Source organism: Sminthopsis crassicaudata, chromosome 1 (assembly GCF_048593235.1).
Source record: "Sminthopsis crassicaudata isolate SCR6 chromosome 1, ASM4859323v1, whole genome shotgun sequence".
In the NCBI taxonomy this organism is placed as follows: Eukaryota; Metazoa; Chordata; class Mammalia; order Dasyuromorphia; family Dasyuridae; genus Sminthopsis; species Sminthopsis crassicaudata.
This window is the reverse complement of record NC_133617.1, coordinates 38,365,599-39,238,098: the sequence shown is the minus strand read 5'-3', so window position 1 is coordinate 39,238,098 and position 872,500 is coordinate 38,365,599. Positions and strand designations below refer to the sequence as shown.

Below are 872,500 nucleotides of genomic sequence, written 5' to 3'. Positions count from 1 at the left end.
AAATGAAACTACTGCCTGGCAAATGCACTAAAGTGTTCAGACAGTGCCATAGCTTTCACTTGATGTTCAACTCCTAGTATTTTAGAAGAAAATATGGAAATTCTGAACCTGGAACTTTGGAATCTTTCTCTGATATAAAGAAATGAATACATTTCATGAAAAAAAGACAAACTTGTCAGGGCAGTTCTTCTCAGTCTCAGCTGCCCCGTTTATTGCAAGTTTATCTGACTTGATTGATTGATTGATTGACTGCCTTCTTCTTGGCTCAGCTATCATGGAGAATGGTGGATAGACCCACTGCCTGGTTCTAGAGGATCCCTTCACCACTATACCACCTGTCTGATCTTTACTAAGATATCTGACATCTTTCCCCTGTGGTTACATTACACTTCCTGAAACTCCCTTTTCTCCTCCTTCCCTAGAAATAGGCAAATTTAGATCACACTTCCTCTTCCCCTAATTTTCTAGTTATTGAACAGACTTTAGGAGGAAACTGTTAGTTACCTGTGTACTTATTATATCTCTTCAAGAAAATGTAAAGCCTCTTGAAGCCAGAACAGCTGCTCATTGTCTTTAGTACCTCTAACACTTAGCACAATGCTTTGCATATGTTTTGTGGTTGTTCAGACATTTCAATTATGTCCTACTTTTCATGTCCCCATCTGGGGGTTTCTTGGCAAAGATACTGGAGTGGTTTGTTATTTCCTTCTCTTGCTCATTTTACAGATGAGGAAACCAAGGCAACCAGTATGGTGTGACTTGCCCAGAGTCACACAGCTAATGAGTGTTGGAGACCACATTTGTAGTGAGGTCTTCATGACTCCAGGACCAGCACTCTGTTTCACTGTCCTAGGGAGAGGGCACAACGGCAAAGGCAAAAGGAGATACAAAAGTGAATCTGCACCCAGAGAGAGGACTGTGATGTGTGAGTGTAGATCACAACATTGTATTTTCATTCTTTTTGTGTTTTTTGCTTGTATTTTGTTTTCTTTCTCATTTTTGTTTTTGATCTGATTTTTCTTGTGCATATTTTCTTGTGCAATATTTTGTGATATTTGTAGGAATATGTGTAAAAGAATTGCACACGTTTAACATATATGGGTAACTTGCTGTCTAGGAGAGGGGATGGAGGAGGAGGTAAAAATTTGGAACACAAAGTTTTGCAAGGGTGAATGTTGAAAAATTATCCATGCGTATGTTTCAAAAATTAAAAAAAAGCTTTAATTAAAAAAAAGAGATACAAAAAATGAATGCTTCCAACCGTTTTTAAAGGGTGCATCCAAAATTGAAGCTGGAAACCGAGTCCTAGAGAAGTCAAACAAACTAACATTTGAATTATGTTGGCTGCTTAAGTGTCCTTGGAGGCCCTGCTTGAATGTCAAATTCTCCAGGAAGCATTCCTTATCTTTTCCTCTTTTTATAGGATCATTCACAGACTTGGATCTGAGAAGGACCTTAGAGGCCATCTTGTCCAACCCTTGAGAAAGGAAGCCATAGGCTTTATTTTAAAACTGAGGAAACTGAGGCACAGAGGGAAAAAGTAAGTCAATCCAACTAATGTAGGTATTTATTGGCAAAGCCAGGCTTTCAACCAGAGTCTTCTTTAGAAACCAAACTGATTGAAATCGAACATGACTGAAATGACTGAACAGCAGTCATTAATAATTGCAGGAGATCAAGAAAGGTGGTACTTTAGTTGCATCTTGAAGAAAGATAGAGATTTAATGAGGTAGAAGTAAGGAAGCATAATGTAGGTTGAAGAAAAATCAGAACAAAGGAAAGAAGATGAAAAATAGTGCATTGTATGTGAGGAACAAAGTTAAGCCCTATTTGGCCAATCTGCATTATCATAATGTAAAATAATCTGGTAGGGGTTTTTTAGGTTTTTTTTTTTTTTTTTTTTTTTTTGTATTCTCAGAATTTAGCACAATCTGTGGCACACATAACTTCTACCCAAAAAAAAAAATCTTCCCAAAAAGCAAAACTCAACCTCAAAACAAGCAAAAGTCCCTACAGTTAAGAATCTCCCACTACCATTGAATTTGTTCAGCAAAAATATTGTTGAGTCATTTCAAACTTTTTGTGACTCAACTTGGAGTTTTCTTATCAAGGACACTGAAGTCATCTGCCATTTCCTTTCTCCAACTCATTTTACAGATGAGGAAATCGAGACAAACAGGGTTTAAGTGATTTACCCAGGGTCAGACAGTCTATAAGTGTCTGAAGCCAAATTTGAACTCAGATAGAAAAGTCTTTCAGGCCCTTTGTTCTATCCATTGTGTCATCTAACTGCCTCTCACTTAAGTAGCTGGGGCTTACTAAAGACAAATTTGGTGAGAATCTTTGTCAAGAGTGCCTCTAAAAATAGAAGGAAAGGCTTTAACAAATACAAAACATGTGATGGGGTTCTCCTTTTTTCTGGTGTGCTCAGAATATCCATTTAATGAAGTTATGAGCTATTCCAGATAGTTATAGGTTTTCATGAATCATTTCTCCCAAAAAAAGGAAGTGCTAACTAAGAAAGAAATATTTATATGCCATAGGACATCAGGTGGAAAAAGATCATAATCTTTAAGAGCAAAGGATAACAGGAAGGTTGGGATTTATCAGAAAAGCAGTTTCAGAATTAGAAAGGACCTCAATGGCCATCTAGTTCAACCCATAACTCAACTAAGATTTCGTTCCCCAACATGTTCCACAAAAGTGATTATCCAGTCTTTGTTTGAAATCTTCCAATGAAGAGGAATTGACTACTTCTAAAGACAGCCTTTCCACTCGGGACAGCTTCATTAAAAAATTATCAAGTCTATTTTTTACTTTCTTTCTTCCTTTCTCCCTCCCTTCCTCCCTTTCTCTCTCTCTCTCTCTCTCTCTCTCTCTCTCTCTCTCTCTCTCTCTCTCTCTCTCTCTCTCTCTCTCTCTCTCTCTCTCTCCCTTTCATCTTTCCTTTCCTTTTTTCTTTCTTCCTTTCCTTTTATCTCCTTCTTTTGTTCTTTTTTTCTTTCTCTCTCTTTTTTCTTTATCACTTTCTTTTTTGTTTCTTTCTCTTTCTCTCTCTTTGTTTCTTTCTCTTATTTTCTTTATCTTTCTCTCTCTTTCTTTCTTCCTTCCTTCCTTCTTCCTTCCCATTCTTTTTTTTTCTTTGATTTTTTTTCTTATTTGAGTCTTCTTGTATGTATGAGATTCCTTACTAAAACCTGTATGAGATATCCTTTCTAAAACTCCCTAACAAGTGGTCATCTGGCCTTTGCCTGAAGACTTACAATGCAGTCTTTCATTGCCTCTAAGATAAAATCAAAATTCCTCTACTTGACAATCAGACTTAAATGAACACTTTTAAATGTCATGACAACTCACAACCAGAAGCAGCTTCTTACTCTTCTGTAAGGTTCAAAAGAAGTTCCTCCCAAATCAGATTATTTTTCTCTAGGACAGCTCGAATTGCTAGGAAGTTTTTCCTATTATCAGTCTAAATCTGGCACTTCTAAATTTCTACCCAGTGCTCTACCCTTTAGAGCCAAGCAGAACACAAATTAAAAAAAAAAAAAAACAATGACAATAAGCCTGTTTTCCACAACTGAACATATTACAGATATCATCTGACTAATAGGGAATAGAATGGGCCTTTCTGTGATCTGTGACTTAATTCTAAAGATTTTCTTTAGCAGCTTGGGTTTATGATCAGCTGAACCCCATCAGATATTTTTCACAAAAACTATCAAGTCAAATAATTCAGAAAGTTAAATCAGCAAGTTACCTAAACCACCAATCCTTGACTTTTTTTTACCACTTCTTTTTAAGTGTGACAGGTAAAATTAATCATTTTTTACAGTGGAAAGGGTGCTGGGTAGTCAAAACCTGGTTCTGCTATTTACTACCTGTGTTACTTTGTCAAGGCACTTAATTTCTCTAGTCTTCAATGTCTTATAAAATGAATGGGTTGGACTCAAGGTCTTTTCAAGCTCTAAATCTAAGATCCTATGAAGTAAAATTCTTTCCCCATATGATAGTCTTAGAACTAATTGAAAATATATAAAAATACCTGAAGGAAGAGTTCATGTCTCCTCTGAAACATCCTCTTTCCACCTTCATCTATTCTCTTATTGAGGCTAAATATCTTCAATTCTTTCAACCATCCCTCAAATATTATGATCTTAATACAATTCTTGACCTATAGAAAAAAAATCTAACAAATGTCTTTCATTTCATTTTACATATCCATTCATCTTCAGACTATTGACCAACTAATCCAACCATTCTGGAGAACAATTTGGAACTTTTCCCAAAGGGCTGTAAAACTGTGCAGTTTGACTCAGCAGTACTCTATATCCCAAGGAAATCATAAAGAGGGGAAAAGGACCCACGTGTGCAAAAATGTTTGCAGTAGCTTTTTTTGTGGTTGGCAAAGAATTAGAAAATGAATAGATACTCATCAATTGGGGAATGGGTGAATAAGTTGTGATGTATGTGAGTGATTAATAGAATATTATCATTTTATAAGAAATGGTGAACAACCAGATTTTAGAAAGGACTGGAAATATTTACTCGAATTGATGTTGAGTGACACAAGCAGAACCAAAAATACATTATATTTAGTAATAGTAAGATTGTGCCATGATCAACTAGGAAAGGTTTGGTTCTTCTCAGTGATTTAGTGATTGAAGGCAATTCCAATAAAATTTGGATAGAAAATGCTGTTTGTGGTCAGAAAGAGAACTATGGAGATTGAATGTAAACCAACACATGCTATGTTCATTTCTTTTTTTCTTTTTCTTCTTTTTTTTAATTCTCTCCTGTGTTTTTTTTCCCTTTTTTTCTGATTTTTCTCTCAAAACATGATTCATTAAAATTTTGTATTTAATAACTGTTTGGACATGTATACATATATTGTATTTTACTTATGCTTTAACATAATTACTATATATTGGTCAACCTGCCATCTGGGGGAAGGGGTCGGGGGGAAAGGAGGGGAAAAGTTGGAACAAAAGATTTTGCAATTATCAATGCTGGAAAAATTACCCATGCATACATCTTGTAAATAAAAAGCTATAATAAAAAATGCATTTAAAAAGTCAATATACATGTATAACCAGAAAAAAATAAATTAAAAAAAAAAGACTCCAGATGTTTCCACTATGTCTCCTCTTCCACATGAGAAATGGCTTATCAATTCATCATCACCATTATCCTCATAGCTATCATTTAAATTGCTCTCTAAGTTTTGCAAAGTATTTAATAAAATATCATTATTTTTTATTCTCTTAACAACCTTAAGAGGTAGGTGCTAATATTATTACTTTAGATTTGGAGATTAAGTGATTTGCCCAGGTAAGTTTAGGAAGCAGTATTTGAACATATTTTTCTGATTCCATGTTCAGTCCTTTATCCATTATGCCAGAAAGCATTTTCCCATAGAAAATGTTATAAATGTCGATGAGGGTCACGGCTAATCCACAAAAGCTCAAGCCAACTCAAGAAATATATATAAAGCATCTACTTTGTGTCACTCCCATAACAACTAATTGTGCCATAAGAAATAATAAACAGGAAGAATTCAGAAAACCTTTGGACGACATATGAATAGATGCAGAGAAAAGCATGCAGACCTCAGAGAACAATATGATCACCTGTTAAACTAGGAATTCCTTGAGATCAAAGATGGTTTTTAATTTTTCTTTGTGTCTCTGATCAGCCCTTAGCATAGTTCCTGGCATTTAATACATATATGCAGACTTAAATTGATGCCAATAATTTAAAAAGACAGTGAAAGATAGCAGAACTCTTAGCAACTCAGTGATCAAGTTTGACATCCAAGGATTTGACAGCAAAATATACTTTTCTCTTTTCAACAAAGCAGGATTGGCTTATAGGTGTAAAATGATGCATACCTTACTTGGTATGGCTAAGATGTTTGCTTATTATACTTAACTGCCCCTTGATATAGAAGAAGTTGCTAGGGGGAGGAGTGATATTGGGAAGCAATAATGATAGAATATAAAATATATCAATAAAACATCTTTTTAAATGTTACTGGGTCCAGGGGTAGCTAGATATGGCACAGTGGATTGAAAACAAGCTCTGGAGTCAGGCGGCTCTGAGTTCAAACTTGGCCCCAGACAGTTACTACTTACTTACTATTTGTGTGGCTCTGGGAAAGTTACTTAACCTCAATTGTTTCTCTGTATTATTCTCCCCAACCCTAAGTTACTGGGTTTGAAAAATTGTCTGATAACCAATATCAATGTGAGACTTGCTGATATTTAAATTCACTTCCAGGTCTAAACCTATGATTCTATGGTCTTCGCAAAGTTGAATTTGTCAGGTCCTTAAATAACAGACATGGTGCTTCTCTTGTTATACTTGAAGACTTTCTCACTTGGTAGGGTCTACTCATTCTTGTACTCTGCTGATATGATCCTTCCAGGATGATCTTGACACCACAAAAAGGCATCAAAAAAAGGAGTTTGGTGGCCAATTTCTTGCATGACAGCTCTAAAATGTGTATAAAGTAAAATTGGGTTTTTTGGGGGGAATCCCCTGTGAGTGGTACATATTTGTTTAGGATATTTCCCTTGTTTGAAGTTGCAGAGAAAAAAAATGGGACTTTTATTCTCTACTGTATAAAAAGGATGCTATTTGCTAGAGAGAGCAATGCAGCATATTGACTTTAGCATCATCTAGGTGATAAAATCCTATCCCGTGGCATCTTTCATCATCTATGGGTTTTATTTTTATAACATTAATAAGTGAAACACTGTACTCCTTTATTGCTATCACAGTTTTCAATCTCTGAATCATCAATCCTTCCCATAGTGCTGACTAAACAACAAATGTATTTGTGTGTGTGTGTGTGTGTGTGTGTGTGTGTGTGTGTGTGTGTGTGTGTGTGTGTGTGTGATAAGGAAAACTGAAAAACAAAAAAGATAAATACAGAATTGTACTTTATAGGTAAGGGTGTCCGCAGATTATTTTTTATCATAACTTGAATCCACATGACTAGAAACTGTAGTGTAGTGCCAAAATGTGGTGTCTGGACTAGCTTTCTGGAGGATCTCTGGACAAGTCTTGATCTTAAGTAGAGGAGAAATGAAGGCAGGAGAGCCACCCATGAGGATGATCAAAAATGGAGTCTGGAGTCTTCTTCCTTTCAAGTCCTTTCAGCCCTTAAATACCTTAGTACAATTACATCACTACAGCACACATGACTAGAAACAACAACTAGTGTAGAAATACTAGAATATTGAACATTTTCTTCCCTTTCTTATTTTGAGTAACTGGACAAAATAAGTGTGTCCATCTCATCTTCTACCTTCCAACATTTTGGATGGGTTGGATAATGGGGAGAGACTAAAGAAACCTAATCACAGAAAAAAATAGCAAGAGAGAAGAGGAATCTTGAGGCAGAGAGCTGGGGAGTTATGCTCTCATTTTATATCAGGGAAAAGAATTAGCAAGATTGATTAATTCTGGATGTCTCATGGAAGATTGAATAGATTTGATCTGAGTGTCCTTTGGAGAGAGCACTAGGAAAAAAAGAGTGGAATTTGCTAAGAGGCAAATATTTTAACTTCCTATTTGAGTTAGCCAAAAGTGGATGGGCTCCCTGGAAGGGGAGTGGAATCTTACTCATGGAAGGTCTTTAAGTGAATTCTCCAATTGTACATACCCTTTGATCCAGCAGTGTTACTGCTGGGCTTATATCCCAAAGAGATCTTAAAGAAGACAAGGGGCCCACATGTGCAAAAATGTTTGTGGCAGCCCTCTTTGTAGTGTCTAGAAACTGGAAATTGAATGGATGCCCATCGATTGGAGAATGGCTAAGTAAATTGTGGTATATGAATATTATGGATTATTATTGTTCTGTTAGAAATGGCCAGCTGGATGATTTCAGAGAGGCCTGGAGAGACTGATGTTGAGTGAAATGAGCAAGACCAGGAGATTGTTGTATGCTTCAACAACAATCCTATATGATGAACAAGTCTGATGGATGTGGCCCTCTCCAACAATGAGATGAACTAAATCAGTTCTAATTGTTCAGTAATGAAGAGAGCCATCTAAACCACAAAGAGAACTATGAGAAATGAGTGTGAAACACAACATAGCATTTTCACTCTTCTGTTATTGTCTGCTTGCATTTTTGTTTTCCTTCTCAGGTTTTTTTTTTTCTTTCTTTCTAGATCTGATTTTTCTTGCACAGAAAAATAACTGTATAAATATGTATACATACATTGGATTTAACATATACTTTAATATTTTTTTAAAAGAAACAGATGTGGGAAACCCCCACCCTTCAAGAAAGTTACATCCCCATGGTTGTATGACTAGAAAATAAGAGAAGTGGAATTTGAACATGGGCTATTTGAAACAGGATACCGAAATTCTTGCACGTCAAAGATGGAAGCAAGCACTCTTGTCAGAAAAGCCCTCCTCTAGTTTATAAGTTGTTTTTAAGCTTTGCTTATATCTTTGGGATTGACATAATAATTTAATTATTTCCATTTTGTTTTCTTTTCAAAGTAAAATGCTTTTTTAAAATTTTTATTTGTGGTTTTCTAAGTTAATACATGGGGGCAGCTAAATGGCACAGGGGAAAGAGTACCAGATCTAGAATGGAAAATAATTGTCTTTCTGAATTAAAATACAGTCTCAGACACTTATTCGTTATGGGCAAGTCACTTAACCCTGCTTTCCTCAGTTTCCTCATCTGTAAAATGAGCTGAGAGGGAAATGGCAAATCACTCCAGTATCCTTGCCAAGAATACCTTAAATAGAGCCACAAAGAATCAAACACAACTTAAAAAGAACTGAACAACAAATCAATATGTGACCCCTCAGGATCCTTTCTATTTGAATTTGAAATCACTAGACAATCCATAATATAAAAAATCAAGTCCTTATGTGTTGTGTTTGCAGATTTTTGAGGTGAAAATGCTCACAACCAAGTTGGAGCAAGTTTAAGGCCACTTCTGGTTCTATGTTTTTTTAAATTTTCTTTTTGCCCAAAAGATAGCAAAAATAGCAAAAAAAAAAAAGATTTATTTAAAATATTTTTTTTCATTTCTGTCTTTACTTTCCTTTGACAAGGTCAGTTCATTCTGAGTCTTAACACTCTTCACATAACTTTGAATGGTCTATGCCATATTCCTTATTTTTTTTTTTTTTTTTTTTTGGCTGAGGCAATTGGAGTTAAGTGACTTGCCCAGGACCACACAGCTAGGAAGTATTAAATGTCAGAGGTCAAATTTGAACTCAGGTCTTCCTGACTTCAGGACTGGTGCTCTATCTACTGCACCACCTAGCTGCCCACTACACCATATGCTTAGCATCATCTTTCATTATTTGTTTTTGCTTCCATATTTTATAGATTTCTTTATAACACATATGTCAGGCACGGAGTAAGCTTTATATATATATATATATATATATATATATATTAACTCATTACATAAATAATGCTAGTTATGTCATTGGGCAAATCATTTTTGAATTGCATTGGAAAGAGCACTGACTTTAGTAAAGCCAGAGCACCTGGATTCAAATCCTCATTCTATTACTTATAATTTATATGCCAAGTCAGCTTTTTGGGTCCTCAGTTTTCTCACACATATAATGAGAGGGATGGATGAGATGATCTAGATCAAAGCTTCTTAAGCTAAAGTTCACATCTTCAGATAGGGTCTCACAATTGAACATATGAGTCATAAAATTATGATTTATTATTGGTAAATGTTTGATTTGTATACCTATTTTATATACTTATATACCTGGGATCATGTAAAAACAAAAGTTAAGAGCGAAAAAAAAGTTTAGGAAGCCCTGATCCAGAAGATGCCTTCCAACTCTGAATCTATGATCCTTAGGAGAGATAAATGTTTAACACCAAATTTTCTAGCGAAAATAAGTCCTGTTAACATATTTTAAAATTTAATCTTCATTATTCATATTTTCTCCATTGTGATGACTGCGTTAGCACCCTGGACACTTCAGAATCAGCCGGAGTCAGAATAAGCAAAAGTCTTTATTCTTGGTCTCTAGTGGCAGAAGCCAAGGGGATGGACGCAGGATCTCTGGGACCTCACCTCCTTGTCTCCCATCCAGAGTGAGTCTGGCTAGTCTCACTGCACCTCCTAGTCCCTCCCACAATTCTCTGTATACACCAAACATTGGGCCAGCACAAGATAGTGGGAAAGGCCATTTTCCAAGTATATTCTTATAGAGTATTGTCCAATTGGTTATTAGCCTCAAGTGCTCGATTGTCGGACCTCAGTGTATTGACTCAAGAGTTTCAGTCCTTTACACTCTATCACCTTTTTAAATCTAGTGAACATAATAAATTAGGCTGTAATTTGTAGCCTTTTTTGACTTCTGAGTTCTTAGGAGCCAGCTCTAATATCCCCTAATATCCCCCGGCCCCTAACAACCTAGTTTTTCTGAGAATCATACTGTTATCTGTCAAATAGGAATAAGACTGTCCACATCCTCTTCTTTTCATACTCTGTGTTCCAGCCAAACTCACTTTCTGATTGTCCACTGGTTTTGTAATCTGATATCCAACTTCATTGACCTTGCAGAAGCTATTTTCCAGTGCCCAGAATTCATGAAGTTTCTCATTTTTGCCTTCCAAAATTCTAAGTTTTCTTCAAAATTCAGTTCAGGTGGCAATTCCTTCATGAATTTTTCCTTTATCTTTCCAATTGTTATCCCTATCCTAAAACACTCATAGGAATATTGTAAAGATAAAATGAGTTTGTCAATATAAAATGCTGCCTATTTGGAATTATGCTCAAAAGATTATCAAACTGTGCATACCCTTTGATCCAGCAGTGTTATTACTGGGCTTATATCCCAAAGAGATCTTAAAGAGGGCAAGGGGCCCACATGTGCAAAAATGTTTGTGGTGGCCCTTTTTGTAGTGGCAAGAAACTGGAAATTGAATGGATGTCCATCAATTGGAGAATGGCTGAGTAAATTGTGGTATATGAATGTTATGAAATATTATTGTTTTGTAAGAAATGACCAACGGGAGGAATAAAGAGAGGCTTGGAGAGACTTACATGAACTGATGCTGAATGAAATGAGCAGAACCAAGAAATCATTATATACTTCAACAACAATATTACATGATGCTCAATTCTGATGGATGTGGCCCTCTTCAACAATGAGATGATTCAAACCAGTTCCAATTGTTTAGTAATGAAGAGAATCAACTATACCCAGAGAGAGAAAAATTAGATCTAGAAAGAAAAAAAAAAACCCTGAGAAGGAAAATAAAAATGTAAGCAAACAATAACAGAGGGAGTAGAAATGCTATGTTGTGGTCCACACTCATTTCCCATAGCATCAGGAAACCCTTTTTATCCTATTTTTCTTGTGCATCAAGATAACTGTATAAATATGTATACATATATTGTGTTTAACATATACTTTAATATATTTAACATGTATTGAACTACCTGCCATCTGGGGGGGGCGAAGGAGGGGGAAAATTGGAACAGAAGGTTTTGCAAGGGTCAATGTTAAAAAATTGAGTTATTTTTTAACCATGCACATGTTTTGTAAATAAAAAGCTATAATAATAATAAAAATATGTAAAATGCTACCTGACCCTAAAATGTTGTTTGTTTATCTTGTTCGTTGTTTTTGTCCTTCATTCTCAAAGAGGACTGTGATATCAGAGATGTGATGCCATGACATGCAAGTCAATTGGATTTAAATGAGGGAGGGCTGTGCAAGATCACTTGCCTGGCCTCCTGAATGACCTGGGTTCAGTGGCAAGATATAGATTAAAATGACTGGGGATGGCCCAGCCAACCTCAGGCTTCTTGGCCAGAGCTCACAATAATAGTGGTGAGCAAGTTCCAGGTCTCTAAATCACTCAAGTACTTTTACCAAAAACCCTGAAAGGAAAGCTATGAAAGCCAGTCATTCTTAATAGCAACTAAAATAAAGATGAACATTATAAAACTTGCCCAGGTTTGAGGCATTTCATAAGTCAGCATCTTTTTATAGCTCTAATTCACAAGCCAACATCGAGTCTTTTAAAAAATTATTATTAAATTAACTAGAGGATACATTAGTTTAAATTTTAAAATTCAGTCAAATAACAGAAAAATGGCAAGAAATCTTTATAGAGTGGCAGTATATAGAGCCTCATTTCTGAAACTGATTTAATTATATATGGAGTCTTGAATGTGGGTTTTTAATTTATGATTTATTATCATTAAATGTTTGATTTGTATACCTATCTTATATATCTATACTTTTCTTGGTTGAAAAGGATTAGGAGTGGAAAAAATTTAAGAAACACTGTTATAAAGAACACTCACTAATTGGTACATACACAGAGAACATAAAGTAAAGATCAGTGGATAGAGCGGATCCTGAAATCAAGAAGAACTGAGTTCAAACACTTGCTTGCTGTGTGACCATGGAGAAGTCACTTTAACCTGTTTGCCTCAGTTTCCCCATCTGTAACATGAGCTGGAGAAGGAAATGGCAAAACCATTCCAGTATCTTTGCCAAGAAAACTCCAAGTGGGGTCACAAAGACTGGGACATGATTGAAAAAGAGCAACAAACATAGAATCAGGGGGCAACTATAGATTCAGATCTGCTAAAAAAAAGTCTTTATATTGCTGTTTGCTACAAGTCTCTATTCTGCCTGCAGGGATATCTCATCTGTTGAGCTGACATTGCTGAGACCAGTATCTCAGCTCTAAGAAGCTTATATCCCCAGGATAGTTTGGCTCTTTTTAGATGCAAGATTGAATTTTGTCTTTTGAATTGCCTCCTTTTCACTGCCCTTCTGCCCTTTAAATTAAGTCTTATTTGAAATGTTAGTTATAGAATTTATTTTAATTACTCTCATATCCCCATTTTTAGCAAATTATTCTCAGAGGTTCCATTTTTCACAGAGAAGATGGGTGAAGATATGGTAAAGAATTTGCCTCAAACCACCCTCCCTTCCTTCCTCCCTTCCCTATCTTGCCTCACAGGTTCTATGCAAATTTCTGGGACTTAATTGGGTAAAAAGGACTAAAAAGGGGCTCATGATCTTAGTTCTATTTTTCCCAGAAACAAAATTGTTCTGTTTTTACATGATTTTAGATGGTTCCAGAAGGTAGCAACTTTGGATTTAGAGCCAAGTGGTTAGATGTGATAGTTTACTGTTAATAAGCATCTTTTCACTCCTTTACATCAGAAAGAAACCATATCTCATATTATTTCTTTCCTTTTACTTTTTTTTTAACATCTTACATTAGCAGCTGGTTACTGGCTTTATAAACCACAAAAGAAAATTTTACAATAGAAATTGACATTCACATGACAGGCAAGTTTCAAATAAAATGGGAGTGGTTTAAAAAAAGTGACAGATCTAAAATAGACTTCCTGACCATCTTTCACATCCTCTATACAAATTAAAGGCTTATGTCTCAAAACATAAGAAGTGCTGTACTCCATTCAACCCAATGGTTTGTGTATTCAAGGGACTTTTTATGGGAGAGGAGTTAATAATTCTCAAGAATTAATACCGTATATTGAACTTTGATAACTTCCATGTAGTCATATAAATTTAAGGCTGGAAAAGCTTTTTGAGATCATTAAATCCAACTCCTTTTTTTTTTTTCAAAGGAGAAAACTGAGGGATAGGAAAATTAAATGTTTTTTTCAAGATGACATGGGGTCATAAAGAGCTGGGAAAGATCTCCTAGGCCTTTGGATCCAACTCTCTCCTTTTACATATGATCTAACTGAAGCTTGGTAGGTTAAGTGCTTTGCCCATAGTTGTTTAAATAGCATCACAAGTGGAAGTGGAACCCAGATCTTTTGACTTCTATTACCTCATATTTTTTCTATTAGGCTTAATCATAAATTGAATGCTTTCTTGGATGTTTCATTCTGATATGAAGGTGCTCCAGGGTTCTCAGGCGAGGTTGGGGGAGCCAAGAGCTAATGGGTGCCACTGAATTTCAAAGGCTATAGATACAAGCTTGGGACTGGTCCTCATGTCTGTCTTCTGAGAGTCTTCTCACTTGAGTGGGCTGGCTCTCAGAAGACAGTTAGCTACCAACCATTGAATGTTCTTGACCACAGTACCTAGGGAACACCATCTACTAAATTTTAAAAGGAATGTAATCTGGGTCAGTTGAGAGAGGGTATACACACTGATGTCTGGGGTATTGAAGAAAGCATGATTTGAATATGCCACTGTTTTGGAGAAGAAAGAATCAGATGATTCATGTAGAAGAACCTCCTAGAAGCCAACAACAGGGAAATAACTATAGGATCATCAATTTAGATCTGCAAAGAATTACAGATTGAACTTTCCCTCTTCCTCTGTGATCCCACTTTAAAGATGAGGAAACTGAAATAATAAATGTTTATGATGACATTTGAATCCAAGTTTTTTTGACTATCCACTAGTGGAATCTATCCACTAAACCAATCCTTTCTCCCAAGAAGGGGAAGTCAGGATTATTCTCTGCTCTATTTGGACTGAGTCAGGAATATTGTGTTTATTTCCAGATGTATGAAGATCAATGGAAGTAACTTGAATTGTTAAACCCAAAAAAGAGAAGAATCAGTGAGACATGGCAGTTGTTTTCAGGAATTTGGAAGGACTGGCCTGGGGACAAGAAGTGAGACTCATTTTGCTGCTCCAAAGGACAAAACCAGAGGCAATGGAATCACAAAAGGGCAAATTTAGGCTTGATGTGAAGAAAAATGTAAAAATGAATGGATTTATTTGAAATTGCATACAGTTGTTTTAGGAAGCTAGGGCTTCTGCTACTGCAGAAGGTCTTCAGACAAAGGCTGGCCGACCATTTCAGGTGCATGTTGTAAAGGGTACTCCTCCTCAGGTACAAATTGGGGTCTCTTTTACTTAGCTTGAGGTTCTAGGAACTCCTTTAGTCTCAAGTTTCTTACTGTAAAATGGCAGGAGAGGCTTAAAATTAGCTTATCTTATAATTATGATTTGAAGAATTGATTGGAATACTTGAAAAAGCTCCAGGTTTGGTTTTTGTTTGTTTGTTTGTTTTTGTTATCTGCCAAATTGGTTCTATTGTATTGATTAAAGAATGTTTCCCATCTTTTATGACAAATTGAGGAAAAATTGTAGGAAGGGGTCTAAGCTTTCAGCCCCAGAAAGCTTGCCTTGGGTTGACTTTTTTATGGTTAAAAGTATAAAGTCATTTGAAGGCTTATTGGCCTATTGTGTTATTGATTATAAATATAAAGAGAAAATATAAATAAATATATATTTATATATAAAGAGAAAAGGCAGATTAGGTTTCTGTAAGAGAGTTCAACCAGTCATTTATTAGTAAACATAATAAGTATCCACTTTATTCCAGACACTATGTTAAATGTTAAGGGAATAAAAAGAGGCAAAAGTCAGTCCCTGTTCTCAAAGGGGTGATAATCTAACAAGAGGAGGCAATGTGCAAACAAATATATACAAAAGAAGTTATATACAGAATAAGTAGGACATAATTAATAGAGGGAAGGCACTGGAATTAAGTGGGCTTGGGGAAAGCTTCCAGTAAAAGGTGGGATTTCAGTTGGGGCTTAAAGGAATCCAGGGAGGTCAATAGCTGAAGTATAGGAGATGGGATTTTCTAGGCATGAAGGTATAGCCAAAGAAACTGTCTAGATTTGAGAGAGAGAATGTCTTGTTTCCAGAACAGCCAAGAAGCCAGTATCACTGAATCAAAGTATGTATGTTGTATGTAAAAAGACAGGAAAGTTGAGTTATATATGAACTACAAGCTAATTATACTTAGGCTCAGCAATCTAAACTTGGAGCAGACTTAGATCATTTATTTCAACCCTCTCATTTTTTTATAGATTAGGACACTGAGGACCAGGGAATGATGTAACTTGCTCAGGCTCAAACAAATATTAACAGTCCAAGATGAGACTGAAAAGGATCTGTAGGACAGATAAGAAAAATAGAAGGGAATGGTATCATGAAAACTTAGAGAAGAGAGAATATAAAGTAATTGTTGTTTTTCAATCATTTAAGCTGTATCCAATTTTTTTGTGACCCCATTTAGAGTTTTCTTGGCAATGATACTGGAGTGGTTTGTTATTTCCTTCTCCAGGTCATTTTACAGATAAAGAAACTGAGGCAAATAGGGTTAAATGGCTTGCCCAAAGTCAAACATCTTGGAAGTGTCTGAGGCTAGATTTCAACTCTAGTCTTCCTGACTCCAGGCCCAGCATTCTATCTGCTGTGTCATTTAGCTGCCTTTTGTATAAGGTGACTAATGTCAAGGAAGTTTAGGAGGATCAAGCTGAAAAGCTAATTAGATTAATTAATTATAAGGTCATTGATAGTTTTGAAAATTGCAGTTTCAACTGAACATTGAGGACAGAAGCCAAACTGTGGAGTGTTTAAAATCAATTTGAGAACTGAAGGCATTGATTGGAGACAGCTCTCAAACAATTTAGCCACAAATGGGAGGAAAGGTAAAGGATAACTATAAGGGATGGTGAAATCAAGTGAGGTCTTTATAAAAATTGGGGAAGACATGGCTATGATTGTAAGTAGCAGGGAATAAACCAGTAACACAAAACACCAGAGAAGAGAGAGGATAATGGAGTCCTATATTGCTAAAGGCACAAATTACCTTGACTACATGTAATGTAGTCATACTTGTCTCTCTTGCTTCTCTACAAGTGTCTTTTATGCATTTTGCTACTTTTCCCACTGATACTGTGGGAAAAATGAGCTCCAGGTTTGTGGGTGTATGGGGGAAATGTTTTGTAGATAACATTCTTATGTGCCTAATAGTTCTACCTCAATGACAGCAATGATTCCATCTGGGAGTATATTGGTAAATATTTAACAAATGGCTTTCCAAACATCACTATACCAGTTTGAAAGGGGAAAGGCTTTGGAAGGAATACAATGAATTATATTTTATACATATTGAGTTTTATACATATTCGAAGTGTCTATGGGATATCTAGATTACCTTTCTCTCCCTCCCTCCCTTTCCCTCTCTCTCTTCTCTCTTTCCTTCTCTCCCTCTCCTTTTCCCTCTCCCTCTTTGTGTCTTTCCTTTCCTTCCTCTTTCCCTCTTCATACAGAATCTGTCATTAATGCTTTCTTTATAATTTTCTTCAGTTTAGATAATCAACAAGACAATAAACCAAGCCTAGATTTGTCTTGTTTGCTGATTTCTGAGGTATAAATGCTCACACTGAAATTTAACAATCAGCTCTTTGAAATAGTTCAGGTTGGTTCCAGCATACATATCATTATTAAATATCTGCATTAAATGTGGCTACTGGCTGACTATTAAAGGGAGGCATACTGGTGGGGATTTCTAAGATAGAGTTTTACTCATTGGTGTCAAATTCAAATAGAAATGATTTCTTTAGAACTATAAATCAATATCATCTATATTATATTGTATTTTTATTTATTTTTTCAAACATTTCCCAATTTCATTTTAATCAGCCATACTGGGTGGCTGACCTAGTTTCACACTTATAGACTATCTTGAACACAAGGTAGTTGTCTCTGGGGGACCCAGTCTCCAGTTGGGGAAGGAGGGACAAGTGAAAGTTGCTAGGGATACTGAAAAACAGAAGTATTGGAGGTCTAAAGTTGAAAGTCAGACTCTTGTCATTGTTTTGTTTTGTTTTGTTTTTTTTTGCTCCTGGAGAGATGGCATTAAGGGATTTCTACTCCTATTCCTTACTGTTATGACACCTAGAAGTTCAAGGGAGAGAAAGGGGGCGACTAGGGGGGAGGCAAATAGAGTGTAATCCTTTCATAAGCACAAGCTTTTGCTTTAAAAAATTAAATTAAAAAAGATTTACATCTTTATGTAAATCTTTAAAATTAAGAATATTTTACATAAAATTCAAATATGCTATTTTTAAAATACCATCAAAAATTTCCCCAGCATATCTTATCTTCCTTGATAGAGCAGATATCCATACAACAAATGAGGGCTGTTAATATTAACAATAGGGCCTATATTTGTAAATTGATGCAATTATCGGTTTTTCAGAATCAGTTCAATTTAACAAACATTTATCAAGGAATTATGCTAGGTGATAATAATATAAAGGTAAAAATAAAAAAAAATATTGACATCCTCCCCCAACCACCATCAAAGGACCTTCTACTTGAGGAGGAGGGCAGAGAACATAACATGAATGAATGGATTAAGAAGCATTTATTAAGAATTTACTCAGAACACTGTGCTAAGTATTACTGGATATTAAAATAGTAAGACCTTCCTCTCTTTCTATGATTCAGTTGCAAGTCAGATAGAAAGATCTAGTGGTCCTTAGGGCATAGCAACAATACAGATGGTAGTACATTTTATTTAATATCATTGCCACTAATAAACAATTTTCATTTCTGATGCAAGACATTTGACAATACCAAAGGATTTGAAGGGTGAAAACTTTCTGGGTCTTCTTTCTTTTTCTAGCTGTAGCTGCAGCATCTGTAGAGGTTGTTGCCTAATCAATTTTCCACAAAGCAGGGATAGGTGTGAGATGAAAGTGATCTGGCAGCAGTATTATTTCTGGGGTTCTATTGCTGGGTCTCAGTGGGAAGCTGAGCTGTCCTCACCTGGTTTGAGGGAAAGTGATAGCAAATCAAAGTAGTGGGGGTAGTTTCATTTACCTGGCTCTTATCTCTCCCTCATAATGCTTTGATGTTTCAGTTAGGCTTTGATATTCCAGCTAGGACCCAGCTATGGGAATGGAAAGATACAGGGATTCTTAGGGTGCAGCTATAAAATAGTATGTCTTTTTTTCTTTTTTTTCTTTTTTTATTATATATATTTTTATAATATTATCCCTTGTATTCATTTTTCCAAATTATCCCCCTTCTCCCTCTACTCCCTCCCCCCGATGACAGGCAATCCCATACATTTTACATGTGTTACAATATAACCTAGATACAATACATGTGTGTAAATACAATTTTCTTGTTGCACAATAAGCATTAGATTCCGAAGGTACATGTAACCTGGGCAGACAGATATTAGTGCTAACAATTTACATTCACTTCCCAGTGTTTCTTCTCTGGGTGTAGCTACCTCTGTCCATCATTGATCAACTGGAAGTGAGTTGGCTCTTCTTTATGTTGAAGATTTCCACTTCCATCAGAATACATCCTCATACAGTATTGTTGTTGAAGTGTATAGTGACCTTCTGGTTCTGCTCATTTCACTCAGCATCAGTTGATGTAAGTCTCTCCAAGCCTCTCTGTATTCCTCCTGCTGGTCATTTCTTACAGAGCAATAATATTCCATAACCTTCATATACCATAATTTACCCAACCATTCTCCAACTGATGGACATCCATTCATCTTCCAGTTTCTAGCCACAACAAAAAGAGCTGCCACAAACATTTTGGCACATATATGTCTCTTTCCGCTCTTTAGTATTTCTTTGGGATATAAGCCCAGTAGTAGCGCTGCTGGGTCAAAGGGTATGCACAGTTTGACAACTTTTTGGGCATAGTTCCAAATTGCTCTCCAGAATGGCTGGATTCTTTCACAACTCCACCAGCAATGTATTAGTGTCCCAGTTTTCCCACATCTCCTCCAACATTCATCATTATTTGTTCCTGTCATCTTAGCCAATCTGACAGGTGTGTAGTGGTATCTCAGAGTTGTCTTAATTTGCATTTCTCTGATCAGTAGTGATTTGGAACACTCTTTCATATGAGTGGATATAGTTTCAATTTCTTCATCTGAGAATTGTCTGTTCATATTCTTTGACCAAAAATAGTATGTCTTTTGATAAAATTATATTGATTTCTGATTTTGAACCATCTGATAGTGTCAAGGACTTGAGTGAGAAAAATGTCTTTTGTGTGTCTTGGGGCTGCTCATGAGAAAGGATTTCAGTACCTGCTCTTGGGGTAGGGATGGAAAAGATACATTGCTATTCCTGAGATTCTTGGATTCAGCATCCTGGCTATTACATACAAAGTAATTTCAAGAGAAGAAGATTGTTAATTCTTGGCAAATCAGGAAAAAAAAAAACTCATACAGAAGATAGGTACTTGTGCTATGCATGGGAGGAGCTTAGAAATTCTGTGAGGTAGAGATGGGGATATTCTGCATTTCAGGCATTGCAGTCTTCATGCCCCATCAATGAAAACATGGATCCATTGAAATATTAAGCCAATAGAGCTGAACTGCCTGCTCACATCTACATGGTATAAGTGCCACCAGATGTGATTCTAACATGTTTGGATCAATTGGTAATTGTAATTTAAATTGAATGTAATAAATTAGTGAATTAAATTTATGATGCTCACATGCATATAAATTTCTTGTTATGTGGTTCATTGCTGAAGAAATTCAGACATCCCTAGTCTGGTGAAAAACTTGCTAAACTGGAAGCTGAGCATCAGTGGGTTCAAAATTTAGTCTCTGCTATTTGCTATCTGTGGCCTGCTACTTTGGATAAATCATATCATCTCAATGGTCCTCAGTCCATCTATCTGCAAAATGGAGATGATCATACATTCTTTTAAAATTTTTTTAATAGTTTTTATTTACCAGATATAAGCATGGGTAATTTTACAACATTGACAATTGCCAAACCTTTTGTTCTAATTTTCCCCCTCCTCCCCTCCCCCCCAGATGGCAGGTTGACCAATACATGTTCAATATGTTAAAGTATAAATTAAATATAATATATGTACACTTGACCAAACAGTTGTTTTGCTGTACAAAAAGAATCGGACTTTGAAATAGTGTACAATTAGCCTGTGAAGGAAATCCAAAATGCAGGCAGACAAAAATAGAGGGATTGGGAATTCTATATAGTGGATCTCCCAGAGTTCTTTCGCTGGGTGTAGCTGGTTCAGTTCATTACTGCTCTATTGGAACTGATTTGGTTCATCTCATTGTTGAAAAGAGCCTCGTCCATCAGAATACATCCTCATACAGTATTGTTGTTGAAATATACAACGATCTCCTGGTCTTACTCATTTCACTCAGCATCAGTTTGATGATCATACATTCTAGTGCCTACCTCACAAAGCGGGTTGCTTTAAAGATTTCTTAGATGAATGAAATACTGTGTAAACTCTAAATTGGAGCTATTGTTATCATTTATTGTATCCAAACCCGAGAAAGTAGTGAAAAAGGTAGAGCACTTGCCCTGGAGTCAGGGATAAGTGGATTTCCGTCTTGCCTCTGACACAAACTGGCCACCTCTCTATCTACTTGAGATTCTCTCAGACAAGTTTTAGAGGAGCTGCTGATTTGAATTAGTAGAGGGAATTTTCACACCAGATCTTAATTCATGAAATCAGAGATCTGAACCATTCTCTTTTCCCTTCCTTTTCAACACACACACACACACACACACACACACACACACACACACACACACACACACACACACACACACACCAACTACTAAAGAGAGAAGACACAGGATTTTTTTGTGTTGGAAGTGAAAGTATAATTTATCTAAGTCTAGTAAATGCTCAATCCGTTCCTCCTTATCCTTTGCGGATAATTTATAAAATAATGTAGCACAACATTTGGAATTTTCTCAGCAACCACTAAAACAAGTGGCCCTCAAGCCTTCCTTTGGAAAAGTCTCTCAAGATAGCCCATTGCATGTCAGTATCTCCAATGGTAAATGAATTTCTTTAGCCCTAATATTCTCTGTCCTAGGGTCCCTACATTCTCTAAGGCCTCCCTTACCTTTAACATTCTCTGTTCTAAAGTTCTTCCCAGCTCTTATCTTATCTTGTTTGTATATGGTTGCTAAAAGGTTGACTTCACCTCTGGAGTTTAAGATCCTTCGCAATAGAGTTTTTGCTTTGTTTGTTTGTTTGTTTGTTTTTTTAATAGCACTTCGCTTAGTGCCTTGCATCTAGACGGTGCATAATAAATACTTTTGACAAGAGTTTCCTCGAAATTCGCTCTTCTGAGACCCTCTCCAAGTCTGATGTTTTCTGAGATCCATTTCAGCTCCGGATTCCATTCCCAGCCTTGTCACTTTCCAAACTGGCGCTGCCCATCAGACCTGAATTCTAATAAAATAACTACTAACGTTAATTAAGCACGTGTATGCATGTGTATCTATATCTATATCTCACGTCTGTGCACTAGACACTGTCCCAAGTGCTTTACGGTTACCTCACTTGGTCCTCACAATTACAGGGAAGTAGTCGACGTGGTCACCCCCAATATGCGGAAAGACGCTGGGACCTGTCCAGGGTGCTAAAGCTGACTAAGTGGATGAGGCTGGATTTGAACTGAGGCCTTTACGGCAGCCTCGGACACATCCTCTAGTAACTTAAATAATAATCTCTACCTCGGGTTTTCCCGGGATGCAATGGATTAACATTTGTAAAGCCCCCTGCTGACTCTTGTTATTTCTGCTCTCCTCGTTATTGAGAGTGCGGGTTTGCAATCAGGAGGACTAGATGAGGATGATTTGATTCATTGTGTTGTTGAGTTGCCCGTGGGAGGCCGGCTCTAGAGGGGTGGGCCATTTCCTTCTCGGGCTCATTTTACAGATGAGGAAACTGAGGCAGATGGGGTGACGAGACTTGCCCGACTTCAAGTGAGGCCCTTTATCCACAGCCAGCTGCGGGGCTGGGCCGGGCTCTCGGAAGGATTTCTCTCTCGCTCCAGCAACCCGGCGCTTCCCCTCCCACGCCCCCGGGTTTGTGTTCATCCCCACGTGCCTCCCCGGGAGGAGGAGGGAGGGTGAGGGGAGGAACCGGAACTGTAGCCCTTGGTTTTGAGCGAAAGCAAATTGGCCCAATCGGGACTCTCGGAGGGCGGGCCTGGGGCTGGAGGAGTCAGTCAGCTGAGGAGAGGGCGCGGGCGGCGGCAGAGGCGAGCCGGCCTGAGGAGCGAGCGGGGGTGGCGGCTGTCGGTGCGGGCCAGGCCCGCGGATGGAAGGCCGCGGCGGCGGCGGCGGCGGCGAGGATGGGGCGGGCGAGCGCAGCCCGCTGCTGGGCGGGAGCGGGAGCGGCCGGCCGTGGCGGCCCGGGGCGGCGGGCGCGGGGGCGGGCCCGGCGGCGTTCGCGGGGCGGCGCGCGGCCTGCGGGGCTGTGCTCGTAGCCGAGCTCTTGGAGCGCGCCGCCTTCTACGGCGTCACCTCCAATTTGGTGCTGTTCCTGAATGGCAACCCGTACAACTGGGAGGGCGCCCAGGCCAGCCAGGCGCTGCTGCTCTTCATGGGCATCTCGTACCTGGTGTCGCCCTTCGGGGGCTGGCTGGCCGACGCCCTGCTCGGCAAGTGCCGCGCCATCCTGCTCAGCCTCGCCCTTTACCTGCTCGGCATGCTCACCTTCCCGCTCGTGGCCGCGCCCGCCACCCGCGCCGGCCTCTGCGGGGAGCTCCGGCTCGTGCCGCTGGACAACAGCTCGGGACGCTTCCCCAATGGCAGCGACCCCGGCGGCGGCCCGAGGGGCGGCCGCTACTGCGCCCCGGCCCTCTACGCCGGCCTGGTCGTCGTCGGGCTCGGGGTGGGCACCGTGAAGGCCAACATCACCCCCTTCGGAGCCGATCAGGTAGGAGCCGCCCTGCCGCTGCTGTGACCTCCGCCCTCTCCCCCCGGGGTCGGGGTCCCGCAGCCGCTGACGGGACCCGAGAGAAGGCTCCCGCCACGAGCGACCTCCACGTTGCTTTAGAAGATCCCCAGAAGTCGTGTCAGTCGGCCCATCCTCTCCAGTTCGGGAGGCGCAAACGGCTCAGTGAGAGGGCCGAGGCATCCTAGGCTGGGAGCTGGAAGGGGCTTCATGGCCGACGGCTGATAGCACCGTTATTTTAGAAGTTAAAGGTCCGCAAAAGTCATCCGCCCAACTTTTCCATTTCTTGAGGAGCAACTGGGTCCATGGAGTCCATGGCACCCCAAACTAGAAGCATCTTTAGCACATCTTTTGTGTGGTCATCTAGATGAGCAAACAGGCTTCTAGAAGTTCATAGAGCCATAGATTGGGAACTGAGAGGACTAAAGTGATCAGTGGTCATACCGTCATCATTTTAGAGCTAGAAGGGACCTCTGACGTCATCTACTCAGTGCATCTTCTCCCTCTCTAGAGGTGCAAATAGCCTGGGAGCTCACTTTAGAACTTTAGAGCTCAGTTGAGTTTTAGATTTGGAACCTCAGCTCATCTAGTTACTGACATCTTAAATTTTTTTTTTTACTTTTTTAAAATTAATTTTATAATTATAACTTTTTTTTTTTTGACAGTACCTATGCATGGGTAATTTTTTACAACATTTTCCCTTGCACTCCCTTCTGTTCCGAATTTTCCCTCCTTCCCTCCACCCTCTCCCCTAGATGGCAGGCAGTCCCATACATGTTAGATATGTATATCCTAGATACAATATATGTGTGCAGAACCAAATTTCTTGTTGCACAGGAAGAATTGGATTCAGAAGGTAAAAGTAACCTGGGAAAAAAAACAAAAATGCTCACAGTTTACACTCATTTCCCAGTGTTCCTTCTCTGTCCATCATTGATCAGCTGGAACTGAATTAGCTCTTCTCTATGTTGAAGATATCCACTTCCATCAGAATACATCCTCATACACTATCATTGTTGCCGTGTATAATGATCCCCTAGTTCTGCTCATTTCACTCAGCATCAGTTCATGTCAGTCTCTCCAGGTCTCTCTGAATTCATCCTGCTGAAATGACATCTTAAATTTAGAGCTGGAAGGGTCTTTAGTGGTCATCTAGTAACCTAGTTAAGTATTGTAGATTTGGAGCAGGGATTATCCAGATGAGCAAATAGATCCATAGAAGTTCATAGGATCAACAATTTAGAACTGAAAAGGACCTCTGAGCTCGCTAATTATAGCATCTATTTGGAGCTTGCCTAAAGGGATTTCATTGGTCATTTAATCCACCTTTCCATTTCTAGAAGAGGAAACAGGCCTATAGATAAGTTCTTAGGCTTGGAGCTGGGAGGGACCTTATCTTATCTAGTCCAGAGCTTTCAAATGGCTGGCCCACAATACTCCCAAGAGCAGCTAGGAACACGTTAAAATGTAATTGGGGAATATTTAGCAAAATAAATAATACATATTAATATGTGGTTTTCCAAATCAGTCTGCAGCCTGGAAGGATCCTCATGTACAGTTTAGTGTCTACTCTTTCTTTTTGAGTTTGATGCCACTGATCTAGTCCATTTTTTTCTGTTTTTAAAGGAAAGAGGAAATAGGTCCCTAGAAGTCCATAGCATCCTAGAGTTGTAACTGGAAGGGACCCCTAACTCCAGGTAATCTAGCACCCAGCATATAGCTTCTTAGAGTTTGAATAGTTGATTACATATGTTATCTCTTACTTGATTTTTATAGTAACCATCAGCTATAAGTGCTATAATTATTATTATCCCCATTTAATAGATTATGAGACCAAGGCTTAGAGAAGTTCATCAGAAGTAAGTGGCACAGATAACTAGGAAGCCCTGAGTTCAAATCTTGTGTTAGACACTAGCTGTTTTGACTCTTGGGGAGTCACTCAACCTCTGTGAACCTGTTTCTTTATCTGAAAACAGGGATAATAGCATCTACTCTCAGGGTTATAAGATTATTGTAAGAAGCTCTTCGAATCTTAAAATTCTAGCTGTTTTAATTAAGTAGCTTACTCAGGAAATGTCAGTTGGTAAACAAGTGTTAAGCACTTATGACTGCCTGCCACTAGTGAGTATCAGCTTGCTAAGACAAGAGAAAGGCAGAAATAGTGCTTCCTTCCTCTTCCCTGGAGGATCTCACACTGACTCTGAAGCCAATGCTCTAGCTGCTAGGACAAAACTCTTGTTTTCAGAATTAACGTTATATTGTAGAAAAGGAAGTAACTTGCTGGAGTTTTCCAGAGACAGTCTATGTTGAGCTATGCTTTGAACTCCGATTCCCAAGTCATTTCTCAATCCTGCTTTCTCTCCTCATAACCCACTGATGTGAGTTCTTTGTGGTCATTGTGGGTGTTCTGCCATCCTGTCTGGCTAGCCTTATGACAATTCTGATATAATAATCTTAGTTTACACTGGTGTAGTATAATATGGTTTACAAAGCCTTATTGGTTCCCCCTTTTACAAAAAAAACAAAAACAAAAACTAAGTCTCAGATTAGTAACTCACATTATGTAACCCCCTTATATAAGGCCTACAGAGTACTTTTTCTCATATCATCATGGATAGTATAACATTCTAATAGGACAGAATCATCTCTGGTTTTGGCTTCAGGAACTGGGTTTAAATTCTGTTAAATTGAGGCAGCTAGGTAGTGCTGTGGATAGCTCCTGAAGTCTGGAGGACCAGAGTTCAAATGTGGCCTCAGGAACTTAACACTTCCTGGGCAAGTCATTTAACCCCAATTGCCTCAGCAAAAAAAGAAAAAAAAATTCTGTTAAATTGATAAATTTCAACATTAGAAGAAACCTTTGGGTATCCAGGACATTCCATAATTTTAAAGGGATTTCTGCTACACTATGAACATAGTGTTGCTTCCCTCCTGCCCCCACAATAGTCATTCTGCCTTAACTTGAATATCTTCATGGAGAGAACCCATTGTTTCCTGAATCAGCCTATATTCTTCTTTCATATAATTTTAAGTATTAAGAAAAAAATTTCCTGACATCAAGCCTATTGATAGTTTGACCATGTTGTAATGCTTACCCACTGTTTTCCCATCTAAGTAGTTAATTGTTAATACAACACGTTTGATATTAATAAATTGTTAAGAATTTTGCAGTAGACTGATACATATATAGAATTTGTTTTTCAGTAGTAACAGTGATGCAGCATGTTGCAAGAAAAAATGCATTTGGTCTAAAAACTTTCAAAGGATTAGTTGTAATAGAGCAGTAGGGCGTACTTACCTTCCTACTGTTAACAAAGTTACTTCTTTCTGCATTGATCTTTCATAATTAAGTTCTTGTGGTAGTAAATTAATTGCTATTTTGAATAGAATACCAATGTAAGTATTACATTGGGCAGAATATAGATTACAATCCTTTGCTCCCTCCTCCAAATCTGACTTGTGTAAAACCTAAACATAACTCTTACTTGATTATATGCGTCTCTCACTCTCTCTATATATATTTCATATCAGACATCTCATTTTGGGGACCTGGCCTGTCTTTTTTTCCAGTATGATTTTGGTTGAAGAGAAACAACTTAAAGAAATGAACTTTGATAAATTATTGCTAGAATAGGTGAGTCCTCATTATTGCTTGCATACTTTTATACAGAAATTAAGTAAAAAACCTTAGAAACATTTAAACATGAGTAAAGATACATTATATAAAATTTAAAAAAAAATTAAAATATTTATTTCATTAAATCTGAGATTTTAATTTTCACATATTTAGCAAACATTTATTGAGTACTACTAAGCACTAATTTCTGGAATGAGTATTGGTTGGTTCAGAGATAAGTAAAGGTAATTAAACATCACATAAACATACAAACATATGTTTATTTATTTTCAGCTTTTGCAAATCACTTTATCTATAACCTTTTTCCTTAATCTTTGGTGGGTTGGAGTGGAGGTGGAATAATCTCATGTGTTGCCAAATCCTTTTGATTTTGCTTTTGTAATATCTCTTTGTGAACATACTTTCTTCATTCCTCTGTCACTGAAGCTATCCTGGTGCAGCTCTCACTACCTCAGATTATTTTAATACTCTGTAAAATGGTCTGCTTGTTTCAGACCTTTCCCTACTCCACTCAGTCTTCTGCTTGGCAAATTAATCTTCCCAAAGCTCCGGTCTAAGCATGTCATCTCTTCTACTCATTCATTAAGTACTAGAAGCTCCCTCTCAACTCTTAAGATAATATATAAAATCCTCTATTTGTCATTCAAAGCCCTTCATCCTTTTCTCTCCCATCCACTGTGCAATCCAATGACACCTCCTTGCAGCTCCTTACACTCAAGACATTCTGTCTTTCTATTTTGGCATTCCCTGTACTTTTAATAATCTGTCTCTTCATCTTTAATTCCTAACTTCTCTGGAAATTCAAGTCCTAGCCAAAATTCCATGCACAAGGAACCTTTTCTGATCCCCCTTAATACAAAAATCTTCTCTCTATTGATTATCTCCAATTTATCCGATATAAATATTGTTTATATGTAGTTGTTTTTCATGTTGTTTCTTCCATTAGCTTGTGAATTCCTTGAGAACAGGGACTGTCTGTTGCCTTTCTTTGTAGTTCTAGTATTTAGCACAGTGCCAGGCACACAATAGTCACTTTATAAATGCTTACTGTTGACTAAATAAGACACATAATTAATTCATACAGCAGAATGGGGAAGTTGAGATAAAATACTCTGAGAAATTTACAAGCATAGAGGTCATATTTATAGTTGAGGGAATCAAGGAAGGTTTCATGAAGAAGGTTCTACCAGAATTGAGTTTTGAAGGAAAGTAAAAGACTCCATCATGAGAAGGTGATAATGTTGAGGAAAGAAACAACTTTGACCTGGGAGATAACTATAGTCAAGACACAGAGAGGTGAGAAAGAATGCAGTGTACTCAGAGACAGGGAAAGGATTTAAATCTGGCTAGATTGTAAACAAAAAGAATGGCAAAAGCAAGTTGCAAGAAGATTACAGAGGACACTAGTGAGATTTAAGCCAGTTTATAGAGACCCTTGTATGTCCAGGCCACAAATTTCAATTTCATTTGGAAAGTGATAGGGAGTCCGAGAAAGCTTGGGAATAAAGTGTCTGATTAAGGTTATCAGTGAAAACAGGCATTTTAAAAGTACTTTGTATGTGTCATGAACTGTGCTAAGTGAAATGGATACAAAGACAATATCCCTGGCCTCAGGGAATTTGTATTCTGATGGGGGAAGACAAGGTGTTATTAACTAGGTACATGTGAGATATATAAGGTAAGGAGAACAGAGAGTCCAAAATTAGGAAGACCCCAAGTTCTGTCTGGCTTCAGATTCTTACTAGCTGTGTGACTCTGGATAAGTCATTTCACCTTTGCCGGCCTCAGTTTCCTCATCTGTAAAGTGGAGATCATAGTATTACCAGCAATAATATAATGAAGTTTTTTCATTCGGTTTTATTTTTTTTTCTTAATATTTTATTTTTCCAATTGCGTGATATTTTCAACATTCATTTTTGTAAGATTTTGTATTCCAGATACTTTCTCTCTCCTTCTTTTATCTCCCACCCCCAAAGATAGTAAGCAATCTTACTATAAGTTAAACACATACAATCTTTTTAAACATTTAAACATTTTTAAGCATTTAAACATATTTCCATATTGTCATGTTATATAGGAAAAATCAGACCAAAAGGGGCAAAAAAACCCACAAGAAAGAAAAACAAACAAAAAAGGTGAAAATGTTATGCTTTGATCCACTTTCATACTTCCATAGTTATCTCTCTGCATGTAGATGGTAATTTCCATCCCAGATCTGTTGGAATTGTCTTCGATCACCACATTGCTGAGAAAAGCCAAGTCTATCATGATTGAGATATTATGTGTAAAGTGCTTCGAGAACTTTAAAAGTGATACATATATATATCTTATATGTATGTGTATATACATTTGTATGTATATGTATACATATAGAAAGCTAGATACGTTAGCTTTTGATACAGAATAGATGGAAAAATAACAGCATTATGGAAGATGAATGTATGTGGAGAATGGAATGTATGAAGTGAGGGATCAATTAGGAGGGTATTAACAGTAATCTAGGTGGGAAAGTTCACTAGCTAACCTTGGTTGAAAATAAGAGTCCTGCCTTAAAGGATCCTAGACTCTAATAGGGGAAAAGACACAAAGCAGAATGATGTTATAATAATAATTCCCATTCATGTGCTGCTTTAAGGTTTGCTCTGAGCTTTCCTTGTAGTCATCTAGAAAGTGGGTAGTGTAGGACTTAGTGTCTCCATTTTACAATTGAAGAAACAGGTTCTGAAAGAATAGATGGAAATAGAAAGGAAGAGAACAGATTCAAGAAAGATTGACGATAGAACATCAGCTAGACTTAGCAAGTGATTATGGAAACAGAATTAAGAATCAGATGATTTCAAAGTTTCTGCCATGAGTTATTTGCAGAATGATGTACAATTAAGAGAAATAGAGAAATTAGAAGTGACAAATTTCTAGGTGATGATTTCTGTTTTAGGCATCTGCTTCAAAAAACTGAAGAAAAGGAAGAGCTACTGGAGACATACTGAGTTTTAAGACCTCATTTTTGTCCCTTAATCAGTCAATTCATCCTTTCCCTGGATCTTAGTAGTTGACTTGTCTATAAAATTGATATCATATGTATACTGCCTACCTAATAGAATTGTTGTGAGAGTATTTTTTATATAAAGATTATTATCTACCATATGAAACATTATTAACTAGAGTATTGTGGAAGTGTGAGCTGCTATAATTAACAAAGTAATTTTTGTAGTAGGTTGGGTTTGGCCCTGCAATTTCTCTGATGTGGGGGCACTCCCCCACATGAAGAAGGGGGTACTTTCTTCACTTGCAGATCAGCAACTGTTTTGCAACTGACTGTCTTAGAGAGATGATTGGGCAGTGAGGGAATTGTTCAAATAGGTCACCCTGGGCTATGTTCTGAGCTTCAGTACTCTTCAGAAAACTTTATTCCTTTTCTTCCTTTTTCTTGTGAGTGTTGAATAGTCTTGAGTTGTTTGAATGTCTCTTCCTTCATATTTGAAGGTCTTTCTCCTGATGACTTGCAGAACTTAATTTTTCTAGATTGAATTGTTAAATTCAACCACTACTGCATATGTGTTAGAGTTTGAAATTTGGATTTGGTTTTTCTGTTTTGTTTCCTAGAATTGATATGTGAATTTGTTCTATTGGAGTTTCATTTCTGTTTTTCAGAAGTAAAGGGAAATTCTCTTCTATTATGTCCTTTATTATGGTATTAGGATTTTTAAATCCTGTTCTGTTTTTCTGGTAGAACTATGATCTGCAGATAGTCCTTCCGTATTTTATCTTCAGAATATTTTGCTTGTGTAGTGGGCATATTTTCTTTTAATTTTTTTTTGCTTTTATTCTTTTAGCATGTGACCTGGACATTTCTTAGAAGTAGTTCTGCAACACCTTAGAAAATTTTACAGAAACATTGAAGAATAAAAGAACATATGCTGTGAAGAACCTTTATCAATAATATGACTTATATTGCTTTTTCTGATCACCTTGTGAATACTTACCCTGTGTGAATTCTCCATAAAAGTGTTTGGCAAGCATGCATCTGGCATATGAACAATGTAGCTAGTCCAATGAGGTTATGCTCTTTGCAGGAGGGTTGGAATGTTTGGCAGTTTATTTCAAGGAAGACCTCAGTGCTTGGTACCTTATCCTGCCAGGTGATCTTCAGAGTCCTCCTAAGATATCTCAAAGGGAAATGATTCAGTTTCCTGGCATGGAGCTGATAGATTGTCTAGGTTTCACAGGCATACAACAATAAGGTAAGCACAACTTCTCTGTAGACCTTCAGTTTGCTAGTCAGTCCCCTTCTCTCTCACACTTTTCTTCAGAGCCTTCCAAACATTGAACTAGTTTTGGCAGTGCAGTTATCAATTTCATCAATGTTTAATATCCTTGGAAAATATATTGCCAAAGTAAGTGAATTTATACATAACATTCAAAACTTCTTTTTTTGCTATAATAGGTGATTCTACATATGGAGGGTGTGATGCTGGCTGATGGAGCCTTTTTTTTTTTTTTTTTTTGTGGTAAGGTTTTCTTGGTGTTAATTTTTAGGTCAGAATTAGCACAACAGCAGAGAATCAAGCATCTCATCTTCAGAGGCTGCATTGGGTGCACAATTATTTGCAAACAAAAATTATGGTCCAGCACTACTTCTACTTTAGTCTTAGCTTGTAGCCTTTTCAAGTTGAAAAATTTACCATCAGTGTGGTAGCTGACTTTAATACCATGTTTGTCCTCATTATAGGCATTTGACAACGTGACTGAAATCATCAGCTAAAAAAGCATGGGAGCAAGCACAGTCTAGTTTCCATTGGTGATTGGGAGCGCTCCAGAGCATTGTCTATTGTCCAGGACCTGATAAAGCTTGCCATCATGAAATTGATGTACTATAGCAATGAACTTTTCCAGGCAACCACATTTTTCCATAAGTTTCCTTAGATACTTGAAATTGACAGAATCAAAGGCTGTGATCAGTTATACAAATGTTATATACAGACCTCTGTTCTGTTCTCGGCATTTCTCCTGCATTGTCTGGCAAATGCCATAATGATCATTCCTCAGCCTTCTCTGAAGCCACACTGGCTCTAACTTGCAGGTGATGGATTAGCCTATTAAGGAGAACTCTGGCAAGAATCTGTGATTGTTACAAGACAGTATATTCCCTTTACTTTTATAGATATGAACAATGCCGGTGTCCTTGAGCTTCTGGGGCATAATCTCCTCTTGCCATATAACCTGGAAAATTTCAGCTTTTGTATGAGCAATGGACTCCCCCCCCCCCCCTATAATTTTCAGCTGAAATAGAATCAACACCAAGGAGTCTAATGGTATTCAAAATCTCTTCTTCAGTTGGAGCTTCAGCTAGAGGATTGACTTCAGCCTCAGATAAATAGTGGCTTCGGCATTGACTGATGATGGTCTGTTAAGAACATTGTGGAAGTATTTAATTCTCTCTGGGATCATGTCCTTATTACTAATCAATGTGGGTCCATCAACACACCATAGGTCTTTGGCCCACAAATAGCCTTCAGGGTTTCATAGAATGTTTTGGATTATACTATTACATTAAATTAAATTTCATCTGCCTTCTTACTGAGCCAAGATTCCTGAATCTCTCAGACTTCACTTGTACTTTACTTTTGATGGAATTAAATACTGCCTTCTTAGAGATGGATTAACTATCCTGCTTGGCGCACCCTGTTCTCACCTTCATTTACCAGGTTCTGAATTTCCCCATCATTTTTGTTTGACCAGTCTTGATGTTTGCTAGTGTTTGAACCCAGATGAGCATATGTAGTGCTGTAAACCAATTCTCTGAAAACTGCTCATTCCTTTTCTACTTCCATGTTGTCATCTGTATGTTGGCTCAACTTTTCCTCCAAGTTAGCAATAAATTGTTCCTGCTAGGAGAAATATTCGAATCCATTGACATTAATTTTTCTGGTAGTCAGTTTGCCTTGGGGCTGCTGCTTTTGTTGGATGTGAATATTTAACTTGGAGAGGATAAGTATATGATCAGTCCAGCACTTTGTACCACATAATGCCTTTATCACTCTCACATCCTGTCTTTTCTTCTCTTTAACTCACAGTTTATTAAATGCCAGTTAAATTGCTGTGAGAGTATACCATGAGGATGTGTGTGTGTGTGTGTGTGTGTGTTGATGAGATAGTGATAGTGATAGTGATGAGATAGTGTTGGTGATGAGAAGTCACGAGATGCACAAGTCTTTAGGAATAAGTGATCATTGCTCTTTCCAACTCCATTCCTTCCAAGGACTCCCTGCCATGTCTAGTAATCTGAGCCTATTCTAGTGTTAAAGTCACCAGGTCACCAGAATTATAAGCTTGGTCTCTTTTTGTTTGTTGATAATAATGGTTTCCAAGTCTTCGTGAAATTTTTCTTTGACCTCATTAGGATTTGTGATTGTGGGAACATAAGTACTGATGATGGTGGCATGGTGTTTTCTTGCAGATGGCAATTACATTGTCGTAAGCCTGTTGTTCATTCCTTTTGGTAGGCATCACAAGTTTGTTGACGAGATTAGTTTTGATTGCAAAACCTACACCAGCTTCATGATACTCCCCTCTACAGAAAGCTGGGCTTCATTTGCTAGCCATGTTACATTCAGGACTGCTATTTGGATGTGATAGCTGCTAAGTTTTCAGGTATACTGGATTTTGTGTTGTCTATGTGTTCACACATTCCTTGTACTGATGGTGAGTGGAATCATATTTTCCATCTTAGGTTTTGACTGCAGGGTGGGAATCCTGCCTGCTGCGGTAATCAGGTCAGGGTTGAATAAGCAGACAGTTTCTAAGGCACCTTTTCTAGTCCCTTCCTTATACTAGGAGGTAAATAGTATGATCCTTAAAAGGCTGCTTCAGACACTCTGGGGGCTTCTGACTCTCACTGCTGCCAGTGAAAAGACTATGGCCTGAGCTATCTGTATGCAGGGTTGTGACTGTATTTTCCAGCGTATAGTCACACTGTACTAAACTTGCTATACTTGATGCTTTATCATTTGCTTGTCATCCCAGGATTATGATAAAAGTAGCAGTGATAAAATGTGTGATATCTTTCTATTTGTGCATAATTGGATTTAAGTGAGGCAGAACTGATGAAGACGTCAGCCTCTTTCTTCCAGAGTCATCAAAGTCCAGTGGCAGGACAGAACTAAGATGATTGGTGATAGCTCAAGATGCTTTGGGTGACCTTGGCATCCTTGATGTCTGACTAAGCTATAAGCACACCATAGTGCCTGCTTCACCTGCCTTCATGGCCATTGGAACAAATTATTCTCATCTGCCCATTTCATCAGTGTGACCTATCCTGCAAAGCCAAGTTTAGCCATATGGGACCAAAAGGTAGACATTTACTAACAAAGAATTTGAAACATTTTAGAAAAAAAATCAGCAATGGGAAGATTATTTGCTTTTTGAATACTCCAAACAACAGAAATGCAGGAAGAATGAATAAACAAAGATAGCTCTGGCAACAGTGACAGCAGAAAGACTAGTAAAAGATTTCTTCCCAAATGTACATTAGAAGAAAGGGGAAAAGTTGGAAATTTGGTAGATGTAACAGTGAAGACGTAGATGAGGACATTATGGATACAACCTGGCAATACCTTGCCTATAGATGAATGTTTCTGTGGGATTACATTACATCATGGGAGGTTTCATGAAAAGGGGAAGCTAGTGAACAAAGGGGTAGAAAGGAGTAAAAGATGGTATAGGGGTCAAATCAAGAGATAACAGTGAGGGAAATGTGACATTGGGTCTGAGAAAGACCTGGGAAGTGATTGAAGAGGAAGGGGAAAGATTGGAAAAGAAAGGAAAAAGGCCTTACTTTGATGGGAGTAATGGCTGCTATGGGTGAAAGGAGATAAGGACTTTACACTGGATAAGACAGTGGGAGTTTAGTGCCTGAGCAGTGTATTTGTCTTGGGAGGATGGGATTTCCAACTTTGAGGGGGGGGGTGGGAAGTAACTGGCATCTGGAGGAGTGGGAGAACATGAACACAGGGAGGACATTATCAGAAAAATGTAGAAAAGAAGTCAACAAAAGAGGATATAGATCAATGGGGGTGAAATGGGGATGGATAGGGAGGTGTCTTAAGGTGGGGGCACCACCTGGACTATTCTGATTGTGAACCCAGAATGGAAAAGGAGAATACATGGGGTAAGACCTATAGGGCTGAACCTAAAATGGATAATCTTGGTAGCTTTGCATGAGAATACAAAGAAAAGAGGAAAAAACAGATGGTTATAGGGGTCATGAATCAGAGAATGAAAGTTTAGGATAAACAGAAAGAGAATATAGGAAATGAAGAGAGTAAAAATTGTTTTTGGAAAGGGACACAAAAAAATGAAGTTAAAAACTGAACTATTAATAGGATTAGCTAAAGGGAAGAAGTAGGAAAGGGGACTCTACCTGATTGAGGGGAAAAAAGGAGGAAGAAATATAACCAGAAAAAAAGCTATTTCTAAAAATTAAACCCTTGCCTTTTATGGCATATTAAGTACATATAAACCAATCAATTGCCATTGGTTTATTACCTCATTTTATATCTACATACTGAATATAAAGTGACTTTATCAGAGCTAATTTAACTGAAAGGAAAGCTCTTTGTATCACTGAAATTGCCTGCATATTTTCTTTCCCTCTTTCCCTCCTTCCCTCCCTTCCCTTCCTTCCCTTCTCTTCCCTTCCTTTTTTTCCCTCCCTTCCCTTCTCTCCCTTTCTTTCCCTTCCTTCTCTAAATCAGTTGGAATTAAATGACTTGCCCAAGGTTACACATCTAGGAATTGTTAAATGTCTGGGATCGAATTTGAACTTAGGTTCTCCTGATTTCAGGGCCAGTGCTCTATCCACTGTGCCTTCCAGCTGGCCTAAATTGCCTGTTCTTGTAGTTGCTTGTAACTTCCATACTATCTCTTGTCAGACATCACCTCTTGCAGAGTAACACCTTTGGCTTTGATGCCAGCACCTGGTATTAAAGTAGCCTCTTCTTGGACCACTTTTCTCCAAACCTCTGGTATCAGCAGGTGAGAAATCTTTTGAAAATTCTTTAAGAAGGGTTTTGGAGGAGAACTGTCCATCAAGCCAGTTCCTTGTTTAGGCTCATAGCATCCAATAATTTGAAACAAACCTGTCAGGATAATTGATATGTGCATGTGTTCTTGTTTCTAACTGTCCTCTGTGCTGGGCATTGTGAGCTGCATGTTTGTTATTTAGTAATTTTAAAAAATAAATTTGGAAGCCATCAACCTCTGGACTAGGACTAAACCAGTTTTAGCTACTTCAGACTCCTTATGAACCTTTAGACCTGATGACTGTCAAGTTCAGAAGGCTAGAGAAATTGGCTGAATTCCATAACCCAATGACAAGAACCTCTTCACTTTCTCTTTACTGTTAGTATTAAATAAATGCCTGACCTGGAAATATTATAACTGGCTAGTGATTAGGAATCTAACCATTCCTATCTCCTTCAGGTATCCTAGAAATCTAAATGCCATTACTCTAGGGTCTTAACTGGCAGGGAAGAAGAAAGGCTTCTTATGTTATTTATATTTGTAGACTTTATTTATTTGTTCTTGAACTTTAATGGGGATATAAACATGTCTTTGTGAAAGTGAGGAATGGAGAGTCTTAGAAATGCCTTTGGGAATAGACTGGTTGTAAGTTTATGATGTCTAGAGGAGAACATTAGCAGAATAGTAGTAGTTGCTAGAGAGTGTTACTGAGATTACTGTGATGACATTGTCTGAGAAAAGTGATCTCAGTGTATTAGGTTTGACTCTTATTCTACATGAGTGAACCCTATGTGATTATGAGGAAACAGAAATCGTGGTCATTTGGTAGAAAGAACAAATCCTTAGGAATTGAGGATTTAATTGAAAGATAAATGTTATTCAACTCTGAGGTGTTAACTGATGACTTTCAGATTGATTAAAATGACAGGAAAGGACAATGATAAATGTTGGATTGTGGGAAAACTGGGACACTACTGCGTTGTTAGTGGAGTTGTGAAATGATCCAACCATTCTGGAGAACAATTTGGAGTTATGCTGAAGGGGCTATCAAAGTGTGTATATTCTTTGATCTAGTGGTGCCATTATTGAATCTGTATCCCAAGGAAATCATAAAGGAGGCAAAAGGACTCACATGTGCAAAAATATTTGTAGCAGCTTTTTGTGATAAGAGAATTGGAAAATGAGTAGATGCTCATCAGTTGGGGACTGGCTGCATAAGTTGGGGTATATGAAGGCAATGGAATATTATTGTTTTATAAAGAATGATGAACAAATTGGTTATAGGAAAGCCTGGAAGGATTTACATGAACTGATGAACAAAATAGGCAGAACCAGTAATACTTTGTACATTATAACACTAAAGATTGCGCTGATCAACATCTATGAAGACTTGGTTCTTCTCGGTGCTTCAGTGATCCAAGGCAATCCCAATAAACTTTGGATAGAGAATACCATCTACATCCAGAAAAAAGAACTGTGGAGATTGGTTGTAAATAAATATATGTTATGTTCTCTTCTTTTTTCTATTTTTTTAATTCTCTCATTTTTCCCTTTTGTTCTGATTTTTCTCTACCAACATGATTCAGAAAGAAATGTGTATTTTTAAAAAGTTATAATGTACATATATAACCAGAAAGAAAAAAAAAAAACAATTAAAAGAAAGGAAAAAAAAAAGAAGGATAAAAAAAAGAAAGATAAATGTTATCTCTGGGACTGGGTAATATGGAATCTTAGGCATCTTAGAAATGAGACTTGCAGTTTTTTGGACGAATGATTTTAGTATACTAAAGAGTCTGGTTAAATCATTTCCCAAAGAAATATCCTTTGATCAAGATAAGACGGCACACTTAAAGGTATCCTTTGAGATAAGGCCAAAATTAGTTTGTTCAAAGAAAGTCCAGAACAGACAAAAAGACCTCTCTTCTCCCTTTTAAGAAAGAGAAAACTTAGATGGGGTATGGATATCATCAGAAAAGTTAACAAAGTATTTTGTTTTGTGTCACAAAATAACAGAATTTTAGAGTTGGAAGGGATCTTCCAATCCATATAAGTTTAATTCCTTAGATTTATTTAGTGTTAAAAAAATGACATTTATGATTCCACAAGAAAAATAAAACAAAATCCTTTAAAATAGGAATTTGCATATTATAATGAGAGTTATATACTATTAATGAGAAAGCATTTATTTTAGAAGGCATACTATATGACTGGCATTGTGCTAAGACCTGGAGATTCAAAGACAAAAATAAAATTATCCTTGCTTTTAGATAGAGCTTTTATTTTATTCAGGATGATCTTATCTTTGGATGCAGGTGTTCAAATTCCTTAATTCTTATTTTGTTTCTACGTGGAGAATTGGGGTTTGAATATGGCCAGCCCTTTTAATTGTAAATGGCATAAAAACAAAACAAAAAAACCCCAAATTCTACATTGATGAATCCAGACTTTGTTCTTTTGTCTATTGATGCACAATGACATTGTCAGGCCGCTCTATGAAGGGAAAGTTGTTAAAAACCTTCAAATGTCTTTTCATACTCAGATAATTCTTATGGTTATGGGAAATTGAAATTACCTGTAAGATGCTTTTGCTGAAAGATGTGACCTTTTCCTATCAAGTCAAATAATTTTTGCTTTTCCTTATTTCTCTCTAAGCTCTCCTGTCCAATTTAGATGACTGCGTTTTCTGAGGTTGGTCCTAGATCTTGAAAGGACCTTGGAGACTGACAAGAAGCTTTTTCTTCTAATCATCTTTGTTCCTTTCTCCATTGCTGTCTGACTTTTCATGCTATAAAATCTCATTTTGAAATTCCAACTTAGATTTGCCCCCTTGGCTACTATGTAATCTTGGCATATAATTAAAGTATTCATAACATTAGTATATTTTAGTTCCATTTACCTGCTTTAATAATCAGTATAGCATGTGCCTAAGTAATTCCAGCCAATAGGGTATTAATGTATTTTAATTTGTTTATTTAATTTAATTTATTAATTTGCTTATTGGTATATGTTATATAATTATTATATATTATTTGATTTGTTTAATTTATGTACCTGGCCTTAATGTTGAAGTGATCATCCTCTGTTGTGTTACTTTGACTGTTTTATGATTCTTAGGAGTATCATGCTGACCAGGGCACTAACTCAATGAGTACCACGAGACAGTTTGCCAGCTTTTTAGAATTTCTGTCAAGTCTTTACACCTACCATAGTGGCCTTAGAGATCATTCACTTTTCATATCTATGCAGTATCTCCTCATGACTATTAAGTCTCTCTTTGCCATTATCCCCATGTTCTGGCAAGGATATTGGTTTGGGCTTTGAGGGTGTTTTTGTTGTTGTTATTGTTACTTCTCCTCTTCCTTCTCCTCTTCTTCTTCATCTACTATTATATTTTCATAGAGAAGTAAATTAAGGTGTAAAGTGATTTGTTCAAGGGCCATATCAATTGGAGTCTCAGTTTATATGTGAGGATACATCCCACAGCAGTAATTTTGGTATAGTACTGAGCTCTATAAGATCTACCTAAGTTAAATGTAGAGGAAATTTATGGGCTCCTGGGATCACAGATTTTAAATAGAAAATGGACCATTTTGTCCAGCTTCTTCCCTTCATGAGGATTAGAAAATGAGGGCACCAGAATGGGATTGGGACTTGGACCTGCCTATAATCATATAAGGCAGTACGCTTTAGAGATGAGATTTGAGTCCAGGTTTCCTCATTCCAGAAGATATAATAGTATCTGTAAATAACTATGTGATTATTTTATATTTCTCATATGTAATTCAAAGTCTTTGACATAAAAAGTCATTATAGGAGCTTTTTTACCTGTTAGAAACTATGATGATACCGCTGTTTTTTGCTAATATCTTCCCCCCCCCCCCCCCCCCGTCTTTGTTTTAGGTTAAAGATCGAGGTCCAGAAGCCACCAGAAGATTTTTTAATTGGTTTTATTGGAGCATTAATTTGGGAGCAATTCTTTCATTGGGAGGCATTGCATATATTCAACAGAACATGAGCTTTGTGACTGGATACATCATCCCAACAGTTTGCATTGGAGTTGCATTCATGGTATTCCTCTGTGGTCAGAATTTTTTTATCACCAAACCTCCTGATGGCAGTGCTTTTACTGATATGTTCAGGATTTTGGCATATTCCTGCTGTTCACAGAAACAATTCAGGGAACGTAGGAGCAGCAGGTATGTAGTAACAAATTCAAAATTCAATGTTGGTGTGAAGTACACGGGCTGATATTTAAGCTATAAATCATTAATGTAGGATGTTTTTTTCTCTTATCTTGATTTTTGGATTTGGGTACTTTTAACAATAAATTTGAGAGAAAATGAAGTACACTGAATTAACATTTGCTTTTTCAGAGTACTGATTATATAAGCTTACTTTAGTAAATACCTTCCTTCTTTCCTAGTTCTAAGCTCTATCCTTTTTTCATTGTTTTACCCTAGCTCCAATTTGGGACAAAGAAACATCTATGCTTGTTGAGGTTTCTATAAATGTCTGTGATAATCCCCTAAGTGATCTGGTCCCAAACTATTGATGTAATTGGAATGAACAGGTAGAATGCTAGAATTAATATGGTTTGAAATCTGAGTGGAAATTTCCTGTCTGTTTAGGTATAAGATTTAGAATTTATAGGTCAAACATTCTTTTACTCACATCAATTCTAAAGATGTGAGTAAAAAAAAAAAGAAAGAAAGAAAATCTACAAAGAGCCATCAAGTAGCCTGACAAAATGTAAGCATGTGTAATGCATTATTTTCTGTGCACAGATGAGCAACTTGTGGAAAGTAGAATGGGTTTTGCTTAAAAGTAGCCAAATCAATCAGTTATTAAATAATTATTTATTAATTATTATAAAATAATTGAAGGATAAATATACTGCTCAATATAGAATGTAGGAGTTCTGTAAATTCAAGTAGAATTATGTAGTTTGAAATGCATATTATTTAAAACCAAGAACCTAAGAAAGCAGAAAGACAATTAAAATTACAAAATACCTTAGTATATAAGAGTTAGCATATAGTATATGTATATATATACATATATGTGTATGCAAATACACACACATACATATATAAGTTTGATTAGAAGCAGTTTGGACAGACTAGGTAGCTCTTTTCATTTAAACAGGCATTCCTACATTCCCATACATTTCCCAACAGGGAAGAAAATTAGTGCTTTTGTTTTTGGAAGATGGAGGAAAACAGAAAAAAAAGCATTGTATGTTCATCCTCTCATTAGATTTTAGAGGTAAGTAGGACCAGAAAGAAGATAGACCCTGGAAAGGCACAGTAATGTCTCTTTAGTGCAAAGAATGGGATACTCATGGTGTTTAGTACTGAAAAGGACTCGAGCAGTCGCCAATGTGATTCCTTGGCCTAGGGAAAGAGTCTCTTCCTGCCCATGTATTAGAGCAATTAGAAGAGCCTAGAGAGGGAGCAGCTTTTCAGGGAGAATTCTTTAAAAAAAAAATTTAATAAAACTAAAGAAATAATGTAAACCCATTCATTACACTATGAGAGAAAGAAAAAAAAAAAAACAATAATAACAACTTTTTGCTCTCCTTTGGTTCTCTTTATGCATTCTTTTGTCCTTTTCTTCCTCACTCTATATCCCTCCTACCACATATCTCTCCCATACTTTTGATTTAAAAAATGAAGTGTAGTTCCCTTTAGGCTACTGTTTTTATGGTAGCATTATTTCAGATATGATACCTTTCCAAAGTTAGATATGTTTCTCTGATTGATCATTTGTAATGGTGCTAACTACTGCATTTAGTTATATTAATATAGATCATCTTTAGTATAGTCATTTCCTGTTTCGGATATTTATTATTCATTACCTATAATCAGCAGACATTGAGAAGAGGAAAAAAAACAATAAGATAAAAATAAAAGGAAATATTTTCTGTTTTCAAGAAACTTATTTTCAAGTACATACAAACAAATATATGTATGTACGTATTTAATAATTTCTTTGAGAGAAATCATGAAGGATGATCTGGAAAGACTTCATATAGAAGATGATTGGGGATCCTCAGCTAAGTATAGCACTATTATGGGAGGCCCCTGTAAGCTGAGGGCTTGAGGAAAGGGGAGCTGACCAGGTGAAAGCTTTTGTGCTGATCTTGGTCAGGTGAGTGCTTTGTCCAAACTGCCATCCTGGGTGGATAGGGATCCTGGTTTCAAACAAATAAAGAACTACTTGAGCTGAGTTTTGAAGGAATCATGCGATTCTAGGAAGCAAGGGTAAAATTAGTACACTTAAGAGAGGAGTTGTACTTGGTGTAAAGGTGTGGAGTAGAAGGTAGAATATTGTATTTGTGAAATAACAGGAAGGTCAGATTGCTTGAACTATTATGTGTATGGGAGAGAGTATTGTGTAATAAGGCAGGAAAAATATATTGGGGTGATATGTGAAGGGGAAGCAGAAGAGTTTGTACTTTATTTTAGCGATAATAGTGAGCCAAGGGAGTTTGTTAATTCATTGAAACCTGTGGTTTAAGAACATCCCTTTGTCACCTGTGTTGATGCTGGATTGCAGTGAATAAAGACTTGAGATGGAAGACCATTTAGGAGGAGACTGTTGCATTTCATTTAGGGAAGTGATGCATGCATCAGGATGGTGACCATATATATAGAGAGGAAGACAGATTCAAGAGATGCTGCTGAAGTAGAAATAACATAATTGCCTATATGGGAGGAAGGAATTTGAGGGTGACTCTTAGATTGTGAACCCTGTTATAGAAAGGCTGATGGTGTGCTTGGTAGAAAGTGGGGCAAAAAAATGTATAGATTGGAGTGGATTGAGGGAGAGTATGAGAGAAGGATTTGAGTTGGATAGCTAGATCTAAGAATTATCTGTATAGAGATTATAATTGAAGCTGTGAGAGCTGATGGGGTCACTAAATGAAGAGAGAGAAAAAAAAAAGAATAAGAAAATCCTAATGTAATAATAGCTAGTATTATAATAGTAAATTGTAATAGTAAAGTGTTTTACTATTTGCCAAGTGCTTTTTGAATATTACCTCATTTTTATCTTCCCAACAACCCTATTAAGTGTTATTATTATCCCCATTTTACAGATTAAAAAAAAAAAATAGAACAGTTGGAGGCAAAGTCACTTGCCCAGGATCACAAAACTAGTAATTGTTTCAAGATCTTCCTGACTCTTTATCCTTCCTAATTCCAGAGGTCTTACTTAGGGATGTCTCTTCTATATGTTAACTCAGAAATATTGTCAGCTAAGCCTAAAAAATGAACATCGTTAGGTAAAAGAAGATAGACTGTCTTCCCTAATATACATAACTGTTGAAGCAGTCTTGGACTATTGTTATATAATGCACTTTTGCTACTGGGACCATTTCTTTGAAAGATGGTATAATATTTCCATACGTAGCCACAGAAAAGGAAAAAAGGGAATATAGGAAAGAAAAGTGGGGCTGTTAACTCTTAGTGGGCATAGTATAGTAAATATGAATGTGGAATCCATAAATGTGTATAGTACAATACAATCAAGAATATTTCATTCTCCAAACTTTTTTCTACATTCATTTAGCTACAAATTAATATTAAACTAATTCCTGTATTTTATTTCCCAAAGAGAAACCATTGGAGTATTTCAGCAGTCTCATAAACAAAGTCTATTTGATTCATGTAAAATGTCCCGTGGAGGGCCATTTACAGAAGATAAAGTGGAAGATGTAAAAGCCCTAGTCAAGATTATCCCGGTTTTCTTGGCTTTGATACCTTACTGGACAGTATATTTTCAAGTGAGTGGAAATAAGTAGAATAATTTGCTTCATTTCCCTGTGAAGGCCATCCTAGTCCTTTCCCTTGTCTATAAAATATTGTTTTGGATACAGCATAGGTAATGGACAGTAATTAACCAAAGAAACCAAAAAATACAAATCAGCTTGTTGGAATGGCTTTGTATGGAATACGCAGACTTAATCTGTAATGCCAGGGGACAGATACAATGTAGGCCAGGAGTTTTCTTGTTGGCTTATGCAAGAAGTGTTAAAGAGCTTTCTAGCCAATTGTAAAAACCCTAAAATTTACCTCTTCTGCTCATATGTGTGGCCTTGTATCTTTTCTTGGCCTGTCTCTTTCATCTGGAAATGGTAACCATTTAATACTTTTTCTAAACAATTTTCTTCTTTATATTTGCTTAATATGCCAGATTCACTTATTTCTCCTTCCTTTCATTCCCTGCCTGTTTTCTTTTTCATGGATCAGTGTTGAATCTCTCTATCTGTTTAGACTGATCCTGCTTTTTGTAGGGTATCTATGTGGCTATATATATTTGTAGAGGAGTCGTATTTGTATCTTTAAAAACCCATCATTCTTAATGTTACATTTCTTTATTATATCTAGATGCAGACAACATATGTTTTGCAGAGTCTTCATTTGAGAATCCCAGAAATTTCAAGTATCACAACCACTCCACATACGGTAAATAAAGCCATAACTATTTAGTTATGAAAATAGGCTTATTATGTAGAAAAAAATTTCTCCTTTCCCTCTATACCAATCCCTCCTAAAAGTAGTTGTGAGATAAATAGTAGAAAAGAGTAGTGGTAATTTGAATTTGAGGTGTTAAACATATCTATCACCTGGGTACTTCAGCTTGAAGAAAAACTGCCATTTTGCAAAAATGAATAGAAAATAATGTTACATGGAGTGAAAGCAATTTCATTTATCTAAGTAGTAGTAAATATTTGGCACGATGACACCTCCCTCACTGGAGAGTAAGAAGAAAACAATATTAATTTGCCTTATTTCTAATTTTTTTTCCAACTATGAGGCACTTGTTTCTCAACTATACAATTATACATAAATGATGATAGTAAGGGTCCTAAAAAATGAAATGTACCATATGCAAGGGTTTCTTCCTTACTTTTTAAAAAAGATAATTTAATTTAGACTTTGGTGATTTAGATCTCTTTGTCATGGGCAGATTATCTACTGTTTCCATTTTAATTGTCCAGTTTCCAGCAGCCTGGCTGACCATGTTCGATGCATTGCTGATCCTGTTCCTTATACCTGTAAAGGATAAACTAGTAGATCCTATTTTGAAGAGAAATGGTTTGCTGCCATCATCTTTAAGAAGGATTGCTGTTGGCATGTTCTTTGTCATGTGTTCAGCCTTAGCTGCAGGTAAGAATGTGTCAATGAGACACAGAAACTGACTCAACTTTCAGCCCCATAGGAACTTCTTACTACAAATATCCAGACCATGTAAGTATTGGTGGCAGGTGAGTGGCTTGACAGGTTTGTGCCCCCAGCGTATTCCCTAAAACCCAATGTAGAATATAGTAATTTAACTTTTAGGAAAGGGTGAGATAGGGTATATTAGGAAACTGCTTTTTTGTTTTTTGGGGTTTGTTTTTTTTTTGCTTGTTTTTTGCTTGCTTGGTTAAATAAGGCATAAAGAAGCAAGAAAGGGAAAAAAATAGGCACTATTCTAAGTACCTTACCATTATTATCTCATTTGATCCACACAACAACTTTGGAGGTAGGTGCTATTATTATCCCCATTTTACAGGGAAAACAGACAAATAGGGTCACACAGCTAGTTTGGTTCTAAGGACAGATTTGAATTAAAATCTCCCCGACTCCAGACCTAACATTCTGTTCACCGCACTACCTTCATTGTTTTTATTCTCTTTGGGGATAGGTATGATTTTTTGACAACAATAACAATTAACATTTATATAGATCTTTTAAGGTTTGCAAAGTGCTTTTCACATTACTTTATTTTGAGTTTTAATAGTCACAAAAAGTAGGTAGTACAGGTATGATTAGCCCCATTTTACAAATAGGAAACTCAGGTTCAGAGGTTGAGGGACTTTGCCTATGATCACAGATATCAGAGAAGTGGGATTTCACTCAGAGTCTTCTGAGCAAAGACTTTGGCTAATAGGGATAATTTGTACAGGGGTATTTAGTGAAAATCTATATTAATAAATCCTAAAAAAGTTCAGGAAGAAATGCAGATGATTGGGAGCTATGTTTGGTGCTTTGGGGGTTTCTACATTATTCTCTCAGAAGTCATTTCACAGGAGTTGTTGTTGTTTATCCTTGTTCTTGAAGAGGACCAGTGTCACCAGAAGTGTGATGTCTTGATTTGCAAGTGATTTGGATATATGTGAGGGAAAGGGCTCTGCAGTCATTAGCTTCACTAATTTTCCTCTTGAATCATTGGAGCCCAATGGCAAGACATAGGTCAGGGATGACTGGAGATGGCCCCAGATGCAGTGGAAGACTTTTTATTTCTTAAGGTAAGGACTTTCTTGGGTTTCAGTTTGTCTGAGGCAACATCCATTCAGTAATTTAATGCTAGATAAGAAATGAGACAAAAGATGGTCTAGTTTGCCAAGTTTAAAAAAAAAAAAATTCCCAGAGAAGTAGATCCTTCCCTGAAATCAGATTGATCTGAGTCCATAGCAAGCCTTTGACACTTAAAGAGTTGTGTTGGAGTACTAAAGAAAACATTCTCTTTGTTGACAGCAAATATAATTACTCCTGACCCTGATAAATAAGCTTATGGTTTTAATTAGCTTTCGTGTACTTTGAGTGACAATTGCTATCCTTATGTTTCTTTTCTTAAATTTCACTTTTTAAAGTTAATATTTTATTTTCTCACAATTACATGTAAAAACAATTTTCAACATACCTTTTTGAATGAGTTCCAAATTCTCTTCCTGCCTCCCCTTCTTCCTCATTGAAAAAGGCAAGCAATTTGACATGTTATACATGTGTAATCTTGCAAAATGTTTCTATATTAGTCATATTGTAAAAGAAAACACATCAAAATAAAAACTCAAGAAAAATAGTTTAAAAAATGTTCTTCAATATGTATTCAGATTGCATCATTTCTTTCTCTGAGAATGGATAGAATTTTCATTTATAAAATCTTCAGAGTTATATTGGGATTAATATATTGGTTAGAATAGCTAAGTCATTTACAGTTGATCATCTTACAGCAGGGGTGGGGAATCTTTTTTTTTTTTTTTTTTGCCAAGTACCATTTGGAAATTTATATCATTCAAGGATCATACAGAATTATAAACTTGTAGAACTCAAGCAGTGGGAGTTTGTTGTACCTAGCTTTCAGCTCATCATCACCTGTGGTTGCCTTACCAGATGATTTTGGGGGCCTTATATGACCATAGGCCAGATATTCTCCACCTATGTTTTACAGTATTGCTGTTACAATATTGTGTACACTGTTCTTTGGATTCTATTCATTTCATTCATTCATTTGCATCAATTCCTTTAAGTTTCCCCAGATTTTTCTGAGAGTACTTAGCTCATCATTTCTTATACCAGAGTAGTATTCCATCATAATGGTCTATACAAATTGCTCAACCATTTTCCAACTGATGGATATCCCCTCTGTTTCTAATTCTTTGCTACCAGAAAAGAGCTGCTATAAGTATTTGGGCACAGTTCCAAATTTCTTTTACAGAATGGTTGAATCAGTTCACAACTTCACCAATGGGGCATGTGTCTCAATTTTCCCACATTCTCTCCAATATTTATTATTCTCCTTTTCTGTTCCATTAAGCCTATCTGATAGCTGTGATGTTGTACCTCAGTATTGTTTTAATTTGTATATTTTTCAATCAATAGTGATTTAGGACTTTTTTTATATGTCTAGATAATTTTGATAATTTCATCTGAAAATTATTAATATTTAAAAATTATTCCTCAATTGGAGATTGGCTCTTGTACTTATAAATTTTACCTATTTCTCTATCTTATCCGAGAGATGAGGCCTTTATCAGAGAAACTTGCTTGCTTCAAAATTTTTTTCATGGTCAAACTTGCTAATTGTGTTTCCCTCCATCCTGTCTTCCCCTCGTTGGTTCTCTTTTTCTCTCTCCTTTCACCCTGTCCCTTCTCAACAATGTTTTTGCTTCTATTGTCTCCCCTAATCCACCCTCCCTTCTATGAGCACTCCCCGCCTTCCCTTCAGACTTTTCTTCTTATCCCCTTTCATTCTTACTGTCCTCTAGAGTAGGATATATTTCTTTCTTCTTTAAAAAATTATTATAGCTTTTTGACAGAACATATGCATGGGTAATTTTTCAACATTGACCCTTGCAAAAACTTCTGTTCCAGCTTTTCCCCTTCTTCCATCTACCTTTTCCCCTAGATGGCAGGCAGTCCCATACATGTTAAACATGTTAAAGTACTTGTTAAAATACTATCTATCTATCTATCTATCTATCTATCTATCTGTATGTATAGATAGATAGATAGATACACACACACACATATTTATACAGTTATCTTATTGTACAAGGAAAATAAGATTTAGAAAGAAGGTAAAAATAACCTGGGAAGAAAAACAAAAATGCAAGCAAACAACAACAGAAAGTGCAAATGCTATGTTGTGGTCCACACTCATTTCCCAGTGTTCTTTTGCTGGGTGTAGTTGGTTTTGTTGAACTCTGATCAATTGGAACTGATTTGGATCCTCTCATTGGCGAAGAGCCACTTCCGTCAGAATTGATCCTCATACAGTATTGTTGTTGAAGTGTATAAGATCTCCTGGGAGCTCTGGAATTTGGCTATTATATTTCTGGGATCTCTTTCCAGAGGTGTTTGGTAGATTCTTCCAATGTCTGTTTTACTTTTATGGTTCTGGAATATCGGGGTATTTTTTCTTAATAATTTCTTGAAAGATGATGTGTAGGCTCTTTTTTTGAGCATGGTTTTCAGGAAATCTAATAGTTTTTAAATTATCTCTCCTGGATCTGTTTTTTAAGTCAGTTGCTTTTCTAATAAGATATTTTACTTTTTTTAATGATTATTTTTTCTTTTCTGTTTTTTTTCTTTTTCTCTTTTTTCTTAGTTTTGCTTTATTTGTTCTTATTGTCTTACAGAATCATTAGCTTCCATTGACTCAATTCTACTTTTTAAAGAATTATTTTCTTCAGTGACCTTTTACCTCCTTTTCTGTTTGGCCAATTCTACTTTTCAAGGTATTCTTCTCATTGGCTTTTTGTATCTCTTTACTTTTCTTTTTTTTTAAAGTGTTATTTTCTTGTGTTTTTTTTTTTTTTTTTTTTGTGTGTGTGTGCATCCTTTATCAAACCATTGACCCTTTTCCCATGACTTTCTTAATCATTTTCCTTTCTCTTCCCAATTTTTCCTCTACGTTTTTCACTTAATTTTAAAAATCCCTTTTGACTTCTTCCATGGCTTGAGACTAATTCACATGTATCTTGGAGGCTTTGGATGTAGGAATTTTGACTTTGCTATCTTTTTCTAAGTGTTTTGTTCTTCCTGGGTACCATAGTAACTTTCTTTAGTCAGAATTATTTTCTGTTTTGCTTATTTCTTTGGTCTATGTCTTGGCTTTTAACTCTTTGCTAAAGTGGGGTTATTCTTCCAACATGGAAGGCAAACTGTTTCAAGCTTTAGGGGTTTTGTGCAGTTGTTTTCAGAGATACTTCTAGGGATGACCTGTAAGTTTTCTGTTTTTCCAAAGTGGTCTGAACTAAGACAAAATGTGTTTACCACTTTCCTAGCCTGTGCTCTGGTCTATAAGCAATCCTAAACCTCTTTTCTGCCCTAGAACTGTGAGAGGTGTTCCCTCTCCACTGGGGCTTCATACTCCTTCTCATCTTGAGACTGCCACTCAGGACTGCAACTTGCCTCTGAGTATGGGAAAACACAGTCCTGCTGCCACCGCCAGCAAAGAGACTTCTGCAATCTTCTCATCAGACCCTCTTATCATCTATGGCCTGAGAATTCCAGAGGCAGCCACTGCAGCTGCTGATTCATTTGCTTCCAAGGCCTGCTTTTGATTTGATGGGGCCTGGTCTGTGCTGGCATGGTCTGCACTAAACTGCATTCCAATCTCACTCCAGTGCAACAGACCTTTCCTGTCAAACTTGTAAGTTGTCTTGGGCTGGAAAATTGTTTCACCCCATCCTTTTGTGGGTCCTGCTGCTTCAGAATTTGTTTGGGGACATAATTTTAACTTTGGAGAGATTTTGGGGGAAGAGTTCAGGTGAGTCTTTTTTACCTTCTCTCTGTCATTTTGCCTCTGCCTCCAGCTGCCACTATCTTGTCTTGTATTTGTGTTTGGAATTTTATTATAGGAATGAATGTTGTCTAAAAATGCAAGGACATAAAAAATGAAAAGATAGTCCATTATAGCCAGTCCTTTTTGAAGGAATAATACACAAAAGTGTTGCTGATAGCGTGTTTGCCATCAGTTTGGAATAAAAAGTGAATATGCCTATGATAGCAATACATAGATGAACATAAAGGATTTATAATATTGTCAGCATTGGAAACTTCACTTATTCAGATCTCTTGACTTAGTAACTTCTAGGAAAGTGTCTGATGCACAGAGAAGATGAGGGGACCTGCCCAGGGTCACATAGAGAGTAAGTGTCAGGGGTGGGATTTTGAACACAGGTTTAAGAGAATCCAAGCATTTTATCTGCTATATCAAGTATTCTTAAGTTCAGGTTCTGTATTTTTATTTATAGTTTTTTTTTTGTTTTTTTTTTTTTTTGTTTTTTTTAATAATAAAAACATTTTGAGAAGGGTACCATTGGTTTCACTAGACTTCCGGAAGGTAGAAGAAGCCAGAAAGATTGAGATTTATTTATACTGCATTACAGGACATTTAATATGGATAGTGGATCAAATGGGGCAAACTTTTGTTGTTCTAATTCCTAGTCAGTTGTTAGGTTCTTACTAAGTGCTAATGAGATAATGAGATATTAGGTTCTTACTAAGTGCTAAGTCGGTACTTAACAATTCTCTAGTTCCGGCCTTTACTGGGAGTTTTACTTGTGAACTCCTAGGGAGGAGCTTTCATGCTTAGGAGGAGCAAGTTCATTGGTTGAAGTAATTTTTCCCAGAATCCCTTGCGTTATCCCACGCCCATTCTCTGGAGGATAAAAGAGGGCAGCACTCAAAAGATAGAGTATTGTTTGGACCAGACTTGAGGCGGCTCTCTGGAGGAAGAAGTCTCTCCTCTAGACCAGAGAGTGATTGGCAGTTTCTGGAGACAACAGCACATTACAGTCAGTGATAAAATTAATGTGAACATTAGCTAATATATTTATCCTAAAAAGTGTTTTTTTTTTTTTAATAAAAATGCCTTTCTACTTAAAATTAATTTCATTTGTGATATATGTGTATGATTATATTGTGTTTTAATTTTTTTGTGTGAAAAGAGATTTGATAAGTTCCTGGTGTATTAGGGTTATAGATATAGTCTTTTAGTTCCACAGAAATTAACTGTTCCATCACAAGGAACCCAGAGAAAATGAGAAGTTGAATAGTAAAAGCATGCCCTGGTATCTAATGGTTAGAACTGAGGAAACATTTCACAGAATCACCTTGATCTCAGACTCCAGCTAATCCAGTCCATATTAGGCTTGTTCATACCTGAACCAGAATCTTTTCCCTAACTCACCTCACAGGTGGTCATTTAGCCTGGGGAAGGCTGAAAATTTCTTATGATGGGAAACCCTCTGCTACTTGATATGGCCCTTTCTGCTTTTTTTGGTAGCTCTAGGGGTTAAGAACTTTTCCTTTATCAAGCATACATTTGCCTTTGATAAGTTTTATCCTCTGGGGCTAAGCAGGGCTAGTCTAATCTCTTTCCTACATGACAGCCCTTCAGATGTTTGAAGGGTTTAAAAAATATTTGGATAAGTAAAATCTTTAATTTTTTAGATATTTTAGGTCATCAATTTAGTTAGTGTAAGATATTTAACCTGGAAGACTGACCTAAGGCAAATATTATACACACAAGATCTAACATATTACTTGGAATTGTGTCTATTTAAAATACTTCCATCCCTCTTCGAAGAGTCTAATTTGGTGTCTGCCACAAAGCTTATCTGTATATACCAGAAGCTAATGAAAGACATGGAAAAGATGCAGGCTTCCTTTCTGAATTAGTAATGTAGTCACTATCGGTAAATAATATAGTCTAGGTTTGGTGACATCAACTTTGCAAGTTTTCATCCCAGACGTAGGGGGGGTTGCAAGGTTGGAACATTGATGGAGTTCTAGTGAAGCATCTTTGTTGCCAAAGAATTAGTGTCTTCTGTTTTCCAGTCTGAACTGAACTTGCTTTTGGTACCAGCTGTTTACAATATTATATCTAAAAAAGTTTTTCTTTTCTTTTAATATTTTGGTGATGAAAGAAGGCAGGGAGTAAAGAGGCTGGTGACTTTGTATAGCTCTTCCTCAATTCACTCCAGTTCATTCTTTAAGCATGATATTATCTCCCTGATGTTATGGTCCTCTTTGAGAATGAAGGACAAACAACAGCTTTCTTGATGTCCTAGTATTTCTGTGCATACTTAAAATGTAAGAGCTTCAGCTATATTACCTTTTACCATTTTCTCTACTTCCTTTATTTTTTAGCATCAATTTTCAACTAGATACCCCTTCCTAAACAGTAACTCATCTGCATGGATATATGTATATATTATGAAGTTCCTTCATTGAGTAAATCTTCTGATGTACTAACAAAATAAGTACCATTGACTTTTAAAACTTAGAAAAGATAACTTTTCTTTGGATCTCTGCTTCCCTGCCCATCGTAGAATGATGAGTAAGGAGAAGAGAGTGTTTTCTATTGAAAAAAATTTTTCAATTAAAATGATAATAAAGAAATAGTATGAAAAAAGTGGTGTAAGAGATAGAAAATAATTCCGGAAATGAACAGTATTATATGTTAAGAAGTCTAAATGCTACTGCATATGTACTTGTTATGATTTTAACATATAATCTAATGCTTGTATGAAATGAGAGGGTCTAAATAAAGATTATTAGTCACTTCTACAGCTTCTAAGTATTATATATTTAACAAACCAAAAAAAAAACCTTTACATTTTTAATTCTAGGAATTTTAGAGAGTAAAAGACTGGACATTGTGAAGGAGAAGACAATTAATCAGACAATTGGAAATGTCACTTACCATGCTGCTGATTTGCCAATATGGTGGCAGGTTCCACAGTATGTGTTGATTGGAATGAGTGAAATATTTGCAAGTATAGCAGGTAAGTGTTGTTATAAATTCAGCAGATGGGCTCAAAGTATTGTCACAGATTCAGCAATGGACTTTTCATTGCAAATCTATTAAGACCTATTGATATATACCTATTTGATACACTCAACAACCATATGTGCCTATGGATGGCTTCTTTTATAAAGATATAATTTTTTTTCAAATTTAATCACCACACTTTACCAACACTTGTTTGCAGGTTCTGCTTGATTAATGCCAATCTGTATTAATGTCAACTTGTAGCTGCTCTACAAGTAAGTCTTAGGAGTGACATTTTTCCCTTTTAGAATAGGTGGAGAGATTATGCTTGAAAAAGCTATTGATTTTCATTACTGAAGAAGATGGAATATTAATTAGCAAAACAAATAAAACAACAAACATTGAGGTTTTTTTTAATAATTGTGATGGTAATGACTTTATTTTTCTCTACTGTAGATTATAGTCCTAATTTACCTATGATATAAGAAAGGGCAAGAGATTGGGCTTTGAAAATTTCTGTTTGTCAAGATTCAACACTCTCTAAAAATGAGTTTCTAGCTGAATCCTGACACTAGTAAGAAGGTATAAGAATACTTTTAGATAGTATCTTTATTGATGATTCACTATACTATGCTTTGTTCTTCACCCTCCCAGAGACTATACCAGGGAAAGGCAGTTGGACTTCAGTCAATCAGATTTAATAACATTCAGTTACTCTTTTTTTCTGAATAATCTCATATGTATTTTTAATATTTTACTTTTTAAGGTATTAGAAGATACTGTGGTTAATTCTAACTTAATCTTTATGTAGATTTGCGTTTCTGAATATACTGTGAATGCACTGTGTTGCAAAACAAGTAATATGTAGTAATCTATAATCCTTACCACCATATCTGTGTAGAATAATTGGTGACCTATTTATCTCCAGGAAAGGAACTCTAATATTAATATGTGTATTATGGAAAACTGAATCTAGAGGGAAACTTGATTTTTATTTCTTATACACATTCAGAAATAATTTATCTGTGTAAAGTGTTAAAAACATCCATTTCTGGAAACATTATGTGTGATGACAGCATTATTACATGCTCATCAACTTATGATTATTAGCTTGTATCACACCAAAAAGGAAGAAGACTCTATAAAAAGGTCACTTTTTGTATCTTAACTCATGTCTAGTAAAGCTGAGTATTTGGAGGTGATGATTCTCAAAAATTTGTCATGGTTTACATTGAAACATTGATTAATGTTTATTAAATTTGCAGTTGATATATCCACTCATATGAAAGAGTGTTCCAAATCACTACTGATCAGAGAAATGCAAATTAAGACAACTCTGAGATACCACTACACACCTGTCAGATTGGCTAAGATGACAGGAACAAATAATGATGAATGTTGGAGGGGATGTGGGAAAACTGGGACACTGATGCATTGTTGGTGGAGCTGTGAAAGAATCCAACCATTCTGGAGAGCAATTTGGAACTATGCCCAAAAAGTTATCAAACTGTGCATACCCTTTGACCCAGCATTGCTGCTATTGGGCTTATATCCCAAAGAAATACTAAAGAGCGGAAAGGGACCTGTATGTGCCAAAATGTTTGTGGCAGCTCTTTTTGTTGTAGCTAGAAACTGGAAGATGAATGGATGTCCATCAATTGGAGAATGGTTGGGTAAATTATGGTATATGAAGGTTATGGAATATTATTGCTCTGTAAGAAATGACCAGCAGGAGGAATACAGAGAGGCTTGGAGAGACTTACATCAACTGATGCTGAGTGAAATGAATAGAACCAGCTGTACACTTCAATGCTGTATGAAGATGTATTCTGATGGAAGTGGATATCTTCAACATAAAGAAGATCCAACTCACTTCCAGCTGATCAATGATGGACAGAAACAACTACACCCAGAGAAGGAACACTGGGAAGTGAATGTAAATTGTTAGCACTACTGTCTATCTACCCAGGTTACTTATACCTTCGGAATCTAATACTTGATGTGCAACAAGAAAATGGTATTTACACACATATATTGTATCTAGGTTTTACTGTAACATATGTAAAATGTATGGGATTGCCTGTCATCGGGGGAAGGGAGCAGGGGGGGGGATAATTTGGAAAAATGAATACAAGGGATAATATTATAAAAAAAATTACTCATGCATATATACTGTGGAAAAAAATTCAAAATAAAAAATAATAAATAAAATAAATTTGCAGTTGACACATAGCAAGTCCTAGGTGACAAAGGGATCTAGCCAGCTCAGGGGCTAGGACTGAATCTGAGAAGTTGAAATTTAAGAGGCATAAATTTAAAGTCTTCTACTTGAATCAAAAATAAGAAAAAAAAAACTTTAAAAGTATCAAACAGCTTCAAATAGCTGTTTGGAGCAGGCCTAGAGGTTTTTAGTATATTCTCAGATTAGTCTGAGTTAATTGAATGATATGGTAACCAAGAAAGACAATGCGATCTTTTTTTCTCCTCAATTACAATTAAAAACAATATTTTTTTGGGGGGGGGGCAGTTATACATGTGCATTCATTTTCTTTTTAATATTTCCTTATGAATCTTGTTGGGAAGGAAAAAACAACAAAAGGGAAAAAATGAGGAAAAAAAACAGAAGGGGGGAAAAAAACATGAACATAGCATGTGTTGAGGTACATTCAATCTCCATAGCTCTTTCTCTGGATGTAGATAGCGTTTTCCATCCAAAGTTTATTAGGATTGCCTTGGACCACTAAACCACTGAGAAGAACCAAGTCTATCATAGTTGGTCATTGTACAATCTTGCTGTTCATGTGTATAATGTCTTTCCAGGCCTTTCTTAAATCAGCTTGTTCATTACTTTTTATAGAACAATAATATTTCATACTATATTTAGCCATTTCCTAATTGATGGCCATCTATTCATTTTCCAATTCTTTGCCATTACAAAAAAAAAGCTGCTCCAAACATTTTTGCACTTGTGGGTTCTTTTCCCTCCTTTGAGATCTCTTTGGGATATAGAATCAGTAGATATTCTGCTGGATCAAAGAATCATACACAGAATTTTATAGCTCTTTGGGCAGAGTTCCAAAAGTCTCTCCAGAATTGTTGGGTTCATTTCCCAGCTCCAACAAACATTAGAAGACAATGCATTCTTAATCTACCTGAGAAGAAACACAACAATAAAGAGAGATACCCCTCCCCTTTACTCTGTCCTGTTCAGACTATGTTTGGAATGTTGTATTGAGTTCAGAGTGCCGCAGGAGAGGAAAATACCAGTAAACTCATGAGAGAATCTTGGGGAAAACATCCAGAATGATGGGTGGCCTATTCCCATTCCCAAAGTAGAGAATGCTTTAGGAACTAAAAAAAAAAGCTGAGTTAAAAAGGAATATGGTTTATCTTCATGGATCATTTAAAGTAGTTGGATATGTTTATTATGGAGGAGAGGAGAGAAGATATTTTTCTTTTAAGTATATTTGAAGGACTGGTATTAAGAAGAACTAAATTAATTCTGCTTGGCTCCAGAGTACCAATGAATAAACATTGTAAAGAAGGTAAGTTTAGGCTCACTGACTAGAACATTCCCTATCTTTTAGAATCGTCCACAAACGTAAGGGGCTACCTTGAGAGGGAGTGCATTCCTCTTTGTTAAAGGTCTGATGATTAGACACTTTGTCAGTCATGTTCTAAGAGTTATTATTTTTTTGATTTGGGTTAAAACTTGATGGCTTTTAAGATTTCCCTCCAGTTCTGAAATTTTATGTAATACTGATCAATTTAGAACTTTTGAGGATAATGCAGTAGATTTAATAGTGAAAATGTCTTTAACTTCTGAACTTCCTAAGTATCAATTCTGTCATGCTAATGTTTTATTGCTTATGTTCTTTGTTCCTTCTCTATTTTTTAAAAAACAGGACTGGAATTTGCATATTCAGCTGCTCCAAAATCTATGCAGAGTGCCATAATGGGATTATTCTTTTTTTTCTCCGGAGTTGGGTCATTTTTTGGCTCAGGATTGTTGGCTTTAGTATCGGTGAAAGGCATTGGTTGGATGAGTAATCACACAGACTTTGGTAAGGACACTTTGATCAAGACTCTTAAGTAATCTGTTGCTAGCACTTAATGAAAAGTCAGTATTTCTTGTAATGTGACTTGCCTTGCAGAAGTTATCATGAACTTTGATTTCTTCATACCCAGAAGCTGTTTTCCCCACTGGTTATTGGTGGTGGATAAAGACATAAAGCATATAAATATAGATTTAATTACATATTACATAATTATACATTATATATTAATTACATATTTTCTGTGTAGGCAAACTGGTTTACTTAAAATCTTTACTTGTATTAGTAAGAAAGTTGGTTGGTCATATGATACACTTAATGCTGCAGAGTAGAATGGATAACATTGTTTATAATTGTAAATCAACTTGTTTTATTAAGCCAAGAATGGCTAGGCACTCATCTGTCAGAAATGGCAATCTTTGTAGTTTAAAAATGAAATGGTATCTTGATGACTGGTGCCTTAATCTTGTAATGCATTTGAATTTAGATGACTTCAGAAACTTTAGAATTCAGTTTAAGCTTAAACTGAAACACCTCTTAACTTTGTATTTTTACGGTGACCTCTGACCTTCATTAGGCAGAATCACAGAACTTCAGAGATAGAAAAGATATTTAGGGGTTATTTGGTGCATCTTGTACCTATATATATTGTACCTGATATATTATACCTCCAGAATGGTCCTGAAGCCTTTGGTTGAAATTTTCAAATGTGTGAGAATCTATTTCCTCCTGAGGCAGCCCATTCTATTTTGAGATAACTCTAATTATTATTTTTTTTACATCAGACCTAACTTTGCTTCTTTGTGATTTTCACTCATTGTTCCAATTTTTGCTTTGATCCAAGGAGAACAAGTCTTAACCCCTTTTCTGTGTGATAGCCCTTTAAATACAGATAAATATAAATATGCCTTTTCTGTAAATCTTTTCTTCAGTTTCTTCAGCTTCTTCAGCTAATCCTCATTTGACATGATTACCATTCTCATTGCCTTCAGAGGACTTTCTTTTTCTTTTTTCTTTTTCCTTCTATTATAATGACTTTTTATTTTTCAAAATACATGCAAAGATAGTTTTCAGCATTCATGCTCGCAAATCCTTATGTTCCAAATTTTCCTCCCCCACTTCTCTCCCCTAGACATCAAATAATTTCATATGTTAAACATGGGCAATTCTTTTATACATATTTCCACTTTTATAATGCTGCACAAGAAAAATTAAATTAAACAAAGGAAAAAAGAGAAAGAAAAAAAAAAGCAAGTAACAAAAAAAGTGAAAATATGTTGTGAGCCACATTCAGTTCCCATAGTCCTCTTTCTGGATGCAGATGGCTCCCTCCATCAAAATCTATTGGAATTGCCATTGAATCACGTGGAATTGCCATAACTATTAGGATCTTGTTGCTGTGTATGATGTTCTCTTGGTTCTGTTCACTTTACTTAGCATCGGTTCATGTGAATCTTTCTAGGTCTTCCTGAAATCATCCTGCTGATCGTTTCTTACAGAAAAATAATATTCCATAACATTCATATACTATAACTTATTCAGCCATTCTCCAACTGATGGGCATCCACTCAGTTTCCAATTCCTTACCACTATAAAAAGGGCTACAAACATTTTTTGCATGTGGGGGTCCTTTTCCTTTTTTTATGATCTCTTTGGGATACAGTGAGACTACTGGATCAAAGTGTATACAGTTTGATAGCCTTTTGGACAAAAATTCCACATTGCTCCTTTGGAGGACTTCCAAGCTTAGCAGTGTTCTTTCTAAAATGTGGTGTCTAGAACTGAGCACAATATTCTAGATGGGGTCTGACCAAGACAGAAGACAGCAGAACTATTATGGCTGCATTCCAGTTTGCAGTGTTTCCAGTGCTTTAATATTATTAAATATTTAATGATTGATTCTCTTTATGCAGCCTAAGACCACATTATCTTTTGGGCGACTCTTTGCTGTTGTTTCTTACCACTCTTTTGTCTCAGTAGACAAACCTGCTGTCTAATCATGACTGTCCCTTATAAAGTTGAGTTTAATCTAACTTAAGTCATCATTCAGGTTGTCAAAAAAAAGTTTATAATTTCTCAAATATTTAGTCAGCTACAGTATGTTAATATCATTTATTTTGATTACCAAATTTTATTCCCTATCCTTTGATGTGACCAACTCCCCAGTACCTGCAGTTGGCACTTCTTCCATAAACTTTTCTTAATATTGTCTTTTGGATTTAAGGGTTTTTTAATGACACTAGACACTGCCTGGTTGTTATATCCTGTGAATTCTTGTTTTAAAAACATTTTATAAGTGGTGAGATATATAATGATAATAGATGCATGCTATACTTTCCAGTGTATGCATGTTCGTGGTGGCAGTTAGGAGGGTTCTCACATCACTGTTTATATTTTATATTTACCTAATAATAATGAACTGATTGAAGATTGGGAGATATATGGAAATAGCTTAAATACAACATATATTTAATATAATTTTAATTAAACTTATCTTTTCCCCCCAGCAACCCTTTAGTTTTTATAAACTTGCCTATTTCCTTTAAAGGCATGGCAATTCTTCTGATCTCCAGGTTACCCTCGGCATTATATATTCATCTCTCTCTCCTTCACCTCACACATTCATTTAGTTGCCAGATCTTGCTCTTTTCTGCCTCATCTTCAGATCAAACTTTCTTCCACCGTAGTTCAGATACTCATGGTCTCTTGTCTAGGTTATTGGATCAGTTTCTAAATTGGCTTTTTTGCATCAAGTCTCTTCCCCTTCTAGTCTATCCTACATACTGGTGCCAAAACACTTTTCTTTAAATACCTGTCTCTTACTTTGTAACCTCCAGTGTCTTCCTCTTGTTTCTAGAATAAGCTTCTCTCTTTAGCTTTTAAAACCCTATATTTCCTGGCTCCAACCCATTCAGCTTCATTGGGCAATAACTCTCCTCACAGGCCATCTCTCTGTTTTATAAAAAACCATTAATATTCCTCCTTTCTCTCTTCCTTTATACTGACTGCCTCACGTGCTTGACATGTTCTTATTTCATAGAATCTTTCTTTAGGATGAAATTCAAGTTGTATCTTTGTATGAAGTCTGTCATGATCTTCTCAATTAAATCTAATGCCTTGTCTTTCATTTAGCTACTTTGTATATATTTGTATTTATTCACTTTATGTTGTATGTTTCTTTATATGTATGTTTTCTTCTTAATTTGAATGTAAACTCCTTCTGATGAATTCATGCTTTATACTAGTTTGACACATAATTGGCATTTAATAAGTGCCCATTGATTCAGTGATTTATTAGGCCTCCAAAACCAGAAACAATCAAATATTTTCTGTTTTTTTCTATTAAATTAAATAGATACAAACAAAAAAAGAGAAAGATAATCCCTTCTTTTCTTAAAAACAAATTGTTAGTCAAGTAATAAATAAAATACCCAGATATTGAAGTTTGTGCACCCATCTTTCAACTCTCAATTGAACTCTACTTTTGATCTATATAAAGAAGTAACTACTGGAAGTTATCCTATGTTAGGCTCTCCTGGACTCAGTTAAGACCATAATTTTCCTGATACAGTTGTTTGGGTAGCATATCAGTTATCTGCCTTTGGCTTCTTTGGTTATAGATGTCTTTATCTTCCCATCAAATAGCCTATAAACATGTTCTTTAGCATCTGCTAGGTGACAGGTATTATGCTAAGTACCGGAGATACAAACAAAAAAAAAAAAGAAAAAGATAATCCCTGTCCTCCAGGAGTTTATAATCTAATAGAGGAAAACATAAAAAGAAGCTGAAAAGGGATAGAAAATAGAGGGAAGGACAGGATTCCCCAAGGGAAATGAAGCAATGTTTTTACCGAGTACCTTTCTTAATGGAGGTTCTGCCCTCCAGTCATGAAGAGAGAGTAGGAGTAATAAAGCATGTGAAGACCAGGCAGCATGATGGGGTTTTTCTAGTGATGAATTTCTCTGGCTTTGGTGAAGAAGTCAGAAAAGTTCCCGAGGTGAGCAGCCAGTTGCAAACTAAGATGTCTGTGCTGAGCCCCCTCCTTAGATGGAAGTTTAAATGGAATTGTTATGTTAGAGGAATATTCCATTCCCCTCAGAACTTTACCACTGGAGTACATTTCTATTTTACTTATTGGAGCAAAAACTATTCTGGGAAAGGATTGATTTAGAATCAATGGAAGTGCTCTCAGATTTTTTTCTTTACCTGATTTCTCAACAGAATCATTCAATAGAAATTTACCACTATGTGAACTTTAGAGATCTTTTGAGAGATCCATTTTACAACCGATGAAACAGATCTAGCGTTATTAATACTTACCCAAAATCATACAGGTAATAAGTGGCAGAGTTACGGTTTTATCACAGGTTTTCTAACATCAGGTTTACCATTCTTTCCATTGCATTATATTGTTTTCCAATAGTAGTAAACACGCAGAATGATAGGAGATTTAGGCCTAAATTTTAAGTAGATCCAGTCTCAGTGAGATATGACAGATTGCTGTACCTTCATATAATAGATTTCTCATTTGTGGTTTTTATTAACTGAGCATGAGTATCATTTTTTCTCCCATTATTTGTATTGAAGTATTTTGGAAAAGAGCAGTTGTCTTATGAAAAGAAGCATTTTTCCCCTCCTCCCTTCCTTTTAAATCTATGGAATATTTTCTTCCTTCAATTCTTTGTTCCCTTATTCCCCACTTCAACATGTACGCTATCGTTATCAACAAGTTTAGAAAGAAATCATCATCCTGCAGCCAAACTAGTGGGGAGTTTCTCTCAGCTGACTGTAGTGACCATTCTTGCATTTCCTAGGACCATCTAAAATCTTTGCTCCAAGGGCATACTGTTAGCAATTATAGGGTTACTTTCACACCACAGTGAAGAACCAAAGCAGGGTTTTAATGAAAGGGCCATTATAAATGCATACAATTCATAAATGACCATTATGAAAGCTTATCCTTCTTAAATTTCATTTTTTTTACCTATTGTGATAGTAGCATTTTATTAAATATGGTTACTAAATTACTAAGTACTGATTGCTAAAACCAATCTTTGGTTAGTTCAGTGCTATATTAGATGTTTTTAAAAAACTGACTTATAAGTTTGTTTACTTAGTAAATTGTAAGTAAGCTTTGTCAGTTACCTATTCTGTCATGTTAATTGTTTTTCTTATAAAATCTATTTGTGACATTTCTGAAATGTCACTAAAATGACTTTTTAATAAATTAGTCAATCTACCAGCATTTATTAAGAGCTTACTCTAGATCAGGTGCTATGTTGAGTGCCAAGGATAAGGAGAAAGGCAACAAGAGCTTGTTGTCAGGAAACTTGGGATCTCCTACTTTTAGGCATAGAGTCAGTCACCTCTTGTGTGAAGTCTGCTGCAATCAGTCAACCCAGTCTGCTCTCTCTTTAGGGAACATTAATGGCTGCTACCTGAACTATTACTTTTTCCTGCTGGCTGCTATCCAAGGAGTGACCCTTCTGCTTTTCCTGATTGTCTCTGTGAAATATGACCGGCAACGATCTAGGGCCAATGGAATGCTCGCCAATGGCAAGTCCTGATGTTCCCTGACCTGTGTACACAATGAAACAACCTTGACCTTGCAGATTTTTATTATACTGCCAAGCTATGGATTGGACAAAGACCGCCATTAAATGCACAACAATTTATTCTACCTGTGTCTGTTGTACTTTCTTTTCTGGTGTACTGGGAAATGCTTTCATTCATATCCTTACACCTGGAATCTTTTGCAGGTTTCTTCTGTAAATTTATACATTATTCAGCAAGTTTAAAGTAAGTACTTTGAAAAGTCTTACTGTGTCTGGCCCGTTCCTTCCTCTGTTTCTAAAATCATCATTAGTCCACTGAAAATATTTAGTTTAAGAATTATATGAATTCCACAATACTCTGTGTATTACCTTTGTATCTTAATCTGAATCTTTTCTTTTTCAGACAGTATAAAATTGTTAAATGACTTCGGGATACCTAAGTATTTCAGTATAATTGGCCTAGCAAGAGGACTTTTTATTAAAGCTTTTTATTTTCAAAATATATGCATGGATAATTTTTCAACATTAACCCTTGCAAAACCTGTGTTCTAATTTTCCCTCCCCTTTCCACACCCCCTTCCCTTAGATGGCAAATAATTCAATATATGTTAAACATGATAGAAATATATGTTAAATCCAATATATGTATACATATTAATATAATTATCTTGCTGCACAAGAAAAATCAACTCAAACAGGAAAAAAAATGAGAAAAAATAAAATGCAAACAAAAGACAAAAAGAGTGAAAAATGCTATGTTGTGAATCACTCTCAGTTCTTACCTCTTCTCTCTGAGTATAGATGGCTACCTTCATCACAAGATCATTGGAACTGGCCCTAATCATCTCACTGTTGAAGAAAGCCATGTCCATCATAATTGATCATCATATAATCTTGTATTGCAGTGTACAGTGATCGCCTGGTTCTGCTCATTTCACTTAGCAGCAAGATGATTTTTAGATAAATTATAATGCTCAATAGCTCTAACATACATATTGTCTAGTCGTAGAGCAATTTTATATTAACCTGTATTGTTAATTCCAATAGGCCAGATTTGACTTCCCCAGCACTGAGCACCAGAACTGATAGAATTGCATGGAGATAGGGGTGTAGACAATCACAAGCATGCCTTGGCCTTGTGTATTTGAAACTTAAAAAATATCCTCTATCCCGACCCAGACCTAAGTCACCAGTAAAATTTTAATCCTTTGGGCGACTTGATAATTTTTCAATTTTGCAAATCTTGAAATTAAGCAGATAAAAATTTTGTTCTCCCGTCCCCAGCAATCTGTGTCTTAAGTCCATGTGTGGAACACTATTTTATCTGATAACTCATTTCCTCTCCATTCCTACTATCTGTCCTCTGTTCCATTAGTTTTTCCCTCACTTAATTTGTCCTTCAATCAGCAGAAAAATTTGTTTGACCAGTCCTTAGTTTTGTCAATGTCAAATCCTTCCCAAACTTTTCATTGTCTTTCCAGACAAAGATCAGATCTAACTTTTTTTTTTTTATTATAGCTTTTTTTTTTTAATAGCTTTTTATTTACAAGATATATGCATGGGTAGTTTTTACCTTGCAAAACCTTCTGTTCCAAATTTTCTCCTCCTTTTCCCCTCCCTCTCCTCTAGATGTCAGGTAGACCAGTACATGTTAAATATGTTAAAGTATATGTTAAACACAATATATGTATACATATCCATACAGTTATTTTGCTGCACAAGAAAAATAGGACTTAGAGAATAAGGTAAAAATAACCTGAGAAGGAAAACAAAAATGCAAGCAGACAAAAACAAAGTGTAAATGCTATCTTGTGGTCCACACACATGTCCCAGTGTTCTTTCACTGGGAGTAGCTGGTTCTGTTCATTACTGATCAATTGGAACTGGATCCTCTGATTATTGAAGATAGCCACTTCCATCAGAATTGATCCTCATATAGTATTGTTGTTGAAGTGTATAATACAGATCTAACTTTTAAACATACTCTGCATTGTTGCTAATCTCTTTGTTTTAACTCAGTATTTTCTTTCTCTGACAATTGAAATATTTGATTGAAGAGGAAGAGACAGCAATCAAATGAATTTGGGATCATGGTAGTAGTATTAATTGGTTTTTTGAAATAATAAGCAGATAGTAAATCATGGTAGTTCTCTCCTTTCCCCTTCTAAATTAATAGAAGAATATATGTGTATAAAAGGCTGTACGTGGAAGAAGTGACCTCTGTTGACATTCACCTTTTCCTTTTTCCTCCTTTCTAAAATGGAATTTGGCTTGTTTCTCTACAAATGAGGTTCTTTGTCCTGAGCAAGTTAAAAGGATGAGGTATATCTATTCCAGGACACAGATCCGGGTGTATAATTGATGCTAGTGACAGTACAGGGTTGTTATTTATGGCCTTTTGGCCTTATTACTGCAAAGAAGTATTTCTCATATGGATTTCAGTCTTATTCAGTCCTGTCTTGAGACCTTAAACTTATTTCCTACTAGACAAAGGAAAAAGCATCTATTAGGCTATTGTGCCAGGCATTGTATTAAACAATTTAAACATTGCATTTGATCTTCACAACAAGCCTGTAAGATAGGTGCTAGTAACCTATTTTACAGATGAAAAGACAGAGGTAGACAGGTTAAAAGATATCCTCATTTTACGTTAGTAGACTTGGGCAAACAAGTTAAATGTTTTGTCCAAGGTCACAAAACTAGTAAGTATCAGGCCAGATTTGAACTAAATAAAGTCTTCTTGACTCCAGACCCAGTGCTGTAACTATTGTACCATCAAGCTCCGACTGTTTCCTTGTCAATATCTTCATCCTGTAAGCAACCTTGCTCTCCACTGAATAAGGATCAATAAGGACATTTACTCACTTTTCCATCTGACCAAATGGAAGCATACCTGCAAAGGTATAGTATGAACTGCTCCTTGAAGAAATCCTTCTTATATGTTATTTCACATTACTGTTCCCTTCCTTCTATGTAGGATTGGTTTTCTTCTTAGAGGTTTCATTTATTGATACATTTTAAAAAATATATTATGTCCCAATGACTACTCTGCTTCTTCTTGTGTGCCTCTTCTCCCCTCTTTACCCTCAATAACTTCCAAATATACCATAATAATCCAATAAAGAAAATGAAGGAAACTGCTCAGCTCATAGAATTTTAAACTGGAAAAGGCCTTGGGAGGTCATCTTTGTCTTAACTCTTATCTCATAGGAAGGGAAACTGAGCCCCTTATATGGGAATGAAGGATGACCACATAATATAGGAGAAGCATCATCAGCTCTGATGTCAGAAAGTCTGGGTTCAAATGCTAGCTCTGATATGACTTCTTGGCTTTGGATAAATCAATTAGCCTCCTTGGGCCCCAGTTTCCTCATATATTACATGAAAAGATTCAACCAGCTAAACCACTGATGTCCCTTTTAGCTCTGTGTCTGTGGTACTAAGAGGTTTAGTGACTTGTCCAGTCACATAGGTAGCTTAAAGCCACAATTCAAATACAAGACTTTGACTTAAGATTCATTGTTTTTTCCTTCTCATTTTATGTCACTACTTTCTAAATCAAATTATTGCCTTTACTGTTTGATCAAATATCTCCTGCATTTGCTATCAGGAATGAGGAATTACCAATGTCTTAAAAATGAACTAAAAAATACTGGTCTTCATTTCTTGTCTTTATATGGGTATCTCTCTATATCCAAGGACATGGATAGGATTAAATCATAAATAGTCTAGGACAACTGAGCTGTTTTGGGAACTGAAGGAAAACTGTTGTCCTATGGAAGCTAACCACAGTTCTGAACTGTGATATCTAGAATAAGACTCAGTCAGTTCAAGCATCATGATCACTACATCTACAAACCATCTACTAAACGTCAGTCTCTTATGCCTAAAGTTTAATTAGAATTTTCTCACATGCACAGAGGAAAAAAAAATTCTTACCTTATTGATGTCTTTGTAGGTGGTACAATAGTAGCAGTAATAACGATAATTGACATGTATCTCTCCCTTTAAGGTTTTCAAAGAACTTCATATTTATTTTCATATAATCCTCATTACAATCCCATGAAGCAAGTACTGCAATTATTAGGATCCCATTTTACTTATGTAATTTTTACTTTTGTAAGTTAGTGATGGTCACAGAGCTTGTGAAAGTGGGCTATAAATCCAGAATCCAAGGTCAGCATTCAGGTCACTAAATCTTTGCTTTTGTACTTGCTATTGGTTTGATCCTGAGCAAGTTATTTTTTCTCTGGATCTCAGCTTCCTTATAGATAGAATTGAGGGAGTTAGGCTAGATGGCTGATGAGATATCTTCCAAGTAGACCCTACTAGATGTTTTAAAATTATATTGATAAAACTTTGGAAAAAAGGAAGTTTCTCTGGAGTCCCCTCTGTGGTAGGTGAGTTATTGAATTAGGACCTTGGAGTCCAGCATTGTTTCATAGTCTTTGATGCATTTTTATTTTGTTATGTACATTCTCTCCCCACCCCCCACTTAGCTAGCATACCTAACATAGTAGGCATAATTGGTAACCTAGGCCAGGAAAGGTACAATCAGCACCTGCCCTGCAAATGAGTGGAGAACTGGAGGCCTCCCTGAGAGACCCACACAGGTATTTATTGGAACTGGGAGTTCTTGGCTTTGAAGCAAGAATAATGACAAATACTTAGTTCCCATTTAAATAGTTCTTTATGGTGTGCAAAGGTGTTTGAAGAGGGAAACTGAAAAGAGCCTCAAAACCATTTTAGATGAATAGTCTTACATTTTAAAAATTAGGAAAGTGGTCTAGAGAGAAGTGATTTTTCTAGAACCCACTTTACTGCTCCCACCATGTTTGTTTGAATTGTTTGTTCTCACTCTCTAGGGATTCTTCCACATTTTTCTTTGAGGCTTCATTTGTAGCCTTTTTGACGCTATTGTCCTCTTCTAAATTTATGCCTTGATTTCCCCTGTCACCATAGTAATTTTCTATAGTTATTTTTTTTAATCATTTTTTCTGCCTTTTTTGTAATTTAGGATTTTTGTGTGAGAATTGGATTCTGATCCTGCACTGCTCTAAGGTTTTTTGCTGGGGCTTAGAGTTTTACTGCTGGTTCTGGCCTTCAAGGCTTTGTATTCACTGGATGGTAGGCTTCCCTTTTGACCTATATTGAGAGATGGGACTTTCCTGTTGGCCTCTCCTGGGTGTGGGTTTTAACTGCTGGCCTGCCCCAGGGATGGAGTCTTTTTATAAGTTACTATTATGATAGAGCTTTTCTGATTGCTGGTCTGCCTGGAGTTGGCGATGGATGGGGGTGGTCCTGCTGCTGGCTGCTATGCTGGCAGGCCCTAGGTCTTGGATCTTACTCTTGGCTGGCTCTGAGGCAGTGCTTTGCTATTGTTCATGGAGTCAATGGAGTCAAAGCCTCCCTTGGTGGCTTCTGCTGGAGGTGGGATCATTGAGATAGGACTTTGCTTCATGCCCCTTGCTGTGTGGCTGGCTGCTGCTGCTCTTAAACCTCCCTCTTTTCCTATCCCAGTGAGACAGAACTTTCCGGTTGGACTGGTAGCCTGCTTTCTTGATCCTATACCTTTTCTGGGGGTGGCTTTCTAGTTGTTAGGAGGGAAATTTGGGAGGCCTTCAGAAGCTTCCTTCCTTAACTCTGCTATCTTAGGACCAGAAGTTATGTTTAAAATAATTACATACTACATATATATATGTATATGTGTGTGTCTGTGTCTGTGTATGTGTGTGTTCATGTATCTATATAGATTCATGTATATGCATAACATACACATCCATATATAAACACATATAAATACACATATACACATACACATATACCCCTGAGTTAGAGGTTCAAGAGAAACTTTATATTAGATAAGGAAGCACCTAAGTTGAATCTTAAAAGAAACTTAAAAGAAAGTTTATCCCAGCCATGGAGGCCATATAGCCTGTGGAAAATGACAGAAATGGAAGAAGGGAGTGTTGTATTTGGGGAATGGCAAGCATTTGGTTAGCTACAATGAAGAATGCAGGAAGCCAAATACCATGCACTGAACCTGGAAAGGTGAACTGAACTGAAGCCAGATATGGAAGGGTTTCAGATGCCAAATGGAGGATTTATGTTTTAATCATAGAGACCGAAGGGAACAAGAGAGTCACATAAACTTGTACTTTAGGGATATCCATTTGGAAGCCATGTGAAGGAGAGATTACAAAGGAGAGATACTTGAGTCAGTGAGACCAATTGGAATGTCATTACAGTTGTCCAGGCAAGAGGTGAAGAGTATCTCAAGTGCCTATGTAAGTAGAGAGAAGGGGACAGATGGGAGAGTTGGCAGTTGATTGGCTGTGTTTGAGAAGCAGACTCAGCAAAGTTGATGGGGACATAGTCACTTCAAGGAAATCTTCAATAACAAAACATGCTTCTCGGCTCAAAAGGTAAGTATTTGAAAATACTTTTTCAAAGAATTGGGGGGGGGAATTAGAATTCTTTAAAGAAAAACTTTGGGTGAAGATATTTTAGTTATGTTTGGATCAATAATAAAAATAACGAAAAGAAAAAGTCCCATTTTTTTTAATGTGAGAATAACTAGAAAGAAAAAAAGGCACAGTCTTTACAACTTTAACACCAAATACAAAAAGGCTCAATAAAAAGACTCCTCATTAAAATGCAAAAGAAAAAGCCATAGAATAAATAGAAAAGCAGAATCCAGAAGTTTAGTTTACAGAAAACAGTTAATCCAGAAAGTTTTAAGTAGATTCAAAATGACAGCATGAATTACAATTTACCATGGTGCTGAATTTATCCTTCAACATTTATTGGCTGTGTGACCTGAGATAGGTCACTTTGTCTTTGCAGCCTCAGTTTTCTCACTTGTAGTATGAGAATTATGATTGCAATCTTTACCTCATAGGGCTATCCTGAAGAGAATGCTTCATGCTCTCAAATGCTTTATGAGAAATGTTTAATATTATGTAAGTGCCACAGCACAAAAAGATGGAATGGTACTAGTGATATTAGGGAAAATATTAACTATGCATACAAATGTTCATTATATGTACATTTAAGCTTCTACCATAAAACTCATGGAGAAAAATCTTCCACCAGAAGAAGAAATGAGTTAAAATTAGGTAGCTGTAAAGAAATGATACATATTTATTATGAAAAATACTTTCATCAGTGGAACCATAATCAAAGGACATGAATAGATAGTCTACAGAAGACAATTGGTAGACATTTATTAAATGCCAGGCAATGTGTTTAAACACTGAGGATTAAAAAAGAGACAAAAAACAGTCCCTATCCTCAAGGACCTTACAATTTAATGAGGGAGATTGCATGCAAACAAGTATATACAAAAAGAGACTGTGAAGCATAAATAGGAAATAATTGACAGAAAGAAGGTACTAGAACTACCTGGAATTAGGAAAGATTCTTAAAGGAAGGGTGTGTGTGTCAGGGAATGGGGCTGCAGTTGGCATTTGGAGAAGAGGCGGGACAGCATTCCTGGCATGGAGAAAGGCCAGAGAATGTCCAGAGAGTATGTGTTAGGGAATAAGGTGGAAGAAAACTGGGAATGTAAGAGGGGAGCATGCTCTGAAGAATCTTGAATGCTAAACAGAGCATTTTGTGTTTGTTCCTGGAAGCAGTAGGGAGTCACCAAAGTTTAGTGAGTAGGAGGGTTGATATGATTGAATTTTTTGGATGATGCATTCCTGTCAATAAAAATCATTTGAATACCAATACTATGTGTATATTTTACTTATTCATAAATTAAAATGCATTTCTGTACTAATAATGATGTTATAAAACAAAATATAAATAAAAATGACAAAGTTGAAATGGTGTTTAGAAACATTCAAATAGTACAGTGAGTAAAGCAATGAACTTGGATTCAAGAAGGTCAGAGTTCAATTCCTTTAACTATGGCAAGCCAGCTAATCTTAGTGAACCTCAGTTTGCTCACCAGTGAAGTAGAGAGAATAACAACCATCTCATGGAACTGCTGTGAGCACCAAATAAAGATAAGGAAAATCCTGACGTGCACTATATTGTTACCTATTATATTTTATTTTGGATTTGATAGGGAAACCCTGGAATTCATTAAATAGGGGAATAAGATCAACTTTAGATATTAAATTTCTTTGGCAGTTGTGGAATATGTGTAGAGTATGGATTGGAATGGGGAGGTACTATAATGGGAGACCAGTAAGAAAGGGTGAGGAAAGACTAAGCAAAGGAGAAGAGCCTGCATATACACTTTTTTTTTTTTTTTTTTTTTTTTTTTTTTTTGGTGAGAGGGCTGTTCATCCATCTCTGCTGAACACCTGTCCCCTAGCTCTCACTCCAAAAAATTATAGCTCGCTCAGGGGCCACAACCTGGTAAACTGGCAGATGGTCTAACCAGATTGTCCAACCTGGATTGAGGATAACCAAGGTGTCTCAAACCCATCAGTAAATTAGTGGAATGTTTACCCTAACATGTGAAGATTTCCCCTAAGTCAGGCTTCTTAATCTTTTTCCATTAGCAACTTGTTTTTGCCTAAGAAATTTTTATATGAGTCTGGATATAGATGTATATAATAGGTGTATAAATCAACTCTTTACTGGTAAGGTCACAATTTCACAACCCCGCATTGTTACAAGAGCCCACATGGAGTTGTTAATCACAGTTTAAGAAGCTGGGAGGGACCTAGAAGAATGGGTGGATGAGAGTAATTTGTTCGAATGGCCATGAAGTCAGCCGAAACAGGTGCCATGGAATGCTTAGAGCTTGCTCTGACGCTAAAGAAGCCAAGATCATTTGGTGCATCCTAAACTGCTGCATTTGTTTGATTTTGTCTTGCCACTGGTTTTCAGTGATTGGAAGATAGAGTGAGGCAGATAACTACCATTCACTTGCCCCAAGGTAATGGGATGGACAGATGGATAGCGAAGTTGATGCACACATTGCCAAAGCTAGCTCAGTATTTTGGAGGGTCTTAAGGAAAGTGTGGGAGAGAAGAAATATTAGACTGCCTATCAAACTGATTATCTACAGAGCCCTTATGCTGACCTCATTTGCCTGTGAAACCTGGACAGAATACCAGTGCCATGCCAGGAAATTGAATTGCTTCCATTTGAATTGTCAAGAGGATTCTGAAGCTCGTCTGGCAAGATAAAGTACTGGACACTGAAGTCCTTTCTTGAGCTGAACTGCAAATCATTCAAACTCCGCTGCAGAGAGAGGGAGCACAACTCTAATGGGCTGACCTTATTATTCAAATGCCAAACATATGTTTCCCTAAATGATTATTTTAAGTGAATTCATACAAGGCAAGTGTTTACTTGAAAGTCAGAAGAAATAATGCAAAGATACTCTCAAGATCTCTATGAAGAACTGTGGAATCATCTGTGGGACATGGAGACTTGGCTCAGGACCACCTAGCATGGAGTACCCTCATCAAAAAGGGCTGGGGCCACGAAGTCAGACACGACTGAAAATGGTTGAACAACATAAGTTGTATAATAAGTATTGATTGCCTACAGTGTGTCTGGTGCTGTGTTAAGTGCTGGGGATAGAAATAAGGAAAAAAAGTCAGTCTCTACCCTGAAGAAACAAAATCTAAAAGGAAAAGCACTATACAAAGGGAAACTGAAAAGAGAGGGAATTTGAGAGAGTACCCAGGGAGGCATGCTGATGAAGAAAGAACAGAAACCAAGCCGATAGCAGGAATTCTGAGCTCTCTATAAAGGGAAGCACCCTTAGAAGTAGCTTAGGGTACTGAGGAGATATTAGTTCTAAAGCTGAAGCAATCTCTATGATTATGAGTTTCTTGGTGATGAGCTTATCCTGGGGAATTGGGGTGAAAGGGTGAGGGGATGGGATGATCATGATGATTATGGGGATGGAGTCAAAACCAAGAAGAAGTTATTGATAAATTGATTTTGTGAAACTGTAATGATAAGACAGTCCCTGATTGGGTACTTAGAGTGAGTGTGAATGAAAAGTTGAAGATGACATAGGGGTTATAGAAGGATAATATGGAAGTGTAGGAAAGACTTCAAAAGTGTGGAAGAACTTCAAAAGTGGTCAAGAACAAAACTCGAACCTGAAAATTTTGGGGAAGAAGTTTTTTTTTAATTGTTATAGCTTTTTATTTACAAAACATGCATGGTAATTTTTCAACATTGACTCTTGCAAAATCTTCTGTTCCAAATTTTCCCCTCCTCCCCCCTCTAGATGGCAGGTAGTCCAATACATGTTAAATATCTTAAAATATAGGCTAAATCCAATATATGTATATATGCACAGTTATCTTGCTGCACAAGAAAAATCAGATCAAAAAGAAAAAAAAACCTGAGAAAGAAAACAAAAGTGCAAGCAAACAACAGAAAGAGTGAAAATGCTATGTTGGGATCCACACGCAATTCCCACAGGCCTCTCTTTGGGTGTATATGGCTTTCTTAATCACTGAACAATTGGAACTGGTTTGAATCATCTCATCGTTGAAGAGAGTCACATCCATCAGAATTGATCATTGTGTAGTCTTATTGTTGCTGTGTATAATGATCTCCTGGTTCTATTCACTTCACTTAGCATCAGTTCATGTCACTCTCTCCAGACTTCTCTGAAATCATCCTGTTGGTTGTTTCTTACAGAACAATAATATTCCATCACATTCATATATTATCATTTATTCAGCTATTCTCCAATTGATGGGCATCCATTCAATTTCCATTTTCTTGCCACTACAAAAAGGGCTGCCCAAACATTTTTGCACATGTGGGGGTCCCTTTCCCTCCTTTAAGATCTCATTGGGATACAGACCCAATAGAAACTCTGCTGGGTCAAAGGGTATGCACAGTTTGATAACTTTTTGAGCATAATTCCAGATTGCTCTCCAGAATGGCTGGATGTATTCACCATTCCACCAACAATGTATCAGTGCCCCAGTTTTCCCACATCCCTCCAACATTCATCATTATCTATTTCTGTCATCTTAGCTAGTCTGAGAGGTGTGCAGTGGTATCTCAGAGTTGTCTTTTTTTTAAATTTCTTTTAAAGTTTCATTAAACTCCATATGAAAATCTTTTTTTTTTCTTTTTCTTTTTTTTTATTGATTTTTATAATTATAACTTTTTTTGATAGTACATAAGCATAGGTAATTTTTTTTTACAACATTATCCCTTGTACTCCCTTCTGTTCCAAATTTTTCCCCTCCTTCCCTCCACCCTCTCCCCTAGATGGCAGGCATTCCCATACATATTAAATATCTTATAGTATATCCTAGGTACAATATATATGTGCAGAACCGAATGTTGTTGTTGTTGTTGTTGTTGTTGCAAAGGAAGGATTGTATTCGGAAAGTAAAAATAATCTGGGAAGAAAAACAAAAAAACAAACAAACAAAAAATGCTCACAGTTTACAATCATTTCCCAGTGTTCCTTTTCTGGGTGTAGCTGATTCTGTCCAACATTGATCAATTGGAATTGGATTAACTCTTCTCTATGTTGAAGATATCCACTTCCATCAGAATACATCCTCATACAGTATCATTGTTGAAGTGTATAATGATCTCCTGGTTCTGCTCGTTTCACTCAGCATCAGTTGATGTAAGTCTCTCCAAGCCTCTCTGTATTCCTTCTGTTGGTCATTTCTTATAGAACAATAATATTTCATAACATTTATATACCATAATTTACCCAACCATTCTCCAATTGATGGACATCCATTCATTTTCCAGTTTCTAGCCACTACAAAAAGAGCTGCCACAAACATTTTGGCACATACAGGTCCCTTTCCCTTCTTTAGTATTTCCTTGGGATATAAGCCCAGTAGTAGCACTGCTGGGTCAAAGGGTATGCACAGTTTGATAACTTTTTGGGCATAATTCCAGATTGCTCTCCAGAATGGTTGGATTCTTTCACAACTCCACCAACAATGTATCAGTGTCCCAGTTTTCCCACAGCCCCTCCAACATTCATCATTATTTGTTCCTGTCATCTTAGCCAATCTGACAGGTGTGTAATGATATCTCAGAGTTGTCTTAATTTGCATTTCTCTGATCAGAAGTGATTTGGAACACTTTTTCATATGACTAGAAATAGTTTTAATTTCTTCATCTGAAAATTGTTCATATCCTTTGACCATTTATCAGTTGGAGAATGGCTTGATTTCTTATAAATTTTAATCAATTCTCTATTGGAAATGAGGCCTTTATCAGAACCTTTGTAAAGATATTTTCCCAGTTTGTTTCTTGGGAAGTTTTAATAAGTCAGTAGGCAGAAGGGAGAGCCAGAAAAAGGTGTGACTCTCTTTGAAGCCTGTGGTTTAAACATGGATACAACCTGAGGAGTCTCATATATAGGCAGTTTCAAAAAAAAAAAAAAAAAAAAGCAATTTCTTGATGTTGCATAAGATATACGTCAGAAGGTAAGTACAAAGATTCTATACAACTTGAGCAAAGCTAAAACAAGCTTTTGGGGTGGAACTAAAATAAGACCTTGGTGGAGTTCAAGAACTGCATACAGCAATCTGGGGTTGCCATGACCCACAACTCACATTCTGGGTTAAAGAATATCCAGCCAAATAAATCTATGTTCCAACAATATGATTAAGTAATAAAGTATTTTCCCATAAAAGAGAAATGGATTTGAGGCACAAGAAGGATTATATGAGATCCAAAGATGTCATCCTAGCAGTTCTATGTCTGCTCATCCAGTGAACCTCACTCAGTCCCACTTTTAAGTGAAGATGGGAATCTGGTGGTGATGAGACCCTTAATATAGAGCTTACTTTCCTCCTCCTCTCCTTCAGCTTGTGGCCATCAGGCTATCTGGGGAACAGGGTGAGTGAAGTTACATCTCCAAGTTCAGTGCTATCCTCTGGGCCCAGTGGATTTGCACTTACCACCAAAGATTTGAACTAACGGCCATGGTGGAAGTCTCCAAAAGGCAGAGAACTTTGCTAACAAAGTTATACTGGAATGGATTATTTATCTCAAGAAGTAGCCAATTTCCTCTCTGTGGAAGCTTTTGAGCAAAGGCTTAATGGCCCACTAGTTAAGTTTGACTTATTCAGATGCATTTTTTCATTCTTTATTAGAGGCCACTAGGGGGCTCTATAATGTCCTGGAATCAGGAGCTCAAATTCAGCCTCAGATATTAGTAGTTGTGTCCTTCCGGACTTGATACTTAAGCTCTGTTTGCCTCAGGCTCCTTGTCTGTAAAATGGGAATTTTATCAGTACCTATTTCCCAAGGTGGTGGTGAAAATCAAATGAAGTCATATCTGGAAAGTGCTTGGCACATGGCATCTCAGTTTGTCCCTATACCTCAAGTATCTCCCCTCTAAAATTTCTCCACATCACTGCCAAATTATTATAAATGCTACATAAAATGCTTATTCTCTTCCCTTTCCCCTTATTTTTTTCTCTGTATCTTTGAACACAATCGAAAATCTCGCTTTCATTATTCTGTGCTCCCTTGGTTTTTGTGACATGGTTCTTTCTTAGGTCTCCTACCAGATCTCCTTCCTTATTATTTACAATCATCTACATCCCACTTCCCCTTTAGTATTTGTTGAAGATACCAACAGGTGGAGATCTCAGGGAGTCCTTTCTCTCCTTTCCCTTTAGGTTTCCTTCCTCAGTTCTCACTTAGATACAGATCCTCCTTCATCTCCACCCCTGCCCAGAATTAACTCAGAACCTGTCGGGCCTGACCCTAGGGCTCACTGTGCCATTCCAAACAGTCATTATTTGTTTATCTTCTCCCTTGCCATTGCTCCCCAAAGTCCACTGGACTTACCATCTGCTTCAACATTTTTGCCTCCAGACTCCTAGGCATATGACCTGGCATTGCACCTAAAGACCAGCTGTTCTTTCCATCTGTTCTCAAACAGAATGCTGCTATATGTATTGTCTTCCTTAATTAAAATGGGAGCTCCTTAAGAGGAGATACTCTCTCCCTTTTCCATTTGTGTCCTTTGTACTTATTATAGTTCTCAGAATACAGTAATTGCTTAATAAATGCTTTTCTATTCCATAAAGCTGTCACATACCCCATTCTCTCATTCTCCCCCCCTCCTTCCTTCCTACCTTCCTTCCTCTGTTTTATCCTCCCTCTCTCCCTCCCTCCCTCCCTTCCTCCCTTCCTCCCTCCCTCCCTTCCTCCCTCCCTCCCTCTCTTCCTTCCTTCCTTCCTTCCTTCCTTCCTTCCTTCCTTCCTTCCTTCCTTCCTTCCTCCTCTTCCTCCTTTTCCTCCTTCCCTCCCTCCCTCCCTCCTTCCTTCCTTCCCCTCCCTCTCTCACTCTCTTTTCTCTCTTTTTTTAACAGACAAAATTGACAAAAGGGACATTCTAGCCATGTTCTTCTGGGTACCTGCCACATAATTCAGTCCAATAAGGATTTTTAAATGCCATGTCTGTGCCAGTCACTACTATAGTAGTGACAAAAATGAAGGCTGCCCTGCCCTCAAGAAGCTTCCTTACTATTGGAGAGATAGAGAATGAACTTTAACATAAGCAAACACAAGGTAATTGAGGGAAAGAGAGTTGGGTGGCAGAAGCTAGAGTCTGGAAGGGCTTCTCCTACAGGATTTCCAAGATGAAAGCTTTAAAGGAAGATGATTCAGGACAACCAAGAACATGGAATCAGATCCAGAGCTGGAAGGTCTCTGAGAACTCATCTAGTCTAAGCCCTTTGTTTGACAGATGAGGAAATTGGAGCCTAGGGAGGTTATATGATGAAGAGGAAATGGACTTTCTGTTATGTTCGCCCAGCCTGTGTGAAGGCCATGGTGGGAAACAGGATGTTAGATAGGAGAGATGCTTAATGATCAAGTTTGCCTGGAATTAAGGAGCTAGACTGGGAAGAGCTTAAGAAAAATGCCAATTGATCAAATTCCTAGTTTATTTTGAAGGCAATAGGAAGCCATCAAGTGCAACAATATTTCCCTGAAAATTCACAAATAACATTTACAATTTATGTTTGCACCAATGTTTTCAAGTGGGACACATCAGTTTTGAGAATTTCCAAAAATTTGAGCAAAAATGATGAAAGTTCATGTATATTATTTTTAGTGCAGGAAGGCAGATATTATTGATTCATTTTACATATGTGGAAACTGAGGCCCTTCAAGGAAAAGTGATTTTAGCCAAATCAATCAATGAGCCTGTAGTAGAACTGGGTCTCCATTCAAGCTGTCCTAATTCTTAATCTTGTGATTTTTTTTTCATTGTACTGACAAAGAATGCCTGACTACAGAATGCTATTCAGCCTTTCCTGATCTATATACTTTTCTATTCAATTCAACAAACTTATCTCAAGTGCTTGTTCTGGGCTGTGCACTGGGGAGAGAAAGATGAAATGCCATATAAGCCCTGCCCTCAGTGGATATATATATATATATATATATATATATATATGTATGTATGTATGTATGTATGTATGTATATATATATACACATATATATATATGTATTATATATATGCACACACAAATATATATTATATACAAATATACTATATTATAATGTATAATATAATATATATATATAGGAGAGGTGGGTGTGTATGTTAGAATAAAATACATAAGGTCTTAAATGCATAAAAGGTATGAATTACAAAGAAGGAAGAAAAAAGCATTTATCAAGTGCCTATTATGTGCTAGGCATTGTGCGAAGTGCTTTACAAAAATCTCATTTGGTGAGGCAATTTGAGGAAGTGATCATTATTAGATAGATACAACTGTGGGAGGTAGGTACAAAAATTTCCCCCACTTTAAAGATGAAGAAAATGAGTTAGGCAGAGGTTAAGTGCCTTGCCCAGAGTCACTCAGCTAGTAAGTGTCAGAGGCCAGAGTGGAATTGAGGGATTCTGGACTTTAGGCCCAATGCTCTATCCACTGTGCCACTTTAGGGATTAGAAATCCCTCTATGAAGGACTGGAAAGAGGAGGGGAGGGAAAACTGAAGAAATCCAAGGTGATTTCATGGAGGAATGTAGGAGGTATCCCTTGGTTCTTGAAAGAAAGGAAGAATTCCATCAAGTAAAATGATGGATAAAGTCTGTTCTGGGAACAGGGTAGCCTAAATAGATGCAAAGTGTCAGGAGAGGGCAGGAGCAGAGCTCAGTAGAGTGTAGTATGAGGATAACGTGAGCTGGGATTAGAAAAGAAGGCAGGAAACAGGTCATATAGACTTCAAGTATTAAGATTAAAGCTCTTTTAAACTACTCTACAAAGTTGTAAGAAGAAAAAAACCAAAAAGCAAACTCAAATACCCATATCCTCCAAAAAGTTTTTTCTTCCTGTATGCTTTCAAAGGGACTTATAGCAAAACCTACTCCATGGGATAGGGCTAATTATCACTTAAGTGATATGCTTTTTGTTTTTCCCCTCCAAGGCAATTAGGGTTAAGTGACTTGCCCAGGGTTGCACAGCTACTGAGTATTAAGTATATGAGGTCACATTTGAATTCAGGTCCTCTTGACTCCAGGGCTGGTGTTCTATCTACTGTACTATCTATCAACCCAAAATGATATGCTCTTAATGCAAAACTATAACCACACTTTGCAGATTGCTAGCCATCACCACAAGTTATTTCAAAGGAACAGATTTTCCTGTGTTATCTTCTTGGTCATGGATGGCAAGCTCAATTTGTTCCAAATAGTCACTGTCAATCAACAAGCATTTATTAAGTGCCTACTATGTACTGGGCACTGGGCAAGGTGATGGGAATGGAAAGACAAAAATGAAAAAAAAATCCCTGTTCTCAGGGTCCTTGCATTCTATCAAGTAAATGTGCAAATGAACTAAATAAATGCAGGGTACATGAGAAGATGAGTAACTAGTGTAGGAGGGGTATTGAAAAAGGCTCTTTAGAGACTGGTGCTTCACTAGAAACTTGGAGGAAATGAGGAATTCTGTGAGATGGAGAGAAGAAGGAAATATATGTCATGTGTGGAAGAGGAGAGAGGGATCCTCATATATGAGGAACATAGAAATGGCTGGTTTGGCTGGATGGTGGTAGTTAGGAAAGGGAAAAACAAAGCAGGGAAGATTGGTTGGGGCTAAATTGTGAAGGGCTTTCAAAGCCAGAGTTTATGCTTTAATCTTAAGATACATTAAGGCAATTGTTTTCAATTCAAATGGAAATAGGGACACTCATGCATGAATAAGGTTTTCTGTAGGCTGAATATTAATTTGGCTTCTAAAATGTGGGGTTATTTATATTGTATATTTATTTATTTTGTTAAATATTTCTTAATTACATTTTTAACAGGTTCAGTTAATACTTATGAATGCTATGGGCTGCATGTAGCTTGTGAGAGTTGTGTTTGATGTCTACACTACAGGACCACTACAGTTTATTAAATTTATATAGATCAGGGGAATTTTTTAAGCAGGGCATTGACAGACATGATCATTGTCTTCAATGGCTAAGTGGGGCTAGATAGGAGCATGGAAGATTCAATTTTGGTCTCAGACACTTACTATTTGAACAAATCACTTAATCTCTTTTTGCCTCAGTTTCCTTACCTGTGAAATGGGAATAATAATAGCATCTATCTCCTTGGGTTGTTGTAAGAATCAAATGAGGTGATATTTGTAAAGTGCTAAGCAAGCACTTATAAAGTACTGGCATATAAGTAGGAAGCACTATATAAATGTTAACTATTATGGTTATTTGGAAAATATTTGTTAGCTTTATTCTATTTTGCCCTAACGGGGATAAATGAGTGGGAAGTTGCCAAGGATGTGTCTTAGTTGGATGTCAGAAGCTATCCCAAAGTGGACAACTATCAGAAGGCAGTGGGTTCCTCCCTTTTAGAGATTTTCAAAAAGAATCTGGATGACCACATGTACAGGTTGTTTGTATTGGCTATCTTTTCATTTATAAGAATTCTTCTAACTCTCAATTTCTGTGGTTCTGTAATAAGATCTGATCTTTGCTTAAGCAGTTGTATGAAGGATGGATTGAAGAAGGGAAATGCTTGAGTCAAGGCAACTATTTTAGGATAAAGTATGGTAAGGAGTCCAGTCTAGAGATGAAGTAAAATAATGGTTATGTGAATAGAGAAAAGGTATCTTATGAGAGAAATATCGTGAAGGTAGTAACAAGATTTGGCAAATCATTGGGTATTCCCCAAATGCATCAAAATGCCCTTACTCTCATCAAAAACCCCTTCAGTGCTGTTCCACCTTTGTTGAGAAAAATGTATTGCAACAGTGTTAGTGCTCACAGTGTGGTGTAGTGGAAAGAATGCTGGTTTGGGAATCATATGGCATGTGTTTGAATCCTTGCTCTGCTAGTTTTTACCTGGCTAGTTTTGAGCAGTAATAATAGTAATAATAATAGCTAACATGTAAAGTTTACAAAGTACTTTACAAGTATAATTCTCATTTAATCCTCACAACAAGCTTGGAAAGTAGGTGTTATAATTGAGTAAACTGAGGCAGACAGAGGTGTAATGAATTGCCAGGGGTCATACAGCTAGTATGTGACTGAGGCTCAGATCTAGGAAGTGCTCTATCCATTGCACCACCTAGTTGCAAGTTATTTGATTTTCTTGAGCCTCAGTTTCCTTATTGGTAAAATAATAGAGTTGGACTAGATGTGATCCTATGATCCTATAAAGATGACCTGCAAGGTTCCTGCCAGTCCTTGGTGTTGGATCCTTGAATCAATTTCATTGTTGAGACAAAGACTATTTATTACTCATGACATCTCTACTCCACATCTTACAAAAGGGTAGTTGAATTTAGATTATTTGTATATTCTTCCCTTCTACAAACCTAAAGATAACTTATGACTTTTCCTCCAGAGTGCCATGGCTGGGATTTCTCCCTTCTTATCTATATCTCTTAGAATTCATAGCTTCCTTTAAGGTTCAGTTCATATACCACCCTCTCTGGGACACCTCTCAGGATCTTTCAGGTTGCTAGTGTCCCCTCTCTACTTTTCAAATTAACAGAGAGGCTTTTCTATTTACACATTGTATCCTCCTGGGTAAAATCTAATTTTTCTGAGGACAGGAAGTCTTTCAATTTTGTCCTTTTGTCATCATGATCTAAGTGTCTGACATGTAGTGGGGGCTAAAGAAATGCTTTTTGTATCAGATTGGGTTCCCTGGGAAAAATGTTTAGATTTACTTTTTTTGATTAGTTGAAGTGTGAGAACTACCAGAGATGGGCGTGTGTAGCCAGGGTGAAAGTTTAGTTGTGATCTCCTTGCAGTCTAGTAGCTCTTCTTGCCTATTAAGCGGGTTCTAGGATTTCAGTTGGAATCTGTAGCAAACTTGTCTATTTTGACCATGGTCGATGTAAAGTATCCACCAGAGTCCAAACTTTGGAAGACCTTCTGACTAAGAATTGGTCTAATTATGTTTGGTGGGCATCTTTACTGAAGGCTCCATCTTTTTGGGATGACTTAGTTTATTTTATTATTTTTTTAATTATAGCTTTTTAATGACAGAACATATGCATGGGTAATTTTTCAACACTAATCCCTTGCACTCGCTTCTGTTCCAAGTTTTCCCTTCTTTCCCTCCACCCCCTCCCCTAGATGGCAGGCAGTCTCATACATATTAAACATGTTAAAGTATATCTTAAATACAATATATGTGTGCAGGACTATACAGTTCTCTTGTTGCACAAGAAAAATTGGATTGAGAAGGTAAAAATAACCTGGGAAGAAAAACAAAAATGCAAGTAATCCACATTCATTTCCTTCTCTGAGTGTAGCTGGTTCTGTCCATCATAGAACTGAATTGGATCTTCTTTTTGTCAAAGATATCCACTTCCATCAGAATATATCCTCATACAGTATTGTTGTTGCTGTGTATAATGATCTCCTGGTTCTGCTCATTTCACTCAGCATCAGTTCATGTCAGTCTCTCCAAGCCTCTATGTATTCTTCCTGCAGGTCATTTCTTACAGAGCAATAATATTCCATAACATTCATATACCCCAATTTATTCAACCATTCTCCAATTGATGGGCATCCACTCAGTTTCCGGTTTCTAGCCCCTACAAAAAGGGCTGCCACAAACATTTTGGCACATACAGGTCCCTTTCCCTTCTTTAATATCTCTTTGGGATATATGGGATGACATTTTAAAAGCCCAAACAAATAACAAAAACTATCTACTTTAGACTCTAGAGTTCATCAACTTATTCATTTTTATAGAAGAGGAAATTAGATCCCAGAAAAATGTCTTGCCCCAGGAGTTTAACCCAAGTTCTCTCAGAGATAAAATGGCAATAAAGTGGATAGAGTTCAATTGGTGTTAAAGAGTCCTGGATCTCCTTAGGGCAGCTAAGTGGTACCATAGTACATCGACTTACAGAGCCTGAATTAGGAAGGCTCATCTTCCTGAGTTCAAATCTACCCTCAGACATTTATTAGTTGTATGATCCTAGGCAAGTCATTTCACTCTGTTTGTCAATATTTCCTCATTTGTAAAATGAACCAGAGAAGGAAATGGCAAACCATTCCAATATCTCTATCAAAAAAAACCCCAAATGGGGTCACAAAGAGTTGGAAATGACTGAAAAAGACTGAAAAACAACAGATCTGGGTTCAAACCTCACTTCAGACACTAGCTATGTTTAGAGAAATAATTTCTCTTCACTGACCTTCAGTTCCCTCATCAATAAAATGAGAATTTTGCTTTATTTACTGCACATACGCTTTGCTGGATCTCATGAAATGATGCATATGAAGTGCTTGATACACCATAAAATATCATATCAGTGTTAGTTATTGTTAGTTCCACTTATCCATTCATTTATTCATTCATTCTGGTGCTTATTAAGGGCCTTAACTACTGTTTCCTCTCAAGCCACTATGCAACCACAAATCCTTGAGCCACGGCTCTTAGGGATGTCTTATTTTTCCTGAGGAGAAGGGTTGGGTTGCCATGGCCCCATAATTCATTTTCTAGCAGCCAGCCTCCTAGAGACAAGAATTTTCAGGCTTAGCTAGGCCAGTCCTGTGGTAACAGGCAGGGGAGGACTCCTGGGTCTCAAATCTAGCTTTGTCAGGCTTTTGGGAACTTGTGTACTTCTGAAGGGCCAGGGTCACCTCCATGGCACAGTGAGTAACTGGAGAAAGATGCTATTAAAAAGTTTATTGTCAGCATCATTTAGGGGGTATGTTGTGACCACTTTCCCCAAGTTCCTGAATGAGGCTTGGATAGGGGCCTGGGTGTGTTTTAGTTTCAAACTGGCAAGATCATAAAACTGCTGTGGCAATGCTTTTGCTCATTAAAACATAATCTCCTTCCTCTGATACATGCATCATCCTATCAGTCGCCTCCTTAAATCAGCCTCCACAGTGACTTGCTTTAATTACTGCTGTATCTCACTCACTGTGCATTTGCAGGAATCTATGCACGTCTTTGTCAAAATTCCATGGCGGTATTATAAAAGTTTTCTTGGGGCTAAAACTCATTAAAAATATTCCTTCTAGGGTGCAGACTTTGAATATCTCCATTGATTGCTTTAGAATGCCTCTTAGTTGTGCTGTAGGAGAAGACTGGATTCAGAGTCAGAGGGCCACTTTGACCTTGGGGTCCAGTTTCCTCCTTTAATAAATGTGAGTATGGATATGGCATAAATAGATAGAAAATTAGTCCTGAAGTCTATTCCCAACATTTATTCTAGGTATGATTCTAGGCAAGTCCTTCTGGAAAGATGAACCTCAATTTCTTCATCTGTAAAATGAGGGATGGGGTTGGATTTGGTGGCTTCCCAGGTCTCTACCAGCTCGGGATCTTCCATGCCATGATTCTTGGGTGCCCAAACATCTCTAAATCTAAAGTTATCACATCAAGGAAGTAATGGGTAGAATAATTACCTTAGTGGGGGAAATGATTATAGAAACCATTAAGTCTAACTCTGTTTTACCTAAGAAGAAACAGACTTGGAGAGGTGCCTGGCTGAAGTGAGATTTAGTAGTTTTTTTAGCTCTTGATAAAAGAAAGTAGACTTGAAGCATCTAAGATTTCAGTGTGAGCATTTATACCTCAGAAATGGGCAAATTTTACAAATCAGGCTTATTTTGTGAATTGTCTAGATTGAAGTAAGTGATGGGGCAAAATTTCTGCCTGCCTCCCTTCTTCCCTCCCTCCTTTCCTCCTTTCCTCCCTCCTTCTCTTCCTTCCTCTCTCCCTCCTTCCCTTCCCTTCCCTTCTCTTCCCTTCCCTTCCCTTCCCTCTTTCCCTCCCTCTATCCTTCCCTTCCCTTCCCTCTCTCTCTCCCTCTCCCTCCCTTCATCCCTCCCTCTCTCCCTCTCTCTCTCTTTCTCCCTCCCTCCTTTCCTCCCTCCCTCCCTCCCTCCCTCTCTTCCTCTCCCTCTTCCTCTCCCTCTGCCTCTCCCCCCTTTCTCTCTCTCTCTCTCTCTCTCTCTCTCTCTCTCTCTCTCTCTCTCTCTCTCTCTCTCTCTCTCACCCTTCCTTTTGTGTGTTGTCTTCCCCCATTGGAGTGCAACTTCTTCGAGGACTATAGCTATATATTTTACTTAATTTTATAGCACTTAGCACCATGCCTGGCACAGAGTAAGAGTTTAATAAATGCTTACTGTTTGCTTTCTAGCAAGTGTCAAGGGCCCAATTGTTGGCAAGCTCAACATAGTAAGATGTGATAATAGAATAGGGAAATTCAAAAGTAGATAAAGATTGTAGCACAGGATGAAAACCAGCCTCTCGTGATGTTCCATGATATTCTGTTTCTTCTACTTAAGAAAATGAGATGGACTTTTTAAAAGACTTAAAAAGTTAGTTAAAATCAATAAAGTCTTGGCTTTTAGGGCAGTAGCCATTAATTGTATGGGAATTTCACTTATAGGATCAAAGATTTAGAACTGGAAGTTACCTTGGAAGGAATCTATTCCAACACCCTTCTTTTACAAATATGGGAACTGAGGTATAGGGAGGAAAATTAGTTGCCCCAAATTACACCTGGCAGATTCAGTGTCTGAACTCATGCCCTCCAAGATTTATAAACCTGGGATAGTGTTGGGACCTCGGATCTCTTAGAATCAGCCGGAGTCAGGAGAAGCAAAAGTCTTTATTCTTGTTCTTTTGGGGTCACAGTCAGGGGATTAGATCTAGCAATCTCTACCCCACTTTCCTCTCTCTCCATCGCCAAAAATATGAATCCCCCTCCTCCTCCTACTCCACTCACTGATATCACTTCCCCTTCTTTGTCCATTGATAGAGCCAGCACAGAATAGTTGGGGAGGGTCATCCTCCAAACATGTGGTAATAGAGAATTGTCCAATTGGTGATTAGCCTCACGTGCCAGGTTACCTTGCATCTGCTCATTTGTAGCCCTTGACAGGGGACTCTCTAGTTGACCTTCTGTTGAATGCTTCATCTTCTTAAGTGATGGCACATAAATGAACACTTCCTCTGCTGTGGCACAGTTCTCAGACCCCACATTTCCAAGGTAGATGCTTATGCAATTGGAGATGTAGAGAAAAACTTTTCTGTTTTGTAGTGATTGTGGAAATTTACAGAAGTGAAAGCTTAAGACTCAAAATGAGATTCCTAAATATAGGAGAGGAAAGAAAAAGGGGAATTCAGTATTGAGATCTCCACAGGGGGATGCTGTTAAATGTTTAACATCTGGCTCTGAAAAAATGCATGCATAACACTTTAAAGCACTACGTTATTAACATTTTCTCCATCACTTTCTGAAGTCTAGAAAATCAATGAAACAAGAAATTAAGCCCTAATTTAGAACATTTGCTGATTTCCAAGAGGTAAAAGCTCACATTGGGGAGCAAGGGAATAAGCATTTTTAAAAGCATCTACTAATACCCAGCACTGTGCTAAGCACTTTACAAATATTCTCATTTGATCTCACAGCAACCCTGGGAAGTTGTTTATCTTTTATTTTAAAGAGGATCAATGATGTCACAGATGGTATCTTTACTTGACCATGAATTGGATTTAAGTGAGGGAGACTTGCACAAAGTCATCAGCTTCACTCTCTCTTCCAGAGGTATTGAAGTCCAATGGTAAGACAAAAATCAGGATGGCCCTGGATGCTGTGAATGGCCTTGACTTTTTTGATGTTTAGCCAAGCTCTAAGCACTTCATAGTGCCTGCTTTAAACGCCTTTACAGCCATTGGAGGAAATGATTCTCATGTGTCCACTCCCTCAAGGGTTGTTTCTATGCTTTGGGGTGGACACTCCTCTAATTCACCAATGGGTCTGAGCTTGTCAACTTCCCTCAATCTGGCTTAGCCTCCTGCTGAGACAGTTTTAGTAGGATGTGGCTACCATGAATGCTCCAAGAGTTAGGGACTATTTTATCATTGAGAAAACTGAGGCAAAGAGATGTCAGCTGATTTGCCCAGGATTACACAACTGATAAAGCTGAGGTCAAAATCAAAGCTTCTTGCCTTTGAGACTCTGTCCACCAAGCCACCTAGTTTTCTCACAATTTAACATGAAAAATTTAACAATCAGCTCTCGAGAGCTGGTATAAGCCAATTTCTGTACCATCCTGGGTCTTAGTCCATTGAAGAAAAGATACGTTTGTGTCACAGTCCCGAAAGGAAACAGGATTCATTATTACCTCAGTCACCAATCTCAAGGAGATACCTGTGATTCCCTCAGCTGGGAGGAGTCACCAAGTCTCTGGTATCATGAAGTTTGCACTTCAGCAAATGGGGAAAGGAGGTTGATGATCCTTGGATGACTTTGAAATCTTCCTTGACTTTTCCCTCTCTTTCACCAGCAACAGAAACTCCAATATCCCATCTTTTGCATTTTCTACAGAATTAAATAAGTCTATTCCATTTCAGATGTAGTGCCCTAAGTGAGAGATATCTAAAATGGTAGACATGGATTCATGAAGTTCCAAGTTCAAATCCTGCTTCGTTATTAACTGGGTGACCTTGGGCATACAACTCTCTTCCTCAGTTTACTTACAAAACAGAAATAATAATCAGTGTTTTCAGTCTCTCTTTTTTAGTCTTTGTGACCCATTTGGGGTTTTTTTCTGACAAAAATATTGGAACAGTTTGTCATTCCTTCTCTCTTATTTTACAGATGAGGAAACTGAAGCAAACAAGTGATATGCCAGGATTACACAACTAGGACTTTTCTGGGGCCAAGATGAGTCTTCCTGACGCCAGTCCTGGCACTCTGTGCAGTTTGGTGCCATCTGGTGGCCACAACACTTTTTCTTTTTCTTCTTCATCATCATCATCATCATTATCATCATCATCATCATCACATCTACCTTCAAAAACAGTCTCAAATGAGATAACACATGTAAAGCACATTGTAAACCTTAAAGATTAATTATGAAGAGCCTGTGTGCAATCTGGGGACTTTTTTATTCCCTGTTTGGGGGAACCTAGATATGAAATATATTCTTAATATATTAGGTTTTCCCTCTAGGTGTGAGGCAGTGAGTCAAAGGGTCGGCCCCAGCCTACGTGAACTTTAGAGCATCTGGGCTTAAAAAGTTTAAGGTCTGTAAATAAATCCTTCCCATTCACCCTATGAAATGGAAATGGGTACCAACCTACTCTCAGGGCTTAATTGGAGGAGTGCAAGAAGCAAAGGCAGTGTAGTAGAATGATCCTTGATCTGGGGCTTCTTTAATTCTTACCTGTATGACCTTATTTTTCAGGGCTTTTGATCCCCTTCTACATAAGGAGCAGCTTGGATTAGATAAGATTTGAGTTTCCTTTCAGTTCTAAACCTAAGATCCCACGAAGGCACCTTCCTTGCCATTTCAGGCTGAGCAAAACCAAATGTGTCAGGCTGAAATTATTTTGTTTTTCAACTTCATAATTATTTTCAAATTACATTGTACCCATCCAAAACCCTGATCACTTTTAAATTCTGCCTCATAAAAAGTTAATGATCTTCAATATTATTAAATTGCTCCACCTGGTACAAAATTATTCTATCACTTTTAAACCAAACCACTTATTAAAAAGAAAAAAATCATTGCAATAATTTGAAATTGCTAGGTGTGTTGCAGAGTGACTTAATTTTACTAGAATAGGTCATGTATGTATATATATATATAATATATAATATATAATATATTTTTAAAAAATAATTTCTAATGAGAATAGAACCAGATGGGATCAAGACACACACACACACATTCAGTAATTTCTGAATAAAAATGGAAGCAGAGAAGATCAAGAAACACACAAAAACACATATATTTGTGTGAACACATACACATACTCAACAAGGTCTGAAAGAAATGGAGCCAGATGAGACTGAATAACATTTAACATTCAATTTATTCTGTAAGGATGTTATTTGATAGGCAGTGTGGGACAGTATGGTCATGTCAAACTTAAATAAAAATAGGGAGGAGAATACTGAATTATACATAAGAATCCCTGTGGCCCAGAGATTGAATTAGAAAACCACATATTAACATTATCTATTTTGCATCATATTTTTATTTTGTTAAATATTTCCAAATTTCATTTTAATCTAGTTTGAGAACATTCAGAACTATTGGCTGCCAGGATGCACCTCTGCTGCTATGGTCTGAGTCTCAGATTTGACATTAAAAAAAGATCTCAGTTCAAATCCTACTTAAAATACTTGCTAACAATGTGGGTAGATCATTCCATAGCCTTTTTATCAGCAGCAGTGCTGAGTGGATCACTGAAGAACTTAACCTCGAAGCCCTCTGGAACTCCCACCCCAGGGAGATTGATTAATTCCTCCTATCACCCATTCTAGCTAGATAATCCCCAGGCATTCTTCACTTTATTCACTAGACATCTTTTTATCAGTGACTTTTCTCAGACCATAGACAATGTTTAAAACTTGACTGCTTCAAAAACAAATCCTTTGGAATCCAAATTAGTGATTGCCTCATAAAGCTTTATATTTTGGGATAACCTCAACCTTGCTTCAGGAAAGCCATGTGTGTAGTGGATAGAGTGTTGGACTTGGAGTCAGGAAGACCTGAATTTGAATACACTCCAGACACTCAGGGTCCATTAATTTTCTTTATGGATGTGATTGGCACTTTCCAAACTTCAGTACTCTTGATCACCCTCTTTTCTTTGAAATTCTCTTCTCTCAAAGGACCTATTGTGCAAAAATGTTTGTAGCAGCACTTTTTGTAGTGGCAGGAAACTAGAAGGTAAGTGGATGCCCATTAGCTGGAGAATAGGATATAGTATGTGAATGTTATGGAAAATTATTTTTCTTTAAAAGAAACAATTAGCAGGATGATTTTAGAGAGGCCTCAAGGGACTTATGTGAACTGATGCTAAGTGAAGTGAGTAGAACCAGAAGAACATTGTACACAGTAACAGCAAGATTATATGATGATCAATTCTGATGGACGTGGCTCTTTTGAAATGTGAGGTGATTTTGATGCATTGTTGGTGGAGTTGTGAAAGAATCCAACCATTCTGGAGAGCAATCTGGAATTATGCCCAAAAAGTTATCAAACTGTGCATATCCTTTGATCCAGCAGTGCTACTACTGGGCTTATATCCCAAAGAAATACTAAAGAAGGGAAAGGGACCTGTATGTGCCAAAATGTTTGTGGCAGCCCTTTTTATAGTGGCTAGAAGCTGGAAGATGAATGGATGTCCATCAATTGGAGAATGGTTGGGTAAATTATGGTATATTAATGTTATGGAATATTATTGCTCTGTAAGAAATGACCAACAGGAGGAATACAGAGAGGCTTGGAGAGACTTATATAAACTGATGCTGAGTGAAATGAGCAGAACCAGGAGATCATTATACACTTCAACAACAATACTGCATGAGGATATATTTTGATGGAAGTGGATATCTTCCACATAGAGAAGAGCTAATCCAATTTCAATTGATCAATGATGGACAGAATCAGCTACACCCAGAGAAGAAACACTGGGAAATGAGTGTAAACTGTTTGCATTTTTGTTTTTCTTCCCACGTTGTTACCTTTTGAATCCAATTCTTCCTGTGCAACAAAAAATTCAGTTCCACACACATATATTGTATCTAGGATATACTATAACATATTTAACATGTATGGGAATGCCTGCCATCGAGGGGAGGGGGTGGAGGGAAGGAGGGGAAAATTCGGAACAAAAGTGAGTGCAAGGGATAATGTTGTAAAAAATTACCCATGCATATGTACTGTCAAAAATGTTATAATTATAAATTAATTAAAAATAAAATATCAAAAAAAATAAAGAAAAGAAATGTGAGATGATTCAGGCCAGTTCCAATGGTCATGTGATAGGGAGAGCCATTTGCACCTAGATAGAGGACTGTGGGAACTGAGTGTGGATCACAACATAATATTTTCATTTTTTTGTTATTTTTTGCTTGCATTTTATTTTTTCTCATTTTTTCCTTTTTGATTTGATTTTTCTTGTGCAGCATAATAATTGTGGAAATATGTATAGAAGAATTGCACATGTTTAATATATATTAGATTGCTTGTCGTCTAGAGGAGGGAGTGAGGGAAAGGGAGGGAGAGAGAAAAGTTTTAGAACACGGGGTTTTGCAAGGGATGAATGCTGAAAATTGTCTATGAATGTGTTTTGAAAATTAAAAAAAGGTTTTAATGAAAAAAGAAATTAAAGCTAGAAAAAAGAAAGAAATTCTCTTCTCTCTGAGTTTTTATGAAACCATTCTCTGTTTATTATCATCCTACCTTCTGACTACTTCTTCTCAGGCTCCATTGCAAGATCTTCATCTAGTCCATTAAAAGTGTGTAGCTCTCAAGATTCTCTATTGGCCATTTTTCTTTATTCTTTTCTAATGGTGGATTCTTCAGCTCCTATGTATTCAATTATCATCTCTATGTAAATATTTCTCAGATCTATTTGTCTTGTCTTAACCTATCATTTGACTTCTAGTCTTGCAATTCTGATTGCTCATTGGACATCTTGAAGAGTATGTTTTTTGGGTCGTTTTCTGTTGTATCTAACTCTTTATGACCCTGTTTGGGATTTTCTTGCAAAGATAATGTCATTTTCTTCTTCAGTTCATTTTACAGGTGAGGAAACCAAAGCAGAGATGTCTCCTATATGTCTTAAACTCAACATGTTCAAAACATGTTCATCTTTATCTTCAATCTTTTCTCTCTTTCCACTGAGAGGGTTTCACCATATTTCCAGTTACTAGCCAGATGTCATATTCATCTTCTCTCTCTCTCTCTCTCTCTCTCTCTCTCTCTCTCTCTCTCTCTCTCTCTCTCTCTCTCTCTCTCTGTCTCTCTCTCTGTCTCTCTCTCTCTCTCTCTCTCTCTCTCTCTCTCTCTCTCCTTCTTCCTTCCCTCACTTTTTCTCTCTCCATTACTATATTGAACAAGAGAACTAAGTCCTATTATTTCTACCTTGTAACATTTCTCACATATCCCCTTGCCACCATCCTGAAACAGGCCTTTATTATTTCATGCCTGTATGATTGAAAGAGCCTGCTAGTTCTTGCCCTCAAGTCTCTTCCCTCTCTAGTCCATCCCCCACTCAGTGGTCAAAGTGTTCTCTATAAAGTGTAGATCTAACCATGTTACTTCTCTACTTGAAAAATTCCAATGTCTGACTTCTCATCTCCAGGATCCAAAGTAAAATCCTCTGCATTTAAAACTTTTCAAAATATGATCTCTTCCTAGCTTTTTAGTCTTTGTGTACCCCCATGTACCCTGTAATCCAGTGATTCTGGCTTCCTTGTCCTTCATAGAATATAACTCTCTCATTTTTCAACTTTGGCCATTTTTCACTGGCTGTCTGCCATTTTAGGAACTCTCTCCCTTACCTCCCCCTCTTAATTTATTTGGTTTCCTTCAGTCTCGGTTACCTTCAGCAAGAAGACTTTCCTTATTCTCTTAAATCTTAGTGTCTTCCCTCTGAGACTGCCCTCAATTTGTCCTACATATCTCTCTTTTTCCCAGATGTAACTGCTTATAAATTATCTCCCCCATTGCATCGCGAGTTTCTGGAGAATTGTAACTAGTTGTTTATTTTTTTATTTTGTTTTTCTTTGTGTCCTCAGTGCTTGGATCATAGCAGGTAGTTAAATAATTGTGGACTTGACTTTCATGCTCTCTCTATTCTTGGACATGACCTAATTTTCTTCTGACAATGGTTTTGCACAAATGGTCTTCCATGTCTAGGATCGGTCCCTTTACCTCTGTTTTATGGAATTCCTTTTGTAATTTGATGATTGAATTGGAAACCACCTCATGGATCAGGCATGAATGTAGTAATAACTAATATTTATACAGTACTTATGCCAGGTTCTCTGCTTAGCTATTTTTAATTATTATCTCATTTGATCCTCACAATAACCCTGGGACCTAGGTTTATTTATGATCCCCCATTTTACAGATAGTTACATTGAGGTAAATAGAAATTAATTTATTTACCTAGGGTCACAAAACTACTAAATGTTGGAGGCAAGATTTGAACTTAGGTCTTTTTTGACTCAAGATGTGGCAATCTGTCCACCATGCTACCTCTCGGCCTCTATTTTAAGTGTACATTAAAAAATCCTTTGTGTTTTAAACATGGATGATTTCTACCTGTTGTTTAGAAACCTAGGCTAGCTGACCAGAAATCTAGTTAGATCTGACGATTGATACAAGGAATTTTCTCAAAATTATAAACTTCAATCAACCCATATGCCTTATCTGAAAACTGGGTTCAATAAGTTACTGTTTCCTTGTTCCTTTGATTGATTGAATAAAGATACTTGGGGGGAGTGGGACTTTTCCTTTTCTGATTTCAGGGAATTAAGCTTGTTTAATCTCCCCTGCCCAACTTGGAAAGTCCCTAATCTTTCCTCCATTAAAAGTCAGATTTTATATTCTGCTTTATATTCCTTAATCATTTTATTTTAATGAATTTGTCTCCCCCTGTAGTTTCAGTGCAATGACAACCTGAAGAACCCTTACTCTGATTTGTTATATATTTGGCATGCATTGATTAATAAATTAATGTGCTGGGAAGCTCAAACCTTTGTTTCCTCAGTTATATCAGATTTTACCCATTAAAGGATCAATGTGAAAGTGTCCTTATTTTACTTAGATATTTATTCTTTAACTTAAATTTTAAATTAAGTTTAATTAAAAATTTAAATTTTATTTCAGCAAATATTTCTTCTAATAAAGGATAATAGTGAAACAAAAGCAAGTGACACTGTTTAAGCAGCATTCTGTACTCATTGTTCCCCACCTATGAAAAAAAAAAAAAAAAAAAGGTGAGTAATGTCCTTATTTATTCTCCTGGGGAAAGATTGACCAGTGTAATTACACAGCAGAGTAGTTCATGATTAAAGATGGTAAACTAAGTGGTAGAGTTTAATTGGAAGGCCAGGGAGTGACCTGTACCCAGGGCCAGCAATGTGAGGATAATGTAAGAAGAGAAACTAGGGCCCTCCAGTGCAGGAGGTATGCATTTCTTTGGCTATGTGAATAACACCAGGTATGTCCTTTATTTATTTTTTAATTAATTTTATAATTATAATAGGTATGTCCTTTATTAATATACTTTATGTGTATATCTGCTCTTTCCACTGATGGCGTGTTCTAGCTTCATTGATTTAAGAGACTTTGCTGGGATCACTTATGGATTGCTGTTTTTAGGAGCCTGTTCCACTTAGTAGGATGAGTGACTCCAAAGAAGACCCTGCTGGTGGCCAGCCCTACCTGGGGGCAGAGGGTGGAGGCTTTTTCCTCCTTTAGAATTGTTTCTCTTTCTATTGTCAGTATCTCATTCTAGAGAATTTCCCATCTCTCTTGGACTTCCGGCCTTGTTGAATTTTACTCCATGGGATTCTACTTATAATTTCATTCCATTCAAAATTTTTTTCTCTTCAGGTGTAGATTAGACTAGATGGCATCTAGGATCTTAGTGTTAAAAGCTTTTGAATCTAGTGAGGGTAAATAGGTCATCCCTGATTCCTGAAAATACTCTTATCAACACTGTTCCATAATTCTCTTATTCCTTCAAAGTTCAGATCATGTGACATCTCTTCTGTGAGTCCTTCCCTGATTCCCTTTTCCCCAAGCTATTCTTCTCTCCTTCCTCAAATTATTTTGTTTATACTGTATCTTTCCTTTCCTCCTTCCCTCAAGAACATAAGTTCTTTGAACTTAGATACTTTGTTATATTCAACTTGGAGAATACAATTTGTACACACAGAAGTTAATACAGAGCTTTCAAATACAAGGTTATTTGAGGAAAGAGTGAGAGGGAAGGAGAGAAAGAGACAGAGATAGATATAGACAAAAGAAAGAAGGGAGGGAACAACAAATAGAGGGGGGGAGAAAGAAAACGGCAAAGAAGGGAAAAGATATAGAGAGAGGCCAGAATATGGTATTCTGATGAGCGATAACCACAGCTGGTTACATTTTCTGGGTACATTTTGCTTCAAGAGGAAAACCAATAGATACCAGAATCAGTTCTGAATTACTTGTAAAGAAAGATTCCAAATGAAAAAATTTAAAGTATTTTGCTCAGCATTGGCCTTTTGGAAGCAGGACCAAGTCAAAATAAATTACAGCACTTTTTGCACATCCAGCAAGGATGTTGGATGTGTGCCTCTGGGACTTGGGATGATGCTAATAGCCAGAATAAAATAAAATTAAAATTTCATAACAGGTTCAGGCATGAGTCATAGATTCTCAGTGTTGGGAGGGGATTCAGAGATCTTTTCAATATAGAAATTCAATATAAAAACATAGAAGGAAACACTTTTGAAGGCAAAACTGGGATTTCTGACCTGGGTCAGGAATTTGGAGTTTGGAAGAATATACATAGAAGAGAAAGAGAAGAAGGGTCACTCCACATATGAAGTTAAGACACAGATAGAAGGTTCTTTCCCCCAACAGAGGAAACTGGCCTCTGAAGGAGAAAGCAGCTCCTCCTTTTTGGAATGATAATGTGTATTCCAAGATCTTAACAGCTGAAAAATCATCCAAAAACAGTTCAGAAAAAATATAAGACAAATAATGAAGTTTGATGAGTCTTGGGTAACCTAATTAATGAGGTGGTTAGGTATTTGTTGACTTGATAACAATTAAAGAAGTCTGCCAATTTCCCAAAGTATATAGTCAAGCCACAAGAATGTCCAAGGATATATCTGGTGAGTCATGTGGCCACAAACAGTAAAACCATTGATAACAATTACAAGGTCTTAGATAAGAAAGTGAAGACATTAGAAACACAGGTGGTGGTTTTTTTTTCACTATTGTCGACTTGAAGCAAGGATTTCAGAAGAGAAAACAGATTTGGAAAGTGAACATCTGGCTAAGAAGATGGTGTCTTAGAAGAGATTTTTAATTTCTGGATCACAACTAATTAAAAAAAAAAAGGACCACAACTCAGAACACCTTGTGTGCCCTTAATGTCTTTAGTTTCTTAAAATATGGCAATGACAGGCTCTTGGCCAAGAATGCAGTGTACCTAATAAGTCATGCTATGAATATTTTTGTTGGAGTCTTGCAAATCTAATCAACTTGTGTAAAGAGAATTATAAAATTGTAATAACGAAAATAAAGGAGGGCCTAATCAACTGAAGGAACATTCAATATTCATGGATGTGTCAGATTAATGTAGCAAAAATAATGTTTCTCTCCAAATTAATTTATGTATCTCATGCAATACCAATCAAAATATAAAGGGCCTTCTTTATGGAAATAGACAAATCATAATGAAATTTATTTGGAAAACAAGAGGGCAAGAATATTAATGGGCACACTGAATAGAAAAGCTGATAAAGGGGGTCTTGTACTCTCCTAGTTTAAAATATATTACTAAGTGGTTATTGCCAAATTGTCTGGTACTAGGCAAAAAATAGAGAGATTGATGGAATAGAATAGAGACATAAGCTATCCAACCAAATCTGTACAAAAAATTAGTGTTTGACAAATCTTTAGGAAAAAAAAATTGGGAAAAGATCACATTATTTAACAACTGTAATTAGTGAAATTATTTGTTGCTTTGTCAAGAAAATAATTTGAACCCTCATCTTTCACTATATCCCCCTGAGAATTACAGCTGAATAATACTTAAACATTTAAAAGCAATTAACTCTAGAAAATGTGGAAGAAAATTGAATGAAATATTTATTTTAGTTGTTAGATGGAAATGAATTTTTTAAGATGGAAGGTATTTGGGGGATTAAGGTAGAAAAACCAAAATATATTAAAATATTTAAAAGTACAATAAAAACAATATAATTAGAAGAAAAAAAGAAAACAACTGATCTGGAAAAAATATAGCAAATGAAACTGATAAAAACTTGACATCAGCCAAAGTGGGAAATCTTAAAGTGTAACAGATAAAACTCAAAAGATACAAAGAGAGAACTTTCATAAGAGAAAGGACAAATTGTTAATAATTACTTTAAATACTTAAAGACATGCAAATTAAGACAGCTTTGAGGTATCGTTCAAGATACATCTAACAAATTGTCAAAAGTAGCCAAATGCAACAAAATTCAATACTGGAAGAGTCGTGGTTGGGGGAAGAGGAGGCATATCCATTCATTACTGGTAGAACTGCAATCTTATAAAAATCTTTCTGGAGAGCAACTTGGCAGTACACAGTGCTCCCACCAATTGCAGCTGCTAGTTTGGTCCCAATCTGGTCTCAGCTGCATTTCTTGGCTTGACGACTCTCCATCTCCTTTGGCTGTCTCCAGCCTTCTCTTGGTCCTGCCAGCATCTCGAATATGCTCTTGGTATTCTTGGCTAATGCATTCTCTTCCTGCTACATGGCCAAATAAGAGTAGACTCCCAGAAAACAGTCTCCCTCCTTTTCCATCTCTCTACTTTAGCTCAGGTTCCAAACAAAAGGTCTTCAAGGTTAAAGGAACTAGAAACCCAATAACTCTAGTCTCCACCAGGGTTAAGTATTTGGCCACATCCACTCTAGTTTATTAAGTCTCTATGCCCTTGACATTCTGAATTTCTGAGTCTTAGCTATATTAGAACAGTAAGTTTTATTAGACATAATTACTGCTATCAATAACAATTATATAATTGATTCTATGATTAATATAACACAATGATAAATTGACATGCTAATAATATTGAAAATAATAATACCTTATGTAATAGAGGCTTGCCAATAAGTTCAATCCTTATATATCTTTGCATAATACATCAGGGCCCTTGGCTACTATATTCCATGTGGAAGAAGTTGGGGAATGTTCTTCTGGGGAGTCCTATAGTTGCAGTTCCAGAAGTGGGCATACCTTCCAAAGGCCTAAATCATCCTTGACTTTTTTCTCTTGGTTTGACCTCTTTTCTCTGGCTGACTTCTTCCTTGGCAGAAGCTATTTTATGAGAGTCAGTGATTGAAAGGGAGAGGCCTTTTTCTTATTTGAAGTTGGCATGTAGCCTTGTGAATTTAGATTTCAGTTCTTTGTCTGTATTGGTGTTTCTTCTTTCATTTTAGATGAAGGAAATTGGAGAGTAGAACTTTGTAAGCTTCATAAGAGTCAGGGGAACCAAGCCATCTTAGAATCTGGAGTTAATTCCATGTCAGATTTTTCATCTAGTCCAGTATCAGTGCCTAAGGACTGGGCTACTGGGGTCACTGAAATTCCCCTGTCTCTTTTCTTCCCATTGTTTCAATTATACTTTCTCTCTGTCTCTCTGTCTCTCTCTGTCTCTCTGTCTCTCTCTGTCTCTCTGTCTCTGTCTCTGTCTCTGTCTCTCTCTCTCTCTCTCTCTCTCTCTCTCTCTCTCTTTCTCTCTCTCTCTTTCTCTCTCTCTCTCTCCTCTCCTCTCCTCTCCTCTCCTCTCCTCTCCTCTCCTCTCCTCTCCTCTCCTCTCCTCTCCTCTCCTCTCCTCTCCTCTCCTCTCCTCTCCTCTCCTCTCCTCTCCTCTCCTCTCCTCTCCTCTCCTCTCCTCTCCTCTCCTCTCCTCTCCTCTCCTCTCCTCTCCTCTCCTCTCCTCTCCTCTCCTCTCCTCTCCTCTCCTCTCCTCTCCTCTCCTCTCCTCTCCTCTCCTCTCCTCTCCTCTTCTCTTCTCTTCTCTTCTCTTCTCTTCTCTTCTCTTCTCTTCTCTTCTCTTCTCTTCTCTTCTCTTCTCTTCTCCTTCTCTCTCTCTCTCTCTCTCTCTCTCTCTCTCTCTCTCTCTCTCTCTCTCTCTCTCTCTCTCTCTCTCTCTCTCTCTCTTTTCAAATGACTCCCAATTCTGTGGGACAGAGAGGTGGTTCAGTGGATAGAATGCTGGGCTTGGAATCAATAAAACCCATCTTCCTGAGTTCAAATCAAACACAGTAGCTGGGTAACTGGGCAAGTCACTTCACCCTGTTTGCCTCAGTTTCCTTATCTGGGGAAGGAAATGGCAAACTACTCTAGGATCTTTGCCAAAAAAATCCAAATGGTGTCATGGAGAGTCAAACATGACTAAAAAAATCAACCACAATCCAATTCTATACCTCCAGCTCTGGTATCTTTCCTGAACTTCAGTCCTACATTACCAGCTGATTACTGAACATATCCTTGTGTATATCTCATAAGTATCATTAAATCAATAAGTTCAAAATGAAATTCATATTTTTCTCCCATATCACCCCTATTTCTGTTAAACCTATCATTCTTTTAATAACTCAAATTCACCACCTCAGAATCATTCTTTTTTATATAATTTAAATTTTTTTTATTATAGCTTTTTATATACAAAAACATATGCATGGGTAATTTTTCAACATTGACCCTTGCAAAACCTTCTGTTTCAACTTTTTCCCTCTTTACCTCCCCTCCTCTAAATGACAGGTAGTCCCATACATGTTAAATATATTAAAGCATATATACACATATTTATACAGTTATCTTGGTGCACAGGAAAGACCGGATTTAGAAAGAAGGTAAAAATAACTTGAGAAGAAAAAAAACAAAAATGCAAGCAAACATTAACAGAAAGAGTGAAAATGTTATATTGTGGTCCATGCTCATTTCCCAGTGTTCTTTCTCTGGGTGTAGCTGGTTCTGTTCATTACAGATCAATTGGAACTGATTTGGATCCTCTTATTGTTGAAGAGAGCCACGTCCATCAGAATTGATCATCATGTAGTATTGTTGTTGAAGTGCATAATGATCTCCTGATTCTGCTCATTCTCAGAATCATTCTTAATTTTTACCTTTCACTCACTCTCTCATATCCAATCTTTTGCTGAGTTTTATCATACTACTGCCAAAACATTCTTTTTAACCACCACTTATCTCCCACTGAGCCACCTTCTACCTTAATCCAGAGTCTCACTACCTCTCAAATAACCTCCTAATTGGTCTCCTTACTTCTTATCTTCTTTTCCTAAAATCCGTCCTCCTCCTAAATTGATTTTCCCAAAACATAAGTCAGGGTACATCACTATCACTGACCTCCTTTTGCCTCTAGGATAAAATAAAAATTGTCTTGATATTTAGTGTCTTCTACAATCTGTTTCTTATTCCATTTTAAATTAATTTTTTTATTAATAAAAATGTATTTTCTCTCCCTCCCATCCTCTGCCCCATTGTGAAAAAAAGAGAAACAAATCCATTTCAACAAATATGCATAGGTAGGCAAAAAAAATCCATGATTGGACATGTTTTAGTCTCATTTTGCACCCAAAATCTCATCTTTACATCAGGAAGTGGATAGTATACTTTATCATTGATCTTCTGTAATCATGAATAGTCATTGCATCAATGTCATTGTAACTATTGATCATAGTTCTTACAGCTTTCAAGATTTGCTTTTACAGTGTTGTTATTGTTAAACAGTTGTTCTCCTGATTCTGCTCATTTCATTCTTCATCAGTTTATACAAGTCTTAATATTTTTAAAAAAAAGGATATTGATGTTATGATATTCAAGATTCTTTACTTAAGTGGTTCTACTCACTTCACTCAGCATCAGTTCATACAAGTCTTTACATGTCTCTTTGAAATCTATTTCTCTAATTTCTTACAGCACAATAATACTCTATAACATTTGTATTTAGTCACAATTATAAAGCTCTTCCTCAGTTGCTGGACTTCCCTTAATTTCCAATTTTTTATTCCTCTTCGACCCATTTTCAGTTCTAGTCAATAATTTCCTTCCATCTTCATGTCTATGTAAAAGCTGCCCCATTCCCATGTCTGAATCTATACTCTTCCTACTTCTATATCATAGATTACATTCCTTTTTTTTTTTGTTACTTTCAGTTTTATTGATGTTTTATTTTTAAATTATAGTTACAATTTACCTCCAAACTGTGAGGTTCTCTTATAACAAAATTAAACAATTAAATAAAACTAATGACAGTGACCTCATACATGAAAGTAATACAATATTCCCCATCACCACCATTCCCATTAAGATAATTAGAAGAAATCTATTTTTCTCTCCTTCCCACCCCATATTTCATGGGGAAAAGAAAAGAAAAACAAATTTCTCATAACAACTGCAAAGTCAAGCAAACTAAATCCCCCAATAACTATATATAAAAATGCACTGTTCTAATCCTGTATCATAAATCCATTATTTCAGTATGTTTTGTCAATCTAATTTTTGGAATCATGAATGGTTATTGTATGAATCATGACCTCTCACCATATTCATTTCTTAGTATTCCTTCCCTCCTCAAATTATTTTATATTTAATTCTTAAGAATAAGGATTAAAGGTATAATAAAGAATTTCATAATATGGAAAAAATGACAGGGTCATGTCAGTCAGATGATCCTTCAGTTATTATTTATTAAATGCTATGCTAAGTACCATACCAAATATAGAGGATGTAAATAAAGGCAAAAGACAATCCCCTTCTCTTCCTTTTCCCTCCCTTTCCCTTCCCTCCATTTTCTTTCCCTATCCTTCTCTTTCCCTCCTCTTTCCTTCCCTTCCCTTCACTCTCCTCTTCTCTCCTCTTCTCTCCTGTCCTCCCCTCCCCTTTCCCCCCTCTCTCAACAGCTACTACTTTTTTTTTTTTTTTACCATTAATGAAAAAAAAAAGAAGACAAGTCTCCAACTGCCAGGAGAGAACATATTGGCCTGAAAGCAAGCACTGATAGAGTCCTCTTAATTTCCTTTTCAATTTTTGGTCTTCTATACCCATTTTCCAACATCCTGAACAAGAAACTAATGTGTTTGTGAAGTTAATAAAATTACAGCTGGCCATTTTTGGTAATAGAAAGTTAAACATTTGCTCATCTTATTAGGGCATATTAAACAAGACTTTGTTCCTCACATTTCTGTAAGTCAAAGCACATCACCAGGAAGCTGCTGCTTTTTGTGGGCTCACAGCAATTTAATTAGAGAAAATGAAAAGAGGAAATTCAGGGATAGTCACTGAGGAGTGACAACTTTAAATGAGAACTACACTGCTACTACAGACAAATATACCTTTCAAGACTGTGGTTGATGTCAGTACACATCCTTGTTTTCGAATATAAATATCTGATCCTGCCACTGATTTCCAAGTGACCTTGATGAGGTAGTTAACCCAGGTGCCATCATTCAGGCATCCAATTGATGCTAGACTATGCCATGTGAAGTCCTGTGTTCATGCCTTTCCTCATATCATTCATTCTGTCCCAAATACCTGCTCTGCTATCTTTCTCTACACTTCCTTGAATTTTCTGTATCTTTTCCAAGTTTTTTGTGCTGTCCTTGAAATTATTTTAGCTAGGTGGCAGGCACCATAGTGGATACAAAGTTAGGTGCAGAGTCAGGAAGACTCATCTTTCTGAGTTCAAATCTGTCCTCAGACATTTGCTAGCTATGAAGCTATAGGACTCTGGGCAAGTCACTTAATCTTGTTTGCCTCAGTTTTCTCATATTAAAAATAGCAGCTGGAGGGGAAAAATGGCAAACCACTCCAACATTTTTGCAAAGAAAGCCCTCAAATGGGGTCAAGAAGAGTTGGACACAACTAGAAAATGACTGAATAAGAATAATGAATAGACAGCTGGCCTCAGAGTGAGGGAGTCCTTTGGGTTCAAGGCCCATCTTTAATACAGCCTGGCATTGAGAAACTGGATAAATATCCTAACCTCTCCATGGAGTAAGGCATAACTCTAGATCAATAATGCTTATTTCTATTGATGTAGAAAATTCTTCCCTCTTAAGGAAATCCCTTAGCTAATTTTTTAAAAAGTCTACTTTATGTTGCTTTGTATATATTTAACTACATGCATGTTGTATATATGTTCCTAAAGAGCTAATATATATATATATATATATATATATATATATATATATATATATATATACATGTATATATATATATATATATAATTTTATTTATTTATTTGCTTATTTATTCATTCATTCATTTATTTATACATACTCATATTCTATAGAACAGTATCTGGCAAAGGCTAGGAGATTAGTAAATATCTGTTGAACTGAATTGAAGGTCTACTTTATAGTTGGCTTCCTATAAGAAAAAATACCACATCTAAAGATTTGTAATACATGTTAACTCTTGTTAGAAGACTTAATGCTTAAAATAATGCCTGGCACATAGCAGAGATATGTTGAATATCTGTTGACTTGTTTTGGCTTATTTTAAAAATACTGAGTGACTCACCTTTGGATTCTGAAATCATTTATTGGAAACCTGAAGAAAAAACAGTACACCGAGATCATCTTAATGGACTCATAGGACATGAGCCTTTGTCTGATGTCAGAACCCCATGGAGAGTATGAGCATAGTCACTGATGTCTTGTTGAAAGATTGCACGCAGCCTCCAAGAGAGGACTGCACTTGCCTCTTTTAGGACTTTTTTTTTAAACTTTGTTGTTCTTAAGAAGAATAATATAGCTAGATTCAGAGGAAGAGAGACTGACAGCTCATGTAATAAGCTCATGAGACAGTTGCCTGGAGTACCAATAAAATGTAAGCTCTTTGAGGGCAGGGACTTTTTCCTCTTCTTTCTATCCCCAGCATCTGACCTAGTACCGGACACAGTAATAGGTACTTAATAAATGTTTATTGAATGGATGAAAGGTTGAGTCATGTGCCCATATTCACTCAGTTAAAATATATCAGAATAAACATAAAAACAGGTGTCCTTCACTTTAAGGCCAGCTGTCCCTGTATCATATTATTTTGTCAACTTGTTCCATTTTGTTCACTTGTTTCTGACTTTTGTGACATCATTTGAGGTTTTCTTGGCAAAGATTCTGTGGTGGTTTGCCATGTTCTTCTCCAGTTCATTTTACAGATGAGGAAACTGATGCCATACGGTTAAGTGACTTGACTAATATCACACGGCTAGTGAGTGTCTGAGGCTGAATTTGAACTCAGGAAGATGAGTCTTTCTGACTCTAGGCTTCTGCCGTCAGAAGGACCTCACATTCTATTGGAGTAGATGTAGCTTGTGAACATAATAGGAAACATGATATTTTGAAGAAGTTTGGAAGAAGGATTCCTTAACTAGTGAGAGGATTTAGTTCTATGTCATCTTGGACAGATATTTCTGTTCTCTTGCCTCTATTTCAACACCTATACAATGAGAGGGTTAGACTACTCAGATCAGACTTCAATTCTAAACTTGTACAGTAAAAGTTCATGAATTTGGAGTCAGAAGAACTAGTTTAGAATCTTGGCTTTTTCAGTTATTAGCTGGATGACCTTGGGCAAGACATTAATTTCTGGGCCTCAGTACCTCCTCTGAAGAAGACAGGGCTTGGGCTCTGTGATTCAGGGAAAGAACTTTATCTTGTCACAAGATCTGGCTTCAAATCCTGATAGTTAATTGTATGACAATGGTTGTCATATAAGGTTCCTATACCTCAGTTTCCACATCTGTATAATGGATTGGGATGAGAAGGTTTCTAAAAGACCTTTTTAGCTTTAAATAGAAGTGCTTCCATAACTAAAAAAACTCTGTCTCTCTTTCTCTCTCCCTCTTCTCTCTTTTTTTTCTTTATCCCTTTTCTCTTCCTTTCTCTTTCTTTCCCTTCTCTATTTCCTCTTCCTCCTCCTGTTTGTCTTCCTTCTTCTTTCTCCTTCTCTTCTCTTCCTCTTTCTCCTCCTTTCTCTTTCTCCTCTCCTTTTCTGTCTGTCTCAGTTTCTGGCTTTCTGTGTGTTTCCTTCCATCTCCATCTGTCATCCCATGAATTGTAGAGAACAAAGAATGAATACCAGGCTTAGTGATGCAGACTTGCCTGATCACTGGAATTCATTTTCTAAGTGAGGAGGAGTAGGGAAGAAATTCTGGGAAAGAAAGAAACATACAGGCCACAGGGAAGAGGGGGGACTGAGGCCAGACTTCAATTAGTTCATAACTTTGCCTTTCTCCTGGCTGCAGGTGGTGTGTGTCAGCCAGCTGGGCTCGGCTTGATTAGAAGTACAGTCTCACAGGCTAATCCTGGGCCATGCAGCTCAGCTTGGCCACACGCGGACACATATCTGGGCCTCTTGCTGCCCATCTCCCAGGGAAACCTTTCAGTCTACCCAAGCTGGGCCTATTCTCAGCCACCCCAAGTAGGGAGAGGGAGACTGTCTGGAGGGTCCTGCAGCAGGCCAAGCAGTGGCAGCTGTCAGAGACTTTAAAATAACTATGCCCTTTGTCTCTGGAGCAGGCCCCTAGGGCACAAGACCTGCCAGTCTCAGTACCTAGCAACCATCTTCCCCGAAAAAGGATTTTTCTGCAGCCAGTCATTTTGTTTGTGTGTGTGTTCTGGCTCCCCATGAACTGTCCTCTAACAGCTAAATCTTCAAAGGCTGAAAGAGCAGAGGAAGCTGGGGTCTTACCTCTTAAATTGCTTCCATTATCTTAGGATCAATTTGAAAGGAGAATGAACAATTAATGGAGTGAGAACATTCACTCTGGAGCTAAACTCTGGAGTGGGAGCTAAGGGGATGCCCCCCATGGTCACAGTGCCAGGACAATTACCCACCTCATTGTAGACAGCAATGTCTCATCTGGGTTTGGTTCTTGCCCATGCTTCTCAGTCAACTTGGGGCGTCCATGTGTACATGTCTGGTCAGACTGGATGCATGGAAAATTTGAGACTAATTTACAAATGGCGGAACTACCACAGAATACTGATCTCTAGCATGAGAAGAAATGTTAGAGGGGGAGGAGTTGGCGTTAGATTCACATATATTCCAACATTGACTTGCTGTATGACCCTAGGTGAGCAATTTTATATTTCTAACACTCTAATGTCTTCATTTATCAAATGAGAAAGTATTTCTGTTCCCTATCTCACAAGGGAATTCTGAAGAAGTTTCTTCTGGACACTCTGGTGCATCCCAAATAGGGAAATAAAGATGGTGAAGAGCTAGAGAATCATAAATACTGGTTGAAGGAACTGAGAATGTTTAGCTGGAAAATAGAAGACTCAGGAAGTAAGTGAGAACTATGCTCATGTATTTGAAAGGCTTTCATATGGATAAGGGATTCTACTTGTTTCATTGACTCTGGGGTCAACGTATCTTTCTCTGTTTCTGTCTTTCTGTCTGTCTGAATATAGATTCCTGTTTTTCTGTTTCTGTCTGGCTGTCTTCCTGTCTCCTTTTTTTATTTGATTATCACTTTTACACACACACACACACACACACACACACACACACACACACACACACACACACACACACACACACACAGACACATAGAGCTCCACAGAGACATCCTTGTGATACAATTTGGATCTTTTCCTTTCTTTCTCATTTTTTTTTTATGCTGTCTAAATATTGACTCTCTCTCAGAGCTGCAAATGGCTAAAACAACCTTCAGCATTTCTGTAATCACTCCAGGCTAAGGAGGCTCCTAGAAGAGTAAATATTTTGTTCAAGTGCTTTCATAAAAAGAGTGAGTGGGGAAGGGGGGTGTACTTCAAGTGAAGAGTTCTATTGTCAGGCTGTCAATCCTGAATGGTTTCCAAAGTCTAGGAGAAATGAGGCTGGAGGATTCCTGAACAAACAGTAAGGAATGAAGGCTGGAGATCTCCACATACCATTCTTTCTACCCACCCCTGTCCAACCCCCCAACTTATTAAGTCAATAGCCTAATGGATTCTATGTAGCAGGAAGAGTTCCCAGTGAATACTGGGAAGAAGTGAATACTAGGCTCCTCTCACAGAAAGCAAGGCTGTAGGAGGGGACATGACATGAACAATCACAAAATTTCAGAGTAGGAAGGGAATGTATACATGCGTGAATGAAATGGTATTTATTAAAAGCTTTCTATGGCAATAAAAAGGGAAAAAGTGAGCTTGTCCCTACCTTCATGGTACCTAATGGCCTAATGAAGATAGGGGCTAGATGTATGATTTCATTGATATGGTTAGTTTTGGATGAAGACATTTCCTTAAATGTAGTTTGGCCCTTTTCAAATGAAAGAGTTAGAGGTTGCCTAGAATACTTGACTTGCCCAGTTTCACACAGGGAGTATGTTTCATAGCCATTCAGTTCTTCCTAGTTTTAAGGCTACCTTTTAATCTTTTGTACCAGTGGTATCAAAACTCAGAAACTGGGGTCCCTAAATAGTACGCAAGGATCCTGGTGGGCTGTGTGTTTACAAAATCACATATTGATTTCATCTATTTTTCTTTTTTTTTTTGTATTTTTATTTCAGAGATTGGTCACTAGATGGTGAAGTTTTGGCCATGATAATAATAACTACAACCATAAGAAAGTGAGCAAGAGATATCTTCTTGCCTTCCTCTTTTTGTTATTACAAAAACTGTTAGGGGGGCAGCAAGGTGGGGCAGTGGATAGAGCACCAGCCTTGAATCCAGGAGGACCCGAGTTCAAATCTGGTCTCAGACACTTAACACTTTCTAGCTGTGTGACCCTGGGCAAGTCACTTAACCCCAGCCTCCAAAAAAAAAAAAAAACCTGTTAGGGATTTTCCTGTATTTCTTTTGAATCTTGCTCCATTTGACATATCTTGAAGCTCAGTCTCGAACTGCTTTCTTACCTTTTACCTTCTGTTGTATTTTAGCAGTACCCACAGATTGCCATAGTTCCCTTATCCATGGGTAAACATCTTATATATTAATTAGTTGTTAAACTATATTTTTCTTCTTTAAAAAATATTTATTATAAGGAATGACTGTGGGAAAAGGGAAGAGGAGGGATATAGAGGGAAAATCTAAGTTTTGTCAATATGAAATATATAAATAAAATGTTTTTTATTTAAAATATTTAATATTTTGAGTTATAAATTCTCACTCTCCCTCCCCTTCCCCTTCTGAGAGACAGCAAGTAATCTGATGAAATTTATACATTTGTAGTCACGAAAAACATTTCTGTATTAGCTATGTTGTGAAACAAAACACAGACCACAAAAAAGTCTCAAGGAAAAAAAAGTTTTAAAAAAGTATTGAGATCCTATCAAATCTTTTTCTGAAGGTTGATAGTATTTTTCACCATAAGACCTTAGCTAAGTCATTCACAGTTGATAATTGTACAATACTGTTCTTACTGTCTAAATTGTTCTCCTGGTTAGGCTTATTTCACTTTGCATCAGCTCATATAAGTCTTTCTAGGTTTTTCTGAAAGCATCCTGATCATCATTTGTTACAGTACAATAGTATTACATTAAAATCACATACAATAACTGATTTAGCCATTCTCCACTTGATGAATATCCCCTCAACTAATGGGCTAATTGGGGGGGCATCCCCTTGACCAATTCTTTGCCATCACTGAAAGAGCTTCTATTTTTTTTTTCTTTTTACATATAGATCTTTTTTCTTTTTCTTCTATCGCTTTGGGATACAAACCTTTCTGTGTTAAAGGGTATTGTATGGTTTTGTAACCCATGGGAACAATTCCAAATTGCTCTCCAGAATGTTTGAATTAGTTTGCAACTCCACTGACAGTACACTAGTGTCTCAATTTTCCCACCTAATCCAATGTTTTTCATTTTCATTTTTTTGTCACGTTAGCCACTCTGATAGGTTTGGCCTGGTACCCCAGAGTTGTTTTAATTTGCATTTGTCTAATCAATCATGAATTAGAAATTTTTTTCATATGACCATAAATAGCTTTGTTTACTTCATCTGAAAACTGCCTGTTCATATCCTTTGACCATTTATCAATTGGGGAATGGATTCAATAAAATTTTTTTATTAAAAAATGCATTGCCTTCAGTACAAATTTCATTTGCATGCAGTTGATGGGGCTCAGTTGCCTTTTCTGCCTTCATTTTCTTTTCTTTTTTTATTTATTTAATTTTAATTTTATTTTATAATTATAACTTTTTTTTTTGACAGTACATATGCATGGGTAATTTTTTATAACATTATCCCTTGCACTTACTTCTGTTCAGATTTTTTCCCTTCCTCCCCCAACCCCCTCCCCCAGATGGCAGGCAGTCTTATACATGTTAAATATATTACAATATATTCTAGATACAATATATGTGTGTAGAACCAAATTTCTTGTTGCACAGGAAGAATTGGATTCAGAAGGTAAAAATAACAGTTTACACTCATTTTCCAGTGTTCCTTTTTTGGATGTAGCTGATTCTGTCCATCATTAATCAATTGGAATTGGATTAGCTCTTCTCTATGTTGAAGATATCCACTTCCATCAGAATACATCCTCATACAGTATCATTGTTGAAGATCATTAATGATCTCCTAGTTCTGCTCGTTTCACTCAGCATCAGTTGATGTAAGTCTCTCCAGGCCTTTCTGAAATCATCCTGCTGGTCATTTCTCACAGAACAAGAATATTCCATAACATTCATATACCATAATTTACCCAACCATTCTCCAATTGATGGAGATCCATTCATTTTCCAGCTTCTAGCCACTATGAAAAGGGCTGCCACAAACATTTTGGCACATACAGGACCCTTTCCCTTCTTTAGTATTTCCTTGGGATATAAGCCCAGGAGTAGCACTGCTGGGTCAAAGGGTATGCACAGTTTGATAACTTTTTGGGCATAATTCCAGATTGCTCTCCAGAATGGTTGGATTCTTTCACAACTCCACCAACAATGCATCAGTGTCCCAGTTTTCCCACATCCCCTCCAACATTCATCGTTATTTGTTCCTGTCATCTTAGCCAATCTGACAGGTGTGTAGTGGTATCTCAGAGTTGTCTTAATTTGCATTTGTCTGATCAATAGTGATTTGGAACACTCTTTCATCTTCATTTTCTTTTCTGACAGTTTCATTGTCTTGTACAAAACTAGGGAGATCATAGTTCAAGTATCCATTGTCCTGATCAGACCACAGCTAGGGTATTATTTTTTTGTTCTAGAGACCAAAGTTTAGCAAAATGTGGATGAGCTATAATGAGCCCAGAGGAGGGCAACTGGGAGAGTTGTCATATGTGAGGGTTAGTTGAATGAACAGGTGAAAAGAGGAAACTCAAAATATATAAGAGCATGGTAACTGCCTTCAAAAATTGGAAAGGGATAAAGCTTGTTTTGTTTTGCTCTGGGAGCTGATCTAGGAATAGTGGGTAGAGTGGAAGTGATCTTGGTCTCTTGAAGACAAAACTAATGGTGTGTCCTTTTTAGGTGGATCTTCTTCCAAACAGAAACAACATCAAGGAGAGTCTGGTGCTTTACACCAGCTACGGAGCCTTAGAAGAACTCTAATGAAGGTTTAGAGCAATAGATTACTAGCTTGATTGTGGGGTAAAACATTTTCTACCTGGATCCATATTAAAAGATTAAAAAAAAGTTGATTAATATAAAGCTTGGGGCAGCTAGGTGGTGCAGTGGATAGAGCACCAACTCTGAAGTCAGGAGGACCCGAGTTCAAATGTGACCTCAGGCACTTAACACTTCCTAACTGTGTGAGCCTGGGTAGATCACTTCACCCCAATTGCCTCAGGGGGAAAGGTTAATATAAAGTTCTATATAAGGAGATCTATTTTACATTATAGAACTAATTTAGAAATCTATATTAATGAAGAGACAAACTTAGCAAATTTTAAAGAGTTGGAGAAGCTTTATAATGAACTATATCCTCATTTCTCATCCACTCCAGTGCTTTTGGATTTCTTTAGACTTTTCCAATCATATTTTCCTTTCCCAGGAAACCCATCATTGGGAGATCTCATTATCTTGTAAGATTGAATCTGCTTAGTCCTCTGAGCTCATCAATGCCCTCTGCCCTTCTGATTGAACCTTCTGATAGAGGGCAGGGCCACAAACTGTAAGGTTTCTATTGAACATAGTGTTCTCCCCATTGTCCCTCAGCTACATTGTTTTTGGACTTTTTCAGACTTCTCTATCAAACCTCCAATCAGATATCTTTCCTTTTATCTCCTCTTTTCAGCTTCCTTTTATTCAGCTTTTCTTGCTATGTAGTCTTCCTCCATTATACAGTAAACTCCTTGAGGGTAGGGATTTCCTTTTAAAAACAAAACAAAACAAAACTCATCATTTGTTTCTTTAGCCCTAGCACAGTGCTTGGCACATAGTAGGCACTTGTTAATGTTCATGGACTATTTTCTTTTTTTGGATGTCCATAGCTTATTTTAACATATCACGTTGGAGTTATTATCATGACTTATGGTTTCTTTCCATCTTTATCCCTTCTCTCAATTCACTATCAGGCAGGTGCTAAAATGGATAGACTGCCAGGCTTTGAGTCAAGAAGACTCACCCTTCTGGATTCAAATCCAACCTGAGACACTTCCTAGCTGGGTGACTCTGGGAAAGTCACTTAGCCCTGTTTGCTTCAGTTTCCTCATCTGTAAAATAAACTGGAGAAGGAAATGGCAAACTACTCCAGTATCTCTGCCAAGAAAACCCCCAATGGGGTCAAAAAGAATCAGACATGATTGAAGTACATACTGAACTGAATTTACTGTTAATCTGTACGTTGTTATGGCCCAGTGATTCTCCATGTACAGATAACTGACTTTGGAGTTCCTCCCTCAATAGTTACTAGTCATTTCCTGTTAGGTAAAATAAAAATGCCATGATGGAAAGCAGCCTGGCTTCATGATTTAAGAATCTGATTTGTAGTTGGGAAGATCAGAGTTCAAATCTTGCTTCTGTTTCATATTGTGTGACTCTAGGCAAGGCACTTTCAATGTCCCCAAGTGACTTTCTAAGATTTTAAGTTAAAGCACAGATACCCATTATGTATAAATAGGGGGAATTCCTATTCCAGTGTAATCACAGATTCAGTCCTAAATTTATACACACACACACACACACACACACACACACACACACACACACACACACACACACACATATATATCCAATTTCATTTTTGTGAGTTTGTGTGATACCTCCCATGGCTTATAATGCTCTGCAGCTCTCTTATTGATGGGATCATTGACTTAAACCTCTTTGACTTCCTTCTATTCTCATCCTGAAGGATATTTTACAACATAGCTTTTGCTTCCCTCACCTCCATTTCTCGGGGCACTGAAGTCACTGAATGTAACTGTTGACTAAATTTCAAGGATGCCATTAAGTTCTGCCAGATTAATCTTTTAAAAAATAAGTCCACCTGATCTTTGTTCATGTACTACTCATACAGAAATAGCCACCAAATGTCGACTATTGTTATTATGTTGGCTACAACTAAATGAGTGGCTATTATTTAGGTATTTAATTGCTGATTAGGGCAAAGGTGGGAAGCAAATGAACAAAAAAGTCATCAAGTAAACATTTATTAAGTACATTCTGTAGTGGGCAATAAAGATAGAAACACAGAGTTATTGCCCTCACAGAGTTTACAATCTAGTAAAAGTACAAAGACAGGATTTCTCTACTGAGAGATTTGGTTGGGGAGACAAATATAACCTCCATTACAGGGATGGCTCTGTGATGTCATTGAAATAGTAATTCCCATTTATCGGTGCAAGCAGATATTCTCTCTGTAAATTATAGTCACAGGGAGTTTTTCAGATTCCTGCAAGCTAAAGTGACTTGGTTAGAGTCACAAGACCAGTATATGGCAAGTCTTCCTTGCTTCAACACCAGCTAGGTGATTTAATGAATAGAGTACGGGCCCTGGAATCAGGGAGAACTGAGTTCAAATTTGCCTTTGGATTCTTACTAGCCGTGTGACCCTGGACAAGTCACTTAACTCCATGTATCTCCTCCTGATCCCCCACAAAACAAAATAAAAGAAACAGATTTTTGAGGGCTAATGCCACACAGACCCTTTAATTCTTAGGAATGATTGCAAATAAAATAATCTTCCCCACTGTGTTTCCCTTTCTCCATTACATTTTTATCATCTTGTCTTATATACCATTTCACTTTCTAATCTCTATGTCTTTGAACATACTCTTCTCTATGGATTGCTAGTACTTTCCCTCTTATATTAGCCTATACCTTGTTGTGCCTCCCGTTTGAATATAAGCTCATTAAAGCCAGGAGCCATATATTTAAAAAATATTTCCAGCACCTAAGGAGCATACAAAAATGTGTATTGATGACTCAAATATTCTCTTCTTGCATTCCTACCTGTCCTTCAAAGTCCCAATCTTTCCTGACCTCTCCTCAAAAGCTTATGAAGCACCTATTATGTATCAAGTATTAGGAATGCAAAGACAAAAGTGAAATAATCCCTACCCTCCAGGAACTTTCATTTTATTGAGGAAGCTAATATTTATATGTATAAGTACATAAAATATAAACAATGTAAATAAAAAGTTTTGAGAGGGAAATACTAGCAGCTAGAGGAATGGCGTAAGGGGCTGGTTCATCATTTACACTTCAGATATTTGCAAATGCTATAAATCAGGGTTTGATTTATTATTTTGTTGATTGTCTAGACTTCAGAAAATGTTAATATAAATAAAACTTTCAAGTGCGTTGCATGTGTATTTTTGTTTTTTTGGAAAACATTTATGAGCACATCTCTAGGAAGAAAATCAGAAAAGTCTTGAGCTAATTAGTGAAGAAAACATGGGATTTTAAGAGGTGGAAGAGATCAGGAGAGAGAGAATTCTAGTTATGGAAGATGATCAATGCATAGATTCAGAGAAAGAGTTTCATATGGGGAACATCAATAAGGCAAATTTGATGGATCACAGAATGTAAAAAAAAAACCAGAGTAATGTGTAATAAGGCTTGAAAGGTAAGTTGGGGTAAGGTAGAGAAGGGATTTAAATTTCAACTAAAGAACCTTTTATTTGATCCTATGCATTGATTGAACGGGCATTAGGTAATTTTATTTTGGGGAGTTGTTTATCAACTGGGTGGAAGCCAACTAGATTTTAGGGTAAACAGTCAATAAAAATCTAATAAGTCCCTATTATGTGCCAGACTCTGTGCTAGTGTGCTAGTGCTTAGGATAAAAATACAGTTTTTCTTTTTCTTTTTCTTTTTTTCTTTTCTTTTCTTTTTTTTTTTAAAGAACAGTGCCTTCCTTCAAGGAATTTGTAATTTCAAGGGAGAAAGATAATATAGACTAGGAAACTAAAAGAAGGGATAAAAGGAAAGGTTCCTAAATAGAGGCTTGATGGAGAAGTCTGAAAAAGTCCTAAAACAATATAGTGATGGAGAGGAAGAAGGCTAGGTTCAACAGAAATCTTAAAGAACATAGTCCTCCCTTAGTCAGAGGGTCAAATGAGAGAGTAGAGGGCGTTGATGAGATGGGAGTGTTGAAGAGAAGAATCAGTTCCAGCTCTCACCTGCAGCACTGGGAGTAAGGAAATGTAGCCTTCGAAAGTACAATATATTGTGTTTAAAGTCAGAAGACTAGACTGAGTTTCTAATTTATCATTTAACTCTGTGGCTTTTCAACTCTCTGGTTCTTGATTCCCATCTCTGTAAAATTAGGAGGTTGGACTAGCTTGCCTCTGAACTCTCTTTCTGCTCTAGACTGTGAACTGACATTGGAAACTTTAGAGGTGTCGGCAGAGGGCAGTTAATCTGTCCCATGTCACCATGGGAGCAAAACCTTTGCTACTTATGGCTCTGATTTCACATGGAGTCACAAAACTCCCTGGAAGATTCCAAATCATATTTAAACTCTAGAGAACAGTTTGAAATAGAGATATTTCTAAACCAGATTATTAAGGTTTGCTGTAAGCTAGAAACTGGCAAACTAGTTCAGCTAAAGTAAGAAATGATTGGAACCATCACTCAGATGTTAAATCAAAGCCCAGCTCTGCTCAGCAGTCCTCACTTAATCCCCTCTCCCTTAGCCCCATTTCCCTTCTTCCTGGACAGGTCTGGCTAGAAGCCCAATCTTGGACAAGAGGCTTCCTGCCTCCGAGTCTTAGTTTCCTGTTTAGTAAAAAGAAAAATAAACCTGTGATCCAATTGTCAGCTCTGCTATAAATCTATTCCTTCCCCCAATGGATTAGATTCCTTGAATGGATTGGATTTCCCTCCATGGATGATCCAATTTAATATTTATTTATTCCTCTTTTGGAAAGAAAATTAAGGTACTTTATTAATATTAATAATGATCACACCTCACATTTATATAAGGCCTTAAGGTTTACAAAGAACCTCATCTCATTTAAACCTCACAAAAACCTGGTCATCTGGTGCTATTATTATTTCCATTCTATAGATGAAGGGATAGAAACTTAAAGAAGTTGAGTGACTTGCCTGAAGCCAGACAGCTGCTAAATATCCAAGGTGAATTTTGAACCCAGGTCTTCTTGATTTAAAATCTAGTGATCAGTGCTTCTTGCCACATCAGAAGACAGAAAATCACACTGGTTCTGTTCATTCCATTTAGCATCAGTTCATGTAAGTCTCTCCAGGCCTTTCTGAAGTCATCCTGCTGATTATTTCTGATAGAACAATAATATTCCATAATTAATATATCATAATTTATTTAGCCATTCTCCAAATGATGGAATCCACTCAATTTCCAGTTCCTTACCACTTCAAAAAGGGCTGCTGCAAACACTTTTGCACATGTGAATCCTTTTCCTTTTTTATGATTTATTAGGATATAGGCCCAGTAGAGACACTGATGGATCAAAGGATATGCACACTGTGATAGCCCTTTGGGCATAATGAAATACAAAATCTTACAAAAATGAATGTTGAAAACTATCTTTACATGTATTTCAGAAAATAAAATACTACTGAGAAAAATGTTTGTAAGCTCCCTGAGTGCAGGGATTTTTTTTTGCTTCTTGTGTCTTCAGTGCTTGAATTGAACTGAATTTAAGTCCAACAATAATTAATTGAAGTCCAACTTCAATTACTCTCAACAAGTGATTTGTCATATGATGTCTGCTTGAAGATATTCAATAAAGATATCAAGGTAGGCCATTCTACTTAGGGATCATTCTGAACTTTTTTGACTATTTGACTTCTACTTTTTCCCTAGTTTTATTCTCTATAGCCTTAAATAAGTCTGGGTGCCTCCTTTGAGAATCAGCTCAAATTCTATCTTTTGCAGGAGACATTTTCTAGTCTCCTATCATGGTTGATTAATTCTTATACATTCAGGAAAACTGGGGACAGTTCCAATGATGCTCCTTATATGAATCCCCCATGAAAGAGACCAGATGGGATAGAATGTCAGTCTTGGAACCAGAAAGACCTAGATTGAAGTCCCTTCCATATCTTACGCCTACTGGCTGGGTGGCTCTGGGAAAATGATTGTGCCCTAGGAGTAAGAGCAGAAAATGGAGAGAAGACTCCAACCTGCATTGGGAGTTCTTTATGAAACCACAGGTCACATGCTTGTCCTAATCTCCTTTGACAAAGGTTGACCCCAAAGCTAAAGAGCTATAAGATGGGATCTGGTACTCTATTGTCTCAAACATGTACTCCACATTTTAAATAACTCATTAAAAATGAAACTGAACAATGTGTAATTATAATGTCTAAACTTGTTCTTGAACAACAGATGTGAGAATGGATCCCTTTCTTTTCTGCAGACTTGGGACCCTACGGGAACACTTCATAATGATACCAGACCTGAATGATTATTGTTTCCTCTTTTCTTTCTTTTCTTTCATTTGTTTTAAGGAATTGTAGGAAGGAGTAAGCTATATTGAGAAAACAAAAGAAAGAGATATAAATATAAATATTTGTCTTTTACGAGTGAACAGAAAATGTCTAAAAGACCCATTGGAAGCCTTCTCTCTATGGGAGAACAGGAGAATGTAACCCAGAGGATGAGAAATTTGAATGAGTTGAAGAGTTGGGTCTATATTCATATGGCCATGAACACACTGAAATAAAACAATATCTCAGAGAGATGAAGGGATTTGCCCAGGGTCATGCAGGTGGTGGTTACAAGAGCCAAGACCTGTCTCTAGGTTGAATGTTACTGTTCAGTCATTTTAATTATGCCCGACTCTTTGTGATCCTCTTTTTTTGGTTTGTTTTTAGCAAAGATAATGGAGTGGCTTGCCTTTTCCCTCTTGAACTCATTTTTACAGATGAGGAAACTGAGGCAAACAGGATTAAATTATTTGCCCAGTGTCATATAACTAGTAAGTATCTTAGGCCAGATTCATGAAGATGAATCTTTCTAACTCCAGGCCTGGACTCTATCCACTGTTCCACCCTGCTGCTCTTGCTGTACCACATACCCATGCCTCAGATGCAGAAAATGACTTTCTTTTCTCAGAACCAATCCCTTTCATTTATTTCTCCAATGTTTTTCTTCCTTTCCCTTCCCTCAAAGGCAAAAATTGGCTGTTTGTTTTCTGATGGATCATCAGGCAGTGGTCCCTTCCAAGATATCTATTATCTGGGTTTCTCTTCACCTTTGTAATTATTTCCCCAATAACGACATGATCTTTAATTACCTTGGAATCGATTTCTCTCCCTGTTGAGCCAGTAGCTGCTGCTAAGATTGTGCCAGCAGTAGCTGATTGAAAATTCAATTTGCTTCACACCTTGCTCCCCATTAAGGATCTCTGTGCCTAAATATCATCACTGTTTGGATACTTAAAGGAGACACTTAGAACCAATCTTGGAATCTGTGGGCAACTGATTAGCAGGATGGGATATAGAATATAGCCCCTTGTCAGAGCCCACTGCACATTTCACAATGGCTTCTTCCTCTGTCAGCTGCATATAAGAAGGCAGCTAAGTGGCACAGTGGATAGAACACTGGATCTGCAGTCAGAAAGACCCAGGTTCAAATCTGGCCCCAGACTGGAAAGGACATTTAACCTCTGTTTGCTTCAGTTTTCTCATCTGAAAAATGAAGATCATCATGGCATCTACCGCTCTGGATTGTTGGGAGGACCAAATGAGATGATAATTGTACTTAGTACGATGCTTGACACATAGTAGGGACTATATAAACGTCACTGTTGTTATTATTATAATTTACTTACCTGACAGAAAAACCGAATCTCAGAGCTAGAAAGGCCCTAAAAGGCCACAAGATTCATTGAATCTATTCCTGAAAGAGAGATCATTTTACGGCATCCCTTAAAAGTGATCAATCAACCTTTGTCTGAAGACCTCCAATAAGGGGGCCACCTGTTACCTTCCAAGACAACCCATTTCTCTTTTGGAGATCATTAACCCTTAGAAGATGTTTCCTTACATAGAATCTAAATTTGTCTCCTGTCAAGTTACATTCTTTAATTTAACAAATGAAAAAGTAGGTATTAAACATTTGCTCTGTCAGGCACTGTGCTAAGCCTCTGGGATACAAACTTAAAAAAAAATAATCCCTGCCTTTAAGGAGATTATGTTCTAAGGAGGCAAAACATTGAAAATAAGAAAGTGGCAATATGGCAGAGGTATTATATTCAGGGAAGTTACAAGCATAGTGAGCAGAGCCATGGATAAGTGATAGACATCCCTTTTTACTGGAATGTTAGTATATATTAATTATTCCTAGTTTTTCAATCAATCAATAAACATTTGTTAAATGCGCACTATATACCAGGTGCTGTGCCAAGTGCTGAGTATATGAATGAAACAAAATTCAGTCCCTGTCCTTACATGTAGAATAAGGCTAGAGTTATTAAGAGATTCCAAGGAGATAATTTTGCAATATAATTTATGATATTAATATCTTATACAAATATTCCCTCTTATCATATTCTTCATCAACAATAGAGGAAAAAACAATACTTTAAGACTTGTAAAACACTTCTTCACAATCCTGTAAATTGGCTCCTCAGAATCACAATGCTGTTTTTGGTTGTCTTTGCCTTCATTCAATTGCTGAGCTGGCCTCTAATGTCTTTTTTTTTTTTTTTTTTTTTTTTTTTTGACACCTTGAAGCTCATAGATTTGAAATCTGGCCCATTCCATCTCTGAATGACCATTCACCTAAGATCAGAAAAAAAGAAACTTAATAGATGACATCATGAGATACATGGTGGCCTGCTGGGGAGAAAAGGCAGCTTCAGTTAGTGCTACTCTTCCATGTCAGAGGCTGACAGCTGTCCTTCCTTGATTAAAAAACTCTGCAGAAGACACTGTCAGCTCTAATCTTTTGCATCTTCGATTCCAACTCAAGCCTCTCCTTATATTATCAATCCTTTTGACTTCTCAGTCAATCAGAAGTTTCCTTGACTTCACTCATAGCTGGAAGTTTCACCAAGCTACTATTTGTTGGAGCAGCAACTGACAGAGAATGTGCTCTGTACAATTCATCAAGGAGGACAAATAGATGCATATTCTAAGGCCTTTTCTTTCATTGGCCAGTCCTTCCGTTTCAGAAGTGGACATAAAATAAATACAAGATTTGGGTACACTCACTGCTGGAGGGAAGCGTACCAGGAAAACCTTGCTTTGAAAGAATTAAGAATTAGAAGAAGGCTAGGAAGGAGTCTTTTCTAGGTCTAGGGAACAAACATAGAGATGAGAGATGAAATCTATAATAGAACTAGTAGGAACCAGAGTTTAGATTCAAATTCATATCTCTTAATCTCAGGGTTCTTTCTATTATCCCTTAATACAGTGAGATCCTGTGCTACTAATGAGTTTAGGGTTTTTCCCACTATCCCTTACTAGATTAAAATTCTACAGATGGTCCTTATGCATTGTTCATTGGTTTACACCTAAAGTCATGGTTAAATGACTTGATTAAAATCCCTGCAGCTGAGATTAGAACTCAGATTTGATTGTGAGATGTGCTTCTTCCACAGCACTAGGTGGCTTTTCTCCATTGCACTTTCAACATTTTTTTCAAATGCTTATTTGATCTTACTTTTTGTTTTTTTCAATCACAGGTAATCTTCCTGCTTTTTTTGACCTTTTAAGTTTTGGTGCACTATCACACGGTTATTCTTTATAAATTTCTTCCACTAAAATGAGAAATAGGTTTACTCTTTTTAACTGTCATGTAATAATATAAACAAAAACATTTAGTATTATATCCAACTTTTCTTATATTCTATTAAGGTCAATTGATATTTTGCAATTTGCTGCATCTGTACTGTGTTCTTATTATTTCATTTTCTATTAAGCCATTTAAATCACATAATAATTTCCCTGATGAACCTTTTCTCATCTTATTTTTTTCTGTGGACAGATCTCAATCATTTTTTTCTTCCCCTGAGATATAATATATTATATTGATCGATCATTTCTTTAAGATAGCCAATATTTATATAATTTAAAAAAATTATCTTCAGTGACTCCAAACTCTCTTGATCAGACATACAATGACTTTGGTGTTTATGTAGTAATTACATCAAACACTTAGCTCATGATTTGAGGTATGAAGACAGGAATGTAGGTCATGATGACCCCACAGACTTTCCTGAAAATCTGGTAATTGCTGTAAGGAAGGTAAAGACTTTTCTCTTTGTTCCTTTGTTTGAATGATTTTGAGGCTGTCATTCTACTATCCTGATCTCAGAGTCTGAATTGTAAAAGTGTAATGAGACTACTGTCCTGATTTCGTCATATATTTGTTTTGAAGATCCAGTGTTTTTTTATGTAAAGCTCTTTGTAAATTAAATCTTACTGCTGGAGTGAGTTATTGGCATTTTCATTGACTGATTCTGCCTACTTAAGTTCGAAAATTCTTCTTTTTGACTGGAGATATAGAAGAAAAATCAATATCCTTCATGTTTGTCTATATTTGTTTGTTTCTTCAGATGCAGGGACCAGATCTGAAGTGAGTCAGACTACTGAGAAGTGAATCAGACTATTACTTGAACATTTCTGTGAAAGAATTTTTCCTCCTTAGATTCATGAGTGATAGTCCTTGTGATTTCAGTTTGTGAGAACTCTCAAACTCTGATATCAAGGTAGATAAAATCCAAAGAATTCCTGTGAATTTGATAAAGTTGGAAAGAACTTGACACAATATTCAGATTTAAATCGCTCAAAAAAAAAATGACCTCAAGAAATGACTGTTTTCAGTAAATATAGGGAATGCTTTATTGTATAGACAGAGTTTATTCAGTCCCATGAGAAGTCAACTGAAATGACAATTTATCAAGGTCATCAATAGGTAAAGACCTTCAACTTCAGTTTAGACTTCACTGGACATCAGAAAAGGTATACTGGCAAAAAGCATTACAAATGTGATAAAGGAAGAAATTCTATTAGAAAATTTGCTTTTGAAAGAAACCTTAAGTATGTAATGAAGGTGCAACTACATTATCATCTCTTCCTTATTATTCTAGATTTCATGCTTGGGGCCATTTCCAGCTTTTCACATCTAAGTCTTGCCAGAGGACCTAGATGGCTCTGGAGACAAAGTGAGGCTGTTGGCTTTGCCCATTCCTCTTTCACTTAAACCCAGTTTAAGAGCGTGTGCTCTGTCCAACATCTAGCTGCCCCCCAAATTACTTTAATTTTATCTCTATGTGGATTGTATCCCTTGATAAAATCTAACTCTTTGAGATTAGAGTCTATTTTCCATTATATCTTTATATTCCTAGTGCCTGGCATCTAGGAACTTAATAAATGCTTGAATTATTAATAATAAAATAATTATAAATAAAATTGAATTATAGTTAACATTTGTAAGGTACTTGAAAATGTATAAGATGCTTTACATATATTATCCCAATGGTTCTCCACCAATACTGGGAAATTGGCACTCTCATTTATCCCCATTTTAGAGTAGTGGAAAATGAGGCTGACACTTGACACTTGCCCAGGGTTATGCAACTGGTAGATATGAGGTCATATTTGAATTTCATTCTTCTGAACCTCCAAGTCCAACCCCTAGCAGTAGTGGTATAGTTACTAAATTAACTCAGAAAATCAAAGAAATTTGCAAATTGGAAAGCAAATAACAGGGCTCAGATTTGAGCTCAGGTGTTCTCCCTCCAAATCTAGCATTGGATTGTTGGGGATGAAACATGATTACTTGTTTTATTGAATGTACCATCAGAATCCTCCCTTGTGAAGGCATTACAGGTAATGATATCCTTTTCTCAGCGCTATTGAGAAAGAAGGGTCAAGGTGAGAAAAGGTCCATATGTGAATCCAGGGTGAAAGGTGAAGGAGAAATAAATCATTGATTTAGAGCAAGATTCTCACCAAGATCATTTAATTATACTCAATTCAGGCTTCATCTCGTCTTGCTTGGATTACTACAATAACCTGACTCCCTGTGTCCAAGCCACATTCTAAATTGTCAAATTGATGTTCCGTTCTTTTCAGCCTTCTGCTCAAGAGAATTCAATGACTCCCCATAGAGACTAATGAAAAGCTTGAGAGACAAAGTTTCTGGGTAATTAATAATCATTAATTAATTTCTTCATTAGGCTAGCAAATAATCAATAAATTGATAGTCAGTGGTAACCAAAGACAAAACCACTGATTGCTTAAATACCTCCCTGACACATGAAAATCAACTCTCATTGGTGAATAATTAATGTGGGGGTAGACAATATTAATGAAGTGTTGGGCAAAAAATCTTCAGCTCCTTCTTCTGAGAATTTGATTTGATCAAAAAATTTAGCAGCTTCCAGTAATCTGGACAAAGGAAAATTCTTTGTAGTCTGTCTCTAAAGGAAATGATTAATTTTGCCCAAATCCTCTAGTTTCTGTGATCTTGCATGAGACTCCACCCAACTACAAGATCTGACAAACAAGTAATCTAGGTAAATTCTTGCCTTTAGGAAATAAGTCTTTAATCATTTCTTACAATCCTCCATTAAAATTAAGAGTTAAGCCAGGTCTGGGCAGAGATGGATTCTTTACCCCGAATTGTTGCAACTGATGAACTATTTCCAACTACAGCTATCCATCAGTTCTTCTAGATAGGACCATTTTTTAAAACAGCATCTTATTTTTCCAAATATATGCAAAGATAGTTTTCAACATTCACTTTTGCAAAACCTTGTGTTCCAAATTTTTCTCCCTTTCCTCCCTCCTCTTCCCAAGGCAACAAACAATCTGATTTAGTTTAAACGTACAATTCTTCTAAACATATTTCCATATTTGTCATGCTATGCAAAAAAAAAAATACAGATCAAAAGGGAAAAACACAGGAGAGGGGAAAAAAAACCAAGCAAACAAAAAACGACAACAAAGGTGAAAATACAATTGTTTGATCCACATTCAGTTTCTATAGTTCTCTCTGGATGCAGATGGCTCTTTCTATCCCAAGTTTATTGGAATTGCCTTGAACCACCACATTGTTGAAAAGAGCTAAGCCCTAGATGGAAAGTTCTGAAAGTTCAGATTTTTTTATAAAGTAAGGTTTGAGAAGGAGCTTCCTTCAGCCCTCTAAATAATGGAGAAAAGCAACTGAAAGAACTGAGGTGTTTAAAGCCATTTTAATATTATAAGGTCAGCTAGTTAACACCATAGTTCATAGATCAGGAGGCCTTCAGTCAGGAAGATCTCAGTTCCAATTTGACTTTAGATACTAACTAGCTGTGTGATCCTGGAGAAGGATCAAACTTAGCTTTCTATTTGCCTCAGTTTTCTCATCTGTAAAATAAACTAGAAAAGGAAATAGCAAACCACTCCAGTATCTTTGTCACAGAAACTCCAAATGGGTTCATGAAGAGTTGGCTACAATTGAAAATGACTGAACAATAGCAATAAAATTTATAAAGGTGATATAATAAGAACAGATTATGCAAAATTTGTGACATACTGTCCCATAAGTAGATGCAGAGTCTAGGGCAAAGAGGTCTAATGCTCAGGAAATATGTTGGAAAGGATCTTGATTTCTTAAAATACCTTTTTTTTTTCTCCTTTATGGGGATCTTAAGAGCTTCCCTCAGGTATGGTATAGTTCTTTGTTGGCTTCTTATGGATTTGTTAATCTAAGCCCAGTCTATCCTTGACTCCCACCATACACAATGCCATAAGCTGTCTGGATATGGTGCTATCAATTTATCAATATTTATTAAGCACCTATTATCTGTCACACAAGCCAGCTAAGAGGCAAAGTGGATAGTCCTGGGCATGAGGTTTTCATATTCCAGAGTGTAAATCTGACCTCAGACACTATGACTTTGAGCTAGAAAAGGAAATGACAAAGTGCTCCAGAAACTTTGCCAAGAAAATTCCAAATGGAATCATAAAGAGTCATACATGACTGAAAATAACTGACAAGCAACAAATGTGCTAGGCATTATGTTAAGCACTGAACATACAAAAAGAAAGAAAGAAAGAAAAAGAAAAGAAAAAAAGTAGTCTCTGCCCTCAGGGAGCTTACAATCTAATGGGGGAGACAAATTGCAAACACACAATACAAATTAAAAGGTTGTATTGGTATACATATGGATGATGGGAAATCCAGAATCTCTTTCAAAGCTCACAAGGTCCTCCTCCAACTGAGACAAGTGAGAGAGAACAAAACCTAGGTTGAGGACAAAGCTGAGGTCTCTCTTATTTTCCCTCCTCCGAACTTTTGTTTCCAGAATTTTACTGGAATAATATACTTGTTCTAATTCCTGGATAAATTTGGTCCTCAACTAGCTCGATATTTTTATTTTATTTTATTTATTTATTTAATGAAAGCTTTTTATTTCCAAAACATAATTTTTCAACATTGACTCTTGCAAAAGCTTGTGTTCCAAATGTTGCCTTCCTTTCCCCCACCCCCTCCACTGGATGGCAAGTAATCCAATATATATTAAACATGTTAAAATATATGTTAAATTCAATATATGTATAAATATTTATATAATTATAGCTTGATATTTTTAAAGATAAGATTTAGGGTATGATTAAATTGCTTCAGTTAATGCAAACATGATTTCTCAGTTTAAAACTTATGATTGAAACTAAAGCTTATAATGGAGATGAATTGATATCTTCTCATGTCTTTAAGGTATCAAGATATCATTTACTTTAAGGGGAGGTGTATTGATGTGATTAATTTACTCAAACATCCCCTCCTTTATATGTAAATGAGGAAACTGAGGCTTCAGGAAATGAGTGACATACCCAGGTGGCAAATTTAACAGCTGGGATTTAAATTCCTATGGCTCCAAAGCCAGCATGTTTTCTGTGCTTGCTTCTCATTGGCCTTTTTAGTCCTGCTCAGTTTTAGTGATGACTGCAATAGAGAAACCTGTAGGGGGAAAAATATTCCCCCTTTTTAATAACAAGGAGTCTCTATCTCCCTAGGAAGTGAGAGGCTCTGGAAATGTGGAGTACTATTGATAAGAAAAAAAAAATTACTTCCTTTCTCCAGGACACTAGCCAGGTAATTGTGTAATCCTGGTTTTTATAAACTCTTCTCATAACCTTCCCAAGGGCTTTGGGGGTCTGCAACTTAGATTCTCTTCTAAGACCCCAAGGATATTTTCCCTGTCCTTGTTTCTCATGTCATCCATACCTCAGGTAAACCACCTAGGGAGATAGAGGCAAGAGCCAGGGGCTGCCTTCTTTTCTTAGCAGCAGCACAGGTGGGTGAGCTGAGAGGAAAAAGATAGGTTTCAGTAGGGGGCTATTCCTGAGACTTGGTAGTACTGAATACTGGGTAGGGAGGTCTTCTTTAAAGTTTACCTGTTTTCTTTGAAGGCTGCTCTGGTTAGCATCCCTGCTGTTTTAGGTTATTGAAATCATAAGCCAGCCTCATTTCTTCCTATAGTCCAAATGTTCTCCTATTCTCTCATTTTATATCTGAAAAGCAGTAACTTTCTACTTCAACCCAACAGGAGCCAATCCAGAAGGAAACATAAAAAGAATTACTAGAAACTATTTTCTGGGTGACATGGCCCTCTCCCTAAGTTGAATGAGATCATAATGGATGAATGGGGAAAGAGAATAAAGAAGAGTAATCATAGTTTTTAATTAATTACATCAAGAGGTTGCATCACTCCATCTCCCAAAATCACTTGTTCTGCTGGCTTTGTGGAATAGCTATGTTTGAAACCTGGGAACAGCTCATTGTCCCAATAGGTGCTTGTGATCACCCCTTGCCTTCCTGCCTCAACTGAATTCCTTTGTCCTTCAGAGATGGCAGAACCTCCAAAAAAAGCAGGAGTCTCAACCTATGGTCAATTCTCTGAGTGGTATGGCCCCGGGAACAGAGGGAAGAGAAGTAGAACAATTTGTCACTGCTGGGAGATTTGATTCAATTTAGGATTTTCATGGAAAAGGGTAAGTCTTTCTGTATTTGATCAATACAGAAACAGCAGAGGGTCCCAGAAAGCCAATACTGGCATTTTTAATTCTGCCATCTAATAATGGATCCCAACAGAGAGCTACCTTGGTGCCAAATGAAAGCATCTGTCTTCTCTGTGGGACTCTGAATATAGCATGGCTCATTGGAATAGGCTTAACCCCCAAATAGAATGTTCTCCTGACCCTTGTACAGGCCTAAGTGGCCTGTGTTTCCTGCAAAGGGGAATTGAAAAGTCTTTGCCTATTTCTCTGAGCAGAATCTTCTCCAGGAATTAAATAAATATATGACCTATCCAAGCAATTAGGGGACACAGTGGTTAGAGCGCTAAATCAGGAGTCAGAAAATCTTGAGTTCAAATTTGGCTTTAGACATTTATTAGCTCATCTTTTACAAATTATCTAATTTGTGTTTATTTCAATTTCCTCATCTGTAAAATGGATATAATAATAGCATTTAAGAGTCATATACACATATTCACACACACACATATATATACATATGTAGACATATATGTATAGATATATATATATATATCTATACATATATTTAACATCACTTCCACTATTCCTGTGGGATTTCCTATAAAAACTCCTTTTTAGCATGCCATAAATACTCATTAATCTTTTCTGGACCTCCTGCATGATACTCCTTCTCTTATCTCCAGGCCTTTGTATTAGTTGTCCTCCTTCCCTAAAATGCTTTCCCCTTTCACCTCTACTTCACAGAATCCCCACCCCCACTTCCTTCAAAACTCATCTACATCTTCTATATTAAGTCTATTCTGATCCTCCCAAATCTCTGTAACTGTTGGGAATTTAACTTAATTTAGCTTGACTTAATACAATTATTATTTAAGTAATTAATAATTGTTTAATTGATTTTAATATAAATATAAATTTAATTTAACATAACATATTTATTTGTGCATATACTTGTATTTTTTCTCATGATTTCTTGTTAGAATGTAAACTTCTTATAAGAAAGAAATATTTCTTTCTTCATATTTGAATTTTCTGTGTCTAATAGAGTGTTTGCCACATAATAGGTACTTAGAAATACTTATTGATTACTTGGACCCCTAAACTCTCTGGGAGCTTGACATTGACTGAAAGATCCTCCTCATTGCCTTTCTCCAAAAGTCTGAATATGCTTTTCGAAGACTAGGTAGTTGAGGGGATTTAATACTGTCTCTCACTTCCACCACTGAGAGACCATGTAACAGTCCTTCCTTTCTGCCCAATCCAGGTCTGTTCTTGGTTCTACCAACCTCAAATCTGTGATTAAATCTTTGATAGACCTATACACAAAGGGCAGTCTTTTTGAATGATTCCATTAAAAATAGGGACAATTCTTGCCTACAATATTCTGAAGCCCTCAATTTATCCCTAGTTGCTGGAATTAAAAGAGGTGTGTCTTCAGCCTTCTTCATGACCTGCCAATGGTCATCTTCCATGAAAGAATACTTGTAATAAAGACTCAGCTTCTATGACCTCATTAAGTGGACCAATTCTTTTCAATTAATGCCCTAAAACCCAAAGAAAGATGTGCATATAGATCTAAAGTCATTATCTTTTAATATCCCCTAATGCTGTAACAGTAAAATATGAGATCATCGTCCTGGCATTTAACGATTTCTACAGTCTGGCTCTCCCAATCTTTCTTTTTTCATGTTAGTCATTTCTCACAAATCTATGTTCCAGTCAAACTATCCTTCTACCTGAGCTCCATACATAACATTCTGCCTTCTAATTCCTTGTACCTAGAGGAATCTTGGTAATGGTTTGGATAGAGTGCTAAGTCTGGAGTCAAGGAGATTCGAGTTCCAATCCTTCCTTCTGTCTGTCTCAGCATTCTCCACTATAAAATGGAGATATTGAGAGCATCTGCCTTGCAGAGTTGTTATGAGGATCAAAGGAGATATTTGTGAAGTGCTTGACATAGTGTCAAGAATGTAATAAAAGCTTAATAAATATTTGTTCCTTTCAATCCTGTGCTTTTGTCCAAGCTGTTTCCCATGTTTGAAATGTACTCTCTCCTTACCTCTGATTCTTATAATCCCTACCTGTTTTCAAAACAGTTCAGCCACCCATCTACCCATCTATTATTATTATTATTATTATTGCTACTATTACTACTACTATGACTACCACTACTGCTGCATATTCTTCTTCTTCTACTATTACTGATTAGAACTCTATCCCTTTTAAAAACACTTTCTATAGCCTGGCATATGCTTTGTATTTACTTATTTGTGTAATGTTAATTCCCTCCAGTAGTATGTAAGTTCTTTGAGAGCTGGAGCTGTTTCATTTTTGTTTCAGCACCAAGGACAGTGCCTGGTAGATGATAAGTTATTAATAATCATTAAACAAATGGCATTGAATGCTCTCATATTTCATTTGCTTTTAGAAAACAAAATGCAGTGGTTTATAAGCCTTAAAAAGGAGAAATTATATGTTAGATCCAGCAATAAAAAGTAAGGTTTCTTCTTGAAGATGATTGAAGAGAATGCTTGGCTATTTTTCCTCTGGTCATTTCCTATTAAGGTTACTCATTCTCTAGCTAAGAAACACTGCTCAGTGGAAGAGGGAGTTCAGTTTCAGAAGAGAAATGGAATTCTTATTAAATTAGAGAGGAAGGTGACAAGAGAAGTGTCAGACAGTTGAATGAAACTGTTTTGTTGAGCTCTAAAACCTATACCTAGTTTGTATCCATGATATTTTCTCCTTCCCCTATATCTAATTTTTCACAATTTTCCTGAGTGGTCGGAAAAGAGAGAACTTTGAGCACAAGCCCTCTTATTTCAGAGCACAAGTAATAGAAGGGCCACAAGTCAAGGGCCTCTTTCCTCTGAAGGCCTGAGGAATGATAGAATACTGAATTCTCTAGGACTCAGGATATTCCAGTTCTACAACTAGCCTTGATCAAGATACTTAGCTTCTCTGGCCCCCAGTTTCCTTATCAGTTAAATAACAATAATAGTTGACATTGACTCCAAATAAATAGTATACTGGATAGAGGACTGGATCCAGAATTAAGAAAATTTGAGTTCAAATCTAACTTCAAACACTTATTAGCTGTGTGACCCTGGGTTAGCCATTTAATTGCTGTCTCAGTTTGCTTATCTGTAAAATGGGGATTAAAACAACATCTACCTTTTAGATTTTAATGAGGATAAAATGAAGTTTCATTGTAAAGTGATTTGCAAACCATAAAGTGCCATAAAAAACTTAGTCATTTAATTCTGTTTGCCTCAGTTTCCTCAATTGTAAAATGAGCTGGAGAAGCAAACCCTTGCCAAGAAAACCCTAGATGGTGTCCTAAAGAATTGATCATAACTGAACAACAAAGGACACACTTCTCATTGGGATGTGAGAAATGTTTTGCCTTAAATATTTTAAGGTTTACAAAACACTATAGATGTTATGTCCCCTGAACTTTCCAACAACCCAGAAAACATCCATTCCTAGTGTGTAATTTGATATATATAAACTTCTCAGTTTATCCCTTTCCCCTAGGTGATGCTCTATAACATGCCAGTCCACAATTGTAGTGGAGGATGTAGAAGGCAGTGGTGAATGAGAGAGAAGAATAGATCAAGTTAATCTTACCCCAAACAAACATTGCTTTAAAAGAAAGATTTTGTTCAGTTGATCTTTCTGGATCTTCATTATTGACCATGAAACTTTGGGCATTAAAGAGGATTGTTTAGAGGGCATTCATTAGAAGGCATTTTTTCAGGATTGTTTCCTTATCTTTAAAATGGGGATAATGATAACTAGAGAAAGATATTGCTAAATTGGAAAGTCTCCAGAGAAAGGCTGGCAGAATGGTGAAGAACCTTGAGTTCATGTCAAATGAAAGAAATGGGTGTTAAAGAGAAGACTCAGGAAGACATTGATAGCAGTTCAAATATTTAAAGGGCTGTGGAAAAATGGAAGAAGATTAGCTTGATTCTGCTTGGTCAACAGGAACAATGAGTGAAATATGATAAAGAAAAAAAGCTTCATAATTATTAAAGATCCCAGCATGGAATAGATTGCCTCAGGCTATTTGGAGGTTCTTTTAATCTTTTTGGATTTTGTGATTCTGTAACCGTAACACTCACTTTTCAGGATTCTTGAAAAGTTCAGGGGACTTAACATCTGTAAAGTGCTTTGCAAACACCTCAGGCAAAACTCTTTTTCCTTCTGGATGGGGAGTGTTTCCTTTGCTGTGGTCCATTTTCCTAAAAGCAACAAGTAACCTTTTGGTTTGTTTGAATCCTATTTCTAATTTGCCAGGAGACTTTGGAGGGGTGATTTGTTTTCTCTAAGCCTCAGTTTACAAATATGTAAATATTAAGTCATTATCATTATCATCATGATAGCTGCCATTTATACTTAGTGATTCAAAGTTTGCAGAAGGCTTTACAAACATTTTATCTTTTGACTGTCATATCATCTCATGGGTTGGGTAGTACAAGTCCTATTTTATAGTGGTCCAGAAAAGGGGAATATTTTGGTTGTCAAGATCACATAGCTACTGTCTTCTTAATGCTCAGTTCCTAGATTACAATTTCATGCTACCCCATGCTATAGATAACTCCTATGAGAAAATATGTTCTTTTTGATTGAGAGGAATTGTTTTATTCTTTCAACTTGTACCCCCACCCACCCTTGACAGTGCATGAGTAGATGATTAACAAATATTTGCTGATTGATTGATTCATAGTGTATTAATCTCCCCTTCAGGGAAAATGTCAACTTCCCATTTCCCCTGCCAAATTTGTCATGCTTCTGATTCTGTGCTCTGGGGAGGCAGGACTTTTCTTACTATTCAATAAACAAACAACAAGAAAAAGTATTTTTAAATTTATTTTTATTTTTTGCTTCTGGCAAAATTGACCAGAAAAAAATGGGGAATTTTTTTTTCCATCTAGTAATGAGAATAGTTTTGCCTCAGGTGCAAAATGTCGGCCCTAACTCCATTCATCACCCCTCAGATACCAGTGCATTAGGAAGGATGATGGGAGCACAGGCTTCGTGCCGGCTGCCCATCCATCGACTTTAATTCCAGGGCTCTGGGGGAAATGAATTGCTGGCTTATTTAAACCTGTTTCCCATAAACCTTGACAAAGTCTTTCATTTAAAGGAAAAGAATGTGCTTCATTTTCAAAACTTGCTGTTTGCTCTACTGAATACAGCATGCAATCTGTCTCTGATGAATCCTGTGCTTTCTCTCTCCCTGTGATTGGAGGAGGTTTTATTGGCATCATTTTATCTGGCTGGGGAAAGCAAGTGACTTTGTCTAAAATCACCTCTGTGAGTTCCTAGATTAAAGGGTGTAATTATTTATACCAGAATCTAAAGAATAAAGGAGATCTGGATTTAGGCCCCAAGCATCCCAGGAAATATTCAGAAGTTTTGCCCAGAGTTCAAATTCAACTTTTGTTCAAATCTCGATGATCATGAAGTGATTTGAACACTTAATAACCCCCTCCCTAACAGTTAGATTTAAAGCTTAAGAGACCTCAAGGACCATCTAGCCCAGCTGCCTAGGGAAATAAAATGACTTAAGTCACAAAGATAATAACTATCAGAGGCAGAATTGGAACCTAGCTCCCCTAAATCTAGAGCTAATACTCTCATGCTGGGACTATGTCATTTCAGTCTTTATATATGTACCCAGTGTTTAAAACAGTACCTTGTATTTAAGTACTTATTGAACTAGATGTTGAATCAATAGTGGGATTTCAGTAAAGTTTGAGAGACTTCTTGCCAGGATAGGTCAGAAGATGCTCAGGGTTAGATTAGATGCCTTCTTGGGTCACTTCTAGGTCTAAGATTCTATGATAAAGGGGGGAAACTAGTTGGTGATAGAATATTGGTTCTGGAGTCAGGAAAACGGGAGTTCATTTACTAGCTGTGTGACTCTGGGAAAGTCACTTAACTCTAATTTTTACACATTTTCCTAGTCCCCAAATAGATTCTGTGACAAACTTTTGGAGGGCAAACCCTTTTTGGTGAATATTAATTCTAATATTTAGTAATTAAGAGTTGGGCATGTGGGCAGATTCAATGTTTTCCATTTATAAGCATCTTGGCTCTGATGTGACACTTATATAGCAGTTATCCCAAAGAGTTGCTGTATAAGATATCTCATGCACTTGTAGGAGTGGCTCCTTAGGGACCAAGCACCAGCCTATCAAAAATGTATTGAGAGATAAGCAGAGTAGCAAGACAAGCCAATAAGCCTTGGACAATAAGAAGTATAAGAGTGAGACACATTAAAGATCATGTCTTTTGAGGAATAATGAGGAAACTGAGGCTGAGGAAGGACGAAGGACTCAACCATGATCAACCAGGCAGGAAGTAGTAGATAGTTTATCATTCAGTTATTCTGTCATGTCCAAATCTTTGTGATCCCATAGATTATATTATCCATGAGGTTTTCATGACAAAGATGCTGAAGTGGTTTTGCCATTTTTTTCTCAAATTGATTAAGGAAAACAGGATTAAGTGACTTGCTCAGAGTCACCTAGATAGTGTTTGAGGCTGGATTTGAACTCAGGTCTTCCTGACTCTAGGTCCAGTTCTGCATTCATCCACTGAGCCAGCTTAATAAGTCATTATGGTCCATTTTATTGTTGTTTAATTTTCATGATCCCATTTGTTTGTTTGGTTGGTTTTTTTTGCAGAGATACTGGTTTGCCATTTCCTTCTCCAGTTCATTTTACAGATAAGGAAACTGAGGCAAAGAGGGTTTTGGGACTTGTGCAGGGTAATACAGCTAGTGTTTGAGTCTGAATTTGAACTCAGATCTTTTTGATTCCAGTGACTTTACCAGGTTCATATAAGTGTCTGACGTCACATATGAACTGACACCAGGCCAGAAAGCACTTTATCCCCTGTTCTACCTAGTTGCACAATAATCAAGGTGATAAATGTTTATTAAGCACCACTATGGGCCAGGAACTGCACTAAGCAATAAGAATACAGGGAAAGTGAAAAGACAGTTCCTTATCTCAAGAAGTTTGTAGTTTAATGGGAGAACAACATACAAGTGACTATGTACAAACAAGATAAAGGATGGATAAATTGGAGATAATCATTGGAGGGAAGGCACTGGCATTAATGAGTATAGGGAAAGGCTTCCTGTAGAAGGTGGGATTTTATCTGGGATTTCAAAGAAGATTGAGAACCTAGAAAGTGAAGATGAGGAGGCAGAACTTTCCAGACTCGGGACAGCTAATGAAAATGCTCTGAGTTGAGGGATGTAGTTTCTTTTTGAGGAATTGGAAATAGACCAGTGGACTGGATCATAGAGAATGTGAAGGAGAGTGAAGTGTCAGAAGGTTGGAAAGGCAGCAAGGGACTGAGGTATAAAGGATTTTGGAGATCAAATAGAAGATTTGATATCAATCAGATCCTGAAGGTACTAGGGAGTTATTTGAATTTATTTAATAGGGGACTGACATGTCAGTCTGTGCTTTAGTAAGTTCAATTTGACAGGAAAAAAAAGAAAAAAAAGCAAGAAATGTGTCCATACCTTGGCAGCTTTATGAATTGCCTAGGCACATATACTGAATTACAAAATTTAAGTATTTAACTTATCCAGAACAACAGCATGAAATTACTAAATATGCGTTTCTTTTTTGCATGTGTGTGTGTGTGTGTGTGTGTGTGTGTGTGTATAAAGAGAGAGAGAGAGAGAGAGAGAGAGAGAGAGAGAGAGAGAGAGAGAGAGAGAAAGGAGAGAGAGAGAGAGAGAGAGAGAAAGGAGAGAGAGAGAGAGAGAGAGAGAGAGAGAGAGAGAGAGAGAGAGAGAGAAAGGAGAGAGAGAGAGAGAGAGAGAAAGGAGAGAGAGAGAGAGAGAGGAGAGAGAGAGAGAAGAGAGAGAGAGAGAGAGAGAGAGAGGAGAGAGAGAGAGAGAGAGAGAGAGAGAGAGGAGAGAGAGAGAGAGAGAGAGAGAGAGAGAGAGAGAGAGAGAGAGAGAGAAAGGAGAGAGAGAGAGAGAGAGAGAGAGAGAGAGAAAGGAGAGAGAGAGAGAGAGAGAGAGAGAGAGAGAGAGAGAGAGAGAGAGAGAGAGAGAGAGAGAGAGGTGGGGAGAAGGACTATAGCTAAGGCAGAATACAGGGTGCAAAAAAGAAGAGGGCCCATTTAACAATGAATAGATACACTAATTTTTACTAAAGTATAAATGACTTCTATCAAGAAAATTTTCTTTATGAGAGTACAATGTAGGAAAAAAAGCAAAGTTTGACATGGTAATCAATTGTTCCTTTTAGTATTTGAGACATCCCCTGGGGAGATTTTAAGAATTAATTGGGGTATGCCATCTTTAATCTGGGAGGATCAATTTCAATGTAATATAGATATACAATCCAAAAGTTAATTAAAGCAAAGCATTGCTCGTACAATTCATTCAGATTTAGATAAAAACACTGTGGGGTTCGTCAAACTGTTATGTAAAAGACATTATATTAACTTTTCCTTCTGTGAAACCATTAAAAAAACAAATTAAAGAGATATTGATTGAATTTCATGGCTATTCTGTACAGTAGGAAAGAGAAGGAGAACTTTTTTGTGAACCAACCAAGTGATGAACCACAGAATATTGGAGCTGGGAGATTTTTAGAGCAGGGAATGTCAGGGCTGGAGGCGACATAGAATAGTGGATGTCATAGTTGGGAGAAGCTTTCAAACAGAGGATGTCCTAGCTGACAGGGGCCTTAGAACACAGAATTTTAGAGCTGAGAGAAGACTTAGATTGTAGATAAAAATTATAAAGTTCATAATAACAATTTATAAGGGAAAATAACTATCAAAAAACTGAAGAAATTTGATCAAAACAATGATAAATCACAATTTCAGAGAACTAGTAATGAAACATGATCTCCCCACTTGACAGAGAGGTGATTGATTCAAGATGCAGAATGAGGCATACATTTTAACACACAGACAATATGGACATCTGTTTTGCTTGACCATGTATATTTGTTACAAGGTTGTTTCTTTTTAAATTCTTTTTCTTTCTTTTCTCAGAGGGAAAAAATGTTTACAAATTGAAAAAAAAACCTAAAGAATATAGAATGTCAGAGCTAGAAGAGGTCTAGACCTCAGAATATCAGAGGTAGGAGAATTAAAACACTGACTGTCAGAGCTAAGAGGGGCCATAGACATTATAGCATATATCCCCATTCATAGATGAGAAAACCTGTCCAGCTCACACAGCTAGGAAGAACCTAGGACTTCTAGTTTCCCTTGCCTCTCTCTACCTTTCTTTCTCCCCAATTCCACCCCCCAAAAAGGGATGGAGTGATAGCTTCTCCAATACATCATTTCACTGGATGGATGTTTTAAGCTTTCAGAAAGATCTGAGAGGAAAACTAAGAAATATCCGAGGAGGAGGGAATGTTTGGAGCCAAATGCCATTAGCATGTTGAAGCTTTGAATTGGTAAGTCCCAACCTTCACTCGTTATCGATTTTCTCTCTTGGCTCAGAGAGGTAATTTGTTCTCATGAAAGGCAAAAAGAACCATTACAAGAAATTTTCAGGAGCATCAAGGGGAGCACAGCCAGCTTACTCGGCCAGTTTGACAGCATCACAAGGTAGCAATGCTCAAAATTAGGTTTAATTATATAGGGATGATGCATGCTGGATGGAATTTTTGGAGTGCATGGCACACACACATTTTCTACAGCTGTGATTACCTCGTTCAGACACTTTCTGCCTATATTGGGGTGGGGAGAAGGAAGTAAAGAGAAGCAGAGAGGGTTGGAGAAAGATAAAGTGAAAAAAGAGACAAAGGCAGAAAAAGAGGAAAGTCAAAAACCCAGAGACACACAGAGACAAAGAGACAGAGAGATAAATAAAGAATGTAACAGAGACAAAAAAAGCAAAAACAAAGAAAGTTAGAAACACAGAGATGGAGAAACAGAGAATGACTGGGAAAAAGGCAAAGATAGAGACAAACATAGGAGTGATTTAATATCTTCTTGGAAACAAATCCCACAAATCATCAGAAATGCAAAAGCTTTTGGATAATCAATCTAATGATGACAAGAGAAGAAAAAGACACTGGCAAATGAAAAAGAAGAAAATCCAAGGTTTTGTACAGTTTATTTGCCATTCTCGTCCTTAATCAAATCAATGGAACAAATGTTTATTAAGTCTCTATTAGGTGCTTATGAGAGGCAGTGTGTCCAGTGGATAGAGTATCTTCAACTACCTAGATATTAATTTACTCTCTCCCTAACTAAAATATATGTTCCTTGAGGACAGGAACTGTATTTTGGTTGATTTGTTCATTTGTTTTACCTTTCTTTGTATACTCAGTGCCTGGCACATAGTTAATAATTAGCAAATGCTTGTTGACAAACTGATTCAAAGATGGGAACACCTGGATCAACATCTCACCTCTGACACATAATAATAGCTAATGTTTATAGAGTGTTTGCTATGTTGTTAGGCACTGTGTTAAGGTCTTTTAAAGTACCATCCCATTTGATCCTCACAACTACTCTGGGAGGTAGGTGGTATTGTTATTCCCATTGTACAGATAAAAGAAACAGAAGTTGTGATTTGGCTAGGGCACTCAACATGTCTAAGGCTGGATTTGAACTCAGGTTTTCCTGACTCTAGACCTAGCACTTTATGCTCTGCATCCCCTAGGTACTACATCCTGGCTGCCTGGTCCTAAGCCAGTCACTTGCTCTTGATAAATCTCTAAGACTGGACATTGCAGAGAAAGTACTGGCTTCAGTAAATTCCCAGATCTAGTCCTTTTCCCTTTCTTCATATATGCTTAGCATAGTAGTCAAGGGATAGAGAAAAGAGAAATAGCAGGGAGTCCCAGCCCACAAGTAACTGCCAGGATTATTGGGAAAAGGAAACTTTCTCAAAATTGGTGAGCATGACTGTATTAGAGCTACCCGATCACAAATCTAGAAATGCTTGTTCATCATTTTTTACATAAAAATATTTATTTTTATAAATATTTATAAATATAAATATTTTATAAAAAATAAAATTTATAAAAAATAATGGTATACTTTCATATACTATAACTTATTCAGCCATTCCCCAATTGATGGGTATCTACTCATTTTCCAATTCTTTGTTACCACAAAAAGAGCTGCTACAAATGTTTTTGCACATGTCGATATTTTCCCTTCTTTTATGATTTCCTTGGGCTACAGACCCACTAGAGACATTGCTGGATCAAAGAGTATGCACAGTTTAATAGCACTTTGGGCATAGTTCCAAATTGCTCTTCAGAAAGGAGGATCCTTTCACAACTCCACCAGCAATGTTTTAGTGTCCTTTTCCCATCTTGGCTCCAACATTTCTCATTATCTTTTCCTGTCATCTTAGACAATCTGAGAGATGTGAAGTGGTACCTCAGAGTTGTCTCAATGTGCATTTCTTTAATCAATAGTGATTTAGAGTATTTTTATATGACTATAGATGGCTTAAATTTCATCATCTGAAAATGTTCACATCCTATGTCCACTTATCAATTGGGAAATGACATGTGTTCTTGTAAATTTGACACAGTTCTTTATATATTTTAGAAATGAGGCCTTTATCAGAAACACTGGCTGTAATTTCCCCCCCCCCCAGATTTGTTCTTCTCTTTTAATCTTGTTTGTGTTGGTTTTGTTTGTGACAGATCCAGAAATTAAAGAGAGTTCATAAGCTAGCCAATCCAAACCCTCCTTTTCCCCATCTACAGAGAGGAAAATGGAAGCCCAAGGACTTATATGTCCAAGGACATTTAAGAGGGCAGAGCTGGAATTCAAATTAAGGACCTCTCCACTGATTTCAGAGCCAATGCTGTTTACCAACTAAGCTATATCTCTTATTCATAGTTTCTCAGAGTTAGAAGCCCCCCCCCCCCCGCCCTCGATCATCTAATACAATCCTTACCTGAATCCTTCTCCTTCTATAATGTCCCCAGAAAGTGGTCATCCAGCCTTTGCTTGAAGTCTTCCCAGAAAGGGAACCCACCAACCTTCCAGGCATCCCATCATCACCTTGGGACAACTTTTATTGTGAGCATATCATCCTTTAAGTTTCTCTTCACATCTCTAACAGTATCCTTTCTCTTACTCTCTCAGCAGAAGGTCATTTCTACTTTTATTCCAGTCTCTGATAATGAAATGGTTCTTCCCCTCCGCAAAGCCAACTCATCTATCTATCTATCTATCTATCATCTATCTATCTATCTATCTATCTATCTATCTATCTATCTATCATCCATCTATCATCTATCTATCTATCATCTATCTATCATTTATCTATCTATCTATCTATCTATCTATCTATCTATCTATCTATCTATCATCTATCATTTATCTATCTATCTATCTATCTATCTATCTATCTATCTATCTATCATCTATCTATCATTTATCTATCTATCTGTCTATCATCTATCTATCTATCTATCTATCTATCTATCTATCTATCTATCTACACACACACTCTTTAAAAAATGAACTTAAAATGCTTTGTCTGAGGCCAGATCTGGTCTCAGGTCCTTCTGATTACAGAACTGGTGTTCTATCCACATGTCACCTAACTACCCCTATATCTGCTCCTATCTCTTCCTGCTTTCTCCACAAGGCTGTCCCCATTATTCTTCATTCCCCCTAATCCTTAACCTTTCTCTACCTCTTAACTTTTTTCTTGATACTCAAATTTCTCCCAACTTTTAATACCTTTCCTCAAATCTCATCATCTCTGCTAATTATCGTAATTTATATCTTCTCTCCTTGGTCAACCTTGAAAAATCCCTCTACACTCAATGCCCCTCACCTTCTTCTCTCTGATTCTAATAGCTGCCAGGTTTTCCTAAAATTCATTCCCCTACACTACAAACTCCAATGATATCCTGTTATATCTAGGATAAAATGTAACCCCCTATCTCATGGCTATATTTAACATGAAGCTTTTCCCCTTGTTCCATTGATTGCAAGTGCCATCCCATCCACTGTCACCTTGGATTTACTTTGTTTATGTCACATATACTTTTCTGTTGTCTCACCCATTAGATGTGAGATCTCCAAGGACAGGGACTATTTGGCTTTTGTCTTTAGATTTCCAAAGTAGTGTACCTCCTTAACAAAATGCTTACTGACTGTATAATCTGTTCTCCTGTGCTGTTCTCCCCTTCTGCTCTCTTTATAACCCAAAAATATATGGAATCATAGAATTACAGAATCTCAGTATTGGAAGGGTCCTCAGATTATCTTGTCCATAGCATACATAAACAAAAACATTCCCTCTATATAATGCCTAACAACTTTTCTTTAAAAGCTTCCAGGAAGGGAGAAGTCCCTGTCCCCTAAGTAGCCCATTCCCCTTTCTGAACAGGTATACTTCTTAGGATGCTCATTCATTGTGCTGTCCACTTTCAGCCAACTGTGGCTTCAAGAAACTGTAATATATACAGTGACCACACTATAGCAAACCATTTCAACAGATGGGCTAAACCAGTTTGATGGTAACCAACAAGCTTCAAAATTGTGAGTTTGGGGGGGTGACTATTTCAGGCATGTGAACCCCCCCCAGGAAGAATGGGTGGATGAGAACAATTGTTTTGTTGGTCATGAAGACATCTGAAGCAGGTGCTGTGGAGCACTAAGAGCTTGGTTAGCCATTGAAGACATCAAGGACATCCACTGTGTTCCACGTTATCTCTACTCATTTTGTTCTGTCGCTGAACTTTGATGACTCAGAGAGTGAGGCTGACTCCTTGACACAACTTTGTCTCACTTCAATTCATGTGAAAAGCAAAATATCACACTGATATCATCATCCCCGTTTAAAAAAGGACAAACAACAATTCTTAGGAAGTTTTCAACTATATAGAACTGACATAATTTAAATTTCTATTTCAATTTCTATCCTTTGTTCTTTGTTCTGAACTCTGGGGCCAAAAAGAAATAATTTAATCCAGTTATATAACTTGACTTCCATAAATCAAAGAGTCCCAAATCAGTACTACATATCAATAGTTGACTGACTATTCCCCCCCCCCCCATTAGATAAACTCCTTGAAGGCAGACTCTTTTTCCCTTTCATTGTGGCCCAGGCACTTAGCACATATTGAGTGCATAATAAACACATGTTGACTGTATACACCAATAGTATTGCAGAGTTAGGTATAAACCTACAAGATTGTGCTTCTCTTCTCAGAGTCTCTCTTTTCCTTCCAGTTTTACCCTTTGCTCACATCTGTTCTAATCTGGCATTCTCCCTCTTCTCCCCTTTCCTACCTAATGCTTTTTCTTGGCCAGTTCTTCCCCACTGTAGGTATTTGCCTATCTTCAATTAACCTTGGACCTCCTAGTCATGCTATCATCATCTCATAATGGCCAAATTAGGCTTTTGTTTTACAACCATCATTAAAATGATGAAGATTCTGGAACGGTGCCCAGGACAGGCTGTGCCTGATCCAAAAGGTGTTGTTGAGGTTGCCAAATTATGCTTGTTCTCTTAACTCCAAATTATGTCCAGCCAGCCACATGATCCTCCTCCTGCTGAGGGGGCTGAGATTAAAGGGTCTATTAGATCTGTGAATAGGGCTTTTTTCTCTTTACCCAATTCGCTGAGCTTGAAGATTTTATCATTGAGTAGAATTTGGCTTTCTGGAGGAAGCATTACCTTCCCTCCTCTCTTTCTTGCCTGCTCTAAAGATGAAACAGACTTAATTACCTTGTCCTGGGCAAGGCTGAAGTTTTCTGTTATCAGTGAGCTGGTTTCATCATTAGTCGTGTGCCCTCACTCTTTACCTTGGTTGAAAAGGTTTTTCAGCAAAAGTTTCATTAACAATTCCAAAGTCAAGAGGTTAGAAAGAAAAGTTTAAGCTCATAGGATCTCAAAGTTGGAAGAGACTACAACAGCCATCTTATCCAATCCACATCTCCCAAAGAATTCTCTTTACAATATTCCTGAGGAGTTTCCATCCAGCCTTTCTTTTCTGGAAGTCAATATAGCCAGCAAGAGCCATTCCCTGACCTTCAGAAGCATCTCAGCCCACTTTGGGATAGCTCTAATTGTAAGGAAGTTTTTCCTTACAAATTTTTGATTCATTGAAATTTCCAACCATTACCTCTAGCTCTGACCTCTGGGGTCAAGTACAATCAGTTGAATTTATAAACCATGTTATAACCCTCCAAAAATGTGAAAACAGCTCCTATGTCCCCCTAAGTCTTTTCTCCTATGATCTAAACTTCTCCAGCTCTCTTTAAGCAGTCCTTATACTTTAGCAGCTAGATGATGCAATATATGGTGGTGGACCAGAATCCAGGAAGATCCTGAATTCATCTCCAACTTCAGATGCTTACAGCTGTGTGACTCTGAGCAATTTTTGTAACTTTTGTCTGCCTCAATTTCCTCATCTGGAATTATACCACCTCCCTACTGTGAAGATAAAATAAAATAATATTTTTAAAGATCTTTATAAACCTTGAAGTACTATGTAATTGCTAGCTATCATCATCATCATCATCATCATGTCATTGTCATCTGGCATGGTGTAGAGGCCTTTCCTTGTTCTGATTGCCATCCTCTGTATATTCTTCAGCTAAAATGGTTATGGGCTTGTAGAGATTCATGAACTGGAAGCTGTTGATTTTATTTATTTGTTTTGGGGCAGTTGTGCTTGGGTTATTTGCCTATGGTTGCACAGCTATTACCTGAGACCAAATTTGAACTCAGGTCCTCCTGACTCTGGAGAGTGCTCTAATCACTACACCACTAAGAGGCTCATATTGATTTGTTTTTTTTGTTTGTTTGTTTTTTTTGCAATATTTTGATAACTATTGTTTCAATATGTTTAGTTTCCTTTGTTATTTTATGTATAGTATTTACTATACTTAAAAATCTCATTCTGGAGCAGCAAGGTTGCACAATGGATAGAGCACCAGCCCTGAAGTCAGGAGGACCCGAGTGCAAATCTGGTCTCAGACATTTAACACTTCCTAGCTGTGTGATCCTGGATAACTCACTTAGCCCCAATTGCTTCAGCAAAAAAAAAAAAAAAATTATACATTTAATTTATAAATTATTTATTATATATATCATAAATATATATATATATAATTTATAAATTATAAATTTAAATAATCTTAGAGTCCATCCATTCTAACAGATGAGGAAATTGAGGCACATAGAGGTTGTGACAGAGAAGTCTTACAAACAATAAAGGGAAAAGGAAGAATTCAAGCCCAGCTTATGTAACTTCAGATTCAGCCCTCTTGCCTTATACCTCATTTAGAACCAAACGCAATACCTCAGTTGTGGTCCAACTGAAGTAGTAAAGAACAATCCCCTTCCCTAATGCTCTTTCACTTTACTTTTCCATGACTAAAGCCTGGGTAATGAATAAGTCAAAAAATGACCTAATTTTCCATCGCAAAAATATCAATCTGGAAATTTTGGCCAGAACAAAAAACAACTGCTATGTATACTCAATCTAAAACATAAGAACCTAAATGATGAGCCAGAGAGAGTTGAGTGTTGTGTCAGAAAAACTGAGACCTGGAAAAGACCTTAATTTGGAGAGGTCAAAGTTATCCACTTTCATCTTACTACTGGATTATAATGACTCTCAAGCTCAGAGTGAGGCTGAGGATTTCCCACAATTCTGTTTTACTTAAATCCAATTTAAAAGCTAGTCAAGATATCATCACACTCGTTATTGCATTGATCCTCTTCAAGAATGAAGGATAAAGACAGAGAACAGAACCAAAATAGAACATTAATTTTATTGGCTACATTATTACATTGTTTACCATATAGAACTTGTAGGCTACTATTACTACCAGATCTTCTTCTGACAAATTACTGCCTAACTATGCCTACCCATCTTGTATTTGTGAAGTTGATTTTTAACAATAATAATAGCCCTTATATAGCACTTTCTATATTTATAAATATAATCTCATGTGATCCTCATAACTGTCTTGGGGTAGGTTCTATTATTATCCTGATTTTATACTTGAGTAAACTGAGGCAAATGGAAGTTAAATTATTAAATACTAGTAAGTTTTTGAAGCTAAATTTTTAAAAATTAAATTTAAATTCTTCCCTAGCAACCACAGCTGGGGCATAAAGGATTATTAAAACTATTCCTATCATGCTCTTATTGTCCTCCAAATAATACAGACTGGCTCCTGGAGATGTCCCCTTATCCTGTTATTCCTCTTGGGAGAGATCTGGCCCTCCATTCCTGGGTCATTCTTTGGACAATGGGAACACATTCGTGGGAGACTTGTAATTATCCTTTGAGCTCAAATTGGGGACACAGTATTCTTTATTTGCAAATAAATTACGCAGTTGGCAGCTCCAAAATAATTAGGACACATTAAATTTTTAAATAAAAATCTGTTGTCGATGACCAGAAAAAAAAGATAAGAGGAGACAATAAACAAAAGAGGTTGCTGTGGTAACGTGGGTTACACTAATCACACTGGCTTCTGGTGATCACGAGGAGGTGGGATACTCTCTGCAGGCCTCCTGGATTGAAACCCCATTTTGTGCTGCCAGCCAGGCTGAGCAGGTAATCTCTAACTTGACTCTTTCAAGCTGGCCTTGAACAAATCAAGTTTGCTGTGTTCCTTCCCCCATCCCCAGCAAAGTGAGAAACAAAGAGCCAACTTTCTAAGGGAAGTAGTTTGTGAAAAAGTTTGACCAAATCTATCAGCCCATGACATTAACCATGCTATTGGGCCCATTAGACTGATATTGCATTTGTCCCAAGGATGGCAATGGGAGCGAATGAAATTTTGTATTTTTAAAAAATGATTCTATTGTAAAATCTTCCTATGTTATTTTAATTAACAAGAGATTTGTTGTTGTTGTTGTTCAGTCATTTTCAGTCATATCTGACTCTTCATGATCCCATTTGGGATTTTCTTAGCAAAGATACTGGAGTGATTTGCCTTCTCAAGGTCAAATTATAAATGTGGAAACTGAGGTAAACAGGATTAAGTGACTTGACCAGGGTTACACAGCCAGTGTCTGAGGATAGGTTTGAACTCCAGAAAAACAAATTTTTCTGACTCCAGACATGGCTCTCTAAGCACTGTGCTCCCTGGTACATAGTAAGCATTTAACAATTGCCACTTAATAAATGCTAGGCATTTAATAACAGTTACTTAATAAATGTTTATTGATTGATTTGTTGTTCAGTTAATTCAGTTGTGTCCAACTCTTATGGATCCCATTAGGGTTATTTTGGCCAAACATATTGGAGTGGTTTGTCAATTTCCTTCTTCAGATCATTTTACAGATGAGAAAACTAAGGCAAATAGGGTTAAGTATCTTGTCCAAAATCACATATTTTGTAAGTGTCTGAGGTGGATTTGAACTTAGATCTTCTTGATTCCAGGCCAGATACACTATCCCTGCACCATCCAGCCATTGTAAGAAGAGATTATTAAACACATATTATGTGCCAAGTATTGTGCTAGCCCTTTAGGAAAATGCAAGTCTTTGTCCTTGAGGGGTCATATTCTATCAGAGAAAATAACTATTTTGTGTGCCTGTTCATACATACATGTGTGCAGTCATGCATACAACCACACACAATGTACATGTGAGCAATACAAGGTCTATAAGGTAATCGTGCACATACATGTGAACATATATACATGCAATGTGTCATGTATGAGTATGCATGGATTTTTATAGGTTTACACATGCAAAACTATCTAAAACTAAAAGATAATTTTGGAGAGTTCAGGAAAGATCTCATGTAAGAGTCAGCGCTTTAGTTGAGCTTGGCAGGAAGCTCAGGATTCTAAGATAACTGTAGTCCCAGCATCTCAAAGGCCCAACAGAATATAAGCTTAGGCTAATAGCTGGAAGGGTCTTTTGAAGTTATCCAGTCCATTTTACAGATGAGAAAACAAAGGCTCAGGCTTAACCAAGATGATGAGTTTTGATCATCATTTGATTATCATCATGATTTGAAAATCAGAGATGGGATTTGAACCCAGGTCCTTTGATTCTGAAATCAGTGCTTTTCCCACTGCAATTGTTACTAAGCAAAGATTTAATTTTTGTGCCTTGGGAAAATTCCAACATCTGAAGCAAGCAGCGTGAATCTCGGTCTCAGAGTAAAGCAGTGGGGATATGTTGGAGGACCAGAGGGCAGCAGAGAAGACATTTATCCCAGCTAGACATCTATAACTTCTTATTATAGCCAATTATTCTTGTTAGCAGGGGCTAAACTCTGTTGTTTTTTTTTCTTGCTGAAGATCAGCTCCCCAGCTGGTACAAAACCTAGTTGTCCTATCCTAGTTACAGTTCTACTGATAGTGAAGAGGGAGGAAGAGATCTTCTTTGGAAAGCTCTCTGGATTGAAAGAAGACTTGGGTCCAAATTCTGTTTCTGGTACTTTGTTGTTGCTCAGTCATTTTTAAATGTTGTGACCCCATTTGAGGTTTTCTTGCCAAAGATAAGGAAGTGTTTTGCCAATTTCCATATCTAGCGCATTTATTTATTTATTTATTTATTTATTTTACAAATGAAGAAACTGAGGCAAACAGAGTGAAATGACTCGCCTATAGTCACACAGTTAGATGTTGGAGGTCAGATTTGAAAACGAGTCTCCCTGACTCAAGTCTTGGCCCTGTACAACCTAACAGGTCTTTGCTACATGTCTATCTTGAGAAAGTCATTTAATCTCTCTCTTCCTCAGTTTCCTTACCTGAAAAATGAAGAGGTTACATTGTTATTTTCCAGCTCTAAATCTATAATCTTTTATTTCTAATATGATCCTTTGAGCTGGAAAGCCTTTAAGAATGGACCCAGTGATACTCAAGAGCCAGTCTGGCTAAGCTTGGAGAGATTCATCAGCCCATTAGCTGTAGTATGTCTGTTTTTCTCCCTCTCCCTCTCCTTCTTCCTCTTCCTCTCCCTTTCTTTCCCTTAACCCCTCTTTCCCTCTGTCCCTCTCCCTCTCCCCCCTCTGTCTGTCTGCCTCTCTTTCTCCCTCTCTCTCTTTCTCCACCATCTCTATCAATCCCTCAATCCATTAACCAATTTATCTGTCTCTAGCTATCTCTATCTCTATCATAATTTTTATCCATATCCATATCTATCTATACTTTTCTATTAATATCTATGTATCTCAGTCTATTTGTCTACCTATATATCTCCATCAATTAATTTCTATCCATATCTATCATTTATCTCTATCCATATTATCATGTTATTCATAGCTATCTATTTATTATTTACCTATCCAATTATTGATCTGTCTCTGTCAATCCACCTGGCCATTAATTTATCTATTTCTATCCATATTAATTTATACTTTTTATTCATATATATGTATCTCTCTCTCTAGCTACCTATTTCCATCCATCCATCTATCTATCCATCCATCTCTCTATCTTTATCCATATATACCATGCTATTCGTATCTATTACTATATTGATTTATATCCAGCATCTTTCCCAAGAAAACCTTGAAGGGTCCCAAAAAGCATAATATCCTCCCAAAATGACTGAATACAACACATATCAATCTACCTCTTGTTGATCTGTCTTAGGCCATAGCAATGCTCAAAGGCTCTCCTGAGCCGGAGAAGATTTCCCATCTGTGCTGAGAGAAAGACTCACTGTACTGTTTCAGGAATTCTGGGTTCTTTTTCATGATCTCCGGAGTCAGTGTATTTGTTCATCTTCTGATTTTATATTGTTTTGTTTTGGATAGAACCTGTTATTTCATTGATGGGTGGGGAAATTTTGTCTTCTAATACAAATGAGCAGCTTTTCTGTATCTTAGTGGCTGGGGATATTTATAGGTTAAGTGATTTGCCTAGAATCTCAGAGATAAGTCTTAGACCCAAGTTTCATTGACTACAGGCCAACTCTCAAGGCACTTATCTGATTTAATTGTTCTTGATTGTCTCCAACTGCAAGTGCCTCCCTTCCCAAACTATTTCATTTACGTGCATGCTTACATACAACATACACAATACAACACACCACACATGTTACTATATGTGCAATGCATATATACAGTATATGATACACATTTAAATGTTTAATGCACATGATCATGTATACACATAAATATGAATTATGAGCATGTAGATGTAAATATATACATATGTGATAGAATATTAATTTTCCATTTATGTTATTTTTATATGTACTTCTCTCCCCAGTAAACTGTAAGCTTATTGTGAGTAAGAATTGCTTAATTCCTTATTCTTGTATTCTTAGAGTTTAACATAATTCCTCATATTTGGTATCAATTTAATAAATACTAATTGGTGGATTGATTTTGTTCCAGTCTTAACACTTTCAGGGATTCTAGATCTTTTTTTCATAGCTAACTCATTCTATTATTCTTTTCCAATCCCTCTGAGATCTTCTGTGGTCATTCCTAGGTCTCTATCTCACTGATTATCAGGGTAGCTTTGTCCTATAAACTACAAAGGTAACCTTCTTCATGGAATATGACATGAAGCATATTCATTCTCCATCATTAGAGAACATATTGCTTCATTAAGCAATTGGTCCCTGCTTCATGGACCAGCCCCGTTTCCATGAATCCTTTTTTCCTAAAGACATCTCTAGCCAATGAGAAGGAAAATCTGCCTGCCAGGACCATTGGCATCAGAGAGAAATATAAATTTCGAGCAGTTTGGGAGAGGGAAAGCAATGTCTTTTATTTTTTCTCCCTAAATTAAAGTCAGCAAACCATCATTTCAGACTGAATTGTTGCTCTCAGATGATCAAGAGGTAGAAAGTTCATCCTGTAATGGCCCAAGAGCATGCAGAATTGCTGTTGATTTTTCTGAGCCCCAGAAGGAGCCTCTTTTGATTATTAGTCAATACAAAACATTCTGCAAACAACAGGGGAAAAGTCAATTTCTTCTAATAGAAAGACCTGCAAAGTGAACTATGGAACAACAGGTGCTTATTTACCTCATCAGTATCAGGCCTTCCCCATCTTGGTTATGTAACATTGTCTAACACATCCCATAAGAGTTCAGTCTTCCTTTGCAGAAACAAAAACAATGACCAACTTTCCCTAATGAAAATCACTGTCTTTGGGCAAAACTGTATTCCTGGACTCCATTCCTCTCTAATGGTCAAAGCTGACATTTATAAAGTCCTTTATAATTCACAAGATGTTTTACATAGAGCATCTCATTTGATCCTCATGAGAATCCCTTTAGAAAGGTGCTGCTATCACTCCCTTTTACAAATGAGGAAACAGGCTCAGAGATTACTTAGGGTTACAAAATTATGTAAATTATTTAGGGTTATGCTGCTAGAAAATGTCCAAGGTAGGATTTGAAACCATGTCATTCTAACTTCAATTTCAATGTTCTGTCCATTCTGCCAGGGCACCTCCCAACTTATGTCTTAATTATTGATAAAATTTTCAAATAATTGACCATTCTATCAGGGAACAACTATTCTGATAGAGATAGATAGGTAGATAGGTATATATAAATAGATGGGCAAATACATAGATAGATAGATAGATATACAAACAGATGTATGTAGGTAAGTAGGTAAAGAGATAGACAGATAGGTAGATGGATAGATAGAAAGATAGATTCACAGGTAGGTAGAGAGATAGGTAGGTTAGCAAGTAGATAGACAGACAGGTAGGTAGATAGATAAATCAAGATAGATAGGTAAGTAAATAGATTGGTAGGATGAGATATAGGTGGATACATAGAGAGATAAGTTGGTAGGTAGATAGATAGGAAGAGAGAGAGAAGAGAGTGAGAGAGAGAGGAGAGAGAGAGCGAGAGAGAGCGCTAAGTGAATGGATAGGAAGTTAGCTATCTAGAAATAAATAAATAGGTAGTTAGATAGAGATAAAGATAGAGCTAGAAAGAACATTTTTTAGACACTTATTATGTGCTAGGTGGTGCGGTGGATAGAGTGATAAGCCTAGAGTCAGGAAGAGTTGAAATATGGCCTCAGATGCTTACTAGTGTGTGATCCTGGGCATGTCACTTAAGACTTTGCCTCAGGTTTCTCATCTGCCAGGGAAATGGCAAACCTCTCCAGTATCTTTGCCAAGGAAATCCTAAATGGGGTCGTGAAGAGTTGGACATAACTGAAAAACAACTAACCAATAAAAAGTACGCTAGATACTGGATTAATTACTGTGATATAAATATGAGCAATAGTCTCTCCCCTAAAGAAGCTGACATTCTATTGAAGAACGATATCATAAAAGAGTAGCTGAAAGTGTATGTGTATATGTGTGTGGGAAGAGTATCTTACACAGTATAGTTTGGAACCAGTGACCAGGAAGGGAGGGGAAGGTCCTGTTCACCTTGAGGAAGAGAAGGTGAGAGTGATCTTCACAGCACAGGGTGATTTCAGGGACAGGTCAAAATTTCATGAGGATGTAAATGATGGAGAGCACAGGTAGCACGGATTAGGAAGAGGAGCCTGGAAATGATGTGGACTTCTGATTCTGGACAAAATAAGACAAAAACTCACTGGTAAGAAACCAAGGTGTTTCCAGCATTAGAAACCAAGATTCTGGTGCAAATAAGGATGAGGATGAGACTATGGCTGGAGCACCGGATTCTCTAGTTCCTTAGTCTGAAGAATGACACATCTGTATATGTCATTTAGCTGACATTTATGTAGAGTTTTAAGGTCTGCCCTCTTCTTTTTGACATTTAGTTGACATTTATATGACACTTCTAGGTTTGCAAAGTACTTTATCATTTATTCATGATCTCATTTGATCCTCATAATAATAGAACTGTGGGGTGGGTTGTATTATCCCTCTTTTACGGAGAAGGAAAATGAGTCCCAGAGAGGTCAAGGGACCTAACCAAATACCCACAGATGATGTGTCAAAGGCTGAATTTTTACCCAGGTCTCTCCAGATTTCAGGTCTAGCACCCTTACCATTTATGCTGGGATGAGAAGGGCTTCTTTAACAAAGCAGCCTGCTTGAGGGAATGCATGCATTGATAATGATTAATGGAATCGTGGATATAGGAGGCACTTAATAACTGATGGTTGATTGACCTCCCTGTAACTCAGCTTCCTGATCTGTCAAAGGAGGGATTTGGACTAAGTGGCCTCTGAGCCTCTCCCAGGATTAAATCTATGAGCTCATAGTTCTGTGGGAACATGGGCAAATCCCATAATCAATCTAGGCTTCTGTTTCCTGATTTGTAAAGGCAGAGACTTGAACTAGATAGCCTCTGAGATCTCTCTTAAGTCTAGATTCGACGAGCTTAGGGTCTTGTAAGATTCAAATGTATATTAAGATTCAGCCTTCAAAGATTATAGAAATGTAACCTGTTCATATTATTGACTTGGTGAATTTAGCTATATCTCGGTTCCATTTTCCATTTTTATCAAGTGGGTGGCATGTAATAATAGATATCATAGAATTTAGCCCTTTCATTTTAGAGCTACAGAACCCAAGCCCATGGAAGTCATTATCACACAGGCGGTAAGCGAGGTAGAATTCAAATTCAGCTCTTTTTAACTCCAAAGTGATTAAATAATACTCCTGTCATCTCCTGTTTTGGATTATCGACAAGACTAAGCTAGATAATAAAAGTTAAGAAAGAATAGAGGGATATGGGTGTTTCATATCATTTGTGATAGCAAGATGGTTTTTTTCTGCAGAGATATTCAGGCTCACCTAAGTCTTCCCTATGAAGAGGAACAAGCGGTTGGAAGCCAGATAGCTGGCTGTCTCTCTGGCTGTCACTCCAGATGGAGAGACACTGAGTTACAAGTCACACAGATTCTATTTACAGGTTCCATTTTTTTTGGAGAGAATGACCAGCCTGCTTATGAGCCATAACGAGGTGACCAAGGCCACTGTCTGAAGGAACAGAAAGCTTTTTCCAATATTGGGGGCAAGATAGCAGTGAGGAAGAGTGAGAGCTGAGAGAATATGAATTTCTTGGGAAGAATCAGTCTAAGCCTTGACAGGTCCTCTCTGATCTGAGTACTTTGCCCCAACCCTCAGTTTACCCAATCCAGGCGTGTCACCCTTAGAAACAGGGAGGGGAGATAAGCTAGTTATGAGCTGAGGAAGAATGAAGACTATAAGGTACAAAGAAATGGGAAAACTCCCCCAAACTTCCATTAATAAGAAAAGTAGCCTTAGAGAATGAGAAAATTTCTTTAATGAGAAAAGTAAGAGAAAAGCAAACCCTCTTACTTTATTTTTTCCCATGGATATTCAAAATTTCTACTTGTTTCTTTTAAATATCAAGGGCAAGGAACTGATCAAGCATTAGGAAACAGCTTTGGGAGTGATGAATACAGCTCTTTTAATATTACAATATAAAATTTAATCAGAAAAAAAGAGCCTCCCTCTGCCCCATCTTGCCACTCCCTCTTATCCACCATTTGGAGATTCATGCAAAATTTCCAACTTGTCTGCTTTTGAGCCTAAAGGGATGAGCATGGGATGCCGTGATTTGGGTCAGCAGCAAAAGGAATATGACGGCAGACAGTGAATGATGCCTTTGTGTTCAGGAACTATTCTGGGTCCAGCCTTCCCTGCCAGAAAAGAGGGTCACACATGAGCTTGTTTCATTGTTCTTTTCTCCCTCCAGTGCTTCTTTTTATAGGATGTAAAGCCTGGTCCTGCTGTAGCCCGTGTAGGTGGTGGTGGTGGGAGAGGGAAGGTTTTTCACTGCACAACTTAAATGGACCCTTCTGATGGAAATAGGGTACATCTGAATGGGACACATGCTCATTAGTCTGGGGACAGCCCATCCTTTCTTGCCTCATCTCTTCTTCCTTAATAGAAAGATGAGAGATGAGGAGCAATGAGAAATAGAAAAAGTTGTTCCTCTTTCTAGAATTGGAAGAGAGAAGGCAGAATATAGGAACAGAAACTTAGACTTCAAAGGGATATTAGTGGTCACCTGCCAACCATTTTGTATGTGAAGAAGGTAAGAACTAGAGGGGTGAATTATTATTCAGGACCACACAGCCAGTAATGGGCATGACGAGAATTCACAGCAGGTGCATTTGCTGTAGAATGAGCATATAGTAGGTACATAATAAATGCTTGTTCACTATGTCACAGATGAGAAAATTAACTGGGCATTTAATAAGAACAATTGGCATTTACATAGCACTTATTGTGTGCTGATCATTTTATAATCCTTACCTCATTTTATCCTCACAACAACCTTGAGAGGCAGGTGCTATTATTATCCCCATTTCACAGCTGGGGAAACTGAAGCAAAAGTTTAAGGGACTTGCTCAGGGTCACACATTTAGTAATTTTCTGATACTGAATTTGAACTCAGATCTTCCTTTTCCCAGGCCAAACATTCTATTCACTATATCACCTAGCTGCTTAGCATATCTAGTGATATGAAATTTTACAACTTCATACATGTTATTTCATTTTTTTCTTTTTAATTTTTTAAAAAATGTTTATTTTGTTTTAAATTATTGAATAAAACAAGCATTTCCATAACATAGTATAATAAGAAAAAAAAAAGATGATTGTATTTGAAACTACAAATATATTATGTACAGCTTGCTATTCCTTCTAAATATCAAGAAATTATCATGTAAATTTTTTTCTTTCCCCACCCGAGAATTGGCTATTATATACACACACACACACACACACACACATGTGTATATGTACAAAACCATTCTATGCATACTTCTATCTATCAGTTCTTCCTCTAGATGCAGAAAGCTTCTTGTTTGATTTTTACAACTTTGTGAGATAGATGATATTGTTATTCAGCTCTTTTTCAGTCATGTTTGACTGTTTGTGACCCAGTTTGGTTTTTTTTGGCAAAGATACTGAAATTGTTGTCCATTTCCTTCTCCAGTTCATTTTACAGATGGGGAAACTTAGGTAAACAGGATTAAGTGACTTATCCAGGTCATAAAGCAAGTAAACATCTGAGGCCAGATTTGAACTCAGGAAGATGAGTCTTTCCAATTTCAAGCCCATTGCTCTATTCACTGTGCCACTAGTTGCCCTAGACACTATTCTCCATTTTACAGATTAAGAGACAGGTTTAGGGAGGGAAAGTGCCTTGCCCAAAGTAGAACTCAAACTCAGATCTTCATGATTAGTCATCTCATTGCATTACATTTTATTATCAGTTAACTTGGCCAGGACATAATGTGGGGGAAGATGAGATTTCTTGACATTCGGCAGCTCCTCTGGCATCCAAGCTGAGTCCTTGCCAGCTACTTCTCTTCCCTGGTTATGACATCTAGAGGGGACTGATGGACGGGGTAAACTTGAGTTCAACTCTGTCCTCTGACCTTACTTAATTGTGTGACATTAGGCAATCTACTTAACATCTGCCTCAGTCTCCTTGTCTGTAAAATGAGGATGATAATAGCAGCTACCACCAAGGTTATTGTGAGGATAAAATGAGTTAATATTTGTAAATTTTAAAGCACTGTGTAAACATTATTATCATGCCTCAGAAGTCCTTTCTAGCTTCATAAGAATCTTCTTTTTAATATCTCAGTATGTTACCATGGAAAAGCCACTGGCTCTGGAGGCAGAGAAATTGGACCCAAATCCCACCACTGATGAGTGCTTCCTCTATGACCGTGGGTAAGTAAAAGCCCAGGACTAAACTTCCTCAAATTTGTGTGTGTGTGTGTGTGTGTGTGTGTGTGTGTGTGTGAGAGAGAGAGAGAGAGAGAGAGAGAGAGAGAGAGAGAGAGAGAGAGAGAAAGAGAGAGACAGAGAGAGAGAGATTGCAGAAAAAGTCTTAGAGATTCCCCCCCCCGAGATATAATCCTACAACTTTTAGTAGGTGTTCAAGCAAATAAGCAAGAAATATTATTATTATTAACCACCAAGTGACAAACATTGTAGTAGCTTTTTGGGGAGAAAAAGATAAGAATCAATAGAATCCTTGTCTTGAATCTAGCTGGGAGATTCACACATACTTATCTATACAACTCATGTGTGTAATATGCACTCATACACTATATAACACACATGCACACATCATATGCATATGTGTATACCACGCATGTATATTACATATAATACATATTATATTAGGTTGTGCTACATTAATATATTATAATGCTATGTGATATCGTATTATAGCATGTTGTACTATATTGTGCTATATTATATAATGCTACATATCACATTATATTAATATTATACCTTAAATATATGTTTCATTACATTATGTTATATTGTATTATATTAAATCATATCATATTACATACTATATCATATCATGATGAGAGGCAGCTGGATGGCTCAGTGGTTAGAGACACAGACCAAGTCAGGAAGACATCTTCCAAATTCAAATCCAGTCTCAGACACATATTAGCTTTGAATCTGTGGATAAGTCACTTAACCATGTTTGCCTCAGTTTCCTCTTCTCTAAAAATGGTCTGGAGAAAGAAATGGTAAACCACTTTAGTATTTCTGCTAAGAGAACCCCAAATGGAGTTCAAGATATGGGCTATCTAAGTCATCAGATTTGGATATAATGGAAACAACAACAAAATATTATGACACAAAATGGGGCTTCATCAATAGGAGCTCAGTCTTTGGCTGATGTTTGGTGTCTTTTGCTTGTTGACAAGGTGTCTGATGAATCGATTTCCTGGAATATGGAATTGAAGCTCCTTCCCTCCTCTTCAGAGTATATAAAACACCCTATGATTGTTTCCTGTCTTTAACTATATAGCAGAAAAACTTTTTGATTGGATGCAGGAACTGAGTTTGCATACAAAAGGCTCCAATGGAGAAATCCTCCCTCTCTCTTTCTTGGTGGTGAAGGGACTGATAATCCAAGTAAGTCTTTGGGTGGGAAGAGAGGTAGATGAAAACATATGGTGTCTTCTTTTTATTTTATTCTTTTCTGGTCTTAGGTGAAGGAGGATTAGAAATTCAACTTAGAACTGAGTAATTAAACAGAATTAAATGGCTTGCCCAGAGTCACACAGCTAATAAGTGTATGAGGCCAGATTGAGCTCAGGGATATGAGTCTTCTTGACTCCTGGTTCTACATTATCCACTATGGCACCACCTAATGGATTGTTCTTGCTGTAACTCTTAATTAACTGTCACCTTGTAAAAGGTCTCTTAGGTAGCCCGGATCTTGAGACCTTTGGGAGAGATTGGGTAAAACACCAGAGATCAAGAAATCTGGAAGGAGCACACTAAGAGCAGCAAACCGCTTGGCCCATCACAGCCACCGATTGATCTAGCAGTAGACCAAATAAAGGGAGTGATTTATTCATTGACTTATATTATTTCTCAAAGTTAACTCAATGGTGGAATAGTTCTATCCTTAGAAACTGACTGGTGAGAATAGGGTAGAGAGCCCTTGTTTTCAGAACTTCTTGGTTCTTGTCTTTTGTCATCTAGTCATTTCAGTCATATATTGACTCTTTGTGACCCCATTTGGAGTGTTCTTGGGAAAAAATACTGGAGGGGTTTTCTGTTTCCTTCTTCAGCTCATACAGATCAGGAAACTGAGGCAAAGAGGGTTAAATGATGTGCTCAGGGTCCCAAAGCTAGTAAGTGTATTTGTCCAGATTGAACTCAGACATATCAATCTTTCTGACACTGTCCACTATGGCACCACCTAGCTTCTTGTTCTTGCTATAACTCTTAATTAACTATTCCCTTGTAAAAGGTCACTTGGGTAACAAGCATCAGTCAGAACTTGAACCCAACTCAGCTAATTTCAGAGCCAGGACTTTTTCCTTTGGCTACTATGCCTTATTACATATGGAATATCATTTATAAGGAGGAGGAAGAAGACCAGTGGGATTGGTTCCCATTGGTATGTTAAAGGAAATAATATTTAGTAAAGATGGAAATCTACATGGACACCCCTCTGTCTCTTGCCCATCTCCAGTATAGGAGACTGGAAATCCTCTGTGCTCTCAATCAACTGAAGGCAAAGCTACAGAAATATTTTCATCAGCATTTATATATCATGGGTTCTTAGATCTAGAGCCAGAAGGAATCTTATAGGCCCTCTATTACAACCCCTTCATTTTTACAGATTAGTAAACTGAGGCTCAAGAAGGTTAAGTGACTCCTCTGAAGTCACACAAAGGCACACAAGTGTCACAAATAGGATCTGAGCTCAGGTCCTCTGATTCCACAGGCAGTGCATGGAAAAACAGCCAATCTAATATATGATTATGTAAAATCTGGGTAAATTTGTATTTTTGCACACCTGCATAATAACACACTTACATTATATATGTGTATATATACTTCACCATCTAAAAAAGCTCTATGGGCTATAGAATTTGGAAAAAAATAATTAGAAAAAAATCATCCATAAGTTTAAGAAAAAGTCCTAGAAACGGCCTCCAGGAATATTTACAGGAAATCTAAATGAATCTTTTGCTCACTACTTGCTCACTTTCTAATGCAGATTCAGCTTTCTAGGTGGCAGTATCTCCCAGGTCCAGCCACTGTGGGCCCAGTGCAGCAGGGTCTCTCAGCAGTTTAATGCATGTGGAGGCTTCAGCTACTGGTTTGGCTGGGACTAATTATGTTCCTAGATAGTGGGGGGGGGAGACAACCTTTCATAAACCCCTGGAAATAGTAGTCCTATTTTCCTGAAGCCAGATTGCCTTTCATTAACAATCCAGAAAGGAGGAAGGGAAAAAAGGATCCATGTAAAATGCCAGCCATTGGGAAGGGAGGGGAGAGAAGGGAAGGAAAGAATACCCACAAGCTCCTCCTTTCAGCATTCAGGCAGGCAAGTGCTTGAGTTATTTGGGAATTTACATCATCATCAGGCTTTATTCCTGTGCAGCTGAATCTTTGTTGCTGACATCTTATTTTCAGAATTGCAATGATACTTAAGATCATTTCTAAATAACCAGAACAATTTTCCCTCATTTACATCCACAAATGCTAGACCTCCTCTGCCGACAAAGCCAAGCTTCTTTGGCTCCCATACTTGGTGTTCTTGCCAAGAGGATCTTATTTTCCAACCTGCAAGTGGGAAATCTGTCATGTCAGGAAAGGGAGAAGAGACAAAGAGCTATGAAAACCGATCCTCTCTGCTCTCATCTTTTCTGTTCCCCAGCAAAAGAAGGAGGTGGAACTGGACGCTGTCCAGAATATCCTCCATGGCTAAGTGATGGTGAAGAATTGTCATTGGGGTTTTCAAAGAATGGATCTGTATCAGAAGGGAGCATGTAAGGATCACTAGCTCTGGAGTCAGAGAAACCGAGGTCAGGTCCTTCTGTCTGATGCTTACTGGGCCACAAACTTTTTGCTCTTGTTTTCTCATCTGTTAAATGAGGAAGTTGAGCTGGGGAAATAGAAAGCTGGAAGGAATCTTATAGGCCTTTCAGAACAACCCCTTCAATTTTCAGAGGAGTAAACTGAGACCCAAGGAGGTCATGGGAGCCATAGATCTGGGGATGGAAGGGAGATCTCAGAGTATTAAATCACAACTCTGCTGATTAATGGCAAGTAAAAACACAAATATTTTTCTTTTTTGGTTTCTCTGTAAAGGAACATGGGTTTGACTATATAATTGGCTCTATACTTTTGAACCAATGAAAAACAAGTTACATACTTTACCAGGCTAAAGGCTCTCCTTAGTTATGATTTCATAGAAGGTCAAATTGATTCCTTTCAAACTGAAGTCTCATATCTGGGACCTCTTTTCTTTTCACTAAATAAAATTTCATTTAATGATGGTAGAAGCTCCCATGAGTTGGAACTATTGTTTCTATGCAGATCAATCCCCATTCTTGATATCCAGACCTATTCTCTCTTCTGAGCTGCAGTCCCATGTTATCAATTGCCTTTTGGATATTTTAAAGTGGATGGATTGTAGACATTTCAAACTCAACATGTCCTGAACAGAATTATTTTTCTTCCCAAACTCTATCCTCCTTTTTTTTCCTTTTTGAGGCAATATGGGTTAAGTGGCTTACCTAGAACCACATAGCTAGTAAGTGTCTGAGACCAGATTTGAACTCAGGTTCTCCTCACTGCATCACTCAACTACCTTTTCCTTCCTTTTTAAAAAGATCAACTTTTGTATTACTATCATGGGTCCTACTATCTTCCCAATTACCCAGACTGGCTGTAATTCTCAACTCTTCATTTTTATTCACTTCCCATGTTTAATCTGTTGTACCATCTCTCCCTTTCTCCCTCTCTCCTTCCTCTCTCTCTCACCTTCCTTCCTTCCTTCCTTCCTTCCTTCCTTCCTTCCTTCCTTCCTTCCTTCCTTCCTTCCTTCCTTCCTTCCTTCCTTCCTTCCTTCCTTCCTTCCTTCCTTCCTTCCTTCCTTCCTTCCTTCCTTCTTTCCTTCCTTCCTTTTTCCTTCCTTAATTCTTTCCTTCTCTCTCTCTTCCCTTCCTCTCTCCCTTTCTCCCTCCCTTTCCCTCTCCCCCTCTCCTTCTTCCTCTTCCTCCTCTCCCTCTCCCTCTTTCTCCCTCTCTCCCTCTCCTTCTTCCCCCTCTCTCCCTCTTTTCCCCTTCCCCCCTCATTCCCTCTCCACTCCTCTCTGTGTCTCTCTCTCTTTTCTCTCTCTATCCATCTCCCTTCTGTCTCTATGCCTACCCTTCTGAGATTACTTTTCACCTACTTTGTATATCTATATCTATATATTTAATTCTTTAAATATTGTCTCCCAATTCCATGAAGACAAGGACCATTGTTTTGCCTTTATTTGTATCCCAAGTATTTAATACAGTGTCTGGCACATGGAAAACACTTCCAAAATCCTTACTTACTGACTATGATTTCATTCTGCCACCTTAGACTCTGCACATTATACACTGGTCTTTTGCCTCTATCCCTCTCACATAATTGGTACCACTTTATTGTAAAGTATCTGGCCAATTAAATGGTAATGGTTTAAACACTACCTTGGATCAGAGTGATTCTAGTCCTTGTAATTGTACTTAATTGTAGGGTCTGCTGCAATTTGTGGCTTTTCTCAAAAAGTGGATTACAATAGGTTGTGGGCTCTGAGAAAATGGAGTTGTATTCCCAGAAGACAGAAAGCCCACAGGAGATGCTGGGAAATGAAGAAAAAGAAAGGAAGCATTGTAATGTTAGTTTAACTACTTTGAAAAATTTATTATCTCATTGATGTTGGCTCTCTTGCCAATCCATATAGAAGGAAACACATTTATGGGCCTCGGGTACGGCTCTTGCCTATGCTTTCCTATAGATCTTCCTCAAGGAGCTTGTCCAAGGTGCTGGGTACCTCCTTATAGCTCTTCTGACATTGCATGGGGCAACAGCACAGCACACAGGCTCATTGATTATCTCATTTCTTTGATATCTGAGTGTCTTATATCTTTTTTTCTGGTGCTTCCATATCTCTGACAATATCACTTTTAGGAACTCAGACAAAACAATCTGAAATCAAAGATAGTTCAAAATGTACATAAAAGAGTACCATTCCATGGAATTGCAGAATCTGAGTTCAAATCCCAGCTCTGTCATCTATTATTTGTATGACCTTGGACCATCCTTCCCTAGGTTTCTGTTAATTCCTCTAAAATTGAGGGGATTAGACTCAATGGGCTTTGAGAAGTCTTCAGAGATCTTCAAGCAGTGATCCTATATGACCTTACATTTCCATAGCTAAACCTCAAAACGAGATGAATTTAACCAAGAGTTTTCATGAACGTGCTATATCCCTTGTATTTTTTAAAATACAAACACTCAGAATGAGTTCATCTCCATTTTTTGACTCTTTCTTCACCTCTCATTTATTTCTCAATCCCTTGCTTCTGACTTAATCACTCAAATGAAAATGCTTTCTCTAAGATTATTAGTGATCTCTCAATTGGACTCAACTCAAGTGCTGGACATGGAGTCAGGAAGAATTGAGTTTATACCTCACCTCTGATACATAGTAGCTGTATGCCTGTAGGTGAGCCATTTTTACTTCTTTGATCTTTGGTTTTCTCACTTGTAAAATAAGGAAGGGGGGTTAGATGGATTAGGTAGATAGTCTCCAACTCTTAATTTTATGGTCTAATGACAAATCCAATGGTCTTTTATCTAATGATAATTCTTCTTCATTTTTACTGAAGGTTTGGACACTGTTGACCACATCCTTCACCTGGGCTCCATTCCTGGAACAGTGATCCCTCTGTTGGTCCTCCTCTTTTCTAACACTTTTCCATTTTTGTTGTTGTTGTTGTTTTGTACCATCCTCCTCCTATATGTTAAGTGAAGGCTTACCTACGTTCTGTCCTAGATCCTCTTCTTTTTTCTTTATCCATTGCTTTCTTTGGTGATTTCATCTACTCCTCTTTAAAGATGACTCCCAAATATATATACATCCACTCCCAATATCTGTCCAAAACTCCAGTCTCATGTTCTCAATTGCCTTCTAGTAATCATCACCTGGAAAGTATGTGGACATCTCAAACATCTTTTACAACACATCTCAAGTCTATAGCCTTTCTTTCATTAACCCAGACATCTTATTTCATTCTCTCATTTGACATATTGCATATGCCTCATTAATCTCTTTTTCTCTACCCCCTTTTCTCTTTGACCTCCCTTCCATACAGCTGTCAAATTGATATTCTTAAAACACAGATCTGAATCTATTATACCCCTTTGAGAAATTCTTCAATGGCTCTCTTTTGTTTTGATGACATTTTCTAGTCATTTTCCAAACAAAGTGACTGTACTCTGGTTATTCTCTTCCTCCTGTCAGATTCTGCCCTTGGGATTCTAGGCTCTGATTGACATCAGTTTTCATCTTGTTTTACCAATAATTAAGTCACCTGCTGCTTCCTAGCTATCTTCAGGAAAACCATGGAGTCCCTGAGGCAGAAGTAAGAAAGCTGGGGCACTCACATGTGAAGCATCGCTTGGGCAAGGCCACAGAGGAGAGAGATGGAACTTTATTTGAGGGCAACATCTGGCAGATTTTAACTAGAACATGCTTGAATCAGAGGAACATGAAACAAAATTACATAGTAAGATGGAGGGCTTTAAATACTGAGAAGAAAGGACAAAAGGAAGGAAAAAAGAAAGGAAGAGATGCTATAGGGTATGTATCTTCTGCTGTTCTTCTCTGAAGACCTTTGGTATTGATTGTGAGACATGGGAGACACTAGCAAAAGAACCACCCACCATAGCATACCCATGTCAAAGATGTTATGCTCTATGCAAAGGAGAATTGCAACAGCTAAAAGAACATGAGATGTATAAATCTAAAGACATCTCTGTCCTAAATGTTCATATGAACTATTTGTAGCTGACCTATGGTTGAACTTTTTGAGTTTGTATTGGTCCGTTCAGCCACAGTTGAACACACTGTACATTGACCCAAGATAATGATGTCATTTTGGTCCTCTTAGAGCATGAAGGACAACAACCAATGAACCAACCAATCCACTGCTTTTCAGTTCTATTCTCTCTCAATATATATTGTCTTTTACAGTTAGAAAGGAAAAATATAAGGGGAGGACTTTCTTACTTGCTTATTATTTTTACTGCCAATGCTTAACACAATATCTAGCACATAGTATTTAATGCTTTTTTTCATTCATTCATTCATTCATCTTCCTTCCTTCCTTCCTTCCTTCCTTCCTTCCTTCCTTCCTTCCTTCCTTCCTTCCTTCCTTCCTCCCTCCCTCCCTCCCTCCCTCCATCCCTCCTTTCTTTCCTCCCTCCCTCCTTTTCTCCCTTCCTCCCTCCCTTCTTTCCTTCCTCCCTCCTTTTTTTTGGTATTTAAAACCCTCCATGATATGGCTTCCATCCAACTTCACAATTTTTTTTCACATCTTCTGACTTAAGTATTCCCCAATCTAGTTAAAGTCTGCCAGATGTTGCCCTTAAATAAAGTTCCATCTCTCTCCCCTGTGCCTTGGTGCTCCATACTTGGCATGCCCCCAAGCTTCCTCACTTCTGCCTCATAGACTCTCAAGCTTCCTTCCAAGGATAATTCAAGTGCCATTTCCTAAATGAGACTTTTCTTACAACCCTCCCTCCCATTGTAAGTCCTGTCTTTCTTGAAATTTCTTCATATTATATTGTAAATAATGTTCTTTTTTTTTTACCTAAGCAAATATACTTACCATTTCCCTCCCACTTTTCTCTTTCCCTCATCCATGTAAACATCCTGTGGTCAAGGACTGTTATCTCCCTTGTCTTTTTATTCTCAGAACCTAGTACATAGCAGGTGTTTAATAATGCTCATTGAATTGGATAATTCCCTCAAGGTCATTTGGTGATAGACTTCATGCTCATTCTATTTTCTTTTATGTCTCTCTTCAGTCAGTTTCTTCTCATTTACCCATCCAGATCCTCAAGGTCATATGCATATTCCTCTAGCTCATTCCATTGGCTATCAAAACTCCAAGAGGCAGTGCAAATGGTGGAAAGAACACTGAATTGGGATCTGACTCTCCTCCTTGATATCTTTCTTACTTAGTAAGGTACTTTATTTCTCCTGGGCTGTCTTTCTTTCTTCCTTTGCAAAATTAGGGGGTTAGGGGCAGCTAGGTGTACAGTGGGTAGAGTACCAGCCTTGAAGTCAGAAGGACTATGAGTTCAAACACATCTCAGACACTTAACACTTCCCAGCTGTGTGACCCTGGGCAAGACACTTAAGCTCAATTGCCTCAGCAAAAAAAAAATGAGGAGGTTAAATGAGGTGACCTTCAAAGTTATCTTCCAGTTCCAAAGTTATGATCCTTTATTCCTTAGAAACAAGTTACATACTAAGAGACTGTCTTCCTCATAAAAATCGTATATATTCAATATCCTTGAGTATAGTAAAAAGAACTAAAAATGCAAATCTTGACCCTTCCCTTCTCATGGATTTCTTGAAATCAATGATATTTCATGGCCCAGCAATTTCTTTCTACCTAACTGCCCCCTCTGACTGAAAAAAGGTTTTTGAACAGAATGTTTTGGTCAGTGGAAGAAAAAAATTGGAAAAATGTCATCATTTGCCTCCTTCTTTGAGACCTAATCCAATGTTTCCTTGTAATGGGAAAGGTAACACTATAATCCAACTTTTTCTTCTTTCTCCTATTTCTATCCTATCAACTCTGCCCAGCTCACAAGTCTCAAACTGACACTTCTAGCTCTCACAGCTCTAAGAAAAACAATTCAATTATCTGGTCCCTCCTGCTGCGTGCGAGAGGCTCTACTCTAGTCATCAGAAACAAACTGGCTTGGAATCTCAGCTGGACTGGGATTGAGCTCAAGTCTTGTGAGTGATGACACTTGACTATCTTTATCCAAATGTTGAAATTGAGTGTAGTGGTGGTGAAAAGTACTCTTGTCTTCCTATGAAAACATACTCCTATGAAACCAGTTACATCCTCAAGAACTGTTCTCACCAAGCAAAGCAATTCAAGTGTTTATATCTCTGTCCCTAGATGGTTTGTCTGAAAAAGATTTGTGTGGGCAGGGGGACAGGAAGGTTAGTGGCCTATAAGCTCAATATATGTGATGTAGAACAACATGAAATGCGTTGCTTAAATATTTTGTTCCTCTCTGAAAGACTTGAAAATAGTATATTACATATGTGTACAATATTGCACTAAAACTTATTAACTTCCAAATCGTATATTGTCTTCTTCTGTTGTTTTAAAGGTCTGCTCTGATACCAACTTTTTTTTTCAAAAATTTCCCTGTACCCTGCTGCTATCAGTGACATTTCCCTTCAGACTTCATTTTTGTTTGTTATTTTTCTTTTTATTTTAAAATCTTTCAATCCTACTATCCCGTTGCATATTATAACCATCTGTGTTGGCATTTTAGCTCTTTACTTGATTGTTAGCTGCCTGAGGGCAGGAACCTAGATTTATATAAGCCCTGGATTCTCTCTAGGGCCTGGTATGATTGGCAAGTAGTAAGTGCTTAGGAAATTTTAAATGTATTTTGGGCCATTGTTAAACAATATCAAGGTCAACAGTTCCCTAATGTTTCCTATTTTCAAACACCTCAAAGATCAGAGTATCTGTAGGTAACCACCTTCATTTAGATGGTGTCAATAAAATCTCTTCAACATTTCCCGAGTTAGAAGGGGTCTGGCCATCTAGTACAAGCTGTGGCCTAACCATAATAAATGGTCATTCAGCTTTCTCTTGATGACTTTTAGGAAGGGGAAGACATCTGTTATACTTTTGGATGACTTAGCTAAGAACAAACACAGCCTAATAGTTGGATCCAGAATTCAAACTTAGATTTTCTAGTTTTCAAACCCAGGTCAGGCAGTTCTACATATTGAGCTTATAGCTACTTCTCTGCAATTTCCCCCTTGTTCCTTGTTTTAGGGATGAAAAGAATAAGCCTAATTTTTGCTTTCCTGAATAATCCTTCAAATGCTTGAACATATTCTATTCTCTTTAAGTTTTCTCTTCTCTTGACTCAGAAACCCTTATTTCCTCAATGGATTCATGTATGGCATGAATTTGAAGTTCTTAACCATTTTGGTTTCCTTCTATTGAACTCCTTCCTTTCTTCTTTCCTCCCTCTCTTCTTCCATCTTTTTCCTCTCTCCCTCCCCTCTTTTTCCCTCCCTCCCTCCCCTCTTCTTCCTTCCCTGCCTCTCCCCTCCTTACCTTCCCTCTCTCAATGGCTTCATGTATGGCATAAATTTGAGGTTCTTAACCATTTTGGTTCCCTTCTTTTGAGCTTCCTTCCTTCCTTCCTTCCTTCCTTCCTTCCTTCCTTCCTTCCTTCCTTCCTTCCTTCCTTCCTTCCTTCCTTCCTTCCTTCCTTCCTTCCTTCCTTCCTTCCTTCCTCCCAGAACTCTTCCCTAGTAGTGATGTGTGTGACTCTGTAAGTTACAACTGAATTCCCCAGGGAGGGAAATCCTGTTGGATTCTTAGTGCCATCTGGGAGAAAGTGTGAGTGTAAAAGTGCATTTTAGAGTCCCCAGAGAAGAAATCAAGAATGTTTCCAATGAATGAGGTTATATTGGAGGAGGGAAGATGCCTCCCCTCCACCCAATCCTGGAGATATGCCCAACTTCTTCCTCTTTTTCTTAGGATAAAGACAGCAGATCTGAAGCCAGAAGGGACCTTAAAGAACATCTAGTCTACTTGCCTCATTTTACACTTATTTTACACTGAGACTTAGGTCACACTGATCAGTAGCTGGGCTGGATTTGAACTCAAGCTTTATGACTTCATGCTCATTTCTCTGAGCTCTTGACTTAAAAGAGAGATAGTCTGAGTCGAGAATAGGCTCTTTTGTGGCTCACTCAATAGGATCCATAGAAATAGTTAAGTGTGTCAGAAAGAAGACTGGACAATGGATCTCAGTTCAAATTCTGATCCAGTCCCTTATTTTCTATGTGACTTTTGCTAAATCATTTTAATCCCTGGAAGTATTATCTAACTTATCTGTAAAATAGGGGAAATACTCAGCTTGATTTCATTGGTTTGTTGTGAAGATTAAATTTTTTTAAAAAATTAAAGCATTTTAAAGATAGTCAAGTCTCATACACGTATCCTCCAGTTCTCTGATGCATAATTATGGTGCCCTGAGTAACTGGAGAGTAGCCTATGGCAGCTAGGTAGTGCCATAGTGGATAGAGCCCTGGCCCAGAAGTCAGGAAGACTTATATTCTGTTTAAATCTGGCTTCATACACTTAGTAACTGTGACCCTGGGCAAGTCACTTAACCCTAATTGCCTCAATTTTCTCATTTGTAAAATAACCAGGAGAATAAAATGGGAATCCAGTCCACTATCCTTACCAGGAAAAACCCAAATGGGATACAAAGAATTGGACATGACTGGAATGATTAAACTATTAGAAGAAATGGTATCATATTAGAATGCTTGAACTAGAAGACATGAATTCTAATCCTGCTTCATTTACAGCTGTTTGACTCTGGGCAATTCACTTAACTTCTGCCTGCCTCAGTTTCTTCATCTGTAGAATGGGGATTTGGGATAGCAAGGTGGTGTAACAGAGAGAGGAGTAGACCTATAGTCAGGAAGATGTCAGTTCAGATCTGTGTAAACTCAGCTGTGTGGCAAATCAACCCAGTATCTTTGCTTAGGATACACATCACAAAGAGTTGAACAACAACAATAGTAAAGTGAGGATATAATAGCTTCTAGCTCCAAGGGTTGTTATGGGAATCAAATGAAATAATATTTATAAAGCACTTATCCCAGGCTTAGCACATAATAAGTGCTTTAAAATATTAGCTCTTATTATTATTATTAATCCTACCTGGGTGATTTTGGAAATGGCACTTAACTTCTGTCAGCCTCAGTTTTCTCATCTGTATTATGGAATTAGATATGATGGCATCCAAGGTCCCTTTTAGCTCTAAATATATATCTAATTGTCCAGCAGAGTTTGAGTCCAATAGGACTAACCAACTGAAATAGCTTAGGTATCATAGCTCTTGTTGGAGAGCTATCCTAGATAAGTTATTGGAAGCTTATCATTGGGTTGATCGCAGGGTAATGGATTTTTTTGGCCTTGGTAATTTTTAAAGGCCATAAACTCAAGTCATCGATGGGCTATTATCTGTGTGAGTTGAGGGCATGCCCACTCTAACAAAATCACTGATCCTGGAAGTCCAGACATAAACATACAGACTCCAGTTATTTATCATTGATGAAAATGAGTATTGCTGTTTTCATGTATAACTGTTATTAATAATGATGGTTTTATTAATCAATCAGGCTTCTGAATGTCATTTCCTAGATGTTGTTTTTGCCTTTCCCATAAAAATGGAAATTTGAGAGGAAAAGGCTCCAAACACATGGATAATTTGGCAACTTCTAATCAATACCATAAAAAATAAATGAACATTATTGGACTCAGTGTTACTTTTCAGTGTCTCAAATGACCTGTCATTTGGGGTAAGGTTGACTACACGGGAAGAGTCAATGTTCATTAAGAGAAGCTCACAGTTGTCCCTTGTAAAAGCAGGTGCTATGTCTGTTTCCCTGTACTCTGCCCTGCCAATAATTCCCAAGTCCAATGGCTCCCAACTTCTATTATCTCCCCAGGCCAAATGGCAAAGAAATTTGTCAAATGAATGTGCTAGGATGGGCAAAATCCATGAAAATGGCTTTGTTTTGGACCACAGAGCCAAGCCATGTTTGGTTTCTCCTAGCTTGATAGATAAAGGGCATCAAAACCTTATATTGGAAATTTCATAATGATCAGTGGAAGAAACTTCCCCTTTCTAGCTGCAGCTCAGAGACAGGACCAGATGTGTCTGGTTATCTGCAGGTTTATTCTCGAAATATAATCCAAATTTTAAGAGGCAGTCAGTGTGAAAATGTACCGCCTATATTGATGAAAAATATAACCTAGAGCAAGGAATGGAAGGAAAAAAATTCTCTTTTTTCTGTCCCAACTCTTCTAACAGATGGCCAAGAGCCTATCACAGGCCTTGCCAGTGTGAACATGAAGTGCCAACCTACCTATCCACAGCTGGGGAAGGGAGGATAAGATGAGAGAGACCAACTATCTCTCTCAGCGCAAAACAGGCACATGGCTAGGCTCTCATGACTTGAGTTACAGCCTCTTTCTCTGTCTCTGACTGTCTGTCATTTGTTCTTTCTCATTTCTTCCCTCCTTTTGCCTTCTTCTCCTTTTCCTCCCCTTCTTCTTCCCCTCTTCCTTTCCCTTCCCCTCTTCCTCCTTCTTTTCCTCCTTCTCTTGTTCTTTTTGTCCTTTTTCTTGTTCTCCTACTATTCCTCTTCCTCCTTTGTTCTTCCTTTTTTTCTCTTTCCTCCTTTCTTACTCTTCCTCTATCCTCTATCTTTCCTTTCCCTCTTTCAGTTTTTTCAAAAATCTATAATTTAAAATACTCATATATTTTTTAAAAAATCTAATAATTACTATATGACAGACATTGTATTAATTACTTCATAATTATTATTTCTTTTGGTATTCACAACTATCCTGGGAGACACTATTCTTATGCCCATTTTATAGATGAGGAAACTGAAAAATGAAGCAATGAAGTGGTTTGCTCAGGGTCACATAGCTAATATGGCTGGATTTGAACTCAGGTCACGCTAGCTAGGTAGTTAGATGGTTTAGTGCCTAGAGAATTGGTCTTAGGGTCAGGAAGACATGGAGTTCAAATATGACAGATAGTTACTAGTTATATGACCTTCACAAGTCACTTAACCTCTATTTGTCTTAATCTGCTGAAGAAAGAAATGGTCAACCACTCTAGTATCTACTCCAAGAAAATCAGAATCAGACATGATTGAATGACAACAACTTCCTGACTCCAGGCCCAGTATTCTAGACACTGAGCCACCTATTTCTCTTCCTCTTCTGTCCTTGCCTTGGCTTCATAGAGAGCAGAGAACTTTTTGTTTCATTTTCCATGGTGCATTGCAGTAGCACTAAAAGCATGATTCAGGGACTCATGAGCATCCTTGAAATCAGTTGAAGGAATCCAGAAGGTAAAAACTATTTTCATAACAATATTAAGATATTATTTCTAATATGCCAAATATTTATAGAGATAAAAGAAAATTATAAAATAATATATGTAATAAATGATAAAATAAAATATAAATAAAATTATATATAATACATCATAATAATATCTTTTTGTGGGGGTTGTCAATAATTTTTAAAAGAGGTCTTAAGACTAAAACTATGTGAAATTGCCAGTGCATAGTGATTAGGGATCTGGACTTAGAATCTGGAAGTGTTGGGTTCAAATACCAGCTGAGTCACATATGAGCTGTGTCATTTCTCTACTTCCTTCCGCTACCACCTAGTTTTCTTCTTGACTTATTTCAAATTCTGTTTGCTACTAGAGGCTTTTCCTAACAGTAATCCCCCACCACTCAATCCCACTAGTTCTTTCCCTGTGAGATCACTTCACATTTATCCACATGTTTTGGTTTACATAAAGTTGTTTGCACAGTGTCTCCCTTTTTTCATAGGATTTTTGCCCTTTTTTTGAATTCCCAGAGGTCAGCACAGTTCTTCACATACAGTAGGCACTTAATACAAACTTACTGGCTGATTGGATGAAAACATCTCTTGGTTTTCTCATATTATAAGGAGTAACAATATCATCCACCCCAGAAAGGAGCTGGGGGGGTCTCAAAAGAGAAGTGTCCCTAAAGCACTTTATAAGCCAAAGAGAAGACATTAGACCCATGATTTCATTACTTTAGAAAACTCCTAGGTGAGGAAGCTCTTACTGCTACAATTGATCAGCACCTTCTCTGCCACATTTGGAGAGCTGTCCTAACTCCAGAGCACTGAGATTTTGGTGATTTGGCAATCTAAGGTCAAATTCAGCTTCAGACACTTGTTAGCTGTGTGATCCTGAGCAAGTCATTTAACAGCCACCTGCCTCAGTTTCCTCACTTGTAAAATGGGGACCACAATAGAACTTTCAGGGTTGTTGGGAGGATCAAATGAGATATTAATAACAGGGCCAATATGGGTCAGTGATAGGATTTGAACTCCGCCTTTTCTAGTTCTGGATTGTTCTCCTATGTATCAGGCCATAGGATCACGGTTTAAAAAAGAAGCTCGGATTTGTAGTCAGAGTTTCTGGCTTAAAAGTCCACTTCTGTGTGAGTTACTAAACATCTGAAGACCTCAGTTTCCCCTTATGTAAATGAGAAGTGAGACTAGAGCGTCTTCAAGGCTTCTTCTACCTCTAAATCTATGGTCCTGTGAGCCTTTCATTCTCTCATTGATCAGGTAGATGACACAGATAATAATTTTTGCTCTGTTTCATCCTGTGTGTGAAAGGAAAAGATAGTAAAGATGCCCCTAGAATTGGTTAATATACTTCTCTTCCCCTCCCACTCAGCAGTCTGTTTATTTTTGCATCAATCCAACAATTCTCCTGGAGTTCAATGAAATGACAAAAACACCCTGTGAGAGGTTACCTTGTCAAGCCATGGAAAGCATTTTAATTACAGTTTGTATCACATGTATAAATAAATATTACATTCTTCCAGTCTACAATGCATTCTAGGAGTATCTTGTTAAAGGACCTGGCTAGCTTACAAAGTTCCAGGGCCCATTGTCATTGAAACTACTGATTTTTTTTTTTAAGCAATTAAAAAGTACCAGTGCCCATAGTCGTCTTGGGAGAATGTCTATTTGCTGGCAATTGACTCCCCCTTTGCCAGCTAGACAAGCCCCTTCTTCTCCCAGAGCAGGCTACACAGGAGGACGTAGATTTTGGAATTAGAAAAGGGTTTGTTCACTACTGGTCGGTCTTCTACAATCACCAGCAATACTGGACTTTGGATGAAGGCATCTTTGCAATGTGCTGCTAGATACAATGTGCTGTTAAAAAACACAGTCGATCAACAATCTAACATAGATTTTTTTTTCAGTTTGTGCTGGTACAAAAAAAGGAGATGAAAAACTAAACAAAATGATTTAAATATCCCAGTTTTTTTTCTTATTCTTTTTATAGCTCTTATCTATTTTCTCTAGCACCTGCCCCATCTCCTGGGGTATAAAGGAGAATGTGGAACTCCTATTCCAATTCTTGGGCATAACTTCTATCAAATGACCATTGAAATATCTTCTTCCCCAATCCATATATGGTTGGGAAAAATCACAGAACTCTCATAACAGTTAAGTGACCACTTATAAGATGGGGCTACTCTTACTAGTCATGGCAATACCTTGCTATCCTTACTGAGTGAGCATGCAAAGTAATTGTCCCTAACATTGGTGGCTGATGATCACTGACATCTCCTGCCCCAGGAGGAATGTAGGAGCTCTGATTGGGAGACACAAACACCTGCCAACAAGGTTGTTACTGCCCAGAAATGATGTAATCATATTCCACAGGAGGGCTTAGTTTAGACTACTTCAAGGAGCTCATCCATCAAGGAGGAATGTAATTTACAGTTCATTTTGTGAAACAAAACCACCTCAATTCTTAGAAACAGACATTGAAGAGGAATCAAAAGGAAAAAAAGAAAGGAAGGAAGATGATAAAGGGAGAAAACAAAACAAGAGAGAAATCCAATTCCAAGGAAAGATTTAGAAAGCATTCTCAATTCCATCAGAAGAAACAACTAAAATAGATGGAAGCCTTCTTCTGACCTCCATTCTCAGTACCACAGGCTGTCTTCAGAAGAAGAAATGCAGTTAAAATTTACAGTGTCTCTTAGCAGACCCTATTTTTATATTTTGCTGCTTTATTAGAAATATAAACAGATTATGTTTATGTCTTTTTTATTTGTCTTTTTGCTTTTTTTAACAAATAATTTTTGGTAACTTGTCTGTATTTTTTTTTTTTTTACTCATAAAATAATCTTCATATGTCCTCACCTTGCCCAGTTCATCACTTTCACTAGTTCGTTGCTTTCTCAAGTGTTCAGATTGCCCTAAAACCGCAATCAGCAGCTCCTGAAAAACCATATAGCAAAAGTGTCTTTCCCCAGCTACAGAAACTGCTATATTGTTTGTGGTGGATTCCCCTGCTTTCCCCCCTCCCATCTCCCCCCCCCCAACCCCTGCCCCACTCTAGCTTCATTGTCGGTACCAATATATAATGTAGAACTGAAGGCATCAAGGTGTGGTGGGTCCTTCAGCCAGAGGACCCTACACTTTGTCTTTGAATTTCTCCAAATAGTTTCTTAGTTCTTTGGAGTCTCCCAGATCCATGTCCTGGCACACCCATTTGATGTCATCGTCGTTGCTACTGAGAATGGAGTTGACGGTGGGGCAGCCATCATCTGGAGGTATTGTGGTGAAGGTGGTGAATTTTACGCGCTTCCTTTTGGAAGTGGGGGAGTGTAGAGGGTCTGCTTTTTGTTCTTTCTCTTGCTTCCCCCCTAAGTCAGCGGACCTGTGAATCTGGCTCTGAACATGCTTCTGTGTATTACCATTCAGGAGGAGGTGATTGCTTTCTTCGTAGCCAAGTCCCCGGTCTATAATTGTGGTGTGCTCATCCTGCTGGGGTGATGTATCCCCAGAATTCTCCAATAGTTCAGCCTCATTGCCCAGCCAGACCCAATCATGGGAGTGGGTCATGGTGGCTTGGCCTTCTATTGGAACTTGCTTGTGACGGTATTTCAGGGCAAATGTGGCACAGTTGATCAGAAAGACAAGGATGGCCAAACAGAAGACCCCCAGGAGTGCATACATTCCTATCTCAAGGTCACTTAACCCCCTGGTAGCTTGGACCAAGTCATTCTCTTCCAGCCCACCACTACTTTTCGGGAGGTCAACTTGGGCAGGGAAATTGGTAAAGTCAATGGGGATGTTCTGCAGCTGCCCATCACCAGACAGTCTGCCTCCATCCAGCTTACTGTTCTTCACCACTTTGTTGTTGATCAGTGATTTGACAGTGGTGGTGACTTTACGAAGAACACTCTCCTCTCGATCAATGGAAGAACCTCCAAAGTATCGTCCATCTTGGCCATAGTGCTCTTGGTCGGGGCCCTTTTGTCGGCGGTCACTGGCATGGTTCTCAATCTCATCCCCATCATAGTCCCCGCCAAGGCTAGAGATGGCGTCGTTCTGCCCAAACTTGACCTTGATGTTGCCCACACCCATGGCCAGCACACTCTTGCGCTTAGATTTCTGACAGGCTTCAGAGATCATCATGTCAACTTTGACGATCTGTCCTTGCCCTTCCCCTTCTGCCACCACGAGAGGCCATCTCAGCTCATGGCCCTGATGAACGGACACGATGGTCTCGTCCAACGATGTGGCTGAGAGGGAGAAATCCTTGGGATCATAGATGTCCAGCGGTGTCACTGAGCCGTCGTTGAACTGGATCCACATGCTGACCACAGCTTCCTGAAAGAAAACCGGGCAAATCATCATGATAGAATAACCCCTGCAACTTGCAAAGAGCTTTACCATTTTCAAAGCTATTGCACATTCGTACTCTCACTGATCCCCTGCAGCAAACCTATGAGTTAGGCAGGGTTGCTTTTATTTATTCATACACATATAAACATATATATTTATACATATACAACATATACTCACATATTTTATACATATATTTTTATGTGTATATATATATATATACATGTGCCTTATATTTACATATACATGTATAGGCCTTTTATACACATACATATATACAAAGATATATGTGTATATTTACGTATATGTATTATATATATTTATGCACATATATTTCTATTTATAGATGAGGAAGCTGAGTCCTTTTGCCCTACTGGAGGTAGCTGAAGGAGTGCTGGATCTGAAGGCTTGGAACTATAGAATCATTGCTCTATAGATGGAAAAGACCTTAGCAACCATTGTTTTCATTTTTCAGAAAAGGAAACTGAGATCAGATGCCCAGTCAGGATTTGAACCCAGAATGTCCTAATTCTAAGTCAAGTTATTATTCTGGCTCTATAATTTATCACCTGCGTGACCTTGAGTGAGGTACTTCTCTTCTCCAGGACTGCAAAATGATACAGTTGATCTAGATTTATTTATACACACACATACACACATATTTAAATATTTGTTGAGACTCAGTCTCTCTATCTTACTTCAGGCCAGAAGGGCAGAAGCTTCTTAGGCTTGGCCCTCTCAGGGGAGCTTTCTGTGTTCTAGCATGAAGGTGTCAAACTTTAGATCAAGCTACTTCTCCCTCCTTATCTTAGAAGACCATACATTGCATAGTTTGCATCTTGTTTTAGATACTTATCACTTATATCACCTCAGTCAAACAACTTTATTGGACCTTAATTTCCTCACCTACAAAAAGACTTATCAGTGATGTTTAAGTTCTATCTAAAACTATGATCCTACGAATCTCATTTCAGTTCTTTGATCTGTAAAATGAGGGGATTAGAATCGGCCTCTAAGGTCTCCTTTTTCAAATTTAAAATTTTGTGAGCCTCTCTGAACTCAGTTTCCTAATTTGTAAAATGAAAAGGTCCTTTTCTGTTCTAATCTATGATTCTATAGTCCTATAATATCACCCTACTTAGGCCCGCCCACCTTTCTTGAGAATTTAAATAAAGAAGCCACTTTGAAGAAAATATTTCCTTTCTTTGGGAAGTTGTGCTAACTTTAATCTTAAACCTAACACCAAATCTAAATCCTTTAAACTAGATATCAGGATCAGAAAACACCTTCCCTGCGGTCTGGAGGCAATTTCCTCTAGAACTGGGGTAGGAAATCTAACATGCTTTTCATTAAAGGCTTCACTTAAACAAGCACAAATGTAGATTTAATATAATTGCCATGGCCATAATCTTTAAAAAACCCTCTATCCATTAAACACTAATTTGTGTGATTTATAAAAGCCACTGCCTGAGCATGGAAAAATCTCCCCAGAAAACAACCAGCCCAATTGGACTGAACCCTTTATTTGCCAAATGCTGTCCCCTTCTCCTTCTTAGTCTGTGACATGGGGTTGGAGTAGTCAACTCACTGAGCTCATTCTTTAGAGGGAGAAGGAGGGAGGAAGATAGGAAGAAAAAGGAGGGGAGGGAGTACATCCCTCGTACACATTTCCAGAGACAAGTGTTAGAAAAGAAAATAATAACCCCCCCCACTTTTTTCCTCCCCTCTTCAAACTCCCTCAACCTCCTGGAAGATCCCTTTTTCCTTTGCTTGAGAAGCTAAAAAAACTAATGCATTTTCCTTTCAAGCCTGAAAACCTATTCCACCCTTGAAGTAGCTAGGAACGCCCATTCCATTTCCATGTCAGCAAGATGCTGGCCATGGGCTCTTTCCTCTAGGATAGCTCAGTTTAATTGTGTTCTTTGCTCTTAGTGGGCAGAAATCACCATTAGGGGCAAATCAAAAGCAAAGGATTGATATAGGTAGTCATCTAGTTTCATTTCAATGATGAGGTGACTATTTCTTAGGAGCAACACCTGATCTGGGAAATGAGATGATTTGTCCCAACTCATTCTCCTTATCCTTCAATTATGACTCTTAGGTTTGTGGGCCCTGAGCTTGTGAGAGGATGAGGGGTTCCCAATTCTTTGAGACGGCTTAAGGTGAACAGTAGCAGAGGGAGGGTCTTCTGTTTCTGAGATTCTGTATCTGGAAGCATCATGGGATCAGATCATAGAATAAAATTGGAGAAGACTTCATGGGCCTTCTACTGAGATCTCTTTTGACAGAGAAACTGAGGTCCAGGAATGGGACATAATAGAGCACTTAAAGAACTGATTTATGATTTATGGAGAAGGGATTAGAGTAGTTCTGTTTGATCCTAGAAGATAGAACTAGGAGCAGAGGGTAGAGGTTCTAGAAAAACCCACTGAAATTCAAAGTTAGGAAAAACTTCCCCATAGTTTCTGTCACGTGTTCTTTCAGTCATATCTATTTGTGTCCCTATTTGAGGTTTTCTTGGTAAAGATAATGGAGTGATTTGTCATTTCTTCTCCAAATCATTTGACAGATGAGGAAACTGAGGTAAACGGGATAAAGTGAATTGTCTGGGGTCACACAGCTAGTAAATGTTTGAGGCTGAATTTGGACTTGAGTTTCTCTGACTTGGTTCTATCCATTGTGCTACCAAGCTGCCTTCCCAACAATTAAAGCTATTCAGAAGCAGACGAGGCTGCTTTCAGCCATTTACTTTTCTTGGACGTCTCCATGTTGAGACTTGTTGGGCATTCCTTTCTGAATGGACTGGATTAAAGGGCCACTGAGCTCCCTTTCAGTGATCAGTTTCTTCAAGGCAACTTGTCCCAGGTAACAAGCTAGTAGGTGATGGCAGGGAGATTAGAACCTGCAGAATGAGAGCTCTTTTCACTGAATCCTACTGCTTCCTTCAGGGGCATTCTGGGTATCTGGAAGACTAATTGTCTTCACCTTAGATGATTACATAGACATAAAGCTAGTAGAAGCTCCTCCTTAAGTCACGCTGGATACATATAATGTAACAAGTCTGGGATTCAAAAGGAAGGGATTTTCCCAACATCACCTATGGTAGTATGATGTCAGATTAAATCTCTGAAGAAAAGGACTGTTTTTATTTGTTTGTTTTTTATCTTTGTCTCCCCAGTAGAGTGCCTGGCACAAAAGGCGGGTTTAATCACTGAGATGAAAGTTCAACTCAGGGCCTCTGTCTTTAAATCTAGCACTCTTTTCCTGAAATGAGAATATTTGTGAAGCCCACTATTAAAGTGGTATATAACAGCCCACTATGGCTATTGTTGTTATTATTTTCTTCCTCCTTCCTTTATAAAGAATGTGTATGGTAGCTTGACTGCCCATGCTACAGTGAAAAGAGCTGAGTTCAAATTCCACCTCTGCTATTTATTTTCTGCAGCTTTGGGTGAGCTATAGCACATGTCTGAGACTCAGTTTCTTCAATGGTAAATATGAGAGAATTATACTAGATAGTCTCCGTCTAAACTAGATGACTTCTCCATATCTGTTACCATTCTACGACACATGTTATTGCTGCTGGAATCTAAGGACTTGATCAAATTGGTCCAGCCTTTCCTCTTCCTTTTCCCTGCTGCCTTTTCCTATTTCCAATCTTTCTTTCTCTAGACTTAGGTTAAACCCCATTTTTATGCCCCTATACTCATAACCCTTCTGATGGTGGAAGCCCACAGCTGTTGGCATGTCTTTTAAAAATAGAGACATTGGTTAGATCTGTCCCGAGCCTTTTGATACAAATGGCCTCAATCAGCCTGCGTGGCAGTGCTTTGGAACAATCTGGATGAACATTACCTATGGAGAGCAACCTCCCATACTGCACAATCATCACACAAATTTACAGAATCATCCTGGTTTTCATTTGTTACACTCTGGTTATAAACAAAGGGAATTGCTAGGCTTCTGGCTAATTTAGACCATTTCTCTGAAAACAACGAGGGATGGTTAACTCAGCAATAGACTTGAGTGGGAAGAATATTTAATTTCCAAAGTGTGATCAGGAAAGGCTTTAGGGACTGGCAAAGGGAAAATCTGTAACAGCCTGGTAGGAGGAGAGGGCAGAGAACTTGGGGATTCATATTGGATTGGTAATTTGAAGTGAATTGGACTTGTGGTTATTCTCAAAGTGTAATGGGGCCACAATAGAAGGAGAAAATGGAAATGAGAGTACCAACATGGAGAATGCTGAAGAACAGTAGCCATGCTACAGGCTAAGGGATAATTTAAAATATTTCACATTCCTGTATTTTAATTTCCTTATATAAAATGAGGGGGTTGGACTGGCCCCTGCAGTGCTTTCTAGCTTGAGACCTATGAGCCTATGAAATAGGGACATTTAGAATAATCTTAAGTTTTTTTTTTTAATGTTGTGGTGGTCCCTTGGGCAATCTGGTGTCCACTTCTTAAGATTTTTTTTAATAACTGAGAGAAATGCTAATTTTCAATTAGAGGATAGTGAGCATAAAATTTTAATTATTTTTCTCATCTAAATTCACAGATCCCTGAAATCTATCCACGAGTCACTTGGGGGCCTGTGGACTCTAGATTCAGAACCCTAAATCTAGACAAATTCTTATTTTCAGAGGGTATCCCTTATTCTGTATCTTTTTCAGGACAGAGCCAGCCATTTTTGGTGAACATCTTGTTTTTCACACATTTAAAAAATGCCCAAATCTACTAAATTCTGAGGACTGAGAGACATGTTGAGTCACAGTTATCCAAATCTGTGGAGGCTAAGAAAGTCCATTTCAATCTCATTCTCATGGTGATTTCTCTTCAGAAATTCCATATAAAGAATGATATCAGCACAAAATAATGGCAGACAGTCCAAATTTTCAATAAAGCTGCAAACTGAAACTCTTGTGACCTGGTAAAAGTTTGGGTTAAGTTCTTTTAATCACCTCATGAAAGAGAAGTAGACCATGGGGTTTTCTTAGGAGAAGCCTGTGAATTTCCCCAAAGATTAGAAACTCTAAAAGGCTCAAAAAAAAAAAAAAACTTAACACCCACCCAGGCATGATTTAGGATGCTGTCCTTCTCAGAGGCATTTCTGCAAATCAGATGAACTGCATCAATAAATCCTCTTTGATTCCCATGACAAGGTCCTCCAATTACTATCAAGAGATGAAGATGGATTGGAGCCTTTTTATCTGTAAAAAGGCTGCCCTTCCCTGAGAACACTTCAAGAGCTGAGATGACAATTGCTCATGAAAGTCATTAATTATCTACTCCAAATAAACACTCCTCAGGTCTGGCCACTTGCTTTCCTTTCTTTTTCTTCCTCTCCCTTATCTAGCTCTTTTTTTTAAAGCCAGTCATCACAACTTCCCATTATTTAGTGTCACTGAGATGACTAGAGCAAATAATTTTCTCTGAATGGACTGTGAATCTCAAAATGGTCATTATTAGCTCATTCCTAATGAGAGAGTTGACAAAATTCAAGACCAGTAAATGATGGATTCCCAGAGTCATCAATGATTTCTAGATTGCATGCTGCCCAATTGAAGGTGGGAGAGGTATCGAAGAGACCCTCCACCTTTGTCTTCATCTTCTGGCTGTCCTTCAATTACTCTCCTGTTTCTTCTTCTCCTACCAACTTGGTGACAGAGCTTTTCATGGTTAATGCTGCTCCTTCTATCTACCAACCATTTGATTGTCAATCGGACAAGCTTGTACCAAGCTAAGTAATGGCTTCCATAGGTAGCTATGATTGATGAATGTCCTAAAATCTTCCCTCTCTTCAGAGTCATCAGTTCAATGCAAAACACTTATTAAATATCCTACTGTGTGCAAGGCACTGGGGTACAAAGGGAAAATAAATGAAAAAGGGAAAAAAAACACTTCCCTAAAAAGAACTTGCAATTTGTTGGAGAATAGAGGCTGTAAATACATAATAGTCTATTGGGAGGAGGTGAATTGTGCCAGTTATGTCTGATTCTTCATGATCCCATTTGGGATTTTCTTGGGAAAGATATTGGAGTGGTAGGATTGGAATCCAAGTCCCTAGACTTCACAATATGTACTTTCCCATCTCCTTGCTTTGGTATTAGCTGAACCCTTTGCCCGGAAGGCACTCTCTCCTCACCTCTATCTCTGAAATCTTTCAAAACTCAGACCAAATTCTGCCTGCCACGGGAGGCCTTTCCTGGTCTCTGCAGTGGCTAGTGTCTTCTTTTCTGAGATTAGTCTTCTGTTCTGTGTATATCTTATGTATGGTGGCACAGTGGATAGAGTACTGGACTTGGAATCAGAAAGACATTTTTCTGAGTTCAAATCTGGCTTCCATCATTTACTAGCTGGGTGACTCCGAGCAAGACACTTTACCTTCTTGCCTTAGTTTCCTAATCTCTAAAATGAGCTGGAGAAGGAAATGGTAAACCATTCCAGTATCTTTGCCAAGAAAAGCCAAATAGGGCCATGAAGAAACATTGTTCAGATACCACTGAACAATGACAACAATAACAAAATGTATATGTTGTCTCTCCCACTAGAATGAAACCCTGTGCATGAAGCTATTCCTGGTCTCCCCAGTGGCTAGTACTTTCATTATCTTCTATCTACTCTGAGTCTGTCTCACATGTATTTAGTAGTTTTGTTATGTGTTGTCTTTTCCATCAGCATGTGAATTTTTGGAAGATAGTGCTGTTTTTAATGTTTCTTTGTATCCTCATCATTTAATAAATGCTTTTTGGATAACCTGATTAGCAGAGAAGTGAATAGAAGATAATTTGGGAGGTGAGGGTATTAATAATATATATATATATATATATTATATATTATATATATATATATAATATATATATATTTGTGTGTGTATTATATCAATGTGTGTGTCAGTAAGTATGTGCATATGATTGTGTAAGTGTGAATGTGCATTTATAAGATCTAGAGGAGCTTCAGACAGGAAATGGCATACAACCTGAGCTTGAAGAACTTAAGGCTGATGTGAGAAGGATGTATATTCCTACAATAGAGGAATGACCTGTTTTGAACCAGGCAGATCCATGTTGGAATGTTCATGTTCTGGGAACAGCTGGTAATCCAGTTTAGTTAGAATGGAGTGAGCGAAGAGGGAGTCATGTATAAGATTGGAAAGATAGGGTGGAGTTAGATTGTGGAGGGACTGAAATATGAGGGCAAGGAATTTGTATTTTATCCTGGAGGCAACTGGGAACAGTTGAAGATTTTAATGGAAGGGAGTGATATATTCAGACTTTCCTGAATGGAGAAGAGAAAGATTGGTGGCAGGGATACTTTAAAAGTCCAGAGCAGAGGTAATAAAAGCCTGAAGTAGGAGAGTGTGCTTGTGAGGAAAGAAAAGAGGGCAGATGTGAAATATATATTTCCTTCAAATATATTTTAGATTTGGGGTTTCAACAGCTTTTATTTATACAGGATTTTATAGTTTGCAAGGTGTTTTCCATATGTAAATTCATTTGATCTTCCTAGCAACAACCCTGTGGAATAGATGCAGAAATTGAGGCAGAGGTGGAGTGACCTAGTTAATTAATAATGTCTGTCACAACACCCTTTGGAACAGATGCTAATTATTATTCTCATCTTATAGATAAAGAAATTGAGGCAGGCAGTGGTGAAGTGACTTTCCAGGGTTACACAGCTAATATGTATCTGAAGTTGGATTTAATGTAGGTTTTCCTGACTCCAGGTCTAGCATTGTATCCACTTTACCAACCAGCTGCTTGAATGTGCCTCTGGCTAAAACAGAGATGTATTCCTCTCAAAACTTGCTTAATGATCATATTGAGATGTAATGTTTTTTTTTTTAGTAAAACCCAATATATAGCAAGGATGCAGATAAGCTACTGTCCTTTGGACATAGTGAATACATGGAGTCTGTGAAAGAAAATACCTATTTTTGAATATGAGGAAATATAAGTGCTGTGGGGGCAAAGAAATGGAATTTAGAATATGGATTTAGAACAAGTGTTCTTTATTTTGAAAGAATCATCTATTTTGATTAGTATATTTCAATATATTTGGTTTTCTTTGGCTTCCTATGAATTTTATTTTGTGCTTTTAAAAATATTCTGAGAAAGGCTCCATAAGCTTCAACAAACAAAAAAAGAAGTCCACTCCAGAGAAAGGCCTCTATAGGGAGCCATGCATACTGAGGAACATCCCAGATCTATTCCTTTTGTGAGTCACACGGGTCCCATGAGAAGCTGGGAACCATTGAGAGAAGAAAATTGCTTGATGCTTTCTGGAAAATGGAACACGTTTTTTTGGTAGGTGAGACTGATAGCTTGATTATCAATCTATGCTATAATTACTTATTGCCTCTTACTATTTCTCTCTTTCTTTGCCCTTGTTTCTACCTCTCTCTCTCTCTCTCTCTCTCTCTCTCTCTCTCTCTCTCTCTCTCTCTCTCTCTCTCTCTCTCTCTCTTTGTTGTCACTGTCTCAGCCTTTCTATTTTTTGTCTCTGTCTCCTCTTTGTTCTGTCTGTCTCTATCTCTCTTTAAAGAGCTCTCTATAAGCAAAATGCCTTTGGTTAGCCTTCAATGAATTAAAAGGCTAGTCATTAAATCACTCCATAGATAAGATACTTCTCTCTATCATACTCTATAAATCTAGTGAAAGCCTGTGGGACACTTAACCTTCCTTTTCACTGGCATTGGTGATACTCATCATGGCCAACAGTTTGTATACTAAAACATCAGCATAATAGTTCTGACTCAGGAAATCACTTTTCAGTTCAACCACTTCAGGGTACCTGCTATGAGAAAGGCAGCATGTTGGACATCAACTATACAAAAGGATAAAATCATAGCTTCTGTTCTCTGGGGGCTGACACTCTTCTAGTAGTAGGGTACAGTATGAGGCAGGGGAATTTATGTTACAAGGCAGAGTATTATTGGGGCAAGAAAAGAGATTCAGGAGAATGAAGTTCTCTAGGAAAATGGGAGGAAAGAAACAAAGGCATCCACTGGGGAGGAGAGGTTTCAGAGGGAAATAGCCATTGATTGAGGCCATTTGGAAGGGAGAGAGAGAAAACTTGGAAATGAGGAAGATGAAGGGGAAACAATAATAATCTTCAAGTATGTGAAGGGTTATCCCTCAAAATGAAATGAGACTCAGAACAGAGTCAGAGGTTAGTGTAAGAAACAACAGGAAGCAATTTTAGGTAGGCAGATTTCATCTCTATAAGAAGAGAAATTTCCTTAACAATGAGTTGTTCCAAAGTGGAATTTTTTACCTTCTTAGGAAATGAGTTGCGCCTCACTGGGAGCCTTCAATCAGAAGCTAATCATTTGTCAGGGCATGCTTGAACTAGGTGCCATCCTTTCAACTCTGTAATTTTGCTGTATTATTATTTCATCCACATTTTCTCTCCTCAAATAGCCATTTCATTTATGGAACAAAATGGATCCAGTCCCCAAACTTGTAAGAGTTAACATCCTATTCAAGGAGTTACATAATGGAAACCAAGTATTGATGATATAAAGTTGAAAGTGATAGGTACAAAGGAAAGATCCACATAGAGTGTTATGTGAAAATCTGGAGAGAGAACATTGCAAGGATAAGGTAATGAGTAGTTTATAGAAAAAGTAGCATCTACACTGGCTTCAAAAGGGTGCTGAGAGGCAGCAAAAATTGAATTACTATACTCCAGGCCAGTGCGAATGCTTATAAGTGGAGTTGTAACTAGGACAAAGTGACTGAGGCTTTGTTCCAGGGCACTGAAATTTAGAAGTTGCAAAAATGTTAAATTGCACTTGTGAAATACTGAAATGTAAAATTATTCTCCACTTAAATGTTGGTAGAGTTTTCACTCTTTCAGCAGCACAGAAACTGGTTGGCAAGAATAATTAGTTAAATTGGGAAGCTACCAGATGGTATACTACCTCCATCTGTTACCATGTGTCTCCATAACAGGTTAGTTCTTTCATGGTCTATCCATTTTCTTCCCCAGACAGTAACCTATTTGAGATGTCTCAAGGTCTCTGTCTTTCCAGACAGTCGAAATTCTGAGGTCGCTTTCTCTTTGAGGATATCATCAGGATATTTCTATCCCCACAACTGATTTGAGGCCAGGATTAGTATTACTTTCCCTTGGTTTATGCTTCTTGCCTTGGGCACCAAAATGGCATTGTAAGAAATAGCATGCTTGTTTAGAGCATCACAAGACCACTGATTTAAAATAGTAAGAGACCTTAGAGACAACTGAGTCTAACAAGTTCATTTTACAGATGCAGAAATCAAGGTTCAGATAGATTAGATAGCATGCTCAGGGTTCAAGATCTTGTGAATACCTGAGGCAGGATTTCAATCCAAACTTTCATGATTTCAGGTTACTTTTCTGTTCATTATGCCACATGGCCCTTCTCTCATTATGTCATGCTGCCAAATTTGTGGAACAATTAGTAGTTTAGTTTGGATGGAAAATAGAGGGCTTGGATGGGAGTAAATAACATGAAGTAAAAGTATGAAGGAAAGCAAGAGTGGGTTTTCAATGGTAGTGGGTCTTAAATTCCAGGCTAAGGAACTGAAATTTATGCTAGAGGTAACAGGGAGTCACTGAAGATTTTAGAGCAGAGGAATTTGCAAATTTTCTTACCGTGCAAAAATGGTTATAGCAGCTCTCTTTGTGGTGTCAAAGAATTGGAAATCAATTGGGAAATGGATGAGCAAATTGTGGTATATGAATGTAATGGAATACTATTGTTCTATAAAAAGCTGTGAGCAGTTGAATTTCAGAAAAATCTCACATGACTTACATGAATTTATGCAGAATGAAAGTGAGCAAAACCAGCAGAACATTGAATACAGTAACAGCAACATTTTGTGGATAACCAATTTTGATAGATCATTGTATTTCTGAGGAGAGCAAAGTCTAAGACAATTCAAAAGACTCATAATAGAAAATGCTATCCACAGTCAGAGAAAGAACATGAAGTATAAGTGCAGACTAAGCACACTATTTTCACTTTTTTGTTGTTTTTTTTTTCTCACGGTTTTTCCTTTTTTTCTGATTCTTCTTTCACAACATGACTGATATGGAAATCTTTAATAGGATTGTACATATGTAACCTCTATCAAATTGGATTGTCATCATAGGGAGGAGGGAGAGGAAGAAGGAGGAAGAAAAAGTGAAAATCAAAGTATTATAAAAATAAATGTTTAAAATATAATATAACAATTACATTATATTACATAAATATATTATAATGAAATATAAAAATAAATGTTTAAACTAATAAATAAATTTAAAAACTGAAAAAACCCAAAAACTTAACTGATACAACAATAAAAAAGAACAGCTATATGAATGACTGGTGTGCCCTCTCATTTCCTAGCCACCAAATGGAATTGAAATCATTTTAACTAGATATCCCAAATCTTATAAAAAACAACCTCCTGTGGCTATTAGCAAATCTCGTTCCTTTTTCTTCCCCAAATTGGTACTTTTATTGCATAGCACTTGTTCAAAAATAGCAGTTCAGCCTCAAATGGGGACATACATTTTGGATGCCACCTCAGTTTACTCTGACTTCTGCTGTACCAGAGCCCTCTAATTTATTTAGTTACCTAATGTTCCTTCTAGGGTTAAACTAAGACACTGACCAATGCTCAATATCTTAATGTGGCAGAATGTTAAATGTGTTAGGTTTATAGGCAGGATATCCTAGATTCACAGATAGGAGAACAAGGATGGAAGTTTGGGCATTGTGGGTACATATAGGTAATGTATCATCCTTATCATCATTGGAAGGAGTATCTATTTCCATGGGATCACAGATCCATTGTGATTATTAGAATATTTTTTCCTGCTCTTTTGGAAATTCAGAAGCAGATTCCAATGATAGTTGAGCTAAGACATCATTTGCATTTTTAAAATGTTTAAGAGGTAAACTCAGGAAGGACTGGCCTCTTCACACAAGATTTTATTGAAGATGCTCCTGAAGGAAGGAAATAAATATTTATTAATCACGTACAGTGTGCCAGGTAGTGTGCTACACACTTCACAAATATTAACTAATTTGTTCCTCATAACAACTCTGGAAGGTAGATGCTCTTATTATTTCCATTTTACAAATGCAGAATTTGACATAGAGCTTAAGTGACATGTCTAAGATCACATAGCTACTGAATATCTGAAGCTGGATTTGAATCCATTCTTCCTGCTTTCAGTTGCAGCATCCTATTCATTTGCCCTTTCCAAAGAGAGGGAAATTATACAATTGAAAACCTGTATGTTCTTGTAATTTGTACCTCCACAGCTATGCTTTCCTCAAGGGCAAAGACTATGATTCCTGAACAAAATTATCCACCCTTTCTTCTCAAGTTTCCAAGTGACATCCATTAATGAATTACCCATATCTCTTGAGCATTTCAAGATTTAGAATACATCCTTCAGGATGACCCTGTGCCTAAATAGTATGATTTCCATTCTACACATAATGAAACTAGCCAAGTGGTTTGCCCAATGTCACTGAGTTAATAATTGGCAGAGGCAGAAATCATAAAGGTGAATTTGCTCACTGAAATTTCCTACCACTCTAGGCTGTAATACATTGGCAATACTTTATTTACTGACACCATTTTGTTGTCTATAAATATGTCTATAAAATGGAGATTCCCTTTGTATATGTTTAATTTCATGGCTCCTGCAGACCTTGCCAACTCTCAAATTTTGTGGTTCTGTGATTTTTCACAAAAATGCTTAGCTAATGCCTTTTTATTCATTCATTTGCATTTTCCAGTTAAGATAAATAATAATACCAGTGTGAAGTCACGATATTGCAGATTTAGAGAAAAAAAGGAATCTTAGAAGTTATTTAACCTAATATTCTTCATTTATAGGAGGGCAACTGAGGCTCAGAGATAGGAAGTAACTTCTCCTGTTCCATAAGCTAGTTTAAGAGGTAAACATGAACTCCCTAACCTCTGTGTCTAAATCCAAGGCTCTTTCTATGACCCCTACCTCCAGAAATAAGAAAGAGTGGAGTGGTCATTTCTCTGGCCTAAGACGGCTACATTGACTGCTCCAAGCTGGACAGAATAAGGACTGTTGCCAGTCAGCTTTACAAAGACCCTTCTGATTGCAGTGCACAGGAATACTGTGTGAGACTCCCTGAACTGGGCTCTATAACTAGGCAGGATTTGTGGGTTTGGCTCTGTCAGGCTCAATGTTGGCTCCACATCTGTCAAGATGAAAGATTCCCTACAGGAAGTACTGAAGGAGGAAGGCAGAAATGGGTTAATTACACAAGACAGGGATGATTCCGGCAGGAAATAAATTAAACAGATGGGCGGTCTGTCCCTCTTCCAGCTTGGATGTTGTCTTGCCACTAACCACTGTGTTATAAAACCCATCTGAATGGGTTTGCGCTCCAGAAAATTAGGTAGAGATAATCATGAAAACAAGCTATAAAACCAACGTGAGTTCTTTTCTGTTTTGTGGAATGAGGCAAAATAAATCTGGTGGTAACAGTGAATGAGCAGTAGCTTTATTTCTCAGCCTTAGACTTGGTTCAGCAGGGCCTGTATCTCACTGGGAGTTGGGACTAGAACTGCCACTTTTGCTAACTTTGCCACTCTCTATTTCTCTTTTCCAAGCTTGAAGACTCACTGCTCAGGACTGTCTTAAAGTAATATTTTTCCCTCAATGTGCAATGGTCTACTGGTATGCGTTGTATATTGCATTGTTATGACCTGCTTATTCCTAGAAGTGACTAAGTTGTGATAGTTAATAATTATTTGCTAGTGATTTAGTCAATCCAGTAGAGTAAGTTAGCAAACAAAAAATTATTATTTATGTCCCAAGCACTCTGCTAAATGCTGGGGATGCAAAAAAAGCCTAAAACATGTTGTTAATCTCAAGGAAATTCTATCAGAATGAGGGAAATTACATGTAAATAATCATGTTTGCATAACATATATACACATATAATATAACATCTATTTTTCAAATATAATACATATCCATTGTGCATATATGCTACTATATGTATATACATGCAACAGACATACATACATATATATTCATGTCATTAGTTATTAGCCTGTATGTATGCATGCACACAAAATATATAACATGCATGTTATTACATGCAAGCCATAAATTACATACAAATTATTCACACACAGTAACATAGGTAGTATATATATGTATATATATGTGTATATATACATACACACATATTTATATATACATATATATATACACACACAAATATATATACAAGAGATGGACATGACTTAAAAATGTCCATTGCTTTATGAACTCATTTGGGATTTTATTGGTTAAGATGGTTAAGTAGTTGACCATTCCCTTCGCCCAGATCATTTGACAGATGAAATAACTGAGGCAAACAAGGTTAAATGGCTTGCTCAAGGTCACAAGCTAGTCAGTGTCTGAGGTTATGTGAATTGTATATGTATAACAACATGTGTGAGAAATCACTATTTTTCTCCAGTATCAATAACTAATTACTTGATTAGGACCAAGGTTTCTGCTTTCTCATGTGGAAATCAATCAATGTGGGAAATCTTTCTAAAAGACATACTCAACAACAGAGGCTGAGATCTAATCAAAGACAGTAAAAGATAGTTCAAGTTTAGGCTAAAGGTTATATATGCTTTTGACATAGGGAGTATTCCAGAAGGTAGTAATCCATTCTGATTGGCTAACAACTAATGAAAGAATGAATATTATAATGAGCAGGTAGGCTAATAGGTACATTCCTGCTCATTGTATTTGCTCAGATAGGTCTGGAAAAATGGACATCCTCTATTTTATCATATAGATGATGTAGAAATTGATAAATCTCTTTGACCAAGAAGTGACTGATCCAAGTCACTTACCCCAGACATTGTTAGCCAATCAGAATGGATTACTACCTTCTGGAACACTCCCTATGTCAAAAGCATATATAACCTTTAAGCCCACCACCAAAAAAGGCTCTTTGGTCAAAGATGGCCAAATAACCATCCTTTTTAAAATAAATATGCTGACTTTGTTAATAATTTATTAAACTTATTCAATTATGTCTCTGGACTTTTTATATATCACACATATATGTGTGTATCTCTCTCTCTGTGTGTGTAAAATCCCAAATAATAAATCTCCTAAAAAGTCTTAGTGTAATTTTATATTTTAATAGAATAAAATTGCACTAAGATATGTAGGGTTCCCTATATATAGTGTAATTGGATCAGAGCATTGACAGTTGAGGAGGTCCAATTAAGCCCTGAAGATATCCAGTACCTTATGAGGAACGGGGAGGAGGCATTCTAGGCACTGGGAGAACCAGGAGAAAGACATGAAATCAGGGGATAGAGTGTTATGTTTATGGTTAATAACCAGAAGGCCAGTGTCATTGGGTTGAAGAGAATGTGTAGACCAGGGGTTCTCAAACTACAGCCTGTAGGCCAGATGCTCCCGCTGAGGATGCTTATGCAGCCCAGGTTATGGCAAATGGGCTGAGGGGCAGAGATAGAGTGTGAGGTTTTGTTTTTACTATAGTCTGGCCCTCCCACAGTCTGAGGGACAGTGAACTGGCCCCTATTTAAAAAGGTCCCTGGACTGTAGACAATAAGGTATTAGAAGACTAGAAAGGTAGGAGGGGGCTGGGTTATGATGGGCTTTCAAAACCAAAGAGAGTATTTTGTATTTTATCCTAGAAACCATAGGGAACCATTGGAGTTTATTGACTAGAAGGGATAACGTGGTATGCTTTGGGAAGCTCAATTTGACAGTTAAGTAGGAGGAGAGATTTGCAACAAAGAATCATGGAATAAGGAGGTGAAACATAGTATTGACAGATAAGGAAGTCATAGCTCCTCTTATTTAATGAGATCATATATTGTATCAAATTACTCCCTCCCTCCCTTATGTAAACCTCAGTACAAGCTTTGGGGAACGTGGCCCCCATACTAAGAACTGAGTCTCTCAATTGCCACCCTCTTATTCCCACCATACCTGCTTGGGAGTATGCAGCAGCTCCTCGGCCATGGCTGTGGCGGTGATAGCCTTGTTAACTTCAGGGCTGGGCTGGAGGAAGACTGACAATCCCGCCACCAGTTGGACCCCAAGGTCTGTCACCGCCACTTTGTCATCCAAGACCGTCACAGTCTTCTCAGCCAGGATGGAATCGGAAAGGGGTGACAGAACCTTTAGACACAAAACAAAGTCTTAGGTGACAGTATGGATTGAGTGATTGCTAGCAATATTTTCTGGCTCATTAAGGTCCTTCCCAGTCTAGTAAAATCTTTATACCTGGCAAAACATGATACCTTCCCTAGGAAGAAAACACATACTGTGAACTGCAATCTCATTCTGCTGCTAGTACCCACTCTTCCTGCACCCAATATTCCCCTTTTACTAGTTTGGCTATTGAGCTACAATTTTGCCTCATTTTATAAAAAAGGAGATAGTTCTGGAAAGTTTTGCATAAGACCTTTAAACAAAAATTCTCAAATCACATTTTATGGGCACTGGGGAAAATTAGCTATTCAGAGGAAATTGAAGGTCAGAAAAAGAGGTCAATTAAGATTCTTCTGTGGATTAGAGTCTTTTTTATCTTGTAAACAACTACTCTAAGGGAAATTATGGGATGGCACAGCAGAATAAAGCCTATCCCACTCAAACAGGAAGAAGAGCTCTGGTCCTAACCCTGGCACTTCATAGGAATCCAAGGGATATGTTTTCATTCTCTGCAACATGAAAAGATCAAGGATCTTTAAAGTCCTTTCCAGTTCTCTAGCAGTCTAAACTGTTTCCTTAAATTGGATTTTCAAATTTGGACTTGTGAATCCAAATGTATAAGAATAAAATTAATTTATTATTAATTTTATTTATATCTTATTATATATTTATTATATATGATATATAATATCATATATAACTAACATAATTTTTTAAGAATAAAATTAATTTTTAAAATATATAAAATATATTATATGGTAGTATAAAATTATTATAAGAATAAAATTAATTAATAAAAATTCTTCAATTGATAAATGGTGGAAGAGAGGAACAGTTTTCTAAGGAAGCAATCCAAGCTATCAATAGTCATATGAAAAAATCATCCAAATAATTAATAATTAAAGAAAAGCAATTTAATAGCAATGCTGAGGTTCTACCTCCTACTTCTCAGATTGGTCAAGTTGGCAAAAAAAGAAAGGAAAATGACAAATGTTTGCGGGGATTCGGGAAAACAGACACATTAATGCATTGTTGGTAAAGTTGTGTGTTTTTCCAGCCATTCCAGAAAGCAATTGGGAACTGTGCCCAAGAAGTTATTAAACCGTTTGCATACTCTGACTCAGCAATACAATTGCTCAAAGAAAGAGAAGAAAGACTCATATGTACAAAAATGTTTAGAGAAGCTCTTTATGTAGGGACAATGTGCTAGAAACGAAGAAAATACCTATTTGGGGAATGACTATACAAATTATGGCATATGAATATAAAGGGATATTATTGTTCTAAAAGAAATTATAAGAGGAATGTTTTTGGAGAAACTTATGAAGACTTGTATGACTGGATACAGAGTAAAGCAAGCAGAACTGACAGAACAATCTCTACAATTACAACAATATTGTAAAGACAGTTTTGAAGATTTTTAGGAACTCTGATTAACAAAAGAACCAACCATGATTCCAGTGGGCCAATAAAACCTACCTCCTGAATGAGAAGCATATATATATATTATAAGACGCATATTTTTAGACATGGTTAATTTGAAATTTATTTTGCTTGACCGTGTATATATGTTACAAAGTTTTTTTAAAAAATTTTTTTTCTTGGAGAGGTAGGAGAGAGAAAATAAATATTTGCTAATTTAAAGATACATTTAAAATATGAAAGAAGGAATCAGGCTCCTATCAATTGCAGTTTTCCAAGAGCAGAACAAGCAATCTCTAGATGGAATGGGCTCCCTATTACCAGAGATCTCAAGCAGAGGTTGGATGATCAATTGTTGGGGATGTTGTAAATAGGAATATTGCTCATATACAAGGTAGACTACAACAAGGCTTCTTAAATTTTTTTCCGTTTGTGACCTTCTTTTTACCCGAGAATTTTTGAAATAACGAGTAAAAAAAAAAACAACCAAACATATAATATATAAAAATAAAATGAATATATAATAAAAATACATAATATACAACACATATTATATAATAGTATATATATTTAATATAATATGATATAATATATAATAAAATAAATATAAATAAAAGTATTAAAATAAGTGTACAAATCAAACATTTACTGATAACAAATTATAATTTCAAGATTTCCACATTCAGTTATGAGAACCCACATAGCAATTGGACCACAGAGAATTCCTGAGGTCCTCTGAAGTTCTGAGTTCCTGTATTCTCTGGATAGATAGCTTTTTAAGGTAGTTCCTAGATCATTCCAATGAGCAAGAAAGCGTAAAGTAGGGATGTTTATTGATCCTTGAAACAATTCTTTATGGTAGGTGTTGTTATTACCTCCATTTTATAGATAAAGAAGCACATGCTTCTTACCTGTATTGTTGTCATGCCAACTTCTCTTCCAATCAAAACCCGCCCTTCCTGAAGCTTGGCAATGTGTGGTTCCTCCAATTTCATGAAGTCTGTTACCAGGTCAGTAATGTCAAACTGCCAGTCGGGGCTCAGTAAGTATCTCAACTGGCCCCAAGGATTGGCGTCCTCAGAAACAAACTGGGTGAGGACTCGGACCATTGCATGTTGGTATTGGAGGGCACAGCCCCTACCTCTTCTCTCCTCATCATCTTCGTCATCACTGTCTCTTGTGGGCCTGAAATGAAAGGTAAGAGTAGAATCAGAAGTATAGAGTAGAAAAGAACTTTAACATCAACTGGTTCAAACTCTTTACGTAGGATCTACATAAATCCAAATCAACAAATAATTAATAGGACCTCATTATGTGCAGGGCTGTGCTGAGCATTAAGGATATAGAGAAAGGCAAAAACTTCCCTCAAGGATCTTAATTTTAATGGGGGAAAACAGTGGGTATACACAAAGGAATATAATAAAAGCTAGGCTTGATACAGCATTTTAAAGGTTTGCAAAGTGCTTTATAACTGCTGTCCCATTTTATCTCCCAACAGGCCTGTGAGGCAGGTTCTATTATTATCCAAATTTTACAGATTAAGAAACTGAGGCAATCAGAAGTGTTAAAGGCCAGGTCAATTCTCCAGGAGCCTCCACAGCTGTGGATCATAATATCTGAAGGAGTTGCAGGGCAGCCTTTGCTGACACAGGTGTTGTGGACTGGGAATGAGATAAATTGGAGGTGGAGGGAAGAGGAGAGAGGTCTGACAAGGCAATGGCCTCTCAGTCAGAGAGATCAGAGAATAGCAACTGCTTCAGTCTCTTTGGATCTCCTCTTGTGAGAGGATGATACATTCTGGGTTGGACCTCCAGCAGCCACTATCAGGTGGCTCCTGTGTATTCCAATAGCTCTCCTGAATTACAACACAGAAGTAAAGTGATTTATCTAGAATTACATAGCTAGTAAGTGTCTGAAGCAGGATTTGAACTCAGATCTTGGTGCCAGGTCAACTCACTGTACCAATCAGCTGCTCTTTATACCATGTATAAACAGAATAGAAGCAAACAACCTTAGCAAGGAAAAGGAATTAGTTGGGATGAGTGAAAATGCTTCTTGTAGAAAAGGGATCTTTAAGGAATTATGAGAGGCAGGGGTAAAAAATCCTTTCAGGCATGGGTGACAGCCAATGCAAAGAGATGGAAAGTCAGTTGTAAGGAATTGTGAGTAGATCAGTATTATGAGTATATATTACTGAATATGAGAAGACTAGAAAGATAGGAAGATTCCATATTATATTTCTGACATGTGGCATGGCTACATAGACACTGGACTGGAAATAAGATAAGTTTTAGCCTTAGTTTTGATATGTACATTCTGGGTAATTCTGGGCAAATGATGGGACCTCTCTGAGATTCAGTTTACTAACTTGTAAATGAAGGTAACAATACCCACACACCACACCTACGTAACCAATTCATGGAGAGGCAATTACTCCATAAAGAGCAAGGCATGTGGGAAAACCTGGCTCCTACCACCTTTGGTTAAATATTTCTAGTATCCCATAGAGCATTCAATCTCTTATTGGACACCTCCAATTTTATTTTTTTTCCTCATTAGTATTTTATTTTTCTAAATATATTTAAAAGCAGTTTTCCACCTTTATTTTTGTAAGACTCTTATGTTCCAAATTTTCTCCCTCCCTTCCTTACCTCACCCATTCCCCAAACAGCAAATAATCTGATATAGATTAAGTATTGGCAGCTCCAATTTTAAAGAATCTTTTCCTTTAATTGGGAAAACTTACATGCATTGTTGTTCTTGCTGTTTTCAGAAACAACAAAGTACAAACCTTATTATATTTTTCTTCCTTGGCAGTCTTTGAAATATCTGAAGACAGTGAGCATGTCTCCTCTTAGTCTTTTCAATTACCAATTTCTTAAAAGTCTTTTTCATGTGACACATTTCTAGTCTTTTCCAGTACTTGGCACATAGCAAATGCTTAATAAATGCTCATTCATTCATGCATTTATTTACCATATTGGCAGACCTCCTCATTTGTCTCTTGAAATGAAAGGCATAGACTTAGCATTTACATGGCACTTTAAGGCTTGATATCTCCTGTATCATCAAGGATATAGTCCTAGAATTTGGGGATGGAGGAATTAGGGCAGGAAATTGGTTTTCAGATGCCTAGAAGCGAAGGGACAAGCAAGTGCCTACCAGTTATTTATTACCCAAGCTCTGTGGGGTTGTGGTGACTCATATCATGGTTATCTACTTTTTAGCAATAAAGATATATGAAAATCTGGATCAACATACACAGCAGGTGACAAATTTTCTTTAAAATAATTGATGTTGGGGGTGCTTTAAATAAGGTATACTTTATTGTATTAAAATATAATTTTTTTTATTTGTAAAATAGATTAGAAGTGACTTTTCAGGAGATCATATATTTTATAAAGCAGATTCATTTTGCTCATTTTGAGAGAATAAAATAAACTTTAAAAACATAAGGTAAAAATTAACTCCGAGTCATTTGGGAGAGTTACTTTTTAGGGTACAAGTAAAAGCATGTGATATAGTGAATTAAGTGTTAGGGCTCTGGGTTCAAATACTGCCTCCAACAAATAGTCACTTTGTGACTTAACTTCTGTCCCTCTTAGCTTCCTAATCCGTAAAATGGAGATAATGAAAGTAGCTCATAGAATGAGGATCAAATGAAGCCAATGCTAGCCAGTGTAGGACGTCGAGAAGACCTGATTCAGATCCCACCTGAGCCTCATATCAGTAAAATGGGGATAATAATTGTCTACTTGATTAGTTTGATGTGAGGACTAAATGAGATAATTTAGGTAAAGTGATTTACTGGGTGAATGTGAATAGATATAATAGCTAATGGTTATATAACACTTGGCTACTAGGTAGTATAGTGAATAGAGTAGGGCTTGGACTCAGGAAAACTAGAATTCCAGTTCTGCCTGTCAACTAATTGATTATATGAGCTTGGGCAAGTCATTTACGCTTAAGCCTCAATTTTCACCTCAAGAAATGGTGAGCCTCTCTAGTATCTTAGCCAAGAAAGCCCCAAGTGGAATCATGATAAGTTGGACAGGACCAAAATGAAAAAACACAACATGTAACTCTTACTATATGCCTGACATTGTGTTAAGCGCTTTAAATCATTATCTCATTTGATCCTGACAACTTTTCCAAGATAGAGGTGCTAATATTCCCCATTTACAAGGAAGGAAACTGAGGCAAACAGAGGGTGTTTTTTAAATGACTCATCCAGCATCACAAGGCTAGTAAATGTCTGAAGCTAGATTTGAATTCATGTCTTTAGACTTTACCCAATGCACCATCTAGCTGCCCATGGAGATGTTTATACCTATATTTCCTGAATCCTCAAATTGGGTCACTTGGATTGAGGAAAGATATTTCTTTAGTAGAGAAGAATTGTGATCTCATCCTGGCAACTCCTTAAGACCCTATACCAAGAAGTTAAAGGTAGCAGAATGGTACAGTGGATTCATCCCTCTACCTAAAGTCAGAATGATCTGAGTTCAAATCCAGTTTCAGACACTTAGTAGCTGTGTGTCTCTGGGCAAGTCATGCTTCTGTTGTCTGCCTCAGTTTCCTCATCTGTAAAATAGCCTTAACACTTTCCTCTCAGGGCTATTATAAAGATCAAATGGGATAATATTTGTGAAGTTCTTTGCAAATCTTGAAGTACTATATGAGTGTTATTAAGTAACTCATTTACATTAGTCAGTCAGTCATCAAGTGTTTATTAAACCCTTATAATGTGCTAAGCCCTGGGAAACTTCCATCCTGGGAGTTCCTTCCACTAATGAAATCATAAGTCTGTACCAAAATGTTTATGATTTTATTAAATTTTATTAAGCCCTCTGCATACCTTCTTTGCTTGAAATTGGAGCCATTATGGAAAATTATTCATTCTGACTCCAAACAGTGCCAAGGGCTGGAATGCTCCCCACTTTCATTTTAAAGGAAGGTGTAGGAATGAAGGCTCGACATAAACAATCGATAAAAACAATAGCTGGCATTTATTTGACACCTACTATGTGCCAAGAACTTTGCAGGTATTAATTCACTTGTTCCTCATAATAACTGGGAGGTAGATGGGTTTTATTTTTACAGTTGAAGGAAATGAAACAGTTTGCCAAGATTATGCTGCCAGTAAGTTCCAGCATCTTATTCAATCACCAGATATCGATTAAGCACGTTCTATATGGCAGGCATTGTGCTCCGAGCTGGAGATAATGAAGCAGGGAGAAGCCAGGAGCGGACATCGTCAGAGGGGAGACAAGAAGGTGTGTAAATACATATGATCTAACCTCTTATTGGAAACGATGGGCACTCTCCAGGCCTTGACTTGGCTCAGCTCTGTGTCGGAGATCTCGATTTGTAGAGGCAGGCGGGGTACCCAGACCGTGATCTGCAGCGGGGCGCTCAAATATTGATAGGTGAAATTCACAAGGGCGTCCACCTTCCCTTTGATTTCTTTGCCATTGACAAAAACATAGTCACATCGGTCTGACACCTAAAGAGAGAGAGAGAAAGTGGGAAAGGAAGACAAATGAGGGGGACCAGAATATTATCTTTCATCTTCCCTTAGTAGAACAGGTTAGGTGCTTCTCAAGAAAGAAATATCAAAATTACCCCAATCTACTACATGAACTGAAACTGAAGCTGTTAGGCCATGGGAACAGCTAAACTTGGTAGAGGGTCTCCAGCAAAAATCCCAAAAATTGGAATCTTCCACTGCCGCAGTATCAAGGTACTGTGTCCGGCTTGCATTTTGCTTTCTTTTCATCTAATTACACTTTATGTCCAAGTGGACTATTATATACTCCTGTGAAAGTATCACATTTTTTTCCTGCTTCTAGAAATCTTCATGAGATCATATCTGTAAAGGGCTTAGAATAGTGCCTGGGACATAGTCATCACTTAATTTTGTTCCTTTTCTCTTTTACTAGAAAGAACAATATCATGTTTCTACCTTTCAGATCCTGGATTGCCTCTTTGAGCATATTTTCTTTTCTTAAAAGTGTAAATTTTTGTTATAATTATTCATAATATTATATAAAGGTATTATGTTAACATAATGATCAATTATATTATTAATATATCAATATCACATATTAATATATTAAACAATAAAATATAATATATAATATAGTTATAGCATCAATAGTATTTTATAATTACAAGTAATTACAATATAATATCAATAACATTTTATAACTACAAGTAATTATAGCATCTATAGTATTTGATAATTACAATTATAACATAAAATTAGTAGTACATTATAATTACTTGTAGTTATAATATAACACCAATGCTATTTTATAATTACAAATAATTACATAACATCAAAATATTTTCATTATAATTACAAAATGGCATCAATAGCATTTTATGATTACAAGTAATCATAATATCTACTATAATTATTTTATAATTACAATTATAATAATATTAATAGTACATTAAGTTACTTGCAATTATAAAATAATATCAATGCTATTTTATAATTACAAGTAATTGTACAATATCAATAAAATTTCATTATTATAATTATAAAATAAAATCAATGATATATTAGTATTACAAATAATTATTAAAAAACATCAATAGTGCCTTATAATTACAAGTAATGATAATATAACAAATAGTATTTTATAGTTACAATTATAAGATAACATCATTAATATTTTATAATTACAAGTAATTTTAATATAACATCAATTGTACTTTATTATTATAGGTAATTTTAATATGACAGCAATAGTATTTTATAATTATAAATCATTAGACTATAACATCAATAGTATATTATGATTATAAATAATTATACTAATATAAAATATATATATATATATTAAATATAAATATTTATATAAATAAAATACATATTAAGTATATTAAATATAAAATATATATTAAAATAAAATATGAATATATTATTTTGTAAACATTTATAATGAATAACTTACATTGGAATACTATAATATTATTAATGTATAATCATTATATAATTATCTGATAATCATTTTATATTGTTATATTTAGGATAAATAATATTATGCAACATAATTATATAATAATATACATAATATTATACCATATTAAACATCAGCTAATTAAAGAAGTCACATGGCATAGTAGATAGAAAGATGCCCTTGGAACCAGGAGGATCTGCTACCTACCAGCTGTGTGACCCTGGACAGTGTGCCTAACCTCTCATTGTTTTTAGATTATGCGCTAAGACTATAAGTTTACTAAACTTGCATTGGTAAAACCAATTTTCTTATCCAGTAGGTCTTTATACCAATAAAATTATAGAGACCCTTTCCTTTATTTCCTACAATTTGCTTCAAAAGTAACAACTTAATAAAACTTTGATCTATTGATGAATTTAAAAACACCATAACTGCTTTTCAGAGTAAGCAATGTGGTACAAAAGAGAGGATGCTGATTTTTTGAGAAAGGGTATGGGTTTGAATTCTGGTCCAGATACTACCTTTGTGTCTTTCCAAAGTCATTCAGCATGATGAACCCCAGTTTCATCTTTCTGATCTATTAGAGAGAGAGCTGTTCTCAAAGCCCAGAAGACTAGAGTTCTAGTCCCACCTTGAGCCTTATTGCTTATGTGACTCTCTAACAGTGTTGTAGGAAAGCTTACGATGATGTTTCAGAAAGGATGCTGACCAGCATTATTACAGGGACTTTGCAAGGGTAATGATATTAGAGGTCCAGTCTCCATGCCCTGTCCATAAAATATCTGAATTTAACTGTACTCTTAAGCCTCTTCTAGACTTCATATCAGGACCCCTTTCTCCTCTGCCAGCAAGGCACAAAACAATGCATTCTACTCAGGTAACCACTGATTGATGAGCTGAAGGTGCTCCCCATCCTTTATATAATTTCTATCCAAATCGGCTCTTTCCTGGCTTTTATGAACTGGACATCGAGAACTGGAATGAACCATCTACTCTGTGGGCAGAGTTTTCACCTTGAATGCAGGGCAACAATTCTCTCTGCTACTGAGGGAGCACAGCTGGCTGTGGGCAGACGGGAAAATTTTCCAAGCTGTTTTGGGGACAAGGAGAATAGCCAGGGGCAGGGAAGAAGAGGGTGGGGGAAGAATAGATTAATTTCCTCCCCAATAAAGACAATCAGTTTTTAAAAATGTTTACATTTTGATTAAAGACATAAACTAATTTTAGACACCACAAGTAAATTTGTCATTAGCATGTAAATACTGTCCTGAAATCTAAGCAAGCATTAGCATAATAGCCGTGTAAGAGTTATATCAGTAATCACTTCTTTAATCAATGTTGTAATTTACAGATCATTGACTTTTCTCATTTATTACCTTTCTGAGCACTAGGGGGGAAGGAATCCAACCACTCCAGAATATATAAATAATTAAGAGCAATGCAGAGAGTATGAAGTAGCTGCGTGGGATAAAGTCATTGTCAGCGCTATTCCTAAAGGTGTCATAAACGTCTGGGGAGATCTAGGGGCACATTAATCATACAGTAAGTGGCTTGCAATGGGTGCTGTGGAATTACTAAATGAGCTGCCAGGTCTACAGACTCCAATAGAAAACCCTACAGACATTCCCACTCCCTTTATTTCATCCCTAGGAATCACTGTCTGGTTCTGCACAGTTAATGTTATTATTTGCCAGCCCAAGATTTGATCAACACCATCATTGGCTCCTCCCAGTAGCTGGCTTGAGTCTGCCAGTTGAATATTGCTCATTAAAAGGCAACAAGGTGACTTACTGGTCAACTGCCCCCAATAACCGGGATCTGGCCAGAGGTGTTAAACCCAAAGGCATGTGTCCATTTTGCATCTTCAGTTAACCTTTAACCATGAAATTTTGTTTTGTTTTGTTTTTGCTTTTTGGTAGAATCAGAGAATCTTAGGGTGAGAGGGAAACTCATTAGGGGTCTAGTTTAATTTACACTTGAATAAGAATCCTTATCATTAAGTCATTGGATGACTTGAAAGTCATCCATGACAGTTTTTGTAGAATCAGAGAATCTTAAGGTGAGAGGGAAGCTCATTAGTAGTCTAATTCAGTTTATTCTTGAACAAGAACCCTTATCCTTAAGCCACTGAATCTTTACCTGAAGATCTTCAGTGAGAAGGAGATCACTAGCTTTGGTCCATTGCAAAAAAAAAATGGCTCTAGAATCAAGGGAAATGGGATTCAAAGATCTTCTCTAATGCTTTATTTCCTATGACCTTAGAGCAAATCACAAAACCTTATTGGGCCTCAGTTTCCTCATTTGTAAAATGTGAGGACTCTACCAGAATGACCTCTTAAGTCCCTTCCAGCTCTCTATATCTATCATCATGTGAACCTCCACAGGTAATTCATTATACTTTGGGACTGTTCTGGTTATGAGAAAAGTTTCCTATTCCCCCACCCCGCCAGATTTGCCTTTTTTCCATTCATTGTTCCTTTGGAGCCAAAAAGAACAAGTCATGCAAACATAGATTTAGAACTGGGAGGGATCTTTAAATATCACCAAGTCCAACCCCATAATTTTGTAGGTGAAGAAGCCATGGTACATAGATTCTAAGGTTTTTACCTAGGATTGAGCTGCTAGTAAATACTTATTTGTGGCAGGATTGGAATTTAGAAGTTCCAAGACTTAGTATAGGACATATAGGATATGTCCTATCTGCTAAACCATGCTGGCTCTTCCAGTCTAATTCTACTTCCCAATCTTCTAAATATTAGAAGGCAATCCTCATGTCTTTCTGATCCTTTTCTTTTCCAGATTAATTTTTTTTCAAGGTATTCTCCTAATCAGATTCCAATATCCATTTGAAATAAACATCTCTGTTCTAGGTGTCCTAGGGAGGGCCTGAAACTGGTTCTCCAATAGTCTTAGATTGAATGAGATAATATGTGTGAATGAGATAATATGTGTATGTGTTTTTCTCTCCCTCCCCCACCCTTTCTCCTCAACTCTCCTTTCTACCAAAGGAACAATTTTTCACCAAATGAGAAGTAAAGAAAAACAATCACACTAATTTTTCTTCCTTTGCCCTCCTTGGGAGACAAGCTGCCTGGCTGGGCGAGTAAATTTTTTTATAGAAGGCTGGTGAATATTTGCTATTTATTTGCAAATTCATTTATAGAACTATAATTATGAAAATTATTCTATTGTGTAGCATGAGGTCTAAAGAAGGCTACTCATTCTCTATAGTTTTTCATTTCATTTTCATTTCATTCACTTAAATAGCTTTGCTGTTGTTCAGCATATCTGACTTTTTATGACCCCATTTAGGGTTTTCTTAGTAAAGATACTGGAATGCTTTTCCATTTTTTTTCTCCAGCTTATTTGACAGATGAGAACTCCCCCCCCCCTCCAAGTGTAAGTGACTTGAACAGGGTCACATAGCTAACAAGTATCCGAAGCTAGATTTGAATTTAGGTTTTCCTGACTCCAAGGCTGGAATTCTATCCACTGTGCCATCTAGCTGCTCCATTCAAATAATTAGACTAGTTTTTGTTGAGGCACATCCACACATAAATCCAATTCATATACAAGTCAAGACAACGCCCTTTGTCATTGGTTCTCCTTGAAATGAAGGATGAACCCCACAATTAGTGAGATACCTGGGGATTGTTTTTTTTTTTTTTTGACACTGAATCACTTTTTGTAGTCAATCTGTTACTGATTCATGTCAATTCTAACTCCATGACTTATCTTCCTCCTATTCTCCACTCCCACAAACACTTTCTTAATTCAGGCTTTTGTACCATAATCGCCTTCTAATTAGTCTCCCAGCTTTCTATTAATTAATTAAAAAACAAAACAAAACAATTACACTATACTAGGCACCCTGGTAAATCCTAAGGATAAAGAAAGATAAAAACACTACCTGTTCTCAAGAAATTCATTTTCCTTCCATCTCCAAATTATTGTCTAGACACTAGGGAAAATATTCTTCAGAAAGCATGTGGCCAGTCATATAACTTCTCTATTCAAAAGCAGGGAATTGCCTCTAGGAGAAAATGCAAACTTTGCTAAGGTCCTTCATAATTTGCTTCCTATTTCCTTTTCTTTGCTGTCTGCTTTTAAATCCTAGCTAAAATTCCACCTTCTGAATTTTCCCCCCCACATTAACTTAATTTACTTTCCTTCTGAGGCAACCTCCAATTTATCCTGTCTATATATTCTGTGTATTTGATTGATTACATATGGTCTACCCTTTCTATTATAATTTCCATGAGAGTTGGAACTATTTTTACCTTCTTACTTAACAGTACTTAACAATGCCTGGCACTTAATAAGTGCTTGTTGACTGACAGACTAAAGTCCTAGGGTTTATTTCACAGTGGCCTCAGGCACTTACTAGCTGAGTCCGTGGGCAAGCCATTTAATTCTGCTTGCCTCAGTTTCCTCATCTGTCAAATGAGCTGGAGAAGGAAATGGCCAACCAGTCCTGTATCTCTGCCAAGAAAACATCAGATGGGGTCACTAAGAGTTGAAAAATGACTGAACAAAAATTTCACAATACTTTCTTTTATACACACTATATTTCAGCCAAACTGTCCTATTTTTTTTTTTGTACAACCCTATTTTTCATCAATGCTCATTTGTTTAACCTTCCCCCCCCATGTTTGTCATGTGCTCCAGCTATGCGAATGGAGTCTAAAACCTCTTTTGTGGGTAACAGATAACTTTAAGCAATTATCTCAACTTTTTGTTTAAAAAGTCCATATCAATTAGAACTAGGGATAGCTTAGAGACATCTAATCCAATTTCCTCAATTTGCTAAGGAGGAAACTCAGGATAGTTAAATTACTTTTATATAAGGTCACTTGGGAAGGATAAAGAGCAGTGCTGGGTTTCAAACTCCCTTCTTCCTTCTTCAAATTCAGTGCCCTTTACATAATACCATGCTATCTCCCTCAGCCGAGAGGGAATAGAAAATCCCTGCTCTAAGTGATGAGTTCTCTAGTCCCAGGTCAGTTACTGTCGGTCAATCAATCAAGCATTTATTAAGCATCCATTATGTGCCAGATACTATACTAGGTGTTGGAGATAAAAAGAAAAAAAAAAAGAAAAAGAAAAAAAATATGCTCTTAATAAACTTGAATTCTTTAGGGGGATATATGTGTAAATATGACTATATATTGAACAAATGCAAAATTAATCCACTAAAACTGTATTAATTAAAATGAGGTAACTCAGAGAGGGAAAGTATCAGTAGTTGGAATCATCAGGAAATGCTTTGTATAGAAGACAGTTCCTTTAAGCTCTTTGGGAGTTGTATTTTCATTTCTATGTTCCCAGAACTCAACATAGTGCCTGCTTCATAGTAGTTTGATAACTTCTTGTGCATTTATTGACAGACAGTGGGTTGATAGCAAAAATGGGAACTTGATAGTGAAAGACAGGTAGAGAGGGAGTTAATTCCAGATATGCAAAAGATTAAGAGCAAAGGCACAGAGATGGAAAGAGAAGGGGAAGAGAAGGAAATAAGCATTTATTATGTACCTCAATGCCAAGCACTTTGCTAAACACTTTATAAATATTATTTCATTTGATAGGAGAGGGAATGTCCCCATATGAACAGAGAACCAAGTTTGAGTAGACATTCTATATTAGAATGTCTATTGACCTGAATGAAGTTAGAGAGGTTGTTGCCAAGTTTTTAAAGGGCTTCAAAAGTCAGAGGACTTTGTATTTTATTTTGTGTTTAATTTTAATTTGTATCTTTATTTTGTATTTGTATTTATTTTGTATTTTATTTTGACAGTAGGAAGCCATTAGAGCTCACTGAATTGGGAAGTTACCTTTTCAGAGCTAAACTTAAGGAAAATACCTAACTAGCTTTGTGACTTTGGATAATCTATTTCATTTCTCTTGCTTTTGGTTTTCTCATTTATAAAATGATGGCAACGTGATCACTAAACTTCTTTTTAAGTTTAAAAAAAAAGAACAAAAAACAACACAAAAATCCAGTTTTCCTCTATGACTAAATATTTCTACCACTACAAAAATCATTTAGTCATAAAGATAAATAAGATCTCTTACTTATAGCTGAGAAATTCTATAACCCTTTTGCCCCATGCCAACACACACCTGTAGGGCTACCCAATTATCTCCCACTCCCCAACCATCTTACATCATTTTGTAAGAACTATTAGTTTTTAAAATTATATCTAAATGGCTTTTATATATGTTTCTTTTTTTAATCTTTATTACCAACATGATAGCTTCAATGGGAAACAAAATAAAACAAAAAACAGACATCCATTAGGTAGAAGGCATTTTTAACTATGATAGTTAAATTGCCATTTTCCTTGAAGTAACACTAATTACTGTTGAATTGGTTGAATGGTAAGAAAGGCAGGAGTGGGTGGTTTTATTCTTCAGAATTTTTTTCTTTCTGCTACTTCAACAATTTAGATAGGGAATACAGATTGCCAATTGACTAAAAGTTTGAAAGAAACAGAAGGTACGGGCATCATGAGCCAATAACTGCTTTTCAAATTGAGCAGGAGCTAACAGGGACAAAGAGGAAAAGCACAATGAAGCCACTTTACACCTTCTCTATCAAGGACCAGGTCTGGCAGCTCAAGGCTCAGTTGCCATGGGATCCAGTTTGCAGCATCCTCAGGTTGGTTGGGGCTTTTTAGAAGATGTCACTGATGGTACTTTGATGCCATTAATAAGGAAAGAGAAGTGGCCTTATTGATTCTAACAAAGCCCAGTGATGGGTAGGACCCTTCAGTGCCAGTTTACTAGTTCCTCTCTGTTCTGTATTGCCTTCTGCAAAACACTGTTTTCATTAGAATATAGTCTGTTATATCCCAAGATCAGGTTAAAACTCAAACATATAAATACATACATGCCTTAATTTTGAAGATTAATACTGGTTATCTTGTGCTTGACTGTGTTACTCGCCTACTCTAGAAGCTTCAGAGGCTTCCTATTGCTTCTAGGATTACTTTCATTAGTAATAATAGAAGCATGCATTTATTTCTCAGGTTTGTAGAGTACTTTACATAACATTAAAGCATTTGATCTTTCCTATGATCCCAAGAGATAAGTACTATTATTATCATTTTCATTTTACAAAGGAAGAAATGGAGAGAAGTTATTCTCTCCAGGATCATTCCTTCTTCCCTAGATCTCATCTTTCCCTGTACAGAGATCTTGTCTCAAAGCTAGAAAGACCTGGGTTCAAGAATGGCCTTGGACATAAAGTGTAACTTAGCCAAGTCACTTAACCCCTTTAATTCACCCTTCTACTTCTCAGCCTTTCAAGATAATTCTCTTAGACTAGAAAGTATAGAGAAGGAGCAGACCTACATTTGGCAGAAGTTTCTAACTGGTTGTTTTTTATACCAATTAAATCACAAGTCTGATCTTAATCTATATTTGATATTTGCTTAAATGTGTATGTGTTATTTACCATAATAGAATGTCATAGTAAATGTTTCTTGAGTGCAAGGATTCTCATTTTTGCTTCTGTTCCAAGAGTTCAACACAATACCAGGCATATAAAAGTTGGGCAAATACTTGTCTATTGAATGAATAATGGGTTGAAGCAACTTTTGCTGCAAAATCCAGACATTGGAAGGACTATATAGATATTGATGAGATAATGGAGATTAGGGAACATGAGGTAGGTGATTGGCATGGTGGATAAAGCACCAGACAGAGTCGGAAAGACTTGAGTTCATAGCCAATCTCAAATATTTAATAGCTATGTGGCCTTGAACAAGTCACTTGATTCTATTTGCCTCAGTTTCCTTATATATCAAATGATTGGGGAAGAAAATGACAAGCCATTCCAGTATCTTTGCCAAGAAACTCCCCAGAAAGGTGATCACAAAGAGTCTGACATGATTGAAATGAATGAACAGCACAATAAATTCTCAAGGTTCTTGTGAGGATCAAATACCATATACATAAATTGCTTTAAAATGTTATAAAGCTATATGGATATTTGCTGTTAGTGCTTGTTGGCCAGCTAGTATTATTATCATCCCCGAGGTGTTTGCCTTGGAGTGTTTAAATGCTCCTGTTAAAGAGACCACTTTGAAGGGAAAAGACAGGTCAGTATGCTACTGCTATAATTGGTTTGGAAAGAAAAGTCCATAAATGACTGATATAAATAGCATGCCTGTCCTATTCCATCTTGCCTCCATCCATAGTGGAAAGACTAACAGTCTTTGATCTTGAAGACTTGAGTTGGAACACTGGATTATACTTATTATTTGTATGACTACTGAACCAGCCACTATACTTCTGATTCTCACTTTCCTGAATTGTAAAAAAGAACAAATTGATTCTGTGATTCAGTCATCTTCATGACTTGACATTTATCAAGTGCCTATTGTGTGTAGAATACTGTACTCTAGTACTGAGGGGAGATAAGACAGTTTGTACCCTCATGGATGGGTGATGGGCACAGAATTGATCTAAAGACAAAATAATACCTTATGATATCAGAGGAACATAGAGAACTGTAGTGTTTTCTATCGACATCTTCAGTGTTCAGCACACAGGGCTTGACACATAGGAAGCATTCAGCATATGCTTTTTTTATTCATTCATTCAAGAGAAGAGGGCAGAGCAAAGAACTTTGGGAAATACCTACTGTAAGGGAATAGAGAAAAGATGACTGTCATTAAAGAAGACAGAGAATGAATGGTCTAAGAGATAGAATGAATACTGGGAGAGAATGATATTTCTGAGCAAAAGAAAGAGAGATTATCTGTGAGGAGCGGGAGGTCTAAGTGTCAAATGCCTCAGAAAAATCAAGGAAGATGCGAGCTAAAGAAAAGCTATGTTGGCTTGTGGACTGGGATGGCTTTGGTGATATATAAGGGGACAATTTCCCGAGACATTTGTAAGATAGGTGTGGCAGATACCCATTTTTGCAGAAGAGGAAACTGATATTCAAAAGGGGTGACTTGGCCAGTGTTCAATGGCTATGAAACAGGGGCAGCTCAGTTGCATAATGGATTGATCACTGGTCATGGAGTCAGGAATACATGAATTCAAATATGGCCTCTAATACTTATTCGCTGTGTGTCCCTGGGGACAAGTCACTTAACCCCAATTGCCTCAAAAAAAAAAAAAAAAAAAAGGCTATGAAATATCAAAGCTAGGACTAAAATCCATGAGAGGCAACGCTACAGAATGGATAAGGCACTGACCTAGATTCTGTTCCTAGCTAGGTGACTCTGGGCAAGTACTATTCTATACTCAATCTAGAAGAAAAGGGTGGAACTCAATAGTTTCCTAGGTTCCTTTCAGCTCCAAATCTATTCAAATTTTCAGAAACCTAAATCTATCCATTTTCTCTCAATTTTTTTTTTTTTTTTTTTTTTTTTTTGCTAAAAATTTCCCTTCTGCCCATTGCCCATTTTTAAGCCATTTTGATGCTTTTTTTTGGGGGGGGGGAAGGGTCAGGTAAGAAGGGCAAACAGGAAAGTAAAGAAAGGCGACCGTCTATTCTCAAAGGCTTCATTGCTGCGCATGAAATTTAATGTCTAAAATGCTGTTTGGATGTGGGTAATCACATTTGATTAGAGTACAGGAGTAGAGCTGGAGCTATCTGGTTGTGAATGAGGAACAGGGACCCAGATTGGTTAAATGATTGGCGGAGAGCCCTGCAGGTACTAAGCACTTGAGATTAGATTAGCACTCAGGAATTTATGACTATGAAATCCTCACAACAATCCAGCTTGTTGTCTTCTTCCTTAGACTGGGAGTTCTTTGGGAGCAAGGACTGTTTCACTCCCTTTTTTTCCTCAGCCCTTAGTATGGTGCCTGGTACACAGGAGGGACCTGATAAATGCATATTGATTGATGATTTATAGAGGGCAATCCTATCCACTACACAGAAGTGTCCAAGTCAAATAGACATGGATCTCTACAAATTGCATATTGGCTTAGAAAGTTACAAATTAACATTATGTATATTATAATGTGTTTTTCTTTTTGTTAAACATTTCCCAATTAGATTTTAATCTGGTTCCTAAATTTTATGCCTTTGTATCCTACGGTATAGACCATTGACTCTTGTCCTTATTATCTCTCTATATAGGACTATGAACTTTAGAATAACACCTCCTTTAAGGTTTTCAAGCACGCTTTTCTGATTTTGGGGATATAGTTATTGAGATCTGGAATTGGCCCCGATGATTTCCAATCACTGATTTTAAAGAGAAGGAAAAAGAAAGGTCAGAGTTTCAGGCTTAAATGTCTGGAAGAATGATGATACAACAGATGGCTTGGGGGCAAAGCTAATGGATTGTGCTGTAACTATGGATTTCAATTGAATTTAACAAGCATTTATTAAGCTTGAGACAGTTAAATAGAGGATAGGGCATAAAAGCTGGAGTTAGGAAAGTATAAGGTGAATGCTAGTTTAGATAAATCTAGGCAAGTCACTTGGATTCTTTTATATTTAGTTTCCTCATCTGTAAAATGGGAATATTAAATGAACCTACCTCATAGCATTGGAGTGAGGATCATAGTATAAGATATAGGGATGACAGACCTCAGAGCCATCTAGTCCAGCTGATTTGCTGTCACATGAGAATGTAGAGATCATACTTTGCTAATCTTAACAGTTATATATTAATATTAGATTTTATGTGCCAGGAACTGATCAAGATGTTAAATGCAATAGGGAGAAAAATGAGCAGTCCCTGTCTTCAAAGATCTTACAATCTAATAACATTCCTTATCAGAGGAACTTAAAAGCTTAGATTACAAAGCAGTTCAGAGATTCCCAGATATGCCATCTTCCATGTGGAATTCATTCCATGCCATCTCATCGTATTCTGTGTTATTCCATTCCATCTTTCTGTTCTATTTTATTTCATCCCATTCCATTCCATCCAATCCCATTCTACTCCATCCTATCTATCCCTTCCATCCATTTCCATTCCATTCCATTCTATTTTATTGCTCTGCTTCTACATTTCCCATCTTCTCAGGTAATATCATTGGATCTTTAGCTACTGTTTTTGGCTTGTCCTACTTGGCAGAACATGAAGGCAACATTCTGTCTGGCTAGGTGCTGCCTCTCCCTCCACCCCCACTCACTCGCATAATTAAAAATGTAAGGTTTATTGGAGAAGGGATGGCATATTCTCCCTATGACTCCCCATACACCAGCAGGGAATCCCTACCTCTACAGAGGAAAGCATGGAGCATGGGAGGTATTCCATATATTATATTATTCTTTTAAAGAAGAGAAAAAATCCTAAACAATATCCAGAGTGCTCCATCTAGAATAAAAGTACCATTTAATGATCTCTTTAGCTCAAGGTGTGCTGAGGTCTGATGGGTAGTGTTGCCAAGGCAACTATGCTATATTCCAATGTGGTAAAATGATGCCCAAATAAACTGGGTCATTGATACTCTATTCTTCCCCCTTCCCTCATTACAAGTTTAAACGCAGCTTTGCCAGTCCTTTCTCTGAACAGCTGGTCTGGGAGCTAATACGGGAAATCCTCTCTGACTTTCTCCCTTATCATCCCTATGCCTATGCATATAGGCAGAACATAAGGCACTTGTATAGGGAAGAAAGAATTTCCTCCTAGCTGAGTCTGAAGGCAGATCCAGTAGATTTCTTTTATTTGGCTTTAAACTACTGAACATAAGCCATTGCTGCTCTTCTCTCACTTCTGGCCCATAGACTAAAACCATTTTTTACTCATATGTGGGAAGCAGTGTGGAGCTGCAGAAAGAACACTGGCCCTGGCATCGGAAGACAAGTCACATCTGACCTCTGGCACTTCTTCCCAGTGTGGGTAATTTACTCCTCTTCACTAGGGTTCAGTTTCCTTATTTATAATTGAGATTATTAGACTAGATGGCCCTTGTGCCTGATGCAGGCTAGAATATGACACCATTATATGACACTCTGAGAATTGATTGCAGATATTCGAATAAGAACAGAGTATGTTGTTGGGTACAAATAAATGAAAAAAGTGATTAAGTTTTTACCAAGTGGTAGGAGCTGTGCTATTCACTGGTAACATAAAGGTTTAAAAGAATATAGGTTTTTTTTACTCTTTTTGTTTTTTGTTTTTGTTTTTTTGTTTTTGTTTTTTTGGCTTTGGGAGATGTAAAGATGGAGAGGAAAGGAAGATAAATGGTAGTGTTTAAGGCTGGTCAGTAGATATAGTGGGCTGTCAACTGGGACCCTAAGGTGAAGGTACAAAAATGAATAGAGTGACTTTTCTAATAACTGGGTCCTAGATTCAAGAAAAATATGGTGATCCAGTCCTCTAGTGTGGCGAGTTCTGGTCCTGGTGAGAAGCAGCAGATAATCAAGCCAGTTAGATAATTATCATCATCATAAATGATAAGTTGATATTAAATTGTATATATGGCAGACACTATCCTAAATGCTTTATAATTATCATCATATCCGATCCTTACAACAATTCGGAGGCATAGATGTTCTTAGTTTCTCCATATTATATAAGAAAACTGGGACAAACCAGTTAAATGACTTGCCCAGGGTCATACAGTTACTGTCTGAAGTTGGATTTGAACTGAGATTTTCCATTTCAGTAATTAGCACAGTGCCTGGTGCACAGCAGGGCATAGGCTCATAGAATTTAGAACCGAAAGAGGCTTTGAGATGATCCCTTCCAACACATTCAAATGCACACAAGTATTTAATAAATGTTAATTGAATTGAACTATAGAAATTAAAGGAGAACTGAACCAAGGCCTTTTGAATCCAAATCCAGTGCTTCCTCCCAACTCCACCCCGCCATATCATGGAAATGAGGTAATTTCAGATCTTTAGAGAATTTTAATTTCAAAACTTGTCTCTGAAGATAAAAAACATTCCTAAAATTTCTCCCTTGTGCCTCATCTTGCTTCTACCTCATATCATTCCTCCTGACCTCTCAAACCCAGGGATAGAAAAAATCTAGAGGTGGTAAGGGTAAGAACAAAAAAAGACAGAGAATCCTTCATTTATTCTTTTTCTCACCCTGAATTCTATCTCAAAGCTATATTCAAGTAATAGTTGTTTCTTTTCCTCATATTCTCCATCAATCCTACTTCCTGACCCATGGATCATTTCAAGGTTCTGAAGGATGATTATGGATATTAAAAGCTTTTAAAGCTAAGATTTTCCAATCCTATAAAGGCATGCCCTCTTCTACAATGTAGTAATTCACACTTCAAATAACATTTCTCCTAGGGCATTTAAAGTCCTTCACAATCTGGCTTGAGCCCTATCTTTCCAGGCTCATTTCATAGGATCATTTCCTTTCCCGCATTCTGCGCTCCATTCTGTGAACTGTTTCAGTTCACACGATATGCCTTTTTCCTCTTTGCTTTGACATAGGCTAACTATTCATCAGTATTTAGAATATACTCTTGCCTTACCTTCATCTCTTAGAATTCTGAGATTTCTTTAAAGCTTGGGTTAAGTGCCCTGTTATCTATTAGTACTTTCTTCCTTATAGTGACTTATTTACATTGTTTATATTTTCATTTTAATTCTATTTATACATATTATTCCTATTAATAGAAGGCAAAATCCTTAAAGAAAGGAGCATTTTGTTTTTCTTTGTAACCTTAATACTTAGTGTAGTGCCTAGAACCCAATAAGTAATTAATAGGTGTTGGTGACTAAATGGGGGTATTAACCAATAATTTACAATTTCAATGTCCTGTTCTCATAGAAACATAGGAGGTAAATAGTACTTTGGAGATCATAATGTCCAATTCTTACCTGAAGCATGAATCCTTTCTATAGTGAGTATATGGGTAATTGAGGGGAGTTACCACACTCCAACCTCAATTATTATAACATAATCAATATAAGGAAGGGATGGAATTTTAAGATGTGTAAATAAGATGATCTGCTGAAATCTTCATTAGGTATGAATCTTTCCGATCAAGGTAAAAAAAAAAAAACAATGACATTAGTTCAGTGGATGTGTCATGCCCATTGGACTAGAAAATGAGACCCATCCAACATTTCAAACAGCCTATTTAAGAAGAACTCTAGGAATGGAACTGTTAGGCACCTATAATGGAATCCCCTTGAGGGAAAGAGTTTTTCTCCTCTTTTTCTCTTGCCTAACCCTCCCTAATGTTCAGTTATCAGAAACTGAATCAGTAGGATATAGTAGAAACATACCAAGGACCACCCTACCCTTTTCCTCCAAAGACAGAGATGGACACATAAAGATAGTTATTAAAGGAAATTACTTAAAGAGAGCATGATTGTGCACAGAAGAAAGTCATCTAATATATATACACACACACACACACACACACACACACACACACACACACACACAACTCCAATAACCAGGAGTTGTGCAATATCCCTTTGCCACATCTATGTACCACATGTATACCTCAGTACCATTCTCTTGATGCAAACAGTACATTTGGAAAGAGTGAAGTGCAGAATTCTGGAGAGGGGCTAGTTAGCGCCAACTGCTCTTATTATGCAATCAATAAATATCTTTGTTCAAAGCTAATTAAATCTAGATGATAGACTGTTAATGGGAGGCACATTAATGGGGGCTCATGGTCAACAATATTAGAAACTCAGTTAGTTCGATTTATTCCTGAGAGAAAATAGTATTCAACTTTCCTCTAGAAACCTGTAATGCAACTTCAAGCACTCCCAGAGGGAGTGTTAGATTTGACTTAAAGCTCAAATACTACCTCAATAGATCTTAAGTAATACAATTACATTATTGATTAAATTTGGAACCTTTTTCGGAATTATGGATGGCATATTTATCCTATTTGTAGCATCACGATTCCTATATCATTCTATATAGCTTGACTTTGTGTCCTGTTATGTTTTATTATTGACAGAAGTAAGACTTGCTGATTCATGAAGAAACCCATTTTTCCAAATTGGCTTCAGGTTGTTATATGTTTTCAGCATAGACATAACATGGGAAGATGGGCAGCTAAGTGGTACCATATTACACAGAAAGCTTAACCCAGAGTCAGGAAGACTCATTTTCCTGAGTTCAAATAGAGCCTCAGACACTTATTAGCTGTGTGCTCTTGGGAAAGTCATTTAATCCTGTTTGCCTCCATTTCCTCATCTGTAAAATGAGCTGGAGAAGGCAAACCATTCCAGTATTTTTGCCAAGAAAACTCCCAAATGGGATCAGACTCACCTGAAATGACAACAAAAACAAGACTTAGAGCTGGAGGAACCTCAGAGGTCATGGAGTCCAACCCTCTCCAGAGGAGGAAACTGAGATTCAAAGAGATTAAGTGAATTCCCTTTGGGAGTAGGGGAGCTGGATTTGAACCAAAATTTGAAATTCAGCTCTTGTCTTATTGTCCATGACTGGGGAGTAGGAGGAAAAGGATTAAATTCAAGGGAGAAAAAAACCCCAACAGTGACCAGAGAAAATAAAACAGTTGACAAGATGAGTCCATTTAGAGACTAACATGTCCTCTTGCTTGAACATCCAGTGGAGAATACAGAGGGAAAGAAGATGCTATATAATCCACAGACTAAGTCAGTAGAGACCTGGAGAGACGTTTCAACTTTTTTTTTCTTTCTATAAGCTCCCCTCTCAATCCTTTCAATCTCAAAGGAGTTCTGAGCATCTCCCCTTATGTACATATATATTCTCCTTCCCTCTTTCTCCTTCCCTCTCTGCAGATGATGGGTTAGAACTTTTAATTTCAAGGAGGAATCTGATGCTATTTCAGCAGTTCTTTGATTCTTAAAGTGCATTACAGCTACTTTCCTGACATCTTTGGAGAAAGGGTGAAGAGGGAGGATAGAGTGAGAGGAAAAAAAACAGGGCTAAGCAAAATTTGCAGTTCTCTCTTTCTTTTTTTCTCTTGCCCCTTGCATTGAAGGCCACGCGGGCTCCAAATGGTTGGATAGAATTCTGTTCTGTGATAAATCACACATTATCTAGCTGACAATGCAAAATGCTGCCTGGACTGGAAATGTCTCCTCGTGCTCAGCTTGGGACCCCAAATTGTTCTGAGATCTGGCAGCCCTGGGCTGGCAGCTTGGCATGGCTTTGGCAAGTGGGCAGGTGGTGATATTGGGGGCAAGGAGGGAGAGATTGCAGGGTGTCACAAAACCTTTGGTCTGGGAGTGGCAGGATTTCTCTTCAAATTCAATTGGTCATAAACTCAGAATAGCAAATTGGGAACGTCAGTTGGAAGTTCTGACTCTGAGGGCTAAACTGTGGGTGATCAAGAATACATGATATTTATTTAGTGTTTTATATACATTATTTCATTTGAGAATCAGGGCTCCAACAGGGCTAAAAACAAAATAAAGTTTTGAAAAAGCCTTTGAAAAACCAACCCATTTTACAGATGAGGAAAATGAAACTCAGAGAGTGCCTTGCAAGTAATTTGCTTCTGATCTTCCCCATAGTAAGGATCAGAGGCAGATTCTACATCTAGTATTTTTATGTGTGCAAGAGAGTTGCACTCCCTACTGCTCTCTTGAAAGAGTGAAAAATCTCTGTATTTGTGTCTTCTGGTATTTCTCTGATCCTGATTTAATACATTGCTTCCCACTTATTCAGGAGCTCCAATGACATGTGATAGAGGAGGAGGAGAGAAAGTCCACTCTTCCCCATGTCTTTCAAAGAGTCCTGATTCACAAAACACCTCAAGCGTGGATTACCCAATTTTCCTACTCAAAACATTGAAATTCATTTAGCTGTTTCAAGTCCCCCAAAATACGTGGCTAGCTTGCTTGTTCAGTCAATCTCAAAGGTCCTTTCTTGACCCAATCATTGAAATTCATGCCTCCTAAAGGGATCATAGGCCCTGACACTTTAAAGCTTTATCTTGTGTGACCACATTCAGTGAGTACATTTTATGGATGGGGAAGGGGACTTCTCTTATATGTTTCCCCAGTGGTAGCTGTCAGATTCAAATAAAAAACAGAGGCCACTAAATCATACCTAAAGATCCCTGTGGGTCATGTATTGACTTACTTTAAAATGTAATATTACCTCTATTTTATTGTATCTTTATTTCTTTTGCCAAATATTTCCCAATCACATTTTAATCCAGTTCAGGCCCCATTTGAGAGTGCTGGAGGCCACGTATAATGGGTAGCGTATTTGACATCTCTGATTTACAATGTGATGCCCACACTTTTAGTGTGGCAAACCTTTCTAAATCACTTCTCTCTGACAAAAATGGAAAATAGGATTAGGGAATAGTGAAGTGTGTTCACTATCACAGGGACCAATCACCTCTTGTTCTTTGTCTAAATTTTTGTTACAACAAAGAGAAGAGGCCAGAAAAATTTCCAATTTGACAACTATAATTAATCCACCTGTCTGTCTCTGTCTCTTTTTGACTTTGTCTCTGCTTGTGTCTCTCTTGGTCTTTGTCTCTGTGACTTTCTATCTCTCTGTCTGTCTCTCTATATCTGTCTCTCTGTTTTTTGGCTCTCTCTTGTATTCTGTTTCTGCCTCTCTATGTATCTAGCTGTCTCTATCTCTGCTTCTGTGTCTTTGCATCTCTGCCTCTGTCTCTTTGTCTCTCTGTTTGGGCCTCTATTGCTCTGTCTGTCTTTCTGTGTCTGTCTTTGTTTTTTACTTGCTTTCTCCCTGTCTCTGTCTCTATCTCTGTTGTTTCTGTCTCTGTCTCTGTTTTCATTTTTCTCTCTCTGTTTCTGTCTCTGCCTCTGTCTGTGTGTCCCTCTTTGTTTCTCTTGTTCTCTGTCTTCATCTCTCTGTATTTACCCATCTCTGTCTCTCTGAGTCTCTGTCTCTATCTCTGTGTCTCTTATCTTTTGCTTTCTCTGTTGCTGTCTCTTTTGCTTTCTCTGTCGCTGTCTCTTTTGCTTTCTCTGTCACTGTCTCTGTGTATCTCTTGGTTCCTCTCTGTGTCTCTCTTGGTTCCTCTCTGTGTCTCTCTTTGTCTTTCTGTTTCTCTCTCTCTTGTTCTCTGTCTTTGCTCTCTGTGAATCTGTCTATGACTTTCTATTTCCGTCTATCTATCTTCCTGAATCACTTTCTTTCCACACGTTGATCACATTCATTCCTGTCCCCTTCCCTTCACCCGGAGCATTCTCTTTTCTTTTACAAAAGTCTAACCACTTCTTCAGGGTCTAATGCAAGTTTCAACTCCTTGCCTAACTTCTTTCAACTCCTTCAGTCTCCTCTTTCTCCTCTGACATTCTATTTCTTTTGCAACATGAATCACACGGTTTTTTTTTTCCCTTTTAATTATATGACAGCACAATTACCTTGTGCTTTACCCATATTATGTATATTAGGTTAGTAGCAGCATCACATGATGGTGTGGCAGTTATAAGACCAGACACTATAGATCTTGACAGGATTTTAGAAGCTCATTTTACAAATGAGGAAACTGAGTCACAGAGAACTTCAGTGACCTTGCTCAGGATTATTCTACCATTAGGAAATATCTGAGGCAGGATCTGAAACAAGGTTTTCCTTATTGTACATTGTGACGCCGTGCTGTCAAGGGACTTGAGTTCTCATGCTATGCCCCTCACTAACTAGCTATTTAACCTTTCTAGATCTTAGTTTCCCCATCTGTAAAAATGAGGAGTTGGATTACAGGGGACTCTGAGGTCCCTTTTAGACCCAAGATGCTAGGAGCTTCCATGTCCTCCATATGCTAGCCCTAAAGAGGACATAATAAATAACTCCTTGATTGATTGAGTTCCATTTTGATGCCTTGATTCTGACTCACATGTAGCCCCAGTGGTATATGGGTAGGGAGACTTATAAGAGATAGAAGCCAGAGTGTGTATGCTAATACTTATTCTGATACCCCATATATTTCTCTCTGTTATGACCATTTTGATATATTTACACTGTTGGCTGTTGATGCTGCCATCTCACATATCCTTGTAATTTTGATTGGAAATTGAGAACGGTACTGATTTATGGCCAGTGGCATTATGGTGCTCAGGTGCTTTGGTTTCCTCTTTGGATGGCGAATTATACAAGTCGATACCTCCCCATAGGCAACCTCGATAAACTTTGTGCCAATGACCGGGGTCAGTCAAACCGATCACAGGATTTGGTGCTACTCTAAGGGAAGAGAGCAGGAAGCTGCTGAGAAACTGACTCTCAGTGGCTTCCTTAGGATGTCTCCTTGCTGATCGGAAATTGTTTTCTTCAGGCTAGGATGTAGGCAAGTTCTGTCTAAGAAAAATGCAGGGGGACCCTCTAATCTTGACTGGAAAGAGGATGTGTCATGTCACTTTCAACAAGATTAAAATTTTAGGTAGAACTCAAGGAAAGAAACTGAGACACAGGAAAGAAACAAGCACCTACTGTGTGCTTACTATATACTTTGTAAATGTTATCTCATTGAATTCTTGCAATAATCCTGGGAGATAAGCATTATTCTTAGTCCCATTTTCACTTTGTAAATTTGTATTCATAGAATTTTTCAGTTCTTAGCAGAGATAGGCTATAGGTATATTCCCTGTTTGCTGAGGTCCAGCCTCTGTCCTCTCTAATCACCTATTTGGTTTGGTCTCTCACTTTCCTAGCTAGAGACAGGTTAGTGCTATAGTGGACAGAGAGCGAGACCTGGAGAGATGCAGACTTGAGTTCAAATCTGGCCTCAGGTACTTATAACAGTGTGATCCTAGACAAGTCACCTAACCTCTGTTTTATAGTTTCTTTACCTGCAAATGGGATAATATTACATAATAGTAGCACTTAATTCACTAGATTATTGTGAGGATAAAATGAGATAATATCTTCTCTCTCTCTGTATACATATATACAAAATCATATAATATGTGTGAGGAATAACACATAATATACATGTAAACTATAACTATATATGATATATAAATAATATATAAATTTATATAAAATTTAATAAAAATGTGTGAGGTACTTTACAGTTTGCAAAGTAGTAGACATATATAAATATAGATATATATCCAAATTATCTTTATAGTGTATATATATATATACATATATATATATATTATAAATACAGATAAAGCATAGATTCACTTATATGGCTTGTCCATTTTCAAAGATGTCTAAAATGACATTATTATGTTAGAATCGAGTTACAGTGTGTTTGGTCAGACCAACATGAGCTTAGAATGCTCTACCACAGATCAGACACTAATAGTTCACATGAACATTTGGGGTGGCTTCTCTAGTTTTGTGTATTTCATGTTTTCTTTGGGCTAATCCGATTCTGCTTTGCTCATAGTGCCCAGCACTTTCTCTGAGGGCACGCCGTGCTGGGCAGTCTTGTGCCAGTGTCTCCCATGCCCCTTATATAGTAGGATAATAGTGTGTGTGCATACAAAACAAAAACATTTATACAACACTTTAAGATTCACAAAGTACTATGCATACATATAGAGATGCATATGATAACAATAATGACAATTGCTAATATTTATATAGCACTTTATGTGCCAGGCACTTTATTACATGCTTTTTACAACTATGATTTCATTTGATTTTTTTGACAACCCTGGACAGTAGGTGCTCCTATTATCCCCATTTTACAGGTGAGGAAACTGAGCTAAACATATATTAAGTGACTTTTTCAGGGTCACAGAGTTAGCAAGTGTCTGAAGTCAAATTTGAACTCAGATATTCCTGATTGCAAGAGTAATGCTCTATTCACTGTACTACCTAATTGTCCTTATACATGATATATGTGCATATATATAATAAATGTATTATTTATATGATACGTATATAATATATGCATATACTATGTATATACATGATATATGTATGTATAATTTGTATATTATATAAATGAGATATATACACATATAATATACATGATATATGTGTATCCACAAAAGTATATAATCCATATGTTAGCTATATGAGATATACACATATTATATATTATACATCATATATGTCAAGATGTAATCCATATATATGTATGCATGTATTTTGTGATTTGTGAAACTTAAAATGCCATATAAGTATTTCTTGTTATAATTATTATTATTCAAGTGCCAGTTACAATCCCTGTTCTGGACAGTGTGGGAGATAAAACATGAATAAGAGGCAGTCTCTGTCCTCATTGAACTTCGAGAAAAAGAACACAGCTTTGTTGGAGGCCTCAGAGATAATTCAGTTTGACACTGTCGTTTTATAGATGAAGGCACTGAGTCCCAGAGATAAAATGTGATTTGTTTAGGGTTGAAATCATGGGGCAAAAATGTCATCAACAGGCAGGAGAGAAAAGAGAACCATTAATGAGGGTAATTCTTCCAAATGCAGTCTGTCCCCATAGCAAACAAACAAACAGATGCCCAGATCCTGATCTGCCCTGTACCCCTATATATTTTATAGTGCAGAACAAAAGCCTTTCCTCCATCCCAAGTTCATTTGCTTTCAGCTATTAGAGCCACTGAGCTTTAAAAACACCATCCCCAGCTAACCAATTGCAGACAGCTCATTTGACTTAAGTTAAAACATGACTTATAAATCAATTGCATCGTCCCTTGTAAAAGCTCTTTATGAGAACATCGTGTTCTTTGCAACTGAAGATTCAGGGTCAGAATAACCTGCTCTTTCCTAGCTTGTTCTGTCCAGAGGTTTTGTTTTCTCCTATTAGCCTCTTACTCAATGGCTCTGAAGGATGCAGCTCCTTGAAGCTGAAGAAGGATTTTAAGCAAGCCAGCGCCTTGGAACACGTAATCCTCCAACCTGGCATTCCTGTGTTGTTCCAAGTCTCAAGCTTGAGTCATTGAAAATATGTCACCCACAATACAGTGCTGCCTTCTCCAGGGAATACTCATATAGATATAAACAGGCAAAGAGGAGAAAAAATGCTGGATCTTGGAGTCTGAACATCTGGATTCTAATCCTAATTCTCATTCCATGTTTAATCTTAGATGAGTCATTCAGCGTCTCTAAGGCAGAATTTCCCTCTCTCTGAATCTAGACTAAAGCATCTCAAAAGACTGTTAAATCTGTGATTCTTCTGTAGATTGGTGGCAGAGTTGGAAGGAGGAAGGTGATGGCTCAAAGGGTGAATGAAGGAATGGAAAAAATATTTAGTAGGGTTTATTCTGTACATACACAAAATGAATAAATATACAAATAGAAAATCAAAATAGTCTTTGATGTCAAGAAGATCAGTAGCAAATAGAAATAATAACCTTTGGCTCCATGATATAAGAGGTGGAGGCAATGTAGGCGGGAGAGAGCGCACTTGATGTGAGTGAGAAGTTCTGGATTCAAATTAAGTCTAAGCAACTTATTAGCTGAGTGGTATTGGGCAGCTATCGGGGAAATTATTCAACTCATCTATAAAATGAGGGGCTGAACTGCTTGATTTCAAAGGTCTATTCTAACACTAAACCAATGACACTATTAACCTGTGACATGGAAAGTCTTCTGTAAATGGAGCCTGGCTCTGCCTCCGTAGGCAATTAAGTTCTGAAATTGGATTTTCACTGCTAGACATTGCCATGAATATTTCCCTAATTTTACTGAGATCCATGAATTCATGTTGAGGGGAAATCATCTGATCTTAAAACAGGCTGTAGTCACCAGTACTAATCTGTAGGACCACTTTATGGGCTCTTCAGCTGGGTCTGGTTTTAGGTTTCAGAAGGTTGTGCTTTTTCAATCAAGTAAGGGAAAGTAAGCAAAATTGAAGGACAATGAAAAAATGCCCCCAAAGGAATTCTTCTGGAGACGAGAGATTCAAATCCTGCCTTTGATACTCTATTTGACACTGAGCTGTCATATTATCTCCATGAGTCTGTTTCCTCATTTGTAAAATGATGGGGTTTGATCTGGATGATTTCCAAGGTCACTTTCAGGTCTTGTTCTAAGGCCCTATGATCCAATGACGAAGTAGAATGGAAGTTTCTTGAAGTCAGGCCTGTTTCCCTTTTATCCCCAGCTCATAACACATCAAAGGATCAAAGCAAATGTTTCTTGACTTCAGCTGAATTATCTTTGCATCCACTTTGCACATAGTGGGCACATGATATGGGCTGTATTGAATTCAAAAAATGAAACCAAACAATCAGGTTAATCAACTTAAAATCTCCTGCAAAGTAAAAATAAATGCACTGAACTCTTTGGTTAAAATTTATGCATCAGCTAGTTTTGGGATTGGTGGGTCCATTCCAGTTGATTTTAAATGAACAAGATTCCTGCTGGACTGATTTCAGATATTCATTCAAAGATAAGCAACATTCAGTTTTTTTAGGTCTCTCTCGAAGCCCGTGTTCTTGTGGAAGATAGTCTCAAAGTGTCTCTTCGACATCCTTTGTAACTAATGCATCTAATTGGGCCCTGAATGCTGTGTATTTCCCATTGTCATTCTTATCACCATCATTTTTTTTAGCAGCTTTGACATTTGAAGTGTTCCCAACACTTCAACTGTTAACAACCCAGTTAGCAATGGAGCAGAAAAGTATGTTTGTATAATTTAGATTTTTGGCAAAGTGCATCATTGTGGGTAAGCCATGTGTCTCCTTCAAAAATAAACAAGTATATATGTATACAAAATGGAAGATCTTGGGCCAACTTTGGAAAAAACAAAACAAAACACTGAAATCATCCTGTCTGAGAGCACAATTAGCTTTCAGGTTAGAAATGATTCTTAAGTGAGAACATTGATTCTGACCTACACCAATTCCATTAGGCTAGAATGTATACTCCTTGTGCAAAGAGACTGTTAAATATGTTGAATTTGTATCTCCACTGCAATGCTTGGCATAGAGTAGGCACTCAACAAATGTTTGTTGATATGAGTGATAAAAGCAATGTTCTGCAATCTTAATCCCCTGCCTCTGCAAAGAAGAGAGGAAAATTAATTTTCTTATTTCAATATTTTACCATCATAATTGCATGGGATTCTTTAAAAAATTTTTGTTATATTTATACCATGTTTAAAATATATTGGACTATTTATCATCTAGGGGAGGGGTTGGGGGAAGGGGGGAATTGGAACACAGGGTTCTGCAAGAGTTAATGCATATGGTTTGAAAAGAAAAAGCATTAATATTTTTATGCTAATTATTTGCTAGTTGCTTCAGTTGTGGATTTATTCAGTTATTACTTCATCTATTTATTCATTAATCTATCTATATATCAATCCATTTATCATCTACCTACCTACATGTCCATCTCTCTTACTACTTATAAATCTATTTATCCATCCATCATTTTTCTCTCTCTCTCTCCTTCCCTTCCTTCCTCCCTCCCTTCTTCTCTCCTTCCTTCCCTCCCTCTTCTTTTCTCCCCACCCCTCCTCTCTCTTTCTCTCTTGTTCTCTCCTCTGTCTTTTCCTCAGTCTTGCTGTTGGTCCATACAAGTTTTCCAGTGCTTCTCTTAATTCTCCCTCTCCTTAATTTTTGATGGTTTGTCAAATTTCATTATACCCACATCCCACCATGTGCTTAGCTCTTCTGTAATTGTCACCAGCCTTTCTCCATTTTTCAGTAAAGAAACAGACTTGAGGCACAATTATTTGATCAAGGTCATTAGTGAAACCAAGATGCACACCCAAGCGCTTGCACCCCAAACAAGTTCTCTTTGACAGTTCCTGCTTTTTTAGCACAATGCAAATTTCTCCGGTTTACTTCAGAAGGTGAAGACCACTGCGCAAAGGTCTGAAGCTCTCAAGGTCTTTTATCGCTCATAAAATCAATAGTAAATTTGGTAGCAAAGAGGAGGCAATGCTGACAGGAGCTTAGGGAAAAAATCAGGAACAAGCCCAGATACTCTGCGTGCACTGAACTAACTGGAGGCACCTTTTGTCACTAGGGGAAAAGCGAGGCACACATATGCCTTATTTTTAGCTCTGCACTGGGACCCATTAGCTGGAATCACATCCCAAAAGCCTTGCGTACTGCACCATAAATTCAATAAATGAACTTTTTCTAATGAGGGTTTAAACCGCAGAACACAAGACTCCCTACAGAAAGGTGTTCTGCAAGCACAGCAACTGGTGATTTCCTTGCAGTACAGTGAATAATGACTACAGAAACAGCCCCTGAATACACAATTATCTCTGTTCTCCTAGGGTTGGAGTGGGTCTTTTTTTGGGGGGGGATTTCTTAGGATACTCTAAGTGTGGGCACTTATTTCAAGACTTCTTTAAGGACTTCTGTATACCTATTGTATCCTTAGGAAAGACCAGATCCTGCTGGCCCTTCCATCTGACCTTTTTAGAATGGCAAATTTCTTTTAGATTCTAATTAGAATTCTAATTAGAATGTAAGCTCCTTGAGAGCAGAAACCAATCCACTTTTTTCCTATTTGTAAATACAGGGCTTGCCACATAGTAAATACCAAATAAATACCATTTTATTGATTGATGCTACTATATAGGTTATCCCCAAAGTCTTGCTCCAGTTTTAAGTTATTAAAGGCACTTTACTACTTCTATTTCTACTACTATGCATTATATGTCCACATTACAAATACATTATATATCCACACAAAAACCACACACATACACACAATCTATGCTGAGCTCAGTTGAAGATTTTAGCTTAAAAAGGCCAAGATTTCCCATTGCACCCAGGGCCATCTCCAGTTGTCCTGATTTACATCTGGTCATTGGACCCAGATGGCTCTGGAGGGGAAAGTGAAGCAGGTGACCTTGAATAGCCCTCCCTCACGCAAATCCAATTCGCATGCATGTCATGGCATCCCCTTCCCTAATGTCATGGTTCTCTTCCAGAATGAAGGGCAAATAATAGAATACCATACATTAGACACACACACACACACATATATATATATATATATATATATATATATATATATATATATATATATATATATATATATACACATGTATATAAAATATATAACACATATATGTATATACATACATACTACACATACACACACATATAAATACAAAATAGAACCCAGTTTAGTTCAAATCAAATATTCATGGCACTGTACCAACCTCTTGAGTTATAAAAATAAGTCTCTGCCCTCAGAGAGCTTATATTTCACCTGAGTTATAGGATACCTAGTGTGGTATTGGAAGCTTGGTTTCCCACCCTGCCTTAGGCTCTCATTATCTGTGTGACCCTACATAATTTACATAATCTACCCGTTCCTGCATCTCCAAATATACATTGTGGATAGTAGGGTTCTCAAAAGTCCTTTGGAGTACTAAATCTATGACTTTATATGTAAAAAATATAAGATAAATTGAGAGGGAGAGAGTACCATAAATAGGAGTGATAAGGAAGAAGAAATACCTGAGCTGAGGTTTGAAGGAAGTCAAGAGTATAGAAAGGTAGAAGAAAGGAGTTCAGCACTCTGTAGAGGCATGGAGTTGACCTTTGGAATGGCAAATTTGGAGAGACCTCTGCCAAAAACTTTCTGAGCTGAGGGCTGCTTTTGTATTGTCCTGCACAGGTCTAACAGTGATTTGTTCAAGGTAGCTACTTAATAAATGTTTGTTGTACTTGTCATAAAAACAACGAATGTCTATATAGAGTTTTAAGACGTGCAAAGTCTTGGATGTATATTTGAACCTCATGACAACCTCAGGAGTTTTTACAGATAAGGAAATTAAGGCTGAGATACACTAAATAGCTACATAGGTTAAATGGTCATATGCCCAATACAAATTTGTCTAGCCCACCTCCTTTGATACCGAGTGATCTCCCTTAGAATCTTCCACCCTTCAAGGCTCAACTCAGAAATATTCAATTCAGTTCTTTCAGCAACTCTACTACCTTTCACTCCTATGGCACCTGAATGCCTTAGAGAATTATTAAAGCAGAAAGAATCAATAAGTCAATCTTTATTGAGCATCTAACCATGTTTCTAGTACTACGATAAGCACTAGGGATGCAATTTTTTTTGGCAAAAAGATCATCTTTGCCCTCAAAGAGATAGAAACCTAATTGGGAAAACAATACAAGGAAGGAAGCTGAAAAGGGGGAACAGTCACTAGATGGAGGGTATATTGAAGAGTTCTAAAGAAGTCTCAAAGTAGCAGCTGGCGGAAGATGGAGAACAAAGCTCTACCCCTCTTTAAATAGAGAACCTTAAGTCCATGACCTCCAATCAAAGGAGCCAAATAGAGGGGCAGAGAGGACTGATGGGAAATAGCCAATTTTGCTGCATGATGAGATTTCCCAATCATAAGTTTCCTAGGGAAGGCATGCTGGAGAGTTCTAGTGATGTTCCCCCAGCAATATGAGGGAAATGAATGGTAGCCTTAGAGAAATGTACCACAATTGTCATATTTTAGAGGGTAGGAAAATGAGGTACAGAGAGACTAGCTATATAGTGAGGAAATGTTAACATTGACTTTTAAAAAAAGCATATGCTGTTTCTCTTTCAGGAAACTTTCTTTGATTATCTCACTGATAATGAATGATCAGACCTTACATAGCAACTTGTTTTTTAAGTCTTTAAGGAACTTATCATGTAATATTTTAATTATACTTTTATTTTTGTTGTCTCAGATACTTATTAATGTGCAAACTCATAGATGAGGAAATGTCTTCTCAAAGCTTTGCATTTTCTTTGGCACTGAGAATAATGCTGTATATACAGGAAGCACTAAACTTTTTTTTTAACCAAGAAACTATATTTTTAAAAGTTGCATCAAAATTGTATCCATGCAGTTTAAAATGATCAACTACATTTGAGCCAATTGTTTTACTCATCTTTGCGTACCTTCAACTGATTCAGAAACACAGATGTTTCAATTTGTTAAGCCCCTGCTAAATACAAGGCAATGTGTTTGCTTCTGGGGATAGAAAGACAAGACAAAACAAAATAAAACAAAGTCTCTGCCCTCAAAGAGTTCATATTTTATCAGGGGAAGGGAAGGATACAACACATAAACAAAAAAGCACATACACAAAAATGTATATTACCCATCCATGTAATTATTTGAGGAGGGAAAGAGAAATCAGGGAAACATACTATTTAAATAAGGAGTCATATATGCAAAACTTTGAAAGGAGCCAAGATTTCTAAATAGTGAAAGTTAGGAAGGGAGTTTATTCTATTCAGGACATCATCTTAAGCAAAACTTGGAGAAATGAATTCAAGGAAAGACAAGGTTAATTGGTCACTTGGCCTAAAATGTAAAATATAAAATCTGTGAAGAGAATTAAATGGAGGACTTGGAAATGAAAGCTGGGGTAAGGTTATTTTTTAAGCTTTTTGTTTTGTTTTCTAATTTTTTTTAGTTTTGAATTCTCTCCTTCCCTCCATCCCTTCCCTATCCATTGAGAAGGCAAGAGATATATTAATTATTATATATATGAATTCATGAACAGACATTTTGGGATGGGGCTAAATGTCAAGTTAAGGACTTTGTATTTTAATCTAGAGAAAACAAGGGATTACCAACGGTTCTTGAGCCAAGAAAAGACACAGTCAAATGTTGATTTTAGGAAAATTAGCTTGGAAGCTGTGTAGAGAGAGAAAAGAGAATCCAGAAGCCTAATCATGAGATCCAATTATTAAACATTTAAAATATTCTCTCTCCTCTTATTTCCCAGGTCATTTATCTTCTTAACTTTCATGGGGTTACTTTCATTCTGCCTCATTCCCAAGCAAGTATTCTTCCCCATGATGCAGAATTTTGAAATTCATTTCTTTGACTTTAACTTTCTATAAGTGAAGAATGATAAGAGCCTAAATTAGGGAATGGTCAAGAATCCATTGAGGGGATAGATAGATTAAAAAACAAAAACAACAAGAACAATGGCATTTATAAGTGCTTTAATATTTTCAAAGTTCTTTACAAATACCTTCTCAATGATACCGTGAAATAGGTGCTATTATTAGTCCCATTTACAATTTTTTTATAGTTTTAAAAATTTTTTTTATTAATTTTTATAATTATAACATTTTCTTTGACAGTACATATGCATAGGTAATTTTTTACAACATTATCCCTTGTACTCCCTTCTGTTCCAAATTTTCCCCTCCTTCCCTCCACCCCCTCCCCTAGATGGCAGGCATTCCCATACATATTATAGTATATCCTAGGTACAATATATATGTGCAGAACCGAATTTTGTTGTTGTTGTTGTTGTTGTTGTTGCAAAGGAAGAATTGTATTCGGAAGCTAAAAATAATCTTATTCCCATTTACAATTAAGGAAATTTAGGCTGAGGTGAAGTGATTGACTCAGGAGGACACAGCTAGCAAGATCTGAATTCAGACAAAGGATTTATCTCTTTCTCCAGCCTATATTACAGATGAGGAAACTGAGGCAAACAGTTAAATGACTTGCCCAATGTCATACAACTAGTAAGTGTCTGAGGCTATATTTGAACACAGGAAGAAGAATCTTCCTCCCTCCAGGTTCATCTACTGTACCACTATCATTTTGCAGACAAAAAACAAAGGTAATTGAGAAACGCAAAGTGATTTGTTTAGTTTCACTCAGTTAGCAAGTATCTGAGACCTCTGAGAACCAAAGTTTTCTTCAGCTCAACTTCAGTATGCTTTATCCTCTATTGCCATACTAGCTCTTTGATGTTGCTGAGGTAAGACAGATGGGGGATTGGAAGGATAGTGGTTGACTCCATGGAAATAGAGAAGCCTAAAGGAGAGGTGACTCTATTATCTTCTATATGATTTTCATTTTAGACATGCTGAGTTTTAAATATCTATGCAATCCAGTGGAAGACACAGAAGCAGCAGGCAGTTAGTGATATGGGCATTGGGCCCAAAAAAGAATAAGGCTGATTTAATAAATCTGGAAATCATCCAGAGATAATAACTGAATTAAAGAAATAGAGTTTTGAGAAATGAAAAGATCCAGGACAAAGTCATGAGGGAACACTTATAATTAGGGATAGAACATGTATAATGACCCAGCAAAGAAAACTGAGAAAGCACAAATTGACAAGCAGAACCAAAAGTGATACAGAACAAAGAGTGCTATGGAAACCTGAAGCATGAGGAATATATCTAGCAGAAGGTAGTAGTCAACAGTATCAAATATGGCAGAGTGGTCAAAAAAGTATGAACAATGGGAAAATGATTTAGGAATTAGGGAATTCTTGGTACCTACAGAAGGAAGTTAGAAAATTGAGCCTTGACGTCAGAAGATAGAATGTAAGAAGTAGAAATGGAGACAATGGGAGGAATAACTTTTTTTCTAGGAGTCCAACTGTAGAAGAATGGAGAGATATAGCTTAATCGATTAAGTGATGCTAGAGTCAAGTGAGAGTTTTTGGAGCATAGAGGAGAACTGAGTATGATTATAGGCAGTAAGAAAGGAGCCAATATATTGAAAGATATTTAATAATATGGAGTGTGGGTGAGAATTAAAGGGGCAAGCTTCTTGAAGAGATGCAATCAAGAGCAATAAGAGTCTGGTTTCAGCAAGGATATAAACTACATTTTCATCAGATACTGGAGCAATGAAAGAGAATAAGAAATAATACCAAGGGTTTTGGACTTATTAGATATGGAAGATAGATGCCTTCTTCTTTTTTATAAAGTATGAAGCAAGGTACTTTGTTGAGTGGAAACCGAGGCTAGTGTAGGAAACTAGAGGAGAAATGGGAAGGTCTGGAACTATTGTTGTGAGGAGGATGGTATGACAGAGCCAACTAAGTATAAGTAAAATGTGGTGGCAGTCCAAATAGAGAGAAGATAACAAGTTTTTGCTGTAGCTAGTTGGCCTGTTTGCATGATTTCCTCAAGTAGCATCCAACAACCTGGATGTTGAAGCAGAGAACGTAATGATGGCTAATGGAAGTGGTATGGCTAGTCACAAGTGTCAATAAGACAAGGAAACTGAAGATATAAGATATTGTATCGTTAGTTATGGAGTCAAGACTGAAAATGGAGAAGAAAGTGTCTAGAACAGAAGGGAGGACTGGGTGAGAAGAGAGAAATGGGAGAGGTAAGAATTTGAGGTGAACATAAAGAATAGGTTTGGGGAGAATAAACACAAAGGGATATAAAAAACTGGGAGGTTGTGGTCCAAGAGAGAAATCTCCAAGTTCTGGATCATGGAAACTGAACATTTGTGAGTGAGGTGGAGGTCATGGCAGCTAAGGAGGTTAATGATAATGACTTGGGAAGTCAAAGTCTGCAAAGTTCTTTAGCCCAGAGGGCACTCCTGTGCTTTAAGACATGAGTCAAGGCATAGCTATGGAGAAGAGGGCATAAGTATTGAAGTAAGAAGGAGAGAGGGAAAGGGATAAAAGAAAGGAAGAACAGAATATTAGAAGGGGGAGGAAAAAGAGGAAAACAAAGGAAGCTTGTATTAGGGAGTGATGGCATGTTACCATCCACAGATTCTCAATCAGTAATGGTTCCTGGTAACTAGGCTGGTAGCAATAGGGTTTACTGCTTCAGTGACTCCTTATAAGCTGGGCATATTTGTGTACTAATCACGGTACGCAGTAATCATGTGGCTAAATTCAATTTGAGCTGCACTTTGTACTTTCTTGTTAACATTTAGGGGCACTCTGGGTTATTTCAGCAGGTAATTTTCTGTTCTAATCTACTTATTTCCCTGGAGGCAAAAAACTGAATATTTTTTTCTGAAAATAACAGTAATAACCTTTTTGTCTAAATCTTCCTGGAACAACATGTGTTATAAGCAAAGGAAAGAGGCCTGAAAAATCCACTCAATTAAAACCCAATGAAAATTTGCTTATTTCTTTCTGTCCTATCTTAGAGCTGTTTGACAGATGGATTCCAACAGCCTTCCTAAAAAATTCAGCCAACTCTGTCTGTCTCCTATAAAAGCTTAAACCACAATACACCAAGAGCCTCTGCCTTCAGAGAACACAAGGAGTCAATGATAAAAAACAAATAACCCTGTGGGCCTTGTGAGACACATGGGAGCTGTGAGTATGCTGGGGGTTGGGGGTCCATCAGTCGGGGTGGAAAGCAGCAGAATGGAAGTTGGAGCCAAGTGTCTCTTTCATTCATGTCAAATGCTTCCACAAAGGCAGCAGAAGGGCACTGCTGACATGCATGCCCATTTAGCTATTATTCTTAAAACAAAACAATGGTTCCTCTGTAGAATGAACTTTCTCCACACTTAACCAACAAGGCGGAGTTGCTCTCTCTTGAGGTCAAATCAAATCAAACCAACTAAATCAGAAACTAAATTTTGAGTGCCCTCTTTGTACCAGGCTAATATGTACTGTAGCTTTCTGCTGAGGATTCCCATATGCATTTCTTCTCAAGTCTCCATTTACCTTAATACACAGTAACTTTCAAGTCAATTAAAGGATGGACACTGTTGATATTTTCATAGAATCATTGGTTTTGATGGTTCTTGGGAGCTATCCCAAAGCTGATTCATGCAAGAAATGCAGAAATAGACCAACTGAAGCATAAAGAAGAGAAATGAAAGATTATAGAAGAGAATGAAGGAAAAAAACAACATTTTCTTGTTCCAATCTTAATTTACATTTAATAATCTCTCACTGAAGAACAAATGTGGTGTAGGACTATTGCTTGGTTGTAGATGGAAAATGATAATTGATGATAGAGAAGACCGAGCTGTTAAAAAGTGTTTTTGCAAAACAAAACTGTTCAAAACAGTTTCTGTGCTAAGGAGAATGACCTCCATACTAGACATCACAAAAATAGCTAAGGAGAGCTGATATTTGAGTTGACTAAAAAAGAAAAATAGTATCACATATCTGTTCTTGATGGATTAAAGTCACCTACCCCAGAGGAGCTATATATCAGGGTACTGAAAGGGCCAGTTGATGTAATTAATAAGACACTGTCAGTGTTATTTGAGAGTACATGAATGAATGAATGTCACAAGGAAGTGCTATCAAAAGATTTGAGAAAGGCAAATATTCCAATTTTCAGAAAAAGTATTAAGAGAACAGTCTATTAACTATAGGCCATTGGATTCAATTTCAATTCTAAGAAAAATTCTTAAAGGGATTGTTAAAGAGATGGTCGGTGGTCATTTGGAGAAGGAATGGGTGATTGCAAATGCCCAGTCCAACTTGGGCAAGGATGGGTCATGACAGAGAAATTTCATTTCCATTTTTTGACAGTCACTAAGCCAGAAGATTAAAGGAATTACATCTGGATTTTGGCAAAGTATTTGCTAAAGTATCTCATGCTATTCTAATTCTATTCTTGTAGAAGTCGCAATTCTTAGATTCATAGGATGAAAAAGGTTCTCCTTCTGGGAACACTGAGATCATTGTGAGCTCTATGAGGATAAGAACTGTGGGGTTTTCCCCCCCTTTCCTTGTACTTAGCACAGTGCCTTTACCTAGTCGGGGCTTACTAGAAGTTTAAGTTGAATTGACTTAAAGTCAATCCTTTATTCAATAGAAAAGGGACTAGGAAAAAAATAAAAAAGATGTCAACTAGATATAATACAATTAAATGGATTTGAAACTGGTTGAATGACTTACCTCAAAGATTAATCATTAGTAGTTCAATGTCAGTGGGGATGGAGATATCCAAGGAAGGATCTGAAGGATCTCTGCTTGATCCCACTCCTTTTTTGCTAGTGTTTATGCTTATGGCATTTTTATTGATGATTCACATAAGGGCATCAAATTTGCAGATGATCCCAAGTAGGAGACACAGTTAACAAAGAGAAAGACAAGAGTCAAGATTCAAAAGAATATCTTGATAGGCTATAGTTTGAGGCTGACTTTTAGGATAAAATTCAATAGGGACAAATGTAAAACTTTACTCTTGGGTTTAAAAATTTAATTCCACAAGTACAGGATGGAGGAGGCAAGGGAGAAAGCAGTTTGTCTGAAGAAGACTTAGGGTTTTCATGAGCTTCATTCTCAATGAATCAGGAGAAGGATGTGGCAGCTACAAAGTTCTGCATTTAGAGGGATGTAAATTCCAAGGAAAAGGGAGACAACAGTTGATTTGAAGACTGTCCTGTTGAATTAAATCTGGAGAGTCGTACTTAAAGAAGAACTTTATAAATGAGATAGCATCTAGAAGAGGATAATCAGGAGAGTTTAAGGGCCTATATTTCACAATATTTTATGATGGGTTGAAGGAATTGGGCATGTTTGGGTTGTGAAAGAGAAGATCCAGGAATGTTGGGTGGAAGAGGAGTGCTCAAATACATGGATAGTTGACTTTAGGAGGCAGAATATGACTTCTGTTTGATTTATCAGATCAGATTTAGGTATTATGGGTGGGAGCTGTGAAGAGGCAAAATCAACCTTAATGGCAAGAAAATCTTCTTATCAATTTGTTGTTATCGTTTGGTCATTTTCATTCATTTCTGACTCTATGTGACCCCATTTAGAGTTTTCTTGGCAAAGATAATGAAGCCATTTGCCATTTCCTTTTCTAGCTCATTTCACAGATGAAGAAACTGAGGTAAACAGGGTTAGGTGACTTGTCCAGGGTCATACAGCTAGTAAGTATTTGAACAGATTAGAACCCAGAAAGAAGAGATCTCCTGATTGGCACTCTATCTACAGTGCCATATAGGTACCCCAATTAGATCTGCCTCAAAGTAGAATGATCTTGCAGATCTGGTGGCTTCTACTACACTATAAGCCTTTGTGGGTATGTTATTACAGGAATTCTTTTGGGGTGTGGTTTAAACTTCATAGATCTCACATGCTAAAAAGCTAAGGTTTTATGTGATTCTCTGGTTTCCAATGTCCACATCACTGTATTGGGCTGTAATTCAGAAGAAGTGGAAATTCCAAAGAAAAATAAGAATGAAGTATATCACCAAGAAAATGTGTGATTGGGGAAAAAACATAGACTCATATTGTGAGGATGAGAGAGGGGACCAGTGAATAACCAGAGTGTTACAGTTGTGTTCTAGTGAAGTTGGGAGAAATCAATGTCCAGTATAATGGGATGAATTTAAGGAAGGACATGGAGAAAAGTTCCACAGCATGGACAGTGAACACTTTGGGATTAGGCATTATTAGAAGCAAAGAAAAGCAGCTGGGTGGTACAAAGTTTCAAATTTGAATTTTTTTTTCAACAGAACTGGTTTCTTCTAAATCTTGGATAAAATCTCAACTTCTGCAAGAAACCTTTCCCCATTCCCCTCAATACAATGCCTTTACTCTGTGGATAGTTTTCAATTCATACCATACAAAAATTGTTTGAATATAGTTGTTTCCATGTTGTCTTGCATTTCTTGAGAGCAAGAACTATGATTTTCCCTTGTTTTTATATCCTCAGTACTTAGCACAGTGCCAGTCATATAGGGAATGTTTGTTGACTTGACTAATGAGTTCTATACAAAACAATCAATTTTACAAAAATTTTATAGGGGAAGCACGGGAGCAATTTTTTTTTAATTCACTGAACCAAATGATGGCTTTTGGAATTGTGAAAGGTTCGCAGTAAAAAGGGCACTCAAGCAAAGTATCCTCTAGCTCCTTCTCCTAATAAGTCTAGCTTGCAAATGAAGGGCACTTACTTTGATGACATCTTCATCAGAGGACTTACACTCCACTGATTCTGAGATGTCCGTTACGGCGCTGTTCTCTTCTATGGAGACCACTCGGATGGGCACTGCTACTGTTTTCCCAGTGAGAATGGCGGTATTCAAAATTTCAGTATCCTGCCAACAGAAGCAAATACAAATGGGTGAAGCTCCATCTCGAAGGATGTCTGAGGGAATTAGGATTCCAGAGGATAGGTTCAAACTAAATTCATTCAAGTTGGGAGTGACATTTCATGGACAGCTAGCTGGCTCTCAGCGATTTCTTGTTGCCTTGTTCAGATGGTGTTCTGTTTAAAAAGACATCTCCGTAATGTACCTTCCTTAGAATGTAGCTTCCTGAGAAGTTCAATAAGAATTCTACTTTAGCTTTCTAACTGGTTTTGTTTTCTGTTCATTTCACAGACAACAGGCAGAGTACAATAAGCCAAATTATTTGACCTCAGAGGGCACAGATGGAGATTCAAACTACCAATCACACCATATCACTTACAAGATTCATAGACTCAGATCTAAAGCTAAAAAAAAAGACTCCAACAGGGGAAACTGAGGCTTAGGGAAATAATTTGTTCAAAAGGTTTGCTAGCTTTCATAGCTAGAGGTTTGGTATGGGAATAACACTGAACTCCTCTGTCTTCTACAGAAAGAGGTTTCATATCACCACCTCTTTTAAGATATTTTTCGTTTAAAAAAAAAACACAGAAGAAAACCAATTTTTCATACACTAACCCATTTTCATGATAGATGCATAGGGAAGTTGGGCTTATCCCATGTTCATTTCAATTTTTTAAAAGCTTTAAATTTAATAATATTTTTGGGTATCTTAACATTGGAGTAACTAAGCAGCATAATGGTTAGAGTAATGAGTTTGGAGCTGGGAAGAGCTGAATTGAAATCCACTGTCTAGTTGGGTGACCTAAGTCACTTCACTTCGGTTTCAATATCTGTAAAATGGGGATAAAAATAGTACCTACCTCTCAGAGTTGTTAAGAAGATTAAATGATTTAATAATTATAAAATGCTTAGTACAATGCCTGGCATTTAGTCGGTACTGTATAATTAAGATCCAGTGGTCTCGATTACCTTTAAGATTAAATATAAAATCCTCTATGTTTTAATGCTTTTTATATCCTTGAGTTCTTCCTATTTTTTGGTTAAACATGCATTTATTAAGTATGTTATTAAATAGGGACTGTTACATATATTATCTTATTTTCACAATAATCCTATGAGATGAGTGCTACTATTACCTCTATTTTATAAAGATATAAAAAAAAATTTGAGTCCAGATTTGAATTCGGGGTTTCATGATTCTAAGTCTAAAGCCATTGTACCACTTAGCTACTTCTCAACAACTGTTTTTGAAAGAAGACCTTTCTAGTCTTCTTTCTCACTTGACTTTCTTCCACATCTTCTGCAAGTCAGTGACAATGGCTTTTTTACTATTCTTTTGCACCTTTTCACTGACTGTCATTTATTCCTGGGATATCATCCCTTCTCCACTCAAGAGGGATGATCCCTTTTGCAAAAGGCTTCCCCCCCATCTTAACTTCTTGCATCAGACCTTCCTTTGAGATTATCATTCTATCTCTTGTTTGGTATAGTGGTTTGTATATTGTCTCCTATTCAATTGTAAGCTCTCTGAGCATTGGAACTGTCTTTTTTCTTTCTTTGTAACATCAGAACTTAGTACAGTACCTGGCAGAGAGCAAAATGCTTAATAAAATGCAAGTTGATTGACTAGGATGACTAAGTGTGTGCTGGAGCTATTCAAATTCATCCTCATGAGATTGTTAAATTTCCAGTGTGAGCTTTTGTACTTTGGAAATAAATAAACTCTACAAATTGTGAATTGAGTTATTCTTTTGTTGATAGTCTAGATCAGGGGTTCTCAAACTACAACCCATGGGCCAGATGCGCCCGTTGAGGATGTTTATGCTGCCTGCCAGGTTATGGCAAATGGGCTGAGGGCGGGGACAGAGTGTGAGCTTTTGTTTTTACTATAGTCCGGCCTCCAACAGTCTGAGGGACAGTGAACTGGCTCCCTATTTAAAAAGTTTGATCACCACTGGTCTAGATTTGAGAAAGTGATGGAGAAAATGTTGATAATGCAAACTAAACTTAAAAATGTTTCATGTGTATTCCCCGCTCACCCCTTCACTTATATATTACAGGATAAGACCCCTCCTTCCTCTCAAACCGATTAAAGACCAATAGAAGAATAGAATAAACATACATGGAGAAAAGGAAGGGAATAAGAATTTATATAGCATTTACTTTGTGACAAGTATTGTGCTAATGATATTACAAATATTATCTCATTTGATCATGACAAAAGTATCAGGTGCTAATATGCCCATTTCACAGATAAAGGAACTGAGGTAGGGTCACAGAGCTCGTATCTGAATCTGGATTTGAACTGTACTATGTATCTGTTCTAGCACAAAAAAACAATATATATATATATATATATATATATATATATATATATATATATATATATATATATATATATATAAGGTAATCTATCCACATTTCATTAAAAATGTGTTTTGTGGTGTCTCAAATAATGAACAGAGCATGTGATGTGGAGGTTTTAAGTTTATGTTTGGAAAATGCTACCTATCTCAATATTTTTTTTCTATGGTAGAAAGCAAGCACTTACATAAGTGCATTTGACTCAGAAATCCCAATCCTAGCTCAGATTTCACTACATCTATTCAAGAGTATGCTCCGTTTGCATATTCTGGATATTTTGGTCAATTTCTGCTTGAGGCTTCAGTGAAATAATGTTCTAACTGAAGGAAAGATAAACTCTATGGCTCATTCAGGGATAACATTGAAATAAAAACCATCTTTTCCTCTACAAGGACAACACACAGAAAAAGGATACATGAGAGAGCCAAGCTTTTCCCTTTCTTTGTTACAGAACACTACTCACTAGGCTCTGGTTAAATAACACAGCTTTTTCCTTCTCTACTGCCTTCCATTTTGCTGAATCTAGCCCTGAAATCACAGTCACTGTGACTATTATAGATCCAGAATTTCCCAGGACCATTCTAAGATAAGGTATTAGAAAAAAAAACCCAAGTATATTTATTGTTAATGTAGGCACCTGTATCTTCCAGAAACCACTAGTGGTCTCATTAAAACAACCAATTCCCTTAATATGACAGAGAAAATGATAAATGTTGGAAAGGATGTGGGAAAATTGGGACACTGATGCATTGTTGGTGGAGGTCTGAACTGATCCAATAGGAGGGGGAGCGGGAAGGGGAGAGAAGAGAGGGGAGAGAAGAGAGGGGAGAGAAGAGAGGGGAGAGAAGAGAGGGGAGAGAAGAGAGGGGAGAGAGAGGGGAGAGAGAGAGAGATCTTCTAAATTGAGAAAGAAAGAGAAGGCAAGGGGATAGGGTGGGGAGGAGAGGATAGGAGAGGGACTTTTAGAGGGAAGTATAGGTTAAGGAATAGGAAGGCAAGGTAGTGGGTAGAAGTTAAGCAGAGAAGTCAGGAAAGATAGAGAGAGAAGGATAACAAGGAAAAATAGGAAGGAGAAAAATATACAACTAATCATTACTTAGAATGTAAATGAGATGAATTTACCCATAAAACAGAAATGGACTTCAGATTAAAAATTTGAATTCAACAATATATTGCTTTCAGAAAACATTACAAAAATGAGAGATACACATAAAAATAAAATAAAGGACAGGAGTAGAATTTAGTATGTAAGAAAGCAGGTATAGCAATTATGCTCTCAGACAAAGTTAAAATAGATTTAATCAGGTGAAAAATAGAGAATTTACAACATCAGCAATATTATTTAACATTGTTGTAGACCATTTAAAAATACCTGGATCACATAAAGTACCTGAGTGTATACCTGCTACAATAGACACAGGAATTATATAAACATAAAACACTTTTTATGTAAATAAACTCAGATCTAAATAATTGAAGTACCATTCATGGGTGAGTAAAGCCAATACAATTTTTAAATGACAATTTTACCTAACTGATCTATTCAATGTCATCCCAATTAAATTATTAAAAATTATTTTACTGAGTCAGAAAAAAATAACAAAAAAGTTTGTTTGGAAGAACAAAAGGTCAGGAACTTCAAAAAACTCAGAAAAAAGATATAAAGGAAATAGATTAGTATGAGACCTTAAACTATGTTATAAGGGAGAGGATTGTTTTATATATATATATATATATATATATATATATATATATATATATAATATTGTTTATATATATATGTTTATATATATATAGTTTATAAAAAGGATAATTTTGACTATTTTAAACTAAATTTTGTCTAAATAAAAGCCATGTAGCCTAGAATAGAAGGAATGAAGAAAGTTGGGAGGGAAAAACTTTCACAGACAATCTCTCAGATAGGATGTGATTGTGTCGGAATACTACCGTGGTTTAGGAAATGATGAGCTAGTTGAATTAGGAAAACTTGGAAAGACTTGGACCTATGAAGGAAGATGCTATCCACATTCAGAAAAACAGATGCAGGTAGAAATAAGTATAGTACGATATTATATATATGTATGTATATATATATATATACATATATATATATATATATATATATATATATGTATATATATATATATACACACACACATACACATGAGTATATACCTGCATGTTTATAGATATCAATGTCTATATCTATATATCTATATCTATCAATATATCTATACGTATGTATATATAATCCATACTTAATTGCAGATTTCTTTAGGATGGAGGAGGATGGATAGGGAAAAAAAAAGTATAAATTCACAGCAGATAACAAAAAAAAAAAACCTACAAGGAAGTCAAGAAAAGCTGGGCAGCTTTGAAAACAATGTGCAGTATGTATTACATAGTTTTCATGAAATGGAAATGTTTTATAGTGAATCCTCTCTTATAGTTTGTTTTGTACATAATCATTTTTTTATTTTGCATTTAAAATTTAAATAAATTATAAAAAGTGAATATTGAAAACGATTTTATATGTAATTGGATAAACAAAATACTATTTGCCAAAAAATAATAGCCAAATTCCAAACAGATTAATTTTGATTAGTCAGTTTTAAGACTTTATCAGTTAAAAAAACAAATTGCAATAAATCATCATTGATTTCTGCATCTTTTTTTTTTTCCACTAACAGGTTTCAGTCTTATAAAAAGGCAATTCAGAAACAGATAGGGATCTAGTAGGTAACTGTTTGGCCCCAGGCAAGCTTCACCTCAAATCTATGGTCAATAGTAATAGATTAGAATTCTAAACATATAGAAAATATCCTCAACCAATATAAATTAGCAGATTCTCTGCAAATTGATACTTGAAAACAGCTATCTTCAATCAATTCTCATATACCATTGCCTCAAGGCCCTTCAATATCCTCATTGCTCTCCACTGGACACTGTAGTTTATCAGTATCCTTCTTAAATAGCAGTACACTATACTTCAAATGAGGTCCTGTGAGAGCGGAGAACAGTGGGGCTATCACTAATCTTAGAGCAGAGGATTCTACCCAAAGTCCACTGGCCATGAAGGGTTACATGGATATATTTCAGGGAATCCATTAATCTCTATCACAACTTTTAAAATTGGCGATTGCATTTTAACATAATTGTTTTTCTTTGCAATTCTATGTATTTTGTGTATTTAAAAACACATTTTGAGAATCAGTCAGTCACTAAACATTTAAGCACCTACTATGTCAGGTACGATATTAAACTCTGAGAATACTAAAGTTTTGGTAGATTTCACCAGGAAAAGAGGTGCAGGAAAAGATTAGAAAATTTTGTCTTGGAGAGTTCCTCGGAATGCTAAGAGGTTAAATTCAGAGTTACATGGCCAGTAAATGTCTGAGGCATACTTCATTAAACCCAGATCTTTCTGTGTTTAAGACAGCCTGTACCTACTATGCCTTACTGCTTCTCTGAATATTAATGTTATATTTAAAAATATACATTTGGAGGATAATAGTTTTTATTTTCCACCTTGAATGGCAACGTGGTGTGGTGGATTGTGAGTCAGAAGACCTGGATTCTAAATCCATCACTCCATTAACTTGCTATGTGACCTTAGGGAGAATACCAGAATCTAAATTGGAATCACCTCTATAGCGTATGTGAGAAGTGACCAGTTATTATTCACTAGAAGACCTTTAGGGAGAGGAGACCCATTACTTCTCATGGTAGCTCAATCCACTTAGTCTCTTTAACCCTCAGTTTACTCATTTGTTTAAGGAGGGAACAGTTTTCAACAAATGATCTCAAAGTAAAGATCAAAATCAAAGAATCTGAGAATTGAAAAGGATCTCAGTGGCCATCTAACTCAACCCATAACACCAAAGGAATTCCCATTATAAAATAAATGAGAAGTCATTATCTAGTCTCTTTTTAAAGATGTAAAGATCTCCAAAAAAAGGATAAGATGAGGAAGAGGGAGAAGGAGAAGAAGGGAGAGAGGGAGGTAGGAAAAGAGGGAAGGAGAGAGGGAGAGAGATATTTTTTTTTGTCTAAATAAACCTATCTAGCCAAGAATAGAAGGAATGCAGAAAGTTGGGGGAGGAACCTTCACAATCTCTTAGATAGGATGTGGTTGTAAAAGAAAGGCAGAGAGGGAAAGAGAGACAGAGACAGAAAGAATGTCTTCTAAATTCAGAACAACATAAGAGGGCAGCTATCATGTTCTCTCTGAGGCTTTTCTTCCCCACGCTAAAAATGTCCGATCCCTTCGACCAATTAACATATGTCATGGCTTCGAGGCCCTTCAACATCTTCATTGCTCTCCATTGGTCAGTGGTTTATCAGTGTCCTTAAACTATGATACCCCTGTGCTCCAGATGAATGAAGTCTAATGAGAGAAGAGGATGATGGGAGAAAAGGGGGTCAGTTGACTTTGATTAACTTTCTCCTACCTGTTGTGGTCCTACACACAGCATCACATATGACCCCTAGTTCTTAAACCAGAAGGCCTGTGCTCAGAGAGAAAATGAAGCACAGTTTACAATCCTTGCCCAAGATACTGTATAAAAATATAAGTAGATGCTGCAGGTGTAACAGTGGAAAGTAACTATAATATTTGAAAGCAATAGGGAAAAAGAAGTATGGCTGAAATGAGACAGTCTGCAGAGAGAGATTACAATATGTCTTGTAATGATTTTGTTTCCCAAAAAGCTTTGGCAGACTGCTAAGAGCCTGATGGAAAGGCAAAGGAATAATTGACAGATTCTATCCATTCTTGATTGTTTAAAGTTTGTAGACAAGCAAACTTTAAAAGTAGTTTACCATTAGAATGCAAAGACATTATACAAATACCCGTATTATGACTAACAACTGTAATTAATGATGACATAATGGCTTCAGGTTCGCAGAACATTTTACAACTGTTTCAGACAGTGCAGGTATTAAGATATTATCATCTTCTCATTAGGATAAAATTGAGCTTTAGAACTTTTAGCTTGAATTGATCAATCAATCATTCGATCCACAAATACTTAAGAGCTTAGCACTTACAAGGCATTGTGCTAAATATGAGACATAAAGAAAGGCAAAAACAATCCCTGACTTCTATACTATATTCTTAGATCTATTATATCTATTTATATTTATCTTATCTAATATTATATATTTATGTATATATATATATATACAGAGAGAGAGAGAGAGAGAGAGAGAGAGAGAGAGAGAGAGAGAGAGAGAGAGAGAGAGACAGAAAGAGAGATTGCTTTTATTCTAATGGGAGAGACAAACACACTGCTGTTAAAATTGTGTCCCTTCCTTTTCAAAGATCACTGGCTTCCATGCGGATTTAAGTGAGCTAAAGTTGCACAAAGTTGTTTTTCCAGAATCATCAAAGTCCAGTGGCAGGATAAAAGTCAAGAGACCTGGTGATGGCCCAGGATATAGTGGATGACCTCGGTATCTCCAATGTCTAACCAAGCTCTAAGTGCTCCACAGCACCTGCTTCAATCCCTTTCAGAGTCTTTGAAACAAATTGTCTCCATTTATCTTTTCTGCTGGGAAAGTTTTCATATGCTAGGGGTAGATGTCCTGTTGACTAACCTGTAGGTTACCTCATTCTGGTTTAGCAGTATGCTAAGATGGTTTACAATTTATCTGGATGTGGTCATAATGCATGCTATAGCTTCTTGAGGCCATAAGAGATAGTTGGGTGAATCAATTGGACACCAAAGATGGATGAGCCCTGAAAAGATTGGGAATTCTCCTCACATCAGAGGTGCTAGTCCACTTGTATTCTAGACAAATATGCAAATGACTAGGTACATATAAGATATATATGTATATATATAATATATATTATACACACACGTATATATATATATATACATATATACATATATATACAGAGAGAGAGAGAGAGAGAGAGAGAGAGAGAGAGAGAGAGAGAGAGAGAGAGAGAGAGAGAGAGAAAGAGAGACTGAATCTATGATAAGCCTAGAGAAAAGATGGCACTAATTGCTCAAATCCTTTGTGGCTGAAGAAAGAATGGTGCTACCCAATCTGTTTCTCAAACTTGAACCCAGGCTGACTGGCAATGTCCCACAACTTCTGAAAGATTATATAGCATGGTGGAATACGTGCGTATCATCTTGGCTACTTACTGTGTGTGTGTGAGACCCTGAGTATTAATTTCTCTGTAAAATGAGAGGGGTTAGATTAGGTGATTCATGAGGACCTTTCCAGTTCTAAATCTGTCATCTCATATTTTGAATAATTGAAATAGCCTCTTCACAATTTGCCCTGCTTTTCATCTCTCACCTCTCCACCTTTCTCCAATTTATTCTTTTGTTCTTTCTCTATGTTTTGTTTTTCCAATAAGAACATTTTATAAAACAAAAACATGAAAAAAAATTTTAACATTCATTTTTTTAAAATTGACTTCTAAATTGTCTCCCTCTCATGCCTGCCATCTAGGGGAGGGGGTAGAGGGAAGGAGGGGAAAATTTGGAACAGAAGGGAGTACAAGGGATAATGTTGTAAAAAAAATTACTTATGAATATGTACTGTCAAAGAAAATGTTATAATTATAAAAATTAATAAAAAAATTAAAAAAAATAAATTGTCTCCCTCTCTTCCCTGAGAAGGCAAACAATTTTATATAGGCTACACATTTGAAGTCACGTAAAATATATTTCCATATTGGCTATGTTGTAAAAGAAAACACAGCCACACACCCCCCCTCCCCCAAAAGCAGCCCTTAAGAAAATAAAGGCTGGTTTTTTTTTCTTCAAGCAGCTCCTTGGTCTGAACAATTATAGCTCTGCTCAAACATCTTCAGGGGTCCTTTACTTTCTACTGTGTTATATAGCTTCACATAAGTATTTTTTTTAACTTGCTGTCTGTCTTGTCCCCTATCCTTAGGGACAGGTTTAGGTGGCTGGAGAAAATTTTACTTTCAGGTGGGTAATAAAGTCTCTGAGAGGGCCTGATTTGAAGCACCTGTTTAACAATGAAGCTTTGGGAAATAGAATAGAAAGAATAAGGAGTAGAATGAAAAAAGCCCAGAATAGATAAGTGCCATTAGGGAGCATGGTCCCCATCTCATAAACAAACAAAAAACCCAGAATGTAAAATGTAAGCTCTTTAAGGATTGGATGTTTCATTTTTTTTAATTGTTGTTGTATATTCAGCTTTTAGCATAGCACTTGATATCCAGTAAGTGCTTAATAAATGCTTATTTAATTGAACTGGAAAAAGACATTAATTTTTAAAATTATAGATAGTAATTGTCAACAAAAACATAATTAAAATATGTAAATAACATGCATTTATTCTGTAACCCTCTTTAAAATCTCTGCAAAATCCTGCCACCCTCAGCCCAATTTTCCTCCCTTCCGTTTGTCATTTCACAATATATTTAAAGTGGATGTGTATATGGTAAATAGTTCTGGCTCTGCTGTATCCATACTGCCTCACCTCCTATAGGTCTGCCTTATTTCCTTGTCTGTTTCATATTTATCGTTCTAAGAATAGATGAAAAAAAAAGCCAAATGCCAGGCTCAAACTTTGACAGAGACACGGGAGGGTTGGCATTTTCCAGGGATTATCGGGGAGTAGAAGCTGTCACCCTCAATGACGCCAACTTGTACCTACCAGAGAGAAGCCTTAAATTGCAGGTTATACACCCTTCAGCCTTCATCCGCTCTATTATAAGTTGGAACATCCCAAAAGCAAGGCTGGCTCCAAGAACGTGATGCTATATAATTTACTTTCATTAGAGCAGATATTAAAATATTTATCAGAGATCTACAGAACATGAAAATGACATGATTGTTATTTGAAATCCCATCAGCTTACTAAAACTCTCCTTTTCTCTCCTCTTGCTCGTCCCCTCCCTCCTCATAACCTACAAGGACTGCTCTACTTTATAGGTGAAGAATCAATAAAAGAGGGGCGTTTAAATCACTGCCATTTTGAGTTATAAAAGGGCCAAAGGCATCTGAGAACACAAATGCTGCTGTTTTATCTGCCTTCATAAATTGAAACTGGTTTGACCACTTTCTGAGTAAATTTTATTTTTCCAAAAATAAATAAGGGCCCAAGAATTATTTCTGGTCCATTACCAAGAGGCAGAGGGCATGAATTGATTTTCTTGTACTAGGCAGGATGGAAAGACTGACTGGTGTTTCACATTCATACTGACAAGAGCTTTTTTCATTCCAAAAGGCACTAGGGGGCAGAGATGTCACAGAAACCCTTAAGTGTCAATAAGGACATAGGAAAATGGAAGCAGCCCCTGGCTCAGGGCTCTGTCTCTTTGCCATGAACTGACACAATGGGACTCATTTAATGGATTTAATGAATTTCAGAAATCTCTTGGGCCACCAAAGACAGCCTCATTAGCATTTATGTGGATTTAAGGAGCACATGGGAATCTGAAGGGCGAGTCTCCATTCTTGGTTCTTTAATGGCTCAGTAAGTGCACTGGGGTTGGAAGTCACTCAGATTCTTTGAAGAAGTGGGGTGCTATGGGTGAGGAATACTGCATATTATGCCAGACTTCCATATTTGGTTAGTTTTGTTGAACTGTTCTGTCTCTCCCCCCTTTTTTTTTTAGCTTTTAAAATAAGAGATGGCTCTTTGGAAAGGGGAAGGATGAGGAATACATTGCAAGGGGCAGCTAGATAGAGCACGAGCCCTGAAGTTAGGAGGATCTGAGTTCAAATGTGAGTTCAGACACTTCCTAGTTGTGTGACCCTGAGCAAGTCACATAACCCCGATTGTCTCAGAGGGGGGAAAGAATACATTGCAAGAAGCAGATTATCTTAAAAATGTAAGTTGTCAATAATTTTTTTTGGGTGAAAAAGTGTATTGACTTGGGGTGGCAATGGAATATAGGCTCATTGACTCTATAAGGGGATAGTATTATTTTTCCTAAAACTCATGAGGCATTCAATCGTAGATAAGCATTAAGCAACCACTATGTGCAAGACATTGTGCCAAATATTGAGAACAGATTAAAAATCCCCCAACAATGCTTAATATTATCCCTACCCTCCAGAAATTTATAATCTGATGGCAGTATTTAGTAGACGATAACCTATTGGAAGTCAGTTTAGGCCACACCACAAACACAATGGCCCAGGATGGTGATGGGCAGTAGTGGGCTTAGATGTCCATCTTTTCAACAACCCATCTTCCCATGGCAAATCCTTGCAACAGTGCTGTGAGGAAAAAGTAGCCATTATTATTCCAGAGGAAAGAATTCCAATGTGTGTATTAGAGTCAGGCTTTAGAATGAAGAGATGGGTCATGGTCGAGGAAATCCTGAGCGTAGGCTAGGAAAGAAAGACGGCAATATTTGACCTGACTGATTACTATGGATCATTAGGAATGACAGCAACAGCTAACCTGAACATCTAAGAACAAAGACTAGAGCTCAGGTTTCATTTCCATTTATTATCCCTTCTAGAAGACTACATTGCCTTTTTAGAGATATAATTTCCATAGGACTTGGCACAGTGGAGATCCAAATATTTGTTCAGAGTCATGAATGTTAAAGCATGATCCAACTCTCCTGGATATCCAAACTTCTCCTATCTTTCCGAGTGTTCCAAGAGTTCTGAAGGTGGGAAAGGGCAGAAACTTAAAGGGCTGACTGGATCAATCATTTCATTGACACGGATTTCTATGCTGATTTCTCCTTGGCCTGAGAATCTCTGTTCAAGTCTCTAAGTTCCTATTCCTTCTTTGGAGCTTGGAATCCCCAAGAGTCTCTATTTTATCACCTGGTCCATTTGTGGATTTGTACTCTCATTTGCACATTGATTTAGCCTCCCAAAGGAGAACTCTGACTCAGATCATTGCCCATGTAACTGAAACATGACAGCTCACTATAGAAGATGCTGAAAACAAAACTTTTTTTTTTTTTTTTTATTCTGGATCAAGAGTATAGATTATGGATTAAAAGGCCCTGAGTTCAAATTCCACTTCTGACATTTTACTACTTGTGTGACTTTGGGTCACAGTTTCCTTATTTGTGATGTTAAAAATACAGGACTAATGGATCTCTGAGGTTTTTTAGTTCTCCAGAAAAATGCTCTTCAATTTTGGCCCTCAGAATGAGGCTTCTTTTTAAACCATAGGCTCCACAAGCTTCTTTGTTAAAGTTGCTCTTAACTAAGATGTATAAGTAACTGAAGCAAATATATAGGAATAAGAGCTATTTCTTCATAAATAAACATGCAAAGGATATGAACAGATTGTTTTCAAAGGGAGGAATATAAGCTGTCAATAGCAGTTTTGAAAAATAAAGACTCCAAATCATTATTAGAGAAACACAATTTAAAAGAGCTTCAAGGTTCTATCTTATAATTCTCACATGTACAAGAATGATCAAAAGGAAAAAATAATAATTTTAGAGAGGCTGAAGGAGGCCTGGGATACTGGTTCATTGTTGGTGGAATTGTAAACCAGCTCTGACATTCTGGAAAGCAATTTGGAACAATGACAAAAAAAAATAACAAAATTCTACATTCTTTCTGACTCACTGATAACACTATCAAGCACATATCCATAGGAGGCCAAAAAAGAGGGAAAAATGCATATGAATATCAGTAACAAAAATAATAGCTAGATTTTCTACTGTGCTTTGATTACAAAAGGCTTTACATATATTATCACATTTGGTTCTCATAAAAACCTTGGGAATTAGGTTCTATTATTATCCTCATTTTATAGAAGAAGAGACTGAGGTAATCAGGGTTTAAGTGACTTGCCAAGAATCACACCGCTGGTAAGTATTTAAGTCAAGATTTGAAGTTAGGTCTTCCTGATCCCCAAATCCAATAGTTTTATCAATTGTGCAATGTTTTTGTTGTTGTTGTTTGGTCATTTTTAGTTATGTCAGATTCTTTATAATTCCATTTTGGGTTTTCTTGGCAGAGATATTGGATTGGTTTGCCATTTCCTTCTCCAGCTCCTTTTACAGATGTGGAAACAGAGGCAGATAGGGTTAAATGACTTACCAAGGATCACAGTGTTAATAAATGTCTGAAGCCAGATTTGAACTCAGAAAGATGAATCTTTTTGACTTCAGACCTGGCATTCTATCCCGTATACTACCTAACTATTGTTAAATGTAGCCACCTACAAAAAATATTTATAGCAACTCTTATTATTTTAATAAAGATCTGGAAACAAAGGGAGAGGGTTATCTATCAATTGGGGAATGGACGAATAAATTTTGGCATATGGGTGTAATGGAGCATTACTGAGTTATGAGTGATATTGAGTTATATATGAGGTGACAAAAAGGACTATTACAGACAAGCTTAGGAAGACTAGTATGAGTTGATGCAGGATGAGATGAACAGAAGCAGGAAAACAATTTATACATTAGCAACAACATTGTGAGGAAAAACAATCTTGAAAGATTCAACAACGCTCCATCAATATAAGGCAGATGAGGAAGTATGCTACTCCTCTCTGAAAAGAGAGCTGAATAGCTTGAGAAGCAGAATAAGACACGTATTTTAAAAATGGCCAAAGTGCTTTTCCTTGACTATCCTTATTAGTTACTAGGATTGTGTTTTTCTTTTTCTTATTTAGTGGGAATGGGGTGATGGAGTATGAAAGGGGGAGCTAGCAGTAGAAGCTTCCAAGAAACAAAGAAAATATGATTGCAGAAGGAGTTTGAAAATACACAGAAGGAAGTTCAGAAGAAAACATACACGCAGGATAACTTTGAATATAACATATTGAACATATAAATTTTTAAAGAAAGCAAGTTGTAACTAATAGAGACTTCCATTTTCATCTATCCACATATGGAAATTTCTTTTCTATTTTGTATTTGAGAATGTTTTTCTCTATTTCTTTATCTCTGTTTCTCTCTCTGTCTCTCCCCCCATATCCCCTTTCCTATTCTTATTTGTGTTTTTTCAATTCAGAATTAAAATAAAAATCATATAATATACCAGCCATAAGTGAGAAAATAAATATAAGAGAACACTTTCTTTTGATACTATGCATCTAAAAATGGCTTAGTTTTGACTGGTTGGTTTTGGAGTCTTGAGTAGAGAAATGGATCGAATAGGAGCATGATGCATAAAGAATCATGAAACAGAAAGCTAGAAAGCATCCTATAATTTCTTCTCCAATGTAATCTTCATATTTTATCTATAGAAAAATTAGACCCAGAAGTTAGGTTAAGTGACATGCTTAAGGTAATAGAGATGGCAAACAGTAAAATCAAAATTTAAAAACAGGTTATTGCTCCATGTCCAGTATTGTTTCTTCCTGTTTCTCTAATTCTCTTCAGAGAATTCTGTACCTAAGTACTTTGCGGGAGGTATTGAAAAGGTAGAAAATTATTAAATTTTTTGTTTATCTGTGAATACATGGTGGGGGTAGGGGTTGAGGAGATGGTGTGAATTAACATTTTCTCTCTCCTCTATTTCAACAATTGGGAGGAAGGCCAGAGGAAACCATAGACAGGCTAACAAGTCATATACATTAATTAAATGAAGGAGAAAGTAAGAGAGAATATAAATGTGAATACTGGAGTAAATGGTTGGCTTGTCCCCTAATAAGAGGCCTGTCACTTAAGGATCTGGCAGATAATTGAGAAGGCCAAGGATGGATTCAAAATTCAATTTGCAAATGGCTCCTAACAAAGCGAGTCTAAGAAAAGTCTTAATGTTTTAATTTCTTAGTAGATTGTTAAAAGATCATGGCTAATTATTCTCTCTCAGGATAAATTCAGTCTTATGTCTATTATCTGGCAAGAGGTCAGGAAAGACTCAATTCTTTTGCTCTTTGATAGAAGATCATATTGCTACCTTGTATTTGTAAAGATCAGGGGTTCTTAACTCATAAATAATTATTTTTTTTACTGAGGCAATTGGGGTTAAATGACTTGCCCAGGGTCACACAGCTAGGAAGTATTACGTGTCTGAGGCCAGATTTGAACTCAGGTCCTCCTGACTTCAGGGGTGGTGCTCTATTCACTGCACCACCTAGCTGCCCCAACTGATTTTTTTATGTCTTGATAACTATATTAAAATATAATTTCTTTTGTATTTTTCATATTTTATTATGTGCATTTAAAAACCCCATTCGAAGAAGGAATCTATAGGCTTCAGGAGACTGCCAAAAAGGGTCATGTGATATATATATATATATATATATTACAAATGTTAAGAACCAATGTTCTAGACAGACAACTAACTCATAGTATAATTATTAACTCATAGGATGATTAAGTGTCGAGAATTTAGATGTGTTTTTGTTTTGGGAAGTGACACATGGCTTAGAGGATGGAGAACTAGGGGGAAGAACTGGGTTTCAGTCCTACCTTTGACATAAACTGGTTGTGTGATCTTGGATAAGTCACCTAACCATTTTCAGGGGTCTGGACAACATTGCTGATCTGATTTGGAAGAGGAAGCTCCAACATCTGGAAGATCCCTATATTAATGAAGTCACAGATACCCAAGTCCCTCATCCCTATCTGTGTTGCTAAAGAATTGTTTTCGTGTTCAGCTAACCTCTCCATAGGAAAAGGAGGCAAGCATCCAACCATGACTAATTCAGGAGCTAATTCCACATTAAATCGTGGTGGAATGAGGGAGGCAAAGTGACAGCTGTTTAATTAAACTTTCACTTCGATTAGATGGAGCTACCAGGAGAAATCTGTGGAGCCTAAGGTCATGAGAATGGTCCTTTTTGTAGACAAATGCTTTGTATAGCCTGGCCTTGGACCCATTTGAGAGCTAATCGGTGACTACCTTTTGATAGAATTTGTGGAATATTCGTTTACTTATGTAAGACACATACTTAAGAAATCCACATTGATGTAGATACTAATTTTCTATAACTTATTGAAAATTATTTCAAAAATCTGTGTTTCTCTACATATTTTTAAAGACCTAACAATAAGTGTGAGGGCTCAGCCCAACACTTCAATGAGCTTGAGACACTGAAATCATTTGAAATAAGTAAGTAATAGTTTTATCTACACAGTAACAAGAATAGATACACTTATAAGGTACTTTGAGAAGCCAGGGTGGTAGGGAAATAGGCAGAGGGATGACAATGGAGACAGGGAAATGTGGGTGCAGCTCCTGACTCTGCCATATACTGGTTATATGAGATCCTAGGCTAGTCACTTAATTTCTCAGTGCACTAGGCAACTCTCTAAGATAGTAAGTGACAGATGGGTTGTTTATCTTCCTCAATGAAGAGTATATTGATGAAATCACAAGTATAAAGTAAAACAAATATATATATATATATACATATACATACATATATATATGTACATATAATAAATGTTGCATTATATGCCTATTTAAAGGATCCTAGATTTAGGGGTAGAAAAGATCTTAGAGATTATAGAGTCCAGATACTGTCATTTTATAGAAGAGGAAATTGAGAGCAAGCAAGACTAAATGATTGACCCAGTATTATCAAGTAAGTAAATATCTGGGGCAGGATATGAATTCAGGCAGCTTGATTCCAAGGCCAGCACTCTACATATTACCCAACAATGCTGATTTCTACATCAACCCTGTGAAGTAGACATTATAGATGTTATTATTATCATCACTTTGTGAATGAGGAAACTAATGAAAAGTCATTTCAGAGCTATTTAGGTGTTGAACATTGTCTAAAGTCCTTACCTGAGAGAGGAGAAATAGGGAGGAAGGGAGGGAGGGAAAGAAATGGGGGTCAAAAGGAGAGGTTTTTAGTTTAGTTTTAGCTTTTAGTTGAGAGGAAATCTTCAAAACAGCTGATTAGAGCCATTAGTGAGTAGATTGATATGTTCCCCCCCCCTCTCTGTCTCTCTCTCTCTCTCTCTGTCTCTCTGTCTCTCTGTCTCTCTGTCTGTCTCTCTCTCTCTCTCTCTCTCTCTCTCTCTCTCTCTCTCTCTCTCTGTCTCTCTCTCTCTCTTTGTCTCTGTCTCTGTCTCTCTCTCTCTTTGTCTCTCTCTCTGTCTGTCTGTCTCTCTCTCTTTCTCTCTCTCTCTCTCCCTTTCTTCCTTTTAAAATAGCTTTTTTTTGTTTTCAAAATATGTGCAAAAATAGCCTTCAACATTCATCCTTGCTAAACTTTGTATTCCAAATTTTCTCTCCCTCCATTCACCTCATCTCTCCCCCAGTAAGCTACCCACTATATGTTAAATATTTGCAATTCTTCTACACATATTTTCACAATTATCATGCTTCACAAGAAAAACCAGATCAAAAAGGAAAAAAAATGAGAAAGAAAACCAAATGCAAGTAAACAACAAAAATAGTGATAATATTATAATGTGATCCACATTCAGTTCCCATAGTCCTTTTACTGGCTGCAGATGGCTCTTTCACTTACCAGTCTATTGGAAATGGCCTGAATTACAATTGAAAAGAATCACATCCATCAGAGTTGATCATCACATAACCTTGTTGTTGCTGTAAGTGGGATCCCCTGGTTCCACTGCTTTCATTTAGTATCAGTTCATGTAAGTCTCTCCAAAGCTTCCTGAAATCATCTTGCTGGTCATTTCTTACAGAACAATAATATTCTATAATATTGATACATCATAATTTATTCAGCCATTTCCCAACTGATGGGCATCTACTCAATTTCCAGTTCCTTGCCACTACAAAAAGAGATGCCATAAAAATTTTTGCAAATGTGGGGCCCTTTCCCTTTTTTAAATCATCTCTTTGGCATACAGGCCCAGTAGAGACATTGCTAGACCAAAAGATATGCACAGTTTGATTGCTTTTTAGGCATAGTTCCAAGTTGCTCTCCTGAATGGTTGAATCAATTCACAATTCCACCAGCAATGTAATAGGGTCCCAGTTTTTCCACATCCCGTCCAACATTTATTATTATATTTTCCTGTCATTTTAGCCAATCTGATAAATGTGTAGTGGTACCTCAGTCTTAATTTGCATTTCTCTGACCAATAGTGATTTAAAGAAATTTTTCATATGATAGTAAATGGTCTTCATTTACTTCATCTTTTTCTGAAAATTGCCTATTCATATCCTTTGACTATTTATCAATTGGAGAATGGCTTGTATTCTTATGAATTTGAGTAAATTCTCCATGTATTTTAAAAACAAGAAATCCAAATGCTTGGATGTAAAATTTTCTCCCATTTTCTGTTTCTCTTCTAATCTTGTATGCATCGATTTTTATTTGTACAAAAACTTTTTAACTTAATATCATCAAATTATACATTTTGCACTTCACAATGTACTCTATTTTTCTCTGGCCATAGATGCCTTCTCTCTGAGAAGGTAGACTGAGAGGTAGACTATCTTTTGTTCTTTTAATTTGCTTATAGTCTAATACACTCTTTCCACTAGCAATGGTGGTATTGATTTGATTTGGTATTGGGAAATATGAGTTATTTGTGTCAGAAAGAGAAGTATAAAATCAATATAGTACATAGGGCTTGGAATCAGAAAGACTTGAATTTCACTCCTCTCTCAGACGCAGGATTTTTATGTGTAAAATGGGCATAATTTATGCACTTATCTCTCAGGGTTATTTGGGGGATCAAATGATATGCATATATATATATATTTATTTATACATACATCTACATATATGTATGTATATATGTGTATTTTGATCTAGATATCTATGTCTAGAAAGTACATAAAATACTTTTTTAAAATTTCACCATATAAAGCTATCTTTCAGTATATAATACTCTTGAAAGTTTGTGACAATTCACCTGTGTATTCAACTTTAAGGTTTCGAGCTTTCAAAACCACATGAGACGAGTGGCCCAAGTGTTATCGGGATGATTTATCTGATGAATCCGAAAGTTCAAGTGACATAGAGTTAAGAAATGTCCAAGACTGGACTGCAAACCCCATGGCTGCTGACTCCAAGGCTAGCACTTTACTTGCTACATTACAGCTATGTTTCAAAGAAAAGCCCTTCACTCTACAAAGGCATCAAGTTGCTGCCACTTGTAGAAAACGATGATGAGCTTTCCATCTAGCTAGTTTAGTTGTTGGGAAAGCATTCCCAATTGTGTGCCAGTTTGAGGGGGAAACAAAATACATCAATGGTGGAGAGTTGGTGGAACAATTTCTAAGGTTGAAAAAGGGATAGATGGCATTTTTTTGGAGCTGTGGTACAATTCTGCGATTACTCTATCATCAGGCACTGATTAGTAGGGCCATAACAGCCAAGCAGTTACAAGGGAAAAATGGGAGAAAGTGGAAACAGACACAGAGTCTGGGCTAATTTACAGTCACATATAAATGGCTCAGAGACAGCAGTCTCTGCATTGCTAGTTTTCAGGCATTTCTATTAAAATGATACACAGGAACTCACCAAGCCACAGCCGATTGTGAAGCTGATTGCTGAGGGTACTTGAAAAGATGGCTACAGATTTGAGGTATATTAAGCCTGGGGTAATGGCATCTGATTAACAAGCTTTGTTAGGTTGGATTCAGCTATCTGTATGATCCTGTGATTAAGAATAAATCACACACACGCACACATGAGGATGACAGAGTATTGCTGAAATTCCATATACTGATGCAATTTCAGCCGTAGCCAGGCCAAGTACAGAGATTCAGCTGTGTGCTTCCTAGCATGGCTTTTAATTCATTAGGAGAGTGGCAGAATCCCCTATATCAGGGCACTGCAGTGATCGGGTGCTCTATTTAACCACATAGAGCAGAATAGATGCAATGTATTATTTACCCTCCCTCCCTGTAAAGCCCTCTATTATTCTATCTCATAATTCATTCAAACTTTTTATTTTTAAAAAAAAATTAATTAAAGTAAATTAATTTTTCTCTCGCATTTTAAGTTTGAACTCTTTATTGCTTTTCCTTCCCTCCCTAAACTAGAGAGGTCCACCATTTCACACACACACACACACACACACACACATACAACACCATTCTATGTATATTTCTATAGTTTTTTCTCTGGAGGTAGATAGCATCTTCCTTCAAGGGAACTTCCTTTGTAGTTGATTTGAGTATAAATCATATTTAGTCATTCATAATTATTCTTCAAACAATACTGCTGTTACTCTATACAGAACTCTCTTGGTTCTGTTCATTTGACTTTTCATGATTTCATACAAATCTTTCCATGTTCTTTTCCCCTACCATTTTAAGCAATTAATGGGGAGAGAAATTGGTCATAATTTTGTAGCCTCCCTCTAGCATTTTCACGAACAGAACTGAAGAGCCTTCCAGCTCTTCGTTCCCCAGAAATATTCCCAAGAGCAGGGTGCAAGAAGGTTATATCATGACAGCTTTATGTCTTATCTACCAGAAAATAATGCTGGTCCCTTCCAGGACCTCAGAGCTCATTTACAGGCTAACAATCTCAATAGGAATATTTTCTAAAATATAAAATAGCTAACATTTATATAATGGTTTTTAAGTTTGTATAGATAATTATCTATCTCATTTGAATCTCATAACCCTGTGAAATTGGTGCAGTTTTTAATCCCCATTTTACAGATAGGAAATTCAGTGACTTGTCTGGAGCCATATAGCTCAGAGGTCATTTGTAGGCTAACAATCTCAACAGGAATCTTTTCTAAAATATAAAATAGCTAACATTTATATGGTTTTTAGATTTGTATAGATAATTATCTATCTCATTTGATCTTCACAACCCTGTGAAATTAGTGCAGTTTTTAATCCTCATTTTACAGATAGGAAATTTAGTGACTTGTCTGGGATCATATAACTAGTAAATATCTCAGGCACAATTTGAACCCAGGTTTTCTTGTTCCAAATTCAGTGTTTTATCTGTTGTGCCTCTTTTGATAACTTGTTATGCATCTTTTGCCTGAAGACTTATGCTAAGAAGCTTTATGCACCCAAGCAGTTTATTCTACTTCTGGCCACCCTTAATTGATAGGAAGTTTATCCTTATTTCAAGTCTAAATCTTCCTCCTATAATTTCCACCCACTGTTTTTGGTTCTGCTCTGTGAGGCCAAAAAAATAAATCTCATCATTTTGACAAATGACATGCCTTCAAATACTTAAAGCCAGCTGTCACCTAAATCTTTTCTTCCCCAGGTTAATGATCCTAGTTAACAGGATCTCAAAGAATTGGAGCTGTTTTCTTCAACCAACCTATCAACTGGCATTTATTAAGCATCCATTCTTTGTCAGGCCCTATGCCAGGCTCTGGGGAATAAAAAAATAACAACATAATCTCAGCAGATAAAAGGAGTTTACATTCTAAGAGAGGAGGCCACATTAAGATATATAGGTGTGTTAGTGGTATATGGAATATATATTCTATACAAAAGGAATACAGGGCTGTTTTGGAAGGGACTTCATCAGTAGGTGGGGAAGCAGGAATGGGAGAATTTTTTAGTCTCCATTGCTATCCTGGTTCATTTCATTCCTACAACAAGCCACCCAGCCCTGAACTCTAGCCTAACCAGAGTGGAACACAGTACAATGACTACTTCAATAATTTTGTACAGTTAGTCTAATTCACGACAAAAACAATAATACATTAGCTTTTTTAGTTGCCACATTGTACTGTTGGTATCTGAATACACTGTAGTTCTCTAAGGAGGGAAAGAAACAAGCATCATTAGGAGCCTACTATGTGAGGCACGATACTAAATTCTTTACAAAATATTATCTTATTTTGTCCTCACAACAGCCGTGGGATTATTATTATTACCCACATTTTATGGCTGAGGAAACTGAGGCTGAGTTTCAGTGACTTGTCACTTAGATACAAGTATCTAAGGTTGTATTTGAACTTAGGTTTCCCTGCCACCAAGCCCAACACTATAAAGATTTAGCTATTGAGACCCCATCACTTTTTTCACAACTTCAGTGTTAATGTTTGGAGTTGATTTTGAGGATAATATTAAGTATATACATTTCCCCAGTGAATTTATTTCTTCTCCCCCCTCCACTTCTCTGTGTCCATGAAGGAAAAAATGATTTGACCAGCATCACACAGGGAGGAAATTTGGGATTAGAACCCAGGTTCTCTGCCTCAATAGGCAGCAACTTGACATTAAGGTTGAAAATCATGTGCCTGAGATCAGCCATTGGTAAAAGAGAGGACTATTTGGACACAATCTGGGTCTCCTAACTCCTGGTAATATTCCCTTACCCCCAGCATTGACTATTAATCTTTTCCCCAACTTTTATGTTGTGTACAGAACTACCTGTGCCTGTGCATTTAGTTCTGAAGAAAGGACTCAATGTTCCTAGAACAGAATGCTCTTAGAGTACTCCTCATTAATTATAGTTCCAGTTTATCATATCCATTTTAATTAGTGACCTCCTCATTCCTGATCCTTTATTTAAAAAAGGAACTCTTTGTTTTAAATCCCTCACCCAGTTTTGAACACATAAAGCAAGGGAATGTTGTAATGATGACTTGCCCAGCTTCTCAGAGAGCTGTAGAAATCATCAACACAGGACAAGGGAGATTTTGGACATCTGTGCCAGCCACGCTGGCTGCTCCGTTTTCAGTGTCTTTGGTGTAAACACAATTTGCCCACATGTGCTGATGCAGGGACAACCCCATCAAGAAACTTCTCTGATGTATAAGGTCAAGATGGTGTTCAATTACCAGAAAGTTCAATTATCAGAAAGAAGGGAAGTGTCCTTCCTTTGCAATTGGAAGTTAATGGATATAACTTCCTTCTTTAAAAATAAAGAAAGAAGTATTTTCTATAGTTTGCACTGTGGGTGATCACTTGGAAATGCTAACTTCATTTCTAAGGAGGTGAAAAAACTTAAAAATTAGCATTCCTCATGATTTTACATCTCTCTATGTAAGCACAGAAAAAGCTGGGATGAAACATTTGTTTTACCCATGATACTTACCCTCTCTGTGCCTCAGTTTTTTTTTCCCCTGAGGAGTCCCTCACCTTTTAAAGGGGGCAATTGAAATCAATGACTGTTACATTCTTTTCAAGCTCTACATCTATGACCTAATGATTTTAAGTTTCTCTGAGCCTTAGTTTCCTCTTCTGTAAAATGGGGGATTTGGATAGTGGATAAAGAGCCAGGTATGGAGTCAAAAAACCTCATCTTCCTGAGTTCAAATCTGGCCCTAGATATTTACTAGCTGGGTGACCCCAGGCAAGTCATTTAACCCTTTTTGCCTCAGTTTTCTCATCTGTGAAACTGAGCTGGAGAAGAAAATGACAAACTACTTCAGTATTTTTTTCCAAAAAACACAAAACACAGATGGATAATAAAGAATCAGACATAATTGAAAATGCCTGTACAATTCAAAATCTGCAACCTTACGACTCTAAGTTTCTCTGGGCCTTAGTTTCCCCATCTGTAAGATGAGGGAATTAGATTCATTGACCTCAGAGGCCCTGCTCTATATCTATGACTGTATGGATCACGAAGGGCAAAGGGTGGTATTTTCAAGTTGCACAGAATCCTACCAATCATGTTAACAATCTAAGTGTAAGAAGAAGTCACATCATCCACAATTCGCAATTGGTGTTCATAGCCTCTGCCAACAGTTTCCATTGGAGAAATATGAACTAAATATAGGCAGATAAACAATTTAGCAGAGAAATACTGCAAAGCTGCAACTTACTGTCTCCAATGGCAGCTGAGCAAAATTTCCCTCTCTCTCTGAGGAGGTGGATGTCAGTTAGCTTAACAGCGAGGCAGGCTTATAGCAATACATCAATTACTCTTGGTTGTATTAGAGCAGAGATGCTCAACTCCCATCCCATTGATTTCCAATTCATTTGAAGAACAAACTTTGGGTGCAGCAGACAAACTCGACTTATGCTGTCAATTTCAAGAGATGGTGTTGCATAGTAGAAAGACCATCAGGCTTGGAGTCAGGATAAGAGCTAGGCTCAAAGTTTTCTGACTATGCGCAAGTTATTTTAGGCTTCTATCATCAATGTTTCCTCATCAATAAAATGAAGAAAATTAGACCTGCAGTATCTAACTCCTAAGGTTGTTGTGTAAAGATCAAATGTACATCAAATGCTTTGCAATATTTTAAAGTGCTGTGAAATCCTAGTTACTATTATTAATTTGCTTCTAATCCATTGCAAAGCAGGTTTTTTAAACCTCGGAGGAAGCAAAGAAAAACTGGGTAGCCTTGAAAAAAGTGTAGCATATATTACATAGGTTTTCTTGAAATGGAAATGTATTGTTTTATATAGAATCTTCTCATATTCTGCTGTTCACATGTAAACATTCTTTTCCCCCTTATTTTGTTTTTAAATTTAAAATGAATAAAAATTTACAGAAAAATATTTGCTTTTATTCTAAGCTATAGTTTCTATTAGATTGAAGAAGGAAAAAAACTGTTTAGGAAGATATCAGGACAATTAACTTTAAGGCAGCTGGATCGGGAGTTGGGAAGATCTGAGTTCAAATTCCGCCTCTGACATTTACTAGTTATGTGACCCTGGACAAATCATTTAACCTCTCAGTATCCCAATTCCATCAACTATAACATGGGGATAATAACAACACTTACTCTTCCTTTCCACCCCCATTTCTGTGAAGCTCAAATGAGATCATATTTGTAAAGTACATAGCATAATACTTGGCCAATAGTAGGTATTTAATATGTGCTTATTCTCTTCGTTTTCCTGTCTCTTTTTATAATGGGACCAATGGTAAACCAATGATAATCATTTTATGAAAGAGGGACTAGGCATATGATTTAATTGATAGAAGGAACTCCAATTGAGGAAACATTCTTTATCAATGAAGGTCAGCACCCTATGTTCTTGGACAGTTCCCTAGAGCATCCAGAGGTTAATTGACTTGCCCAGTATCACAAAGCCAGGATAGGTGAGAGATGGGAGATGAACCAAGAGCTCTGTGGCTCTATCCACTATATCATATTCACTCTCATTGGGCATGAGGAGTTTGGAAAACTGACCACCCTAACCAACTATCACAACAGACAATAGAGAAACAAAGACATCAATTTACAATTTTCTCTCTCTCAATTTTCTGTATATTTCCTCATTTTAAAATTTTGCAGAAATTTATTGATCTTAAGGGAATCCCACATAAGTGAAATTCCTCTACTAGTGAAGGTGGAAATCTTTTGTGCAACTTACATTCTCAGAAGTTTTCTTAAAGCATTGAAAGATTAAATGATTTACCTAAGATCACACAACCAGTATGTGTCAAAGGTAGGTCTTGCTGGTTCTAAACTTGGCTCTCTATCTCAGACCATGCTGTCTCATATATAAGTAAACAGAGTTCTAACTCTGGCAAGTAGTTAATATTTAAAACTAATCTTGCTCCCAGAAAAATTGTCCAAATAGAATCCCCTCTTCCCAGTGTCCCCTTTTTCTGTCCTTCCTTCTTCCCTATTGGAGAATCTTTCTCTTTCCTCCACATGCCCATGGACTGCCTTAATCTCTTATTCTTGGGGAAAGTGAGCAGTGTGGCAAACATTGCAGTGAGCAATGGATCTAATTAGAACAAGCAGCTTCAAGCACCAGATCTGAGACTTGTTAATGACACGATCTTGGGTCAATTAGCACATACAAGGCACATAGTGAGCATTTAAAATATTTTTGCACTCTTTTCATTCATTCATTCATTCTAGGAATGTCAATTTTCTCATCTGGGAAATGGGAACAGGTTATTTACTTTCCTTCATCAAATTCCTCTTCCAATGACTCATTGTTGTAGGGAGGTTGTCAAAGATTATATCAGTAGAATGGCCAGGCCTTCCAGTGTGGACCAGCTGAAGGATTTTATTTGAGGTATACTTCTATATCTTAAGCCAGACCCACACTAAAATCTGCTGTATTGATTACATATGAACCACTAGCAGTAGACACAAAGAAACTATAAGGATAATAATAGTAATATAATAATAAACCAGCACTTATATAAAGTGTTAAGTTTGTAGAACAGTACAAATATCATATAATATAATCTTCACATCATCCTTGGGAGGTAGGAACTTTTATTAAATTCATTTTATAGTTAAGGAAACTGAGGCAGAAAGAGGTTAAATGATTTGTTTGCTTGTTTTTTCTCTCTCATGTTTTTCCCTTTTTGAAATGATTTTTCTTGTATGACAAATATGGAAATATTTAGAAGAACTGCACATATTTAAGGGAAAAGGGAGACAATTTTGGAATACAAGGTTTTCCAAAGGCCAATGGTGAAAACTCTTTGTATGTATTTGGAAAAATAAAATACTATATAAAACAGTTCTATCTAGAACTACTGGTGGATAGCAGTGCTTGGGAATAGTATTCGCTACTTTGGAGGGGAGGGAGATGGGGCCTTCTTCAGATGCAACAATGCAAGGTAAAGAGACCTGAAGCATCTTTTGAATATATTACAACATCAAAAGTTTAGAGATGAAAGGGAAATAAAGAACTTCTTACTCAATTCCTTCACTTTTTTGATGAGCATCCTAAGAAATCTTGCCCAAATTAACTCAGATAGGATATACTTGATTTGGGATGTCCTCCGATTTAAAACAGATGTTCTATTCACTCTACCACCCTGACTAGATATGGATGAGCAAGCTAGAGAAAGATATATGTGAGGGTTAGCAGAATTCCTTTTGTGTCAGAAGAATACACACAGCTCATTCAAAGTTTTGCTGGCTATTTTCCCAGACATCTATCTCCCTCATTATTGGTGCCTGATCGTCACCCTTCATCCTTACCATCTCCCACTGGAAACTTGAATTACATCCCTTAGTTCTCTAGCTATGATCAATGAACTTTATCTTTCCAACAACTTTGTGAATCTAGCCAGTGAATTGTCTTTCCACCATCACCTCTCCCCAGGTAACTCCCTCTCTTTCCACCTCCCCTTCATGTGTTATCTTGTCCCATTAAAATATATGCTCCTAGAGGATAAGAATTGCCCTGCTTGCTTATTTTGTATCCCCAATACTTAGCCCAGTGCCTAGTACAGAATGAGTGATTAGAAAGTTACCAATCTTCATTATCTACCCATCTTTCTATCATCTATAATCTACCTTCATCGATCTTTATTCATCTGTTATCTACATTATCCATCCATCCACCTATTTGTTTCTATCATCTATTTACCTCATGCATTATTTATCCATCCATCTCTATTTCTTTCTTCATCTATCATCTACTTTATCTATCCATCCACCTATCTCTTTGTTTCTATCATCTATCCACCACCTACCCTTTTGTGTTTGTATCATTTATCTCCCCATCTCGTCATCTCTCTCTTTGCCATCTATCATGTATGTTATCTAGGCATCTACCCATCTTTTTGTTTTTTTTTACCCATATATCTAATCTACCTCTTTATATTTGTATTATGTATTCATTTTTATCTCCTTCCCTCTTTATCTATCATCTACATTATCCAGGTAGATTTTCTTATATTTCTATTCTCTCTCTCTCTCTCTGAGTGTGTGTGTCTGTGTCTCTCTCTTTTTCTACTCCTCTCCTCATCTCACCTCTCTATCTACCCCACTGTAGCCCTAATAATTGCTACAACTTTTCCTAGAAGAAGGAAAGACTCAATGTGGTTACCTGGCATCAATATTTTTGATGCTAGTTTAGATATCTTTGAAGAATTTGACCACTTGGTGATGAATATATAAAATAAATATCCATATATATGCATATTAATCTATAGAGATAGGTAAATAGATGAATAGATGAATGGATAGAAAGATAGATGCATCAATAGTTATGATGAATAGGAATAGACATATAAATAATGGAATAGATATAAAGATAACAGAGAAATATATAATGAAGCTAGAAATAGATATATAGATAATAGAGAGATATAGAGGGAAGATAAATAGAAATAATTTTTATTTATCTTCCCTCTATGTCTATTATCTACATATCTATTCACACATGCATATTTCTATCCACAGCAACTCGTGAAGACTATCTACTGAGACATTAAAATTTGTATTCTGCATTAGTGGAGGAGTTGCTTATGAAGAAAACAACACATCTTTAATGTGATAAAATAAGCAATATGCTTCTCACTTCAATGGACTTTCTATCTGCTCAATCCAACTGATACTTGGAAATGTGATTTCTAAACAGTGACTGTAAGTGCCTTTCATTTCTAACCTTTTTGTATTTTCCCACTTCTTATTTATTTTGTATTTTGTCTGTATACACTTATATGCTGTCTACGTGTTGTGTCCCAAGCATAAGATGTAGGCTACTTGAAGGCAGATTACATTTTTGTTACTGTAACTCCAGCACTCAGTACAGGGCTTAGTACATAGGGATGGTTTCTAGACCTTTGATTTCATTGGTGTAGGAAAGTTCCTGATAAAGAAACTCCCTTTACTAATGCAGATTGCTATCCTCTCGATTACTTATTACTTATAGTCTTAGAAAACAATGAGAAGCAGTACAGTAAAGTAAGCACCGACTCCAGAGCCAAAATCCTGGCTTCAATCCACATAGGCTATGTAACATTGGGTCAATCATTTAACAATTAGTGGTCTAGATGATTCTCTAAGGTTTGATTTAAAGTAAGTGCTCCATATTGTTGATTGATTGGATGGATCAGAAATGGTGGAGTTTGGGGCATCAATTAATGGATAATTAAGCAAGATATTTTAGGACTAATCACCCCTGGTGCCTGTCAAACCATACCCTTACGGCTTACCCATAATGCATAGAGAAGGATTCAAATCCTGATTGAACAAGAGTTCGGATTGAGTAAAAGAACTAGTACATTTAGCCAGGAGAAGAAAAAAACTCAAAGAGGACATGCTTGATATCTTCAAGTATTTGAAAGGCTGCCATATAGACTTATTCTGCCTGGTTTCAGAAGATAGAACTAGAAGCAATGAGCTTAAGTTACAAAGACAAAGTTTTAGATTTGCTATCCGTAGAGAGATTTTTAAATATTAGAGTTGTCCAAAAACAAAATGGGTCTCCTGGAGAGATGGTGAGTTACCCTTCCTTGGAGGTATTCAAGTAGAAGCTGGATGATCACTTGACATGCTATAACAGAGATTCCTTTGTGCTGTGGTTTGGATTTAAACTAGGCCATTAAATTCTGTGACACCTTTAAGAGTCTAGAATTTTGACAGTTTTCTCAAAGGATGGTGACTGCTTTCTCTCCAACACTGGCTTATTCTCCTGGAACCACAAGCCCATAGGTAAGGTGTTACCATTACTGTCTGATCCAACTCCTCCACAGTGAATCCATTCTCTCAAAAATGACTCAAGTCCTTCTCTTTCCCTCCCAAGTTATAGCAGACAAGATTACATAACTCAATCCCCCTCTGGTGATAGGACATGAAAATCCAAAAGGACATTAAACAGAGCCCATTTCCATGCCTGAATGTTCAACTTCTCTTCCCCTTGCTCTCTAAATTCTGTAAAAAGTGGTTTGTCTTTTTTTTTTTTTAATTTAAAGTTTTGCTCATTATCAGGGTATATTAGCAGTTGAATGAGCCTGAGGCACCCAAGTTCTCCCCTAGTATGAGAGCGATATCACCAAATGTAATTAGGCAAGCGTGGAAAAGAACATTGTTTTGCAGTTCCTACCACATTTCCCTGACTATAACTGATGCACCAGGAACCAATGGTCATGAGTTTTTCCTGCATGGGGGGAGGGGGTTACAAGGAGGCAAAGGCTCCAAAGAGACAAGCAAGGAAGCTGAAACAAGGAAGAGCAAACTCGGTAACAATTATATGTAGTACATCTATGGTGTATGGAGAACTGGTTAAAGAGTATGGTGGACTTGGAGTTAGGATGGATTCAAGTTTGATACATGAATTAGGTGTATGAATGCACATTTCCCCTATTCTAAGCTCATTTCTCTTTCAGTAAGACGGAAATAATAATGTCTGTTTTTAAGTTTTGTCATTTTGAATTATGTTTGACTCTTTTGTGACCTTATTTGGGGTTTTCTTGGCAAAGATACTGGGGTGGTTTGTCCTTTCCTTCTCCAGCTTATTTGATAAGTAAAATGAGGTTAACAGGGTTAAGTGACTTGTGAAGGGTCACACAGCCAGTAAGTATGAAAGGATAGATTTGAACTTGGATCTTCCTAACTTCAGCTCCTATATTCTTATCTATTATGTCACCTAGGTGCCCTAATAATGCCTGTAATTCTTACTGTACTGGGTTGTTGTGATGTTCAGAAAGGAAAATAATAGTTAATATTTAAATAGTATTTAAGCTATACAAAGTTCTGCACAAGTATTACCTCATTTGATCCTTACAGCAGCCCTAAAGTGGTATGATAATTATCCCAATGTGACAAATAATGACAAGGAGAAGGAGAGAGGTAAAATGACTTACCTAGGGTTATAGCACCTGAGGCAGGATTTGAAATCAGCCTTTCCTGACTTCTTAATTCCAGTGTACTATCTACCTAGCTCTTCTGTAAGAGGATAGATGTGAAGCCTGAAAACTTACCAGCTGCTTTCCTTACAACTATGTGAGGTAGGTAGTACTAATATTATGACTTTCTTGATATAAATAAGGAAACTCACTCCCTTAGATAGTCAATGATTGCCTGAGATTATTGTGATCCCATGTTGAGATCTGAGACCATCTAAGCTTGGAGGGGCTCATCATCACAGATTTGATGTGTGTATGTATGTGTGTGTGTGTGTGTGTGTGTGTGTGTGTGTTTGAGAGAGAGACTCTCTCTCTGTTTCTCTGTGTGTCCCTCTTATACCCCCTATACATGAGGTATATATATATACATACCTACACACACACACACACATATATATATGTATATATATATATATATATATTTGTATTTCTCTGCTTGTCTTTCTCTATCTCTGTCTCTCTTCAATATCTTTTCCAACTGGAATTACGACAAATTTATGTTATACAACCTTGATGGGCCCTTAGTGCTGTTAGATAATCCTATACCTCCTTTATCAGTTTACCATCCCCCTCTCCACAGCACATCTTCCGAATCTTGTCATCCCTCCTCAAACCTTTCATGGCTCTCCTTTCCCCCACACTCTCAGCCTAGAATCTTGTCTCATAATTTATAGAAAAATGGAGGTTATTCAGGATGAGCTTCTTCTTTGCCATTCTTCCTCATCTCCCATTTCTCAGGTACCTTCTTCTACTCTCCTCCTTCACCCTTGATTCATATGATATATGGGCTTTAGTTCTTACCAAGGCTAACCCCTCTTCCTGTTCAAATGATCCCATTCCATCCCATCTCCTCTAATAGATTGCCTCTTCTGTCATCCTATTCTTTCACTCATTTTTCATCTCTCCCTCTCTATCTGCTCATTTCCTACTACCTATAAACACGCTTCTGTCTTTTCCAGTGTGAAAAAATCCTCACTGATCCTTCTATCCCTGCTATCACTCTATGTCTTCTCTGCCTTTTTGCTAAACTACTTGAAATATGGTTTACAATGGAGGTCTTCACTTTCTTCTTACTATTTTCTTAACCCCTTACAATCCAGATTTCAACCACATCCTTCCACCATAACATTCCGAAGTTACTAATGAACTCTTAGTTGCCAAATCCAGTGCTGTTTTCCCAGTCCTCATTTTCCTTAACCTCTCTATAGCCTCTGATCTGTCTTTCATGCTGCATATTATCTTTTCCCCTAGATTTTTGGGAGATCACTTTCCTGGTTTTCTGCTTACCTAATTGACTATTCCTTCTCTATTTCCTTTCCTAGACCTCCTCTACATCATTTTTGGATGAGATCACTAGATCTAGATCTTTCTAACCTTGGCTGTCTTTCAGAGTTTTGTCCTGACCCTTTTCTCTTCTCTTTATAATCCACTTGATGATCTCATTAGCTCTCATGGATTTAATAACCATGTTATTGCTGACAATTTTCAAATCTACTCTTTCTGTCCCAATCTCTCTGGTCACTTTTACACTCCCATCTCAGACATCTTGGACTGGATGTCCAGTAGAGATCATAAACTTGAGAGTAGAACTTAGTACATTCTTTACCCTTAAACCCTCCCTGGCCCCGTACTTTTCCCATCACTGTGGAAGGAAACACCATCCTCCCAGTCCCTCAGATTCAATCCTAAGAGCCATGCTGAACTGAGGAATCCATATTCCTCCATATTCAGTATGGTGCTAAATCTGTCAATTTCACTTCTTCGACATCTCCCAAATTTATACCCTCTTCTCTCCTCTGACACTACAGGTCCACTGGTACAGGTCTTCAACATTTCACACCTGGATTATTGCAATAGCTGTTGGTGGGTCTGTTTGCCTCAAGTTTCTCCCCACTTCAATCTGGTTTCCTTTGAGGCACTAAAGTAATTTCTCTAAAATGCAGGTCTGACCATATCCTCTCTGTCCTCCTTTCTCTCTTCCCCATTCATAACATCCCTGTTCCTTTTTGCCTCCAGGATAAAATGAAAATGTTTTGTTCAGTCTTCAAAGTTAAAATCCAATCCTTCCTATCTTTCCAGTCTTCCTGCAGATTATTCGTTAGCATGTACTTTTTCAACCCAGTGACACTGGTTTCCTACCTGTTCCACAAACAAGATACTCCATTATCTCCATCTATCCCCCATGCTTGGAATTGCTGTCTCTTCTCTTCTCCCATTACTGATCTCCCTGGCTTCTTTTAAGTTCTAACTCAAATCTCACTATCTATAGGAAGTTATCTCTAACCCCTTTTAATTCTAATGCATTACTTTAAAAATATTTATTTATTCTATACATATATGTATGTATATATATATATATATATATATATATTTATATATATATATATATACACACATATGTGTTGGCAAGTTGTCTCCCCTATTAGATCACATGTTTCTTGAGGGCAAGGACTTGCCTCTTTTTCTATCCCCAATTTGGCACATAATAAGTACTTAATAAATGTTTCTTGTTTAGTTGATTTTGTATGTTCATACGTATATATACACACAAACATATATCCATGCATAAGTATTTTTGCCTATAAACCTCCTATATAGTATATACATGTGTATGTGTATATATATATGTATATATATATATATATGTATATATATATATATATATATATATATTTTTTTTTTTTTATCAGCTTTAGATTTCCTTGGTGTAGGGTACAATTTCATGAGGAAACTTGATTCATCACTGTAGATCTATACCTGTTTTGCAATTTGTACTCTTAGAGAGTTACTAAGGGAAGTGAGAATTTAAATGACTTTCTCAGGGTCCTAGACACAGACTTGAACCTTGATCTTTTTAACACCCAAAGCAGTAATCAACTCCACTTTGATTCTTCTTTTTCTATGATACATTTTATTTTTTAATCACAGCATCTCATCTGGTGCAGGCTGCTTATCAATTGTCCATGTGGAGGGAATAGCCATAACTATGGAATCACAGGTATCAGAATACCAGTAGGCTGATAGATTAGGGAAAAGTTACAGATAAAAGGCAGCTAGAAGTCAGTAAGGAGGTGTAATGGATAGAAATATAGAATTGGAATCAGGACGACAAGTTCAAATCTAACTTCAGATACTTACAAGCTGTGTGATTCTGGGAAAGTCACTTAACCCAGCTTGCCTCAATTTCCTCAATTGTACAATGAGGATGATAATAGTAACTCCCTTTTAGGGTTGTTGTGAAGATCAAATGAGATAATATTTATAAAGCTCATGGCACATAGGAAATGCTACATATTACTTTTTTCCTACTACTATTATTAAATGTTTTATTTCAAATCACTCAAAGAATAAGTGGCAGAGATGGGTTTAGAACTTAAGTTCTTTGAGCCCAAGTAAGTTAGACTTTATTAGGAGTAATTAAGAAAGTTTTTTTTTTCCTTCCCTAGGAAAAACAGAAAAGTACCTGCCGCTAAACTAACATTCTCACTGCTGGTTCTGATATTCAAATGTTACCTCTGGGAAATGCCCGCTAACTGTTCAGGCCACTGGCACTATAAAAAAGCTTGCTAAGCACTGGCCCCCAGTTGTATCTTTATGTGAAAGAGAATACTCAGAACATTAACTTTGTGGATCATAAATCTCAGAGGTCAGGTAGTTCAACCTACTCATTTCACAGATGAGGAAATTAAGGTGCAGAGAGATGAAGAGACATTACCAAGAAAAGATGATAATTGTGTAGCCAGATTCTCTGATGTCAGGGCTCTATTTGTTGTACCATTTGTCCCTATTAAATTTAACTTGGTACATTTGCCCATCGTGATTAGGTGAGATAAACCATAAAATGATAGCAGAATGAATTAGAAACAAGAATCCAACAATATGTGGTTACAAAAGATACAGTTAAAACAGAAAGACACACACAGAGTTAAAATAAAGGGTTGAAAAAGAATCTATTATGTATCAGCTGTTATTTTAAAAAAAGGGCTAGGTAATTATGATATCAGACAAAGCAAAAGTAAAACAGATCTAATTAAAAGAGATAATTAGGGAAATTACATTTGGCTAAAAGGTACTATAGATAATAAAGGAATATAAAATAATTTTACAGCAAGTCTCTGATAAAGGTCTAGTTTCTCAAATACATTGGGAACTGAGTTAAATTTACAAAAATAAGAGTTAGTTCCTAATTCATAGATGGTCAAAGGACATAAAAAGACAATTTTCAAATGAAAACATCAAAGCTATCTAAGTCCTATGAAAAAAATCTCTAAATCACTATTGATTAGAGAATACAAATTATACAACTCTGAGATTAAATTAATTTTTAATTATTAATTCTTTAACAATTAATTGAAAGCAAATTAAAGCAACTCACACCTATAAGAAATGACAAATACTAGAGGGGATGTAGAAAAATAAGGAAACCATTAATAAACTTGATTGAGCTGTGAACTGATCCAACCTTTCTAGAGAACTATTTGGAACTATGCCTGAAGAGCTATAAAACTGTATTATTATTCCTTTACCCAGAAATATCAATACTAAGTCTGTACCTTAAAGAGAACAGAAAAATGGGAAAAGGATCTATGTATATAAAAATATTTATATCAGTTCTTTTTGTGATGGCAAACAATTGGAAACTGAAGGAATGCTCATCAATTGGGGAAATGGCTGAAGGAACTGTGGCGTACATATGATGTGATGGAGTATGAGATAGAGAATTTTGCCATAAGAAATGACAAAAGAATGGTGCTTCAGAAAAATATAGTAAAACCTATGCAAACTGATAGAAAGTAAAGTGAAAAGAACCAAGAGGTCATTGTGCACAGTAATAGCAATGTTGTAATGATGACCAACTGTGAAAGACTTTTGTTACTTTGATCAGTACAATGATCCAAAAAACCCCAAGAAAAATATCAATATATTATATTACTTGCTTTCTCATTGGGTTAAGAAGATATGGGAAAAAAGAGAATTTGGAACTCAAATTTTTAAAAATATTTTAATAGTTTTTGTTTACCAGATATATCCATGGGTAATTTTACAACATTGACAATTGCCAAACCTTTTGTTCTAATTTTTCCCTTCCTTCCCCCCCTACCAGATGGCAGGTTGACCAATACATGTTAAGTACGTTAAAGTATACAATATATGTATACATGTCCAAACAGTTGTTTTGCTGTACAAAAAGAATCGGACTTTGAAATAGTGTACAATTAGCCTGTGAAGGAAATCCAAAATGCAGGTGGATAAATTAGAGGGATTGGGAATTCTATGTAGTGGGAACTCAAAATTTAAAAAGAAAAGAATGCTAAAATAAATAAAATTATTCAAAAGAAGAAAAAGCAAAAAAAAATTACAATAACAAAAATATTTCTCTTTGTATCAGTAAGGACATAGAGCACTTTGAGGGATTCTGAAATGGTCATATTCTGATCAGCATATTAAATGCCCATCATTTCTTTGTCTCATCTGTATATTTGGTGCTCGATAAACCACTATCTTCCTTTTGGGTATTCTTACACCTTACCTCCTACCATATACTCTTTGATTCAATGGCACTGGCTTCTGGTGGTTCCCCAAACATACTCCCATTTCTCAGCTCTGGGCATTTGCTCTGAATACTCCCTCTGCTTGTAATGTTCTCTCTCCTTCATTCTCACTATGGATCTCCCTAGCTTCATTTAGGTCCCAACTAAAATCCCACCTCTTATAGGAAGTCTTCCTGAACCCTTCCTAACCCTGAGGCCTCCCTTCTCTTAATTATTTCCTTTTTTTGTATAAATATTGCTTTATATATATTTGGTTGTATGCTAAAGGCTCCTTAAGGACAGGAACTATCTTTTGCCTCTTTTTTGTAGCCTCATTACTTAGTACAGTGCTTGATACATAGCAGGTGCTTAATAAATGTTTATTGAATTCATAGAAATCACTAAGGCTAAATTTGGACTCATAGATCTTTCTGACTCTGCGTCCAGCACTCTATTCTCTGTGCCAGTTGGTTGCTCCTAACTTAAGGTCTCTATGAACCTAAGTTCCCTCTAAGACTATTGGATGCCAAAAAAGGAGTTTCTTTACCTCTATCAGTGACAGACCCAATCCCAGTACTAACTGTGAGGTTTTAGAGGCAGTTGGAATCACCAAATCAGCAGAAGATATCCTTTATTATGCCCTAAAAATCTCAGAATATGGGCTATGACCTATAAGTCTGTTATCCAAAGCCTGGACTGGCTAAGTTCAGACTTGATCTATTTGCAACAGAGTGATAATTACACACAAAGACCATTTCTTAAAGTGTATAGAGGGATTACATGGACTGTTGCTGGAGTGTGTGCCCACTCAGATGGAATCACGGAACTTTTGAGGGACTTAAGACCTTCCCTAAAGCACTTTCCAGTGATATACTCCTTTGCACCTCAGCGAATCTTATAGCCTCTTCACTCCTATATTTCCCATCACATCTATTCAAACATCATAGGTATTGTTGAGAAAAATCAAAGGATGTACTATTTCCCTTGAAGGTCTCTGTTCTTCCACCACAGAAAAGTCCAACCTAATCTATGCCAGTTGGGAAAAGTCATAGCAGGAAGACCTAAGCAGCAATAATACTGCCTGCCCTGCCAGGACACTGTGGAGTTTGCTGAATGAACTGTGTCTTCCCTATCTTCTGCTCATTCTACCTTTCCATCTATTGCCAGGGATGAAGGTTAATCTCCCTCTCTCTGTTAGCTAGTGTCGGTCCTCTCCTGTCTCTTCTGGCTTTTTAGATCCAATTATTTGGGAATAAAAGCAACTCCCTTTAACTTGAGAGGATGCCATGTTGGTGGCTAGGGAGATGCTATCTCAGCAACTCCAAGTATGTAACTGTGCTGGGAGGAGTCAGAAACCAAAAATCCACGATTGGTGACAGTGGGATCTTGATTCTACTGAAGCAAAAATAGTTTGGGATAAAGGTTCAAAGGTACTTGAGGAGGACTTTTGTTTTATTTTTGGTGCCATGGCTCCCTTCTATAGTCTGGTGAAATCTGTGGGAATCTTCTCAGAATTAATTTTTAATGCATAAAATGAAATACATAGGGCTAAGAAGGAAACTAATTATATTGAAATAAAATTGGCTCTATATATATATGCATATATACTATATATATATCCATGTATGTATATTTATTACATGTATGGATGTTTTTGCATAGTATATGTACCTACACACACGTATGTGTATATATATGGCTATGGATGTGATGTTATGGACCCTAGGTAAAAATGCCTGAACTAATGTGACTAGCAACTCTTGGTATAGCCACGAAGACCTTAAGACATTTCTTTTGCTAAGGCAATTGTGCTTAAATGACTTGCCCACGGTCACACAACCAGGAAGTGTTGTGTCTGAGGGCAGATTTGAACTCAGGTCCTCCTGACTTCAGGGCTCTATCCACTGCGCTACTTAGCTGCCCCAACCTTAGACATTTATGAGCTAACTGATGCTTGGCCAATGATAACCTCTTTTAGTTACAATATCTTCATCTATGCAAAGGAAAGGTCCTTTCCAGCTCTGAATCTAGGACTGGTATAAATGTCTTGAACTAGATGCTGTTGGAGAGGTTTGGGATAAGAAGATGAAGAAGACAATTTCTATTCTTGGGAAGCTTAGCAGAGTTTCTTAAATGAGATTCATAATCTCTCAAAAGGGTTTGGACTAATTATCCATCCAAGAAAAAATAAGTGGATGAAATGTTTTTGTTCAGGTAATGATATGCATTTTGATGGACAACACTTATGTATCTATTAGTTTGTATATCTTAGAACTGACATAGTAAATGTCCAATGATTTGGATACAAAATTGAACAGAAGTGCTCATTGGATTACTTAGGGGATTCTACAATATATTTTTGGATGATTTTAAACTTCTCCTGAAGATTCATCCTTTTAATGACTATCAACCAGAGGAAAATGGAAGGACACTCCTTGGATATAAATAGTTTTCAATATTTTGAAAAAGGGAAATGATGCTGGAGAAGTAGAAGAAAGAATGTTATTTAAGTTAAGGTCATAATAGTTCTCCAAATTTGGGTCTTAATGTCTGTATTATGACTAAATGTACCAAGAAAGTCAGAAATAATGTTCAATATGGGATCTGTTATGATCTATCTTTCAGAAGAATAATGAGCGTGCTGAATATACTTGTTCATTCTGTAGAAAGGCCCAAATGAAAAGACAAGCAGTGTAGATCTGTCATTGTGGATCGTATATGAAAATAATCACTAGTGGTGCATGAACCTTTGGAGTCAATCAAATTTACCATCAGAAAAATGAAGGAATTGAAAGGAAAATAGGACCGTCATTTTAACAAATTCTATAATTCTTATTCAATGATGAGTTAATTTATGGAATTAAAAAAGAAACTTATAATATACACAGCTGGTCTCATAGCAAGAATAAGTGATGATTGATAGCTCACCTGCAAGGTACGTATTCTAATGATGTTAAGAGAACTTAGTTAAGTAAGGTTTTCTACATGATAAATGGGACTCCCTTGTGGTCAACTAAAGGAAGGGTAAAGATGAGAATCAGAGTTGTGATCTGCTTAGAAGAAGGGAATATATACAAAGATAAGATCACAGATCAACCAGTAGCTTATATTATTTAAAGAGCAAAATTGAGACAGCTATAGATAACATTGAAAGAGAAACAGATATGAGTATGCACATTCAATTTTAAATCATTAAATCTACTATGTGAAAACACCATTCCTCCACTCAAGGAATTTACATAAAATCAGGGTTGAGTGACTTGTCCAAGGTCACACAGCTAGCAAGAGTCTGAGGCCAGTTTTGAAGTCATGTTTTTATGACTTCAGGGCTGATTCTCTATCCAATAATAATTACTCTTTCTCTTACTAATTGGCCAACAATAGAAACCAGCTCAAGCCTCATTTGGCTGCTGTTTGGGTTCTAATGGCTCAGAGTGAGTGTAAATAGCAGTGGTTTGTATTTTGTTTTTTGGTCAAAAACTCCGAGGGCCTTCCCCTTCTAGAATTGATTTTTTTTTACTAGGGCTTTGCCCAGGGCCACACAGCTAAGAAGTATTAAGTGTTTGAACCCAGATTTGAACTCAGATCCTCTTGACTTCAGGGCCAGTGCTCTATCAACTATGCCATATATCTGTTCCTTGACTAGGTTTAAAAAAGGTCATTCTTTGCTTTATTCCTTACCTATCCTTAAACACTGAAGAGGCCTTGCCTTAGACAAACTAATGCCTGTGAAAGACCTTAGCTTAAAAAGGTTAAGGTTTCCCACTACATCCAGAGCCATTTCCTGTCATCTTGATCTATGTCTTGCTACTGCACTCAGATGATTCTAGAGGAGAGAGTGAAGCTAGTGACTATGTACAGCCCCTCCCTCACTTACAAGTTATGACATCACTTCCTCAACCTCCATGTCCAGATGGGGAACAAAACTTGGAGGGAATGAATATTTAAAAGTAGGGGAGGAAGGAAAAGACTTTACATAGGAGATGTTTCTTGAGTGAGTCTTGAAGGAAGCAAGAACTTCTAAGAGGTAGAGGTGATAAGGGCAAATGTTTCAGGGATAGACTGGGCAAAGGTGTGGGAGGTGGGAGAGAGAGCAGAGTTAGGGAAGTGGACTGAGGGTTGGAGTTGGAGTCAAAAAGATCTGATTTTAAACTCTGTCTCAAGCTCTCACAAGTTAAATGGCCCTTAATTTACCAAGTCAATTAAGTTTTGTCAGCTTTAATTTTCTTATTTGTAAAATGGGTAGAAAAATAATGCTTTTGTTGGGGAGGGGGACCAAATGAGAGCATATAAAGAACATGGCAAATTTAGAGGATTATATAATATTATATAATAATATATAATATTAGTAGTAGTAGTCATAGTAAATTCACATATTTAGGTACACAAATAAAGAGATACACTCAAGAATTAGTCTGTGAAGAAGTATGATTTTGTACGTAGTAAGTATCCAAGAAATATTTCTTGAGTGAATAAACGAATGAGTAAGGAGAGAATAGAATTGATTATCATTAATATTTAATGGGCTGCTAGGTAGTGCAGTAGGTATACCAGTCCACTGGTCCTGGAATCAGCAAGACCATCTTAATGACTTCAAATTCATTATAGATCCTTGGGCAAGTCATCTAACCATGTTTGCCTCAGTTTCCTCATCTGTAAAATGAGTTGGAGAAAGAAATGGCAAACCATTCCAATATCTCTTATAAGTAAACCCAAAATAAGGTCACAAAAAAATCAGACACAGCTGAAAAATGACTGAACAACAAAGTGCTTAATGGACTTAGTATCATGTGGGAGGCACTTCTGCTAGTAACTTTTAGTAACTCATCAAATTAGAATGTATTGAGCACCTGGTATTCGGGAGTCCTCACACTTGCCATAAGAAGATAAATAGATGAACTAAAAAGCCTTCCCTAACACCCATATCCCAGTTGATATTTTCTCCCTTCTCAAATTACTTTGTATTTATGTTTTTATATAAGTTGTATATACTTCCTTTCTCCAGCAGTAGAAATTTCTTGAGCACATGGAATGTTTGCTTTTTTGCCTTGCTATTCCCAGGACCTAAGACTATTTTGCATGTATTAAGTCCTTAATTCATGTTTGTTGAAGTGAATTATTTGATAACATATGACCTCTGTCCTCACAGACTTGTTGGGGAGAAAAATCATAGACTTACAGCTAAGAGAGGGAGGAGAGTATGATAAGAAACGTGGCATGGATAATAAAGGATGGAGGGATCAAAGAAGGAAAGGGAGGGAATAGGGAAGAAATGGGAAGGTGTCATTCATTTATTCAATATTGAGGAGGGAGCATATTTTACTTACAATGTTTGAAAATAGTTGGGGCCCAATAACTGTTGATTGAATACATGGGTAGATTTAATTTAGACATTCCCTTGGGGTGGCATCTAGCGAGCCATTTGTTCCAGGTAAACATCTATCCCTGCTACCTTCCTCTCTTGGTTCTGACAACCTAAAGCTCGAATTTTGCTTTTTTTTCCTCTGCTTTTAAAAGGCTTCATTGCTTAGTCTTTCACTCCACTGTTTTGGATCATCCCCAAATACAACCAAGAGACCCACAGAGGCTTTTTCCTGAGCTTGTGAAACTCTGCATGGGGCTTCTGGCTGTTTGGATGTTTTGGCCGAATGACTTAGTTCATAGCTGGAGGTTGTTCCTGCTGGATTTCAATAGTCGGCTGCATAGCCCCCAAGGCAAAGCTACTCAGTAAGCAGCAATTTTGGGACAATCATATGCTGCCTTATTACTGTATTAGCAAAGCATTTCTCCCCTGAATTTGCTGTGGTTCATTAGTAGGCGTCATTCTACTCATGGTTAGAAAGCTTCATTGATCATGGGTTTCATTATCTCCTTTTGTAAAACTAGTATGCCTTTTGGTAAGACTGAGAGGATTTGATCCAAGACTGTGGAATTCAATATCCCAACTCCAAACTGGAACAACAGCAATCCCTGCCTTTGGCCTTAGGTGGATGGATCTCTTAGCTTAATTTAGTAAATTGTTCACAAATTAGCAAGGAATTCTTCCAATTCCCTGTGCCTTGTTCCTGACTGATACCCCTGATTTTTGAAAAATCCATTTCCTTAGATGTTCTCATTACATATGAGGATACTAATGTATTAGACTAACAAAAGCCCATAGAGAAAAGAGGTCTGTTTTCTGTTTTTGCTCATTTGTTTTTTTCAAATGATCTTTAAAATAACATCATCAACAAATCTATTTAACTACGTGAATGGCAAATTCAAGAGAGGAGAGTTCACTGAAAGTGAAGGCAAAATTATTTCACTGATAAGAAGAAATATAGATGATTGTTCAGAGATGGAACGGGGCCGGGGGAGGAAGATGATGGAGGAGGGGAGCAGAGAAATGAGAAAGGAGGGAGGAGGGAGAGTGCAGGGAAGAGGGAAGTGGAAGGAAAAAGGAAAAATAAGAGAGATATGACAGAGGGGAAATGAATATTTTTGACAAGATGAAACATGTCTAAGAGGCTAATACCAAGTGAATTGGAAAGGTATTTCTTCATAGTTAGTGGGGAAAGAAATGTAAAGTTAAGAGCAAAGCTGCCTACTCACCTACTGTTCTCATGTAAATAATTTCAAGAACATATGCTTTCTCAAGTGTTATAAACTAGACACAGCACCAGCTTTTAAAAGGGATGTTCTTCTTCTTTCCTATTTTTCAGAGTTATCTGTTCAGGTACCTAAATGTGTCCTATTTCCCAATTCCCTTCTCCATTAGACTGAAAGCTCTTTGAGGGCAAGGCGAAATAAATTTTCCGATGAGAACAGTAGGGAAACCCAAAGATCTTGCTAACTAATTTAGCTTGATAAATAAAAAAAAACCTGATTAATAAAAAAAAATTATGTTTGCATTTTATCACATGTGAATAAATTGTATTGAAAATCAATCCTATACAATACAAAAAGTTTAATCAGATGTAAAAACAAAAAAAAAAAAGGAAAAAAAGGGACATACTGAAAATGAAGAAAAGAAAAGGACCAGAGAATGAAAAAAAAAGAAAGATAGACATACTATTTATGAGTTTTCCCATCAGAGTGGATGGGATGATAATAGCTAACAAAAAGAATGGATTCTGAATTCTTTGCCTGTATTTTCTTTGACAAAAAGAAAGGACAAGACAAAAGGCTTATGGGCAGTTGATATCCAATCGAAGTGAGCTGATGACAGATCAGCTTGTTGCCCTTGATGAATTAGTTTAAGAAACCTAGGGACTAGGTTGTTAAATCTTTGTTTTTGATATCTCTAGTGCTTAGAACAGCACTTGGTATATAGTAGGTGCTCAATTAAAGCCTGTGAATGGAATGAAGTATCCTTTTATACTGAAAGAACTGATTCTTGCTATTATTTATTTATTTATTTGCTGAGGAAATTGGGGTTCACTGACTTGCCTAGGGTCATAGAGCTAGGAAGTATTCCGTGTCTGAGATCGGATTTGAACTCAGGTCCTCCTGACTTCAGGGCTGGGGCTCTATCCATTGTGTCATTTAGCTGCCCCAATTCTTGCCATTATTGAGCCCATATAGAGAATGGGAGAGATACTAGAATACAAGAAAAAGGCAAATATTGTCACATTTGTTTTTTATCCTTAGTTAAAAAGAAAAAGAAAATTATGCAAATTCTAGTTCAGTAAATTTGATTTCTGGGAAAATTCTAGAATATATCATTAATGAGATGATTAATGAACATCTAGAAAAGGGAGTAATGATCACAAAGAACCAGCGTGGCTTCAACAAGAACAGATTAATTCAACAGAACAGATTAATCTTAATTACCATTTTTGACAGGGAAACTAATCTGGCTGTTCAGAGGAATGCTGTAGCTTAAATTCACCTAGAGTTTTGTCAAGCATTTGATCAAATCTTGTGCTACTCTTCTTGTAGAATAGTGGAAAGATGTGGGTTAGATAGCAGTGTAGATAAATGGATTTGGAACTGCTTGAATGACTAGACCCAAGAAATACTCATGAATCTTTTGATGCCATTTTGGCAAGACAGATCCAGTAGAGTGCCCCAGGGATCTGGGCTTGGATCTGTGTTTAATATTTTTATCAGTGACTTAAGAAAGGGCATAAATATCATCTCACTTTTCTTTTTATTCAGATAAAAATTGTTTAATATCTTCTGTTTTGTATTATTTCCAGGAATGATTGGTGATCCATGAAGAGTCCTTTTGTATTCTTATCTGACTTTATCTGGACTATCACTAAGAACATTGATAAGCTGAAGATGATCCAGAGAAGGATACCTAGAATACAGAAGGACCTCAAATTTGTGCCCTATAATTATTGGTACCATTGGTTTACAATGGTCCACATTGTAGGTCTACAAAATGGTTTAGAAGGATATTGATTTCAAGATGACAATATAATAAGATTTAATTCTTACTATGACCCTTAAGAAAGGTAAGTACTATTATTTTCTCCATTTTGTGGGGAGAAAAGTGTGGCTGATAAATGTAGTATGATTTGTCAAGGATTATAGAGATGGTTAGTGACTGAAGCAAGATTTGAACTAAAGTCTTCCTGAGGTCCAGCACTTTGTCATCTGTATCATTCAGTTTACTTCATTAAGTATCACCTTAAGAAACTTGGAATTCATATTGAATTCCCAGGTCAATAACAGCTAACAATTCTTTTGTTACTTTAAAATGGACAAAGCTCTTCCCATTGATTCCCACAAGCCTATGAAACAGGTTATGTTATCACCCCAGTTTTACTGATAAAGAAATCGCATGTTAAAACATAACTATCTTCCTGACTGTAACTCCAGCACATTATTCACTATGCTGCCTACCTGTCTATTCCAGAATATTAGGCTAAATCTAATAAGATGATATTTAATAAGACCCTGGGAAAGTCACTTGAACTCATTTTATTTCCTAATCTATAAAAATGACCTGGAGAGTTAAATGGCAAACTACTGCCCAAAATAACCCCAAATAGGGTCATGAATTGGCGAAAAATTACAAAACAATTGAAAAAATATACAACCTTATGTTTGAATCAAAACATTCACAAGGACTAGAAGTAGGAGACATGATTAGACAGAGGTTGGTCTAAGCAAAGGTCTCAAGAGTTTTGATGAGCTGAAAGATCAAAAAGAGAATATAGTGACTGTAGAGTCATTTTTGAAATTCCATGATCCCATTTGGGTTTTTCTTAGCAAAGACACTAGAGTGTTTTAACATTTCCTTCTCCAGTTCAATTATATATGAGGAAACTGAGGAAAATGACTAGCCCAGGGTCATACAACTAGTAATTGTCTGAGGGCAGATTTGAACTCAGAAATATGAATCTTCCTGATTATAAACCCAATGCTCAATGCACTGTGCCAACTAGCTGTCCTACTTATAGCAGGAAAAGAACCTAATATATGCAGAGGAGAATCAGTTCTGCCCTTGTTCTACTCAAGTTAACAAATATTTATTTGAGCACCTGCTAAATGATAGGCACTGTGATAGCAGCTGGGGATAAAGAGACAAAAATAAAACAGTCAACATCCTCGATGAACTTACATTGTACTTAGCAAATAAGATATACTCAGATTAAATATCCACAAAATGTGCTTTGGCAGTCTAGATCTTGTACCAATCAATCAGTCAATCAACAACCATATGTTTACAAGATCTAGAAGTAGACAAAAGTGAAACAATTCCTGCCCTTAAGGAGTTTATGTTCTAATGGAGGGACAATAAGCACATATGTAAGTGTGGATCAAAAGTAGATTAAAGGTAGTATAGGGATGAGTTGGGATTGGGAATGACACAAGTTGGAAAGACCAGAATTGCCAACATGGAGAATATGGCAGAACTTGAGCTGAATCTTGAAGGAAATCAGGAATTCCAAAAGGGGACAGAATTCCAGTCATGGAAGACAAGCAGGGCAAAAGCAGAGAGATTGGAAATGGAATCTTGTGCTTGTGGAGCATTAAGAATGTCAGTTTGTTTGGATCTTAGAGTTCATAGAGGGGAATAACAAAGTAGTAAAGTTGGAAAAGTACTGCAGGGCCAGCCAGATTGTAAAGAGTTAAAAGGAAAGAAATGTCAAGCAGGGGAGTATTTCCATTTGATTGAAGAGGTAATGGGGCAGGGGTTGGGGGCAGCCAGATGGTATACTGGATAAAGCACAAGTCCTGGAGTTAGGAGGACTTGAGTTCAAAATTGATCTCAAACACTTAACATTACTAGACATATGACCCTGGGCAAGTCTTTCCCAATTGGCTTGCACAAAACAAACAGGTAATAGGGAACCACTGGAATTTACTGAGTGGGGAAGTGACACGGTTAATACTTTGCTTCAGGAAAATTATTTTAGAGATTGTGTTGAGGAGAGATTTTAAACAAGTTAGGAGGCTATTATGATTTAAGTGAAACAGGATGAAAGCTTGAAATAGGGTGACATTTGTTCGAATAGAGAAAAGGGCACAGAATCATGTATGTATGCAATGTTGAGGAGTAATCACAAGTATTTGACAACCAATTGGGAGGAAAACATATCTTTGAGATTGTAAAAATGGTTGCTGGAGGATGGTGCTTCTACTTAATATAAAAAAGGGAACATTTGGAAGAGGCGAGGGTTTGGGGGGAAGGTAATAAGTTATGTTTTAGACATAATGAGCTTAAGATGACTGCTGGATATTTGGTTCAAAATGTCCAATGGGCAATTGTTGCTACATGAACTGAAGCCCAAAGCATATCTAGGTTCGTAAAGCTATCAGAATTCAGATTTGAGTTCTATATAGCATCTTATTGACCTCCCTTCACTATCAATCAAAGAGAAAGGGAAAACCAAGAAGTGAAATCTTTGGCCAAGAGTCGAACACAGTTTCCTCCTTCCTTTTTGGGAACTCACAGTGCCAGGGCATGGAACATTACCAGGACTTTCTCTGGTGACAGTTGCTGAATGAAAACACTTAAAAGACAACAATATCCTCTATTGGATTGGACTAAGTTTGAAGTCACAGAAAATACTGATCTAATGATGCCTCGCCTCCCATAGATCCAAAGAACACCCATCACTTTGACTTACTGGCCTAGTTTTAAAAACTGACATTCTACTTAAATGAGATAAAATGGGCTAGATTTTGAGACTCTTAACTGGAGGATTTGGGCTTCCCGACACCCTGGAAAATGAATGCATCCAAATGTTTCAGTGCAGTATTTTTTTAAAGGGCAATAAATTAATAAATAATCTCAATTAAAGCTGGCCCTTGAATCACTGGCGGCATTTTCTTTTGCTGACTCTGTATCTTCCATAGCCCACACCTGGTTAAAAAAGATAGCAAAAAGAAAATCAGGTCACACAAAGACAAATCTGTGTGGTAAATTTAAACTAAGTACGATGTTGCTCACAGCATCATTTTATTTGTCTTATCTTTCAGAAGCACTAACCACGCAAGCACATTTGGGCTGGAAAAATGGCTTATATTTTTTGATTCAAACTTTAATAGTTTAAAATTGAACCAAGACTTTTAAGATACCCTATATATGCGTCAAAAAACATATACACATACACACACATATATGTATATGTGCCTATATATATGCATGTATATGCAAATGTGTCTGTATACAAGTACAGTAGATATACTATGGGATCTGGAGTTGGGAGGTAATACGTAGCCTCAGACACTTACTAGGTGTGTGACCCTTGTTAAGCTACTTAACCTCTTTCTTCCTTAGTTTTCCCTTCTACAAAATAGAGATAATAATAGCCTATCCATAAGGCGGTTGTGAGGATAAAATGAGACAATATTTATAAAGTGCTTTGCAAAGTTTAAGATGTTATATAAATCCTAGCTATAATTAGGCTATTTTTATATAAATTATGCAGATTTGTTATGTATCTATATATCATCTATATATGTTAATATTTAGAAATATTTGTACCTTAAAATAATTGTTAAATAGAATAATATTTCCCTTATTGGTCTTGCATCTTCCAAGACACTCTATAGACCTAGCACAATGCATTGGACACAGTGACTGATCGACACATGTTTACTTATTTACTTACATGTTAATTAATTCATAACCTGATTTAAAAAAAAAAAAAACAACATAGCACAAATCTCTGTCACCATCTTCCATAGCTATTCACTACCCCTTGAAAGAAATCTCAAAATCCACAGTCTAGCCCTCAAGTTGCTCCAAGATCTGGCCCTAACATATTTCCAGGTTTTGGGTTTTTTTTGCTATTTTCTGAACATATTTCAATTCCTCCATCTTTCCAAGTTGGTTCATGCTAACTCCAGTACCTGAAATGCTCACCCAACCAATTCCTGCCTACGAAAGAGCCAACTTCTTTTTCAGAACCAGTTGAAATGCCATTCTGATCATTAAGACATGATTCTTTTTTGCCTCTGAACTTCTTTTGATGATCTTTGAAAATCTTTCATGGAAAATGTCACATATCTTCTGCACTCATCATTTCCCTGATTAGAATGTAAATTCCAGGAGGAGAGGATGGTGTCCTAGTCATTTCCCTTTTCTGTATTTTATAATCCTCATATATGACATTCTATTTCCTAGCCCTGGCTTGGTATGATTATGCCTTTGTATTCCCCAAGCCTGGAGATCTCTCCTTTTTTACTGTGGTCTTTTAGAACCTCTCATTTCTTTAACATTCAGCTCAGATATCAACTTTGTCAGGAGCTGCTCCCTTCTCCATACCCTCTCTTCATGTGCCAGTCTTTCCCTTTAAGGTTATCCTATATATACTCTTTGTGTCTTGTATGTTCCTATTTGTATACATGATGTCTCTCCCATTAGAGCATACGCTCCTTGAGGACTGGACTATGTTTGCTTTTTTTGTGTGTGTCTGATGCTTATTGCAATGCTTAATAGAGCTTAATAAATGCTTGTAGATTGTTTTTTTAAATAACAAAAAAAGAACAAAAGCTAAAAGAAGCCTCATTCATGTTTGTCGTAAATTCTTCCAAATGGAATATTGGATGAAGAGAACATTATACCAAATAACTTCACACAAAAAGTCAGATCTGTTTAAATTTTTACAGGAAGTCTTGTCAAAATTATTACTAAATGAGAGGACTAGGATATACAGATAACTCTGATAATAGAATTGATGAGCACAAGAGTTTATATAACTAGCTATAGGAGTTCAGAAGATAAGGGAAGTAGGAAAGGTTTATGGGAAGATATAATTTTGAAATGAATAGATTAATTCATAACTGGGAGCAAGTCACTTAAACCTATTTTCTCCAGTGTTCTTATCTATAAATTGAACTGGAAAAGAAAAGGGTATCTTTACTAAGGAAACCCCAAGTGGGATCATAGAAAGTTGGACCCATTTGAAACAACTCTATAACAATTACTATATACCTTTTGTTGACCTTTCAGGTCACCAAAAGTCTGAGATCTTTGCTTTTGCTTCTGTGTGATCATGTCTCCTCCTACTTGTTCTTGTGAAACTGAATTTTTTGATTCAGGCATAAGGTTGTGCCTTTTTCCAGTTGTCTTTTTCAGTCATGTCTATCTCTGTTTCAGAATACGGGGATAACTCTAATAAGATGGTATTTAATAGGACTCTGGAAAATTTGATTACTCTGTGGGACAGAGTTGGACGTGACTGAAAAATGATTAAATAATCCATACCTGAAAGATGCCTGAATTCCCTTCATAATTGGCTTGCTGTTGAATAGCTCCAGTTATATGGAACTCACTGCCTCACAAAGAAATCCATATACTTATTGCTTCTATGACCATGAGCAAGTCACTTAATTTCATTGGTCTTTAGTTCTCTCTTCTGTAAGATGATAGGATTGAATTAGATGACCTTTGAATTCCCCTTTCTCCCTAATTCTATGATATGTTTGTGATTCTAAAATCTCCCTCCCTCCTTCTCTCTCTCTCTCTCTCTCTCTCTCTCTCTCTCTCTCTCTCTCTCTCTCTCTCTCTCTCTCTCTCTCTCTTTGTCTCTCTGTCTCTGTCTCTCTCTCTCTTTGTCTCTCTGTTTCTGTCTCTGTCTCTCTCTCTCTCTGTCTCTCTGTCTCTCTCTCTCTGCCTCTCTGTCTCTGTCTCTGTCTCTCTCTTTTTCTTTTTAAATTCTGACAGGAACTCTTGTCATATTATTATTATTATTATTATTAAATGGGAGGACTAGGATATTCAGATAACTCTGATAGTAGAATTGATGAGCACAACAGTTTGTATTTCTTTCTTTCTTAGTCAATTAGGGTTAAATGACTTGCCCAAGGTCACACAGCCAGAAAGTATTAAGTGTCTGAGGCCAAATTTGAACTCAGCTCCTCCTGACTTCAGGACTGGTGCTCTATTCATTGTACCACCTACCTGTCCCTAGATGATCAAATTTAAAAGATTTAGTAATTGATTGAAAAGTGACCAAGAACTCATGATGGAATGTGCTAACCTCCATATAGAACACAGATTGAAACATATTTCCTTCTATTTTTTCTTTAAAAAACCATAACATGGCCAATGAGGAAATTTGTTTTTTACAACATGTTTTGCATATTTACAATGAGTTCTATTTTTTGTGCCTTCCAAAGAGAGGGGAATAAAGAAGTAGGAGGAAACCAAAAAATAAAATTGAATTAAAATTGATAATTATTTTAAAAAATTATAGCATCAGCTTTTAATATATCCATACATTCTCATCCTTATCCTCATTCAAATTGAGTTTTTAGTCCATTAAGACCTCTGGTGGTCCCTGTCTGTTATGATTCTAGAACAATAACAAGCCAACCACTTTTTATGTATACAAAGTAAATTTATCTACTCTGCCCCTTTCTCTGGGCTGATTGCTGTTAGTTTTCTATTTTCTAAGACTCTTAAAACAGACCATGAAAAATTCAGGAAGTTGTGCATTTTTGAACTCAGGCTTGTCTGTCTTGTGATCCTTTGTAAATGTCATACTGTGAGGAGTGGTGGTGAACTTTAAATCCTTTAGAAGTCTCCCTCCTCCCCCTAAGAGAAATGAGAATCATAAGAAACCTCAGCACTGTTTGAGTTTCCTCTTCAGTTCCATAAGTTGAGATTTCACTTTATTATGCATTTTGTTAGCGATTTTTTTTTGGGGGGGAGGGGATATGTAACCTGGTGGCAGCTGGTACCTGAAGAAAGAAAACTCAACTCTGCCCCACGCTTATTCAAAAGAAAAAGAAAGGCCTTTCAATAAAATAAATGAATGTGCTGATTTTGACCTTTTTAAACTCCATGACAAAATCCAGATAGAGGCAAAAAAAATCTCATTTCATCTAGCGGCTCACATATTAATTTATAAAGCAAAATACTGAGATTAATTCTCATTCAAATCTGTATTCACCTAAGGTCCTTAAAAAGGAAATTCCATTAACAATTCCCTTTCATTTTTACTTTCAATATTTTCTAAATTCAAAAGCCTTTGTGCCTTCATCCAATGCTGCTATCTTCTGCATTCATACAGAGTTCATATTCTTTGGTTGTTTGGGGAACTTTCAATTCTTTTGGTTTTTAAACAAACAATGTTTATTGGAAATCTTTCTCTATAACATGGAACATATGCTTGCGATAATGCCAAAAAACCCACAGATTTATTTTTTTTAAATTAAAATTATAAAAAATAAATGTGTTTATATGTAACATAAAATAAAATTTAAAAAATTAAAAAAAATTTCGACTCACCAGCAGGGAGTATATGAAAAATCACTACCCAGAGTAAATCTTTCACTCTGGATTTGGGAGTGTGGAGATCTGTGTACTTACATTGTCATGGCATTCTTCAGCAAGAACAATGTTTGCCGTGGCCTGCGACTGTTTGACAGTAATCCTTCACAAAGGAGTCATATGCCTCCCAGACAATCATTTTCTAATAAATCCCTCACTTTCTGGGCTCTTTTAAAAAGGAATGAAGGGCGAAAAGAAAGGCCACCATGAATCTTGAGCAGCCAGTGACAACTACCTTGTATTTCTTTACAATAACTCAAAACAGATGCTGGAGGGTCTTGCTTTTCTATAGCTGTCTAAAGACAGAAAGACACAGACTGTGAGGATGACTGAGGCATAAACAATTAGAATGATGAGGTGGAACCTATTCCTCTCCAACTAACAAAGTATATTTAACCATTTGCCCCCAAATTAATAATACGTTGGCAACTAATTAATCATAATGTTGACAAAGACTTTTATATTAGTATGGATCTTCACAATAGGCTTTGGTTCACAAGATTTTGATTCACCTTTTTGCCTCTGATGTGTAATCACTGAACCTTTCTAAAGCTCAATAATTTCACCTGTAAATTAAGGTAATTGAACTCTGAGTTCTAAATCTGATCCTTTGTTGTCTGTGGAGGCAGATAAGTGGCTCAGTGGATAGTGCACAGGACCGGGGGTCAGGAAGGCTTGAGCTCAAATTTGTCCTCAGAAACTTACTAGCTGTGTGACCATAGCCAAGTCACATAAACTCTGATTGCCATAACTCACTGTAGAAGGAAACGACGAATCAATTGTTTGGGGTACAGCTAGCTGGCACAATGGATAGAGTGCAGAACCTATAGCCAAGAAGAGTTATCTTTGAGTTCAGATCTGGCCTCAGACACTTGGTAGCTGTGTGACTCTGGGCAAATAACTTAACCCTGTTTGTTTCAGTTTCCTCATTTGTAAAATGAGAAGGAAATGGAAAACCACTCTAATATCTTTGCCAAGAAAAACCCAAGCAGGGTTAAAAAGAGTTGGGCATGATTGAACAACAAAAAAAATTGGTCCTTGTCATTTAAATTCCCTGAGCCTCAGTTTCCTTTTCTGTACAATAAAGGAATTCAAATAGAAAACCTTTGAGGTCTATTCTAGCTCCATATCTATGATCCTATGATTATAGATTCTTTGGAATAGAACACTGGAGCTGGATTCATGAAGATCTTGAGTTCGGATCTGATCTCATTCATTTATTAACTGTATGATTGCAGGTAAATCACCTAAATTTGGTCTCACTCAATTTTCTCATTTGCAAAATGTGGTTAATAAAAGCACCACTCTTCCTAGCTTATTGTAAGAATAAACTAAGATATTTGTTGTTACTGTTATCCAGGATGTGAACTCAGGTCATTCTGCTTCCACAACCTAGGTGCCCAGGATATTTATATGTAATATCTGCAATTTTGAAAACATTAAAGTGTAAAGGGCTGAAACTTTGATTAGGTGCACTGGATTCAGACAACAGAGCACTTAAGGCTAATTACCCATTGGACAAAATCTATTAGTTTATGCTTGGAAAATGGCCCTTCCCACTATTCTGTGCTGGCTCGATCTTTTAGTGTATACAGATAATTGTAGGAGGGATTAGGGGGTGGAGTAAGAGAAGCCAGGGTCACTTTGGTGGTAGACGAGGAAAAGGGAAGTCATGGAGATTCTGTGTCCATTCCCTTCATCTACCCCTAAAGACCAAGAATAAAGACCAAGGACTTTTGCTTATCCTGACTCCGGCTGATTCTAAGGCATCCAGGGTGCTAACTCGGCCTTCACATTAAAGTGCTATAGAAATATTAGTTATTATTGTAATGATGATGATGATGATGTACCATGGGTATTATCCCCCCGCTATTTTTACCAGATGGAATGAATAAGGATTAGAGGTTCATGGGATAACAGGACCACATAAGAAGAGCTAGAAAGAATATTAAAGATCACCTAGTACAACCTACTCATTGTATACAGAAGGAAACCAGCTAAGAGGGGTTAAGTGAGTTGCTTATAATTAAGCATCAGAGCGAGAATTCTCAGATGCAGAGGGAGAACAGTTTGAGGGACAGTCAGGGAAAATGCCTAGAACTGAGAGATAGACCATCTTTTCTAATGAAATAGCCAGGAGGCTGTTGTCAGTAGATCGAAAACTACATGTTGTGGAGTAAGGTATAAGAAGACTGAAAAGTTAGGAGGGCATTAGACTATGAAAGGCTTTGAATTCCAAAGGACATTTTGTATTTGATCCTGGAGGTAACACGGAACCATTAGAATTTATTGAGTGGAGAGGTGACATAGTTGGACCTGTGTTTTAGGAAAATCACCTTAGTAGATGAATGGAGAATGAATTGGAGTTGGGAAAGATTGGAGGAAAGTTGACCAAAAGTTATTGCAGTGATCCAGGTGTGATTTAATGACAGCCTGAACTAGAGTAGGGGGTAGTGTCTGAGGAGAGAACAAGGCATATATGAAACATGTTACAGAGGTGAAATGGCTAGAATTTGGCAGAAACTTGATTAGGGCAGGATGAGAGATAGCAAGGAGTCCAGGTTGACTCCTAGATTGCAAGTCTGGGGGATTAGAAAGATGGTGCTGACAATAGGAGTAGGGGGAAAGAGTTGGGATAAAAAGAAATGAGTTCAATTTGGGGCCTATTGAGTTTAAGATGTCTCCTGGACATTTAGATTAAAATGTTTAAAAGAGAGTTGGAGATGCGTAATTGGAGGTCAGCAGAGATTTGGGGACAAGATAGTTAGATATGAGAATCGTCACCATAAAGATAGAAATTAAATCTATGGGAAGTGATGAGATCATTAAGTGAAATGGTATGGAGTAAGGCTTCTTCATTTTTTCCTACTCAGAACTCCTTTATGCCTGACAAATTTTTACATAACCTCAGATATATAAGTTTATAAAATAGGTATACAAATCACACATTTACATACAAATCACAATTTTGTGTCCTCCATATTCAGTTACATTACTCTATATGGGATCTTGACTCACAGATTAAGAAGCTTTGGTATAGAGAGAGAAGAAAAGAGGGGTCAGGATGAATTCCAGGGGACATCTATGGTTTAATGGTTATATTTTGGATAAGGGTCTAGCAAAGTATACAGAGTAGTGATCAGATAGGTAGGAGGATAATCAGAAATGACTAGTTTACTGAAAACTAGAAAGAAGAGGATATTACAGGGCAGAGTGATCAACAGTGTTAAAGGCTGCAGAGAGGACAAGGCAAATGAGAATTGAGACAAGGCCACAGGATTTTTCAACTAGGGAATCATTGGTTTCTTTGGAGAATGTAGTTTCAGTGGAATGATACTCAGAGCCTGTAATATAAGGGGTTAGAAGAGAATGAGTGGGGGAAAACTGGAGGAATTTACTGTAGAGCGACCTTTCGAGGGGTTTATCCACAAAGGTCTAAAAAGATATAGGAAGGATCAATTGAGGGTTTTTTTTTTATCAGAATAGGGGAAACATGTAGGTATTAAAAAACTAGTAGAGAGGAAAAGAGTAAAAATCGGTGATAAAGTGAGGATGACAGAGAGGGAAATCTGGTGGAAGAGATGAGATATAAAGGGATCACTTGCATAAATAGAAAATTAGCCTTGGTAAATTCATCATGTGAGAGAGGAGTTAAGGAGGAGAGAAAGGCACTTCCATGAGAAGAGGAAACTCATGGCAAATGGCCCCATTTGTAAAATGTGTAGCAAGAGGATGAAAAGAGACACTGTAGAAAATGGGATAAAAGTTGATGATAAGAGAGGAATAGAAGAAAAAAATATATTTTTTATATATACACACATTATATATATACATATATATGTATATATATATATACATATATGTATATATATACATATATATGTATATATGTATGTATTGCCAGGAAGTAGTGAGAGCCCAGTCTTGAGAGGTAGTTTTTGTTATATGTTTATTTTATAGTTAGTGTAAATAGCAATGAAATAAATGCCATTCCTGCAAAAAACCCTGAGGGTCTTTCACTTCCAGATTAATTTTATTTTTGAGTAGGTAAAAGTCATCTTTTACTTCATTTCTCATCTATCTTTAATCACTGAATGGGTGTTGCTTCAGAGAGACTGAGACCTGGGAAATACCTTAGATCAAAACAAACAAACAAACAAAACAACAACAACAACAACAACAACAACAACAACAACAACAACAACAACAACAAAACAAGATCTCTCACTGAATCCAGGGCCATCTCCAGTCCTCCTGATCTATATGTTTCCACAGAACCCAGATGGCTCCGGAGGGGAGAGTGAGGCTGGTGACTTTGCACAGCCCTCTCCACTTTAAATCTAATTTATTTGCATGTCACAGAATTACCTCCCTGATGTCATTGGTCTTTTTTTTTTTTTTTTGGAGAATGAAACACAAACAATAATTTTACAGATGAGAAAACTAAAGCCAAGTGACTCATCCAGGATCACACAGCTAGTAAATATCTGAAGTCATATTTAAAGTTTGGTCAGTGCTCTATGCATTGTGCCATCTAGCTCCTCATTACTAAGTATTTACTGTTTGTTGATTCACTGAATGATGGCATATTAAATATAATATGGAACTTGCAGTCATGCATACAATCACCATATTTCAGAATTGGAAGGGACCTCAGATATCTTGTTCAACCTATATTGCTTTATATCCAATTTGCTGGTTGTTAAACTGAATCTCAGAGAGATATAGCGACTTGCCTTGCCTAGAGTCACATTAAGAGCATAAATAAGCCGCCAATCTCTGCTGGGAGAACCCTAAGTCAGGAATAACTGGACTTTAGCACATACTACCAGCATTCTATTTACCCTCTTGCTGGGATAAAGACACAACATCTGTAACAATTCTGCCATTCTATCAGGCCAGTGAATTTTTCTAGATGGGCTAGACATGTTTACCTGGAGTCAAGAGACTTGACTTTTAGACTGGGTTGTAAACAGGTGTGTGACCTTTGATGATTCAGTTCATTGCAGCTCACTATGCCTTAGCCACCACAACATTCAGTGATTTTTTTTGGCCCCTTTACCAATAGAGTATTCTATAATGAAACTTCTAATATTTCTAGAAGGACAAAGAAAACTATCATTTTAAGGTGTAGCAATGAAAATATTACATGGTTCTGCCCACTTATAAGCCATGGAATGCTTTTTACTGTAATGGAATATAAACCAGAGGCACTATTCTGCAGATGGGCCATTTTTAAAAAGTCATTTCTCCCCAACAAGCTCCTGTACACAACAGGATTTCGGCTCAGAGTACAGAACACTGCTTTCTACAGTCCATTGTCCAGCTCATTGCAATTTCAATGATTAGATTATTCAGGTTGAGTTCAAGTTCACTTCAGTGCAGCCTGAATTAATTATCTCCACTGGAAAGGGAAAGCAGGGCTGTTGACAAACTGAGTGGGAAAGGAAACTACTGCGTATCTTATAAGTAAAAGAAATAGTAGAGCAATGATGAAAACTGGACTCTGGGAAATGACCCATCTACAAAATAGCATTTTCTTTTGCTTTCTTGGCAAATTTTCATTTAGTACTGGTTGGTATTAGTCCTGGGCTTCTTTAGCAACCCCAGGAACTAGTATAATGAAGATGTACAATAAATATTGATTAATGGATTTATTTTCATCCTTATTACAGCATCCTAGAATTTTAGAGTTCTAAGGGATCGTGGCAAGCATCCAACTCAACTAGTACTCAAAAGAAATCCCCGTCTTTGACAGACCCAACAAATGGTCACTCAGTCTCTGATTGAAGGTCTTCAATGAATGAGGACCTACTCTTCCAGAGGCCCATTTTGCTTTGGAGACCTCTGATGTTTTCTTATATCCAACTTATTTTCCATTTCCAAATGGCCATATTCTAATTTATACCCATTGCTCTTGGTTCTGCCTTCTGGGGACCATATATAGCAAATCTAATCCTTCTTACACAAATAGCTTGCTGGTATTTGAACACTATGGGGTGTTCAAATATAGGTCCCTCCTGGATGATCTCTTTTTTTAAGGCTAGACTTTCTCAATTTGTTTAAGTATTCTTCATACTGTATAGATTCAAGGACCTTCACCATTTTGGATGCTCTTTTTTGGATACTCTCCTGTTTATCAAAGTACTTAAAATTATAGCTTCTAATAGTCTGACTATGGTAAAGCATCTTCTTATTTCTGGAAGCTATGAAGTTTTCTTTTCTCTTCTTTTTCTTTCTTTTTTTTTCTGAGGCAATTGGGGTTAAGTGACTTGCCCAGGTTCACACAACTATGAAGTGTTAAGTGTCTGAGGCCAGATTTGAACTCAGATTCTCTTGACTTCAGGACTAGTGCTGTGTCCACTGCACCATCCAACTGCCCCAAACTATGAGGTTTTCAATATATCCCAAGATTATATTAGCTTTTTTGGCTGCCACATCACAATGTTGACTCACATTGTGCATGCACTCCAGTGAAACATTCAGTTGTTTTTCAGACAAAAATAGCTGCTACGTCTCTCCCTAATATGTCTCTTTGAAGATTATCTTTTTAATCTTAGCATAAATCTTTCCACTTATCCTTTCTGAAATTCATATAATTAGATTCAGCTGAATGTTTTAGCCTGCCCCCCCCCCCATCTCTAGGAAAACACAATACAGGTTTCCTTGATTCTTCATCCAAAAAACCAGGGGAAAGGGGATAGAAAGTAGAATATGGGGACAAGTAGATGGATTTGGAGTTCAGAAGACCTGGGTTCAAAACCCTATACTTACTTATCTGTGTTTGAGGGTAAGTAATCACTTTTCTATTTTCATTGGGGTTGTATTCTGCAATGATGAATATATTACCTTCACTAATGAAATCACAGATTCTTGAATCATTGAAGAAAAGCAGAGTAGCACAGTGTGGTGGATACTTTTACCTCAACAGGTGTCAACCCAGGTGTTTCCTTTCTCATGACTCCTTCCTTGAACATCTCCCCATTCTCAGTGGAAAATCTATCTCTCCTCAAAATTTCCTAGAGGTTTCTTTGAGCTATTCCTTTGCATCCTGAGATCTCACTTGACCTTCTGGCATATTTATCTCTGTGCATAATTTTCACCCTCACAGTGCGCAGACCCAGATTGAAGCCTGATGTAAAGACTTTCTCACAATGAAAGCTCGTCCAAAGAGGAATGGGCTGTCCGTAGAGACGGTGAGTTATCTCTCAATGGAAATTTTTGAATAGAAGTTAGATAAGAAGAAGCAGAATTTGGTTCCCAGGCTGGTTCACTCCCCACTATTCTACAATGTCTTTTTGGTAAACCATAGATTAAAAAACAAATGAGAAGGAAAAAATAATAATTTTCACCCTCTTTGATTGGAATTCCCTTGGGGGCAGGTTCTGTTTTATTTTTCATCTTTGAATACCCAGTGTCTAATAGATTGCTTATCACATAGTTAAGTGATTAATAAATGCTGGTGGACTTGGAATATTTATTAAGTATTAATAATAAAAGAATGCAGTGGAACTTTTGAAATGAGTTAATGAAACTTGATGTAAAAGTGTTCTCAACACATTTGCACAAGTAAATAGAACCTCCATCTCATAATTTGCACAGCCATGGAGAGCCAAAAATTGACTTCACCAAGAAGACTAAAATTTTAGGTGAGATTTAATGATTAGGAAACAGGTTTCTAATTAACTTCTTCCATTACTATTAAATTCAATCCTTTCTTCTATCAACCTCCCCATCCTATTTTATTCTGTTATGTTTTTACAAAACATGTTGAATATATAGATTTTAATAAGGTGGGACACTAGAAAAGCCTATGTAAATGAGAATTTATTTTTGTAGAAAACTGAAAGAAAAGCTTGGTACCAATTAATGTTATTTGGACAAATGATAGACAGATGGGGGAATGGGATTTTCTGTCTTTTTTGAAATAGCTCATTGAACCAGCAAGGACTTTAGAGGTGCAGAAAATGTGTTTGCTACGTGCACTCAGCTCTTTCCCTTACAATAAAGTGGCTGCCCTGTTATCTGGTTACTTTCACTGTCTGGTAGAAAATGCTTCCATCCTCCATTCATCCTGTGCAATAATTAAAACACAATCCCACTGGGTGGATTACTGTGGAACTCTTCCTGATGTTTAATGAACTTGGAGAAGAACTTAGAGAAACACATTAATAAAATAAGCTTGGAGGAAAAAAATATAGATTTCCTCATTAAAAGTAAGTAGTGCATACATTTCTCCTAAAGTTTTCAGCATGAAATTAATTTATGGAACAGAACTGGACATGACAAAGAGACAAAAGGATGATGATGATGGTTACTATCATCCAGCTAGCACTTCACAGATCATAGATTTAGATCAGGAAGGGATCTTAGAATTATTAAAGCCTGATTTCCTTACTTTACAGATAAAGAAATGAAGATTCAATGAGATTAAGCATCTCAGATGTAGTGTGTCAAAAAGAGAATTTGAACCTAGGTCTTCCTAATTTCCAGTCTGAGTTTTTATCTGTTCCTCCATGTTGTCTTCCCACAATCTACTATATATATTTGGGAAAAATGTATTCAATTTCAGTTTCTGTATCTTTCAATGGTCTACTGCAATGTCCTGAAAGTCACTTGAGACAATATGACTTTAAAGTTCATAGGGGGCAGAACAAGGATCAATCAGAGTGTCAGATTTGGAGTAAAAATCTTGATACCGATTTATTACCAATTAAATTTCTGAATAATCTTGGATGGGGCAGCGAGGTAGCACGATGGAAAGAGCACCAAGTCAGGAGTCAGAGTCATTTTCATGAGTTCAAATCTGGCCTTAGACTTTGATTAGCTGTATGATCCTGGGAAAGCCAATTAAATCTAGTTGCCTTGGTTTCCTCATCTGTAAAATGAGCTGGAAAGGAAATGGCAAACCATTACAGTTTCATTGCCAAGAAAACCTCAAATGGGGTTACAAAGAGTTGGACACAGCTAAAACAACTGTACAACAACAACAACAACAACAAATGATTTTGGACATACTGTTTAACCATTCTGAGTGCTTATTTATCTGAAAAATTACGGAGTTGTACTAGATGATCTCTATGGTTACTTCTAGCTTGAAGTATAGGATTTATGAGATGCATTTATCTCTCTTATCAAAGACTCTTTAAAAGTTTTTGATAGTAGATTCACTATACCTAAGAAAGTCTTGTGAACTTAGATCATCCTCAGATAATGAATATATAAACATTACCTCCAACCCAGTGGGACTCAGGATCATCTCCAGGACATCATGAGGCACTGAGAGGAGAATTCAGGGAAGAAATAATACAATTGCAGATGGGAGATGTATCACTATGTGAGAAACAGTGAGAAGGATAGTATGGCTGGACTACAACCACGGTCCATTTTACTGTTATAGAGTGCATTGAGGTAGGTGATGTGCAAAAAGACTGGAAATATGGGAGGTGAGGGGGTCGAGTTGTATAAAGAACTCAGTGTCAAACAAAGTATTTCCCATTTGACCCTGAAGGTAAGAAAGAACTATTGGAGTTTATTTATGACATAGTAAGACCTGAGTTTAGGAAAATCACCTTGGTAGCTGACTAAGTGATGGATTGTTTGGGAGAGAATTTAAGGTAGAGAGAGCAATTAGGAGACTGCTGTAATTAGTCCAGACAAGATGTAATAGAGTTCAGTCTCATTCAATCATTGCATCAGAGATGCAATCTGGGTTGCCTCAGATTGGCTGATTTGGTTCTTAACAGAGAATAGTTTTGTTCCTTTTCTCTGTCATCACATCCTAGCCACCCTGCCCTCCCACCAAACTGCCACCTCCATTTTTCTTCCAGATATCAAACACAGCACACCAAATGGAAGAATGAAAATACAAATACACAAATTACTAGTTGGTTGCCTTCCCATCCTAAGTACTTTGGGGAAGGCAGTTAGTATTTTGAGAAGGATTTATGAAATGTTTAGATCCTGTGTTGAAAACCCTGAGGATATAAGAAAAGGCAAAGACATTTGATACTCTTTGGGAAATCACATGCTAATGGTGGAGACAAAATGTGAATAACTATGTACATACATGATCTATAATGTAAATGGGAGGGAATCCTAATTTTAGAAGGAAGGCACTATCAGTGGGCTGATGTTTGCATAGTCATAGACCAAGAAAGCCAGAGAAAGAGGTAAAGAGGGCAAGAATTCTGAATATGGTGGAAAGTCAGTAACAAGGAACCAAATCAAAAAATGAAATGTTGTGTTTGAGGAACATGTAGAAAGCAGTTATCACTGGATCAAAGAAGGGAGTAAACCATAAGAACAAAAGGAAGGGACTGGGTTGTAAAGGGTCTTTAAAACAAACATACACATACTCCCATTGGGAACACGGTTTAGGAATCTCTTCTGAACCCGAGAGGTGGCTACAAACAGAGGTATGGCTTCAAATAATCCCTGGTGCTTTTAGACACCAAGACACCACTAGCTTAATTATAGCAAGGAATGTCTTTTTTGCATCAATTGATGCTATTTATTTTATTTAATTTTTTATTTTTAAAACACACGCAAAGATAGCTTTCAACATTCACCCTTTGGAACTTTTGTTTCCAAATTTTTTCTTCCTCTCTTCCTCCTACCCCTTTCCCTAGACAACAAGCAATCCAATATATGTTAAATATGTGCAATTCTTCTATACACATCTCCACAATCATTATGCTGCATAAGAAAAATCAGATCAAAAAGAAAAAAAAATGAGAAAGAAAACAAAAAGCAAGCAAACAACAAAAAAGATGAAAACACCATGTTGTGATCTACACTCAGTACCCACAGTTCCCTCTCTGGATATAGATGGCTCTCTGCATCACAAGTCCATTATAATTCTTACAATCTAATATTTGTATGGGACAAAGAAATGGCTCCAGAGCTTTCCTTTCTGCAAATGAGACATTTCACTTCTCCCAATGGATTCCTCTTTCTGTGGGATCATTTAAAATGAATTCATTCATAGATTCATACTCTAATATATTTCAAATTAGCAACATAATTGGGATAAATTAGAAAAATCAGAAAAGTAAGGCTCTGACTCTCATTTATGATCTCATCACTCTCCACCAAAATTGATCAAATCAGAAATTTGGCAGTGAACTTCACATATTATTTTATAGAATTATTGAGTATTGAAGTGGACAGAACTTCAGAGATAATCTACTCCAAAAGCTGATGTTTTATACGTAAGGAAATTGAAGTTCAGGAAGGGGAAAGTAGCTTTCCTAATAAGTAGTAGATTTGAAACTCATACCTAGGTCTTTTGGCCCTGAACCCATTGAAATTTCCATTATACCATTTTACTACCTCTATCAGTAGGGCAATATTGTGTGTAAAGGAGGATTTTTAACTAAGTCTTTATTTCTTTTATTTTTAACCACTTGCCTATGTCCCATCTTTGACACTTACCACCCATGACGCCACGGGTATGTCTCTTGACTTTTCAGAAGCTGACAAAGTAGAAAGAGCATTGGCTTAGAATTTAGAGGATTCACATTCAAACCCTAGATTTTCCACTAATTGCTATATGATCTTGGGTAAGGTACTTTCCTTTCCTTGGCCTTAGTTTCCCCAGCTGTAAAATGAGGGGGCCGAATTCATTGCCTTTTATGATATTTTTTGGCTCCCAGTTGATGATGTCTCATCTATAAAATGAGAATCATAACATGGGTACTGCTGACCTCACAGAGCTGAAGTGAGGAAAATGTTTTGCCAGCTTTAAATCCTATGTCAGTGTGAGTTATGATTATTGTTATTAGCAGTATTATTTTCCCCATGTCACTTCAGAGGGCTGTATTTATACCCTCATAAAAATACAGAGGCATTAAATTCAATAAAAATGGAACAAATACAATTCAGGCTTCAGGAAAACTTGGTATTATGGCTATGTAGGGAGGCACTTGATATTATTCCTTATTCCTGGGTATTCAGTTCAGCTCTAGGCACAAAAGCCAGACTTTATAAAGCTGTTCAGTGTCTGGACTAACTAGAATTCTGAAACAGACCCGAGGGCTACAGACTTAGTTATTTAAAATCTTCCTAGGGCATAGCCAGTTTTCAGTGAGACAAACCTAACTTCCCCTTTCAATTCAGTGAAACATTTTTCATATGTCACAAGGGAATCCCGGGCATATACCATTTTTTTCTAGTTAGTTTACTGTTTCATTAATATATTAATACCTCATGTCCTCTGTGATTTGCCCTTCTGTGGCTACATGTGGGGGAAGGTATCGAGGATACACTACCCTCATCCTACAACTTTGTTATGAATGCCAAATGCTGCTTTTGATATCTCTAATGCTTTAATCTTTAACCAGACAAGCAGTGAAGAATGGGATATAACTTTAATCTTCTTTTGTTCTTCATGCTAGTACCAACCATGTGAGTGGGACAGAGGTGCATTGTGAACGCAGAGCAACAAAGAAACCCCTGAATATTTCTTCATACCATGATGAGGACACAGTGTGATGACATCAAAGACCAAGCACCATACTTCATGCCCTGCACCTACACTTCTAATTGTCCTTAATTCCTAAAAATGTCACCAACCACTCTCTACACAACCAAACACACCAGGTTGCAATCAATCTTAGCAGCCCAAGTAGTACTTGGGTTGGAATCCCCATTATAATATACTCAACAAAGGATCAACCAATCAATACCTGAAGACCACCAATGAGTGAGAAGCCATCATCTCCCAAGAAAATCAATTCCACAGTTGGACAGCTCTAATTGTTAGGAAGTTAATTTTTATTTAAATTCACCTCTTTGTAACTGCTACCTGTTTCTTCCTGGTTCCTCTCTCTGGGGCCCAAAGGAGCAAATTTAATCCCATTTACCAGTGACAATTCTTCAAATATTTGACTAGTTATCATGTTTTCCCTGAGTCTTCTCCAGGATGAACAATCTGTTCTCCCTCCCTAGCAAATCCTCAAATGATCTGGAAGCACCACCTAGATGCTCTCTTCTAAGAGCATTCCAACTTGTTTATGTCTTTTCAAAATTATGGTAACAGGAATGAAATGTAATAGTCCAAATGTGGTCTGGCCAGGGCTAAGTACAGTGTTACTATCGACTATATTCTTGGAGGCTATTCCTTTTTCAAAGCAGCCCAAACTCTCACAGGACTTTCTGGCTGCTCTATCATATTATTTACTTATTCATATTGAGCTTGTAGGCAATTAAAATACATGATATATCAAATTGTTCTAAGACTTTTTTTTTTTGATATTGTGTATATTTTCCATTCATTCATCTTTATCTATACAGATAATGGTTGGTCTCCACAAGTACTAACCAGATGGCTGTAAATACCCTTCCTCATAATTTTTTTTGATATCCTAATATTCATAATCATCTTTGTGGATATTCTGTTACAATAAACTTCCTAACACTATCCATGGCAGGGAGAGTTGCTAAGAAGACATCTTATCTTCTCTGTGATGCTATTGCCTTCAAGCTCCTTAGCTTCCCAGTCTCCTGACCCTTATAGACCTTAGCAATCCAGTCACCATCATTTTTGGTGCACCAGTCCAAACTCTTAACTTAGAAATTTTGATTTTAGATAGAAATGGAAAAAAAGATCTTTTTGATTAAATATAATCACCAGTCTTTGGACTTTTCCAGTTACCCTTCTTCCAACTCTTTACTTCAGTTGTGAATACCTACTTTCCCTAATTACCTTATATTTATTTTATTTATATTAGTTTGTAATTATTCTGTACTTATTTATATCCTTATCTCCCTTCTTAGAAAGTGAACTCCTTGAAAGCAGATGATGTGGTGAAAGCAGATTATTTATTTATTTATTTTTATTTAGCATTACTTCTGTGTTTATTATAGTGTCTAGCACATAGTAAGCGTTTAATAAATGTTGCCTGACAAAGTAAATTGCTTGAAAGTAGTGATTATTTCATTCTTTAGTACTGTACCTAGTGCACAACAGGTATTTAATAAATGCTTGTTGATTGCCGCTATTGAACTATATTCTTTGTTTAAAGGTAATCTCTAGTATCTCTTTCTTTCTCTCTTTCTCTCTTTCTCTCGTTCTTTCTTTCTTTCTTTTTCTGAGGCTGGGGTTAAGTGACTTGCCCAGGGTCACACAGCTAGGAAGTGTTAAGTGTCTGAGACCACATTTGAACTCAGGTCCTCCTGAATTCAAGGCTGGTGCTCTGTCCACTGCGCTACCTAGCTGCCCCTCTAGTATTTCTTTTGAGAGTCTTGGTACTTTTGAATAGAAACTCTTGGGTTATTGGAGACTATTTAGGGAATAGCCTATCTATATTCCTTTATACAATGCAAAAGATGTTCTTTTTCTAGCACTTTAATATAATTATTAAAAAGAAATGACATTGATGTAGTACTTTATAGCTTATAATGTATCTTCTGTTCATTTATCCATCCTTTTACCCATCCACCCAGTCATTCAAAAAGCATTTATTTAGTAGCTACCTTTAGATTTAGAAAGACCCATATTCAGGTCCTGAACTTGAACCATCTCGATTTTGTGGCCAAGCAGACCATTTGACTTCTCAATGTTCTAGGCAGCTCTCTAGGATTATAAATTGTGATGAAGTTACCAATACCAAATTTACATTGACAGAAGAGGTTTCTGGAATTCACTTGATGACTTCTAAAGTCCCTTACAATTCTAAATCTATGGTCCTTTGATTTTATACCAATAAAATCCTAGATTCAGTTCTTCTCCTTATCCCTATTCTGCTTTATGGTCAAGTGCTATCTTAGGTTCTGGAGATATAATGGCAAAAGGCATAATAATTCCTACCCACAATTTAGTTGAGCAAAAATGACCTATACATAAGAAATATTCTCTCCCTCCCTTTTTATTTTCTCCCTCTCTCCCTTACTCCATTTCTTTTTGTCTCTATCTCTGTGTATCTCTCTTGTCTCTGTCTCTCTTTATCTCTTTTGGAATCTCTCTCTTTCTCTCCCCCCTCTCTCTTATCCATCCTTTCCACCATATATCAAAGAAAAAACCAAAGAGCTCAAATTTACAGATGAGGAATGGAAGCCCTAAAAGGGTAAGTAACCTTCCCATGACCACACAGCTGATATAGCTGATACTGAATCTGAACTCAGATCTGCAAATTCCAGTATTGGCATACTATCCATTATGTCACAATGCATCTTGGGAGGAACTGCAGTTTCATAAGTCTTGTTGAAAACTTGTGAACAATACTGTTGAATTCAGCCCCTAAGGGCTAATGAAGGAAAAATGAATTTCTTACAGTCTATTTTCTCTAGGGAAATCCAGGCTGGAAGCTTTCAATGACCTTGCCTTGGCTCCTAGTGATCTCAAAGTCACCTAGTCAATAAAAAATAGAAGTGGGAGGGGGAAAGGAACCACACAAACTACTGGACTGACAGAAGATACTCCACAGTCTAAAACAATGGAGACATGAATTTCAATCCCTGGAGAGTTTTATTGATCCAGACTCATTTTCTGAATAAAGGAAGAGTCACTAAGAAAATGACAAAGAGGAAGTAAATACACAAAAAAAATATTGTGTCAATTTATTCCCCCGTGGAGCCAATCACCATTCCTGTGCCCAGTGAACCTGAAGATTTTTTCCTCAATTTCATAAAACACAAAAGAGACATTAAAATGATAGGATCATAGATATTAAAGGGATCTCAGAAGCCATCCACTCAAAACCCCTCATTTTATAGTTGCGGAAACCGTGGCCCAGGAAATGGTATCACATAGGTAATTAAGGAACAGAGCTGGAATTTAAAACTAGGTAATCCTGGATCCAATCCTATGCTCCTTTCACAGCATATCACACTACTTATAATTCATTCTGGAAAGTTTTTGATTGATAGGGATTTTTTTTTCATGTTCTTCATTTATAAAGGTAGTTTCAAATGCCTGACAATAGGGATCCCATCTGGATTTTCTTTAACCCTTCTGTCTTCTCTTTTCCCTATGATATATGATAGTGTTCCAATGCCCTCTACCTTGATAACTAAACAAGGACTTAAGTCATCCATCACACAATGTAGATTGACAATCAAATTCAATATGGATCTCTCTAGGTATTGCCAGAGACTCTTGGGTAACAAAAACCCATTCTCTTTCAAATGCCTGGTGCTCTGAGTTGAGCAGATACTACTGGAGGAAAATAAAGAAAAAAACAAGGAATTGAGGTGGGTAATGATGGAGCCAAACAAACTTTAGCATCTTTCCAGTACCTTTTCTATATAATATTTATTTTTAGTGATGAAAGCGGGGACAGTTAACCTTAGAAAATCTTCTGAAGCATGTGTTTTTGTTATTGCTGTTGCTGCTGCTGTTGTTTTGAGTGTTATTTAGTTCTGAGTCAAGGAATAATATAGTCTTCAAAGTATTAAAAATGAATATTGCTCGGAATGGGAAAGAGAGGAGCATGGTGGATGAGAGTAGATTGTGAATTAAATTGTAAATAAATAAATGTGAAGAAGAAACAGTATAGAAGATAATCATCCAAAAAATGTACCAAAAAAAGCAATGGTTAGCTGTCAGAGTAGATATAGAGTGTTTGTCTCAGAGCCAGGAAGATACTAGTTCAAATCCTGATTTACATACTTAATAGGTGTGTGATGCTGGGTAAGTCATCTAACCTCTGTCAATATTAGTTTTTTTAATCTCTAAAATGAGGGGGCTGGAAAATGTGGCCTCCAATAACTTTTCCAGTTCGAAATTTATGACAGTCTGATGATGGGCTCAAAAGGGGAAAATAAAAGCTAATCAGCAAACTGTTGGTGCATTCCACTGGTATTTTCATGATGTCAAGAGAAATCAAAGAAGACAGTGAACAGTATTCATTGATAGCTTGTTATTGAGGGGCATTGCAGTGGACACTCAATCATAATGGACAAAAATGTGTTTCTTTGTCTTTTTTAATTAATTCAAATTTGTGGTCTCATGAAGGTTAGTCATGGTTCAACAGTACAATAAATAAGTAAAAGGAAAAAAGGAAATGGTAGTTTTGAGAGTGGGCATTTTTCAAATAAAACTAGTTCAAGGGGAAAGTGTCATTTGGAAAGCTCCTGCAGCTATATGTTTATTTCCTAAGATAATTTAGGATATTTCATCCTCTTTATTTCTTTTCATGGGACTAGGAAGCTGATAGAGGAATGGGGAATCAGGGCCACCGATGAATTGTCTAATTCATTTCTAACTCTTTATATGTGTCTAACCCCAGTAGTGCTTGCAGAATCTTCTGATTAGGGGAGAGAATTTTCCCACTGGGGTAAATTTCTTGTCTAGAAGTATTTCATGTTGCTTCATTTTAAAAATTCTAAAAATTTTTGGGAGCATGGGAACAATTGCAGCCACTAACTCCCATGACTCACTGGATGACTCCCATCTCACTTTTTAATGACATTAACCTAATTGTTTAGAGAAATCCAACTACCCAGTTTACTGCTCCAGTCTGACACCATGAGGCTGATGTTTTGGGGTTCCTACTTTGAGCTCTGGGAGTTTTTCAATGCCCCTTATTCTAATTTAGAATCCATTATTTCAATCTCAAGAAATTTACTATAGGGGGTAGACCTTGGTTTCAGAATAGAAGAAAAAGCCTTGGACTAGAAGTCAGGAGATCTGTTTTGCCTAGTCCTTACCGTGCTCCTAACTCATTGTGTGACATGGTCAAAACACTTCATCTTCTTGACCATCAGTGTCCTCAATTATAGAATAAGGAGGCTGTCCTCCATTAGAGAGGGTTTTTTTAAAATGAGATTAAATTCATTCAAATAGTACCAAAAAATTAAGTTCAAAATCACACTATTTTTTATTTAGACAATTTAATTCAATCATTCATTGAATATTTTAACTGTATACTGAACATTGACCTTAGTACCAGGCATGTGTGTTTATGTGTGAGCATGTGTGTGTGTGAACTCCAGCATGTGTATATATGAATATGTATATCTACATGTACATATGTGTGTATGTATATATATACTGTGTGCAGTGGGGAATGATAACTTCCTTTAAATATTTAAAGGATGGTTAGGTAGAGAAGGGATTATACTTGTTTCATTTGAGCCCAGAGGCCATTATCAGAAGCAATTTAAGTTACAGAGGCAAGTTTATATTTGAGGTTAAAAAAAAAAAAGAACAAAAAAAAAATACTACTCCTGTGAATAATCTGCCTTGAGAGGTGATCAGCTTCCTGTTTAAAGGGGGGACCATATGGGAGCTTTCCAATTCTGTTACAGAAGGTGTGTATTTTGTGCATGCATTGAAATTCTATAATTCTATGACTTTTGGGATGTGTAAATTATAGAGAAAAACCTAGATTTGATCATGAAGCAAATAAAACTTAACAAAAGATTTATACCAATTAACAATGAGTACTATGCCAAAGAGGAATGGGCTAATGATGGGCTCCCAACTTCACTAGTGGTATTGGGGCCAACCTTAGATGACCATGTTAAGGAGGGGATTTTTGGTCAGTTGGACCAGATGATCTCTGAAGTTCATTCCAAACATGATGTTCTATGATTCTGTGATCCTTGACATTACTTCTGGTGTTACTTTTGGATTCCATAAGATCATATAACAGGACAATGTCATATCTCAAGCAAGCATCAAGTATGTATTAAGGATCTACTATATATCATGCTTTGTACTAGGTACTCAGTTACTCCCACCATCTGCCTCCTCCACTTCTATTAATTATCTTGCTGCTCAGAGCTGAAGGAAATTATGTAACTGAGCCAACTGGGGCAACTACAAATTTGTTATCTAATCTCATTTGGGCTTTAGTAATCCTTTTATTCTTCCCTCATCACCTCCAGGAGTCCTTTTAATCCTCTTTAATCGAATCTTTATCCCCCTCCCCAACTGAAACTGCTTTTAAACCTTTACTTTTCTCATCAAGCATCCCCTACCATCCTTACTCCTGATTCTCTAATCTAAGGACCTTGCCTTAGAAATTACTGAGAAAATAGAGGGCATTTGCTGTGACCATCCTTTCTCTTCTTCAAACCCCTTGACATAATCCCTTGAACAGAAAATATAGAGAAGGAATAAAAGACAGCCAAGGATAGAGCTTTGGGGAACACCTGCCATTGGGGGTGATCCAACTATTTCTTAACCTACTGTTCTTCCTTTTCTAATGTATATTTTTTTTCTGTTTGAACCTGCTCTCTGTTCATCACTCCAATATAGAATCAAAACATTGGGATCTCCCCAATTTGAAAAAGAAACTCTGCAGGCAGTAGAATGGTATTTGAATTACACTGTAGTAGAAGATGCTTTTGCAAATATTCTAAAATAAACTCAAGTCAAAATTTATTTACAAGTGATCTTAACATAGTGAATGAATAAAGCTGTGTATGAATAATCCCTACATAAATGTGAGTTTCAACAATGCATCTTGAATTCCTTTTACTCTTTAATGTAGCCTGCTGCTGAGCAGGAGACCTTTTAGGTCAAAACACTGAATTATCCTTCTTTACTTCTGAGATGGTATACACTGCCTGACTTAGCTCAGCTTGGTTCTTTATATCTGAGGGGCAATGTTGTCTATTGTCTATTAGAGGTATAGAGTAGGAGGAACAGGAGGAAGGAGAAGGAAGGTGAGTATCGCTCTACCTTCATTTTTTTTTTAAGTCCTGCATTCAAGTTCTGGTTCAGTCATTTACTCTCTGTGTGGTCTTGGGCAATTAATATAACCTTTCCCAACCTCAATTCCTTCATTTAAAAAATGAGGAGCTTGGATTAGATTACCTTAAGGTTCCTTCTAGTGTTAAATCTATTTTTTGGTTTTGTGTTGAAAAACCTCCAAACCTCATTCAAATATATAATAGCCCCTAAATCCCAATAAATTCCATAACCTCTAGAAATGACTTCAAATGGCATCATATACAGTATGTTTATTTTCATGGATAATTGTTAAGCATTCTAAGGTACATTACAACTTAAATACTGTGTATAAATTGTATACTATGTGTATACTATATAATGTATATTATCATACATTAATATATTCTAAGGCATCCAAGTTTCTATTTTGCTCAAAGTTTTTCAATGGCTCTTTTTGGCCTTTAGGATAAAATAGGAATTTTCAGTCTGTGATTTAAAGCTCTTAATAAGCAAACTTTAATTTATACTTTGAAATACATTTCACATTTTTTTATCTTTTTACACAATCTCTCTCCCACTATCATTAATCCAGTCAATAGCTATTTACCAAATTTGACATAGCACCTCCTGTCTCCTGTGCCTTTCCAAAAACTTCAGCCATTTCTAGATTGTCCTTCTTTTTCATCTCCTCGAATACTTCAAATCTTTCAAAGTTCAGCCCAGGTGCCTCTAAATGTGAAATCTTTCTAGGTTGTAATGCTTGCTCCCTTTTAAATTCTCTCATATTTTTTCTCTCCTTATATAATGTAGCAATCCAGTAGAATGTATGCTTTTTGAGGGTAGCAACTATTATCCTTAGCCTTTGTATTTCTCTAGCACTTAACATAGTATCTGGCATATAGAAGACATTCAATAACATTTATTTTTTTTTTCTAATTGAACTAATAGTAACCAAATGTTATTGTTCATTTGTTACAGTTGTGTCCAAATTTCTGTGGCCTCATTTGGGGATTTCTTGGGAAAGATACTGGAGTAGTTTGCCATTTCCTTCTCCAGATCATTTTACAGATGAAGAAACTGAGGTAAACAGGATTAAGTAAGTGACTTGCCTAGAGTCACACAGCTAGTATCTGAAGTCAAATTAGAACTCAAAGAGGATGAATTTTCCTGAATCTGGGTCCAGTGCTCTAATCACTGAGCCACCTAGCTGCTCATACTAGATATTAGACTTTGTGTATCTGACTTCTTAAAAATATATGTACATGTAGAGATTCAATCAGTTTTACATTGTTGTGAGCCATGTTCTGTCCAAAGGAAGGGCTTCATTTGGAAGAGTGCTTCAGTATGTGATTGATATAATGATGGCATCTAAATTTCTACTGGACAAGTTTGCTTGTTTATTCATCCTATGCTATTTTATATATAATGAGTTTCTATGTCACAGTTCAGTCAGAGAGTATTGTTTAAATTCAGAAAGCAACTTGGCTCTCTTTGTGGCATTAATCATCAAAAATACATTTTTTAAGAAAATTCATTTTTGTTTATTACTATTCAACAAGCAAAATCAGTCTGAATGGCCTCTGTTTAAGTGGATTTTAGTTACATAGTACATTATGGCTTCTGCCAACTAGTGCCCAGGGAGAGGAAAACAAAACGCTGAAAAACTTTATTAAAAGAGCAGGAGTTGATTGTGGAGGCAGCTAGGTAGCATGGCGGAAAGAGTGCTACTAGATTTGGAGGTAAGATCTGAATTCAAATTCAGCCTCAGACACAGTAACTATGTGACTCTGGCCAAAGTCATTTAGTCTCTTCTTACCTCGGCCTCCTCTCTGTAACATGAGAATGATAACACTTATCTACCAAGTTTTTTGTGAAGATAAAATGAAGTAAATTTGTAAAGTATTACATAAATATTCATTATTATTATTATTGGTAGTTAGTTGGTGCAGTATATAAAGTGCTGGTCTGTAGTAAGGAAGACAAATTCATATCTGATCTCAGACATTTCTTAACTATTAGATAGATGTTGGGAAAGTTGCTTAATCTTGTTTGCCTTAGTTTCCTCATCTGTAAAATGAGCTGAAGAAGGAAATAGCAAACTACTATAGCATCTTCGTCAAGAAAATCCCAAATGGGTTGATGAAGTGTCAGACATAACTGAAAAATGACTGAACAACATTATTATTATTAATAATAATTTTCAGAGAATCTTAGGATCGAAAGAGATCTTGAAAATCATACAGTCCAACCTCTGACTGAACAAGACTTCACTTTATCAAAAACATCAAACTGCAGCCATGTAAAAGTCTAGAATGCTTCTCAAATAAAATTAAAATGTAATTGATAAATACTTAACAAAATACAAAATAAACAAAAATACAATTCAACTTAGAAGTTAATATGTGATTTTTAAAGTTAATATTTGAATTTGACACTATAGCACTAGATGATATTCTGGACAAACGGTGAGCCAGTGTTTGCTTGAAGACTTCCAATAAGGGGGAATCCTCCATAGCATTTTGATGGAAAAATATCTTGAGATTTTCAGGGCCTGCAAACTCAATATAATTCAATATGAGTCAACAGTGTTAGATTATTAAAACTCCAAAAGTGAATGGGATCTTGGGCTTCACTCAGAAAGGTTCAATTTCCAGGAATAAGAAGCAAGTTAATCCTCTATATACTGGAAGTTAGGCGGTGCATGGACAAAGCGATGAGCCAGTAGTCAGGAAAACCTGAATTCAAATCCAACCTCAGGCATTTACTAGCTGTGTAACCCTAGGCGAGTCACTTAACCCATGTGCCTCAGTTTCTTCACTTGTAAAATGAGCTGGAGGAGGAAATAGCAAACCATTCCTGCATTTTTGCCAACCTGCATGACTGAACTGAACATCAATTCTGTCCTGGTCAGAGCAGATCCCAAATCTTTTGATCTGGATCATTCTCGACCTCAGAATGAAGGAACAGACCCAGGATTGACAAAAGACCTGGAATCCTTGGCATATTTACGATCAGTTAAAGAAACTGGGTATATTTGGAGAATAAAAACTCAAGAGAGATTTTTACTATTTTCCTTAGAATATTTTAGTGGCCATCTTGTTAGAGAGAAAGTATGCTTGCTTTTTTGGCTCCAGAAGGTAGATCAATCAATCAATCAATCAACATTTATTAAGTACTTATTATATGTCAGACATCAGGGGTATAAAAAGAAGAAAAGACAGACCATATTTTTGAAGAACTTGCAATCTAAACAAGAACCAAAATGTAGAAGCCATTGGGAAGCAAATTGAAGTAAATTAAGGCTTAGTATTACAAATAAACAAACTTCCTAATGAGTGAAACTATCCCTAGGTGAAACAGGCTATCTTGGGAGGTTATCCATTTTTATAATGAGAATAGATGATCATTTCTGAGAACATTGTAGTGAGGATTCTTTTTCCCCCCAGTACGGATTGCACTCAGTGACTGCTGAGATCTCTTTCAACTAAAATTCTGTTATTCTCTCATTCAAAAAGGTACAACATCCTAACAAACTTCTTATCATTAGGACAAGACAAAAATAGAGATTACTGGAGTGGGAATGAAATTGTATTGAACCATCCATACTTTTACCCAGTCCTCACCATGGCTACTAGGACCACTCACACATAGTGACTGGTGGGGGTTGAGTATGATATAATACAATAAGCATACATTAAGGAAATCACTTAATGTTAATATTGTAAGATGTTAATATTGTTAATATTGTGTTAATATTTTAAGATGTGTTAATATTGTAAGATGATCAACTATGAATGACTTAGCTATTCCCAGTGATATAATGATCCAAGATAACTCTGAAGGACTTAACTTGAAAAATGACATCCATTCCCAGAGAATCAAAACTGATGGTGTCCAAATATAGATTGAAGCATATTTTATAAACTTCATATTTCTTGGCTTTTTATTTTGGTCTATGTTTTCTTTTATAACATGACTTATATAGAACTATGTATTGCATGAGTGAACATGTACAACCTATATTGAATTGCTTGTCTTCTCAATGGGATAGAGAAACATAGAATTTGGAATTAAATTTTTAAAATAAATATTTTAAAAATTGTTTTTACTTTAATGGGGGAAAATAAAAAGGGAGAAAAGAAACAAAAAAGGAGTCCTAGGTTTAGCTGACATGAGCTGACATGATTTCTGATCACAAGGAATTTATAGTTTAGCAGGTAGTGAAAATGCCAACATATAGTTATAATAATAATTAGAATTAACATTTACAGTTTTAAATTCCATTTACATTTATGTCCTTTAATATGTAATACTATATGGTAAGGATATGAGAGGTACACAACAGAATGTGAGGAAAGGGTAACAACCAGTGGCCAAACTAGGTGATGCATATAGTGACATAATTTTTGACTTGGCTCCCATGCTATATGGATGAACTAACAGATCTCAGACAGCTGTACAAGAACACTTGAAGAAGGTCAAATAGGAAGTCAAATAGCTATGTCATCCACTGACAAATTACAACAAATTCTGGGTTGGAGACAGGGTGATCATTTGGACAGGAAGTATCCAAAAGGAACACAAATTACATTGAGGCAAAGGGATAGGGAAAAGAGAGTGGTCAAATAAAAGGAGAACTGGTGAAAATAAAGTCCATTTGAATAAAGGTCTTACCATGGCCAAGGGAACAATTCCCACGAGGTCCTTCTGGCTGATGAAAATTTCAGAGATGGCGATGTCTGTAGTCCCCTTACGGGGATACTCTACTTGCCAGGTGATGGGCTGGGTCCCCGAAAGACTGCTGAAACTGGCAATTTCAAAGTTCATCTGTACAACCTCACTGAATAAACTACTGCTCCTGAAATTAAAGTGGAAAAAAATGCAATCAGATTGATTGTCTACCTTGGGACCATAGATTCTTCAGAGCACTGCCATGGCAAGACAAGCTTGAGCCAGTAGCCACTAAGCTAGAAAGACTAAATCCAGATGAACTCTCAACAGAGGGACAACCTTGTTCAGTTGGAGTGCTCATAATTAGAAAATGAATTTTATTACATTTTAACAATATTTTTGGCCAAAGCTATTATGAAATAACCTGGTAAGGATTGTGAACCTACATTGGTAGCAATAGTATTCACAATATTTAAATTCTAGAACTTTTGAATTCACTAGAATGGTTATAACAATCATAAGATACAAGAAAGGTCAAAGGCTGGTCCTTTTCTTGATGGATTTTACATTTCTGTTGAGGGGAAAATTAAATCTAAGGATGACAGAATAATAGATCTATCATTGTTTAATACTTATAGGCATCTCTGACTTCTGTAGAAGCTATTTGGGATTTTCTTGGCAAAGATGCTGGTGTAATTTGCCATTTCTTTCTCTACAAATTTGACAGATGAGGAAACTGAGCCAAATAGAAGGAAGTGACATAATTAGAATCTTGCCCAGTTAGGAAGTGTTTGAGGCTGGATTTGAACTCACGAAGATGAATCCCAATACTCTATGTACTATGGTACCATCTAGTTATCCAAACCCATCACTTAAAGGGCTCTAAAGACCTCTGGGTACCACTTTCACATTTTAGAGCTGAGGAAACTTGAGCTTAAAATAGTGAACTGATGCCCCTTTATCACAGCCCTTAAGTAGCAAAAACAGAATTTGAGTCCAGGTATTTCACCTCCACATCCAACACACTGTACACTCTATGTACTGTATATCAAAGGGCCATGGAAGCCTCAGCAATATCCCTCTCTTTTCACCAGAAGAAATAAGGAGGATTATGGGACTTTGGTACCAGATATAGGCCTGTGGTAGCCAAAGGCTTCTGATGCTTACCTGAAAGTAACCTGGTTGTTCTTAAGGGCTATCTCTAATGGTATACCTATCTTGATCTCTCTAGTTTCTAGTTTCCTCTCACTGAAATTACTTGGAATTTACTTTGTATGTATTTTCTGTTCAACTTCTGTGTATCTTGTTTTTATGTCTCTACCAGTATAATGTAAGTTCCTTGAGAGAAATACTTGTTTAAATTTTATCTTTGTGGTGCCAGTACCCAGAACAGAGGTTGGTATATAGTAGAGATCTAATGAATGCAGCTTGAATAAATGAATATATTCCTTGTAGCACTTTCAGGTAGGCAATCAATTATTTATTGGCACTTATCAAGAGCCACCTATGTGCCAGCCACTATGCTAATAATTATCAAGGATACAAAGAATGGCAAAAATCAGTTCTTGCCCTCAAGAGACTCACATTCTAATGAGAGGGATGAATATGAAAACAATTTGATTCATACAAAAGGGAGCTAGAAGAAATAGAAGGGAAGGAGGTAACAGCTGGGGGTCATTGTGAAAGGCCTGCACCAGGTAGAAATGGGGCTAAATATTGAGAAGTGATGACATGAACATGAAAAAGTGGAAGATTCCAAGCAAGAGGGATAGCCAGAACAAAGACATGGAGTCTAGAAACAGTGGCAGCTTAGTGTCTTAGTGGATAGACTATGCAAATTGGAACCAAGAAGTCCTAAGTTCAAATAAAGCTTCAGATATTTATTAGCTCTGTGACCTTGAATAGGTCATTTCACTTTTTTTAAACCTCCATTTCTTTCTGTGTAAAATTAGGATAATAATTGTGTCTAACTCCCAGGGTTGTTATGAGGATGAAATGAGATATTATTTGTAAAATATTTTGTAGACCTCCAATTACAATTATGGAAGATGCAGACAAGCATTTTTTAGAAAACCTACTATGTGCTAGAAACTGTGCCAACAGTTTTACTTTTGATTTTCTAAAGAGTTCTGGGAGGCAGGAGCTTATCATCATTATTATCATCATTTCTTTTTTTATTAAAGCTTTTTATTTTCAAAAAATATGCATGGATACTTTTTCAACATTGACCCTTGCAAAACCTTGTGCTCCAAATTTTTCACTCCTTCTCCCTATCCTCTCCCTAAATGGCAAGCAATCCAAAATGTTATATATGTTAAATCCTATATATACATATATATGTGTATATATATACATATATATGTGTATATATATATATATATAAACATATTTATACAATTATCTGGCTGCACAAGAAAAATCAAATCAAAAAGGAAAAAATGGGAAAGAAAAAAATTGAAAGCGAACAACATAAAAAAGAGTGAAAATGCTATTCTGTGATCCACACTCAGTTTCCACAGTCCTCTCTCTGGTGTAGATGACACTCTTTATCACAAGATCATTGGAACTGGCCTCAACCATCTCATTATTGGAAGGAGTCACATTCATCAGAATTGATAGTTGTATAATATTGATGTTGCCGTGTACAATGATCTCCTGGTTCTGTTCACTTCACTTAGCATCAGTTCATGTAAGTCTCTTCAGGCCTCTCTGAAATCATCCTGCTGATCATATCTTACAGAACAATAATATTCCATAATACTCATAAACCAAGAAATAGTCAGCTATTCTCCAACTGATGTGCATCCACTCAATTTCCAGTTTCTTGCCACTACAAAAAGGGCTGCCCCAAACATTTTTGCATACATCATCATTATTTCAAAAGAACAGTAAATGGGATTGTTGTTTTTATTGTTTAGCTCAGGGCCTCTTAAATTTTTTCTACTTATGACCCATTTTTCTTCTGAGAAATTTTATGTGACTCCAGGTATATAGGTATATAAATCAAACATTTATTGATGATAAATCATAATTTTGTGACTCACATTCAGACCCCATATGGGGTCACGTAACATGCCCTCCTGGCAGTTACAATACTAGTCTGTCTTATGCCCAATAGAGTACCTTTGACCACTGACCTTTGCAGTGTCAACTCTACCCGGCTTGCCTCTTCTAAGGACTTCAAAGGTCTCTGGCCACAATTTCTTGAATCTATAGTTTAATAACCAGTAGCACTGAAGAACAGCCATGTGTAATCTTAAAAGCCTTTATTATAGCTACTCACATGCCCTTGATGCCCTGACTTGTTGGTTCCCTAGTGAACACCTGGTCTGAAGACCCACGTATTCACTACCAAACTCCTTACCTCTCTGGCTATCCATCAGCTTGGCTTAGCTTCACTACCCCAGGTTAGGGAGCCAAGTTAAAGAGAGCGACTGCTGTCTGCAGTGGGTTTATAAAGGGCCTGTGAGGTCACACACACACAGCCAATCAGCAAGAGAGTCACCCATTACTAAGCTATCTCAATGTGGCCACGATCCTACCCACAGGGAAGTATTAATATCCACAGAGAATACTTCCTGGGGCACTCAATCTCCCGTTGCACTGTGGCACCGCCCATTTAAAGGGCCCTTACAGGATCATGACCCACAGTTTAAGCTGGGATTTACCTGGTTTTTCAGTTTTTCATGATCCTATTGGCAAAGACACTGGAGTGGTTTGCCATTTTCTTTTCCATTTTTATTTTTTTTTTTTTTTTACATATGAGGAAACTGAGGTTAAGATCATTGATTGACATGTCCAGGTTCACATGTATGAGCTAGATTTGAACTCAGAGGTTCTTGAATGCAGACCTAGCACTATCCTCTGGGTCACCTAGTTGCCTCCAGAGTAGCTTAATCATAGAATGTGCAGAGGAGAATTAAGTCTGAGAAGACTAAAAAAGTAAGAAAGAGCTAAGTTGGGGAAAGGCTTTAGAAGCCGAACTGAAGATTTTTCTACGAAGTCTAGTAGGAAACAAGAGCCAGAAAGCCTGTGCAGGAGTTTTTTGCTGCTTGATATATGGGACAATGGAGCTACCTGTTTTGAGCTGAAATGAGTCTATGCTTGGACATAAATCCCAATTCTAGAAGGTTACAGTCTGATATCAAGAGATGTAGAAATTCTGCTACATATCACAGGCTGTTAATCAGGAAGGAGACTATGAGAGGAAGATCTAGACATCTTCTGGGCAGAGATCCCCAAAGATCCAAAAGCAAATGGAAATCTTCGTGGAAGCCCTATCCCCCAGTAGCCAGTGGCCCTCCCCACAAACTTCAGAGCATCACATTTATAGCCCTGAGTAATAGTCATATTTCAGCCATTAAATGACTATGCAGTGAGCCCAAGAACTACCACTTGTTAAATCAATAATTTGGATTTATTGCAGTAACTCATAAAATAAATTTCCAAAATTGGCTTTTTTAAAAAAGGTTGTCTCTCACTCAAAAGCAAATATATTATCCCAAACAGTCAAGATGAGGTTTTGACCACTGGATATACAATTTACTAAAACCTCTTAGTCCTGTAAGGCTATTTAATCTGAAGCTATGAATAGTATTTACAAGATGCTGTGGAAACTTTCCAGTGGTAGACTGGGTGTGAGACAGCAGGAATTCCAAATCTTAAGAAATGAAAAGGCTTTAGAGACCACCCAATTCAAACTGTCAATTTAAATTACCTGGTCAAGAATCTCCCCTAAGAACCAACATTTATATAATGTTTAAAGGCATCTCTTTTGCTCCTTACAACCACTCTATGAAATGAGTCTTGTTATTTTTCACATTTTGTTCAGTTGTTCAATTGTGTTCAATTCCCTGTGACCTCATTTGGAATTTTCTTGTCAGAGATATTGATTGAATGATTTGCTATTTCCTTCTCCAATTCATTTGACAGATGAGGAAACTGAGACCAACAGGATTAAATGAAATGCCCAGCTCAACACAACTAGTAAATGTCTCAAGCTAGATTTGAACTCAGGAAGATGAGCCTTACCGCCTTTAAGCCTGGCATTTCATTCACTATTTTATCATCATTTTGTCAGCTGTCTACTTATTCTCCAAAGAGGATCACACTTCTTCCATCTCTGTTCCATCCCAAATGCTGTCTGCCATTGTTGGGATGCCCTCTTTCTTTCTCTTTGCCTCTTCTGGATTCTTTAAATGATTAATTCCAATGCCACCAGTGCTATGTACCTCCAATGTATTAATGTTCTCTCCTTTAAATTCCTTCTTTTCTTCCTCTCTCTTTCCTTCCTTCACTTCCTTCCTCCTTCTTTCCTTTACTTCTTCCCTCCCTCCCTCCCTTCCTTCCTTCCTTCCTTCCTTCCTTCCTTCCTTCCTTCCTTCCTTCCTTCCTTCCTTCCTTCCTTCCTTCCTTCCTTCCTTCCTTCCTTCCTTCCTATTTTTACATACTATGTCTCCTCCCACCAATAAAATGTCAGCTCCTTAAGGGTCAAGATTGTATTATTCATGCTATTGATATATTCATTCATTCATTTTTTTTTTCTGAGACAATTGGGGTTAAGTGACTTGCCTAGGGTCACAGATAGGGAGTGTTAAGTGTCTGAGACTAGCTTTGAACTCAGGTCTTCCTGAATTCAGGGCTGGTGCTTGTTCATACTTTTTAGTACCACCCTAAAATCCTAGCACTGTGCCTGGCATATAATAGAAATTTAATTTATTTTTGTTGAATTGCTGTTGATCTTTAAGAATTAGGAAGATAAACAAAAACAAAACAAAACAAAAAATAGAATAACCCGGGTCTCAAAGAGCTTATTTTTAAATGGGGAAAGGGGTTTGGTGGGAGAATTAATCTTACTCCCTTTAATATTCATTCAAAATTAAATCCTCCATCTATGTGACTTTGGGCATATTACCCACTCAGTGCTCTAGACCATTTGTATCAATTTCAAAAATCAACCAGCTCACATATTGACTTAAGAAATCAGACATTAGTATTATCTATGTTTTATCATATTTTAATTTGTTAAATATTTCACAATCATTTTTTCTTATGAACTATTATACAGTTCATGCTATTGTCATTCAGACCTGACCCTTTTTATCCCTTAATGACTCCAAGCGTGAAAGGACAATGGGGGACAACTTAGACTTATAAATGAAGATTTAAAAATGTGGTTATTTTAATATGCACAAGTGGTTATTTTAATAATTTTCTGCTCAGGAGCTTTCACAGAATATTTCTGATGTGAATCACAATTCACTGGGCAGTTTTGCCTGGGTGAATGTCTTTGATAACTGTTCTAAGTAACTCATCCGGTCAAGACAATAGTTGTTCAGAGAACATTTTTATTGGCTCTAATAGAGAGAAATTTTTCCTCACCCAAAAAATCACAAGTCCAACCCTTATCCCTACAGGAGGCATATTGGTGCTAAGTGCAGTAAAACATACCTATAACCCTTGCTGTTGCAGAGGTTGAAGTTGGTGGATCTCTTGAGCTCAGAAGTTCTGAGCTGAAGTCTGGCTAATATCAAAAGGATGTCCTTCCTAAGTCTGATACTGACACAGCAAGACTTTTGAACTAGAGGGATAAAGGATAAGAAGAACAGCTCAGTTTGGAAATGGAGTTGGAACATGTCAAAGTTTCAATGCATTGGTGAGGCTGACCCGTGAGTGACTGGTGCACTTCCAGTCTTGATGAGAAAGGAAGACTTAGTCTTCAGAAAAGAAAAGAAAAAGAAAGGAAAGGGGAAAAAAGAAAAAAAAAAGTATATTGGTTTACTTACTCTACTAAATCAAATACCATATTGTTTTGGGGACAAAATACATTTCAAAATGATGCTGCTGGGTATGAATATGCATTCTGAGGCCCTGTGAAACACTATTCCATCCCCCAGTCCTGGAGGAAGGGTAAGGAAGGAACAAACATTGTCTACTATGTGCTTGGCACTTTACAAACATTTTCTTCATCTATAGTCTAGAAAATATTGGCCTAGCCCAAGTGAGCTCCAAAGGGAATTGTTGATAGAGAATTGCATCCTAGCTTTATAATTGTCACCTTTACCTGAAATAAAAAAAGAGAATCAAGCTGAAAAGGGTCAGAAATAAACCCTTTGGTTAATGATAATGCCTCCTACTCTGATTAGTGTGAATGATCTTGGTGAGATAAAATAAACAGTGCTGTCAATGAATTAAGCAGTAGCAGCAGTTTCCCGGTATCCCCAAAATGATAAGTAATGAGAAGGAAATCAAGTAATCCTTTTGCCAATTTAGATAACAAACACTTTCTATCGATTAGAGCAATCCCTTAATGGCGGGTAAACGGAACTGGTATATTTTATGCATTTGTCCCAAGTCACTAAAACCACAAGCCCAGGAACCCAGGAAAGGATAAAACCTCACTTTGTAAGAACACAAAACTGTTTGCAAATTAGTGGGATGAGGTGGAGTGGGGGCTATGGATACATAAATAAAGCATATGTCCCAGGCCTCCAGAGTAGGGGGAAAGGTAGGAAGTTTGCTAAAGTCTTGAAAATGTCTGGGAATATTACCCGGCGTGGACAGTAACATGTAAGAAACATGACTCTCTAATATTCTGTCTTGCCTATACCCTTCATATGAAATATAAGAAAGGTTACTAAAGACAGGTGATAATTAGAAAGGAAAATACACATCTCTGTCTCATGTTCTAGTGTCTCAGAATAGAGGGTCACAGAATTACAGATACATAGAATTAGAAGGGATCCCAAGGGCCATTTTAAATATTTCCAATTTCCACTGGTTGTGATTCCAATCAAGTCACTTTACTTTTCAGCCTTGGTTTACTCATCTATAAAATGAGGATAATAATAGTACCTATCACATAGGCTATTAAAAGGATCAAATGAATTAATCTCTGTTAGGTGCTTTGAAAGCCTTAAAGTACCATACAAAGGCATGATATTGCTATTAGTATTATCCTAAAGGGATAAGGACTAGACTTACAGAGAATTCCCAGGGGAGGGAACTTCCTTCACTGACACAGATACATCCTCTTTGCAACTTCTATTTTTATAGATTGGTCAAGAATACTGAGACATTAAGTGATTCACCAATTGTACAGACAATGTGTCAGAGCACGGACTTGAATTTAGTCTTTTTGGGCTATTCATTATTCGATATTGCTTAAGTGGTTATCATCATCATCTTCATCATTGTTAATTGTCACCATGACTCCTTCTTCTCCTTCTTCTTCTCCTTCTCTTCCTTTTCTTTGTCCTCCTCCTTTTACTACTTCTTCCATTTCTTCTACTTCTAGTACTATTACTATTTCTTCTTCTACTTCTACTACTATTTCTTGTTCTTTTATTTCTACTATGTCTATTAATTCTCTTCCTCCTCTTTTTCCTCCTCTTTTCTCCCCTCTTCCTTTTCTTTCATTTCCTCCTTCTTTTCCTTTTCTTCTTCTTCTTCCTTCTCCTCCTCCTCCTCTTCCAAATTTTGGGAATTATCAGAAGAAATTTGGTCCAATTAGAATTAGAATTCTTTCCATATTAAAACTTCTTACCTGGGCATTTGTGAATTTGTTTCTAAAACTTTCTGGAAGCATTTGAAAATGCTAAAAATCCCTTCCCTATGGCATCTCTGAAAAAACCCCATCAAACTTTGCCTGAAGAACTCTACTGAGGGGGACCCCACTCCCAAAGTAACCTAATGTACATTAGTCTAATTTTCTTAGCCAGAAACTCATTCAAGACATTATCTTCCTCTCAACAATTTGAAGGATAAATAAACTAATGCATCTTGTTCATTTTAAAGTCAATAAAACTACCAGTTTCAAGTGTCTGAAACTCAAGTCCTTTCTTTGTGCAATCTACTTCATAAGGTCATAATAAAGAATGTATATCTCTCTTGTGCATTTGTTCTAAGCACTGGAAAAAAACAAGTAATCCTCTTCCTTTTGAAGCATTTCTAATTATTAGGAAGACGTTACCAGTGATGACCAGAAAGCCAATGCTTTCATGAATTTCCTAGGAAGATGTTGTCTTATAAGACTCCTTGAGGGGCTGTTAGGGTGGGGAAGATGGAGCTCTATTAAAAGTGGAAAATCCTTGAAGACAAAGAGGATGATTTTTAAGTCTCTCCTCTCCTTATGGAACTTAGTCAATAATGCTGTGACTAGATGATGTCAGAGAGACCGAGACAAACAGGGGCAGAGATGGATAGTCAGAGGTAAACAGAGAGACAGACGGAGAGACAAGGAAAGTTAGAAACAGATGTAGAGAAAGAGATTGAGGCAGAGACATAGACACAGTAAAACAGAGATAAAGAGGGACATAGACCCATACAGAGAATAAAGAGGAAAGGCGTAGACAGATATAGAAAAAGAGAAAGAGTCAGAGATTAAAAGAGAGAGAAAACACAAATCATTCCCCATCTTTTCCTAATCACGTCCTTTTTAGGTTCTGTTCATATCCATTTGTTTAACTCTCACAAATCTATGAAATAATTCTCTAGGAGCTCAGTTCCCTGGAAATCCACTCACTTGTACCTCTTTTTTTCATAAGACAGATCAGTAGAAAAAATTCACCCTATGCTTTGAAGTTCCAAGTCTTTCAAGAAAACTGGATCCCTTCCAAAGACAACACTTAAGGAAACACAGGAATGAGATATTCCAGATGAGATACATCCAGAATTCTGCCAATGAAACTTTGCATATTATGTGTTGAATTTCATATATAGTTAAAGAGAAAATTGAGTTGCACATAATAGAGATTCATAGCTTCATGTATAATTCTTTTATTCTGTTCCACTATGCATATGGAAATGCTCATTTCAAGTCGATTGCTAAGGTTAGAATAAAAAAAAAGACTTAAAACAATATAAAAACCTTTCAATGTTCAAAATGTCATAGAAGATGGAGACTGGATCGATTCCAAAGCTTGCTATTAAATTATATGTCTGCTGAGCACTGCTAACGGCATAATGAATAAGATGAATGAAATATGCAGCAGTCTAATGTAGAGTTCATGTTGGTAATTGATTAGTTTAGGAGTTCTGGGCAGCACTGATGAGGCTGGGTTCTGAAATCTGTCAAAGGTGCAGAGAGTGAGGGAATATTTTTTGGTCTAAGACCTCTCTGCAGAGTGTCTTATCTTTGTACTAATCACCAGAAGCTCCTGGTGATGGAGCCTTCATTTACCTAGTTGTGGATATCATGCAGATGATACGTTATTTTGGTAAAGGAACAATGAAGGCAAAAATCCTGGATGGAGTTGCATCTCAGCACTTGGTACAGGGGCAGAATTGGACTTGGTACCCAAGCAGCTGGATTCACATTCACAGTTGTTAACCCTCCCTCCACCTCTGTTTTCTATTTCGTGGCTGCCTTTGTTTCTCTAGAATCTAGTACATATCTAGATAAATAAATAGCACTAAATAAATCTTGTCAAATGAAAAATTTATTTGGACTCTTCTATGTGATTGATAGCTGGAAGACATAGGAGAGAATGCTAGTCTGGGAGTCAGGTGAGTCAAATCTCACCTCAGATTTATGAGCACACTAGTTGTGTGAACTTGAGAAAATAGTTAACTTTCATTTGCCTCAATTCTCTCATATGAAAAATGGGGATAATAATAGCATTGACTGTAGGATGGTTGTGAGGATCAAATGAAAAAAATAATTGTAAAGTACTTAGCACAGTGTCTGACAGCTAGTAAGCACTATGTAAATATAAGTTTTCTTCTTCTCCTCCTCCTCCTTTCTTCTTCCAGGATTGTATGAGAAACAGTAACTGTGAATGCTTAGCTTGGTGCCTGGTGCACCAATTGAGTTTTCTTGGCAAGAGTGATTTGCCATTTCTTTCCCCAGTGGATTAAAACAAACACTGTTAAAAAATTAAAAAAAAAAACAATAAAACAAAAACAAAAACCCCAAACACTTTTTAAGTGACTTGCACAGGGTCACTCAGCTATTGCATGTGAATTTGATTTGAACTCAGATCTTCCTGACTACAGGCCCAGTATTTACTGAGCTACCCAGGTGTCTTCCTGTAAATGTCATTCATTTGCTTATTATTCCCTTCCAGGATTATTATTAAGATCAATAATTGTAAAGCACTTAATACAGTGCCTGACATGTAGTAAGTACTATGAAAATATTAGCTATTATATTATTATTATATAGTGCCTGACATGTAGTAAGTACTATGAAAATATTATCTATTATATTATTATTATTATTATTACCTTCCAGTGTCATTATGAGTATCAAATGAGATAATAATAGTAGAGTGCACAGTGCTTGGCACATGGTAATGCTATATAAATGTTGTTATTAACTATTATGATTTGGGGCAAGATAGTTCATTTCTTTCTCCTTCAATTTCCTCATTTATAAAATGAAGGCAATTCTTACAACACTTTTCCTGAAGTTTTCTTTTCCTTTTCCCATCCCTTTTTTACAAAAAGCACATCACAGGAAAGGAGCAAAAAAAAAAAAAAAAAAAGCATTACTGACGATAGGAGGGGAAGATGGGCTGGCTGGTCACATATGGAAGCTTGAGAGGTAATAAATAGGTAGTTGGCTACAGTGCCCTTATGGTACCCAGGTCAAATCAGAAGAGATCAAGGAGGGCCTTCAGCATGACCTTGGGGGGTAGTGACATGGATAAGAATCTGGGAGGACAGGCGTGCACAAACTATGACCTTTATCACATGGCAGAAAACTCCATTATCAATGAGATGTTAGGATTTTCGAAATATAAAGCTACCTAGTGTTCTGTAAATGTTAAGTATTATACAAATGTGAGCTATCATTATAGGGATAAGGTCAGGTTGCACATGCTTTCTTAGATCTCACATCTGGATCCCACAACTGGAGCCGCTCCCTGGCAGAGGAAGGCCAAGGAGAAGCTCCACACTGGAAGAGTTTCCTGCTCTATTCAGGGTTGCCAGGGGGCAACATCAAAGCTTTCAAATCTTAAATGATTCCTCCTGTTTTAACACTGAGGTAATCCTGGCCCTGAATGCAGGCACATGCCATAAACAAATATCTCCCCGGTGAGCCATCAAACCTGACACTGAGAGAGAATCAGATATCAGCGTAAGAATGTAACAGAAGAAGAAATAAAAGAAGGCTCAAACCAATATTTTCCCATTATGTTCTCTGGGGAAAGATGCTTTTTCTATAAGCCACAATGACCATTCTGACCCACTGTATTAAAAAAAAATTAAAAAGAACTACTTTTTTCCAAAGCTCTCACTCCCTCTTACAGACATAACTGATGCAACCACAGCCATGATTGGCTTTGTGGGAGCAGCTGCAGCAGGGAGTGAGGGAGGAGGGATGGTGGAGGATTTTTCATATCAAAGGCATGGATGCTATAACTGTCTGGTGGAGGCAATCTAGAGGGACCTCCAATTTAGGGGAGGAAACCAGTTTTTAGGTGTCTTAGAACTGCTGGGATGGAGAGTGAAGTCGCTAAAATGAACCATATCCTTTGAGAAATCAGTTTAACGGTTGCAATTTAATCTGAGAATAAACTGAGTTTATGTGAACTCCCTGGACTGCAGACTTCAGGGAAATGAATAATACCATGTACACACCGAAGCTGGAAAACATCATCTGCGGTTGAAAAATAGTTTCTATCTCGGAGCCTTCCATATGCTGGAAGTATGTTTCAAAGGAATATGCTGCAGCTGATCCAGACTTGGGACATGATCTCCATTGTTATCCCGCAGCCAGATCTTGTCTGGTGACTGGAGGCAGTCCCCCATTGTTGTTCTCCAGAACATTCCTGTTTATGTTTCTGGGGGACGGAAAGAGGTTCTGCATTCTAATAATGACCCAAATCAATTACTGACTGTTAGTCAACCAGAAGGCATTTATTAAAATACTGATCTGCATAAGTCAGGGATGACTGGGTTGGGAAGGAGGTAGAGTGTCACAGCATGTTAAAACCAGTTCCAATAGAGCAGTAATGAACTGAATCAGCTACACCCAGCAAAAGAACTCTGGGAGATGACTATGAACCACTACATAGAATTCCAACACCCCTATTTTTGTCTGCCTGCATTTTTGATTTCGTTCACAGGCTAATTGTACACTATTTCAAAGTCCGATTCTTTTTGTGCAGAAAAACAACTGTTTGGTCATGTATACATATATTGTATTTAATTTATACTTTAACATATTTAACATGTATTGGTCAACCTGCCATCTGTGGGGGGGAGGGGAAAAATTAGAACAAAAGGTTTGGCAATTGTTAATGTTGTAAAATTACCTATGCATATATCTGGTAAATAAAAACTTTTAATAAAAAAAATTTAAAAGATTGAGATGGAGCGTGGCATGGGGGAAAGACATCCTTAGAACTTGATGGAGAAGATGGAGGCCCAGCCTTAGCCAGGAAAGCCTGGCTTTAGTTCTGGCCTCTGACAAATATTAACTGGGCAAATCACTTAAATCTTAGTTACCAAAGTAATTATAAAAAATTACAGATTGCAGGAATTTCCTATGCTAATGAAATCATGATTCTCATTTCAAAATAAGATTATAATAAATAAAAATGAAATTATAATAGATAGAAAATTGGATCTGTTGTCAGGAGACCTTCATTCAAATCCTACCTTAAATACTTATTGGTTGATTGACATAAGGACCTCATTTTCTCATGAAATGGGACACAAAAAGGTTGAAACCCATATTTTATTATTTGTATGTGGGTCATTCAGTCCAATGGTTCTAAATCTGGGGTCATTGAACTTGTTTTTTCAAAGACTATTTTGATAATTATTTCAATATCATTTGTTTTCTTAATATGTATTTTATTTTCTGCATTTAAAAACATGGTTCTGAGGAGAAGTCTCTAAGCTTCATCAGATTGCTCTGGGGTCCAGGGTACCAAAAAGGTCAAAAACCCTTAATTTAATTTTACTTTCTCATTTTACAAATGGAAAGCTGAGGCGCAGAGGGAGAAAGTGACTTGGCTAAGTTGATATAGCAAGATGGATGTCAGCATTAGATTTCCTGATTCCAATTGTAGTGTTCTTTCCATAGATTGGTTTGTTAGTTACCCTTCTTTCTCAGAGGACCAAAATAACCCCATTCTGTTAAGAGTGTGTCTTTCCATTATAGCACATTGCTTAAGTAGGTCCCTATGTGGTAGGAACCAAGCTTTGTCAGGGGTTTCCACAAACCCTCCCTTTCTTACTTGTTAAAGCCTGCAATTCCATTATTAGTGAGATTCCCTGGTGGCCAGGTGCGGTCCCTTGCTAAAATGCAGAACCCCCTGAGCAGGTTTACATTAGGAGTTATCAGTCTTTAACAACTTAGCCTGAATTAATTTATCAGCTGCTTTGCAAAGCCCTATGGCAATGGAAATTGTTCTCCTGGATTTTGCATGTAGTCTCTTCACCTCAGATGAAAAGGCAGCAAGTCTGGGTCCCTGCTGTTCTGTGGTTATAGCTGAGTACAGGCCAACTGGCTTTTATCCAGAGACCCTTCTTTGCTCTTGACATTCAATCGAAATTTTACGACCATAAAAGCAAGGAAGCTGGGACTCTTTTGAAGGCTGCTAGACTTACATTTAGACTAAATAAGCAGTATTTTGATCTATGGATTTATAATTCACAAGCCTTTTTCCATTTAAATATATCAGACACCTTCCCATTCATACAGGATACGCTCTATATATCCTTGTGAATGGGGAAATTTGGTTGTCTCTATTGGACACATATCCTTAAGGTGCTGGCAATATAAACCAGGGAAATCTCAAGATATTCCAGATGTCTCTCATTGTACTTATGTGTGTTTAAAAAATATTGCTATCTTTTGATTTTACTTCAGTCCCATTTCCAAATATATCCTTTTCTTCCTTACCCAGAGCAACATCTCTTATAACAAAATATAAATAAGAAAATGAGAGAAGAGCATGACAATAAAAGTAATATATCAAATGACAGAACATAGATTAATCTACACCAATAGTCCCTCAACTATGCAAAGAAAGAATGGAAGCATTCTTATCCTTTCTTGAGAAGCCTCTGAGGTAGTACAGTGTATAGAGTATTGGGTCTGGAGTCAGGAATACGTGAATTCAAACCTGGTCACAAGAATGTAGCAGTCATTATTCTAGTTGAGTCAATTAACTGCCATCTACCTCGGTTTCTTCATCTGAAAATGGGTGTGATAGTAGTACTGACTTCCCTCGGTTGCTATGAGGATCAAATGAGCGAATCTTTAAAAAGTTATTAGCATGGAGCACATAGTGGATGTTCAAAAATGGCTATTTCCTTCCTTCTTGATTTGTTATTATAAATTCACAGCTTCTGTTTTGATTTTTGTTAGCACTGCTGCTGTTTTTAATTTGTCTATTTACAGTCTATTCTTGGTTCTGCTAATTTCATTTTGCATCAGTTTATGTAAATCTTCCCATGTTTTTCTGCATCTTCATATTTATCAATTTTAATGATATGTCAAACCTATGCACCCCTCTTTGTTTACTTCTCCAATGGATACATCCTGGATTTCTAAAGAAAATCTAGCAGAGATTCCAAGGAATCTCAGCTTCTTTACTTCCCTGAAAGATTTCATTTGATTTGTCCTTTCTGAAGCGCAAAAGGTTTTGTGAACCAACAGCCTCCAGTTTAGGAGAGTGGGGAGAACCTTGTTTTCTTTCTTAGCTCTGGATGTGCTCCTGTATTGAATACTTTCGATCAGCTTCATTTTCATAGACAATTAGAGTTGGAGCAGACCTCAGAAATGATCTGGTCTAACCTCTTTCATGCGAGTCAGCTCTTTATAGTGGGATGGAAATCTTCGAGATCATCTTGTTGAAATCTTTTATTTTAACAGATAGGGAAACTGAATCTGGGAGAAAGACTTCCCCACATTCACAGAGATATGAGGTAGATTGTTTTGGAATCAGAGAACCTAGATTTATAACCTTCTAAGTTTTCTCAGCCTAGGAAATAATAGGGTGGGACTTTAGAATTTCAAAAGCCTCTTCCCTCTCCAAATCTATATTTCATAGAAATTTCCAAGGGAAAAATTTATAGGGCCAGACTAGGATAAAAAGCTAGAGGGATAGGTTAGGGATGTGTGGCCTTGGACCTGTCAAAGAAGGATTCACACACAAGGAATATTAGAAATGACAAAATGTGAGATCTTTCTACTTATAGTTGCATGTGGTTTTTCTAGCTTTTCCTCCCCCTTCATTTCTTCTTCTCTTTTTCCATCTCTATCTCCTCCATTCCTTCCTTTGTCTTCTCTCTTTCTTTCTTACAAAAGACAAATAATATTTTGAGATGAATATACCTTTGTGACTAAAATCTCACTTGATATCTAATTGTTGAGCATAGCACAGCTTGTTGCCATAGAAATGTTTGTCAGATGCCGAACCACTTGAAAATGCTCATTTTATCCTATGTTCAAGAAACTGGAGGAACAGAAGAAAGCATACACACTCCCTTTTCTCTTCAGGAAGCTTCCACGGGAATAATGGATAAATTCACATGATAATAAAAGTTACTGATGTTCTTTGGGTAGGATGATGAAGTTACTGAACTCCCTCCACCATAAATAGAACAGATTCTTTTGAATTCTTTTTTTTCCCCAATGAGGATGAGAGAGAGCAATGATTTATCCATACTTCTGAAATTATATGAAGTGATTTGACCCCATAATTGATTGATGTTTATTTTGTGTAAGGCTTCATGATCCACACAGTAAGCACAACAATTAAAGGGAAAAATAAAAAATGATCCAGTCCTTGCTCCCAAGGAACTCCCGTGCTATATGCAGGTGAGGTAGCAGAAAGGCTATTATTTCATTGGTATTGGAGAACTTCCAAATGAGGAAGCTCCTTTTACCAATCCAGACTTAACACTTTTACAGTTTTAATACATTGCTTGGAGAACTGAGAAGTTAACTGATTTCCTTTGGGTCACATAGCTGGTATATGTCTGAAGTAGGATTGACTTCCTCTACAAATCCAGCTCTCTCTTTGCTAGGTCAAACTGCTGATATAAGTTATAGCAACACAGAAGTGGAATGGGCTGCCTCAAGCAATCTTTTTTCTGCCCCCATTGAAGGTCTTCAAATTGAACTTCAGTAGCATTTATGAGACAATCAGGTGGCACAGTGGATGAGACCATCAGGTGGCACAGAGTGCTGGGTCTGTAGTCAGACTAATGTGAGTTCAAATCCATCCTCAGATACTTGCTAGCTATGTGATCCTGGGCAAATAACTTAACCTTTATTTTGTTTAAATATATATGCAAATATTAAACATACATATAAATACATAGGCACATAAATATACGCAATTACAACTGGTTAGTCTCGAAAGGCAAAGGTCAGAACTTGTAGAGAGGAAGAATCAATCCTAATGTCATAAAAATGAACTTTCTAAAAAGTATCAGTGGAAACTCTCAACTAAATATACAGGTTACAAGGTTGTTTAGCCCCATGAGTGAATTTCCATTTAAGGTGTATTCTCCTATATCTTCTAGGCCAGGAATACCCTTCATCCTCATTTCTCTGTCTCTAATGCTTTTCTTCCTCCAAGGTAAAGCTCAGGTGCCATTTTTTCCAGGAAATTTTTCTTGATCCTTTTCCCCTGTCCCCAGCAATATTCTCCTTGTTCACATTTCCCTAAAGCACTCTCCTTAGCTTCTATCATACTCTGTCTTGAATCATACTTACATACCCATGTGTCATAGACTCACAGAATATGATGTGCACCCCTCTTAGAACAATAACAATCATTACAATGTCAATAGCTTCTCTTTAGATAATTCATTAAGTTTTGAAAAATGCTTCAATTTTCTATTCACTGCACTTAAGCTACTCCTATATAAGCTCCTTGAGTGCAGAGACTATGTATTTCTTTTTAATATTTGTAGTCCAGTCCTTAGTATAGTGCTTTATACAGAGCAGGAGATTTAATAACTATTGCTGAATTAAAATGATAGCATCAACAGAATACTGTAGGGTTTGAGTTCCTAAAATGACAAGGTGACAATTCACTATTTACTTATATCATAATTGAAACACTCAAAGGTGGAGTGCCATGTTAGATAGAACACTGGGCTTAGAGTTAGTAAGTTGTCATTTTTGTTCAGTTGGGTCCCACCTCTTTGTAACTCCTTTTGGGATTTTCTTGGTAAAGATACTGGAGTGGTTCCCTAGCTCATTTTACCAATAAGGAAACCGAGGTAAAATTAAATGACTTTCACAGAATCAGACAGCTAGTAAGCATCAGAAGCTAGATTTGAACTCAAGAATATGAGTCTTCCTGATGCCAGGCCTAGCCTTTCATCCACTATGCTGCCACTTGGTGGTCCAGAGACAGTAGGATCTGGGCATAAATCACACTTTAGGCTCTGGATGGGTCTCAGTTCCTTCATTTGTAAAATGATGATATTAGACTTAATGATCTGTAAGACTGGTTCTTCCAGCTCAAAATCAGTGATCCTATAGGAAACAGCTTTTTCTGATCCCTGGGTACTTATTCCTAAAAATTACTTCTGGTTCTATAGCATATTACCCTAATAGACAATAAGCTTCTTGAGGGAAGAACTTTTCATCCTTCTCTTCCTTTTACTGCTCTTTTTTCCTTTCCTTTTTCCTCCACCCCTCTTCCTTTTTTTAAATTTTATTTTTATGAAAGCTTTTTATATACAGAACATATGCATGGGTAATTTTTCAACACTGACCCTTGCAAAAGCTTCTGCTCCAACTTTTCCCCACCTTCCCTCCATCCCCTCCCCTAGATGGCAGGTAGTCCCATACAATGTTAAATGTTAAATATGTTAAAGTATATGTTAAATACTACATGTATCTATCTATCTATCTATATCTATCTATCTATCTATATCTATATCTATATCTATATCTATACAGTTATCTTGTTGCACAGGAAACATTGGATTTAGAAAGAAGGTACAAATAACTGAGAATAAAAAAAATGCAAGCAAATAGTAACAGAAAGAGTGGAACTGTTATGTCATGGTCCACACTCATTTCCCAGTGTTCTTTCTCTGGGTATAGCTGGTTCTGTTCATTATAGATCATTTGGAACTGATTTGGATCCTCTCATTATTGAAGAGGGCCACATCCATCAGAACTGATCATCATACAGTATTGTTGTTGAAGTGTGCAATGATCTCCTGGTTCTGCTCATTTCATTTAGCATTAGTTCATGTAAATCTCTCCAGGCCTTTCTGAAATCATCCTGCTGGTCATTTCTTATAGAACAATAATATTCCAAAACATTCACATACCACAATTTATTCAGCCATTCTCCAATTGGTGGTCATCCCTTCAATTTCCCCTCTTCCTTTTCCTCTTCTTTTCCCTTCTTTCTGGTAACAGCTAAAATGCCTAGCACGTAGTCAGAACTTAATGAACATTTGTGGAAAGTAGAGTAGCTTCCTCAATGATTGCTTCATAGATCCTATCATTAACGTCCCTCTACTCTCAGAGCTCTCTAGTTTTTACTTTTGACCATTTCCTTCTAGTGCCATATTTGGCCATCAATTTCCCTACAGATTTACCCATCAATAAAGAAATAATTCCTTCTGAGTACCGGCTGCCTCTAAAGAACACTTCTGTTTCTTGTGTCCCAAACACTTTCCCCTTATGGACTGAAGAAGTCATGAACATCACTCATAAAGTGGGTTAGGAAGAAAAGTAATTTAAACTTATGGCATTCGATTCAGGAGCACTTCACTCTTTGACCATTTACTACCATTTTAAAATAACAGGGGCAATAAATTGCTACCCGTAGTATCTTTACAAAAATCGCCATAAACTCTTCAGATTGTGGGGAACTCCACTGTATTTACTTTACCTGTATCACAGTGAGCTGCTGCTGAAATAATAGCTAGGAGAGTGGAATTTATAGGTGCCAGTGAATGGTTTCAATGTCTTCTAATAAACTTGGTTGTGAAGATAAGGTGAAGATGGAAAGAAGAAGGGAAAAAAACTAGTAGGATCATAAATGGAGGATATTTTCTGCCTTGGGTATTTTTTATTCAATTTAGCATTATTTGATGGCTGGGATTTGCTTTATATATGGGGATTTCATGAAAAGAAACAGCATCTTGCTGGATGTTGGAGCTTCGTTTTCTATTTCATATTTACATCGATTTCATGATGGTGTGATAGTATTCTTGTACAGAAGAAATCTCATTAAGAGTGAAATCTTCTGTATAATTAAAGAATATTTCATTGGAGGGAACAGGCTTTGTTTCTTTGTTCTGTCTTTGTCCAGACATTGATTTTATCTCTGAGGGGAATTCCCAAAGTGAAAACTCCTTCCACTGATACAAATAGCCAACTCATCGGTAACTTTTAGTCTTGGAGAGTTATTTGGGGGGCAGTTAAAGGTTAAGTGCAAAAATTAAGTGCCTTGTCCAAGGTTGTATTTAACAAGAAGAAGGACTTGAACCCAAGTCTTCTTGATGCTAAGCCCTGTTCTCTAACCATTATGCAATACTGTCTTTTGGAGACAATAGTTGTCTTAAATTTCACTTAACTTAACAAACATAAATTAGATTTATGGGAGGACTTTGGCAAGAACTACACAGGATGATGGGTAATATGTTCTGCATTATTGAAAGGTATACTCCTACTGATGAGGTTGCAGAGAGCCATGCAAGTATCAAAATCTGTACCAGGCACTATAATAAGTCTTATAAGACAAAGACAAAACCAAAACAGTTTCTACCACCAAAGGCTATAATCCACTAGGAGAATGTGCAACAATGGGAGAACACAGGAAAGACTCATTCCATCTGATAGAACAAGAATAGAATTCTTAGCTCTAAAATGTAGCAAAAGAGATGCCCATTTTATTTTTGCTAGATTGATATTGATACCCACATTTTAAGGATAGCCACTCTAAAAATGTGCAGTCAGAGTTCCAGTTCTTCCAAGTGATCAAAGAATCACAGAATATCAGTGTTGAAAGGGATCTTGGTAGCCATCTAGTCCAACCTACACTTGAAGAAAATGCGTATCCTGTCTCTCTCTCTCTCTCTCTCGTCTCTCTCTCTCTCTCTCTGTCTGTCTCTGTCTCTGTCTCTCTCTGTCTCTCTCTGTCTCTCTCTCTCTCTCTCTCTCTCTCTCTCTCTGTCTCTCTCTGTCTCTCTCTCTCTCTGTCTCTCTCTCTCTCTCTTTCTCTCTCTCTCTCTCTCTCTCTCTCTCTCTCTCTCTCTCTCTCTCTGTTTCTGTCTCTACTTTCTCTTTCCATATTTTATGTCTATATCACATGTATCATATATATTATATGCACTACACACATATATTACATATGTGTATGTATATATACATACATATATACAACAAATGATCAAATAATGAAATGATCATTTAGTTTTTGCTTAAAGATTTCTAATGATTATAATTGATACAAGTAAAATCCCTCTTCCCTCTTTTTATGGGAGGAAGGGAAGGAAAGAGAGGGGGGCAGAGAATTCCTAAGGTTATGGAATGCTTATTTGACATGCTTTGATGAGGCAATAAAGAAAGAAGGGGAGAAGGGCTAAATTCATCAGGTCTCAATGGCTGTATTAGAAAAAGCCACAAAATGATGTCTAATCAGGTCTCTAAGCATATAAGTGAGTTAGATGGGACCTCAATTACTCACGTATATATTCAGTTTGGGTGAACAGAGCCACATACTTTCTGTACATCCACACTCACAGCCCTTTTTGTCTCCATAAAAATCAACAGTTTCTGTTTTTCCTGATCCTTGAATCCTGCCTTGCAGCTGAGAAAAGCCATATTATCCATCTCTCTCCTTGTTGATAAGGGGTTCCACAGATCAGTCTCATTTTGGAAAGATTTAAACATTAAGAAGTTTTTCTTTGTATCAACCCTAACTGGGACACTCTGCTGATTCTCCCTATTTCTCCTAGTTCTTCTGAGATCAAGTATTAGGAGTTTATTACCTTTTCCAAATTAAGTTCCTTCAGATACTTGGAGATACTGCCCTTTTCCAGGTTAAAACCACATAAGTTTTAAAATCAATTATTATAATATACTATAGTTTTATAATATACTATATTATTATAGTCATATTGTAGTATTATCATAGTCTTATGGGATGAACTCAATGTTCTTCACCATATGTAGGTTCTATATTGTGACTACTCCCTATTTTATCAATGTCCCTCCTAAAACATAGCTTGGAGAACCAAACAGAATATTTAATATATGACAGGCCCAGCACTTGCCACTTCCATAATTCTGAGCATCATGAGCCCCTTAAGCATAACTTTTGTCCGTTATTTGATATCGTTGACTGATTAAGCTTGCAGCCCCTTAAAACCATCAGGTTTTTTTTTTCCAGTTATATTGGTGTTTAGATACAACTCTCCATTTAAACTCTGTAGATTTGAATTTTTGATTTCAAGTGCACAACTTTATATTTTTATCCCTATAAAATTACATTTTGATTTGACTTGAGATTCAACACTGTTGAAATGACAAAATACATATTTTTTGACCACTTGAATTTGTTTCAAGAATATGGTGTTGAGATTCTATCCAATACTGGTTTACTTCAGATGGAAATGTCTCAGTATATTATCAAAAGTATGTCAAATACTTTTATATATCTCCTGCACAAACCCACATTAGAATACAAACTCTGGAAGGTGAAGAAATGTAGCAATAAAGACAATATATCCCCAGTGTAGGTATCAAACTTTGAGGATACAATAATTAAAAAATATAGAGATTTTGCCAAGAGCTGATGCCCAGGGCTGAGAAATGGAGTGTCTTGTTCATGGGACAACCAGGACTAGATCACTAGATCAAAGAATATGTGTTGGGGAGGAAGGTATTTCTTTCTTTTTTTTTTTCCTGATGCTGGGGTTAAGTCACTTGCCCAGGGTCACACAGCTAGGAAGTGTTAAGTGTCTGAGACCAGATTTGAACTCGGGTCCTCCTGAATTCAGGGGTGGTGCTCTATCCACTGTGCCACCTAGCTGCCCCCGGAAGATATTTCTTTATGTACAAATTGGCTCCCTCATTAGAATATAAGATCCTTGAGATCAGGGATTGGTTTTGCTTTTCATTTGTACAACAGTTGAAAACTGACATTGTGGGAGTTTGGAGAGCCAAACATTTCTTTTAAGCCTTAAGAGTGATTTGGACTGACTGAGAAGAAAATGGTGGCCCTGCAGGAGTCAAGGAGTTTGGAAATGGGACAGATGTGTTCTCTAACTTTCTCTGGTGGAGAGACTTATTGGCAGGAGCTTTATGGATGATCAGAGAGAAAGAGGAGAGCTGAACTTTAACAAGAAGGGGAGAAATCACTGTGAGCTCTTGGATCCCCAGGTATCTTGGAGCAAAATACTGAGCCTGTTGGTTGTAATCAACTCTTCAAGGACTAAGGGAAATTTCAGAATTTTTATAATTTTCCAACTTTCATTTCATATGCTTCTGCAATAAACAGCATATACTGTTATATATTGCATTTAAAAATATCTGAGCTAGTTTCTTTTTCCTGATTTTGTCTTATATTAAAACAACAATAACAATGGATATCATGTAAGATCTGTATTGCATGGTTTTGTACATACTCCAATATCAGAAATGGTTCATGGAGGTAATTGGGATTTAGTTGGAAATACACAAAATTTAAATTAGAGGAAAGAACTAAAGCAATGTCAATAAATATTAGGATTTTTCCAAATATGGGATTCTAAGCTGATTTGATTTTATTTCACTTTGGTCCGTGATAAATTCTATAAAATCTCGGAGAAAGGGACGATGTGAACCTTAGATCCATTGTAGCCTGGGCCAAAACTAAAAGTGAGGGAATTATTTTAAAGTGATATGGCTGATTAAATCTCCAGCCTCCAAATTGAGAGAGAAGGGATACATGGAGAAGTCACCAGGGAGGTGACCCCTGAACCTGATCATGGAGTCTATGGATGGAATTGGGGAGAACTGAGATCCACCTCTTTCCAGAATAGATGGAATAGGGTCAGCTTCCTCCTTTATAATACATCCTTCCCCCACAATCCATCCTTAATGCTTTGCATAGTTCCTGGCAAATAATGAGAGAGAAGGATGGGATGAAGATTGGATTTGTGACTTCATAGATCTAGAAAACTCCCAGGTGAGCAATTACCTTACCAATGCAGGCCAGCACTTTTTATACAACTATTAGTTTTAATAAGTCTCTAGAGAATACTAGAGGTCAAATAGATTACAGGCAAAATGGGGCAAAGATGTCCCTTGGATCCAAGTTTTAATAACATCAAATCCAACGATGCTATGCCATCTCTCTTATACACTATGTACATATTGTAAATAAATTAACATATACTAATTGCCTACCTATTGATGATATATGATAGACTTTTTGGAGGGAAGGGAGAAGGCAAAGTTTTCAAATATCAATATTCCCCAGTGATATCATTATGCATTTTAAAATCCTAAGAATAATTATGCTAGCCAATATCTATTTACATAATATTTACTATGTGCCAGGTACTGTGCTAAGAGCTTTTATCCATATCATTTTATCCTCATAACAGCTCTAGGAGATAGATGCTGTTATTATCCCCATTATATACAACGTGAAATGACATATCATGGTCATATAGCTAGTAAGGGAGTTAAATTCAGGTCTTCCTGACTTCAGACCCAGAACTCTATCCACTCTGTCAATTAGAAGTGGAATTAGAATTGTGTATTATCAAAGGGCAATAAATAGATTTATGGCGAGTATAATATAGACAACGAATATAGCTTACAATTGGGTACCAGGAGGAACTTAATAGAACTCATCCAGGAGATGTGCCATCTGAAAAGTAGCTAGACCAGTTAGATAGAGGGATTGCCTATGAGCTTCTGCAGTTTTGAGATGCTCAAGAAAGGTACTTGGGGATGTTGGGTGTACCATCTATCTGTGGATGATTTATAGGAGACCATGAACAAAAGGTACATAGAAGTGATGGGACAAGACAAGAGAAAGGGTCAGTGATACTGATGGGAGGAATCACATTCGTCAACTACTTGAATGGTGTAGTGGAAAGAGCTTTTAACTTGGAAGATCTGAATTCAAATGTAGCTTTAGACACTAGCTCTATGACTTTGGGTAACTCATTTATTCTCTCTGTGCCTCTGTTTTGTCATCTGCAAAATGAGATTATAATAGCATCTACCTGGCAGGGTGGTTATTGTAAGGAACAAGGGAAATAATATTTATAAAGCTTTTAACAGAGTGCCTGGTACATTTTGTTGTTATTGTTCAGTCATTTCAGTCATGTCCATTTCTGTGAAAGCATTTGTGGTTTTCTTGGCAAAGATATTGGAGTAGTTTACCATTTCCTTCTCCAGCTCATTTTATAGATGAGGAAACTGAGACAAATAGAGTTGGATGACATTCATTTTCCATGGAATTCACATTCCATAACTAACAATTTCCCCTTTATTTTGGACCTCTTACTTTCATTTTTCTCCCATTTTTTAGCACTCACAGAGACCTCAGATGACTCTTATCATAGTAGGAGCTTAATAAATATTTATTCCTTCATGTCATCCCCAACTTTTTGTGAGGATGAAATGAGAGATACTTATAAAAGTGTTTATAAACCTCAAAGCTCTATATACATTCTAGTTAGGATTTTTACTGTTTTATTAATGACATCACAGATTCAACAAACTATCAGAATTTCCCAGCCAAAAGTTAATGTTTTTTGTATAATCCAGTAAAGACTCAACTCTTTGTATGTTGAAAGGAACCAACAGATTGAAATACATCATCCTCTGTTACATATAGCACAAATTGATGTCAGGGAGATTAAGTCACTTGTCTAGAGCTCCCAAAGTGGGAAACTCCTAGGGCAGAACAGTCTGCTAAGTTATATTTTGGTACTATATGACTCTGACCTGGGCACCAGTTTGTATTTTTTATGTCCTCTCCTTAAGGGAGACATGCATCACCTATCCATCACTCCCTAATTTTAGCTCTCGCAGAATGTGAATAAAACACCTGCTTTCTCCATTTTCTAATAACATTGTGTCTTGATATCATGGCATCATTGTGCTTGCTTTGAACCTGAGCTCCTGAAGTTAATACAGTAAAAAGAAGAGATGAGAAGTCAAGAAAATTGACATCAGCTGCCTGGCTCTGAAATATACTCCAGCTGGGACTCAAATGTGTTTAATATCCTGGTTGGTCATTACAGTGGTGATTTTGTTGTTGTTGTTGTTGCTTTTTTGGGGAGGATTTTTTTTATTTTAGAGACTGATTCAGGCTCATAGAGGGAGATATTTTCATAAGCATTGTGATGAGAATTTAAAAACTAAAAGTGGGATATGAAACATGGCTAATCCAGTGATGCAATGTGCCCTGTTAAAATGCAATAAAATGTTTTCTTTCTTATTGACTGCAAGAAAAGTCTGCTGACAATCCCTAAATGCAATTCTAAAATGTAATGTGTGACAGATGATTTAAAGCAAGAAAGAGGATGGAGACAGGGAGATCTTTAGAATGTGACCACAATGACCTAAGCAGGCAATAATAAATGCCTGAACTTGAGCATTGACAATTCAGAGTAAGAGAGCAATCAGAAATGGCTAGAACCCCAAGGCAGAGCCTCCAAGACTCTCGGCCTTTTAATTTAATCATCTGCTATTTACTACTGTGCAGCATGGTTAGCAAGACCAAACTTCTACCTGTTACCTTTTCAATATCTGCAATACTTAATCATTAAATGCCAAAGAGAACGTTGTGCCCCATCTCAGTTTCTCTGTCTCATCCTCTGGTTTCCATCTTTTTTTTTAAATTTTACCCCTTCCTCCCTCCAATCTAGTTGTTTGCTCATTTTCAGTTGTATCCTACTTTGTGACCTCGTTTGGGGTTTTCTTGAGATACTGGACTGGTTTGCCATTCCTTCTCCCACTCATTTTACAGATGAGGAAACTGAGGCAAATAGGGTTAAGTAACTTGCCCAGAGTCTCATAACTGGTAAAGGTCTGAAGCCCGATTTAAACTCAGGAAGGGGAGTCTTCCTGACTCTAGGTGGGGCACTTCTATTGTGCTCTCTGAAATTCACATTCCATAGCTAACAATTTTCCCTTCATTTTGGACCTTTTTCTATCGTGCTTTTTCCATCTTCTGTACGAAGAGACACTTAGCTCGCTCCCTATCAGATAGATATTGTGACCCGTGCCATCCTCTTTAACAATGATTGTACCTTCTTTCCTTCATTTCCCCTCCTTTTTTCTTACACTTGTCCTGGTTAGGAAACATTCTTCCTCTCCACTGTCATTGCTAATCTCTTCCTTTGACACCAAAATTTATTATCCAATTCAGATCCTGGTGACTATTATCTATAAACTTTGAGGTCATTCCCCCTCCTATCTTCAGAAGTTCTATGTCTGTCTCTCTGTCTCCCTCTCTCTCTCTGTTTCTCTCTGTCTCTGTCTCTGTCTCTGTCTCTCTCTCTCTCTCTCTCTCTCTCTCTCTCTCTCTCTCTCTCTCTGTCTCTGTTTCTCTCTATCTGTCTCTGTCTCTCTGTCTCTCTCCTTCTCTCTGTCTCTGTCTCTCTGTCTCTCTGTCTCTCTCTCTCTCTGTCTCTCTGTCTCTGTCTCTGTCTCTCTCTCTGTCTCTCTCTGTCTCTGTCTCTCTCTCTATTTCTTTGTCTCTCTTTCTCTTTTTGTGTCTCTCTCTCTCTCTCTCTCTCTCTCTCTCTCTCTCTCTCTCTCTCTCTCTCTCTCTCTCTCTCTCTCTCTCTCTGTCTCTCGACTCTTTCTCTTTCTTTACTTTCGCTCCTTTTCAAATCCTGCTCTTATAATAGGAATTTAACATTTATAGTGATGCTTTTTCAAACAGCCTACCCTCCCAGTTCCTTGACCTCCTCAAATTCTGTTAACTGCACTTCAGCCACACGGATAAGAACTAGAATTTTAATCATTAATCACAGTCTTTCTATTTCTATTATTAAAAAAATCCCATCCCATTTTCTACCTATTATTTTTTTGTCCTTCTGCCTTATACCTCCTAATCCTATCTTCATCCTCATCATGACCTCCCCACAACTCAGTACTTTCTCAGTCTAGTACCCATACCTTAATTCTTCTCCCTTCCAACCTTGACCTTTTTTTAGTTGTTTAGTCATGTGTAATTTTATATGTCCCCATATGGAAATTTCTTGTCAAAGTTACTGGAGTGGTTACTCATTTCCTTTTCCAGTGGATCGAGGCAAACTGATAAAATGAGTTATCCAAGATCATACATCTAATGATCATCTGAGATTAGGTCTTCCTGACTCCAGCTCAGCCCTCCAGTCACAGTGCCACGTCACCACTACTATTTCAAAAACATGAACAGATTTGGCTATCTGCTACAGCAAAGGTGTTAAATTTGCATCTTTCTCCCTATGCTGACTTAGGAAAATATTTAATAAAACAAATAAAAGTATAATAAAACATAGATAATTTCATATGAAAACTAATATGTGTCTAGCAGGGATCCTTATGTGCAGTTTAGTGGTCTCTGTTTCTTTTTGAGTTTGAAAATACTGCTCTGTGCCAGAATCCCTCACTTCCTTGTCCTAGATTACAACTCATGCCTTGCCAAACACTAGCTTGGCTAATTTCCACTTCTACTTATCTCTTGGCCAGTTGAGCTAGAGGAAGTCAGACTGGCCCCAGTACAAATTTATATTATCCATTTTATCTGGTCCCTTCCTGAAGCACAACAGCCCATTTATTCCTCCATGATTGATTCTCTATCTCACTCTCCCCAAAGAGAGTTTTCTGAACTTTCTCATATCGCCACAAGTTTCCAAACCTCTTTATCTCATGTTTTTTTTTAGGTGAGAATTTTTTTCTCATATTTTATGAGAGAATAGAGACCATTCACTGAGTTCCCTTTTCTCCCTTCCTTAGTGTCCCAGAGCCCCTAGGTATCACCTTCTACCCTCTCTTACATTTTCCCAGGCTCTGATAATGAGATGGTCCTCCTTGCCACTTCTATGTATCTTTCATCTCATCCTTTTCCTTCTTCTCCAGAAATTTTTTCTCTCAACCATCTCTATCCTTCCTTTAAATCTTTAATCTGGCCCTATCTCCTGCTTCCTTCCCACTGTCTTTAAATATGTGCAAGTTTCTCCTATTCCTAAAAATGCTTTTTTCTTTAAGCTATCATTTGTTCCTCAGATATTCTGAGATATCCCCTCCTTTTCTCTAGATAAATTAATCTTCATTTAGAGATAGCTGGGTGGTGCAGTGAGTAAAGCACTAGATCTGCAGTCAAATAAATATGGATTTAAATCTGGTTTATGATATTTACTAGCTGTGTGACCCTGAACAAGATACTTCACCTCTGTCACCTGAATTTCCTTGATTCTAAAATGAGAACAATAATAGCACCTCCCCACTCCCTAGGAGAATCTAATAAAATAATATTTGTAAATCACTTAGCACAGTGCCTGGCACTAATTGATGCTTAATAAATGAAAGTAGCCTATACTCCTATTGATTGTTTCATTGACTTTCTCTAGAAAGTGTTTAATAAATACATATTGACTAATTGACCTTATAGACAAAGTCTTTCCAGAATCCTCCAGCTGCTGTGGCTACTGCCACATACAACTTCTATTTACTTCTTTCTTTATATATTTCTGAATTATATATATGTTCTGAATATATAATTTCAGAATTACATATATATATATATATATATATATGTATAATTCTTTCTATCTTACCTAATAACATGTATAAGCTCCTTAAGGGCAAGCACTGATTGCTTTATTTTTGATTCTGCAATTCCTCACCTAGCAGAATGCCTAACACATAGTGGGTGCTTAATAAGTGACTCCTGGTGGATTAAAAAATTGACAGGACTTATAAACTAATTTTATATGAGAAGCAAGGGAGAGAGAAGAATCCCAGACCATCCCAAGGTTTAGAACGTGTGAAACTGAGGGAATGTAAGTGTCAGATAGAAATAATAAAGTGAGAAAAAATATTAGGTATAGAGGAAATGAGTTCAATTTAGTACAAGTTAACCTTAAGGTGTCACTGGGACATTCAGGTGGAAATTACTTTTAGGGAGCAGTGGAGGGAGCCTGGAGCTTAGAAGAACTTGCATACTGCTTTTATGGAAATCTTCATTCTTACATATGTGGGAAGGATTTTTTTTTAATAATAGCTTTCTTATTTTCAAAATATATGCAAAGATAGTTTTCAGCAGTCACCTTGTGCTCCAAATTTTTCTCCTTCCCTTCCCTACACCCTCTCCCCTAAACAGCAAGTAATCCAAGATAGGTTAAACATGTGCAATTCTTCTATACAATTTCCACATTTATCATGGTGCACAAGAAAAATCAGATCAAAAAAAGAAAAAATGAGATGAATAAAACAAGCAAGTAAACAACAAAAAGGTGAAATGACTCTGTTGTGATCCATATTCAGTCCTTATAGTTCTCCTTCTGGATACAGATGGCTCTCTCCATCACAAGTCTATTGGAATTGCCCTAAGTCACCTCATTGTTGAAAAGAGCCACATCCAACAGAATTGATCATCACATAATCTTGTTGCTGTGTATAATGTTCTCTTGGTTCTACTCACTTCATTTAACATCAGTTCATATAAGTGTGGAAGCTAAATAAATGCTTGGGTTTTTTTTAATAAAACAAAACACCCAATATTGTAAAGAAAAAAATCAGTTATATTTAAACAAAGTTTTAGTTTTTACAAAGCACTTTACAAATACTTGTCATCATAACCTTGAGTTTAAGTACTCTCATTATTCCCATTTTAAAGATGAGGAAACAGGTGTAGTTTAAGAGATTTGATTAAAGTCCCACAATTAAGTTAGAATCTAATTTGAACTTGGATCATCCAGGATCTACATCTAACACTTTTTCTACGATACCATTTAGCTGTTGTGAATTTCATTGCAACATCATAACAATAAAATCATCTTATTTTCCTCCACATCATTTTCATGTGGCAAATTCTCTCTACTAATATAGGGAAAAATATAAAAATTTTTAAACTAAAATAAATGTTTGGTTTTTTTTTTTTACTAATGTAAAAAAGAGGGGCAGCTAGGTGGTGCAGTAGATAGAGCACCAACCTTGAAGTCAGGAAGACCTGAGTTCAAATCTGACCTCAGACACTTAACACTTCCTAGCTGTGTGACCCTGGGCAAGTCACTTAACCTTAGTTGCTTCAGCAAAAAATAAATAAATAAATAAAAAAGTAATTAAACTGTATTTTAATGTACCGAAAGTAAAGATGCTAGAGATACAAAGACAAAAATGAATTAGTGCTTGCCTTCAAGTAGCCTACATTCTAACATTGCAAACTGTCCTACTGATAAGATGGATATTCTCACTAAGGGAACTTAATTATACCAAGCAGAAAGGTGCATTTCTACAGAGCATTCCCACTTGATCTACAGAATTCAAAAAAAGGCTTTGGAATGGGAACTCAGAAAGTGAAAAATATGATTACAGCAACCACAGTGCAACATGACACGCTCTCAATCCAGATGCAATGTAGGGGGAAAGCCCCATTTCAAGACAGAGTCACAGAGCAATGCCTCAGTGAACAAAGATAATTTTTCCCTAAGGAGGAATATACATATGTGTATATATACATACATACTATATATCTATCTATCTATATCTATCTATCTATCTATCTATCTATCTCTATATCTATATCCACAGATATAAATACCTATGCATGTTCATACATATATATGCATGTGGATATGTATCTCTATATAGATATATTTGTATCTATACATAGGTAAAATATAAATATATATATGGATGTTTATGTGTATATGTATATATATGTGTGTATATATATATGTATAAATATATATATATATATGTATATGTGTATAAACATATGTAAATCACAATATGGAACTCAAATCTATTGTTAACTCTTTTTCTCAAGACACCCTTCCTATACGAGCTTGGTTTGAACCTACTGCCTTAGAACTGGGAGTTTGGATCCATTAAGATGTTGCAAAAGATACAGGAATTAAGCTTTTTGTTCACATAGTTGGCATGAGTTGACACTTTGGGGTCAGCTTTGGCTCAGTCCTGTAATGAAGAGGCTTTTGGGAAAGCCAAGGAAAATACGAGGCAGGCAGACAATTTGGTGGCCATATGTACGATCTGGCTGATGTGATTATTCCACGGCCCCCACTGCCAAGAAACGGCTTCAAAAGCCTGAGCTGTTCATAGTCCAAAAAAGTTCGTAAAGTATTCATCTGTGAGCACGCGCTGGAAAGTCAGGCTGACAACTTTTTTTCTCATATGCTAAGATAAATTCTCAGCAGAATCTTGTGATTCCTAACCCATCTACTCTCTCTTCCATGGGCTAAGTGTTCCCCACTTTATGGAACTAAACAGATGAATCCAAAAATCATGATTCATGTGACAAAATGATTCCACCTAAAAAATGGTCCTTTAAATAGCAATTTCTCCTTTTTAAGTGAGTGTTTATAGATCACCACTACATTGCCAAAGGCAAATGGTCACAGAGTTAAAGCTCAAATACTGGGAAAGACTAGTCTTTGAAGAGACACCAGACCTGCAGATAAATGACTTAAGAAATCTCTAGTCAGAGGAAGGGGGGTGAGATAGGGGATTCTAGAAGAAAAACCTTCTCTTCTAAAAAGACCATTCCTAATACTATCCATTCTGCCCTCACTTGGCCATGTTTCTGGTGACTACCACTCATTGTGGTGGTTGATCTCTCTTTAGAGAAGTTGGCTGGATGATTTTTAAATGGAAGACTGGAGCTGTTGTACCACAGTTCTCTTTTAGTATCCTGCCTCAGTTTCCCTGAATTATTCTACCTCAGTTCCTAATTGTTCTGCTCAATCCTGCAACACCATCCCTCCCTCCTAATTATGATGATCCAGATAAGGAGAAAGACCTTCTACCTTCAGCATCATCAGAATGTTGGGTGCCTCTCCCCATTCTGTAATCCCAATTTATCAGATGTCCCGCCTGCTTCCCCCCATCCTGTGAGAACCAAATTGATAATCTCTTCCCGCTCTCAGTGCTCTAATGCCGCCTCTGCCTCAGTCTACCCCCTGATAACTTGGAGTCACGTGTATGTATATATGTCATTGAGAACTCACATTGGCTGCTGGATTTTTGGAGATGATAGTCTCATTCAGCCCTTGGACCAAACCACGGATCCGTTTGGTCCTTGTAAATCTCTCCCTTTCAAATAAAATATTAAAAACTCTCTAATCTCTAGCTTGCCTCAGTTTCTCTGAGCATCTAGGGAAAATGAAGCAAGGATGTCAATTCTTCTAGGCTTTAATTAGCAATTAAATTAAGTTAAATTACCTAGTCATAGGTGGCTCAAGTACATTTTTTTTTTTTTTGAGGCTGGGGTTAAGTGACTAGCCCAGGGTCACACAGCTAGGAGGTGTTGAGTGTCTGAGACTAGATTTGAACTCGGGTCCTCCTGAATTCAAGGCTGGTGCTCTATCCACTGCACCACCTAGCTGCCCCCTGGCTCAAGTACATTAATGATTTTTTTAGTAATTTAGGTCATAGCTCCAAAACTGAATGGGACCTAAAATGCCATCTCCCTAATTTTACCAGAAAGAAATGGAGACCCAAGAAATAAAGGGTTTGCCCAATGTTGATGAAGCATGACTTGAACTTAAGTCATGGGAATGAGTATTGGAGGGGACATCAGAAGCCATTCAATCTAGTTCCCTTAATTTAAAGATAGAGAAAATAGTTATTGTCCTTTCTTAAATTTTTATTGTTTATTTCAGGATCAGAGTTCAATCATTTTAATTATATAACAGACATTTTAATTATTATCCATTCTTCTCTGCAGGTGTGTATTTAGAAATTCTTATGAGTGATGACCTGAGAGTACATTGATGGTACTCAGGAAAACTCCTACATCAAAAAAATAAATCTTTTCCTGTCTTTAAAAAATAAAGATAATTATAAAATTTAAAAAAATAAATTATAAAATAAAAAAATAAAGATAGAGAAGCTAGAGAGATGAAGTGTTTTTCTCCACGGTCACATAGTAAGGTGGGATTTGAATACAGATCCTTTGACTTGAAGTTAGAAAGACTTGAGTTCAAATCCAGTCTCAGAGCTGGGCAAATGACTTAATATTTGTTGGCCTCAGTTTTCTCAACCATAAAATGGAGAGCTTAATTCCATCTACTTCATAAGATTGTAGTACAACTCAAATGAAATAATATTTGTAAAGCACTTGGCATAGTGTTGTTGTTCAGTCAGTTGAGTCTTCATTATCACATTTGGTTTTCTTGGCAGAGATAATGGAATAGTTTTCCATTTTCTTCTTCAACTCATTTACAGATAAGGAAACTGAGGCAAACAGGGTGAAGTGATTTGCCCAGGATCACACAGGTAGTAAGTGTCCAAGGGTGGATTTGAATTCAGAAAACTGATTCTTCCTGACTCCTGGTCTTGGTACTCTAACCATCTAGCTAACCTGCAATACATGTTTATTCCCTTCCCTTTTATTCCTTTATGGACTCCTCGATTCCTTGTTAATAAGAAGTAAATTCAATTCATTTCAATGAACATTTATCAAGCACCTGCTATGAGCTATGCACTATGCTAAGTACTGTTGATACAAAAGAGGCAAGGAGTTTAAAATCTAATAGGAGAGACAGCATGAAAATAGATATAGACAAATTAAATGATATAAGGATAAATAGAAAATAACAGAGAAAAGGCACTGGAATTGCGAGGAGCTGGGGAGAGCTTTGCAAAGGACATGACTTGGAACTTAAAGAAAACCACAAACTCCAAGGTACCAGTTTCCTAAAGAAAAGAAATCCTTATTCCTTCTCCTACATAAGTTTTCTGCAGTGGTCAGTGGGAAGTCCTACTATTAACAGTGACTTTCTTCAGTATTACAATATTGAAGTTTCATCAATGTGGATATTATGTCTATCCTGTTGATCAGATTTAGATCTTTTTACTGTTTAAAGGATCTTTGAGCTTTTTTTTTTGATGAGAAATTCTCAGCTCTGAAGACTATTTGGTGATGAACCTCTCAGTCTGAGAGCCATTCTCTAGGCAACAGGTCTCTCCTCAAAGCCTTTTCAATCAACAAGCCAATCAATCAATTTTGTGCTTCTCATAGTAGCCTTTCAGAAACCAATTATCACTTCATCCCACAATGAGGCATCAGAGTGAGTAATGACAACCCCTAAAAAGGATTTCCAAATAATTTTAAAACTGCATTTTTATATTTGCATCAAAATCTTTGATTTTAATAAAATTTAATACATTTTATTTAACCCTGTTTGCCTCAGTTTCCTCATCTGTAAAATGATCTGAAGAAGGAAATGGCAAACTGCTCCACTGCTCTGCCAAGAAAATCCCAAATGGGGTCATGAAGAGTCACTACTGAAATGACTGAAAACAGCAAAAAATATCTCTCCCAATATATCTCCATTCCTGTTCCTAGAGAACCATCTATTCTATGTAAAAATAAAATAAAAATCAATTCAGCAAAACTACTCAAGATAGCAAAAAAACATAATATACAATCTTCAATATCCATAAACCCCCATCGCTAGAAAAAACTAATTTAAAAAAACACATGGAGGTGCCTTCTTATAGTTCTTCTTAGGGGTCGAGCTCAGCCAGCATACTTTCATAGCATTCATTATCTATTGAAAAACATAGTTTTTTGAAAGATTTAGTATATTCTTTGAATTCTGTCTGCTTTTGTTACTGTTCCTGACTCTACGCAACCTCATTTTGAGTTTTTCTTGGCAAAAAGTACTGCTGTGGTTCCCCATTTCCTTTTTTTTTTTTTTTTTTTTTTTTTGCAGTTTAACTCTAGCCTCAGCCTCTGAGCAATTTACTTAAACTATGTCTGCCTCAGTTTCCTCAATTGTAAAACAGGGATAACAATATCATCTACCTTTCAGGATTATTATGAGGCTCAAGTGGGTTATTATTTGTAAAGGACTTAGCATGCTTTTGTTCAATTGTTTCAATCAGGGTCAATTCTCATATGAGTTTTTCTTGGCAAAGATACTTCTGTGATTCACCATTTCCTTTTCTAGCTCATTTTACAATTCAATTCCAGCCCTGAACAATTTACTGAAATGATGTCTGCCTCAATTTCCTCAACTGTAAAATAGGGACTGTAATATCATCTATCTTATAGGACTGTTTTGAGCCTTAAATGAGATATTTGTAAAGCTCTTAGAATGGTGTTCAGTTGTTTTAGTCATGATCGATGTTTTTTATTTTTTGGTTTTTTTTTAAGCAAAGATACTATAGTGGTCTACCATTTTCTTCCCTGTCTTATAGACAGGGAAACTGAGGCAATCTGGGTGAAGTCACTTGCCCAGGATCACATAACTAATGAGTGTGTGAGGCCAGATTTGAATTCAGGAAGAAGACTTTTCCTGTCTCTAGCCCCAGCAATTTTTACCTCTGTACCACCAATTGTTTCCGTTTTTTTACAGCACAATAATCTCTACGGCATCTAGACTATAACTGTGAAGTAATGATGCAGAGAAAATCAATTATATAATCTGGAAGGCTGGTTTTGAAATACACAATGCCGTCTTTTCCTCCTTTTCTCTTGCCCCTTAATATTTTAATTGCAAATCTTGTTTTGTTCAGGCTAATACCAAAATTAATTTGTATTCCCTGTCCACTACCCAACGGTTGGAGGTAGAATGGGGGTCAGAAGTGAGATTGAAGCCAAGGGAAACCGGTCTAGGTTTCAATATTGACTCTTGTTAATCTCCCAATGAAGAAGACAGGGTTGATGGTGTTTAGAAGGGCTTCCCATCCAGAAATCAGATTCTAAAGGCAATTGTTGTTGTTTTTTTTTTTTATTTTTATTTTTCCCCTGACGTGCATGTCATAATAAGATTTACTCAAGATTATAATGGGACTCCAAGGTTGTTAATTATGTGAAAAGTGACAAGTGAGAAGGCTCAGCTCCTGATGAATGTCAGACTTGGTCTTGCCTGTCTCTTCAATGTGAATCCAACAGGGAGATGAAAGGCTGGGGCTGAAAGTCATTTGTTTCTTCTCTTTCCTTCTCTCTCATACTCTGAGAGGTCTTTAAGACAACTGGGGAAGAATTGTGGGCAATACGCAACTCAGATTACCCACCATTTCCCTACTGTCTGAATATGTCTATCGCTCTTCTCACTTCCTCTATAGCTCACATTACTGTCAACATAATTAAGCAACCTTTACATTTATTAAACCAAACTGTCTAAAGGAAGAATCCGTAGGCTCAGAGGGCAGCCATGTTTTCACGCATCTCAAGGTTTCTTTCTTTTTTTTTTTTTTTTGGCTTTTAATGATTTTTGGCAGCCGACATAAAGCAATCAAACCCTCCTCAAAGCAGCTGTGTAAGCAATTCTCGTTTAAATAGAGACAATGAAAAATTAATCCAAACTCCATGTAACTAAGTTTTCCTAGAAACAATGAAGCCCCTTGAATCTTATCATCTTCAACAGATGGTTGCTGACTGTCTCTATTTACTAAATTACCTGTCAAGTTTTACTATTTCCTCCACAAAGATTTCAAACACAGGCACTATCTTTGTGTCACCTGCTTAATAAAAAGCTGCTCACACAAATGGGAAATTAAAACTGCACAGCTTGCTAGCTCCCCTTTCCTTGCCTACCTTTTGCCTTCTGTAGGTAGGAGCCTTTCTCTTATAGGCAAGATTATAGATTTAGCACCAGATGGGTTCTCTGAGAGCCTTTGTTATAACTTTCTCATTTTATAGATGAGACATCCAATTTCCATAATGTTTTAATAATAAGAGGCAGAAAACAGAGATCTTATTTTAAAATGGGCACCTTATTTAATTAATTCTACTAGTAATAATAATAATTAGCATTCACATAGAATTTTATGGCTTTCAAAATGCTATACAAATACTTTATTTTATTCTCATGATAACTCTAGGAGGGTATTATTGCTATTAATTTCCTTTGAGTCAGGTAGAGATTAAGTGATTTAGCTAGATTAACCAGTTAGTGTCTGAGACCACATTTGAACTTGATTCCAGATCCCCTGATTCTTAAGTATGGCTACTGAAGAGCCAAGAATAGATTATAGTAGTTATGCAGGGAATGGATTGAGGGATTGGGAGTCAGGAGACTAGTGTTTTAATGCTGTCTCAATAGGAAATAATTTAATTAATGATGCTAGTAGTAATAATTTGTTATTCAGGCACGTCTGATTCTCTGTGAGAAAACCCCAATGGGCTTTTCTTGGCAAAGATACTGATGTGGTTTGTTGTTTTCTTCTCCAGAGACAACAGAAGGAAAACTGAGGCAACAGATTGCCTGAAGTCATATAGTTATTAAATGTTTGAATCTAGATTTGAACTCAGGAAGATGATTCTTGCTGACCCAGAGTCTGCAAATCTTTCTACTTACTACCTAAACATGGTGAAATTATTAAGGGAAGATCATCCTGGAAGATGATGGGTGTGTTCTGGTAAATAGCTTTCCAGCATCACTTAATGCCTCAAGTGGCATTCATGTCTAAGATGGCAGAACATGGCATTTCCCTAGATGGAGAGGCAAAGGAAGAAGTCCTAGGTACAAGTTGCAGTCACAAGGGCAGACCTGTAGAGGGAAGGAGCTGGCTAGTGTAAGACACTGGAGGCCTCTGTATAGATCTTATATATATCTATATCTCTCTCTCTCTCTCTCTCTCTCTCTCTCTCTCTCTCTCTCTCTCTCTCTCTCTCTCTCTCTCTTCTATATATATATATATATATAGATATAGATATATAGATATATACATATATATGTATATATAGATATATAGATATAGATATAAATATAGATAGATATAGATATATGTATTTCTATATATCTATAGATATATATAGTTATTTCCTTCTTGAGGGCAGAGATTGTTTCTGTTTTTCTTTGTATGTCCCTAATGATTACACAGAACATGCTCATTGGCAAGTGGTGAGAGCTTAAAAAATGCTCATGGACTGATAGTGCAGAATGGAGTGTAGGACACAAACTTCCCATATTTCATTATTTTTACTGAGGGCTTTGCCTTTAGGGTTGTGTGTCCCTCAGAGAGGCTTTGTCAGTCATAGAATGATATCATTTCAGAATGGATAAAGACCTGGTCCTAGCCAAACCTAAAAAAAACCCAAGGCATTCTCTAAGACAGAACCACAGCTTTAGAATTGAAAGGAACTTTAGAGGCCCCCTTATTTTCTAAATGAGGAAACTGAGACTCAGAGAGATTATGACTGAGGTCCAGAGAGGTTCTGATGGGCATGGACTGTTTTTGATGTTTCTTTGTATTCCAAATGCGGACTATAGTATCTGGTTCACAATAAGCACTTAATAAATGCTCATTGATTGATTATATCATCTCAAAGGAACATTGCTCTACTGAACTCTGGGCAAATATGATCATAGTGTTTGGTACATCATAAGTACTTAATGAATGCTCTTTCATTATAACATCCCAAAGGGATATCACCTTACTGAACTGTGGAAAATGTCAGAAGCTACTTGCTCTTAGGAACCTGGAGATAAGGATCTGAAACCAAATGATAATGAGGTTAGGAATAATATTGGTTATTTGGCCTTCGCCTTCTGGTGAGAGATAAAAAGAAGTTTAAATTTATCTCTAATATAAAGATATAATCCTTTCCTTTATTTATTCCAAATAGTCTAGAAAGTCATTTTATAAATGAAAATTTAAAGCTAACATTTCTATTAAAAGTGAAGTTTGTCAAGGCCTTTAAGATACTCATATTAACCCTTTGAGGTAGGAACTATGAGCATTTTCATCTCCATTTTACAGATGAGGAATCTGACTCAGATGCTGTTTTCAACTCTAGTCAGATGGCATCTGGAGCACTATGTTGAGATTTTTTTTTTATGATGGATTTTGACAATTGGGGAATTTTGAGAAGAGGGCAAGTACAATGTTAGAGAACCTTAAAAGTTCTTGCTAGATGAAGATTGGTTGGAGGAAGTGGCTATCTTTGGTTTAGAGAAAAGAAGTCTTAGGAGGCTGTAGTCATCTTTATCAAACTTGTTCTGATTGGCCCCAGAAGAAATAAGTGACAAAGAGGCACATTTATGCTTAGAAATTACATCCATCTAGAAGTTGGATGGGCTGCTTTGTGGGAGGGAGGAGAGTCAGCTTCTACATTGCTGGAAGTCTTTAAGTAGATACAGGTGTGTTGTAGAGGGCATCCTTATTCAGGTAAAGGGATGGTATCAAAGTCCCTAGGGTCTCTTCTAACTCTGAAACTGATTCTATGAAGAGTGTGCTGAGAGAGGGAAAGGGATATTAGGCAATCTGTCCAGAGTCCCCTAACCAGTGACCTTCATTGTCTCTTGATCTCATGTCTGTTTTTTTTTTATTCCACCATACTTTCTCAAAAGGATTTTATGGTAGTCTATGATGATTCTCCAGGAAACAAAATACAAGAAAGCAAAAAAATGGCAATGACCTAGATCTCGTGCCCTTATTGTAAGAGCAATCAATATAATAGTTCAGGAATAATGTTTCAAAATCTCACCTGATGGATGTACCAGCATAATACATTTAAATAAAAAGTTTAAAGGATCCATGCTTTGAGTTGGGAAAAAAGTCAATAATTTTGTTCAGAAAGTACTCAATAAACACTTGAGAGAGCAGAATCAGCGTCTGCTGGGCAGAAGTTGCCACTTTCCCTCTCCCATGCTCATCACCTCAGCCAGGTGTTTTTAATCACCTGCCCCCACTTGCAAGATAAATGCCAGCAAAGCCCCCCAACTGCTTTCTGTCTCCATCAGAAACCCATAAAAGCAAGGATCTACACTGCGCGGTTGCCAGTCATGGCAGTCCCCTGGTGTTGTTGCCAAATTCCTGCTCTCTTATGAGACCCTTCATCATTTGCCTGGATTTTGGACAAGTGGCCTAGCTGGGTTCTCTAGTGTCAGTAACTTCCTGGTTTCTGATCGCCTGCCTAGATTTTTAATGACTGTGTTTGGATTCTGGCATTTGTGCCCTTCTGCATCTTTTCTGATAACAACAAAAATCACAATAATGATACTTTACAAATACTTGGCTCTGTGCTGTATAAATATATACAAATTCATGTGAGCATCTATGTATCAATATAAATAGGTATTTATAGATTAGATAAAAATAACTAGATCTAAATCTGTATATCTAAAGATATTTATTGTTATTCAACCATTTCAGTCAGACATGACTTTTGGGATTTTCTTGGCAAAGGTACTAGAATGGTTTGCCATGCCTTTTTCAGATCATTTTATGTAATGTCTGGGCTAGCTTTCTGGAGGATCTCAGGACCAGCCTTGATCTTAGTGGAGGAGTGAAGGAGGCAGGAGGCAGGAGAGCCACCTGGAGGATGGTCAAAGATGGAATGTCTCATTTCCAGTCCTCTCAGCCCTTAAATACCTCAGTATGATTACATCATTACAGCACACTAAATATGTGGGAACTAGAGAACCGTGACATCACCATACTAAGTACTAACTATACACCTGAACTAGAGAATCATTAAATCATTAATCACATGAGTTAACACCCTACTGTATCTTTGTTTCAAGTATACTTTTTTTCAGAGTTCTCCAATATCTTGGTCCTCTACAATTTTACAAGTGAGGAAACGAGGTAAATAAGGTTAAGTGACTTGCCCAGGATCCCACAGCTAGAAAGTGTCTGAGGCCTTATTTGATCTCAATTCTTCCCTAGTCCAAGTTTAGCATTCTAACACTGATGTACCTAGCTGTTCCATGTATAGATATGGACATATCTGTATTTGTAGATGTAAGTAGCTCTAACTTTATCTATAGATATGTATTCATATATAGCTATTTCTGTATATATGTGTATACACAAAACACACACACACACACACGTGAAAGGTTTCTCAAAGCTTTAGGTTTCTCTCTCTCTCTCTGTCTCTCTCTGTCTCTCTGTGTGTGTGTGTGTGTCTGTCTACCTGTCTGTCTGTCTCTTTCCTCCCTAATTTTGAGGTCAGATCTCTAGTCACTATTCCATACTGCCTCTCAGTAGGAGTAGTTGGCCTTGGACCAACTCCCATAGCTTTTTGTTGTGTGTGCACGTACTCCCTGTAAGAATGAATTTAATTATACTTAATTATACTCCTTGGATTATTTTCTGTTGTGTCTTGTCTCTCCCTGCAAGTCACAGGGCACTACATTCTTTGAAGAATTAAAAATGGGCAATGGAGAGACATTTGGGAAGTGGAAGGAAGCTGTAATTCATAACAAAGAAATACAAAGATACCCACCAGGATAAAGGATATTATTTTTAAAAATGGAAGATGAGGGACAGCTAGGTAGCACAATGAATAGAGCACCAGCCCTGAATTCAGGAGAACCTGAATTCAAATCTGGCCTCAGACACTTAACACTTCCTAGCTGTGTGACCCTGAGCAAGTCACTTAACCCCAATTGTCTCAGCAAAAGAAAGAAAAAAGAAATGGAAGATGGAAAAAGAAGATGGACTGATCTCAGAATGAAGAATAATTTATGTACTTGATATTCTGACTGTGATTTTGCAAATCATTTCACTGCTTTAGGTTGGAACTTAATTTTCTCAACTATAAAATGAGGAAATTGAACTAGATCAGTTTTATTGTTGTTATTGTTGTTGTTGTTATTCTTATCATGGGCATGTGGTAAAGCCCACTGACATCTTCTCAGAATACTATTGCCAAATGCACAAAATAAAAAACAAAGGAAACCAATTTTATTGAAATACAATTATTAAAAAAATCTTGTATCTCAGATTGAGAATCCCTGGAACCTATGATCCATTCCAACTCAACATCTATGACCCTTTGAGGAAATGGACAGGAATTGTTGGGAACCAACAATAATAGATAGTGATTGGCATTTGGTTGGAGGGGAGATCCACATTGATTAGATTCAAGCTGTGGTTTGGGACACCATATGGGGTCCCATGACTGACTGTGGAGATTGTGAAATTATGATTTATCATCAGTAAATGTTTGATTTGTATACCTATTTTATTTACCTACATAGCTGAGATCGCATACGAATTTCTTGGGTGAAAAGTGGAAAAAGTTTAAGAAGTCCTGAATAAGATGACAGATGCATTTGATTATACGTATGTCTTGTCTTCCTCATCAAAATTAAGCCCTTGTTAAGAGTAATGGTCATGAGTAATCCTTCTCCTTTGCTTCCATCCACCTTAGGCCCGGCCAGATATTTAGTAATTGTTTGCTGATCTTTCAAGAAAGGAAGTTTTCAAATTAGCCTTAAGTAAGTCATGATCTTAAAAGGTAACAGAGTCCAAAGGGGCCCCACTGGCATCTTCTGGGGGTGGGGTGACATGTCAGAGCAGCTAGAAGATGGCTTGGCTTTACATTTTCCTCTGGCCTCCTTATCTCCTCCCGAGGCAGAGAATTAAAGCTATGATGAATGAGGTGCTGCTCCCATTTTTATTCTGGCCCAGTTTTCAAGAACAGCAATGAGAAAATATCGAGCCCTAGTTGAAACAACTAAGGTGTAATAACGACTGCCTATGGAGAACTAATGTAATGTTGCAAACTTAAAGAAAAGGTATCCTTTTATTAGGTTACCTGGGTGATGAATGGGGGGCAGATTTATGGAATGATTTGTCACCATTTCTTCAAGGCAATGGAGAACGAAGTGAGAGTCTGGAGGGACTAATTTAAAGTTATTAAAATGGTTTTTAATGTGCTTTATGCCACAGTAATCCAACTAAAGATCCTGTCTCTTTCTCTACCTGTCCATAGGATTCCCTCTGTTCATCTTATCCCTAGTGACAATTTAGCTACTGCTCAGTTTTTGGTTCTATGGGTAGCTAGTTGGTGCCATAATGAACAGAACACTAAGCCAGGAGCAAGGAAGACTGCTTCCTCTTCATGAGTTCAAATGTGGGCTCAGACACTTTCTAGCTGTGGGACCCTTAGGCAAGTCATGTAACCTGTTTGCCTCAATTTCCTCATCTGTATAATGAGTGGGAGAAGGCAATGGTAATCCAGTTTGGTATCTCTGCCAAGAAAACTCTAATGTACTTGATTGAAAATGACACAACAATAACGTTTTTAGTTACAGATAAGCAGGAAGATCTGAGTTCAAGTTTGTCCTTTGATATGTGCTAGCTATGTGATTGAGTGAATGACCTAACTCTCAATATCTCTCCAAGATTAAATTAATTATAATAGTAATAGTAATGCTAAATCCAGTACATCCTAACACTAACAGTTATAATTTATATAGAGCTTTAAGATTTGCAAAATAATTTGCAAATATCTCCCCAAAACAATCTTGGGAATTAGATGTTATTATTATCCCCATTTCACAGATGAGAAAATTGAAGCTAATAGCGGCTAAGGGATTTGCCTAGAGTTACACAGCTTGTAAGTATCTGAGGCAGGATTTGAGTTCAGGTCCTCAGACTCAACACTATCTATTGTGCCACCAAACTACAGAGAAGACACTGGTCTGCACTGATAGACAGTTTTCTCATTTGGGGTCTTTCCCAAAGTTCCAACTAAGACTTTCTCTTAGGGTTATTTGTTTTTAAAATTTTAATACATTTTTATTGATTTCTTTTTTTAAAATCAATTCTATTTTGTATTCTTTTCCTCCTTTAGCTTTTACTTTTCATTTGTTGAAGGGTTTATTACATTTTTGTTACATAATCCATAGATTTAAAACTGGAAGACCCCTGAGAAGCCATCAGGCACTGAGTCCCAGATGGGAAAAGTGGCTTATTCTTAAAGAAGGGAAAGGGGCCTGTCTGTGCAAGAATGTTTGTGGCAGCCCTCTTTGTGGTGGCCAGAAAGTGGAAACTGAGTGGATGCCCATCAATTGGAGAATGGCTGAATAAATTGTGGTATATGAATATTATGGAATATTATTGTTCTGTAAGAAATGACCAACAGGATGATTTCAGACAGGCCTGGAGAGACTTCCATGAACTGATGCTGAGTGAAATGAGCAGAACCAGGAGATCATTATATACTTCAACAACAACACTATATGATGACGTGGCCCTCTCCAACAATGAAATGAACCAAATCAGTTCTATTTGTTCAATAATGAAGAGAACCAGCTACACCCAGCAAAAGAACTCTGAGAAATGAATATGAACCACAATATAGCATTTCCAATCCCTTTGTTTTTATCCACTTGCACTTTTGATTTCCTTCTCAGGTTAATTTTACCTTATTTCTAAATCTGATTTTTCTTGTGCAACAAGATAATTGTATAAATATGTATACATATATTGCATTTAACATATACGTTAAGATATTTAACATGTATTGGTCTGCTTGCCATCTATAGGAGGGGGTGGGAGGGAGGAGGGGGAAAATTGGAAGAGAAGGTTTTGCATAGGTCAATACTGAAAAATTACCCATGCATATATCTTGTAAATAAAAAGCTATAATAACCCCCCAATAAATAAATAAACTTTGAATGTATTGGGGAATTTAAAAAAAAAGAATTGCAGCTTCAAATATCCCTTTTGGCCCACTCCAAACCTTGGTAAATTCTTCCCAATACAATTGTGTATATTTATACATTAGGAAGAGTTGGCATAGATTTAAGAGTATACTGATAATCAGACCTATAAGTATGAAACACGTGTGGTCAAAACAACTCATAACTCAAGAACTTCAAGGCTTTGTTATCCTTTTGTTCCCCATGAAATCCTCACAAAACTCCCCCTTGGGAACAGTTTCTTTGTTGGGCAGTTCAATGAATTGAGCTGTCAGCATCTGCTCCTCTATGCACTTTGACACTTGATAACTGCTCTTGTGAGACTATAGTGGGAAATCTTTTCATATTCAGAGGTCTTTCTTGTATCTTCTTCCAACCCCAAGTGATTTCCTCTCTGTATCCCTGTTTATGTGGAGAGGATGTATTTCTTTCTCTCAACTGTGCCTTAAACTCTCTTGAACTGAATCTTTAATTGATGGATGAGGTATCTTCTGCTGAATGAATAACTGCTGCTAGATATAATGACTAGGCAGGGGAGGCATGAGACAGAAATCCCCCCCCTCTTCTCTTTTTCCCTGAAGAGGACATACTTAACATTGTGCTGTATTCTGTTTAACTGCCAGACTGTATTGACTATTGTTAGTAGGCTTAGCTACATGATACCCTCTAGAGATGTGGCCACATTTCATCCTGGTCAGTGGTAACTATTCCTGATTCACTCAGTTCACACATAAACATATTGTTATCTGTGATTATATCCTGTGACTACATGATGAAATCATTCCTTCCTCATACAAAGATGAAAGTGAGGTCTCTGGTCTTATGGGGCTCACAGAAAGATAATCTCAGAGGAAGAAAGAATTCCAGGGCCATCTATCCCATCTTGAATGGCAATCTCTTCTGAAATATGCTAGATAAATGACCATGGAAAAGGAGGAGTTAAATTAAGTGATCATTAAAGTTCCTTCCAACTTCAAGCCATGATCTAAAGTGGCAGCTAGGTGGCTTAGTGGATCCAACACCAGACCTGGAGTCAGGAATATGTGAGTTCACAGCTGGTCTTGTATACTTACTAGCTGTGTAATCATGAGCAAGTCACTTCACCTTCAGCCTCAGTTTCCTCATCTGTCAAATGAGTTGGAGAAGAAAATAGCACTATTCCAGACTCTCTGCCAAGAAAGCCCCAAAGGAAATCACAAAGAGTCAGAGATCACTTAAACAACAAAAATGTGTCAAGTTGCTAAGAATCCACAAAGAGGTTTGGAGGTAGAGAGCTAGAGGAGAAAGGACCTGAATAATACTAAATGTCAAGACTGATTGCCAAGTTAAAAGACTATCATCATAACTCTGTTAATAGAAATAGATGGGAAAACTGGATTGAATAATAACAATTCAATTTGCACTTCCCTTAAGAATCTTTTAGTTTAACAGATTCTGAAGTTTGAATTGAATTTGTTGAGTTTGAATAGATCAATCAACAAACTAATTAAGAGCTTATTATGTGGCAGGAAGCCTATACCATTTTGTTAAGTAGTGAGTAATTGCTATTAACTAGTTGTGTTATCTTGGGTAAGCAAGCTATTCCAACATCATGGGGTCTCAGTTTCTTTTTCTGTCAATGATGAAATTATATAGTATTATTGCATTACATTACATATATTATATTATTTATTATTACAATTTAGTTATAGTAGTTCAGAGGATAGTATTATATTTATTATAGTAGTTCAGAGGATAGAATACTGTATCTGGAGTTAAAAAGACTCCAGTTCAAATCTAGTCTCAAGACTCTTAACAGCTATTCAATTGCAGTCTTCCTTAGTTTTCTTATGTGTAAAATGGTAATAATAAAATCACCTTCCTGTCATGGTTTTTGGAAGATATTTGTAAAGTGATTTGCAAATCAATAAAATGCTATAAAAATGCTCTTGATATTATTATCATCATTGTCATTGTTGTTATCTTGTGAAAGTTCTTTCCCAGTTTAATACATCTCACATCTAAAAGTCTGTACTTTTAAACTGACATTAATACTACTTCTCTACAATTAAACTTAGATGGTGGGGATAACTAGGCACTTAAAAATGGTAGGTGAGGGAGAGGGTCTCTGGGTTGTTTCCTCTGACTGCAAATTCATGTGGACAAAATAGGCCATCATCATCCCCTCCTGTGTATCACCTTATGCTAGGTAAACAGGTCACTGAATGAATAAATTTCTCCCCAGGAAAGAACTAGAAATCAAAAGGCGATGTGGTGAGATCTGAAGTGTTTATTAATTTCACAGCTGAACCTATTTGTTCTTTTTTTTATTATATACTATTTAGTCCAGAGATTGGAAATGTGATTTTATTTGTAATCAATATTCCTGTTTGGTACAAATGAAAGAAATGCCCTAAAGACCAGACCAGAGAACAGTGAACCAAGCTATCCTCAAGTTTACATTTTTCTTCACAAGAAGCGTTCCTTTTTTGTTTGTTTGTTTCTTCTAACTTTATGGGAGCTATCTTGCATAAAACTATCTTTCCTTACTGGAACAAAACCTCAGTGGACTTTGGTTACAGTCATTCTTTTTCCTCCCAGCTTTAAATAATAATTTGCAATTTGCTTTTTTTATCTGTATTTTCCCAGTGAAGTTACCAAAGAGAGAAGTTCAGATTAAACATTGTTTTTAAGCTCATAGTTACAAAGCCAACGTGGATCTCCTGTGGTTTGAGAGAAGTAACCCAAAACAAAAAAAATTGAATAAGGTAACAGAGGGAAAGATTTTATATTTTTTCTATTAGGAACTGTTGTTTTAAATTAGTATTGGTTAAAGTTAGAAGGTTCCTTGACATGGGCTGGGTGAGGTCCATAGGGATTCTTATGTCTCTCTTTCTATTTGAAATTACTAGTCCATTATGTCTAGTCATTAAAAGATTAAGAAGCCTTATTCTAGAGGAAAAAAGTCTAGACTAAGACTTAATGATGGAAGTTTTGTTGCTGACTCATTAAGTGAATTTTTGCTTCGTCTGTAACAGGAGGTTGCTATCACTTGCCCCTGTTGACCTCACATGGGAGGCTTTCAATGAAAATTTCAAAAGAAATATATAGAATTAAAAATAGAAATAAAAAGAAGCATCTAAGTCTCCCTGTGAGGCTGACAAACATCAGTATACATATTATTCTCATTTTATAATTTCTCTCCTATTGGACAGGTTACTTTCTCTGGATTTAACCAAGCTGGATTTGCTAAAGCTTCCATTCACTGTCACTGCCTTCAAGGACCCAGGATTACCTCCATATTGGACCCCTTGCATGATAGGATTTGCGAGGACTTCCATTCCACTGGAATAACTTTCAAGGACTCAGGATCACCTCTGTATTCACTTGCCCAGCATGATAGGACTTGGTAGAGTTTCCATTCCACTGGAATGACGTTCAAGGACTCAGGATCATTTCCAAATCATAATGAAACAGCTAAAGAGCATTTGAGTGGAAACTCAACCAGATTGTGAGGCTATCAAAGATAAAGAAGCACTTCAAACCAAGAATGAAACTATCATAAAAACACACTAATCATTATCAATAGAAATAATTAGAATGATTATTTGAGATTCACTTCTGTGGTAATCAAAAATATTACCATAATTCAAAAACGAAGCTATAATTTTTGGAAGTAGATTCTAGCATCTAATGCTGTGTTATTCCAGCATGAATTCAGGGTCCATTGGCTCTCTTCAACAATGAGATGATTTTCAGTGCCAATTATTCAGCGATGAAGAGAGCCATCTACACTCAGAGAGAGGACTGTGGGAACTGAATGTGGTTCACAACATAGCATTTTCTTTTTTTTTTTTTTTTTTTTTTTTAATTTATTTTTATTTTATTTTATAATTATAACATTTTTTGACAATACATATGCATGGGTAATTTTTTATAACATTATCTCTTGCACTTACTTCTATTCAGATTTTTTCCCTTCCTCCCCCAACCCCCTCCCCCAGATGGCAAGCAGTCTTATATATGTTAAATATATTACAGTATAATTTAGATACAATATATGTGTGTAGAACCGAATTTTTTGTTGCACAGGAAGAATTGGATTCAGAAGGTAAAAATAACAGTTTACATTCATTTCCCATTGTTCCTTTTCTGGATGTAGCTGGTTCTTTCCATCATTAATCAATTGGAATTGGATTAGCTCTTCTCTATGTTGAAGAAATCCACTTCCATCAGCATACATCCTCGTACAGTATCATTGTTGAAGTGTATAATGATCTTCTGGTTCTGCTCGTTTCACTCAGCATCAGTTGATGTAAGTCTCTCCAAGCCTCTCTATATTTCTCCTGTTGGTCATTTCTTATAGAACAATAATATTCCATAACATTCATATACCATAGTTTACCCAACCATTCTCCAATTGATGGACATCCATTCATCTTCCAGCTTCTAGCCACTATGAAAAGGGCTGCCACAAACATTTTGGCACATACAGGACCCTTTCCCTTCTCTAGTAGTTCCTTGGGGTATAAGCCCAGTAGTAGTATGGCTGGGTCAAAGGGTATGCACATTTTGATAACTTTTTGGGCATAATTCCAGATTGCTCTCCAGAATGGTTGGATTCTTTCACAACTCCACCAACAATGCATCAGTGTCCCAGTTTTCCCACAGCCCCTCCAACATTCATCGTTATTTGTTCCTGTCATCTTAGCCAATCTGACAGGTGTGTAATGATACCTCAGAGTTGTCTTAATTTGCATTTCTCTGATCAATAGTGATTTGGAACACTCTTTCATATGAGTGGAAATAGTTTTAATTTCATCATCTGAAAATTGTCTGTTCATATCCTTTGACCATTTATCAATTGGAGAATGGCTTGATTTCTTATAGATTAAAGTCAATTCTCTGTATATTTTGGAGATGAGGCCTTTATCAGAACCTTTAACTGTAAAAATTTTTTCCCAATTTGTTACTTCCCTTCTAATCTTGTTTGCATTAGTTTTGTTTGTGCAGAAACTTTTTAATTTGGTGTAATCAAAATGTTCTATTTTGTGATCAATAATGGTCTCTAGTTCTCCCTTGGACACAAACTCCTTCCTCCTCCACAAGTCTGAGAGGTGAACCATCCCATGTTCCTCCAATTTATTTATGATTTCGTTCTTTATGCCTAAATCTTGGACCCATTTTGATCTAATCTTAGTATGTGGTGTTAAATGTGGGTCCATGCCTAGTTTCTGCCATACTAATTTCCAGTTTTCCCAGCAGTTTTTGTCAAATAATGAATTCTTATCCCAAAATTTGGGATCTTTGGGTTTGTCAAAGATTAGATTGCTATTTTTATTCACTATCTTGTCCTGTGAACCTAACCTATGCCACTGATCAACTAGTCTATTTCTTAGCCAATACCAAATGGTTTTGGTGACTGTTGCTTTATAATATAGCTTTAAATCAGGTACACTTAGACCACCTTCCTCTGACTTTTTTTTCATTAGTTCCCTTGCAATTCTCGACCTTTTATTCTTCCATATGAATTTTGTTGTTATTTTTTCTAGGTCATTAAAATAGTTTCTTGGGAGTCTGATTGGTATAGCACTAAATAAATAGATTAGTTTGGGGAGTATTGTCATCTTTATTATATTCGCTCGGCCTATCCAAGAACATTGAATGTCTTTCCAATTATTTAAATCTGACTTTATTTTTGTGGCAAGTGTTTTGTAATTTTGCTCATATAATTCCTGACTCTCCTTTGGTAGATATATTCCCAAATATTTGATACTATCGACTGTTATTTTGAATGGAATTTCTCTTTGTATCTCTTGCTGTTGGATTGTGTTGGTAATGTATAAAAATCCTGAGGATTTATGTGGATTTATTTTGTATCCTGCGACTTTGCTAAAATTCTGAATTATTTCTAATAGCTTTTTAGCAGAGTCTTTGGGGTTCTCTAAGTATACCATCATGTCATCTGCGAAAAGTGACAATTTAATTTCTTCATTTCCTACTCTAATTCCTTGGATCTCTTTCTCGGCTCTTATTGCCAAGGCTAGAGTTTCTAGTACTATATTGAATAGTAATGGTGATAGTGGGCAACCTTGTTTCACTCCTGATCTAACAGGGAAAGGTTCTAGTTTATCACCATTACATATGATGTTTACTGAAGGTTTTAAATATATGCTCCTTATTATTTTAAGGAATAGTCCATTTATTCCTATACTCTCAAGCGTTTTTAGTAGGAATGGATGTTGGATTTTATCAAATGCCTTTTCTGCATCTATTGAGATGATCATATGGTTTTTATTAATTTGATTATTAATATGGTCAATTATACTAATAGTTTTCCTAATATTAAACCAGCCCTGCATTCCTGGTATAAATCCCACTTGGTCATAGTGTATTATTCTGGGGATGATTTTCTGAAGTCTATTTGCTAATATCTTATTTAAGATTTTAGCATCAATATTCATTAAGGAAATTGGTCTATAGTTTTCTTTCTCAGTTTTCGATCTACCTGGTTTAAGTATCAGTACCATGTCTGTGTCATAGAAGGAATTTGGTAGGACTCCTTCAATCCCTATTTTTTCAAATAGTTTACATAGCATTGGAGTTAGTTGTTCTTTAAATGTTTGGTAGAATTCACCTGTAAATCCATCTGGTCCTGGGGACTTTTTCTTAGGAAGTTGGTTAATAGCTTGGTCTATTTCTTTTTCTGAGATGGGACTATTTAGACTACTTACTTCTTCCTCTGTTAATCTGGGCAAGCTATATTTTTGAAGGTATTCTTCCATTTCATTTAAGTTATCAAATTTATCGGCATAAAGTTGAGCAAAGTAGCTCCTAACTATTGTTCTAATTTCCTCTTCATTAGTGGTGAGTTCACCCTTTTCATTTTCAAGACTATCAATTTGCTTTTTCTCTTTCCTTTTTTTAATCAGGTTTACTAAGGGTTTGTCTATTTTGTTGGTTTTTTCATAAAACCAACTCTTAGTTTTATTAATTAATTCAATAGTTTTTTTACTTTCAATTTTATTAATCTCACCTTTTATTTTTTGAATTTCAAGTTTTGTGTTTGTCTGGGGGTTTTTAATTTGTTCCTTTTCTAGCAATTTTAGTTGTAAACCCAATTCGTTGGCCCTCTCTTTCTCTATTTTATGCAAGTAGGCCTGTAGAGATATAAAACTTCCCCTAATTACTGCTTTGGCTGTATCCCACACATTTTGGTATGATGTCTCATTATTGTCATTTTCTTGGGTGAAGTTATTAATTATGTCTATGATTTGCTGTTTTACCCAATCATTCTTTAGTATAAGATTATTTAGTTTCCAATTATTTTTTGGTCTATTTTCCCCTGGCTTTTTATTAAATGTTATTTTGATTGCATTATGGTCTGAAAAGGATGCATTTACTATTTCTGCCTTACTGCATTTGATTTTGAGGTTTTTATGCCCTAGTATATGATCAATTTTTGTATAGGTTCCATGAACTGCTGAGAAGAAAGTATATTCCTTTCTGTCTCCATTTAGCTTTCGCCAAAGATCTATCATATCAAACTTTTCTAGTATTCTATTTACCTCTTTGACTTCTTTCTTATTTATTTTGTGGTTTGATTTATCTAATTCTGATAGTGCAAGGTTGAGATCTCCCGCTATTATAGTTTTGCTATCTATTTCCTCTTGCAGCTCTCTTAATTTCTCTTTTAAGAATTTAGATGCTGCACCACTTGGTGCATACATGTTTAATATTGATACGGCTTCACTATTGATGCTTCCCTTTAGCAGGATATAATGCCCTTCCTTATCTCTTTTAATTAGATCAATTTTTGTTTTTGCTTGATCTGAGATGAGGATGGCTACTCCTGCTTTTTTGGTTTTGCCTGAAGCATAATAGATTCTGCTCCACCCTTTTACTTTTAGTTTGAATGTCTCATCCTGTTTCAGGTGTGTTTCCTGTAAACAACATATAGTAGGATTCTGACTTTTAATCCAGTCTGCTAACTGCTTCCTCTTTATGAGGCAGTTTGCCCCATTCACATTTATGGTTAGAAGGACTAATTCTATATTGCTTGCCATCCTATTAACCCCTGCTTATGCTTTTCCCCTTTCCTTCCCTTTTACCCTCCTATCCAGTATTAAACTGGTAAACACCACTTGCTTTTCACAGCCCTCCCTTTTTAGGATCCCTCCCCCACCTTAAAGATCCTCCCCTTATTTTATCCCTTTTCCTCGAAATTACTGTATTCCCTTCCCCTTAGCTTACTCCTTCCCTTTCACTTTTCAATGAAGTGGAAGAAGTTTCACCATAAATCGAATATGTCTATTGATACACGCTATGTTCATCTCCCTCCTTTCTTTCTCTCAGATATAATAGGTTACCTTTGCCTCTTCATGAGATGTAGTACCACCACTTTATACTTTTTTATGATATAATCTTCTTTCCACCTCTAGTTTCTAAGACAAATTGTACATATGTTCTTTACATATTTTTTGGACAGAAGTATAGTTCTCAAGATTTCTTTTTACCTTTTTTAGAAGTCTCTTGAGTTCTGTATTTGAAGATCAAACCTTTTATGTAGGTCTGGCTTTTTCATCAAAAATAGATGGAATTCATTTATTTCGTTAAATGTCCATCTTCTTCCCTGGAAAATGATGCTCATTCTTGCTGGGTAAGTCACTCTTGGCTGCATACCAAGTTCCTTAGCCTTTCGGAATATCATGTTCCAGGCCCTGCGTTCTTTTAATGTGGACGCTGCTAGATCCTGTGTTATCCTTATTGTGGATCCTCCATATCTGAATTGTTTTTTTCTAGCAGCTTCCAATATCTTTTCCTTTGTCTGATGGTTCTTGAACTTGGCCACTATATTTCTTGGCGTTTTGATTTTAGGGTCCCTTTCAGTAGGTGATCGATGAATTTTTTCAATGTCTATTTTACCCTCTGTTTCCAAAACGTCTGGGCAGTTCTCTTTGATAATTTCCTCGAAAATGGTGTCCAAGCTCTTTTTTTCCTCCCATTTTTCAGGGAGTCCGATTATTCTCAAATTGTCTCTCCTGGATCTGTTTTCCAGGTCTGTTGTCTTTCTGGTAAGGTACTTGACAGTCTTTTCAATTGTCTCATTTCTCTGGTTTTGCTTGACTCCCTCTTGGTTTCTCCTTGAGTCATTCATTTCTACTTGTTCCAGTCTAATTTTCAATGATGTATTTTCTTCACTCACTTTTTTTATATCTCTTTGTAATTGTCCAATTGAGTTTTTATCTTCTATGGAATTTTTTTCCATTGTATTTTTTAGAGAGCTGATTTCTTTTTCCAGCTCTCTAATCCTGTTTTCCTTGGAGTTGTTTACCTTTTCCAGCTCACTAATCTTGTTTCTCAATGATTTGATTTCTTTATCCATTCTGTCTTTGAATGCATGGGATGACTTCTCCAGGCTCTCTTGCCAAGCTTCCCTTTCCTTTTCCCATTTCTCTTCCAGCTCTCTTGTGAGAGCCTTTTTGATTTCCTCTATGAGGTTCTTTTGTATTGAGGAGCAGCTTATATCCCTCCCAGGGGATACATCTGGGGACATTCTGTTCCTAGTCTCCTCAGCATTTGAAGTCTGCTCCCTCTCCACACAGAAGCTGTCAATGGTTAGAGCCCTTTTGAATTTTTTGTTCATTTTGTCAGAGTAGGAATCAAAGAAAACAAACTGACAAGAGAAACAATTGGTCTGTTTTGCGGGGGATAGGGCTGGATGGTATTAATGGGCTTCCTCTACAGACTGGGGGTAGGGCAGCAGAGAGCCACTAACAGAACAGCAATGACTGTACTGAGTCTGCGCTCTGAGGCTCCGAGAACGCACCGAGTCAGTCCAGGTGGGGGTTGGGGGTGGCCGGGCTCTGAGAGACGCTGGCTTTCTGGGGTTTTAATCTTCACCTCCAGTGTTTACACCCTCTCCACCGCTCCTGGCTTGTTGCCAAGACGGAGCATCCACACTGGGGCAAAAGCCCTTTCACAAAAACGACAGAGATCACACCCCTCCCCCTCCGGTCTGAGCTGTGTGAGCTGCCTGTCTTGCTCTGGCTGTCTGCCCTCAGTCTGCGCCCAGTCTGATTGACCCTCCCCCGAACAAACACAGACCTTTTCTGGCGACTTTCAAGGATGTCTTCTCTTGGTGATAATTTGTGGATTTCTTTCTGGGTCAAGCATTAAGTCAGAGGCTTGTCATGAAGTAAGTTCTGAGAGAAAACGAGGAGCTCAAGCAGCTGTCTGCCTCCACGCCGCCATCTTGGCCGGAAGTCACAACATAGCATTTTCATTCTTTTGGTTGTCGTTTGCTTGCATTTTATTTTGCTTCATTTTTTTTTTCTTGTGTGGCACAATAATTGTATAAATATGTGATCTTTATATTGGATTTAACATAGATTTCTACCATGTTTAATATAAAAAATGAATTTGGGGTCCATGCCTTGGGTCTACTAATCAAAACATTACCCCTAAAAGATGACTTATCAGTAAGAATTATGACTAAGCAATAAGTTCCAAGATTCCTTTTCTCTACCACATCAAGATAAAATATAATTTGTGACTGAATTTGTAGCTTCTATTCTCCTCACAAAAGCTAGAACTTGCAGTTCATTTTCTTTAATGCAAGTCTGGAAGCCAGCATTCAAAGTTAAATGCATCTTTCAAAAAGTGAAATCATCCCCCCAAAAGATTTCTGACCTGCCAGACCTGTATATTGAAACTTATAAGATTTAATCACACCAGAAAATACCAAAAAAGATGTGCTAAAGCAGCTTCAATCAACTAGCTCAATTACCCTTGCCTACAAGAAGGGAAAGAAGGGTAAAGTCATTTTGATCATTCTCTTCCATATGATCTCTCTTCTTCAAGGGGCTAACCAAGAAATTCCACAAGTCCATGTGGCCAATTAGATATTATATCACAAGGTGGCTGTCACTAGAAACCATTCTGCTTGTGAATATATTTTTTCTCTTGCTTTCAAGGTAAAGCCGGAGCTGACAAGCAGATTCTTAACAGCTTGAGAGATGTCCAAAATGATTGCTTCCCCACAGCCACAAATACAAAGAAGGGGTTTAATTAAGGGAACCTAAGCATTGATAAATGACTGAAAGGTGTTTTTTTGTTGTTGTTGGTGGTTTGGGGAGTATAGTGGGGATAAAGCTGGAGAGTAAGGAGCATGTGCCTTTCTACATAAGATTTGTCACCTACAATTATAATCCCTGACCTAAAGTCGGCAACATCTTACAGTGGGAAAAAGAAAAATAATGTATTTAAAAAGAGAGGATGCAGGTATAGCTAGATAGTGTAGTGGATTGAATACTTATTGTGGAATCAGGAGGACCTGGTCTCAGAAACAAGAGGTATGACCCTGGGCAAGTCACACACATATGATTTATTTATATATACATATGTATACATATATAGACACACATGTGTGTATCTGTGTATTTCTGTGTCTATGTTCACATGAAGAATCATCCTTTCCAGTTTGGAGGCTTGGCCTAGAGTTGTGGATGGACTTTTGGATTTGGAGTGAAGAGTTTATAAATCTCATCTGTGAAAGTTACTAGTACAGTGACAATCAACATGTCCCTTAACTTTTCAGAAAGCCAGATTTCTTGTCCATAAAATGGAGATAGTACTCTCAGTAGCACTTGTTTTCACTTGACCAATGAAAAGTTCATGTGAGAAAATGGGTATGAGTGACTTTGCAAGTCCAGAGTGTTTAGAGCTCTTGAGCTGGAGTTGGGGATACCTGAGTTTGAATTCTGCCTCAGATACTTATGGACTGAGTGATCTTGAGCGTTTCGTTTAACCTCTCTCTGCCTCATTGTCTATATCTGTAAAGTGGGGATAATAATAGGATCTCTATATCAGGGTAAGATCAAGTGAGATATCACATGACAAAGACTTTGCAAACTTTAAAGCTTTATAAATGCTGTTTGTGATTGTTCAGTCACATCTGACTCTGTGACTACCCTCTTTTTGGGGAGGTTTTCTTGGCTGAAGTACTGGAGTGGTTTGCCATTTCATTTTCACCTCATTTTATAGATGAGAAACTAAGGCACACAGGCTTGAAGGATTTGTCCAGGGTCACACATCTAGCAAGTTTCTGAGACAATTACCACATTGAACTCAGAGCTTCCCGATTCAAAATCAGATTTTATCCACTCCATTAGATTGTAAATTCCATAATGGCTTTTTATCTCTTTTTGTAGCTTCAGTGTTGGCACGGTACCTTACATATGGTGCTTAATAAATTTTATGCTCGATTAGTTTATTGTCTGGATGCCTCTAGAGAAAGATTTTAGATCTTGGTACTGAAAATACAGCCCAGAGAGAAAGTCTTGGCAACAGGCATCCCAGAGACCAAGAGCAGAAGGTCTCGGGGCATGGAACACTAGATCAATGAGTAGGTCCCATATCTTTTCCTTATCTTTTTCCTCCATTCTCCATGTCCACACATGCCTCTCCAACCAGTTTCCTTGGCTTTAAAGGATGAATGGGAAAACATCTTTCATATAACATAGTTTCCCAGAACCTACTACATAAATGAAATTCTGCAGGGTGCTTTGGAAGACTTTATCATTTTCATATAAACTAAAGGACATTTCCACCACAGAAACAAAGGCATACAGGTTGATTAGATTCTTAAATGGCCCATAAAAGTTGGTTTAATTGATCATGGGACTGCAACAGCATGTGCTCCCTCAATAAAGGTCCAGTCAGTGCTGATGGAATTGATGTCCCTACTAAGTGCACTCTTTCATTACAATTGGTAGAAGTTGGTATGAATTTGGGGGCTGAGGTCACTTAGATGCCATCATAAAACTGTTATTGAGTTTCCTTTTACTGCTCTGATTTCTGGATATCTGCGGGTGTATGCTCACCTATTGATCTAATATATACACCCAGGTCAATTAAATGCTTCTTAACCTTCTTGCCTAGCACTGATGATTCTGAATGTCGGTGTAGTTATTTTAAAAAAAGGTGGGTGTGAAGTAGAACACCACGTTGAAGGATCTCTGATAATACATCATATCATTTCTAGGCAGCTGGGTGATACACCGTGCATAGCAGATAGCAGGGTGCATAGAACACTGGTCATTCTTGAGTTTAAATTCAGCCTCATAAACATACCAGCTGCATGACCCTGGGCAAGTCACTTAAGCCTGTTTGCCTCAGTTTCCTCATCTGTCAAATGTATTAGAGAAAGAACTAGCAAACTACTCCAGTATCTTTGCCAAGAAAACCCCAGATGGGAGAGTTGTACTTGACTGAAAAATAACAAGATAGTATAACAGGTAAAGTACTGGATCTAGAGTTAGAAAGACTGAATTCAAACCCTTATTAGTTATGTGCTTCTGGAAAAGTGACTTAGCCTCTCTGCCTTTCTCAGTTTCCCTAACTTTAAAATGGGGATAATAATAAGCACTTACCTATACTATATTATAGTGAAATCAGATGAGATAGTCTTTTAAAATGTTTAGCACATAGTAGGTGTTATATAATAGTAAGCTGCTATTATTATTATCATTAGTTATTAACTCTGTAAAAAACCAATCAACAGATATTTAATGAGAAATCATGAGGGTCAAATGAGCAAATCTATAAGCAGTACTCTGTGATTGACACTAAGAGGTCAAGGAACTCTGAGCCTTGGTCCAAATCCATGAGGAATTTAATATCCACATACAAAGATAAGATGAATATGTTCCATATTACAAAAGAAAAGCATTCTATATAGGAGAAAGAGAACCAGGATAGAAGGAAGTCAGGTGATGTACATTCTAGATTTAAAGTTAACATTAATTTACTTACTATGTTACTTTAGGCCTATCTTTTAAACTTCCTCAGCCTCAGTTTACCCACATAAAAATAAATTTGGACCAGACAATTGCTTAGTCTCTTTCTGACTCTTAAATTCTGATTTTATGCAAAAAAAATCAAGCCCAATAATATGGATATCTAAGTTAATGAGCAATCATCAAGCCTCTGCTATGTCAGAGAAAGAGGAAGGGGGTAGACAGAGAAAGAAACATACATACAGAGGCAGAGACAGAGACAGAGACAGAAGACAAACATGCAGAGGAGGGGAGACAGACAAAGTCAAAGACAGACAGAAAGAGTGGGGAAGGGGGAGAAGGAAATGGAGAGAAAAGGAAGGAAGAGGAAAGGAGGAGAGAAGAGAAAAGAAGTGAGGTGTGAAGAGGAAAGTAGGGAGGAAAGAGGGACAGAGGGAGGAAGATACAGACACACAAACCATACACACAACAGGATTCAAACTCAGGTTCCTGCTGATTTCAGGTCCACTCCCCTTTGTTCTCCTTCAAGCTGCTATATCTAATAGATAACAGAGAATTCCAAAACACACCTGTTTTATGTCAGGAAGCCATAATACTAATGCCACAAGATTCTATCAATGGTGAATTACTGGTCTGGTTGGGGCTTAAGGGACTCATTAATCCGATACTAAGTCATTTCAAGACAGATGCCGAGAGATTTATTTACATTATGTATTTTCATTTTCAACTGGGGAATGAGCATCAGAATTCTGAAAGAAAACAAAAAAAGTGAAGCTAATACAAAAATCCCCATTCTGGTGATGGGGGCTTGGGTTAGGAAAACACATGAATTAGTCTTCAGACATATGCTCTGCTATGAATCCACCAGTTTGTCATTTATCTCTTTACCTAACCAAACTTTTCCTATTGGGTTTCACTAAGACACTGTTGGCATTATTCTTATATGAATAGATAAATTCTCTATCTCACTTTCAGAATTATCTATTGAGATAATCAGTATCTTCAAAACTCAACCGATAAAATATATAGCTGACAGATGGAGGAAGCCATCAGATCAAGTTGGATTTTAGTCCATTCTAATGTTTGCAATATACATCAACAGAAGGCACAGAGTCGAGTGTCTATCTACACTGATACTAGGAAACAATGTTTACAAATGTGCCAGGATAATAAGATGTGGACTTGTACCCAGGAACAATGGATTGTTTATAAAAAATTCCTGCTGAGTTCTATCTGACATTAAAATGCTAAGGTGTTAGGGTCTGGTCAGGCCTTCGAGAGACTAGTTGGGTTATCAACCCAACTTTAGGCCAGACAAATGTCTATACTCATGACAGATAGTTGTCTGAGAGGAAAAAATTGCAGAGATAGCACACCTTACTATGCGTCACCCTTGAAAGTTCACTTGGAGCAGTATGGTATTTTTCCTTAAAGTCTGCAGAATTTTAATTTTATATAATTATAGAAAGATAAACTTAGTCCTCCAAGGAACCTAAGAGATTGTGTCATCCAGCTTGTCCATTTAATAAAAGCAGAAATTAAAATTGGTTAGAGGATCAGTTTCTTTATCTGTAAGATGGGGGTGCTGAATGTGATGGCCTCAAAAGTACTTCCCCGCTCTGAATATCAAACTCTAAATCCTTAGTGTAAAGCCCCAAAGACTACAAATGATTTGTCCAAGTCCATAAATTCATGTAGGAAAGTCAGGACGTGAACTCATATTTTCCAAGACCATATATAAGCCTTGTTTCTCAACATCAAACTGTTTCTCTGTGTTTTCATCCCAAACTTGCTGATTGAAGAGGAAAGGCAGAGACGGAGCAGCTGCTTAAGAAGATGGCACCTGGGAAAGAGTTTTGGATTTATGGACCATGCTTTAAAATATATAGGTAGTACTTAACAAGAGCTGAGAAAAAAGCATTTGCTTGGTGCCTGGGAAATCTAATCTAGGACTTTAAAGTGAAAAAGAATCAGGAGAAAGAAAAATGCCTCAGTATATCTGTGAAGCCAGAAACCATAGAGAGGAGATACAATAGATAAAGAATAATAGCCGTGAGAAGCCCAGAAATCCCAGGTGACAAAATCCAAGAAAGGAGGTAGAAATATGGCTCACGGTCTCTGACATCTGTATACCAATGCACAAAGCATGGGCAATAAGTGAGCTAAATGAGAAATTCTTCTGCAAAAAGGCATAGATGACTTATTAGGTATTATTAAGACTTAGGAGGATGAGACCCATGATAGGAATACAGTTCCAAAAAGGATGTATCATAGTCAAGTAAAGTCAATGAGCATTTATTAAGCATTTAGTGCATGACAGGCATTATGCTTAGAATTGGGGATACAAAGAAAGGCATATAATCACTTCCCTCAAGGAGCTTACATTCTAATGAAGAAGACAATATGCAAATGATTAAAAACAAAAAAGGGTGAGTTAGAGATAATCAACTGAGGGAAAACACTCTAATCAAATGGAAAGGGATATATACATGTGGATATTTGTGCACAAATGGTAGTAGTAGTATATTATACAGTACAGGATATTATATAGCAACATAGTATTTAAGAAAACATATTCAAGTAAGTAATTCTAGTGTGAGCAGAGTAAAGCATGCTAGAGAGCAACTGGGACAGTTAAAGAGAGCGCCTAGTCAGGAAAACTCAACTTTGTGAGTTCAAATCCAGCCTCAAACACTTACTAGCTGTGCGACCCTGGGGATATCACTTAACTCTGTTTGCCTCAGTTTCTTCATCTGAAAGATGAGCTGGAGAAGGAGATGGAAAATAACTTCACTTTCTTTGCCAAGAAAATCCCAATGGGGTCACAAATTGTCATATATGACAAATATGAAATATATTTAGAAGAATTCCACATGTTTAACCTATAGTGGATAGCTTGCTGTCTTGTAAAAAGGAGACAAGGGAGCACCAGCCCTGAATTCAGGAGGATCCGAGTTCAAATCTGGCCTCAGACACTTAACACTTCCTAGCTGTGTGACCCTGGGCAAGTCATTTAACCCCAACCTCAGGGGGAAAAAAAAAGGAGACGAGGGAAGAGGGAGAAAACTTTAGACCACAAGGTTTGGCAAAGGTATCTGAATGTTCTACCTTTGATAACAAAATCCAATACTTTTTCCACTCTACCAGAGTCATACCTTTTGTGGTTGGAACCTGAACACCATCCCTTGAGCAAGTAAGGCTGAATGTCATATATGAATACAGAATGGCGACCATATATTACATAGAAGTCAGCTCTTTTTGCACTCATGACAGATCAAAGAGAGAGAAGATCCAGAATCAAGAAAAGGATGGTAGATAATACAGGTAAGGCTCGGAAACAATTGAGTTCTAATAACAAATAATGCAACAGCAAAAGAGAGAGGAATACATTTCTTTAGAACATTTTCTAGTTAAAATACTCATAGCAACAGCTTTTGAAAGATGATTTTATTAAATCAAATCATTGCACTTGGTTATTTTATTGCTATAGCAAAACAAGGCCATTTTATTATTGTAGCATCTTTCGTTTCTGAGTTTAAGTGATTGTCTCATTGTACTCATTTATTCTAAGTTTTCATATGGACAAAATAAAAGTATGTTTCTCCTTGAAAAAAAAAAAACTTGAATGTTGAAAACTACCATTGCATGTATTTGGGAAAATAAAATATTATTTTTATAAATATGTATATTTATAAATTCTAAACATAAAAACTCAAAAAAGAATTGTCATACATGACTGAAAAATGATTGAAAGAGAAAAATTGAGTGAAGATTAATGGGGATAAAGATATAAAAGATATTGTTATCAGAGTAACTACATACCAAAAGGTGGTAATTTGCATTAGGAGACTGCGTTTCCTTGCCTAGAATCCTCTACATCTATGAAATCAAAGGCCTACTCTGAAAAAAAAAAAAAAAAAAAAAAAAGGATGCTGCCAAATATACTTTACTGTCCTGAGGATGTGGCACTTGGAGGTCATTTGGTTGTCTTCCAGTATTTTAGGGGCTATTTGGAAGAGTCACAAGGTCTATTGTGCTTGGTTCTCAAGGGCAAGACATGGAGCAATGAGTCTACATTACACAGTTAGATGCTGGCTCTCTATAAGAGGAAACAAACAATAAAAAGCTGTAAATAATGAAGAGCTATTCAAAAGTGGGAAGGGTTCCCCCTGGCCTGATGTCATAGATTGTTGGGTCATAGTTCTAGGATTGCCACCAAAATTTTGCATTAATCATTTCCCCATGCTGGAATACAATTCTTCCTCACTACAGACTTTCCTTCTTCAAGACACAGCTTAAGTACCCTTCTGTACATGAAACCCTTTCTGATCCCCTCAACTACCAGGGTTCACCTTCTTAAATAACTGTGTATATATCTGTCTTTATTCTTTACATGTTCTTTTATATGTTCTCGTTTCCCATTAGAATATAAATTTATTGCAGGCAGGAATTTCTTCATTTAATTGTATCCCCAGGTTTTAGCATATGCTTGGCATATAGAAAGTCTTTAATGGCAAATCACTGTGGTAGCTTTGCCAAGAAAACCCCAAATGGACTTACAGAACGACTGAACAACAACATATGTTAATTGACTAAAAGGTCAGAGGTGATATTTGAACCTGAGTCCTTAGAGTCTAGAGTCAGCTCTCTTATTCTCTGTATCATCTAAATATGAGTTGCGCTAAATGGCCTTTGAAGTCCCCTACAACCCTGATGTTCTGGGAGTAGAGGATGCTGGTCCCTGATAAGATCCATTCTAATGATTTATCCTCCACAAACATTAATGACTTGTGCAGAGGACTGCTTCCTTTCTTTTCAGTATATGATTCCCTAGAACTTTGCTAGAATTCTTCATATTAAGTTGCTCAGATGAGTTTCATTATTCCAGAATTCTCTAAGTACAAATACCAGAATATATTTATGTATATACAGTTTGCAAGTCAAACTGCCTAAATGAATACTAATAGGTATTTTATTCACTGTTTTCAGACTTGGGGAGGGAGAGGATGGGAAAATGCTTCATGTTTTATTGCCTGGCTAATTTATTCCTTTCCACCGCAGGGTGAGTGACTATGCAAGGCTGAGCAGCTCTGCAGCAGTATGGTGCCCTTCTTCTGAACTCGCCTGGTTATAGGCTCCGGCAGATGTTTCTGTTTGGAGGAGAGTAAAAAATGGTCCCTGCACCATTGAATACTCTCTCATGACATGTGCTTCTGGGAAGAAAAATGAACAGCCAACACCAAAAAGCAAACCAAAGACACCAAAATACCTCACCCTGGGTTGTTAACATGGAAAAGGGAAATTAACTTCCCACCAATTAGCAAGATGGATTTAAAATGGGAAGGAACAGGGGAAGGAACCTGTATGCTCCAGATTGGTGTCCAATTAATCCTGCAAATTTTTTTAAAGACAAAGAGATACACGGAGCTGAAAGAAGTAGGTGACCTTTGCAGAAAACATGGGTGATTCTAGAGTACTCTTGCCCAAATGCCCAGAACAGTATTATTGCTTGAAAGCTGCAGATATATTTCAAAACAGATGTCATTAGAGATAGAAGGAGCCTTAGCAATCACCTAAGTCAGCCTCCTCAATTTGCCAATAAGGAAACATTGACATTTCTCTACTCTTCCACAAAAACCTCTTCACCTTCTAAGCTCATTCAACAGTTGGACTATCTCTCATGAGAAAGCACTCTCTCCACCCCCTAGACTCACTTTATGATTGGCTGGTTTCTAAAGTCAATACAAAGTTTTCCCCAAAGCCAATTCCAGGAAATCAGTACTGCCTGGGTGGTTCATTCATTCATTCAGTCCAATTGACAAGAATCTAAGTGCTGACTGCACCAGGTTTTGTGTAGTGGGAGTATATAGAAAAATAGTCCCTGCCTCAAGAAACTTACATTCTAATGGAAAAAAAAAAAAACACCACGTAAAAAAGCTAAAAAGTGGGAGAGGAAGGAGGGAGTCAGATCACAGAGAAAGTCTAGTAGAATGATCCTAGAGTCTTTGGTGTGGGTCTCCTTAAATGGATGGTTCTGGGAGGAATCAATCATAAAGTAAGGCCTGGAAAGTGTTTTAGTGTGAGAGGTAGTCCAGGAGTGGAACGAGCTTTCATGATGAAAGAGTTTATAAGGAATACTAAAGAAAGCCAGAGTTATTGAATGTTTCTTCTGCTACTTGTTCTCTATGTGATGTTGGCCAAGTTACTTAGCCTCATTTTCCCCATGTCTAAAATTAGGGGGTTGGACAAGATGATCTTTAAGGTTCCTTCCAGTTCTAAAAAAATTATCCATTAATTCCATGTGGGACTGAGTCAGTCTCTTAATGAAGACATGTATTATATTGGCCAAGTGCAGTTACTATATACTATAGTATAGTATATCAGGTTTCCAGTTAATCTGAGAGAGACAATTTCATTGGTCATATATAGACTCATAAAAACCCTTCTTCCCCTAGAAACAACAATGTATATGGCAACACATCAGAAAGGATAGATATACTGGAAGTCTTCATCATTGTTGATTTCTGTTCGAATTTGGATTCTATGGCATTTCTATGGCTTTGCATATTTTGCTTAGTAAATGCTTTTTCATTCATTAATTCATTTGTTTATTCATTTGGCAAAGTTAAAAACAAATCCTCAATTCAAATTTATTTTAGGTACTTGTTGAATTCTTGTTTCCATGAAGGAATAAGCCATCTCAAAATTTCCTCCTGAACTTTGGATGCTACATGGTCCTAGATACTCTCCTTTGTCTCCATTAATTCTTGTACTATACAATAATTTTCTATATATTTTTTCATCTTTTAAAAAAGTGAGATTCTCAAAGTGAGATCCAGAGAATCGTGAGCATTTCTAAAACTCTTTCAGAAAGTCTACAAATTAAAAATTAGTTTTTATTTCTAATATGGTAAACATATAATATATAAAAATTACCCAAACTCTTTGGACAGATTCTCAAAAATTTTTAATACCATAAAGATACCCAAGAACAAAAGTTTGAGAATCACTATTCTAAACTCAAGTAGAACATAAACTCCATGAGAGCAGGACTTGTCATCTTAAAAAAATCTTTGTATTCTCTATCTAGCAATGGGCTTTGCATGGCAGATGCTGAGTACCGAACTGAATCTCTTTCTTTACACAGGCTTTCCCCATGCTTGGAACATTCTCCCTCTTCACATGTGCTTCTTGCTAATAAGAATTCTTTTCAAAGCCCAGCTTTGGGCCGTCTCCTACGGAGACCTTTTCTGAGCTCCTTACTTTCTGTTGTATTTCCCAAATTACTTTCTATTTTTTGGTGTAGAAGATAGAGCTCTGAATTTGGATCCAGGAAGACATGAGTTCAAGTCCTGACTTTGATACTTACTTAATAAATATATTCACCTCTAAAAACCTCACTTTCCTCATCTTTAAAATGGGGATAATGATAACCCATCCCTCATGCTGTGAGATTCAGAGATGACATATGTAAAGTTCTATGTCAGTGAGAGCTATTATTTTAATTGTTTTTTTATTTTGATGTGTTCTTAGTTTTTCCTGCTATAGAATGGAAGATTTTCAATGGCAAGAATTGTGGTTTGGGTTTTTGTATCCTGAATGCCTATCACGATACAAAGTAGGTGCTTAATGAATGCTAATGATACCATGAGGCTGATAAAATATGAGCCTGGAGTTTCTGTTTGTTTGTCAGAAGGGATGCGTAGATGGAGTCCATATCCACAGGCATTTGTTCAGTTGCCCACGACATGTACATGTTTTCAAGGAGGATGGTTTGAGTTAAAGTGGAAACCTGGGAATAGAGAACAAATCAGTGCCATCTGGGCCAAACAAATATCTAACCTGTGCCTTTGGCCTTTGAGGGCAACTCTCATCTCTCCCAGAAGCTCTCTCTGCTCTCTATTCCCCATTAACCTAAAAAAGTCAGCACAGTTTCCAAAAATATCTTCTTCCCTGAACCAGTCCAAAATGGAGAAGAATCTAGAGCATGGAGGTCCAATGCTCAGAGGTCAGAGGACTAAAGCCAGCCTCAATTTTCCAATAAGGAAACATTGATATTTTTCTACTGTTCCACAAAATGAAACAAAACAAAACAGAACAAAATACCTTTAAGGCCTCTCGGGAGGTGACATCAGAATTATTTTTGCAAAACCCTCAGAGATTCAGCATTAACTGTGGACAACCTGATCACTTAGAGTGAGATGGGAACCATCTCCCAGCAAGGAAACTACTCAAAGGCACTCAACATCTGGAAGGATGAGTGGCAACAGCTGGAAACCAAAGAGATCGTAGATTAAATAGGGAAGGATGGGGAGGAAGCAGAGGGGAACAGCAGCAGTTTTTACACTTCACTGTTCTGTGCAAAGCAACCTTCCCAAAATCCTTCCTTAATTGATTCCTGTCTGTAGAATAGAGTGAATGCCAGGGCTTGTGAGGGGAAGAAGAACATTGGGAATTGAAGGAAGGAAGACAGAGGGGAAAATAGAGGAAGTTCCCCGAGCAGCACAGGCTGGAAGAACTACAAAGTATGTTCCTGTTAAACACATGCTGTTCACATACTTAGCTTCCCCTCCTGCAGCCACAGAGGCATTTTGTTTCATGCCTGAATCACTTATAGTCATATGGCATTGATGGAGGGAGGATCTGGGCAGAATGTTAATTGTTATGTTTGTCTTACATCCTGTTAATATAAAGTACAATCCTCTGTGTTGTTAGCTCATTTTGCATGACTGTTGAGATGCTCACTCTGTTGAAAAATTAATCTGAGGGACAAAATATTAAATATGACACAGTCCGGGATGCTTGCATACCAGATGCAAACCGTGTTTCTGGGTTTGAGGGGTTTATCAGACAGATGGTTGCAGGACCATAAGCCCACAAGCCTCTCCAAGGTTTAGGGCCATGGGGATCAAGTGTGACATCTAAGCAGCTTTTCTGTCTGACAGTTTTCCTAACAAGCCCTCCATCCCTAATCTAGATACTGTATATAAAGGATGCAGTTCCAGTAGGTAGTAAAGCCAGAGTCCTTTATCTTGTTGAACAATTCATTAGTTCACCATCTTTTCCTACCCAGTGCTCATTTACAAAAAGGAACAAATATATTCATAAACTAGAGTATAAAAAACTCTCTTCCCTCTCCTTCTTTTCCCTTCCTTCACCTTCCCTTCCTTTTCATTCTTCTTCCTGCTTCCTTCTTTCTTTTTCTTCTTCTTTTTCTTCCTCCTTTTTCTTTTCTTCTTCTTCCTTCTTTTTTTCTTTTATTTTTTTTCTTCTTTCTTTTTATTTTTCCTTCCTTCTTCCTTTTCCTTTTCTTCCTCTTCCTCCTCTTCTTCCTCATCTTTCTTTTTTCTCCTCCTCCTCTTCCTGCTCCTCCTAATTCAGGCAACTGTAGCATAGTGGATAGAGAGCTGGCCTCGGAACTAGAAAGGCTCAAGTTCTGACTCGTAACATATACTGTCTGTATGACTCTGGGCAAGTCACTTATATTCGCAGTGATCGGGGCCACTCTCTGACTATATATTTCCTATAAGTTGTTAAACTGCAGTAGTAAAGGGAGTTTCCTCTTTTAAGGGTTCTCTAAATCGATTAAATAGCCCTTACTAAATGACCAGTAACACAGAGGGAAACATAAGGTTGCAGAAGGTAGTGCTTGAGCTGGGTCTTTAAGGAAGAAGAATTCTGGGAGGCTGAGAAAGAGAGTCTTCCAGTGAAAGGGAAGGGAGCACAGAGAAGGGACAATCAAAATATGTGAGGAACAGACAGAAGCTGGTAGAAATGGACCAGAGTGTATGGAGGGAAGGGATGTGTAAGGAGACTAAAAAGACAGGGAAGGGATGGGAAGTAAAGAATTTTAAATGCCAAAAAAAGAAAAATTTGATCCTGGAGGTAATAAGGAACCATTGGAATACAAGACATCCTGTGAGACCAATAAAAGATTCTGTAAGACCAATAAAAGAAATGAATCTCTTTTCACCTTTTCAGAAGGTATCTCAGCACCAAGTACTGTCAAGTGTAGTAGCCTTTATTGTTCTTGTTCAGTCATGTCTGACTTTTTGTGACCCTATTTAGGGTTTTATTGTAAAGATATGACATGGAAGATACTAGCGTGGGACTGCCCAGCATGGCGTACCCTCATCAGAGAAACCCTGTGCTCCATGAGAAAAACAGAATTGAATTAGCTCAGAAGAAACATGAGATGCACAAAGTTAAAGAATTCACTCCAAATGTTCACATGGACTGTGGCAGAGCATTCTGAGTTCATATTGGTCTGATTAACAGCTGGATACCCTAACTTGATTGACTCTAACATAGTGAAGTCATTTTGGTTCTTTTCAAGAATGAAGGGCAGCAATCAACCAACTGGAGTAGTTTGCCATTTTCTTTCCCAGCTCATTTTTACAGATGAGGAAAGTGAGGCAATCAGGGTTAAGTGACTTGCCCAGGGTCACACAGCTAGTAAGTATCTGAGGCTAGATTTCAACTCAGGAAAGTGAGTCTTCCTGACTCATGGCTAGGGCACTATCCACTATCATCTAGATGCCTAGAATCTAGGTAAGTGTATATATGAGAAATAAATGTTACCATATCTCAGGGTTATAAAGGCATTACAACTGTGACCTATTTTAAGAAAATAACAACCAAAAACCCCTCCAAACTTAAGGAAGGCAAAAACCAAAGATTTATATGGAGTGAGAAGGAACTTTAGAGGATTATCTTATCAAACAGATGAGAAAACAGGTTCAGAGAGGTTGTGATTTGTCCAAGGTCACACAGGTGAGCAGAATGTGAACCTGGAATCTCTGCTTCCAGACGGAGATTTCTTGCTACCATACCATACTTAGTTATTGACCTTCCTGCCATCTCCATGCCCTACTGACTGGATTCCAGTTTTCAACTCTATTCCCCTGGGACCCCAAGGATCTGACTGATGAGTAGCTATCATGCTTTCCCTGAATCCAGGCCCACCACGCCACCTCCTGGTGATCTCTATGACCTACAGCACGCTTCTCAACCTTCTTAACTTTATTCTTCCCTCCTTGCATCCCACCTCTTCTTTCACCATCTCCCATTCAACCTCTACCTCTGGAAACTTTCTCATTCCTAAAAAAGACAGATCAATGAATTGTTCTATGATTTTACTCACCACTGCACAGGTTTCCCTCTCCTTTTCTGTTATAGGTTATAGACTGATCAGGAAAGACTGCAGTCTTCTACTAGCGTTATATATGGAGGTATTGCTACTTCCCTATATGTGTTGTCTTCTCTTATTAAAAAGTAAAATCTCTGAAGGCAGGGGAAATCTAGCCTGCTCGTATTTGTATCTTCAAATGATAAGAGGCTTTCAACAGTATTCCTTCTTTCCTTCCTTCTTTCCTCCTTCCTTCCTTCCTTCCTTCCTTCCTTCTTCCTTCCTTCTTTCCTTCCTTCCTTCCTTCCTTCCTTCCTTCCTTCCCTCCTTCCTTCCCTCCTTCCTTCCCTCCTTCTTTCCTTCCTTCTTTCCTTCCTTCTTTCCTTCCTTCTTTCCTTCCTCCTTTCCTTCCTCCTTTCCTTCCTTCTTTCCTTCCTCCTTTCCTTCTTTCTTTCCTTCCTCCTTTCCTTCCTTCTTTCCTCCCTCCCTTCCTCCCTCCTTCCTTCCTTCCTTCCTTCCTTCCTTCCTTCCTTCCTTCCTTCCTTCCTTCCTTCCTTCCTTCCTTCCTTCCTTCCTTCCTTCCTTCCTTCCTTCCTTCCTTCCTTCCTTCCTTCCTTCCTTCCTTCCTCCTTCCCTTCCTTCCTTCTATCAATCCATCCATTCATCCAAACTACACTCATTACAAAACAATGACTTCAGTAACAATAAGAGCTAACATATGTATTGAGAAGTTCGGGAAGGGCTTTGCATATATTATCTGATCTGATGTTTTCATTCACAGTATCCCAACTTTCTTGGCAGATATCCCAGAGGCTGATTTCTGAAGTGCTTCTCATCCCACTCTCCATCTGCAGCTCTGTTGGGTTTTAACTCCATAGATCAAGATGCCTCTCTTAGAATGAGATGATCACTTCTAATCTCACAACCACACTACTAAGTTAAGCAATGGATACTCAACACTTTCCTACCTCTCCCTCAGCTTCCTCTTCCCTTTTATTGGAGGGTTAGAGGAAAGAGCATAACTTCTCCCAAAGACTTCCTTTATAGAAGATGGGACTGATTCATTCCACTTTCTTATATGCTATGCTACATATGCTTCACTCTAACATGTGCAATTCCAATCATCGGAGTCACTATTTAGGTTAGGCCCTTATCACGGGATCAGGGTAACATAGACATAGAGTAGGGACGGCCATCCAGTCTTAGGAGTACTTCCATATTCTCTACTTTTGATCAAGATGGCTACTGGGCCCACCACTGATCAAGGAGGCATGATCCATTCCTTTCCTGTGTGGTTTCCCTTTGCAAAACATATCAAGATGTGAGATTGCCAGTTTTTTAGGGCTTGAAGCAGATTCTTGAGGAGGTATTGGGTTTCTTCCCTTCCCTTAGCAATGAGGAAGGCAGAAAGGAAGGGGGGAACCTCACTCCTCTCTGATTATAAATGTACCCAGATTCTTCCATCTTTGAAACAAAACAGAACAAACTTCATTTGACTCTGCTAACCCTTAAGCTAGTTTCCTATATTTAGTCTCCTTTTCACAATTAAACTCACAGAAAAAAAAAAGAACCTAGTAAAACCCCCAAAAGATTGTATCGGTTTGTTCCCACCATTGCCATCTGGCTTTCCAATCCTACCATTTTACTGAAATTGTTCCATCCAAATCACCAGTAAAACTCTCACTCTTCTCTATTTCGGGATCACAATAGTCACTACTCAGTCCTCCATGTTCCTATATGACAATTCCTTCTCAGTTTCTTTTGTTGAAGACATGTCCCATGACCTGATCTCAATACATAAGTGAAACCAAAGGCTGTGTCCTGGTACCTAAGAAGACTTTTCTCTCTATAAACTCTATTTTGGTGATTGCCTTGATTCCCAAGAATTCAATTACCTTTATGCAGCTCTCTTTGCTTTTTAAAAAAATCTTATTCTAGGTCAATTGTCCAAAATGGAGCTCTATTTTTTCTTGAAAAACAGACTTTCCCCTAAAGTTTCAGTTTCTTACACCATCTTTCTAGTCAAACAGTTTTGCAGTCTGAGCACTGTCTTCAACTTTTCCTTGTCATTCATCCCCTTTATTGATCAGTTGACAAATCCTTCCAGTTACCTGCAAAACATCTCTCATCTTTTTTCTTTCATTCCCATGGCCATCACTTGAGTTCAAAACATCATCACTTCTCACCTGGACTACTACAATAGCCTAAAGGATCTCTTCACATCCAGCAATCTCTGCACAGCTGCTGAATTACAATTCTTCAAGCACAGATTTGACTCTGTCCCTCCTCTCATCAAGAAGCTTCAGTGGTTTCCTTCAGGAAAAAAACCAATCTTCTACTTGGCATTTAAAACTCTTTATAATTTTGCCTTAACTTATCTTCCCAGGATTATTTTAAATTTCTCAATCACACTCTATGTTCTAGCTAAAAGCATTTAGTTGAACTTTCCTATGTAAGATATTTCATCTCTTCCTCTCTCCTCATCTCAGCTTCTTAGAATCACTGGCAGGTTTCCAGATTCTGCTTGAAAGTACTTCCTAGTAGAAATCCTTCCTGGACCCCTTAGTTATTATTCTCCTTCCCACTTACCTACAATGGAATATAAGCTCCATAAATGTTTAAAAATTGCTTGTTGAATTAGTTTCAAAATTGGCAAGGCAACTTATGTACATTATCTCATTTGTATCTTCCAACAATGGCACTAAACAGATATTATAGGTATTATTATCCCATTGTACCAAGGGGAAACTGAGGCTTAGGAGGATTAAGTAACTTTCTCATGCTCACACATAAGTGACAAATTTTAAACCCAAGTTTCTCTGACTCAAGATAACCATGTCATTCATGAAATCATATGACTTTTAACCTTATTTAGAATATTAACTTAGAATTAAGAGGAGACTGAAATTACGAGACTTATAATAGATTTTAATGAAGGTAGATGAGGATGAGAAGTAGAGTAATTGTGGGAGTAGTGACAGTTAAAGTATTGTGTATATAATGGATCATGTTTTGGAAAACATTTCAAATACTTATCTCATTTGATCTTTACAACAACCCTGGAAAGAAGGTGATATTTTTTCCATTTTATAGGAAAGGGAAACTGAAGCACAGGGTAGTCACACAGCTGACACATTCCGGGGGCCAGATTCATACTTAGGTCTTCCTGATCCCAAGTTCTGTTTTCTATTCACTGTAGAGAGGAGGGACAGTTCTGAACACTTCACTCTAATTCAACAAAGATTTACTAAGAGTCTACTGTGTTCCATACATTGTAGGAAGCACCAAGGGTTTTCATTAGATCTCTACAGACCTGTACAATGGGAATTGTGCCAATTAGATAGTATAATGGATAGAGCACTATGTCTGAATTTAGGAAGACTTGAGTTTAAATCAAATTTTACTAGCTGTGTTACCATGATTAAGTCACTCAATCTTTGCCTCATTTTCTCAATTATAAAATGGAGATAATAATAGTTCCTGTTCCTCAGGATTGTTGTCAAGATCAAATGAAATAATATTTATAAAACATTCAGCACAGTGCCTGGCACACAGTAGGCACTCAAAAAAAAAAAAACTTTATTTCCTTCCTTTTCTTTCACCATTTTGGAAAAGAGAAAAACAAGTCTCAGGAAGAAAAAAGGATTTGTCCATTGTCACAGAGATACCAGTCAGGGGCAGGATTCAAGCAAAGTCAAGGCTACTCTGATTCTAATTAGAAAGATACTTCCAGTAGAGTACAAAGCAAACATAAATAAATAAATATATATATATATATATATATATATATATATATATATATATATATATATATAGAGAGAGAGAGAGAGAGAGAGAGAGAGAGAGAGAGAGAGAGAGAGACAGAGACAGAGAGAGAGAGAGAGAGAGAGAGAGAGAGAGAGAGAGAGAGAGAGAGAGAGAGAGATATTTTTAAATAAATGAATCATGGATTATGAGAATACTCACTCAGAACTCACTTTGTCAAACCTCACATTGACATGACTGTGGTAAAATTGCTCATGGAATACTTTAGGGTGTGTTCCTTGCAATTCTTAATTTTAGTTCCCTCTCAATCCTGCCCTACTACCTAAAGGAAGGACTATTTACATATACAAATTCAATCCGTGTTAATTAACACATCCACTTTTATTTGCATAATCAGGCTAAAATTTTTGTGGGTTAATTAGACTTTATGCAAATTGGATTAAGGAGATTTACTTGAGGTTTTGATAACCTGACTGTTGTAGTCCATGGATATAAATAAAGGCAGTCTTGCTTACAATTTATATCTTGAACCCTGTTTCTTTTTTAAGGTGTTTTTTTTTTTTTTTTTTTTAAAGCAACAGTAGACATTTATTTCCTTTCCATGCCTTCCCTCCCTGCAAAACTGAAAATTCTGTTCAAAGCAATGCTATCTTCTCTTGATGGATTGAATCAGTAATCTGGTAAGGATACCAGATGTTTTTGCTTTTTTAAATGAAAATCTACTGTTTACAGCTGGCTTCTTTTCCATATAAGGAAGCAAGATTTAGTGGAAAGGACACTAGATTTATAGTCAAAAAACCCCAAATCTTTGCTTTGCCATTTATTAACTATGGGCTCTTCGTCACCCTGGGACTTAGTTCTCTCATTTGTAAAATGATGAGGTTGGAGCAGCAGATTGTTAATTCCAAATTCTATGATGCCACGAATCATAGATTCTGGGCTTTGCTCTTGGAGTCAGGAAGATCCGAGTTCAAATTTTACCTCAAATACTTCCTAGCTATGTGATGCTGGACAAGTCACTTAATCCTGTTTGCTTTTGCATTTGTAAAATGAGCTGGAGAAGGAAATTGCAAACCACTCCAGTATCTTTCCCCCAATAGGGTCATGAAGAATTGGACACCACTGAAATGGTTCAGTAACAATATCAACATACATATGAAATAATTTCAGAGGAGAGGATTAGTATAAGCTTTGGATGAAGGGCACCATATTAAGATGTGGGCATTTGATAAGAGTATGATTTTTTTTTCCCCCCACGGGAGGCTAGAAACACAAACTCACATGTACAATGTCATAATTTCCTCAGTTATTTGTTCTTATATCTTCTCTACGGCAAAATGATTATACAACAAGATTGAAGGATAAACTCAGTCACAGATCTGTGTATTACATTTGTACCCATGTCATGTTAAAAGGAATACTCCCAGGCTATTCAGATCCCTGCCCATTCTCAGGAAGACATGGAAAAGAACTACATAGAATAAAAAGGGAGGGATAAGGTTTAATCTGCTCCAATTCATAGTATACCCCATCAACAAGATCATGGATCTTTTTAAAACTTTGTCTAAGAATTCAAGACTTTTTTTTTAAGGGAAGGGGGTCACTGATGATTTAGGAAACAAAGGAATTGTGACATGTTCACAAGGAAATTGGGTCAAAGTGTGCAGCGCAAACATGAAGCATCAGGAAGAAAGCAAAACCTCTGCAAATGGGAGGGAACATCTTTAATACTGCCTCCTCTTTCTGAAGCCCTAATCAAGTGGTTTTATCATCCGAAAGTAAGCTGCCCTGTTATAGATCACCAGATGGTCCTGTAGTTACCATAAGTGCCTCCAGATTTGCAGGCTGTGAGTTTAATAGATCTGCTAAGCAGTGGTTAATAGAAGTCCTAAGTCAAGCTTCTTATAACAGAGGACGGACTCATCAAAATAAATGAGTGTAATATGCTGAGAATATTGGGTTTTTTCTTATAGCAAGCCTTTTGGGGCCATGAGGATTCAGATTCTAGGGTTCTCCTAAAGAAAATGTTTGGAGCTGGCGTATACGTCATGGCTTCTAACAGGAACAAAGAGCTGGCCATGAGGTGTATAGTAAGTATGGAAATGATACAAGGGAGGACCTGGATTCAAATCCCAGCTCTGCCACTTACTGGCTGCGTGACTTTGGTTAAGTCACTTAATTTAGAGCCTTCCAGCTTTAAATCTAAGATCTCAGGTACCCTAATACCTTAACTGAGGTGGGATAGATTGGTCTCTGCCTCCATATTAGATCCAGCACAGGCACAAAGCCTCAAATATTTCAGATTTCTAGCTTCAAATCACATTCATGTAATAACCCCTTCTCAGTTAAGGTCACCATACCATCACAGGAACATAGATTTATTGTTGGAAGGGGCTATCAAGGCCTCTATCAGGGAGCTGAAAAAAATTAAGCAATTTGCTAGTATGTGTCTGTAGCCTTGAAGAATGAAACTCAGGTCTTCCCGCTTCTTAATGATATGTAACTGCCCTTGCTTATTTTACTTAAGAAAATGTTGGAAGATGAGAAAGCATTTTTTTTTAAAGAAGTGCCTTAAAGGTTAGCTTTATCTTAAGGGGAGGTACATATTGGAGTCCCCTTTCATCTATCAATAAAGGATCAAAGATCATGATGGAGGTAAACAATTAAAGAGCCTCATTCCAAATGAACCAAAGGATTAAAAAACATGTTATTTACTAATTTCCTCTTGTCCCTGACCCCACTCCAGTAAGCAATGTCTTCCAATGATTCTTACCTGTTCCTAGAACTGGACACTATCCGCTGGCAGATCACCGTGGTGGTTGAGTGTTTCCCACCATTTCCCACCTCCTGCTTGACATCCCATTGCCGGGGCTCGCTTGTCTTGATGTTAAGAATGTTCACACCTTTCTTCACCTTGGCTCTGTTGGGTCAGAGATTATAAAATGGTAATTAATCATTATCCATCAACTTGGTCTTTCCACTCCAGATATCCAAGCTCCAATATTCAATGGTTAAGACTATCCCCTCCCCCAAATCTTAAAATGACTAGGATTTATGTATATGCCACTTTAAGGTTTACATGGTCGTTTATGTGTTATCTTCCTATGGCAGATGCCTATTGATGAGGAAACTGAGACTGAGCGAGCTGACATAATTTGCTAAGAGATGGGGTAGAAGTACAAGTGAGCCAGATGATGGATCCCTTTAGAGAGCTTCTATCCTGATGAGGAAAGACAACAGATAAAGAGAAGAAGGTAAAGTTATGGAGATGAAAGTTGGGGAGGGAAAAGGATATAGTAAAGAGATGAGAAATATAGTGGAAGACCAAATCCCTGCAAAATAAGGTAAAGGCTCACTTGTCAGCCAGGGAACCGAGGGGGCAAAACTGTTGGAGAATAGGTCCAAGATATATAGAGAGTAGAGAGCCACGGTGTATTCTTCATCCAGGATAAGAAAGAGGTTGTTTCATTCCCCTCGATAAGAATCTGACCCCCCCACTCCCAGGAAAACAGGGGAGGAATGGGAGAAAGGAACTAAAGCTCTAGAACAGGGCAATTGGTGGCAACATCAATCAATATATCTTACATCTCTCTTTTCTTAATGAAGCTCATTGGGCTCCTCAGATATCAAGAACAGAAACTATCTCTTTACTTAATTTTTATATACAATATTTAGTATAGTATATAGTATGTGTATATGTATATATACTCTATACTTAGTTTTTAATTAATATATATATATATATATATATATATATATATATAATATTTTTATTATGTGCCTGTGTATAAAAATATACTCTGTACCTGGTTTTAAATATATATTATATAGTAGATATGTGTACATATATATGTGTATACATAAATATACATATATATAATTTACCTATATATATGTGTGTATATATATGTGTGTATGTATTTTTACATACATACATATACATATATATATATATATATATATATATATGTAGTAGATGGAATTCACTCTGAAAAGAGATGACAATAGCAGTTAGAAAGACTGGGAAAGGCTTCCTACAGAAGGTGGGATTTGAGCTAAATCTTAAAGGAAGCCAAAGAAATGAAAACAGAGGTAAGGCAGGAGAACAGGGGCCTGTTAAAATGTTTTGTTAAAGTAAACCCTACCTTGTCCATGGGAGAAGAGCACTGCTTGCCTTTGGGAAACAAAATCCAAAGCAACATTTCCATCCTCACTTAAGTAATTGAGCCAACCTGGTGATATCAAGACAGACTGTCTGCTTAGCTTGGGCAGGTTTTCCCTCCCTTGCTTAAAGGAGGCACTTTAGGGAATGTTCTGTGTTTCCTTGAAATAGTTTGCCCCATTTGGATTTTGCTCAGGAGTTCCCTTTCCACTGAAGCTACAAATTGTTCTTTCTGCCTCACAGTTCAGATTAATAGGAGGATTCATGTTGACTGAGGTAGGCATCTTATCCCAATGTACCCTGGGAGTGAAAGCTACTAAAATGTAATAAAAAGACGAAGGCCACAAGTCCATTGTGCTCATCTAGTCTCCTGGTTAATGAGGGTATTAGGTTTTCATATCTACATTAAGGAAAAGTCATTTAGAAGGGGTAATGTTCCCAGGGAAAATTAGTTCTATGGAGGGAGGCTGAACTTGGCACTATGGATTCAAGGCTTCCAAAATAAACACTCAAGTTTATATTGTGGAAACATAATGTGCTCTGCGGGCAAGAGTTTTAACGATGGGGGCAGCAGTGGCTACTGTCCACCAGGGTTAAACGGACAGGGCCAAAGTAGTAGAATGAGCCTCTTTGTCATAGAGGATGCAATGGACTCTGCTGCATGTACCTGCAAAAGTGCCACTAAGTTGAAGCCGGGCCATCAGATCTCAACCTTACACATATTTTGGGAAATTTCCCATTAATTTAGCCACTTCTTAGCTTGTCCTTCATCATCTTGGCTGCTGTCACATCCATGTCATATAGGTGTAAATGCATTTACACCTCTCATTCTTTACACTTAGCATTCTTTCTAGTCTAATATAGTTCAGCCTTTAAATAAAGATTTATTTACACTGTGCTAGCATGCAAAAGCAAAACTGTCCTCACTTTGGGAGGGCTTATGTTCTATTGAATGGGGAAGGTTACCATAATAAATACAAAATATACTGTATAAAATATATACAGTATGGAGAGTGTTAAGAAAGATAGGAGGTAGTAGCTGAGTTATATTTTGAATCAAAGAAGGTAGATATAAGAGACAGGCATAAAGAGGGAGAATACATAAGAAATGCTTGCAGAAATGAAGTTGAAAATTATCTTTGCATATTTAGAAAAGTAAAATACTATTGAAAATTTAAAAAAGAGAATATACAAGACATGGGAGGAGAAAGACAAAGGCGTTAATGCAGGAGATGGATTGAGGTATTTAAGAAATTGCAAATTGAATAGTTTGGTGAGAATGCTGAGTGTGTAAAAGAGTATATATTACTTCTTTCCTAATACTTTGGCTCTAGACCTTAGACAGACAATTTGTAAAGAAAAACCAAGATAAGGGCATGTGCATGGCATAATGGATCGAACACTGGGCTTCGCATAGGGAATATCTGAGTTCAAATCCAGCCTTATACACTTACTAACTGTGTGACCCTGGGCAAGACATTTCAGCCTGTTTGCCTCAGTTCCTCCTCTATAAAAAGAGCTGGAGAAGAAAATGGCAAGCCATTCAAGTATATTTGCCAAAACAAAATAAACAAAACCAAAACATCCCCCAAATAAATGAAACCCCATGGAATATATTGGTGTGCTATTATCCGCAGAGCCACCAAGAATTGGACATGCCTGAGCAACAACAAATTTTCTGAGTCACTGGTCTGATGCTCTGTCTACAATACCTTCTAGCTGCCTAGTGAGAGACAGTAGGACAGAGACCTGGAGACAGAGACAGAGACCAAGATTTCGGTGGTGGAGCCCTGTTAGAAAGAGAAATCCTCAATGGTTCTGAAAATTATATATCCTTAGGATGTTGGCTGGCGTCCCTAAGGATCTAAATAATTTGCCCTTGTGGACGTGGAAATATAATTTGTCCAGGTTCACAAGGTCAGGAATCCTCCAAAATAGACAGATTCTCAGCCCAGGTCTCCGTGACATGAACATTGGCTCTTTTGTTCAATTCAGTGAGCATTACCCCCTTTCTTGCTGTTAGTATAATATCAGCAAAAAATGTTGCAGAGAAAACCCTGAATTTCACGGTGATGCATTCATTCATTCAAACAAACAAATATCGTTGTTCCAGCCCCAGTAGGTTGGTAAGTGCCAGAGCTTGTGGGTCCCTCCTTATTTATAACACCACAATACATAATGTCTGTGTATATACAGACAATCTATGCTCTCCACCTGCACAGTACAAATGTTTACAGTTAAACATTTATTCTCTTTTAGCATTTCACGACTTACAAGCAAAACCCATTTCTGCCACATTCCAAAGATTGCCTGGCTCTGCTGTTTCACAAGTGATGATTAACATCTTTAAAGAAAATCAATATTCAGCACGAGCTTTGTGTACCTGCAGTCAGGGTTCCCCCTTAGACTAAGGAGGATTCTAGCTATGGTCTTCTTTGAAATGTCCGACCACTTTCTTTTTTCTCTTTCCATAATTTCCCTTGCTTTTAGAAGGTATCAAGGGGTTTTGTTTTTTGATTAAGGAAGGGGAGACATCTCACAGCTGTACAATTTCACGTTACTTTGGGGAAAGTTTGGTCCCTCTCTAAATAAATAGTTATGGAAGTCAAAAATCATCTCAACCTGTTCTCATTTTGAAGTTGGATTACTTCATGGTCAAGCTGTTATTCTTAAAGACTGCACATCATTAATCTATATCTGATAGCTTGATCTCTAGGAGAGGGGTATAGGAGAGAAGGATGGAGAAGAATTTGCAACAGGTTTTTGCAAAGGTAAATGTTGAAAACTATCTTTGCATATATTTGGAAAAATAAAAAAAAAATTTAAAAAGTTACAAAATGAAAACGAACCCCCCAAAAAAGATGTTATTCTTCGAGCCATAGACAGGAGGGATCCACATTCATATTCTGCCTTTTAAACTCATACAGGTGAATTAACCACTGAAAGCTTCAGGTTCTTTGTTTCAAAAACAAATAATGACAACTACACTACCTACTTTCTAGTGTTATTATGAGGTTCAGGCCAGACAGTATATATTAAGTCTCTCTCTGCAAGTTTCTCTCACATTCACTGATAGTCAATTTGTCTTCATCTTAGGTATGGTGGAAAGGGTGATGGGTTTGGAATTAGGGTTAGAGGGTTCAAATAGCTAGTAGCTAGCATTTACATGGGTCTCTATGGTTTGTAAAAACATTTTATATACATTATATCATTTGATCCTCAAAATGATTCTAGGAACCAGGTACTATCACTGTCTTTATTTTATCATTGGAGAAAACTGAGGGCTGAGATAGTTAAGTGAATTGTCCAGGTCAAAGACCCATTTATTGGATGTAGGACTTTGGTCATATTCTATAAGCTCATTGAATTTCAGTTTCTTGTCTGCACAAATGTACCACATTTATAGTTAGATTTGTTATGGTTCACTTGTATAGTCATGTCCAACTCTTCATAACCCAATTTGGGGTTTGCCATTTCCTTTTCCAGCTCATTTTATAGATCAGGAAACTGAGGCAAACAGGATTAAGTGATCTATTCAAGATCATGAGCTTTAAGTGTCTGAAGCTGGATTTGAACTAAGGAAGATGAGTCTTCCTGACTCCAGGCCTCTGTCACTCATTACAGAAGTAAGTTTGGTCACATCCTAGTTTTCTAGGCTTCCTTACAATATCCCCATGAGAAGGATTTTTAGGAGCAAGGCTGGAGAACAGAATCAGTACTGATATGGACTCCTTAGACAACTACAAATTATAGGGCACACCTCGGGGCAGTATGAAGAGCACTGGGTCTAGATTTAAAAAGACCTGAGTTCAAATTTCCATCATATACTTACTGCATCATTAGTGTGACCTTTGCAATTCACTTACTCTGTCTACCTCAATTGCTTGTTCTCCAAAATGGTGCTAATAATACTTGTTCCACAGAGATATGAAAATTTAAAAAAATAAGATCTTTGTAAATTTTTTAACATAGTGCCTAGCATACAGCAGGCATTTAATAAATGCTTGTTCTCTTTATAAGCAGATGAATATGGGACTTCTGGGCATGACTTGAGTAATCCCAAATGGGGCAGAATTCCCATATTTCTAGCAATGACCTGCAGAAGGATGCATTGAGAATTCTCTGTTTAAGAAGAGATTTTTTTTAATTGTTGTCCTTCCTTCCTTCCTTCCTTCCTTCCTTCCTTCCTTCCTTCCTTCCTTCCTTCCTTCCTTCCTTCCTTCCTTCCTTCCTTCCTTCCTTCCTTCCTTCCTTCCTCCCTCCCTCCCTCCCTCCCTTCCTTCCTTTCTTTCTTCCTTTCTTCCTTCCTTCCTTCCTCCCTCCCTCCCTCCCTCCCTCCCTCCCTCCCTTCCTTCCTTCCTTCTCTTCCTTCCTTCCTTCCTTCCTTCCTTCCTTCCTTCCTTCCTTCCTTCCTTCCTTCCTTCCTTCCTTCCTTCCTTCCTTCCTTCCTTCCTTCCTTCCTTCCTTCCTTCTTTCCTTCCTTCCTTCCTTCCTTCCTTCCTTCCTTCCTTCCTCCCTTCCTTCCTTTTCTCTCTCCCACTCTCCCTTTCTTCATATTTCAATCTAATCTTGATACAATAGAATTCAATCTGCAAAAAAAGTATATTTTATCTTTTTAAGTAGATTAGGTAAAGTTATCAATCAGATATGATTTCAAGTTCAGCATTCTATCTATGACAACCTTTCTAGCAGACAACTCTTTCTTTCCATTCCTTATTCTTTTACCTCTGTCAACATAGTCCTCCACTTTTGTGGGTAATCCATTTTCTCCGTCTTCCCACCCCTTTTCAGCTCCCTTTTACGTGTTTTATTTCTTCATTAGAATATAAACTCCTAGAGGCCAGGGACTTCTTGGCTTCTGTTTGTATTTGGATTCCCAACCTTAGCATAGCACCTAGCACACAGTAAGTGCTTAACAAATGCTGGTTGACTTGACTCTATAACAGAAATGACTGATTGTCACATCAGAAGAAAATGCATAGAAATGAAGATAACCTATCCTTCCTCTCTAAATGTAACTCCATTTTATTGGTATTAAGCCTTCATATATTTAAATGTTGCATTTCTGAAAGGAGATAGCAAAATTTTAAATCCCTTGCACTGATAATCTACACCCTAACTCTGCCTTACAAAGAGCTGTCATAAAGCAAAAACATTAGACTTAAAAGTCCAAACAGATTTATGGACCCATTATAGTTGTCCTATCCATCTTACATGTCTGACCATTGTTGCTCAGGGTATTAAGATGGAAATAATACCATCTACAATGAATAAAAATGATTATGTTGTCCTTTACAAGTAGTTCATACTACATAAATGCATAGCACACCAATATCTCTCACCCCTTTCAGAATAAGGATCATAAATCTGTTCTGGTCTCAAACCCTACTACTTTCTGGCTAGGACCAGCCCGGATCCATTTATTTTATACTTTCCTATCTACCATACCATCCATAGCACACAGTAGGCACTTAAAAGGTCAGTCCTTCCTTCCTTCCTTCCTTCCTTCCTTCCTTCCTTCCTTCCTTCCTTCCTTCCTTCCTTCCTTCCTTGCTTCCTTCCTTCCAACTGGTCCTACTCTTGGGTTTGAAGTTCATTTATTCTTTGGAAATGAGTTTGAGGGCCTGAAAATCAAAAGGTTGGCAATGATTATGAAGATAGGATCAGTTCTATGATCTCCTTGATCACTGAAATTTCTTTTTAGAAGTTTATTTATATTCTTCATTTGTGTGTGTCCATATGCCTTTGAGATTCACCTTCTTTCCCCAAACATAATTCTCTGCCTCTAACAAAGTCTAAGAACAGCAGCCACTGAATCATCTGGAACAAACCCTCTCTCCTGCTCTCAGATCTATTGTGAAAATTACAGTCAAGCTGCAGCTCAGGCGTAGAAAGTTTGATAAATGATTTTTCTTTTTCACTCTTCAATTCAACTTAACAAACACTGACCTCTTTTGGTTGCTGCTGTCTGGTAGTTCAAATTTATTTTTAATGCTTGGAAACAGGTACTCATTAGTCAATCAAACAACAAGTATTTAATAAACACTTATCAAGTATTAAACATAATACTAAGAGCTGAGAAAGCAAATACAAAGTTAAGAATAGTCTCTGTCTTCAAGGAACTTACAATCTAATAGGGGAGACAAGATTTATACACATAGGTAAAAATACAAGACACCTGAAGTTTCCAATCTGATCTGAAGATAGGACAATTATGGCTTTTAAATATTGTTATACAAAAAATATCTTATTTCATATCTTATTTCCAGGCCCAGACTATGGACTACTCATCTTCCAGAGCACAGAACTAAGATCATAAGTAGAAGATATAGAGTGGCAAATTTGGGCCCATTATGATGGCCAAACTATTGGGGAGCCTGAAACTAGTGACCTCTTAAGTTCAAGAATTCTGAATTTCCATACTATGTGTCAATAAGATGTCTATACTAAATCTTCTTTTAGGATACTACTTTATTGGGAGCAGGCCACCAAGTATTTAATAGGATTTCAAGGATTTTTGACAATATTGTAGCACTGAGTGAGAGAATAACAAAAAAGGAACTTTGATTGTGAGAAGGGAAAAAAGGAGAAAGCACATTCTTTATCTAAATTTTTGGAAATGGAAAAGGCCTTTTCTAAAATAGTAAGGAATAATAAAGCTCCAGAGTTGGAAATGACCTCAGTTGTCATCTAAATCCAGTCTATACCTGGCCAATAGTAACCCAGTCTTTACTTGTATACCTCCAAAGAACTCATTACTCGTCCAGGAAGATGGCAATGAAGATGAAAATGATAATTTCTTAGTAGTCAGCTTCTCCTCCTCCTTCTCTTCCTTTTCCTCCTCCTTTCTCTTCTTTCCCTTCCTCTTCTCTTTCCTCCTCCTCCTTTTTCTTCTCCTCCTTTTTTCCTTCTTCTTCTTCTCCATTCTTCATTCTTCTCCTCCTCCTCCTCCTTTTTCTTCTCCTCCTTTTTTCCTTCTTCTTCTTCTCCATTCTTCATTCTTCTTTCTTCTTCATTCTTCTCCTCCTCCTCCTCTTCCTTCTCCTCTGTCTCCTATTCATCTGCCTTCTCTTCCTCCTTTCTTCCTCATCTTTCTTCTTCAACAACAGTTAATAAAAAGAAAACTAATTTAACCATAATAGGAAAATGATATTTTAAATGTATTGAGAACAGCCTGAGTTGATAGTCTGTCAACATGGCAATAGGGATTTAGCATTTAATTTGTACCAAACATTGGACAAAAACTGGAGATACCCTCTTCTCCCCCTCACCCCTCCAAGCTCAAATAATCCCTGTCTTCAAGAAGCTTATAATCTCATGGGAAGGACAATATGTAAATTACTATGTAAAAACAGTGTAGATATAGTACAAATGGAAAGTAATTTTAGAGTGAAGGAACTTGAAGCTGTGTGGAATCAACTAAGACCTCCTGCAGAAACTGAGTTTATAAGAAAGTTAAGGAGTAAGAGGAAGGAGAGCTCATCAGGAGTGAATATGGCCAGTGCAAAGGCATGGAGTGGGGAAATGGAGGGTCACATGTAGGAACATGTTGGCAAAAGTTTAATAACTGACTCTAGAATAAAATGTATACATGACACACTTTTAAATTTCATCTGAATTATTACTATTTTGCCACTTTTTAAAGCTTAGACAATCAGCAAAACAATAAATTCAATCCTGATCTACAGCACTGATGATTTTCAAGGTAAGTATCTACACTAAAATTTTAACATTTGAGAGCAAATTTAAGCTGGGTAGCATGCTTCCACATCGCTTTTTATATATGCAGAAAAGCAAGGAAGTCAATAAAATTGCATCATATAATATGTGGAAGGGAGTTAACTGTAGGAAGATAAGATATAAGGTAGGAGGGAAGCAGCTGTAAAATCCTATAAAGGATTTTAGAAGTTTTGTGCAATAGGCCATGCTGTAAGGTGCTTGAGTTCTTGGGATCACAGGGATTGGACTATAATGAATCTATTACAAGGAGCAGCTGTGTCCTGGAAAACATCTTTTAATCCACTTCCTGTTCTCTTCTTCGATTTCATGGATATACCAATGTTTGGAGATAGGGATCCTGACATAAACTACAAAGATCCATATTCTACCTTAACTGGTTTAGAACGGTGGAAAATGTGGCAGAATCAGTTTAGCATTCACGAACCTTCCCTGCCTAAATGCTAATACAACTTTAATGTGCTACCTGACAACATCTTATATCCATCTGCAGCCCAGAGATTACTATGTCGTATTTATGCATGTACACATGCTAAAAATTTTATGGCCTTTTCTGTAGCTGTTTTACCTCATATATTGACATAATTCTAATTTAACTTCATAATAATCCAAACATGAAGGTATTTCATGCAACAGATCAGGCACACAATTCATTGAAATGGCAGGAATTGAATGTTGAATGTTGAAGGCCAGGTTACCTTTAGCCATGTCTTTATTAACATCTAAGAAAAAGACTGCTCTGCTACTTAAATTAACCACAAAATTGTAGCTGTTCAATACTAGTTAAAAGAGAGTCTTAACCTTCTTGATGCTTTGATGGATCCCTGATTGTATCAGTGTGGGTACACATTTGATGGTGCAAATCCCAGCTTACCCACATCTTCTTGCTCTTAGTTTTGACTCTTTCTCACTCCATTTTGGGGTTTTCTTGGTAAAAATACTAATGAGGTTTATCATTTCCTTCTGTAGCCCATTTGACAGATGAGAAAACTGAGACAAACAGGAGGAAATGGTATGGCCAGAGTCAGACAGCTAGTAAGTGACAGAGGCCAGATTTGAAGAAATTTCTTGATTTCCAAGGCCAGTGCTCTATCCATTGTGCCACCTACATGCTTCCGTAACTCTTGCCCTTCTATAAATACCACTGAAGGGAATCTCCACAAAACAAGAGCTTCCTGAATTTCAGTCTTTTAAATTTCTTTTTCCTGTGGTAAAATATTGTTCTCTAATTTATCCAACACCCCAAACTCTTCTCATCTCTTTGATGTTCATGGGATCATAGATTTGCAAATGGAAGAAATTTTAAAAAACTTGGAGCCCAGCGGTCTTATTTTTTCAGATAAGGAAAGTAAAGTTCATAAAATCATAATATCATAGATTCAGAGCTGAAAGGGACTTTGTTATTCAGTCATTTAGTCATGTCCAATTCTTCATGGCTCCCTACACAATAATGTCCATGGAGCTTTCTTGGCAAAGATACTGGAATGATTTGTTATTTCCTTCTTCAGTGGATTAAGGCAATCAGAGGTTAAGTCCCTTGCCCAAGATCATGTAGCTAGTAAGTGTTTGAGGCTGAATCAGAACTCAGGTCACCCTGACTATAGGCCAAGCACTTTATCTAAAGGCATCTTAAAAGGGATTTCAGATGCCAGCAGTTACAACCTTTTTATTGTACAGATAAGAAAAATGAGGATCAGAGAGATTAAGTGGCCCAGAGCCATACAATATCTGTGGCATGATTTGAATTCAGTTCCTCCTCACCCCAAGTCCAATATTCTCCATTATCCTATGCTCCCACTCAGGGGAAAAGACAAAATCCATCATGAAAACATCACTTTTCTTGCTGTAGACTTGATCCATTTTTTTACATCCAGGATATGTTAGGACATGTTCATTTTTATTAAAAAATTATCAGTTTGTAGTCTAAAAATGTGATTCTTATTACTCTCTCCCACTGTAATTGAAGACAGAATGGGATTGCCCAGGACTGAGGGCTATTTCATGTTTTTCCTTTGTTCTATTGGTGGCTGTGACCAAATAATATATCTCCCTGAGGCCAGTCTACTAGTGTTAGGCCAGGCTACTGTTAGCAAGTTTGTTTTTCAGAAAGCAGAAACAAGCTATTGCCAGGCCCATGTTCAGAAATTTGCCAGTATTGCAGAAGCTGCCAGAGCTTGGAGTTTGTTGACATGGTCTTCAAGAGTCTAGGGTTAACTTATGTCATGATGAGGCACTGTAATATGTGGACTCTTTATAGGAGATTTAACACTTGAAAGGATCTGGACAAAGGATCTTAATAAGCACCACCTGAGTTTGACAGGAGGCCTTTTTAAAGTCCCCCTTTCCTTTCATATTGCTATTGAAATTATTTCACTCATGTAGAATTCTTCAGGATTCCATTTGAAATTTTCTGGACTGATTTGCTTTTCCTTCTCCAGTTATTTTACAGATGGGGAAACTGAGGACAAGTGGGTTGGTTAAGTGACTTGTCCAGGCTCACACATCCTGTAAGTGTCTGAGATTATATTTGAACTTGGGTCTTCCTGACTTCCTAACCAGTGATCTATCCACTGTGCCAGCCCCCTTTGAGATTCTCTTCCTTTTTTTTCTATATGTATCTTCCATGTACACAGTTATTTGCATTATATCCTCCCAATTTGAAGGTAAACTCCTTAAGGGAAGGGCAACATGTGTGTGTGTGTGTGTGTGTGTGTGTGTGTGTGTGCGTGTGTGTGTGTGCGTGTGTGTGTGTGTGTGTGTGTGTGTGTGTCTATCTGTCTGTCTGTCTTTGTCCCAAGAATATAACTCAGATGCTGGAAATGGTAAGCAATTAATAAATTTTGGGTGAGTGATTAATTTACTAAAAGAATCAAAGGGTTAGGATCAGCTCTGTTGATGAGAATACAACCATATTGATGAGATCACAAATCCACTGCAGTGAAAGGGTAGGAGAATAAGAAAAAGAAGAATTTTAATATTATTGTTATTATCATCCCCATTTGACAGATAAAGAAACTGAAGCAAGCAGAAGTTAAAGGACTTGCTCAGTGTTTGAGGTAGAATTGAAACTCAGATCTTCCTGACTCTAGATGTAGCATTTTACCCACAGTGCCATTTACTTCTCTCTTTCTTGCAAAGAAGAAGGAGGAGGAAGAGGGAAAGAGGGAGGAACAGGAAGCAGGAGAGGAGAACTAAAGGAACATTTCCATGCATTCTTGATAATGAGTGCACTGATCTCTTTTGCACATACCTTTAAACTCTCAAACTTCTAGTTAGTTACTTTATTATAAATTAGCATAAGCTGAGCTTGTAAGTTGGTAAGACACCCAATGAGTTGCACAGTATGATTGTTTGTCTTTTCCCATAGAAAGAAAATCAGTCCTTTTTCCTAAGATCTGATTAAGACTGGGAAGCAGCTAAAAAGTACTAAAATCTCTCTGAAGGTAGACGTTAGATTTGAACTTGTATCCTCAGCTTCCAAATCCAGCAAGTGATGAGTCTGATGGGGAATTTCCCATAGCATTCCTTCATATGTGTATATGGCCCAAGAAGATACCATCTGCTGGCTGTGGGCTGGTAATGAACTCTGAATTCAATCTTCTGACATTTGAGGGATATATGACTTTGTCCCTGTGGATATTCCACTTCCCCCACTAATTAAAGAACATCATCTCTTTGTCTTTGAAGATTATTCTTCCCAATTGACTGGGTTCAATTTATATAACTCTGGATCCAACTTGATCATGAAACCTTTCAAACTTAGCTAGACTGGTACACAGACAATAAACTAACAGTCATTGGAGCCTTTCTAGCGTGGTGTGACGTATGCCTGTATTATATTGTCATGGTCTTCCAAAGTTGAAAATCACCTGCATGCTTTAGAGAGATATTAGATTAGAATTCTAGTAGAGATCAGAGCTCTCATTTTTTTTCTACAAGAGAAAATGGGAAATTTAACATCAAATGATTATAAATAACCAATAATTCCCAGTTACATGAATGAATGAAACAAAATTGTTAAATAGTTACTACATGCATAGAGATGATAGAATCTTGCAATTTCAATGTAATAATAATAACAACAGCTACCATTATACAGTACTTTAAGGTTTGCAAAGTATGTCTCATTTTATCTTCATAGCAACCTTGGGAGATAGTGCTATCATTGTCCCCATTTTATAGATTAGATAAACTGAAGTAAGCAGAAGTAAGTGATTTGTCTTGGATCATACAACTGAGATAAGATTCAAAATCAGATCTTGATTCCAGGTATAGCATACAACCCACTTCACCTCTTACCTGTTACTTTCTGTAAATACCACAAAAATGTGTCTTTCCTGCAATCAGAGTGCAATAAGCCCACCATTTGTTAGACTCACATAGTTTCAGTTTCCTCATCTTTAAAATAAGGGATCCATTTGGCTGCCAAGATACTTTTCAACTTTAAATCTTTCAGCCTGTGATGCTAAAGCCTGATTTAGGGAAAGGTTTCTTAGAATATATTTCTTTTTTTCCTCAATATTTTTTTGCTAAGGCAATTGGGCTTAAGCAACTTGCCCAGGGTCACACAGCCAGGAAGTGCTAAGTGTCTGAGACCAGATTTGAACTCAGGTCCTCCTGACTTCAGGGCTGGTGGTCTACTGCACTACCTAGCTGCCCCCTCTTTTCTTTCTTTTTTTTTAAGTATTTATACATTTTAATAGTATTTTATTTTTACAAATACATGTAAAGATAGTATTCAACATTCATTTTTTAAAACAATTTATGTTCCAAATAGTTTCTCCCTCCTTTCCTTACCTCTCCCCTTCTCAAGAAAGCAAGTAATCCAATATATGTTGAACATGTGCAATTCTTCTATACGTATTTGGAATACTTTTCAATCTACAGAATACTTAGGATGAAGGAATCTGTTTCAGGGAAATTTTAGCTTCTAACTGATCCATTTTGCATTATTCCACTCAAGATTTGCCTTCTAGGTTTGTAATTATATTCTTAGTTGAGAAAAGTGAGCAAAGGAAGTATTAATAATGGCATGAATTAAAAATATTGGCAGGACTCACACAAACAAAACAAACTTCTGTCTGCTGCTATAAAAATAACAGGGCTGTCCTCTGCCTGTACCATGTTTCCTTTTCAGTTCATCTCTTTGTAATTTTAGATTCCTTCAAGGCTGAACTGAAGTACCACCTCTTATTAATCAATAAATATTTGTTAAGTGATTACTATATGCCCATATTGTGAAGGCAAAAACAAAAAGACAGTTGAATGATCATTACAAATGAGAACTGAACGCATCCACTTTTTATCCCCCCCAAAAAAAAAAGTTTTTTATACCAGAATTTCAGTCTGTGTCTTTTCAACAATGAGATGATTCAAGGCAATTTCAATAGACTTATGATGGAAAGAGCTATCCATATCCAGAGAGAGAACTATGGAGACTCAATGTAGATCAGAGCATAGTATTTTTACCTTTTTTGTTGTTTGTTTACTGTTTCTTTTCTTTCTCATGTTTTTTCCCCTTTTGATCTGATTTTTATTGTGCAACATGACAAATGTGGAAATATATTTAGAAGAATTGCACTCTACGTTTAACCTGTATTGCACTTGGATGGGGAAGGGAAAAAAAAATGGAACACAAGATTTTATAAGGGTAAATGCTGAAAACTATTTTTGCATGTATTTTGAAAAATAAAAAGCCTTTATATAAAAAAGAATGTAAAATTAACTCATTAAGACAGAGACTTTCTTTTTGATGTTTTTTTTAAATCTATAATGCTTAGCACAGTGTCTAAAATATAATAAGCACTTAATAAATGTTTGTGGCCTACCTTGTCTACTTCCTGCCGCCAAACATGGTGAAGATTTGGATAAGTATCAATGGAGGGAGAATTATATATGTGCATATTGTATATAAATATTCTATATGGCACATTTATATTTCTAAACTTACAAATACAAATATACAAGCAATTTATAGATATGTAATATGTAAGACATACATGTATATATTTGCATATATATGTGTATGTACATATATATATGTATGTATTCATGCATAATATAGTGTTCGATTCTTTTTATCTGTATTTGCTCCCAGCAGAATGTAAGCTCCTTAAAAGGAGTTTATTTTTTCTTTGTATCCCCAACAACTAGTCATTCATCCAATAAACATTTATTGACCTATAATATGCCAGCTACTGTGCTAAATACTACAAAGGTACAAAGAAAGGGAAAAGATAGTCCCTAATTTCAGAAGCTCACAGTCTAATGAGGAAGTCAATAGTCAAAGATTAAATACAAACAAGGTGTATGTGTCTGTATATGTACACACACACACACACACATACAAACTGGAGATAATGAATAGAGGGAAGGTGCTCTCTTTAAAAAGGGATGAGGAAAGTCTTTTAGATGGTGGAATTTTATCTGGGATATGAAAGAAGATATGAAGTAGAGCTAAGGAGAGAAAAATTCCAGTTATGGGGAAAAGCCATTGAAAAATGCATTCATGTTTGAGGAACAGCAAAGAGGTCAGTGTTACTGAATCAGAGAACTGTGGAAAACAGAAATATTGGGGGAGGATCACAGGTTAGGAAGGCTTTGAATAACAAACAGAGGACTTTATATTGAATCCTGGACATATTTAGGAGTAATTGGCATTTATTCAGTTGAGGGGTGATCTGATCAGACAGGATGTTCACTTTGGTGGTCAAATGGATGATTGACTCAACTGGGGAGAGATTTGTGGAATAACCAGAAGGTTATTGCAAAGGCCCAAAGGGTTAGCAACCTTGTCAAAATGTCAGCTGATATACAACATTTTTCAAAATGTAATTGATTGATTTTAAAGGATGATATTTCTGTTCTGGCTTTAGGAGTGTCTCCTTGGGGAAGGTTTAGTAACTTCATCCATCCTCCACCTATTTGAGAAGTTCATTGTTCCCTTGAAAAGCCTAAGATAAGTAGGATTCTGGGAGTAGCAGTGGAGAGGGAAGAACTGCTAAAGATAAGAGATAGGATTCCTACATGATGCCCAGTTTTCCCACAAAAAATGAAGAGGTCTAGGACCAAGGAGGGGAAGAAAAGGATAGAACTTTAATGGGAAATAAGTCTCTAGACCTTGCCTTCCACCACCATGAGGCTTAGAGTCTGAAAATCTAGGTTCAAATCCCATTTCTGATACTTCATAACTGAGATCCCAAGGATGTCATTTAGTTTCCTCACCTGTAAAATGGGGATAATTATACCTATAGCATTTCCCTCATACATTTGTTGTGAGGCTCCGATTGGATTATCTTTGCAAACTTTAAATATTAAATATTAGTTATTAATGCTACCACCATCATCATCCTCACAACAATCTGTTGTTTGTCCTTCATTTTCAACGAGGACAAGTGATATTACAGGTGATGTCTTGACTTATGCATGAATTGGATTTAAGTGAGACAGAGCTGCACAAAAACATCAGCCTCTTTTTCTTTTTTCTAGAGTTAGTGGCAGAACAAAAGTCAAGGTGACTGGGGATTACTCAAGATGCACTTGATGACCTTAGTGTCTTCAATGTCTGACCAAGTTCTAAGCTCTCCATGGTGCCCATTTCAGTCACCTTTATGGCCATTGGAACAATTTGTTCTTATCTGCCCATTCCTCCAGGGGAAGTCTTCACATGCTTGGGTAGACATCCTGCTAAGTCACCAGTGAGTTTGAGTTTCCTCGGTTACCCTGGGTAAGTTCAGATTATTTACCAGGGTATGGCCATTGTGCTTGCTACACCTTTCACAGTAATCTATCAGTAATATCAAAGGTGATATTATTACTAATATTTGAAGTTTAGAGAGGTAATGTCTCACCTGTGTTAAATCTGGCTTTTTGTTTTGCTGAGGCAATTGGAGTTAAGTGATTTGCCCAGGGTCACACAGTTAGGAAGTGTTAAGTGTCTGAGATCAAACTTAAACTCGAGTCCTCCTGACTCAGGGCTGGTGCTCTATCCACTGCGCCACCTAGCTGCCCCGAAATCTGAGGGTTTTATATGATTCTGAGATCATTTATCTTTGCATTATTCCACACTTCTCTTGAGTGATCACATTTACTGCATGATATTGGGTAATGATTAGAAAAATAACTAGCATTCATATAACATTTAAGGTTTTCAAAATCTTTTATAAATACATTTTTGGTCCTTTTCATTTTATATATATATATATATATATATACATATATATATATATGTATATATATATATATATATATATATATACACACACACACATATATATACACACGTTTGTGTGTGTGTATGTTTGTGTATACACACATACACACATATACTGAGGGAGACAAAAGCTAAACAATTTGCACAGGTTTGTACAGCTAGGAAATATCTGAAGTTGAATTTTAATTGGGGTTTTTCTGATTTCAGGCCCATCAATATATTTACTATGCCACATAGTTGTCTTCTAAGTTACTTTAAACTTTCTCAACAACAATAATAACAATATGAAGCTTTTAAATAAATAAATACATCTATTCTCTGAGATTCAGTTTCCTCACCTGTGAAATGGGGATAATAATAGTATTTAGCTTTCAAGATTGTTGGGAGACTCAAATGAGATAATATTTGTAATATATATGGCAAAACTTAAAGCATGTTATAAATGTTAGCTTTATTATCATTCATGCACCCTCTCATCTAGGCAAATGGGGCTAATCATTATTCCCCAAACATGTGCAGAACTTGTCCCACCACTAAGCTTTTACTTACGCTATTTATTCCCTAGATCTTAAATGCTCTCCCTGGATATCCCCATTAATTGAAATTTTATTCATCCTTCAAAACACAAGTCAAATGCCAGACTCATTAAAGCTTTCTTGATAACCTTTGTTCAAAAAGGATCTCTTTCCTACTCTAAATTCTATAGCTTAATTTTGTCCCCTATAACCTTATCAAATTTTATTCTGTTACATGTGTACATGTCTTCTTTAATTATAATCTTTAGACTAAGAACTATGCCAAATTCATCTTTGTATCTTTCAATATCTAGGAAAACACAAGTGCTGAGTAGATTTGCTGAAAAAATGAACTATTTTTTCCATTGTACAGCAATTATATGTGTGCATATATATACATAATTTTAACGCTAGGTGCTACCATACACATATATGCGTGTATACACATACACACATACACACACATATATGTATAATCAAGGAAGACTTCAGATATATTTATATCTGAAGTCTTCCTTGATCATTACAAGTTCTAGCGCCTTCCCCCCAATTTCCTTATATTTATATATTCTTTATATACTAAAATATTTAATATAATATTTAATCATACATTACATAATATAAATACATGATAATTACATTATTATATTTATGTTTGATATGAATATATGATATTCAATAATGGTAATATTAATAATATTAATGTCAGTATAATATAATTGGATAAAATATAATAATATAAATATTAATGCTATTTCATATTAAAATATTACTAATATTTTATGGATGTCTCTCCTATTAGAATGTGAGCTTCTTGAGAGCAGGAAAAATTATACATTTTTGGCTTTGCATATCTTACACTTAGTATAAGAGTTGTTAAATGATTAATACTCTATGCAGAGATTTTTTTGAAAGATCAAGTCATGGGTCAACAAAGGAACAGTGGAAAGGCAGGAATTACTCAGGAGAAGGAATGTAAAGGGTTTCATCAGAGTCAAATGGAAGAAGAGGAGGACTAGTTATAGAGTTAGATGGATGGGTTGCAGGAGATCTCTCATAATGAGCAAGATTTATGATAAGATATAAATACGTTAAAAGGGATGAAAAGTGCAGATCTAGAACTGAAAAGGATCTTGGAGACAACATAGACCAAGCACCCATTTTACATATGAGGAAACGAAGGTGTAACAGTTCATCCAAAATCATAGAGGTATTAAATATGAACTAAAGTGTTTGATATTAAAGTGTCTAACAGATATATTTATAACAATGAATTCAGATATGCCCAGAAATGTCTCTTTCTCTGTAAAATACTTATCACAATAAAAACGATAAAAATAATCAGTCCTTGATTTTAAAAGGCAGACTGATAGAGTGGGCTGGGCTTGAAGGGGAAAGAAACAAGCACTTCTTAATTTTCTACTGTGACAGGTACCATGCTAAGCACTTTACAACTATATCCCCTTTTGAGCTTTACAACAACCTTGAGATGCTATTATGATTTCCATTTTACATTTGAGGAAACTGAGTCAAACAGAAGTTTTATGGCCTATCTAGGTTCACATAGCTAGGAAGTATCGCATGTTGGATTTGTACTCAGGTGTGACTCCAGGCTCACTGTACCACCTAGAAGCCTCAGGGAATCAAAGCCAGAGTGTTGTCTACCTTGGTGAATGGAAGTGAGCCAAAGAGATCCACCATCTACATGGAGTCAATGGAAATGCTTGAGGCACTGGAGTGTAATGGCAAGAATAGTGGGGCTAGATTCTCAGGAATTTTTTTTGTCTGTTTTGACCACTAGTCACTAGCTTTTTGTTTTCTAAACTCTCTTTTTTCTCCTGCCAAAATAAGGAGTCAGTCTTGACTATTTTTGCTTCCTTTCTTAGCTCTAATATGCTATGAATATTACAACTTTATTTTGTCTAACACAATCCAGTATTTTTCAGGTTGAAGCTCAGGCTTTGCTCATGCAAAATTGATGAGATAAAGGCAGAGAGCAACTAACAAAAGGGCTTTAGGTATTTGCCATCTTTAATGTTTGATTCATATTAGTTGTGATTCTTTTACTATGTTTTCTTAGTCAAATAAATGAACCCGAAAATATGAGTGTAGTACAAAGGCCACCCCAAACAGGCATGTCAGGCCCTTGTAGTAATCAGTATTGATTTACTCATCACACATAAGATGTCAATTTGGATGGGGACAGGGGAGCTAATTTTAAATTTTTCTTTCTTGCGGGTGTGAAGAACTCTAGTTCCTGAATTTAAATGTTTCCTTCCGATGTTCAAGCATTACTCAGAACTGACGTCCCTAGCTTATATGTTTATTCTTCTCTCTATGGAGAATTCAAAATGGCAGCTGATATGTTCATTCACTATATTATATGTGAGATGTTCTGCTCTCAAGCCCATTTGTGGCTTTGAAGAGATTCCAGATCAAGACTATGGAACAAATATATGAAGTATGACTTTTTCTATCATCTGCATCCCTCCCCTGTCCCCATCCTCCTTTGTTTGTCTCTCTCTTTGGCCTTTGTAATAGTCCTGGGTTCAAATTTCAAGGCTGGAGAAATTTATTGAAAACAGTGAAATAGTGATAGGAGTTAATAGTAATGTTAAGTTAACCAAGAAAATTCCATCAATAAAAGTCTCTTTGACTTAATATATTGCCTTCAGTAATTTTAATTTTTAGCACATTATTAATTTTACAATAATGTCCTTTTTAATCGAAAGTTAATACAGTTCCCAAATTATTCAGTCTATGAAGGAAAAAGTATGTGTGCATAATATTTCAGGTAATATATATTAATTCTATAATGTAAAATATATAATGTATGATATTATGATATAAAATATGTTATATGGTATGTGGCATAAATATAATTATATATACAAATTATGCATATACAAATGTATAATTTATTTATTAATTTCTAATATATAGATAACCTTTACAAAGTGCTATTTTGAGTTCTCACCATTGTATATGTAGAAGTAGGGAGGGAGAAAAAAAGGAAGGAAGGAAGAAAGGAGGAAAGATAGAGGAAAGAGAAAGGAAAGAAGGAAGAAAGGAATAAAAAAAAGTATTAAGCACCTACTATGTATCAGGCATTTTTCTAAGCACTATACAAATATTATTTCATTTGATTCTCACAATAGGTAGATGCTGTTATGATTTTCACTTTATAATGGAAGGAACTGAAGAAACCAGGCTCCTACTGGTTATAAGTGCCTGAGGCCAGATTTGAAGTCAGGTCTTTCTGACTCTAGGTCCAGGGATTTGTCTATTATGGGGTGTGTGTGTGTGTGTGTGTGTGTGTGTGTGTGTAGCCTGGATTCTTAAAGGCTTTGCCAGCAGAATATAAACTCTATTATGAAGGATTAAGAATGGACTAGATATAAAAGATTAGAAGGTATGGATGGATTGTGATCTATACCTTTGGTATAATTACTTACACTAATAAGATCATAATTTAGCAAAGATATTTTGGTGAATACATGTTAAAAACATGCTAATATCAAAACAATTTATTCATTTAAACTCTTAGAGAGAGAAGGTTTTCTCCTCTCCACTCATGTGGTAACAGAAAGCAAGGTGAATAATAGAGATAATGATATCTTAATAGACTGCAAGAATATAAAGTCTGATGATTCCTTTTCAATGTATGGCCATATTTCCAGAGAAGAAATTAAAAGGAACAATCTCATTGGATGAACAAAAATCAAACCCAATCTTTCTTATTCGGTGTCTGAGATAGTCTAAGATGGAGAGCCAGAAGTGGGGGAGGAAATCAGCTCCTAAAGAGCACACAGCCTTGAAGTGGGAGAAAGGGATTTCTGTCACCTCTTCTCCACATCCCACATGTCATTTTAAAGCACTGTTATGCAACCAGTGGCAGATATGGCATCTGGAAAAAAAGAGCAGACTCCTGGGAGACATGGATACAAAAATACAGTTACTTGAAAGGGGAAAGCAGCTTCAAGGAGTAGGATCTTTCCCTGGTAGTAGAAAAAGGAACCCATTTTAGATTCAAGAGACAGAGTCACCCCTTAGTAATTGAGAGACATGCTATAGAGAGATATAGATCCTGGTAAATCAATTTATCATCTTGCCCATCAGAGACAGTATGCCTAGGATATGTAGTCTGAGGACTTTAAAAAATGAAAAAAAAAAAAAAAGATAGAGGGGCCCTACAGTACAACACGTGTGAAGTTGGCCATGTGTCCCTGACACATATATTGTATCATGAACAATATAATCTAGGTATCTGCCCATTCTTTATATAGCCAGTTGGGTGATGATGGTGATAGTGAGGAAGATATTTTGTAGTTACCTTCCTTACTGTGGTGCTTTAGTACCTTTTTAATTGAAAGTTAATAAAGTTCCCAAATTATCCAGTCTATGAAGAAAAAAGTATTTTTTTAATTTTTTTAAATTTTTATTTGTTTTAATTTTTGTTTGTTTGCTTTTTTTCCCCCAAGAGCAAATTGGGCATACTAGCTGACAATCAAAGGGAAATACTCTGGTTACTAGCTCTGGCTACCCCAGAGTTTATGATCCCTTCAGCTTCAGCAAGACATCCTCTGAGACCCAACCCAAGAGTTTGAGTTCAAAATAGGGGAGTAAATAAGAGGGAATGCTATAAAAGTGGGATATTCTGTTTTAATTAAGGCCATGAGTGTATGGAAATGTATGAAAATGCATTTGACTTTCTATGTTTTCCATTTCACATCAAGAACTCAGGCTCAGTTAATATTCCCATGTATTGACTCCAGAAATTAAGGTGTTAAAAGTGACATCTAAGTTAATAAATGATTATTCTTCATTATAAAGGTAGAAGGAGAACTATTATTCTCCATGCTACCAACTGCTCTGTCCTGTTGCTCACACTAGTTAGTCTTTCTCAGATTGAGATTCAGAACAGCAACTTGATTTTGTAGTATATGATTTGCCAACAACCCAAGATCAAGAACACAGATATGCTCTGGCTGATATACTGGCTGGAGGCTGAGAAGGCCTCTGTTTTCCTCTGTCCCATCTTGCCAGCCTAGGGAAAGCTTAATGAAAGGCCCGAACACATAAGAAAAGTACCTAGCTACCTAAGGAGGTGCCAAAAGCAGGGCTCTCATCTCCAATACCCCTTTCTTTGTGTAACTCCCACTTACTACTGGGTCAGGCTAGCCTGAAAGCATCCTTCAGGAAGAACTCGCTTCTTGAAAGAGATTTTTTCCATCAAAAGCCATTTGAGTATTTGCAAAAAGCATGAAGCCCAAAGTCCAATTTTTGCTGCTCCTAGATATTATAAACACTGACAATTATGAGCCTATGGGTTTTATAGACTAGAGGAAGATTTTGGTGCCTGAAAGTATTTGTTCAATTAAGTGAGAAGTTCTCATAGCCCCTAGATAATTTCGTTGTGAAAAGAAAGCTCTCCAGTGCCCGCATCTCATTTTTATACCTGTCATCTCTCCTAATCAGCATTTCTCTTCATCTCCATAGAAAGTCTTTCCATTATAATTGGAGATGTCATGGCTGTGTCTGAAAAGATTGGGGCACTTTATCTCTTAAAAAGGTCTCCTTGTACATTAACTAAGAAAAAATATTGATCAAAATGCCTGGAATTCACATTTAAAATCCACAGAGAGAAGAGCAGAGGTAGTTTGGAGAAAAACACTCTCACACATATACCATACATTTCCCTTGGAAAAGCAATAGGGCTCTCAAATTAATATATTACATATACCTATATATCGCCGTCCTTTGTGTTAGAAGTCATGGCTAACAATGCTGTTATCCATGTGTTCAGCTCTGGTTGAATAAGCTGAATAAAGATATACTCTATCATTACACTGACTACAGAAATGCAAATCTATCAGGGCTGAAACACCGTGGCCCAACAATCAGTTCAACAGTGCATAGCCAAGCACCGTTACTGCCTATTTTGTAAGGTGGTCGACATCCAGGAGGGCCCGGAAGATAAATTTAAGGCAGTAGGCTAACTATTCATTGGAATGCAATGGGGACACAGATGGGTGATCATTGCACATGGCTTGGAACCACAGGCTTCCCTTCTAGGTTTAAATGTTCTGTGCACACTCCCCACCAAGATGATTCTATCTGCCAGTTGCCTGGGGGTAAGTAGTACCAGTGAATTTTCTGTTTCTCTCCCAGAAATGTTGATTGAAATGGATTTTCTGAATTCCTCCTCAGATACCTAGAGTTACTGAATATCCCTTTCCAATATCTCTTAATCCTGCCCTGGAGACACCAATGGCAAAGGCTCAGCCATTCTAGTTCATTCATCCTCTGGCAGCCCTGCTGGAGTTTGTGATTTGCTCAGTAGGTATCCATCTGATGGAAACCGGACTAAAGCTATGAGTGCTTAGTAATAGCTGCCAAAGAACCTGGGTAGAACAGAAAACAGGCAGGATTTAAAGATGGCAGGAAATACAATAGTTCATAAACACTAGCAATGATCTCATTTCCTTCTATGAACCCAGGGAATTAAATGGAAATTTATCGGAGTCCTTGAGGTGAGAGAATCACTAAATCCAAGAAGTTGAAGAAGGTATACTGAGGCCTTCTAATCCAACCCAGACCTAAACAAGCACATCTTTTTAAAATATCCAACAAGGGAACCTTTGTTTATAGAGGGGAGCTCACTGCTTCGTGACTCAAGCCAAATCAGCAAGCATTCATTATATACTTGTTATGTATGACTCAAGCACAGTACTAGGCACTATACACATGCAAAGAAATTTTAAAAAGTGCTTGTTCAACTAGCTCAGTGTCTAATGGAGAAACAAGATGCAAGCAATTGTATGCAAAATCTCTCTCTATCTATCTGTCTATCCATTTATCAAACTTCAATGAGGACAAATATGGCATCCAAATCATTTAATTGCTGCAATGATGATAAATTTTTCACCTTAAAAAGGCTACAAGCCAAAACTAAAGTGGAGGGAGAGTTGGTGCATGATTTTTTGTTTACAGATGATTGTGCACTCAATGCAGTCTCTGAAGCTGAGATGCAACAAAATATGGGTCAATTTTCTAGAGCTTGTGCTAATTTTGGTTTAAAAATTAACATGAAGAAAACAAGTTCTTCATCAGCCAGCATCATATCATCCTTATGTGGAATCATCAGCTACATTAAATGGAGAAGTTTTGAATGCTGTGGATAAGTTCACTTAGCTTGACAATATGCTTTCTAGGGATGGGATGTCCATGTTGACAGTGAAGTTGAAACATACATTGTCAGAACTAGTATGGTGTTTGAAAGGTCCAAAGGAAAGTGAGGGGAGAGGAGAGATATTAGGGTTATTACCAAATCGAAGATCTATAGCGATATTGTGCTGACCTCATGATGTTGTATATCTGTGATATCTGGCAGTATACAAGTACCATTTCAGGAACTGAATCACTTCCATTTGGAAGATTCTGAACCGTACCTGGTAGGATGATACCAGTCATTGAGGTCCTTTCTTGAACTAAATTGCCAAGCATTCAAAATCTATTGCAGAGAGCACGGTTCCATTGGGTTGTCCATGTTGCTAAATATGCTTGCCAAAGAGACTATTTTATGGAGAACTCACACAGGGCAAGCACATACAAGATGGTCAGAAAAAGCAATACAAGGGCACTCCCAAAGTCTCCTTAAAAAACTTTGGAATTGCATGACATGGGAGATACAGAATCGCTCAGCATAGCGTGCCCTTATTAGAGAAAATGCTATGCTCAATGAGCAAAACAAAATTGAAGTAGCTCAGAAGAAACATGAGATGCTAAAGTTAGAGAATTCACACCACACATTCATGACTATTTGTGCCTGACCTATGGCAGAGCATTCAGAGCTCATATGGGTCTGATCGGCCACAGCTGAACACACTGTAACTCAATTCTCACATAATGATGTCATTTTGGTCCTTTTTAACCATGAAGAACAACAACCAATCAACCATCCATCTATCTATTCATCTATCTATTATCTAAGAGCATCTAAGTAGGAGCAGAGCATCCTTTCTTACTAGTCTTACTTTGGGTCAGCTCTAATTATTAGGAAGTAACTTGTATTCATAGCTCCTGGTATTGTCTCCTGAGGTCACCCAGAATCAATCTACCATAATCTTCTCTTCCACATGTCAGTCTTTCAGCCTCTAGTCAGATACCCAGCACATGCAAAAAATCCCTTTCAATATCCCCTAATTCTGCTTTTCTAATTCTTTTAGGGAACCATTATATCTGTCTAATTTCAATTAAATAAACATTCAATTAGACAGACATTTCTTAAGTGGCAATGTGTGACCCTATTCCTGGTCCTATTTATAAAACCCAAAGTGAAAAAGCACCTGCTCCCACCACCTCTTATCATATTTTGCACTGTCCTTTCTTCTCAAGACCAGACTTAACTACTTCCTTCAAGATAAATGATTTTTAACCGTTTATATCATGATCTCCTTTGGCAGTAGATCTGGTGAATTTTACAGATTCCTATTCAGAACTATGTTTTAAAATAGCTGAAGGAAAAATAACTTTTTATTTAAAGATTAGTACAAATAAAACATATTTTTCCCATCATAGATAAATCCATGGACCTCTTGGGAGTCTGTGGACATTAGGTGCAGAGTCTTGCTCTCTACTTAATGACTTTAGCTGGGTCATATGACTTCTTTGGGCCTCAGTTTTCTTAACTAGAAACTGAGAAAATGAGACTAGGTGTCCGCCAAAGTCTCATCCAGCTTTGCATATGATACCTTATGGATCTCTTACAATCTTTATCATGTTTTTAAGCCATGCATTTTATCAATTACCATCATGAAATTTGATGTTCAAAACTGATTATAATATTCCAGAAATGTGTTCTAACCAGGATAGAATATCAAAGAACTACCATCTACTCTCCATGTCTCCCCCAAACTCTCTACTCCCTATTCTAGGCGGTAAATTTCTTTCTTAATTCATTTTATAATTGAATTAGGATTTTTGATTGCTATGTCAAAGCTATTAGAGGCAGCTAGACAACAGGATAATTGAAATGATGAACATGGAATCAGGAAGACCAGGGTTCAAATCCAGCCTGAGTTACTTACTAGCTATGTCTCCATCATCAAGGCATTTAATCTTTATCTCTCTCAATTTCTTCAACTATAAAATGGGAATAACAATAGTATCTATCTCCCAAGGTTGTTAAAAGTACAATATAAATAATATTTGTTACAGTCCCGGCACATAGTAGTTGCTTAATAAGTGTTTCCTTCCTCCTCTCCTCTCCCTCCCTTGCCCTAATCTCAGCTCTCTCACCTTCCTCCTCTCTCCTGTCCTCCCTCTCTTCCCCTCCCTTCCCTCCTCTCCACTCCTTATTCTTCCCTTTCCTCCCTCTCTATCCCTCCCCTCTCTTCCCTTCCCTCTCCTCCCTTTTCTCTCTCCTCACTTCCCTTTCTCTCCCCTCTTTTCCCTTTCTTCTTCTCCCCTCTCCTCCCTTTTCCTCCCCTGCTTTCCCCTACTCTTCCCTTCCCTTCCCTTCTTCCTATGATAGGCCACCAACCCATATCAAGCTTCTTTTCCTGGTGAAAAGACATCACGCGGTAAATTCATAATAATAGCTGATATTTTATGCAGTATTTTAATGTTTCCCAAAAGTCCATGAAATAGGGTATTACTGTCTTACTCTTTTTTCTTTTCAACTAAGGAAACAGCCTTAGAGGTAAAAACAAAATAAAAACCAAAACCAAAACCAAATCCAATAAAACCAAACAACAACAAAAAAACCTTCCCTATCACTGGGCAGCCAGAAAGGTAAGAAAGAAATTCTTGTGTCTTCTAAATTCAGGGCTGCTTTCACATAGTTTGTTGTCTTTTTAGCAGAAGCTAAAAAATCATGAAGAACTCTATCCATAGCCTGGTGTTTCATTAGACTACTGATGCCCTCTGCCATCAGATTAATCAGTTTTATGATGGTGATAAATGTGTCAAGATTTCATGTGCTAGAGCCTTTGGTAGGTAGGTCAGTAAATGCTTTGTGGTGTTGACAGCTTTTTAAATCTCCCTACTACAGGGAGGTGTAAGTATGGATAGTAATACAATTGAGAGCTAAGTAAATATTTACAGACAAATTAAAAAGAAGGAAAGAAAGACAAAATGAAGGAAAGAACAAAATGAGGGAAGTAAGAAAGGAAGACAAACAAAAAAAAGGAAGGAAGGAAAAGAAAGAAGATGGAATGAAAGGAAAGGGGAAAGAAGGTAGAAAGGAAGGAAAGAAAAACGAATGGAGGAGGGAAAAAACAAAGAGAAATAAAGAAATGGTTAATGAAAATAGGGCAAAAGCTGATACTCTATTCTGCCTTTCTGTTGTCTATGCTCCAAGCCTCTAGCAGAACTGATGTTTTCTGTGTAATTCCCAGTATGAGGCTGGTACCCAGAGAATGCTATTTAGCATCATAATGACAATTTCTGCTCTTTGTAAAGCATAAAATGCTTTTCATGCTTCTCCTTTCCAAAAGAAGAAAAATTATCCTCCTCTGATCAGCAGAAACGAAAATAGAAAGATAATTTAACAAAAATATGGAAAAGAAAAGTGATATAGAATTAGAGTTTGGTTTTGTTCCTCTGATAGTTCAATTATGAATTCTTTTTTCTTTGTGAGCATCAGAGAAATTTCCTAAGTGGAATAAGGTACTCATAGCTTTTTGCAGAATGTGTCATCAAATCCCTTATAACATAAGATGCAGCTCAAACTTTGCTGACATATTCTTTTCCTGTTTGATTTGCCTTTGCAAATTTGCAAATTTGCACCCCCAACCTGCCTGGCATTCACTTTAGCACATATGCCACTGTCACTTCTTACAGGATGTCTTCTCTCTCTCTCTCTCTCTCTCTCTCTCTCTCTCTCTCTCTCGCTCTCGCTCTCGCTCTCTCTCTCTTTTTTCCCTGTGTGTAACTGTCTCTGTCAGTCACTCTCTCCATCTCTATCTCTCCATCTCTGTCTGTCTGTCTCTCTGTCTTGTCTGTCTCTCTGTCTCTGTCTCTGTCTCTCTCTGTCTCTCTCTCTCTCTCTCTCTCTCTCTCTCTCTCTCTCTCTCTCTCTCTCTCTCTCTCACACACACACCACACACACACACACTCTCTCTCTCTCTCTCTCTCTCTCTCTCTCTCTCTCTCTCTCGCTCTGTCTCTCTCTCTCTCTCTCTCTTTTTTCCCTGTGTGTAACTGTCTCTGTCAGTCACTCTCTCCATCTCTATCTCTCCATCTCTGTCTGTCTGTCTCTCTGTCTTGTCTGTCTCTCTGTCTCTGTCTCTGTCTCTGTCTCTCTCTCTCTCTCTCTCTCTCTCTCTCTCTCTCTCTCACACACACACACACACACACACACTCTCTCTCTCTCTCTCTCTCTCTCTCTCTCTCTCTCTCTCTCTCTCGCTCTCGCTCTCGCTCTCTCTCTCTTTTTTCCCTGTGTGTAACTGTCTCTGTCAGTCACTCTCTCCATCTCTATCTCTCCATCTCTGTCTGTCTGTCTCTCTGTCTTGTCTGTCTCTCTGTCTCTGTCTCTGTCTCTCTCTGTCTCTGTCTCTCTCTCTCTCTCTCTCTCTCTCTCTCTCTCTCTCTCTCTCTCTCTCACACACACACACACACACACACATCCCCACAACCCCATCTATTTGATTGGTTGACCAACTGATCTACCTACCTATTTTTTTAAAGACTGGATATCCTTATCTTTCCCAGGCTGGTATAGTAACTTTTTACAGTCTTTCTTCTACTCTGAGTAAGACAGCAGCTTTGACTTGGACTCATTTGCCATTATTTTAGCAACCTTATGCCTTTGTCCCCCCCAACTCCTCCCCCCAACATGATCTCAGGGGCTCACTCTATGAATGTTATATGCCAATGGACATAGGGGCTCTGTAGCTCACTGTAGCTCAGAAGTCTATCAGCTTCAGTCTCAATAATTCTCTAATAACTAGGATTTAGAAAATGGAACAACACAGGACACCTTATTTGATAAATATTCACTCTGTATACATTTTGTATTTAATTATCTGTTTATAAGTTACTTAATTGCAATTAGACTATAAATGATCTGGAGGCAGGAATGGTTTTATTTTTGGCTTTGTAGCACCTACAGTGAAACTCTTTTTGTGTTGTGTTGAATTCAATCAAATGGTTTTTTCTTTTGTTTTCTCTAGTCCTCTCTTTTTCTCCCAGAGTTCATGAGATGTATTCTGATGATGTACTTACTGGTTCTTCTCACTCCCCAAATATTAAGCAGTTTATTATTATGGTTGTTATTTGTTTAGTCTTTTTCTTTTCTTTTTCATCATGTCTAACTCTGTGACTGCATTTGAGGTTTTCTTGGCAGAGATACTGGCCTGGTTTTCTATTTCCTTTTCCAGCTCATTTTACAGATGAAAAAACTAAGAAAAACAGAGTTGAGTGACTTGCCTGAGGTCACATAATTAATAAGTGTCTGAAGTCAAATTTGAACTCAGGTTCTCCTATTCCAGAAGATGTTCTGCTCACTGCTTTCAACTCTTTTATCTCTCATCATTCAATTGTTCCACATTCCGGGTCTATTTCTTTTTGGCTGTGTGGTAGTGGGTTAAATCACCACTTTTCTGAGACTTATTCTTTTAATCTATAAAATGAGGAAGAAAGATTAAATGATCTCTAAGTTCTCTTTTAGGTTTAAATTTTAAGATTCCATGATTTCAGTAAAAACATTTTCAAAGAGGTGAGAATTAACTTTCCAATTACATCATCTATACCTTGTTAACATATAGTTGTTTAAATATCGCCTTTTTGATTTGATTGAGAGCTCCATAGGGGTAGGGACTGACTTTTGCCTTTCTTTGTATCTCCAGCTCTCTACATCACATATACTAGGTCTTTAAAAAATGCTTGTTGACTGACTGCTGGAGGCTCACTCATCACTCTCCTTAAATGCCTTCAGGTACTTCTTGAGAATACATCCAGGGAGATATACAGAAAAATAACCATTTACTTTGTTTTAGATTTTTCTGGATAAAATGCCCTTCAGGATAGAATTGAGAAGTCTGAGTTTTCCAAGCACTAATCTCCATTCAAATGACCACAGCTGCTGTGATTTTAAGGAAATAAAAGGGAAAAAAATTTAAAACTGCAAGGTATTATTGAAATGTTTGCTAATGTGCCAGTCTACATTCCCCATTCCTGTGGAAATTAAGAAGTTGTATTTGCATATGGTAATAGCACTGTTTAATGTCTTATTTGACTAATAAACACCATGGCAAAAAAAAAAAAAAAAAAAGACAAATACATAGAATCAGCTAGGGGGCACAGTGGATAAAACACTGGGTCTGAAGTTCAAATGGGACTTGATACTTTTTTAACTGTGTGATCCTAGGAAAGTCACTTTCCTCTGTTTACCTCCATTTTTTCCATCTGTCAAATGAGCCAGAGATGGAAATGGCAAGCCAATCCAAAATCTTTGCCAAGAAAACTCCAACTGGGGTCCCTAAGAGACTGAGATAACTGAAGAATAAGCTTGGGCAGCTAGGTGGCGCAATAGGGCACAGAGTGCTTGGACTGAAGTCAGGGAGACTTCTGTTTCTGGGTCCAAATCAGTCACCAACTATATGACCCTGGCAAAGTCACTTTACCTTGTCTGCCTCAGTTTTCTCCTCTGTCAAATGGGCTGGAGAAGGAAATGACCCACTACTCCAGTACCTATGCCAAGAAAACTCCAAATAGAATCACAGAGAATCAGACATAACTGAAATGACAAAAACTAAATGCAATCCCATCTCCTCGTTTTATGATTGAGTAATCTGTGGATCAGAGGTTTTAAGTGATAAAACTAATACATGGCCGAGTTAAAATTTGAATTCACGTTACTCTGCTTTCCAGTTTAGGGCTCTTTGCATGTGTCTCTCCTTCTTTCTGTAAGCTCTGCCTCTTCTGTGAAATTGCCTTTAATTGCTATATTGTCTTAATTCCTTCACCTGTCACCTTATAGATCTTTGATCTAGAAAATGGACAAGAATATCTCGATGGGATTGGACATAATGCCAAAGCAAATAAAATCAAAATTAATAAAGATAATTGTAAAGTCATAGGTATAAATTAAACATATTTGAAAAGTAAAAAATGGAGGAGGTAGATAACAATTTGAGTGAAAATGATCTGGGGGTTTCAGTGGACTGCAAACTATATAATAAATTGCAATAAGATATTGATGTCCAAAAAGCTAATGAAATCTTGGGTTGCATCAATAACAAGAGCTAGCATTTACATGAGAGTGTTAGGTGGCACAGTAGATAGAGCATCAAGTCTGGAATCAGAAAGATCTGAGTTCAAATGTGGTACTTGCCACCTTGGGCAAGTCACTTAATTCTATTTGTCTCAATTTCCTTATCTGTAAAATGAAATGGAGAAGGAATGTGTCTTTGCCAAGAAAACTCCAGATGGGATCACAGAGAAGTGGACAGGAGTGAAATGATTCACAAAAAGTTTTAGGCAAGTCACTTAACCCCAATTAACTCTAATGCTAAAAAAAAAGAAAAACAAAACGACAACAAAAATAATTCAGTTGCATTATGTGCCTTATATATTATATATATATGTATATGTTTTTTTTTTTTAAATCGAGTTGTCATCCTCAGTTCCACACACTTTCTCTCCCCTTCTCTCCCCATATCCAATCTATTGTCCTTTTTATCTTGGTGGTCTGACAACTGAAGTAGATTGCTCAGTTGCAGATACCACATTTTAGGAGGAATACTGACAAACTAGAAGATGCTTCTGGAGAGCATCCCATACAATGTCTATAGAAGGAACTAGGGGTATTTAGTCTAGAGAGGAAAAGACACAGGTGACATGATAATTGCCTTCAGGTATCAGAATAGCTGTCACAGCTGTACAAGGATTGAACTCCTTTTAAACATTTTTCCCCAGAAGGCAAAAAAAAAAGTAGTTGCATTAGAAGAAAGTTGCAGAAAGGCAGATTTCAGATCAATGTAAGGACGGGAAAAATAAAAAAAAAACCTTCTTAACAATTAGAGCTGTCTAAAAGCTGAATGGAGAGCCTCAGGAGGGAAGGAGAGTGAGCTCTCTTACTAGAAGCCTTCCAGTAGGGCCTGGATGATCCCCTGCTGGGGAGATTGTAGAGGGAATTCTTGTCAAGCCCAGGGGCTTGAGGCCTTTGAGGCTCCTGTCAGCTCCAAAAATCTGAAATTTTTATTTTATTCATAGAGATATGGGATCTATTGACAGTCAGAATGGTCAACAAGCATATATTAAGCACCTACGCTGTATCTGGCATTGTGTGAGCACTGGGGATCCAAAGAAAGTAAAAAAAAAAAAAAATAGCACCTGCCCTCAGGAACTCACTCTCAAGTAATGGAGACAATATACAAAAAGCCATATTTGCACAACACACAATGCATATGTATATATGCGCACATATGTGCAAATACACTTATACATATATGTCACATGTGCATGAATGTATATGTACATGCTCCTTACCTCTAGTCTCTTATTTGATTTGTATGAATTAGATTTAGGCAGAATTACCCAACTTCTCTTCCAGAATTATGAAAATACAGAGGTAAGACAAAAGTCAAAATGAGAGTCCAGAACACAGTGAATGACTTTGGCTTCTCTGATCACTCACAAAGGCAAGATATCATTCCATGATGTCACTGGTCTGCACAATAGTCTAATTTCAAACTGACTACTAGATATCTCCAACTGATGTCTCATAGAAATCTTAAACCCTATATGTCCCACTAATTATGTCTCTCATTTACTTAATATACTTTAGTGACTCCTTGTTACCTCCAAGATCAAAGATAAATTCCTCTATTTGGCTTTTCATAAGCTGACTCCTTCCTACCTTTCAAACCTTCTCATGGCTTATTCCCCTTTAAGTGTTCTGTGGGCTCTCCTTGTAATTCCTCAAATAAGGCATTCTACCTCCTGACTTTGGGCATATTCACTGGAGCTTTTATCTAAGCTTCTTGGCTTGCTTGGCTTCCCTCAAATTCTAGGTCAAGTCCCACTGTCTATCAAAAGTGTTTCCTTTTTTAAAAAAATTAAAATTTATTTTTTATTAAAGCTTTTTATTTACAAACATATGCATGGGTAATTTTTTAGCATTGACCCTTGCAAAACCTTCTGTTCCAATTTTTCTCCTCCTTCCCCCCACCCCCTTCCCCTAGATGGCAGGTAATCCCATACATGTTAAATATGTCAAAGTATATGTTAAATACAATATCTATCTATCTATATCTATATATACATATACATACAGTTATTTTGCTGCACAACAAAAATCAGATAAAAAGTGTTTCCTGATGCTATTTCCTTTACTCCAATTTATTCCATCTATATCTTGTTTATAAATAGTTGTTTACCAATTACTCATCCAGTAGATCATGAAGTCTTTAAGAACAGTGCTGTTTTGGGTTTGGATTTTACTTTTCTCTCTATTTCCAGTACTTGAAAAAGTATCTGGTACACAGTAGGTATTTAATAAATGTTTGTCTCATCCTTCTAAATGGAAGTTAATCTTAGAGAGATGGCAATGGCAGTGAGTGGGGGATGGGAAAGATTTGAAAAAGTCCTTCTGGAGAAAGTGGGATTTACATTGAATTTGGAACAAGCCAGAGAAGTCAGAAGGTGGAGCTGAGAGAGAACATTCTACATAGGGGAGACGGTCAGATCAAAGATACAGAGTCTGGAAATAGAATGAGGAACAGCAAGGAGGCTCATGTTATTACATCGCACACTATGTAAAGATGAATAAAATGTAAAAATACTGGAAAACTGCAGGGGACTTTCAAATCTAAACACTGAGGACCATCAAGAAGTCAGTAATCTCCCTCTATCTTAGTAGATGTTCTTTAAGTTTATCTATGTATGAAAAATATGTTTCTGTTCAGCCAACCTATAGATAAATCTCTTCAAACTTCATCAGATCTTCAGTGAGAACTATATAGTCCATGATTAGTCCTGTTCTCTCTAGGTAGAGTTTCCCATCATTGGTTCAGCTTTCAAGGATCCAGGTCCCAACCAAAACACAGAATTAGGGTAGGACCTCAAAGGATGAGACCATAGCCACATTTACTGGTAAAGACCATAGCCACATTTACCGGTAACAATGACCACATTCAACTGATGCTGGTGAAATAATTAGGAGCTTAATATAAGAACCCTGAAAACAGTGGTTAAATAGAAATTCTCTAGCAACGATCATTCACTTCCAGTTTGCTTTCACTCTCTAGAGGAATCTGAGCAACCCAATCAGAGGAAGCAACTTGGTGCCTTGGTTAGGTCCCCTGGGGCAGCTAGGTGGAGTAGTGGATACAGCACCTGCTTTGGAGTCAGAACTTGAGTCCAAATCAGTCCCAGACACTTAACATCTGTATTACTTAACCCTGATTGTCTCCCCAAAAATCAAGAAAACTTGGATTCCAATGAAACCTAATATATTAGTTATTTGACAACGTGAAAGTCCCTTCATCTCTTTGTATTTCAGTTTCCTCATTTCTCAAACAAGCTGGAACAATTTAGTGTCACACATCTTAGCCATGAAATTAAAAAATATATACTTCACAGAATGGTTGGTGGCAAGGAGGCAATATTCTAGGTAACCTCAGGGATGTTAAGCTGAGCTAATGAAGGCAGGTATCATGAGATCCAGCACAGGGGGTGGAAAAAAGGTATAATCTAAAGGACTGAAAACTTTAAGGATGGTAAAAGGTTTAAGAAGCAGAGAAATAAAGTGAGGTTTTTCTATAAAAGCAGGACCTGAATAGCAAAATTGCATAAAGGCAAAGTCAGAGTACTGGTTATAAATAACATAGAGATATGAGGAGAATATGAGAAAGGATATGAGATGGAAAAGAAAAAGATAGCTCTCCTTTAGCCCCACTCTTTTGTAGAGATCATTGTCCATGGGAATGGAACACTGCATATAACAAGAGATTTATTCACTGTTTTTTCTTTTCTTTTTTTTTCCCTCAACAATAAGAATAGTCCTCTGGGAGGAGAAAGGGAGAGATAATGTTAAGGCAAAAGATTATCAATAAAAATTTACTTAAAATCAGGGGGAAAATAAATAGGATTAAGATGAGATCTGGGATTTCACTGGTAGAGGGAATTCCCTGGAGGGAAGGAAAGAGGAAACTCCTCTACCAATGTGTGCAGTCTAGAGAACTGGCCAGTGTGCCAAGGGTTTAAAATGATGTGTCCAGGCCACCCAGTCAATATGTATCGAAGTCAGAACTTGAATCCATGTCTTCCTGTTACAGTATGTTGCCTCTGATTATGAGTTAAAGATATTCAACAGATTTCTATTAAGTGTTTTCTATTTGCTAAGTATTGTCTGTGCTCTAGAGATCTGTTGTTTAGTCATTTCATTGGCGTCCCACTCTTCATGACCCCATTTTGGGTTTTCCTGGCAGAGGTACTGCAGTGGTTTACAGATGAGGAAACTGAGGCAGACAGGATGAAAGGACTTGCCTAAAGTCTCATGGCCAGTAAGTGTCTGAGGTTGGATTTGAACTCAGGAACAGCAGTATCCTGACTCTATCCTGGGCACTCTGTACACTATGGCACTACCTTGCTGAGGATATGAAGACAAAATACAGACAGGACTTGATCTTCTATTGGGTGGAAGCACACATACTCACATAAGATGACATATTTACAGTGAAAAGCAAAGCAACTTCAGGGGTGAGAACCCTAGCCACTGGTTAGAGGTGGTCTTTGAGCTGAGCCTGCAAGGCAGCTAGGAATATTAAATAAAGGAAGAAAAGAAAAGGAGGCCCCTTGATGCATTCAAAACCCTGGATCTCTCTCCCATCTCTGAGCAAAGGTCAAGGGATGATGTCCATCAGTCTTGGTTGCCATAGGCTGCTGCTGAGTATATAGTGACACGGTACCAACTATTCTCTTGGGTTGTTAAGGCAGCGAGACCTTTGACATCTGGACTCAAGGTCTCTTGCATCTTTTGTGAAAGGGAAAAATAGTTATTAACTCGCCATCCAGACAACCCCAAGGGGGCAACAGACATTGATCAGACATTTCAACTTAATACAAAAGAGGGTTGTCTGTGCAATTAAACAGTTAATAGAATCAAGCTATACTTGCTCTCTAGAAAGTCGTGGAGTCACAGAATCGTATACTGGAGAGAGCTCTCTACGGGCATCTATTTTAAACGACACCTGGAGAACAATTGCCTAAAAAACAATCTTGGCAAGATTTAAAAGCCTTCTAGTGAGTAGAAGGCAGCCCACAATCATTAAAGCAGCCAGTCTCATCTTCCTTTTGGCTCGTTGTAATTGTTAGGAAAATTTTCACTTAATTTGAACCAGTCTGCCTCTCTTTGGCAGCTTCCACCCATTTTTCTGAGTGATTCATTCACTCTGGGGCCAAGTGGACCAAGTCAAATCCCTCTTCTATGGGAAGACTCTTCAAACAATAGTCACAGGATAATTGATCATAGATTGAGAGCTGAAAAGGACTTTAAAGGTCATCCAGTTTAACCTCTTGTTTAAAAGATGAGGAAAATGAGAATCAGAAGAGCTAAGTGACTGCTTGAGGTCACAAAACTGGTAAGTGGAGGACTTGGACAGAAGCCCTCGGCTGTGAAAGCCCCTGCTTTTTCCTGAGTCATGTGGAATGCTTTATGTGTGTTGTTTCATTTGGTTCCCACAATGACCCCATGAGGGAGACGCCATTAATATTCCCATGACAAATCCCTGAAAAAAACTAGCAAGTCCCTTCATCTTTTCTCTTCTTTATGTTCAATATTCCACGTTCCTTTAAGCTATCTTATAGTGTGCCTCAAGATCTTTTGTCATAATGACCATCTTCATTGACCAACCAATAGCAAAAGGCACCAATGAATTCTAACAGGTGTTAGGAACTACATGAGGCACTAGGGATATTATTCCAAAAATTTTAAGGAGTTTGCCTTCTTTCAGGGGAGTCACTATGTGTGTACATAAATATTAAAATTATCAAATGAATCTATGATGTTATAGATTCAGGAGATACCTGCAGTGATGTGAGTCATAATCAATCCACTGCTAATTATCCTATAGGACTTTTGTCCATCCTGAACATGCCATCGGAGATTGACTCAATATCCTTGAAGTTTATGGTTAGCAGTGAAGGACGCTGAGCATCTACCTCGTATTTCTTGTTCCATCCAAATGACCAATTCATTTTCTTTTTCTGTCATACTATTAGTGTTTCAATGGTGTCTTTTGCTCCTTTCTTTTTTTTTGGAGTTGCTTGTTAGGCATAAGTTGTGACTTGCTCATACCCACCATGAACTTTTCCTTTGTCTTCTGTATGATTTTCATCTTCAGACCATCAAATCTCATCATGCTATACTGAATATCACCAAACTTTTGGCAACAATGATCCTTTGTCATTATAGAAAGCTGTGTTGTTTTGTCAGCCATCTCTGACTCTTCACGACCCCTCTTGAGGTTTTCTTGGCAAATATAGGGGAGTGGTTTACCATTTCCTTCTTCAGCTCATTTTACAGATGAAGAAACCGAGGAAAACAGAGTTATGTGACTTGCCCAGGGTCATATAGTCTGAGGCTGGATTTAAGTTCAGGTTTCCTAACTTTAGGCCCAATAAAACTAGCCATTGCACCAATTCTATAGAAAGCTTGAGATTAGTAAAAGAACAATGCAATTTCCCCAGAACAAACCAGTTCACTTTCCTTTTCCTTTTCAGTTCTGACACCAGCTACCTATGTTATATATGTGTGTGTGTATGTGTGTGTGAATAGATTGTGACTATATGTATGTATGTATATATGTTGGGTATATTCTATAGGGTTAAGAAGGGACCATAGACATTCATCATGCATTAGTTCTATTAAGGTGGATGAACAGGCTAAACTCATTTGAGTAATCTATATACTATTGTGTGGCCTCTTCCTCAGGCCATTTTCTCAATGTTCTAGAGCTTGAGGTGTCTGTGAAGGAGGAAGGCATAAGCATTTGTTAGATACCTACCTATCGTGAGTATATTATAAAAGACTTAATTATCTGTTATTGATCCTTGTAGCAATCTTATGAAGTAGGAACTATTATTATTTGCATTTTATTATTTATTTTTTTCAAAATTTCTTTATTTATTATGACAGTCTCCATTTTATAGTCGAGGAAACAGACAGACATTTCAAGTGACTTATCCAGAGTTACACAGCTTGTAGGTGTCTAAGGCTGGATTTGTACTAATGTGTTCTTTACTACAGGCCCAGTGCTCTAACCACTGTGAAACCTAGATGCTTTGGTTTGATCAATACAATGTCTGCATCCAGGAGCATCTGAATAGCCTCATCATATACCAGCAATCCCTCCGTTACCGAAGTTCTACATTGGATCTTCTCCATCCCAGTGGCAACAAATGTTGGCTAGTGTAGATTTCCCAGGTTTATGCCTCATTTCATGTTTACATCCAAGGGCCATCAAAAGGATTATTTCTATCATACTTGGCATAGTGCTTAGTGTTGGGCTTGGAGTCAAGAATACTATCTTTCCTCATGGACTTACTGGAAGTGGATCCTGGAGAAGGACCCACTTAACCTCTCATCCTCCATTTTCCTCATCTGAAAAATGGGAATATTAATATCATGAATATTATAAGCTTAGTGTGAGGATCAAATGAAATAATATATGTAGAGTGTAAATCTTATAGAACTATGTAAACATTAATTATTCATTGCTATTAGTATTCTCAAGAATCTTAATATATACTAATTTATGGTTGTTGTAAAGGGAATTATATAAGGCAGAATTTTGTTCTATTAACTCAAATTCTTTTCCTTGAGCAAATAACAATAAGTACAATGACATGTTTCAGTCAGATAGGGAATACTAAAGAGATGACCCATTATTAATTATTATTTTCAAAAGCATGTTTGTTACTTACTCAGACCCCAGATGAGTCCTTCAGTTGCATAAATGGGAGAGTAGGTTATAGGCAGGTAAATTTTCTCAGTCACCCTTTTTCTGATCTTTATAAGAGTAGAGATCCCTTCTATGCCTTTGTCATCTTTCTATTCTTTAGATACCTTGTGTTTCAATCCTTCACTGCCCTCACCATCCTTTCTTTCTATATATTTGTTTCAATCTGTCTTTGCATATAAGTATATTCAGAATAACTATATATAAGTTATATAAACTGTATATATTTATTATATTATTATTAATATGTATATATTATACTATAAACTATATATATATTTGTATAATATAAACTATATTATATACAGTTTATGTTATGTAAACTCTATAATGCACAGAAAAAAATCAATATGCATATATGCATACATATATACATGTATGTATTTCATATGCTAGGATAGCCAGCCAATACCACTGCACTTAGAAATTTGTATTGTGCATGGTAATTATGTTAGTTTGGGTTGAGTATGTCATCCAAGCAACAAGATCAAATGATTGTCAAGGAGAAAACTACTAAAAGTATAGTGGCCAAAAGCTTGGATTTGGTATCAAGGGAGACTTCAATTCAAAACTTGTCCCTGGAAGTTATAAGGTATGTGACCACAGACCAGTTTCTTAACCTAAACCCCTGTTGCCTCATCTATAAAGCAATGCATGCGCTCCTTTCTTCACAGAGTGGGTGGGAGCCTAAAATAAAATAACATCAGCTTATAAAATCCTTAAGAGTTATATGGATATCAGCTGCAACTTTGAAATAGGCATTTTAAATTCTTCTAAGTTCTTCTTTGATTCTGAATTTTCATTCATGTTTTTACCACTTCTAAAACACCTAAAATATTTAAACTAAGTATTTGGAATTATAGGGGCAGAATCAACAACTTTGCTAAGAGGCTAAGAAAGAAAGTCATTTCAGACTGAATTCTGTTCATTTAAACGTGGAGATTTCCCAAGGTTTTTCAGTCAGCACCTCTGAGCTTTCTTAGAGATAAGGTAAAGCTAAAATGTACAGATTGATGCTTGAGGAGGAGCCCTGCCACTTGGATTCTCCACTTAACAGACTAAGCTGAAGGGATAGTTTGGTGTCAGACTTAGGGAAGGAGCATTCTGGGAAAAAAAGCTGGGAAACCACACACACAAATACACATGTACACACACACACACACACACACACACACACACACACACACACACACACAAATACATCTATCATCAATCACCATGAGAGTTTGTCAGAGTTTTCTCTTGCCCTTACTTTACTCTCCTGATGACATTTCTCTCTAGTTCATTTCTAACTTTTCAAATGCAATGAATGCTGAATTTCTCAACTCAATTTCTTTTCAATGGATTTCATATTGGGCCAGTTTAACAATAACTCAATCAATCCACCAATAAACATTTATGTCAGGCATTGTATTAAATGCCGGAGATACAAAGACATAAGCAAAACAGTATTTGAGAAGAGTTTAAATTGTAACACCTGTCTTAAACTGTGGTTCACGACCCCATATGTGGTCTCATAACTGAAGGCTGGGATCATGAAGTTCTGATTTATTATCAGTAAATATTGGATTTGTATATATCTTTTATTTACCTCTATATTCAGTATCACGTAAAAATGTTTTGAGTGATAAACTCAAGTTTTGTGGAAACTGGAGAGAGTAGAAATCATTTAAGTAGCCAAAGATGGAAGGACATTAGTAGAGAGAGATATGAAAAGTAAACACAAGTAACATTAGAACAGAAGAAAGCAGCTGGAGAGACTCAGAAATATTGCTTATGTTTCGGATACTGAGATAAGTGCTTGGGATACAGGGACAAAAACATCCCTGCCCTCAAGGATCCTACACCCAACTGGGAAACAACAACAACAATGTGTTCACAAATTCAATACATCCAAAAAATCCAATCAACATTTGTTAAATATCCACTCTGTGCCGTGTATTAAGTTAGAATCTGGAATACAAAAAACATTTCTTCAGTCAAGGCACTTACATGATGGTTAGGATGTGTGTGTGTGTGTGTGTGTGTGTGTGTGTGTGTGTGTGTGTGTGTGTGTGTGTGTGATTTAATATGGATGCTGATGATAATTCAAGGAAAGAGAAATAAAGGAGAAATCTTTGTGTTCTAGGAATATCTGAGAAAAGACAGAGCACCAACAGCTTTAGGGTATCAGAGAAGCCTTCCCAGAGGAGGGCATTGAAGATGAGTCTAGAAGAAAAAATAAGCCTTTGGGAAGCATCATGGCAGAGTTGATCTGATTGCTTACAACCTATGTGATCTCGAGCAAGTTACAGGCCCCATTCTAGGATCTATTTTCTTTCTCTGTCTATGCAGAGAAATTGGAATAATGGATCTTGGAGGTCCCTTCCAGCCTTAGATTTAGGACCATATAGAGGAAAATGTGACATGGACTTAGTAGATATAAGACCATTCTAAAAGGAGCTCTAGAAGCTACTGAGTCCTGCTCATGCTCCCCCTTTTAAGATTGCAAAGGATTTACACATAGCAATTAAGAGTAAGAGACAGACTTTGAACTAAGGTCCTTTTGACTCCACATCCCAGATTTCAGTTGGTTCTGTACCCCAAGAACAGACTTTTCTATTACAGTCCTCCAATGTGACTCTAGTATGAAATCTTGCTCTAGGAGAAAATTGGGATGGTTTCAATATATCAAGTCAAAACAATTTCTTCTTCCTCATTTCATCCTTTTGCCCCCAGAGAATCTCCGGAGCTACATGTAATGACTTAAAAGAGATGCTTTTGCAAATGATTCTGGACCCAGTCATCCTATTTTATTATTGGGCCAAATAGGTCACCTGTTCCAAAAGAATCCTTCTGTATTTCACACTTCCCACTTATTGGCTCGTTGATTGAAAACCTGAGCTGAAAGGGAAGGGGGAGGCCCTGGAAAATTACTGAGTTACTGTAGTGAATTGAGGTGAGCCGCTATGGACAAGAGGAAATCACTTAGATGTTTATTGCATCAGTAGGTTCTTCCCACAATCCATGGTTGCCATATCCTATGAGGGAATGATGGGTTCTGCTGGTGAGACTCAGGTTGCCCTCCACTAAGATTCTGGGAACTTAAATGAAAATTATTCAAGTTATTGCTGTTTAAGTCATTTTAAGTTGTTTATGATTTTTTTCATGACTTCATTTTGGATTTTCTTTGAAATGATGCCCAAGCAATTTGCCATTTCCTTCTCTAGATCATTTTTATAAATGAGGAAACTAAGGCAGACAGGGTTAATCGACTTACCCATTGCTAATGAGTATCTGAAGCTGTATTTGAACTCAGGTCTTCCTTATTTCAGGCAGAGGGCTATCCTGTACAATGTAACTGTCATTTCATTTAAATAGTATTAGCCAAACTGGTTTTTTACCCCTGCATTCCATATAAAATGTCTGAATAACAAGAGGATAAGAGGAGTAATGTGAAATTAATCTTGAAAGAAAGCTTGCTACTAGACTGTCATGGACTTTCAATATATATATATATATTTTTTTTTTTTTTTTTTTTGCTGAGACAATCCTCATTTCACAGATAAGGAAACTGAGGCAGAGTTAAATGACTTAAGTGTTTGAGACCAGATTTGAACTCAGGTTCTCCTGACTTCAGGGATGGTGCTCTAACCATTACACTACTTCGCTACTTAGACTTTCAGTATTAATGGAGGGAATTGGTAGAAAATTCCTAGAGACAATAGGGAGCCACTGAAATTTCTTGAGGGCAGTAACATAGTCACTAATTTGCAGCTATATGAAAGCTGGGTTGGAGAAATGAGACCAGAAGTAGGGAGAGTCCAAATTTTCATTGAAGGCCATTTGATTGCTGCAAAAGTAATCACTGAGCTCCTACTGGAGATATAAATCCTTATTCTATGAAGCACAATAAGAGAGGAAGAATCACTGTAAATGACAAAGATGATGATATCGCTGATATTTGTGAAACTTGTGCTTTCTCACTGGCAAAGCACCTTAGACACAAATGATGCCCTTTGAGCCAAAACATTTACTTGGACACTGTCCCTCCTCTTCCCATCAGGACATTGGATTCTGGCCCCAAGGAGGCAGGACTCTGAAGCATGAGTTTTCACTTTCATTGGGTCAGAATCAAATCTCAGTGCTCCTTCTTGGCTATTTCCACAAAATTCCCTCAAGCACCCTTCCTGCTCTCCTTTAGGTGTTCTCTTCTCCTACTAAACTGTAAGCTTCTTAAGGGCAGGGACTTGTCTGCTTATATTTATGTTTTAGTGATTGACATAGTAAGAAGCCTGCAGATTCTCTATCTCAGTGTCTATTCCGCTGTGTCTATTTGTCTCTCTCTACCTTTGTCTCTATCTCTGCCTCTCTAACTCTCTCTGTCTCATTTCATTTTATAAATAAGGAAACAGGACCAAAGACAAGTGACTTTTTCACGAGAATACAGTTAGTGGCAGAAGTGGGATATGTTTCCTTCTCACTTCCTGAAGCTGAGATTGGCCTTCTGTCCACTACACGAGACAAATACAGTCAAAAAGGTGATGCCATAGGGCCCAGAACACCAGGCCTGAAATCAGGAAGACTTTTCTTGATGAATTCAAATCTGGCTTCAGACACTTATGAGTGTGACCCTGGGCAAGTCACTTAATTCTTCCTCAGTTTCCTCATCTGTGAAATGGCTAGAGAAGTAAATGTCAAACCACTCCAGTATCTTTGCCAAGACAATCCTAAATGGGGTCACTGAGAGTCAGACATGACTGAAAAATGACTGAACATCAACAAAAGGGACCACCCTGTGTAAAGTCAATGAAAAATAGTTTAAACGGTCACCAGTCCTGGAATCAGGAGGACCTGAATTCAAATCCATCTTTAAACACTTAATGGCCATGTGATTACTAGGTGAGTTATTTTTTTTGATACAATAACAACAAAAAAAAGGCTTAGGAAAAAAGCTTGTGATTTAATTTTTTAGAGAACTCCCAGGTGAGGAAACCCTTTCAACTAATATAAGTATGTAAATTCAGTGCAAATCCTCCTCTGAAACTTTTCTTTTTAAAGAGTTGACTAGATGATGGAGAAATTAAGTCATGCAGCTGCCATGCATCAGTCCTGGGACTCTGAAGCCAGATCTTCCTGTCTCCAAAGCCAGCTCTCTATGCAGTAAGTACATCACACTGCCTCTCTAAGAATCAGTCAGCCCATGGATGGATCAATTAGTAGGATTCATGAAGATGCTTCCATATGAGAGGTACTGGAAGGGAGACACTAGCTTAAAAGGAACATGTTTCCAGAAAGTCAGAATCAGGAGAGAGACCTGGGAGCTCATCTAGTGATCTGACTTCCATTTATTTTACAGAGAAAGAAACTAAGGATCTGAAGATAAGTAGCCCGGAAGAAGTGGGAGATTGGTGGAATTTGGTAAAAGTCACGTCTGAGAGAGAGAAAAGAGGTGGGCCTGGCAGGGGCAGGAGAAGGTTTTTTCATTTGACAGGACACTGGACTTTGATTCCTCTACACCAGAACCCATCTTCTCAGTGAATTAAAGGAGAATTTTCTAATCTCTAAACCGACAATGATTCAAGATCTCATCAAGTGAATTTGAGTGTCTGGTGCCTAGATAAACAAAGGCATAGATAAAGAGCTTTACTGGGTCAAGGTCATGGGCAGAAAGAGAAAGAGGGAAAGAAGGAAGATGCTTTATTTGTTCTTCTCATCCTTTCTCTTCCTATCTTTTTTAGTTTTCCTTTCTTTTCACTATCCCTCTTCTCTTCCTCCCTTTCCTTTTTTTCTTGACCTCTTCTTTATCTCCCTTCTTTCTCTTGTTCTGTCTATTGTCTTCTTTCTTTCCCTTTCTTCTCTCCTCCCCCCATTTCCCCTTTACTTTTGTCTTTCCTTGATCTTGATGAATTCAAATCTGGCTTCAGACACTTATGAGTGTGACCCTGGGCAAGTCACTTAATTCTTCCTCAGTTTCCTCATCTGTGAAATGGCTAGAGAAGTAAATGTCAAACCACTCCAGTATCTTTGCCAAGACAATCCTAAATGGGGTCACTGAGAGTCAGACATGACTCCTCCCTTCTCCTCCTTCTTTTCTCTCTCCCTCTCTCCTCTCCCTCCTTCTCTCTCATCCTCCCTAACATCCTCCCTATTCCTGTCTGTCTGTCTCCGTCTCTTTCTCCTTTTCCCTCTCTCTGCCTTATCCCTCTCCTTCCCTTCCTTTCTCTCTCTCCTTTGTCTCTGTCTGTCCCTGTTTCTGTCGCTTTCTCTCTTCCTTTGTCTCTCTATCTCTCCCTTTTCCCCTGCCCTTCCTCTGCCTCTTCTCCCTCCCTCTCTCCTATCCTCTTTGTCAGAAGGGCATCAGAAGTAAGACCTTGCTCATTAATGGTCCCATTTCAGCTTGATGCCGTCACTTCTGAGAACCTGAGCAATGAGTCAGATTTTACCCGTCACTTTTTCAACAATGATCTATAATGGGAGTGCCATTATCCTGGTTTAAGACTGACATATCCTCCTAAAATGCTTTGTGACTGGTTATATGGGACTGAAAAAGAAAGAATCAGGATAACAGAATAAATGTGAAATGACTATGGGCTCATGTTTTCTATTCAAATGGATGCAAGTGGCCCTTTCTGGGCTCTCAAATGCCCAGTCTGGGACTCTCTGACACTAAATATTCCTTCAAGCTCACTAGTTCGACTTGCCTCCATGCCTTCAGGAAGGCTGCTGAAGGAAAACAAAAAACACTTTCATTGGGATATAGAGAACTTGGCAGTTCCCAAAGAGATTCCATCTATGTGATGTCACTTGATCTTCAACAACAGCCAGCCTTGGGTTGTGGAAAGAGTGTTGAATTTGGAGCCAAAGAACTTAGGTTGAATTCTCACTTATATAACTTTGGTAAAATGATTTAACTTCCCGGGGGCTACCTTTATTCCTCTGTAAACAAGGGAGGTTGTAGATAATTTCTATATATTCTTAAAGCTTTAAATGTATGAGTGTATGAGTATATTCTGGAGGGAAAAAAAAAGCAGCATATATGACTCCTAATTTAGTAGCTAGATGGTCGAGTGGATAGAACAGGGAGTTAGGAAGATATAAATTAGAATTTTCATTCTGACATAATAGCTGTGTTACCCTGGATAAGACACTTATCTATCCTATCTGAGCGTTAGTCAGCTATCTGTAAAATGGGGCTAACGAGACAATCTACTACTTTGAGTTGTTGGGAGCATCAGATGAAGAAATGTATGTATATCATTTTGTAGGCAGGAAAGTACTATATAAATGTTGTTCAACTACTTCAGTCATATCTGACTCTTCATGACCCCGTGTGGGATTTTCTTGGCAGAGATCCTTCCGTGATCTACCATTTCCTTCTCCAGCTCATTTTACAGATGAGGAAATGGAGGCAGAGTGAAGTGATTTATCCAGGGTCAAACAATCAGTATCCGAGGCTGAATTTGAATCCAGGTCTTCCTGGCTCCAGATCTAACACTCTTCCACGCTGATACTCTAGTTACTACTATAGAGTCAGAGAACTGAGTTCACATTCTATTTTACTTCTGTGATCTTGAACAACTCATTTTCCTTATCTTTAAAACAAAGAGCTTGAACTAGAAGATATAAAACCCTTTCCAGCTTTAAAACCAAAATATAGCCAGCAAAGTAAATAGAACATTAGATTTTCTGTCAGGAAAATGAGTTCAAATCCAGCCTCTGACACTTGCTAACCGTGCATGTGGGAAAGTCACTTAAGCAATTTTTGCCTCAGTTTCTTCATCTGTAAACTAAGAATAATAAAGCACCTGCCTCCCAAGATCATTATGATGATCAGATGAGAGTATATTTGAAAAATGTTTTGACAAACCTCAAGGCATTATGTAAATGCTAGTCATTAATATTATCCTGTCAATTAGCCTTGTGGAGTCTCAGTTTCCTTATCTTTAAAATAAGAAAAGTGGGCTAGATGGCTTCTGACTTCCTTCCCAGTACAAAATCTACGATTCTTTATGATTCTAAACCAATTAACCTATTTGACCTCAGTACAGCAAGACTTGCCCTACAGGACTGCTAGAAAGTTCATAGAAGACAATGTATTTTAAAGGTTTTACAAATGTCTACATGCTGCATAAAATTCAGTTAGTCCTTGTGTAAAACTACTGTCTACAAATAGGCATGTGAGTTGTGTGTGTGTGTGTGTGTGTGTGTGTGTATGTATAGGGGATGAGAGAGAAGTATAGAAGTAGATCTGTGATCCTCCAGTTATATCTTAAGGAACTTAAAAAAAATCAAATTAAGATGATATGACATGTGGAACGCAAGGAATATTTTGCTTTTGTCTTTTATATCCAGGACTTAGCAGAACATCTTGTATACAGCAGGTGCTTAATGAGTACTTGATGAATTTAATGTATGCAAGTTTATTTGAAAGGCTCTTCTCAGTTTGGCAGAGTTTTTGTTAAAGGCCAAGAGCTAATGAATTTTAGCTAATTAAGACTTGGCAATTTAGAGGTGCTCCAATTTCAGTCTCAGGATAATAAGATATTGATGAGTTTGAATTAGCTACTGACCTATTGGATGATGCCAAGGGATAAAGAAAGAAAAACAAGGAATAAATTGGTCAGATGGCACCAAGTTTAGAAATACTTTTGGCTCAACTTTTAAGTAAGTGTCCCCATATTGGTGATATCACAGAAACAGAACAGGGAACAGACCAGAGGACAGATCTTTACCTCAACTCCATTTGGGAACATTCAGTTCTAGGGGCAGTAGTGACATGGCAAGTTCAAAAGAGTGTTGAACTTGGAATCAGAAAGTTGTTGTTCAGTTGTTTCTGACTCTCTATAACCCTATTTGGAGTTTTCATAGCAGATATAACTAGAGTGATTTAACATTTCCTTCTCCAGCTCATTTTACAGATGAGGAAACTGAGGCAAAAAGGATTAAGTAATTTGCCAAGGGTCACATATCTAGTAATGACGGAGGCCAGATTTGACTTCATGAAGAAAAGTCTTACTGATTACAAGCCCAGTTCTTTATTCACTCTGTCATCTAGCTGCTAGAATCAGAAAGATCCGAGCTCGAATTCTGCCTGAGAAATTAGCCAGCTGTGTGATTATGGGTAAGTCTCTTAAATTTGTTCAGCCTCAATGTTCTCATCTGTAAAACTGGGATCATTGAATGACCAATTCAAAATCATTTTAAAAAGAGCTAATGATATAATTAATTTGTAAACCTTAAATCAATGTAAATGTGAGATGTTAGATTATAGGTAGTGATAATACAGAGAAAAAAACAAAACCAGTCCTTGCTCTAGGGAGGCTTACATCCTACTAGTGAAGACAAAGATCTTCTGGGGGAGGAGAGATGTTAAGTTTTGGGGGATGGGAATCATGAAAGATCTCATGTAGAAGATGCTTCCAATTCCATGATTTCAGTACTCTGGACTCCATTCTTCTGGCTCTTGGAGACTCAAAGCTAGATGCTAAGGCAGCATCAAGATATTTCCATAAGGACATCTTTATTATCCACTTAGCAAAAATGTAAGTTCCCTGAGGGAACTTTTTTTTGTTTGTTTTTATATATCCAGTATCTAGTACATGTCTCACAAACAATAGCAGCTCAATAAGGGCTTGCTAAAATAAATTGTGTTGGTTTGAATCTATTTTAGTTTTAAAAATAATACTCTTCTAAGACTTGAGAAGGAAGGGATGAGGAGGCAGAGAAAGGAGAGGAGAGAAGAAGACAGAAATAACGGAGGAGAAAAAGAGGTGGAGAGAAACAGCAAATACAAAGTAATCTCAAAATATTTTTAATGCTACTCTCATTCCTGCCGAGTCTGGTGAATACAGATATTTGTTTACAAAATCTATCTTGAATTACTGATTTTTTCCTCAATAGAAGCTTAGTGAGTATTTTAGAAACTTCATTTGAGAAAGTTAAGAAATAACAGGAAGGCACAATGGAGTGTATTTGAGAAGATTATGAAGCGGAAGTATTTTAAGGAGTAGATTTAGAATGTTCTTTTTCTTTTCTTTTCTTTTCTTTTTTTTAAGCATGATTTAAAGATCAAAACTTAGCACAATACCAAGTACACAGTAGATTCTTAAGAAGTGTTTATTGATTATTGACTGAATCACAAAACCACTGAGCTGGAAGGGACCCAAAGATCATATAGTTTAATTTGTACTCAAACAACTAAGTAAATGACCATCCAGTATTAATGTGAAGACCCTACAAGAGAACCAACTTACTATCCCTGAGACCACATATGTCATATTAGCAATAGTTTTAATTGATTATTTCCTTTCTCCCTCTTTCCCTTCTTCCTTTTTTCTCTCTCTTTACTTTTGTCTTTCTCTATCTTTGTTTCTTTTCTTTCTTATCTCTATTTCTCTTTCTTTCTTTCTTTCTTTCCTTCTTTTCTTTCTTTCTTTCTTTCTCTTTTTCCTTCCTGCCTGCCTTTCTCTCTTTCCTTCTTTCCTTCCTTCCTTCCTTCCTTCCCTCCTCTTTCCCTCCTTTCTTCCTTCCCTGCTTTCCTCTTTTTTCCTTCCTTCTTTCCCTCCTTCCTTTATTTTTTCCTTCCTTTCCTCTTTCCCTCCTTCCTTCCCTCCTTTCTTCCTCCCTCCCTCCCTACCTCTTTCCTTCTTTCCTTCATTCCTCTTTCTTTTTTTTTCCACCAAAGATGGGTTAATCTTGAGACTGTTAGCTGTCTTGATTATATTCTTTTGGAAAATAGACATTTTATCCACTGTGCATAGAATTGAACACAATTCTGGATGTGGTTTCACCAAAGCTAGAGTTCATACAGCAGTTCTCTCATCTCTTTATCTGAATATCATACCTCTTTGAATGCAGTCACAGATCATGTTATCTTTTTTTGCTGCCATATCTCCCTAATAATTCATAATGAGCTTATATATTGAAAAAAATCTGACCCAAAAACCTTACCTTTGGATGGATTTTGACACTTCTTTATATTTATCCTATCTTTTTTGTAGTTTTAAATATAGACTTTAGTTAAGTGTAAAATCTCCAAAGCAGTGACTCATAACCTTCTGAGCATCATCACATACTATCACCTCTCTTTGATTTAATATTGTTCAGTTCAATTCAATAAACATTTATTAAGAACCCACTGGGCTCAAGAAATTATGCCATCCAGTGGAGATACAAAGTCAAAAATGAAACCATCCCTGACTTAACATATGCTTGCATTCTAAAACCTGCCACTTTCCCTCACATAGAGCACTTAATGTGTCATCACATGTTCTCTTTAATGATGAAGAGGAAAAAAGAATGTTATATGCCTATGAGCACCTGAGGGACCTTGCTTTGAAAGATGGGTAATTTCACTGGCATGAAATCATTGGAAATTGAAGGGATCCATATCAACTGGGGAATAGCTGAATAAATTATGGGATATGCTTATGATAGAATACCATCTAGGTGGTCAAGATCAAGTACCATGCCTGGAGTTAGGAACACCAGTGTTTCTGAGTTCAAATCCAGTCTTAGACACTTATTAGCTATGTGACTGTGGGCAAGCTATTTAGCCGTGCTTGCCTCAATTTCTTCATTTGTAAAAAAAATGGACTGGAAAAGGAAATGGCAAAAACTTCAATATAGTTGCCAAGAAGAGTTATAAAGAGTTGGATATTGACTGAAAAAAAAATGAATAATGACAAAAAAGAAATGGTGTGAAGGATTTTTTCAGAAAAACCTGGAAAGATTTGGGTGAACTAATGCAGAATGAAGTTAGCAGAACCAGGAGGACATAGTACACGGGTACAGCAAGATTGTAACAATAATCAATTGTGAAAGACTTAAATTACTCTGATTAATAAAATCATCCAAAGAACTTTTGATGAAAAATGCTATCCACTTTCAGAGAGAGAACTAATAAACTCAGAGCACAGAATGAAGCATATTTGTTTTACTTTATTTTTCTTGCCTCTTTTTCTTTGTTAAACAAGGCTAATACAGAAATATGTTTTACATGACTTCATATATATATATATATATATATATATATACATATTTGTATATATATACATATTTATATATATATATATACATATATATATATGTATATATATATATATATATATATATATATATATATATATATATATATATATATATAATTTCTTGCTTTCATTGGTGAAGGAGATAGAGGAAGGGAAAATTAGAACTAAAAATAATTTTTTAAATATTTAATAATGAACTGAACCAGCTACACACCCAGCAAAAGAACTCTGGGAAATGACTGTGAACCACTACATAGAATTCCCAATCCCTCTATTTTTGTCCGCCTGCATTTTGGATTTCCTTCATAGGCCAATTGTACACTATTTCAAAGTCCAATTCTTTTTGTGCAGCAAAACAACTGTTTGGACATGTATACATATGTTGTATTTAATTTATACTTTAACATGTTTAACATATATTGGTTAACCTGCTATCTGGGGGGGGGGAAGAGGGGGAAAATTAGAACAAAAGATTTGTCAATTGTCAATGTTGTAAATTTACTCATGTATATATCTGGTAAATAAAAACTATTAAAATAAAAAAAATCATAAAAAATCATATTTATTTTCAGAAATTACATTTTAAATGTAGAGAACAGAACTGAAAATTAAAAATAAAAATTAAAATAGATGTCACCATTATGAGTGAACTTAACTTCACTAATCCCTCACCACATCTTCTTACCTTGTACAATTTCTTGTAAACTTTCCTTTCTTTGAAGAAATTCTCCATGTATCTCTCTTCATATAAGCCAAATGCCAAATTAATTTCTTCCTAAAATCCTCCCTTCTTCACTACCTTTCCTAGCATATGACTACCATCATTTTTTCATATATGATGAAAACATAAAAATGCCCCAAGGGAAGGAAAATTAGAAGACATTATCAAAGAAGTAAGATTGCTTTAAGAGTAACTCTTTTTCTAAAAAAATTAAAAGTATCACATTTAATATCTGTTTCTGTAACCAAAAGAAAGAGGTCTAAAAATTCCATTAAGTCAATTCACATTAGAATTTTTTAAAAAATGATAACTCCTCTTACTGCATGTAGCCACAAATTTCTAACTTGTGTATACACGTTGAGTCAATTTCCACATCTGCTTTCCTTTTTAGTATTCATTTCGATGCTTTTGGGTAATTACTTGACTCTTCCTGTAGAAATTCAGGATTCTTTAGCTCTCTCCTCAGCTCACCACAGTTTCTACCCAGCCCCAAGAATGTGAAAATATGCTGACACAAATATTGTTGTCATGTTTTAAAGTCTTCCAAGGTCAGCTGAGGCTCAGGAGAAAGGTGATAAGCATCTTTGATAATATTAATGACTTAGTATGAAGCATCAACAAATGGGGACTGAGCATGCCTGTCTAAAAAAAATGCTTCCCCATGGAGCAAATCTGTTGCCATTCTATGTTTGAAAAGAAAGTGCCAGAGTGGACATCAGCGTTTTGACTGTGTCTAGATGAGTTATTGCTTTGTCCATTTCTGAAATGAAATCAGCCAACGATGTGTCAAGCCCTGTCTCCTAAATAGGAACAGAAATATCTGAGTATCCAGGGAGAGGAAATTTTTTTGACTCCACACTTCAGAATCTAACCTTGAAGTGTTACATGCTATAAATATGATATATAGATGCTATAAAAGGAAAACTATATGAAATTCAAAATGAGGAGGAGGTAGAGGGTAAAGGGCTTTTTCTTCCCCCAAAGGTCTATAATTTTGATCCACAAGATGGTGGAAAGTGAATCAACAGTTTTGAAATCAAACACTGTGGCTGAATAACAGACAGAATAGGGCGCTAGACTTGGAGTCAGAAAGATCTAAGTTTGAATACTGCCTCAGATATCTAGTAGCTGTATGAGCCTGGCAAGTCACTCAATCTCCATTTCTATTTTACTCCAAGGACTGTCTGGATTTTCTTCACTATGCTGTAGCAGCTTTCTCTTTCTATTAATTGTTTTCTTCTCATTATAAATGTATATTAATTTTTAAAATACATATTTCTTTATGAATCGTGTTGGGAAAGAAAAATCAGAACAAAAAGGAAAAACCATGAGAGAGAGAAAAAATAGAAAAAAGAAGTGAACATAGAAGGTGCTGATTTACATTTGATCTTCATAGTTCTTTTTCTGGAAACAAATGGCTTTTTCTATCCAAAGTTTAGTGGGATTGCCTTGGATTTCTGAACCATTGAGAAGACCCAAGTCTTTCATAGTTGATCATCTCACAATCTTGTTTCTGTATACAATAAATTCCTGGTTCTGCTTGTTTCGTTCAGCATCAGTTCCCATAAATGTTTCCAGACTTTTCTAAAATCAGCTTGTTCATCATTTTTGTAGAACAATAATATTCCATTACCTTCATATACCACAAAGTATTGATCCATTCTCCAATTGATGGGAATATACCCATTTTCCAATTCTTTGCTACCACAAAAGAGCTCACACAATAATAGCCTTCTCAACCTGGACGTTTACTCTGTTCCCATGACTTCCTCACTCTGGAAGTTTACTTATGCATCTCGTGGTCTCAGACTGAAATATATGTTACTCTGATGATTCCTTTAAATGATTAGTCAGTTCTTCCCAGAACCACCATTTTAAGGAAAATGCCCAAACCAACTACATTATCATCTCTTTCCAGATTTTTGGACCATTTCTCCACCATCTCCCCAAATGGATACTTTCTCTTTCTTTCCCTTCTCTGTCTCTCTCTCTCTCTCTCTCTCTCTCTCTCTCTCTCCCCTTATGTGTATTCTCCCATTAGAACATAATCTCACTAAGGACAAGGGCTGTCTTTCTGCTAGAATTTCTATTTCCAATACTTAGCATAATGCTAAGTGCTTAATATAAACATTTGTTGATTTTGTTTTATTTGTTTCAGTTTTCTCATCTCCTCTGTAAAATGGGGTAATAATAGCATTCACTTCCCATAATTTCTGTGAGGATAAAATAAATTAACATATTAAAAGTACTTTTCAAACCTTAAAATGCTATATCTAAGTGAGTTAATATTTATTAAGGCATTACAGTCTGTTACATTTAGAGGCAGAGAACATGAGATCAAGTTTAACCCTTACCTACCTGGAACAACTGACTTCACTTAATTAAGCCTAATAAAAGTTTGGACTAGATGCCTTCCAAGGGTTACTCCTGCTTAGGACTATAATCCATCTACATTGGGAGGCATGTCTATTTTTACTGTTGTTGTCATTTTGTTTTTCTATTATTTTAATTTTCCTCAGTTACATTTTTGTTACATATGTACATTCATTATTTTATATATTTCTACATGAATCATATTGGGAGAGAAAAATCAGAACTAAAGAGAAAAAACATGAGGAAAAAAAAAAGTGAAAATAGCACATGTTGATCTAAATTCAGTCTTCATAGTTTCCTTCTGGATACAGACAGAATTTTCTATTCAAAGTTCATTGGGATGAGATATTTTTAATTATACCCATTACATATAGGAAGTAAACTGGGTCTCAGAAGGGTTAAATAACTTACCAAAAGTTACACAATGAGTAACTGTTGGATCTGCTCAAGATAAACTCTATAGGTCTTTTAGTTTTGTGTTCATTCTAATGGAATCCTTAAAGTATCTGAGGTTAGATTTGAACTCAGGCCTTCCTGACTCCAAATTACTACGTGCCAAGTACCAGGCCACGTATTGGGAAACAATCTCATTTTTAAATGAATTTATAAAATCATTATCTCATTTGACCCTCATAATAATCTTGGGAGTTAAGTTCTATTATTTTCCCCATTTTGCAAATGGGGAAATTGAAGCAGTCAAAGGATATAAGTGACTTGCCTAGGATTATACAACTAGATAAGACATGAGATTGGCTTTAATTCAAATCATCTTGACCTATCCAATATGATATTAATGGCTTTTTAATCAGATAATCTCAATAACAGCTAGCTGATAATAATAGTTCCACCTTGAAAAAACTCACAGCTTCTTAACAAATATATAGTTAAATAAAATAATTCACCCATTTAAAAATATGCAATATTGCATTACTTCTATTAAAAAGTAAGTAACATTTTCCATCATCAGTCCTCTAGAATCATGGCTGATAGATACACTGATAACAGTTCTTATTAAGGCTTTCAAAGTTGCTTTCCTTTCCAATGTTACATTATATAAATTGTGCCCCTTCTTGTATTAATTTCATTCTGCATTGGTTCATACAAATCTTCCTAGATTTCTCTGTAACTATTCATGTTTTATGCCACAATAGCATTTCATTATTTTTATATACCATATTTTGGTCAAGTCATACCTCAATTGATGGACACCTCTTCAGTTTCCATTTCTTTGTCAACTACAAATTGGTAGGAGTATGTATATATGAGTTTTTCTTTCTTTCTTTGATATCTTTAAGATACATATCTAATAGGGCCATTGTGGAGTCAAAGTTTAACTTTTTCAGCAATCCATTTTTACTCTTTTCTCTGCACTCTAAAATCCATTAACATTGTCTTAATTGCTGTTCCTTTCATATAATATTCCATTCCCAACTCCATATTTTTGTAATCTCTGTTCTATGCCTGGAAGATCTTGCCAATTCCCTTCTCCAATTCCCTTCTCCCCATTTCCTCCTTTTCTATCTAATTTTTATGTACTTAGATATTTACAGGGCAGCTAGATGGCACATCGGATAGAGCACAATGCCTGGAATCAGGAAGATTCATTTTGTTGAGTTAAAATCTTGCTTTAGACACTTACTTTGTGACTGTAGGCAAGTCACTTAACTCTGCCTTAATTTCCTCATCTATCAAATGATCTGGAGAAGGAAATGGCAAACTACTCCAGTATCTTTGCCAAGAAAACCCCTAAATGGGATTACATATCTCTTCCACTGTAATATAAGATTCTTGAGGGCATGGCCCATTTTGTCTTTCTTTTTGCCTCCTTCACTTAGGTTAGAAACATATTAAGTGCTTTACAATCATTTCATAACTTGTTGGCTTGACTGTTTCCACCACTTCCCAGTGAAATATTAATGACCAAGAATATTGATCTTTGAGTCAAAAGATATATATATATATATATATATATATATATATATATATATATATATATATATATATATATATATATATATACAGATAAGTAAATACAGAATGTGAAATATACACCTGAGTCTCTGGACCACAGGGCTCCCTATAATTTATTTCTCTGAATATTATCTCTACCAGCCTAGAAGGATCTAGTCATAGAGAATACATTGACAATTTCCCTTGGATCATCTTAGTTCTTTTCCACAGACAATAATTATATTTTTAAGCATAAGCCATTCAGCTTCAAAACATTAGGATGCTAAATTTAAAAGCAGAAGGGATTCATAAGATCATGTAGCCCAATGTCTACTTTATAGATGGGAAAACTGAAGCACAGAAGGAAAACTATCTTGATCAATGTCCTACAGAGATATGTATCCCAGGAAGGATTTGAACTCAGGTCCTTCAAATAGCCAATAGGCTCCATTTGGAACAATGAATGTCAGAGCTCAAAAGGACACGAAAGAAATTTTGATTAAGTGATTCCTCTGGTACATGTTGGTGTTTTATGCTATGAATTATGGAACATCTATAGAGCAAAATGCATGCAGAGTGTTTGTCAATATAATGCTGATAGTTGAGATATATTGACAATGTTCTGGGAGAAGGCCTCATTATTAGCTAGCAAGAGATACCCATCTAGCAATTTAAATGCTTGAAAAAGAGGCAAGCCAATTTTATCAAAGGCCTTGAGTGAGTACATTTTTTTACCCAAGAAACTAAAAGCAAAGCATCAGCAATAATGTGCACTCTCTCTCTCTCTCTCTCTCTCTCTCTCTCTCTCTCTCTCTCTCTCTCTCTCTCTCTCTCTATCTCTCTCTCTCTCTCTCTCTCTGTGTGTGTGTGTGTCTTGTCTCTGTTGTCTCTGTCTCTTTCTCTCTCTTCTTTCTTTCTTCTCTCTCTCTCTCTCTGTCTCTCTTGTCTCTGTTGTCTCTGTCTCTGTTTCTGTCTTTGTCTCTGTCTCTTTCTCTCTCTTCTCTCTCTTCTTTCTTTCTTCTCTCTCTCTCTCTCTCTGTCTGTCTGTCTTTCTCTCCATCTGTCTATCTCTCTCTCTTCTCTCCCTTCTTAATAGATTCATGATCATGGAAGCAGTGAAGCCTGGTAGGGAGTTTGAAACTCAGAGTAGACCAAATCCATATGGGAGTTCAAATATTTCACATTCCTTGTGTTTTTGCAGCAGTAGTTAGGGATACAGCATGTATAAATCTGTTAACCATTTCAGGAACCTAGCCTACACTTGTGTTTTTCCCATAGAGTCCAATTTGGCTCATGAAATAAAATTGCTTTGGATTCTATATGGAAAGGCCAGATGGTGTTATCACAAAGGTAATGAGGGAAGAGACTGGACCGGATTTTTCTCAACATGAATTCTACTGGAAAGATCTGAAAGGACTATGTATTCCAACTGCTCTCTTCTTAGAACTTTTCTCAACAGGGCTCCCTATAATGTAAGTTTTATTTCTTTGTTTCCTCCATGTCAGTGGCTCTGAAAGCTAGGGTGAAAGGAACACATTCCCTTTCTCTGAAAATTTTAAGGGATGGAGGTGTTTCTGTGTCCACTTAATTAAAAGAGTAAGGACATTATGAGTACTTAGCTTTGCAAATTTTATGCAAATGAAATTGATACCTACGCTCCTTCCTAAATACATAATTTGTAGACTAATATTAAATTTGCCAGGATTTGAAAGCTGTGACATTGTTTTTACAAGCCACCAGGGTTCTATGAATTTGAATCAGTTTTATACCAACACAGAAGAGAGAGGAGTTTGGATATTTAAGAGAAGATGAGTGAATATCTTTTTGTTTGTTTTAGTTTATTAATATTTTGGCAAAATAACCAGGCAGGATAGTCATATACAACCGAGTTGACAAACAGATGGCATTGTGGGATTTAGATCTGCAAGGGACCTTGGACATAAAGTAATCAACTACAGGCAGTTAGATGGCACAGTGATAGACAGATCACTGAGCATGGGGTTGTGAAGACCAGAGTTCAAATCTAGTTTCTGACATTTATTAACTGTATGACATTGCATAAGTCATTTAATTTCTTTCTGCCTCAGTTTCCTCAATTATAAAATTAGGATAATAATAGCATCTATCTCCAAGGTTGGTTGTGAAAATAAAATGATGTAATATTTTTGAAATGTCTTCTAAACCTTAAAGCATTATATAAATTATTATTATTGAGTCTCCTAGCTCACAGGCTCAAAGACTATCTTATTCTATTAGTATCAAAACAAGAATGTATTCTCTAACATGTCCAACAAGTAGCCAGTCAGTCATTTCCTTAAACCTTCTGGAAAGGGAAAATACTAACACCCAAAGAAATCTTTTCTGTTTTTCAGATAGCTCTGTCATAAACTTTTCCTTAAATCAGGCTTAAACCTCTCAAGTTTCCACCTATTATTCAGAATGTTACCCTTGAAATTTAAAAAGAGTTGAACTTTTCTTGGTGAACTCTCTCTTCAAATATTTGAGGACAGTTATAAATTTGACCTAAGTCTTCTCAAAAATTCCAGTTCCTTTGCTTAGTCCTCATCTGGCATGAATTCAAGGCCATTTACCGACAATCTTCCTCTAATATCCTTGAACTTTAGCACCCAGATTTGTGCATCCCATTCCATATATGGTTCAACTAGAACAGAATATAGTGGGGACTATCATTTCCTTAAAACTGGAAGCTAAATTTCTTTTAATGAAGTCCAAAATCACATTTAATATTTTTTGTCTATTATATCATATTATTGATGGATATTATGTTTGGAATTCAGTGAAATTGTTAGATATTTTTCAGATGGACTGCTTTCTAGCTATATTTCCCTATCATACATTTCTTGTTTTTTTTAAACTGATGTGTAAAGCTTTATGTTTTTTTTTCTATTGAATTTCAATTGAAATTTGACACTTCTCCAAATTAGGTGGCACAATAAATAGAGTGCCAGATCTAGAGTCAGGAAAACTCATCTTCCTGACTTTAAATTTGGCCTTAGACACTTAGTAGTAGATGTGTGACCCTGGGCAAGTCACTTAAACCCTGTTTTTCCTCAGTTTTTCTCATCTGTAAAAATGAGCTAAAACAGGAAAAATAGCAAAATCACTACAGTGTCTTCGCCAAGAAAAACCCCCAGATGGGGTTACAAAGAGTCAGATGTGATTGAAAAACAAGTGAAAAACAACTCTTCTAACTACCTTTAATTTTATTTATTTCATATATCTTATGAAGATTATATACATACAATATTGTTTCCCCAATTAGAAGGACCACTTGATTGATTGGCCCAATGTTTTTCTAAGATTTAACCCCAGTCTGCGGCAAACTTATGGAATTCTGACTCAGTTTATCTAGCATGGTAGCTAGTCATTCAGCTCTGTGCTAGTCACATTCAGAAGCATTTCTTTTTTGTAATTCACTGATAAGATTCATAGGACCAAAAAACGATCCCAGGGATACTTCATAAGACACTGCATTCCAAGGTGACATCAAATCATGAATAACTACTCTAGGTTCAATGACATTAAATCATTTTGTAATCTTACTGTTCTATTGCCTAAGCTTATCTCTGAATGTTTTCCAGAAAAAATATTTGCTAAAATTCATTTAATTTCTATTGAGGGCATTTCTTTTATCTAACAGTCTAGTAGCCCAGTCATAGCCCAGTCAATACATGAAATTAGGTTAGTCTGGTATTATTCTTGATACAGTCATTCTGGCTCTCTGTAATTCCCATTTCCTTTTCTTGATATTCATTAATCTTCTCTTTCACACCAAATTCTATATTTTTCAAGTCAAGGTAGGTGGTCCATAGTCTACAAATTCAAAAGTTAGTTTGTTTAAAAATAGGGCTACCCTTTGCCCTTCAGTCTTCTAGTACCCGTTTCTCTTTATATCTTTGAGAGATCAGTGAAGTGGGCTCCCATATCCATCATTTCCTCTAGAACTCAGATGTTGGTGTCTGGAACACACCAAGAGCAGCTAGAGATTTTTTGTATTTCATTGCTTTTCTTAAGCTTCTGCTCTTTATTACTCATTTTTCATTTTGTTCTTTTCAGTCTAAAAATTATACTCCTTGTCCCCAAACCAGAATCAAAATAAGAGTTAAATAGTTTTCTTTTTTTCAGTATCATCCATTAAGATCCTCTCATTTACCATGAGCGAGTTAGAGCCTGTCTATTTTTGTTTCCCTTTCCTCACCAACATTTGAAGTCAAGATTCTATTGAGTTCCAATTCTGTGCTCTTTCTATTATACCATATGGCCTTCCCACTTCCCATTTCAGCCCAAGTCTCTCCAGTCCATCTGACAGGAATTTTCTACTAGACCTATCCCAGAGAAATCATGGAGAGAAAACCTTACGAAAGGATCAGATCCCCAAGGGCTCTACTCCTTATCTTACCCTCATTTTCCTCCAGAAGAAAGTGAATTAAAAAGCAGATTGACTGTTTAAATATTCCCATTGTGGAAGCTTTGGGTAGCTTGTTTCAATCTAGTTTATTTCCTTCCCTACTATGAGTGCTTAAAGATTGTCAAACACTGTAAGTGCTTCTTAATAAACAGAAGACTAAATTGCAGATGGAATTGTAGTCATAATCATTATCATCAAAATACGCTTATTAAGTGCCCATCTGCATGTGGCGCTGTTCTAGACTCTGAAAGAAAACAACGAGGAATTGACCTACTTTTCAGCAAATGGAAATATTTCGTCTGTTTGGGTTTCTGCACAACTTGGGAATAATGATGGCATTCAAATAAGGGAAGCTTGAGATGTCCCATTCATAGAAGGTTAGAAAAACCGGGTGAACTAATCTAGAATATGGGGGGGCAGAGCAGGGATTTATAATCATTTTTTCATATCCTGTATCTTCTCAGAATGTTTTTAAAAGAATAAAACAAAATATATAAGATTACCTTAAAAGCAGTGTAAATTAGAGATAAGGATATTATACATATATATGTATATGTATATATTTCCCCATCCAAGCTAATAAATACCCTGAAATCTATACAGCCAGGTTAAGAATCAGATGCTAATGAGCCACATAACCTTTGGAAAATCACAGCTCCCTTTTGTGACATGTCAGCATCTTGTATGTAGGACAGCTGGGTAACATGATGGATGGAAGACCAGACCTGGAGTCAGGAGGACCTGAGCTCAGATCTGGACTCAATTACCTACTAGCTGTATGACCCTGGGCAAGTCATTTAACTCTGCCTTAGTTCCTCATGGTTAAAATGAGCTAGAAAGGGAAACGACAAATCTCTGGAATTTTTGCCAAGAAAACCCTAAATGGGGCCACAAAGAGTTGAACATGATTGAAATGACTCAACAATAACAAAATCATTTTCTATGTAACACAGATCTCTTAAGAAGTACAGTGATGATTCAATAATTCACTTGAAGTATTATCTGTGACACATTTTCTTTTATTTAAAATGCATGTATCTATATCTCTATCCATCCATCTACCTACCATTTTTTTCTTTCTTTCTCTTCTGGCTCTGTGTCTGTGTCTGTTTCTCTGTCTCTGTCTCTCTGTCTGTCTGTCTCTCTATCTCTCTCTCCTCCCATCCCCCATCTCCCTGATCTCTTTTGTTTTTACATTATGCTTCCCAATATATTTCTCCTATCTTCCCCACTAGAAGAAGAAGGAACAAAAATTTGCAAGGAACCTACTATTTCCTAGGGACTGTGCTATGATCTCATTGATCCTTACAATCACCCTGTGAGATCAGTGTTATCATTATACTGGTTTTATAGCAGAGGAAACTGAGATATACAGAAGTTAAGTGACTTGCCCAGCACTGCTAAGTATCTGCGGCTGAATCTGAACTCAAGTCTTCCTGATTCCCGATTCCTTGATCTACTGTGTTTCCCAGCTGCCAGAAAGTAATCTCGAAACAAAAAGAAAATAGAAGAGGAAAAGTAGTTCAGGAAGAGTATATACCATATCAACCTCTCCAGAATTATATATAATGTTTCTTAGCAGAAGGAGTTTTTTTTTTTTCATATTTCTTGTTTGTGCCAAGGTTTCCTCCATTGCACTTTCACAGCACTTAGTCTCTGACACATTTTCAGTGACAAGATCATAACAATAACAACAACAAACAATTAGCCTTTATGGTGGTATGGTGAATGGAATCAGGGAGACCTGAATTCATATCCTGCCCCAAACATGGGGTGTCCTTAGGTAAGTCACTTTATTGCCATTTCCTCATCTGTCACATGAGCTGGCAAAGTATTCTGGATCTTTGCTAAGAATGCCCCAATTGGGGTTTCAGTTTATGTCTGAAAATACCATATAACAACCAAAGCATTTATGTAGTATCCTAAGGTATACAAACTACCTTACAAAAATGATCTCTTTTGGTTCTCACCCTAAATCTGGAAGGCAAATGCTATTATTATCCCCATTTTACAGTTGAGGAAACTGACAACTTGTCCAAGATACATAACTACTAAATGATTGAGGAAGGATTTGAATTCAGGTCTTTATAATTCAAGCTATAGCCACTGCACCATCTACCTGCTTCCCAATATCATGATGACTTCCTCTCAGCAGCAGAATTTATAAGGTTATTTAATATTCACATGAACACTTTATTTTGGAAATTAATGTGTTCTGGGGGAAATAATAATATATTCTAAACTTCAATGGAAATGTCAGCTACTAGTTGTGAAGATACATGCCTTTCCCTTTTTCTAATAGTATGGATAATGGAAAGTATAATATATCAAATTATTATCAAACATGAATTATAGAGCATGAAATGTATTTAACCAAAGAACAGAGACTTAGAGAAAGCCCTGAATTATTGCAAGAGCTCAAGGGTCAGATCGAGATTGAAACTTCTAGTAAAAATATTTTCCTTCTCCCATGGTATTACAACATCAACGATTCTCTCTGTTGGTATTTCTCTCCCTCTATTCCTATTCCTATCCCTATCTGAATCTATAAAATATATAGCTGAATTTCCACTGAAATTCCATTCTGATACCTCAATGTGATATGAAGATGATCCTGGATATTCAATGATTTTTGAGTGAAATGAAAGCTACAAAGGGCAACTAGATGGCTAAGTGAATAAGGCACTGGGGCTGCCGTCAAAAAGATCTGGATTCACATTGAATCTCAGACACTAGTTGTGTGACCTAGGTAAGTCACTTAACCTTATTTGCTTCAGTTTCCCCAAATGTGAAAGGGGAACAAGAATAGCTTCTATCTTCCAGGGTTATCAGGAGGATAAAATAAGACAATATCAGTAAAGTGCTTTAGCACAATGCCTGATAAATATTAGGTGCTTTAAAAATGTTTTCACACTTTTTTTCTCTCTTGTTATTTTGCCTGTTCAAGGGGAAAGGGAACAACCAATCTTTAATCTCACAGCCTTATTGGGAGAAAAGAGTTTCATTCCTTATAAGCATGGTAGTGGTAGACCAGAGTCAGGAAGATTTGAATTCAAACTGATCCTAGGCAAAGCACTCCACTATCTCTGCTAAGAAAACATCAGATGCAACCTTGGACACCTATCAGCTGTGTGACCCTGGGCAAGTCATTTTGCCTCTGTTTCCTCATCTGTAAAATGGGCTGAAGAAAAAAAATGGCCAACCACTCCAAAGTATTTATCTAGATCAACAATGATGACTCTATCAGGTTTTATAGACATAACAAGGCTTTATCTGGCAAAGAATTGTATTTCAAGTTTCACAGTCTGAATTTGATAATCATTTGACACTAAATGCTAGTGTCTATTCCAGGACCATCCAAGGCAGGTTTGGACAGGCTCGTCACTGAGCTGAACACAAAGAGGATGATTTCCTCCCCACATAGGTATTTTTGCCCCATTAGCATATCTTTCAGGCATTTTCACCAACATTCCTTCATCAGAAAGGTCTACTTGTAGGATACAGACAATAGCAAGCATCTAGAACATCCACTCACACCCTTGCTTTGATCCATTCTATTTTTAAGACTAATCACTTTGGTCTGAGTGTTTTCTCCAGCTCATGACTGCTCCCGAGAGCTGCTTCCTTTTTTTCTTATTCTTTACTGTAAAAGATCACTTCCTGGCAAGGGATGAGAATGGACCATTTTGGTGACTTACAAACAAAATATATCCTTAATAAGTTTTTGACAACATTTGACTTATTTATTTGAGCAAAGGGAACCAGAAACTCCCTTAGAAACTCATACTCCTTAGTTACATGTTGTCTATTCTATATTCCTTCCCTCCTGACCTAACTGCCATTTTCTATGCAGAACCCTTGTACAATTCCTCTTGGGTACCACTTCTTATAGAAGGATTTTCTGGATCTCTGTCATCCTTAGTACTTTGGATTTCACTTTGTTTTTTGTGTATAAGAGGCAACTGGGGGACAAAGCTGGTCCTCAAGGCAGAAAGAACTGAATTCAAATCTGTTCTTAGATATTTATTAGTATATGATGCTCAGCAAACCATTTAATCTCTATTTCTCTCTTCTCAGCTGTAAAATGGAAACAATGGCATCTACATTTGGAGGGTTGTTATGAGGATCAAATGAGATAAGGATTATAAAGCACCTAGCACAGTGCCTGGCACTAGTATGTGCTTTATCAAAGTCCATATTATTATTATTAAATTAATTTGCATATGGTAATATGTGCCCATGTTATATCTCCACTCCACCCTACCAGTAAAATATAAACTCCTCAAGGGCAGTAACTGTTTCTTTTTTATACTTGTATCTCTAGGGCTGAACACAATGCCTGACACAGAGTAAGCATTTGAAAGATATTTGTTGAATTGAAATGAATTGTTAAAAGCTTGACTTATTTTTACCATTTTGATGAAATTGAAAGAACAAAAATGTCCATGAATTAGAAGAGTATCTGTATACATAAATTACCCACAGTCAAACAAGATACTGGGACCGAAGAATGGGAATCGTCTTATCTATACTTTAGACTTCAGCATCTTATGGAGAGTTTTCCTAAACTTGATCCCTCCTGCTGGAACAGGTAATGGTAGAGGAAGTAGAGTGCTGGGCTTGGAATCAGGAAAACCTGAGTTCAAATATAACTTCAGATAGTTACTGGCTATGTGATCCTAAGTAAGTCACTTAGCTTTTATCTGACACAGTTTCTTCAACTGTAAAATGAGGATAATAATAGCACCGGCAGCCCAGGCTGTATGAGGAACAAATCAGATAATAATTTAAAGTGTTTAACACAGTGCTTTGCACATTGTATGTATTATATAATTGTTAGCTCTTATTTTTATCTTTGCCACTATCTTTGAAGTGTTGGGTCAGAGGATTTTATTTATTTATTTATTTTAATTTGTGGGGGGAAAAAACCAAGTATTATATAGTAGAATATAATAGAAAAGATGAACACATTTGAAACTATAATGAATTCTATTATGTGCAACTTGTTATTCTTTTAAAATATATAACATTATAATGCAAATTTCTTTTTTTCCTTCTTTTTCTTCCTTTTGATCTCTCACAGTCACCTCTATCTCCTGAGATTTTGAGGATTTCCAGTTTTCTTTTACATTCTCTAGACCTTGACATGATACCACTTTCCTTTCCCAAAACAAAGATTAGGATTTTTAAAAGAACCTTACTAATAACTAAAGGGAAATATAGCTCACAGAATTCCTGAAAAAGATAGGTATGTAGATAGATAGATAGATGGATTGAAAAAGAGATGGATGAATAGATTCATAGATATACAGACAGATAAAGAAGATGAATAGATGAATGGCTAGATAGACAGACAGATGGATGGACAGATCTATAAACGGATGGATAGATAAGTGGATAAATGGAAGCATGTATAGATAGATGAATAGATAGACACATAGATATAATGGATAGTTAAACAGATAGATATAATGGATAGATAGATGAATAGATGGAAAGACATAATGGATAGACAGATAGATGTAATAGATACATATTTAGACAGATAGGCAGATAGTTAGATATAATGGACAGATAGACAGACAGATGGATAAATAGATGGATATAGTTGTTTTTATTTATCCTTTGTTCTCAAAAGAGGGCCATGACGTCAGGAAGTTAATGCCATGATATGCAAGTGAATTGGATTGAAGTGAGAGAGGGCTGGGCAAGGTACTCTGCCTCACTTTCCCTCCAGAGCCATCTGGGTTCAGTGGTCAGATATAGATCAGGATGACTGGATGCAATGGGGGACCTTGGCTTTTTTAAGCTAGTCTTCAATAGATCACTTTGACTGAGGTTGCACCCATTCAGTGACTAAGACTAGGTAGCAATTGAGGCAAAGAAGCTTCTCTCTTGTCTAGTCTTAAAAAATATAAATAAATAATTGAATGAATCTGGAAAAAACCCTCAGAATTTCTGATAAAAGCAGAAATGATTTTTATTTACATTAAATCTGAGCCAATCAAGATCCAAACAATAGATGGATGGATGGATGGATATAGGCAATTTAATCAGCACTTACTATGCTCCAAGTTTATTCTAAACACTGGGAATACAAAACCAAGAAAACAAGGTCACTTTGTTCTCAAGAGTTTATATATTCATAAAGGAAGATCAATCATAAAGGGAATCTGGAAAGTGGGGGGAAAGATGACAGCCACATGGGAAGCCAGGCAACTAGTGTGGGGATGGATCAGACCAGATGATGAGTCATATGGAGATAGGGCAGGCTAGAGAGTGAATTGGAATGTGAAAGTTGGGAGGACCTTGAGTTCATTTACTATCACAGGTTCTTAAGTAAAAGTTTCTCATCTTAAAAACAAAACAAAACAAAACCAAAAACATTTCCTTCCCCACAAAAAACAAAAAACAACAAAAAAAAATCAACTTATTACCTTGACAAATACATTTCAATTTAATTGTTTTCCTTTGTAATCCTATATGTTTTATTTTTACACATCTAAAACCATGATTCTGAGAGGGAGTCCACTAAGTTTATTAGATTGGTTAATGCATCCATAATATAAAAAAGGTAAAAACTGATCTAACCATACCTGAACAGGAATTCTCTCCCCAAACCCCAATATATGTTCATATAAGCTAAAAAATTCAGAAGAAAAATAAAAATTCAGAGTCACTAGTCATCATCAAATGCTCCTTAGGTAGATACAAATGGGCAGCATGACTTTTTGGCCTAACTCAGCCCATTCCTATCTATCTATCATCTCAACTGGGCACTGCCATGTGTAGGTAGCCACCATGTTTCCCTCAAAGAAATGGTTCAGCAAGCAAAAGAATAGCTGAAATTAAAAAAAAAAAAAAAAAAAAACTTTAGGAGAAAAATCTATTTACTTACATCTGGTCATTATTTTGGAAAGACAGAATGGAATAGTAGGAGGAGGACTTGTGGATTAATTCCATCTGTGCTGTTATTTTGCATATGGCCTCAGGAAAATCATATGACTTTTAGTTTTGTTTCTCTTATACAAGATGGTGGCTTGAAATTGCACTAAAACATTGGGACATCCTGATGTTAAATCAGAACTGAATAAAATGATCCGTAAGTCCTTTACAGTCAGAGGTATACTGGGAAATGTTTGATTAAATAGTGCTTTTAGGGGGAAAATGTGTTCACAATACTCTTTCAGCTTTATCTGCGTTATTCACAATTTCTTTATCACTTTCTTAAGTCTAGACAGTTATGAGTCATCTCCAACAGATCCTTTCATAGCTCTACATTCTACAGAAAGATTCTAAGTTTTATAATTTTGTCTGATGTTATTTTTTTAATTTTAAAATTTTGCTTCCAATCCTGGTTTCTCGGGTGCAATGAATGAAACAAGTGTTCTCCTTAAATCAGAAATATTGGAGAAATTTGCAACCCCAAAGGACAAGGAAGGAGTAAATGACAGTCAGGACCAAAGATCTGGGAAATTACCTTATTAGGAAATATGAAAAAGCAATCTGGGGCTCATCTGAAAGCCCTGGCTTTTGTCTAATCCACGTAATACTTTGAGACAAACTCTCATTTAGGATGGGAAGGAACTCAAGAGCTCATTTAATCCAATTCTCTTATTTTGAAAAGAGGTCACTGAAATCCAAAAGGTTGATATGTTCAAAGTTATCTTGTTGTGCCAAAACAGTTTTGTTCTGCCTCAGTTTCCCTAATTGTCCTGCCTCAGTTTCCCTAATTGTCCTGCTTTAGTTTCCCTGAACTTTTCTGCCTGAATCCCCCTAATTGCAATACCTCCTCTTCCTGCTCATTAGGACTGAAATAATTAGGGCTGTGGCCACTCTGGCATTCCAAATGATAAAACTCCAGATGTCATATCTCGGATACCTAATTGCCATCGTCTACCTCAATCTCTTCAGACTTCCTGGCTCTAGTTTGACTCTCTTCTTTACTCCCAATTTGTAAGAATTTATGTTACCCTCCACCCTGTCAAAACCAGATTGATGGTCCCTTCCCCCCTCAGTGCTGAGTCTTCACCCCTGCCTCAGTCTACCCTGGTAGCTTAGAGCCACGTGTATACATATTTCATGGGAAACTCACATTCACTCTTGGATGCTTTGAGACATCAGCCCAGGGGCAACATGCCCCCAGCAAAATCTCTGTCTCTCAAATAAAATATCAAAAACTCTCTAATCTCTATTTTGCCTCAGTTTCTCCGGCATTACAATCTCAGTAGTAATTTATCATTAATGAGATTCAAATCCAGGGTTTCAGGTTGAGAAACAGTGTGAAACAATAAAAAGTGGGATGGGTTTGGCGTCAGAGGACCTTGTTGCAAATTCCAGATCTACTTCTTACTACCAATGGGACACTGCACAAGTCATTTAATTTTCTGGCTTCAGTTTCTTCATCTACAAAGTGAGAGAGTTGCTCTGAATTGGCCACTGAGACTTCTCGTATCTATGGATCAACATTTGCCTACCAGATGATTCAGTTTCCTCTAATATAAAGTGGGGATCATAATAGCAATTTCTTCCCAGTGTGATTGTGAAAAACAAGGGAAATATTTGTGAAGTGCTTAGCACAGAGCATGGCACATAGCGGTTGCTTAATAAACTCTTCAATGCTCTCTCCCTTCCATTCTCCCTTCCTCCTTTCCTCCTTTCCTTCTTTCCTCCCTCCCCTTTTCTCTCTCTCCCTCCTTCCCTTCTGTCCAAATCTCTTTCCATCCCTCCTCTAGATCTAGCAGGATCCCATTAAACCACGATTTCACACCCAGCACCTTTTCCCATTATACTGTGTTATCCCAGCACCATTATATCTACTAAGATTAGAGCTGGAATTCTGATTCTGGTTCTTAACACCAAGTCCCAGACTGCTGTACCAAACTGTGGCTTATCTGCTTCTTTCTTTGTTCTCCTATCTGGTACAAAGGGCTTAACACTGTGCTTAACCATTACCCCAGCATACAGCGGGTATTTAATAAATGTTCACTGGTAGAAAGTTAATGCTTTCTAGCTCTCCTGTTTACATAAATAACCAAATGAGAAAGAAAGGTTCAGGCAAACCAGAATTCTGTTATCAACTCCTTTATTCTTTGTGCCTTTTATAAAACATTTTCTGGGTGAAGCAATCTTTACCATGAATTCTTATTTGTCTCTAATATGTAACAGAAGAAATGACAAATGTATTGTTGACTAAAACACTTGTATTTTTCCCTTCCCAGAATCCTTTTTGTGTTCATTGCCTGTGTTTTCTTTATTAGTCTGGCAGCTAACTATAGAGCAGAACCTGAAAGAAGCTCTCATCTGGTCGGAGAACTGATTAGTGTCTGTCTTTCACTGTTTCTAAATAAAAATGGACACTACTATGTCTAATCCTCTGGCAAGAACCGCAATAAAAAGAAGCTAGGGAGGACATTAGGGTAGGCATCTAGGACTTATTACATACAGTCCAGGATCCTTGTAAGTATTATTAACCCTACCTCCTGTGTCACTCTGGGCAGTCACTTAGTCCTTATGTACCTCAGTTTCCTTATACACAAAACCTGTTTCACTGGATTGTATTAATGACCAAATGAGTTAATTAATGTAAAGTGTTTTTCAGATCTTATAGCTCTATCATCATCATCATCATCACCACCACCTTAAAAGTTCATAAAAAGCAAGGGGATCAAGGATTTACCTTTTTCCAAAAATCAAAATGTTCAGCTTGCCCCTGTGAAAAATCCACCAAGCTGCTGCTCAAAGTCAGTACACAGACATAATTTAGGAATTCATAACTATAATAAAAGATTACATGGAGTGTCACAAAGAGACTATATTGTAATTTCCCCTCCTGGGTTGTCAGAATTTTCCCCACTTCAATGAGCATTCTCATCAGGCATTCTAATTACCATGACAAACATCAAAATATTACCTCTGTTCTCTCTATAATCTTACTTAAGAAAATGGGTTTGCATTTCAGAAGAGTTCTGCTAATCTGTTGTAAAACATGACGTTCCCAGTGAGGTTGCTCCCTTCTCCAGTGAAGCTAAACCATTTTTAGTGTAAATGTACCAGACTGGTGGGCAAATTTGTTTTCCTGTGTTTAAAAAAAAAGTACTGAGAGATTGAGGTCAGGGCTGCCTGTGATATTACCACCTACTGATTGTGTAACACAAAATGGCCCAAAATGGCCCTAGAGGTCATTGGGTGTAACCTCTACCTGAACAAGACTTAAGACGTACTTGAATCCCTCCCTCCCACAATTAAGAGTTAGGAAAAATGCACTAAAACCAAGTTTTGCTGATAAGTAGTTAAGGAACCTTAGTTTTGCCATTTTCTGGTTCCTTCTCTGTGAAGTAAGGAGTTCAGGCCAGCATTTGTGCAAAGCATTTGGTATAGTGGTTGGTATATAGCAGGTGCTTAATAAATGCTTATTTCTTTCCTTATTGATTCCTCTCGGAGGATTCAAATCTTGGTCTAGTCTGACTCTTTTCTCTACTTCTGCTTTTTCATACAGGACCCTTTTGAGATGTTTAATAAAATTCTCTAGGCTCCTCAGAATAAGAGATTTTAAAAATATTTGAAAGAAATGCTATCTTTAAGGAAAGGCTAATGAAAATATAGATATGTTTGTGAGCACTCATAAGACACACACTTTTAATTGAAGACAGAAATATATTAAATCAACCTTATCCCCAATGGCTCATAATTTTTTCTTCAATCAAATTCACGGACTCCCTGAAATCTGGGAGTCTATTGATGAGATTAAGAACTCCCACACTTCACCATACTACTACCTAATAATTATGAAGACACCCACAGAATATATGAAGTTCTTCAAAAAGTTTTATTCTCAGGCTATTACAAAGATCCCCCCAAAATAAAAAAGGAGTCCTTCAGTCTGATCCAAACTTCTTACAGAGAGAAACATAAGCTTGGGGTCAGTGTACTTCTCCAAACTCTTAGTTCAAGGTTCTTTTAAATCACTTCAGGCTGCTCCTTAACAAAACCCATGGTATTGAGGCCTTATGTGACATTTATTCAGATAATCTAAAAACAATTTCCAAATTATCCTGAGCCAGTGAGCTCAGTCATTGCCATTCAAGAGGTCCTCACTTACTTTAGTGTGTCTGTCTTTCTGTCTCTGTCTCTCCTTCATCTGTCTTTGTGTTTCTTTTTTCTCTTTCCCCTTCTCTCCCTCCCTCTCTCCTTCTCTCTTTCCTTCCCTTCTTCTGTCTCTTTCTCTCCCCTCTCTCTTCCCTCCTCTCTCTCTTTTCTTCCCTCCCTCCCTCTCTCCTTCCCTCCATCTTTCCCTTCTTCTGTCTCTGTCTCTCTATGTGTGTCTGTCTCTTTTTGTCTCTGTCTCTATTTCTTTCTCTCTCCTTTCCTCTCTCTCTGTTTCTTCCCCCCTTCTCTTTATGTGACTCTCTCTTCCCTTCTTTCCCTTCTCTCTCTGTCTCCCCTCACCCTGCCCTTTTTCTTTCACACACACAAACACACACAGACACACACTATCACTGTGCAAGAGTGGAACCAAGTCTTTCCACTGAGAGGATTAGAGCCTTACCAGGAGCACATTAGTTCCAGTTCAGTAATAACAGGCACACATACACACACACACACACACACACACACACACACACACACACACACACACACACACAGCTCACTTTTGCTAACAATCACTGGTAACAATCAGTCTCTGATTAGTCAAGTCGTTAAAATATAAACTAATTTAATCCAATCATTTAGGCAATAACCCACGCTAGAATGGCCATTATCATCAAAAACTCTATAATGGGCAGTTTCCCGAAGATGTGACAACGTGGCTTTGTGGTGAGGAATATGAATTTCCTTTTGGTGCAAGGAAAGAAGCCGGCTGGGAGCTGCTTCCCTCACATTGCAGACCCATTCCTGTCCTATCTTTGTATTTTCCCAAACAAAAAAATTAGGGATGAAGCTGCACAACCACCCAGATCAGGACAGAAGGCAGTGGGCATAAATAGTCCAGAAGGTTTTTTTCTCATCAAATTAGCATTGCAACTGTGGCGTGTAAACCACAAAAACAGCAAAATCAGAATGAGTTAATGATTTCCAATAAGGACAGCAGAAAGGAGAATCTCAGGATGCCGCAGTGGGCTCCAGGCTCCCGGGACCACCTTTGTAAAGCCTGAAATTCAGGTAGCAAGGAGCTAAGATAACAGGCCAGGATGGAGAGAGCAGATCAGTCAAAGCCTAATTTTGGTTAGGTCCATCTCCTTCCTCGTGTCTTCCTGAAGGCTCCTGCTTTCTCTCCTCAGAAGGCCATACTCTACACCCCAGATGGTCCTTTTTGGACAAATTTTAGATGGCAGGTATTATATGAGGATTAATGCATATTGTTATATTATCAGAAAGTTATAGACTCACAGATGTAATAATAACAATGATAATAGCCAGCATCTGTATAGCTATTTTAAGGTGAATAAGTCCTCATGGGCAGCTTGGTGGTGGACTGAATAAAGTACTGAGCCTGGACTCAGGAAGTTCCGATTTCCGTTTCAGCCTCAGAGACTTACTAGCTGTGTGATCTTGGGTAAGTCACTTAATCCCTAGAAAGTGGAGGTAATAATAGCACTTACTTCTTAGCAGGTGAGTTCAAATCTGGCCTTAGATTCTTAATAGTTGTATGACTCTGGCAAGACACTTAACCCCTGTTTTCCTCGGTTTCCTTATCTGTAAAATCAGGACAATAATAGTGTCTACCTCCCAATTTTTTGTTGTGAGAATCAAATGAGATAATAATTGTAAAGATCCTAGACCAGAGTAAATGTTACCTTTATCATTATTATTATTATTATTATTATTATTATTATTTTATAGATAAAAAAATTGAGACATATAGAACTAGAAGAGATTGTATAGGACTTTTAGTCCAGCCCCTTTGTTTTACAGAAAAGTAAAAGTAAGCCAAGTAGGTGACATTGCTGTGGAGAGGGTGCTGGATGTGAAGTCAGAAAAACCTGAGTTCAAATCTAGCCTGACACTTACTCTGCACGCGATCTGGGCAAGACGCTTCAATATGTTTGTCTCAGTTTCCTCATCTATAAAATGAGCTGGAGAAAGAAATGACAAACCACCCTGATATTTCTGCCAAGAAAATTCAGAAAGGGATGGACTCCACTGAACAGAAACTGAGGCCGAGAAAGGGGAGATGACTTGCCTGCTGCCTCATAGTGAGTAAAGTGGGATGTGAAGCCAGATTATTCCTACTCCAAGTTGAGTCCCCTGTTACACTTAACAAGCTCTTGCTCAAGGACTGTGGGAAATGAGTCTGGACCACAACATAGCATTTTCACTCTTTCTGTTGTTATTTGCTTGCATTTTGTTTTCTTTGTCAGGTTTTTTTTTTTCCTTCTTGATCTGATTTTTCTTGTGCAGCAAGATAACTGTATAAATATGTATACATATATTGTATTTAACATGTAGTTTAACATATTTAACATGTATTAGACTACCTGCCATCTAGAGGAGGGAATGGGGAAAGGAAGGGAAAAGTTGGAACAGAAGGTTTTGCAAGTCAATGTTGAAAAACTGCCCATACATATGTTTTGTATATAAAATGCTTTAATAAAAAAACTATTCTCTCTCTCTCTCTCTCTCTCTCTCTCTCTCTCTCTCTCTCTCTCTCTCTCTCTCTCTCTCTGTCCCTCCCTTCCCTCCCTCCCTCTCCTCCCTCTCTCCCTCTCTCTCTCTCTTCTCTCTCTCTCTCTCTCTCTCTCTCTCTCTCTCTCTGTCCCTCCCGTCCCTCCCTCCCTCCTCCCTCCCTCCCCTCCCTCTCTCCCTCTCTCTCTCTCTCTCTCTCTCTCTCTCTCTCTCTCTCTGTCACTCTCTCTCTCTCTCTCTCTCTCTCTGTCACTCTCTCTCTCTCTCTCTCTCTCTCTCTCTCTCTCTCTCTCTCTCTCTCCCTCCCTCCCTCCCTCCCTCCCTCCCTCTCTCCCTCTCTCTCTCTCTCTCTCTCTCTCTCTCTCTCTCTCTCTCTCTCTCTCTCTCTCTCTCTCTCTCCCTCCCTCCCTCCTTCCCTCTCTGTCTCTCTCTGTCTCTCTCTCTGTCTCTCTGTCTCTCTCTCTCTTTCTCTCTCTCTCTCTCTCTCTCTCTCTCTCTCTCTCTCTCCCCTCCCTCCCTCCCTCTCTCCCTCTCTCTCTCTCTCTCTCTCTCTCTCTCTCTCTCTCTCTCTCTCTCTCTCTCTCTCTCTCTCCCTCCCTCCCCTCCCTCCCTCCCTCCCTCTCTCCCTCTCTCTCTCTCTCTCTCTCTCTCTCTCTCTCTCTCTCTCTCTCTCTCTCTCTCTTTCTCTCCCTCCCTCCCTCCCCCCTCCATCCCTCCCTCTCTCTCTCTCTCTCTCTCTCTCTCTCTCTCTCTCTCTCTCTCTCTCTCCCTCCCTCCCTCCCTCCCTCCCTTCTCCCTCTCCTCTCTCTCTCTCTCTCTCTCTCTCTCTCTCTCTCTCTCTCTCTCTCTCTCTCTCTCTCTCTCTCTCTGTCTCTCCCTGTCTCTGAATCTCCCTGTCTCTCTCTCTCTTTCTCTCTTTCTCTCTGTCTCTCTCTCTGTCTCTCTGTCTCTCTCTCTCTCTCTGTCTCTCTCTCTCTCTCTCTCTCAAACCATTGTGATTGTGATTGAGGAGTAACTGTAAATTCTACTTTGTTCCTCCTACATTACACAGAGGGGTCAGTAATATGGATGGCAAGGAGCCAGGTTCCATTCCCCAGCTTTGTTCCATGATGTCCACCAGACCTTGACCTAGTCCCTCAAAACCCAGCTCCAGGGCACTGTTAGAGAAGCCTTTATAGACACACAGTTGCCCACGCATTCACTCAAGTGTTCATGCTCTCATTTTATGTATTTCTGTGTTGCATTCCTCCAGCAGGACTTGATGTGTATGTGTTGTTTTTCTGTTCATTATCTTCATCACTTAGGATACTACATGGAAATAATAGGTGCTTAATAAATGTTGATTGAATAAATGTATTCACAAAATCAGTTAACTTGCCAGCTCTCTAATGTGTAAAATAAGCATTCCTATCTCCATGCCTTTGTATGGGTTGTACCTCAGGTTGGAACAATTCTTGCCCTCCCAATCTGCTATGTATGAGTTCCTTAAGAGAAGGGTTTTTTTTTGCCTCTCTTTGTATTCCCTGAGTTTAGTTCAATACCTGACACATAAGAGGTGCTTAATAAATGCAGGTTGACTGAATGCTGAGTAATTGAGCATCCCACTGTCAATGAACTCCAGAGGTTCACTATTACCTTGAAGGTCAAATATAAAATCACCTATATGCCTTTTATAGCCCTTCACAGCCTGACTCCTTCCTCTCTTTCCAGCCTTCTAGAACTTTGCTTTCTTCAATGAGGAATATAAATTATTAATCTGGCTTTCCTGCTGTGGCCAGGAGGCAGAATATTGCTCTTAGATTAAGAAAGAGCCCAAATATCATCTTACATGTTTACTTTGTGTTTCTGGATGGTTTTCTTAACCTCTGTAAGACTTAGTTTGTTTTTTTTAATCCACAAATTAAGAGAAATAATAGTATTTACCTCATAGAATAGTTGTGAGGATTACTTGAGGTAACATTATAGAATATTCTGTAAATTTTAAAATGACCAGTAATAACAATAGCTAGCATTGATGTAGTCCTAACTATGTGCCAAATTCTGTGCTAAGCACTTTACAGTTTCCTTCTCATTTGATTTTCAGAACAATCCTGGGAAGTGAATGCTATTGGATTCTCATTTGGCAAATGAAGAAATTGAGGCAGAAACTTAAATTTTGTTAAGTGACTTACTCAGGGTCACACAGCTAGCAAGTGCAGGATTTGAATTTAAATCTTCCTGATTTTAGGCATGATATTCTACCCAACTACCCAGACCCCTCAAAGCAAATGCTAGCTTTTTTTTAACATGATGAGGATGAAGATGAGATAAAGCTAACACTCCACCACCAGACTATCACTTATCATAGTTATTTCCATGCCTGGAATGATCACTTTCCCCATTTATGCCTTCTGGTTTCCCGAAGATTAGCTCAAAGAAGTCCCACCTGCTGCTATTCCCTTCCCTTTCAGATTATTTTCATTTATTGTGTATATATGTCGTATTACCTAGTTATTTATATCTTGTCTCTTGCATTGAAAGGAAACTCCAGGGACTTTGAATTTGCCTTTCTTTATATTCTCAGAGCTTAGCACTGAGCCTTCCACTTCATATTTGCTGAATTAATGACAGTTGATTGATTGATTACAGATTATAGGAATGGTTATTATCCGAAAGAAGTACAGAGCTCCTACATTTGCTCATCAAATACAGCATCCTCCCAGACATTAAAGAAAGGGATTGGCTTTTGGAAACCATGATTCTGAGGACCAGAGGTATGTTGGGGAAGAATATACCAAATAGCATCTTAATGCTCTTGACAAAAGAGGCTCTTCTGGTTTAAATTGGGTAATTTTTCCTTAAGAAAAGGTTGAAATTGAGTATTGAAAGACAGGATGATCTTTTTTGTAGTGTCAAGGAACTGGAAACTGAGTGGATACCCATCAATTGGGGAATGACTAAATAAATTGTGGTATATGACTGTAATAGAATATCATTGTTCTATAATAAATTATGATTTTAGAGAATCTTGGAAAGATTTGCATGAACCGATGTTGAGTGAAGCAAGAAGAACCAAGAGAACATACCCAGTAACAAGAAGATTATGTAATGATCGACTGTGATGGACTAGGGTCTTCTCAACAATCAGCAATTCAAGGCAATTCCAATAAACCTGGGATGGAAAATGCCATCCACATCCAGAAAGCGAACTATGGAAACTGAATATGGGTCAAAGCATAATATTTTCACTTTTTAAATTTTTTTTCTTATTTTTTTTTTATTTTTTGATCTGATTTTTCTTACAAAGCATAATGTTTTTAAAAGAATTTCATATATTTAATCTCTATCAGATTACTTGCTGGTCTGGAGAGGGGGGAGGGAGAGAGAAAAGCTTAGAATACAAAGTCTTAGAACAATGAATGCTGTAAACTATTTTTATATGTATTTGGAAAATACAATACAATTGAAAATGTAAAAAAAGGACTACTGCTCCAAAAAAGAGAAAAATAGACTGAGGAAAATAAAGGGGAGGATGATGGGAGCGAGAATGAGACATATCCCTAAGACTGGGGTGAAGAGTCTGCTGAGAAACAAAAGCAGGGATTGACAGAAGGGTAGGAATGCTTGTAAAGGCTAGGTGACTTTTCTAATTAACAATGGCCACAAGGAGACTTCTGACATGAAATACAGAGAAAATAAATGGTTTTTCAACTTTGATCATTGTCAACATGCCAGGGCATTGGTGAAAATAACTCATTACTTTCCTAAACATGCCTTCATTAGGATTTTTTATGCCTTTTTTTGGTAATGAAAAATAGCTCAGAGACTTTTGATAAGCACATTCTTTTCATTAGTTATTCTTTTTAAAGCTAAATGATAAGAAGGATTAAAACAACAACAACAACAACAACAACAACAACAACAACAACAACAAAATAACATCATTCCCAGACAAAGCTGCTATAAATTTGGACTTTCTCTTGCTTAAATAAGTTGGTAACATCAACCAAGCTATGGAACAACAAACATTTATTAAATGCTTTACCTTGTGCTGAGCACTGGAAATGTAAACAGAGAGAATAGGGCCATTCCCCTTTTCACAAAGGGTCTATAATAGTCCATTACTATCTATCAATCCCTCTTCCAAGAGTCACAGACTAGGAATTTTGTGAAAATTATGTGATGTTTCCAGTTATTGGAAACAGGGCTGATGGATGAATGAGACCCAGATAGCAGGAGGTAAAGCTGTAGATTTTGATAACTCATTTTTCAGTTGTGTTCAACTATCTATGACCCCATTTGGGATTTTCTTGGTAGAGATATTAGGATGATTTGCTATTTCCTTTTCTTGCTCATTTTACACATAAGGAAAGTGAGGTAAATGGGTTAAGTGACTCAAACCGGATTACACTAGTAAATGTCTAATGTTGGATTTGAACTCATTCCTGATTCCAGGTTCAGTGCTCTAACCACTGAGTCATCTAGCTGCCCCATTATTGTCTATTTTATGCATATTGTACTTTATCTGTAATAATACTGTACTGCCCAGTAGAATGTATGTTATTGTATATTAACAACCCTTTTGCTTATTATATTGCCTGCCACATATTGGCAATTAAGAAGTGCTCATTGATTGATAGACAATTCCACTTGGATTTGGATCCTAAATTAATAAAATAGCAAAGGAAGTCTGCTGGTGAGGGGATGGAGAGGACCTTTCTAAATTGCTTTTAGACAGAGACATAACCTTAAACCAGCGTCATAGAAGCAAAGGGTTCTTTGTCTTCTGCTTCTTTGGGTCATTCAGGGTATTTCTAACAATCTATGTCCACTTCCTGTGTTTTTCTCCCCTTCTCCCTCTTCCTCTTGGGTCCCTGTGTGCAAACTGCCAATTATTGGTGCCAGTAAAAGCCAGTAAGTAGAGGTTATGTTTACTTAATTAAACACTGAGTGAGATCTTATATTTTTGTCTTGTTGATTAAAATGACACAATGATGGAGAATCACTTTGCTTCACCTGGAGATGTAATTAAATAGAACAGTATAATAAAAAAGCATACATTGACTAAACATACTTCAGCTTTAGGAGTTCATTTTTTCCAACAATGAAAAAGGCTTCTTTTCGGTCACTATTCTTTATCTACTGTCATCCCTGCTATTCCCAGGGAGCAAAGCACAGACTTTTATTCATTAAATTCAATAAAGACTTGAGCTAGACAATAATGCTCTCAATCAACAATCTTCCTTATGTTATTATGGAAAAAATAAAAAAATAAACCATGCTAAATAAAAAATAATTCAAAGGAAATTTGCTATTCAAATATGATTCCCTTGACAAAGGTTGACAGTTGTGATTTATTTAGGTGCTTTAAAATTTACTTCCCACATATTCAGTTCAATATTCCTTAAATACTTACTATGTATAACATAATTTTTAGATAGGGATTAAGGACATATAGAACCCCAAAATGTTTACTACATTCAAAGAGGAGAGACCATCACATAAATGCAGATCCTCCAAACTAGGGAATTAGGAGGATGAAATGGAGATAAAGCATCATATAATGGGTAGAGAAATGGATTTGGAGCCAAGATGAGAAGGGCTTAAATCTATGCCTCTGATATTTACTATCTGTGTAAGCTGGGACAAGTGACGCTCCCTTTCTGGGTCTGTTTTCTCAATTCTCACATGAGGGGGTTGGAGTTGATGATCTCTAAGGTTCTTTTGTGCTCTAAATCTAACTTGTAGGATTAGGCAAAGAGAACCAGGGATGTTTATAGTAGGAGTTTGTGTCCTGAAGAAGATAGCCTCTGAAATAAAGCTTAAAAGGAAGAAAAGGATTCTGAAAGGTGGAAATGAAGAAGGAACTGATTTCAGGTAGGGAAACCATCAGGGACAGAAGAAGGAGATGGCTTATTGATTTTGGGGAATACCAAAAAACAGCACATTTGGCTGAAATAGACAATGAGACAAGGGGAAGAGAAGAAAATAATACTGAGAAATTAAGTTGGAGTCAAATTATGGATGGTTTTAAGTGGCAGGATATTTCTAATCTAACTTTAATGCACCATGGATGTTTTACTTCCTGGTACTATATACACTGAAAGGGTAAAAAGGCAGAACAGAAAATAATGAATAACATATTTCTTTGATTCCAATTCATCTTTCTTTACATTTTCTAGCCAATGTAGTGTGAATGATTGCATCTATCAAAATAGAGAAAAGACTAGCTCATACACAAATGAAGATATCTGTGGTATGTGGACACATCACTTATGTTCTCTGGGACTCAGTTTATTCACCTTTAAATTGGGAACAAGGGCAACTAGGTATTACAGTGAGCAATCAGGAAGACCTGAGTTCAAATATGTCCTCAGGTATTTTCTAGCTGTGTGACCCTGGGCAAGACACTTAATTGTATTTGCCTTAGTTTCCTCTTCTATAAAATGAGCTGAAGAAGGAAATAGCAAACTGGGCCAAGAAAATCTCAAACAGGGCCAAAATGGACCAAACAGAAATGACTGAATAACAACAAAAATGAGGACTAATATCTGCCCAATCTAATTCACAAGGATTTTTGAAGATAAAATAAGACTAATGAGAGTGGAGAAAGCCCATTTTAGAGAGTACACATTGTCAATAAGATCTAGTTTCAGTTCTCACCTCTGAGACATAATATAATGCCTGAGTGTCCCTCAGAATGTTATAAAGGAGATATATTAAAAAGAAAAGTAGTTTTTTGGGTTTTTTTTGTGTGTGTGCACGCAAAGGGGGTTTCATGACATCAGTGAAATCATATATCCAGGAAATCTCCCTCTAAATAAACCCCACAAAAAATTACCTGGAAAGCTTTTTTAAATTTTTGTTGTTCAGTTGTAAGAATAGTAGTCATAAAAATATGTTCCCGGAATTGGGGGCACACTTTCTCCTTACTCACATATGGTCCAGTGGAAAGGACTTCCAGTCACCAAGACTTGTGGCCATGTATTCTCTACACATATAACTCACAATCTGTGGTGACTGGAAGGTCATTCCCCCCATAGTCTTTGATAAGCTGGGAGACATATTAGTTACCTCCCAACTCTATTGGCACCTGCTGCTAGCATTAGTGGGCTGATAAAGGCGTTAGTCACTGAATAGGACTCTGAAATCATCTGAATTTCCATGGTGGCCTAAGAAAGATGGATTCTTTCTCAGGAATTTAAATGGAGTTCTTTTGCTACTAGATTGACTTTAGGGTGTGGGTGGGTATTCAGAAGAACTAGAACTTTTGGTGTGAAGACTTGACCAGCAATTTTGTAGGCTGCTCATTTCTCTTTGACACGTTATCCAATATCCTGTGGCTCCAAGAAGATATAGCATGTGTAGTGACTCTACTACCATAAAACCATCTAAGAGAGATTGAAGGTAACTGACAGACCTGAAATCCATGGGTGATTTAGGGGGGTGTTTGCCTCAAGCACGTGAAGACTCTTACTGGAGGAATGGGTGGCCAAGAATAATTTTTGATGGCCATAAATGTGCTTAAGCACGCACTATGGAATATTTGGAATTAGTTCAGAAATTGAAGAAACCAAGGTTATCCGTTGTATCTTAGGCCATTACCCTTCATTTTGACTTTTGTCCTGCCATAGTTTTGGGGATGCAATCTGGATTTTGATGATTCTGGAAGAAAGAGTGAGGTTGATAATTTTGTGCAATTCTGCCCCACTTAAATCAAATTCACATGCAAGTCAAAACATCTCCTGTGATGTCATTGATCCTTTTGAAAATGAATGATAAAAAAACAAGGGATCAGCCTTCCATTGGATGGTGCAACTCTGAAATGGCTTGCTATTTTTATAAAGGTACAAAGATAAGTCTTTCAGACAGTCACAAGATGATTGTGGTATGATATCATCTATCTTTATTCAAGGATCAAAGCACGTTATTCCCCTTAAACTGATTAAAGACTTGTTTTTACCTTGTTAATACTTTTGATTGATGACTTAATCAAGCTTTCTGGGTCTTCTTTGATTATACTAATTGGGGTGAGGGCAGGGTTAAACTCTACTATTACAATAGTGTACAAAAAGAGATGTACACACACAGAGAAGATTTATACAGACATAATAATCAATTTCTCCCTCTCTCCCAAGTCTAGATAGTGGCCCTTGTTCTAGATATTAAACATCTTAAATAATTGGGTATCAGGCAACTAGTTTTTCCAGGACTACTCTCACACCTTCTCTGGGGTCCAGAACAATTAAGCAGTTAGAGTACACACTAATTTATGTTTAGGAGAATAAAAAGAGTCAAATCTCTTTACAAATGTAGCAAATAGAGGTACACACATACATACATACATACATATCTATCTATCCATCCATCTACCCATCCATCTATCTATCTATGTATCCATCTATCTATCTTTTTAGTATAATGGGAGAAGTTTGGCAGGGATTGGGAACGATCAGGATATCCAAGATGAACCAATCCTGGTTTTAAAGAAAAAAAGATCACAGAGGCAGTTAATTGGTGCAGTGGATAGAGCACCAGTCCTGAAGTCAGGAGGACCTGAGTTCAAATCTAGCCTCAGACACTTAACACTTCCTGCCTATGTGAACCTGGGCAAGTCACTTAACCCCAATTGCCTCAGCAAGAAAAAAAAATAGGTTACAGTTAAAATCTCAAATCTCAAAGCTTAGTCCCAGGGGTCAGAGTTAAAATTCTTGTGGATGGGGGAGATGAGGAAGAAGGTCAGTGTTTTGGTAGATGACTGGGAAGATTATATGGGTACTGACTAAATTAGATGGATTATACATTGAAAACTCAAATCTTTCTATTCTCCATGTCTATATCTCTTTTTCTTCTCATTTCTTTCTGAATTTTGCTCTTTGACCTTAAATCCTAACTTCCTCATGAATCTTTCTTGATTTTCCTAATACAAATGCATTTCTTTTGAGATGTTTCCACTTTGTCCTGATTTTTTATTTGTGTGCCAAAACATAAATATACATAGACGCATATATTTTGCACATGATTATTTGCATGTTGTGTGTTAGTTATAGTGTGAGTTACTAGAAGGCAGGCTCTGGGTTTTGTGTGTATATATGTGTATGTGTGTGTTGTATGTGTGTGTGTGTGTCTATGTTTTGCCTGTCTTTGGATCTTTAGCCCCTAGCACAGTTCCACAAATGTCGATGTGTATGGGCCTACATATAAATATATGACAGTTGGATGGCAGAATGGATCCACAGATGGCCCTAGAGTCAGAAAAGACCTGGATTTAAATCTGGCCTCATATACTTATTAGCTGTGTGTCTCAATTATGAAATGGAGGAAATAGTTCTTATCTCTCAGGAGTATGAGGATCAAATGAAATAATAATTACGAAGTGCTTAGCCCAGTGCCTAGGTACAGGGGTTCTCAAACTATGGACTATGGGCCACATGGGGCCCGCTGAGGACCTTTTGCCGGGTTATGGCAAATGGATTGAGGGGTGGAGACAGAGTGTGAACTTTTATTTTTACTACAGTTCGGCCCTCCCACAGTCTGAGGAACAGTGAACTGGCCCCTACTTAAAAAGTTTGAGGACCACTGGCTTAGAACATAGCAGGTAGTTAATAAATGCTTGTTTCTTTATTGACTTGATTTGTCATTTATAGTAATAATACATAATATTCATATCAACATTATTAAGTATCAATTAATATTTATATTAACTTTAAGGTTTGTAATGCTTTTGAAAATAAGGAATATGCTTTTGACTGCATATATTACCCCATTCAGTGCAAGAGGAGGAAAGCATCTCGAAGCTAGTGTTTGACAGGGCATTACATTTGCCTATTCTTTTTTCCTTTAGACACTGCATACTTACTTTCTTGTCTTCAATTCCTCCTGGATTGGTTGGATAAGAAGCCTAAGTTTTATCCCAATGATAGAACAAGGACTTTTATTGGGCAGTTTCAGGTTGAGTGTTGGAATCTCTGGGAATTCATAAACAGATGTATTGATGGAAGTTGCTATTATTAGACAGCTGTCTTTCAAGCAGGGACAAGTAATTAAATAAATGCCAAGAAATAGTGAGAAGGAGCACCTAAAGTCTATTGGATTCAGCCATATCAATTGTCCTGCTGATAAATGTCAGTGATTATTATTTTTTTTAGCTTAAATTTAATTCAGTCTAAATGAATCATCTATTTTTTACAATTATACAAATGTCAGAAGGTGAAACAACTCCAAGGGAATTACATTTTGTACTGAATAGATACTAACCTCAGTGGAAAACTATTTTCTCTTAATTGCCTTGACCTAATTTTATCTATATCCTCCAGAAATATCATTTAACCCTTTGTCTTATGGGTCACAAATATTACCATTTGATTATAAATCATAGAATACTTTTCTTAGGATCAAAGAGGTGGGTGACTCAAAACGGCAATGAAAGAGAGGCTTAAAGAGTATTGCTGGATCACAGAATATTATCAATGATGACACACATAAAGAGTGTCATGAAAGACACCATAAAGGAAATGGATGATCAGAAAAGGAAGTGGAACATTTATTGAGAGTAAGCAGGAAACAGGTGGACACCCTTGTGCTCCACCGATATCCATAAAAGATTTTTGGGCATTTAGTAGATTGGATTATTTTTGAGATATAGTCTAGACTCACTGGTTTTTGAGTTCCTTTTCCATTTCTGACATGCTATGATTTGACCAGAAAGGCTTAAAAAAACCAGGACAGCAGTTTCAAAGAAAAAAAAAGTAAGATTAGATCAATATTTTGCACATTATGTCACAATCAATTTCACATGGATAAATGATCTACATATAAAAAGTCAAAGTGTGAAAATTAGGGGAAAATGCGAGATCCTGTCTTTCACAATTTTAGATAAGGAAAAAGTTGATAACTAAAGAAAGAATAGAAGAGACCATATATTATTAGGGGGGAAGCCCAGCTTGCTTTTATGAAATTTATAAGTTTTTGTAAAAATAATAATCACTAGAATTAAAATCAAATGAAAAGGCAAGAACTGAAAAAAAGGCAAGTCTTTGCATTAAATCTCTCTGGCAAAATCTATTGGAAAGCAACACCAAGACCTGAGTTTAAGACCTATCTACCAGCAGCAAAGGATGTGACCAACAGGTTCTGATCTTTTTTTTAATTTATTTTGTTTTAAAGAAGTAGTCTTGTGTTACTAATGTTTTTTTGGATACTTAATAATAGGGATCTTTTTGTTTTATTGTTTTTCCTATTTTTCTTTTCCTTTTCTTTTTTTCCTTCCTCCCTCCTTTCCTCTTCTCTCTTCTTTCTCTCCTCCTCTCCCTCTCTCATTCTTTCCCTTCTTCCCCTTTTCTCTCACCAAACACATACACACTCATTGTCATTCTCTCTCTCTCTCTCTCTCTCTCTCTCTCTCTCTCTCTCTCTCTCTCTCTCTCTCTCTCTCTCTCTCTCTCTCTCTCTCTGTCTCTCTATCTCTTTCTCTCTGTCTCTATCTCTTTCTCTCTCTGTCTCTCTCTCTGTCTCTGTCTCTCTCTCTCTCTCTCTCTCTCTCTCTCTCTCTTTCTCTCTGTCTCTCTCTATCTCTTTCTCTCTCTGTCTCTGTCTCTGTCTCTCTGTCTCTGTCTCTCTGTCTCTGTCTTTCTCTCTCTCTCTCTCTCTCTCTCTCTCTCTCTCTCTCTCTCTCTCTCTCTGTTTCTCTTTCTCTCTTATGCTTATATATGCTTAATTTAATCCTTGAGAGATTAATCATTTCTGCTTCAGAAATTTTTAGTCCAGTTCTTCCTTCCTTCCTGATTAGTTAAATTCCTCATGTGTCCCACTAACTCAAGGCAGCTGAATCCATGTTCCACTTAATTATCTAGTCATCTTCTCCTCAGAATCTTTGCTCCCATCTTTTCCCATATTACTCTACACTCTAATCAAATCAGTCCTTCTATGGCTACTTGGGTATTCCAATCCTTTTCCTGTAAATCTGGATTCACCATAATAATACTAATAATAAAAGTTAGCATTTACATAACAGTTTACAAATATTGCGTTTTTGTTGTTTCTTCATCTACTCCTTCCATAATATCAAGGTAGCTGAATATTATAAGAGATAAATCAATATGTGAAAAGGTGATTAAATGGAGTTTTGAAAACAGGTTAATGAGGATGGTGAATGGCCTCTAGATCATGTCTCACAGGATTAGTTGAAGGAATGAAGGAGGCTTAGTTTCAGGAGAAAATTGGGGGGGGGTAATGATAACTATTTTAATTATCTGAAAGGCTGTCCTGAGTAAGAGGGATTGAACTTATTCCATTTGTGTCTGAAGCACAGAACTAAGAGCAACATCTAGATGTTGCAGAGCTGGAGATTTCATCTCTATATTAGGAAAATCTTCCTACTACTTAGAGCTGTCCCAAAGTGAAAGGGATTTCATAAAGAGGAAGTAAAAACATTCTCACAATGAAGGTCTTCAAGCATAGACTGGACCAATGTCCAGAAAGATTGCAAAGAGAATTCTTGCTCTGGTATAGAATGGATCAGAGATATTTGAAAAATCTCTTTCCAATTTAAGGTTCTTCAAAATATAATTCTGTGGTTGCACACATGACTTTTAAAATAAAGTTCTTCAAGTATATGATATACAAGATTTACTTATCTTTTCCTTGTTAATCTCCAAGCTGGGGAAGCAAAAGGTGGGGGATAGAAGACTCCTGAGTAAACACATTAACTTTTAAATAATTGTCCTTTGTCCTTTGTCTTTGAATTTTTGTCATCCAGCCCCACTCCCTTCCACGTTATTATTTTTTCTTTAAGAGCAAATAATGTTGCCATAGCAATTCTTTTTCATGCTGCAGTTTTGATTAAACTGGCCACCCAGAGCTCAGAATCAAACACTAAAAGTCCATCTTCCTCTATATCTTTACTCTTTACTGACCACCTATCAGACCTTTTTCCATATCAATATCACCACAGGACACTCTTGGTCTCCTACATTTGAAACATTGCCTATTTTTTTTAAAATCATATTAGAATAAGCAGTTCTCTCTATAAGAATTCTGTACATAGAACTCACGCCAGCTCCTGCTTCTGGGCATTTTCAGTGGCTAGCCCCCATGCATGCCTGGAATGCTCTACCTCCTCATCTCTGCCCTCTGATTTTCCTGAGTGCCTCGAAATTCCAGTTAAAATCACACTTCCTAAAGGGAGGCTTTTCCCAGACCCCATAACGCTAGTTCCTTTTCTTAGCTGGTCGCTTTATTTTTTTTCCTGTATATGTCTTCTTTGTATATAATTGTTTGCATGACATCTTTTCTGTTATACCATGAGCAACAATTGTTGTTTTGCATCCCTAGTGCTTAGCAAAGTCCCCAGCATAGAGTGATTACCAAATGACTGACTAATAAAAGCTTCCTTTTCCTTTCTAATTTGGCATTAAAATCCAGAAATAAAATATGCCAAAAAATTTTAATAAGGCAGTTACTGCCTGTTCCCTAAGTGCTGTGGTAATATTTTATATCACTGCCCTGTGACTTTTGTCTTCCAAGCCTTTTCTCATTATGGGGGAAGCCAAAAAGACATAGGAGGACTTTTGTTTTAAGATGACTTTCTCGGTTTTCTTCTTTGATCAGTATTTATTTTATTATTTCTTTCTATGTGACCTTGACCTTATGCCCTTCATAGTGTAGCTGAAGTGTTACTTCCTTTGTTGTTCAATTCTTTTAAGTCATGTATAATCCTCCATGACCCCATTTGAAATTTTCTTGGGAAAGATACTAGAGTGGTTTGCCATTTTTTCTCAAGCTCGTTCTATAAATGAGGAAACTGAGGCAAACATGATGAAACAAGTGATTTCATACAGCTAGTAAGTGTCTGAGTTCAAGTCTTTCTGACTCCAGGTCCAGAACTTTATCCACTCACTTTCAATCCATTCTTATTACTTTGAAACCTTTTTACATAGAAATAGGAATAAGGACTGAATTTGTTATTCCACTGATTTGGGAACTCCCATGTGAGAAAATTCCTTCTACCAATGCAGGTTGGCTACTTCTCTATAACTTACTCTTAGAGTGTTTCCTAGAAGAATTGTGTTAGATTTAAGCAGGAAAAAGGGCCATTAATCAGTAATAAGAATCCCTGCAGTCGCCATATTGTTTTAGTTTTAAAATGTAATGTCACCTTTGGTTTTATTATATTTTGATTTATTTTGTTAAATATTTTATATTTTAATCTGGTTCAGAACTCAGTGTGGGCACATGTACCTGCAAGTGGTGAGTTTGAAACCACTGGCCTAAAAGACACAATTTACAATTTACATCCAGACTGAGTCAGAAGCAGAACTTAATCCCAGGTCTGAATAACTCTTTATCCACTGGTGATAGTTTTGTAATTATATATATATATTTATGGTGTTTCCCATCAGAAGAATGTAAGCTCCCTGAGAACAAGACTGACCTTATTGTGTCTTTGTTTCCTCAGAGCAATAGCACAACACTGGATCTTTATTAATTGCTTAATAAATGACTGTTAAATGAATTTAATAAAAAATGAATCCATAGAAACAGCCATGTCGCTGAAATATTTTTGAAAAAAAAAGCAATGCTATGGGGTAAGAATTGTGTTTTCAGGGCGTCTATCATATTATTGCAACCATCATCCCCAACAACCGTTATCCTAAGAAAATTTGGCATGTCCTTCTGGGAATTTCTGTTTCATAAATGAGTACTGCTTACAAAAAGTCTGGAAGTAAAAATCACCCTCACATTTTAGTCAGCACTGCAATACATTTCTGATGGCATATTTATTTTCTGCTAAATAACAATAGGACTCATGAAAAATGAGTAGCCTTGAACTGCTAGAATGTGTGTGGAAGAATAATGCATTGATTAATCAATATCACAGAGTGGTACAGCCCACTTGAATACAGAAGATAGCAAGCAGGGACTTGCAAAAATTAGACAGAATAAAACAAGATCCATTCTGGATGAATAGGAAAGTCTCAACCTCATTGTACTTGCTATCCAGGGTAAGTAGAAAAGAAACCAAAACACAATTTTGTTCCTCCTCTTGGTGCGAGCTCACCCACATACACACACATCAAAGAATGATGTCTTCCTCTTAACTATTCAGCTTTTCTTAGTCGTCCCTCACTGCTTAGAAAGGGGGATAAGGAAAGTCAAGAAGATATAAACAGGAGAACCCATTTGTAAGTAAGTCTAAAATAAAGAGGCAGTGTTGGGGGAGAAGCAGCCCTGATACCTTGCTCACTGGGAGGGTGCTGTATATTCTCACCAAAAGTAACCTGCAAACAACAAAAATTGCCGATATAAATCTGTTCAATGGGGCTTTTGCTGGCTGGCTGGAGAGTGACAAATGAAAGCCTTCAGAACCATTTTTGTTTTCAATAAAAATCTTGTTTAACAGTTCCATGAATATTCATGTCTTTGGCTCCTTTCCCACTAAAACAAGAAAAAAGCCAAATCAAATAAGGGAAAAAAAAACAAAACAGGCCACTCAGCTGTACAAAGGGCTGAAGAATTGGGTTTTACGTGGTAAGGCTTGGGAAATTTTTTGGGGGGGGTGTGCTGGAGGGGAAAACATAATAATAAGAGCTTATAACTACAAAGGAGAAAAGCCCTTATCAGAGAACAGAGGAAAATGTCATTGCCAAAAAGCATAACTGATCTAGATCATAATTATTTTAGAAGGAAAAGACTTCCCTTTTCTTCTTTCCCAAAAGGTGAATCTACTAGTTTTCAATATCTTCAATAATGGAAAGCACGGTGAATTTAGGAGTCAGGAAGAGCTGCATTTGAGTCTCATTTTTGGTACTTTTCCTGTGATCTTGGGTAAGCCTTAGGACAAATTTTTTTTGGTCTCTGCTTAATTATCTATAAAAGGAAAAGATAGCACTAAATATCTATGGTCCCTTCCATCATTAAAGCAATAATTCCTTGGGATCTTATGATCCAAGAGCAAGATTAGAGCATAATGTGAAAGACAGCATAATCTTGCCTTCCATCAGTAGTACTAAACATAATACTAGACTTATAGCAGTGTTTAAAAATGTTTATTGGTTGACTGATACAGATTCCTAGAAGAAAAAGATGCATCTCCTCTCAGTGATGGAGATAAATCAATCAAACAAACAACAAATCTTTATTAAGCACCTACTTTGTGCCTGACTCTGTTCTAGGGACTTCAGAAATAAAGACATAAGTCACAGTCCTTCCCATTTAGAAAGCTTATATTCAGACAAGGCCCCCTAAAGAGATCAGTTTTTGAATGTGGGTATATTAATAAATTGACTACCCTATAGAATCCAGGGAAACTGAATTGTGATGGTTCAAATACTTCTTAGTCTGAAGCATGGAGCCATTTTCCATCTAGTGGAATGAGTTTTTAACCTTAGATAGGTGAATTTAAGGGTTTTTGATAACCATATTGATTTCTTTTGTATTTCTATGTATTTTAAGTGCTTTAAAAACACCATTCTGAGAAAGGGTTTAGAGATTTCACAAGACTGCCCAAAGTTTCAATGACACACATGCAGAAAACCCTGTTATAGAATATTCTATTTCTATTATAATATGATTTGCTCCCTTGGCCAAGAATCTCCATGAAGAAATTTCTCACCTTAATATGAGGAAGCACTGGTTTTTATGACATCAACCTCTGTATAACCAAGAAGGTACTTGTCGGAAATTCGTCCCAGTTTTTTCCAACGCTGAGGTTATTTACAGCATTATTATTTTACGGTCTAATGGATAAAACTTTAATACACACAGTGAGACACTGATAAGATTGTATCTTTGGGCATTACATATTGGAAAACTATCATTATTTCCCTATGATGGAATCTTGATAACATGAAATGAGAGTGAAGTTTCATATCAGGTGCAGGCTAAAAGAAGTCTATTTAGTAAACTATATAAAGGAGAAAAGTAGAGGCAATGAAACATGTTTGGTCTACTTGACATTGTCAATATAGTAGGCTAATGCAGATAAATTAAACCCTTTAACTGTCTGGGGCCCATGTGACACATATACAAGCTCCTTTGAGATACTAAAGAGGGTTCTGACAAATTATTAAATAAACAACCGAAGAAGGGTACAATTTTCCTTTCAGTTAACAACGTTCAGGAGATGTGCTTGGAATTTGTTCCTACAGCTAAAACAGTCATTTGTGTCTCTAACCTAGTCTTTGAAGAAAGTCTCCAGGGAGTTTTTAATCAGTGAGGCTTTAAGAAAAAGAAGAATCTTGGCTTCTAGGTAGATTGGATCTTAACTGTTGAGGAGTTTTATTTTGCCAGGTAAGATTATATTTTGAAAACTACTTTACCATGCTAAGACTTTGGAATTATAGTCATTTCATTCATCACTTAGATATCAATGGCATGTAGTGAAAAGCTTTCTAGACTTTGGGTTAGGAGGAACCTGGGTTCAATTCTTGTCCAATGTAAGTATGATACTGTGAAAACCATCTTTTTGAGCTATGTTTTTCTCATTTATAAAATAGGGATTTTTTTTCTTACTAAATTTGCAGGATTGTTTTGAAAGAAGTGATATTTTTGTGAAGACTTCAACAGAAAGAATGAGCTACATTTTTCTTCTTCTTCTTCTTCTTCTTCTTCTTCTTCTTCTTCTTCTTCATCATCATCATCATCGAAACATCTCATGTCACTCTGATTTAGTTCTTGCCACTGGACCCAGATGGCTCCAGAGAGGCTGGTGACTTTGCACAGCTCTCCTTCCCTTAAATCCATTTCGTTTGTATTACCTCCCTTACATCAATGTCTTCTTATCATCACCTATCAGTCATCTATATATTGAGAGTAGAGTGCTTCTTAAACTTTTACATGATATATAAATGATAGCTATTATTATTATTACAATTAGGATAATAGGTTCATTGAAATTAGGAGCTGGAAGAAAGCTCAAAGGTGATTAAGTGTGGCTCCTGTATTTTATAGATGAAAAAAACTGAGGCACAGAGAGATTAGAGTTAGGAGGAAGCTTAGAAGTCACCATTCATCATGTAGAAATGCCTTCTGCATCATGGCTGTCTGGTGGTAAGACAATCTTTGCTCAAAGGTCTTCAGCGTGCAGACCCCTAACTTTTGGGGCAGCCCATTCCACTTTGGGATAGTGCTAAATCTTAAGGTTTTCTTGACATTAGATCCAAAGACACTTTGCTGTTTGCAAAGAGAATACTTATCATAAAGCTTTGAAGATGCCATAAAGTGGACCCATAATTTTCTCTGAACCCAATTTTTCCCTATAGTGGAAGTTCAGAGAAACGAATTTTTTAACTGAATTTAAAAATTTCCTATTATTAAGATGAAAAATCCTTCTATGAGGATCCAGTTTTCTCATGAAATCTCTTTTATAATAGCATTTAATACTTTCAAGAATGCTTTGGTCCAAATGGTTTTACTTCTAACTGCCACTACTTGGCCACTACTATGATCTCCTGGAAGGCTTATGTATAAAATGAGGGGACAGGAATATGCTAGATCTCTTAGAATCCTTTATCTTCTGAAACTGATTCTGCAAATCAATGAAACACTGGCATGTAGGATGACAATAAAAACATTATTATACTCTACTGTGTTTTCTATAATTGCCAAAGAATAGAAGAGTTCAGCATTTCCCAGATTTATGGTTCCTCTAATGTCATTGTGGGTATTCAATATAATGGGTAAAATATAATGAAACCAATCAGGTAAAATATCTTTGCCCATTCATTCAGTATACCTATTTTTTGTAAGGAATCTAACTCAAATATTTAGTGAGTTTTTTTCTATCTTAAATAAATGATATAGTACAAAGCTTCTTAAAGTGTGGGTTGTGATTACGTAATTGAATGTGGGAGCCTTGAAACATTTGGCAATAGTAAAAGGTATTAAGTATTCCTCCAAAATTTAATTATTTATGTAAAAACAAATAAAAGCATCAGATCATTAGTATGCAATTTTTATCTTTAATAAATAGTAAAATTATATGTAATTGTTTCAAAATAAATTTATGATTTATTATTAGTGATTTACATGCCTATTTTACATACCTATATACCCAGGATCACATAAAAATTTCTAGGGGGAAAAGGGATTGCAAGTAGAAAAAGTTTAAGAAGCCCTGGCCTAGTAAATGAACAATTGGCCTTGAAGTTAGAAAGATCTGAATCAAGTCCCACCTTTGTCATATACAGCATGCGTGACCCTGGAAAAGTTAGTAGGTAGCATGCTAAACCTGGAATCAGGAAGACCTGCATTTGAATCTGGTGCTAAATAGCTGTGTGATGCTGGGGAAGTCTCTAAACAGGTCTCAGCCTCAGTTTGCCCATTTGTAAAATGAAAATAATAGTGGTATTTTATGTGCAGGTTTGTCATGAGAATAAAATGAGATAATGTTTGCAAAGAGTTTTACAAATTGCAAAATTTACAAATTACAAATTTTTAAATTTCAAATTATCGTTTTAAACCAGACCTGTGATTAAATCAGCATAGCATTCACTATGAAAACACTCCCTCTACTATTGAAGTTCATACTTGTGGTGTGACTTCTAGTCTTGGAGAGAACATCTAGTCTGAAAAATATAGTATCAGTGATCACTGGGAAATAGCATGGGCAGTGACATAAAACAAACAAACAAACAAACAAAAAAAAAAACAACAACAACAAAAACCCACCACATTTCCATTCCAGACTTCTGGTTCTCATAATTGCCTTTGTCCTTGATTGTTCTGTAACTTGCCATTAAAATGAGGTGGCTAATATCTAACCTTCAAAAGTACTGGGATAATTATTGTATTCAAGACCCCATAAAATTCTCCTTTAAAGGGGCCTGTAAAAGAGATAATCCTCTGATTAACATTTAGGAAATTCTTATTCTTAATAGTAGTAGTAGAATTGTATAATAAAAGAAAATAAAAAACAAAACCCTGGACTTGAAGTCTGAAGAGATGAGTTCAAATGCTACCTATTATACTTTGATAATTGTGACACCATGGACAGGTCATATAACCTCAATTAACCTCATTTTTTTTTCATCTGTTAAAATGTGAGAAATAATTTTCAGCAGTTTTTTGTATTGCCAAACAAAGCTGGAACAAGTGTAGTTTCCTCACCAGGAATTCTCCATTTCTACCATTTTTCTTATCATACATTGTTGTCTTTGTGTTTCAGAATAAAATCAGAACAAAAGATCTCAAGGTCATAATTAGAAGAAAAATATATCTTCTTTGTATTATAATTGTTAATAATTATTATCATTTACTGGACCTGTGATTTTAATGGGATGAGAAGGAATGCCTTCCACTAGTAGACAATAGCATCTTCTTTACAACTTAATGTTATCGGGAGAGTTTCCTAAAGGACTGAAAGTTGAAATTATTATTGTTATGGTTAATAATAATAACTAACTATTAACTATTAATGTGCTATCAGTTAATTAGCTTCATATTAGCTAATGGCTTCAGATAGACCAGACTATGACATTCAAATGAATGGAAAAGACATCTAGTTTGTCCACAAGTGCATATGTCTTAAACAGGCAAGGAAATCAGTCAAGGATTTTGACTAAAGAACAAGAGGTAGAATGGCTTGGTAGATCTGGCTATCTGGTTGCCATAGGTTCAAGCTGTAGCTCTGATATATACTAGGCATATGATAACTAGGAGCTTCCTATTCTGGCTGGACTTGTGATTTCATCAGTGTAGACTGATCCAGCCAGAGTAGTAGTAGGAGTAGTAGCAGTAGTAGGAGGAGGAGGAAGAGGAGGAGGAGGAGAAGGAGGAGGAGGAGGAGGAGGAGGAGGAAGAGGAGGAGGAGGAGGAGTAATGATGGTTGTAGCAATGATAATAAATCATGGACATGATCAATAGAAAACAAGATGACATTAAAATATGTATTAAGCACCTACTATGTGACAGGCACATAGTATGCTTGACTCTTGAAATAAAACTACAAAAACTAAAATAATATACGTTCTCATGGAAATTAGATTATAATGGGGGAGGTGGAAGAGACAGAAGGGAATAATTTTTATATAGTGTCTCCTAAATACCAGACATTGTGCTCAGTGCTTTATGATCTCATTTGATCTTCACAACAAACTTGCAAACTGAGTGCAGTTATTAGCCCCATTTTATGGTTAAGGAAAATGAGTCAAAAAGAGGTTTTGTCTCACCCAAATCACACAGCTAGTAATTGTTGGAGGCTATATTTAAATTCAGATCTTCTTGACTCCCAGGCAGCTAAGTAATGCCATAATGCATAGTGCATTGGTCAGGAAGACTGATCTTCCTCATTCAAATCTGGCCTCAGACACTTACTAGCTGTGTGACCCTAAGAAAATCACTTCATTTTGCCTCAGTTTCCCTATCTGTAAAATGAGCTGGAGAAGAAAATGGCAAACTATTATATTTTCAAAGAAAATTTCAAAATGGAAAGATGGAAAGTTGGTCAGAACTGAAAAGACTCAGCACATTTTGATTCTAGACTAGGGAGACTGGAATAATAGTGCTGCTTTCAGCAGAAATAGGGAAATTTGGAGGAGGAATGAGCTTGGGAAAGAAGATTATGAGTTCTGTTGCAAATGTGAGTAGAGCTTGAGAAAACATGGAGCTTGGCCATATGTCTTAAAGAAAGTAGTACTACTATTCAAGAGATCACGAATTGAATAAAGTCGAGGTAAGATGGCAGGGAAGTTATAAATTCCCTTCAATGAGAGTGTCTTGCTGTCTAGAAATAAGGTAATTTATAAAGTATAGGATATCATTCTGTCTTTTAGAATCCTGGATCATTTGTTTCTTTCTTTTTTTCCTGAGGCGATTGGGGTTAAGTGTCTTCCCCAGGGACACACAGCTAGGATGTGTTTAATTTCTGAGGCCAGATTTGAACTCTGGTCCTCCTGACTTCAGGGCTGCTGCTCTATTCACTGCACCAACTAGCTGCCCTGATCTTCTGTTTCTTATGGGTACCATGATAGCAAAGACATGCTCTTCTTATCCATAAGTAGTTCCTATTAGAATTCATGCTCCTTGAGGAGCCTTCTTTGAATCCCAATACTTGGCACCAACCTGGCACATAAAATGTGCTGAAGAGAAGATTGATTAATCAGTCTTCTTAGATCTAGACTCACTAAAGTGCTTAATAGATGATTGACTAATTATTAGATTAAACAGTCTTTGTTTTAGACATTAAAAGATTTCAGATAAAAGAGTTGTCTCAAGATAAATAAGGATTTACTTCTATTGGGTCAAGAGCAACGGAAGTTTGGCTTCTGTGGAAATGCCAGTACTTACACAATTCTTCTAAGAAATTTGTCTAAACTTCCTTGGAAATAGAAGTCTCTGTGTATTTGGAAGTTCATTTTTTTTAACCAAAGCATGAAGTTAATTCTCCTATTATCTAATCTTCTGAATCAGCACTCTCCATTCTCTTGCTGCTGACCATTGTAACTTGTTTTCCCACAAAGACTCTCTTAGGAAAATTAACTCCAAATTAACTCCAGGAAATGCAGGAAAGTACAACCAAAAAGTCTGCGGTTTTGAAGATGACAGAAATTAATCATCTAGTATTCATTATGACTCAATGATTACAATTCTCTGGTGTTTTGCAGCTTCTTCTTTCATGTTTCCAGAATGGGGAACTGATGGAGTGTTTGATGACAGACCAATGGAGGAAGCAGTATTATGATACCCTGGGGACTCTTTAAGCACCGTTTAAACAATTAGCAAAGTTTATTCTTGCTCCCCTGAGACCTTTCAGTATGTCAGAACAATATCCAGCTATCCATTACAATTTTCTAAATCTCTGATGGTCAGAATAAATATTTCATAACATAGCCAAAATACATAGGAGAAAGGCACACAGTAGGTCATCTAGTTAAGGTAATATGGGGCAAGAGAAGAGGTATGGCTCATGGAAATCACATTTGAGATCTTCTCTGATATATTTGTCTTCCTAATGGATAGTTTCCCCAATTGCCCTTCTGAATTTATTTGGGGATGACTGTATTCACCATAGGATGGGTATTAAGTGACTTGATGCTGATCTCTTTAACAAAAGAGATAGGAGTGATTAATTGTTCATATAGTGTTCAGTAAAACGACTGAAAGATAAATAATAAGATTGTACAATCCTTGGATAGAAAAAAATGATATCCAGAAAGAATACATGCTCATCACAGAAAAATACATTTGTCTCTCTCAATTTCTCTCTGTGGCTTTAAAAGCCACACCCTTAGATTGATTGCTTAAATAAGCAGCTGTGTAAAATTGCTGCAATTTGGAGACAGAAAAGAAAATTTATATATTTCTTTACCCTTTAATACCTTTTAAAAACTTAAATAAGAGGTGGAGGTAAGTTGCCATAGCAATAGGCTATACCTGCTTCATGGAAGATATTTCCAGAATTAAGATATACAAGTAGCAAGGCCAGGTGATTGGCTTTCTCTATCTTTTGTAAAGCTTCTTCCAGATGTAGATACAGGTGACATTCTTGGATGAGAGCTTTTTTGGGGTTTGAATATAGTCAACATAAAGATCCCTGAATCATTCTTCCATAAGGAATATAGTCAACATAAAGATCCCTGATCCATTCTTCCATAAGGAATATAGTCAATATAAAAATCTCTGATCCATTCTTCCATAACTCTTTACTCATCTCCCTCTTCTACCACCACTGGCTTCTGCTCATCTTCTTCCTCCTTTACTTCTGTTCTTCCTCCACCTCTTCTCTTTCTTGTTGCCTCCCTCCTTTTCACCTCTCCTTCTTTCCCACCCTTTCCTCCTCTTCCTCTTTTTCTTCTCCTCTTACTCCTTCCCTTCTATTCTTCCTCCTCTCCCATCTTTAATTGTCAGTATTCCATATGAATTCAGTGGCTGGCTAATGAATTCAGTGGCTTATCAATGTCTTTACTTAAGTCCATTAGTGTTCCTCACAGAATTAATTGTACTAGCTGCATTACAGGGAGGTAAAAGGATAATGTTACATCAGATATTATCTGAGCCTAGAAAGGAAAGGAAGAAAAGCATCTGATGATTTCCAAGTCTTTCTTTTGTTGTATATTACACGTTTAAAAAAGGGTCAAAACAGAGTACTCAAAACAGGGAACGAGGCGTTAAGTGTTTCTGAACTTGGCAGTAGTTTCAAACAAAGTCACCACAATATAGTAGAAAGTCCACAGAATTTGGAATTAACTATCCTCACAACAAATAATGACTGCCAACTTCTTGGGCCTCAGTGTCCCCATTTGTACAAATGGATGATTTATTCTCTGAAGTCCCTTCCAGATCTTGATCTTCAAGTCTAAGATTCTTTCCAAACTCCTGTATTAATGTTTACAAATTCAATCCAATGTAATAAAATGAACGTTCCTTAAGAGACTTCATTTTTGTGTCTGTATTCCCAGCACTTAGTACACAGTGTCTAGAACACAACAGGTGATTAATAAATGCTTTTAAAAATTGAATGATACACATATGAAAAATCTATTATATTATAGAAGCAGTAAAGATCATTCATTTTCTGACCAATTCATCAGAACAAGCAATCCATACTGGCCAAGTGATGAGGAAAGCTAAAATCCTACCTGCTTCCTGGGATAGCACATTTGGACCAGGATATGGGGGATGTGAACTATTTGAAATTCCATCTTTGTCCCTAATTTGACCTTCTTACAATTGGAGCCAGATGAGATATACATTCAATGAAAAGGAAGGAGCATGCAGGTTATGTTCTGGGGAATATAAATAATGGTAAGATGTTAGTTGTGGTGAAGTTATGCTTTCCCATACCAATAAAATCAGTCACTCCCTATCCCACTTAATGGTGATGAGAATTTCAACATGGTAGAGATGGGAAAAGAGGTTATTTCAACTGGAAAGAATGACATTAGCCATAAAGTGGCAGATAAAAGTGAGATGAGGTGTATTTTTTTAACCCAAATTTAGTTCAGTTTTTAAGCAATGGAAAAAAAATCCATTGCATAATCAACAGTTTTGCCTAGGAGAAACACCTGATTTGGTTAATCCTATTCAAAATTACTTTAACATAAATCAAAAAAAATTCTTCATCTCCTCCCTGAAAGACATTTCCCCTGAAAATAGTCAATGACTATTAATAGGAGTGCTCATGGGTCTCAGTGAGGTCAGAGTAATTTCATGATCGTGGTCTCTAGAACAACCATCGCTGCAAATCTTTGGCCCAATATCTAGGTTTACACCATCATTTGAAATCACCAGCTGCTCCTCAATGAAAGGTGTAGAATCCATTAGAGAAAGCTCCAACGATGGCCAAACAACACACAGGAAGCACTTGACTCCATTTGACTTCCCATAGATCTTACTTTGAAACTCAATCTGTAATCTCTTTTTCCAGAGGAAGCAGCCCTGGGGGCTCAAAAACTACCCCAAGGACCAAAGGCCCAGGAGAAGGTGTAACATATTTAGATCTTGGGCTTCAACAGTTAGACCTTAGGAAGTATTTAGTCCAGATTTATTTTTTTTTCATTTCACCAGTGAAAATGATGAGGCTCCAGGAGTACAGTGACTGTCCCAAATGTTTAGTGGTGGAGAAGAGACTACAGTCATATCTCTTGCCTCCTGGTAAGACATGGTAGTCATGGCAGCTAGGTGATGTCATAGATAGAAGGCTGGGTCTGGGATCAAGAAAACTCCTTGTCCTAGTCCAAATATGGGCTCAGACACTACCTGTGAGATTTTGGGCACATCACTTAACTCTATTTGCCTCAGTTTCCTCATCTATAAAATGAGCTAGAGCAGTATCTTTGCCAAAAAAAAATCCTAAGTGGAGTCAGACATGACTGAAAATGCCTGAAAACCATATCAAAAAGTTCAGAATATGGTGCCCTGTATAATTTAGATGGCAAATGGTGCATGTATTCAAGGAAAACAAACAAATAAGAATTAGAAGATGTATGTATATAAGCAGAGTAAGACCAGATCAGTCAGGAACTTAGATGCTAGAACATGGGAAAAAAGGTTTGTAACCCACAGTTATCCTTACAAACAGTCCTCCTGACAGCTGTTCATCTTTCTGCTGGGGAGCACTTAGTAAATTCTCCTGCACTTGTAGCTTGTGTTTGTTAATGAAAACCAAAGTCTTTTCCTTGCAAGTCTTGCTCAGAGAGGCTCACTTTTTATGGAGACCCCTGGCCTTGGAAGATGATTAACTGTCACCTAAGGAACCAAAAATTTATCAGCAATGTCACCCGAAGCTTCCTCCTGGTTTCTTTCCTGAATCTCAGTAAATGTTTGCATCAGTCAGCAGACATGCCTGATGGAAGGCAGATTTTAAAGCAATTGATGCTTTTTCTCATGGTCAAAGTCAGAATCATAGGTTGTCAGCAGTTACTACTGTGTTTAATTAGATTGATGACTGGAGATTTAATTAGTTGTGTGACCCTGGGCAAGTCACTTAACCCTGTTTGCCTCAGTTTTCTCATGTATAAAATGACCTGAAGAAGGAAATGGCCAATTACTTTAGTATCTTGGCCAAGAAAACTCCAAATGGAGTCATAGAATGTCAGATATCTCTGAAATGACTCAATAAATAAATATTATTATTATTGTTATTAGTATAATTATTTGGTAAGAAAATTGGGGTTAAATAATTTTCCCAGGATCACATAGCTAGGAAGTATTGTTTGAGACAGGATTTTTATTCAGGTCCTCCTGACTCCAGGACCTGTGCTCTATCCACTGTAGCATCTAGCTGCCCCCAATAATTATATTATTCTTAAGGTCAAAAGAATGAATTTTGAATCTGCCGGTAATATTGGACATGTATTGAATCATGTAAGAATTCCAAGACTAAAGAAAGAATAATGGGGAGTGTATCTCTTTGTCCTTAAGCAGTTTTGCACAGTCATGGATTTTCAGAAAGGTCAGAGGATTGAGCTGACAGCAGGCAAGCCCTATCTCCAAGTGGTCTTAAAACAGATGGGAACAAAAGCCCCCGGCTCCCGGATGCTTCTAACATGTGCAGTCCCAAGTTGGAGAAGCAGCCATACGTTACTTCAGTGTTTCACTGATGCCAGAAACAAACGAAAGCCCTTTTTGCTAGGAGGGACAGCTCCAGACTAATGTTCTCCATCTCTGCTGCAAATGTTGAGAGATGAACAAAAACAGGCCCGTTCTGCCACGTCATCTGCTCCCGTTCACGTGCAGCTGGCTTCTTGCTAATGTTTGGGTTTGCAGCTGAACTGGAAGCCTCCCCCTTCTCTAAACCGGTTTCTCTCAATAGCCAGTGCTGAACAGGGCTGCTACTGAAGGATCAGGAGAGGGGACCCCAAGGTATCAGGGGAGCCTGGCATGGGGTGGTTCTGAAAGTAGGCAACCCTTTGTTTCTTCCATTTGTGAAATGGAATATTTTCATTTACAAATTCCCCTAGGATTTATGGATTCCAAATGTTGACACAAATACATGATGCATCCCTAACAGCTTACATCTATATGAGGCTTTGCTGTTACAGAGCAACTTTAGGATCCTGGGTATTAGAGAGTGAGTCCTAGATAGGGAGAAGAACAGAAGTTATAAAATCTATGCTAGAAGGGACTTTAGAGTCTGCTGAACCTAGTGCTTTATTATATATATATATATATATATATATATATATTTAATCCTATGCTCTATTTTGAATGTACTCACTTATTTATATTTTATTTTATCCATCAGAATCTGAATTCCTTGAGGACAGGGATCCTTTTATTTTATTTATTTATTTGCTTTTATTTGTAGTCCCATTGCTTATTACAATGCCTCGAATATAGCAAACACTTAATCAGAACTTAGAGATGAAGAAGCTGAGACTGAGATGATGATTATGATGATATTTAACATTTATACAGCACTTCTTATGTGCCATCTGCTATGTTAAACACCTTATAGATATTATCTCATTTGATCTTCACACTAGCCCTCAAAGAGAGATGCTATTTTCATCCCCATTTTACAGATGAGGTAACTGAGGCACACAAAGGAGGTGATGTGACCAGGGTCACACAACTAGAAAGTATCTTAGTTAAGATTAAAACTCAGTTCCCCCTGAATCCAAATCTAATTATAATTATAATCCAGCTGTCCTCTTGGGGACTTCAGTGGTCATGTCATCCACCTGTGTCATCTTACAAATAAAGAAATTAGTCCCTGGAAGGACCATGATTATCTATAGCTATCATCATGGCAACTCCATCTGAGGAGTGGAATCTCCCTTTTGAAGACAAGGTCATGTAGAGTGACATGTCCAATATTAGTGACAGACTCAAACTTAGGGTCTTTTGACCCTAAGATTAATATTATTATTAACAACAATAATATTAATATGTTGTTATTGAGGCATTCCAGTCATGTCCAACACTTCGTGACCCCATTTGGAGTTTTCTTGAGCAAAGATACTGGAGAGGTTTGCCATTTTCTTCTTGTTTTACAGATAGGGAAACTGAGGCAAACAGGGTAAAGTGACTTGCCCAGTGTCTCACAGCTAGTAAGTATCCGAGGCCAGGTTTAAATTCAGATAACTATGAGTTCAGGCTTGATTCTCTATCCACTATACCACCTAGATGCCTTATAAAAATTTGTCATATTATACAAGACATAACATATTTTACAATGATAATAATAGCTAACTTGTATGTAACGCTTTAAAGTTTGCAAAGTACTTCACACATTATCTCATTTGATCTTCCCAACAGCTTTGTGAGCCCCTTTTACAGATAAGCAATTTAAGATCCAGAGGGGTCCAGTGACTTGTGTGGAATCACATAGTCCATAAGAATCTGATGGTGGATTTGAACTTAGCCTTTAAGTCTAGCACTCTGTGATGTCCATTCTTTAACATCACATTGTCATCAGCTTTTAACAAACTTCTTCTGGCCCATAAAATGCTGAATGACCCATTGGATTCTCCATGTATACAATAGGCGTCCATTCCTAGCTAATTGAAATACACCAGCAAAGAAGTTTTATAAATAAATATTTTGAAGGGATCATTGAACACAGGCAACATTAATCAATCCCCTGGACTCTTCAGCATGTACTTTGCTCTCTGTGAAAGGGGCTGTTTCTAATTTGCCGTCTTATTGAAGCTCTTCCCCCTTCATCTCCTGCTGTAAGAGACTTGCTCAGAGTCACAAAGTTAGTAAGAGTCTGAGGCTGGATTTGAACCCAGTTCCCCCTGACTCCAGAGCTGGTGCCCTGACTACTGCACCATCTAGCGGCCCCTCTTGGCTTCTTTTCACTGTAAAATTCTTAGTGGTCAGACTCCATCTTCTGCCTTGCTCTTCTCCAACGGCCATAAGTGAGTCTTGTGTCATGTTTGTCTTGCCTTTTCATCCTGCGACTGACTCTGCTTTAAAAACCACAGCACATTCTCATTAACAACTAATGGAATGGAAAGTAATTGGAATTCTGGTTCTCTTTGCTCTGAAAAGGCCCTTTATCTTTTTATTTTTTATTAAGATATTAAGGTATACTTATCACAAAAGCCCGACTAAGTGGATTATATATAGCCATACTTAGAAAACATCTTAATTGGCCTGGATTTCAATGAATTGCCTAGAAGTGATTCAGTCAGCACCTGAGACCAATATCTAAGGAAAAGCAGTATTTCAGACTCTCTCAATTAAGGGAGGGTATTAATGATACTACAAAATGGCATTTCCTTCTCCCAGTTCATTTTACAGATAAGAGAACTGAGGAAAACAGGATTAAATGACTTGCCCAAGATCACAAAGTTAGTATCTAAGGTCAAATTTGGCTGGTATTGAGGTCTGATGCTCTCTCCATTGCACCACCAAATTGCTCTGGAATATATGTCTAAATGTGTCTACATGCTGGACATTCATAATTAACTATAAATTAAAATGGAAGGTTTAAGGCTGGGAAAACAATTGGAGATAATCCATGACTCTAATAATCTAGCAGGTGATTTACCTACTATTTAATAAACTAAAGGCAAGAGTCTGCACCCATTGTCCTAATTGATGTATGAAGGGAAAAGCACTGCATATTTCTTCACCATCAAAATAACCAACATGCCATCTAAGCAGTTTAGCGCTCAGCCATGAAGAGTGTCCAACGAAGGACAGCTAGATCAGCTAGAAAATATCATATTAGCTTAAATAAATCTCCCAATGATCTTAGTCAAGACCTGCTGGCTCTCAGTACTAGCAAAACTTCTTACAGAGCCTTTCTGAGCCTGGAAAAATGGATTTTTGCTTGGCTCCATAGAACTGAATTAGAATAAGGAGTGGAAGTTCATAGGGATCAGACTCAATTTAAGCATCAACTTTGTGGCAATTGAAATTATAACTGGAGAAATGATATTCAAGAAGGTCTTCAAGGAAAGGCATGATGTGATGATTGTTGGAAATGGTTAGGCTATGGTAAGTGGCCCTTCTGACTTTGGGATTCTGTGGGGGTTTTTTTGGTTGAAGACAAGTGAATTGTCTTTTCTTATAGAAAAGAAGCTTAAAAATTCATTGTGGGTTTGGAAAACCTAGGTAAGGAAGTCTTCCCTACTGCACAGAGCATTGATCTAGAAGTCAGGATGTCTCAAATTCAAATCTTGCCTTAGACAGTAACCATGTAACACAAGTCACTTTCTAGGTCTAAATTTCTACATAAGCAAAAATCAGTGTAAAATAACAATTATCTCTTAGAGTTGTGAGAATCCCATAAAATCATATGAATGGATGACAAGAGATAATATATGTAAAGTACTTTGAAAGTCAATTAAAAAGCATGCTTACTGCACGCTAGACATTGTGCTAAGTCTTGGAAACCTTAAAAACACATGTAAATGTTAGGTACTATGAAATGGGGATGCTTCCATAGAAAATTCAAGGTAGCAAGGGCCTTTGAATCCAAATCTCTCGTTTAACAGATGAATAAACTAAGATCTAGGGGAGTAAATTCACATACTCAATATCACACATATATAAAGTGCTTTAGAAGGGATTTGAAACTAGGTCCAATCTAGATCCTACACCATGAGGTATCATGCCCACTCTTTAAGACTTCTTCCCTGAGAGTAACTGCCATTATTAAATTATCAAATTATAGAGTAAGCTGTGATCCTGGGGACTTTAAAAGAGGTCAAAGAATGAAAAATAAAGGAAGCAGCATTCAGGTCCAAAGCCCTCTAACTGCCTATTCTCTCAGCACTGATGGAGATGATTTAATGGTTTGCTGTTTCTCCATAATGGTGAAATTACTTTCTGATATTTAACAGGCAACATGCTGCCAGGCAACACAGGTGTGTTGTGTGGAGATGGAAGAGAGAAGGTTAAAATGAGACACTGTACACACACCATTCCTCTATGTATTCTGAGTAAAAAGAAAATCGGTCCTTTTGCTCTTTATTGGAGAATAGTTTTTAAATACAGGCTGAAAAAAAAAAAAAAAGAAAAGAATTCCTCCCTCACAAAATTTCAATGGTGAAATGAATTTTAGGCAGAGGGTGAGAAAATGAGTTTCTTCTATTTCTGAATTAGTTCCAAATTCACAGTTAAAGAAAACTTGATTGTGTTTTAAGGATCTCCCCTCCCTGATGATGAGCATGCAAATGGCAGAATCTCTCCTGTGGTCCCTTTTTTGATATGGCATATTTATGCCAAATTGAAAATGAAAGAACTAGCAATTATGGAGGGCAAACTCTTTTCTGGTGGGAGAAAAAAAGTTTGATGGATTTTTTTCTTCTATCTTTGCACATTAGCACTTGTTTGTCTTTGCTCTGACTACTGACTTCCCTGACTTTGTTTTAAATTCCAACTAAAACCTTACTTTCTACAGAAAGTCTACATCCATCCATCTATCTATCTATCTATCTATCTATCTATCTATCTATCTATCTATCTATCTATCTATCTATCCATCTATCTACCACACACAAATATACATAAATGTATACATAACCTATACACACAGATACTCACACACATGTATATATAGCTATCTGTTAGGATTACCAGGTGAGAACTCAGGTTGTCTGGACAGTGACAAGGTGAGAACTCAGGTTGTCTGGACAGTGACAACCTGAGTTCTCACCTGGTAATCCTAACAGCTATCTATATTAAAATATGTGATGTGCACATAGTATGCAGTTTTTATACATATATGTACACATACATATGCATAAATATGTTTTATACATATATGCATGTGCATATATATTTTTGTATATATTAAATCTGTGTATATATGTGTTTGTGTGTGTGTCTCTCTCTGTACTTGTTTTCTTGTTGTCTTCCCTGTTAGACTGTAAATTTCTTAAGGACAAGGGCTATCTTTTGCCTCTCATATCACTAGCACTTAGCATAGTATCTGATACATGGTAGAAACAATAAATCTTTATTAAGTAGAAAGTCACTACTTGAAATTAAACAATGACTGTTTATAAAACAACATGCTAGCTTTTAAAAGAAATTTGCTTAAAATTATTTAGTCTTAGTTCAAATGAGAAGTTGAAGTACTTTTTTGTTTTGTTTTATTTTTTGATGGAAAGCTAGCAAATTGATACAAGTGTTTTCTTTAGTTCTTAGATTACTGGGTAGCATATTTGACCTGCAGTCTAGAGCAAAACCTCTTAAACTGTGCATTGTGATCCCACATGAGGTCCTGTAACTGAATGTGGGAGGTTGAGAAATTATGATTCATTATCAACAAATGCTTGATTTATATACCTATTTTACATACCTGTATAACCAGGGTTGTAATGTTTGGGCTAGCTTTCTAGAGCTCCTTTGGAAGGGCTTTGGTCTCAGCAGGATAGATACCACGAGACTGGACAAGAATAAAGTTCAAAATCTTTATTGTCTCTTACAGAGTCTGTATCTGTCATAGTCTGACCCAGTCCCCTCCAGTAGTCTGCCAGTCTGACTTCAGTCAGACTCAGTTCTTATATACCCCTTGTTTCAAGTATACTTCTCCAGAGTTCTGGCTTTCTACACAGGGTTACGTAAAAATTTCCCAGGTTAAAAAGACTCTTGAGTGAGAAAAGTTTCAGAAGTCCTAGCTAGCGTACCATAAGCTATTGGTTTATGAAGACTAGCTTCACTCTTGGAGATGCCTTCTCTCAAATCATAATTCTGTGACACATTGGGCTTCTCTCCAGAGGTATCTCTGTAGAATGTCAGTATATTGTATATATTTTAGGTTTCTACAAGTCATATTATGCAATATTTAAAACCAAAGTTTTTCTAATCCAAACATCTCATTTTATAGAAGAGCAAATTAAGTCTCAGAGAGCTTGTGACTTGCCTGTGTTCATAATGCTAGGAAATAGAATGATAGGATTTGAATTCCAGAAAGAAACACATGATGCTATATTGATCGTCTCCTTGTGGGCAACTGGCTCCTATACAATCATTTCAGATAACAAAACATATATCAAGTACAGAACTGCTCTTATCTCACAGCACAGAAAATGAAAACAACACTCCAAAGTCACATAAATCATAAAAAATAGTCTCTTTTTGGGGGGAGCCCCATATTTCCTTAGAGTTTTAGCTATTTTATACAAGCTCATACCTTTGGACTTCTTCTGGAAAGGACTTTACAGGACAATAAGGTTCTTTAGTAAATCCAATTTATCCTGATACCATCCTGATGGTGTGACTTGTACTCCCTCAGGAAAAAGGAATTTGGTGACTCCCTTCCCACTGACTTTATACTGTCCAAGTAACTCACAACAGTGGTGGAGGTCACAGTATACCTTTATGTTTCAGAGCTTACTCCTTTGCTGCTTCTTCAGCCCTCATGGCCATACATGTAATTTCCTTCTCTCCAAGAGAGTTACCATTCTCCAGAAACCTCTATTTTTTTTGTCTAGAATGTTGGTAGTACTGAATTTTCAAATTTAGGACTGTTATACAGGAAACATTGCCTAGGACCTACATCTTGTCTGTATCAAATGCTATATGTAGTAGTTGGGATTCAGGTAATGTCTTCTTGGATCATATAGGATAAAGCAATTGTAAGTCCCACAGATCTCTACTCGAAGGTATCCATCCCCTGTGTGAATTGATATTCCCACTTAGAACTTTGCCCTATTCTTTTCTCTACTGTTCTAAGATCTAGGTTCAACTCTATCATACTCTTATTGAATTAAATTTGCAATTGAAAATCTTTAAAAAATTAGATCCAGTATAATATAAGGAGAAGCACTCACTAAAGGTGATATGGAGTGAGAAATACATTTAGGGAGAAAAATTAAAGATGCACTAGGGAAGAAATTTAAGAAAAATTAAACAGACAAGTAGAGGGGAAAGTGGGAGAGGGCAGTGTCATAGAAGGAAACCAAAGATATTGGGATCTCTTTTATTCTTTCTTCTTCTCCCACAGCCTCCATTCAAGCCCTTATACAGAGGACATTCAAATCTAAATTTGGAAACATTCATCTCTCCAATGAAATCCAGTTCTGCGTTTCTAAATGATGATCCTGCCTGCCCCACAATGTCAACCTATCCAAAACCCAACTTCTCATCTTCCCAGTAGAACCTATCAGTCCTTCTTCCCAGAGTCTCTGTTTCTTTTGATGATACCCTCATCCATCCCCATAGTCTCTCTGGATTTAATCACTGATCAGAGATTAGATTTTAGAGATCACCCAGTCTAATCCCCTATTGAATAGATAAGGAAACTGAGACCTTCATGTTTCAAGTGGCTTAAAATTATGTATCTAGAATTAAAGAGGACATCAGAAGCCACATGGTCTAAAACAAAGCTTCTTAAACTGTGAGTAGTGACCCCATATAGGGTCTCATAAATGAATATGGGGGTCAGGTCATTATGATTTACTATAAGTTAATGCTTGATTTATATACCTATTTTATATACCTTTATATCTCAGGATTATATAAAAATTTCTCAGGTAAAAAGAGGTATGAATTGAAAAAGTTTAAAAAGCTGTGGTCCATACCCTTCATTTTATAGATGAAGAAAGTAGAGGTTAAGTGATTTTTTGAGTATCATAATCATTCCTTCATATCTCTCCCCATATATCAATCAGTAGCCAAATATCATCCTATTTTCCTCTAGAACCTCTCCTTCATTCATTATCTTCTCTCCACTTACATTGATACCATCCTAATTCAGGCTCTCATCAATCTCTCACCTGTACTATTATAATAGCTTCTAACTGATTTTGCTTCCTTTGATTTTTCCAGTCTCCAATTTATTCTTCCATCAGTTTAGACAAGAATCTTTTTAATACACATATCTGATTAGGCCATTATGTTACTCAAAAAATAACAGTGTCAGGGGCTAAGCCAAGATGGCAGATTAGAGGCAACCCAGATGAACTCTCTCAATCTTCCCCTCAAAACAATTTAAAATAAATTTTGGAATGACAGCGCTAATAAAAGATCAGAGGAACATCTCTGTTTCTGGCTGAAGAAAACTTGGGAAGTTATCAGGAAAAGTTGTGATATTGGGGTGGAAATCTGTCCAGATTCCACACTCATGGTGGCAACAATAGCAGCAGTTCTGGGAGATCTCAGACCAGAGACAATAGGGAGTTGGAAACCTTCTCAGAAAGAGATTATAGGGCACTCTTTGCAGTCATTGGTACAGCTATCAGTGATAGGCAATATTTGAGTGCATTTGCATTTCTGGGTGGCAGTTCCAGAATGGAGAGGAGATCTGGTGGTTGATCACAAGGAAGCAGGGATCCTAATTTCAGTTTCAAGGCAAAAAGAACACTGGTACTTGTGGCTGCAGGGGACCTCATGGGTAAAGACCACACTGTGAGCCAGAAGAGCAGCAATCACACCTCTCCCTGGATCACATCACCTTGGAAGCACCAAAAACTTGCAGATTCCCATAACAAGCCTTTGAAACAACAGTAGGAAAAAGCTTGACGCTTTTCCCCACCCCTCATGGAGCTTTAACATAAAATTCAAAGTCAAGAAATAGACTGGAAAATGTGCAGACCACAATTAAAAAATTGACCATAAAAAGTTACTATGATGGAGGAAATAGCAAGACTCAAAAGGAGACAACAATATGAAAAGAGCTATAAACAAAGCATCAAAAAAATTCTAACTGAATCTAAGTCCAACAAGAATTTATGAAAAATGTTAGAGAAAAAAAGGATAAGAATGGTAGAGGAAAAATTGAGAAAATAAATAGGAGTATTATAAGAAAACTTTAAAAAAGATATTAACAATGTTATAAAAGGCACAAAAATCACTGAAGAAACTATTTCAAAAGTAGAATAAGTCAAAATAGAAAAGAGGCACACAGCCTCATTAAAATATTCCTTAAAATTAGAATTGGGCAACTAAAAGCTAAAAAGCATTTCAAAGAATGAAGAAAAATGAAGAAAATGTGAACTATATCATTGGAAAAAAAACAACTAAACTGGAAACGGAAAAGTGATTTAAAAATTATTGGAATACCTGAATGTCATGATCAAAAAAAGAGCCTAGAGATTACCAGGCAAATTTTGACCTTGGGAGAGAGATTTTGTGAGCATCCTGATTATCAAAAAAATTAACCTCCAAAAAGGCCTTAGAAATTACCAGCATCCACTGGTATGAGGCTGCCTATCCATGAGGAATGTGAATATAGAATCAACTTTTTTTTAGAAGGAGGCAATGATAAACTTTACTATAAGTTATTTCATATAATATGCATAATTTTTGCTGTGGGGACGAGAAGCTGAATTTATTCAGTCCAGGGAAATCTCAATGAGTACATTTTATCTATAAATGCAAGTGCCAAGCATTGCCACGATTGAAAGATAATCTTGGAGATTTGCCTGAGTTATTGAGAAGTGACTTGCCTAGGATTACACAGCTTGTTAGTTAGTAGCTATCAGAAGTAAGAATGGAATCCATCTTTCCTATTGCAAAGTAGACTCCTTTCATTAAACTATATTGCCTTTCATGATACTCATACTATTTTCTCTCACCACTCCTAAGCAATCTTCCTAAAGTAAATAAAAATGGGATCATCTCATTCCCTGCTAAAAAGCCTAGAAAGGTCTCCCTATTACTACAGAATTAAATTAATCTTGACATTCAAAGTCTTCTTGACACAACATAACCTCTCAGCCTTTTTTTTGCATGAATATGCCTTCGCATACACTCTCAACAAAGACTACTTGTCATTCTCCAATCTCATCTTGCCTTTTAAGACATTTTGATGCCTTTTTTCATGCTTGAAGCCATCCCATCTATAAACATAGTTACTGTTGAAATTCTTTAGTTCTTTAAACTCTTCTTCAAGGAATCTTGGAATACGTAATTTTAAAATAAACCCTATGATCTTGTTAATAGTCATTAAATAATAATGTTAAGCATTTTAATATAAGTGTAATACCAAAAGTTTATTTAAACTGAAGGGTTCTACCACTATAGAAAAGTTTGAGATCTACTTCTCAATACCATATTTCCTCTTCAATCACCAATAAATCTATTTGTCACTAATATAAGTTGATAAATGTTTGTTAAAGTTAACTGAATTTGTACATAAAGGGTTTATTTTGTGGGTTGAAAAAAATACCATAAGAAAAATGTAGAGATTTTGGGCATCTTGATTTCCAGTAAACTTTCCAGAGTGATGTCATAGTTTTTCTAATGATCTATCTGTCCTAAAGAGTGTTATTTCCCTTTCAGATTCCCTGAGTCACAGATGAATTTAACATTTCTATAACATGAAGAAATGAACAATCTCTTCTAAGTCAGTGATTCCATTTGGCTAAGAATGTCCAGTCAGCCATATTGGAAATCAAAGCAAGACTATGAGTTTTGTTTTGTTTTTGAAATTTCTAAGTATCTAGGATATGAAAAATTATCTCCTTTTATTATGAATCTCTTTCATCTCCAAGCTAGGAATGGCTGCCTAGAAGATCATTTGTTTCCTTCTTATTAAATCCAATTCTTAGCATTCTCAGGTAGAAACATTTTTATTTACACAAACCTTTAGGGGAATTTTTCTTTTCTTTCAGAGCTTCTAAAGAATAACTGTTACTTAGCACTAGGGAAATCTGTCTCAAATTTAAAGTCAGTGATGGAAGAAACAAAATACGTGACATATCCAAGAGATGTATCAAACTAGTCAAACATTTCCTCCCAAGGACTTTCATCTAGTTATTGGAAAGATAGGGGAGGACTCAAGAGACTAGAAGCATAGTTTTTAGAACTCCATATTCCCAAGAATATCATTTCATTTGAATGGCCCTTACAATTCATGTCAAATTTAATGTCATCATTTTCTATGCTCAAAAATCTCTTAAGAGTAAAAAATAAAAAAGAAAATTTCTTCTTAATCAAAATAGTATGCCTGAAGTTTCTAGTACCTGAATGTTACAGAAACTAGAGAACTGTGTATAGAGTCCAACTCTGGCTTTGGACATTTATTAGTTGTGTGACTCTGAGCAAATCACTTAATCTACATATACATTCATATATATATATGTATATATATACATATATATATATATTAGCTATCATCATCATCATTGATGCTAATCTTTGAAAACTAATCTACTTACTTTCCTGACATCTAATGTGCAGATTTCTCTTGTGAACATCTCAGAAACTTGGGCTTGGTAGGTTTAATGGATCATTAATTCACTTATATATTTATTGTTGATTTGTTAGTACTTTGCTCCATCAATCCATGTAATTATAGATTCCAATTACTCAGTGGTCCTAAACTTGCCAGTATTTGGACATATTATATTTGACAGCAGTATTGTTCTTTTATAATTCTTCCTCTTGGTCTCTTTTTTTTCCAATCTACAAATTCATGGGGCTACATGGTTGCTCATCTTTCAGCTCTTAATCATCTTTGTTTTGGGTATTGTACCCCACATACTTATCATGATTATGACTTGTAATAAATGTTTAATAAAGAATTTTTCATCCATCCATCCATTCATCCATCCATTTATGTGTTTGTTCATTTGTTCCCAGGCTTCTAATCACACACCAAGATTGAGTTCCTTTCCACATATCATGTTGGTTGGGTTTAGTGAGTATAAACTCATGAGGGGAGCTATTAACTAAGTAGAAATGAAAAAAAAATCTCAAACTTATTGAAAGGAATAAGTAATACAAAGTCAGTCTATTTTCTTGGAATGGAGAGTATTTGGAAAGGAGTATTGTGTAAGATGACTAGAAAATTATAAAGGGGAGAGTAAGTTCAGAGTTAGGAGCTAGATAGATCCTCAAGTTAACAAGGAACAGAAGTTCATAGAAAAGGAAAGACTCATCCAAGATAATATGGCTACTCCCTGGTAGTACTAAGGCTATATTTCAAGTTCCCTGATGACCAGGACAATGACATTTCCAGTATGTCATCGGCTCTCTTGGAGTATGAAGGAACAGATGCCTTGGACAACCTTTTAAAGGTCTGATATCCTCGAGTTTTTAAACAGATGGGAAGGGCAATCCTAATAAACCTGACTCTTACCTGACCAAGTCAGCAGTGATTAAGGGTCATGGGCTATTCTGGGGACTTTAAATAAGCAAAGATAATTTCCCAGCTGTCAATTCTTCTTTAGAGGGAATATTATATCCATATATATATATATATATTACATATGCAAAACATACTTACACACACAGTCAAAATAGATATTATTTTCCCTTAGGCTTTTTGAAAAAAGCACAATCATTCCATTAGCAACTCAACTCTGGAGGCCAAGTGACCCAAAGAACAACCATGCTCCTCTCCTTCTTTGGTTGATATCTAAGAATATACCTCTTGCAAAAAAATCTGGTAATGAGAAGTGAAGGAGGAAGATCATGGAAGTCAGAGGCTGCCTTTTGAAATCAGATGCTCTGTATTTGAGTCCTATTTGTGGTAGATCCTCCAGGGGAGACCCTGGATACCTCCCCTGGCCTCTCAGTGTCCCAGGCAACTGTCTGAATAGATAAAGATCTCAATCTCTAGAAGTTTCCTCCCTAGGAGTTCCAAATTATAAGTACACAAACATAGAGTATAGAGTATAAACTTCTGGAAGAAAGGAACCAGGTCCTTTATAAACTATTCTGGTTTTCAACTAATTAATAACATTTGTAGACATTTTTTCTTCTCAATGTTTTCCTAAAGTTATGTATGGGAGAGAGAGAGAGAGAGACAAAGGAGTGAGAGGGGAGGGAAGGAGAGATGGAGAGAGAGGATTTCTCTTTTTTCCACCATTTCAATAAGGTGTTTGAAGGAGGATAATCTATTCTTGCATTTGTACAGCACAAATAAAACACCAGGCACTCTGAGTCAGATTAATATTTGCTACCCAGCTGCCCCAAAGCACATACCTCAAGATGAATAGGTCAATGGTGGAATTATTGGCGACAGTCACATATGCATTGACAATCTCTCCTTGTTTGACAGGCTTTGATGGCAGCCAGATGACCACATTGCTGTCCAGCCGTAATTCACTGAGCTGAAAATTCTCCTGGGCCTGATAGAGGCTAACAGTCCCAATCCTTTGCAAGTGGGACATGGTTTCATCCAATCCGTCCTTCCCTGGGCGAATGGCATTGCCTTTCCTTATATCCCCAGTCGTGCACTCTCCTTTCTCATCTCCCGGTTGAATTGTGTAATATAATTCCACAGAATTTCCTTCTGATTGACCCACAGCCTTTTTACGCCCAGCAGCCACTATGGGAGGGTTGAACCAACTGGATAACAGCTCCAATTCTGCAACACACAGGCCAAGATCACCTGCCAGGCGGCAGCTGCCCCTTACCTCTCTGGTTTCCCTGAAGGCAAATACACGAAGGCAGGGAAGTCTCTCTTCAGAACTATAGTCATCCCAGTCTCGACCCACAATGTAGAACAGAATCTGGACTTTGGGTCGGTTCAAGTAGATCTTATCGCTCATGATGTATGTTTTAAGTTTCCAGTTAAAAGTAAACTTGTCATTAGATCCTAAAAAATTTGAAGTCATCATTAGTTCCTGGGGTACAACCTTTTCTACAGAAAAAGGCCCATAGCTAGCATTCAACACAGGAGGCTTCTTGGCTTTGTATGTAAAGAATGACTCAACTCTGGACTGCAAACTGGAATTCCTCATAAAATCCTGATGGGTTTCTTTAAGGAAAAATGATGTCTCAGTACTGAGAATATGATAATTCACAGGTAGATATGTTGGTAACGAGGAAAATCTTGGTCCATTGTCCGTGACCCCTCGGCCCTCTATCACTAAAAAAAAGGAAGAAAGACAAAGAAAGAATGATTAATATGTTCTCGAGAAACTTAGGTTAACAAATAATTGACACATACGGAATGAAAATACTGAGCTTGATATATAGTTCGGACTATTACATCTTGTTCTGGGATTACTCAGTGAATGGCAATACATGACCCCGTGAAGAAATACTGATTGTCACTTAACCCCTATTGCTTCCTTCCTTCCCCTCAAAAAATACTGATTATTTCCCAGGCACAGTATATTTAAAAATAAAGCAATATTTGTATTAATATAATTTCTAAGTGCTTAAAGAATGAAAAATATATTCACTTGATGCATTTTGAATCTTTGGTTCTTTTGCAATCTGTTTCTGGTTTTATTTCTATTAATCTAGAGTAGGAAATAAGGAAAAAAGAACAGTTGTTTTTTAGAAAAAGCTATACAGTGCAGTGGACAGAGTACTATATTTGGAGTGTTAAAGACCTGAATTCAAATATGGCCTCAAACACTTAACAGCTGTTTAACTTTGAGGAACTAAATTAGATAATATTAGTAAAAAGTACTTAGGCTTCTAGGTAGAGGACCAGAATTCAAATCTGACCTCCTACACTTACTAGCAGTAGGACCTTGGACAGGTCACTTAACCCCATTGCCTAAGACAAAAGAACAAAAAAACAAACAAAAAACAAACAAAAAAACAAAAACAAAAACAAAAAAACAGCACTTATTTCAGTATTTGGCACAGAATAAGCACTGTATACATCTTTGTTCTCTTTCCCTTTCCTTCCCTCTCCCATCAGCAAGTCACTCAACTGATGTTCCTCTCTGTGAAAAAAAGATAATCACAGTACTTACTTTTCAGTAGTGTTGTGAGTACAAAATGACATACTATTTGTAAAGTACTCAGCAAATTTTAAAGCTTCGTGTAAATGTTGGCTATTACTTATTGAAAAAGTCTTCTGAAATATCACAGGTTATAATAGAGTTAATTCTGGAAGGGACCTTAGAGACCCTCTAGTTCAAGTTTCTCTTTTTATAGATGAGGAAACTGAATCTTGGGTTAAGTCGCTTGCCCAGGACCACATGGCTAGTATCAGTGGCTGGATCTGATTTCTTGATTTCCAATCCAACACTCTTCCTACAATACAAGGTAATATGTTCTAAAGGGTATTAAATATTACAGATTATTGTAGCAAGACAGTCTCTAGGTCTTAGTCACGTCCCCTTCTTCAGGTTCCCATATCTTTCATCTTCTAAAATCTGCTAACCTTGAAACATCCCTATAATGATACCTACCTCTTGTGAAACTGTTGTAGACTCCCTTCTCATACTGTTCCTGTCTAAAGTCCTATTGCCTGTGGTTCTCTGTTGATAGTCCTGACTGAAGTTCTATTAATTTTATTTCTACATTTTAAATTTTCAGTGATGGATCCCAATAGTAATCTAATATCTTTTGCAGCTAGGTAGATTGTGCATTGGGTAAAATACTAGACTTAAATATAATATCCGGAAGAACTGAATTCAAATCATACCTCCTGATAGTTACTAGTTGTGTGATCCTGGGCAATTCACTTAATTTTTCTTGTCATCTATTAAATAGGGATTATAATAGTGGCTACCTTCCAGGGTTGTTATAATGATCAAATATAGCATATACAAGGCACATTACAAATATAAAAGTTGTTTATAATTACTATCTGATTTTCTTCATCATCATCATCATCATCATCATCATCATCATCATCATCATCATCATTATTTTGCAATTGTTTATCCAAAGAATTTCTAATTGGGGAATTGGATTTTTTCAGTTCCGAGTACTCTAACATATCTTTTGTTTTCCCTCTCATATAACCCTCTTTATTCAGAGGTAGAGGAGAATTATCATACTTTGAATCCATGAATTTCAAAGTCCTGGTCAAGCCAGTTCACTAAAAGTGAACATTTCATGGCAATGTAAGGTCTCACAGTCAAAGAAATGGCATCAATCTCCCATGGTTTCTGAGACTTATAGAATAAGAAAGGTCCTTGGAGATCATCCAATCGAAAAATTTCATTATAATCGATAGTGGGACATATTTTTGAGTATCTAAGACTTTTGTCCTAATTTGAAATGCACTGAAATTCCCCACTACATTTAAAATAAAATAATAGGAATGGCAACCATATGCATCAGTTAATGTGGATTGTTTTGCTACACTTTAGCAAAATGTAGCATGCAAAAACAGTTAAGGAAAAAGGGGAAGGGAAATTAGGATAGAAAAAGAACCAAATCAACCCACCAAGCATACAAAACACTCACTATATTTAGAATAAGAGGACCCGTGTTTGGGGATCCTTGGTTCTGACACTTACTACTCAAGTGACTTTGAGCAAGTGACTTTTCCAGAAATTTGCATTAGACAGTTTCCTAAAGTCCCTTGAAACTTTCAAAACCAAGGAGCATAGGAATTCAAAAAATGATATTATTTCTGGTAAAAGACATGATTAACTAATAGCAGCAAGCAGTCATAACACTTACATGTTTGCAAAACAGTTTGCATATTAATCACTGTCTCCTTACAACAACTTTGTGAGATAGGTGTTGGTATTATTCCCATTTTACAGATAAGGAACTTCTATTATTCCCATTTTACAGATAGAGCTACTATTGGCCCCAATTGACAGATAAAGAGCAAGTCCTTTAAGTGACTTGTATAGGGTCATACAACTATTTCTCCATGCCCCAAGATGGTTCCAGAGAAGACTGTTGTCCTGTCTAAGATGCAAAGAGATTAACGTGATCCACTTTGTAAACTCCACAGAGCTCATCCAAGAGCTCACCTCCACGAACTTTTTCTTTTAGAAAGGGTCCAGGAAACTCCAAACAAGCATCCATTCATAGGTTGGGAGAGAACGTGGGCAGCTCCTTCCTTTGCTACCCTTTTTTCCTTTCTTACACACTTCCCTCCTGCCCCTCCTTTTAATCACAGCATGTACAAACTATTCAGCATATTGGTAAGCTTCATTCAGCTCCAGCTCTGGAAACTCTGCTAATCATTGTCACTGCAGGGAGACTGGCTTGTAGATCAAAGTTAGCTGCTGAGCCACAGCCAAAGAATCCCTGTGGTAAAGATTGCTTTTCAAAGAACGAACATTCTTCCTCGTCCACAGTCCAGAAGACTTGTTCTGGGGTCACTAATTATGAGAGCATATTTGCACCTCTGTAGTTAAGGTTGTGTCAGCATTTCCATTGTGACCCTCTAGTTTCAGGGTCATATTAAACTCGAGCATAAGCGACTTTTCTAAGATTAAATGTGCCAGTGTTAAACTCTGAAAGCTTCCCAACATCCCCTTTAAAAATAGATTTATTAATTAAATATTGTTCGTAATGGGTTTTTACTAATAGTGAGAGCTTTGTCTCATTCATTTTTTTCCAGGTGTTCTTAACCTGACATCTATGAAATTTTTGTTTAAATGGATAATCAATAAACTGATAAATCAATTATTTCAATATATTTCTTTCTCTTTGTTATCTTACTTGCTTTATTTTATACATGATTCTGAGAAAGGGGGCATAAGCTACATGAGACTGCCAAAGGGATCCACGACATAAAAAAAAGTTAAAACCCTCTGATTCATTCATGCATTTATTCATTTATTCCTTTCCTTAAAAAAACCCTAAAAATTGATATGTTTGAATTTTTCTGCTTTCCCTCCCATATTCTCTCCCCCAACCCCCTCTGTTCCTCAAAAGTAATGCTTCAAAATGCAAAGTCTGAGGGATGATTAACCCGAATGCTCCTCCTCGTTCCAAGTGTAGTCAGGCTTACTTAGCAAGCATAGCTTATGCAGACCAAGATTTTTGTGATGTCACTCATTGCTGCTTCTGATTGTCATAAACACTTCTCAGCATGTTTTCCTAGCCCTCTTCAAGTCTCAGATCAAATATCAATTCCCCCACATAAGGCCTATATTGATCACATCCTTTTTTCCCAACCATTTGCTATGTAGGCATGAATAAAAACATAGAAATGAAACAGCTCTTGTTCTCAAGGAGCTTATATTCTATCAAGGAGAAATATATGTGTATATATATGTGCATATATATATATGCACATATATGTACACATACATATATATGTATGTGTGTATATACTAAATATATCACATATACATATACTTATATGTATCAACTATATACAAACTGAATATATAAACACAATATCTTTACAAACTACTTCACATTATGTTCTTATTTATCTGTGTACATGGTACACGATCTATTCAATTTTTAATCCATTCTTTTTGGCAGGGGAAGGCAAAGAGAACTCATAGGAGCTATGAATTTATTGATATAGGGAACTCTCAGATGAGAAAACTTCCTCTTCCATCATAGGTCTACATCCACATGATTTTGGCCACACCACCTCTCTGTGTCTTCCTTTTTTCATTTGCAAGATAGGGACAATGACAGTCACAAATCCTGCTTTAGGGACATTAGGGAAAAACATTTTTAAACCTTACGGCATAATCCAAATGTGAGTGGTAATTAATAAGCATGAGACCAAACAATGGAAACACAAAGCAACAGACTTTAACAATGGTGGGTATTTCCAGTAAACTCCATTTCCTCCTGGCAGTGAAAATGCTTGCCAGGAGTCTAATTGCCTAGTAAAAACTTAATTGTCCTCACACCATAAATAATCAATATCAGTCAGTGCAGTAAATGACTTCTGGCGATGAACAGGCAAGATCCCTTATATCCTATCAGTTCATATTAACTTACAATGTACATTAGAAGAAGCAGTATGGGAGAGAGAAAAGTTTGGCTTTTGGTGTCAGGGAGACATGGTTTTAAGTCTGCTTCTGATACATCCTGGGTTCTGTATTTCTACCTTGCAGTGCCCAAAGCTATTAGTTTTCCATGATAGTTCCATAAAGGGTGCTGATCTGTAGTGGGGGAACTCCTTACCTAGGAACTGCCCACCACCAAGGAAGGAAGGAAGGAAGGAAGGAAGGAAGGAAGGAAGGAAGGAAGGAAGGAAGGAAGGAAGGAAGGAAGGTAGGAAGGAAGGTAGGAAGGAAGGTAGGAAGGAAAGGAAGGAAGGAAGGAAGGAAGGAAGGAAGGAAGGAAGGAAGGAAGGAAGGAAGGAAGGAAGGAAGGAAGGAAGAGAGCAGAAGGAGAAGAGAAGGAGAAGAGGAAGAAGGAGAAGAAGGAAAAGAAGGGGAGAAGAAGGAGAAGCAAGAGAAGAGGGAGAAGAGAAGGAGGAGGAGGAGAAAAAAGGAGGAAGAGAAGGAGGAAGAGAAGGAAAAGAGGGAGAAGGGAAGAAGGAAAAGGAGTAAGGGGAGAAGAAGGAAAAGCAAAAGAAAAGGAAGAAGAGAAGAAGAAGTAGGGGAAGAAGCAGAAAAAAGGAAGAGGAGGAAGGAGAGGAGGATGGAAATCAGTGTTTCAAACCTCTAATTTCTAGCAAATGAAGAAGTTGGTGATCTTTGATCTCTGAAGTTCTGAACTGCATTGGACAGATAATATTTGTAAGGGTCTTTACTGACTTCAGTGTTCAATAAATACTAATCACTATTATTGAGCAAGTCATATAAACTCTTTGATATTTAGTTTTTCTTCTGTGTAAAATGAAGGATTAGATCAGTTGGCCCTCAAGGCCTCATCTATCTGAAGACTTATGGTCCTATGATTTATATAGGCAAGAAAATTTAAGCAAAGTTTTGTAAGAACTTTTAACTACACTTTCAAGAATGGGGTTGAGAGGCAGAGTGTGGCGGAGGAAAGCATTTTGGGTGGGGGTAAAAGTATTCACAAAGGGATCTGGATTGGAATAATATGGCTGAACAATAGGCACCAAAGAGACAAGAAAAGCTGTTTAAAGGAAGACTAGGAGATGACCCCATGCAGTCAGATTAGCTGAGGGGAGAATGAAGTTCATCCTGTTGATGATGAAGTGGACACTTTAGTTTTCTTAACAATTTATTGATACCCACAAAGCAGTGCACTCTGGCAAGATTAACCTCATGGCAATGCTTATCATGTGCTGAAAGAAGAAGAGGTTAGAATGTGAGGAGAAAGTTTGTAAGGATTTTAGGGCAAAGAGACCCAGCTGAGGGATTAATAACAAAGCTCAAAACACAGTTTAGAGAGGACTATATGCTTAGAGTGCAAAGTCATGGATCGTGAGATGTAGAGTGGGAAGAATCCTCAGAGATCATCCAGTTTTCCTCTCACATTTTACCGACAACGAACCTGACAATTTCAGAGAAAGGAAGTCAAATCAATCCACCAAGCATTCATGAAGTAGCTGCTATTTGCCAGGTACTGTGCTAAGCTCTGGCAATATAAAGAAAGGCCAAAAAAAAATCCCTGCCCTGGAAGAGCTCACAGTTGAATGGGGGAAACACCATATAAATAAGTATGTGCTACCAAGTTATCAGACAGGATAAATAGGACATAATGGACAGAGAGCTTCTTACAGGAGGCAAGGTTTAAGCTGAGGTTCGGTGCCGTGGGATCCCAGGATCAAAGAATGAGTGCTGAAAGGGATTCCAGTAGCCATCTGTTCCATGTCTTCATTTTGCAGATAAGGAAACTGAGGCTAAATCACACAATTTGTGTTCAGAGTAAAGATTCAAACCCAAATCCTATGACTTTAAAATCATAAGTGATCAACTTGAGATTCAAATGTGGTCATTTCTCTGATTAGAAAACCAGGATTGATTTTCATTACTCATCAGTTGTAAATTCTCCCACCATTTTAAGGGATGGAGCTCATCAACATTCCTTAGGACATATGGGCTTAGAGAGGCCCTGAGTGAAGCATATCAGCTGTGGGGAAAGCCGCTGTCTTGTCATGACCCCAGGCCAAATTCAGCATCCAGTTCATTAAGGCCTGCTGCAGTTTAATGCAGCCTCAAAGACATCTGGGTAGCAAACTGACAACAGGTTCATCTATCACATCGATTCCCCCCCCTTATCGAGGATTTATCCTTCTTTATTGCCATTTATCCATCAGTGTTTGGGGTGTTATTTATTGCATCAGCTGTCCATTTCAATGAGCTTTAACACAATGTCTTCCATGGAAATTGAGTTTTTGAGATTCTGTGATTGTGGATTGGAAACATGAAAGTCATGGAACCCAAAAGGAACAAAACCGGAAGAAAATAACGTTTTTCCCCTCTCAGTAAGAGGATGGGAGAGATTCACAGAAGTATAAGTGGAGATGAACTAAAATCTTGGATTTGAAAAGCCTTAAAAAAGAATCCTGAAAGGAAATAGAATACCATATGAGAAATAAAAGATAAGTCATTCAGTAAATTTAGTTGATGAACATTTATTAATACTTAAGCATTTAGGCTCTTATTATGTGTAAGCATTTTATTAAATATTATGTGCTAAGCATTTTATAAATATTATCTCATTTGATCCTCACAATTACTCTAGGAGGCAGGTACTTTTGTTATTCCCATTTTATATATGAGGAAACTAAGGCATACAGAATTAAGTGACTTGTTCAGGGTCACACATCTGAGGCTGAATTCGAACTCAGGCCCATCTTTTTATCCATTGAGCTATCTAGCTTCCTCCTGAATGAATGAATGATTGATCTAATAAATGAAGTGAAAAGCATGTTTTAAGCATTTTGCTATGAGCTGAGCTCTGTGCTAAGCATTGAGAACACAAAAGACAGCCCCTGTCCATAGGACTTTGAAACTCAAATTCAGAGAGGTTAAGAGATATGACCATAGTAACAACCCCAAAAGTGAAAAAAAAAAAAAACCTCAACTCTAGTCTGGGCTTCGAAGTCCATCCATCTTATCATCTTGTAGAACTAATCAAATATGCAAAAAGTTTTCTGATCTCATTAACATAAGTGTAACATGCTGTCTTTTCTAGGTATTAACTCTTTAAAGTATTATACATTCACATAAGCATTTTAGTGCTAAAAGGGGGCAGAGAAATTTCACATTTTTATACAAAGAATTAAATGAAGCATTAAAAGATATGTTATTTGATTCTTTCAGATATGACTTCAAAGTGTAGACCAAGAACTTTGGTTTACTCAAAACTACTAAAAATTCATATGTAAAGAAATAAAATTTTGGTTGTGCAGAAAATGAATGGTGCCTTAGAAATAAAAGCTTAAATTAGCATGTAAAGGATGAAGGGTTATACCTCTTTTGTATGTGGACTATGAGGTAGCTTATAAGGGAAAGGGAAAAAAAAGTTTATTTTGTTAAACATAAGTATAAAGAAATATAGTTTTCAAAGACATACTGGAAGAGGACCTTTTTAGGAACTGATAAATGGTATTATAGTCCCTATAGTCATATATTCATATGTAATTTTAAGACTAAAAAAAAGAGTAAAGTACATGAAATTAAAACTCATCCTATTATTTGGAGATGGAGAACTGATTAAATAAGGACTGTTGATTTCACAAGGGAGATTTTGCTTCATAAATGAAAAGAGAGAATCACCGAAATACTCAGAGTTCTGATTTGAGCCCTTGAAAATGTTAATGAAGATTTGCCTGAGTGGTCAAGAATGGGATGGAAAGGAATGGAAAAGCAGCTCTGTTGGAAGCTAATGTAACCTACTGGCAGAAGGCTTTACTTATAAGATTCCTTAAGTGGTTCAAGAAAGATTGGCAATCTGGAGGAGAGATGGATGAAAATTTCAGGATTGTTTTTTGACCTTGAGAGTCACCTACAGATGATGAGCTGAAGCTTTTCAGGAGTAGTTCTTTGAATAAATGAAAGCTGCCTTCTCTGATTTAACAGAGAAAAGAAGGGGATAGACAAGTTTTGCATCTAGTTTGCTGTATAGGAAGAGATGAGATGGAATTGAATGATGGAACATGCTGGTGAATAAAGAACTGGCTTGCCTGTACTGCCCAAAGAAACAGTCTAGTTTTTCATTAATAGTCATCTCCTCAAATTGATATTCCAACAATACATAAAGGCAGCTAATAATATGGATCAGTCAGTCCAGAAATATGATTCCACTATTATGTGCTAGATAGGCACTGAAGACATAATTAAGTAATGATTTGGTTTCTATCTTTTAAACTACATTTGAGGAGATATTATTTGATACCCTATTACCTTTATTACTCACTTTAATTTACTCTGAAGGCCATGTCAAGCCATCCCAATCTATATATTGTTACTGGACTCAGAGACCTCTGGAGGGGAAATTGAGGCAGGTGACCTTGCACAGCCCTCCCTCACTTAAATCCAATTCATTTACATGTCATAGTCATCTCCCCGAAGTGAAGGTCCTCCTTGAGAATGAAGGACAAACAACAACAATCTATCTACCCTGTAGGTGGTGCAGTGGATAGAGCACCAGCCCTGAAGTCAGGAGGACCTAAGTTCAAATCTGGTCTCAGACACTTAGCACTTCCTAGCCATGTGACCTTGGGCAAGTCACTTGACCCCAATTGCCTCAGCAAAAAAGTAATAATAATAATAAAAATTAAAGAAGAAGAAGTAAGGATTTGTGTGTGTGTGTGTGTGTGTGTGTGTGTGTGTGTGTGTGTGTGTGCGTGCATTTTCTATATTCAGACTGGGTTGGTTGACCCAACAGGCCAGTCAGATTCTTTCAGCTTTCTTAAGAAGGCTAAGAAAGGAGCCACAGTCTTTTGCTAGCACCATAATGCAGAAGTGTTCAATAAGCTAAGGAGAAAGGTTTTGATGAGAAGCCAAAACTCACGGGAGGAGGACCTTTTTTCATTATTTTGAGACTTCTGTCTCATTGTGTCTCCTGTGTCAGTCATCTCAAATTCGTGCCTATGATATCAGACACTTGTAATGCAGAAACTTGCCTCACTCATGATTCCTCCAGTGAAACCCAGATTGTACTTTTCTTCCAAGTCACAGACGCTCATTTGAAACATAAGCTGGCAGTGGGTATTTTGGATTCCCTCCCCCTAACCACCCCCATTTGTTATTTATTAACTTTCTCAAGATATAGATTGTCTTTCTTTGCTAAATGTGGCTCATTGTTTCCTTCTCCCTGAAACAAAAGGTACCTTGATAAATGGATTATTTAGTTTCAATGGAGTTTCTGAACAAACCCCTGTATCCTTTCCTGAAATTGCATATTGCTGGTTTGCTATTTCCTAACAGTAAAAACTCTCTCAGTTAAGAGAGCAGGTACTTATATGTCTTTTAGAGCCCCAGTGGGAATATTTTCCCCCTTTCTCTTCAAGAGAACTCAACAATTATTGTCAGGTGCTACTCTATCAGAGCTTTCTAATACCACCACAAATAAGTCCTGTATTTAAAATCAGCTTTGAAAAAAAAATCAGAAACATCTCATTTACTTTCACAAATTCCATGAATACTAGATAACTAAATCCAGCATCAATGAGATTGTTGAGTCTACATATATTTTACCCAGAGGCAAAGCTATATAATGAAAAGGTTTCTAAAAAGTGATTATTTGTATTTACCAAATTTTTGCAATTCGGCAAATGCTTTTTGCTGTGTCCCAATGCAGATTTGTGTTCCTTTCACCACTCATCTAAACTAAGCCATTCTGAAAGGTTGTTTTTGAAGTAAAATAAATAATATTCCCTTTAAAAAACCATAAGGACTTTTCATTGCATAGGTATTTACAATCTGAAATTATAGACCAGCAAAACTCCATCAATCCAGCAAGAAAACATAGTATTATGATATTTTTTAGTATTTTAGAAATGGAAGAAAAGAAAAAAATAATCCAACTCAAACTTTAGTAGGAATGTAAAGAAGCTTAATGTAAGTACTCACACCAGAATTTAAATAACTGCCTTTGCTTTTCAGTTATCATATGGTTTGAAAAGCATTTAACTAGGACTATTCAGAGAATGCTGCATCCATTCATCACAGATGGTGGTATTATTTTCGATAAAATCTTACATTAATCCTGAGTCCTAATTATCTCAATTCTTGTAAATAAAAAGGAAACAGCATTCATGTCCTTTTATTTTTTTTAAATCTTTACAGTGGGCTTTTCATAAATTAAAAAAGTCTATTTTTTAAAGTGGTCTGCATTTTTCTTTTCCCACTAATTAGTGACATATTATATATATATATATATATATATATATATATATATATATATATATATATATATATATATATATATGCACACACACACATATATTCTCTAAAGCTCATTCAGTTTCTTCAAGTAACTATCCTTGCTTTACTGGTTTACATCTGTATTTTTATATTGGTAGATGAGCATGAAGGATTAAAGTTATTTTTTAAATAAAAAATCTGAGTGTGTAGGCAGAAAACCCCTTCCTAATGATTTGGTAAAATGGAAAGAGAAAGAAATGCTCTTAAATAATTTAAATTATGATTATTTAAAGCTATACTTTTTCATTAGTATGAAGAAGTCATCAAAGTTTTCTCTGCCAGTAAAATGGAGAACTGGAAATAAAGTGGATGCTCATTGATTGTGCATGGATAAACAAGTTGTGGCACATGAAAATCATGGAATATTTTTGTTTTGCTGGGAAGTATGAACATAATGAATACAGATAAGCCCAGGAAGCCTTTTATGAATCGATATGAAAAGTAAAAAGTAGAATCAAAAAACAATATATACAATGACTATAACAGTGTAAGTGGAAAGAAAAGCAAACAAACAAAACAATCAAAACTGAAACTATGAAATTATAATGACCACATTTGATCTTCAAAAAAAAAAAAAGGCACCTGGCTTGCTTTTTGGCAGAAGTAGGGACTATGGCTCTATTTATACAGATCATTAGAGACTTTCTGACGTGTTGTTTAGTTTTGTTGAATCATTCCTCCCTCACTCCCCCTTTTTAATTGTTTGTTATAATGGACAGATCTCTGTAAGGAAGAAAGAAGAGGGATTTATTAAAAATATAGATGATGTTAAAAATAACATTATTGATCCAAATTTATTTAAAAAAAAACAAAGCAGGAACAGGTTAAAGACTATATTAAAATATATATGTTGTTTGAGATCAAGCAATGGGAGAAATAAAAAGCTTATAAGCATTGAAAAGCTTCATAAAAGGACCACACAGATATTTTCTTCCTGAGAGATGAATGTGCTAAATATGACAAGCACTGCAGGAAATAAATTAAAAATGAAATCAACTACTTAATAGACAGGAAATGAGTAGACAAGAGGAGTCATTTCAGAATCAACTAACTACAGTAAGGGTTTTTGACCGAAGAGACCAAATGTCAAAGAAAATGCAAAATTGGAAGAAAGGATAAAGATGAAATGATACTGTAAGATCTGACCTGACTTGTTTAAAGAAGCTATTGAAACTCCCCACATGAGAAATGGACAAAAGTAAAGACATTGGCTCTACTACAATCGGGAGATTTGTCATTTGATTTGTCATATGGAGGTCTGACTGCAAAGCAGTTGGAATAATGAGAAAGCTGAAAATGCCCAGAAGCTGCTTCAGCCAGGAAACAGCTCATCTCCTTGCCAAGCAAAGATAAACAGCAGCCAAAGGCAACACTGGTTTAGATTACAGGATCATTTGCAAAATATAGAGAAGGATGGTGGAAGACTATGAACTGTAGGTATTCAAAACAGTTCAAAGTAGTCAATGAGAAAACAAGTCTATCAAGGGCTTGGCAAGAGATAAAACTAAAACAAATCATCTCTAAAGAATGTATAGATGAAACTGGCAAATGAAACAAACAAATGCAAAATGGAATTTATTTTTCAGTGTTTTTGTAGTGATCTATGTTTGTCATCAATGGTGGAGGAAGCACCATATTTAGAGTCTATCTCTCATTACTCAATATCCTATGTGACAGAATAGCAAGGTCATTTTAGATGTTGAAATTGATGGATAAGGTGATGAAGTTAAATGGATAGATCTAAACAAAGTCATACAGGTGAAATCTGTTTTGGAGGTACACAATTTTAAAGACACCTGGCACTTAATTTTCACATTATTTCATAGAGAAAAAATTTTCAAAAGGACAGAAAAGATTACAGATGGTGATCATAACACAAGAAAGTGATCAGGGAACACATCCAGGAAGCCTTATGTTTCCTTTCTCACAATTATACACACTTTATAAGAATGATATGCATATACAAAAAAGGTATGCTTGATGAAATCATGAGGGCACAGGAATTTTCCCTGCTCTCCTGCAACATGTTGGGGACTTTGCTATTACATGGGAACTAATGCATTAAAAATGCTACTAATCTGCTACAATATAAACTATCTTGCTTTATCTCCAACACATACAGACACACACACACACACATTTTCATGATGATATTTTTTGTGATACTATTTGTAGGGCAACTCAACTCCAGTATCTATGCAATAAATTATTCTTTCCCATTATGCATCTCTCTATTTCTCTTTGGGTTGATTCTATAGACTAGATTTATTCAATTATAAGAATTGCCCATAAACAAACACTGTAGATGGACAATGAGATTTGAACTTAGAATTGGACTGGGGGGGGTAAGTGGTTTGAATAACATTTGCGACATTCAAAATATTTCCAATAACCAAGGATGAGAAAGCCAAGAACAGTCCAATATTAATCCTGGATTTTGTGAGAATAAATTTCAAAAATTTCGAGGAAAGTTAGGTATAATGAAAATTAAATATGATGAAAGGAGGAGGTGTATTAGCAGAATGCTTTAGTAGAGAAAAGCTTGTTATTGTCAGTCATTCCGATTCTTTGTGACCCCATTTGGGGTTTTCTTGGAAAAGGTGCTGGAGTGATTTGCTATTTCCTTCTCCAGCCAAAAAAAAGATTAGTGAATAATTATTTTTTTCTAAAAAAAAAAGATTCAATGATTGCAACAAGATAGCAAATTTCAGAAGTTCTGAAGAGATCATGCCAGACTAAATATATTTCCTTTTTCTGATAACTGGTAAATAAGAGGAACAGTGTAATTATAGTTTATCTATATTTTTGCAAGATACTTAATAGTCACTCAATGTTGCCTGGAGAGCGGCAATGCTTCCAGGAATGCACTGGTAAAACTGTTGTACTTCATCTGGAATCTCCCATTAAGTTCTGGGTGCCAATAGATAGCAACCAGACAACAGACAGCAGCTAGACCTGAGATTTTATTGGTATAGTAATTTCCATTAGTTTTTTCTCTCCTAAAAATATTCTGGCATCCTCTCTGCAACTTATAATCTTAAGAATCACTCAAAGGACTGAGAAGTTAAGGAACTTGTCCAGAGTCCCAGACATAAATCTCAAGACTAGTTCTGAGAATGGCTTTCTCTTCTATATACCATGATTCCTTTCTAGGCAATATTACAATTAAATGGATTTGAAAAAGATTGGATCTTTGCATCTGCTGTTCTTCTTGGTTTCAAATCTGGAGAACAAGATGCTCCTTCCATGACAAACTTCTATATTCACCGTGTTGTTAAATCAAGCCTTGATTGATCCCACCTCTTACATTCTCTTTTTTTCTGACTCTAGGGCTACAGGGTGAGGTATTAAACTCTTCCCAATGCCTTTCTTTATAGAGGCCAGAAAGTGGATTATACTCATTCTTCTCTGCCTCTGCTCTCTGCCTGGCTTTAATTGTATAGATGAAGAAGCCCTTGTGGCAGATACTCCCTGATGTCCCTCTCTATACACATTTTTATCTTCTTTTGGGTATTGTAAAATACCCTCTAAAATTATAAGCTTCTTGAGAGTAAACATTGTCTTACAGTCTTTCTTTTTTATTTTTTTATTGCATCCCTTCTGCTTGTGGCAGCACCTGGAACATTGGAAGGGCTAAGTAACTAATTACTGGATTGTATTGAATGGTCAGACCCACACTTTGGTCCATTTGGTGTCAACTTGGAAGCTTTCTATTATATCAAAGATTGCTATAAAAGCATAGAGAGCATGTTTGTCAAATTTCCAGATTCCATTAACCTAGGAGAGACACTGACTGACATTCAAAAAGATCTCGACAGGTCAGAACACTGGCTAGAACAAATTAATAACATAACACTTAATATAGCAATAAATAGAAAATTTCATATTTGGCTTAAAAATATCCTCATAAGAGATAAATAACAGGTCACCTGAAGGAGGACAGAAAAATCAAACATTTGAGGACAGAAAAATCAACATGAATCCTTGATGTGGAATAGAACCAAAAAGGATGTTATCTAAGTTTACATTAAAAGAGGCAAAGCTTCCAGAAATACACCAGTAATAATTGTGTGGTATATCCATCTGAATCTTCTTTAGTTCTGAGTGCCAAGTTTTGGGAAAGACAAATCAGAGTATATTTAAAGTAAAAATAATAGTGTGGTCAGAGGATCATAGCTTTAGTGCTGAACCTTAGAAACCACCGAGTCTAATAATCAAATTTTACAGATGAAGGAATTGAGGCAGGGTTAGGTTGGTGACTTGCCAAGGGTCACAATGAGTGTTTGGGAACATACTGCGAATGAAAAGTATTTTTGACTTGAAGTCCTATACTCTCCATGACATCATGTTGCTGATGAAGAGTCATGTTTTTGGCAAGAGGAACTAAGCATGGTTAGTTTTAAAAAAGCAAAAGAGTCAGGGGCACATGCTGTATTTTTAGAGATATCAAATGAAAGAGAGATTAGATTCTATCCAGCTCCAGAGGATATAAGAAGGAGTAAAGGCAAGAGGACAGTGGCAAAATAGTAAATTTAGGCTTAAAATGATAGCTGTGCCAAAGAAAAAATATATTAAGCTGGGTGGGGTAATAAACTCCTTATCACTGGAAGTGTTCAAATAAAAACAAGTCCCTTTTCATGTGTATTCTAGAGAGAACACTTATTCAAGTGAGGTTGGACTAAGTGGCTACTGAAGTCCCATCCAAAGGTGGAAGTATGTGATTTTGTACAAGTCATTTTCCAATTGATAATTGACTTTCAGATAAAGAAATTAAAACCATTTCTAGCCATATTTTAAAAATGTTCTGTCACTATTGATGAGAGAAATGCAAATTGAAACAACTCTCTCCCTCTCTCCCTTTCTCCCTCCCTCCCTTTCCCTCTCCCCTCCTCTTCCCCCCCTTTCTGGTCTCCATGAGGATCATGGACCATACTATTCATGGACTTTTGTTGGCAAAGATACTAGAGTGATTTGCAATTTCTTTCTCTAATAGATAAGGCAATCACAGCTTAAGTGTCTTGCTCAAGGTCCTACAACTTGTTAATATTTGAGGTTGGATTTGAATTCAAATCTTGATTCCAGGCAAGGTGGTCTATTCAATGAAGTCCCAGTTGCTTCTTGGCACTGCTAAACCCTCTTCAAAGCTAGGTTCAAGTGTCACCTCCCAAAAGGGTCTTCCTGAAACCTATTTACTTAGCTGCATATGCATCATATCTTCCCTGGAAGAATGAAAATTCCTTGAGGTAAGGGAATGTTTCATTTTTGTTTTTATATCTTTAGGACCATATGTGTGTGTGTGTGTGTGTGTGTGTGTGTGTGTGTGTGTGTGTTATATAGTGCAATATAAACTGAATAAATATTATTAAACAAGTGTAGTCAAACCCAAATTACTAGAAGTCCAAAGTGTGGGGCTTTGAATTATTATTAATTTGTGAATGATCAATTTTCTTCAATAAACTTAAAGGCTATAAGAGGAAGAAACAATGAATTGAAAAAAAAGACCCTTCTGACGCACAAGGGTCTGAGACTTGAGTATATGAAGAGGCCTTCAAGACAATGAACTTGATCCAATTCTCAAAGCATTTCATTACCTTTGATCTCATCTACTCAGTAGGAGTCTGGAAAAGACTAATGAGTTGAGTACCATATGTGAAGATGGAGTCTCTCATGGAGGAAAGCCACCTTGGAACTAAGATGAATTATGGACCAGAAGTTGCACAGTTTGGCCTTTAAGAGAATCGAATAGGAGAAACATCTGCTAATCCTAGGCTAGCTTGTTGTCATTGCTGAAAAGTACACCATTAACATTATAGCTGCAAAGGTACTTCTGACTCCTAATTGAGCCAGATCCTGAAGTCAATGAAGACTACAGTTGTTCATCAAAGGTTGAACCCAATCTACCAAACTGACTCACCCAGCACAAACAGAGCAGTCTGTGAAAAGCATGGATGCCGAAGAGCTTTCTTGGTTCAGTCTAGCACCTGAGTGACCTGTTTAACCCAGCAAGAATATAGTCACTAAGCAAGTTGCTAGCAGCCCAGGGAAGTGAGTTCAAAAGCCAAGTGACTTGCTTGAAAAGACACTCTGTCCTGTTAAGAGCCAGCCTAGCTAAACTTCAGGGAGATAACCATCACTGATGTCACATTCTAAACAGAGAGAATTCATGAGAATGCTCATGAAAGGATATGGAGGGCCAACGCAAGAGTTCTGAATAGTCTTGTTCATGCATGTTCCCTATATGTGTGCCTCACAACTGTGATATTTTTGGCTCATGCCCAATTTTAATCCCAGGGGTTCTCTAGGTTCTCGGGACAATTTATCCAGTTTACAACAAATACTTTTAAAGTATTATTCTTTTGAAAACATCTGAATAAAGACTTTTTCTAAAAAGTTAACTGAGTTTACTGGCTGAATATTAAGGGGAAGTACACCAGTAGGGGCTTTTGAGCTGTAGCATTAAGTGGAAAGATAGATACCACTGAAAATAGTATCAGCTTCCCCTCTGGGGACCTAACCTCCCAGGACCATTGTAACAGGGAGTATTAAACTATAACGTAATGACTATAAACTAGTACTTAGCAGAGTGCTTATGGTACTTAAATAATTATGGTACTTAATAAATGCTTATTGATTGATAACTAAGACCTTTTCTATTGACAACTGATATTTGAGGGTGTCTTAGGATCATCATTTTAAACATGGAGAACAGTTCAGATTGCTAAACCATCCAGAAAGATAAAAGTAAAAATTATAAAAATCAGAATATATCTGGGGGACACACCCCATAACAGAGACTATCAGAACTGGGATGAGTCTTAGGAAATATATATTTTATTATATATATATATATATGTATACATATATATACATATATATATATGTTTATTTATTAATAGTTTTTATTTACCAGATATATTCATGGGTAATTTTCTAGCATTGACAATTGCCAAACCTTTTGTTCTAATTTTCCTCCTCTTTCCCTCCCCCAGAGGGCAGGTTGACCAATACATGTAAAATATGTTAAAGTATAAATTAAATATAATATATGTATACATGTCCAAACAGTTGTTTTGCTGTACAAAAGAAATCGGACTTTGAAATAATGTACAATTAACTTGTGAAAGAAATACAAAATGTAGGCGGACAAAATTAGAGGGATTGGTAATTCTATGTAGAGATTCATAGTCATCTCCCAGAGTTCTTTCGCTGGGTAAAGCTGATTCAGTTCGTTACTGCTCTATTGGAACTGGTTTGGTTCATCTCATTGCTGAAAATGGCCACGTCCATCAGAATTGATCATCATACAGTATTGTTGTTGTAGTGTACAGTGATCTCCTGATTCTGCTCATTTCACTCAGCATCAGTTCATGTAAGTCTCTCCAGGCCTTTCTGAAATCATCCTGCTGGTCATTTCTTACAGAGCAATAATATTCTATAATATTCATATACCATAATTTACCCAACCATTCTCCAAATGATGGGCATCCACGCAGTTTCCAGTTTCTGGCTCCTACAAAGAGGGCTGCCACAAACATTCTTGCACATACAGGTCCCTTTCCCTTCTTTAAAATCTCTTTGGGATATAAGTCCAGTAGTAACACTGCTGGGTCAAAGAGTATGCACAGTTTGATAACTTTTTGAGCATAGTTAGGAAATATATTCTTCTAAGTGGTGCCTTAGAATACAGAAGATCAGAAATAAGAAGGACTTCCAGTAGCATTAGTATAACTAATGTCATTTTTCAACTGGGGAAACTAAGTCCAAGAAGGCCAGGCCTATCATTTTCAAAATAGGGATAATGACTTGAATTTGTTTCCTTGACTACAATGGAGTTTTGTGAAGATCAACTGAGATGATGTAAATGTTTTATTTGTAAAAATAGAAAGCAAAGTACAGAAGTAAAATAAGAAGAAATATTTTTTGAGGGAAGGGGGAATAGAGATGCTTACTGTTATTAATTTAGAGCAAATGGAGGGAAAAAGCTTTCTAAAGGAGGGATAATCTTGAGGGCTCCACTTCAGAAGAGTCCAGATTTAGATGTCAGCCCAAACTGGGATGAGGAGACTCTGACACATGTTTCCTCTAAACCTGTGTTTGATGGTAAATCAGAGCCGTCTCAAGTCAGGAATCTGAAGAGGAGTGTCTGGTTTCTACTAGGCCTCCAGCAAATTCAGGAGGTGTAGGCCCATTCCCTAGGATCAGACTCTGGTAACTGAAGGTAGTGATTCAACTCTGACCCTCTTGGCAGCACACCAAAGGAACCAGCTCTCCCTGATGTGGGACTGGTTCACATTATCAGCTCATTATTAACATACATCATAGCCAGATCCCTTACGCTCTAGTGCTGAGCTAACAGGAAACTCCAGGAGAGGGAAAGAGTTTTGATTTTCATGCAATTCGAGGGGTGGGCATGATAGGGCAAGGGGAACTGTTAATTAGAACCAGACAGGCAGTCTGGGTCACAGGGTACTTTCCCACCTCCTTCAGAGCTTAATAGAACCCCAGTGGTATCAAGAGAGATAGTCAAACTATTTTTGTCCAAGTAGGTAAGAATGGCCTGGAGCTAGGGAGGCAAGAGTCCAGAGTTCTGGGGCTGGCCTTTAAGCTAGTTTTGTGACATTGGGCAAGTCCCTCCATTTCTCTGGGCCTCAGTTTTGAATGAAATGGAAATAATTATATTTGTCCTACTTCTTAAATGATAAGGCTGCTACAACATGGATAGCATAATAGATGTAAACTACTTTGCATATAATGTATGTAAACATTTGCAGAAAGTTATCAGGCATTACTGACATTATGAGACAGGAGTGTGGATCTCTTAGAGACAGAATCTTGATAGCATCAAACAATTTTTGTAAAATTTCCTCCATCATTTAGACTCATATGCAGACAATATAGGATGTGACTTTTCCCTGTTCCAGTAAGGAAGGGAGGAGGGAGGGAGGAAGGATGAAAGGAAGGGAGGAAAGGAAAACAGGAGAAAGAAAGGAAGGGAAAGGAGAAAGGGAAGGAAGAAGGAAGGGAGGGAGGGGGGAGGAAAGGAAGAAGGGAGGAAGGAAGGAAGGGAAGAGGGAAGAAAAGGAGGAAGGAAGAGAGGGAGGGAGGGAGGGAGGAAAGGAAGGAAAGAGGAAGGAAGGAAACAGAGCAGGTCAAATTTTCCAAGAACATTAGCAGTGGTGGCAATAGACATAGAACAGGACTGGCCTTTGTATTTCCTTCCTTCATTCTTTCTTCCCTTCATTCCTTCCTTCTTCCTTTCCCTCCTTCCTTCCTTCCTTCCTTCTTTCTTTCCTTCCTAACTTCCTTCTTTTCTTCCATCTCTTTATCATGCAATCATGCGCTGAGAGGTTATAGACAGGAAGCAAGGTGACAAATTTGAAGCTATATTGAAATTATCCAGACAGGAGCAGATGGATTATAGCCTAAGCCAGATAAGTGAATAGAAGGATAATTTACTAAGCGATTGTTTAAAAGCATAATGAAAAAGGAAGAACCAAGACTGTCAGGGTTGTAGACCTAGTTGATTAGAATGATGCAGGTATCCTCCACAAAAACAAGGGAATTTGGAGAATGAATGGATAGAATTACATTTGCACATGTTACTTTTTAGATGCCTAAGAGGCAGCTAAGTGGCTCCACAGTACAAAGAGAACTGAATTTGGAATGGGGTATCTTGGAATGGGTAATCTTCCTGAATTCAAATCTAACCTCAGACACTTACTAGCTGTTTGACCCTGGGCAAGTCACTTAACTTCTTTGCCTCAGTTAACCCATTTATAAAATGGGCTGGAGAAGGAAATGCCAAACCACTCCAGCATCTTTGCTAAGAAAACCCAAAGGGGTTATAACAAGTCAAGCAAGACTGAAAGGAACAAAAATCAACAACATGAGACAAATAGTTTAGGATTTGCATTGGGCAGTTGGCAATGGAGGACTGGAAGAGAGCAATCAGAATTCGTTCTGTAGATATGGGATTCATTTGCTCAGAGATTGAAGATGAGTGTGTGTACAATTTGCTGGAGAATACAGGAGGAGATTGAATGAAGGGCAGGAGTAATGGGGTTACCTTTGGCACGAAGGGGCATCTATTCATTAGAGATTGCAACAAAAGAGAGAACAAATGGGAGAAGAGATTTGTGATAGTTTCTATTTTTATATTTTCACTAAAATGGGAGTGAATTTTTTTTTGCCTGAAGGGAGGGTGAAGAGGTAAGAATCATACTGGTTGAGTGTTTACACCCCTATGGACTACTCTAACCTGGTAGCTCCCCTTAGAGCTACTCTTAATGCCCGTCCGTGGACGGCATGGCTAGGCCACACTTACCCATCTTCTGGCACCAACCCGGATCCCATAGAGACAGACCACCATTAGGTAGGGGTGAAGCAAAAGAGAACTTTATTCTGAGATAGCACATATTTATACCCCACTGATGATATGGGGGAAGGGGGAAGTCCTCTAGGAACCTGGCATAATGGGATTGGCCCAAGAAGGAGGGAGGCCTGCTAGGCTTTGAGAGCACTAAGGAGGGAGGCGTGGTACCTGGAATCAGACACCGCCTCATGGGGCTGTGCCCCACCTCCACGTAGGACGCGCCTGTGCCTCTGAACCTCTCATCCCTCAGGTCCTCCCACATGCCTTGAACTGCATTTCTTGCTTCTAGAGGCTTTTTAACCCTTACAGTTGAGCTTCTTCAGGATTCTCCAGTCGAACATTGTCATTTTACAGAGAATGAAAATGAGACTCAAGGAAGTTAAATGATCACCTAGGCAGAAAATGGCAGAACTGGCATCTGACCCCTTATCTGCTACTGCTTCTATTGCATCCTGGAGGCTTGAGGAGATAGGGGAAAGTTCAGAACAGTCCCTGTGTAGCATGGAAGAGAATAAATCAGAGAGAACTCAAATTATTCCCACATCAGAGGGCCCAGCCACCGGAGACAAGATTGAGACACATCCATGAAGCAAGCTCATGTGGTGGATAGGGCAATACATTCAAATTCAGAAAGCCTTTGATTGAAATCTTACCTTAAAAACTTACTAGTCAAAATTTTAACCACTCTGTGTTCAGTTTCCACATCTGTAAAATCAAGATGTTGGATTCAATGGCTTCTAAACCTATGATCCTATCATTTTTCTTTACAATATCTAATATATTGGTGGACATCTGATAAATGTCCTAGTAAATGTATACTGAATTGGAAGAATTAGGCCCCTCACTTCACCTTCCCCAAAAGACATCGAACAGTACTATAGTGAGCACTGATTAATACATAGGAGAATCATCTTCTTTTCAGTAACTGGCTGAGGGAAAGAGGGTTAGCAAGTGCTAAAATTATTTAGCCAAGAAGAGTCCCTCTTGTTTCCACGGCTTATTCTCTGTACCAAGACAAGACTCTAACATATTATAGTGCCCTGGTTGTCTTGGAAGGATCAGGAAGTAGCTAAGGCATGGGGAGAATGTGCTTCTTAAAAGCCCCCAGACTTTAGAAAGAATGTAATGAATAAAATGGATTTTTTTAAAAAAATCATTTATTAAGCTCTTACTTGGGGCCAAGCACAAAGATACAAATCCAAAATTGAAGATATCTCCTGCCCTCGAGAAGCTTATATTCTAAGGGGGAAATATATGTAGGCCACCGAAGGGTCTTTTGTTGTGGAAAGGTTCAAAGTTGCTGAGTAAAGCTATGGGGGTATGGACTGGCACACATTTTCCTATCCGTGTTATATGGTGGTGCTAGAAATGCAAAAAGCAGGGAAGAGAGTTAAAAGGGGTAGAAAATTGGGGCAGCTAGATGGTACAGTGGATAGAACCCTGGTTCTGGAGTCAAATATGACCACAGACACTTAACACTTTCTAGCTGTGTGACTCTGGACAAGTCACTTAACCCTAAGGGCCTTGCAAAAAGAAATTATAAAGGGGGCAAAGAATCCATGTATAATGTCAAGGCAGTTGGTGAAAAGATGGTTGGTGAGTAAAATACAACAAAGCTGATATTCTATAAATATTGTGGAACAAGGGAAGCAATCATCAATTCGAGGTAAAGGAACCATCAATGTGGGGTGGATGAGGGAAGGATGGGAATTCTGGCATCGAAAGTTTTAAGTTTTCTAGGCAAGATCTCTGGCCTGACAAGGAGGAAAGTAAAAGTGAAGACATGAGAGTCCTGGGTTCAAATTTTGCCTCTGACACAAACTAGCCGTGTGCCCATGAGGAGACCATGGATAAGACTTCTTGCAAAATAGAGATAAGAAAATGTTTAGTCCTTGTTCAACAAGGCTGTTGTGAGGATTAAATAAGGTAACATGCAGTAGGTTCCTTGAACACTTTAACATACTATGCAGATGTCAACTCTAGAAGCAGGAAGCAGGATATGACTCTCTGAGCTGAGTTTTGAAAGAAGAGAAATATCTAGAGAGGGAGAGAGGAGGATGGGGAGCCTGGCAGCTTGAGAATTGGCCTCCATACTGGGAAGACCTGAATTCAAATCCCTTCAATCAGCCATGCTCATGTGGTGAATAGGGCAATACATTTAAATTCAGAAAGGCTTTGGTGGAAATCTTACCTCAAAAACTTACTAGTTATTAGAATCTAGTCAAATTTTTAACCACTCTGTGTTCAGTTTCAATTGGCGACTGTCAGGTCTCTAACAATTCTCTCAGATTCTCAGAGAAGATGCTAGAATGGAGTTTCATTAGCTAGAAATTCCCTAGGAACCAGAAAGATTCATCTTCCTGAGTTCAAATTCAGCCTCAGACATTTACTAATTATGTAACCCTGGATAAATAACTTATTTGTCCTTATTTCTCAAATGAGCTCAAGAAGGAAGTGGAAAATTACTTCAGTACCTCTACCAAGAAGACCACAAATGGGATCTCAGAGAGTTGGACACAACTAAAAAATGACTAAACAACGACATGACAAAATATGCGTCTTGGTTGGACTCAGTGTCTCTGCCTGCAGTTCCCCTCTCTGGACATCTTTTCCATCTCCATTTCCACAAGAGCTTTTGAACATAATCACAGAAATCAAGGGAGAAAGTGTTTTGCTGACATTGAACAGAGAATTATTTTAATTTTTTTCACTCTGAGCTGCCTCTTTGAGGGGACTGAAGATTTGTTTAGGCAGCTGCTACTGCTTTCCTCCAAGTACCATGTGAAAATAAGCCAGTTAAAAAGTGAAAACAGGATTTTCCATGTTCCTGTAAAGAACAGCATTAAAACCAGGGCAATAGTGACAAACCACCAAAAAAAATCAAAACCAGGAATGATGGGGCAGAAATAAATGGAGCTTGCTGTATGAAATCTTAATACATTTGATCTTGGGGTAATCATTTTCCCCTTTTGGACTACTTTCCTTATCTTTAAAATGTGTGTGTGTGTGTGTGTGTGTATACTATATAATCTCTTAGTTTCCAATATGCTCTCTGATGTGACTGTACATAATTATAATAATGATGATTCCTAGCATTTATAGACTACTTTAAGTTGCAAAGTGCCTTACAGGTATTATCTCCTGTCATTCTTACAACAATCCGTGAGAGGTAGGTGCTATTATTACCCCCACTTGACAAATGAGGAAATTGAGGCTGAGAAAGTTTAAAGTGACTTATCTAGGGTTATACGAGATTATACAAGGGTTAGACTAGATTTGAACTCAGGTGTTCCTGATTTCGAGTTCAGAGCTCTATCTATTTTGAGAGCTGCCTTCATCTCTATCAATGGATTCCTAGTCTAAGGTCCAATCATCTATGGCCTCATTCTAGAGCCCATTAGAACCCCTTCAAATACAATATTCTACAGATTTTCTGACACAGTGCTCAAGGGGGTGTACTTCCCCCCCCATAAAGAATCACATTCCTGCCTATATCCAAGGGGAAAAATTAGGATCATAGCTTTAGAGTTGGAAGGGCCGCAAGATATCAGCTACATTCATTATCTCATTTTATGGGAGAGGAAACTGAGGTAAACTTGCCCCAAATCACACAGCTGCCAAGTGGAGGCAGAATTTGAAACCAGGCCTTCCTGACTCCAATTCCACTGTCTTTTATGGTAAATGCTGGACACTTTGCAGCCATCGTATACCTAGCATGGTGCTCTATGGATAATGAGAAGGTTGAGTAGCCCAGTAGAAAGAGCACCAGACTAAATTTAGAAGCATTTAATCCCCACTTTCTCCTACCTAAAACTGGATGGCTCCACTCCTCTAGACTTCTGTCCCTTCGTTTTCAAACCTCTGATGATAATTGCTAGGTCTGTCTATCTACCAAACCTATTCACACGTCTTGGGCCAATTCAGCCAATCTCTCCATCTGTGGGAAATGTAGGCTGGTGATTCCCACCATTGGTTTTTCCAACATTTCCTACAACAGGTTCCACTTACCTCAAGGACTTCTCAATTTATGAATCCTGGAAGATTGGAGCTGGAAGAGACCCAAGAAAGCATTTTGTTCAGACCCTCCTTTAATGCACTGAGCTTCCACAGGTCACAAAGCAAAGTGGTCACAGAGCCCAGCTTCCCAACTCTTAACACTCTTCAGAAACATTGCTTGGGATAATAATATCTACCCTGCCTTTGTAAAAAAAAAAAAGGCTCCTGTGAGGATCAAATTAGATAATGGATGTGAATGGACTTGGTTAAACTTAAGGAGTCATTACTGTTCTTAAATCAGCTATTCAAGAGATAGCTATTGACTTGAATAGACCAGCTGCTTTGCATTATCTTGGGCCTTTGCAAGAAGAGAGTGCTCAAAAGTCCTTAAGGAAAATGCATTTTTCCTGGCAGAGAAAGAGAGAACAGTTGTAATGTTTCCTTTTGCCATGGAGTAATAGGCTGGCTTAAATCTACCCGAAGAGCAGAAGGTCAGTCTCAGTGACTGAATGGGAGGAATAAAAGTTTTACTCTCAGGATTGGCCACCAGAGGGCTATCTCTGAGACTCACTCATAGGGACCAGAGCCATTTGTCTCCTGACCAAAGAAAATAATTTTGGTCTCTTAACCATAAATCAATGATTACAATGATGAGGCAATCACTGTCTGATTTCTTAACTCTTATTCCCATTGTGAAAAGTGTTGTAATCACACACATATACACAAGAAAACACAGCTCTTATATGTTTTTTCATTCATCTATTTTTTAATTCTGAAAAGGCATTTATTAAATGTTTACTATGTGTCAAGCAATGCTCTAAGTACAGGGGATGAACTATAAATGAAAAGAAGGGTCCCATCTCCCAAAATGCATTCATTTAATACTATAGTTTAAAAACAACATTTGATTAAAATTAATTTCATTTTGGGAGTTTCTTGAGAATTTCAAGAGGCAAAATGGAAATAATAGTAATGATATAGTAATATAGAAAAGTAATAAGAACAATGATAATGATGCAAAGTAAAAGATTTAAATGATGGTTTAAAGCTTACAAAGCACACTATTCACAACAATCTTATTAGGGAGGAAAAAAACTTATTTCTCAATTTGCAGAAGAGGAAACTGAGGTTCAGAGAAACTGATCCTATTTGAGGAGGTGCTATATTCTCCCATACTGGAAGAAAAAGTATCATCATCCAGTTAGTTCTGGTGCTGAATTCTTCTCCCATCCTAGCCTCAAGAAAAGGCTAAATAAGTTCTAATCAAATATGATGTAGAAGACATATTTATAATTCAACAATGAGTTAGACTAGATGACCTCTCATGTCCCTTCTCATGTCCCTTCCAACTGTGATATGCTTAGTGATTTCTTAAGATCACAAAGGAAAAGTTGCCAGAGACTACAATTGAGCTTGTTTTCTGATTCCCAAGTATAGTAGTGTTTCTGAACTTAAGAATCTAGAGACCGGGATCTGTGGTTAACTTGCTGTGACCTTAGATACGTCACTTGCCTTGCCCTCTCGGAGTCTGTATTTTTCCTAAAAAAAATGAACGAATGGGATGCTTTCTAAGGCCTCTTTTCTAATTTTTCAGCTTCCAGGATCATTGAATTGTTATGTCCTTGAGACCCCTGGAGAACCAAGAAGGAGAATCATGGCTCCATGTTGTTCCTACTCCCATAGTAATACACTGTGATTTGTAGGCAGAGTAAAAGACGGCTGATATTGGTATCTTAAGACATCGATGTTTCTGAGAATGTTGGATTTCTTCCCTAGGTCAAAACACAACTTTTATTTTTAATCAATCAAAAATTTCCATAGTATAGAATAATAAAAAAGGATGACTGCACATAAAAAACCAAATAAACCACAACTTTCACAGCATCACAGAATCTTAGAAGGGGACTTAGAAGAGACAAATTTATACCTGGTGAAGATTGACAATATATAACAAGTGGGAATCTAGCCTTTGTTTAAGAATTTTAATGAGGGAGAATTGGCTACCTTCTGAGATAGCTCAAAGTTTGTTTTTGTTTTAATCTTTCAAACCTAAATTTGCATCTTTGAAATTTCTACCCATTGCTTTTGCCCTCTGTGCCCAAATAAAATAAGTCAAATCTTTCCTTCTCACAAATACATGATGAAAGCTACCTTGTCCTGCTCTGATTTCTTTAGTTATTATCAATCTTATCTCCTCCTATCTTTCCAGTCTTCTTGTACATTATTCCCTTCTATAAACAATAATCCATACTTGCTGTTACTTATATATGATTGTCCATTTCCCATCTCCATGTCTTTGCACGGGAGGTCTGTATACCTGGAATGTTCCTTCACCTCACCTTTGCCTTTTAGAATCCTTAGCTTGCTTTGAGATTCAGCTCAAATTTCAGAATTATATAAAATGTACTTTATGCAAGTCCTGTAAGGGAATTCTTCCTGATCCTTCCAGATCCTAGTGATATGTTCTTCAATGTTACTTTCTAGTTTAGAATTTATCAATATATACATGTATATATCTATGTTTATAGGGATGTGTATGTGTATGTTGTTTTCTCTAACAGAATGTAAGCACTATGAGGGCAGGCACTTTTTCCCTTTCTTTGGAACCCCAGCAGTTAGCATAGCGCCTGGCACATAGTAAGTGCTTAATGAATGCTTATGAATTAATTAAAATTTCCATAAATCTATTATTATTGAGAAGCAAGGTCAATGCCAGGGATAGTAAAGAAGGGAGCTCAAATCTAGGAGCATGATATCTACTGCTTGAACAGCAGCATCTCAACAATTAATGCTTATGCATTAATTCATAACACCCGCATCCTGACAACATTAATAGACTATAGACCCATGCCCTATTTAAAAATTTAAAGTCCTATTGCATTAAGAAATTACAATGCTTCTAACAAAATGCAAATGAGTTCGAACAATTAGAGGTAGAAGTGATTTCTGGGGTCATATTGTTCAACCCGGATACTTTCTCAAGCATGGTTTTTGAGAGAAGAAAATCAAGAAAACAAGGAAGTACAGGCCTTCTAAAAACAAGAATAAAATGAGAATCAGGCCTTCTGTCTTCTCAAGCTAAAGAGAAGGAAACTAGTCTCTTTCACACTTTTTCTAATTCTTGACAAAATTTAAATAATTAAGGCAAACTCAGATCCTGAGAGTTTCTTCCTCTGTCAAATGAGAGAAGGCAAGAGGAATTGGACAATTTGGTCTCAAAGGTCTCTTCTTGCTCCAAACTTATAATCCTAAATGACTTGTTTAAGGTCACACGCATAGATCAGAGGTGGGAGTCATTTGACTCCTGAATCTATACTCTTTCCCCTGATCCAACATGGTCCAGTAAAACGATACTAGAACACAAAACCAGAAGAAAAATCAGCCTTATTTTACAATTTACAAATTTACAAACTCTACTTTCAAGAATGAAATGAATAAATGTGTATATCACCTGATAGCTGTTATCAGCCCTTTAAGCAAATATAAGCACAGAATCCTAGGAGTCATCAGGACCTCAAAAGACATCTTTTCCAATTTTTCAAACATTAAAGAAATGTTTTCTGCTAAACAAAGTTATACAGGATTGTAAAATGAAAGTTACATTCATTTGAGCCTTCTTTATTAATGCAATGCTAAGAAGTTCTCATACTAGCAATTGGTAGGAGGCTGTGTACTATAAGAGAAGTAAAACAAAACAAAACAAAACAAAACTTGCCAAATAAATAAATGAGTTAATGAAGAAATAAATAAGCAAACAAATGATTAAATAAACAAAAACAGTTGTAAGTGATCTGGGTTCAAATCTTAGCTGCTACTTATTACTGATATAATTTTAGTTATTATGATTTCTCTGGCTTTCAAGTTCCTTGTCTGTAAAATAGGAGGATTGAGTGAAATTATTTTTTCAGATTTTTTTCTCCTCTCAATTTATGTCACAAAGAAAAAATTCAGGGCAAAACAATAATATGCTTCCTGAATAATTCTTTAGACTAGAGTTTGTGGCTATTCTACATGGGCTAGAGATGAGCCTTGCCAAACTAAGATTCCACTGGTGCAGCATGCCGTAGCCATGCAAGTTGTCACTTTTCTTGTAACTAAGAGTTTTGGCAAATTATCTATAGCTGGGAAAGGTTAAATGATTTATCCAAGGTCACATAATCACTATAGTCATAGATAGTAGATATCTACATTTTCTTGAATGCAGAATCTACTGTTTGTCAACTCGGCAAAACTCCCTTTCAAGCAGCCTTGAATCCCTATAGAAATAGCAAGTTTTGAACTTTTCCTCCAAGACTAAATCAGAGTATGAAGTGTGACTGTAAGATTAATCAAATCAATTTTCCCTTGTGTCATATAGATGACAGTTATTTAAAAAACTAAATTCTGAACATCTTCTGTTCTCTTTACTATAGGGCCACTTCTTTTCACAGAGGAGATGTGTTCATGAAATATAAAGCACACATTGAATATCTGTAAACTGAATAGCATCTCCCCATGGACCAACAATACAACTTCAGAGATGTTTCAGCTACATTTTAAAAATTGATTGTCTGTTGGTTAATGGCTCCTACAAGTTTAGTTTTCAATTCCTTTACCTACTAGTGTGTCTTATGTAATTAATAACCTGTGAAAAATCATCGTATCAAAGAAAAAAGAGCTAAGCTTGGGAATCAAAACACCTGAGTTTATATCTCAGCCAATTAAGAGTCTGACGAAATAGGGCAAGCCATTTCTCTGCTCTGGCTCTCATTTATTAAATGAGGGAGGTTGTAAATGATGATACTTTGTAAGGTTCTTTTGAATTGTGACATTCTTGTTGAATAAATAAGCTGACTTATAGTATTAATGTCAATTTTCTTTTCTTCAAATATAAAATATTGGGATTTGGTTATCAATATGCTCCTCTCGTCCATCTCTCTGTTTATATATTTGTTGAGATTTTCAAATTCCATAGGAAAGGCTGGGGGATAAAGGTTGAATTAGGGATTAACTTCCAGGTGAGGAAAATCCACTATAGGTTGGTGCTTTCTTTTCAACTTTGCCTGAAAGAAGGATTTTTACCCTTTTTCAGGGGAGGGGAGTCATGGACTCCTTTTGCAACCTGATAAAACCTATGGACTCTTTCGTAGAATAATTATATGTAGAATTATAAAGTTAATGAATGATATTGAAATAGTTATCAATTTTTTAAGTTCAGGAATTCAAGGTTAAGTGATCTTAGAGCTGCCTAGAACATTGAAAAGTTAAATGATTTACCTAAAGACATCTAGGCCAGTATATGTAAAAGATAATTGTTTTTTTAAATAATAAAATGAGTGAGGGATACTTCTTTCTATTTGACATAGTGTAGCAGGTAAGTATACCGCATTTTCCTAACCAAGCTATTTCTCATGTTTTAGAAAGTCTTTTTTAACCACCCTAGATTTGTTGGGATTTCAAAATAAAAATTGTAAAAAAATAATTGAGGATAATGGGTAGCCTAAAGGAGGAATTCTGAAGGGGTACAATATCAAAAGGAAACTCCTATTATAAATGGAATCAGGCCAAAGTGAAGGCCCCAAAAGTCCTATAGAAAGATGGAGGTCACAGATATATCAATAGAATCAGAATTGGATAATTTTGGTGCATAAGAAACAGGGTCTTAAAAATTGATCTCCAGCTCTGATGGAAGCCAATGAAGCTATTCTAACCTGAGTGTTTTATGGGGAACGTTGCAGGGCCACATGGAAATGTCCTTTGAGACAGTGATTAGCAGTGGAAAAGGCCCCGGGAAGAGCAGGCAGAGTAAAGTTTTAATGTTGTTTGTTACCTTTGGTAAATATAAAGCCCCTTCTCCCTTTTCTGTTGAAGGTAGATTTGAAAACATTTGACCCCTCCAATCTTTCATCAGTTGATTTGGATTATAATAATAGTAATATTTATGTAGAACTTGAGGATTTACAAAGCCTCTTACAAATAAAAGTTCATCTGATTCCTCCAACAACCCTGAGAGGAATACAAATTATCCCCATTTTATAGATGGTAAAACCAAGGCAGACAGAAGTGAAGTGATTTATTTGCCCTGGTTCTAAGGTTGTATTGAAACTCATGTCTTCCTGATTCCACGTCTAGCAGGTCTATTCACTGTCACCTTGGACAAACTCCTGCCCAACCATGATACTGAATAATGGTAGTCAACTCTGATAAGAATCTGGATTCTTTCCCTACCAGAAATCCTACAGCAGGTCTGTTCCTAGAACTTGTGGCAATTTCAGATTATCAGCTAGAGGAGGCAGTGGACCTAGAATGGAAATTTTGGGTACTCAGACTTTAGTCCTTAGACTTAGACATAGTAAAATCCAAATTCTGTAATCTTCACCTTTTCTTCCCTCCTAATATTAAATGTAAGGACAGCTAGGTGGTGCCATAGAGCACAGAATACTGGACCTGGAGTCAGGAAGACATCCTCCAGAGTCTTCAGAGTCTAGTGATAAGATGCAGGTCAAGGTGACAGGCAATGGCCTCCCTTAGACAACTGCTACTTGTGTGTCCCTGGGCAAGTCACTTAACCTTGTCTGCCTCAATTTCCTCATCTGTAAAATGAGATGAAGAAATGGCAAACCACTCCAGTGTTTTTGCCAAGAAAAGCCCAAATGGGGTCACTGGGAGTCCACAAGATAGAAGTGACTGAATTACAACAATATAGCTGCCATTTGAAGTGCTGTTGTTTCCCATTACAATGGAAGCTCCTTGAGGGCAAAAATTGTCTTTATTTCTGCATATATCGGCATTCCAAAACTTGAACACATTACATAACACAAAGTAGATGCTTGTTTACTTGATTTGATTCTAAAAGAGGGGGAGAGGGTTGGATTAGATCCGAGTTTCTTAATCTGGAGTCCATGAAATTTTTTTAATATATTTTTTTCTCTTAAACTTTCAATATAATTGGTTTGCTTTGAAATTCTATGTATTTTATTTTATGCATTTAAATATATAATTCTGGAAAGGGGAACTATAGGTTTTCTTATACTGGCAAAGGCACTCCTAAAACAAACACACACACACACACACACACACACACACACACACACACACACACACACACACCCTGAGCTAGATAATTTCAAAGGCTTATTCCAACTCCACATTCTCAAATTCAAATTATGTTACTCAATCTGGTGAATACATCTCTTTAAGTTCTGAATTGTCCTTTTGTAAAGACAAAGTGAAGACATAAGCCTTTATCACAAATAAATATGTTTCATAAGTGGACCTTTGTGTTCACTCCTGACTCACTTGCCTATCTATTCACTTTTATCTCCCATCCCACTTTAATCACACACAAATGTTCATTTAGCCCCAGCGGTTTAGCTGAAATCTCTCTACTGGGGATGAGTGATTCAGGAGAAACAATGAAGCTGACACAGGCTGGGCCCGAAATGTGAAAACCAAACCAAAACAAAAATCCTTGATTATTTTGACTCTTGATTATTCCTGATTATTTAAAGAATGCTGGCTCCCTTTGCCAAAATCCAAACAACCATAAACACACTGGTGGCAATGCCAGTGACTATTTCAAAGTCTTTGAAACTAAAGCTGAGTCTCCAAAATGCCCCATTTGATGCAAACTAAATGTAGTGTTCTCAAGGCCCCGGCCACGGATTCTTTTTTGAATTAAACATGGCTTTATGGGGAAGTATTCGCCTGGAAAACCTTATTCAAGTGACCCCCAGAAACACTGATGGCCTCCTAGTCTGGAAACACAAGGAGAGAAAATAGAATAGAAGTATCCTGGAGTGAAAGAGAGAAATCCCCTTTGAACTTAAAAAAGATAAGGTGATTAGGAAAAAAAAGGAATATGGTATGTATCCTTCATATAATTCTTTCTTCAGTCATCCTTTATCTTGCCCTGAATTCAGGGAAAACCAAATGTTTCCTGGTCAGATATACAAAGTAAGATGAGTCTGGGAAAGAAGGCAAAAATCAATTGGAGAGGATAATTCCTTGGATATTATCAATACTGTTTGGGCAGATTCGGACATCACCATTAGCCTTTCTGACAATGTTTTTAATCATCTGGTATTTCTGTTAGTTTGCTATTTGTAGATGTTAATTGATTTACTAAGGTCACTGTGTGCTACACAAAGTATGGGCCATAACGAGAAAATGAGATATTGAAATCTCACAGGGACACAGAAAATGCATCAAGACGGAGGCTACAATTTCAATGTGTCTAGGATATGTTCGTGAGCATAGTTTACCTTGCATCATTTACCAATTCTGATCAAAGCAAGAAAGCTTTGGAGAAGTGGGTGACTTTAACTCTCAGAGCCCTTGCTGACATCATTCAATCTGTAGATGAGTCCTCCCTTTAAGTCAGAGTGTGTGTGTGTGTGTGTGTGTGTGTGTGTGTGTATGTATGTGTGTGTGTGTGTGTGTGTGTGTGTGTGTGTGTGTGTGTGTGTGTTGTTTCCTATTAAAACCTAGTTATGTGTCCCATTAAGACAGCACTGAACTCACATCTTCTTCAGAGTCCTTAAGTGTTTACCATCATCAGATGTGGTACTAGAAACTGAGCTTCCCTAGACAAGAGGCTCCAAAAAGTAAAAAATAGAGAACAAAAGGAAAAAAAAATATCCTTTCTCTCCTCTCCTCACTCTATACAGTCAGAAGCTGAAAGAAAAAAAAAGAAAAAAAAGAAAATTCTTTAGACTATTTGTTCACAACCACATCAGCTAAATACTTTCTAACTAACCTGTGAGATTGTTTTGGATTAAGGAAGTGATGTCCTTTGGGAAATGGGGGTTTCTTTCTTTTTTTTTTTGATTTTGCTTTTTGAAGGGATGTATGTCACATATTTGGCATTAGCATCATGTCCTTCCCTCCTTCAATGCTAGTATTTTCAGTCAAAAATAAATATATTTTAAGGTTTTTCAAATGTATTATCTATATCTAAGGCCTATTGTTTAGATTGACACAATTCCCAGCAACACAATTCCCAGCTCTTTTATTCCTTTGCCTGGGTAAGTTTTCCTGGAGCCAAAGGCAGCTCTAGTACCAGCATATATACTATTTTCTGAAGTTTAATAATTATTTTAAATTATTTTTGTCATGAGCTTAGCACATATCAAACAAACATTTGAGCAAGACAATCTTCTCTGCTAATATTGAAAGAGATCAAATGAATGACCAACTTTACCCCCATTCCCCAGGTCCCCCCCCCCATTCATTTCAGTTCAGCAGAACTCAACAATTATTAACTGTCCACTCTAAATTAAATATCAGAGGCAAAATGGGGAAGTGGAAAGCAAGCTGTTTTTAGAGTCAGGAATGACTGTGTGTAAGTTCATCTCTAATTGTGTGACCCCTTAACTTCTCAATGCCTCAGATAAATCTGTAAAATTATAAATTTCATAGTAGGAGTCTAGTTTGTGATGGTAGAGGGAATTTTCTCATCAAGAGTACCTATAACAATTAATTCCATTTCTAGTCCCAAATCAAAACGAATTATGTTTTGTATTTGACATAGGAGATATAAAGTAAAAAAAAAATAACTCTTGTCTTCAAGATGTTTTTCCTCCATTGGGGTGGAAGGACACATTTACAAAAATATATAAACATGATGGTTGAGGTTGGAGGAGCAATAAGCATTTATATAGTACCTATATGCCCAGGGGTCACACAAAAATTTCTCAGGGAAAAAGGGATCACAAGTGGAAAAAAAATTAAGAAGAGCTGGGGTTAAGTCACTTCCCTCATCTATAAAATGGGATAGCAACAATCTTCCAGCATTATTATAAAGATCAATTGAAATAGTAATGGCAGAGTGTTATACAGGTAAATAAAATAGGTATACAAATCAAACATTTATTGATAATAAATTATAATTTTATAGTCCCCATATTCAGTTACAAGACCACCTATGGAGTTGAGACTCAGGTTTTAAGAAGTTTAGAGTTACCTAGCTAATAAATATCTGAGGGCTAATTTGAACTCGGGTCTTCCTGTCTTCGAGCCTCAAACATTATCCACTGTTCCATGTAGCAGCATTGGCCAGGATGTTTTTAAAATCAAGAGCAACAATACAATTGCAACATTATCATCGATGTTTTTCAATTCTCTATTATTTTAGGTAGGTGACTCGAATGGACTTTCTGGAAAACTGATGGACAAAATAAGTAATTGTTCTTGGAAGAAAATTTATGTGTTGAAAATCTGAATAAAAAAAGAAGCTTTTCCTTCCTTATTCTCTAGAAATATGCTAAGGCAATGACTAAGGAAATAAAGTATGCTACAAATACAAAGAATTCTAAGGGAATATTCATTGTGACAGGAGATGGAAAGACCAGTTCAGAAAAATGGGTCTAGGCCAATTTGATGATAGTCTAGGGTGATAATAATACTAAAAAATGCTTGGAAGATAAACTGAAATAGAATGGTGCAAGATCTCAAAGAGCAGACTGAGGATTATGTATGTCATCCCTGAACTTCCCCCACCCTATCATGAAAAAGAATTCATAATGTAGTTGGTAAGAAAACTCCCACAACCACTCAATAAACATTTACTAGATGCTTACAATGTTCCAGGTACTATGCTAAGTGCTGGACAACAACAAGAGAATTTCAAATATAGGGGTGATGGTGTTAGCAGACAATAGCAACAGTAAAAATCCAATTTTGATGTGAGTGATACTTCCAAAGTAAAATGGAGAAACTAAGCATTGTGCCTATAAGTCAGGATAGACATCACCAAGGGAATAATACTGATTTAGTACTTAAGGCTGGTAAAGACTCATCCATCTGCTTTTCAGCCTACAATCTAATGTTTCACTTTCCTGAAAAATGATGGTTCATAGCCTACATAGACATTATCTGCTTGGCCCAAATAAACAACCTAACTTGGCAAATGTAGTTCTCTAAAATCTCTTGACCTTACTATTGCTCTGGAGAGAGGTGAATTTAAAAAGACTTTACGCCTCATGAATTGGTCCATTGGATATTAGCTAAGGACCCTGGTGGAAAAGCATTACTATGACAACTCTCTACCCTAAGCTGATTACTTAGTGAGTGAAAAACCCTAATAGCAGCCATTAGTCCTCTGATGAGGGCATCTCTGAAATTGTGCTCTCCTGTAGAAAATTGTGAGTGGCATTTTAATATGTTTGTTCTATTAAGTTTTGAACTCATCACTGGGCAATGAAGGGATAAATGATTAGTTCTAGTTATGGTGGGAATTTTTTTCCAAATCCATTTTCCTTCTGTACATCTAAGAGGACTTCTAAAATAGGTTTAGTTAACAATTTTAAAATTAAAATCCTAGGTTTCATATTCATTATTCAGTTCAATCTTTTCTACCATATTAGCCCTGCTTCTGAATTTTCTACAAGTATGAGTTTATTAATTAAATAAATCATTCAGGAAACCATCTCAAATACTAAAGGAACTGTCTATCCATCAGTGCACAGATAAAGTCCTCTCATCCCTAAATGAAGTCAGTGTGTTACAGTAAAATCAGTAATTTGTAGGGAGCCAAAGGAAGTGGATTCAATCTACTTAACACCTGTGTGAGCTGCAGCAAATTGCTTAAACCATTAGGTCTTCATCTGTAAAATGAGAAACAAGTCATTTGTGCTTGTTTGCCTCAGTTTCCTCTCTGTAAAATGAGTTGGAGAAAGAAATGGTCATTCACGCCAGTATCTTTGTCAAGAACTGGACATGATTAACCAACTTCATAAGGAACTAGATTGTCTCTGAGTTATAGTCTGTCTTCAGATTTATAACCGTAAGCTGCTTGTTAGAATCCCAGTTAACTTCTGAATGACTTTGGTAAGACATTTAGCTCCTCTAGATCTCAATTTCATCATCTATGGATTTCTGTAATTCCTTAAGCACTAAATCTCGATAGCAATGAAATTTCAATTCCTTTCAAAATTCAAAATGAAACCCTCAATAAGTTATTATTTAGGTACTTATAAAACTTAGCTGAAAAACAAAGGAATTGGGTTGGATGATCGATCAATTAATATCAATCAATAAAGTTCCAAGCACTATCTTAAGTGCTGAGGATAAAGCCTGGCTAGCTACTTGTCAGGAGTCATGAAGAAGTTAGATAAAATGACCCGAGTCTGAGATGGGGAGCTTTTGCTCAGATTCTATGATTTTGGCATGATTTTAGTTTTTTTTTTATTTGATACACAATTTTGAGCCAAAATTAAAAAAAAAAAAAAAAGAATAGTTCCAATTCTGAGGATCAAAAAGGAACATTTCACCCGTAGTTGCTTATTTATCAGCTGATAAGTAAATCCATTTTATTTCCTTTACAGGGTCATGGGAATAAAATGAAAATAAGAAGCTATTCTTTTAAAAGTGGAGAAAACAACTAAGGTAAATTTAAGAAGGTTTTCAAAATGCTTTATATATTCAAAATAAAAAGATAAGCACAAAGACCTTTTTGGGAGGTCAGAGGCCTATTTTACTATAAGTACTATCTATCCAAATGATTAAATGTTGTAGTTTGGGAGAACAATTTAGAATTATGCCCAAAGAGTTATTGAATTATCTATCCCAACAATTCCACTACTAGGTCTATTTCCAAGCATGATTAAGGAAAAACGAAAACATTCTAAAATGTTTACATTTACATCTTTGTGGTGGCAAAGTCATCAATTGGGGAATGGCTGAATAAGCTGTGGTATATGAATATAGTGTAATATTATTGAGCAATAATAAATGATGAACTGTCAGATTTCAGAAAAACCTGGAAAAAACTTGTACAAACTGATGCAGAACAAAATAAACAGGAGCAAGAAAATTGTACACATATCCAGCAACAATGTGTAATGACCAATTATAATTGACTCAGTTATCAGCAGCACAATGATGCAGGACAAGTACAAATGACTCACAAAGAAAAATTCTATCCACAATGTGTTAAAGAACTGATGGATTCAGAATGAGATTGAAGCATTATTTTTTTCACTTATTTAATTCTCTTGTTTTTTTTTTTCTTTTGATCTGTTTTTCCTTTTACAATTGTGAATAGTATCATGTTTTACATGATAGCACATGTATAAACTAGATTAAACTTCCTACCACCTTTGGGAAAGGGGAAGAGAGAGGCAGAAAACTCTGGAACTCAAAATCTTGTAAAAATGAATGCTGTAAATTTGCTTTTTATATATCTGGGAGAAAATACAATATTATGTAAAAACCATGAGCTTGATAATTTTAGAAAAACATGGGTAGACTTGTACAAAATAATGAACAAAATGAGAACTAAGAGCATGTTGTGTACAATAACAGCAATATTGTATTTTTTATTTTAATGGTTTTTATTTACAAAATATATGCATGGGTAATTTTACAACATTGACAATTGCCAAACCTTTTGTTCTCATTTTTCCCTCCTCCCCCACCCCAGATGGCAGGTTGGCCAATACATGTTAAATATGTTAAAGTATAAATTAAATACAATATATGTATACATGTCCAAACAGTTGTTTTGCTGTACAAAAAGAATCCGATTTTGAAATACTGCACAATTAGCCTGTGAAGGAAATCCAAAATGCAGGCAAACAAAATTAGAGGGATTGGAAATTCTATGTAGTGGTCCATAGTCATCTCCTAGAGTTCTTTTGAATAGCAATATTGTTTTAAAAACAATTTTGAGTGACTAAGTCATTTTTACTATCATAAGTACTCAAATTAGCTGCAAAGATATTTATAAAGAAAGATGCTCTCTATGTTCAGAGAAAAACTGATAAATAAAAGTATATATAGAATGTTTTTGCATACATACACATATTTGTGTCTAATGGTAACCATCTCTATGGTGGGGGGAATGAGGAAAGAAAAGAGGGGAAAAAAAGAAAAAAAGAAAGTTACATGATAATTACATGTTAAAAAGGAATAGCAAGTTGTACATGATAGATTTGCAATTTCAGGTGCAATTATCTTTTACTAATCAGTTATGTTATGGAAATACTTGTTTTATTTCTTAAGTTCAGAATAAAATCAACAAAAATTTCCAAAAGAAATGAATAGGAAAACTTAAGTTTAATATGGAAAAAAATCATTAGTCTACGGCAATCTCTTTATTATAGGTAAATATTCTTTAAGAAAAATCTAAATTTCCCCATTAGGTGATTGCTTTCCTTTCCTACTGAATCATTGCTCCTTTATAGCAAAGGTCTTTTAAAAAGAAGAGAAAGTAATGAGGAAGGAAAGAACAAAGGAAGGAAGAAAAAATGATGGAAGAAATGAAGGAAAAATGAAAGAAAGAGGGAAGGAAGAAAGGAAGAAAAGAGAAAAGAGGGAAAGAGGGAAAGAAGGAATGGAGGAAAGAAAAAAAGAAGGAAGGAAGGGAGGGAGGGAGGAACTAATACAGAAAAGAAAGGAAGAAGTAAAAAAAGGAACAGAGAGAGGGAGGGAGGGAAGAAGGAAAAAAAGAAGGGAGGAAGGAAGGAAGGAAGGAAGAGAAAATGAGAAAGAAAGGAATGAAGAAGGAAAGAAAGAAGGAAAGGAAGGGGAGAGAGGAAAGAAAGTAAAAGAGGAAGAGGGAGAGAGAAGGGAAGGAGGACAAAGGAGAGAGAGAAGAGAGAGGTAAGGAGGGGGAAAGAAAAGGAGAAAGGGAGGAACAAAAAAAGAAAAGAAAAAAATGGAGAGGGGAAGGAAAAGAAGGAAGGAAGGAAGGAAGGAAGGAAGGAAGGAAGGAAGAGAAAAGCATAAAAGAAACAAAAAAGCAAGTATTTATTAAGCATCTACAATGTACAATATATTAATTTTTTACTAATAGTATCCCAATTGATCCTCACAACAACCTTTTGGAGTAGGTGTTATTATTTTACCCTTCTTACATAAGGAAATAATCAAAGACTGAGAGGAATAAAGGAAGGAAAGAAAAAAATGGAAAAAGAAACAAGGAAGAACATGAGGAGAGTGAGGGGAGAAGGAAGAGAAAAGGAGAGGTTAACAACAACAACAATAAAAACTTTAAATGACTTCATTAAAAGATAATGGGGAAAATCCATTATTCTCTGATGATATCTCTAAGTATACTTGTACCAGAGGTTTCAAATCTCAGTTGCTGTGATTATCATAAATTCGAAGAAGAGAAATGGCTTTTTCTATATACCCTGTTGCATTGAGCCCAGGAAATAATGAAAAACTGCTACAACAGTATGTCTTTGGCTTACTTGCTACACAAAGGACTTCCTAAGTAATGATCTCAAGTTCTCTTAGTGATTACAGTTTCCTGATGATTAAGCAGCTGTAAAGTCTTCCTCATTTTTTTTCCTTTGGTCTTTCTCCAAGAGGGTATGAAAAAGAAGACAGCTCTATGGTATGATAGAAAGAACAAAGTATTTAGAAATAGAAGATCTTGAGTTCAAACATGGCACTCCTATGTAACTGTATGACCTGGGGAAAAATAGGTAACCTCTAGGAATTCCATTTCCTCTTTCCTTCCCTTTAACATGAGGGAGTAAGGCTAGATGAGCAATGGGAGATATTCTAGCTCTAAATTATTATTTGGTTGTTGAATGTCTCTGAGAAGAGGAAAGAAAAAAGAAGGGAGAGAGAGAGAGAGAGAGAGAGAGAGAGAGAGAGAGAGAGAGAGAGAGAGAGAGAGAGAGAGAGAGAGAGAGAGAGAGAGAGAAGGAAGGATAGAATTCAAAACTTTAAAAACAATTATTAAAAACTGTTTTAACAAGTAAATGGAGAAAAATAAAATGTTATTTTTTTTTTTTTTTTTTTTTTTTTTTTTACCTTAAAGTTACTTTATTTTATTATTTTATTATAGATTTTTATTTATAAAACATATGCATGGGTAATTTTTCTTTTTCTTTTTTTTTTTTAATTTATTTTTATTTTATTTTATAATTATAACATTTTTTGACAGTACATATGCATGGGTAATTTTTTACAACATTATCCCTTGCACTTACTTCTATTCAGATTTTTTCCCTTCCTCCCCCAAACCCCTCCCCCAGATGGCAAGCAGTCTTATATATGTTAAATATATTACAGTATAATTTAGATACAATATATGTGTGTAGAACCGAATTTTTTTTTGTTGCACAGGAAGAATTGGATTCAGAAGGTAAAAATAACAGTTTACATTCATTTCCCATTGTTCCTTTTCTGGATGTAGCTGGTTCTTTCCATCATTAATCAATTGGAATTGGATTAGCTCTTCTCTATGTTGAAGAAATCCACTTCCATCAGCATACATCCTCGTACAGTATCATTGTTGAAGTGTACAGCGATCTTCTGGTTCTGCTCGTTTCACTCAGCATCAGTTGATGTAAGTCTCTCCAAGCCTCTCTATATTTCTCCTGTTGGTCATTTCTTATAGAACAATAATATTCCATAACATTCATATACCATAGTTTACCCAACCATTCTCCAATTGATGGACATCCATTCATCTTCCAGCTTCTAGCCACTATGAAAAGGGCTGCCACAAACATTTTGGCACATACAGGACCCTTTCCCTTCTCTAGTAGTTCCTTGGGGTATAAGCCCAGTAGTAGTATGGCTGGGTCAAAGGGTATGCACATTTTGATAACTTTTTGGGCATAATTCCAGATTGCTCTCCAGAATGGTTGGATTCTTTCACAACTCCACCAACAATGCATCAGTGTCCCAGTTTTCCCACAGCCCCTCCAACATTCATCGTTATTTGTTCCTGTCATCTTAGCCAATCTGACAGGTGTGTAATGATACCTCAGAGTTGTCTTAATTTGCATTTCTCTGATCAATAGTGATTTGGAACACTCTTTCATATGAGTGGAAATAGTTTTAATTTCATCATCTGAAAATTGTCTGTTCATATCCTTTGACCATTTATCAATTGGAGAATGGCTTGATTTCTTATAGATTAAAGTCAATTCTCTGTATATTTTGGAGATGAGGCCTTTATCAGAACCTTTAACTGTAAAAATTTTTTCCCAATTTGTTACTTCCCTTCTAATCTTGTTTGCATTAGTTTTGTTTGTGCAGAAACTTTTTAATTTGGTGTAATCAAAATGTTCTATTTTGTGATCAATAATGGTCTCTAGTTCTCCCTTGGACACAAACTCCTTCCTCCTCCACAAGTCTGAGAGGTAAACCATCCCATGTTCCTCCAATTTATTTATGATTTCGTTCTTTATGCCTAAATCTTGGACCCATTTTGATCTAATCTTAGTATGTGGTGTTAAATGTGGGTCCATGCCTAGTTTCTGCCATACTAATTTCCAGTTTTCCCAGCAGTTTTTGTCAAATAATGAATTCTTATCCCAAAATTTGGGATCTTTGGGTTTGTCAAAGATTAGATTGCTATTTTTATTCACTATCTTGTCCTGTGAACCTAACCTATGCCACTGATCAACTAGTCTATTTCTTAGCCAATACCAAATGGTTTTGGTGACTGTTGCTTTATAATATAGCTTTAAATCAGGTACACTTAGACCACCTTCCTCTGACTTTTTTTTCATTAGTTCCCTTGCAATTCTCGACCTTTTATTCTTCCATATGAATTTTGTTGTTATTTTTTCTAGGTCATTAAAATAGTTTCTTGGGAGTCTGATTGGTATAGCACTAAATAAATAGATTAGTTTGGGGAGTATTGTCATCTTTATTATATTCGCTCGGCCTATCCAAGAACATTGAATGTCTTTCCAATTATTTAAATCTGACTTTATTTTTGTGGCAAGTGTTTTGTAATTTTGCTCATATAATTCCTGACTCTCCTTTGGTAGATATATTCCCAAATATTTGATACTATCGACTGTTATTTTGAATGGAATTTCTCTTTGTATCTCTTGCTGTTGGATTGTGTTGGTAATGTATAAAAATCCTGAGGATTTATGTGGATTTATTTTGTATCCTGCGACTTTGCTAAAATTCTGAATTATTTCTAATAGCTTTTTAGCAGAGTCTTTGGGGTTCTCTAAGTATACCATCATGTCATCTGCGAAAAGTGACAATTTGATTTCTTCATTTCCTACTCTAATTCCTTGGATCTCTTTCTCGGCTCTTATTGCCAAGGCTAGAGTTTCTAGTACTATATTGAATAGTAATGGTGATAGTGGGCAACCTTGTTTCACTCCTGATCTAACAGGGAAAGGTTCTAGTTTATCACCATTACATATGATGTTTACTGAAGGTTTTAAATATATGCTCCTTATTATTTTAAGGAATAGTCCATTTATTCCTATACTCTCAAGCGTTTTTAGTAGGAATGGATGTTGGATTTTATCAAATGCCTTTTCTGCATCTATTGAAATGATCATATGGTTTTTATTAATTTGATTATTAATATGGTCAATTATACTAATAGTTTTCCTAATATTAAACCAGCCCTGCATTCCTGGTATAAATCCCACTTGGTCATAGTGTATTATTCTGGGGATGATTTTCTGAAGTCTATTTGCTAATATCTTATTTAAGATTTTAGCATCAATATTCATTAAGGAAATTGGTCTATAGTTTTCTTTCTCAGTTTTCGATCTACCTGGTTTAAGTATCAGTACCATGTCTGTGTCATAGAAGGAATTTGGTAGGACTCCTTCAATCCCTATTTTTTCAAATAGTTTACATAGCATTGGAGTTAGTTGTTCTTTAAATGTTTGGTAGAATTCACCTGTAAATCCATCTGGTCCTGGGGACTTTTTCTTAGGAAGTTGGTTAATAGCTTGGTCTATTTCTTTTTCTGAGATGGGACTATTTAGACTACTTACTTCTTCCTCTGTTAATCTGGGCAAGCTATATTTTTGAAGGTATTCTTCCATTTCATTTAAGTTATCAAATTTATCGGCATAAAGTTGAGCAAAGTAGCTCCTAACTATTGTTCTAATTTCCTCTTCATTAGTGGTGAGTTCACCCTTTTCATTTTCAAGACTATCAATTTGCTTTTTCTCTTTCCTTTTTTTAATCAGGTTTACTAAGGGTTTGTCTATTTTGTTGTTTTTTTCATAAAACCAACTCTTAGTTTTATTAATTAATTCAATAGTTTTTTTACTTTCAATTTTATTAATCTCACCTTTTATTTTTTGAATTTCAAGTTTTGTGTTTGTCTGGGGGTTTTTAATTTGTTCCTTTTCTAGCAATTTTAGTTGTAAACCCAATTCGTTGGCCCTCTCTTTCTCTATTTTATGCAAGTAGGCCTGTAGAGATATAAAACTTCCCCTAATTACTGCTTTGGCTGTATCCCACACATTTTGGTATGATGTCTCATTATTGTCATTTTCTTGGGTGAAGTTATTAATTATGTCTATGATTTGCTGTTTTACCCAATCATTCTTTAGTATAAGATTATTTAGTTTCCAATTATTTTTTGGTCTATTTTCCCCTGGCTTTTTATTAAATGTTATTTTGATTGCATTATGGTCTGAAAAGGATGCATTTACTATTTCTGCCTTACTGCATTTGATTTTGAGGTTTTTATGCCCTAGTATATGATCAATTTTTGTATAGGTTCCATGAACTGCTGAGAAGAAAGTATATTCCTTTCTGTCTCCATTTAGCTTTCGCCAAAGATCTATCATATCAAACTTTTCTAGTATTTTATTTACCTCTTTGACTTCTTTCTTATTTATTTTGTGGTTTGATTTATCTAATTCTGATAGTGCAAGGTTGAGATCTCCCACTATTATAGTTTTGCTATCTATTTCCTCTTGCAGCTCTCTTAATTTCTCTTTTAAGAATTTAGATGCTGCACCACTTGGTGCATACATGTTTAATATTGATACGGCTTCACTATTGATGCTTCCCTTTAGCAGGATATAATGCCCTTCCTTATCTCTTTTAATTAGATCAATTTTTGTTTTTGCTTGATCTGAGATGAGGATGGCTACTCCTGCTTTTTTGGTTTTGCCTGAAGCATAATAGATTCTGCTCCACCCTTTTACTTTTAGTTTGAATGTCTCATCCTGTTTCAGGTGTGTTTCCTGTAAACAACATATAGTAGGATTCTGACTTTTAATCCAGTCTGCTAACTGCTTCCTCTTTATGAGGCAGTTTGCCCCATTCACATTTATGGTTAGAAGGACTAATTCTATATTGCTTGCCATCCTATTAACCCCTGCTTATGCTTTTCCCCTTTCCTTCCCTTTTACCCTCCTATCCAGTATTAAACTGGTAAACACCACTTGCTTTTCACAGCCCTCCCTTTTTAGGATCCCTCCCCCACCTTAAAGATCCTCCCCTTATTTTATCCCTTTTCCTCGAAATTACTGTATTCCCTTCCCCTTAGCTTACTCCTTCCCTTTCACTTTTCAATGAAGTGGAAGAAGTTTCACCATAAATCGAATATGTCTATTGATACACGCTATGTTCATCTCCCTCCTTTCTTTCTCTCAGATATAATAGGTTACTTTTGCCTCTTCATGAGATGTAGTACCACCACTTTATACTTTTTTATGATATAATCTCCTTTCCATCTCTAGTTTCTAAGACAAATTGTACATATGTTCTTTACATATTTTTTTGACAGAAGTATAGTTCTCAAGATTTCTTTTTACCTTTTTTAGAAGTCTCTTGAGTTCTGTATTTGAAGATCAAACCTTTTATGTAGGTCTGGTTTTTTCATCAAAAATAGATGGAATTCATTTATTTCGTTAAATGTCCATCTTCTTCCCTGGAAAATGATGCTCATTCTTGCTGGGTAAGTCACTCTTGGCTGCATACCAAGTTCCTTAGCCTTTCGGAATATCATGTTCCAGGCCCTGCGTTCTTTTAATGTGGATGCTGCTAGATCCTGTGTTATCCTTATTGTGGATCCTCCATATCTGAATTGTTTTTTTCTAGCAGCTTCCAATATCTTTTCCTTTGTCTGATGGTTCTTGAACTTGGCCACTATATTTCTTGGTGTTTTGATTTTAGGGTCCCTTTCAGTAGGTGATCGATGAATTTTCTCAATGTCTATTTTACCCTCTGTTTCCAAAACGTCTGGGCAGTTCTCTTTGATAATTTCCTCGAAAATGGTGTCCAAGCTCTTTTTTTCCTCCCATTTTTCAGGGAGTCCGATTATTCTCAAATTGTCTCTCCTGGATCTGTTTTCCAGGTCTGTTGTCTTTCTGGTAAGGTACTTGACAGTCTTTTCAATTGTCTCATTTCTCTGGTTTTGCTTGACTCCCTCTTGGTTTCTCCTTGAGTCATTCATTTCTACTTGTTCCAGTCTAATTTTCAATGATGTATTTTCTTCACTCACTTTTTTTATATCTCTTTGTAATTGTCCAATTGAGTTTTTATCTTCTATGGAATTTTTTTCCATTGTATTTTTTAGAGAGCTGATTTCTTTTTCCAGCTCTCTAATCCTGTTTTCCTTGGAGTTGTTTACCTTTTCCAGCTCACTAATCTTGTTTCTCAATGATTTGATTTCTTTATCCATTCTGTCTTTGAATGCATGGGATGACCTCTCCAGGCCCTCTTGCCAAGCTTCCCTTTCCTTTTCCCATTTCTCTTCCAGCTCTCTTGTGAGAGCCTTTTTGATTTCCTCTATGAGGTTCTTTTGTATTGAGGAGCAGCTTATATCCCTCCCAGGGGATACATCTGGGGACATTCTGTTCCTAGTCTCTTCAGCATTTGAAGTCTGCTCCCTCTCCACACAGAAGCTGTCAATGGTGAGAGCCCTTTTGAATTTTTTGTTCATTTTGTCAGAGTAGGAATCAAAGAAAACAAACTGACAAGAGAAACAATTGGTCTGTTTTGCGGGGGATGGGGCTGGATGTTATTAATGGGCTTCCTCTACAGACTGGGGGTAGGGCAGCAGAGAGCCACTAACAGAACAGCAATGACTGTACTGAGTCTGCGCTCTGAGGCTCTGAGAACGCACCAAGTCAGTCCAGGTGGGGGTTGGGGGTGGCCGGGCTCTGATAGACGCTGGCTTTCTGGGGTTTTAATCTTCACCTCCAGTGTTTACACCCTCTCCACCGCTCCTGGCTTGCTGCCAAGACGGAGCATCCACACTGGGGCAAAAGCCCTTTCACAAAAACGACAGAGATCACACCCCTCCCCCTCCGGTCTGAGCTGTGTGAGCTGCCTGTCTTGCTCTGGCTGTCTGCCCTCAGTCTGCGCCCAGTCTGATTGACCCTCCCCCAAACAAACACAGACCTTTTCTGGCGACTTTCAAGGATGTCTTCTCTTGGTGATAATTTGTGGATTTCTTTCTGGGTCAAGCATTAAGTCAGAGGCTTGTCATGAAGTAAGTTCTGAGAGAAAACGAGGAGCTCAAGCAGCTGTCTGCCTCCACGCCGCCATCTTGGCCGGAATAAAATGTTATTTTAAAAATAGATTCTATGATCAGTTATATTGTGTTCTGCCCACCTTAAAAATATGGATAATGAAGGTGATGATAGTGATGATAGTAACAATAGTGACTTAAGATGCTAATATAAAATTTAGAAACTGTATAAATCATATATTGTGATTGTTTTTCTGGTTCTTCATCAGATCTTCCAATATATTAAAGGATTGGAGACAGGATAGAGCACTGGACCTCAAGTTAGGATGACTTGAGTTCAAATCCAATCTTGGACACTTTCTAAGGGCATATGGCATTTGTGTACTTTCTGTCTCATTTTCTTCATCTGGAAAACAATAATCACATCTCTCTTCCATGGTTGTTGTGTGGATAAAATGAGATAATACTTATTTATTTACATTATCTTTTTTTTTTTCTTTTTTTTTGCTGAAACAATCAGGGTTAAGTGACTTGCCCAGGGTCACACAGCTAGGAGGTGTTAAGTGTTTGAGACCAGATTTGAACTCGGGTCCTCCTTACTTCAGGGCTGGTGCTCTATCCACTGCGCCCCCTAGCTGCCCCTGATAATATTTATAAAGTTCAATACAATGCTTTGCAAACATTAAGCTAAGGATAAAATTATTTTCTTCTTGTATAGCCCAAGGCCAGTATAAATGCCAGGATGAGGGGAGAGATAGAGAAAACATATTAGAGAAGAGACCACAGAAGTTGGGATATGATGTTTCCCATGGTGGAAGAGAGGGGAAGGTGGGATCCTAGGATACTACCCTAGAGAGGGATGACTGAAAGACTCCTCCTACTACTGGGCAGGGTCTCATTAGGCAGCTTCTGAATCTCTGATAATGAAGTGCTAAAATTACTTGTTTCCAAATGATAAATTAATACAAATTCAGTTATCATGTTTTAAATTTTGGTCCCCCGGGGCCAAAAGTCTTTTCACCCTGTCCTAGTTTTGGTTCTTTTTTTGTTTGTTTTTGTTCTTTTCAGAAACAGATTCTAACTGGAAAGTACATGACCTCAGAATCAGGAGATCATGGGTTCATGTTTCTGCTCTGACACAGTGTGGCAGTAGACACTGTGAAAATGAAGACTACTCAGAGGCACGGGATGTGTTCAATGTACTGATGCAAAGGGAAATCAACAGATTCAGGAAAACATCATATAGTCATTCTGGCAATAAACATTTATTAAGCACCTACTGTGTGTCAGGGAGAGGGTCTGGGGGCTGAGGATACAAAGAAAGGTCATTACAAAGTCTCTGCTCAAAATTGGGTGACCCTATCTGATTAGATGATAGCATATATCACCTGATTAGGTGATAGTGTATACACACACTATATACGTATAAGGTGTATTCAGAGTGTAAAAAAAGACAATCCAAGTCAGAACATTCTCCTGAAGAAAGCTGAACTTGAGGCTTGAAAAAAGTCAGTGGTGGCCAAGAGGGAGAAGGCTCCATGACGGGTATAGGTGAGCAAGTACAACATTCTAAGCAGACAAGCTAGAAAGTTTCATGGCTTCCAATGCAAAGATCAAAAATGCTCTAAAACCAAATGTTATAAAATGATAACGACTCTATTTATCTCCAAATAAGAAACAGAAGAACATGATATCCTCCCTCCTTTTCAGTAGTTGGAGGAGTATGGTTATGGGATACTACACATATATCAACCTTGGTTGATTTGTTTATTAATTGCTTTACTGTGTTTTTTCTTTATTATTCCATTTTAAGGGATAATGCTCTGAGAGGTGTAGGAGAGAAGTATATTAGGAAATGCAGATGAAATAAAAATATATCAATGTAACATTTAAATATATGCATATATATAGCATATATAAACTACGATTCATAAAAATGACTATGCAGAAAACTACAATATAATTTAAGGAGTAAGAAATCAGAGAAGCTTTCAGATTAGAGATCACTCCTCCCACGAACTTGAATGGAGGAGAATTGTCAGAACAGATGTGAAGAAAACTGACTTGGTGCAGTTCAACCATGTGACTCAAGCCCTGACAGACCTGGGGAAAATGAGGACTTCTAAACTGACAGATTCTGAGCCAGTACTCACATAACAGGGCAATTTTCCTGTACTTAAGATCAATCAGTCAGTCAGTTGACAAGCATTTATTAAGTACTTATGTGCCAAGAACTATGGTAGAGAACACTGTGGACACAAAAAAAGACAAAAAGTCAAAGGTTAAAGGTTGATAGTCATTGGGCTGTGTATTTTAGTTACTTCATCGGAGTTACTTGATCATTTCAATATACACCTATTATTTGAAATTACTCTGTTCTTTAGAAAATAATTATGCAAGATACTGATAAGGACCCAGGGTATTGGGAGAGAAGCAGAGTCCACCCTTTAGCATACTGTTTGGAGACTGATCCAGAGATCCCTAAGGTGAACTCACCCGAGCCCAATTGAAAACATCCAAATTCCCAGTGACTAACAAACCTAAATAATTAGCAATGAAGAGCGTTAACACTTAAATCATCGGTTAAAGTTTGCTTAGCTCTCTCTCTATAATAATATATAGTATGTAAGTTAACACTTAAATCATCGTATAAAGTTTGCTTAGCTCTCTATATACAGTATCTCACTTGATCCTCAGAATAACATTACTGTGTAGGAGCTTTTTTTTTTTTAACTTCTAAATTACAGATAAGGAAACTGAGTTTCAGGGACTTGCCCAACAGTCGAAAAACTGACAAGAATTTTCTGTAAGATTCAAACCCAGATTTTTCTGACAACACTGTGAGCATTATATCCACTCAACAAGAATTTATAAAATATTACATGACAGGCACTGTACTAAACCCTGAGAATACAAAGACAATGTTTAAAGTCTCAACCCTCAAGGAGTTTACATTCTAATGACATGGGGTGTAGATGGGAAGTAATCTCAAGAGGGGAAGGCATTAGAAACTGGGGAGATTGATCTCCTAGGATAGATGACTTTTGAATAGGGTCTTGAAGAAAGGTAATGGATTGGAAGAATTGAATTGAATTTAAAAAAGCTAATGGTAAAGCATATATTTGGGGGGGGAGGGCAGAATGTTTGGATGATGGGAATATTCACTACAACCATCAATCAGTCTTTGAGATTCATTTCTAGGCTGGGTCATGAAGATATAAATGGAGGATGAGGAGATGGTGCAATGGACGACTGGCAGGTTTTGGAAAATAAAATCTGGGGGGGGAGGGCTGCGGAGAGCAAGTCCTTCTGGGGGGAGGAAGGACTGCAGAGAACAAGTCCTATGAAATGAAGCCTTTTAAGACATTTACACATCAAACAATAAAAAACCTCAATGTATATATAGCAGCTTAACTGATGCATTAAAATATGCACTAATGTTTAGAGTGTATTATTTCACAATAAAGATACTTTGGAGCCTAAGCCATCATTCTATAATTTACACATTCATTTTATCTCCTGCACAAGAAGCCCTGCAGCCATGACAAATGACAGCCCCCAACTTTTTTTTTTCCTCTGATAAAGCCACGGAAATAAAAAAAAAAAAAGGCAATAAATATGTACTGATTGTTCGAGGAAAAATTTTTTGAGAATGCTTGGAGAACAAAATGTAGTTGATTTTAAAGGCACAGGTACAAACTATGGCCATAGCCCTGATATAATAATAATAGCTGATAGTTCTATAGGAATCAGTTAGCCAACAGGGATTTATTAAGTATTTACTATGTGCCAGGCATTGTACAAAGTGTTAAGGATACAATGAAACGGAAAATATAATCTCTACCCTCAAGAAACTCACATCCTAATGGGGAAACTAATGTACAAAATAAGGATATATTTTAAATAACATACAGAGTATGTGGAGGATCATCTCAGAGGGAAGAAAGCAAAGGGCCTTGGGGGGGCAAATGTCATTAGCAACTGGAGGAACTGGGACAACCCCCCTGTAGAAGATAGTATTTGGGCTGAAATTTTAAGGAAGCAGGAAAACTAAAAGAGGTTAGGGAAGAGGAGAGAGAGCTTTCCAGCAATGGAGACAGTTGAGTGTGACTGTATAAGTGAGTTGGAAGATGGAGAGTCTTATGCAGAGAATAGTAAGTAGACTAATGTAGTAGTTAGTAATGTAATCAGTTCTTTGGTCAATAGGTATTTAGTAAGCATCTACTTGGACAGCTAAATGTCACAGTGGATAGAATGCTCTGCTTGGAGTCTGGAAGACTCATTTTTTCTGAGTTCAACCCCAGCCTCAGTCACTTACTTCCTGTGTGACCCTGGGCAAGTCACTTAAGCCTATTTGCCTCAGTTTCCTCATCTGTAAAAATGAGCTGAAGAGAAAACAGTGAACTACTCCAGTATCTTTGCCAAAGAAAACCCCAAATGGATCGTGAAGAATCAGACACAAATAACTAAACAACAAGAAAATGAGACTGAATGACCTCTGATTTTTATTCTATTTTCAGACCTTCAATCCTAAGAAGCTTGTTTGAACTTCTGTACTTCTACTTATCATCTGAATGACTTTGGATAAGTCATTAATTTACTCTAGACCTCAATTTTGTTTTCTATGAGTTATGATAAATAAATCTCTAAGGTTCCTTTTTTCAATTATTACTATTTAAGTTTTAAAATTTTTATTTCTTTTTTCTTTTTGTTAAAGCTTTTATTTTCAAAACATATAAATATATATAGTTTTCAACATTCACTCTTGCAAAATATTGTGTGTTCTAATTTTTTTCTCCTTTCCTTTCCCCATCTCCTCCTCTAGACAGCAGGCAATCCAATATATGCTAAATATGTGCAATTCTTTTATATGTCTTTCCACAATTGTGCTACTCAAGAAAAATCAGGCCAAAAAGAAAAAAAAAGAAAGAAAAAAATGCAAGCAAACAACAACAACAACAAAGTGAAAATACTATATTATGATCCACACTCAATCCCCCAAATTCTCTTTTTGGGTACAGATGACTCTCTTTATCACAAGACCATTGGAATTGGTCTGAATCAGTTCATTGTTGAAAAGAGCCACATCCATCAGAATTGATCATTGTATAATCTTGTTGTTGCTGTGTACAATGTTATTTTAGTTCTATTTACTTCATTTCACATCAATTCATGTAAGCCTCTACAAGTCATTCTGAAATCATCCTGCTGATCTTTTCTTATAGAACAATAATATTCCATGACATTCATATACCATAACTTTTCAGCCGTTCTCCAATTGAGGAATATCCATTCAGTTTCTAGTTTCTTGTCACTATAAAAAGGACTGCCACCAACATTTTTGCAACATGGGTCCCTTTCCATTCTTAATGATCTTTTTAGGATAGAAGCCCAGTAGAAACACTGCTGGATCAAAGGATATGCACAGATATTAGGCATAATTCTGTATTGCTTTCCAGAATGGTTAGATCATTTCACAACTTAACCAAAAATATATTAGTTTCCCAATTTTTCCATCTCCCCTTCAACATTTATCATTATGTTTTCTTGTCCTCTTAGTCAATCTAAGAGTGGTACCTCAGAGTTGCCTTAATTTGCATTTCTCTGACCAACAGTGATTTAGAGTATTTTTTAATATGACAAGAAATCTAAGGATCCTTAAGCATCAAATCTGTACACCAAATGAAATTACATTTTCAGTCTAAAATCAAAGTCAGATACGACTAACACAACAACAAAGCATTACTAGTGCTCAGAGAAAGATTTAAATTAGGTTTAAGAATTCTGAGTCAGTAAATAATGATTTATTTGTTTTTATTAGCTTTTTATTTTTCCAAACATGCAAAGATATTTTTCAACATTCATCTTTGCAAAACTTTGTTTTCCAAATTTTTTCTCCTTCTATCCCTCTACCTCCCTCCCATAAATAGCAAGCAATCCAATATAGATTAAACATGTACAATTCTTCTAAATATATTTCCACATTTGTCATGCTGCACAAGCAAAAATCAGATCAAAAGATTAAAAACTAAAAAATGAGAAAAAAACTAGCAAACTAATAACAACAAAAATGGTGAAAACACTATATTTTGAAGTACACTTAGTCTCTATAATTCACTTTCTGGATGCCGATGATTCTTTCAATCTTTGGACTGAATTCCAATTCAAATCCATTGGAATTACCTTGAATTACCTCAGTGTTGAAAAGAGTTAAGTGCATCACATTTGCCCATCACATAATCCTTCAATTGCTATGAACAATGATCTCCTGGTTCTATTCACTTCACTCAGCATTAGTTCATGTCAGTCTTTCCACTTTTCTGAAATCAGCCGGCTCAACTAAATAAGCCCTTATTAAGTATGTACCAGGCACTGTGCTAAGTTCTGAGAATACAAAGACAAGACAAGACAAAAAACAGTGCCTGTCCTTCAGAAACATCTGTTTCTAATGAAGGAAACAGCATGAAAACATCCACAAGCAAACAATAAATAGACAAGATAAACTGGAAATAATTAATAGAGAGTAGGTAGCAGAGTCAAGTGTAAGAAGACTGGAAAAGTGGGAAAAGGTCAGGTTATGAAGAGCTTTAAATGCCAATAAAAAGTGACATATATTATTACAATGATCCCATAACATAGGTTTTATTTACTATCCCCATTTTACAGAAGATCATCCTGAGACTGAGAGACCCTAAATGACTTCCCCTTGGTCACATGGACAGTAAATGATGAAGGAAGGATTTGATCTTAGATTTTCTTAACTTGAGGTCCAACACTCTATTCCTTATACCTCCTTGTACATTAAGTCACATAGCAAGCGTTGTTTCCTAATCTGTATTGCAAAATCATACTTAATTACCCCAGAAGGGAAATATGAAGATGCCTCCAATAACTCTGGGCCCCGTTATCCCACTAACCAGTCTTTGTGCTGGCTTCAATGTTGGATGTGATATTTAATCAATCTGATTTAATCAAATCTAAGTTTTCCTCAAATATGCCATGAGAATACTACTCTAAATTGCATCAATATACCTCAGAGGAATATTGTAACAGATCAAATGATCCAAGAAAGATGACTATGCTTAAAAAATTAAAAATACTGATAAACTCAGGAATTATAAAAGCAATAATTTTTAAAATTAAAAAGAATTAATTTTTGGAAAAGATTTTTCAACAGTATGGCATGATAGAAAGAAGTCTGATTGTGGTTCTAGGTAGGTTTAAAATCAAATCCTGCCTCAGATATGTTATCTTGGGCAAATTATTTTAATTCTCCAAATGTCTGTAGAAAGAAGAGTTAATAAATACCCTTTCAGCTCAAAATCTATGAACTCTATGAGTATGTATCAGATCTGAGAGTCCCTTTGCCTCCAGGCAGTTTCTTTTGTTTCAGACTTTTTTGTGACTCTATTTGGGATTTTCTTGCAAAAAATTCATTATACAGATATAGAATTGAGGTAAATAGGATTACGTGAGTGGCCCTAAGTATCTAAGGCCGGATTCAAACTCATGAAGATAAGTCTTTCTGATTCCAGATCTAGTGTTCTATCCAAAGTACCACCTAACTGCTCCAAATTTGTTACTATTTCCTAACTTTCAAATATGGTGAAATGGATGGAAAATGTTTTCAACTTCCCGGACATTGCAAATCTTCTTGAAATCAAGAGTTGTTGGATTCTATCAGAGTTCTCTACAGCACCACCTACCTACTGCTTCAAGCCAAAATCGAATGACCACTTGGTAGGGATGTTGTAGTGGGGGTTCATCTAGCAATATGTGTTTGACTAGATAGCCATTGATGTTTCCTCAAATGCAAAAGTCATGTGATTTGAGATAGGGAGCTCAATTACTTTTTGTTGATGGATTCCCCAAGACGGTGTCAAGCAGAGAAAAGCCTAACATTATTTGCAGAGGTCACAGGGACATAGATCCAGACCTTAAAGGACCTGAAAGGACCTCATTTAGCCCAGCCCCACTATTTTACAGATGTGGAAACTGAGGCCCACAGCATTTGAATGACTTGCCCAGGGAGGGTCAGAGATGAGTTTTTGAAAGAACTTCAGAGACTGTGATCTTCCTCCCATGCTACTCTACCTCCTTAGGAGCTCAGTAATATTCTCAGACCACATACCTATAGTTGTTCTCATGCCCTCATCCATTCAGTAAGAATTGTTCCCTTTCTGCTCAGATCGTTCTCCAAATCACTCTTCTGAATTCAAAAAGTAAAGTCCAAAGGCATGGAACTGAAATGTTGGAACACTGTCATCCTACTCTTGGTGAGGTTCATAACAGGCTTGGGGGTTTGATATGCCTCTATTTTTTTTTATTATTTTTTCAGGACCAAGAAGAAATGTTTAAGGAAAAAAAGGTCTGGGTTACAAAACTTTTAAAAGCAAAAGGTGTTGATAATGATTTGTCCATACTGTTCTGAAGAGTCCTTTTCATCCAGAGGATGGTTAAGAGGAAGGATGCAGCGAAAAAGAAAAACGTACTTTGTCGATTAGGGATAAAATTGTGTTGATGAAAAGGAATAAAGACTCCCTCTGTTTGAACTCGCCCATTTTCTGCCCTGTAAATTGGAGCTGAAGAGAAGTTAGCTCAATCCACCTTGTTCCTCCCCTTCACACACATCTTCCCTCTGTGAGCCCAGCAATGGGATTCACTTTCACAGGGTCTTAAAAAAAAAAAGCCCACGATTTCAGCAACAAGGCCCGCAATGTGTTTCATCTCAGCCCCCCCTGCTCCAGCTGAGTTTACAGCAGTGGGTGGCTTTCAAACCTAACATTTGATCAAAATGAAAAAGTGAACCTTCTTTTCACTCTGTGACAAGCTGGCTCATATAAATCCCGGCCTTCCCAGGGAGGGTTCCTTCATACACAATCAATTGTGGCAGCATCTTCAGCTCAATCCCTGTCCTGACAAAGAGAGTTGTAGGTTTTAAAGAGGATCCAGTTCTTTTACAGCCCCCAGTAAAAACGAAACTCAGAGGCCATTCAGAGCAGGATTGCTGGAAGGGTCGAGAAGGGGATGGGTTCTCCTTTATTTGCATTTTTATTTAGTAATAAAGCTGCTTGAAGCTCATGGTTCTCAGAATGATGATGGGTCCCAAAGGACCATGGTTTAAATCAAGGGAAGGGTAAAGACACTCTGGATTTCAGAATTTGTGCTTTTTTAGTAATTAAGGGGGTAGTAGTGGGGTTTGGGGGAAATATGTCCTTAGATGGCAGGGAAAAATGGCAGTTTGCTGTATGCACAATGGAGGCACTGGGCTTAAGAGGCAGGGAAACATAATAATACTAAATTCCTCCTTAGCTTAGCCACTTTACTTGTGTGACCCTGGGCACTTCATGGATATGGGTTCAATTAGATGCTCACCCAAATCCCTTTCAACTCTGTGATTTAAGACATAAGATTTATTCATAGGACTAAAGAATGTGTCATTTGGTCTCACCTTCCCTTCTCAAAAGATTTCAGGGCTTGCCTTGCAGAAATGTTTTTGGTCACTGTACAAGTCTCGGATTGGTAGAAAGCTTACTGAGAGATTACCCACAGAATACTAAATTTCTGGAAGGGACCAAAGGACATTTGGACTAAATCATATCTGAACAAACATCTACTTATAGTGGAATATATACATACATATATATATATATACACACACACACATATACACATGTATATGTGTATACGTGCATATGCAACACATATGCATGCACAATACAGTATACACATGTATACACACATGCATGTGTAGATGTGCATAGGTTCACACACAGTATATGCATATGTGTGCATGTGTTTGTACATGTATGTGTATATAGAGATAGATTTTATATATATTTATGTGTGCGTGTGTGTGTATATATATATAGATATAGATATAGATATAGATATAGATATATAAATAAAATATTTTATTTTGGTTAGGCTTATTGTCCACATCCCTTGGTTCATTTCTTCTTTGTGCTTGATTCGGACAATGGCCCCATTTTAATTACCCTTGTTATCCTGATAGCTTTGTTTCGAACTCTATGAACTTTCCCATCATGCTTTGATGTGGGTACTTTCTTCTTCCTCCATCTTTTTAGTTCCCTTTTCTCTTCCTTCTCCCTTTTTTTCTCTTTTTCTGCTTGCTCTCCTCTCCCAACACATATACATACCCCAAGCTACTGGCTGAATGTAGTAATTTGGAAAATCTATAGAATCAAGATATCCTCTTACTTTTTTCATTTTACAATGCCCTCCATACCAGCAAAAAAAAAATTATATCTCATATATAGCATTCTTTAATTAAAATGACTCATACAATTATGGAATTTTAGAGGTGATTGATACCCGAATGGTATCTAGCCCTTAATTTTAAAGATAAGAAAATGAATACATAGAGAATGTGACTTGACCAAAGTGACACAACTAAAAATTAGCATGATCCAGGACTCAGATCTCCTGATTCTCCATGCTTGATTCACTCCCCTTTCCCATATTCAACTGTTGTTATTTTCAAATAGAAATTGGATCTTCAAGATTATACATAAGGTTCAGTGTGGGCTGGGCTTTGATTTAGATAACCACACATTAATGTTACCTATGTTCTATTGTATTTTTATATTGGTAAACACTTCTAAATTACATTCATTTGGTTTGCTGTAATGAGTGTTTGACCCCTGCCCTAAACCACAGAGTCCCATTTCAAATGAACTCAAATATTTTATCCAGGGAATCTATTACATGACACCTCTTAATTTAAATGGACTTAAATCATTTCCCTAGATTCATAGTATTTTGAAACTAACTCTGTAAGACTTGGGGGTTCACCTTACAATTTTATACCCAGAAATTAGGAAATGACTTTCCTTGGAATGTATGAAATTGGTCAAAACTTGGTGGGGCTAATGTTTGATTCAAAATGGCAGAGGAAAGGATCATCCTCCTTATCAACCACTAAAAATACTCACTTATTTTTCCTTATTTCAGGATGAAAGAGTTGAGTGACAATGAAAGTAATTAATGCTTCTGTTCCTTTTCAAAGCTGTTTCTTTATTCATAAAATCAAATTAAAAAGATAAACAGAAAAGCAGCAACATTTCCCCAAATTTGCTGCATACTTACATTTTTAATTGAAGAAATTATTTTAAAGCAAAGCACTGGGCATCTGCAGACACTTAGAGAGAGTTAGCAGATCTGTGACTCAAAGCCCATTCTTGTAACTCCATTATAATTGCTCTAGCCACTGTACCACACTGTTTTCTCCCTTAGACAGAAGTCTACTGTATGGGGGTCAACATCAAAACTGCTAAAGCCAGTGAGATAGAAGGAAAGGGGCAGGGATTTTGCATCAGCGCACTTGAGTGCAGCTCCTGGCTCTGCCACTTTTCATCTTGGGCAAATCACAGTCTTGCTGAGCCTCAGTTCCTTCATCTGTGAAATGAGGGAATTGTATTAGATGATATCTGAGATTCCTTCTAGCCTAGCTTCATGATGCTCAGTCAATGAAGCTTTGTGGGCTTCAACTTCCTGGGCAGTGAAATAAGGGACTTGGATTAGACGGGCTGGGGCACCTGCCTGTTCCCATGCCCACCCTTCCAGCACCCCTAGGTATGTCTCTTATTAGAATGTAAATTCCTTGAGGGAATAGATTGTCTTGCTTAGTTCAGTGACTGGTACAAAATAAATGATCAATGAATGTTATGTCTATTTGTCCATCTCTCCCTCTCTCCCTCCATTTCTCCCTCTCCTTCCTTTCCTCTCTTTCTCCTTCCCTCTCTCTCCCTTCTTTCTGTCTCCCTATATCTGTCTGTCTCTGTTTATTTGTTTGTCTCTGTATCTTATCTCTCCCTGTCTCCCTGTTTCTGTTTGTCTGTCTCTCTGTATCTTTATTTCTCTGTGTTTCTCTCTCTTTTTCTGTCTTTGTCTCTTTTCTCTGTCTCTCTGACTCCTTTTGTCTCTCTCTCTCTGTCCATATCTGTATGTGTCTGTCTCTGTGTCTTTCTGTTTCTTTCTCTGTCTCTGTTTCTCCTCTCTTTTTCTCTGAGTCCTTTGTCTGTCTATGTGCCTGTCTGTTTCTTTCTCTGTCTCTTGTCTGTCTCTCATCTGTCTTCTCGGTCTCTGTCTCTCTTCTCTGTCTCTGCCTTTGTCTCTATTTCTTTCTCTGCCTCTGACTGTCTCTCTCCTTCAGTTTCCCAATATATTTCTATTTCTTTTTCCATCTTATCTCTTTCATCTTCCTATATGTGTCTGTCTCTTTCTCTCTCTGGGTCTCTCTCCTCTCTGTCTCACCATTTCTTTGTCTTTCTGTGTGTGTGTGTGTGTATTTATGTACATATATGCACATATATACATTATATCCATCTATACCTATATGTGTATATAATATTTATTTATTTATTTGTCTATCTCTATTTCTAACCTTGTTTTTTTCTCTCTTTTAATTCTCTTTGTGTGCTTCTTTCTGTTCTATTAGTCTCTCAATTTCTCTCTCTGTTTTTCTCTCTCTTCCTCTTACCATTTATTCAACTTATCTATCTACCTGTCTCTTTATCTTTATCTCCATCTCTCCCCCTGCACCTCTCAGTCTGTAAACCTAAGCCACACAAAGTTTCTGAGTTCCATTTCCTCACCAGTGAAAGGAGGACACTGAATTAGGTAGGCCTGAAAGTATTGTAGCTCTAATCCTATGTTTCTAAAATCTTGAACTCTACCATTATATGCCATTTCCTTTCAGGTCTTGAAAATGTCCTATTCCATCCATTCTTTTCCTTTTCCTGGAATCAGAACTACTGCAACCATTACTGCCTAAGTTTTATTATATACTAGCCCTTTGTCCTTGCATAACTCACTGGTCTACTCTCATAAGTTCCTGATCTGAAGCACAATTCTGACTCATTCAGTCAGTTCATGCAATTATTAAGAATTTCTATGTACCCATCAATGTTCTAAGGGCTGGGGATAGAGAGAAAAACCAAGAACAGCTCCTATCCCCAAGAAGTTCCCGGTCTCATAAGGGAGACTATGTAACTGTGTACATACAAGGTAGATATAGAGTTCATGGAAGGTTAATCTCAGAGAGATGGTATGAGAAAAGGAGATAAAAAGGCAATAGAGAGTGATGTGGAACATCTGGAAAGGTCTTCCACAAAATCTAAGATTTAAACCAAATCTTGAAAGAATTCAGGGTAGCCACTGGGCAGAGGCAGAGAAAAAGAGAATGGAATTTCCTCTCCACTATTTGTCTGCCACTATGAGAGATTATTTGTAAGAGCTAACTATTCCGTTTTGTAGGAAAGCAAGCTGTCTCCACCAACAATGGTGGAGGATTTGAGAGCAAAGCTATGCACAAAATGAAGGCCTCTGGATTCTATAATTCAGAGCCAAATGGGAACCCATCATGTCAATGTTTTAATCTCTCTCATTCCACTGGATTCCTCAACCCAGCACGTAATCTAAGCACTGATGAATGAATCTGGTGAATTTTAAATTTTCTGAAATCATGCAGCCTCTGAGTTCCCAATTCTTTATGGGATTCATATTTATTTTATTTTAGTCAAATATAATCTCCTACTTCTAAGGGAAAAAAATTAAGGAAAACTTATCAGAGAAGCTCATGAAGTCAGAGAGCCTCCTGAACATCAAACAGCTCTTACCAAAGTACACTTTGATGAGTTAAGTGCAGAGAAATAAGAAACATATGGATTCCATTTTCCCTCTGGACGCACAAGGGTTTTAAAATTAAAAGGAAGAGGGTATGGAGAAATATGTTTTGCGTTTTGTGGGACCTCCAACACTTGAAAATAGTTCAAGATGTTGACTCAATAGAAGGATGTGATGGGGCTCACCAATCCCTATTTGTTTCAATCACTAAATGCCCGGAGACCTCCAGGGAGAAACACTCACAGGGAAGTACTGCCTTCAGAAGCCGGATAAAGTTACAGCCTTCATTCCCACTTCAGAGCCCAAGTTGACAAAGAAAGCAGCAATCAGATCTTTGGATCATAGATTTTGAGATGAAGTGAATGACCCTTGAGATCATCTAGGTCACAGGGAGATAGGCTCACAGCCATGAGCCCTAGGAGGGCCCTGAGAGGTCTTTTTACAGATGAGGAAACTAAGGCACAGAGAAATAAAATTATTTGCCCACTAACTCAAAGCTGGTTAGTTTCTGAGGAAAGATTAGAACTCAGATTTTTTTGATTTTGAATTCAGTGCTCTCTATTATTCAACTTCTTCATTTTAGCGATGAAGAAAAATGAGACTGAAGTAATTTGTCAAAGGTCATTAAGGTGGTGAGGGCAGAGCTGGAATGGATGCTTTTAGAACAAGAATTTATTAAGTTTTCTTTGTAAGCATTTACATCCCAGAAATCTCAAATGTTAAAAATCAAGGCTAAAATTTATTTGCTTTGTTCATTACCTAGATTTTAGAATGGGTTAATAATACAGATTAAATTTTAAATGTGCCTAAAGAACAGTTTTGTTTTATTTATATCACAATGTGTGTGCTAAACATTTACCAGCACATCCCTTGATTGAAAGGGACTTTGGAAGTCATTTATTCTTTATCTTTCATTCTACAAGGAAGAAAGCTAGGACTAGAGGGGTTAATTGAAATCTCCAAGATCACACAAGTGACCATGGCAAAGCTAATATTCCAACTCAGAAATTCAGAGTTCATGATGAACGGTCTTCCAACTCCCTCCCTTCTCTCTTCTCTTGAATTAGATGGACCAGGATCAAGGTTTATTCTATTCAATATGGATGACATTCACTTCCTATTCTGACCAAGTTTACCTACCCATCAAATTCACATTCTCTCCCTCTCTGTCTTCTGAGCCATCAAAAACTGGATTGTCCCAGGCCATCTGAACTTCTAATTCTGGGCACATGACTCCTTTGGGACATTTAACATTTATGAGTTCATTTGATCATTACAGCAAACACAAGGGGCAAGTATCATCAGTCCCATTTTATGGATGAGGAAACAGACTTAAGAAAGCCAAAATGATTTTTCCATTTGATAATAGACAATAGCTAATCCATCATCAAACATGTTATTAAGAACTCACTATATGCCAGTCACTCTGCTAAGCATTGGAGATACAAAATTCCAAAATAATCCCTGTTCTCAAGGAACTAACACAGTAAAGTAAGATTGTAAAAGCCAGAGACAAGATTGAAATCTCAGCCTCTTGGAACCAAATGTTTGATTCTTTCTTCTAAATCATACTTCTTTTATTTTAAAATAATATTTCAATTATTCAAATTACATGTAAAAACAATTGTAAAAATTTATTAACTTTTTTTTTGATTTCTAAAATTGTCTCCCTCCATTTCTTTACTCCCCACGTCCTCGAAAGGAAAAAAAATTTTATTGAAGCTTTTTATATTCAAAACATATGCAAGAATAATTTTTAACATTGACCCTTGTAAAACCTTGTGTTCCAACTTCCCCCACCCCCATCTCCTCATCCCCTCCCCTAGATGGCAAGTAATCCAATATATGTTAAATATATATGTAAATAGAATACATGTTTATACAATTATCTTGCTGCACAAGAAAAATCTGCTCAAAAAAGAAGGAAAATGAGAAAGGAAAATAAAGTTCAAGCAAACAACAAAAGAAGTAAAAATGCTATATTGTCCACACTCAGAAGGTAAGAATTTTAAATAGGAATTACATCATGCTCCTTTTCAATACAAAAAACCCCACCTGCTACATGAAACTCAATGCAAACTGAATTTGGGTACATTTAATTTCAAAGAAACCTTCCTCTCACTCTGTATCTGGAGTTAAAAAATAGTCTAGAAATTTGTATAAACTGCCCCACATGTCTGGAATTCACTTACTCCTTATCTCTATCTCCTAATTTCTTTTCAACTAAAATTCCATCTTCTAGGAGAAATCTTTCCTGATACATTCCCTCTGAAATGATCTCCATTTTATGCTGTCTATAATTTGTTTGTATATAATTGTGTGCCATCTGTCCTTTAGACTGGGAGCTCCTCAAGAGCAGGGACTACCTTCTGCCTTTCTTTGTATCTTCAATGTTTAGCACAATGCCTGGCACTTATTAGGCACTTACTAAATGCTTATTGATTACGTGAATGAAGAAAGCAAATTCAGACTCAAATTTAAAAAGTCATCAGAACAATGCAGTCTGGGTTGCAACTACTTTTACCCAGAATGACAAATGGGAAAATGCATTGAAGTAGCGATATGAATAAGAATGCAGATGACTACAGAAAAAGAACAGAGATGCATTCATATCTCTAAGGCAGAGATCCAGATAGTCACATTTCATGCAGAACTACAAGATAAAGTAGAGGAGGAGGACATATGGAGGCCATTTTGTAATGTAGATGGATTGTCTTTTGAGTTAAGGCAAACTTTGGAACAACGGATAAAGCGTGGACTAATCGATGATAGAATGGACAAGCAATAGCAAGATACATCAATCGATCGCCCCTCATCAATGACTGGTCATGAATCACTGGTTACCTCTGAGAGCCTGTTCTTGCTGAGCTAATCAAAAGCAAAAGACTATAGTTCACAGTCCTTGAGTGGGAATACAGATATAGCAACCTCACCCACATCTCCCCCCTCTCCCGAGAGGGAGTGGGGAAGGGGATAGTGCTCCAAAAATTCTGCTGAAGTATGGTGGTGTGGGTGCAGGTGGAGAAAAAGGCACTTAAAATCAATTTTTCCTACACATGTTTTTCTTCCCATGAAAAGAGAATGCTAATTAATCGTTTGTAGCCAGGCACAGGGAACTGATGGATGTTAATGAGCATGAAGTCATCATTAATGGGGCATAGCATTAACCTAATCCGGGCCCTCACTGCTGCTTGACAATCCATCTAGACTTCTCTTGCTGTGGCCCTATGATTTTCCAAAGTAAGTGCAAACCTTTTTATTCTCTCCTCATGTACTGCTCCTTCCCTTCAACTACACTTATATATATGTACCTTAATGCACTAGGAAGACTGAGTCCATCCAGCAGGTGTTCCCTTCCCCCAAATTGGATGTTAGCATTGAGGACAAAAAGACTTCAACTCAAATCTTGCCTCAGACATTTATTAGCCATGTGGGCCATTTACTTAATTTCTCTCCCGGTCTCAGTGCTTTCATCTGTAAAATGGGAGTGATAATAGGACCTACTTCATGGGATTGCTGCAAAGATCAAATGAGATTTTATATATATATATATATATATATATATATATATATATATACACACACACACACACACACACACACACACACATATATATATAAAAGTATATGTGTGTATGTATATGTGTGCATATAAATATATACCATCAAATGTACATTTTGTATATAGACATATATATATATACATATACACCATATACAAATACACATACATACAGATATTATGTATATTAAATACAAATAGGTATGTATGGATCTACATACAAGGATACATTTTGTAAACCTTAAGGTGCTATAAAATATTATTTTTTATTCATTGGTATAGGAAGATGTAAGGTAGAATAAATATTCCATTGATACAGGGGATTCTGTGATGAGAAAACTCTAGCATCCAAAGAAAACATTTTCCTTAAAACTTAAAAGTCTTTTAAAAAAGTACAATAATCATATCTGAATTTGTAAAATGTATACAATTTTATTTTATTTTTTTACTGAGGCAATTGGGGTTAAGTGACTTGCACAGGATCTTACAGCTAGGAAGTATGTGGTGTCTGAGACTGGATTTGAACTCAGGTCCTCCTGACTTCAGGGCTAGTGCTCTATCTACTGTGTCATCTAGCTGCCCCAATTTATACAATTTTAAAATTTAAAAAAACCGAAATTTGTAGTGATGAACTCAAATAAAAATGTGTACTAAATCATATGTAAGGATCCTCATGGGCTACAGATTGAATGAAAAAAAACAAAAGTGACCATTATCTAGGTTTGTTAGTTTTTCTTTATTTTCTTAAATATCTCTCAGTTAAATGTTAATTTGTATGCTTGATATTGCTGTTCTAAATGGAAATTTAGAAAAAAAAATCCCTCACAAAAAAATTTTGAAATGAAAATGTATCTCCTACGTCTTCCTTCTCTTGTTGTCTAGAATATTTTCTTGCTGGATTTTATAGTCTTAGCGATTTTCCTAGAGGAGCTCTAAGAGATTGGATTCTTGTCCAGATTCACTCAGCCAGTTCATGCCAGGGGCTGGACTTGACCTGTTTTCCTGGCTCTCAACTAAATTCTCTATCTACTAATAGGGAATATACTACGCTTTAATACTTCTAGGATCAAATATAAACTCTTTTATTTGTTTTAAAGCTTTTCACAGCCTGATCCCTAGCAACTTTCCAGTCTTCTTACATTCCCTCTATAGTTCCGCCATATTGGCTTTCCTGTTCTTCAGAGAAGATATTTTACTTTCCATCAGTGTGCATAGTATCAACTGACTATCCTCCATACTTAGAATGTCTAATTCTTTGCCTCCCCACTTTTGCTCGTCTGGTATCCTGGCTTTTTTCCGTGCCACCTTCTACATAAAGTGTTTCCTGCTCCCTTGGTTCCCAGCTCCTCATGCTTCTCTGTACCAAAATGAGTTAAACATATAGCTTGTATAGTCTAGTATATATGCCTATTCTCCTCTACAATAGAATGTAACTTTTGTCTCTGCGTCCCAGCACTTAGCACAGAGCCTGAAATACTGTTAGCTAATTAGTGGATTCTGGTTGATTAACTTTTTGACCCCTCTCTTTTCAGATCACAGGAGGAGGACCCCCATTCTTGGCTATGGTAAATCCCACTCTATCCTTCTTGTGATTGCCATATGAATCTTTCTTACTTGGACCTGTTATTTCATTTGCCTTACTCAAATATTTTCAGAGACTTATTTTTGCCAATTCAAAAAAATTCAAATTCCTCTTCTAGACATTTAGGGTTTCCACCATCTGGAGCCACCCTACTTCCCCACCCTTATTTTCTAGTATACTTATGTCTTATCATGAGCTGTATTATGTATCCAAACTTGACTCTTCCATCTACTAAACATGGCATACACTTTCCCACGTCCATGCTTTTTGCCAGAGGTTTTACTTCTGATTGGAAATTAGCTCCCTCTCAATATTTGAATTTCGTACTGGTCTCTAATATCCAACTCAGATACCATCTATTCCTTCAAGCTTTTACTTGATTCCCTCAGTTTAGAATTATGGTAATGAGGGTCAAGAAGATAGATCACTTGCCTAAGATCACACAAGTGGTAAGTGTCAAAGGTAGGATTTGAACTCAGGTTCTTCCAGAGCCAATGTTCTTTTTACTATTTTGCACGGCCTCCAGGAATACACAGAATTCTCTGTTTTGTGCCTCTTCTCTAAAACTCATCATCTTAGATCCCTGGAGCATGGAGACTTAAATGAGTTGTCCAGGGTCACATAGCCAATATGTGTCTGAGGCAGGACTAGAATGTGGTCCTCTCTAGTTTGATCTCTAGCCATTGTTTTGTGTTGCAGAGAAGATACCAGCCTAGATCAGAACGGGGACTTTCCTCATCAGGGAATGCCCTGTAACAATGAAATCATAGGTCTAGATCAGACCTTGATTGAAAAAATGAAGCATGATGCCTACCTCCTGCCAGAGAATTGCTGGACATTAAAGACATAATGAGACATACATTTTGGGATGTAGCCAAAGTGAGAAATTGTTTTGCTAGACTGTGAATATTTGTTACGAGAATTTTCTTTTATTTTCATTTTTTCTATTCAATAAGGGGGAAGGGGACAAAGAAAAAATAAGCAAAATCAGAGAGAGAGGGGAAAGAAAGGGGAGAGAGAGAGGGAGAGGAAGAGGGAGAAGGAGAGAAAGAGGGAGGAAGGAGAGGAGATAGGGGAGAGAGAGATATATAAAAAGACTAGAGGCAGTAGAGAGAGGGAGAGAGATAAAAAGAGACAGACACAGAGAGAAGCAGACAATCAGACACAGACACACAGAGAAAGAGACACAGACACAAAGAGAGATGGAGACAGAGACAAAAAGAGAAACACAGAGAGAGAAAAGAGAAAACAAAAGAGAGAAAGAGAGATAGAGACAGAGATAAACATAAAGATAGAGAGGTAGAGACAGACAGAAAGAGAAACAGAGAGAAAAGAGAGAAAAAAAGAGAAAATGAGAAATACAGAGAGAGACAAGAGACAGAGAAACACACAGAGAGAATGAGACAGAGAGAAATTAATACAGAGACAGAAGAGAGATAGAGACAAATTCAGACAGACACAGAAATAGAATGAGAGAGGGGGGAGAGGAGAGTGGGGAAGAAGGGAAAGAGGGAGGGAGGGAGAGGGAGAGGGAGAGGGAGATTATAGGTCTAGGTACAGTTCCTATTCCTTAATACACTCATGTATTATTTTGCACCGCAGTTGTGTTTGCACCCTATCTCTTCAACAGACTGTGTGCCATAAAACAAGGAACTATATCTACTTATAATTCTTATCTCATCCAGTACTTACAATTAGGTTCTCTGCAGAACATAATTATTTAAATATTGAATTATACTGAATTGAATAGTAAGGAAAAGCCATATTCCTGCTATCCACAGCTAATCATGAGATCCGTTAACTGCAGATAATATGCCTGATAAAGTAGGAATGCCCTTCAGACCCTACTTTTAATACTTTTACTTCCTCTAGGAAATAAAATAGCATTCCCTTCAATATAATACTTATTAAAATACAAACCTACTACAATGATGATTAGGCTTCAGGGTATGGCAGAAATACCATTGGGTTGTAGTCACAGCTTTGTTGTGTGGCCATTTGCAAGTCTCTTAACCACTCTAAGCCTCCTCTCCCCTATCTGTAAAGTGTGGATATTAATTCCTGTCTACCAACCTCATGAAGTTATTGTGAGATTTAATTGATATAATAAATGGAAAGCACTTTGGAATTGCCAAGTACTATATGAATGTGAGCCATATCATCTAATTTAAGTGAAATTATCTCTTCAATGATTCAAGTGTATATTATTCAAACTGTGTACTTTCCCTTCACTGATGCAGTCCCAAATTTTCTATGACTTAAAAGATGGTCATTGAAAGGTGCTCTTATCACAAATGGTATCAACTGGTGTCCAATCTGTTGATGATTCTTTCTGAAATCAGGTACATGGCCATCAGTTAGGTAGTGGTCATTTAGTTCATCATCTGCTTTGCTCAAAACCCTTCTGGCTTGGTTATAATCTGACATAAATATTTAAGAACCCAGGTTCTCCTCTATACCAGTCATCAGTGAAGTATTTTATTGAATAGAAATTTTTTTAATCACTAAACTTTTCAATCCACAATTAATGCTTTGTTTTCCCAGCAGAATCGTGGCTATTTCCCATTAAAAAGGACTTCATACTCATTAGCATCCTTCAATTAGTCCAGTCTAGCTACAAAAGACTAATTAGTTCTTATCTGTAAGTTATCACTAATCAAGTTCCTGTCAAACTGCCCTTAATGAGGTACATTACAAAGAATATCAGCACCTAAGAGAAATACCAAGTAGCTATTAAATGCTTAAAAGCAGATAACTTCTTATCTGTAAGGTGTTTGTTTGCCTTTAGATTTCTCTAGGGAGTTTCTTTATAATGGACATTCTGCTAAAGAATTTGTATCAAAGTTAGATTGTTAGCACAAATCAGGTCAAAAAAAAATAAAGAACATTTCAAAGCTTCCCTTTCGGCATAATATAAAGCTTAAAAGTAGAACAATATTTGGTTCATTTCTAGCTTACTAAATAAGAAATACAAGATACATTCAACCACCATCATATTTTCTTTGTTGGAAGCCCCAAGGAACTTTTATTGTTACTGTCCTTGTTTTGATGGGGGAAGACATGAGTGTAATAGATAGACTCTAATATCCTTTCAATGGGTTGGAAATATTGACCAAACATCTTTGACTTCCCTTGAGCCAGTAGGTGGAGGTGAGGAGAGAAAGCATTCTAAGCATGGAGGACAGCCTGAGAAAATACCCAGAGCTAAGCAATAATTCAGGGAAGAGCCAAGAAACCAGAATCACTGGACTGAAGAATACCTGCTGGAATGTAGGATATAAGAAGATTGGAAAGGTAGAGAGAAGGAATTGTAGATGATGAGAGGCCTTGGATGCCAGAGTATTTAGTCTTGTTTTGTTTTTGCTTTTCTTTTTAATATGGACATACAATTCTTGGACTTGAACTTTAGGAAAATCATAAGAGATTTATGGCCAGCATTCCAACCAGCAAGATACTGCAATAGCCCAGGCATGTGAACATGAGGGTCTGTGCCAGTGTGGTAGAAGTATTACTAGAAAGAAGGGGGTGTATTTGAGGTACATTGCAAATTTATAGACTTTGGTAACATTAGATGGGAGTGAGAAGTAGGTTACAAACTATGGGGACTAGGAAGATGGCAGGTGAAAGCTTGGAAGGGAGGAATTTAGGCTTATCCTGGCTTTGCTACTAGCTACTTGTGTGACTTTGAACAAGTCACTCTATGTAGTTCAATTTCTTAAAATAAAAAAATAAATAAAATGGGTTTGCCTAGATCTAAAGTCCTATCCAGCTCTAAACCTCTGATCTTGATTTAGCCACCAGGAATTACTAAATCTACCTATATTCACTCAGGTAGTTATCTGATCCACCCCACAGCAAGACTCACTAAGGGGAAATGGCTCTCAGACAAATAGTTATTTCTATCCACTAGTTTTACTCCTCTTGGGAGTAGCAGTGTCCATCTCATTAGTCAAGGCTAAATGTAAAAATTTATCTAACTAGATTTTTATAGCTCATAACCTCCCATAATGAGATAAATCCATATTCTCTTTTCTTTTGCAGTTTTGTCATTTATTTTCACTTGGTATAATCTAATAGAGTCAATCTCACAAGCATAGTTGAGCCTATATGGGTCTTTATGTAATACTCAGAGAAGTATAAGAAATCAAATCAAATGTATTCAAACAATTATCAATCCCACAAGTACAGTTTGATCATTTATAGGTCTTTAGGTAATGCCCATAGAAGTATAAAATAGCAAATCAAATGTATTCAAACAATTAGCATGTCTGCAGCATGCTTTCCCCAGATAGATAGTCCTTCAGCAGATAATAAGCAGAAGAAATGCAAGAATTCCAAGTACATAATTCAGGTCCTTGGACTACATCTTCCCATTAAGCACTCGCTTCTACCATGAGGTGGCAAGCATCCACAAATCCTGTTTCAATCCACAAACTGGGTCAATGGTCAATCAGTTGTGGGGCTGATGATCCAGGGTAATACAGCTGGTTTCTATCTCTTCCTTGGCTGCATCTAACAGTGATCCTCAAACTTTTTAAATAAGAGGCCAGTTCACTGTCCCTCAAACTGTTGGAAGGCCGGACTAGAGTAAAAACAAAAACTCACACTGTCTCCACCCCTCAGCCCATTTGCCATAACCTGGTTGGCCGTATAAGCATCCTCAGCCGCTGCATCTGGCCCTCAGGACATAGTTTGAGAACCTCTGAATTATATAATTTTGATTCAGAGGTTTAGTCCTCTTCTTCCTTTTACTTCCTCAGCAATCCCCTCTCTTGGATATTGTGCTCCCTTGTGCCTCAGGTTTCCCTGCTTATCATTTAACTAATTCTCTCCTTTTTCCTCCATAGATGTTCATAATTCCAGAACAGGGACTCTTAAGTGGGGTCTGTGGATTTATCATATTCAAAAAAAATTTTCCCCCTGAGGCTGGGGTTAAGTGACTTGCCCAGGGTCACACAGCTAGGAAGTGTCAAGTGTCTGAGACCAGATTTGAACTCTAGTCCTCCTGAATTCAAGACTGGTGCTCTATCCACTTCACCACCTAGCTGCCCCCCCAAAAAATTTTTTATAACACTATTGGTAGAAATACACCAAATAGACACCAAAATAGAATAAAAACACTTGTTCTACAGTTAAAAGTATTCCAAAGACCATCTGGTCCTTCTCCCTCTTCATATTGATGAAGAAACTGGGGTCCCATCTCAGCATAAGATCATACCTTGAATTAGAAAGGATGTCAGAGACTACCTAGTACAACCTCATAATTTTACAGATTGAGGCCCATCAAGATTGTCTAGATATTAAGTGCAATTCTTCAGATTCAATTGCAATAAACTTCCTCACTATCTTAGTCTTATCATGGAAAAGTGTCAGCAGGACCAAAGGCATCTATTATTTTCATCCTGCCCTCTAGGCCTTTCAACTTAAGTTCATCCCCTCCCCAAATTCTCTCTCACATACTGCCCAGTTACTTGATTTGGGATAAGTCAATTCATTTTTTCTTTTACTCAGTTTCCATATCTATAAAATAAGAGGGTTGAACTTGACTGTCTCTAAGATAGTTTTTCATTGGGCAGTTAGGTGGCACCACAATGGATAGAGCATTGGCGTGGAGTCAGGTTCCTCAAACATCAGCTGTGTGACCCTGGATAAGTCACTTAACCCTGTTTGCCTCAGTTTCCTCATCCAGCTAAATCAATCTGGAGAAAGAAGGACAAGCTACTCTACAATCTTTGCCAAGAAGACTCCCTAACGGATCATGAAAAGTCAGACACAGCTGAAAAAACACGACCACAACAAAGATCTTTTCTTAGTTCTAAATCTATCATCTTCTAGCTCATTATTTCTGACTGTGCCCTTCCCCTGAAATGATCTTGACTTTCACATTTTCTGACTCTCTTTCTTTGTTAGTGCAGCACAATTCCTATAGACATTTTCTTCTCCCTGGAACTCCCCACTCCATTATACTTATATTCCCTGAACGTACTACCAATATTTGAGATGTGGTTTTAAAGCCACATCTTTGAAACTTATTTTAAACAACTTAGAAGTATTTATAACCATTGTATGGACATATATTATGAAATTAGAGGCAGTCGGGTGATACAATAGTGCATTGGACCTGGAATTAGGAAGATGTGAATTCAAATAGAGCTTCAGACATTTATTAGCTGTGAGACCTCTCTGGGGATTGGGCCTTTGGGTCCCACTCTGGCTTCTGATCTGTCCCATGCTAAATACTTAATGCAAACCTCTTAAGTCAGAGAATAATCTTTGGAAAAATTCTTAGGTAAAGCCAGGTTGTCTTCCACTGAAAAAAGGTCAAGCTATGTTTCCGATAGTACTTTAGAAAAATCAATACTGACATGTTTTTACTGAAAAATCCATCTCTGAGTTTAGGTAATGAAACAAATGCACAGCACTTCTTATTATAAACCTCTTGGGATATCAGAATCATAGAATTTCAGGGACTCAGAAGGTACCAGAGGGCACAGAAACCAATCTGGTCTAGTCTTAGTCTTTTTAATTAGACCTTCTCTAAGCAAGCCATATCCACTCCATTTATCTTCTTGGAGGCAATTCGGTACAACGGACACAACATTACATTTAGCATAAGGACACCTAAGTTCACATCTCAACTCAGATAATGAATAACAGTATAGTCCTAGGCAAGTAACTTAACCTCTTAGTGCCTCAGTTTCCTCATTTATTAAATGAGAAGGTTGAAACTGATGGCCTTTGATGACCTTAAGGGCTTTTAAGCTTTCTTCCAGTTCTAAATTTATTTTCCCATGAAATCCAATCAGTCTTTCTGGACCTCAGTTTCTACATCTATAATATAAGGGCATTGGACTCCATGACTTCTAAATTCCTTTTCTTTCTCTAAATCTATGCTTTCAAATTGCTTAACCTTTCTGTCCCTCTATTTCTTCATCTATAAAATTATGGGTTTAGACTCAATGCTCTTTAAAATTTCTTTCAGCTCTAAATCACTGAGATTGCAATCCCTTGACATTCTACTTTACAAGTGGTTATCCAGACTTTCTTGGAGACCGCCAAGGAGGAGGGAAGTCATCACCTTGCAAGTTACTGTCTCCAATCTATTTGCCAATAGCTCAATTTGTATGGAACCTGTATCAAACAAAAATACATATCCATCTAGCAGCCAGTCTATGGGACCTAGATTAATTTAGTTTTTGTTTTCCTGGCAGGCGTTAAGTGGTCTAAAATACACTCCTGTGATTGGGTGTCAGTGAATGTACCTTCCCCAAACACACACACACACACACACACACACACACACACACACACACACACACACACCCCATTTTGTTTTTAGTGCAAATCTAAAAACCTATTTCCTATGAACAGCCATGACCCACCATTTCCCATTTCTACCCCTCTCTACCCTCACTCCACAACTCTAAGTAAATCTGCCTGAGAAATCAGAATCCTGGTTCCTCCAGCAGCCTACCTTCTTTGGGAACCACTGACCCGTAGCATCTCCACCAATGCTTTGACAAGCTATGGTACAACCTCAGCAGGGGCGGGTGATCCATTAAAAGCTGGAGTTGTGAAACTCTTTAGATGAGGCTTGTCCCTGCTCAGAGTAATTAATTCTTTGACTGCCACACTGGGATGCAGTGAATGAAAACATACTCTCAGGAGTAACAATTATGCTAATGGTAAGAAGCCAGTGAGACAAAGACCACAACAGCTTTGCTGAATTGAGCTAGGTTTTCTGTATGTACAACCAGTGGCTCCATACACACGCATCAGGAAAGCAACCAAGTGGGGAAGAAATCAAGCCTTTAGTGAAGGGGCTTACTTATTCTATCAGTGCATGTGCATGTGTGTGCGTGTGTGTGTGTGTGTGTGTATGTGTGTGTGTGTGTGTGTGTGTGTCTGTGTCTGTGTGTAGGAGAAAGAAATCCTTCAGGACAGGGAGTTTTAACCTAGAGTTTACAGGCACCAAAAGGGCATATGGCTAGGTTTTAAGGGGTCTGTGAATTTGGATAAAGAAAAGAATTTGGATGACAAATTCTTTTTAGATGACATTTTTCTTTTCATTTACTTCTAAAGGAAATTTGGCATTTCCTTCAATCAAAAAGGTCAAAAGTATACAGCAGAAGATAAAAGAAAAATGAGAAGGAAGCACAGAAAAGCAGACTCCCTTTGAAAATAATTTGTAATATTTATTATGTAATTTTTCACAAAAAATTAAAATGTGAAATGGAAATGCATCATTTTATACTGAATCCTCTTATGTTATTCTATGTACATGGATATTTTTGTCTTTTTACATTTGAGTTCAAAATAAATAATTTTCTAATTTAAAACAGAAAATATAATTATATAATATTATATATATAATTAAATTAAATTAGATATATTAATATATAGATATTATAAAATTAATATGTACTATAAATATATAATACAAATTTAAAATATACATATATATATGTATATATGTGTGTATGTGTATGTGTATATACATATAAACATGGTTCTTAGAAGAATTGCCTAGGCTTCACCACACTGGCAAAGGTATCCACAATACAGAAGAACCTCTATTCTTGAGTCTACATTGTCTACATTATTACTTTCTCCTTCACATATACACATGTGTACAATGCACATACATGCACACATGCACATACACACTCATAGAATAAGTAAGCCCCTTCACTAAAGGCTAGATTTCTTCCCCACTTTGTTTTCCCCCCTGATATATGTATATGGAAGCACTAGTTGTACATACAGAAAACCTAACTCAATTCAGCAAAGCTGAATCTATATTATTTGATAATATAGCAGATGTAATTGGGTAAAATCAGATTAATTTCCTGAATAAAGAAAAAAAAATCCCAATAAACTGGAACTAGGGCTAGTATGGCTGCTAATTGCCTTTTCAATTGGACCTATCTGTGGTATTACTGATTCAGTGTCCTGACAAATGAAAAAACTCCCTTTACTGATGCACAAAGCCACCCTCTCTGAGATACAGTTTGAGAGAGTAGCCTTAGAAGATTGAGAAACTAAAGGATGATTCCAAGTTTCTGGGCCAGATCAAAGCAGAGGCAGGGCTTAAACCTAGATTCCCCTATCTCCAAGGTCAATTTTCTCTCCAATAGATCATGGTGCTTTTGTGTATTCTTATTTTTATTAACTCAATTACCAAACAGCTTGGTATGGTGGGTGGAGAACTGAACCAAGTCAGAAATTCAAGTTCTCTTTATTACTCTGGGCAATCCCATCAACCTCTCAGTACCCTAAACAAGACTCTAAGAGGTGATAGCTGAGAAGGTATTGATTTTCATGAGAGAGGAATTTCCTCTCTTGAACCTACCTATTGATAAAATAATAAAACTAGTAAATAATAATAATATAGAAGGTAATAAACATTTATATACCACCTACTGTATACCAGGTTATGATACTAAATCCTGTAAAAGTATTATCTCATTTGATCTTCACAGTAACCTTTGAGGAAGGTTCTATTTTACAATTGAGGAAACTGAAGCAAATTAAGATGGAGTGATTTGCCTGGGGTCACACAGTGATGTATGAAGTGTCTTTGGCTGAATTAGAACTCAGGTTTTCCTAACTCCCAATTAGTGCTTTCAATAATTCTATGATCATCCATCACTGAAGCCCTTTTCTGATGCCATGTTATGCCAACAGATGATGATTCTAGGTTACCAAGGGAGATGAGAGCAGAGGACACCCCCCAAACAAGTTTTGCCAAAGTTTCAAACCTGGGCCAAGGGATAGACTATTAAGGACCATAGTAGATTATAGTGGCTCTTGTCTTTTGAAGAGGCAGCTAGGTGGCAGAGGGGATGGCATGCTGATTGTTGTTGCTCAGTCATTTTCAGCTGTCTGACTCTTCCTGACCTTGTGGACAATAGCACACCAGGCCCTTCTATCCTCCACTGTTTCTTGAAGTCTGTCCAAGTTCATGGTCATTGTTTCCATTACACTATCTATCCATCCCACTCTCTACCATCCCCTTCTCCTTTTGTTTTCAATCTTGTCCAGCATCAGGGTCTTTCCCAATGAGTCCCCTCTACTTATTACATGTCCAAAGTATTTAAACTTCAGTTTCAGTCTTTGACCTTCCACTGAATAGCCTGAATTAATTTCTTTAAGTATTGATTTATTTGATCTCTTTGCTATTCAAAGAACTTTCAAAAGTCTTCTCCAGCACCACAATTAGAAAGCATTGATTTTGCGGTGCTCACATTTCCTTAGAGTCCAATTCTCAAAGCCATACATTGCTACTGGAAAAACCACAGTTTTTCTTTTTTAAAATTAATTAATTTATTTTTGGAAAAGCCATGGTTTTGACTCTATGGACCTTTGTCAGCAAGATGATGTCTCTGCTTTTTGTATTCTGTATAGATTTGCCATAATTTCCCTTCCAAAGAGCAAACATATTTTAATTTCATGACTACAGTCACTATCTTCAGTGATATTTCAACCCAAGACTCCATTTCTGCTCCCTTGATTTGCCAGAATTATGCAACGACCAGTTGCCAAGATCTTAGTTTTTGATTGTTTGTTTTTTATGTTAAGCTTCAAGCCAGCTTTTCTTCTCTCCTCTTTCATCCTCATCAAGAGGCATCTTAATTCCTCTATACTTTCTGCCATCAGAGTGGTATCATCTGCATATCTCAGATTGTTCATATTTCTCCCACCCACATTAATTCCAGCTTTTGATTCATCCACCCTGGGATTTTGCATGAAATTAATAATGAAAATAATTAAGTTAAATAAATGATGTAACAATATGCAGCCTTGTTGTACTCCTTCCCAATCTTAAACCAATCAGTTGCTCCAGATTAGGTGCCAACCACTGCTTCTTTGACAACTAGGGGGAGCGGTAGATACAATGCTGATTTTATAGTTGGAAAGACTGATCTTCACAAGTTCAAATCCTGCTTCAGACACTCAATAGCAGTGTGAAATTGATCTAGTTACTTGACTTTGCCTTAGATTCTTCATCTGTAAAATGAACTGGAGAAGGAAATAGCAAACCCTTCTCCAGATATTTGCCAAGATGGTAAATATCCTCAAATGGGATCAGACATGACTGAGCAAAAAGAATCTCTTTTTGATCTGCATATAGGTTCCTCAGAAGACAAGAAAGATGATCTGGTACTCCAATCTCTTTGAGGACTTGCCATATTTTATTGTGATTCACACAGTCAAAGGCTTTAGTATAACCAATGAAGCAGAAGTAGACGATTTTCTCAACTCCTCTGCTTTCTTCTTAATCCAGCTAATATTAGCAAATTGTTCTGTAGTTCTTCTGCCTCTTTGAAAATCAACCTACTTTTCTGATAATTCTAAATTCACCTTTTGCTGAAGGCTACCTTGTAAAAACTTAAGAATAAACTGCTGTGTGAAGTGAACACAGTTATTTTGAAATTTGAATATTATTTGACTTTGCCCTTAGGACTGAGATATAAAGTGATCTTTCCCAGTCCAGCGGCCTCCTCTCCCCCCCTCCCCTTTCCAGGCTGGGGTTAAGTGACTTGCCCAGGGTCACACAGCTAGGAAGTGTTAAGTGTCTGAGACCAGATTTGAACTCGGGTCCTCCTGAATTCAGGGCTGGTGCTCTATCCACTGCGCCACCTAGCTGCCCTCGTGTTTTCCAAATTTGCTATTATATTAAGAATGACACTTTAAAAACAACATAATTTAAGATTTTAAATAGTTCAGATGGAATTCTATCACCTGCACTAGCCTTATCATTAGTAATGCTTCCTAGGGCCTGCTTGACTTTATTTTCCAGGACTCTAGATCAGTAAGCACACCATCATGGTTATTAGTGATGTTGAGACCTTTCTTACACAGTTCTTTTGTGTATTCTTGCCATCTTTTCTTAATTTCTTGCTTCTATTAAGTCCTTGCCTGCTAGACCTGAATTCAAATCCTGTTTCAGACATTTATTTATCTTAGGACTCTCAATATTAAATTCCTCATCTGTAAAATGATTTCTTCTTCACAAGATGGTGGTGAGAGTCAAATAAGATAAACCACATAAAGTGTTTTGTAAACTTTAAAACCTTAACAATAGTAATGAAGGGCTAGCTATTTACTAAGTTCAGGTAGGTTAATTACAAGATTGTTCAGAGACTTGGGATTAGGAAAACTGTCCAAGCCCATCAAAAAAGTGACAAAATTTTGGCAGCTCCTAGGTGGAAAGGGATATGATCAATGGCCAGGGTAAATCCCTTTAAGAGTAAAAATTTCAAGTTCAGGTTCTGTGTACTATGGCACCAGCTAGCTGCCCTCGATCATTTCTTCCATCAAAGCAGATAGGATAATAAGCTCAATCATAGACTTAGAGCTGGAAGGGAACTCGGAGGCCATCTATTCCAATTCTCCCATTTTACAAATGAGAAAACTGAGGCCCAAGGAGTTAAAGTGACTTGCCCTAAACATTTGGATAGAAAGTAGCACAGTTCAATTTCAGTCCCAATTTACATATGGGAGGGAACTTAAACTCCAGCCCTCCCATTTTACAGATGAGAAAACCAAGGCTTTGGAAGCTTAATTAATTGTTCCAGAGTCACAAATCAGTGTCAAAAGCAGGCAGGTCTTTCTGACTCTGAGAGCACTTATCTTTCTACTTTGTCATGCTGTTTTCCCAGAAGGTCACTAGAATCTTTACCATTAAATTATCTGAAATATTTTATTATGGATTTCTGATTTATTTAAATATACACAAATAATTTAATAAATATAATTCATTATATAAAATATTATACATATAAACAATTCATATGCAACAAATGTTAAACTTTAATTACATATACATTGCAACATAATTACATTATTATTTAAATGTTTATTACACAAGTTATATATGTGTATATGTATGTACACAATGCACATATTATTTGAATATTACACATTTTACTGCACATTATATATGTGTATATATCCACATATATATAATGCACACATAATTATATTAATGTTATATATATATACATATATATGCTGTCTATTATATATGTGTATATTTACTTACATGTGTTCAGATACATAATGCAATATACTTATATTTATATTATTTATATATATATACATATTTACTGCATTAATTACACATACATCTGCATAACACATACATACATGTAACTTTGGAGGAAATATAATGTCTCTGTCTACCTGCCATTATATGTATTCCTTTTTATCACTGCTTATGGAATGAATCCAATAATTTTTTTAAGGACAAAACCCCAACAAAGACCTACCCATAGAGTCAACAAGACAACTGTGAGATTCATTACACAGTCAGACATGGTGTTTTGGCTTCTAAGTAGGCAGAAGGCTGTAACATTAACACATGGTTCATTAGAGCAGAATTAGAGCCTGGTTATTCAGTACTCCAAAAATTAGGGATGGTCTGTATCAAGCTGATTTTCCCATGAAAACAGGGAGCCTCCAGTTCAACACTGGAAAATCACTAATTATGGTCTTGAACTTATTTATATGCAGAAAACACACCCTCTTTTCTCCTGTTAACTCTATACTATCTGAATGAAGAAGACTTTAAGCAAAGGCTAGATGATTACTTCAAGAGAAAATTATTTTTTCCCCTCTTTAGTTGAGAAAAAGATTTTTGTTTTGTTTTGTTTTTGAGATAAAGATTGTTAAGATATAGATTTTGAAATGTCTCCACATTTTTCTTTTTCTTTTTTTTTTTTCCCCTGAGTCTGGGGTTAAGTGACTTGCCCAGGATCACAAAGCTAGGAAGTGTTAAGTGTCTGAGATCATATTTGAACTCAGGTCCTCCTGAATGCAAGGCTGGTGCTCTATCCACTGCGCCATCTAGCTGCCCCCCACATTTTTCTTTTTCACAGAGCAGCATTTTGCTTACACGGCTCTGTATACAGTAGGTACCCAATGTATGCTTGTTGATTGAATGGTAACATCACATTTTCATCATTGTACAAATTATTCTATTTAATTCCTTCAACAATTCAGGTTTTATTCATCAAACAATAACTTCAAATTATTGTTGCAGATTTGTGACAGTTTGTTTTTTTTTTTTTAATTCTGTGGTCTATTTTAAAGGTATGACGGCTGATTAGGCCATTGCCAATCCCTTCATAACTTTGGTTCCTACTGAACTCTAAACCCAGGTTATTTCTCCGACCAATCTGTAAATAATTTTCCTTCCTCTGAAGTCTCATAGCCTTTTGCATTGTACACAGAATCCTCAAATCTCAGAGTTACAAAAGAACCCAGAAGACATTTAGACCAACCCACCTTGGGAAATGCATCTCTTCTCCACTATCTCATAGACAAGCAAAGGCCCTCAGTGAAGGGGTCCACGTTGTTTCCCAGTGTAGCCCATATACTTTTCAGCTGTGGAATGTTTGTCATGGGGCCCATATGGTCCTGTTAGATGAGTGTGCTCTATCTGGCCTGATCCACGTTTGATATACTCTTGCCATCTTTTTCCCCCTTTCTTGCAACCATATGTATAGCTTTCCCACCCTCCTTCCAGTTTTAGAGTCATAATCAAATGAATCCCATCACTACCACTTTATAGCCCATTCCTTTAGCTTTCTAAACTCTCATACCCATGCCATTCCATAGTCCTGGCCAATATTCTCCCTTGAGATTCCTCAGAGTTTATTCGATTTCATAGGCAACGAAGTTTTGGCCTTGTAGTCAGAAAGACCCCAGTTCAAATACTGTTTCAAATGCTTTATGGGTATGTCCCTTCCTCAGCTCTATTTTCCTTACTCATATTGAGAGAGACAGTAGATTCAGTAGTCTTAAAGGTGTCTTTCAGTTCTAAATTTAAGATCCAATGTATTTTCTTCTCCAACAGAATGCAAGTTCCCTGAGGGTAGGCACTGATCAGGTTTTTGTTTGTATCCCAAGCACTTAGCAAAGTGTCTGGCATATAGTAAGCACGTAATTTAAAAAAAATAATTCAATTTTATTCATTCCTTTTTGTATAATTCTAAGTTTTAACTTTTTGCTGACAATGAGCCAACATTTTCCTTCTTGTAAACTTCTTCTATTTCTCTTAATTCTTCCCTCTAAGGTCTTGATAAACAGAAATAATAAATGTCTTTTTCTTGGACAGCTTTTTCATCTCACCTGACAACTTAACAGTTTTATCTTTTTTTCTATTTATTTGTGCTTCTGACTTACCTCTTTGTGCTCTATTCTTATAGGCTGAGGAACAGGTTTTTTTTTTTTTTTTTAATTGATTCCTTGCTGTTCTGATTTTGTTCTTAGCAGGCGCTTAATAAAGCACATGACTAAGTTTTGGGGTTGGAATGATCCTTAACAGTCAGACATTCCAATCACCTCTTCAATATTTTGAATAAACAAATCTTTATTTCCAGTTCTGTGCTGAAGGAGAAACCTTCTACCTTAGAAATTATCCATTCCACTTTGGGAGAACACATATTATAAGGAAAGATTTCCCAACATCAACCTCTTTTCAACTATCAGACTCATTGCTCCTATTTCTTACTGCTGAGACAAAAACGATGAATCTAATCTTTCCTCCACAGGGCATATCTTCTAATATTTCAATGGTATTTATTGGGCCTGGCATTGAAAGCCCTAAAGGCAAAAAAAGAAAATAGACCTTGTTCCAAGGGATCTTTATTCAAGTGTTCACAAGGATACGCAGAAAAAGCAATAATGTCAAGATGGAGAGAGTGTTCCTAAATGAGGTAACTAGGAAAGCTATGGTAGAGAACCCAGCTTCTTAAACTGTGATTTGCAACCCTATATGGAGTCTTGTAGCTAAATGTGGCATCACAAAATTATGATTTGTTATCAGTAAATGTTTGATTTATATGCTTGTTTTATATTCCTGTATATCTGGGTTACATAAAAATGTCATGGGCAAAAAGGGGTTATTAGTGGGGAAAGTTTTTTTTTTTGGTATATCTACTTAATATACCTATTTCTCAGGGGAAAAGGTGTCAGAAATGGAAAAAATTGAAGAAGTCCTCTTTTATATTACTCTCCATGTATACTCTGCCTTATCAATGACCACCCTGAAATGAAGTGCCCAAAATAGTGTGACTGTTGTCTGACTAAAATAGAGTGTAACTACTATACACTACCACCTCCCTTTTCCACAATACTATGTTTCACCTTCTTATTTTGGATTCTTTTTTTATTATTTCAGTTTAGTTTTTTTTTTTTACAAAAAAATTATTCATGGGTAATTTTTCAGTATTGACAATTGTAAAATCTTTTGTTCCAACTTTTCCCTTCCTTCTCCCCACCCCTTCCCCCAGATGGCAGGTTGACCAATACATGTTAATATGTTAAAATATAAGTTACTTATTTTGTGATTCTTTGCCTCAAGTCTCTCCCCATTAAACTGTATACAGCAGTCATACTGATTTTCCTAAATTATGGATCTGATCATGTTACCCCTTATTCAATAAACATAAGTAGCTCTCTATCACTTCCAGGATAAAATATATAATTCTGTGTTTGGCACTTAAGATCATTCATAATCTGGCCCATTACTATCTTTTCATTCTTATACCTCATTGTTATTCTGTCATTTCAGTCATGTCCAATTCTTTGTGATCCCTTTTGAGGGTTTTCTTAGCAAAGATACTGGAATGGTTGGCCATTTCCTTCTCCAGTTCATTTTACAAAGGGAGAAGTGAGGCAAAGAGAATTAAGTTATTTGCTCAGGGCCAGATTTGAACTTATAAAGATGAATTGGGTCTTCTTGATTCCAAGTCCAGTGCTCTATCTACTGTATCACCTAGTTACGCTCTTACTTTTTTCTAAAATAATTGGGGAAGAGTAAAGTATATCTCTCAAGATACTCCATCTTGTTACTGTCTTTTCACTGATTATCCCCTCATGCCTAGAACAACATCCTTCCTCATATCTGTCTTCTGCCTTCCCTGATTTCCTTTAAGTATCAGGTAGATTCTTACCTTCTAAATGAAATTTTCCTTTCCCCACTCATCTCCCCACTGAGAGTGACTTTTCAGCTTATCTCTAGTTTATCCTGCCTGTATCATGGTGGTACATTTGTTTACACATAGTCTCCATTATTAGAAATGTAAGCTTCTTAAGAGCAGGGACTGTTTTTGCCTTTCTTTGTATTCCTAGGACTTAGCAAACTATCTGACATATAGTTGATATCATCAAGTGCTTATTGATTTGACCCGAATTGACTTGAGGCAGCTTATGGGCAAGAATAGTTCCCTAAACCCCTGCCCCCAGATCTTCTTCAGACAAATCCTGCCATATCTTTCCAATCTTGTATTTAGGTTAAGAACCAAAATGCAAAATATCTATTTACAAATGCAATGCTTTCCATTTATCCTTGTTGAATTTCATCTTACTAGATGGAAACCATCACTCTAGCCTGTTAAGATCTCACATCCAGATTGGAGATGACAAGTGTATCAGTTGTCCTGCCTAGCACTGAGTTGTTGACAAACATGATAAATGTGCTCTTTATGCTTTTATCCAAGTCATGGATAAAAAATGTTAAGCAGGATGGGATCAACCACAGATTCCAAAGTTATTTGATTGAACTTGAATTGACAAATGAACAAACCAATGTGGATAAATGGGATAGGTACTGAAAACTCACCAAGATAAAGCTAAAGAAAGTAAACAAATACACATTTTTGAGAGGAAAAGGAATCTATTTGATATAAATATTGAGAGTTGGACTTGTTAGAAAGATGGAGAAAATAGGAAAAAGTGAAGGTATATCTTTTTAGGACTTCTCTCTATATAGCATTTTAAACCAAATTTTATGAACAAAGTTTCAGCCCATGCAAATTGAATAGCAAGTATTTAATCAATATTTGCTGTAATCTGAGTGAGATCTGTTCATACAGTGATACCAGTTACTTAGAGGGACTGTGCAATCTCCTTCCAACTCTGGTTACCAGGAGCTTTGAAGAGAAGCCCTTTGTGTATGGAACAAAAACAGCACTGGCCCCAGAAGTAGGAGACCTCGGTTCAAATGATAATTCATAGCTGTGTGACTCCAAGCAGATCCCTTAACCTCTCTGATCCTTCTTTAGCTTTCCTGACAGGATTGGGCAATCCTTTCATTGGATGTGCATTTCATTTTATTTCCTTCCCAGTGAATGGGGCTTGATATATTTTAGGTCTTTCATCTCATCAGGATGGCTGGATGAAGTAAAAAGGAATCCCCAAGAAGGCTTTTCCTCTTTGTATACTGACTTCATCTCCTCTATGTACTGAAGAATGAACGTGCTTAAAATGCAGCAGGGGTGACTTCAGTCTGTTACAAGGAAGAAATTTCCCAATAGAGCACTTTGTTTTGTGACTCTCTACTGTGCTTGCCATTTAATGGTGTGTAATATAGTTCTCAGTGCTGGTCTCCCATCCTCCTCTGGCCCAGGAGCTCTTAACCTTTTTAGTACCATGGAGTCCCCTTGAGTGAGCTGATAAAGCTCATGGACTTCTCAGAAGCATGTCTAGAATGAAATACATAGGATTATAGAGAAAAACTAATTATATTGAAATAGCTATCAAAATAATTACAAAAACGCAATTACAGATTCTAGATGATAAACTCTTTATGGGTAAAGACCATCTAACATAAAAACTCTTTTTTTTCCTCCAGGGGTGAGCACAGTGCTCTGTACATAGTAGGTACTTAATTTTTGCTGAATAATAAATAACCTCCTTTTTATGATACCAGGGCCTTTGGATAGAAGCAGTGAGTTGGAGGGAAAAGAGCATATGACTTTGATTCAAATGCTAAACAATCACTTTAATTCTTTGAACATCAAATTTCAAATTCATTTAAATTATTGGCTTAAAACTACTCTGAGGCTTTTGGAACATGTTGTCTTTGGAGACTTAGCTTATTACCTTATCTGAAATTTGGAGAATGGAAGAATTCATTGGGAATCTTGAAGGTATTTCTAGAATGTAGAATGAAATGTGGATATTCAGTTTGCAGACTTTTGAAAAATTGTGATTAAAGCAAATTCCACATTTAATCCCAATATGGTGATGTCCAAGTTGTTAAATGCTTGAGCTACAAAAAATTTTTACTCAGAATCACTATTTCACAATAGCAGGAAATTACATGCAAGAGAACATATAGTCCAGGGCAATCAGCATCAAGAAATGTCCTTGTTAAAGCATCATTAATATGAAGTAGAGGCTCATTCAAGCTTTGAATAAACACCAAAATGGGGAATTTAAGTAGAATCAAGAATATAAATGCATTTTAGGGAGATTTCACACTGAAAGCCTTGCTGTACACATTCTCTAGAGGTGGGCAGTGTTTTTGATGCTTTCCATATATGCTTCCTGCTTTCTCACTGGTATTAAGCTAGAAATATATGGCTTCTTCAAGAGCCTTGGTTTCCTACACAATTAAAAATGACAATTCTGGCTTCTTATCTACAAGAAAAAGTGGGGAGAATAATTAGAGAATTATTGGAGATGTGTAGGAGGAAAAACACAATCTACATTATAGGTGTGCCCTGCTACACACCTACACACACACACACACACACACACACACGTATTTATGTATAAGTATGGATATGCATATTTGTATATATTAATTTCTACTGATATTTGAAATTTATACTATCTGAATTTCTAAATATGTACCTCCTTATGTACCATTTGTAGAAAGACATCCCTTGCAACAAAGAATCAAAAAGAAAGAGAGAGGGGAAACAATTTAGGAAAAAACTAAGCAACAAGGTATCCCAATTAGAGTGTCTATAATGTTCTGCTACCCCAGAAGGGAGGGAGGGGGCATTTTCTCATCCCTTCTTTAGATTCCTGTAGATTCTCTCTCTCTCTCTCTCTCTGTCTCTCTCTCTCTCACTCTCTGTCTCTCTGTCTCTGTCTCTCTGTCTCTCTCTCTCTCTCTCTCTCTCTCTCTCTCTCTCTCTCTCTCTCTCTCTCTCTCGTGTCCTCCTCTCCTCCTCTTCCTCAAGGTCAAAATAAAATACTAACAGCATTTACCTCGTGCAATTATTAGAAAAATCAAATAAGATAGTATACGCGATGCTTTGCAAATTTTAAAGTACTATGTAAATGCTGCCATCATCATCATTACCTTATAGACAGGATTTTTAGCCACATACAGGTGGGACTAGATGGTCCCTGAGTTCTCACCTAGTAATCCTAACACTTTATGTAATTATGTGTAATACCTCCCATATTGATGGATTTATGTTTCAAGATCATGACTGTCCTATGTTCTAAATCAAAAGAAAGGGGGAGATGTTAGGATTACTAGGTGAGAACTCAGGTTGTCTGGATAGTGACAAGGTGAGAATTCACCTAGTAATCCTAACACCTGAGGTCCCTTTAAACTGTGGGGTTCCATGATTTTGAAGGAAGGATTTCATCATTTTATTGATTGTCCTCATCACAAATAAGTTATCCCTAAAAGCTTATTTCAACCTGGGGATACTACAGTATCCCTCCGAAATATGATCTCCAAGTTAGGTCCTGGAAATTCCCTAGTTTGTTAGTGAGGGTGAACACTCTCTTCTTCCACATGATTCTGGATAACTTGGATTTCCTTTTTATAGAGGTATATGATGACTCCATGCTTGAGCAGTACAGGATTCTGTTTCTCATAGACAGTATAGGAGTATAGTCCCAGTTCAGTTCTATGATATCATATAAATATACAATTTTTGTAATGTCTGGGCTAGCTTTCTGGAGGTCCTTTGGACAGTCCTTGGTCTCAGCAGGATAGACACCACAAGAAAGGTCAAGAATAGAGTCTAGATTCTTTATTGTGGCCCAATCTTGATCTTAGTGCAGGAGGCATGAGAGCCACTACAAAGCTAGTCAAAGATAGACTGTCTCTCTTCCAGTCCTGGTGAGGTGAGACTCAAACCCATGTTTTCTGGGTTGTAAGCTAGCTTTACATAGACTAGGTTATTTCCAACTTACTATTTCATAACGATGATGATGAATTAGATTGATCATTTAACAACAGTAGGTGCCAGGCAGGGAAGTGAGAGGCCTGGATATTTTTTTTTTTTCATATTAAAAAAAGCTAACACTTAAAGGTGTTCAGAATTACTACTCTTATCTTTCCTATCTTTTTATGAATGAAGGGATTGTAGTGATTACCTAGTTCAAAATCTCCCCCCCCCCCCCAGTTTTAGAGATGAAGAAACTGAGTGCCACATAGATTAAGTGATTTATACAAAGTCAGTCAGGTAACAAGTATGAAAAGTGGGATTTCTGTGAATTTAAATCCACTTACTTTTCCCATTACATTTCATTGCATCTCAGGTCAATCCAAATCACTTTCCATCAAAGTAGTACCATCTGAGCTTGTACAATTAAGTGATTAATACTTTCAACAAATTATCATTCCATCACACTATTTTCTTTGGGGCTTCAGTAAAACCATTACATTAAGGAAAAGCAAATTTTGAATGGAATGAGTGGAAAGGCTGAGATGATGAAACTTAAAGATATTATCATTCTCCCTCTCTCTCCTTCCTCCTCCATCTCTGTCTCTGTCTCTCTTTCTCTCTATCTCTCTCTGTCTAATCTCTGTCTTTCTCTCCATCTCTCCCTCCCTCCTATTTCTCTCTCTCTCCCTCTCTCCCTCCCCCCTCTCTGTCTCTCTCTTCCCCTTCTCTCTTTCTCTCTCCAAAAACTATACAGTATCCTTTCCATCTTCATCCTGAACTATTCACTTTGAACTAAAACATCCTCCTTTCCCTCCTGTACAATGATATTGTTGCTCTGTTTTCTCAGCTTAGAAAGGAGATTTCTAGAAACCTGCTTGTTTTGCACTGTAAACATCATGTTCAGGCCGTCTACAAATTGCTTTTTAAGAGAATAACCTTAGTCAACATCCTCTCTGCAGAGCGATCGTTGCACATTAATATTATCAAGGTCACCCAGCCCAGTTTCTTCACTGCACTCAAAGTGGGGGAAAAAAGGGAAGGGAAAAAAAAAAAAAACTCTTGTTAAAAGAAAACATTAGCTGAGGGAAGGACTCCACAGCAGCAGAGTGTCCTGGGCAGGACCGGATACACTAACCCAGCTCTGGCAGGGCAAACACTCTGAACAGGAGGGTAGGGGGGTGGAGTGAGAAGGATCAAAGCAGAAAGAAAACAAAACCCAGCTGGTCATGAGATCTACCTTGGCCAGTCCAGCACAATTAGGCTGAAGGGCTTCCCACTGTTTCCCTAACTTTTGGAAGCACCCCATGGCCCAGAAGAAAAGGAAGAAGGAAATGTCTGTTGGGTGATCAAACACTTTTGAGACCAATGACTGACATCCCAGCTGGGGTTCTGTCTGCTCTCTGTTTTCCTTCTGTTTCACTCTCTCCAGTTCAAACAGGTTGGGGTAACTGGCCTGTCCAAGAAGAATGTCAGTCTGCCTAGATACCCTGACTAATACCTTCAAATAGAGAGTATTTGGGAGGGGGGAAGCCCTGAAAAAATTAGGAAGGGACCCTCTTGCCAAACTACTTCAAAGTGGTTTTGACAGCTGAACTTTTGAAAAGGATCAAAGGTGAGGGGAATAACTGGAATTCATTTAAGATGGAAGGAAGGGAGGAGGGAAGAATTCCCAAAGGCTTTTCTCCAAGATCTGAAGTTGTCCTAGAGGGAAAAAAAGTTCTCAAATCCTCTCTTTAGGGAATGATCAGATCTTATTAGATTCTGAAGACTTGTTATTGGGTGTTTGAAGTAGTATTACTCTCAATTTCATCCAAAGGTCTCTCTGCTTGTACTTTACTTTGTCAAAGGACACAGGTTGAAATCCCAGCCTAGCAATTATTATTTAATATTATTTATAATATTATTATTTAATCCCTTTGGGTCCTAGTTTTGTTTTGTTGGTTTTTTTTTTGCTAAACAAGAGAGTTATGATTCTAGGAATCAGATTTATTGAACTATAGGATGTTTTGTTGTGATTATTGGGGTTTTTTGTTTGGTTAGTTCCCCCCTCTCCCCCCCACCAACTAGACTAGTGAATGAAATCCTGCAGGCACTGAGTATCTGGATCATGAAGGACCTTACTACTAATCTAGTACTTACAGTGCCTGGAACATAGTAATTGGGAAAATAAATAAAACACATAAATATTAATAAATATTTGTTGCCTGACTGACAACACTCATGCAGGTGGCACTGTGGTATTAGTAGACAGATTTAGCCCAGAGTCAGGAACATCAGGGTTCAAATTCAGTCTATTTTCTAGATATTATTGGCAAGTCATATAACTTCTCTGAGCCACATTTTTTTTACCTGCAAGATGATAATAGTAAAAAACAATCATAGCTGTCTCATAGAATTGTTCCTGTTCCTTGCCTTTATCTCCAGTAATCTATTTTTCTTCAGATCAGGCACTAACTTTCTATCCAATGCCTTTATTGGTATGTTTTTTTCCTACAAGGGCTCTTGCTGCCCAACTTATCCTGTAATTATGTAAATTTTATTAAATATATGATCATTTTATAATAGTTTTAAAGCTGAAAAGGACCACTTGGTCCAATTTTTTAAATTTTATTTTCTAGATGAGGAACCTGAGTAACTAGGAGGCTAAATGGCTTTCTAAAGTTACACAGAGGACATGACGTCCCAATTTGAATAGAAGCTATCTGGAGGGCACAAACTGTCTTACTTTTGTCTTTGTAATCCAGGAGTATAGGAGAGGATTGATATGGAATAATACTCTCTTGATTTATGGAGTGATTGATTATAAGATACTAAATGAGGTAATGTTTGTAAAGTGTTTTCCAAACTCTAATTCACTATATAAATGTGAGTTATTTTTATTGAAGGAATTTTAAAACCTTAAAACTGTTTAAATGCTAGGTTATATTATTACGTTTACCATCATCATGCTATAGGTTGAATTTTACATATTGGGTAAGAGCCTGGAGCAGATGGCCTATAAGGGGCTCAGACTCTTGAATCAATGGGACAATTGAGCACTTGAGGCGAATTACTGATTGGACAATACTCTATAAGAATATGCTTGGAAAATGGCCCTTCCCACTATCCTGTGCTGGCCCAACAGTTTGGTGTATACAGAGAATTGTGGGAGGGATCAGGAGGTGGAAAGAGACTAGTCAGTGAGATAGAAGGAGGTGAGATCCTATATGTCCACTCTCTTCACTTTTACCGCTAAAGACCAGGAATAAAGACTTTTGCTTATCCTGACTCTGGCTGATTCTTAGGTATCCAGTTTGATAACATGGTCATCACAATGGCCTCCAAAATCTCTTCTTGTGCTAAAATTCCAAGAGTCTCTAAAACTAGAGTATTTCCATAATACCTTACTAATATGGTGTAATGGATAGGGAGATAGCCTCAAAGACAAGAGGATGTAGATCCAAGTCTCACTTCTGCTTTTGTATCCCACTTAATTTTTAAGCATATTATACATCAGACTGCTAAGAACACTCATCTTTTGAGTTCAAATCTGGCCTCTAGCTGTGAAACCCTGGGCCAGTTCCTTAATCCTATTTGCCTCAGTTTCCTTACCTGTAAAATGAGCTAGAGAAGAAATGACATAATATAATATATAATATATGAATATATGATAATATATTGACATAACATATCTATATCAATATAATAATATACCTTAGTATATATATATACATATATATATATATATATGGTCTAGATTTTTGTTTGTGCAGTGATTTAAGGCAAGAAAACCCCAAACAGTCACCAAGAGTTGGACACTATTGGAAAAAGAAAAACAATTAACTGAAATATTAGAAATTGCCTACCTGCATTGGTAGTGGGAAAAAAATACCCCAATAACAAGAGGAAAAATTATTAGACAGAGTTTTGTGACTTACAAAGTTCTTTATAAATATTATCTCATCTTCACAGAAACCCTATTATTATTTTTATTTTACATCTGAGGAAACTGAGGCAGACAGGGCTTAATGACTTGCTTAAAGTCACACAGCCAGCAAGACATAAACTAAGATCTTCCTGATTCAAGGTCTAGAGCTCTATTTGCTGTGTTACTTAGCTCCTTAAATCATTGAAATTAGAGGGCCAAGCTATAACTGTGTCCTTTACTAACTTAAATTAAAATAAATATTGATCCTTCTTCAGTACACTGCTGCTAAAAACTGGGGAAGGGGGGGGAGGGAAAGGAAAGGACCCATCCCCGGTGAAACTGCCTCATTATCTTGAATCACTGAAGGACAAAGGAAAAAAAAAACAATTAAATGAGTGGACACTGGTGCAGAGCCTTGGACACAAGGAGACATGGGACAAATGCAAGCTTTCAAGTAGTCATAAATACACAGATTCCTCAATGCTAATCCCTTCTCACTTAGTTTCATCTTCTCTCTTTTAACCCTAATTTTTAGTATTTAGCTATGGCTATAAATTTGGTGATTCCCAGATCTATTAACCTTAACTAACTCATTTGGTTTTCATTTTTTTGGATCATATTTTCAACAAAGGGGTCTTTGTTTCCCTTATGAAATTTTCCCCACTTTCTTTACTTTATTCTTTAAATCTTCATTCAATATATGGCTAGCTCTTGAGATCTACATTGTGTTTGCATTATATTCCTCTTAATACATCAGGCAGCATGGTGTAGTAGATTGAGGACTGGGAAAATCTGGATTCAAATTCCATCTCAGATTGTGTCACCTTCGGGAAGTCACTTATTCTCCTAGAGGCAACTCTAAGACAGGGGTTATGAACCTTTTTAGTTTCTTTGGCTGTCTTGATGAAGTCTGTCAACCCCATTTCCAGAACAATATTTTAATATTAGATATTATTAGTAAATTAACTTTCTTACATATAGTAAAATAAAACACATAGAATTGCAAAGGAACTCAATTATGTTGTAATAGTTACCAAAAACTACTTAAGAATACCTATTTATACAAAATATATTAAAAAAATTCCCTGCATTGATGAATTTTGTCATCAAAAAGTTTCTAATAAAAATGTAAGAATTGACCCTAACCTTATGCATAAATACATAATTGACAGAATGTAAAATATGATTTTGAATTATTTTTAAATTAGTTTCATTCTGGTCCAGTACCTGACACATAGTAAATGCTCAATAAATATTTGTTCAGAAAATGATTTATTCAAGAGCATTGAATGGACAAAAACTGGTGAAATTTCCATAAAAAGCAGTAACTAATATTTGATAGAAGATTTTAAAAGGATTTCCTTATAATAGCTCTGTGAGTCCAGAAGATCCTTCCAAGCATTATTATCCTGATTTTACAGATAAGGAAACCAAGGCATATAAAAGTGAAATGAATTGCCTGAAATCACAAGCTTCTCAGTGTGAGATCCAGGATGTAAATCAAGGTATTCTAATCTGAAATCCTGTGCTCTAAAATAATATTTTCTTTTTAGAACTATTTGGAGAAACTCCCTGATCTTTGTGAATATAGCTAATTCATTTATTTTTATTATACCTTTTTATTTACAAGATATGAGCATGGGCAATTTTTCAGCATTGACAATTGCAAAATCTTTTGTTCCAACTTTTCCCCTCCTTCCCCCAGATGGCAGGTTGACCAATACATATTAAATATGTTAAAGTATAAGTTAAATACAATATATGTGTACATGTCTATACAGTTATTTTAAAACTAATTTATTAATTATGTGTTCTAGGGTTTTCCAGTTGAAACAGTAGAACCACGAACAAAGAAAAAAAACTGGTAAAGAAAACGTATTTCTAACTTACTTGATGGAACAGAAAATGGATAAAATAGAAAGAGTTACAAATATGGATGTTTAGGGGGAAAATCTCTTCTTTCTGAAACTTCATACAAATTCATAAAGGGAACTAAGCAAAGTTCATGGATGCCCCAAAGTCAAGTTAGGGAACAACCATTGTGACAAATAATACTTGATGTGGGCAAAACCTCATACATACTCCTTTTTGATAATAATAATAATAATAATAATAATAATAATAATAATAATAATAATAATAATAATATTTATGCTATTGTCAGGCACTTTTAAATGATCTCATTTGATTTTCACAACAACCCTAGGAAGTAAGTGCTATTATTATCTCTATTTATAGATGAGGAAACTGAGACTACTCAGGGTCAAACAGCTAATAAATGTCAGAGGTCATATTTGAACTCAGGTCTATTCTAACCCCAGGTCTGGTGCTTTCTCTACTATACCACCAACCTGCCAACATAGAATCCAATTTATACAGAATTCAAATTCGGAGAGGCATTTATTACATATCTGCTAATTGTAAGATATTTTATTGAACATTACAATCCAAATAAAGAAAGCCCTTTATTTCTGGCAAGCTTACATTATACTGGAACATATTGTAAGAGAGAGGGAGAGGAGGGAGGGATGAATGTGTTCCTTGCATTGAGCAGGGAAGAACTTTAAGAAGCAAAACTGAAGACCATATTCCAGGCAAAGGGTCAGAAAGATGCTTCTTGTATTAGGCTAATTCTCCTTGACACACTGCTCTGATTGCTGGTGAATGATCGTTTGGCTCATTTCCTATTTTAAACTTTGTGAGGGTTATGGTCACAGTTATGTTACTGAAAAAAGACAGCTTTCATGGTTTTAGACATTCATTGACATTATAAGAACAGTGAAATCCATCCCATTTGAGGTTCAGTTGGAGGAACCAGAGATGCTTAACCAGAAAAGAAGCACCTGAGCATATGAAGCATCAAGCATTTGAAGGGCTGTCATGTGCGAGAAGCATTGGGTTTGTTCTGCTTGGCTTCAGAGGCAGAACTAGAGGTTGTGGGTTGGAGATGCAAAGAGAAAAAATTAAGCTTTGTGTTAAAGGAAAAATCCAAACTGGCTAGTAATTAAGGTCTCTTTAAAAGTAGAACGAACTGCCTCATTAGGCCGTGAGTCCCCTCTCACTGAAGGTCTTCAAGAAAAGATGGACGACTGTTCATTGGGTGTGTTGATGAAGGAACTGCTTTCGCTTTATGAGCCAGACAAGTTGGCCCCTGGGGTCCCTTCAGGATCTGACATTCTCTGACTCACTGTCACATAAAATGAAAGCTGTTCTGCTCTCAGACTTTGCAATATTCATTAACCCTCAGAGCTTCCTCATGAAGTCTGTCATCATCAAGAAGAAAGGAAGTATAAAGACAAAATGAGGCAGCAATATCCTGAACAAGTATGGCCTCCACCCTCTGTCCTTTATCCCAGCAATGGATCCTTATTGACAGCTCAACAAAACAGGAGCTGGAGGAGGGGAGGACAGGTTGGGGCTCCCACTAAAGCCTCCCACTTTTGTGGAACCGGCCTTTCTTTATTTTGGAAGAGTCTTTGGCCAGAATACTCAGCTGGTAATGTTCCTTGGTTGCAGTTCTTTGTGTGTCTAAGGGGATGCAGTAGGGTGAGATCAAGAACATGGCTCAAAGACATCCAGAGGGGGAGAAGGTTTTATAGATTGGCTCCTCCCCTTCCTGGCTTCTTTCTACCTTTCTTCTTGGGAGATTTGCCCAGTCATTTGCAAGGAGACAGAGCTTCCTCTGATCAAGGACAGTTACTGAGAATACTTCCAAGATGTTCTTTTGAAGTGGTCAGGGTAGCAAAGAATAGGGTGGGACCAAAGGATTCTGGAAAATAACAGTAGTGAGGAAGCAATTTATATGGTAAGCAGGTTCCTAAACCACAATGAAGCCAGAGACTTCAAATGGGGACAAATGGCCATGGTCCCACCATTTTTCCCCAGTGGCTCTCACCTGTTTGAGGCTGAGAAGACACTCAATAAAGGATTCTTGTGAGTGAGAGAGAAGGAGGTGATCCAAAAACCTCATCTGGGGAATCAGTTTCTCTCCCTTGATCATCTTTTCCCCATGACCTTCAAATATTATTGGTCTAGTCAAAAGAACTCTGCTTAAGGGCCTGCTGAGTTGGCTTCAATGTCAATCTGTACTATTTTCTACCTGTGCAATAAAGTCCAGGTCAACAAATGGGTAGATTAGATCCAAGAACATGGGGCCTGGAGTCAGGAAGACCTGAGTTCAAATACAGCATCTTAATTTACTAATGGTATGACCTTAGGCAGGTTGCTTTAAGTTGAATTTGCCTCAGTTTCCTTATAAAATTTGTGAAATACTTTTGGTTTGGTACTGAGTAAGCACCATATAATATAAATGTTAGCTATTATTATTATTATTAATCTCTCTGGGTCTCAATTTCCTCTTTTATCAAATGAAAAGAAGTAGACTATACTGTTTCTCAAGATGATGCTCCCAACTCTGAAATTTCACAATTCTAGGAATATGTATGTTTTACATAAAGATAACTAAGGAATTATTATCTTGAAGAAAGAGGATGTCCCTGATGTCTAGTGAGAAGTCAGTATCCCTGGGTAAATAAGCTGTGGAGGGTTTTTTATCTAATATTTCCATCTAGTTGAGTCACATAATGTATTAAGAATGCAATCTATTTATTTCTGGGGACATGATAATAAATATCTAATTATAACAATGGTCATTTATATAGGGCTTTAAAATTCACAAGGTATTTTATGTACACTGTAAATACATACAGTATATGTGTGCTTATATACATACTTAGTGTTTAGTGGTAGCCTAGTGGTTAGAGAGTTGACTTTAGATTCTGGATGACCTCAATTCAAAGTCCACCTCTGACCCTGGACAAATCACTTAACTGTTGAATACTCAAGGCAACTAGACTTTCAATTGCAGAGAAGATGCCAACCTGCACTGGAAAAGAGATTTTCTTCACCTAGGACTTACCTAATGTAATAAAATCCTAAGTCCATGATTTTTCTTTACATGCATTATTTCATTTGGCTCTTGAGATTACTGGTTGAGGTATGTATTTCAGGTGCCATTTTTTCCAAGATCTTAGACCTGGGACTAGAAGGAGCCCCAGAGGGATTCTAGTCTGCCCCCTCATTACTCATATGAGGAAACCGAGACTTGGGGAAATTAAGTGACTTGCCTGTGGTTACATACGTAACAAGGGTCAGATATGGCATCAGTGGCCAAGTACTTCTAACTTGGAAGGACTGAATGACCACTTGGTGGATATAGCGTAAGGAAAGATCCTGTAGACATACCACAGGAACTAAAGAACTACTGATGTCTCTTTGCCATTCTGATATTCAATGATTTTTAGCTCCTAGTTCTCTAGCTCTAGCTCCTAGTTTTCTAGCTCTAGATCCTAGTTCAATTATCTGTTGAACGTATTAACCAATAAGCATTTATTAAACATTGAGCTCTGGAGCTTTATTAAATCTTAGGACTAGGGAAAAAAGGCAAACAGACCATTACCTCAAGGAGCTTATATTCTAATTAGAGGGCAACATATAAATAAATAGCTCCATGCAAAATACAGGCAGTAGATGGAAGTTAACTTTAAAGGGGATAGAAGGGTTGACTCTCAAGAAGGGCTCTCTGGAGAAGGAGGTAGCTGACTTCAGTCTTTTTTTTTTTTTTTTAGGAAATTGGGATTAAGTGACTTGCCCAGGGTCACACAACTAGAAAGTGTTAAGTGTCTGAGATCACGTTTTAACTCAGGTCCTCCTGACTTCAGGGTTGGTGCTCTATCCGTTACACCAACTACCTGCCCCACTGACTTCAGTCTTGAAAAAAGCCAGGAAATAAAAGAGGAAGAGGTAGAGAATTTTCACCAGATGCAGGAAATTTGGGGAGCCCAAATCTATGCTGATTTTCATCGGATGTATGATATCTTTGGGATCCCAGGACAAATAAGTCAGAAAAGGATTGTAGACTCAATGATAGGCACTTCCTATTTGTCTCACCTTACTTTCCTTCCTCCCTTCCCCCACCCCCAATTTCAGATCCCTAAGCTCTTCTCCATTTCTTAAAAGAACAAGTTATCCTTGAAAGCAGAAACATCCTCCACAATTTGATTTCTTGGTCCCCTGGAAACTTTCTTTCAGTTTTTCTGAATGCATACCACATGAGAGCAAGCAAAGAATTTTCTATCATCATAATGAGAGAGTCATACTTACATATGTGGAATGAGAAAAGAAAATCCACACAGAGGCATTTCCTATTCTCCATTCTAATTTAAAAAATATATGAGACACAGGATTGTCAGTAAGGGCAAATGAGGACCGATATGAGTAATGTGAGTGTTTTTGAAGGCTCTTACATTAATTATTTATGCCGACACAACTTTTTTTAACTTAAATTATCTAAAATGGGTTTTTTTTTTTGGTCAAGAATTTTTTTTCTACAGGTTTTTTCTTCTAGTTGCATGCAGGACAATTTAGACATTCATTAATAAATATCGACTAGGATAGATTCCATTTTTAAATGTAGAATTATTATTATTTTAAAGAAAGAAACAAGAAAGGATAGGATCTGAGGAAAATACATTCACTCTCTAGATATGAGTTCTGTCTGTGAATAGAGGACAGAAGAAGATTATGAGGTAGCTGATTGTGAACTTGTTTAAGAAGAATTTCTAAGCAGTTATAAAAGCAACTTTTCAAAGTGCATTGATTTTACAATGAATAAAATTCAATTCAATAAGAATTTATTCAGCTTAGCACTCAGCCTACTCCAGCCAAACAAAACACTTAACAAGCATCTACTATGTTCCAAGATCCATTTCAGTTTGAGAAGCATTTCTTAAGCACCCACTGTATACAAGGAAAATCAATTATTTTTGACAGATGATCATTAAACACTCACTATGTGCCTGTAATTCATTTTGACAAGCATTTATTAACTAATCACTATACCCTATGATAGCTAGAATTAAAAAAAAAACTCTTATTGAGCACCCACTGAATTAAATTCATTTTGACAAGCATTTATTAAGTACCTAACTATGTGCAAGGTCTGAGGGGAATACCCTCAAAGTACTTAAATTCAGTGGGGGCACTAAAAGAAATATATGAGTAATTATAATCCCAAGCAGAATGTGAAAAGTGCTATAAAAACTCATGAGAAAAAAATCAGAAGTAGAAGGAACACTTTAGACTTGGTGAAATAATGGCTAATAGAGACAACTTCATGGGGGGAAACATTTTAAGGAAGAATGTCAAAAGGTAATGAAACTGATATTATAGGGCTGGGAAACAATATGACTCAAGGTCTGAGCATGGTGATGTAAGAAAAGCCAAGGAGCCCACTAAAGGAGAAAATCCCAAATATTAAATCACCAGTAAAGTATCACTGAAGAGTTTTTGAGTATTAAAATACAAATGATAGCTTTTTGTTTGGAAAGTGGTGGGGATGGTAGATTTTTTTTGGCTGTATCCAATGGTTCAAATGATGATCTTTATTTTTTAATTTTTTTGGTTTCGACTCAAGATTTCAATGATGTGGGAAATATCTAGAAACATGGGGATTAGTTAGTAGGAACATTATAGATTTATAGCTACTCATTTTCAAAGAGAACCTCAAAGGACCTTGGATGCCATCTAGTCCAACTATCAGATTTTGTAAATGAGGAAACTGAGGCAAACAGGATTAAGTGACTTGCCCAGGGTCACATAGATAGCAAATACATCAAGATTTGATCCCTCATTTTCTAAGTCTGTATTGTTTTGTTTCTTAATTACTTATAATCTTAAGAGTTACTTGGGATATTCAGAAGTTAAATGACTTGCCAAGAGTCATCTGGTTAAATGTCAGAAGCTGACCACAACAGTGTACCCTGCTGCCTCTCAAATTTATTTAAGGTCTTCTTTCAAAATACTATGACTTTATTTTATTTCCCTAGAAAACAGAAAAAAAATAATTTATTCCCAAAATAGACAGAAATGAAATTTTAAATTCTTTGGAAAACATAGCTTGGTACAGCTCCAACCCCATTAGAGGAAGTTTTTACTCTGAATATGATCTCCTGACAATTAACAAAATGGTAGTCATTTATCCTCCTGCAGGTGTCTTAAATAAAGCACTTGTTTTTAATGGAGTGAATTGGAGGAGGGGAGAAATCATCTTTAAGTCCTTAATTCTCTGAGGAAAGAGAATGACATACATCTCACTAAAATCACATTATTCTGCATCAGAAAAGTCCATATACCTTTTACATATTTGACATGCACATTATCTAAAGTGGGCACACATTTGACAAAGAGTCATTTTTTAAAAGAATGTAATAGAAAAAAAATAGCAAGTGAATTTTAGAATATGGAGGAAATTCAAGTATATCATAGAAAGAGAGGAGCTAGATAGAGTACTGAATTTGGAGGCAGAAGGACATGACCAAATCTAGCCTCAGTTACTAGATGTGTGATCCTGGGCAAGTATATAACCTCTGCCTCAGTTTCCACATTTGTAAAATGAGATGAGAGAGGAAAAGAAGAAAGGAAGGTGATATACAGACCTAGAAGGGACCTTATAGGTTGATTACTTTGACCCATTCATCTTGCAGAAGAGGAGCCTGAAGTTAGGTGACTACGGATAGAGCACTGGGCATGGAGTCAAGAACTAAGTTCAAATTTGACCTCAGGCACTTACTCCCTGTGTGACCTGGGCCTGTTTGCCTCAGTTTCCTCATCTGTAAAATGAGCTGGGAAAAGAAATGGCAAAACACTTCAATATCTTTTGCTAAGAAAACCCCAGATGAGGTCATGAAGAGTCTGCCATGATTGAAACAATTGAACAGTACATTTTCCATATATATATATGCTTAGTTCACCTAAATCACCTTTATATAAATTTTGTAGCTCTTTAAATGTGCACATACTCTATTTCCTAGTAGAATGTAAGTTTCTAGAAAGCAAGAATGACTTTCCTTTAATTTCTGTATTCTCTAGTATCTAATTCAATGATCAACACATAGTAGGTTGCTTAATAAATATTTGATAAATGAATAAGTAGAATGTAAGTTCTTTGAGAGCAAATATTATTTCATTTTTGTATTTGTGTTCTAGAGCTTTCGCACAGTACCTTGCATACATAATTGTTATTAAATTGAGTATAAAATAATCCCTCAATATGAATCAATCTCATGATGTATCTGAGAAACAACAAACCAAGACAAAAACAACCCTAATATACTGTTAGGGTGATTTTATAAATGGATAGAAGCTGCATACATGGTTTAGTCAAATCCCACCAGGAGCACTGTTTTATATTCTGGACACAATTGAAGAACAACATTAACAAACTGGAGCACATTCAGAGGAGAGATGTTTGAATATTGGGTAGAAACTAATATAACATGAAAAAGTGTCCATTGTTGATATTATTCAATTTTAAGAGACTTGGGGTTTTTAGCAGGGAGAAGAAAAGACAGAGGAAGAAAATCGTTCTTTTGAGATATTTGGAAGAGCTGTCCAAACAATGTTCATACATATTCCTGTAAATCAGAACTACTAGTATTGGGTCGAAGTTATGGATATAGGTAGATTCAGTTCAAGTTATTTGGGATCCTTTGTAAGAGAGTTGTTCACATACATTGCAAAATGGCTACTTCAGAAAAGAATTGAGTTTCTTTCATTTGGAATTAATCATACCATAAACCTTAAGCACCTACTATGTTAAGGAACTATGTTTGATATTAGGGATATAAAGACAGAAATGAAATAATCCCTGTCTGCCAGAAGCTTGTATTGTAATAAGGGAGACCACAGGTATGGGGAGTGAAGGGGATTTCAGGAATTGGGACTGAAGAAGGTAACATGGAAAAGGCATACTATCAGCTGTGTGTTGAAGACAACCAGTGATTGTGAGAGAGGGGAGGAGAGAGAATCTTCCAGGAAAAGCCAAGGTAAAAATATTAAAGCAGAAATGTGATGAATTGTTAAAGGGGATTCATGAACTGAATAAACTATGTACTAGATCAACTGTAAGGCCCCTTTGAGCTCCAAGTTTATATGATGCTAGGACTAAAAAATCCTACTAGTCTTTAGAGAAAGAGATAACAAACTCTTTGTCTGATCTTTAAATAAACCTGGGCATGAAGCCTTACATATTTTTGCAAGATGATGTCTAGAAACGAGCCAAATGGATGGATGTTCAAATTGTCACATAAGAGTGTGAAGGTTTAATAGGGATAAAAAAAGTGTGAAATTACAGCTGAGACATTTTTCTACCTTAAAAAAAGAAACATAAAAACAGCTTTCCTCTTAACGGTGTTACAAATGTTAATACTACTACAGAGTTGAGAATTGTGGGGTGTTCATGAAGTATAATAAAATCTAGACTCCAGGATTTACAAATTTAAAGTTGCTTGTCTTTCAGCTCCATGACTTTTCAGCAGCATATGTCTTATATGGCAGAAATACTAGGACAAAGTTTGAAATGACCCTGTAAATCAAATTCAGTCTTCCAAACAGTTCCATTTGACAGATAAGGAAACTGAGTCATATAATTTTGCATTAGTTATTTTATTATATGTGGATATATTTACATACATTATAGGATTATATTGTTATATATTATAGAATTATATACATTATATTAATATATAATTATATTTATGCATTATGGAATTATTATTATATAATTATTAGTATGTAGAGCCAGCTCTGAACCCTAGATCCTCTGATTCTGAATCTATTACAAATTTATATTATTCAATGTCAACCACTCCCTCTCTGCATCAAAATAGTTCTTTTACTTCTATCTAATTGATTCCTTAAGCTGATCTCCAAAGAAGCTGTTACAAACCTTCTTTTTCTACTCAAGTCTCCCCCATTATTCCAACTTTTACCAGGAGACAGCTCTGGGAACAATGAATAGAACACTAAGCTTGGAATAAGGAAATTGTTCAATTGTTTTCAGTCATGTCTAACTCTTTGTGACCTCATTTGAGGTTTTCTTAGGCGAAATATTGGAGTAGCTTTTCATTTCCTTCTCTAGTTCATTTTACAGGTGAAGAAATGGAAGCAAATAGAGTTAAATGACTTGCCCAGGGTCACACAGCCAGAAGGGGTCTGAAACAGATCTAAACTCATAGTTTTTCTGACTTCAGGCCCAATACTCTTTCACTCTGCCTCTTAACTACACAGTAGGAAGACCTGAGTTCAAATCGAGTTTCTGATACTTAATCACTAGTGTGAACCTGAGTACAACACTTTACTTCTGTCTACTTCAATTCCCTCATCTTACAATGGGAATAGTGATAGGACTGATATTCCACAGTAGTGAGGATAAAATGAATGAATATTTGTAAAGCACTTAAAGCCTAATGTGTTTGTTTATTATTATTGTTATTATTATTATTATCCCCAAATAAGCCACATACTTTCCTGAGAAAATAGAGGTGTCTCTTCTCCTGTTCTCTTTGTATATTCTCTGTATATACCTCAAATCCTCATGACATCATTCATCATTCTCTGATCTTTACTCCAGTAGCTAAAGATGTAGCTTCTGCTCCTTCCCTAATCTAATCCTTCTAACTGCACCATTAATCCCCTTCTTATTATCTTCTTCCACTATCACTCCTTCCTCTAAACTTGAGTATCTATTTGCTGACTCCTCCCTTGATGCCCCTTCAAGACTCTTTTCTTCTATATTCCCTTCAAGATATCTTCTTATATCTTCCTTTCATTTCATTGTAAAAAAAATCCATAAAAATTCTTCTACAATTATAACATTCATTTCCTCGCTTCTCTCTCACTTCTCAAGCCAACTGGCTTCTGAGCCCTTCCCTCAAAAGAAACCATTATCTCCAAAGTGACCAAAAATCTCATAAACAAATGTGATGGTTTTTATTCAGCTTCATGCTTCTTGACCTCCCTATAACTTTTCATTGGTATTCAATTGTTTTCAGTTGGGTTTGACTCTCTGTGACCCGATTTGGGTTTTCTTTAACAGAGATATTAGAGTGGTTGGCCATTTCCTTCTCCAGGTCATTTTACAGATAAAGAGACTGAGGCAAACTAGGTAAAGTAACTTGACCATACAATTAGTAAATGCCAGAAGCCAGATTTGAACTCAGGAAAATGATTCTTTTTGAATCCAGTTCATCTACTGTGGCACTAAGATGTTTTTGTAGCATTGGGCCCTATTAGCCATTCTCATCTCCTCCGTACTGTTTTGTCTCTAGATCTTCATAACCTTGTCTTTTTCTACTCAAGTCTTCCCCATACAACCATTTTTACAACAAGACAGCTCTGGGCACAAAGGATAGAACATCGAGCTTGGAATAAGGAAATTGTTCAGTTATAATTGTATAAGGTTACAATTGTAAAAGTATTTTTATAGATTTTTTTTTTTACAATCTCACTTGGTAGTCCTCCTTTCCATAGAAAAAGCTCATCCTATCCCTGCCTACCACATTTTTCCATGCTCTCCAGACCATCCTTTTCCTAAACAGCTTAATAGAAGGCAGTGTATTTTTCTAGCTATGCAGGCTTACAGTCCCATTTTCTTCCTCTCCCTTAGCACATATACCCAGTGTGGTATCTAAGATTGCCCTTATACTTCAACCATATCTGTTAGTTCTCTTCTAATCTCTCTGCTCACACAGTCACCATTTCAGTTCAAAATCTCACATTAACTCTATGTTAATAGTGCTCCAAATACGTACCCAAGTGATTGTCCTAAAGCACATATATGATCACGTTATTCTTCTATTCAATAAACTACAATGTTCCCCAATGAACTCTAGAATTCTCTAATTTTTTTGTATTTAAAACTTTTCAAGAAAGCAAGAAGGAAGAGTAAAGGGGAAATAGGAGGGAGAGAAAGAAGAAAAGGGAAGGAAAAAAAAAGAAAGAGTTAGAGAGGGTGAGGAGAGAAAGAAAGGGTGAGTGAGAAAAAGATAAATGAGAGGAAAAGACAAAGATTGAGAGACAGAGATGGAGAGAATAATTGGGTTAGAGTGATAAAGACAAAGATAGTGGGATAGAGAGATAAAGAGTCAGAGATAGAGACACAGAGACAAAGGGAGCAAAAGATATGGAGGGAGGAAGAGAGAAGGGAGAGACAGAGATAGAGAGATGGAGTCAGAGAGAATGACAAAGGCAGAGATAAAGACAAAGGATAAAGAAATAAAGAATTAGAATCAGTAAGAGACAGAGGGATAGGAAGAGAGAGGGAGACACAGATAAAGAGACACAGAGAGAGAGACAGAAAGTCAGAAACCGATAGTAAGAGACAGAGACAAAATGATATAGATGGGGAGAAACAGAGAGAAAGAAAGAGAGAGACAGACACAAAGACAAAGAGTCAGACAAAGAGACACACTACAACAGCGCAAGCCAGAGACAGAGATTTCTGCCCAGATAAAACTCCTTGAGAACAAGAACTATGTATAGTTTGTGTCCAATGCCTGCTACCTGATAGATCAGAATTTTTTATGTATTTTCATTGATTGATTGGGTTTAAATCTTGGCATTGCTGCTCACTTCCTCTGTGTCCTCAGGCACTATACAACTTGTGTCCAGATCTCCTGATTTGTAAAACAAGTCCAGGTGCTCATTTCATCTTTGATCTCCCAAGATCCTCTGAATCCAACTCTACAAATATTTCTACTATATTTTCTTGTTCATAAAGATGGTCATCATAATAATAGATATATAACTGGAAAGAACCTTGAAAGTAAATTAATCTCAATCCTTTCTTATAAGGAAGGGGAGGCTGAGGTCCACCTATGATATGTGATCAATCCAAGGTCATGCAGTGTATAACAGAACCAAGGTTTGAACTGATATTTTCTGACTACATATGTAGTCATCTTTCCACTGTGAAACAATTAACTCCTAGACATTGATAGTCTGCTTGTACACCTTGGAAAAATCTTCTTTCCAGAAGTATTTTTCATATTTGTTTTCATAGTTTCCTATAAACAACACTGGCTAAAATGAATCCAAACTATGTAAAGAATAGAAATTTTTTAAACAATGGAAAGAGATCTTTAGCCTTGTGATGCTGTCTGACTCCCTAATTATTCTTAGCCAGTTCATTTCCCTATTGTAGATGGTAAACAGACTTTAATCTCCAGACAGAATGTTGCAAAAATGTCTATAATAATGAAATAAAAAACTGGTGGGAATAAATGCTACCACACCATCACTCAAAGTTCTAGTCTTAATTTTCAAAGCTTGCCTTTCTTGAAGTATAAAAGCAGACTGTTCAAGGATCACTGATTCCTTATGCTTGCTGCTTTAGTCTTTAGTCTGTCATGGGAGGTTGGGAAAGGCCAAACTGGGGATAATTTGCCCGAATGGGTCTTAAAAGTGAGTGAGTCTTAAACACAGTTGGCTTGTAGGGGGCAGAAGCTAGATCTAAATATTTGTGTAAATAGTGTTCACATCTTGACTCATGTACCCTCAACAAGACTGTCTCCTTCCTCTAAGAAACCTAAATTAATTGAAATTGGAATTATATAGGTAGCTGGTATCTTCTTTGTTAGAGATTTTCAAGAGAAGATTGGATGAGAATTCACTGGGGTTCCTATCTAAGGATCAGAGGATTTGGAGTTTGAGCCTGGGAGAATCTTATAGGTTAATTCAGTCCAATTGTCTCCTTTAATAGATTAGAAGAGGAGGACCAGAGAAGTGACTTATTCATTCAGAACTGGAAGGGACTTTGAAGGTCATCAAGTAAGTCCCCAAAAGATGAACTGATCTATGACTATTATTATTGTTATTCAGTTGTTTCTGACTCTTTGTGATCTCATTTGGAGTTTCCTTGGCAGAAATATTAGAGTGATTTGCCATTTCCTTCTGCAGCTCATTTTACAGATGAGGAAACTGAGGGAAACAATGTTAAATGTCTTTCCCAGGGGTTATATAGCTTGTTAAGTGTCTGAAGTTGGATTTGAACTCAGGAAGATGAAGCTTCCTAACTCCATTCCTAATGATTTAGCTGCCCATGACAATAGGAATACAGATTTTGTACTAAAAAAGAAGCTTAAATATCATTAAGTGTAATACATTCATTTTATAGATGAGTAACTGAGGCTTATTGAAAAGAAATAAACTAGAATTATGGAATCATAGATTTAGAACTGGAAGGGGCTTAGAGGGTCATCAAATCCAATGCTCTCACTTTTACAGAAGAGGAAACTGAGAATGTTGAGTCAGACAGCTAGTAAACAGACAAGACAAAATGTGTAAGGTTGGTTTGTTGTTTGACTCCAAATTGAGTTTTTTTATCTACTGTACCATACCACTTCCAAATACTTCTAGCTAGATACATGTTAGATTATTTTTAGGGACAAGTTTCAGTGATGCAGAAAATAGAGTATGGAGCCTGAAATCAGGAAGTTGTTTAGTTGTTTTCTGTTATGTCTGACTCTTCATGACCCCATTTGGGTTGTTCCTGCAAAGGAACTGGAGTGATTTGCCATTTCCTCCTCCAGCTCATTTTACAGACAAGGAAACTGAGGTAAACCGAGTTACATTACTTGCCCAGGGTCACATAGCTAGGAAGTATCAGAAGCTGGATTTGAATTCAGGAAGAAATGAATCTTCCTAACTTCAGGCCTGGTAAAGAGTTAGGAAGTCCTGATTTCAAATCTAGCCTCAGACACATACCAACCTTGTTACCTTGACAACTCATTTAATCGTTTGCCTCAGTTTCATCATCTGTAAAATGAGAAGGAAATGGCAAACCACTTTGTTATCTTTGCTAAGAAAACCCCAAATGGGGGCAGGAAGAGTTGGATAAAACTAAAAAATGATTAAACAACAAGAATTATTTTTAGCTTAGTAACTTAATGATTCTGAGGAAGCTGGTCATCTTCCCAACATGATTCTATCTATTGCATCCTTTTTTCTTGATCCTCCTTGGAGGGGAAAAAAGAGAGAGGAGAGGTGGACAGCTACAACTGACACTTTGTGAAATATCCATTGGTAGAACACGAAAAGGGAGATTAGAGTCTCACTCTTCATGAGACAGATTCTCAACACAGTACATATCAAGAACTAAGGGGTAAGAAAGCCACCAATAGCTTTCTCAATGCCTTGTGCCTAATTTGTTCTCTGCTGTTTGTTAAGTTCATACCCCAAGAAGTTATGATGTGTCATTAGAACTACTGAGTATTATAAAATAACATTAATTCAATAATAAATATGGTGTTTATTATTTAGTTAAAAACCTGTCTAGACCAACTTGAAGTAAAACAAAGTGAATGACTAGCAACATATCCCCATCCCTCCCCAGGAATAGTCTGGTCCCAAACCAGTGACTCAACTTTAAATAACCAGTTGTAGCTGTAGCATCTTTTATCGTGCAATTACTTAATAGGAGATATTCAAAAAAACAATAGATGCCAGCATTGTCAGCAATATACCCACCCCTCTAACTGCCACACAATCCCAGAACACCATTTAAGGCTATTCTATTTCTCCTACGGTTCCATAATAAGCATATACATAAATATACACACACATATGTATTTATATACATTTGTCATTTTCCGCCAATGGGCAAATTCATCCACTGGTTCTATTCCATCCAGTGCAATATTTGTCAGTAGTAATTAAATGAAAATTATTTATACATTTATTGCCCATTATTAGACGAGTGTTTTTGCTGTGAAGCTGGTGCTGTTTACTTAAAATGCTGAATTGTAATGGCAAATTACACTGATCACATAAACCTCAATAGTACCCAAGCAAAATACCACTTTCATTTTAATTTCTTCATTGGTCTAATGTAATGTCTGCATTAAACATTTCTGGTTCTGTGATAATTATCTAGAAACAATGAAGCCCATCAGATAGATAGTGTATATAATATACTTTATTTTCTCAATATTATATAGCATTTCTGTATACAAATGTCAGCTATTAATCATCATGATAATAATAGTAACTTACTTTTGTACACAGCTGATTTGGACTATTTGTGCCCAACCTGCGGTACAGCTTTATTGAGCTCAAATTATTCTGATCAACCATAGTCAGGCATGCCATACTTTGATTCCAACATAATTAAGCCATTTTGATATTCTTCAAGCATAGAAGATAGCAATCACCCAACCAACCAACCAATCAGGTGTTAGCCACAGTATTGAGAATTTCACAAATATCACATTGGATCTACTCTAGGAGGCTGATGATATCATTTCTTCAGTTTACAATTGAGGAAACTGAGGTAGAGGTTAAATGGCTTGCCCAGGATCACACAGCTAGAAAGCAAGTGTCTGAAGCAGATTTCGCACTCAGTTTTTTTTTCTTCCTCAGTGTTCTACCTACTACACCAACTTCTTCAATAATAATAATTGACATTACTATTATTGCTGCTATTTTTATTGTTATACTTTAATCACTCCATCTTAGCATGTCTACACTATTCAAACTCTGTAGAATACTAGGAGGCTACTCCCTTTTGGAGGATGAGGGATTTTGGATAAGGAAAGAGAAAAGTCTCCTTTTGCTCTAGTATTTAAAGTAAACAAATACATGTTCCAACTCCAGCGACTCACTGTAATATGAAGATGATCATTTGTCCTTGAAGATGTTTCATCAATGGAGTACCAACCATATCAGGTTCTACTAAACTAGAAGGAAGGACCTCAAAATGATCCTAGTGATATAATGTGTGTCTCTCGCTGAAGCCCTATCTCAGTAAATTTGGGATACTTATCATCCATTTGGTTGCAAGGTGATGAAGATGAATTCTTAACAAATAGAGTCATTCATCTGGGGATGAGAAGGGTCTCAATGGGGAACTATAAAGATGAATCATTTTATTTTACAGAGAAAGAAACTGATGCTGAGGAGAGGGAAGTAAAGTTTGAATCAGAGATGGGGTTTGAATACTTTTCTTATGACTCTTGAGTCAATGTTCTTTACAAAATACAGATTTTCTCACCTGCAAGTGAGGACTAGATGACTCTATAGGGCATAGAGCACTGAACTTGAAATCAGGAAGATGAATCTTCCCGAGTTCGAATCTGACCTCAGACATTTAATAGCTATGTGACCCTGGCCAAGTCATTTGACCCTATTTGCCTCAGTTCCCTCTTCTCTAAAATGAGGGTATTTCTAATATATTTTCTAGTTCTAAATCAATGTTCCTCTGGTTATAAGCCAGTTGATTGGTTGAAGTCTCCGTTTTCTCATCTGTAAAATGATGGGATTTGACTTGAAGACCTCTAAATTCTAGCTAGTTAACAATCTAGTAGAGTACCCACACCAATGATATAAAAGATCTATGAGCTATGGCAGTGTGGCACAATGGATATAAAAGCACTGAATCATGTAGTCCAAAAGACTTGGGTTTAAATCCTGTCTCCAACATTTAACAGCTATGTGACATGGATCCTGTGCCTTCTTGATGCTCTATGAGGTCCCTTCCCCTTTATATCATTATATCTATGGGACTATCACCCTTTGACACCAAATTGAATTAAGTATGTTTGTCTTTTCAATGCTCCTACACCTAGACTACCAGCTCTATTGTGCCCTCAGCCTGTCTTCTTGCTCTAATCTTGCAGCCTAGATGAGGGCACCAGACCACTTGGTACTATTTCCAGGGAGTAAAGACAACAAGAGTTCCTGGCTTTTAGATCAGTGGTTCTATTTCATTAAATTTGGGGGAAAAGACTTAATTTCACTTTGGGACATAAAATAAAATAAAAAAGAAAGAAAGAAAATAGCTTTGTGAACTTAAGCTGCAAAGAATCCATTGATTTATATCAATAGAAAGAGTTTCTTTGTTGAAAACTCCCTACATTGATGAAATTATAATTTTGGTAATGAAGAATTATAAATAAAATAGTAAAATGAAAATAGTAAGTAGCTCATGGTGTAAAAGTCCTATAAATTAAAGGGGATTATATATGTATACCTTGATTTAATTTTTCAATTTATTTAATTATACATTATTGATGTTATTCTATGTGATAATTACATTTGTGAATATTAAAACATACATTATTTATTAACTTCTTTAATTATTGCATAAGTTAAATTGATTAAATATTAAATCATTTGATTTTATGTATTAATGTGAATATATAAATATATACATGCCTATGTGTGCATATACATAAATATATACACATATACATTCATATGTGTGGATATATACATACATACACATTTGCATATAAATACATACATATATATGCATATGTACATACATATGTACACATACACACAAATTTATTTCTCAGATTTATAGGAATGTTCATCCTCTAAGAAATTTTGATGTGAAATGTTGGCATGGCTCATGACCTCAGTCAGTGATGGGGTGGTACCAGAGGACTCAAACAGAATTACAATGTTAAAGGAAAAAAAAAACCTCCAGGAAAATAATAGGAAAGGGCTACCGGGGGTTTTGCTTAGAACTTTGACATGTGAGAATTACATGGTCTATCACTTCTTTAAAAAGCTGCTCTAGCTCATAATATCAAAAATACTTGTTATAAAAAAAGTTGTTGATAGTTTTGAGAGAAGACTAAAAACTGATGTGATTGCATATATTTTTCCAGCAAGATGAGAGTCTGGGAATCTGAATTCATAGGATAATAGAATTATAGATTCAGTTGGCAGGCAGGGACCTCACAGGTCATCTGGTCTAACTGCCTCATTTTGCAGATGGGAAAACTGAGGCTTAATTAGAAGGCGATTTCTCTTAAAATATAAAAGGTACTGAGGGAGAAGTGAAGATTGAGTCATTTCAAATAAACTCATTCGTGCTGCATTTTAAAAACTAGTTATAATTGACATTTATGTAATACTTTTAATAGATTTGAAGATGAACCTTGCTGAATTCACTCTTAACATTGGCCATCTTTCCACTTTTCTGAGCTATGCCCAAGTCTGGCTGATCGATGGGTTCAGAAAGAGAATTAGAATAAAATGATTAACTCATAGGCTATATCAATCAATAAATCTGCATTTATTAAGCATCTAATTTTTCCATACATTGCCAGAATTGAAAAAAAAAATTGATCCAAAGAGCCTCTGCCTTCAAGGAGCATACATTAGAATAAGGAACAAAAAGTGCACATACAGAGTTATATACAAGATACACAGAGAAGAGACAGAATGTGTGTAGACGGACAAGAAAGAACACTAGGAGGAGGGGGGAAGACCAGGAAAGGACTTCTAAGGAAGTACTTAACTAAATCAATTAATCAATTAGGATTTATTAAGCACCTACTATAAGGTAGACACAGTCAGACACATTTTACTTAATACTAGCATGGAAAGGATATTCAGGAGGGATACAGCCCTGATTTTCTAGCTGCAATATTTGTCATGATGATTGGTTTGTCATTAGGGTATATTGACTAACAGGATAGTGAGATTACCCATTGGTCCTAAAGGGTGATAACTTATCTTGCATTAAGGTTTTATGCCCTAGCTAATTAGATAGCTACATCAATGACTTGAACCTTAGTCTCGTTGACCAATTAAGGCTTAACTATACTTTTTGTTGTTATTGTTCAGTTGTTTCAGTCATGTCTGACTCTTTGGGGGTTCCTGTTAAAGATACTAGAATGCTTTACCATTTCTTTCTCTAGCTTATTTTATAGATGAAGAACTTAGGCAAACAGAATGAAGTGGCTTGCCCAGGGTGACAGACAATGAACATCTAAGGCTAGATTTTAAACTCATGAAGATGAATCTTCTTGACTTCAGGACTGATACTCTATCCAATATGGCGCCACTTAATCATCCATCTTGAGTATGTTATTCTTCCCCTTGTAGGAAACAAAACAAAAAATTCTACCCTATGTGGCAGGGACCTTCCATGAGTAACAACACAATGAAATGGTAGAGATCACTCTCATGACACCATTTGATCATGCTTCTTCAAATAATTATCATCATTGTAACTTTTAATGTGAAAGTCTTTTAATAAAATTTTTTGCCACTTTTAGAGGAATGAAACAATGGTACTACTACTTATAGACTCACCATATGAGAACCTTAACCAATGAGAAGACAATCAATGAAAAACTTAAAATTTTTACAGATTTCCTTTCAAGTTTGACTCTCCCAATTGAAAAACAGTGATTTAGTTTCCTCACTCTGCTCAGATAAGGGAAGTGTGACTAGTAAGAGATAATACTATTTGTTTAGGAGATAACAGACTAGAACATCCATATATTGACTCTCTTTTAATGTTTGCTTTGGATTAAAGACACAAAATATATTAAATTGTACTTTGGACAATAACCTACCAGGACACAGATGGGTTATATCATGCAGGGGAAGTATAAAAAGAGTCTTTCCTTTACATGTATTTTATGTTAGATATGTTTTATAATGTATGTATATGTTATATAGCAAGTTGCAATGGGGTCAGCTAGCTATCACAGTGGATAAAGTGCTGGAACTAGAAAGACCGGAGTTCAAATTTGGCCTCAAACACTTATCATCTAGGTGACCTTGGGCAAGTCACTTAACCCTGTTTACCTCAGTTTCCTCTTCTATTAAATAATCTGGAAAAGAAAGAAAAAATGGCAAATCTCTATAGTTTCTTTGCCAAGAAAATCCCAAATGAAGTCACAAAGTTGAACACAAGTGAAAAATGTCCACTATTACAACAACAACAAAAGCATGCTGCAATGAGAAAAGCAAATGATTTGGAGTCAGAGAGCCTGGGAGTAAAGTTTTTGCTCTTTGTGGGCCTCAGTTTCCTTATCTATAAAATGAAGGGGCTGGACTAGATATTCTCTAAGGTCTGCCCAGGAAGTTTCAGGAGCTCACTATTGCCTCCAAGAAAAATACAAATTCCTTTAGTTTCCCTGGCTTAGTTCAGCTTTGACCTTCTACAAGAAACCTTAGTTATTCACCCTTATTGCTAATTCTTTCCCTCAGAGATAACAACAGAAGTTGCATATACATGGTTGTTTATATACATATTATTACCCTCATTAGAATATAAGCTTCTTGAGGGTAGGTGTAGCGAGCTGTCCTCTCTAGAAGCTGCCGGATCACTCTCTGGGAAGAGATCTGCTGTGTCTACTCAAATCTCTCCGACAGATTCTTCTTCCTGTAACGAACCTTTGTCTCCAGGCAGTTGCTGTTAACTCTTGTCCAGAGAAGTGACTTCCCTTCCTGCAGAGAGCCCCGTCAAGCCTGATGCAATGCAGAGTCTTCTTCTATCTCTGGGTGTCCTCTCTTTTATTCTCCCAGAGAATGGGCGTGGGATAATGCAAGGGCTTCTGGGAAGAACCACTTCAGCCAATGAGCTTGCTCCTTCTATCAAGTCAACCTGAGTTCTCACCTTGTAATTGTCCAACCTGAATTCTCACCTTGTCACTATCCAGACAACCTGAGTTCTCACCTAGTAATCCTAACAGGTAGGGCCCATGTACTTGACTTTCTTTGTATTTTTACTGCATGGCATCATGCTGGTATGTTGTAAGCACTTCATACAACTTTCTGTTTTCCAACATCATTTATTTGGAATTTAAACCCTTCACTGTTTAGCTCCAACCAACTTTGCAGGCTGAATGCTCAACATCTCTCTTCACATACACTCTATATTCCAGACAAATTCATTGAATTTCTATTTCCTTTATTCAATATCCTAGCTCTTCTTTCTACCTCTTAAAATCCCTTAAAGTATTTCATGATGCAGCTCAATTGTGGACTCTTCATAAGTAAGGATTATCCTGATCTCTTAATTACCTTTCAGGCTCCTCCTTTTTCCAGAAACTATTTTGTGTTAACTTGCTTGTTATAGTTCGGTATATATTATTTCATTTTAATAGAACATAAGTGTCTTGAGAACAGGACCTTCTTAGTTTGGGGCTTTGTAATCTCAGCATCTGGTAGAATACCTGCCAAATAGCAGGCCCTTCATAAATGCTTATTGAATCAAATAAAAATGAATTTACTTGGAAGAAATCAATAATAAAAAAAAAAAACACTTATTAAAAGCCTACTATGTGCCAGCCATGGTGCTAAAAACAGGATATAAAAAAGACAAGAATCCTGGATATTGAGTCAGAAGATCTCAGTTCAAATCCCAAGTCCACCATTCAACATTTCTGATGTTTGACAAGTCACTTAATCTCGATGGGCCTCATTTCCCTCAATTTTAAAATTAGGCAGCTGAACTAAACTGCCACTGAAGTTATTTCTAGCTTCAGATCTATAGATCATACATCTGAATTAAGGAAAATAAGTTGAAGGACTATGTTTTTGATTAAATACAGTCACAATTCCAAAGGACCAAAGATAGTGAATCATGCTGTCCATATTCTGATGAGATGAAATACTGAACTTTTGTATATATATATATATATATATATATATATATATATATATATATATATATAAACTTATTTTTGCTCATAATCATATTAGGAATTATTTTATTTTACTATGAATGTTTATTAACAAAATTCTTATTTAGAAGTTCATCTATAAAATCATTCAATCTTTTACTCTTGTTGTTCACTTGTTTTCAGTTGTGAGTCTTTGTGATCATGTTTGTGGAGGGGGGTTTGACAAAGATATTGCAATGACTTGTCATTTCCTCCTCCAGATTATATGAGGGGAAGAAAGAGGGAGAACTAAAAGAATATTTGTCTTTTGAAAAATAAAATAAAAGTTACTACAAGAAAGAAAACCCAAGACTGGATCAAATAATCAAGAACTTAATGATAGAATATTGTTGTCATTTGGGAGGAGTATCTATATGTTATTTCTTTTTTACTTTTTTAAACTTGTTTTAGAGTTTTGTAAACGTGGCCAAAAAGTAGTAATAGCTTGCAAGTAAAAGTTTCACTTATTATGAACATGATTTAAATATATGCAATATATACATATCTATGTATATATACATACAAACACAATACACACAAATATATACACACATACATGTGCATATGTGTATGTATACCTATGAATATTTGTATATATCTATATGCATATATACACATACACACAAACTTTTATGTTGGGATATTTATGGCAATAATATTTCCCTGTGCTCACTATCCTAAATCAAACCCTACCACCTTTAATGAGGAAACTTTTAACTAAATATTTGGTTTTATATATTGGAAAAACATTTTTCTTATTAATGCTTAACAACCCAGACATCTTGGGACCAACTTAATGGCATCCAAATGCTTTCTCCACAGGTTCCAGGCTTTGTAAGTATTTTTTTCACTAACCACACTGGCTTGCCCATTACAGAAACAGTAGGGAGGCTCAAAGAAAGCAGCCCTGGACCACTCAGGCTGTAAGACCTCTGCATACCATCTTCAGATCAAGGCGCATCATTCAACATGGTGATAATCTAAAGCATCCCCCCCCACCCTATAAACACACACAATAAAAAAAGATAGCAGGATATCACTACTCTAAAGAAAGGATGCAAAACTAACAGTACCTGTTAAAGGAAAAAAAAACACAGGACTTTCTTCTTAGTCTTGTTCATTTTTTTTAAAAGAGAAACATTAAGATTTGACATTTTCATGAACCAATAAAATCCATCTGTATGCTACCTTGTAACAGATGCTTTCTGTGTTATAAAAAATGACCAGACAGTTTTTCAGCCATAAACCGCTTTAATGGATTAATCTTTAGAACCCCTGCCTGCTTTCTCTGCTTCCCAGCTCCCTGTCTGGGTATTCTGGGATTAGGGCATTAAAAAAATTCAAACAGAAAAAAGGATAAAAACCTTACTATCCATCCTAATACTATAAGCTATCTTCCAAAAAAATTTAAAAATTAAAAAACCCTGTAGAGTAAAACTATTTAGAAGTTCATCTATAAAATCATTCAATCTTTTACTCTTGTTGTTCACTTGTTTTCAGTTGTGAGTCTTTGTGATCATGTTTGTGGAGGGGGGGTTTGACAAAGATATTGCAATGACTTGTCATTTCCTCCTCCAGATTATATGAGGAAACTGAGGTGAGTACAATTAAGTGAAATCTTGAAATCTTCAGAACATATAAATTAAAAACATGAGCAGTGTTACTCTGTTTTGTTTATTTATTTATTTATTTTTATTATATATATATATATATATATATATATATATATATATATTATAATATTATCCCTTGTATTCATTTTTCCAAATTACCCCCCCCCTCTATTCCCTCCCCCCGACGACAGGCAATACCATACATTTTACATGTGTTACAATATAGTCTAAGTACAATACATGTGTGTGAATATCATTTTCTTGTTGCACAATAAACATTAGAATCCGAAGGTACATGCAACCTGGGCAGACAGATATTAGTGCTAACAATTTACATTCCTCTCCCAGTGTTCCTTCTCTGGGGTAGTAGTTGTTTCTGTCCATCATTGATCAACTGGAAGTGAGTTGGATCTTCTTTATGTTGAAGATTTCCACTTCCATCAGAATACATCCTCATACAGTATTGTTGTTGAAGTGTACAGTGATCTTCTGGTTCTGCCCATTTCACTCAGCATCAGTTGATTTAAGTCTCTCCAACCCTCTCCGCATTCCTCCTGCTGGTCATTTCTTACTGAGCAATAATATTCCATAACTTTCATATACCACAATTTACCCAACCATTCTCCAACTGATGGACATCCATTCATCTTCCAGTTTCTAGCTACAACAAAAAGAGCTGCCACAAACATTTTGGCACATATATGTCTCTTTCCGCTCTTTAGTATTTCTTTGGGATATAATCCCAGTAGTAGCGCTGCTGGGTCAAAGGGTATGCACAGTTTGATAACTTTTTGGGCATAATGTTTTGTTTATTTTTTAAATGGATAAAGATGGAAAAGATTTTAGATATAGACTAATTCAACATCATTAATTTACAGCTGAGGAAATGAGGCACAAGGGGTTTCTGGGCCACATAGGCATGGGTAGCAGAATCAAAATTAAAGTCAAGGCACTTGACCTCAGATGCGATGTTCTTTCCATATTTCTTCACTGCTTACATTAAATCTCTCTTAGTCTTATTTTTCTTGTGTGTAAAATTTTCCCTTCTTAGTCATCCATACTACTCTCTATGACTGCAAGAAGAAACACTAACACCAACACAAATTATGCACATGCACAAATATACATTCATTCATGCATATTAGCCCTCCTCTGTCCACAAACACAGACATATAAACATAATAGAAATAAGAAAATTGAAAAAAAAAAGAATATCCTAGAATACATTTGATTTCCATTATGATATTTCCATTAGGCATACCTCCACTCTTTTTCTGACCTGGCGGTTACCCGCTAGCATTTCTATTAATGGTTCATTTAACATTCACTTCACATTGCTTGTCTCACCATCTATGAATTTCTATAATGCCCATGACCACAGAGCAGGCCAGACTCATTAGGAAGAAAGGAATCCTCCATTTTTTTCCTGTGACTTTTGAGCCTTTATTATTTAGGCAGAAATAAGGATAAAGCCCTGTGATTCTATGATCTCTATAGCTGAACTCAGTGCATGCTACCTATGGAGTAGCCATCAGTCAAAATTTTATTCAATAAGTTCAACTCATGTTAATGAAAGGGAAAAAAATTCCAAGACAACCAAGTAGGATGGATGGATAGATAAATAAATGAAAAAGAAATTTATTAAGTGCTTACTGTACACAAAACATTATGCTAAGCATTGGAGATAAAAATAGGAAAAAAAAGAGTACCAGCTCTCAAGGAATTTCCATTCTAATTGCTACTTCCTACTGTATGGCCTTGGGTGACCTTATCATTTCTGGGTTGAGTATCTATAAAAGTGAGGGGAAAGAACTAAGTGATCACTGAGATCTGTTCCTGATCTGAATCTATGATCTTATATGATATTATAAAGAAATAATGAAAATAAACCCAATACGTTTGGGTCTACCAAAACTCTAATGGTACCTCCTTGGGATGACCTTGGGTTCCCCTAGGTTATAGAAGCAAATTGTAGGAACACTCTTATCAAACTAGAAGGTTTTCAAGTTCAGTTTGTAATGTCTGATGTCAGAGGACCAGTACTAGTTAATTGCAGAGAAACTCATGACTAAGGAGGCTAGAGGAAAATCAAGTTTTCAGCTCTGGCAATCCATAAAGATGGTCCACCAAGCCAAAGGAGATTTGACATCTGCAATAGTGATGGGAGTGGTTCCATTGACAAAACCACAGAATTATTATCAAAATTTGTACCTGGTCATAAAATTGTTGCTATGACTGAACCCAGGATGGGATTTACCTTTTTGTCCCACTAAAGTATTTTTATTAATATACATTTTACTTATTTTACTAAATATTTCCCCATTACATAAAATTTTTAAACTTTTTGAGTTCCAAATCCTCTACTTCCCTTTTGCCCTTCTCCTATACCTTGAGAAGGCAAATAATGTGATATCAATTATACATGTGAAATCATGCAAAAAGATTTCTGTGTTAGCCATATTACAAAAAGAACAAAACAAAACAAAACAAAACAAAAACATACACACATATTCAAAACAAAATCAAGAAAAATAAAGAAAGTTTAAAGTATACTTCAATTTGCATTCAGGGTTCATCCATTTTCTCTGGAGGTTAATAGCACTTTTCAATATAAGTCCTTTGGAATTATCTTGGTTCATTGACTTGATCAGAATAGCTAGATCTTTCACAGTTGACCATTGTTACAATATTGCTATTATTGTGCACAATGAACTTCTGGTTTTTCTCATGTCATTGCATCAGTTCATATAAGACCTTCCAAGTTTTTTTTTCCAATTTGCTTATTATTTTTTATAGAAAAATAATATGGGACTTATCTTTTGATTTATAACATTCATTTAAGAAACATTGTATACAGAACATTATCGAAAAAAAATAATAACTAGCATTTACATAGCGCCGATTATTAAGTGTCAAATGCCATACAAAGTTATCTCATTTGACTCTCACAACTCTGGGAGTTTTATTTCATTTTACAATTAAGGAAAAGAAGTTTAGTGAGTTGTTCAAGATCATAAAATTAATAATATCTGAGATCAGATTTGAACTCAAGCTTTCCCAAATATATACCCAGAGCTTTAGCTACTGAGTCAAGTATGCAAGCTATAAATAGGATTGGAACCTTGGACTAGGTAGTGTGGTGAGATGGAAACAGTCTTGGGTTCAGAGTTTTAAAAAGTCCCTGTTTCAATTATAATTCTGATAAGCACTAATTGTATTATCCAATCAATGTTATTCCATTACTTCAAGACAATTTCAATATCTGTAAGATGGGAGAAAATAATAAAAACACATCATGGAGTTATATCTTTATAAAGATAACAGATTGTGAATTGTTAAGTGTGTGTAAATAAGTGTGATTTGACAAGTGAGAAAATGTTTACAAAGCAGACTTTGTAGAATACAGACTACTCTATAAATGGAAGTTTTATTAATGTTTTCTCATCTTTCTCAATGAAGTTTAGATAGAATTGGTGCTGGGATAAGTCCCTGACATTTGATATTCAACTGATTATTGCATAGGTGCAATAAAATGGCTGACTTTTGGAAATGAATGAAAATAGCGGGTTGTAGGACAACTAGGTGGTTTGGTGTATTGAATTCTAGGCTTGGAATCAGTAGGACTCATGTTTAAGTTGGGTTTCAGACATTTATTAGTTGTGTGACTTTGGGCAAGTCACTTAACCCTGCTTGCCTCAGTTTTCTTAGCTATAAAAGGAGGAAATGGCAAACCATTCCAGTGCCTCTGACAAGAAAACCCCAAATGTTGGATATGACTGAAATGTCTCAGCAGCAACAGCAAAACTTGAGTTGTAAACTCTTGTGTACAGTCAGATAAAGTGTTTTTGAAAGAACTCAAGCAGCAGACAGCCTGACAGGGATAATATGTATCTCACTCTGTTGCCACATCTTTTTTCCCTGCTAAGTTGTTATAATTTAAAAACTTTTCAATCCACAAAACTTGTAGAGCTTGAGTATTTTAGCAGAATGACATTAAACATAAGTTTTTAAGGATGAATTTTCTCTAAAAGAATATGGCTATCAATTTTGTAGGGGATGATTCTTTAGTTACAGGACAATTTCTTTACTGAGTTCTAAGGATTTGGGGAAGATCTATATGTATGTTGTGGGTAGAGATTGTTTGATAAAAAACTGAATCTGGAATCAGATCATGTTCCTAAGAATAAATTTGGCCTCAAACACTCACTAACTATATGACCCGGGACATGTCATTTAATCCTGTTTGCCTCAGTTTCCTCAGCTATAAAAGGGAGGGAATGGTAAAATACTCCAGTATCTCTGCCAAGAAAATCCTAAATCGGGACATAAGTAAAATGACTGAATAATGACAATTTGCCATCTATCAGTTTATGAAATATTGGGATTTTCTGATGTATAATTCTAGCCACTAGATGTTCATTTTCTCTTATGTTCCATGGGTGCTAAATTTTGGGGAAATGCAATAATATGTTGCACAGATTCTATCATTTCTCTGTATACTTATCACTGATGAATAACTCCTTAAGGATAACTTTTCTGCAATTTGTGGTAGTAAAAATTTGGCTCAGAATTGTTATCAGAAATCCCTTCATTTTTATGAATCTACATGACCAAGCCTGTATTCAAGATTACTTTGTTGATGTTTACTATTCATTAGTCAAGTACCAAATGGATGTCACCCACAGAGAGCCTTTTGATTGTACTCATGGATAGGTACCATCTGAAGAGGAAAAATTTCATTTTTGATTACCTTAAATAAAATCCAATGCCTCTATATATGGTCATCCTTCAATACTGTTTGGTGAAATGATATCTGTTCCAAAAATATTTTTCTAAGTTTCCGATCTCTTTAGCATATATTTTGAAAGTGACTGTTTTCTTCTTCATTTTTGATGTAAAATATTAATCTTTTAAAACCTCCATTTGAATAAAATCTTATGTTTTATTAATACATATAGGAAGGCTTTTTGGTTCATTTTAAAAATCTGCTGTTTTCCATTTTGCAACTCTAAAAGGATATGTTACAATTGATACTGTATATGTACCAATGAATCTAAACATAAAATTAAATCTATAATTCTATATTATAATTCAATAAATATAAATGATAAATAAAATAAATCTAATTCACATAAATATTAATAAATTTAAATATAAACTTCTTATTGAGTTTAAGTTTCACAGAGCCAGTAATTCTCTTGATATAAACAACCTTTGCTTTTTCCTTTGTGGCTATATGCTTAGTCTGTTTTGCTCAGAGGACGCCGTGGCATTTGTAAGTATTACCTTTACCTCTTGGTTCATTTTGACCTTTATGTTCAAGCTCAATGTCTATGGTCTCTATTTTTCTTGGCATTAAGAATTAAAGACAAAAATTTTATACTTATCAAATCCAAATGGTATTATGATATAATTAGTTAGCATCTTTATGAGTTATGAATCTGAATAATGAGTTTTTTCAGGAAAGAGACAAGACTTGATATCATCCATGAAGCATCACATTACAGTGGAAAGAACATTTGTTCTGCCCTGACTGAAATACTTCCTGCAGGGCTTGCCACCTATGTAACCTTGGAAAAGACATTAAACTCTGGAGGTCTCAGTTTCTTCATTTGTAAAATTAGGGGGTTGGACATGATGGCCTTGGAAGTCTCCTCCAGCTCTAAGTCCATTATAATCCTCTATCAATCTAACAGTCAGTAGACATTATTTTAGCATTTACTATGTGCTAGTCTTTATGCTAAACTTTGGGAATATGAAGTAAGGCAAAAACAGTCCCTGTCTTGAGGAGTTCAGTCTGATGAGGTCTATATATGTGTTTATATAAAATAAGTAATGTTTTGGTATGACTTCCACTTCAGCTTAGCATCAAGCTCAGTTTCATTCAGGAGAGGCAATAATGAAATACTTGTTATTGATATTAATAATAATATAGATATAAATTATATACAAGTATGTAGCAGATAGACTGCTAGCCTTGGAGTCAGGTAGAGGGGTTCCAATTCCCCCTAATGGTTTTTGACTAGCTATATAGGTATAAGAAAGTCCTTTGGCCTCTCAAGGGCTCAATTTCCCCATTTGTAAAACAGGAATAGTATTATTTATACTATAAATCTTAAATGGTTATAAAGCATACTTCTGCAAGCTTTAAGGCACTATGTACAAATCCAAGTTATTATTATTATTTCTTACTTCATTGTTTGGTTTGGGAGAGCTGTTCATCTGGTATAAAAAGGGAATTAAAATAACAGATTATGGGCCATCAAAGATCCCTGGCAAGTCTCCAAAACCTCTCTACTGCTAGGCATCCTCACCCCTGCCTGCTTCTGAGAATAAGAGATGGCAGGAGAAAGGTAGGCAGAGATTTTGGTTCAAAGAGCTTCCTGTTCATAAAACTGACAGAATAATAACATAAAAGCCAGAGTCTTTTAAAGTTGTATCTCCAAGCAATTCTATTCCCTTAGTTTTCCGTTTGAAGTCTACCTACCACCTATTCTTCCCATAACCAATTTAGGCTGAAGAGTTAGATGGGTTTGAAAATCTAAGTAGGAAGGGGAGGTCTGGTGATCTAGCGGTTCGATGAGACAGAAAGCTGTGAACTTGAGCATATATGCGAGCTGGCATTTAGACGATGCTTTAGGATGGCAAAATTCTTCAATGTGCCATCCCATTCTGATGTAAACTTCTTGGAAATAGGATGTAGTTGAATTTTTCTTTTGTATCCCTAAGGCTTAGTAGCATTTTTGGCATACAACAAGTGATTAACAAATGCTTACTTATAAATCAACCTATTTATCCTTATAATGATGCTGTAAGGAAGTTGCTATTATTACTTTCATTTTACACAGAGTCATAGAGCTAGTAAAAGTCTGAGGCAGAATTTGAACTGAGAACTTTCTGACTCCAAGTCTAATACTCTAGTCACTAATATAGATGAATAGATGGATAGATAGGCAGACAAAAAAAGCATGAACATAGTTATAATGTGCATATATAGATAGAAATAGGCAAAGAGACAAGTATGTACATAGATAGATACATGGACACATGGATAATTCATGGATAGATGGATGGATGGATACATGGACAGACAGACAGATGGGTGAATGAATAGATAATAGAATAAAACATTTATGAAGTGCTTACTTGGTATCAGGTACTGTACTAATCAATGGGATTATAAATATAAACAAAAAAAAAACAGTATGTGCTCTCAGGGAATTTATATTTCAATGGAAAAGACAACATAGAAACATTAACTAGGACTTGGGTTAGAATCCAAGGTGAGTGGGGACAAGAATCAAGAGGATGCTGAAGTGCAAGCAGCATCCTATAGAGATGGCCAAATAGTGGCATAATAAAATCCCCACAAACCTGCTAATTCGTTTTAATGACATTTTACTTATTTATTTGACTAATGTATCCTGAAAGTCTACTATGCTAGGAACAAGAGAAGATTAAAAAATTATAAGAAATGGTCCCTCTTCTGGATGAATTAACAATCTGGCTGGAGAAAGCTGCCACATTCAACAAATTGAGCAACGCAATCTACCTTTGGTAAATGACAAATGAATTCTACACCAGAGGTGTAGAAAACTATAAGCTGCAGGTTTATTCACTGCTTGAACTCTCAATATTGCTTTATTTTTTATTGGCATTGAAAGCCAACAGAAAATAGTGTGATCAAAAGTAATAAATCCCCACATAGTTTATCATGGCATCTGTGAACTCAGGTCCCTGACGATGATCGTGTGATTTGTACCTAATGAGAGCTCAGCAAAAGTTTACTAAATTACAGATTTCACAGAAGACAGCCCTAGGAGAACCCGCTAGGACAACTTGTGTATTCAATTATTTCCTCATGCTGTGGAGTCAAACTGATCAGTTTCAGGCCAAATGGACTCCCTGTCACAACACTCCTCTGTCTCTGTGAGCCCTATTCCCTAAGCTTGCAAATTACAATAGATAGTGTGCCAGACTTGGAGTCAGGATAACATGAGTTTGTAGCCTGACTCAGTTGTATGATCCATTTCCTCATCTGTAAAATGGGAATAATAATAACACCTACCTCTCAGCATTGTTGAGGATCAAATAAAATATATTATCTTGTAAGACAAAAAGTGAAGTACCAATTTTAATGCACTCTCCACATCCTAGTTATTTTCTAGATTTTTTTTGAAACGTGATCAGAATTTCATTCAGCACGTTAAAGCTCAAAGCAGGTGCTTTCCAAAGGCATGCACTTATCTGGAAAGCATCTTGTGGGGGTGGCTGAAAATTCATACCCATAATCCTGCTCCTAAGATTCATTCCTTGACAGGTGTCTTTCATGAGAATTACATTTTCTCCCAAAATGATTGGCCACCCACTGCTCCACAATCCACATATTGTCACAATGCTTATTAGTCAAGACTACAGATCCTATCAGTGTGGCTGGCGGAGTGACAGAGAAGCATTTTTCAGTAATCTAATCCTGTGTCTGAAAAAAGGAGTTGATATTATCACAAAGATTTTTTTCTCTTGCTTTATTGATTTTTATATTAATATTTTAAAAGTTTTCAAAGAATAGAGTTGGGAAAGATGAATACTCTCACTTTCCCTCCTTGTCTTCAATATCCCTCAACTAGGATTCCTACTTGGTCACAAATGACCAATCCCTTCTTTTATGCAAACACAGTCTATTGTGAATACCTACAAGATGGATCACGGCCAATTTCCAATCGAGAGATCCATACCTTTCTGTTCCAAATTCTTGATCAGCCAGTTTCCACAAAATTTTCCTTCTAAACTGATAGAATTATTGGATTTCATCAGCTCCTCATACTGTATATGACTGAAAACTCACTGATCTTCCCTTACAGTCAGACCTGTTTTCCTTTTTCTTTAATTGGGGCTGAACTGAAGATGTCATACTCTTTCCCAAGATGGTCTCCATATGGCAAAAGTAAGGACCACTGAATTAAGAAGCTAGAAGGCTTAATGGATAGAGAATTAGATTTGGAATCAAGAAGACCTAAACTATGTGACACTAGCTATGTGACCATGGAGAAATAACTTAATCTCTTTGTGCCTCAGTCTCCTCATTTGCAAAAAGGTAATAATAATAGTACCTAATTCTCTGGGTTGTCATTAGGATTAATAAAATAACATTTATAAATTGCTTTGAAAAACTTAAAGTCTTATATATATTATAGTTGTTGATGATGATGAAGCTTAGGATTCTATGATTGAGGGGAAAGAGTATATTCAAATTATGGTGCCAGGTACTAGAACAAATACAAATATATATTTCCTATCCTCAAAGAGTTTATGGTCAAGTATGGGTAATAAGATTTACAAAAAGGTAAACAAGCTCATGGATTTAGAATTAGAAGATCCCTTATCTATCGATCATCAAATTTAGCTCCATTTTGCCAATGAAGAAAATGGGGGGAAAAAAAGAAAGAAAAGAAAAGAAAATGGAGTTAACAGTATTCATGTGACTTGCTCAGGGCCATTCAGCTAACAAATATCTAAAGCAGGACTTAAATTATTAGTTTTAAATCATTGTTAATACTAGCTTTTTATTTTCAAAATACATGCAAAGATAGTTTTCAATATTCACTCCTGTGAAATTTCTCCCCTAGACAGCAAACAATCCATGCTATGTTAAACATACATAATTCTTCTGTACATATTGCAAGAAAAATCATATTAAAAGGGAAAAATGAAGAAAAAAGCAAAAAGCAAGCAAACAACAACAAAAAGGTGAAAAAACTACATTGTGATCCATATTCAGTCTTCATTATGCTCTTTCTAGATGCAGATGGCTCTCTCCATCACATCTATAGGAATTGGCCTTCATCACCTCATTGTCCATCAATGGGGTGTTCTCTTGGTTCTACTCAGTTCATTTAGCATCAATTTGTGTAAGTCTGTCTCTCCAGGCCTTTATCAATATTAAATATTTCATATTATGGTAAAGCTCATAAATATGTAAGGTGTCCCAAAAGTCTTAATGTAGTTTACGTCTTAATAGTTTTATATTTATTACAAGATAAAATATAATGTAATATGTTGTCAATAAGTTCATAAGAATTTTAAAAGTTTTTAGATTCAGGGACAGTGGGGAAAAGAGATTAGGAAAGCATTACAGAGGAGTGCTATTTGTATCAGGTCATTGAATATTTGACTGAATGCTACAACAGAAGAAAATGGTTGAAAGAATAAGAATGTTATTCTAAGCAATAGAAATAACATAACTTCCAGTGAACATACATTGAGTAGCTACTGTATCAAATCAAATCAGTAAGCATTTATTAAAGCTTAGTCATGTTTGACCCAATGTTAAGCACTGAAGATTCAAATGTAAACAGAAAAAAAAAGTCACTGACTTCAATGAGCTTATATTCTAGTGAAGAAAGATAATATATAAAAAGAAGCTAAAAAGGAGGAAAGGAATGAAAGAAATTAAGACACCAGATGTGGGAAAACAGTAGAGAAAGAAAGGCTGCAGTCACGAGGACAGCCCAGTAGAGAAAATGGAGACTTAGTGAACTTGGGTATTTTTCCTAAATGAAGATTCTTTGGGGAACCAGACAATCAGAAGAAGAGGCCTCAGGTCAGATACAAGGTAGGTGTAGGATATGAGCATGTAATTATCTATACTAATTAGCTTATCTGAACAAATTCCTGACTGCCAATTCTCAATGATCTAAGAAATGTACCGTCAGGATGAATGGAAAACAATCACTTCTTAGGTCAGATATAACATATTCACAATAAGGCATCTAAAAGTTAAACTTGACATTAATCTCCTATGTTTTGGATAACTCTTTAAACTTCTTGTATTATTAAACATGTGGATGTGAACCTTTTTTTGGAGGGGAAGAAGTGGTTAGTTGGGAAAAAAAAAGACACAAAATACTGGAATAGTGAATGGATCTAAATAGAGTAAGGAGACTAAATTTTGAACTTTTTTGATACAAATCATATCTAAAGAGAAAAAAAAAAGATCATTACCATAAAATAGCATCAACACGTACACTGACATTACAATCTTGGAGACCTATAAACACTTGAAATGCAGAAACAATGATCTACATTAGCACTCAACTTACAGTCCTAGCGAGACATGAATTTGAAATGAAAAGAAATCATTTTAGAACAAAGGCAGTTCAATGTAGAAAAAATATATTAAGGAGAAAATATGATTATTTCTATCTAACAGCTCTGAGGTACTTGCACTGGTTTTTAATAGAGTTTTGGAAGAGGTCAAAGAATCATAGATTTAGAGCTGGGAAAAAAAAAAAAACTTTAAAAACCATTTTATCTATACCTTCCCCCATTTTTCAAATAAGAAAAATGAGGCAATGAAATCTTAAATGACTACTTATAGACATCTAGATCTAGAACAAGAAGGGATCTTGGAAGCTATAGGATGAAATGCAATCATTTGTAAACTCATTATCATTCCCTACAAACTCCCCCACCCCCATCTAAGTGGCAGATGGGTACAAAACTAAATTCAATGTCAAGAAGATTTGAATTCAAATTCTGTCCAGTGTAACTATGGATTAGTCAAATGATCTCTCTCAACCTTAGTTTCTTCATCTGTAAAATGGGGACAATAATAGCGTCAATTTCATGGGTTTCTTGTGAGGATCAAATAAGATAGCATATGCAAAGCACTATGAAAAACTGATGGTGATATCCAAATATTAGCTATTATTGTCATCTGCCAAAGATTTCCATCCTCACTTATACTGAGGTTTCTGTTTGTGTTTGTTTAAGGTAGATGTAGACCTATTTTTTTCGAGCCTTAAACTAGTTGTGTAATTGTGAGCAAATCACTGAACCTCTGAGTTTCCCCATTTGTAAAGTATACTCTAAACCTGAATCCACTAAATTACTATTTAATTTACTAAATTACTATTTAATTATCCCTTTTAAATTGATCATTAAAATATAAAATGCTAGGTTAGGAAAGAAATTCAGCCATCACCTGGCCTGAAAACCACATTTTACAGAGAAAGAAATTATTAGATTTTTCTTTTTTTAAGCCCTTCAACATCCTTTTCTTTCCTGTTCTTTCCTTTTAGTCATCTTATAATTTATTCTCCTCCATGTATACTGTGACCCATTAACCTGATCTCTTTGCTATTCCTCACATAAGATACATACTTCTTTTCTTGGATGTTCAATGTCACTGATCATTTCCCATGCCTGGTATTTTCTCCTCATTTCCATCCAATAACTTCTCTGTTATCTTACATGTCTTTTTTCCCCCAAAATTTTCTTCCAGTCTCTAGCTTCTGTGAGAAGCCTTTCCTATTCCCTTAAGGTTAGTGTTTTCTCTCTAGATTACCATTAATTTGTCTTACTTACAGCTTGTTTGTGCACAATTGTTTACATAACATCTCCCCCATTAGATTGTGAGTTCATTTAAGATAAGGACTGTCTTTGCTTTTCTTTCTACCTTCAAGGCTTTGCACAGTTCCAGGCACATAGTAGGTGCTTAATAAAAGCTTCTTGACTTGAGGCCTAAAGCGGTTGCATCACTACTTAATAACTCTCATTCCTGACTTGCTTTCCATGATACTATACTGCCTGTCACAGAAAGATACATTTCAAGCTTTTATATAATCATTTTCACAATGAAATGGTCCAAAGAAGGTTGTGCTGGAAGCTGTGTCCTAAAACATGTGATAAATCACCCAATGATGATTTTTAAATATTCAACTCATTGGCAGAACCCCAATTATCCTTCTCTTGTCAATTAATTAAAACCAAGACAAGTGAAATACTGTTTTTTATTTAAAATTTAGTAAAAAATGGGATACAATTAGATTGCACCAGACGTGATCTCAGCAGGGTTTCAATTATTCTATGGATAATAGTTCCCTAATTCAATACAAAGCTGTAATTAAGAATATAATTAACTTGTGAAGTTCTACTGATGTCATATACCACAAGAGTATATAATGAGCTTCATTGTTTCAGAACAAAATCTTTTACCAAGTTGAATTATTCCAGTGGGAGATTGTGTGTTTTTTACTTATCAATTAAGTGCATAAAATAATTTCTCATGGGCATTTAGCCAATAGATTCATGGGAAAAAAATGAAAAAATAAAACCTTAAAAACAATTAAGGCTGTCCAAAAGTGGAGTGGCTTGCCTGAGGAGACAGTGGGCTTCGTCTTTATTCAAGAAAAGTCTGGATGACCACTTGTGGGTATTTTATGGAGAGGATTCTTTTGTCAGGAACAGTTTGGATGAGGAGACCTCTGAGGGTGCTTCCAACTTTAAAGTTTATGATTAGCCCACTTTTTGAGATGAGGAAATAGCCTCAGATAAATGAGGAAACAAGAGTTATGTAATATTCTAGCTATATGACTTTTTACCTTCTTGAGCCTCTTCTATAAAATAGGGATAATAATTCCGGCATTTTTTCCCTTCAACTGCTTTATGATTTTCAGATTTCAAAATCTGAAATACATGGAGGAGAAATGTAGTATCCAGGACAAGGAAGGCAATAATCTGTTTGCCTAGTTCAAAGTTTGTCCAGAATTTTATGTTCAGATAGCAGCCACAGAAACAATAAGCACTGATATACCTTAAGATTTATAAAGTATTTTTATATGGTATCTCATCTCATCTCAAAGCCTGTAAGGAAGTTGCTATTATCCCCATTTGAAAGATAAGGAAACTGAGGCAGAGATTTATCAAGAGTAGACTGTAAGTATCTGAAACAGAATTTAAACTCAGGTCTTTCTGATTCATAATAGAAAACTATGTTCATTGAGCTAACTAGTTTTGAGCATCAGAGTTTAAGAAAAACATTGATAAGCTAGAGGATATTCATAGAAGAGCAACCTGAATGGCAATGGTACCTCAATATCATATCACATGAGGACTGTACAACAGATCTGGGAATGATTCTTCTGGAGCAGAGTTTGTCTTCTATCAAATCTTAAAAAGTCTGTCGAATGAAAGTGATAGTAGATCTTTTCTGCTTGGCCCCAGAGGGCAGAATAAAGGGCATCAACAAGACTCTAAGTTACAAATTTTAACTTCATGTTAGGAATACCTAACAATTAGTAATTTCCTAATGAAGAATAAATTACCTCCCAAGGTAGAATTTCCTTTTCATCTGAAGCCTGGACAAAGACTAGATGACTATTTGAAGTGTTATAGGAAAAAAAGGTGTCAAACATTCTGTGAGAAGAGCCTATATTCCCAGTGGCCCTCACTCAATAGTAGGTTAAAATACATTTGAGAAATGTTTAACCAAATAAGTAAATATACAGTCCAATACAGATAATGTTGATTAATGGTTTTCTAAGGTAATATTGTTTCTATTTGAATTTGATATACCATGGATCACATATGGGTTGGATTAGATCAAAGCTCTTGAATTATGGTTTATAACCCATGTGGCATCTTGTAACTGAATGTAGGGGTCTTGAAATTGTGATTTATTATCAGTAAATGTATCCATATTTTATATATCGCTATATCCAGGGGTCATATAAAATTTTCTTGAGTGAAAAGGGGTCACAAGTGACAAAAGTTTAAAAAATCCTATGCTGGATGATCTCAGGAGTCCCTTCCTATTCTGAGTTTCTGTGAATTTATGAAAACTAAAAACAAAAGGAAACTAACAACCTTAGAGAAATGGTAAATCATAACATTTTCAAAAACATGGCTACCAGAGACTTTGGAAAACAAGAATCAAAACTTCGCCCATGCCTAAAGAGCAATCCAAATTTCAAATTTAATAGAAAAATAAGTAAGCCAGCCCCTCACTCAAAGGTCCTCTCCTCTTAATCGACTTTTGGAAATAAATATGCTTTTGCTTTAGATCATGAGAGGCAGCTGAGCATAGGAGATAGGGTACTTTGTATAAGGAAGACCCAGATTTAAATCACATTTCATATATTTACTTGAAAGTTACTTTACTTTTCTATAGTTTCTTCTTATCTATAAAATGAATAAGTTGGACTAGAAACCCTTACACTATGATCTTATGAGAGTCATTTGTTTTTTAATTGCCTGTCTAGTTGGATAAGAATATTGTCATCTCAAAAGATCTAAATGAATCTTTATATATTGTATCCCTCCCAGTCAGCACAATACCATGAAGAGAGCACATCTTTAATGGATGTTTGTTGAATTGAGTCTTTTAACTTATGTTCTTTGACTAAGAAATTCCACTTCTGCCAAAAGAATCATAACTGCATCAATGGATAGTGATTTGGTGACACAACTGACTGAAACATTTATTAAACACTTACTGTGTACAAAGCACTGTGATAAGCTCTGGGTATGTAAACAAAACAACAATAAGACAGTCTTTCAAGGAGATCACATTCTTGTTAACATGGAAAATTGGAGCTGCAAGTGAGATGGAAAGGCCCCATAATCCTTAGGGTATAGAGTCAAAGCAGATGGTAACAGGCCTCTTCTTTTGTGACATTTCCCCGTATGATCATATTTGTTTCTGTTATTGCCAAGGACTTTGGTGATGAGAACTTTTTTTCTGGGTCCTTGGTAGCTGTGGCTATGGCCTCTGCAGGAACAATTGCCTGGCTGCCTCTCCACAGGGTTGAATGATCACAGGAATAGATCAGGAATAGAACAAATTCAGTTAAACGAGGTAAGGATGCCTCTTTTCTACTCAAGCCATTTGAGGTTTAATGGAGAAGGGGTAACCTTCAGAAGGCAGGCTTTTAAGGCCAACTGAGACAGTCTCTTTGACTGACCTACACCTGAGACAAAAAGAACATGGCTTGCTTCTAATAAAGCCTGACATTCTACTATGCCTTAAGGCTTGCAGTTTAAACACAAAAACAACAAAACCTTTTACCTATATAATTTTGCCTATATCATTATATTTGACATGAATAACAATTTTATTAGCTGGGTAGCTAGGTATCTAATGGATACAGCACCAGACCTGGGAAGACATCTTCCTGAGTTCAAAGAAAGCCCCACACACTTACTAGCTGTGTGACCTTAGACAAGTCACTTCACCCAGCTACTGTTTAACTCAGTTTCCTCATTTGTAAAAATGAGCTAGATAAGGAAATGGCAAATTATTTCAGTATCTTTGATCAAGAAATCTCAAAACGGGGTCACCAAGAGTTGGACACTACTGAAAAATGATTGAATGGCTTTCTATTTGCATTGTACAGATAAGAAAACTGAGACCCAGAGTTTAAATGATTTACATCCAAATAGGAAGAAGAGGAAAGATTTTAATCAGATCCTGAAACCCTAAATCCAGTACCCTTTCCTTTAGACTATTTGATAAAACAATGCAATTAAAATAATTTAGTTTTCAGAAGACTAAAAGAGTCAGAGACAACTTGGATACAGAATATTCTTTACTGGAAGCACAAAGAAAGATTCTCTTTTATCTGCTTTAATGATACTTTTAGGGCCCACAACACCTGTGTTCAAACCAAACTTAATTTTCTTGCTTTTGTGTATGTGTGTGTGTGTGTGTGTGTGTATGTGTGTGTGTGTGTGTGTGTGTGTGTGTGTGTGTTTCTCTACTGGATCTTACAGTATCTTTTCTTTTCAAATAAATAAGACATGTTCCACCTGAAGTGCACACACAGTTATACCTTATAAGAAATGGGAGGGGATAAAGTACTTTGTTTTGTCTACACAATATAGCATCTGGTACAAGCAAAAAAAAATATGACCAATAATATGGATTTTTTTTCCTTCCTTTTTTTGCTTATATGTTGCCAAGTCATTCAGATAGTTCCAAACATCTGGTATTGTGTAGACAAAGATTCTTTATGTTCTTCTCAGAGGGCTGATTCTGTTTTTCCTCCTCTGTCATTTTGAGTTCTCAGATCTCTTTCGGGGAGGGAGAGGAAAGCAATAACGTCTGGAACAAAATCGCCAAGAAATTCTGTTTGTTTCATACGCAGCTGACGAAAGAAATCTCCATCATTAATTCTATCGAGTTGGACATTTGTTAATGATTTGTTCTTCCCCTCTTGTCCTTTGTAAAACAGTTACACATAAGATCAAAAAGGATGCAATTTATAAGCATTGCTTATCAAAGATTAAATTTCAAATCCAATAAATTAGAGCTGTGAGTTATCTAAATAATTATCTCAGTTTTCCACTTCCCAAGGCATATGGAGTAACACTCTCAGTAGCTTCTCCACCCCACAAATTCTCAAAAGAAAATCTATGAGAGATTCAGAAGGATAGACCAGATGCTTGATTTTCTCTCTATTTATACTGATTCTGTCCTGCTAAATCCTTTTGCCAATGCCACATTGCACTACAGGCAAGATCTTGGGTTCTTGAAGATTGTGTCAGTGAAAGCCAGGCTCTAGCAGTTGTTACCAATCTGGAAAATTTGAAGTATGGCTGCTACAATAGACTTTGGGTTTCTTGTCAGAGAAAGAGAGAGGCTTTTCATGGGACTGGCTGTGTTGTTGTTCAGTCATTTTTCAGTCGTGTCCAACTCTTTGTGATCCCATTTTGGGTTTTCTTGGCAGAAATACTAGAATGGTTTGCCATTTCCTTCTCCAGCTCATTTTATCTATGAGGAAACTGAGGTGAATAGGATGAAATGGCTTGCTGAAGGTCACACAGTTACTGAATAGCTGAGGCCAGATTTGAATCTGGATTTCCTAATTCCAGGCTAGTAATGTATCCACTGAATTACCTAGCTGCTGCTGCTAATGATGATGATGATGATGATGGTGATTATGATGATGATGATGATAACTAACAATTACATAATGCTTTGAGATCTACAAAGAGCTTTTCAAATATTACTTCAATTGATCCTCACAATAGTCTTAGTAGGTAGATACTATTATAATCCCCATTTTACATAAGGAGAAACTGAGGCATATAATGATTAAGTAATTTACCCTGAGTCACAAAACTAGAATCTGTGGCTAGATTTAAACGTAGGTATTCTTGATTATAATCCCAGGGCTCAATCCACTGAGCCATCTAGCTGCCTCCTATAATAATCATATTAGCAACTCACATTTATATCACATTTTAAAGTCTGCAGAGAAATTTCCAAATATTAATTCAGCCATGGTAGAAAAATGCTATATTATCCCTATCTTTCATATGGGGAAACTGAGACAAATAGTGGTTAAGTAACCTGCCTAGCACTACAAGGCTTGTGTCACTCTATTTGAACTTGGGTCCTTCTTACCCCGGGTCCAGAACTCTATCCATCTTATCCATTTTTTTTCTCTACTAGTTGAGGGATCTTAAAGCCATGAAAAAATAAGACATATAATAAATGAAGTGAACTCAGTGTGCCAATGAAGATCAGGAGAACAAGGTACTTTGTTTTGTCTACGCAATATAGCATCTGGAACAAGAATGAAAAATATGGCTAATAATACAGACTTTTTTTCCTTCTTTTTGATCATATACTTGCCAAGCCATACAGATAGTTCCAAACATCTGGTATTATGTAGATACTGGCATTCCTTAGCCAGCCATGGCTGGTTTTGGATAATCATCTCTCGAGTTATAAATGGATTAGTCTCTGAGTCAGTACTTTCACATTGTATAAATCAAAATTTTTGTTTGTTTTGTTTTTTCAATACAAATATTTATTTTCTCTTCTACATGCCCACTGGAGGAAAAAAAGAAAGAATAATGAAAAATGTAAATATATGTCTAGTATAGCAAAACAAACTCAAATACTGGCCCATGTCTAAAAATAGCATATTTAATCCACCATCTCTATGTCTAGAAGTAAAAGAATTCTTTGTAATGGGTCCTTAGCAATCAAAATTGATCATTATATTGATCACAGTTCTGAAGTCTTTCAAACTTTCTTATTTTTACATTATTAATGTTATTGCTGAAATTATTCTCCTGTTTCTTACTTCACTCTGAATTAATTCATAAAGATTATCTAAGGATTATCTGAAGCTATTCCTTTTATTGGCAAAATAGTATTCCATCCTATTCACAAAACACATTACAATTCTATCCCATTCACAAAACATAAATCACAAATTTTTAATTATGCTATATACAATTATATATAATAGTTCACATGTATATGTAATTTATCATGTTATACACATTGGTATGTATCCATATCTATGTCTACCTGTCTATCTTTATACGCTAGATACTTGACTTTGGACTAGAAGTACCGACTGGTTCCTGCTTTGTCTTTGTATCTTCAGCATCCAGCACAATGCCAGGCACACAGTAGGTATTTAAGAAATGTTTATGGATTTATAAAGTTACAATTTCCATGTTGTTGAGCAAAAAAGAGGATATTTTGTATCCCAGAACAATTTTGGGGAAATACCAACTGCTGAACAAGATGAGAAATACAAGTTGTAAAGGAGTCAATAAGGATGAGATGCTTCTGAAGTGGATCATAGAATTATCTATTTAGAACTGGACAAGATCTCAGATGCCATCAAATCCAACCTTATCATTTTACAGGAGAGGAAACTGAGACTCATGGAAGGGAAATTACACAACTAGTAATGGAATTGGATCCAGATCATCATATTCTAGAATATAGGTTTAAAAAATGAAAGAGACCCCTGAGATTGAGTCTAACATCTTCACTTAACACATAAGAAAGCTGATCCCCAAAGAGGTCACATGATTTTTCTGGTGGAAATGAGATAGGTTTTAAACCTAAGACTTCTTAACCTGAGTTCTAATAATCAATCTACTATACCATACAGAATTAAAATCAGGAAGGAAAACAGTTGGGAGCAGCCAGCACTTCCAATTTAGATGAATTCCAAATGTACCTGCACTTTTCTTTGGCTATACTTTTATTCTTTACCTCAAGTGCCTATGGAAAAGTTTTTTTCTCTCTCCTTAGAACTCTTCTCAACTCTCCACCCAACTTTCTTCACATCAGAGGGCTTTGAGCCCTTAATACTTTATATCATTCTCCATTCTTTTTTCATCTTTTGCTTCTATCTCTTGATAAGAGATAGATGAATCTAAATGGTGGTCAATACATCTCAGGCCATTGCTCCATTGCTGATATCTAGAACTATATACAACTTTCAGCTACAGTAGAATAAATCAACACACTCTTGAATAAGAGGAGACTACAATGAGGACTAATTTTTTTTTGTTTATGTGGTATAATTTGCCTTTACTAAGGCCATTAGTAGTCATGGATAATATCGACACATGAGCAGAATTTCACACATTCTGTTTCTCTTAAGAAGAAACCAGTTTTATTCCACTGGATTTCTTATACTAATAATTGCCATCATAGGCTTCTTATTTTAACCAGTGAATGGGTATCCTCCCTAACAAAACCCCTGATAAACTTGGCATGGGTCTTTCTTACTGTATCTCTTTATGACTGACTCCCTAATTATCAGTGATGTGATGCTCTCTATACATAGGAATTATACAATGGAAACCCCATTTGGTGTGACTTTTTCTTCAATAGAATGTTAGCTCTTTGAGGGCAGAGACTTGTATCTCAGATGCTTAGTACAATTCCTGACAGGTAGTAAGCACTTAATTTATGCATATTGACTAGCAGTTGACTTGGTGGGGTGGGGGTGGGGATGGGGGTAATAAGCCTTGGTGATTTCCTTGGATCTCAGTTTCCTGATCTATAAAATGAAGGGATAGGTGATCTATGCGATCCCTTCCAACTTTATATGTCCTATGCAGCATACAATAATTAATTAATTAAATTTGTACTAAGGGGGTGACAGTATAAGAGGGAAAAGGAAAAATTTTGAAGACATATTGCAAAGGCGAAATTGGCAAGCCTTGACAATAGATTGTATATAAGGAAGGGGGTATTAACAGGGGTACATATAGTTCCCAGTTTCAAGGATTTAGAACTAGAAACCATTAAGTCTAATCCCTTTGTTTTACAGGCCAGGAAATTGAGATCCAGGAAAGTTATTAATGGCAATTATTTAAATAATGTATAATTTTACAAAGAGCTGCCCTTATAACTCTGTGTGGCCAATTGTCCAACTTTCTTGTTCTCATTTTACAGATGAAGGAACAGAGGCTGAAACTAACCTACATAGGTAATGCCAGCTTGGCTGATGCCAGCCTTGATCCCAGATTTTTTGACACCAGTTAAAACTGTCTTTCCACAACATCCCATTTTATAAACCTGCTTCCTCTGGAGGAAGGGAAGTGTAGGATAAGAAGGACAAGTGAGAAGAGAAGGATCAGGAAAGGGAGTAAAAAAGAACAAGCAAGAAACAGAGATAGAAAGAAAGAAGAGAAAGGAAGACAAGGGCTGGCAGAGAGAGGAAGTAGGCAGGGAAGAAGGAAGAGAGGGGCAAGGAGAAGAACGAATTAGGAACCAGGTTGGTACATAAGGAAGAGTTTTTGGTTTTTGGAGTCTAGAGGAACTGGGTTCCAATCCCATCTCTGACTTCTATCATATCTCTACATTTCTTCCTTCTGAGAGAGGGAAATCACTAGAATTAAGACAAATTGAAGAAGGTTTTTTTTTTTTTTTTTTTTTTTTTTCTGTAGAAGGTAAGATTTTAGTTGGAACTTAAAGGAAACCAGAAAGGTCAGCAGTTAGAGCAGAGCAGTGTTCCAGGCATGGGAGATACTCAGATGTTCCAGATACATGGGAGATTTTTTTTTAATACTGCCCAAAGCTTAAAAATAAATTATCTTGTTCATGGAACAGCCTTCTGGCCATTGGACTGAAAGGGATGATAGTACTCTTTTTTTTTTTTTTTTACATGTAAATTGAGGGATTTTACTCTAGATGGTATCTGAGATTTAGATCAGCTCTAAACAGAGGCAAAAAAAAAGACTACATACACGCAAGTAAATAGATAGATGTGTATGTATAAAGATGTATATATACACACACATATATATTTGTACATATATGTATTATACATATACATTATATAACATGTATATATTTAGCTAACATACACATGTGCAAACATATACATATTTAGATATCTGGTTAACATGTATTAGTGTTTATATATGTGTAGATATAAACCCATTAACAATTAATTTAAGCTATTAAAATTTAAAACTGCACTATGTCCTGAGTTCTAATTCTGCCTCAGACACTTACTAGCTGTTTGACCAGGGGCAAGTCACCCTCTCTGCCTCAGCTTCCTCAACTGGGGATAATAATAGCACCATTTCTCAAGGGTATTGCAAAGATCAAATGAGATAGAATGTGTATAGTGCTTTGCATTAGTTAAAATAATATATAAATGCTATTATTGCTAATGATTATATTACTGCTTATTAGCAAATCTATCCAAAGAGGATAGTCAGTGATGGGCTCAACAATACTCTGTTTCTGAAGCTACAAATTACTTCAGTAGTCCTTGAAAACCATGTGGAATTTTTTAAAGAAAGCAATGAACATATGTGTAGTCTTTGAGCCAGACATTCTACTTATTCTAAGGTATATATCCTAAGAGAGTTAATGATAGAAGGCCCTAAATGAACCAACATATTTATTGCTGAACCTTTGACCATAGCAGAGAAACGGAAATAAAGGAGATGTCAACTGATTGGGGAATATTAAATTTTGTTTCCTCTTTTTTTATTCTCCATAATGAAGAAATTCTCCCTGAAAGGAGGATAAAGGATAACAACTTAGGGAACACATAACTTTTCCTTATTCTTCCCAACTACCAGTACCCTCTCTCCCAAACTACCTTGAATATTTTTAAACTATTTGATATCTATCTCTTTTCCCGACTTTCTTATCTTACATTTCCCTCTCTCCTTCTACTCTCTCTCTAATCCACCTACACTCGCTTGTCTGAAGTTTCTCAATCATATCCCATCTTTGCATCTTGGTACTAATATTGATTAATTAATGAACATTTATTAAGTTTCTTCCATGTACCAGATACTGTGCTAAGCTCCGGGGGGAAAAAAGGAGGCAAAAGAGTCCCTGTCCTCAAGGAGCTTATAGCCTAATGTCCCCCATGCCTGGGAAGTTCAACTTCTCATTTTAGGAAGTCTCTAGCTTCCTTTAAGATACTGCTCAAAGCCCACTTAGCACAGGGAACCTTTCCCAGTCTTCCTTGCTACTGCTATTCCCCTCTTCTTTCAGATAGCTTCGCATGTATTCTCCATATATACCTTGTGTGTGTGTGTGTAAATATATATATACATATATATATATATATATGTGTGTGTGTGTGTGTGTGTTTGTGTGTGTGTGTATGTATATATATCCATTTATTTATATGTTTTCTTCATTAAAATATATACTTCTTGGAAGACAGGGATTGGTTTTTAGATTTCTTGATATCTCTTGTTAATTTAATCTCTGACATGTTGTTCAGTCATTTCCAATCATGTCCAACTCTTTGTGATACCATTGGCAAGCATGCTGGAATGGTTTCCCATTCCTTTTCCAGTTCATTTTAAGATGAGATACTGAAGCAAATAGGACTAATTGATTTGCACAGATCACATAGCTAGTAAGTGTTTGAACTTGAGAAGAAGAGTCTTTCTGATTCCAAGCCTAGTGCTCTATCTACTGAGCCACCTAACTGTAGTTCTGGCACATAGTAGGAGGTTAATATACATTTGTTATTGATGTCAGATCAAAAGATTTTGCTTTTTTCAATCATTTTCAGGCATATCTAACTCTTTGTGATACCATTTGGGGTTTTCTTGGTAAAGATACTAAAATGATTTTGTCTTTCCTTTTCCAGCTCATTTTATAGATGAGGAAACTGAGGCAAAGACTTGCTGTCTGTTGCTGTGTCTGAGACCAGATTTGAACTCAGAAAGATGGATCTTCTTGACTTCAGGCTATCTATTGTGTCACCAGTTGTCCAAGCCAAATGAAAATTTATTGAATCTGTGGTGGTTTGATACATGGGACTGGGCAATGGTTTGGCTTTTATGAATGTGTAAGGGACTACACATCTTTAAAAACACTTGTATTTTCTTACCACTACTCATGGAAACAGATATATACTTATACATATATGCATACATATATACATATATATATGTATATATATTTGCCCCTCTTATCTACCCAATAAGGTAGAGCCTGGATGGCCATAGCAATTATCTAGTTAGTTAGATGGCATGGTGAATATTTGTAATCAGAAAAATTCTGAGTTTGAATTCCACTTTAGGCATTTACTTACCCATGTGATCTGGGCAAAACACTAAACCTCTCTTAAGTAATTATGAAAATCCAATGAGATTGTATATGTGAAGCACTTTGCAAAAGTTAAAGTGTTCTATAAATGCTAGCTATTATTATCATAATAATTATTATTTGCATCTTTCCCAAGTGCTTAGTTCTTTCATAGTCTAGGAAATTAACAACTTGGTGGATTATATTTCCTGAATCCTTTGGAGTGAGCCAGGAAGCCAGCCCAGGATAAAGAATTCACCAGAAATAATTCTCAGGGAAGATAAAGTATTTGGAGATAATCAAGATTTCACAGATTTAAAAAAAAGTCAGTTGATTTCAGGTACATAGAGGTGACACATTTACCAGAGTCAGACAAAGTGTTCTTGTCAAGAGCCTAAACTCAGGAATCAGTCTGAGCTTTGTGCTTGCCAAAGGGAATACTACTTTGGCTGGGCCTCCAACTGTAGCTTTATGCTACCCCCCCCCCCAACTTGCCTGAGATGGAACAGTGGTTCAGAAGAGGTTTGGCCAAAGAATTCATTAGGGAAGGAGAAAGGAAGGTGAGGGAACACTATTAGGCTCTGTTGCTGTGGAAAAGACTACAAGTTTTCCTCTAAAATTGAAAGTGCACTTTTGCTCTAGGGTGGATTTGAAGGAATGCTCCCCTGTCTATCTCTTCTTCCTTCCCAATATTAAATTTTAGCTCAGAGGTGGGAAACAGTCAGGAGTGGGAAGGTGGTTCTTACCAGGCAATGCACAGACTGGAGAGGATCTTATTTTCTATTTTTTTTTTTTTTTTTGGGCTGAGGCAATTGGGGTTAAGTGACTTGGCCAGGTCTACACAGCTAGGAAGTGCTAAGTGGCTAGAGTTACATTTGGTCCTCCTGACTTCAAAGGTGGTGCTCTATCTACTGAGCCACCTATCTGCCCCTTATTTTCTAATCTTTGAGGGACACAGTTGGTGACAATAGCAAGCATTTAATAATTAGCATTTGCAAAGGACTTTTAAGGGTTGCAAATAGCTTTACCGATATCTCATTTGTTCCTCACAACAACTCTATTATGATCTTCCATTTTACAAATGAGGAAACTGAGGCAGACAGTAGTTAAGAGTCTTATTTAGAAGTTAACAGTAGTGATGAAACTTGGACAATAGTTAAAAGACTGTCCAGGGTTTCACAGTAAGAGTTTGAGGCTGATTTCAATCTTCAAACTCCTCAACTTTTGCACCAGTGATCTATCCACTGTCTCAGACAAGGAAGAGAAATATAGCCAGTCTTCATTGTCACTTTGCACCCTACTCCATTTCCCTATGTGTTGAAATTTGTCTAAAATTGACCTCCTGTATATGATTTTAAAATGGCACTGGGCCAACAGACCTAAGGCCTTTTCTTCATGGATAAAAGAGTGATTCCTGAGTGCCATCAGGGTTCCTTTCCTCACACAAAGTCCTATTGGCCCTGAAGGAATGGTCTGCAGCATAGCTCACATCCTAGATGACAGAACCATAGGTGTGGAGCTGAAAAAGGCTCTCAATGGCTATCTTGCTGGAGGTCTTCATTTATATAAATAAAATGGAGCCAATATTGAGATTAGATATTACCAATAAACTAAGTCCAACCCTTTTATTTTACATATGAAAAAAGACACAGAGATACTAAGAAATTTGCCCTTCATCATATATGACAGAGATGGGATTCAAACGTGTGTCCTTCAACCCAAAATTAGATGTGGTTTTCATGTGCTGGGCCTGGGTTCAAATATTCATCTACTGTCTGTGTGATCCAGAGACTTCACTTCATTTAACTGCTATCTGCCTCAATTTCCTTATCTGTAAAATGGAATAATAATAACCTTTAGGGGTTATGTAAAGATTAAATGAGATAATATTGTTATATCTATATTACATATGCTGTCATACACATAATCTGATAGACACATAATGTTATACATATAGAAATGTATGTGCATACTTAAGTAATACAAGTATTTGTATTTATATACATTTGTGCCTAGATAGATAGATAGATAGATATAGATGAAGCACTTTGCAAAAGTTAAAGTGTTCTATAAATGCCAGCTATTATTATCCTAATAATTATTATTTGCATCTTTCCCAAGTGCTTAAAAAAATCTGGACCCAGATTTTTTGCCTCTTTTTCTAGTGCAATCTTCTTTTAACTGAATTCTATTTTGGAATAGTCTGTTAACTTATCTTTTATCTAACTGATCTTACTTCTATATTCACCTACATAAAACATGAAGAGACCTCAAAGATTGTCTAGTCCAATTGTCTCATTTACAGAGGGGAAAATTGAGACCCAAGTAGATTAAATGATTTGCCTAGCTCATACATGTAATAAGTGTCAGACGCATCATTTGAACCCAGGTTCTCTGACCCCAAGGTCAGTGCTCTGTCTACTGTTTCATTCGTGTCCCCTCCTCTCAACCCAGAGATAGAAGCTCATGTCAGCAAACTACCATTTATAACTTCAGCTAAACTGGTTCTAAAGGCCATCGTCAATGTGCCCTGCTTCTATTATTTTCTTCTTGTAATACAGGGTAATTATGGGATTGTGAAATATCACATACAGAGTGAATTAGATTGTCTTTTCCCCATTTAGTTAGTACTGTGCTGAACGGATTCCACTGCCCTTAAGGGAACTTTATGTCAGGGATATGCAAGAGGAAAGTTTTCTGTACAATAAATAAATACAAATAAAAATGAGACCAAACAAAACAAGAAAAATGCCCAACAAAACTTTCATGATATCCAGGCTTTGACAAGGTGAGCCCCAGATGCTGAGTACATGCTTGAGAAATGCCCTGAGGCAAATTTGCCACTTTTAGATGAGTTTTCAACATAATTCCTTTGCTTTCTTTGGGGAGAATGTGACTTGGCTGCTAAGAATGGCCTGGGATCCTCCTTCTCCAGCCTCCAACTGTATCCCATCCACACTCCAAAGATGGTAAGTTACTTCTGTCTCTCTTCCTGGACACTCCCAGATCATAGGATGCTGGTGATTGATAGCTGGAAAAAATCCCAGAAGTCATCTAGTTCAAGAGTTCGTAAACTTTTTTACTCAGTACCTCTTTTCACCCAAGAAATTTTCAGAGTATACAAATCAAACAATTATTGATAATAAATCATATTTTGCAATCCCCACATTCAGTTATGAGATCCCACATGAGGTCATAACCTTAGTTTAAGAAACTTGGGAATCTAGTCCCATCCCCCCTTTTGGATAGATTTGGAAACTGAGGCAGACAAGAAAGTATGACCTTTCCTAAGGTCATACAGCTAGTAATTGACAGAGCCAGGATTTAAACTTAGATATCAGGTGTCGATGTTCAAAGTTAAAAGGTCTCTGGATTATTATAATGACAGGTAACATTTATATAGAGCCTACTATGTGCTGAGTACTGTGCTAAAAGCTTTATAATGATCTCATGTGACTCTCATAAAAACCCTGGGAAGAATCTTACAGCTGGGGAAACTGAGGCAAAATAAATTAAATGACTTGTCCAGGATCACATAGCTAATCATTGGTAGATCCCTTAATTCTAGCTGGAAATGATCAAAATTAAAAGCTCTGTCAATAGCTAACACATTCACCTCTAAAGAAACAACTGAGAACATCTGAATGAAGATTGCATTATAATATTTTTCACTTTTTTGCGTATATTTTTTTGTATGTGTTCTTCCCCACTCCCCAAGGTTTTTGTTTTATTTTAGGGTTATTTGGATTTTTGAGGGGAAATAATATTTTAATTTTTCTAATTCTATGTAAAGATAGTTTTCAATACTTGTTTTTTTTTAAATAAAAATTTTGAATTCCATTTTTCCCCCATTGCTCCCATTCTATCCCCCCAGCATGATACAGGTTATACATGCGCAATCATGTGAACACATTTCCCTATTAGTTATGTTGTGAAAGAAGAAACAGAACAACAATAAAAAATTAAAAACTGGGGAAACAATGAACACAAGGGAAAAACCACACCAAACCAAAAACAAACAAACAAATCAAAACAAAACAAAACAAAATAAACCAGCAAACAAAAAACAATCCAACAACAACAACAAAAATGGGAAAATAGTAAGCATCCAGACATCATAGTTCTTTCTCTGGATGTGGATAGCCTTTCCATCATGTGTCTTTTGGAATTGTCTTGGATCACTGTGTGGCTGAAAAGAGTTAAGTTGATTATAGTTGATCATCATTACAGTGTTGCTATTAGTGTGTACAGTGTTCTTCTGCTTCTTCTCTTTTCACTCAGCCTCAGTTCATGTAAGTCTTTCTAGGGTTTTTTTTTAATCAGCCTACTCATCATTTCTTATAGCCCAATAGTATTTTATTACATACATCTACTACAACTTATTCAGCCATTCCTCAATTGATGGACATTACCCTTAATTTCATTTCTTTGTGACCACATAAAGAGTTTCTCTAAATAGTTTTGTACTTGAAGGTCCTTTCCTCTTTTTATCATCTCTTTGGGATATAGTTATTCTGTTTTTTCTTTCACAACATGAGTAATATGCAAATGTTTTGCATGACTGAACATATATAACTTCTCTCATCAAATTGCTTAACATCTCAGAGAAGAGGGAGGGCTAGAATTTGAAACTCGAAATTTTAAAATGTGATTGTTCAGAATTATTTAACAGAATCAAGAGAAAATAAATATTCAATAATAATAATAATAGCAGCTAACATTTTTATCATGTCTACAATGTGCTACATTGTTCTAAACACTTTACACTTATTATCTCATTTGATCCTCACAACTAACCAGAAAGGAGGGTTATTATTCTCTTCATTTTACAAATAGGGAAACTGAGGCAAACAGTAGATCAGTAACTTGCTCAGGATTTAAACTCAGGTATTACTGCCTCCAGGTTTTGTGCTCTATGCACTTCTTCATATCACTTTTAGTCAATCTCAGAATTAGATGGGACCTCCCTCAGGGGCCATCTGGTCCACCCAATACCTGAAAAATCTTCTCTAGAGTACCCTAATCACCACTTATGCTGCAATGAAGCCTGACAATGATTGACAAAAACCATTACCTCCAAAGGCCACTCATTCTATTGGAGACAATTTGAATAATTAGCTAGTTGTTTCTTCTCCCCTGATATCAAACTCAAATTTGCTTAATAGGAACTTTTCTTCATTGTTTCCAGTTGGGCCCTCTGAGGTCCAGCAGAACAAGGCTCTTCCTTCTTCCAAGTGAAAACCTTTCAGTAGTTGAAGACAGCTGTCATGTCCCTCTGCAGCCTTCCTTAGCAGCGCACAGCCCCAAGAATAATGGATTTTGAACTAGAGGATATGGATTTCCTCCCCAGCTTTGTTACTTACTCCCTGTTCCTCAGCCATCTATCAACATGGGTGAGTTTAAACTGAATGGATTTTAAAGTCCGTTTCAGCTCACCTCTATGATTCTAAGTCTTATCTCCTCCCTAAAGTCTTCTGTGATACATAATAGCTTACATTAGCTTGATTTAAGTTTAAAAAGGAAAGAAGGAAACAAGGATTTGTTCAGTTCCTACTATGTGCCAGGCACTAAGCTAAGTATTTTACAATTATTTTCTTATTTGATCCTCAAAGAGCAACCAGGTGGCACCATAGTACATAGAGCACAGGGCATGGGATCAGGAAGACTCATCTTCATGAGTACAAAAATATCTTCAAGAAAGCTATGTGACCCTGGTCAAATCACTTAATTCTATTTTCCTGAGTTTCCTCTTCTGTAAAATGATCTGGAGAAGGAACCAGCAAACCAAATGGACTCATGTAGAATTGAACATGACTGAAATGACCCAACAATAATAGTTGATTTTCACAACAACCCTGAGAAGTAGGTACTCTTATAACCCCTGTTTTATAGATGAAGAAAATAAGGCAATTCAAGTTGAAATGGCTTGCCTGAGGTCACACAACTAGAAAGTTCTTAAGACTGGATTTGAACTCTGGTTTTCCTGACTGCCAGCATCATTACAATCCCCCTGCAACTACAATTAATCATAATAATATAATAATAATATGTGATAGACATAATATTAAGTGATTTTCAAGCATTATCTCATGTGACTATCACACCAAACAATAAACAATATTATTTCCTTACTTTATAATTGAGGAAACTGAGGCAGATAGAGATCATCCTGCTAGTAAGTATTTGAGGTTAAATTTGAACTCAGATTTTCCTGAGTCCAGTTCCAGCATCAACTATTAACTGATTAACCTCAGTAATACCTAGTTTAAAGAGAGACTTCATTACAACATTCTAAAAGATAGATAATATACATTTTATTGTCATGATTCTACAGCTAAGGAAGTCAAGATTCAGAGGGATAAAGAAATTTTCCAGAGGACCCACTGTTATTAAAAGTCTAAACAAGGTTATCAAGCCAAGTACCCCATTGCATTGTGGTCACAGTAGAAAAAGCTGTCTTTGGAATCCTAAGACTCTTAATCATATCTTATCTCTGATGCTCCCTCCCTGAATTATTTCTTCCAGTTCCTCTTACAAAGAATAAGGGGGTTGGTCTAGATGACCTCAGAGATCCTTTTCAGATGTTCCTTCCTTCCATTATTTTCTTGTTACACAGAGTAATTATGGGATTATGAAATATCACATCCACCTACTATATGCCAGGCACTAGCACTTTACAAATATTATCTCATATTATCTTTACAAGAATCACGTGAACTGAGTGCTCTTATGATCCCATGGTGAGTAAAAGATCAAATGACTGAGGAAAACAGAAGTTCAATCTTCTAAGCATATTGATTTATTAAGTAATATATGATAAAAGGACCAGACCTATTCAGCTTATCCTGGACCCTGAATAGAGAGGGAAATAATATAAACTCAGGCATTCCTGAATTTATACATTATACATTTAATTATTACAAATATTTATACATGAAAAACAATGCAATAAGACCAATTAGCTAGAAGGGAACAACAAACCATAAGGTAATCTAATTTCTAATTGAATTTGAGAGTAGGTCCTTTGCAAGTTGGGAGGGAGAGAGAAAATAAGTACAATTTTCTGAATTATAAAAAAGAGGTATCTCACTCCCCTTAAATGTCTGTGAACAATCAAAACAATAACTGATTGATCAGAATGGGGCCAATTTTCAGGTAAGATATATGAATTGCTTAGATGAACAAAATGTGAAAAAACTTCTTGAATCAATCTGGATTTGACTGGGTTTCTGGTCATCATAACCTAGGTCCTTGGTTATGGGTCTCTAAGCAGCAGAGAGAAGTGGTTTGGCTTCCTAGCCATGCAAAACTAAGTTCTAATGAAACAGTGAAGTTTTCTCCCAATTCCCATAGCTCACAGTTTTCTCCTAAGTTAGAAATTGACCTTGACCCATAATTGAATAGAAATAAAACTAGCTACAGAATTGAGTCACAAGATGCAATCAATTCCCTCAATCCTTATTTGATATTTGAAGAAATTGAGGCAACAAGAGGTCAAGTAACTCTCTCGGGTTTCCATAGTAAGTGTCTGGGCATGGATTTGAAGGATCTTCCAGACTCCAGGTCCAGGGCTCTATCTACTGCCACCTAGCTTTGCCTTGCAAAGAACTAGAAAGAAAAGCAAAAGACAGTTCCTATCCTCTGACCATCATGAAGTAATAAGTAAGGAAGGAAAGAGAGGCATAACAAAATCAATTAAATAAATGACTGAACTCAGTCTTTTATTTTTTTTCTCAGCCAATCAACAAACATTTCTCAAAACCCTAACATGTCTAAACTTGAATTGTCATTCTTTATTAAAAACTATAGCAAAAAGAAAATGGATATTATTATAGCAACAACTACTACTACTCCTGTTGCTGCTTCTGCTACTGCTACTATTCCTATTGCTACTACTACTACTGCTGCTATTATTCCTAATCCTATTGCTACTATTCCTATTGTTGCTACTACTTCTACTCCTACTTCTACTATTCCTATTGCTACTACTACTATTACTTCTACTCCTACTGCTACTATTCTTATTGTTACTACTATGATTACTACTGCTATTACTACTAGTAGTGACATTGGGTAAGTCACCTAACCCTTCCTGGACCTCATTTCCTCAAATAAAATGATAGAATTGGGTCAGAGGATAACCAAGGTTGTTTTTGGCTGTAGAATTAAGGTCCTACAGTCATAACATAATTCCATTGAAGAAGCTGAAGATGTTTAACCTAAATAAGGCTTAGGAGAGGACAACATAGCTCTCTTCCAGCATTTGAAGAGTTTTTTATATGGAGGAAGTTTTTACCTCAAATCAGTAAAGAAGGAGATTTACATCTGCTGTAAGTCAGTTTGGTCAATCAACAAGCATTTGTTAAGTGCTTATTATTTGCCAAGTATTAGGCTAGATTATCCACCTTCAGAAGTACACAGCCTAGTCATTTCTGGGAAGCAGAATTTGAGAATGTTGGACACTGGATTTTTTCAGGCAGTCAGACACTAGATGTTTCTGGACCAGTTAAAACTGAACTCAAGGTCTTAAATTCTGCATTCTATTGTATTGCTGTGTCAAGGTCTTCCTGAATCATTTCTTCTCTTAAGACCCTTCCGGTCAGGACTGCCTTTAATTATATGCATGGCTTCCTTCTGTCAAATCTTTCCAAGTCTGCTCCCATTCCCAGGTATTAGACTAAGTAAAAGGAAAGAAAAAGAAAAAAAAAAGAAAGAAAAGGACCTTGATAGATTTTTCATATGGACAGTCTCTTTGCTACTCAACACTGAAGTGAAGGCAATGTCTTTTTCAAATGACCACTTTCAACTGACCTCCCCATCAAAGTCTGACAGGTACTAAAACCTGAGCATCTCATAAAAGGAAGAAAAAAAAGTCTAAGAAAACCAGGGCTCAGGAAGCTCAGGCTACCCAGGAAAGCCACTAACTTCAGGTAAAGTGTTTACCTCCAGTTCTGTCATTTTTAAGCAAAGGTTGAATAGATGACCACTTGCCAGATTGGGGAGTGAAATGTTCCCTTAAGAAGTAAGCATATGTGAATATGAAATAATTAATGGGATACTGGACTTAGAATCAGGAAAGAGTGGGTTAAAACCCTCATTAGCTCTGTGATTTTGGTTAAATCCGTTACCCCTTCAGCCTCAGTTTTCTTATCAGTAAAATAAGACTTCTGACATTGTGAAACTTATAGATTCAAGTCAACAAAAATGTATTAAATGCCTACTATGTATTAAAAGCTATGGATATGTATGTATATGCACATTATACATTAATATATTACAAACATTTATACATTAAAAACAATGAAATAAGACCAATTAGCTAGAAGGGAACAACAAACCATAAGATAATCTGATTTCTAATTGGATATGAGAGTATGTGTAGATAAAAAGAGGCAAAAAATGAATTCCTACCTTTAAGGAACTCATATTCTAATAATTGAGGCATATAAAGAACTGTTAACATAATATATATTATAGATAGATAGATATAAATATAGATATAGATATAGATATAGATATAGATATAGATATAGATATAGATATAGATATAGATATAGATATAGATATAGATATAGATATATGCAAGGTAAATTGGAGGTAATTTCCCAGGGAAGACACCAGTACTAAGGGAGACTGGGAAGGGCTTTTTTCGGAAAGTATGATTTTGGCTGATACTTGCAAGAAGCCAGGGAAAGTCCAGGCTCAAGGGAAATTCATGTCAGTGAAAATTCATGGAGTTAGGAGATAGACTGTCTTAGAAGAAAGTGAATGTCACTAGATCATAGAATATGAAGAGCTGGCCAGCTAGCATTTATATCTCACTTTAAGATTTGCAAAGTCTTTACAAAGTTCATTTGATCCTCACAAGAACCCTGGGAAGTGGGTATTATTTTGATCCTCTTCTTACAGATGACGAAATTGAGACAGGTGATGTGAAGTGACTTGACCAGAGTCATACAAATAGTAAAGTAAGAAGGGATCCAGATTATATAGGGTTTTAAAGACCAAGTTTTGTATTTGATCCTGGATGGCAATAGGGAGACTTTGAACTTTATGGAGTAAGAGGGAGTGAAAAGGTCATATCTGGGATTGAGGGTTATGGAGGGAATCAAATGGGACAATGTTTGTTCAGAAATACTGGGACACTTTGTTTTAAATACTATTTCTTTCTTTGGAAACTAATGAAAGTGATAGTATTTTGTACCTGACATTCATAGGCCCTCAGTAGAAAAGCTACTAAAGTAAAAGAGATCCCATTGAGTTGGAAGCGATCTGAGAGCCCATCTATCTTAAACCTCTTCATTTCACAGAAGAGAAAACTTACCGAGATCATACAGGAAACAGGATTAAAATAAAATATTTAGCATCTTCTAAATCCAGTGTTCTCTCCATTACACAAGATGGAGCTACTAGCTAGGTGGTACAGTGGATTAAGTACCAGATCTAGAGTCAGAAACACCTGGGTTTAAATTCAGTCTCAGACATTTACTATCTGTGTGATCCCAGGCAGATCATTTAACTCTGTTTTCCTTAGTTTCCTCATTTGTAAAATAAGCTGGAGATGGAAATGACAAACCATTTCAGTATCTTTTCTAAGAAAACCCCAAGTGACATCACAAGCAGTTGAACACACTGAAATGACTGAACAACAATATAGACTGATAATTAAGTGTAGGTAGATGATGAGGTAAGCAGATTCAATCATTCCTTCTCTAAATACTTGATCAAACCAGCTCCATGTCAGACAACCATTACTGCTAGTCACTACCTTTGAGGGCTGGACAGGAGCCAGATTTTAAATTCTTAGCTCTCACTCTTGGGATCTCACCAGGCCATGAGAAGTAAATATTGCGCTGCTACCTGACTGATGAAATGATCTATTAAAAAGCCTAAGGCTCTTCTTCCTTAGGGGGTTAAAGACTCAGAAACCATCCTGGAGAGAGAAAAAGGAGGAGGGAAGTGAAAGAAGGCTCTCATAATAAAATGCCTGGAGGGATAATGCAGCATTACAAAAAGAGGGGTCCTGCTCTAATCTTTGGCACTGACAGCATCCATGATTATTCCCTTGTGTCCCATCCATTTTGTCCCAAGGACAGTGGATATACTGTCCATCCATTATCTTGTCCTGGATCTTCAAAATGAAGGGTTTTGTTGCTAATAGAATTAAGGAAAGAGAAAGAAAGGAAGAGAAAGGAAATAAGGGAGAAAAGAAAAAAAAATAAAGAGAAAAGAAATACCACATTTTCCAATGTAGTCAACCTGGGTTTTTAAGCTCACTTCTGAACACAAATCCAAGGAATGGAGTCTGTGTAATATATAACCTCAGTATACTTCAGTATCTGACATGGCAAGAAATGCAGAGGAAATATTCATTCCAAAGAGAAACTAAAAAGTCCAAATGCCATTAGGAGATAATACAATTTTCACTCTCCTCAATTATTAATAGACATTTAGGAATAATTTAGAGATATATTAAAACTGTATGAAAGAATCCATAATACATTTGGGTCACAGGAGATTATGAAAATATCTGTCCTCATTTTCATGTCACCCAACATAAATTTCAACTACAAAACAATTGTGAAAAGTAATGATGTACATTCAAATATGTGCTTTTAACAACTCAACATTTTTTTCAATCCAGATGGTGAACTGTACAATTTAACACCTGAGAGGCAACTTGAATGATGTTAATAAGGCTTTTGTGAATTTATAACACAAGGCTTTGGTTCACTATTAGTCATGGCAGGACATAAACATATCTGGTCTGGCTCTTTTTTTCACTCAGCATTTAGTTTATCATATATGCCTGAAAAGATAGAAAGATGACAGAGATGGTAGTTATGGTAGTGGTAGCAGTGGCAGTAACAGTAAAAGAGGAAGAGGAGGAGGACAGGAGTACAAAGAGGAGAAGGAAGAAGATAAAAAAAAGAGGAAGAAGAAAAGGAAGAGGAAGAAGCAGAAGGAAGCAGGAGCAGAGGGAAGAAGAAGAAGAAGAAAGAAGAGAAGAAGGAGGAGGAGGAGGAAAAAGGAGGAAGAGGAAGGAAAAAGAGGAAAGAGGAGGAAGAGGAAGAAGAAAGGGTGCTAATCTGCTTTTGAAGAGGGAGTTGACTTTTTGAGAGTTCCTTCTATCGCTGAAACCAGAGGAATGGGCCAATGATGATACCATAATGATGCTAATGATATATTGAGGGTAATTCAATATTATGATGATTTTAATGTTTTCAAAGCATATTATCCATTGTGTTATTCTCCCAATACCCAAGATACTCAAGTGGATCCATGATTTCATCATTAGAGGTATAATTTCCAGTGGTTCTTTGTCACCAATCATCCCTATTCACCTATTCTGTATCACTTTTACACCACATCTTCCAGACGAAATTCTTGGAGTCAAGAGATTGAGTGTTTAGTTTGTGATATAGTGAAGAGACTGGTATCATTGGATTTATGAGTACATGATGAAGGATTAGGTGTAAATAAACTGGAAAGGTACATATGTGTGGGAAGGGGAGACCAGTTATGAAGGCTTCAAATGCAAAAGAGAGAAACATATATTTGATCCTACAGGTCACAGGAACATAGAGGAATTTATGGAGAAGAGAGTAATATGGTCAGATTTGTGCTTTCACAAGATCACTCTTATAGCTGATTGGAATACAGATGGGAATGGGAAAGGACTAGAAGCAAGAAATTGTTGTTTACTCCTTCCAATCATGTCTTATTTTCATGATCTCTTCATGCCCAATCTGTTCTTGGCAAAGAAACTAGTTTTTCATTTCCTTTTTTAGCTTATTTTACAGATAAGGAAACTAAGGCAAACAAGGTTAAATGACTTGTCCAGAGTTTCACACAGTTAGTATCTGAAGCCAGATTTGAACTCAGTTGGATCTTCCTGATTCCAGATCTGTTGCCATCTAGCTGACTAGCAGGCTATTGCAATAGCCCAGGTGTGAGTGATGATTGATTGATTGCTGTTCAGTCTTTTAAGTCATGTCTAACTCATCATGACCCAATTTGGAGTTTTCTTAGCAGAGATACTGGAGTGATTTGCTATTTCCTTCTCTGGCGCCTTTTTTGATGAGGAAACTCAGGTGAACAGTTTGGGGACCTGATTGAGTTTACATAGTAAGTGTCTGAGGCTGAATTTGAACCTTGGAAGATGAATCTTCTTGATAGTGCTCTAACCATTGTTCCACGTAGGTGCCCTAAGAGCTGCTGGGGGCCTACCCTTAAAAATGCTTTCTGACTTAACTTGACCTCTCATTTCTGGAAAGAGAGTCTAGTGTTGGAGAAGGGGCAGTGCATATTCAGAAATAACTAATGGGTTCATTTGTTTTGCTAGAAAAGACTTGTTAGAAGAGTCAACTTCTACTGAGGGAACAGTTGCTTAGTATGTAGATACAAAAATAACATCAGCATTTTAAAACACATCAACGACAAACTAAAGAAGATGACACAAATAAACAGAACAACTTGGTTACTACCTTGTCAAATTAGCATTTTCCAAATTCACAATTTATTATACAAATCTCTTTTTTGACTTTTTTGGTAAATTGCATTGGAAATGCTATATTGTTGTTTTTTTAAGTTAATTATCGAGCCAATGCTAAATCATGTGCTTTACCTCCCAATCTAGTGCTTTTTCCTAGCTGAATCCTTCTCAAATATTATCTATAAAATAAATATCTTGAGAAAATATTCACACATACCCTGTCATCAGAAAGATATGGAAAAGAATAATTAGCAATATTTTATATTGTATTGTTTTGAGTTTGTTTTGAGCTCAGCACTCTCTCCCTCTTTACCTTTCAGGTGACTACTCAGGGAGGAATTTTTTCTTCTTTTTTGAGATTCTGAACCTCTCAAAAAAGTTTCAAATAACCCCAGAAATGAATTGCCAAAACCAGAATTCCCACCAGAAAGATAAAATTGTAATGTTAATATCAGGCTCTCAATCTGGATGAAAACTAAAAACTTCCATCACCTCTCAGAGTATTCTTCCCTCAATCTAGGCACAGAACATTTTGAGGATAGGTGGCTGTCAGACTGCCTCTGAAAACACAAGTGATTAATTTGGGCTTCTTAGGAGATGGCCTATTTACATACAGCAACTTCTTGGAACCCAATGGCCTGGAGCTACAGTTTTATCTCAAACCAATTCTGACATTAGAGGATTTGATAATAATGTTTAAATGTCATGGATGCCTCCTATTTAACAACTGTGATTTCTTCATTCTAGATAATTTAATTTTAAATGGGGGCTGGGGAGAGAGAAGAGACATACAGCCGACATAAAATTTAGCAAAAGTCGACAGGTGGAAGATCTTATTCTCATCCTTCCATGGGCAATAGCGGCCCCCAAATGCCAGATATCACATAATGTGGGCAATATGAAAACCTTTTTGCTAATGGAGGAAAAAAAAAGGTTTAATAAGTTTTAAGATGGGTAAAAACAACAAAAGTAATTAAAATGTTAAGCCTCCCCTATGAGACTGTCTCTCACTTATAGAACACTGTTCTGTTTTGACTTGATATTCAAAATAACTCACTGATTATTTGAGGACTTAACATTTGCAAAGACACAATGATGGGTACTAGAGATAGAAAAATATAGTTTCGTATCTGAATGTGCCCTATGGATGGCATATTTGGACTTCTAATAAGAAGCTGGGGATCCATTAAGTGAGGAAGAAGAAAAGGGTCATATTTATCCATGTGATTTCAAAGGCCTGTAATAATTGGAGTGAGTGGGATATAAGAGAGAGAGGACTGGTTTGGGATAAGGATAGGGAATAAACATTTATATATCACCTGCTATGTGCTGGTTACTGTGCTTTACAAATATAGTTCATTTGATCTTTATAGCATCCATTGGAAACAGTTTAAGTGATTTGCTCAAGGTCATATAAGCAGTAAGTGTTGGAAGCTAGATTTGAACTCAATACTTCCCAATTCCCAGGCTCAGTATTCTATCCAATACATTCCCAGCTAGCTCTCTTCTAAAGTAGGTCATAGGATCTGAGTTCAAAAAATTTCAATATCAATACAACATCCGTTTGACCTTGAATAGGGGGTCCTAATTTCCTAATATCTAAAATGTGGAGATTGCATCAGGTGGAGAATGGCTGAATAAATTGTGGTATATGAATGTTATGGAATATTATTGTTCTATAAGAAATGACCAGCAGGAGGATTTCAGAGGCCTGGAGAGACTTACATGAACTGATAATGAGTGAAATGAGCAGAACCAGGAGATCGTTATACATGGTAACAAGAAGATTATATGATGATCAACTCTGATGGACGTGGCTCTCTTCAACAATGAGATGATTCAGGCCAGTTCCAATATACCTGTGATGGAGAGAGCCATCTATACCCAAAGAGAGGACTGTGGGAAAAGGGTGGATCACAACATAGTATTTTCACCTTTTTGTTGTTTGCTTGTTTTTTTTTTTCTTTCTCATTTTTTCTTTTGATCTGATTTTTCTAGTGCAGCATAATTATGGCAATACGTATAAAATAATTGCATGTTTAACATATATTGGGTTAGTTGCTGTCTAAGAGAGGAATAGGGGAAGGAAGGGAGAAAAACAATTTGGAACACAAGGTTTTGCAAAGGTGAATGTTGAAAACTGTCTATGCATGTATTTTGAAAATGAAAAGCTAAAAAAAAAATAAGATGTGAAGCTTTGTCTAGATGGCCTTTAAGGTTTTACAACAACAACTACAAAAAAAATAGGATGTTGGATTAGATGTCTTCTAGTCACTTAAATATATAATCTATGTAATAGATAATTCTACAGATAATGACAGAGGCTCAGTTCTGAACCACCACCACCAATAAGAACTCTGAGATGCTTGAGAAACAAAAAGAACCAGGAAATACCAATGACAGATCATCAAGTAACTCAGATTTTAAATGTCCCTGACCTGAAGGGGCATACATTCTATTGGCAGGTTGCCCAGAGTGCTATAATATAAACAGCACCTGTGTCCTTGTGGGCTTTAGTTCCTTGTCCAAGATTTCAGAATATTTGGGAATGCTTTTTCAGTTTCTACTGGGTATACCATTTGGTATGAATCACCAGAAGCAAGAACATTATCTATCTATCTATCTATCTATCTATCTATCTATCTATCTATCTATCCAACTGTATACAACAACATACACATACATATACAAATATATATATGTATATATATATATATGTAGATATATATATATATATATATATGAATCTGTATACATGCACACATATTGAAGGAAGGTTTTTATGTGTGTGTATGAATTGGCCTGTATCTCTAGCATCCATCACCATAACTGATTTATGGTAGTCACTAATCAGTGCTTATTGAGTGATATAAGGAAATGAGAAAATAAAAAAAAAAAATAAATTAATGTGCCCCCGGTGCAGTTCATCTTACCTCTACATATCTCAGCTGACTCCTTTATAAATATTTCCCAAGTCATGGATGAGTTATAATCTACCTTGATGGAAGGAGTTTCCACACCAGGGGCTTCCATGTGAGGATAAACCATATTCGCCAAGCAATTATGAAATATCCCTTTATATTAACAAAGGGAATAGAGATGACCTTGTTATTTTATTGCTATGAGAAATTCCAAGATGAGGAAATAATTCCTCCTAATGCAAGTAGTAGCCTCTGCAACTTAGGGGAATGAATGATTCAATTAATCAATCAATTAGCAAACAAATCTTAAGCACCTACTAAATGTCAGGCACTATATCAAGTAATTTTTACATATAGTTTCAAGTGGAGGAAACTGAGGTGAAAACAGTTAAAGTGATTTGTCTAGGGTAACATAGTCAGATTTGAATTCTGGTCTTTCAGACTCCAGGCCTTTTACCATTTCTACCTAGTTTTCTACCATTCTACCATTGAATTCTACCTAATTTGTCACATAGATGCATATTTTGAGTCTTTAAGAGTCACCTAGAGCAGGACTTCTTAAACTTTTCCCACTCATGACCCTTCTTCTCTTGAGAAACTCTTATAGCAATCATGGGCATTTAGGTATGTAAGATAATTATACAAATCAAACACATTTACTGATAATCAATCATAATTTCACAATATCCAAATTCAATTACGCCCAGGGTCACACAGCTAATATATGTCATAGGCAAGACTTGAATTCAGACCTCATTTAGTCAGCTGTTCCATAATACATAAGGTTCTTGTGGGCAAAGATGGATTCTTCAAATTCTATTTCATTTACTTCTTTTCTCCCCAGCTCCTAGTAAATGGGCAGCCAAAGCCTGATTCTTGGATAATAAAGCACCTCGACAACACAGGCAAAAAGAATAGTTTATCCACAGTGAATGTTCTGTTAGGTATTTTGAGACTTCTAGGGATTAGCTCAACAGTGTTCCAAGAAGGAAGGGGAGGGCCATGACCAAAGCTAATCAGAGGGATCTGTATTCAGTTTGGCTCCTCAAATCAGCCAAGTGATGAAGAAAGCTGATTGTCACTAGGACTTTATAGGATTGATCTGGCCTCTTCTGATTGGAGAATAAGCCCTGGACCAAAGATGACACTTAGTGGCCACAAGAGTAGACCCTGGAGATGTTCGGTGCAAATGATAACAAAAGAGGTGAAAAAATATCAGTCTCCCAGACCCCCCTGTCATCTCTACGGTGATACAGTGCATAAAAATGTCAGGCCAATAGCAGAGGACCTGCTTGACATTCAAGGCACACTGCAATTGTTTACACATTAGTCATACAGGTTACTAGTCCCACTTTTAATATTGAAAGGGAAATAGCTAAGGTCGGGAGGTCAATAGCGTTGGCTATTTTGCATTGGCTTGCTCCATCTGTAAAAATAGATTTTTGCTTTTTTTTCCCTCTGGGTTTTGGCCCTTCCTCTCCGCTCCCCAAGAAAAGGAAAATTCAAATTCATTTGAGAAAAAGGGCAACTGGCAGCAGTGCCCATCCCCCACCTCACCCATATCCCAACGTTAACAATATACCAGAAAAAGAATGGGATACATATTATTTAGTTTTGTAGCAGCAAGAGAGAGAGGGAAAGGGGAAGATACAGCAATTCAATTCAAAAATCAATTCAATTCCATGCAACATTTATTTGGTATTTACCACAACAAAAACAGTCATAACAATAATGACGATGGCTCATGTTGATAGAGTGCTTTATGTTTTGTGAGGCACTTTAATGTTTATGTATATGCATTTACATATTGCACAATGTGTTCATAAATGTGAACATATGTAACCACGCATGAGTAAAACACAGGTGTTTGTGCATATGAATATGAGTAAATAGTATGACTTAGATACATTTATAGCTACCCTGTCTATATTGTACATACTTACATGCATCTGTTACAAATACATATATTATTAACCCTCACAACAAGGCTAATTATTATCAGAGAGTATAACAGATGTAGAGTTGAAAGATAATTCACAGGTTATCTAATCCACCCCATTATTTTACAGATGAGGAAACTGAGACTCGGAGAGATTATTTCAAAAAAGTTTGTTTTTTGCTACAAGGTAAATTTTGAGATAGACTTTCCCCAATTCCACCAGGCAGCAAACAGGTCAGATAACAACCAACCAAGATGGCAATTGACATATGGCAGAACACACAGCATTTAGCACCCATAATCCCCCACATGTCCAAGGTATTTCTCATTCTGTCTTAGTGGCTGAGGTTGATCATGTCAATTATACAGCTTGAATATTAGGGGATGGAGGGATTGAGAGAGGGAGGGAAAGAGAGACAGAGAGAGAGACAGAGAGAGAGAGAGAGAGTAGAGAGAGAGAGAGAGAGAGAGAAGAGAGAGAGAGAGAGAGAGAGAGAGAGAGAGAGAGAGAGAGAGAGAGACAGAGAGAGACAGAGAGAGAGACAGAGAGAGAGAGAGTAGAGAGAGACAGAGTCACAGGGACAGACATGCTCCTCCCCCCACAAAGACACAGATTATTTGAGCTCAGCCCTGCCCTACCTAGATACCAGCATCAGCTGCTGAGCCAGTTGTGTGTTAACATAAAGATTGAGAGAGTATAATGAGGAAGATTCAGAATTAATTACGGCCAGACAGTCACTATGCCGAGAGAAAAAACTATTAGAATCGCAAAGCCTCGGGTTGCAGCCATAAATTACTTAGAGGCACGACCAAGAAGTAATCCAATAATCCATTTATGACTTTAAATAAATCTTGCTTCATTCCAAAGCCCTCCTGAGTCTCCACACTCATAATATTCACAGCCACTAGCCCCGCATCAGTAGGGGGCTATCAGAACCAGCCCAATGTCTGTAAGGTGTTTAGATTAGTGAAAATTAACCAGAGCCGAGAAGTCAATACTATATTACCCTCTCCACAGTAGTGATTTAGTCTATTTGTTACTCTTTCCTTCATGGTAGTAGAGTGCTAAGTTCTTTGATTCCATGCCCTAAGAACACCTTTAACTACTCCTACTGAGATAAGAAATAATTTTTTAAAAAATAAGAATATCCCACAGTCATAAAGAAATCTATTTGAAGAATTTTGTCTGAATATAGTCTCCATGAGAGCAAATAAATAATTCTAAGAAAAGCATAAATTTATGGATAGAATTCTTGACCATGATTCTCAGAGACGCCACTTCTGACATTTAATGTATGATCCTGCTCAATCTCGCTATAGTTGTATACTTTTGAGGGAAGGGATAGTTTTTGAACTTCTTTGTATCCCCATGGCTTTGCATTTAGTAAGTGCTTAATGAATGCTTACTGACTACCTCACAGAGACCTGAAAAATTCCCTAAAGCTCCATTACCTAGATTTAAGAGTAGAATTCCTTATTTGTCTCAGAGGCAAGGTGCCATGATGGACTCCACATTGCTTACTACCTGAGGATCTAGGGCAAGAATAAACGTCCTCAGCCCACCGTATCTGGCCCACGGGTCATAGTCTGAGAACCCCTGAACTAGAAAGTCTCTGAGAAAGGATTCCAACTCAAGACTTCTAGATTCCCAGGTCTAGCACTCTCTTCACTGAGCCACTTAGCTATATCACAATAAGAACATTTATTGGTTCTAGGGATCTCATCTGCTCTAGGGATTGAGAATAGAAAAACAAAAATGAAACAGTCCCATGTAGTCTATCATAGTAATTTTTTTTGGAGGGGGTGAGAGTAGGGGAAGAGCATTAGTAGCTAAAGGCCTTCAGAAAAGACCATCCTTCTAAAACAGGGGACATTTAAGTTGCACTTTGATGAAAATGAATTTTTAAGAAGCTGTCAGGTAACTAAGAAAGTTGGATTGCATATTCCTAGATCACTTCCAACTCAAGATATGAACCTAAATCCTGGCATCAGTAGGAAGATGATGAAAAAAAAGATGGAGACAAACATCTGAACAAAATATTGGTCTCATGGACAATAACTCAGAAACATGATTATTTTTTGCTTCTAAGAATTTAGAATCACAGTTCCATCTCTGAGCAATTGAAGTGATCTTATTTGGTAAACAGAACAGCAATAAATTATTTCAGTTTGTGTATTTGAGTTTTGGAGTCAGAAGGATGTGTTAAAGTGTAGGAACTAATTAATTGCATGATCCTATGCAAGTCACTTTAATCTCCGTATACCTCAGTTTCCTCAACTGTAAAATGAGAATAATAACAACATTTCCTTCTCAGGATTGTTGTGAGAATCAAATGAGATGATATTTGTAAAGTGATTAGCATAGTTCCTGTCACATACTATGTACTACTAGACAATGGCTCATTTCCTTCCTTTATTGGCTAGACCCTTTTGCTACAATTCAATATATCCAGAATTAAGCTAAGATCCATATGACATTAACATTAATCTAAACTCAGAGGATAACTGGGCTTTTATCTAAAAATTTGTAGGGAATTCTGAATTCCCTACAGGTTGAGGGGAAGTATTGATAGGGCCCCAAGCCTCTAGAGATCTTGCTTATGTGATGAATATAGGCTCAGTCTGCTTTCAGGGACATGACTAGTTCTGCTCAGCCTGACTGAGTACAGCTAGACCCAGGAGACCTAAAAGACCCAGGGATCTCTTCAAGTATCACAAAGGAAATTATAGATGATCTAATCCAGGTATGTCAAACTCAAATAGAAAAAGGGACAACTAAAGTGTACATAAGGATCCCTATGGGTGCATATAGACTTAGAAAACCACACATGTGTTTATTTCTTTTTTTAATTTATACAGTACCACATTAAAATCAGATAGGAACTATATTTTCACATGGTTTAAGCTGACTTTGGCAGTTTTGTGTCCCACATGCTCATATTTGAAAATACTGATTAAGTTCAATTCCCCATTTTATAGATAAAGAAATTGAGATCCAGGGAAAGGAAGTGTTTTGCCTATCATCACACAGGGAGTAAATAGCAAAACCAGAAATTTGAATCCAGACCCAATGACTGACTCCAAATCTAGGGTTCTCATCACTACATTATGGTAACCCAATACGTTATATGCAGTCCACTTTCATTCTTAGAACATAAACCTACTGGGGGCAAGGTTCATTTTGTTTTTGTATTTGTATTCCCAGGACTTAATACTGTATCTAGTATATAGTGGATGTTTAATAAATGTTGGTTTCTTGTTTCTTTTCCCAATTACTTTTTAAAACAATTTTAAACCATTTTGCCTGCATCTTTATAATTACTTTTTATGGTTGTTCAGTAATTTTCAATTGTGTCCAACTGTTTGTGATCCCATTTGGAGTTTTCTTTGCAAGAAAACTAGAGAAGTTTGCCATTTTCTTCACCAGCTCATTTTACAGATAAGAAAACTCAGGTTAACAGGGTTAAGTGACTTACCTAGGATCACAGAGCTAGGAAATATCTAAGGCAATATTTGAAGTCAGGTCCTCTAAACCCCAAATCTGGTGTTCTAATCCACTGTGCCACTTAATTAACCTTAAACCTCTCCCAATAAGCAGTTCTCAGCATAGGCTACTACTGAGAACTCTTGTTGTAGATAAGAATGTCTGATTCAGAATCAGGAAGTATATAGACTCCCAGTGGTCCTCAAACTTTCTAAATAGGGGCCAGTTCACTGTCCCTCAGACTGCTAGAGGGCCGGACTATAGTAAAAAGCAAAACCTCACACTCTGTCTCCGCCCCTCAGCCCATTTGCCATAACCCAGCGGGCCGCATAAACGTCCTCAGCATCTGGCCCGTGGGCAGTAGTTTCAGAACCCCTGGTTTAGAGATTCATATCCTTTCTTCCACAAATGAGTTTAAGCTAGTCCCTGTGCCTCAGTTTTGTCATCTGTAAAATGGAGTTGGTCTCCATGTCTTATAAAATCCTTCTGGCTATATATGTACCAGCCCATGACCTGGGTTTGGGTCCATTGACCATATCTCACTCATATTAGCTGCATAATCATGGCTGAGTCACTTCCCTCTTAAATTGAGCATCCTTGCCTTAGATGTAAGGGGATGTCGAAGAAAACAAAGCATATGATGTCTTTTGCAGACCTGAGTCTCTTATATCATTGGGAACCTCAGGGATGAATTAACATGAAGCACTAGGTTAATTTTCTTCTCTACAGGGTGGGAACCTCCCCCAGGGCAAGTTTATAGCCTCCAGAAGAACAACCAAAAAAACAAATAAATGACAGACCCTAAACCAAACCCAGGAGAATCCTTTATTTTCCCCAATGCCAAAAATCCCCTTCAATTTTAAGTCATTTTGATGACCTCAGGGATAAGAAAGTCAGTTCCCATTTTGAGCGCTTTTTATATGAAATGAAGTTTGGTGGAGGTCATTAATTATGAAAATCCATGGTGCGTAATTATAATAATTACTCTGATCATATAAACATTACAGCATGTTGAATAATTTAATAGGAATTGGGCTTTAAGAGAGAATGGCAATTAAAAAGGAACCCAGGGAGGTGACAGAGAGGATGGATGAAATACATGCTGAGGTTTATATTGACAGAGGGTGGCAGGTTCACTGGCATATTCATTCCCAGAATTCTAAGGGAGTAGTATTAAGCTGAAAGAGGTCACCTAGTCCAATTTTTCCTTATTTTATAGAAGGCAGGAAAGGGTCAATGACTTCCCAAAGTCATGCAGGTGGCAAGTGACAGATGGATGATTTGAATTCATAAGATCTGATTCAAAATACTTCCACTAGACTTTGTTTCATTTTCATGGAAGATATATTCTTTGATTTTTATCAATTGTTGTGGTTTTGTTTCTTTTAAAGAAAACTATAGTGACAATGGTGGAAAGACAGAGCATTTCCCACAGACCTGGAGAGTTGAGAGTATTGATCAAAAGAGCAAGTTGAATGCTTTATTTATACAAAAAAGAAAAGAAAAATAACATACTCCAATCTTGCTTATAGACAGAAAACTATGCACCAGAAAACACAACAAATAGTGTTTCACAATTACAACTACTTACCAACTTCTTTCCCATTATTTGGACTGTTCAATTCAGAGAATCAAAGATATAGAGTTATAAGGGACCTCATAGGACATCCAGTTTACAGTTTACAGATGAGGAAACTGAGGCCCACAGAAATAATGTGACATGTCCTGTGCTACAGAGGTAAATGTTCAAGAGGCAAAAGTTGAATCCATTCCTCTAACCCTGGAATCAATGTTCTTTTCCCTGGATTAAGCTATTAGGTGCCCAACTTCTGTTTAGGTATTGGGGATAAAAAAATGACTGAAAAATGAACCCTAGCCTCAATATCTTGCCTTGTACTTTTTGAAATGAAATCTTGCATAGATAATCTGGAAATAAACAAGTTAAATCATCTGCCATCTTACTGGCAAAACAAAACAAAACAGTGAAGCATTAAGAGATCCATTATTAAACAGAGGAAAATGCATAGCATCTGTTTCTCCCATAACCCAGGTCTCCTGCCTCCCACAAACAGAAGGGGAAAAAAGACCTTTTATTAAACTTATCAAAAATGAGCATTAATTTATCCAAATTACATAAAGAATGTTCCATAATAAGGGAAAAAAGGAACAGATTTTTTTTTACTAAATACACAAATAAGGGATGCACCTGTGATTTCATCAGTGGAACAAGTGCTGTTGTGATCACTTTTCCCCGATTAATGGACAGACAATATTCCTGTTTGTCCTTCAGTCTGGAAGAAGATCATGACATCAGGTTTGTGATGCTTGACACGCAAGTGAATTGGAATTAATGAATAGTCATAGAGAATGTCTGAAGAACCTAAAAATTAAGTAAATTTCTCAGGATCATGCTGATAGTAATTGTCCCACTTGAAATTTCAAACAAGGTCTTGCTTACAAAGATTTTGAGAAGTAGTGGATAAAATATATGATATGACATGCGTTATAGTTAATAAAGACAATAGACATTTATATATTACTTATGTGCTAGATACTGTGCTAAATTTTTTCAATTATTATTTAATTTGATCCTCACAACAACCTTTGAAGGGAAGAGCTATTATTATCCCATTTTACAGATGAGGAAATTGAGGCAAAAGTGAAGTGACATGTCCAGGTTCCTCAGCTGAGGCAGAGGTGAAATGATTTCTCTGTGTTCCCCAATTAGTAAGTGTCTGAGGCTGGATTTTAACTCAGGTCTTCCCTAGAAAGATTTCAAGGATCAGTGAGTAGAATTCTGAAGTTGGAGGTAGTGAAACATGGATTTATATCCTCACCCAGACACTTGCTATGTGTGATCTTGTGAAAGTCACTTATCTCTCTCACCTAAGTTTCTATAAAATGTTGTTTTATGGAAGGTAGAATTGGTAGCATGTTGTTAGCACCTAGTTACTCTTGCCTGTGGGTTTGCCACTGTAGTCACTAACTTTATTGGGTAAATTGTCCTATGGAAATCAAAGTAAATCTTTTTAGCTTGATCATGAACAAGTATTCTACTAGGATTCCTCTTACCCCCCCAAACTCCCCCAAATAACCACCTTAAAAATGAAAATGATTCAAGATGCTTTAAAGGCTCCAATCCAAGTAAGAAATACTCCATTAGAAACATAAGTGCATAGAGGTAAGAGGGCAGGTTGAGGTTGTACCTCCTCCCACATTTCAGTGGTTATGTTCAGATCTAGAATCACAGGTCACCATAAGAGGTTGTTCCTAACACTTTGAAACAAGTGTGCTGGGACCTTGGGAATGTCTACTTTTTAAAAATTTAATCCACAATGAAATGACAGCTTCCTTGAGGTTTAGAATACATTAAAGACTTCTCCTCTCTCCAAAACAAGAGTTTTGGAGAAAACTGTCTTTCCATCAATCAGCAGACCTTTAACTTTCCCTTTCTGTCTTCCCATATCCCTTTTGTCTTCAGATTTCACATAGAAATGTCAAAGTTCTATCTCCCATTCTCTGGCTCACCATTAGCTTTATTTTCCTGCAAAGGGCAATTGACTAAACAATTCTCAACCCCCCAGTGGCAGCAGGCTGATGCATCCTTTTTAAAAGAAGGCCATGAAGTTGTTATTCCTCAGTACACACATCAGGCCATGTGCAACATAACATTAGCAGAAGAGAGCATAAATGAATTTCCCCCAGGAATTTCTCACCTATTTTCCAAGTAGACGATGAGCTTGCCTTTTTTCCTCCTAACAAAAGAACACTTTATTCATAGAAGCTCACAGATGAAAGGAGTCTCAGCGGCCAACTCATCTGACTCCTTATGTGAATAAGAGTAGCAGTATGGTGTAATGGAAAGAACATGGGCTTTTGTAGTCAGAAGACCTGAGTTCAGAAGTGCTTCCTGTGACACTTCCTACCTACTGTGACCTGGGGCAAATACCTTAACCTTTGCATCAGTAAAATGAGGATGGGTAGAATAAATGGCCTCTGAGGGCTCTTCTGCCTCTAAATCTGTAATCATATGAAGAATCCATTCCGTATCACAAATAAGGATATAGGTGAGACAAGATGGCCTCTGAAGTCTTTTCCACTACTGACTTGTTTTTGAAATTTAATAAGAGATGCATCATAGGATATAACTTTATATCCTATAACACCATGAGATAATAACTTTAGAAATTAAAGAAATCTTATCTTTAAACGGCATTTCATTTTAGGCTGGGAACTTAAATGATTTGTACTAGGTCATGTGGCCAATATGAGCCTGAGGCAGGATATGAACTGCCCAATATTCTATCTCCTGTACCATCTAGCTCTGAGTCATACACTGAAGTCACAAAGAGTAAATATACAGGTACAGGATCAGAGAAACATGACTTGTTATTTTATGCGGGAAAAAATATCGGGGGCTTTTAGTGGACTGCAAGTTCAGCATGAATCATTGATGCCCCAAACCAAAAAGCTAATTCAATTTTAAGCTGCCATATTGGGCGGCATTAACAGAAACATGGTCTTTAGAACAAGGGAGCTTATTGTCGCACCCTAATGAGCATTGGTCAAATACAACTGTGTTCTGTTATGGGCACCGTATTTCAGGAAGGACATTGACAAGATGAAATGTGTCCAGAGGAGGGAGGGCAGTAAGGAGAGTGAGAGCATTCAGAGCCATGCAACAAAAGGCTAGACCAAAGGAACTGAGGATGCTTAATGTGCAGAAGAGAAGACATAAGGAAAATATGGCTGTGTCTTTCAAGTGTTAAAAGAACTTATTTGAGGAAGAGATTTTTAGATTTAATTTGCTTGACCCAAAGGTTAGAGTGAGGAACAAAGTAAAGAAGTTGCAGAATACATCAACTCAATATAAGGATGTTTGCTAATAATTCAATTATTCCAAAAGTGGAATGAGTTCCTTCAGAAAGGAGTATGTTTTTTAAGTATTATCTTTTTTATTAATTTTATAATTATAACATTTTTTGACAGTACATATGCATAGGTAATTTTTTGCAACATTATCCCTTGTACTCCCTTCTGTTCCGAATTTTCCCTTCCTTTCCTTTACCCTCTCCCCTAGATGGCAGGCAGTCCCATACATGTTAAATGTGTTATAGTATACCCTAGATACAATGTATGTGTGCAGAACCAAATTTTTTTTGTTGTTGTTACAAAGGAAGAATTGGATTCGGAAGGTAAAAATAACCTGGGGAGAAAAACAAAAAAATGCTAACAGTTTACACTCATTTCCCAGTGTTCCTTCTCTGGGTGTAGCTGATTCTGTCCATCATTGATCAACTGGAACTGGATTAGATCTTTACTATGTTGAAGATATGGGAGTATGTTTTTAATAACAGACTATCAGAGTTGGATAGGACACTGATTCAACCTATGCATAAACAAGATTTTTTTCTACCACATCTCTGATAAGTGATCACTCATATTCAGTTTGAGGACCTCGAATAAGGTGAAATAGAAATCTCCCATTAGAGGTTTTCAATTGAAATTGGAATAGCTCTTCATTAGGGAGATTGTAGAGATGGCATTGCCTTAGATTTAGATTGCTCATAGATGATCTCCAAGTTTTTAACAGGCTTTGAAACTCTATATTTGCTCAGTAATAGTACTACTATTACTACATAGTAATACTATAGTATAGTATAGTAATATTACTACCAAAAAAGAGGAAAGAGGAGGAACATGAATTATGCTGCTTTTTCAAGGAGAAAGGAACTGTAAACTAAGGAAATACTCATAAATTAGGAGATGACAGGCAAATTGTGGTATGAATGCTATGGAATGCTATTGTGCCTTATGAAATTAAGTGACAATTTCAGAGACACCTAGGAAGATTTCTGTGAATGGATGCAGAATGAAGTAAGCAGAACCAAAACAAAACTGAATAAAGCAATGATAAACCACACAAGTACATTTACCCAAAAAAACCAAAAACAAACAAACAAAAAAACACCCCAAACAATCCAAAGGACAGCATTGGTATGTCATGGATCATGGAACCATTAAGAGTAGGACATGACTGAAAAATAAAGAAAATCACCTCTGAAAGTCTTAAGAATTCTGATTGATGCAATGAATAACCATGAATCCAAGAGATTATAGATAATCCATGCTACCCTTCTTGGAAGGGATGGGATGGCCTAATCATGAAGAGTGAGACATATGTTTGGACATGGTCAGGATAGGAATTTGCTTAACTATTAGTGTGTTACAAGTACAAGTTTTGGACAATACATATGCATTGGTAATTTTCTCTTTTCTTTTGGCAAAGAGTGTTATGGGAGGAAAGTAAAAAATAATGCTTATTAATTTAAAAAAAAGAATTAAAAGACAGAAGATTTTATTATTTAACAATAGGTATTTGTAATGTTTAATAGAGCTGAGCAGCAAGGCTACTCTGGGGTAGTGAGGTATATTATTCCCCCTTCCTTGGAGGTCTTCAAGCAGGGAATGGACCACCCATTATCAGATATATTATAGTAGAGATTGCTTTGGTGTATGAGTTAGACTAGAAAAGCAAAGAGGTCCCTTATAACTTTCAAATTCTATGGTCCCGTGACTTGCTATTTTTGTGCCTTGGATCAAATTGCTTCTCTGAGGCTTAATTTCCTCATCTTTAAACCAAGACTGTTTTACCTAAACAGTCTTCTGTGAAGGTGTGACATTGATAAAAGAGACTTTTAACACATGTATCAGGAAGCTAGGTGGTGCAGTACAGAGTATGGGGCCTAGAGGAAGGAAGATTCCTCCTTCCAAATTCAAATCTGGTCTCAGATACTTACTAGCTGTTTGATTCTAAACAAGTCCGTTAACCCTGCTTGCCTCAGTTTCCTAATCTGTAAAATGAGCTGAAGGAGGAAATGGGAAACCACTCCAGTATCTTTGCTAAGACAATACCAAATGGGGTTAGGAAGAATCACACATGAATGAAACACATTAGCTTTTTGATGCTGGGCATCAAACTTAATTCTGCATGCCTCTGTCTCCTAATCTGTAAAATGAGCTGGAGAAGGAAATGGCAAACCACTTCAGGATCTTTGCCAAGACAACACCAAATGGGGTCAGGAAGATTCGAACATAAATGAAACAATTAAACAACAGCAACAACAATAAATCAGCTATTAACTTGAAATCTCTATCCTCTTTTGTGATAGACGAGAGATATGGCCTTCTGTCCAAAACACAAATAAATAAAAGCCTCTAATATTCTAAATTCTCATTGAAACTACAGCATTGATTTTAGTGACTTTTGATAATGGAGAGTACACACATTCCTATGTGACACTATTATCCATGCTCTGTTTTCCCAGGACATAATATATATCAAGTCTAAGAGGGAATCCCACAAATAGTTGATCCTTATTTGCTCTTTTCTGCAGAAGGCCCTATGCTGACCACATTTGTCTATAGAAGCTTAAATGAGGTCCATAATTGTGCTAGAAAATTTAACCTAATTCTCCACACAGGGGAAAAACCACTGAACGAAGAAAGCCTATTGTCTAAGTTAGGATATTGCTGAAGGAATAGCTCACAAGTCCGGGCTAGCAGGAATCACGTTTTAGACAGTTATTGCAAATTGAGCAGTGGCCTGGGCCCAAAATTGTAAAAGGAAAGGAAAAAGGAAAATGAAGTCAAGTTAAATCAATTGACATTTATTAAGGACCTACTATGTAGCAGGCATTGTTGTAAGCATCACAGGTACAATGAAAGGCAAAAACATCCCCAGACACCTCAGTCTAATTGCAAACAAATAAATTATATCAGATTGCTGTTGAGAAACTGTGGAGTCCATTTAAGGACTCAAAGTAGAAAGAGCAATGGATTTGGGGTCAGAGGAACTGGTTTATAATCCTACTTTGAGCAAGTGATTTAATTCTCTGAGCCTCAGTTTACTCTTTTATAAAATGATGGGGTTGGACTAGATGGCATCTAAAGTCTTTTCTACCTATAATTCTCTGATTTTATTATTCTTTTCCCTAAAACAAAAGGTCATTTTTTTTACTATTGACATACTTCTGCTATCAACATATATAGAGGGGAATCATGGAATACCGCAGTCCCTCTTCAAAACACAGGCCAAAAAAAACCTTACACGTTAGTAATTTATAGACATTTTCTAGGGGAAAGCTGCATAACCCTTCTCCCCCAACAAGAGATTAATCACATTCATCAGACAAGTGAGAGTGCATGATCATAACCAAGAGGTGAAATGAAATCGGGCCCATCTCTGCACCCGGCTTCCTGTTCAGCAGCCAGCACTGATGATACATCTGTCTGGTGATACCCCTGCTCCTGAAGCCTGGGCTGCTGGGCTGACAGACTGATGATAAATATCCTTTGTTTATCTCTACATCAGGTAGGTGCAGCACAGACTGCTTATTTCAGTTACTCTTTGTAGCTGTGATTTCACCAGCTTGGGTGCTAAGCAAAGTCTCAGCCTCTCCCTGTGGCATTACATTGTCTCAGAGTTGCTGTGGCTAACCCTCGCCATCCCCTCTTCTATTTGAACCCAGTTGGTGATGACCCTCTCTGAATTTAGTAGCTGATGGTACTTGAAGCCCTTCCAGAGACTGGGTGCTCTTAGCTGACTTAGCTTTGTAAAAACCTGGAGTCGATATACATGAGGGATTGGAGGCTGGAAGTGGCAGGGACAGAACAGGATGGAGAAGATGAAGGGAAGGAAGAGGAAAGAGAGACAGAGACAAACAGAACTAGGGACAGACACAGAAAGATGCCCAAAGAGAAACAGGGAGAGAAGAAGGGAGGGAGGAAGGAAAGGAGGAAGGAAGGAAGGAAAGGAGAGAGGAAAGGAAAGAGAGAGATGAAGGGAAGAAGGAAGGGAGGGAGGAAGGAAGGGAGAGAGGAAAAAGAGGGAAGTAGAGAGGTAGAGGGAAGGAGGGAGGGAAGGCAGGCAGGAAGGAAAGAAGGAAAGGGGGAGAAAGAGACAGAGGAAAAAAAAGAGAAGAGAATAATTTTCTAAACCTGTCATGGATTTCAATGGAATCCCAATGAAGAAATCCCTTCTACCAATGAAGATTTTCAATATTTCCTTTAATTTCTCCTCCAAAAGAGTTAACTAGTGAGAAGGAAAGTGTTATGGCCTGGATCTCACAACCAGCAGGTAGCAGAAACTGGATGTGAACCCACATTCAACCCCCTTGTCTTATTTGGTGTGTGTTTGTGTGTGTGTGTGTGTGTGTGTGTGTGTGTGTGTGTGTGTGCTCTCGTGTGCTCGTGTGCTCCTGTATTAAGAGGGTGTGGGGGCAGGAAAAATTAACATCTTATTTCTGACACAGACAAGGACACCGTCTCTAAGACAGTAAGTTACTGGAATAGTACAGGAATGCAATAGGAGTTTCCACTCTAGGTTTTCTTGGTTGAAATTCCAGGTTGAACATACACACATACATATACACACATGCATACATGAGAACAAAGAATAAATGAAGGAAAACTAAAGTTGAAAGAAATCAAGTCAGAACTGGAAAGACACAAAAGAAAAGCATTTCCTTAGTCTCTTATTGTTCTTAGTTTTACCTTATAGGGAAATGGAGATCTGGGTTTAGAGTTTTGTCTCTTATTTTGCATGTTCATTTGGTGGATGCCATCGGCCACTCACCTAGTAACAAAAACTAAAATGATCCTCCTGGAACTTAAGCCCTGAGACCCGAGTTCAAATTCTGCCCCTAACTGATAACTATTAATGTGACTTTGGGCAAGGGAATGAATAAAATGACTCATCTGTAAAAAGAGGGGTTTGGATTTGATGGCTCCTGAGGTCCTTTCTATCTCTGTGATTTTAAATTATTTTATCCTTCCCTGATGACTCAGTTTCTTCACCTGTAAAATGAGAAAAGTTAAACTAGATGATTTTTGATTTCCCTTCCCAATCTAGATCTATAATCCTATAACTTCCTTCCTATGATGAGAAATCAGAATTACATCACAGGATGGTTCTTTCAATCCCCTATTAAGATAACTTATTCCAAACCTTTTTGTCAAGAGGAAGAAGGCTCAGTCTTTTTTTTTAATTAAAGCTTTTTTTTTTTTTTTTCTTTTTAACAATGCCTATGCATGGGTAACCCTTGCATAACCTTTTTTTCCAAATTTTCCCCTTCTTCCCCTCCCCCCCGCCAGCTGGCAGGTAGTCCAACACATGTTAAATATGTTGAAATACATGCTAGATGAAGGCTCAGTCTTTTAGCTGGACTTTCTATTGTAGCCTCCCTGCCTGCCTCTCCTAATACACGGCAATCACAGTAATGATGGTTCATTTCCAAGGATGGTAAGGTTGTAACACCCAACTCACTTAAGAAAAGCTTTCAAGGAAATCACTACACACAAATAAACCAAACAAAAAACAAAGCAAAACAAAAAGGAAAGCAAAACTTCAGAATACCAGTGACCAGGGCCACAGCAGTCATAACCCTGAGAATAAGCTTCTTGTAGGATCTCCATTACTCAGGCTCCCTGAAACATCCTGCCTTGCAGAGTCGCCCATAGAAGCATTGGCATCCAATCTGAATTTACTGAGCCATGACACAAAGATGACAACTTCTTATTATTATCAAGCCACATGAAGATGAGTCCATGAGCAGTCAATGACTTAGAACGGAACCAGATAGATATGTGCTGTGCTGCCCCTTGAGTGCTAGAGAAACCAAAAAAAATTGGTCACAAATGCCTAAAGATGGGTCACAAAGTGACATCCTGTTGTGCTGAAAATTTCTTAGTGTCTTGAAATGGTTCAGGCATAGAGCTAAGGGGAAGGGGAGGAGGGAGAGACCTTGTATAATAGCACTAGGATATGTATATATGTCATATAAATATACATATATAAAATATTTATTTACATATATAAAATATGAAATATATATATATAAATGATATATTTAAATACATTTAATATATTTTAAAATATATTTAAAAACACAAACACCCCCCAATGACTAAAGCAACAAAAATCCAATAACCAAGACACTCTCATCAACAGCACTGAAATCCTAAGAGAAAGGCATTTCATCCTGTTCAGTCAACTAAAGAAAAAAATGAATTATCCCAAAGGTTTCTATATGTATGAACTTGTCAAACCTTCATGCCATGCTAACTCTCAATTTGTTTTTCTGGGGTTTGAATACCATCATGTCTTACTAGTGAGGGATTATGGGAGAATTTGCCTCATCTACCCCCTCACTTTCCAATTCCTTTTGGGGGTAGGGCTAAATATTTTCATAGTATTGATTTCTATATTTCCTCTGGAATTTAAATGGGTGGTTTTTACATTAATATAGTTTTATATAATTAAGTTGACTTCCTGGGACGTTAGGGGTTAGTCCAATGTCTGATATAGTGTTTGCTGCCCAAAATCCTCAACAACTCCAACAACTTGCCAAGAGCAAGACAGAGGTCTATACACAATATCTGTCAATCTTACCGAGGCCTTTACCTTTGTTATTGTCTCTTTGAGACTTGTGGAAAATTATGGCAAAATTTGGTTGCCTGGAGATCACCAATATTGTATGTCAGTTTCATAAGAGCATCCTTGTACAAGTTCTGGATAATGGACAATGTTCTTGTAAGCTTTCTCAGTTACCAATGGAGTGAAGCAAGGCGATATGCTCGCTCCCATGCTTTTTAGCACGATGTTTTCAGCAAAGTTGTCAGATGCCTTCAGCAAGGATAAAAACAGCATCAAGGTCAGCTACTGCACTGATGGTCAATTATTTAACTTGCAAAAATTACTAGCCAAGAAAAAAGTGAAGGGAGTGTTGGGACATGATTTATTTATTTATTTTTGTTTGCATTTGATTGTGCAAGACTCAATGTAGCCTCTGAAGTCAAGATGCAGCAAAGTGTGGAGTTCTCTGCTGCTTGTGTTAATTTGGGCCTAGCAATTAACACCAAGAAAACAGAGGTTCTCCACCAGCCAGACACACCATCCATGGAACCATCAGTTACAGTAAATGGAGAAATTTTCAATAGTGTGCATAAGTTAATTTACCTTACTAATATTACTTTCCAGGGATAATGAGATTGATGCATGCATTTACAGAGCTAGGTCAGCATTTGGGATTCTCCAAAAGAAAGTGTAAGAGAGAAGAGGTATTTGTCTACCAAACTAAAGGTCTCCAAAGCCACAGTACCTTTTATTATATACCTGAAGAGTATCCCAGTGTCATTCCAGGAAACTCAATTGCTTCCACTTGAATTATCTTAGGAAGATTATTCAGATTAATGGCAAGATAAGTTACCACACGGAAATCCTTTCTTGAATTGAACTGCTAAACATTCAAACTCAATTCAGAGAGCCCAATTCTGATGGGCTGGTGTAATGAGCTGTTGTCTCTAGAAGCTGCTGGATCGCTCTCTGGGAAGAGATATGCTGTGTCTACTCAAATCTCTCAGACAGATTCTTCTTCCTGTAACGAACTGTTGTCTCCAGGCAGTTGCTGTTAACTCTTGTCCTTAGAAGTGACTTCCCTTCCTGCAGAGAGCTCCGTCAGGCCTGATGTAATGCAGAGAGTCTCTCTTTCTCTGAGAGTCCTCTTCTTTTATTCTCCCAGAGAATGGGCGTGGGATAATGCAAGGGCTTCTGGGAAGAACCACCCCAGCCAATGAGCTTGCCCCCTCTTATCAAGTCAACCTGAGTTCTCACCTTGTAATTGTCCAGAAAACCTCAGTTCTCACTTAGTAATCCTAACATCTCCCCCTTTCTTTTGATTTAGAACATAGGACAGTCATGACCTTGAAACATAAATCCATCAATATGGAAGGTATTACACATAATTACATAAATGACCTTGAAACATAAATCCATCAATATGGGAAGTATTACAGATAATTACATAAATTACATAAGTACATAGTAACATAGTAACGTAACACATGCTAGAAGTATATAACATAATCATAAATTGAAAATTTATAAATGTCCATAGGTCCATTGTCCATTAGTCTCATCTTGTGTGAGGAAGTCCCATGATTCCTGCTGGTTTTAAAGTTCTTTAACAGTCTTCTTATTATCCATGCTCTTTCGGTGTAAGATGTTTCTTAGATCTTCTCCTTTATTTTGAGATCTTTCTCTTTTTCTGTCTCTCTCTGATGGACAAGGCGAATACGACTCGTTGGCACCCATCTGATTCCTTCTCCTGCTGAAGAAATACAAGCAAACCCTCTCTCCCAGGCAGTTAACCTATCTAATTACCTTCTATTTACCACTTTCTAAATCTCTTCTCATCACCTGGCAATTACATTGGAATTGTTTGCACTGGATACAGCCCTGTTGGTTTAAAAGGCCTGTATTCTCCCCAAGTGTAATCCATTTTTGCAATCTGATTGCCTTTTGGCTGACTGATTAGGTAATCCCTTTCTGCCATGTGATTGCTTTTCTTCTGGTTGATTAAATCAGAGTCCTGGCCTTCTAAAGGTTCTTTGGGTGTAACATCAGCTGCCATCATGCCCCAAGTCTTTTTTGCCTGGGGCCCTGGATCTGGGCCCCTCATCCTATTTCCCTGAATTAGTTTACACTCTGATGCCCAATGGAGTCCTCTGTTGCATTTTGGACATGGGGTTTTAGGTCTTCTCTCACCCTGTCTTCTCACTGTATCTCCATACCTACACTGAGCTCTTAGATGCCCAATTTTTCCACATTGAAAACATCGCCGAGTTTCTCTAGAAGTCCCTTGCCAGGAGGGACCCTGTCTTTCCACGTTCATCATTGTCCGGGTGTAAAAAGCATTTGTTCCCACTGTAGCACAGCGTCTTATGATCTCCTCTAAAGGAGCATCTTTGTCTAATCCCCATATAATTCTTTTGCAAATCTCATTGGCATTTTCCTTAGCCAGATGTCTGGTCATTATTTCTGTAGCTGCATTTTCTCCAATAGTTCTTTTGACAGCAGTTTGCAAACGTCCCACAAAATCTGCAAAAGGTTCATTGGGACCTTGCTGTATTTTAGTGAAAGCCTCTCCACGATCTTTCTGTCCAGGAAGGACACCCCAAGCTTTTATTGCAGCCTTAGCAATTTGTTCATATATTGTCATGGTATAATCAGTCTGTTCTGAATTCTCTCCATACCGACCTTCACCAGCCAAGTGCTCAAAAGTGAATTGTGTGTTAACTCCTATTTCCAAATTGCATCTGACTTGAATTTTACATAATTCATGAAATTCCGCAAGCCATAATAAATTTTCTCCAGGTTCCAGACATGTCCTTGCTATGGATTTCCAATCATTCGGGGTTAGGACTTCATAAGACAAACCATCTAGTAACATTTTGACATAAGCTGATGTAGTCCCATAAAGGGTACAACCTTTTTTCAAATCCTTAATTTTATTCAAATCTAAAGGTGCATATCTTCTCATTTTATGACCTACAGAATCAATATTTTCAATCACAGGATATGCATGTATAAAATCACTTATATCCTGTCCTTCTCTCTTAGCTTTAACCAATGCTTTTTCTAATCTTGTCATAGGCTTAGGCTTCTTCACAGGCAATTCTGTTTGTGTTTCTGCCTCTTCCCCTCTTTCTTCCTCCATCTCTGAAGGTGGGGTTGATGTGGGCCTGTCAATAATCTGTTCTCTAGGCAGGGTTGAAGCTTCTTCAAGAGAATCATACCATAATTCCTCATTTAAATCCTCTTGCTCTAGGGAAAGATCTTGATCTTTCCTTTTTTCCTCACACTTCCTCCTCTGTTCATTTTTAGAACTTTTCCTTCTCCTACAACTTGCTTGATAGTTTAAGGCTAATTGAACTATGTTGTAGATATAAAATACTTCTGCAGAAATTGAACGAGGCCCATTTTTTGCTTGAAATTCTTTCATTTCATATCCCACTAGCTTCCATTTATCTACATCTATCTTTTCTTCCTCTAAGAACCAAGGGGATGTGCGTCTTAATGCAGCCAAGAGTTTAGCAATCTGTACCCAGGTTACAAGTAAACTCTGCTCCTCAATTATCTTGATTATACTCTCTATAGTACCACTCCTGAATGGAGCTGAGGTTGCGTCTGGGGCTGAGGTTGAGTCGGCTGAGGTCCAGGGATTGAATATAGCTAACATCTGCCCCATTTCAGCTATAAGAGATTCCTGGTTTAGCCCTTAACAAGTTAAGTTCCTTATTTATCTATTAGCACGCTCACTTAATCTTTAACAAAGTTTCCTCGTTACTCACGGTTCTGGGTCAGAGAGACTGAGATCTAGATTGGAAGCTTTTCCACTGGAATCAGGACTGTGTCTGTCCCTGTTCGGGCGCCAAATTGCGAAGGTCTGGTCTAGCTCCTCTTGTCAGGATAAGCAAAAGTCCTTGCCCCACGTGTGGACGCCAAATGTAATGAGCTGTTGTCTCTAGAAGCTGCTGGATCGCTCTCTGGGAAGAGATATGCTGTGTCTACTCAAATCTCTCAGACAGATTCTTCTTCCTGTAACGAACTGTTGTCTCCAGGCAGTTGCTGTTAACTCTTGTCCTTAGAAGTGACTTCCCTTCCTGCAGAGAGCTCCGTCAGGCCTGATGTAATGCAGAGAGTCTCTCTTTCTCTGAGAGTCCTCTTCTTTTATTCTCCCAGAGAATGGGCGTGGGATAATGCAAGGGCTTCTGGGAAGAACCACCCCAGCCAATGAGCTTGCCCCCTCTTATCAAGTCAACCTGAGTTCTCACCTTGTAATTGTCCAGAAAACCTCAGTTCTCACTTAGTAATCCTAACAGGCTGGCCATATTGTTCAAATAGTAAATGAGTGTTTGCCTAAAAGAGTCTTTTACAAAAAATTCACACAAGGTGAGAGATCTATCACATAAAATGGGAGATGCTTGCAAAGGATTGCCCAGTTTGGCATGCCTGCATGGAAAAAGGCACTCTGTGAGTGAAGAGGAATTGTAGTAGCCCTAAAGCAACATGAGATGCACAAATTTAGTGCCATCTCCATTCCAAATATTCATGTGGAGTATTTGTACCTGATCTGTGGTAGAACCTTCCAAGCTCGTACTGGTCTAATCAGTCATAGTCAGATGCTGCACTTTGACTGCAGCATAGTGATGTCAGTTTGGTCTTCTTTGAGAATGAAGAGCAACAGTTAGTCTAGTTCTCTCTTTTTTACAAATAAAAGAACTAAGAAAAGGGAAACCAGCAAGTGGTGATATAATCTTTGCTGGAAGACCTCTAGAAATGACCACTATTATGACGACCTTTTCCATTTGAGGGTGCCTCTTGTTAGGAAGTTTTATTATTTTTTTTCTTGATGCAAAGTCTAAATATGCTAACTTCTATCTTCTAACAGTAGTTTCTAATTCATCCTCTGGGTCTAAATGAAATGTGTCTTAATTCTTCATCTAAATGAGATAGTCATTGGAAGAAATCTATCACGCCCCTTCTAAGAAATTTCTTCTAAGGTATACATCGGGGTTCTCAAACTGCAGCCGGAGACAGGTTATGGCAAATGGGCTGAGGGGCGGAGACAGAGTGTGAGTTTTTGTTTTTACTATAGTCCCGGTCCTCCAACAGTCTGAGAGACAGTGAACTGGCCCCTATTTAAAAAGTTTGAGGACCACTGAACTATACATCGTTAATTTTTTCAACTAGTCTCCAGGTGACATAGGTTTGATGGCCTTTCACTACATTGGTTGCCTTCAAAGGAATGCTCTCCAGCTGATTAGTACCCTTCCTTAATAGATGGTGTCCTCCTTAAGCCTCATTTTGCCCTGCTGTAAAATGAAAGGGATCAGATTAGATGACCTGTGATTTATGAATGTCTATAATTCTGACTTTAAGACTTCAGATGTAGTCTGACAATAGGCCTCTAATCATGGTCTCAAGCTCAACATTTGCTTCACTTCCCTAGCTGCCAACTAACACCATTTACTCATGTTGAGGTTGATATCTACATTAATTCCCAGATTTTTTTTTCAGATAAACTGCTTCCTTAGCTATACTTCTCCCATTTCACATTTGCAAAGTTGGGTTTTTTGAGCCCACAAATCATGCTTGACATTTATCGCTAGTGAACTTTATTTCAACTGGAATAGGCCCAATGATCGAGTCCATTAAGATGCTTTTGATTCCTGATGTTGTCATACAAATCCAGACTCTTGCCTCCAAATTCATTATTTTTTCCAGTTCCCTTCCAATCTCCACAAATTCTCTATTTTGCAACATTCCTCTGAAGATGACTTAAAACATCACTACCCTGTGCCTCTGGAGAAGTAGTTTAGTGTTACAGTAAACGCTAGATTGGGTTTGGAGTCACAATCCCTGAGTTCTGGGTCTTGACTTTGTGGTTCAGTAGGCTATAGTTATAATCAGGAGAGTGCTGGGAAATGTTTAATGACTGGATCTCCAAAAAACAAACAATAACCAAAAAACCATATTCAAGACATACTTTAAAACTAATCTTCATGAACATTTTCTCCATTAGACACTTGACTAGACAGTCAATAAAATAATCAACATTTATTAAGTGCTTACTGTGTGCCATGCACTGTGCAAATTCCCATTAAGAGTCTTTGTCAATTTTTTAGGTACAAATACTCACAATGAAAGTTTAACAATCGATTCCCTGTATGAGCTGGCTCCAGCCTATTCCCTTAGGTGTACCCTTGTGCAAGACGCTCAATCTTCATTTGAGAGCAGAGCAAAATGAGGCTCAAAGAAATGAAGGCTGAAGGTCTATCATTTTCTATTTTGAGTAAGTTGCCTGACATGTCCCTCATCACCAACTGTCTATTGGTGCTTCTTAACTTAAGGTCCTCAGGCTCAGCATATTCAAAACAAGTTTTGTAATTTGTACCCTTCCAATACATTTTGCTTTCTAACTCTCTCATCTATGTCAAGGGAATGGCCAGATTTATAGTCACCCAATTTGGCAATCTAAGAGCAATATTCAACTCTGAACCCTTATTCACTGCATTTCCTTCACCTTCTTGCTCAATATTTCAATCATTCACATTAGGTAGAAGAAGCATGGTATGTTGGAAAGAGCTTGAGAGTTACTGGACAGAGGTTCATAGCTGACACTTCATGTCTTTGTCAAGTCAACAAGCATTCATTAAACACCTTCTATATGTCAGGCAGTATGCAAAGTGCCAGGCAAAGAAAGACTTAAGATAATCTCAAGTCTAATGGGTAGATTTTATGAAAATTATTTTGTCTCTGGGATTATTTTCTTCCATCTGTATAAAATAGAGGGTTTAGATATGATGATCCTAAAGTCCCTTCAAGCACTGAATCTGCAAGTGAATCTATGTGTTGCCATCATATTTTTCAATTCATTTCATACTCTCTATTGACATAATTATCGCCCTCATTCAGACCTTCATGACTTCTTGCCTTGACTATTTCAATCATCTCCTAATTAGTCTTCTTATTTCAAATCTCCATCCTTTCTTTCCATTACATCCTCCGTACAGCTGCCAAATTGATATTCCTAGAGCACCGGTCTATCTGACCATGTAATTACAAAAGCCTCCAGTGTCTCCCAAATCCTTTAAGTTGATGTACTGACTCTTCTGTTTGGCTTTACTAGTCCTTCACAATCTGAGTCCTGGTCCAGGATATTAAATGTTACTCCTCTTAATATATTTTTATTAATTTATTTGTTTGTTTACTTATTTAGGATCTACTTACTAGATTTTTGGGGTACCTAGGTGGCACCATGATGGAGAGAGTATCAGGTCTGAAGTTAGAAAGACTCATCTCCTAGAGTTAAATTCTGATCTGAAACCCTTATTAGCTGTATGAGGCTGGTCAAGTCATTTTAAGTTTGTTGGCATCTTGTTTCCCCATCTATAAAATGAGCTGGAGAAAGAAATGGTGATCCATCTCTACTAAGAAAACCTCATTTGTAGAGTTAAACAGGAATGAAACTTCTAACTAACAACCATATTTGCACTACAGAAATATACAAGATGATATATAAATATGGCACAAAAGGAAGAAAACAAACATTAAGTGCCTACTATGTGCCATGAACATACTAAGCACTTTATACTCTCATTTGATCCTCAGTACAAGTCTAGTAGATAGGTATCTACATAGTATGAAATTAATGAATGATGTTTGATTGGACCTACAGTTTAAGATAAAGAATTTGGAACTCAGGACTAAGCTAAAAAAAAGAATGAAAACCATATAAAAGTCAGTAAGTAAAGTGAATTTCCATTGTTCATAGTCATCACTTACTTAGGTTGTTTATGCCTATATAGACATATTATTTATATAAATGGCATCTCAAAAGTTTAAGAGCCATTTTAAGCAGTCTCCCATGCAATGATTGTGCAAACTTTTATGTATTTTCTATATAGGGTACATGGCATAATAGACTGTAATGTCTGGGCTAGCTCTCTGGTGGATCTTGGGCTTGGGCCTAGTGCGGGAGTGAAGAGAAGGAAGCAGGAGAGCAGCCACCATGTGGCTGGTCAAAGATGGAGTCTGGACTCTGGAATCTGGAACCTGAAGTCTTCTTTGTGGCTGAGAGAGCCTTCTCTCACTGAGACTCCCTTAAAGACCCCAGCACAACTACATCACTACACCATACTGGGCATGTGCAGCTGTAGAACATCACATCACCACATTACCCAAAATATACACCAACTAGATTGACCATACCATTACATTGCATCAAGTATGTACTTAGAGAACCACCATCTCACCCCCAGTAGGTACTTAACTACAAGCACCCTGCTATCTTAAATTCAAGTACACCCTTTCAGAATTCTGGCTGCTGCAACCGACATAGCATTAGACTTGAAATTAGAGAAGTTTGAACATAGCATTAGACTTGAAATTAGAGAAGTTTGAATTCAAATCCTCCCAGTGGAGGACTTGTCAGATATGGGACTGAGAGCAAATCATTTTACCTCTGTAAGCCCTAAGAGACTCATGAAGAATTTGAATTATGCATTGGTGGATAAAGTTCCCATAGGAACAAATTCATAATTTCTGAAAAGAGTATTTTTTTAGATCTGTTTAAATTCAATGAACTTTTCATCTTCCCTTTTCATATTATACAAATGCTATAGAAGGCTTTGTCTTTTGGGCTTTTAGACGAAATCTCAAATAGTAGCTGTAGAAGTTTTTCTGGCAGTTTGATATGAAACAGACAGTGTCAATTTTTTTGTAATCCATGTGCATTAAGAATGAAAGATTAAGGCATGTTAGAGGAAAAATCCAAACACACACACACACACACACACACACACACACACACACACACGATTGACTGTTCAAGAGACAAGAATGGCTTCAGTTAGTTCAGTTTGACAAGCATTTCTTTCTTCAGCTCCCTAAGCAAAGTACCATAATAGGAGCTAGAGACCATTTAGGAAAAAGGCAAAAGCAAAACATCGCCTCCCCTCAAGGAGCTCACATTCTCCTTGGGGGAAGGTGGGGGAATACAAAGTTTATATAAAAAAATTAATCAAATCCTAGATCAAGAGCTAGAAGGGACCATTTAATCCAATTCTCTCATTGTATAGAAACTGTGCAAAACATAAAATAAATTACAGAGTTGAAACGACACTAGCAGTAAGGAACAAAGATAATATTTGAATTCAGGTTGCATGACTCCAAAGTCAATTCTCTTTCTACTGTATCAAAATATATCATATCATTTGTAATATAATATGATATGATATAATGTAATTATAACAAATTATCATTTATAAAAGATTTTAAGATTTGGCCAATATTTTATCTCATCTTATCCTCACAATAACCTTGGGAGACAAGTGCTATTATTCTCCCCATTTTATAGATGAATAACCTGAGGCAGACAAAGGTTTAATAATTTGTTTAGAATCACATAGTTATTAAGTGTCTGAGGCTGGATTTGAACCCAGGTTTAGCACTCAAAACACTGCCACCTAGCTGTCACTGTAATTTAATAACCCTGGGAGGTAGATGCTATTATTAGCCTTTTTTGGTAGGTGAGGAATTTTAAAAAGATAAAAGGCTAAGCAAGTTGCCAGTTACACAGCTACCAAGTATCTAAAGCAGAATTTGAGCTCAGGTCTTATGTTCAGTGAACCAACCTGTTAGTCTTTCATGCACAAGGAAGAGAAGGAGGGCCAGTATGACTGGAATAGAGAATGCTTGAAAGGGAGTAATATGACAAATGCTGACTAGGTGGGCAGGAATCAGATTGTGAAAAGCTCTGAAGGTCAGATTAAGAGTTTTGTATTTCCTCCCAGAAGCAATAGGGAGCCATTGAAGATTTATGGGTAGAGGGAATGAATGATTTAGTTAGAATCTGTGTTTTAGGAATATTAATTAGGTAGCTCTGTGAAAGATGGATTAGAAAAGGAAGAGCTTAGACACTGGGAAACAAATTTAAAAGTTACTGCAATAGTTCAGGCAAGAGATGATCAATCAGTTAATTGATCAACCAGCATTTATTTATTACTCACTATATCCCAGCTGTTGGACCAGGCACTGGGGATACAAATACAAAAGTTAGTAACTACCATAAAAGGAACTTATGTTCCTGGACTGGAGTTAGCTTGTAGCTAAGTGGGTCCATATAAAATATTAAACAGATTCAGGAAGACCTGAGTTTTGACAAATCACTTAACCTCTGTTTGCCTCAGTTTCCTCATTTGTACAATGACATGTGTCTCAGCTTGTTAGGATCAAATGACATACTGTGTAAAGAGCTTTTTCAAGTGTTAAAGTGCTATATATAAATGTTATTAATGATTAATTCTCATTATTTTTAGATACCAAATGAGTCTTTACTCACTAAAGTAATTTCCACTGAAGTGGATAAGAGACAGAAAAGATTATGAAATGACAGAGTTAAAACTAAAATATACTGTCAAGATAGTCTAAACCAGAGGTAGTTAGGTGGTGCAGTAGATAGAGTACCAGCTCTTCAGTCAGGAGGACCTGAGTTCAAATCTAGTCTCATACACTAGCTTTGTGACCGGTGGCAAGTCATTTAATCCCAAATGCCTATCCCCCACTAAAAAAAAAAATATCTAGTCCAATCCTTTTACTCTACAAATTTGAAAACTGAGTCTCAGAGAAGGAAGGTGATTTTGATTAAGGTCACATAGCTAGAAATGAACAGAAATAGGAGAGGTTATTGACTGCCAATATAACTACTAAAATGCCAAGGTTATACCAAACTCTATTGGACATGGGAGGTCAGATTTAATCTAGTACTATTCCTACCAAATAAAGAGGAAGGAAAGGAGGAAGAGATTGGGGAGGGAGCTAGAAGGATAGCTCCCATCCCCAAACCCTGACTTCCAAATAAATATCTTTATTCCATTAACATGTACTGGTGTAAGGGCAAAGGACCAGCAACCAAAGCATGCTCCACTAAATGGAAAAGTCCCCATTAAGTGACAGCTAGTGTAAGACAGGAACAGCATTTTATTAATAGGACACAAACACAATAGATGAATACAGTTTGAATTTTCAGGAAAATGAGAAGAGATGAATTTCTGGGTCAGTTCACTACTTACAGTTGAAAAGAGGAAAGAAAGGGGAGGAGAATGGTGACCTGGGGCCATGTGCTGACCCAAAAGATTTAAACAAATAGATGAAGAGAGAACATTTCCATTTAGGAAATGGGAGAGACATAAATAGAGTTGGAGCAGAATTATTTCCAAAGCTGGTTGTTCCCTCAAGGCCTTCTTACCTCATAAATAAGGATGCTACAAAGAGAAGAACACTTAATGGAGCCCTAGGGTCCTGATGAAATGAGGTCTCACAGGTCACTAGAACCTCAAGCTGGATACCATAAAGTTTAGCTCTGAAAAGTTCAGAAAGACAGTATGATGCTCTAGGATCAAAAAGGTAATGATAACAATGATTGTTATACAAAGTAGGCAATCAATAAATACATGTCCAAAGAGTTGATCAATTACACAATCACAGGATTTGGCACTTGAAAGGGACCTTAGAGGCCCCCAAGTTGGACCCATATACAAAAGCTTTAAGAGAACAGATCAGTTGTTGCCCAGCCTCTGCTAGGAGGCCAACAGATCAGAGGACCCTTGGAGGCTATTGAGGCTAATCTTGGTTCTCCATTTTACAGATTAGAACATTGAGGTTTAGCTAGTATCAGAGGCTGGGTTTCAACCCAAGTCTTTCTGATTCTAAGTTGAATATGCTATCTTGTATGTAACACTCAGACTCTTAGGAGGCCTGCTGAAAAATAAAACAAAAACAAAAACAAACAAAATAAAAAAGCTCTAATATTTCACCACATGACACAACTCTTTAATAACAACAATAATAGAAAAAAAAATTTGGAAATTTAAGGATGGCTAAATGCTCTCCATTTATCATCCTATTTGATCTCCAGAACTCTTATTAAGAGAATGTAATTCTTATCTCCATTTAACAGATGAGGACACTGAAACTATAGCAGGTTAAGTAATGTGCCTGGGGTTCCATAGTTACTGTTGTCTGAGATGGGATTCCTGCTTATGTTGTCCTGATTCCAGATCCAAAACTCTCTCTTTTATATCAAAATACGTCTTTAGAGAGATGATCCAAGTTCAAGATCACAAGCTCCTAACATCCCATCTTTGACAATTAGTGTGACTCCCTCCTTTTCCTTGTTGATTGATGAAATGAGATGGGTCAGACTTGATGGCTTCTGAGGACATTTCCAGCTCTTGCTTCCATGATCTTTTCCCACTGATTAATTTTCCCACTTCTGCCTCCTGAAACCAAACAGAACAAGTCTGTCCCCTTACTTAATAGCACTTCAAATTCTGGAAGATGCTATCCTTATCCCACTTTCCCCATCAATTTTCTTACTTCCAATCTAAATTTTCCCAATTCCTTTGATTGACTCTCATATGGCCTGACTTATGAATTTTCTGTGTGATGGCTAAACACCTATATATAGTATCCGGATTGTGGCACAATGGATAGAGCAAAGCTTGGGGCTCTGGTCTGAGTTCAATTTGGTAAGTCACTTAACTGAGGCAAACAGAAATTTCCTTATCTGTAAAATGGAAATAATAAACACACCAATCTCCCAGGATTATTGTGAAGATCAAGTGAGATAATAATTATATAACATTTAGTACATAGTGCCTGGTACAAAGTCAATGCCACGTAAACATTAACAACAACAACAACTACTACTAATACCACCACCACCACTACTACCACTACCATTACTACTACTAGTAATACTAGTATACTGTACCACCCAGAAATGAATGCAAAATTCCAGATAGGATATGATCAGCCCAGAGAACAATAGTGAACAGATTGGAAAAATTGGAATTGATACATCCAGAAAGCAGAAAGGTGGGGTTGTGGGTAAGGTAAGGTAATTTGCAGAGGCAAGAGAAGATTGGTTGTCTCCCTATTTCTCACATCCTCTCATTGTTCCTCCTATAAGAAGCCTCAGCAACTGTCAGAAGGAAGCCCCTGGATCATTATAACACTTTGGCCCATCTGGCTCTTTGCAAGAACAGGGCCAATTAATAAATTAACTGGTCAAATTTATACAGCAACTGTCAGGCAGAGCTGAGTAGATATGGGTATTTGGGGGGACATAAAGTCTGAATGATGGAGACAGCTCTAAGTGCAGAGAGGAGTCAAAGACCTCTTGAGGATCCCCATATGAAAAGGACACATTTTCCAGCTTTGCATTTCTAAGGAAAATGGAAAGGCATCATCTTCTGCATTTGCAGATGGATGAATCTGCCCACAGGTCTTCCACAGGGTCTTATCACATAAGCCAGAAAGCATCCTCTCTCTGCCCCGACCCAAGTCAGGAAATAATGGACATGTTCTTAGTACATCACACAGGCCAGTGGAGCAGAAACCAACTCCCAATTTTTCAGAAATATTTGGGGCATTCATTTATGGAGACAACAATAAACTTAAGAGGGGGGGAAATCTTAGACTTTACACCTGAAAGGCACCTTAGAGGTCATTGGGACCAACTTCTTGATTTTATAAGACAAAACTGAGGCCCAGAGTGGTTGAGTTGCTTACCCAGGATCACATAAAAAAAAAAAAAAAAAACAAATTCAAATTCTGGGTCTCTGATTCTAAATCCAGGCCATTTTCTAAATCACCCTGTTTCTCCTTACTGCTACCAGTCAAAAGTCACATAGGAACAAAGAGGGAAAGACTTGCAAGACTTCAACTGGTGACAAAAACATATATTTCAAGTTGTATAGCCTTTATAGGATCAATGGATTTAAAAAAAAATAACTTGAAGGCAACACAAGAAAAAACCTCAAATTCAATACAATCTCTCTCCCTTTCTTTCTTTCTCTCTTTTTTCCCTTCTCTCTCCCTCCACATCTCATATTTTTTCTCCTCCTTCATTTCTCTCCCCCCTTCTATTGCATCTTTTCCCTCTCCCCTTTCCCCTTCCCTCTCTGGTCTCTCTTCTATTCCCCTATCTTCCATTCCCTTTTTCTCTCTCCTTCTTACTTGTTCTTTCCTCTCCTTTCTACTTCCTTCAAATTCTCCTTTATCCTTTCTCTTCTCTCCCTTTTACCCTTCCTCTGTTGCCTTTGTCTTTACCTCTTTCTCTCCTTCGCCCTCCCCACTCTTTCTCTACCTGACTCCCTCTTTGCTTTACTTTCCCCCTCATTACCTTCTTTAGTACCTTTGCCTTTCTCCCCTCTTTTTCTCTCCTTTCCCTTCCTTATTCTTCTCTTTCTCTCCCCTCTATCTTTCTTTTGCCTGACACATATTCTCTTGGGGTATCTTGTTCTGTCTCTGTCTGTCTTTCCATATATCTGTTTCCCTCCTTCTTCTCTTTGTCGTTTTCTTCTTTCTCCTTTTTCTCCCTTTCTGCTCAGTTAACAACCTCTTTAATCTCCTTTTTTTTCCATGATAAGTCACTGAGTTTATTTTGAGAATACAAGAATCCTTTATTGCTACAAAACTCATCCCAGAGAATTACATTAACCAACCACCAGGCACAACATTGGTTAGTGTGATATTCCTCTTTATACATCTCCTCCAGTCCACAGAGAGAGCACAAGGAAACATTGAGAAAAGCAAACATTATAATTAAGGGCCAGAGGGACTGATTCAGGATGAAAGATTAAAAGTACTAAATATGTAAACTTGGGCAACATTTGCACCAAGGAGGGATGGGATAACTGCTTTTTAAGTCTTCCAGGCTTCCAAGAACTCAATGAGAGATGAGGGGAGTTAGAGGCGAAACCAAGAATATTGTGAAACTGGGCAAATGGGGAATTAAGATTAAACTCGTTTTTAAAGCATGAGATGTCAATTCTTTGGTTTAGTACCCCACAGAGGCCTCAGGACTACACTGGCATTTCTTATTTGCTAATCTTCTTCATAATATTTGCCCATTTCTTTAACCAACACTTAGATTGGATGGTCCCCTGGGATGTTGGCTAATTTCTATTCTGGTCATCACTCAATTTTGTTGTGTAATTTTTCTTCTCCGGGGTCTCTCATGTCTTATTGACTGAATTGGCCCATGGACTATGGTGGGGGTAGAAGGGTTAGTCACACCATTTTTTATAACTTCTTGGTCAAATCTCTATGTTTTCTGAAGTCTCCTGGCTACTTGCAACAAGGATGGCTTCTCTCTCTCTCTTTTTTTTTTTTGATAGGAGGGGACTGAGGATGAAAGGGGAATAGAGAAGAAATGTTGCTTTCCCTCTCCCCTCCCCTTTGTACCCTGGGCTTCAAGTATGCACTTGAGAGTTCACTTATCACTGATAAAGAACAGGCATACACGGTAATGGGAAAACTAGAGAGGAAGGGGTAGATATCATTTATTTGGAGGCCAGTGGTCAGAAATGTTTGTTCCATCTGGTCATTTAGGGAGCTAAGGTATACCTTTGTACTCTATCAAAAATATATATTTTGTTTTACATTGTCTTGGATATATTTTTGCTTCTATATCACCTTCATTTCTGAATATGCTCTCCTCCAGAGTCTTCCTTTGTAACGAATAATAAAAAAAAAGAGAAATAAAAGGCACTTTTCAAAAATAATTAACTCATTTGCTGCCTGATGATGGGGGGGTCATTTAATCTATAAATTAGGCATGGGGGAGGAGAGTTAGATTTAAGGGCTACTCTCACAATACTTTACAGCTCTACTTCTATGATTCTATGATCAATGAACAATGTTTATAATATTCCATATCCATAATCACCTAAGATAAAGAGGGCGACTCATTTTTTACTCACTCTTCCTTTATGTTCAATGTATCATTCAATTTATTTATCTTTTATCTATACAGTAAATTAATGAATAATAACAGTAACTAATTTATAAAGCACTTTGACATTAGCAAAATGCTTTGCAAATATTGTCTGATGTGATTCTCACAACCACTTTAAGAGAATGCTTAAACATTTTGGGAACATGGCATTCTGACTTAGTCAGAAATTTTCAGGGTCTCCCGATTTCCTCCACAACCAGACAGAAAATCTCCAGGAAATGAAATGCATAGAAGCAAAAATAAAGGAATAGAGCTGTTGTTCTACTAAGACAACTTGGGAAGAACTTAGAAAAAGCAATACCTCCAGGGATTGAGGTTTAGCCTGAATGAAAAGTTAACTGAATCAACAACCAGCAGAATATTATTATTTCCATTTTGCAGATGATGATACTGAGGCAGACAGAGTTTAAGTGACTTCCTCAGGGTCACACAGCTAGTAAGTATCTGAGACCAAATTTCCACTCAGGTCTTCCTGATTCTAGGTCCAGAGCTCTATTCACTACGCCATCTAGCTGCCTTGTGAAATCAAGTAAAAACAGCATTTCTTAGCAACTGTATAGGAACAAAAAAAATCATGCACATGTCTGTGGGAGGTGGGGGAATTATATCCTACTTAATGAAATGCGCTGTATTCAAACACCTTAAATTCACTCATTGACATACATATAACTAATACCAGCTATCTGCAAGCTATTTAAGGAAAGCCCATTCCTATTAGCCATTGATGCATGTCCAAAGAATGTCTGCTTAATACCACTTTGATAGCTAATTTCTATGGTTTTGCCTTATCTGTACAGTATGTACTTGAGAGTCATAAAACTACAGTGCATAAAAAATATCCTATAAGTCATATACCCCATTAAGTCTAACTAGCTACTAGCTATTGGCTTCCCTCCTAATCAGTCCACATTAGTGAGGTTTGCCTATTACCATCAAAAGAAAATGTCTTTTAAAATCAACTCTCAATTGTTAGTGTCATGGGGGATAGAGAGAGAGCACAGATAAATGAAATCCACAGATAATCCCAAATCCTTGACTTAACCAAGAATTTTAATCCCCTTGCCCAGCACTGCTAAGAACAAAATCAATTCATGCAAGTGTCTCCTTTCCCTGACTCTGACTGCACTCAGTGGAGCTACCAATGAGCAGGGAGATGCTGGAGAGCATGTGGAGGAGCCAGGGGTGTGGATAATTGACTGATTGGATAGCACACCTCTGAATAACTGAGAAGTTTGTGGATTTCAAAGTCTGCTCTGGAATCTGGAACCCAGCATGGGATCATTCCTGGAGAAAAATGGTATTTTCTATCACAGGCAGCAGGGGCTCTAATTCTTTGGCATCAAGGCTTAGGGAATGGGAGGGTGTTACCAAGTCTCCTCCCATCTGCCTAGTGTCTTGCTCCAGGGAGCTGCTTATCCTCACTACCTGCTTAACACCCCACTGTTCTCTACTAACTTTCCCAGAGGCCTCCGGGATGTGCTCAGAAGTGGTTATCAGTGTTCTAACACTCAAAAGGGCACAGTGGAAAGAATACTGGATTTGGAGCCAGTGGGTCTGATTTTGAATCATGGTTACTGAAATGCACTTATTAGTGGTGTGATTTTTGGTAATTCACTTCATTTATCTTGGCCTTAAATTTCTCAGCTGAAAAAAAAAAATGAGGGACTTGGAGTAGGTGGATTCTACAATCTCTTCTAGCTCTTTATCTATGATCCTATGACCTAGATTCAAATTCTAGTTTTATGTATATGACTTAGGGAAAATCATTTCATTTATCTGGATCTCAGTTTCTTCATTTGTACAAGGAGACGGGCAAACTAAATCCTCTACATCTATGATGATCTTGTGATTCTGTGATCTGTCCTCAACTTTCCTAACTCCAGTTGCACCTGAAATTCCATCATACCATCAAATTCAGATCAAAGAAGATGAACTATTGACTCCTGACTCAGAGTGACCAAGTCTCCCCTAATTATTCCCATATCATAAGATTCAAGAAAGATCCACTACTTGAAATGGCCTTCCTATTTCTGGATCCTTCTTATAACAATTAAGTCTATTTCAAGCAGTGACGTGCAGCAAAGTCTCCAGATCCGCAGTCAAAAATAAACACACAATTGGTATTAAAAATTGATACAGTGGTTTCAAGGATTCCAGAGATCTGCACTTCATTCTGGAAAGGAAAGAACTGTTCTTTCAAAGGGAGAACAAAACAGAGCAAAGCTCTACAAACTTTCTCCTTTCTTGGGTTAGGTTAGGGAATAGTTATTTTTCCACCCTCTCCCCCATCCTTAAAAGGTTATCCTCTCCCTCCCCCCCCATCTTAAAAAAAAGAGAAACTCTCTTTATAATCATCATAAAAGGATAGGATGCAGACTAGAAAATAGACTAAAGGGTGCACTTCTCTGAGGGCACCGCTATCCTATTTACCTAGCCTCAATATTCTGCTGCCCCCTAAAGTTGTCCGTTCATTCTCCTGAGTCTGTGGAAAAAAGATAAAATGATTTTGTCTGACCTTGCAAATACGATCGGAACAAGTGAAAATTCTGCAGAATAAAACCAAATAAGCAAACCAATGATTCCTTCATTTCATATCTTAAAAAACCCTTTAGACATTGCAAAGCCCCCTTCTGATTCATCATCTCATTCAGTCCTCAAAGCAGGCTAGTGAGCATAGAGAATAAACCACGTCATGATGATCCATATTTTGAATTACAAAGCCAATGCTACTTTCTATTTCCCTGGCATTTTAACTCCTCTTTTATTTTATCTTCCCAGTGGACCTGTGGAATCATAGAGAACAGCTCAATTTTAAAAAGGATACTGAGAGGCAGGTAAATTCATTATGCAGGGCCCCACAGCTGGTGCTTTTAGGACCAGACTCCAAGTATCCAAACTGCTGGTTCAAACCTCTTCTTTCTAGAAGCCCCTCTCCCCAATGTGGGAAAGGATTTTTCCCCAGGGGAAAGATCAATTGCTAGAATTCTAAGTCTCCTTCTTCTCTCTCAACACAAGGGGTTAGAATTAAGAGTATTCTAACTAGAATGGATTTTCTCCCCACCGTAGCTAAGTAAGGGAAGTCTAGCACAACAGTATGCTTGAACCCCACCAAATGTGGATTTTCCTGGAATTTCACACTGTGAATAATGACTTTTGAAAAGCAAATGCAACTTTTTAACATCAATTGGCAACATGTCACTATGAATGCACTTCCAGACTGAACTTAAAAAGCTTTAGGGGGGAAAGAGGCAGGAGAGAGTAAGTGATTTTCATCTAGTTGGACTTCAGCTCTGAAGGACTATGCTCAGTCCCCAGGAGCTAGAGCAGAAAAGACATCTCCCAGGGAGAGAACAAAATAGAAGGCTTGTAAAACACCTTGCTTGAGAAGTTGAGCTAACTGGCTCCCCTTTCATGCACCCAGAATGGAATTGCAAAGCCCTGGGCTCACAAACACTGCACTGGGCAGGAAACTAATATTTTACCCTTTTATTCTCACTGACCCTCCCTCTGAGGCTCCCGACAGCTGCTGCTGGTCTTGGCTGTCCTTGGCACCGATGCCTCCGTCTCTCCAGCACGCCCTAGCCAATGATGAGCCCTGCTCTTGACAATGCTCGGTTGTTTCCAGTATCTCTTCTGTTGCTCTCTAATCCTCCTCACCATCAACATCACAGCTCTGGAAGAGCTCTGCATCCTTTCTCTCTCTCTTTTTTTCTTTCCCCCTTGCCCAGTAATTCCTCCACAAGCAACTCCTGGGCAGACTAAGATCGCTGTCCAATACTAGAGCCCCCTCCTTCAGTTCTCTGTAGCTTTTCAAGACGAGCCCTCATCACTCATTCCTACCCATCCCAAACCCAGAGTCCCCTGCTTTTAATCTCCTACCCTTGGTGTCCTATGGAGAGGGAGCCCCCAATTTTCTCTTTGAGTTCAGCACCTCCCAACTTCTCAGTCAGGGATATGTTCTCTCCACCCACGTGGGACCAGGATGGACAGGTTTTTTTTTCCCCTTCTTCTACTGGGGTCACCTCATTTCTCCCCTTCCTCACTTCCCCCTCCCACTAAATCAGCCAGCCAGACTAGGCTCGTAGAAGGGACTGGATGGAGGCGTGCTGCGTCTCAGAGATGCAGGGGGGCACGGGAGCTGCAGGCTGGCAGAGCGGGCTAGTAGGAGAGTAGTCCGATCAACAATGGACAGTCTTTTTTCTGAGTAAATCCCCCTTACGTCATTGGACAGCCCCAGGGGAAAAGATGCCAACCAGGGCCTGAAGAAAACTCCAAAGGAGTGTGTGTGTGTGTGTGTGTGTGAGTGCGCGTGTGTGTGTATGTGTGTGAGTGCGCGTGTAGGGGTACTTGTGTGTACTGGGGCGGGGGGAGGGGAGGAGAGAGAAGGGGGCTGTCTAACTTTTTTTTTCTTTTTTTTTTCCTAACTGCCAAAGCTTATCTTCCCCGGGTGCCTCCAAATCTCGTCACCTGCAGGCTAGCTTCCCTAGCTCTCAAGTCCCTGAGAAAGACGCTTGGAAATCATCCAATCCAAGTGTCCGCCGGGGCCCCTAGACCGGGCAGACGTTTGTGGGGCTCAGAGGAGCTAGGGCTGAAGCTTTGGGCAGCTCCCTTAGCCATCAAAGTCACAGACTCCAGGAGAAGAAACTTTGCCCTCCCCTCCTGTGCTCTACTCCCTCTCCAGCTGTTGCCAAGGCCCTCTGGGCTGTGGCTCCAGGGTCCCCGGGAGGGAGAGCCCAGAAAGGCGCAGCGGCCAGAGGCACAGGTGTCCGGCTTACCTTTGTAAAGCAGCGCTCCGAGCACCAGGCTGAGCGCCCCGCACAACTGCCCGCCAGGCCCGGGAGCCGCTCCCTCGATGCCCATGGTGAAGGCGAAGGCTTTTGCCCGGGCTCTGCTCAGGTTTCGCTCCTGCGGAGTCTTGGATAATCAAGGGCTCACGCACTTCTCCCCGCCGCCGCAGCCTCTCTCCTCCGGGCACTCCCCCGGCCCGCAGCCCTGTCCGGGCGCTGCATCGTAGCTGTGCGCCCCTCCGGGGGGCTCACCCTCAGTGCCCGGCGGGGCTCCGCAACATGGCCCGCCGGCCGCCCCGAGCCCAAGGCGCTGAGCGCCGCCTGGCCCCGGCTACCCGTGCGTCCCGACCGCAGTCTCCGCTGCCGGTGCCCGGTGCCCGGTGGCCACCGTCCGCTGCCCGCGGGCCCGCGGCGCTGCTCCTCTCCCTCCTCTTCTTCCAGCGCTCCCCGCTCGAGCTCCGGCTCCCGCTCCAGCTCTGAGAACTTTTCTCTCACAGCATCCTAGGCTGAGGCTGCCTCCGAGTCTGCCTCCCCCAGCCCCAGCCCCGCCTCTGCCTCCGCCTCCGCCTCCGCCTCCTATTCAGTCACTACCCCCTCCTTTGCCGTGCCCTCCCCCTCTCTCCTCTCCTCCCGGACTCCCAGGGCCGAGTCTGAGAAGGGAGGCCGAGTTAAAGGAGGTATCTGGGGGGCGGAGGGAGATGGGGAGGGGAGGGGAGAGGAATTACGTTGGGTGAAGGGAAAACGCAGAGAGGGGGAGGGAGGAAGATAAGGAGACAGGAAGGGGGAAGATGAGAAGATGAAAAAAAAGGGGGGGCTGTTTGGTGAGGAGGGGGGAAAGAGGTAGGGAGGGAAAATGAGGACAGACGAGGCTATAGGGGCAGGAGGGGAGAAAGCAGAAAGAGAGAATAGAGAAAAGAAGGAAATAATGCAATTGGAAAGGAGAGGGGTTCAAGGAATCTTAGCAGAATTCTCTTTGGAGGAAGGTTCTGTCAGAAGGGGGCCCTTGGAAAAGGATCGGAAAGGGTTTTAAAAAAGAAAATAGTCTGACTTTACCGTACTCTTAAACCCATTCGAAAGGACAAGGGTTGCCAAACCATTTCTTTCCTCTTCCTAGCTCTCTGCAGACCTGGGCCAGAGAGAATCCCCATAACACCCCTAGCAGAAGCCCATCTTTTGCTCTGAATGCCCCTTCTCTTGCATTCCTACCCCATTGCTATCTTGCAAAGTTGGAATACAAATACCCCAAGAAAAGCCCAACAGGGATCTGTTTATGCACAAGCACTCTGACTGCAGAACTCAGGTAAGACTAATCCGAGAAACAGAGTGGGAAGGGACCAGCATCTCCCCATCCCCCTGGCTGGAAGCATAGCTGCCTCTATCAATCCCTTCTAACAGATGGGGTTCTCCTTTTATTGCTCTCCCAGGAAACCTCTACTACTCAAATGGAGTGCTCCCTTGATTAAGAGAGTGCCGGGGCAGTCATTCTGCTTTAACATATGCTTGCAAGAGGGCAGGGAGGCCCCCCTGAAACAAGGCCTGTTTAGCATACATGGGAAAGCAAGCTTTAATCTGTTTCATATGTCAACATCATTTCTGCTCATCAGAGCACCAACACAAGCAGTCTAAAGCAGTAAGTACTTCAGGAAAAAAATAAAAACAAAATCCCTTTTAAGGAGGGAGAGCAAAAGAGTGTTAGAGAGAAAAAATAAAAATGAGAGAGACAAAATGAGAGTGGTGAGGTAGAGAGATGGACAGAGAGAGAGAGAGATGGAGAGAGAGAGAGATGGAGAGAGAGAGAGAGAGAGAGAGAGAGAGAGAGAGAGAGAGAGAGAGAGAGAGAGAGAGAGAGAGAGAGAGATGAGATGAGAGAAGAGCCAGCAATAAACAGAAAAAAACAAAGAGACAGAAATACAGAAGCAGCAAAACTATCCCAAACTTATTGTTCTTAAATGTTCACTATTGTATTTCTCAGTGACTGTCTCCATCTACAATCATTAAGGGTTCTCCATATTAGGAAGGACATGAATAAAAGAGAGATTATTCAGAAATGGGTTTCCAGGCTGGTGAAGTGCCTTGACATCATGCTCTATGAGTACTGATAGAAGGAACTTTAGCTTGGAGAAGAATAGACTCAGTTGGGACATGATAGCTGTCTTAAAATATTTCAAGAGCTGTCATTTAGATAAGAGAATAGATATTTTCTGCTTGGCCCCACAGGGCAGAATAGGGAGCAATGGGTGATCCCTGAAAAAAAAGGCAAATTCGGCTGGATATCAAGAAAACTTTTTCCAATTATTTTGTTGTTCTTTTCATTTCTATCAGTTCCAACTCTTTGTGATACCATTTGGGGTTTTCTTGGCAAAAATACTGGAGTGGTTTGCCATTTCTTGATCCAGCTCATTTTATAGGTGAGGTAACTGAGGCAAATAGAGTTTGTTCAGGGTCTGAGATCAGATTTGCATTCTGGTTCTCCTGATACCAGGCCTTAGTGCACTTCATCAACTAGTTGCCTTTTGTAGTGATTAGAGATTCTCTGATGAGATATTGGATATGTCAGAGGTAAATATTTCTCTTTCACTGGAGATCTCTTGGAAAGACTTTGTTCTTGTTCGCCTGTGGTTGTATTAAATCACCACCACCTTTTATCCTTGTCATATTGTGCGAGTCAGAGTGGGAAGCTAGACCTGGGTTTGGTGTCTGAAACAGCTGAATTCAACCTAACAGCTGAATGACCCTGGGAAAGCCACTGAATTTGTCTCAGGCCATTTTCCTAGGAGTCACTGGGTGACTCTGCTGGGGTAGAAGGAGCTCTCTACAAAAAAAGAAACTAGAGATTATTTGCAAATTTAGGCATATTAACACCTCATCAGAAATGATATCATAGATTTAGAACTGGAAGGGACATTAGAAGCATCTTGTCCAACTGGCCCATTTTACAGATGAGGAGATTAAACCCAGAGTGATCCAACAATCTGACCAAGGCTAAACAGCAATGGTGAGGTTAGAACTGAAGTCTTCGTACTCCAGATAGGAAAGGCTATGTTCATGAATGATTAGGAAACGTTGCTAGATCCCTAGAAATATCCCCTGGAAACATAAACAGCATTTTTTATATTTTCAAAGTATTTTTATATTCCTTGTCTCCTCTGAGCCTCCCAATACTCCTGTTGAGACAAGTTCCAAAGGCATTGCCATTCTCACTTTATAAATGGAAGTAAATAAGCTTCAGATAGGTTAAGTGACATGATCATATTCAGGAGGTGATATTTGAACTCATCTTCTTGAGTCCAGGCCCGGCACTTTACTACACTAAACCAAAGTACCTCTGAAAGCCTATGTTTCATTTATTTTAAGGAGCTTGCTTTTCCTATTGGACTGGAGGGAAAAAATCCTAGAAAAGTAGATAATGGCAGCTGAAAAAGACTCATATTCTAGGCCAAATGTCTAGTTTCAGATTATAGGTATAGAATATTTGGCATCCTCAAGTATATGCTTCTCCTCTGCCCAAAAAGATCATACAAGTGGAAGATAATCTTAGAGACATCTAATCCCTTGAATTTTTCAGATTAATAAAATATAATCCAAAGAGGTCAATAATTTCACTAAAATCATACAATTCCTAATTGAAAACTGGGGTTCAAACTTGGAATTTATGATTACAAATATGCAAAACAATTATTTGGAAAGAATTAACTATATTATTTTTCTGTCTCTCTAGACTGTACTTCAGAATTGGAGAAACAAGTTGATTAAATAGACAGGGGCTAAGTGAATCACTGTGCAAGAGCTGGAAATGTTTTCTGCTATTTCTGAAGCAGCTCAAAACTCACCTCAGAATAAATATTTTTCATCTAAACTTCCATAGCCTCTCAAGTTCAGCAAGAAATATACCATGCCCCATTATTCCTGGTTGAGGGGTCTGAACCTGTTTTCTGTTTTGTTCTCTTCCTCTGTCCCTGGAAGACAGAACAAATAAAAAGCCAGAAAAAATGTTCTCTCTTTCTCCTTTCTAACTTCCAGCTCCTGGTTTGAATCCAGTCTCCCAAGTCTTTTCTTTCTTCTCAGTCTAAACCATCTCCCCCTTCTCAGTCTCAGTAAATGCTGGAGGCCTGAGCTGCAGATTCCATATGGCAATTATTAAACACAAATGAGTGGAGGAGAACAGCCCCTACCCTCTAGCCTCCAGGTGTATATAGTTAAGAAAATCTCTCTTCATCCTCTGCCTTATATGGCCATTGCTCAGGCTTTCTTCAAATGCCCTACACAAGGATATCATCTTTAGCAATGATTTGGGAAAATAAAAATCAAAGGGCTAGATATGTATATGTGTGAGTTCAGAGCTAGAAGCAGAGGTCAAGATTGTCTGTTCCCCTCACCACCTTCATTTTTCAGTCCAGGAAACTGAGGTTCAGAGAGACATCATAAAATTAGAGATATAAATCTAGAACTGCCATCATCCCGAGTAGGAAACAGAAGCCCAGAGGGTTCATAGACACACAGGTAATAAGCCACAGAAGTGGAACAGGAAAGGATCCACCTTTATACAGCTAGCAGGTACTGAAACTTGGATTCAGATTCAAATCTTCTAATTCCAAATACTACCACTACCATCACCATCATTATTACTACTACTACTGTGCTACTGCTACTGCTACTATCACTACTGTAACTATTACTACTACTACTACTTCCACCATCACCACAATTACTACCACTGCCACTACTACTACTACTACTACTACTACTACTACTACTACTACTACTACTACTACTACTACTACTACTACTACTACTACAGTAGCTGGTGCTGCTACCATTACTACCAGCACCACCACTATAACAATTGCTATTATTACTGTAGGTGTTGCCATTACTACCACCATTATAATTACGTTACAACAATAACTGCTGTTATTGCTACTGCTGCTACAACTACTACTATCACTATTGCCATCACCACTATGACTACCATTACTATCACTACCACTATGATAACTACGACTACCGTCACTATTACAACCATTACTACTACCACCCCCACTACAACAATTACTACTGCTATTACTACTACACAAGCTAATATTTTTTAGCTTTTTAAGATTTAGAAAGTACTTTCAATATATTACTTCATTTTATCATTACAAAAACCCTAGAAGGTAGATGCTATGATCCCTAAGGGGATAGTGACTTTGTTTCTGCCAAAACCAAATGGGTTTCCAAATTGGCCTTCTCATCTGGAGATATGGCTTTATTATTTCTGTTTTATAGATGAGGAAACTGAGGCAGGCAGAAGCTAAGTGACATGCCCAAGGTCACAGAGCTATTCAGTGTCTGAGGAAGAATTTGAACACAGAATTTCCTGACTCCATATTGGTACCACCTGGCTGCCTCAAATCCAGTATTCTTGTTCCCCAGCTATAAGCCGGACTAGCAAATATTCTACATTTCCCCAAACCCTCAATATAACATCTTCCTTTAAGTTGAATATCTTGTCCATTTCTGTTCCTTTCCATCAAGGATAGCTAGGGATGCTGTAAATTTTGGTTTTCTAGTTATCATTCACCAAAGTAGCAAAATGAGCTCAAAGGTTCATGCACTAATAAAGTCACATTTTTTAAAAAGCCATCTATTATTTAGCACAAAATTCATTAATTCCGTAACTTAAATTACTTCCAAATGCATTTCTGAATTTCATAACAAATCTCAGAGACCACTAATCTCCACAAAGGCTATTGCAGGGGCTCCCAAAGGGCTCTCTGCACATGTGTGCAATTAATTTGATTTATCGGAGGGAGAGGAGATCCTGGTAAAAGTAAGCCCTGCTGCTTCCCCATGAGCTCTCTATTCCTGAGTCCAAGGGGCAACTGCTTGCTCTTGTTCTGACTTAACTTTCAAATTCCCATGATCCCTTAAAAAGAGCCAGGCGCGTGTGTGCATTTAGCTCATTTGTTGCTTTGCGGGACCGATCTTAAGACGGACACCATGTGGGCAAATGATAGTGCAGAGATGTTTTCACTTCACTGTACTTACTATCCAGGAAAGCTTTTGCTTCAAGTGTATTCTATTAGCTCAGCATGGACCTGCTTTTTTTTTTTTTTTTTTTTTTTAAGCCATATTTCCAGGTGGGGAGGCCAACTTGGAAACCCATTTGCCTTTGGCAAAAACAAAGTTACTACCAACTTCGAGGTCACAGACCTATTTTGCTACATGATTAGCCATTTTCAGATTCTAAGTTTAAACTGGTATTAATTGATAAGAACCTCAGAGAGGCCAGTTGTTGTATATTAGTGTTCTATCCAGTGTTTTCCTGTTTAGCCGATTAGTCCCTAGTTAACAAATCAGTCTTCGAGGTATGGGCTTGTCTAACAAGAATGAAACATGATCTTTTCTCCATATGGACATATACTTCTCATATTTTCTTTCTGCTCTGTTCCTCCGCCCCTTTCCTGCTCAGCATCTAAATCTTATACTTACAGTGTGTTGTCTTGAACAAAATAGGCTGAATTTTCTTTTTCTTTTATCCTCTACACTGCAGTGCAGAAAAGCACAGCTCTCTCCCCTCCCCTTTCCATGTTTTCCCTAGCATTTAGCATTAATTAAGTCTCTCCCTAAATCAGTCTTAATGGAAAGGTAACTAAACCCATTCCCTGGAGGAGATGCTTGGAACTTTTGGTCTGTGACCAATTTTTGTGATTGATATAAAATGGGTCCCTCCTCACCTTTGCCTTGGGCCCCTCCTGGAGTTCTGTTGAAAATGCCATGGTCTCCCCATTGCTGTATACAGACGGATCCACCCCTTCACTCGTATTCCACCATTAGTACATGGTCCATTTGGCACCTGAGTTGGCATAATCCATCATCAGATTAGTTGTTACAAATAAAATTAATTCCCCCTATCCACATTCCCTTTACTGCATTTAAATACATATTCAGTATTCTGGGATCCAAACCTTATTTATCTGAAAATTGCATTTATCTCAGACTCATTCATGCCTCTTGACAGAGACCGATAGTAATGATATTTGGTGCTGTCCTTTTTTCCAGGGGGCTCCAAGTCTTTTGTCAATATCAGTCTGTCTGACTGTTAGTTAGCCTGTGACAGTTTTCCCAAGCAAGCAAGGGAAAGTTCTGGTTTAGAGTCAGAGGGCTTGGATTCAAATTCTAGCCCTAATTATCTGTGTCGCCACAAGCTCCTATTTTGGGACCTTGGTTTTCCTATCTATAAAAATGAAAAGGTTAGCTAGATGATTTCTTAGGTCCTACCCAGCTCCAAATCTTAATGCCAAAACTCATGAATACCTCAATGAATGAAGAATGCTATTTTGGGACATATGGAGCAGGTCAAGCTGGGGATTCCAAGGAAAATGAAAGACTCTTCTTGCTTTCTGGGAGTTTATGTGAAATTTGGGAGTTAAAATTAAATGGAGAAGTGACACATGAACAACCCTTACAAAGTAATGAATCAAATCAAAATGTACATTTGTACTCAGTGAGCATATTAGCATTGACGGGATGAATTGAATAATACTGGATAATTGTGTAGGATTAGATAAGAACAGGTAGATGGCAAAAGAGATAGAGGGCAGAGCCTGTAGTTAGGGAAACTCATCTCGCTGAGTCAAATCTGCCTTCAGTTACTTACTGTATGATCTTTGGCAAGTCACTTCACCCTGTTTACCTCAGTTTTTTCATGTGGAAAATGAACTGGAGAAGAAAATGATAAACCATTTTAGCATTTTTGTCAAAAACCCCAAATGTCATGAAGAGTTGGACATGACTGGAGAATCACTGAATAATAATAATAAAAGACAAGGAATACCTTCTTAGAGGTCTTTCTTAGGTCAGATTTTGAGGGCTCCAGGGTTGGGCAATCTGTAGAGAATCATTAAAATAAACTGATGGATCTGAATTCTAACCATGCCTCAGATGTTTCTTGAGTGGCAACAATCAGTTCCTTTACCCCTCATTTTCTTTATTTGTAAAATAGTATCTGTCTTCTGCACAGTATTATTCTGAGGTTACAATGAGGCAATGCCTCCTCATAGCATAGAAACCTTGGAATTCATCTAGACCCCAACTTCTTAAATTGGAATTTGTGAGCCCATATGGGTCTTTTAAGTGATTGTGGGGGTCACGAAGTTATGATTTATTATCAGTAAATGTTTGATTTCTATATCTATTTTATATACTTAAATGCCCAGAGTCACATAAAAGTTTTTCAAACAAAAAGGATTATGAATAGAAAAAAGTTTAAGAAGTCCTGATCTACACAAAATTCATTCACTTTGCAACTGAAAATACTGAGGCCCAGGGTGGCTAAATGATTTGTCTAAAGTCAGACCGGTAGGTAAGCAGATAAGTGGTGCAGTGTCTGGAAGGCTGTCTCTGGAATAAGGAAAACCTGAGTTCAAATGTGACTTAAGGCACTTTGTTGTATGTTCCTGGGCAAGTCACTTCTCTTTCTGCATCAATTTGTTCTTCTATAAAATGGGCATAATAATTGCTTCACCTCTCAAGGTTGTTGAGAATATTAAATGAAATAATATTTATAAATCTACTTAACATAGTGCCTGGCTTATAGTAGACACTATATAAATATTTTTTCTTTTCTTCTATTTAAAGTCAAGTCTTCTGGCTCAGAGCTAGGGATCTTTTGGCTACAAAGTATTTCTCAAACCCAGAACTACATTCAAAACTGCAGTAAGTGTTGCCTTAGTGTTGGCTGTTATTATTAACATTGACAAGACTGTGAAGAGATAAAATGGTGGCAGATGTTGTATTTATTCTGTATATCTCATTTTGGTGCTCATTTGTCCACGTGATGACTTCCCCATTACAATGTAAGCTCACCAAGAGCAGTCACTTATTGTTTTCCTTTTTTCTTTATATCTAGAGTACCTAGCACATAGTAGGCATTTAACAAATGCTTATTAAGTCATTAAAAATTCTTTACAACTTAGAGCAAAATTAGCACATAGTAAGCATTTAACATATGCTTGTTGAAGTGATTAAAAATTCTTTACAACTTAGAGGAAGATTATGATAGGAATGGATATACTATGAAAAGATAATGAGCATAACACCTTCATTTTGTCAGTGAGTAAACTAAGGCACAGAGAGAATATGATATGCCCAAGTGCAAAAAGAGATTCAAACCTAGGTCCACAAGATTCCGTATCTTGTGCTTTTTTCACTATACTATGCTGTCTAATTACTAACTAAACAAAGCATGTAACCTGATCACATCTTGCTACTTCAGATTCTATTCATTCAAATTCTTTTTAAATTTGCCAGTCCCTCTGGGTACTAGCTACTAATCACCACATTTAGAAATAAGAAACTTTTAACTGCCAGTATGTAGAATTTTCAGTTCATTCATTCACTCAACAAACATTTATTGAATACCAACTATGTTTTGTGTTAAGCATTATGTGGAATACAGGGTCAGATGAGATGAGCTCCCTACTTTCATGGAGTCTACCATCTAGTGGTAGAGATAAGACCTGCACACATATTTCTGTATGTATAATACAAGGCAGCATGGGGAAAGTGCCATGCAAGTGCTATAAAAACTTAATGCCATAAAAGTGTAGATGAAGGGAACTAGGCTATTTCAGGACTGGCAGAAGGAACTGGGGATTTTTTTGCCTAGAGAATACAAAGGCTCAAGGGGACATGATAACTGTCTTTCAGTATTTGAAGACCTGACACATGGAAGAAAGATAAGATTTGTTGTATTTGACCCAGAAGACTGAACTAGGAGTGATAGATTGCAAAAAGGCAAATTTCAGCATGTCAGGAAACACTATCTGAAAATTATAGTTATCCCATTAGAGTTATGGATTATCTAAGGAAATAGAAGATATTACAATGGGGGAGTAAAGAGTGCTAAATTTGATCAGATCATAACTTTATAGCTAGAGAAGCTTTAGAGTTCATCAGGTCCAATCCCCTTTATTTTATTGATGAAGAAACTGAAATCCAGAGAGATTAAATGTTAAATGACTCGCGCCAAGTCATACAACTGTAAGTATCCAAGGGAGGATCTGAGCCAGGTCTTTCTGACTAGAGGTACACAGTAGTACTATCCATTGTATTGTAATAGCAGCAGCAGTAGTAAGAGGAAGAGGAAGTTGTAAGAAGAAGAGGAGAAAAAGAAAGAGGAGGAGGAGGAGGAAGAAAAGGAGGAGGAGGAGGAACTGTAATAGTAGTGGTAGCTATAGAAGTAGTTGTAGTAGTGATGGTGGAAGTGGTGGCAGTAGTAGTAGTGATGGTGGTGGTAATAGTAGTAATGGTAGTCGTGGTAGTAGTAATAGTGGTAGGAGGAGAAGGAGTAGAAATATCTTATTCAATACTTTTAAGATTTGCCAAACTGCTTACATGTAATCTCTCACTTGATTTTCATAACAATCCTGTGAAGGAAGTGTTGATTATCCCTTTTTAGAGATGGGAAACCTGAAACTGAAAGAGGTTAGTTAGTTGTTAGTTAACTAGTTAGTTAGCTGACCAAAGTGTCTGAGTCAGGATACAAACTCAGGTCTTCTTGAGTATAGGAATCCCACACTCTGTGCACTTCTCCCCTTAAGCCTAGTGTTTTTAGAGGACCCAGCTCTGCTCTTTATTAGCTTGTCAGCCTCAGTTTCTTCTTCTGTAAAATAGAGTGGTGTCTGAGGTTCCTTCCAGTTTTCCATCTAAGATCCCATAATACTGCCATTTCACCCTCTGGGCCTCAGTTTACCCAAATGCAAAATGAAAGGGGGGGGTAAGACTAGATGGACCCTTTTAGCTTTTTACCTTTCTCGGTCTTGGATGACCGCTTGTTTAGAGTGTTGCAGAGGGGGATGCTATTAAAGCGGCCGGCCTCTTACCTGCGGCTGCGGTCAGCTCCCCCAGGCTCCTCGCACCTGGCCTGATTAATGCCGCACTAGGATCGCAGCGTCCCGGGCGGCTCTGGCCGGCGCTAGCGTGCTGACTTCTGCAGCGCCAGCCTACCCTAGGATCGGAGGGTTTGCATAAAGTGCCCCTGGACTCCCTCCCGTGCCCCTTTAAGACTCCCTGACGGTGGCTTGCGGAGGATGGAGATGCGGAGCAAATATCTCAGTGAGAACTGCTTAATTTCGACATCCGGGATGATGCAGAGACAAAGCCTTTTAATTTATGTAACAAACAGCCCTGCTGCCGCTCCGTGTGTCCTAGAGCCAAGCTACAGCGTGGGTCAGCTTTCTAGTGTAAACAGTGCCCCCTGGTGGAGACAACTGGGACTAGAGGTTCACATCCAAAAAAAAAAAAAAAAAAAAAAAGACTATATAGTTCTCAAAATTATTAGGATTTAAGACCGAAAAGGAGACTTCAGGGGTTATCTAGGATTATGATTGATAGAATTGGAGATGGATTGGACATTAAAGGTCTTCTAGTCCAACTTCCTCTTTTTTTTCCTTCCATGTTCCCCAGTTCTTAATATAGTTCCTGGTACATAGTTGTTTATAAATACTAATCAGCTCTTAATTTATTTACAAGTGAGGAAACTGGGGCCCAAGGAAATGAAATAAATTACCTGAATATACACAGAGAGGATGTGGCAGAGGGTAAATTTAAAGTCGGATTCTTTGATGCCAAAATGATCTTTCTACTGTTTTTTTATGTTGCCTTTATTCCAACCCTTCCTAAATTTCATCTCCAGTTTTACACATGAGGAAACTGAGGCAAGTTACAATCTCTAAGTTTCCTCATCTCTAAATGGAGAAGTTAGATTAGATGACTCAAGTTCCTCCTACCTTCAAATTTATGATTCCCACACAGAATGTAAACTCCATTTCTGTTACACTAAGTGATTTGTACTAGGCAGCATTCAGCATCCAGACTCTCAAATTCTGGGATATTTGGGTACTTTAAATTCCCATCTGGAGGAGTTTGGTTTTGTTTTTGGATGCAGATCCTTGAGGCTGAGACTTTAAATTTTCTTTTTGCTCTGAATGCCTGGTACAGTGCTTTGTACATAGTAGGTGTCTTCTTCATCCTTCCTCTTCCTCTTCATCCATCTTCTTCCTCTTCATCCTTCTTCCTCTTCTTCTTCATCCATCTTCTTCCTCTTCATCCATCTTCTTCTTCATCCTTCTTCTTCTTCATCCTTCTTCTTCTTCATCCTTCTTCTTCATCCATCTTCTTCATCCTTCTTCTTCCTCTCATTCTTCTTCTTCTTCTCCTTCTTCTTCATTCATTCATTCTTCTTCTTCTTTTCTTCTTCTTCTTCCTCTCATCCTTCTTCTTCATCCTTCTTCTTCATCCATCTTCTTCTTCATCCTTCTTCTTCATCCATCTTCTTCTTCATCCTTCTTCTTCATCCATTTTCTTCATCCTTCTTCTTCATCCATCTTCTTATTCATCCTTCTTCATCCATCTTCTTCTTCTTCTTCATCCATCTTCTTCCCCTTCCCCTTCCCCTTCCCCTTCCCCTTCCCCTTCCCCTTCCCCTTCCCCTTCCCCTTCCCCTTCCCCTTCCCCTTCCCCTTCCCCTTCCCCTTCCCCTTCCCCTTCCCCTTCCCCTTCCCCTTCCCCTTCCCCTTCCCCTTCCCCTTCCCCTTCTCCTTCTTCTTCTTCTTCTTCTTCTTCTTCTTCTTCTTCTTCTTCTTCTTCTTCTTCTTCTTCTTCTTCTTCTTCTTCTTCTTCTTCTTCTTCTTCTTCTTCTTCTTCTTCTTCTTCTTCTTCTTCTTCTTCTTCTTCTTCTCTGAGGCAATTGGGGTTAAGTGACTTGTCCATGGTCACACAGCTAGGAAGTGTTAAGTTTCTGAGACCATATTTGAACTCAGGTTCTCCTGACTTCAGCTTGATGTTCTGTCCTAGCTGCCCCTAATACACTTTTTGAAGAGCAGAAATGACTACCCTAATATTACATAGGGAGCCATCAGGTAGAATTTTAAACAATTATTTAGTCTGATTCTTTCATTTTACAAAGGAAGAAGAAATTAAGTTCAAAAGGGAGAGGGAATTGCCCTGAGATCGCAGCTATTAAGTGACAGAGCCAGGATCTGAATACTGGACTCCTGACTCCTAGACTTATTCGTTTGGTCATTATCTGTCACATAGGATAAATAAGAATCCTTTGTTTTTCAACAAGTTTCATTAGACATTTCAGACATAGTAGAATCTTTCTTCCTTTTTTATTAAAGTTTTTTTTCTTATTTTCAAAACATATGCATGGACAATTTTTTAACATTAGCTCTTGCAAAATCTTGTGTTCCAATTTTCCCTCCCTTCCCCCACACCCTCCCCTGCATGGCAAGTATTCTAATATATCTTAAACATGATAGAAACATGTTAAATTTAATATGTAGCATCTTTCTTCTTAAAGAAGAATAATATAGCTCCAATTTTTCTGATATCTCTGATTTTTAAACACAACATTTTCCTGGTTCTCAGTTTCCATTTCTGTTACACTAATTGGTTTGTACTAGGCAGCATTCAGCACCCAGACTCTCAAATTCTGGGATATTTGGGTATTTTAAATTCCCATCTGGAGGAGTTTGGTTTTGCTTATAGATGCAGACAGTGGTTCCTGTCTAAAAGCCCTGAATCTCAGGGCTGAAATTGCTGAAATAATTTTTTTAAACTTGATCTTGAGGGTAAAGATGAGTTGTGGGGTAGATCTGAGAATGAATGACATTTGGTCAAACCCAACCTAACCTTTTAGTTAGGGATTTCACCATTGGATTCTTCAGGTCACCTTGCCTCAAACAAAAGGGCGGGAGCATAACTTGTTTTAGAAACGCTTGGGTTTGACATTCACTTTAATGGAAGGAATGAAATGCCATCTAATAGCAATAATTCAAAAACAGAAAACAATTTTGTTAATTGTGGGAAATCTTTGGAAAGATTCCAAGAGAGTAACACCTGCCTTTTAAAGAAATAAGGTAAGTGTTGATAGATTTATAATTATGAAATTATAGTTTTGTATGCAGCTGTCTTTCTGCTGCATTCCCAGAATGCTCTCGAAAATTAGATGAAAGCTTACCAAAATCCATGCAATTTCAGGAAATCTGAGTAAACAAACAAGGCAGGCAAAGGCAAAGACAGTTTGCCCCATTATTCCTAATGGCTGGTATTTATATCACAGTTTAAGTTTTGCAAAGCACTTTTCCGTTATCTTCTTGGCTCAGTAAGATATTATTATTAGTATGATTTTATAGATAAAGAAACTGAGGCTCAGAAAGATTATGTAGCCTAGTGCTTAGCACAATCCTTTGTATATGTAGTTGCTTGTCCTTCCTTCTCAAACCATGGCATCAGGGACATGCAAGCTAATTGCAGTTCAGGAAGGGAGGGCCAGACAAGGTCCCCTATCTCACTTTCCCCTCCAGAGCCATCTGGGTTCAATAGGCAGATAGAGATCAAGAAGACTGGAGATGGTCCTGGATGAAAGAAATCTGGCCAGCAAACCCCAAGATATCTTGGGACAGTTTTGAGATCCAAAAGGAAAACAAAATTTCTAATATCATCTATAAGTAAAGCTGTGATAGCCTTTATTGGCAGAGGTAGGAAAGAAAGAAAGGGAAGTAGGGAAGAGAAGTAGGGAGCAAAAAGATGAAGTAAGGGAAGGAGGGGTGAAAAGGAGGTAGGAAGAGAGGTAGGGAAGAGAAATAGGGAAAGAGGGAAAAGGAAAATAAAGAAGGGAGGGAGAAAGGGAGCTAGGAGTGGGAGGGAGAAAGAGGGCTAAGAAAGGGGGCTAAGAAGGGAGGGAGTGAAAGGAGTAAGGGATGAAGGGAGGGAGAAAGGGAAATAGAGAAGGGAAGGAGAAAGGGAAGTAGGGAAGGGAGGGAGAAAGGGATCTAGGAAAGGGAGGTAAGGAAGGGGAGAGGAAAGGGAGCAAGAGATGAAGGTAGAGAAAAAGGAAATAGGGAAGGGTGGGAGGAAGAAAGGTAGGGAGGGAAGGAAGAAAGGAAGGAAAGAAAGAAGGAAAGAGGGAAGGAAGGAGGGAAGGCAGGAAGGAAGGAAAGAAAGAAGGAAAGAGGGAAGGAAAGAGGGAAGGCAGGAAGGAAGGAAAGAAAGAAGGAAAGATGGAAGGAAGGAGGGAAGGCAGGAAGGAAGGAAAGAAAGAAGGAAAGAGGGAAGGAAGGAGGGAAGGCAGGAAGGAAGGAAAGAAAGAAGGAAAGAGGGAAGGAAGGAGGAAAGGAATGAATGAATGAAGGAAGGAAGGAAGGAAGGAAGGAAGGAAGGAAGGAAGGAAGGAAGGAAGGAAGGAGTAGGGGAGGAAAGGAGGGAGGGAAGGAAGGAGGGAAGGGAGAAGGGAAGAGAGGAGGGAAGGAAGGAGGGAAGAGAGGAGGGAAGGAAGGAAGGAAGGGATAAAGAAAGGAGGAAAGAAAGGCATGAGTTTCCCAACTGATCAGCTCTATTTGGCTCCAGAAGGGGAGCTCTCCTCATAGAAAGGCTGTTGTCCTCAAAGAGGATCATGCCATTAGGAAAATGATGCCATGACATGCAAATGATTTGGTTTTAAGGGGGCACTTAATAAATGTTTGGTTACATGGCTTCTCCAAGATCATATGGCTTGTTTGAGTCAGAGCCACATTTGAACTCAATTGTTTTCATTATCTTTTAACTACCACAAGACTTTGAAAAGTAAAGCAGTTGTCATTGTAGTGTAAGACATCATAGCATCTCAAGCTTTCTTTTCCCCCAATCCCCTCAATCACCTTCTCTAGGGAATTTCTTCTTGGGGCACAGATCTGTTGTGCAAAGTATTTTTTTCTAGTCTTCCAAGCCCATTCTTGTGTGGCAGCCAGCATTCTGAGAAAATGAATATCATGAAGAAAAAAAAAAAAAAAAAATATATATATATATATATATATATATATATATATGGTTTTGCTGCCAACTGCAATCTGTTGAAACTCTGAGAGAAAAAAGAAAAGGGGGGAAAAGAGACATCAGTTCCTCATAATGACATTGGGGGAATATGTTTGCCTTTTTTGATAGATGCCCCTGTTTAGCTTATAATGACTATAAAGAGATCAGCTGTCTTGTATAAAAACATAAAGAGCTTTTAACACTGTGCCATGTGGGGGATTTAATAGGTCAGGAAAAACCAACGTTAAATCATCAAGTGGGTCAGAAGAAATTAGATGCTTTGGTTTAAAAAAAAAATGAAGTGACTGAAGACATGATAAGAGTTATAAAGGTACCTAAATGAAATGGCTGAAATTGTTTCTAGAATTGTAAAAGGCATTCATTTGGTATTAGGATAGAAAGCCTTTAGACCTTTTTATCATAATCATTTTAATCTACAAGAACAAGGATAAGTGATGGACAGTCCAAGTGCATTCATGTGAAATCATGCAGTTTTTAAGCCTCAGAAACCGCTTTGGGTCCAGTCTTTTGACTCTGAATTCCTGTCCTGGACAAGACTTGAGGTTATATCCGGAGAAGGGAATAGGATGGCATCAAAAATTTCAAAGGGCTTCCACATAGAAGAATAATTATACTTCTTTCTGACTTTACAAGGAAAAGTCAGACCCAGCTTGGGGGAGTGGATGGAACATGGAGATATAAATCAGAAAACTTGAGACTTAGTCCCTCCATAGACACTTACTAGCTGTGTGACCCTGATCAAGTCATTTTTCCCTCTCTCAGCCTCAATTTCCTTATCTATAAAATGGGCATCAAATGACACTTATCTCAGGAGATTGTTGTAGGGACCAGATGGAATTATTAAATTATTATTAAGTGTTTCACAATATTTTGCATAAATCACTAACTAAATGTTAATCATTTTTTTAGCATTAAGTCACTGAGAAAACAGATTTAGTCTTGGTACAAGGAAAAATTTCCTTCCAAATAAGAATTATTGAAAAGAAATAAAAGAGGGCACCTTGGGAAGTGGTACTTCCTCTCATTGGAAGTTTGTTAGCAGAAACACAGTCTTGGACCTAAGTAATTAAAATATTTGAAAAGTAGATCACCCCTTATCATTTATTAAAGATAAAGGTCTCTAGAAAAGACCTTAGAGACTATTGTAGCCAATCCTGCTATTTTATACAGGAGGAAACTGAAGCACAGAGAGATTAAAAGACTTGTTTAAGGTCACACATCTAGTAAGCATTTCAGCATTCAAAGAATCTTTGAATCTAAATTCATTGCTCTATCATATTTTTATGTGCATATAAGTAAATTAATAATGTATGTATATGTATATTTATATATACACATATTTAAATGTAACATACACACACTATTTATGTCCAAGCCCAATGCTAATACATATCTATGTGCATATATATATATATATATATATATATATATATATATATATATACACATATACACACATATACATTTGTGTGTATATATGCATATATACATATATACAGTATATTTATATCATACTGGCATTTAAATCTCTTTATAACTTGGCTATTGTCCTTTCCTGATTCTAACATCTACTTTATGATCCAAGCCGATTTAAAGTCCTCAAACATGGCACTGTCTCCCTTTATGTGCCTTTGAAATGGCACATAATTCCCAGAATTCTCAGCTCCCTTATTTTCACTTAGGTATTTTGGATTCCTTCAAGACTTAGCTTAAATCCCATTTTTTTTTTTTTGCAGGAGGCTTTTTAATCGGCCTCTCAGCCACTAATGCATTTTCCCTTCTGATTATTTTTCATATTTTTTTATGGTATAGGCCTAAGTGTATATCTTGTATATTGCCATGTTCTCTGTCCCATTAGACGTTGAACTCCTTGGAAATAAGGAACAGTTGTTCATCTTCATATTTCTAATACTTAGAATAGTGCTGGGCATATAATAAGCACTTGAGAAATGCTTGTTGAATCTTGAATGGCTCATGGTAAAGAGCATGATTTCTATGGGGACATGGATGGGGTTTAAGCAGGCCTGGATAGTGGTGATTTACCTTTCAGGAAGATGCACATACTTCAGTATCTCAGATCCATTGAGAGATTTTAGTATTAAAACTAACATTCAAAATATACTTGGATCTACTATTTGGCTTCTGTTTAAAAGGAGGCATTCTCTACTTTAAAGGTCTGAAACAAGACAATGGCAGAATCATTTTCTGAGGAGATCATGGAGGAGCAGTAGCGGGGATGGCCTTATCTCTTTGGAAGTCATCAAACAAAGACTGAACAATCACTGGTCAGGCTTGCTACTGAAGAGATTCTTATCCAAGTGTCAATTTTACCAAGTGAATGCTTCCAGCTTCCAATTTGGAATATTCTGTGATTTTGTCACACTTCCAAGGTGACTTACACAAAGGCCTACTCAGAATTTGTGTTATGGAACTGTCTCTGGGCCCTGAAAGACCAATTTGTACAAGTTACAACTTTCTAGAAAAGCTTCACTCAAAAGACTTTGTCTATTTTCACAGGAATGGCCTATGTAAATTTTGTTTATTTAAAGAAATAATCATTTACTTACTTTAAATATTCTTTTCTTTTTTAAAAATTGTGTACAAAATTCTCTCCATCCCACCTCTTCTCGCACCCACCAAGAAGTCAAGTAATATGATATCAATTATACATGTGATACAAGGGTTCTGACAAAGACCTCATTTCTAAAATATATAAAGAGCATACTCAAATTTATAAAAAATTAGGCCTTTCTTCAGTTGATAAATGGTCAAAGGATATGTACAGACAATTTTCAGACAAAGAAATTAAAACCATTTAAAATTATATGAAAAACTTCTCTAAATTACCATTGATTAGAAAAATGAAAATTAAGATAATTCTATGGTATCACACACATCTCTTAGATTGGATTGTCTAAGATGACAGAAAAAGATAATGAGGAATGTTGGAAGGGATATGGGAAAACTGAGACACTAATACATTGTTGGTGGAGTTGTGAACTGATCCAACTATTATGGAAAATGATTTGGAACTATACTCAAAGGGCTAACAAACTGTACATACTCTTTAATCCAGCAATGTCTCTCTTGGGCCTATATTCCAAAAAGATCATAAAAAATGGGAATTTGTCCTTTCCCATTGTGCAAAAAAAAAATGTTTGTGGCAGATTTTTTTGTAACGGCAAAAAACTAGAAACTGAGTAGATGCCCATCAGTTGAAGAATGGTTGAATAAATTATGATATATGAATGTGATATATTATTGTTCTACAAGAAATGATCGGAAGGATGATTTCAGAAAGTCCTGGAGAGACTAACATGAACTGATACCAAGTTAGTAGAACCTAGAGAACATTATATATAGCAACAAAATTATATGATAATTCTGACAGATGTGACTCTTTTCAACAATGAAGTGATTCAGGACAATTTCAATACACTTGTAATGGAGAGAGCCATCTGCATCCAAAAAGTGGCCTGTGGAGACTAAATGTGGATCACAACCCAGTTTTTTCACCTTTTTGTTGTTTGCTTCTCATTATTCCCTTTTTAACATGATTTTTCTTTTGCAGCACAATAATTGTGGAAATATATGCAGAAGAATTTTATATGTTTAACATTTTGATTTACTTTCTATCTGGAAAGGTGGTAGGGAAAGGGAGGGAGAAAAATTTGGAACATAAGATTTTCCAAGGGTGATTGTTGAAAACTATATTTGCATGTATTTTGAAAATAAAAAGCTATTATTTAAAAAAATAAAATAAAAAAGAAGAAAAATTTTGAAATCATGGAAAACATATTTCCATATTAGTCATATTGCAAAAAAAAAGAGTGAATATTATACTTTGATTTGTACTCAGAGTTAGCTTTACCATTGGCCTATTAAAATATTGAAAGACTCATTATCTCAATTTGTTGGACATCTTTGCAGATTTACCCAGTAAAATATAAACTCCTTGAAGGCAAGGACTATCTTATATTTAATTTTGTATGCTTAGGTGTAATATTCTTCTCTAAAATATATAATGTTCTCTGGGAGCAGGTTTCTTGGGGAGCTTCTGGGAGCAGCCTTAATTTGAGTTTAGTATAATCACCCCAAATGCAGCCAGAAGTTAAAGTCCAAATCCTTTATTTTCTCTTTCCAAGTATTGTCTCCTTCCTTGGGCTCAGTTAGCTTTCTTACAGGCCAAAATCTCTCCTTGGTTCTGAGAGCTCTTGCTGCTAGTCCTTTGCCTCTGACAGCTTCACCCTCTCTTCCTCCAAATCTCTAGCCAGCACAAAGGTGGAAGTTGGAATGAATCTGACTCCGCCTCCGAGAGTGGGCTTGTGGGCTTCTGTGTCTGGCCCTGAGAGTTTCTTGCTTATATGCTGTGTACTGAGTATACTCCAATCATTACATCACTAGGAAACCATTATTTGTTTTTAGGATTAAATCAATGCTAAATTAGATTTAACCATTGTCTTCTCAATTCTACTCAGTACCTTATTTCAAGTTCTGACCCATAACATCTCCTTGTAGGATCAGATCAATCATACTGAACTATGCTGAATTAGATAATTATTGTCTCTATCAATTCCACTGTCTTAATACCTTATAAGAATCATAACAGTTAGGTCCTAGCACAGTGTTTGGAACATAATAGACTTTTTTTAAAAATTAAATTGAATTGGTGATATATTGTCTAGTCATGGAAACCCATGAAACAAATTAATAGGAAAATTGTAGGTTTTTTTGTCCTGATAGCAAATTGGTAGCAAAAGAGTAGAAAGTAGAAAAAAGTCAGTTTCTTAATAAGAAACACTTATTCTATTATGTATCATTATGTATCTGGCTAAAAACTGGGGCTACAAAGAAAGGAAAAAAAAAACAGTTTCTTCTCTCAAAGAACTCACAGTCTATTGGAAGATACAACATTTAAACAACTCTGAAAATATGTAGGATAAACTGGAAATAATAGAGGGAAGGCACTAGACTTAAGGGGAGTTGAAAGAAGCCTCCTATAATGGAAAGTAAGATTTTAGCTGGGACTTAATTGAATCTTGGAGGCACAGATTAGGAAGAAGAACATTCTAGGTATAGAAGAAATGCAACAATTAGGATATAGTATCTAGGAGTGGAAAGAAGGTAAGCATCTTATAGTTTATGAAGAGGTGTTTTTATTTTTATTTTATTTTTGTGCTTTATTTTTATTAAAGCTTTTTATTCTTCAAAACATGCACATAGATAATTCTTCAATATAAGCACTTGCAAAACTTGTGTTTCAATTTTCTTTCCCTTCCCCTATGCTCTCCCCTAGATGGCAAATAGTTCAATATATGTTAAACATGGTAGAAACACATGTTAAATCCAATATCTGCATATATATTTATACAATTATTGTGTCACACAAGAAAGAAGGAGAAGAAAAATAAAATGCAAGCAAACAACAACAGAAAATGTGAGAATGCTATGTTGTGAACCACACTCAGTTCCCATGGTCATCTCTATGGGTGCCTATTCTTCATCATTAAACAGTTGGGACTGGTTTGAATCATCTCATCATTGAAGAGTAACATGTTCATAAGAATTGATCATCATATAATCTTGTTGTTTCCATGTATAATGATCTCCTGGTTCTGCTCATTTCACTTAGCATCAGTTCATATAAATCTGAAGAGCTGGTTTTTTCCCCTGTGTTAGAAATGTTTGGAATAATTCTCTCTTTTTAAATTAATTAATTAAGTTAACTTTTACAGAAATTTTATGCATAGGTAATTTTCCTGCATTGACAATTGCACTCCTTCCCTCCAGATGGCAGGTTGACCAATACATATTAAATATGTTAAAATATAAGTTAAATATAATATATATATATATATATATATATATATATATATATATGTATATATATATATACATGTACAAACAGTTATTTTGTTGTACAAAAAGAATCGGACTTTGAAATAGTGTACAATTAGCCTGTGAAGGAAATCCAAAATGCAGGAGGACAAAAATAGAGGGATTGGGATTCTATGTAGTGGTTCATAGTCATCTCCCAGAGATCTTTCTCTGGGTGCAGCTGGTTCAGTTCATTACTGTGAAGAGATGTTTTTAAAGGTAGAACAACCCCAGTTTATGCCTTCTCTTTGACACATATTGGCTATCTGGTTAGGCACTTGACCTTTCAATACTCTATGTAACTCTCTAGACCTATAAGTCATAGAGATTGAGCTGATGCACTTTAGCAGAGCAAATTTACTCACTTGGGAGATCCCTATGCCAATGAAACAAAAGGTCAAGTCCCCATCTTCTATCCTTATTAATATTAACCATTGTAATTCTAAAGGTGAGAACTTAGGCCAGTAACCAACTAGTGGTGCATCTATTAAAGAAAATGAATAATATCCATTCTTGTTGTAAATGACACTACAGGACAATTAGAATATGAAATTAAGCAGAAATATATTTCACTGTTGGAAAGATGGCTCCCTATTTCTACTTGGCAAGGCAAAATAAATAAATAAATAGATAGATAGATAGATAGATAGATAAATAAATAGATAGATAGATAAGCAAACAAACAAACAAATAAATAAATACATAAATATATAAATAAAGAAAGGAAATGGTCGAGTTGATTTCATTGTATGTCCAAAGGAAACAAGAAACAGCAGTTCATGATATCCTTGTAATTTCATCTTTCATTTCCCATGATGTGTTTACAAAAAATATACCATAATAAACTGCAATTTGAATACCAACCTCTTTTGCAAAGGATGACAAAGTAGAGTAATTCAAAGAAAAAAATCATGAGAATCCAAATTAAAAAAACATTTGATCATTTCAAAATTTAGCGGTAGATTGTGGAAGAAATTAATTTAAAAAAAAAAACACTAGTTCAGAGTTAAATAATGAGAAGGTTTGTATATTAGAGGCAGCTAGGTGGCACAGCAGACAGAGGGATAGATATGGAGTCAAAAGCCTGGAATTTAAATTCAACCTCAAATACTTACTAGCTGTGTGACCTCAGGCAAATCATTTAACCTCTCCTTGGTGTATATACTTCCATCCATGATGTTTCATTCTATATTAATCTTGACTTGCCTTTGCATGTATCTTTCATCAATTTTCCATATTTCTTCCATTGATATTTCCATCCAAAAATGCCAGAGGTCTTCCTTTAGTTCTTTTAATATCTCAGAGTTATTAGCGCATCATTTAGGCTTTCTGCCACTTTGTTTTCTCACCTAAAAAAATGAGGATAACAATATTACTTATCTCCAAGGGATGTTGTGAGGATAAATATGATATTTGTAAAGCATTTTGAAAATGCTATCTATTGTTACTAATATTTCTTAGGAGAAGAGAATAAAAATACTGTCAAGAGATATGTAAGTACCAAATAATTTCAGAAAAATGTTTCTATTTTAACAGACAGCAAAAAAAAATTTTTTTGCCAAAATTTTTTTATGAAAGTCATTTTCAAGTTAATTGTCTGTGTATGGTAGGCAGCCAAGTTTTTAGGAAAATATAAAAAAATTAATGCCAACTTAGATGAAAGAAAACAAAGAGATTTGACATAAATTTTGGGTAATTCCAATCTGATCTATTTATTTAAATATGTTGTTGAGGCTTAAAATGGGAATACAGATAAAAGAGCAAACATAGACACAGACCTTCAATATTTTCTGAAGAAGTTTAAATCAATTGCAATTTCAGCAAAAGTTTAATATTCTTGCTCAGTGGGGTAGTATCAAAACAATGTAAATTAATTTGTAGAATATTATTGAGATAGATGATGGATAATTACAAGTCATGTTACCTCATGATATAATGAGAAATGTAGAAATACAATCTTGGAAAGTTATTTAACTTATCATGTCTCTTGTTTCCTTTTTTTGCAAAAAGGATTTGTTTTATCTACCTCACATGGCTATGGAGAGGAAAGTATAAACATAAAACTTATATAAATATAAGCAGTTATTATTATTCTTAGGTACTCTGATGACTTCCTAAGGCACATTTAGCTCTTAGGTCCTTCTATTGAAATCCCATCAAAACACCTTATTACTTCTAAAATAAATCATGAAATCTTCAGCTTGTCATTTAAGGCTTTCCACAATCACCCTCCAACTTTCCTTTCCACCTCATTTCACCCTATCCCCCTTTATACACACCATGTTCTAGTAGGACAGGAAAACCAGCTATTCCTCAAGCTCAGCATTCGATTTCCTATCTCTCTCCATCTGCCCATGTAGTTCATCATACTTGTAAAGAACTCATTCTTCCTTCTAATCTTTTAAATGTTTTATCATTACTTAACTCATTTGTTATTTTTGTGAAGTCTTTGATGATTTTTCCATCTTCCCCATTTTCAAGCTGTCTCTATCTCTTTCCCACTGTGATCTCTGTCTCTGTCTGCCTCTGTCTCTCTTTGTCTGTTTGTCTCTGTCTCTCTTTGGTTGTCTGTCTCTCTGTCTCTTTCTCTCTCTCCCTCCCTCCAGATAAGAGTTGTACTTATCTTTTTGCTTGATATATTCCTAATAAAAATAAACTTCTAAATAAGAGGACCTTTTGTTTTATCTCTACTGCCTTGAAAAAAGTAGATGTTTAATAAATGTTTGTTAAATTGAATCCACATATTTATTATCTCATTGTTGTGTGTACTTCTATCCATTCTATTACATCCATTTATTCTTAACCTTGTTTTTTTCATACATCCTCTATTAATGCTCCATCCAAAATGCCAGAGACATTCAATGGTTCTTTTAACTTATTAGAAGTATTACTTCAATACTTAGGTGGTATAATATCCCTCATTCTTAGGTAATTGGATGATTTTTTTTCTCTTCAAAAATAATAAAATCATCATCTGAAACATAGCCATCAGATAAAAAAATGGTGGGGTGGAGGTCTAATATTAGTTTTTATATAAGATTAGGGTTATGTGATATAGGATGCCTTGGGGACAACCCTATCTATTCCTACCCTTCTCTTTTTTTCATATTATCTCATCTTTTCAATGTTTCTTCTCCAGAATCAAGGGAAATATAGTAGGTATTTTATGGAATATTCTTATAGATTATCAAGATTACAGAAAGCCTTTCTCATTTGTTCAACCCATACACTGGAGTAAACCAGGAAAATATCTTCTCCCATGAGATAGAAACTCATTTTCTTTCAATTTTGAAACATCAATTTATATGTTTAGAAAAAAAGATCACTTCATAGCCACATTATTTATTAGCAGATTCAAATAAAAACTAAGGATCAAGGAAAATTCTAAGGATAGAAGGCTTAAAAGGCTAGCAAAAAATTCATTCTCTCCTCTTTCACCCTCTTCTATTATGGTTTAAGGAGAGAGATGGGGAAGAAAGAGGGTGAGATATGAATTCTGAATCTCAATTTCCCGGTGCTGTTCTTTGGATTAACAAAGAAAGAAGCTGATTATTGGACCTCACTCTGACTAATTGCTATCCCAGCCACAAGTTCTGGCTCAACCTTCTCTCAGCACCAGTCTTTTCCTATCTTTCTTCTGTCCTCTTACTCTTCTCAAAAGCTCATTTGCTGCATCTTGCTTTGATCTCTTCACTTCCCTTTGTATGCCATCAAAATTAGGGGATTGTAACGTGCTCTCCTGGCAGTTACAATTACTAGTCTGTCCTAGACCCACCAGAGTACCTTTGACCACTGTCCTTTGCAGTGTGAGCTCTACCCGGCTCGCCTCCTCTGAGGCCTTCTAAGGTCTCTGGCCACAATCTCTTGAATCTATAGCTTAGTAACCGGTAGCGCACTCAAGAACAACCACGTGTAATCTTAAAAGCCTTTATTATACCTACTCACATAATGCCTTAACTGATGCCCTGACTTGTTGGTTCCCTAGTGAACACCTGGTCAGAAGACCCATGTGTTCACTACCAAAACCCTTACCTCTTTCGGCTACCCATCTTGGCTTGGCCACCCAGGCTGGTGAGCCAGGGTGAACAGCAGGAGATTAAAGAGGCCAGTTGCTGCCTGCAGTGGGCTTATATAGGGCCTGTGAGGTCACACACACAGCCAATCAGCGAGAGAGTCACCCATTACGAAGCTATCTCAATATGGCCAGGATCCCGCCCAAGGGCAGTCCTAATATCCACAGAAATTTCTGGGCCTCAATCCCGATGCACTGTGTCCGCCCATTTAAAGGGCCCTTACAATTCCCTTTCTCTTGTTTTGCGGGAACCGCACATCTCACCAAGCTAAACTTTTAGCACCAGCTATAGTTCACTTGATCCATGAGATGACAGTGTTATGCCCAAGGAGGTACAAAGCAGCAAATCAGTAAACAGAAGTATGACAATGAGAACCAGGCTCAACAGTGGCCCAAGTGTTCAACCCATTCATCAAAGTCATACTCGAGATAATAAGCCAAAGAGGTTGGATGCCAATGAGGTAGGATGTCAGCACTGAGGTGGGAAGTCAACAAGGTAAAACATCACAATTCTAGTTAACAAATATCAGTAGGTATGTTGTCACAATTCTAGTTACATTTATCACAGTTCTAGACCAATTCTAGTTTCTTACAATTTTCTGTTGCACTTTTTACAATCCTAGAGCAATTCTAGCTTATCACAATTCTCTATTGCACTTTTCACAATTCTAGAACAATTCTAGTTTATCACAATTCTCTATTGCACTTTTCACAATCCTAGAGCAATTCTAGCTTATCACAATTCTCTATTGCACTTTTCACAATCCTAGAGCAATTCTAGCTTATCACAATTCTCAATTGCACTTTTTCACAATTCTAGAACAATTCTAGCTTATCACAATTCTCTATTGCACTTTTCACAATTCTAGAACAATTCTAGTTTCACAGGTGCACATAAGCAAAGTCATGTCCAGTAACATTGTCTCAATAACAATGGCAGGTGGGTGTGTTGGTTTTTCACCCACTAATTTAAAAGCATAGTCCTTCAATAGAAAGCATAGGGCAAAGCCTCTTCCCAGGCCACCATATGGCAAGTGGCCACGGGAGAAGCAAGCAGGCCCATTGTCCATTTACAGTCTTTATATTGCGTATCACCCAAAACAGTCCATCTCAGCTGCAACACTGGAACCGTGTCTGCTGTCTCTGGTGTCAAGGTCAGGAGGGGCATCGCTGCCATCGTCTGAAGGGCTGCGGACATCTGGCTGGTCTCTCTGGACTGTTGTCTGGTCCTTCTCTTGGATCCCCAGGTTACAAATGTCTCTGGTGGGGATGAACTCTACTGCTGGATCTGCACCTAGGAAGGAATGTCCCCGGGGCCCAACTTGGGCCTTTCCAAATGCCATCCAGGCCTTTCCACATCACAGTGGAAACAAAGTTGTTGTCAAAAAGATCAAAAGTCAGACAAAAGTCAGTCTGTCACTTAGCTGCACTTTCTGTGTATGCCCGAAGTGCATTGCTAAGGTAAAAGGCAAAGAATTTAAAAATGTAAAACCAAAATAATTTAAAAGTGTAAAACCGAAATAGATTAAAAATGTAAAACCAAAATAACTTTAAAATGTAAAATCAAAAATGTTTAAAAATGTAAAATCAAAATTTAAAAATTGTAAGCAATCACATATCCCAAAATTCCCTTCTCTTGTTTAGAAGAGAAGATCTTGGGGATAGTCTGTGCAGTGATGACTTTACTAGAACACTCTGGCTATATCCCTGAATTCTTTTGCCTAAAAATCAAAGTTTGAGTTTCTGATACCGAATTGTACTCCAGGAGTGTGAATCAATAAATCTGATATTTTCCTCCTGGGTCAAAGATCACACACTGTCTATTTATTCTAGTGATTAAAACAGCAATTTTCCAACCCATTCTAGACATAAACACTGTTTTATAAGTACCCGTAGGGGGTTGGGAAATCAAGCTCACCTGTGGAAGTGGAAAATCCACGAGGTAAGAAAAGAGGAGTTTCAACTCTCCAAAGACGATCCTAGCAGTTTTACAAGTATAAAACTCCACTCTCTCTAGCTGCAAGGTCTTATCCCTGTAAGGTTTCTTAGAAATTAACTGAACTGTATTTTCAAAACTTTTCTGATTATACTCAATACCCCACAATTCCTTTTTGCCTTGGGGCATAAAGCCTACTCCTGTCCTTTGAAATGAAGACACAGGAGTTTTAAATGGATTAATGGGCAGTGCTGATGGTATTATCGCCCTTCCTTTTCCTCCTCCCCCTTCTCCCTTGGCCCAAGAAGGTGAGGCAGAGGGAAGAAGAATTGGAAAATTCCCCAAAGGCTGATTTAAAATCAAACCTGAGCTTTGCACATAAAAAGAACTAAACTTCTTCTCAATGAAAGAGTAATCAATAAATTCCTTAAAACAACAATGCACAAGGTAAACCAACAAAACGCTAAGAAGAATTTCTACAACTGAAGTCCATGTGATTCGTTTATTTCCTTCCTTAGTTTCAGCCACTGGTTTGAACTCTTCCTGTTCTATCTGTAGTAACCTAGCTTTTTCTTCTTTCTCTATCTCCATCTGTAGTTTAACCTGCAATTCCAGCAACTCTTGCTGTGGCATTTTATACTCTATACTGTCATACATACGCTCTAGGTTGCTCCCTCTCCGAGCTATATTTACTGGGTGTGGGGATAGCCTTTGTGGAGCTTGATTACAAGCTTCCTGCTGTTCTTCAGTGGTGATCTTTGTTAAAAGATCTTCCATCTGGCTCTTTAACCTCTTTATATAATAAGCATTATGTTCAGCTGTGTCCTTGAGTCTGATCCCAGATTTACCTGGGTCCATATTGCTTCTTTGTCTTCCCTCTTAAGTGGCGTTTCTACCGGATCTTTCAGAATCTTAATTCTGAATATTAAATATTTTTAAAACCTGATAATTTCTGATGCGTGCCCCACGTTGGGCGCCATTTGTAACGTGCTCTCCTGGCAGTTACAATTACTAGTCTGTCCTAGACCCACCAGAGTACCTTTGACCACTGTCCTTTGCAGTGTGAGCTCTACCCGGCTCGCCTCCTCTGAGGCCTTCTAAGGTCTCTGGCCACAATCTCTTGAATCTATAGCTTAGTAACCGGTAGCGCACTCAAGAACAACCACGTGTAATCTTAAAAGCCTTTATTATACCTACTCACATAATGCCTTAACTGATGCCCTGACTTGTTGGTTCCCTAGTGAACACCTGGTCAGAAGACCCATGTGTTCACTACCAAAACCCTTACCTCTTTCGGCTACCCATCTTGGCTTGGCCACCCAGGCTGGTGAGCCAGGGTGAACAGCAGGAGATTAAAGAGGCCAGTTGCTGCCTGCAGTGGGCTTATATAGGGCCTGTGAGGTCACACACACAGCCAATCAGCGAGAGAGTCACCCATTACGAAGCTATCTCAATATGGCCAGGATCCCGCCCAAGGGCAGTCCTAATATCCACAGAAATTTCTGGGCCTCAATCCCGATGCACTGTGTCCGCCCATTTAAAGGGCCCTTACAGGGGATTACCCCTTTCTCAAGGCTAATGGAACCTCCCAAACAAACTGAACTCTTCTGAATGCCTATGAACAGAGTAGCATGAAGGATCTCTATCACCCTGGAAAGGTCCTCTAATTTTCCCTTGATTTAGGATCTCAGCAATTGGCGACACATAAAAAGTTTCCATCAATGCAATGAAGATCTGTGATCTGTATCAGTGGATGGAGTTTATAAACTGAAGAAATTCAAGATAATTAGTAATATTAAGAAAGATTAATTATAGCATAGTATATGAGGAGTGAAATAGAAAGAAAGTCTCTGTTATCACAAGAAAGTAGAAAGGAACCATGAACATGCATTGTCTGCATTATTACCAAGTAGTAAACTAGGAGACATTTTCCACAGTAAATATGATTACAAATATAATTTGGAACATGGAGAGATCTTTGAATGTATTACTCTTTTACCACCCCCACCTTTTCACTTTGATTCTAATTTATATTTTTCCAAAAGTTCACCATAATGTATCTAATGAAGTAATATTTGTAAAAGTACTTTGCAAACTCTAATATACTCTATAGATTTTCCTTTGTACACACACACACACACACACACACACACACACACACAAACACACACATGAATCATTTTCTTATCTTCTGATGGATGTTGCTTCCTACTAGAAGTAATGATGCCATTTCCATAATACATCCCTTTATATTTATCATTAGAACCTCATAACAACATTGTGACCTGTGTACTATTATGATCTTCATTTTGAACAGATCATGAAACTGATTCACGGGGAGGTTAATTGGCTTGTTTGGGATCATATGGTTGGACATGTCTGAGGTCGAATTTGAATCCTGGTCTTTTTGACTCCAAGTTCTTGCATGATTCCATTATGTTACCACTCAAAAAATTAGACTTCTTCAAGACAAGGAAGAGATGATTTTTGTGTTTCAATACTCATCTCCTATAGGATCCAACAAAAGGCACATAATAGTGGCTCAATAAATGACTGTTGAATTAAAGGACAACATAAAACATTATTGTCGTGGTAGTGGTGGTGGTAATGATGATGATGGTAGTGGTATTGGTGATGTTGAGAATGATGATGATCTTACTAAAAACACATTAACTTAGTCTGAGGTATCTTGTCAGTTATAGAGTTTCTCTACTTCTACTATGGATAATGGTTAACAAAATGCAGTTATGTTCATAGGTATTAACTTAATTCGATCTAGCAGCTGACCTCAAAGTCAGAAAGACCAGGTTCAAGGCCCATCCCTAATATGTACTAGCTGTGTAACATTGGACAAATAATCTAACTTCTCAATGCTTTGGGAAACTTTTTGAAGATGACAAATTGCAAAAAGACTGAAGATCTGCATTAGTAAAAGGTATGTTCTTATCTAGGAGATCCCTACACAAATGAAATCACTGTTCTACATCCCTATCACAAGCATCTGGAGTCAAAATGATCAAGTATCAAATGGAATTATTTTCATCGTTGACTTTGAATTCAAGAAGAAATCCAATTCCTCATCTCTTTTATTCATCATTCCAAGGAAACTCTCAGGGTCATCTTTTCATTTAGCTGAACCTTTAACTATTTAAGTTTCCTTTAGGTCCATGGCTACAAGGACATGACTCAGGACCCTAATAGATGATCAGTTTATATGTTTTAAGTTGGAAAGATTGGTAAAGATCACCTAACCCAACTCATTTTTCACAGATAGGAAATTAGGACCCAGAAAGAATAATTGACTTGCTTAAGTAACATCTTTAGGCAGTAACTATATGACTTTAAACCCTAATCTGCTGACCTCAAATCCAATTCTCTTTCCAATGACTGTACCATAAAAGGTACAGAACTGTCCCTAGTTGTTGTGTTTATTATTGAATATCAAAGATTTCACTTTTAGAATAATAACAGTTAAATTACTGTTTGCAAATGGGCTAAGGATCATGTGACTTTTAGCAGGCTCTTTGCCTTTTTTTTTCTACTTATAGTGTCAAAGAATCATGGAATCAGAGAAGTGGAAGAGCCCTCAGAAAGCATGGAAGGAATCTCCCTCTCCCAATAATAGCAATCAATTGATACTTTATTTAGCAACTAATATATACCAGGGGTGTGCTAACCACTGCAAATTCATAGCAAAAGAAAAAAAAAATTCTCTTCCTTCAAGGAGTTTTCATTCTTATTGAGGGGGTGACATGTCTGTGCATTGATGTGTATAAGGTACATAGAGGAGAGAGAAGGTAGCTTTAGAGTAAAAGATCTTAGCAACTGGAAAGTCCTCTTGCAGAAAATGATGTTTACCAAGATTCCATGCTGATCCAACTCTACATTAGGGATTTCACACATCCTATAGTCTTCTGTGTGAATGTTGGCTAATTCTGATGGCTCTAGGCCAAATTTAAAATATGGTTTCATTCTCACTTTCTCCTCTCGTTCTCATGCCAGCTGTGTCGGGTCTTGGAAGCAGCACATTTAATGAGTTGAGAGCAATATCAGCACTTCTGAATAATCTCCATTTACCACAAAGAAATCAGCACAAAGGTAGAAAGACCCAGCCTCCATTACTCTGGAACCCATAACTGAACTACTTTCACTAATTTCAAGCTATTCCTTGACATGTGCTCATATTAGAAACTTTCACTAGCCACCCTACTTACCATCATGTAATGTGTGGGATCAGTTATGATCTATCTCTGATTGTTTGACTCAGGATATGAAAGGCAAACTGATATGCGTGGAGTCTTCTTTTTATTTGTTTTCTCATATGTGTCATTCTATTCCTATCTCTCTGTCATTATAATTACTGTTTCCCATACTTGGAATGCAATCCCCTATTCATTTTTTTAATTCCTAAAAGAACCATCTTTTAAATAAAGCCTTTCTCTCCACTCCTACTTTAGCCCAGCTTCTCTAATCCTTATCTCAAATTGACCTTGTATTTATTTTGTATCTCTCTATCTCCCTGTGTCTCTGAATCTATTTTTGTCTTTAAATTTCTGTCTGTTCTTTCTGCCCCCATCTCGTTGTTTCTGTCTCTGTCTTTGTCTCTGTCTCTGTCTTTGTCTCTGTATCTGTCTCTCTCTGTGTGTCTCTCTTTCTCTGTGTCTCTGTCTTTGTCTCTGCATCTCTGTCTCTGTTCTGTTTTTCTTTGTGTCTGTCTCTATCTCCTGTCTCTTTCTGCCTCTGTCTCTCTGTATTTCCATTTCTGTCTCTGGGTGTATGTGTGTGTGTATGTGTATGTGTGTGTCTATCTCTTTCCCCTTTAGGCATATCTTTAGTCCCTAGGGTGCCTGAAAGGAGAAAGTTTGGTGCAAAGATATTAAACACAAATTTCCTGAGGATAGTCATGGAGGAAAAAAAAACATCTCTTCTCAAAAGCACAGGGGTATTAATAGCAACTGCCTTCTAGGGGTGTTATAAGAAGCAAATGAGATAATATTTGTAAAGCATTTTATGAACCTTAAACTGTATGTAAATATTAAATATACATTATATAATTGGGAATATGGAGATATTAACCCTGGAGAAGGAAGACTGGAGTGGGGAAATGAGGGGGAGAACAAGATTGCCGTTTCCAAGTATGTGAAAGAGTGTCATTGGAGCTATTCTGCCTAGCCCCAGGAACAAAGAGCTCAAAGGGATGGTTGAAAATTATAAAGACTCAAATTTAGGCTCAATGTTAGAAAACAATTTCTTGGTATGAAATTCTGTCCATAAGTGAAATGGGCCATCTCAGAAGGGAGTTGGCTTCCCTCAATGGAAAGCTTTAAGCAGAGGCTGGATGACCCCTTGTTGGACATATTGAAGTTAGGATCTTTCTGAGATATGAGTTACACTTGATGGCCACTTTGGAATTCTGAGATCCCCTTTTCTCCTTTCTCTTGGACGTGGTCCTGATTATATTTGGGCTAGTTCTTGACTTGAACCAGTAATTAACTATTCTCTAAACATTTCATTAAAAGAAAGCGAGGAATTGCATCTTCTTGCCTCTGATATACCTTATTTAAATTACAAATGCATCATTGAAATGAATCACTGGAAAAGAGTATTTATTCAAGTTGCATATTTCCCAGCTATCTTCAGCCCACACTGGCAAAGCTGGCATCCTATCCTCCTCCCCATTACCTACAGGCGCTACTTGGTTGAAAGTATGTGGTAAAGCACTCACATTTGAAACAAAATGGAACATTTTGTCAAATTCTGCTAAAGAAAAGCCATTTTCTCACTACCCCAAATGTTCACCCAACATTTAGAATAAAGTGCTCAACCTCTCCAACAATTATACTGTATTTTTCAGTAAACTGTGGCTATACCACAGTGATAAAAAAGCTGTTGCTCACCAGAAACAAAGACATTTAACTCTCTCTTGCTTGAAGCATATAAATATCTCCTTGGCTTTTGTGAGTTATATAGCTAATATTTCTCTCTGGAGCTTTTTGATAATACTCTTCCTGAACTCTTGTCTACTTTGCTATTTCTCTCAGCCTGAGGTGTCAAACTCTAAAGAAGGATTGGAATCCACATTCTAGGATTCATAGGCCAAAACATTTTCCACTGTACTACAGAAATCCACTATTCTTTATTTCTGAGATGTGCTTTTCTCTTGTTTCCCCCCTCCTTAGGACCAATAATGTCCTTCCACTTCTTATCGCAGATATGATTTATTGCCTACATTAATAAGTCAAGGATCTTTTGATACCAGTGTAGATGTGGGAACTCTCTTTATCAGCACAGTTTATAAACAACAGTTGTAAAATCTATAAAAAAACAGAAATTTTCATCAGGGTGGAAGCTTCTTATAAGGTGCAGATAATCATTTGTGATCTAGTAGATAAACCTTAGAGTTTGCATGTGATCTAGTAGATAAGTCTTAGAATTTGCATAGGGTCACCTAATAATAAATTTTGAATTCAAGTATTCCTGGATCCATGTCCAGTGTTTCTTCAGTTTCATGCACTGACTCCTAATCCCTTTAATTTAATAAATTTGGGCTTCATATGGAGGAGAGTAATAGCCTTCTTATTTGAATGAATAAGTTCAAATATTAACTTATTTGATTCTTACAGCCACCCTGGAAGGTAGATAATATTATTATCTGCATGTTATAGATCAGAAAACTATAGGCTTGAATTGTTAAATGATTTATTCAGGGTTACACAGCTAAATGTCTTAATTGGAACAATAAGAATTGTTCCAAAATAGAGAAATGAGAAGGGTCAAAAGATCATAAAACACAGAATTAGAAGAGAATATAAAAAACATCTAGCTCAATCTCTTCATTTTTTCGGGTGAGGAAACTGAGGCCCTTGAAGGCCTAATGACTTGCCAACATGAAGAAGGCATCAGTGGATTCATTTGAATAGGAAAATATGTTTCCTCATTGGAGGCCCTTAGAGTTTAGAATATCAATTGTCTATAGAAATAAGTCTTATTATATATGGATTGGACTATGCGATGGATTAATTTCCTTTCGAATCTAAAGTTCCATGATTTACTCATTGAGGTTTAATGACTTGTCCATAGTTACATAACTCATGAGTGTAATAAGTAGGATATGAATTTAAGTCCTATAATCTCTTAGTCACTAGTACTATATTCATGTCATGATACTCTTACCTTAACTGTAGTGTGAGGCAGGACATAGTTGTAATTCCTGTTACTAGACAGACTGAGGCTGCAGATCTTGAACTTAAGAATTTTGTGAGCAGTGGACTAAATCAATTGGTGTTTGCACTAAATTCAGCACAATATGGTAACTCTGTAGAAGTGGGAAGAATGGAGGAGAGGGGATTCCAGAATACCTAAAGCAAAACTTTAAAATTCTGGTTTGCAACCCCAGATGGGGTTCATATAACTGAATGTCGGGGTCATGAAATTATGATTTAGTATCAATAAATGTTTGAATAAAATTGTTTTAAATACTTATATGCCCAACATTATATAAAAAATCTCTCAGATGAAAAGGGTCATGAGTGAAAAAAAAAATTAAGAAACCCTGACTTAAGGAAGGGCAAACTGGCCCATGTCTGAAAGAAAACAGGTCAAGCTCTTGTGTCAATCAGTGGTGGGATCAGATCCATAAGTAGCCCCGCTCTTCCAATCTGGGTAAAATGGTGAGAATCATATAACAACAACAACATCATCAAAATCAACACCATCACCATAGCCACCATCACCATAGCCATCACCCTTAATGACCTGACTACAAAGCACATATTTTAAGGAATTCATTGCTGTTTAAGGAACTTTGACTAACTTGTCCACATGTTACACAGCTACTGAGCACTTAGTTAATGATTATTGATTAACATAGCCTCTAGGATGAAATACAAAATAATCTGTTTATCATTAAAGGCCTTTCATAACCCAACACTTTCCTATTTTTCTAGTCTTCTTATACTTTATTCCCCAATATATACTTTTTGATCCAATGACATTCATCCTTTGACTTTTCCACAAAACATGATGCTCTGCTTTTGGCTCTGGGTATTTTCTCTGGCTATGTCCCATCCCTGAAACATCCTTCCTTCTCTTCCTTGTCTCCTATTTCCCCTGTATTCCTTCAATTTCCATGCAAAACTCCATCTTTTACAGAAAGCATTTCCTACCTCCATTTAATTCTAATGCCTTCATTCTGTTAATCATTTCCTATTTATCCTATCTATAGCTTGTTAATATAGTTTTATTTTCTTTTTGTCTCCCTCATGAGGGCATAAAGCATTAAGGACAGGGACCATCTTTTGCCTCTTTTTGTATCCCCTGTACTTAACTATGGTGTTGGATACATAGCCGATCCTTAAGAAATGCTTATTGACTAAATGACTGAAGTATCAAGAGTGAGATTTGAATTCAAGTCTTCTTAGCTCTATCCAATCCTCTATTCATTGTACCATAATGCTTGTTATAAATAATATGCTTACACCTAAAGAGCTTCTTCTGCAAAATATTAATATGTAAATAAAAGCCAATTATTTCTCTAGATGTTTCCAAAGGGTATATCAGTGGAACACTTATCTAGGTGAAAAATTTTCTTATTTTTTTTTCAGTTGAGCAAGTTTTCAATCATGAATGCATATCCCAAGGATAAATACTAAGGCCCTTTTCTAGATTTTATTAATATTATTAGCCAACTCACTATGAGTCTTCAATGGAATTATTTTTCTTTGTCTTCATGACTTAGATTACATCTGCAGGTTGTGAACAGTTTACTTAAGTTTGAAAAGCAGAATAGGGACAAAGGATATAAATATATGTTTGAACTAGATCCTATGACTGAACATCAATCCTACCTGATTCTCTGCCCTATTATTTTTTGAAATACAGACACAACCACATGTAAAGATAAGGACACTGCAGATTGCTTTGAGAAAGAACCTCTTATTCCCAATACTGTGGAAGAGATAGGATATTGTATGGGGAAGAGACAGAGAAGAACTAAGGACCAAAGAAAGATCAGATAAAGTCTGGCAACAACAGATAACTGACAGAGTGGATTTTTAGTCAGCCCACTCTCTTATTGGTCCTACTAAAATTCACCAAGCACATTTTTTTCTGTATTAGTTTATGTATTGTATAAGAGTCATGAAGACAAGGAAAAATAGGATGATAGCTTTGACTAGTTTTTTAGAAGTCATGAAGCTGAAATACCTGAGTATTCTATTGACATAGACAATAGAGCCGGACATGAGTCAGGAAGAACTGAGTTCAAATCTTGATACAGCTCACCTAATTTCTATAATTCTCAATTTATCAGCTGTAAGATAGGCAGATAGATGGATAAACAGAGGCAGATGGACACTTAGGCAGATAGGTAGAGATACAGACAGATGAATGGATGAATGGGTAAGGTATATGATAGATAATAGAGTTGTAAAGAGATTGAGAAGTATATATACATAGAAAGAGACAGATGGATGCATAGGTTGATAGGTAGATAATAGGTAGGTAGATAGATGAATGGACAGATGAGTATACCGATGGATAGATAGATAGATAGATAGATGGATAGATAGATAGATGATAGATGGTTTTGGGGAGTTGGGGAGATATTGACAGAGCATTTATTAGATACTTACTATTTGCTAGACACTATACTAAATACTGAGATTACAAATAGACCTAAAAAGATTTTGCCCTTAGAGAGTTTATATTCTAATGTGGAGAAAACACATAAAAGGGAGTTGGAAAGTAGGGTGAGAAGGTATAAAAGTCTGTAGAGTCATGAATACATCTAGCATGGCTAGCCCAGGCATTTTCTCAGGACCTTGAAAGGAATTCAACAATCAAAGAAGGTAACCACAGGAAGCATCTTTAGGGACCTGAAATGGTAAAAGAAAAAATCAAATAGGAGTGAAGTATAGAGAGAATGGGAATAGTAATAGCACCCAGCTCACCAAATTGTTGTGAAGGTCAAATAAGAATATATATAATACACACACACACACACACACACACACACACACACACACACACACACACACACAAAACACCTTGCAAACCTTAAAATATTTGCAATGTTAATTTTTTATGATTGACTGAAAAGTGATAGCTTTGCAATGAAATGAGCTGCTTCACATTATACCTTTGGCCCTTATTAGCTGACTGAGCATAAGTAAGTCACTTAAATTCCTTGAAGAGCAGGTGGCTTGTAGGATCACAGAATTTCAGACTTAGAAGGGACTTAGAAAATTATTTAAAATGAAAGGGATCTTTGAACTTATTGCTCTCAACATTTTCATTTTACAGATGGGGAAACCGAAGTCCAGTGTAGTTAAATGAATTTCCAAAGGGCCCAAAGGGAAGAATGGACAAAACCAAGATCCTCCCCCAGGTCTTCTGATAGCAAATCCTGTGCTCTTCACATCATCATAATAGGAAGAACTTCTTGAAGAGTTTTCATTAAGTTCCTTCAGGATGAAGCTGAACTTTGCCTATAATCATAGTAAAACATCTCCTCCAAATTATATATTCTGTCTCTCTGGTATTTCTAAATGGTGTATTTTAGCTCTACCTAAAGGAAATGCCTTAAATTTTAAAGTCTTGGTTAAATTACTTAGACCCAGAAAAATGTTCTATTCATTTTTCTTCAAAGGTATACAAACATTTGGAGAAAATCATAGATCTTAATGCTACCCCAAAAAAGGCATTTGAGAAAATATCTGTAGCTATCTGCCTTAATGTCTATTTTACCATCTCTAAAAATATTAGGAGAGTAATTTACACATGCAATGAGGGTGTCCTTGAAGGAGATACATAAGGGACTTATCAGCCTTTCATGGAGGCTAATATATAGAGACCACATCTTTAGATTTACCTGATTTCCTGAAGTTCAGTGGAATACCATCTTAGCAAACTCAAAACAGAAAATTATTCATGCATCTAAACCAACTTTCATTTTATGGATGAGGAAACTTACAGCTAAAGAGGGGAATGGACTTACTAGGACCACATAGTAAGAATTTGACTCAGACCACCCGTGATCAGAAACAGTGTTCTTTCCCACAATGCCATATTGGTTCCCTAAGCACACATTGTGTTCCTTGTCTGTTAGCTATTAAAAAAAGTATTGATTTGGGAGAACAAAACACATGCTTTAACAGCTTTTACCCTACGAAATATCTCCTAGGCATATGCAAAAATCCTATTAAATATGCATGCACTAGCTTTTGGGATCTTTGAAACTGGCATAGATATTTTCTGCCTGACAGCCTCAAGGATGGAGTGCTGGCCTGGAGTCAGGAAGACCTGTGTTCAAATGTGGTCTCAGACACTCACTATCTGGGTGACCCTGGCCAAGTCCCTTAATCTCTGGTTTCTCAGAGTTATAAAATGTGGATAGAGCATACTTTCCTGGAATGTTGCGAAGGTCAGAGAGGATATTGGTAATGTGCTTCACTTAAGACCTGGCTCATAGTAAGTATAATATAAAATTTTCCTCCCTCCTTTCCTCCTTCCCTGTCTCCCTTTCTCCTTCCCTCCCTCTATCCTTCTTCCCTCCCTCCATCTTTCTCTTCCTCCCTCCTTCCCTCCTTCCCTCCTTCTTTCCTTCCTTCCTTCCTTCCTTCCTTCCTTCCTTCCTTCCTTCCTTCCTTCCTTCCTTCCTTCCTTCTTTCCTTCCTTCACTCTTCCCCCTCCCTCCCTCTCTCCTTCCTTCCTTCTTTCCTTCCTTCACTCTTCCCCCTCCCTCCCTCTCTCCTTCCTTCCTTCTTTCTTTTCCTCCCTCCTTCCCTTTTTTCTTCTCTTCCTGTCTCCCTTTCTTCCTCACTCCTTCCTTGCTTTCTTTCTTAATTTCTTCCTTCCTCCCTCCTTGAACATGCCATCTCTTCCTTCCAAATGCCAACTTAATGCTACTCATGGGTCAGGCTAGCCAGTCTTGCTTAGGTACTAAAGCCTACTGAGGGAGAGACAAAGGGCTGCATGGGCCAGGTAAGATAGATCACTGTTGCCTTGACTACCATCTCCTCTCAGACTCCAAGGATCCTGAACCTAAGAGTCTTGGAAGTATCAATACTTTCATTCCAGTGTCATAGGTATCATCATAGAGAGTGGGGATTAGTGCTGTAACTTTTCAATCTGTCAAATGATAGATAGATAGATAGATAGATGATAGATAGATAGATAGGCAGATAGATAGATGTAGATGTAGATATAAAGACAGAGGTAGATGATGTATAGATATAGATATAGCTAGATATAAATATAGATATGGCTAGCTAGCTATAGAAACACATGGGCACACATGTGTATACATATGCACACACAAATGCACACACATGTGCACGCATACATACACACACATGTATGAAACCCACATTAGCTACTTGAGAAAGAGAATGTCTTGCTTATCAATTTGTATTGTTGGTTCTTAGCACAGTGTTTTTTACCTGTTAAATGCTTGCTGAAGGTTTCATTCATTCATTCATTTTTGCCTCCAATTCTGGGGCTCTATTTGTCAGTATACAAAGAGAGTCTTATTGTTCTTTGTTATAAGCAAACTATATCTAGAACATTGCATTTGGTAATAGACACCACATTTTAGGAAGAACATTGATAATGTGCACAGAGGAGGGTACCCAGGATGGTGAAAGATGCTAGTCCTTGAATATAAGAATTGGCTAACTGAACTAGAAATATTTACCCTGGAAAGAGAAGCATAGGAGAGAGGTAACCTTTGTCTTTGAGTACTTCCAAGAGCATCATAGAAGAGGGATTTGGCTGATTATCTTTGGCCCTGCGGTAGAAGTGGTATAAGTCTGATATCAGAAGAAAAAACTTATTTTTAGCGCTATCTCAAAGTGGAATGAGCTGCCTTGAGGAGAGTGGTTACCTTTCTCTGGAGATCTGCCATGGCTGTATGACTGCCAACTGAGTTGAAAGGGAAATTCTTTTCAGGATTTTGGGTTTCATGGACTTCCAATTTTACTCTAAAATTCTGTGTTCAACTTAGGACCTTGGCATTTTGGAGCTGGAAAAGAGTTTAGAAATTATCTGGCTTGATAATCCTATTATAAAGATGAGGAGAACTGAAACCTAGAGTGGGCAAGTAACTTGCTCGAAATTATATATCTAAGAGAGTACATTGACTAGAGCTCTAGGCTTGAAATCAAGAAGGCATCATTGTCAGTTCAAATCTGGTTTCAGACACTTATTTAGCTGAATGATCCTTGACAAGTTCCTTAAAATTGTTTGCCTCGATTTTCTTATCTGTAAAATAACCTGGAGAAGAAGATGACAAATCATTTTATTATCCTTGTCAAGAAAACTCCAAATGGAGTCACAAGGAATAGGTCATAACCAAAATGACTGCACAATGATAACATATCTAGCAAGAGACAGAGCCAGAGTCAGAATTTCATTATAAACCCATTTGACAGCAAACCTGGTTCTTCTTTCACTTGTCCCTAGTGCCTCCCTCAGTCTACAAAAGATTAAAAAAAAAAGAAAGTTTTCATGGCCCCCAGTTTTTCCTAGCTTTACCCCCTCAATTTTATTATTTTCCATTCCTTCAAAATCCAATTATGCTGCTCAGCTCCCTAATCGATCCTAGTAGCAGAGCAGTTCATAAATGCCAGAGTTATTATTCATGACTCCACTTGTTTGATTAGGTAAGTGGAACTTGTAAGTGAAATGAATTTTCCTTTGTTTTACTCCAATTATGAAAATGAAAATTCTATTACCACATTTTTTACCCCAATTATGGAAATTAAAACATTCCAATACAGGTATAATAGCTCCTTTTCTACAATTTTTTAAGGTTTATAAAGGACTTGTTTCATAATGCCTTTGTGAGATCTGTAGTGTGTTATTCCCACTTTACAGATGGGGAAACTGAGGTTCTAAGATAAGTATTAGAGATAAGTATCTGAAGTAACAATAATACAATAATAATAATAATAGCTAGTATTTGTCTAACACCAATTTTTGCAAATATTTTTGCGTGGATTGTCCCATTTGTTCTTTACAATCTGGAGGTATTTTATTTTTTTAACTTCCATTTTACAGATGGGCAATCTGAGGCTGACAGAAGTTAAGAAAGTGACTCATGGCCACACAGAAAGCAGTTGTCTGATGCAGGATTTCAAATCTAATCTTCTAGAGTCCAAGTCCAGCACTCTCTCTCTGGGATAGATAGACTTTTAATGCAAGGTTCCAAACTCCAGGTCCAGCATATTATCTAGAGTAACAGTCTGCCTCTTTCAATTTCTCAACATCAAGTTGCCCATGTCTTCAGCTTCCTTGCTCTCTAAATAAGGCTGGTCTCCACTTCATGTTGGTTTTTACACAGGTATTTATTCTCTGAGTTCTCATCCAATGCTAAGGAGTATACCAGTTCTTCTTGACCACAGAGGACAATAAAGATGCAAATAAAGATGCAAAAACCAAGTTCATGGCTCTTACAATTTTTCTAGAGACTCCTTTGATGTCACTTAACTTCTGCCTTTGAGATCATCCTGTCTAATCCTTTCACTTTACAGATGAATAAACTGAAGTACAAGGTGATTAAAAAGACTTGGCCAATGTCATAGAAAAAGTGGAAGTCAGAGGTAAGGTTCAAATTTGAGTCCTTTGATTCTGGATCCAATGTTCTTTCCACTCCACCATACTGCCTCTCCAGATTCTTCTCATCTTAAAAGAATGTTTCACAATTAAGAATTATCCTCAGAACTCCTTGAAAAGACTTATTCAACATAGTTTGTTGTTGAGTCAGTATACAGATATTACAGACTCTCTATTACCCCATTCAAAGTTTTCTTGGCAAAGATTCTAAAGTGGTTTGCCATATCTTTCTGCAGCTCATTTTATTGATGAGGAAACTGAGGTAAATGACTAGTCCAGGGTCACACAACTAGTTATGGTCTGGGACCATATTTGAACTCAGGAACATGAGTCTTTCTAACTCTAAGTCTGTTATCTATCCATTGTGCCATGTTACTTCCTCCCTAACGTAAACATGCAAAGCTAATGACTCAGGTGAATAAGGTCCACCATGTACTCCATCATGAGTCCAAAGAGGCAAAATTTATTACACAACCAAACTCAAATTTGAAGGTCTGGGCTTGAATGAAAAGGGACTATTTCTTGCTTTGCTATTCTATAGAGTTTGCTTTATGAAATACAAATCAGATCAAGCCCTGTTTTACTCAAATGGCTTTGTAGCATGGGAGAATTTTATTAACTGTCTGACCCTGTTAGGCTCCTCCATGGTAAATGGAATTGAGAGCAATGATGTAAACTGCTATGGCTCTAGTACTTTCAGTTCTCATGTGCCTTAGGAGGGCAGAGGGCCAAGAAAGCATGGCCAGCTTTTATGCAAGGGAAATATCGCTCAGGATGCCATAATCCCCAGGAGGAGGAGATATGACCATCATTCCTTCCCACCTGCATTCCATGCTGGAACAGTTGTAAACTTGGCTATCCAAGCTGCTTCCATCTTTTTCTCTGTGCCCCATCAAGAAAAGAGATTCTGGGTTTACATGTATGAAAGCAGGTGTGGAGGGAAGAAAATGGTTCAGAGTTTGGAAGAAATCTAGTGACATAAAATCAGTCATCTGTGACACAGAATATATGCTGTGGTTCTGAGTACCCACTGTTATATAGTGGCAAGAGTTGGATAAGCTAAAAAATGTGGTACCATTTGAGCACATTAATTTGCCCTTTTACCGTGAACAAAAAATTCTGGGCAGACTCTGAACATCCAGACATCTGGATCCAGAGGAGATGGACCAGGATAGTAAAGAGATTTGACTTCATGTTATGTGAACTAGTTGAAGGAATTGTGGTTGTTTAGCCTGAAGAATTTGAGGATAGGGCACAATGGATCTTTTCAAGTATTTTCCTTGGATGTAATATCATGTGGAGGAGAGATTACATTTGTTCTCTTTGACAGATGGGAGGAGAGGTATTACGAATTTGCAAACAGAAGCTCTAACAATTCTATTTTCTCATCTGAGTTTCAAATCTACTCAAAATCTACCTCTGAGGTAGATATTATTATTCTCCCCATTTTACAGTTAAGGAAACTGAGGCAGATAGTGACTTGTTAGCTCATATAGCTAGTAAGTGCTTGAAGCTGGATTTGAAATCTTCCTGACAAAGCTATTATCTACTGTGCTCCTCAACTGCCTGGGCCTTGAGGCAGAACCATGAACAATTGTCTCAGGGGAAAATAAATGTAGAAATCAAGAATCCCTTTCTTAATTATTGTTGTTTGTCTTTCATTCTAAAAGAAGATCAAGTAATTAGTACCATCACAGTAATATTGGCTCTCCCAGAACATATTTAGTTCCCCATAATTAGCAGTCTTAAAACATACATTAGAGGACTATTTTTTTGGGATATCTCTAGAGATATCTAGGGTATCTAGGGTATCTAGGGTATCTAGAGATATCTAGGGTATCTATAGGGTATCTAGAGATATCTAGAGATACCCTAGAGATATGTTTTGTGGGGTATCTACTAGACTAGATGATGGCTAAGACTCCTTTTGATTCTGACATTCTGTGACCTCATCCTTGAGTCTCAAATGGACATATAATTCCCACCTTATCTAGTTCACAGAACTATTTTGAAATTGAAATGAGGAGGCAACATTGAAGGGGATGTAGTAGATCAGAACTTGATTTGGAATCAAAATTGGTCATTCATTGGATAATCTGCTTTCCTTCCTGAACCTCAGATTCTTTTTTCTTTATAATAGAGACCTGGAATAAATGTCATCTGAGATTTAGAACCTTTTAGTTCTAAATTGTTCATGGCACTGATTCCCAGAGCTGAATCTCTTTCACGTGAAATGATGGTCCTGGGAGACCTTGACTCCAAAGGGAATGGAGTAAGACTTTTATCAACTTTCTATCTCATTGTCCCTACCCTGGAGTTCTAGGGAAAATCTCTATAACAAAGCATAGTTATAAAACATATCTAAGATCTCTTCTAAAAAGGATAAAGAAGATTCCTTTTACACTATGTACAATGGAGCTATCAGGGATAAAGCATATATTTATTTTCTTTACCACAAAAGAAATTTCTTAAAATACAATAATACTTGTGCCTGCATTCACTAGTATTTTAAACAACACAATATTGTATTTCAAAAGGAAAAAAATATTCAGTGGGTCTGCTGAACAGACATAACACTTCTATGTCTTTCTTTTACTCTTTGTATAGCTCTAGCTCTCCTAGACAGGCAGGGTATTATAGAGCTTTCTTAGCCCCGCCATATGCAGCATCTTCCTAATACCTGTATATCTCTTCTTAAAAGAGATTTATTTGTAGAAAGCACCTTCTGCTGGCAACTGGCATCAATCCAGGAATTTCAGAACTCTCCAATTCTTATATTTATTTCCAAGAATCATTGTTTGTATCCTGGGAAAGGAAACAGAAGGGAATAGGAAGTCAAGGCCCTGAAGTCTTGTGTTAGGTTCACTCAGGCAAGCCTGTATTCTCATTGTCCTATGTATGCAGCCTCCATAGCTGCTTTGGAGAAAAGAGAAAATAAATTCTCTTGCTAGAATCCATAGGGAAGAATATACTATACAAATCAGCATGGTTCAAAAGAGAGGAAGTAGAGATTTCCTGAAGCTATCTTCCTTTTATACTGTGTGTAATATGTTACCTACATAGTTGTTTGCGTGTTGACTCCTCCTCTTCTCCCTTAGAATGTAAGCTTCTTGAGGGTAGGGGTCAATTTTTTTTTTGCTTTATTGTTGCTGTATCCCCATTGTATAGCACAATGCCTAAGTTGTCATTGTTGTTCTTGAGTCTAGTCTGACTCCTCATGACCCCACTTGGGATTTTCTTGGCAAAGATACTGGGGCAGTTTGCCATTTCTTACTTAAAATCAGAGTTAAGTAACTTGTCCACAATTATACAGTTAATAAGTGTCTGAGGCTAGATATGAACTCAGAAAGTTGAGTCCTTATGACTTCAAGCCCAGTTCACTACCCACTGTAGTACCTTGCTGCCCTGCCTAGAACATAGTAAGTACTTAATAAATGCTTGATGATTGATTGACTTATGGGAAAGGGGGAGAGGGATGATTTTCCTACTTCAAAGCCAAAGACTATGGACTACTAGCAATAGTCAGACTTCATGCTCAGACTATTTTCACAGGAAGAGTATATCAAGGAGATTTACATCATACATTGATGAGATCTTCAATATTGGGTGTGATTAGGAGAGGAATAAACAGTAAGCCCTGATGCATGCAGGGAGAAGCCACTGTTAGAAATCAGTTTAGCTGATCCCACCTTCTAGGAAGGTCATCCAGTCAGAAATCCAAGTTATGTCAAACACTTGTAGGGGTCTCCAGCAGTCTCACTTTGCCATGTCCTGTCAGAAATCCCAGTCCTGTCCCTGAGGTTCAATTTTCCTTAGAAAATCTACTTATGGGCCATCCTATGATTGTTGTCCTTCCTTACCTTTTCCCCATATCACTCGGTGTCTCTCTTGACTCCACTTCTTCTCCTTACACTTAACTCATTCTTTAAAACCTTTCAGGATTTAGCCTGCCAGCTAAGCACATGCTCCAAATTCATGGGGTGCTCCCTTTCTACTGGGTAACTCTGAGGTCTGCTGAAGAACTTGTCTTTCATATGTTCTCCCGTTCTATTTTATATTTACTGTTCTTGGTGCCTATGGTATCCTCTCATTTTGTCTGTAACCTGTTCCCTAAATAAATCTATCTTTTGTCAAAGAAAATGGCCATTATGAATTCTTCACATAACCGAACCTCAACTTTTGGTGTCTATCATCATCTGATATGTTTAAGTTGTCCTATGATTTCAGTTTTTTTGAGCTTCAGGTAAGAAGGAATTGTGTTATAGAATATTGTACTTGGCTTTGAATCTTGGTTCTGGATAAGCTGTGGTTTACTTATTAGATATGGTCCTGAGTAAGCCACAGACTCTCTGGACTTTAGTGCCCTCACCTGTACAATGAAAAGGCTGAGTGTGAAACAGTGGGAAGAATACAGAATTTTCATCCAGTGAGATCTAGGTTGATCTATAGGAGAGCCTATATCTTGATGTCCTCACCCATAAGTTGATATAGAGGTGGTACAATGGGTAGGACACTAAGCCTAAAAAAGGAAGACTCAGTGTCCTGAGTTCAAATCTGGACTTCACACTTGTTGGCAGTGTGACCCTGAGCAAGTCACTTTTGCCTCAGTTTCCTCATTTGTAAAATGAACTGGAGAAGGAAATGGCAAACCACTTCAGTATCTTTGCCAAGGAAACTTCAAATGGGATCACCATGAGCTGGACATGACTGAAAAATTACTGAGCAACAACAAAATCTGCCAGAGAGAAACTGCTAAGGGGTGGATATATAAAGAAAAGTAAAAGGCAATTGGGACAGCTAGGTGGAGAAGCAGATAAAGAACTGGACTTGGAATCAGAAAAAGGCATCTTTATGAGTTCAAATTCAGCTGCACACCTAACTCTGCTTGCTTTAGTATCCCATCTGTAAAATCCTTTGGAAAAGGAAAGAACAAACTACCTCATTATCTGTGTCAAAGAAAATCTCAAATAGGGGCCTTGAAAAATTGGACATAACTGAATGATACCTGAACAACAACAAACAACAAAAGACAGTTACTGAATGGGATGAGGTATGAAGGAAGATTGTTGGGGGATGCTTGACAGAGGCTGATTACATAGGACAATGAAAATACAGTATTATTTGGGTGAACCTGACACTAGACTTTAAGGCCTTGACTTTCTATTCTCTTGTTTCCTTTTCTGAATGTAGGCTACAAACAGTGATCCTTGGGAACAAGTGTATGAATTGGAGAGTTCTGGATTTCATGATTGATGCTAATTGCCCAGGAAAAGGTGTTTTCTACAAATAAATATCTTTTAAGAAGAAATATACAGTTATTAGGAAGATGTTGCAAATGGTGGGGCTAAGAAAGCCCAAAAGTGCCCTGTCTGGTTAGGAAAGCTAGAGCTGTATTAGGATGGAAGTGTTATAACAATCTGGCTGCAAGTATGGTTTCCATCATGAATTAAGTCAGAATTAAGCAGTGTTGGATTTTGGACTTAGTATAATAGCCACAGAAAAAAAGTCCCATAATACATCAATGGGTTCCCTCTGAAATCACAGGCATGAAAATAACTTCTTAAAATCCTAGATTTAGAGCTTGAAGAAAATTTTGAGTTCTCTTTTTATGATTGAGAAAATTGAAACCCAGACATGTTAAATCACTTGCTTAAGGTAATACAGGCAGCAAATTGTAGAAGCAAAAATTTCATTTTTCTAAATTTTATTTTATTTTATTTATAAATATGCATTAATTTATATTATAACATTATTTATGTTATATGCTATCTTAATTTATATTCTATTATTTTATTATTGTTATTATTTTTCTAGACTCACTGTTTTTCCTTTTGCTATGGTAGCACTGTGCTTTGAAGGAGACAGAACCTACTTTGTAGATTTAAAGGAATTCATGGGCCCTTATAAACAATAATTATGCAAAATTACTTACTGAGTAAACAACTTCTCCTATAATTAATCAAAAAACATTTTTAAGCACCTACTACTGCCAGATACTGTGCAAGAGCCTGGGGATACAAATGTAAACATGAAAGAATCTCTATAGGTAAGAAACTTGCATTCAAATGGGAAAGAAAAGTTTTATCTAAAATCTACATAGCCTAAATTCAAATATAGGCAACATAATTAAATACAAGGTAATTTTAGAGTGTGTCTACTGGGAGACCAGGGAAAGTCAAGAAAGGCTTCATGCAGAAGATGTTGCCTGAACTCTACCTTAAAGTAAGATGGGAACTTCCTGTGATGTTCTCTTCTCTAAAGATATAATGTTCTCTGGGATCAGGTTTCTTGGGGAGCTTCTGGAGGCAGCCTTGGCTTCAGTTCAGTTTCAATTATCACCTCAAATGCAGCCAGGAGTTAAAGTCCAGATCCTTTATTGTCTCTTCCAAAATCTTATCTCCTTCACTTGGAGCTCATCTAGTTTTCTGAAGGCCTTCCTCTCTCCTTGGTTCCCAAGAGCTCTTGATGCTTTGTCTCTGCCAGCTTCAGCCTCTCTTCTTCCCAATCTCTCCATCCAGTACAAAGGTGGAAATGGCAATGAATCTTGAATCCGCCTCCAAGAGTAGGATTGTGGGTTTCTGTGGGTTTGTGGATCTCCTGGAAGTCAATCCTAGTTGTGAATCTCCTGGATGTCCATGAGTGGGCTTGTCCTTTTATATGCTCTTTTAAAGGTGTGAACTCTGAAGTAGAGAACTGTTAAGTACCATGCTAAATTAGACAACCGACTTAGCACCTTTTAAGAATTCTAACAACTTCCTAAAACAAGAGAGGTAAGGAGGGATTATATGAGAGGTCAGTGCAAAAAGATAGAAGCTTGTGATGGAAAACTGTGTGTCATTTGCAGAAAGGACTAGTTGGGCTGGATTTAGTATACAAGAAGGGGGAAGAATGTTCAATGAGCCTTAAAAGACAGGTTGAATCTCAGCTGTGAAGGGCTTTAAAAGCTGAACAGAAGATATTATATTTTAACCTAGAGATAATAAGATGCCACTGAATTTGGCTTTACCCTGGAATCATTTGTAGAAAGATATTAGTTAAGCTCATGGAAGCTTCCCAAAATTGTCAAGTAAATTTGGTAATTGTAGAAAGAAAAAGAAGCGTCCCAAGGACAGAATCTTGGATCAGTTAGAGTGTGATATTGATAATCAGCAAAGAAGACATCAGACAGGTAGGAAAAGAACCAGGAGATAGAAGTACCATGAAAATACAGAGAGATTATTCAAAAGAACAGAGTTATGAAATATCCCAGATAGGTAAAAACAATTAAAACAAACAAAAACCCCCATCAAATTTGACAGTTAAGAAATCACTGTTAACTTTGGTGAAAACAGTTTCTATGAAATGATGAGTTTAGAGGTTATATAGCTAAAGATGAGAATATTGAACTGTATTTTTCCAAGGAATTTGGCAAAGAAAGGATCAGAGGAATAGGATGTTTACGTGATGGAATAGTAGAATCTGATAAAGCCTTTTTTACCCTCCTTTAAAAAGAGTGAAGGCAGATGTGTTTGCTGGTAGCAGGGAAGGGATCAGCAGATAAAGAGAGAATAAAGATTCAAGAGATTGGGAAGGCAAAAAGGAGTTGAAAAAGATAGGAGTGAAAGAAGAAAGATGGGATCTAGGCAAATGTACAGGGATTTGTTGTTGTTCAGTTACATCTAATTCTTGACCCCAGGGACCAGAGAATGTCAGGATCTTCTACAATCCATCTCTACCTCTATCTACTCTATTTCCAAAAGTCTGTTCAAGTTTGTGTTCATGTTTTGATGACACTATCTATCCATCACTCCGGCATCTCTTTTCCCTTTTCCCTTCTATCTTTCCCAACATCTTTTCCAATGAATCCTTGCTGTTATGTAACCAAAGTATTTAAGTTTTAGCTTCAGTTTTGATCTTCCAACAAATCACCTGAATTAATTTCTCTAAGTATTGAACAATTTGATGTCCTTGCTGTTCAAGGAATTCTCAAGTCTTTTCTAGCATCACAATTTCTGCGGTGCCCTGTTTTCCTTATTGTTCAATTCTCACAGCCATATGTTGCTAGCAAAATCATAGCTCTGACTACATAGACTTTTGTCAGCAAGCAGAAATGTGTTTTTCATTATGCTGTCCAGATTTGCCATAGCTTTGCTTCCAAACAGCAAGCATCTCTTCATTTCATTACTGCAGTCACAATCTACAGCAATCTTTGAGCCCAACAATGGAAAATCTGAAAGTACTTCCATTTTTTCTTTCTCTATTTGTCAGAAAGTGATGAGACCAGTCACCGAGATCTCCCTTTTTTAATGCTAAGCTCCAAGTTAGCTTTTACTCTCTCCTTTTTCTTTCTCATCAAGAAACTTAATTCCTCTTAACTTTCTACCATCAAAGTGCTTATTTGCAGATCTGAGATTGCTGACATTTCTTTCAACAACTTTAATTTCAGCTTTTGATTCATTGAGCCTAGCATTTTACATGATGTACTGTGCATATATGTTGAATAAATAAGGCAACAATATATAATCTTGTTGTACTGGTAATTGTTGCTTCTTGGCTAACATATAGATTCCTTAAGAAAAAATTCACATGATCTGGTACTCCCATATCTTTGAAGAGTTGCCACATTTTCTTGTAAAACACACAGTCAAAAGCTTTAGTGTATTCAGTAAAGCAGTAGATTTTTTTCCCCTGAAATTCCATTACTTTCTCCATAATCCAGAAAGTGTTGGCAATTTGGTCTCTGGTTCTTTTGCCTCTTTAAAAACAAGCCTCTTTTTCTGTTATTTCTTCATTCACATATTGCTCAAGCCAAGCTTGCAGAATCTTAAGCATAACTTTGCTGGTGTACAAAATGAATGCAATTATTCAGTAATTTGAACAGTCCTTGGCATTGCCCTTCATTAGGATTAAGATTTACATTGATATTTTGTAATCCATTGACCACTGTTGAATTTTTCAGATTTGCTTGCATATTGAGTACAGGACTTTAACAGCATCATCTTTCAGTATTTCAAATCATTCAGCTGGAACTGCATCATCTCCACTGATCTTACTGTTAGCAATGCTTCCTCATTTTCCAGGCTATCTGGTTCAAAACCAGTAACAATATTTTCTGTATAGTTCTTTTTGCGTATCTTCCTAATCTTTTCTGCTTCTATTAAATCTCCATTATTTTTGTCTTTTATCATGCCTATTTTTATATAAAATGGTCCTTTGTTGGCTTTAAGTTTCCTGAAGAGATCTTTTATCTTTTCAATTTTATTGTTCACTCCTATTCTTTTTTGCATTTCTCATTTAAGAAAAGCTTCTTATTAGTCTTGGCAAAAAGAAAAGCTACTTTTGTAGCATGGGGCATGAAGTATAATCAAAACAACCACAGTAACATTGGGACTTTGTATTAATTTTTTAATTAATTCAATTCAATTCAATAAGCATTTATTAAGTGTCTACTGTATACTAGGTACTGTGCCAAGTGCTTGAAAATACAGAGGTTAAAACCTCTCTAGAAGTTCTCTAGAAGCTTTCCTTCTACCACAGAGGAAATAAGATTTGCACAGAGAATATAAAAATAATTAAAGAGAAATAATCTCACTGTCAGCAAGATGCTATTAATATTATCCTAGTAGAAATTTGTCTGCTATTTTCTTGGATGAAATAGGAGTTAAATGATTTGGAGAAGGAAAATAATGGTTTTAAAATTAATAGTAGTAATTACAGTGACCAAATTTGGTCATAGAGAATGGATGGATACATACATAGTAATATATGTGTATGCACACACATGTATATATGTATGTTGGTTGGTTAGTTGTTGTCCTTTGTTCTTGAAGAGGACCAAAATGAGTAAAGTTTTCTGTTCTGAAGATTGAAATTTGAATTCTTCTGGATCAGTAACTTATATAAGTCAATTCTAAAGATAAAATACCTATGAACCTCCCTGGGCATCAGTTTCTTTATGTGTAAGTTGAATGGGTTGAACTAGATGGCTTGTAAGGTTCCCTCTAATTATAAATCTGGGATAATATTGCAAGCAGTCAGAAAAAAAAAATACAAGGATCATGGAACTATAGTTAAGATAATACAAGATTTTGCAGTATTGGAAGGCTTAGAATATGATATTCCAGAGGGCAAAGAGCAGGATTAATACAAAGAATCACCTGCCCAACAAAACCGAGTATAATGTTTCAAGGGGAAAAAAGGATATTTAATGAAATTGAGGACTTTTGAGTACTCTTGATGAAAATACAAGAGTTGAATAGAAAATTTGAATTTAAAATATGACTCATCAAGAGAGGCAGAAAAAGGTAAACAATATAGGGAAATCACAAGGGATTCTGTGAGATTAAAATGTTTACATTACTGCATAGGAAGATACCTGTAAGTTCTAAGAACTTATCCATTATTAGGCCAGTTAGAAAGCTAGAAGGTGTGTACATAGAGAGGGCATAGGTCTGGGTTGACTTTTGATGTAATGATATAAAAATATGGAATCAAGAAGTGATAAAGAAAAGATTCACTGGGAAAAGAGGGAACGGAAAGGTAGAATGGGGTAAATTATTTCACATAAAAGATGTGCAGAAGAGTGCAGTAGAGGGGGTAATTGGGTTGGTGAGGAATACCTGAACCTTATTCTTATCATAATTGGCTCAAAGAGAGAATAACATATAACCCAGTTGGGTTATTGGGTTTTATATATATATATATATATATATCCTACAGGCATATAGGAGTAGAAGGGGATAAGGGAAGAGGGACTTATAGAAAGGAGGGCCCATTGAGATTGGGGAGGCAGTGGTCAGAAGCAAAATATTGGAAGGAAGATTGAAAGAAAAAAGAGAGGGAGAGAAGGATTAATAGGAGAAAAAGCAGGATAGATTGACATGAACATTTAGTCATCATAATTTTGAATGAGAATGAGATGAACTCACCCATAAAACAGAAGTGGATGGCAGAGTGGATTATAAATCAGAATCCTATAATATGTTGTTTATAAGAAACACACTTGAAGTAGAGACACACACAGTAAAGGTAAGTGGCTAGAGCAAAATCTATTTGCTTCAGCTAAAGAAAAAAAAAAAAGATGGATAGCAATCATGATCTCAGACAAGTGAAAAGCAAAATAGATCTAAATAAAAAAATAAGTAGGGAAACTACTTCTTGCTTAAAAGGGACCATATGTAATGAAATGACATGAATATTAAACATGGATACTAAATACGCACACACACACACACACACACACACACACACACACACACACCAGATAACCTCGTATCCAAATTCTTAAAAAAAAAAAAAAAAAAAAAGTTAAATGGATCAAATAAGGAAATAGAAAATAAAGCTACACTATATACTATTGGGGAACCTCAACTTTCCCCTATCAGAACAAGATAAATATAATAAAAAACAAATAAGAATAAAGTTAAGGAGATAAATAGGATTTTAGAAAAGTTGGGTGCAATAGACCTTTGGAGAAAATTTAATGAGAACAGAAAATATTATAGCTTTTTTTCTCTATAATACATTACATCTACACAACAACTGGTTATGTATTAGACTACAAAAACAAACAAACATAGAAAAGTAGAAATATTAATTCATCCTTTTCAGATTAAAATGCAATAAAATTGTATAAAATAAAGGGCTATGTAAACATAGATTAAAATTAATTGGAAACTAAATAATATAAAATGAAACATCAAAAAAATCAATAATTTCATTAAAAATGACAACAATGAGGCAACATAACACAACTTACGGGATGTAGTCAAAGCATAACGTAGTGGAAATTTTATATCTCTAAATGCTTATCTTAATAAATTTGAGAAAGAACAAATCAATGAATTGAGCATGCAGCTTAAAAATAAAGAACACATTAACAATTCCTAATTAGACACCATTTAAAAACCCTGAAAATCAAAGAAAAGATTAATAAAATTAAAGGAAAAGCATTAAACTAATAAATACAATTAGGAATTTTTAAAAGGCCAATAATATTGATAACCCATTGGTTAATTTGATTTATAAAAAGAGGAAAAGAAAATTACTAGTAATATAAAAGAAAAGGGTGAATTCACCACCAAGAAAGATAAAAATATACAAATTATTAGGAGCTGTTTTGTCCAATTGCATGCCAATCATATGATAAGTAAAATGAATGAACATTTAAAAAATACAAATTTCCCACATTAACAGATGAAAAAAAAATAAAATTATCATAACTTAGGAAAAATTGAAGAAACCTTTAATGAACTCCTTTAAAAAAAAAAGTCACTGGCGGCTAATGGATTCAAAAGTTCATCCCACTAAATTTTAACAATTAATTTCAATGTTATAAAAAACTAGAAAAATATGCAAAGAAATCTGACCAAATTTATTTTATGCCATAAATATAATGCTGATTTTTAAATTAGGAAGAGCAAAAACAGAGAAAGAAAATTGTAGTCCAATTTCCCTAATGAATATTGATGCAAAATTTCTTTTTTTTAAGTTTTTTTTTTATTTTCAGAACTTATGCACAGATAATTTTCAACATTCACCCTTGAAAGACTTGTGTTGCAAAAGTTTTTCTCCCTCCTTTTCCCCCACCCTTTCCCCTAAATGGCAAGAAATTTAATTTATGTTTAAAATGTGTGATTCTTCTATACATATTTCCACAATTATTATGCTGCACAAATAAAAGGAGATCAGAAAGGTAAAAGAAAAACAAAAACAAAGTGTAAGCAGACAAGAAATAACAAAAAAGTGAAAATATTATGCTGTGATCCATACTCAGTCCACTCAGTTCTCTCTCTTGGTGCAAATGGCTCTCTCTATCACCATACTATTGGAACTGCTGAATCACCTCTTTGTTGAAAAGAGCTCTTTATCCATCAGAATTGGTCATCACTTAATCTGTTGTTGCTGTGTACAATGTTCTCTTGGTTCAATTCACTTCACTCAGTATCAGTTCATGTAAGTCTCTCTAGGCCTTTCTGAAACCATCTTGCTGATGATTTCTTTTAGAAAAATAATATTCCATAACATTCATATAACACAACTTATTCAGCCCAACTGATGGGCATACACTCAGTTTCCAGTTCCTTGCCACTACGAAAAGGCTGGCACAAAGATTTTTGCACATGTGGGTGCTTTTCCCTCTTTTATGATCTCTTTGGGATACAGGCCCAGTAGAGACACTGCTAGTTCAAAGAGTATGCACAGTTTTATAGTCCTTTGGGCATAGTTCCATATTGCTCTCCAGAATGTTTGGATCAGTTCACAGATCTACCTACTATGGATTAGTGTTCGAGTTTTCCCATGTTCCCTTCAACATTTATCCTTATTTTTTTCCTGTCATCTTAGCCAATCTGAGAGATATGTAGTGGTACCCCAGAGTTGTTTTTATTTGCATTTCTCTTATCAATAGTTATTTAGAGATTTTTTTTTAATATGATGAGAAATAGTTTTACTTTCTCCATCTAAAAATTGTCTGTTATTATTCTTTGGTCATTTATCAGTAGGAAAATGGCTTGTATTCTTATAAATTTGAGTCAATTTTGTATAAATTTTAGAAATGAGGATGCAAAAGAATTTTAAACAAAATACTAGCAAGGAGATTTCAGCAATCTATCACAAAAATCATACACTATTACCAAGTAGGATTGTCAACATCATGACCTATCAATCTTGTCTCCAGAAAACTGTTGATGAAATATCCCTTCTGTCAATAGAGAGATGGTAGAATTCTGGGGTGGACTGAGAAATATACTGTTAGACATGGTAAATCTGCTGGTTTGTTCTGCCTATCTGTCTTTTATGATTGTGGAGAGTTTTACTGAAGAAGAGAGCACCAAGAAATTTGAAAAAAAAGTATCATCAAAGCATTAAAATAACAAATATAATTAGGGAACTAAATAGCACATACACTATAAAATAACTTTACAAGCACCATATAATCTCTTATAATCTCTAGAGGACTGAAATTTTCTTTAATAAGTCTACCTTTATAGCCTTGTATATAGATAACTTCACAAACTGCCTACAGGGATATCTTTTGCAAAATCTGGATTTCCAGAGAGGAAGACACAGTAGGAATTGTAGTAGATTAAGGAAGAAAGTCAGTTTCACCTCTCAAACAGAAATGCATTTGAAGTAGATAATAACAACTGAAGCTGGTCTAGAAGTATAGTTAGTGTGAAGTCTACTGGGCTTAGGATCAGCACAGACCTGGATCATTAACTTCCATCTAACCTGCTGCTATCTGTGTGACCACTGACAAGTCACTTAGACTCTCTGAGCTTCAGTTCCTTATCTATAAAATGACTATGATATTGTTTATAATGCTAAAAATCAGAGGATTTTAAGGATCAAGTGGATCAATGAAAGCAAAGTGTTTTATGGACTTTAAAATATAAATGTCGATTATTTCTATTCATTCAATAAACCTTTATTAAGCCATTACTCTGTGATGACCACTAGAAAAATCCCTGTTTGTAAGAGATAGAAGAGATGAAATACAGACTTTACTCTCATGGATCTTACAGTCAAAGTGAAAGATAAGAGGACCAAATAGATAATAATAATCCACAACATTACATGAGAAGTGCACTAGAGAGGTATGATAAATGTATTAGGAAATCACATTATTGGAACTGAAAGGGAAGGGTATTACTGACAAGGGAGGTCAGAGAATGTATCCTCAGGGAGGTGGCTTATAAATTGGGCCTTAAAAAGGTAGATGGGATTCCAAAAGACAGAAAGGGAAGTCAAGATGAATCCAAACAGAATAATGAAAGATAATATTATCATCAACAATATTAATAATGACTCCTTACATTTAAAGAGTGATTAGTGCAGTGCTTGATATATAATAGATGTTGAATAAATGCATATTAAAGGCTAATTGATATTAACTGAACTCCATTGGGGGTATAAACTGTTATATAGTGCTTTGAGGTTTTCAAAGCACTTTACAAATATTATCTCATTTTATTTTCACAATAATATTGGGAAATAGATAGTTATTATTATTTTATTTTAAAGATGAGGCAAAAGAGTAAACAGAGGTTAAGTATCTCATCCAAAGTCACACAGTTATCTGAGTTGGGATTTCAGTACAGATCATCCCTTTTCTAATTCAAAGGCTCTTCCCATTTTGCCTGGCCCAAATGTTGAACAAAGCAGGAAAGTATCAGATTTAAACTGGAAATAAAGTATTATACTTTGGCAGATTCATGGAATGTAAAAAGGGGAACAATATAAGAAACATAGCAAAGGCAGGGGGGCACCAGATCTTGCAGAATGGCATTTGAGGAGGTTTGAACTGAAGTTTTTAAATATATAAAAAAGTGGGATGTTCATGAGGGTAAGAGTAGGGTTGTTTTTTGCCTCTCCCATTTCTTCTTATTTAAAACAACAACAACAACAATATTGTGTGTGTGTGTGTGTGTGTGTGTGTGTGTGTGTGTGTGTGTGTGTGTGTGTCTGTAAACAGGAATGAGAGGGGTAAGATATATAATGAAGTCACTATTTAGCCTTAACAGTCTATATTTTTCCAACTATGCTATGATTACAGTCTATTATTAGTCCACTAGCTTTGTTTCAGAAACTATATTAAGCATTAGTAATACATATATAAGCAAAATGAAAGATGACTCATGCCTTTAAGGAGCTTATGGGTGTTTAAAGTGGGATGAAAAAATAGAATGAAAGACGAAGATCCCCACTATAGGGATATTCTAGAAAAAGCTTTGGAAATCAAAAATTGCAGCCTGGAGAGGACATTGTTGGCTTGGGAATCCTCTAGAATGAGTGGAAGTTCTTTTTTTTTTAAATATAAATAAAATTTATTTTTAAAAAGAAAATTTTGGAAAATTACTTCTTGAATTTTTAATTTTATTAAGTCTCTGCTCCTGCGGTGAAGAGGACACTTCCCCAAACTTCAGACTTTCTCCCTGCTAATCTCATCGCTAATTCTAGGTGTCTGTAAATCATCAGTGTTTTCAAAGTGATAATGATCTAAGGAGGGGCATGGTAACTCCTTTCCTAACCTGTACTTTGGTCTGTGAGTGATCACAAAATACTATTTTCCACTCTGAAACTGTGACTATGGTTTCCCTCTCTCCTTTGACCACAAATAAATGGAAATCCTCCTCACCCTGGATTTCAGCCCTGGATTATGATCCAGATTCTTGTATGAGTCATGCAACAGAGTCCTTCACCCACTAACAGCAAAGGGGATCTTTTGATATTTTAACTAGTTGTCTGACTTCCTTACCATCTAATGGATGAGAGCTCCAAAAATATTGTTGTTGCTACTGATTCAGTTGCCCCCTCCAAACCTACTGATGGCTTTCTGGGCTGCCTTCACAGAGATTTTTCCCATTCTCACTCTGGTTCCACAGATCTTTACTGCTGACATTCTAGGTTGTCTTAGGCCGAAAAAAATTGTTTTACTACATCCTTTTGTGGGCCCTACCACTTCAGAATTCATTTTGAGATATTTTGAAAATTGTTGGGAGGACTATCTGGAAGAGCTCAAGTGAGTCCCAGTCTTTTCTCAACCTTCTTGGCTCTGCCTCAATATGATTGGAGGTTCTGAGAGGAAACAAGCAATTAGAATGAGATGTCAAAGGGTGGAGGCTCCTCAGCAAAGGGCTGAGTGAGCTTTCAGAAAGAAAGTGTTTCTGAGTCATTGTAGAGGAATTCCAGAGGATTATTAGATTAGATTATTAGAGGATTATATAAAAGTAAAGGCTGTTTTGTTTTTGTATTTTCCTAGTACTTAAGAGTTTAATGCATGTTTTCCTTCAAACTATAACACAATAAGTATTTAACCCAAGTTCTCCAACTCTAGGAACAGTACTCTTTCCTTTATTTCATACTTCTATAATTGTCCCTCCTCTCAATTCCTAGAATATTTACTTTGTACCATTAATAGTCTGGATATCACTTTATAGAGTCATAGAATCGCAGAACTGGACAAAACTTTATAGGCCATTGAATCTAATCTATAGCTAGCAAATAATTCTTTTACAACAACTACAACAGCTTCTACAACAAGGAGAAGTGGTCAATCTATTACTACTTGAGGAACTCCAACAGAAGGCAACCAGCTTTTTCCCAAGGTAGTCCATTCCAGGTCATCTTAAATGTTAGGAAATCTTTTCCAAACTGAATTTGACTTCTTTACTTTCACCATTACACCCTTAGGCCTATTTTCTAGGGCTAAACACAATAAATCTAATATTTGAAGATGTCTCATGTACTCTCCAAACCTCTTTTGTGAGCTAACCATTCCCAGCTTCTACAATCAATTCTCACTTGAACCTTATACATTCCTTTTGCCTTAGGGCCCCAATTGGAGCTCTAAAGGGATAGGGTAGTTTAACTGCCCACTTGTAGGTATTCTGGAAATCCACTAAAGGATAGTAGAATGATTTATCTACCCTCATGAAGATATTAGATAAATCCAGTAATGGTTAATGGGAAGGTTTGTGTCCTCCTGGAAACAGAAGCTAAGCAATCTTGTTAGAAGCAAGCCAAGTAATGTTAAAACCTAAAAGGGGGAGTTTTAAGACCCTGGGGTGCAGCAGAAGATGTTGAAATGGGATGTGGGCCTGAGTTTGTATACTTGCTTTCCTCTGAGAACGGCTTCCGTCCTCTACTATACCTTTCATTATGCAAATCTGATGAGGAAAATGTATACATTAGCAGCCTGAAATAAATAGATTTTTGCACTATTATTGTTAAACTTTACTTGTCACATTGCAATTTCATTCTGCCTTTTTACCAAACTACAGCTGCATGGAGCCCAAAAGAATCCTGCAATCAGCTAACAAGTAGAAGTAATTTTTAACTCCCTCCCCTTTTCCATGGCCTGTTCTTTCCTCAAGCAACCTCCCATCCTCTCCATTTGAAAAAAATAAATGTATATATATCTTTTGCACATCCGGCAGAGAGAAAAAGAGAAGAGCCCTGGAGGAACAGCAGTATAAACTCAACATGAGTCAATAGTGTGATATGGTAGCCAAAAGAAAATATGATCTAAGGCTGAATAAAGAGAGGCAGAGTGTCTAGGACTAAGGAAGTGATGGTTTATTTTTTTTTTTTTACTGCTTTCATCAGGATACATTTGGAGTATTGTGTTTAATGTGGGGCATCATATTCAGGAAGGAGATTTTTAAGTTTACAAATGTCCAAAGGGGTCAGTGAGGATGATGAAGAGATTCCAGTTCATGCTGTATATGGATCATTTGAAGGGGATAATTAGCTCAGAGAAAAGACCAGTGGAGAGTTGTGCTAGCTCTCTTCAGATATCAAGGGTATTAGGAAGATCATGTAAAAGAGTAATTGTTCTAGTTCTAGAATTGTTCTAGTTGGCTTCTGAGGACAGAACTAGGAACAGTGGGTAGAATTTGCTGAGAGGCAAATTTAGGCTCTGAAAACAAAATTTAGTTGCCCAGAGTTGGGATGGGCTTCCTGGGAGGGGAGAAGTTTCCCCTTTATGTAAAAGCCTCAAAGAAGAGGGAGATGGCTGCTTTTCAAGAATGCTGTGGAATACATAATTGTTTGAGGACTGGTTAGATTAGATCCTTCTATCTCTGACATCTGTCATTCTCTAAAAGGAATAGAAAACAAAGAGAAAGAATTTCCCATGATTCATGCCATTTGATGATTCCTTCCTCTTTTTTCTTCTAGGTAGGTAACACAGAGCTCAGTTCAGGAGAAAAAAAAACCCACTTTGGTAAGCACCATTCACTTAAAGTGATTATTTGTCTTCTAATACTTTAACATGCTAGTGGCTCTATGAGTTTATTGACCTGAATATCAACAAGGCAAAATGCAACCATGCTTGGTCACCTGTGTAACTCTGGTTCATGTACTCCCATAAGTTCACTAAAGTTCATCCATCTTATATGGTAGGATTTTCCTCAGATCCTCTCTACATTGAGAAATAGCAGTGGAACGTGTAGGCTTTTTGATTACTCCTTTCTCTTTGTTTCTAAAAGAACCATCATTTTTTCAAATTGTGCATTTATTGAGTGAAACCCTTCATATTACTTATCTTTTATGAAATCTTATTTATGATGTGCTATAGCTTGTTCATCTCCACTGAAAACTTTTCATTTGTCCTTTGAGTGTTCCCTAGCTTCTTTAGAGATGATAGTACTCTATGACTTGTAGTTTTATAGAACTGAAAATTATCCATTGTAAAGAATACGGTCCTCTGTTTCAGGGAAAAAGTTGGAGTCCAAAAAAATAAAAAAGAAAGATACAATTTTTTTCCAAGGCCATCCATCACACTCTATTTTCCTCTTCAATTCTAGGCGCAGGTCACTGCATTTAGGCTGCCTATACCAATATTCAAGAATACCACAGGTACACACACACACAAACACACACACACGCACACACACTTATATATATACATATATGTGTATATATATATATATTATATTATATATTCTGATGGATATGCATGGATAAAAGTATACTCTAGATGTAGACAGTTTTTATCCATTTAGTTTTTCCCATGTGAATGAATGAACAAAACTTCTATGGTCCATCATTAATCAAAAACTTCCCTTCTAGACTCATTAATTTTTCATTATCTCTCTATAATAAATTGTGTTACCCTCTACAGCTCTTAAAAGTGAGAAAAATGAAAAACAGGGATCAACTTAGATTAGTTGATTGTTTAAAGACAGAAAAAACCTTAAATACTAAGTGTTTAAAAACTTCCCTTTAAGTAATAACCAATATTTTCACACATTCATATATTCTAAATTCTAGAAAAATGGCAATAAGGTCTAGATAACAGCAGAGATTTCAAATAGCAGAAACCAAAGTCAGATTTCTAATCTTTTTTTTCTTGTCCTCTGAACCATATTAAGATATAGTAGCTGCCAATAAATATTTGCAATTCAACAATGCTGGAATGAGTGCTGGGAAATCCATATTGTCATCTTGTTTCCACCAATATTCATTGTAACACTGGTAAACTATTCTTTCTGAACTTCAGTATCTCTATCTATAAAGTCTATAACCTCTGTTTTACCCATGTGGTGGAAGCAATATTTATTAGGGTCTCTGATACATAGGTTGTACTAGTTTTTCCCTAAAAGTCAATGAAGCTGTCCTCAAAAATTAATTTGTTCAAGAAAATAATACTAGAACTGCTGATGAATTACCTGTTCATGTAGTACCGCAGCCCAATGTAGAAGCAGTGTAGAAGTATCTCTTGTCTTGATACATGATGATAAAGACACATGTTACATGGCAAGGAAGATCCCATTAGAGCATGTAGGCAAGACTGAGAGGCAAGGAAATTGTACCCATCAGAGTTTATGTTGTATCTTTGTGGAATAGCTTTTCCATGTTATAGCTAAGTAAATAATTTTTGTATAAGTATTATGGTCTACGAGTATCTCATGTCCTTTTAACCCTCAGGCTAAACCTACCAAATTGGCTTACATCTAGCCTAGTCCAGTTTTGGAGAGCTGTCTTCAGAGACTAGGAGCAGTGGCTAATAGGAATATCATTTTCCTGAGGCTTAGTTAGCATTTCAAATAGGAACAAAAAATCATGTTTGTATAATAAGTGACATTTAGACTATTGATTTAGGATATTGATCAATTAATAGTTATGAGTTTTAGTTAACCACTGTAATTAATTTCTCTGAAACTGAGTTGAATTTATTTGTATAGATCTCAGCAGTAGAGCTTGTAAGAGTTGAGCTTCTCTAATTTTAATGATTTCAAACTGGTCCTGTCTCATGAGGGAGATAAGGAAGATAGATGGAAGATGATTCAACCTTGTCAGGAAATGTTTTGCCTAGTACTGGGTCTCTCTGGTATTGAGTACTATCTGGCAAAGATTTCACAAGAAGTTGTTAAACTCTTTTTCTCATCCCTATAGATTCTGAAGATCCTTTCAGTCAGTGGGATTAAGCAAAACATACAGCCCACTTTTTCATTTTTTTAATAGATAAATCATAATCTCTCTCTATTTAGTTTGCATCTTTGTACCTTATGTAGTCAGCTTGAATATAGAGTTATTCTAATTGAAAAATGCATTCCTGGCAGCAAAAAAACTTACAATCTATTGTCAATTGCTAGCTTTGGAAATAAATTGATCATGCTGGAATATTGTGCCTCAGTTTCTCTTCATCATATATGTTAATCATTACAAGTAAGAACAAAACTTCTGGTTGTTTATAATTTGTTAAATATTGAGGTTTTTTTGGAATATCTTGGGTGTTTCCTGCTTTTTTTGATAGCAGCCAGGCATTCATAGGGTTTGAGCAGAAGAAGCATTATAATATTGTACCTATATAACAGCCTTCTATGCAAAGGAGAGAAGGTTTTGATTTCCTAGGCACTGTGGTTCCAGTAGCTATCATTTAGTTGGAAAAAAAGATATTTCTTTTTTTAATTTTTATTTTTTATTAAATATTTATTTTCAAAACATATACATGGACATTTCAACATTAATCCTTGCAAAACCTTGTTTTCTAATTACTTCCCCCTTCTTCCCTCCCCTCCCCAGAAGGCAAATAATCTAATATATGCTAAACATGATAGAAATAGATGTTAAATATAATATATGCATGCATATTTATACAATAATCTTGCTGCATAAGAAAAATAAAATCCAACAGGAAAACAAATGAGAAATAAAATGAAATGCAAGCAAAACAAGAATGAAAATGCTATGTTGTGAACCATACTCAGTTCCCACAGTCCTCTCTCTGGATGTAAATGGCTGTTTCATTACAAGATCATTGAAACTGTTCTGAATCATCTCATTGTTGAAGAGAGCCATGTCCATCAGAAATGATCGTCATATAGTAATGTTGCTCATTATACACTTGAAGTGTATAATGATTTCCTGGTTCTGTTTATTTCACTTAGCATCAGTTCATATAAGTCTCTCCAGGTCTCTCTGAAATCATAATCATCCTTCTGATCATTTCTTATAGAACAATAATGTTCCATAACATCCATATACCATAACTTACTCAGCCATTCTGCAGCTGATGGGCATCCACTCAGCTTCCAGTTCCTTGCCACTACAAAAAGGATTGTGGAAAACATTTTTGCACATGTGGGTCCCTTTCCCTCCTTTAAGATCTCTTTGTGATATAAGCCCAGTAGTAACACTGCTGTGTCAAAGAGTATGCACAGTTTGATAGCCCTTTGGGCATAGTTCCAAATTACTCACCAGAATGATTGGATCACTTCACAACTCCACCAACAATGTATTAGTTTTCCCACAAAAAGGGATATTTCTTGAGGAATACAAGGTTTAGAGGTTGTTTCATGTCTAACCTAAAGTTGAAACATCCTTAAATCAAGCCTTTTAGGTAAATATTTTTTTTCTCTAAATAGCACAGTTCCAGAATTTGGCCTTGTTGTCAGAGAAGCTAGATTTTGGGGGGCTTTCTGCTTTTAATAGAATGGGATTACTTTTTTTTAAAGCCACTTGTTCCCTGAAAAAAGATGGCACTTTAACTGGTCTGTAGACCTGACATAAGATTAAGAATGCAGAAGATGCAATATGGACTCTGACCCACACTCATGAGGTCTTACAAAAGATCTTTCCAGATTTCCTTAAATGCTAGTGCCCTAGTCCCCATTGCCTGTTAATTACATTGTTTTTGCTTTATATCTATCCAAAAGTATCCATGATGCATCCACACACCTTCCTTCAATTACATGAAAAGTTAGTTCCTAGGAATATGCGTTGTTTTATTTCTGTCTTTGTATCCCCAGCACATGGTATGGCACTTGACACATAGTAGACTTATTGATTGATTGACAGTATGGAATAACTCTAGAGCTTCTGGCAAGAAGGAAGATCATATCATTGACATACTAAGATACTAGGTGAGAGGTAATGATGAGACTGAGAACCACATAGTTTTGTAAAGGAGCTCTCTTAAAGCTCTTCTTTACAAGTTTAGTCATGGATAGAATCTTGTTTGTTTTAGCCTAAGAAGAAAAATAAAAATTCATTTCATGTCTTTTAGTGAACCTTTCATCTTTTTTTTTAATCTTCCAACTTTTTGGGAATAGACTCTCAAGGGATATAATCTAATATTATCCTATACATAAGAATACTTGTTAAATTGCATCTTTAGTGGAATGAAAAACTATATTTTCCATTTATGGGAATCATTTTTAATAGATTAAACATTTGTATTTAATTAAAATATTCTCCCAAAAACTCATTTGCTAATCCTCATTACATATCTCCCATCCTCCAGCAAAATTGGTGAAAAAGGATTTTTTCCCCCTTTGGCATACAGCTGACCATATGTACTAATTTTTATCCCCTAAATTTAATTCAATTCAACCTCCAATTATTAGGCACCTATTGTTTGTATGGCATAGTACTAGGATCTGGGAATCTAAAGGAAGGAGAAAAATAATATCCTTCAATAATTCTTTTGGGTCTTCTAAAAATCCTAACTAACGCATTGGAGCAGACAATTGTTCTTCCTCTTTATTCCCCACTCTGCTAATCCTGACCTTTGAGCATGGAAAATTTGGGCACAGAAATGTCAAAATAAAATTCTATTGATATCTCAATTTTCTATCCCATGCACACTCTAATGTGTCATGTCTTTCTTCCCACAAAGTCATCCCTTATAATTAAAAATAAATGCATGGGGAAAACAATTAAAAAAATAATAATTCTGTAAAAAATCTGTCCAAGACAAAGAAAAACGTCTAACTGCATAAAGTGTTATATGGTGAGTATAGAATTTTTCTCAGAGGAGTGGTCTTAACCATGCTGGTCAAAATTGAAGTGGCATTTAATTTGGCCCTTGAAGGACAGAGAAGATTTCAAAAACACAGGTGAAAATTTCAATTCACTTCTTTAGCTTATGGCTCTCTCTTCAGGATGCTCCAATTAAAATGTAAATATATTATTATCCAGAAGACTGACCCATTACCTCACTCTGATTGAGACATGAGTGAATGCAGTAAATAATTCCTTCTTTAGTCTAAAAACACTATTTGACTAAATAGAGATGCAGCCTTAGCTAACCAAGAGTCATAGGACTGCTGACCCAGAGTATGTTGCTCCTCCCCACAAAACACATAGTCTCTGAAAAGTTAGAAGACAACAGGAGACCTTTGCCTTTCCAAAATCTGCATCTTTGAAGTTCTCTATTATAAAAAAAAAAGAAAAAGAACAAAAAAGACAATGCATGACATTGGCAATTGACATAGTTGGGTTGTACTAAGTGACAGAGTTTAATAAACATTTTCAAGTAAATGTCTGGAACTTTTCAAGGACCTACAATTTGTCCTTATGTTCCTGACTTAAAGTGCTTAGCTTGTCCAAGGAGAAAATTGTGGCAGCCTTTCAATGACAGTTCAGGTATCGTGTTTGGCAAACTTGAAAGAGGAAAGGAATTGCTTTTAGATAGTAATTCCATATATAAACCACTGGTAATAGTTGGTATATATAATGTTTTATATATAGTTGCTATAATTGCCATTCTGATCCTTAGCACCACTCAATGAGGCAAGGGCTAATATTATTCACATTTTTCATTAGCATGACTTAGGCTCAGGTTCATACAACTAATAAATATCTGAAGTGAAATTAGAACTCAAGTCTTTTTAATTCTAAATCCAGTGACACTGGCTTCCTATCTGCTGCTGACAGAAGAAATTTCATTCCCCAGATTTTAGCTATATTGAGCTCATACCCTCAATGTTCTTCCTCCTGGCTTTCTTCAAGTCCTTAGCTAAAATCTTACCTTCTGCAAGAAACCTATTCCAATCCTCTTAATTCTATTGTTTTTCCTTCTCTCTATTATCTCGTTTACCAAATACATAGATAGTTTGCTCATAGCTGTTGTCTCCCCCATTAGATTTTGAACTCCTTGAGAGCAAGGGATATCTTCCTCTCTCAGCAAAGAGCCTGGTGCATAGTAAGCACCTATTAAATGTTTATTGACTGACTGATTATTGTGCTACCTATGTATTAGGAAACATGAGTAAAGGTGGCTACAAATGTTTTTAAATTTTTTAGATTTAGAAGGATTTCCAGTCAGAATCTTAAAGTCAGAGCTGTTTTATAATCATTCTCCATAAGCCTTCCACTTTGCATTTGCTATTCTACCTGATTCCAACTCCACTGAACAAGCTGCCTCACCTAGCATAAACTTATTACTTCTAAATTCACCACTGTTTTATTAACTTAGAGTTTGATTGGTATTACTTCCCTCTTTCTTCTCTCCTCTTATTGGAAAACTGGATGGTGGGAGTACTGAACTTTACCCAAAACCCTTCTTTATAGAGAATAGAAAATGGACTCAGCTCATGTCATTTTGCATCTGTTGCCCTGACTGGTTTCAACTCCATGGAGATAGTACCCCAATTTTGAACCTGCCCACTTTCCTATCTCCTTTCTGGAGTTTTCTCTTCTGTTAGACTGTAAACTCCTTGAAAATAGAGATTGTCTTTCTTTTTAATTAATTGAATTTCTATTACTTAGCACAGTGTCTGAAACACAGTAGTCACCTAATAAATGTTTATTGGATTATTGGACTGAATTTATTAAGTGTCTATTATATGCCAGTCACATAGGTTCTGAGAAAAAAAAGAAAAAAAATAACAACACTCTCTCTGTACTCAAAGAAAAAATAAATGAATAAACAAAACATTTAAGTGCTTATTTTGTGCAAAATACTATACTAAATGTTCAGCATTTTGCTGTTGTTGCTATTCATACATCATTTGTAGCTTTCTAGGCAAAGATACTTCCCAGTAAGCATCTGAGGTCAGAATGGAACTTATGAAGTTGAGTCTTATTTATTCCAAGTCCAGTGCCCTATTAATTGTGCCACCTAGATGTGCTGGACATATAATTAGTAAAATAAAATATTTTAAGGGTCATATATAGAATATGGGGGAATTTATATGTATATATACATTATACATATTTATTCATAATTATAACTAATAATATAACAATTGTGTGCTATAATACATAATAGTTTTAATTACAACATGAAAGGCATTGTGACACAGTGGAATGGGTCCTGGATTAAGAGTCAGAGAGTTTGGGTTTGAATTCTTACTTTGTTACTTCTTATCTATGTGACTGGGCAAATTAGGTTTCTAATTTTTTCTAAGTCCCAGTTTCTTCCTCTATTAAATGAGGATATTGGATTTGATGTCCAGTAAGATCTCTTCTATCCCTAAATCTATAGTGCTAACTAAATATATACTATGTGAAAAGTTAAACCATTAAATTTCTAGGAAGAGTACTAATAACGGGGACAGAGGAAATGAGGAAAGGCCTCAGGTCTGAGGAGAATCTAGGGCCTTACACTACAAAAACCATGACTCACATCAAGACAAACTTGTTTTCTGACATCCAGGGCTGCTGCAGTTTTGCTAGAACCAGATTTGTTTCTCTTCTATAGAAAACACAATTGGTTAATGCCAGAGTAATACCTGGGACAGCGTCTGAGTATCAAGCAAGAAAAAAGATCCTCCTATCTGAGTGGAAGTTAATGGCATTTTTAGACCAGTAGGATAAGTTGGGAGTGGACAGCCACACATAAAACTATGTTTCCTGCAGAGAGAAAGTGTGAGGGTTAGGCTGATAGGAGATAATTAATATTCTTGGGTTCTCAAAGCTCATGGCAAAGAAAAGTCCTATAATTACATAGATGGAGAAAAGCCTGGGCTCCAACAGAAAAAGTGATAAAGTTAATAAGACACAAGACTTAGAGTAAGGAAGGCTTGGAGTTGAATCCAAGCTCATGTACTTACTAGGTGAGTGACTATAGGCAAGTCACTTAAGCAAGTTGAGCTTTGATTTCTTCATCTATAAAATGGTAGTCACGTAGGTGGTTAGAGGTCTGGATTTTGAATTAAAAATACTGAATTTCAATTCGAGTCTCAGATACTTTCTAGTTGTGTGACTTTTGGGCAAATCATTTATCCTCTGTCAGCCTCAGTTTTCTCATCTGTAAAATGAGAATAAGAATAGCTCCTACCCTCTCAGTTGTTGTTAGGGTAAAGTAAGATAACATTCATAAAGTATTGCAAAGCTTAAAGCAATATATAGATAACGGTTATTATCATTACTATTATTATTTACAGATCAACAAGCTGCTTACTATATATCAAGTATTGTGCTACTTTACCATAAATTAACTATAATATTTTAACTATAAGTTCATAAATCTAGAGACAGAAGAGACTTTCTAAGGCTATCTAGTCTAGCCTCCTCCTTTTACAGAAAAGGAAACTGAAATCTAAAGAGACTGAATGAATGATTGAAGTCATATATAATGTAGAGCACAGATAAATTGGAACCCAAGGCCTTTCATACATATAAAAAGCAGTCGAGAATAACTAATAAATATTGAACTAAAAGCTAAGGATACAAAGAAAAGGATTGTGCATTTTTGATGGAGGAGACAACATGTAACCAATCATTTGACAAAAGTAATATTATTATTATTATTAATGTAGTAGTAGCAGTAGTTGTTGTAGTAACAGCATCAGTAAGCAGTAGCAACAGTAGCAACAGCAGCATCATTATGTATTTAATGTAGTAATAACATTTATGTAGTCCTTTAAGATTTGAAATGTTATCCCATTTTATCCTCAAAGTAACTCTGGAGAGCAGATGCTATTATTATCCCTATTTTACAGATGAAGAAACTGAAGCAGGCCAGAGGCTAAGTGATTTGTCCAGAGTCTCCTTGACCTAGGAAGCATCTGAAGCTAGTTTTGGTAACATAATAACACCTATCTCCCAGGGTTATTGTAAAGACCCACTGAGATAATATTTGTAAAAAGCATTTAGCATGATGACTGGCACATAGCTGGCAGTATATAAATGCTTATTCCCTCCCCCTGGTCAGATTCCAGTTTTAATTACTAGGCAGGTTTCTTCCAAACTCTTGACCTAAAGTAAGCCAATAACTATTTATTAAGTGCCTAATAAATACAAGACACTGTGTTAAATGCTATGAATAAAAAGCACAATAATAATAAATACTAATAAGTGATCTTCACTCTCAAGGAACATATAGATTAATGAGTGAAATCAAAATTAAATTTCCCTCTTTTCAAAATCCACCTTTGTTTCTAATTTGGCCGTCTGAGGGCAAGCAGAGCAAATTTCATTCCTTTGCAGAAGACATCCCTTCAGATACTTGAAGACAGCTTTCATGTTTCTTATATTTTCTCTTCAGATTAAACGTTCATAGCCCCTTTAATCTTTATAATATCAAACCCCTACACATGCTGAAGAGTCTGCTTAGAATGCTCTTCATTTTGCCAATGTCCTTCTTAAGCATCCAGAACTAAACAGATTGTTGTAAAGGGGTTGACCTGAGCAGAGTACAGTAATATTTATCCCCTTCCTAATCCTGGGTAATATGTCTCTCTTCCTTCCAAGATCACATTAGCTTCCTTGGCTGTCATATCAATATTTACTTATAATGAGGTTAAAGGCAATGGTCACCTCCATCTTCAAGTTTACCTATTAAGGAGTGTGTGTGTGTGTGTGTGTGTGTGTGTGTGTGTGTGTGTGTGTGTATGTCTGTTTGTGTGTATGTGTGTGATAAAATATCACAAGAATATAGAAAAGTAAGTTATTATTATTCAGTCTCTAGGCATCAAGCATGTGACCCATTTGGTCTCTGGGCCACAGTTCTGAAATTCTTGGCTAAAATATTCTTTTCTCATAAGTAGTACACATGAATTAGTAGAGCAGGAGGGCTGAAGCACCTGTCCACTGCTAGCTTTATGTAACTAACCACTTCCAGGTTGTCATTGCTAACAGGCTTGTTTCACTTAGTAATTAATAAAAGAATGAGGTCATTATGCATATAGATTTTTGATTATATGTCTCCTGACATTTGAAAAAAAAAATTGGCTGCTTCTCATAAGCTTATAGATTTAGAACTAGAAAGGATCTAAAAGCCATCTAGGCTAAAATGACTGAGTCATTTTGCAAATGAGAGGCTCCAACATCATCATTTTACAGATAGAGAAACTGAGGCTAGAGAGGTGTGAAGAAGGCATTAGAGTTCAAGTCAGATCCTAGGATTATTTCTTCCCCTTAGTAGATATACTATCTTGGATATATCACTGCATCCAAAGCATTGTTAGGTGCTAGATCATGAGTCTAGGGTCATTGGTCTAGGTACAATCCCCCCTGGGGGGGAGCCAATTATCCCTGCTTTGTTCCCTTAGATAGAGCACTAAGCTTGGAATCTTGAAGAACTGGCTTTGAAGCTCCACCTCAAGTATTTACCAACTATGTGACCAAGGGCAAATTACTTAAATTATCTAAACTTATACTTAAATTATCCATCCATGAAATGGACATAATTACAGTCTTTACCTCCCAGGGCTATTGTGAGAGCCAAATGAGATAATGGCTATAAAATCCTTTGCAAACCTTACAGTCTATAGAATTTACATAGCCTCATATCTTTGTCTGCCATTTACTTCCAAGGTCACTTTGGGTGATTCTGTTAATCTCCCAGGACCTCAGTTTCTTCTTTTGTAAAATGAAGTGTTTCAATTAAAGATTACCCACTCTGAAGTTCAGTGAGGAGAGCGCCTATTCCTTCTTGAGGCAGTCTATTCAACTTTTTGTTAGTCCTGATTGTTAGACAAATTTCCCTCCTTTCACTCTATCTTCAACATCAAGTCAAATTTGTCTCTCCATCACTTAGATACATCTTGCCCAATTCTGTCCTCTGATGTCTTATATGGAGTGAATCCCTTTCCCATATAGCAGCTCTTTCAAGCACTTGAAGGCTGCTATCCTTTCTTTCTCATCTTTCACTCTGAATCTTTTCTTCTCCACACCAAACATCTATATATCATGTATTTGGGACACCATTCTATTTCCTTAATTCAGACATTTCCCAGTTTATCCTCATCCTTTCTAAACTGAATCAGAAAGACCTGGATATGAACCCTGTCACTGACTAGCTGTGGCTTGGGGTTATTTTAACTTTCTGAGGTTAATTCCTAAGCTCTCTACTTAGGATTTAAATGAGGTAATGTGTACAAAATATCTTTCTGAATGCAAGAAAGATTGATTTTACATTCTTGCAAGGATGGCTGCCTAAGTGAATAGACACACCTTTGGGGCTCCAAAGGCAGCATTTTAGTTTCTATCCTGAAGTGCAAGTCCCTCTCCCAATTCCCTATTAATTGGATGTTACAGAAGTTACAAGTCATGAATCTCCACTCTTCATTACATAGCCAATCCCTGCTCCCAAGATGCTTACATTCTAGAAAGGGGAAGGGTAATAGAGGAAAGCTTAGGACAAAGAACAAAAAAAAAATATTTTCAATTTTTAGGCAATCATCCCTGATTACAAAACTCAGTCCCTGCTCCCAAGGTGCTTACATTCTTTTGGAGGAAGATAAATTTCATTTGATTATTCCTTGATATCTTTGTAGGTTTCAATTCTCTAATTTGTTTCATTTCTCTTATTTAATTTTCATAACTGTAGAAAACAAATATCCATCCATTTCTCACAATTTTCCCCATCTTTTTTTTAATAATTTGGTTTCCATATCCTTTTCTTTTTTATTAATTTTATAATTATAGCATTTTTTGACATTACATATGCATAGGTAATTTTTTTACAACATTATCCCTTGTACTCCCTTCTGTTCCCAATTTTTCCCCTCCTTCCCTCCACCCCCCCCCAGATGGCAGGCATTCCTATATATATTAAATATGTTATAGTATAGCCTAGGTACAATATATATGTGCAGAACTGAATTTTGTTGTTGTTGTTGTTTTTGCAAAGGAAGAATTGGATTCGGAAGGTAAAAATAACCTGGGGAGAAAAACAAAAAATGCTAACAGTTTACACTCATTTCCCAGTGTTCCTTCTCTGAGTATAGCTGATTCTGTCCATCATTTATCAATTGGAATTGGATTAGCTCTTCTCTGTGTTGAAGATATCCACTTCCATCAGAATACATCCTCATATAGCATTATTGTTGAAGTTTCCACATCCTTTTCAAGCCCCTCAGATTTGACTAATTTTTACATCCCACTTCATAATAAAAGTCTATTAAATTCTGAACAGATCTCCTTACAAAGGATGGATATTTAATCCTTAAATTCTCTACTAATTCTTCTGATAGGGCTGTATGAGGAGTGAAACTATTTCCAAATGTAATACATGTTCCTCCTCTTCCTGCCAATAATTTTTCTAAAATCATTCTATTTTCTCATGCTCTTCTGCTAGTGGCTTCTAACTATTCTATTATTCCTTTCACTACTTCTCTGATGTAACTTATCGACTGATATTTATTCACCAGAGTAGGAATGACCCAATCCAGAACTAGCTTTCTAACCTTTAATTCATCAGTTACTATTCTTGACTTAATTCTTCCTGATTCAGTTTTACTTTTTTTATCAAATGCCAAGGCAAAAGGAATAGCCAACTGGGTTGGTGCACAGGTGCCCTTTCAGTTCCCAGGCAAAGCAGGTTTGAGAGTACTGTCTCCACAATAGCACCCAAGTTTTGCTTGACACGTGCTCATCTGAGAAATTGCCAGAACTACCCTCAGTTACGTTCTAGACTCAGGTTCCTACCCTAGATTTTGGAATCTTTCACCCTGCCATGAAGGCAAAATGATTGATTTCTAAGAGCTAAGGGCCTAATATAAAGCATGTGTGTAAAATATGAATTACATAAAATTCAGTTATGATTACTCTCAGGAAATGTAAAGTTTTTAGTAGATAAAGAGTTGACATTGGAACAAATACCTGGGATCAGGTCACTTTTAACATATCCAGAATGTGTGATACTGGATAAGTCATTTTATATTTCTAGGCAACTTTCAGAGAAAATAAATTAAAGAGAAAGTGATAACCTTCACTGATAAGAGTATCTTCATCAAGGATTTCCATGAACTAATGAAATCACAGCTCCATATTTCTTCTGTATCCCTAATATCTTCAAATGCCAAGGACAGTCTATTATTAATTTTCTGATTCCCTCCCCCAAGATCACACTTTCTAATTATTCCTTACCACTACTACATTTTCAGTGTGTGTGTGTGTGTGTGTGTGTGTGTGTGTGTGTGTGTGTGTGTGTATGTGTGTGTGTTGAGTCAATGAAATAAATGAATACTTCTCAAAAGTAGGATATATCTGAGCTTCAGGAGGTCATCTCCCAGAGGACTTTAGGGCAGAAAGGCTGAGCCTCAGGGAGTCACATAACCCAAAGGAGTTGGTTAATAGTTGCTTCCTTTCCAATCCATTCAATGAATTTAAAAACTAATAGAAAAGGGGGAGTGTACTTTCATCTTGGTGCTATATATGTACCTTTCTGCCTTCAACATGTGCCTACTCTTTTCTGAGCTGTTCAGATAGTATGTTGGCCCTCTTCTTGCAAGAACTGAATAAAAACTTTCTATTGTACCTAGAGACACCTCTCCAAGTAGTCAAATTGGGGAAGAGGGGTTTAATACTATATTTTGTGTGTGTGTGTGTGTGTGTGTGTGTGTGTGTGTCTGTGTGTGTGTGTGTTTTCCTACAAGATATGGGGATGGTGATTTGCAACTGGTTGATATAGTACATCTTTCTTAGCTGTGGTGGAAAAATTCAAATCCAAGGGCCCTCATCCACAAGCAAACTCTTTTGTTCTCCCAGCAGCCTTCAGTTCAGTTGCTGTTCCCTTCAAAGAAAGACCAAAGGCATTCAGAGTTTGCATCAAACAACTCAAGTCCATCAGATGCCCTCTATAAGTTGATATCCTTCAAACAGTGATGGAAAGTGTTCCAGCTGAGAGAAGGACTGCATTTAGGAAACAGGAATATATAATGGACTGGTATACAAGACAAGATAGTCAGGATGCTTGCCAAATTTCCCAGCCTCATGATGGCAGAGGGAGTCCATGATGAATTCAGATCATCGGCTTGGCTTAATTAAGATGCAGGTATGTCTCCAGCTTCTGCTCTGTGTCCCCATGACTTCCCTTTGCTCTGGCAATACAGTAGATTAATTTTCTGGGGTTACCACTGTAACTGAGAGACACTCTGTGCTATTCCTGGAGGAAAATCAATACTCACGTCTTCAGCACAGAGCACCTGTGAACACCTTGCATCTTCAGTTCAGCCACTGGAGAAGGTTCTGACAGCAGCTGCATAGCTAATGGACATCATCCTGGGAGGAAGGGGCGGGAGGGAGTCTTGGAATGAAGATGGTATGATAAACCAGTGTTGTCACTGGGAGACAGGTGAAAAGTAAATTAGTAAAATCAGAAAGCCATTTCCTTCATGATTAGCTGCCCTAATGATAATGCTTGTTCCTGGATTTGCACAGTCAAGTTGGATCTATTGGATAGGACACATCTATCAAACTGAAGAATGTTTTGGCAAACTAAGCCCATGGGCAGAATTTCTTCCCCTGTGACTCTCTACTTCACTTTGAATTAAAGAGAAACTTCTAAGGAATTTCAGAAATACTTTGCTCTAAGTTGAGATATTCCATTGCTGGTGAAGTTCTGAGAGGAACTATTAGGGGATTTGGGGATGGCTTCCTCCTTCTCTCTATCCCTCCCTTTCTTCCTTCTTCCCTCCCTCCCTTTCTTCCTTCTTCCCTCCCTCCCTTTCTTCCTTTTCTCCTCCTTCCTTTTCTCCCTCCCTTCTTCTCTCCCTCCTTTTCTTTCTCCCTTCCTCCCCCCTCTCTCCCTTCCAAGTTCCTTCCTGCCTGCCTTCCTTCCTCCTTTTCCTCCTCCCTTTTTCCCGCTCTCCTTCCCTTCCTTTTTCTTTTGCTTCCTCGCTTCTTTCCTTCCTTTTATTCCTTCTCCTCTCTGAATCTTTCTGTCTCTACCTCACTCTCTCTTTGTCTCTTTGTCTGTCTGTCTCCATCCCTGTCTGTCTCTCTTCCATAGCAATGTTTGAAACCATTGACCATTTCATGGAAGAACCAAAATATGCATGAGTGAAACCCAGAAAAGTGAAAAGTTGTAAGGGACTTTAAAAGTCAGCTAGTGTAATCCGTACCTGAACAATAATCCTTCTCATTAAATCCCTGAAAAATAACCATACATGCTTTGTTTGAAATTTTCCAGTGAGAGAGAACCCATTACTTCCTAAAAAAAAGCTCATATCAATTTTGAACAGTTCACAGAATAGCACCTTAAAAATTAGACCAGTAGCCACCTAGTCCAACTTTTATTAAAAAGGAATCCTCATCATAATATTGTCCATAAATGGTCTATTCATCTCACCTCATGAACAACTAGGGGTTGGGATGGATCTGCCACTTCACAAGATGGCTTCTTCCACTTTGGGATGGTTCTCATTGTTAGGATTTTTGTTTGTTTACTTTTGTTTCCTCTTGACATCAAATCTAAATATATTCAAACTGCTAAGCTTTTTTCCCCCATCAAACCTACATTGTCTTATTTAATATTTCCATCCATTGCTAAGATTTGTTACCTTTTTCATTCATTTTGTAACCCTTCAAATATTTGAAGATATCTGTCATATTTACTGTATTCTTTTCTCCAGGAATAGAAAATTTTCTGTTTCAGATCTTGACTCAACCCATTATTATCTTGAAACAACTTAGTCAGATGCCTGACTAGCTCAGTCAGTAGGTTCATGAGCCTGTTAATCTGAGGATTATGGATTCATGTTCCAGACTGAATGGTTTGACTTTTGAGAGATATTATAATGACTAGAATTGAAGTTAAGAAATGGGTTTAAATCCATATTTACTTCTTGTGTGACCTAGGGCAATTCATTCAACCTCTCCAAGTCTCAGTTTCCTCATCTGTACAATGAAAGGACAGGACATGGCAATCTCTAAGGTTCCTTCCATATCTATATCTATATCTAATGGAATAAAACTTGTCTAAATGGACTTTCTTTGGGAAGTGGTAGGTTTTCCTTCATTGAAAGCCTTCATGTAGAGACCTAAAACCATTTATTGGATATGTTATATTAAATATTCTTTCCATGTAAAGGTTGGACTACATGATCAGTGGGGGCCTTTCTTACTCTGTGTTTGACCATTCTGTGGATTTCAAAATTTTTAAAGCAAAGATTTGACAGGAAATGTATTTCAGAATGATAGGCTTGGACTCCAAAGCTGTTGGTCCAAGTTCTAGCCTTGGTTCAAATCCTAATCTGGCCATTCACTACTTGCTTGATTTAAACCAAATCATTTAACACATGGGTATCTCAATGTCCTCTTCAGTGGAATGAATAAATTGGACCAGATGGATTTTAATGTTCTTTTTGATTCTAGATCTATGAATCCAAAAGACAGCTTTCTTTTGTCTCATTAAACATTCCAGCTACTTTTACAGCATAGTTTGATAGCTTTCTGACTCTCCCTCCATCACGCCTATCCATATATTTTTATCTTTGTGGTCTCTTGTCCATGTCATGTGCTCCCATAAATCTTTTCCAGGAAGGGGGATAAAAGATCATATTGCAGAATGAGATATATTTTTGGACATGTCCGATATGGGAGTTTGTGATGGTGTTCTTGTACTATGTATATTTGTTATGAATTCTCCTTTCAAGAAAGTGTAAAGGAGCAAAAATAAATGCTTGTTAATTGAAAAAAATAAGTTAGAAGAATATGCTAGCTAGGAAAGAAGAAAAATATATTTTAAAATGCATGTAATATATACAAAATACTAATAAAATAATATTTTTTCTCAATAGTATTTTATTTTTCCAGTTACCTGCATAATTTTCAACATCATTGTTTGTAAGTTTTTGAGTTCCTATCCATCACAGGAAAGACCCTCTTCTCAATCATTCCATATTCTATGGATACAAATGCATCACCCAAGCTGCCAGCTATTCTCTCTCTCTGACTACATGCTTTTAGGTGAATTGAATGCAAATATAGCACTCCTAAAATCTCAAATCCTAATTACTATCTTAATGGTTTCTGTCAAGTGGAAATTTAGACATGGTCAGGTAGAAAGATCACAACTCTGGAATCAGATGTCCTGGATTCAAATGCCATCTTGAACACTTACTAAGCTGTCAGGTGGCATAGTGTATTTAATGCTTTACATGTGTCAGGAGGACCTGAGTTTGAATTTGATTTTAGATATCTACTATGTGAGCTAAGGCAAGTCACTTTACCTATATCTCAGTTTCCCTAATTGTAAAATATGAATAATAATATTACCTACCTTAAAGGATTGCTTTGAGTATCAACTGAAATGGTATTTGTTAGCACAGTGCCTGGTACATATAGGTACATAATAAATGCTGTTCTCTTCCTTCTTTTATGGTTTCTATCATGTAGAAATTTTAACATAATAAGGTAGAAAGAATACTAGTTCTGAAGTCAGATGTGTTGGCTCCAAATCTTACCTCTGCCATTTATTAGGCAGTTAGGTAGAATATTGGATATCAGATCTTCTGATTTCAAATACAGACTTACTTATATTTTTTCAGTCTTAGTTCCTTCATCTCTAAAATGGGGGCGATTATAGTATTTATCTACCAGGGTTGTCATGATGATTAAATGTGCTAATATTTATACAGCATTTTGTAAATCTTAAAGTGCAATAGAAATACTAGCTTGTTATTATTAATACCATTACTAGTTGTGTGTGTCCTTAGAAGTTTGTTTAACCTTTCCAGTATTTAATTTGAGAAGATTTGGTACCATTGAGCTCTATATTCATGATCTCTTAGAATAACTTCATTACTGGGTCCTTAATCTATTTTACCTTCACCATGCTTATGGAGGCATGGATCTCACAGATCATCTAGCCTAAATCTTCCTATTTTTTGTTCACAGAAACAAGTGAATAAATTTAAATGTTTCAATTCAATAGGGAATCCTTACTGTAATAAGAAGTAGAGTATAAGTCTCCTGACTCCCAGACTAATTTATCTTTCTACTATAATACTAATAACTCACATAATGGAATGCTATGATTTCAAAGGGAACAATAAAAGGGATTGTTTCAGACAAACTTGAAAGCCTTGCATGCACTGATATGGAGTAAAGTAAATAGAGATGAGGGAACAATTTATACAATAACAAGAATACTGCATAGGCATATAGACTTAAAAACTGATCAATTCATGACCAGTTTTCAGAGCACCAAAGATGAAGCATGGTGCTCAGTGCCTGGCAAGGAGGTAAAAGATTAAATTGCAAATTGAGATATATTTTTTCAACTTGTCTGACATAGGAGTTTGTTTTGTTGTTGTATTATGCATATTTGTTGTGAATTTTTCCCTTTCCCCTTCTTTTTCATTTGGTTTCACATCAAAGAGGTGAAAAGGAGCAAAAATAAATGCTAGTCAATTGAAAAAATAAGTTAGAGGGTAGCTAGATGGTGCAGTGGATAGAATACCAGTCCTGAAGTCAGGAGGACCTGAGTTCAAATGTGGTCTCAAACACTTAACACTTCCTAGCCATATGACCCTGGGCAAATCACTTAACCCCAATTGCCTCAGAAATGAAAAAAAAAGAAATTAGAAGAATATATGAGAGATATCTTGCTGGGTAGGAGAGAGGAAAAATGTTCTTAAAATATCAATAAAATAATATTTTTCTCAATACTATTTTACTTTTCCAATTACATATATAGTTTTCAATATTCATTTTTGTAAGACTTTGAGTTCCAATTTTTTCTTCTTCCTTCCCTTACCTCACCTCTCCCCAAGCAGCAAGAAATTGGATCTAGGTTATACATGTTCAATAATTTTAAACATATTTCCATATCTGTCATGTTGTGGAAAAAATCCGAACAAAAGGAAAAAGAAACAGGGGAAAGAAAAAGTAAACAAAAAAGGTAAAAAACATTATGGTCTGATTCTCATTCAGTCTTCATAGCTCTCCTTTTGATGAGCATAGCATTTTCTATTCCAAGTCTACAATATGGCTGAGAAAAGGCAAGTCTGTCATAGTTGTTCACCATATAAATCTTATACTGTGTACAGTGTACTGCTGGTTCTGCTCACTTCACTCAACATCAGTTTGTGTAAGTCTTTCTAGGCTTTCTTGAAAACAGCCTGCTTATCATTTCTTATAGAACAACAATGTTCCATTACATTCATATATCATAACTTATTCAGCCATTCCTTAATTGATGGGTAGCCACTTAATTTCCATTTCCTTTCCACCAAAAAAAAGAGTTGCTACTAACTTTTTTGCACATAAATCCTTTCCCCTCTTTTTATGATCTCTTTGGAGTACAGACCCAGTAGTAACATTGATGGAGCAAGGGGTATGCACAGTTTATAGCTCTTTTGATATAGTTCCAAATTGCTCTCCAGAATGGCTGGATCAGTTCACAACTCCACCAACAATGCATTAGTGTTCCAATTTTCCCACATCCCTCCTACATTTATCATTATCTTTTCCTGTCATCTTAGCTGATCTGATAATTATAAGGTAGTACCTTAAAGTTGTACTAATTTGCATTTTTGTAATCAATGATGATTTAGAGCAACAAAGAAGATTTTTAAAGATTAAAAATAGCACACATAACTAGCTAGAACTTAACATTTTGATAAATACTTTACATGTTTTATATCACTGTATTCTCATAATAAACTGTTGTCGTTCAGTTGCATTTGCTTCTTCATGACCTCATACAGGGTTTTGTAGCAAAACTACTGGCATTATTTTCTATTTTTTTTTCTTCAGTGAATCAAGGCAAACAGAGGTAAAATATCTTGTTTAGGTTCACACAGCTAGTGAATGTCTGAGGCTAGATTTGGACTCAGATCTTCCTAACTCCATATCTGACATTCTATTATTTATCCTAGCTGCCCTACTCAGAGAACTTTGTTTGAAATCCATGTTCTGACACTTACTTATCTGTGTGACCTGAGACAAGTCAGCTAAACTTTCCGAGTTTCAGTTTTCTCCAAGGGAAATGATAGAGACTCCTTCCAAATTTTGATGATGATTGAGTTTATGCTCTTTCTTTAGACCAATTCTAAATTGGGTAAATGATACATCAAACTAGGACGTAGAATTTGCCAGGACTATTTGAAAATGTTGCTTAATAGAAACTTATAAATGTTTGCTTTAGAAATGAGGCATATGTTTCAGAAAGGACTGTGGTTTGCCCTGAATTATGTTTCCCTGTGGTATGGCTGAGCATTATTATATTTTTAATGGAGTGAAGCAGTCATACATACTTGTTTAAGCAGAACTGTTTCTCTCTGTACATTCCTGTGTCATCTTACAGCACCTATTGCATCTTCAAGGAAATGTTTCAAGCCTCGGGGAAAACAAATCTTAAAGAGCTTTGACAACTAAATGCCAAATCAGGAAACATTTTTATATCTGTATCTATTAATGGAGAGCCCTTGTGAGATTCCTGGTAATTGGGTGTTCTTGCCTAGGAGTAGGGTAGCATTTCAGCTCAGATCAAGGATACAGGAACAAAATTAGCTCAGTGGTCATGGCCCCCAAAATATGTACTCTCTTGCCTCTAGGCCCAAATATGAGGGAATGTTACAAAAGCAAGCTTTCCAGGACTCTGGGGAAAATTCATTAGGAAAGTGGGGTGGTTCTTTTAAAAGTCTTATTCTTTATTTCTGTTTCTTCAGGGAAAAAAAAAAAAAGATTAGGATTTGTTTCAGAGGTTCTAGCCTCTAGATGTCTTTTCCATAATCCAAATTAATTAATTCAATTCATCAAGCATTTATTAAGCACTTAATGTATGCTGAAGAATAGGAAACAAAAACAAAAATAAAAAAAAGCAGTCCTTGCTTTCAAAGATCCTAGAGCATACTGTTTTACTTAGGGAGTCTACAAACATATAGTAAACATGTATGTATATATGTAATATCTATATAATAGTATTTAATAATGATTTTCTATCCATCATTATCTATTCATCTGTGTTTATCCATCTAGATATCATATTTCTAATTAATATGTGCATATAAATACAATAGGGAGCTAAACTAGGGAAATAAATAAATTTTATATATACACATATATACAATAGTTATAGGAATGTACATAAATACATATACATACACACTATATACATATTGTATGTATAATACACTTCAACATATATGTAATATGAATTATAATTATCTCATAATATATCACACTTATCAAAGAAGTGTTTGAAAGGAAAAGAAAAAGAGAAAGAAAATCAGCTAAACTGAATGCTATATAAAAAAATCTGACCATATATGTCATACTCCATACCTGTGGATCTCCTGTATCTATAAAATAATAAAATGCTTTTCATTTAATTTTAAGAGCCATTTTTGATTTTGATAATTTCTCAATATTTATTTTCAATTGTTTTATGATTATTCTTTCCATTTAAATTGTTATAGTCATTTTGTGTATTGCTTTCTTGGCCCAGTTTTTATCACTCTGCATTGATTAATAAAAGTCTTCTCATGATTCTCTTTATTCATTATTTCTTACAGCACAGTAATATTTCTATACTACAGCTCTCATTAGCCATTCCCCATTTGATGGAATGACTACTTCTAGTTCTTTGATGCCACAGAAAGTATTGCTGTAAATAGTTTGGTGTTTATGAAAAAAAATTTTTCCTTATCAATGACCTCTATGAACTTCAGTCATTTTTGAGTCTTTGTTATTCTATCTCTCTCTATCTAGAGATATTGGAGAGCTTTATTGTTTTCTTCACCATTTCATTTTACAGATGAGGAAACTGAATGAAACAGGGTTAAGTGACTTGCCTAGAGTCACACTATTAGAAAGCATCTGAGATCACACTTGAATTCATATTTTCTTTTATTTTTCTGCATTCTTTTTTAAATAGCTTTTTATTTCCAAAATATATGCAAAGATGAGTTTTCAACATTCACCCTTGCAAAATCTTGGGTTCCAAATTTTTCTCCCTCCTTTTCCTCTATCTCCTACCCTACCCAATATATGTCAAACATGTACAATTCTTTTAGATATATTTCCACATTTATCATGCAGCACAAGAAAGATCAGATAAAAAAGGGAAAAATGAGAAAGAAAACAATCACAAAAAGTGAAAATACTATGTTGTGATCTGCATTCAGCCCCTAGAGTCTGCTTTCTGCATGTAGATGGCTCTCTCCATCAGAATTCTACAGGAATTGGCCTGACACACCTCAGTGCTGAAAAGAGCTACGCCCATCAGAATTGATCCATGCATAGTCTTGTTGTTGCCGTATATGATGATCTCCTGGTTCTGCTCATTTCATCTAGCATCATGTCATATAGGTCTCTCCAGGCCATTTCTTAGAATTATTCCATATTTTATGTTATTCCATAACATTCATATACCACAACTTATTCAGTCATTCCCCAATTGATGGGAATCTGCTCAAACTCAAATTTTCCTAATTCCAGATTTGGATCCTTAATGCACTGTACCATCTAGTTGCCTCATACCCTCCTAGAATTATGTACCCATTAGAACCTCCTTTCTTATCCTCTCAAGTCTTAACTAAAATTTTATGTTCTGGAAGAAGATTTAGAAGAGATTTAGAAAGTTAGAAGAACGTTAATGTATTCTAGTCTTCCCTCTGAAATTACTTTCAATTTCTCCCATTTGAACATTGTTGTCTCAGGCTGTCTTTTTCCCAATAGAAGAAAAATGCCTGGAAGGCTAGGACTATGTTCAACTTTCTTTGTATTTTCAGCACTGTGGACAGCACCTGGAGCTTAGTAAGCACATTGTTTTTTGAATAATTCTTTAAATGGAATAAACATCTATAAACATTTGAAGAATTATTAAAAACACACTTGGACACAGATGATTACATGTGTGCATGTATCAATGTATATATATATATATGTGTATACAGACACAGATGCATTTGTAATTATATGATTTAGAGTTTATGGGGTTGCTAGAAACTTTCTTGTAAAGTTATTTCATTTTACAAATTAAGAAGTTGGGGCTCATAGAAGTTAAATGATTTGTCCATGTTTATACAGGTTATCATGAATTAATATTTAAAAACAGGTTTTCTACTAAAGTTCCAGTGCTCCTTTGACTATATCAGGATATCACCTAATTAATTACTGGGCATTTATCTTGCACACAACTTGTATATACTGTATTAAGTAGGTTTTATTTCTTTTCATTGAAGTTAAGTGCCTTGAAGGGAAAGACTTTTGCATTTTTTTAAATTTTTGTATCCTCAGAGAGGGAGTATGAGGTAGTGAACAGAAAGTCCAAAACTAGAAAGAGTTGGGTTCAAGTACCATCTTTAATATGTACTGGCTGGAAGAATTTGGGAAAGTCATTTCACTTCTCTAATACCTCCAGGCAAGTGTAGAGTAAAGTGATTACAAAGAAGGTTCCAACCTACATTGGTAAGGGATTTTTTTCCCTTCTAAGTTTCCGATGCCAAGGAAACTATAGGTCTAGTTCCTATTTCTGTCTCCTGTTATGCTTAACTCATGTGAAAGCACTTAATTAGTGTTGCTCAATTGAATTCAATTGGATTGAAATAGAAATGAAGATGAAACACCTCTGATATGGTGATGGAATTTCATCAAAAAAGGGTATGAGGAGGATTCAATTTATGAAATTTCAACTTGTCTTTCTCTTCTCAACATCTTATCTTACTGAATAAAATCAGTCAATGTCATAATATAATTTTTGAACTGATTTAATATTTTTCCAATTACATGTCAAATCCACAGCATAATTAGCACTTTATAGCAGTAATCAAACATTATTATGTGTTTAAGTTCTCTCTTTGTGTCCTCAGCATTCATAAAGGGAAGCTCCTGCCATTGTTATCTAGAATTTTTTTTAATGTAGAAAGGATTATGGTAGAGTGGAAAGGACACCTGGTTTGAAGTCAGTATATGCATTCAGATATGATGTGACCTCAAGTTAATCAGCATAACTATGTACACTTTAAGTTTTCCCAAGTCCCAAATAAGAGCATTTAACTAGATAATCTCAAAGTTCTCTTTCAGCTCTAAATGTTTTGCTACTATTCCCTCCCTCTCCACCTCAGTGTTGGCAGAGTGGAAGCAACAATTGTATTATACAAAATTCTATGCTAAAAAAAGTAGAGATCATTGGGAAATCTCATTTAATGAGTGACTAGCTGGAGCAACCATTCAGAGCCCTGCTGATATTCTCACCCATAGTCCTCATGCAATTCTGTCTTCTAATATTTCTATTCTGTTATATAATCATAGGGTTATGCAATTAGGGGCCTCAAAGGCCAACTACTCCAATCACCTCATTTTACAGATTAGGAAACTGAGGTCCAGTGAGATTGGGTGACCTATCCAAAATTATGTAGGTAATAATTGTCAAGGATGTGATTCACATTATTTTCTTAAAATGCAGGTCCAGCCATGAGAGTCCCATATTAAATAAATTCCAGAGGCTCCCTAAATCCTCTAGGATCAAATATCACTCAGCATCCAAAACCCATCATAATTTAACTCATTCTACCTTTCAGTGTTCTTATACTTTGGACCTTATATGTAGTCTTCAATACAGTGACACTGGCTTCCTGGATGATCTTTAACAATAAATTCAATATTTTCCCAATATAAAACACTTCCTTCTTAATAGCAACTATCAAGAGAGAAGAAGGAGGAGAAGGAGAAGGAGAAGGAGAAGGAGAAGGAGAAGGAGAAGGAGAAGGAGAAGGAGAAGAAGAAGGAGAAGGAGGAGAAGGAGAAGGAGAAGGAGGAGAAGGATAAAGAGAAGGAGGAGAAGGAGAAGGAGAAGGAGAAGGAGAAGGAGAGAAAGAAGGAGGTGGAGAAAGAGAAAAGGGAGGAGGAGGAGGGAAGGAAGAGGGGGAGAAGGAGGAGGAGGAGGAAGAAGAGGAAGAGGAAGAAGAGGAGGGGAAGAAAGGAGTAGGATAATTGTGAGAAGAAAGCATTTGGATTTTATATAACACTAACCTTTGCTAAGGCTTTAAAATACATTATCTCAGAGGGCCTCCTTTTCCATTTTGTACACAAAACTACATTATCTTATGTCTCTAAAAGTATTTTCAGTGTTCTACCATTCTTCCCAAAAATGTAGAGTGTCAATGAAGCATCATATTTTTGTCCCCTAGTACATTCTTGTCACATTCAGACACCATCTATTTGCTTTTCTCATTTTTCAGATTGGATTGATGAGACTCACACCTTTATGTATTTCCCTTCTTTGATTGATACAACATTTCCATTTCACACTTCATTAAAGCCCTGTTCTTTTTAAATTGTCAAGCCTGACAGCTGGGAGTTGGTCATTTTCCTTCTGGAACTCCTGTAATGGTTAAGAGTTCCAGGAAAAGTAGAGTTTTAGTCTCCTTGCCAGTCATGAAAGCAACGAGGTAACAACAATGGAGCATCCCATCATACAAAACAGCAACAAACCAATCCAAGAAGTAGGCCTCTCTATCCATTGAGAGAGAGAGAGAGAGAGAGAGAGAGAGAGAGAGAGAGAGAGAGAGAGAGAGAGAGAGAGAGGAGAAGAAACTGAACTCTTCTGTGTCATTAGTCCTCATCACAATATATTGTTGGGAGGAAGTGCCATCACAAAGAATACTTAATTACGAAACTATTTTCATCTCCCAGACTCAAACTTCGTTAGCCAAAGAGGCTGGCTTCCCTTTGGTTGTATGTTTTTAACCAATAAACCACAATTTTGAAATATTTGCAAACCATCTGGCTCTTGTTTAATTTTAATTAGACAATCTGCAAAAAAATAATTTCTGTTTCTCATAATTAAGTTAAGCATGAGAATAACAGTAACAAAATAGCTCTATATGAGCAAATGGAGGATGCAGGCTCTGCAGTCAGTGAGACCGCCAGAAAGAGTTGCCATTCTTAAGAGATTACATTCTCTGTGTCTTACAATTCCTGGCAGGTGTTAAAAAAGGAAGGGGGAAAAAGATTATATTGCTGGCAGACTAGAAGGGAAATTTTACAATTTGTAAAAAATGTGGTAATTGTAAGAAATTTAAAATTCAAACACTCAGGAGCCAGATGGTCCAAAATAGTTTGTCCTTATATAGTCTAGTCTCCAAGTCTATTCTATAAGGTTGAAAATCAGAAACCATCATTAATTTGAAACAATTAAAAATAAAAATAGCTCAGAGGTAAATTCCCTCAAGTGTAACATAACTTTGGGGATAGGACTTTCATTTTTGTCTTTTTATCTCCAGTGTATAACATAGTGTCTGGTTCATAGTAGACATTTAAAAAAAATATGAATTGAATTAGATTAAACGATGGGCAAAAGCAGGTAGTATCTCACAGCATTTAAAGCCTTTTTAATCTAACCCATCCTACTGTTCTGGAATTCTTACACCTTATTCTCTAATTGTTTCAAGTTAATGATTTTTTTATTTTGAACCATAAAGAATCTCCATGAGAATACTAAAATACTATAAATATTATGGCATGATATGGAGTGGGCAGTTTGAGATTATTTAATAGAAAATATAATTTCCCCACTGCAATCCAGACAGCTCTTCTCCTACTCATTTCCTGGCTTAGGTTCTTGTCCAGATGCATTACCTGTCAACATTACACATAATGATGGACTAATTAGATAAACTGTCTGTGGAAAGACAGCAAGCTTTCTGTTTTGGCTAAAGTAGATGGGGGTAAAGACAGCTTTCTGTTTTTCCCCTATCATATAAATTATAAGGATAGGGAGAATGTGGGCAAAAAGGACAGTGGATAACAACCTCTCTTCTTATCTACAAGGAACTAAAATTATTTTTAACTTTTTAAAAATATTTATTTAAAATTAAAAGCAAATAAGAAATAAAACAAAATCAAAACAAAAAGACAGAAAACAAAAACAAAAAAACCCAAAACATTGTCATGTACCTAGCTGGGCATCAGCGAAGAAGAACTCACATTCTAATGGGGTCAAAAGCATGTAAAAACTTAGATATATGCAAGAAATAAAAAGAGAATATGAAAGCCATCTGCAAGGGGAGGAATAAGTAGTTGAGCAGACTGGAGCAGACATCTTGCAGAAGTCAGAATTTAAGCTGAGGAAGTCAGGGAAATCAGGAGTTATAGGTGAGGAGGGAGCCTATTTGAAAAAAAAAAATCAGGAGACAGCTGATGTAAATAAAGGCTTAGAGAGAGAAGACAGTGTCTTGTTTGAGGGTTAACAAATAGACTAGCACCATCATTTTCTGGAATTACTTTTTCAAAAGTGACATCAGGTAAAGTATCTTTTTAAAAAGTTTCATTGACATGTTTTTCTTTAGAATGTAATTCTAAACATCCCTAGATTCTAAGAAACTCCATAAGAGGTCTCTTGTAACAAAATAAAACAATCCATAGTGATCTCATTTGAAAGTGCAGGGATCAATCTCCTTCTAAAACACCCCATCTCCACCTCTCTAGTTTTTACAAGAGAATGTTTTTTGGGGAGGGTTAGGAATAGAATTATATTTTCTTCCTTTTTTGCCTCTTCCCATCCCACTGGAAGGGAAATAAAAAAGGGAAGGGAATGGAAAGGGAAAAAAGAGAAGAGAAGAGAAGGCAAGAGAAGAAAAGAAGGGAAGGGACTCTTTATACCAAATATGTGTAGTTCAGTTCTACCTAAATTGATGACTTCTCTGTCAGGAGATAATATGTTTCATCATCAGTTCTCTGGAATCATGAAAGGTCATTGTATTGATCAGAGTTCTTATGACTTTCAAAGTTGTTGTCTTTACATTGTTAATGTTATAATATTGTCCTCGATTTTCTCATTTGTAAAATGATATAATATTCCTATTTTTCGAGGATGTCACAGACATCCAATAAAATGATGATATTGATGGTAACAGCTAGGTTATAGTGGATAGAGTGCTGGTTCTAGAAGTCAGAAAAACGCATCTTCCTGAGGTCAAATCTGGCTTCAGACACTATCTATGTGACTCTGGACTTGTAACTTGATTCCATTCGCCTTGATTTTGTCATCTATAAAATGAGCTGGAGAAAGAATTTGCAAACATATCCAGTACCTTTGCCAAGAAAATCCCAATGGGATCATGAAAAATTGGACACTACTAAATGACTAAACAACAACAATAACTAACATTTATATAGTGCTTAGTGCTTACTATGTGCCACCTGTAGCAGTTTACAATTAATTTTTCATGTGATTCTCACAACAACTTTAGGAGGTTAAGCACTATTATCACATCCATTGCACATATGAGAAAAGTGGCAGTCAGAGTTTAAATGACTGCCTGGGATTATACAGTTAGGAAGCATCTGCGGTTGAATTTGAATTAAAGTCCTTATGACTAAAATTAGTGCTTTTACTATATTTTGGAGTTAGGAAGTCAGAGTCATATCTGTAACTGATTGTGGGTTATTGTGATGGTCAAATGAGATTTATTTGTAAATCATTTAGAATAGTGCCTTGTACACAGTGGGTACTTAATAAATGCTTGTTTACTTCATATTTAGACTTGAAACCATTTAATCATTCTAAGACTTAGTTTCCTTATTTGCCAAAGAAGAATATTAACCCATGTTCTACACATCTTTTAGCGTTATCATGAAGAAAGGGTTTTATGCATAGAGGTTATTTTTATTGCTGCTTTTGCTACTAGTATGTTGTTGAACAAAAATGATCTCTGTGAATTTGTCTGTAATGGCATCTAAGAATTTAAAAATTGGAAGAGATATTGGATCATCTCTCAACATGAATGTTTTCTACTATTAAAAAATGTGCCTTTCATTAAACAGTTCTGGTAACCGATGGGGTAGTCTACCAGCTACAATTTCACATTTTGACAACTCTCTTTACTAGGGAGATTTTTGTTTGTACTACCTTGAGCTCAAATCTGACTCTGCCACTTCTGCTTTACCTATTACTTCTAATTCTGCCTGTTGGGTCAAGCGTAAAAAGATCTTATCTCTATTCAATGTGACAGTCTTTTAAACACATGAAGACAGTTATTATTCTCACCCTCTTCACCCCCAATTTCAAGACTTTCCTAAGACATCTCTTTCCTAGGCGAAAAGATCCCTTTGCTTTGAACAGATTCTAATATTGCATGGTCTTGAGACCATTCAGCATCCTGTTTGACCTCTGAGTGCTCTTAAGCATATCAACATCTTTTGTATAATGTAGTATTCTGAACTGAATAAAATGCAATATTCCAGATATAGGCTGCTCATGGGGGACTGCAATGGGGGCATCACCTCCATCTTTCTGGATACTATGCCTCTCTGTGGAGCCTATAAACATCTGTGCGTTTCTCTCTGACTTTTATTTATGTCTTCTTCTATATTATATGCTGGATTTATTGAGCTTGTATACATTCTCCAATCTTGTATCAGGGAAAATTGTTTTGCTTTGATTTTAGACAAATGATAAGCATTTGCTTTCATTTCTATTAAAGTTCATTCAATGTTGGAGTCTGTTTGGGGATTGTATTGGGATTGTGATGATCAATCAAGGTGCCAACTTTGAGTCATCTCCATATTTGTTCAAGATGTCATCTTTGCCTCCATCTCAATAATTACTCAAATGTTTAAAGAGAACATGTTCGTGAGAGTTTTCCACTAGAGACCTCATTCCTAGGTGACATTGAGCTTTTTAAATGACTATTATTTTTTGCCTCAAGTCATTCAACCAGTTCTGAATGTATTTAATAGTACTATGATCTAACTCATATCTTTCATTTTTTCCTATAATAATAGCACTAAGGGATTTTGTTCACTGCTTCATGTTCTTTCAAAGATTCCTGATTGTGGCTCAGCAATCACATCTGCCTGTTCTTTCAGTTAGCTGAGATAGAGCTCATTTGGGTCACTGAATATGAATTCTTCAATAGCAGCTAGGTGTGCTCTTTCTATCCACTTACTTATGCTAAGTTTCACCTCCCTATTAGCTGTTTTTGTTCTCTCCTTTCCATTTCAAATATTTTTTCTCATTGGCAGAAAAAATAAAAACCTTCAGAACCAAAATCGGTGCTGAACATTTCTGTATTTTCTCTTTTACCAATTATAATCTAGTCCACCCCATACAATGGCTCTATCCATTCTTTGTTCCTCTTCTTTTCTTCTATATGATTGTTAAAAATAACCCAAAGAACTTTTTTTCAGTATTGAATTTTTTTAAGCTCATGCAAAACATGAATTGTCTAAGGAGAGCCTTCAGGGCTATATTTTTATCTTTTTGGACTAAGTGCTCTTTTGCAATTGACAATCAATATACCTAGCAATTGAATACATACATACACATGTATTTGTATATTCACATATATATATATAAATACATGCTACATACATGCATACAAACATACATCTCTCAATGAATTATGTTATTAATACATATGTGATTTTCTTTAGAAATCATTTCCAAAATCTGTCATTTTTTGTCATGTTTTCATTCAAAGTGTCCTTTACCATTCAGATGATGATTTTGTAGATAAAAGAAATAATAATATAGTTAACATTGCTATAGCAATTTCAGGTTTGCAATGGCAATTTTTTTTTTCATTTCACAGCTGACATGACTTCTCACTCTATGGACATCTTTCTCCACCCATGCTCCAGAACGTTTCTCATCCTGAAGATACTTCTATCCCTAAGTCTCATCCTCTGATTGGTTGGTTCCTCCCAAAGTCATGTCTTAAAGGCACTTTCATTCATTCCCATTTCTCCTGAATTTATTCCTGAGTCTCCAAATTTCTTCCTCCACCCTATCCCTGTGTACATACCACCCTCATTATGAGCTTTTGTATTATTTTTCCCCATTAGATTGTAAACATCTCCAGGGCAGGAACTCTCCTCCATATTTTTTTTATATTTGAATTCTTAGTACTTCATTTATATTAACGAATGCTTGTTGACTTCACATTTCATGTTTTATCTCATTTTGTCCTCACAAACCTATGAAGTAGGTGTTATTATTACCCACATTTTATTGAGGCACAGAAAAGTTAATTGGTTTGCCCAAGATAATACAGCTAGTAAGCTTCTGAGGCAATATTTAAATTCCTAGTCTTTTTGACTCCAAGTCCAGTTCTTTATTTGAGCCACCTAGTTTCTTCTGAAAGCAAGCATGGATTTTCAAAGCTGGGAAGAGTCATAGATTCTTTCTTGTGCAACTTGTACTTAAGTAGAAATCTTCTCTTCAACATTCCTTAAGAATGGTTCTCCAGGCTCCAATTAAGAAGAGTAGAACTTCTAACCACTACTATACTATCTAGAACACCCTCCCACAGCATGGCTATGGAGCTACATATAGGTGATTAACCCTATAGAACACAATCAAAAGGATGCTAATAGCACTAGGGGCAACTAGGTGATTCAGTAGATAGAAGTCCAGTTCTGAAGTTAAGAAAACTTATCTTTCTAAGTTCAAATCTGGCCTCAGACATTTATTGGTTCTAAGACTCTAGCCTCAGTTTCCTCATCTGTAAAATGAGCTGAAGGAGGACAAGGCAAACCAATCCAGTATCTTTGCCAAGAAAAACAACAAATTGTGTAAAATTGACTAAACAGCAAAAACTATAGCATTTTAAATATTTATATATATATATTATTATTATATATCTATGTATATATATATATATATATATATATATATATATAAACTCAACTGCTTCAGTACTAGTAAAAGACTGTATATATATATACAGTCTTTTACTAGTACTGAAGCAGCTGAGTTTAGCAGTCTTCTTCTCAAGAATAATCTATTAAAACAGGAAGATGCTTTATTGCTCCTATTTCAGTTTTCCACCTACTGTACCTGAGGTAAATTCCCTGTCTCCTCCCAATTGGTGATGTCACTTTAGATTGTTGTGGAGTCTTTGCCACCATCACACATTCCCTTTAACTTCCTTTATCTTACTGAGCACTTCCTTGAATATATTTCATTCTTTATGAATCAAATGAAATTGGGTGAAGACATTGCTAGGTATAACACCTTTTTATTGGGTGTAGAAATTGCTAGTTATAATGCCTTTGGTTTGTCCTCTAGGAAAAGAGATACTAAAGCTTAGCAAAAAAGAAGATCCCTCTTTGAATTCTATTCCTTATTTTCTATCAGATTTACTCACACTATATAGTCCTAGTTTTGTTTTTTGTTTTTATATTTGCTCCTCAGTTGGCCTGTGAATTAAGATTCAGATAACATCATTTTTAATCCAAATAAAACTAAATAACTATAGTTAATATTTACTTATCACCTACTATATGCAAAGCATCATTGTTAAATGCTTTATAATTATTATTTCATTTAATCCTTACAAGAATCCTGGGAAGTAGGTGCTACTACTATTACTCCCATTTTATAGATTGAAGAAACTGAGGCAAATAGTGGTTAAGTGATTGTTCAAGGTCACCCAGGTAGTAACGGTCTGAAACTGGATTTGAACTCAGGTTTTCTTGATACTAGGATAGGCTTTCTATTCACTGTTTTAATTAACTAAGGACAACAATGTTTGTTCCCCACGCCTTCGAAGAGATAAGCCCCAAAGTCAAGATAGTACAAAAAGGCAGTGACTCATCTGAGATCTCCTAAATTTCTGTCTAAACAACTCTAAATAATGTCTCAAAAATGGTGAAGTAGCAGAATCCACAAAAGAATGAGGTAAAATAATTTTCCAATCCAAGACAACTTAGATTGACTAGCAAGTTCTGTTGCACTGGGGTAAGAGTGGAGTACAATCCAGAAGATAATGGATCAGCACAGGCTGGGCCCCTGCAAACTAGCAGCAAGCCTTGGGGGAAGGCAATTGAATTATCATCATCATTGGTAGTAGCAGCAGCAGCATTAGTTTTTTAGAGCTCTCTGAATATAAATGGCAAGGAAGTGAGACAACTGGTCAAAAGGAGATTACAACGATTCTTTTGCAAGCTATAGGTATACAAATCTGCCTACACAGAAATGTAGCTTAAATTCCTTGATGTAGTGATGCCATTTGGGCCCTCTTAGTGAACAAAAGACAATCAACTGAAAATATTTTTCTATGTATTATTTAACCAATATTAATTTAGAGCATTTACTCATGTGACTATATATAGCTTTGATTGCTTCATCTGAAAATTGCTTGCTCAGCCCATTTATGATTTGTAGATTGGATTTGTCAAATGATTTATCAATTGGAAAATGAATCTTATTTTACAAGTTTTTATTAATTCTTTATATATTTGAGAAATAAAGCCATTCTTAGAGAAACTTACTATAGATTTTTTTCAGTTATGCTTACTATGTATTTCCCTTTTGCTATATTTCCCCTGTTTGTCCTACTATTTTCCTTTATTAATGTAGAAGCTACTAAAACTTGTGCTATCCTCACTGTGGCTTCATGGTATTGAATTGTTTCTTTCTGATAATTTGGATTATTTTCTTCTGGGAATTCTGGAATTTAGTTATAGAATTCCTGTAAGTTTTCATTTTAGGATTTTTTTTCAGAATGTAATTGGTAGATTCCTTAAATTTTTATTTTATCTTTTGCTTTTAGAATGGCATGCACGTTTCCTTGATAATCTTTCTTTCTTTCTTTCTTTCTTTCTTTCTTTCTTTCTTTCTTTCTTTCTTTCTTTCTTTCTTTCTTTCTTTCTTTCTTTCTTTCTTTCTTTCTTTCTTTCTTTCTTTCTTTCTTTCTTTCTTTCTTTCTTTCTTTCTTTCTTTCCTTTTTATCTTCAAAATATGTGCATAGATAGTTTTTAACATTCACCCTTGCAAAACCTTGGGTTCCAATTTCTTCTCCCTCCCTTCCCCCATTCTCTTCCTTAGACAGCAATCAATTCAATGTATGTTAAGCACATGAAATTCTATACATATTTCCACAGTTATGCTACACAAGAAAAATCAGATGAAAAAGGAAAGAAAATGAGAAATAAAACAAAAAGAAAGCAAACAAAAAATATGAAAATATTAAATTATGATTCACATTCAGTCTCCACAATCCTCTTTTTGAGTGTAAATTACTCTTTCCATCACAAGTCTATTGAAATTAGCCTAAATCAACCTGAGTGATAGAGTGATATATCAAAATTGATCATCACATAATCTTGCTATTTCTATTGGTTCTACTCACTTCCCTTGGCATCAGTTTATGTAAATCTCTCCGGGATTTTTCTGAAATCATCCTGCTGATCATTTCTTATAGAACAATAATATTCCATCACATCTACATGCCATAACTTATTTAACCAACTGATGGGCATTCACTCAGTTTCCAGTTTCTTGCTACTACAAAAAGGCTACGATAAACATTTTTGTATATGTGGGTCCTTTCCTCTTTTTTATGATTTCTTTGGGATACAAGCACAGTAGAGACACTGCTGGATTAAAGGGTATGCACAATTTTATAGTACTTTGGGCATCGTTCCTTATTGCTCTCCAGAATGGTTGGATCAGTTCACAATTCCACCAACAATGCATTAATGTCCCAATTTTCCCACATCCCCTCCAACATTCATCATTATCTTTTTCTGTCATTTTAGTCGATCTGAAATGTGTGTAGTGGTGTCAGAGCTGTCTTAATTTGCATTTCTCTGATCGATAGTGATTAATTTTTTCATATGACTAGAGATGATTTCTATTTTTTCATATTAAAGTTGTCTATTCTTATCCTTTGACCATTTATGAATTGGAGAATGGCTTGTATTCTTAAAAATATGAGTCAATTCTCTATGTATTTTAAAGATGAGGCCTTTATCAGAAGCCTTGGATCTAAAAATGTTTCCTCCTAGTTTGCTGCTTCTTTTCTAATCTTGTCTGCATTGGTTGTGTTTGTAAAAAACTTTTCAACTTAATATAATCAAAACTATCCATTTTGCATTCTAGTTCTTTTGGGCCCCAAATTTCTTCCTTCTCCACAGATCTGAGGGATAAACTATACTTTTTTCTTCTAATTTATTTATAGTATCATTCTTTATACCTAAATACTGAACCCATTTCAACCTTATATTGGTATTTAGTGTCCAATTTTCCAGGCAAATTTTGTCATATAGTGAGTTCTTATTCAGAAAGCTGAGGTCTTTGAGTTTATCAAACATTAGATTATTATTTACATTGACTATTCTGTCTTGTGAACCTAACCTATTCCACTGATCAACTATTATATTTTTTAGCCAGTACCAAATGGTTTTGATGATTGTTGCTTTATGTTATAGTTTTATATATGATACAGCTAGGCTACCTGCATTTGCATTTTCCCATTAATTCCCTTGAAATTCTTGGTCTTTTCTTCTTCCAGATGAACCTTGTTATTATTATTTTTTCTAGCTCTGTCAAGTAATTTCTTTTATTGGTATGGCACTGAATAAGTAGATTAATTTAGATAAAAGTCATTTTCATTATATTATCTCAGCCTATCCATGAGCACTTGATATTCTTCCAGTTGTTTATATCAGGCTTTATTTGTGTGGAAAGTGTTTTTTAATTATGTCTATACAGTTACTGACTGTCTTGGCAGGTAGCCTCCCAAATATTTTACATTACCTACAGTTAATTTAAATGGAATTTCTCTTTGTGTCTTGTATTGCTGGACTTTGTTGGCAGCATATAGAAATGCTGATGATATATGTGGATTTATTTTGTATCCTACAACTTTGCTGAAGGTGTTAATTGTCTCTAGTAATTTTGAATTGATTGTCTAGGATTCTCTAAGTATACCATCATATTATCTGCAAAGAGTGATAATTTTGTTTCCTCATTACTTACCCTTAATTTTTTTCTTCTCTTATTGTTAAAGCTAATATTTGTAATACAATATTGAATAATAGTGATGATAGAGGGCAACTTTGTTTCACCTCCGTTCTTATTTGGAGTGGTTCTAGTTTATCCCAATTACATATGCTGCTTGCTGATTGTTTTAAATAGATATTACTTTTCATTTAAGGAAAACTTCATTTATTACTATGATCTCTAATGTTTTTAATAGGAATGAGTGTTGAATTTTCTCAAATATTTTTCTGCATCTTTGAGATAAACATATAGTTTCTGTTAGTTTGGTTATTGTCAATTATGCTAATAGTTTTCTTAATATCGCACCAATTCTGCATTCCTGATAAAATTCTACTTGGTCATACTGTATTATCCTGGGAATGACTTGCTGTAATCTCTTTGCTAATGTTTTATTCAAGATTTTTGCCTCAATATTCATTAGGGAAATTGGTCTACAATTTTCTTTCTCTGTTTTGATCCTACCTAGTTTAATTATCAGCATTATACCTGTGTCCTAAAAGGAATTTGGTGGGACTCCTTCTTTCCCTATTTTTCCAATGGTTTGCATAGTATTGGAATTAGTTGTTATTTAAATGTTTGGTAGAATTCACATGTAAATCCATCTGGCCCTGGGGATTGTTTCATAGGAAGTTGATTAATAGCTTGTTCAATTGTTTTTTTCTAAAATGGGACTATTTAAGTAATTTATTTTTCTCCTCTGTTAATCTGGCTAATCTATATTTTTGAAAGTATTCCTCCATTTCACTTAGATTGTTAGATTTATTGGCATACAGTTGGACAAAATAACTCCTAATTATTGCTTTAATTTCCTCTTTATTGGTGGAAAGCTTTCTAATCAAATCAAATAAATGTTTTATCTATTTTGTTATTTTTTTTTTATGAAGCCAACCATTCATTTTGTTTATTAAATCAATAGTTTTTATACTTTCAATTTTATTAATTTCCCCTTTTATTTTAAGAATTTCAAATTTGTTATTTAATTGGGGGGTTAATTTGTTCTTTGTCCTTTTATAGTTGCGTGTCTATTTCATTAATCTTCTTTTTCTCTATTTTATGTAATTTTTTTTTATCTGGAGATTTTTATCTGGAGATAAAATTTTGTCTGAACATTTGTCTTAACATTTTTTACAACATTATCCCTTATACTCCCTTCTGTTCCGAATTTTCCCCCTACTTCCCTCCACTCCCTCCCCTAGATGGCAGGCATTCCCATACATATTAAATATGTTATAATATATCCTAGGTACAATATATATGTGCAGAACCGAATTTTATTGTTGTTGTTGTTGTTGTTGCAAAGGAAGAATTGGATTCAGAAGGTAAAAATAACCTGGGGAGAAAAACAAAAAAATGCTAATGGTTTACACTCATTTCCCAGTGTTCCTTTTCTGGGTGTAGCTGATTTTGTCCATCATTGATCAATTGGAATTGGGTTAGCTCTTCTCTATGTTGAAGATATCCACTTCCATCAGAATACATTCGCATACAATATCATTGTTGAAGTGTATAAGGAATATCTTTCAATTCTTGAAAGATAATATCCAGACTTTTTTTTTTTTCTTTATAGTAGGTTTTAGATAGTCCAATAATGTTTAAATTATCTTTTCTGGATCTACTTTCCAGATCAGTTGTTTTTCCAATGAAATATTTCACTTTTTTTTATTTTTTCATTCTTTTGATTTAGTAGATTATTTCTTGATGTTTCAAAAATTTATTAGCTTTCACTTGCCCAATTCTAATTTTTAAGGAATTATTTTCTTTAGTGAGTTTTTGTTCCACCTTTTCCATTTGGCCAATTCAGTTCTTTTAAGGTATTGTTTTCTTTAATACTTTTTTGTGTGCTTCCTTTACCAAAATGTTGATTTTTTCCCCTTATTTACTTGCATCTTTCATTTTTCCCCATGATGTTTCCTTTCTTTCCTTCATTTTATTTTAAATCCCTTTAGGACTCTTCAACAGTTTTTTTGGACCTGAGACCAATTCACACACACACACACACACACACACACACACACACACACACACACACACACACACACTTTGGATATAACAGTTTTAGTTTTGTTATTTTCTTCTAAGTTTATGTTTTAATAGTTCCTGCCATCATAATAACTTTCTATAGTCAGATTTTTTGGCGTTGTTGTTTGCTCATTTTCTCAGCCTATTTCTTGAATTTAACCTTTATGTTAAAGTGGGGCTATACACCTGGGGTGGAAGGAATACTTTCCCAAGCTTTATGTCTTTCCTGGATGATGGATTCAGTACTAGATCTGAGAGTATGTAAATTTTCATTTCTTCCAAGATAGTAGTATCTAAGAGGCTATATGCTTATCTCTCTCCCAGCCTGTGCTCTGATTTGCTCATGATCACAAGCACTCTTCTGCTCCCATGTTCATGAGTTCACCCTTGGACTGTGACCCAGGACTTTGAGCTCATTTTCTGTGTGGGCAATGCAACAGATTCTTGTGTCTGCCAAAGGATCTCTGTAGTCTCTTTCTAACCAGTTTTCTGGCTCCTTTGCTATCTATAATCTGAGAGTTTCAAAAACTGATACTATTGCTGCTAATGATGATGATTCAATTGCCCTCCAGGTTTGCAGCTGATTTTCTGGGGCTCACCTTGTGCTGGTCCATCCTGTGCTAGACTTACTCCAGTACAACAGATCTTATGAGTTAATCTTCTAAATTGTCTTGAGCAGAAAAATTATTTCACCTTATTCTTTTGTTGATCCTGCCACTCCAAGAGACATTATTTAAAGTTAAGGTATCATCCCATACCTCAGTTTGGATAATATGAAAGAAAAGAAAAATGACATGGAGAATAACAGAATGATCACAAAACTATATTTTAGTCCACAATTGAAATTTCTTTAAAATCTTGCATGATTGTTAGTGAGGGAAATAGCTTAACATTAGAATTTCTCCTATGCTCCCATTCTCAAAATCATAAACTTAACAGATTTACAAATGGAAGTGATTTTTGAAGTCATCTTTCTTCTTACAGTTGAGGAAATTGAGGACAAAAGTGTTAGGATTACAAGGTGAGAACTCAGGTTGTCTGGACAGTGACAAGGTGAGAACTCAGGTTGACTTGACTGTTCTCTGTCAAATCAAATGATTTGCCCAAAAACACATGGGAAACAAATAGCAGAAAAAGGATTTCAATTTGAGTCTTTTCCTGCTTCCAATTCCAAACATTCAGGATCATTTAGTCCAACTCATATCTGACCTAAAATTCCAACTTCAACAACTTCAAAAAATGATGGCACTTTTTAAAAAAGAGAAATCTCTTCAAGGTAATTCCACTGTTCTCTTTCTTATCTTACCTATAATATAAGATAGTCCATTTTACTTTTGCAAAGCTCTAAATTTATAAATATATGCATGAACATATTTTACATGTATGTACATGTCCATATATGTATTTAGATGTCATGTATATATGAATATGTACATATATATTCACAAGTACATATATTCTTAAATCAACTCTGAATTGCCTTTCTAAAGCTTTCAACTATTGTTCCTAGTTTAACCCTTTGGGACCAAGTAGCAATCTCTGTCGAGAATTTTCATAATCCACATCCCAACCCATTCATTTGGCCCTTACAGCTGGTCTAGCACTTCTATAAGTTTCCTAGTTTGCAAGACACTTTACATATATTATCTTCTGTAAACTTTTCATCTACGCTTATTTGTAGACCAGGAAGCTCTCTTAGGGTGAGGACATGGTTTTATTCATTTCTGTGTCTATCTCAGGGGCTATAATAGAATCTTCTGTATAATAAATATTTCTCAGTGATTGAGGGAAAATGAATGGTGAAATGAAAATAAAACATTAAAGACAATGGATAGAGCTATAAATACATCTGGATAATCCAGAGACTGGTTTTCTCGAATCACATAAAAATATTGACTGGATCATACCTTGAAAGATGGGAGGAATCTTAGTGATCTTATAGACGAATTTTCTGGTTTATACAGATGAGAAAACTGAGACCCAGAGAGATTAAGCGACTTACCCCAAGTTTTCCAGTTGATAAGTAGTAGAGCCCTCTGTTTCCACATCCAAAGTTCTTCCCAATAGGACATGTTGTCATAGTATGCATATTTTACATATGATATTAAAACAATGCAAAGAATCACTAGTTACTGTGTGTATTTTGATGTTCTTGAGTTGTTGTCAGTTGTCTGACTCTTTGTGACCCCATTTGGAGTTTCTTGGCAAAAATATGAAAGAGATTTGCCATTTCCTTCTCTAGCACATTTTGCATATGAGGAGATTGACACAGACAGGGTTAAATGACTTATCAGGTTTACACAATTAGTAATATGTGAGACCATATTTGAACTCAGGAAGGTGTTTTCCTGACTCCAAACTCAGAGCTCTGTGTGCTATGGCATCACTTAGTCTCTCTCTCTCTCTCTCCCCCCCCCTCTCTCTCTCCAAAACTTATAAGTAATAATGTGTACTAGAGTGCTTCTGCTCATTGTAAACCCTTGATAAATGTGGTAGATATATAATGGGCAGGAATTTCAATTTCTATTATAAAATCCACCATCACTCACCAACTCCAACTTTCAATGATTTAGTGAACACAAGCAGAGTAAATGTTCTAAAGGAGTACTTTATCAAATCCTGGAACCAAAGCTGATTCTTTCTTAATTCAACTCAATACAACAAGAATTTATTCAAGTACTTGGCCAAAGTAAGTTCCTGCACTAGCCATTGAACACACAAAGAAAAAAAAATCCAGATAATCCCTGGCTTCAAGGAATTTTCAATATTCACACATATAAGTGAATACAAAATATTTCAAATAAAGAGAAAGGAGAGTTTCAGGAAAGACCTTGTGTAAGGGGTGGCCCCTCAGCTGTACACCATGTGCTTAAAATACATGTAAGCATGAGCCAGAAACAGTCAGCAGCATTATCCCCCCCCAAAGTAATTGCTGTACAAGGTATTTGCTTGTCTAATAAGGGTAAAATGCTCAGTATGGGGAATAATGTTTGCAAGTCTTGGTTTTCAAGTCTTTTATCACCAGCTCAGTAACTTTTCTTCTCTTGGGTAATCTTTTACAGTCATTACACCCTTACCAGGCTGCTGTCTAAGTGGCAAAGCCAGCTGCCACCTGGAGTGGACTTCAGAGGGTTGGATTTATTTGCCTGAAAGATGTGCTGATGAGAAGAGAAGACTCTTGCCAATATCCAGTTTCTCTGCTGGATAATCCTATTTGGCAAACAGCATCTCTCTTTTGACTTGGGTCTTGTTGCAGAGTTCTGGTGGGGGTAATAAAAGGAATCTGAGTATGAGAAACAAACTTTGCTATCCTGAGAAGAGAGTTGCCACTGTGAATTAGTTGTTACAAGAGGATTAAAACCATATAAAACATATAGGGTTTGCAGATACTGACATAGGGGAAAAAGCAGCTAATACAAAGGGGAACAAACTATTTGGCCTTTGAGGGAACTCCAACTATTTTAAAGACCTAACCAATGGTGCCTTACCTAACACCATTCACAGGAGTATGTTGGAATCAGTTCAAACTGTCTTGGGAGAGATGATTGTCAAATTTTCAATAATAAAATTTATACTTTGGAAATTGGCAAATTCTGCAAAGCATGACTTGAATTATTGTTTTGTTTACTATCAGACTTAAGAATGTGATGGAAAAATATTAATGTAAATTAAACTTCAAAAAATTGTATCAATATACATTTTCTTTGAAAAGCTGATTTGTTAAATATTTACCACTATGTGCCTGTATATGTGTGTATATACATATATACATATGTGTATATATATTACATATATATATATATATATATACATATATAATTTGAATCAACTATTGAAGGTAAGCCCAAAGAAGACTAGTATATGCCTGAGGGATATGATCTCTTTCTTTAGTATCTAAAGGACTGGCATTTAGAAGTCCCTCCTGGATGTAAAATTCTATGATCATGTCAAGATGTTTTCCTCTTCAGTCATACTTAATATCTCCTTACATAATCTTACTCTAGTAAACTGAATAACTCTCTTTCCTTCCCATTTATAAAGAAAAATCATACTCACCATTTGTTATTTAATTATTTCTGTCTATTTTGGAGGATATGTTCTTTATTCATTAAGACTTGAACTAGTCAAATTCTGACCTGTAGATTCTATGGCCTTTGAGACAGAGAATGTATTTATTCTACTATTCCAATTATTATTGTTATAACAGCCATTATAACTTAATAATGATATCAATAACTAACATTTATACAGTGCTTTAAGATTTGTGGAATACTTTATAAATATTATCTCTTTATTCTCACAACAAACCTGAGAAGTAAATGCAATTTTCATCTCTATTTTATAGTATTAAGTAACATTTGTACAGATCTTGCTATATGCCAAGTACTATACTTTTACCATTATTATATCATTTGATCCTCTCAACAATGATGGCAGGTAGGTCTTGTTGTAATCACCATTTTATAGATGATGAAGTTAAGGCAAATGGAGATTAAGTAAGCTGTCCAGGGAGGCACAATGAACAAGTATCTGTGACTGGATTTGAATTCATGACTTTCTGAGTGCACTACTGCACCCCCTAGCTGCCTCTGAATGAGTGCACTACTGCACTCCCTAGCTGCCTCTGAATTTCAAACAGGTAGAGAATTTTCAGGTCTTCTGTCTCATTCTCATATTCACATCAGGTTTGATTGCTTCATTTTTTTTTTTTTTTTTGGACAACAGTTTATTGAACATCTACTGTAGCCAGGGCCTTGGGGCCTTTGCTGTGGATGCCAAAAAATATTAAGCCATGGTTCATCCTTTTTGGATGCATAAAATATAGATGAGATTAGACAAGTATGCAGTAAATCAATCAATAAGTAGCTTACTCAATTGTAAATAGGACTTGAGTAGGTAGCCCAGCGAGATGTCCCCTACAGGCTGCCACCCTACAAGACATTCCTGGTTCTGATTTCTGTACCCCACCCCCAATCCACCCTCCATCAAACTCTGGTTCCTTGTCCAAAAAATGAACTCTTTTTTAACAAATCCACTTAGGGAACTCTAAATATATTCAGGACTCCCAAGACTGATTTCCCAGCAGAGACAAGATGTAATAATCCCCAATAGCATCTACAATTTCAAGCCAAGAAGAAGTAAGTGCACCATAGCCTTGAGCCTCATTGAACAGGGTTAGGGTAAATCTGCACAATGTTTTATAGAATCTGGAGCTGGGCAATAGTGATTAATTTGGTTATCTGATAGAACTTACTTGGAAAATATGACTCCTTTGGAGGAAATCTTTATTTAGGAAGAAAAAAAGGGACTGACTAGATCCTTCTTCTGATGGAATTAGCTAGCCATGGTAAGAGAATTTCAGCTTTGAAAAGCATCTCAAATAGCCCAACATCTTTATTTTGTTCAGCAGGAAACTGAGTCCAGGGACACACTTATTCAAGGTCACACAGCTAGGACATAGCAAGGATGAAATTGGAATGCAGATTTTCTGAATCTAAATAATAGTAATAAAAACAACAATGGCAGCTAGAATTCATAGAGCACTTTGAAGCTTGTTAAATGCTCTTCATATATTATCTTATTTAATCCTAACAAGAACTGTGGCAGGGATGTGCTATTATAATTCTCATTTTATAGATGAGGAAACTGAAAAAACTGAGGAATACAGAGGTAAAGTAACTTGTACAGGATCACATAGCTAGTCAGTGTCAGAGACTAGATTGCGACTCACTGACTCAATGTGAAGCATTCTATGCATTGTTTTACTAAATTGTCTACAGCAATCTTTCAATATATGCTAAAAGCTAGTAGCTTCCATATAAGCCAATTTTTTTTGTTAAAAGAAAATGGTATATTTTGTTTTTGTATTACACTGCATCTCACATTTATATTCAGTTCCTAGTATGTTCTCCTTCCTTCTCCAAAGAGACGAAGAATTAGAAAAAGGAATAGAAAAAAATAACTCAGTTCAGCAAAATTAACCAACACATAACTGGGTGAGAGTATATACAGTTTTCAATGATCATAGACTCTACAAAGAAAGGAGAATATACATCACGTAAGTCAAGCATGATCACAGTAATTGCATGAGGTTCAGTTTGAAGAGTTGTTATTCATTTTCTTTACCTTGCTACCATTGTTTATGTTTTATTATTTAATTCTCTTTGTATCCATTCATATTCCCAATAATTTTTATTCTTCATATTCATTTCTTTTTAAAATATTTTATGTTTCCCAGTTACATATAAAATAATTTTAATCTTTTTTTAAACCTTTAAGTTCCATGGAAATTGAGTGAATGCCCACAAGTTGGGGAATGGCTGAATAAGTTATGGTATATGAATGTAGTAGAATATTATTGTTCTATAAGAAATGATGAACAATCTGATTGCAGAAAACCTTGGAAAGACTTATATGAACTGTTGCTAAGTGAAGCAAACAGAACTAAGAAAACATTGTTCACAGTAAATACAAGATTATATAATGATCTACTATGATGGATTTGTTCTTTTTAAAAGTATGGTGATTCAAGGCAATTTCAATAGATGTAAAATGGAAAGTGCCATCTGCATCTAAAGAGAGAACTGTGGAGATTGAATTGGATCAAAGCATAATATTTTCATCTTTTTCTTGTGTTTGATGTTGTTCTTGGTTTTTTCTTGTGTTTCTTTTTCCCCTTTGATCTATTTTTTTCTTGCATAGCATGGTGCATATGGAAATATGTTTAGAAGAATTGTACATGTTTTTAACTACATTGGATTGCTTGCTGTCTTGGGGGAGAGGGAGAAAGAAAGAGAAAAGTTTGCATATATTTGAAAAAAATAAAATATTATAGCAATAATAAAACTTTAAGTTCCAGCTTGTTTCCCTTCCTCTGCCCTCCCATTGAGAAGGCACATATAAAATTATGTAAAACATTTACGTAAAATTTATATTGTGAAGGAGAATATAGATTTTCTCTCCAAAAAAACCAAATAAAAGCCTAAAGAAAAATAAAGTTTGAAACATATTCTTATTTTTGTAATCAAATACAATCAGTTCTTTCTCTGGGTATGGATAGCATTTTTTAAAATAATAAATCCTTCAACATAGTCAAGTGTAGAGAGTCAGAACTCTGGAGAAGCATACTTGAAACAAGGTGTTAACTGAGAGGAATTGATAAGACAATGGTTATTTACTTTAGCATGGTGATTAATAGTTTTCTAGTTCAGTACATGTACTTAGTACTTAATATAGTTCTACAAAAGATTGATGTAATTATACGATGATGTAATTATAATAGAATATATAAGCAGGGACACACTCAGCCAAAGATATTAATTCCATCTCCCACCTTTGTGGTGGCTGGAGGCTGGAGCACAAGCTCTCGGACTTAGGGAAACTTCAAGACAAAGACCACCATAGTGTTCCTCCTGCCTCCCCCACAGAAACCAAGATACATTCTGGAAGACCTCCAGAAAGCTAGCTCGGGCTCTAAACAAGGAGATAAGACTCTGAAGGAGATGATAAAGATCTTTGTACTTTATCCCTGGCTATTCTCTTGGTGATTACTCTGCTGAAATGAAGACTGGCTCAGAGACCTCCAGAAAACCAACCAGAACATTTTAGTCAAGGATCATTATATTGCTGAGAATAGCAAAGAAGTCATTCACAGTTGAGCATCCCAAACATCATTATCATGTTAATCATAGAATATTTCCCTTTGCATGAACTCATGGAAGACTTTGCATTTTTTTTTTCTGAGATCATTCTGCTCATCATTTCTTATAGAACAATAGTATTCCATAATAATTATAATGTTTTCAGCCATTCCCCAATTGATGGACATCGTCTCAATTTCCAATTCTTTCCCTGAGAAAAGGGCTGGTATAAACATTTTTGTACATGTAAGTACTTTTCCTTTTTAAAAAAATCTCTTTTGGAATACATACGTAGTAGAAGTATTCTTAGATCAAAAGGTAAGCATGATTTTATGGCCCTTTGGTCATTGATCATTTATCAATTGGAAAAGGCTCTTTGATTTGGTTCCCTATACATTTCATAAATGAGGGCTTCATCAGAGCATCAAAATTATTTTCCTGATTACTATTGCTAATTGTATTCACCTAATATACTCTATTTTCTCTCTCCTTTTATCCTGTCCATCCTTAAAAGTGTTTTGCTTTTCACCACCTCCTCCTTCAATAATCCCTCTCTTCCCTCACTCTGTCCTTCTTTTGTATCGCCTTTACTTCCTATTTTCCTGTAAAATAAAATAATTTCTATATCCATATTGACTGTGTATGCTATTTCTTCTTTTAGCCAATTCTAATGAAAGTAAGGTTAACTCACTACTCCCCTCTTTTTCTTTCCCTCCACTAAAAAGCTTTTTCTTGCCTTTTAAAATGCAAATAATTTGCATCATTCCACTTCTCCCTTTTCTTTTTTCCCAATATATTCATCTCTCATCATAATATTTTTAGATATTATTTCTTCATATTCAACTCACTCCTTCATACTGTCCCAATATTAAGAAAGTTCTAATGAATTACAAATATCATCCTTCCATGTATGAATATAAACAAATTAAATTCATTAAGTCCCTTATAATATCTCTTTCCTAATTACCGCTTTATACCTATACTCTCTTGAGTTCTGTATTAAAATCTTCTATTCAGCTTTGATCTTTTCATCATGAATGCTTGATAGTCCTCTATTTCTTGGAATGTTCATTATTTACAGATATTCCTTAATTTGGTATTGGGATGATAATAATAATATTTATATAGCTCTTTGTAAAGTGGTTGTCACATCTCATTTTCTCTTCACAATAACTTTGTGAAGTAAGTGCTATTATTATTTCCATTTTAGAGATAAAGAAACTGAGCTACACTGTAGATAGCTGACTTGCCCAGAATCAAAATATCAGAGGCAAGATTTGAATTTAAGTCTTTCTGACTCCAAATTCAGCCCTCTAGGAGTATACCATTTAGCTACTTTATTTGAATCTTATCTCTATGTGAAAATCTCTTGAATTATCTTCTCTCTTCAACTATATGAGAAGATCAAAAAAAGATAATTTATACAAAGTGAAGTGAGAAATAGCAGAAACATTTATATGATGACAACTATATTCTAAAGAAAAACAACTTTGATCAATGTAGTGATCAGTCATAACTTCAGGGGACTGATGATGCAATATATACTTTACTTCCTGAGAGAAGAGTGATGGATTCAAGGTGAAGAATTAGAGACTTTTTAAAAGCATGGCCACTGTGGTAATGTGTCTTGTTTGATTGTAATATATGTTACAGGGATTATGTTGTTCATCTTTCTTTTTATTGTGTTGGGAAGCATGGAGGGGCAGGAAGAATGGTGCTGTTTTCAACAAAAATAAAGAAGTTTGAAGGACAAATAGATTTTGGAAAAAGATAATGAGTTCCATTTTAGATACGTTGAATTTGAAATTCTAAGGAGCTATCCCCCATCAGGCAGGTGATGATGCTAGACACTAAATAGCTATGAATCATGTAATAGCACAATTTAAAAGAATCAAAATTATAGGTGACCCTAATAGCATTGGAAAGATGCATCATGGGAATAAGGGGGTAGCAACATATGACCAATAATGACTTGCTCACAAGAATTGGTATAGAAGAATTAATCTGAAAAATGTACAGAAAACCAAGTTATGCAGTACTATCTATAAACTGTTAAAATACCTTGAAAAAAGTCTTTCACTTTTTAGAGTGCTCCTCAGTACAAGACATTAGACTTGGTTTTCTTGACTATTGAGAGAAAGATCTAGGAGCAAGGGGCCAAAGATTTCAGATTGATGAAAGAATGAATTTCCTAAAACTCACAGCTGTCCTAGATTTAAATGTGTGTTCTCAAGAAAACAAAGCATTTCATCACCCTGGAAGTCTTTGGGTATAACTTGGAATGACTACTTGCCACAAATAGAACAATTTTTCAGGTGCAGTTTAGACCAAGTGGTACCTGGAGTCATTTCTATCTCCCATATTCTGTAATGTTGGGAATGACCTAGCCAAGAACCATAGTGGAATGTGGGTAGGGAGTGGTCAGGTGGAGATGAAGTATTTATCCTGTTCCTTAGGAGGAACTATCCAAATGGATGAGATAACAGAGTCATCCATGTAATCAGAATGCAAGCTCCTTGAGAAAGAACAGTTTTTATTTCTGTAGCAGGTGTTTAACAAATACTTCCTGAATGACTAACTATGTAACAAATTCTTCAGAGCTAATCCCCCAACTTTCTTAGGCCTGGTCTCCAGGAAGCAGCTCTTATTTTTCCCCACAGGTTCTAAAGGTAATTGAGGAGTCGGGGTTTTTAACACTATTGCTTATAACCCCCCATCCAGAATAATGCCCATTGATTGTTAATCAGATTATTTATTTTTTTTGAAAGGGTCCTTATAAGTAATGTAAGAACAGCCAGTATGAATTATACTCCTCTCCCAAACATCAGGTAAAAAGTCTCCGATAGGTACATACAGGTCCATGAACAGAGTGAAGCATACTTATAGGATCATATGCATAGTACAGAGGTGTAACATACGACTCTTAGTTACTGGATATCTTTGCTTCATTACTTAAGCACAAGTCTTTTCTGGTACAAATTGCTCATGCTCCTTGAAGCTCTTTCCTTTCTAAAAAACAATAATAATAATAATCTTTCTGCATCCCTGATTATTCTCAATGTATCCTTAGTATGACTGCCCTACTCCTGGCTGTGTTGGTTAATAAATATCCAATGTCTGACAATATGGCTAATAGGATAGGCAAGTAGAGAGGAAGAGCTTCATACTCTCTATGAGTGAAGGGCTGCTATCATCATCTTCTTTGGTTGCCTCTCATATAGGTCCAAAGAAGGGTGTGATAATAAATATTTAACAACCAGATCTCTTTAAAAATGTACACATGGCACACTTTTAAATTTAATCTGCACTATGAGAATTTTATCCATCATTTTCTTAATTCTAGCCTATCAACAAAATAATAAATATAATAAATAATACAAATAATAAATCAAGCCATGTTATGTAATGTTTTTAGATTTTCAAAGTACAAATGCTCATGGAAAATTTAATTATCAGCTTTCTAGAGCCACTTTCATGTGGCTCCAGCACACCACAAGGACCTATCTCTTTGAAATACTCTGAAGCTTGAAAACTCCCAAAGATTTCATTCCTTTACTGATGGATTGTAGAGCATACAAAATTCTTGACTCCCAGGGTATAACTAAATCTTTCAAACTAAATGTAACATATTTCTTGTGTAGCTTTCCAGTAATGATCAAAGCATTTCATTCTTCCCAAATTGATTAAGGATAGCTAACAATTTGGATTGATAAAGTGATTCGAGTGAGAAATCTGGGCCTTCTGTGTTTATATTAATTGGAGTTAGTATGAAAGCACTGAATTAAGTAATGGAAAATGAATTAATGAATGATAATAAGCCATTCTCATAGAATATAACTGGATCACTTGCCTGAGGTTCCACAATCATTTAAGGGGGAAAAATAAGGGTAAACTAGTAGTCACAGAGCTCTAAATGCTTAAAGAGTCCTTAGAGATCATAAAAGTCAATCTTTTTTTTTACAGGCTTAGAGAAGGCAAGGGACCATACTAAAATCATTGGAAGATCTGAGAATATTTCCTTTGCGCTTCTATGTTAGGACTCAGATCACCTAACTCCTAGTTTTATTTCTTGTCTGTTGGAATCTTTAGTTTTCCTTTAAGAATGAAAGGTATCTCAATGTTATCTTAGAAATGGTACTATTTTTATTGACCTTATTCCTGTGGTATAAAGGCAGTGCAGGCAAGTAGAGAAAAGATGGCTTTCCTTAGAATTAGGAACATTTGGATTTAACTCCTGTTTCTGATAATACTAGCTGATGGACTATGGGAAAGTCCATGAACTTCTCACTGACATAAGCAATTTTTCTATAACTCTAGCCCCAGACCCATTATTTGTGTGACTTTAACTAAGTCACTTTTGTCTGAATTATATTTTTTTGAAATATAATGAAAGGAGTTTCTACAGTAGAAATTTCTTAAGCCTATTAAATCATAGATCCAAACTAAAAGCAACAATTTTAAAAAATCAACAAGGATTGGTTAAGAGATGATGATAATGACAATGACTCTAATCATGATGATGATCACCTTTCTCCCTAAAACTCAGGTCTGTCCCTGACATCACCCTACTCAATAAATTCAAATGCATCAAATTTAAAATGCTCTGTTTAGCACTTAAAGACCTCACAAACTTGTTCCTTTTTTTCTCACACTTTATTCTCTTCTCCATGATCTGCAATCCAGCTTCAACAGCTTGTCTGCTATTCTTCAAACATTATAATCCATCTGCCACCTCCATGATTTAGTCTTAGTTGTTCCCACATTCCTGGGATGTTCTTCCTCCTTACCTCTGATTCCCAGTTTTCTTGAGGTCTTTCAAACCTTTATAATGTCTCTTTCATTTAAATCACCTTGTTGATTCTCAAAATTTTAAGATGGGCAAAGAATACAAGACTATGGTCAAATCCCATTTTCTGCAAGAGAGTTTTCCTATCTTCCTCCCCTGGAAGAACTAATGCTCTACCTAATTACCTTCTGTTTATATTCTATATAACTTATAAATAAAGTTACTAATTTCCTTATTTCTTTGGAATGTAAACTCCTTGAGGACAGGGGCTGTGTTTTTGCCTTTCCTTGTATTTCAAGTCCTTAGCACAATGTCTGGCACATAGAAGGGACTCATTATCTGATTGGTTAAGCCTGTGTTAGGCACTGTCCTAAGCACTAGAGATAAAAAGCTAAAGCAAAAATAACCTCTGTCCTCAAGGACCTTAACATTCTAATGAGGGAGATGGCATGTTTAATTATATGATTCTTTTAACCCTTTACCCATCAAGAATAGAAAACTTCCAAAGGCAACTCCCTGAAGAAATTACACTGATAATATGAGTCATAGCATGTTCTACTCCTTTCTTTAAGCAAGGGAATGTCTCTATCAATGGTTTTGCCAACAGCTTTGTTTCAAAAGAGCCTCTAAATATAATTCTCATTCATTGCAATTGCTATCTGGGGGACGTGAAAATTAGTTCCTGGCTGAACCATACAGAATATGCAGCCGTAACATGCAAGAAAATCTCTGAAATGGAGTTTCACCCACAGTTGTCTTCATCTGTTCAGTGACAAGTAGATCAGATTAAAATCTTTGTCCTCCAGAGAGAAATAGTATTTTCCGGAACCTAAGTCTTCCTTGAGTCAATGGCTGCAATTTTGATTTATGACCCTATCTTCTGTGTGCTCGAGTTATAGTATTTCACCACAAAGCTGACAACAGCCCATTGAGGCTCTTTTTTAATACATTTTCTTTTCTGCCAGTTCTAAAAATGCCTGTGTTGTTTTTTCCTCTGTGGCTCTTTTTAGTATTGAGATCACAGCCAGTATTTCCTATTCACACACACACACACACACACACACACACATATATATATATATATTTTAATTTCCTTCTATCCAGATACTAGTTTGTGATGGTAAAACTTCAGGACAGATGCTAGCGATAACTGCAATAATGATGGTGATGATGTCTTCATTAACTCAGTGCTTTAAGCTTTCTAACGCACTCTCCAAATGTATTTCCTTGGGTTTTCTCAAAAAATGGGTAAGCCTTTCTATATAAGGTGCTATAATTAAACCCATTTTACAGATGAGTAAACTGAGATTCAGAGAAATTAATTGACAAACCCAGGGTCACACAGTTAGCAATTATCAAAGGCAGGATTTGAATTCAGGTCTTTTGAACTCAGTACAGCACTCTATTCACTCTGTCACAGAGATGCTCATATTCTCACTCAATAATAATATCATCCAAATTATAGTAGAAATAATTATGTAATAATGTTACTAATATCTTCAAATAATAATATTTTCAATAATATCTTCCAAATTATAGTAGTAATATCCTCAAATAATATTCTTAAAATCATAGTAGTAATAAAATATTTTCCATAATAATATCCTCAAAATTATAGAAATAATATCTTCAAATAATATTTCAGTATCTTCAAAATTATAGTAATAATACCCCTAAATAATAATGATAATAATATTTTATATTCATTTAAATTTAGCAAAGCACTTTATAACTATCTCACAACAATTCTTGAAGTACTAATATGTTCATCTTACAAATGAAGAAATTGAGGCTGATCTTCTAAATCAGGGTCATACAGAACTAATAAATGTCCAAGGAGGATTTGCATTCTGGTCTTCTCTCTACTTCCCCCTACCTATCTGCATGAGAATAAGTCCATCTCCTGTCCAAGTAGACCTTTGGGTCCATTATATACAACTTAAGTATGCAGTTATTTGAATTATTTGGATACAGGTGTTAAAATCTGGTGAAATCAGTTAAAGACCCCTTGAAGGAAGTTATACTTGATCTGAGCCTTGAGAGAGAGCTGAACCTTGATCTAGGCCTTGAGCGTTTAGTTTTCTAAAAAGTAGAAGTGGCACTCCAGGTGTTAGAGCCAATCTGTGCAAAGACATGGAGAAAAGATGAAATGTTGTACGCAAGAAATAGCGCTTTTGCTAGTTTTCTAGGGAGTAGCTTGTCTGTCCTGATTTTAGAAGGATCATGGAGAAACAGAAATGTAATTGGATTAGACAAAGGAAGAGTTGCCATTTTTCAAGAGAAGAGAACTTACACACTCTACGCCAGGGGGCAAGCTGCATTCTTGTTCCTAGGATTAAAGATTTATAGCTAAAATATATCTCATTCAGTCCAGTTCCCTCTCTCGACAGATGAAGGAACTGGTTTGTGCTATCTAAAGGGAAGGGCAATTATTAAGCAACTTTCTCAGGATCACAGCAGAATCAGACATGGAATTTGAATCCAGTTCTTAATTCCGTATCCAGCATTCTAGCACTTATTCAATATACTTTTCTGGATTTTTCAACTGAAAAGTAATTTAAAATGATCTACTCAGAAAGCCCCAAGTGGGTGACCCCCATGCAGCAAGACCATCCTCATATATTAGGAATTGTATTTTTTTATTCAGTCATGTCCAGTCTTCATAACCCCATTTGGGATTTTCTTGGCAAGGATACTAGATTGATTTACCATTTCCTTCTCCAACTCATTTTAGACATGAGGAAATTGAGGCAGATAGGATTAAGTGATTTGCCTGGGGTCACACAAATCTGAAAGAAGATTTGAACTTACAAAGATGAGCCTTCCAGACTCCAGGCCCAGTACTTTATCCACAACACCACCTAGGTGCTTCTATCCAGAACAGCAACTGACATTTTAGTGCTTTTATATTTGTCCCCATTATCTTATTTGAACATTATGCTATCCCAGGGGGAAAAACTCTGGACCAATTTTAATTTCAGCTAGGTAGCACAGTGGATACGAAGCTGAATCTCAAGTCATAAGGACCTAGATTCAAATCCAACTTCCAACATATGAGCCTTTGTGATTGGCTATGTGACCCCAAAGAAATCATTTAAGTCTTACCTCAATAAGGACAGTGCCTGGCATAGAGTATATGTGTATGTGTGTATAATGTGTAAATATATATGTATACACACACACACACACACACACACACACACACACACATATATATATATATATATATATATATATATATATAAACCTCCACTTGGGGCTTTCTGAATAAATAATTTTAAATTACTTTTCAGTTGAAAAACCCAGAGAAGTATATTAAATAAGTGCTAGAATTGTGGACATGGAGTCAGGAAGACTTGGATTCCAATTACATGTCTGATTCTGCTGGCACTGTGATCCTGAGCAAGTTGCTCAATAATCTCCCTTGACTTTAGATAACTTTGTAGAACAAACCAGTTCCTTCAACTGTAAGGAGAGGGAACTGGACTGACTGAGATATATTTAGCTCTAAATCTGCAGTCCTATGAATATGAATGCAGCTTGTCCACTGGAATATAGTGTATAGCTGTATGTAAATATTGTTGTTGTTTTAAAATGTCACTCATGTCCAACCATCTGTGGCCCCATTTGGGGTTCTTGGCAAAATAGTGGAGTGGTTTAGCATTTCCTTCACCATCTCATTTTACAGAAAAGGAAACTGAGTCAAACTGGGTTAGTGACTTGCTCAGGGTCACTCAGACAGTAAGTGGCTGAGGTTGGATTTGAATGCAGGTCTTTCCAGGCCTTATCTATTTTACCACCTAGTTTCCCTTATGTAAATGTTAGTTATCATCATAGTCATCATCAGTAGTAGTAGTAGTAGTAGTAATAGTGATTGTAGTGGTAGTCATAATCATAGTTGTAGTTATAATAGTAATAGTAGTAAGAAAATAGAGATAATGGTACCTAACTCCTTTCTAGGGTCTTATGAAAATCAGATTAAAATATTTGTAAAAAGCTTTGAAAACCTTAAAGTGCTACATAAATGCTATTATCTCCATTTAACAGAGAAGATAATGGAAGCTGAGAGGTTAAATGTTTTTTCTCACAGTCATGTAAGTGTCAGAGGGAAGATTTGAACCTGAATCTTTCCTGACTCCAAGTTCACACATACTTTAAAAAGCCATGGTGAGTTGGAGGGGACTGCTAGCACTGGGAAGAATCAGGAAAGGTCTCTTAAAAGAGACGGTGTTTGAGCTGATCCTTGAAGGGTGATAGACGTTCCACTGAATGGCATTGCTTCTCACACTTGTAACATCCACAGATGGTTGCCTCATAGTGCTTTGATGGACAACCTGTGTGCGATTCATTTGCATTTGCCATCCTCTCTTGCTCAAACCACTGGCATCATGCACCATTAGCGGAAGGCTCATTTTCCATTTACTAACCCTCTTGGTCATATGCAGGGTCCAATCAACTGGCCTAATAAAATTGAGACAGATGTGAATTGATTAACTCCAGTCTTTGATTGCATTAGACACATTAGATTACTGACTCTTTTAAGGCCCTTCTAACAGGGAAAGTCATTTTATTTTCCTTTCCACCTCACCCTACCTCCTGCCAAGAGACACACCACACTAAATTCATATAACAGGGAAGTACAGATGTCCACTAATTAGACAGCCTACGGTAGGCTAAGCATGACACCATCATTAACAGGTGCCCAGCAGAAATCAATTGAACAATTGATCATTAAAAGCCAAGTGCCTCTTATCCTAAACCAAGAAGGTTTTTAATGAGGTCCAACTGGAAACAAGGACAAAGATATAGCCAGAGATCTCTTTTAATCTCAGAAAAGTTTGGGCAGACAATTGAAAGCTCCAAGGTCACTGCTTTGCTACCTACTGCCTTAACTCAAACAATAAAAGTAGAATACATGTTGATTTGAGGTCAAGAGGACTGTTTTTATATTCTAGATTTGTCATTGCTACCCATGTGATTTTGGTAAGTCAGTTCACATCTCTCAACCTTAGTTTTCCCATCTGTAAAAATGAAAATTTTGGTTGGTTTAAATAACTTCCAAGTTCTCTTATAGCTCAAATATCTGTTATCTGTTTATTCTGTGATCCCATGATCAATTTCTTCAGTTAGTGGTCCTTCAGTGAATACCCTCATGTTACCAGGTACTAAGGTCTACTGGGTCTAGGCAATAGTAACCATTCCATAAAACAAAGGCATGCCAAGTGGGGAGTGATACACCTAGGGCATGATCCCATTATCCATTGAGGTGCTCCCCATAGACAAACTTATGCCTTAAGATAATAAATGAATTAGTGCAATGGAAAGAACATAATTCAAATCAAATTGCTATTAACTTTTAGCTGTGTGATCATGAAGTCATTTAAGCTCTACATAATTCAGTTTCTTTATTTGTAAAATGGTATTAAATATTATCTATAATGACTACCTCATGAAGTTATAATGAAATTGAAATGATATGATGGATACAAAACATCATTCAAAATTTAAAGTCCTATGTAAATGTCAGTTATTATTATAATTTCAGTTGCTAAATGGGATATGCTTTTGAGCTCTCTTGGATGATTTATTGTAGAATTACCTTTGTTTCAAATAAACCCTCTGAAAATGACAAGGTAGGATGGATAGCACAATCTGATCCTCTCCAGGGAACAGCATCACTTTGATAAAGTCATATTGATCCTTTTCTAGATTTGGATCTTTCATCTTTTTAATAATAATTTAATAATAAATTAAATGATAATTTAATAATTCTTATTATAACATTGTTGGTGGAGTTGTGAACTGATCCAACGATTTTGGAAAGCAATTTGGAACTATCTCCAAAGGACTAACAAGCTGTGCATACCCTTTGATCTACAAGGTCTGTATCCCAAAGAGACCATAAAAACAGGGGAAAAGGGGGGAAATGTTTGTAGTAGCCCTTTTTGCAGTGGCAAGGAACTGGAAAATGAGTGTATGTTAATCAGTTGGGGAATAGCTGAATAAGCTATGGTATATGAATGTTATGGAATATTATTGTTTTATGAGAAATGATCATCAGTATGATTTCAGAAAGGTCTGGAGAGACTGGCATGAACTGATGCTAGGTAAAGTGAGTACAACCAAGAGAATATTGTATACAACAACATAAGACTATGTGATGATCAACTCTAATGGATTTGGTTTTTTTCAACAATAAGGTGCTTCAGGCCAATTCCAATAGACTTGTGATGGGGAGAGCCATCTGCATCCAGAAAGAGGACTATTGGGACCAAATATGAATCACAACATAGTATTTTTACCTTTTTGCTGTTGTTAGCTTGCTTTTTTCATTTCTCTTTTTTTTTTCTTTTTTGATCTGACTTTTCTTGTGTAGCATGATAAATGTGAAAATATGTTTAGAAGAATTGCACATGTTTAACCAATATTGAATTTCTTGCTGGCTAGGGGAGGGGAGAGATGGGGATGGAGAGAGAAAAATTAGAACACAGAGTTTTGCAAGAGTTACTGTTGAAAGCTATCTTTGCATGTATTTTGAAAATAAAGTTATTATTAATTTTTAAAAATAATGCTGATTATCCACTGTAATATTCTTCTTTAAAATGTAATATTCTCTGGGAGCAGGTTTCTTTGGAGGACTTCTGGGAGCAGCCTTCCTTTCAGTTCAGTAATCACCCTAAATGTAGCCAGGAGTTGAAGTTCAAATCCTTTATTGTCTCCTTCAAAGTCTTATCTCCTTCACTTGGGACTCGGCTAGTTTTCTGGAGGCCTTCCGGATATTGGTTTCAGTGTTCTCCACAATACAGCCTACCACCACTTCTTGTTTTCTTTAGTTCTCCTGGACTGCCTTCTCTGGCTTCTGAATCTCCCCTACTGCAAGGGTTTGTGCTTTAGCCTCCAGCCACAACAAAGGTGGGAGATGGAATGAATCTGTCCTGAGACAGAGCTTCTAGTGTGCTTGTCCTTTCTGGCCCTGACAGCTCCTCCTTAGGTGTTCCACACTGAGTATACACCAATCATTATATCACTAGGAAACCATTATTTATTGTAGGATTAAATCAATGCTAAATTAGATTTAACCATTGTCTCCTCAATTCCACTTACTTATCACCTTGTTTCAAGTTCTGGCCCATAAGAATACACACTATTACATACAATGGGATAGTATCATTTGAGGATGGCTGCTCTAAGGGATGGGAGAACAAAGAATTATAGAGCTAGAGCTTGTGAGACTTCTGAAGACATTCATCATTTTATAGATAACTGAGGTCCAAGGAAATTAAAAACAACAACAACAACAACAACAACAACAACAACAACAACAACAACAACAACAAGAGAAAGAAAAAGGGAAAGAGGAAGAGATTGGAAAGAAGGTAGTTGTCCCCTTCCCTTCTTCACTTGAACTCATGCTGACAATTCATAGTAGTCTCCCTTATGGGTCATTCATACCAATTCTGTTTATTTTCAGTTTCCTAAAATGGGGAGGAAAATGCATCGCTACACTCACTACCAGAGCCCCTGATCATCTCCCTGCTCTACTGATATGTTTCTCATTTACTCATATTAGCCACAATAACACTGTGTGTTTGTGTGTATAGGGGACTGTTCTGGAGTCAGCTCCTACCAGATATCAGAAATCAGCAAATGTCACAAATCAGGCCCAGATTTGTTATTTTGTTGATTGTCTAGAATTAAGAAAGTCATGTGAAAAATATTAATGATGTGGATTAAGGCTAGATGTATGTTGTACATTTTCAGAGAGCTGGTTGTTAAACACTTAGCAGAATACCCATGCCTTTAATTCTAAAAATATGGAATGTTTACTAATTAAGAAGCAAAAGCAAGCAAAATTATAACATCATATTTAATAGAGAAGAATCAAAATAAAAAACTATCAAAACTCTCTAATTTTATTCTCTAGAGGAATAAACAGTGTTGAGGATAAATAGAAAAAGGGAAAACAGACCCTGGTTTCAGGAAGCTTGAAGCCTAATGGGCAAGAAAACATGTAAACAACTCTGTAGAAATAAGATATATAGAGAATAATGATGATTATAAAAGTTACAATTTCTGTAGGTGCCAGGCACTATGCTAAGTGCTTTCCATTTATTATCTCAGTTGCTACTCATAACAACCCTGAGAAGTATGAGCCATTAACAACCTTATTTTACAAATGAGGAAACTGAGGCAAATAAGGTTAATTGATGTGCCCAGATTCACACAGCCAATAAAAATCTGAGACTGGATGTGAACTCATGTCTTCCTGACTTCAAGTCCAGTGCTCTATTCACTATGCCAGACAGTCACCAAAATTTCAGAGGGAAGGCTTTAAGACTGAGGAGGTCTGGGGAAAGGCTTCTTGCAGAATGTGGACAGAGGAAGTTTATGGTAGGCTCTCAAGCAATAAGAAAACAAGGAAGTCTTTCCTCCAGCTAGCTCTTTACTCCTACTCTAAAGCAGAGAAATTGCCTTCCCTCCAGTCAGCTCCTTTAAACAGATGAGTTTGCTTCCAGTCAGAACAGTTCTTTGCATGAATAGCAGAGCCTGTGTTGTTGTAGTCAATTTTCTCATTTTCTGCAACTTCTCAGATCCTGCAGTCTAGATATTATGTTCTATCTTGCACCATTGGGGCTTTTCTAAACATCTTCTCTTTTTAGCCTCTTTATTACACTTTTTTTTTGTACTCTGGCCTCTATTCTCACTTCTGTACCTAAAATCAAGTTCTTCTCTTGCAATGTCCCAATTCTAACTTAAGTTGAAAAAAACCCTGAACCACATTTTTGTCAGTTATGAGACAAGTAGTTCCTATATCATAGCGCTATAGTGCTCAAGCCATTCTTTGATTAAATTTCCTAGCAATGAATTTCCAAGTCCTAAATATAGTCATGTGTAGACTAGCTGTTGGAAAATAATGATCTATAGCCATTTTGGAAGTCAATATTTTTGCCTCGGAGAGGCACATTTTTACTCTGGACCTTTAAGAATATTCTGTTTCTGTCCTCAAACATTTTCATTGGAGCAACAACTTTTCTCTTGCATTCTCACAGAATTACTTATTTTCTTTAGTTGGTCTTCTCTATGTCTCATAAAACATCTCTTTTCTGTCCATTTTGTAAATAAATTGTCTATGAAAAAGGGACAATAATTTAATTTGCAACAGTGAGATCACACATTTGCACAAATACACACATACACACTATTATGTGATATATAGCATCAGATAATACATTATCTGATATATACATACAATTTTCAGAGAGAGCACTTTGCATACATTATTTCATTTTAGCGTCACACTTATTTTAGAAAATGTAATGGCAGAATTGTATAAAGGACGAAATACTAAGTATAAGATATAAAGAACTGGGTTTAAATCCCTTTGTGATATGAACTATGTAACTAAAGGGCATAGCATGTAACCATTTGGAGCCTCAGGCTCTTATCTACTGCTTTATAGATGGGCTGTAATTTGTCTTGGTGGAAGGAGTCCTTACACTGGAAATTGTTTTTAGAGATTTGTGGTGGAATAATTAGAGAAACTGAGGCTCAGAAAGCTTGCTTTTGTTCACCCAATTACTCTGCCCATTGTTTATTATTATTTTATATTAAGTTGAAACTGTACTATGTCCCAAATACTGGGAAAGAAATCAACTCACTGTCATTAGCACATGTAATATTCCTATCAGTAATCAGTGTCTTTGAAGGCTGGGATTTGAGTCAAAGTAAGTGAAAGTGATGTTAATAATGGAGCTGAAAGTGTCAAGGTATCATCTTCCCCCGTGGGTGACAAGCTTGCCATCTGAACCTCAAAGGACTCATGAGCCTTCATCTGGGAAAAAAGGTAAGAGATAGGGAAGATCTAAATTTAATGAAGGAGAAGAAAGGGCCGGCTGCAGGAAGCCTGAGTTGAGCAAGACAGGAGACTTCTGTCCAATGTGAAGAGGTGAAAGGGGAAAATTCTCAGAAAATTCTCTATGACACCTGTCAGTGGGTGAGATCAGCAAGCTCTGCAGTCATTCAGCACCAACAGAATTACCCTTGTCAGCCAGCAGGAAAGCCACATTTGGGAATAGCATGGTGCAAGTACTCCTTTGGGGAGAAGACAGCTCTCCATAATGAATATATCTATGTGATCTTGACAAGGAGGAATCTGGCTTCAAATTCTATGCCCAGTGTCACTTACTGTCACTTTCCCAACTAGAAACCCAATGTTATTGTTCAAGAGGGAGCGCAGTGTTGACCTGTTAACAAGTTAATTTGTGGGGTTTATTAAGCCCTTCCCTGATAGTGAAGGTCAGTCTTTCTGTCAAATGAAGGCACTCTTTACCTTAGCCAGAACTGATTTTCCACTCTGAAACATTAGAATGGGGTTATTTTCTAATCAGTACCAGCTTAAGACCCTGTGTACAACATGCTCAACAAGGGGCCATCCAGCTTTTTCCTACAGATGTCTAGTGAGTTGAAAATATAAGTAGCTCCATGGCTGCATGGATAGAATGTGAGACTTGGAATCAGGAAGGTTTGGGCTCCATTCCTCTCAGACACCTATTAACTATATGGGCCTGGGTAAATAATCTACCAGAATTCACTTTCAATATCCTTAATTGTAAAATGGAGGTTTTGTTGTTAAATCATTTTTGTCATGTCTGACTCATCTTGACCACATTTGAGATTTTCTTGGCTGGAATGATTTGTTATTTCCCTTTCCAGTTCATTTTACAGATAAAGAAACTGAGGTTAATGGTTAGGTGACTTGCCCAGCTAGAAAGTAACTGAGGCCAAATTTGAACTGAAATTTGAAATTTGAAGATGAGTCTTTATCAAAGTCTATAGCCCAGAGTTCTATCTACTGCCCCACCAAACTGCCCTTAGACATACTTCTTGGTTTTTGTTTTTGTTTTTGTGAAAGATTTTTGAATGTTAGAAGAGATTCAAATTTGTGGAGCTTCTTATTGGAGGAGGGAAAGAAGGGAAGAAAGGAGAAATGGAAAAAAGGGAATAAGCAAGGAATGAAAAGAGAGAGAAAGGAAGGGAAGAACATTTTGCTAAGTACTTATTATGTGTCATGCCCTCTGAATACATCTGTAAGTCCCTATTTTCAAAGAGCTTACATAAAAGAAGATAAACATGGGAAGAGAGAGTCAAGAGTATTGGGTGGCAGGGGATGAAATATGGAATCCAACCTGGGAAGGAATGAAGTATAGGTAAAAAGGATAGAAGGTACATGCTTTCAATGTGTGAATTCCAGAGTTAGAGTGAAATGTCAGTATGAAGAGCAAGGAAATAAGGAAAGGTATCCAGAGGGTTAAGAGGGAATGATTAATCTGTTTTAATTTTATATGGATTTTGAAGTGAGCAAGTATCAAATCTCCCCTCCCATAGTAGCTTCTTGAGGTCTGGGTGTTTATACCCTAGAATCTAGACCACTTCTGGCATTTACTCTGAGCTTAATACAAATTTGATGAATTAATATGATTGGAATGATATTATCCTAATATATGGAAAGCCAACAGGGTGCAGACCTCTCTGGAGTGGGTGGCTAGCATATCTCTCTTGTAGTGAATGTTTTCTTAGAAGACGACTTGCATCCAAAAGGAGCTGGTCAGGGTAACTAAAATATGTCTCCCTCCACTCATCTTTCATGTCCTAAGATTTTTGTAATTATGAAGTTGGATTTCCACTCACTGGACACCTCCTATTCCCCTCAACCATTGAGTCCCCTCAACCATTGAGTTGGCCACCTACCTCAGACATTAAATCTTTATAAGGCTCATAGATCAGACTGGTGGATGGGAATCAAGAATGGAAATTCCCAGAACACCTGTTTCCACCAGCGAGAGGCTCTTGAGGTCTGGTAGCTTGAGGGTCTGGAATATCTCACCTTGATTGAGTATAAAAGTTTCCCAAGCAAATTTATTTTTATAGTTAATCACCTTGGCCTCAAAATAAACCAGAGGGCTTCACAAAGCAAAGTTATTGATAGAAATGACTCCCCAGTTTCTTTACTTCTAAATCAGGGGCTCCAAACTATGGCTGGAGGGCCAAGCCCATTGCTTGGAATGTTTTTTATCTTTTAAAATATAACTTTATTTTAAAATGCAAAAATATATATATATAGCTTGCAGGCCATACAATTTGTCAGATTCGGTCCTCCTGTACAACTGTAGACTCTTCTAAAAAACTGTGATTGTAGAAGGACATTTTTGGGGGGAGTAGAGGTATAAGGAGAAGTGGAAAAGATGAATAGAGTAGTGAGAGTAATAGTAGAAGTCATAAAAAATAATTAGTGCTTGGCACAATGTTGTGATTTTATAAATATTATCTCATTTGGTTCTCACAACCTTATGAGGACTTTATTATTATTATCCTATCATTCTACATGTGAGGAAACTAAGGTAGAAAGAAATTAAGTGACTTGCCCAAGATCACACAGTTAGTAAGTGTCTGAAGTTGGATTTAAACTCAGGTTTTTCCTGATTCCAAGCTTAGAGTGCTGTTTGTCACCACTTATCTTTAGCAACCCCACATTATCTTATTTCAGCCTTGCAATGCCTATATTCTGGGCACTATATTAGTTACATATTCATTCCTATTTTTCTGATGAATTTATTATATTTATCCACATTTTACTAATGAAGAAACTAAACCTAAGAAAAATTAATTGATTTCCCCATGATCATTTGGCTAGTAAATGTCAGTTATAAGCAGAGCCATAACTAGTGCTAGTTAAGTGGTACTTGCTCTTAGGGCAGCATAATTTAGATGGGGCTGGCCTTTGTCCTCTGTTAGCAGAAGAAACAACTGACTTTGGCACCCAGATAGCTAAGAAGAGTCAATGATTAAAACTAGAAGTGGTCTGGCATTTCCTCTGCTGAGATCCAGCGAGCTCTAGCTAAACTTATCTTGCTCCTGACCCCTATAGCAGCAAGTGAAGAAGGTTTAGTTCCTTCTTTCTCTCTTTCTTTCTCCCTCTGCTCCCCTTCTGTCTTTCTCTGTCTCTCTCTGTCTCTTTGTCTCTGTCTTTGAATCTCTGTTTCTGTATCATTGTCTCTGTATCTCTCTTTGTCATTCTCTTTCTCTGTCTTTTACCTCTATCTCTTTGGTTCTCTGTCTCTCTCTTGCTTGAGGTCTTTTATATCTGACAAATGTAATCTCATTGAAGGCAGCAATTATTCATTTTTGACTCTAGTGCTTAGCACAGTGTGTTTTGTACTTAGCAAGTTGTTAATTAATATCTATTTATTGATTAGATAGTTGATAGTTTCATAGATTTACAGCTGGGAGGGATCTCAGAAGTCATCTAGTTCTTCAGATTTTTCCTTAAACACACTGCTTTAAGTGCTAATCCGAATTATTATGCTCACCCCCAGAATCAAAATATTCAAATGTAAATCCAGTTAGAGGATACGTTCAAATTCTGATTCCAAATCTACTGGTTATGTTGCTATCCTATACTACTTTTAATTAAAGTGCCAGTTAGTAATGCTACTTACTGATTTTTAACCCAGAGAGACAGAGAAACAGATAAAATCAGAGAGGAGGAAGACAAGGACAGAAAGACAGAGAAAGAGAGAGAAAGAAGGAAGGAAGGAAGAAAGGAAGGAAGGAAGGAAGGAAGGAAGGAAGGAAGGAAGGAAGGAAGGAAGGAAGGAAGGAAGAAGGGAAGGAAAGAGGAAGAAGGGAAGGAAAGATGAAGAAGAGAGGAGTGGAAGGGAAATGAGAGGAGAGGAGAAAAGGTTGACTTTGAATAGAAACTCGAATATACTCACCTCTTTAAATTGTCTGGATTGAAAGTGACCTGATATCTGTGCATAACTTCAAAGTATCCTGAAGGACTTCTCAGAAAGAGGTTAAATAGAGCTGGATGAGGTGGGGGGCTGGTGTTGGTTGGCACTGTGGGTGGTGGGCAGGGTGAGATATTTATTTTGTTTTTCTAACCATAAAAGGAGCTCAAACATCCAGGGATGGAACTTGAAAACGGCTGCTTGACAGTTTAACATAAACAATCTCCATGATGAAAGCACAATATGGAGATAATTATCTGCTCAAATAGATCTGCTGGATGCTAATGAGTGCTTGTCCGATCCATTAAACAGTCAGTTTTCCTGTGCAGTTCTCTTTAGTAAGCAGAAATGACACATCTGAAACTTGAGTCAGTGTACACTTTCTTCCGACCCCTTTTCCTGTTCTAGCATCTTTCAGCCTAGATCAGAAATAGGAGCTCAGTGTGGCTGCCACTCCAAATAACATTGGACACCAAGTCATGAGATCTCTCAGCTGGAAAAGACCCCAGACAGTACCTAATCTCATTTAGATGTGAACAGGAATCTTCTCTGGGATACCCACTAGAAGTGGTCACCTCACTGGCAACTCGCTCCCTAACAATCTAATCCCATTAAGTTTTGGACAGTTCTTATTAACAGAAAATTTATTTTTATTTTTGGGTATTTTTTAAATTTACCACAATCTTAAATTTGCCTTTTGGAAAATTCTTCCCATTACTTCTATTCACTGAATATCAACCGCCGGTATACCTGTTAAGTGACTCCCTGAAGTCTCCTTTCCAAGATCCAACTCTGAGTATTGACCACACCAAAAACTTAGACTTTGCTCCTTACTTCCTGGCTTTGCTAGGTGAACCCTTAGCCTTACCTTGCTGGAAGAAGGCCTCTATGACATTGCTGTTGCTAGCAGTCTCCTATAATGTCCTTAGAATGTGTACTTTTCCCTCTCATTTATTACTTACTTTATATATATTTTTTACCTTTATACATTGTCCCCCATTGCAACATATACTCCTTGAGGGAAGGGATGGTCTTATTTGCTTATATTTATGTCACCAGGATTTGATATGGTGTCTGACATACAGTAAAGAGTTAATAAATGCTATATTTATGTGTCTATTTATTAATGTATTATCTGTCTCTAATTTCTACCATCATCTATGTTTGTCTATAATTTCTGTCTTTCATCTATCTATTTTTGTTTTTGTTGTTTGGTCATTTTAGTTACTTGATTATTCATGACCCCCTTTGGGGCTTTCCTGGCAAAAGAAAGATTTTTGTCAAATAGACTTGACTGGAATGATTTGTCATTTTCTTCTCCAGCTCATTTTACAGATGAGGAAACTGAAGTAGATAGGGTTAAGTGACTGTCCTAGGTCACAGAAATAGGAAGTATCTGAGGCCAGATTTGAATTTAGGAATTTAGGAAGAAGAGGCTTTTTGATTTTTGATTTTGATTTTTTTGATTTTTTAGATTCTATCTACTGTGATGCTCTCTTCTATCTATCCATCATCTAATTTGTATGTATGTATATCTATATATCTATCATCTCCCTATATGGCAAGATGTGTATGATTGACATTTATGTTGTTCATTGATTTAGCAAAGTCCTACTTTTTGTCTCCCTATTAGAGTTTTCTTAACAAAAATGCTGGAGTGTTTGGCCATTTTCTTCACTTTTACAGATGAGGAAACTGAGGCAAACAGGAATAAATGTTTTGAGCAGTAAATGTCTGAGCCTGACTTCAGGCTCAGAACTCTATCAGAGAATTATAGAATCACAGAATATTAGCTCTGAAAGAGATTTAAGAATTCATCTAGCCTAACACAAAGATCCCTGATACAACACACCTGACAAGTGATCATCAAGCTTCTGTTTAAAGACCTGCTGAAGAGGATAGTCTATGTCTCTTAAAGCAGGTCATTTTACTTTTAAATCGCTCAAACTTTTGGGAAGATCTTTCTGATATCAAATCTGACTTTACCTATTAGAAATTTCCATGTTTCTACTAAATGTTTGCTCTGCTCTGGCTTGTAGGAGTTTATAATCCTGATTGTGAGAAGAGAAAAGTTTTCATAGGATAATGATGACTGTCTTTAAGTATTCACCGTACTATCTTGTGACAGAGAGATTATATTAAAGTCAGCTGAATTGTGGAGTACATCAAATGCTGGGACTGGAATCAGGAAGATCTGAATTCAAATTCGTCCTCAAATAGTTGTGTAACTCTGGGCAAGTCAACTGCTCTTTACCTCAGTTTACTCATCTAATAATAGGTATATACTATATATAATATATATTTGTAAAGTACTTAATATAGTCTGGGGCGCACAGTAGATACTTAATAATTTCTGTTTCCTTCCTTCCTTCTTCCCTCTCTCCTTCCCTCCCTTCTCTCCTTTCTCCCTAGATTTGTTCCATGTGTCCCCAAAGAACTTTTTCTATCGGACTTTTCTTTGAAATCTACTGTATCGTTTTTCTCCTCCAAAAGAATGTGACCTTATTAAAAGCCAGGACTATTTTACTTTTTTATTCATATATCTTTCCAAGCTTAGAGCTTGAGGGAAAAAAATTCTTTTAAATGCTTTTTCATCTATCCATTCATCCATCCATCCACCCATTCATCCATCCACCCATCCCACCAAATGTTTAACTAATAACAATGGGTGACAGATGCAGAGTGTCAGATTTAGGCAAGATGTAAAGTAATGAAAGAAAATTCAAATGGGCTGCTACAATCAATCAGATGTTATTTATTAGATACCCACTGCATGCCAAGCATTAGAGTAAATGCCATGGAAACAAAATCAAAAAATAGTTCCTGACTTCAAGAAACGTAGATTCTAATGGAATATAGGCCTGAGACAGAGTGGGTTTCCCTCATTTGAGATCTTTAAGCTCTATATTTGGAGTATGTCATAAAGGAGATATTTTTTCTTGCTTGAAGATAGATTAGATGTCTCTGCCACATTTTAAATTTTATACTTGTGTGTTTTTGATGGAAAGGGAAGAGATCCAGGAGAACACATAGTATACCAGCTCTATTCATTAAGTATTTACTATATATGAAGCAGTGTTAAGCAGCTTATGAATATTATCTCATTTGTCCTCACAATAATCTTGATTAAAAGTGAAAGATGTATATGATTTGAAGAGAAACCAGAATATGTCACAATAATCTTGGGAGGGAAGGGTTATGGTTATCTCCATTTTACAGTTGAGGAGACTAAGATAAAAAGAGGTTAAGTGATTTCACTGGGGTCATACAACTCGTGTTTCATTCCACACTTGAACCATAGTTTGTATCCTTAGCACTAGCTTACATGCCTTTTACTCTACCATAAAAATATAGATATAGATTACATATACTCATGCACACACATGTGCATATGCATATACACTGCAATATAATAATGCATGCATGCATGTATATGTACACATGTATGTAAATAGGGCATATACACATGTGCATATGCAAATTTTTATCTAGCACTAGATGGAAATAGATGATATATAGATACATTTACAATACATATATATGTACAAATGTATATATATATATGTTCATACAGATATATGTGTAATATATATGAGTGTATATGCATGTTTGTTTATATATCTATAAAGGTAGATAAAGATAGATATATAGATTTTATATATTTATGCACATGTATATAAAATGTAAACATACATATGTGTTACATGCATATTTATCTTCTAAAATATAGATTTTATATCTATATGTAATATAGATATAAAATCTCTATATATTATATATATAATATATATAAATCTATATATAAAATATATAGATTTAAACATACACATGTATGTGTGTACATATTCACACACACAGTGTGTATATGCATATTCATTTATTTATTTGCTTAGACCTTAGTCCATGATTTTCATTGGTAAGGTGAACTCCCAAAGAAAGAATTTCCTCTGCCAATATATATTGACACCTTCTAATCTTAGAGATTTAAAAATCTCTTGAAGTATTAAAAGAGAAAGGGACTTATTTGCCCAGTGCAACATAGCCCAAAGGTAGGATTTGAACTTCCTAACTGAGGATATCCACTATGTAACAGTATAGGAAATGGAAAAAGGAAGGAAATAAATACTTATTGTGTAGCTCTTCCAGATTCCAGATCCTACTGTTCTATTTACTGCATCCTCCAGGACTGGGCATGTTAGTTAATTGGTATAAGGACCTTCCTGATAAATAGATTCTTGCTTCCAGTGTAGGTTGACACCTTTTTTGATACTTAGCTGCTTAAAAAATTGAGAGGCTAGTGATTTGTTTAGTGTTACCTAGCAAGTATGTATCAGAGACAGAATTTCTACACAGTTCTTCTCAGACTGTGGTTGGTTTGTGAGCTTCTCTCTTACACATAACAGGCTCTTAATTTTTTTTTCAAGAATAACTGAATGAATGATTGAGTGAATAACAACTGAGTAGGAATCAATGAGTAAATAAATTAATGCTTAAATGAATAAATGAATATTTGACTGAGTGAATAAAAGAGTGAATGAATGAGTTAATAAATGAATGAATGAGTGGGTGAGATTGAAAGGAAGTAAGTAGCGAGTGAATAGACAAGTAGGTGATGAGGTGAAGTTCAATAGGAAAGCTCTGTTTGAGTTCATCTTCATCAAAGAAGGCTTTCTCACTCAGTGAATGTCAGTCAGTCCATAATAAACACTACTGAAATGTCAGATATTGATTAGGAAGAAGCTAGAATAATAACTTAATGAGATTTTGTGACCACTTGAGATGCCTACCTTCAGGGTGAGCACGGCTAGGCAGTCAACCTAGAAAAGGAATTGTTGATTTGCTTTGTGTTACTAAATGAAAAAATCAATGGAAAAGGCATCGGCACAATTAATAAGGCCTTCATGAGGAAAACAAGATGTGAAAAATACCGTTCTGTGAGTGGAGTCCATTTGGAAACAGCTGAAATGATGCATAGCTGACAAGGATGCTAGAGATGCCCCAGATGAACTCCAGTAAAATCCTGTTTGGGAATAAATATGGGTGACCGATTCACTTCCTTTCCACTCACATTAAGTCAATTCAATACCAAAGTTTTGAAGGAACTGGAGGTGTTTAATTTGGAGAGAAGACTGAAAGGAGTTCAGAGTAAGCATGGTCAATGTTCAGAGTAATTAAAGGAATGAGATTTGTTTTATTCATTCATTGAAGACAGATTTAGAAACGAGTTAAAGTGACTATGAGACAAATTTAGAATTGATAGAAGGAAAAATTTCTAACCATCATAGCTGCCAATCATTAGAATGAGAGAATCTACACAGTAATAAGCTGTATCTTACTGAGAAGGAATATCATTCTAGCAATGAAAGAAAATTATAAGGAAATAGAATACATGAAAACACCTGTCTGATAGTGCAATGGGTTGTCTTGAAGAGTAGTAAGTTTTCTATCCTTAAAAGTATCTAAACAAGAGAGGAGGGAAGCTAGATGTCACAGTGAACAGAGCAGCAGCCTTATAATCAGGAGGACCTGAATTCAAATCTGAACTCAGACATTTGCTACTTATTAGCTGTGTGATCCTGAGCAAGTCACTTAACCTAAATTGTCTTTCAAAAAATATTTTGGGGGTGGGGCAGAGAGGGTGGGGCTGGTTCTTTCCAGCTTTGAGATTTTAAAATAATGCTTTGTTTACCATTAATGCTTAATAAATATATCTTGAAAGGAATTCCCTCCTACCTAAAATGTGTTCTTACCTCTGCCCAGCAGAATTTCTGTCTTCTGCAAAGCACACTCAAGTGTTACTTCTTACCCCGTTCTCCAAGTTGTCACTGTTCTCTCCTCTTAAAATGACTTCCATTACTTTATATGTTTGTTTGATTTATTTGCTTTGGCATGTAGAACGTAAGCTCATTAAGGGCAGGGATGGCTCCATTTCTATCCATGTATCCATAGTGCTCTGCATACTATCTTGTCTATAATAGGTTGCTAAATGAATTTTTGTTCATAAGATCATAGGCTGAGAAATGGAGGAGGCTTAAGATTTCATTTAGTCAAAATGTCTTATTATATAGATGAGCAAGTGAGACCTAAGGTCATATGGTTAGTATCATCTAGAAATACTGAATGGAATCTTGCAATTTATATGTGCCTAGTGAGAATCCCTCAGGGAGAACACAGGCTATCATCCTCAAGAGATGTGGGGACCTGGAAAATAGTTTTAGACTGAGGCTGGTGTTGGTTTTCTTTTTTCCAATTTCTTAAATTTCTTTCTTATTCTAGCTTTACAATTAAAAAATGTTAAGGAAACATTGGATATTTTTGTTTTGTGTCCTTCCATCTCCCCTGTTTTCTTTCTCAGACTTAAAATCAGATTTTTTTCATTCATTTATAAAATATTTTCCTTTTTAAAAAATCAAAGTGAGAATGATGGTTCAAACTCACTTGTTCAGGTATTTAAACAAATGCACTCATGTATTTTTCTCTCTCTGTGTCTCCGTGTCTCTCTCTGTGTCTCTGTTTCTCTTTCTCTGTCTGTCTGTCTCTGTCTCTGTCTCTCTGTCTCTCTGTCTCTTTCTCTCTGTCTCTCTGTCTCTCTGTCTCTCTCTCTCTCTCTCTCTCTCTCTCTCTCTCTCTCTCTCTCTCTCTTTCAGACACACACACACACACACACACACACACACACACACACACACACACACACACACACACACACATGCTTCTCTTATTCTAGAACACCAGGCACATCCCTTGCCCTAACCCCAGTCTTTGGGGACATTACTTATTCAGGAAGCACACCACTATTAAATGTGTCACTGTCCATCAGCAATCGCTTGTATCCTTCCTTTCCACTCAGCTTCTGAAATGCCTAATATGATTAAGAGTTTGCTTGAAGAGATATTTCCAAGCTTCCAAGTCTGGATGAATCTTTCTGAATGTTAATTACCTCACTTTTGACATGTGCCCTTGAACTGAAGTGTTTTAATTTTTTTTAATCCCCATCATTTATTGATAGATAGTAATTAGCATGAAGAAGTAGATGGCTGCTTTGCTTTGGACTATCAGTGAGGAGTACAGAGAAAGCCTCCCTCTCCTATGCTCTCTTCAAATCTGGACCAGCCCATCCATGATGGCCCAGGACAATTTCTTCTCCTCTTCCCAACAAGTCATCTTCTCTCTGGCCATTTCTCCACTGCAAATAGTTCTTCCTGGGATTGGTGAGTTTATTTCTTAAATTCCATTTAATAATGTACTAGTAGCAGCCACCATGTTCCCTTCAAACCTGTACCAGCTCTTGTCACTCCAGATCACAGTCATGTTGCTTAGGCATACATACCCTTCCTAATTCTCCCTTCTTTAGAATTCTTCCCTCAATGATATCAGATCAGGTACTATCTTTCTTTTGGCTTTTATTTATTCTTGGTGGTTGGCTCAGAATATGGTGCCTTAATAGGAGCTTACTAAATTCTCTGTGTCTCTCTCTGTGTGTCTTTCTATCTCTTTCTCTGTGTTCCTCTGTCTCTCACTTTCTCTCTCTCTCTGTGTGTTTCTCCTTGTTTCTCTATCTCTACCTCTCTGTCTTTCTCCCTCTTTTGCTGTCATCCATCCATCCATCCATCCATTCATCCATCCATTCATCTATCTGTCCATCCATCCATTTGTCTGTCTATCTCTAGATCTACCGCTCTACCTACCTTCCTACTATATCTGTCTATCTATCATCTATCTATCTATCTATCTATCTATCTATCTATCTATCTATCTATCTATCTATGTATCATCTCATTCTGCCCTTTCTCTAGTCTGTCTCTATCTTCTTGTCCACTGTTTGCTAAAGACATACAATTTTGTCATTTGTAAAATGAAGCATCTATACTCAATGGTATCTAAGATACCTCATATAATCTTATCCTATGCCAGAAACTCCCTGACAGAAGAAGGGGAAAGTCCATCCTGGGCTCTCTGAGGATAGGAGTCTGTTACTTCTACCACCCCCTTACCACGAGGCTATTAATACTATAGTCAGAATATTGGACTTTTGTCATGGTCCTCCAAATTTTGCTAAAATATTTAGAACTTTTGGGAATGATGCATCAACAGCACTGTGTGGTGCTCTATTTTAGCTTTGTGTCCTTGCTCTACCTGTAAATTTAGGGTTGTCCATACTCCAAAGCTTCCCATTCAATTTAGTCAATAAATAAGCATTTATAAGGCTTACTAAAGGCTTTGGCAGTATGGAGTGCACTGGATGGAGTGCTAGGGCTGGAGTCAGGAAGACTTATCTTCTGGAGGTCACATCTAGCCTCAAGATTTTACTAATTATGTGACCCTGGCCAAGTTACTTCAGGAAACTTCAGTGTCCTGAAAGCAAGGAAATGCTGAAATGAGCTGAAAAAAGCTGAAAAAGGAATGGCAACTTATTCAATTATCTTTGCCAAGAAAAGCCAAGATGAAGTCATGGAGAGTCATACATGATTGAAAGATGACTCAAGAAAAACAATCCCTCCCCCCAAAAAAATTGGGTTCAAATCCCAACTCTGCTGCTTACTGCTTGCTTGATCTTGAGCCACAATGGCCATTTCTGAGCAATGAGTTTTCTTAGCTATACAATAAAAAGGGTTTGACCAGATGAACTCTAAGGTAGTTATACCTCCAAATCATTTGATATTGAAACTTTAGTCTAGAGAGGGCAACTGATATTCCAAAGCTAATGCAGGGAACTAATGTCTGAGGTGCACCTAAGTCTTCATTCTTCCTCTTCCTCTAGGGTACTTCACACTCTTCTTCTAATAAATTTTGGGGGGAGCATATTGCCTTCTGCTATCTTCATTTTTCTTAATGAATCAGCATTAGAGGGGGGCATGATTTTATAGTGCAGAGAAAACCAGGAACTGTTCCAGGAGGGAATTTCTTAGGGAATCGTCTCCATGATTTTGGCAAACTACCCCTTTTCCTGAATACTTTCCCAAAGAGCTTTATATTGAGGAGTGCTTTCTGATTACAGCTTTGAGTCTCAGTGAAGAGCTGAGTATTCTATTCAATTGAACAAATACATTTTTATTTTTTAAATGAGTGGGGCAGTAGATAGAATGTTAGACCTATATTGAGACTATCTGTTCAAATCTAGACCCTTACTAGATGTGTCTCCCAAAGCAAGTAATTTAGCCTCTTTCTGTCTCATTTTCTTCACCTGTAAAATGGGCATAATAATGTCACTTATATTAGGGTTGTTTTTGTGAGGTTACAAGACACCATTTGTAAAGAGTTTTGCAAACTTTGAAAACAATGTATAAATGTTAGCAATTACTATTATTATGAATAATTCTTATTAGCAAACATTGCATTAGGTATTAAAATTATAATTGCAAATTATAAAATAATTCTTCCCCCAAGGGATTTATATTCTACTGGAGGGTGGAAGGGTGCAACATCTAAATAAATTTTATCCAAAATTTTTTTATATTCATAGAAAAGATTTAAAAGTTGTAATGCTTTATGCTTATGATCTCATTTGAGCTACATAGCAGTCCTGTGAAGGAAATACTGCAGATATTTTTGTCCCTATTGAACAGATGACAAAACTGAGCTTAGGAGAGACAAAGTGATTTGTCCATGGCTACCCAACTACTGAATATCAGAGGTGGGATTCAGATTCAGTCCTTTCCAGTTACTACTCCAACATTGTACTCACACTATGAAGTGGTACTCTTCTATACTTCAAGGGACACCAAAATAAACCCAACATGGTAAAAGATTGGTATTGAGGGAAGATCCCATGAAGAAAGTAGAACCTGAACAGTGCTTGAATGGAGATATCAGACATCTTGCATTACATAAGTTTTTTTTGGTTATATCTTGGAAAGAAGGACATAGATTTTTATTTAAATCTCTCTCTCTCTCTCTCTCTCTCTCTCTCTCTCTCTCTCTCTCTCTCTCTATATATATATATATATATATATATATATATATATATATATATATGTGTGTGTATGTGTGTATATGTGTGTATGTATATAAATATATAAACACAGATAGATATAGAAAAATGTTATCTATATATATTATCTATATGTTATCTATTATTATTTTATTTTATATTTCTAATATTTATATTTTATATATTTTGTTTTACTTATTTTATTTATTATCATTTATATTATCCACAGCTAGCTAATATAAATATTATCTGTATTTTATCATTATAATTATGTAATTTATTGTTCTTCATTCTCAAAGAGGACCCGAATCACATCACTTTGGAGTCGAAGTACAGTGTGTCTAACAGTGGTTGATTAGACCAACAAGAGCTGGGAAAACTCTCTGACAGCTCAGGCACAAATAGTCCAGATGAAAACTTGAAGTGAAAATATCTGTCATTATACACATCTCACATTTATTTTAGCTACTGCAATTCTGCTTCACTCATAGAGTTCAGTGCCTACTTTAATGCAGGCACTCCATGCTGGATGGTTCCATACCAGTGTTTCCCATGTCTCATAATCTATTTCAGAGTTATACAGAGAGATCTTGATAATGCCATTCTATTGCTTCCCCTGACCTCTTTGTGAGGGCCTGCCTTATTTGAAGTCTCCATAAAATAGTCTTTTAGGCAAATATATGTTAGGCATTTGAATAACATGACCAGCCCCTCAGACTTGTGCTCTTTGCAGTAGACTTCCAATGCTTGGCAGTTCAGCTCAAGAAAGAACTTTCTTGTTTGGCACTTTATCTTGCCAAGTGATCTTCAGAATCTTCCTGAGACAATTCAAATGGAAGCAGTTCTGTTTCCTTGCATGGCATTGGTATACTGTCTCAGTTTCATAGGCACATAACAATGAGGTCAGCACAATGGCTCTGTAGACTTTCAGTTTGATAGATAGTCTATAATCTTCTCTCTCCCATACTTTGGAGCTGCCCAAACATGGAGTTAGCTCTGGAAATACATGTATAAACCTCATCCTCTATGTGTACATTGTTGGAAAGTATATTGCCAGGGTAAGTGAATTTATCCACAGCACTCAAAATTTCTCCAATAACCAATGGTTCCACATATGGATGATGTGATGTTGCCTGATGGAGCAGGCAATTTTCTTGCCAGATGATCTGCAAAATCTTTCTTCAGTTTGCTTCTCTCCCTTACTTTTCTTCAGAGCATCCCAAGAGCTGAGCTAGCTCTGGCAGTGCTTGTGTCAACCTCATTATCAATGTATACATCCATGGAAATTATCCTGCCAAGATAAGTTAACTTATTCACAGTAGTTAAACTTCTCCATTTGCTGCAACTGATTCTCCCACATATGGATGATAGGGTGCTGCCTGATGGAGCTCCTGGGTTTTTTTGGTGCTAATTATCATGCTAAAATTAGCAAAACTAGCAGAAGATTGATCCATTCTTTGTGCATCAGATTCAGAGGCTACATTGAGTGCACGGTCATCTGCAAACAAAACAATCATGCACCAGCACTCACTCCATTTGAGTCTTGACTTGCAGACTTTTCAAGTTAAATAATGAATCTTGAGTGCTGGGGGTGACCTTGATACCACGTTCATCTTCATTAAAAGCATCCAACAACAATGCAGAAAACATCTTGCTAAAAAGCATGAGAGTAGGCACACAGCCCTGCCTCCCTCCATCGATGACTGGGAAAGTGAGAGAGCATCATCTATGTTCCAGAACCTGGGAAAGCACTCTGTCATGATACTAATAAACAATACTGATAAACTTTTCTAGGCAACCCAATTTTTATTACATAAAATTATGGATAATATGTAACTTGTTGTATATAATTAAATAATTTTAATTTATATAATGTATTTGTGTATCAAATATGTACTTAGAGGTATATAAATAATGTATTATTTCTATAGGAATCTCTTCCTTTTACCCATGCATGCAATGCATGTGTGCATGTATTGCATATTACACATATGCACACATGCAAATATATATACACATGCTTATATACATATACACATATATGTCTATACACACAAACATATCTTAGCAATGCACATATATATGCACATATGTGTATATGCTTATACACATACGGAAATGTATATAAACAGACACATATATATATGTACATGTATATATGCTTATACATATACATATACACAAACATATATAAGCAAAGCACATGTGTAGATACATGTGTATATATGACTATACATATACACACAAACATATGTAGATATAAACATGCACATATGTATATACACATATATACATATATATTCATACACACATATATACATACACACATGTGGAAGAAATCATAACAAGCAGACCTGAAAGAAAAAGGTTGGTTTGATTCCCATTGCTATTTTTTTTTCTGGGTTCCTCCTACCTTTGTTAATCTCACTTCACTTTTGCATTTTGTAAAATGAAGTATTTTCTCTCTTTTTCTCCTTTATGAAGATATTTTAAATACCTACACAATTCACTGTTAGCTCACCGTCATCTATTTTAATGTACAACCTAATGTCAGTTGTCCAGGCCAGGGTTATCTCACTATGGATGTCACACCGATGGCTGGGTAGACGGCAACCATTGAGAAAATGCTGTGAAGGCAGCTAACTCCCTGCCAGACTCTTGAGGCTGGGTTGAATAGAAGCCACGGCTAAAGGCAAGAGTTCAGCAGAAGCACTACTGGGTTTCATCCAGCCTTCTGTTTCCTTCAAAAGGCTGACATCTTGTTTCTGCTGGGTGTGGAAGAGCACAAATGAAAGGTCATTAATTTACTTTCAAAAACTTGAATGAACTATCATGTATGTCATGCTCTGTCAAGAAAAAAATGGACATAGCTTGAAATATTCTCTCATCAAATCTCTCTAACTCATGTCCCACACCCAAATCCTTAGAACATTAATATTTGGCTCATTTTGCTTTACTCAAATGGCCCCACAGCCTTTCTATAAGCATTTAATAAGAGGATAGCTCCTGTTTCACCACAGGATTCAAGGGCTATTCTATCAGGATTTTGCCTATAATAGATATTTTTCTAGGAGCTTGACTGGTTCAATTAATATCTAGCCTTAACTTCCTTCCTTCCTTCCTTCCTTCCTTCCTTCCTTCCTTCCTTCCTTCCTTCCTTCCTTCCTTCCTTCCTTCCTTCCTTCCCTCCTTCCTTCCCTCCTTCCTTCCCTCCTTCCTTCCCTCCTTCCTTCCCTCCTTCCTTCCCTCCTTCCTTCCCTCCCTCCTTCCTTCCCTCCCTCCTTCCCTCCCTCCTTCCCTCCCTCCTTCCTTCCCTCCCTCCTTCCCTCCTTCCTTCCTTCCCTCCTTCCTTCCCTCCTTCCTTCCCTCCTTCCTTCCCTCCCTTCCTCCCTTCCTCCCTTCCTCCCTTCCTCCCTTCCTCCCTTCTTCCCTTCCTCCCTTCCTCCCTTCCTCCCTTCCTCCCTTCCTCCCTTCCTCCCTTCCTCCCTTCCTCCCTTCCTCCCTTCCTTCCTTCCTTCCTTCCTTCCTTCCTTCCTTCTTTCCTTCCTTCCTTCCTTCCTTCCTTCCTTCCTTCCTTCCTTCCTTCCTTCCTTCCTTCCTTCCTTCCTTCCTTCCTTTTCATTTCTTCTTCCCTAATCTTAGCTGCTGGACTTCTACAAGCAGAGAGGAAGTTTAGGGGCAGAGAATATTTCCAATGTATCAAATAAAAGATTTGCGAAAGCTTCCAGTGTTACGAAGTTCTTGGAGTATTGTGTTGTAGAGGCAATCCAGAAGTTCAGCCTGGAGAGAGATGAAGACATGACTGGCCTTAGCGATTAAATCAAGAGGAGAATATAAGCATAGATTAGTATATACAATGCATGTAGGACAAAGAGTCTTTCTGTGATTTTGTTTCAGGGCACTCCAGGACACAGGGACCCCTCTATCAATGCAGATCAGCACTTCATCCACAACATATTGTTTTAGAGTTTCCTACAGCCCTGAGATGTAAAGTTACTTCCCTAGAATCATAAAATCAGTATGTGTCACAGGAAGAAACTGAACTCATTTCTTCCTGGTTCCAAGGACTTTATGCCATATTCCATCTCATAAAAATGAATAGGAATGAGTGTGTGTGTGTGTGTGTGTGTGTGTGTGTGTGTGTGTGTGTGTGTGTGTGTTTCATTTTGGGGAGAAAGAAATAGGGAAGGTCAGGTACCAGAAACTAATTAGGAATACGCTCAAGTGGAAAGTAGAGCTGAGTTTGGCAGGAAATGAATTATTATAAATTGTAGTCACATGGAGATAGCAAATCCCTGGCAAGGGAAAAATCTCCTGGCCAGTCCAAAGGTTGACATGGAATTGCAGCAGGACAACCAGAAAGCCCAGTTTAGCGGGCCCATAGGTTTCATGAAAGGTACTAAGGTATCAGGAGGCTTGTCAGAATCTATGCCTTCCAGCAAGGATCAGCTCAGATGCCCCCCGTGAGGTGAATCTTCCTTGATCTTCCCAGTTCTTAGTATCCTTTCATCCTCAAATTATAATTTGCTTGGTAAGGTATAATCATAGAATTTCTATGAAGATCATGACCATTTCATCTTTATCTTCCTATCCCCAGCACCTGGAATACGGTCTTAAATATGATTTTAGTAATCTAGGAAAAATACAGATGAGGAAGGCATGCTTATCAAAGCAGGCTGGCAGTACATATTAGAAAATGTTCTAGAACAGGGGTTCTCAAACTACGGCCCAAGAGCCAGATGCGGCCTGCTGAGGACATTTATAAGGCCCGAAGGGTTATGGCAAATGGGCTGAGGGGCGGAGACAGAGTGTGAGCTTTTGTTTTTACTATAGCCCGGCCCTCCACCAGTCTGAGGGACAGGGAACCGGCCTCTATTTAAAAAGTTTGAGGACCACTGCTCTAGAACAATGAGGCATTAAGTGACTTGCCCAGGGTCCCAAAGCCAGTATGTGTCAGAACACTAAACACAGTAGGTGCTAGACAGAAATGATTACTAATAGCCAATGATTTGGGGAGACCCAGAGTTCACCCTTTTACTAAAGTTCTCATTTCAAAGTTCATTCTCTGAAGTTTGAACTAATTTTCTTTCAAATCTTAGTCTGATACCACTCAGTTTGACAAGGAATTTAACCTAAAGGAATCCCTGCCTATTGTGTTCCACTTAAACAAGTTTGAGTGGAGATCAGATACTTTGTCTAGACTGCCCAAGGCTGGGGTGCTTTAAGTGTGGGGTGTAGAGAGACTCTCTCTGTTCAAGAGTGACATGATATCACTCCTTCAGTCCCTCCTTGGAGTAAACTTACTTCTCATTGTAATATTAATTCTCTCATTAACTGTTAACCAGGCAGCTGGGTGGCACAGTGGATAGAGCACCAACCCTGAAGTCATGAGGACCTGAGTTCAAATGTGACCCCAGACTCTTAACACTTCCTAGCTGTGTGAGCCTGGGCAAGTCACTTAACCCCAATTGCCTCAGTAGGAAAACAACAACACAACAAACAAACAAACCTGTTAACCAATCAGAGTTGATTGCTATCTTCTGGAACATCCACTTTGCCCAAGAGCATATAAGCCAAAAGCTCCCCACCATGAGCTTTCAAGAATGTGATTGACTTCTCTTTTAGTAAAATTCTAGCTTTATTAATAAAGTCACTAATTACTCAGAAATTATGTCTCTCAAACTTTGGAACATCACAATCTTAATTATTTCTTGCTGATCCAAGTTGTGAAGTACCCTGAATTTTGTATTGTAAATTGTATTGTAAATAATCTCATTTGACCTGTGATGTAGGTTCTACTATTCTCCCCATTATATAGATAAGGAAACTGAAAAGAGAAGTATAAAGCAACATATAGAACTTCAATACAGGCGTCTGCTAACAGTTCTTTATTGTTGTGGGTATCAATCTCTCATTTGTTGTTAGTCATACTATCCACATAAATAAGCTCTATCCAAGATTTCTATAAATAGTTAGGTTAAAATTAGGGGAAAAGAAAGGAAAAGAAGGAAGGAAGGAAGGAAGAAAGGAAGGAAGGAAGGAAGGAAGGAAGGAAGGAAGGAAGGAAGGAAGGAAGGAAGGAAGGAAGGAAGGAAGGAAGGAATTGAGGGAGAGAGGAAGGAAGCTGAGGGAGGAAGGAAGGAAGGAATTGAGGGAGAGAGGAAGGAAGCTGAGGGAGGAAGGAAAAGGAAGAAAGAGAAAAGGACAGAAAGAAAAAAAGGGGAGAAAAAGAGAGGGAGGAAAGAGAAAGAGAGAGAGACATAGACAGAGACAGAGACGGAGATAGAGACAGAGACAGAGAGACAGAGAGAGAATCTTTCCTTTAGGCTCTCTCTTTGGACCAGTGGAATCTTTCTGGTTGTTTGCTGGTGAGAAGGGACAAATGTTGAAAATATGCAAGAAACCAGCCAAATGTGCTATTGTGCTTTAATCAGTCTAGTGCCCACAACTGGAAAGATTAAAGTGTTACTGTCTTAGCAGATGGGAAAGTGTTTATTTCTCAGCCTAAGCCGGGGCAAGGGCTCCAGGCAGCCTTTTGTTTTTAGAAAGAGATTATCATTTTCAAAAGGAGCCTGGCAAATTTAATTACAGACTTTGTAGTCTCCTTTTCTTAAGGAGAAGATATTATTCTACATACAGGCTGCATTAGGAGGGGATGTTTCTTTTAGATGGAGAATTAAAGGCGGATTTTAAAATGCAAATTTGCTTTACATGAGCATCCACTAAATCAATTGTCAATTGTCTATTCCAGAAGAGGGGACTAGAAGCATAGAAACATAAGAATCTCAGAGCTGGCAGGGCCTTCAGAGACCATGGAGTCCAACCCTCTGAAATGTCAGTTAAGGCTCTGAGAAACTTCCAGCCACAGCAGCTTTGGGGCTTTCTCCTCCTTTCTTTTCTCTCCATGAGTGTCAGGGCCTTGGCTGCAGTATCTCAGTTCCACAATAACATGTATTAAGTACAGTCTCCAGTCTTCACAGGGCCTTGTGATAGTGGGATCCAGGAATGCAGACACAAAGGAAGTTACATTCTGCAGCGTGGGGAAGTGGGCAGGGAATGATATATGGACACAGACAGGCCGGGCCATTGATATAAGTGAGTAAATTTCTTCTGCCAATGTAGTTCAACCCTTCTCTGTAATTAAGAATTTTCGTTTCATCTATTAAAGCATTGAGACAGTAAGGGAGCTGTCCAGAATGGCTTAGATACCATGAGTTAAAGACAACTGAAACTGGGGCTTTCCTAAATCTGAAATTACTTTTTTTTTTTTTTTTTCCTCATGACTCCTCATTATCCAAAAAACCTTTACTTGTTTGGGTCTCAGTTCTCTTATCTATTAAGTGAAATAATAAAACCAGATATCCCTAAGATCTCTTCCCATTCTAGGTTTTACTATCCTCCGAATCTATGTATTGCACAAAACTGAGCTACAAACAAGCTTCAGAACAAACGACATAATTTTGGCAAATATTGAAATCAAATATAGATGATGGGAGATAGTTTGACAAAATAGATAGGTTTCTATACTGGGGATCAGGAAAACCTGGATTTAAATCCCATACCTGCTAGCCCAACAGAAAAAAGTGATTTAACCTTTCTGTGACTCAGTTTCTTCGCCTTTGCCTCAGTTGATTCATCTGCAAATGCTAGCTAGTGGTTAAGGAACTCAAGAATGGCCTAGATTTAAGTTTTGCATTTGAAACTTATTAGCTGTGTGGATGGTCACTTAAATTGTCTGAGCCTTAACTACTGAGCCTTAGTTACTCATTCATCAAACATTTGTATTTACTAAATCAGGATTGTTATCTCATGAAATAAATTCAATCAAGTCAACACTCAGTAATTAAGCACCTAATAAGTATCAGGAACTGTGTTGGGCATAGGGTTACATGTAGAAAGGATGAAGCAATTCCTCATATTCTAAAGAGAGAACAAAATACACAATGCTCGTGTGTGTGTGTGTGTGTGTGTGTGTGTGTGCAGAGATATTTCTCTTCCTTTATCTATATATCTATATATCAATGCATCCATGTATCTATCTAAGTTGGTTCTGTCCTTTCCCTTCCTTTTAAGTTATTTTCTTGGATTAAGAGCCTAAAATAGTCATTCTGTCTATTTCTATGTCTATGTGTCTTGTTTTATACACACGCATATAAACACACATATACTTAATCCATATATGCATATTTACACATACATATAAACACACATATAAATATATCTATCTTTCCTCTATCTATCGAACCATCTATCATTTGCTCCTTTCTATTCCTTTTTTTTTCACCCATATTCCTTTTCAAGTATTCTTCTTGGATTAAGAGTCAAGAATAGACGTTCTATACATCTATTTCTATATTTATATTTCTTGTTCTCATAGATCTGTAATACATACATACATATACAATATGTGCATATATACACAAATACATATACATACATGGACACATAGAGATATTTGGCTTTCTAGCTTTCTATCATCTATCTATCTATCTATCATCTATCATTTATCTATCTATCTATCATCTATCTATCTATCTATCTATCATCTATCTTCATATTTATATGAGGAATTGGGAAACTGAAGAAAATGGTGTCTGAGTTCATTTGAGGGAGAGGGATTCTATGAGGCAGTATAAGGAGGGTGTGCATTTGAGATATTGTGGTTGGCTAGTGCAAAGGGGATTGAGATGAAAATTAGAGGGCCAAGAATGAAGAATAAAGAAAAAATCAATTTGACTGAATGACTGGGGCTAGCTTGTATAGGATTTTAAAAATAAACAGAGGAACAGAGGAATTTGATCCTGGGGACAACAGGATAACAACACGGAAGTTGATTGAATAGCTAATAATAATGGTAATAGTTAATATTTATATATTGCTTACTCTGAAAGACACCATGCTAAGTGCCTTATAATTATCATTTCATTTGATCCTCACAACTACCAGAGAAAGAAAGTACTATTATTATTCCCATTTTACAGATAAGGAAGCAAAATGAGACAGAATTTAAATGGCTTACTGTGGTAGGTCTAAAATTTCTCTGAGCCTTCTCTCCTTCACCCCCAACCAAGGGGCTAACTAATTGTATCAAAGAAAGAATTAGTGAGTTCCATTATGATTAGATAAGTAGTTTAAAAGGTTTGGGTTTAGGGGCTAGCTGGGGCCAGCTGGCAGACAATTCATTGGATTTCAGATCCTCACCATGCAGTCTGGTGTGGCAGCCAGACTATTCAGTGGATCCCTGCAAAGATCCCTAAAAAGTTTCATGCTAATTGTAGAAATCAAACAAAAGAAGGAGGTACTACAAAGCATCATTTACATATGTCAATGTAAATTTGCATCATGCTTAGCAAGCACTTCTAATTTTGGGCTTGGGTTCCAGGGCTTAGGTGAGCACCTAGACACCCAAGATTATGTGGTGAGCATAGTGAAGATTCAGTTCTGCTTGCTGTGTCCTTGTTACATCTTGCTATAGCTTGCGTGGTTACATATCCTTGTTATGGCTTTCAACCCAACAGAGACCCTCCAAGGCTATGTGCTGGCCAGTTTGAGTAACTTCCTGGGCACATACAAAGTTATTTGTTAAGCACAGTGGCTTGTAATAGTTTTCATGCACCTTAGAATGGCTTTCACCCCAATATGATGTTTTTCACCCTACAGAGCTGTACATTTGGAGTCATCCATCTAGTTAAGCATCTGAAGTCAAATTTGAACTCAGATCTTCCTAATGCTTCATGAGGTAGTTCATCCTACTGCTAGAAACTTAAGTGGTTAAGAAACTTTTTGCCATATTGAGTCAAAATTGGTTGCCTAATAATTCAACTTATTAATAATAGTTTAATTGTAGGAGATCCAGGATTAAAATCCAAATGGGGCTGTTTCTTCCGTCTATGATTTTGGTTGGTTAAATTACTTCTATACTACCTCTGAAACTTATGACCTGTGTCATCTTGGACAAGATTTTTAGCCTTGGTGGGCCTCATTTTCCTTATCTGTAAAATTAGGGGACTTGGATTGGATGATTTCTGAGGTCCCTTCAGTTCAATTCACCAATGATTTAGTAAATGATTATCTATTTTGTGTCAAACACTGCTCTAGTATACAAATTGAAAAAGTCTTCAGTCTTAAGGAATTTACATTTACTTGCTTACATTATACCCTGAAAATGGGGAAGCCCCTTAAGGATAGAGACAGTTCTAACACAGTACGTGGTACTTATTGGACACATTAAAGGCTCATTGCGTTTTTTTCCAATACTAGGAATGATTCATGTGCATAAAGCATAAAACATACTCCCATTAATATAGCAACATTTCAAGGGAGATTGGTGAGAGAGGGGAATTCAGAAAGGGTTTTTCTGGAAGATAGGTTCCCAAACTGGGCTTTGAAGGAAGCTTAGAAATTCTTTGAGGTCATGTTAAGGATAGAGTGGCTATGAGAGATAACTTACAGAAAAGCAGTATAGAAAAGCACAGAAAAGCGAGAACTTTAGCCATGCTCATAAAGAACAGGAAGCAGTTTGGCTTGACTTGAATGGAGAGTTCATGATGCAGAATAATATGATATAAACCTTGATTCCTGTGAACCCAAGGCCTCAGACTCCCAAGATCTCTGTTCTTTCTACTTTAACAAACAAACACGATGCTCTATGAATTCTAACTATTCAATAAATATTTGTAGATGTTATTTCTTCCGATTGGATCTTGAGGATTTCCGTGCTATTCCAGTGGGATTGTAAGGGCCTTCTCCCCTTAATCTCTCAGCACCCCTTTCTCTTGATCTAGCTCTGCCTTCTAAGCCCCAGTTCTGTAAACACAATTTAATGCTCTATGCTGAAGGAAGAAAAAAAAATGCGGTTATGTAAAAGAGCAAACCAACATACTGAAGTCTATTCATTGTGTAGCTGCCGAAGTGATGCCTGGAGGGACAGCAGCATCTGCTGTGAAAATTAAAAATAAGAGCCTCTTTCCTTTTTGCTCAGAGAGAGACTGAACGTTTCAATCCCTGGTTCAATGCCTTTAAGGGGAATAGATCTGCTTGCAAAGTTGGTCTTTGCTCAGAAACAGTCTGATTTCATGTGTAGTCAGACTGGACTACAGACTGATCCTTGAACTTGACTTTCTGTTACTGCCTAAATACATTTGTATAAGGCAGCATCCATATTTCGAATGTACTGCCTGCTCCCTTCTGCCTCTGAGAATACTTATTTTATTTTGTGTCCTGGGGAGAAGGCTGACCAAGATTACAAATATTGTTCCCCATAATGGTATCTCCTGATGCTACTAAAAAATTCAATTATTTTATTTTCCAAATACGTAAAAATCAGTTTTTAACATTTTGTTTTTGTAAGATTGTGTTCCAGGACAATTTTCAGATGAAGAAATTAAAAACATTTCTAGTTGTATGAAAAAATGCTCTAAATCATGATTGATTAGAGCAATATAAATTAAAATACCTCTGAGGTACCACTATAGACCTCTCAGATTGGCTAAGATGACAGGAAAAGATCATGTTAAATGTTGGAGGGGATGTGAGAAAAGTGGGATACTTATACATTGTTGGTGGAACTGTGAGTGATCCAACCATTCTAGAGTGCAATTTGGAGCTATGTCTAAAAGGCATTCAAACTGTGCATACACTTTGATCCAGCAGTGTCTCTACTGAGCCTATATCCCAAAAAAGATTATAAAAGAGGGGAAAAACCTTACATGTGAAAAAAATATTTGTAGCAGCCCTTTTTGCAGTGTTAAGGAATTGGAAACTGAGTGGATGCCCATCAGTTGGGGAATGGCCGAATAAGTTACGATATATGAATGTTACCAAATATTATTGTTCTATTAGAAACCATATCAGCAGGATAATTACAGAGAGATCTGGAGAGACTTACATGACTGATACTAAGTGAAGTGAGTAGAATCAAGAGAACATTGTACACAGCAACAACAAGATTATAGGACGATAAACTCTAATGGACATGTCTCTTTTCAACAATGAGGTCATTCAAGCCACTTCCTTCCAATAGTCTTGTGATAGAGAAAGCCATCTATTTCCAGAAAGAAGACTGAATGTGAATCACAAGATAGTATTTTCATCTTTTTTGTTGTTGTTTGCTTGCTTTTCTTTCTTTCTTTTTTCCCTTTTTGATCTGATTTTTCTTGGGCAGCATAATAAATGTGGAAATATGTTTAGGAGAATTGCACATGGTTAGCCTCTACATCTAGAAAAAGGGTTGGGGGGAAGGGAGAGATAAAAATTTGGAACACAAGATTTTGCAAGCATGAATGTTGAAAACTATCTTTGCACATATTTTGAAAATAAAAAGCTATTATTAAAAAGGGAAATGAGAACTGTAGAAATAAAAGCCGAAAATTATGAAATGAAGGAAAAAAAACATTTTTGTTCCAGATTTTTCTCCTTCCTCTCTTACTTCCCCCATATGCAAGAAAGCAAGAAATCTGATATAGGTTAAATATTTGCAATTTTTAAAGCATATATATTTGTAATATGTGCAAGAAAAATCAAACCAAAAAGGGAAAAATAAGGAAGAAGAAAACGAAAAATGAGAACACTATTCTTTAATCCATATTCAGCTTCCATAGTTCTTTCTCTGGTTGTGGATGACATTTTCCATTCCAAGTTCATTGGAATTGTTTTGAATAACCACATTGTTGAAAAGAGTCAAATACATTACAGTCACTCATCTTGTTATTACAATGGTACAATGTTCTCTAAGTTCTGCTTCCTTCACTCAGCATCAGTTCATATAAGTCTTTTCAGGTTCTTCTGAAATCATCCTGCTCAACATTTCTTATAAAACAATAGTATTCAAATACCATAACTTATTCAGTCATTCCCCCCAACTGATGAACATCGATTCAATTTCTAGATCCTTGCCATTACAAAAAGGACTGCTAAAAACACTTTTTTTTTCCCATATGTGGCCCTTTTCCCTCTTTTATGATCTCTTTGGGATACAGACACATTACTGAGACTGCTGAATCTACAAGTATGCACCTTTTGGATATAGTTCCAAATTTGCTCTCCAGAGTGGTGGTGATGAGAGTTAGGAAAGGGGGAACCTCTTTTGGGTCAGCGCAAGGTTAGTCTAGTGATGGTGCAGAGTCCTCTGTAAAGGAATTTACAGGCCTGAAAACCAAGATTGATAAAAAAAAAAAAAGGTTTATTGTAGGAGTTTGGAAGTAAGGGTAAAGGTAGAAAGATGACAGGAACCCTTACATGGCTGGAAGGATACCATGTTTGGGGGGCTCCTGCAAAGAGTGGACTTCCAGGGTTCCCCTTTTTATAATCTTGAAGGTGGGTAGAGTCCCAGGCTCCTGGCTGTTTCAGCCAGTGTTAGCATTGAATAGAATTCAATGGGTTTTTAGATAAGGAAGAAGCTGTTTGTGGGAGTTGGGGAAACCTGAGCAGATAGTGGGGACTGGGAAAGCCCAAGTTCATTGTAATTCAAGAGTGCTTTTTGACCAGAATTTGTGAATCAGAGATCCTAGCTTCTTCAACCATGGCGGGTTGGCAATCAGAAAGGAATCTTAAAGGGACCTCAAGCCCCATCAGTGGGATCAGTTCACAGCTCCACCAACAATGCATTAGTGTCTCAGTTTTCCCACAACTCCTCCAACATTTATCATGATCTTTCTCTGTATTCTTAGCCAATCTGAGAGTTGTGAAGTGATACCTCCTAGTGGTTTTAATTTGTATTTCTCTACCTAAAAGTAATTTAGAGCATTTTTTTCATATGAATAGACATGGCTTTAATTTCTTCATTTAAAAATTGCTCATCTCCTTTGACCATTCATCAATTAGGGAATGACTTGAATTCTTAAAAATTTGAGTTAGTTCTCTATATATTTTAGAAATGAGGGCTTTATCATCATGCCATTTTTGTTCTGTTTCAATGCCAGAAAATGCTTAAGTGCAACTGTGTTATAGCCACTGTGCAACCAAAAGTTTAGAAAAGAGGGGACCTAAAGCTACCTAATATTCCTGTCCTTTTATGTATTTTTTAGGGAGAGGTTCATTGCATTGCAGTAGAAGTTCATATTAATGTACTAGGAGATAACTTTAAAAACCTTGACTTCAAGTACCTGTGATAGGAGATATGGGGTAGCCCACTATGTGTTCTTCTGTGTAGTCAGTTCCAAAAAAAATCTGACTATTGATTAATGCAGCATCTTTCCTGCTCATTACTATAGAACCCTTGCAGTCGTTTCCTTTCTTCTCTAAGACAACAATTCTTTTCATCTCTGAATTTTGCCCACAGACATTTGGTAACATTCCTCACTTCCCTTCCCAATATGTGGCAACATTCAAGCCTCAAGCCTTATGTGAATAAGTAGTTCAATAGGAATAAATAAAAGAATGATAAAATTGAAACAACAGGCATCTGTCTCTTAGCAATGGCAACCATTACTTTCCCTCTCTATCTCCTCTGTAGCCAGGAAATTCCTAATTTTTGATAATTCTTTTTAAAAAAAAGTGAGAGAAACTAGAAAGATTATGATGAACACAATCCTGCCAGTCTCGGCCAAATGCAGGGAGAAGTTCAGACATTCCTGGAAGTGTGGGCTGGTTGGGAGATAGACTTCTCACTTATTGGTACAGTGGATGCAAAAATCTTAATTTCACACTCATAGCACTAATGGCTTGTTCATGGGCTTGACTGGACAGGAATTCCTTTTTCCCTTAGTTATCATTGGTGTGATGTTCATACTTGTGAGATTCTACTGTTAGCTGAAGGGAAGAATGATTTCATGTCCAACACAGAGGCAGACCAAAGCATGGAGAGGGACCCTCCCAGCTTCCACTATACCCCAATAGGCAAAAAGCCTCTACCTTTTATCCTGGAACTGGTTACCAATGACATCTCTTGCTTAAATTCACTGGAAAATTGATTGCAGGACTCATATGCTTTAGGCCTCAAAACCCAGAACATGTCCTCCATGGGGAAAAACAAGCGGTTTCTCAAACAAAGGTTTACAATATACTTTTCTATATATAGATCATACTAATCCTCTTCTTGCACTCTGTAGTTAAATGAGTCTTTCAAAATCATAATATTCCAGATTAAATATATAAATTTTATATAAACCTCTATATTATATATATATACATATATATGGGATTAATAGAAAAGCTGGACTTTGAACCTATATTCTCTTCCTCCAATATTAATGCTCTTTCCATTCTCTGAATTTGACATTTTTTCTTGTCTCTTCATGCCCAAATACAAGCCATTCTTTAAAACTGGAATGTGGACTCCTCATCTCTGTCTCTCAGGAAACTTAGTTCAGTTGCTTTCTGCAAGAAACTTTCTCTCATTCTCCAGTTAAGTGCTGTCTCTTCCAAATTCTATTTAGTTCACTTCTCTGTGTGTATCTTGCATGCCTTTCATCCCCAGATGAATGCAAGGTCCTTGAGGACAGGGATTGGTTCATCTTTTTATTTTATTTTATTTTTGCTTAGCATAATGTTATTCCTATGGAAGTTATGTAATAAATGTTTTTTGAGTTGCTGGACTTAATTGAATTGGAAATTGGAGAGGATACTCTGTATTTAGCATAGTGGCTCTACCCAGCTGGATAACCACCATCATTTTAATCAATTTGTTGGTTTTTAGTGAGTTGTGTTTTCCTCCATGAGTTTGGCAAAGTATTTGGTTGGTTGCTCAGGGAAAAAAAAAATCTCATCACTGGATTTAAGGAACTTAAAAACTGGGCCATCTTGGGAAAAAGAAGACTGCCAACAGAAGGGGAAATGAGGATAAGGGAAATGTGATAGTAAAAAAAATAAAATAAAATAAAAATAAAAACCCCAGAGGCTAGGGATCTTTTAAATCCCCATAAAGTTTTGTTTGGACAGGCTCCCTCTGCCATGGATATTGGACATGATCTTTCTTCTTGTTTATTTCTGAAGACTTCCATACTCTATTCTTGTATCCACCCATTCACTCAAGTCCTTTTGAATGAGAAAACTTGACTAGAAGACAGATCCTTTCTACTGCATTTCAGAGAATCTGAAGTACCTTGTAGTCCCTTGACTATGACACACCAGAGGGTTGTTGTTATTGTTGTTGTTTGTCCAATTTTGAAGGAGACCAATGACATCAGGAAGGTGATGTCTTGACTTGCAAGATTGGATTGAAGAGAAGTAAGACTGTGCAGCATTTTTCTCTGTTTCAGAAACATCTGGATTCAGTGGCAAGCCTTAGATCAGAATCAATCTAAATGATGGCCCTTGATGCAGTGAGAGACCTTGACCTTTTTCAGTTAAGATCTTTCCTAGGTTTTAATCTGACATTCAGTGATTAAAACTAGATAAGTGAGACAAAAGATGGCTTTTTTTACATAAAAAAATCAAGCTTGGAAAGGAAGAACCTCAAGATTTCTGGCCAAAACAGACTGTTGTTTACACTCACTCTGAGCTATCAAATCAATGGCCAAGGGAGGCTTGGGCTGCAACCTATTGTTAGTCAATAAGTGACAGTCAGTGTGATTTGGGTTTAATATATTCCATACAAAACTAACCAAGTCACCACTATAAAAACAAACAAAAAGACTCCGAAAAACAAAAACACAAGCAAAACCACTTCTATCAATATAAGCAGTGTTCTATATCCTTATTCCTTTTTTCAATTCTACACCTTTACATCTAAAGCCAGAAGGGTACATTTTATTATCTCTTCTCTGAGAGACCAAGATCGCTTGTTATACAATGTGCAGTTATCATTTATTGTTCCTTCCCTCTGTATTGTAATCATTGTACATTGTTCTTTGTGGTCTTTTATTACCAGTAATTATAGCATAATAAATTTGTTTTTCAGTTATTTCAGTCGTATCAACTGTTGGAGAGCTCTTTCGACGTTTTATGGTTTGCCATTTCCTTCACCAGCTCATTTTACAGATAAGGACACTGAGAAAAATAGGGTTAAGTGACTTTTTCAGGTTCATTTACTAAATGTCAGAACAAATTTGACGTGTTCAAGGCCAAATCTGAACTCAGGACTTCCTGACTCCAGGTCCAATATTCTATCCATTGAGTTACCTGGCTATTTGAGTATAATGAATGCTCATTGATAGATGATTTATTGTTCTGTTTATGTTATTCTCTATTAATTCAGTTAAGTCTTCCCATTCTTCTCTGAATTCTTCATGTTTGTCATTTCCTACTCCATGATAATCCATTAAACTTATATACTATGATTACTTTAGCTATTCTCTAATCAATAGGCTTTCATTTTGTTTCTCATTCTTTGCAACTTCCCCCAAAATATCACTATGAATATTTTGGTATATTTGAGATCTGTCTTCCTGTCTTTGATTTCTTCGAGTAGATATTGAACAAATATTCCATAATCTTCCAAGGGTAGAGAATAGGAAAATAACCCAGTGGAACTGAAAAGGTAAGAAATGGTAAGAGAAAACAGGACAAAAGAGATCTTAGTCTTCAGTCTAGAGATTTAAACTTTTCTAAAGTTCCCTTGTTCCTGACTCTACCTTAAGACACCCTCTCAAACTTACCTCTTTTATAACCAGTGATTAGCATATGACTGGCACACTGTAAGTGTTTCATAAATACTAGACAGAGACTGACTTACTGAAAGACACAGAGGGAGACAGAGACAGAGGCAATGACAGAGAATCTCATCCTTAAAGAATAGAGAACAGGATCACAACCCTGATGTATCACACCTTGGAGACTGTTGGATGAAGATATTTCATTGTCCCCACATTTAAACCTAGGCAAAAATGGAGCAATAGAAGGAGGTGGTTAAGGGTAGGGGCAACACCAGATCTATGGCTCAATGATTTGGTGATTCTTTTATCTTTTTAACTTGGCAGGCTACCAGTAAGTGTCACTATGGTCCTGAGTATAGAAGAACTTCAGAAATGAAGATGACAGGCAACAGAGGGTATAGAGAAGGAGAAACTGAAGATCAAAAAGCCTGTGTGTCATTTCTATGTTACCTGTAATTGGATTCAGCTCACCCTGCGGCCTAAGTGCCAGCCTGCTTGCATCTTTTAACAGCAGAAGGCTTCAATGCTCATCTATACTAATCCCTCCACTTCAGAGGATTTTTAATTGGGGGGATTGAGGGCTGAGCCCTAATGATGGGGGTCTGCTTCTTATTCTTTTTCTTAATGAGCAGAATGGTATTCCTGGCATGGCTTCTTTTATAAGTCTGATCAAGAGGAGCTAATTTGCAAAGTATTTTTTTTTCTTTTTCCCTGCATCAATAAATTAGTTTTCCACACTTCCCTAGATACCAAAGTCACAACAAGTTTAAAGGAAAGGCAGCAAATCTAGAAACACAAATGAATACAACTGCTCTCCATGATGTGTACAAACACTTCAATCCAAAGACCACCACCGATACTTTCTACATCAGCAAAAAGAAGTATTCAAATGGAAACTGACTTTGGGAATGGGAAAGGTCAAGGTAGCATCTTGCAGTAGCTCATTGGACCAATGATCTTTTCAGATCAGGAAAGAGTCCTGATTCTCAACTCAAAAGATCTGGGTTCAAATCCTGGCTCTTCCATTTAATTATTAATGTGACTGTGGACAATACTTTTGATTCAGAGACTAACTGAATCACATTTAGGAAAATTTTTTTTTAAATTATTCCCTAGTTGGGGCAGCTAGGTGGTGCAGTGGATAGAGCACCAGCCCTGAATTCAGGAGGACCTGAGTGCAAATCTGGCCTTAGATACTCAACATGACCCTGGGCAAGTCACTTAACCCCAATTGTGTGCAATGTGTGTGTGTATACATACATACATATAAATATATATATATATATATATATATATATATATATATACACACATATGTGTATATATATACATATATGTGTATATATATACATATATACATATATATACATATATACATACACACACACACACACATATATATATATTCCCTAGTCCCTGGAAAAAGTTGTCTAACCAAATTTTTTAGAAGTCTGACATCTGATTTTGCAGAAAGATCACAGCTACATTTAGCATTTGGTTGAACTATTCAAAAGTCTTCATAACTGATTTGCCAAAGAGATATAGTCTAAATCTTCCCTCCATTAATCAATCAACAACAAATCAGAAAGCTTGATTAAGTACCTATTATGTATTAAATCCTGTCCTAGGCTGGGGATAAATGAAGTGAAACAATCCCTACTTTCAAGAAGCTTACATTTGAAAAGGAAGACAACATGTATATGTATGGGTATGGGTATATGCATATGTACAGTTCAATAAACATTTAGTATCTGCTATGTGTGAGGCATTGGTTTTAAAGGGTAGAGATATAAGTAAGAAAAAGAGACATCCGATGTCCTCAAGGAACTTACAATCTATTGGGGAAAATCAACAGCTGGCTAAAATGATTGGAGGGGAAAGTGATAAATGTTGAAGGGAATATGTAAAAGTTGAGACAGTAATTCATTGTTAGTGATATTATGAACAAGCAATCTGAAATTATACCCAAAGAGTTATTAAAGTGTGTAGACCCTTTGACCGAGCAATATTACCACTAGGTCTATTTCCAAAGATGATTAGGAAGAAAGAAAAAGAACCTATCTATTCTAAAATGATTATAGTAGCTGTCTTTGTGATGGCAAAGAACTGGAAACTGCAGAAATACCAGTCAACTAGATAATGGCTGGACAAAATGTGATATATGATTATGATATAATGTTGCTGTGTTATAAGAAATGATGAGCTCAATGATCTTGCAAAAAACATGGAAAGACCTCTACAAATTAATGAAGAGCAAAATGAGTAGAATCAAGAGAATATTGCAACAACACCAGCGATATTATATTAAGAAAAAACTTTGAGCAAATAAATCATGTTAGCTATTATAAAACTCAAATTGACTACAAAGGACATATGACGTAAGACACTATCAGCATCCAGAGAAAGAACTGATAAATAGAAGTAGGTTAGAATGATTTTACATATATACATATTTATGTATTTTAAAGGGATAATATGTTGTACATAATAGATTTGCAGTTTCAGCATTTTATTATACTATGATATGGAAATGATTGTTTTATTGCATACATTAAAAATAGAATAAATTTTTTCTAAAAAAAAGTAAAAGGAATTAGAAAGGTATTGCCATGCTTGCCTTGACTTAGAGGCATGATGTTCTATAAGCCTAAGCAAAAAAGAGGATGGACAATTCCTTATCAGTAGGTTGTAAATTCCCTAAAAAAAGGTTTTGAGAGGAGTTTAGGAGAAGTTTAGTATTCTTTCTCTCTCTCTTTCTCTCTCTCTCTCTCTCTCTCTCTCTCTCTCTCTCTCTCTCTCTCCATATATAACATACAAATATATGTGTGTGTATGTGTATATACCTATACAGACATATTTATGTACATATCTAAGGATTTATCTATATTTCTGCATCTGTGTATGCGTGTGTGTATAAATAAATATATTGACTGGAGAGCTCTGATACACTTACATATGTATATGCTGGTGACCAACAAATTAGAGGACAATATATATAAATATACATATGTTGATTTACCAGTAGGATGTGTGCTATGTTTGGTCTTATTTTGTTTTATGCCTGTTCCTCCTTCCATCCTTCCATTTAAATTCTACTTTCTTCATTGTCTCCTTTTGTACTTTAAATAAGAAAGCTCTTACTGATCCTTCTATTGATATGTTTTTCTTATTTTTTTAAATGTCTTCCCCTTTGTAGTTCTTTACCCTCTTCCATCCATTTTTGGGGAATAATTTATTTCACTCCCTATATCTTCAGCGGTTCAACTGTATGTTTGCCTTTCTTGCATTTCTCTTGTGTTAGGGAGGCAGTATTGCAAAACAAATGATCTGCTCATGACATTCTTTTAAAATTTTTTTTATATTTAAGATTCTTTTTTTGTTTATTCATCTTCTTTTTCATTGATGATTAAGTTCAGATTTGAGGAGTATGTCATCTTAGGTTGTATCTTGAGCGCCTTTGCTCTATAGAACACATTATTACAAGCTTTTCATCCATTTCTTCTGGGTACAAAATAGTCTTGTGCTATTTGAATTTCCTTTCCTTTTATTTAAAGGTCTTTCTCTTTGTAGTTTGCAGAATTTGTTATTTATCATTGGAAATGGTCAGTTGAATCAGTATGATTTTGGACTTCTCAGCATAGAATCTTCTTTCCTATTTACTTACTCCCCAATCCCAATCTGTGAATTCTTTGAAAAAAAATTATTTAATATTTTCTCTCAGTTACATTCAAAACAATTTTTTTTACATTTTGTTTTATTTTGATCAGGCAATTAGGGCTAAGTGACTTGCTCAGGGTGACACAGTTAGGACTTAAGTGTCTGAGGTCAAATTTGAACTCAGATCATCCTGACTTCAGGGCTGGTGCTCTCTCCACTGCACCAACTTGCCCCACAATTATTTTTAAAAAAATTTTTGTGTTCTAGGTTTTCTTCTTTATCCCCGCCCACAATTAAGAAACCACATGTAAAGTTATGCAAAACATTTCCATAAAAATCATGTTCTGAAAAAAAAAAATAGATCTTCCACCCAAATGAATGGAAAAGCCTTCAAGAAAAATTAAGTGAGAGTGAGGCAGAAAGAGCTAAAGAGAAAGAGAGAGAGAGAAAGAGAGAGAGAGACAGAGAGAGAGAGAGAGAGAGAGAGAGAGAGAGAGAGAGAGAGAGAGAGAGAGATGAGACAGAGAGAGAGAGAGACAGAGAGAGAGACAGAGAGAGAGAGAGACAGAGAGAGAGAGAGAGAGAGAGAGAGAGAGAGAGAGAGAGAGAGAGAGAGAGAGAGAGAGAGAGAGAGAGAGAGAGAGAGGGGAAATGAATATACTTCAACCTGTTCTCAGATCCAATCATTTGCTTCTCTTGATATAGTTAGGATTTTTAATCATAAGTCTTTCAGAGTAATTGTGGATGATTGTACTGCTGAGTAAATAGCAAAGTCATTTACAGTAGATTATCACAGAACATTGTTATTACTTTGTATATAGTATTATTTCACTTTGAGTTCATAGAGGACTTTCCAGATTTTTTTTTCTGAGAGCATCCTACTCATCATTTCCATAAAAATATACCACGGTTTATTGAGCCATCCCCCAATTTGTGGACATTCCTTTAATTTCCATCTTTTTGCCCTGAGAAGAGAGCTGCTATGAATATTTTTTTAGTACATATAGGCCATTTCAGACCTTTTACTTTCGTCTTCTTTAGTATCTCTGGGGTGAGAGATCTGAAAGCCACCAGTACTACCACTGATTCAGAGGTCAGCCTGGGGCTGGGGCTGCCCAGTATGGCCTGTGCCAAGATTGAACACACTGGACTCCCTCCCTGGTGACACAGACCATCATTGCTCAACTTCTAAGTTTCCTTCAGCTGAAAAATGTTCTACTTTCTGTTTTTTGGGTGTTCTGATGCTCAAAAATTTGTTCAGAGAAATTATTTAAAGGAATATGGAATGGTTTGGGGTAAGGTTGGGAAAGTTTCAGCCTTTACTCTGCCATTTTGGCTCCACCTCTCTATGAATTCTTTCAATTGGTACTTTATTTTGTATATTCAGAAGTTCTGGGATCTTTTTCTTGTACTATTTTTTAAATGTTGAGCTTTAGGTCTTTTGATTTATTATATTCTTCTGGGAGACCTCTAATCTTTAAGTTGTCTCTGCACACCTTGTCTTCAAAAGTAATATATTTTAGTTGTATTAGGATACTGCTTTTTAAAAACATTAATGCTTTTTGCTTCTCTTCTTCCAGAGTACCTTTTTCTTCTGTGTATTTGTGTTTTCAATGGGTTTTTCTCCCTGAGATTTGCCACCATGGATATCCTTCTTCCCCATTTTGCTGATTATTTCTTCCATGACAGCCATAAATTCTTCTTTTGCAATTCTTATTTTTGTCTTTGACCTTTTGTAGAAATTTCTTCTGCAGGTGGATGCTTTCTTGAAAATACATTAGGTCTTCTGCCTCATCAAGTGCAGCTGATTAATTTTCCTTTTTCCTTACTATATTTATTTAGAGATGTTTTCAGGGATGTACTAGTAAATATTTAACAAATGACTCTCCAGGAGAAAATAATTTCACATGACACATTTTAACATTCAATATGCATTATTAACAGTTTTTCTACAATTTTGTAACTTTAAACAATTCAGCAAATTAATATAATGAATTTCAATTTGTAGCTTTTGCCAGTTTCTAAGGTCTAAATGCTTACACTGAAAATTTCACAATCAGCTCTTTTCAGAGCTTAGATGATCTGGATATCTTATCACTGGCTATCTAAATTTATTTAAATGATCTATTATTAATATGCTTCCTATTGGTTTGTCAGTTTGTGCTCAAGGTTTTTAAATGAATTTTCTTCCTCCTCAGTTCTTAGACAAGTTCTGCCTTTTTTCTCTTATATTACTTTGCCATTCGTTTTCTGATTTCTTTCTCTTTTATGTTCACTAAAATTTGGAGAGAGCTATTTCAACTTCTTCCAATACTTGAGGAATTCTCTTTTCACTGGCTTCAGTTTCTTTTCCAGGTGACTTCTTGGAAGACAGAGTAATTAATTCACTTCTCATTCCTACAGGCCTTATGAACATACCTTACTTTAGTGCTTTTGATTTCTTAGTTTTCTGGGAAAGAACCATTACATTACATCAAGAATGCTCTTATTCCAAGCTTTCTTTCACTTCTGCTTCCTGAGAACAGATTGGGCGTATGGATGTGAATATAGTTGAACTATATTGCCTGATACCTTAGAATGGCAAAGGAAAGGAAAGAATGGGAAGGGTTGGCTGCCAAGGACAATAGAATAAGCCTGTGGGTTGAATAGTGATGCCCTATGTGAGCACCAGGACTGGTGTGATACAGGATGCTGATTGATTATGTTTAGGAATAGGAATTAAGTCTTCTCACCTCTTAATTCACTGGGTTGTTAACTTATTGGGATTATTGGGATCTGAGACTGTGGAGAAAGTTGAAATTGCTTTACTTCTCAGAAATAATATTTAAATTGGAAATATTTGAGAAATTCTATGTATATAGGAAAAAAATGATCCTGTCCTCCATTTTGTTGGTTACAAACATGTACATATATGAGTATAACAGAGCTTCTCCTCAGTAGAACTCCATTTTTAGAGCAAGTACAACGTGGTAGCTGACATGAAGTGAGCGAGGAAGCTTATTTTTATACAGGTATAATAAGGTGTGATAGAAGGATCCTGTTCCCTGATTGATTGCAAAGACACTGCCTATTTCCAGCCTGTTAACTATGTTAACAGACATCAATTATTGATTGACTTCTGAATTCAAATTAGGGCATTCAAAAATCACTAATTGACCAAAGCAAGAAACTATCTCTTTATTTGCCTTGCCTAACTCTATTGGAGTAAGGCGGTAAAATATGTTGCAATCTGCTGTCAGAGGAGAGATTTGGGACTTCATATTCCCACCTAGACCATTATGGTATGTGAGTGTATGAACATATTGCTATTTCTACCTCTGTTGTATCTATTTTTTCTGCTTTTACATGATCACTATTGGAGACACCATAATTTTGTGAGCTTTTAAAAGTCAGGAGAGTGAGCCACCAAAAGTCTAGGAGCTGAATTCCATATTGGGATTCGCCAGAAGGCAAAAAGTAAAGAACATAATTTTGAGAGACTTGTTTTTCCCAGCATGCATCAAAGATAGATGCTAGGGAGATACAGTGATTCATCTATCAACTATTCCAAATTTAGAAATGAGCTTGGTAAAGCAAATGCTATGCAGAAAGTAGTTTGTGTATAAGCTCATTCTCCCTAGGAATTGACATAGTAAAAGGGAAGATGTGATTGCAGATGTTGCAAGTAAATGTTTTATAAGTTTTCTTCTTGCTATATCTCCATAGTTAACATTCTTTTTTGTAATTCTAATTAATGTTAATTGATTAAATGACACCAGGGAACTAATCATTGTTGATTAACATTGCAGAAAACATAATAGAATGTAGGTTGCTGTCAATATTTTAAAGAAAAGTATCATCATCTACCCAGGGCAAACACCTAGAACTTCGAGAAAGAGATGCAGGACACTTTGCTGCAGTTACTGCATAACTAAGCAAAGTATAGAAAATTACTTGTATATATCATAAATATGTTTTAGGAAAGACACTAACAGCCTGAGGGACCAGGAAAAGTCTTAAGTAGAAGGTAGTACTTGAACTAATACAAAGGATTCTTAGAGGAACAGATGAGGAGGGAGAACAGCTGAAGTAAAGGCACAGAGATGGGAAATGATACATCAGCCTATGAGTGCTGCAAATTGGGTAAGAAATTGGAAAAACGAACAAAGCTTACTTGATATTTCAGCACTTAGTACAATGTCCAGCCCATGGTAAGCATTAAACAAATGTTTGTTGACCAAGTGCCTGCCATTTAGCATCCAAAACAAAACAAAACAAAACAAAAAAAGGAGGTCTCACAATGCAGAAAAATAGCTCAAATAGGAAGATTTCTATTCTGTTATCCTTTTTTTTTTTAGTTTGTTGAATGGTTTTAAATTGCGTCTGACTCTGTCTACTGGAGTGATTTATCATTTTCTTTCCCAGATTATAGAGGAAACTGAGCCTTGCCCAGGACCACAGGTCTAGTTAAATGTCTGAGGGCAGATTTGAACTTAGAAAGATGAGTTTTCCCACCTCTAAGTCTCATGCTCTGTGCACTATGACACCACCTAGCTGCCTTTCCCTTACTTAGAGGAGTTAACTCATTCAGTTTTAGATCTCAACAAGCTCTGAGCTGTTCTGAGCAGAGAGTGAGCCCTCTTTACTATTACTTTGAAATGGTATCAGGTCATTTTTACATACCATTCAGCTATTAACAGAATACCAGAACCTGTTCAGCTTTGCTATGGGCCCTACCAGTAGGTATATCCTCTCCATCCTTCTAAAACTCATCCTAGATCTGAGAACAACCACCAAATCAATAAAACTATTGCTACTGGAAAAGACAATGGATATATTGTCTCATGGCTCCTGTGACTATCAAAGTGAAAACTCTGTTTTTTGGCCACCTATTATCAAAGTTATATCTATCTAGTAAAATATAAACCCCCTGAATGCAGGGATTGACTCACATCCATATTGAGCTTTCCAGAAAGTAGCATAGAGCCTAGAAAATAGTAAGGGCTTAATAAGTGATTATTGATATAATTATTGAAGTCTCAGTTCTATCAGTAAGTAATTCTGTAAACTTGAGCCATTTTTTTCCTTCTTTGAGCCTCAAGTTACTATAAAATTGGGTTGGTGGTAAAACAAATCTTTCAGTGGTTCAATGAGAAATGTATTTTTAGTACTCAAGAATAAAAGGAAGCCACAACACAGAAAGATTGACAAATTTTACAATTTTAAGCTGTGTAAACAAGAGTTTTTCTATCTTTTTAAAGCCAAGGAACAGAGAGTAATTCTCCATTTTTCTAGAGGCAATACTAATAAATGATATTTATAAACCAATTTTAGGATTTGCAAAGCACCTGCCATACATTATTTCCTTTGGCCCTTATAACAGCCCAAAAAATTAGGCACCTAGCATTGTGATCCTCATGTTGGGGACTGAGACACTCAGACTCAGAAAGATGAAATCAGAATCATATATAATCATAGTTCTGTAGAGACTATAGACATTACCTGGGCCAATCCCTTCATTTTACAGAGGCAGAAAGTGAGACCTGAAGAGATCCATCCAGTGACATATATTTGGATCTATTAGTCAATAGTCCACTATAGAAATAGGTTTTGCGTGACTGCACATGTACAATTTTTATTGAATTAATTGGGGAGGGGAGAGAGGATGGGACTCATACTTGTTACTCAAAATTGTAAAAAAAATGAAGATTACAATTTTTTTCTGGATGTAATTGGGGAAAAGATATTATTCAATTATTTCAGTCTGGGATTTTCTTGATATAGATACCAAAGTGGTTTGCCATTTCCTTCTCCAGCTCATTGTACAGATGAGGAAACTGAAGCAAACAGGGTGAAGTGACTTGCTCAGGGTCACAGTGCTCCTAAGAGTCTAAAGCTGGATTTGAGCTCAGGCTCTAGTACTAGCACTCTTTCTTGTGCCCCTTACTCCCCCCCCCAAAGTAAAATAGTTTTAAAAGAGAAAAAATTTCATTAATTCAACCATTTTATTTTGTAAATGTGAAAATTAAGCTTAGAGTAATTATATTGAAGAAGGGGATGCCCAAACTCTGAAAATCCTTAAAGGAGAAAATCTCCTTCAACTCTGCCATAGTGAGGGACCCCAGTTTCATCTGTGTTATCTGGGTGGGGTAGGCTCAGTACTGAAAGGCTTGATAACCCAGATGACCCAGATGAAACTGTTTGTCCTTCTGGATGTGGTCCCTCACTGAGGCGGAGTTGAAGGAGATTTTCTCCTTTAAGGATTTTCAGAGTTTCTGGGTCCCCTCTTCAATATCACTTACCCAAAGTCACACAGTTATGAATTAAACCCAGATCTTTCCTGATTCAGTCCAAAATAGCAGAGATGCCTTCAAAGAAACCACCCTTGCTGGCTTAGGTCTGAGGAAGGAATGAGGGGGGTTTAGTCCTTTTGGATCATCCAACAAATATTTATTTAGAATGGATAAATCTATCAAAATCTATTTAGTAAGCTCCTACTGCATTCCAGGGACTGTTACACCCTGGATGTAATGAAAACAAAAGTAAAAACATTCCCAAGACTTCCACACTCCAGTCCACCTGCCTTCTATCTACTGAGTTCATAGCATAGCTAACAAAGTTAAGGATGTCAATGCAGTATGGCCTAGTGGGTAGAGTTCCAGACTTGGTGTCCACAAGACTTCAGCTCAAGACCCATCTCTGATACTTAATAGCTTTGTGACCATGGAATACTCATTTAAGTTCTTAGTTTTGATTTCCACTAGGGCTTTTAAAATCCTTTTCATCTCTAGATCTAGGATCTAGTGATCTAACTGTTCTTTGTATTTAGTATGACTTGGTGGGGGTAGTATCTGCCCTAAGTGATCTTAGGAACTTCATTGAGATTTTTTTTTGGTATTATGGCTTTGCATATATGAATTGTATAACCTTACTAAATTGTCATAAGGGCAAAGACTGGTGCCATTGTAAAAATGTGAAGCCTCCCAACTCCCACCCAAGGGCCTACTGTACTGTATTATTGCATATAATAGGCTCTAGAAATAGCCATTTGTCCAATTTTATTGAAACTGGCTTGTCCCACTTGTGCTTCCTTCACTCTCTTCTCAAGCTTCTTTGGATTTTTCATATATATTATTTCTTACAGGAGAGTAATCTGCCTTTACATTCTTGTACCACAGATTCTTTAATTACCCAGGATGATATTTATATAAAGTATGGAAGGAATATTCTAAATGCTTTTTAAACTTATCTGCTGATACATCTTCTAAGGAAAGACCCTCTGAGCCCCTTGAGAAGCAAAATGTCAGAGCTATGCTAATAATAATGCATGCATCAGGAGGCTGCTAAAATCTTGTATGTTTTTGGTGTCTGTTCTTCAATTTATTTTGCATGGCATTTACATCTGGAAAATGAAAAAGAAATCTTGGCCCAATGGTGTCTTGTTTTGTACATACAGAAAAACACGAGAATTGATTCTAGGACCCTTAAAAAGGGATGGAATGGGAAAATGTAAGGATTCCCCAGAAACCCTTTTGTTACAGTTTGGAGCTTTTTTCCCCATATCTTAGCTTTCAGAAGGGTCAGACTCAAGCTAGAGATTTGAAGAAAACAGCTCTAAGAACCAAAGGGGAGATAGACCTGAAACTGACTCTATCATTTTGCAGCTTGAGGAGATGTTGGATTTCAAAAGAAAACTAATCTCCCCTCAACTTGTCTCCTCACATCCCACAGAGGAGGAATGGAGGAGTGGAATTTGTCAAGGAGATCATTAAAGGGGATGAAATTGGGAGTAATTAATGCTGGAGTCTCCAAATTACTTTCTCTGCTTGGATTTCAGGGACCAGAATTCCTGCTTCTGCATGCTCACAAAGACAGAAATTTCTGTTGCATTAAGATAGAAATCAGCTGTGGCCATGCTGAGCAATAGATGATATTAGATGTTGATAAGAATTTCTTTCTGAAAATAGATCCAGGCCATGGCATGGCATTTGAATTTGCCCCAGATGGCAGCAGAAGTAGTAAAAGACTCATCAGCATTTCTTAAGGACTTAATATGTGCAAGTCTCTGTGCTAAGGGCTAGACATGCAAAGAAAGATATAAAAAGTGAGTTTCTTGTCCTCAAAGAGTTTACATTCCAATGGGGAAGAAAATAATTAATGATAAAATGAATATAATAAAGGGTTGTCAGACATATTAAAATGAGGGTTTTGAATTATGTGATATGAGCACCCAAATCTTGATCAAAGAGATATCAATTTCCATAACTGTAATGCAAAGATAAGATATGGATCTATAGAGAGATAGATATTTATCTACCGGGCCACCTAGCCACACATGATCACATTATTGCAGTTGCTTCCATATGTGAAAATCAGCTATGTCTAATAATGTAGCTATTAATGGATTGTGGAAAAGTCCAAGGATGCCCTATAAGGTCATTTGATGCTTTTTGTAATACAAGGTCTTAAAATCAATAACTGTCATCTTCTTGACTTTAAATCTGATCTCAAAAATTTACTAGCTATGTGACCCTGGGCAAGTCACTTAACCCTGCTTATCTCAGTTTGATTATTTGTAAAATGAAGTAGAGAAGGAAATGATAAACTATTCCAGTATTTTTGCCAAGAAAATCCCAAATCTAGTCATGATTTGAGCCATCCAATTAGCATATCAATGATAGAAAGCTGGATAACTGTGTTCCTTGCTTCTGTTTCTCTGCTAATTTCTTTTTAGAAATTCAAGCCTATTTTGTAATGTCATTACTTACAATATTTTTTTTGCCCCTTGACTAGGAAATAGATTCAAGCCTGCAAATTCTTTTGAGACACCTTGTGACACTGGTCTATGACCCCAAACTTTTGGGGACCCCTTTCCAACCTCAACACCTTCATGATGGTGGGCTCACAGTTTATATGTTCTTGAAAGAGTGGATGTTTTCTAAGCGTGACAATCAATTGGTTAATAATTAATGATAAAATGAATATAATAAAGGGTTGTCAGACATATTAAAATGAGGGTTTTGAATTATGTGATATGAGCACCCAAATCTTGATCAAAGAGATATCAATTTCCATAACATCCACATTTTCCTATACCTTTCTGAGTAAACACAATGAGCAGAAATCCACCCACTCACCTAAACTTAGAATTTCTTTTACTGTTTTTGATTGGATCTTTATCATCCTGTTTGGGTAAGTCTTTAAGAAGGGTATCCCACACTAGTGAATTTCTAGATGAGGAAGTAGAAAGGGGGAAAAATTTAATCAATATTCAGTAATTAGTTATTAATACAAGAGAGAAAAAAATCATCTCAAGGGAAAGAACTATAGGGAAGGAAATGGGGAGCAGGGCAGGGCTCTCATAGAAGTGGATGCTTTAGGTGTACAAGAAGATTCAAATTTAAAAAAGAGAGAGAGAAAGGAAGAAAAAGAAAATAAGAAATAGTATACTTCAGTCTTTAGAGATAAAGTCTTTATCACTAGTCCTTTGAAATTATCTTGGATCATTGTATGTTGAGAATATTAAAGTTATTTACAGTTCTTCATCATTCAATATTGCTGTTATTGTGCACATCATTCATCTGGTTTTGCTCACTTCATTTCACATCAATTCATGTAAATCTTTCCAGGTTTTTCTGAAATCACCCTGTTGGTTATTTTCCCCCTAGCATAACAATGTTCCATCACAATCATATATAACACCTTTTTTTAGCCATTCCCCAATTTATGGTCATTTTCTTAATTTCCAATTCTTAGTACCACAGAAAGTTCCTCTTATGATAATTGGAATTCTTACTGAGGGCAAAAGGGGATGATAGAGATTTACATATCAAAGAACTTATAGCAGAAGGGGAAGACTTATATCAGGTAATAATAAACTTATCAGCAAACTAAGGGGATTTAGCTTATATTTAAAGCTGAACTTTTTTAAACAGAGAAAGCATAAATTAACCAGATAGCACCAGAGATTGAGTTACATGCCTCAGATAAATTCTTCCAGCTAGAGATATGACTTGCTGTCTCAAGCAAATGGTAGCAATAGTAAAAATTATTTTATGACAATATATATGCCTGAGGCATATAGTTAAACTGATAAAATATAAACTGTTATAAACTGATGGATGACTATCCTCATTTCTAAAAGCTCCTTCATTTTACAAAAATGAATTCCAATAGTATTTAATAAGTAATTTCTTTGTACCAGATACTGGAAGGATTTCTGGGGATATAAAGGCAAGGCAAAACATAGTTCCTTCTCTCAAAAAATTTGAATTCTACAGGATTCAGGAGATTAAAGGGTTCAAAGGAAAATCAAAGAAATGAATTCATTACCCATGTGACATTGGGTAGTCACTTAAATTTTGGAGCTTCCTTTTCTTCCTATATAAAATGCAAATATTAGACTAGAAGATCGCTGAGTCCAGATCAGCTCCAGATCAAGCTCTGGATCTAGAACCAATATTCTCTCAGTGTCAAATTTAAGCACTGTTCTAATGGCGCATGTAAAGCACCATTCTGGAGAAAGGATTCAGTCTCACCAAATGTTCCTGTCCCATCCTTAGACTTGGAATTTTAAGACCTTGTATTATAAAAAGTATCAAATGACTTTATAGCGCATCCTTGGACTTTTCCATAACCCATTGATAGCTACATTATTAGACATAGTCGATTTTCACATATGGAAGCAACTGCAATAATGTGATCATGATGAATTTGTAAGAAATAGAAAGATTCTCAGCAGTTGGTAAAAGTAGCAGTAATACTCTGAAAGAGTTCAGCATGGTTCAGGGGAAATAATGTTGTATCTAGACCTGGAGGATGCAGGTTAGAATCCCAACTCTGCCATTAAGTAGTTGTTTACTCTATGTATTGATTTTGGATGACTCATCTCCCCTCTGTAGACCTTGGTTTCTTTTTCTGGAAAATGGGTGCGTTAAAAATTGATATCTTTGGTTTTTGTGTTGCTCAATATTTTCCAACATGTTCTTGCCTTGTCTGGGAAAGCCTTTGCTCATAATGAAAGGAGAAACAGAAATAGAGAGAGATAATTGAAATAGAGAGGCAGGAACATACAGAGGATGAGAGGCAGATGGAGAAACATAGACAGATAGATTATACAGAGACCTAGAGAGACAGAGAGATAAAGCAGAAGGATAAGAGAGTTGAGAGAGCCAGACAAGAAAATACACACACATACGCCCACACACTGACAGAAAGAGGAGGAGGAAATGGAGGGATGGAGAGAGAAAAAAATGGAGAGGCAGAGAGGGAGAGAGAAGAGAGGAGAATAAGAAAGAGACAGAGGGAGGGGGGAAGAAAAGAGAAACAGTCACAGATAGAAGAGAGGGAGAAGATAGATGATGGAAGACAGTGGAGAAACTGATGGAGACAGAGAGACAGAGATAAGAGAAAGACAAAGACAGAGAGAGAGAGAGGAGGGGAGATGGCGAATGATGAGAGAAATGGAAAGGGACAGAATTAGAAAGAGACAGATAAAGGAGAAAGAAAGAGATAGTCATAGATGGAGATACAAATATAGAGAGATGATGGAGGAGAAAGGAGAGACAAAAAGATAGAGAAAGAGAGACAGAGACAGACAGACCCATAGACAAATAGGCAGAGACAGAGAGAGAAGAGGGAGGGAAGGAAGAGCTCAGTAAACCAAATAATTTCTCTATGCCAAGTGCAATATTTTCATATTCAGTTCTAATTGTTTTAGTTTCCTCAACCTTTCCTGCCATCTACCTTGTTGTAGTCATTGTGTCTATTGTCTTCCTTGTTCTTCATAATTCACTCTGACTCAATTCACATCTGTCTGGTAATACGTCATTATAATCATCATAGTCTTGCTTTCTTACAATTACCTTTACATCCTTGCAACAGACCTTATCCATTTCATAATCATTATGAATTGACTTCATTGAAGGTCTTTGATAATACTTAAAGTAATATTTTAAATATTTTGGATTTTAGAGAATCTTTCTTTTTATCATTGATTTTCTTGATGGACATGCTCAGCAATGGAAGAATATACTGACATTTTGGACACTTAAAATAAACATCAAAAAGCTCCTTCATTTTACAAAAAAATGAATTCAACAAGCTCTTTGTACCAGATACCATAAGGATTGCTGGGTTTACAAAGACAAGGAAAACAGTTCCTTCTCTCCAAAAAATATCCTTCTTTCCAAGGCAGCTGGACCAATCCACAGCTTCACTAAACAATGAAGTCATGGAACTATTTTTCCATATTTCTTTTAACAGTAATTATTATTATTTATTATCACTTTTGCCAATTTTCTGGTCCTTTGTATTGCTATTGTTAGTGATTTGGCATATTCCTTCATGTGATTATATATAGTTTGCAATTTTTAAAAACTTTAATATATGATTGTTTATATCCGTATTTAAATTTCTTTTCAATTCTAAATCGTGTGATCCTTTCCACGAGCTCAGCTGTTTGGAGAAGCATCAGTCTAGCTCAGAGTGAAATGACTGTTTGCCAAGTCCTTGCTTTGAGGTCAGCAGACAGTAATGTGAGTAAATTGTCCTTATTCCCATTAATTTCTTCCTCCTACTCATTTCCTAATCATTTTTCTTCCTTAGGAAAGAAGACACATGCTCTTCAAACTCAACTTCTCTGGGCCTAATGAGATTATAGTTCACTGAATGACCCTTATTTGAAAAAGAAATTTCCTTTTTCTCCTCAATATCCTTTTACCTTCTGTTGCACTAGCAAAACAATTCCTAGGCTCACAGAGAATGCTGGCTAGGGCAAACCCCTCCTTTTCCTCTCATCCTTTTTGTTCATATCTGAGAGCATGTCATTTGTAAAGTCCCAAAGGTGAAAGATAATGTTGAAAGCATTTTCAAGCCTCTTTGCAAAATTAATATTCTCTATCTTGATGTGCATTTCAACTTCCTGAAAGTCACTTAAAGGGATTACAGGTAGGTACTCAAATGCCATCATTAATGCCAAACAAAGGGTGACCTGAACCTGGGCAATGGCAGTGAAAGTCATAGGCTCATAGAGACTTCCAAAGGCATTTAAAACAACCTCTTATTTTATAGATGAGGAAATTGAAACTTGGAAAGGTGAGCAGTAACTTGACCAAGGTGACACAGGTAAAAAGTGTCAGAGGAAGGATATTGATTCGGGATCTCTGACTCTAGGCCCAATATTGTTTCCACTGGGCCAGTTTTAGATTTCTATTACAAATTATCTTCTTCATTCTTATCCAGTGTTGCTGAATGGAGCTAGAGAACAGCATGAAAATAGATTCATTGAGTCCATTATCATTTGGGCTCTCACTGCAGCAAGGCAATCCTTTCATATCTCCCTAATGAATCCATTATCTTATTCACCATAGAGGTTATTCCAAATATTCTTATCTGTCCTCAATCTGTATCTCCCTGAAGCATTTCCTCCCTGTCTTCAAAGCTGAAAACATTTCCTCATACTACACACACACACACACACACACACACAAATTAAGACTTTGGCTAAGAGCTCCCTCTCCTCTCCTTCTTCTTATATCATAAAATTCAAATGTCTTTTTTCTATTATCTCCTCTTTCATCCCTGTCTTTTATAAAGAACTGGCCCTTCTCCTTTCTAAAGCAAATGACCCTTGATTCCATCCTTTCTCTAGACTATTTCCAACATTATCAATTCAATTTCTCTGCCATTTTTTTTTCTATAACTCTCCCATCCTGATAAACAAACATTTATCCCTACTAGCTATTGGCCTATGTCTCCCTTTACTTTTCCACCAATTTGGACCTAAAGTTTTTCAGAAAACTTATGGACTTTGTTCTTCTTTCTCTTCCCTCACATACTTTTGAACTCTCAGCAATTAGACTTCTAACCTTGTCTTTGAACTGAAATTGTTTTTTTCCCCCCTCATCCTTCTTTGTCCATCTGCTTTCTCTGACATTGTCAACTTATTGTTCTAGATATATTTCATCTCTAGGCTTTCTTCACCTTAATTTTCTTTCTTTCTATCTGAGCAATGTCTCAATCTCCTTTGCAAATCTCCACCTAAGTCATAGCCTCTAAAACATTGATGTCTCTCTTGTTCTGTCCTGGACCTTTCCTTCATCCTCTATACTATTTCATTTGGTATTCTCATTAGCTCCTATGGATTCTCAGATCTATAAATCCAGTCCTACTCTTGAATCCCAGTTTTGCCCAACCTTTTGAACATTTCAAATTGGATTTGCAATAATCATCTCAAGCATTGCATGCCCAAACTAGAACTTATTATCTTTTCCCCAAAACCCTTCTCCCATTCCAATTTTTTATAATTGTCTAAGGCACCATCATCTACCAATTATCCAAGCTCAAAACCTCAAAGGCATCCTTGATACTTTACTCACAATTACTCCAAACATGAAATCTTTTGCCAACTTTTGCCTTTTCTACTTTCACAGAATCTTCCATGGATATCTTCATCTCTTCACTCCTGATTCAGGCCTTCATAACATTGAGTCCAGACTATTGTGATAGCCTGTTGGTTGGTATGCTTGCCACAAATCTCTACCAACAACAGTCTTTCAACTTTCAAATTGATGTTCCTAAAATGCAGATCTAACCTCATCACACCCCGATTCAATAAACTTTAGTGTCTTCTTTCCATCTCAGGATGAAATATAAAATTTTCATCATTATAATAATGTTTAAAGTTCATCAAAACCTGACACCTTTTAGTTCTCCAGTTTTCTTATACTTTTCTTTCTTGCATCCCTGTACTCAGAAGCCCAGCTACAATGATCAACTTGCTATTTCCCATTCATGGCACTCTGTTGTCTGACTCTGTGTTTTCCTTGGCTCTCCCTTATCCCTGGTAGGCTCTCTGTCCTCATCTTAGCTTCCTGGTTGCTCTGGTGTTAGTTCAAATCCTTCCTCCTACCACAGGACTTTTCCAGTCTCTCTTCTACCCTCTACCATCAATCTTCTGACATTATCTATTTATATATGTGTATATGTATATGTATATACATAAGTGTATATAGACATAATAGCATACTATATATACACATAAATATAGCTACATAATGTAAATAATATGTTATATGTGCAAAAATATTTACATGTATAATTTATATTGTATTTAATGTTTATTATATATTATATTAATGACAAATATTTATGAACATATTTATCACATAGTATTTTGTTATGGGCCAGAACTCTGAATTTGAAACAAGGATTCTTACAAGGTGCTAATTCAGTGGAACTGGAAGACAATGGTTGTTTAGCATGGTGCTTAATAAGTTCTCTAGTTCAGTACATGTACTTAGTACTTAATATAATTCTACAAGATTCACATCTATGATGAGAGAGCATATAAGTTCAAACAAACTCAGCCAGAACCAGAACTACAGAAGACAGAGACCGACCATGGTGGTCCTCCTGCCTCCCCCACAGAAACCAAGATACATACATTCAGGAGGATCTCAAGAAAGATGGTCTGGGCCCCAGACAAGGAGATAATAAAGGATTTGGACTTTAACACCTGGCTACACTTGTGGTGATTACTGAACTGAAAGGAAGGCTGCTCCCACAGACCCCAAGAAAACCGAACCAACAGAGAACTTTATAGAGGAACATGTAAATCAATTCACCTCCCAGCTCTGATATTTGCTCACTCAGATATGTCACTAGGCCTCAGCTTGCTCACTTGTAAAATGAGGAGTTTTTTAAGTTTTTAAGTTCTAGATTTATCCAAAGGGTTAGGACTCAGTTTCCAGCTCTCATTTGAATAATACGTAGTTAAAAGAATGTTGGATTTGGAATCAGGAAAATCTTGGCAAAAACTCTGTCACTAAAAAGCTGTATCTATGGTTGTGAGCAATCCACTTGATGCCTGCACTTTCAGTTTGCTCATCAGTAAAATGGAAATAACCATACAACAATATTAATAAAGCGGATAAATAGCTGACTTTGTAGTAGGAAGATCATGTGCCTTTGTGTGTGTATGACTGTGGGTAAGTCAATCTCTCTGTACCCTAGAGAGTAGAGTGCATTAGGGAAGGACGTATATATCTTGCTGTCAGGGATGCAGAGCATTTCCATTTCTGTTTTCCACCTTTAATGTGTATCTGATCCACCTAATTCTCACATGTGTCTTCAAGAGGCTGTAACATGCACAGTGGCTACATCCTATAAACAATTTCAGCAGATGAGCTAAACAGGCTCAGAGTAACTGAGGGGTCTCAAACTTGTCATTGAATAGGGGGGGTGTTTACATCAAGCATGTGAATACTTCTGCTGGTGGAAAAGGAGGATGAGGACAATTGGTTCCAAAGACCATGGAGGCAGCTGAAGCAGGTGCTGTGGAGTGCTTATAACTTAGTTAGACATTAAAGACACCAAGGTCACCCACTGCTTCTCGAGCCATCACCCGTCATCTTGACTCTGTCCTGTCACTGAACTGTGACAACTCTGGAAGAGAGAGTGAAGATGATAGCTTTGTGCAACTCTGCTTCACTGAAATATAATCTGTGAATGACTTTAAAGATATCTTTCAGACCATTTTTACTGGTTTTACCCAGCTCAAAGTCCTGTGATGAGAGGCAAGTGATGAAGCATCAGGTGCAAATACAATGGGAAGTATAGTCACAACTTTACACACAGGTGACCCAAATTAAAGCATTATCTTCTCATTTGCAAGCAGCAGGAGGATTCAACAGTTCCCTTGTGGTCAAGCAGCCTTTTATGGACTCCATTGCTCACCTCTTGGTGTGAGAAAGGAATAAAAAAGGTGTCCTAAAATTGTCTAGTTACCCAATCCTGGACTGATTACCATGGCAGGTAGAGATTCCACCCTATAGTCAAAATACACACACACACACACACACACACACACACACACACACAGTGTGCAAAAAAATACAAAGATGATTCTGCTCATTATCAGTATATGGAATGTGATCACACTTATAGACAACACAAAATCCAATAGATCTCAAAGAAAAAAAGTTTTTGTTATGAAAGAACTCAGTAGGTATTGCATCCAAATAGCAACCCTGAATGAAACTAGCCACCTTACTGAAGTCTGAGCTGGATGCATATTTTGTGGAGTGACCATAATGAAGGGAAGCATGTGAAGTTGGTGTAAGTTTTTCAAACAAAACTAATTTAGTCAACACGGCTACCAAAAGGTGTGAACAACAGTGTCATGACAATGTGATTATGATTTGCAGGAAAATGCCATAACAACATCATCATCAATCACAGGGTTAAGCAGAAAAAAGGGTGAATAGGTTTCAGAGAGTTGGTGTGCAGCCCTGCATTTGCTAATCTGGGTGAGAACACTCACAAGCATCAAAAGTGGTTTGATGAAAATGATGAGAAATTTCAGAAATTGCTAAATGAGAAACAAGAACTCCACAGGGTTTAGCAGCAGGATAGTTCATTTATTTCTAAAAAAAAAAAAAAAAAAAAAACAGCATTTAACTCCATCAAAAGCAAAGTACAAGCAAAACTTAGAAAGACACATTATTCTTGGCTCAGTAAAAAGGTAGATAAAATTTAGTTTTATTGTTATAGTAACAATCCAAAGTGTTTTATGATGTCCTGAAAGCAATTTATGGGCCAAAGACAGGTGAATCACAATCACTTAGTGCTGATAGGATGATATTGATTAGTGCCTGGAAAGATGGGATGAATATTTTCATGGTATTCTCAAGAAATTATCATCAATAGAAACTTAAGCCCTTGACAATTGATCCCTGGTTGAAATGAATTCATCCTTAGATGAAGAGCTTTTGAATACCATCAGGATCTTTTTCTAGGAAAAAATACCTGGTACTGATATTATTCCAACTGAAATTTACAAGGTGGGGCATCTATTGCTCATACAAGCTGAATGAAAAATTCCAAATTATATGGCAAGAAGGGGTTACACCCCAGGAGTTCAAAATTCCTCCATTGTTCATTTCTATAAAGATGAAGAAAACCAAATGTCCATTGACAATCATGATGGTGGTAGGTCCTGTTATTAGAATCCTCCTCAATGGACTGCTCCTCCCCTTGGAAGATGGTCAACATGATTTTAGAAAGAATTGAAGAATAGTTGAATTGGTATTTGCTGCCCAACAACTCCAGGAAAAATGTTGGGAGCATAACAGAAATCTGTACACAATGTTTGTAAATCTGACCAGGGCCTTTAAAATACTATCAATTTTGAGAGTTTATGAAAAATTATGTCAATATTTGGTTGCCTGAAGTTCATCAGTATTGTATGTCAATTTCATGAAGACATGTTTGCTCAGATTCTGGATAATAATGATGATGTTCTTGCACTTTCCCAGTCAAGTGAAAGAAGGCTGGGTACTTGCTTCCATACTTTTCAACATGACGTTTTCAGCAATGTTGTCAAGTGCCTTCGATGAGGATGAACACAGCATCAAAGTTAGCTAGCACTCTGATGGTAATTTTTTTTCAATTTAAAAAGGCAAAAAACCAAGACTAAAATGGAGGAAGTGTTGATGCATGATTTCTTGTTTACAGATGATTCTGCACTCAATTCAGCCTGTGAAGTTGAGATGGAACAAAAAAATAGATCAATTCTCTGCTGCTTGTGCTAATTTTGACATAACAATCAGCAATAAGAAAACCCAGGAGATACATCAGAAAGCACTATATCTATCTATCTATCTATTTATCTATCTATCTATCTATCTATCTATGCACACACACACATATACACACACACATACATGTGGAACCATCAATTACAGCAAATGGAAAAGTTTTAACTACTGTACTTATCTTGGAAGTATATTGTTCAAGGATGCACACATCAATAATGAGGTTGACACAAGCATTGTCAGAACTAGCTCAGCTTTTGGGATTCTTTGAAGGAAAGTGTGGGAGAGAAACTAAAGGTTTACAGAGCTAGTGCTGATCTCATTGTTGTATGACTGTGAAACCTGGATGGTTTACCAGCACCATAAGAGGCAATTTAATTTCTTTCATTTCAATTGTCTTAGTGAAGATTTTCTGGCAGGATGAGATACCAGATATTGAGGTCCTTTCTTGAACTAAAAAGTATTCAAACTCTATTGCAGAGAGCACAACTCCATTGGAATAGTCACACTGTTCCAATTGTATGCCAAATGTACTCTTGTTAAAAAGACTATTTTATGGAAAACTCATATATGATAAGTGCTCATGAGGTGGTCAGGGAAAAGTGATACAAGGATACTCTAAAGGTCTCTCTTAAAGAACTTTAGAATTGATTGCATGAGAAGGAACACGCTGGCACATGACCACCCAGGATAGCATTTCCTCATCATAAAAGGTATTGTGCTCTATGAGCTCTAAGAAACTTAGAAAAAAAATGCAACAGCCACCATTTAGAGAATCCAAATGAAAAATATTTGTTTCTGACCTATGGTAGAGCATTCCAAAATCCTATTGGTCTGATTGGCACAGTTGTACCCACTCTAACTTGACTCCAACAGAGTGATTTCATATTGATCCTTTTTGAGAATAAAAGACAACTGAGGAGTTGTTGATTTGCATCTGTAGGAGGTTTTCTCACCTAAGAGTTTCCTATGTCAATGAATTCACAGTTCCATCATCTAATTCTTTTTCTTTTCTTAGAATTCCTGGAGACTCTGGCTCACTCTCCCAACTCATAAACTAATTAACAGGTTGTAGAACAATGCTACTCTTCACT

At 36.8% G+C, this 872,500-nt stretch overlaps 2 protein-coding genes and 2 long non-coding RNA genes across 4 annotated transcripts; 2 read left to right on the top strand and 2 right to left on the bottom strand.

The window, feature by feature from the left end:
- Positions 1-22,892: 22,892 nt before the first annotated feature.
- Positions 22,893-62,997, top strand: SLC15A4 (solute carrier family 15 member 4). Its single transcript, XM_074299438.1, has 8 exons — positions 22,893-23,535; positions 40,112-40,407; positions 43,829-43,997; positions 44,602-44,679; positions 45,216-45,384; positions 53,124-53,279; positions 57,172-57,330; positions 62,741-62,997. Exons 1-8 carry the CDS (start codon positions 22,915-22,917, stop codon positions 62,887-62,889), a joined length of 1,797 nt encoding a protein of 598 aa, XP_074155539.1. The 5' UTR covers positions 22,893-22,914; the 3' UTR covers positions 62,890-62,997.
- A 108,630-nt stretch (positions 62,998-171,627) lies between these two features.
- Positions 171,628-697,000, bottom strand: TMEM132C (transmembrane protein 132C). Its single transcript, XM_074299414.1, has 9 exons — positions 696,485-697,000; positions 501,477-502,365; positions 386,289-386,435; positions 309,323-309,506; positions 232,948-233,091; positions 195,889-196,094; positions 191,500-191,773; positions 188,942-189,133; positions 171,628-172,921 (listed from the first exon to the last, which is right to left on the bottom strand). The coding sequence occupies exons 1-9, from the start codon at positions 696,567-696,569 to the stop codon at positions 171,719-171,721; spliced, it is 3,324 nt and encodes a 1,107-aa protein (XP_074155515.1). The 5' UTR covers positions 696,570-697,000; the 3' UTR covers positions 171,628-171,718.
- On the top strand, positions 291,931-298,941 carry LOC141560753 (uncharacterized). Its single transcript, XR_012487805.1, has 2 exons — positions 291,931-292,220; positions 297,423-298,941. It is a non-coding gene; the product is annotated as an uncharacterized LOC141560753 (long non-coding RNA).
- Positions 582,840-595,706, bottom strand: LOC141560747 (uncharacterized). Its single transcript, XR_012487803.1, has 2 exons — positions 589,132-595,706; positions 582,840-588,935 (listed from the first exon to the last, which is right to left on the bottom strand). It is a non-coding gene; the product is annotated as an uncharacterized LOC141560747 (long non-coding RNA).
- Positions 697,001-872,500: the final 175,500 nt, after the last annotated feature.

Coding starts and splice junctions, on each gene's coding strand:
- SLC15A4 (XM_074299438.1), top strand. CDS start 22,915: ATGGAAGGCCGCGGCGGCGGCGGCGGCGGCGAGGATGGGGCGGGCGAG. Junction 45,385..53,123: donor GTGTTCAGCCTTAGCTGCAG/GTAAGAATGTGT, acceptor TTTTAATTCTAG/GAATTTTAGAGAGTAAAAGA. Junction 57,331..62,740: donor GAGTAATCACACAGACTTTG/GTAAGGACACTT, acceptor CTCTCTCTTTAG/GGAACATTAATGGCTGCTAC.
- TMEM132C (XM_074299414.1), bottom strand. CDS start 696,569: ATGGGCATCGAGGGAGCGGCTCCCGGGCCTGGCGGGCAGTTGTGCGGG. Junction 309,507..386,288: donor GTGTCCAGTTCTAGGAACAG/GTAAGAATCATT, acceptor CTTTAATTTCAG/GAGCAGTAGTTTATTCAGTG. Junction 196,095..232,947: donor CTGATGAAGATGTCATCAAA/GTAAGTGCCCTT, acceptor CTCTCTCTTTAG/GTGTCAGACCGATGTGACTA.